This window comes from Stenella coeruleoalba (genome assembly GCF_951394435.1).
Source record: "Stenella coeruleoalba genome assembly, chromosome: 15".
NCBI classification, from domain to species: domain Eukaryota; kingdom Metazoa; phylum Chordata; class Mammalia; order Artiodactyla; family Delphinidae; genus Stenella; species Stenella coeruleoalba.
Window position 1 is genome coordinate 45,888,365 of NC_137161.1, and position 967,035 is coordinate 46,855,399.

A 967,035-nucleotide genomic window follows, 5' to 3' on the forward strand; every position below is an offset into this window, starting at 1 on the left:
AAAAATCTTCTTTTGTTCGCATCGCTTATTTCCGGAGAACATCTAACATCAGAGTCTAAGCTCCATAAGGGCGAGGTGAGAGCCAGAGTTTGAACCAATCACTGTATCCCAGTGCCCAGCACAGAGCTTGGTATAGAGTTGGTTATCAGTGATTATAGCTATTCACTGAATAAACAAATGAATAACTAACTCAGATGTTGGCATGGAGAGCTTCAGCAGTGCCAGGAACAAGCGGCACCAGCCCCTCTAGGAAAGAGCTCCGTTGGCAGGAATATTGGTGACAGCAGCCAGGCTTCCCACTCTCGTGGCTTCACTAGCAACACAATAATCAACCCCAGACATCGCCCAGTAGGGTCAGAGCAGACAGGAAGGAAGATGGCGGGCACCACGCTTTAACTTGGAGAACTTGGTGGGGAGCAGAGCTGAGATGCCTTCTGGCCATGTGTTGACAAATGTTGGGAGGACTGGGGTTCCAGGAACTTCTCTGGCAAGGGACCCCCGAACTCCGAGAAATATGTGTTCTCTTCTTGTTATCACTTGCCAAGATTTCAGAAGCAGGCATCTCAAGTTACCAAGCAACAGGTATCTTCCTGGTACTGGGATGTAAGGAGATGAGTAGAGTAGTTCAAAGAAAGAACAACAAAGACTCGATGAACTTCAAGGGTTTTAGCCAACACCGAACCACGGGATCCCATCACAGAAGCCCGCTTTGGTCATTGAGATGTGGTCTCATCTGACTACACTGCCTCTAATCACATACCAGAGGCATAAAAATGCTCACAACTTCAAAACACGATCTAAATGTATCTCAACACTCTTTATAAACCTATGTTTCTGGCCTATTATGGGGTCTTTAAAATGTGTTTTCTTAGATCTCTTTTGTCACTTAATTGTCACGTCAACCTTGGGGGGTGGGGAGACCTCTGGATTCACCTCACATAGATCATGGCAGCAATAACTCACTTGTGCCCCTAGTAACCTTGTAAAAGTCAAGTGTACACGGTTAAATCATATTAAGCTCACTCAGATTGCCTAGAGTTATTGAGTCTCTGTGACATAATCGGAGGCAACAGAAAGAGGGTGATCTGGATTCCTCCAACTCCAAACATCACCAGTGTAGACACTAGACAATACCAGGTCTCTGCTCCTAGAACATCCCTGGGTGAACCCCTGGGAATGGGGCCTGCCGGAGCCTTTCCTTCTTCTCCTCGGCAAAGCTGACAGCCTCAGTATCCTCTCCTGCACTGCTTAGAGCCTCTTAGAGAGAGTAGCCACCTCTCTTACCCTGCTTCCAACTCCAGTGATTTTCCAAAATAACTTGAGTCAGTAAGTGTGCTCTGGGCACCAAAGGTCCATTTATCTGCACCCACAGAAAACTCTAGATGACCGTGAAGCTCCAGGCTCTCGCACCAATCTAAGCAAACTAAGCGAAAAACAGAAACAAAAGATGAACAATCAGAAGGTCCTTTCGACCTTGGGGAGGAGGGTTCTGTACACTCTAAAGTGTTATAGTGATATTGTTTCTATTAACAAGCACCCCTGTGAGACAACAGTAATAAAAATAATAATTTATAAACATTACCTATTTTATATCCATAAATTTATATGTACTTATGTATTTTACACATACATGAAATGATTTATAAACATTATAAATATTCCTTTAGAACATCACATTCAACATGTCCAAACACTCATGACCTTCCTCTTCCAAACACAGGCTCCACCCTCACCTCTCTGATTTCGGTCAATGGCAAGAAGGTTGGAAAATTATATTTGATTTGTTTCTTGTTTCATTCATCCCATCAGTCCTCTGGATAATTCCTGCAGGTTCACTCACATCCACTTCCTTTGCCCCATTCCCACTGCTACCTCCTGGGAATGTGAAGGAGGAGGTGGAATTTAAAGCAAATCTGTTAAAAACACACCCCAATGGATCTTTGAATTCAGCCCTCCCCCTCTTGCAATGTGTCTGCACAAAACCAGCACATTAATTCAGCACAGCTCCTCGGGGCTGGGTCAGGAGCCCCGCTCAAAAACTTTCAGCACCTGCCCATTGTCGACTCATTCAACTCCAATCCCTTTGCAGATGGGGTTGCAGGACTCTGCAGACTGGCCACAACCTGTCTTTCTAATCCCCACTCTCAGAATGAGTCTTGTTACTTCCCATTTGTGCCCCTTGCCCTCTGCACACCCGTCTCCCCCGATGGTGGACACCATGGTGTAACTGCGGGCGCTATGCTTGAGCGCCTCCGTATGCCTCCTGGCCGGGGGGTTCTTTCAATTCAGCTAAAGGAACCAGCTCCCCTGGTGTCTCAGCACGAATCGCTCTCTTTGGCTTCCTCCCCCAACTCCTCCGCGGTGCCTTCTGAGGGTCTTTGTGTACCTGCCTTAGAGGGGAGTCACCTTCCCCTCTAAGGTTAGGGGCCACGTTTTTATATATTCCCACCCCTCCCCCATAGCGTCTTACTTGGGAGGCACTCGCACAGATATGGAGCTGAGCAAAATGGTTGAATTAAGTTAAAAAAAGTAAAGAAAAACAAAACATATATACCTATAAAGAGAGAGGCAGAAAGAATATGAGGGACGTTGAGACCTACAGATCTGTGCAGCTGTGAACGCTAAGCAAAGTCAATCTGTGACGAAGAAACCCACCCACCCAGACAAAGCCTTTAGGCTATAGCGTTTCTCAAACTGGAATCCCCGAGAACTCTCGTTTGAATACAGATTCTGACTCAGGACATGTAGGGGGGAAATGTCCCCAAATCTGCATTTCCAACCAGGTTGGAGGACGTTGCTATTGCTGGTCTGTGGACCACATTTGGAGTAGTGAGGCAGTGGACAACCAAAGGATATTTCAAATAACCGAATCCCTTATTTTGTCATGAGGGCAGAACACTGACCAGATAACAAAGTTGGGACTTGCTTATTTTTGTTCTTTTTGCCAGATAGCCTAACCCCAGAAAGTACACAAACATATTATCACCACGGAAATGAATTCCAAGTAGGAAGTAAGCAGCTTGGTAGTTGGCAGCCTACTTCATACACTGGGGAAAAAGTCGGGTTTGAAAAATTATATGGAAGCAATTTCATTCCCATTAGATGTTTTAACTGATTTCTTTATGACTGCTGATGTAAAACAAATGTACTCAGATGGATCCGGGAGGAATCTTGAGTCTTCACACATATTATTTCATTGCTTCACAGATGATGGAAGAGGGGGAGGAAAGCAATCCATAAACCAGAGATAACTGCTCCAGATTCAGTCTGCACAGAGATGCTCCAGTTCCTCCGTGGGTGCAGCCCGAGCACCATTTTGCCTCTTCGTGGGGAAATATAAGATGTATTCTTCCTTCAAGCTATTGACTATGGCTCAGATGTTACTCGGCCCTCCAGATGTTTACGGAACAGAGCGCTAAAGACAGACAGACAAAAGGAGGGCAGTTGTGCATCAGAGACACCGAGGGCTCCGTTCATCCGAGAAGACCCGCTGCCATCCCGTCCAGTCTGGAGATTTGTGTTAAAGTCACCCAGCTGCTGAAGGTTGTTTCCCCGCTGCGGGGTGGTCCAGGCAGGAGACATCAGAACAGAAGTGGAGGTACACCTCTTGCCAGGATGCAGAAGCCACACTCCTGAATCTGCAGTCACTCAACGCTCAGGCTCAGTTTTTGAGCCTGAACCCCTGACGGCCGTAGTCCTATTTGCTTCCCCTGCGCAGTCCCTTTTTCTGAAGGATGGAGACCCTCACTCTCCCAGGGTCTTGAAAACTCAGAAGCCCCAGAAGGATGAAAATAAATGCAAAACCTCTTCTTGTTTCCCTCTCTGGAGCATTCTGTTCAGAATGAAGAAAGTTATTTTGTCAGAGCTCACCTATCAGTTTCATCTGGCAGGTGGAAATTAAAGATGGTTGGTATCTTCTGAGAAAATGAAAGTGGTCTCCAATCCCTGTCTGATAAGCACAGGCTACCGCTGGACGTCACACGTGGGGTTATTGCTCCAAAGAGGGACACCTAAGCCACTCCTTCACGTTTACACACACACACACACACTCGCAGCCCTGCAAACACACATTCCTTACACGTTCACACACAGACTGTGGAGTAACAATCACCCTGTACTTTTAAATCCAATAATGTCCTACCAGGGGCCCCAACACAAAAATGCCCTGACTGGTTCCCCATGTCAGATTCCCCACGTCCGGGGTCTGCCGTTTTCATATTTAGGACCACACAATAGGCCTTCCTAAGATGGAAACTTAAGAAGCCTGAGGAAACTCTGAAACAACTCCATAGTTCCGCAACACTTAAGCTACCCTGGCTTCTGTTTGCCCTCAAGAATCCTGTGCCACCTGGAGCCCAAATTCACATCCAAGTTCATGCCCTTGCACCTGCACCTCTTTCCCCTGTGTCCGCCTCCTTCTTGGTAACTGTCACGTTCTGGGGACACCGCTTCACACTTGCTCTGCCCGTGGACTGGTGCCTGGTCTCTGCAGCGGGCGGAGGTCCCCAGTGCTGACCCCCCGCCAGCTCCCTGCCCCAGTGTCTGAATAGAGCCTGCCTGCATGGCCTGTCTCTGTGTGCACAACAGTCCCATCCTCTGGACCCATGGTCTCCCCTAGGTGGACGTCCCCCAGCCCCACTCGTTGCCTGGGTGACCCCTGGTTGCCTAGCATTGTGTTTGATCAGCCAGATGGGCTTCCTGTCATTGGGGATCTGGGTCCATCACTACCCTTCAACATATGGATCACCAAGCTCTATCTCCCAGCCACCCCAAGCCTCATCGATCTAAGTCAAGAGATAAAATTCTTAGATAAAGAAAAATAAGACAATCCATTCTAACAACCTACTCAGCTATGGACAATAACACTGCCGTGTTATTTGAACCAAATGACACCACCTACCCAGAGATGGGTCACAAAAGGTGCCCCTCAATCTCCTTTTGCAAATTTGTATCCTTTTCCCAATATCCACCTGCATCAGAGCTCATAGGCCTCACCTTGACAACGTGGATGTGACAAAAGGCACACAGGGTGTTCCCAAGGAAATAAAAAGAATTCAAACTTCTTAACTAAGCAAACGGAGAACATGTTTTAAATCAATCTAATAGTGTTCAAGGAAACAACCCTCTATACCCAAATTATGTCACATCACGAAACAGATAGTAGCCACTAAAAATAAACTTTTATTGGAGGAAAAGTATATATTTACAAAGTAGAAAAACAAAACTATCAATAGCTTCTACTAGAAGACGCTTGGTTTGTGGGTCTGTGTCTGTGAATTTGAGCTGTTTCCTGAAGCTGATTGTTTGAAATTTCTACAGAATCCTTTGTTTTTTAAAAAAATAATACTTAACATTTATTGAAGGTCTTTTTTTTTTTTTTAGGGAAGGATTATTTATTTATTTATTTATTTATTTATTTATTTATATTGGGTCTTTGTTTTGTGTGAGGGCTTTCTCTAGTTGCGGCAAGCGGGGGCCACTCTTCATCGCGGTGCGCGGGCCTTTCACTGTCACGGCCTCTCTTGTTGCGGAGCACAGGCTCCAGACGCGCAGGCTCAGTAGTTGTGGCTCACGGGCCTAGTTGCTCCGTGGCATGTGAGATCCTCCCAGACCAGGGCTCGAACCTGTGTCTGCTGCATTGGCAGGCAGCTTCTTAACCATTGCGCCACCAGGGAAGCCCCATCTACAGAATCCTTTGAATCCACACTTTATCTTCACCACGAAAAGGACAAATCCGGGTCCCCAGAAAGGATGTGCATGTTTGGGTCACTTGCATCAGAAAGAAGTGACTTCTTTGGAGAGAAGGAAGGGAGCTCAAGGTGATGTCAACAGCTTGAGACCTGGAGGAGAGGGAGAAACTGCAGTGGGAAAGAGAGAGGAGCTTCTCCCTATGACACTGGGGGCTTCTCCTCCCCAGCTCCTTCCTCCTGCTCCGGGCTGGGAGGTCACTGAATACACGGCCGTGAATCAAGAATCTCAGCCCCACCGGGGCAGGCAGTACAAGCTGTCAAGGAATTTTACATGTAAAACATTATAAATGTACATTCTCCTGTGAAACGCTTCACTATTTCTAGACTGAGTAGAGAGACTACTGCACTAAATGTTGTTTAAACAAAAAAACCTCTGAACTCCCTGGCCCTGGTGGACGTTGACCAGGCAGCAGATATGGTTACAGTCATGACTGCTCTTCCCCGACAGCTGTTCTCACCCCTCTCGACCCCCTGATGCCCGCAGCCCAGAAAGCACAGAAAATGTCAGAGGAAAGGGGCGTGTGTCTGTCCATGATAAAACAGAAATGAGGTTTATTCCTTTAAGGTGCAAAATGGACATGAAATGTAAGCTGTAACCCACATCCTCAGAGTCCGCTGACACCCCTGCTCCACCTGCAAAGATCCTGGGTGAGCCCACCCTTCCCTGCCCACCCAAAAGTATGACACTAGCCTCCCAGGGGGCATGGGGCTGTGCACTCCTTAGCTCACCACTCAACTGTTTCCACTGTACGCATCTTCCCTCCGAGCCACGACATAAGCCCCTCAGACAGAGGGGTTCTCTTTTGTCTTTTCTTATATCTTCGGAGCATTAGGCATTGTTTTCGTCTGTCATAATATAGTCTCATCCTTAGTGATATGTTCTTGTAAGATGGTTCTACTCGGAGATGACCGTGCTCTGACTGTGGAACCCCACCCCTGCAGGTGGGTTTGAAGGGGAAAAAATGAGAGTTTGGGACCACGCCCCCTCTGCCAGGGGTTCGCATTCTTCTCTCTCTCCAAGGAAGATGGGTTTGGAATCAGAAGAGCCGAGTTCAGTTCGCAGATCTATTGCCTACAAGTTGTGTGATCTCAGGCCTCAGTTTGCCCACCTGTGGGATGGAAATATTGATCACCGTTCTATGAACCTCTTAGGACTAGAGCAAAACTCAGATAATTTCACATGAAAAGTGCTCTGTTATGGTGACACTGCCCACCCATCACCCATTTTTATTTACCAAGAGGAAATAAAGCGCCCTGGGCTGTGAGAGCCTTATAGGGTGATTTGAATGAGCTCGTCTCCACCTTGTTCATCATGGACTCTCCGTGGGTGAACTATTTAATATCCCAAACATTAACCACTGAAGAGCCAGGGAGGAGGGAGCAAGGTGCTCCCTGGAAGGTGGAGCTCAATGTCAGGACTCCAGAAAGGTCTGGACTCCCACCCTGGAGGGACTTGGGTGTGAAGCTGGGATTTAAGTCTAGTCCACTAGCTGGATTGGTGGCGAGAAAGGAGACCTGTGTTGGGGCAACGGGTGCCCTGACCCTATCGCTTAGGGATCCTTGTTCCTGAGTCACTGGTATCGACGGGGCCTTGGGGACCAGGGTCTGATGGGGGAGGGGGGACTTTACACAGAACTCAGATGATTAAGGCAGCTCATCATACCTGCTTCCCAGAGGGTTTGGTCTGGGACTGAAGGCAGGGCTGGACACTTTGGACTGGGGGGTGGGTTGAGAAGTAGATTTATTGAAGAAACTCGAGACAGGGCATCTGCCAAGTGACGTTAACAAGAAATTGTCCACTAGAAATTTCCAAGCAATGTGCATTTCCCAAGAGGATGCAATGATTTAAAGATCACTTGAGGGCTTCCCTGGTGGCGCAGTGGTTGAGAGTCCGCCTGCTGATGCAGGGGACACGGGTTCGTGCCTCGGTCCGGGAAGATCCCACATGCCGCAGAGCGGCTGGGCCCGTGAGCCATGGCCGCTGAGCCTGCGCGTCCGGAGCCTGTGCTCCGCAACAGGAGAGGCCACAACAGTGAGAGGCCCGCGTACCGCCAAAAAAAAAAAAAAAAAGATCACTTGACCACAGAAACTGAACTGCAGCCTTGCACTGCGAAATCTTTGATCCTGAGAGCTCCCAGCAAGTGAAAGATGCTATTAAGGGTAAGGAAACTATGTTAATTTTTTATTTGCATATGAATGTAATTGTGCCAATTTGTTTCATAACGGTTAATGGTACTGAATGGACTGCACGTCCATCCACTGGAGCTATTCCCATCAGCGTGGTTCTAGGTGAAGAACGCTCTCGCCAGAACTGTAGGCCAGCCACATCCTGCTTCTGCCACCTAACAAGTCATCCCTACCTTGGTGGTGAGCACAGCCTCGGGGGTACCTGGACCACACATCCCTTACCCTTCAGCGGCTGCTCCAGGCTTTCCTGTGGAGGTTGGGCTCCAGGAGGGAGAAGAGAGGCAGGCAAGACCTCCTGAGACTTAGGCTCTGCCACAGTCTATTGACCAAAGCAAGTCACAAGGCCAGTCAGACTTCAGGGGTGGGAAAACAGACCCCACATTTTGAAGGGGGAGCAGCAAAGTCACACTGAAAAGGACATGGATACAGTGGGGGGGAAGAATTGCAGCCATTTGGGGAAGCACTTGACGAGATCCTCATCCCAGGGCAGATCCCAAGTTCCAGTCCAGACTCCGGACTCTGCTCCCACCCTGTAATGAAGAACTCCACCTCCCTCGCCCACACTTCCCCGAGCCCTCCAGGGGCTGGGTTGGAAGCTTCTGGCCCAACTAGCCTTCCTGTGGCATTCAGTGGGTCACAGTCCTCTGCCGGCGGACTTCTGGCTTGGGACACTTTACCAGAGGAGAGGACCATGAGCTGGGGGGCCTTCTACTCCCCAAAGCCACACCCGTGGCCGACCTCCCAGCCCAGTGTCCTGTGCTCTCTGCCATGTTGTTCTGGGCAAAGTCTCTTGCCTGATGTGAGCGAATATGAAAAGTGGCTACTCCTCCCAAGCTCTCTCTGTGCATTCAGGAAATGCTTTCAGGAGGAAAAAATTAGAGGTTCTGATGGTTCATTTTATGGGTCAACTTGGCAGGGCCACAGTGTCCAGGTGTTTGGTCAGACATTATCCTGGATGTTTCTGAGAAGGTGTTTTTTGGATGAGATTGACATTTAAATCAGTGGACTTTGAGTCAAGCAGATTGTACCCCATAATGTGGGGGAGCCCCATCCAATCAGGTGTCTTAAAAGAAGACTCACCTTCTCAGAAAAGAGGGAATTCCTCCAACAGAGCACCTTCGGACAAAAACTGCAACTCTTCCTCGGTCCACCCTGCAGATTTTGGACTTTCCAAGGTTCCATAACCATGGGAGCCAATTTCTGAAAATCAATCCATCTCTCTGTCTCTCCACATCCTGTTGGTGCTGTTTCTCTGGAGAACCCTAAGCTAGAGATGATTTAAACACTCCTCGAAAGAGCCAACCCCATCCTGGTACTCAAGATTCTGAATTACATGAGAAGTTTAACAACCGAATCTAAAAATGGTAACATTTATAGTATCCTGGGTTAAATATCAACACTATTTTGTTTTATCAGTGGGTTAAGGGGAGAAAGAAAATTTGCACATGAAAGGAAGGAGGGAAGGAAGAAAGCATTTGTAAATCCTCTTCTCATATTATTCCAGGGAAATTACTAGAGTGAATTGAAGTGAATTACACTGATGGTCACGCAGATAGGCCCTACTTATATTTTCCCTTTTTTTTTTCTTTCTTTTTGCGGTACGCAGGCCTCTCACTGCTGTGGCCTCTCCCTTCGCGGAGCACAAGCTCCGGACGCGCAGGCTCAGCGGCCATGGCTCACGGGCCCAGCCGCTCCGTGGCACGTGGGATCCTCCCAGACTGGGGCACGAACCCGCATCTGCAGGCGGACTCCCAACCACTGCGCCACCAGGGAAGCCCCTATTTTCACTTTTATTTCCATTATTTTCTGTTTGCTTCATTATGACTGGAAGGTTGTTTAAAGAGGATTCCTTATGACATGTCCCCCAAAGGTCTCAAGCGTCTTTTACTTACATCTAAGTCAGCTGTTTTGCCAAGAACAGGGAGCCAAAGATGAATATTTTAAAAAACAATATGACCTTTTTTTTCATGTTAACCATCCTGGGAACAAGATTTAGAAACAAATGCTTTTAAAAAAAATAATGTAAACTGGCCCTTAAATTGAAGATTTTTTTTCCCCATTGGGTTGCAGTAAAGTTGCCAAAAATCTTTGGGTTTAGACAAAGTACAACAAGGCTGTCCGAAAGGAAGAAGCAGAACCCAGAACGAGCTACCTAAGTCCAGTGAAGTTAAGGAACTCGGGGAGATCACCCTGGTAACACCAGGCCTTCTGAGCAGAGCATCTCCCCGGAGCTTCTGGGCTGGTTGGTCTTTCCAGACGGGAGAGCCTCGCATATAATGTGACTCTCTTGAGCCCCTTATCAGAGGCCTTCTGCTAGAGAACTGGAAGACGTTTTACCCCGAAAAGCCTGAGCTCTGGAAAGACACATTTATTTTCTGGTCCACACTGCCACCTGCTGGTCTGACCATCTCACTACATTAAGCATTTGCTGTTTCTGGGTAGATCCAGCGGTTGATATTTTATTCTAAAATTCATGTACTTGACATGTTACTTCACTCTATTTCCAACACAGTTAAGGGAAGCACTTGATTAAACCAACTCATCAAACAGAAGTTACTCATGTTGACTACGAAGTGAAGCAAAATAACAGTCAAGAAGTGAATAATAACTTCCCTGTCTCATTTGGATAATTAGTACCTACACGTGTCGGTGGTTAGATGGCCCGGTAATTATAGTGTGAGTTAAACAGGTAAATCTGATGAATCCACAAGCGCCGTTGATGAAGCATCTCCTCGGCACCCTGTCAGAGCCCCATGGCAATTAGTGAGCTGTTACGGGGGTTTTATATATGCAAATAAGTATTTAACAAGAAAATGTCTCTAGAAGACAGACAGCAGGTTCATGAGAAGTGGCGATTTACCACCAGCGTGGACTTCAGTGATGCAGGTAGTCAGGAAACTGCCAACATGCATTTGGAAAGCCATTTCAGGGGGGTTTCAGAACCGGGATATTCATTTAACTGCCACACACATAACAAGTTTGCAGAGTCCTTCAGAGGTTAATCATTCTTGTCCTCCCCCTTTAGCCTGAATTTTATTCTCTTCTCATCACCTCTCACTGATACATAAATAAAAGGAAAGGAAAAGAAGGAAGGGTGAGGGGCTGGAAGAAGAGAGAAAAGGGGATGAAGAAAAACACACAGGAAGTTCCCAAGGAACAGGCATACAGCTGATGCATTTAGGTGAAACTCCTATTCCCTCTATAATATATTCTGAGACAAAGGGAGAAGCCTGCATTTTCTCTTCTCAAAAAAGAAAAACTGCAGGAAATGTCTGCAATAAATGGAGAGCGTCTCCAACCTGGCCCAGCGAACCTGGACCCTTCCCCGCTCCTACTAAGATGATCGACAGGCCACCACGAGGTTCTGAAATAGCACGACTTCAGCAGTGGCCTCATCCCGCTGTCTCAAACTCCCGGCCCCGCTGGGCAGCAGGATGCCGTGTGCAGGACAGTCCCCTCCCAGCTCAGACTCCCAGGAGTGTGTGACTTTGCAGCGGCCGTGCAGGCCAATCGGCTGGAATTATTACCACGTCCTTTGCTCTCAAGCCTAAGGAGCTTCGCCACCTTTTAAACGCCAGAAGCTTATCAAGAGGACCATTCTGATATTTCTTTTTTCTTTCCCAAAGATAAAAGAAATGCATGAGGATGGGAAAAGAAAGGAGAGAAGAAAAGAGGGGAAAAAAGTGGAAACACCACGACTCGTCTTCCACCTCCCCATCCAGTGGCAGCCACGCCCCTCAGCCACAGAGGCCCCCCCATGGCCTCTGGTTTCCTCTTGCTCTTCCGGCCACCTCTCCATCCTTATCTGGAAGGCTCGTCCCTCTCCACCTGGCCTTAATCTGGTGGACCATTTTCTTCTCATGTGATACTTTCTCCCTAGGCCTGAAGTTCCAACCCTGTCCGTAGTTACACTTGCCTGGGGGCTTTGGTTATCTACCAATCCCTGGGCTCCATCCCAGGCCAGATAAACCCAAACCTCTGAAGAGGGGGTCTGGGGAACCCAATAGTTTTAAAGGTGTCCCAGGTGATTCTTCCGTTCAGCCAGGATGAACTCCTGGATCCTTCCCCGCTTAAACTAAGATGATCAGCAGACCCCTGTCAGTTTCTGAAATAAGCAGGACTTCAGTAGTGGCCAGGTGTGGCATCCAGCAGGGGAACCAAAGTCACAGCTCCTTTGGGCAGGGCCACTGGTTCTCAGATTTGGCCGCACAGGTGGAATCGGGGGGGAAGGTAAAAGCTTCTGAGGGCTGGATCCAGAGTGCCCAGGTCCAACAGGTCTCCGGGGATGCAAGACTTTCAGTATAAAACCAGGAAAGTCCTAGACATCTTGGGCAAACTGGGACAAATCACCCTACCTGGATCCTGGCCCCAGAGATTCTGAAGTAATGGTATGGGACGGACGTTGAGGATTTTGAAAGCTCCCAGAGCGATTCTAGTGTGCAGCAAAGCTTGAACCTTCCTGTGCATCGGAATCCCCTGGAGGGCGTGTTAAAACACAGACCCCCAGCCTCCCTGACAGCGTTTCTGACTCAGTAGGTCTGGGATGGGACCAGAGATTCTGCTTTTCTAATGAGCTTCCAGACGTTGCCGCCACTGTCCAAAGACCACCCCTGGGGGCTCTCGAGTTACCAGCCTCACGGGCACAGGGGCAGCGTCTCTGTCCAGCCCCTTCCTCCAGCTCCGCAAACGCGTAACCAGCTGTGCACTTGGCGTCTCCCCCCACCCGGACGGCACCTCCAATTCAAAATGACCACAGTGGGGTTCGTGGTCGTCTTCCCCGAGCCTGGTTTCTTCTGACGGTCTTCATCTGCCACAACTCAGAACTAGGAGTTTCCCGGGACAGAAATCACCCTGCCCTCTGTCCATCTCCACACCCGAGTCATCTCCAAATTCTGTTGGTTTTACTACTTCAGGACTCTGCGATTCCACCTATTTCTCTCTTCTGCCCCTCTTACCCCTCACCCCTGCCCTGTCTAAGCCCCAGCACGGCCTTCTCCCTTGGGTGCTGGGTTTCCTAATCTCCCCCTCGTCCTGCAGGTGCGCCCTCCACCCTGTTGTCCTCACCTCTTTCCAACAGCCAGATTCAGTCGTGCCCTCCCCTGCGCAGACCCCTTCCAGGCACCCTTCTCTCCGGGCCCTTCCCCGGGGCCCCTGCCCTCCCTGCTCTCAGGCCAGGTTGCCCCACGCACTGGCCCATCCTCACTCCGCCTTGTCCCACACCCCCATGGCCCCTGTCTTCTCTCCTGGTCCTTAGATGTTCCCTCCTCATAGTGGATGTGAAGCTGGAAGGCTCGCGTCCACCCGGCCGAGCCGAGTGGGGGCGGGGTCCTGCGCCCCCAAAGCCCTTCCGTGCGGAGCCAGGTCAGCGCCCCCAGGGAGGGGAGGGGGTGGCCGTGCAGGTGATCGCCGTGGGAGCCTCCTTCCTCTGTTGGCCCTCACCTGCTGACCAGCTACTCCGCAGGGGAGCCCTGCCGGGACCCGGCTCCCCACGCGCTCCCCAGCGACCACCACGGTCTCCCAAGCCCCCACCACCACGAACCCCCCCAGGAGCCTCCCCACGGCCCCGCCTTCTCCCCGAGATGCCACCTGAGACCCTCCGCAGGAGCTCCCCTTAAGGACGCCACAGCCCGAGGCTCCACGTGAACCGGGCGGTGTCTGCGTGGCTCCTCCCACGCCGCCTTCGTGCCCCTGCGTGCCCGGCTCCCCATCTGTGAAGCTGTTACCCCCTTATCTACCTCTTGGTGCCCTTGGCTCGCGGAGCTCTGCTTCCTTACGTGAGCCCGACTGATACGGCACTGGGCCCAGTTCCCGTACATGCTGGTCTCTCAGGCATGCGGCCATCACTACAGTTTAGTTGACCTTGGGGGTCAGATAACTGTTTGTTGGGAGAGCTGTCCTTTGTGTCAGCTGCATCCCTGGCTCTACCCACTAGATGCCAGCAGCACCCCCTTCCCCAATCATGACAACCAAAGACATCTCCAGGCACTGCCAGGTGGCCCCTGGGGCACAGCCTGCCCTGTTGAGAGCCAGTGCCTGGACTGTAAGCTCTGAGCAGGCGGGACCCAAATATGTGTCCTGGGAGCTCCTGGTGATGATGCAAAAGGACAAAAGGGGTCCTTTGGTGTGCAGAGAACACGGCACAGGAAAGGTGAGGAAGGGAGATAGGGTGGGAGTTTGGCAAATAAAAGGTACAGTTATTAGGTCACATCACTTTGGACCCCAGAGTGCCGTGCTGTGGGGCAGCATAGCGACTGTCCCCAGAACGATGCCACCAGCAGGGCAGGCGGTGGGAGGGGGCCAGTTAACTCCCTGGCATTTCCATCCTGCTGGGTGAGCACAGAGATGCCCGCTGAGGCTCTAAGGAAAGTCCCCTCAGGGCTGGGGTGCCCTGACCCGCAGGATGTGGACCACTGGCCCAGCAGTGTCTGCTGCAACCTGCTCCCAAACTCTCGAATATCTGGTTCCCAACCCAGGTGAGCTTTCTCATAAATGCCTGTCACCAGCCACCAGAGGGACCAGACAGAAGAAGACAGGTGGCTCCAGGTAAAACCATCCACCCCGGTGAAAAACAGGCCAGCAATGAAATATCGCTCTGCTTTCCCCATAGATGGAGTAGGTAGACCTCACTGGGTATCACCTAACGGTCCTGAGATTTTTCTCTGTAAGTGGAAATTCTTGCAAATCCAGTACTTTCCTTAGAGGTTTTTGAAAGGACTCCCTTGTGACAACTTTTGACAAGCAAATGGCCCTGCCAGTTGTTCTGGGGTGGGTGGGACAGCATTTGGGTTTTTCATAGAGATACAGGCAGACCGATTAAGTAGAAGTCCATTAACTTCGAAGAATGACGGGTGCAGAGCAGAATGTGGGTTCCTGGAAGTTCAGGCTCTGGAGAGAAGGGACACAGTGTGTGAGGGACCAGGGCGTGCTGAGGGGACACTTAGCATGGAGTCTGCGTCCCCGGCTGAGATAAAGGCCACCGCTGCGGTTCAGCGGTTCACTTTCAGGGCGCCCTGACTCCATGTCCATACCCCCACCTCCCAGTCGCCTGGGACGGGCCGACTGCCCCACCATGGGGCATTTCCTGAGGCTCTTCCGCTCTGCCCCACTGGATGACAGCTCTCCAGCGGCCCTCTCAGGTTCAGACTCTCTTCTGTAGGACCTGACCCAGCGTGAGAGCTGTTTACCTAACATCGGCCGTCGACCCTTGTTCGTAACGAGAGGACGCGTAAACTGCTTTTTCTAGCGGGAAACGCTCCTAAGAGGACCATGCTCCACGTACCTCCCCTTCCCTCGGCCCCCTCTCAAATTCCCACAATTCAACAAATCTCGGGGTTTGGAAGAAAGCAGTTCTGCTAACTAAGGAGGAGCCAGGATGCAGAGACAGAAGGAAAGAGAAGGACGAGGAGTTCAGGCTCAGCTGAGTCCAGGAACTAGCTCACCACAACCCTGTGGACGGAGGGGTCACAGAAGAGGAACTGTGGCCCAGGTTTCCTGGGTTTTTGCCTGAAGTCCCACAGCTGGACGCTGGGGATGAGCCTACGTGACGACACTGGTCTTTCCAAACTGCGAACAGCTAACGGGCTCAACTCTCCCAAGGAACTGAACCTGCGGCCAGAGGTTCCCATAATGAGAGGAACCTAATGGGCTTCATGAGTTCATTGTGACAGGCAGACTGTGCTAAGTAGGTGTTATACTTTCAGTTCTCCAAAGAACTCAAGGGAAAAGGCAGCTCTCGTTTGAATTTATACACACATTACGAGGGGGAGAGCCAGAGGGCTTAGAGGACGGAGTGCTGGATCGGGGCTGTGGTTTGGTTGCTGTCTTGGTGACTCAGGTGGTGTGGCAGCCGTGACAACGTGCCTCTCAGGGGTCCTGCTGCAGGGAGCAGAGGGCGCAGCTGACCAAAGGTTCCAGGTGCTGGACTGACTTCCTGCCCTGAGGCTGCTGTCAGCCAGGGACTTAGTACAGCAGGTCATCAAGACAGGTCTGTTCCTTGAGACCCAGGCAGTTTGGGCTGAAGGACTTCCTGTCAGACGTGCTGGTGCTTTTTGGAGAACTGCAGTGCAGAGACTTTCCTCCCCAACCTTCCCGCCGTCCCTCTCTCCTCCGCAGGGGTCAGCCCTGCATCCCAGTAAATCTCCTAAAAATCTAATTCATCTTGACACCTGTTTCTTGGAGGGCCTGGACTTATACAATCAGTGAGAGGAATTTGTTAGAAGAGCACGGGGCGGTCCATGAACTCTAAGGAAAACCTCAGCCAGTGCCCAGGGATCTAGGCAGTGAGAACTGGTGGGTGGTCAGTCAAGGCCCCACCACCAGCAAGAGGCAGTCCCAGTCCCCTTCTGCCTCACAGGACAGGATTTCACTGGCCTCACGTAGGTCATGAACCCACACTTGGCTGGGTTTGCCAGGCCCTCCAAGGCTGCCTATAATGGGAAAGCAGAGTCCCCTAAGGAGAAGTGGAAAAGAAGGAATGGCAGCTGGAAGGACAAGGATGACAAGTGTCCTCACCATGCCTGGTCCAGGATGTTCTCTGCTGAGTCCTGAAGCTTCAGCATAGAACCAAGCTCCACCGTGTCTACAGAAGAGGCTGGCAGCACCCTGCCCAAGTCCCCACGCCCTCCCCTCTTTGCCTGCCTGAGTGCCAGCAGCCTTCACCGGCTTTTCTTCGTCTCAAAACTTTCTCTGGCACTAGAGCTCCTTTGCCTGTCCCTCTGCAGGCCGGGAGAGCCTGGGAATGACCAGCAGCCCTCAGCCAATGACTAAAGGGAGTTGGCGTATAAACACCCCAGCCCCTCATCCTTCCAGGGAATCTCTCCACTGTCTGCCAGAGGTACTAGTGGGGTTGAACACCAGTGGCCCATGGTAATAACTTGCTCGACAGCACACCCATTACCGGCTGCCTTCCTTTCCTGGGCTCATTTGCTCATTCACCCACCAGGGTTTCCTTCATCTCCCAAATACGCTACTTACTCGGATCCTTGATTAGGGTACGTTCTGGGAGAACCCAATCTGAATTGTGGTGCATTGATACAATGGGAGACCGTACTGCAATGATAATGAATGGTCCACAACTGCATGCCACCATGCAGGTGGATCACACACATGTGATACAGAGTGAGTGAGGCCAGACACAGGGGACCCTCCCACCAAAGGAGGACCCACTGACATAAGAAGGAGGAAGAAACGTAAATACATAATAATTCTAAAACAAACAAAAAAAGAGAGAGAGAGAGAACACACTGAACGAGTCTACTTTAAGTACAAAAGGAGGCAAGGGAAACCATGCTGTCAGTGGTCACCTTTAGGGGTGAGTAGTGACTGGGTGACTGGTGAGGGAACAAGGAAGGCATCTGGAAATGTTCTACCTGTGGATCTGGGCGCTGTTTACAAAGGTGAGTTTAATCTGAGAAAATTCATTAAGCTTAACAACGACTATTTTTTCACATTTCTGTACATAAAGAAGTCTTAAAATGTTTTCAAAAGATACAGTGAGAAGAAAAAAGATTGTGTCCTTGGTTTGTCTATCTGTCTGTCCATTCATCCATCACATCATTAAATCTGAGCTCCAAGGAGGCATGGGTCTCCCTTCCTCGAGAAAACTACAGTCTCATGAGCGAGGCTGGCCAGTAAACACAGGAGGAGGGTTATGTTTCAATGTGGAAATATGTTGTTCTGGGCAAAAGTTTCCACATGCGTAATACTGAGTGAGTGCCCTGGAGAATAACACTTCTCTGTCACTTGAGAAGGCAGATATAAAAATAAATTCTGCATTTGATGGAACATCCTTAACCCCTCCGACTGCCAGAATCAATGTCTCTACCCCCCACCCCCGCCAAGCAAGATGGGGCTGGAGAGGCAGATCCCCCAAGCAGTGGCAGAAGCTGTAATTGATGACTAATTTATCACTGGCCGACAGCTCAGCACCCTCCCGGCAGGCAGAGCCCAGCACCTGGTGTCCCTCTGCTCCCAGTGTCAGGCTGGGTGATTCTTATCTTGTGCCCCTCCTGACACCAGACCGGAGGCAGAGCTCCACCCTACAGAATGTCACCTGACAGCTCACAGCCTGCGCCTTGCGGGGAACGTGCTGGGCTTTGGAGAGATGGCTGTAGATTCACCACCAGAAAAGACCCAAAACTTGCAAACTACTTATGACCCATCTTTAATAAACAGTTGTATTTGTTCTCCAGCAGAGGGCACTAGAAAGGAGCTGGCCCGGCCTGAGGAACACTGACCACAGGAGTTTGGGAGTAACATATACATACTACGATGTATAAAATAGATAATCCACAAGGACCTACTGTATAGCACAGGGAACTCTACTCAATATTCTGTAATAAGCTGTATGGGAAAAGAATGAAGAGATATATATATATATAATATATATATATATGCGCGCACACACAGACACACACACACACACACACACACATAATTGAATCATTTTGCTGTACACCTGAAACTAACACAACATTGTAAATCAACTATAGTCTAATATAAGATAAAAATTGAAGTAAAAAAACACAGCCGTTCACCGTTCAGTCTGGCTTCCCTAAGGATTCTCCCCACCAACTTAGCCCCTCCCGATTTCCACTTGAGAATGCAGCCCCCATCCTGCCATGCTCCTGCACATCTGCTGACACAGTAGGAAACAGAGCTTGGAACATTTTCCTAATCAAAAAAAAAAAAAGAAAGAAAGAAAGTTGTTTATAAACAATGGTCATTGTCTCATGGGTGAGATTTTGGGATGCTTGGTGCCCAGACAACTTTATGGTGACCCTTGGGGTCACACATTTGTCTGCAAACCTCAGAGGGGGTCTTCCCTTACCAGCTCAGTCTTTTTTCTCCTTTGATGGAAAATAGGGGGTCAAGGCGAAGGGTAGTTGTGCAGGACAACCCAAAACTCTACCACTAGAAGGGTCACTCGGATCTTCCCTTAACAAACTGAGTTGTTTTGATATCTCTGGAGACCATTATTACTATTATCTTAAGTAGTATTATTCTTTGAATTGATTTCTTAACCTAAGTGTATCTAAATGATGAGTGATTTTAGCAAACGTTTACAAAAGGTAGGAATTTTTAAGAAATTAAGCCCTGTTTTCTAATTTTATTTTTTCTAACTTGTCTTTTTGTCTCTGGGGGCCTGTAGAGTCTTCTATCTATTCTTGGGGGTTGGAGGGAGTGCTGGGGTGCACCGCACAGGTCCCCTTTGGGAACAAAGTGTTCGTGTCCCCAGCAGCACGGAGAATCGGTATTCACAACTGACACCCTCTCTGGAACTGACCTTGTGGCCACGTGCATCCAATGTCTGGACAATATGGAGGTACAAGGCTGAGTGCCCTTGCCTCAGCTGAGGATGATGCTAAAGGGACATCCTGGCTCCAGGGCTCCCAGGAGGATCAGCTGAGGCTCTGCCTTGCCAGACGACACATGCCCCCCTCCTCCCGGGATATGCCCCCACCTTCCTGCCTGGAGCAAGAACTAGGGTCGTGTCACAACATACCCCAGTGGGGGGAAGGGCTGGGTCTGCTAGGTCAGGAGGGAGACTATTTGGTGATGGAGGTAGGAGGCAGCCATCATGTACCAGCAGGAGCCGGAAGGGTGGTCACGACTGCGCCCTGAGGGCACTGGACCAAAGCGGGTAGAACGAGAAGTTGGATAGTGGAGACTCCATTAATATGGGAACACTTGCTCATGATGGGGAATTTAGCAAGGATCCCAAAAGGAGGTGCTAACATACTGGTAGGGTGACTTGGAAGCCTATAAAAAGTGGTGGCCACGTTGAAGGCAGTAGAAATGCTGGAATGGGGTCAAATGCTCAGGGTCGGAGCATGCTCGAGTGTATGTACTGTGTACAGTCAGAAACCCACTAGGTGACCAGGGGCCGTGGACCAGCCCAGAGGACACGCCATTTACCAAAGCAACGAGGAGTGTGCTGCTGAGAAGGACCCCAGATCTTCGAGACGCTTAGTGGTGGCTGTTCCCTGTAGGGCAGGGCTGGTGGTAGGAAACGGCATTACAGAACTGGGCTCCCTGATAACAAAGACGATGAGAGGATCTGGAACTAACAGAAGTCAGGTGGCAGCCCTTGTTAGCAGCAAGGTGGGCACAAGTATTACAATGAGTGGCAAGACTGGAGGGGCAGCCAGGGTCCCTTGACCTCTAGAGAGCTAAGGGGATGACCAGTAAAACATGGTGGTCTGGCAGCCAAATAGGTGGTCAGTTGTGTCAGTGGTCCACAAGACCACCCTTAGGTTCAGTGATTCACTAGGACTCACAGAACGTGGAAGGGCTATTGTTCTCATGGTTATAGTTTATTACAGGAAAAAGGTACAGCTTAAAATCAAAAGCAAAGGCAAGTGGAAAGAGTGCAAGAGAGACCAGGTATGACCTTCTGGTTGTCCTCTCCCAGGGGAGTCATACGGACAGTGCTTCAGTCTCCCAGCAATGGTGTGTGACCACACACATGGAGTTCTGACAACCAGAGAAGCTTAGCTGAGCCTTGATGTCTAGGTTTGGGGTTGGTTGCATAGACACGGAGTCCCATGTGGCTGACCTTAGTTGCTTAGTCCCCAGCTCCTCCAGCGTGGCCTAAGGCTCCCCCCATAAGTCACAATGTTAGCATTAACTATCTGTGACCCAAGGCCCCAGGTATAAAGTCATTCTTATCAGGCAGGATATTCCAAGGGCTTAGAGGTTATCTCCTAGGAGCCAGTCGAGGGCCAGTTTCTTTGGGACTGTGCATGGTTTGAACCCCCCAAACCTGCTGAGTTAACCCCTTCACTGCACATCAGTCTTGCTTTTTTATACAACCAGAAAGAAATCAAGGATGGATGGTGAAGAGTCCAAAAGCAGTTTCCCCCAAGAAGGGTCACAATCCCTTGCCCAGTTTCAGGACTTGCAGTTCTGAGTCCTGGAGCCCACTGAGGAAAGGAGAGGCTGGGCCTCTAGGAAGGAGGACCCTGCCCCTTGTGGCAAAGTGTATGGTGGTCCTTTCCCCCAGACCTTCCCTAAAGGGGTCTGCAGCTACTTCCTCAGCTAACTGTACACTGGGGTCAAGGGAACACCCAAGCTCGTCAAGGGCTATTAAACACGTGGACTGAGTTGGCACTGATACCTGGGGGCCAAACATCATCCCAGCCCCTCGCCAGAGAGGGCGCACACGGGGGCCATGCAGCAGATGGAGTCCTGGGTCAGTCCAGCTCCCAGTGGGTCCACCAGGCCCACTGACCCAGGTGGTGGTCACTTTCAAGTCCCTGAAAGTATCACTGGAGCACACACTTGATAGTTGCCAGAATTTTCACACTCTTTCCTTGAACTGCGGGGTGAGAGCTATGCTGTGAGGACCAGTGATGCCCTGGAAACTACCCCCTCCCAAGCTGATAAAATACATTTTTACAAAGTCACATTCAACACACTGCTATATTTAAGATAGATAACCAACAAGAACCTACTGTACAGCACAGGGAACTCTGCTCAATACTCTGTAATAAACTAAATGTGAAAATAATTTGAAAAAGAATAGATACATGTATATGGATAACTAAATCACTTTGCTCTATACCTAAACTGACACAACATTGTTAATCAACTATACTCCAATATAAAATAAAATTTTCTTAAAATCCACTTTTTACCTATCGCTTTGTCTCTCACTGAATTCTTTCTGCAATGAGACATAAAGAACCTGAGCTTCAGTAAGTCCTGAGACCAGGAACTAAGGCCCCTCCCAGGTGGAGGATGGAACGATGGTGCTGACCCTCCTTCCTTCAATCAACTAAAGCTTGGACTCTGTAGACCTTTGCCCCAATTCTATGCTGAATTCTGCCCTGCTCAAGCCCCCTCATGAGTATGCATGTACCCTTAGTTTAAAACTTCCCAATTTTGCAGTTTGGGGAGACACTGCTTTGGGAAAAGATCCCCAGTGTTCTCCTTACTTGCTACAAGTAATAAATCCTTCATTCTCCCCCCACCACGCCCCGCAAAAAAAAAAGAATGTGTGAATCACTATATTGTACACCTGTAACATATAATGTTGTACATCAACTACGCTTCAATAAAAGTGACATTCAGTGATAATGGCAGAGACTCAAGCCATCCTTAGAGATTAAAAGGATGTAGTGCTGGTGGTCCTAATGACGTCGTCATTTAATTCCTTAGTCTGTCGCTTGCAAAAGTGGATCAGCCCTGGTGGATGACAGTGGACTAACATAAAACTAACCAAAGAATACCACAATTAGAGTTCTGTGCCAGGTGTAGTATTTTTCCTAGAGCAGATTAACCCAGCCTAAGGGGCAAGGTATTCACCTTTGATATGGGGAATGTTCCTGTCATTCCTGTTCTAAGAAGGGTCAGAAATGCTTTGTATTCACGTGGGATGGACAATCATACACACTTACAGCCTTGCCCTAGGGCATTGTGTTAATTCTCCTGCTCTCAGTCGTGGCTGTCTTTGAAGAACATGGGAAATCCGGACATTCTGCAGAATATCACCTCTGCCTATTATATTGAGGGTGTTAATCAGACCACGCGAGCAAGAAAGACGGAGGTGTGGTAAGACAGGTACACTCCAGAGGGTGGTTGATAAACAGTTTGAAGAGTAAGGCTCCTGGCACGTCAGTCAAACTGTTCATGGCCAATGATCTGGGGCATGTCTGGACCACCCTTTTAAATAAAAGATAAACTATTACCTCTTAAACCCCCTACCACTAAGATAAAATCACAATACCCTGCGGGCCTCTTTGGGTTCCGGAGGCAGCATATTCCATAACTGGTAACTTTCTCTGATCCATTTATAGAGTGACATGAAAAGACCTAAGTGGAAAATGGATATTGGGCAGGCATAGCAGGTGAGTGGCTGTCAGGAATCTCAGCAGACTATTTTCTTAGTCCTTTGGAGACATTGGAGGATTCTGAGGAGTGAGGTGATTAGGTCGAGAAGATGAACTCGGCAGAACTGTGGGAGAGACAGAGGGATGAGCAGAGGCTTGTGCTGTGTGACCTTTCCCTAAAGGGAAGGAGGCAAACACATGTGGTCCTCTCTCGATCCCCTGCACTGAGAGATGCCGTCCCTGCAGCACTAGAAGGAACAGGCCTGATGGTCATGAGAGGTAGTGTCAGCTGTCACGTGATTAGTAACTTTATCTCATCACACTGAATATCTCGTTTCTTCTTTACTCCTGGAAAGCCACCTGAAAACACTTTCTCTTCTGTCTTTTGCCCTCATTCTGACACTAATGCCAGGTTTTGTTTTGTTTTGTTTTGTTTTTTGCGGTACGCGGGCCTCTCACTGTCGTGGCCTCTCCCATTGCGGAGCACAGGCTCCGGACGCGCAGGCTCAGCGGCCATGGCTCACGGGCCCAGCCGCTCCATGGCATGTGGGATCTTCCCGGACTGGGGCACGAACCCGTGTCCCCTGCATTGGCAGGCAGACTCTCAACCACTGTGCCACCAGGGAAGCCCAATGCCACGTTTTATAATTGAATAGTATTTCAAACCCTGTTCAATTTGAACCATGTTCAGCTGCCCTTGGAGTTTTTGCCCTTGGGGAATTTGTCATCACATTAGCACCTACTCATGGACTTTGTAGTCACAATCGAATAGGCGTTTACATCAGGGAGGTGGTCAGGAGTTTTATGACTCAAAAAACTAAGCCCAGATACACAAAACAAACACGGCAGTCCTAAATAAAGAATACGGGCTAGTGTGCACAGGATTTATAATAAATTGTAGTGGAATCCATTGTCGAGCTGATGGGACTTTGAATTTAATCATTACAATACTTAGGGACCTCTTTCAATAGTTTACTACCTGGATTTGGAATATTGGGATTTCTGAGATGTTTCAGAGGTTTATGGGGACAGTAGGATGGAGTATTTGAAGTTGGAATTGTTCTGTACAGGGCCTTGGCTCCCTGCCTCGGCTTTCCACACTGTGCATCTTCAAAACTGTAGGGCTTGTGTTTGAACTGCAGTTTCTTTGATAAAGGGACCCACAAATGGCAGGATGTAGTTCATTGCCATCAGCACTAAAAGTCAAAAGACTGGCACTAGTGTAAGGAACGGGATGAAAGGGCCGGTTTTCAGGCCACAGACTCTTCGAGGACTTTCAGGGACTGAGCTACATAAAAGCAAGCCTCGCCACGCCGGCTGCTTGGAGACGGCATAAATCGAATCAATCCTCGGGGCACCTCATGTTCGCCCAGACTCATACCTCACATAAGGGGCGACCTATATGCTTTAAACCTCATAAAGATATATTTTCACTTTTGTGTTTTAAAACTTAGGTCTCTTATGAAAGAACATGATTCTGCTTCCAAAAAGCAGATGTAGAAGTAGAAAGGGGATGTCCCTGGCGGTCCAGTGGTTAAGACTTTGCCTTCCAATGCAGGGGGTGCGGGTTCAATCCCTGGTTGGAGAACTAAGATCCCACATGCCTCGTGGCTAAAAAACCAAAACATAAAAAAGAGAAGCAATATTGTAACAAATTCAATAAAGACTTTAAAAATGGTCCACATCAGAAAAAAAAAGTCTTAAAAAAAAAAAGAAGTAGAAAAAATTCCATTCGTTACATCACCAAATTGCATTTATCCTGTGGGGAAGAATTTTGGTTTGAGTTGGGCACTTTGGCCTCTTTTTTTGGCTAATCACCAACATTAAATGTTTCTTTTTGACAATGGGTTTCTAGCAAAATGTCTGTTTTCATTCAGTGAACTACTGAGAATTATGAATTCCAATATCTGGGCAGATCGGTTAACAATGTGATAAACATGGTTTCACAGCTACAAAGATGGAGACAGGGTCTGCATTGCAGGGCCTGGTCCAAAGGATTTATAAAAAATTATAACAGGGCTTCCCTGGTGGCGCAGTGGTTGAGAGTCCGCCTGCCGATGCAGGGGACACGGGTTTGTGTCCCGGTCCAGGAAGATCCCACATGCCGCGGAGCAGCTGGGCCCGTGAGCCATGGCCGCTGAGCCTGCGCGTCCGGAGCCTGTGCTCCGCAACGGGAGAGGCCACAACAGTGAGAGGCCCGCGTACCACACACACACAAAAAAATTATAACAGTAAAAACAGCAGATCTTCATCTGAGTTCAAGAGTGAGAGTTATTCTTGCTAACAGAGATATCACCTGATTTGCCTACAAAAACATATTCATGAATAAGGGCAAAACTAGCAGAGTGCAGGTGAATTTTTGGTGGCTGAAGGTCAAGGTCTCCTCTGGCTTTGCTCGGCTCCTCCCCCTTCACATTCCTGCCATATTCTACCTGTAGGGTAATCTTCCCTTTAGTTTCTAATATCTACCAATCCCTCCATGAAGGCATCCCAAACTAACATACAGGTGATGTGGACACCCATCCTACTCCTGGTGTCCAGGCCTAAAGAAACACAGCCCCTCCCTTTCCTGAGACAGGAAGCACAGGTGCACGATCTCCCAGGCAAATTCCTTAGGGCCAGATGTGTTTCAGCATGTTGGAAGGATAAAACCCTACGTATACCATGTAAGACATCTTGCCCCTGGTAGGGTCTCCGACCACATCCCCTGATCAAATCCCCTGATTTCTGCAGCTTTGTGTTGAACACGAGTTTGTCCCAACCCTACAGAAACTTTTGGTTCTCAGAACGTTTCAGATTTCAAATTGCAGTTTAGAGATGGTGGAGCTGTCCCACATCCAACCCTTCCAAGTCCTATCACCTCAAGGCCCACTGCCTGCCCCTTCTCTGACTTCCGACGGACTCACAGGATCCATAGTCTATGACATAAAACACAGCCCTTGGGCTTCCCTGGTGGCGCAGTGGTTGAGATCCGCCTGCCGATGCAGGGGACACGGGTTCGTGCCCCGGTCTGGGAAGATCCCACATGCTGCGGAGCGGCTGGGCCCGTGAGCCATGGCCGCTGAGCCTGCACGTCTGGAGCCTGTGCTCTGCAACGGGAGAGGCCACAACAGTGAGAGGCCCGCGTAATGCAAAAAAAAAAAAAAAAAAAAAAAAAAAAAATACAGCCCTTGATACTACTTTACCTTATATTGTTCTCTCATTGTTTTCATGCGCTAATCTTATCTTCCACTGCAATTATAAAAATCCTTGAAGGCAGCAATTATGTTTTATGCACCATCCTGCATTTAGCGGGACTTTTTTGGTTGCAGGAAAAATGAATTCATATTCAACTTTTAAAAATTGAATTTTTGCTCTCATAACTGAACAGTGCAGGAATAACCCCTGATTCAGGTCCAGCTGCATCCAGGGGCCCTACCAGTCCATCAGGATTCTGTCTTAGAGCTCTCTGTGTCTCCGGGTGCTGCTCCTTCTTTGCTGATGTCATTCCTGACCAGGCTTTCTTTACGTGGCAGCCCCTAGAGGCTTGAGGTTTACAACTAGCTGAGCGGTTTCCAGGGAGAGACAGCTTCTCTGTCCTAATGTTTACACAAAAATTCCCACCACTCATTCCCATTGGCCAGCTTGGTCCTGAACCTATCTCCATAGCCAAGGGCAACAGTGCTTTCCTTGACCAATCTGGCCACCTGTTTCCCCATGGAACAAATGCTTCCAGACATGGCTGGTAGAAGACAAAATGGGACAGCTCCTCAGGAGGGGAAATTACATATACATTTACCTTTTGACCCAGAAATCCCACCTCTAGGGAGCCGTCCCACCAACGCAGTGGCAAACAAATGCGATATGTGCACACAAATTATTCATCGTAGAGCTACTCATGATTGGAAATAATCCAATGTTCATCAGCAGGAGACTGATTTAATAAACGAAGGCACATCCATGCAACGGAGCTGCTAAAAGGAGTAAGGAGTATTGTGATGGTTCATTTTACGCGTCAACCTTTTTGGGTCATAGGGTGCCCGGATAGTTGGTTAAACATTATTCTGCGTGTGTCTGGGAGGGTGTTTCTGGATGAGATTAATGTTTAGATTGCTAGACTGAGAGCTGAGGGAAGCAGATGACCCTCCCTAGCGTGGGTGGGCTACACCCAATCAGTTGAAGGCCCGAAGAGAACAAAAAGGTGGACACTCTTATGAGTAAGAGAGAATCCCTCCTGTCTGACGGGCTTTGAGCTGGGACATTAGTCTTTTCCTGCCTTTGGACTGGAGTGTTCGACGTCAGACAGTGCATGTAAACATCGGGCCTTACGGTTGCTGAGACTCCTAATACTGGTCCCATTGATACACTCAGCAACGCTTCCTCCGTAAATGGATGTGTCAGTCAATTAACCCACACGGGAAGGTTGATACTGCAGAGGTTATTTAGCCTGGAAAACAAGAAACTACTCAGACTGGTATCAATCTATACCATGGCTATTCGGGGTCTTTTGTGTCTCCATACAAATTAAAAATTTTTGGTTCTAGTTTTGTGAAAAATGCCATTGGTAGTTTGATAGGGGTTGCATTGAATCTGTAGATTGCTTTGGGTAGTATAGTCATTTTGACAATATTGATTCTTCCAATCCAAGAACATGGTCTATCTTTCCATCTGTGTCATCTTTGATTTCTTTCATCAGTGTCTTATAGTTTTTGGAGTACAGGTCTTTTGCCTCCTTAGGTAGGTTTATCCATAGTATTTTATTCTTTTTGATTCAATGGTAAGTGAATAGTCAATAAATTGGGAGTTTGGGACTGACATATACACACTACTATATTTAAAATAGATAACCAACAAGGACCTACTCTATAGCCCAGGGAACTCTACCCAATATTCTGTAATAACCTAATCGGGAAAAGAATTTGAAAAAGAATAGATACATGTATATGTATAACTGAATCACTTTGCTGTACACCTGAAACTAACACAACATTGTTAATCAACTATAGTCCAATATAAAATTAAAATTTTTTTTAAATAAATAAATCTATACCATGGATCATAAGCATTGCTGGTTGTAGGCAGGAGGGGGGACCAAAGCAAGCAAAACAGTGGTCTGACTCAACCTTGCAAGATGGTGAAAATATGAAAGGCAGGAAAACGTGCAGGTCCAGAATCATTTAGCCACAGGGTCTGGGAAAGAATCTAAGGATCTGAAACGGGGACTTGTCACAACTCACACTTCATCTTCGGAGCAGAGCGAGCCCAGAAGCCACGTTGTGGGAGCTTTGACACAGTATCTTCTGAGAAATTGGGCCATTTTAAACTCTTCCTACTGTTAAGCTAGCTTGCATCCAACTGCTTAAACTCCTTTGTGGACTTTCTAATCGAGCGCCTGCGAGGGATTACTCTAACGCTCTGCGGTAATCCGTCATTCCGTGTAACAAGACGTTTCATGATAAATCACTAAAAATGTCCACTGCGCCATGCAAAGCAGATCTCTGTTTGGTGGTGCATGCACGGATGAAGGAGAGGTGGTTTGTGCTGGACATCTCACCCTGCTGATCCCCAGCAAAGCTGTAACAGGTGCAGCCACCGCCCTGACTGGCACAATTGGCCGAGCCCTTGAATGCAAGATTCCAGCCTCCTTGGCCCCTCAAAAGTGGCTTTGGATGATGACGCTCCAGGAGAAAAACAGACCAGATTTGCTTCTGGTACTATCTGAGTCCATTCATAGTCTGTGCTTGCCCACCAGGCCCCCGGACAGGGCGAACATCACCTACTTGTTGTGGATTTGAAATAGGTAAATGGAAACCTAGGTGACTAGACTAAACCCAGCCTGGGGCCAGGGTCCCTCTGCAGTGAAGCCTGGAGGTAGAAACCTTGGAGCAAAGACCCAACAAAGGAGGAAGGGGGCTCACCCAGGACTCACCCGGAGGATCCTCGTCCCAGCAAAGGTTCCGATCTTTGTCCCTTGGGTGGGACAACATGGGGACTGTGCCGTTTCCCACAGTGGTAGCCTCATCATGATCACACCCTGTATTGGCTGCCTCCCCATCCTTCCCCACTTCTCAAATCCCTGGGATGAGCTGATTACACAGAAATGTTTTCCTCAGGGTCTGCTTCCTGGGGGACCAAGTCAGGACAGTCCCAGAGGCCCACAAACCCCTCTGAGCCCAACAGCACGTGGAAGGGAGTCCAGACTCTTACCAGAGAATCATGCCAGAGGCAGTGTTAGTGCTGTGAGGAGTTGACTGAGAACCATGGAGACAGATCAGCAGGACCAGTGGTAACACAGGGGCTGAATTCTGTAGAAACAATGCAGGCAGAGACTGATATTCCTTCTGTACGATGTGGGTATGAGAGTGAATCCAGACGAGCCCAGCCAAGGCTGGTTCATATCAGCAGAACTGTCTACTCCTGAGCAAGAACAAATGGTGGTTTTTAGACCTGGAAGGTTTGGGGTCATTTGTTATGCAGCAATAGTAACTGCTACATGATATTGAGGTGTAATTGACAAATACAATTGTATATATTTAAAGGGTACAATGTGATGATTTGATATACAAGGAAAAAATTACTCCGGCTGTTACCAAGTAAGGAAGAAAATTGTAGGAGAGTGCCACTGCCTCAAATGAGGTGGAGAGTGAGGTGAGAGATCACAGCTGGCCTGAAATTTTTAACTAGTGGCATAAAAGGACTCCAAACACTTCCTTCCTTTAATGTGTTGTTGGTTGTACTGGCAGAGGCTCAACTGTAGGTACCTTCTCTGTCATCTACCCCAAATATTTGCTCTGGGGGCTGGGGCTGTTTAGATAACTGTTACCCACCTTCAGGCAGACGGTGAGAAGGTGTGTGTAGTAGCCAGGTGTTGCTTCGCACTGCATGGTGAGACATATAAAGGCCCTGAAACCCTAGGGGTGAGATTCAACTGAGATGTTTCCATCTCACGGTGGTGGGAAAGAACCAAAGGCAGGTCTGGTAAGAGAAGCAGCTCCTAAAACACCAGGGGCTCCAGAATGGAACACACCAGCCTAGGAGCACCGTCTGCCCTCCTCAGTTCTCAAAACGCCTCCATGGGGTGTAAAAATGGGAGAAAATATTTGCAATACCTATATCCAAAGAGAACTTGTATTTAGAATATATAAAAAATTCTTTTTTTAAATATAAATTTATTTATTTTTGGCTGCGTTGGGTCTTCACTGCTGCACGTGGGTTTTGTCTAGTTGTGGTTAGCGGGGCTACTCTTCATTGCAGTGCGCAGGCTTCTCATTGTGGTGGCTTCTCTTGTTGCGGAGCACGGGCTCTAGGCATGCGGGCTCTAGAGTGCAGGCTCAGTAGTTGTGGCACACAAGCTTAGTTGCTCCGTGGCATCTTCCCGGACTAGGGCTTGAACCCATGTCCCCTGCATTGGCAGGCGGGTTCTTAACCACTGCACCACCAGGGAAGTCCAAGCATATATAAACAATTCTTGCAACTCCGTATTAAGACAACTCAATTTTTTAAAAAAACAGGCAAAAGATTTGAACAGGTACTTTCACCAAAGAAGATTTTAAAACGGCAAACAAATTCATGCAAAGATGTTCCACATCGCTAATCATCAGGGAAATGCAAGTTAAAATCTTACCGAGATACCACTACTAATCCACTAGAACAGCTAAAATTTAAAAGGCTGACCATACCAAGTGTTGGCAAGGATGTGAAACAATTAGAACCCTCTCACTCTGCTGATAGAAAGACAAAATTGTGCAGCCTCTTTGGAAAATAATTCGGCAGTTTCTTTAAAAAGTTAGACTACTTCCCATATGAACTAGGTATTTCATTCCTGGAGAGAGGAAAGCACTTGTCCAGGTAAAGACGTGAACGTGAATGAACATAGTGGCTTTAAGTGGAAAAACCGCAAGCTGCACAAAGCCCAAATATTCCTCAGCAGGTCAACGGATAAACAGACTGTATACAGTGGAATACTACTCAGCAATAAAAAGGAACAAACTACTGATACGCACAGCAGGGATGAATCTGACAATCATCGTGGTGAGTGAAAGAGGCCATATTGTATACAGTGTCTATTCTGTTTCCATGTATATAAAATTCTAGGGGTTACAAAATTAATCTAAAGTGGCAGAAGGCAGATCAGTGTTACCTGGTACTGGTAGGGTTGAGGGAGGGAAGGATTATAAGGACATAAAGGAACTTTTAAGAATGATGTCTGTGTTTATTGCCATAATCGTGTTGTTTCCGTGGGCATATGCATGTGTCAGAACTCATCAAATTGTATGTGTTAAAAATATATATATAGGAGAAGTGTGAAGGCAGATAAAGGCATATGGCACCTGGCACATTTGGTGCTCCCGCTCTGGAAAAATTCATAAGCAAAGTGGAATGGAGTAAGGTCTTTGAGCCGCATTCTGCAGGGGGCCTGGTGACTTCGGAGCCCAGAGCCAACCTCTGTCCCCAGCAGACGAGGCACATGAAATCTGTGTGACTTGTCCAAGGTCATTATTCAAGTCACAGCCAAGCCAGTGATTTGCCCTCTCAGATCCCAGCTGTGGACCTGTGCTCAGGTCACCCGGTCAACCCGGCTTCTCAAGCCCTTCGCAGCCGCCCGTTGTTTCTCTGGCGTTGTGTTTTCTCTCCGAGTGTTGGACCGAGAGCGTTTTTCTCTGAAGTTCAGCGTTTTTAAGGGCGCTCTTGGAAACCAGTCCCGGCCTTCAATGAAATGGTATTCCTCATTCCATTGTATCCCCAGGTCACAGATAAACAGCTCTTTAGTCCCCCTGAGTCGCTTTGATCACTGGTGCCTTTATCCCAGATCTGCACCCAGCCGGCCTCACCCCCCTAGACCCCGCATGGGCCCAGACTCCGTCAGGGTAATCTGTGGATCAGTGCGACATGTATATGCGGAGCCGGAGTCATAAATGCCTTCATTATCCGGACCACCCAGCTCATATTTTATCTTCAATATGAATGCCCTGGCCCACAATGGCCCTGTTGTTCTGCACCCTTAGGCTGCAGCCAGGCCCCGCCGTAATCTCCCCGTTCAGAAAGGACCCCCAGGGCTCAGGTTATCCTTTCTACTTTTGTGAGCACTTGCAAAAGCCTTTGGGAAACCGGTGCCGTTGACAGCAGTGTCTCATGCCACTTGTCTCCCCAGCTCCTCCCGCCCATTCAGGGGGGATTTCCAAGGGCCCCGAGCACCACACACAGAGTGGCCGCCCACCCGCCCGCGCCCACGTGCCGGGACCGCTCGGGCTCCACCCAATGCTGGATGCTGGGGAGGCCGCCCGGTCCCCTCTGCCAGGCTCTCGCCTCCCACTTTCTGCTTCTGCCATCTCTCTTGAAAGGAGCTTGGCCTCCGCACACAGAACAGAAATGCAGGGGGGCACGAGAAAGAAAAGCCACTGGCCAAACAAAATTCATTTCATCTGCGTCCATATACCCTGGAGGAGATGCCTGTCTGTGTGGACAAACCCCCCTCCTGTCTGCTTATTATTCCAGCGGTAAAAGTGACTCTTTGCTGCTTCCAAACTGTGGCTGGAAATCTTCAGTTTTAGGTGCTGAAAAAGACGCCCTTTTTTTTTTTTTTTTTTTTTTTTTTTTTGTGGTACGCGGGCCTCTCGCTGTCGTGGCCTCTCCCGCCGCGGAGCACAGGCTCCGGACGCGCAGGCCCAGCGGCCATGGCCCACGGACCCAGCCGCTCCGCGGCACGTGGGATCCTCCCGGACCGGGGCACGAACCCGCGTCCCCTGCATTGGCAGGCGGACCCTCAACCACTGCGCCACCAGGGAAGCCCAAAAGACGCCCTTTTGCAGAATTGTCCGCTAGCATCTTGACTCTCCGCGTGGTCCATAGACCCGCGGCATCAGCGTCACCAGGGAGCCTGCCAGAAATGCTGACTCTCAAGGCCCTTCCCAGTTTTACTGAATCAGCATCTGTACTTTCATGAGATTCCCAGGTGATCAGAGCCGATAAGATCTTCTCCCCAAACCACTGTTGAATATTCTAAAAAGAGAAAGTTAATTGGTCACCTTGATACAAAAAAATGGGGAGAGGGTGGTTTTTTCCCAGGCCTTTTGGGCAACTTTTAGCAATCAAGAATTCCCTGAAGGGTTGATTCCCCAGTGGCCCCGGTGAGAATGCTTCTGGAAGAAAATAAAGAACACAGCCCAGGGTGGGACACAAAGGACGTATTTGGGGTGGGGCCGGGGGGCAAAGAGAAAGCCACGGGAGATGTAATCTCACCAGGGCCTTGCTCAAAAGCCACCCGAGGGTCACCAGCTCAAACAACTCCTGCAGATGACAGCTATTTTTACCAATCTTCAGAAATCTCAATCACATGCCACGAAAACATGTCTATTTATGATGGTGCCCCTTTGTGGAGGTAGTGTTTGTTCCTTCTCTTTTTAGATCCCTTTTTCCATAACGCACACACCACACACATATCCAAATAAACGTGTTCAACGTGGACTACCGGAAAAAGAGAAGGGGAAAAGTTGTCTCTGCCTAGCTAAATCTCTCTCCAGGAAAAGTCAAGTTAACGCCGCTGCCCTGGGGTATTCTTCGCTCTGTATCAGCTTGTTCCCTCTGGACCAGGGTTTCTCAACTGATGGGGATTTTGTTCCCCAGCAGACATTTGGCAATGTCTGGGCACATTTTAGGTTGTCACAGCTAGAGAGACGGGATGCTACTGGCATCTGATGGGCAGAGGCCAGGGATGATGCCAAACATCCCACAATGCAAGGAACAGCCCCAGGAGAGAGAAGGGTCTGACCCACAGTGTCAAGTGCTTCTTGGAGAAACCCTGCTCTTGGCCACTCCTGGTCCAACCACATCCATGGCCACTTAATGTTTATCCCACCAAGAGTTGCTTCTTCCTGCTCTGCCCAGACAGGGCCATCTCTCTCCCTCCTTAGGGAAGACACAAGGGACTTAATAAGAATCTCAAATCACATTTATTAAATGCTGCATCTATTCCAGGCATTGCTCTGGGTGCTTTCCATGTTCTTTCCAGCAAATCATTTACTCTTTTCAACAAATTTGGGGGCTACTATTATCATTATATCATTATTATTATCATCCCCCCCATCAACAGAGGAGGAAACTGAGGCCCAGAGAGGAACACTTTGCCTGAGGCCTCCCAGCTGGTTAGGGGCAGAGCCAGCATCTTCACGCGAGTGGATTGTCTCCAGAACCCATACTTTTAACCAGAACACAATTTCAGGAAGTAAATACTTGCCAAGGAACTGAGGGTGATGGACAGAAAGCGTGCTGCACGCCAGCCAGGACTTCAGGAGACCCAGCCCTTCCTTCTCAGGAGACCCAGCCCACCCTTCCTTCTCAGAAGAACATGCTCTTTATACACATTGATTTCCTCCTGGAGCCAGGCTGATCATGGGAAATTGGAGGGAAAAGCGGCAGCGTTCATTACAGGAAACCCCAGGGTGAAGAAATTTACAATGTCTCTGGGAGAAGGCATCCCATTTCCCTGACGTTTATTATGGAGTAATGAGGGAGAGGAACAGAGTTGGGTCCTCAGGGCTTGTGGCTGCTGATGGAAAAGATGAGGAAGTCGACTGCAATCTGGCCACCTGGCTTGTAAAAGGAGAGGACAAGTGAGCCACGGTGATTCCGTTCTTAGGGTCTGAGGAACAAAATGCAGTGCTGGCTGATTTGACCTGAGGAGTTCCAGTCTTTCTAGGAGAAAAGCTTATTCACCCTCAAGGAAAAGGTTCAAGAGAAGCAAACGTTTTATTCTGGAATCGTGATTTACAAAAGTACCAGCCCCTTTGAGTGTTTCACCAGCCGTGTGGCTAAATGGGTCCTTCCTTACGGGTCCTCCTGGCATCCACAACCTCCCCAGCCCACATGGCAGCCAGGACAGTGCTGGGTGGTTCACAAAAGACAGTCAAAAACCGGTGTGTGGTAAGTACAGCCATCCACCAGGTTTTATGGAGAGAAATTGAAGTTCCAACACTTAAGTTGTATTGAATCGTACAGCTTATTTCATTGGCACAGGCAGAATCTTTTTAGATGAGGCTTTCCTGATAAGAATGTAAACCAACACAGTGATAATATCAACCAGGAATGAACAGATTCCCGAGTGCCAGCACCACCCTCACTATTTTACATGCAAATCTCCTTTAAAACTCACAACAACCTTGCCACTCATGGATGAGTACATTGAGGTTCAGAAAGGCACATTAACTTGCCCAAAGTCACACAGTTGGCCAGGGGCAGAGCTGCAACTCAAGCCTCGTTCTAATCGCCAGGCTGTCTTGTGACCTCCTCTCAATTAAGCTGTCCTTAAGATGTTCACTCACAACTTGGGCACCCAGGGTCCAACGGCACCGAAGTTGCAGCTCCTTTCCTCTTACAGTTTCTCAGAGTTGTTCAGCAGCATCCCCACATCGCTTTGCCACCAGTCTGGCCTGTGGAGCATGAATTGCCTTCCCAAGAAAATAGGTCCTGCTTCCCCTCCAAGCAGCTCCTGAGTTGGTCAGGGGCTCTCAGAGGAGAAGAGAGATGTTTGTTCCCTTGGAATAAAGAAGACAACACAGACCAGGCTTCTTTGCCTTCGGGGAGAAGGAGTTTAAAACAAAAGTACCAGGAAGAATACACTGATGGAGGAAAGGGAAGAACTCGCCATGGTTACTTTGGTGCACCTTTCTTGGGATGCTTTACTTCTCTCAATCTGTTGAGCTGCCATAACAAAATAGCAGAGACTGGCTGGCTTCTAAACTATAGAAACTTATTTCTCACAGTTCTGGAGGCTGGACATCTGAGATCAGGTGCCAGCAGGGCCAGATGATGGCCGTCTTCAGGGTCTTCTTGCTGTGTCCACACATGGTTGAAGGGGGCAAGGGCACGAATCCTATTCATGAGGACCCCACCCTCATGACCTAGTCACCTCCAAGGCCCACCCCCTCATTGAGGGTTAGGCTTCAACATATGAATTTGGGGGAAACACGTTCATACCACAGCAACATCTGTGTCCGTGGTTCTCAACTAGGGCATAATGTTTTGGCAATGTCTGGGGACATTTGGGTCACAACTAAGGGGTGAGGGGTGGTGATATTGACATGTAGCTGGTAAGGCCAGGGATGCTGCTAAACGTCCTACAACGCACAGGACAGCTGCCCACCACAAGGAATTACCTGGCCCCTGACAACAGTGCCAAAGTCGAGAAACTCTGCTCTAAGTAGTAAAACATGGGCTTTCCAAACCCAGGTCAAGGGCAGGATAGTTGGGCCAAAACTGCAAATTACCATCAGCTTTGAGAAACACATCCTTCACTCTTACCTGCCCCCATTTCTCTCTCTGTCAACAAATGAATGGGATTCAGACATTTTCAGATTCTCCATTCCCCACCCCTGAATCTGGACACAAAAGAAAATGATTCCCAGGGCTCACATGCTCACAGGCCTGACGTGCATGACAATCGTCCATGAGGCTGTGACCCATGTACTTTTCCTTATGGAAGTGGGGTGTGTAAAACAGTCAGCCTGGCAAATTGCGGGGAAAAAATGGAAATGGGGACATGCCAGAAACACATTTCACAGGGACCTCTCACTCCAAGGTAGCTAAAGTGGAATGTATAATTTAAAAAAAGAAAAGTAAATCTAGCAAACACCCAATGAACAACAGAAGTCAGAGGTGCTATCTTTGCAGCCTGAGATGTTTGTAGCTGGCTCTGCAAGTTTGGGAGAGAGCATCACTGTGCCAGCCCAGCCGGGAGCTCTGGGACCAGGGCTGCCCCTTCGAGGAGGCCCAGGCTGGAAGGAAGGGGCCAAGCCCTGTCCCTCCACCTTGCTCAGTCTTTGGCCATCAACCACCCACGTTCCGGGCACCCAGCACCTCCTTTCCTAAAGGGGGAACTGAGCTGTGTCTCCCCAGAAGCAGAGATTTGTGGGAAAGGGATTTCTGAGGAAGCGCTCCCACCCTGGGAAGAACCTGGGGTGGGATAGTGGTCCAGAGAAGGGAGGGAGGCTAAGCCAGGTGAGACCTTGGGCAAGATCCCACTGAGAGACTTTGGCTCAGCCCTGGTGAAGGGCAGGCTGGAGCTGACCAATCAGGGCGGCCGCCACTGTCTCCATCCTTGTACCTGTCCCCCAACTCCCCACCCCCACCCCTGACACCGCGAGTCACAGGGCGGGGTCCTAAATTCCCAGGCACTTCCGGTCTCTGCGCAGCAGGCAAAGTGAGTTCCGGCAGTTTAGGGACAGCCCCGCGGAGACACTCAGGTGCCTGCTGTGGGTTTGGAAACATACCTGGGCAGGTGTGCTTGAAAATGCCAAGAGCCCAAGGGCACAGAGTAGAGCTCTGGCAGCACCCAGCCCAACCTGAAACCCAAATTTATAATGATTGTGGCAGAGAAGGAAAACTGAAAATAGAACCAATGATTTTAAAAGTTTGTAAAACTACTCACTTAAAGTCAACCTGCACTTTTTTTCTTTAATAAATTAGGGTCTGAGTGTAGGGGGAGGGGAGGTAAGGAGAGGTTGGTAAAAGGGTACAAACTTTCGCTATGGGATGAATAAGCTATAAGGGTCTAATATGAACTATGGTGACATAGTTGACAACACTATATTTATTGTATGATTCAAATTTACTACGAGAGTAGAACATAAATGTTCTAATAAGAAAAAGGTACGTATGTGAGGTGATGGATATGTTAATTAACTAGATGGTACGAATTCTTTCCCAGTGTGTGTACATGTATCAAATCATGACAATGTGCGTTTTAAATATCTTACAATTTTATTTATCAATTATACCTCAATAAAACTGACAAAAGAATCAGGGAGCTATTAAGAGGCTTCGGGCTTGCTGAGAGAGTGCAAGGAAGCACAGATAATGGTGTCATTTACTGAGGGGAGACGGCTGGGGGCCTGGGTCTGGGCGATCCTGAAAGTAGATCCTGCCACAGGAACTTGGGTGCCTGAACTGTATTTGGAAGGTGGTCCCAGGAAGCTGAGTCGGGGTGGTGATCGGGAATAAGAATCAGTAAAGGATGTGCCTCCAGGCTGGGCATCACCGTGGACCACTGGACTCAGCCCCACTCTGGACCCTTTTTGTGGGACGTGCTTCCAGGTTGTTCCTCTGAAGGATGAGAGGTTAGGATGTTTTCCCACCAGCCCCCATCATTCCCTTTAGTGGAGATGGCCCCCCACCCCAGGCATGAACTCCCCTTACCTCCTGCCCTTCCTGCACCTGCTGAGGACTGTGGACTCCCGCAGCTTTGGAGGCAGCGCTGGGGCAGGAAAGTGAGGAGGCCGTGGCGACGGCGGCGGGATGCGTGCGTGCCCTACAGATGCAGGACCGTCAGAGGTGGGCAGAGGCACCAGAAAAGCGGCTGTAACGAGAAAGATCGGGTTTCCAAGGGTGGGATGGAATTAGGCTTTTTCATTTTCAATTTAATAATTATTTATTGAGCATGTAATATACCACAGTGCATTCCGCCCAGGTGCATGGGAGGTAGACATGGAATAGACACCAGAGGGAGTAAATACATGGTCCCTTCTCTCAGGGAATTACATCTAGTGATAAAATATAATATAATATGTAATGTAACATAATATAATATGATGAAATATAATGTAACATGTAACAGAAAATATAACAATGTAATATGTAATATAATGTAATATATAATATAATGTAATATGCACTATAATATGTAATATAATCTAATGTAATATATAATATATGTAATATATAATATAATGTAATATGTAACAAAATATAATGTAATCTGTATTATAATATGATGTAATATAACATGATAAATAGCACTGGCTATGGAGTCATGCGCATCAAATTGAAGTCGGCTATTTTCTACCTACGCAAAGTTAAGACACATCACTTGGCCTTTCTGAGACTATTTCTTCATTTGTAAAATGGGATAACATTAGTTCCTCCCTCAGAAGTCTGTGTTGAGTATTACATGAAACCATGCACGTGAGGTGCCCCGCACAGGGTCTGGCACCAGCAAAACACTCAGTAACTATTCCGCGCTATTGTTGTTGCTGTGGTTAAGAAGAGAGATGAGATATTTGCCACGATCCTTATAAGGCAAAGAGATTTTCCATATCAGGCAAAGATTTTATTTATCAACCTTCTTCTAGTTCCTTCTAGAATTTTTAGGGGAAAAAAATTCCTAATACATGATTATCTAATAAATTCCTTATGGCTACAGAATGAGGAGTCAGCCCAAAAGAATCATTTAAGAATATTTTGCTCACACTCAGCCTTACCTCTTTCCAACTTCAGAATTTAGTCACTGTAGCTTTAGAACTCCCCATTTGTATCAAGAAGTGGCCTGACAAGAGCATTTCTTTCCCACAAAAACTGTAACCCACACCACGATTATTTAATTGCCCTGATAGCATTACGGCTTATCACTATCATTTTTAGTCTTTCTTTTATAGATTGAAATCAGTGACTCTCAATTTGGAAAATGTGTATCTGTGGATGTATATGTATGTGTGTGGGTGGAAGGAGGGGGCTGTATCAGTTATCTTCTGACACAATAATGCTGCATAAATAACACAAAACTTCGTGCCTTAGAACAAGAAGCTTTAGTTAGCTCACGTGTCTGTGGGTCAGTGATTCAGGCGTGGCGAGGCTGGGCAGTTCTGGTTTCAGCAAGACCCACTGACGTGTCTGGGAGACAGCTGGCGTTGGCTGATCAGATGGGCATGGACTTGGCTGGAATGGCTGGGGCAGCTGGACTTGACTTCATAAGCTAAGACCTGGCTTTTGATATGATGCCCCAGGACATCAGTCCTGAACTGCCGACTCCAGGGATGCAGTGACAGAGAACGATGAACCACCCTTTCCTGCAAGAGAACCCCCTTGCCTACCTCCTGGTTTCTCTAAAGTGCTTCTTCCTGACAAGCATGTGAGTTCAGCTTTGCGAGGGATGAGAAATCAGCCTATGAAAGCTGCAGGTGGTCTCACTTGGAGCCCAGTCTAGAAGCCGAGGATCATCTCACGTGGAAGCTGAAAAGTAGCGGGGAGGTATCTCCGGTAGCTTTTAAACGTGTAAATTCATCGCTCTTGTCTAGCTGGCTTAGCCACGAAGGTCTTCAACAGAGGCTTGACGTGATTCGTGTAGTATCTGGACTTCTGATTCTGGGATACAAATGCAGGGGTCTTCAGGAAGTGGACAGGTAATGTCTAGGAGTAAAGTGGCCAGACCAATGTATTTCATATTAAGCAGGCATGGCCTTTGCTTCTAAAAGAATCATGCATTCTCCCATTTTTCTTGAAACACATGGCTCTCTGTATCTAGCATTTTGCCTCTTTGAGAGAGATGGGAGCATAAAAATTATTTGATTTCCCTCTTCCCTGTATGTGAAATAACAGAGCAAGTGAGTTGATAATTGACAACTTATATCAGCTTAGACACAAGGAAGGGGGTGAAGTGGGGTGGGGGCTGGGATAAACTGGGGACGGCGTGTGACATCTTGTCAAAGATAAACAAAGCTGGATCCCGGTTAAAGTGGTAAGGACAGGTTCTAATCAGTAATAACTATTTGTCCAGAGGTGACTAGGGGTTTTAAAGGGAGAATGAGGGAATTGGGAGAGGGGATGGGCAGGGTCCCAGTAGAGCCAGGGAAGTGAAAAATTACAAAAGCAGGAAAGGGAGTGTTGGTCTGTGTGACAGCCATCTGGGTTTGCTCACTGACACTTGTGGAAGTTAGGCTCCTGCCCTCCCAAAGAGGCTGGGAGATGGGGCCTTATCCTCAGGTGTCGCTGGAACAAAAAGGAACTTCTTCTGGCAGCCCTGAGCTTTCTCGGGCAGGCACTTTAAGGGGGTCTTGGGTCATTCTAGGGATGTGGCCTTGAGCTATTAGGAACTGTTAGTGTTTCTTCACGTCTTTTCAGGCCAAGTTTCAGGCCTAGTGGAGAAGAGGCTCAGAGGAGCCTGGCCAGAATTTGGTCAAGGACAGAATCTCCATCAGTCTCCATGGTGTGTCCTCTGCTCAGCTCAAATGGGTTATAGCCATTTGGGACCCAACATTGCTAGGACTTTCAATTTCTGAAGGAGAGCCAGAAATGCAGATACTTGCATGAAATCTCCCAATATTTAAATTTTGGTAACCTATTCCAATACATATATTTTTAATATGGTGCAGTACAAGCTAACAAAACCTGCCTGTGGCTGGGCTCTGGCCCTTGGGCCACAAGTGCGCAGCTGTTGCATAAGCTCATGGGGGGAAAGTTAATCCTTGACCTTCCTTCTTGCCTCTTAAACATGTCACCCTTTGGCAATAGCACTTTCCCAAATCTTTATTTTGTGTTCACTTTGATTTACGATGCACAAATAAAAATACTTCCGGACATGTGACCTTTTACCTCCCAGGAAGGTAGATAGGGACATTTTCCTATTTCATTGCTAATTCTAAGGCTGATGAATCCTTTTCCTTTAAGAACTTGCCTTTATCTCATTCCTTTGGGCAACATGGCTACTTTGCTGAAAAACTTGGCAAAAGATTCTATTTAGAAAAGTGTATAGCCAAGCAAATTCCCCTATCAGCTGCACCGAAACCCATGACCCCACAGGAGGAGAGCCTGCATCCTGCTATTTCTGCCTGTCCTCTGGAGGACCTGTTATTAAACACAGAATTGGGTACTTCTGGCTTGTAGCCCTAAGAGAAGTTTATAAGCACAGATTAAAAGGGACATAATGAATACCTCCCTGCAATCATTGGAATTGTCTGACGTTATTGTTACCTTAAATGCCAGAACTTTAAAAAGAAAAGTTCTTGTGAAGGAAGAGTCAAACTCCTTCCCTCCTCCCCCATCTAGGCCAGGAGTTCATTTCTGAGCCCCTCCTGCCTGCATCCACCTCCTTGGAAGCAGCTCCATTGATAAGGTGCTTGAGCACCAGCCCGCAGGAGGACTTCACCGACCCCTCACGCTCATGGTGTGCTATGGACTGAATTGTGTCCCTCCTCAAGGTCACACGTTGGAGTCCTAATCCCTGGTACCTCAGAACACGACCTTATTTAGAGATAGGGCTTTTGAAAAGGGAACTAAGTTAAAATGAGGTCAATAGGGTGGGCCTTGATCCAATATGACTGATGTCCTTAATAGAAGAGGAGATTAGGACACTGACACACACAGAGGGACCACCGCATGGGAACACAAGGAGACGACAGCCCCCTGAAAGCCAAGGAGAGAGCCCAGAAGAAATCAGCCCCCCTGACACCTTGATCTTGGTCTTCCGGTCTCTGGAACTGTGAGAAAATGCGTTTCTGTTGTTGAAGCCTCCAGCCTATGGTACGTTGGCACCCCTGGCAGACTCACGTATGGGGGCCTGGCTGCTTTGGCCCCTGTGCTGCTACCAACACTCAAAAACTTACCCCTGAGTATCCTAGACCATGGCTTGTGCTGACCCAAAGCTTCTGTTTACGGAGCGATTCTGTGTCCTCATGCTTCCTCCTGTTGGGCAAAACACACAGACCAGCCCTGCTCTCAGGTTGCTGGGTCAAGGTTTGCTGCCCTTTTCCATCTCTGTGGCCAGGAGGTCACAGAGTATGCTTGGAAGAGACCTAAGGCCGTCTGCATTGGCGTGAGGCTGTGGGAAGAGACTCCCCTTCGAAAGGCGTGTGTGTGCACGGGTGTGCGTGTGTCTGTGCATGTGCGTTCATGCATGTGTATGTGCACGCGTGCTTGTGCCCGTACGTGTGTGTATGAAGCATGCTTATAGTCGGCCCATGGCCACGCTCATTTATGCAAAAGCCACTTTATTCTAGAAAATTCAAACTATTCTGCTGTGACAATGAGGTGGGGGAGGGGGAGGGGTGGAAGGCAATGAGGTTTGAGGATGAAGAAAATGCTTTGTGTTCTGACTGTAGCCATGATGTCATGAACTTACCTTTCAAAAGCTCATGAAATCCTATCCTTTACAACATGGAGGCTGTTGATTGTATTAAATCAAACCTAAAATATAACTTCAAAAAAACGTTGTTGTTTTTAAAAGCCATTGTCTGAGGTTAGTTTCTAGATATTTGGCACCTTGGGGTGTGACAGTGAAGCCTGAAGGCTTAGGCCAAGCTTTAGAGAGAGCTCTGTGGAAACCTCCTTCTGTGACCCAAGAGTGTGATTTCTCCACCTTCCTGGCCTGGCGAACCGTGAAGTCGGTTGGCAAGGGCCGCCTGCGTTGGGAAGAGAGTGACTGAATGGGGAAGTCTCAGTGGACGACAGGGAGGGAGTACAGTTTGCACAATGTTCCCGAAACCTCTGATTCAGGGAGAGTCGCAAGAAAAGACCCTCTGGTCCGAGTCCTACTTTTGTTCAACCCCTCCTTGTTCCGGAACCAGGTTTTCTCAAATTTCTACAGCAAACCTAGCTCAGTTTCCACTTTGAGGTGCAGGCTTTGATACCCGCCCCATCAGCATGAGTATTTATGAGGCGGTGTTGATTTCAGCATAACCTGGAGTGAATCCTGTTAGCGTCAGGAAGGGATGTGCCCAGACCATGCCCAAGGCCTGGCTTCACTCGCCGTGGTCTCATTTTAAATTCTCAGGCTGGCAAGCGTAGATGGAACCAGTATATTGCTGCTAAACCAAAAACAGTAGAGTTCAAGGATACAGTCAAAATTGAAGGAAAGTGTTTAAAAAGCAGAGAAAGAGATTTTCACCAGATGCTCCTTCTTACAAACACTGTATTGAGCTCCAGGAATGTCACAAATGGCAAACGCCTGGGTGAGCATCGGATCAAGAGAGAGAACATCACCAGCAATGCTGAAGCCCCCTCATGCCACCTCCCTGTCTCCCCCTCCCCCAACCCAAAGATGACCACTACCCAGACTTCTGACAACATTAAATAATTTTACCTCTTCTTGACATTCATATAAATGGAATCTTACAAGATGAATTCCTTTGTGTCTAGCTATTTTGTTTAAAATCATGTTTGCAAAATTTATCTGTATTTATCTGTACTTACCATCATAGATGTTTACTCCCATTGCTGTATAATGCTACTCTCTGTGATTACACCACAATTTATTTATCCATCTACTTTTGCTGGGCATTTGGATAATTCCAGATTGGGGGCTAATATGAGTAGTGCTGTTCTGAATATTTTAGTACATTCTTTAGATGAAAACATGTTCAGAATTCTGCTGAGTATATATCTAGAAGTTGAATGGTTGTCTTGGATGATCAGTTTTAGTAGATTCTACCAAATAATTTTCTAAAATGGCTGTAGTAATGTTCACTTCCACCACCAGTGTGTGTGTGGAACAATTCCTGTTGGTCCTTGTCAACACTGCTTTTTTTTTTAAATCATTTTTTTCATTATCACCATTCCAGCGGGAATCCAGAAATTCCTGAATTCCAGAATTTTCCAGTGGGATTTATAAGTGTAAATCTTCCTAACTTCGGATTAAAGAATGGTTTCTTAGACCTGACACCAAAACCACAACCAAGATAAATACATAAATACATAGGACTTCATCAAAACCAAAAGCTTTTGTATTTCAAAGGAACTCTCAAGAAAGTGAAAATACAACGCACAAAATGGGAGAAAATATTTGCAAAACATATATCTGATAAGGGACTTGCATCCAGAATATACAAAAAGCTTCTACAAATCAACAATAAAAAACAAATCACTGATTTTCAAAATGAGCACGGAGTTTGAACAGATATTTCTCCAAAGAAAATATACAATGGCCAATAAATACATAAAAAGATGCTCAACATCTTTAATAATAGAGATATGTAAATCAAAACAGCAATGAGATACTACTTCATATCCACTAGGATGGCTATTGTCAAAAGACCAACAATAATAAGTATTCATGGGCTTCCCTGGTGGCGCAGTGGTTGAGAGTCCGCCTGCTGATGCAGGGGACGCGGGTTCGTGCCCCGGTCTGGGAGGATCCCACATGCCGCGGAGCGGCTGGGCCCGTGAGCCATGGCCGCTGGGCCTGCGCGTCCGGGGCCTGTGCTCCGCAGCTGGAGGGGCCGCGGCAGTGAGAGGCCCGCGTACCGCCAAAAAAAAAAAAAAAAAAAAAAAAGTATTCATGAGAGTGTGAAAAATTGGAACCTTCATACATTGCTGATGGGAATGTAAAATGGTGCAGCCACTTTGGAAAGCAGTTTGGCAGCTCCTTTAAAAAGTTAAACATAGAATTACCACAGGCCCCAGCAATTCTACTCCTAGGAATAACCCCAAGAGAACTGAAGGCATAGGTCCACACAAAAACTTGTACATAAATGTTCATAGCAGCATTATTCATAATAGCCAAGAAGTTGAAACAACCCAAATGTTGATCAATGGATGAATGGATAAAGAAAATGTGGCACGTATATCCAATGGAATATTATTCAGCCAAGTACCGACATGTGTGCTACAAGTTGAATGAACCTTAAAAACATGCTAAGTGAAAGAAGCCAGACACAAAAGATCACACATTGTATGATTCCATTTATATGAAATGACCAGACTACCCAAATCCACCAAAACGCAAGTAGATTAGTATTTTCCAGGGTTTGGGGGTAGGCGTACAATGGAGGAGTGAGTACTGATGCAAGCAGGGTTTCTTTATGGGGTGGTGGGAATGCTCTGGAATAAGGTACTGGTGATAGTTGCACAACTTTGTGGATATACTAAAAAGCACTGAATCATACATTTTAAAAAGGGTGCATTTTGTGGTATGTGAATTATGTCAGTTTTAAAAAGTTCATCTCTACTTCCACATTGCATCATGTGTGCATGCAAAGTCACGTTGTGTTGATTGACCCTCCCGATGACACTTTCATTTTCTATATAAATTCTGGAAAATTCCCATTCTTCCACCTTCCAGCTCTATTTACTTACAGCATTTTAGCTTTGGCACAAAGATATTATTCTGTTGGAAGGTTTTTTGTAGCTTAAGAACTAAATAAACTACAGTCACCGCGACTCAGTTTGAATTCAGATCAACTGAATTTTTTTCTTTCCTGCTAAGTAAAATTCTGTGAGTTATTTCTCTTCGTCTGTGGTTAATCAAACTTCTTAGATATCAAAAGTATGATCTCGGCCGACCGTTCATGTCAACTCTCACTTCGGAAAATACGAATTTACACATTTTCTTCAGTATCATTTCCAGTATCCTCCATCATGCCATACTTACACGCCGTCAATTAACAAATACAGCCTTCATTAACAGACAAAAGTCTTTGAATAAATCGTATATCTCATTCATGAAAATCATTTTTAAGTTAAATTGAACTTTGTTGAAAGATTGTGTTTTATAGCTTAACTGGACATTTTTTAAAAAGGAAATGAAAAGCAATTATTCCAATCCAGTTTTTATTAAAGTCTTGTCAGATATGTTCCTATTTCCAAATGTTTCTCAAACTGTGTTATGAGTTGAATTGTGTCTCCCCCAAAAGATAAGGGGACCTATTATTTGCAAATAGGATCTTTCCAGAGGTAATCAAGTTACAATGAGGTCATTGGGGGGACCCGACTCCATCGGACTGGAGAAATTTGGAAACATGGACAGACACACATGGAGGGAAGAGAGCGTGAAGAGACACAGGGAGAACCCCATGTAGAGGCAGAGGAGTGATGTACCTAAAGACAGAGGAAACCAAGGTGGCCAGCAAACCACCAGACACTAGGAAGACACAAGGAAGAGGCCTTCCCTGTAGGCTTCAGAGGAAGTGTGGGCCTGGCCACACCTTGATTTTGGACTTCTAGGCTCCAGAACTATGAGACAACAAATTCCTGGGGCTTTATGTTTGTTTGTTTGGTTAGTTGGTTGGTTGGTTTGGGGCCTTGCTGTGTGGCTCGTGGGATCTCAGTTCCCTGACCAGGGATTGAACCCAGGCCACGGCACTGAAAGCTCAGAATCCTAACCCCTAGGTCACCAGGGAACTCCCAAATTTCTGCTGTTTTAAACCACCCAGTTTGTGGTACTGTGTTAGGGTAGCACTAGGAAACTAATACGAACTACATAATTTCTTTCCTAAGGATAGTAAATGTGTGTGTGTGTGTGTGTGTGTGTGTGTGTGTGTGTTTATGTGTGTTTTAAACAAATCCGGACTATTTCATTGTTTCTCATTCAAATTCCCTTCTGCTATTTTTCAGCTCAGTTACACGTCCAGACAACAGCATGGTGAAGTTAGTCTCATGAGCAGGGTCAACGGCCTTCTGTAGTGATGTAAGTGATAAGACACCATATCTGTCCGTAAGTGTCTCCAGAGGTGTGTACAGTGGTTGAGATGACCCTTTAGGGGTAATGGCACTGTCTTTGGTTGAAATCGCCTCTGTCAAAGGCCTAAGGACTCACATCCAGGGGACAGACAGCAGGATATCCTAACCTGGATTCTGTAGGCAGTGGGCCCAAGATGAGGCGTGCATGCCGGGCTCTATTGGAGGTGCGGTCACAGGGCAGCAGGAGTGAGGGGAGAAAGGGAGCCAGGGTGCAGCACGCAGCTGAGCTGACCTTCGCTGCTCTAGAAAGTGCAGCTGATTGCTCAGCCTTTCCTCTGGTCTCCCGGAGAGGCCATGAAGAACACATAACCTCGGAACAGCCTGTAAGGGAAAGGAAGGGAGAAGCATCTATTGTGAACCCTTCCTGTTTTCCACTCATCTGCTTCCCTCACGAGGTGTTAATATCTCTGTGCTTCGGGGCGGTCTTACATTGACCCTCCGGTAGCTATTGAGAAAGAGAAATCCCATGTCCAATGGTGTTTCAATGATCTATTGCTTCATAGCAAACTACCCCCAAGCTTAGTAGCTTCAAACAGGAACAACTTGATAAGTTTTACAGTTGTAGGTTGATGCGCAGGTCTTATGCTGGCTTCACCTGGGCTTACTCTCGAGACCAGATTCAGCCAGCAGGTTGCCCAGGGCAGGGCTCTGCTGGGGAAGCTGGTCTGACTCAGGTTCCCCCTCTGGTGTCTTTTATCCTCAGCTTCATCCCAGCACAATGTTCTCAGGTGAGGCCATGAGAGGTGGTGAGGGCAGAAGCAGGCCAGGCTCCTGACACATCATTTCCACCACATGCTACGGTCTAAGTGGGTCACATGGCCAGCCCAGAATCAAGGAGAGGGAAACAGACGCTAGCTCTTGGTACTTAGATATTTCATCTACTGTATATGGTCTGGTACTTCCTCGGAGTCCACTTGTGTGGGGAGGAGCCAGGTCAGGCTGTCCCCGGGTGCCAGACCTGCTGGGGCTCCCGCTCTGATGGGTGCCCTAAGGCTCAGATGAGGACCCTCTCACCCAGGGGCACCGAAACAACAGCAGTTGTTGTTAGGAGACCAGGGAACGGCAGCTGTGGCCAGACCTCCCATGTCTCAAGGGCGGCACGAGGGGGTGAATCCTGACACTCACATATTACGTCCTGTCCATAGGACTCACGGATACAGGATGACAGATGCTGTTGGGGTCAGAGGGAGTGTTGAGAAGACCCAGAGTAGGACTTAGGAACTGGAGTGAGGGGTCTGGGAAGGGAGGAGGGTCCATGGGTGGCGTTCAGCACAACCTGAGGGTCGCCCAGAGCAAGGTGAGGACGCTGGACACCTGGCACATCATCGGAGGGCGAGGCCACCTGGTAAACAAACTTTCCTCTGGCCTCACCTCTTTGCCTGGTGCTGCCCCTGAACAGAATATATCTGAGCTCAAACCAGAGTATCAGTGAAAACATTCTTTAATTCATTCCATCATTAGACTTTCAGTTGTTCACATAATTTCAGTGTTAAAGAGACCTCTAGGTACTGTGTCAGTCATAGTCTCTGTTCCCCTAGAAGAGACCCTAAGACAATGACGAGGGTGCAAGTGTTTATTTTTGAGGTGACTTTAGGAAATGGTGGTGGGGAGAGGGGACAAGAGTCAAGGAGAGGAAGCAGCCAGTAAAGGCTGCGTAGTTGACAAGTTACCGAAGGCCTCACGGGGGCGCTCCTATGGGGCAACTTTGGGGCACCTCGTGGAGCCCACCTCTGAGTGACCTTCACCAGTGGGCAAGTTTGTTGGGGTCTTTTAAAAAATTTTTATTCTATATTCACTTACAGTTGATTTACAACATTGTGTTAGTTTCAGGTGTACAGCAGTGAATCAGTTATGCATATAACTATATCCACTGTTTTGGGTTTTTTTAGATTCTTTTCCCATTAGGCTATTACAGAGTATTGAGTAGAGTTCCCTGTGCTATCCAGTAGATCCCTTTGGTTATCTGTTTTGTATATAGTAGTGTCTATATGTTAATCCTGAACTCCTAATTTCTCCCTCCCCCTCCCTACCTTTCCTTGGGTAACCATAAGTTTGTTTCCAAAGTCTGTGAGTCTGTTTCTGTTTTGTAAGCTAAGTTCATCTTCATCATTTTTTAAGATTCCACATATAAGTGACATCATATGATATTTGTCTTTATTAAGCAATTCCCACCATCTGTGGGTGGAGGGCCACTCCTGAGGATGGAGGGTCTCCAGAGTCCCAGGAGGTCCTGGGGGTCCACAGCTGGGAGCTTTTGGGTGGCATGCCCAGAGATAGGGGACACTGAGGGGACATGGGAGGTATTGGGTGTTGCTCTGGTGACCATCCATGTCTTTAGAAACATACAGTTTATGAAATCAACATATGAAAGATCAAATCCACACTTTTGACGAATACTATCACCTTCCAATAATTTCTTTCCATTGATTTCCACCCTTCCCACATCTGAGTCTCAGAAAACACAAGTTACCAAAGAGTGGCTGTAAAAGCAGGGCCACTGCGGGGCAGTGAACAGAAGCCACAGGCCGCAGGGATAGGTCATAGTTTGCTCTAGGCTGAAAGGACTTACGTCTTGCTCAGTAATACAGAGTTCACGGAGCAGTTGGCTCATAACTTCCCTTTTTAGGGTCAAACTTCCTGGTTGGGCAATCCTAGCTTCTTGGGCACCACCTGCAAACCGAAGCCCGCAGGGTAAGGATCGTCAGGTTCCTTGACAATGTGCAGAGGATGGTCACTCCCTAAGTGGGAGGGGTCTGGCTCTGGTTTCATGGACTTTCTAACTGAGCTGCCTGCCGTACGCGTGTCTGAAAGTCAGTTGTGCCGTTTCTGGAGGCTGCCCTGGCCTGGTTCTTGGTGAGCTCAGGCTCCCGCAGGCAAGGAGATCACATTTTACCTTGTCTGACTCTGTTAATAATGTCCTGATCCTCCCAAGGCCTTCCCGACAGCCAGAGGTGCCCTTCCATAAAAATAACCACCAGCAGCAACACGGGGATTGCAATCAGCTCAGTGAGCTGTCATCTCACAGCACGAAAGAAAGAGACAGGTGACGGGGTGGTGGGGGGAGAAGAGTGTGGGGTGTTAAAAAAGCAGGAGAGAAGAAGGAAAAAGGAGAGAGAGAGAGAAGGAAAGGGGTTGAAAAAGGGGACAAGCATTGGAGTGCAAAGAGCTTCTGTGAGGAGTGAAGGCCGGCCAGCACGGAAGGGACCCAGGGCGGAGGCTGCCATCAAAGCTGTGATCAAGCCAGCTTCCACGGCGGGCAGTGGAGCTTAGCCCCAGTGTGGACGATGCCCCTCGAGTTACCCCCGAGGGGGAGGAGTTGGCCCCTGTATACACCAATCTATGGCAGCCGTTGTGTGCGGGCTGCTCCTGAGGGGTCTGAATTCCCTGGTGCTTCCACCCTGTCACAGGAAGTGCTCGATGGCAATGCAGGGAGTGCCAGCTGGAAATGAGGCCCCTGGGCACAGCAGGGAGGCAGAGAGGGTAGAGGGCAGGGCGGCCAGTGCGCGCCACAGGTTTCTGCCCAGTTTCTTGAAGCTTCTCATCTTATAAACCTCTGTCATTGACATTTCAAAGGAAAATAGTGATACTATCTCTGCTTGACTTGAATTTGATTCCAACACTTTCTTATAATGTCCCAGACCGAGGGGACCTGGTGAATCCTCCCCCTGGGAAGCTATACTCCTCCTGGGAGAGCAGAGCAGGGAGGAGCACCTCTGGGGACACAGCCGTGGAGTTGCCTTCTGACTTGTGGTAAACTGGTCTCAGTTTCAATTCTTGAGAAAGGGAAAATCAGAGATATGTACTTTATGTGAAAGCCTTTCAGAAAAAATTCTCATCGCTTGAGGTGACTCACGGCAGGTTGTCTTAAGCAAATAAGAAAAGAGCAAAGAATGGGAGCTTTGGAAAAACCCTTTTGAGTCACAGCCAACGAAGTCCCTTTACTGAAATAATCAGAGCATCTTGTATGGTGGTCTCACAAGATGGTTTGATGGCATGGATTTCAAGGGCAAGTTTAATGTGTCTCTAAGTAACATCTGACCCAATGGAAGTCTCAAAATGATGACTAAATCACTTGTTTAAAATACTCATTCATTTAACAAATACTTGTTGAGAATCCCATAAGAGCTGGGCTCTGTTCTCCTTGCTGGGAGAATAGCAGTGAACCACACTCACAAAGACCCCTTCCCTGGGGGAATTTCTTGTCTTGTGCAAAACCGACAATGAATAAATAAGCGAAATACAGAAGAGGTCAGATGGTGATAGGTGCAACAGAAAAGGACAAAGCAAGGCAAAGAGTGAGGTGGAGAAAATCTGGGAGCTGCAGCTTTAAGCAGAGTAGGTGGGCAATACCTAAGCTGAGTCTGGAAGGAGGGAGGGAGGGAGCCACTGGCACCAGTGGGGAAGGGCCTTCCAGGCAGAGGAAACCTCAGGTGTGAAGCCCTGAGCTGGGAGTGTGCCTGGTGTGTTAGAGCTGCAGCTACAGGCTGGTGGCCAGGACAGACCACTGGGGGGCTTGGACAGAGGAGTAGTGTAGTATGAATTCGTTTTCAACACAGTCCCTTGGGCAACTGAGGTGAGATCAGGCTGGTGGGGGGGTGGGGGGTGGGGAGGGCGGGGCAAAGATGGGAATAACTTAATCTCCATCCTTGGTGTCAGTATCTGACTGTAGTCACTTTAGGGGTGCTAATCATGGAAGGAACTTTTGAGAGCTGGCGGAGGAGCAATTTGGAAAGAGTCAAGGGCTCCTTTATGCCAGGAAAATGTCCCACAAAAACTTCTTTACGTTTGGTGATTCTAGTCCACATATATGGCCAAAGAGAGTGAGACACTAACTTTAAAAGGCAGGCTGAACCTCGTATAAAAATGAGCCAAAGGGGCTTCCCTGGTGGCGCAGTGGTTGAGAGTCCGCCTGCTGATTCAGGGGACACGGGTTCGTGACCCGGTCCGGGAAGATCCCACATGCCGCGGAGCGGCTGGGCCCGTGAGCCATGGCCGCTGAGCCTGCACGTCCGCAACAGGAGAGGCCACAACAGTGAGAGGCCCACATACCGCAAAAAAAAAAAAGAGCCAAAGGCCTTAACAGACACCTCACCAAAGAAAGGATACAAATGGCAAAGAGCATATGAAAAGATGCGCCACATCTCCTGTTATCAGGGAAATGCAAATTGAAACAACAAAAGATATGACTGCACACCTCTTAGAATGGCCCAAATCCAGAACACTGACAACACCAAATGCTGAGGAGGATGTGGAGCAGCAGGAACTCTCATTCGTTGCTGGAGGGAATGCAAAATGGTTCAGCCGCTTTGGAAGACAGTTTGGTGGTTTCTTACAAAGCTAAACATACTCTTACCATATGATCCAGCAATCACTATTTGCTCAAGAGTTGATGAAAACTTACGTCCACACAAAAACCTGCACACAGATGTTTACAGAAGCTTTATTCACCATTACTAAAACTTGGAAGCAACCAAGCTATCCTTCAGTAGATGAATGGGTAAATAAACAGTGTTACATCCAGATAATGGAATATTATTCAATGGTAAAAAAGAAATGAGCTATCGAGCCATGGAAAGACATAAATACATATTACTAGGTGAAAGAAGCCAAACTGAAAAGTCTACATACTCTCTGGTTCCAACTATACAACATTCTGGACAAGGCAAAACTATGGAGACAGTGAAAAGACCCATGGTTGCCAGGGTTTGAGGGGAAGGAAAGGATGAACAGGCAGAGCACAGAGGATTCTTAGGGCAGAGAAACTACTCTTGTATGATCCTGTCATGGTGGATACAGGTCAGTATACATTTGTCCAAACCCATACAGTGTACAACTGTCAAGAGTAAACTATAAACTCTCAGCAATAATGTGTCAGTGTAAGCTCATCAATTGTAGCAAATGTCCCACTTTGGTGGGGGATGTTGATAATGGGGGAGGCTATGCTTTGGGGGAGATATAAGGGGAATCTTGGTACCTTCTGCTCAATTTTGCTGTGAACTTATAACTGCTCTAAAAATGAAAGCCTATAAAATAAAATAGGTTGATATAAAGTACTTGCATATAAATTGTTCTCATTAATTAACACGAAAGGGGAAATTAGCATTTGATGACCTGCCCTAGGCTGGGCATCCACCGCACCTGCTGTTTCGCTGTCACCAAAGCCCTTCAGGGTGGGATGTAAAGCTATGCATCCTCTGTGATTCATCTCCACCCACCCTACCCAGCACTCTCCAGGCCTCGGGGAGTGGGGAGGGGTGCAAAATCCAGCTGGTTCCAAGGAGAACTTTTCTTTGGACTTTATTTCCATGAGTTTGGCTCTCTCTGGCCAACTACAGTCAAATTCTCTGGTGGAGACCAAGGCAGATAGAAAGGTATGCCCAGAATGGAGCGTTCTGGTACCCACTCGATGAAGTTTTTTTGTGGCTGTTTAAAATAATGGTTCTGATGACCATGCAACAATATACGAAATGTTTGGGGGAAAGGTAAAACAAAATACACAGTTGAATTCATGCCACAATTACCAGTATACATTTTAAGAAAATTGACAAGAAAAAGAAAGAGAGTGGGAAGAGCATGAGTATGAAGTGCCACAGGGTCACGTGACTAAAGCGTCACAGGGCTATGATCCCTGTGAGTGCATTTTCTTTTCTCAGTTGTTTCGAACTCCTTGCTTCCTGGTCTCTCCTTTGCTACCAAAGAAAGTCTGCTTTCCGTGAACTGACAGTTTTAAAGCGTTTGAACATCAGACTCTAGATGGCTAAGTGGGTCTGCTTTCTCCTCTCCTGAATCTGGAAGCTGAGACTCAAATCTTATTCCAAGGGCTCCTGGTCCCACGTGGGAGGCCAACCTTTGAGTCACTCTGTCCCTTTCAGAGTTCCGGGGACAATCTAACAATTTCCTGGCAGTAATCGTTTGTCATCATCAAATTAAAGGAACAACGATACCTGATACTGTCTTTCCTCCTTCCTTCTCTCTTTTCACAAATTTAGTCCAACAGGAACTTCTCAGGTCACCTTTCTTGCCATGTGACTTGAACACCCTTCCAACAACCTCAGACACTTTGCTGCAACTTTATGAATGAACAATCCCTGCTAACAAATGTCAAAGGAGGAAGATTCAACTCTTGAGCTTTAACTAGAAAAGGGGGTAAAAATATGATTTATAAAGAAGTCTGTTCAGACTAAAAGGTTCAGAATAAAAGGTTTAAGGTACTAAGTCCACATGTCTATGCCTATAGGAAGGCTGCCATTTACTTCCATCAATGCATATTTTGTGTGTGTGTGAAGCAATTTATAGAATCACTCAGGACCTTAATTTTTCCTTCTATGGGAAGTTTTTAAAACTTGCTGTCCAAAATGCCCTCTGGTAGTACTACAGTGATAGTCATTGAGTATTTATACTACCCAAAGATTTTTGATCTGCGAAACTAGTTGTCACACTGTTTCGAATGCATTTAAAAAGGATTCGATTTATGAAGTCTTTATTTTCTAGATTAACCCCTAGTAAGACGCTCCCATGTAACAATCATGTATTTTTACGGCCATTTCTTTCTCCTCCCTGCGCCCCCTTCCTTTCCTCCCTCTCTGCCTTCTGAATTAATCATTTGTCACTTGTGCTCCTACTGCTGTATTTCTCGTAATACTTAAATTATTCAGAGTATTTAACAGGCAAACATTTTTTTTTTACTTTTTATTAGGTAAAAATGCAATTAGTGACACTCTCCAGTATATTTCCTCTTGTCCTCCTCTCCTGCCTTGTTTTTCTTACATTGCCTTTGTTCTCTTGCAAATAGGAATGTGGGAAAGCCCAAGATATGGGGGGAGATGTAGTAAGGCTCCATCGCGCATTAATGTTCTAATTAACGTGGTAGTTGGCAGCGCTCTGCTAATAAACTGCTGCATCCCAGTTCCTCAGCTGTGACCTCACTCTTTGATGTAGCTGCTGTGTGGCTCTGGTTCCAACCTTAGCTGTAAAAGGTAGACCCCGGCATAAGTTGGCACATGCGCGTGGTTGCCATCATCTCCTGGCCCTCCTACAGACGCTGCATAGTTCCTGCTCTGCTCTGAGCCAAGCTGGCTTGTCCTTCCTCTCTTTCTTCCCTGGTTCTGCAGTTGGACGTGGCTGGCACATAGATGACTGTGATTCGAAGTGAACATTTCTAAGAGTTGTCTTTGACAAGATTAGGTGTCTCAGTGGCTCCCCCGTACCCTGGCTTCCCTGCCATCGGAAACCTGACCCTCGCACTATTGTAACCTCAGTCTCACTCTGAGCCCCAACACCACTTCTCTCAGGTTTCCTCCCGTCCAAACAATGACCCAAATCTGCTGAAGAAAGAGTCCAGATATTTAGACCAAAACTCTTAACACTTCTTCTAAAAATAGCTATCAGGACCCACTTTGTATACAATTAGCACAGCAGGAATTGTATAGGCCCATGCAATGTCCAAATAACTCCATTTATTCTGGTGGCGGACATCCAGAATTTACAAATAGTGCACACATGTTATAACTGGATTTGTTCCCAATAATATACTGGTCCCAGTGTAGCCATTTACTTGCAGCAATGTTTACTACAGGATTTGAAATAGCCACATGTTTGTGAGAGAAACAATCCGGTGCCTCTGTTTTTGAGTAATTTGCCAGCATAGGGGAAGCTTCTGGGTCATAGAGTATGTACTGGGTTGGCCAAAAAGGTCGTTCCGGTTTTTCCATAGGATGTTACGGAAAAACCTGAATGAACTTTTTGGCCAGCCCAATACATATCAACCCTCTTAGGGTCCCTGGCTGGGTCTGAAAACTAGATTGATGAAGATGAGCAGGAGAAAAGCAGACAAGTTTATTTATTATAAGTTTTACATGACATGGGACACTTTATAAGGAAATGAAGCTCCAAAGAAACAGATCTATGTACCTTAGTGCTGGGCTTGATGAAGTGTGGACTGCCGCGGAAGAACATGATAGGTTAAGGAATACGAGGAATTGTAATAACTGCAGGAACTTAGCAAGGCCTGTTTGCTAGGAGTCTTTTCAGTGCCCCTTTATTTTTGGAGAAAAGGATGTTGCTTTCTTGGGGGCCGGGCACACCTCTCACAGGAAGGTTTTATAGCCTGTTCCAGGGAAGGGTTAGGTGGGAGGAGGTCCGAGTGACCGTCTTGGTTTTGTCTTTTTCTCAAATTCCTTCAGCTTAAAATATTCAATATGCCAAGGTGACATTGTTTGGGGTGGCATGTCCGAAATCCCATCAAAACACAACAGTGAGTTTTAAAATATCATCTTTTGACATTGCATTTTGCTTAAAACTACTTAAGGTGACATTTCTGCAGGACCTGAGCACCATTTTCAGTTCGAACTTGTGTGTTAGGTTGATTCAGGTGGTTGCCGGCATAGAGATTTGAAGAGGAAAGAGGGTTTTCTTGAAGTATAAAAACATTTATTGAAGTATATTTAAAAAAAAAGAGTATGAGATATATAAACAAGAGAGTATACATGTCAAGAGTATACAGTTCAAACTGAACACACCCTTGGAACCAGGACCCAGATAGAGAATCAGCACCTTCCCCATCCCCAGACACAACTCTCCAGCAAGGGTAGCCATACCCTGACTTCTAACAGCACAGATGAATTTTTTCTATTTTTGTACTTCTTTCTATTTTGTACTTTCACTCCACATCATATTTGTGATATTTACACGGTTGCATGTAGTTGTAGTTCATTCATTTTTATTGGCGCAGAGATTTGCATTTCCATGATGTGAATAGACCTAGCATCCATTCTACTATTGCTGGGAATTTGGCTGTCTTGTTTTAGCTGTGACAAAGAGCTCTGCTGTGAATGAACATCCTGGCATATGTCTTTTGGTGCATTTCTAACGGGTGTGCTAAGGTGACATTGCTGGATCATAGAGTATGGACATGGCGGCTTTATTTGACATGGCCAAGCTGTTTTCCAGGGTCGTGGTGTGTCAGTTCACACTTCCATCAGCAGGCCACGCGTGGTCAAGTTTCTCCACATCCTCACCCACACTTGGCATTATCTGTGTTCTTCATTTTAGCCATTCTGAGGGTGGCTGTAATTTGCATTTCCCTAATGACTAATTAAATGGGGCAAGGCCCGTATATTCACTGACCATTTGAATATACCTTGGGAGAAAGACTTTTAATATTTCCAAGGAGTGTTTGCTTGTGCCATACAAAATGAAGTAGAAGAAACATTTTGCATGAAAAAATAAAAATGTAAAACTAACTTTTCACCCTCACTTAACTTTCCATCCAGGTATACAAGCACAGGTGGACATCACTTTCCTGGCGGGTAACCATCTAACTTAGATGAATTCATGAAGAGCCTTCCACAGTGGTACAGGCGGGATTCACCGGAGAGTAAGAAGCACCCAGGGACACACAACAGTGGGAGCCATTAACACCCCAGGCCTAAAGAGGCAAAGAGAACAGTCCCAGGAGACAGGTGAGAACCGCTCCAGGGAGGAGGACCTCCTGGCAGAAGCCGTGGTTGTGACAGGATACAACCACTGCCAGGAAACATTGCCCAGAGCAGAGAGGAAATGGGGAGGAGATACCGTAACCCCTCTCTTCCCCTGCCCTACATTCCTCGGGTCGTGCTGGCTACTGGCCAAATCCAACCAAAGTCCAAAGAACAAAGGAGCCCCGAAGAGGTGACCCAGGGCTCAGAGGAGGAGAACAGGAGAGTGGAATGGCCCTGCGGGGAATGGAAGTGAAGCAAGGAGATTAACCAGCACACGCAGGTGCTGCAGAGTGATGGGAAGGGTACTAGAAGCTCTGGACTCTTGTCACTCACTGCTGTGTCATTGAGAAGATAAATCATCTTTCTGAGCCTCAATATCCTAGTCTGTAAAAGAGGTTTGCCTCAACGGTCTGTGAGGTTCCTTTCTGTCCCCTGACTGTGTTTTTCGAAAATCATTGAGTCACTGCCATCTTCATCAGGATGCGCTAGCCAGGTCCCCAAGGTCCGCACCCATCCTATACAGCACCCATTGGCTTTTGGGTTTACAAACCATGGCCTAAGCTGTCTAGGTGGAAAGAATCTCAATGAAAATCTGCTCCTGGGTAAATCTTATATTGCCACCTATAAATAGGTTCCTGCTTCATTAAAGTAGTGCCCAGTGAGAAAGAAATGATGCAGCTAGTCTGGGTTTCAGACGCTCCATCCTTCTCCAGCAGAGAGCAGTCTAGATGCAGGGCAGGCCCATTGGGGAAGATGATGTGGCATAAAGCACAGGGTGGCACTAAAGCCACCAACATAAGGTAAAGTAGAGGTCCAGCCCCATATGCTAACCAAATACAAGGAAGGGGGAACGGAGGTTCTCAAAAGCACCCCTGCAAAATGTACCAGTAGCTTTTAAAATCTGAAAAAACACACCCCCTATGCTCCAGCAATTTCACTTCTGGATATATCCCCTAAAGAAAGCCTCGAGCATGGTTTGCTGAAGCTAACTTGAATTGGAGTTTACCCCTTATTACCTCCTTATCGCCTAGCCTGTGTGGTTAGAGTGTATTAATTGACTAATAATTTATCTTGACACTATTTGTGGAGATTGTTCTTTGAACTTCTGTTATAAGCTTGGTTTCTGCTGTGTATTGGAGTGTTTCTGTTAAGAGTTATGCCATCCAGAGAAACTCAATGCCAGGAAGTGTTGCCCAATAGATAGAGGGCCAAAGGGAAAGCCGGAGGGCCAGCTGTCCTAGCCAGCTCCTCTGCTATTGCTGGCCGACCTTGGGTGACCTTTTCACTGCTCCTGTTCCCCTTATCTGGCGCTGGCAGGTCTTCGCCCCAGATCATGAGGTAACTTTCATTTATGAAGAACCTCAGGAAAACCTTAGGTCTTTCTCTGCTTCACGACGACGAATACCTCTGTGACCGTCTAAGGTGGATGCCTATCCTCTCTTTGGCCATACTTGCAGGATCTTAACTCACCGACCAGGGATGGAACCCAGGCCCTGGCAGTGAGAGCACAGAGTCCCAACCACTGGACCACCAGGGAATTCCAGGATACCTATTCTTTTATCAGCTGCATTTGCATTGTTGATGTACAAAATAGCTGTTCAGACATCATCCCATGGACGTTGTTTATTAAATGAGACTAAAGTCAAATTGGCATTTATGGCCTCAAGAAGTCAGTGAACTTATGCGATGAAAATTTTATCATCAGCCATGTAGATTTTCATCTGTCTTCTAGCTTGGAAGTGGACATGCCACTGAATTTAATAATTGATGAATAAAGAGTTCTACTGAAATTATGAGTTGAATTATTCAAAATTTACACGGTATTGCAAAACATTATGTTTCCTCTAACGATGTGAGATGGTGGGATTTTTTTGATTGAGTCACTGAAGGCATGGAGTTTTAGCTTAGTTTCAACTCTCCAATTTTGTCTCCTACAAAAGATGAGCCTTAATCATCAAGGTTTTTGAGTTCTTTAAGAGGAAATTGTATAGTTAAAAAAGTAAGAAACACACCAAGATGGTTTTCACAGACATAATGTTGGGCAAAAGAAATTGAACACAAAAGGCAATAGACTGTAGGATTTCACTTGTGTGAGGTTCACAAACAGACCTAACTGGTCCAGGCTGACAGAAGTCAGAGTCGTGGTTACTTCCGAGGGTTGTAGAGGAGGACATGAGACAGTCCTCTGAGTGCTCAAAATAGTCTATATTTTGGTGGTTTCACGAGTGTCGACATATGTAAAATTTATCAAGCTGTATCCTTGCTATTTTTGCCCTTTGCTGTATAGGTTATAGCTAAAAATAAATTAATTACAATAACTTTTAAAGAATTGAGAAAAAAAAAAACACCTGGAACACAGTGGTAGATTAAGATGAGTATTTTGCAAATCATCCATCTATAATCTAGACTTACTCTGGTACTATTTTAAGGAACTATGAAAACGAAGAAAGACAATACACAAATAGTTTGAGCTATATTTAGAAAACAATTGATTTAGGTAATTAATAAATCAGTTTGTTGTATATGAATCTCTCAGAATGAAGAGGCATCATCTTTACTAAACCTGATTTATTTCTCAGCCATACAGAGAGCAATCTCACTGCCCAAGTTATCTGATATCAATGCTCTGGGTCCCATAGAAGTTTCCACGATATCACATATTTTAATTACCTTATTGTCCATAACGTCCATATCTAATTACAAATAATTTTCCTGTAATATTTGCTTGTATGTATTTGCTTGTATGTATTTGTAATATTTGCTTGTATGTATTTGCTCAGATAATATCTTGTGATAAACATTTTTCCTTTAATATGTTTTCAGAGTTGTACACAGTTTTCTGCAAAGCGTCAGCTGTGTTGCTAAAAATGAATCTATTTCTTGTGTTCTGCTGGCTGTTGGATGGAAAAAATGTTGACAAATTATTAAATTAATCTTGAAGCTCTAATTATTGTAATTTCTTTTGCAGCAATCCATTTGAAGGAAAAGAAGTGTCAAGTCCCTAAATTATCAGCGAGCCAAGAACACTTGTTAATAAATCCTGTACACAGAGCTTGCTGGACAGTTTTATGTTTATTTTCAATTGCATGCACAATGACTGTTCCCAGTTTATTTTTTCTAACTTCTGCCCTAGAGACCTGGCACTAGATAAAGCTCAGACGTACAAGAAAACAAGGAAGTGACTGATAAAAATCATGACATGGAGTCTAGAACTAAACTGCTTATTCTGTCCACAGAGATCATAAAAATTCTTGCTCGTGGTCATTTCTGGATGATTTCCACCACAGGGATTGGACAAGTCCCCATCTTCCTAAGCCACAAAGTTGGGCTACCTGAGGCTGGGGTGACCTACAGCAGACACTGTTAGCACCCTGCCCAGATTTCTTTGTACGCTCCTCACTGTGTTTACATGCCACCCTCACCAGTCCTCAAGGACCCCTCCAACTTCGGTGTGTTTTTCCTTCCAACAACCTGAGGCATGTTCTCTAGCTACCACCTTGCCCAAATGTGCAGACAGCCTGGAGAACTGGGAAGTTACTCCCCACCAGTGACTGTTGGGTGTGGGACTTCGAAAGCCCAGCTCCCTTGTCTCAGGTTGGAACAAATTTTCGGATTAACTTACCCCCCAGAGTTCTTCGTGGGATCAAGCAGCAGTCACCTTCTGCAGGACTTTGCAAGACCCTGTATCCTTGCTTCGTGCCCTTCCTCCCTCCTTCTGCTCCCCGCGCTGTTTCCCCATTTCCTTAGTGTCTCCCCGGGGATACTTCCTTAATCAATCGCTCTCACATAAATCTTCATCTTAGGGCTTACTTCTGGGGAACTTGAACATGACCCTGAACCCTCATATGCAATCTGCAACGTGGGTTTCACAAATGCTGCATCATTACTGAGACTGGAAGGGGCTCAGGAGCTGAAGACTGCTCACCATGACTGCTTTTTCACTGCTTTCTTTTTACTATTGCAAGAATTCAGTTCTAACTTACCCCCCACCCCCCATACACACACTCCCTTTTACACATTCAGCACCTTTGGGATGTCAACTCGATGTTGCATACAACACCAAACTGTATGCAATTAGCATAGGCAATTGTATATAACTTCAAAATGACCTTGAGTGCAAAAATGTTGGACCCATCACCTACGTACCTAATTCACCTCTAATAGGTTGGGGGCAAAAACATAAATCCTTCCAATCAAGGTCTTACAAGTTCAGTGTTATTACGAAGCATTGTCATTACAAAGCAGCATACCTAGTTGAAATATAAGGCAAATATTCGCAACTCATGAATTTAAAATATATGCAGTAAAGTAATACACAGAATCTGTTACGCATTTTTCACTCCATGTGCATGATTGTAAATGTAATAGTGAAAAACACTTCAACTCTTTTGGAGAAATACAGTCAAACATTCACTCATGAGGACTGATCCTGAATTCACAATATTCCTTACTATAGATGATTGGCTACCAATTTGCACTTTGTTAAGCCCAGGAGACCTTATTCAGCAATCTTGTTTGTAATTTCTAACATCAAAGAGAATTCTTCCTTTTCTAGTTACCTTTAAAATCTCCCTGGAACAATAGAGGGGAATAATTGGATGTGTTAGTGTAAATAATTCGGTGTCTATTTTTGTGACTATGTTTTAAAATAATCAACCAATCAAGTAATTGTTAAGTCCCTGAGATCACAGCAGATGTAGCATGCCTAAAAATAGAATACAAAAACAGAACCATTCTTCTCAATTTAGTACTTTTTTCTCACAACTCAAGGATTAAAACAGAACTAGTTAGTTGGGTTATTAATCTCTGTTACAAACTATTTTTCTGAAGAGTAAGTTCTGGATAATTCAGGGGGCAGTTCTTGTCCCCTATTTCCCAACACTGAAATGAAAATAAGTTAACAGTGATGTCAAAGCATGGAAATAATTGACCCGATAAGTGGCCCCTCGTTCTTGATCTTTATGGAACTGGGTCTTTACCCAAGGGCTTCGGACATAGGAATTCAAGAATGACTGTCAGAACCCCACTATGGGCCTCAAGTTCTTTTTTTTTAAATTAATTAATTAATTTATTATTTATTTTTGGCTGCGTTGGGTCTTCGTTGCTGCGTGCGACTTTCTCTAGTTGTGGCGAGAGGGGGCTACGCTTCGTTGCGGTGCATGGGCTTCTCATTGTGGTGGCTTCTCTTGTTGCGGAGCATGGGCTCTAGGCGCGCGGCCCAGGCATCAGGCGTGTGAGTGAATGAACCTCAGTTGATTCTAGCCCTTGGCCTTGGAGCCTCCCCAGCTGATAGAGAGTGACATAGAAATGAATTGTGCCCACCAAGCCCTATCCAGTTTACAGATTTCTGAGCAAAATAATTGTATACATTGTTTTAAGTTGCTAAATTTTGAGATAATTTGTTACGCTGTCCTAGCAAGGGAAACACCAAGTGAAGACAGAGTTTCAAGCTCTCCCTCCTGTCAAAGCCTGCTGGGGTCAAAATAAGATGACGGCTGAGATCTCACCGCTGGGTTGATCATGTAAAAGGCTCTGGGAACACTGAAAGAGGGTGAGGGTAGAGCTGGAATGGAGTGGGTTTAAGAAAGAAGTGGCATGGAATTGTAAACAGCCAGTAAGGACAACCCATTCAAGGAGTTTTGCTACAAAGTACATTTGAGAAATGGGGCAGTGGCTGGAGAGAAAGTGGGATCAGGAGAGAGGTTTTGCTTCGTACGGCAAACATAATGGTACATATGTCGACAGGAATCAGCCAGTAAAAAGGGGCAAGTGGATGATGTAAAAGCGAAAGGAGAACATTGCTGGAGCCCATTCCACAAGAGGTAAGAAGGTCTGGGGTCTATGACTCTGTGACACAGCTGGAGAAGTTGGCTTTAGCTGGAGATGGGCAGTTCATTCATAGTTACAGAGGGAAGGGCACAGATGCAGACAAGTGGGTAATCACGGTGGGAGGAAAGATGAGTAGGTACTTGTCTGCTCACTTCCATTTTCTTAGTGGGAGAGTAGGGGGCTGAGGCAGTGTATGGGCTCACCGAGGAGTATTGGGGGCTCACTGGAGGCCCCTCATCATGAATTGAAAGGGAGACCAGGTAGTGTGGTCATGGTCTTGGCCAGCCACATTCAGTGGCCTGGGTGCAAGCACAAAGGTAGGGCATCAGACTTAACCAGGGGTATGGTGTTGCCAAGAGGAAACCAATAAGAGAGAGGGGCAAGGAAGCCGAGGGTCTTTGCAAGGGAGTGATTATACTGACTGGCTGTGGAATTTAAGCTGCATAAAGAGGAGAGGAGAGATGTGTGGGGCTCAGGGGCAGCAAAGACGCAGTAGGATCCACGGATTGTCGGTCACAGTAAAGTTCAAGAATTGCTTGAGTTCATACACCTTAATTACCCCCATTCTGAGAATGAGGAACTTCTGCTTAGAGAGATGAAATTACCTTGCAAGTGAAGTAGCCAGGGAGTGGCCAAGCTGGGGTTCATTCCCAGGCTGCCCAGCTCCTGTAATAGTGAGAACACTTTTCACAACCCAGCTTCTGGTCAGAAAGAAAGGAGAGGAAAAAAGAGCAATCAGCACTGATGGTCACCAAAGGCTCCAAACACCAGATCTGGAAAACACCAGATCTGGAAAAATCTCCAGGAGAGATCCCTGGGGTCCTGAAAGCTTGGTTTTAAGTCCTGAGTGAAATTATATTATGTGCTTTTTGAAAGATCTGAGCTTATTTTTTGTGGAAGTCAGTTCTTAATTGAGTTCTCTTTAGAAGAGGGATGCAGCAGAAAGGTTGGCATGTGGGTATAGAAACTACAACTGGTCATTTCAGTCTATCTTGTGTGACTGGTACATGCATCCTTCCCCACTGAGGTATTTCCTGCAGCCCGTGGAAGATTTCATCAAAGGAAGCCTGTGTTGGAATTACATCATGATTCCGATTGTTTCAAGTTTCTATTACAGCCAATTACTTATAATGAGAACCAGGGGACTCTCTGTTTCGTCCCTGATGAGATGCTTTGGTGGGTGGTTATCACGCCACAGTTATGAGAGGATGTTTGCAAGAGGAAGTTTTGTAAGAGGAATTTGACAAGGGCCTCATGCGTATTCTGCCCACCATTGCATTTGCAATAACATCTCCTATAGTTGACTGTCCTGTAATTCTAGTCCGGCGGCAGCTCTGACGTTGGTAATGTTTATTTCCGGAGGAGGTGGCTTGGCTGGGAAAAGGCGATAGCTAAGAGGTTGTTCGTGTGTGTTTAAAAAGGGCAGGTTAGCCTCAAGGTAATTATCTTCTCTTTCTTTTTGCTTGTAGGGAGAGAGAGAGGGGGAAAAAAAAACAAAAGAAAACAAAACATGGCTAAGTTCTATGATTTAGGAGATGAGCACATTAAAATAATTTGAAGAAAATTAGGTCATTCAAAACAAAAGTTGTAGGGAAGGAAGGATTTTCTCTGCCCCTTGCTTGGACCACATTTCTCTTACTTCACTCCACAAGCCCACCCCTAACCTCACCCCCACTGGGACTTTTGGGACCTCCCGTTACTTTATAAATACTGATCCAAGGTGCAGGGAAAAGAACATAAGTTTTAGCCTCAGAAAGACCTGAGTTTTCATCTAAATTCCATCTATGAATGAGTAGCCTTGAGCCAGATACGGCTGTCTGAGCCTCAGTTTTGTCCTCCATAAAGTGGGGGTGATAATGCCTACGTGGTAAGGTGGTTTGTGAGGCTTACATGAGATAAAGCATGAAGAGCATCTAGCTGCTCACAACTGGCACATTTTGTTGCTTTCTTCTCCTCGGCATGTCCTTTGATTCCCCCCACCATCTCGTCCTGACCTTGGTATGTAGTGCTTGAAATTATTTGGCGTGCCCTCTCTCCCTTTCTTTCACCCATTCATCCTCCCTTCCTTCCTTCTTTCCTTCCTTTGAGGCCCCCAAATTCCAGTTCTCTGATAAAGCCTTTCCAACTATCAGAAGCTACAGTTTACATATCAAGTTTCCCTTGACATTATATGTAAATTTCCGTGACTCACATGATTTACTGTGATATCAATCACACGTTCATTATTTCATCCCAGCATCTGATTTACAAGATGGTTCAACATTTCCCTTCTTGTTTATTGCCTCCCCACATTTATATCATACCTGAAATCTTACATTTTTACAGTGTTTAATACTTTGTTTCCAGCATGCCTTATCATATATTATCTCAGTTGAGCTTTATAACATCCTGGGAGGGAAGCAAGACAGATATTATCATTTTCTACGTTGATAAATGTGGAAACAGGTTGAGCAGGCTTATCTACCCACCCAAGGTCAGAACTCTGGTTTCCAGAAGCTTGTTGTAGCCATCTTGACCCAAAGCATATGCATGACCTTCACAAGTCACCTCCCACCTGGTCCAATCTCTCTTACACTGTACATGACCCTAATTCCATCAGTGGAACTCTCTGGCTGCAGAACCCCGGGAATGTGGGTCACTGTGTACCCAGTCAGTTTTCCAGGCTGCACAAGGACATGTTTGAGGTGCCCTTTATATTACATAAATCCTCATTTGTCTTTAATCTGAGATTTCCTTAAGTGCTGAGATAGACTTTGGTTTTGATTTTCTAACAGTTTAGGGCCATCAGAAGCAATATCTTAATCCTTATGGTGAGGACAGAAGATTCCCAGCAAAGCATTAGGTTCTGGCCTAAAGAGTTGGCAAGTATTTGACCAAACAGGTTCAGCCATTCCTAATCATAATTCGTAAGTTCAAAAGTACCTGCCCGGTCACCATATCACATCCCCATACACCAAAAATCAGAACACTCCCATACTGACACTACAATAACCCTCTAATTATATTTTGATTCCAGGAGAGGCTGTGTTCCAAGGGATTTGAATGGCCTCAGACAGGCCTGTGGAATCTTGATGACCTCATTTGTGTTGCATATGGCCCCATTTCAAACTCGAACCCCACCACGAAGTGCGTGAGCCTAGGATACAAACACAATGCTGAAAAATACAGTCAATGTTTGAAGCTTTTTAAAATGAACATGCCGGCAGTATAGCATGTTTCTGATTCCTCTCGGAACCAGCTTTGGACTCATATGTCGCTGGCTGTTATCCATTACCACCCCCGTTTTCTTTCAAATTTATCTTGACAAATTGTTATTGAGTATGTATTTGTGGTTTTCTGTTTTACCCTCCAAGGAAGCTTTAAATGATTAACCTGTTACACATAAGACCGAATTAAGGCAGCTACTGTCTCTTGGTCTCCGGAGCTAGTTTGAAAAGACAATCCTACAGGCAGGAAGGAATATTCGTAAATGAACTTTCAATTCAACAATATGTTGCGTGTTTACTTTGCAATAAGCGATGGGGGAAGGAAAAACAAAGATTTAAACACGGGCTTGTTTTTGGAGTACGTGAGATTTGTCCATAAAATAATTAGAGAAATACTACATATAATTTAAAATAAAATGCTAAAATGAAATATAACCAACGGATAGATGAGCTTATTTGTGCTACACCTAGAAGAAAAGAGAATTATCAATATGAACCCAAGTTGTTGAGGAATTGGTGCCCACTAGGGCATGCCAGGCACCTTGCCTTCTGGGTTCTCAGCATATTAGGTGTCTTGAATGATGGTTAAGGAAAGTACTCATTAGAAGCCTATTTGCAGAGTGAGACTAGAGACGTAGAGGTAGAGAACGGACATGTGGACACAGCGGGGGAAGGGGAGGGTGGGACGAATTGGGAGAGTAGGATTGACATATATACACTACCAGGCGTAAAACAGATAGCTATTTGGGAACCTGCTCTAAAGCACAGGGAGCTCAGCTCAGTGACGACCTAGATGGGTGGGATGGGGGGGGCAGGTGGGAGGGAGGTCCAAGAGGGAGGGGATATAGGTATGCATATGGCTGATTCACTTCATTGTACAGCAGAAGCTAGCAGAGCATTGGAAAGCAATTATACTCCAATTAAAAAAAAAAAGCCAAGACATTTATTGAGTCTGTTTTGGTTATACTGGAGAAAAAACACTCCCAAACTTAGGACCTTGGAAACAACCAGCATTTTATTATCTTTCCAACTCTGTGGGTTGACTTGGGCTCCACTGGCTGCTTTTCTGCTCCATGTGCTGTTGGCTGGGCCTCTAGTCGACAATCTGGAGGCTTTTCTGAACTGTGTATCTGCCATGGAGAACTCACATGGCCGGTGGTTGACTCTGGCTGTCGGCTGGGAGCTGAGCTGGGGCCAGACACTGAGTGTCTCTGTTCTCCTCTCCTCCAAGGAGCCTTGGGCTCCTCAGAGCATGATGATTGTGTTCCAAGAAGGAGTGGAAGCTGCCAGGCTTCTTAAGGCTCAGGACAGAAGTCCCAGAACATCACGTGCCATATGGTCTATTGACCAAAGAAGCCACGAGGCCAGCCCAGAGGCAAGGAGAGGAAAAGTGAAGGCCACCTGTCAATGGCAGAGTGACGTGTGCATAAAGGTGAGGGAAAGAATTTCGTTGGAGACTGTGTACCACACAGCTTAAGCAAACACACAAGACATGCACTCGAAGGCAAAAACTTTGCGTTGGTCCGCCTGCCAGATCCATCCACTGCTACCAGTTCTGCCACCAGCCTCTTGTCTTCCTCTTCCTCCCACCTTTTTCCCTTGAGTGAACTGAACCTACGACTTCTGAGTGCATTCCAAACGCAGATGCCTGCGCCTTTCTGGGGACTGACGGTCTTCTGTCATAGACTCACGTCCCAGGCTTGATGCTACTTCCTGCACCCCAGCCCCTCACAACTACCCTTAGTGTGACGGGTTCTCGCTCAGGCCTCTGCTTAGGGCCCTGATGCCTAATTGTCTCCACAGGGGTTTCATAGACTCTTAGTCCCACCTTGCCCTTGTCGAATCTCATCTACTGCTCCCAACACTCTGGTTCTAATATTGCTAGAACATGGGATGGGAGTGGATGGATAGCCATGAAAGATCCCATAGATCTTAACACTTTAGACAGGTTTTGACTGAACAGAGGATGAAAAGTCTGAGCAAAGCTGTACGCTTAGGACCAAGCATAGGATGTTTACAGAACAGAGAGGGTGGAGGAAACTTGGCTTGGAAGAGGAAAAAGGTGTGTGTGGGGGGGAAACTGGGGTATAGAACGTTAGATTTGCTGTGATAAGGAGCAGTAAGCCACTGTGCATTCTTTTTTTTTTTTTTTTTTTTTTTTGCGGTATGTGGGCCTCTCACTGTTGTGGCCTCTCCCGTTGCGGAGCACAGGCTCCAGACACGCAGGCTCAGCGGCCATGGCTCACGGGCCCAGGCGCTCCGCGGCATGTGGGATCCTCCCGGACCGGGGCACGAACCCGTGTCCCCTGCGTCGGCAGGCGGACCCTCAACCACTGCGCCACCAGGGAAGCCCCACTGTGCATTCTTGAGCAGAGTTTTGGCCTGGTGAAATGATGCTGAAGCGAGATTAGTGCAGTGGTGGAATGTCAGGGAGAGTGGAGAAATCGCAGTCAAGGAGGCCAGTGGTTACTGGGTTCATGGGTGTTGAGTGCTAGGATTAAGGGGGCTGCAATGGAAATGATGAAAAAAGATGGATATGAGACAATTTCAAGGAAAAAAATGTATAGGGCAGTGACTTCTTGGATATGAGAAATTAAACTAAAGATGACCAGGAAGTGGACAAATGAGATGGACAATGGGAGGCTGCTGTGGGGTGGGGGAGGGGCTGGAATGATTGACAGCAGTGTGCAGAAAGCAATGGACAGGGAGAGACCAGAGTGAAGGAAAAGTCAGACAGGAATGGCTCCCCATCTGGGCTGGTGGATGCAGAAATGAAGAAAGGTTGAGTCAGGAAATGTCAAAGGCAGAAGAGATGGTCCTTAATGAAAGTTTCAATTGAGAAGAAAAGGAGAAAGGATAAAATAAAAGCGACTTATCTGGATTTCAAAAATTTTGGAGCCATTGGCAGAAAGAGGGACACGGTGAAGGAAGGTTAGTTGGAAGGGAAAGTGAATATCATACAGGGTGAGAGGAAGGTAGCAGTTGGTACTCTGGTAGGAGTATCTAGAAAGGCCAAGATGTGGGGTGAGAATTAGGTGAGGCAATATTAAAGATTAAGTCCCTTGTTCAGAGTTGAGATCCCGTACCAGTGTAGTTGTGGTGTTCACCTATACTCCTGGACCACCTTGGGTTTGCTCTTCACCATCTTGAGTCAAGGCTAAAATGTTAGGGTAAGAAGGCAGATGGTACAGGGATGGGACCGGGAGCCCCGAGATTCCAGCTCTTGCATTTATTCTTCTGAGTTCTCCATTGGGCTCCCCTATTGCATACCTGACCTCCATCGCCCGGCATGAACTGTTCTGCTCACCAGGTCTGAGGGAATATGCGTACATTACTGAGGTATCCCCCAAGTGTGATTCACACCACTCAGCCTCAGATGAATTTGAAGCCATGGATCCCAGCCATAAGTCACAGGTGGAGGGCCAGGCTGAAAGCCTCACCACCCCTTATGCAAACACACATTGATAGCCCCGGACCTGAGGTGCTCCTGCATCCTCCTGCTTCTCCCCCATCTCACAGGGAGCCTGCTGCCTCCCAAGATGCCTGGGTGGAGCGAGCCCTTCCCCACCTCTTCTCTCCTCTCCTTTTGACTTGGAACATAGATGCTGCTCCTAGCTTGTCTCTTTGCCTGCTCGGTGGAATCTGGGGATCTGTCTTTTTCAGTCCTGTTCTCTCAATTAGCAGCCCGCATCTAAAGGAACTCCATGAACTTCAAACTTTTAATCAGTTAGAAGCATCCTTCCTTTCCTCATCAGCTGATATCAGGATTTTCCAATATCTTCTCTCTTCTCTCTCTTAAATCTTCTGAAGGTAAGTTGAATACGTCATAGCTTTTTCTCCTAAAGACTCCAGTGTATATTATTGAAGAATAGGGATATCCTCTCAATGACCAAAGCAATTATCAACTTCATCTACCGCCTTTGTAAACGTGATTTTCGAGTACACACATTAAGACAGAAATCCACTGTTTTCTTTTCAGCGATAGCACTACCGATAAAGCTACGTCTTTGCCCCGCCCCACCTCCAACCCTGGCTCCCTCCACCCTCCTAGATCTCGTCACTGCTGTAAGTCTGGTTTCTATCTTTGCAAAAGTTTATTTTATTTAAACAGTGTTACATACATAACAGCCCAAGGACAGTGTTAAACAGTGTTACATACATAACAGCCCAAGAAAAAGGCAACATATTTGAACAATAAAAAGGAACTACTGATATCCAACAACATGGATGAATCTCAAATGCATCACGCTAAGTGAAAAAAGCCAGTCTCAAAAGACTACATACGGTAAGACTTCAATCATACAACATTTTGGAAAAGGCAAAACTATCAGGAGGGAAAACTTATCAGTGGTTGCTAGTTGCTTTTTCTTTCGACTATTTACTTTAGATCTATCCAGGTTGATATGCAGAGCTTTAGTTCATTCCTTTTTAATGGCTCTACAGTTACTCTATCATATAAATACATAATTTTTCATTTATCTAGGGACATTTAACAATACTTTGCTGATATAACAAACAGCAATGAATATCATTGTGCACATTTGAATGAGTTTCTCTAGGATGGATATGAAAAAGTAGTATTGTCAGGTGGTAAAAAGTCTGTGCACTTTCAGTTTCAATAATTACTGTCAAGATGCCCTCTGATAACGGCCATACAAAATTGGACTCCCATCAAAATGGTGTGAGAAGACTCACCTCCTTTAATGCCTTACAACACTTAATATTATCATAAAACATAAAAGTTCAAACATAAAAATTCACCCAGCTGCTTTTACTACACTTTCTAAAACATTTGAAATGACAATTTTTTTTTTAACAGGGACTGCTGCTGTCGCCTGATGGGGGTAGGATGGAATGGAGACCGAGGGGGGATTCGCTATGGATCAGTGTTTGAAGGGGCTTGAGTATTTCTTTCCTATTAACTTTGGATGTGGATGAAGTCATTCGGCAGGAAGAGAGTGGAAAACTTGGGCTGGACCTTGGGAAATACTTGCTTCAGTTCAGGGAGTGAAAATAAAAGAGGGTGAGGAACAGAAAGAAGGGATCAAAGATAAGGACAAAACCAAGAGACAAAGAAGCGCTGGAAGGAGCTGGTCAGCAGCACCTGGGGTCAGAGGGCTGGTGGGAAGCAGGCTGTGCTCATGTCTACTGAGCCTTTATTAGGTGCCGGGTTCCGCACTGTTTTGCATGAACTTTGTGTCATCTTCACAATTCGCTTTATAAGTTATTCACTCTGAGGCCTGTTCTGCATTGTTTCTTAGCTTCCCCAGGGGGATTAAGCCCCAGTTGCCCACAGTGGCAATTTGCTTAATAACGCAAGCTTTCCTGGTTTGTCTTTTCCCTGTTTACTCCCTCACTCCCTACAGTGATTCCCAGTGTCACCTCCCAAGTGAACTATTTGCACTCACATGCTTGTGTCAGGGTCTCAGCGGAGTTGCTGTGGGTAGCAGGCCCTGAAATGTAGCTTTCCCAGGCCCTCAGGGGCTGATGCACTGAGACCTCTGGGTGCAGTCCGGGGGGCAGGTAAGGGGTCCGCAGAAGCCGGGTGGATGTTTAGCAGCTGGGGGACTCGGCATGATTTGAGGGTCTGCATCAGGGAGAGCGAAGGCGATGTTAACCAGCCAGAGGACAATGGCTGACGGTCCTCGTGGGCATGGGAGGACAGACCCCGAGTCCTCCAGTGGCCGACTTTGCCCCCCAAAGGCCAGCCAGGTGCTCAAGAACCAGGGGCACAACGGGCTGTCGCCCCAGGAAGGAGTGAGAGGACACCATCCCCAATGACCCTAAATCTTCCTCCCAAACATCCAAAAAGCCATTTTGCAAAAGATTCTGGGAAAGAAGCAGAAGAGACAGAAATTGGAAAGACCGAGTATCGCTTCATACGACAGTGAAACGATCAGATGGGCAGAATTAAAAGTTAGCTGTTTTCTCTCGCTCGTGGGTATGGGAGGCTCAGGATCAAGGTCAGACCGTAGGAGGAGCTCCCTCTTCTCTGCACATATGAGCCACGTGGTGCGTTCAAGTGGGCGACTCCCCTGGAGCAGCCGGTGGGTCTGAGCTGGGGGCATCCACACTGGGAGCCAGTCCCCTCAGGGTTCAAATATCTTGGAGAAATGTCATGTGCCCCACCGAGGGGCAGAAACAGGAAACACACTTCACCACCTCTTGTGGACACGCTCAGATGTGAATTGGTCTCTTTCAGGGGCTTTCTTTGTTTGCATTAAAGCCCTTCTCCACCCAGGAGTTGTGGCCCTCCGTGAAGAGGATGTTATGCAATTAGGCCAAGTTCTCCAGTGCTCCCTTTCCAGGAGGGCATCAACGTGCAAAGGGCACTTATTGGCTTTCTGTTTTGTGTTCCGCTGAAGTGGCTCCTCCTGCCGTCTGCTGAGATGGGAGCTGGCCTCCCTCAGTGGTGCGGGACCCGCTCCAGCCCCTCCTGGCCAGGGCTGGGGGACCACGGTCTTCCCAGTGAGACTGACCCAGAACTGCTACTGACAAAGTGCCCACGAGGGAAAGGGCAGCATCGAAGGCTTAGAGCTTCTGGCTAAATCACAACACAGATGTGATGGTCTTGGGGGACGGGGGGACATGCCGTTACAGAGAAAACTGAGGCTGCTCTGAGGCAGGCACAGGGCACTTTGTGTTTAATTATTAATTCCCAGGCAGCCGGGTCACAAACGCTCAGCTGACAAAGCTTCGGCCCTTCCCTGTGGCCCTTCGAGGAAGCAGTTTGAACCCCCTGGCTTGAGTAAACACACAGTGAACTCTGCTTCCTATGTCCTGGGTATTATCTGTGAATAGGGCTCCAGACCATTTCCTTTCCTGGCAGAAGAGTGACTTTTCATGAGGACAGCTCCAAATGTAAGGGACAGAGGCCCATCTGCAGCTCACATCCGGGGAGTGGGGGGTGGGGTGGGGTGGGGTAACCATAGCAACAACAACAAACCGCCTCCAATAGAAGCAATTATGCCTTGAGCCCCTTCCACACGCCAGGCACCTTGGGCAACCTCCCTGCTCCAGAGCCACCCTTGATGATCACAGGCCCCACGTTACATTTGAGGAAACTTGGGCTCAGAGAAGGAATTTGCCTCAAATTTTAATCCTACCACTGCTAAGTGATTGAACCAAGAAGCCAACGTGACAGTCCAGGTCTAGTCACTAAACTGCCTTCCGTCGATATATCATCCTCTGTCTTTGCCTCTGTCTCTCTCACTTTTCTATGAAACTATCTTCAAAACCTTTGGTTTTACAAATCAAACACTGAGACGTATGGTTGGCAATTCCCCCTCCAAAGGTCTAAAATCAAGTCACTTCACTCAGAAATTTAAAGATTAAAGAATACCCCAAAATTCCATACTGGCTCAGAAAACTGGGTGTCGGTCACCTGCCACGGGTTTCGTTTCCTGCATGATGTGAGGTTAAGCAGGGTGGGTGGCTAAATTTCATGTACCTTTATGTACATGACGTTTTCGGTAGAAATTTTGTGCACAATCCCATGTTCCCCTCATGTTGGCGGACAAGCATGGTGACCTCTCCTTCAAGTCTCTGAGTGTCTGAATCTTCCTTTCTAGAACTTTTCCTCTTACGTCTCAGGTCCAGAAACACGGCTGAGAAACAAGGTCTTTGGAGGCGTTCCATGGAGTGCACTTTCCCCGTCACATCCCAGACAAGGTTAACCAACGCTCGGTTGTCTGTATCCATTTTAAAACCGTTAAATTAGCGAGTTCAAATTATACTTCAGACCCTATAAGATGTACCCGCGGTTTGGGTTCAATCACATCAATTTTATCTCACAGGGCAATCATACTGCAAATATATACACGTTCCATATCAAGTAGTGAAAAAAGACAAAGACTGCAGCAAGGTCACTGCATGGGAGTGTTTTCCTCAGCCCATCATTCACGGAGGTGAGCCACACCCTGGCTGTGTCACACCTCTTCTTTCTATGTGCCCACTGTCACCATGGCTGCAGGACAACCCCCCAAAACTGGTTCTGGGAGACCAGGTTGATCTAGCAAGGTATTACTTAAGTGTTTTTATATTTGGGGAGCAGAAGCCACTACTTGGTGGATTTCTGCTGGATTTCTCACTGCTCCAGGGTAAAAAGACAGACAAAATCACTGTTAGATATTTGTTAAAAGATGACGTTTTAATGATCTCAGTCGGGCTTTTCTTCGTACATCAGGTCGTGTCATATCACCGTGAAGGCTTCCCTGTCCGAGACAAACTCTATTTGCAACAATTGTTCTTGACACAGCGTCCCGTTCAAGAAAGTAATTTCAACAGTAATTTCCACACTGTAGATTAGTCCGAAACTGTCAAACTACAGACTTGATTTAGGTTCCATCTGTTATCTTCCCAGGAGGACACCTCACATAAAATTCCCCCTGACAGTCCATGTGCGTTCGGTGACTATAAGACTGAGCACTGCCTGCCCTCCCACACCGGGTGGGGTGGTCCCACGCCACTGTCACCTCTGAATACCCCAAGCCTTGTGTGTAGAGCAGGAGTGCGATGTCTTTCGTTCCTGCTCAGGAGATACTCCGACTGGGTCAGAACGCCACTGTCAAAGGCAAGGGAAGCATAGAGGTAAAAACGCAAACAAACAAGTGTTCCTATAAAACTTATTCCTGCCAAATCTTGCTTTAGAGTTTGAAAGAATACAGCTGTTCTGCCTGATAGCTTACCTTGTCTCAACCATCCTAGTGGCTCATTACTTCAAACTTTCAGGGACTTGCTTCTTTTTGTAAACCACAGGAAGCCTGGAAAGATGTCGCACAGCTTTTTGTGGCAAATATACATTACAAACCTGGTTCTTAGGCCTGGAACGTTTTGAGTGACAAAATAAATAATGATAACAATGGACCATAACCCATAGAATACAATCAACATCCAGGACTCCATACTGATATAAATAAATAATTGAATAAACAAATAAAGAGGGGAGAAGGGGGACTTCCCTGGTGGCGCAGTGGTTGAGAGTCCGCCTGCTGATGCAGGGGACACAGGTTCGTGCCCCAGTCCGGGAAGATCCCACATGCTGCGGAGCGGCTGGGCCTGTGAGCCGTGGCCTCTGGGCCTGCGCATCTGGAGCCTGTGCTCCGCAACGGAAGAGGCCACAACAGTGAGAGGCCCGCGTACCACAAAAAAAAAAAAAAAAAAAAAAGAGGGGAGAAGGGAAAGCTTTTCATTACAGCAGACTTCCAATTACTAAATGAAGAAGGAATGATGGAATGAGAAAATCACCATTTAGCAAACACCACAGTCATAATGATTCCAGATAAGAAACATCAATGGAAAAACAGGTGGTAATGAAAGTATGAAAACAAATTATTTGCATAGTCTCAAAGTATCTTCCCACAAAATAATGATTAATTTCAAAGGGCAAAGGTAGTAACTTTGGGGAAACCTGGAGACACCACCTTAATGAAATGAGCAAAGTTGACAGCACCATCATGAAACACGTTGGCATTTGGTACTTCCTGATCCGATGCACAGAGAAGGACACAACATCACTTCTGTATGTATTTCCCCCCAAATGCAAGACCTGAATTTAATCATGGAGAAACATCAGGCAATCTCAGATTGATGGACAGTCTCCCCCAAAATGGACTAGAACTCCTCAGAAGTGTCAAAGTCATGAAAGATAAGGGTTGAGGACGAAAGATTGCAGGAGGCTAAGGAGAAACAACACCTGAGTGCAATATAGGGTCTCTGACTGGAGAACAAAGGACATTAGTGGGACAATTGGCAAAATTTGAGTAAGGTCTGTAGGTTAGTGAACAGCATTGTATGCATGTTAATTTGCTGACTTTGAACAATGGTTATGTGAGACCTTAACATGAGTGGAAGCTGAGTGAAAGGTATAAGAGAAATCCCATACTTACTGATTTTGTAACTTTTTTGTAATTATTTGAAAATGAAAAGTTAAAAAATTAAAGTAAACTGACTCTTCCACTAAATAGTTTCCCTATACATTTAAAACATGGTTAGAATTAAGAAGTGGATTTACCTAAATTAAAAACACTTCTATTGCACTTCTTATGCATTTCTTTTTGTCCGTTCTCTATATGATCAGTCTTTTCATTCCAATTTGCTATATGCAAGCAGATTTCAAAACCATTTGCAAGGTAATATCTTGAAGACTCTCCCTCTCTGCTTCTCTGTCTCTCTCAGACATATGGCCCTGCACTATTTTTTCTTTCCCATACCTCTCCTGTCCTTCCCAATCAAAACAGATGGATGAGTGGGTAGATTGGTGGATGGATAAGGCCAAAGGGCATGCTCAGCTAGCTCTCGGGGACAGAGCTGAGGCCCAGATAGGGAAACTATGTCTGGGAATGAAGCTGTTTGGGAGGAAGACTCCAGAAGTCAAAGAGGAAGGCTGGGAGGACCCATCGCCATTTGGAAGCAAAGCAGGGCCGTCTCAAGGAGTTCAGAGCACATGTTACAGCTCTGGAGAGAGGAAAGTCAGGGGTCGTGCCCCAGTGGAAGCACCGTGAGGTGGCAGAGGTGTGGCCTGATGTAGGGAGGTGACCTCCAGGTCACCCTGCAGACAGTTCTCCTCATTGCTCCCTGCATCTTGGTGTCCAAGGCTTTTTCTGGCCAGGAGGGTGGTGAACCAGCACAGGGCGGTATGAAAGTGCCCAGCTGGAGTTCATGCCACTGAGTGATGGGAATTGGTGGGTAAATATCTCAGCTTCCCTGCCGTATAGGACAACAGTGAGTGTGTTCCACGCATTTCCCCAGAGGGTCTCCAGTGGGATTGAGCTCCCATCGCCTATCCCACATGCCCTACCTTCCCTGATCACGCTCCCATTCCTTCACTGAGCTTCCCAAATCACCTTCCAGATCAACCACATGCATCCAAATCCTTGTCTCAGAGTCTGCCTTTGGGGAGACCCCCAGCTAAGACACTGGGGAGAGGGGTCTTTCCCTAACTGCACAGACACCGATGCTGCAGGCTCTGTCTGTCTCCGATGGAATGGCCCTGCTAATTCCATGTCTTCTGTCAGGCTCATGCTTCATGCCCTTTGAGGATGGCCCAGAGCACTTGACCTTGTTTACCTCCACCACTCCCTAACTTTGAGAAACAGGAGATTAGATTCTCCCTATGATTCTGGTCCAGCCTGGCTAAGCTGTCCAGGTCCACACAGCTCAGATGCTATATAGGTGATCATGTCACCAAACCCAGTTGAGAGAGACCTAAGGATCGACTCCGGACAGTATTCATGATGGTGAACTTCTTCACTTCCCCGGGATCAAAGCACAACCAGACCATCCTGAACTACTGGGGCGATCCCTGAGGAGGAGGAGGTTCTAATTACCCTGTTGGAAGGTAGTCAGGACACCTCCTGTCAGTAGCAATTAGTATAAATCTCTTAGTGTCCACTTAGTTTCTCTATTAGGTTGTTGGAAATGTTTCATTTTCTTTATGGACCTGTATAGGCTTGAAAAGGAAAATATTTTAGCAAAGAAGCTGAATGATCCAGGCAGAAAGTTGCCATGCTTAACTCTTACAATTAATTTGTTTCTTGAAGAGAATGCCATTCAATCCTCATCTGTTTTAAGTGATGTCTTTTTCTGATTGTCAAAAGGAGTATATCCTCATGTAATGAATCTGGAAAGGCACAGCTCTGAAAATAAAAATCAGTGTCTGCATAAAATCTAGGTTAACATTTTGGGGCTTGTGTTTCCTTTTGTTGGCATTCTATAGAATTGTAGATGCTTGCATGTACTTACACAGAATTAGGAAATCTGTATTATATTGCACTTACAAAATTCTACTCTCTCTGTTTTAATCTGGCATTATAATATTAACATTTTACCTTGCCATGATTCATTTGTAAAGTGAGTTTAGTGGTTGCATTCCATTGAATGAATACACTATAACCTATTTATTTTCCCTATTTATTTTATTTTAACCTATTTTAACCTATTTATTTTATTAACTGTACACTTAAGTTAACTATAATTTTTGGTATTATTAAACAGTGCTTTGATATCTGTACATAAATGATGCTGCGATAGATATCTATGTACATATTTTGACTTTCCTATTATTTCCTAAGGCTGGTTTCCACATGGAGAATTATAAGGCCAAGAGTACAGACTTATTTAAGACCAAATTTCTTATTAAAAGGGCTGTCCCAACTTATGACCACCGGTGTATTAGTGTGCTCATTTAGCTGTTAATTTAAAAACAACTTTACTAACTTGATAGGAGAAAAATGGCTTCCCAGTTTTGTTTAATTTGTTGTTCTTTGCTTGGTAGTGAAGCTAATATTCTCTTCTGTGAATTTTTTGTTTATATTCTTTGCCTATTTTCCTATTAGAATTTTGGTGTATATAAACTTCAAGTAGTATGAAGTTTATATGCAATATAAATAGAAACATGTGGTCTAACACATTTATTGCAAATATTTTTCAAGTCTTTCATCAGACTGTAAACTTACTGTGCTTTCAGAAAGTTTGTTGATGTGCATTTCTAGCTTTTAAAAAATGATTTCAATTTTTATAGTTAATTCCTTACCACCTCCAGGATTTATTTTGATATAAATGGCCTACTTCTGTTTTATAAGGAAATTATTTTACATTTAAAACTATTTAGTTAATTATTTTAAGTAAAGATCACTAGAATTTTTCTTTTTTAAGCTGATAGCTAACGTTACACTTTGTCCAAGCTGAAGGTATGACACGCCCTGACTTCAGACTATACTACAAAGCTACAGTCATCAAAATGGCATGGTACTGGCATTAAAAACAGACACATAGATCAATGGATGTGTGACCCAGAAATAAACCCAAACACCTATGGTCAATTAATCTACAACAAAGGAGGCAAGAATATACAGGGAAAAAACAGTCTCTTTGATAAGTGGTGCAGGGAAAACAGACAGCTACATATAAAAGAATAAAATTAGAACATTTCCTCACACTATATATAAAAATAAACTCACAAAGGATTAAAGACCTAAATGTAAAATCTGAAACCTCAAAACTCCTAGAAGAGAACATACACAGAGCACGCTGCCATAAAACATAGCAATATTTTTAAAAAATCTGCCTCCTAAGGCAAAAGAAGTAAAAGCAAAAATAAGCAAAATTTGACCCACTTAAACTTAAAAGCATTTGCACAGCAAGGGAAAACATTGACAAAATGAAAAGACAATGGGAGAAAATATTTGCAAATGCTATGACCAACAAGGGGTTAATATCCAAAATATATCAACAGCTTATACAACTCAGTATCAAAAAAACAAACAACCCAATGAAAAAAATGGGCAGAAGTCCTGACAAGACATTTCTCTGAAGAAGACATACAGATGGCCAACAGGCACATGAAAAGATGCTCAACATCACTAATTATTAGAGAAATGCAAATCAAAACTACAATGAGGTATCACCTCACACTAGTCAGAATGGCCATTATAAAAAAAATCTAGAAACAATAAATGCTGGAAAGGGTGTGGTGAAAAGGGAACCCTCCTTCACTGTTGGTGGGAATGTAAATTGATACAACCACTATGGAAAACAGTATGGAGGTTCCTTAAAAAACTAAAAATAGAACAACCATATGACCCAGCAATCCCATTCCTGTGCATATACCCTGAGAAAACTATAAGTCAAAGAGATACATGTACCACAATATTCATTGAAGCACTATTTACAATAGCCAGGACATGGAACCAACCTAAATGTCCATCGACAGATGAATGGATAAAGAAGATGTGGCACATATATACAATGGAATATTACTCAGCCATAAAAAGTAATGAAATTGAGTTATTTGTAGTGAGGTGGATGGACCTAGAGTTTGTCATACAGAGTGAAGTAAGTCGGAAATAGAAAAACAAATACCGTATGCTAATACATATATATGGAATCTAAAAAAAAAGAATGGTACTGATGAACCTAGTAACAGGGCAGGAATAAAGAGGTAGACATAGAAGATGGACTTGAGAACACGGGGTGAGAGGGCGAAGCTGGGGCGAAGTGAGAGTAGCGTCGACTTATATACACACTACTGAATGTAAAGTAGTTGGCTGGTGGGAAGCAGCAGCATAGCACAGGGAGATCAGCTCAGTGCTTTGTGATGACCTAGAGGAGTGGGATAGGGAGGATGGTAGGGTGGCGCAAGAGGGAGGGGATATTAGGACATGTGTATGCATATGGCTGACTCGCTTTGTTGTGCAATAGAAATTAACACAGTATTGTGAAGCAATTATACTCCAATAAAGATCTATTAAAAAAAGTCTACAAATAATAAATGTTGGTGAGGATATGGAGAAAAGGGATCTCTCATACACTGTTGGTAGGAATGTAAATTGGTACAACCACTATGGAAAACACTATGGAGATTCCTCAAAAAACTAAAAATAGAACTATCATACGATCCAACAATCCCACTTCTGGGTATAAATCTAGAAAATATGGAAACACTAATTTGAAAAGATACATGCACCACATTGTTCATAGCAGCACTATTTATAATTGTCAACATAAGGAAGCAACCCAAGTGTCTATCAACAAATGAATGGATAAAGATGTGGTACATACATACAGTGGAATACTACTCTGTCATAAAAAGAATGAAATTCTGCCATTTGAAGCAGAATGGACCTAGAGATTATTATGCTTAGTGAAATGTCAGAGAAAGACAAATACTATATGATATCACTTATATGTGGAATCTACAAAATAAAACAAATGAATGAATATAACAAAACAAAAACGAACTCACAGATACAGAAAACAAACTAGTGGTTACCATTGTGAGAGGGAAGAGGGGGATGGGGAAGACAGCAGAAGGGTTTAAGAGATACAGCCTACTGTGTGTAAAATAGATAAGCAACAAGGATATATTGTACAACACAGGGAATTATAACTATTACCTTGTAATCACTTTTAATGGAGTATAATCTGTAAAAATACTGAGTCACTATGTTGTACACCTGAAACTACTATAATATTGTAAATCAACTATACTTCAAATACGTACATACATATATACATACATAACAAGTAAGTTACACTTTGTCCAAAACTGGAAAAGAAAAAAATCTGCAAATGCTCTTTGCTTCCTTGGAATTGTAGATTCAGATGTTGGAAAATGAATGACCAAAAAGCATTTCAGAGGCTTAAACTTTTCTAAAAAACTATGATGGGGAGGTAGAAAGGCTTGTTTGCCTCTTGGGGAAGCAGAGACAATCCAAGGCTTTGGTCCTGGGATTTTCTGAGCGCATGAAAACTCTCGGGCAGGCATTCAAATGCTGCTTCTTCACCTCCTTTCCGTAGGTCACACTCAGTTATAATTCTGCCAGCAGGTTAGGGACTGGAGGAAGCCACTTGTTACCAGGCAATTGCCTAATACAGAGGTGTTTGCCCTTCCTGGAATAAAGTGATGATATTTGTGTGAAAAAGGAAACACCAGGCACAATGATCTCTTGTTTGCTACCCATCTCTGGCAGGTTTTAGATTTAGTTTCAGCAAGAAAAGAAAATGAAAAACATTCCTTACACAAACAAGTCCCCAGCCCACCAAACTGGAGGTCGCTAGCTGATATCAGTACATTTATCTTCTTGGCACATTGCTGAGTGAGGGGTTGCATTTAAGTAGTTCATGAGGAGCTGGACTCTCCTCCATCATTTTGTCCTAACGCTGCAGCGGCCTCGTGGGTGTTGGACTCCCCTCCACAAGCATTTGCTGTATTTCGCGTGACAGCCCCTCATTTTCTTTGGGGAGCTCTCATTTCTCATTCTCTCACAGGTGGCGTGGTTTTTCTCCATGGTCCAGCCATGGTGATGGGCAGGGGGCCCAACGAGGGCCTATCCAGGGCTTTTGCATGAGCCCCCGACCTGCGGTGGCTACCCTACTATGGCGGGGTGCCTGCAAAGGAGCCAGCCGAGGGGGAGGACAGACAGCTGAGAGCCGGGAGGCCGGTCACACGTGAACCTTGAACCCTGAAGCCAACTCCACGCCTGACTTCTCACTTACGTGAAATAACAAATGTCCTTTTGTTTCTTCTCCCAGCTTGTGTTGGGCTTCCTCAGACTTATATCAGAAAAAGTCTTCTCATATCATTTTGCTGTTTTACTCCACATTCTGGCAGTTTTAATTCCTCCTTACAATTAACCACACGGCTTTATCTCACTGTTTCACCTTGGGATTGTGGGGAGAGGGTTTTTTTAAATAATTTTTTTTTTTTAAGATACAACAAAATAAAACAGTTCTGAAATATTCAGTTTGATGATTCTTGACAAATGTATGCAACTGTGTAATAACTGTCCCAAACAAAATACTTTTCCCATGTCACCTGAAAGTTCTCTCATTCTCTTTCTGGTCAATCTCCACACCCTATATGAAGAAACCATGCTCTGATTTCTGTAACTAGAGAGTAGCTTTGCCTCTTCTAGAACTTTATATAAGAGGAATCATACAAGATGTGTTCTTCTGTGTCTGCTTTTTCACTCAAAATAATGTTTTTGAGATTCACTAATACCATTGCCTGAATCACTTGTTCTTTCCTCTTTATTGCTGAGTCATGTTCTGTAGTTTCGATGGGTAGTTTGTCTATTGTTTTTCCCGTTGGACATTTGCATTGTTTCAGAGATTAGATGTTTTTTCAAATTCATGTCACACAAAACTCAGGAGCCCAGTGTGAACCCCAGAATATCACAGACATGAAAACTCACCCGCCATGAGTTTTCTCAGCTAGGTGCTCATCAGAGAGGGTGGACAGGAGAACTAAAGGAATTGTGAAGACAACGGCCTTCTCTGCCCGAAACAGGCAGACAGAATTCATCTGTTCAACACACACTTATTAAATGCCCATTGTGCGCCAGGCATTCTTTTTTTTTTTAATTGAAATATAGTTGATTTACAACGTTGTGTTAATTTCTGGTGTACATATTCTTTTCCATTATGGCTTATTACAGGATATTGAATATAGTTCCCTGTGCTATCCAGTAGGTCCTTGTTGTTTATCTATTTTATTTATAGTAGTGTGTATCTCCAAACTCCTAATTTATCCCTCCCTGACCCCTTTTCCCTTTTGATAATCATAAGTTTGTTTTCTGTGTCTGTGAGTCTGTTTTATGTTTTGAAAATAAATTAATTTGCCTCATTATTTTAGATTCCACATATAAGCGATATCATATGATATTTGTCTTTGTCGGACACTATCTTTTCTTTTTAACATCTTTATTGGAGTACAATTGCTTTACAATGGTGTGTTAGTTTCTGCTTTATAACGAAGTGAATCAGCTATACATATACATATGTCCCCGTATCTCCTCCCTCTCGTGTGTCGGACACTCTTGACAGCAGTAATACAGCAGAATCCCGGCCGTCACGGAGCTCACGTTCTAGAGGGAGCTTTCATTATGCACAGCTGCCTGCACACACTTGAACAAGATCATTTTGGCTTATGAAAGTGTCCTGGGGAAAACGAAGCCAGTTGATGCTGACGGCGTGCAGGAGGGCTGGGTCCTGTTTTTATCTGGGGTCCGGGATGGGACAGGCCCCCAGGGGTGGTGATGTTGGGGTGAGGGCGGGTCCACCAGTCACCCTGCGCAGAGCCAGGATCAGCTTCCATCCAAGGTGACAGCAAGTGTAAAACCATGAGGCCGGAACATCCAAGGGAAAGAGAACCAACGGGACCAAGCGGGACGGCGGAGGGATTGGGGGTGGAGAAGAGGTCTGGGCAGTTAGAGCAGGCCAGACGGGCAGGACTTTGCAGGCCCTCGTGTGATGATGCCTGCTTAGAAGCTGGTCATGAGCAGAAGGACAACGTCTGGGATGTGCGGCCCACTTGGTGGGCCCCTCCCCTTCTCCTCCTCCCTCCTGGGGCATCCATCTTCACAGGCCCATTTGGGGTGAACAGGAGATGCTGGTGCGCCTTGTACCGACACCGCCACCAGGCACTCAGCTTCTCTCCAGCTCGGTTCTGTTTGTTCCTGCTCACCTCTGACTGAGCACCCAGGAAAACTGCCCTTTGCCTGGACTTAAGGGTCAGACTTGGAAAAACTATGCAAGCTCGGTTCTGTGCAGGTCGGCACTGTGTGGCCCCAAGAGTGAAGGCCCCCTAAATCTCGTGTCCTAGGTGCCTCCCCCAGGCCAATTTCCTCTTTGTCGCCCCACACTGGGACTTCACCCAGGACTCATCCTCTGCTCTGAATCACGCTGGGTCATGTTCAGAGAGCTGGTGATTTTGCTAGAGAAGAAGTATCCTTTGAAAATTTAGCTTCTTATCGCATCTTACTTACAGCATCCTCTCCAGGGCTCGTCACGGAGCTGCTCTTTGGTGTTTTTGCTCTAAAGGAGTCTGGATCATTCCTAACTCCAAGCCACCCAAGAACAGCTGGTAATTTTTGTCTTTTCTATTTCTTGGGAGCAAAAGGCCATCGTTTACCTCCTTCTTCTAACTTTTGATCTTTAGATGGGCCTTATCTCTGCTCCTGGGGCAGGGCTTTCACATACATAACATCCATGCCCTATAATATTTATCATTTGCAACTGTTGGCTAGCACTCCAGAGGCGGCTTGGTAATTGAGAGAAATGAGATTCTTGTATAAATTGACAATAAACTGAAGAAGGACCTTGACTCCCCCTTTTATTTTTTTGTAGAAAAGTAGTAATTAATATCTTGGGCTTCACAAGAAGATGATCTGGATTAAAACCTTGGCTCTGCCCTTAGATAGCTGTGTGATTATTTGCAAGTGGTGTAGCTCCCGTGAGCCTCAGGATGGCAAAGGGATCAAGAACAGGAAGCGAAGAGCCAGGCTGCCTGTTTCGAATCCTGGCTCTAGCATTTACTAGCTGTGCACGTTTAGGTGAGTTACTTGGCCTCTCTCTACCTCAGCCCCTGCATCTGTACAAAGGGGATAATAGTAATCTCTACCTCATAAAGAGACTATGTGGATTAAATGAGATAGTGTAAAAAAAAAACAGTTACAATATCTCACACATATTAGATGCTTTATGAATTTTAGCTATGAGTATTTTGAAGTCTTATTTCTATGGACTAGTTAAGGTAAGGTATTGATGGCCTGATAGCTGCTAGCATGGAAGTGCCCTAAAGGGAACACTCAAAATGAGGAGGTTTCCATTATCCAAGGTATCACCTCTAAATAGCAGCAGAGTCCTTGCTGACTTGATTAGTTAATCAGTGCCCGCAAAACAGCTGAATCATAGCCCCAATTCCTCCCAGTGGAAACTCACATGGTCATTGCGCTCACTTTCTATTTTTGAACTATACCTTCATGGGTGGAATTTTTGGTGAGGAAGTGAGGGAAAACCTGGGCTACCTAATTCAGAAACCTTGTGTGCCATCACATCAATTTGGCGAAAAGATTTTTTTATCAAAATCAACTGATTGGAGGTGGGAAAGGAATAAGGGCCATTTAATCTCATTTCTAGTAAGAATAAAGAGGTGAAAAGGAATGAATAAGCCAAATCAACCTATTATCTTAATCAAGTAAGCCAGAGCAAACCAACTCCTGAGTCACCTTCCTGGCCAACTTTTTTATTGACTTGAAATAACAAAGGATGAAAGCCTGAAATGACCTAGGTGGCTTTTCTCACAGAGCTGCCCACGGATAAAGCTATCCTGGAATTCCCCCAGAGGTGAGGACTGTTTACCTAAATCAATATTCCGAAAATAGATTTTTTTTTAAGTTGGGGGAAGAAGTTAAAGTCAAAGAAAAATTTCCTGTCAGTCACAGATTTAAGAATTCCTTTTTTTAATGATTGCTTTACTAACTTTGCACAAAACTGATTCTCTGTTTCTTTAGTACATGCTTCTTGGAGACATCAGTGCTTGAGAGGAAGTTTTAACAAATAAAGGCAACAAGGTAAAGCCAAGAAAGAGTTGTCTCTGGGTCAATTCAAAACCAGAGTAGATTTGTGTATTTTTAAATTTTGAGCAATGTACTTCAGGTAGGAATGATGAGACCAACATCCCTTGAACAATCACTCTCCTTCCAAGGACCCACTCTTGCTAAGCCCACCACCAGAGATGACCACTGTTGCAGATTTGTTGTTTTCTACCCTTGTACATAACCTAGCAACCCTGCATGGACATACCCACACAGGCACACACACACGCGCGCACACACACATGTGCACACATACGGGGCACAGACAGGAACGTTTGTCAAAGCATGGGCTGCGATCATGAAATTTTAGAACAGTTTGAATATCCATCTCCAGGAGAATGAACCGACACATTGTGCAGTATTCGTGCCCTCGGACTATGATGAAGCAACTAAAATAAGAGCATATATATCCAAACTGAAAAAAAGTCTCAGATACATAATATTGAGCGAGCAGAGCAAGCTGCAGGAGGGGAGCCATAGAGAACGATGCTGTCTTTCTATCAGGCTTCATGCAGTGTCTCAGAGTTAGGTGGGCAAGACTGGAGCCTCTTTCCTCAAGTTTGCAGTTTGCCCTACTGCCCCAGGCTAAGGTCTAGACTAATAGGTCATGTGGATGGCTGGAGCCATCCTTTCTCCGTCTGTCTATCTGTCTATCTGATATCTGTCGTCCATCTAGAAGCCCTGAGATTTGTCTTGTTTGAATCTCATCAACGTAATTCACTTTCTTTTAACTTATAACATTGGTTTCTCCTTCACGGAACACAACACTGGCAAAGAAAAACTGGTATCCTAGGTATTGTTCTGTTAACAACCACGGCCGCTTATTAACCTGACTGTGTTCTCTTGTGAGACTGAGTGCTCTCTTGGGTTGAAACGGATTTGAGAGCAAGTAGTTGATTTGGGAGGGGATCCCAGGAAACACTGGGGGAAGTGAAGAAGGGAGACAGAGAGGGGACGGTAGCCCATATGGGGTTCATGACCAAGCAGGTAAGCACGACATTCCCATTCCCGTCATTCCACTCCCAACGCGAGGGAGCTGGGCTCCTTATCCAGCACCTCCCTGTCTGGTATTGCTGAGGGCTGCTTCTGAGAGCACGAACTCTCCTGTGTTAGTGCTGTGCACGGACCAAGCATGCTCCCACAATGAAAAAAAAGCCTTCGGACAGAGAGTCACAGTTTTTGGTCGTACGTGGCCTTTAGGCAGAGGTGAGTGCCAAGGGTTTGGGTGGAACACCAAGAATCTCTACTCATTCCTGAACCTTGACCTTGAGGGCATTGTGATAAGTGAAATGTAAGTCAGACAGAAAAAGACAAATATTGTATGATCTCTCTTATATGGAGAACCTAAAGAAAGAAAGAAAGAACCCCCAAAAAACCAAACTCATGGAAAAAGAGATCAGATTTGTGGTTACCAGGGGTGGGACATGGGAGGAGGAAGAATTGGATCAAAGTGGTCAAAAGGTACAAACTCCCAGTTATAAGATAAATAAATATTAGGGATGTAATGTACAACATGACAGCTATAGTTATATAGTTATGACACTGCTGTATAGGATATATTAGAAAGTTATGAGAGTAGATTCTAAGAGTTCTCATCACAAAGGGAAAATTTTTTTTTCATCCTTTTTCGTATCTGTATGAGACGATGAATGTTAAGTAAACTTACTGTGGTAGTTACTTCACCATTTAAATCAAATCATTATGCTGAACACCTTAAACTTATGTGCTATATGTCAATTATATCTCAATAAAACTGGAAAAAACTCTGAAGAAAAGAATCTCTGTTCAGCTTCTTGAGTGAATATCATCGGGGAAGTTTTACGTCTGCCAGTATTTTCTAATCAAGTTTAACTTATCCTGTGGTATAGCAGATCCAGTTAAATACAAGTTGCTGTTTGCTAGGATTTCACTGTCCAAAGCAAGAGACATATAAACCATATAAACATTACATTGAATGCCACACTTTAAAAAAAATTCCTTTGTGTCAGGACACTGAACATACGTCCGGGGGTCAGGGCTTCTAGAAGGTGGGACTTCTCATTAGAGACTCACCTAACGTAGGTCCTGCAGCTTGAGAATTGTTAACCTGGGAGGAAAGCTAGTGTCCCCAAGGGCCTCACGAGGTCTGCACGTATCGGTAGGATCACTGTGAATCTGTGTCTGGGGTTTGGTGATGCAGGTCCAGAAGCTCAGGGTTACAATGTCTGCTTGTGGTTTTCAAGCTCTGGGTGACTAGCATGGGCCAAGCAAGCCAATTTGTAAAAGGCTTTATCAAGTCAGGCAGAGTAAGAGCCATGGGGATGGGCAGTTCTCAAACAACACTTCCCGCCTTCCAGAAGTTTCCACTAGAGTATGATTGACACCTGTACTCTTCCTCTCCTGGGAGTCCTCGGTCAACACTGGCAATGTCTTACAACCAAATCTGCCTTCTGATTAATCAATCATCCAAGTCACCTTTCCTTTGTCATCTGAAAAGTATAATGTAATTAAATCTGCTGCAACTGTCTCATTTGAGCAATTCCTTCCTGAGATTACACCTGGGTCTCTTAGCAGAGACTGGGAAAGCCCACTAGCCTTGCAACCAACGCATTTATTCCCTGTCTCCTGGTGTTACTGAACCAAACTTGGGTCCACTCACTCACTCGCGGTAAAGCCAATCTACCGACACTGGATTGTGGTGAAGGGAAGTGCAGTGTTTATTGTAAGGTACCTTACAAGGAGTCTGGGATACCTAGTGCTCTAAACACACGAACTCCCTGATGGGTGTCGGCATAGCATTTTTAGAGGCCAGGTGAGGGAGGGGTGTCCCAGGGTCTGTGATCAGCTTGTATACAATTCTCTGATTGGTTGATGGTGAGGTCACAGGGGTTAACATTATCAATCCTTAGGCTCCAGTAGGCTTGGGGACTATGTACTCTTGGTTATCAAGTAGTTAACCTCTTTCATTGGGTGGTGGTTTTAGCATCTGTAAAGCAGCTCAGAAATGTGCATCAGATACCATTACCTGGGTACTTCAGCGAGGAGCTAAAGCAGAAGATGGGGGGAGGGGTCTGTCCCCGGAAGGCCCAATAAGGTCCTGTTCCTTTACATCAGGGCAGCCTCCTTCTCAGACTCCAAAGTCCAGTGGTCTATCTGGTGGGGGATTTTGAAGGATGGTCATAAAAGGACAGTCACGTGAATGGCCAGGCTGAAATATGAGCTCCTTCAATGTGGATAAAGGACTTCAGGGTAGGCAGGATAGCAGGCACTCCTTAGCGAAGGGGAAAGATTCCTTTGTTTCAAGTCCCCGGGGTTAGGAACACCGCCTAACAGACAGAAGTTCCTGATAGATCCTTCGAAAATCTCCCTTTGTCCATTTTCAAGGTTGATTTTTACAAAATACCTTCTTCGGCAGATTGATTAATGGCCATAATTCTTAATCCCTCTCTCTATCCATTCGTTCCCAAGACACTCCTCCCCTGACTCTCAGCTCAGCCACAGGAGTTGCTTTGGCCAATAGGATAATAGCAAATATATCACAATTAGAGGCTTATAACTGCTGTGCAATGAGGCTTGCTCACACCTGCCCTTTGTCATTATCATGAGAAGGACATGCCCAGGCTGGTCCACTGGGCTCGGGACGAGGTTGAGAAAAATATGGACCAGAGCCAGGATACCCTAGTCATTCCAACCAAGGCCACCCTGGATCAACCAATAAGTAGCGAACTCCCAGACATGGAAGGAGTCCCAGCCAAGAAGAGCCAAGTCCAACCCAGATCAGATGAACCCCATAGACTCTTGAGCTGAACAAATACTTAACTGGTGTATGCCACTGACTCTTGTGGTTGGTCGCCATACAACATTTTAGTGGCATAGCTAATTGATACGCCCTCTTCCCAACTCTTCTGGAAATTTCATCTATGTTCTCGTCTGCTTACCTGCTGCAAGTAACTAGTTACAAACCCAGCACATTTTTAAGTGATTCCTATAATACTGGATGAATCAAAAGTCAATTTCTCAGGTCAATTTCTGTTGCCCTGCCTGTTTCAGGTGTGCCCCATTCTTTTCCTATGAGTATTCTACTATTTACTCTGTAAATACCCTAATATCCTCTATGGAGACAAACTCTGGGTTTCTCTCCTTGCTGCCAGCAGCCAAATTCTTGAAGCTGCTTCTTTTGTCTGCCTCTACCTCTGGATGACCTTTTGTCCTCCCTTCTTGCCACTGACATTCCTGCTCTTTGATGGGTAGAGCAATCCCTGTCAAGCCAGTCACTTTCTGGGAACAAAAATCTAAATTATTATGTGGATACCAGGCTAGTCTGAGGTCATAGGGACGAGCCATGGAGAGAGTCATAGGCTCAAAGAATTTGAGCACCAGGAAGATGCTGGAGATAAGCCATCAGAGATAGTGTCTGGCTTTGTCCAGCTGAGGAAACGAGTCTTTGAGACTTGTTAGTTCCAGATCCTTGGGGCTGCAAGCAGATAACCTCCTTGTTTACCACTCTGTAACAAACAATCTCCAAACTCAGTGGCTGAATGCATTTTGTTTATTTTTTCGGAATCCTGAAATTTGAGTTAGGCTTGGCTGGGACAGTTCGCCTCAGCTCTGATGGAGAAAAATGTCATTTGGTACCTTTTGGATACATTACGTAAGCCAAAATTTTTAGTCTCTGAGGTGTTACTTTGTTGTTTCTATGATTATAAATGAGTTGTTAATCTCATTTATAATAACCTGAATTATTAATTTAGCTTTGCAAAGACCCATAAACCATTCTTCGGTTTGGTCTTAACGTAACCAGTAAAATATACCCAGGACAAACTGCTGGGTCACATTATTTAGGTCCATGAGCCTTTGGCCAGCATTCTTAACCCAGCATCATTTAAGGTCCAAAACGATGCAGCTATTTCACCTGGTGTGATGGGGATGTCAGTGAAAATACCCCTCCTTGCCAAGGGGTGCACATAACAAAAGCGGGGTATAAAAGATTCTGGGACACTGCTTCGACCTATTTTGATGGTGTCCAGTGTAAACCATGGAAAGCCATGGAAAACCACAGCTGTGTAAAGCCCTCCTATTAAACACGTTTAGAAATAAAATGTGCACACAAATGGACAATCTTAGTAAGCAGGAATTTCGTCGTTTGTATTTTCTGGGAGTGGGAGAGAAGGGAGAAACAAAATAATCTTTATTGAACGTTTTGGTACGAGGCATTGTCCTCGTTCTTTTTATGCTGATTTACTCCTTAGAATAAATAGCCCAATGTAAGTTTGTCTCCATTTTCTAGATGAGGAAAACTGAGGCTTGGAGAATTAAGTCACCCACTTAAGATCGCACAGCTAGTAAGCGGGGAAAACTGGGAGTCAGAGCATTTGCCTTTGCTGTCATCTCATCCTGCCTTCCACAGATTCGGAAGAAGTTCACTTGTCTCTTCTCACTTTGGCATCGCCACCCTTTACTTTCGTTTGGTCCTGCTGTTTTTACAAGGCTACGAGAACACACACATTTCTGCAATCCCAAGAGTATGCTGAATACTATCGCAGCACAAATAGCAACCATACAGAACCAAACTGCTTCTGGTGTTCTTCACACAGCCCTTTGCATCTTACCTCCTAGCCTTGCCTGGGGTGTGTTCAGCTTCTTTCCCAGTTCAGGTGTCACCTCCTCCAGGAAGCCTTCTCTGAGCCCTCCACTCATGGCCACTCCCCAGTCCTTCCTGCCATCTCCCATAATGCCTTTCATGTATCACTGCTGTGAATTACTACTATCTAGTTAGGTGTCTGTCTCTTCCATTAGACTCTGACTTCTCAGGGAGTTGAGGCTGCGTCCTCATTATCTTTGTAACTCCCAGAGCTGCATCAGTATCTGTTTTCCTAGTTATTTTCTAAGCCTGGTTTTCCAACCTCCCTTTGATTTTGACAGCCAACATTCTTCGAATGAATTTTCTTTTGCTTAAACAGCCTGTCAATTTCTGTTGCTTGAAACGAAGAATCCCATCTGAAATACCAGGTAAAAATAGTCTCAGTTTAAGACATAGGTTTATATGTATATTAGGAAAAGAATTTGTATTCTTGTATTGTTTTTCCCAAGGATGGTTATGCTCTCCAATAATTATTTTGAGATTCAGTTTTTCCCAGAAAATTTCAAAAACTTGCAAGTAAAACAAACTGTATGATGATGTTCTCCATTTTGAATGCATAATTTTTGTTGACATTTCATAATCTGCATTCATTTTTAGAAAATCTAACACTCAGTTCAAAATTAAGGTGTATATCTGATCTAATAGTAAACCGAATGGTGGTACTTTGTATATTGGGGGCAGATGTGAGGTAATGAACAAATTTTTGCAGACTTCTTACCTTATGTAACTCTGTCTCTCCAGCCTCTGTACATCATCTTTTATTCAAGTTTTATTTACTGTTTAGATAGTTTCCATGATTCTTGATTTTTTTTATCATTATCATGCAAAGATATGTTTTTTTTTACTTATAGATGTTCTCATGTGCTTACTTCTGTGCTTATTTTTTCTAATGTTGATGTATATCCATGATTTAATACTGAAATGTTATTACTGTTTTGATGATAAAAAAAATGAAAATATATCCCAAGCAGATGACATCGTGGTTGAAATGCACAGCTGTGAAAACATCTGCTTGAGTACATTTAGAAAAACGATTCTGTTTCTTTCCCTTCGGGCATTACTTCGTTATCAGGAAGCCATCAGACATATCAAAATGAGTAGAACATTTTCAAAAACTTTTTCTGAGTCTTTTCTGAATTGAAATTCTCATATAAAATGATTTATAGTCAAGTTTAAAGTTAAGTATTAAATCTCCTTGCTTGACAGATATTTGGAAAGAAAAGAAACTAATGGGAAATATTTTTGGAGGAGAAAATAATATATATTTTTAGGGTAACAGTAATACATCATCTGGAAAACAGAGACCTTAGGTTTCTTGTTCCTTAAGGACTGGGTTTTGCATTTCATTCTTATGAAGTGTCGTCATCTCTTCTTTTCTGGGAATTTTAGGTAGGAGTAGAGTCTCAGGAGCACAAGATACATGTTGAATATCTTAAGTCAATGTTTCAGGGTGAAAGCTGATACAAGAAAAAAACCCTGAATTTATTAGGTTGTAGCTTTTTGTAAGGGAATAAGAATGCAAAGTGTCCCATGATCAATAAAACAGACAACCTGGGGTTGATGTTTGCAGCAATAACATTCAAATGAAGATCCACAGTATGTCTGACCCACTAAAACATCTTACGCTGGAGGACAGGCACAACGAACATATCTGACAGGAATATTTGAGGCTGAAAGTTGATTTTTTCCAGATATTAAAATTAACATAATATTCATGACTATCAGGATTAACACGCAGGCATGAGGTATTTTAGTCAATCTAAAAAAAATTCTTCCAATCCGAAAAATTCTGATGCATGAAATATTTGGAGATAAAATACATTAATGTGTAGGTTACCTGGAAACCACAGAGCTGGCAGATCTAAGTATTTGGAATGATTCCAACTGTGGAAGTTAAGAAGACGAACAAATTGTCTCTGATAGCAATGACTGAGTTTTGGGGCAAGATATGGTCAAAATTAGATGGGGGAAGCCTACGAGGTATTTCTCCTTTGTTGCTAGTAGGAACACCAATGAAGGAAGAGATGCAGGGGGCCAGAGTGGTAGGGGGAGATATATGATGGTTTCATAAACAATGAACAGTCTGTTTAAGGAGATGTGGATTAATGTACAGCATAGAGAATATAGTCAATAATATTGGAATAACTGTGTCTGATGACAATCTAGATGGTGACTAGATTATTATGGTGATCATTTCGTAATGCATAAAGATATTGAATCACTATGTTGTACACCTGAAACTAATAGAATATTGTGTGTCAATTATAACGCAATAAAAAGTAAGATGGGGAAAACTGAGGTATATTTTAGAAAGATTTCTGAGAAAAGGAGGGTAGAATTTTTTTAAAATAAATTTTATTTATTTATGGCTGAGTCGGGTCTTTGTTGCTGCACGTGGGCTTTCTCTAGTTGCGGTGAGCAGGGGCCACTCTTCGTTGCGGTGCGTGGGCTTCTCATGGCGGTGGCTTCTCTTGTTGCGGAGCATGGGCTCTAGGTGTGCAGGCTTCAGTAGTTGTGGCACGTGGGCTCAGTAGTTGCGGCACACGGGCTTAGCTGCTCCATGGCATGTGGGATCGTCCCGGACCATGGCTCGAACCCGTATCCCCTACACTGGCAGGTGGATTCTTAACCACTGCACCACCAGGGAAGCCCAAGAAGGGTAGAATTTTAAAATATGAGTGCACGGTATGTTAATTAAATCAAACCCATTGTACTGAACAACATTCTCTAATTATGCTGACTGAGATATTAACGAATGAATGAATGAATGAAGTAAAATGAGAACATAGGACATTTTCTCATTACTTCTTATGGTGGCACAGCCTTATGTGGATGGGCTGGGTTCAGTCAGCTACTCTCCGGCGTGCGCGTATGTGCAGAAATTTATTTTCACACAGTTCTGGAGTCCAGAAGTCTGAAATCAAAGTCAAGGTTAGGCACCCTCTGGAAAACCCCTAGGGAGACTCCTTCCTGGCTCCTTCCAGCTTCTGGTGACTGCAGGGGTTGGCTGTGGTCACATGACTCCAATCTCTGCCTCTGTTTTCACCTTCTTCTTTCTTTGTGTGCCTTCTCTTCTGTGTCTTATAAGGACACTTATTAGATTTAGGGCCCAGCCAGATAATCCAAGATGATTTCACCTTGAGATCCTTGACTTGACTACATCTGCAAAGATCCTTTTTCCAAAAAAAGTCACTATCACACATTCTGGGGATTAGGACATGGACATATCTGTTCACCCTGCTATACTGGTTATTATAAATAATGCTAAAGGAATAACCTTCCACATGTGGTTTTATATATTTGTGGAGGTATATCTTCAGAGTAGATTCTTAGAAGTAGGATTTGTGTCAAAGAGCAAGTTTCTGTAATTTGGCTAAATTCTCCCCCATAGGAGTTGTACTATTTTACACTCCTATTAGCTGTGTTTCTCTACAGCTTTGCTACCAGAGTGTGTTGTCAAATCATGTTTTTGTTTTTGCTTTTTTTTTGAAAACCCAAATAGCATTTCAGGGTAGTCTTAGTTTACATTGTAAATTTTTAACTCTTGATTTCATTATCTGTATTTATTGATGACAGCAGGACACTTTTTCAACAGTACTCAAGCGTCTACAAAATACTTGGCACTCTGAACCTCCAGGGATAAAAATCGATTGCAAAGCAGGTGATGTTCTCAAGAAGTTCACGGTCTAGCAGGAATGATTTTGCGGAGCAACAGAGAATAAGAAGTGTCTTTATTTATTTTTATTTCACATGGAATATATATACATGGTGGGTGGGTGAAAAACCTCAAAATAATAACTTATGTTTCTTGATTATTTTAGAGAAGACCTGGAGTTCTACATTTTCATCAGTGAGTAAAGGCTAGATACGATGGATGAGATGAACCTGTATGCATGAATGCCTATTTCTGTTACTACCAAGTTTTGACCATGTCATGTGTTCACTGAACACTGTTGTTTATCTCTTCATTTATCTAGCTGCTCTGCCCTCAACTAAATTGGAAGCTTTGGAGGTAAGGAGGCTGCATCTTATACAGCTTTTTATCCCCAAGGTTTAGACTCATGCCTTGCACATAGCAGGTGCTCAACAAATGTTTGACTTTGATGATAGGTTGACCTGCGATAGATAAATTGAATTCCCTAAGACAAGTGCATCCTATTTTTTTTCCATCAATGCAATGAAAGTTATCTTCCCCTAAAAGAATGGTGCGGTGAATATTGTGACTTACTATGTGTAGCCAGGTACAGGCTAAATTTCTGCAACAAAGACACCCAGAATGCTTTGACTTAAGAGAGAAGGTTATTTCACTCTTGTGACAGTCTTGGAGGGTTTGTGGTCCTGATGGAGAGGTCATCCAGGAACCCAGGCTGGTAGGGCAGTTCTGTCATCCTGAGTGTGGGGCTTCCATCTCTGGGTCTGAGATTCATCCATGCCATTGGGTTTATTGGTTGTCTATTCCTTTTTACTGCTGAGTAACATTCCTTTGTATGAATATATCCCAGTTCTATCAATGCTATTTGATAACTTGAAAAATAGAGGATCTAACAACCAAGAGATATTTTTTGCATGCCTGGATTAAATATGTAGGATTATTTTAGTTTTTTATCCCATTTTATTTAACGAACTTTTATTGAGTGATTCGAGGTCAAATACAGTGCCCAGCGATGAGGCTAGAAGGCTGTGTAAATCGCTGGCTCTTCCCCCAAGTTACAGTTTTGCCGAATGAGGAAAAGACAGTTGTGCTGTCCCAATTTGATGGAGATCACGTGATTTTAAACAGCCAGCTTAAGTGTTTGCTAAAATGTTGTCAAAATTTGAAGCATCAAAGGATCCAGATGCCAATAAATAACCCTGCAGATCTCCAGACCATCTTCCATCTCAAAGTCTTGCCTCAGGTTACAGGCACCTGGCCTTAAAAAGCATCCCAGCCTGAGAGTAAGGTCCCTCAGGTTCTATTTCTGGTTCTGCTACTGTATTGCTAGGTGGCCTTGCACAACACAGAGAACATGCACTTCCTACAAAGCAAGAGGCAAGACGTTGAGGAACCTGCCAGTGAGACACTCTCACATCCCAAGTGAAGACGGGTCCCAGGAACCAAGGGGAGTGGGGCTGGCCTCCTCTCCCAGAGCCTAGGCATGCCCTTCCCTACTGCCAAAGCCATTCATTTTAGTGTGTAATTGGAGCTCCGATTTTGGTATGATCAACGGGATTTCCACTCGCTCCCTCACTCCCTGTTGTGAGTTTCTGTGGTTCACGTTGCACTAGAGGGAACTGGGTGGGCGCACAGGCCGGAGACTACAGATACAGAAGCCTTGGGCCTCCCGGGGTAGGGGGCGGGCGGATGCTGCCCAGTGACCGGGACCCTGGAAATGTGGTCTCAGGGTCTCGCCTCCTGGAGAACTACCTTTCCCAGGAGCACTTGCGGCCCACGGAGGGGCGGAGAGGGGGCACGTGCTCAGAGCCGGCCCACTGACTCTCATCGCGCCGAAAGCGCGCCAGCCTGATTGGAGGGCTCTGTCGCGGTGCATCCCGGGACTTGGAGTACAGAGTGTGCGCGGGGCCCGCTTCTTTGTGATTCGCGGCGCCTCCTCGGAGCCCGGGCGCGCCCCCGCGAGGCGGGTCCAGACGACGCGCGCGTGCGCTGCGCCCAGGGGCCGGACGGCACCTCCCGTGGGGCGGGGCGATGGGTTTAGCGTCGACACCGCCTTCCTGCTCCGCCCCTCGCCGGCCAGGCCCGCCCCTCCTTCCTGGAGCTACAGCGGTAGCGGCGGCGGGCGGCGGCGGGCGGCCCGGGAGACACGCGCCGGCCTGACCCTATGCGGTGACTCGCGCGGCGCAGGCGCCTCCTGCCCCGCCGGCGGGGCCCGGGCTCCCCGCGGCGGGATGTTCTCCCGAAGGAGCCACGGGGATGTGAAGAAGTCCACGCAGAAGGTGCTGGACCCCAAGAAGGACGTGCTGACCCGCCTGAAGCACCTGCGGGCGCTGCTGGGTGAGGCGCGGCGCGGGCGGGGGTCGGGGCGGGATGCCGGGGCGGGGGGCGCAGACCCTCTGCCCGGGCCCCGGCGTTGTTCCCGGGAAGCGGGCAGCCTGGCCCGCGGGCTTGCCCGTCGCCCTCTAGTGTAAACTTACCCCAGATTCTCGCCGGGTGGCCTCGGGACCGGGCGCGGCCGGGACGGTCCCCTCCCCAGCAAACCCTGGACGCCCGGGGGTCCTCTCACGCACACATCGAACTGTCATCTTCCCTCCCAGTTTTTAATTTTTATTTTTAAGTCCGAGACCCTAAGTAGACTGAGACCCCAAGTGGTCCCAGCACGGACTTAATTGAACTGTCATCTCCTCCTCCCCCCCCACTTTAATTTTATTTTTACTTTTGAGTCCGATCCCCGAACAGACTGAGCCCCCAAGTGGCCCCGGGTTAAATGTAAGTGCCGTCTCTCTTCCCATGGGTCTGGCTGCTTCATTTTCTTTGTGTTCTTGGTGTGAAGGGGGCTCCTCGTGTCTGCTTGGAGGGAGGGGTGACTTTCCTGGGCTCAAGGAGGCTGCTTCTCCTTTATTGTCAGGATGACACTGATGGTTATGTGCCTTCTTCCGTTTTTATGAGCCCTCTGGGTGGAGATTCTGCAGAGCCCAGGTCGGCCTGCACTTGACCTGGGATGAAACTCACCCCTGTGGGTGTGAAGTGTTCCCAAGGCTTCGTCTCCCCTGCCACCTGTGATCTGTAGCTGGTTTGCTATTTGTTTTCTCTTCTTACCTCCTTAGTCTTAACTTGTGTTTAAGGTGGAAACACCTTTGCTGTCTATAGACAGACTTGTCTTTGTGTTATTTGCGGGCTGAGAAAAAGATACTTTATGTTTCTTCTAGATGTCTTTTTTTTATTCTTAAAATGAGCAAAATCACCTGATTTAGGGCACAGAGTCTCAATGTGTCTGTCACGTGAGGAAATATGGTATAACAGAATTCATCATATAGGTGAGAATTTTAAATAAAGATCTTGTTCATGAGATTAAAATTTGCAGATGATTTCTATTTATACTCCGTGAAGTACCTCTAAGGAAAACAACAAATCCACACACCTGGTTTTGCCAGGTGAAGTTTTTTACATTCTCGGATTCCTTGAGATTCCGCCCGTCTGGGTCAGCTTGGAATGAAATGTAAATTAAGTACTGTTAGAGGGATTAGTTTTCAAGACTTTTGAAAGTGAAATTTGGTGTTCTTGGTAAACTGAACTTTCTACTTCCTGTACTAAAATACCAGGAGCACACAGGACGCATTGTGTGGGGTTCTTAGTAGTGACTGATTAACACCTCCTGCAGGGACATTTTTTGATAAAGGAGAGTAGAGTGGTATTTTAAAGCAGTTGATACTTGGGGACTTTTTCTGGGTAGAGAGCTTGAACTTTTGTTCTGTCCAAGTCTACAGGATTAAGTTGGCTACATTTTGCAAAGGCAGACGCAATTAAACCTAGATGTTCGTTTTCTTAGAGACACACAGTACATTGTTACTGTTCGGAGAAAGTAGTTAGTTTTCAAGGCTCTGTGGTTTCAGTTGAAGATGTGTGTCTTATTTTGAGGAACTTTCTTTTGTCCTTTCATTGAGCCATCTGACCTCAGTTTTGCAGCGTGGAGAGGCTCTGTGATATTTCCTTATGTATGTTGGTTTTTGTTGATGCATCGCTGGTGGACTGGCCCAGTTTACTTCATTTATTACTGTAATCTTATCTGTAGGTACTAGATTTTTGTAAATGTGTCTGAGGAGTTCTAGTTCATAAGGTTTCATGTAAACTTTCACTTACGACTGTGGTTGAAAGGCTTTAAAGAAAAATAGTACAGCAACGTACTAGTCCCACCACGTCGCATATCCTACTGGTTTGCTACTTTAAGGAAAAGTCTACTAGGAAAAAAGTCCTTTTCATCTGAAAAATAGGATTTAGCCAAGATCAAGAAACTATCTGAATTGGGGTTGACATATACACACTACTATATGTAGAATAGATAACTAATGAGGACCTACTGTATAGCACAGGGAACTCTACTCAATACTCCGGAATGACTTATATGGGAAAAGAATCTAAAAAAGAGGGGATATATGTATATGTATATGTATAACTGATTCATTTTGCTGTACAGCAGAAACTAACACAACATTGTAAATCAACCATACACAAATAAAAATTAAAAAGAAAAAGAAGAAGAGACCAGATTTGTGGTTACCAGAGGCAGGGTGTGGGGGGATGATTGGATGAAGTTAGTCAAAAGGTACACACTTCCAGTTATAAAATAAGTCCTAGGAATGTAATGTACAGCATGGTAACTGTAATTAACACTCCTGTATGTTGCATATGGAAGTTGTTAAACGAGTAAATCCTAAGCATTCTCATCCCAAGGAAAAACATTTTTTTTCCTATTTCATTCGTTTTGTATCTATACGAGATGATGGATGTTCACTAGACTTTCTGTGATAATCATTTCATGGTGTATGTAAGTCAAATCATTATGCTGTGCACCTTAAACTTATACAGTGCTACATGTCAGTTATGTCTCCATAAAACTGGGAGAAAAAAAAGTATATTTGAAAAAAAAAGAAACTATTTGAAGGAAATGAATAGAAATTATTATTGTATTTTTATTTGTATATTTTGATAATACTCTTGCTTTTCATATATTTTCCAGTGATAATAACGATGTTATTTTTTATTACATACAAAGTTAATAGCACTTGACCTGGATTTGTAGCCTGCAGCTGCATGAGTTTGGACCAATTACTCAGCCTGTCTTTGAATCTGTTTCTTTACTCTGTAAATGGGTATGGTGATGTCTGCCTCATAAAGGTTATTGGGAGTGTGATGTATAAGCCACTTCAGCTTGGAGTGGACATGGAACAGTTTCCTCTGTCATTACTGTTTTCCTGTCGTTAGTAGGATGGGACAAGCGTTTTGGTAGGTTGTCCCTTCTCCTTTCTTATTTTAATAATGGTGATGGATTTGCTCCCTCTTCATAAAAATTAGTCTGTATTTAAGACAGCTGGCTGAGAAAGATACAGTTAGCTGTGAAAGGTAGAGTATTTCTTCATATCATGGTAATGACTCCAGTTAGAACTTGCTTAGCTACTTTGACCTGCCTATATATTGTAGATTGGCCTGGTATTATTAACTTTATTTTATTTAATTTTAATTTAATTTAATTTTATTTTTTTGTGGTATGCGGACCTCTCACTGTTGTGGCCTCTCCCATTGTGGAGCACAGGCTCAGCGGCCATGGCTCACGGGCCCAGCCGCTCTGCGGCATGTGAGATCTTCCCGGACCGGGGCACGAACCCGTGTCCCCTGCCTCAGCAGGCGGACTCTCAACCACTGTGCCACCAGGGAAGCCCTTAACTTTATTTTAAAGGGGGAGGGGAAACTGAGACACAGGCAGGGCTTACTGGGGGCCAAGCCATGCACTCAACGTTGTGTATGTATTATGTAATTTAGAGGAAGAACAAAGAGCTGATAGGTCCCCTGACTCCCAGGTCTCCTTACATTGTTGAAATCATCCTTGGGAAAATAAATAAGTAAACAAAACAAAACTAAAAAAACATTCTGTAAACTGCTGTCTTGCTGCAGCAAAGATTCCATGTCTAATTACAAGTTGAGTGCCTACTGTGAGTCCCAAAATAGGATTTAGAAATGGTGTTGATGTGGCAGGAAGAATAGATGTAAAATACCAGTAAGCACGTAGTGTGCTATGTAATTAGATAGTGGCTTATATACGGTGGACTCCATTATAGGATTTCTAGGGGCAGAAAAGATCATTAAGAACAAAGGGGCATCTTGAAGGAGACCCTGAAGAATGGTTAGACTTGTTCTGTCCAATAGAAATAGATGTCAGCCACAGGTGTGATTAAAAATGCTCTGGTAGCCACATCTAAAAAAGTAAAAAGAAACAGGTGAAATTAATTTTACTAATATCTATATATTTTTAACCCCATACATCTAATATGTGTTAAATCAACAGGTAATGAAAGTAAAATGTTCAGTTTTTTCCATCATTTTTTGATAGCAAGTCTTTGAAATCCCATGTGTACTGTACGTGTGCAGCACGTCTCCGGTCGGGCCAGTGGCATTTCGAGAGCCCAGGAGCCACAGGTAGCCAGCGCGGCATGCTGGACAGAGCAGGGTTAGACTTGGGGAGAGTCGAGGGGGAGAGCATTTCGGGCCGAGGTGGGGAGGAGCTGGTGGTGGAAATACACAGTGATGATGCGGGAGGTTGAGGAACCTCGGGCACTGAGGATTGGGTGCTGGAACCCTGGCCCTGAGGGCGTCCACAGTGTCAGAGCAGTCACCAAAGTGGTGTGTAGGCCAGGGGTAAGGGCAGGACAGCGAGTTGGACTTCGGGGTCATGGGGGAGGGGAGGAGAGGTGGCCTGACCGGTAGGAGCTGAGGCAGGTTGGGGCCAGATCAGAAAGGGCCTTGTTTGCCGCAGTTAGAAGCTCAGATCTTATCCTGCAGGTGAGAGGGCCCATTGGAGAATTCTTAGCAGGTCAAATGGTAATATTCAAGCACTGCCTCTCTGCCGGCAGGGCCAGGATAAATGGACGGGGCCAGTGGGAAGGCAGGGAGACACTGAGAAGACTGGTGACGAAGGAACAGACAGGGGCTGGGGCCTGGAGAGGAGGGGCGGGGCCACGAAGGACCCTGTGGCAGGACAAGCGATTCTCAGGGAGGAATGAACATGAGGTTTGCAGAAGCTGGGCGAGGAGTGATTAATCTGAAGGAGAAGTGGTTTGGGGTCAGGGGCCACAGGCCAGTCAGATCTAGTGACACCAGGGTTCAGACCAAATATCTGGAACCAGAGAGGAGAGAACAGTTGCTCACAGAGGCTCTATACGCCCATAGAGCAAAACTCAACATTTTGACGTGTTTCCTTTTGTGCATCTGTTGCTTTAAGTAGGGACAAGTTCACTTACAATTTTAAACGTTGCCTTTTAAGCTTACTTTTAGCATTTCCCCATGTTTTGTTCCTTTTATTTTTATTAACTACAGATGTTTGTTGAGGCGATGTACCATAATTTAGCTTACCATTTCTTGGGTAGTTAAATAGTTTCCTTCCTTCAGCTCTCCCTCTTTTTTTCCTCTCTCGCTTTTTCTCTCTTTTTCTTTCTTTCTCTGGTGTAAATAATAACTACTCTGAACATCTTGGGAGGCGGCTTCTCCTGCATTTTGCCTTATTTTCTTGGGTTAGATTCCATGGAGGTCAGACTGCTGCGTTTCTGCCTCAACCCACAGTGCTGTCCCACAGTGCTGTCCTCAGTGTCGCTCCCGTTGCCCTGCAGGCAGCGAGGGTTGAGGCGGCCACTTCCTTTGCAATCTGACTAGCAATAAACTGCGTTGTTAGAATTTGATAATTGGTGTTAGGTATTTGGGGGAGTGGAGGTGTCTTGGATAGAGCCAGAAGAGTTGGGAGGAGACTCTGGCTAACGACAGAGCAAGATGAGTTTGGTGCTGATGTGTGTTGAGTTTGAGAAGAAGGTGAGATACAAATGGAACTGTCTGGGAGGTGCTGGATGTGGTGTCTGGAGCTTAATGAGGGGTTAGAAAGCTATGGCATGGTCATTAGCATTGTGATCTCACTGGATCGTCCTACAACCTGTGATGAAGGTAGTGTTCCCACCCCCGACCTCGAGATGGGGAGACTGAGGCTCCCGGAGGTGGGCTCCTTGTCTGCCAGCTCCCTGTCTCTAAGGGGCAGAGCTGGGGGTCATAGGATTATACAGCCCGTGTCGAGCTTTTGCTAGTTACCTGACGCAAGCATATTTACATACCAGAAAATATATTTACCCACCAGAGTGAATGTTAACTTGTAAACAAAAGCCAAGTAGTTTTTGCGCGTCTCCCAGAAATGTTGCTTTGAGTTTTGCTGCTCTCTGCCTAGTCTGCTTTACCGTATTCTTCTAGGGAGACTTGAGGCTGTATTTGACTTGAACATGGCAGAAGATAAAAAGACTCCTGTGTTTTCGTGTTCACTGACCTCTCGGTGCCCTTGGCAGGCCTTACAGGTGGTAAAATATTTGCATGGACATTAGTGCCACATGGACATTCTGCAACCAGAGCAAAGCTGGGGGTATAACTCCAGGCCCTTCAGACAGTCTTGGGATGGTTTCTCTCAGTTGACCTCGTCTTAATTAAAGCGATTTTGCCCTAATGCTCCCTTTGCTCATTTTTCACCGGTTAGTAACATTTTATATCTGTAACTTCTGGAATGTAAAATGAACTTTGGACACATATATGTCACACAAATACGCCGTCCCTGCTCCTAGTGCTTGAAATTGTCTAGCCTTCTGAAGTGAGAAAGGTGGACCTAGGATAAAAGTCTGACTGAGCTCAGATGTTTTGTTTGAGATAACTAGAAAAGGTTGCCTTTGACCTTTTATTCTGGGAAGAGAGATAATTGGTAGGTCTGGAATATTTTGATGTAAACTTTTATAATTTGTACTTTTATTTTGTTTGTAAGTGCTTTATTTGCAGCTGGACATAAATACTTTTACTAGCTGTTTAGAGCACTGATCTTTGGTCTCTAAGTGCCACAGATGAAACTAGAGAACAGTTTATTGCTTTCAGAATAGCAAATTGATTCCATTTAAATTTTAAAATTATTTTTAAAAGAAGGAATATGTTACTCTACTGTAAAATCAAGAATAATTAATATATAAATGTAGTAAGCAACTATCTTGTTCTTGGATTTTTAAAAAATTCAGTTTCACGTACATTTTTTCGAGTCCGTGTGTGTGTGTGTGTGTGTGTGTGTGTCTGCTTGGTAGGGCTGTGTCTTCAGAGATCAATACGGCACAAGCCCAGGATTTACTGTTTGTTAGGGGAGACAGACAGGTAAACAGCTGCATTTACCACGAGGATGTTAGTGCTGGGGTGTGGGGATGGGGTAGGGGTGGGGGAGTGCGTGTGGTGGGTGGGACTGTACAGGTGGCTGCAGGTGTAGAGGAGGCACAGCAGAAGGGCCCCTTGGAGAGGCTGCCAGTGCTTCCTTAGGGGTGCGGGGCTGAGGTGGGTCTGGAGTAATGAACACGGGTTTCCCAGGTGGGCAGGCTGGGGGCAAGGGGACTGCCGAGAGAGGAGCTTGTGCAGAGGTGATGGTGTGGCCACCACGTGGCTAAGTGCACACTGTCCTTTACCCTGTGCCATGGGTGGACGTTTGGAATCCGGGGAAGAGTTTTAAGCAGAGGAGCCACCAAATCCAGTGCCTTCCCTCGGTGATAGTCCAGGAGTCCCAGTCTCCCTGAGGTTTGAAACATGGATTCCTGGCGGGTGAGAGCTCCCATGCATTTGGATTACAGACCAGGAGGATGTAGCCTGGGCTGCCAGTGTTCATCTTTCCCTCCATGTGGGGAGCACACACCTCAAATTGAATTCACAGTCAGAGGGAAGCAGAGCGGAGAGATGGAGAGTGAGGAGCGTCCGTGGACCCTGTGTGAGCTGAGGGGCTCAGCCCTGTCTGTGCCATCCCCACCCCGAGCTTCTCAGTTGTAGGAGCCTGGAGCACCCTGTTTTTGCTCTAGCCGGCTTGAGTCATATAAGATTTCTGGGCCTTGCAATGGGAAGAGTACACATTAATATGCCAGGAAGAGACTGGGAAATTACAGATTGAGGATGGATGGGTCTGTGTGTGTATGTGTATATATATTTATATATATATAAATATAAATATATATGATGTGTATCTGTATAAATAAAATGGGCACAGTTTAAGTGATGTGGATGCTGCCTGCCCTTCCACTCAGCGACCATGTGCCTGCCTGGCGGCATGAGGAGGGACAAGGGACTTCGCTGTGTCCTCAGAGGTCTTCTTTCCTTCATGTCTGTCACTGTGGGAACATCTTCCCTGCTGGGTGTGCCGCTCATGTTTAAGGGTAATTGTGATTTTCTCCATTTTTACCTTTCACGTGACTTAACCCCACCTAAGACGTAACTTGACTGTATCCATAGCTCACATTCATGTAGCACTTCACGCTTTTGCAAATGTTTTCTCGTATTCTCATTTGATCAAATTGCTGTCTAAGGATTTATTACCCTCTAGGTTCTTAGCAGAGCTTTGTTTCTGCATTAGTTCTGAATCCTCATTCCAGAATTTTAACTTTGATATTTAGCAAAGAGATGTTTCATAACGATTTTATGTCCTTTATGTTGTTTTAGAAACTGAAACCACGTCTGAAAGATACTGAACACTATTTTAAAAGTAGTTGTAATCTTTAACAGTAAATATGTACTTTGATTTTGCAACTGTGGTTTAGTTAAAAAAAAATTCCTTTTGAAAAAGATAAGGAACCCGTTGATGTTGTCTTGTGTTTGAGTTTCAGTGATGTCATTTATTTATTGAGGCTCAACCTGGCTTTCAAGGGCACAGGAGGTACTAGGGACGATGCTTGTGCCCAGCTGTGGGAGCTGTGAGGGTGAGCATTCAGATCAGCTGTGCTCCGGGGAGCGCCACTGGCCGTTGCTCCCAATGCTGCCCTTGGATTCACCACCACTGTGTAGCCAAAGCTGAGCTCCTCCTGGGCTCCTCCCAGCCAGTTACTGAACACGCGGGGGTACTGATGTGGCCGTTCCTTTGAGACCCAGATGCCTCTGAAGGGAGACTTTGTCTCAAGGGCTCCCTGTTGGCCTGGCCGGCAGCTTTTCAGACTTGTGCTGCCTCTTCCTCCTCAGCCCTCCTCCCCTCCCCTCTTCTGTGCAGGGGTCAGACCTTCCTTCTCAGGTCCTCCCCTTCATCCTTCACAGACAGCTCCCTCAGTAAACCTCCTGCGTGTACACTCCTGTCTTGGTGTCTGCTTTTCGGAGAACCCAAACTAATATGCCGTCCCTTTTCCCAGAGGTGTCATCCAACCTGTCATGTAAAATTCTTCCAGGAGCCGGCAGAGGTATATTACATCTTCACACAAAGTGTCTTCGTCCCTTTTCGCTGAAATGATCTTTCCTCAGAATTCCCATAGCATTTTGTGCCTTTCATTTGGCATTTATAGCCTTTGGTTTTGTATTCTACTTATCTGCGTTCTGCCTGATCTCTCTCACTAAGTGATATTGATACTAAATAACGTTGAGAACACCAGCAGCTTTTTGTACATCTTGATTCCTTTTGGTGACTTACTTTCTTATTTGTAATAATAATAAGTAGCATTTAATCAGCGCTTTGCATGTGCCAAGTACCGCAGAAACACTTCACATGTGTTAATGCATTTAATCCTCTCCCAAGTGGGATAGGGAATGTTATTATCCCCATTTTACCAGTAAGACCCAGAGAAGTTGAGAACGTTGCCTACGGTTGCACAGCTAGTAAGTGACAGAGTCAGGATTTGAACCCAGGCAGCTGGCTCCAGAGTCCCTTTATTCGTTTAACAGTTATTTTTTATCCAACCCCAACCATGTGCCAGGCATTGTACACAGCACTGGGCACGCCTGAGCTTGCATTCTGAAAAACCAAGAATGTGATTTCCGCATAGATGGATCTCAGTCTGGGGGAGAGTAGCGGCCACCGCTATGGATGTTTAGAAAAATTTCTAGAAGCCTTCCTACCCCAGCCAGAAGTTCCCATCATTAAAGTAATGATTCAAGGGACTTCCCTGGCGGTCCAGTGGCTAAGACTCTGCGCTTCCAGTGCAGGGGGCGTGGGTTCGATCCCTGGTTGGGGAACTAAGATGCTATATGGCGCGTGGCACAGCCAGAAAAAAAAAAAAAAGATTCAAGACCACGAATTAAGTTCTCCTGACAGAGCCCTCTCTCCTCCCGTGTGTGCGTGCACTGTCAGACCGACCCCCTGGATCCAAGGGGAAGAGCTTTAAGAAAGGACGATTCCTGTGGACAAAAGGGAGAAGAGGTTGGGGAAACCTTGACTGGGGTGGAGGCTGAGGGCCAGCGGGGCCAGAGGGCTGTGGGTAAGGACAGGCTTGGGTGAGGCTTAGGCAAGTACCCCAGATATTTTTTCATGGAAACAAAATGGGAGAGACACTGTTGTCAAATTTTAAATTTACAAAAACCAAAACTGAATTACCATCCCCCGAAAAGGGCCTGTTATAACTAGTGGTGAACATTCTTCCAGTGAAATCTTGATAGTATTTTCAGGACTGCATGGAAGAGAGGGGAGCTGAGGACACATGTTGCTTCCTTACAGCTTTCTAAAGGGGTTAGCGTGTTTTCATTCTGTCTGGTCATATTTCCGGTGCCGACAGTGTAAACCTCTTTATTCCATGGATTCTGTATCTGATAAGATGAGGATGTGTTTGGGCCAGAGAGGCTTGGTAGAGTAGAGCTTATGCTGAGCTCCCAGAGTGGGAGTAAAGTATTACATAGTCTTTCTGTGTATGTGTGTGTGTATGTGTGTGCGCGTGTGTGTATGCATGTGTGTGTATGTGTGTGCGTGTGTCATGTTGCAGATACTTCCTTTTGAGAGAATGGTTCCATTCCTTTCTTCCTGCTCCTAAAATAAATACATATACAAACATATCATCTTTAACTGAAGCAAAAAGTAAATAATGAACTGGAAAAATAACTTGAAACTTAGAGGAGAGGAAATAGTTATATCCCCCAAACATAAAGAGCTCCTACATATTAATAGGAAAAATTATAATAAATAGATATTCAAAATGTATGTGTACACCTAAGTCACAAATGAAGAAATGACACCTAGGGAGATGGCCTTTGCCCCCAAACGGAACAGTGACTGCAGACAGAAAAGAGAAGAGGGGAGAGAAAGAAGCAGTGCTGGAGAGGAGAAGCCAGCCGTGGCCGGGGAGCCCTAGCTGGCACACGTGGCTGGTCCTTCCTTGTTGCAGCAGTGGGTCCTGATAAGAAGACAGGCCAGGACCACCGTGACCAGTGGGGCAGGAATGCTTGAGTGCGCCAGACGTGAGATGGGGCCACACAGCAGACCGAGCTTGTGATAGTGTGTAGATGCGCTTACTACGTCGCCCCAAATTCTAGTAAGAGCCAAAGAGTAGGTATCTTTGAAAGTGCCCTGATGCTGACAAGAAATGGAGATCAGCCAGTGGCTGGAAATGAATGAGCACAGGAAAACGTTGATGGGTCAGTGCAATGTTAATTAATCTCTGAATGGTGAGAAAGGCAGCAGACGGGCTCAGTTTCAGGTACCTGCTAAATTAGAACGCTGTTTGTGCTCTAAGTTGTGTTTCTTTTTTTAAGAACTTGAGCCATTTCAAAATAAATTTTGTTTGTTTGTTTTGGCTACCCCGCCACAGCTTGGAGGATCTCAGTTCCCTGACCCGGGATTGAACCTGGGCCTTAGGTAGTGAAAGCCCGAATCCTAACCACTAGACCACCACGGGACTCCCTCTAGGTTGTTTCTTAATGCAAAGGCCTGAGGGAGTCTTGGTCTTTGGCTCAGTGTTAATTGAAAAGACGTGTGGTTTCTAGGACCTGGTGTTGCTGCTGAGCGTGCGCCGAAGGGGAGTCTGCTCCGCGGTCGGTGATCAGTCCAGGTTTAAACAGGACTTGACGTGTGCTAAGGCCACCAGGTCTTGTAAGTGAACCTGCCGGTGATTGGAAATTTCATCACCTTTTTGCATTCAGAGGTGTCACACCTTTGCTTGTTCCTATTCAGTTCAAGCTGTTGAGTGGCTGGACAGAGACCGTTTCTTCCTGCCCGACCTATCATTTTTCTACCCTTTCCAGTAAATGACAATTAGAGAAACATAGCTTTCTCTAAAGACAGCAGAAGTCCTCTACACCTAGATCATTACAAGGCATTATGTACAACGTACGTGTTATTACAGAAGAGGTCTAACGCCAATGTTGGGCAGAGGAAATTTAAATTATTTTCTGTTTTTAGGGCATTTTAGTCTTGGCAAAGATACTACTGTACGTATTGTTTAGGTCTTCAATGTTCTTCAAGTTTCAAAAGTAAGACACGTTTGGAGGAAACTATGGCTGATGTCACGTCTGCTGTTCTTTTTTATGGTACATAGTCAGGCTTTGAAAACAAGTTCTTTCTAAATACTCTGGCAGCTTTTTTTTTCTGAAATGAATAATAGTTTTTTCTGAAAAATAGTAGTTGTTTTCTGGTTATAAAATTTTACATACTCATTATAAACATTTGAATAATACGAATAAGCAAAAAATAATTTAAGTATGAAAAAGCTCTTCACATTCTGCAGTCCTCTGATAACCATTGTTAAAATTTTGGTAAACATGCTTTCTGTTCTTGTTGTTGCTTACGTGCAACCTCTCTCTCTGTGTCTTGTAGGTACACACATAAACACGGTCTTACATGAATAGTTGTTATACGTGGGCTGACACTGTATTTTTGACCTAACACGCCTTGGACATTTTTCACATGAGTAAGTGAAGGCTTACATGATACTTAAATGGCCCTATCGGGTCCCACTGGACTCACGCAACAAATTATCCACTGCCCATTCTTCAGGTTGGCAGTGCCAGGCCCTTCCATGCTGTCAGCAGACCCCGGCTTGGGGGGAGCAGGGTGACTGCCCGGTGGCCAGAGGGGCGTTTGGTTTCTTATATGAGGATGAGTGGGGCTGACGGTGTTGCAGCTGCTGATGCGGCAGGGGACAGTGGGATGATTTTCTGGAAGTAAAGAGAGCTCCTTGGGGAGGGCCGTCTCAGTCTCTGCGGAATTAGCTTCATAGAAAGGCCGCCCTTTTAACCTATCATGGAGGAAGGCCATTCCCCTTGCAAGCTGGCTCTGGTGTCCTAAATAAACCAACTTCTGGGTCCTCCCTGGGGTTTAGTATCTATTTAGTTCCGGGACATCTACCAGCTCTCTCTTATGGACTTAAAAATCTTGTGTTTCCAGGTGTACTTCCCTGCCCCTCCTCCATCACTTTCAGCTAACGTTAGACGTACTTAGGTAAGCGGTGCGGGAGCCGGACTGCCTGGGTTCGAGTCCTGGCGGGGACCTAACCTCTCTGACCCTCACCTGGTGGTGGGACAGTACCTGCTTCCTAGGGCTGTTGGAGGTTTAATTGAGTTAATATATACAAAGCCCTTTTGTAAGCCGTTATTATGCTTATTAATAATAATTATTTGACGTAAGTAAGACGGCTCTCTGCCCTCAGCACCACTTTTCTGCTGCCTTACTTGTTAGAAATGGAGCGGGAGAGGTTACCATTTAGCTCCTGTTTTATCTATTTCTATCTCCAGCTCTTTCCCTAGTGAGTGGTTTTGACTGTAATATAGGCCAGTTCAGATCAAGAAAAGTAGAAGTAGTTATGCATCGCCTCAAAAAATCGGATGAAACTTGATTCCTACAAAAGAAATAGATATATGAAAATATAAACTGTTATGTATAAGTTAAACTACAAGGATATATTGTACAACACAGGGAATGTAGCCAATATTTTATAATAAAGTATAACCTTTAAAAACTGTGAAATACTATATTGTATACCTGTAACATAATACTGTACATCAACTATACTTCATAAAAAATACATGTATATGGGCTTCCCTGGTGGCGCAGTGGTTGAGAGTCCGCCTGCCGATGCAGGGGACACGGGTTCTGTGCCCCGGTCCGGGAGGATCCCACATGCCGCGGAGCGGCTGGGCCCGTGAGCCATGGCCACTGAGCCTGCGCATCCGGAGCCTGTGCTCCGCAACGGGAGAGGCCACAACAGTGGCCCACATACCGCAAAAAAAAAAAAAAAAACATGTATATAAAACACATTAGATTTGAACATTATATTTCATTGGTGTATATATTTTTGTTTTATTGTGTTGGCACTTGATATCCGTTAAAAATAATGTTTGAGTCCTGCTTTTGAGACAGGTGTGTCAAAAATGTTTAAGATAAAAGTAGCTCTACTTTTAAAAATTAGAGCTCTGGGTACGTGGAGTATATCGTCATCAGAATCACTTTTACATGGGGACTATCAATCCAGGATAACAAAGTGTTAACATCTTTCTGACTTCTAAGAATTTTACTTTCTGCACCTAGCTACCATATAGGTATAAAGAAATGAAAATAATACATCTTAGGAAACAAAGTGGGATGAATATAACTTCTACAACCTTTCAATTATACTAGGATTTGTTTCCTGTTCTACTGTCAGATTTTACTTCAGTATCTACAAGGATGTTTTTGGATATAGGTAACAGAAAACCCAAATATAAACATAAATGATGAAGAATTTTTTCTCCTATAGAAAGCGGTCCCAAAGCAGGTGGCCCCCCGAGCCAGCTGGCACGGCAGCTCAGTGACGTGCCCATCCGCACGCTCTCCCCTCCCTGCTTTGCCCTCTTTAGTGTCCTCTGCATGGCAGAGGTTTGTCCCCTCAGTGGCAAAATGAACTGCAGGCATCGCACCCGGACGGAACAGCGTCCAGAGGCAGGAGGAAAGAAGCACTTCTGCTTTGTGTCCCTTTAAGAACAATGACCCGTTTCCAGGCATCTCCACCAGAATTCTTCCCCTTGCTTGTTGGCCAGCACTGGGTCACAGGCTTGAGTCTAAACTCATAGCTGGCAGGGGACTAATGCCACAGTAATTGGCTCAGCAGCATCAGGTCCCACCCCCACGAAGGGCACACGGATTTGCGGGGTGGATGGTCCCTGAACAAACAGGGGCTCCATTAGGAAGAGGAAGGGTCTGCCGTGGGAGTGGCTGGGCGAGGGGGCAGGAGGGAAACCGGGAGCGTTTGCTCCAGGCCACTCTCGCTTTCAGTTTAAATTCTACAGAGATAGAACAGTCCAACATGGCTGTAATAATGTATGTAGGAAACACAGTTATCAGCAGAGCTAAAATGCGAGTTCATTTCATTTCCTACAAACAGGAAGATGTGGTTTAGGCCTCCAAGTGCTTCCAAAAGTATTATGTCGGCGTTCTAGGCTCCTCTTCCTTCCGTGGCGCTTGGGCACAGAGGTGCATGCGCACCAGCTATTGGCCCCAGAGAGGGCTGAGAACTGGATGAATGGTGTGGAGCCCCGTCAAGTGGGGGTTGGGGATGCTTGGTTGAGTTGGTGAGTGGGTTTAAAGTGCTTGTTTTATTATACAGCATCAGTTGCACATGTACAAAACATTCTTTCACATCTATTCAGTACTTAAACCAACAACTTAAAAAAATCTTTGCTATCTGGCACATGACCTGTGCTCAAATAAATACTTTCGGTTGAATTAAGGGTGAAACTGACTGGGTTTTTTTTTTTTTTTTTTTTTTTTTTTTTTTTTTGCGGTACGCGGGCCTCTCACTGTTGTGGCCTCTCCCGTTGCGGAGCACAGGCTCCGGACGCGCAGGCTCAGCGGCCATGGCTCACGGGCCCAGCCGCTCCGCGGCATGTGGGATCCTCCCGGACCGGGGCACGAACCCATGTCCCCTGCATCGGCAGGCGGACTCTCAACCACTGCGCCACCAGGGAAGCCCTGACTGGGGTTTTATGGAGTGAATATGATGCAGGGGGAAGGGAGGTGATTGAGGGACAATGACAGGGCTGATTAAAAAGGTGGATCGTGGAAACCAAATTAGGAAGAGAAAAAGAAGTGAAGACTTCAGAGGGGTCATAGATCATGACAGAGTGGTGAGATCATTGGATTGAAGGACCCAGGAAGGTCGAAGAGTTGTTGGAATTAGGTTTCCAGAAGGAGGGAGCAGGGGAGGTAGGGAGAATGGGTTCAGAATTGGGAGGCAGGGAGGTTAGAGGGATGCCCGGGCGGGCCTGGGGGCAGAGGTTGCGGAGGGGGCATGGAGGACAACCTCAGTGGAGATAAGGAAGTTGGGCATCACCTGTGTAAATGTGGCAATCAGTGCTGGCTATGAGGGCAAAGACAGTGAGCCAGGCCCTGAAATCTTCTGGAGAGTGTCCTGGGGGCGGGTGGGCGGGTGTAGACTGTAGCCACTGAAGCCGGAGCCTCCATCTGCCATGCAGGTTAGCGCCCCCATCCACACGAGGATTTTGTATTTGCATGTAATCAGCACAAGGACGCTTTTAGGTCTGCACATAGATGCATTTTCAGATGTGAATTTCTCTTTAATAATAAGGATGACCATAAAAGTATTGCGTTACCACTGAAGCATAGTCAGCATACCTGCTGTCTTATGACCCGAATACCTGCTGAGTCTTGAAAGGGCTTCATTATGAGGACTTGCCTCCTCACCAGGTGAGTTCCAGGTCAGTTACCTGCCCTTGGAACAGCATTGCACACAGGAGGTTCTAAAACCTACCGGCTGGTGTCAGAAAAAGGAGTCCCTGCCTGCACTCTAGTTAGTGTTGCAGAAACTTTCTGTTGAGGAAAGTGTGTATCAGCTGGCAGCTCTTGTTATTCGGACCCATATTGTCTCCTTTTCCTTCTTTGACGGAGGTGACAATGTGTCGTACTTGGGGCACCTCTTCACGGGCTTGCCGGCTCTCATGGCCGGTGAAACTTCTTGGTGATGAGTTGCTTTTTCTTCCCCACCAACATTTTCACAGCAACGGTGCAAGACAACCCATCCCAAACCTCAGGCTTACAGAGACCTTACGGCAACAAGCATCTGTTTTATTCCCTCACCTATCTGCATTGCTGCGTGCTACTGCCCTGGCTGCAGGTTGCCTGGGGTTGGGTCCTGCTCTGCTCCATGAGTTTCCTCATTTCCTTTGTTTTTGTTTTTTAACTTTTTATTGGAGTATAGTTGATTTACAGTGTTGTGTTAGTTTCAGGTGTACAGGAAAGTGAATCAGTTATACATATACATATATCCACTCTTTTAAGATTCTTTTCCCATACAGGTCATTACAGAGTATTGAGTAGAGTTCTCTGTGCTGTTACAGTAGGTCCTTATTAATTATCTATTTTGTATATAGTAGTGTGTATATGTCAATCCCAGTCTCTTTGAACCAGAGACTACTCGACACTCTCCAGCCACTGCTGCGTCGGGCTTCTAATGACAGGTTGTCCACAGCAGGTCGGGAGATCAGCCCCAGATCAGTGTGGGTGGGCATTTTCTAAAGGAGTGGATGGAGGGCGGGAATAGTTCGTGGCATTATTACAAAGTACTTAACGCAAGAGGGAAGGAGGGCAGGGAGCTAGGCAGTTGTGAAAAGGTGGAATCACCAAAATCTCATTAGCCCTTAAGTAAAGGCGCCATACTCATGACATTTTTCCTTGTCAGTGTTTTCTGTCTTGTGTCTGACTCATTTATTTTCCTTGTTCTCACTGTTTCTAAATTACGTTTTATTAAGTCGCCACATTCGCCTTGAATTTTTCACTCACCCCTTTTCCCTTTCACCGGCATGTGATCTTGAGCATCGTGCTTCAGTGCCAGTATCTAGGGAATCTGAGTAAAATAGCAAATGACACCGTCTTCATCTACGTGCAGACGTGTAGGCAGCACTGGGATGGCTCTTGGCCCTGGGGAGGGTGGGGGACGGAGGACAGGAGGATTGGGGGTCACTCCCTACTCCAGAGGAGCTGGTCTGAACCCCTTCTTCCTCTTGACAGTGTCCACCGGGGCCCCCAAGTCTGAGAAGGACATTCCCTCCTCCTTTGGTGCTTTCAGGGTCTGCAGCAGGTTTTTATGAGGCTGGGCTATGATCCTCCCAACTAAAAAGGAGTAAGGTTGCTATTGGGAAGGGTTATATGTGGGAGGAAGTGGAGGGACAGTCCCACTAGTTTTGGAGCATCTGCTGCTGAATTGGGATTAAGTGCTGTGCCTTTTCCAAAGGTCTCATTAAGTGGGTGAGTTTCACGTATCATTGAGTTTTATGGCTCCACAGGTGAAGCTGGGTTATTCCCACCTTGTGAGATGGCCTTTGCCTGGAGCTAGGTAATTGGAAAACAACTAACATTTATTTACGTAATGCTGACTACACACTTAGGAGCACTTTGCTTACGTTCATTTTATGGGCCAGGAACCATCGTTGGCCACATTTCTCAGGTGAGGAAATTGAGGCACAAAGTGTTTTAAATAACTCGCCCAGGTCTTGTAGCTTCTGGACTTGAACCCAGGCAGTCTGCTCCAAAGGGTCTGCCTTCAAGCTTTGCTATTGTCTTCCAGCTAGATGTGGGGAAATCATTGTCAGCAGGAGGCTTAGCTGGACAAAAGGCCAGGGGAGGGTAGCTTCTGGTGTGGAATATAGATTATTTTTCAGATATAATGGGAAAATAATAGAAACAGTTGATTGGCTGTTGGTTGGTGGTAAAGGAGATTGCTTTACAAATCCCAGAATGGCCCCAGCTCTGTAAAGCGGGCTGCTGCTTGCTTCTCTGTGGTCAGTGTGAATGCACTTGCCTGGGTTTTGTGATGCCAGCCAGGCAGCGTGCTAGCGTCGGTGCCGAACACACCCAGGCTCATCACCTCAAAGGTGGTCTACAGCCTGGGCTCTGTACCTGGGGACTTCCCCTCCTTCCCGCTTCCTTACTGGCCCCACGAGGCCATGGGGAGGTTGCTGTGAGGTCATTGTGGGGAGCCGGGCTGCGTCTCCCCTCATGTCTTACCTGTCCTCTCATCCCCCTGCTCTTCTCCCTCGGGCTCTCCTGCACATCCCATCCCCGAGGGGACGACGTATTTCTCTATATTCCTGACCCAATTTCTGGTTTTGACTTCTTCCGTCTGTTTCTGAGGCCTTTGTGTAGCTCAGGTTTGAGCTGGAGACCCGGACAGGAGTCTCTGACTGGCCTGATACCTTGGGCAGGTTACAGACGATTCTGAACCTGAGGTTTCTTTGTCTTAACCACACCTGCCCCATCCCCCTCACAGGGTTGTGGTGAGGGTCAAATAAAATACAGTCATGAAAGTGTGTCTTTCAAAGCATAAATGTACGGTGTTTTTAATGTTCCCAACCTCCCCAGGTGGCCTTGTCACTCCCTGCTTTGATGCCCTGCCTGAGCTTCAGGCACGCTGCCGTCTCCGTTACTCGCTTGTGTTCCTGTACCCTGGAGGGCCCTGCACTGTATTCTCTTGGAATTTCCCAGCATTTGGCGCAGGGCTATTTGGCAGGGCTCAGGACTCAGTCTTGTTTGAATGAACAGATGAAGAGTGTCTTTCGAAAGGAAGTTTGTGGTCATAGGCTTTTTTTTTGTTATTTTCCTGAGCAGTCTTCCTCCTATATATCTTTGGTTCTCGAAGTTACCTTGTTACAAAGTAGACCTGTGATACTCCCTTGTGTTCCCTTCTGCAGGACGCTAACTCCCAGTGCCCGCCTTCTCCAAGATCTATGCTTTGTAAATATTCATCTGATGAGTCTTGTTTTTCAAAAATAAGACATCATGGAAACATTCTAGGTTTTGAAGTAGAGATAGAAAATATTTGATATTTATTTTTTGTTTGGTACCTTTCAGGTACCAAACTCTATTCCTGGGGCTGGAAGTACAGCAGGGAACAAAACAGATGTGATTCCTGCCCATATGTGGCTTCCATTCTAGTGGAGTGCTGGTCGGTGGAGAAGTAAATGAATAAATGAGACAGTCTCCACTAATCTTAAGTGCTGTGGGCAGGGATCACGTGAAGGGGACTCCCAGACCAGTGAGGAGTCCTCACGTGGGTAAATAAACTAGTCGTTACAGATGTTACACCCTTCGTTCACTGTGTGCTGGGTGACCTGGAGGGCATCTGCTTGTCTTGTCCTGAGGACTTTAAGCTCCATCCACTGCTAACCCACAAGGAAGACAGTGAATGGCTGAGGAGGAAGGTGGCTGCCGCCTGGACTCTGGCCTCATGAGGGTGTCTCTGTCTGCATGAAGCCCCTCAGCCTTGACGAGGACCCTCTTTGCTCAGGTCGCTGACACTCGAGTGTTTCTGAGGGACCGGGGAGGCGAGGGAAGGTAGACTGTTGGTGGCCCATAACCTTTCTGTGCTGTCTTGCCGTACCTGTGTACCCACGTCCTCAGCGTGGGGATGCTTTGCTCGCTGCGGCCCATTCACAGGCGAGCAGTTGGCCGCCCACCTGCCAGACTCCGTGAAGGAGGAGGTGGGTGATGGAGGCCATGCTTGGGGACACGGGGTCTCCTTAGATTTCTCTGTGGAGGTTGTGTGGGGTCCCAGCTCTGAAGGATGAGAGGGAATGAGCTGGATGAAGATCAGGGTGGGGAACACGTGTGGGAAGCTTGGGAGATGGAAAGAAGCCACGGTGGCCAGAGTGCAGGGCGCAGAGAGAGTGGTGTGGGACGGACTTGGCCTTGAGTGGAGGAAAGCCCGAAGGGCCGCCAGGCTATGGTAAAGGGTTTGGATTTTATTGTAAGCAGAACTGGAGGCTGTTGGAAGGTTTTGAGTAAAAGAATGGTCTGATTTGGTTTATTCCATTTTACTGTTGACGGCAGTGTGGAGAGGGGACCGTGGAGGGGAAGTGGGGATGCGGGGACCCTGGGCAGGGATGGGTGGTGGGCAGGGATGGGGGTACAGTGCCTGGTGGGTCTGTGGAGGAGCCCACACCCCAGACACGGGCTGGGAGGAGCCGGGATGGGGACTAGGTTTCGGCTTGAGCAGCGCAGTGGGTGGTTCCTGCGGGAAGAGCAGAAAGTGAGGGTGAGAACGAGAAGCCTTTAGACCCTCACTTGGAGCAGGGGCCGCGAGAGCTGGGGCTGCAGAGCGGAATCGGGCGTCCTCAGCAGAGGGTTGACATTTCTCTCCTAATAACCCCAAGGATCTGAAGAAGGGTCAGGCCACTTTTTCCCATCGGCATGAGATCTGATGGGTTACAAGTTCTGGTCACTGTCCTGTGATTGTATATTATAGGCTGTTTCTTTTATTTAGTTCGTTCAAGAAAATATTGAGCTAAATGCTATATTCCCTGCAGGGTGCCTGATGATGCAGAGACACACAGGAGGTCTGTGAGGGTGGGGACTGTCTCTAACAGAGGAGACAGACCCTTCCATCGGAACCAAGTCAGGAGCTGCACCAAGAGTGGAGTACAGTGTGACACCGTCTAGGACGGGGAGGAATAGGGCTGTGGGCCCCAGAGCAGAGGCCCTGACGTGGCCTGGGGGGCGGGGGAGGTTTCAGCGGTCCCGGGAGCAGTTCGTGTTGGCATGAGCATGAACAAAGCCCTCTCTTGGAACTGACACATCCTGCAGAAGGCACTTGAGGATTCCTTGGCAGGGTTGTGTAGCTCGTGAGAATGGTGATATTCACATGGGTTAAGGACCCTGATGTCATTGTTACCTGCTTGGGCGAAGGTAAACTGGTTAGTTGCTAGGAACTTCCACTGCTCTGTGCTCAGTGTTAATTTGTGGCAAGAAACAGAAAGTGAAATTGGCAGTTCCTATGACTTTACCAACACCTTATGTGCATTGTTTCAAAGAACCAGGGCAGATTTTTGCATGAAAGGCGCTGTGTAGTTATCAGAGGGAGACAACTCTAGACTCACCAGCAAGAGTGTTAACTTTATGGAATGTAAGCATAGCAGTGGGTGTGTTCATACAAATTCACATTAGGACCCTCCAAAGCTGATACGACTCTGTTATAGATTGAATAGCAACACACTTTATTTTCTTGAGTAGTCTTGTAGAACTTTAAGGAAGCTGTTTTTAATTTTCCTGAGGTTTCCTAAGGTGTATTCTTCCAAAGAGCTAACACCTTGGTCAGGACACTGCTGTAAACGCACAGACAACCTTGTTTGCTAAGGAACCTGTACAGAGGTGTGTTGACAGTGGGAGACTGACCGGAGCTGCGAGGGATGCTGGCTGTGTTGTCGCTCAGCCCCTGCGGGGGCCAGGGCTGGTGGTGGGAGTGCGGGGAAGCTGTTCTTGGGCTAAGTTCCCTGCACCACCTGCCGATCCACCCGCAGCCCTGGTTTAGCAACACTGGTGCAGCTGGGAGACACACTGCTGGGACGAGGCTAGGAGCACGTGGCGGGTCCGCCGTGTCCACGCAGGGGTGGGGCGGGTCACGTAGAAGCTGGAGGGACGCAGTGGCAAGTGGCCCAGGTGGATGTGGGCAGGTGTCGGGGGAGGGCCTGCTGTCCTCTGGGCGGTGGCACGGGAGCCAGGAGGGAGGGAGGAGATTCTGGGTCATGCCGGGCTCCTGGCAGAGTTGCTTCTCAGCCGTGCAGACTCATCCCTCTTTATGGTCTGGGTCAGCAGCCACCTCTTCCATGAACTTTTACTTCCCCACCCCTAACAGGAAGTCGTCTTGTCCCTCCCTGGACCCTCACTTACCCCTGGCCTTCTAGCTGCTCGTAGGTGCTGTGCCCCCAGGCTCTGACCTTGAGGTCTGGGATGGGGAGGGGAGGTGCCCCAGGCCACCTCAGAGCTCTCCTTAGGTGGAGAAAGAAGTGGACTGGAATACACTTTGCTTTGTTTTGTCTTATAAGGGGATATGGCTCGTTTGTACATTCCTTCATTTCTGAAAAGATTGTGAACTCTGATGGTTGTGTAAGTTTGTCATAAATGGGAACTTTTTCTTTGCAGATAACGTGGATGCAAGTGATCTTAAGCAGTTTTTTGAGACCAACTATTCTCAGATATATTTCATCTTCTATGAAAATTTTATAACACTGGAAAATAGTTTGAAATTAAAAGGTAAGAATTTCTACAAAATGTTTTTGATGTACAAAGTTTTTTGTTTTTTTAAATAAACATTCAGGAAGTTCTGAGAGGTTGTGTGTGTCATGTGCCACAAGTTACATGCTTTTTCTTTTTGCGGTACGCGGGCCTCTCCCTGCTGTGGCCTCTCCCGTTGCGGAGCACAGGCTCCGGATGCGCAGGCTCAGCGGCCAAGGCATAATTTACTCAAAAAGAAAGAAAGAGAAGTAATGTATGCACATCATTAAAAAAATTCAGATTCCACTAAAGGGTTTGGAATGAAAACTGATGTGTCTGTTTGCCCAGATACCCAGTCTTGCTGTGCAGAGGCAACCACTATCAAACTGTCCTGTATATTTTATTAATATACTGTGCTTATATATGTTTATGGTTATGCCCATACATATTGGGTTGGCTAAAAAGTGCCTTTGGTTTTTTTAAGTAAAAATAAAAGACACGTTTTTCATTTTCACCAAGAACTTTATTGAACAAGGTATTCACCCTTTAGTTCCACTACCTTCTGCCATTTTTCAGGCAACTTCATAATTCCATCTTCCCAAAACTTTTTATCTTTTTGAGCAAAGAACTTTTCCAGGTGCCTTTTACGGTCTTCCACGGAATTGAAATTTTTTCCATTAAGAGAATCTTGTAAAAACCGAATAAATGGAAATCCGAAGGTGCAATATCTGGTGAATACGGCAGATGAATCAGAACTTCCCAGCCAAGCTGTAACAGTTTTTGCCTGGTCATCAGAGAAACATGCGGTCTTGCGTTATCCTGATGGAAGATCATGTTGACTAACCTTGGATGCTTTTCGTCGAGTGCTGCTTTCATTTGGTCTAATTGGGAGCAGTACTTGTTGGAATTAATTGTTTGGTTTTCCAGAAGGAGCTCGTAATAGAGGACTCCCGATCCTACCATATACACAATATCGCCTTCTTTGGATGAAGACTGGCCTTTGGTGTGGTTGGTGGCGGTTCATTTCGCTTGCCCCATGATCTCTTCCATTCCACATTATTGTACAGTATCCACTTTTCATCTCCCATCACAATTTGCTGTTTTCCTTACGTTTAAGTAGGGAATCTCATGCGGAAATACGGTCAAGAAGGTTTTTTTCACATAACTTATGTGGAACCCAAACATCAAAGCGATTGACATAACCAAGCTGGTACAGATGATTTTCAACACTTGATTTGGATATTTTGAGTATGTCGGCTATCTCCCAGGTGGTATAACATTGACAGTTCTCAATTAATGTCTCGATTTGATCTCTGTCGCCTTCAGCTGGTCTACCCAACAGTGGAGCATCGTCCAGCGAGAAATCTCCAGCATGAAACTTTGCAAACCACTTTTCACACATTTGATCAGTCACAGCACCTTCTCCATACACTGCACAAATCTTTTTTTGTGTGTTTCAGTTGGGTTTTTACCTTTCTTGAAATAATAAAGCATAATATGCTAAAAATGTTGCTTTTTTCTTCCATCTTCAATAATAAAATGGCTACACAAAAATTCACCCATTTTGATGTCTTTTTTTAAATGCATGCTGATGTGACCTGTCACAATACAATCTAGCAAAATTGTTTCAAATGAAGTTTAAGACAATTAAGTGCTGTTAGACCATCTTACGGAAAAAACCGAATGGAACTTTTGGCCACCCCAATACGTACATGAAATATTCTTGAAAACCAAGCCAATAAAGTCACGCTGCACATTCTGCTCTGTATTTATGTGGCAGGATAGAGTAGCCCGGGGAGCCAGACAGGTTTGGGTCCTTGCCCTACCCTTCTAGCTGTTTCTCCTTGGACAGGTTACTTCATCTGTGACTCAGTTTCCTTCTGTCAGCATTAAGTGGGTTGACACGTGTCCTGGGATTCCAGGACAAAGCGTGGCACGTGGTCCGTGGTAACTGTTGGCTGTCATTATCATCATCATCTTTCACTTTTATGTAATGTGTTTTGGAAATCCTTGCACGTTAGCACCTGTATATCCACCACAGTTTTAAACAGTTGCAGCACTGCGTTGGGCAGAAGTGCCGTTGTTCTGGGTGACTGACTGCTGAGTGACTGAGTCAGGACCACAGAGTTTTAAGGTTGGAAGGGGCTCAGGAGATTGGGTTTTTCACAGTCATCATTCTAGAGTTGAGAAAACCGTGTCCAGAGAGGTTATATCACTGGCCTGAGGCCACACAGATTGTTCAGTTAACTGTATAGCCGGAATTGCAACCAGGCTTCTTGATGCCGTGTTCAGAGCACCTTCCCTGTACCAGTGGCTCTCAGAGCGCCTTGTGGTGTTTAGACTAGCAGCACGGGTATCACCTGGACACTCGTTAAGCCTCCTGAATCAGAAACTCTGCAGGTGGAAAGTCAGCAATTGGTGTTTTAAGAAGCCCTCCGCTGATACTCATGTGCTCTCAAGTTTGAGAAGCACTGTTCTATTTCATATTTCTCCCATTAAATAAACAACACAGATGATAGGTTGATGGATAGACATTGAAATGTCATCTGTGTTGCTCACCCACAGGCAAGAGCATCTTCTACCTGGGGCCTAGACCATCCATGCTTTAGCATCCTGAAGGGTGCCTTTCGCCCTTGTGGACCCTGGCCTTTTGGACCCTGGCCCTGGCAGCTCTGTCTCCCTCTCCTGTTTAATTCTTCATTTATTCACCCATCCAGGATTTGAAGCTGACGATGAGCAAGGCACTGGGCTAGATTCCTGAGAGGAATCCGGAGACGTATCAGCTGCTGAACATGCGTCATAGGTGGCGGTAGTTGCGGATGGGTCAGGGAATAAGCCATAGGCGTGGTTCACCGTGGACTAGGTCAGAAAGTAGATGTGTTGTCAGATATAGACACCCCGTCTGTGGCTGCTGATTTCCCGTAGAGTGCATGAGGGAGGTTTGGGGACGAGGTGGCCTTGGGGACGAGGTGGCCTTGGGGACGGAGGGTAGAGAATGAGCGACGGCAGGGAGGCCATCTCTGGGGCATGTCTGGGGAAAGCATTTCTTTTTCTCTCGACATCAGATGTATGAAAGAGGTTTATGCTTGCCTCGTGGGGAGCCTGCAATTCCAGGTTAAGGCATCTGAACTTCGTTCTTTGAGTGGTCAGGGCTCTCGAAAACATTGGCTACTAAGACAGTGTCTTATAATGTGGTGAGTGAACCGGAGGGAGGAAGACCAGTTAGGAGGCTGATGTTGTCATCCGTGTGAGGTCTGGGGACGCCTGCTCCAGGGACATGGCAGTTGAGGGCAGAGAAAGTGTTAGGGGTCTGTGGGTACACCGACCGATCGTGAGACGTGGATATGGGAAAAGGGATCCCAGAGGGGGAAGCCAGAGATGCTTTCAGGATGTTGAGTCTGGTTCCTCTGCTGCCCTTGCAGCAGAGGGAGCCCTGCAGGGGAGTCAGGTGTGAGGGACGAGAGGGTGAGCCCGGTTTTTGGCAGTCTGCGTCTGCGGGGCCCGGGGCACACCTGGGCTTAGGTGGGCTGTTAAATTATAGGGACTGGAGCTTGGGAGAAGGGAGGTGCAGTCATCCTGTTGCCAAGGGAGAGAGTATATGCAGAGCGAGAGAGTGGCAGTCAGGGATTTGGGGGAATTCCTTCTTTTATTGGGCAGACAGAGGAAAATAAGGGGGGTAGCCGGGAGGGTGCCAGGAAGCCTCAGAATAGAGGAGTTCAAGGGATGAAAGGTCAGCAGCGCCTGCCAGTGCAGAGAGTTGAGTACCAGCAGGACGGGGAAGGGTGTTGTCATTGAAAGGAATGTTCTGAGCGGCCAGCGGGATCAGAAGGCAGACAGACAGGGATGGAGCAACGGGCAGTGAGACAGTGAGCTGCACGGGAGGTGGTCTTTGCGAAGCTGTGAGGATGAAGCCAGAGGAGCTGCGCAGTCCCGGGAAGGTTTTAGGGGCGCGTTTCCCTGGTCGCAGGCTGAGGAACAGGAGGCAGCAAATGGTGCCCGGTGTGGGGATGGGCTGAGACAGGGTCATATGGAAAGAAGAGGCCGTGGAGAGGAGCGTGTGGACCCCTGGCTGTTCCTGTGAGACTGAGGCAGAGGCCGAGCATGGAGGGGGGCTGGGGGAGGCCACACAGCTGATGCTCAGGCCCTGCAAGGGGCGCTGCTCCAGCCTCTAGTAGGTCAGGTCACATGTGGGCATGTACCCAGCATGCCAACATGTGTTCTTTTTAAATGAATTTCTCAGTTTTTTCCCCTGTGACTTATAAATTGGTATAAATCTTGAACTTAAATTTTTTTTCTTGCCAAATGTGGTAGATATTTCAAATATGAAATTATGTGATTTTTATCTTGCTTCCTAGCTCTGTTCCACTTCACTATTTTTCACAGGTGTGTGGAGGAGACAAATGTGATATTACGTATGATCAATAACAAGGAAAAAAATTAAAATCCATATCTGAAAAACCCCCTACAACCTAGAATCCTGTTTTTAAAAGGCCACCCCCTCCCCCCCTTTGCTCCTTCTATCCTTAGGAACATGTAGCGGTTCAAGACCATCAGTCAGTTTGTGCTGTGTAACAAATTGCACAACAGACCATCCCAACACTGAGCACCTTAAAACAACTACCAGTCATTTAGCTTGTGATTTTCTGGGTCTGTTGGACAGTTCCTCTGGTTTGGGCTGGCTCACGCCTCTGACCAGTTGGTGGCGGGTGGCCTCATTCACACGTGTCCTGGTTAACAAGCCATGCCCAGGGTGCCTTAGTGCTCCTCCATGTGGCCCCTCTTCCCCAGCTGGCAGGCTCTCTTGGGCTCCTTCACACGGTGGCCTTAGGGCTCCACACTCACAGGTGCGGAAGGCTTTTCAAGCTCGCTTCACATTTGCTGTCATCAGGGAGCAGAGCAGGTCACAGGGCCTCTCAAATTCAAGGGCTGGAGAAGTGGACCCCTCTTGTTGTGGGGGAAGATGCTCCACTGTTGATTAAAACTTAGAAAGCCTGGAAGCTGTGTGTCACCAGCTAGCAAGGAGCAGCTCTGCTGAACGCGGCCCTGGGCAGTCTGGCTCCGCCACGCATCTGCATCCGTAACGCAGGCTGCACAGCACCTCCCGGGATCTTTGACTGAATGTCTGTATGTTGAGGCTTGAATGTTTTAAGATACCTTTTAGCATAATTTTTAATATCCTAAAATTTGTACATTGTCATGATAACTGATTTTTTTTTTATATATTCCAGGGAATAATAAGTCACAAAGGGAGGAGCTGGACTCCATCCTCTTTCTTTTTGAAGTAAGTTTTTATTAATTCATTTAGCTTTTAAGATTCTTGTCAAAAATATGGTATTTTAGATCTTTAATTTTACTTGAAGATAAGTAAAAATGATGGACATGTATACCCTGCCTTCCTCTTTTACAAACAATGCTGCTAAGAATGTTCTTCTGATTTGTTTTCCTTGTGGGAGAATTTTTCCTGTATGGGTACCTAGATGGGAAGTTGTATGCACATTTTAAATATCGATATTGCCAAGTTGCTCTTCGAAAAGGTCATATAAACTTATTTATTTTTTAAAATATTTATTTGGCTGCACCCGGTCTTAGTTGCAGCACGCAGGATCCTCATTGCCACGTGTGGGATCTTAGTTGCGGCATGTGTGTGGGATCTAGTTCCCTGACCAGGGATCGAACCCAGGCCCCCTGCATTGGGAGTGCGGAGTCTCACCCACTGGACCACCAGGAAAGTCCCCATATGCAAGTTCTGAAGCGTGAGGGTAAAGCTTGCGTGCTTGTCCCCCCCCCCTTACCCTCCCTCCAGTTTAAGATCCAGAAGCGGCAGTTGCCTCTCCCCTGACCCCATCCCTTCTCTGCTCCAAAGGCAGGCATGCCATGCCCTTTGTGCCATTCCCTTTCTTTTCAAAGATGATTTTCCACAAGCATTTGTACCCCTAAACAATGCACCATGGGGTTTTGTTTGGTTTTGAGTGTCATAAACATGGTCTCATCTGGTGCACAGTCAACGTTATTTCTAACCTTTATCTGTGTGTTTGAATCTAGTGCTGGTTCGTTCATTCCATTCCCACTGCCGGGTCAGGTGGATGTATGATTTAATTCCAGCATTTCATCTGTAGATGGTTTTGGTTTTCTTGGTAGGTAGGCAGATGGTCTGGGAATAAAGGTGACTCTGGTCTCCTTGTCTTCCTCCACTGGCTCGGCCCTGCAGCGTGCTGGCAAATGGGAATGATAAAGGTGGTCTTCCTGTTTCTGATTTAAAGAGAGTTTTGTTAATGTTTCATCATTACGAATAATGTTTTCTGTAAATTTTTGGTAGTTACTCTTTATCATAATAAGGAAGATTGTTTCTATTCCTAGGTTGGTAAGATTTATAAAAAATCATAGATGGGTTTTGAAGTTTTGAAAAGTTTTTTTCTGCATTGATTAAGACGATTCTTCATGAATATTAATGTGGTGAATTCCAGTTCTGAGTTTTGGGAAGGCTAGTATTATGTTTGCATTTTTGGACGTATGTTCACAACTGAGGTTGGTCTGGATTTCCTTTCCTCATGCTGTTTTGAATGATTCTGTTACAAAGGTTACAGGACCTGTTGTGAAGTGTCTGTTCTTTTTCTGTTATATAAAATAGTTTGTATAAGATTGGACTCATCTGCTCCTGGAAATTTTTTTAGTCTTCCCTGTAAAAACCATCTGAAACTGGTGCTTTTTTGGTTATGTTTTTTTTTAGTGGGAGGACTTTAACTACTCCTTCCATTTCTTTAATAGTTTTTGGATTACTCTATGATGATTCAGGTTTAATATTTCTTCTTGATTCTGCTTTGGTAAATTATATATTTTTCTAAGAATTCAAGGCATATGGTCTTATCACCAGTTTTAAAACTTATGGGCACGGTCCTTCTTTTAAGAGCCATACATAATCCCTTCAATTTTATCTGCTTTCGATTAATCTTCGCTGTCTCCACACTGGTGCTATTTCTTATTACTGGAAGTAGTAGTAGTAATAAAAGCATTTATGTTACACTTTACAGGTATGATCTTACTATCTTTCAGTTGCCGTCGCAGCAGTTTTAAGCTCTGTTCTCAGTCTAATTGCTGTTCCTTTAAACGCCTTTTCTCTCTGGCTTAACAATCTTGTCTTAATTTACCCTTTGGTTCTGCAGTCTCACCACGAAATGTCTAGTTGAAAATTTCTTGCTTTGTATCTGTGTGCTTCCTATATTTCTGGATTCAAATCTTTTATAATGTCTGTAAAATTCTCTGCTACTTTCTTCTCAAATATTGACTCTTTCCTCTTCTTTCTGGCCGTATTTTCTAGGATTCCCATGCAAACTTCTTGGTCTGTCCTCCGCATCCCTCAGGCTCACCTCTGTCCTCCCCACCCTGTCTCCTGGCCTTGTGCTCTGCCAGGCGGCCTCGGCTGTCTCTCCCCAGGGCACTTTCTCCATTTGGGTCTAATCTGCTGCTTCACTGTGCTATTGAGCTTTTAATTTCTATGTTTTAACTTCTTTTGGTTTGATATTCATACGTGGCTGGTTGCTTTTGATGGTCTCTTGATCCTTGTTCATTTTTAGACATCTTTTATTTTCTGAAACATTTATAATGGAAGAGTTCGTGCTCTGTATCTGATCATTCTTCTATCCGAAGTATGTCTTTGGTTGTCGAAAGCTGTTGGTTATTTCTACCATCTCTCACGATGGCTTCTTTTCTTGTATGTTTTGTGATATGATTTTGAGATCAGATTTCATTGGATGCAGATTTAATCTGCTTGAATCCTGTTTTTCCAGAGGGTTTGTCTTTGCTTTTGCTAGGGGTCTGGTTTGAATCCCATTTTTTTCTGGAGGGTTTGTCTTTGCTTTTGCAGGGGGTCTGGGAGTGCTCTTGTTTGGGATCACTTTGGCTCCACTTGAGGGTCCTGGTTCATTACTGGCATCCCTGGTTCAGTTCCTCACACCCACCTTGGGATGGGCACAGGTGTCTGGAGCGCGCAGATGTCCATAAGTCCTCCTGTGTACTTGGTGTTCCCTCCCCTCCTGCTTCCTCTCACACTGCTTTTTAAGTCCCTTGCTAGTTTCCCTGTGTCCTCCGAAGCCCAATAACAGTTACCTTTGCTGTCACTGTCCTGCAACAGGAAAGCCCATCAGAGCCTGTGGTCCTGTACCCACACAGAGGGGGTTTCAACACCTTCTCCTCGTGTCCAGAAAGTCTAGATTAAGGAGGGTGTTACTCCCCATACATTACCATCTACAGGGGATGTGTTGCCTATGTAAGAGAACAAATATATATTACTCAAAGCTTCATAAAACCTTCATTTGGCACAGTAAATATGAATGAAAAATGAACTTGCATTGCTTTTGTTTTTGTTTATGTTCTCTCTCTGTCTCTCGCTTCAGAAGGTAGGTTGTAATTTGTATGGTTCATTCTGAGAATTAAGTAACTTCATCGCTACCTTCTACAAGTTAGTGCCACGTAAAGAGATGGTTTATGAGGATTTGAAGGTAACTACTTATCAAGGTGTAAATAATTGGGAAAGGCTTCCTTTAGAAGAAGTGGTATTATTAAGACATGTTAAATCACAGAAGGGATACCATGTAAAGACTGTCTATAAATAAGAAATGGATTGAAAGAAAGCGCAGAGGTAAGGGAGTTAAGAAGGCAGGAAAGAGGAGTCTTAGGAGAGCTGCTGCCTGCTTTGTGAGTCAGGGCTGGTTGGAAGGGAACCTTTGAGAAAGGAAGCAGTCATTTGTTCAATGTAGTGAGCTACCGAAGACATCACACTGCTCGGATGAAGCAAGTGGCGACAGTCAAGGCTGCCAGCCCAGGCCGAGTCTCCTTCAGGCAGCGGGTGGACCTTCCCATCCTTATGTTGGGTGGCAGCACTGTACCCCTCAGAAGCTGACCTCCAGCTACCGTTGCCTGTGGCTTCAAATCTCTGTACCACTTGGAGTTTCTCTTGTTGCTGGTTCATGGAGATGTGTGTCACGTCTAATTGAGGTTACGGCTCCTTAATTTTACTCTTCTTTTAAAAAGATATTTCATCTGTCATTGCCATATGTTTCAGATGGGCCTGCAGGTTGATGGTGTGGTACCCCATCAAATGAATCAACGTTGCTGACTTGACCAGAATATAAATATTTTACTCAGGCCATCCTGTTTAATCCTTTCCCTCGGAAATAGGTTCAGTCTTTCCAGTTTTTATCAATGGAAGGTTGGGGGCTTGGTTGTGTCAGGTGACTTGCCCAAGATTGCACATCTGTCCAGTGGTAGATAGAGATTTAACCTCTGGTCTCACTCTAGAACCCATTCCTTAACTCAGCGCCAGGCTGCTCACCACTTAGAAGTCTCGATATTCAAGCTGTATTCCATGGGCCACCTATGCCAACACATGCCTATTCTTGTACAGGTCATTCATTCATTAGACACATTTATTGGGCACCTACTGTGTGCCAGGCACACTTCTAGGTGTTGGAGGTATGGCAATGGGCAGTGGGATGGATGGAACGCCCTGCTCTCATGGAGCACGTCCTAACGTTTCATGGTAAACTGAAGAGTCCAGTGGTGAGAATGGATATGTCAGTGCTCCAGTAACCACCTTATGAGTCAGAAAATTCTGAAAGGCCCTTTTCAGAAGTGACACGTAGATGGTGGCCCTTGAGGTGGCTGCCTACATAGGGGAAAAGGAGGGTTGGTGTAACAGTGTAAGGCACCTGGTGAATGGGTTTCAAGATCAAATAATTCACTTGACTTTGAGCAGCGTCTGCATTCAGCAGTTGAGAGGTGTTCATGGTTCCTGGGATTTGTTTTAATCAGGTATGGTAAGACACACAGACCTGAAAATGATTGGCATGAAGGAAGACGTTATGACAGTGCATCCAGTGCCTTAGAAGCAGGAGGCATGGCGCGTCAGGTAGGGCCATAAAGAGAAGCTCCAAGGTGAAAAGAGCAGGCAGAGAGGGCATCCAGGGCTCTAGTGGGATCTCTGTCTGAGAGGTGGTTTCTGCAGGAAGGAATGGGCCAGGCGAGGTTGCCAGCAGGCTGAGCAGGTTAGGATTGGATAGTGTGAATAATTGCTGCGGCCCCCAGCTTTCAGTACCTGGTCGCCAGGCGATGCGGGCAGGGGATAGTGTCCCAGAGTGTGAGATCCCATTAAAGGAGGTGGCTGAGGTGTGGATTTGGGCTTGGCTGCTTTGCATATCAAAGGTGTGCTGGCAGGTACTCCCAGGAATTCACTAACCTGGGAGGGCAGCTCCTGCCAGGGCAGCGGAACCCCAGGTGTCAGAGCATCGACAAAGTGAGAGAGTGACATGGACATATACACACTACCAAACGTAAAATAGATAGCTACTGGGAAGCAGCCGCATAGCACAGGGAGGTCAGCTCGGTGCTTTGTGTCCACCTAGAGGGGTGGGATAGGGAGGGTGGGAGGGAGGGAGACGCAAGAGGGGGGAGATATGGGGATATATGTATATGTATACGTATAACTGATTCAATTTGTTATAAAGCAGAAACTAACACACCATTGTAAAGCAATTATACTCCAATAAAGATGTTAAAAAAAAAAGAATACAGAAAACAAGAAGATACAGTTCTTAGATGGTGTTTCAGGCCGTCTGCCATGCTGTATGTCATCCCCCCTTTGGTAGAGAAATTGGGGAGTTTGGATAGAGTTTGATAGCAGGGCATTTCCCCAGCCTCCCAGTCCCCAATTAAAATGTACATCAGCAGAAGAGATTTCATATTAAAACTTACACATATCCTGGCCTCAGAATGCTACTTATTCATCTGTTTTTCAAATATCACAGAGTTAGAAATCACAGATACACGGACATTTAATTTCTAGATCCCTTGTTTTTGAATTTATCTAAATTACCCCACCAGATTAAATAAACCCTGTTTTTTTCCCTTCCTAGAGGCTGAACGGGTTCTTGTTATCCTGTGAAGTGTGGCGGGAGCTGGTCTCGCACTCGGAGTCCCTGGGGCTCCCTGTTTGGCTGTTGGGGTCACTCTATGAGAGCACTGTCACCCGCACTTGGCTTGTTGCCCCCTGGCCTCTTTGCGCACAGTTTCACTCCTACCTCTTGGTGTATGCAGCTCTCTTTTCAGGGCCTGCCCTTTGCTCTCCTGCTCTTCCGGCCCAGTCTTTCAGGCTGTGTTCAGACCCCTCGTTTCTCCTGGCAGCTCCAGCTAGAGGTGCCCGTTCTCTTCTGTCAGCTTGTATAATGCACTCCCACTTGGTACCGTTGCATTACAGCCGGATGTTCTTGGTTTTCCCTCCAGGTGTCTTAGATTCCTACGGAGACTAGGAAGCTCCTGGGGCCCCTTGTAGTCCTTTGTGTGCCCCACACCGATTGGCACTTGTTAATATTTATTGTTGGATTAAAGCCTCTTAAATTCTCGACTTATCTCCCATGGGGTTTATGTGGTATTTTTCTGTTAAAACTATTTTCTTTCCTTGCCTATAACTCCCTGGACAAAGGGGATGAGAGAAAGGTAGCAGAAGGGCTGGCGAGGTTTGGATCTGGCTTTGGCACAGCGCGCCGTGCGGCCCTGACTGAGGCAAGGAACCTTCCTTTGCCTTGGGGTCCGCGTTCCTGCGGCAGGGGTGGGACCAGATGAGGTCTGGGGGCTCTTCAGCTCTGCCAGCAGCCTAGGGTCCCACAAAGGTAGCTTTGATGGAAGTCTCCAAACAAAGACGTCTTCAAAATAAGAAGTTCACGGGGGAGTCTTTTTCAGCATGAAATTTAGTTTCATGCTTTTATTTAGTTTTAATATCAAATCACTTTGATCAGCCTTTGAGTATCTAAACACCTCAGTTGCTGTCTTCTCTCGAGCAGCTCTGTTCACTAGAACTTTCTGGGACGATGGGAATATTCTACATGCAGCTAGGTGACCACTCGCTACATGGGCTACTTTGTGCTGGGAATGTGGCTGGTGTGACTGGGCAACATACATTTTAATTGTAAGCAGTTTGATTTGATTTAATTTTTTTTTTTTTTTTTTTTTGCGGTATGCTGACCTCTCACTGTTGTGGCCTCTCCCATTGTGGAGCACAGGCTCCAGATGCGCAGGCTCAGCGGCCATGGCTCACGGGCCCAGCCGCTCCACGGCATGTGGGATCCTCCCAGACCAGGGCACGAACCCATGTTGCCTGCATCGGCAGGCGGACTCTCAACCGCTGCGCCACCAGGGAAGCCCCCTTTTCATGCTTATTTTAAGATGAAAATAATAGTATAAACCAGGGACAGTCAAATGGGTTTGTACTTCATCTTGCCCCTTCCCTCCAGCCACCCATCGAGATAAAGAAAACACTGTCAGTGCCCTCCCAGGGCAGTGCCCGCTGGTCCTCACCCTTCCTGCGGTGGGAGGTTCTGGTTGGAGAGGACTGGACATCAGAGCCAGCGGTGAGCTGCCCAGAGAGCGCAGGTGATATGGGGCTTCTTCAGGGGCCAGCAGAGGAGGAGGGGTGATGCTGGGGTCCTTAGGTTTTATTTTTCCGTTACCAGCAAAGATGACAGTTTGTCTGACAAGCCTCCTACCTAGCGTCTGTGGGAGTGATGCTGGCTTGGAGGGCACTCGGGGGTGGCAGCCTTGCTGGGCACGCTGATGTTGGGGAATTGTTACTGACCGGCTGGGAATCCGGGGCTCTAGTGGAATCTCTGTCTGACGTTAATGGAATTCAACCCAGGCTCTCCGGTTCTTCAGTGTTCCAAGGGAGCTTATACAGAAGTGGGTTCAGCCTCAGATTCTTTTCCTCAAAATAGGGGAAAGGACTTCTAGTAGCTTCCCAGATGATGATAATTCAGCTGGACTGGTGAGGTGCCTGGGGTTGTGCGAGAGGAGGTGACATGATGTGCTGGTCTTCGCTCTGTGCAGTTGCTTTCCCTGTGCCAGCCAGCGATTTGAGGATTAACTGTATTTACCACACACACACATTTATTTATCTTTTCACTCTTAATTACCTCATTCTGCTCCAGATATTAACAGTGAAGAAGAATTGCCTGAAGAGAAACTAGAATTATGGATATAATAGGATTATAAGCAATGCTGAGATGTTTGTCCTCCCAACTTCTCTCCTCCTCCCCCACCATCTTTCTTCTTTTGGTGGAACTGTTTATCTTTTCCAACTGTTTGAAAATGAAAACAAATTAGAAGCTCCTGTGGAGGTTCAGGGGAAACGCTTGGACTGAATCATGGCCAGGTCTGTGCATTCAGGGCAGATGACCTGCAGGATATTAAGTCACGACCCTCTTTTCTTCTGAGCAAATAACACAGAGCAAGGCAGCAGAATTGTATTTTTACAATTAACTAGTTTCCACAGCCCTGCTCGCCCCTGCTTTATTTGTCATTAGTTATTCCAGACTGTCCAGCGTGCAGAAAACCTCCAGGGCTGCTGCCCTCCCCACGCTGAGGGGAAGGACTTCGCGGGCCTCTCACACTGTTAGTGCTTTTTATTTCTTTTTCCCGTAAGGACCACTTTACTGCTGGTGAGTGGAGGAGGGACAAGAACAAATAAAATGCACACGAAAAACAGATTCCTCTTAAATTCTTGGAATTTAAGTACTTACTGAGAATTTCAAAGATTTGGATGCTTCAATGGACTTTTTTGCTTGTTTGTTTAAAGGAATGATTCCAACTTTGAATGCGGCTCCTCGGTCATTGCCGTAAATTTAAATGACTGATTGCAGCTGAGAGAAGTCAGGGTCAGCTCACAGTTCCCGGAGAACTGGGCCGACAGATACTCCTCTCCATCCCCAAAGCTGCCCTGAGGTCCGGTTGGCAAGCATGACCAGGATACTTGGTCATCTTTCTGACATCGTGGTTTACTTTAATGTGTGACATATATTTAAAGTGATCATATAGAGACATAGAATTGCTCTGGCTTTCTTCATAGCGTTAGTCATGTTTGCTGTTTTTATCAACATTGGGCCCTTGGTTGGGGGCAACTCCAGGTGGTGACGTTCCTGTCACGGCAGAGTGTGACCTGCTCCCCGACAGCCCCTGAGACTTCCTCGGCCGGAGTTGCAGTGGAGGCTGGGTGGCTCGTCGTGCCCTTTCTCCCTGGTCTCAGATGTTGTTTGTGGTGGTGAGTTGGCTCAGTAATCGCCCCTCAGTGCCGGGTCCTGTACGGGATGCTGGGGACATAACAGAACACAGGGCCCGGGTCTTCTGTTTCTGTAGCACATGGTTATCCTGGTGTCTGCTTTTGATCATGAAATGTTTATGATCTCCGCAGACTGGAAGATGGAAGCAAAGCATAAACATCGAGTCCCTTCTAGAATTCTGTGAATGCATTGTTTGCAGTTACAATTTGATTATCTTATTACAGCGTGTTAATAATTTGAGATGAGTGTCTGTGTTGAAAGGAGCCATTTTCAATGGACATTTTAACTCTGAATTTAATACCAAGACTACAGTTTTCCTTATGCCTTGTGACTTCCAGGTGAGAAACTTGGGATTGACCCAACAGGATATACTGAATTACTCAGTTTACCTCGGAGGAAGGGAAACTGGAGATGTCTGGAGCTGTTTGCGGCTGTGTGAAATTACATTCCCCCTTTTCTCTGCCGCAGCCCGGGTGCCCTGGCCCCGCTCTCCTGGGTAGCTGACACCTTCAGGAGTGGGTCGCCCAAAGGCAGCACCAGCAGATGCTTCCAGGAACCCTGCAAGGGCAAAGGGTAGAAACTGCATCAGGACTACACGTATGGAAACCTCACAGTGAAACTCGAGCACGTTGTATTTACTGTTAGAACAGCAGGAGATACGTAAAGAGCTTTTTCTCTCCCTGTAAATTGATTGGAATTCATATGGGAACACAGTTTGGACGAGTTGGTTTCTTTGTCTGTCAGTTTAGGAGGTAGTTGTACACAGACTTGCTGTGTTGTCAGTTTTCTGTGGCTTGTTTTGCTTGGATATGGCGTGGTGGCTGTCACAGAGTGACACCCGGTGTGTGATGTGCTCCCGACACAGGATAGGCTGTAAACCTGCTGAGCACCAGCTGCTCCCACAGACCCTGGCATTCGCCGGATGAACTTGGCAGAGGGGCTAGTCGTGAGCCAACTGCAGGTCTGCGACACTTTGTAACTGTGGGGAAGCGGGCGTTTAAATCCTCGAAGGTTCTGGGAGGGTGGGGACCACGTGCTGGCATCTCACTGGGGGGCTGTTACTTCTCTACTTTCCACTTACCTGGAAACGCTCTGGAAGTGATTTTTTTTTTTTTCATTTTGTGAAAAATGACACAGAAAAGACAGACAACTGGTTGTGTTGGTATCAAAATTGAAAAGATCTGAAAAATACAGTTTTTAGCCAGAAAATAGAAGCTGGAAATGAAGAGCTCAGCAGATTTGATTGTGACTGAGGTTTCCTGTGTCAGATCCTTGTGTGAAAAGAAGACTCCTCTTGGGTGTGTTCCAGTGAGTGTGTTATTCAGGGCAAGACCACATATTATGGGTAGAATTACCTGCTACTCTGTCATTTTCTGTATTTTATTGTTCATCTTTCTGTGTTTGAAAGCCAGTTCTGATTGACTTGGTCTTTGGTAGAGGAATTTAACTTATTTATATTTATTATTTTTATGTGATAATTAACATTAAACTTTTTTTTTTTCTACTTTTGTTTTTTGTGGGAGAGGTTACTGACTTTCAGTGCTTTGCAGTTTGGGAGATATACTTTCACTTTTCTGTCATTCCAGTAATTGTCTTTAAATTAGCAAAATGCTATTTGAACCTTTTTCTTTCTGTTATCCATATCAAGAATAAAGCAGTGTTTGGTGGTACTTTTACTCTAACACCACATATCTTTTGTACTTCTTACTTTTCACCTATTTTAAGCATTTTATATCCAGATTATTTTAAGGTTTTTTAGAATTTATTTCTCTTATGTTAATGATTTTGAGGATTTACTCTATTTTTCATACCCACATTAATTCCAATTATATAAATATAGCTCATTGTTCATAGTGTTTATGCACCTGCATCCTTGTTTTTGGATTGTTTATTTTAACTAATCTCTTTATTTGCTGGAACATGACTCACTTAGTATGTTGAGGAAGTGAGGTGTGTGTCTGATAAACTCCCAGCTCTAGAATATCTTGTTTTTTTAAACTTCAAACACATACAGCTGGCTCTACGCTTTTCAAATCATATTTTTTTCTCAATACTTTGAACCTTATTTGCTTTTCAAAAGAGCTGTAGTTTACTCTAGTTCTGTGTATCACATGCTGGATTCACATGTAGGCATCTGGTTTGCCGTGGGACTCCTGTCCTCCATGTGTGTCTGTGTTCTGGTGCCCCTTCTTCTCGGCCTGGCCTGCAGTGAGCAGCTGACCACGCTGTCTTCTGAAGCTTAATGTTGCAGAGAGAAAGACTGAGGTCAGCCCGGGTTTTGTTCCTTTGTGGGTAATCCATTTGTCCTTTTTACATTTGTGTAGGATTTTTAATTATATTTTCAGTTTGCAGCTTGGAACGTGCTGCGTCTAGACATTTATCTACGTTCAGCTTATTTAGTTCTAGGGAGGCCTCGGGTTGTGCATCGTCTCAGCGCAAGGTTATGGTGGGAAACCGCGGCAGACTCTAGATCCGTGTTTTCCAGGTTTTCATATGCACGTGATATTTTCTGATTTCAAATGTCACTTACTTGTGCATCTGCTGCCTTTATTTACCTAGATCTTTAAAAAGATTCATTGTCCTCTTGGGTTTCTTAAGAATGTGAATCAGAATTTCTAAAAAAGTATCCTCCTCTTGCAGCAAATCTATTTCAGGAGGAACCCGTTCCTCTTGAGGGTGGTCTCCTCCTTTGCTGCGTATTCTAGGTATGTTCGGCTTTCACGGGAAGGGGCCCCCACCCACCACGCCTCTTTGCAGTTCCCTTTATGCTTTAAGCAGTAATTCCTCTGAGTGTTTTGCTTGTAGATGGGATCCTTTACCCTTTCTGGGTTTTCATTATTTAATGAGGTTTTCTAACATTTTTATATTGGTCGATTTCTAGAATACAGGAGGATGAAATTAGATGCCCCTTCTCTTTTTTTTTTTACATTCTGTATTTCCTTTAGATGTCTTTGCCTTGTGTTTTAAGTCTTTTGAAATATTTTTTTTCTCATTAGCCGAGAAAAGTCTTGCCTTTTGAATGATGATCTAATCAAGTATTAAGATTTACTGTAAGGTTGTAAGCACAGTTGTATTCTCCTTTATCTTTATCAAATGCCTGCTCTCCAGGTTCTGTGTTTCTATGATGTCAGAGTATGAGCACCTTCCTTAAACGTGGGCATTTTCTTGTGTCTGCTTGTACACATGCACAAAATTAGAATGCCCTTTGTCTTCCTTTCTTTTTTTTTTTCATTTTTCATTCATTCATCTATTTGTGCATGCAGTGCTCATTAAGAAACATTATTGCCAGCCACTGTTCTCGGTGTTAGGGGTACCAGGTGGCTCATAGGGGGTCTCTTCTCTCAAGGAATCCAGGAGCTGCTGGTGGAGCGGGCCCAGTGCCTGTCTCACTGGGGAGGGATGTGTTGGAGGGGAGGTTGCAGTGGGCCCTTCTCAAGAGGTGAAGTTTGAGTTCGGTCCTAAAGACTGAAAGGGATGTAGGAAGATGGAGCTGTGTTTTCCCAGCTCAGTAACAGCATGGCGAGTGATTAGCTAGAAGGGGATGTGGGATAAGAAAAAAAGCATTACTTTTTTACCTAAAAATATAGTCACCTTATTTTTAAGATTATGCAGTTCGTTATTTTAGCTCTATTTCTCTTACATTTTGAAGTCCCAAATGTTGACACTCAAAATTCAATGAAAAGGTTTTGTCCGCATTAGATAGTTGGGTCATTTTTAGTGAGAGAGGAGTGGCCAGGCCCAGGACAGCTGAAGGACACGTTGCTGTGTCCAGAGGTCACCCCGGGAGTGTCCAGGCCGGCGGACTCCTGCTCACAGGGGTCCTTCTGAGACCACCTCACACGTGGCCCGGGCATTCACAGGATGTTTCCTGTGAAACCATCTGCCCTGTCTCATCATAAGTTTTTCAAACATTTATTACTCAAAGGGCCAAGTGACTAAGACTTCCGTTCTTCCAAACTGAACTTTCTGTTTTCTCCCTGGTCAGTGTTTTCTGTACCTAGCACCCTTGTGCCACGTGGCTGGTTTCAGGGAGAGTTGCTCCCATGTTCTGTACTTGTGGGCATAACAGGTTTAGTTGGTCATGGTTTACAGACGTTACCTTGCGTCAGTGAGTATGTCATATTTTCCTTCTTCTTCACTGACCTACCCTTCTAAGTGGAATCGAAATCAAATGTGAATCTACTGGGATATGTTGCAATCATCTGGGAATAATTTGAAAAAAAAACAAGTTGCCCACACAAATTAAATGAAGATCAACAGTTTTAAAGTACACGATAGCATCTTGTATAAACTACAGCTTCCATTTCACATTATTCCTGGTCATGCAGTAGGTTCTGGAGAAAAAAGGACTATGGATAATCAGTTAAAAGAATGACAGATTCCCCGATGTGCTGAGCAGTAGTAATACCTAATTTCGATTTCGAGTGTGCTATAATGGATTACCATATAGATGGAGCTGATCACTGAGCATTAACTACGGCCATGTGCTTTTCAGAAAAGTAATATTTATTCACACTGTGTGGCTTTCCTGCACTTTTAAAATTTTACTCTCCAGCGAAACTACGAACAAGATGTCAGTAGCTTATGTGGCATTCGCAGTAGTGTAGCTTGGAATGTGGGCTGCAGTAGCAATACCTTATTGTGTTTGCCTCCGTAGAGGTAGGCTTCATCTGGGACTTTCTGAGGGACAGGCTTAGCATTTAGACACAGATGGTTGTTTGGGGCTTCATTTTTATTGACCTCATAGACTTTAATGCATAAAAAAGGGCCCTTGCCATGTTTGAGTGCAGAAAGCGTCTGTGTGGGTAGTTCCAGCCTTCTAGTTGTTGTATAATATTACATCCACTTGGGAATAGTCTTAGTAGCTCAGATATCGGGCATGGTGTTTCCTATCCAAACCTTACTGAGTTTATTTTTGAGTATCTTTAAAGTCCATCCATTTTGTAAATCTGAAAACTTTTATCCAGAAGTGGTGATGATGATATAGACCCGTCCTCAGAACAAGTTGAGTCTACTTGTGGCCAACTGAGGGCATCCAGGCATCCAGATGCACGCCACCTTGCTGTATCCTTTGTCCTTCTTTATATTAAAAAGACACTTGTCTTTGTCGCATACTAAGAAAAGAAACCTAAATCAAGAAGACCCATGTGTATTTTGGAAAGCTGAAGAGCGTGATTCAGTGCCCACTTGGTTTCCTGACTACAGTGAATATCTGAAGAGCCAGTGGGCATGCCAGGCATTCGTCTTGTCCAAGATGAGCTCTCTCCTAACTCTTCAGAGTAATTTTCTCAGCCTCAGCTGTACGAAATTTTTAGATTAAGTAGCAAGATGGGCCCAGAAGATAATCCCAGAATGTAGGCGGGGTGCCAAATCCCCCTGGAGGAAAGCATGACAGAGGGGGACACCGAGTGCTGCTGTCCCGCTCACTCTGGGAGAGCGGGCTGGATGCAAGGAGGCAGGAGATGTGCAGGGATGACGCAGCTGTCCAGCTCCCATCGCCTTGAGGCTGCAGCCAGCAGAGACCCCGTCCCCGAAGTAGGGTGCACTTCTTTAGGACTTCAGCCTCTTGATATGAGAATGTCCTGATTAGTCATTGGAAGATGACCATGGCAGACAGAGACGAGTGCAGCTCGAATCCCCTCCAGCCTGGCTGCAAGGAGTGGGGTCACCCCAGCCCCCAGCTGTCAGCGCCATCTTCAGCTTTCCAGCCACGGCCATGCTCTTCCCATCACGACCCCAGCCAGTGACTGAGCGAGGCAGTGGTACAGTGGCCTGGCCATCGTCAGGCACGTGGGGCTCCTCTAACATACTGTGAGCTCTGTGTGGGGGTCTGTTTCTCTTTCACAGATGCTATTCCCCATAAACCACTAGGGCTTCTAACTGCACACAGGGTCTGTTTCCCAGAGAACTCAACCTGCAACCATGATTATTCATTTGGTAGCAAACATATTGAAATAGCCTCTGTAGTAAATTTTTCGGTAAAGAGAAAGGATGAGTTAAAGAATCCTAAAACTTAACAGCATTATTTACAGTTGCCAAGATATGGAAGCAACCTAAATGTCCACCGACAGATGATGGATAAAGAAGATGTGGAATATATAAACAATGGAATACTACTCAGCCATAAAAAAGAATGAAATATTGCCATTTGCAGCAGCATGGATGAACTTGGAGGGCATTATGCTGAGCGAAATAAGTCAGACAGAGAAAGACAAATACTGTATGATATCACTTATATGTGGGATCTACAAAATACAACCAACTAGTGAATAAAACCAGAAAGAAGCAGACTCACAGATATAGAGAACAAACTAGTGGTTACCAGTGGGGAGAGGGAAGGGGGGAGGGGCAATATGGGAGTTGGGGGAAAAAGGGTTATTATGAGATTGTATGAAATCATGTGTGTGAAACTTTTGAAAATTGTTAAAGTACTATAGAATTTAAAGACTCATTTAATAAAAATTAAAAATAAATAAATATTGACTGAAAAAAAAGAATCATAAAACTTAGGCACAAATGGAAGCTGTCTTTCTCTCTTGAGTCTGGAGAGCCCCCAGCCCACCCCCAGATGTGCTTGTTCTGGGCTCCAGAGCTGCTTGTTTGGCTGGACAGCAGCCCAACTGCTGATACCCTCATCTGTAACCTTGGTTCCAGAGTAGGTGGTTTTCTTGTACTCACCTCCTTGCTTGTGATATTCTCCCGCAATCCATAGACCTCTCTCTGGGTTTTCTCTGCTGTCGTGTCTTCTGCAGCTCATGGGGACATTCAGGTTTACATTCTGATGGTAGGACAATGCTTGCATTGGTTCCTGTTAAAATGTTATGTAGAAATCTGACTTGTTTTTTCTTCTTCTTGTGATTCCCTTTTAATGTAATGGAACTTAACAAGACATAACCCAGTTTTTACATTTAGTTCCTTTTGTGTGTTATCCATCTAAAATGCATGTTGGTATAATTGCAGAGTGAAGACCTTTTTTGATTTTTTCCCCCCAGAGAGCCACTTGCCTTCATAGAGTTTATAGACTGATAGATCCATCCTGCCTGGCACTTGGTGTTTGGCCGACAAAGGTTGTGGGTTCTCTGGGCAAGGGAAACCATCGAGCTCACTTGATTTAACGCTGAAGCCACTTTGTTATATGGCATCGATTTCCCCACATTTCCAGCATCTTTAGCTTTTTCTAACTAGTTGTCATATCAATTAGTCATACGTATTTCTGATCTTTAACACAATAAGCCTACAAACACCCGGCACATCCAGAGTTTCTCCTTTGACTTGTGCACGCTTGCTTCTAACTTCTGTTCCCCCGTCCGGCCCCCCGCGTCCTTACCTCCTTAGCAGAACTTCAGGAAACTGTTAGTGCTTGGGTTTTATCTCATTTCATTTCAGGCTCTTTCCCTGAAGGGTCTCATATACACACACCTTTAACTGCTGCCTGTTTTCTGTTACCATCCAGATCCCATTTCTATATTCTAGACCCATATACCCGATTGCCTATCAGAACATCTTCAGTAAGGTGGTCCACTGACACCTCAAATTCCAGGATGTCCAGAGCCAAACCTGACATGCTTCAATTATGGAATTCCTTCTGGATTTGACATCTTGGATTAAATTATTGCCATCTACCGAGCCCTCTGGCGGGGGGGGGGGGTGTCATTCTTGAGTCCTCCATTTACCCCAGCTACTCAACCTGTCCACCTTGACAGTTTCCCCTTCTGAATGTCACTGTGCCAGCTTCTCCTCTTACCCTGCTGCCCCTGGTCCAGGCCATTTCACTCCGTCTGAAATACTACCACTGCTTCTTCCTGCACGCCCCTGCCTTTCTTCTCAGCCGTCTTACGGAACCTGCTCCAGGGAGAGCATCAACCCCGGCCTCGCCTGCCTCTCCAGGCCCGTCTCCTCCCTTCTCAGCCGCCTGCCTGCTACGCTTACTGCCTGCTGCTGTCTGCCTCTGAACCTTCACACACGCTTCTCCTCTGTTCCTGCCCTCCACTTGGCAATTTAATTAATCTCTAAGTCTTAGCCCAAGTGTCCTCTTTTCCAGGAAGCAATCCATGAAGTCCCCACTGATGGGAGGCGCTTTCCCCTCACCCGTGTAACACGTCATACAAATTTCTGTCAGGCTTCTTTTTTTCCCTGAATGATATTTTCCTTACCGTCTCTCTTGCCCATGAATCATGAAACCCTTGGAAGTAAAGACAAAGTATTTTATTCATAGTTATTTTATTTCTGCATTTCAAATACCAAGTCTTGTAGATATTTTTCACTAAGTGGGATCTGGCGCGCGCGCGCGTGTGTGTGTGTGTGTGTAGATCTGCCGTGTGTGTGTGTGTGTGTGTGTGTGTGTGTGGTGTGTGTGTAGGTATGTTTGAGTGTATGTCAGCATTATCACATAGTAAAACAGATTTAAGATACCCTTTAGAATTATGGGGTTAAGAGATAACAAACCAACATGTTCTAGGGGAAGTCTGAAGTGGAAAAATGGAGGAGAGAATTTAGTGATTTTCAGCATGTGGTCAGCTATGTACAGCTTTTAATATATAATCAGAAATAATCTTTGATGGTCTGTGTAGCATTTTCATCTTGTGTAGTGTGTAGAATTCATGACAAATTATGTAACTTAATACATTTATATTTTATGTTTATCAGATTTTGAAAAACTTAGTTCTTTTAAATGATACAGCTTTTATTTTTGGTTTGGGTTTTCTTTACTAGGTTCAGGGCTAAAAAACGCCCCCACATTTTAATGTATTTTAATGTAAATGCCATCACTAATTCAGTGATGCTTAAGGAAATACAAGGTACATATTATGTCAACGTGAATATAAGACCGTAGCAAAGATCAGGATTACCTATAAAATTCACAATTTCACAAGTAAAAAACATTCAGAATTCTTTTACTGAATATTTATTGAGCACCGACTGTGTGCCAGGCATGCTTCAGGCCCTGGGGATATTTCAGGGTGTCTGGCCTTCATGAGGCTTCCAGTCAGCCAGGGTGAGGACTGTGCCAGGGACGATGGGACAGGTGATGGAGGAGGTGACGTTTACAGTGAGGCCCAGCTGCTGGGAAAGACGTCCAAGCCGGGACAAGTCGTGCCCTTGATAGTCACCCACATTGGATCAGGTTTACCTGTGGTGGCTTTCCCAGTAGACGTTCTTACACATTGCTTTATTGTCAGGTGGGAACAAATGAGGTAAATGAGGTAAACACACTTGTATGTTGCTGACTCAGTTGGAAAGTTACGACAAGAAAACCAAACCAAACCCCAAGCTGGCTTGAATGGAAGAGGTGGTGTGTCGATAGCTGCCTGGAAATATACTTATTCTGGAGGTCTGAATATATCAATAAGTTTTTTACCTTAATTTTTTTTTCAATTTTTTAATCATAGGAATCTGATATATTTTTTAAAATATTTGTTTATGTATTTATTTGGCTGTGCCAGATCTTAGTTGCGGCACTTGGGATCTTTGTTGCAGCGTGTGAGATCTTTAGTTGCGGCATTCGGGGTCTAGTTCCCTCACTGGGGATCGAACCCGGGCGCCCTGCATTGGGAGCGCGCAGAGTCTTAGCCACTGGACCACCAGGGAAGTCCCTACCTTAATCTTTCAAAATGTTAGACTGTTAGGCTAGATAAACCTAGAATGAGGATTTTCATAGTAAAATAGAAATATATTATCAATACCAAGGAATGAATTTTAACCAGTGTTTGGATTTTCTACATTTTTTAAAAAGACAGTTACAGATAGAATACAAGGACTTTTATTGCCCAAGAGTAACTTGCCAATACTTGTTGTAGAGTGAAAAAAAAGTCGTTCTCGTTTGTTTGGGTCTTTCGGGAACAGCTGCTTTCATTTTCCAAATACTCTTGTATATTGTAAATTTTGTTCTTTATTGTATCTACCAGAGGCAGCGGTGGGGAGATTCATGACTACAATCCTAAAACTAATTTTTAGCTATTAATTTCAAGAAATTCTTGCCACCAATTTCATTTCCTTATTCCACTGAGTAAGGTCGTATCCTCTTTGTCGTTCATCTTTCTTCCCAATTCCGTTTCTTGTCCAGAGACCAGTGAGGATTTTAATGAAAATGGGAAGTGGAAGGTGAAAAAGAAGACACCTAGAGAATCTGGCATTTGAGAGCTTATTCTTGTAATATTTAAGCAATGGCTGTGATTTAATTAAGATAAAATGATCACTTCAGGTTTTTTTTTTTTTCTTTTCTTTCTTATAGGGAGAATTCAAGTTGGGACAGTAATCTCTTTAAAACATTCAGGGAAGGAAGTTTGCTTGGGGCAAGTAAAAGAGACTGTCCCATTGGGGTCCAAGATAAAGTGCAATATTTATGTTATTACGAAGTTTTTTTTTCTTTTCTGAAATATATCTATATAGATATATATAGATATACAGCATGTACTATGGGCTAACATGAAAATGTGTAATTTCATTTGTTGTTTATTTTCTCTTTATATCCTCTGAATTTTCGTTTGTTTGTTTTATAGAAAATACTGCAGTTTCTACCTGAACGAATTTTCTTTCGATGGCATTACCAGAGTATAGGTAAGAACAGTTACAAAAATGTTAAGTAATACAGATTTCTTCCAATCGTATTTTCAGTATTGTTTTGTATAATCAGCACCATCAAGATAGGTTACAGCAGGGAATATTAATGTGCGCCAGTTAAAGCTGAGGCAGTCCCGCCTGGCCTTCAGAGGGAAGTGCATCGTCTGTCTCCTGCTCTAAAAGGGGTTCACAGACCAGCAGCCTCAACCTCACCTGAGAGCTTGTTAGAAAATGCAGAATCTCAGGCCCCAGCCAGACCTCTTGAATTACAGCCTGCTTTTCCAACAAGCGTCCCAGGGGATTCCTGTGCACGTAAAGCTGATCTGGAGTATTTTACTTAAATAATTTTACATTTTTTTCTTGCAAGAATATCTTGTTCTTCAGGCCTTTATCATGGACTCAGAATTATTTTGTTTGACCATTTTAGAATGTGGCAGCAAGAGGGAACTTGAAATAAAGCAAGTTACCGTGGCTGCCCTTCTGTCCCGTTCTCGACATCTCACAGTTTACTCTCAATTTACTATTCACAGTACAACAAGAGTAATTTGTGGCATCGATTGTGAATTCTACCTTATCTTTAAATAGAGTGTCTGGTTCAGTCCTTCTGCCTTAGAGGACTCTGACATTTCCTGTAACTCTTCTGCCTTACCAGGTGGTCATATTTGAGGAGAGCATGACCTTATAGTGGAATCTTAACTATTAGATCATTCATTCATTGAAATATTTATTGAGGGAGAGACTTTTATTGAGGGAGAGACTTTTCAAATATTTATTGAGGGAGAGAGGCAAAAACAGAGCATCTCACCATGCTGTATTCTGTAAGCTGATTGCCTAATGGGGATTAGGTGAGAAAAAACAAGTACAGTATGATCGTTGCTCTACAAGAAGTGTAATGGGAGCAAAGAAGAAAAGTTGAATAATCCTATTCAGAGGGATTGAGGAAGCCTTTGAAAGAGGTCATTTCAGTCTGAGCCTTGAAAGATGAGTGTGGGAAGGGCTTTCCAGGTAAGAGATCAATAGGAAAACGATAGGGAACCTGAAAGAATGTGGCACAGTCAGGGGATGTTCCAAAATTCAGGGTCCTAAACTTAATTTAGGATTATTTATGTGAAAACTGTAACCGATCTTTATATAAACTGAATTATTTAAAGTTATATGTTACAAATGTTATAAGTGTAAAGAAGGTAAAGTATATATACTAAGCACACTATTGAACTGAATGAATAAATCGTTATCTTAAGATTGTGCCTTGGTCTTTCAAGCTTTCAAACACACAAAGAAAGTTTTTCTTTAAATTTTAGAGTTGTTGATAGCCTTTCTGTTTAACTGATGCTTTGACCTTCTGTATTTAAATTAAGGTAAAAATTAAAAAAAAATTAAACATTAAGTATAAGAGTGACATCACGGGGATTTGTGATGCTCTGCGGTACAGCAGGAATGGATGACAGTGAAAAACACCTGCATGCAGTGTTTATCTGTGCTCCCTATAATCCTTCAATGTTGTTTATGTCGTCTGTGTGAAAACCACCCTCATTTTCTTCAGATAATACTTTACAATGTCTGAAGACTAGTAGGCTCCCCTCAGCATGAATGAACTTACTAGAACTATGTGTGGAAATTAACTTGCCACTTGTGTTGTGAAACTTTAGGTACCCATTAGGCAGTGTGTAGTATCACTTCAACTCTGCGCAGGACCTCGTGGGCTGGTTACAATTGCTGGTACAAGTAGCGTTGGTACCCAGTTTAAGAGTATCTCTCTGAGAACAGTGACTTCTGGCTCGGGGGACTGCAGAGCGTCAGGTCTCCTGAGCCCCTGGGAGAGCAGGTGTTATCTTTGTCCATTGTGTAGAATAAGCCAGCTCTGTAACTCAGTCAGAATGCATCATGTCTAAGGACGTTCAAGAATGAGCATTTGTGTATCAAATCATCCTTATTATTGACACTTGTATACTTAATGCTTGAATCAAACAGGCTTTTTTCAGATAAGTAAATTTTTGCGCGATTTATCGAACTGGGTAGAAGTTGGTGTTGCGATGGGCCCACATCCCTTTTCTGATGCTCTCCAGGCTAGATGTGGGTTGAATCAGAGTTTCTCAGATTTCAGAATGGCAGTGTGGTGCGTGGGTGTATAACGACCATCGAATCAACATTAGTGTCTGTAAGTAACCCCCAGGGGCCTGGGCAGCACCCTGTAACCCAGAGTGTCAGGTTTTCTGTAGCCTGAGGTGTAAGTACTCATCATTGTGAGATAACTACACCCCAAATAGCCTCAGGCTAGCCCGGTGTTGCCACCGCATGAGTTCAGGTCACGTCAGGTCTTGTCCACTAAAGAATTACACAGAAAGAGAAAAACAAATATCGAATATAATGCATATATGTGGAATCTAAAAAAATGGTATAAATGATCTTATTTGGAAAGCAGAAATAGAGACAGACATAGAGAACAAACGTATGGATACCAAAGGGGTAAGGGGGGGGTGGGATGAATTGGGAGATGGGGATTGATATCTATACACTATTGATACTATGTATAAAATAGATATCTAATGAGAACCTACTGTACCGCACAGCACAGGGAACTCTACTCAGTGCCCTGTGGTGACCTAAATGGGAAGGAAATCCAAAAAGGAGGGGATATATGTATACGTGTAGCTGATCCACTTTGCTGTACGGTGGAAACTAACACAGCATTGTAAAACAACTATACTCCAATAAAAAAATGAAAATGTAAAACCAAAAAAGAGTTACACAGGAAAGTTTCTGTTTTCATAGCTTTTTGGATTTTGAAATCGCCAGTAAGCGACTGTGGATTTGTAATTCTACACTTTTTTTTTTTTTTTTAATACCTCAGCTGTACCTCTTGCATTCTTCCCAGTTTGTTTGGACCTGTTAAAACTGTTGCTATTTGTCACTCAAGATCTTGACCAAGTTCGTTATAGAAAGTAAGAAACTGTAGGGAAATACCAGATATCAAAGGGAAGGAATGTGCCTTGGATCTCTCCTTAGCACTGGCGTCTTGACGTGTGCAAAACCTCTGGGGTCAGGGCAGGAGGCTTTTCCCAGCGCCCGGCAGTTTAGGGACCTAAGCTCCCTTATTGCAGGCTTTCGCATTCTATATAGATATCTGGTATTCCTTACCTAATAGGAAGAACACTGCTGTGTAAACCTCTTAATTAAATGTTAATTGGGCCTGGTAGGGGCCAAGGTACTCTGAAATACTGGGTTAGCACCTTGGAGTTTGGTTTTCACAGCACTGACACAGCATGCTTCCTGCCCCACAGTACGAATGACAGTGTTACTAGCACAGAAGCCGCAAATATGAGCAACTCCTGCATCTGCAAGTCTTAGAAGCTCTCAGACCCACCCGATAGCCACATTTTACCCTGAGAAGGAAGGAGATAATTCGAAACATCAGTTGCCACAGTGTTTGAAGTCGGCTTCTTATCTTGTCATCATGTTTTGTCCGTAGCAAAGAGAGACATTCTATTTCACTTAAAAGTGTTTTTAGAGGGAAAAAATACGCTGTAAGGTTGTTGTATTTTTTTGTTTGTTTGTTTTTGCGGTACGCGGGCCTCTCACTGTTGTGGGCTCTCCCGTTGCGGAGCACAGGCTCTGGACGCGCAGGCTCAGTGGCCATGGCTCACGGGCCTAGCCGCTTTGCGGCATGTGGGATCTTCCCGGACCGGGGCACGAACCTGTGTCCCCTGCATCGGCAGGCGGACTCTCAACCACTGCGCCACCAGGGAAGCCTATCTGTAAGGTTTTTAAGGCTGGCTCCTTGCTGTAAATCTGTGAACAAGGAACATATTTGAACTCTAAGGCTTGCAGTGTGAAATGAACACTGGCTCATTATTCTGAGCATCTGGAGATACTGATTCAAGTGATGTTTGGAGAGTAAGGAGATTAGGGAAGTGGCTGACACAGCACTTATGAACTCTGTGATATATGCTGGCCTGTTACTCAACTATTTGCAGATTTCCATTACTAATTACAAATGGAAAAAAATTTGTTTATTAGATTTTTCTTGAAGTCCATTTTAGGCCAGTAGTAAATCCTGGTGGGTAAACGTGGCTGCTTGAAGCCTTATCTGAGAGTAATACTGAGAACTGACAGGGAGTGAGATGATGACAAAGAATGACACAGCAGCAAACCAGGGATATTTGGTACAAGGGCAGGCTGTGGCACCCCTTCATGTGCCCATGTGTCTTAGCACAGGACTCAAGTTATTCATGTGTTCGCTTTAAGAAGGTTTACTACTCCCGAGCTTCTGTAAAGATTTTCTGTCCCATTCAGTGTATAGTGCTGCGTCTGTACTCAGTAAATGTTTGCCGAGTGGATGAAAGTATATATTTCATATTAGAGATGTTTTATATTAAAAATGTTAAAAAAATAAATAACCTTTGGGCTTAAAGGAGCAGGCTCAATTAATGAAAGTTCACACATGTACAAAACTTCATACGTGGTTTTTATATATGAGTCACTGAATCTAGTTTGTTCAACTAGGTTTTTCTTGTACGTAGTATAAAAACCAGGGGCATAACTAAACTGCAAATATGTTTATGGCTTTTAAAGAGTATCCTTGCATTGGGTATACCCCAGGCTACCCAGTGGACTCACATTGCCTGGGATGTGAACACTCTCTGAGGCTCATTTCTCATAGTTTCTGCTGCTCACTCTTTGGGAGTCTGAGTCTGACAGCCCTCCCAGGGCCCCACCCCCTCAGCCCACTCTTCCCGAGGGAGCGGGGGCTCCCCAGGCACTTCACGCAAGGACTCCCTCAGGGTGCATCACAGCCAGGCTGGGCTAAGTCCGGGGCCCTGTGTGCCTCGTGCCTACCAAGGGTTGGCTGGGCCTGATGCCCTGTCAGCTCACTTGGTGTCCTCCCAGCATCCTCCTTCGGGTGCTTCCCCCATCACTGCTCTGCGTTTCTTCCCCTCCTTCGCCTTTGTGCTCTGCCCTCCGGAAGCCCTCTTCTTGGGTTAAGCAACAGCCCTACAGCCTCGGCCTCTTGCTTTCACCTCCTTGGCTGCAGAAACCTGGGTTTTCTCTGATGCTTCTCTGTCTCCCTCAGGGGTATGGGGGTGAGACCACAGTCTTTTTTCCTTCAAGGCCCACTCCAGACCTCATCCACCACCCCCTCTACGGAAACCTCTCTCCCTTGACGATGCTGCCTTCTTCCCCTTGTTGTTGCCATGTCCTCTGATCTTCTGCTCACTTGCTTTTCTTTTTTAACGGCTTTACTCTCTCTCAGTCCTTTTCCTTCATGGCAGCCATAGCTACCCATCAGCCCCTTGAACCCCTCGCCTTCTGTGGCTTCCTGACTTCTCTTCCAACCCTTGTCATGATGCAGATCTCTGTCTGACCACAATCTCCATCCCTGATCTTTCACTCAGTCATTTCCAGGCTACCTGCTCTGTTTTTTTTTTTTAAATACAGCTTTTTAAAAGTATAATTGACATAAAACAAATTGTACATGTTTAAAATATACATTTTCATAAGTTTAAGCGTAGGTATGCACCTGTGCAGCCATTGCTGCAATCAAGGTAATGAACATAGCCATCACTCCCAAAAGTTTCCTCCTGCCCCATTCCACCCTTCCCCAGCTCACCCCCGAGTCCCCAGGCAACCACTGATCTGCTTTTTGCCCTTATAGTTTGATTTTTTAGAGTCTTATAGAAATAGAATCATGCAGTGTACTCTTTTTTGTTTGGCTTCTTTCACTCAATACAATTATTTTGAGAGTCATCTGTGTTGGTGCATGTATTAATAGTTCATTCCTTTTTATTTCTAAGTTGTACAGTAGTCCATTGAATGGATATACCATCGTTTTTTTATCCATTCATTTGATGATGGGCCTTTGGGTTGCTTCTAGTATGTGGCTACAAATAAAGCTACTGTAAACATTTGTGTACAAGTCTTTGTGTGTGGACATGTGCTTTCCAGTCTCTTGAGAATGGAATGGCTGAATCAAATAAAGACATATGTTTAACTGCCAGACTATTTTCCCAAGTGGTTGTACCATTTTACATTCCTGCCAGCAGTGTGAGAGTTCCGGTTACTCCACATTCTCATCAACACTTAGTCTTATCAGTCTTTTAATTTTAGCGGTAGTGGTATCTCGTTGTGGTTGTAATTTGCATTTCTCTAACGACTAATGATCTTGAGCATCTTTTCATGCGCTATTTGCCACCTGTGTGTCTTTGGTGAAGTGTACCTTTGAATCTATTGCCTATTTTTAAATTGAGGGTTTTCCCCCCTAATACTGAATTTTAAGAATTCTTCACATGTTCTAGTTGTAAGTGTTTCAATCAAATATATGATTTGAAAATACTGTCTTCCCGGCTCTGGCTCATCTTTTCATTTCTTTAATAGTGTCCTTCAAAGAGTAGAAGTTTTTACTTTTGATGAAATCCAGTTTATCAGTTTTGCTTTTATGGATTGTGCTTTTGGTGTCATGTCTAAGGAATCTTTGCCTAACCCAAGATCACAAAGATCTCCTGTGTTTCCTTCTAGAAGTTTTATAGTTATATATTTCACATTTAGGCCCTTGATTCATTTTGAGATAATCATTGTTAGTTGCAGCTTCCCCCAGTAGACTGCTGCTCCCCTGTGCTTAGATGTTGTAGTGCCAGAAAGTCCTGTGCTTCTGCTCCACTGGCACTTTCAGCAGAGCTTGTACACCAGCACCCACTTGGCATTCCTCCATGTTCTTGCCCCTTCTCTGATGTCATCCTGCCATCACTTATTAATTGGCTTGAGGCACGATGCATACACAGAGGGAGGTTTCTTTAAATTAAAAATAAATAAGAAAGAGTTTTATAATGTTAAAGTTAGATTTGACACGTCTTTGTGAAATTGTGGCCTTAAAAATATCTTTAAAAGATCTTGAAAAGATTGCCACTTTATCAGGAGAAATCTTCAAGCACTGCAGTTCTTATCAGTGAGATAAGCAAAGAAGTAGACTTTGAAAACATTGATTAATTTGCTTCCATTAAAGCCAGGAAGGTAAAATTATAATACATTCTGTGTTATAAATATTTAAACTAGTGTGATTTTTCATAATACTTTTTCATTTTTCAATATTGAGCTTTTTGATTTTTCAGTATTTTTCAACTACTTTACTCATTCATTTATTCTTTTTTCACATGAGTCAATATAGTGGTAATCGGTAGGCTTGAAGAGGCACATAAAAGAGATGGAGGTGGGTATAATCACAGTTTGGTTGAGGAGTTTAAAAATACACACAGGAATGATATATACAGAGAGAAACTTTTTGAAATTAAAATGAAACTGATTTCATAATGGTAAAGTAAAAGTAGAAATATCTTTGTGAACTTAGGGTCTTTAAGAAATACCTAACGTGACCAGGGAAGGCTCTCATCACCAATTCTCATGTTGAAAGCCTCTGACATGTGCCTGCGCTGCACACATTTTTCTTTCTAACGTTGATCTTATTTAAAAAGAGGTCCTTAGAGAATAGCTGATGCCCTGTCTTCCGGGGGGAATGTGCTTCGCATGTACCAGACACTGTTCTAAGCATGTATATGAACTCATTTAAACCTCATTACAGTGCTCTCTGGTAGGCGCTGTTATTATCCCATTTTACAGATGAGAAAACTCAGGCATGGTGAAAGTAAGTAAGTGACCCAGGTTACACAGTAAGCACAGAACCTAGGTTTGAACCCTAGCAGTCTGGCTCCTGAATCTGGCTTGCAACTGCTAAGCTGCACTGCCTCACACATCTGAGAGTTTCTGAATACAGCAGGATGGAATAGATCAAATATATATATATTAGTTTTCTATTGCTGCTGTGACGAATTAACAGAATCATTTCAAAAAGTAGGGTACTGTTGACAGATATGGGCCATAGATTCTCTATGTCTCTTTGTAAAGTCTGTCCTTTTCCTATGTATTTTCTCCTCCCTGTGTAGGGAAGTGTGGATATAGGCAACTATGGGTAGGCTGAGAGTTTAAAATAAAAATGTTGAGCCCATTTCAAGAAGGGGAAGGAAGGACTGACAGCCCCGCCGTGGTCACACACAATGAGCAGGAGAAAATGTTTCTGAGAATGTGTTGCAAGATGATGGATTTGCCGGATGTCTGGGGAGAGAGCTGTGCAGACTTTATCCCGAGTCTCCCGGGAGGTGAGGTTCTGTCGGCTCTGCCAAGCCTTGGGAGGTCCTCATGGGCATAATGGAGCAAATACTAAGCTGAGGCAGAGTGGACTTGGTCCAAGGATGGATGAACAGGGAGGCGAGGGACGAGGACCAGGTGGAGGACAGGTGTGGGATAAGTAGTCCCGTGAGCACAGGCACTCAGGGCTCGGCTGTGAGAGAGCCCAGCCTAGTCAATGCTGACTCTGGACCCCAAATCACTAGACGTGCTTTGGTGACAGATGTGGAGGGAAGTGGGCGTTTTAACTTCCTACTTCATCACAAACCATTAGTAATTCAGTGCTGCAACCTAGTCACGACGATGGTGAGTTCCCACCGAGCCCAGCGTTAGGTGTTATCAACAGTACAGCAGATGGCTGTACAAGGTTCCTTCAGAAAGCCAATGATTTCATTCCAGGTAATGAATTCCTGAAGTGTATGCATGTAACTGACATACGTGTATCTGTCCACATAGATATAACCTGTAGCAGTTGTCGAGGCACTGGCTCTATTTCTTCAAAATATGTTGGTAGTGTAAAGTGACTTGATATCCAGTTTTAAAACATTGCACAAAACTTTCCATCAGGAAATCTAAATAATTTTTTTTTCTCATAAAAATTGGGAAAAAAGGTTCTCTCGCTTAAGACTTCCAATTTATTTTTATTTTAAAAGATTACTTCCAGGGCTTCCCTGGTGGCGCAGTGGTTGAGAGTCCGCCTGCTGATGCAGGGGACACGGGTGCATGCCCCGGTCCGGGAAGATCCCACATGCCGCAGAGAGGCTGGGCCCGTGAGCCATGGCCACTGAGCCTGAGCGTCCGGAGCCTGTGCTCCGCAACGGGAGAGGCCACAACAGTGAGAGGCCCACGTACTGCAAAAAAAAGAAAAAACAAAAAAAGATTACTTCCTTTTTGAGGTTGAGATCTCATTTAGGGGCTGCATGTGATACTGAGGTGTGGTTGCCAAGCCATCTCTATGCTAAAGGCATGAACACATCTAGCGAGTAATAGGTACTATGTCTCCGTCCTCATGAGGGAGACTTCTCCCCCAAGTGGGCTGCAGCACCAGCTGGTGTAGTTCTGTGGAAACCTTGAATTCCTCTCCTCAACAGTGACCTAAGTGCTCTGCTAGATGATTTATTGATGGACAGAACCCATAAATGTGGTTGTCATTGCAAAGAGAGAGACATGCTGTCCTGAATATTTGCAAAATGGTCTTGTAAAAATGTTTTGTGAGTGGTAGTTTTATATTATGTTTTCCTTTAGAGATTTAAAGAAATCATTCATTTTGTGCCTGACAGAGACATTTGCACATAATCCACTGTGGGCATCTGGGTTACCTTAATATCAATCACTTTGACTCTTTTAAAAGAATTTTGAAGAGGTTCATACTTAAAGTATTTTTATCCTAACAACATCTCTCCTTCTCTGACATTGCTTTGCTTCTGAAGGTCAGCCTTCTTTCCTTTTATTTTTTAAAAATGATATCTTTTGTCATAAGTACATTTTTTCTTTCTAAAACTAATTTTTAAAAAATAGGTCTTAGATATGCATTCACATACTCCATTTCTAATTCATTGTTTTAAACTTTCAGGCTCAACGTTAAAGAAGCTTCTACACACTGGAAATTCTATTAAGGTATTTATTTTAGATGAAAGTGTAATGGCTTTTTTCATTACTCTTAAACTTATTCATGCCATAAAGTGACAAAATTAGGCCATTTTGAAAAAGAAATCTTTAAAAGCCATTTAACTTAATTTTTATTTTAATTGAGAAATGATATGACAAATATTGTTAGAGTTTTTATACTTACATCATAATTTATTGTGCTAGACATTTTAAACATTAGTAGGAGAAAGTGGCTTGGCATTCGGAGTTTGGAATCCTGCGTTCTAATTTCGATTCTGCCGTGTGCAGCCGGGGCACCACCGGCGAGGTGCTGACTGCTTCAGCTGTATCATCAGAAAAGAGAAGTTGAACCAGATCCTCCCTAAGCTTCAGAGCTAATGTGCCTGATTCTGTTCACCCCAGTAATCTTGTTGTTAAAAATTATAGTTGTCTCTCAATTATTTTTTTCTATTTTTTTTTTGCGGTACGCGGGCCTGTCACTGTTGTGGCCTCTCCCGTTGCGGAGCACAGGCTCCGGACGCGCAGGCTCAGCGGCCATGGCTCACGGGCCCAGCCGCTCCGCGGCATGTGGGATCTTCCCGTACCGGGGCACGAACCTGTGTCCCCTACATCGACAGGTGGACTCTCAACCACTGCGCCACCAGGGAAGCCCTATATTTTGCTCTTTTTGAGAACACTTGTGGGGAAAAAGAGCAGCAGAGGCTGACTCTTGAATGTTTATTTGCAGTGGATTGATCTTGTAATTTAGGTTAAAATTGGCTTATTTTATAATGAATGTGCCTTTTATAAAAGTATACCATTTGATGCTGGAATAAGATGACCCTGAAACGTAAGTGGCAAAAGAAGCCAGCCTGGGATGTATGTTTTATGGAAGATAATTCACTTCATAGCTATTTAATTTATGTGCGTGCCTTTAATAAGCTAATACATTTTTGGTTTTATATCAGTTTGGTTTTATATCAGTTTATATTAGCCACTCAAACTGGATAGGTTCACTCTCTCTTACCTGTTGGAAAAAAGAGATGAGCTGTCCCTAGTTTCGTGACTGTTCCATATTTTGTCCCTCCTATTTTAATGAATGGTCTTATAGCTAAAACTTACCAACTTATCTTCTGTTTATTATTGGACTTATTTATATTTAATTATCTTAATGCAGTTAACATAAAAAATTGGAGATTTGTGATCGGAGTATGTAGAAAATTTTCTCTTGTTAAATTTGATATAATTTGGTTAGCTATACATAGAGCCCTGTCATTTTTTGTTGGGTGCTGAATAGCATTATGTATTCAGCATCGTCACCGCTCATCTTACCTGCTGGGCAGGTGTGAGCGGCTGAGCAGAGCAGAGCAGAGCAGTGCTGAGTCCAGGGCATGTCTGGAAGGGTGTCATGGGATCAGTGTTGATGGGGTATCTGTCTTGGTGTATTTGATTTCTCTGGGGGGTCAGCCAAGCTTTTCTCTCTCCCTCTCTCCCTCTCTCCCTCTCTCCCTCTCTCCCTCTCTCCCTCTCTCCCTCTCTCCCTCTCTCCCTCTCTCCCTCTCTCCCTCTCTCCCTCTCTCCCTCTCTCCCTCCCTCCCTCCCTCCCTCCCTCCCTCCCTCCTTCCTTCCCTCCCTCCCTCCCTCTCTTCCTTCCTGTCTCTCCTCCTCCTCTTACCTTTCCTGCAGAGCCTGGGGCTTGGCTTGAACACTTGCTGTGGAGGAATCAGCACCACTTTGGTGTCACTGAAAGGAGATCAGGCAGCCCCTCAGTTACCTGTATTTGGAGCTCACTACGTCTTTTAGCTGCATCTGACATTTTTTTCATCTCCTTTGCTTATTTAACCTCTTTTATTGACATCATCTTCCCAGCCATTTAGGAATATAAAAATGGAGTTACCTGTGTTTATGAATTCTAGGAATGGGAAGTTGAAAGTAAGTGCAGAGGAGGAAAAAGGGCACGTCTGCCTATATTGATATTTTCTACAGATGATGCCAACGATTTGGCGCATGGCAAAGGGTAGGAGAGAATAGAGTAGGGACACAGACAGGGGAGCCAGGTCTTCAGGGTCTATTCAGCTCTACGTGTTCTGATTTTCAAGAACATCATACATGTGCATAATGTAGTGACATGACAAAAATTCTATCCAAAGCACAGTGTAAGTTTGGAGGACGATTCTCTTTGCATTGTTTTCATGAGTATTCAAGCATTGACGGTATGGGTGCTGTTGCCATGAAGAATGAAATACTGCTTATAGGAAATGCTTAGGTAGCACTTATGTGAGCTGGGCAGTTCTAACTCACTTCACCCCATACCAGCACTTTGTGGTAAACTCTGTTATCATCCCTGTTTTACAGATGGGGGCGACGAGGCACAGAGGAGTTAAGTGGTCCTCCACGGCTCACAGCTAAAGCTAGAAAGTGGCTGAGGCTGCACTGGGGCTCAGGCACTCTGGCCCTCGTGCTGGGTTGCAGTGCCCTTGCTTCCTGGTCACTCAGGGAAGGACTTGGTGCAGGACTTCAGTAATGCTTTTAGCTTCTAGTTTATTTTCCCCCAGAACCAATGCTACATTGCAATGCATTCCTACAAATACATGTACGTATTCACTTTTGTTGCCTTTGATATTGTTTCTAGATAAGATGTGAAGGAATCAGGCTGTTTCTCCTGTGGCTCCAAGCACTTCAGACAAACTGTGCAGAAGAGCAGGTGCTGATCTTTGCTTGCCTGGTGCCCGGTTTCCCAGCTATCATGTCGTCCAGGGGCCCCTGTACACTGGAGACACTCATCAATCCCGGCCCCAGCGCAGCTGACGGTGAGCGATGGTGGCACATCTTACAGGTGGAAACAACCCTCCAAGTTGCGTTGAGGAATTCCTTGGTCTGTCCTTTTCCTGAATAGAAACCTTGGTTTCATAGATGGGTAGTCATGTTTTGTACTCACAGTAGATTCTTACAAACATTAGAACTGACAGAGTTGGAGCCTGTTTTATATGAAATGATGACAGGAGAAATTTACTGGAGTGGTGGAAACAGGAACGGAAGGGAGGGGATGGCTGTTGGCAGGAGCAGAGACGCATGGTACGTCCGGAGTGAGTGCTTTTGTTGCTGTTAATGAGATTTAAATCCGCCTCCCAAACTGCTGCCTGTTGCCCTCATCGCGATTGTTCTATAAGTGGGCGTTCATCTGCTCCCCCAGGCTCTTCGTTGCCAGCTGTGTATTTTCATGCAGCATTCATGGAAGGGCAGTGGTGGCCTCACCGGACTATTAATGCCAGCCGTTTGTGCCCAGTGAGTTTTCAAGGAACTTGCTCATTAGGGCCACTGATTTATTACTGCCTATCACTTTATTGCCCAGTGACAGGTATTTGATCTTGGGCTGGCCAGAGCAGAATGTGAAAGGGAAAAGAATGGTCCAGTGAGGGAGGTGGCTTCATGGGCCTCTGTCCCCTGTGTCAGATGGGCCTGGCCTGAAGTGTGAGCAGTTCCAGTGGTTGGTACATATATTTTATTTTATTTTTTTGAAATTTTTATTGGAGTGTAGTTGATTTACAATGTTGTGTTAGTTTCTGCTGTACTGCAAAGTGAGGTACATGTATTTTAATAGAGCTTTTTCAAGCCCTGTTTGAAATTTAACTTTGGTGAAAGAGGTTTCCTTATTTTCCACTCTGCAGCAAAGATATATCCAGAAGAAATCACGCCACTCCTGCCAGCCATATCAGGGGAAAAGATCACTGAGGACCAAACATGCTTTTTTCTTCAAATACTGTTGAAATATATGGTTACTCAGGTATGAGTAAAATTGTGGATAATTCAGTGATGGTCGGATTCTCAGTAGGAAAGAGAAAACATTGCCTCTTTTCTTCCTCTTTGTTCATATTTTATATTTTTGCTTTTTCTTTGAGGTGATTTTATTTGGTATTTCACTAAACATAGAATGCGTGCCAGGACACTTCAGCAGACACCAGGCCTACATACTAGTATGTGTGTGTATGTGTGCGTAAAGGACGCAGTTCCATCCTCCATCCGTCTCCTTTACTTTCATATGGTTTCACATTATTCACACAAAACACTTCACTTATGACACTTCTGCTCACCAAACGTGTGGGATTTGAATCACCTAGTAATTCTCTGCGACACTAGCCGGGTGTCTTAACAATTTAACTCACTTCCGACACTCTCTACCTGGAGGTGGCCTCAGGTCTCACAGGAAAGGACTCAGTCCTCTAATGTGCCCCCACCCCACCAGATGCCAGTCGCAGGGAGTCGGTCCCCAGGTTGCCCACGACTTCTGTCCAATCTGCCTACAAATCAGAGGTTCACATGACTCACTCCTCAGGTTCAATTCATTTTCTGAGTGGCTCACAGAACTCCGGGAAACATTGATTTACATTTCCCAGTTTATGAAAGGATATGATAGAGGACACGGGTGAACAACCAGATGAAGACACACACAGGGTGAGGTCTGGGGGCATCCGGGGCGCAGGGGCTTCTGTCCCTGTGGATGGGGGTGCGTTCCCCTCCTGGAGTGTCCATGTGTTCAGCCTGGACACTCCCTGAAACCCAGGCTGTTGGGATTTTTCTGGCAGCTTCTTCACGGGGACATGATCAATTATTAACTCCATTTCCAGTCCCCCTCCCGCCTCTGGAACAATGGGGCAGGGGGCGGGGAGAGGTTGAAAATTCCAAGCTTCAGACCGAGGCTTGTCCTCCTGGTGACCAGCCCCGTCCAGGAGCCCCTTCAGAGTTTCCTAGAGCTCTTGTCACTTAGAAGTGACCAGGGTGTTAGGGCCTCTGTGCCAGGAGCCAGGGGCAGAGACCAGTATAGGTATTTCTGTTATCTCAGAGTATCTGATGATTTTTGTCTGTTTGCTCCTTTCCTGCCCCTGTTGGTGGGAGGATGGGGGAGGAGCAAGCCTGAGGCTGACCGGGCGGGTCCGGAATGATTGGGCAGAGCGGGCAGGGGTCCTGGAAGGAAACCCGTGGAATGATCTCATCCTGCCGTCAGCACAGCCTGCCTTATGGCGCGTGGTCCTTTCTCAGAAATTTACCAGCTGAACACAGAACTAAACTAGGGGATTTATGTCTCTTGGTCTGTATTTCTGAACAGTGATGAGGTTTGGAAAAAGCTACTGCTTCTTTTCTCTCAGCGAACACGTCCCTGGTCCCTGAGCTCCTCTGGGGTGTCGTCCAGGCTCTGCCCTTCCCGTCACAACCTGGCTTGTTGACGTGTAATCTCTGCCGTGTCCGCTTCCTCACCCAATGGGCCTTTGACACCCGCTGTCGCCTGCCTCTGCCCCGTCACCACGAAATCAGGGACCCGGGATGCACAGGGTTCTAGTGTCAGGTCCAGAGAAGGACACTTGAGTGTTTGTCGTCCTTGACCTTCCGGGTGATTCCAGGGGACCCCCTTCTTTGTCAGGGTCTCTCCTCCTGTGATGCTTCCCCTCCCATCCTTTCCTCCTTTCCACCTTTCTCTAGGAGACTGTGTTTCTCACTGCCCTTTCTGCCCACCATGTCCCACGGGGCGACCTTGTGTGCTCTCCTCTCCCCGATTCCTTTAGCAGCACCGCAGGCACAGGACTCCCACATCCTGAGCGCCTGGCCTGGGTTCTGTCGCCGTCGGGGAGCCCCATGTCCTAGCTGTGCGGCCCCTCCTGCACGCCTCTCAGCCCCATATGTCAGGAGTGGTTGGGTCGGGCTTTCCATCCATCCCAGGAGAGCAGCAGAGTAGCCAGAACCCGGATGTGCTGGGGGACTTGGGTTTCATTCTAGATGTGTGACCTCAGATGAGTCCTGTAGCCCCTGGGACCCCATCAGAGGAAGGATTGGTAGAGGGTGGAGGTGACCCCCCTCCACCGTGTGCAGGATTGTGTGTGCGTGTCCGCCCGCCCCCTCCCTCCCTCGGCCTGTTGGGTGGGTGGGTCCTCGGAGCAGAGCTTCGCCCTTGCCTCACCCCGGGGGGCTTCTGACAGGTGGGAGACATGGGCCCCTCTGCCCCAGGTCGGCCACGGCCCCTCCTCCCTGGACCGCAGGTGCCCCGGGGGGGCCGAGTCAGGAAGGTGTCGGGAAGCTCTGCTGTAGAGCGCGCTGTGGTCTCACAAGCGTGACGGCCAGTGGCAAGCATTCTCTAAGGGCCTGTTCACGCCACGTTTCCCTCAGTCGTGGGAGGACCCCCACCCCGCTCCGTCACCATCTGGGCTCCTGGCCTGTGTGGGCCCCTCCCTGCGGGGGAGCTGTTTGCAGTGCTCCCACTGGGGGATGCGGCACTGGTTATTTGAGGGGGAAACAGTGTCTTGACACTGTGAAAGGGTTAAACTTAATCAGTAGCTGGGCTGGCAGGCCAGGTTTATCCCAGCCTGTGGATTGCTCTATTTTTTTACTTGAAATACAGTTGCTTTACGATACTGTGTTAGTTTCACAGTAGTGCTGTGAAGTGATTCAGTTATACGTGTAGCCTATGGATTGCTTTTCATGCCCTTTCCAAGATTCCATAGCTTTGTGTTTTGATAATGATTTTGCATGTAGGTAACATTGGATGAAATTCTTGCAAGGGATTGTTTCCTTAATTCTTGTTTTCTGTAAGTGGCCTTTTTTGAATTAAAAAAAAACACCTGATTACTTCTGACAGAACATTTTAAGGGCGCAAAGAACATTAAATCATTACAGACAACATGTAGAAAAAAATATGGGCATGATGTAGTAGGACAAGTTTAAAAAGATAGGTATTATTGTTTTATTTTTTTGAATATCCAGTAAAAATTCTGTTTTTAACCTAGTTACTGTTTTGTTTTGAAGTATTCCTTCTTGTCATCTTTTGAGTTTTAAGATGTTATTACATAATTGTCACTATTTCTCACGTTTTTTATTTAGGATAGGGATTTTAATAACATAGCAGCATTTCAGTTGAGTGTTCACTAACCTGAAATGTAACTATATATATGTTTTTCCCATGTGTTATCTGAAGGCCGCAAGCTTGGAGTGGAAGCACAAGGAGAATCAAGAGACTGGTTTTAAATTTCTTTTTACATTGTTTAGAAAGTATTACCTTCCTCATTTGTTTCCATCATTTACCAAGTTAACGAACATCTACAAGCCTGTGCTTGGTAAGTACTGAGTGGGCTGTGTGTCCCGCCTCTTCCAAAGTGGACTTTGATTATTTTTAAATAAAAGAATCATTCTTTCTCATGTTTAGTGATAACTTTGTTGTAAGAAGTTTACGGTTTCCTAATGAATGATTTTAACTATTTGTACAAACTAAGATTTACCTCAGTTCACAGCAATAAAGGGAATCTGTGGCTCCGGTACTTAGAAGTAATTTGATATATATCCTGGTATTTTTGGTGTCATTACATTTAATAAAATTTTTAACGTAAAAAAATCCTGAATTTCCTGAAGTGTACTCTTACGGGTGGTGGGGTTTGGAGACCCCAGACCTTGCCCAGGGATGAGGCCAGCACAGGCCACAGAGCTGCCCTCAGTATGACTTTTTCAGCGCTGGATCCTTCATCCAGCAGGTGCTACTCACAGCTTCTAATGGAGGGACAGATGTTTGGGTGACTGGGGAACCGAGGGACGGTGAGCCCCCGAGAGATAGGAAACGTAAGGGATTTCTAATTTAGCTTCCAGGGTTTTCCTTCTATAAGAGGTGAGGACGCATAGGACAGAAGCATCCCTTGCAGTGGTGGTGGAGGGAGTGGGGTGGTGGACAAATCCTTCTCTCCCTATTATTTTAAAATGAGTGAAAATAGTTCAAATAAATGATCAAGAACAGTTTTGGAAGAGAAAAGGTCACAACAGCCGTTAACACATCTGGGGAGTGTGGACAGCTAATTCAGTTACCTTTGGGTGTCTCTGTGTTCACCCACACACCTGGGCAAGGAGAAGCAGCTGAAGCTCGGCTCACTTGGAAAGTGGTAGAAGTGCTGACTTTTAGTGGTACCAGGGTATGTATTTTGTTAGCTATATATTTGTGGGTAACTTTTTCAAAAATTGTTTCTGATTTTATAAGTCCTCCATTTCATTGTAGAAAACATAGTGTATTGTTACTATCCTTAGATTAAAAGGGATTTGTTGAGAACTTTTCTGCCGCAGGTATTTCTGTAAGAGAGTTGAACTTAGAGCAAATGGTATCTCAGATTCAATACCATATCATTTTCATATTAATTATGGTATTTAAAGAATAAGAAGTGGACTTCTTATTAATTCTTCGGAAATGGTGGTGTCTGATATCTCCAAGATGAAACATGACTGTCTGAATTCTTTTAGACATAAAGTAGATTATACTAATTCTATGTCTTTGGATGCATCTAAAGGGAGAAGGATATAAAACTAAAGATTGATAGATTTGATCAGTGTAACGTTAGGTGATAAAATACCTAATGCAATAAAAAATGTCTATATATGCTTTTACACCTATTCTAGTCATAAAATAAGATTAAATTAGTTATATGTGAAAAGATTTTCACGATTGTAATCTCACGTAATTTCTCAAATTCGTTAAAAAGAGTTATGACCTTTGTTTTTCCACAGCTGCCTACATAGTTGTATGTAGATAATAGCAACCACCACCCCGCGTTGGTCAGACTGCAAGGCAGACCCAGAGACGAGCCTACCAGAAGATGCCATTTTTAATCACTTGGGTTTTTAAATCTCAGCTGCTGTTAAACAACCAGATATATGTCTATTTAATTAGAAACTGAAACATTTGTAGGGTTACATGATGTTAAGACTCACTAACCTGATCATGTGTTCTTTTGTCTTGCAGACATCCCCCACTTGAGACCAAAGCCCGTGTATGTTGCTACAACTCGAGACAGTGAGAACACTTACAGCACAAAAACCCCATACATGGCAGCTCGCGTTGTTTTTATTAAGTGGATCGTGACTTTCTTTTTGGAAAAAAAGTATCTAACTGCAACACAAAACGCTAAGAATGGAGTTGATGTATTGCCCAAAATCATTCAGGTATGTCATTCATCACTTTTTTATCTTTCAATTCTGGTGTCATAACCTATACTAACACCAAAGTAATTGACTGTCAGGGTTATTGGCTCTCACAGGTTGTTGGTCATAGGGACTCAATTTACTGGTTCCTCTGTCTGTACCGCTGAGGTCTCAGAGGAAGCCGTGAGTTGGAAGCACTTGCTGTGCTCTGTTGGTGTTGCCATGACAAGGCGACCCTGGGGCCGAGGGAGGCCTTCTGAGCAGGTGGCTGACCTGTGCGCTCCTGGCTCCCTCTCACCTCCCGTGCTTCACTCGGGCCCCAGTGACCTTGAGCATGACGCCGAGGGCCTCTCTTGCCTTGTTCCTCCCAGCCCCAGCAGGGTCCTCAGGAATTGTGAGGTGGTCCATGGAGAGGACCCCTGAGACTGCTAGGATCCCAGGTGCCCTCTGGGATCTCAGGGAGGGAAGGGGTGGGTCAGCAGCTCAGGATTTCGGGTGGTTGTTGAGCCACTGTGGGGTCCCCAGAAGAGGGGGCTGTGTCTCCCTGAGGCCTGGGTGAAGCCGTCTTCTCACCTGGGGGCTGCGGTGCTTCCCTCTCTCAGTGGCATTGGTCAGACACGTGGGGCTTTCCCGGCAGGCTGTGTGGCTTCAGGCCTTTGTGCAGGCAGAGCTGGACCACTTGTGGAAGTCAGAGAGGCCGCTGTGTGGAGGAGTCATGGTTTCGTGTGCTTTGTTTCACTGGCGCCAAGAACAGGGGCAGGAAGTGTGGTCCACTTAGTGCCGGTTGGCTGCTGCTCTGCAGTTCCCAGATGTGTGATGTCGGCCTGGGCTGGAGGGTGCGCTCCCCGAGGGGCACTCAGTACCCTGATGGCAGCGCACCGAGCCGGTCCAGAGCACAGGCTCCGTAATAAGAACAACAAAAGACTCGCTAAAAGAAAGTTTTAAAAACCCTTCAATTTCTGAATTTAAAAATTTAGTAGGTAAACTCTAAATGGTAATGATCACTGCTGAGAACAAAATTGGTTTTCTGACGAAATATCCCACAACACTGATAAAAAAATCAGAGATGGAAATAGAAACTAATAGATAAAACCTTAGGTGCAGACCTACCTTGCAGATATTGTGAGGACAGAAGGAGAAAAGAATGAGAAGTAATAATCGAACGAACAGTAAGAAAAGTTTACCTAAGCTAAAAAAAAAAGTCATGCCTTAAACTGAGAGGGCTTTTGAGTCCCAGGAAGAATTAGCAAAACAGACACCAACCTAAGCAGACATTTGACATCCAGGGATTAAGGAAAAATGCTAGACTTCCAAACAGGAACTGCAGTTATTTCAAAAGAATGACACTGAGATTAGCACCAAATATCTAATGAAATCTGCAGCGCTGGAAGCCAGAGGAAACTGTCTGTCTGTCCCTCGGTCTGTCCCTTTCTCAGAATCTCACTTCATATCACGTACATAAGTACTTGGTCACATTGGTTTAAGGCCTAAGTTGACTTAAGGTCTAAATATAAAAACAAAGTGATAAAGAACTTAGGAAAAAATCTAGGAGAATGTATAAATTTGGGAAGTGGGAGACCACCTTTGGTAGAGATGAAACCCGCAAACCAAAGACTAATCGAGGTTTGACTTTATTTTAAAAAATAGGGCTTCCCTGGTGGCGCAGTGGTTGAGAGTCCACCTGCCGATGCAGGGGACACGGGTTCGTGCCCTGGTCCGGGAAGATCCCACATGCCGTAGAGCGGCTGGGCCCGTGAGCCATGGCCGCTGAGCCTGCGCGTCCGGAGCCTGTGCTCCGCAACGGGAGAGGCCACAACAGTGAGAGGCCCACTCACCGCAAAATAAATAAATAAATAAATAATAAATAGAAAAAGATTTCTAATGTCAAAAGATAACATAAAGCCAGGCCCAAACAATAGACTGTGAAAACATTGGTCACATCATGCCTGTTCATAGTCTCTGCTGTATAAAGAGCACCTATGAATAGACATGAAGACAAATAAGTTAACTGAAAATGGACAAAGGAGGTGAAAGGCAATTCACAGAAGAGGAAATAAAAATGGCCCTGGATCTCTCCAGCAGTCAGGAAAACACAGTTAGTTCTGAGCCACAATGAGAGGCCTTTATTCACCCATCAGGTAGACAAAAGCTAAAAATCCTCAGGTAGACAAAAATCTGTAGGAAATATAAGAAACTCAGTCACACTCTGATAAATTTTTCATGGCGTCTTAATGTGGTTATGCAGGCAATTCAAAACGCTATCGTAGAAAGGATGTAATTTTTCCTGCCTAGTTTCAAAATTTCAGAAAATCATCACCTGTATTTATTGAAAATAAGTTGCTCATTCTTGAAAAATACATTTGGAGGATGAGAAGTAGCAAGACTAGCAAATTAACCACTGCCTCCAGGTTCTAATTTTTTTCCTGTTGACTCTTCACACTTGTGACTCATTTCCTTTTATTATATAGCTAAAAGTGTCATAAGGTTCTGACCTCCTGAGTCGGTTAGGAGAGTTTTAGCACCCTAACAGGAAAAAGGCACCAGAACTCAAACTGTCATATCCATAAAAGAAATGTTTCAGTCTCATAAAAGAGCAGCTCAAGGTGAGGATGGCCGAGGCTGTGGCTGGTGCCTGCCCTCTCCCTTGTTCTCTCCTTCGCCCTTTCCCTCTGCTCCTCCCTGAAGGTTGCAGCAGCAGCTGGGACCCTGCTTTCCTAGTTCATGTTTAAAGACAGTCCAGAAGTGCAGAGCCCTTCCCTTTTGTCTTTGGGGAACAATTTAGGTTACCTGTGTACTCTGAGGACAAAAATAAGTTGCTGATTGGTTCAGCTCTGGGGATGTGAACAGCCCAGGGGGGCGGTGACCAGCTTCCAGGAAGCAGAAGGCTCCCCTGGTGCCGGGGCTCAGCTTCCTGTGAGGCAGGTGCGCTGCATGCGAGGGGTGAGGTGCCGAGCACTGGGGTTCCATGAGGGGGGAAGGGATGCTGGGCAGACACCATCCAGGCCCACGGCTACTGTGCCCTGAAGGTGGCCATGCCCAAACATGGCCACTGCTGTGGTCCAGGCTGTTAATACACCTTGCAGTCAGTTGTTATGTTAGTTTCCTGCTGCTACTGTAGCTAATCACCACAAATGTGTTGTCTTACAGCTCTGGAAGCCAGAAAGCCAGAACCGGTCTCAGTGGGCTAAAATCAAGGTGTGGGCAGCTCTGTGTTCCCTCTGGAGGTTCTGGGGCGGGGAGGGGGTCCATGCTCTTGCCTTACCTGGCCTCCAGAGGCTGCTGCATTCCCCAGCTCACCGCCCCTCCTCACATCATTTCTCCCTCTATTTCCATCTTCACATCACCTTCTCTGTGTCTGCTCCTCCTGCCTCCTTGTGGGTCCTTGTGGTTACATTGGGACCACCCAAGTAATTCAGGGTCCTCCCCCTATCTCAAAATCCCTAATTTAGTCACATCTGCTCAGGCCCTTCTGCCACGTAAGGCAGCGCAGTCAAAGGTTCCGGGATTCCGGGCGCGTAGACATCTTGGTCATTATTCAGCCGACCTGTCTCCTTGTGTTTCCGTTTCTGCCTTACAATTCTGTTTTCCCTCTCATCTCACGTGTGTCTACTGTATGTTCTGCTCCTCATTTACATCATACAGGAGAAAAAGCAGTTTAAACAACTGAATATTAAATTTTGGAAATGGAGTTGCAGGAATAAAAGCACATGTAATTGTATTTATCTCCTGAAAGTTTTTGTTTGGAGTTTCAAGTTTAATATAATTTTACCCGTGTAAAGTGAACATCACTGTCTAAGTCAGGTGATCCAGAATCTCTTTTCAAAGAAAGTACTGCTCTATAAAAGCCCTTTAAAACAATATTTTAAATGCTGCTTCCAAATAGAGTTCACACTTTTGCCACTATTACTGTGTTAAAGGTCATGTATGGGGGTTTTTGTGTGTGTGTTTTTCCAAAGTGAATTTACTTCCTTTTGATCTAGAACTAATAACTTTGAAAGTATTTTTCACCAGGGAGGAAAGGAATTAGCTCACTTAGCCCTCGGAGAATGTGGTTTGACAGATATTCTTGTTTGGTGGCATCATTCATGGGAGAGCGAGAATACGGTTACCTGGAAATCTGGTACCATGTTGGCAACAATGACCACAAATCCCCCTTTCAAACCTGAACATTCTTGGTGCTTCATCTCAGCCGAAAGTGTTTTCAGTGAACTATTATTTATTCCTTTGTAATTCATTTTTGTATGATATAGAAGTACTCCAGCACGTATTAGAGGAAGCGGAGTCGTGATTTTAAAATTTCAGTAGCACATTAATTAAGCATTAAAACCCAAAGAAGTCCATGAGGGAATGAAAAAGAGTGTCCGATACTAAGACAGTTGATCGCACTTATTTGTATGATAACTCTTTAGTTACAGTGTTAAAGTACCACTTTTACTAATTCTGAGCCAGCCCTTCAGTAATGATTCATGGGCTGTGGGTTTCCCGAAATTGTTGTATCTTATGGGGTGAACAGTTAGGAAAGGTGAATCACACAACTTGACACCGCTGGGGAAGCTTGTGTATCACACAGACCCACCTGTCTGTTGACTGCCACTCTAGTGCTCTGTGTTCTTACTTCTATCAAGGCAAGCGTAGGCTGCCTCCAACCCCGTGGGCAAATCATGACGGGGAATTGAGTGGCATCAGGCATCACCAGCAGAACGGCAGCTGCATCCTCGTTTCACACCTGCTTTGTGCGTGTCCTCATCTGGCCTGACCCTGAGGGTGAGCAAGTCTCAGTATGAGCCATGGGTTGAGAGGAAACCAGGGTGGGGAGGGGAGGGATTAAGTGGAGCCTGTATCATGCAATTTCCTGAGCCCTAACAGCACAGACCTAGTCCAAGCAGATATGTCTGCTTCACTGGCTAAGCCTTCATCATATGGCAAAGAGGTAAAAAGCATCTTTATATTTACCACCAGAATCAACTAATACTAAATTATAGTTGAGAATTCCAGGTTGATTGTAGTGGGCAGAAAATGGACCTCTGTCTGTAGTTAATTCGTATTCATGCTTTTATTGTTAATCTTCAGAAAAGAGGCAAGAAATGATTAAGCTTGAATTACCAGTTTGTTTCCACTCTCATCACTTACTATAATTATAAATGTCTGTTAAATCATACAGATGTTTTTGGAAAGCAGCCTTTTGCTGGTGTGAACTAGTGGAGGCTGAGAAAAGCACTGTTTTATCAAGAGTAGTTTTCAATTTATGACATGATGGGAAGTTCATCTGTGTTATCATTATGTTCTATTTGGATCACAGAGCTCACTTTTTAAAAACAATTTGGTGCCTTTAAACATAATTCTTTATGTACATGATTTTAGTTATCTAATTGCTGTGTTATCTAATTCGTTATCTAATGACCTCAAAATGGAGTGGCTTCAAACAACCACCCTTTAATCATATTACTTATTTCCCTTTCTGGGTCAGGAATTTGGGTGGGATTTGGTTGGACAATTTGTGTATTTCATGTGGCATTAGCTGAGGTCAGTGGGCGGTGGTCAGTGGCTGGCTGGTCCGGAGGGTCCAGGATGACTTCATTCCCGTGCCTGTTACTCTGGTGGGTGCAGCTGGAAGGCTGGGCTCTACTGGGCCTCCCTTTCCACGTAGCCCCTCTAGCGAGGCAGTTGGACTTCTTCCCTGGCCGCTTAGGGCTCCGAGAGCAAAAGTTCACAGAGATGCCAAGCGGGAGTGGTCAGCCTCCTGGGCCCGGGGCCCGAGAAGGCACAGGTCCCCGCCACCCTTCCGTTCTGCTGGTTAACTCTGTCCCCCAGCCAGTGGGGATCCAAAGGAGGGGATGCAGATTTCCCCCTTCTGCAGAGGGAGTGCCAAAGAATTTGTGGCCATTTAAAATTTTCTATGTAAGTATGTGTGTACTTTTTTTTTTTTTGGCCTGTTGGGAAAATGAAAGTTATTGATCAAAAAGTCACAGTTTATTAAACCATAAAGGACATTAGATTTAATCCAACCTCCATGCTTTACAGATTAAAAATGTGTGTATATCAGTAAAAATGAGTAAAATTTTATTTTTCTCTGCAAGGTAGTTGACCCATCGAAAAGATGAAATAATTTCTATAGGGTAGCTCACTGCACAGTGTGGCAGTGCCTTTGATAAGCCACACAGGCTTAATATCCCAGGCATGAAGAGAAAAGTTACTATCAATATAATTTTCTATTAATTTTCTCTAGAGATTATTTTTTGGATATCTGCTTTGCTTTCAAACTGTCCTTGGTAGTTACTGAAGTTATTTTGTACGACTCATTTCTTGTCACTTCTTGTAAAAAATATTCACAGTAGGTAGAATTTTAGTGGTATTTGGGTTATATATTTTTGACACAAAAGAATAATACTACTGTCATTTACAAAGATTGAAGCAAAATTACATGTATCTTGTGTTTGGAGGAAATCTTTAATTCTGGGGGAAATGAGAGCAAAACACAAATTAAACTTTGTGAATGCTTACATAGATTATTTTATTGCTTTGTGCTCCTAAAGCCTCTGAATATTTAAAGTTTTATAAATATTTTAGTTAAGTTTGATCCGAGATTCTGAACATAAAACTCAGATCAAGGTCCTTCTCATAAAATACTCTTTAAAGATATTGACGCTCCTCCGATCAAGGTGTCACTTACTCATGTGAATCAGATGAAGCTTCCCAGCACTGTGGCTGCAAAAAGTCCAGCAAATTTTCAAATCTCTGTGACGGTAGATTAAGTGCTGAAGGGTGGAGACCAGAGGTGAATTCATTTACACGTTAATTTATTCTGTGATTTTACAGATATAAACCAAACGTTTTAGGCTGATAACATTTCGCAGCCTCCCTCCCTGCAATGCTTTTCCCATTAAAATAACTTAGTTGGGGAGGAGGTTAGTTGGTGAATTAGAAAGTGGGTAAGTGCAGGTCCTGGAGTCCCTTGTGCTCCGAGCAGGGCTGCGTTTCAGCTGCTCTTCAACTGCATGGTAACCGGAGTCCCTGAAAACAAGGCAAGCCTTCAGTCTTGCCAGGTGTTCTGGAGTCTGGGAGGATCACTCAGGAGCGGGTGCCTTTCTTGCAGACCGTCGGGGGTGGAGGTGCGGTGCCGGAGCGGGCGCCAGAGCTGGACAGCGGCGGGGCGACCGAGCAGGACAGAAGCCACTCGGACAGCGGCACCTTGTCCGAGCGCCGGCTCAGCAGCTGCAGCGTCTGTGGCGTTGAGGAGGAGCACCGCGCCGTGTACGAGATGGTCCAGCGCATCCTCCTGTCCACGCGTGGCTACATCAACTTCGTGAACGAAGTGTTCCGCCAGGTGAGAGTGTGTGTGTGTGTGTGTGTGTGTGTGTGTGTGTGTGTGTGGTCACGAAGCTGAAGAGGTTTTTGTTCTTGTTCTTTCACTCACACTACTCCAAGAAATATAATCGATAAGTTGGGCTCCATCACACAACTCCATAATGATTTCTCTAATCCCGCATTTAATGTGTCATGTGGAGGGGTATGATTTGGGCTTTTTGGTAATTTTTAATTTTGTTTTTATGACTTTGGTTTTTGTAAAATTCCTACATGGGGTGGGAAGATTTTATATTTGAACAAAATCATCCTGCAACTACCTCGTGTTTCCAAAACAAACTTTAAACCCAGAGGGAGGCAGGGAGAAAGCCGTTCCTGAACCCCCCGCAGCGGGCGCGCGAGCACAGCCGAGACGGCCCGAGGCTGGGTTGTTCCAGGGCTGTAGGAGCTCACGAGCTGCAGGTTCCTGCACAGCTGGACTTTGCCCACAGAGGCATATATATGGCAGGCACCTCTAGTAGAGGTATTTATGGCCTGAGGGGAAAAAGGAGGCTGGGGAGGGGATTCAGAGGAAGGAAAGGAGCCGAGGCCAAGACTTTGAAATAATTGACCTTTGGTGGAAACTGGCAGGTGAGAAGGTGTCGGGATGAGCAGAAGTGCAGACAAGAAAACAGGTGCAGCAAGGGCGGATGCTGGAGAGGTCAGAGCAGCCGGCGAGCAGCCTGCCCACCGCTGCAGCTGATTCACTGTCTGGACATGTGTGTGACTGGACACGTGTGTGACTGTCACAATGGGGAGGGAGGTGCTGCTACTGGCATCTAGTGGGAGGGAGCCTGGATGACTTTAAGCATCTGTGGTGCACAGGACAGCATCCCCTCAACCCCCCCGCCCATGACACGTGTGCCCACAAGGCAGTAGTGCTGCTGGGCAGAAACCCTCAGCTGCAGCTTCGGACATAGGAAGCAGGACCTTGATGGGGTGAGACAATGGCCTGGCACATCGGAGCAGCCGTTGGCCACCTGTGTCTTGGAACCGGTGCCCCGGGAAATGGAGAGCTTGTATGTGATGAGCGGATAGTCACTTAGTCTGTGCCCCGAGCAGAGGGGGAGGCCCTCGGATGGCAGAAACCTGTTGGGGGGAGAAGAGGAGGAGCCTGTTCACGCATGAGCGATGCACGTGGACCGCCAAGAGCTTCCCACGGAGGCGAGACCCGCGTGGGGAATGAGGAAACCTTCACCTCTGAGACTTATAGGAAAGAAACATCCACCGAGAGTGACAGTCCCAGCACAATCCACAGCAGTCTGGAGGTTTTACTGTATTTTGTATTTTAATCAATAAAACATTTCTACTTAAGAAAATGGTGAGAAAGTGGCCACGGACAACATGGAACAAGCAAGCATGGCTGTTTTCCCGTAAAACCTTACTTACAGAAATTAAGTGGCAGGCTGCATTTGCATGTGGATCATAGTTTGCTGATCCTGATCTAGAGTAATGTTTTAAACCCTTGGATACAAATACTTAAAATCAGATATCATTAACAAAGCTTCTCAATTTTGCACGAGAGAGAAGTGCTAAATTGATGTGGTTCTACCTGTATTGCGTATTTATTTATTTATTATACACAAAGTTCCATTTGCATCCATTATTGGCATTCCACCCCTAGCAATAGTGTGTTCTAAGTTCTAGATTCAATCAAAATCCTAACTCCAGTGTAAATTCAGTTTTGAAGTAGAAACTGCATCATTGAGGTAACTGCAGACTACTTATGCCTGAAGTTATGAGCCATCTTTGTATCATGAAATTCAAAAACGTTTACATTTTATAATTATTCTTTTTTTTCTTTTTTTTTTGCGGTACGCGGGCCTCTCACTGTTGTGGCCTCTCCCGTTGCGGAGCACAGGCTCCGGACGCGCAGGCTCAGCGGCCATGGCTCACGGGCCCAGCCGCTCCGCGGCATGTGGGATCCTCCCGGACCGGGGCACAAACCCGTGTCCCCTGCATCGACAGGTGGACTCTCAACCACTGCGCCATCAGGGAAGCCCTATAATTATTCTTAATCAAATATAATTTGAAAGCTTATATGAAATTTCAAATATGATTATTATGCATTGTTAAAATACTGAAATAGAGACATTTGGGAAAAGGGGCATGGGTTTGAACATTGCGTTTTATTGCCCTCTCTTGGTCAATGATGAAGTTTTCTTTTATGGAAGACAAAATGTGACTTCTTTTATAATAATTTCTTTTTTAATTTTAAATTCTTCAGAGACTAAGCCTAAAGGCTGTTAAAGTTTAAAAATGTGCATTCATTCAAGAAGTGCACGTTTTCAGTGTGGCGTTAAGATGTGTGTGTACGTAACAGAGAACAGCGCAAGAGGCAGGTCAGATGTCCACACGCATGATGTGGGAACAAAGGCCCACGAGGACCACTGGGGCTGGGCGGCTCAGGGCAGGGCTGACGGAGCAGTCACCTCAGCCTGGATGGTTCAGTGAGTTGAAGGCGGTGGCCGTAGATGGTTCCTGAGGGAGATGAGGCTTGGCAAGTTTCAAGGCAGTCTCCAGCAGGCAGGTTGGGCGGGTGCAGTGTGTCAGGAGTGCGGTTCTGATCCCTGGGTCACTCCACCAGAAACTTGTCTCCTAACTGCTGTTTTTCAGGCTACCTTATGTGATCATTTGTTGGTCATGAAATCAATGTAGTGGGTCAAGAGCCAGTATTTTTTTAAAAATTAATGAAATAGAGTAAAATAGAACAGACCAAAAAGACTCACAGCACAGTGCATATTGTAAGAATTAGTATTTCCTTGTGAAACTTCTGACTTATTTTTGTGTATACTACATACACAAGTGCATATATCCTTATGGAAAATGTCTTACTTAGGTTATGATCTGAAATGAAAGTACTGCTCTAAAGGATGTTTGTTCACTAGGTTGTTTTGTTGGTGGTTTGGTTTTATTTTAAAGAGCAACTTTATTTTTATTAAAAAAAGATGAATTCATTAGATAAAGATAGTATCTTTCTATAGATATAAGTATAGTGTAGAAAGCCAAAAACAAATCACTCAAGCACTGCCATCCAAGTAACTGTTATCAGTGTTAGAAGAGCATCATTCTCGGTATTTCTCTGTGTGTATAGATGGCTGCTGGCCTGGCAGCATGAGAGACCAGCAGAGAGGACAGGGTGAGACAGGATATGAACAGACAGGAAGCAGCCTGGTGGACGGTTAGACAGGAGGGCTTACAGATGAGCTGATAGACATAAACGAACTGGCAGGCAGGCGTAGAACAGACAGGAAGGTGCAGACTGGCCAGCCAGCAGAGGTGGAGATAAGCAGGAAGGTGTAGCCAGACAGGTGGGTGGGTGCAGGTAGACGGGCAGACAGAGGTAGAATTTGGCTGGCAGGGATGGGTAGACAGGCAGGCAGGCAGTCGTGGACAGAAACAGGAGAATTAGACAGAGGTTGACCAAGGTGAAGGCAGGGGCCACGACAGGTGTGTGGAAGTGGCAGGGTTGGGGTGGGGGACCTCAGAATAGCTTTATGACAATGGAACCTTTAATTCTGAGTGAATCTTTAATGCAGTTTTAATGGGTAGTTCTGAATTTTATTTTTACCTGAATTTAACAGAAGAGAAGACAGCAAACCCAAAGGAATTGTTGAAATTCCAGTAAATATTCCTTTACCACAAGAAATATTAATTGCTAGAAGACGTGTCTATAATAAAAAGATTATAATAGCATTAAAATATTGGAATCACTTTTTACCTGCATGTTTTAATGTTAGGTGGCACTTGATTTCTTGTTATGAAACGTGAAGAGCTTAGCAGCCTTGTATTTTTTTGAGCCTCATCTCCCCATCTGCTGATTTCATTATATTATAAATTTATAATATAATGAATATATAAATATGCATTATATTGTAAATTTACATTTGCAGTTGATTTTGGAATCCTGATGGGCAGAGGCATTTAATCTTTGTTCTGTATTTTGACAAATTCGTTCCTCCTGGTGTCCACAGCCCTAAAATACTTGCTTTGATTGACTTCTTGGTTGGTCTCGTTTTGTCACTGAGTGGTGTTTTCAAGTAGTTGTATTGGCAGCTCTATTCCCTGAGTCCTACTTATTTATTTATTGAACTATAGTTGATTTACAATATTGTGTTAGTTTCAGGTATACAGCAAAGTGACTCACTTATATATATATATATATATATATATATAAAACATATATTACATAGAATATAACATATAGAATATAACACATAGAATATGGAATATAGAATATATATGACATACAGAATATAGAATACAGAAGATATATATTCTTTTTCAGATTCATTTCCATTATAGGTTATTATCAATACAAGATACTGAATGTAGTTCCCTGTGCTATATAGTAAATCCTTGTTGTTTATCTACCTTGAGTCCTTTTGTGATGGGTAATGTTTTCTTTTTGCCTTTGCACATGAACAGTAGTTTAGCTGGCTATAATAATTTCAGGTCACTTTCTTCCTCTTAGCAATTTATACATCAAAACTTTTCTAGATAAACAAATCAGAAGAGGCAAGAAAACCTCACAAGGATTTCAGTTATACAATTGAGACTTTAGAATGAATATGTTTAACACGTTTAAAGAAATAAAAGACAAGCTTGAAAATGTTTGCAGAAAACAAGAAACCATAACAGATGACTAAGCAGATATGAATAGGAAGAAAATAGAACTTCTAATGATGAAAAAAATGTAATAATTGAAATATTAAAGGAAAATTTCAATGGGTAGGTTTAATAGCAGATTAGATACAGCTGAAGAGGGAATGCATTTGATGACAGGTCTGAAGAAATTATCCTGAATGCACCTTGGAGAGACAAAGAGAGGAAGAGTATGAGAGATTGAGACGTGGAGGAGAGTGAGAAGGTCTGATGTATGTGTTCAGCTCTCTTCTATCCTTGTTATTTTTATTTTTTTGCGGTACGCGGGCCTCTCACTGTTGTGGGCTCTCCCGTTGCGGAGCACAGGCTCTGGACGCGCAGGCTCAGCGGCCATGGCTCACGGGCCCAGCCGCTCTGCGGCAAGTGGGATCTTCCCGGACTGGGGCACGAACCCGTGTCCCCTGCATTGGCAGGCGGACTCTCAACCACTGCGCCACCAGGGAAGCCCTATCCTTGTTATTTTTGTCTGCTCTTTTCTCAGCTGAGAAATATCCTACTCTGACTGTGGGTTTGTCTATGTTCACAGTTTATCAGTATTTGATATATATGAATATGAATTTTACTAAGTAAAATTCTTAGTTGCAATACAGATTTAGAATTATTATATGTTCCTTTGAATTGAATCTTTTATCATTAAGAACTTTTTTTTTCTCTAATAATGCCTTTTTTTTTTTTTTGCCTCAAAATTGTTCTTGCCTGTTCTGAGTATAGCTCTCCAGTTTTCTTTTGGTTAGTATTTTCATGGTGATCTTTTTCTAACTTTTTGCTTTCAACGTTCCCTTTTCATATGTTTTGGATGTCCTCTTATAAATGGCATGTGGTCTTTTTAATAGTTTTTAAAATCCAACCTTATAATCTCCATCTTTTGATTGGAGCATTATTGCATTTACATTTAATGTAACAACTGCTATAATTGTGTTTACATCTACTATCTTTCTACTTTCTGTCTTAATTTTTTCAGACTGATTACATTTAGCATCCTATTTTTCTCCTCTAGATAAGTATTTTTACACTCATTTGTAATACTTTAAGCATTAACAATATGCATCCCTAACTTAAAATCTAGCTAATTTCAACTTTTACCTCTCGGTATGCATTTTAGTTCCATTTACTCCTTCTCAGTTTATATACCACTGTTATGTATGTGTATGCCATTTAATGCCATATTATGAATATATAATATGTATTGTATATACACAAATATATATATACATATACATATATATCATCTCCTTCAGAACTACTATAATTATTTTATCCAGTTTTATTCTTTTTATTCATATATATTCATATATATATATTATTCATTCAGATTTATCCAAATAATTACCATTTTTATTGCACTTTATTTCTTCCCAAATCTCTGACCTGGAATTATTTTCCTTCTGCTTAAAGAATAACTTTTAGTATTTCCCTTAGATTAGGTCTCTTGGTAAAAATGTTCTCATTTTCTTATCTGACAATGTCTTTGTTTTGCTTTTATTTTTGAACTATTTCTTTATGGATGTCAGATTCTACTTCGGCAGCTGTTTTCTTTCTGCACATTGAATATTTTGTTCCATTGGTTTTCGGCTTTCATTGTTTCTTTGAGAAGTTATGCTAAGTTATGTGGTTATTCCTTTGGAAGAAATGTGTCTGTTTTCCCCCTGGCTCCTTTTAAGGTTTTCAGATTGTCTTTGGTTTTCAGCAGTCTTAGTGTAATATACTTTGAATGTATCCTGCTTGTGTTTCTTTGTGATTATTGAATCTGTGGCTTGATGTGTTTTATCATTTTGGGTAAAATTCTCAGCCATTCTATCTTCAGATATTGTTTCTGCTGCTTTTGACTCATTCTTTCCTTCTGCATCTCCAGCCATGGAAAGGATAACCTTTGCATTGAGTTCTCTCTCACCTCTCTTCTGATGGAGCCATCCTTTGTGCTTCATTCTGTATATTTTCATCGGATTTTTTTTTCCAGTTTACTCTTCAGCTACGTCCATCCTACTGTCAGCCATTTACACTGGGCTTTTAATTTGGGTTATTTTATTTTTCAATTTCATATACATCTTTTTCTGATACTTTACCTAGATCTCTTATATGTTTAAATTATTATCTATTTTTAATGTGATTTTATTAATGTTGACTTCTTTTCTCACATTTCTGATTTTTTTATTAATGTGCTATATATCATATTAATCAGACTGTGCAAATAATTTTGGTTTTACTGTGCTTTTATTTTCCTCCAGAGGGGATTTATATTTGCTTTCTGGGAGGAAGGTAATATTGAATTTGGGTTACATAGTTGTCTATGTTTGGATTCTGACCACCTTAAACAAAAATTCTGTGTGCAGATGTGTAAGGGGATTCTTTAATGTTAAAAAGTTCACATAAGTATGCATAATGCTACAACTGGCCAGTTGGACAACTGACTCTCAAGAAAAGAAGGGAGGGAAGGAAGGAGGAAAGAAAGAAGGAAGGGAAAGGAAGAAAGAGAAAGGAAAGGACAGGGAAAGGCAAAAAAAGACAAAAGAAAGAAAACAAAAGCCCTGATTGGTAACATTTGCCAACTTCTCTGTTGCCACTACTCCCACTATGGCCAATTCAAGTTACCAAAACAGTGTCACTGAATGTGAACTTGGGAAGAGACATGACAACTGGCTGTACTATAATCTCTACCATCTCATCATCTATTTCTCATTTGTGGGGAAAAGTTCTCAGTTGTACAATTATTATTGTTCATACAGCAAATTAATATATCTCTATAGGTATGCATTTTGGTTATTTTGTGGAAAAAAAAAATTGCATTTTGTTTTCTGGCCCAGTTACACAATTGGCCCAATTGAAGCAACTGCCGTAAACACAATTGTCTTTTTTCCTCAGATAAGTTTGGTGTGCACAGGAACATGTGGCCCTGTGTAGTCTGTGTTTCAAAGGAAAGTCTGAGATTGGTGCTGGGTGTTGAAAATGTCTGTTGGGCTCTTTGGTGACCTGAACTTGTGTTAAAGGGAGTTTCTCTTATCATTTTAGGCATTTTTGCTGCCTTCCTGTGACATAGCTGTAACCAGAAAAGTAGTTCAAGTGTACAGAAACTGGATCCTCCAGGACAAACCTGTGTTCATGGAGGAACCAGACATAAAAGAAGTTGCCCAAGAAGATGCTGAAAAATTAGAATTTTCAGAGACTGATAAGAAGCAGGTAATATTTTATCACTTAGTGTTTGAGTTGGGAACATCTGTATTAAAATATAAAGCAAAGTATTCTGCTCCGTCAAGGGTCGCAGTCAGGCCACCTCTTTGTTGTCAGCTCTGTTGCTCTCGGGTTGCTGAGTTCCATGATGAGCGCCTGCCTCAGGGAGGCTGCTTCTGTTCTCTGTTCAAGGTCCTCTGTCACATCCTAAGCTCAGGCTTGGCCACATGTGCGTGGCAGCTTCTTTATTCACTACTGCATGAGAGTCTTTGAATAAGCCAATATACTTTGCATGTCTCTGTATGAGACTAAAAATGTCACTGCCATATCATTGATATGCTTAAATAAGTAATATTCACTTAACTAAATTTAGAATGTTTTGGCAGACTTTCCTTGTACAGTGGCCATACCAGCAACAGTCCAATGTGACACACAATATTAATAAGCGAAGTGAGCCTCGCTTCAGGGCTGGGTGCTGTTCTCAGAGAGGGGTGCTATCAGGATGGACTTTTCATTCCATGTTAGATAAAGCCACAGGTGCGAGTGGGCCTCTACTTGACGCACAAAAAAAACTTAGGTCGTATTTATATTTCTGGCATGCTATTTTGACATCTAGTCTAAGAATTCTTTCTAAAAGTGGGTGTTTGTCATGGCAATTAACACCAAACATTAAAAAATACTTGTAACCAAAGGTATATCACTTTTAAATATCTACATTAATTCCCTAATTTGATTTTTCAATATTGAGGTCATCTTAATAACTAGTCATGAGATCAAAACAAATCAACAGTCATGTTCACTGGGTCACTGGACAAACGTTATCTATTTCTTCAGCACATACTAAGTGCTAAGCACCATTTTAGGTGATGGAGGTAGAATGGTGAACACAATAGAAGAGAGACTTGCCTTCTAGAACCTGTAATCTCATGAATTCCGGTGAGCGTAAGGAACTAAATACACAACATGTGCTTCTCCCCACTCTGTTGACTGATTGTTATTTTCTAAAGACCTCATCTGAAAGTTCTGGTCACAAGCGATCTTCCAGTTGGGGACGAACTTATTCCTTCACGAGTGCTGTGAGCAGAGGGTGTGTGACCGAAGAGGAGAATAAAAACGTGAAGGCTGGGGCCCAGGCTATGCTGCAGGTATGCTCTGGCCACAGACGGGAAGGCTCCCAGATGGAGTCAGCTTGAACATTTTGTTTATTGGGGGTGACATCGTATAAAGTATGGTGATGTTTTTAGCTATCCATCAGTAAACAGCCCTTAAATTCTCATGCTAAGTTTTCTTTCTGCTTTCCCACCTTCAATTTATAAAGATTTTTTTTTTTTTTTTAGTCAGAGAAGCATCTGAACTGGTTGCAGTTTTTTGAGAGGGATTGTTAAACAGTGAATATATGACTGAGATTTCAACCTTAAAAGTATCTTCTTTTTATTTATTTATTTAACATCTTTATTGGAGTATAATTACTTTACAATGGTGTGTTAGTTTCTGCTTTATAACAAAGTGAATCAGCTGTACATATACATATGTTCCCATATCCCCTCCCTCTTGCATCTCCCTCCCACCCTCCCTATCCCACCCCTCTAGGTGGTCACAAAGCACTGAGCTGATTTCCCTGTGCTATGCAGCTGCTTCCCACTAGCTATCTGTTTTACGTTTGGTAGTGTATATATGTCAATGCTACTCTCTCACTTCTTCCCAGCTTACCCTTCCCCCTCCCCGTGTCCTCAAGTCCATTCTCTACGTCTGCGTCTTTATTCCTGTCCTGCCCCTAGGTTCTTCAGAACCATTTTTTTTCTTTTTTTAGATTCCATGTATATGTGTTAGCATACGGTATTTGTTTTTCTCTCTCTGACTGACTTCACTCTGTATGACAGACTCTAGGTCCATCCACCTCATTACAAATAACTCAATTTCTTTTCTTTTTACGGCTGAGTAATATTCCATTGTATATATGTGCCACATTCTGAACACATATGGGTAGTGAGTTACCTGGATTCTAATTTGTAAGACAAACTTGGTGATTATATAATCGTATAAGTAATATTCCTCTTAAAACTTGCCTGTGTTTATGAAGAATGATGATTAATGCAGTAATTTTTAGATATTTATCTGAATGAATATATGAAATACCATTTGGGAACATTGGGAAAAGCAGCTTTGGCTTATCACTCAGTCTCCCCAGATCTCAGGATTTGATCTCAAAAATGGAGATTTATCTCAAAAAAAAAGATTACCTCTTGGGTTGCACCCAGTGTGAAGGTTGTTAGAAGTATAAGTGAAAACACAGGGTCCCTCTCTTTCCCCTGATCCCTGGCACCCCACCCTCCTCCCCATATCCATATGCACGTTCCTCTGTGTCCAGTTAGGCCTCCCACACAGAGGCTGGGCGTAGGGTCTGGGGCAGGAAGGCATGGTACCCAGTTTTCAGTGATACCGTGTTTCTGTCATCTGTCTCTTGAGAGGATTCCTTATCGTGGGATCCTTTTTGTTTTTAAATTAATTGGCAGTTTAATATACTGTAATTAATGAATTTTCTCATTTTTCATTGAAAATCAGCAAATAATTTGAAAATCAGCAAATAATATTAGCTTTAAAAAACTCAAGATGATTTTACTTGAATAGCTTCAGAGAATTTTGGCGCAGCTCCTAAATGTCACCTGTGTGCCCACCAGAGCAGTGGTTGCAGGAGTCCCCGCCCCGCCCCCTCCCCGCAGAGCATCCCGTAGTCGGCCAGTTGGGGTTGCGGGTGCCTGTTATTTCCCTGAGTTCAGGTGAGTTATTTATTCTCTAGAAGGAGAACTTAATCCCCTTGGCTGAGCCAAGAAAGAGAATTTCTACTTGATTATAGCTCTACAGTTTTAAAAAATATTTTGTTTGGATTTAGATAGCTGTTTTTGTTCTCATTTTATCGAGTACCTTGGTCCTTGATTTGGTTAATGAGGAAAACGTGGCCAAATGAAGGTTTGATAAGATAGTACTGTTTTATAGTTGCTTCTGACAGGTACAGTTTGGACATACTCATTTTGTTGATCTATTTTTATCCTAACTGATACTAACATGGTAATAAATAGTCATGGATTCAACATTTTTGATGTTGTTTTGAAAGTAAAGTGAAAGAAATATAATATATGAAGACTCCTCACTTTTACTTTGGAGTATGCAAAGGTTTAAAATTAAATCAAGGAGCCAAGTACATTGAATTAAAAAGAATCTGTATTGTAGTATATCATCTATGGCGTACTTCTTTAAAAGACATAGTCACTAAAGCTATAGTTCGCTAGTCAAAAGGTTCTTTATTTTCATTTTTCTTACTCGAAGCTTAGTAAATCTTCACAAGTGCTGTTATCATCTGTTATCAACTATTACAGTGCTGATTTTGTGATTCTTCCTAGAAAATTGGGACACGATACATTTTTAATCTTGCATAAAATTATCTCAGAGGCTGTCAGCATTTTAGTTCGCCCACTTGACTTTTGAGTGTGCTCATTTCAGTTCCTCTGGTCAGTTTGTGCATCTGTTTTGAGATGCTGTGTTAATGGATTTCGTCCACAAGTGAGCCAGCTCTGTTTGTCCCCAGATCATTGGTGTCTGTGCTGTTGAATAGAGAGGAGAACTAAGAGGGACTGTAGGTCTAGAAGGTGGAGAAGCTCCACCCTTGGCACCAGGTTGACAGCTCAGAATGTCCTGACTCTGTGTAAATGATGACATGTTGTTATGCTGCAGCAGTGCCCCTGGGCAATAACTCCCTACAGGGTAGCCTGGATCCGTGCTCCCCACAACTCTCTAAGGATGGTACAGGACAGGGGACTTGTATCCTAAAGGCAGAGTGTAGAGCAGTTGGCGTACTTTCTAAATTTTGTTGGAAATCTCAGTTTTTATCCTAAGAATTTCCTTAGGTTTTGTGTTCTGCTGCATATTGTATTTCTCATATTGAAAACCCATGCTCCTGGAAGGTGTGCAGTGTTGGCCACACGCCTTTGCCCCTTTGCTGACTGCCCTTTGGGTGGTACTGGCTGCCTCCTGTCAGCAAGGCCTTCATGTCAGCAAGGCTGGAGACTCAACAAGAGCCAGGTCTTTCTTTCCAGCCGCTGTCTGACCCAGGGCCCCTACCCTCTCTGCCGGCCCCCCAAGGTTCCTCACCCACAGGCAATGATCCTGTCTTATCTTTTTAAAAAATTTTTGAGGGGGTGTCAAAAAGAAATCTGCAGAAGCCTTTCTGATTCATAAATTTCCAAATCTGCAATATTAATATGTAATAACAATTATTTTTCTAGAAAAGATCTTTCAAGGATCAGTATTTAAGTAATTCTAAGGGGTGAACTAGAATAAATTTGAGTATGTGTTGGTACCACTTGTCTTATTGAAATAGCTCAAAGGTGAAATTAATATCATTCCCTTTAAACAAAATTTGTTCAGGTTTATCTGTTTAATTATATCTTCTCATGTAAAATGTGTTGATTCTAAGGTATTTTTGACAAACGCTGCAAACGTCTTCTTGCTGGAACCGTGTGTGGAAGTTCCCATGCTCTTGAAGGAGCAAGTTGATGCGTGTAAAGCTGTTCTGATGTTTTTTAGGCGCATGATAATGGAGCTTACAATGAATAAGAAGACATGGTGAGTATCTTTTCAGTAAATTAACACTGTAAAACAGATGTTTCTGTTTTCAACGAAATAATTAAAATGCTAAAGGCTTCGTTTATTAAATAGCTCTACAAAGTGAACGATGAGATGATAATCAGTCTTTTGTAACAGAATTATGAAGGTAAGTATCCAGTACTTTGACAGTTCATTTATTTTCATTATTGGTTTTAAAAAAAGTTCTCAAATTAAGAGAAAGCAGTCATATTACTTAATAGTAGATTTTTCCATTTTAAACTGTCATCAAGCAGTTTGTGGAAAAGCAGTAACTGACGTTTCATAATGTCATTCTTCATAATCCCAGGAGGGTTGGTTAATTGCTCCAGAATACTTTTAACTGATTTGATTGTTTTAAACTTGAAGTTTTAAATTCATTTTAGAAAAACAGTTATTTTAAGTGATAAATTGTCAGAGTGCAGTGAAAAATATAGTGGCGTCATTAAAATACACGTATGTGAAGTGTTTTCCTCCTGGTCGTTCATTTTTGTTTGGTGTCTTTGTGTCTATAATGTCCCAGAGGTTAGCAGTGCATTAGAGTTTCCCGTGATGAGTGTCTGCACATCCCTCCAGCTCCTAAGGTTTGGGGGGTGGGGGGCAGCCTCTCCCTTCTACTTGTCCAGTCCGGTCCTTGCAGGTTCCTCCCACCCAGGGAGCACCCTCCCTACCTGCCTGGCAGTGGTCAGCACCTTCAGACCCGGGCTGGTGGCACCTGCCTCCCAGAAATGCTCGGAGTCCCTGTTCCCAGGCCTGTGCTCTGGAGGCTGGAGCCGTTGCTCAGGGAGCCATGGGGGTGAGATGGGACTGAGCCCGCAGGGCCTCCAGGGCCTTGCATCCAGCCCTTTTCTTTCTCAGATGAGGGGGAGCGGGCCCAGAGGAAGCCGGCGGGCCGAAGGTGCACAAATACAGGAACCACAGATGCTAAAATGGTCACTTGAAGCTGTACCTTCCGGTGTCATCTTTCCCAGACTTTTACACTTAGCACTGTTTGCCGAGAAGCTGTTGCTAAAGCGTCACAGGGATGAACAAGGCAATTTAAACAAAGTTAAAAGCTGTGTCAGTGATGCTGAAAGCAATGAGAAATGCTGGAAGCTTTCAACTGAAATATCTGCTCCACATACCAGTTGTATCAAGTGTTTTTGATGCTTTTTTTTTCCTTTGAAAACTCTATGAATTCTGTATACCAGTGTATCAGTAATATTTTGATATTTTTGATAATCTTTTTTGGGGTGAAAATTCTAGGAAATAAAATTAAACAATGCTTCTCTGTTTCTTTAATAATTCAGAGATTTCCAGGTAAAACTATAAAAAAATCAAAATATAGGAATAGATGAAAATACTCACCGAAAAAAAAAAACTAAAGTCAGTAGAGCATAGACCAGGGATGTGATCTATTTGCCTAGCAGATTTTCCTGTGTATTGAAGTACCGGACGATCAGTGAATTCCCTCCCTCCCTCCCTCCCTTCTTTCATCTGGTAAATAACTAGGGAGCTTCTACTGTGAGGACAGAGGGTAAACTAGACAGACAGGGTCCCTGCCCTCCCGAGGCATCCGTCCTCATAGGCCTGAGAGACGCGATGAACACAAAAGTGGGGTCAGGTGGGGTTCAGCGCTAAGAACCGTGGAGCTGGTTGTGGGGGGCAGTGTGGAGGGTGGGAAGGCCTCTCTGAGCAGAGCCCAGAGGGAAGAGCATCCCCACGAGGAGGAACTGCAGGTCACAGCTGCTGGGTTCCGGGCAGGATGAGATGGCGGCCAGTGCAGTGGGGGGCACCCCAGGCCAGGGGGCACAGGGCCCCGCGGGCTGCAGGAAGGTCCCCGCTACCTCTGCTTGAGCGCGAGAGTGTGACACGACCCGATTTATGTTTCCAAAAGATCTCTGGCTGCTGCGTGGAGAGAGACAGTGCCTGGAGTGCAGACTCTGTGGCGGTGGATGACGGTGGCTGAGAGCAGGCTGTAGCCCGGCAGGTGCCGAGTAGTGGCCCCCAAAGAGGGGATAGCCGGTGTTAGTGAGTAGGTGTGCAAGGAGATGGGGGCAAAGTAGAGAACAAAGAGGCAGCAAGAGCCGCTCCTCCGCCACTCGGGAGCACACATGGGCCGTCCTGGTCTCGCTCTTCAGGCAGGTCCCCTTTGAGAGGAGCGACCAGAGTTAATGTTTCTCAAAACACAAAGGAACAAGCAGAGATCAGAACTGTTAGCAAAGATTTTTCCAAACTGGAGGTAGTTTTCCACCCCCATTCTCTTCCAGAAGACTCCGTGTGGGAATGTTGTGGTTCCCAAGCTTTCTTAGGTTCAGAAGTTAAACCTGCCTTGTGTCTGTGTCGGTCTTTGCCTCCATCAGGTCTGCATCTTTGGTAACAGTTCCCATGACTGAGGTTTTGGCTGAAAGTTACTACGTTTCTTGTTCTCACGTTCGCACGATGGGTGTGGAAGGGGCTGTTTTTCCTTGTCTTGAGCAGCACACAAGGTGCGCAGCAGAGGCGACCCTGGGTGCAGCCCTCCCTTCCCCCTGTGACAGGGCCCGGGGGACGCTGGCCGGGGCGAGCACAGGCTGTCCCAGCCCTGGGCCATTTCTCCCCTCATCCTCCTCAAAGTCGCCAGCTGCTCCAGGCATGCGTGCCCCGATCCTCTAGTCCTGAGCCTGCAGGGTCCGTGGGTAGGGGGCCGGGCGGGCAGGCAGAGCAGAGCACAGTGGGAACGGGCACCTGCAGAAACCAGGACGGAAGTCGGACAGGGTCAGCCACGAGGAGGGCAGGAGACCCTGGAGAAGTTTAATGAGATCCAGCATCGTGTTAAGAGAAAACATTGTTCTCAGAAATGTGAGAAAACTATAAAGGAACCATGATTTGAGATCTTATTATCCAACCTGGACCAGATTACTTTGTCCACTTGGTTTTATCACTGAAGAGCCAGGCCAAGGAGGAAGTTACAGAGATGAACGAACGGTTCGTGCTCAAGACCTCGAAGTAGTTAAAGGGACCGGGGTGATTTCCCTCCATTAACAGAAAATAATGTGTTCTCCGTTTCCATGGCATCTGGGGGAAGATGTGAAGAATGTAACTCAGCTGTGAGAGAGAAGAATGCCCTTTGGCTGTGCTAGAGAACTTACCATCATCATCACAATTAGCGGTGCTATTTTGTGTCTCTAGTGTTTTATACTCTTCAAAGACTTTTTACATAAAATGCCATCTCCGGGACTTCCCTGGTGGCGCAGTGGTTAAGAATCCGCCTGCCAATGCAGGGGACATGGGTTCGAGCCCTGGTCCGGGAAGATCCCATATGCTGGGGAGCAACTAAGCCCGTGTGCCACAACTACTGGGCCCACGTGCCACAGCTACCTAAGCCCGTGCGCCTAGACTCGTGCTCTGCAACAAGAGAAGCCACCTCAATGAGAAGCCCGCGGACCGCAACAAAGAGTAGCCCCTGCTCGCCACAAATAGAGAAAGCCCACACGCAGTAACGAAGACCCAAAACAGCAAAAAAAAAAAAAAAACACCGTGCGAGGAGTGCTGTGATGGAGACATTGTGACCGCGGTTCCGAGGGGTGCCCTGTTTGCAGAGTCAGGATCTTCCAGGCACAAAGCTCTGTACCCTAAGCGTCCAGTGGTGACCTTTCCCAGCCCTCCTACCTGTGGGAGTGCTGTGGAGCGCGGCCACCCACCACTGCTGACGGAAGACCTCCCCAGGACGAGGACCAGAAAGTCCATGTTGTTTACTGTCACACACAGAGATAGGGAGGCCGCTCAGTTTAAGTAAAATAATGGATGTGAAAGTTTGAGAGTGCTGCGTAAGTTCAGTAGGCACGTTCTCCCCGTGTGCCGTAGGTGCTGGCACAGGTGGAGAAAACGCGTCGCCTCCATTTTTACAACCGGGGGGTGGTGGTCAAGCTGGGATGAGACCTGGGTTGTCCTGTCTACTGATGTGGGCACAAGAGGCGTATTTTTAGAACTGTGGTAACATAAGCTAGCTTATTTTGATAAGTATGGTATTCATTATGTAATGGGCATTGAGATACTTCTGAATGATATGTGATTATCAATTTTGCTGAATCCTTAAGAGAATTTCATGTACCTATAAATGTAAGTGCTTTGGAGATGTGATGAATAATATGAGCTTTTATTTTGTGTGGCCCAGGGAACAGATGTTGCAAATACTACTCAGGATAACGGAAGCTGTCATGCAGAAGCCAAAGGATAAACAAATAAAGGACTTGTTTGCCCAGAGCTTGGCAGGGTTACTGTTTAGGGTAAGTTTTTTTTATTAAAACACTGCAAATGCAAGAAATGAATTAGATTTTACAGCAAATTAGTTTTAATCACAGAATTTCAAGAGTAAAATTAAACTAACTTTAAATTTCTAAAAATTTAATTAGAAAATTTCCTTCTTAGCTTTGTCTTGAAGGTTGTAATCTTGTCTTTACAATTAGTGCTGCTCTTCTCTTAGGCCTTCCCACCTTTCTGCCATCTACTTCCTCTTTTGATTTGCTGAAGGTTGCTAGAAATTAGGAAGATGACAAGAGCTGATGCCCTTGGTGTCGGGCCAGGTAGATTTGAAGAGATGAAGGATGGACAGAGCATGGGAATTGGAATAGGATGGGAGAGGTTCGGTCTAGAGATAAACGTGTGAGGGCCATTGATGTGCTGAGCGATTGTGTTTAAAGCCACAGGGCTGGGTGGGATCACCTGGGGAGGGAGAGTGTGTCAGAGAGAAGAGGGCCATCTGCCGATGGTCAGATGGAGAGGGCCAGCCAGAGATGCTGAGGAATGGTGGCCAGTGACCTGGGAGGGTCACTGGGGGCGCATGTGTCCTGGATGCCCTGAGAGCAGTGTTGAGTAAGAGGAGACAGCCAGTCGACTGTTGGCTTTGCCAAGATGTTGGTGGCTGAGAATGTTCTAGGGGAATGAGGCCCACCTGGAGTGGATGGAGGAGAAAGTGAGAGCTGGGCAGTGGAGGTCCCAGCTAGAGTCACAGCTTTGCAGAGGGAATGGTGTAGAAGGGAGCGGGGAGGAGGGGGTGAGCTGGAGCCAGCGGGGATGTGGGGAGCAGGGTTTCAGGAAGGTGGCGGTAAAGTATGCTCGGTCACCAGTGGGGATGATCCAGGGAGGGAGAGCAGCGTCGTCTGGGGCAGGGAGAACCTCAGAGGTGAAGTTCTGGACCAGGTGAGGAGCCGGGTTGGCCTCCAATGGGAGCGGAGAGCCAAGGAGATGGCTGCGGTTCCTGCATCTCATGGCAAGAAGGGTCTAGCGCAGGAGTCTCTGACGTCACCCTAAGGGGCAGAGAGGAGAAGGCAGGTGAGGAACTGACGGCCTGGAAAGAAGTTGAAAGGGTCCTGAGGGCGGCAGCCTGTTGCAGCATTTCTCTTTTCTAGAATCACTAGTATTTATGGAATGCATGGTTGTTATGAAATATTTCTGACAGAGAGCAGTGTGAAAGAATGTGACGTTCTATCCAATAAAGGCTGTGGTCCAGTGGATGGGCCTGACTTTGAGTAATCCAACAGGAGAACGAGGGTGGACCATCAGCTGGGGTGACACTGCAGGGACAGAGGTGGCTGCCCTCCTCGGGGACTGGAAGATGGTTTTGGAGGTTATGTGTTAAGAGCATATCCAGAATACAGGTAGGTTCTGTGGGTGAAAGTGACAAAAAAGAGAAGTTAGTACTCTAAATAAAGCCAAATATTCCCTTTGTAACGCAAGAGAAGCCAGCTGTTCATATTAATTTTGAATAGTTTACTATGACTGAATGATCCTGACCTGACGAGAAACGTAGGAAAGGCTGCAGGAGTAATTGGCATGAACTCAGTTAACCCCTCATGGTATAATCACCTTTAGTCTGATAACCTTGCCTTCACTGGATGGGTGAAGTGCTCTGCACACCCTTCTGTGTGTCCCACTTTGCTGTGCTCTCGCCTGTAAGGTGGCACTGACCACCTGCCCTGCGGTCTGCCTGGACAGACAGACCCTCTGCTCACCTTGCTCTGACTCTGGGGCATCTCACTGTTCGACCTTCCTGACCTCCCCTTCTTTTTTTTTTTTTAAAATCTTTATTGGGGTGTAATTGCTTTACAATGGTGTGTTAGTTTCTGCTTTATAACAAAGTGAATCAGTTATACATATACATATGTTCCCATATCCTGACCTCCCCTTCTTGATGGGACTGGAGCTGCCATGTGTCATGGATGGGGGCCGGGCTTAGGCGACGGGTGCCTGGGCCCCACTCCTCACCAGTTGTCTAGTCCCATATCTATTGTGGGTCTTGGAATTAGAGTGAGAACTTGTCACTAAACTAAGCAAGAGTGTATTGTAGAGTGTGGTTTCTGTTTGTTTGGTTTGGGTTTGGGGAGAGGGGCAGAATCCTCCTCATTAATGGAGAAGTCTTGTCAGATCTTACTCGAAGATGAGTTTGGAGTCCATGATTATTAATGATTTTGATGTCGTTGTTGTTATTATTTTGGCAGTGGTTCAGCGCATCCAGAGGAATGCTTACATTAATTAAGAGCTAACCATAAAGTAGCAGAGAGAAGATGTGCTTTTTAGACTTAGACAGATTCTGGGTTCTGACCCCAGCTCTGGTACTTCCTGGCTTGTGTGGCCTTGAGCAAATCACTTCATCTTTCTGAGTCTTGTCCCTCATCTGCCACAGTCAGGAAAGGGCTCCTTCCTACCTTCCAGGGTTGTTGGAAGAATCAGAGAGGATGCACCTGGATTTATGATCATCTGTTGGCCTCCCAAGTCCTTTTGTGAGACCCCAGGAGGAGGGAAATGTGAAAGGTCAGGGCAGATCTGCCAGGCAGTCAGGCGGCTCCATCTTAGTCCCATCCTACAATTAAAATGTGCTCTCTGGATTCCCTGGTGGCGCAGTGGTTGAGAGTCCGCCTGCCGATGCAGGGGACACGGGTTCGTGCCCCGTTCCGGGAGGATCCCATATGCCGCGGAGCGGCTGGGCCCGTGAGCCATGGCCGCTGAGCCTGCGCGTCCGGAGCCTGTGCTCCGCAACGGGAGAGGCCACGACAGTGAGAGGCCCACGTACCGCAAAAAAAAAAAAAAAAAAAAAAAAAAAAAAGTGCTGTCTGATCATTATTTGTGTGGTCATGCAGCCTGTCTACAATTGCCAGATACTTGATTTTTAAAATTTTGAATAAAGAGACTATTAAAGGGGACGGGGAATTTTAAGTTGCCATTATCCTTTTATCTTTTTCTAATTTTTCCTTTAGCGTTTAGTTTTTTCTCTGTCAGTAAATAAGTTGGGTTGACAAATTTTCTTGAAAGGATAGTTGAGTTTTACTTAGTTTTAAATACTTACCACGTCATGCTGATTGCCATAAATGATGCTTTACGTACTTCCATCAGTGCTAACTGTGCCTCCTGCTTGAAGCTCAGAAGTATATCAGGAAACTTGGACTTCGGTCCTTCTGTTTATAGCCTGAGCCAATACCTTAAAATTATGTCATCCCCTAAGTGAGGTGGGTAGAGAGACATAGAAAGTGGTTGGTTAGGAAACTTTGTAAGAAAAGGAGTGATTTACCAGTGAAGGTGTCTTTTATACGTCTTGTGTGCCAAGACATACTTGATAAAACATGACTTTCAGTGCCGAAGGATGAAATTAGGGATGCCCTTATTCAGCTTTTTATCTTTAGAGAGAAATAGGACTCCAGAAAAGCCACGTAAATTGTCCAGGTCACAAACCAGGTTAGTGACAACCGAGTCTGAGGCCCTCTCTTCCCCTCTTCCTGTTAGAAAAGGGGGCCCTGGGCTTACGTCTGCTGACTGTCCTTAGCTGTGAATGAGAATGAGGTGTGATGTGTGATGATGCACATGTTTGTGAGATTTGTGGAGGTGAAGCCTATGAGCTGCAGGAAGTCATGGTTCTGTCCTTGTCTAATAATTAGTCAATAAAGCGAGGCCGGTGCAGGACCCAGGGGGCATCTTATACACACTCCTCTGCTTTTAAACCTGAAGCCAGCGCCGTGACATGTGAGGCTGAGTCCTGGCAACTTGGCCAGTCTCTGCATTCTCCTACTCTGGAAGATTATATGTATATTTTAAAATTTATTTTATTTTATTTCTGGCTGTGTTGGGTCTTCATTGCTGTGTGCGGGCTTTCTCTAACTGCGTCGAGCGGGGGCTACTCTTTGTTGCCGTGTGCGGGCTTCTCATTGCGGTGGCTTCTCTTGTCACGGAGCATGGACTCTAGGTGCGCGGGCTTCAGTAGTTGTGGCTCACGGACTCTAGAGCGCAGGCTCAGTAGTTGTGGCGCACAGGCTTAATTGCTCCGCGGTACATGGGATCTTCCCGGATCAGGGCTTGAACCCGTGTCCCCTGCATTGGCAGGCGGATTCTTAACCAGTGCACCACTAGGGAAACCCCTGGAAGATTACATTTTTGATCTACCATTTATTAATTTTATTGTGTATATGCACTTTATGGTAATGACCTCAAACTCATTTTGAAAACAGGAGTGTAAAAAATGAATAAACAGAAGCTGGCATTTTAGTCAGAATAAAAATGTATAATAAAGTACTAATAACAATAAATGGTAACATTATTTTACTTTTTCCTTTTGCATTGTCCTTAATTTTTAAAAAATTCATTCATCTTAGAACCAGATTTTAAATATGAGTGTTTAGAACCTTGTTTTCAATACACTCAACTATTTTAGCTCAACTTTAACATTTTTACCCCTTTAAAAAGTGTAGTTAACATGAATTAAAACAGAGAACAGGTACATTGTCGTGAGGGTCACTTTATATATGATTTTTCAGGTGGTCAGAGCAGGCTTGTCTAGGTACAGACTCCTTTCTTTTTCTCAAAGTTTTCCTAGGTCTATATTAGAAAAATTTCTTTTAATTAAAAAGCAGTCTACGGCCATACGACCCTGAACCCGTCTAATCTAATCTAAATTAAAAAGCAAATTCACCCCCATCCCATGCACAGTACAACTCCTGACAGCAGTGGGAGCCTATTTGCATCTGGGTTGGGCAGAGATATTGGCAAGTTGGCACCTTACCTGGTACATTTTAGCTCTGACAATAGATCAGGGAAGTTACCCAGACTTTGGCTATAAAGATTCCCTCTACTAAGATTAGGAAAGCATCTGGGGCTCATCTGAGATGGACTTGGCACTTCTTTCAAGGGAGATACATTTTGGTTTTTTGTTGTTGTTTGTTTTTTATTTATTTTAGTTTTAGGCTGTGTCGGGTCTTAGTTGAGGCACGCGGGATCTTCGTTGAGGCATGCGGGATCTTTCGTTGTGGTGTGAGGTCTTCTTTCTGGTTGTGGTGTGCGGGTTTTCTCTTCTCTAGTTGTGGCGTGCAGGCTCCAGGGTGCGTGGGCTCTGTAGTTTGCGGCACGCGGGCTCTCTAGTTGAGGCGCACGAGCTCAGTAGTTGTGGCACGCGGGCTTAGTTCCCCAACCACGGATTGAACCCTCGTCCCCTGCGTTGGAAGGCGGATTCTTTACCACTGGACCACCAGGGAAGTCCCGGGAGATACATTTTGAGTTGAATTTTAAAGGATGCGGAATATTTTGGCAGAGGTAAGGAGCTGGGCACCTTGGAGGTAAGGAAATACCCAGAATACATGCATAATTGTCTTGTTGTAGGGTTGCCCCTGCGAGCAGCTGTAGTACTGTGGACCGTGAGACCAGGGGGACTGAGGGACTCTTAGGGAAACGAACTCCGATGGGGGAAATGCAGGCTGCTTCCTGGAGACTGGGGGTGGGTGACATCAGGGACACCCAGGAGGAAGTGACGTCCAAGTTGTGACCTGAAAGAGTGGGCGGAAGTTAAAGAAGCAAAATGAGGAAAGAGAGGGAGGGAAGGGTATGTGCAGAGGCCGGGAGAGGAGAGGCCAGGTGGAGGGCCTGGAGGACTCTCAGTGGAGGAAACTGAGTTCTTTTCACAACTACGCTGCGTGGCAGGTGCCTGCAGGACGTGGCATGTGGGCTACGAGTGAGCAGAGAGAAGGGTCAGGAAACCAGCATCTCGAGAGGTCTGGGTTGAATGTGGGCAGCGAGCAGATGGTCATTGGAGCCATGAGAATGGGGACCAAAACCTAGGCAGAAGGTGGGGTGGCAGAGGATGGAGTGAGTGTGGAAGATGGAGTGAGTGTGGGCCATTCTTTCAAGAAATTTGGCTTTGAAAGGGGAAGAAGGGGCTGTAGCTCGAAAGGGACATCAGGGCTCAAGGGAACTTCTGTGGGGTTTTTTTGAGATAAGGAAGAATTGGATCATGTTTACATGCTGATGGGTAGGAGCTGGGGAAGTAGGATGGGCAGGGGGTCAAGGTGAGGTGGGGTTAACAGAAATGCAGAGTCTGAGGAGGAGGCCGGGAGCAGGGGTCAGGGTCGGGGGGCACGCAGGAGAGCAGGGCCCCCTCCCTGCACGGCCTGCAGTGGGGGAGGAGCTGGGCAGATGCAGGCCTAGTGGGCGGAGGTCCAGGGCATTGTTTCCTGGGGTCTGTGCTCTGAAGTCTGCTTTGAGCTCATCTGCTGCCAGTCAGGCAGGAGCTGGTGGAGGTGGAGGTTTACCTGCAGAATACAAGGCTCAGAGTGGCCCCTGCAGGGAGTGAGGGGGCGAATAGGCTCCCCAGGTCCCGCCAGGACCAACCACAGACACTAGGATCATTTTGATCAGTGTCTGTTCAGAATGATAACTAATTTCACAGTAGCTCAAATCTTGATTACAGTGGATCAGATGCATTTTGAGAAATTAAACACAGTATCCCCAAGCACTTTTTATGTTAAAATTCATTTTATTAATAGTGATTTTCAATGTTTTGTCGAAAGTACACTTCTTCCAAATGGAGATGGTTGAATTCTCCTGTTGATTGGTCGTTTTCAGACGCTCATGGTGGCCTGGATCCGCGCAAACCTCTGCGTGTACATCTCTCGGGAGCTCTGGGACGACTTCCTCGGGGTGCTGTCCTCCCTCACAGACTGGGAAGAACTCATCTACGAGTGGGCCAGCATCATGGACTCCTTGACGGTGGTGCTTGCCAGGACCGTGTACGGAGTTGAGATGACAAACCTACCTCTGGACAAATTAAGTGAACAGAAGGAGAAGAAGCAGCGAGGCAAAGGTATTTCCTGCCTGGCTGGGTGGCACCGGGCGTCTGAGTCTGGGGAGGAGTGTGTATTAAACAGCAGGCAGTCGATGCATGGAATTTCATAGTCAGCTGAACCAGCTGTACGGACAGAATCTTTTTTTTTTTTGTGGTACGCGGGCCTCTCACTGCTGTGGCCTCTTCCGTTGCGGAGCACAGGCTCCAGACGTGCAGGCTCAGCGGCCATGGCTCACGGGCCCAGCTGCTCCGCAGCATGTGGGATCTTCCCGGACCAGGGCACGAACCCATGTCACCTGCATCGGCAGGCGGACTCTCAACCACTGCGCCACCAGGGAAGCCCCGGACAGTATCTTTTAACGGTGGTGTTCAATTGCGTCTCCTAGCACTGTGTCCCCTTAGTGAGGATGACGGACAGGCTGGGAAGAAGGAAGAAGGAGGATTGGGAACAGTAGTGATAGCGGTGGGGGCCGGGTGCACCTTCTCTGCCTTCACCCTCAGGGGAGCCTGTGATGTCCGTGCCACTCTCCCCACATCACAGACCAAGAAACTCAAGGACAGAGTCCACAGGGATTGGCTCACTCGGGGTCACACAGCTAAGAAGCGGTAAAGCCGGAAATCAAAGCCAGGCAAGTCCCACACAAGGCGCCCCACTATTTATCATCTATTCTGCTGCGCCCCACCCCCGGGAAGGTGGAGAAGTTCTGAATGCTTCACATGGAGTCATTCTGGCTTTTTTGTGTTTCTGGGTGAAAATTGTTTTGAGACCTGGAGTCAGATCAAGGCGGGAAACCTCAGTACTGATCTCTGTTGGGGATGACACTCTGCAGCCCGTCTTCATTACTGTTTTTAAGGCTGTGACGCAGTCCTTGGATTAGTTCCCTGTACTCCAGCTTATTGTGTAAAGATTTTGAGGCCGCTCATAGAAATACACATAATACAATGGATAAAATACATAAGGACACTGGGGCGGAATGAACAGGGGTGGAGCTCCAGGCATGGATAAAATGCCAGGATGCACAGTGAAGAGCCTCGGTGCTGCTGGGGAGGCGGGAAGGGGGCCACCGCAGATTCAACTCCGATCATCACAGAGTAACACGGGAGAATCACGGAGTGCAAAAGGTGGAAACAAGCTGGTTGCTTGGCTTGTCCTGGTCCTGGGGCCTGTGAGGAATTTTTCCTCCAGAGACTTACAAAAAGCGTGTTACTTGCTGTGGTCAACTACAGCCTCGACAGTGGTCTTAGTGTAGATGGTGTCAGTTAGCTTTGCTGTGTGACAAAGCACCCCAAAATATAGCGACTTCAAATAACACCATTTATTCAGATCATGATTTTATGGGTTGGCAGTTGTGTTGGCCTCACAGCTGCGTTCGCAGTCAGCCGGGCTGTGACATGCTCAGCGAGCGGCAGTTCCACTGCCAGGGGTTAGCCGGCTGTCAGCTGTGCAGTAGAGGTGACGAGGCCGTACATCTTTCATCACCCAGCAGGCTAGCTCAGGCTGTTCACCTAATGGCTTAGGGTTCCAGGAGCAGGGGAGGACACACTCAGATTTTCAGGTACATTTCAAATCTCTGCTTGCTCAGTTTTGCAACCAAAAGTCATGTGCTGAAGCCCAGAGTTGATGTGGGAGAGGATGACAGAGGATGTGGATACGGGGAAGTGTGAACCAATTATGATTAGTTAACTGCAGAGCCATGTAGTTAATGTGACTGATTCCTAGAATGTCTTCATTGCAGTCTGTGAGTGGCTTGCCAAGGCACCAATTAGTAAGAGCAAGTCAGTGAGAAACCAAAACTAACTAGTTGAAGTATGGGGCATTCCAGTGGAATTGTCTAATCCCAGTTTGGATTTAGACCGCCTAATGCAATGTTCTCACATACTTTAGCAGAAGATCCTTTTTTCTCCCTAGTTGAAGTTGTAAGGAGCCCCTTCCTAAAAAAAATATATTAGTTGGAGATTTGGGATTGAAGTCAGGGCAGGGAGCCCAGAGCCTGAGCCCTGGGCCTCTGTAGTGTCCTCCATAGCAGCTCTGGGGGCCTCTCTGTAAACCCAGAGTCTGGGAGGGTCTAGGTGCTTCCAGCCAGGAACTTGGCTCCCTGGACTGTGGCTCTCAGTCCCGAAGAGTCTACCTGACTGGGGCACCTTTCAGGATGGAGGGGAGTGGCTGAGACAGAAAGTAAGGACTTTCTCAAACTAACCATGTTCCCTGCCTCCTGGAATTCTTATAATCCACCCTCCCCTTCAGCCCCCAAAATATTCTCTTCCCTCCCACTATGTGAACACAGATTCATAGGGAGAGATAGGCTTGTCTTAGGAAGGTAAACAACTTCAAAAAATGCTATTTTCAGGAAAGATACAGAACAAATTTTACTATTTAATTAATGACCATGGCAAATATTTCTGATTTATTTATTATATTGCCTTATTCTTAAAACACATTTAAATATCCATTATGGAAATACTTGCTGTACAAGCACTAGATTTGTGGAAACAAAGTACACTCTCAGAAGAATCTGGGTGTGACAGCGAGCCACAGGTGGCAGCCGCCAGCCACATCGCACGTGTGCAGAAACCTCTAAGTGGCTGATCCTCTTTTCTTCTGTCTTTCTTTTGATCCTTGACCACTTACTTAAAATACTCGTCCAGAGCAGTATGAGAGGAGAAAAAAGGTGATTCACAGATCTGCAGTATTTTACTATTTGGAGCTTCGCTTAAAATAGGATTTTGTATTGTTTGTAGAATTTCATTAACTTTGCTTATTTGAGTATAATTAGAGTTTATGGGCATAAATTTCTTTCAGGGATTCATGGAGAGGTTGGCGTCTACAGGATGGAATACTGTTCTCAAATCAGGATCTCTAATTTACTGGTTTATAGAAGCAGTTTTTGGAGTATCCTGAGAGCCGTGGTATAACTTCCTTTGACATTGTTCTTATGTTGAGGAAGATTTATTAATTTTTTTTGTATATTGGAATGAGTACCGTGAAGATATGTGAATTTTCATGAGACCATTGAAGATGCTTGAAAAATACTTTGGCAACAGGAGTTTTCAGATTCCTGATATATGAATAACTCCCTAAATTGTAATATAAGGAAGTGGCACCTAATCTGCAGCAAGAGAATCTGCTGACTTATATACATCATTCTATGTATGACATTTGCTGAGCAGCACAGGCTATGAAAGAAATAATAATGAATTCAGTCTCTGGATTATTTTCCTTGTCTCGTAGGCTGTGTTCCAGATTCTCAGAAAGGAACCACCGTGGGGAGATCCTTTTCTCTGAGCTGGCGGAGCCACCCCGATGTGGCCGAGCCCATGAGATTTAGGAGTGCCACCACATCCGGGGCGCCGGGAGTCGAGAAAGCGAGAAACATCGTCCGCCAGAAAGCAACCGGTAAGCACGTGTTCTAGTATTTCTCAAAGGAATGGATTTATAGGAATCAAATGTTTTTAAAGTTTTAAAGTTCCACTCAGGACTTAAAACACCAGGCCTTTTATTAACTGAGATGTCTCTGTATCTTTTCAACTTTCTGTCTGACTACTTTCCGAATCCGTTTGTGACATTTATTTCTAAATCCTTCATTGTGAAAAAGAACTTGAGATGTTAATATTGAGTGAGATATTTGTGCAAAAGAGAGAAAATAGATGTTTTGTTTGACCCTTGAAGAAAATAGATTCTTAGTAATCACACAACCAGTTGCATTGTTGTTGCTGTTGAACAATGCTGATCTGAAGAGAGGGTGGAAACTTATTCCAGCAAAGAAAAGGAGAATAAGGGCTTAGTTTTCAGGACTGGAAGGAGACATTTACATTTTTTGCTTCTTTGGAAAATGGAGCTTTACATGCCTGTAGATGTTGACCTTACAGGCTGTTAGAATTAACAAGAACTTGACCGGGAACCTCCAGTTAATCAAACTGTTGCTACAGTTTACTCTTAAAAAGAGAGAACTCTTTAATAAGTAAGCTTGTATACAGTTTTTAATAAGAACAAATAAAGCCCCGAACCTTCCCAGTGACTTTGAGGCTGTAACTTAAGTTTAAAACAGATTCCTATGAGTTTTTCTCAGATTCCTGTAGTTTTTCACATCAATAATACCATGCAATTGTCATTGATATTCAGCATGTTGACCGCAGAGAGAAGGTCACAGTTTCCTCTGGTCATAAATCAAGGATTCATGGACACTCAACATTTTTTCCAATGCTTAGTAAAGGCTTACTACAGACGGCTTAGAATCCTGTTGGAGTTTTAATGAAAATATATTACGCCTCAACCCTAACTCCTCCTTGTTTTCACCATAGTATTTGTTTGTCATTGTCACCTTATTTATACCCTCCTTCTTGCTTCCTCCTCTCCCTGAGGAGAGACCTAGTTTCTGGTAACAGGCAGCTTTGGGGGAGGCTTATTCACGCATTTCCTTTCTCATCCCAGCTCCCAAAATACCTTTCTTCCATCACTGGATCCTTAAAAGGGATCAGAAGAGAAGTTTGTGACAAAGGTGGCATCATGCCTGAGCCGCCCAGACTTCCTGCTGCCTCTCACAACCCCTGAATTACAGAGGTGATAAAAGTGTTCATTCAAAGCACTTTTTAAAATTTTATTCTCACATTTTAACGAGCAGCAAATGATTGTATATTGCATGTTCCATATGCCACTACTTGGCCAAAACACAGCCATAGGAGAGATTGCATCTTCCTTTTTCAAGAGGTATTCTAGACCAACAATATGGTAGAGGCGCCAGTAGGTTTTAGAAAATCTTCTGTGCCTTTACGCCCGTGCGGTTCTGTTTATCAGTGTTCTCAGGGGCCTGAAAAGTCATACAAAGCTAAGAGCTTTTATTGGGTTGGCCAGAAAGTAACATCTTACAGAAAAACCCAAATGAAGTTTCTGGCCAACCCAATACAAAGTCATGTGAAGGTCCTTGTAGAGTATGTCACTTCAGCACCATAAACCTGGCCTTTGTAGGATTCATTCAGTTAAAAACACTTGGAAGCATAACCTTTAAAAGAGAATGAAGATGAGAGCTATTGAGTAGGACGGATCTATTATCTTCATGTATTCTACACACATACATGTATGGATATGTATATATGTATTTCCTATTTTATACTTTTTAATATTATAAAATATTATGATTCTTGTTGCCTGTGAAAACAATGGTTTTTGAATATTTTGTTACGTCCTGCTGTTTTATAAATGTAATCTGCATAGGCTACACGAGCTTTTACTCACTTCTATTATTTTTACGTATTTTTAGTCTTTTAAGAAGGCCCACTTCTATTATTTTTACGTATTTTTAGTCTTTTAAGAAGTCTTTTAGTCTTTTTGGTTGTGCAGAGGCCACCTTTTAATGAGAGAACAGGAAGCAGCTCATGACATTAGTTTGTGCACTGTTATCATGAAGAGTTTTTATTATGGAAGACCCATTTGAAAGTGACTTTTTTTTCTAATCCCAGTAAGAGAATATTTTAAGATTATTCTATTATAATTTGCCCCACAGACTACACTTAGACTGAGAAACTGTCAGTGATGGTGGCAAGAGGGAAATATAAAATCAGCAGGTGTGGAGTAGGGGAGTGACAATTAATTTAACAGAGAATGTACTCGTTTGCACCTTAAAAGGACTGGCAGGGGGAGTCTTAAGAATGACAGAGTCAGCCTCCATTCCTGAGTATGAATGATGCTAAAACTTTACATGTCTAAAGTGAATGGTTAAAGCAAGTCAATTAATTTTCACACAAAATAATCTATATTTTATTATCTCTAAAATATCTAGTGATCAATTTTAGAAAAATGCACAATTATTTGAATTATAAGAGGAAAACCTTTTTTCTTTTTTTTTTCTTTTTTTTTTTGCGGGACACGGGCCTCCCACTCCCGCTGTGGAGCACAGGCTCCGGATGCGCAGGCCCAGTGGCCATGACCCACAGGCCCAGCCGCTCCGTGGCATGTGGGATCCTCCTGGACCGGGGCACGAACCCGTGTCCCCTGCATCGGCAGGCGGACTCCCAACCACTGCGCCACCAGGAAAGCCCAAGAGGAAAACGTTTTAAAAGCAACACTCAAATGAAATGTCCCTGACATTGAGCATTAGACAAATCTTTTAGGAAATTTGAAGTCAGTCAGTTTGATGTTTACACAGAAGTCGTTTTCACCTAAATAGTATCTTATACGTTTGTGATTATGCTGTAGTCAGTTCTGCAGACAGTTCTGTAGAGCTGGGAATTCTGATAGAGAGTGGGGGAAGACAGGAAAGTAAAAAGTTTGTTTTGCTTTTTGCAAATGTGTCACTACCGTTTGTAGTTGTATTCCGTTAATGTTAAATAAAATCATGTGAAAATAGTACAGCAAGTAAACCTCCATATTTTTGTTTTAAGGATAAAACTGGTTTTACTAATGGTGGTTTCATATGTATGAGGCCTATTCTCTTCCTGTGTCTATGCATTTTCTCAAATGGTTTTGACTAGCAGTACATAGAAACTTAAGAACACCATAAATTTTGTACTAAGAAATTGTGGATTTAATAAGCACGAAATGTGATTTAAAAGGATGGGTTTCATGGAGATTTTTTTACCTTTTTCCCAAATATCAGACCCTTGAATGTTCAACTTGACTTTTATGTGTTCTGAAGCTTTTAGGCTCTTCAGTTTACTAAACGATTTGCTTCTGAATACAGTCATCTCTCAGTAAACCAATTTTTGAATTATTGATTATTTATGAAACCATTTTAATCTTAGGTTAGATTTTCCGTCCCTCACCGTGGCCTTTTTTTTTTTACTCTTTTTTTTTTCGGTACGTGGGCCTCTCACTGCTGTGGCCTCTCCCGTTGCGGAGCACAGGCTCCAGACGTGCAGGCTCAGCGGCCATGGCTCACGGGCCCAGCCGCTCCCCGGCATGTGGGATCCTCCCGGACTGGGGCACGAACCCGCGTCCCCTGCATCGGCAGGCGCACTCTCAACCACTGTGCCACCAGGGAAGCCCCTCACCATGGCCTTTTTGTTTGGACCCATTAGGAAGAGAAAACTGGTTGTAATGTCTGCCCAAGTAAACAAACAAGCTAAATGTGAATCTGATACACAGCAGAAAAAAAGGAAAGGCTCAACATACAAAGCATTATAAAATGAGATTGATTATTTGTGAAAGTCCTGTGCTCCCATGCCATCAGAATGACTGAAAGTTGGCTGTATTTAGAGACTATCATTAAATACTGTGCTTTGTGCTAACTTCCTTCAAAGTTTGAAATGACCTCCTTTAAATATTTAAAGAGAGACCAGAAAAATAATAATAATGAAAAGGAAGTGAAAGATCCTGCGGTTCTTCTGACATGATTGTTGCTTTATCTCTCCTGGAAGCTAAGCGAAGCCAGTCTGTCAGCAGCTGTGCCCACCTCTCTGAGGCTTTGCCCGCCACTAAAAGCGTCCCGCTTCTCCTCCACACCGTGAGCGCTCTCTTCCCTGGTCTATCTTACACCTCTTGCTCTCACAGGCTGTCAGGTACTGTAATGCTGTCTCATGTGGCACCCCCACGTCCCTGGGCTGCTCCCGCTTGCCTCTGCGCCTGGCTTCCTTTGTTAATTTCCCCACGTCACGCATGCCTACCTGGCCATTGCACTTTGCCTTTATTTTCAACGAATATCAATTGTTTCTATGCAGTTAAGATGCTTAGTAGCAATTGGATAGTCAGGCAGAATTTCTGTAACACCACTGGTCTTTGCATTCCCAGCTGAGCACGATAGTTTTTACGAGGGGAAAACAGTGATGCCTGCCTCGTGTGCCTTCAACAGGGAGCCTACAGAGAGGAAGGAAGTCTTCATAACATTCTGCAACACTTACGAGTGTGCCGATGTTAGCATGTTTGCTGAGCCTCCCCCGCAAAATGAATAAACTGGAAAAATTCTGCAGGCTAGACTTCCTTGGAGTTAGTAAATCATGTAATAATTCATGTTTAAAGTAATGATCAGTTTATACAGATTCATACTGATTATTGAGCTTAGAGTCAAAAAAAAATGAAAAAAATGGCTAATTTCCAAAACAAAGAAATGTTATTCCTGGCCTTCAGCCAATTAAAATTGAGTTTAGCTACCTGTTGTTTATATACAGAGCACTTTCTGGTTTATTAAGATGTTACAGCACCAGAAGAAATTTTTGGCGTGGACACCTCAACAAAAGGATTTACTTTGCTCTACAGTGAATAATTAGGTCTATGTGTACTTATTTTTCAATGATCCTAAAATGAACTGAATCTTCTTGCGAAAGCGGGAAATATTTCCATGTTCTTTTTATTTTCCAAAAGATGGTATTATAGACTAGTACTTATTTAATACTGGAGATAGCTTACTTGTGGCTTTGAATGGCACTAAATCATGTCATATTGTGGTTTAGCAAAGCAAAATTAGCTTCATTCCCCTGATGAGAATCTAAAATATCATATTATTTAATTTCTAGAATATGAGGGAAGACTAAGAACTGTGTTTCTCAGAAAGCTTTTTTTCCCTAGTAAATACTGAAGTTGGAAAATAGTAAGAACGGTACAGGAGAAGATGGCCACCAGTCAGTTAAATTACCGATGAGCATTAACTGCTTCATAATTTGGTTTTCCAAAAAATACTCCTGCCTGGAGATGATTAATAAAGTATTTAAAATACTTTGGCTTTCTATTTGGCTGATATACATCCATAAGGAACTTTTTGCATGGTGAAAAGTTTTCTTTTTTCACAACCCACTTTTTCCCATTTCGTTTAAGTTTTTTTAACTAGTTTGTCCAGAATGTGTTCTCACAAGAAATCTTTTCCTGTTAGTAATTTCATTTTGGAAGCTTTTTTCTCATTCATTATTATATTTTAGTTTACTCAGATTCTTGATTCCTATATTTACATACACAGTTCCAGCAGAAGCAGAATATGATTTAGAGCAGGGGTTCTCAACTGGGGACGATTTGCCCCCCGGGGAACATGTGGCAATGTCCAGAGACATCTGTGGTTGTCACAGCTGGGGTCGTGCCACCGGCATCCAGTGGATGGATACTGCTAACCATCCTACAGTGGAGAAGACAGCCACCACAGAGAACCGTCTGACCCAAAATACCAGCGATGCTGAGGTTTGAGAGACCCCGACTTAGCGTGGCGTGAAGCAGGCCATGCTTGCTCCGTGCTTTCCGGCCTCTGCCATCCTCACTACCGGTTTTACAGCACAAAGGGTGAAGGGACCTAGCCCTATGGTGACTTTGAGGACGATCTGCTGATCTGTTTCCTCTGAAAACCACAGTCGCAAGCTCCTCCCTCATCTGAACCCATTTCTTCTTTACCAGAAAAGTGAGCCACGGTCCTGTGTAACTGTCCTGGCAAGAGTCTGGGCCCAGAGTGATGCGGTCAGTCCCCAGTCTGAGATTGTACCTCTGCCACTGACTGGCACACGAGAGAATTAAACGTGTGCTCCAGTTTGAATTCTGGTGTTGGCGTATCTTGCTAACCTTTTGCTGAATACACATGTAGTAGGCACACATCGCATGTGCATAACACACAGGCAATTTTAATGTTGACCTTCTGGACACACGTTCTTTACTAGAAGATGATTGCTAATTTTGTTTTCATTTAAGTGAACATTTCTTGGTTTTGTTCCTTGTCTATATGATTATTCAACCCACCAAAATTGTTTTAATAACCGAAACTACAGGGAGTTACTTACCTTCACCCACTGTGATGTCTTATTCTGATCCCTTTGGGGCTCTCTATTTGGTGGCAGCAGAACTTTGGGACAGTCACAACCACCTATATTCCGTTAATTAGTATGAATAGCTGCATAAGCGAACACGTGGGGGTGGAACTGGCAGTTTCAGTGATTTCCTTTTTTTCTCCTTTGTGGAAACAATTCTTTCTAGCTGTTTTGCAATTTTAACTGCTTTTATGTTGGGACATTTATCGATCTGTAGCCCTTACAGGCCATGCAGACGGTAGATTTTATTTTACGTTGGGGGATATTGTAATAGTCGTAATTAGAGGATCAGTGATCTTCCCTCATTCCAAAAGAGGCTTCATGGGACCTGATTGAAAGTCTCACTTTGCGGCGTCTGCATCTGGTTCTCTGGCTTCCAGGTAGCGCCCAGTTATCAGGATGTGCTTGTGGGCAGGGTTCGGGCTGATTCACCTGTGGTCCTTGTGGGACACGTCAAGATGCTGAGTTGATTTATGTCCCTTGTGCTTTTCATAGGGTCAGCTTGGTTTGTGCCCAGTGCTTTAAAAGTTAGGAAATGGCACAATTAATTGTGCTTGTGCAACCTCATATGAGGGGTAAATGGAACCCAGAATTTTGGTGATTGAAGAAATGAGTCTCAGTATGTTTAATAAGATGGATGAAGGAAGGCTTAGATTAAAGAGTGAATGAAATTTCTTTTGAAAAGTAGTCAGATTCTTGAATAAATAGAAGTTTCTGAAGAGTTTACACACTTAATTTAATCATGCCAATTCTTCTCTCAGTGTGGGAAAAAATGAAATTAATCCTTATTCGATCATTTTTCTGGTGCTTTGAATGAGCTTTAGAAAGCAATGATTTAGTAATGGTGTTGGTGTTGTGTAACGTACACTATCAAGAAGCTAGAAAGTTGGTGCTTTCAGAGTTTGGGTTATTGGGTTAGCTCTGCTTGAGAGAAAGTAAATGATTCGGTGAATCTGACATAGAATTCAGCTCTTTGGAGTGATTCAAATTGTGTGATAGTCAAAACAGAGAATGCATTAGACCTCCCAAAATTTATAACGCAATTTTTATGTAACCTAGACTGTCCTTTTTATATTTTTCATATCAGATAATCCTCTACCTTGGTATTTGCATATCAGTGTTAAATGGTTTTAATCTGTTATGAAAGAGCATTTGCTACAGCTGATCCTGTAGAAGGGGTGCAGCCTTAACAAAAATAAAAAGCCAGCAGAGGGAGCTCGAGAACTGTTTAAAAAAGAAAGGAAAAAGGTATTAAGAAAATGTTTCTGATATTCATTTGTTCATCTATACAAAACAAATCTTGAGTATATACTTAGTACAAAGTATGAGAAAAGGCCAAAAAGTGTACATATGTATAACTTGTGGGATAAGGAGAATTTATATCCTTTTTTTCACACTCTGTCAACATAACAGCCAAGTATAGGGACAGCTCAGGGCACCGTCCCCACACAGCCTGACAGATCCCTGGACCCATGGTTCTCCCCTTCCCTCCCACTCTTCTCGGCGGTTCCCGTCCCACCTCTTCCCATGGTTTCTTCAGGCTTGGACTTCCTCCATCTGAGAAGGCCCTACCAACAGGTTTACAAAAACAGAGCATTAAAGCCACATCAGGCCAGCCTGTTGGGAAGGCAGACCAGCTGGCCATGGCAGGCTCTTCGTCTGTCTGTTGTCTGAGGACCAGTGGGGACACTCGAGTTTGGAAGCCGTGGTCCTGTGGCTCTGTTGCATCCCACCAGATGGCGTCATTCTTTATCTTGAAAATGATGCTGCCACTGTTGGCCCCGCTCTTATTTGTTTCTGCTCAGAGGCCAGAAACCAACATCTACCAGTTCTTGGCATCACGTTTAAGGGAATAAAACCCACTCTTCCCACTGTCCATAGAGACCAGCGGGTGCCAGTTATCTTTTAGAGAAGTAGGAAGCTCTTGGGCTCCCTCTGCTGACCTGCTGACTGGGATTTACAAGCAGGTTCATTAACAAGTAGAAACCCTTCCCAGAAGGTGTCAGTATCTTGCATAACTAGAATAAACAATGAAAGAAGACAGTGGGAAGGATGGTCCGCGGGGTCATCTGGCTTCTGTTGCCCGCTGCTGAGGAGCCTGGGAGTAGAGCCGAGGGGGCTGGTTTCTGCTCCGGGATGCTGGGCGGAGCGTCCCAGAGCACTTAGGATGTCCGGTGTTTCTCGTGGCTGTTCAGGAGCAGGGAAGAGCAGAGACAGCCTGGAAAGACGAGGCTGTAACGGGTCTGTCTGCTCCTGCCACCTTCCCTTACTCTGCTTGTCCCCTAAGCCCAGCTTCCCATCAGTATCTGAATGGAGAATGTGGCCCAGGACTTTGCATTATAAGCGAGGGATCACACACATCTCACGGTTTTGAGGCCTGGTAACTTGTATCAGTGTACTTAAAAATGGAGCTTTTATGTGGATAGTAAAAGTAAAAGCAGCAGTCCTTCGGTGAAATCCTCCGTGTTATATTCAGAACCTTCCTACATACACCTTCCTGGTTGGGGCCGACCAGCCCTTTGGATTGTGGCTCTGGTGAAAGGGTTACACAGAATGGGGGCACCTTGGGGGTAAGTTGCATTTCAGGTGAGGAAGCAGGTGACACTTCCAGGTAAGGCTGAATTTTGATGAGTCCCTTTTTAAAAGGACTGAAACTTCAGCTAATGAAAATTTGGGGAAAATCTGGGTGTAGAGTGCCGTGACTGCACGGGGGAGTGTGGAGCCTGGGGTGCAGGCAGCGGTGGGGGTCACACGCAAGGACCACGTGGCAAGTCCTACAGGAGGGGTGCCTGGGCGGCCTGGGGGAGGTCAGCCTCGAGGGGGGAGCTGCAGGGGCTGTGTGGGCGGGGCCTGCTCAAGACTAAAGTGAGGGAGAGCTCCTGGTGGGGGATCAAGCCTGTGGGGTGACCTCTAGGGGCCCTGGAGTGCAAGCCTGACGGACAGTGATGGGGGCCTGGGGCCTCTGCAGGAGGAGTGGCGCGGTCGCATCTCTCTTGTAGCGGGACCTCTCTGAGGCCACAAGTTAGGAGTCTGATGGTAATGCCAGAGCAGAGGGATGCTAGAACCCCAGAGCTGCAGAGAGGTGATGGGGTGACTCTTCAGCACCTTGGGTTGTCTTTGGAGATTAAAATGAACCGTGAAGTTTAGAAACGAGCTCGGAGGGACTTCCCTTCTTTAGGGGAATATGGTTCATAGATATCGTAGCTGGGATCACCCAGTGGTCAGTGCTCAGCTGTGGTTTTCTATTTTATGACATATATTTATTGATTCTCTAAAAACACCAATGGGTCGTTTTTGTACTTTAGTGATTAATTCAACCTTGCATTTGGTGAAATGTCATTAAATAATTACAGTATTTTATTTTAGACAGTTGTACATTTATCTCTTAAAAAGAATAATCAAGTTGAAATTCCCATTTCTTTTTATCTTCCTTTTGGGTGTGTGTGTGTGTGTGTGTGTGTGTGTGTGTGTGCGCGCGCGCGTGCGTGCGCGTGATGTCCCACTCTTGCACATGTAAGTGACCTTCCCTCGCATCTCCCGGCTCCCTCTTCCCTTGACATGCCTGTCCCTGAAACGCCAATGACTTTCACAGTTCTCAACCATTCTGCTCGCTCTCCCTTCTTGTTTTCTTCACTTTGATTGAAAGAAAATGTTTTGTAGAACTGAAAAAGCAGATGTACACTTGGAGTGGAATATTACTGTTAACAAGTGTAGAAAACTTTATGTTGTGAAAGACAATGATCTTACTGCACAATTTTTGTGGAAAAAAATAGTATCTAAAACTATGATTTTGAGAATCAGTTGTTTTAAGTAGTGAAATTATTTTTAAAAATCTTGAAATACATCCCTGCATGTTCTGTGTCAATGCCCACAGAAGTGGAAGAATGCCCGCAGCCGGAAAATGCAGCTGCAGCCGAATCCGGCCCCCTGGCAGCAGCCGAGCAGCAGCCAATGGTTCGGAGCAGCAGCAGCCCTGACGTCACGGAGCCACTGTGCTCAGAGGCCCCTCCGGGTACCAGCAGCTTCCCTTACTCACACGGGACCGTAGATTCTGGCCGGGAAGGGGCTGCATGTCGTGTGGCTTTCTACATTTATCCTAACTCTACTCTATTTATTTCAAGGGAATTTATAAGTTGATTTGCAAGGATGTAATTTCTGGCAATGAAATATTTTAACTACTTATTTTAATCTATCCAAATTGTGTGTGTGTGTGTGTGTGTGTGTGTGTACTTTTTTCAAGTGTGGCATGTTTGAGGACTAGAAAAAAGTCCAGAGTGGCTGGAGTGGGCGGGAGGTAGAGAATGTTCACCACGGGTGAGGGAGGGCAGCAAGTTACGGCGGAGGCAGGGAGGAGAGGTGTGAGGGGTGAGGAAAGGGCTGCGAGGAGAAACGTCGACAGTGAGAGTGGAAGGCTGACCAGACTCGTGAAGGAGTTTATTAGCAGTGTGCAGAGTCTGCTGAGGTTGAAGATGATAACTTGTAATAGCATTAACCCACACAGTTTCTCCAACAGCTTTTAGCAGCAACTGGTGTGGAGGGCAAAGAGGCAGATGGTTAGACCTGTAAACAGTGACTAATGTATTTTACAGTGAAAGCACATGTTTAAACGTATCTTGCAACAGTGAACACGCTTATTTAGTTTCATGGGTTAGAGAAGAAATCAACCCAGCCATCCCCTAGTCCTTAATGTCAGCGTCATGCCAGCCTCATCAAATGCGTAGGAAGTATCCCCTCTTAGCAATCCTCTTGAAATAAGAAAATACGGTAAAAATAATTTGAGAAATGTATTATCTGAAAGATTTTCTCTTCTCCAAAAGTTTTTGTGTAAGATCATTATGACTTTTTTTCCCCCTTAAATACTTGGTAGAATCCATCGGTTGCTTGGAGTTTTCTTCTAGGAAGATTTTAAAGTACTATTCAAATTTTTAAATCACTATAAGACTATTCATATTTTCTTTTTCCTGTTTTCTTTTGGATAAGTTGTGTTTTTTTCCTAGGAATTCGTTCAATTCATGTAATTTTTTTTCAAATTTATTGGCCCCAGACTACTCATAGAATGTGATCTTTTAAATTACCTTTTGCAGGCTTGGTGGTGATACTCCCTTTTTTATTACTGACACTGGTTATTTCTCTCGCCAGCAACGCTGAGCCACCTCACTGCTTCCTTTCCCCTTCAGCTTGCCTGGCTGACTCAGGCAGCTCTTGTCTGAGACCCCTTCCCCGAGGCTCCGGGACAGGCCTTGTTGCCTGCCCCCTGGGTAACGTAACCCAAGACAGTGAAGCTGTCTGTGCGTCAGAGACCAGGTCTATGGAGCAGACGTGATCCATAGGCTACCAGTGTGCTGGGCCCAGATCTCTCTCTTTTGTGTATCTTAGGATACTTAAATTTAATAATTACCTACGTATAAAAACCTTTTCCAGTTTTGCCATCTGAAGTATTCCTGCTGTTGATTCTCCCTCTCCCAAATCTCTAGGTCAAAAGGTAGAAAATGCACAGAATGCGAGTTCTTCAGAGCCCAGGCCTGTTCAGGAGAACAAAGGACATGAGAAGAAAGAACATGAAGGAATAACAGTAAGATCTTTTCAGAATATATCCATTTGTCATTAAAAATAAACATACAAATTATTGGCACAATACATAAATTTATTAGTGGTGTGATGCTATCTTTTAAAACTTTTTTCCATTTGGATGTGTTTTAGGGCCAAATGACCTTGAGGCCTTTTAAAGCCTTGCCTACTTTCTATGTAAAATTACAGTCAAATTACAAAAATAGGGAAAAAATAAACATGAAAACAGAATTTACCATCTGGTCTGTATGTGCCCTTTCTATTTTTAAGGAGCATCCTTACCTTCAAACAAACGTTCAGATTCCCTATTCCTGATATCACTTTAGGTTGTAGCCTCCACCTGACACGAGTTCCTAGATAAGTGAGATGCTGCAAAGATCTGTTACAGTTTCTTTTTTTTTTTAATCTAAAATAGCATTTATTATTTTTTTAAAACACAACTTTAAAGTATAAAGAAGAAAATTAAAAAGTAACCCTAACTCATTCATGCAGATAATTCCTATTTATTCATTTTCTAAAATTAGTATATATGAATAGAAAACTCAGACATCACTGAAAGGTACAAAATAAACAAAGAAAGTCTCTCCCTACTCTGCCCTGCCTGGAAGCTAATGAGTGTTAAATTTCCTCTGTCTTCATTTCTGTAAAGGACATATACCAGTTTGCACATTCCATATGTATATGTATATTATATGTGTATATTTCAATAATCAGCTAAACACCCAGAGGCTCACCACCAGCTTAGGAACTAGAATATCTGCAGTGTTGTTGTCGTGACCTGTGGGCTTCATCCTGGTCCCTCAGAGAGCAGCTTTCTGTTGGCTTTGTGTTTATCGTGTCCTTGCTTTGCTCTATAGTTTTGCGCAAAATGTATGTATCTCCAAACAATATGTCCTTTAGTTTTCCTTATTTTTAAACTTTACAAAAGTGGTATTATTGCTTTGTTCACTCATTATTATGTATTTCTAAGTCCACATTGCAGCACGTAGCCCTAGTTCATTGCTTTCTTTGCTGTATGATACTCCACTGTGAATAGACCACAGCCTACTTTCCCATTCTCTTGTTGACAGACATTTAGATTGTTTCACTTTTTTTTTAAAATGAAAAATGAAGCTATGTACATTCTTCATCAAGAATGTGAGTGGAATTGATGAGTCACAGAGCAGCATAATGTTGTTCTTTACAAAAGAATGTGTCTTTTTCCAAAGTGATTGTACCACTTATGTACCAGCGGTGTGTAGAGTTACCATTCATCCACATTCTTGTCAACACTTACTATTGTCAGATTTTAAATCTTTTGAGTCAGGTGGGTGGAAATGGGATCTCATTTTATTTTGCATTTCTCAAATTACTAATAAAGTTTAAAATCTTTCCTTATGTTGATTGGCCGTATGTCTTTCATCTGTTGAATGCCTACTGATGTCTTTTCCATTTTCCTATTGATTTCTTTGTCTTTTTCTCTTTTATTTGTACTAATTCTTTATATAATCTGAATACTGATCCTATGTTGGTTATGTTTCTGGCAAATATCTTCTTCCAATGTCTGGCATATATTTTCACTTTCTCTATGTTGTCTTTTGATGAACAGAAGTTCTTAATTTTGATATTCTTGGTTATCATTTTTGTGGTTATGTTTTATGAAAATTTTAAAATATCAACTGCACAGGGATAAAAGTATTTACCTTGTATTTATAAGTGTTTCGGTTTTGCTTTATGCATTTAAGTCTTTCAGCTACCTAGAGTTGATATTTATGGAGTGAGGTGGAGATCCAATTTCATTTTTCTTTCCCCACATGTATATCCACTTCTGGGTCCCATATATTGAATTCATTTTTCCTTTATTAATCTGAATGCTACCTTTCTCTCATATATACTGCTTCCCAGATGTGTAAGGCTTTATTTTGGTGCTTCTTGAATCATTGGTTTCTTTGTCTCTCTGTCTTAATTACCATAGTCCCCCCACTTCCTTCTTCCTTCCTCCCACCCCTTCTAATGGAAGCTATTTTTCTACTATCTTTTGTCTTTCATTGTTGCTGTTGAGAGGTCTTCTGTTCATCTTGTCTATTTGTTGTTCCTTGTTGTTCTTCATCCTTGTCCTTCAGTTTCACCACAGTATATTTAGGTGCATTTTCTTTTGGTCTATACGTTTGTCCTGTTTTGGATATGGTATATGTGCCATGTGTCTTTGAACACTTGTTCTTCCATTGCTTCTGGAAAATTCTTGGTAACCATTTCTTCAAATATTGCCTCTTTTTTGTTCTCTTTGGCTCTTTCCTTCTGGAATTCTGGGTAGAAATATATTTAGACCTTCTCATTCTGTCTTCCATGTCTCTCAAGCCCCCTTTCATATTTTTCATTCTCCTTGGCTATGTGGGTGCATTCTGGGTAGTTCATCAGATCTTCACTCAGTTCAATAATTCTCTCCTTACTCATAAATAGTCTGCTGTTTAATACTTTCATTCAGTATTTTGGTTCAACACTTATACCTTTTGCTTCTGCAAGTTCAGGTTAATTCTTTTCAAGTATATCTTGCAATCTCTCATAATCTCTTGTTGCTTGCTCATTTTTGTGATTGCCATCTTTTATTCCTTTAAAATAATCACAGATTATTTTATTCTAAATTCTAAACTCTTTATCATTATCTGAAATCAGCCTGATATTTGTTGTTTCTGAGACTCTTGTGCCCGGTGGTTTATTTATTTCCCTTGCTGTTTGGTGATCTTTGATTGTGAGTTCCTACCTGGCTCATCTGAATCTACAGAAAACCTGGGTATCTGAAGTGATGAAGTTTCACCAGGGCAACATTTTCATTTGTTTCTTCCAGGAAACAGGGAGCGCTATTAATCCTGGACTCTTGGTCCTTTTGCCACAGGGAGTGGTAACATTAGATTTACCCCTAAAGTAGCCCCATTTCACTGCCCTGGTTTCAGTTTGCTTTGTGGGGTAGGGAGAGGGTGTGGATCACTTGGAGGTTTATTTTACTTCCTGTGAGCCCCAAATTTTTATGTAGGTTCTAGTTCTGTAGTGGGAGGATATTTCATCTCTCAGAGAATCAGAAGCAGAAGAGCCCACATTCTGCTTTGCAATTAAGGAAGTATCCTGGGTATATTTCCATTGTCATATTAGACATATATTATCCTTCCTTAAGGCTGAGTAATATTTTTTTCATATACTGTTAATCTTCTAAATATCTTATTTATGACCTACTTCTGTGTTTTAGCTTAATAATTATTCTGTCCTTTAATTATACATCTTAGTCCCCCCTTTTCATGTGTTTGCTTGTTTAATATTCATTCCTTTAGTTGGCTCATTGAATCCCATGTTTTTTGTATACTCTGAACTGGAGGGCCTTAAATATATATCTTCACTTCTGGCTGTATCCTCCATCTCACCAGTCGTGGATTTTTATTGCACACTTATAGCACATTCTCTTTAGATATTCAGCCCAAAGATGAAAATTAAAATATCAGAAACTTTCTCAAGTTCCTCTATCCATTGTCTGTCCATCCATCCGTCCTCCCTCCCTTCCTTTCTCCCTCCCTCCCTCCCTCTCTCCCTTCTTTCCTTCTTTCCTTCGTCACCATCATTCTCATGGTCCCCTAGATTCATATCCTTCCACTCCCATGTACAACTCTTATATAAGCTCTCATATAAGCTCTTGACTGTCATTCTGCAGCATTTTTAAATTTATCTTTTCTTCTCCTTTTCTACCATCAAAAGCCTTATCTCCTCACTCCTGAGTCACTAACAGTTCCATAGCAACTTCTTAACTCTGTCCTGCAGATAGCTACTCGACTTAACCTTTCTTGTTTTGGTTTTAATCACAATAAGCTATTGTCTGGAACAGACAGTTGCTCATTTTGTCAATACTGGGTTGAAATTCCTAAGCCTGATGTTGGCAGCCCACTGGCAGCTGCCTCTTGTAGAAGGTGGTCGCATTTTCTTCCTACCATTTTCACCTGACTGCCCTGCATGGCCTGCTATAATCGGCTTCTTTTCCCGCACATAGAACTTGCTGATTCCTCAGTGCTTCCTGCCCTGAGTCCCCTCCTGCCTTCTCTCTACCACCTCATGTCTGTTGCTTCTTGAACAGCTACTGTCACTGTGAGCCGATCAAGGTAATGCTTTATTCTGCAAACCTTTTAGAGAGAGTTGACTCGCATATTTTGCTACTCTGCATTGTAACCGCTTTGTGTAATTTGTGTATGTTTTGTCTTTCCAAGCCAGTTATGTAAATTTTAGAGGATGCGAATTGCCTCACAGTGTTCTAGTCCCCTGTTTTTAAACCACGGTCCAGTGCTGAGCGGTGCTCAGGAAAGCCTGCTGCACGCGTAACAAGGGAAGCACTGAATGACCTTTGGGAGTCTGGGTGGAGTTTCTGCCTTCCCTGCCAGCACCCTGGCCATCCACGGGGACTTAGGCTTCCTGGAGGATTGTATCCCTTATCCATGTGTGCCAGAGCAGAGGTACAAGTAGAATTTCAAAATAAATTTCCATATAACTTGGCACCCCTCCTCAGTAGACCATTTTAATTGGATGTCAACTGACAAAGTAGAAGCCTTAAATTTCAGATCTTGTGTAATTTATAATTCAGTTATGGTAATTTGTGAACCCGTATCCTTCCAATGCAAAACGTCATTCAGTTTTTTTGTTGCCCGTTATTATTGTTTGTTTCTTTTTCTTTAGAAATGTGGACTAGAAACTTACCGGTCTTATAAAAATGAAAACTTCCCTGTACCAAATGCAATATTTCTTTCTGTCTGAAGATCTCAGTACGAAGAAGCAGCAGCCCCGCTGAATTGGATTTGAAAGATGATTTGCAGCAGACGCAAGGGAGATACAGGGGGAGACAGAAGAGTGAGTGCCAGCAAATGTGGTCTGTGTTCCTCCAGCTTCGGCGAGGCTGCATTTTGTTCCCTTTTGACTTTCTAACTCGAATGATATCTTATCATCTGAAGGCACGTGGTCGTGAAATGGGACATCTTTATTCCTGGGATCCCAGGATTGAAGGGTGGTTAGTGTGCACATACAGTTGAATAGATCCAGTCAGTTACCTATACCTTCGAGGCCTGTCTTTCCAGCCCTGGGACTTTCTCCAGGTGAGAAGCACAACCAAGGTTGATGTCTGGGTGAGCAGACAGACCCAGAAGGAGAAACGGCCTTCCCCAGAAAGTTTCCCCAGGTTAGGAGCAAAAGCTTCAGAAGTACCTTGAAGTCAACGGCATAAGTATTTAAAAAATAAAATCTGACTGGGATGCTGAGACGTACCATCACATACTGTGAAATGCAGTCCCTGATACTCCGCTTCCCTGAGGTCCACTGCCAGGGCCCCTCCTTCTTGGCGGATCCTGGTGGAGGGCGGAGCAGGGCCTCTTAGGATCCACCTTCTAGAGTCCTGGGGCAGTCAAAGTTAGGGACCTAGCAGGTTGGGGACTGGGACAGCTGTCAGTTCTCTGCAGGTGAAGAGCGGACAGCAGATTAGAAGCGGCAGGGCTGGGGGACTGTCAGCGGCAGATCGAAACGCAGCCGGCAGAGCTGCAGGCAGAGAGGGCGGACACCCCGAGTCCTTGTGGAGCAGACGGGATTTGGGGGGCAGGCTGGCTGGGTCTGTTCTGTGTCAGACTGAATAGTCCTGTGAGGCTGCACAGCCTTTGAAAGCATCCTTGTATCATGACAAATTAGAACTTTTTAGTGTTTAAAGGGGAGAGTCTCTACTGAAGAAAACCTTTTGTGTGGGACACCTCATCCCCCGGTAATCCTGGGTGATTCACCCCAGGTTCAAGTCTAGACATCAGGCACGAGGTGGAAGCCATCCTCGGGCTCTTCAGCCTGCCAGCATAAACTCGCTTCTGCGGTGGAATCGATTCCCCTCCCCTCCTCCACCCACCCCCGTTTTGTAGTTGAATAAGTCAGGGTAGAAAGCGTAAGAACTCGAGGTGATCTTCTCCGTACCTGGGGGAACTCAGTTAAGACCCCTGAATAGGGTGCGGCTTGGGCTGTAGGTGGCACGGCCCATAAGGACTGCTCGTGCCCCACGCCTGGAACCTCTGTTTCATTGACCAGGAGCCCCACGCAGGCACCTTTTGAGCCTCTGTCCTGAGAACGATTCCTGCTGGGACAGCTGCTTAGTTCCCTGTGTGCTGGGATTGTGGACATGCTGGTTCCCTGCTCTTGGCTGTCTCAGACTGTGTCTCCCATTGTGCCAGGTGACAGTGTCAGCAGTGACCCTGCTCTGGGCTGCAACACCGAGGCAGAGCTGTCCCTGAGCCCGTGGCAGATCTGCGAGGAAGACCCGGAGCTGAGCACGCCCACGGATGCTGTGACTGACTCCGATGCCCGCCACTGGTTACAACTCAGTCCCACGGATGCTTCCAACCTCACAGGTAACCAACTGCGTCTTTGAAAAGAGGCGCCGGTGCTAACACCGGTTGGGAGATCCCAGGGTTTGCCAGTTGCAAGAACTCTAGGGGTCCCTCAGCACAGTGATAATGGGGGCTCCCTCCTCCCACATGGGTGCACCGGCCCCAACCCCCTGTTCATAATCAGTTGTGAATTCGCAGAGTCCTATGTGGAGAGGGTGCTGAAACAGTGGCCGAGAAGGGAGGAGGCCTGCCATGCCGACACCCACTGTCCACCATGGGAGGAGGTCTCTGATATTCATGCCAAGGCTTTGCGATCCGTGACCAAATGTGATTTACTCTGGAAACAGAGAAGAGTGATTTTTCCAACTGGCATGTGTCCTAAATCCAGGATAAGTTAAAGAATTTGGATAGCTTATTGATTACTATTTTCTTTAACTTTACTGTAGAATGTTTGATATATACAAGATAAGTTGTGAGGCATGTGTAAGTTAGGGACTGTAGTAATCAAATGAACACCAGCAAACCTGCACTCCGTGTAAGAAGTAGAACAGCTGCCCCACCAGTGAGGCCCCAGCAGGCCCTTCTCAAGTCCTTCCCCTCCCGTCATCCTGTGACCCTGTCCCCAATTCTTCCTAAAATCATGCCCTTAACTTCTTTATAATTTTACCACAATATCTGTCTCCTCAAACACTACATCATTTAATTCTGGTTTTAAGCTTTTGAAAAATGTTGTCATATTCTGTATTTTTGCAACTTTTTTCCCTCGAGTATCTGTATTTCTAAGATTCATGAACAGATTACAGAGCCAAACTTTCTGGGTCTGCATCCAGACTCTGCCAAGGAATGGCAGGGTGGCCTTGAGCCAGTGAATCTCTCTGTCCTTCAGTTTCCTTTCTGTAGAGTGGGGATAGGAATCGTCTGTATTATGGGTTGTTGCAGGAATCAGTGAGTGAGCACCTGAGTCAAGAGCGCAGAGCAGTGTGTGTGGAAGCACTCTGCAGTCTTAGCTGTTCACACGCACACACAGACGTCCTGTGACCCTGGGAAAGTGAACCTCTAAAGGCTCAGTTCCCTTACCTTGTGACAGGGGAGGACGGGGACACCAAGAGAAGTTGGGTTTTTGTTTTGCTTTGTTTTGCTAAGTGTCAGGAGAGACTAGTGTTCTGAGGAGCTCAGCGAGGGCGATGGCGACCACGGCCACGTCCCTCCTGGCCCACTGCATTCCTGCATCCACAGACGTCCTTGATGAGAACAACAACAGCAAACCACAAAGCACGTGTTGAGTAAAAAGTGGTATTAAAATGCTAAAAGTCATTTTAAAATTAGAAGTCAAGGCAAAACTTTGAACTTCGTTTTTGTTTTTTTTAACCAGGCAAACTGGTTTTCACTAATGACAATATAAAATTTAACCAGCCCCTGATGTTTTTGGAAGTTCCTAACGGAGTAACATAAAAACTTCGTAAAATTTAGTTTTTGGTAAAACTTAGTGTTGGATAAAATCTTTTATCTATGAGGTAGATAAGACCAAGGAGAATAATCTTCATGTGTATGTAATGTGTATCTTAATTAAGACTAGAAAAACGAGCAGAGAAAAACAAACCAGTTAACTGTAAATGAGTAACGCGTTGCCCTATAATGCTGTATATGCCGTCCTTCAGAGATAGTGGACGTTTTTGGTCTAAGTATTCACATCTGCCAGTGGTAGGAGCCTTGCAAAATCAATGAGAGAATGATTGGCAAAGCCATGTGCTGACTTTTATAAACTATTGGGTAGTATTGATAATTTGTGCTTCTCAAATGTGTGGTTCTTTTGGAAATGATTTTAAATTCTTCGTATATATAGTGATACATAGACATGTATAATGATTTTGAATAATAATACCATAAACTTTTAAGGGATTTGACAGTTTACAAGGAACTTTGAGGCATCCTCTTTGATTTTTATGGTAAGCAGGCCAAGTCATACAAATTCTGTTCTAGGGATGGAGAAGCTGAGACCTAGAGAAATTGTGTTGTCTCACTGGGGAGTAAGTGCCAGAGTTGGAACTGGCTTCCAGAGTGTTCTGACTCCAGATGCAGTGCTGTGCCTACTCCTTTCTTCTACGCTGCTGTTAAAATTACAGCTGCAAACCCCTCTGAACTATTTGAGAATTATTAACACATTTATGGAATAAATGGCTTCTTTGGGTCCAATATACAGCTTGTCCAACGGAAATCATCTTCGTGGTACTATCAAAGGCAATACTGAATTTTCTGTAAGTTGAATTTACTTAAACAAGGACTAGTTTTAATTAGTTTTATTGAAAGGAAAGAAAATTGGGTGATTATGTCTTTTGTCTGTCCTCTGGGAAGATTAGTTCTGATCCCATCTCAGAGTGTGCATGGGACCGCTCAATTTAATAAACTCGTGTGAGGTAATTTTATATGATGCACTCTCTGTTGTGATTAACTCCTCCAAATACTTAGTTCTTCTTTGAAATTCTAATATCGAGAATCAGTACACTCAGTTCAATAGTTCATCTTGTCATCTGTGAAAAGGACAAACCGTAATATGATAAGGTTTAAGGATTATCGCAGTTCTGAATTTAACTTTCTGTTCTTAGGAGAACAATTTCTTCATAAATGGACAAAATAAAACTCATGTTACCCTGATCTCCAGGACACACGAAGAGAGTGACCCAACAATTTGAGTGTGTCTCTGTTTCTCGTTGAATAATCCTACCAGTTATCAAATGCTTAGAATAATAAACTGCTTCCAAAATCTTAAATTCCTTTATCATTGGCAAGCTAACAGTTCAGTTTTGTATTTGCTTTCTTATTTAAATCATTTCATGTTTTCTGAGAATAGCAGCTAAATTTATGGTGCATTGTTTCACAGTGTGTCTGGGATTTGTATGGCAAGACATGGAGACATAGAGATGATTGTCATGAAGGAAGAAGTTTATAGAAATAGGGGCACGACATGCCATGCAGGGGGGCACATGAGGAGGCACAAGGGTTAGGGGCAGGAAGACAGGGGAAAACGTGGGCAACAGCCTTTACTGTCGTTTACATGGGAAAGGGAAGGCAAGGCAGGCTATGCAGACTCAGGAGCGGCTAGTTGGGATAATTTCAGCAGATCCTAGAGCACAGACACTGGCCCTGGTTGCCTGGTGCCAGACCTCATGGTGATGAGGGCACAGGGACATCCCCTTGATGGCAAGAGCTGGACAGAGGAGGTAGGTGGGAGGCCTGGGTTTGGGATTGTGGGGTTCGCATGTGGAAGACACACTCCCTGGGGAGTTGTTTGCTATCTCTAGGAATTAGCTAACCCTGGGACGGGCAGTCCCTTCCTGGTCAAGGAGGCCCCAGATGCCAGAGCGTCAAGAATACGGAAAATAAGAAATTAGAGTTGACTCGTGCGTAAGTTTTGTTCTGTTGAGCTTATGATTTTCTAGGGGGGAGTATTTTTGACTCTATAGGTAAGAACCAGTATTGCTGTTGACCTCATCTCTTATTTAGCAAATAAGCTTATAGTCTAGAAATACTGAATTTGATGCTATAAGAAATAAAAAGATGAATAAGTCATAGCCATGACTGACTTACGAGGTTACCAAAAATAAGACATTTATCCTGATAAGGACAAATAATGCAATAAGTGCTATGTGATTTATTTAAAAGGAGTTTTAATCACAGGGATAGACGAATAGACTAAGGGAATGGAGTATAAAATACATACTGGATCCACACAGGCACGGAGTCCTGATACACGAAAGAGACAGCATTCCAGGTCTGACAAGGGAAGAATGGACTGCCCCCACAAAGGCCTGCGGGACAGTATTTAGCCACAGGGCAGGAAATGGGACAGATTCCCTACCTCCCACCTTGCCCACAGCCAGGTCCCTATGGATAAAATACTTAAATGTGGAAAGGAAAACTTAAGAACTTTTGGAAGAAAATATCCTCTAAAATTATGTCTAAGACCTTGGGGTAGGGAAGGCTTTCTTAAATGGGATGGAAAAAAAAAAAAAGCTAACCATAAGAAACGTGTCAGTCATTAATTCAACTTCAGCATAAGGAAAACTTTCCTTTCATTGTCAGAGAAACTTTAAGAACTCAGGGTTAGCAGAACGCTGCAGGTAAGGGCCAGCTCTGTTGCTCCTTCCAGGTGCCTGTCAAATCACTGATACGTTTTAAGATAAAGTTCAGTAAGAAGTGGTTTTCAGCATTTTGCTTTAGTTGGGGAAAGGTCAGTGGTGTTCCCCGCCGCCCCCCGCCCCACCGTTGCAAGGTAAACTTCAGGGGCAGGATTGTCATTGGTCATTGCTCACTGGTCATGTTCACAGCTGATTCTTGGCTCCCAGGACACTACGTAGCAGGAGAGGAATAGTCAGTAAATACTTGAATCAGTGAATGAATAAGCTTTAAGCTGCAGGCTGTTGTTTGAGTTAGCTAAAAACAGCAATGAAATTTTAACCTTTTTTGATAATAAAAAATATGTACGATTGCGTTTCCAAGTCTCTTGTTTATCACAGCCCTGCCTCTAGATGTTGTTATCAAAATCCTTTGACCATTTCTGCTTTTAATTATAACTTCTGCTTTTAATTATCACTGTTACCTGCCACCAAAACCATTCACAGGAATGGTGTGTCAGCATCCTCTGCCGTTGCAGACATTTTTGGCATTTCCACCAGGCTTTGATCTATTTTGAAAACATAAAACTTTCTAAAGAAAAATAACGATGAGAAGTACCGTGGGGTTGCTTGCTCTCCTTTGTAATCTTTAACATGAATGTTGCGTGTGCCTGGGAAGCAGATGAGGAAGGAGAGAGAGGGTCAGGCGGCAGTGACGGTCAGCAGAGTGCCAACCTGTGCCTTCTCCACTTTTAATCAAAAGTCTAGGCCTAATTTTTCTGGTCCCAGAATTAAGGTGTTTCTGTTGAGCCTTTGGGTTTGTGCCTTTGGTTAAGTTTTCAACTCAAAAGGGAAAATCATTGGGCTTCCCTGGTGGTGCAGTGGTTGAGAGTCCGCCTGCTGACGCAGGGGACGCGGGTTCGTGCCCCGGTCTGGGAAGATCCCACATGCTGCGGAGTGGCTGGGCCCATGCGCCATGGCCGCTGAGCCTGTGCGTCCGGAGCCTGTGCTCCGCAACAGGAGAAGCCACAACAGTGAGAGGCCCGCGTACCGCAAAAAAAAAAACAAAAGGAAAATCATTTCCAAAGCACCAGCTATGTTTCATCAACCCTCCACCAAACCTACACGAGACTGCTGCTGTGTGAAGCCGCCCTTGGGTCCTAAGTGCCTGTTTTACTGATTACCAAGACTTAACTCACGGCTAAAATCCTTTGCATATTTGCAAAGTTCTGAACTTTAGATTGCTCCTGTATTAAAGTCCTGTATGTGTTGGGAGAAAGATGATATAACTTTTATTTGTTTGCAAGACTTCCTACTTTAACAACAAAAGAATGTTAATGTCTCTATAGCATTTAATAATAATGGAACAAAAAGATGCTAGGCTAGCATACTAGCTTGCTCGTGAAAAAGAAAATGAACTAAGTGTTTGGTGTTTTTAAGGTGAACATGAAATTTTCAGAAATCTCTCAAATCCCAATTCTTAATTAAGTGCTGCTTCACTGAGGAACCATCTACATGCAAAATGTCAGCATCTGTTCTGTTACTTATGCCATGAGTGGAATAATTTTGGGTAAAAACATTTCAACTCATTAAAAAATTTTTTTCACAGTAATATTGAGCATGCAATCGTTTCAAATACCTCGAAAAGACTCCCTGTATTTTGATAATGTGATGGGGGATGCTACCTAGAATTTTATCACTGAGGAATACATTTTTCTGAGAGCAAAGCAGTATTGAAACAGTTTCTTTTTTTGGAGGGGGGGATCCTTCCATAACTGAGAATGTGTTTGCTGGCAGGTAGCAGGGAGGTGTAGGTGATAAGACACCTGAACTCTGTTTACTTGGAGCTGTCACTCAAGGGAAGTCCCAGCCTGACTAGAAGGCTGGAGGCTAATCTCCACCTCAGATGGCTGCATTTTGGGGGTGATGGTTGGGGATGGAGCAAAGCTCTAAGTCACTGAGTTCCCTTACTTTTTTCACCCCTCAAGGAATTAAAGACTCATGGATGAGAAAAATACATGCTGATGAGAAAAATACATGCTGTATCATGCTGCTTGTTCACTTGGGAGCTTACGTTGGTTTGTAAGGTTCATTTGAAGCTTCAGCAAGCCTTCTTGGACTGTCAGATGCTACTGCACGCATTTTACAGAGTAAATGTGAGGAGGTCGAGCCTGTCTTCTGAGGTTTTGTAAAAGGCAGTCTGAGAGCCCAGAAGGGCCGTAGTTAGGCTTTTGCTGTCTGCAGGCACACTGTGTGGGATTCCGGCTCGGATTATCTGTGCCACCTCAGTTGATTGTATGATACGGATGTGGGAAATACAGGTGTGTTTTGCTCTAAGAAGGAACAGTGCTCCTGGATTTGGGAAGATCTGTCCGTGACAACATGTACCATCCGTATCAAATCCTCTGTTTCAGGGTCTTGGCATCTTTCCATAACGAATATATTGATAATAAGCTGTCAGCAGCTGTCTCGGGCACAGTGCGGGAAGCGCACGGAGCCTGCCCTGGATTTGCCCTGGTCCCTCCTCCACCCGCTCCTCCTGGTCCTTGCCGGCTCTGCTCATCCCTCTACTTGAGCTCCTTGCATCCGTAGACTGTGCTCCCATTTCTATGGTTAGGCCCCAGCAATATATGCACCCAAGATGATGCTCAGCGGTGGTTAATGGTTGCCACCGTGTCTGGGTGGGACACAGCTCTTTAAACCCCCTCCAAAGATTCGAAAGAGAAGCAAAGCAGAGGTGACTTAAACAGAAAGCCAAAAGTAAGATGTGAGAGATAAAAATCAAATAAATCAGCAGCTACAATAAAAATAAACAATTTAAACTTGCAATTCAATTCAGAAACCCTTGGGTTAGGTTGAAGACATAAAATCCAGCCATATGATGTTTACCAGAGGTACCCCTAATACATAATGTACAGGGAGATCCTAAGTAAATAAATAAACACATTGATACATAGGAAGAAAGGTGGACCAGGGTGTAGCTCTGTGTGTGTCAGTCACATAAACTTTAAAGCAGAAGTCATTTATTAGTGACAGCAGTAATTCTGAATTTATATGAACTTCATAGCCTCCAGATATATATGAAGCAAAATTTGACAGAATTACTAGGAACTACTGATAAAACCATAATCATAGTAGGAAATTTTAATATCAGCTCTCATTAATAGATGAGTTAAGCAGAAAAAATATTAAAATAGAGAAGATTTACACAATACAATTAATCTTGATTGAATGTAGATCTATATGTGTAAAATTTTTTGAACTTAATTTAAAAATACCTGAGATTTTTTTTTTCAAGCACATGGAACATTTACAGAAATTGACCAGTTAGATCATTAAGCAAGCCTCAACAAACGTCCATGATTTGAAACGGTATTACATTCCATGAATATGATGAAATAAATTCAGAAGAACAAAAAGAAAAGAGAAGAAAACGACATTAAGAAACTGAAACTGCATTTCAAATAAATTAAGTCCAAAAAGAAATCAAATTTTGAACTGGAAAATATTTCAAATTGACTACAGCGAAATGTAGCTGAGTACTGATATGGAGGAAAATATGTGGCCTTAGGTGTGTACACTAGAAGCAAAAAACGCTAATTTATTCAATGTCTTATTCAAAAAATTAGGTAAAGAATGGCAGCAGAATAATATACAGAAGTTGACAAAAAAGGAACTAATAAAGCTAAGTACATAACATATACTAGAAAGCAATAGAGAAAACAAAGACCAGTCTTTAAAAACATGAATAAAATAGACAAATAGGCAAGATAAATCAAGGAAAAAATATTGGGAGTGAAAAAGGGAACAGAGCTGCAAAAACAATATAAAATTAAAAAATAATACAATAGGTTAATTCTAATAGAGTTATTTAAAATTAAGAGGACAATTCCTAGCTTTACTGAAGCTTCAAATAAAAGAGAAACTGTCTTTTTCAACCTGTTTCAGACAGGTTGATACTCTCCGGAGTTAATAATTTTTCACCCAAAACAATTTCAAGAATTGGAATGCTGCTGACTCTAAAATTACAAAGGAAACTACAGGAAAGTGAGCACTTTTCCAACACAGAATTCTGTACCCAGCCAAACTATGAATTACAAGTCAGGGACCCAAGACTTTCAGACATGAGGACGTGCGCCTTCCTCAGGCAGCCACAGGAAGACGTGGTCCACTAAAAGCGAGAAGCAAGCAGAGAAATACCGTGTGCCGTTTGTGATTCTGGTCTTACAAAGAAGAAATGTAAACGTGTTCACACAAAAGCCTGTATGCAATTGTAGCTTTATTTATAATCACCAAAACCAGGAAACTCTCCAATGTCCTTCATCAGGTCAGTGGATAAACTATCATACCTGTGGATACACAACCTCGTGGATGAATCTCTCAAATAAACGCATTATGCTAAGTGAAAGGAACCAGACAGAAAAGCTGCTTACTATAGGGTTCCATTTATCGGACATTCTGGAAATTGCAGAATGTAGGGACACTGTAGGGACAAAAAACAGCAGGGGTTGTCTGGAACAGAGGTTCGGGGAGGGGACTGACTGTGAAGGGGCACTTGTGGAGTGAAGGGGCTATTTCGTATCAATTATGGTGGCAGTGTGTGGTGACAGTTACACCATCGTATACCTTTCTTACAAGTCCTTGAATCCAAGGAGGGTAAAATTTATTATAAGCAAATTATATAACCCCCCCCATAAACCTGAATAGTAACAGCCACCACAAATGTCACTCCAGCCATGAGGCCTCCCCGGCCACCTTTTTTCATGGCCCTGTTCCCTACCTATCGTGCTCAAGTTCTCCTCGCCACCCCGCTGCTGCTTTATAAAGCCCTTCACAGGGTCTCCAGGAACTGTTCTGTCATCTCTGGGCTGTTGTCCTTTTAGTTGGAAAGGAGCAGAATCATCTAACCTTTCCTCATGGAGCCCACTTTTCTGTCCTTTTGTCCTTCCAAGTTGTCAGCCATTTCATACTTCATCTTATTTTACTCTGAACATGTAAATTTTCAAGCACAGGTAATTTGCATGACAGAAAAAAAGGCTGTAACAGTGAAATCAAAATTGCATTTACAGGGTTAACACGCATCTTTCCCCACAGATAGCAGCGAATGCCTTGCTGATGACTGTAGCATAATCGCTGGGGGGACCCTCACGGGTTGGCACCCAGACTCGGCCGCCGTGTTATGGCGAAGAATCTTGGGAATCCTCGGAGACGTGAATAATATCCAGTCACCCAAGATCCATGCCAGAGTGTTTGGCTATCTCTATGAACTCTGGTACAAGCTAGCGAAGGTAAGTCCTGCCGTCACCTTTTATTCTAATACGGGAACATTGCCTTATCACTTGACATAAAAACTGTGTTGCACGTAACTTCTGAACAGAAGTTTAGATGTTTAGACAAAGTACGTTTGACGATCCAAGAATAAATAATAATACTTATAGTTTGTTCATTTTATAAATGCCTAAGAGTTATTTCGTTTAATGTGCAAGTAGACTGTTACTATAGGATATTAAAGAATGGGATATTATACACTAGTTTTAGTTACTCCCTTTATCAAGTGATACTGGTTTTATTGTACAAAATTGGAAGAATGTAGAAAAATGCTAAGAAGACAATCTCACCATCCACAGAGAAAGCCAATATTAATATATAATCTTATTTCTGTGGATAAACATATTTTTATAAAAGAACTGTCTTAGAGTCCATACAATTTTCATTCTAGTTTTTTGTTTTTGTTTACAACATACATTTTCCCCATGCTAGTACTTTTTTTTTTTTTTTCCAAAAACACAGTTCGTGTTTATACAGTATAACCTGTGAAACCATTCCTTATCATTTGGAGTTCAGGGAGGCCTCTCCAGGCATTAAGATTGAAGGAAAAACAATGCCCTTGTTTTGTATTAGATCTAAAACCACCACACAGTTCAAAAAGACAGTAGACCTCGTGATAAAAGAAACACTTGTAAATGTTGTAGCTTTTCACTCAACTTACAGAAATTTAATTGGGAGCAGCTGTTTGACCATGGAGCACGTTTCTGAAGTATCATTGGGATAAACTGTGTGTTGCCTTCCCTAAAAGTCTCCTCTTTGTGAATTAGATACGGGATAACCTAGCAATAAGCCTGGATAACCAGTCTTCTCCGTCTCCTCCCGCCTTGATCCCACCCCTCAGAATGTTTGCATCATGGCTATTTAAGGCAAGTGAACATGTGTTTATTCCTTTATTGTAATTTCCTCTTCCTTCCTAAATTGAGTTTAAAAAATGTAATTGCCCAAGACTGCATGTTTTGAGGACAGGCTGGATCTCACTCCAGCCAGCGCATCCCACATCTCCATAAACAACTTTATGGAAAACTGAAAAGTAAGTGAATGGACAAAATGCATCTGCATCTGGAGTTGATTAAATCTCTAAACGTCTCCTTGGCAGGCGACAACGCTGCCCGATGCATATAAGGAAGGCAAACTCCAAGCCTACAAGCTGATCTGCGCCATGATGACCCGACGCCAGGACGTGCTGCCCAACTCGGACTTCCTGGTGCATTTTTACCTCGTCATGCACCTGGGACTAACCAGCGAGGACCAGGTATCTGGGACTCCGCCATCGCGGTGGCCTGTCGTTCGGAAAGTGCATGTCACTCTTTGCAGGTGAAATTGGGGCTTATGAAAGTACCTCCAAAATGTTGAAATCCTCATTAGTTCCGCGTCTTCTACACCCAGCAGCACCAGCGGCCTTTCAGAAATGTAAGTCTGACTTGTCTCACCGGAGCTGCTTCTCCCCACTGACTCTGCATTTCACCAGCCAAATTTGAATTTTACCCCTTGGCCTGTCCAGTTATGTATCATTTAACGTCTGCCTGTTGTCAGCCTCAGAAATACTTATCTCACCCACTTTTTGTTGGGGTTCTTCATTAGCTATGGTATGAAGAAAATGATTTTGGTCATTTAAAAGTGTTCGAAAGCTACTGTCTTAGGAGTTAGGATGTTTTTGTGAACAACCTCACCTATAGATTAGGGATCCTGACATCTCTCGATAAGGAGTCTCTCAAAGAAATGTGATTGGTAGTTAAGTTGAAACAGAAGGGCCAAAGGAGCCACTAGCAATCAGCCTGTAGCCCTCGGCCTTCCTCCCTCTGGAAGTCCCCTGGTGGTGGGCAGAGGACCTGGACCGGCAGGAACACTGACTTTTGACTTGCTGTCTGAATATCAAGCAGGCAAGTGAAGAGGTTGATTTGTGAAGCCTGAGGTTATTCTGGACACTATCTGGAGGATGGATTTAGAGATGTGACAGTGGTGGGGTAGAGTAGGAGGCTGGGCCTGGAGGTTAATTAGGAAGTGATTAAACAAATATAGATTTTTTTTTAAATGGCGAGAACTAAGATGGTAGCACTGGAGATGGGAAGAAGGAAAGGGAAAGGTTTAAGAGGTTTGAAGGCATTTAATTTTATCACTGAGTCTTCTTGACTGATTAGAGATTTGAGGAGTGTTTCAGAATTTACCCTTTAAATTGTAGATACTTACCAGTGAACTTGAATCATTCGTGAACTACCAAGTAGCCATCCTTTGTGTCTTTATTTGATGCTTTGAATATATGATGCAGACACACGGACCTTTTGTTACAGGGAAGAGGTCATTCTTTGGATTTTCCAGCCTTACCTTGGGCCCTGTTTAAAACTCTTGTAAAGTATTCCCTGATAAACACTTTGAGCTTCAGTCACTGAACTTTTCTTCTGAAGTAATAGCCATACTGTCCTACTGAGTTGTCTCTGTCATATTCGCTCCAATTCCAGCAGTGTGCAACGGACATCTGTAGAGCAGAGACTGGACTTAGATGCACAGGCTCGTTTATTTCCTAAACAAATGTAGAAATAGAGACACATAAGTAGACCTGTTCGTACTCCTTGCTCAGATATTTTGCAGCCATCATTGCGGACGGAAGCATGTTTTACAGAATGATGCAACTCAGGGCATGTGGAAGATTAAGGGGTAGAAATAGGGAAGAGAATTAACTCACAGATAATAATGAGATCCCTCAGTGACAGAACCAAGAGAGGAAGGTTTAGTTAACAACGCTGTACTTTAAAGCAGTATTTTGCTAAGATTTGCAGGAAAAACATCTACTTGGAAATGATAATCAACTGTAGAATCTTCTTATTTAATAAAAACAAATTTGAAGTCAGAATTGGGAGATTGGGATTGACATACAGTAATATGTATAAAATAGATAACTAATAAGAACCTGCTGTATAAAAAATAAATTAAATTAAATTTTTAAAAAAATTTGAAGTCAGCTGTAAACAGTATTTCTAGAATGAGCTTTCCAGAAACTCACATAAGGAGGTGTGTTTAGAATCCTCTTTCTATTTTAAATTGTGTTGTAGTGAAAATGAAACAATAAAATGAGATGAAATCTGTATAACATTTGAGTACCCAAAACATTATTTCAAAAATGGGATTTTGGGACATCCCTGGCAGTCCACTGGTTAAGATTTCGCCTTCCAATGCAGGGGGTGCGGGTTTGATCCCTGGTTGGGGAGCTAAGATCCCACATGCCTCATGGCCAAAAACCCAAAACTTAGAAAAAACAGAAGCAATATTGTAACAAATTAAATAAAGACCTAAACAAATTTTTTTTTTAAAAATGGGATTTTACAGTGTAGAAAAAGGAGTTTTCAAATTTTATACTTAAAATAATTTTCACGTTTAATGTATCCCTTATTTTTGGTTAAGTTTGATCTTTTGTAGTTCACTGTAAAATGTGTCAATCTTAAATGATGGCCCATTGCTAGCAGTAATCCCAACATTCAGACTTCTAAGAGAAAACGGGGATATCATAAATCTCTATTTTCTAATCAGCCTACTGTTTCGACCATTAGAAGCTTGAGTTGTTATGCGTTTCATAGAATTGACTGTTTTGCTTTAACCTTAACAATTATTGGTATATGTTTTAGAAGCCCTGACCGTCTGCCAAACAGAACTACTCTAAATAAACTTTATTCCTTTGCCAGAAGAAAATTACACGGAAGGCTTTCTAATGAAAGAAACTTTTCTCATTTAAGTAAGAAATGTCTCCGGTAATTAGTTTAACTTTTGGTCCACATGTCTAAACAGGTCATGGTGGTTGCTCCAGAACTTACATGACTTCTGGAAACACATGTTATATTAATTGTAAGAAAAGAAAGCATTTGCTCTAGAGAATAGAGTTAAATTCAATGTTTTAGTTGACGCACTGCGCACCTGCAACTCGGACCATCTCAGGGCTGTTTCCATCTTGTGAGAGTTTTCAAAGAGCTACACTTCTACGTAGCCTGGCACTAAAAGCCTTCGTTCCTGCAGAGAGAGCCTTGTTAAAATGTTCCTTATTTTTTAATAAGTAATAGCAAATCATTTTTAGATTTTTAATATTTATAATTTTGTCTTCCAACAAAATCCAAAGTGAATTTCCTCCTTTGGCCTCTGGGTGGCACCCTTGTCTGCAGGACGCTCGGCTGCCTGGTTCATGGACCACACTGAGCCTTAGAACTGCTGGGAGACCCAGCGCTGTGGGAGCTCGGTGCTGTGGCCTGGCCGCTTTACAGATGCTTTCGTAGATCTGAGAGTAGCAAAATCATGCCAGTGGTGACTAATAAAGTGTTGAATTAGAAGTAAGATCTAAAATGTGAAATATCTTTATTCCAAACGTAAGAGTGCTTATAGTAATTGAAGATTTCTTCTCGTTAAAAGAAAAAAATTGTAAAACAGGTATGATTGTGTTGTGTTACAATCATATAAAATCACAATTTCATCTAATATAATAGCAAATTAATTATTTAAATAAATACAGTCATTTCTATATTTTAGGAAGTAATAATACGTATAGCAAACAGCCAGAATTCAAAGTATAGCATATTCCAAACCAACTGTTCTCAATGTTGCTTGGACCAGTTTTTTTTGTTTTGTTTTGTTTTGTTTTTTGTGGTACGTGGGCCCCTCACTGTTGTGGCCTCTCCCGTTGCGGAGCACAGGCTCCGGACGCGCAGGCTTAGCGGCCATGGCTCACGGGCCCAGCCGCTCCGCGGCATGTGGGATCTTCCCGGACCGGGGCAGGAACCCGTGTCCCCTGCATCGGCAGGCAGACTCTCAACCACTGCGCCACCAGGGAAGCCCGATTGGACCAGTTTTAGCTATTCCAGTCACTCAACAATGTCATAGATAAAACAGGGGCCTTACCGAGTAGTATTTCCCACAGTACGTGTACAGTGGAAGTTTACAGTTTATTAGTATGATTGAGAAAACGCTTTGAAATGGCTTTATTCTTCCTTGACTATGAACTTTTAAAAATTTCATTCTGTTACTGATTTAGAAAATATTTAGGATCATAAAAACTTTCGGAAATAACTATAAATTATGAATAAGATTCAGGATGACGTGCAGGACTGCCCAGACTGCCTGTGAAGGGGTCTTCCAGCTGGCTTCATTCTGTCCTGCTGCTTTGTGTCGGGGGGGGGGACTGGGCAGGGGGGTGCGCGGAGGGTCTTAATTTCCCCAGCACCCCAGCGCCAGACTGTGTGCTGGGAACTCATGATGTTGTCCCATCAATTCTTCTCTGCAGTTCAGTTAGATAAATATCACAACCCGCTGTATAAATAGCTAAGGCTCAGAAGGTATTGAGGACGTCTGCCCAGTGCCACACATAAAAAGGGCTGTGAGAATTCACAGGCAGCCCGGCTTATTCCACACGGTCTGCCTTGCCCATTGACTCACACCAAACAGATAAGCTCACCCGACTCACATTGTGCAAACAAACAGGCCCTGGTCGTATTCCTTCTCCTTCTTGTCTCCGCTGGGCTTTGGCCTCCGTCCTGCCCCACCTCCGAATCCTCCTTACCAGACTTTCCTCCCACCCCAGCCTGCAAACACCTTCCCCAGTGGCCCGCCCGGCTCCCCACTGCCTTCTGCTTCTCTTCCAAAGCTGTTCCCGGTTTCTCCTAATACTTAAGCAGCTTTTTCACCTCAGTCTCCCCCAAAATATTTGGACATGAAAGGATTTGGATTTATTAAATACAGGTCCTATTAATTTCATCGTTATTTAAAACATATGGAAAGATCAATATGTGTGAAATGGAAAAGGACAGCTGAGGAAAGAAATTTTATTTTTATGTTTCTGAGAACATATATCAAAGACTGGAAAGTTTTCTTTGCTTAAAATAAGTAAACTATTTTTTAACAATGACTTACAGATTTAATGCCTTAATGCGATTTGTCTGTTAAATACATCAAAGTTAAATTCACTTTTAAGTGCAAAGTTTACATCAATGCAAAATTATTGTTGCAAATTTGCATATAGAAATTTTGGGAAATGTGGGTCTATGTCGTTTTCATCTATGATGTTGTATTATCGTGACTTGCAACAAACCAAAAAGCACGAGGCCTCTCTCAGGTGGGGAAATAGGTTTTGTTCCACCCCGAGGTGACCATCCAGCTACAGACTTGAGCCCTCACCATGTGAAGTCATGATACTGTCAGGTGACAGTTAAGAGCGTGGGCTTCCAGAGATAAACCCATGCACCTATGGTCAACTAATCTATGACAAAGGAGGCAAGGATATAGAATGGAGAAAAGACAGTCTCTTCAATAAATGGTGCTGGGAAAACTGGACAGCTACATGTAAAAGAATGAAATTAGAACATTCCCTAACACCATACACAAAAATAAACTCAAAATGGATTAGAGACCTAAATGTAAGACAACACTATAAAACTCTTAGAGGAAAACATAGGAAGAACACTCTTTGACATAAATCACAGCAAGATCTTTTTTGATCCACCTTCTAGAGAAATGGAAATAAAAACAAAAATAAACAAATGGGACCTATTGAAACTTAAAAGCTTTTGCAAAGCAAAAGAAACTACAAACAAGACAAAAAGACAATCCTCAGAAAGGGAGAAAATATTTGCAAACAAATCAACGGACAAAGGATTAATCTCCAAAATATATAAACAGCTCATGCAGCTCAACATTAAAAAAAAAAAAAAACAACCCAATCCAAAAAATGGGCAGAAGACCTAAATAGACATTTCTCCAAAGAAGACATACAGATGGCCAAGAAGCACATGAAAAGCTGCTCAACATCACTAATTATTAGAGAAATGCAAATCAAGACTACAATGAGGTATCACCTCACACCAGCTAGAATGGGCATCATCAGAAAATCTACAAACAACAAATGCGGGAGAGGGTGTGGAGAAAAGGGAACCCTCTTGCGCTATTGGTGGGAATGAAGATTGATACAGCCACTATGGAGAACAGTATGGAGGTTCCTTAAAAAACTAAAAATAGAATTACCATATGACCCAGCAATCCCACTCCTGGGCATATACCCAGAGAAAACCATAATTCAGAAAGACACATGCACCCCAATGTTCATCGCAGCACTATTTACAATAGCCAGGCCATGGAAGCAACCTAAATGCCCATCAACAGATGAATGGATAAAGAAGATGTGGTACATATATACAATGGAATATTACTCAGCCATAAAAAGGAACAAAATTGGGTCATTTGTAGAGACGTGGATGGACCTAGAGACTGTCATACAGAGTGACGTAAATCAGAAAGAGAAAAACAAATGTCGTATACTAACGCATATATGTGGAATCTAGAAAAATGGTACAGATGAACCGGTTTGCAGGTCAGAAATAGAAACACAGGTGTAGAGAACAAATGTATGGACACCAAGGGGGGAAAGTGACAGGGGGGTGGTGGTGTGATGAATTGGGAGATTGGGATTGACATATGTATAAAATGGATAACTCATAAGAACCTGCTCTTTAAAAATAAATAAATAAAATTAAAAAAAAAAAAAAAGAGCCTGGGCTTTGAGCCTTTCTGAGTACCAGGCTTGGTGTCCCTCTGATGAGCCAGGTGATCTGACCTCACTGTGCCTGGGCTCCCTTATCTGCAAATGTAGGTAATTAGAGTGCCGCCTTGGAGGGCCGTTGGGAGACTTTGAGGGGGCAGAGCGTGTAACGCACTCAGTTCAGGGCCTGGATGCGACAGCGCTCAGTGAGCACAAGCCCTCGCAGTGACACTGAGGACAGGGATGGGACAGCAGCCCCTCGACTAACCAAGCCCGTTTTATTTTTCCAATATCTTAAGGTGTTGATGTTTTTCCCCTTCCCCATATATTTTCTTACTTTTAAACATAATAATTTGAGTAAAAAAATGTAACTAGGCATCGTGGAATCTCAGACCATGGGGAGAAGTAACCCCTCCCCCTGCCATGGGTCAGACACAAGGAATGACATCCCCAGTTACCCTTTTGTGACTCGGTCGTTTCTTGTGTGTCCTTGGCCGTTGGCTCCGCTTCCACCTGCTCCCCGCCCCAGGCAGCGTGCCCCCTGTGGGATGGATGCCGGAAAGCTGGACCCTTGCGGCCCAGTCGACATCCAGCCAGGTTCCGGCCCAGCAGGGGCCCCGGTGTGGCTCTGGACAGCGGGCGGGGGCGGGACAGTTGTGCTGGGGCTGCTGCTCGGGCACCTGCGTCACTGGCAGCCGAGACCCCGTGGGAACCACTCCCGGTGGCTGGGTGCCTGGCTGTGCAGGGTTCCCGAGTGGGTCCTCCAGCATCCTGTGAACCCTCTAACACCCTGGTAGAAACCCCCCTCATCTCAGTCTCAGCGAGGGGAATCTGTCGTCTGCAAGTAAGGACTGGCTTTACCAGTGATGCCCGGCGAGGCACCGGTAGTACGGGTTCCACACGGCTCGATATTTCAGGCGCTAAAGGCACTTGCAGCATTTCTTGTTTTCCCCTTTAATTTGTTTTGTAGCCAAGAATATTTAACTTGTTTTAGGAACATTTTGCTTTCATTCAACTTTACATTTCAATTCAACTTTTCATTCGACTTCATATTTTAATGCACCTTTTCCACACCAATGTTAAAGAAAACGTAATTCTAAACATCACGTATAGAGTGATATTCTGTCACAGAAGTCAAAATAGTTTGTGATTTTCTTAGCGGATGTTACAACCTCCTCTCATGAGGTATATGATGGAATAATATAATAATAAACATACATTTGTAAAAAGATCCCAAGGGGGCCCTCAGTGAGCATAAGACTCAGCGGTGAGCCATGAAAGCAAGGTGCAGGGGTGACACTCGTAAATTGGCCATACCTGACTCTTAATAACCCCAGACAGCCTGTATTATGCAGTGATATGTAATAATTGCATCACCTTTTCTCAGACAGAGAGTTGTTCTTTGCTGGAAATTTAGATATAACTAGAACCATGTATGTTAGATATACATAAATTTATAAATATATTTAAGGCTAAACATAAATGAGCATTCAGCTTCAGAAAAAGTGAAGAATTACATGTCCGATTAAGGACCTGATTTGTCTCCTGTCCAAGGAAATAATTCTAATACATCTCTGAAGTACTTCTGTACAGTGAGTGATTTTTACCAAGGTTTGAATTCATGGGATTTTAATTCAATGCTAGCAGGACAAAGTGCATATTTATAAATTTAAAGGTCCAACTGATATTTAGAGGATTAAATAATAACCTTAATGTGTATCAGTAGAGGAACTTTAGAAGTCTACCTTAAAAGCTTTACTGAAATACAATTTTTAAAAACTGTAGGGTTGTACAATGAGTAAAAAAAAGACTAATTCCAGGCCTTATTCCTAAGGTTTTTAAGAATGGGGAAATGTATATTCCAAGACTTCAGGATATCCTATGGCTTCAAAATATATTCAACTTTGACTTTAATGGAGGACAAGCCTAGTACTGGCAACTCACAGACCTGGGCACTAGATTCAGCTCTGTCCCCTGCCAGCCATGGGGACCTTGCCTGACCACAGGTGGTCAAGTGGATGAGATGGACTGGAGGACCTCGGAGGCCCTCTCTTGAGCATTATTGGGTCCTCTGATTTATTGTTAGGCATTTTATTATTAGGGTCACATTGTCCTTTCCCAAATACAGTAAAAACTTGAATAATCTTTTCCTGTTGAATATTTTTCCCCACCACAATAAAGATCTAGTCCAGTTCCGAGGGCATATCCAGTGGTATGAGACCCACAAATAATGAGTATCCGTGATATCCATCCACTTGTGAAAAGGGCCAAGTGAGTGACACACACACACTGTAGGGAGGGAACTGTGCTCAACACCCCTCGAGCTCAGTTGGCTTGAAGGCGGCTCACAGGGGAGATGGAATTTGAGTAGGATGTTCAACGATGGTTAGGATGACAAGAAGCAGGGTGGGATTTCACGGGCTGTGTTGAAGGAACAATGACCAGAGTGGTTTTGATTTAGTGCCACATACGTATATGGACGTAATGCATGGACGAGGATCCAGGCAGCACTGGAGAGAGCCTTGGTTCAGAGCCACGTTCGTCCCACAGATAATGGGGAGCTGAGCACAACACTCAACACGACCAAAAGGCATGTTAAGAAGTTTAAGGCACAGTGGTTCTGTGGGACGGATTAGGGTCAGGAGAGAGTGATGGCAACAGGCATAGAAAGGGACCAGGTAACGCGGGCCCAACAAGGGTTTATGTGTGTGTGTGAATTTATTTATTTATGTGTGTGTATACCTGTCTGTGTGCATATATATATACTTGTGTGCACGTGCGTTTTGTGTATTTTGTGTGTGGAATATCGTGGACCAGTGGGGTGTCGGACTGAGTGGTAAGTGCCCCGAGAAGACAAGGTCTCCTGACACTATTCTCGTGATCTCTCAAAGCATACGTTGGTTCAGAAAGGCAAGGTGATGAACTGAGAAAAGGTGAGGGCAGGGTAGGACGGGACCCCCTCCTCAGCATGGACCTCGCAGCACCAGGGCAGGCTCCACAGGTGTGTCAGGATACAGCCAGGGGTGTCCCCAAAGAATTCTCACCTGTTGGGAAGTAGAAGTGTACGGGAAAGATTTCCAGGCACATTTTCTCTCCACGTAAGAGAACGTGTTTTCTAATCCTGTCGGAATTCAGATGGATGATGTGCAAACTGTAGATTTATTTATATAAACTAGAACTTGTAAAAGTCTCAGTTAGTTTGTGTTATATTAGCCAGTTTTGCTACTGTTTGGTTTTGAAAGTAATTAGACACTTAAAAACAAACTCTTTTATTTTTCTAAAAATATAATCCCTATTAGTTTGAATTTACTTTAGTCAAATTAAATGATCTTTTATTGAAATAAGAGTTTACTGTAGCAATAAACAAACCTTTCAAGTTTGACGTAGGTTTGACGGAAGAAGACCGTATATAAGGATAGGCAGTGTATGTCAGTCCTCTCTTGACATGTATCGTTAAGTGAATAATAATTCTTATCACGTGCTTGTTGTACAAACTCAGAGTGATGAAATGTAGCCTGTATCATAGAGTTAGCCTTCTATCATCAAGTAACATCCACTGGTTCCTGAGTGTTTCCCCAGAAGGTTTCGTGAGAATGGACAAGCCATAGATTAGTCAAGTTTCATCAAAGAAGATTTTATTATAACTTTGTTCAGCTCTCAGTGGCCATGGAGACTTAAGATAGATGACTGCACCAAAATAACAGGCTGGAGAGCTTTTTCCTTTTCTTTTCAGTTGTAAAACCAGTAATTATTTTCATTAAGCTGCAGACCGAGCCCACTGACACCTAAGTAAGGAAAGTGGAAATATGTGAACGGTAACAGATGGCGGAGGCTTCGGTTATGAGGGTAACACGTGTGCAGCGAACTTGTTCCACAGCTTTAAAAGGTGTAAGGTGATAGCATGGGGGGTGGTCCAGAGAGGAGAAGTCCACCGGAGAGGCGGACACTAGAGTTTTGTTTGATTTCCCTTTCGGAGCTGAAGATGTCAAGACTTTCTTTCAAGTAAATGCTATCAGTGAAGGATACGAGTTATCTCTATTTAGCCATCAGAGTCTAATAAGCACGTACTGCGTGAAATACATTAAATAAAAATGCAATATAATAGCAACTCAATATATGTGAAAAATTAAAAGATTTTATTCCTACTAAATACACTTACCATGTAATGTATAAGCTGGCCTGCATTTTTCAGCGGAGAAAACGTTCTTTGGCCCTGAGGTCTCTCTGGAAGAGAGTCTGCTGTGGTCTCTTGCAGCCCAAGTCACCAGAATCTTCCTTCGGAGACTCTTCCCAGACAGAGTGGGCACTCCATCAATGTGTCAATTGACGGAGCGTCGAAGGACTAACAGGAGAGCTCCTTAACCCACATGCGTCCCGGGGAGGAGTGGTGACCGTGGCAGCTGAGCTGGACCTTTCTGTTGAGCTTTCGGCTCCGTCAATTTTAAAGCAGGCGTTGACCTTGCGCAGTGGGGAGCTCACCCACATTGATGGGAGAACAGTGATTCCTGAGATGCGTGGGGACTCCGGGGACATTGGGCGTGTCTGGAGACGTTCTGTTTGTCACGTGGGCGGGGGCTGCACTGGCATCTAGTGGGTAGAGGCTGGGGATGTCACACACCCTAAGGCACCTAAGCAGAGACTTCACAGCCTGAAGTGTCAGCAGTGCTGAGGTTGGGAAATCCTGTCCTCGAAGAGAAGTTGTTCAGGTGCCACCAGGCCCTGTGAATTAACCCACAAAGCTTGGCAGGCATCAGAGGATGAAAGGCAGCTCTCTGTGTAACCAAGGACGTGAAAGCACACGAACGTTTAACCAGGGAGACTAAAGCAAGAGAGGCAAGTGTTTTAGGTTGAACTGTATGGAAATTGCCAACATGAGACTGTTTCTCCAAAAAGGGGGGTGCAGTTTCCTACGGTTGAGCTGGTAAAGTTCCCCATTTATTTAGTTTTTCATTAATTAATTAATTTATATTTGGCTGTGTTGGGTCTTCGTTGCGGTGCACGGGCTTCCCATTGCAGTGGCTTCTCGTTGCAAGCATGGGCTCTAGGCATGCAGGCTTCAGTAGTTGTGGCACGTGGGCTTCAGTAGTTGTGGCTCGCAGGCTGTAGAGCGCAGGCTCAGTAGTTGCGGCGCACGGGCTTAGCTGCTTCATGGCATGTGGGATCTTCCCGGACCAGGGCTCGAACCTGTGTCCCCTGCCTTGGCAGATGGATTCTTAACCACTGTGCCATCAGGGAAGCCCCCCCATTTATTTTTTACTTTGAAGAAGTACAACATGGAGTGAGCTGATTAATTCAGAATCAACGAAAAATATCTGCAATGTGTTTTGCCCAGAGCCCAGTCTGAATGAGGGGTGGCGCTGCAGGCGTGAGTGGAGGGGCTGGGGGCTCGGTGGGGTCCTCTGCTCACCCACGCAGGCCACCCGGGAGCCGACAGGGAACAGGTGACCAGAGCGCAGACTGCGTGGCGCAGAGTCAGCCCGCAGGCACAGATGATCGCTTTCTCCAAATGTCCAGGGCCGCAGTTCAGTCCGGGCAGGTGGCCCATTTGGGGTTTGCAAGCCTCTCACACTCTGGGGAGTCTTTCCAAGGCCACCTGGCCTGGCCGCCACACGGGCAGCCTGGGGAGAGGGACGTCCACTTTGGAGCTTGAGCCCTGACCTTGCGTGTAGGTCCCTGTTTCCTTGCGTCGGTGACCACCCGGGCTTTTCTAGCTTGAGGTTCTTGTCCTGTGAAGTGGGGTCCTTACGACTCTCTCAGGGGCCTTGGAAAAGTGAGCACGGTGAGGCCCTGGTGCTGGATGGCAGAAGGGGTTCCCTGTGGCTGGAATATCGCTTGTTGACCTAGAAGATCATCTTTTCCGATTTAGAATTTGACGAAGATTTTTAAGAAAATTCACATTTTTTCTTTAGGCAGAGAAGAAATCAGAGGTCGAGAAAGAGATGGTTTCGACCATTTCAAGTACTAAATGGTTACTTCCGGCGAGGGATGCTTTAACTCCCCTTTGGAAGGGAGTGATTTTTGAATGTAAGAGATTTTCAGTCATGACTGTGATTTACAATCCATCAAGGTTGGGTTTGGATACGATGAAATAACATCAAGAAGAGCATTTTAAACGGCAAGTTTTGTTTCTTTGAGAAAGTGCTCTTCTTGTGGGGAATCTCTTTTTGTCTGTTGATTTCTTTTTAACACATAACAATAAGTGGCAGGGTAATAATTGCAGATTGTTCAGCTATTAACGCTATTTACTGGAACACATTTCAGAGAGAACATTGTTTTCTGAAGACAATCAACAACAGTTTTCTTTTGTTCTTCCATGGAAAAATATCCTTTGGTAGGTATATGTGGGCTAGAGAAATATTAACACGAGAGACCCTTTTAGTAATAAGACATTAAAATAAAATATCTACCTTTTTTTTTTTTTTCCCTTCTCTTACTTGAGCCTTGGGTTGAGTGTGTGCAGTGTGGTGCTCCTGTCAAGACCCAGTGCCTTTGGGTCACCCATTTGCCTCCCCTCCTGGATCCCCCTGGAGTACTGGCTGTTCCCCAGAGGATCCCTGTGCTCTTGGTCTGGCCTCACTCTCAACTGTACATCACTGTTCCCTGCCTCTTAGAGGACATTGCTGGAGGCAGGGGCCCTGCTTTACTCTGCCTCAGACCCCTCACAGCGCCTGCCATGTACCTTCAAGCCCAGTGTGCACCCGAGAAATTTGTCAACTTACTGTTAGCTGTTTTTGTCTGGAATTATCAGAATGACTTGGCTTTCATTTCAGACTCTTTTTTTAATGAATAGATTTTTAATCCAGTCTACTTCAAGTCAATTTTCAATCAATCCTTCAAAAATTAATATTTTAATGAGATTACAATTCAAAATGCTGCTGTAATTTAATAATAGCCATGATGTATGGGGCTTTAGAATTTACAAAATGCTTTCTCTTCGTACATTAATTTTTAAATGTTGATCGGGTATTCCTGGAATTTGAAGCGATGAGTCCTGTGTCGACTCCTTAGAGGTCAGTTAATTATTCCGGGTGGCCTGATTCCCTCCCGTTCTGCTCTGCTGGGATTTGTGCCAAATGGTCTCCGTCGCAGGATGGACAGCCGGGCTGGGTCTCAGGGTCGCTGATACTGCTTCTTTGTCAGTGGTTCTGGCCTGAGGTTTCTTCAGAATCGGGTTGACGGAGCTGGCTCGTCTGGTGATTTTTCTCTCAAATCTCAGCTATTCTTGGGAGCTCTATGTCCAGAAGGAGTAGCAGTTGTACTTCTGTTGCCCAAGCGGAAACCGAAAATGGTACCAATTTGGACAGCTCTTGTCCTCTGTCCAACGCTGGCGGGATGGTCTGTAGGCTCCTGGAATTGAATGACCACCGGGTTGTCCTCTTTTTTTTTTTTTTTAACAGAACACAAAAATGTTGAAAGCCTCATTTGTGCTCCTATGTGCATGTGGAATAATTTTACTTTTAAGGAAGCAAATTAAAGAAACATGCATTTTGTGTTATCATAGAATGAAAAGAGTGAGTAATCATCACATTCCAAAGTTTTTTTATTTTCTGGTGTGAGAACACACCAGAAGACATGGAAGCTCCAACAGAAATAGTTTTTCCTCTTTAACTTGTTCCTGGCCATGGGCTGGGAGACAGACAGCAGATCTCAGCAGCACCAGGCGGGCCTGAGAACCAGGCATCTCGTCTCCAGCAGGTGAGGGGGGGGGTGGGGGTAGACGCACTGGACGCTGGGCTTTAACAGCATCAGAAGCCCTGGGTCTTGCAAGCAGAGTTGAAGCTACAGGTAAATGAACACAGAAGCCACACCTGTTGTAGCTTCTCTGCATTTTCAGGGAAAAATACAAATCTCGATTTCTTGTTGCAACCCTAGGCAATTTCTTGGTGTCTTTCCACCGAATATTTCCAACCACCCGCTCCCCACACCCGTGCCTGTGCACGCACACACACGCGCACACACGCACACACACGCACAGAGTTCGTTTCTAGCAGTTTCCTAGGAAGAATGCTTGGCAAAGTCTCCTTATTCAGAAGGTCGTACTCTGTGAGCCGGTTCCATCCTGTGATTGCACTTCCGTGCCAGTCAGGGCTGCATGTCTACTGTATACATTCCAGAAGCACATTTTTAAGCCACAGCAGCCATTTGTTGATTTCACTTGAAAGTATAGCTTTAAAAATACATGTGCGTTTTTCAATGATTCGTGGGCAAAGTGAATGAGTTGAAAGAATAATCTGCACTGGAGAGCCCTGCACGTGGTGCTGTGCTCCACGTGTGAGTCTCGCTGCTTACCGGTGTCCACTGGTGCCTCATGGACCACAGGCTCACAGTTTCTCTTCCAGTAAAGACAAGGAGCGCACCTGGATTTGTGTCCAAACCTTGGGCACTTTCTGGCCTTGATCGACCTCCTACTCCATGTCTGTGAAATGGAAAGATCGAATGATGACCTTTTAGATCTTCTCTAAGTTTTTATGGTCCCAAAGGAACAAGGTAAACACACTGCCACCCAGATTCATTAGAGATGTGTTTTCCCTCCTGGATTTCTGTACTTTGTCCTAAGATAACAGGAGTGTGGGTTGGGTTCTAGCGGGTCCCAGCGTGAGGGTGAGGAACTATTCTGCTTGGCATCAGGGGGGATGTCGATTATACCTGCCCTGCGCCTTTGCCACGGCCTTGGGTGGTGCCTGAGTGTGTTAAGCCTATGGTTTCCTCCAAGAATTTCTTTTCAGTATCCTAAGAAGAATATATTTCTAGCTGATGTAGTCCTGAGACAGGATGAACAGTGAATCTGGGAACAGTATGGCTGCCCGACTCTTTGGTATCTACATGAATTAGACGTGTGCATGGTTCACTCGATGGGGTGATTACTACCTTAATGATTCTGTAGGTACTCGCGTGATTAGGCGCCGTCTGTACGTTGCTAACCATCTTGTTATTGATGATGCCGTGACTCCCTACTTCTGCTTCTGCTGCAGAACATGGTCAGAGCTGTAGAGGATGGGGCAGAGGAGACAGTGGAGAGACCCGATTCAGTTTGGCCTCTTCTGAAACGAGCAGCCAGTTGCCGCAGAGAAAGCAGAGTTTAGTATCCTCCGACCCCCTCCTGTACCCCACCGCCGTCCCCTGGTAAATTCTTGGAACGCACAGATGCCTTTCTACGCAGACTTGGCTGTCAGGGGCGGTGGACCCTCTTCCAGAGTATGGAGTCCATGTCCGGCGAGCTGAGCGCGTGGTCTGTGTGCACGCGAGTCTGACGCAGCCTCCAGGCCGCCCCCCCACCAAGCCCCCGCCACTTACCAGCAGCAGCTCCTTGAAGCCCTCACTTGCTAAAGTCTCGTCGCGAGGGGTTAATCACTGCTCTGGAGCATCTGCACCAGCCTCATTAGGCCGGCCTGTTGTGCAAACTGTCATGTTTCAGATTTGAAGCTTATCAGGGTCACGGCTAAGACAGTCCTTACAGAGGCAGGTCGAGGCATCTCCAGGGCCTGGGGCAGCGGGGGGCGGGTGGCAGCTGGCAAGTCACTTCTCTCTATGACCCTGTGACAGTGTCCCTCGTCTTGTGGAATCATAAATGTGCCAGGATTTCCTGATGGGTTTGCCACCTCCCTGCCTGTCTCCCCTAGATCGTGGTGACAGCGCACAATTCTATGAATACGTTAAAAACTACCAAGCTGTACACTTTAAAGTGTGAATTTTATTAAAGGTAAATTACATCTAAAGCTTTTACAAATAACAGAAAGAAAAAGAAGCAGTTAAGACAACGCAGTAACATATCAACTCCAGTATCAGATAAAATTCATATAGTGTTTCTTAAAATCAGTTAACCAATCAGTCTCCCCCTTTTCCTGAAGCAGTCAGTCAGTCTTCATCAGTTTAAAGGCGAGCTGAGTTTTTCTTCACAGATGAGGGATTAATTGTAGAACAATCATAAAAAAATATTTGAGGCTCTCCTTTAGGGCTTGAGGGTTGCAGTGATTTTCTCTGCCATCTGCCCACTTGTTCTGTCACTGATCACATGCACAAGGTCAAAGCAGCAGCTCCTGCGACCCTCAGAAGTTTGTTTTGTGTTTGTCACTCCCTCCTTTGCATGCTGCCATGTCTTCTCCAGAGCATTCCTCATGGCGAGAAGTGCGAGGTGATTTTGTTTCTCCAGCTGCAGAACCCAATTACTCTGTCCTGTCATATTTCTTCCGGCCTTGGTAACAAAGTTACACCCAGAGAAGTAACATTTGTCCAGCATGTATAAAAATCCCCGCCTTTTCTCCAAACGGATTACACCACGCTTAGCCTTTTGAACAGAGAATGTATCGTAGGTACCACGTATGCCTTGGCCCAGACCTTGAAAGTAATTTTTACGCTTGTCCTGCTATGTTTTTATTTCCAGTGACTTTTCTGGAAGGGCAGTGCCTGTGGCATGATCTGTTGTGCTTTTCTTAAGGGCTATAATCATAAAGCCTTTCTTTTTATCAACAAAAACCCCTCCCTGAACCAGTGTAGAGCCTGGACAGGCCAGGTCGCAGCTCATGCTGTGTAGAGGAGGTCTGTGCTGCTTCTGAAGGAGCAGAGACCCAGCAGCAGAAGAGAGAACACCAGGCCTTGGACTTGGAGGGCTCTTCAGATCTGTCCTTCCTGTAACTAAGACTTTTTTGTCACTCAGCGTATCTGAGCCTCGCCAATAAGGCGATAACATATACTTACAGATTTGTCTTCGAGGTCCTGCAGGATCACGTCTGCCTATTTAATTGTTAAAGAAAGCTTCAGTTATATCCAGGGGTAGTGTTAAAAGTATCCCTCTGCCTTCACATCTTCTGCTATTTAGTAATTCCACTTGGGTGTGGAATGAACGGGATCTTTCTATTAACTAGATTAATGGGATAACCAGATCCGAACAGTCCCCATCTTCCCAAACAAAAGAACTTCCCGTAGAATATTCTAGATACAAGGTATCTTCTGAAAAATAGCAGTGAAATCATTAATTGTTTAACATTTTCGTTTTCTTCAAAGTGAAAGGAGGAGTCCAGTGACTTTGCACACAGGGGTTCTATTTCTGAACAATTCCGTTTGGCCTCCTGGAAGGTCTGAGTGACTTTCGGTGGAATAACCGGATCTGTTTGCTCCGAGGAGAGGGCGCAGGTCCTCTGAGGAAGCAGGGAGACAGATGGCCAGCTATTGTGTTACCACCATCATCTGCTGGGCCGTGAGCAAATATTAAGTGAATAATATATATGTAATTGGTGTGAAAGTACAGTCGCAACATTTCTAATTCCGTCTGAAGGATGGCTACTTCTTGAACATTTGTATTTCATGGAATACTATATTGAAATGTTTCTGTTTACAGGGTTAATCCATTTTAAACCGCTTTAAAGTGAACATTTTCCCCCATTTTTGACACCACTGTGCAATATTTTGAATTGAAATGGCCCGTAATGGCCCTTTTTTATTTTCCATAACAACGTGAGCACTGAATTATAGCTGTGCAATTATGTAAACAATGGAAATGCTTCCAGAATGAATCCTTCCTTTTAAAGTTTCATTTTGTGTAATTGTTGGAAGGTTTGGAGCCATAATAAACAAAATTATTTTACACATTTATCGTTCTAAAGGTCAATTATAAGAGAACTAAAGAAACAACACTACGCAAAATGAATAAACCAATTTCTGTTGCCATCGCCATATGTTTTTCTTATCACTTATGGTTTTTCCAGTTACTGTGTACATAGCATTCAATTAAAGCGATTCATTTACTAGGCTGAATGTGGTTTGTGTTTATAGAACTGTGCTTTGGAGGGGAGGAAACAACATGCCTCTATTTGAATTACCTGATTTTTTTGTAAGATCAGTGATAAGAGACAGATGTTCTCACCAGTTACTTTCTCATAAACCTGAATCTCTGGATAAGCTGCAAATTCACAGCTATCATCTTACAATCCAGTTTTCACACTCAGTGTGTAGCATGCGTGTGGACTTGTAACCAAAAATGAGAGGAAAATACTAGTTTGGTGGTCCGTTCCTCATATTACAGCATTTTGCGGATTGAATTTTATTTCCTCTGAACAAAAAGCATGCGAAAGAGTTTCATGCTGGTCAATTTTCAAGAATAAGCTTAATTCCTATTTTAGAGTCCGTCTTTTCATTGAGCTTATAGTTTTGCTTATTATTTTCAGTCTGTTTAGAACGTGGAAAAGAAACTAATTTTTGCTACCAGACTCACTTGATTGAGTATCTTCTAGAACTCCTTAGAAGCATGGACTCTTGAATATCTAAAAACAGAGCATTTTCCGGTTTTTATTTCATTATTTGCCCTATAAATTATATACACTATGGCTAATTGCTGTAACACTTTGCTAAGGATGTTATTGGAGAGAATTAGTTTTTAGGGTTTTTTAACTTTTGGGATAATGTAATCTAAGAGGCTTTGGGGACCACCTTTGAAATGTTTTAAAAAGCTCTTTCTGAGTATCAGCAAAATAGTAGTTCACGGAATTCTACAAAGTAAATTCTAGAAAGTAAAAATCCTTCATAGTCCTTCCCTTTTATTTTTAGTCTGTTTACTTCTGTGTGACCCTCTTCAGTTTACAAGGCATGTGTTCACATCTCTCCCGTTACCCACAAGTCCAGGGGGAATCAGTCCCTTCTGTGGAAGAGAAACGAGAAGCTCTAAGCTCGACGTGACCTGTCCACGGTCACATACACGAGGTCTTGACCCCAGGCCTGGGGCTCTTTTCACTCTGCCAGAGTCTGACTTGAGTACAGAGGCATTTTCCACCATGATCACAAAGCAGGGGGCACTGAATAGCCCTGAGTCGAACCTGGGGTGCCATGGCCCTGGCTCTGCCAGCCCTGTGACTCCCGGACAGGTGGCTGGAGCGGGCACAGAACTTCTCTCTCCACCCAGGATGCAAACCATGCTGTTAACAAGGAGAGCCTCCATCTGACGGGGATGTTTAGCAAAAACTCAGTCGCCTTGGTTTACCATAATTGTACTGATTTAAGGGTTATTTTCTACTTATGACAGGATACGAGTTTTCCAGAATACTCTTATTTACATGAAAAAAAAGTGAGTTACTTTGAGAAACAGACAAATCATGTTCACTTTGGACTTGAATAGGACAAAAAGCCTAAGGGTTGTACGTGAATAATTTGTGTTTGGGAAGCACCATCCTGTTCGGTCTCCCTGAAACCCCAGGGACCCAGGAGAAAGCTTCAGTCTCAAGATTTTCATTTTCGCAAGGATTCCGGCTATCGCCATGGTCTCAGTGTGTGGACAGGAAGGCTCCTACCAGAAGTGCCGGCAGCCCTTTGTGGACGCCCCTCTGCTGGGAAGATGCAGCTGCTCTCCTTCGAGCACCACAGTTATTCCTAATTTCAAAATGTTGTCACAAAGATTGTCATCTTTGGGTTGTTCCATTTCAGTGTGGATAAGCAAAATAAGCAAGCATATGGCCCTAACTTGGCCGACTGGCCATACAGCCCCCTCTTTAACCCCCATATTAACCCCAGCCCAGAGCTGCTGTAACTGGCGGCCTCACTTCTCCTGGGGGCCGCCTTCCGTGGGTGGCGGGCAGGCTAGGCCAGCCATCTGTTATTTTGCCTTCTCTTTCCAACCTTCTTGCCCGTAGAAACAGGTTCCGTTCAAGAGACTGGCCGGGGTCCAGGGGGTGGGGAGCCTGTGACTTTCTCTTGCTGCACACATTTCTGCTTCCTTCAGCATCAGTGGCAACTTAGTCATTTCTGGGAATGCCCCACTTCCAGCTCATTGCCTTGACGCATCTGAATCTTGTGAAGCAAAATGGATTTCATGTATAAATTCTGGCTTTAGCTTGTTAAAGGATTTAGTTCAGAATTCCCGTAAACGTATCCCAGAAAACCCTTTTTTAAAATTAAACCTCTCAATTCCAGTGGTGAAAAGTCTGTGATTTAAGTATGTGCTAAAGGTGTTAAAAACCCACACGGTTCAAGGCTCGGTTCCTCCTCTCAACAGATGGAATTAACACAAACCTAACAAAGTTAACATCATGGTTGTTTGCATTATTAATCTTCCCACGCACGGCATTCTACTACCTTGCGAGCCAGGTTTGCACGAATCCTTTCGTGGCAGCAGATGTCAACAGAAGCGTGCTTCCATCTGCTGCCCGAGACCTTGATGCCTGATACCCCGAGACGAGGCCCAGCACAGAGCGTACCTCTGTGAGTAATTACAGGTGTGTGGTGAGGAGTCCAGGGCATTAATCAGAGGCTTCATTATGAAAAAGGTGGATCTTTTGTTCTGCGCTCAGAGTGGGAGTTGACCACACACTTTCTAAACTGCAGTGTCCATCTGCTCAGCCCCTAGAATGTTTGCCTTGGTTGATGTGGACACTGAAATGTATCAAAGGACGTGATTACAGCAGGTTTAAACATTAACCCGGGGGAAGCGTGGTTCGGGTTTTTCTTTCCTTTCCTCCTTCCTTCCTCCCTTTTATCTGTCTATTTATCTGTTTGTCTCTCTGTTTATTTTTGGTATAGGAAAAAGTCTGCTGCAATGCTAAAACCTTAAGTTAGTACTTGCTAAATAATTTACCATATAAGAGTTCTAATAAAGCACTGCGCCATCATTTTAAGGACACACGCAGCATGATTTGTAGATGCTAAATGAGCCTGCTATGTGAGGAAGAAGTCTTAGAAAAAATGTTTTGTGAACACCTAAAGGTTCTCTTTTAAGATACAAGTTCTTCAATAAGGTTATTTTTATGAAAAAGGACTTAAGGTGTTAGAATCGAGCACACTGCTATCCCTTGCTCGAATTTAATCAAGTTAAATCAGGATTATTTTAAAGGATTTTCAAATAGCTACACTGAAATTTGAGAAAACAAACCAGAGGTTTTGGGGGGCTTTTTGTCGTTGTTGTTGTTTTGGTATTTTGCTTCTTGTATTTTGCGACTAACTCTAGGTTATATAACTACAAGTCCCATAGCTACAGCACTTCAGTGCATTTGATGAATGCATTTGGCCTAGAACTGCATAAAAGCAGTTTGTGGTTTTCTTACTAATCCCCTTTGCACACACTCGCACAGATGGCTTCAGAGACGCGGCCTGGCCGTGGATGGCACGAACGCCGTCCAGGAGAAGAGCCCTGGTCTGCCACGGGCTGGAATGAGGCAACGCCTCAGAACAGAGCTGGCGGGCAGGGGCCAGCCGGCCACCCACCAGTGAAAGGCCCTTCCAGACCCAGGGACACCAGGTGTCTGGGGGCAGATGGTCCACACGCAGCACTGGGCACACGTGCCTTGCCACCCACTTCTACCCGGAGCCCCACCGACCACCTGACTTTGGCGTGTGACCCATCCCAGCGGGACCCCCACTCCCATTGTTTCACACGGGAGTTGCCCGAAGAATGCAAGTTTCCATCTCTGCCTACTTCAGGAGTTTGTAATAGACCAGTGTGCTTTGACTTTTGAAAATTGAAGAAGATAAGAAGTGATAGCTGCTTGCAGGTTTAATTTATTTATTTACCTCAGCACTCCTGTAGCTTGTCCGAGGAGCCCACCTCTACATGGAAGATGGAAGAGTGTCTAGTCCCAATGCCACAATTCAGGTCTTGGACAAGTCACCTCACAGTGTCAGGTCTCCATCCTCTTACGTGTAAAATGAGTACAATAGCCCCTGGACTAGCTCATCTCCTGGAACGCTTTTCACTGAAAAAGTTCCGTGGTCTGTGTTCTTTCAGATAAGCTCACAGTAGTCATATGTACAGACGAACTGATGACTTTGGAATTTTGGAAACTTACAGTTGTGTTTTCTTTTCTCCCCTTCTAGGATATCTTAAATACCATTGTAAGGCACTGCCCACCCCGCTTTTTCTCCCTCGGTTTGCCCGGCTTCTCCATGCTGGTGGGGGACTTCATCACGGCCGCCGTCAGGGTCCTCAGTGCAGACACGCTGGCGGTGAGTGTGACAATGCTCAGCATCCCAGCTCCCAGGAGGCTTCACAGCGGCTAACAAGGTTCAGATTTCTCCACTCCTAACAGGTGTTGACTCATTAGTGCAACGTGAAACCGGGCTCTCGGGTAGATGCCCTGGCAGCTGACGTGTGAAATTGTACGATAAGATGACACACTGGTAGTGGAAAGGCGTTTCATCAAAAGGCCAGAGTGTGAGAAATCATGTCCTCACTAATAGTGCAGCACATTTACACAGTCAGAGGCAGGACTGGTCTCCTAGAATCTTACTAGCATTTTTCAGTAAATGGTGGCACAGACACTAATGTCTGTGGTCAAGAGAGATTTTTTTTTTTTTTTTTTTTTGCGGTACGCGGGCCTCTCACCGTTGTGGCCTCTCCTGTTGTGGAGCACAGGCTCCGGACGCGCAGGCTCAGCGGCCATGGCTCACGGGTGCAGCCGCTCCGCGGCATGTGGGATCTTCCCGGACCAGGGCACGAACCCATATCCCCTGCATTGGCAGGCGGACTCTCAACCACTGCGCCACCAGGGAAGCCCAAGAGAGAATTTTAAGTGTACATCATCAATAAGGTTTTTTTTCTATTATTAAGTCTTAGTTATAAGTCTAATAGAAAATATTTTCTTAAAATGTTAGAACACTAAAATTTTTAACCGGAAAATTAATATATATCGTTGTATTCATATGCCATGAAACTCTGGCAGAATTCTTGTCCTAAGAAATGAGAAGCAAGTGGACTAAGTGAGCGCTAAGGGCTACGAAAAGAATTGATTTGTAGTCTCCACCTTTACCTCCACTATTAGGGCGATGTATTAACGCCTTTGAGAGGACACTCTCACCCATTTCAATTTGAAGGCCTCTCACAGTTGTGCTCTGTACAGCTGTTACCTGTTCAGAGCCAGCTTTCCCTTCTTTAAATGGTGTAAATAAAACTAGCTTTACTGTTTGCCAGGCACTTCTATTGAAATCAGTGTGAGTATCTAGCTACCTAAATTCTGTTTGACATGTTGTTACTTTCTTATTCTACTTATTTCTTCACTGCAGGGCAAATTCAAACTCCAACCCTGGGTTTTGAATTAAATTGTTTTTTGAATGCTTTGTATAGCTGGTATTTCATGCGCTTTTTCTTCTAGGGGTAAATTAAAAAGCAAAGGGGAGGGAAGAGAGACAGGAGCAAAAGGGATGGATGAGTGAAAAGAAGGAAGAAAGAAGGAAAATGTTGAATTTGTTCATCTGTTTTTCTTTCTTGTAAAGACTATGACAACTTTTCATACTTATTTCTGAAAAACTTTTTGTAGGATAATCATTCTCAAGGAACCTTCTAATTTACTTTTAACCATTCAAATCAACATTGAAAAAACTTTGGGAAAAAAATTGAAAAACTTTGGAAAAAACATTGAAAAAACAGGATATAGGAAGGAAAATACTTTATTGCAATTTTCCTTACTTGCTCTGAGAGTTTCCTGTGAAAATGCGGGCGCCCTTTCTAGTGATAATATCATGCACGGTGGTCATTCTCTGTGAAAATTTATCTTTCGGCTAGATGAGCTATTAAAGTGGCCTTCCAAAACATTTGTTTAAAGAGAAAGAGAGAGAGAGAAAATATGAGAATGTGAGTGTAAGATTTATGTTACATAAAGGAACAATAACTCTGAATTACTTTGAATCACTCTCTGAGTTTAAACTTGAGGTTTAAAATTGTAGGAGAACTAGTGAGAGGTGTTCGGATAGGGACACACCTGCTCAGTCAGAATTTTCTGTTAATTACAAGCCTGGAGGACTCCTGCTACGTAGATCTGCCTGCTGAGGCCATGAGGGAAAGTGAAACGCGTGCACAAGTACCCAGGAGGTGGGGGAAGATCGTGCTCAGCAAACATTGTTATCACAGCTCCAAACTAGAGACGATCCGAAAGTCCACCAGCGGCAGAGTGGATGCATCCTGATGTGCACACAGCGTGGGATATTACACGTAATTCTCTTCCCATTCTCCATCCTGCAGCCCTGCCCAGCCAGGCCCAGGGTCCTTCCCAGCATTGTGGGTACTAGTCATCCATCCTGGGGCAACAGACGCACAGGCCTCACTCTTCTGTGTGTAAATTGGGGCTCACCACAGGCCCAGTACCCAGGCAAAAAAATTGTCTAGATTTACTCCGTTCTTTGAATAAAGCTGCGTAACAGCTCTTCATTTTATGTAGGAGCTGTTGTTTTGTATCCAGTGGTTACAGAGTCACACACGACTCAGGGGAAAAAATCAGCCTCAGCGAGGTTCAAACCAAGACTATATGGTGGGTCAAGGGAACCGTTAGTGAAGGCCGAAAGAACAAGTCTGTGCGAGAAACACTGACTGCGGATGTACTATATGCCAGGACCTGGCCTGCGTAAATGTGACAGGGAACCCATCCTCCGGGAATCGGACAGGTAAACTAAGCGTTAATATTTGCACATAAGTTTCTAGCAGCCACAATAGAAGCACCTCCAGAACCCAGAGGGGTGCCAGTGTGGGACCAATTAATTCTGCGTGATGAGAGCTGGAAGGGAAGGCATCTGTTAGAAAAGTCTTCATGGAAGAAGCAAAGCTGACGCGGAGACCTGCAGGGTGGGCCCTGTCCGTCCGTGAATGAGAACCACAGCCACCACCTTGTCCCCAGGTGGTGCTTACTGGGCATCCTCGGGGGAGAGAAGTGACGAAGACTGTCTGCCCCCTGTCTTCGTGGGGAATGCAAACATCAAATGAATACATAACGCGTCGTCAGGAAGTGATGAATACCAAGGAAAAACCCAAAGCAGGGATGCTGGAGGACACAGAGGTGCAATGACGCAATGTCTTGAATTTGCTTTAAAACTGAAAGTGGAAAACTTTTAAACATTTTAAATATTGAAATGAAAAAAACGGAAAGGAGATAAATGAGGCAAGAGTGGTAACATCTTGAGTCTAGGCATTGGGTGCATGGATATAACATTCTGTCTACTTTTACATTTAGAGATTTTCTTAACAGGAAAATAGAGGAAGGTACAGGTAGCAGGTAAGGGGGCAGTGATGGAGGCTGGGTGGTGTCACACAGAACCATAGCACCCTGTGGCGAGGGGGCGCTTGTCAGGGGAGATGGCTTCTGGACCCCGAGTGGAGATGGCAAACAGGTAGTCGAATCTGCAGATCTGGACTCAGGAAGGAAGCCAGGGCTACCGAGAGGTGCTGAGGGGTCGGCGACACGTAGGAGGCATTTAAACCCTCGGGTCTGGACATCCCAGACGAGTTGAGTGTCGATCTCGGAGGGAAGAGGGCCGAGAATTGCACTCAGCACCCTGGAGTCTATATCCTGAGGAGGCGAGGGGTCCCAGCAAGGAGACTGTCAGGTCCCCTCGGGAACCAAGAAAGGTGTCCAAGCGATGGAAGGGCTCCCAGGTGCGCGGGAGCTGTCAGCTGCATCCCCTGCCGTGCGGGGTCGGGTGAGACCAGGCCTGGATGGGAACTGGTGGGTCTTGTGTTGTGGGGGTCATGTAACGAGAAGCTGTGTGCTCACTGACCAACTTTGAAAAACCTGAACATTTTGGTGTTAGTAGTTTCAAATCTTTCTATTTAAAAAATGAAGTAAAACAGGAAACAGTAAACTTCACCCCTGATGCCGTTGCCCCAGCAGGGCTGGCTCAAAATCATGAAAAAGTAAAACACATTGTTGCTTATCTAACGTTTATAACCAGAAGGAAAATGTGTGTCTCATTTCCCTTTGCCATGTGCAGGCCCCTCGTTTGGAAGCTCTCACCATTCTCGGGTCTCTGGTCTGCTTTCCCAACACGTACCGCGAGATCCCTCTGTGGCAGCCGGTGCCCGAAGTTACTGAAGTCACCAGGGGAACGGAAGATGTCAAGGTACGTGATGCAATGACCGAATCTCAGGTTAGCATCTTCTATAAATTTATTTAGTTAGTTAGTTATTTTTTATTTTTGACTGTGTTGGGTCTTCGCTGCTGTGCACGGGCTTCCTCTAGTTGAGGTGAGCGGGGGCTAATCTTCGTTGTGGCGCGCGGGCTTCTCATTGCAGTGGCTTCTCTTGTTGCAGAGCACGGGCTCTAGGTGTGCAGGCTTCAGTAGCTGCTCCGCGGCATGTGGGATCTTCCCGGGCCAGGGATCGAACCCATGTCCTCCTGCATTGGCAGGCGGATTCTTAACCACTGCGCCACCAGGGAAGCCCTGGTTAGCATCTTCTAGCTCGAGCTGTGTGGTTCTCTCTTCCATTATTATGCATTGAGCTGCTTATCCCTGAAAGTTTGGCTATATCGTTTAGATGTATCAGTTGTTTTTTTAGAAGGCTGGTTTTGGGGGGATTAAATGAACTAGATGGAGAGCGATGGTTAGGTTCCTCGGGTGTTTTTTATTAGATCTGTTTATCATGCCTACGGATCATGATTATGTAATGAATCATTCTTTGTAATAATTTTATTAGTGTAACTATGCTGCATTAGTGCAGCAAATGAATTTATAAGAAATAATTGAAATAAGCAAAACATTCCATCCCATTGTTGGCCTGATTAAATACTACTACTATTTGAGGTTCTAAATTAATCCTTGGAGAATAAAATTAAACAGTCTCTCCTCAGCTGACTTTGGGGCAAAGAAAAATGCTTTTCAAATCAATCAATTAATTTATCTATCTATAGTACACAAGTACAACGTGTAATTCAGTGTACGATGTATAATCCAGTTGAAGTAAAAGAAAACCGAGATTTTTCCTATGACGAAGAGTCATTTGCTCTGCTTGGTTTTTATCGTATACACAGAAAAGCTCTTCCCTAGGCAGGCTCCAAGCCCTGCGAGCCCCCGGCTGAGACCACCATGCTGCTCCCCTGAGCCCCTTGTGTCCTTCCCCCAGTCCTTCAGTGGCCCCTCACTGCCTAGAATGAGGACAGAACATGTGGGAAATCAACTACTAAACAAGGTTTTTATTTTACGTCATTTTGTGTTTTTAGCACTACCTCATAAGTATTTTACTGAAGAATGCCACAGAGGAGCCAAATGAGAGTGCAAGGTAAATGCTAAATAAAAGGTAAACTAGTTTAGAATTTTAAGATACACATTCATGTGTAATCAGTTAAGGTTAAAAATACTTATTCTTTCACATTACTCTTACACTAAAAAGTACAGTAAGAATTATGTGGGGAAAATGCTTTATTAATTTTTTCAAAGGTGCCATTATTAAGTGAAAAGCACAAGGTGTAGATGATTGTGTGTAGCACATGCTACCTGTTGTGTAAGAAAAAGCAAGATTGCGAATACCTAGGTGTATTCCCTGATATTTTTAACAAGGAAGAAAATGGAAGGATAAACCGAAATGTATAAAAATGATGTACTTACAGCATAGTGATTCTCAATCGGCAGTGCTTTTGTATCCCAGGAAACATTCAGCAATGTCTGGAAACATTTTGGTTGCTTCCACCAGGCATCTGAGGTTGCTGGCAGTCTGTGGCCAAGATAGGAGGTTTTCTGGGGCACGTACAGAGTGAAAAGTTCCTATCTGTTCTCCCCAGGTGAGGCCCGGAGCTGGGAGCACTGGTGGCGGGCACAGCAGTTTCTGATCCTCAACCTCCAAGCTTGTAAGGTCACCAGAACCCCAGCTCCGCCTCTTGCTTGTGTCCTGCTCCCTCCGGGCCGGTTCCAAGCGAGCAGCGGGCACTTGCACTGTCTTGTTAGCTCTCCGATCATTTTCAAGGGTTTTTTCTTTTGTATTTTGTCTAACTTCTTCACTTACCTTCAGTGGACGGTTTAGTCACAATTTTCTAGTCTGCCATTACCAGAAGCTGTAAATTCATGATCAATTTGATAATATTAAATAACCTTGCATTTGGGGATAAACACAACTTGGTTTACACAGCACTGGATCTGATTTGACTAACATTTTGTTCAGGAAAGTTGCATTTATATTCATGGCCTTTAATTTTCTCTCCCCATCCTGTCCTTGTCAGGTTTGATTACAAGGTTATATAGTCTCACAAAATGAGCAAAGTGCTGTTTCATTCTGTTCAGTCAGCAAGAGTTTTTGTAAAATTGGACTTGATAGTCTTGTGTATTTATTTAATAGACGTTGATAGTAAAACTATCAAGGTATTTTCTTTATAAGAAGGTTCACCACGGACTCATTTTCTTCAATGATTTTAAGGAAAAGGTTTTTTTCGACAGTTTAGATAAACTAAAATTTTCTAAAAACTTGTCCATTCCAAGTTTTGAAACATTGTGGCATCCACGGTGTTTCCATTATCCCTTTGCTATCTTTTATCTCTTTCACTTCTATAGCTATAAGCACTTTTTAATCTCTGACACTTTTTGTGTGTTCTCTGATTTTTCTCACTAGTCTTACCAAATATCTGTCAATTTTATTGGTCTTTTCAAAGAAGGGACTTTTGTCTTTGTTCAACCTCTCTATTCTATATTTTAATTTCCTACTCTCTGCTCTTTTTTTAATGTTCATTCTACTTCCTTTACATTCTATAATTCTTTTTCTCACTTTTGAAGTTGTATACTTAGTATATTAATTCTCAGCCTTTCTTTTATGCAAATATGAACAGTTAAGTCCATATGTTTATTTCTAGGTGCTACTTTGTCTGAGTTCTTTAAGTTTTGATATGTAATATTTTTGCACTACAAAGCTTTTCCAATTTCCATTATGATTCCTTCATTGAGTCATGATTTATTGAGCAATATATTTCTTAATTTCCAAAAATATCATTCTTTCTATTTATCTTTATGCTGCTGATGTCTTAGTTAATTGCATTGTGGATCAAAAATGTTGTTGGTCTTTGGAATTGTTGAGATTTGCTTTATGGTCCAATATGTAGTCAGTTTTTGCAAATGTCCCATATATGCTTGAAAGAATGTATATACTATTCTTCAGTTGTTGGGTGTAGTGTTCTAGATGTGTCCATTAGATTAATTTTTTAAATCATGTGTTTCAAATATTACACATTCTTTCTATTTTTTCATCATCTAGATCATTTACTGAGAAAGATATGTTAAAAATCTCCCAATTTTATGGTGCATTTATATATTTCTCTTCGTATTTCTGTCAATTTTTGTTTTATATATTTGAAGCTATGTTATTAGCTGCACAGAAGTGTAAAATTATCCTATCTCTATAGTTAATCAAATCTTTTATATTTATGTAGTGACCTCTTTATCTTTAAGGGTGTTTTTTTTATCTTAAAGACCAGTTGTCTGATATTGATTCAGCTATATTTTTAAATAATATTTTCTTTTAAATTAACCTTTCTATATTCTTCTCTTTTAAATGTCTTTGCAAAAGCTGTACATACTTGATTTTATGTGTTTATCCTGTCTGATCTTTAGCTTTTAACTGAAGCTTTAGTTCGTTTGCATTTACTGTAGCTACTGATATATTTGGATGTAAATCTTTCATCTTATTTTATACTTTGCTATTTGTCTTTTTCAATATTTCTTTCATTTTCTCCTGTTTTTTTACCTTCATTTTTTTTCACTCACCTTTTCTTCCTTCCTTCCTTCCTTTTTTTGGGAGTGATTGTGGTTTTTTCACATTCCATTTATTACCTCTATTTTTTTAGAAGTCATAGATTTTCAGTTCTTTTAGAGGCTGCCTTAGAAATTTTAATATGCATACTTATCTTGCTAGTTCTTAGTCTGTCTTTATCCTCCTCCTGAACAATGCCATTTCCTTAGGATGTAATATTCTGATTTTGCTCCTCTGTCACTGTAGCTGTTCCTCTCCTGTCTGCCTTCTCTACCTACCTCTGGGGGTTAGAGTGACTCAGGGTTTAGGGCTGGCTGTCTTTCCCTCTGCATGATGTTCCTAGGTGCTCTTATTCATTTCACCAGACTTTTTTAACACCATCTGCTTGCTGATGATACTGAATTTATTTTCCTGGCCCCTTCTGTCAACCCCTTAAATATTCAGGCTTTTATATTAAACTGCCTACTTGATATCTCAACTTGGATGTCTTAACACATGTAAACTTAACACAACCAAAACTGAAGCCTTGAGTCTGCTGTCTGCCCCAGAGCCTAACTGTCCTCAGACATCATCTCAGTACTTGTCACCATCATCTGCCCAGACTGTCAATTCAGAAACTTGGGAAAATCCTTGATTTCTCCTTTACCTGCACCTGCTGCATTCAGACCTTCAACAAGTCTTGGCAGTATCTTTCTTCCCTCTTTTCCTTTAGTGTAGAAAGCCAAATTCCTGTGGAGTTAAAAGTGGAATAGAAATATGTATAATATGGTCAGTCTTTCTTAGTTGTGTGTAAAAGGAGTTAGGCAATGAAATTAAGGTCATATGAGTGTAGGTAAGCAAGCAGACTGAAATATGATCAAGATTCAAATAAATGGAGGAGAACTGAGAGAGAATATAGCTATAATTGTGAGTGATAGTAATTCAGAAAAATTAAGAAAAAACAAGAAGTTTTTGTTATATAAATTGGAGTGGTATGAGGTGGCATAGTAGCAAACAGTATTAAGAGAGTGTATTGGAATACAGACTGAGAGTAAGGTAATACTGCCATTAGCTTAAAAAAGAGTCTTGATAGATAAAACTCATTCACAATCACGAAGGACATCCTGGGGATATAGAGAACATGAGGAGTCACTGGGAGTGTAAGAATAGGAAGATGCCAAGTGAGGATGTTAAATGATGAATTTCAAAGAGAGAAAATAGCAGGAAGGGCTGTTACAAGCGAGTGTGGCTTAAAACTCAAGGCAGGTGAGAGTAGCTTAGGTTATAAAACCATTTTACAGGTCACAGTATTCTCCATAGTGCAAGGCTAATAGTTACAGAGAAATGCAGGTGTTCCTAGAAACGAGAGCTCTTAACAAATTACACTTAACAAATAGGTTAATGGGTCATAAAAAAAAAAAAGACTATACACACCTATATATACACACATGCACTCAAAGGAAGAGCAGCTCTTAAAATGGTAACAGTATGATTTGGGGCATAATTCCAAGTGGTATAGTTTTCATGGGTCAAACAATCAGTCTGAGTTCGGCTGAGGGAAGATAAAGAGGCTTTGGGAAAGAATATAGAGTTCTTGGGAATGACTATAGACTAAGATGCAAAGGGCAGTTTCTAGGAATTGGGCAAGAGAAGAGAGACATGTAGACAATTCTAGACAGGAAGGTGTGGAGGCTAATGCCGGCGCCGGAGAAACAAGAAAGGCCCGGCACACACCTTGTAACCGAGGCAAAAGCACAGCTGTTACCGAGGGAGTTTTGGTAGAAGGTGACATGGTCGCCAAAGGGGTTTTAATTAACTGGTTCGGAAGCACCTAGTCCATTCTGATCGAAAGAGGTGAGAATCCAGTGAAGTATGGTGGTTTTAAAACCTGAAAATAGCTTGATTTTAATTGCTGAATTATACTGATGGCCTTTAAGGGACGTTCAGTGTGGAGGGATGGGCAGTGTGTCCGGTTTGACTGGCCCTGGATGTGACCTCCTGCTACAGAGAACAGCATATTACATATTACAGCAAGCATCTCGTTCCAAGTAGTGGTTTGAAGCCCCTTTTTGTTCAGAAAGTGAGCAGGTTGGAGGGCAGGCATTTAAATTTCATATACGTGCATTCAGGAAACATTCAGAAGAATGTGACTTTTTGATCATTGCAAAAGATATTGAGTGTATCAATTCCAAAGAAAATTACCATCCAATCTTGATTTATAATTGAGAAAGGTAATTTTTAAAGGAGTATGCAACTTAAAGAGTATTTTGTCTTAACACATTGTTTAAAAGAAGTAACGGTGAAACTTATTTTGAAAGTTGTACTCAGGTATTCTTTACGATAAAATACAGGATTTGTCCTCTGTTTTTGGTAAGTGTTGTGTATTTTATTGTAAGGAAAACAATTACAGACTCAATTTCCAACAATCTTCTAAGATTCATGTTTTTGATTCTTCCTCAGAAATATCCTGAAGCAAGAAATTGTAATAAAAAAATTAGTTTCAGCAAAAATAAGTGATAATGTGCTGTGACAATTAACAGAAAATATACCATTTATTTCATTAAATATTTAATTACTAACCATTATGAATATTTCTATTTGTCCTGCAAACTGGTCTGTTGAAGGTACCTTATCTTTTTTCTCAAGAAGACATTTTGTTAATATGTCTGTAACTTTTGTACTTTGTAAACAAGGCTTAAAATATTTTGTCATTTGAAAATACCAAGAAAATTCATCTCTTCGTGAGAGTTTTCCTCCTTGTCTCCTTCTTTTTCAAAAGGTGCATTGCCATTTGCTCCCTTGGCGTCTGGATCTGTGAAGAGCTTGCACAGGGCACGAACCATCCTCAGCTGAGAGAGGCCGTCAACGTGATAGGCGTCACTTTGAAGGTATTGCCAGTTCGTCATGTGTATTTGACATTAAGCTGTTTCCCAGGTATTCAACCCGTTTTAGTTTGAATTAGCCCCATTTCTATTTCCCCCTACATTACAGAGAAGTTTTGATTCAGAAATCTTTTCTCTCAGAGCCACGTTGAACGTTCTGTGAGGGGTCCTGGCAAAGCCACCCATGGTTGCTTACCCACTGGCGGCTACAGCCTGGCTGTCCATAGCCTGAGCTTCGTGGACCGGCCCAGTGGGTTCCTCTGGTGGCTGGGCAGCTCCTGGGGCAAGCAGGATGCCTGTCACCTGTGGGTTGGAGTGACAAGAAAGTGGGGTTTCATGCCCTGGCCTCCTCGGCAGGACCAGGAGAGACCAGGCAGCTCCTGGGCAACAGCCTGAGTGCTTCACGTCAGTGGGGCCTTGGGCACTTTGAGGATGTCTGTCTTCCTTGGCTTTGTTAGTAAGAAGAGCTGCCATGTGCTGCGTGCTCACCTCATGCTGGGCCAGATTTTTCTTAGTATTTCTGTAAATTTTCAAAAAGTTCTTTAATTTTTCTGTAATTATGAGGAGAAACGTTAAGGCAGCAGAAGAGAATGTACCTGCCGTGTCGAGCCCTTGCCCTGTCAGGGGCGTCCCAGCGCAGTGCACGGACTGAGCCATGGAATCCCGCCACCCCTGTGGACACTGCTGCTTCCCCCATTTTAGAAATAAAAGAGAAGGCGACTAAGGGGAAGGCCAGGGAACCTGCTCCAGCTTGAATTGCTGAGAAATCAGAGGGCCAGGATCAGTCAGATTGGCCTCCCTTTAAACATTGTAAATAACAGAGGAGAACTCCTGGACAGAAGTCCTGGGCCCTGGGGCAGCTCCGTCACCTTTCAGTGCCTGTGTCGCCGTGCTGGTTGGAAGGGGGAGCACATCAATATAAGAGAACCGAGGGCCAGAGAGGAAAGAGCAGCCTCAAGGAACATGGGGGACGATGAGCGGCCACTCTGGGAAGAGGGCCTTAGGGGGCTTGGGGCTCTACCAGGTGGAGGAGAGCGCAGGGGAGGGGAGGGGGAGGAGGGGAGGGGAGGAGGGGGAGGAAAGGGGAAGAGGGGGAGGGGAGGGGAGGGGAGGGGAGGGGGAAGAGGAGGAGGGGGAGAAGGGGGGAGGAAGAGGAGGGAAGAGTGCCTTAGAGGGCTTGGGGCTCTACCAGGGGGAGGAGAGTGCAGGGGAGAGGAGGGGGAAGAGGGGGAGGGGAGGGGGAAGAGGGGGAGGGGGAGGGGGAGAAGGAGGGAGGGGGGAGGAGGGGGAGAAGGAGGGAGGAGGAGGAGGGAAGAGGGCCTTAGGGGGCTTGGGGCTCTACCAGGTGGAGGAGAGCGCAGGGGAGGGGAGGGGGAGGAGGGGGAGGGGAGGAGGAGGAGGGGAGGGGAGGAGGGGGAGGAGAGGGGAAGAGGGGGAGGAGAGGGGAGGGGGAAGAGGAGGAGGAGAAGGGGGGAGGAAGAGGAGGGAAGAGTGCCTTAGGGGGCTTGGGGCTCTACCAGGGGGAGGAGAGTGCAGGGGAGAGGAGGGGGAAGAGGGGGAGGGGAGGGGGAAGAGGGGGAGGAGGAGGGGGAGAAGGAGGGAGGAGGAGGAGGGAAGAGGGCCTTAGGGGGCTTGGGGCTCTACCAGGGGGAGGAGAGCTCGGGGAGAGGAGGGGGAAGAGGGGGAGGGGAGGGGGAAGAGGGGGAGGGGAGGAGGAGAAGGAACAGGGGTGGGGGTTGGGGGGAGGAGGAGGCTCGGCCCTACCTGCCCGGTTGGCAGCAGGGAGCACGAGTTCTGCCTGTGGGCTTTGCATGGCTCCGTCTCCGGGCTCTGCTCTGCTGGAACCGTGCCCTCCAGGAGCGCTTGGCGAGGTTGACATAGGTGTCCCCTCAGGCACGGGAAGGGCATGGGCAGCAAAGCTAGGGAAGCGCCAGCCAGGGGGTGTCGATAAAAAGCAGCCTCTGGCCGTGACAGCGATGGGAACAAAGGGCTGTGCAGCCTCTGGAGAAGTCCACTCGGCTACTCGTTTGTTGCGGGTGGGAGCTCGTGTGGGCAGCGGGGTGGGACTCTGCTAAGCCAGAGCCAGACTTACAGACTCCAGCGTCCTCATGGGCGAGTGGCAGCATCGGCGCTCGGGCCCTGCGTTCCTGCCCTCAGCCCCACTGTCCTCCTTCTCTTGCTCATCTTAGGAGCCATAGTCGACTCTCCCTTCCTCACCACCATGGTCCTGGTCACCGGGTCCTGAACGGCCTTCGATCACTCCCGCCTGCTGCCCGGGGCCACCCCTCCCACAGCTGGCTCCCTCGGCCTCCTCCCCAGCCCACCCCCACCCCGACTCCCATGGCCCGAGCCTGGACCTGCAGATCTGCCCTCCGTGCTGCTGCCAGAGAGGGACGTCCGTGAGCGGGCCCCTGTCTGCTGCACCAAGCTGCCAGTTCCTTCAGAGCAGGGACTGTGTCACCCTGTACCTGTGTCCTCTGTGCTGCTCATTCAGTGCCGAGTACATTGTTGGTACCCCGTGGGCATGTCCTGGTGAGCAAGTGGGTGATACGTTTCATCCCCACATCCCGCAGCCCTCCACATGTCAGGAACACCACCGCCCTCGCAGACCTCCACAGCGACTCTTCTTGACTCTTCTTGCCTTGGTGCCTGCACCCTGGGCCCTGGGCCCACTGCCTGGAAGGAAACTGGCCCCTGCCCGACCCCACGTTCTTCCCAGCTCAGCGCAGCTCTCCCCCTCCGTTCCCCCACCCCGCCCCCCGGCCCCAGTGGCTTCTCTCTGTCATCTGCCCCCACCTCTCACGCCTCATCCCTCTCTGCCCTCTTGTCTGCCATGTCCCTCATTTCACCATTGTCACCTTGTCTGTCTCCGGCCATAATGCAAGAGCCATGCCAACCTTATGTTTCTACCATGTGACCCGACCAGCGGGACGCAGCAGAAATGCCCCCAGTGCCCACTCTTACTCTTCCTCTCCCTCCACATGCCGACGTCCCCTCAGACCTCCTTGGGGCTGTGCTCAGCATTAGGAATACGACAGAGAATAAGATGCAAGAAGATAAACACACAAAACAACAAGCAAACAAACACAGGATCAGCTCTGATAGCCCTTAATGCCGTCTAGAAATTACAGCAGGGGAGGAGGATGGAACGGAAGAGCTGGAGGGGGTGGGCTCCACGCCTTTGGACAGTCTTGGTGGCCTCATGGGGGAGATGACATCTTGAGTCGTGATCTGAAAAATGTGGCAGCACCTGCCGAGTGCAGACCTGGGGAATGAGTGTCCCAGGCAGAGCAAGGAGCAGGTGCAAAGGCCCTGGGGCAGAAATAAGTCAGAGTGTTTGAGGAGTGGACAGAGGCCATGAGGGTCAGGGGGCGGGAGATCTGGGTGGCTGGAGGAGGCTGTGCAGAGCCCCTTGGGGCAGATGCTCTCACCCCAGGTTTCCTTGTGCCTGTCAGGAGGGGAGCAGTCAGCAACTGTTCTGTAGAAGTAAAACTGACCACCTTTCCCTTCTCATACTGTGATTTGTCACTGAGGTGCTAAATGTTGACTTCTGTTGTTTTTGTGGCCCTCTGGTCAGTTGGCATCTGCTTCCTGCAACCTGGAGCTCCTGGGGTGGAAATAGCTGAGACGCAAGTCCAGAGGTCTCCCTAGACAGGGACACAGATTTGGTGACAAAGCGTTCTGCCCTAGATGGTGGGGTGTGGATGGCAGTGTGGTCCAGGGTCTGGCCAGGGAGGGAGCACTGGGAGTCCTCATCCCTCCCCCACACCCACAGCCCACAGTCCCTGCGAGAACTGCCCCATTGCTGTGCCATCTCCCAAGAAACAGGGGCACCTAGAGGACCCTGAACACACGCCAGACGCAGAAAACAGATGCAATAATAACTGAATATCCCTTAACTTTGAATTATGTTCTCCTAGCTTCACATTTTTCACATTTCTTAGAATGTCATATGTGCAGGTTAAGTTTAATTTCATCGGATAGAAAGGCTTTTGATCAATCCTTGTTTCTCCAAGTGTAAAATGAAGATAGCGGCTGCCTTATGGAGCTGTTAATGAAGAGTTATCAAGGCGAAAATGAGCAGAATTCTCGTAAAAGGTTCAGTACACGGGGGGTACTCAATAATGTACTACATTTCAGTTTCCTCCAGTCGGCAAAACTATCATTTGTGTGATCTGAATAAGGCATTTGAATTTACGCTTTTAATTTCCAAATGATTAAATGACAACTACTTGTTTCTATAGAATGTTATGTAAATTAGTACAGCTAGTCTAGCAGAAGGCAGTTACAGGACAGTGACCGCGTACAAACTGTCTGGTGATAAGATACATTTTTCATATATTTAATGCACAACAGGGACATGGATCCCCAAATGGAGCTGGAAAGAAATCGTTGTTGGGTTCTCCTTTAGGAGTACTGCACACGTGAAGTGAGGTTATTTCGTTTGGGGTTTTGTTTTCTTTTCTAGTTTCCTAACAAAATCGTGGCCCAGGTAGCTTGTGATGTGCTTCAGTTGCTGGTTTCCTACTGGGAAAAGCTTCAGATGTTTGAAACCTCTCTGCCTCGGAAAATTGCAGAAGTAAGTCTTTTTCCCATAATGCTCAAACATCAGCGTGTCCCTTTTATTACATTGGATATTTAATTAATTCTAGATACTCAAATAATGGTTGGAGAACCAACCATTAAACTGCCGTGTGAGTCACCCATTTTCAGAGTAAATTGCGCTGGTTCTTCTCAGCTGCGATTTCAGGCACCACGTAAGAAGCCACCAGTGTTCCAGGGCAGCCTTACACTTGGGGAGTTTGAAAGGCAAACACGGCCACAACAAAGAGACCTTTTGTCGATTGGGCTTCATTCATCCAGAGTAATTTGGATGGTGCCAACAAGGAGTCGGCAGCTGGTTGTGATGCCCTGTGTGTGTGGGCGGGGGTGGGGTGTGGGGGCCTCTCCCAGACCGAAGGCCCGGACCGAGCTTTCTGCCATAGCGTGATCGCCCGGCTGTAATGAGATTACGACTGTAATACCCTCCGTGGGGTCACTGGTGGAGGACGGGGGCGAGAGGAACAGGAAGAACATTCTCCACGAAAACACCCCGGACGTCAGTGGCACGTGAAGGTGCCGGCTGGCACAGGGGCAGGTACCCTCACCCTGTAGGTGTGGTTGGTAAGGCTCAGCCGTTCCTGCCAGGTTTTGTCGCTGCCCTTCTTTAAACATGCCCTGTTCTGTACACACCCAGTGCAGAGGAAGGGATATGATTTATTTTCTCTCAGCCCTAGACAAATTTCACCCGTGAGGTCACTTTGTTCTCTCAGAGATACAGCAGAAATCACAAGCGATTTTCAACCTCAAGGAACCTAGAGTGAAACAGAACTTTGGACGATAGGCATATAAGCTGCTGCAAAATGTATAGTTGGGTTTTAGGGCGACCATATAATTTATCACCTAAACTGGAATACCTTTGAGAATGAAAGTGGTGCTGTTACCCTGCAGCCGCAGGTGTGGGGAGACCTGGGGTAATTTATAAGAAAAGTAAATGGGAGCATCTTCAGAATTACTTTTGCAAGTATTTGTTGCTTTCCTTGTGAGAAGTGGAAAATGGAGATTGTGTGACTGCAGAGAGAAATACTCCTTCCTCTGGGCCCCCGATTTCACTGCCAGCAGAGTGGAAACAGGCATGGCCATCGCCTTCTGGTTTTCAGGTCACACAAATCTCTGAGGTGACTCTTCGCTTGATGTCACCTTCCTCTGGGAGTTGGCACCAGGCTGGCTTTAGTGGCAAGGCCGTCCTGGGCCTCCTTTCACGCGGCTTCCAGAACTGTTACTGGGGTCTGTTTGATTGGGAATTTGTCTTCTCTGCAGATCCTCGTGGCCACGATTGCTTTTCTTTTACCAAGTGCAGAGCACTCCTCAGTGGAAGCAGACAAGAAGGTAAGTGGCGCATCGGCCAGGTCCTCCCTAGACTTGGTTTTTTTTTACACAATGGCACTTTTTTTTTTTTAGAATTTTATTTATTTTTTTATACAGCAGGTTCTTACTAGTTATCCATTTTATACATATTAGTGTATATATGTCAATCCCAATCTCTAGAGGGTTTTTTTTTTTTTTTGCGGTACGCGGGCCTCTCACTGCTGTGGCCTCTCCCATTGCGGAGCACAGGCTCCGGACGTGCAGGCTCAGCGGCCATGGCTCACGGGCCCAGCCGCTCCGCGGCATGTGGGATCCTCCTGGACCAGGGCACGAACCCGTGTCCCCTGCATCGGCAGGCGGACTCTCAACCACTGCGCCACCAGGGAAGCCCTCTAGAGTTTGTTTTTTAAGAATGTAATAAAACAGATGGCAAATACTATCACATGCAGGGCTATCCTTTATAATATCCCCTGTTAGGGGCTGCCGCGGAGCAGCTGGGCCCATGGTGGCCGCTGAGCCTGCGCGTCCGGAGCCTGTGCTCCGCAACGGGAGAGGCCACAACAGTGAGAGGCCCGAGTACCGCAAAAAAACAAAAAACAACAAACAAGGATATCTATAATATCCCCTGTTAGGACTGGCCCTAACAGCCTCTCTGTGAAAACCTCATTCATTTCTGTGTCCCTGAACAATGGCTGCGATGCCGGGAAGGTTCTGCTTCACTGAAGGTTTGCTGTCACTTGGGGTGGAGTCTGCGAGGCTGAAGCCTGAGGCTCTGGGTCTGCTTCGTCTTCCAGTTCCTCGTGTCCCTGCTGCTCTGCCTCCTGGACTGGTGCATGGCGCTGCCGGCGGGCACCCTCCTCCACCCCGTGTCCACAGCAGCCCTGGACGAGCAGCCCGCGGCCCGGACCCCCTTGCTGGATTACATCTACAGGGTGAGTCTCCCCCAGGCCTTGGGGCATGGAGCGTGGACTGCAGCATCAGAGAATCACCAAAACAGGTTTTAGGCATTCCCATACTTATCTGTGCCCTTTTGACAAGGATTTATGGGGGTTCAGCATTTTAAAAGAAATGAATGACTTAAGGAGTGAGAGCAGAACAGTTATCATAGAGAAGCAGTGGTTGCCCAGTTCACGATGCACTTTACCCAACTGCTATCGTCAAACAACTGCAGTTTGGTCAGAATCCCCCAGTGTTCATGGGACGTGGTCTGTATCTGCTTCGTTATGAAAAGAACTGTTTCTGTTGTAGGAATATCCACAGCCTTAGTTGGACAAAATCTGTTTATCAAAGGAAGAAAAAGTATAATGGTCCCAGTTATCTCCTAAGTGCTGTTGTAGTTTGACAGGTCGTCAGGGGGCAGGAGGTTGGGGGCATCCCTGGCACACAATCCCTTCCGTGCTTCACAGGTTCTGCACTGCTGTGTTTGCGGCTCAAGCACTTACACCCAGCAGAGCCGCTACACCCTGACCCTGGCTGACCTGTCATCCGCGGATTACGACCCCTTCCTCCCACTGGCAAACGTGAAGAATTCTGAGCCGGTCCAATTTCATTCATCAGCAGAACTGGGCAACCTGCTTACTGTCGAAGAGGGTAAGATTCTTCAGAATAGTCATCCCAGTTGACAGGAAAAGGAAAGACGGTAGCCATTTGTTAATACTCACTGTGTTTCTTTTTAAGAATCTGGTGGTTGAAATCCAGGTTTCTAGAGTGCTCTGTGATAGCAAGTCCTTCCTTCCTCGTTTCCTCTCTTTTTCTATTCTCCTCGCCTTTCTTTTCCCATCTTAGTTAAATTTTGTATTATCGAGGACCCACGGGACCCACAAACCCACAAACACAGTCCATTTTCTGTCCCCAAGGAGCTTTTCATCTCATGGTGGCGGGGGGTGGGGGTGGCGACAGGATTCAGGCAGAAGGACTCGTGTGTGGCCCGGCAGCACCATAGGGGCTTCCCACGGAGAAGGACCTAAGCCAGACTTGGAAGGACGGGCTGACTTTGCGAGGAGCTGGTAGAGCGTCGGGACCAGGCGGGCATCACAAAGGGATGGTGTGAGGCCACTCTGCTCCCGGCGGAGGGCCCATCGTAGACATGTGGGTGTGTCAGGACCTCGGGGCTGTGCTTACCCCCCTAACCACCTTCTCCCCAAATGACAAGAGCCCATCTCTAGGCCTTGGAATATGAGTCAGCATGTGGATGTGTCATCTGTATGTGTGATAGATGCCATCTATATGCCTAGACTCACATACACACACGCACTGAAACTAGTGAACTCTGAAGACTGATGAATTCTTTCGGTGACAAATGTGATATTATACTATTGTTACTCAAGATGTTACCATTCGGGTGAAGGATATCTGGGCTCTCTCTGTATTATTTCTTACAAGTGCGTGTGCATCTTCAGTTGTCTCAAAAATTAAAAGTTAAGGGGCTTCCCTGGTGGCACAGTGGTTGAGAGTCCGCCTGCCGATGCAGGGGACACGGGCTCGTGCCCCGGTCCGGGAAGATCCCACATGCCGCGGAGCGGCTGCGCCTGCGAGCCATGGCCGCTGAGCCTGCGCCTGTGCTCCGCAACGGGAGAGGCCACAACAGTGAGAGGCCCGTGTACCGCCAAAAAAAAAAAAAGTTAAAAAAAAAATGTGGGTATAGAGTGTTAGATCATCCATGAAAATGTTATGGACTTTGCAAGTTAAAAACCTAGGCCTAAGAACAGAACCTGCGGGTAAAACTTCCTTAAAGAAAAAGGAGCGAGGGCGTGTCACCAGGAAGACAAAGTCAGGGAAATGGACAAAGAACCAAAAGGAGTCATTTCTAGGAGGTCAAGGGAAGAAAGCAGACAAGGAGCTGAAGAAGGTCAGCAGGGTCACAGGCTTCCAGAAGCTCGGGGAGGGTGAGACCAGAACAGCAGCTGTTTTATTTCCCAACCAAGTGTTTGGTGGTGGGTTTTGCTGAATACTTTGCACAGCGTGGTTGGTCTGCAGCCAGACAGCATGAGCAGGTGACCTGGGGCGTGACTGTTTGGAGCCCCAAGACGGTCCCCTGTGGGGCCTCCTGGGAAGGGAGGAAGGACACAGCGGCATTAGCCAGTGAGGGTTCAGGTCCAGGGCTGTGTTTGCAAGATTGCAGAGTCCAGGGTGTGCTTCTGGCTGGGAGTGGGGCGCCAGTCGGGAGCGAGGCCTCATTTTAGCTCCTTTTATAGATGAGCAGACCAAGGCAAAGGGATTTTCCCAAGGGTGTACAGGTCAGAAGTAACAGAGGTGGAATGTGGATTTAAGGTTTATCCACAGGGTCCTGGAACAGTGAATTCTTCACTCGGGGTTTTGCATAGTGGAGACAGAAGACTGATCGGGGCTGTGTTGCTGGCTGGCAGCACGAGACACCTCGTCACGTTGTGTTGCCCATTTGCTTCGTCATTTGTGGATCTCCTTCTGGAGTCCCCTGTTCTTTCCAGTTGCAATCTTTTCTTGACACTTTTTTCCCACAGTTGTAAATTCAAAACATTTTTTTTTCAGTAAAATGACCTTTGATCTATTTCTTTTTGCTGTTTCCTACCTTGTAGTCCAAAAACAGGTTCCCTGCTGATTATGACTCTTCACAGAAAAATGGCAGAAGATTAATAGGGTAATGAAAAAGGATAAACCTAAAATTGCACATTTAAGTTTTTGTACCACTTTCTTTCAATGTCCAACACTCTTTGACTTGACCATTCATTCTCCAGAAAACCTCAGGACCTTATGCAAACTTGTCCTAACACAGCTCTGTGTTACTCAAAATGAGGTTTAAACTTCTATGGCAAAGGAGTTTTGAAATTCTCTAACATATTTACTAAGTTAAAAAACAAAGCTTAAAAACGTACTAGCACCCACAGCCTCTCTAGCCAAATAAGTACATCCTTGTTAAGAATGAAGAGGAGGGGCTTCCCTGGTGGCACAGTGGTTGAGAGTCCGCCTGCCGATGCAGGGGACACGGGTTCGTGCCCCGGTCTGGGAAGATCCCACGCCGCGGAGCGGCTGGGCCCGTGAGCCTTGGCCGCTCAGCCTGCGCGTCCAGAGCCTGTGCTCCGCAACGGGAGAGGCCATGGCAGTGAGAGGCCCGTGTACCGAAAAAAAAAAAAAAGAATGAAGAGGAAACATAAAGATATAGGTATTTCAGGTTAAACAAAACGTGCCCATATTTGAGGGGTGTTTTCATTCAGTGTCATTAATTCATCATTTATAACCACACTGTTTCTACTCAGATAACGTTTCTGATAAGCAATGTTATATTTTTATCTATTATTTTCAGATGATTCTTTCATAGACCATTTCCCACATTTGATGTAATTACTACTTTCAAATAGAGTTACAAGCGGGAGAGACCCAAGGGGAGGAACCATCAATGTCATGACACCTGCTCACTTTTCTCATCATTAATACCTAAGTGCTTAAGAAGAAGGGAAGGGAGGAGCTTTAAAAAAAAATGAAAGTTAAAGGACAACCTAACGTTACTGTTTTTATATTTCATCTCTAAATTTAGAAAAATAAATATTTGGAATATATTTTTGCATACTTTTTGGACGTCACAAGCTTGTTTTCTCATAGATGGAGTCTAGACTTCCTCTTTATTTTTCAGGGCAGCCCTGGGCAGTTGATGCAGCTGAAGTCTGCCAGGGAAGAGCAGTTCTTATTTCACAAATACTCCCTTCCTTACTTTTCAGTACCAGAGATATTTGGGGTTTTTATTGGGTGTGTCATGGTTTATGACTTGATTAACGTGACTCCAGGTTAATTTCCCATTGTAAAATTCAAGCACATTCATTAAAATACAAATTTGTATTTACTGCAAGTTGAAAGTACAACCTATGTAAGTAAAAGTAGAGGAAAGTCGCTTTTCCAGTTGTTGTTTTCTGCCATGGCCTTTATCCAGTTGGACCTTTCTTGTTAGTTTCGTAGCCTGTGCTACTGTGTCATCACCATGCGGTGTCTTACATTATGGACTTCTGAGCCCCCAGCTGGCTGCACCTTTGTTGTTGGAGCATTAACATTTCTGATGCAGCGTGTATTCATATGGGATGATAAGCATGAATAAAAAGCATCTGTAACTTTTGAAAAAGTTAATATGGACACAAAAGCAAAGGCATTCATAACTGTGATTTCAAGGGAATGAGTTGAGGTGTTTAAATTTCTCAGCTGTATGGAAATCATGCGCACTTCAGAGGGTCGGGAAGAAGCATTTCATTTCAGAGACAGATGTAGATGACCTTCTCTGCTTCTAAAAAGTTACGATTTTTAAATGAAGTTTTATTTTTCATTGTTGAATACAGGTGATTTCCTGTTCCTCAAAAAGAAAAAATTAAGAAGAAATCCAAGAAAAGTGAGGACAGTCTGATTCTCACTCATCACACAGAATTTCCTAGATTCTAGGATTTGATCGTTTCTAGGATTTTTACATCATAATATTGATGATGTATAAATAAGTCAGTTAGATTTCTGCTGTCTGAGAGGGAGGATGGTTAGCATGAGAAAGCATATTTATAGTTATTGATGTTTTAATTAATATTTGATTTTTCATGCTGTGAATTTAGAAATCAAGTATTTCCTAAACCTTTAAGCCCAAATTAGAAATCTTAGTTTGTTTAAATGTCTAGTGATTTTTTTTATTAAAAGGTTTTATTTTGACCTGTTCTTAGATTAATGCACAGTTCCCTTGTAAATTTGGTGGATTAAGATTTCCCTAACTGTTCTCAGGCTTAAGTAATCGTTTCAGTCCCTACTTGTGGATTTCATCTGCTTCTCCCTCATATCGCAAACGTTTCACACAGCCCCCTTTCACATGATATTGTCCAAGTCCTTCTATACATCTGAAGTCTTAAAAATTTTATAAATTAGTTGCTCCTGGGCATTTAATCATCAACTACAAATTCAGTGAAAGCCTTCTAAGTAATTCCATAAATTATTAATATATCAGATTCTGTTAAATATTTAAAATGACCTCACAGCAAAACATAAATAGCCACAATAATCCTAAAGCAAATTGCTTCAGATATATTTCAACAGTCCCAGGCTCAGTTCATCCCTTATGAATGTCTCCCGTCACCCACTGAGGGGAGCGAGGCCACCTCCCCAGCCCCCAGCCCTCTGCGCTGCCGTCCTGTCCAACGGCAGATGTCCACCTCCTGGAGCTCCTAGAACTGTCACCCCTTCAGGATCGGGATCTGTCTCTGGTTTATGTCTGTATCTACACGTTTTTAAATATCCCTTTCCGAATGAGATCTTCACGTAAGTTGGTTCTTTCAGCCATCTATCTAACTTGTGCTTTTAAATTCAAGTAGAATGAATGTCAAAAAGAGAAAACGGGTGGAAAAAATCCCCAGACTAAAAAAAAACAATCCACCGTGCTAGGGACCGATTGCAATCCGGCGGTGGTCCTTTTTCACTTTCATTCTCCACTGTCTCTCGGTGTCCCTGTCCTGCTGTCGGCAGAGAGGAGGCGAAGGAGCGTGGAGCTGATCCCGCTGACTGCGCGCATGGTGATGGCACACCTGGTGAACCACCTGGGACACTTCCCCCTGCACGGGGGCCCCGCCGTGCTGCACAGCTTGGTCAGTGAGCACCACGACAACACACATGCCGACGCTGCCGAGCTCTCCCCCGACGTGTTCAGGAGCCCGAACCTGCAATTGTTTGTGTTCAACGATAGCACCCTCATCTCCTACCTGCAGACACCCGCGGCGGGTCCTCCCGGCGGGTCGCCAGAGGGCGCCCCCTCGGACGTGAGAGTGATCGTGAGGGACATCTCGGGGAAGTACTCCTGGGACGGGAAGGTGCTCTATGGACCTCTGGAAGGCTGCTTAGCCCCAAAGGGCAGAAGTCCCTCGTTCCTGATCTCGGGCTGGCATCACCAAACACCTGGACCTCAGAGGGATCTTTCTCAGACTGAGGAGGGGGAGGACGTCCTCAGCAAATTACTTGAAAACATTGGCCACACGAGTCCCGAATGCCTTTTACCGTCACAGCTCCATCTCAACGAGCCTTCCCCACCCCCGTGTGGAATGAACCGTGCCCAAGAGAAGGAAATCACCGAGATCCTCCTGCGCCAGAGCGCACAGGAAGATGAGTATGTCCAGAGGTGCGACTTGGACGTGGCCATGAAGGTTGCCAGCCAGGAGCCGCCATCACCGGTGGAGCCCCGGGGAGCCTTTTACTTCTGCAGGTTGCTGCTCGATGACTTGGGAATGAATTCCTGGGACAGAAGGTAACGATCCACTGCAGACCTTCAACTGTCTTCTTCTTTTTGTGGGACAGTTCTTATCAGTTTTGGGTTTGGGAAGCAGAACAGAAGTGGAGATTTTTCTCTATTTCAGGATTTATAGCTTATTTTCTGCTAAATTAAAGCTAGAAATGAAATTAAGTGGGCTGTACTGATGCACAGATGGAATTCCCAACATCGGTTGTGTATTTTAAAGGGTATCAAGCATTTACTCTGTGTGTGTGTTTAAATTACTGCTCTGTCCATTGTTGCTTCTGCCATCATTAAAGATGCCAGTGGACTACAGAGATGAATAAGCCACAGTCTCTCCTTAGCTCTGGTGAGGGAAGAAGACTTAATATTGAGTTGGCCAAAAAGTTTGTTTGGGTTTTTCTGTACCACAATACCCGATACAACTCTGATGAAAGACAGTGTGACTCAGGACCTCTGGAAGAACCGCCAGGCCATCCAGAAGTAGGGGGCAGTGGAGCAGACTCTGTGGAAGGGGTGGGTTTGAGCTGCAGAGATGGAGAAGAGTCTCATGGCAGAGCTGACAGTGGAAACAGAGACACAGGCACACACACAAGTCATACACTCATGGACCACAGCCACCCGTTGTCCCTGGACAGTAAACCGGATGCAGTGGAGTCATGATGCCTTCGAATATCTTAAGAATGAAGTTCATTCTATAGGCTTCGGCCACAAATCTTTGGTGAATGATGTAGTTGTGGATGGGTAGACAGATGGATGGATGAATAGGTAGGTTTGTTCATTGACTGATTGGAAAGGGCAGAATTGATCTGTGATCACACGACTTTTCTTCCATTCCTTTTCCTTTATAGGAAGAATTTCCATCTGTTGAAGAAAAATTCAAAATTATTGAGAGAGCTAAAAAATCTGGACTCGCGACAGTGGTATGTGAAAGTATATCAAACCACCTTGTTCCTGTCTGTCTTTGTGTGTGTGGGATGTCGGATGTGGCTGCAGAAGTGATACCCCTGCAGAGACCTGGCAGCTGGTGGCATTTGCGCAGGCCATACCTTTGGTAGTTTTACTCTGTGCAGTAAACTTACATGTTTGCTACACAAGGAAGAGGTCCCCTAACCTCTGCCTTGATTGAGAGCCTTTCAGCCAGTGGACACTTGTTCTCATTTCATCTCTGCAGCCCCTCTTGTCCCGCCGGCCCAGGTCACAGAGCCGTCCATGTTCACGGACCTCGTGGTTGGGGGCCTGTGAGTCTGACTCCATGGGCTGGCGTGCAGTGGTCTCTGCTCTGCGGGGTAGGCAAGGTTAAGACCCCGGTGCTGTAATCAGGCGCTCTCTAGCCCTAAACCTCGTTCTCCAGAGCAGGTCAGATCTCAGATCTACCTCTTTTCTGTACAATCTTAGAAGCAGTTCCAAAGATGAGCTCCAACCAGTGTTTGATCTGGGGAAATGTGTGCTTCCGAAAACATCTTAGTCCGGAGCTGGTGTTGTACCGGGTACATAATGGGTGCTTGGAAGAAATGAATACACTGCTGCCTTAATCTTGAGTTTTTAAAAACTGATTTTTAAAAAAAATAGCTTTCTGCTCCTCTTGTATTCCCTTTAGGAGCATCATTAGACATCTCATTAGAGAAGAAAACCTGAAGCCGTTATTCCTCACACTGTCCTTCCCCACATTCAGTTTCCTAATAGTTGTTGTGCTGCTTTTTCTCCAGAGGAAGAGACTGAGTTCTCTGTGGAAATTTGGGGGGGTGGATTTTTGCTGAAGGGCTCAGGGATTCACTGCCCCTTCCCTCTTGTCCTCCAGTAGGAAACAAGCAGTCACTTGGGTTCCAAACTCAGCTTTTCAAACGTACGCTGAATTATTTCATGCTCCTTCGTATTAAGTGAAGACATTGGTATCTTGTGATTGTGGCCAATTTGTTGGGTGTTAATGCACTTTAGTTGCATGAGGTACAATCGAAGTAGCTCCCTGGCGGGGCTGTTGCAGTATAATATGGCTTTGGAGAGCTGATTGGCAAGTCCTCTCCCCCCCGATTAACCTTCACCTAAAACCCCAACTCCTGGATTGAATGTCTTCTCAACATCTAAAAAGGTATCCATTTACTTTATGGTAAAGGGTGTTTTCAAGGTTCTTTTTAGAAAAAAAAAAACCAGAAATAAGTTGAGGGCTCTTTAGCTCTGAGATCCCACGTACCAGTAAGTTAGCAGGTAAGAACATAACCTCGGCCCTCAACTTCCAGTCAAGATGTTTCTATTTATTTCTGGCGTCAATTTATTTCCCTGCTGTCAAGGCAGAGTTTCTGCTTAGCATGTTCTTAGGAAAAGGAGAGACCACCTCACAGCTACGATTTGTATACTGTGAAGTTAGCAAAGCTGTAAATAATGTGATGAACGTACATACAGATTAAAGAAGGCTCCCCTTTTCAATATTAACACCTCTTGCCACCACATGGTAAAGTGAAAGTTACAGTCGTGTTTCTTTGTTTGGCTTTTTAACGTGACAGCACAAGGAAACTGAGCGATTCTGGTCTATTCTTAATAAGAAAGAAAACTGCATTCTAATGAGGAAGAGGAAATGGTTGCTTTTCTGTACGTGTGGCCCTGAATTACCTGCTCCTTCGAGCACTGGCCCAGCAGCTTGTGGATATGAAGTGCTGTTGATGTTGCTAATTGTCATTGCAAAAGCCTGGCTCTAATAAGGCCAGACACAGCTTCTGCATCCTCCCAGGCTCTCTGCGGCGCTAACATTTTGGAGGCTGTGAAATTTGATGAGTGTTTACAGCTAAAGGTCACCTTTGCTCACACCTCCATCAGTCACACAGTCACCGGGCCGAGCTCTCTCTGCTCCACATTGAGTTGATGAGGACCTGTAAGCAGCTACAACATAAAAAGCTTGGACTTTAAGGAGAACAAACAAAATCATTTCAGATAAACCTGAGATTGTTTTATGTATGTCAAGTGTATAGAATAGAGAAAAATTAAATGCTGAGGACTTTTAAATATATAGACAGAGCTGCAGAAAGGAATTGAGTGACTATCCTTTTCTCTCCATTTGTTGAAAGAGACTGTCTTTTAGTTCATAGGTTATGACCTCTCTTACCATCCAAGACCCCACATGATTACAGCTCTTAGAATAAGCTAGTCAGAGTCCAGACTGCTGGCCAGCCCTGCCTGCAGTCTGGAAGGAAATGATGTCACAGTTTTGGGCTCCACGTGCCTGAGGACAAGCTTTCCGACAGGCTGAGAGCACAAGGTCTCTGCTAGAGCACCGCCCACTAGCATCCATCACCCCCTATGTCTGTTCCCCTGAGAGCAGCACCCCACCAGCGTGTCCGTCAGGGCCTTCAGGACACCCACCTTCCCCACTGGCAGCAGGACAGTACACTTCAAAAGCCTTAAAAGTGGGCAATGACCGAGGCTCCACGTCCATGAATTTATTTTAAGGACATACCAAAGATAATGTGAAAACGTCTTTCAAATGGAAGCAACCTAAATGTCCAATAGCAAGGACTGAGGATATGGAATATTAATATAATGGAATGTTACACAACCGTTATTAGTAACTTTGTTATACAAGCACACGGTATAGAAATGTTCACACTCCAACACGGTTTAAATGGTGACTTTTCGGTTATGTATATTTTATACAATTAAAAAAAGTGTTCACAGATATTTTAAGTGAAAAAATTAGTGGCAGAACACAAGATAGACTTCTCATTTTGTATGCAAAAATGCATCCTGAAGTAGTAACAATTGTGATTTCAACATAGAAGCAAAGAACATTAGTGGGTTTTTTGGGGGGAGTTTTTTTGTTTTGTTTTGTTTTTTGTGGTACGCGGGCCTCTCACTGCTGTGGCCTCTCCCGTTGCGGAGCACAGGCTCCGGACGCGCAGGCTTAGCGGCCATGGCTCACCGGCCCAGCTGCTCCGCGGCATGTGGGATCTTCCCAGACCGGGGCACGAACCCGTGTCCCCTGCATCGGCAGACGGACTCTCAACCACTGGGCCACCAGGGAAGCCCATTAGTGGTTTTTTTTAATTCTTCTTTTTCCTTTCTATATTTTCTAATTTCTCCTCTAAGTGTGGTAATTTCATGTAAATTATGGAGGGACATGAATAAGCTATCTAGACAAATAAAAGGAGCGTACTCTTCTCCTTGATTTATTTTTATGACTTTCCAGTTGAGTTTCAATTCATTCTGCTAATTAAGTAGAAAAATAACATTCCTGCAGAAGGAGATATTGGAGAATATGTTAAAATACAGAGCCCAGATTCCACCACTATTGATGTCCCATCGGATTATAATGTTGAGGTATTGAACGATAAGGCAACAGAAACATTTCCATGTTGTTGAAGTGCTTGGTAGTTTTTCCTATGAGATTTTTTCAAAGTGTATGGTAGAAATCAGGAGAAGCGTGGAACTGCTCTGGAAATGATAATCTAAAATTTTAGAACATAGAGACTGGAGTCAAGGTCTTGGGTGATGGAGCTGCGGAATGGTTCTTGATTAAAGCTCTGGTCCAATAAGAGCGGTGTCTTTGCCTCTGAACTGTCTCCAGATCACTTGGTGTAGGTCTAGTGACTTTGACACTTTACTCCAGGGTATAGTTTATAGAAATGGTTATTGATATGTTCAAATATATCATCGTATCTCTGGTCAATTCAACAGAGTTTTAACTGAGCAACTTCTATGCACCAAGGACCATGCTAAGATGCACAAAAGGTTAAGAAACAGGGCTGCTTTCCTCAAAGTGGTGTCACATTTACCTGATTTAACAGCAAAGTGCCCCAAATCCATCATGGAGGAAGTGGACGAACAGCTTGTATGTCCAAAGAAGTTTCCCTGGACAGCTGTCCACCCTGAGGGTGCCGCCCCTCACAGAGAAAGTACCTAAGTGTGTTCTGCTTTGAAGAAGTAGTTTCCATTTCTCACAAAGTCTCGGCCAATTTTACAGTTCCAATCAGGGAGCTCCCCGGTTTCCTTATCTCAAAGTGTAGGAAGAAGTGAAGTATGTGTGGTCACAAGGATCTGTTCACAACTGATACCTATCTGAAATGCTTTCAGAGGTATATTTTTACCGAAGTTGGAGAGAATTTGTCAAGCCATGTGCTCTTACATGCTGTTCGTACATCATACCTGTGAGAGAGTGGCCTCAGGAGCCCAGCCTGCCCTGTCTCAGCTCCCGGTGTCCTGCTTGCTACAAGTGCTTTTCTGTCACTTTCTGTGCCTCCTTTCCACCGTGTCCATGAGGAGGTGATGATAAGACCTGTCTCATTAGGGCGTCTGCAAGGATAGATGAGACGTGTGTTGAGCCTTCTTGGAACAGTGCCTGACCCCTTGTAAGTTCTCAGCAAGTGTAAGCTGTGTAGTAGAAGCATAGGTGGCAGCAGTAAAACAAAACTTTGTACGTAAGTATTCTAACTCCTTTAAATCTAAAAATTTACAGCCGTGAAACGCACAAAATCGCCGTGTTTTACGTTGCTGACGGCCAAGAAGACAAGTGCTCGATCCTTTCCAATGAAAGAGGAAGCCGAGCGTACGAAGACTTTGTTGCTGGACTGGGATGGGAGGTAATTCATTTCATTCAGGAGGCGTTTATCGATCAGCACTTTTTAAGGATGTATGTAAACTAGTCATTCATGGTCTAAATTTTTACTTAGGTTTTTACACTCAAATATAGCATGGGTAGAGTTCTGGAGTTGAAGAATATATCGAATTTGACATCTTCTATCAGTTATTTTTGTACTTTATACACAAACTTTTGTTTCCCCTTAACTTTCTTCTTAATATGATTTCATTTGCTTTTCATCAGAACTGAATAGTCAGGTCGGCTCTCCCAGCCATAGACAGTGTGTAGTAAGAGAGGACAGTGGGCAGGGAAGCAATGGCTTTGGTCCCTACGTGGAGGCTGGAAAAGAAATCAATGGTGAAAAATGAAGAGTTGGATGAAGTTAAAAGTTGACTTGACGGTAGCCATGATGGTTTAGCTCTCAACCTGTTTCCCTAAGGTAGATCCCAGGATGGTTGATATTTTAAAATTTTGTTTTCTCTTTACTAAGTCATACTCTGACCAAAAGACATCTATACATTTATACACATGCACACATACACACACATATATCTGTCTCCAGAACATATTCCCAGAATCTAAAAGAATTCAGAGTAGTTAAAATGGAAATCAGCATATCTGAAATAATTTTCTTACTTTTTCTTACTTTTGTTTTGGTTTCTTGGTTATCTGTGTTGTGGGAAACTCTCTGGGTGCCTAAGCGAGACTTACCTCTGAGAGCTGAGTGTTAGCGAAGGGACCGATGTGGAGGTGGGGACAGGGTAAGGGTACTTCAAGGTCAAGACCATATACTTTCTGAAATGTCAAGTCGGTTTTAGTCTAAAAGAGTTACTGAACTTTCAATAAACTGTTCTTCTTACCAATAAGATGACTTCTTGTCATAGAATATACTTACTATTTAACCAACATTTTTTTTTTAATTAGTTAATTATTTATTTTTATTTTTGGCTGCCTTGGGTCTTCGTTGCTGTGCGCGGGCTTTCTCTAGTTGCGGCGAGCGGGGGCTACTCTTCGTCATAGTGTGCGGGCTTCTCATTGCAGTGGCTTCTCTTATTGCGGAGCATGGACTCTATAGTCGCATGGGCTTCAGTAATTGTGGCACACGGGCTTAGTTGCTCCGCAGCTTGTGGGATCTTCCGGGACCAGGACTCGAACCCGTGTCCCCTGCATTGACAGGTGGATTCTTAACCACTGCGCCACCAGGGAAGTCCTAACCAACATTTTTAAACCGTACATTTCTTTTTTGTTTGTTTTTTGGGTGTTTTTTTTTTGCGGTATGTGGGCCTCTCACTGTTGTGGCCTCTCCCGTCGAGGAGCACAGGCTCCGGACGCACAGGCTCAACGGCCATGGCTCACGGGCCCAGCTGCTCCGCGGCATGTGGGATCTTCCCGGACCGGGGCACGAACCTGTGTCCCCTGCATCGGCAGGCGGACTCTCAACCACTGCGCCACCAGGGAAGCCCAACCGTACATTTCTTAACTAGAGTTTTAAGCAAAGATTAGAACATTAATTCAGTGTACGTATAGATTGTCTTTAGCACAGAAGAAGTTCTTCCATTTCTTTTTCTTTTTCTAATTGTGTTACCACAGGTGCTTTACTGAAAGAATAGTAGTTTATGAAAAGTAAATAACAAAAAAAGAAAATACCAAAATGGAATCTAAGCACTGACTAAGTGAACATTGACACATAGCTTGAAAAAGAATTATAACTCAGAGACTTTTGGCAGTGGTATAAATTGGAACAACCCTTTTAAAAGGCAGTTTAGGAATGGCTGTTAAGTTTGGAAACTTTTGTACCCCTTGACCTGAAACACTGCTTTGAATGCTCCTTCTGGTTTGAGAAAACAGAAAATCCCACAAATCCAGCAATAGGGGAGCTCCGTGTGTGTCTATACATATATACATATTTATGTATAGGAGGGGATAAAGTTGGAGAAATATGCACCAAACTTTGTTTTGTTTTGTTTTGGTTTGGTTTGGTTTTTTTTTTTTGCGGTACGCGGGCCTCTCACTGTTGTGGCCTCTCCTGCTGCGGAGCACAGGCTCCGGACACGCAGGCCCAGCGGCCATGGCCCACGGGCCCAGCCGCTCCGCGGCACATGGGATCCTCCCAGACCGGGGCACAAACCCACGTCCCCTGCATCGGCAGGCGGACCCCCAACCACTGCGCCACGAGGGAAGCCCAATGTCATCTAACTTTGTATTACGTTTGCTTATGATCAGAAAACTATAAAAATGAACATACTTAGTTTTTTTAAAAACTCTGCATTCCTGCTAAGTGAATAAGAACGGCTCCCGTTTGACCTCCACTTCTTTCCCTCGTGCCTGTGTCAGGTGGACCTCTCAACCCACTGCGGGTTCATGGGCGGACTTCAACGCAACGGCAGCACAGGCCAGACTGCCCCCTACTATGCTACCTCGACCGTGGAAGTGATTTTCCACGTTTCAACTCGGATGCCATCAGACTCAGATGATTCGCTCACCAAAAAGGTAAAGGGCCTCCTTGGGGACCATGCTTGGCGGCCCTGGTTTGTAGGTGAGGCACACCTGGGACAGAGTGAAGGCCATGGCCTGAGGTACATGGAGACTGGTTTCCTTTGGATGCGACCTTGGAGTCGCTCTCCTCAAGCTACACTTGTCATGGGTCTGAAATATCCAGCTTGGCACAAACTAGGTAAAGAAATGCATGAAAAGCAATCAGTCGTTTAAGTCTTAAATCCTGAGATTAAGATTTAGGAAAAGGAAGGGTCTTAAATGTTGTTAACTTTGGATCTTCTCTCACATGACTGTTAACTGAGAGAAAATGATGCTGTCAACCTCTCGGGTTGGCCAAGGTCATCTGACGTAAGGACCCTGTACTGATGGGGTCAGAAAAAGCAGGGGCCCCCCAACCAGAGCTGCTGGGGGGCAGCTTAGCAAACGACTGTCAAGATGGCAAGCGCAGGTGTGCTGCTGCCTGGCTGCCCTCCTCTCGGGCCCCCACCTCTTGTTCTCCAGAGTTCAAAGGAAACCTCCTCCACCTCTGAGAAAGCTCTGCAGGGTTCCCCCTATGCTTTCTAACCTGCAGGATGTCCACCTCAGGTAACTTGGAGGAAGTGAGGGACATCCTAAGAGAAGAGGACTTTTTACTCTGGGGAGAAAGCCTAGGAATCTGACCCACGTCTCTGTTTGCAGATGAGAACATCTGGGCCTCGCCTGCTGGTGGGTGGCAGAGCCCGGAATCCCTGTCTCACACCCACTCTCTTCCTGCAAGGATGCCAGGAACCTAGGGCAGTAACTGGTGGGTGGAAAGCAGACCATTCCCATGCCTGATGGGCGGTGGCAGGAGGGCGGGGGGGGGGGGGGCGCGTCTAGCATGGTGGCTGTAGCCAGGGTTCAAGTGTGTCTCAAGGTACTTCACCAGCCTGTGCCTCAGTTTTCCGATCTATTAAATGAGATTAAAAACACAGCCCACGTCCCAGGGTTGCTGGGCAGTAGGTGAACAAGGCCTGTGAAATGGCAGAGCGTGGTGCCGTAGCATCCCTACCCGTCAGCCCCCGTTGTTGCTGACCGGTCTGATGGACTCTTTCCTCCTGGCCTGTTAGGCAGGTGATTGATACTGGCCAGAGGGCCTCACTGCACCTGCCTCATTTCTCTCCTCCGTGGTTTTGCTCTTTCATCGCTGCAGCCACAGACGTCTGGACCATGTACACGGTGGGCGGCAGAGCTAGTGGTATCTGAGAAGTTGGGTCACAGCATGAGCAGATCCCTGTCACAGCAACCAGGGGTATCGGATGGACAGAGCATGACAGGCTTTCACTCGGTGGCCACGTGCTGGCTCCCGAGGGCCTGGGGAGCTGCCTCCACATCTTAGGTTTTGGTGGTGGCGGCGTTCTTAGCGAAGGGGACTCTGCCCGCAGGGATGCCACCTCAGATTACCAAGACCCTAGGCAAGACTCACACCTTTTTATTGGCTGTACCTTGTAAATCGCTGCTACTCTGCAAATGTGTCACCATATTCTATGATTTTCATATGACTGAAAACTATTTTGTTAAAAGACAGCTTTATATTTTAAACATTTTAAAAATTATTTCCTCAGTAAGAGTGTCTTTTTTTTTTTTTTTTTTTTTTTTTTGAGAAAAGACAGTGTTTTCTTGATAAAGCACCATGTTATGAATACTTTTTCGGGGCTTGGCCGGGTTGTAAGTTTCCCTACTGTAATAATCAAAATGCAGCTGATACCTTTTGCAGCTCCAAGATTTAGCATCATTAGTGGCAAACTCTGTCAGGATGTCTCACAGCTCAACTAAAAATCAGTCACAGGAAAAGCAGCCCCACAGTTCCTTGACTTATTCTGACTAAATTGCCCCTAACAGCTTAAAAATGAGCTGCAAAATTCTAAAGTGAGGCATGCTCTCCCCTGCCCCCATCACGGGGGCACTTTTTCAACCCTGCAATCTGGTGGCAACCCCATACTGAACTTTTGATCCTTCACTGCAGAAATTTGTTAGCTCCAGCTAGATTAGATTTTTCACAGCTAATCTAACTGCTGTAGGGGTTTGCAGAGTGGGGACAGAGCTGTGCTATTGGATTTGTCCAATTCATTTGACTCCAGGACTATAATTGCACTTATGTCTTACAAGGCTTTTATAGCCTCAGGCTGCCCAGCCACATAAAAAACAAATTGGCAGTGATACAGTGCGAGTGGATGGGATGAAAGGCCCACATTATCAGACTGCAGGCAGCACTGTTCTGGCAGGAAGTTTCTTGGTTAATTTACAAATAAAACTTAGATTTTAGGATGGGCACACTGTCAGCTGAACAATGGGGATGTCAGGCCTGCCTGTTACTTAGTTAAAAGTAGCAGCCGGGCCCACTGAGGAGCAGGAATTCTTCAATCACACAGACGACTCCTTCTGGAGCCAGCTGGCGCCGTAATGCAATTAGTCGGGGAAGGAGGTCAGCCCATTAGGTGTGTCCCAGGGCCAGTGTCACAGTGCGCGCCGCCTGGCAGCGGCGGGCAGAAAGTCCCGGGCAGAGGGACTGCAAAACGCTGTCAGGGTGAGAAGTGGCAGCACACGAGCTGATTTCTTAAGGCTTAAGCCCTGGGCGCTCGTTCCGAGCCTCTTGTGTGTTTGAAGTAGTAGCTGGCGTGAAGGACGGCTCCGTCCAGATGACACACGACTCTGGTCAACGTGACTTGTGTGCACGGGTTTCTCACTTGAGGGCCTGTCGGCAGAATTCTCCAAAACTCACAAAACAACGTCTCCGTAATGAAACCCCCTTTAAATCGAGTGACACTTGGAAGCTTCCAGAGTATTTCCGTGTGTTCTGACATGGTTGACAGTTTGGCCGGGTTGATCGTACTTGTTTTACCTGCCTGTGTTCTTGTCGTGGGCAGAAGAGGGTGTGTCCTTGCTCTTTGTTCAACGACCGGTCCCGTGGCCTCAGCTCTTAGTTCTGTGCGTTGCCTAATTAAACTGACGCGTGCGGAGGTCTGAGGCACATGACCCTGAAAGCAGCTTTCAGATGATGAATCTCGTGTTATCACCACCTGCAGAATCGCCACTGGGAGGGTGGGCCCATTCCTGTGATGATGTCCTCCCTTGCCCCCGTCCTGAGGATATAGTTGCAAACAGAATTAGGAGAGACTTCATTGGGTTATGTAATCGAGTTACCTTATTTAGAAAAGGGAGGGTAACTGCAACATTTCAATAGTCACCGTATTACCTCAGAGCTAATGCCTTGCAACTTACACGTCTGGCCAGGGAGCTGTCCCAGGTTCTGGGGTGCTGGCCTGTGGCGGGACAGCCACACAGGAAGGCTGTTCCGTAGGTGTGTTGGTCCCATTCAGAAGTTCATGCCAGCCCTGCATCAAGGGGCACAAAACTACCCAGAAGGTTGGCTCTCTCTGTGGGGCGAGGAGAGCGGGTTTGCACCCTGGGGCGGCCCCGGCTCTCACAGTCCCCTTCTGCTGCTCTAAATTCCTCCCAAAGTTTCCATCTGAAACTACTCCTATTTCCCTCAAAAACATGCCTTTATTGTGCTGCTGGTGAGCTGCTACCACGTGTTTGACTCCAAAAGGATTGAATTTCAGGAGTGCGTCGTGAACTCCTTGCATGCTTTACTGAAAAGGAAAAAGAAAGAAAAATGGAAATAGAGAAAGAGAGAGATAGATGCCTAGTGTTACTGTGAAAATCCGGGGTCTTCTTTTTTAACTATTTATGTAACGGGTTGGTACACCTTTTGCCTGCTACCCTTTTAGTGTTTATATGTAAGAGAGGAGGAGAAGGAAAAAGACATGTACTGGGTGATTTTGCATTTTGAAAGTTGTAGACACCGTTGAATTTTTCTGCACTGTCGTGGCTCATGCTCAACGCCTGCAGTGGCATGTGTCGCAGAGCCCAGGTTCAGACTCAGCTGAACAGAGCGCCTCACCTAGGAGCCACCTGAGCTCGCACCTCACCGTAGGTGCAGAGGTACAGTGGTCCCCAGAGGTGTGACAGAGGGAGGGAGAAGCAGGCATTGCAGCAAACCAGCCTCCTTTGTGACCTTGTAAACAGAAAGGAGACCTATTGGGGTGATCTCAGGTTTTCCCTTTGTGGTCAGAGAGTCTATAAAGAAATTGTATTTATATTAAAGTGTTTTAAATACATAGTACTTCAGAGCATCCTTTTTTATACTTTAAGACAAAACCAAAGCATTAGCTTTGACATAACATCTCTGCTGTACTAAAGTGCCTCCGAATCTAGTCACTTTTAGGGTTCACCTGTTAAATAAGCTAGGAAGCAGGACACACTTTGTCATGGTGGTAGATGGCCTCCTTCTGCAGTGTGTGCAGGGCCGGGACGTCACATCCTTAGGAGGCGTCCAAGGGCCTTCACCAGTCAGCCTCTGTGGGTTTAGGACTTCAATTTCAGCCAGCATTTTAACCTTTACAATCGAGTTTGCTTGAGTCACACTGCCAGGCCTGCCCAGATGACCTCACCTGCACCTTCTCCAGCCTGGGACGCACAGTCACTGTGCAGGACCTTTGTCGAGGGTGTTCTTGCATTGGACCCAGCTGGGCCCTGAGGGATGCTCACAGGTTCCCTTCCTTGGAGGCATGGGAAGCCCTCCTCGAGAGGCCAGGAGTCTCAGACTTGGTTTTGGACCACGTGACCTCTTGTGTATAAAGTGATACACGAGAGGGCTGGGGGAGTTGAGCTGTGACAGCGCAGTTGCCCTGGCTACAGCTTAGATGGCCATGGGCAGTGGAGGCCAGGTGGGTCAGAAGCCCCAGCCAGCTTCCGGGCCGCCCTGCCTCCTACACCGTGGCAGGGGTGTGCCCCGCCTTCCTGAGCCCCCTCCCCTCCTTATCAGACAGCATAAAGATAACGTGGCCTACCTCAGAGAGTTAGTGGGAAGACTGAACAAAATGTATGTGTGAACAGACTGTCTCTACAGTAAGGCACTCTTCAAATGCTAGGTACTAGTGCTTGGTATTAGTCTCTTATGAAATTTAAGTAACACATTAGTTTCTTAACAAAGGTAGTGTTATACATACTTAATGGTTTGTCATAAATCTAGTTTTTATGCATTTGGTAAGGATTGTATTATAATGGCTTCTGTTCTCTTACACTCATCTTCTGTTTTTCTTAATAACCATTGAATTCAGAGCCTACTGAAGCTCTACTGTAATGTGGAATAAAAGTCTCACACCATCCACTGTGTAGAAACATGCTCAGCCACATACTGCGTCAGGCTTTGCTGCAGGAGTAAAATTAAATTTTTAACAAATCCTGGAAAAGGTCTTGTACCTGCGATGCTTACATGCCTCTCTCTCGGTTCCAATGTGTTTCATAGCAGGGCGAGCTGTGTTTTTTTCGTGTACCTGTGCTTTTTTAAAATCCCCACAGAAGGCATCGGTGTTGTAGCCTTTTTTGGTGGTGAATTATTTTTGCCTCTGTGTATAATAATTCAATTTGTAAGCCACGACCCCTCCTAAAGTGCTGTTATCGCTCTGATTAATAAGGAGCCAATTTGCCGTTGCAGCTCCGTCACTTGGGGAATGACGAGGTCCACATCATCTGGTCTGAACACTCCCGGGACTACCGCAGGGGGATCATCCCCACCGCCTTCGGAGACGTTTCAATCATCATCTACCCCATGAAGAATCACATGTTCTTTATCGCGATAACGAAGAAACCCGAGGTACGTTTTCACCGCGTTATTCTTCTGGCTCGTACAGGCGTTTGCCGTATGATTCGCTGTTACTGAAAAACAGTGATACCAGTATGCTAAAGGGGCCACTTTACATGTATGTGACTTACACATGCTAAACAGGAATTAAATATGAATTGGGATTTTCAAAGAATCTTTCATCAGGAGCACAGAATTCTGTATTTTATTACTGAGACTCTGAAAATTATAATGTAAAGACACGTATGGTTTTTTAAATGTTTTTAATTTTTAAGATTTTATAATTTAAAGAAATTGTCATTTAGAACTTGGGGCATGTTGATGAATAACAATAAGAGTTGAATGAGCCCCTTGTCACATCTAGCATTTTGTGGGTAGCTGTGGGTACGGGATCCAGCCTTGCCTCTGCCGCTGCTAACGGGGGTCAGTCCTGAAGGATCGTGGAAAAGTCCTAAAGAGCTGGGCCTCCATGGCTCGGCCCATGGCGGGGCTTCTAACAATGGACGTGCCTTGCCACCCGTCAGTTCAGCCGGGTCCATTGGCATTGATCATGGGAACAGCCGGAACCATCCAGGGCCTGAGTGCCGGGACCTGGATTGGCTTCCGTTTCTGTCTTTGCCCTGCCTTTAGTGGTGGTTTAACAGTGCTTGATACAGTGACTTGATTTTATTTGCAACTACTAATACAAGGTGAGCTTTTTGGGGTTTTTTTTTTTTAGTTTTTTAATTAGACATTTAGTGTATTAATTCTCTCCTTCTCAAGAAAATGACTTGATATTAAATACAACCTTCATTTCCATTCCAAATTGTCCTCCTGCAGGAGCTAAAAGTTACTGTTCTAAATACTCGCTATTTTTAAGCTTTAAAAATAGTAGGTAAAGATTTCCTGGGATTTATAACCTAATCTAGTGTTCAAGTTGTGAGGATTAAACGAGCTAAGAAATGGAAGGTGCTTCAAACAGTGCCTGGTCCGGAGGAAAAGCTACTTAAGTGTTAATGATAATAATAATTATTATTATTGCTATTATTTTCTTTGTTATTGTTACTACCATGAAAATAGAATAAATAATGACAGTGCTAGTCAACTCCTGAACTCAGAAAAGCCCCTACTCTGGCTGGTGAGAAGCCTGACATAAAGGGAACCCTCTTTTCTATTCAGGGAGCAAAGATGCCAAAGTTCTTCGTGTTAAATATTTGTGTTATCTTTGGTTCAAGTCTCTGTGCGTGCGAAGTGTTCACGTTTGTATAAGAAAATGGCTCTTAGTGCTAATAACATTTGCGTGTGTCCGTGAAGGACATTAATTTAAAAAATTAAACTGAAAATTTTAATATTAGACAACCAATAAATTCAGTATCCTGTAGCTTTCAAAACTGGAGAATGTGTTTCTTTAATATTTAGTATGGATTAACTGGCTTTATTAGTTCATTTTCAACACGGCCCTCTAAAATGTCATTTAATGTCCTAAAAATGTCACTTTTATTTTTATAGTAAATTAAGAACATAAAAGGCATTTGAGTTCACTTCATAGTGTCAAAGTGATTTTTGAAAAGGTACTATAATGCATGAAAACAAGTTTCTTTAAAAAATGTGTAAGTTTTATAAATTTGGCCATAAATTCTGACAAGATGAATCGAGCAAATCGTTTTCTTAATATTTCAATTCAAAAAGCCTAAAGGGAAGAAGAGAATAATGGCCAACTGGAAATTTAGTGTTATCCCCACATTTAAAGGACAAACCATTACAATGTAATAAAATTAATCCAGACATTTCCAGGGCAAGTGTGGCTGACCTTTTGTTCACCAACCACTGACCCCAGGGTGAATGCGAGAGGCTTGTGGAGGGAAAGTCTGTTTGTTTGGCTTCGGTCCCTGGTATTTAAATTGCATTCCCTAATCAAATGAAAAGGCTGTCCTCTCTATCAGGTTACAGAATCCATGGCAACATTTGGCCTTTTATATCCATAATGTTAGCCTTTTTGTTCGCATCTAAGTAGAGACACCTGGAGCAATGTTAACATTAACCGATTTAGCATTAATAGCTTCATTATATAAGAATTTCTGATCAGATAGCTGTTACTTTTGTTATATTGCTTCAGCTTGTATTGTTGTCATTTTTTATCTCCCTGCTTGGCAACCAGGCAATGATTTGCAAATTTTTTTGTCTTGATTAATTAAGCAATATAATTATCAGTAACCACGATGCAGCCTTTGCTCAACAAAGCTTCAGAGAGAAAACAATGGTAAGTCTGTTAGTATGAATGCATTCCACGCGTCCCAGATGCATGAGGATATTATGAACAATGAGGGGAAAGGCCGCCTGGGAGCGGGGACAAAGGGTGCCACGCAGACTCGACACACTGCGCATACCGCCAGGGACGCGCCGCGGGCTCCCGGGGACACAGACGCCTCGTTAGATTACAGCTAGTCAGCAGAGATTAATTCTCAGCCATTTGGTGCAATAATTTACCCATTCCCCAGTATTTTAACCAGAGCGCCTTACCACGGAAGGGAAGGCTTTGTACTTGAAAGGTTTATTTAACCTTGCCTACTTTTAGGGATCGCCACCAAAATCAGTATTTTTGCTTAGAAATTGTCATGACGCAGCTGTTTGAAGTTGAGGAAGCTCCTTCTCGGGAGGGCAGGCTGTGCACGAGTTTCCAAAATGATAGGTAGCATCAGAGCTGTCTGTGGAGGACCTGTATCTTTTATCTGAACGTGGTGTGACTTTGTGGTCTGAGTACACTTTACCAGCCTCTGGGTAGCCATACTTCTCTAAGAATAATTTTAATCCTTCTTTAGGAGGGAAAAAAAAAAAAAACAAACCTCATCAGTACACAAAAGTCCTGCTCACTGGATAGAGTCATGCATATTCAAATTGTACTTTCATTCACTGGGCCTCATTAATAGCCTGTGTAATAATGTGAGGCTGTTTGTAATACAAGCTCACAGACAGCACTGCTTCCAAGGCCTTTGAAATTTAACATATTTCGCTTTTTCATCCATACACCTCCCTTAAATATACAAATTATGTGCCTGGCAGAATCCGCCTCCTCTTCATAATACAGCCTTTGCAAAACGGTATGTCGAAGGACCACGGCTGTGTTCGTGTCAGGCAGGCATCTGAGAGGGTCTGCTCCCTTCTTGAGCTTTTCATCGAACTTTTTAAAAGATACATTTAAAAAAAATCAGTGTGCTGAGAAATGTAATACCATTGTTAGGTTACTTTCAAGATAAGTCTGTCTCCATAAATGTGGATACCGTAGCCTTTGGTCACGGAAAAGAAATGTGCTGTTGTCAGACTTGTGGTTTTTCCTACTTGTATTACTAAGTCGGTAGTCAGAGAAGACGTACACATGGGGCAGAATGTGAGTGATATACAGGGTTTGTTAAAGCGCCCAGTCTGTCCTGCAGAAAAGTGATTCATAAAGTCTCCAAACTGCAGGAGGTACCCGTGTTACTTTCCTTCTTCCAGTAATTGGAAACAGTACGGGTACTCAGCACATTGGCTTGTATGAATTCGTGAAGGTACGTTTTAGCATTTTTGTCATGTTTCTCTCCAGGCACATGAGTGACTGGCTGGTGACTATCTGACCAAAGGGTAGATGAGCGGAAGAAGCCTTGACCAGGAGCAGTTAAGACAAGAGGAAGCTGTGGGAAAGCGTCCTCTTTGTCACCCCAACCAGTGTCCATTTTGTAAATGAAAAACATGTTAACATCCTCTAGACTCTCTTTACTTGGCCATGGTAGTTATGGGCCTGGGAGGAAAACAGGTGATGACTCAGTCCTTTCTAAGAAGCACAGGCAGGAGAGAGTAATAGGATAGGAGCTGGGGACCGCAAAGTTCCAGTTCCTGTGCTGCCACAGTGGGGGGTATCTTGGGCAAGTCTCTTAATGTCTTTGGACCTTAACTTCCTCAGGTGTAACATTCAGGTTGGGGACCAGGGTGTCTACAGTCCTTCCGGGGATTCTAAGCACACTTTAAAGAGGATGGGCCCTCCTTGGGTCCTCGTGTTCCTAGATGCCCATCCTTTCCCTAAGTTGCCCTGAAGCTGCCGTTGAGGTAGTTTCTGGCTCCCTTGCAGGCTCAGCAGCTGTTGTGTGTGTGTGTGTGTGTGTGTGTGTGTGTGTGTGTGTGTGTGTGTGTGTCTGTCTCCAGAATGACACCTAGCCCAGGACCTTTCCCTGGAGTAAGTGCTCAAAATGCTAGTTAGGGCTGATGCACCAGAAGCCACAAGAGCACCTGCACATGTGAGACCAAGAGGAGCCAGTGTTGGCACCTGTGTTTGGAAGGAAATCTTTTCCTAGCGTGGCTTTATTATAAAGGGAATGTGTTTGACTGCAACATGGTTATGTAAATTTCCTCTTATTTCAAATGTTCAATTTTCTTATTTATCTCAACCCCAACCAAATAACTTTTTTGAGATTAAGTCATACATTTTAAAATACTTTGGGACATTCTCAGGGAAAGTAAGTTGTTAGTTTTTGAATATGTAAAGAATCATTTATTTTGAAAAGATAACTGAGAATACTGAATAACCAGAATTCACTAAATATGTTATTAAGTGGATTACTGCAATATGTTCTGTTTTGGTAATTTATTATTATCGTTATTGGGAGTTTTTAAAGTAGAGGAATGACACTGGGAACTTTGTGAAAAGGCAGCTGTCATTTGCAGATGTTATATCAAAATCAAATTTCTTCTCTAATTCATGGCCACTCCTAATCTGAGGCATTCCCTGGATACAAGAGATCTATATTATTCCTTTTGTCCAGTTTTGAAAGACTATCTGAGTCACCCACAAACAGTTGCCAAAGAATAATAAGGAACATTTATTTATAAGATAAGCCTCAGTACAGATGGAAAAGAATCTGTAGCCTATTATTAACTCATAGCTCCTGTTTTATCTTTCACAACAATTTGGCTATTAAGAATTCCTTCTCAATTGATTTTCCTCAAAAGTTGCCATTGTTTTCCCTTTTTTTCAGTTGGTCTTTGATAATACATCTTCCTGCTTTTGCCTTATCCTCCTCCTTTGGCCAGACCCAGCCTGTGTAAATGTATCCTGAGTGACCATTGGAAGAGCCCGCTTTGTGTCAGAAAGTAGGACAGTTCTCATCCTCTGCCCCAAGTGACCTCAGCGGGAAAGGCCTTCGGGCCCACGATGCCCACTCTCTGACCCCTCGGCAGACACGCATGTGCCTTTCAAATCTCCTGCACGCGGCTGCACACACCCTCGGCCAAAGCTGGGCAAAGCAGGCTGGGGTGTCAGGAGTGTAGAGAACTCCTCCATAAGCAGGACACTGGCCCAGCGCCCCCAGAACAAGAGGCGTACTTTCTGTGCTGTACTTGAAGTTCATTAGTTTGTTGTATTGGGTTTTTTGTTGTCTAGTTTTCTTCATGAATTCTTTTATCACAGCTCCATCTCACTGATTACGGGACTGCTTTTTAGGGTTAGGATGAGGGTTAGGGACCTCATGACAGGTCCGTGGAGCACTTCTCCCCCACACCTCACCATGGCATCAGCCAGACTTTTGTATAGTAATAGGAAACAACCAAAAGAGCTGCACATCTGAGACCTTATCCATGAAGTCTCTAGAGGAACCCAGACACAACAGGGGAGTCAGAAACGGAGGCATCCAAGGAAGCTTTAGCCTCTGACACCTTCATCTACAACTTCAGCAAACCATAAACACAGCCTGACTCCTAGCCAGACAAACATAAAGCCTTACACTAAAGGCCTATTTACTTCAGTTCCTTTTACCTGGTATATCATGTCCAGCTTTCAACAAAAAAATTACAAGGCATACTAAAAGGCAAAACAACCCCCACAGTTTGAAGAGACAGAGCAAGCATCAAAATCAGACTCAGATATGGCAAAGATTTTGAAATGATCAAATCACGAATTTAAAAGAACTATGATTAATATGCTAAAGGCTCTAATAGAAAAAATGGACAACATGCAAGAAGAGATGAGTAATGGAAGCAGAGAGATGCAAACTCCAAGAAAGAATTAAAAGGAAATGCTAGAAATCAAAAACACTGTAGCAGAAATGAAGAACGCCTTTGATGGGTTCACCAATAAACTGGACGGGTGAGGAAAGGAACTATGAGCTTGAAGACATGTCAATAGAAATATCAAAACTGAAATGCAAAGGGAAAAAATGATCAGAAAACTGAACAGAGCGTTCAAAACCTGTGGGATAATTATAAAGTGTTATATACCCCTAATGGGAATACTAGAAGGAAAAGAAAGAGAAAGAAACAGAAGAAATATTTGAAATTATAACTTAAAGATATTTTTATATAACGTATTTTAATACAATTATAATATGTGAAAAATTTCCAAGTTGATGACAGATACCAAACCACAGATCCAGGAAGTGTAGACAACACCCAGGAGGATAATACCAAAGTATCTACACCTAGACATATCACATTCAAACTGCACGTTGCAGACTGAATGTTTGTGTCCCCCCCCCCACCCCCCAGAATTCATATTTTGAAATCTAACCATCACTGTGATGGTATTTAGGGGTAGGGGTAGAAAGATGATTAGGTCATAAGGGTGGGGCCCTCAGGAGTAGGATTGGTGACCTTATAAAAGAGGCCCCAGAGAGCTCCCTTACCCCTTACTGCGTGTGAGAACACAGAGAGAAGACAGCCGTCCATGTACCAGCCATCTTCTGACGTCTTGTTCTGGGACTTTCCAGCCTCCAGAACTGTGAGAAATAAATTTCTGTTGTTTATAAGCCAGCCAGTCTATAGTACTCTGTTAAAGCAGCCCAAACAGACACTACCAAAAATCAAAAACAATGGGAAAATCTTAAAAGAAGCCAGAGGAAAAAAAATAACAACTGTAGAGGTTCAAGGATAGGTATTACATTGGACTTCTAGCCAGAAATCATTCAAGTTAGAAGCAAATGAAGTAAAATATTTCAAGTGTTGAAAGATAAAAACGACCAGCATGGAATTCTGTATTCTTCAAAAGTGAAAGAAGAAATGAAGACTTTCTCAAACAAAAATTAGGAAATTTGTAGCCAGGAGACCTGCCTTGCAAGAAATATTACAATAAGTTCATAAAAAAGAGAGAAAATATTACAGAACAGAAACACAGATCTACTTTAAAAAGGAAGAGCTTTAGAGAAGGAATAAATGAAGGTAAAATGAAATGTTTTATCTTCTTATTCTTAATTGATCTAACAAATAACATTTTGTTCCAAACAATAATAGCAACAATGTATTCAGTGATTATAACTTATGGATAAGTAATGAATGACAGCAGTGTTATAAGGATGGGAGGGAAGAATTAGAAATATTCTGTTATATGGTACTTGCACTACCTGTGAAGCAGTAAGTGTTATTTGAAAGAGGACTTGGATTAGTTATAAATGTATATGTCAAACTCAAGGGCAAACACTAAAAGAAGTAAAGTGTATATAAAATATACACACACACACATGTATATGCATGTCTGGAGGACAGGGCCATGCCTCCCCCTCCACATCCCACCCTGGACCATGGAGCACATGAGAAGTGCTTGGAATTTAACACATTTTAACTTTTTATAAAGTTTTCAGTCCATGGACTTCTCAGTCTTTCTGACAAATAACGTAACTGATATTTCTTTTTTCCAACGGAAAAGTTGTTATACTTAAATGCAATTTTTTAAGCGATGTATCTGTCACCCACTTTGGCATCTCAGGCACAAATGCAGGGCCAGAACACACCCTCTCAGTTCAGAAGTTCATATCGTGGGATCGTGAGCTTCCCAGAGGGGGAAACTGGCAGGTCCTGGAATCCTAGACACGGGGGGTAGAAGCGCCCTGAGAAACCACCGGTTCTGACCTCACTCACGCACGGATGACCCTGTGAGGGTCAGCCTGTCTGTGCAGCCAGCATCCCTGGTGCCTACAGCCCTGTGAATAACCACACCCAGAAATCACTCCTTTCCCTTCGGCCTCTCATTTTGGCCCTTCGTTATTTCCAGTCTGGCACTTGATTCTCTCATTGTTCATTATAACTTTTTGGTTGTTTTAGGTTGACTTTGGCGATCTGGTCAGAAACGTGAGAAACTGTGTTGTTTGCAATTTTCATGAAACGCCTCCAAATAGGTTCTCTTCTCCTCGGTTCATAGGCAGGATTTGGGGCAAGGCACGTGGTGTCCCCGGTGGTGGGGCTGCTCCGCCCTGGTGCCTTGGTTGGTAGATGTGAAGGCCTGCCCCTCAATGTGAGCCTTGTAGGACCACATCTCCAGGGATGGCCCCCGTCCCCATGGGTGATGAGGTGGTTCTGGCTTCGGTGTAGGTAACCAGACGGCTTCTCTGGGGGGATGGGCGTCTCCCCGCATGCCTAGTCGCCCGTGTGTAGGAGCTCTTTTCTTCCGTGTCTTTCCTTCCTGACCCCTTATTCTAACATTATTTTCCAGCTCACAAAGTTCTGTTCATAGAGATTGTGGTCATTATTGCCATTACTCTTCACTTCACAGGCCCTTGCTTTACTCCCATCTTTTTGTAATGTGGCTTTTCCCTCCAAGTATAAAAACATGCATTCTTCCCTGCCTGACTTCTGCGTTTGGTTCCTGACCACTTAGTTTGCAAAGACCATCTCCAGGTTAGCTCTGTGGCCTCTGCCAGGTTGTATCTCCTAGCGACACGCACAGACTTGAAGAGCACGCTTTCATCGTGGCCTTTTCATCTCATGAATAAATGTAGAAAATTTACCTGGGGCTCTGTGTTGCCTGCATTTGGTTTCCCAGGACATTAGGTGGGTGGAGAGGCTGCAGGTGGGCAAATATAGCAGCAACGAGTTGTGAAAACGAGCTGGTTATTTCTGCTGGGCGTTCACGGAGTCTGCTGTCAGCTGGGTCCCCCGACTGTTCTTCAGTATTTTCCTGAATCTCTCAGTGATTCTGATGCGCCATGCATTTCCCAAGGTACCAATTCCAGAGCTTTTCAGTCTTCTCAAGTCCACAGTCTAGGCTTCCCTCCTGCCTTACCTCCTTTAGTGCCCAACCTCTGACTTACCCAGGAAGCCCCTCGGAAGCAGCGTGCGGGCTGTTGCCCGGTTCTGTCGACACCCTTGCTCTTTATTTATCTGTAACCTTTTAGTCACGTCTGTTCACACAACACCAACTAATGCTCAACTGGATTAACACCTCCTGATGTACGCGGTGGGGAAGCTGCCTTAGCAAAAGAGCCAGTGCCCCCTCACCCTTTCCTTCCCGTCCTACACTGCCTGGGGTGTACCTCCCCTCCCACCACCAGTCTCTGCTGACACCCACGGTCATGACCGCCTCCTACAGGAAGGTTTCCAAGGCTTCTCTCAGCTAGAAGACTCTCTCTGGCTACAGAACGTTATGTCTGTACTCACCCTAAAGCTCTGTTTTTCTCTTCATCTTTTTGCCTTCTTGAATACGTATTTTTATCTTCCGTGCAAACTGCCTGTGGGCAAGAGCCGTGACTTATTTTTCTGTATTCCTCCATAGCCCTCAAAGCAGGCAAATACGTAACTATGAAACAGATGAAATCTGATCTCCCTGCCCCTTTCAGCCTAGAAAGATTCTGTGTACTCTTCAGAAGTTTCAGGCAAAATTTGAGAGTCCTCTGATTATCCACTTTTTCCAAAAATTACCTTCTGATATTTAGAGAACATATTTATACATATACAGAGATTAAAATATTTGGAAATAAACATTCTCCTTCTCAGAAACATACCTTATATTTCTTTTAAAGTTTTCACCCTTATCTCAAAAGTATATGATTCTTCTACATTCCCTCTCATTAGGACAGTACTGTTTGCACCGCACTTATTAATATAGCATTTGAACCTTTCAGCCAGTCTGTGAGGGCAGTAGGGCAGACCACACTGCCCCTGGGCTCCAAATACGTCCACAGTTGGTGCAAGTGTAGCAAACTTGGTTTCCGGGTAGCCAAAGCAAGTCCAGAATTTGAATCCCAGTAGCACTGATCTCTTTCTGAGTAGAAGAGTGTTAGTTTTCACACCTGTGGGCAGCGGCTTATTAATGAAGGACTGTACACTTTACAGGCATATGTGCGGAATCCTAGACCTTTGATTAAGTCACCCACCTCTTACATGAGAAAAGCAGTGTCAAAGAGCTGGGCACAAAAATCATGGCCATATCTTTGTTATGAACAGATGCCTTTAGTTTTAAAGGGAGGCATAACTGACCAAACTGGGTAAGTCACACCACCCAGACTCTGCATTTACAGCTTCCAGCACAGCCCGGGGTTCAGCAGGCCTGGATCTCGAGGCAGTGTTCCAGTTCTGGAAGCTAGAGGTCATCCATGAGGAACTGGAACAGACCTCAGTTGTTGATTATCCAAAATGTCTCGACTGAGTCCTTGAAAGATTAATTCCCACAAATCAAATGGAGATTTCCAATCACTTTGTGTGTCCCAAGGATTCTCCCTTGTCCTTGCTCCAGCAACTGGGTGCACCCCTGTGCTGTTAGGCTGCACAGGTTTGCAGCAGGAACTTCTCTGCAGATGCGAGTCTTCTCTGCTTTCACGGGATCTGGCCAAGAGAACCTGGCTGTGAAAGTGCCTTGGACTAGACCCGGGCCTGATGAGGAGAAAATCATTGGGTCTGTACTTTCCAGCTTTGTGCTTCCTCTCACAGCTGTTCTTCCTTTCAATGCGGAGCACGTGAGAGGGGCTCCACATGCATCTCCTAATTTGCAGCTAGAAAGGAAATCTAGTTTGTCAGCAGTCTTGGAAAATCTTATTAATCTCCAGGATTTGGTCATCATGCAGAAGCTTTAGTTGGTTGTGAATATACATGCTCAACAGGGACGAAGTGATGAATTGAGGTTGTGATTAGGCCTAATACTTGATGTAGTCTTCCAATAAATTTCCCGTTGGGCGTGGGAGCAGGACGGGGTGCGCAGGAGATTCCCTTTTCCCCGTCCCCGTTGTATAGCAGAGCCACTCACCCAGGCCACCCCAGAACTCCCTGTACTACCTTGCTGTCCAGTGATCTGGGGAGCCTGATAACCAGGGGCAGTTTCCCCTTCCAACTGAGGGGAACCACAGTGCCTTCTTCTGGTAGGGTTGCTGCTCCCTTCCATACTAAAAACTAACAGCAGAGACCAGCATTGTAGGAGCAAAAGAAAAAACTTACATGTGGGTCAGGAGGAGTAAAGGGAGCAGCACTGTCCTTCCCCCGCTATACCTAGATGTGAGTATTCTGATTATGGAAGAAAGGCCACCATGTATTGGTTCCTGGTTCCAAGGACATACCATATCTTATAAGTCAGTATCCCACCCTCACATGGCAGTATGTCCCAGTGAGCATGGGAAATGAGTTTTCAACAATCTTCTTGCATGTAGGCCCCTCCACTCAGCTCCACTGGGTCCAGTGGACCTCTGTCACACTGTCTTGCTTCCTAAACCTTGTGGTGTAACTTGCTATAAAATGAGGCCAGCCCCTACCCTGTTCTCCCTCAAGAATGTCTTAGCTTTTCCTGGCCTCTCTGATTCCCATATACATTTTAGAATCAGCTCATCAGATACGGTGTGTTGAATCCACAGATCAGTCTGGGATGGGAAGTAACAAATGCTGAGTCTTCTAGTCCATGGACAGATACATCCTTCCATTTATTATATTTAGACTACTGGAACGTCTCTCAGTGAAGTTTTACAGATTTCTGTATACTCTCCTTGTTAGATCTATTCCTGTGGACTTCATATTTTTATGCAGTTGTAAATAGTATCTCTTCATTTCATCTTCTAATCATTGGTTGCTGGTAGATAGAAATGCAGTAGGATTTTTCTGTTTATGCTGTGTCCATTGACCTTGATAAACCCTCTTATGAATTTGGAGTGTTTTCTGTAGATTCTTTTTTGGAGATTCTGTGAATATAATCGTGTCATCTGAAATAATGACCGTTTTGCCTCTTCATTTCTAATTCATAATCTCCTATTTCTATTTCTTGCATCTATTTCTTGCATCTCCAGCACAGATGTTGATAGATGTGATCAAGGGGACACTCTTCTCTCTTACATACGTAAAGCTTTTAATGTTTTACCCTTAAGTTTAGTGGTTTCTGTAGGGTTTAGTAGATATTCTTTAACAGATTAAGGAAGTTCCCGTCTATTCCAAGATGGCTAAGAATTTTTTTTATCATAAATGAATTTTGAATTTTATGAAACACCGTTTTCAACATCTGTTGAGGTGATCCTCTGACTTCTCTCATTTCTACTACTAATGTCGTTAAGTATATAGATTGATTTTTAATGAAAACCCACACATATTCCTGGGATATACTCAACTTGGTCATGATGTTTTATTATTTTTTGCATGTTATTGAATTGGTTGGCTAGAATTTTGCCGGGATTTTTGCCTGCATGTTCATGAGTGAGATTGGCTCCTGGTTTGTTATTAAGATTACACTAGCCTAATAAAATGAATGGGTTTGGTTTCCCTTTTCCTATACACTGGAATTGTCTCTAAAATAATAATTTGTTCTTTAAAGGTTTTGTAGAATTTGCCAGTAAAGCTATCTGGGATGGCTTTTCCTCTTTAAAATAGTTTTTTTTCACTGTGATTTAATTACTTTAAAGCTTATAGAATTATGGTTTTTATATATCATCTTGTATCTATATTAGCTAAGTTGCATGTTACTGGAAATTTAGCAATTTCGTCTAAATTTCCAAATGAAGAGGCATAAAAAGCTATACACGTTTTCTAAGCATCTGTGGTCGTGTCCCCCTTTTATTTTTAATATTATTTATTTGTACTTTCTTCTTTTCTTGATTCATCTTGCCAAAGACCTATCAATTAATTGTATTAGACTTTTTTCAAAGAACCAACTTTTGATCTTGGTTATTCTCTCTATTGTGTTTCTATTTCATTAATGGCTAGTTTTGCCTTTTTTTTCTTTCCCTTTACTCTTCGAGTTTATTTTATTCTTTTGGCTTTCCAGTATTTCTTGAGATGGATGCCTGTCTCATTCAGTTGCAGCCTTTGTTCTTTCTAATATAAGCATTTAATCCTACACATTTCCTCTGAGTACTGTTTCAACATGTAAGTTGTAATATCCACTATTTTCATTATTATTCAGCTTAACATATTTTAAAATATTCATTTCAGTATTTTTGTTGGCCCCTGAGTTATTTTGAAATATTTCTTCATTTCTAAACATAGAGATTTGTTCTGGTTTTCCTTTTGCTGTGGATTTTTAACTAATAGCTCTTTGGGCACAAAATACGGATCGTTTGAGTTCAACCCCTTGACGTTTTTTGAGACTTGCTCTGTGACCTAGAACAGGGCCCAGCTAACTTTTTCTTTAAAGGACCAGGTAGTAAACATTTTGGGGTTTGTTGCCCATGCAGTGTCTGTCACAACTGCTCGGCTCTGCCGTTGCTGTGTGAAAGCAGACACAGGTCAAGAGGGTGGCCATGTTCCAGTAAGACTGTATTTTGGGCTGATTTTGAGTTTCATATCACAAACTATTTTTTTCCAACCATTTGAAAACGTAAAAACCATTCTTAAGGTTGCAGGCCATTCAAAAAAGGCACCAGGCTGGAATTAGGCCCCACGGGCTATATCCTTGGCCTAGAATATGATCAATTAAAAAAAAAATTCTGTGCATGCTTGAAGAGAATATGTCTTCTGCAGCTGTATTTTGTATGTATCCATTAGGTTGAGTTTGTCAATTGTGTTGTTGGAATCGTCTATATTCTTACTTGTCTTTTAAAAAATATTTTCTTTGAAATGTAACATAAAGAAAAGGGCACACATTGTAAATGCACAGCTTGATGAATGTCTTCAGAGCAGACGATTGATTTATTTATTTGTTTTGGCCACGCCGTGCAGCATGCGGAACTTCCTCAACCAGGGATCGAACCCACGCCCCCTGCATTGGGAGCATGGAGTCTTAACCACTGGACCACCAGGGAAGCCCCTCAAAGTAGACAATTTAATACTACCCAGATGTAAACACAGGATATTACCAACCCCCAGAAATCACCAGTCCTCCCCAAAAGTGGCCACTATTCTGATTTCTGTCAACGTTGATTAGTTCTACCTGTTTTTGGATAGTATTATATAGCATGAACTTCTTTGTGTCTGTTTCTTTCACTCAGCATTATATTGGGGCATTCCCGTGATGTTATAGATTTGTTCCTTTCATTACTGTGGACTATTCTTTTGAGTCAACATGCCACAAATTTTGATTCATGCTCTTGTTGATGAACATTTAGGATATATACACTTTGGTGGAATATGTGTGGCTTGCCTTTTCACTTTCATGATGAGCAGAATTTTTAAAATTTTTATTGTCCAATTAATTTTTTTCTTTCATGATTGGTACTTTTATTTTTTATTTTTATTTTTTTGGGCTGCGCCGGGTCTTAGTTGCAGCATGTGGGATCTTTTAGTTGCAGCCTGCGGACTGCTTAGTTGCAGCATGTGGGATCTAGTTCCCCGACCAGGGATCGAACCTGGGCCCCCTGCATTGGGAGCCTAGAGTGTTACCCACCGGACCACCAGGGAAGTCCCTGGTTGGTACCTTTTGTACCCTAAAAAATCCTTGCCTCACCCAAGGTTGCAAAGATTTTTTCATGTTTCCTTCTAGAAACTTTGTGGTTTTAGCTTTAATATTTCAACCTATAATCCATCTCAGTTTTGTGTGTAGTATGAGGTAGAGGTCAAGGTTCACTTTTTAATATGTCTATGCAGTTGTTTCAGTGTCTTTATTGAAACAAACTTTCCTTCCCCATAAAATTGGTATGTTGCCTTTATTGCAAATCAATTATCATATATGTGTGATTCTATTCTTGGACTCTATATTTTGTTCTGTTGATATATTTGTCTATCCTGGTTCCAATATTATGTTATAGTCATTATTATAGTTTTATAGTATTTCTTGAAATCAGGTAATATGTCTTATTATTATTGTCTTGGCTAATCTATGTATTTTCATTTCCATGTAAATTTAAAATCAGCTTGTCCATATCTATAACAGCAGCTTGTTGGAATTTTTATTTGTTTTGTACTGAATCTATAATTCAGTTTCAGAAGACTTGACATTTTTATAATATGGAAACTTCCAATCGATGAACATTGTACATCTTTCTGTTTGTTTTGGTTGCCTTTAATTTATCTCGGCAATGTTTGGTAGTTTTAAGTACAGTTGTTTTGCATATCTTTTGTCAAGTTTATTTCTAGGTATTTGACGTTTTTGGTGCCATTATGAATAGTATTTTTAAATGTCATTTTCCAATTATTGGTTGCTAACATTCAAAAATACAGTTATTTGGAGGGTATATTGTATACAGTGACCTTTCACAATTCACTTATTAGTTCTAGTTAGAGTCCTTTGGATTTCTCATGGACATAATCATGTTATCTGTGAATAAAAATTACTTTACTCCTTTCTAATCTTTATGCTCCTTTCGTTTTTCTTCCTCTCTTTTATTTTTCTTTGTTGTACTGACTAGGACCTTTAAAAATGTTGACTAAAAGGGGTGAGGGTAGACATCCTTGCCTTTTCAGGTCTTTAGGTAGAAAACATTTATTGTTTTACCATGAATTATGCCATAATTTTTTTTCCCTCGAAGCTTTCATCAAATTGAGGAAGTTCCCTTCTATTCCCAGTTTGCTGGGAATTACTTTTTTTTATCATGAATGAGAGTTGAATTTTATCTATGCTTTTCGTGTTTCTATAAGAAGGTCATATGGTTTTTCTTCTTTATTCTACTAATGTAGTAAATTGCATTGATGGATTTATGGGTATTGAACCAACCTTGGTTTTTTTTTTTTTTATGGAAAGTACCCTTTGGCCAAGATACAGTGTCCTTTTTATATATTGTTGGATTTAATTTGCTAAAAATTTGTAAAGGGTTCTTACATTTTTGTTGAAGGATATTAGTGCATAGTTTTCTTGTGTCAGCTCCTCATGTCAGTTCCTCCGGGCAACGATAGTCTTTCATTCACTGTGTATGCCAAGCCCCTCCCCCAATTCTAACCACAGAAAAGGTGTTCTACAGATAAATAGTCTTTGACATGAGTCAAAAGACCTAGGCTGGAGACCCACATTTATTAGTTTATTTAAATTATTTCAAATATTAATGAATTTTACTCATTTGCATTCCAGCCGTGTACCAGGGTCAGTGCTGCTCACTGGAGGTTTTCCTCCTCCACGTGCAGCCACTCTTCAGCGTTATTCGATAATTCTTCCTCATGTCTCTAACCTCTAAACATTGGAGGGCCACAGGATGTAGTTCTTGAGCCCCTTTTCTTGATCATCTGAATACCCAGCCTGGGCTGTGGCCATACCACCCTGTACGTGCCTATTTTGTCTGAACATCCAGCCTCATGGCTGTGAGCACCAGGTGTCAGTGAATAACTCTTACAAATCTGCAGCCTGAGCCTTCCCCCTGGCTTGCCACTCGATGTGTCCACTGCCGCCCTCGAGCATCACCACTGGGCAGTTAAAAGGCATCTCAAGCTTAGCACGTCTAACACTGAGCTCATGGCCCTCCCCGCCAGTCTTTCAGGACAAGGTGGCTCCAACCTTCCGGTCGTCAGGCCACACACCGTGGCATCATCCATACCTCTTTTTCTCTCCCACTTCATTAGTAATTCTCTGCAAATCCTCTCAGCTCTACCCCCCCACTTCCCCTGCTACCACTGGCATCCAAGGCAGCATCACCCCTCGCCTGGATCACACAGTAGTTCCCTAACTGGTTTCCATAATGCTCACTCTTCGCAGTTTTCCCAACATAGCAACCAGAGCAATACCTTTAAAGTGCAGGTTTGGGACTTCCCTGGTGGTCCAGCGGTTAGGACTCCACGCGTTCACAGCCAAGGGTGTGGGTTCAATCCCTGGTCGGGGAACTAAGATCTTGTAAGCTGTGCAGCGCGACCAAAAAAAAAAAAAAAAGCAGGTTAGATCATATCCCTCACTTCCTAAACCCTCCAGAAGGCATTTGCCTCACTCAGAGCGGAAATCCAGATCTATAAAATTCCCCTCACAGCCCCTCTTATTACCTGTCTGACTTTATCTCCTTCCATGCTTTCTCTCGCTCACTCGACTTCAGCACTGTGGCTTCCTTACTGTTGCTGAAGCATACGGATTCTACTCCCACCCAGGGCATCGTACTTGCTGTTGCCCTGCCTGGGATGCTCTCCCGTCAGCCATCCTCGAAGCTTGAGGTCACCCCTTCCTCTGTCCAGTCCTCTGCTTGCAGCGCCCCCGGCTGTGCGACCTTTAACTGGAGGACCCCCCCTACATCGAGAAAGAGCCCTATTGCTCTTCCCTGCTTTCTTTTTCACCTTAGCACTTTACTACCTGACATATTACATATTATATGTATTTAAACTGTGACAATCTGTCATGAGAAGTTTAGCCAAAGAGTTCGCAATAGAGGAGCGTCGTGGAACAATCCTGCTTGGCTTGATCCGAAAGCCCTGGAACTGGGTCCAGGTCTAGCATCCAGTCTGTGGGTGGCAGCCTGTGCAGTTGTGACAGGTCCGAGACATCAAGCAGCTGTTCTCATGTCTTTGGTTTGACTTTTACTGGTTTTTTTTTTTTTTTAATTAAGTGGTTTTGTTTTGTCTTGAATCAACAGGTTCCGTTTTTTGGGCCCCTGTTTGATGGAGCAATCGTGAGTGGGCAGCTCCTGCCAAGCCTTATCTGTGCCACTTGCATCAACGCCAGCAGGGCCGTGAAGTGCCTCATCCCCCTCTACCAGAGCTTGTATCTTTTTGCGCTAAGTGTGTAATGTATTAACCGTCCCAGCATCCAGCTTCCAGGCACCTTCTCGTGAGAGGTAAGTCTTAACAACTGGGTGGAAGAGGGAAGAGGGAATTTTTTTCAGTCTGGGTTGAAGAAAACTATGATTTTCATACCATTTCTTAGTTTATATTAAATATAATAATTGTGTGCTACATCAAACTTAGAAGAGTTGATTTTCATAATCAAGTCACATATGTTTATGCTAAGAAGTGGTGCCTATGACAAGATGCTCATTCCTCCTGGGGTATTTCTCCCCGAGTTCGGTCTCCTCCTCCCTCCCTGTTTGCTGCAGTCTGTTGTGTGTAAGGTGGGGTGCTGAGAAAATGCAACGGGGTCACTCCACGTGCCTACCAGAAACGACACTAATTAATCAAAGAACGTGGCAGGTGCCACCAGAGAAGCACAAATGCTGTTCCAGGAGGTCGGGGGAGGGGAACATTGCGTCTGCTCGGGAGGACGGAAAGTTGTACTTGAACTCATCAGTAAGAATGGCTGGAATTCCTTTTGTCATTTTCCCAAATCATTAATATCTCCTTCTCGCATTTCTGGTCTTCTCTCTAAAAACAGAAGAAATTTCACTAGCGTAATTGTTTTTTCTCCAACATTAGTTGGCATGCTGTCATCTTTAAATTCAGGCCTGACCCCTGACCATAAGAAAAAGAAATTAAGGCAACTTCATAAAATCACTGCAAAAAAAAAAAAAAAAAAAAAAAATCACTGCGAAAGGCATCTGACCTCCTAATAAAACTCAGGATCTCTGTTTCTAATTAGTATTGGTAATGATGATAAGCGTATTGTGTTTGACCTCTGTCTCTGTACTTCTCGCAACCTTACCATCAGTGACATGTTGCCGGAGAGTGGGGGTGAGGGGTGGGTGAGAAATATAACGTGTGAATAGATACAGTTCATGAAAAATACCTTTCATTAAAATCCTGGTCACTTCATTGACAGATATTCTGTCTTTAGGTAAAAAAAAAAAAATACATATGCCATGTGGCAACTCGGAATTATCATAGAAATTAGTAGTAGAAAAGAGCTATTAGGTCCCATCTGGTCCCTCCCCGGGGGCCTGGGCAGCATTATCCCCTCGGCCTGTTCCCTCCTGCTTTGTCCGGTGGTGGTGGTGTTTGGGAGAAGGCGTTCTGTGCAGTGATCTCCACGGCACTCTGGACTTAATCTTACGGCTGGTGTCGATTCAGCCTTCCGCGTGGCGTTTTTATTTCACAGACTCAGAGAGAGGTTCTTGGCAGAAATGAGAAAGACCTTTTTAGCAATTGGCTTGTCGGTTTGCATGATGAACTGGACACTTATCAGTCAAGGACGTTGGACCAAGGCATGAAAAAGCCATTTGCAAACAGGAAAATTCCGTCTTGTGTAAGTCCATTGTGATTTTTGTCACCCCACCTTCTCCACTTACGGAACTGCTTGTTACAAGAGCCACGCTTTGCTGTGTTGTTGGACGCACTGCTTTCTCAAGTCAGAATTAACGTGGCTTCAGAATAATCAGGTTCAAGGGAAAACGATATTTTTAAAAGTTCAAAGGATAGGATTCAGCATCACTTTAAAAACTCTCCAAGCAACCACACTTGACTAAAGTGGGTGCCGGCTTAGGGCTACTGATGCCAACGTGAGTTAGAAAATGCTGTATTCCAAAGTCACTCATAAACTAGCCAGGTCGACATCTTGGAGGATGACTTAGTACAGAAATTAGGAAAAAGAAAGTAACAAAACTTACTATGTTGATCATTATAAAATGTTAAAACATTTTTCTTTTGCGTTATGCCTTGAGGAGATGTAATTGGTACTAATAAATTATTTGAGACAAGAAATAAAATATTATAAATATTTATAGAGATGTAATTAATGGGGAAAGCTTTGCAATCACTTAACTACTCTATTCTTTAATTTCTGCCTGCAAAAGAGCTAATATTCAGGCTAGAAACCAAAGGTATTAGAGGAAGAAAAGTTAGGAGAAGTGGAAAAAAATAAGAGAAAATGAAGGTGGGGCTGTTTGTATTTTTGTTCTTTAAAAAATTACTAATTTAAAATTTTTTTAATATTTATAGATATCTGCCTAGGCTATTAATAATGAATTGCTTTTTTAACATTTTATTAAAACATCCTGGTCCTCACATGCTTTAGCAAAAGTCTAAGCTTGTTGGTGTCGCAGCTAATGTCTAGAATTCACTGCTTCACTGAGATAAGCCCTAGATTTGAATTTTGAAAAACACTGAATAACCTAACACATCCTAACATGGGTGTCGTCTTGCACTGATTCATTTATCAAACAAATAGTCAGTGTGGACTCAGGATCTGCCCAGCCCAGTGCCGGGCTAGAGATCCACGGGGAGCAGGCAGGCACGGTCCTTGCCCCGCGCTACCCTGAGAAGAGAGGCAGACTAATCAAGTTCCAGGGCAACTGGGGAACGGGGCTGAGATGGCCAGGGAGAGAGCTGGTGGCCGAGCTGGGGGGATGCGAGAGGCTCTGTCCCCCAGGGAGCAGGGGCGGGTCCCAGGCGGAGGGCACAAGAGCAAACACAGGGACTCAGAGTGTTCTCAAGTGGTCAGCCGTAGGAGTGAGCTTCCAGCAGAGATGGTCTTCTGAGCGGGACCAGGGGAGCTGAGGGGACCCTAACTTTCACCTCATGGCCACCTTGAAAGTTCACATCCTAAGACAGCATCACAGCCGCCTGACGCCAGGGGAAGAGGTCAGGAGTGGGTGTAGGGTCCACTACCCCAAGCCCCTGCAAGCCCTCCCAAGGGCTGAGAAGATCAGTGATACCTGGGACACCCCTGAAACCATGGCTGGCTGTATAACCTCTGGGTCCCAGTGCAGAATGAAAATGTGGGGTCCTTTATTCAAAAAGCAGGGAAAGTGCCTTTAAAGATGCTAAAATAGAAAGCTTTTTCCATTCTCTTGCAGTTTTTCTCTGACTTGTCATGGTGTTTTTTAATTTGCTATTTATTATCAGTTTAAGTAAAGAAATACAAAAAATTTAGATTATTAGCATTAATTTTATCATTCTTTATATTGTGCAGTGCCAGTTTAATATGCAAATATAAAAGCATTTAACTCATGTATGAAGTCACCCGTTCGTACTTCATAACTTGTATGTGGATATATTTTGTTTTGACTAGGACGGTGGAAACACGGCACAAAACACGGCAAAAACTGGTTTTATTTCACTCTCCCTATGCTCTAAAACTTACCCTCAGTTTACGGACGAGTCAGGAAGGACTGACCGGAAAGGGAACCACGGTGCCGTTTTCCCCTTTCCTTCTATGTCATCATTCTTAGAGTAAATTGTTGGCTAATACAGGGAAGTAACACAGCTGAGGACACACAGGGTTCCTTGGCTGTTCACGTTTCTTAGGACACCGTAGCCGCCTTTCTGCGTTCACTGCAAGTTCTGGTTCAGATGGGGAGCGTGGCCTCCCCAGGGAGCCAGCCCCCCACCCCAGCTAGCGACTGATACTCAACTGCCTTCGTATACTGTCCACTGAGATTCAGTTCTGTATAATATTTAACTACTTCTATATCAACTTTGTTCTGTAATGTTCAAGAAAATACAATGTTTGTTATTAAGCTGAGGACTGGGGGCGTTGTTGGAACGAATTTGCCTTTTGGAGATCTTTTCTCAAACAGTAACTCCAGCTTAAAGTCAATATCAGAGGAGTTCTCGTTTGGGGTACCCTCGGCTAAGTGATCACACAGTTGCAAGTGTGTGTTAAAAGCTCATAGGAGACTGAAAAATACCATTGTCTCATGTGATCCAAAAAGAAAGTGAAGGCGGTAGGGATGTTTGGAAAGCACCCTCAGTGACGTCTCAGCCGGGCCCCTGTGCCTCCCAGGTCCCTGGTCACCTCCTCCATGGGGGCTTCCTAGTCACCCACTCCGGGGGCCAAGTCCAGTCCATCAAGTGGAGGCTTCATCTTGCAGCCCCCGCCCTCCCGAGCGATGAAGGCCAGCTCACCTGCCATCAGCTTTCCCTGCCCCCTGTGGGCAATCAGAGGGCCCAGGCCTGTGTCTGGAGGGCTTGGATGGGGAACTTGCCACACGTGGTGTGTACAGGTCCCAAGCCAACTCGAGATTCCAAAATCAGACCATGGTCTGCTGAGAGAGGTTTCCAGAACCATCGGGCCAGGGCTCCGTGCTCCTGCTTGGAGAGCTTGTATCACGAGAGGTTGCCATGGCCCGCGGTGTGCCCATTAGGAGGGGTTCTCCCGGAACCACACAGATGGTGGCCTTTGAAAGTGCACGTCCCCTCCGGGGACACAGTGGTCTCAATGACGTCCCCCGCTTCCTCCCTGGAACTGTCTTCATTGATGGGGAGGACCCAGCTGCCTCAAGAAGGTAGTTGGCCTCCACTCTTTCACAGGTGAAAGTTAGTTTCATTTTCAATTAGCAGATAGACTTGATGATTCCAAGGCATCTCTCTTAGACTCATGACTTCTTTGTATCTTTGCTCAGTCGTGTTCTCAATTTACACACTTTCAAAAGTGGTCCCTCTTCCTAAAGCTGTAACCATCCTGTTTCTTCCCTCTCCCCTGGACTTTTGGTTCTTTCTCCTGGGAAGACCTTACGTTCCTCCATGTGTCTTCACACACTTAAGTGTAGGAGAAGGACTCTGACGCGACAGCACAGAGCGAGTTACGCATCTGTCAGCATTTACTGTGCTCTTCCACATGCCGGGCACTGTCCTGGCCACCCAGAATAGGAACATGAGCACGATATTCCAAGTGAGGAGACGGCATTTACTCGGACCAAGCTCTGGGAGAACGCATCATGTTTGAGAACCACGGATGCTTCTGTACGGCAGCGTGTGGGACGGACACGCAGACATGCACACAAACACACACGTGTATATGCATACGCAAGCATACACACAAACACGTGTATGCACATACACACGCACACACATAAACACGTGCATACGCATGCACACGCGCACACGTGTGTGCTCGTACACACAAGCACACACGTGTATACGCATACATGCATACGTGCGCGCACAAGACATGTGCACATATACGGGCATGCGTGCGCGCACGCATACGCACATGCATGCGTGCACACATGTACACATGTATACTCACGCGTGCACATGCACACACACTCCTGGGAAAGATCGAGGTGATGAAGGCATTGCAGGGGCAGCAGAAGGGTCCTGAGGGGAAGTGAGGGCCTGGTCTGTGGCCTCATCGGGGGAGGATGGGCGCCTCCACCAGGCAGGTGGACTGATTGGGGTGGGGTCTGCTAGATGTGCGGGTGTGGGGGACAATGGGAAGAGGATTAAGGCCAGACTCCCTGGAGCATCACCTTTGAAGAGGAGGCTTGGGAGGAGGGGGAGAGAGAGATGTCTGTGGAGGAAAAGGAGAGAACAGTTTCCCAGAAAATCGAGGCATAGGGAAGGGGAGGGCAGTCACCTCGGCAGGGCAGTCAGGCAGGACGCGTGTCCCCGAGGGGCTCAGCCATGGCTGGTACCCGAGTGCCCAGTCTTCACCTGGAGAACTGGGTAAAACAGGACCCAGAGCAGATTCACTTCAGGAAAGAGGCAAAAACATACCAGATAACAGCAGTACCTCCGAGGAAGAAAACGCTCCCGGGTGGGGTCAGAGTGCGGGGGATGGAGAATGCGCCGGGTGGGGAGTTGCAGTCCACGTGGGGCGTGCGCCGAGCCGCCCGAAGGTAAACCAGAGCTGTGATAGGGAGTTCGGCTACTGATACCGGCTCCAAGGTACATCCTAATAAAGGCAGGAAGCGTTTGATAAATTCTTGGCTATCAGACCCTCTCTCAGAAGACAGAGGAAAACTTTCTGTGGGATAGAAAAGGGGGAGGCCCCAGGCGAGCAGCCAGTGGAGCCGCAGGGCGTGCGGTCTGCGGAACATCGGGTTAAGAGGGTCGCTCCGAGCGGTGCTGCCTGAGGCCCTCACCGTGGACCCCATCCCACTTGTCCTCCAGCTTCTTCCTCTGGGAGGTGGCAGAAAAGTGTCACTGTGTATCAGTTAAAACTCAAAGTACTGAGAACACAATAATAATAATAATAATAATAAACCAGATTGGCCCCTGCAAGTAACTATACCCCAGGTTGTAGAACAAATTTACAACAGCGATCTCAGAACCGTAAGAACTGTTTCATCAGAAGTCATGTAAATTAAGGAGGCACCCAGAACTGAAAACAGGAAAAGATTTTCCTTGTTTTCAAATAGAATTAAGGGTGAATTTTGGAATGTTGCCTGGGTCCCTTGTAAAACTGTTAGACTTGATAAATATTAAATAGCTTGTGAGCCTTAAGAAAAGAATGAGTTCACATAGAATAAAGTATCTCAAACACACTCATGGTGTTTGATAAGATCACTATTTTCAGAGATTAGAGAAAGCTTGTAAATATAAATCTTAATTTTGGTAAAACACAAGATAAAGTATCATAATCAGCTGGCAGATGGGAGAGGGTTTGGGCCCCTGGGAGCTGGGTGACTTCACTGCAGCCAAACCTAAATGCATTCATTCACAGACACCGATCAGCTGGGGCCTGTGCCTCTGGTCCCGTGTGGGCCAAGGCTTGGCTCAAACCCTTTTCCATCTAGCAACTTTCACAAAGGTCTAGAGCACCTGTTTATCAAAATAAATACCATTTTTAAGGAGAGCTGAGAGGGCTAACTAACTTGACCCAAGGCAAAATCAGAAATGAGGATTATCTCAACAGACGAGACTCCCAGACCCAAACCAACCAGATGAGACCAAGGCCGTAGCCTGAAAAGCCACACCTTGGGTTTAGCTGGGTCCCTACATGCCGAGGGCGCTCAGCGTGGCAGCAGGCGGTGTCTGCAACAAACACCCGAGGATCGCGGTGGAGCATAGACTGGAGATGAGGGACGCGACCGGGAGGGGCGAAGGCACGGTCCCTGTGCCCCTACAGCCTCGAGTCACGTCTTAAACGGGGTGCCACTCCAGGACCACATCATAAGAGAGCCCCACCCACCTGCAGCAGGTACAGAGGGACCTTACAGCTCAGGGAACCCATAAAACCAGGAAGGAGTGGTCTCAGGAGCTTCGGGGGTTCAAAGAGGAGACAAGACTGCAGAACGGGGAGCAGTGAACAGACACAGCCGGGAATCAGGTTTTAGCTCAATGTCAAAGCAAACATGCAAAACCAGAGCCCACAAACGAGCTGCCTGCAGGCTGAATCCAGCCCCCAGATGGGTTTCCTTTAAGCTGTGCTGGCCTCCAGCATTGCTCATAAAAATTGAGTTTGTCAGCCACGTCGAAATCTAGATTTCTGATATTTCTTGAAGAGTCAGAACCTCTGACCCCACTAGGCCTCCTTTGCTGTTGGCAACAAAGGCAGCAGTCAGCCTCCTGACCCGCTGGCCATGGGCGCCGCCTGTTCACCACAGCCCCCTGGACCACGGCTCCCCGGCGCTGGGGTCCAGAGCCCCAGCTGGTACCCCTCGGAGGGAGAGGAGGTGGTTAGTGGGCCACGCACGGGGAATAGTGCCCAGTCCTGGGTGAGAGCCCAGTAAGTGTCACCGCAATTGTTACTGTCACGCTGCCAGCCTGGCGCCCGTAAATATCAGAGTTTCAGACCTCTGTTGTAAAATGTGGAAGCGCCGTCTGTGGAGTTAGGTCTCGGAAGTACTTTTCAGCATCGCAGGTGCTCAGATGAAGGCTGGAGACCGCTCCGCCCTCCCAAGTGTAGAAGGTGCCCCCTGGGCGGGGGCGGGGGGGGAGGGGGGTGCTGCCTCCACCCTTGGGACCTGGGAACCAGGCCTGTGAGAAGCACGTGTTTGTGCAGGGGAAGCTTCAAGGAGGGAGAGGAAGACACCACTTTGCTTCTCCGTTTTTGCTGCAGATTTGTGACTTATCACTGTTAGACAAAAAGCCATCCCTTCAGGAAAAGTCAGCGTAAATCTAACAATCTGTGCAGAAAGCAGGCTGCCGCTTTGCTTCTCACTCAGATCCGTGGCTAGGCTGCCCCATCTCATCCCATCCTTTGCAGGGGGTGCTCCTCCCTACTGCAGGGCCTTTGGGCATGGGACTGCCCCCCAGCATTCCCCTCCTGGCCACGCTGGTGGCCTCCGCCCCCAGCGGCTGCCCCCGGGTCTCTGCTGTGACCCAGTTGCTTCCCCTCCCGCAGCCGTGCACGCCCTCCACGCGCTCCCTGCCAGACCCGGCCGCCTCCTGCCTCTTCTTTCTCCTGATTGTACCAGAAGCTCCCCATCCTGTAGCTGTCCCTCCCACATATTCCTGCTAGGACATTATGAATATGTATGTGTGTGAAGGGAGAGACAGAGGGAAAGAGACTGATTTGATTTAAAAACAACAACAAGGACTTCCCTAGTGGCGCAGTGGTTAAGAATCCGCCTGCCAATGCAGGGGACACGGGTTCTGTCCCTGGTCTTGGAAGATCCCACATGCCGCGGAGCAGCTAAGCCCGTGTGCCTAGAGCCTACCAGCCACAGCTGCTGAGCCCACATGCCACAACTAATGAGCCCACATGCCACAACTACTGAAGCCCGCTCACCTAGAGCCCGTGCTCCACAACAAGAGAAGCCACCACGATGAGGAGCCTGCACACGGCAGCAAAGAGCAGCCCCCGCTCGCCACAACTAGAGAAAGTCTGTGCACGGCAATGAAGACCCAACGTAGCCAAAAAAAAAAAAATTAATTAATTAAAAAAGCATTTTGGAAAGCAGAAGGCAAAAACAACTCATATTTGGTAAAACTGCATTTTTTTAAAAATTGAAAACCTTTATTATCCAAGAAATATAGCTCTACAAACAGAGTATGTATCTCTTTATGTATAGATAGATACATTTTTAAGTCCTTTTTGCTCATTTTTGAGTGTTTAGTTTACAGCCGGATCCCCAACACTTGGAACAGCGTGCCTGGCACATAGTAGGTGCTCAATGCACAGTTCCTGAGTGAATCTCGTTGGCAAAAACACATAGATGGTAGTAGTCAAGAGAAAAACACGTTAGCATTTTTACTGAAAAATTGGATTTTGTGTGTATTTTTCTTTATGTTGAACGATAGAGTATTTGGGGCATCTTGCTTTTCTTTTGCGTTCTAAATAATAATGCTTCCATCACCACCCCAAAAAGTTATTGAAGGACGTTTAGGTGGAAATCCCGACAATTAGAATGACGACTTCATTCATATTTGATTTTTAAATTAATAGAATTTTATTGAGAGCCATGAAATGTAAGTGATGGCTATTCAGTAATCCCACATTCTTAGAGCTGTAAGTTTAGTTAGTTAGAGGGAGAGATGGATTCAAACAGTGTTAAGGTCAGAGAACGGCAGCTGGGAAGGAAGTAGGAAGGAAAGGAGGAAAGGCACAGTCAGGAAAGCCCAGGTCTGCGGGGAGGGGAGTGGCCCTTCAGTCTGGAGACCTTAAATAACACAGGCCTCAGAGTCTGTTTCTAAATCCTAGCGACAGGGACGTAGTCGTAGGGTTGTTGTGAGCCCTGGGGAAGCCCTTGCAGTCCAGCCTCAGCCACTGGCCAGGCCGCGTGGGCAAGGCTGTCAGCTGAAGTCACTTGTTGGGGAGTCTGCAAACTCTGGTTACAGCTGCGTGTGTCAGTAGCTTTCAGGGAAGTGTAATCAGCCAGAGAGATTAATTTGCATCTCAATTAGAAAAGAGTCGGGAGGAAGCACTAGGGTCTGGTGCTGGAAGGTTGTGGAAGAAATCTCACCAAGCACAAAAGCCTGGCCGCCTGTCCTCCAGCTGAGTGGAGGACAATATTGAGTTGCGTTTCCATAGGGACCAGAAGCCTGCTGGGCCCCGCAAGAACCTCGGTTTGCACCGTAATCATTTGGTCATGATGACACAAATTCCACTGTTGTTCCCAAATACATTTTGCTATTAGAAAGATGTTAGAAAAGTGGAAATGGTCATCCTGGCAAAAGCAGGCGAGAAGGTATTTGCTGACCCCTACCCACCTTTTTTCATAGTGCCGCTAGGATTTCTGGGCATTTCACATTTATTAATGTCTGAATATCCAAAGAGCGAAAGGTCATTCCATAGATGACGAGGTTTCCTTAGCATCCGGATGGTTATTTTGGGACTGGCACAGCTTCAAGGGAGCCATTATTCCTGATTCTGCCACACTCTTCAGCAGTAGGCAAACAAGAGTATGAATTTTAAAATGCAGGTGAGGAAGAAATATGGACTCTTCTTGCCATGGAGCATGGAAAAAATTTTGGCCGTTACAGGTCTTTTTATAATCCTAGCGAAACAACAAGAGGTATCCCTAACCTTAACTGTAAAGAGCACAAAGTGGTATTAATTTAAAATTTTTCCTTCATGTATTATCCAGTAGTCATTTTCATAGCCTTTGATATCTGTACCTTTCAGAGAAGGTCTCCTGGGTCTCAGAATTCTGTGCTTGAGCTCGGTGAGAGCTGAGCCCGCCTGAGCCATCTAACACGTCCAGTCCCTCTGCCAGAACCAGGGGGCTCACCCTCCCAACCAGGGGCGTTTTGGGAGGAAGACTATTTATTTTTTTAATTAAAAAAATTTTTTTGGCCTCACCATGCAGCATCTGGGATCTTAGTACCCCGACCAGGGATCGAACCCATACTCCCTGCACTGGAAGTGCAGAGTCTTAACCACTGGACCTCCAGGGAAGTCCCTGGAGGAAGACGTTTATTTCTAGTCAATTTTGTTCTCTCTCAAATAGTTAATTCATTGGTTTCAGCTTCAAAGTGAGAAAACAACAGAGTGAGAAAAAAACTGAATCCTACATTATAAACTGTTGCATCCAAACTGAACTTCTTAAAAAATCAAGGTTTTAATTTCATCCTCCCATCTTGGAGAGGGGAAGACAGGAGCTTCCTAAGGACAGTCTCTTCCAGTGCCCACAGACTGAAATAATACATCACAGCGAGACATCAGAACCTCTTAATCCAACATTAATCAGATTTCAGTTTACTAATTATCGGTCCCATTTTAAAAGGAACATCATGCCATAAACAGCATCCCAGAACGTTAAGTTGACTCTGCAGTTGTAAGCAATATTCGAAAGTGAGACTTTCTGTTATTTACCTCTCCACGAAGGATAATAACACGTGTCTTGTTATAATAAGAGATTGTGCAAAGCCGAAGAAGGACAGAGCAGCAAGTCCAAATGGTGACCCCTTCTGGGCCCGTCTGCCTTAGTGTCTGCAGTGAGGTCCCAGCAGGTTGCAGCGCTGGAGTAATTTGCAACACACTCCAGTAAATTTTTTAATCAAAGGGGGATAGTCCTTTGGTAATCTGTGGGTGAGAACAACCTAAATGCCATCATGTTAGCCTTGAAACGGTGTCCTTTCTAGTTCACTCTGTGGAATGAGTACTTTGTTTTGTTTTTTTTAAATAAATAAATATATTTATTTATTTATTTATGTCTGCATTGCGTCCCCATTGCTGTGCACGGGCTTCCTCTGGTTGCCGCAAACAGGGGCTACTCTTCATTGCAGTGTGCAAGCTTCTCGTTTTGGTGGCTTCTCTTGTTATGGAGCACGGGCTCTAGGCACACGGGCTTCAGTAGTTGTGGCCTGTGGGCTCAGTAGTTGTGGCTCGCAGGCTCTAGAGCACAGGCTCAGTAGTTGTGGCGCACGGGCTTAGTTGCTCCGCGGCATGTGGGATCTTCCCAGACCAGGGATCGAACCCGTGTCCTCAGCATTGGTGGGCAGATTCTTAACCACTGCGCCACCGGGAAAGTCCCTAAAATGAGTACTTTGAATGCTGTGCTTCGAATGTTTCTGGGGTCCTGTGCTTTGAAAGCCTTTTGACTTTATTCCCTGAGGCTTGACAGAGACCCCTGGGGCCAGTGGGGGGAGGTGGAAGCTCTGAGGATCAGCGCCAGTGCCTGCACCACTCCCTCCTCCACCGTGATCATGATGGACTCTGTGTTGTATTTTGCACATGCCTTTAACTTGAGAAATACACAGCTGCCTCAGTTCAAAACGCCACAGTATTTTAACGTGACACCTCCATGGACATTGCTCGTTATTACTTACAGACACACGTCTCGTATCACAGATGTCCAAATGACCTTCTCATCATTTTCATCAGAATCACAAAAATGAAACTATACAGTATTTAGTGGTTTATGATATTTCTCTTTCTTCAGCTTATTTCTTCTAATGCTTCATTCCAGTCTCTGAGCTTCCTAATTCAGTCATAGGATGTAAAAGGGCACCAAACGTGCCCCTCTGCTGTGTCCACCCGTTTAAACTCTCCAGTGCAAAGCTTTCGTCCTTAATCCATCCGTGATCGATGTAGAGGCTGCCTCCTAAAAAACGGGGTCTGCTAGTCATCTTAAGCCAGCCCTTAAGATGCCAAGTCCCTTTGGTTCTGCCTTCATTTGCCTATGAAGTGGGATGTGAGTCTATGGGCACATCCTGGCTTGGAGGCAGCTGTGAGCCTGGAAGTGCAGGCTCATACCTCCACAAAGGGAAGCAGGCCTGAGCGCTGATGGGATTCTGAATTTATAAGCAGAGTTCCAGAACTCCCCCAGGGCCTACTTTTCAAAGGCAAATTAGTATGTTTGCAACTTGATCCCTGGGCAACTTTTGACAGTTGTTCTAAGAATAATAAAACAGATGGACAGAATAGATTTTGGGATCTCCATCCAAACTGCCATCCTCAGTGGAATTTAAAGGAGGCAAAGACTTGATGGGAGCCTCTGCCACTCACCATTGTGTTCTGCCTTCGACACCCGAGAACCAGAACTTTCTCCCAGAAGGTGACAGTCGTCATCATGCTGTTCCTCCTGAGGAGAGTTCAGCTTGGCTGGGAGAAAATAAGTAGGATGTGTGTTTCCTTCACATTTTTAAAATGATATGAAATGAACTGAGATAAATTGAATTCATACTCCCAAGAAATCAATATGAGGTTTTAATATGAGGAAGAAATGGAAATTCGTTTTAAGTTTAAGGAATATTTTCAGAGGATTTTTGACCCCTTTAAGTAAAGGAGAGCCTCTTTCGAATGTCTTGGAAATACTGTCTACTCATTAATTTGGGAAAATAGGATTTACGCCTCTCTGACAGGATAAACATTCTCTGCATATAACCACATATGTACACATCAGAAGTCTACATCAGAAAACAGCATTTAAATTATCTTAATGAAGAAAACAGATTATTTCTGTGTTTTTGTGCTGTAACTTTGTCCCCCAGATGCTTATATATTTGTGCATAAACACCGCACATAAACTGCTCTACCTTTTGTGGAATTTCAGACTTCTCTAACCGTTGGTTTTAGCTCAGATCAGGATGGGATGTGCTTTCCTTTTAATTTATTGGCTTCCTCTGAGATAAACGTCCATCCTCTTCAATCACTCCTTTTCCTGGATTCATTTGCCCCAATTACTGCACTTTTGGCCGTCAAGAGTACACAGGGTGGCAGATCAGCTGTGATTTGAGGGGTCCCCAAGCTGCTTGAGCGACCGACCGTGAGGTACACGTACTGGGGTCCCCCAATTTCCTCGGTGGGTTTGTCATTAGACCAATTGTTTAACCAAAGTTCCACTGATGACAGCTCAGTAGGAGAGTAAACTTTTTTTTTTTTTGAGAAGACACATTTAAAACCTGTTGCTAGCTCTTGTGTTGGACAGTATCCCTGAGCATCACAGTGGACCCTCCCGGTCAAGTCTTGATTCTGACTAAGAAGCTTTCTTTCGGGGACATTCTCTTCCCTCCTCAGCAGCGATGTTCCTACCAGGGCCAGGTGTATTGTCAAGTGCGTCTTTTTGATGTAGTGCTCAAACTAGCAGGTGATGCCTGGGGGCTGGCCTCACACAGACCCCGGGTTTCGGTTTCAGTGGAAAGTTCTTTGGTTTTTAACAAGTATCTTTACCTCGATCAGTTTCCTTATCTGTAAAATGAGGGTAGTAATTCCTCACAGACAGATTATCGTAAGGATGTATGGAATGAAGTATATATAAAATGAATCAATCCACAAAACATAACCCCAGTCCGGCTGCCTCACCCCACCCCGGGTTGGGTGTCCTCATCACTCATCTCTCCCTGGGCTGGTGCCACAGCCAGTCCCTGTCTCCCTGGAAAACTCACCAGCAGCCAGAGTTTTCCTCTGAAATAGAAATGAGAGCGTGTCACAGTTCAGGAGCCTCCAATTACTTCCCCCTTTTCCCTGAGGTAACAGCTAAGGCTGTAGTGCCAAGCACAGCCTCCTGACTGTGTCTGGCTTCTGCCCCGCGTCTGCCCCGGTCTGCACTCGGCCAGCCTGCTAAAATGTGGGTCAGACCACAGTGGCGGCCCTGCCCACACTCTCCAGGGGCTCCGCCTCACTCAGAGTCAAGGCCAGAGTCCTCCCGCGAGGCCTGAGTGCCCAGTGCCCTGGGCCGAGAACGCTGTTCTCCAGATGTCCATTGGCTCAGCCTCCCCGCGTGCCAGGACCTCCTCCACCTGTGCACACCCCTCCACCACCCCCCCACCCCCACCCCCGCTCACCTGCACCCTATTTACTATGTAAATTTACTAATTCACTTTACTCATTTGGACGTGAGGGCAGGGGTTTTGTCTTTTATGTTCACTGAAGCTTCCGAGGGTTGAAATATCCAACCTCAGCGACCTCAAGGGCACCAGTGGGGCGCAGGCCAGGACGCCACCCATGCGGGCACTCTCCAGGTGAATACCAGCCCTGGGTGTGGCCTCCCCACCTGTCACAGCATCCACATTTTGTTCTGTAAATAATTGTTGAATGAATAAATTCAGCCCCTTGTCATCACAGAAAAGGTTGCCAAATTTAGAACATTTGTCTTTCCATCAAAAAGAAAGATGAGTAATTCATCTTTGTGTTCAAGAGCTTTTATAAGAACTTTCCTGGGAGATAAAGATCAAACCATCACATGGTACGAAAGATTAGCATCTCCTGCCCTGTCTCCACACACTAGATGGGAGGGGTGATACTCTGTAAGAATAAAATTCAAAACTTCGGGGACTTCAGTCCCGTGGTTAGGACTCCGCACTTCCACTGCAGCGGGCGTGGGTTCGACCCCTGGTTGGAAAACTAAGATCCCGCATGCCGTGCAGCATGGCCAAAAAAAAAAAAAAAAATTCATAACTTCAGCATGGAGGGTCGTGTGAACCTCGATACAGCCCAGTGTGGTGAATGAGGGAGCCGGGCTCAGCCCCGCCCAGCTCACCCTCAGGACCGGTCCTGACCCGGTCGACTGCAGATGACAGGGCAGGAAGAGTGCCTCACTCAGGACGTGTGTTAAATCGCAGTGAAGCTGAATTTCCTTATCAATTTTAGATCAAAATGTTTTAATTTTAGCAGAATTTTAGAGTTTAATACAAGTCCTAGCCCGTCCTCTCGCTTTGGAGGCCTGCGGGATAAAGTCAGGTCACCTGCTGAGGCTTGAAAGGGTGGTAGTGGAGGGGAACTTGCGCGTCCGCCGGCCTGGCTGGGCTCAGCTGGGTGGTTCGCACACGGGCCTGGTGCCTGCGCTGGACCAGCTGCGGGCCGGCCAGGCGTCCTCGCTCTCTGGCAGCCTCCCCACTTGGCAAGCTGGGATCGCCTCACAGCAAAGTGACCTCCCAGCAACCAGACTGAACACATGGCTGCCCAGGGCTCCCAGAGACCCAGGCAGGGGAAGACACGAGGTTTTTCACCATCTAACTTTGGAAGTCCCAGAGCTGTTGGCCAAGGCAGGTCCCCAGGCCAGCCCAGACTCAAGGGAGGAGGGTCAACCTGCCGAGGGCAGCAGTAGCCTGCCATGCAGGGAGGGGGGCGGCCAGCGGGCACCCCCTCCTGGCTTCCACAGAAAGTGTGGTCTGACCACCTGGGCCAGGGCGCGTCCTGATGCACCTGCCCCCCACGCTGGGCAAAGACCACATCTTCCTCGTCTTTTAGTCTCTAGCATCCGACCTGATAAGAACTCAGGAGGTGTTAGATCAATTAAAATCTGAAATGCAAACACTTTAAGGAATTTCTAATAGGGGAAAGTGGACTCTAGTACCATCTATTTCATGACACTAGATGTCTTTAAAAGCTGACAAGGAGGAAATGACTTATAATGGATCCCAAAGAGAGATAAATGATTATAAATGACCTCTTGATCCAAAGAATTTAATCATAAAAGCAATAAAACTGAGTTTCACTCTGCTTTCCTGTCCACAGAAACACACATTTAAAGGGTTCATTTTGTTCTTAGCATAATTTCTTTGGGTTCCTTATTTTCATTTTAATCTGCTCTCATTAATCCTTTATTTAATTTTATATTGCCTCCAAGAATCACGAATTGTGAAGTACTTCATAATTTTACTTGACTTTTTTAGATAACTTTATGTGTTTATGCCTGTGGACGTTTGTCTTTACAAAAATATTTTGAAAGCCGTTTATATCATTGAGATGCCCTTAAGGAGAATGTCAGTTTGGGCCAATTTTTAAATGCTCTGCTCTAAATGGGGGGAGAGATCAACCTGGAGTGCGGAAAAGGTTTTTGTGTTTTCTAATACGAGTTGTCCTCCTGGCTTTGGCGAACCTCTCAGACGTTGGAGGGATATTCTCGAGGAACGTGCACATTGCTCTCACAGCTTCTGGACGTGGCCTCTGGCAGTTCTCTGTGGCCCTGGTCTGTCTGCCTTGAAGGAATGCACAAATGCCCATCCTAGGCTTCCGTTGCCATGTTTTTTATAAATCCCAAGATTTTACTTGGCATCCTCGGCTTCTCTGAGAGGTACTGTGACAGCCGACACGAGAGGAGGTGGCCCCAGGCCCTGGCGTTTGGCCCGGCTCCCCGCACCCCCCCTCCGTGTGCCCCGATGCACACAGCACAGGAACTCTTCCAGGTGCTGTGAAGGAGCGCTGACCTTTGTCTGGAAGCGCAGCCCCGGGCTGCGCCGGTCAATACCGGAACTGTCTGCTCTGCCGCTCACCTTCCTTGTGCACAGCGAGACCCTTCCGCGAGAGGGTCGATAGCTCTAATAAGAGGCAGCCTGCGGCAGGTCATGCGAGGAGGCGCTCAGGTGATGGTCCTGGGACTGTGGAGGCCACAGCTTGTGGCTCAGATTCACAGCATCCTTCCTAGGACCACATTCCACGTGGCATGTGCGCTCCGTATACTCTCGCCCATGGATCTGCATTCCGCTGAAGCTTATCAAGGTCGTGGGCTGCTGGGGGCGTGTGTATGTGAATTTCAGACACACATTTTGCCCCCTTCCCAAACTCTGCCAGCTCTCTCTCTGCTGCTCTGGATCATAACTGCATCCTGGACTGTGTTGTCTGGTCCTGAGCCTTGTGCTGTAATTATTTCTATCGTGGGTATTTTTTTTTCTTTTCCTTTGAAAAACACAGCTAAAGATTTTCTTTTTTTTAATTTTGACTGTGTTGGGTCTTCGTTGCTGCGCGCGGGCCTTCTCTAGTTACGGCGAGCGGGGGCTACTGTTCGTTGTGGTGCGCGGGCTTCTCATTGCAGTGGCTTTTCTCATTGTGCAGCACGGGCTCTAGGCGCATGGGCTTCAGTAGTTGTGGCACGTGGGCTCAGTAGTTGTGGCTGGCGGGCTCTAGAGCGCAGGCTCAGTAGTTGTGGCTCACGGGCTTAGTTGCTCCGCAGCATGCGGGATCTTCCCAGACCAGGGCTCAAACCCGTGTCCCCTGCATTGGCAGGCAGATTCTTAACCACTGCGCCACCAGGAAAGCCCTCTGGGTATTTTTTAAATGTTAAAGTTTTCTTTTTTTAATCTTTAAAATCCCAGTGAGTGAAGAGTATTCGTATTCCAGTAACTGCTTTCCCACAAAAGATCATTAGAAGATAATGAACATTGTGTGTCACTCCCATCTCTGAATGGCTGTGACCAAGAGAAAATCTGAGGGTTGAAGGCCCGGCTCTTCCAGGACCACTGATGCCTCAGGAGCCCCCGCCAGGGGACTGGCTGTTGACCTGCTGCTGACTGTGCATCCTCCGGAAGCAGCGGGAAGTCAGAAAGAGCCCGTTCCAGCCCTCACTTCCATATCTAGTTATCCTGATTTTGTCTGTGGAGTTCTGGATGCTACAGAAATTAAGGGCTGGATGTAAAGACAGCAAATAGACAGGGGATAATGAATTTGAACCAGGGACAGCACTGGCTGCTGTGCCAGCCCCGCCTTCGAGGAGTAGCTGCCGTGGCGGGTAGAGCCCAGGGTCTGCTGCTGCTGCCACTCAGAGAGGACAGAGACTTCCTCCAGGAATGCAGCTTTCCAAATTAAAACATGCTTGAACTCATCAATGAGTTCCACACCGTATTTCACACAGAGTTCCCTAGGATATTTATCACTGTACTTCCTTAAATTTAACTCTCCTGGCATGAATCCTTGTTTCAGTCTTTATAGCCTCTGAAACTCTGCGGCAGGTCTTGTCACAGATCTGCACGCCATGGGCAAACGCGTGCTTTCTATTTTTCAGAAAGTACCGACGTCACCTTGGGAGACCCCCTGAGCTGGCTGACTTGCAGGAAGACTCGGGGGAAACCAGGTTTGCTCTGAGTACCAGGCAGTTAGTTCCCTCATCGTATTTACACACCCCCAACCCTAGGAAATAGAGACGGAAGTGCATTTGCTGCTGGAGCTGATCTGTCCATTAAATGTCTTTTACTTAAGAGCTTTTAAAAAAAAAAATCTTGCTGAAAAAGTGATCAGCAGATTCTGAGCATCTCATTCACACTCCCAGGCCCCAAGTCTGAACATGACAAGTCTAAAACGCAGTTGTTTTCATCAGTTTACTCGTTCAACAAAATATCTGTTGGCCATTTCCTGTGCTCTTGCTGAAGGTCACAAGTGGAAGGCAGGGTACCAGGACCCATCCTCACGGCTCCTTGATGAGTGTGGAAAACATCAGGGAAGAGAGGGGTATAGCTTCCTAATGGCTCTGCCGGAATTCAGCCCGGAGCCCAAAGTGGAAGGCATCCCTAGGAGGGGCCTTGCACCTGGCATTTGGTGGACGACTAGGAGTCAGGGGACTTGATCGAAGGAAGGAGTAAACGCCTCCAGCAGAACTGAGCTTTTAGGAAACCTGGAACCTTCAGGGAACTTAGTGGTCTGGGGACCCCACATGCCACTGGGAGGGCATACCCACCCATCACCAGTCATCACACGGGGTCCCCAGGGCTCCACCCCTACTCCCCTCTTCACTGCCAACCCATCTTGCCACGTCTGCCAGTTGCCTTCCAACCCCTGATAACGGGATGCGCTGCTGCATTAGACATCGGGAAAAACACAGCTAGGAGGGGAAGCAACTGCCGCCTTGGTTCCAGGAAGAGCTCCCCCCGCTTGCTCTGTCCCAGGCACTACCAACGTCACACATATGTACCATCATTTGGTCCTTACAGCAATGCTGTGCGGAAGGTACAGTTATCATCCTGCTTTAGTACATTATGCAAACATAGTACAGTGTCTTATTTAGTAAAGTCTGTTACGTATCTGATTTTATTTGAAAATGTAGTTGAGGGCACCGAGGCCCAGAGAGGTTAACTAACACGCCCGAGGCCACGCAGTTGTGTTAGTGGTGAGCTAGGACCTGGACCCCACAGTGGCTGCCGCCACTCCCCGCGGTCCCTAAAGATGCCCGTGGAATCATGCAGACATTTCAGTGCAACTTTGTAGAGCACGTCGGGTGCGTTGGGTGGATTTCTAAGCTGCGACTTACAACTGATTTTGATAAACCACAAACACCAGGATTATGTTTTAATGAGACTGAAGGCATGAGAGAGCAGACCCGCTCTCGAGGCTGTTGTGGAGACACAGGACGCCGCTGTCGCCCCTCTGAAGGCCGGCATTGTCGCCAGGCCAGGCTCATTAGCATCCGCGCGCGGCCGGCCGTGGAGCTGGCTGGCTTACCAGCTGTTCTGCTGCTCCGCACAATGTTGGATGTGTTCAGCTCACTGGGTCCCTGTCCTCGCCGCCGGAGGAGACAGCCTTTCCACTGGGGATACCCACGTGGCTGCCTGTCAGCGGTGGCACCGAATAAAGTAATAGGCCTTCGCATGGCATATGGTGTCTGGATTCGTACAAGATGCACAACTCTTCTGCTGCTAATGCACGATGACTCATAGCATTGCTAATTTTTCAGACAAAAGCTGACTTCCACACCCACGCTTTTAACCCCTGCGGCTAAAAAGTCTTCAGTTGCAAAGCTCTAGAAAGGTGGCTTCTGGACCGCTATGTAAAATGTGTTACACTTACTGAAAGCATCTGAATGTCTTGCTTTGCTTTGGGTTGAGGTTAATTTTATATTTCTGGACCTTTTTTTCTTTCCTCCAGAGAAAGGGAATTTTTAAGCTTAAATTTTGTTCCTTTCTCACAATGGAAGAGTCTAACAGTTTGGTTGATTGATTTTTTTTAAGCTGTTTATTAGAAAACCAGTCCGAAGGCACCATATTGGTAGAACACTAGAAACTGTTTCTAAATTAACTTTCTCGTTTAAAAGTTCCATAGAAACTACGGCCGATCCTGTATCGACCCTGTGTATGGAGCGTTCCACATTAGAATGTCTCTAAGTCACAAGAGAATGTTGGTTCTTTTGTCGAATATGGTGTTGCGGTCCCTAGGGTACAAAATGCCCAGCTCATTTAAATAATCAAATTCTACCAAAACAAATTTAGCTTGTAAATTTACATTAGAACGGTTTTTCAAACTATCATATAAATATGTGGGGCTAGTCTAAAAAATGTTCCTACTAAATTATTTAGGATCAGTTGTGCTAATAGATGTCTAAATGTAATCTGAGATTTTATGTACTAAAATAAGGAAGTTATTTGCATTTATACAATCAGGACCCCCTTCGAATTCATGATCAAAATATTGGTTCTTTTACAAATAATCCTTCATGGAACATTTTATTTAAACATTTCAGAGTCAAGAATGGCCAACAGAAATGATTAGACAGTTTCTAATTATGGACTGAATCACTGAGTGTTTTGTAGTCAGTCTGGCACATGAGAGCTTTTGCAATCAGAATTTGGCGAATGCATGAATTTTTAAAGGAACTTCACCCTAGGAGGATAATACAGATTTTTTTTTAATTGATTACTTTTTGCAACCCCAAAAGATTTCTTTGGGGGAGGGGACTGGCGACTCGTATTCTCTTTATTAATATTTCCTTTTGATTATATTTTGAAATCCAAAATTGGTGCTTTCTTTTCTACAGATGGGAATTCAGATGTGCATCTGACTTCCTACAAAAGGCATTCTGTTTTCAGAAAATGAAACAGAATATATAAACTTCCTAAATGTGCTTCGCTTTCTAGATCTTAGTATTTGATGTGGTTTTTCTAGCGTGTTTCTAGCATTCTTGCCCTCACCGTTGGAAATGAGCTGGTGTGTATTCTGTGAACCCAAAAATTCATTAGACACTTAAAATTCACCATGACAGTGAAATTAAAACTAAACAGGTACTGAAGTTTTAAAAATATTTCCCTTGAGTTTACCAAAGAAAGGATTTCCAGTTTTGCTTCTACTGCCTGGAGTTTGAGAGCTATGTTTGTCATTAATAGTGCCAGTACTTCAGTTTTTTTCCTGTTTCCACTCATTTTTATGAAATGTGGGTGCAATGCAATGGAATATCCAAATAATTGCATAGGCATAGAAACAGGGACACTGCTAAGACTGAACTGTTGGTCAGTAGTTTGTATCTGCAGGTGACCAATAAAATGTTCTCCCATCAGCTGAGGGACCAGAAGCATATGCAGAACCAGAGGGCAGTTTGGGACAGCGGTAGGTAATGTGCAGAAGCACAGCCTGATCAAAGGTGCATAAGATGAGGACCACTGGTCCACTGTTCTGCTCTTAGTGACAGCCCTGCAGAATAGGGCCGTGTTCATCCAGCCACACAGATGGAGAGAGTGAAGCTGGAGATGCAGGAGTCTTGGCAAAGGCCCCACAGCCTGGGCAGGGCCAGGATGGGAGCCCAGACCAGCCTGACTCTGAGGCCTCCCTGCTGTTTCTCAGTGGTCCACACTTTTGAGCTAAGAACAAGAGGCCATCAAAATTATGTAGCTTTGATCTTCAAAAAATTAAAAATAGAACTACCGTATCATCTAGCAATTCTCCTTCTGGGAATACATCCAAAGGAAATAAAAGCCCTAACTCAAAAAGATACATGTACCCCCATGTTTATAGCAGCATGATTCACAACAGCCAAGGCATGGAAACAACCCAAGTGTCCATTGATGGATGAGTGGATAAAGAAGTGGTGGCATATCTGTATACACACACAGTGGAATGTTACTCAGCCTTTTTTTTAATATTTGTTTTAAATTTATTTTATTTATTTATTTATTTTATTTTGGCTGCGTTGGGTCTTCGTTGCTGCACGCGGGCTTTCTCTAGTTGCAGTGAGCGGGGGCTACTCTTTGCTGCGGTGCACAAGCTTCTCATTGCGGTGGCTTCTCTTGTTGCGGAGCACAGGCTCTAGGCGCGCGGGCTTCAGTAGTTGTGGCACGCAGGCTCAGTTATTGTGGCTCGTAGGCTCTAGAGCGCAGACTCAGTAGTTGTGGTGCACGGGCTTAGTTGCTCCGCAGCATGTGGGCTCTTCCTGGCCAGGGCTCAAACCCGTGTCCCCTGCGTCGGCAGGCAGATTCTTAACCACTGCGCCACCAGGGAAGTCCTACTCAGCCTTTTAAAAACAAAAAAATTCTACCATTTATGACAACACGGATGGACTTTGAAGGCATTATGCTAAGTGAAATAAGTTGGATAGAGAAAGACAAATACTATATGATCTCACTTTCAGGTGGAATCTTAAAAAAAAAAGAAAAAAAAACTCGTACAAAAAGAAATCAGACTTATTAACAAAGGCAGGGTGTGGGCGGAGGGGGAATTGGAGGAAGGTGGTCAAAGGAACAAACTTTCAGTTATGAGATAATTAAGTTCCAGGGATGTAGTGTACAGCATGGTGACTATAGTTAAAAATATTATGTTGTATATTTGAAAGTTGCTAAGAGAGTAAATCTTAAAAGCTCTCATCACAAGGAGAAATTTTTTTCCTTTTTTCTTTTCCTTTTTTTCTTTTTCTTTTATCTATATAAAAAGATGGATGATAGCTGGACCTTTGTGATAATCATTTCACAATACATGTAAATCAAACTGTCACACTGTGCCTTAAACTTGTGCCGTGATGTATACCAATTATTTCTCAGTAAAACTGGGGGGGAAAGTATATCGCTTTTAAAAAGCAAAGCAGTCCCACTAGTTTTAGCCTATTTCATCATTATGGTTAACAAGAGGTCTTAGCCCTTTAAATCTTGATTTTATGGAATAAAGATGACAACAAAACTATCATAAATTCGAATGGACCCATTCTGATACCATATGTACATCCCTTGAACCTAAGTACATGTGGCTTCCAAATTAAAAAGCAAAGAAAACATTAAGTGTACATATCCTCAGTGACCTATCTCACAACAGAGTCTAGCTCAAAACAAGGACCTGATTGGCATGACTTATTGTGCTTTTGCCTTGATAAATGATTGAGAACACAGTTCTATCAAGGTGATATTGGGTCTTGCAAGCAAGACATTTATTTCTATATGTTGACTCTATTTATATTCTACCTCTTTCCAAAATAGGTTTTAATTTGCAGTAAAGGTCATGTGTCCTGAGAAAGAGAAAATCAGCACCATGACATGGGGCATCCCAGTGGGGGCCGTGGTGACAGAAGCAGGGGTCCCCGTTAACTACTGTGACCTCTACAGCAGCACTATAATGTATAGTTTTCAGTTTCTGTTAATGAGATTATATTGTCTACATTGGAAAACATAATACTGTAGATCATTCTAAAGAAATATATTCTTAGTTTCAAAATGTTATGTTCCAGACAGTAACAATATATTTAGAGCAAATTTTTCCCATGAAAATAATTTCTATTCTACCCATGATTCTGACAAATATCTTTTGAATGATACACAAGTCCATGTGCAGCAAAGACTAATTAGGGCCCTAAAAGGAAAAAAAAAAGTTGAGAGTTTGACATAGCTGAAAAAGTAAAGAATTAATTAGTGATATGGAAAAAAGTATCATTAAAAAGATAATTTTAATGCCCACATTTTCTGGATAGCTGTTAGCCCAAGCACCTGACATTTTGCATCTGTGTTTTTCTGTAAAGATAAAAGGAAACTTGAGTGTCTCATTCTCAGTAATGCACTGAATATGTGACAGAAAGTGTTCTGTTCCCTTCATTTCCACGACCAGGCATTTTCGTAGTATTGCACCACTGTCATTTCGTGCTTAACCCTTTGTGGACCAGACTGCTTTCCTCAGCCTCCAGGGACAAGCTGGGCTGGAATGACCTCAGAGGTTTTGTGTATCAGATACTTGCGCTCACACTGGTCTTCTCGTTACCATGTTGCAGGACTTGTTGCCTGATAATCCAGCGCTTGGGCAGGCTTGTTTACTTGTGATTCCTATGTAATCATTCATTTTATGGAGCCTCATTAAGGACTACAAACCTCTGTCCCAATTTAGCGTCGTTGGAGCGTAGGTAGCATCCATCTGCTCCACCCGCACTGTTTAATTAATGAACTTCGTCACGTGCTCATTGCCTGTGAAAAGCTCTCTGTCTTCTCAGGTTGTTGAATGGGACCTACGTTCCAGGTTCCCCTGGTGAGATTCTAGAAAGCCCGCCGTGCTTGGTGCTGGCTGTGGACTCACTCACTTCTGTTGGTCTGGATTTGAAAGCACATTTACTTTTTCTTTCATTATATATTCATAAACCCAAAGGCAGATCGCTTTTTGAGTAAGTAAATTATTAATCAATTTGTATAGTTTCTTGCTCTTCGGTGAGAGTAAAAAAACACACATAAAAGCTCTATTTCCTTTCAGTGCAGTGAAAATATACTTGTTAGTTTGAGATTTCCCCTTCTGAGATTAAAGTTAGAGACATACCCAAATACCAAAAATGACAATACTGTTTTCCAGTATCTCTGTTTTATGGAATTGCCTAAGAAGCTTTGTAGCATAGATTTTATTAAAAGTAACAGAATAAAACCTGAATCCACTTCTTCTGGGAAAATGGTAAGACTCAAGTAAAACATTTTTAAAACTTCATTACCTTGAGACTTCCCTGGCGGTCCAGTGGTTAAGGCTTCGCCTTCCAATGCAGGGGGTGCAGGTTCAATCCCTTGTCGGGAGCTAAGATCCCACATGCCTTGTGGCCAAAAAAAACAAAACATAAAACAGAAGCAATATTGTAACAAATTCAATAAAGACTTTAAAAATGGTCTACATCAAAAACTCTTCAAAAAAACCCAAATAATTCATTACCTTTTATTTTTAGTATATTATAAAATTCTGTCTGGATTTAGAGGTGTTTTGTGAGCACCTATTCAAAGACCTGATAAATTTGATAAATACAACAAAAGGTATGAACCTAGCTATGTTCATTTATTTAAAACATCTTTTACAAACTAAGACCTGGGGTTTAATCTTGATTTAAAAAACAAAAAAATACATACCTGTGGACTGCCCTGCTGGCGCAGTGGTTAAGAGTCCGCCTGCAGGCTTCCCTGGTGGCGCAGTGGTTGAGAGTCCGCCTGCCGATGCGGGGGACACGGGTTCGTGCCCCGGTCCGGGAAGATCCCACATGCCGCGGAGTGGCTGGGCCCGTGAGCCATGGCCGCTGACCCTACGTGTCCGAAGCCTGTGCTCCACAGCGGGAGAGGCCACAGCAGTGAGAGGCCCGTGTACCGCAGAAAAAAAAAAAAAAAGAAAAGAAAAGAAAAGAATCCGCCTGCTAACGCAGGGGACACGGGTTCGAGCCCTAGTCCAGGAAGATCCCACATGCTGCGGAGCAACTAAGCCTGTGAGCCACAACTACTGAGCCTGCGCTCTAGAGCCTGCGAGCCACAACTACTGAAGCCCGTGCACCACAACTACTGAAGACCACGTGCCTAGAGCCCGTGCTCTGCAACAAGGGAAGCCACCACGATGAGAAGCCCACGCACTGCAACGAAGAGTAGTCCCTGCTCTCCGCAACTAGAGAAAGCCCGCGTGCAGCAACGAAGACCAAACGCAGCCAAAAACAAAATAAATAAATTTATAAAAAAATAAAAAATTAAAACCATACCTGTGATTTGTGTGCCATTTCTTAAAGTCTGTTTAATGTACGGATTAAACTCCGTTCTGCCCTGTCAAGAGCCCTCAAATCCTAGAATTTCTTTCCATCCTGAAATATGAGAGTCTCACATTCATACTGTATTCAGTTTTCTTCTTTACAGTATTAGCTCCTATTCCTATAATGGCAAAAAATGTCTGAAGATTTATTTCTTCAAAAAAGCATTTTTACCTACCTCCACCAGAATTAGAGGGAAAACTATATTTGTGTTCTCACTTAATCATTATAAAGTTAATAAATTTGAAAATCAATGTTAAAGTTGTTCCAAACTAAGTACCCCTGTACATCAGCATAAAAGCAAAAGGGATTAAAGAGCTGCAAGAGTACATGGGACCAAGGCAGCTAGAACGGGAAACGCTCGCGTGTAGATGAAGTGGGATTATTATCCAGAAGGGGGCGCACTTGGCTCTCCCTCCCCCAGCGTCCGTTGAGCAACATGTGGTTGGGGGCATGGCACCCTCCTTGGCGATGTCCTTGACGGGGCTTGGGGTAGGCCCTGAGGCCCTGTCCACGTGACGACATCCAGAACCATCCCGCCTGGTCTCTCTAAAGGTACCTGGGAAAATAGCTGCATGATGACAAAGAGACAGGTTGCAAGGTGAGCTCCACACCTTATTTTAAATTGGGTTGAAATACATGAAATTGTTGACCTGTGACTTTTTTTGGCCTAGTGAAAAAAGGCATTGTCAAACAATTCGACCTGATTTTTTGATTCCCAAAACGTGTATTACACATGAACATCAACTCCATTAACTGTGCAGAGAATTCCGTGTGCACGGGGGGCTGTGAGGAGGGTTTGACCACCTGCCAGGACACCTCCCGGAGCCCAGGGCCATATCTGAGGGGCTGCTCGTTCCTGGAACCCCCGGTTGTTGAGGCAGCTACATCTTGAACCTTCTTGGTCTCTCTCTCTGAAACCATCATTTTCCTTTAACCTTCTATTTGTGTGGCTGGTTTTGGGGGGCCCTGTGCCCAATGAATGGTGTTTCCTTATTGTTGTTGTATGCAGTGCCTCCAACCCTGTTGTGTGACAAGGGCTTTAAAAATCAGTTTACATATGAAATACGTCTTTACCTGGGACACTTTCGAATGGCCTGCCGGGTTAGCGAACTCTCAAGACTGACAAAGACCCCGACAGCTAACCCCCTTCTGGTGCGGGGCAGTAGATAGTCCTCCTTCATTTACCAGCCCATAAAATGGGGACTTAAACCACCTGTATATCATTGCAATCAAAATTGTAAATGGAAAAAAGTACCTCTGCTTTATACGCAATTTTTAGTAAAAATATTAAAAATCTACGAGTGAGATCATTAAAATACTATGCCTGCCAGTCAGCTGGGAGACCAGTTTAAGTGGATTTTGAATCATGGCAAATGGGCCATCGAACCAAAGTCCAGCAGAACCGTGGCAGCCAGAGGGCTTCAGAGCAGGATTCAGCCCCAGAGTGAGCAGTTGAGCACAGCCAGCCCAGCTGATCGGTGGGAGGTTACCCAGTGTTCCCAACCCCATCCTGGCCCAGACGTTTTGAAGTCCCAGGACCTATAAGTCCAGTCTAATAAGTCACGTTATCATTTATACATAAAACCATCGGGCACTGTGACATGTTTGGCCTCTGCACTGTACCCATGGCAGCCCACGTCAGCTGCATTCTGTGTCACCTGGGGCACAACGCAGCCTTGCTCCTTGCTGCATGAATTCAGGTAGTTTCCACAGTGGTCTTGTGACCTCACGGCGCTGTAACTGTCTATGCCGCTGCTCTCCCTTCTCTCTCCCCTCCCTCCTGCCCCTCCTCTCCCCCGTCTCATTAATTTCAAAACCTGGCTTGAAATGTGCATCTCTCACTGTCAGAAGATGTGATGCTTTCCAAAAACAGGTTGATAACCTGCCACCCTATGTGTTTAACTAATGTAGAATTCATTTAGAATTGTCTTCTATTTCTCTAAATGATTTTCACTTGTTTTTAAGTGAAACTCTCAACGTGGAGAAATTGAGAGGAGACAAATCCCAAATTTTTCTGTTTTATAACTTTCAGTTTTTAACTGTACACACCTACTAACTAGAAGCACATACATCCACTCGACAATCCAAGGAGGTCACAGTTTTGATCTCTATAAAGAACAGGTAGTTCAGTAAGAATAAAAAATGTTGCTGACCACGGCTTCTGTTAGAACGAGAGGAAAAGGTCATCCAGCAGAGGAAGTGATGTTTTTGGCTCTAAGAAGAAAATCGACTGTATTTATAAATTCAGTCATGAATGTTTTTTTCAAAACAGGCAGGCATTGTTGCATGCTAGCGACTGTGTTAGCATCGGCTAGGTTGTGATTTCAGCTTTTCAGGAAATGCTTACAAATTCAGATCTTCGAGTGCTTTCAGAGCAGTCGCTGGGGTTTGCTACTTTTCTTTTTAAGAGTATACTTCTTTACAGGCTGGTTCTCAGAAGGGTAAACACATTGGACAAGCTGATAAAGTCTGGTATAAATTAATATCACTCGAACTGTGTGTCTTAAGGCCTGTTTGACAGTTCAAGGTCATGCGAGTGTTTGGTTCTAGGCAGGGGAGGCACTTTGGAGATCATCCCGGCCAGGTGGCCCTGGGGAAGATGGCCTTGTCTAGGGTGGCAGGGAGGAGGTGACTGGGCTTTTCTCCTTTTGGTTTGTTTTTAAAATAAGATATTGCAGGAGCAGTCCTTTCCGGGAGATGTTCGCCTGGCAAGGCCACAAGCTGAGCCAAAGCCAGAATGAGGTTAAAGGCTCCCCTGAGCTTCCGAATACAGTGGCTCAGCGAACCTCACTCAGCGGCCCTCATACCCGGAGCCAACCTGGGACCAATAGATTTGTCCTGACCTCTGCCCTCCCGCCATCCTGACTTCAGCCCTGTGGGCATGAAGCCTTCTCTGCCTTTAGGAATCTCCTTTCAAGACTCAGACACTCCTGGGATAGGCCGACGTTATGTTAGAATGTCTCCAGTTGGGAACCCGGCGGCGAGCCAGGGTGCAGGCAAGTCCAGCGAGAAGCTAAGCTGCCTTTGCAGACCAGCAGCAGTGCTTGGTGGTTAATCATTCACAACACTTTTTACTAAAGTAAACACAAGCCATGAATTTGCATTATCTTAAAGATAAGCAACCTTGCTTGCTTGCAGGCCTCTCGGGGCCCAGCTCCCAGGCCCCTGGAGGTCCTGCCCTCCAGTCCTATAACCTGTGCCAGAGAAGGGCTCAGGGCAAATGCTCGTCTGCATTGCCCTTAGCCACGGTTCTCAACCCTAGACCCGCCGGGAGAATTGCAACATACCCTGATGCCCAGGACCCGCTCCCCTGATGCCCAGGACCCGCTCTGGTTCCCTGGGCTTGGAGTGGGGATTAATCAATGCCCAGGTGATTGTAATGCACAGCCAGGCCTCAAGCAGCACCCTTCTCAGGAGTTCACGGATGCCTGAGGAATGGGAGGGAAGACGTGTGCTGCCCGTGGGGGTTAGAGTCAGGAAGCTCCCCACCCGCACCTCTTTGGGGCTCAGGGCTCAGTTTGTGCTGGGTGCCGGACTCACTCCTCCAATGGGACCGCTGCATTCACTCCTCACCCACAAGGAACCCGAGACCCGAAGCGGTGGCTGCCGTGCTGTGGAGCACGCGGCTGGCTGAGTGGCAGGGGCAGACCCGCGGCACGGGCAGTGTGACCGCAGAGAGAGACTCCACTGCACGAGGATGCCCCGCAGTGGGACTCAGAGTAGCAGCCCGGCCGGGAGGCAGGGACACCGGGAAAGTGGCTGGAAACCGTGAAGGGCAAACAGCACCAGCTTCACAACTAGGCATCTGGTCTGGGGCACCCGAGGCTGGAGAGGGACCCAGAGGCACAAGGAGAGGAAGGTGAAGGTCAGGAGGCATCCGGAGACATCCTTTCCTAGTCGCCCCAAAATAACGCAGCATTGGAAGACTCACTGCCTGGGTGGCCTCAGTTCTAGGCATCTGCTTGCTGGAGAACTGACTCCCCATCCCTGCCCAGAAAGGTGCTTCTGCACCCTTCCTCACCCAGGGGTCCAGTCTAATCCCCTTCAGATCACCTCCCTGTGCCACTGTAGTTGTGTAAGGCCATGCGATATCACCATCTCACCTTTTCAGACCTTTGACAATTGATCAAAGGGTTAAGGTATAAAAAGTATGCAGCTTTAAGGAAAATGTAGATCTTAATGCCTTTCTTTAATCTCTAACAATGACTGGTTTTAGTCAGAATGCTTCAAATGCAGCTATTGTCAAGTCCCTGCCCTTGTATCAGTGGTGAAGTGTCCTGGCCCATTGAAATAGCTTTAAAAAGGGCAAAGGCTATACTAGCGTGTCTTTGTCACCTCATCTTTTAACTGCAAAGGAAGAAATGTCCTTGTATCAAGCCTCAGCATTTATGTGAAAAATGAAGTTGGGTTCAGTTTGTGCATAGATTTTTCAGAGATTAAAGTGGACATCACACAGTTTTTCTCCATAAAAGGCTGCCTTTGATGCGCTTTCTGTCTATTCACGCAGAAGTGTCAGCCATTGTTTTTGAGCTGCAAAAGAGCGTCTGCTTGTCACCGACACATCCTCATACCTTTGTGTGGGAGCCTCATTCCAGGTGGGTCTCATAATTCAGAGATAATGTCATGAGAGCCGTACACTGTGACCAGGCAGCAGGCTGCCTCGGGAAGATAAATGCCAAGGCAAAGCCAAAGCGCTTATCGAAAATGATCAGGAAGCAAAACTGAAACATTTATTTCTCAACGTCCGATTGTAGTCAGGGCTCTTGGTGTTTCATCAGCCACAAAGCAGAAAGTTGCTCTCTGGTGCTGGCTTTGTTCTGGCCCTGGGTTCCAGTTTGGTTTTGCCTTTGAGGTTTTACTGCAGAGGAAACGAGTGAAGTGGTTGCATGATGGGGCCCAGGGGCCGGAGCGCGTGCTCCCAGCCCGGCTCAGGCCAAGACCAGGGGAGCAGGGTGGAGATGCCGGGGGTTGGGCAGCTTCCGCAAAACATCCTCTGAGCATCCACCCTCGGCGAGACCTTGGGGTGTGGGGACACAGTCAGTCACGACTCACAGTGGGGTTGCTGCACAGAGGGTGTTGGGGTGGATTGGCTAAGCCTGTGGGCCGTTGGCGGAGAGGAATCCATAATCTTAGCCCCCGTGCGCACCCCCGTCCTCAGCTCCCCAAGTGCACTGTCGCTAATTGCTAAAACTACTCACATGCAGGACTTTGACTTTGCCTATCAACTAAAATTGGCACCTGTCTTCCTAAATTTGTTTAAATTTGCTTAGACCTTCTTCATCTCTGAGAAAAGGCAGCGTTGTTTTCCTTAAATGAAAGTGAAATCCAATAGAAATTTTTATGTTCTTTTTGATAATCGATGTGTACTTTAGGATAATCTAACTTTCTGATGTTTTTGTTAATGCTACCTCCAAATTAAAAAAAAAAAAAAATTCTGTTTTAAAACAACCTCCCAAACAGCTAAGGCTAAATCCTTAGGACAAGGTTATTTAACCAACTGTTGGATCTCTGTTCACCTTTGTTTCCTTTATGTTCCCTCCACTTTAAGCTTTGTCTGTACATTCAATCCGTGAGACCGGCCTGGACATCTAACCATAGGACACTAAAGCCTGCTCGGGGAGGGAAGAGCCGGCCCCTTCGGGGAACCCCACCCCTGTCAACTCCTGGAGGGGAGAAACAGAAGGGGAGGAGGGGAGGGGGCTCCTTTCTACCGCCGTCCCACTGTGACCCGCCGCTGCCCACTGAGGCCTCCGCGAGCAGCTCTAGGTGGGGCGGGAGGGGACGTCCAAGCCACCATCAAATTCCACCCACACTCACCTCCCCAGGACCACCTCCCACCTAAGCCCTTCCCCAACTTAGAGATTCTTGACCCTTCACACGTCCTACTTTTGTTTCCTTCTCTTCCGTTTTCTATCATGGAAACGGTGATCATATGAGAGACCCAAAAAAAAGAAAAAGAAAGAAAAAGCATCTGATGTAAATTCATGCCAATATATATGAAAGTCCTCCTGCAAAAAAAAAGGGGAATGTGAATTCTCTGTTAAAATGAGAGAGACTTCATTCTCTGGCCACTCAAATTCTGCTTTTGTTTGTTTTTTATTTGCGAGTGAGCATTAACCCACATTAAAATGAAGGCAAAGCTACACTGTTCTGTCCCGAAGAAGCATTTGGCCACTCAGTAAAAAGAGCCAGGATCCATGTATAAATTATTCAGAAATTTGGTAAATAAACGGGCAAACTTCTCACTGGGGCTATCGCTATTGCATTATTCAGTCCAATAAAGAGAATTTAATTTAATGGGTTTTCAGCAACATTGTTCAGCGATCAACAAAAGGCATAGTGTCCTTTATGAATAACTGATTTTCCCGGGGCGTTCTGAAGAAAGTGGGTCCTCGTTAACCCTAGAATGGCCAGCTCGTGTCATTGAAGCACGACCACCTGGCAGGGAGGTTGCCCGTCAGCTGTCAAGGGAGGGCCAGCCTGGAGGACCAGGTGCTCTGTCCGCGCCGTCTGATTGTTACAGTGGAATAAACAGTGTGATTGCACAGTGTGGCTGGGGGCGAGGATCCAAGACTCCTGCCAACTGGGGAGCCTGCTTTCTTCCCGGCTCGGCGACCAGGGGCCTGAGAGCGCCTCTATTGAGAGCAGGTAACGCTGACAAAGCTGCGACGCTGTCTGCTGTAATTAGGACGGAAAAAAAATCAGACCGTTGAGAAAAAGGCAGCAGTGAGCCTCAAGTACCTGTCTCTGCCTCATAGGGAGCCTCCGCCTTTCAACCCAGGCTGGCGAGTTTCAGCATCAACATGTAGGAGGAATTCTGGAAAGGAACTTACATCCCGAGTGACCCCTGTTTCTTAAGGCATGTTGGCTCGATGATGCTGCCTGTTTGCAAGTCTCACGCCAAGCCATCGCCAAATGATAAACTTTATTTAGGTCCGAATTCCGTGGCAACCCCAAATCCCTGGTTCTTTGATTATCCTTAATAAACTGCTGGTCGTTTCTCTTTATCTTCCTTTATAGAGCCCTACGAGCATCTATGTTTAACCAACTGAAATAGTCCTCATTCTGTGCTGTTGTTTATCCTCAGTAATTTCTTTAAAGCACTGCTCCCTGCACGGAGGTATAAAAGAAAATTAGCATTATTGGACTTCAAAAAATTTAATTAAGAAATAAGCATTACGACCTTTCTAAGGGGTTGTGAATGTGAAACGGTTCATTAAGTTCATGTTAATAGACAAGTAAAGAGCACTTCCCCCAAATGGCAAGAAAAAAAAAATCACTCTCTCTTAACACATTGATTTATTTCATTTGCTAAAGCACAGGAACCATGAAATGGTTCGTCCCCAGCAGCACGTTAAATATGTGCAGAAGTAAAATTACAGCCTGACGGTGCCTTGTACTTTGTACTCATGATGTGTACATTTCAATACGCTGGGAGGAAAAAAACAAACTCTGGAAAGATCCTTTTATGAAATTAAATTACCTGTGTCACGTTGCTCCGAAGCCGTGCGTGTGGCTGTTGATTCAGAGGGACTTTAACTGTGGCTGGTAGCTTTTCTGTGGGTTAATCCCCCACCCAGGTCAGTCTCTATCATTAGAAAACAGAAAGGAGAAAAATGTTTCCAGTCGGGCATCTAGTCTGGCCAGGGGCACCTAATTATAAAGAGTTATCAGGATTGCTTAAGGGCGAGTGCCAGCTCTGCAATGTTTTCAGCGCTTCTTAATCCAATGGTAGTCAGGCCTCTAAATTATAAATTGGGAGAGGGGCTTGAGCCACGTCAGGTCATGTGTCCTGGCTCAGTTGCCACATCTGTGAAAAGGGAGGGTCAGTGCAATGGTCCATAAAAGCTACCAGTGCAGCAGGGTCTGCAAGGACGCTGGCTTCATAAAAGTAATCCCCTTCCTCCTGCTCACACATGGGGTATTTTCCAGTGGAAAATGACCCCGTATCATGCCTTTCTTTCCCAAAGGATGTATTTTTCAGGCCCCACTTTACAAAAAGGACTCTGTAAGGACAAAGGGAATATATATGAATGCAGTTGTTGGAGAACAGCATTTGTTTAGCTACCTTTTCATTATAGGTATTACATATAACACGTGTACTAAAGGATGGGTTCTGTAATGCACCCATTTTACAGAGGCAACCACGTCTCAGGGAGGGCGAGAACTGGCCAGGGTCCTGCAGGCAGCATTGGATCTCTGAGAACCACCCCCGCAGTCATCCTGGAGCTGGGGGTCTGGTGCACCCAGGGCCCTGCCCAGTGCCGGCTGACGCACAGGCTTTGAGGCCGCGGGCTCCTGGCAGGATGGAGGTGGGGCAGGGCCGTCAGGATGGTAACTCTGCTCCCTGCCGTCCGGGTCGTTGAGCACGGCGTCTCCTTCCCCAGGACCCGATGGCCCTGACACAGCCAGGGCTCTGTTCCTTCTGTTTAGTTGGCTCTCCCGCCTCCACTTTTAGGGCGGCAGAGTCAACAGTGTCATCTTGTCACCTTGCAGAGCCATCCCAGTGCCTGCCTCCCGGCCCTCGCTGCCGTGCTGCTGTTTCTGTACCTCTGTGCCCAGGCCTGACGTGGCCCTGGCTGCCCGGCCGGGACACGGGCCTCATTACCTCCTTATGGCTGTAGCTCCTAAGTACACCTTCTCCGTCAACCACCAGCCTGTTCTTCCTTCCTGGTAGGAACTGTGTTAGGAGGGGGACTAGGTGACACCTTCGAGAAAGGAAAGATGTATTTCTAATATTTACAAATCCACTGAGATCTTCTCAGGAAACTCATGTGAAAGCTATCTGTAAAGGCCTTGAGTTGTGGGGCTGGGACATAACAGCACCAAGGGTTCAGTCTCTCAGTGGTTCCTTTGTGGGGTTTGTCTGAAGGGCTCTGAGAGCACTACGTGCTGCAGGCCGCCGAGTGCCCAGGCGAGCAAGTGGCCTGTGGCCTGAAAATGAAGAAGCGGCCACAGGTGAGACTGTGGCCAGGCCAGCTCAGGGGGAGCGTCGTGGGCCGTGGGCCTTCCAAAGCGATCCAAGACTGAATCAGGTTAGACCATGTGGAACTGCCACTTTTGTAGGTCAGAAGCCAGCAGTTTTGCATGATTCAACCTAATGCGTCATTCGACCCATTTTCAGCAGCTACAGTATTTCTAGGACTGTCCTTTTCAACAGAATTTGGAGCAAGGAATCTCTGAAAACTTCTACTAATCCTGTCCACAGACCTGATCTCGATTCCGGTCCGTGAGTGTTCAGCCTGGAACAGTCCCTGGAAAGGGAATGGAATGCAGCTCCTGCCTTTTGGGCGGGGCGGGTGGGCTGCCACAGACGTGCCCCCTCGTGGGGTCCCTCGTTCCCCTAATGGAGAGAACAGAGCCCCCTCGTTTCACCACAGGGCTCTGGGCGGTCTCCCCACAAGCCCACCGTCAGCCCAGCTCCTTCTTTGCTGAGAACGGAGCTGCCCGTCTCGGCTCCCCTGCCCTCCCCTCCCCCTGCCTGCGGGGGCAGCGTCCTCAGCTCTGCACCAACGACCTTTATATTAATAGTAAGAGGATGGCCCTGTTCCCTCCTCTTCTCCCTCAGATATAATTTAGTGAGCTTGCATTTGATTGCAGAGTATTCTTTACTCTCCTTCCTTTTTTGCTCCACATCAACTGCATCTGTGTATATTTTCCTCCGTCAAGGTGGAGCCGGGGGAAGCAGGAGCCCTTGTGCGCCCCTCTCTCCTCCCTCCCCAGCGGCACCCGCTCGGCTCAGGGATGACAGAACACGCTAAATTGACAATCTCACTGCCCGCCCCCGCCTTTCCATCGTGGAACTGAGTTTCGTATTTTTGCTTGGTTCTTCTCTCCCTCCCGCTGCCTCCCATGGCCATGCCCTTCACCGAGGGCTGAGCTGAGGCCCAGGGGTCTCCAGCAGCAGAAAGAGCATCTCATCGATACACAGCAGGCTGGCGTCAGCACGCAGGACACCGTGCAGGACCTCCTGCACGGACGGGGGCTGCAGTGTCCCCGGCTCCTGGTATCAGGTGAGCCCCCTACACCTCAAGTGTTGGGACAGATCAGATTCTGGGACTGCAGGTGGAGATTCCCCAAAGGAGCCACCTCTCTGGGACATCCTATCTGATTTCAGGGCATAGGGGTGGAACACGTAAGAATAACTTGTGTAATTGTTCCTAAGTTCCCCTCGGGTTTTTTTTTTTTTATTGAAGTATAGTTGATTTACAGCATTTCAGATGTACAGTAATGTGATTCAGTTATACATATAGTTTTTTCAGATTCTTTTCCATTATAGGTTATTACAAAATATTGAATATAGCCCCCTGTGCTATACAGCAGGTCCTGGTAGTTTCGCTATTTTATATAGAGTATACCTGTCCTAAGTTTACTTTGAACGCGTCTCTCTAGAAGGAATTTAAATACGGTCCTCTGACTCGAAGTGATAAAAGATGATGTCACACCGCTTCAAAACGAGCATGCCCCATCGGGAAGACAGCCTTCCCCTGCCTTGTCTTCACCTCAGAGCATTTAGCTGAAAACACCTCTGTGTTCTAGTGTTGGGATGTCCATGACTTGCCCTCAGCAGTTTCTGGGTACAGCTGAAACAGAGCCTGCAGAACCCGATGGGGTGCGGGGGGAGCATCTCCGCTCGTGGCTGAAATGCTCTTGCCGTTTCCCATCCACTCTGGCCTTGAACTTACTGCTTTCAAAGCCCAGGCCCTGTGGAGGTCAGTCTTAACCCAGCGTCTTCCCCAGAAGCATCACTAAGAGAAGATGCTGCTGCTTCTCCCAAATCCTCGCGCGAGGCTGGTGTGTGGGGACAACTTTTTTTTTTTTTCTTTAAAAATATATATATTTAATGTTCAGGATTGGAAAAAAAGACTCTTTGATAATAAACATATTCCATTCCAGGTAAACACAGGCTCCCTAAACTGATGAATATTTAATTGCAAATATTAATACCCTAAGTTACACTTCTATATAAAGGAGAAACTCCAAATTCTGTTCTTTAGGAAGATGTGGAAGGCAAGTAATACCTTAAGAGCAACTACTGCTGTTTCTCCCCTTTCCTTGGGTGATCTAACATTTTACACAGATTAGTTAAAAAAGGAAATATTAGACTCCATTGAATTTAAGCCCAAGACACAGCTAAAATTTATCACTGAGAGTACTAAATATTTGATGCTTATGAGTGTGAATAAATAAGTTAATTAAATATTAGGTACAAGGCAGATTCCAAAACTAACTGAAGTATGAAAAAATAATGGTATAAATACCTAATAGTCAGTTAATATAAACTTTGCTATTGGATATGTTCCAGGACAGCTGTGGATACGTTCCACAGCTAACCGTGTGATTAAAATTTGCTTTACTTTTTGCTTTCCTTGTGCTTATATACACCTCATTCCTCACTGCCTGGCCTGCTAAATGACTGAGGTTCCGTTCTCCAGGGTTTTTCTCAGATACCAAGTCACAGTCACCCCATGCATTCCCACTCCCCTTTGTTCTCTCTTCCTTCCACTGCAGATGCTCTGCGGCTATGTGCCGTGTCTCAGATGCTATGGTTGAAACCGAGGGCTTATGATGGTACAAAAATGTAATCAAAATCTTTATCTACATTTCTGTTAAGTGCACTTCTCTTCACTATATGCAATACACGTTACGGAATATTGTATTTCTTATTTGATCTACGTTCTGTTCTGGAAAGTGTCAGAATTCCATCACTGTGGACTGCATTTCTAAACCATCTTAGCCCTTAATCTGTTGCGCTTTGAAGCCGAGGTTCCCGGCCTAGTTCTGTGTGAATGTTGTCTTCATTCTCAAGAAAATATCCCGACTGTGTAATTTGTCAGGCAAGCTTGTCTCTGTAGTCGTTTGGGTGCACGATGCTGACAAAAGGGAGAACACGTTAATTTAAGAGCTTGCTTTAAGTGAGCTGAGTGTGTCTGTGCATGAATATTTACAGTTGTTAGACCTCATCAGAGAAATATTTCAATCTTGTGATATAAGTCAAACTGTTGGTGATACAGTTTTTCAGAAACGTACTACATTTTTAAATTGAATTTGTGTTTATTACTTCCGTCAGAGGGCTTATTCCTGATTTGTCGTAGATGGGCAGCCTCCAGAGGTGCATGGCCCAGCCTCTGCAAACACTCCACCCCAAGCTGGGTTTAGGTCCCTTTCCTAGTTTCTTCCACCTCTTTCCAAATATTTTGTGGGAGGAATGCAGTACCCCCCAACCTCCCATCCACCCCGGCTCTGGGCAAATTATTACGTTGAACCATGAGAATACCAACGTTCAGCTAATATTTAACTTATTAGAGACTCAGTTTCTCCAGCTGTAAAGTGAAAATTGCAATACTTTCTCTTCATAGAATTTTCCAAGAATTATTCTAATAATCCTGGCTCATGGTTGGCACATAATAGGATTAATAATTATGTTTGTAGATGGACAGATGGATGGACAGATGGACGGAAGGATGGATGGATAAAAATGTTTGTGTTTGTGGCATGAAGTGACAATGGCTAACGGATTGTCAATAAATTTGAATGGTCTTTCTTAAATTAGCACGGGCAGGATACACCTAGGAGATGTGGGCATCCAGGGAGCTGGAGTGGAGATTCTGCCCTGATGGAGATGCCGGCAGAGAGCAGCTGCTTCTCATATGGGCAACTCCAAGATGGGCAATTTCAGGACTTCGTGTATTTAACAATGATAGAGAATCTCCCTGGCAAAAAGAGGAGGCCAGCTAGTTTTAAAACAACAACAACAACAAAAGCCAGAGACAAAGCTATTTGGAGGGAGATCAGAATTTTTTCTTTCAAAATAAATAATTTGAAGTAAAAAATAATTATTTGCCTTCTCATGTGCATACAACATGGCAGAATCTGTTTTCCCAACATTGAATTAGTCCGCTGGTCTCCCTTAAATAATTAACTTTACATAACTGTTTTCAAAAGGTATGCCATGGCCTTTACTTTTTTCTCTTATTTTTAAATTTTATTTATTTATTTTTTTTACTGACATATAATTGATTTACAATATTGTGTTAGTTTCAGGTGTATAGCAAAGTGATTCGGTTATACATATATATGTATATATCTATATTCTTTTTTCTTTTCTTTTCCATTATAGTCTGTTACAAGGTATTTAATATAGTTCCCTGTGCTATACAGTAAAAGATGTGGTGTGTGTGTGTGTGTGTGTGTGTGTACACACACACACACACACACACACACACACCATATACACAGTGGAATATTACTCAACCATAAAAAAGAATGAAAAATGCCATTTGCAGCAACATGGATGGACCTAGAGATAATCATACTAAGTGAAGTAAGTCAGACAGAAAAAGACAAATATTATATGATATCACTTATATGTGGAATCTAAAAAATAGTACAAAGGAACTTACTTATAAGACAGAAACAGACTCACAGACATAGAAAACAAACTTTTGGGTACCAAAGGGGAAGGGGTGGTGGAATTAGGAGTATGGGATTAACAGATGCACACCACTATATATAAAATAGGGAAACAACAAGGATTTACTGTGGCCTTAATTTTTGATTCTCTCCAATCAAGGGAATTGTTTGGCATTACTAAATGATTAAAAAGTCCAGGTAGGTGCCTCTAATTTGTCCTCCAAAAAGTCCAAAAATAAAGCTCATTAGGTGACATCGCTCAACTCTAATAAGATTAGCGTTGTCACAAAGCTCGGGGGACCACCGCGGGGTAACTTCTGACCCTTCCCCCAGTTTTTGTCTCACACGATCACCTGGCTTGTGACACCAGGCAGCTAAGTCTATCACCAAAGGAAAGCCCTGGCAGTCACTCGTTACCAGGTTCAAGAGGACAGTCACATCCTCGGACCATCTCTGTAGAAAATGACCCAGGCATTTCCTTCTGTAGTGAAAACTGTCAGAAACCTCAGTTTACAAAGTAAATCCCCAGCACGCTTGATGCGGTTCAGGATCCGCTGTAGGGGGGAACCAAGTTTCCATCATTTAAAGTGACTGCTCCCCTAGTCCCTGGTCCTCCTGTTTCCATTTTTAATGGAGAAAAACATCTCCCCTGAAGTGTTTCCTTTTGCCTGTTGGAGGAAGCGATTTCAGGCTGAGGACAGAGGAGCTTTCCCACACACAGGGGACCTGCCGCCTCAGCCCTCGGCAGGGCTACGACTCTGGGCCAGTCGCCTGAGCACCAGCGGCCAGTAGGCGACGGATCAGCCTGCAGCTCCAAGCCCATCCTGCCTTCCACCCTCCGCTCCGAGCCGCCGGGTTCCACACAGCCCGGTGCTGCTTTGCCAGCTGTGCCGGTGGGTTCCACCTGTGGGCGCTGCAGGGGCCGTGCGCTCTCACGGGCAGGTACTCTGCCCGCCCAGACTCAGCACACACGGCCTCTGTTCCCGCAGGTCACCCCGGGACCCCCTTTTCCGGAGGAAGGACCGAGATCCCAGGAGGCAGGATGCTTGCCTGGGGCGACATCCCAGGGGGGGCTGACCTTGACCATGCTGCCTAGCACCGCACGGGATGCAGGGCCTGTGTTTCTAGTCCGAGTCATTGCACAGATGCTTTAAACCTCTCCAGTGTTTTCGAATGACACCAAATGGCACATAATTAAAAATAAGGATTTGCCAAGAAGCTTTATGACCCTTGGAAAATAGCAGTTGAGGAAGAACAATCCATTCTCATCGCGGCTCAGTGTTTTAATTGTGAAGCAGAAGCCAGACGGACCTCCCAGCGGACAGAGCTGCCGTGTCCAGTGTCCTGACCTGTCACCCCTGCCCAACAGTGCTCAGCCATCCTCTCCTCGAAAATGTCCACTCGAAATAGCTAATTAATAAAACTTTAGAATTCCGCACTGGTTATCTTCAAAATGTGACCAGAAATAAGCACAGTAAGATCAATTTGGCTTAAACAAACTCTGACGCATAAAGGAAAGGATTGAATTAATATAGTTTATCACTCTGTATCCTGGCTTCCTAAGTCAGTCCTACAGATAATAATTCGGCTAGGAAGTCACCATTTATGCCAGATTAGCTATAAAACTTGCCAGTTTCTTTTGTGCCACTCCTGGCTCTGGAGGGAGAGAGAAGGATCTAATTTGTCTGTTCTTACCTTCATGTCAGCAGCAAACAACAGTATTTGTGAATTAACTTAGCATGAACATTGCAAACTCTTAACTAATATTCATACTAAACTGAGACAGTGTAAGAGAGAGGCAGAGACCAGCGCTGCGAACAGACTGGCCTGGGCTTGAGTTCGAGCCGCACTCACTGCTAGCTGGATGGTCTCGGAAGAATCATTTCTGTTCCATCTCCACCTTATCATTTGTGGATGGAGATTTCCAGGAGGATCCAGTGGCTCATGGCTACAAAAGGGCAGAGCCTTATACCAACACTGGGTAGGTTGTTCTTACTTATTACATAAAGAGTGTATCTTTTATTCTAAGAGAGCTATCATCCCAACAGAACTCAGGCTAATGGTAATGTAACCTCACCACGATGTGTTTTAGAATCCCCCCAGAATAATACTGTAACACTCAGTGTGATGGTCAGGTATTGTAGAAGCCAAGACTTAGAAGAGAGCTGAGCAGCAAGGAAGTAGTTTTCTTACAGCTGAAGGAAGAATAATGGATACATAGGAGGCCCTTAGTAAATATCGTATGGATGGATGGATGGACGGATGCGTGGATGGGTGGATGGATGGATGAATGGATGGGTGGGTGGCAGACGCAATAATTGGAAGAAATAAGAAATTGAGGGAAGATAGACCTGGGCTCTCTGCTGTGCATGGCTCCCTCATGGGGATCATACTGGCCTCTTGGTCTGGGGACCTGTGATACAGTTCTGCTTCACGTTTGACTTGTGAGGAACATCTCCATCTCTCTTTAAATAAAGTACAAAATGGCTCCAAAGGACATTTTCCTCATCTGGGCCATGTCTCGTGCCATTAATATAAAACTGATGGCTTAATGGAGTTGCTTTTGATCTGTCAAGAAAGGACACACCTAATTCAATTTTGCTATTTTTCCAAGAGTAAGTGTCTTAATTTGCAAGAGAATGATTTGATTATAATTTTAAGTAATACTGCAGTTATATTTTTAGTCACGAAGATGATATCGAGTGACTCTATGAGACTCAAATGTGGAAAGTCCCAGAGAGTTGTGTGAGTTGGGAATTTTATCTTTAATGGCATTCTGGGTTGTTTCTGTGTGTAATGTGACGAATATATTTTAGTCAGAATGAACGGGCTCTCTGACAGGGAATTTTGAATATAAAATATAAAAACAGGCAGTTTTCATTTAAAGTATAAAGTGGAATTATCCCAACATATAAAACCATATAAAATCAAGATGTAAACACCCATCCTTTTTCATCTGTATATCTTCTTTTTAAAGTGTATGTTATTGTGAGGGATTTTTCTAATTCTGATCTTTGTTCCCACCGGGACAGCCTTGTTTCTTTATTTCCTTCTGCATTACTCTTAAAAATGGGAAATTTCGGGCTTCCCTGGTGGTGCAGTGGTTGAGAGTCCGCCTGCCGATGCAGGGGACGCGGGTTTGTGCCCCGGTCCGGGAAGATCCCACATGCCGCGGAGCGGCTGGGCCCGTGAGCCACGGCCGCTGAGCCTGCACGTCCGGAGCCTGTGCTCCGTGACGGGAGAGGCCACAAAAGTGAGAGGCCCGCATACTGCAAAAAAAAAAGAAATTTCTAGATACTCAAAGGTACCTTTTAAGATGTAGTGTAGATGTTGAATCTGTTGTCCTTCATGGATGGAACTGGGCCTTCTGTTGGCTGTGGCTACACCAGTCTCTTCTCTTCAGGGGAGAATTCTGAGGTCAAGAGGCAGGGCCGCGTCTGGGAGCTGGGGCCCTGAGTCAGGCGCTGGGTTGGGGTCCAGGCATTGGCATTTACCATCTCGAGGCCTGGAGCCAAACACTCTGCTTCCTGCTCTCCAACCTGCTCCTCTGGGAAAAGACAGTAACAGTACAGACCATACACGGGGTCGTGAGGATAAGTGAGGCAGATACGGCCTCCAAAAGGCCTCACACAGTGCTGGACCCTGCAAAGCACTTGACCGTTTCCATCAGTCTCACCGTCTAAACAGAGCCTGTGACGGGGGAGCTCACACTCGGGGCACCTTTGGATTTCTGTGCCACCCACAGGCACCTCACCTGAAGGGCTGTCTGAGTTCGTGAAAGCGCGTCCTGTACTCCGTGAGGTGCCCCCTGTCTCTGAGAACCTGCAGCATCCGTGCTGGGTGCTGGCACTGGGCGTTCCCCAGGCCTCCTCGGCTTCATCAGACGGCGTGTCCCTCCCCCGCCAGGAACACACGGCCACAGGCGGGTCCTTACCCAGCGCTCTTCACTGGGGCCTCATGAGGAAGTGTCATTTCTCTCCGTTTTTTGGAAGGTGCTGGAAGGACCACTCAAGCACCTAGACTCTCCTCTAGACAAACTGTTTATGACAGAAGTGTGTGTATGTATTTTTTTCTCTCTGCACAGCCTAGAACTAAGATAAGCAGAGGTCGTAGAACGCCACATCGAGTCCCTGTGAAACCAGAGTCATTCCAGTAACCCCTGGGAAGTCTGGCCAACCTTGAAGGCAAAGCACAACAATTTCCCACTACATTATTTAGGTGACTTTGTATGCTTCCTGATCATCACTTTGTTTTAACCTAACACTGATCCAAATGCTGAGACAGGTGTAAAAAGAGCAAAAGAGATGCTTTTTGCCCTCCCGCTGCTCAAAACCCCTTTCCCGGTCACAGAACGAACAAGGCTGGGGTTCTCCGGGCTTCTCTGGCCCCTGTGGTCAGCTCCGGGCCCGGATCCATGGACAGGCCCGGCCGTGCCCACAGATGGGCAGCCCTTCAGAGGGCTACCTCCGGGGCCACTCGGCAGGACCGCTCAACCCTTGTGTCCACTTTAGCGTAACCTACGTGAGCCCCTGGCATCCCACACTGTTTCTAATTGCCAGAAATTAGTTGCTTTAATATTATGTGGCAAACACAGTTTTGCTACTGCTAACCACGGAGGAACTTTGCATTATTAGAATTCCCCCAAATTTCCAGTTAGGTTTCGATCACTTGGGCAGTATTTTTTCGCTCTAAGTGATAAGTCTGTGGGTGTATTGAGTTTCAGACACAGGTCAGCTGCTGTGGTTCAGGTGTGCTGTGAGTGACGCCCTGTTTTACCCACTAGAACTGAGTCTGGATGGGCCCCGGGAGGCCAGTGTGCCCCCTTCACAGGCGCTGCTGTCCTCAGTTTCCAGGTCGCTTGCATTTGGTAAACCCCTAACTTTTCTTGGAGTTACTTCTTGTCATTTGATAATTTGGTATTAAGATGAGTATCTTCCTGGAAAACTCAGATGCCATTAAGCTATAATTATTTCACAGAAATATAGAAATACTATTTTCTGTTTTCAGATACAGTCTTATTTATCGTTTTTAAATACAGCTCGAAGTTTTTAAACATCATAAAAAGGAGTATTTCCTCAAAATTGTTTTTGGAAATGAAAACTCAAGAAAATCTGTACAGAGCTTGGTGCAAATACTTGGGACTGCAGAATTTAATTCTGCCTGAGCCCACCCTAACTTCATCTGGGCCCAGTGGGTTGGTGACAGACTACAGTTGAAAACATTTCAAGAAAATTATAACCAGAACATCTGCCACAGAAGACTTTTTTTGTCCTTTTTGGCTTTGTTCTCTTATCTATCGTGTATCATCATGAATCCATTTTACTTTTAGAATCAACCCGGATAGAAACCAAGCCATAGGTCACATGGAGCTGGCTTTCTTCTCCATAGTGACAGTGGTTGAGGACTAAATATTGGATGATTTAGTTCAAATTACGTTGCACTAAATAATACCTGTCACATTTCTTTTTCTTTGTGGTACTCGGGCCTCTCACTGTTGTGGCCTCTCCTGTTGCGGAGCACAGGCTCCAGACGCGCAGGCTCAGCGGCCATGGCTCACGGGCCCAGCCGCTCCGCGGCATGTGGGATCTGCCCGGACTGGGGCACGAACCCGTGTCCCCTGCATCGGCAGGTGGATTCCCAACCACTGCGCCACCAGGGAAGCCCTCACATATATTATTTAATAACTTGTCCCTTACAGTCAGCGATGATAGAGTTTAAAATCCACGTGTACTGCTATTTAATTGTCGACCCTTTTTATTCCTTGCCGCAAAGAGAGTCTAAGACAGAGACAGTTCCGCATTTCTAATTGTTTTCCATTTGGTCGTAACTTCGTGGATATTAAACGCCAACAAATTGTCAGCAGTGGTCATTTCTGTAACTGACGTTGAGAGCACATTTGTTAGCTCCTAACACACCGTATCTCTGGGATGAGGGAGAACCTGTGAAAGAGAAACAGTTCAGGTGACACCGAGTCCCTTCCACCCAGAAACCAAGTTATTGGCATCCGCCTGGCCGACTGTGGTCCATACTGATCAGTCACTTCTTGGGTCGTTTCATCAGCGAAGCAGCCAGCGGGGTCTCTGCTGTCTCTGCTCATTCACTCGACAGTGCGGCCTCTAGATGGGAAAGAGGCCAAACGCCTGTTTTTCTCATCACTTACGTTTTTACTGAGGTGAGGCTTGGAGGGACGGTGTCACAGGGCCCTTTCTTGCCTGGTGATTTACGGAAGGTGAGACACACGGGGCGCCGGGGAGGATGGAAATGGAAAGCGCGTGACTGAGGGTGTGCTCCTCCCACATCGGACCCTGCGAAGAGCTGATGTGAACGTTCCTAATCAAACTGTACATCAGTCCCTCGCACCCTCGGAGCACCTCCCATCCTAAGAGCAAGACCTTCCTTTCCCTACGCCTATGAGAGCAGACCTTCTCCAAAAGTCTGTAATTTAATAGCCTGAAGAAAATCTATTTTTCCCCATTTCCATTTACTCTGGTCATTTCCTCAGAATTATTCTTAAACTTGGTTAAATGTGTCTTTTCTCCTTTCTTAGCAGTGGTGCACTGTTTCCTCTCCAGGAGTGCACCATTAGGGTCTGAAACCTAATCTAATATCTTATGTGTTTAATTTCCTTTTCCCAAACATCTATCTCTTCAGCTACATTGTTCAGTGAAGTCGTCCTCTTTATCCGTTTCCAGGCTGTGACATTTACTTTGAATGATTCATTTATTTGGGGTCTTAAAGAGTCCTAGAATTTCAATTTGCATTATATTTGAAAGACAAACAAAATCTTCGTAAAAATGATGTATGGCTTTAGGCTGTACCTGGCACCTGCTCCTGTCTTGATTTATTATGGAATTTCATCCATTTATTTCGGATTATCAAATGCCAGCCCAGCCCACCTGTGGAGCATCCCTCCCTCCGGGTGGCAGGTACCAGGGAAGAGGTTAAGGGAGCAGACCGGAGACGTGAGCGGAGGCCCCTCCCTCCAGAAACACATGGCCCCGGGCTCCTGCCCTCCCTCTCCGGTCGTCTTGTTCCCTCCTCCGCGGGCTTCTGCCCCCACTCCAAAGTGGGGAGGAGGGAGTTCCCAGCGTGCGTCCTCCCCTGGTCTCCTCCAGGACCGGCTCCAAGTCCGTGACTCGGGGCCGTCCATCCGCAGCCCAGGCCTCGGCCGAGCCTCTTCCCCAGCACTGCTCCCCCGACACCTTCAGGCCCTGCACACTCCCGTCCCCTCTCCATCGTCTGCATCAGCATCTGCACATAAGCCAGGGCCCCGCGGTCTGGCCAGAGCGAGTGTCCCCACGCCCACCAGAGCATCCTGTGGTCCACAGCACCTCCATTCCCCTCCACCTCTGCTCTCCAGAGGCCCACATCTCCTCCCTCTTTCTGACTAGTCGCCCTTCCTCTGGGCCCTTCCACACGCGTCCCTCCCCTTGTTCCATCCCCACCGCCCCGCCCAGCCCCATGACCTCTCAAGTACAGAGTAGACCTGGCTGCTGTTGCAGAACCTCCAGCGGTGGTTCTCCCAGGGGCTAGAGACCCTGCGCTCCTCCCATCACCACAGGCCCTCAGGGAGCCCCTCCACCCGCTGGGTCCCTGTGCCCTATGCAGGTCCTGCCCGCCTGGCAAGTGATGAGTTTGTGGCTGTCTTTTCAGATAAGCTGTGGGTACCGTGAGGGACAACACAGCCTCTTTTTGATCCTGGTCTCTCCAACTCCTAGAAGAACCCCTGGCACATGGTTCAGGGATCTTCCGTGAATAAACGCCACCTTTTAGCATGGCCAGGCCACCTTTCCACTTGTTCTGCATTGTGGTCAGTGAGGACCTTTTATCAGAAGACCTTCCTCACAATGCATCGCATGTACCGTGTACTCAGAGGCATTTGGGGGGACAGTTTTTCATTGAGGTATAATTCACATACCCTAAAATTCAGTGGTTTTTAGTCTCTTCACCAGATTGCCCGATTCCAGAGCATTTTTGTGCCCCCATCCCCATCAGGAGTCACCTCATCCCCTCTCCCCCCAGTCCCTGGCAATCACTAATTTCTTTTCTGTCTGTGGGTTTTCTTATTCTGGACATTTATAGGAACGGGTTCACACAGTGTGAGGCCTTTTGTATCTGGCTTCTTTCGCGTAGCATAGTTCCCTTCTCAAGTTTCACTCACGTTGTAGCATGTTCAGTATTTTATTCCTTTTTTATGAATATACGAACAAGATTACATTGTTTATTATCATCCTCTGCATCTATTCCAGAAGCTCCTGGTCATGGGCCCAGCGGAAGACATCAGCTCATTCATTTCCTAGTTTTGTAAACTATCCTTAGCCGTTCCTTCTCAGAGCTCAGAGCCTGCCACTGTGGGCTCATCATCGTCCTAGGTTTAAAGTATATCTGTGGATATATTCAGGGACGCTTTCCTGCACCCACAGCTGTCCTAAGTAATCTCCCTCTCCCCGGGTTTCTGTGAGCCCGGGGTCTGTCCTCGTGTGAGGAGTGTCCACTCTCTCACCTGTACCTCTTCCTCCCGCGGTCACCTGGTTAGGCTACTTCCTCCCCTGCCTCTGCCTAACACTCTCTTCCTTCCAAGTCAGGGACATCCACCAACCTGACCATATATATGTCATTCACTTCTGAAATTAGGCGAAGAATAAGTCTAAAATATTGAGACGTTTGTAGAAGCGCGTTGCTTGAACATAGAGATGCAAGTCAGCCTCAGCCTCTACAAACCTTGAGGGTGCTCTGGACTTGCCTCAGTGCTGGCAGATCTTCTAAGGGTGAGCAAAACACCTTGGGAAGACACTACTGCTCCCGTGCCTCAGACCATGCAGGCCTCCAGTGACCCAACCAAGCCTTTCAGCTGCACCTTCCGCCCTTCCTGCTGCCCTGTGGCTCCCGCCTCCTTCCCCTGAAACTCCCCGCTTCCAGCTCCTGATTCCTGGTGCCAGAGATGCTCTTATCATCCCCGCTCCCGGCCCTCACAGTGGTTAACCCCTTCCCTGCCACCTCCTCAGAGAGACTGCCCCTCTTGTCGCTATGTCCTACCTGGCACTAACGTGAGGACAGTGGGCCTTAGCCTGCAGGCTTGTCCCTGCTGGAACGCAGGCTTGGCGAGGGCGGGGACAGCATCTCTGACCTTCTCCCAGTTGCGTGCCCATCACCGGGCTCACGTGGGCGCTCAGTACTCATTTCTTGAATAGGTGAACACTTGTGTGAAGGTGGACTTGCTTTTTGGAAAGGGCAAAGTCACTCGAGATCAGGTTTTCGAAACAGAGCGAGATAGTACGTAGAAATCATACGCATGGGTCCACGGATATCTGTAAGATTTTGACCACTCTCTAGTTCAGCCCATTCTGTCATCCTTGGTGCATAGCAATTCTAGCAAAGAATTTCTGTAGGAAAATGTATTTTTTTTGCAGTCGTACCCCCAGCCCCCTGAATGGTGTGTGTATCCATGTTTGACGCAAGCTCTTTAAATCCCATCTGTCAAAGTTCTCCATGACATTCTGGAAATTTTGAGCTCTAATATTTTGGCCTATTTCTGGAACTAATAAAAATAGCTAGACCCTGGTGGCCTAATGGTTAGGATTCTGGACTTTCACTGCCATGGCCCGGGTTCAGTCCCTGGTCAGGGAACTGAGATCCCTCAAGCCACGCACTGCAGCCAAAAAGCAACAACAACAAAAATAGCTGATATTTTTAGCTAATATTAAAAAACTAAAAATGGCACTGGCTGTTTTCTGCTTTCCCCATGTCTGAATCAAACGGACTTTTCTACCATCATTATCCCTAACAACCAACATACCTTTCCTATCCCCCCGCTATCCCCACTAGATAGGAATCACTATTCCTATCTAGTGATTTCTAGAGAAATCACTTGAGCTCTTTGGGCATCCATTCTTGATCAGTAACATGGAGACCACAGGACTCACCCCAGCTCATGTGGGTCTAGCATAAAGGAGGCTGTTTCCTAAAGCCTGACGCAGAAGACCCCCTCATTTAACCACCATGTTCTTTCTGGAAGACAAACTCATAAACCCACATTGGGGATGAGGGGGAACAGGCAATCCACATTTATGGTGCTTCTCTTGTGTGCTGGGACTTGGTCAATGCTTCCTCCGATGATTCTATCCAATCTATCTAATCCTCCCACAGCCCCGAGAGCTGATGTCAGCGTCCCCACCGTACACAGAAGGCAGCCAAGGCTGGGGACTGGGGAGGAGTTGGCAGGTGGGGTTCAAGCTCCAGCCCATCCTCCTGCGAAGAGCAAGCTCCTTTCTCACTGTCGTGCTGCTACTGTCATTGCTAAAAATTAAAACAAAAATAATCAGAATAAATTTGGGGGCTTGGCTTTGGATTCTCAGGCTTTTGCAGCCCAGCAGAGTTTATCTTGAGGGTTTAGGAAAGTTCTCTTGGAGGTTTGGGGGAAAATGTAACCAGTGAAGACATATGGCCTCTTTATTCAAGTGGAGGAATATTGAGTAGACAGAGTAGGTCATTAAAAAACCCAAAAATATCTGGAAACCGAGATGGATTTCTAGTTAGTAATTTGAATGTTCTCTGAATTGAGGAATCAAGGGGAAATTTTCTCTTTAAAAAGTACTGTGTGTGGTATTTAATGAGGTAATAATTCAGGACAGAATATAAGTTTCACATTTGTTAGTGGACTTGCTGACAGCAGAAGGGCAAAGGCTGGTATTGAAACAGGTATTGGATGTGTGACCAGGTGCCTCCGTAGCCACCTGCTTCTGGTCAGAGGTCACTAATCATCCACTGCCTGGCATTACTTCAGCATTCAGTTCATGTCTTGTTTTGTTTTTGTTTGTTTGTTTTTGCGGTATGCGGGCCTCTCACTGTTGTGGCCTCTCCCGTTGCGGAGCACAGGCTCCGGACGCGCAGGCCCGGTGGCCATGGCTCACAGGCCCAGCCGCTCCACGGCATGTGGGATCTTCCCGGACCGGGGCACGAACCCGTGTCCCCTGCGTCGGCAGGCGGACACTCTCAACCACTGCGCCACCGGGGAAGCCCATCAGTTCACGTCTTAACATGTCTTACGCATGAAGAGACAAACGTTATAAAGCCTTTGACGTCTAAATTATAAATGCCTTTTTGAATAGAAAGCAACCAGCATTGAAGCCCTAAGGATGTTAGGTAAGAAAATGATGGAAGACACTGCTCCTGGTTAGTTGCCCTTACTAGTAGTGCTACTAACAAATTCCGTTAAGATCCCAGAGCTACATTTTCTTAAAGCTACTTAAAAAAAAAAAAGATTTTGGCAGGCATGAGCTCCTTGGCTGTTTCTAAATGGTGCCAGAGTTGGGGTGATGTTTGTTTTCTCTTTGTCATGGCGTTTACATGCCCTGGCTTGGGCTGTGAGTGCAAACGCATGTCCTGCTCTCCGGGTCTCACCCCATTCCCTAACAGATGTTTGTCTGAGAGACGACACCCAGTTCAGCACGGCATAGCCCAGCCTGGGGTGGGGAGTGTCTGCTCCACATGACAGCCAGGGAAGCTTCTAGGAAGCAACCCTTCCTCGAGGACCCTGTTCTGGACACACCTTCTGTGCTCTCCCATGGTACCTCCATTGAGGAGTCAGACCATAAATATTTACTGCACCTGAGAATCTCAAAACTGGATTATTAACCCAAGAGTCCAGTGCTGGATTTGCCCTCAGGAGCCCAGATCTCTCAGCCTTGACAAGGGACAAATTTATGGACAATAGGAGAGTGTCGCTCAGGACGGGGCTGCCAGGCCACCCTGTGGGTCCTGTAGGTGGTGGTGTACACGGCGTCCCGTTGTGGTGGATGGTGAGCTCGGTCAGCGTCGCGGCCGCCCCTCCAGATGTGTGGCCTCCGCCGTGTCTTCAGCCCAGCGCATCCTCACGTCTGAGCACTGTGTGTGGGTGTCTGGGCGCAGCGGGGCCTCGGGACCCAGCAGGACGGGCCTGCAGAGGCCAAGAGCAGGCTGCACTGAGAGGGGGCCGGGAAAGGGCACTGACAGGGCCACAGGCTCAGGTGGTCTTCAGCCGTAAGTTGAGCTCAGCTTTTTGAGTAATTTGTCACGCCTGGCTTGGCCCCTGCTGGGCCCGCACGTGCCAGTTCAGTGTCACAGTGCCTGTCCTCCAGCCGGCCGTCCAGGCCTAGCGTCCTGCTGTTCGCGGCCCAGCGGCTCGGAGGGCCGCACCCAGTGACAGCCAAGTGCTGTGCAGAATAAGCGTGTTCATAATGAGACGTGAATGACATTAGCGGGTCCCTCCAGGCCTGGGCAGCCTGTCCGGGAAGGCGAGTCACCCGGAGTTCAGCCCGCCATGCAGGCTCACACAGCCAGGCCTCAGGATGCCGTGACCATCTCTGTAAACCTTCATATATCATCAGAGGGGCCACTTTGGAACCTTTAAACTCATGTTCCTCTTTAAAAGTTGCATAGAGCCAACCTGCAGAGAAATTCTGGAATAGCGCAGCCCAGGAAAGCTTTCCCCAGCGATGGGTGTGTCCTGTATCTGCACAGTCCAGGCCGGTGGCCCCTGGCCACACGTGGCTGTGCATGCTTGAAATATGACGAGTGGGACAGAAGAACCGAATTTCTATTTCTTTGTATTTATTAATTTAAATTTCAGTGTAGCTAGGCACCTACGGCTCGTGGCTACCACGTTTGCACAACCAGCCCTAGAATGTCTGGTCTCCTCCCAGGGAGAAAACCTTTCCCTGAATGTAGTTAAAGGAGGAGGGGAAGAGCCCATCCCAGGAAACTCGTGAGCATCCTCTGCCAAAAGAATAGAAAAATATTCTCCTCTTTTAAAGCACGTGCTTATCGACAGCTTATTGGAAGGGCATAATTTTCCCCAACTTACATTTTTAAAAGAGGCCATTTTGAAAAGATCGCTTTAAAATATGGTGAGAAAGGCTAGAATTATTTTTGCCCTTCTGGAGCTGCAAATAATAAACTGGTGGTGACCCGCATTCCCCCTGTTCCTGGAGAATTAGCACGATTTTCAAAAGACTAAAGCGTGTCTCTTAACTTTTGCGTTGATCACGGGAAGGCGGGGTAAGACATCACGCCGACTCCCCCGAGTGTTAATTCATAAAACCCTACGTGTGGCACCGCCATCCGCTGTCAGATTGTCCTGACGTTATCCTGTTATTGGGAGGCATGATTCACCTTCCGAGGAAACAGAAGCCACACACAAAAGGGGAAGATTTGCTTTCTGCCCTGTGAAAGGCTGCCACACGCAGGGGTCCTATTAAGACAGCTGGAAAGTTGCTTCAGCGTGTTACGCTTCTAAGTTTTATTGGTGACTGGTTTTTGATTACACATTTGAATGTGTGTGTTCCAGACTGCAGTTTTAATTAAAAGGCAATAGTCTTCTTTTTTAATATTGCATTATGCACTCCCTGCTAGATTCTCCCCACTTATTCTTATTTTCTAATGCTCGTGGCTTATCTCGGCTTGAGGCTCTGGTGCCCTTCAGAGCATACCTTCCTGGCCTTCCCTCTCCCCAGTGGTCTTATTTTTTAAGTGTGTGTCACCAATTATTGCTTGGAGTATCGATTCATTTTATCAGTAGGCTGAGAAGAACATTTCATCCACAGAACTAAGAAGGGGCGATCCAGCGCTGTCCCACGGTTGTGGATAGAAAGGGATGAGGCCGCTACCAATGTCTCTGTTTTTGTTTGTTCCAATCCAGTTGATGACCTTTTGCTGTGATTCTGGAACTATTGGTTTATATATTTTTTCAGTGATACTAGTTTGGGTGCAGTTGAAATCTAAGGGAAACTTAGGCCTCCAAATTGGAATGTTCTCATGAATTATGACTAATATTTAATTCTCCAACAGGATGTTCACTTGCAAGGTACCTCTTCCCACACAAGTGTAAAAAATGCGTGATTGTATTTAAAACAAAGTGAACGCTGTCACTGTTCTGCGTGTCATTCTGCATGAGCACTTGTTTCCTTAACCGACTCCTGCAGCTACGAGGAGAGAGCTCTGTATCTCGAAGCAGTAATCCAGAACCATCGCGAAGTCATGACGTTTGAGGATTTCACAGCCCAGGTCTTCTCCCCGTCTTCCAGCTACTCCGTCAGCGGAACTGGTGAGTGGCCGCTTTATTCTCCCCTCGTGCCCTCCAAACGCTCGAACCGCAGATGTACACCTGTTTTTCACAGATAAATGCTTTCAAATTTACGAAGCAGCGCATTCTCCCCCTGAATCCACTAATGAATATCAAAAGGAGTGATGACATTCATTCTGATTTGTTTTGTATCCAAGCTGTTCGCCAGTCCTTTTCTCCCGCCGTTCTGTTAACCTCCGCATCCAGCAAGGTTAATGCACTTGTTGTCAGTCATGTGCTCTGGTTCACTTGGGGGTGTGGATTGTTTGAGAGCGATGCCCGAATCAGTGCTTACTTGTCAAAAAAGAGTTCCTCGCCGTTGAAGCCGTTGCCACTGATGCTTAATGGGGATTATGCTGCTGAGATGCTCGGGTCAGGGATTAACGCGGGAGCAATGAGAGGACAGTGTCCCTTGGCCATGGTGACAGCAGCGCGACGAGCTCGCTTTCTGGAGCGGTCTGCGTCCCCGGGACCATCCGCCGAGAGCAGCACCTGGTGTGGACCTGCTCCGACACTGGCTCACAATCACTTTCACTTATTAGGCCAGTGGAAATTTTCAAAAATGTTGTTTCTAGGTTTTACTCTTTTTATATTTCCAATTTAGGAAAGAAAAAAAAATATGTGCTGGCACTTAAACTGATGATATGATTACTGTGGGGTTTTTTTTTCCCAAAGAGTAGAATGACTTGTAAATTTCTGTATGTAATTACAGATTAATTGCCTTTCAGAAAGCAAATAGGATATGGAGTCAATGCACGTTGAAATCCTTGATGAGGGGCTTCCTTCCTCTTCCACTAGGGCGGGCACAACTGTTAGAGGGCCTAATAGATTTCTACCCCGTGTCCGTTGCCTCTGATCGCTGCCTGGCTTCTCCCATCCTGACTTGTTAACAAATATCTTACACACAAAGTGAAAAAAATTAAATTCGGTGAAATAAATCACTTACAAATAAAATCAGCCATGCATCATTGTTGAGCATCGCTGGCTCCAGTCCTGGCCTCCCCGAGCTTTGTCGGGAGATAAGAGGGAGAGGCTGGCCCCGCACGGGGAGCCAGGAGCAGCAGGCAGAAGGCCTGGGAGATAAGCGGCCACGGAGGTGCGGGAGCCGCGAGATTAACATAATCACGCCTCTGCTTCCCTGGCGAGGCGTCCAGAAACACAGGGATGGCCTCTATTGATCTTTGTTGAACTGGAATACTAAGCAACATGAGAAAAGCTTATAACTTAAAGCTTTGATTAATGTTTCTTACATTAAAAAAGTAGAACAGCTGTGAATTGAATTCTTTTATACACTCTGCCAACATTCTATCTAAAACCAAAAAAAACAAAAATCGGTTTCAAGGGAAATGAAGATTTCATACCCAGTCTGGCTAGAGGTTTAAAATCGCTTCAATTTATAGGTGAGAAAACATGAAGGATCTACAGCAAAGCTAGTTTTTTAAAGATCTCATTCAGCTTTTTCCCATCCTCATGAAGTACTGGGACTGAAGTTTTTAGTGCAGCGTAGTTATTTTTTTTTTAATCTCGAGAAGCCTTTTGGTTTTTAAAATTAAAAGAAATTAAGTCATAACTAGATGTTTCCACTTCTTAACTGTTATGTTCTTAAGGCTCTTGATTAAGATGTTATTGAAACCAATATTGAGGAACTTTATTTTCTATGTATATTTTAGTCTCTATATAAATTAATTTGCTCTTTCCCAGAAGTTCATAATTATTTGAAGCAGTTCAAATGAGTCCATGTGTAGGCAACATCTTAAGTGAGCCTCTAGGAGTGATTTGGGGTTTTTAAGACTTGCCGTTTGGAGACAGGCTGCTATAAGAATGTCACTGAACAGATAAAGGTTCAGACAGCTCGTTAAGAGTGGGCATGGGAACCTGTATGAAAGGAACATGAGACCAAAGATGAGATATCAAGACAAATGCCAGTCCTTCCTCTTTTCATATTACTGACAGCAGCATCACATGTCATAACATGCAGGGTTCGGGGTATTCTGTGTGGAGTGATAACATTTTCTACGCATACAGCACCAGCCCACGAGCGCGATTATAAGTCTGGGCTTAATGTTCTCTTTCAACGCTTTGCGTATCTGCCCACGACACCCATCAGGAAAGAGCTAGAAATGAACTTGGTTTGCCCAGGAATCTGAGGGGTACATTTCTGTCCCATTTACAGGCCCACTTTCAGAACCACATCCTCATTTTCAGACCAGTTTTGCTTTTGAGGAATCCGTATTCCCTGCCGGTTACCACTTTGACAGATGAAAACATTTTTCACTGTGTTTTATTTTCCTGGGACAAGTACAGTCAAACCCAGATGAGCCAGGCAGCTTAAACTAAGAAATTGAGGTGAGGCCTGCTCTTCCAAGCGACAAGCCAGCTGGAAAAATTGACCCTGAGCGGCTTAAGCTCCCACAGCGTTCTTAGGATCCGATCACACCATCTCAGCAGCGGTGTCTTCAGAGCAGGGCCTCAGGCCCCCGCTCACAGGCACAGTCTGAGGAACTCGGGGCTCAGATCTTCTTTGTGTCCTTGCAGCAGGGCCCTGTGGTCAAGCACAGGGACAGTGGCCTGAACACTGTGTTCGGCCCACACTGTACCCTGGGAAATGCCTCCCCTGCTCCCCAGGCTCCCCTACCTCAGCACTGCCACCTGTCACCCAGGGCAGCCCAGAGGGGCATCTGGACTCACTGTCGACACCAAGACGTAGGACCTTCTATTGTTAGGCTAACAGGTGGGTGCTCAGCTTATTAAAAGAGGTTCAAAACAACTATTTTCCCAGTCAGAAAAATGTTATTTTAAACACCTCCTGCCCTGTATCTCTTCTGCCCGTTACTCATGTTGATAACGCCCAGAGCATAAAAGGCATTTGAGCTGACTTTCCACCCAGCTCTGTAGTTTGCATCTCTTTTGACTCCTTCCTTATTGACCAGCAATTTCTAAAAGGTGACCAGTGATAAAATACGGGCTGCAGTGAACACACACACACACACACACACACACACACACACACACACACACACATACACATATAAGTACATATCTGTGTTTTATGCGTGTATTTTTTTTTTTTTTTTTTTTTTTTTTTTTGCGGTACGCGGGCCTCTCACTGTTGTGGCCTCTCCCGTTGCGGAGCACAGGCTGCGGACGCGCAGGCTCAGCAGCCATGGCTCACGGGCCCAGCCGCTCCGCGGCATGTGGGATCCTCCCGGACCGGGGCACGAACCCGTGTCCCCTGCATCGGCAGGCGGACTCTCAACCACTGCGCCACCAGGGAAGCCCTATGCGTGTATTTATATGTGCATTTCACACACACACATACACGGGGGTGAGAGACTAAGTTTGTGTTTTCAAGCATGTTTCCAGGCAAGGGGGTGGCAGAGAGGCCTTTAAAGAGTTAACTGGAAGGGGAGGGACTGATGTAATCACTGCAGCTCATAGCCAAGTGCATCTGTTCACCATGAGGTCATTCTTCTGCATGCTAATGATTTGGAAAATCAAGTCTAATGCTTGACATTATCGGAAAGGCTATAAATAGTACAAATCTTTACTTTTTGGAAGCTGCTCTTATAAACTAAAGGAGAAAAAAAAAAAAGAGGGACTTTAGCGTGGCCTTGAGATTTTTTTTTCCAGAGCTGCTTTAAAGATCGTGTCTGGACCGTAAAGTCTTGGAGGAATCCACTTATGTCTGTTGATAAATGAATCCCCAAATCACTATTACAGTCACAGCTAGCAATTTGGGAGTGCAGGACTATTGGCATGTGTACTTTGACGTCTGATTGTAAGCATTTTCAAGTACCTTGCTCAGAAGTTGACAAAGATGGGTTTTTCTCAAAGAATGCCTAACACCAGGTTAAATGAGGGGTCCTTCTCCGGAAACGTGAATTGACTGCGTTTGCTGAAGATGGCTTTCTGCTTTAATGGTGCTGTCGAGAGCCAGCAGAGGGAGCACAGATCTTTGTTTATTTGTTAGCCCTGCATAAACACATCTGATTTCTCCAGATCTGGTCGGAAGCAATTCCTCCTTCACAAAAGGCTGGATTGTAAAGGCTCCAGGATTTAGAGCAAGTGGAAGGAAATTCCTCACCAGGCCCCATCAGACTCTGCCACTTTTCATGTAGGTCATACTTGGAGCTTAAACCAGATTAGCCTGAGTCGGTGTCAGGCTGCTGCCACCGCTGCAGCTACTGTGCAAGAACGGCAGACTTGCATCTGCACGCCCAGGAGGGTGCACTCCTGGTAAGGCTTACTGTGCTCACCTACCTGACGAAAAAGACTTGTCATTCTTTTCTACAACAAAATCACCGTTTTAAGTTTGCAGAAGCTATCAGAGGACCCTGCCTGGGACCGCTGGGTCATTCTGGTGGCCAGTAAGTGTCCCCGTGAGACTGCAGATGTGTTACACATTGGCCCCAAAGTGAACCTGGCGTGTGGATGCTACACAGCCGGATAGCCCACCAGGCTTTGCCTCGAGCAGGAAGCTGTACCCAGCTCTCACTTGCTAAGAACCCCAATGGCAGGTGTCCTAGCCCTTCTGCAGTGACCCCGTCACGGCCATTTGCTGGGCGGTAAGCCATCAAGTCAGTCAGCAGAAACAGCACAAGGTGGAACTAACTCTAACCCCCCAAAGAGGAAAGGATTTCCCTGTTCGGTGAGGGTGGTCACTTCACAGATTCATTCGATATGTCTCCCTCTTTCCCTCCCACCCTCCCTGTAAAAGTGGTCTGAATAGGGTTTTGCTGGATAGCACTTCTTATGTGTTCGCCTTCCTCATAAATTTGCTGAAACCAGCCAAGAGCATTGTAGACCGTGAAGCTAGAAGGGGCTTCAGGAGACCCCACGTCCAGCCCCTCACATTCTGATAAGCTGCACCAGCAATGAGGAACGACCCGGAGCACCAGCGTCGGCCCCTCCACTCTCTCCTCCTCTCTGTGAGGTCAGCACGCGTGTCAGGACAGCATCCCAGGCTCAGAGGGTGACCGCTTCCCTCGGCCCCCGCTGCCTTGGGTGGTTTGTCACCTAACACTAGTTGTTGGTGACCTTGGTCACAGAGCTCCTGACCAGCCAGTGAGAAGGGAGTTTTTCAGTTTAAACAACCCGTGCAGCCTCTCTGGGAGGAGAGAAGCGAACACTGTCTCAGTGTGTCTTTTGGAACCGAGCCTGCTGGGGAAAGCTATTTCTCCTTCTTTGTGGTCCTTCAGGAAGCCTTCATGAGATGAGAGTGGGGTTTGGGAAAGACGCTGACAGGACCGCAGGAACTGGGGCTCCCAGCGCATGCCCTGTGATGCTGTGGGTTCTGTTCCTTCCTGTCACGGTGGCAGTTTCTGCGTTTGTCGGCCAGTACGCCCGTGGGACCATGAAGGTCTGTGGGGTCACCTAGCAGCTGTAGCTACAGAATCCTTCTAACCGACCACATCGAACAGATCAGGGAACTGATGCCCAGAGTATGCCCCGACTTCATACAGTCAACAGATGCACATCAGATGCTCCCAGGTGCCCGGGTAGGTCAAGCTCTAGGGCTCCAGGGGGCCGTCCCAAGGCCGCGAGGGGCTTCAACGTTCTGGGGGTGCTAGGAACGCAGCAGGATCCGGGCCCCGAGTACTGGAGTGGAGGGAGAATGTGGAGCCGTCAGCCAGCCTCGGGCCACCCTTCGTGTCCCGGGGTTTGTATTTTCCTCCCTTGGTGCTGGATACAGTGCGGGCTGGCCTGCCCTTGCTCCATCCTCAGATCCCACTGTCTTCCTGTCCCCCGACCCCACGCTCAACACTGGCCAGAACCTTCCAGTTCCAGCCTGGAGCCAGCCTCCCCAGCTGCAAGGGGGATGTGTCCTATCAGAGGCCAGGCTCTGATGTCCCCTTTGTCCAGCCTGTGGCCTCGGTCAAGTTCACGTTGCTCTGCAGCCCATAGTCCAATTCTGTAAAATGGGTCTAACAGCAGTACCTTCTACATAGTACCCAATGATACGAACTGAAGGGCATTCGTAAGGCTCAGCAAGTTAGTATGTGTAAGGGGCTGAGGATAGTGCCCGGCACGTAGGAGCCCTCCACAGACGCCCCCTGGGCGGTCCCCTCACCACCCCGCCAGTCTGGGTTTTTCCTCACTCCGTCCTGTGCCACCCTCTTCCCTCCTGTTTCCACATGGAACTTGTGCCTCCTGGTTCCTCCTCTTGTCCTGGAGTCCCCTCCGCCTGCATTGGCCCGTCTCTTGATGGGGGGGGTGGCGTGCAAATGGGGCCACTACCCATGAGATGCTGGCCAAACATCCCGCCTGTGGGGACCGTCCCAGACGTCAGACCCACGGCTACAGAGCAGGACAGCCCAGAACTATACTCAGGCCAGCCACAAGTGTCCCCCAAATACAAGTTCTCTGATGTTGCTGTCCGTTCAAGAGCTCGGGGCCACCTGCTCTGCCCGCAGCGCGCTGGGCTGTATCTGAGCCGCGTTGCCACCTGGCCTGAGAACCACCGACCACCCGCAGGGGCTGTGAGACCCAGCCGCTCCCTCCCTCCCACGTCACCAGTCGGCTCAGCCTGACCCCTGTGCATAGGACGCTTCTTTAGAAACTTAAAATACATCTTCTTGGACAGATGGTAAAGCATCCATGGGAATTTTTTTAACCCATAATCCCATACCCGAACCCGGTGGTGCTGGCTCAGCTGTGCACGGGGTCACCCTTGAAGCCATAACATGCAGATGGTCCCTCCACCAGAGATTTGGAGTTTTGGGTCTGGGCATGGGTGGGGACTTGCTTTTAAAAACTAAGCAGTGCTGAGAACCACCGTCCCACACGCAGGCAATTCTGTGATACTTCCATCCTCGGTCCAGCTCCCTTTAACTTAGCTCACTTCTTGATTTTTCTCAGCACATGGAAGGCAGGCTTTGTCTTGTGTGTGTTTCCTCTATCTATAATGGGCTGTAATCTCTTTAAAGAATGATGCGTAAGTTTCTTTCTTACGTCATATGCAACAGGATTGCAGTAGAAATGCAGGCAGGAAGGAGTCTGGCTGTTGCTTTAAGGGGTCCAGGTGTCTCTAGACCACAGATGTGTGTGAGGCCTGATGCAGGAGCCAGACCAAACACCTGGAATCAGCTGTCATTCTCTGCCCCCCGACCCTCCTGGTCTCCTAGTGAAAGTGGACCAGTGAAGGGCAGCAGGGGCTCTCCGGGTGTGGAGCAGACAGGGCAGCCAGCAGCCTGGTTACTGCACATACTGGGTACCACAGCTGGAATAACTGAAACCTGGTTAGGATGCTTTCCTACGTGATATTGAGGGTTTTAAAGAGAATGTTCGACTACCCTGTTTCGCACCACATTTTGCCTCGTGCTTATTCATCCCTTTTTCCTCTAAAACTCCTTTACTCTCCCTGGTGTCAGCTCCGGAAGAGGGAAGCAAGAGATGAGACAAACATCTGTTCCAGTTGATCGGTTAGAAAACAATGTCACCCTCTCGCAGCCGCCCCTGAGCAGGACTCTGCGGCGCGTTTCAGGGGAGCACAGAGGGCTCTGGAGACCCTGCACTCTGTCTCTCCCCTTCCCTCCTGGAGCTTGAACTCTTGTTAGGGAAAAGCAGACACTCATGAATCACCAAAATTGGCTACTTATTAATAAGCGCAGATCAGTTAGCTCCAAACCACAGCTACATGTCACAAAGGTTCATCAAAAAAAAAAGACATTTAGTCAGTGGCTTGGGTCAGTTGTTGAGATTTCCCTGAGCCGGCCTTGCCGTCTGCTTCGTGAGCCTGGAACGAATGGAAACTTGCCTGATGTGTGTCAGTTGTCCCACTCGGCGTCCTGCTGGTCAGCCTGTAAGTTTCCCACGCTGGCTGAGATGGGGACTCTGAGAACTGGAAGGCCCGGTGGACAAGAGAATGAGATGCAGAGAGGAAGAAACCAGTCCTTCAGAGCCAGCGGGGGGACCCTCCTGCCCTGGGCAGGCAGGCGCGGAGGCTGGTCCCAGGTTCCCGGGAAAAGGCGGTACCCGAGACGATTCATTCCAGAGTATCGACATGACATTTAATGTGTTCCTTTGGAAGAACTTGAAGCTGCTGCTTTTTCTGTGAAATGCTGCTTTAGGTTTGCCCTGGTTTCTCAGCCTTGCAGGGTTTTAAGTGCGAACGGCACCCTCCTCCTGCCTCACTGTTAAATACGGCCCCCGGGGAGACACAGCAGTTGCCAGGAGATGGTCGGCAGGTACCAAGAATTTTTCTCACAGTCAGTTTTTGGAAAAGACTCTTAAAGCTTATTTGAAATGACCTTGAGAAATTGTTTCGGAAGAGTCTGGAGCTCCTGACACCACAGGTTCACATGCCTTGTGAGCCATGGCTGGGGCCCTCACCTCCAGAAGGTTCTAGCAGGTGGAACACGGACAGCCTCGGCCGTCAGGGTGGGTTCCTGGAAGCCTCGATGGTTTTGCCTGAATTTCTATTTAGCAACAACCAAGGCAGAGGCCAAATGGGACCTCTCTTAGTAACGTTGCAGACAGCTGAAGAAAAAAAGGAAGAATATTTTATACCCTCCTTTTCCTGAAGAATTTATGATGATAACCAGGAAATAAACCTCTAAATAGCATAGTAGAGAGAAAAACTGGTTCCTCTTTTCCCATTGGCCTTTAAAGTCCCTCGAAAGGCTTTAAGGAAGCCCCTTAAAAATGGGAAACATACCAGTCAACTTTGTAAAAAATTAAAAAAAAAAAAAGATTGCATGAAGCAGACAGCATTGACGTGGCCAGAATTCGTTTCTCAGCACCTGAGAAACCTCGTAGCATCAGTGCAGAGAGTGTTGAGAATGAACAGGCAGAACCCTATCCTCTGACCGCTTCCAGAATATGAATCCCAGCTGCACAGGACACGCTCCACCTACCTGGGCTCCCACGCGGGCCACCCAGCATCTCTCCTCCTGAGCGGGATGGGCTGATTCGTGTGGTCACCTGGGGGTGAGGGAAGCCGCCGGGTCTTCAGGACCCTCTGGCAAGGTTCTGCCCCGCAGCCCCGATCCTGGGCGGGACCATGAAACACACGGCCTTGCGTGGCTGCAGAAGTGCGCCCGGGCAGACGCTGCAGCTGGCGTGTTCCCAGCCCTGCAACCCTGCTCCCTAGCTGCGTCCCCAAGGCTGGGATCAGCCCGGTGCCGCGTAACACCAGGGCCCTCCGTGACATCGGGCGTGACATGCGGCTCTCTGAGGCCGGGCGCTCCTGACCAGAGGTGTCTGCTGACCCAGGAGCATCAGGGACGAGGGTCCCGGAGGATAGAGGTCACCACTGAAGAAAGGAAGCAGCCAGAAATAAGGGTTCTCAGGCCACTAGGCTGACTCTACTCTCTATCCCATTACCCAGAGTTGGTGACTTGCTAGAGGCCATATTTAGATACTCGGGTCCAGCTTGGGTCCCGGGACCCGCACACCTTTGATGCAGCTTCAGTAGATGGGGCGACAGTTCCGCTTGATCGTCACACAAACCCCACGGGGCCGGGGCCTCCACACACATTCCATAAAGATTGGGGATAGTGAGGGGTGCTAAGGAGGAAAAGCACGAAGGAGGACCAGGAGTGCTACGGACACATAAAACAGGGGTGGGGTGCACTTGAAATGGGGTGGCAGTGGCGGCCTCCCCGAGACGGTGACGTTTGCGGGAAGCCTTGAGGGAGACAAGGGAGAGGGAGCCATTTGGAATTTGGGGGAAGCAGTCCGGGCAGAGGGAACAGCACGAGCAAAGGCCCTGAGGCCCATGTGAGGAGCAGCGAGGAGCCCAGCGAGGTGGGGACAGAAGAGCGGGAGATGGTCAGGGTGGCCCTCAACCCAGGCACAGACCTCAGCTGTCACTCTGGTGAGACTGGCAGCTCCCTGGGGGTGTGAGGCAGTGGGTGACATGTTGTGATTCTTGTTTGAAAAGATCACTCTGGCTTCTGCGGGGCGTATTCCTCAGGAGGGGTGGGCGGAAGGCCAGCCAGGTAAAATGCACGCCCATCACCTGGCATGCGGCAGGCACATGGTTCATGTGTGACTAAGGAGTGAACGTGGGTGGTGCAAAAGCTGTTCTCCCCAGACCTTCACTGTGGGCCCACAAGAGAGACCCCCAGAGAAGCCCCCTCAGCCCGGTGCCACGGAACGCAGCCCTAACCCAGCCAGCACAGGTGGAGGGAGCACAGTAACACCCCTCCTTCAGGGGAACTGGGCAGGATTCTGACCTGTGCTCACCCCTTTAAGACCCCCAGACTCACACCAGAACCCACGAGCTTGCGTGAAGGACCACGGTGGGTACCTCTCCATCGTCTGGAGAGACTTAACATGACTCCCAGTTACCCAGAAGGGCTGGGACATGGGGTGAGCTTCCCTGGCATTTCTGATACAAATTGTCTCTAGAACAATCCATGGACAGTAATTCTTTACATCCCCGTGGGGATTTGCAGCTTCCTGTCCATGCTTCCCACCGTCTGCCCTCAGCAGAGTAAGAGTGAGCCCTTCGGCAGTTTGGAGCTGTTCTCAGCCTTGGGTGTTTTTTGTTGTGTCAAGGCCAGGGTCACGGCTTAAGTTTCTCCCAAATGAGACTCATCACCCACCCCGAAAGGACCCCTGCTTGTGGGGAGCACGCTCACAGAAGTGAAAAGCAGGGTGCAGGGAGGAGGCCTGCCTTAGAGGCAAAGGCAAAATGTTCCTCCCCACAGGCAGAAAGGACGATCTCGGAGCCTTTATGGTCTGTACAGGGTGTAAGGTGGCAAATGCACCCCCTCTTCGGCACGGATAACTGAGAAATCCAACTGAAAGCTAACCAAAGTATTTCCTACGTTAGAAGTGGGCAGCGCAGGAAGACTTCACATGTAGAAAACAGCTGTGGGCTAAAGCAGCTTCCTTCACATCTGAAGACCAAAGGACAGCTTTTATCCGTAGGACCCAGACAGCCCACTGCACCCTTACTGCTTCCTCAGAGCAATACGGAGAACTCACCGTCCTCCCGCGTGTCACCACAGAGGTAACTTCTGTGTTTCCTGGAGCTGCTTATTACTGGGAAATTTAAAAAACAATGCCCAGCAGCACACAGAATGCCAGTGTAATCCCACCTCACCGCCCAAGGCCACGCCTCTCACTGTTGTGGCCTCTCCCATTGCGGAGCACAGGCTCCGGACGCGCAGGCTCAGCGGCCATGGCTCACGGGCCCAGCCGCTCCGCGGCATGTGGGATCCTCCCGGACCGGGGCATGAACCCGTGTCCCCTGCATCGGCAGGCGGACTCTCAACCACTGCACCACCAGAGAAGCCCTCACTCCTGAGTTTTTATAAAACAGACGAAGTTAGAATAAAGCTGGGAGACAACCTTGCAGGGAGAGCAGTGTGTCACCCGAGGGGTAGCGCCGTTTGCTCTGCTTTGAGGATGGTTCGCGGCGTGCGGCGCGGCTCGGGAGGACCCTGGCTGGGGCTCCAGCTGAACCCCACAGCTGCCCCCGGCCCCCTGCCTCCCTGGGTCCCATGGGGGATTTCTCCCTGCAACTTGGAGCCACTTCTGTCGTTTCCCTCTTGGAAAGGCTCTGGCAGTAGTGGTGCCCAGGCCAACTTCTATTCTTTCTTGTCACTTTTGAAAAACAACGCGATTGAAATATAATGTGCATCCCATACAATTCATCCATCTAAAGTATGCTGCTCAGTGCTTTTAGTATATTCACAAAGCTGTGCAAGCATCACCACAATCTAATTTTAGAACCTTTTTATCCCTCCTGAAAAACAAAAACATAAACCCACTAGTAGTCAGTCCCCATTCCCCCCACCCCCAGCCCTAAGCAACCACTAGTCCACTTTCTGTCTGTCTGGATCTGCCTATTGTGGGCGTTGCGTGTACACGGAATCAGACAATACGTGGTCTTTACTGACTGGCTTCTTTCACTTAGCACGTTCTCAAGGGTCGTCCGCGTTGTAGCCTGTATCGGTATTTTACATGTTTTTGTTGCCAGATAATATTCCATTCCGACCACACTTCGGTTCCATTCATCATGTGGGGGACATTTGGGCTATTTCCACTTTTTAGCTATTGTGGTACTGCTGCTATCAACATTTCTGTACTGTTTTTCCATCTTGAGATGTGAAGAATTCAGTCTGGTAAAATGAGCAATCTCTCCATGGCCGGGATAGACGGAGATCTCCGTGTTCACGCTCCGTGAGCTAGCTGGAGGGTCTGGAAGCATCTTTCTCCACAAGGGCCTAACAAGATATTAATTTTCAGTGTTTAGTTAAATACAGTCATAGATGCATAAATGTACATTATAGTCATGGAAGGGGGAGAGAAAAATGCCAGACAAGCGTTTTCAAGAACGTTCCACCCGCCGGCCGGGCCCCCGCACAGGTGGGCGGGCACAGTGCACGCACTTTCTCTGCCCGTCTGTCTCTCGGCCCAGCTGCCCTAGCTTTCTGCTTCAGAACCCAAGTTGATGGGCCAGACCAACGACCAAAAAAGAAGCCAAGCCCAGAGCCAGGTCCGGGGCCAGGACACAGCCCCTTCTGCTGGGTTGGAAATTCTGGAAGCCATCCTTGGGCCATTTGGCCATGGTAATCAGGCTGGCTAGTGCCCACTGGCCTTGGGTTGCCAGTGCTGCATTGAGTGTGTAGGCTTACCCCGTTCCTGGTCCTCAGAGCCATTCCAAGGGGTCTGAGTAGCCCAGACAGCTCTCTGATCTCCCGCTCAGTCCGCCTTCCTGCTGGGAGGGTATTTAGCGCTCACCTAAAGCTGGAACCCCAGCCCACTGTTTCTCTCCCTCACCATGGCAGCTCTCAAAACCGTTCCCTTCGCTAATTATCCTGAACCAGCTCATCATTTCCCACACTGATGGCTCAGTACAAGGACCCAGGGAGAGCAGCCACTTTTCTTCTCTGACCCTGCCCAGCGTTATCCCGGGGGACAGTCCTGGACGGCAGCCTTGCCTCAGAGATAAGACGCCTGGTGCAAATCCTTGCTCTTTTGCTCTCCGGTGAGTACAGCCAGAGAAAACAGGCCACAGAAAGGCCCACCGGTTTTCGGAAAGCCTCCGACAGAGCTGCATAGAACACAGCAAATCTCCAACCAAGACGGTGGTTTCCTGTGTCTCTTGAAACCCTTGTGGATATCCAGGTGTCAGAGGAGCCTCACGAGGCCCAAGAAGTAGGACATCTTTCTCTAAAAGCAACTTCTGGAGTCTCCAGACGCCCGCTCTGTGTCTGAGCCGCTGAGTGACCGCAGTTGGCCCGTTGGCATCCAAGTTACTCCTGAAAGGGTCTCCCCAGGGGCGTCTCGCTCAGCTGCTCTCAGATGTGAGTGGGGCCGACTCCTGATTCCCAGCACCACTCACGTGTAAGAAATCTCTGAATTTAAGATACGTATTAACCCGTACAATCAGTGTTTCTCCACCTTTTATTCTTCCTGCCGTACCAGGGAGGCTTCTAAGACATTTTTATTTCCTAATTTGTCTCCTCCCCTGAAACACCACAGAAATACCGTCTACCTGTATATTCTCTGTACTTCTATCTGCGCTTTATACAAATAAAGAGTAAGATATTTTTGCCCCCCGGTGGCATGCCGTTAACTTTGCCACCAAAGCTTTCAAAGGCAGGGGTTTCATCTGCTCTGTTCACCGCTGTCACCTGGAGCCTAGAACAGTACCTGGCACATACCAGGCACCCGGTTGATGAAATAATTAGGGTTGGCGTCTCCCATGCCCCTGGGCATCACGCAGCTCCAAGCACCGTGGTCTCTTCTGGTGTCTCCACCGCTACCCAGGGTGGTGGGTACCTCTTGCTGACCCCCAAGGAGGCGTCAGGAAGCTGAGAGCCTGCTCCTCTGTGCCACGCACAGGGGCCCCGCCCTTTGGTAGCACTGTCTGTTTGTCAAGGGCAAGTGACATTTGAGCCCCATGGAATAATTACGGCAGCCCCCAACTGCCTCTGTGTTTGCATCTCCTTAACTCGCCCATGGATTGGCAGTTCCTGAGACATTCTGTCTGGTCCAGCACAGCACACCGGGCTGCATCTGGGGACACACCGGGAGAGGGGCAGGCTGTCCTCATCAGCAATTACAAACAAGCCCTCCATTGTCAGACGCACCATCTGTTTGCTTGCTTCCACCAATCGGCTGCCTGTACGCCCAGCATCACCAGGGCCGAGGGGCTGCAGGGGAGGGGGATCGAGAAGCCCCTTCGTGGGGAGAGGGTCAGCAGCACGGGGCCCTGGGAAGCCCAGCCCCTCCACTGGAGGAAGACCCACCTAGAGATGTCCCACGATTGCCGTCTTCCAGGAGCACATGGTGCATTGGGGAAAGACAGGCAATCTAGATCATCGCATTGTCTAAAGGTCCCTCAGAAAACATACCAGTCCAGCACCAGGAAGCAACACTGCCCGAGAACTTCCTGTGCCCCTAGAGCTCGATCACCGTGTAAAGAAGGAGCCGTTACCAGTGGCTAGAAATCAAGTAAGACAGAGAAGCCTAGTCCACATCGCGATCAGTTATTTATCCTGAAGTTTCCAATCCCACATAATTTTGGAGGGTGGGGAGGAGTGAAATTTTCATTGATGGACTGTACAGTACAGCTTCAGAGAAGCCCAGATTTCTTCCGGAGAGCCCCACCTAAGATCTGTCGGTGGTCCCTCCTCCGACGGCATCCGTCTTAGAAACTGGCCCTGGTCATCATGCCTGCCTTGCTGGTGAGGTCAGCAGACAATCCAAGTTTACAACGGCGGCCGGACAGACAGCAGTCCATGTCATTGATAAATGTCCTTTGTCCAGATATGATGGTGGTCTAGTGACACTGAATCGAGGAGCATTGTGGCGGTTAGGGTGAGGAGCTGTCACCTGACGCGGAAAGAGACTGCGTTTGCTAAGGAAACCCACGTGGGAAATAGGATGGCCGTGGTGAGGGGGGAGTTGGGCGAGTTAAGAAAAACTATCACAAAGCACAAAAGAGCTCAGAGCCTCTCTGGGGTCTGGCAGGACTGCTGGGGTCCTGCTACTCTGTGCGCGAGGGTCCGATGTCGTCTCTGTGGGGTCCCTTTCGCAGCCACACTCTGCACAGCACACTGCGTGCTTCCCCCCTGGGGACTGTCACATTGCAGGTGCCACCCGTACTGAACTGACACACTGCGTACCACTCAAAACCTGTAAAATGAAACTTGGAGACATGTAAACTTGTACACTTGGAGGGTGTCAGTTATTTTTTCAAGGCATCCATAGAATTCCAATTGCTGGTCTTGAAAACTCTTCTCTTTGACTGTATCTTAGACCAAATATTTAGGAAACATCAGGCAGCAGGGACAGGATACCAAGGTCAGTGCCACCCAGTGTCTGCGGGGCTCCCAAGAGCATCTCTCACACATCCTGGGAGAGCTAACGTTACCTTCGTTTCACACCTATCTGGGTGACACCAGCTAGAATTCTGTCCTGCCGAGGGACTTGTAGGGAAATTTCCAATTCGTAATGATCTCTGAAACTGCAAGAACACTCAGGCCGCCCAGGAATAAACGTATTTTTAGCACTGTGCTCATATCAAGTTGGGCTGTGCGTGTGCCAGGCTTGCATTCACTTCATTTTATGTTCTTTCCCTTCAGATACGTAAAGGCCTCGGCGCGGTATTTGTACAAGGTAAGACTGACACTTCAGCGGATTGGCCAACCACCCTGCTTATTCACTAACCCATCTCCCTCCGTGGCTGACTCAACGCCGAGATGCCCACAGTTCCTACCTCCTGCTCTCCTCCACAGGGGCTCTGCCCTGCGTGTCTGCGCTGCCTGCCCACCCGGGAAACCCAGGCTGGCCTTTCTTCGGCCCCTGTACTCCGGGTGGAATCCCACACCAACACCTGCCATCCCAGAAAATGTCTTTGTCACCCGCCCTTTTGTGTGCGGGGCCTCGGGGAGCCAGTGGACCCAGGGCCGCCCCCTTTTTTGTCGCCGAGCCAGGAGGAGCAGGGTCTTGAGATGGGCTGATAAGACACAGCACGTGCGGGCTGGCCTTTGACCGTTGGCCTTAATGGGGCCTCCGAGGCCTGGGCTGGGGAGGGCAGGTCGTCCCGGGTCTGCTGAATGGAACAGCTGGGAAAGGAAGAGCAGACAAAAGCTGGGGGAATCTCAGAGGGTGGAGAACCCCGGGATTGCTGTGGTTTAGGACCCAGAGGGCAGGCCAGCCACGGCAGGTGTGACCTCCGTGCGCCTCCCCTTTCTGCCCCGGTCTGGAGTCCAGGCCCTTCCTGTGCGCCCCAATGGATGGCAGACACCCCGCAGCAGTGCTGCAGAAAAGCCTCTTGGGGTGGCCTGGGCTGTACCCACTCATGGGCTCATAGGTGGAAGGGAGAGCAGATGATGAGGAAGATGATGGGGCAGGTCAGGGAGCGAGGTGTCATTTATCAACCGCGTCACCCACAGTGGGGCCGCAGCACAGACACCGTCACTGCCTGAGTAGATGTGGAGGGGAAGTTAGGGTCTAGAGTTCTTGGTTTAGCCGAAGCACTGCCCACCTCCCGCGGGCAGGGCCACTGCCACAAGGAGCTGACCCTCCAACCCAGCTGCCCTTTCTTAGCCCCTCAGCCACGGAATTGCCCCAACCCCGGGCTCACTGGGGCCAGCCCCCAGGGCGGCACGAGCCACAAAGCCCAGGTGCCCATGTCGGCCGGGCAGAGCAGCTGTACAGTCCCCTCCAGCAGTGGGGATGCGTGCAAAAGCCTTTATTTGCTGGGACCCCGCATCCACACGTGTCCTCCTGCCCCTCCACAAAGGTGGCCAAGTGGGGCTCCAGTGTCCTTTGAACAGACCCCCAGCTTCCAGCTCGAGGAAAGGCCGGGCGGGGGCAGCGGCTGTCAGCAGCCAGGAGTGGAATCGCCCCTTTGCGGCCGGCCTGCTCGGTCCGCAGCTGCCGCCTCCCCATCAATCACGGGGTACAGTGGGCACAACGGGAGCCAGGGCACGGGCCACCAGAAAGGTGGGGACTGGAGGAATGCCGGGGGCGTGCAGGGCAGGCTTCTGCCCGGGCGTGACCTTCCCGGGGCACCCGGTGGTGGGTCCACTGCCCTCAGATGCAGGAAAGCCGCTTTGCTGCAAGAGCTTCGCAGCTCGTCAAAGTTGGCATCACCCTGCCCACCCGCCACGCCGCAGTGCAGGACCGAGAGGGGCCCCCTCCTGCCTCCCTGGTAGGGGTGGAGGGTTAAATGTTTCCCTTCTGGCCCAGAAGTACTCTCACTTAATATCAGGTCTTTGAACATCACTTTATCTCTTTCATTTACTTGCTTTTTTTGGGGAAGGGGGGTCCCTCTCCCAACCTATCTGATTCCAAAGTGGGTGGGGTGGTGCCTAGTTAATAACGTGAAGTCTTACACAATTCGAAGTGAAGGTATTCAAACTAGAATCGTACCTGGGATTCAGTCAAGGCTGTTCGCCCTGCGGCCCGCTCCCCTGGACTACATGCTGATGTGATGCCCACCTCTGGCTCCAGGGCGATGGGCCGATGTAACCAACACTGCCTCCACCTCTGATGGCAGTACAGCTCTGCTGCTTTTAGCGAAAGCAGCCTGTTTTCAAAGACAAAAACAGCAGGAGAGAGACCCACAACTCTCCTCTCTGCCGCGACCTTCCTGGGACCAGAGGGAGGAGACAGAAGCCCGGGCTGGGGGACCTTAAAGCTGAATTTCGGAACAGCACCGGGGAAGGTGGTCTCCTTGGCTCCAGGCGTGTCTGCAGGTATTGATTCCAGAGGCACTCCCTGGAAACAATGAGGTCAGATCCGAAAATGACAGAAGATGCTGTGAATAAGGTCACTGCGTACATTAATTTCAAAGGCCAGTAATGATGGAAATGGCAGTAGCCAAAGCCCCAGAAGTGAAGGATGTCGGGAGGTGGTTAGAAAGCCTGCTTTTGAGGAAGCTGGGGTGCAGCCCAGCAGCGTTTAAAAATAGGTTATTAGGAGGGTGACGAAACGGTCCTCCCTCGAAGCACTGCCCAGGGGACCTGCCTCAGCAACCGCGGCCCGGTGTTGCAGCAGCGGGCGCCTGGGTTCCTCCGAGCAGCCCTGGGGACTGGGGGCGCGGCGGGCACGCAGCCTTCAGCTTCATTCCTTTTTCCCTCTGGAGCTAAACAGCTGTAGGCACTTCTGGATGCATTCAATTAGTCCTGACCTCCTGTCTCAGACCCCTTGGGGAATAATCGAGTTTTAACTCCTGGTGTAAAGTACCAGCATGTAGATCTGTGTAAATAATAACACCGACCGGTCCACGAGCTACCCCTGAAGTTTTTCTTGCTCTTTCATTGACTCTGGGCCGTGCTGCTCCTTTGGCTTCCCCCGTTCCCCGCACTGTCATCAGTGCCTTTTCTCTTCATTCTTTATTGCAGATTGGACGGTAAGGCCCAGTGAATTTCAAAAAGATTCATAGCTCCCTTTATGCTGCAGGAAAGTCCAGAGCAAAGGCTGGGAAGAAAGACCTTGGTCTGTGGGTTCATTCAGCAAACACCCCTGCACGCACAGCTCCGGGCGGGGGTCCAGCCCTCTTCCAGGGGCCGTGGCATGTCCTCCCTCCAACCTGTGCCCACGTGGGCCTCCCTCTGCTTCCTTCCAGGGCCCTGGCCGCCAGGCTGAGCCTCCTGCATGGCGCCTCTCGGGGAGTGTGAGACGGCTGAGAGTCCCCCCACTTCCCCACCCGAATCCCCAAACCCAGACTCCGGGAACATCGCTGCCCTGCTGGTGCCCTCAGCCGGTCTCCCCGTTCACCGTCTTCTGAAGTTGAAGAGGAATCCCACCGAAATGCTGTGGATCGGACTTTCAAACTAGGCGGTGGCATCTCAGGAACCCTGGGCTTCGAAGGAAGAAAAGAAAAAGTCGCCAACAACCGGAGACTCGCCCACTGTCACGCGGCGCCGGTGGGGCTGCCCTAGCAGAGGAAAAAGGAGAAGGTTCCGGGCTTTCCGGGAGGGCGGGGGGCAGCTGACTCTGTCCGCCGGTCGTTTATAAACCCATCATGTCTCACCGAGGGGCCGGTTGTTGGAGGAATGTTCCCTGCCTTGATTTTGCTCATTCTTCTTCTGTTAGGATTTATGGTTAGTCCAGAATTTCATCATCATGGAAATTGGCTTTCCCTAGAGTCTCGAGCCCGGGAGAAGTTTTACCTCCGTTGCTGTGTGTATCCCACCTGGTTCCTGATGCCCGCTAACTGGGGAGCGGTTTCCTGCCCCTGGCCCTGCTGGAGGCCCTCCAGGTGATGATGGTGAAGCTTCTATCACAGAGCGCTCAGGTGATTCTAGAAACACAGGGTCCTGTCCCCGCAAAGCTCCCTTCCAGGCACCTCCGAAGGCTTTGCCCTGTGGTGCCCTGCCGCTGGGGCCTCACACACGTTTCCTGACACACAGAGCTTTAGGGTGACAGATCCCGAGTGGAGGGTGTGTGATCCCTACTTTGTACCCATTTGCCTCCCCAAGGAAGGCCTGTTGCATCTTTTTAAAAAAAAGAAAGCAAGCAAGCAAGCCCCACCTTCCGTCTGTGCTTGCCGGGCGCTCTTGCTGGGGTCGGTGTGTTGGGTGCAGGCCCTCTGCTTGTCATCTAGGCCCTTGGGCCATCTGCGGAGTAAGCCCAGGGCTCAACAGGGGAGCCGCCAGCTAAGGGCTTGGAAAGGTCTCCGTGCAGGTGCTTCCCCACCTCTCCACTCTTGCCCTCACCTGTGCACACCCCCAGCCTACCTTGGCCACCTTCCCGCTGAGCCCACTCTCCCGCAGAGCTGCCGTTTCCCCTGACCACCCAGGTCCAGGTGGCTGGGCTGGTACCCGACGTTGGCAGGAGAGGTGGGCAGACCCAGGAGCCAGCCTTGGTGTGGGGACAGTGGAGAAAGGCTTTCCTGGAAGGAGGGGGACTTCTAATTCTCGAGGGAGCGTGTTCTTCTGTTTTACAGAGGATTGCAGGTAGGACTTGAGGCCAGGCGCACAGAAAGGGGGAGCTCGAGCACCGCTGGGACCCGAGAGAACCAGGTGCATTCCAAACAGAGGCCGTGCTCTGGGCCGGCCTGTAAACGGGGCCGATTTGTTGCTTTATTGGGGACTCAGTGGCAACATAAAGGGTGACTGGAAGTGACAGCCTTTTCTGCTGTGTTAGCAGCTGTCACGATTCTTATCTTCCTGGGCACCCCCTCCCCGACCTTAAGTGATGTGGGCTGTCTGCTTGGTGTGCTTTGGCCCACGTGGCTCTGGACTCAGCACTCTCGCCGCTGCTCCGTGGTACCTCATTCCTGCGGGAAGGGCATCACATGCGCCTGGGCTCCCGAGTGCCACGGAAGCTCTAGCTTCTGGGAGAACGTGTCACCTTCAGGCTCTAGAATACCCCTGTTGCAGAATTCTTGGATTTAGTCAGTGTCAGGATTCAGAATCGTATTGAACCCCCCCGGACTCTTGCACCGTGATTCCACTTCATCTCCAGGAACCAGTCCTGACCTGGAGTGGGCAATCCGGTTGTAGGTAGCAAATAGGTAGACCTTCCTATAATCCCTCATGATCTTTGGCAGCCCCGTGGCCCTAGAGGACAGCCGGAAGTTCTATGGCTCTTAGCAGTAACAGCTTTTGTTTGGAGATTTGGAACCAGGAGACAGGAACCCTAGCGACCAGTTTTGCTTGCACTCACACGCACTTGAATCGTTCATGTTATTTGGGGTGGAAAATTGAAATGATCAAGTTTTTTTTTTTTTTTTTCACTTAGAAAAGCAAATATCGAGCTTCTGTAATAAATGCCTTTCAGCAAAATTGCCGAGGATCACTCATCCGGTGGGGACCCCACCGGAGTCACAGTGCTGACTCGTCACTTCAGTAGGTCAGCCATCTGTAAACAGAAGTGGCCCTAAGCGGCCCAAAATAGATAAGACTTGCTGGCTTCCAGGCAGGGCCAGGCCAGTCCCCTCACTTCTCTGCACGCTGATTTCCATCTGAAGCAAAGATGTTGTTCTATAGTCTCACTGAGTAGGTTTTTGTCCTTAAAAAAAATAGTAATTCCACAAAATGAGGACATTTGAAGTGGTAAAACCTTAAGTAGACAGCAGTGGGGACGTGTAGCTCGGGTAAGCGACTGTCACAGCGTCTTCCTGCGGTTAAGGCTGCAGTGCCCGACGGCCGCTGGGAAGGAGGGGTTTCAGCCTTGACTCTATGAGCGAGGCTGGCTTGTGGGACCTTAGCCTTACCAACAAGATCCTGTGGCTCGGCAGACAATGCAAATCACGTCTTCCCGACCTTCCTCAGGTGTGACCACCCGTGCTTCATTCACTGTCATATCTGTATCATCTGGAGGTCTGAAGGACGCTTTCATGTTTACTGTGATGTCGTAGATGTAACTGTGCTACCTTCATAGCTACTGAAGGGGAATGTCCACATCCGAAGGGAAATTCAGCAGGAAACAACCATGTTTTAGTTGCACTCAGTACCTATGTATGACATAAACATTAAGTGAATGTTTTCTTGTGTTTTCAGGTCTACAATATTTAGTACATGTAAATGAGGATGAAATTTGATAAACCTGGTAAATTAAGTTATAGGGTGTCATGTGATTTCTATCTTGCTGTCTCTTATTATTTAATTTTCCTGATGCTCCACACCTGGGCTTATACCTCCATCGGTGTAGACTTTGCCTGTAACCCACTTGGCAGGCACGGTGTCCCGTGGCGAGGGGTGACCCTCGCCCGGAGAAGCACACGGCCCACCGATGGCCACTACCTGACTCTCCAGTTTGCCCTCTGTCTTTAATTCTGATTTACTGTGACGACTTAATAAAGTAGAAACACAGTACTCACGTGCCACGTTTCTCTTATTTTCATTATCGTTTGTAGGAAAATAAAGTTTATCCTGGCATCTAACAAAAGATGGTTTACATTTTTGTCAGACGAAGTTGTTCAAAAGCATTTTTTTGAACCAAAGCCTTAATATGTATCCAGAATCGTAGCCAGTATGGATACAGGGAGGTTTGCCAATGTATTCATGTAAAAATTGACCTCTCGGTTCATACCCTGGAATGCCAAGACCAAGCATCATTGATCGCCTATATCCAAGTCCCTCCTGTTTTCGTGATTAAATAGCCAGGTGTGTATCAAAGCCCACAGTGAGCCCCAGCCTGGGCTCCTGTCTCTCCAGGGCAGCCTCTGCACCAGCCACCCTTCCAGAGGTCTGGAGTCCCTGACCCTGCTGAGCAAGAGGCCAGCTTTGAGGGTTTGTCTTGTGAAGAAGTGGTAGGAAGGATGTAATAACGCTTCCTGCTGGTGCGCTGAAGCCCGGTTGTGGCCCCAACTCAGGACTCCAGCCACATTCGGACCACCTGGCCAGGTGGCCCCTGCCAGCATCCTGAGCTACTCCCATGCTCTGGACAGCAGGGGACTTCCAGGACATTAGACAGTCAAGCTTTGTAAAACGCATCCATTCGTCCATCTGCAAATATTTGTTGAGTACCTGTTACTTACAAGACATGTAGTGACCTCCACGGGGATCCAGCTGCCTTCCTGGGAGCCGAGTAGAGCCTGAATCCATTTGGCTTTTTTTAGCTTTTGACTGTTAGCGAGAGCTCGCTTGAAGGTATGTTGTGCCTTTAATACTTGGTCCCTCATAAAAGGAAGCAGGATGATTTTATTCGTTACAGAGGCTTTGTAAGATGCTGAGTCCTACCCAACCCCCCCACCTAGATTCCCATCATGAGGTCTCGGTAGAAACCCATCGTCTGTCTTTTTCAAGCCTCCCAAGCATTCTGATCTGCAGAAGGATTGGGGTTGAGGCGCTTGGACCAGCCCCATCGAGATGCATTGAGCAGCTCTCACCTGCAGTCCCTCCCGCATGTGCATCTTGGAGGGGCCGGGAGTGTGAGGCATTGGGGAGACCGAGAGCGGCTGCCTCAGGGCAGCACCCGCTCTCCTCTCTAGATGCAGATGTTTGTTCACTTCTGTACACCTCTGAGGTAGTGCTATGGTCCTGTGTCTGTTTATAAACTAAATCGGGGCCACTTGATTTGTTAAACAGTGTATGTCAAGGGGAACTATTATCGTTCACCTTCTTTCTATAGATGGCAATGGTTTTAATTGCCTTTCATTTTTCAAATCAAAAAGTGGAAGTCATGAATGTGGAGCCCAGTGGACGTGCTCTGATGCACCCGGCTCACCGAGACCCAACTGTCTAGTCGGAAGGGCCATCCCTCCACTCCCACCACCTCCTTCTACAGCTGTTGAAACCCAGGCTCCCTGGAGCCCCGCAGCTGGAAAGTGGGGCTCCAGGCAGGGGCCCCATTTCTTGATGACACTTACCTCAGCAGCAGTCGCTGTTCTTAACCAGTGTACGCGTTCCTTTCGGCTTCGTGAAAATGTAGCTTCGTGTTCCTTTCAGCCACCAGGCACGTTTCCCTGAGGCCAAGTCTGAAGCCACCTGGCAGTCCTCACGCAGACCAGGCCCAACGAAGACCAGGGAACTTGTTTCCTGGGAGACCCTCCCTGTGGGCAGAGAAGAGGACGCTGGGCCTGGCCTTTCTCTGGGGCCCCAGGAACTGCTGGATGGTACCTCTCTGGAAAGATGAATTTGCTCACATCTTCAGATCTGAACAGTGGGCTTCTGGTGAAGAACCGGCGCGAGAGCAGGCTTCCCAAGCTTGGTGGCGGTGATGCCTGGGCAGGCCTGCCACCCTCTGGAAGGACCCTCTGCTCTCTGCACACACATATCCTCAGAGTCATTGAGCACTTGGGGAAGTTTGGCCAAAATTTTCTGTTCATTGTCTCCTGAAAAAAAGTTCTAGGTTCAGGAGTTCAAGGGAAAGGAGGGAAAGACACATCAATGGCCTCACATGCCCTTAGGGTGGCCCTCGAGTGCAGTGGAAAGAAGCCTGCTCCCAAGACCTACATCAGAGGTTCTTTGTACTCAGCTCCAGCCACACCTCCTGCCCCAGATAACAAAGCATGGCCAGCTGACACCCCAGGGCGTCAGGGGCATCTATAATCATAGGAATACACTCTTCCCCAAATCAAATGCTCTCCAACTCGCCCTCCACTACAATCCAACAGCAGCAACAAAAGCATCTGAAATGACATCATCTGAAGTGATACTTTCTGAGCAATATTAAAGAATTTTCTGGAATTGGAGATTACATCCTTTTTGTCGTGAACATTTTAATTGAAAAATACTTCTGCTACCTAAGTCTCCACTAGCCTATGTTAAATTGGATGAGATGAAAGGGGTGAGAATTTATAACCAGCTGTCATGGTAAGAAATATTTGTCTGGAAGATTCTGCCTCTTACAGAACAAGGGAGAAATTAGGAATTCTCCCTGGCGGTCCAGTGGTTAGGACTCTGTGCTTTCACTGCCGAGGGCGCAGGTTCGATCCCTGGTCGGGGAACTAAGATCCCACAAGCTGCATGTTGCGGCCAAAAAAGAAAAGAAAAATTCGGAATTCTCAGCAGCCTCCCTTCTGGACCGTGTCAGATATAAAAACACTGACTAGATTCTTTTTTAAAACATTCAAACCAAAATATTCCCAGCACAAATATCAGATGACATTGTCTATGTGATCAAAATTCTATTTTTAACATTATTTTAGGAAATAAAGAAAAAAATGAATAAATTCTGTCTGGGACAAGAATACAGTTCCCTGTGTGTCCCGGTGTAATTTTCAATCTTCCACTTACATGTCCCACCTCACCCTCTAGCAAGACACGTGTTAGGTTTGATGGAGAATCTTTTCTATAAAGAGGTCACGCTCACCAGCTTCCACCTTGAAGCGGGGTCCTGGGGGCCTGAAAATTGGAGTGTGGCTCTTGGGCGGGTGTGAAGTGGGCAGGGGCTTGCTATTAGAGCTCCTGAAAGGATCTTTCTGGCTTCGGAATAGAGGCTGGCAAAGAAAAGCTTTTTTCCATGAATACTCGGGGACTGCCCTCTGCTGCTCCGATGGCAGAGGTGAGCACTTGTGATCAATATTCCCTCAGAAAAGGCCGCTGGGCTAAGTGCAGGCAGAGGGGCTCCCAGCAGGCCTCCCTCCCTCCCAGCAGGCAGAGCACCCGCAGCAAAGCCCTCCCCCTGCCACGCGCCCCCAACACCTGGAACCAGCGAGGGTGGCACGTGAATGGCATCACCTCCCCCTCCCTTTAAAAACTGTCACCTCGTCTTGTCTTCCATGTTGATGGCTGATTATGGGCCACTGGAAACAGCTATGTCCATCCCCTTCCTCCAGAGAAGTTGTGGTATCTTCATTTTAGGCACCGGGAAAAGGAAGCCCTGCCGCTGTTTCCCCTGAAAGAGAGGGCAGTGCCGGGAAGAAAATGCAAAACCGTGGCTTCTCTTAATCAAGGAAGATTGATTACTGATCAGCATTGAGATTTTAATGAAATAGCCAAAGTACAGATTTGTACTTTACACCGTGGGTTCTATATTTTTTTCCTTCTAAAACTAAACATCTGCCCGCCGCCCGTCAAACCCCCGATCAGTAAACAGATTCTCTGCAGATTAATGCAAAGACACAGGCTTTCCTTTTTTACCGTAATAGCATTTGACAACACACATCATTCTGTAGCTTTCTCTTTAAGCTTTGCAATATGTCATGGGCACCCCTCCCTTAATTTACCCTTTTAATAGTTGCGGGACTTTCCTGGTGGAGCAGTGGTTAAGAATCTGCCTGCCACTGCAGGGGACACACGTTCGAGCCCTGGTCCGGGAAGATCCCACATGCCACGGAGCAACTCAGCCTGTGCGCCACAACTACTGAGCCTGCACTCTAGAGCCCACAAGCCACAACTACTGGGCCCGTGTGCCACAACTACTGAAGCCCGCGCACCTAGAGCCCGCATGCCACAGCTACTGAAGCCCACGCGCCTAGAGCCCGTGCTCCGCAACAAGAGAAGCCACCACAATGAGAAGCCCGCGCACCGCAACGAAGAGTAGCCCCCGCTCGCTGCAACTAGAGAAAGCCCGCGCAGCAGTGAAGACCCAATACAGCAAAAATAATAATAATAAATTAAGAACAAATAGTTGCATATTATTCCTTAGTGTAGATACACCTTTCTTTACTCAACCATCTGTGGACATGTGGGTCGTCTCCAATGTTTGTTATAACAAGTGCACCTGTGATCAACACCATCTCACCTTACAGTTAACATATAGCCACTGCTTTTATTTCTGTGAGTTAAATTCCCAAATGTGAAATTACTGAGGCAGAAGGTAGATGTAATTTCTTTGTGAATTTTATAAAATTATTTTATCTTTAGCTTCCTGTTGATTTTTAGTGGAGCTAAATATTTTCTCGCGTTTCTTTACTAACTATAGGTCCATATTTGTGAATTGTGCGTTTACTTCTATTAATCTGTTACAATCTTTTATGTTTTTCTTCTCAGTTTTTATGAGCTTTTATGTAATTAAGTTTGTAGCAAAACATACTTTTTCATATTTAGCTCTTAGTGTTCACCATTTTTTCAAGTAAAAAATGTAAGGTATGCAAAAAATTAAAATTATTAAAGAAAGTAGACGTAATTTTAGCCCTAATAGACTATTTGGTCATTTTAGAATTCTATAACATCAGCTTTGGGGGTCTATAAAAAAGCAAAGCGGAGACCAGTGTCTTCCCACGTTTGCAGGAGGGAACTCATTAAGTTACCCACCTGCTTAAGAAAAGGAAACGTTGTTTTAAAGGGGGCACCCAGGTAAGAGGCAGGATTTTAGCCGCGGTAAAATGAGGCCTTTATTGACTAAAGAAAGTGAGGCCTCCCTTCGGCTTACTGCCCCCCACACGCCCCATGTTTCCTTCCATGATGGCGCGCCAAGGAATTTCCTGACTTGGAAGATGTTTCTGAAAATACTAACATATATGCATCAAAACACACCATGAATTCACCTTTTATTGTAGATGGAGAGGAACACAAGCCTGGGAGTCAGATAGCACTGCCTTCAAATTCCTGCTGCGTGCTCCCTGTGTGACCTCGAGCCCTTGAATCCCAGCCATTCTGACTCTTGTTTCCTCACCTGTGAATTAGGGTAATAATACTGACCGTGGGGGCCAGCCTCAAAGATGGCCCCAGGGACCATCACCGCTAGTGATCACACCCTGTGTGGTCCCTCCCACGCTGATTCAGAGTGGACCAGTGGGACCAAGAGAACACAGTACAAATGATGGTGTGAGTCTCCCAAGTTCAGCTCATAAAGTATTGCAGCTTCCACCTTGGCCCCTTGGATGGCTTACTCTGGAGAAAGGCACGGTGAGGGGAGGACACTCGGGCAGTGCTGGGGAGACTGGCAACCATGGAAGGTGGCCATTCTGGAAGTGAACCCTCCAGTCCATCGAGCCCTCACTTGACTACAGCCCCGGGCGACATCTAATGGTAACTTCCTGAGGGACCCCAAGCCAGAACCACCCAGCCGGGCTGCTTCTGAATTCCTGACCCACTGAAACAATGAAATATAATAAATGACTATTGTTGTTCTAAGCCACTAAGTTTTGGGGTGATTTGTTGTTCCACCCTTGTAGTGACTGGGACATTGACCTAGTGGGTGTTTGGAAGATGCTAATGTACAGAAGGCGCGTACATAGGACACATTCTGATGGTGCTTTAAATGGTGCGATGGGTGAGATGATGATAGCCCCATTCCTCTGGACCCTGGCCACATCACTACACAGGGAGACTGCAGGACCAGGGAGCCAGAGACCGAGGTTCTGGTCTCCCTGCGTCTCAGACGATGAGCCTTGTGATATAGGGCAAGGCACTCAACATTCACAAGCGCTTTCCTCACGTCCAGATTAGTGAATCTGAATACTTTCCATACAGAGTTGATGTGAAGACCGAATAGAAACAACACATTCAAGCACCTGGAAACCAGACGATGCTCTAAAAATGAAAGGTGTATTCCAGTTACCTGCTGCTACACAACACATCACCTTAAAACTGAGTGACTTAAAACAACACTCACGGGCTTCCCTGGTGGCGCAGTGGTTGAGAGTCCGCCTGCCGATGCAGGGGACACGGGTTCATGCCCCGGTCTGGGAAGATCCCACATGCCGCAGAGCGGCTGGGCCCGTGAGCCATGGCCGCTGAGCCTGCGCGTCCGGAGCCTGTGCTCCACAACGGGAGAGGCCACAACAGTGAGAGGCCCGCGTACCGCAAAAAAAACAAAACAAAACAACACTCACTTTATTCCTCTCTCATGGTTCTGGGGTGATGGGGCCCAGCTGGGCTGCTCTGCCCTGGGCTCTCTCACACAGGTGTTCCCAGGCGATGGAGGGACCAGAGTCAGGCGCTCACCTCCTCCCTGTGCGTCTGGGGTCGATCCTGGCTATTGACTGGGATCTCATCTCGCGCCGTCAGCCCAGCACCTGCGTGTGGCCTCTGTGTGCAGCTTGGGCTTCCCCATGGCTTGGAGTCTGTGAGCACCAAGGGCTCCCCAGGGAGAAGCTGCTGCCCTTTCGTATCCTGGTCTCAGAGTCACACAGTGTCATTCCCACTGCATTCGATTCAAGGAAGCAGTCACAAAGGTCTACTCAGCTTCAAGGGAGGGACCCAGACTCACCTCTCAGTGGAAGGTGCATCAAAGAGTTTGCAGAGGGCTTTCCTGGTGGCGCAGTGGTTGAGAGTCCGCCTGCCGATGCAGGGGACACAGGTTCCTGCCCCGGTCCGGGAAGATCCCACAATGCCGCGGAGCGGCTGGGCCCGTGAGCCATGGCCGCTGAGCCTGCGCGTCCGGAGCCTGTGCGCCGCAACGGGAGGGGCGGGGCCACAACAGTGAGAGGCCCGCGTACCGCAAAAAAAAAAAAAAAAAAAAAAAAAGTTTGCAGAAATATTTTTAAAACCTACATCAGCGGGCATTAACATTCTATACAATTTTAAATCAGTATTCTCTCCCATCCAGCGGTCAAAGAACTTCTAATAACAATGATCATGAGCAAGTTCTCACCAGCACTTGACCTGAATAACACAAGCTCCACAGCAGCGTGGGCGGTACTTGGGTGCAGAGGGCCAGCTGAAGGGAATAATCTACTCAGGGCTCTTGACTATCTCGCAGACTGTGCCGGTGGGGCCGCACGATCAGACTTTGGGGCTAAAAGAGCCAGGAACAACACCCAAATCACCCTGCGAGACAAGTCCCACTGCAGCTCGCACCAGGGTGCTGGGCCTTCCCCACAGCCACCTCCGAGAAACAAGGGTCAAAGCAGGGGCCTGCCAGTGAGATCAGAATCCGCCACTTCACGGTGACTCAACTGTGAGTCTCAGATTCGGGGCTGGACTGGCCCCTCTGTCCCCAGCCTGGGCATCGCCCTGGCTTGAGGCTGAGCAGGGATGCCTGGCGCCCTGGGCTCCGGGATTTTTCCTTCTCTCGCTCTTGCCGGTTGCCATGGTTCTGGGCTGGCCTGTTAACTTGCCTGCAGGTGTCAACTAGTAAGTGGTTTCCACAACCAAGTGCTTTTAGAGCCGGAGTGGAGGCGGCTGGGGCGTGCTGGCGCTGGGTGATGTCTTTGCTGTGGTGCGGCTTCAGACTCCATCCTTCACAAGGGGCTCAGGCATTTCACTATCTTACGGTTTGCACCTGGAGCACGTTAAAGCACAGTGAAAATGGTCCAGAATCTGCGAATTTGGTACTGCGATCATGCCAGCGTGGTAGCCTTGGTTACCGTCGTGGAGGGAGGGCTACCTTAACCTGTGTCTCAGGAGTGTCAGTGATTAGAGCTCGCAGGTTGGGCAGTACAGAAATCAGCAATTTCTCCAATGGACAAGATAGGAGGTGACTTGAAAGGATGACATACTCGGCTTCTCTCCCTCTCACCGGGTGGAATTTTCAGGCTATTCTGGAGTCGGATTGCCAAAACACAAATCCGTTGTTTCCACGATTTGGGATTAGAACCATATATGTCCTCATGCTGTCACATCACGCTCCATGCCTAGGTAGCCCCTTGACGAGGAGATGGAGTCAAGACTCTTGCATTTTACTCTCCAGTTGAATTTTCCCACACGGGCACATCTGCCCCCACCTCCCTACCCCCAAGGGTTTATATAAACCAGTGTCCTTGCTCTCGACTAAACTTCCCCACTTCCTGGTCATGTCACCTCTTAGGGCCTTCCGTTTCCCCATCAATACAGCCTCACAGAGTAATTGTGAGAAATCAGCAAGTAATTCATGTCAGTGATAAGGGCTCAATGACTTTTCACTGATAGGATTGTTACAGATCAGTCCATCATTAGTCAGGGTTAGTGGCCTCTGGTTAAGACTTCAAGCCGTCAACTCTTCTCAGGCCAAACTTCCTGTTGGCGGCAACAGCTGGGAACACTCTGTGTGTGACGGAGACCCCCAAACTCCACCAGCGCACATGAAACACCAGCAGGCACACAGGCCCCCGGGGATCCTGTGAAAATGCAGATTCTTCTCATCTGGTAGGTCTGCAGTGCAGTCTGCAATTCTGCATTTCTAACCAACCCCCAGGGATACAGATGCGACAGGTTGGTGGCCCACACTTTAACAAGGCTCTGAAAAATACAAGCTAGGAAAGTACAAGTTCTCCACTATTGTTGCCATAATTGACTCACGTGTGAGACTGGGTCAGAAACCTGCCCTAGAAAAAATTTCAAGAAGAGATTGGGAACTTCTTTTTTAAATTTTTTTAAACTGAAGTATAGTTGATTTACAATATTGTGTTCATTACTGCTGTACAGCAAAGTGATTCAGTTATACATATGTATGCATACTTTTAAAATATATTCTTTTCCATTATGGTTTATCATAGGATATTGAATACAGTTCCCTGTGCTATACGGTAGGACCTTGTTGTTTATCCATCTTATATATACTAGTTTTGCATCTGCTCATCCCAAACTCGCACTCCATCCCTGCCTGCCCCCACCCTTCGGCAAACACAAGTCTATTCTCTATGTCTGTGAGTCTGTTTCTGTTTTGTAGATAGGTTCATTTGGGTCAGACTTTAGATTCCACATATAAGTGATATTGTACAGTATTTGTCTTTTTCTGACTTACTTCGCTTAGTATGATAATCTCCAGGTCCATCCATGTTGCTGCAAATGGCATTAGTTTGTACTTTTTTATGGCTGAGTAATATTCCATTACTGTACAGCTTTTTTTCCGTTCATCTGTTGATGGACATTTAGGTTGTTTTCATGTCTTGGCTATTGTGAATAGTGCTGCTATGAACATAGGGAGTGCATGTATCTTTTTGAATTATAGTTTTGTCCAGATATATGCCCAGGAGAGGGATTGCTGGATCTTATGTTAATTCTATTTTCAGTTTTCTGAGGAACCTCCATACTGTTTCCACAGTGGCTACACCAACTTACGTTCTAGGTTGGAAACTTCAAATCAGAGCTGACTTCTCCCTGCTAGACATTGATCTACATGCCCCCAGTGCTCAAATATTTGCACAATTGAATGAGGTCGGGAGATGTCAGAAAGGTGCTTTTTGCTTTTGAATTCATATTATTTTAAAACTGATCAATGCTGCATTAAAGTTGTCTTCTCTTGAATTCAATTGTTAAGCTAATAGTTACCAAAAGTCCTCGAAAGGTTAGGTAGAACCATGCAAACTTGCTGATATTAAACTTTTCACTTTACCTATAAAAATGGCAATCTCTTACGATTCAGCTGAACAGTTGCGATTTCACTTGGTAAATGCAGCCACCGTTGCGGTGAAGAAAACAACGTTCAAACCAGGAGACGCTGCTTCTTCCATTTAGATTTCTGTGAGCCGCTGCAGCTGACATGACGAACAGCATGAATAACACCATTTGGAAGCAGCCTCCTACCTAGCTAACATTCTCATTTAAATGATCAGGGCTTTGAAAATGGTGCCTGAGAAGGTAACACCTGTGAAAATCCGTAGGACTCAGTTTTGCAATTTTCAGGCGCATGTGTGCTGAGTCCTGGAGTGCATGGCACTCAACACACAACTGAGAAAAGCACAGGTTTTCCTAAGGACCAAGTTTCCATCTCATCAAGGGCAGGAATGTGGGCGATCTATACGATATTTTCTTTAAATCTGCATGATCTATAAAACCACACGATTTTATTGTCTAGCCCTGAGGCTCGGTAAACTTTTTCTACAAAGGGCCCAATAATAAATATTTTAGGTTTTGTGGGCCATATAATTTCTACGTTCATGACTAACTTCTGCCACTTCGGTATGAAAATAGCCATAGACAGTAAGTAAGTAAATGCGCGTGGCTATGCTCCAATAAAACTTTATTTACAAAATCAGGCTCAGGGCTAGATCTGGCCATGGGCCTTAGTTTGCCAACCTCTGGTTTAGCCTTTTCTGTTACAATGATAGAGATGGTGAAATACTGCAATGGTGGCAATAATTCTGGATTCTCAGTATAAACTTAGAAGATAAAATCACAGTTGCTGGAACAAAGAAGGCCAGATGGTATAATATGTGGTTAATTATATTTTGGGTTCTCTTTAATATCGATGATCACATTTTGAAAATACAAAGGGGAAAGTTCATGATTTTCTCTGTGGTTAACAGAGCAAAAAGTTTTGGGTATGCAAATCTGAAATCTTAATTATGTAATAAGTGTTTCACTAAAATGATTTAAAATTTTCATGTGAAAACCTTCAAGAAGATATCAAGGATAATAATAGTGTTTAAAGGATCAATAAAGGCCTTCTTTTCAAGAGATGAGTGAAAAAAGAGTATGTTCCTTTGTGGTGTAAAATATCTGATGAGCTCTAAGATGATTCTGTTCAGATTTAGACACCCAGAGAAGGCGATTCGTCCATCTCCTTTTATGCCTGACAGTTCTCAATTGCATCATTTTCATGTACCTTATTCCTGTAGGTTTCTATCACCTAATAATAACCCCTTTGTAGCTGTATTCTGAAATGGTAAAGACTCATCTTACATAATACAGTAGGACAGATCGCGGTAGAAAAGAATGGCCATCCATTGGTGTTACGAGCTTTTCAACCACAATATTGTACACGTGTGTTTCAGCCCAAGTTCCCCAGGCTTTTCTGTCCTTTGTGTTCAGAGGAAATTCTAGCCTAATTTTCTTTCTCCCGTAGAAAGAGCGTCCTGTGAAGCCTTCCGTGCCCTAACGCCTCCTCTGTCTCCTATCAGATCCCACAGACAATAACCTCCTGGCTCACTTGGTCCATCCCGTCACCATCAGGTGTGACCGTCACCTGGCTGTGGTGTTTGAGAAGGGGCGTTGCATCAAGGCTCCTATCCTGAACAACAGACGGAGCAGATGTTGTCTTCAAATACAAGGGCCTTCTTTGATGAGTGAAGGAGGAGAGGGGTGGATTCCGGGGGAAGTTTCTGCCATTACTGTTTCCCCTGGGGCAATGCTCAGTCTACTGGTTTAGGCCAAGTGGAGGGAACAGTGAACACCTGGGTTCTGATGAAAGGGAGGCACTACAGGTGAACCATGAACGCAAGTGGTGTGGACAAGCTTCTTATAGACGTTGGTGAAAATGCACAGCGTGAGTATGACGTGTGAAACACTGGGTCTCCATCATCATGCTCTTGAATGAGCGCTGACTGGTGGTAAACACGTATAGGTGTCATTTCAATATGGAGAATATTCTAAGACCCGTTTATCTCAGGAGTGTGAGCTTGTGCGATGAGCTGAAGAAAAAAACATGGCTATTGATGCTTTGGGTGGAAATTCCACCAGGAAGACCATACAGTCTAGAAATCTTCAAACAAGGCAAATATGAACACGTTTACCCCACAAGCCATCTGCTCACCATATATGCTGCCAAGGAAGCATGCCTGTCCTCAACGTTCCACTTTCCAGATGCGATAGAAGAAGCCCGCAATAATAAAAAGTGTGTCGCAGACAAATGATGACAGCTGGGGTTTAAGAGATGAAGGGATGTGTATTTGGGTCAGTGAAAATATGGTAACTGACTTCAAATCAGAGGCTCAAAAATGTTCAGTGATTCTAAGAACCCTATCAGGCCTCCATGATGCCCCCAAACCAGCGGGGAGTGGTCAACGTGGGAGCCAAGGTGTTTCTCTCACTCAACCCTGAGAAATCAGTTCCCCTTCACCAGGAAGGTCTGTCTACCTCCCATCAGGCTCGGTCCCTTTCGAGACCCAGTCTGGCTCGTAGCAATTACCCCTGCAGTTCCTCCTAACTGTCCAGAGAAACAGGACGCATTTGTCTTCAGAAAATCCTCTCGAGTGGGAAATTGCCTTGATGACACCAAAACCTGTAGCTGGTTGTTTGCACAAGGCAAGGAGATGCTGATGAATCCACTGGAAATTCGTTAGGTTTCCTTAGCAACCTCAGGAGTTCCCTAGTGCTCCTGGTGAAAAAAGATTTCCCTCTTCCTGGAAATCCTTGGGCAGGTGGGTGCTCTCTTCTCTGGCCCCTTCTTCCTGTGGACTCAAGGTCCCTGGCCTCACCAGGGAGCCTTGGTCGACTGAGGGGCCGGGGGGATGGGAGAAAGTGCCCGGACGAGGAGCAGCCCTTCAGAGGGTGGCCTTCTCATCTGGGTGTCTGGGACCACTTCTTTCTCCTAGGGCCACTTGGTGGGGACATTCTTGTGAGTCCTGTGACCAGGCTTCACATCCGAACTGCTCTCTGGGATGCTGACGGGCCTGATAGAGCCGGTCGCCGTATTACAATGCAGGAGTGATGCATATCCCAGCCTTTCCCCCGTGAGTATGGGCTGTGTGATGCTGCAGTTAGTCATAAAGACACTAAGCTTCACACTAAGATATGTATAACTTGGAGATGATTAGGCTGCTTCTTTCTCCACTCGATGGGATTCTCAGGCTCTTACTTTCGGGTTATGTTGCCAAAACATGATTTGGATGTTTCCAGGATTTAGGATTAGAATCCTAGTTGTCTCTGGACCGCCATATTGTACTCCATGCCTTGGTCCCACCTTGGCGGTCCAATGGAACCAACATCCTTGCTTGGTGCTGTTCAGTTGATCCTCTCACTCTGGCGCGTTTCGCTACCTCGTGGGTCTCTCTCTACAAGTCAGTCCCTTGCTTGATCTTTTCTAAATCCCACAGCATGGGCTTTTAACTGCCAAACACACAGCTTTCTCTAGCCGAGCCACCAAAAGACTGTAACTTAACCTGGTCCTGTAACAGGCTACCTCGGTGGCACACACGCAGTACGTGTGGATGACAATCTGACCTCTTACACTAGGGTCTATTTGCCAGAAAACTTCTCCACAAGACCAAAACGTCCCTTCTGCAAAAAGATAGCAAGTTCTGCTCAAAGCCTGCCTGCCCCAGGCCGGTGGGTTTATAACTACCCCTAAACACCATAGGACACACTCCCCGGATGGAGTTTTTCTCCTACCTGCTCCCTTTGGCGTCCCGACTGCCTCTCCTCTCACAGTCTAGGAAGTCCTCTCCAGTGTCTCACCGTGTCTCCCAGAAGCTCATTCCCTCTGATTTAGAGATGAGGAGACAGGCCTGCAGGAAGTCCTGGAGTTGCCCAAGCTGCTTCTAGACCTTTCCCTTCCACAAGATATCTGGCGGGTGAAGAATTCCTATGATGTCATATAGGACTGTTAAGAGATTCTTCTGCTTCCTTAGTCTTGGAGACGTTGCGGATGGCTGTGGAATGAAGTCCAAGGAGATGGAGGGGTGGCTGATGGAAGGAGACGGCTGCCCCAGGGAGCCTCCTGCAGAGCAATGGTGGCACGTGAGGACCGGGCCCCTCACCGGTGGCCTCTGGGCGCAGACACGCTGGGCAAGAGGAGCCCGGTGACTGGCATTGCCCGGCCCAACCTTGTGCACCCAGATCTCTGCAGGGCACCCCAGTATACCTACATGTGCCACCGAGGGGCCAGAGTGCAGCCAGCCTCCAGCCTTCTTCTGCTCTGCACCACGACGCTGTCATCATGCACAGCTGTTCAGGTTGGGCCTCGCTCCACGTGGTCACGAGTCACCCTGGCGCGGCTGCCTCCACCGTGTGACCTGGGCTCCCAGAATGAAGTCAAAGGGCCCAGGGATCACCTGTAGTGATGGTGCTACACGGAAGGAACAGCGCCCCCCAGGGTAGGCCTCGGACCCCGCCCCCCTTACCCAGGCTGAACTCTGTGCAACACGTCCCCGCGTGGCCGGTTTCCACCCGTGGGCATCCAAGTCTGGAGCAGCCTCAGACGCAGGGGCAAGTCCGCCGCATCCTTTACACACTTGTGAAGAAGGTGGGTGCGTTTCCACTTGATATTTTATAATAGGAGCTCTTGGGAACTTATTAGCCAGGGAGGGAGAAAAAAAGAGAGAGAGAATCTGATTTCTTTCCTGTGGAATATTCTGCTGACTCGCATTGCATTACTTTGAAACAAACTGACCAAGGTTTTCTATTTCTTCTATACTTTTTAGTCACCTTCAATGTGCTCCCTTCACTATATGATTTCACTTAGTATCTCACGTAAATGAAATTTTGGTTTCTTTTTGAGAAAAGGTATATTTGGTCAATCGAGATAAATTTCCGCAGGGGATGAAAGAGCACATTTGCAAACAACCACACCTTATTGACCATGATGAAGATGGACATTAGGGTTTTTGATTTATGATTCTGGACAAGAAAAAGTAAGCCAAACATAGATGCCAAGACGACATCCCTGCGGGCCAACCGCCAGGTTTTTAAGGATACTTGTCATTGGCATAGAGCACACGCTCACCCTCGGGATGCAGGATCTTCTATTGTGAGGTGTCATTCAGAGAGAACCTTTGAAAAGTCTCACATTATTGCTTAGAGGGAGCAATCATCAGGCCACAAATCTGAATTTTTCTTTGTTTCATTCCAACTTTTCAGGATGTTACAAACACGGCTTTGTCCCCATGCTTTCAGGTTGTGCTGCACCAAGCTTCTGTCTTCTTGTATTTTCCAAACTGGTAAATAATACAAACAATAAGAGGAGGGGCAGTTCGTCCTGGAGGCAACTTACCTGTGCTGGCTGCTCCTTCATTGTTACTGAGTCTATTTCAAGCCCTCACAAAGGGAGGAATACTCCACCGTCCTGACAGCTGAGCCTTTTAGTGAACCCTTTCCCACATAAAACTTTAGGTTCAAAATCTGAAAACGATCGCTTTCGTCACATTTTCCTTCCCAGTTTCGCACGTACTGCCCTTCCCACCATCACGCCAGCTACACGTTCTGGAAATGCAGCTCGTACTGTACAGATTTCTAACATCCCTTTGCTGGGCAAATCTTAGATTTAGTGTGCCACAGGAGAAAAGCAGCAAACACACATCAGGAAGGGAAGGGCGTGCACAATTGTGATGTTTAGCTCGGCTCCGTGATCAAGTGTTCCAAAGGCAGAGGAAAACAACTCAAAATATTAACTGGTGAGTGTCAGGATTGTTCTTCAAAGAGCTTTGTGACACATAACGGAAAACAGTGTAATTACCGTTATTAAATTTAATACCCCAAACAGATGGTGTTCCAGTTTTTTCCCCCAAAATGGACTGCTACCTGATTGGAAAATTATTTCTGAGCCCTTACCCCAAACCCTGTTGCTTAACTTCTTTTGCATCCAAATGAGAATTGGTCTGCTTCCCTTATTTTGAAAATCTGACCATAAAATCGTTTCTACTTTCTCCTAGTTGTTACCTAAGGATCAGAAATTACCCATTTTACTTGAGGAATTACGGTTACACTGAGCCCCAAACTGTCAGGAAACGAAGGATCTGCTAAATTAAAGCGGTGTTCTTATATCCCCTTGGTTAAAAGGATAGGTTTGTGTGGACGTTTATCTAGATTTCTCTGGAAAAGGTTTGCACAGCTTCCCTTCTAACCCCCACCTTCCAGTACATTCCTAAGGACCCCTAACAAGCCTTTGGCTCCAGCTTAGCTGTTCTGAGCCTACACCCTTGAAGTGCCGGAAGGGGAGAATCTGGCAGCTCAGGCTCAGCTCTAAAAACCCACGATCCTAGTGACGGTGGTGGGTTTTCTTAATAAACAATAGACACACATATAAGAAATCATTGGAAGCTCTATTTTAAATCCTTGTGGAAACCCCGTGATGCAGAAATAAGTCCACCTTACTTTGACTTTGAAAATATTTTATTTGAATAGTAAATAGTTATACAGTTGAAACAGTTCTATTGAAGCTTTCTATAAATAGCTAACAATTAAGAAAATAATGTATGTAGAAAAGAGATTGCATTTAAAAGTAAGAGCTGTCGTTTGTACGAGGGCCCTGGGGGCGCTCCAAGCAGAATAAAATGGTAGGTTGTCTGTAATTCGCTCAGATAGGTATAAAAGTTAAAACTTTTAACAGATCCCCTTAGAAAAAGGCTCTCTTCTAAAATGCACAGTGAAATGTCAAGAGTGGCGGGGGGGGGGGGGGAAGCGCACCAAAAAAAACCTGCAATCAAATAATATGATAATCTTCATAATTAATATAAATAAATAAAGAATAAATAACAATTACTCATAAATCAACATATACATTTAGAGGGAACTCATTATAGTCCTACCTCAACAAAGATGATCAAACCGAAAAGTCTTACGTGAAACATTGAGGCAGTTTCTACAGCATCTTCTGAAAATTCCCTTCCCTCCCCCCGAAAAACAATCCCAAACAGACAACAGTTCAAGGCATTTGTGGCTAGACTAAAGAGAACTCTTTTTTAAGCAATTTGATTTGTTCACATACAAAAAGGTAAAGCCAGACTCCAGCAGTTCACAAGCCATAATAAAGCTAATCGTGTGGGAAGTTCAATTTACAGCCTGTGAAATATAAAGGCATTTATTCCTCAAGATTCACCCAAAACAACCCGTACGCTACATACATAGAGAGCAGAGATTGGTAGGCGAGAGCAAACCGCGTTTCTAGACCGTGAGCACAGAGAATACTAGCAAGAAAAACATCTCCCCTCCAAGGGGAGGCTTCCAACCACGAGACAAACGCGTACAGCTTTTCTCCCTTGTACAGAAAGAGATTGGCTCCTGTTGCGCCATGGGGGGGAAAGGGACACAACGCAAAGGGGGCGAGGGGTCCAAAAGGAGTCACAACGAGAGGATCGGGGTTACCGTCACGCTACACCGAGAGAAGCGGAGACGACACTTTCACCGGGGGTGGGTGCCCCCGGCGCGGACGCGGGGTCGGGGCGCGCTCTCTTCGTGGGTCTCCAAGCGAAGGCACGGTTCGGGGGGCCGGGGTGGAGGGCGCGCTCTAGCAGGCCGGACGCACGGGCACCTGCAGGAGGATCACTTGTCTGTTCTCGGATGGGTGGCACTTGTTGATGTGCCGCGTGAGGCCGGGCGAGCTGTAGAAGGTGGCCGGGCAGTACTTGCAGGGGAACACCTGGGCGGCGTGCAGCAGGCGCAGGTGGCGCTCCTGGGCGCCCTTGCTGGGGAACGTCTCCCCGCACACTGGGCACAGGTGGCACTCGGCGGACGCACTCAGGCCCAGCACGCCGGCCGCCTCGCCGTCGCCGGCCGCCTCCTGGGGCGCCTTCTCGTCGGGCCCGGGGTACAAGGCCAGTAGGTCCTCGGCGGGGGGCGCCGGCGGCGCGCCCTTGGCCTGCAGCGCCTGGTGGTGCGCCAGCAGGTGCTTGCGCAGATAGGCCTGGCGGCGGAACTTCTTGGCGCAGTGGTGGCACTCGTAGAGCCCGTCCTCCGAGCCCGACTCGGACACGCCGCCGGGGCTCGGCGTGTCGCGGTCGCTGCCGCCGCCCGTCGCCTCCCGCACCTCAGCCCTGGCAACGGTTTCGGGCTCGGACGCGCGGGCGGCGGCGGGCGCAGGCCGCGGTTTGTGCCAGCGGCGGTGCGAGGCCAGGTTGGCCGGGCAGCTGAAGACCTTGGCGCACTCGGGGCAGCGGTACTCCACGCGCACGATGCGCGAGCACTTGTGCTGCGCCAGCGCAAACGGGTCGGCGTACTCCTCCTTGCAGAGCTGGCAGATGAACTCGCCCAGCGGCCGCGCCGCGCTTCCCGCGCGGCCCCGCGGCGCCTCCACCGGGCCTTCCTTGATCTTGAGCCCCAGCACGGGCGACGTGGTCACCTCGTCCTCGAAGTGCAGCTTGCGGATGGCTTTGGGCTTCTTGGCGCCTGGGGCCTTGGCTACCTTGGCGGGCGGCTCGGCGGCGGCGGCGGGGGGCGCGGGTCGCTTGCCTGGGGGTCGCAGGGAGGCGGCGGGGGGTAGCGGGGGGCCGGGCCCCGGGCCGCGGGCCGCCTCGGCGCCTGCCGAGAACGCCGTGCCCATCTTGAGCTCGGCGGGCGCGAAGAGCAGCGGGTCGCCGCCGCAGGTGCCGCCGCCGCCCGCGCCATTGGCCCCGCCGCCGCTGCCGCCGCCTCCAACGAGCAGCGCGGCGGGTGTGGGGAAGGACTCGGCCGAGACGGGCGAGCCGAGGTTGAAGCTGCGCTCGAAGTACTTGTGCTTCTCGTGCTCGCGGCTCACGGGCCGCGTGGGGCTGTAGAGCGGCGCGGGGTGCGCGGCCTCGGGGTTGCCGAAGTGCGCGGCCCGCGGCCCCGGCGGGGGTGGCGGCGGGCCCGGCGCGCAGGCGAGCGCGGCGGCGAGCGTCGCATGGGCGCGCTCGGCGGGCGGCGGCGGCAGAGGGCCCGGCCCGGGGCTCGGCGCCGGGGGCGAGGCGCGGGCGCCCCCGCAGCCCGGCGAGAGCAGCAGCGCGCGGTCGCCGTCCTCGCCGCCGCGGACCCGGTAGGACACGGGCGTGGACTTCTTGCTGCGCTTCACCAGAAAGCCGCGGGGCATGTTGGCGCGGCGCGAGGGCGAGAGCGAGGCGCTGGCTCGGTCCCACCTTCGCGCTCGGCCCCGGCGGCCCTCAGTGCCCTCGGCCCATGGCCCGGGCGCGGCGGCGACGGCGGCGAGACTCGCGTGGCGCCGGCGGCGGCTCGGCCCGGCTCTGCGCCCTGCACGCGCGTCCCTATCCCCGGGCCCGGGAGCCGCTCCCTTTTAACTGGGGGAGGGGGCCATTGTTCTCGCCTCCCGCTTCCCCCGGAGCCAATCAGCGCGTCCGCAGCTCCTCCGCCCGGTCGGGTTGGGAGGGCGACGCGGCGGCCAAGAGGGGGCCGGGACTCGGGGGTCGCCCGGTAGGTGCGGCAGATGTACCTGAGGGCGCGGGGCCCCCGCGCGCGCCTCGCCGCCGCCCCGCCCGGCGCCACCGCCCCGCCCGGCCCAGGCACACGCCCGGCCCCGCCTCCCTTCACGGTCGGCTGCTCCTCTATGGGGAGGCGCACGTGCCTGGGCTTTGTGTCTCTCCTCCCGGGGGCGCGGAGCCGCCAAATGGGCCCGTCCATCAGCACGACAATGCTCGCCCCCCTCCCGCGCTGGGATTACCCGCGGGTCGCGAGCAAAATAGCAACAAAGGAGAAGAATGGCCCCAAATATGTCAGGAGGGTTCAATCCGCGAGCCGAAGCGGAGGGGGAAGTTGTGCTCGCTGATTGGGTAGGGGCGGCGGTGGGCAGCAGCAGGCGCGGGGGAGATCTGAGTTAGGCGGCCGGGGCGGGAGTGGGGTTGGGGGAGGCGCAGGAACTCCTCCTGGTGTTTGGGAAATAATCCGGAATCGAAAATAGCTGCAAAGCCCGGGCCGCCCAGAGCCCCGCCCGGGCCTCGGACTGATGGGCCGGGGGACCCAGGGTCTAAACGAAAATGGGACCCTGGAGTTCCAAGTTTGGGTGGAGGGTCTGGCCTTCTGGCAGCAGCTGAGGGCGATGTTTGTGTCCGCAGCCGCTGCGCACTCTCGGGCCTCGGGAAGGTTCCTCTCGAGTTTGAGAAACAGTTGGCACCTCACTTCTTCAATCGCCAGCAGACGCAGCGCTGGATGGGGGAGGGGGCAGGCTGGGCTGTGTTCCAAAAACCTTGAATTTCTGAACTTTTTTTTTAAAGTTCCCGGAGGCTCCGGCATTGGCATCGTTGGAGGGGCCCGGTCCAGGCTGCTCGGAGCCTCCGCGCCGCCCAGGGCCGGGTTGATTCGGGTGGACTTGGCCAAAGCCCGAAACGCGCGGCTAGCCGCGTGCGCCCCAGTGAAGTTGGTTTCCGCTCTCCTTGCACGGCCTCATGCATTTTCATTCCGAGCGGGCATTTTGTCTGTCGGTTGACATCAGATGCTAAATCAAGGGCTCCAATCAAGGCGCCTCGGAATAAAGGGGCCGCCTGTCTGGGCGCGGGGCCCCCCGGAGCCGTGCCCCCTTCACCTTTGTGAAGGAAATTAACCTCCCGCTATTGAGCGCCGGTCGCGGCCAATCTGGACTCAAAAGAGGCGCGTGCTGCCGGCCGGGGGGAGAGGGGGGCAATCTGTCCTCTGAGGCAGGCTGCGGCCTCGGAGAGGACAGGCCGCCTCCCCCCGCCCCCCCCCCGGTGCCACCAGGAAAAGACAACAGTGAAAATCCACCCCCCAGCCCCGCCACCCCGACTGGACCCCAGACCGGGCCCTTTGCCTCCAACCTCTTCCCAGCCCTGCCCCAAGGAAACACAAAAGGCAGAATCTCCGGGGGATGGGGGCAGAACCCCAAGAGTGCGTAGTGGCCCTGATCGCCCATCACTAGGGAACAAATTGCAAAACCACAGAAAATGTCATATGTTGTGAAGAAGATGTCACTTTATTGAAAGAGAAGGAAACGAACACTTTTCTGAAAAGCTCTGTGCACTCAGATAGACTTTGCTGAGTTTTGCTTACGTCTGATTCCACTGAAGGTATTTCATTGTTTTGGATTTTCCCTGTGAAAATACCCTGGCGTGGAAATGAAAGATTAAAAAAAAAAAAAGTCCACATGAGTAATAAGTTGTAATGGGGACAGTTGTTAGAATTAGTTAATCAAGGGGTTAATCAAGTTGACTAATCAAGGGGAAAACATTTGGTGATTTTATGTTTGTAATTTCTTTTTTAACTCACAGACTGAAACGAGAAGAATACACATAACGGAAGATATTTTGAAAACTCTCATCGTTTTAAAAATGCTAACTACGATGAATGCTAGTCCTGAAAAAAGTTAGAAATTCTAAAACGAGTTTATCTAAAATTTATATATATCTTTCAGTCTAAAAGTAACTGACGTTATTTCCTTGCTCTTTTGAGCGCTGATTGATACTGCTGATGAAATTAGAAGTGGGAAGGGGATTCCGGGACAGCTTTGGCCAATTTTATTTTCTAATCACGAATCCCATCTGGATTGTGGAATAATAGGGCGGGGGCTCAGCCCGCCATCCCCAACTGACGGCGGGGTATTTGGTCTTACATGTGTAACACTCCTTTCATTCAACAGATAACAGGGAGAGTTAGTCACCTTGTGAATCCTTTAAAAATAACAACACCCATAATTGTAAAGAGGGCGGGGGTGGGAGGCTAAAAACAAAACAAAACAAAACCCCTGCCTGAATGCAGCAAATTCAAATAGGGCTCTGAATTAAGGCAAGAGCATCTATTGAACACTATTGAAATACTGAGATTCAATGGATCCATTTCTTTTTCTTTGTGGTTTCTAGTCTGGCCAGCGAAAATGAAATCTGCTTTCAGACAGGTACCGTCAAAAACAAATGGAAACTTGAAAGGTCCGAGTATTAGAAACTAATTTCATAACCCAGGGCTGAGGAAGAATTAGGCTGCGCTCACGCACACACCGGCAACCTCCAAGGACGTGCACCCTTGCACCCGGCCGTGGGTTTGCGTCTTCTGCGTGATTTTATTTCTCAGAACCTGCCCGCCCGCGGGCACTTGGACGGTGAGTCGAGATATTTTCCTTCGTCTTGGAAGAGAGCGAAGCGCTACCACGCTGCGCCGCGGCGGCGGGCCTTTGCGCATTGCGATTCCGGATAGGGGCCGCGTGGAGTTGGGCTGGGGAAACACTGAGCGCTGACTTGCCCCCTCCTGGGGAGTTTCACGGGAGGAGGCGAGCAGAGGGATCCCAGGCAGGGTCCCGAAGTGTCCTTCCCAGGCCCCAAGCGACTCCTCCCCTTCCTGTGGGGTCCTGGCCGGCGCTTGGGAAAAATCCAGAGGCCTCTTCGGCCCTCGTGCTTGCGGACCCCGCGGTGGATTCTTCCTCTGACCGCTGCAGAGCTGGAGGCCGCGGCCGCTCTAAGATCTCCTGTCCTGGAGTCCTAGGTTGCCGTCGGGGAACGCAGTGGGGTTCACTGTGACCCTCGGCTCCCGAGTTTAGCGCCAGGGAGTTGCTGGAAGCGCAAAGCTTGGAGATAAGCGCCAGAGCGAGGAATTTCGGCTCAGGAATTGCCCTGTGGGATGTCGCCGGGACTAGGCAGCCCCTAAGCTCCTAAGAGGAGAGGACAGGAGGGTCCGCAGTCTCACCCCGCGGCGCGCGGCGCGTTTGGAGACGCTCGGGAGGCGCGAGAGGGAGTGGTCAGCGCCCCCAGCGCCTTCCCGGGCCGGCTGCGGACGCCTCTGCCGGATTCGCAGAGGCCCTCCCGGCCCGCGAGCCACGGCCGGGCCTGGACCAAGCGTTCCAGGCGCAGAGCCCGCCGTCAGGTCCCGGAGGGGCCCAGTTCCCCGTGCGCCGCGCGCGCCGGCCCGAGCCGGAGAGGCTTTGTGTTTGCAGGAATGAGGGGCGGCCGTGTCTGGCCCCAGGGCACGCGAGAGCCACGCGCAGCCCGCTGCCTCCCCGCCCGTCCCGCTCCGGCCTCCAGGCACCTTCCGGGCCCCCGCCGGCGGGCCGTCGCCTTTGTTCGGCACATTAGCATAAAGCTGCCATGGATCTCCCGTTTAAATAATTCCACACAAAAGGAGAGCGCATGAAAGAGGGCAGACGACGGCGAATCCGCGAGGCTGCGCCGTCCGCCGGGCGCGGGGAGGGACCGCGCTCCAGCAGTTCCCTCCCCTCGAGTTTCAAGTGCCCCCGGCAATCTGCCGCGCGCCCATTATTCGCCGGGGCCCACGGGGTGGCCGGCCGCCCCCTTTCATCCTCCCGAGTGTGCCGTCGGGCCTCCGCACGCTCCTTGAAGTGCCCTCGGGGCTGTTTGTTTTCGCCTCGGGTGGGACTGTCGCGGGCCGGGCAGGGGAGGCGGGCCGGACAGTCCCCGGGCCGGGCGACGGAAAGGGCGATGTTGGCCAAAGCGGGCGAAGGAGAAGCCAGGAAGTGTGGGAAAGTCCTAAGCAGAAGATGAGGCCAGGAAGAGCTGGGAGGGCACCGAGCGGAGCGGGAGGGCCCCGAGCGTGGGGCGCGCAGGGGGCGGCTCCCACCTGTGAGGGGCGGCCCGGCTCCCCGCGCGCCCCAGTCTCAGGAAAGGCAGCGATGAAGCCCCAGCAAAACTGACCAGAAAGGCCACGGCGACTCGGAACGTCCCCAGTCCTCGCCAGCCCCGGGGGGCGGACAGAGAGGCAGCCAGACGCCCGGGGGCTGGAGAGTCGCGCTGTCCGCCTGGGCCTCTGTTCCCACCCCCACCCCCCAACTCCGTCCGTCCTGCTGCTGCTGTTGGGTTTAGGTGTCCGTGTTCCTCCTCTCGCCCTCCTTCTCTGCCGGCCCCCCCCCCCGCCCGCCTCCTTCTCTCTCCCACCTTCCCTCCCCCACCCTCCTCTCCTCCTTCCCGGGCGCTCCCTTCTTTCTCCCCTGCCCCTCTCTGCCCACCCCGTCCCACCTCTCCCTCTCTCTTCGCATGTTTCACTCCCCCATCTCTCTCCTCCTCACGGTCTCGCCCACCCCCGACCCTCTCCCCCTCGGACTGTCCCTCTCATTCTTTTCCATGGTCTCCCTCCCTGCCCCCCATCACCTCGTCTCCCCTCCCCTCTCTCCCCGTCCATCCTCTCTCCTTCAGGGGCTCCCTCTCTCCCCTCCTCTCCCTCCCCCTCCCACCCTCTCCTCCCGCTCCTCTCCCCCTCTGGCTCTCCCCACTCCCCGCAGGCCAACGTGTGTTATTTTATTTGTCTAGAGAGAGCCTATTTGTTCAGTGATGTGTGGCCTCCTGGCCGCCTGCTTTAATGGGGGACGCGGAGGCTGGTTTCTGCGAGTATTAGCATACAGCTGTCGCTCCGCCCGGCCCGGCGCGCACTGTATCCCAGCCTTATCATCACCTCTTCTCTCAACCAGAAAACAATCAACAGCTCCTCGCTCACGACGACTTTCGAGCCCCTCTCCCTGCGCCTTGGCTAACACTCAGCCGTGCACCCGTGTGCGCGCGCTCTCTCTCTCACGCGCAGACACACACACACACACACACACACACACACACACGCACACACACCCTCTTCTGAGGGTAAATATTGATTGGCTGGCTTCACATTTTCTCCGTACAGTGTTCTCTTTCCTCTCCCACATCATCTTCTCTTTTTCTCTCGCCTTCCTGGGATATTTCGGTGGCATCTCCGGAGCCATTTTGGGGAAGGAGGTGGCCACGTGCTAGTAAAAACCGACTTATGTCAGAAGATCATTAGAGGCAACTGTGAGGCATGGTTGTGACATGTGATTTGGGGGGAATACAACGTGGGAAATTTAACTTTGGTGTTTTCCTGTCAGTAAGATTGGGCTTAGAGTTCAAGACTCCCTGCGGAGCAGCACACGCTGAAATGCCTGGGGACTTCCTGGCACTCATGTCTCTTACAGAAGCCATGCCAGGGCTCCCCAAGAGAAGTTCAAACTTGGTCTTTCTGAAGCCCTTTCTTCTGCCAGGATTCATCATCATCGAGGAATAAATATCTTTATTTTCCTAAAGCCCTTAAAACAGCCAGTTTCAAGCTATGATCAACAACTCTTGGGTTCGTCTCTTATTAGAAAAGTGGTTCCTCAGTGACAAAATGCTTGTCTGCACATATATGCTAAAATTCCTGCCTAGATTCAGGAAACGACTCACTTTCTGAATATAGGACAATGGTCAGTAACTTCCTCCAATGCACCATGTAGACTAAATTATATTCTAGACATTTTCAAATCTGCCATGATACCTCTGGGGGCCCAAGACTACTTTTAAAAAGGCAGCAAAGGAAAACTTACTAGAAAGTGTATGCATGATTTGACATTAAGGTTGGCACTATCATATGGGGTCACTTTTATGTGACCAGAAGCTTTTTAATGGTAGTACTCAGTCACAGAAATCATAACTGTTGATCCTCTAACTGGTTGTACTGTTAATCTCCACCCAAGGTCCCAGGGCCTGTCAAAGAAACTCACTCCATTTGCTGATGAATTTAATCCAGGGCCTCTCAGAGGAAGGGGGTGAGGGAAGGAGAGTTTCTTGAGCTGACTCATTTGCAGGCCCTGAAATATGGTTCCATATGTGTTGGGCTTGCAGTTTGAAGAGGGGACCAGTAGCAATTGTTCTCCACAAGAGTTACACAGTTTGTACCATATGGTGGGAGCTGGGCCCTCCCTCTGAATGACCCATGTGCTTGTGAAAAACATACGTGTGCAGGAATTAATGGAGTTTATTGCTTGCTTTTGCCTGCCTTAGAAAAATCAGAGTCTAGGGTTCCAAAACCATTTTATTTCTGAGAGGTATCAGTTTGTTAATGGTGGATAGTTCTGTAATGCCAGCTGTGACAGCCTCCAAATTACTGTGTAGTCATTGTAATTGAGCTAACTTTTGCTAAATATTAACATAAATGCCAAAAAAAAAAAAAAAGAACGAAAACTGTAATTCTGTCCATGAAAGCCACTTTTAAGCTCTACTGGTCAAAAATTCAGACACAAATTGTGTCACACTATCTGCTTAAAAGAGATTCAAATAAATGAAAACAGTCTTATGTGTTGTTCCTGAATCCATATTTTGTGCTAGGCACTTAATTTGCTTTATTTACAAGAAAGAGGGCTACTGACCCACGTTACAGGTGACAGGTACCAGAGGGGGCCGATGCAAAGCAACAGCGCTGAGGGCCAAAGGAAATGACCGAGATTAGTTTCCCACCACCGTTTTCTAGTCTAAAACCTGTGTGTGAACCTGAATTGATCTTCCAGTTTTTCGGTGCATTTATGCTCCTGATCTGGGACAGGAAGTAGAAATACAGGGGCCGTGAGAGCAGCCTCCTCGTTTCAAAAGTTCCTGTAAACTTGTCTGTGCAATCAGTCCTTCTGATGTTAAGTTACAGAGATAATTTCCTGTCATCTGTTTTACTCATTTTCCATCCTGGGCACACGATTTTCTTTTTTATCGCCCACGAGTATGACCGGGTAAACATGTAAAGGACTAGCAGCATTGGCGGCAGGACTTTTCAGGAAATCAAACAGAACCACGCCCAAGGTAAAAAACAAGTTTTACACAGTACGGTCTCATTTTATTGCTAAAATGGGTTATTCTGCCCAGGAACACGCCTGGTGTTGGTAAAGCGTCTCCCTGCCCCAGAATCCAGACGCACCGCCGTGCGCCACCTACTGGGACGATAGGAAACCACAGGCATCGGTGGACACGGAAAAGAAAGGAGGGAACCACGACGGTGCCTGGCGGTCCAGCCAGGCTTCAGAGAGGTTTCCTGCTTCTGCGGAGCACTCCCCGGAACGATACGAGTGGAAGCAATCAAGTGGAGGCCGTGGCCACCGCTAAACGATGCCCTGCCACGCGTACATGGGCAGGTGGTAATGATTATAGCGCAGATAGTCAAGGATGCTCTTCTCCACCAGAGGCCTGTAGATGGTTTCCTGGAAAACTCTTCTGAGGTAATTCCTGGGCTTCTCGGGCAGGTTAATGCCCTCATCTTCGATCCGACGGGCTAATTCTTCTATGGAAGGAAGGTTTTCCTCCTGGAAAATACGGTAAAAGGCCAGATACTAAAATTACTTGGGCTTAGCTCCACAGTAAGAGGGCAGTTTCACTAAAACTCCCCAAGGTTGGTCATTTTGTTTTCTACATTAAAAAAAAAATTTTTTTTAACTGTGGCAAAACACACATAGCATAAAATTTACCACTTTAACCATTTTTAAGTGTAAGATTCAAAGGTGTTAGCGGCTTTCACACTGTCAGCCATGACCACCCTCATCTCCAGAATGTCCGTATCCTCCCAAATTGTAACTCTTTAATTTAACACCTGACTCCCCCTCCCTCTCCTCCCAGCCCCTGGCGACCACCCTTCTCCTTTCTCTATGGCATCTCGTGTAAATGGAATCAAACACTATTTGTCTTTTTGTGACTGTCTTACTTCACGTAGCATAATGTCTTCAAGGTTCAGCAAGGGTAGTAATTTTAAGCTCTTAATTTTAAACTCTTAATGTACAGATAGAAAAGATCTGTATATCAGGCTTGTTTTAAAAATAAGAAAGGAGGTGATTAAAGATTTTTACATGAAAACTCCTAGATGGTTACTTTACTTGGTTACAGTCCCCAAGAAATGGGATTTTTAAAACCCTGGAATAAATTCTGAGTAAAGGCAAATTTCATTGATATCTTTAAAGATGGGGCTCAGAGGGAATAAAGTTATTTGAAGTTGAGAAGCATATGCTGTGCATGTTTACAATACAGTAGAGATTTTTCCAACATTTTATTATAAAGTAAAAGGATTCAAACATAGAGGCAAGTTGACAGAACGGTGCGCTTGGCATCTGCATACACACTGCCTGGTTTCTACAGCTACCATACTTGCTTCATCACCTATCTGCCCATCTATAGGAGGCTTGTTATAAAAAGCACTTCACTCAAAAATTAAAAAACGTTTTTAAAAAGGGACTTGCCTGGTGGTCCAGTGGTTAAGACTCTGTGCTTCCAATGCCGGAGGCACAGGTTCGATCCCCAGTCAGGGGACTAAGATCCCACATGCCATGTGGCGTGGCCAAACTAAAATCACTTCACTGAGATTTGAGCTGTGTGCTTTCTGAACACCACAATAATTGAAAATTACCCTAAAGGAAGATGGACTTTGATGGTATATTTATTTGACCTTCCAATAATTCTTTTTTATTTTTAACAGCAAAAAACCACAAAAAAGCGGATAACTTGCAGAGTTCTATTGGATCATTAATTTATTAATAGTAAGAACTTAGAAAACTAGATTCAAACTATATGGAGACATAAGGTAATTATCACTTGATTAAGTAAGTGAGACACTGCCAGGTGTGGCAGATTATACACACATCACCTGGAAGTACAGTCAGTGGGGGGCCAGGACTCCAAATGGGCTCAACAAAGACGGTAAGAGAGAAAATGGCAAGGGATGCCCAGAACTAAGTATTAGAGGCACTGAAACATTTGAGTGCCCAAGCACGTATGCAGTACATCTGAGATTGATTCTTTCTCCCTTAATTTTTCAGGAAAAATGTATCAAACATAAGCAGTGAATATACAAAAATTAGAGAAGATTTTGGGCTCGTGTTGCATGATGCTGTTCTAACATCAGAGTAAACGGTGTAAGGTCACAGAATGGAGCTTTTAAATTTACGGAACACAAATACTGCTCTAGATCGTAAACTCATTTTTGTACATTTGCCTCTCCTGGTGTGACCTTTTCTCAGTGTGATCACCTCCCGCCGACACTGTGACCACCCCCGCCCAGGGTGACCACCCCCCCTCCCAACGTGCTCATCTGTGAGCAGCTCACCTCACAATGCCACAGACGACACTTGACCTTTTATGTCTGGCTTCTTTCAGTTAACTCAGTGTTTTGAGGTTCATCCGCTTTCTAGACTGTATCAGTACTTCATGTCTTTTATGGCAGAATAACGTTCCATCGTGTGGATAGTCCACATTTGTTGATCCACCTGTCCCTTGATGGGCATTTGGGTTCTTTCTTCCATCTTGTAATTCTGAATAGTGCTGCTATGAACGTTCATATACAAGTATTCCTTTGGGTATATACCTAGGAGTGCAATGGCTAGGTCATATAGTAATTCTGTTTGTAAGCTGTTAGGAGCCATCAAACCATTTTTTTCACGGCAACTGCATAATAATTTTACATTCCCACTAGCAATGTGTGAGTTCCAATTTTTCCACATCTTTGCCAACAATCATTATTTCCTCTTTTTTTTTTTTTTTAACTATAGCCATCCCAGTGGGCGTGATGTGGTATTTCACTGGGGCCCTGGTTTGCATTTCCCTAATGATTAATGATGTGGTTTGCATTTCCCTAAAGATTAGTGATGTTAACATCTTTTCATATAAATGGGTTTACTCTGGCTCTTAATTTTACTCCATTGATCTATATGTCTATCCTTATGCAAGTACCATACTGTCTTGGTTACTGTTGATTTGTATTAAGTTTTGAAATTGCAAAGTGTGTATCCTTCAACTTTTTAAAAATTCCTCAAATCGTTTTAGCTTGCATTTGCATCTGAACTTTAGGATTGACTTTCCATTTCTAAAAAAAAAGCCATGGGGATTTTTATAGGATTGCATTGAATCTGTAGATTGCTTTGCATAGTATTCCTATCTTAACAATATTTTTTTTTAGTTTAAAACTTGGCACTTTGGTTTTTAAAATTTTTATTTTATATTGGAGTATAGTTGACTTACAGTGTTGTGTTAGTTTCAGTATACAGCAAAGTGATTGTTATACATATACATATATCTATTCTTTTTCAGATTCTTTTCCCATTTAGGTTATCCTATCTTAACAATATTAAATATTCAAATCCATGAACATAGATGTCTTTTCATTATTAAGGTCTTCTTTAATTTCTTTCAGAAATGTTTTGTGGTTTGCAGTGTACAAGTCTTATACCTCCTTGCTTAAATTTATTCCCAAGTATTTTAATATTTTTGATGCTATTGTAAATGGAATTGTTTTCTTAATTTCATTTTGGATTATTGATTGCTAATGTAGACAACTGATTATTGTATGTTGATCTTATATCCTGTAACTTTGCCAAGTCCATCTATTAGCTCTAATATTCTTTTGTGATTTTTTAAAATTTTCTTTATATAAGATCACGTCCTTTGAAAATAGAGATAGTTTTCCTTTCAAACGTGGATGCCTTTTATTTCTTTTTCCTGCCTAATTGCTGTGGCTAGAACTTCCAGTACACTGTTGAATGTAAGTGGTGAAAGCAGGCATTCTTGTCTAGTTCCAGATCTCTGAGGTAAAACTTTCAGTCCTTCACTATTGAGTGTGATGTTAGCTGTAGGCTTTTCATAAATACTCTTTATCAGGTTGGGTCAGTTTCCTTCTGTTCCTGGCTTTTTAGTGTTTTTACTATGAAAGCATGTGTGATTTAGTCAAATGCTTTTTCTGCATCAATTGAGATTGTAGCACTTCTCCCCCTCTTTCATTTTATTAATGTGGTGTATTACATGGATTAATTTTCATATGTTGAACCACTCTTACATTCCTGGCGTAAATCTTGGTTGTGGTGTATAATCCTTTTGGTGTGCTACTGGATTTAGTTTGCTAGTATTCTGCTGAAGATTTTTGCATCATAACTTCATAAGGGATATTGTTCTGTAGTTTTCTTTTGATGTCTTTGGCTCTGGTATCAGGGTAATCCTGGCCTCACAGAATGGGCTAGGAAGTGTTCCTTCCTCTCCTATTTGTCTGAGGAGTTTGAAAAGGATCAGTGTTAATTCTTATTCAAATGTCTGGTAGAATTCAGCAGTGAAACCGTCAGGTCTTGGGATTCCCTTTTTTGGGAGGTTTTAGGTTACTGATTCAATACCTTTACTTGTCATATAGGTCTCTTGAGATTTTCTGTTTCTTCTTGAGTCAGTTTTTGTAGTTTGTGTGTTTCTTGGAATTTCTCTGTTTCATCTAGGTTATCTGTTTAGTTGGCATACAACTGTTCATAATATTCTCTTTTAACCTTTATTATTTAAGGTTGGTAAATGTCCCCATTTTCATTTCATTAGGGATTTGAGTCTTTTTTTTTCTTGATTAATCTAGCTAAAGGTTTATTTTGTTGATCTTTTAAAAGAACCAGCTTTTGGTTTCATCAGTTTTCTCTGTTTTTTTTTAATTCTTTATTTCATTTATCTCCACTCTGATGTTTATTAAGTCCTTCCTTCTGCTAGCATTGGGTTTAGTTTGGTTTTCTTTTTCTAGTTTGGTTTTCTTTCTTCTAGTTCCTTAAGGAGTAGAATTAAGTTACTGATTTGAGGGCTTTCCTGTTTTTTAAATGTAAGCATTTATAGCTATAAATTTCTCTCTGAAAACTGTTTTCTCTTTGCATCCCATAAATTTTGGTCGGTTGTGTTTTCATTTTCATTTGTCTCTAAGTACTTCTAACATCCCATTTGGTTTCTTCTTTGAAACCAAAGAAGTTGCTTAAGAATCTGTTGTTCACTTTCTAGTTGATTTCTAGTCTCATTTCATCGTGGTTGGAGAATATACTTTGTATGGTTTAAGTCTTTTAAAATTTATTGACACTTGTTTGGTGGCCTGTCCTGGAGAATGTTCCACACGCACTTGAGAAGACCATGCATCCTGCTGTTGTTGGGTCGAGTGCTCCGTATGAATCTGTTAGGTCCGGTTGGTTTTTAGTGCTATTCAAGTATTCTATTATCTTGTTAATCTTCTACCTGGTTCTATCCATTACTGAAAGTGAGATATTAAAGTCTCTATTATTTTCAAACTATTTTTTCCCAACTCTATCAATACCCATCTTTCTGAAGGATGATTTTGACTATACAGAATTTCACCTTGGTCAGTGACTCTTTGGCTAGATGCATGACCAGAGGATTTATAAGCCATTCCCCTTTTGACTTCCACAAAAGGATTTGAGATGTCTTATAATGATCTTGTTTTCAAAATAAATCATATACACATTTAAAATCTACATATGACTTATGGAAGTCCTAGATAATAGTCATTTATTTCTTTCTCCACACGTGCAGGGAGGGGAAAATTGATAAACTGAGTGCTAGGACATCATAGTTAATGGGATTGAACTTCTGTACTTCCCTGAAGACAAGGTAGAAAGTGAAATTAAGTGGGTTACATCATCTCAACATTTGATAAAAGGAATTACTGTTATTCTGTAGTGAAGGCTATCTGCTTTGTTTTCCTATTACCAGACTCCTCAGTGAAATTCCCGCATGTCTGTTTGTATGACTACCACTTCCACTATTGGCCTGTCTCCACCATACCTGTCACAGTCACTCTGACTTTTGGTGGCCGGCACTTCCTTGGGGCCATTCTGTGCCCCGTGCTCGCACACAAACCCTCCCTTTCTCCCCCCGAGCTCTCTGAGTCCCTGTTCCATGTGTATCTGAGCTACAGGCAGACACCACTACAGGCCCCAACGCCTCCTGTGGCCCTTGCACTTGACAGATGTCAGAACAGTCCCCCAGTGGAGGCTCTTCTTGCAGAGGTTCCCCTTTCTGGAAATGTAGAGAATCCATGAGGATGGTTGGGGAAGCCTTAGAGCATCTTCTGCAAAGGCCACTTGCAGTCTCCCTGCTCTCCTGCCAGGGCCCACTGCCAGGCCGAGTTTACGCACTGCAGACTGACCCACGGCAAACATGTTCTCCTGCCTAAAAGGTTTCAGGAGTCTCAGCGGGCGCCATGAGAAGCAGCCACCATTGCGTTTGAGGATGTGTGCTTGGGAAAATGAAGGGAAAGTTTCCCTTTTAAACTTGACACCAAAAACCGCTTGGCTCTGTGCCAAAGGTTAACTGAGGAGTTCAGATCTGGGGTTTAGAAGGTTTAGGCATAGAATGTTGATGGAATAGCGAGAATACTGATGACTCCTTCTTACGGGGCAGTGGTGAGCTGCAGGTTGTCTTGGGAGGGAAGAGGGAGGGAGCTTAGCCAAGCTCAGTGAGCACCAGGCTTCCAGCTCGGGGTCATGTTTTAATGTGGACCGACTTCCTCACAGCCCCGAACGAAGTGCAGGGACCTGGCTGACCTGTGACATCCTAAATCTCTCTATCTCATTACTATTCTCATTTCCAATTTGAATGACTCTTGCCGTGGCTGACCTGGGCCTTTAGCCGTTGGCCCCTCTGCTTCCCTTGGGTACGCTTCCCCGCCTGGTTCCTATCTTTGTGGGCATCAAAGAGAATTGAGTTTGGTTTAAACTTTAACCCTATGTTTCCCAATCTGAATCTACCTCTGATTAGTAAAATTACGTCGGTTTCCCAGCTTGGACCCCCCCAGGGATGAAACTGAACAGGGGCGGGGCAATGAGGAGAGGGTACCACGCCACCGCTGTGGTCCAGGGCCGTCATCCCTGGCTTTGGAGCGGGAGACCCTTGGGTTGCGTGAAGTCTCTCGGCTTCAGCTTCCTCATGGGTGAAGTGGAGGTGATGACAACAATGCCTCCACCCACCTCGGAGGGTCCCTGTGTGGTTCGGTGGGGTGGGGCGTGCAGAGGCTAGAACAAGGGGCCTGGGGACCTGGGCTGCATCTGTGCATCCGGTGTGGCAGCCCACACCCCGGGGACCCACGAGGAGGCGACACAGAGACGCAGAACCTGCCCGTCTAGACAGTCGGACGAGGCGGAAGGTCAGCTGAGCCCCAGCTCTCGTCCGAGTGAATCGAGGAGGAGTCTAGAATGCACGTTTGACCAAAGATGTAAACTCCCCGCAACTCCGGTAAGGACTCTAGGTGTTGAAAAAGATAAATTTTCCCAAATATTTTGCTACGTACATGGCAGAGTCCAATTTCCTGCCGAGTACGGAGCCTGCGGGGTGTGCAGCCTCACTTCCAGTTAATTCTACGTTGCTTGGAGAAAGAAGTTTCGGTTATAAAAGGAGTGCATTTCGACACCTGTTGAGTCCCCTGACACCTTTGGAACAACACGCGCACACGAAGGGTTAGCGAACAGCTGGCAAACGCGGACAGAAACTATAGGAACGCAGCCTTCATGCTCGAGGGCAAGGAGATACCACCCACACCATGCTTTCAGCCCTCACTGTCCGCGGATAATGAAAGTACAGGTACCTGTAAAAGGGGAAAGCACATCTGCCCCGCCTAAGAGATTGGAACAATCCACATTCCCTGAAATATCACCATCTACGTTTACCTACTCCTTAGTTTGTTTCTGTGAGGGACAGTTGATTTTCAAAGTGAAACCGTAAAGTGGGAATGTAGGGAAAAGTCTAAATGATCAACAACTGTAACTGCTTCATTTGCAAGGAATAACCTACATATCTGTTAATCACTCTTACCTCCTTGGAGGATAAGATCTGGCGCAACTCTTTCCGGAGATCAATAAAACGATCGTGAAAGAGGGCCATGCACCACGGCTCCATGAAGTAGCTGGTGAGGGAAGGAAAAGGTTCAGTTAGTTGGAAACTTTCTCATTACCACTGATAAAGTACTTACCTGCTTTTTTTGCCTTTATAAATCACGGTTCTGGCCCCTTTGCGATCGTTTGCTCATGAAATGGCTCGCGGAACAGCATGGCCAATCAATTTTGTAAATGGATGTCCCTGATGTAAGGCCAGCTTCCATAATTACATTTAAAGTGGTTTAATTCAGAGCTGGGGCAAGACCCAGTGAAGAACCCTGATTTTATCAGAATTTAAAAGCCTGAAGACTTGTAAAGAACGGTGTCTCCATTATCTGCCCTCGTTTGAGAAAAACAGATTGCAGGATTAACTGAACTGCTGCATAAACAAATTAAATTTGGGGAGACAATAACACAAATGTTGTTCATCATTAAGGTTTCTGGATTAATAATGACCAGAAAAACAGGCCACCTCGGTGTTGCAACACGGCCTTCGTGCAACTGCACGGACGCCTAATTGAATCTTTCTTCAGAGAGCAGTTCTGTTGGTGGCCCTATTTGCTAACTTTGCCCTGAAAACTGTTTGAACACATGCTTTCTTATGTGGAAGACAGTATGGCCATCCTTTATTTACAGGGGATTGCTGAATATTTGATGCATTCTTGGAAGAGCCAGGAACATTTACTGGTATTTTAACTCTTACTTTGTCTTAATGTTCAGTGTCTCGGAACAGGAAACTTCGCTCCTTCATGGTTAGAGACACGTGGGTGATGTGAGCTCCTCTGGATGTGAGTTTGTCGTTCCTGGGACTGTTAGTGGATGTCACGTGTGTGTCCAGGGGAAGAAAAACTGGTGCCCACATGCAGATGAGCACCTTCTGTTTTCCGAGACAAGTTAATTCTTGGGAAGGAGGTAACGAGCCCCAGGGACACCGAGGCATTAAAGGACCGGGGCAGTGACAAGCATGCGTACAATCAACCTGGCACTCAGCCACACGGCTCAGTACCTATCACCTGTTCGCCTGACCAGAATAGGACCTAATTTCATCCTTAACTACCTACTTTGTTGTTCAGGTCATATTTTCATCCAACTATGAATTCCACTAATGTGGGCTCCATACCCACTCTGTGACCAGCACTGTTCTGGGTACTGGGGAGACAGCAGGGACCAACACAGACAAACATCCCTGCCACCGTGGAGCTTATATCCAAGCGATAAATAGGTCCACGTTCAGGATGCAAATAAGAACTGCTTAGGAGGAAACATAAATCAAGCGAGGACGGGAGACACAGAGCAAGGCTCTCCCCTAAGACAGTGACTTAGTGAGTAAAGCCCGAGGGACAGAGACGGGAGACAGTGAGCCACGTGGGGCTCTGGGGAAAGAGCCTTCCAGGAACAGCAGGTGCAAAGGCCCGGAGGCAGGAATGTGCCTGGCCCTCCAGGAGGCGGAGTAGAGATAAGCAGGGCGGGGGTGGGGGGTGGGGTGGGGTGGTCGGGGTTGAGCTTAGGAAGGTGATGGGCAGGAAGGATGATCCTGGAGGCAGAAATGCACTCACACGTGCTGTGTGATAGCTCCACGGCTGTCTAGCTCAGCACCTGTGTGCAACAGGCGTCCTATAGATGTTCACTGAACCAAGGAAGGAATAATGAATGCGTGAACGGCACGCAGCGTGGTATACACTCCATCCTGCCTGGCCCTGATTGGTCTTTCATTAATATAGAGTAAAGTTCTGCTAAGTACATAGGCGATAAAACACTGCAAAGTGCCCCAAGATGGGCAGTAGCACCGAAGAGCGAGCCTCATGGGAACAGGGGGAGAGCCGTGGGCGAGCCCAGGCTGGAAGGGTGGTCTGCCTGAGCCCTGAGGCCCGGAGGGAGGGCAGAGGAGGTCCGGGGGGCACTCGTGGAAACCTGTCAGAGGTCTGAGTGACTCAAGGCTGCTGAATCCTGAATGAATGGAGTTGATGGGGGTTCTGGCTGGGGTTCTGGGCCCCCACAGACCCAGGCCGACATCCAACACCCATCTAATTCCTGGAGCAAAGGCACTGATGCGGAGCCGGCCACCTTGGAAGGCATCAACTGAGAGGGGTGATGTTGATCTCCTCAGACGGTAGCCTCTTGGACCAAAGCATCAGTAATGCCTAAGCCCAGACACTCAAGCGCAGCTGTGCCAGGATGGTCCCTGCCTCTTAGGTCTCAGCAGCTTCTAGAAAAGCTTCAGGGAGTTGTGGACTTGCAAATCTTGAAACCGCTATAATGCCTGAGTTAGAGACCAGCAGGCGCTTTTATGTTTGTCGCCATCTTTCCTGCATTGCTCAGACGCCCAATCCTCCCGTGTGTTTCCACGGCAGCATCCCTGTGGAGGGTCTGAGGCTCTCACCTCCTCCGGCCCCTCCAGACACCTTCCACCCTGGCCCTCCTGCCAGATGGGCAGCCCAGAGGACCCGTGTCCACGTCTGCACCTCCCCAGTGCCATCCATGCCCACATCCAGTGCAAACCTCCTCTGTGGAGCTAACTCGTGGCCTGAAGGCTTCCACCCACTTCAGTGCGTGGGACACTTCTGACCGTGCGGGAAAGCTGACGCAGGGAGTGTCTTGACCTCTAACGCATGGTGGGCAACGGGTCCCCACGGCGTCCAGCACAGGCTGGTTCTCAGGAGACTGGAGGAGCCGGTGAGGATACCTGGGCCTGCTTCTCCCCGCTCTGTGGGGAGCTTCTGCGCTGGTGCGGTGACTCCGTTTAGGGTGGGCAAGAGGGGATTTTGAGTGGCATGGACCCCTGTGGGCCTCCTTGAAATCATCCTGGAAACATGGCAGCCTTCATTCTTAAAATTGGAAGAGCTTTGAATTTAACAGAACTCATTTTGCAATGGATGAGAACATTTCGTCAAGTGAAGATCGTCTCCTTTTGATATAATGTTAGAAAGAAGTTTTACTTTAGGAAAAGCTTTAGGTCTAGCTTTTCCCCCAAACTGAATGGCTCCTGTGCTTTAGTTTCTTTCCTTCTCCATAGAAAGGAGAGGGGCTTCTGGAATCCTTGCTGAGGCTGGTGGGGTGGGGGGCAGGTCTGCATTAACGGCCCCGGGGGCTTTGGATAGCTGGCATTAGTGCTGACCTTTGGGGAAATGTATATTTCCGTGAACACCGTGAATTAAAAAAATAGAAAACAATCGCTTCTTTCCCAGTTTACATTCAAAATGGAAGACCTCCATCGTTGGCGGCCGCACAATCTTCAGGAGACACTGTCTGGTAAGAGCACGGCCACGTGTGGTTTCTAAGTGGCCGTGTAGACTTGGGTGTTCGCATCATGAAATTCATTTCTAAACAGCCATGAGAAAAAGCTTACACGAACGCTCCAGGACCCAAACAGAAGGTGTGAATGTCTCTGTTCATTTTGCCACGGCTGGCCTGGTTTATTTCGGGGGACTTAGATTCTCCGTGACTTTTGCAAACGATACACTTTTCTCAGAAGGCCCAAGAAATGTCAACTTGTGGAACTGAATTAAGCATTCTGGTCGATGTGGTGCAATCGTGAAGGAATTGGTCAGACTTCTCCAGAGCTCGTCCTCGTCTGGTCATTCGGCCTAGTTGATGGACACCATCACACCAATGGGGTAGGGATCTGGTAACCAGCTCTGCCACTGGCCACGCTGGACGCTGAGAAAAGCAAATGGACAAGACACGCCGGTGAGGCTGCACTCGCCAGCCGTGGGACAAGCAGGACGCGTCTGAGGGGAAAGATAGGTGGATAAATGCTGTTCTTTCAGATCCTGGATCTCAAGCCCAAGGCCAGGGCCCTTCAGCAGCAGGTAGGGAAGGAGAGAGCGTTTCAGAAGAGCAACTGGAAATGCTAAACTACACAACAGTTGGAAAAGGCAGAGAGTGGCAGAGAAGAAACACACCTTGCCCTCCAAGATTTTTTTTTTTTTTTAATGAAAAGCATTCTCATTTTATCTTAGTGTGATAATAGTCAGTTTTTGCTTTTGGACCCGATCAGAGGGTCCCCAGCTGCCCCTCACACCTGCACAGAGGTTTATTCAAGCTGGAAACTCACCCAAGAGTTGCCTTTTCTCCTGGGGGTTGGGGGGCACTGCCGCTGGGGGGCCCACAGACCTTCCCGGGAGCATGATGTTCTCGTGGTCCAGGCCCTTTCTTGTACTGACAGCACCACAGACTCATGGTGGAGGACCGACATTCTCCTCCTGCCAGGCCTGGGAGTAGGTGACACCCAGCAGGAAGCCTCAGCCTTTGGGCTGCAGCGTGGCTGGGGCACCTCGGCCCTCCTGTGGACACTCCACATGCAGAAGAAAGGAAGTGACAGACGACAGGGTCCATCATCCAGGTTGCAGACACCCTGGGGGCCAGGTGTGACCTAGAGACGTCTTTGCTTTGGCCTGAACAGCATTTGGAAATTGGAGTTTCGGCCTTTCTCTAAAAGGTCAGATTTGGCCACGTTGGGTCCTCGTTGTTCTACGGCGGCAACCAACTCAATGGACAGATGCCCCTGCAGTCCCTTGTGGTCCATCCACCAGCCCGGCCAGCATCCCTCACCTTTGGGGCCACGGTGGGCATGTGGTGTGCCCACCAGTCCTGGTTAAGCAATTTGGGTGACACGGAGGTGTCACCAGCAGAGCCCACTGGGGTACCCAGGAAAAACGAGATGGAATCTGGGTGATAAGGTCTAACTCTTCTTTTGTGCTCAGTCTAGTTTCACTTGCCCGGAGGGGGACTGTGTGCAGATGCCTCGCACCTAACGTGTCGGATTAGAGTTCCCAGCTGTAGAACCGACACCCTAGCTGAGCTGGGCGTGTGCAGAGAGGCTGTGCCCAGCTCTGGGCCCGGGGCCGGAGCAGCACAGCTACCCCGCCACCCCCCCAGAACCCCGTCCCTCCCGCCGGTGAGACTCCTATAAAGCAGTCCCGTCCCCATCCCTGTCCCGCCCAAGGCCTGTCCCAGAGAGCCTGTGCTCTAGGGCAGGGGCTTGCACCCCTCCCTTCCGTGATCAGAGCAGAAAGCTGTCCCCCGCTCTGAGCCCATCTCCATCTTGTTCTATTGGCACAAGTAACACGGGGCCGGAGGACCCTTGTCGGGACTTGACTCGAAGGGGTGGTAACAGAAGCAGGTGTGTAAACATGTTCTCTGAAGCCACCTGCCCCCGTCCCCTTCCCCAGGCCAGTATGTGTGCCCAAAACACATATGCTGTCCTGTCTTCCTTTCTTCTTCCATCCTCTGTCCATTCGTTCATCCTTCCTAACAGGTTCTGTGAGGCCTTTCAAAGCCCTCTGTCTTTCCCTCCGACACCCATTTTGGTCTGGTCCTCTGTTCTCTGCCGCCTCTGCCCACCCCTCAGCGAATGCTTGCTCCTTCTCCGCCGTGCTCTCCCCTCCTCTCTGTCTGAGGCGTCGGCCAGAGCTGACCTCAGTGGCTGCAAAGTGGCAACGAGGGGGGCAACCTAGGGGGGGCGATTCTTTGCTGTTACTCCATCACAGCCATTGGTGGCAGATGCTTTGCTGGGCACTGTGGTCCCCACCCCCAAAGTGCACACACGAGGGTGGATGTGGTAGAGTGGAGGGCCGGGGGCAGGGAGGAGGGCCAGGTGGGGCAGCTGCCCTCACATCTGCGTCCTTTCTGTCGCTGCATTTCTATGTCACCCCTCTCGGGCAAGTGTTTGCCAAAAAATTCAAAATAACCCTGGCTTTAAAAAGGCATAGCGGTACTTTGTTCATATAAAGAAAGTCTAGGTGGGGTATCCAGGATTGGCATGGTGGTTCCATAGACATCAGATCACAGCACTAACCATAGGGCCCTTGGCCTCACAGAGCAAAATGGCTGCTGAGCTCCAGTCATCATAGATATGTTCTTGGATGGAAAAAGGGAAAATGAGGGTCCTTATTCTTTATTTTAGGAACAATTCCTAGAAATCTCACACAGTACTTCTATTTATATCTTACTGGCTAAGTTCGGTCAAATGGCTTCCTTGGCTGCCAGGAGTCTGGGGATCATTGTCATTTATTTTAGGTACAAAATAACATCCTATAACTCAGGATTCTGAAGAGCAAAGAGAGAACATACATTGTCTGCCATGATACCCAATAGACTCCACAACATCTACTTAACAGTCTTTTCTTACAGTTAAATCTACATCAATTGGGAGAGTGTGTTTAGTTGAAGTTCCCAGAATGAGAACATATCTTTAACTAGATTTAAACCTGTCCCCAAAGTAAGCCTTGTGGAAACACACACACACACACACACACACACACTACTTTCTATATGTGACAGTCACCTCCAAGTCCATGGGAAAGCCCTGGTGTCGTCCACATCCCCATCTGGCCTGAGTTGGCTTAAATGCAGAGGACAGGGGAGAACAATTTGTGTTCCCACTGTGAGGTTGCATTCTGGTCATTTTATTCTGCCCATAAAAGAAAGTGGATTCATGCATTTCAAAACAGTTTTCAAAACTAAGAATAGGAACAAATAAGCATTTCCAGTTAGCCCTAGGTTTGCTTGGAAATTAAATTACACATTTCTGGGGTGGTGGATTTACTCAAGGACGCCACATATTACACAAGTTGACACAGCCCCGTGACACACTGTGACAAGAAAACCCCGAAGACCAAAATGGAAGTTTGATGTGACTATTTCCTGTCCAGTTCAAGTTTGCCAGAATCGCTATCTAGTTCATTTATGGCTTCGAGGCAGATCTAGAAAGGTAAGATGAATGATTTTCAAAGCAAAACCGACTAGTTATTTGAGATCAGTTGTAATTGTCACCTGCACAAGATCTAGATAACAGAAAACCAAGTCTCCTCTGAATATAATTCGGCTACAGTGTTGTTGTCGCAATCTACAACAGGCATCACCAGATAAAGGATGTTTGCTGCTCTAAGGAAAAATGCCTCTCGATGCCCTGGCGCTAAAAGCAAAATTCTGATCTTTGGCAGAAGTCACCATCTTCTGACTGGCTTGTAAGCAACCTCTCTCTTAGTGCTGGTCAGCTCGTGGCTCTGCAGAGCTGGTGTTTGGCCAGTTACGCTGGTGTGCCAGGAACCAGAAGCTGACACTGCCTACGGCTGGGCACCCTGGGAGCCCCCGCCTGGCTGCAGAGGTGCCAGGAGAGACAGTCCCGAGCGGCTTGGAGTGTGAAGGCTGCTGTCTGCTGGATGCACTGGAACCAGTGTGATTTATTTGCCTGTGAGTGGACGAACCCTCGGCCCCGAGCCGAGGTGCCAGGAGGATGTGCTATCTCTCAAACACGAGTCTGTAAGAACACAGAATCCCAGGGCACATTTGTCCTGAGTCTGTGTCGGTGCCCAGATCGTGCTGAGGTTGGAGTCCTGCCTGACTGCCTCCGGAGTCTTGGTTTCTAGAAATGCTATTCCTACACGATTCTCTGAAAGATCTGTCTGCTGACCATTTGTTTTTCTGAATCCTGGACACTTAGCCCAGGAAAAGCTGTGCTTCATCTTAGGAAATGGAATACATTTCTCTCAGGCACCCTGCAAATCTAGCCACCGATACACATTTCCCTCCTTGCTTTGTCCTGGAAGGAACCCAAAGCTAAGTGTTCGAGTTCACTGCAGAAGCACCTGCGCTGTGAAGGGCGCAGCCTCTCCACCTGGGCTCAGCTTCGCATTGCTGGCCTGCCCGTGGCTGCCCTTTTACTGATGGCCTTTCTTTTTATCCCAGCTCTGCCACTTGTTAGCTTATGTAATCTTGAGCTGGGCTGCTTTAACCTCCCAGCCTCAGTCTTCATAGCTGTAAAATGGGGATAATGATGGTCCTTCCCGCAAAGAATGACTATCAGAATTCTCGGAGACACTGCAGGAAAGGGGTCTGGCTGTGTGCCTGGCGCAGGGCGGAGGGCCTGTGTACTGTGTTCGTCTTCTTCTTGTTATTCTTATTACTGCTGTTGTTGTTCTTAATTATCCTATTGCATATACTTTGTGTAAGCTGCCTCAGACCCTTTCTGGTGTGAGTTAGAGACCAAATAAATGATTAAAATAAACACTTTTTGTTTGCCATGTACTTGAAAGTCTTTCTTTGGCATAATTCTGCGTTCTTCTTCTTGGGGACTGCTTTTGCTCCACTCCAGGGTGTCTGCATAAACTCATGTAGCAGCAGTTTTAGACTATAAATTCGTTTTAGCTGAGATCAAGGTAAGAGGGGCTTCACGACAAGCCTTCATGGAGTTCTGTCGTGCCCTGGAGAGTTACGTGGGAACAAATAAACTGTGGCCTCGACTGCTCATTTTGGTCTGAGCTGATGGAAGTTAAATAAAAGGTTTACGTGGAGTTCCCTCTTTTTGCCTGTTTATTATGAAGAGTGAGCCAATCAGTCACAATAGTTAACCCAGCCCTTGGTAGGATGTATGCAGAAACAGAGAGGAAACTAGTGGGGTGAGGACATGGGCCCCCCCGCCCCAACGCCCAGCTGGACAAGATTATCTTCTGACCTGCTCTTTTGCCTGACTTGCCGGGGCAAAACAGTCTTCCCATAGAAATAGCATGATTTTTATATAGCTAAGAATTTTGTTTCTATTTAAGTTGACCTTTCCATTCTCATTGAAGTTGTGACATCACCTGCCCAGACCTTTGGCTGCAGTGGGGAGCTGGCCGGCTGCCCTCTAGGCCCAGAGCCCGGGGACCAGTTGACATCCAGCTCCACGTACCTGCCCTTTCAGCCCATCTGCGGTATTTCCTTGCACGTTGCTGGTTTCTCAGGGGCTGCATTAATTGAATTTTGACGAGAAATCTAGTGCCCTGGAAGTTGTCCAGCTATTTACATTGATTTGTTTGATACAGTCAGGACTCAAAGGAGGAGGCGAGGTTAGCGTTTAATTCCGTGGAGAAAGGCAAGCTCTTAGAGCTCAGCTTCCCTTCCTGTGCCCCCTCCTCCTATTCTGTGCCTCTCTTCATAGAAAGCACAACCATTTTCCTTTAATTAGGCTGCAGAGAGCACAGGCTAGCATTAGGCCACTCAGCCACTCAGCCGTGCTCACAACCATGGCCATTTCCTATCTATTTTCTGTAGGAAAAGAAAAAAAAAAAAGTGTATATATGCACACATAGCCCCCCAGAAGTCTTGGGGGGGATGGAACAAAGGAATCAGTGGAATTACCTTTTGTGAGACCGAGGCCACGGGAGCTAGCAAACCCCAGAAAGCAAGGTATTTTGCTACCTCACGAGTCCTCTGGTTAGACGAATTGCTCTTTAAATTCTAAAGGACTGCTTAGTAGAAATATCATTCGCTAGTACAGAATATATACAGCATGTTTGATATATGTTTACAATGATTGTGATTAGTACATATTTAAAATAATTACCTTTCATAACAACAGTTTTTCTAATTAATAGGTTTTTTTAACTGATAAAGCTTTTATAGAGACGATGACAAACTGTAAACTGTTCCTTCCCTTTCTTTGTTACGTTTATGCTTTCAGGTTTGTAGTTTCCAAAAATCATGTATTAAAATTCAACTAACATATTCCCAGTTCTTATTTCCCTACAGCATAATAATGAGGGGAATGGATACGACCATGTCTAGAAGAATCCATAAGTGCGTGCTGATATAGATAAGTGAATAAATAAACGGAGGAGAAGGGACAACTCTTCCTTACGGTCGAAAGCCAAGTAATAAATGTGGAGTGAATGCTGGAGCTAGACAAAAAGCACCCTTTGGCAAACAACACAGTAACAGTTGTTTCAGGCAAGAATTGTTTATGAATGCTAAAATAATTGGGAAAAAGGACGATTGAAAATAGGATATTTATAGTCTCAAAGTATCACTAATTGATTATGAAGGTAAAAACAGAGAAGCCTGCATCCTCCAGTTTACAAATGACCACAGTTAACAACACAAGTAGAAGGACAAATCTGCACGCGTTGCACAGAGGGGGACAGAGCACCGCTCCCGCAGTTCTTGCCAAGAAGGCACAGCCCGAAATGAATGAGGAACCATCAGACAGACTGAAATGGGTAGACTTCTACAAAATACCTGGCCAGGGCTTCCCTGGTGGCGCAGTGGTTGGGGGTCCGCCTGCCGATGCAGGGGACGCGGGTTCGTGCCCCGGTCCGGGGAGATCCCACATGCCGCGGAGCGGCTGGGCCCGTGAGCCACGGCCGCTGAGCCTGCGCGTCCAGAGCCTGTGCTCCGCAACGGGAGAGGCCACAACAGTGAGAGGCCCGCGTACCGCAAAAAAAAAAAAAAAAAAAAAAAAAAAAAATACCTGGCCTGTGTACATCACAAGTGAAGGCTCCCGACAGAAAAGGGCTGAGGAGCCGTCCCAGATTGGAGGCAATGAGGGAGACACAAGAAAGAGTTGACAAGAGGACTGATGAGAAGCCAGGGAAACACCAGTATCTCATGGGGACTGGTGGGGTGGGGGAGCGGAGGGAGAAGCTGGAGCAAAGCAGCATCATGAGTGACTGGGAGTGTAGGAGGGAGCCGCGGATCCCCGCCAGGCACAGACCCAGGGGCCCAGGTGGTAAAGCAGAGTGAGTTTGTGCAGCTCTGCAGTAGGGGAGCAGGGAGCCCGGGGGTCTGGGTAAGATGGAGCTGGGAGGGTCCTAGAACAGGGTGTGGGCTTCGGCGGTGGTTTCGCAGAGGGCGGAGGTGAAGGGCAGCAGGTCTGTGTTAGCGGCGGGCAGTCTGATGACATGATAGTTTCTGTCCAGGAGGCGGGAGGATTAACACAGGGCCAGAGCCATCCCTGGTCACTCGTGTTTGCAGAAGAGGGGTGTCGCAGGGTTTTCGTCGCTGTGTCCCCTCCCTGTCCCATCTCAGACCGGGTCACGGGGCGGGGGCGTGCTCTGATCACGGCTGCATTCCACGAGCACTGGGTATCACGGCCTCGCTGCTGGCTTCTGGGACCATTTTTCACTTTCTTGGAATGGACCCAGGAGGCTGAGACGGGGAAGGAAGACAGAGTGCCTCCCATCAGCGGCTCCCTAGAGGTGAAGCTCCAGGAACCTCCCTTGCAAACACCCTCTCACCCCCCATTCAACCCAGTTGTCTGCCTACTTCTCTCCTGCACCCAAGCAGCAGAACATAGATGGAAGGAACCCCACATGACCATGCTGCCAGATTGGAGCTCATGCCCATTCATCCTCGCAGATCCTAACGGGCACGCAGCGTTGCCTGGCCATCCAGACGCTGCCTGAGTGAATACACTTTTCTGCTCTCTGAGATGACTTTTCCTCTCTCCTCAAACATCCAACGTCCCTTTCGGCTTTACTCTGCTCTCAGCCGATGACCTTGCCTCATGCTTTATTGAGAAAATAGGAGCGGTCAAGCACTGCCTTGTCTTCTCACCCCGAGACCTGATTTTCTCCCATGACCCTGCCCCTGCAGCTGTTAGGATAGAAAGTTGTCCCGGCTCTGCCACTGTCCTCTCTCTCTTGCATCTTTTATTTGTTTACAGACAAGACTCACCACCTCCCCTCTTTAACAAGCCCTCTCCTGACTCCGTTTCCGCCCTGCAAAGTATTCCCCGGATCTCTCTCCACGTCGCAGAAAGCTTCTCCAAGTTGGACTCTGCAGCATCTTCAGTTCCTCAGGTCATAAACTCTCTCCTGGGCTCTTTCCACCTCCCCACCTGCTCTGAAGCAGCTCTCATGAAAGCCAAATCCACCAACCAGCTCTCTGTCCTTGATGCAGCCCCTCTGTGGAAACGACACAGGTGACCGCTGCTGCACTTTGCAAACACATCCTCCTCTTAGCTTCTGCCAAACCCCACGTCCTGTCCTCCTTTCTGAACCATATCTCTGGACATGGGAACATTGGGGTCCTCTTGGCCCTTTTCTCTAGGAGCTGAGCGGGAACGGATCTGAACTGGAGTCTGGCCCATGCCTCGGACCAGGCGGCTCTGGGTGTGAACTGCATCACAGGGTTGGCCGGACCTTGAGGCAGGGGCTTCTGGAGGCCGTGCCTGTCACTGGCCATGGGCTCCTCGGGACCAGGCAGATTGGAAGCTCCAGGCAAGGTGGCTCCCAGCTCGTTACCTCCAGGGGGCAGCTGTGAGTTATAAGCCCACATTCACCCCAGGGGGTGGGGGGGTGGAGGGGTGGATGGGAGGATGGGGGCACTGGACCAGTAAGGGCTGGGGAGGTGGGCCCCAGCAGTGCCCACGACAGAGGTGGAGGGCCACGAGTTCTCTCTGGGTAAGTCTGAGAGTCAAGCGAGCAGTTGGGTGTTTTGCTAGAGCTTAAGGCATGTCTCGCACACCCTGCCGCTACAACACATCTCAAATCCAAATGCTTCACCCTGCATCCATCTGGTCCAACCCCCGCATCTCTCACACGTGGGAAACCAGCAAGAGCCTCCTAATAGCTGCTACTGTCCATACTCTGTGGCAGCTGCGGTGAACTTTAAAGCGCGATTTGGCAGGTTACTGCCCTTCCTTTATGGAAATAAGCATCTCAGCCCAAACCTCCGCCTACAGAGATCTACACAATGTAGCTCCTCTGACCTTCATTCACTCCGCTACAGCCTTTGCTCCCCAGACGTACCAAGACCTCTCCCACTCACGGGCCTCTGCACCCACTGTTCCCTCTGGACTCCTCTCCCTCACATCTTGCAGGCCTGGCTGTGTCTCAGCGTCCAGGACTGGCTCAGAGTCTGCCCCGCACACCTCGACTCCTGCCCAGTGCTGCTTTGCCACATTTTCTTTCTGACTTTGTTTCGTAGCCTTTAGCACCATCTGAAATGGTCTTATTTCCATATTTATTTACTTGCTTGTGGCCTGCCTTCCTTCTCTAGAATATAAAATCCAGAAGGGCTGGCTTTTTTCAGTCTTATTCTCAACTGTATCTTCAGAACATAGTACACAGCAGGTGCTTAATAAATGTTGATTGAATGAATGAGTAAATCAAAAGCATAGATCAAAAACTATACTGGGTTTGCAATTAGGAGACCATCAAAATCTTAACTGGGAGGGGTGTGTTGCAGAGGAAATGAGCTGAGTGTAGTTTACTCCTTCAGAGACAGACAGACAGACAGATGGACAGTCACATGTCCATCTGACGTCTGTCCCTATGTGCCAAGCACCGTGCCAAGTGCTGAGGATCCACAGGTGAAGATGTGCCTTGTTCTGAGGTGCTCAGCCACCGGGAAAACACAGTGGTGTGTGAGCTGGAACGTAGCCAGCTCAGGGGCCCAAGGTCAGGGTCACTTTGCTTCGCCTCATGACCACCATCAACAGATAGCTGTTTCAGGCACACAGGCAATTTGGAATATTGTTTTGTAACATGGGTTCTATCAACATAAGCAAACTGGCTTTGATTATTCAGCAGGTTTAATCTAGCAAGTTAAAATATCAAGTGACTATTGAAAGCCCAGGTTTTAAAACAGGCTTGTTCACTTCTCAAAGGGAGGAAGCAGTGAAACCAGTCGGGTCTGCTTGTGTCAGCTGGACCACGGACGTGACTTCAGCATGGCCTCTGGCAAGACGGGCGGTGCCTGGGAGCGGGGTGGGAGGACCACCCAAGACTGTGAGCTCTCTCTCCAGGCAGAGGAGACCTGACCTCACCCCTGGCGACTGCCCAGCGACTCATGCTACACAGAGATCTGATCCATCAGGAAGAAAGATGTAGGAAACCTCGGGGAAGGGGGACCTTCAGGGGATGCAAATGCTCCTGCATCTTCTGCTTTCCATTTTGGGAGGAAATTTAGTGATTCACTCATGAAGTACATTTGGTCATTTCCCTTCTTCCTTAAATTACCTTCCTAAGCTGGGATAGTTAACCCATTTCCTCTTTAGGGAAGGTCTTGGTTATAACATAAACTAAAAATGTTTTTCTTACCCAAAGTTGAAGATAATGGCAGTCCAAAGATATAAACATGTGACCTTAGCCACAGGAGAGTCCACTAAAATCAAGATGAGAGCCCACACCAACCATTCTGGAGACATACCATTATGTAAAATGGAGCATATCTATATTCACTGGGGACACTTTAATTTTTCTGAGGGAATAAAACTTATAATGAGAAGGTACATCAATGTTATTTGATCCCAATCTATGAAATATTGGACTAGCCTTCCAAGTCCTTGATTTAGTTTCTCTTAAAAAAAATATCACTTGTTCATTGTCTCTTTTTCATGAAAGGCAAGAGAAAGACAATAGTGGCAACTATCTCCACTATGATTTAATATTACACCAGTTATTCTAGGGAAGTCAATAAAACAAGAAAAATTAATAGGAAGTATAGCTATTGGAAAGGAAAGAAGAAAAGCTGTCATTATTTGCAGCTGATAATCATCTACCTAGAAATATGAAGATAACCTACTAAAACACATTTAAACAAAAAGAATTCAGGACTAGAGCAACTTACAAAAACCAATATTTTCCCTATCTACCAATATTTTTTAAATTAGAAAATGTAATAGAATAAAATTATCCCATTTACAATAGCAACAAAACAATAAACAATACTAAAATAAATCTAAAAGCAAATGTGCAAGCTCTGTGAAGAGACCTATCAGAAGAAAACAACCAAACTGAAGACAGCAAACAAAGATATGAATGGTAATATTCACTTTTATAAATATATTCCAAACTAACCTAAAAATTAAATTCAAAAACGCAGTTAAAATCCCAAAATTAATTTTTAATGAAATTAGACATGGTATTTATTTGGAAAAGTATAAGAATAGCTAAGAAAACTGCACATCAAAGAGATCAAAACAAACTGTAATGCAACAGTAATTCAAAGAGTGTGGCAGAATCCAGAAACAGAAATGAAATAACATTTCATTTAACAGGATGGAAGATAACAGGATAGCAAGTCCAGAAATGGACTCACCTGTATGAAAGAATTTAGCTCAGTATATGATACTGGTAGCATATCAATTAAATAGGAAAAAAAACCCATAAACTATTTTAAAAGTTATTGGGAAAGTTGTTTCTTAGAAAAAGTAAAATTAGAGTCTCATGTTAAACTATACACAAGCATGAAAAAAATTCCAAATGAATTAAAGATGTCAATGTGAAAAAAAGCCAGAAAAGTGAAAAAATAAAATAGAATACTTTATAATTGTCAGTTGGAAGAGATTTTCCTAAGTAGGAGACAAAATTCAGAAGCTCTAAAGAAGATGTGATTAGGTAAAAATTAAAACATTTATATGAAAAAAATCATAAACAAATGGTATAAGAGAATGAAAAGACTAGTCAAAGACTTGGGAGAAAATCTTTGCAAAACACATGTCTGATAAAGGACTAATGTGCAAAATATCCAGAACTCTTAAAGTTCACCAATAAAAAACATACAACGCAATTAAAAGATGGACAAAAGATCTTAACAGACACCTCACCAAAGAAGATATAGAGAGAGCAAATAAGCATAGAAAAAGATGCTCCACATCATTTGTCATCAGGGAAATGCAAATTAAAACAAAAATGAGATAGCACTACACACCTATTAGAATAGCTAAAATCGCAAACACCGACAATACCAAATGCTGGCGAGGATGTGGAGCAACAGGAACTCTCATTCATTGCTGATGGGAATGTAAAATGGTTCAGACACCTTGGAAGACAGTTTGGCAGTTTTTCCTTACAAAACAAAAAACATTGTTACCATAGGATCCCAAATCATGCCCCTTGGTTGACACCCAAATGAGTTGAAAACCTATGTCCATGCAAAAACCTGCACACAAATGTTTACGGCAGCTTTATTCTTAATTGCCAAAACTTGGAAGCAACCAAGATGTCCTTCAGTAGGTGAGTGGATAAACAATCTGTGGTCCATCCCGACAATAGAATATTATTCATCAATAAAAAGGAATGAGCTATCAAGCTTTGAAAAGACATGGACGAAACTTACACGGATATTGTTAAGTGAAAGAAACTAACCTGCAGGGCTACATACTGTATGAATCCAAGTATATGACATCTGGAAAAGGCCAAACTATTGAGGCAGTTAAAAGATCAGTGGTTGCCAGGGTTTTCTTTTTTTTTTTTTTTTGGTGGGGGTGGGATGGGGTGGGGAGGGCTGAATAGGTGGAGCACAGGAGATTTTTAGGGCAGTGACACAATAATGATGGATACCTTATTATATGTTTGTCAAGACACCCACAGAATGTGCAACACAAAAAATCAACGGTAACAAGCTACGGACTTTAGTTAATAATAAAGTATCAGTATTGGTTCATCAGTTGTAACAAATATACCACAGGAATTCAAGACGTAAATAGCAGGGAAAACTGTGTGTGTGGAGGGGAGGGTATGTAGGAATGCTGACCTTGCCCATCAGTTTTTCTGAAAACTTAGACCTGGTCTTAAAAAAAAAGTCTATTAACTAAAAAAAACGATATACAGGAAAATATTTGCCATGTGTACCATGAGAATTATTAGTCCTATTTTATCATAAATCAAAAAGAAAAAGGCAATCTGTAGAAAATTGGCAAAGGATAGAAACAAGGAATTTGAGGAAATGCAAGCTGAAAGTACAAGATAGTTTTCTTACTCTTTCTTCCTCCTGCAGATTGACAAAAATTAAAACGTGGACTATATCAGAGTTGGTGAGGGTGGGGATAAACACACACTCTCATAGCTATTGGGGGGTATACATTGGAGTAACCCTTTTTGAGGATAATTTAAGCTAATGTCTTTTTTTTTAAGATTTTTTGATGTGGACCATTTTTAAAGACTTTATTGAATTTGTTACAATATTGCCTCTGTTTCGTGTTTTTTGGTTTTTTGGCCCCAAGGCATGTGGGATCTTAGCTCCCTGACCAGGGATCAAACCTGCACCCCCTGCATTGGAAGGCGGAGTCTTAACCACTGGACTGCCAGGGACGTCCCTAAGCTAATGTCTTGATCAAAAAGTAAATATGCATACCCTTCGATCCAGAAATTCCACTAGTGCCGATAAAGATGGGAATGTTACTTATAATAACAGAAAAATAATAGCAAATAATCTAAGTATTCATTAATAAGAAAATAGCTAAGTAAACTGGGATTTAGTCATTCTATGGGATATAAAGAAGCCATGAAAAAGAATGAGACTTATGTGTACTAACACGGAAAGACATTCAATATGTATTATTAATGGAAAAAAGAAAAATACATAAAGTATATTTGAGAAACACACATTCACGCCTCTACGATGTGGTCTGTGCTGGGGAGAGGAGTGGGACTGAGAAGGACAGACACTCATTTGGGTGATGGTAGAATTTTTTTAACCTCCATTGAAACATTTCTATCTTTGCTACTTAATTTCAAGCACTGTGAAGGAAAGAAGCCCGTCTGTCTTCCTGTTTGGTGGCTATGTCCCAAGTACCCAGCACACTGGTGTCCAATAAATATATGTTGAGTGAACACGAATTAGCAATGCTTAAAAAACTATAATGGAAATAATCACACATAGGGCCAAAAGATGTATCATTAAGGATGCTTATTGCAGTGTTAATGATCAAAAAGCCGGAAGCAACCTGATTAACAAAGGAAGACACATTCGTATGGTAGAACACTTTTCAGGCACTGAAAAGTCATGCCATTAAAATAATATTCCAAGAAGTGAAAAAATGTTCAGACTATCCTGATAAACCAAATTAGCAAGCCATAAATCAGCACTGAAAATATTATTAAATATATATAAATATTTATGTATTCATAGGATAAAATGTCCTGGAAGGACATACATCAGAAAATGTACCATGGCTGTCTCTGGGTGATTGCTTACGGACTTTTGGTTTCTTCTTCGCACTTCTCTGTTTTATATCCCTGTTTCCTTTGGGTTATGCAGCGATTATATATTACGTTTGTAAATAGAGGAAAAAAAGGTTTGTTAAAAAAATACTTCTAGAAATAGAGTGCTGCAGTTTAGAGTTTTGGAAGTTTTCTTTCCGGATGCCTTTAGAAGCTGCGCTTGGCTTATGGATGTCAGCTCCGTGTATTTGACTGTAATACCACTTGCCTGTGCACATCTTAGCCACTGATGCCCCCCAAACTCCTTCCTGAGTGCTGAGTTCAGAGCCTCATCTGCTAAAGGTAGTAAAGGACACTTTGAGCGATCGCCCTCTGACTCTATGGAAAGGGAATTCCCCTTATAAGATACTAGTCTATGACTGGCTTTTGCACATTTGAACTCCATTCTTGTTTTCTCAAGAGTAAATTGTGTTTGAAAGTAGGGGACTGTCTGTGTTATCCTCTGTTTAGTGCCTGGTATATTTAAGGTTTTTTGTTATCGTTTTTTAGAAAGAAGAGGATGGCTGAATAGATTCTGGTAGCTCCTTTCGTGCTTACATGACGTGAGATCCATTTATTCACTGGAGCCTTCTTTAGGCCACAGGTGCTTCTTCAGTTCTCTGAGCTCCAAAGAAAGATGTGGATAATCTGGAAAGTATACCGGCTCAAACCAGAATCCTCTCCTAGCTGAGGTTTCAACAGTAAGAAGTTGGGTGGCAGACAGTTAACTGGCAGTGGGGCTGGACCTCGGGGGAGGGGGCTTGGTCTGGGATGGTGATCACAGGGTTATAGGTGTGTAATCACATCATTAACAGCCATCTGATATGATTGAAAACAAAGTCATTATTATGATCCTTTGACAGTCTCAAGCTTAAAACCACTCACGGTCTAATTCAATAAATAAGCTACTTAAGTACAGAAAGTTACAAGCAAGAACAGATTTTGTGTCATATTAGCAAATCTGATTTTCATTAATTCAAGATGAATGTCTTCTATGAAACACTTTCATATCATATTAATGACATGATAGCAAACAGCATTCACGGGTTGCTAGGCAACATGAGGGCCCTCTAATGATCTCCTCTGTACTGGAGATGGAGGGAAGATGCCAGAGCTCTGAGGCTCTTCCCCACTTCTTGGAAACTGTTTCTGTTGGAAGACCACCATGCGGCCGGGAGGGGAAGGAACGAATGATACCATTTACCGTGTCACCGTGTCACATATAGCTTTACTGGTGGGAGAGCAAGAACTAGAAGTAGGCTCAAGAGAGGTCAATCTACCTCTGCTTAGGTAGGCAACAGGCTGCCGGGAGACCAGGAAAGGCAATGGAGTGGACACCTTGAGGGGATTCTGTCAAGCCATAATTTTCTGGACTCTGCTCTGCTCCTGGCATCCCTACCTCTTTGGGGGGTAGGTCCCCAGCAGTCATGTTGTGACTTCATGATTCCATGGATCCGAGATGGCATCTGATCTAAGCCTTCTAGTTCCATGCTGATGTGCAAAAACCACCCCCAAACTTAGTGGCGCAGAGGGAAAACCATTTTATTACGCTCACGGCGGCTTGGCTCTGCTTTATGACTGCAGGGGCTCCACATGGGAAGACAAATGCTTCGGGGCCACTCTGACGGCCGGGGCTGGAATCATCTGGAGGCTTCTTCCCCTACACATCTGGCACCTGTGCTAGGATGACTGGAAAGCTTGGCTCAGCTGGGACTCTTGCTGGAGTGTCTACCTGGTCCTTCCAAACAGCTTGGGCTTCTTCACAGCATGGCAGCCTCAGGATGCTTGGACTTCTTACCTGACAGGTCAGGACTCTAAGAGCAAATGTTCCAGCAAAGAAGCTGGAACTATGGGGCCTTCTAGAACTCAGCCTCCGAAGTCACACAGCCCCGCTTCTGCTGCACTCCACTGGTCAAAGCCATCACGAGCTCGCCCAGATTCAAGGGAGGGGGCACAGACCCCATCTCTCTTCGGGAAGAGTGCCAAATAATTTGAAGCTGTACCCCCCAAGCCATGCCCGTCACTCTGTGGGGAACCTGGAGCTGGGACTGAGATGCATCTCGTTACTCTCTGTGGGTTTGGGGCTGTGGCAGGGGCAAGCCGAGAAAGCCGACCTGCAGAGAGAAAGCAGCCGCCACTGCTTGGCTTCTGCTGGCTTTAGCCTTCCTGACTGTAGTCTCCGTCCTGAGATGGAGCCATCTCGACGCCCTTTGTTCCTATGAGATACAACCACGATGAATTCTCCTTTTTAGCTTACATCTAGCTTTGGTTGGTTTCTGCTGCTTGCAGCCAGAGTCGTAAGTGGCTCAGACAGAGCGAGCTGGTTTTTCCTGTGATTACTGATATAAATGTGATTGGTTATATGCATGATACAAATTATTACTTATGAATTTCAAGTATGCCTATCGACTCCTTGTTGTGGTAAATGAGGATTTATCTTTTTAAGCACAAACCCCCAGTTCTCCCTAATCCCAAACTCTCCCAACAGCTTGTATGGCAACTCTTGGTTAAATTAGTATCTGTGATTATGTTATTTTAACAATGCAAATACTAACTACATTTCTTTCTTGTATAACTTTTTGCTTTTCTTAGAAATAATGACGGCCCGGCCCTGGTTTTTTTTTCTTAGCTTTCAATGTATCTAGCGCAAGTTTTTTTTTTTTTTTTTTCCAAAATGCTCCAGCAGGTATGTAAAATGCCCTTCAATATTATTTTCCAAATAAACATGTCAAATAATCAAAATTAATTCTTTTTTCCTCAGGATCCCTCTATGTTATTGTCTCTGTGCTCCTGTCTGGCCTGGCCTGGCCTGGTTGTCCCCTGGGCCCATGGGGACTTCTCCCCACTATTCTCCAGTGTTTTTTTTTTGATGGTAATATTCTTTTTACATTAAAAAAATTTTTTTTATTGAAATATAGCTGATTTACAATGTTAGTTTTAGGCGTACAACAAAGTGATTCAAATATGTATATCTATATATCTATATCCACATACATAACACATATATACACATATGTATATTCTTTTTAAAAGTCTTTTCCATTATAGGTTATTACAAGATATTGAGTAGAGTTCCCTGTGCTATACAGTAGGTCCTTGGGTTGCTTCTTAAAAATAACTCTTATATACAGGAAAAATTAGTGGTTACCAGTGGGGAGAGGGAAGGGGGGAGAGGCAATATAGGGGCAGGGGAGTAACAGGTACAAGCTGTTAGGTATAAAATAAGCTACAAGGATATATTGTACAGCACAGGGAATATAGCCAATATTTTATAATTAATATAAGTGGAGTATAATCTTTAAAAAATAACTCTTTATTATGCAGAATTTTAAAGCACTTTTAACTTAGAAGGACACCCAGTTCCAACAGCTATCAACACATGGCCAATCTTGTGTCATTTCTAGCCCCATCTACTCTTCTCCCTCTGGGGTTATTTTGAAGAATATCCCAGATATTTCAATGTGTATCTCTGAAAGGTAAAGATACTTCTCTTAAAATATGTGTAACTACAATATCATCTTCACATTTAAAAATGAATTAATTCCTTAACATCATCAAACATCCAGTGTTCAAATTTCCAATAATGTCATAAAGGGCATAATTTTTTTTACAGCCTATCTGAATCAGGATCCAAATCAGTTGATATGCTTATAAAGTCTATTTTATCCCACAGGCTCCCAACCCCATCTCTCTTTCATTTTTTGCAGTTTATTTGTGGAAGGAGTCAGGCTGTTTGCTCCGTACAGTTTCCTACACTCTGAATTTGGCGGACAGAAGCTCTGTGGTTTTAGTGAATATGCTCCTCTGTCTCCTCTATTTCCCATAAACTGGTGGTAGACCTAAGGTTCTGGACAGATTCAGGTTCAATTTTTTTTCAAGGTGGTGTGTTTTCCCGACAAGTAGCACAGGGTGTCTGGCTGTGTCTTTTTCTGTGTCAGCAGCCACATCCCCATGTCCTTTCATTCAGGAGGGGTTGCAAAATGGTGACATTCTAACCGTGCCATTCCTCCTTCACGTATGGGCAGGGACAGTTCTCTGTCCTTGGTACCTCCTTGAAGGATGGTCATAGAATTACTGCTGGAAATATTTCCTTTCAGAAGGATGGGGACGTTGCCCATCGTTTGTTTGGTTCTGGGGTTGCTATTGAGAAACCTGGTGCTATTTTGACCCTTGTTCTTTTCTAAGTGACGTGCTTTCCTCACCAGACACTTGTAGGAGCTTCTCATTATCGCTGGTGTCTGGAATTTCATCACAGAGAGCCTCGGGCTGTTTATCATTTATTGTGCATTTTTCAATCTGGAGATTGATATCTTTCAGTTCTGGGCATTTTTTTTTACCTTCTGCCCAACTGAGTTTTCTCTGCTGTCTCAGGAATTCCTATTAGTCAGATAAAAGGCCTTGTTCTCTTTTTCCTGAAGTGTCCTTGACTTCGTCTTCCGATACCTCTGCTCCGACTACTGCCATGCTGGGGACAGGGCAGCAGAGGGGGACGAGGGACTCTACCGGTCAGTATCGGGACGTTCATCTGATTCCTTCTCTCTTCACACTTTTCCTCTCTTGGGTCTGCTGCCCTCCCGTCTCAGTCTCTCCAGTTCACATTTTCCAAAGAACAAGCCTCCAGTCTCTTACGGAGGGTGACAAGGAGGAGGGGGTTCCTGGCTGTTGCAGGAAGGGGAGGGGGTGCTTTGGGGGGTGACATTACAGTCTCTTCTGGGGTTTCAGTTCTGTCACTTGCAGAGGTTCCCGACTAATGGTTATGACCAGGAAGAAAATCAACAACCACAAAAAATTTTAACATTTTATCCAACTTGAAATGACTGATTTTTTTAAAGAAAACCCTGAAATTAAAAATGCTTCTCTGCCTCAGCTATCTTCCTACTCCATGTGCTACAGCCTGACCCGGTGCAAAAAAAGCCCTAGTTTAGCACTTCGGTCCGGTTTGTAATTGGAGAAATCAGGGTGGGGTTATATACGTTCATATATTAAATCCTTGCCAGGACCCCAGGAGCCTCAGACCTGCAACCAGAAAGATCCACTTGCAGGTCCGTCCAGAGGGCAATAACTGACCCCATGGACACCCTTCAGGGTGCCCTGGAGAGGTTTCGATTCGGGGGCCTGACAAGCCTGGCAGATCCTTGGTGGCGAATCCGTGTTAACATCTTGAAGGCGGCCTAGCTTTGTTCAATTATCACGTGCAGAAAGCCTGCAGCTTGCAGGCGCCGCTTGTCAGCTGGGGCTGCTGGTGGCCGGGAGCGGATCGTTAAGCCCGCCACGGAGCAACCTCCCAGCAGCCTCACAGCCTCCAGCGTGGTGTATATCTTCCTATTTCACTTGGATTTGCTCCTAATGATTGAACTATAGATTATTAATGCTGCGAGCCTCCGAGATCCCAGCGTGACTGTGCTGGGCTCTATTCTGCCCTCAGAGCCTTCGGCACGTATCCTGGCCTGGCAAACAGTGCTCCGGCAGCTGTCAGAGCCGCTGGGGCCAAGACAGGACCGTGGGATGCAAACAGCGGCTCCTATTAGCAGCTGCGGGTGTGTCGCTGGTGGCATTTGGAGTTCTCTTCTCCCCAAATTACCAGATAGAGGGAATAATAAGTCACAAAACCCAGCTCGGAGTTTGCTGGGTGGGTGACAAAAAGTGTCTTTGGAGAGAAGGAACTTGGGGCTATGCCATCTGTCACTCTGCAAGGGATCCTGGGTGGGTGCCAGGTTCGGGGATGCACAGGGCCTGAGGCAGGGCGACCCCAGGGCAGCCACCAGCCCCGCCTGGAGCAGAAGTGCAGCAAAGAGAGTGTTTGTGCCGTGACTCCTCCAGGACAGGCTCTGAGCCGAATACTTCCTGCAGGTCATCTCGTTTAGTCTTCACGGCAAGGGCTGGAAGCTGGTATAAGCCCCACTTACAGGTAAGGGAAACGAAGCTTACAGGAACAGTTACCTGCCTAAGACAACACTGGTAAGTGAGGTCTGAGGGACTCCCAGGTGTGTTTTCTGAGATGTGCACTCTCCTTTTCACACCTTGTCACCACCGAGTGAGAACCAAGTTCCCGATAAGGAACCTGAGGCTGGTATAATGTCAGAAGTAGGGGTCAAACCCAGGACAAGCTGACATGGAGGTCGTTCCCATGGTGGCTGAATGGGAGTGCCCGGGGGGTACCATGTGCCTTGCGCAGCACGGCGGGCGGCTGTTGGAAGCCGCAAAATACCCTCTGCCCTTGTGGGGAGATAAAGCAGCACCAAACTTGGGATGTAAATCTGGCCTAGCTCAGGCTGTCATAACAAAATACCCCAGACTGGGTGGCTTAAATAATAAACATTTATTTCACACAGTTCTGGAGGCTGCAAGTCCAAGATCAGGGTGCCAGTATGGTCAGGTTCTGGTGAGGACTCTCTTCCCGGCTTGTAGACGGCTGCCTTCTCACTGTGTCCTCAGATGGAGGAGAGAAACAGAGATGTCCCTCTCTCTCTTCCTGTTCTTACAAGGCTACAGTCCTACAGGATTAGGGCGCCACTTTTGTGACCTCATTTTACCTTAATTACCTCCTAAAGACCCTATCTCCAGATATAGGCACACTGGGGATTAGTGATTCAACATATGAATTCTGGGGTCATGGTGGTGTTATCAACTGGGAGAACAAACCAACAGAGGAGTTAAACAGGGTAATGGGATAGAAAATGACTCAGATGTTGGTTGGGGGTAGGTAGGGTAATCTATGTAATATAAGGGGATGTTATGCTATGTATTAGGCTGGAGATGTTATATAATATGTGATAAACTTGTTCTCAAATTTGAAAAAAAATTCAGTATTTTAAAGATGTTAGTCCACTGACTTCTCACTTGCATTGTTTCTGATGAGGAATCTGTTGTCATTCTTATCTTTATTCCTCTGAAAACAATGTTTTCTCTTGTTCCTTCTTGACGTTCTCTTTATCACTGGTTTTGAGCAGTCTGATTATGATATGCCTTGGTGTAACTTTTTCTATTGTACAATATTATATGTTACAGGTATACAATATAGTGATTCACAATTTTTAAAGCTTATACTCTATTTATAGTTATTATAAAATATTGGCTATATCCCTGGGTTGTACAATATATCCTTGTAGCTTATTTTATACTTAGTAGTTTGTACCTCTTACTCCCCTATCCCTATATTGCTCCCCCTTCCCTCCCCCTACTGGTAAACACTCGTTTGTTCTCTGTATCCGTGAGTCTGTTTCTTTTTTGTTATATTCACTAGTTATTTTTTGTTGGTTTTTTTTTTTACATTACACATATAAGTGACATCATATAGTATTTGTCTTTCTCTGTCTGACTTATTTCACTTAGCATAATTTCCTCCAAGTTCATGCATGTTGTTACAAATGGGGAAAGTTCATTCCTTTTTATGGCTGAGTAGTATTCCATTGTATATATCTGTATATCACATCTTCTTTATCCATTCATCTGTTGATGGATACTCAGGTTGCTTCCATGTCTTGGTAATTGTAAATAATGCTGCTTTGAACATTGTGGTACATGTATCTTTTTGAATTAGTGGGTTTTTAAAAAAATTATTTATTTGGCTTCTCTTAGTTGGGTCTTAGTTGCAGCACGTGAGATCTTTAGTTGCAGCATGTGGGATCTTTAGTTGTGGCGAACTCTTAGTTGTAGCATGTGGGATCTAGTTCCCTGACCAGGGATTGAACCCAGGGCCCCTGCACTGGGAGCATGGAATCTTTGCCACTGGACCAGCAGGGAAGTCCCTTGAATTAGTATTTTTGTTTCTTTCAGATATATATCCAGGAATGGAACTGCTGGGTCATATGGTGGTTCTATTTTTAGCTTTTTGAGAAACCTCCATACTGATTTCCTCTTCATGTTTTTTCATGCTTGACATTCACTGAGCTTCTTGGATTTGTGGGTTTATGGTTTACATCAAATTTGGAAAAAAATTTGGTCATAATTTCTTTAGGCTGTTTGAAGTTGCCTCATAGCTCACTGACACTCTGCTCGTTGCTTTAAATTCTTTTTTTCTCTTTGTGTTTCATTTTGGGTAGTTTCAACTAGTATGTCTTCAAATTCACTAATATTTTCTTCAGCAAGGTCTAATCTTCCATTAATCCCATCCAGTGTATTTTTTCATCTCAGACGTTGTAGTTTCCATCTCTAGAAGTTTTATCTGGGTCTTTCATATACCTTCTACATCTCTACTTAATTTTTTGATCATGTGGAATACAGTTATAATAACTGTTTCAATATGCTTGTCTGCTAATTCTAACAACTGTGTCAGTTCTAGATTGGTTTCAATTGACTGATTTTTCTCCTCATTATGGGTTGTATTTTCCTGAGTCTTTGGATGCATGTTCATTTTTCTCACCACTGAGGGGAGACCGTAAGTGTATACTCTACCCGCTGATGAATCTTGAGGTTCTCCAGGCTGGCTGGTGGAAATACACACACTGTTCCCAGCCCTGTGTGAGTGCCAGGAAATATAACCTCTAGTCCTTTGAGTGATACTTTCCCAGACTTGGGGGGTTTCCTCTCCTGCATGCACTGAGCAGGACTAGACTGAATTTTCAAGAGGGACCTCCTGCTGATCCCCACGCCCCTCTCTCTGAGCAGCGACCTCCCCTCCAGTTCCTTGTCCTGAGAACACTAGCTGCCTTGGCCTCTGCACACTCACAGTTCCAGTCCTCAACTCAGGGAGTCTGCTGGGTTCCTGTCCCTTTGCCACAGCTTGGAAATTCTAAGGCAGCAAGCTGGAGTAATTTCAGGGTTCACCTTCTTTCTTTCCAGATTCTCAGAGATCACTGTCCTTCATTGTCTTATGTCCAATATTTATTTTTGAATGTTTTTTCACATTTTCTAAAGTTTTTTAGTTATTTCAGGTGAGAGGATAAATCTACTCCCCAAACAACTTTTTTTAAAAAATGTAATATCTGCTCCTAGGATGTTGGATAAGGGTTTGTCAACCTATAAATAATTAGGACAAAGTTCATCTTTATTGATACAGATGTAAATTCAAATTTCAAGTGTTCTTCTTGATGGTTTTGCATTTTGGGGGGGTGCTGATTTCTGGTCAGATTTGATTAGTTAGTTATGGGAGATATTACAGACTAGTTCATCCAGCTGCATTCCAGACCCCTGGTAGCATGACTTACCCAAAATACCAGGTAGGAAAGGGAAAGACTAGATTTTCCAGGCAGTGGAAATGTGGGTTCTACCTGGGACCGAGTCTCTGGTGTAGGTTCTACATGAGACCAAGCATCCTCCAAAGAGACACCCTCATGGAGGACTTGGAAGGTGGGCATGAGTACTATGAGGCGGAGACCATGTTTCCACTGTTTTTCTTCCTTTGCTGGCAAGCCTGGTCCTGGTAGCATTTGGTGTTGGCTGCACCAGAATCCCATGGGCAGTGAGAGGCAGGGCTTAGGGGACCCATTCTGCTGGTGTGGACTGCGGCAGAGAAGGTGTGGTTGTGGACTGGCAGTTTCCTGACTCCACACATTCCTCAATGTGGCAGAGGTTGGCCAGGTCTGTAGAGCTGATTTCTGAATTTTCCCTGAAGCCAGTTTAAAGCCTGCTCCTCCAGCCCATTCAAGGAATTTTTTTTTTTTTTTTTTTTTTTGCAGTAAGCAGGCCTCTCACTCTTGTGGCCTCTCCCGTTGTGGAGCACAGGCTCCGGATGCACAGGCTTAGAGGCCATGGCTCACGGGCCCAGCCGCTCCGTGGCATGTGGGATCTTCCCGGACCGGGGCATGATCCCGTGTCCCCTGCATCGGCAGGTGGACTCTCAACCACTGCGCCACCAGGGAAGCCCCATTCAAGGAATTTTATAAACCACCTATCACTGGCAGTACATCACGTTCTGTTTGAACTAGCCAGAGAGGATTCTGTTGTCTGCAACTGAACCCTGACTGAGGATTCATCGTTGTGCTTACTCATAATACGGCCGGTAAAGATCCCGTCTGAGGACTTGGAGACAGGTCAGCTCTGCCTTTTCCTGGTTTATGCATGCATGCTTTCCCAGGATTTTCAATCTGTGGTTTCTTTGGAGGAGTCCTTTAAATGATCTTGCCCATGCTGTGGAGGTTAGTTTAGCTAAAACCAGATCATTATTTATAAATCCACAAAACCAGACACACAAAAACTGCAGTAATTCCAAGTTCACTAATAAGGTTGACCCCTCTAAGCTGTGACATCCCCCTGTAACACTCGATGTGTTGAGTCCATGTAGAACACACATCTGTCTTTCATCTGGCCCAAGAGGGTGCCAGTATTTGTGCTTCAAATACGAATAAAGCCTGATTGCTCTCCTTTTTTCTTAAAATAAAAATATAAACAGAAGTTCTAATGTTTTCTTCCTCCACATGTGAATCATCCTGGTCATCCCCTGAGGTATTTTGTCAGAGAAGCAAAATTATTCTCATGTTCCAAGCAGGTGCTTTCTCTAAATGATGTCACTGCACAACGGGAAACGTGCTCCTCTGGTCCTGTATGAAGGGAACTGGACTTGGAGGCAGGGGACTCTGATTCTTATGTTCCTGATGCCACCCTCGTGGCTGTGAGCCACGGCCAGCCCTGCCGCTTTCGTTTTCTCATCTCCGAGGTGAGCGTGCTGGACCACAGTTAAGGTCCTTCCTAGCACCTGGTCACAAGAGAGGGTCTGTGGACCGTCCACAAGCTTGTTGCAGGTCTTAATTCTGGGAGCCGATAGCAGTGACTCTTCAACTCTTCTCATCTTATATAGCTCAGTCATCTGAAATAGGTTCTGGGTAGTGGGATTAGGTATGGACTTTGTATTCTACTTAGCTTTTAAAATATTTTTCTAAATTTTATATAACAAACATGTATTGCTTTTGTAATGGAAAATGCTAAAGAGTAAAAAAATGTACAACAGAATCCTCAAAAAGAAACATATAAAGATCCAGGCCTAGGGGGAGGGGGATGAGAGCATCGCGTGCGTGATACTCCACTCTGCCCAGGTGGCTTTGGAGCATCTTTTTGCATTATTGGGCCATAAAAAATGTAGGCAGGCAGGCCAGTTTCTTCTCACAGTTCAGTAGACTGAAAGATTTCTGAAATGTGTTTATGTTGACAATTCCAATAACAATAGAACAATTCTGTTGTTTCTTGGAGCTTGGTAAAGAGGTATTTATATTAAAGCAACTTGGTAGCCTTGGAGATGACCATTGGCTCATCAGCGATTATTTTAGACTCATAAATAATACCTTTGACCCACAGGCCGCCAGGTGGAAAGGAGGAAGAAAATCTATAAAGGACTTTAGTTCCTGCAGCAAAAGTTTGAAAAGATGCTCAGAGGGCATCTAGTCAGTTCTGAACATACCAGTCAGATCTGCTGAGCCCCAGATCAAGACCTGGGGTCCGACAAGGGCTAGAATGTTAGTAACTGAGTCTGCTGAGGATAACTGGTGAGGAAGTGCGGGCTGGCTGGGGTGGGGTCAGCTGAACTGTACACAAGGAAGCCCCTAGTGTGACCAAGGGCCCCAGGGAGCTCGACTGCCTCGCCCCTTCTCCCACGCTGTCCTTGCTCCCCCTCTGTCCACCCTTGGCATGTGATCTGGGGAGAATCTCCTTTCCAGTTGACCCCACAAAAGCAGGTATAGAGCGATATCACTTCCTCCTTCTCCCCCCCGGGGCTTTCACTGAGCACCCATCTCTGAGCTACCACATCTGCAAGTCAGGGATTCAGAACCAAATGGGCCTGGTGATTAGCACTTTAGGAAATGATTGTCCAGAGATGCACTGCTCCACACCACTCATTACCACGTCCATGAATGTGACTGGCCTACACCATCACGGCCCAGTAGAACTTTCTGCCATGATGGATGTCATCTATCCTGCGCTATCCAATATGGTAGCCACTAGCCACGTGTGGCTGTTGAGTACGCAGGCCATGGCAAGTGTGACCAAGGAGCTGAGCTTTTAATTTTTTTTAATCCTAATTAAAATTTAAAAGTCACACCTGGCAATTGGCTGTCATATGGGACGGTGCAGATCTAAGGTGTTGGTAACTCTTCACAATGCGTGAAACAATTTTCCGAAGCAATTTTTAAAACTATATGATTCTAGATGTACTTTATAACTCAAACAGCTCATGATTCCAAATCTTAGATGCTATTCAGAGCCTACGTGGTTGCTTTTGGTGGCAGTGTCTTGAAATGAAATCGTCTTTAAGTGTTGCTTATACAGAAACGTGTGACCCATTCCTTTGCTCTTAGCGCCCTGGGAGGTACAGTCTTCATACATCACTAACTCTGAATAAAGCACCTGATTTCGCACATATTTAATTCTTGATAATGACCTCTCCCCAAGTTTTTTTTTTCCTCAGAGCATGACTCTGAAAAAAAAAAAGCACGTGAAATTTCAAGAGTACCTCCAATAAGATAATTTTTAAAACAGGACATAGCAAGCACATATATAAATGCAATTTTAAAACATTTGCTTACTTGATTTTAAAAGAAGCATCGTATTTCCTTAAATTTGTATTAACTTGGGAGGGAGAAGGAAAACTGTGTAAAAGGCTGAAAGAGTGCCTCTCCATAAAGGCTAGTATGGACTTAGAGGGAACGTGAACACTTGAGCTAAAGTAATGACGAAACTTGGCGTTTGTATATTACTTTACGTCTTTTAAATACTTCCGCATCATCATCTGCTTTTATCCTGCGATGTGGGCAGTTTGATCGTTGGTGATATCTCCACTTCAGAAATGAGGAAGAGGATGCTCAGTGAGATTAAATGTCTTGCCCAAGTTTGCAAGGCTAGTAAACAACAGCGCAGAAATTGAACCCATCTCAGTCTAGCGTCCTTTCCACTCTAGGATGGAGAAGTAAGGATTCACTCTTATGCACTGTTGGGTTTTCACACCAAATTACCTTAGGATATATACCACGAGTGTACGGGCAAGCGTGACAGAAACGTGGCTGGTTCGGCAGCTGTGGAGATGGGGGGCTATCTAGAGCTTACAGACGGCAGTGGTGGTTTCGCCATGAAGTGTTTGTTTATTTTTATACAGCTAGGTGAAAAGTTTGAAATTTTTCATAATATTGTAGATGTGGTCCAACAGATGCATATGTGAGTTATGTGTCCCACATCACGTGAACTGTCCCGCGTACGGGTCACACTGCAGCACGGTGTCTGGGATGCTGGATCCCTGCGCTGCAGGTATCTCCCCCAGGTACTAAGATGTGATTTAAATATCCCTGTTTCCCTTCAGATACTGAAAGCAATCATTTTCTTTTATAGTAGGGAGACAGTCAAGCTCCTCTGTTTCAGGAGATGGTGAGGCCTGCTCAGAGGTGGTGACATAAGGACAGGGGCATTCACATGGAACCAGGAGGGTGAAGAAATGTGCATTCCTGTCCCTCATCCTTCACTTTATTTATTTTTTTAAAGTAATTTATTTACTTATTTATTTCTGGCTGCGCTGGGTCTTGGTTGCTGTGCAGGCTTTCTCTAGTTGCAGCGAGCAGAGGCTACCGTTCACTGTGGTGCGCAGGCTTCTCATTGCGGTGGCTTCTCTTGTTGCAGAGCACGGGCTCTAGGCATGTGGGCTTCAGTAGTTGTGGCACACGGGCTCAGTAGTTGTGGCTCGCAGGCTCTAGAGCGCAGGCTCAGTAGTTGTGGCTCACGGGCTTAGTTTCTCCGCGGCATGTGAGATCTTCCCAGACCAGGGCTTGAACCCGTGTCCCCTGCATTGGCAGGTGGATTCTTAACCACTGCACCACCAAGGAAGCCCCCATCCTTCACTTTAGACTGATGGGAATGGGCACTGCGTGCGCCTGATGAGACTTTACACATTCTCATTAATAAAGGCCTTTAACGTTGAAATGAATCTTGGCTGTGAGATGGGATACGCACTTCTCTTTCACTCACTTATGGGTACTGTCCTCAAGGCAAAGATTCTCACTAACACGAATGAGACTGAGGCAGTTGAAATAAGAAAATGTACCTTCCAGACACCTCAAAACCATAAAAATATCTCAATCCAGGCCTTTCTGATAAATGTTGGGATAATATGCCAAACTATAATTTCATGACGAATGAGGCAAATTATTGGAACACATCGGATAAGAGATGAAAAAGCAAAGCTCCAGACTCCAAGCACTGCTCCAGGGTCATTACCTTAACATTCAGCCCTGACCGTGTGCACGCCTGCGTTTGTTTTTCCTGCATGTTATCATCTTGGGATGAATGTCTGAAGGGACATGTTCTGGCCATGACTTCCAAACCGCTTAAAACAATCTTGCCCTTCATCCCAGGAAAGGTTAATGCTATACAATGGCACTGTGGGAAGGAAGGAGATGACATATACTAGAAAAAAAGAATCCTAGTCTTTTAGTCAGAGCAATATTACAAATAAAAATGGACACAGGTTGTGTTAAATGGAATTTGGCCCCTTCATTGGTCTATACTTTGAGACCTAAGGTTGACCGTCTCAGTAATGAGAGATATTCCAAAACATGGGTTCAGCCTCACACGCAACGTGATCGTATGAGAAAACCAGTGGGCAAGGAGATGCCTCTTGGATCAACGAGGCCAGGGAATGACCAGTGTGGAGCCCCAGGTGAAAGTGTGTGAACATGCACAAGGGTGGAGAAATAGAGTTAAATAACGGGGAAGCAAAATGAAGAGGATGGATTTTTAAAAATATTTATCTATTTATTTACTTATTTATTTGGCTGTGCCAGGTCTTAGTCGTGGCACGAGGGATCTTCATTGTGGCATGTGAGATCTTTAGCTGTGGCATGCAGGATCTAGTTCCCCGAACAAGGATCGAAACTGGGCCCCCTGCATTGGGAGCACGGAGTCTTAACCCCTGGACCACCAGGGACGTCCCAAGAGGATGGATTTTGATTTTAGCAAATCACTTGAAAAAGGATTCTTTATAAGGCTATGAAATGGAATTGGCATTATCTGAAATGAATGATGGACAGGAACACTGATCTAAAGGGTCTCCAGAAGGGCAGGGGGGTGACTCGGTAAGCAGCCAACAGGGAAAGTTGCATCTGGGGAGAACTATTATCCAACAAATTTTAGGCGTGCACCAAAAAATTGACAAGTTGGAGTGGGCAGCCATAGTTCAATAAAATTTTGACAAGTCTGGAAAAATGGGCACCTAGTATTTAGTGTGTGATATCCTGCCGGGCATAGCACAAGGTCACTGACTACAGGGGAACTGAAAAACACGTTAAGTCATGATTAAATGATTCCAGTTGAGTCTAATAAGGGAATTAGGAGGCTGCGCGGGCTGGCAGCGTCCTACTTGGCTTCTCTGAAGACAGAGATAGCGCACGGCAGCTTTCCTGAGGGAGTCACTCCTTGGGCTACGTGGTTCAAAAAGGTAACGGCAGCCTTTTAAAGGGCCTGCTCAAATCCCATTTAGAACACTGTGCACAGCAGCACTTAGCCATTAAAAATAGGCATCCGAGCATTTGGGAAGCGTGGAGGGGGACGCAGCGCTCGCAGGAGGAGAGGGCCGGGCAAGGGCAGCCTTTGAGAGCTGAGCACGTTAAGATGTGAGAAGAGGTGATTTAATCAAGGTTTATGAGTATCTGATGGGCTCACACAAAGAAGCCAGGGCAAGACCTATTCACGCCGTGAGGATAAAGGATGCTACAGACTGTTAATTAAGGCCATGGTGTAGGGGAAGTCGGTAGGCAGGAGCTTTTCTTTGCAGGGTCACCGCTAAGCGGCGTACATGAAGATGAGGCAGAGGTAAGGAAGCAGGGAGGACAGGGGACAGGCCTTGTTAGAGCCCCGTGATGGGGACTTCGCAGGGCCCCGCCTCCACCTCCCCTTCCTCTCCACGCACGGTTCCCATCTCCGAATAACTGGCACCCCCGTGGAAGCTGCTTCTGCCCCAGTGTCTGAGGGCGAAGCAGCCCAGCAGGTGGAGGGAAGGAGCGGCCCCTTCTAGACATCGTCAGAGGGGGTGGGCGAGAGCTGCAGGGGCTGTGACAGGCGTGTGCACGCGTACGTGGGACACCGCAGGGCACAGGTGCTCTGAGGGGAAGATTGCGGAAAAGTCCATTTTGTAACACATTTGTTATGTGACTTTCAAATGCTGGTTGGTTCAGAAAGGAACAGATAAATTACAGGGACTCCATTCTTTTTCCAAAGTGATAAATCCGTCAACCCATCCATTTATTTCTCTCTCTTTCACACACACTAACAGACACACTCACACACAAAGGCACACACATTCACAGGCACACACTCACATGCACGCACACACACAGTCACCAGGGGTGAATTTATTCTCTCCATCACCAGTGGTTTGCACTGGAGCGCCAAGGGGAAAACAAAGGATGAAACAGAGGTAGAATCCAAGCCAGCCTGGCTCCAGACCCTCAGCGGCACTGCTGTCCTGTGACAGCTGTCGGCCTGGGTGTCACAGCGGCTGACTGCTCGGCAGCCACCACGTGTCCCCAAATGGCTCCAAGTGAGCCTGTCCGCAGGCAGCCAGAGACACGGCTGGTGAGGCCTTGGCTGCTACGGCGTCTGCCTGAGTGGCTGCCACAATTCCCACTGGGGCCACCAGCACCTCCTCTGTCCTGGCCCTTGATGGGGTGAGAATAGATTGAGGGAAGTGGAGAGAAAGGATCCAGAGGGTTTCTTTGAACCTGGAGAGGAACTTGACCTTGAGGTCATGTCTGTCTTGCAGAAGACAGAGCGGCTGGTTAACGGTCAGCCCTCCCAGCCTGGAGGAAGGTACCCCCAGACACAACAGATGGAAACGCACCCAGATTTGAACAAGAGATGTTACTGGTGCTGCCGAGGTCAGGGAAACAATCGGTAATCATATCTCGGCCAAAATCAGCTAAACCATTCACCCTGCCTGCTTGGAAAGAGCCTTGCCAGTTGGTCTGACAACAGACAGGGCGAGCAGTGCTGGGCCAAGAGTCAGCACGGGCCCTGGCAGCATTTCGTGGCACTTGAAAAGAACGTGGCCGCAGCTGCTCGTGCACTAACAGGCATCCGGGAGGGACGGACGGGGCCTGGCAGCGCCCTGGGTACCACACTAGAACATGGTCAGCCACCATCCCCCTGTCCCCTTTCTTACAGATGTCAGTTGGCACGTCCTAATAGCCAGTGTTGTCCCATTTTGCCATACCAAATATTCACTCCCAGCAAATCAAATTCACTTTTAAACTTATTACTGTCCTCAGTTAACAGCTGTGCCCAGACCAGTGGTCTCGAGCTCACAAAGTCTGTCTCTTTCAGCATCTCTTCTCAGGAAAAACAAACTGAATTTGGTCAAATGTGAAAATATTTTCTTTTCAGAGAAGACTCAATACATAGCTCCCATAAAAATGTTCTTTGACGAACAACTGATTCCCCTCTAACTCAAATATTTTGTGTAAGATTGAGAGCCACAATAAAATCCTACCCACAAGCTGAGGAACAAATGAATTCACTTTCTAAATACTTGTAATTTTCTTTATTTTAAATAAATGTTGGAGTCATGTCTACAAAGACCTGAGGAGGGGAAGCCTATGATTAAGGAATTTGATATTTTATCAAAATGTAGTTTATAATGGGAAACATATAGGAAGATATCCTCACACATAAAAGGTTTCAAAAGTTAAGTACTCTTTCTTGGGCTTCCCTGGTGGCGCAGTGGTTGGGAGTCCACCTGCCGATGCAGGGGACACGGGTTCGTGCCCCGGTCCGGGAAGATCCCACATGCCGCGGAGTGGCTGGGCCCATGAGCCATGGCCGCTGAGCCTGCGCGTCCGGAGCCTGTGCTCCACAACGGGAGAGGCCACAAGAGTGAGAGGCCCGTGTACAGCAAAAAAAAAAAAAAAAAAAAAAAGTTAAGTACTCTTTCTGGGAAAAAATAAAAATCCGTGCATGATAAAAATGCTTAGCAAGCCAGTAATAAAAAGAAACTTCCTTATCCTGATAAAGGGTGTCTACAAAAATATGTATGGCAAACATCACACACTTAATATTGAACGAATTCCCTTTAAAATTAAGAATGAGGCCAGGGTGTCATCCCTCACTACTTCTATCCCAAACTTTACCACAAATCTTAGCCAGTGAAGTAAGACAGGAAAAAGAAATAAAAGTTACAAAGATTTAAAAAGAAGAGACAAACAAAACCGTCATTATTTGCAGATGACATAATTTTTTTGTGTGGAAAATCTAAAAGAATCTACAGGTAAATTATCTGAATGAATGAGGGAGTTTAGCAAAGTTGCAGAATCCAGAACCATAAAAAAGCACATTTCTATACACTATATAGAAGCAATCAGTAAGAAAATGATATTTACCACAGCAATAAAAATATAAAGAACTTTGGATCATATCAAACAAAAATTAAGCAAGCCATTGACGGAGAAAATGATAAATCTTTACTGAAAGATATTAAACAGACCCACATAGATCAAGATCTACACAGTTGACCCTTGAACAATCGTGGTTTGAACTGCGTGGGTCCACTTACAAATTTTTTTCAGTAGTAAATACTATAGTACTACACGATCCATGCTTGGTTGATCGGCCCTTAGCTGAATCCGAGGATGTGGAACCACAGGCACAGAGGGCAGAAGGTGAGTTATACTCAGACTTTCGACTTTTGACTATATTGACACTATAGTTCAAGGGTTAACTAGTATGTTATGAGACTAAAATTAATATCAAAGATGTCAACTCTTATGTAATTGATCTAAGGTTTAATGCATTTCCTATCAAATCCAGTGGGGCTTTTCACGGAGCGGCACAAGGTTACTGTAAAACTATTAGAAGAGCAAAGGGACAAAAATATCCAAGACATCGGGAAAAAGACAGATGATTTTAAAATGAAGAATATCTGTTAATTGACACTATAAAGAAAGTGAAAAGACAAGCCTCAGAATGCAAGAAGACGTACGAAGGAAACGTAAACAACCAAGTTTGTATCCAGAATATACGAACAATTCCTGTGAGTTAGTAAGAGAAGACGACCCCCGCCCCCCAAAAAGGGACAAACGTCATAAACAGGCATTTCCCCAGAAACTACCATGAATGGCCCACAAACAAATGAAAAGGCACTGAACCACATTAGAAATCAGGAAAGGGGGGGCTTCCCTGGTGGCGCAGTGGTTGAGAGTCCGCCTGCTAATGCAGGGGACACAGGTTCGTGCCCCGGTCTGGGAGCATCCGCGTGACCCTGCACGTCCAGAGCCTGTGCTCCGCAGCGGGAGAGGCCACAACAGTGAGAGGCCCGCGTACCACACAAAAAAATAAATAAATAAATCAGGAAAGAGAACACTGAAACCCTGGGTAGACACCTTTCCACACCACCAGGGTGGCCAAATGTTCAAGCTGAACGGTGCCAAGGACTGCCAGGGCTGCGGAGGGCTCTCATGGCTGGCTGGAGGGAGGGTAACAGACACCACTACCGTGGGGAACATTTGGGTGTCACCTAGTACACCCGAGACAAATTCCTGCACAGGTGTGCCCACGATGCCAATGGCACCAAACTGGAACAATATGAACATCAATCGACAGGAAAATGGACGGATGAGCTGTGACACAGTTATCTTACACACGGAATACCACACAGCAGGGAAAACACACAAACTCCAGCTACACGCATTGCCATGAGCAGGCTCGCAAACAGGGCCCCAAACGGAGTGCTGACTTGCTCCATTTGGGGATCTAGAGCCCCCAGTCTAACCAACCTGCTGGAGCAGAATTCCTTCCCAACGTCTTAGGCAAACGGTCGCCCCCTCTGCTTGAGCATGTGCCGTGAGGAGGCGGCTGGGGTCACAGACAGCCTGTCCGTGGTGCTGGAACTCCCCCCAGGACCAGATACCTCCATCCTGCCCCCAAATCGACCTCTTACGTTTCTGACCACTGCTCTTAGCAGCCTGTGTCTCAAGAGAGACTTGAATATCATCTGTGGCGTGGAGGCCGTGCACGGATGCGTCTGGGACCCAGGCCTGCACGTGGCCGTGCAGCCACTTGTGGACACACCAAGAGCCTGTGCTCTTCTCCGTGGGCCTCTCCAGTGCTGGTGGGTCTGATACTCTTCACTGTTGAGAAGCTCTAGCTTCTCCCAGGGGTTCCCGTGTACTTCCTGGCGTATCACAAAACCCCTCCCTCATTCACAAGACATCCATGGCTTGTGTCTGCATTCCCCCCACCCCATAACCCCCGGGAAAGGGCAACGCCCAGCTCACCTGTAGAGGTCTGGGACCAGCCCATCCTTGTATCGAGCGCACAGGTTGTTGAGGACTTGCTCGTGCTGGCCGAACAGGCGGATGTAGTTGGAGGCAGGGAAAGGCACTTTGGAAAGGCACGTGATGGTTTCCACCATCTTGTACTTGTTGGTGTGGATTCGGAAGTAAGTCCCGTTCTTCACGTTACCTGTTACTATTTCTGAACCCTGGCGGAGGAGTGCATCAGAAAAACAACGTTAGAAACATTTCTGGACTTTGGGAACTTTATCACAGCAATTTATTTTTCAAATATAATGGACGGATTAGAGCTTATCGCCTGTTGCAAATCACAGTAGTAGATATTGACCAAACTCGACTGAAGATAAGTGCGTGTCAGAAACCATGTGTTTGAATTTGATGACTGAAAGTTCCTCAGGGTATTTGACACTGTGATTATATCGCTCCATGTTTCTAAATTAGTTGCTAGGTTACGGTCAATTCTCCGTTATTCAATACCTGGCACAGCCAGTAGGTGGAACTGGGTCTATTCTCTCCTGCGCGGTGTCATAAGACTGTTAACTTTAATTTTTTCACAGCACCATTTTGAGAAAAACCTCCTAGTCAAAGGTGCGCAAAAGGAATTTCAGTTTTTAAAGTTCTACTCGAACAAAGGAAAGAAGGAAAAAGGTGAATCCCTGACAGCTGGGTTTGCAGAGGTTCACCTGTTTGGTAGGGTCTGTTCCTGGGAAGAAGGTTCAAGTTCATGGAAAATATATAGACCGTTCTGTGGGCTACCTGTTAGTTTGTAAATTGTGAAAGGTGTAGATTCATGGCTTTATGTCCCCTAGAAACTGGCTGAACCACCATGTGAACCCAGATGACAAGGAAAGATGCCCCTCTACCCCAGTCATGACCACTTTTTCTATTTCAGCCCCCGATGGCCACTGACTGACCAGCCAGAGACATGCTTCCCACTGGCTCCAGCAACAAACAGAACCTCCATGGACAAACCTGGGTTTGGCTGGTGGTGGCTGAACCCACAGACTTTGCCTCTGGACTCTGAACTCAGTACACAGTAGCACTCAGTAAATCTCTCCTGAGTGCATATAGATTTAAGCTTTTGTTCTGAACTTGAATGTGGCATTTAGAAATCCAGGGCAAGTTGAACTGCACTGATCCCAAACATTTACTGAGTCCCGGACATCCCCTGGGGACTTTATCTAAACAAGGACACACGGATTAACTGGATTTTTAAGTAAATTGAAGCAACTGGTGGGTGTTTGTGTATCACATGACTAAGCCCTGAGGAGGAACCAGCCAACTATACAGGCACAAGGTGAGAAATACAGGAGGGATGCCAGGTAAGTCCTGGGCCAGCCCCAAGGATATGCACGAGATTGGGGGACAGAACAAACACAGCTTAGGATGGGGGTGGGGGACAGCGCCCCAGGGAGGTGCACGAGGTCCAGCATCATACAGATGGATGCATACAGACAGGAAATCTACCTCCATAGCAAAGTGTTTAAAAAAACACCGAGTAAGGTATTATCTAACGCAACAATGGTATATGCACACATCTGGATGCAATGCATCCAACAGAAATTATTGGTGAGTTATTTCATAACAGGAAAATATGTTCCCAGTACATTTTATACTATAGAAGTATAGTATAAAAATTTATAATGTTTTATAATTTGTAGAGAATCATTCTATTTTCATAAAAATAAGTGGTATCATTTATTTGTTTCTGTGTCAATATTTTAACAAAATGTTAATGGAAGGGGCTAAGACTAAAGCTGCTGGTGCCAAATTCAAATGGTTTTTAAAGTCTTGTATTTATTCTTAGAGATGCTCGCAAGGGGCGCGTTCCTCACTTTCATAGCTCTGCGTGTATTTAATTCAGAAATAGCGTTTGCTATGATGAGCCACCAAGTAAAGTTGACCCTGGGGAGGCCTCTTCGCAGTCAGGGGTGCCTTGGTGAAGTTGAATGAGTGTCTGGGGGAGGGGCTGCTCCCTGGCCTTGCTGGTAGGGCGGCTGGGGGTCCAGGAGAGGGGGCACTGGCCACAGCTCTAGCATACTTTTAGCACCAGGTTTCCCTGGCCTCAGTGGACAGCAGATCCCACAAGGTCGTGGACTCTCCTCTTCCTCTTTGAAATTTCTTTATGCTGAGTGATTAAGGAAGGGAACTCAGGCCTCAGAGGGGTACATCTCGGGATCCACCCACGTGGCTGACAATATTTTTGACTTGGCAAAGAGTTTCACTGAACATCCCACCCTCTGCTCACAAGCACTTGTATTTGGGGGCTGATTCAGTGGATTCTGAGCACCTCAACTCGAGGGCCACGGTGACTCCATGGCTGGTGTCTCAGCATCACACGCCCTCTGAGGTCACCTTGTTCTAAAAGGGCTGTGTCGTCAGCATCGTTTCCAGTGATGTGTCATCGTGGGTCTGTTTATTTGGTGGAGGGGAGTTGGCCTTACTTTTTAATTTAAAGGTTGAATTTAAAGGCACACGGAGGAAAGAAATGCCCAGTGGTGCAAAGACAGCACATCTTGACTCTGGAAGTGACCGTGACCATCGTTAATGAGATCTGGCTCTGCGATCACATAACCAGGGGGCCGTCCTAGGCATGCGGCATCAAAATAGTTTGCATTGACATGAAAGGCAAGTCGCCTACAGATGGGTTTCTCAGACACAAGTTACCCCTGTGGGGCTGGGCAGACTTATCTAAATTTCTGAGGTCATTCCTAGTCACTGTTGCTGACAGATGGGAAAATCCAGTGAAGTCCAGGACCCTTTCTGCTTATCCTTCCAGAAAATCACTCCACTAAACAAGGACTTAAGGCAGCTTCCAGCCCTGCCACCCGGTGAGGGATTCTGGGCTAACGACGATGATGATTTCATACACTTTCCAATTCTGTGGGATGTGGCTAGTTTCTTCCTTTAAGTATATGAATAAATTGTTAGGAGATTTGGGTGTTGAGTTTAAAATTTTGACAGAGTAACGGGTTCTGATGTGTTGTTTTTTTTGTCTCTTCCTTTTTCCCTGAATATAATTATCCTTTTGAGCTCCTTTATGATTTTGACAAAGATTGGAATATGGCTCTGGAATTCATGCCAAACGAAAGACCCAGGGGTAATCAGACTCGGCATGCAAGAAACCAGGTTCCCAGCTCCCACGATGAATACACAATTTTAAATTTAATGGTACCCAGGCAGAGTTTGTTGTGACAAATTTGTTTATTCCGTGGAGTATAAGCCAACAAAGCATGTGGACTGGAATCTGCGGATCAGTTCATTATGTAGACGACTTGGGGTCCCCTGTCTTCCTTTTGTCGGGTTACCTCATGAATTACTAAAGCATCTCCTTACTTACATATCCCGATGCGTGAGTGCTACACGAGTCTGATGAGATTCATCTGTACTACATTTGCTGTGAGAACAGTAATTTAGTTTCTCTAGTGAAATACTGCTCCGTGGGCTCCATTCTCCATCCACTGGCCATATTTAGGCGACTGCCTGACCATTTTGGCAACAATTTTACTTAATCAAATTAATTCCAAATCCGAAAGATTGCCATGGAACCATCCTACATTTTTTTTCTTGGTGAATAAAATGGGGAGAAAAAAATCTGTTTAGATCTTCTGTACTAATTAAAAAGGAGGCCCACCTGGCAAAATGGTTAATTACAGTCAGGGTTCCTGCTCAAATACTGTCACAGCACCAGCCAAAGAAGCTAGTCAAGTTCCATTCTTATGAAAACCCTCATTATCTAAAACTCCCTTTTGCTCCTCCTCTGACTTTATTCCGAGAAAGAACCAGTGGTTGATAAATAAATGACACTGCATGTCAGAAATCACACACTGTCCTTGAAGAATCTGGTTCAGTGTGAAACCAAGTCCAGTATTTCCTAGCTTTTGAACCCATTCCCACCGTGTACTGTCCGAATTCCTAACCCACAGAATCTGTGAGCGGAATCCAATGGCTGCTTCATGTCCCTAAGTTTTGTTACACAGCAGTACAGACTGGAGCACCATTCGCTACGGTCCTTTCTTTACTTGTAAGAACATTTTGCATCAGACTGTGGATACAGGACACACCTGAAAGAATCTGGGAAAGGCCCAAGGGAAGTAAGTTTTAAACACACAGCATCCATCCTTTCCTTGGAAGAACCAGGTTTCATTCTTTTTCTGGAACTATAATTAACAACATCTACCACTGACAGGTCACTGTTTTATTCCTTGAAGGCAGTGTTACTTTATATGGGATCCCTAATAACCCCCGAAATGCAGAGGAGTTGATAACTCGTCCAAAGTCCATGGGAAGTCGACGGAAGAGCTGGGATTCTGACTTCCCGAAGAGAGACGGTGAGGGGCCAGGAGCCTGCGACATCCGGAGTCTGCTCCCCCTTACGGAATTTTCCAGCAGCTTCTACTACATCTCATTGGCCGGGACCTGCCACATGGCTGACCTCATTCTCAAGGAAATCTGGGAGATGTGCTTATTTTAACTTAGTCAGATCATTAACCCTCAAAAAAATTCAGGATGAGAAAATGGGAGTGGAAGCAGGCAACCTCCAGTGTCTTCCTCACTGACGAAAAAGCAAACATGAAGCACCAGAAAGGAAACCCCAGTTGACAACAAACACCAGTTGGGACCAACTGTCCGATAATCTTACCTGAGAAGCTCACCAACCGACCAACCATGTTGCGTCCTTTCTAGTTACCTTGAACACAGGGAACGCCCCTCCCAACCCCCAAGCACACGCAGCTTCAGCTTCACCTCGCTGGCCCTTCCTGTGTCATCCAGGGAGGGCAGGAGGACAGGGGGGCCTGGACAGACATCCCAGACCCTAAGCAATTTACTATTGCCACAGAGGTGGTTATTTTAATTATCTATGGATTCATCACAGGCTACCTCAAAACTTAGTGGCTTAATGTCCTTCAGGAGGTGGATGGATAAACTGTGGTCCATCCAGACAGTGGAATACTATTCAGGGCTAAAAAGAAATGGGTTATCACGCCATGAAAAGACATGGAGGGAACTGAAATGCAAATTACTAAGTGAAGGAGCCAATCTGAAAAGGCCACATGCTGTATGATTCCAATTCTATGACATTCTGGAAAAGGCAAAAGTATGGAGACAGTGAAAATATCAGTGGTTACCAGGAGTTGCAGGGGAGGGAGGGAGGGATGAATAGGTGGAACAGAGGGATTTTTAGGGCAGTGACACTACTCTGCATGATACCGTAATAGTGGGTACATGTCATTACACATTCGTCCAAACCCACAGAATGTACAACACCAAGAGTGGACCGTAATGGAAACTGTGGGCTTTAGGTGATAATTATGTACCAATGTAGGTTCATCAATTGTAAAAAGTGTACCACCCTGGTGGGGATGTTGACAATGGGGGAGGCTGTGCATGAACGGGGGCAGGGGGTATATGGGAAATCTCTGTACTTTCCTCTCACTTTTGATGTGAACCTAAAACTTCTCTAAAAAATAAATGGCTTAAAATGACAATACATTTTTATAACCTCAGTCTTTGGGAGTCAGAAATTGGGAATAGCTTATCTGGGGGATTCTGGCTCATGGTCTCCTGTACGTTTTAGTCAAGATGTTGGCCAGGGCTGCATCATCGGAAGGCTGGACTAGGGCTGGAGGACCACTTCCACGGTGGCTTCATCACACGACTGGCTGGCGCAGAAATCCTCAGTCCCTCTCCACGCGCACCTCCCGAAGGGCCACCTGGGTGACCTTACAATATGGCAGCAGTGACCCAGGAGGGTGCAAGTTGGAAGCTGTATTATCTTTCAGGACCTGGCCTTGGAAGTCACACACTGTCATTTCCACAATATTCTGCTGGCCACACTGGTCAGCCCTAGTCAGTGTGGGAGGGGACCATGCAAGGACATGAATACCAAGGGGTGGGAGTCAGTGGGGGCTGTTTTGGGGGCCAAACTGCCACATGGCTTTCTGATGCGTGAACCAATACATTACACTAAAGACTGAATTAAGAATTTCACCCCTATCCCCATAAACAAAGTGTTATATTTGAAAGTAAAATGAAATTCAGGAATAATACTTACAAAATCAGACTGGGCCATTTGTACCTCCAATAGGGTTGGGATGGCAGGCTTGGCGATATGCAGATAATGGTACGACCCAGGGAGGATGCCTCCTGGTGGAAATGGCAAGTTTTCCACATTTTAATTCAGTCGGGAAACAACTGGGTAACAGGGCTTACATCTGTACCACAGGACAACCAGAGATGCCTGCCGTGGTGTATGCTACTCAAACTTTCCCACTCAAGTACCTCTATTAGCAAGGAACACCCTGCGATTTATTTTATTTAATAAAATCAACATGAATGTGCCGTTATAACCCATAATATAGCCACCAATGTTCCAAGATGTGCCAAGCTGATCCCGTGCATCCTGATTTCCCATAACTTGTGGCATTCTCATCTCTGCCTGCTAAAGCCAGCCGACACTTTGGTCTACAAATGTTGCCATGGTGTTCCCATTCTCCATCCTCCTCCACTATGTAACCAAAATACTAAGTAAATGTTATAAGGAAGATCAACAAAGTTCTTGTTCAATGCTTTAGAAAACTCGTATTATGAAACTGTTACTATTTCTAGCTTGCCCTAGAAGCCCGAGCCTGGTCTAGCTCTGATCAGCCTCTGACACCCATGCCTTGTCTTCCTTTCCCACATCCACCACCTTCCTTAAGGTCTCATCCAGAGTGAGAAGGCGATCACGACCTCTCGGAGGCCATTTAGTTGGGCAGATAAACGCAAGGACTGCAATACAGGGCTTTTGTCCCTTTAGCCTGATGTTCTGTTTACTGGATTGGGGCTCACAGACCCCCTAGGGGTCCACGGGTGACTATGGGGGTTGGTCCATCAACCTTCTAGAAGTAAACAGTTTTGTAAAATGTGCATTTTTCTGGTAGAAGATCCACAACATTCAAAGATGCTGTTTTCAAGGGTAACTCCCACCTCCCAAATATAAGAAAGTTCCGTGTCACTCATATGATGATCTCCTTAGGGGTCAATAAAGCTGAGGGGATAAAACTGGACCGTTTTACAGCTGCTAATGGTCTAGCTTATCCATCCAGACAGCAGACCAAAGCCCGGGAGGCTTGGAAGTTCTCCTTACCTCTCAACTGATATTGAGAATGAAAGTTTGGTAAGATGTCAGGGCATCGAACCCTACACCAGTTGTGAGGGACCTCTGGGCAAGTTACTCATCATCCCCTAGTCTCAGTTTCCTTAGATGCAAAGTGAGCATCACATTCTGATGTGAAAAATTTTATCACATCAGTTCTGATGTGATAAAGTCAAGTCCATAATAAGCAGTTAAACATAAAAGAGAGCCCTCCCGTGTCTCTGTGCAAACCCACTGAGGGACACAGGCGCCTCCTCACCAAACCTACAGGAAACGGAGGGCTGGCTGGTCCAGATCCAACCAGTGGCTCCGTCACAGGGATGAAGGTGGCCCACTACCTACCTTTGATCTTGGCTCCCCTGTACATGGGGATGAGGCGGTCAAGGTCAGCCGGCGGCTCAGTCACAGGCTCGAGGGTCGGGTCAAAGAGGTTGAGCATCACGGCTGCCAGCTGGAAGCCAACTTCCTTGGAATTGAAGTTGCTGTGAGTCCACTCATTCGAGTAATACCTGTTGGAGAACTTGGTGAGGGAGCCGGCAGCTCTGATGGCTATGTCATTGGTGTGGAAGTTGGTGTCTATCACAAGGCGGCCGTCGTAGACAAGGCACGCGTCGTTGAAGGCTCTGAATGTTTCGTAATCCACGTTCTTCTCACAGAAGCTGAAGAACATCTACAAAGTGAACAATCACATTATTTCTAGTTATCACTCTTCACTGTACCTTCCCAACAGGGTGAAGAGTCTCTATTTTATTACTTGGGGCACACAAGAAAACCTAAATCTACAAACAGTATGTCATAATGGTGTGTGTATCTTTGGTACACAGAAGAAATTAAGATCGTTCAATGTCACTCTTTTTTTTTTCAAATTGCTCAATCTAGACATCCAGAGGCGAGGGTGCCACGTGGTGGAATATCTCCCACAAGAGCACGTTCTTCCCCGTAAGGAGGTTTACATTCATAAACACCACTTTCCTCTCATTCTCGGACATTTCGAATCGTTCCTTCTCAGCCTCCTACCATTTTCCTCTCCTGCGTCTGACACTTAGGTCTCTCCAGGTTCCTTCTTGGGGTCACTTCGTCCAGTTTTGAGTCTTCAGGCTGCCCCATTCCTGCCCCTTTAAACCCAGAAAGCCTGTCTCTCCCTGCAGGACGCCCCAGAGAGGACGCAAGCCCCGTCCGCCTTGGTGCCCCCCAGGTTTGGGCTCCTGCCTTGTTACTTCCTGCCCTGGGATGGCAGGTGCTGACTCAGTGAAGATTTACAAGGTACCTGCAGGCCCCTCCACTCTCTGCCCAAATTTTAATGTGTTCTCGTACTTATCTGGAGATCATCTTCCATATTGATGTTAAGTCATTAAAGCAGTCCAAGTTAGCTGTTTTTAAGTCTTCAGTTGTCATTGAAGTAGCTAAGCTGAATCATTTTTAGCTTTACCTAAACACAGTTTGCCACCTTATTAAAAGCATGCTAAGAAATGAACATATGACCTGGGTCCTCATCATACTGGTGGATACCACACTCCCTGCTTCCTTCACACGCCAGCTCTACCCACCTCACTTGCCTCGTTACGTACAGAAATCAGCTGTCCTGAGCCAGAGGTAACCCCCTTCCATGCCCTTCCCTACATCTAGGAATGGCGTGCCAATGAGGAATGAGCCACAAATGAGCCTGCAGTAGCCACTAGTCATGGGTGACTATATACTTTTAAATCTAAATTAATTACAATTAAACAAAATTTAAAATCCAGACCCTCAGTTGTGGTGGCCTATTTCAAATGCCCCAAAGCTACAGGTGGCGGTGGCTGTCATGTTAGACTGCACAGACATGGACCATTTCCACCATCACAGACAGTTCTATTGGACAGCACTGGACTCAGATCCACCATCCCTATGACGTCCTTTCTTCTCCCTCAGGGAACCGGCAGGGCCTTTGCCCTTTTCCCTGTCTCTGTTCACTCAGATGTCTAATCCTATCCCAATTACTCCCATCCAGGCAGCTTCTTTCCTTCAAACCTCTTTAAATTTTTTTCTGTTTTATAACCTTGCTCAGTGACCACAGGAAAATATATTTCTCTGAGTCCGTGACTCTGAAACTTTCTGTCTCTCTACTCCTCTTTTTTTTTCCCTCCTCTACTCGTTTCCCATCTCTATAGAAACAGACTTCCCACGCACAGAAAAATAGGAAAAACGTTTGATTTGAATTGAAATTATGCATGAAAAACAGGACCATTAGTGCTCAGCAGCTCCCTTCAGCATCCCTGCAAAGTTCTTCTACCTACCCAGTTTTTCTCCTACTTAAAACGACTCTTTTATTACGGGGCACATACATATACTAGCCCTTGTTTTACTGCGTTTTAAAGACTATCAGTACCTCTATCATATTATTTTATATGGTTTTGGCGTAGGCATTGATGCTACGGTTACATTTGGGACATAGGGGTTTGTGGAATAGAGTGAACGTCGGATCAGCAAATCCAACACTGTCCGTGGGAGCACGTGTTCTGAGTTACAGACCTCTCAGACCTCTCAAACACAACTCACGTGCTCCTGTAATGCCAACTGAATAAATAGTACATAGTGGATGAAAATATGAAGTAGGAACATCTGCTTTAAATGCTTCTACAAATAATGACCTAAGGGTCTACCTTAAGGAACTAGAAAAAGAAAGCCAAAGTAGATCCAAAGCAAGCAGAAAAAAGAACATAATTGTTAAGAGTGGAAATCAATGAGAGAGAAAACTGACAGATGACGGAGATAATTAACAAACTCAAAAGCCGTTTCTCTGGGGGGAAAAAAATCAATAAAATTGACAAATGTCTAGCTAGACAGAGAACTTCAGAGAGGTCCTCATCTCTCCTTAGCTGCTGGTGGGCGCTGGCCATCCCTGCTGCTCCAGGACCTGTGGCTGCCATCACTCCATCTCTGCCTCCGTCAGCATGGGGCCTTCTTCCTCATGGGCCTCCTCTCTGTCATCAAATCTCTCTCTCCATGTAAGGGCACCAATCATTAGAGTTCGAACCCACCCCAAACCAGGATGACCTTCTCTGTACTTGACTACAGCTGCAAAGATCCTATTTCCAAATAAGGTCACATCCACAGGTACTGGTTCTTAGGACCGTATCTCCTCTCTGGGGGCACATAATTCAGCCCACGACACCATGACCACATGGCCACAGTGAAGATCGTGAATATATTCGTGCCCATCAAAAGTCTCCTAATTCCCTGGCAGAGATGCCACCCAAAGCTGACGATCAGGAGGGATAAATACCCTGACTGTTCCCTTCTTCCAGTTTCTAATCTCCTGCCAGGTTGGCCAACCTACTGAGAGTCAGGGGAAACGGGCTGGGAGGGTCCTCTGTAGAGGCCCCTCGTCATGGTGCAGAGCAGAGCAGGGGAAGCTGGAGACAGGACCTGAGGACAGCAGGCCAATGTCCGACTCATCCATTTAGGGTGCAGTTTGGGCAGGAAGGTGTGTTGGATCAAGGCAGCTGAGAGTATCTGCAAGATGTCCTTGCCATGATTACAATTCTGACCTGGACAGCAGAGTGAAGGCCAGCAGGGGCTGCTACAGAATCTGTATTCAGTTGGATATTGGGGGAGGTTTTCCTGCACCCATGCGCCCTAAGCAGGGTATATGTTCACCCCCAGAGTTGCCCAGGATAACCTGGGCATACATCTTCCACGATCATCATTTTGGGAGGAAACTTTTGGTGAAAAGATGTTGATTTTCCCTATCTTATACAGGTATTGTGACATACATGTGTAGATGGTGTCACTTTTATGTTAAAATAAAATGAACTTTTTCTGTCTTTTTCACTGCTATATCCCTCACACTTAGGACTAAGCCTGAGACCTAGTAGGTGTCCAATAAATGTTTGTGGAGTGAAGGAGTAAATGAAGGTACTGAGAGCAGAATGTGAAATCCCCCTGGGTTATCAGAATGAAATGACAGGTGGCAGGGAAACCCCCTCTGTGCAGGTGGTCTGCCTTGAGCTCCAGTCCAGACTCTGGGGGGATGAGGGTGGCCCATAGGGGCCCTTGGGTGAGAAGCCCTGACTTAGGCTGACCCACCCCTACTGCCAGGTGAGGGACTGCTATGAGCCCCCACGGGGTTCCCCAGCTGGCTTGCCCACTAGATGCTGCTGGCATCCTTTATCCCAACCGCCAACACAGCCCTTGACCCCCATAGCTCCAGCACTCACTCGGACCGCAGCCCCCTCTCTCTCAGGGATCTCCTGCTTCTCCATCACATCAACTGGCCCCTTTCCCCTCTTCCTCCCTCCTGGCTTCTGCTCATCTCCTGAACAGGGTGTGAGCTGAGCTGTGACAAGCCCCAAAGCAAAGCACTCTCTCCATACATCATGGGGGAAGATCCCCTATTGCTGTTTCCAGAATCTTAGGAGGTCGACACAGCATGGACTTTGAGGCCCTGCTGGCCTGGGTTGGGATCTCAGCTGACGCGGAGCCACGGTGTTCTCGTCTGTAAGGTGGGGATGCTTCCCTTGAAAGAGCTGTTGTGAGGAGGGGACAGAATACACTGCCAGTGTGCAGCATGGTACCCGGGACACGGGGAGCGTTCAGTGGGGCTGGCCCTCTTCAAAGCCGCCCCCCTGACACTCTGCCCAGGAACAGGTGGGGTCCAGTTCCCTTCCCCTTGAGTGTGGGCTGCCTTAGTGACCTGCTTCTAGGGCACAGAATGCGGTGGAAGGGTGCAGCTTGACTTCTGAGGCTAGGTCACGAAAGGAGATATGCTGTCTCTCTCTCTCTCTTTTTCTCTGCGTCTCTCTCTCTGTCTCTGTCCCATTGCTTTCGGAACCCAGCCACCATGCAGAGGGGAAGCTCAGTCCCATGAAGGGGCCACTTGTAAGTGTTCAGGTCAAAATCTCACCTGAAGCTGAGCTGACACCAGCAGACGGACAAGTGGGTGAACACACCTTCTAGACGATTCCAGCCCCAGCCCCAGTCTGACGTCAGCCCCAGGAGACACCTCCAGGGAGAGCTGCTGGGGGAGCCCGGTCCAGCCCCAGGACCACGGGAGAGAATATGGAATGGCTGTTGTTGTTTTAGGCCACTCGGTTTGGGTGGCTCATTTCTCAGCAATAGAAAATCTGAACGTTTAGGGGAAAAAGAACCCTGTGACTATAAATTCACCACCTACCACTTTTCAGACCCCAAGTCCCCCAAAGGCGGTGTGTGAGGTTCTGGGGACCTACTCACGGAGCAAGGGAGCTGGAAGGGCTTGGTGGGTGTGGTGAAGCTGGCGCTGTGGATGGGGTCTGGGTTCAGGCCATCGTTCCACTGAGCTAGGACCGCATCCCGGTAGACGGTCACCCCCGCGGCTCGGAGCGCATCCTCCACTGCGCCCTCCACTGCGTAGTTGTTGATGCAGGTGACGATGGAGGTGGGTGGGTGCTGCACCAGGTGGATGTAGGAGCCCCTCACACCCAAGTTCAAGAGCGTCTCCACCGTGGTGTATGTGTCAATTGTGTTCCCATAGATGATGACATTCCCTACAGAAGGGGACAGATGCTTAGATACATAGTTTAAAAAAAAAAACCCAACAACCTTATTAGTCAAATGCTAATAATGCCGAATTGCTCCCTCCAACCCTCTCATTTTTTTTCAGCTGTGGGAGGTCAGCGGTGTTACCTAGCAACAGCGACCAAGAAAATTTAGTAAAGAATGGGCACACAACGTCCCACAAAGTAGTCAAGTACTTTTAACACAGAAGTAGGACATTCATTTATGTTCCTATAATTTGAAAGTTGAAATTATGCTAAATGAAACTGGTGAGAATAAAACCTTTTGCCTTGTTTTTGCTCCCTATTTGCTAGACTTATTAAGAGGAAAAATGGCTGAAGTTTGCAATAAATGCAAGTTCTTCCTGAGTGATGAAAAGGACAATGGTGAAAATAATTGTCATGTGCGTGATGGTACGGATATTTTAATACTTAGTTGTTGAATCATGTTGATTTCAAGGACATTTTTCCTTCTTTGAGAACTAAAGACTAGAACATTCTGCTTGCAACAGATAATCTTATATTCAAATTCTGATTTTTAGGATTTAATGTGTCAAGACCTAGCAAAAGAGATTGACAGGTATTCTTTTGGTGAGGAAAAATAAAATCACAAAATGACTTTGAGAGATTTCCCCTGTGTAAGAGCATTTTGATGGTAACAGTCTATATGATTTATTTATATTTCTTAAAAATATTATAGAAGTAATTACATATGCTCTTCTACTAATGATATAAGTTTTAAGACCAATGATCCTATTACATGAGTGAGATGTATTACATGCTATTTATATGCTGTTTTTGACACTGAATTGGCATTATTACCTCTTCACAAAGACAGAAACTGCTGTAGGCTCACGTTTCGGGCGAGCTGTAACAATTTTACCACAAAATGATAGGTTTGTCAATCTACCTCTCTTTTTCCTCCTGTTTATAAAATGATCTGAAGAGGAATTTTATGAGACAAAATAAATGGCAAGTGTACTTACTCAATTTGGTGGAATAAATTATGCAAAAATCTATTTCTATCCAAAATTGAGAGGACGTATAACGGCTTGTCTTACTTGTTTAGAAGGAAAGGAACTAGAATAGCTTTCAGATGGCTTCCCTAAGGTTAAGAGCTTCTGGAAAGTCCTCCCCTACTTCCCGTTGCTCAAACGTGGAATGCCAAGGGGGCAAGGCAGCCAGGGGCAGGGTCCTTCCTTCCCGGCTTCCCTAGGATGCTCCGATTTGGGGGCTCTGATTGCCGCCCTATTCAGACGCGCTAGTGCAGCATTCCTGGGTGAGCTGCCTTTTCCTTGGCTGAAAGAGCCAACATTTTGCTTAAATTATTGAGGCTCCCACCTGCTGTGCAACATGAATCCTGGCGGTCTGACACAACAAAGAACTAGCCTGCCAGGAGAGCCAAAACTTGAACCTCAAACTGTCATAGGTTTGAGGTCTTCTGCCCCTTTAAAATATGCATGCAAAAACAATATTCATTTTCCGTGAAACAGATTTAAGTGCTTAGGCCCCATGCAACTCAGAGTTGAATATTTTTCCAGTCTCTCCTTCATGTTGGCTTTTAGTAACTATTCTGTGAGATGGGCTTTTTCATTACAGGCTCATGGAAGCCCCAGCAATGCAGGGTTATTTAGCCAGGGTTGCCCACAGATTGCAGGCGGCTGGAGAGGATGAGGACTTCCATACATTTCATAAAAGCTCTACTATTTAAATTAGACGTTTATTTATAGATATGCTAACTTCTAAATAGTTTTGTCTATCTTTTAGTTTAATTCGAAACGCCTCCCCCAAATATGAGACTTCAGTTATTGTAACTGTCAGCTATTGTCACGATAATGCTGCATGACAAACTACCCCCAAACTCAATGCCAAACAACAATAAGCCTGTTGCAGGTTGGCCTACACGTCTGTGGGCTGACTGATGTTGGCTGATGTGGCTCCAAGCTGTGGTTGGGGTCAGATCTGCACCACGTCTCTCTCATCCTCCCTGGACCAACAGTGACCTGAGGCATATTCTCTTTCAGGAGCTGTGCAGGAGCACAGGCGGGCAAGCACAACTGCTCAGACACTTTCTAAGCCTCTCCTTGCAAGACATCCACTAATGTTCCATTGACCAAAGCAAGTCATGCGGCCACACCCGCACCCGCCCAAGGGGGTGAAGCAAACTCTGCCCACAGCGGGGATGTGTGTGTGTACATATTTGCTGAACAACGGTCCAAAATCACAGTTGTATTGGGCACATAGTAAATCATGCCTATGTGATGTCATCTAAAATTTTTCACCTAAACGTGTTTTATATGATTATTTACTTACATTGTCTCATTACCCACAAAACAGAATAAAATCTCATTATAATTTTTTTACTACCTAAATAAGAACATGTCACAGGTCAAATCACATTCCTCCGCATACATAAGACCCAATGTTACAAAGTCAGCCTGTTATTCTTTGCTAGTTTGATCCCTTGCCTTTTACATGTTTCCACTCTGGGGGGGATTATTCTTTCCATTATCCTTGTGCAATTGTTGAGTTCTTTCTACATCATTTCCCACTTTTTCTTTGTAAAGAATTTTTAGGTTCAATTCCTGTTTATCTCGTGACTCTTATATACCTGGCCTAAAGCCAGTCACTTTAATACACAATCCTAGGAACTCCCTGGTGGTCCAGTGGTTAGGACTCCAAGCTCTCACTGCTTTTGGGACCTGAGTTCCAGCCCTGGTCGGGGATCCAGCAAGCTGTGCAGCGTGGCCAAAAGAAAATAAAAAGTTATCTCTGGTAACAGCTCTCTTTCTGGGCCTGGCCTCCTATCTAAATTCTTAAAAAAAATACACAATCCATTATTATTATTATTACCAGTAACAGTAACATCTAGAACTGTTACCAATAACATTGGCTTCATGCAAATGCCCGTAAGTAATTTTTTCATAAGCTAACAGTAAAACTATAAGCATGAAGATAATTCATAGGATAAGCAAAGACATATTTGGGGGAGTCCCCAGGACAAAAGCTAGCAGACAAAGATTCTGATTATTAATGTATGCATTTCGGGACAGATCAATCTAGGTATAAAAATATGATTACTTATACTTATCAGAGTAATTTTACTAGCAGGGATGGGGTGGAACTAGGGCCTTTGAAGCCCCCTGGACTGGCCTATGCTTGTGGTTGTACCTAGGCCCCAGCAGAAGGTCCAGCCCCAGGCAGGTGAGGTCCCTGCAGGCCCGAGGCCGTCTCTGCCTTGCCTTCCTTGCATCGGCCGTCTACACGCCCTGGCTTACCTGGGGGAGGAGAGGACTTCAGGCCCACCCTGCCCACCCTGGGGCCTCACACAGAGCCTGGCCTGCAATGGGTGTGACAAAACGTTTCCCGACCAGATGCGCGGATGAGTGTTTGAGCTTCATCAGCTTTTGCTGATCCGAAACTAACTGGGCTTTCCCTTTGTGGCCTGTCGATATTTACTGCAGAACACCCTCACTCTGGCCAGGTTTTCCTACTACGTATTTCGACCTGGTGTTCACTATTAAGTTGGCACTACATACCAGTCCAGCCACAGGATGGGCTGTGTACCTGAGATTTGTAACACAGAAACATGTTAGATCTGGCTATTAGGTTTCCCTTCTAGCCCACGAAATCCTACACGATCCTAAATGTAACCAAAACTGTGTGTGCCTCCAACACGACAGTAGAAAATAATACTGCTGCCAGGTTGGTGCGGTTTAAACCGAGGGACCAAGGATGTTTCACAGGGAGGTTAGCCCTTGGGTAACTATCACGCTGCGGACAGCTGGGTGAATTTGGGGCCAAATCAAAGAGGGAAGATGGAGAGGGAAGGAAACAGAGAAAGAAAGGGAGGGGGCAGAGAGAGAGAAGAACCCAGAACGCCTCAGAGAAGTAGATTTTCTTCCATCGCTGGCTGAGTTAGAAGCAAGCAAGAGTTTAAAAGCAGGTGAGAAAAGTGGTTGTGAGGTGGGGGAGGGGTGGGGGAACTGAGCCGTGAATAACAACACTGCAAAGGGCTTTGTAAGGGCGATGCTGGGTCTGACAGCGTGTCCCAGTCCAAGTGGACCAGGCGGGTGGCTGGGGTCCTGCTGGCGCAGAACATCCTGACGGCTGGTGGAGGAGAGGGGGGCAGCCTCAGGGTATGTGGAACCCACGGCATCTGTCATCTACAGCGGGCTTAAGAGGTCAGACAACCCCAGTTCATTAAAGATTCATTCAGCTCATGCATTTCCACCACTTTGGTGCTCTGTAACTCACGGAGTCTTTGCAAATATTTTGAAGGAGGTGACACATTGCAGGGGCTTCCTTTATCTTGTTGGGATTTCGCATATATTCTTTGGAAGTTTCTATGCATATGTGGAAGAAACAGAGTGGCAAAGCTGAGGATTTCCCCCTGGATATCAGTTTTATGCTAAGAGATCTGGTCACTGTCTTCTTCACAGCAGCTCAGTTTACTTAACAGACAAGAAACAGCCAGTCTTTGCACTTGACCTGATGGGTGACAGAGGGGAAGTGGTGGGCGGCCCTACTTTGAACTGGCAAATGATAACTCAGGATTCGAACAGTCTGGGTGGATTTTCAATAGGGGGCAACGGAATATAACTATACCAGTTTTCATGGGAGGCCGATCTTTGTTGCTCCTTCTAGGGGATAAATTATGCATTACTGAGAGTACAGAGCAGAATCGGGAGGCATAGTACAAGGAGGGCACGGTGGTGAAAAGACGACCTTGTGAAAACCCCTGGAATTGAAGTTGGCAGGAAGGAGCACCCAGTCTCTCTCTCACGCTCGCCTGCAACGACCTTTGGGACAGAATGTGCAAGGGAGCTTCCAAAGGAATGAGGGGCCCAGCTGGGGAGGAAGCGGGGGCGTGATGATTCCCATCACCACCTGGGTGAGCTGTCACTTCTCCACCTCAGGCTGCAAAAGCACTAAGACCAGCCGTCTGAAGTGTTGGCATGAACGTAAAGGTGATGCTTGTGCTTTCTGATACACTCTTGTTGAAGGTGTAAATGAATACACCAGCAACTCTGATTGTGTGACCACCAAAATGAGGCAAGCCCACACAAGAGGTAAAGATGAAGGATTCTCCAGGAAGGAAACCATCACTTGGAAAGGAGAAAAGGGAAGGATTTTCCGATCTGGCATTCTGGCCAGGAACTCACATCTCAAGAGGATAAGAAGTAAATTCAAGATTTATGCACACAGATATTAATAAGAATTTTTCTTTACAGTTATTGCATTTTAAGACCAGAGAAAATAAGAATTATATACTACATTTTATAATTTATGTATTTTAAGTTATTTTATTATTGTATGTATATTTACATATTCCATTGTATTTTAATGAAGAATTATGGTTCCTTTCCACTTCAAAAGAAACAGAGATTATGTAAGATCAGAACAGGCCCATGAGAAAAGTTTTATTATGCTCTCCAGAAAACTGAGGACAGAGGGGTTAAGTAACAAGCTCCAGGTCACACAGCAGTAGATGGTTCATCAGAACTCAGACCTGCCAGATCTGATTTCAGAACCAGTGCTCACACCACTGCACTATATTTGCAGATGGAGATATATAACATGTTCCTTAAAAACTCCTCTAATCGGCATTGTATCTGTATTATTAACTTTAGGGAATAACCAGATAATGAAAGAATTTTAAATAGATACCCTAGAATATTAATAAATTGTGAAATAAACACATACTTAAAAAACATATTATGTTCATGAATAGACCAGAAAATACTCTTTTTACTTTTTAGAAGTCAAAGCATAAGATTTCTATGACACGTCTCATTTTGCTCTGTCAAATAAAAAGGGAAGAATATATTAGATATAGCATAACAAAGGCTTTGTTCGGTGATTCATGCACTGGAATTTTAATGTTATACTTTTCTTACAAACATGCTTTTAATAAGGCAGTAAACTGTATTTAGCTAGAGATGAAAATAATTGAGCCATTTTGGGCCATCAAGGCGGTGTATTTTTTTGTGCTTTACTTTCATCCTACTTTTCATTTTCATGGAAAGTACAGAGGTAATAGCAGATGAATTTCAATTAGTTTCAATTAATGCCATAAACTGTTATAATGTATTAGGTTGCTGGGTTCTATCTGAAACACCCCCCCGCTCCCGCCGGCTAAACCCTCCAGGTTTTTTTTGCAGTTGAAAGCCAGTGATGTCAGCTATTCTCCAGGATAGTGAGGCAGTTCTAATAGTTTACGATAATTTACATCTATAAACTCATCCAACTGCAGAGACCAATAAACAATTTCCTTCAGACTGGACAAATTCCATCACAGAACAACTGTTTCTCCTTTGGAAGCAGAGGAAGACATGATAAAACAGAGACAGGGGCAGGGGAGAGTGGTGACGCTTTGGGGGAGATATCTGTGTTTTTTCAAGGGGCAGAAATTCAGAGGAAAGCTAACCTCCTCCTATTAAAAAAAAAAATCCATTGTTTCTGCTATGTAGCATCCTTCTGTCCTTCTAGAACAATCCCTCCACCGTCCTCAGCAAACAAGCCCCTCCTCTCGAGTCTGTTTGCTTCAAAGTTAGGCCTGGAGTTTCCCAGGATTCAGGGTGTGATTCCTGGAAGGACATTCGACCCAATCACAGCCCGTGAGACACAGGAGTTTTTTTCGCAGGCTCTTGGGAGAAGGGCCCTATCCTCAGCTCCCACCCTCCAACCCCAGCCTGAACTATTGAGAAAAAGGAAAATTAGCACTGAGGGAGCAAAAGCTAACTATCATGAAAAATGTCCACATTCTTTCTGGTGTTATTAGAAACCAAGGGCTGACAGGCGGAGTGACGGTAATGGATGCGGGAACAAAGCCCTGCTCCTCGTTTTCATGAAGTGCCAACTTCCAGTTTCCAGCTTCAAATACCATCAGCCCATAACTGACTTGGAAATAAGCTAGATGCAGCTGTGCCAGCAGGACCTCAAATGGATCAGAGATGGCTGCTTCCAGCCCGCCCCTGCCTGAACGGCTGCCCCGCTCCAGCCCTGACCCATCCTTCCCCGAGGGCTTTCTCTCTGCCGCCGTGGGCGCCAGAGATGGGAGTTCACCTTCCTGCAGTGCTGTTTTGTACACAGCATCACCCCTGGTTCCCCAGCCTCTAAAAAGTAACCACTTAAACCTGGACTCCCCTGGATCCTCCACCTTCTCCTTCCACTGCTGCCCTTCACGGAGTCTGCCCGGCCTGAGTTGTTGGGTCATGGTCTTTGAATACAAATCAAACTCCCCCAACCTCTCTCTTCCTTGCTTATCCTGCCCTTCTTTTTTTTTCAGCAATTTCAGTCTTTTTAAAATTTTTTTATTTTTGGCTGTGTTGGGTATTCGTTGCTGCGCGAAGGCTCTCTGCAGTTGCGTCAAGCGGGGGCTATTCTTCATTACAGTGCACGGGCTTCTCATTGCGGTGGCTTCTCTTGCTGTGGAGCATGGGCTCTAGGCACACGGGCTTCAGTAGTTGTGGCACATGGGCTCAGTAGTTGTGGCTCACGGGCTCTAGAGCGCAGGCTCAGTAGTTGTGGCGCACGGGCTTGGTTGCTCCGCAGCATGTGGGATCTTCCCGGACCAGGGCTCGAACCCGTGTCCCCTGCATTGGCAGGCGGATTCTTAAACACTGCGCCACCAGAGAAGCCCCTATCCTGCCTTTCTTTAAGGCTGAGCTCAAATCCTCCTTTCTTGAGGAAACCTTCTCTAAAGTTCACAGCCTCCAGGGCTCTCACGAAGGTCACGATGCCTCTCTACAACCAGACCGGTACCTGGTGTACACGGCTCCCCATCTTTTGTGTAGAGACTGTGCTAGGCTGCACCATCACCAGGATGGCAGTGGCTGAGACCTACACCCTGGAGAAACAACCCTATCACATGTAGCGGTAGTAGTAGTAACAAGGCTAACAACAGCCCATATGATTGAACTCCTACTGTGCTGCCCTGAGCTGGACATGTAATATCTTATCTCGTTTAATCCTCATAGCAGCCCATGTGAGGAAGATATCTGGAATGGCACTAATTAAATTCAAGTCTGAATATGACTCTAATTATGGAAAAACTACAAAGAGAAAGAGCTTCCTCAAGGCAGGAGGTTAACATTTTTCTTTCCAACTTTTCTTATAGTCATTTGAAAAGGGTCACTACCCTAAGTTGAATGAACTTGTCTGGTCTGTTTCTCAGATGCCTCCCAGAGCCTGGGCCCAGCATCTGAGTGTTTGGACCACCTACCTGGGAGATGCCCTGCCCTGGGGGTGTCATTAATCACTGGACCTGGGGAAAATAGCCTACTTTTAGGACAAGAAACTAATGTCTATAAACTCCCTAACCTGGCCGTTCAGTGGACAAAAGCGGGCACGCAGGGGTTTTATGCAAACAGTTAATGGGAGACATTCTTAACTCTTGCAAAAGCATTTATTTCCCTTTAGGTGGGCACCAGAGTATCACCATCTTCAACAGCTAGTCAAGGCAACACGATAGCTGGATGCTATTCCCCCATCTGAAAACCAAGAGCTTCTTACATTGGAATTTCTAAGTTCTCTGCCATAAGCATTCGACCTTAAGGACTTGCATTGCCATGTTCAAAGGCCCTTTTCTTGGTCAAAAGGCTCCTGAATCCTAACATTCAAAACAGCCAACAGTTCAATTAAAACACTGCATTATAACAGGACTGGGCACATTCCTAAGACATAATGTATATTTTGTATTGAACCATTGGCTTTTGTGCTTTCAGCAAGCTTAAGTTACATTTTGAGGTCTGGACTTGAAGAAATGGTAATGAGTTGTCACAAATTGTATGGATAAAAGCAGGGTTCTGCAAACTATGACTCATCCCCTAGTTTTGTAAATAAAGTTTTATTGGAACACAGCCATGCCTATTCACTGACATATTGTCTGTGGCTGCTTTCTTGCCATAGCAGTAGAGTTGGGTTGTTGGGACAGAGACCATATGGCCTGCTAAATCTAAAATTTTTACGTCTGGCCCTTTACAGTAAAAGTTTGCTGACCTCCAGATCAGAGAACTCCCTAAGTGTACTTAGGTCATAGGGCAATGATTAAAGAATGACTAAAATATTGAAACAGGTTTAAACACATACAGATGCAAAACTGAAAATAATACTGAGTTTTAATGCAAAAATTAAAATATTGAATACTTTGACAAGTTTTTATTCTGGGTCCCCAGTATATATCTATATATCCCACCTCTGCCCAAAGGTTCCAGACCCAGTTGATTTTATGGGTGATTCCTGTCCAATTTTTAGGTTATACAAAGTATTTCTGACCCACCAAAAATATGGAAAGCTTCCCCAAAACCCTTTGTGAGACTAGCATACCCTTGATTCCAAAAACTTGCCAAGTAAAGCATAAAAGAGAAAACAGGCCAATCTTACTCATGAGTTTAGATGCAAATAGCCTCTAAGTACTAACAAATTGAATTCAGCAATGTATCAAATATCCTTTGATACCTATTTTTGATTTTTAATGAAGTAAATGTAGAAACTTGACAAAAAGTTAACTAACACTTAAATCTTCCACCAAAAATCGAAAGAAACTATATTTAATTTTAATATATTAATTATATTAACTAACATAATGAAATTATATTTAAACAAATACATTCAATAAACTAATATATTTAATTTTATATACTGATCTCCACACTCCAGTAACTTACTGATTTTTCCATCCCGGGACTGAATCAAAGGTCTGGGTTAGAAGCCTAGCTCATCACAGGTGGTTGTATAACCCAACCAAGTCCCTGATCCTCCCTGCGCTTTCGGTAAAATGAAGGGGCTGCAGTAAGTCATCTCTAAAACTTGACTCCCCAGGTTTCAATTAAAGACAAATAGGCAGCCAGGCCCTGTTCTAGTTATTCTACTAGTCAAACAATTTCCATTAACCCAAGCAATAGAGAGGAAGATGCTTGAGAAAACAATTTGTACAAATGTTTTACTCCCTCATTTGGCTTCAGGAAGTGGCAGGCAACTCGAATATGTTCATTTGTGGGAAGGACTGTGCAGGCAACCACGAAGGAGAACAATGGGTTGTGAAAGAGAAGAGCCCTTCCAACTCAGACCTTTCCTTTTCTTCCGAGGTCTTTTCAGCTTCACAAAAGGAGTCATATTTTCCATATAATTGCTAAACATGTTTGCTTATTAAATTATTCTTTAATTAGTTAATGATTTTAGCCATGCTTTGCTCTTTGGATATTCATTTTTGTGTAATAAAATAATTATAGATAATTAAACTATCTCAAGCCTTTTTCTTTCCCCCAGAAAACATGCTGGGTATCCAAAAATGACAAGTTGTAAATTAATCTGGAAAACAAAGCACAGCAGATGAATGATTTGGTTGGAATTAATTAGGCACTAATTATATACTGGAACTAGACGAAGAATAAGACTCATTATAAAGATAAAATGCTGTTCTGAAAAGATGCACAGTTACCAGCATCCTTACCTTCTGCAGCAATGGAGTTGTTCCTGATCCAAGTCAGGGCCTTCAAGCAATCTTCTTCGTCGTTGAGGGTGAAATGATTGCAGGGAACCGGGCCCGTGTACTGCTGCAGACCACTGTTCGGAACTTCTCTGTTTGTTGGGTGTTGACTAATGTCGGCCCCTGTAGGGCGTGGGACCTGATATACGTTACAGAGAGATGCTTATTTCAGTGGTAACAGGTGAAGCGCGCACAAGTAATGAGTTAATTCATCGATTGATTGATTAATTAATTAAAATAAACAGAGCAATACCCAGTACAGGTGTGCCTTTTGCTGTCTCAAGATATAATCAGGTCTTAATTAAAAAAAAAAACAAAAAACAGGTGAAATGATCACTTGGAGCTAATTCTCAGAAGGAGCTGCCCTGGTCATCTGATGCTGCGTAACAAGTTATTCCAAGGCTCGGTAGTGCAAAACCCCCATTCAGTAGGCTCACAGATTCTGTAGGTCAGCCATGCAGCCAGGGAATGGTGGGGGACAGTTTGTCTGTTTAGCAATGTTGGAGGCCTCAGCTGGGAAGACCTAAAGACGGGGTGGTGACCTGACGGCCGGGGGCTGGAATCACCTGGAGATAAACTCTCTCAGTCCTTTGTCTTTCCCCAAGAAAACATGGTGGGTATTTAAAAAGATGACAAGTCATCACTCTATGTCTAGCAGTTAGTGCTGGCTGTGATCCCAGCTGGGGTTGTCGGCCGGAACTCCACGTGGGGCCTCTCCCTGTGGCCTGAGCTTCCTCACAGCTGGGGGGCTGGGGGGTTGAGTTCCAGGGCACATGTCCTGGGAGAGGGTAGCAGTCCAGAGAGCTCCACATTCTTCTCTTCTCGGTCCCGGGAGCCCAGCAGGGCCTCTCTCGCCACGTTCAGTCACAGAGGTCTTCACAGAGGCCTGGCCAGGGTCAAGGGGAGGGAACCCAGGACCCGCTTGTTCCTGCAAGGGGGGCAGGGCCATGGAAGAGCACATGGAACTGGATTTGATGTCGCTGTTTTTGGTAAAAACAATCTGCACTGAGGCGATTATATCAAGGGATTGAAATTCAAGCACATAGAGGGTCTACCCACAAAATGAGGGAAGTGGGCTACTACTTACTTGTGAAAATTATAGGATTATCTTTCACTTTGTCAAAGAAGTGCTCTCTCTCTCTCTCTCTCTCAACACTGAGCCCTCCCAGTACAGCTCCTGTTCCCTCGCTTTTGACATAGATGTGGGTGAAGACAGACGCTTTCCTCTGCTGTAGGAAACCCAATAACGGATGATGGCCAACTCTTGTCCTTGGTGTCCAGGATGCTGTGACAAGCGAGACGCCCAGGCCCTGGCCAGAGCGTTCAGCCGTGACTCAACTCCATCTGGGCATTGTCAGGGTAGAGCAGGGGTTCAGGGTGGCCAGATCTGATCGCTCAAGAAATGCCAGATACTTGGGTATTTTATATGGACTCCTGATTTGTTCATTACTTTGGTTCAATTAAAATCGAGCAAACAGACGCCATTGTAGAAGCCAAGTCAAACGGCACAGTGGGGCGGGTGTGCCCAGTGGGCCCCCATGCTGCCCCTCCGAGGTTCATTTGGCGGCAGGTGGAGATTATGGGAGATAACGAGGCCGGAACCTAGGGCAAGACTCCCAGGCAGCTCGGCTGCTGTTAGACGCCCCGCAGCAGCCGTCCTGCACATTTGTGGCGTGAGGCCTAAGGATGTGAGGCCAGACTCCTACAGCTACAAAGGGCAAAACATTCACTGGCAGCAGAGACTAACACGGGCTCTCGGGAGGCTCTTCCTCCCCGACAACCGCGGGCAATGCCTGCTGTGCTGGGGGATGTGAATGCTGGCTGGTGCCGGGACACGTGGGGCTCCACTAAACCCCAGATGACATTTAGGAAACTTTCGGGTATATCCTTCCTCAAGAGAAGTATTAAAGCCTTGGCACATTGCTGTGATGTATTTAATTCAATTTCAGGCTGGACTAAAACAAAAAACAAAAAAAACAGAATCTATTTTTAAAGCTGGATGTCCTTTCTCCACAAAGAGGCTGCAGTAAAATGATATTTAGTAAAAAGGAACAACCCAATAAGTAGTGGTCATTTACTACAATGAAAATTGTGGAGGAAAGCTCTTATTAGCAATATAATTTATTTAGCAATATCACACTACAATTTTGGCATTAGTATATTCATAGTTATCATAAAGCAGTCCACTGAGGGCTGCACAATACTGAATACTGTGCTTTGGAGGTTTGAAACTTTACCAGAACTACAACAAGCATTATAGTATAAGAGAAAATGAAATTGGGGTAACATTATACCAGTTTAGTAAATCATGCTTTAACAAGTCAGGAAAAATCCTTGGCAGGAAAAGGCAGGGCTGAAGAACAAATTGAGAGCCATTCAATTTATAAAACTTTCAATGACTTATCATTCCAAATAGTGGGTGTTCATATGAAAAAACAAGGAAAAGAGGGGTGGAAAGAAATAAGGTCAAAAACGAGAATTAGTTTGCTACAGTCCTGAGAGGCAACTGCATTCTGATAATCTATATAATTCTTCCACACACGTAACTGGATGGAGTTGTTTTTGCACATTTTTAACTATAAAGAATTAGAGAAATTAAAGGGATAATATATTTTCATGTTCGCACGGTGGCATTTCACAAAATAGGTAAAACTGGAGCTAGAATTTTAAATCCCAAAGCTAATTAATTTGTCCACAAAGAGTTTAGCAAAACTCAGTATATCAAGAAGGATCTATGGGGAAAAATCATATTATGTCATCAACAAAAGGAGGGAGTAGAGTTCAATTGGAGGGAGTAGAGTTCGACAGGAGGGAGTAGAGTTCAACAAGAGGTGTGGGCACATTTACTGAAGACGCACCATCAGCGCTGGCTCCCCAAAGCAGAGCTTCTCTACCACCACTGAACTGGCACTGACTCGTGATTGGAGAGAAGCAGACACTTCTCAACCATTCCAGATGATTTGGGATGGAGCATCACCTGCTGGTGGGAGCCCCTTGGCCACCCTGTTCTCCTCAGCAAGTTAACATGGCAGTAGGGGATGCTGGTGGCCTACCCAATATCCTGTCTCCCTTTCTTTCTTAGTAACAGACTCCTGGGACATATGCCCAGTTGGAACATTTCCCAACTCATGACCTGAGAGGTCAAGAGAGATAAGCAGGTGTCCTTTGGGGGCAGGGGGAGGGCAACTCGAAAAGTCATTCTGCTCTAGTCTTTCCTCCTTCCTGCTTCTTGCACATGAAATGGCTGGAACCACAGCAGTCACCACAAGGTGCTGAGGATGGAAGGCACATTCCAAAGATGGAAGAACAAAAGACAGAAGGGCCTGGGTTCTTGAGGACACCAGGAAGCCACCTTACCAGAACTGAGGTTGCTTTTCTCCAGATATATATATATATATATTTTTTTAAGATGTTTGGGGTAGGAGTTTATTAATTAATTAATTAATTTTTGCTGTGTTGGGTCTTTGTTTCTGTGCGAGGGTTTTCTCTAGTGTGGCAAGCAGGGGCCACTCTTCATTGTGGTGTGCAGGCCCCTCACTATCGCGGCCTCTCTTGTTGCAGAGCACAGGCTCCAGATGCGCAGGCTCAGTAGTTGTGGCTCACGGGCCCAGTTGCTCCGTGGCATGTGGGATCCTCCCAGACCAGGGCTCGAACCCGTGTCCCCTGCATTGGCAGGCAGATTCTCAACCACTGCACCACCAGGGAAGCCCCACATAGTTTTAAAGAGAGGTGAAAAAAAAACTTAAAAAACTGTTTATTTGACTCTAGCTATAAACGGTTAGTTCTAGAATTTGTGAGTTGTGAAGACTTTTAAAGCCATCCAGTGTAACCTCTGCAGCACATGGATGGGAGAGGGCAGGAGGGAAGGAGGAGGTACAGGGAAGGAGACGGGGAGAGAGGGAGGGAGGAGAGAGACAGGCAGCGGCGAAGAACTGGAGCCAGACCACCTGCGCTCAAACACTAACCCCTAGTCTGCCACCCTTGTGCGACCTTGGACAAGTTGTCTTGTCTGACTTTTAACCTCAGCCCCACTGCAGCTTGGTTCCCTCACCTGCGAAATGGGGGTGGGAGTGGCAGGGAGCTCAGGGTGTTACCACAAGGGTGACTTCAGGGAGCACTGGTGTGGTGCAAGGCCAGTGCTCGATCTAGGTCAGGTGCTCTGACCCCTCCTGCCAGCTGCCCGCTGTACCCGGGGGTTGGACAGTCCCTCTTGGCAGAGGCTCTGACCCTTAGGAGGTAGTTTCTTAGGATGGATGCGCGCTGTAGTCCCATGGCTTCTGATGTCTGTCGTTATCTGCTCCCCGGGCCACAATGAGTCGAATTCATTTCTACACGAACACTCCCAGCCATCGGACTCTTTGCCCCTCTGGCTAAACATCCGGGATGACCCCTTATCTCTGGAGGTGCTTCAGCTGGTTCCTTCCCTTACGTGTGACACCAAGAAATGCACGTCATGCTGCAGGTGCACTTCTGTCCTGGGATACACTCTGTGACACAACCACATTGTGCCATGTAACGGGCTCGTGACCTCCACGTCGTCGTCACGAATTTCACCCTTTGTCAGGATCAGTGCTCTTATTTCTCCAGCTGATTCTGCTTCGCCGGATATGACTATTGCTGCTGCTCATAACAGCTGTTTGAATTTGCTTGACATCTTTGGCTGGTGCCCCTGGAACTATCTTTTCACTCTTAAACTCTGAGTGTGGTTCGTTTTGTATTCCTCTTGTATTTCGACGTCCACGTAAAAACAGATCCTTGATCTTGTAATGGGGGCAATTTAAAACCATGACACTCGCTGTTACAACTGTTAGGTTTTTTTCCTTATGCCATTCTGGTTCATACTTTCAAGTGTAAGCATCGTGGCTATTTTCTTTCTTTTCTTGCCTCTGGTTACATGAAGGATGTTTTCTTCCTTTTTATCTTCTCCGGTTTTTGGAAGGTGAATTTATTTAGGCTGCTCAAAAGCATTCTTTAACCTTATTTCCTCTAAATATAAGAGTCAAGAATGAAACATTGCCTTTGTGCTTCCCCATTTAAGACACTGCATTGTCCTTGGCCACCTCTCTCCCTATTTTCAAGAACTCGGTTTTTTTTTGTTTTTTGTTTTTTAAGAACTCAGTTTTGATTAGATTACTTTAGAGTAAGATTCATTATTGCCCATCTTGGATTTATTCTCAGATTTATAAAAATGATTTGGATTACCTTTTGTTTGTGGCGTTGCCATGTGTCCTTTTATACTACTGTGTCCAGTTCTTTTCTGTCTCCGTTATCCAGAGTGCGAATTAAAGACCACGGAAGATCTTCTTTCTCAGGCCTGGCCCATAAAGAACACATTTTGCCATCCTCCAATAGGATACCCTTAGGCGAGCATGTGATGACTGAATTGCCCATTTTCTTCAAAATTCTGAGCAGCCAGTTTCATTTTCTTAAACCACTGAAGGCTGGAGAGGTAATTTTTTGCCTTATTTGCCTTGCCTTAATTTTGTTCCTTTTGAGGCAGGGTGGGGGGAGGTAATCTGCTATTTTTCTCTTGAAGTTTGTTCATTGTTTTCCCTATCGTTCTCATAGAACCAAAATTTCATCAGAATGTAACTAGCTGAGAAAATTCTTCCTTGATTTTGCCAAGAATGTGGTCAACTGGATGATGTTTTCAGGTAAGGAAAGTTTTATTCTAGCATATCTTTATTGTCTCTATTCCATGTATTTGGGCCTCTTCTTTGGGAGAAGCACTGTCCAGGAATGGCCTCCACCTCTAGCATATCTTCTTGTCTCTGGCACCCAGTGTATCCCTTTGCCCTTTGCCTCCACCCTCCAGGGGAGTTTTGTGATTGGTCTCCAGCTGACTTCACCAACTTATACAGAAGCAGGTCTGTCTCTTGATGGAGATTTAACATCAATCCTTTCTTACTCCATCTCCCTTTTCATCTCACCCTGTGGCCTTCTCAGCTCAGCCTCTGCTCTTCGAATGTCTTTGGCTCCTGTGATGGAGGCCGTAATGAGGATGATGCACAGTGTCCTGGGGAGAGAGACAGAGACAGAGACAGAGAAGGAGGGGCAGGGAGAGACAGAGAGAGAGAGACAGAGAGAGAGAGAGGAGAGGATCCTTCTGGAATATTTTCAAAAGTATGTCCTTGCTCTGATTTTTCTAGATGTTGTTCTCTTTTCTCTTATTCTGTTATCTTTTTGTTCCAGTTGTTTCTTGCTCTGCAACAAGCTCACACCAAAACGTAGTGGTTTAAACCACCATTTTATCACCTTTCATGACTTTGTGGCCAGAAGTTCCAGTAGAGCTTGGCTGGGCAATCCTTTTATTCCACGTGTTATGGATAGAGGGCACTTGGTGACATTCAGTGTATGGATGGTCTGGTCTGGAGGGTCCATGATGGCTTCACTCACATGTCTGGGGCCTTGGCAGGGATGGCTGAGAGCCTGGGCTTGGCTGGAACCCTCAACTGGAGAACCCATGTATGGCATTTCCAGCATGGCGGTCATAGGGTATCTGGAATCCTTATGTGGCAGCTCAGGGCTCCAGGAGCCACTGTTCCCACAGACAAAGAGAAGCTGCCTAGCCTTTGACTTGGACTTAAATTCATGCCATGTCACTTCCTTCATAGTCTGCCGGTCAAGGCTGTCACAGATTCAAGGGGAGGAGATGTTGGCTCTGATGGGAGAAGCCTCAGGGAATCTGAAGTCTTGATTTAAAACGGACTCTTTTCTTTGGCCTCATGCTGTTATTTTCCCCTTTAATCTGCCCCAACACAGGGAGGTCTCTTCATGCTGGGCGCTGCCGAACGACAAGGGGTGGCACCTTGATGCATGCTGCTCTGTCCACCCTCTGCAGCAGGCTCTCGCCCGGGCCTGCACTGTCCCGATGCCATGTTCTTCTATCTCCCATCTGAGACATAACTCTCCTCCTTGGAGACCACATCCGTTGCTCACCCACACCAAGCTCACCAGAGCTCACACCCCACTTGCCCTCACCCGGCTGCATGCTCTCGCCCCACCCCCCGCTGGCTTTCCCCGAGCGTCACCCCGTGGGAGTCCCAGCCACGGTTTTCTCATGGCCCACACCAACTCATCTGACTTCAGGCGGACACATTTTTATCCCTCCTCTCTCTGAGATGACCCACACCCAGGCGTGGGAGTGGGCATCTCTCCGTCTCTGCTCAATGCTCCATGAGCCAGCGAGGGGGCTCGGGGACCCTGGTTATAAGGTCTTGCAGACGGCTTTTCAGAACCGGCATGTGCTCACCAATAAAAATAATCAAATCCATCCATGGGGCTGGGGAGGGGCTTAGAGGGTACTGGACGTGAGCTAGAAAAACCTTCATCGTCCAAAGCGGAAAGGTCATAGGTAATGTCGGAAGTTGACCGATCAAGGGGAAAACTTCTATAAACACATTGTAGTTCTGGCAGGTAACCAATGAAGAACAAACAACAGAAATGCCTCAGAATGGCTGACCCTGGCGAGAGGGCTTGGAAGTAGAGACCAGGGCCCCTCACACGCAGCCCTGCAGCACACTGTATCTTGTGCATGGATCTTCTGATTAAAAAAATAAGTGCTATGGATTTGGATATCAAAAATATTGCACAGTATTTTAGACTGGTACATGCCATTTACAGGTCAGATTAGAGGTTAAGATTTGTAATTATATTTTATAACAGGTAGTCTTCTTGCTTATTTTCATCATTTTAACTTGTTGGTATTTTTTTAAATCACAAAATTGGGGCAAAACCGTGAGAGTGGCGGAGAAGGGAAATAGGGAAAGAAATTTGAGCCAGAAGCTCCTAGTGAATCCAGCTGCCTTTTTTATATCAGTCTACATACTTTTAATCTTTATGTCCTTCTGGAAAAATTAAATTGAAACTCTCTTTATCACTTCATTTCGTGTTTCCCATTGTTAAAAGGGCAAGAGCTTAATGTACCACAGACTAAAGCCGCAGGGGCAGCTGGGCACACATGGGCAGACGCCTGAGTCTCTGGACAGCTGGCCGGGCCTTCCTGTCACATTTTCCCAAGTCCACAGTCGCAGGCAGCAGTTGGAACTCGGAGGGGTAGGTGAGGGGGGACAAAGGGGTGCTTGGTGGTTTCTTCTGGTTTCACGTTTGAAAAAGAGGAGTACTTAAGTAACCAGTTTATTTTTCTCCTTTATCCAGAAAAAAAAAAATCCTTTCCTACACTTTGAGAATGGATTGCTTTAAAAGAAGAAGAAGGAGAAGGAGAAGAGGAAGAAGGGGAGGAGGAAGGGGAAGAAAGAAAAGAAAAGAAATCACTCAGACGCTGATCCAAGCTGGGTCCTCAGGTGGTCCCCTCACTAGCGGCCTTGGCCTTACCCAGAAACATGTTAGAACCGAGGCATCTCAGCCACAGCCCCCCCACCCCCACCCCCTGCTCAGCATCTACATTTTAACGAGATGCACAGGGGATGTGTGTGCACATGGCAGTTTGAGAAGTGCTGCTCTAAGGTACAGATGAGGTTCTAGGTCGAGAAAGTTCAAGTCTGTGTTTCTCCACCTTAGCTTAGAATCACCTGGGAGCTTCAAAAAAATACTGATGACTGGACCCCACTCATCCCCAGAATAATTAAAACAGAGCCTCTGGGGGCAGGGCCCTGGCCTGGGTTTATTTCAAAAGTGCCCCAGGTGCTCTCAGTGGGTAGCCCAGGCTCAGCGCTGGAAGTCAGTGATGTGCGCAGTTGCTGGGCTGTCTATCCCCCCCAGGCCGGCCACCCGTGGCTCATCTGTGGGAAGCAGGCCTGCGCACATCCCCAAGGTGGCCTAGGACAGGAGCAGAAAATCATGACCAGTGCCTGGGGTGGAGAGTGGATAACTCCCTACAAACCCAACTTGGAGGCCTATCCAGTCCCTGAGAGAAAATGTAATGAAAGGACTCCATCATCTAAATCTCTTTTCATCAAAGAGATGCCCTATTTCTGTGGCATTTCTGCATGAAATGCTCCAGCGTTGCAAAGCAAGAATGTTCAAATTCGCTTCTGTCGGATGTTGAATAGGTAACATCCTGCAACACTTCCCTGGAATGTGGCTTGAGAATCTAATCGAGTTGGAAAGCACGGTCACCAGGTAAGCAACCAGCACACTTCCTAGCTTTGTAACCGAGAGACAAAATAAAATAAGGCTGACAGAAGGTGCACATGTTTGAAATACTTTCTCGCAAGCCCATCACCACCGCCAAATGTTAGCCTCTTGAAGCATAAATTAATTTTCCACAGACGCACGCCGGGCTGCGTCTGGATTCTGCTCTGGTGAGCAGTACGTGTTAGACTTTTGGACAACAGCTTCAAGGATGACATTTCTCCAACTTGCTGTGATTCTTATCCTTGGGCAGAATGTTTTTCTTGGAATGGGTTTCCAGGAGGATTTTGGACCCAGTTCCGGTCACATGTGCAGGTGGGAGGCACGCTCTTGACCCTGAGACGTGGGCCTGGTCAGCACGTGACCCCTGCCATCCCCGAGGGCTCACCTGGTACTGCTGCCCGGTGCAGAGGACAAGGTGGTCGTAGAGCACGACTTCTTCTCTGGAAACAATGACCTGCTTAGCTGCTCGGTCTATGGCCGTCATTTTACCGACCACCACGTTGACCCAGGAGCACAGCGACATCAACGCGTGATCTCTGTCATTATAACAGTGGCTGCGGAGAGAGAGGCTCCATCAGTGACATTTGAGCAGCTGACAGCGGGCATTAATTAGACATCTGCTGAGCTGGTTCAAGTCCCCTGGTTGGCTGAGCCTGTGCTCTTGCTGGGAGTTTACCGGGACCCAGGCTAGCCAGGAGATTTGTCCTTATGAGACACTTAGTCGCAAATTGACATCTTCCCATTAAAGCTAAATTGTTCTGCCTGGGGTAGACCAGTCCCCAACAGGGAGGGGGTGTGTGTGTGTGTGTGTGTGTGTGTGTGTGTGTGTGTGTGTGTGTGTGTGTGTGTGTGTGTGTGCATGCGTGTAATCATTCATATATACTCTTGCTTCCATTTCAAGAGTATATATGTAAATTTACCTTAGCGGTTGATCTGTCATACTGACAACTGTCATATTGACCACAGACTCGGAGCAAATGAGGATGAAGAAAGTGACATCTGAGGATTCCCACAGGCAGGGGTCAAGGTCCAGCATATTGAGAACCCTGTCTATTTGCTAAGGCTTTTCAATAAATGATTCATTCTTAGAATTAGTGTATGGATTCATGCCAAAACAACAAAACACATTGTATTTAGAGAAAGTGTCCATTAGGGAATTATGTTTGCATGCAGTACAATCCCTGGGGACTCTGGGGGGTGGGGTCACTTCTCAGGGTAAAGGTGATTTACGGGGACCGCTGCTTCCATAAGAGCAGGCCCAGGGTAGACGGGTTTTGTTCTCTGGGTTCTATTCGAGGGTGAACACAATACTGTAATGGGAGAAAAGTGGGTTTCCTGTGGCTTTGGGTTTATTTAGAGTTCTGTGAGGGTTGTTTCCAGAATTTTCTGGAAGGTTTGACCTCATGTACATGACGTTTTAATAACCCTGTTCTGAAGACGCAGAGTGTAGGGCAGCAGAACAGTGAGAGTCTGTTTAAATCTAGGCTTCCCCGTGCCAGGGTCTGTGTCCCTGCTCTGTCGCCAATGCAAATGGACCCTGGGGACTCTGCATCCCTTTTTAGAACTTCAGTTTCCTCACCTCTCAGCAGGAGATAACGACCCCTCCTCACATGCCTCGAGCATTGCAAGGGATGGACCCAAGAATGTAAGAGATGCTGTCTGTCAAGTGGGATGCATATGTGAAGGGTATTATTCCAAATAGTATTAATGGTACACAATCCTGTTTACTCTCCTTGGAGGCAAACAGGATTCTGAAGTGGTAATGGGAGAACATTTTTTCTTTTTGATCCACGCATGAGTCTGCTCTCACCACACAAAAAGAATCCTGGTAATGGATGCACATTAGACCCTGTTATAGGGCCTGTGAAAGAGAACGGAGTCTGGGCTTTGTATCTCTCCACACAATGACACTTAAAAACAAGAAAATTTCTTCTTAATAAGAAAGGAAAATCGGGGGCTGGTCTGCCACAGGAAAATAACAGATAGTGAGATGAAATTCTCTAATAAAAAGCCATTTTGGTAGCTTTACAGGAAAACAGGAGGCTTCACTGATTTCATACATCTGTGAGAGACCCACAAGGGATTGTTCTTACTTGGGATGTGATCCATTCCTAACAGAAGCAGTACTGTCAGCCGTCCAAGATGAGGAAAAATTAAATATAGTTAATGCACAGAGATTCGTCATATGAGGGTTTGCTCGAAGATGAAAGTTCTCAGGGGAAGTTTGGGGAAGGCTAAGACAGTGTTATTTCTAATGACAGTAGGCCAGCGGTGTTGATAATTTCAGAATGCATACTTCAGAGATAAAATCTGAAGCTCTGTCCCGTGGGAACTGGCCCTCGGGAACGCTGGGGTTGTAGGGACCTTAGGAAGCACTGAAAAATGTGGGGTGCTTGCTTTTACAGCCTGTGACCACACGGAATGACATTTCTCAGTTTCGAAACTGAGAAATTTACACTGCGTGTAGCTGATGCCTATCTGTTTCGGATATTAGAATACATTCTGGACCTTCTTTAATTTACCCATGAGGCAGTGAGACTAGATATTGGAGACTGTAAATGATATTTCTCCAAAATTATTTCCTAAGCAGAGTTAATGAGCATTAAGATTCCCACAGGGCAGGGACCATCTCCAGGCTCGAGGACAAGAGAAATATCTCCACTAGAGTCCTCTGGAAGAGAGAGAAGGAACCAAAGAAGGTAGGTCAATGAAACTTCGTGTTTCTCAAGTGACCTTGACTCTGACGCAAAAATAATGTGGAAGCTTGTCTTCACAGAACATTCTGGAGACAGGTAATAAGGAGGAGAAAAAAAGTAGAAATGCAGGATGGGGGAATTGCTGGAACAGGACATATGTGGAGAGTGGCCAGCTTGCTCAAAGTTGCAGTGACCCCAAATCTAGTGATGGGAAGACTTAGCCTAAAGTTCCAGGTACAAAATTAAGAGCAAACTCCAGAGGAATAAACGTAAGTGTGGTGAGGACCTGCATTTCATGCAATCAGAACCCTGCAGGACCGGAAAGAACCTCAGAGGTTTCCAGCAAGGGTTTATCATGACGCTCCCAGAAGAAGGAGCATCATAATTAACCTTCAGTTATTCAGAGCTGATTGTCCAATTAGTGGATTTCTCCCACTGCCGGTTCCTCCTCTCCTCCCTCCGCCCTCCTTTCTGCTGCATCCCGGGCACATCATTAGCACGTCCACCAGAGGCTGGACAGGGCGGGATTTGGGCAGGGGAGGTGGGGAGACAAAACATGGCTTTTCAAAAACTAGTAACAGCAATAATAAATCAAAACACTGGTTATGGAAAAGTTCAGAATTTGTATTTGGCGTGAGGAATTTGAATCATTAAATTTTTGGATATCAATGCACTTGTTCTTTCTAAACTCCATGACCAGACATAATTTCCTGTATTGGGGTCTGAGGAACATTTGAAAGGCAACATCTTGTTGATGTTTCAATTTGTGGTTTCTAAGAGGATGACATGCAGGTACCCATCCAGAGACGTCTTACATGGCTGTGTTATTTAGTCCCTGTCTACACCCTGATGGAGAGGACTTCTTCAGGTACTTTCGGAGGTAACTGTCATCTATTTGACATTATTTACTGAGCACCTGCTAAGTGCCAAGCATTGTCCCAGATGCTGGGAACCCATCAGTGAACAAAAGGCAAAAAATTCCTGCCCTTGTGGAGTTTACATCATAGTTGAACGATTCAGAATAAACAATTTTAAAAGGCAAATTGTATAATATTTACAAGGATTTCAGTAGCAAGAAAGAGAGCAGAGAAGGAGGATAGAGTGTGTTGGAGAGTTTGCTGCAGACGACTGGATGGTCAGAGTAGGTCTCATGGAAAAGCTGACATTTCAGCAAAGACCTGAAGAGAGAAAAGCAAAGACCCCCAAGGTGAGGACTTGCCTGTTGTGTTCGAGGGACATCAAGTAGGCCGGTGTGGTGACAGCAGAGAGAACAAGGGCAAAAACAGTAAAAGAGGGGGTCGGAGGAACCAGCAGAACAGGGGCAGATTTCGGATCGGAGCATCTGGAAATTTCTGTGACTACAGAATCCTTCTGCAGCTGGGCTGTCTGATAGGGCTGCGAGCCACACGTGGCTGGCCTCCCGCTTCAAATGTGGCTCATGTAATCAACGAGCTGAATTTTAATCCCGTTTAACTGTAATTAATTGAAATTTAAGCAGCCACATGTGGCTCACTGCCGCCACACTGGACAGAGCAGCTCCAGGCTGCTCGGGAGTTGATGGGATCTGATTCACGTTTCTGCAGCCTTGCTCTGGCTACTGGGTTGGGAGTGTGGAGGGGGAAGGACAGAGGCAGAGACCCCAGGTGACCATGCACCCACCCACACGCAGGTCCCTACAGAATCAGGCCAGCAGAGCATCACTTGCTAGCCAGTCTCTCCTGGAACACACCTGACCTGGACTGACAGAACCTTTGCCAGGCCGACTGAATGAAATTCCTCATGAGACATTTATCAGGAACACCAGCATTTCCTGGGAATTATGTCATTTGGAAAGAAGGGAAAGTGAGGGAAGGGGGGTGTACGTGGGCTGATCCTCCATGCTCAGCCAGAACTTGGTGTTAGGCTAATTTTAACCAAAAACTCCAGCAAGGCTGGCTTATCATACACATTTCCAGTCAAAACCCCCAAAGCTCAGAGAGATGAAATCCCCTTTGTGGTGGCAGCAGGATCTGAATTCATCAACCTGGCTCAAAACCCACGTCTTGGGGCTTCCCTGGTGGCGCAGTGGTTGAGAATCCGCCTGCCGATGCAGGGGACACGGGTTTGAGCCCTGGTCTGGGAAGATCCCACATGCCGCGGAGCAACTAGGCCCGTGAGCCACAAGTACTGAGCCTGCGCGTCTGGAGCCTGTGCTCCGCAACAAGAGAGGCCGCGATAGTGAGAGGCCCGCGCACCACGATGAAGAGTGGCCCCCCCCTCGCTGCAACCAGAGAAAGCCCTTGCACAGAAATGAAGACCCAACACAGCCAAAAATAAATAAATAAATAAATAAATAATTTTTTAAAAAAGAAAAAACCACATCTTTTTGACTGCACCCTAATGATGTCCTTCCCCAAACCTCAGAGTTTATAGTCTGATCAAAGTATTAGGTCAAAATGAGCCTAGTTCTGCTGGCAAGGAGACTGCCGTTTCTCTCACCGTTTGAAGGCAAAGTCAGCCTTTTTCACAGAGGAAAGAGGGTCCTTCGTTGTGGATCTAAAATGAAACCCCCCCGAGAGAGAACAATTTCCTCCCTCCTTGTTGGAAAAATTGGGACATTGTTTCTAGAGGCAGGGAGCCTAATCATTCTTGTACTCATGCTTTGCTACAGGAAATTAAAATGAATGGAAGCTGTGTGACAATGAAGTGGCATTTTCTAGAAGGGGTGTTGTCAAAGACTGATTCTACTGGGACAGAAACAGTGACAGGCTCAGGGGACTCAGAAGGCCTCTGCCTCATCAGCCCTGATGACAAAGGGCCAGGTGGGCCTGAGACCCTCACCCCACGGAGGTGCCCAGACTTTAGCTCCCTCTGGCAAGTTGCTTGGTCTGATGCAAATATAGTCACCAAGCTCCCATGCCCTGGAGTGTCACTCAGAACCCAAAAGCAGGTGGTGTCTGGGTCACAGACCCGTCCCAGTTGTTTGGAACAGGGCCGGCATCCTCCCAGACCTGCTATTCACTCTTAACTTGCATTTGTATCTCTTAAGGAATCTCTGAACTCAGGAGAAAAGGCTGCCACTTCCCTTTTCTACCATTTAGCAGAAAAAGGACTGCACACAAATTAGGACATTCAGCCTTCAGAATGAAAAAGCAGGGGAGGGATAAATTAGGAGATTGGGATTAACATACACACACTACTATATATTAAATAATCAACAAGGACCTACTATATAGGACTGGGAACTCTACTCAATATTCTGTAATAACCTATATGGGAAAAGAATCTGAAAAAGAGGAGATATATGTATATGTATAACTGAGTCAGTTTGCTGTACACCTGAAACTAACACAACATTGTAAATCAACTATAATCCAATATAAAATAAAATTTAAAAAAAAAAGAAAATAGAATACATACTCGCTTGCTAAAAACTTCCTTTGTTCAGTGCCCAGAAGGTTTTTTCCTGGGAGTCCGTGGGTTGAAATCAGGGTGAGATTACTGAACTTCAGGTGAGAGCTAAGGAGAAAGAAAAAAAAAAAAAAGAGGTAAAGCACAATTCAGTGAAAGTTTATTACAATTCAATTTAACCTTATTTCACGTGTCTTCCAATTGTTGAGTCTTTCTTTGAACGCAGCAAATCTTTTTGCACAAACCTTCCAAGAGAACCGACCATTTAAATGAAAGAAGCGAGAGGGTGCCGGAGCAGCTAATGGCAGAAACTTCCAAAAGCTGTGACCTTGTGAAGGCAGGTGCCATTTAACTTTCTAAAATTTGCTTCTCAGAGTAAAACAAAATAAAACCCCAAACGGGGAGGAAGCAGGTAAATTTAGTATAAGTCAACGCCAAGTTTGAGTTTCAGACTCCTTCTGAGAGATGGCCTGGAATTCTAACCACCACGGTGAAACTTGCTTAGTGCTTACACTCCAGTGCTCTGCAAGGCCCTCACTGAGTCCTGGAAGCAGTACGATGAGGTCAGTACTATTATTACCCCGATGTTATTATGCGGAACAGAGGCAAAGTGATTTGCCTAAGACAGTGCAGCCAGGTAATCTGGAGGCTGGGTGTGAACCCAGGCCATCTGGCTTTAGCATCTCCTCATCTAACCTTGGCCTTCACTGCCCTGTAGACCCCAAACCGTGGACAGGGATGCAAAGCTCATCTAATTCCCATAGTCAGCATTAGCTTTATGACTTTCAGATATATGTAACTACTCAGATCAGGAGAGCACAGAGGAGAGAATTCTAGAAGATTCCTTTCAAGAGCAAAGCTGCCTCATATTTATTTGCATCAGGCTTTCCAGGGCCCGAGGCATGATTATGGGTGTCGTCATAGAGATTAATCTTCAGGACAATTTCTGCGGGGGGTGGTGGCAGGGGGGCGGTGCAGGTTTGTATTCTCTGTATTTCAGACAGAAGAAAATCGAGGTTGGAAACGGTAGGTAATTTGTCCACGGTCACGAAGCTCAGAAGCAGCAGGGCAGGAAATGAAAGCCACATCTTCTGACCCCAAGTAGTGCCCTCTGCACTCACCCAGGCGGCCCAGGGACCAGTCCCCCAGGTATAGTAGGCAGCACGCCCAGCACACTAAGCGGACGCTCCTCAGCGCTCCCGCCGTATCTCCCTGAAATAGTTAAGATACTCCTGCTGCAGATCTGCCTTCCAGCTACAGTCAGCAACGTCTTATGGGTGGGCTGATCTCCTGCGCTTCAGCAGGATGAGAAAAACATTTTTTTTTTCTAAAAATCTCTTCTTGGTTCACCCCTCCCCTTAGACCAACCAAATGCAGAAAAAGAAACCTTCTCCAAGTTAGAGGAAAACACCTGCCCTCTTTTCCCAGGAGAAAACTGGAAAATTTCCAAACGTGGAAATGCTATCAATTTGCGGACAATCCGTTAAGTACCATTAAAAGCAGGAGATTTCTGGGGATGGCACGGCAGGCAATGGAAGAAACTCAACTGCACCTGACATTTAAAAATAGCTAAATATTAGGAAGGGTTTTGCTTTAAAGTCTCTAAGGATGTGTGTCATTTAAGAATGAATATTCTTATTTGATACAAAGAAAAGCAAGCACATTTTATCCCCTAATAATAAGAATAAAATTTTGAATACGTTCAAATAACATAAAGGTCACAATTAACCCCGACTACTTATGGCTGCAGTCTGCAAACACACCAATTACCATTTAACGGAAAATGCAAATAATAATACGTGTTTATACTTACACGCGGTCAAAATTTATTTGGGCTTTGGAGCCTATGTGGCTAAAATGTGGTTTATGTTGTACTAATAATACAATTATATGCAGGCTTCTTTTACGTCTCTATGTGAATAAGTGGATTAGTAATTATCCAGCGGTATTTTTTACTAAAGAAACAATCTCTTTGGCACTGAACAGTTTGAACTATCTAACAACGTGGATCACTTGTAAAATGACTTGTAAATTGCCGAATTACCACACTGTATTACCCTGAATTATGCTATTGTACAATTAAAGATTTCGCCAAAAGATTGGGGGAGGGGCCTTTTCTTACTTTTTATCTATTAAGGAACCAGCTTCCCACCCTTCTTCTCTAGCCTTAGCCAAATTCCTTTTGCACTCTTCATTGTGGCTGTTCTGGTTCTATATCCAATCTTCAAGGTCCCTACTTCACCCTTTCTTGTTCTCCCTACTATCCCCCTTTCTCATTCTCAAGTGAGAACATCTCCCACGTCATAAGGAAAACAGAAACTAGTCCCCTGGCAAGACCCCTCCCTCCATTTCCCTTCTTGCCACCTCCAGATACAGCTACAAGAGCCATCTTCCATTGCCCCCATTCAGAAGGGAGGGGTGTCCCATTAACCCTGTCTCCTCTTCAAGTTCCTCTCCTTTCTCTCCCTCTCCCTATCCCAGCAAGTTTCTCTTAAAACTGCACTTAAGAAACCTGGAAGTGACCTGTCTAGTGCTGACAGGTGGAGCCACGCTGTCAGCAGGCCCTGCTTCTCCACTTCTCAATGTGTGCCTTCCATTCGCAAGGTCACCTCAGGTCCAAGGTGGCTCCTGGAGCTCCAGCCATCACAACCCACATCCACATTACAGGCAGAAGGGAGGAGGAATAGGTAGAAAAGGATGCTCATTAAAGAGCTTCCCTGAATGTCTCACATGACATTTCTGTTGACGTGGGAGAACTTAGTGACATGGCCATATATAGCAGCAAGGGAGGCTGAGAAATGTGGCTTTTCAAAGAGAAACACAACGGGTTTTCCAAGAACCACACTGCCCAGGGTTCTGTTGTCAAGGAAAAAGAACGGAATAAACACTGGAAAGGAACTAGAAATCTCTATGTATTGACTCCTAAAGGAAAGGTGGGGGGGTGATGAGGGAAGATGCTTGTATCAGTCAGGGTCTGAGCAGGAAGTAGACAGCCGACTCCACAGTGTTTGACTGAGTGAAGGCAGAGGTGTGGGCAGGGTTCTGGGGCTCATCCAGGGACTAGCAATGGTGGGTGGGGTGCCACTGCTGGTGGGAATCCTGAGGAACAAGGGCTGGAGGACATGTGGACAGCTGGGACCATGCAGGAGGCCACACCCAGGAGCTACCGCCACAGAACACGTGGTCTGAGACAGCACTGTCTTAAGGTTCTCTTTGAAGACCGCTTTCCTCGCCAGCTCCTCCTCCATGCCCCATTTATCCTTTGCCAAACTTCCCAGTCTCCATGCCCAGCTCCCTGGGTGATGTGATTGACACCACAACTTCATCTTACATCTTTACATTATAGTTTTCTTCTGAGCTAGAAACCTAATTTCCAGATGCCCATCAGTCCTAATGTGGCCCCTCCACAGGTATCCCAAATTCAATACGTGTCCAAACAAAGGTCCATGTGGCCCAGTCCCACTCCTCTTTTAACTTCATCAAAGGCATGGTCAACAGACTGCCTCTCAAGTTAGGAATTTGGGAGCCAACCTCAAACTCCTACCCTCTCTCTCCCTTTCCACAATTGGTCACCATGTCCAGTCATGTCTACGTCGTCCACATCTCTTGAATGCCCAACACCTGCCCTTCCCAGGATACACTGCTTTTGCTCACCTTCTTGCCCAGAGAAAACAGTCTCAGGGTTAGTCATCCCGGCACAAGCCTCTCTCCTGCCCATCTTCCACACGGCTACTGGAAACCTCTTTTTAAATTAAATCCCATCTCACGTCTATGTCTGCTCACCGCTTTGGTAGATACAGAGCAGAGCAGCTAAGACCATGGGCTCAGGGGTCAGATTGCCTCACTGGACTCCTGGCCCGAGCACTTTCTAACTCTTTGACTTTGAGCAAGTTATTCAACCTCTCTGTGGCTCAGTTGCTAGCTGGTAAAATGGGAGTAATAGAACCTAGCTCCTCACAGTGGTGCTGTGAGGATGAGATGAAATAATATCTGTAAAATGCTTAGACTATTGCCTGCTGCACAAAACATTTTCAATGAATGTTACCTATTTTTATAACCAAAATACTAAGTCCAAATTCATGAGCATGGTATCTCAGGCCCTTATGGTTGGGGCCTAACCTAGCCTCTTCACCCTTCTTTGTAACATCAACCTTTTTGCTATTCCGTGAAGGTTCCCTGTCTCTTTCATGACTTTATATGAACTTACCATCAGCATTTCCATTTTATCTTCAACCTCATATTTTGCTGTGATAGTTATCTCTGTCATCTGATTTAGAAACATCCAATATTTGATTTCTTAAATTTATAACTATCTAAGAGTATCAGTCCAAAGTCATTATACTATTTATAATGTACAAATAGATCTTAGCTCTTCTGAGGATGAAATATGGATATAAAACATTTAAGGCTTTTATTCTGATTACCTATGAATATTCAAAAAGTTCCTGCAGGGAGTTCCCTGGTGGTGCAGTGGTTAGGAATCTGCCTGCCAACGCAGGGGACACGGGTTCGAGCCCTGGTCTGGGAAGATCCCACATGCCGCGGAGCAACTAAGCCCGTGCGCCACAACAAGAGAAGCCCCGCAATGAGAAGCCCGTGCACCACAACGAAGAGTAGCCCCTGCTCGCTGCAACTAGAGAAAGCCCGCGCACAGCAACGAAGACCCAACGCAGCCAAAAATAAATTAATTAATGAATTTCTTTTAAAAAGTTCCTGTACATGGAAGTGGGTCACGGGGTGCATCCTGGTTTGGACACGTGTTAGACGAGATGGCAGAAGCAGCAGCACATCGGGAAAAGCACGATCTCGGGTCTAATGGTATCGGCTTAACGTATAGAAACGAAACCTAGCATCATTGTGAGCCCTCTGCTCCAAAATCAAAGGTCACCATGCTGTGGAAGCAAAAAAAGTTCAAGTGAAGCGCTCGGGCCAATGAAACATTAAACAAGTGCACCTGCATTTCCACAGCAGATAATTCCGGTGGGATTTCACGTTGCTGTGGATACAGAGGGAGGAACAGCTCACAGATACTTGTAAAGCAGGGAGGGATTAGAGTATCCAGGGAAATAAGTAAAAGCTATTGTGTTTCATCCCATGCTTCGGGAGGACAGCTACAAAATTAGGTCTGAGCATTCTTATCCCTCAAATAAAGAGGGTCACATTGCCAATTTATGGTGAACATGGTAAAAGAAACATAACACTTCTCATGTGGCTTACCCTTCTGAGCGGTAGAAACCTGTCAACCTGCCAGGTGAATGCTTATTATTTTTTATTTTTATGTTTTTGCTGATTTCCTATTTTTGGGGGGGGGCACATAACAAGGACAACCAAAACAAGGGATTTAATTAACTGTTTTCATTAATGCTTTTATTTGAACAAATAATATAGAGGGAAACTAATTATCCCATATCGATCTAAACGTTACAATTTAATTTACTAAAATCTCTGCTTCCTGAATTGCTCAAGCAATGACAAAAATATCTGCTAACTGACAGTAGGTTCCAGCTCAAGACAGATATTTAACCTAACTGCACGTGTGACTTGTCAGAGAATAACTCCGACTTAATGATACCACATAATTCCACAAAATTAATGATAAAATGATGGGATTTAAAAGCTCGGAGTTCTATGAACTTCCAGTAGGAGAGGAAAAATAGGGACAAAACAAATCAAAACAAAATATTTATCCTGAGAACCAGTTAAGAGAATCTACAGTTTTTCCTTGAAAAATGTTTAATTTCAGCAATATTTTTTCCACTTAGATCACAAAAGAGACTTTTGGACAATGTCCTTGGCTACTGACTTCATTTTTGTTGTGTGAGTAAAAATGACACAGCAGCTGCCCGCGTGGCCACAAAGCTGTCAGTAACAGCACACCCTGACCTCTGGGGGAGACCAGAGGCGTAGGGGCGTGTGGTCAAGGATTCCGAGCTCTCTATCGATAGAAGGGATGCAGTCAGTGTTCATGGGGCGGGTGCCATCTTCCACGGCTCCCCCCGCTCATGGAAGCCCCTGTAGGAACCGGGATACAGCCCAGCGGAAGGGGCCAAGGAGCAAGTCTCTTCAGCCTGCCTGAGTCCAGCCTTGTGTCCCGGGGCAAGGATCTCTGATCAGCACTGGATCCAACAATAAGTAAAAACGCTTGGCTGGCGGGACCTCAGTGCTCTGTGGATTCTCCAGGGACCTGGCAGGGGAGGGGGCTGGTGGCCGGGGTAAAGGGGTTTGGGGGAGGGAGATTTGGGGCTTCAGGATTTCAGATGAAAAGCTTATGTATCTCTGCATGAAAGGAAAACATAAATCCTTACTGAAAAAGAGAAAATGAGTGTAATGTTTGAAATGTCCACTGAACAAATAAGAATAAAATGTGGGAGTTCTGGCAAAAAAGACCAAAATGAAATTGAGTTTTGCTTTATGATTTAGGGGAAATGATTTATGATGTTTTCATCTCTATATACATGAAGTAAAAATGTCATACATTTATCCTTTGAGCATATAAATGTAAGATGTAAATACCAAGATGGAAGGTATGAAAGACAAGCCGGAAAGCCTTCGCACACAAGAGGCGGTCAAGTACAAGACAAAATCGGTCGTCCCATGGGACTGGAAAAACCAAGCATTATGGGAATTCAAAAGCAAGTGAGATCACTTCTAGTCTCGAAGGATGAGGAAAGGTTTTATGCTTTGGGCAAATGCTGGCAGTTACGAAGGCTTTATTGACACCATCAGGGCAGGTTTCCTCATGCTTGGCAGGTGTATCTCCTTGGACCTGCATTCTCAATGGTGAATAGTTGAAGCATGAAGCTTTGTGAAATGCTTTCTACTAGGTCCGATGCAGCATGTAAATACTATGAACTTAGGGTAATGACTTCAGCTATGCAATGTTTAATGATACATTAATAATTATGCCTGGTAAGCCCTGAAGTAATGATGTGACTTAGAAGTGCTATGATTTGTTGAGAATTTAAAAATATGGTTTGGAAAACACGGCCCATAAAAACAGCTCAGTTACAATGAGCAATCCGAGGGGGAAATAGGTTTCCTCATAGATAAGACTGCCAATTTGAGGAAATGTCTATATAAATGTTACTAAACCCGGCTGCATGTCAGAATTACCTGGAGAGTCTTAAAAATACAAATTCCTGGAGCCCAGTCCAACCTGGTGAATTGTAACCACAGGAACAGGGGCCCAGGAAGCTGTCTTTTTACAACTACCACCTCCCCACCCTTACCTGCACCCCAAAAGTAGCTCTGATGTACCGGATGGTAGAGTCTGGAATTTCCACAAACTGTTGCTTATATGGAAAGTTACTCCACCTTAACCCCGACGTCTAGGAAGCTGATCCACAACGTTTTTCTTCACCACAGTTCTTAAAATCAAAAGGGAAATGCAGGGCTTCCCTGGTGGCGCAGTGGTTGAGAGTCTGCCTGCCGACGCAGCGGACACGGGTTCGTGCCCCGGTCCGGGAGGATCCCACATGCCGCAGAGCGGCTGGGCCCATGAGCCATGGCCACTGAGCCTGCGTGTCCAGAGCCTGTGCTTCGCAACGGGAGAGGCCGCGATGGTGAGAGGCCCGCGTACCGCAGGAAAAACAAAAAAAGAAGGGAAATGCAAGCAGTTTTTTCCAAGCCCTAGCACCTTACCATGTGGCGAGTGTTCCTTTGAAAGGAACGCTCTTCAGAGAACTACACTTAGAGATAAAGTCTCTGCTCAGCGGGCGGCCTTGCCTGGTCTGGGTCTCATACAATGGTTCCGGGTGCTCCCTTTCTCCAAAGATCACAGCTACGGGCACCTCTACGGAAGGGTCCTGGCCTATGTTTCCACCTAACATCAGATGCTGTAAGGCAGAAGGGTGAGGGGTTTGACACCCCCTGACTCCCTCAGTGCGGGGAAGCAGGCGCGGACGCCTCAGGAAACGCCCCTGGTTCATCCCCAGTCCTTGGGGAAGAGAGCACCTCCCACATCATGACTCTCCAGGCAATTCCCTCACAACGCTCAGCTCCCACCCGGATCTGGACATGCAAATGGCATTAGCGGGGAGGTGTCAGTCTAGCAAGAATTGAGTGCTAGGTCTTTCTAGGTGCTTTGCCTTCTTGCCAGTGGAGGAGGAGAGATCCTGGGTGCTTTCCCTGTTGTACAGCTGTGGAAACGACAGAGGTTCAGAGAGGTCAGATGGTCCACGTGGTGCCCAGCAGTAATGGCAGAGAGCTGACTCTACCCCAACTCAGCGGTTCTCGTGCTCCCAAAAGCGGTGTGAAAACACGGGTCCCAGCCTCCGGCCCCGGGTTTCCGATTCAGTCCTTACAGGGGGGCCTGTATCGGCACCTGCAACAGGTTCCCAGGCAGCGCTAAAGGTGAAAACTGCTGATCTAATTTCATCTCCATTCCAAAGGAGAAATCGAGTATTTGCCAAGACAGGCCCACTCTCCCTCTTTGTTCCAGCAGAGGTTGCTGGTGGAGCAGAGTACATGGGTTCTCTCTAGAGCTGCCAGGACGCCCGGGGAGAGAGGTGGGAGGAGTTCAGGAGATGCTCCCGACACAGTTTTCCCGTCTGGCCTTGCTTCCCTCTGCCTTTGTCTAGACCCACGCCTTCATTAAAGGGCAATTGTATGAGCATCAAGAAAGGAGAACAAATGAAAGAAACCGGGCCGGCAGCGGGCCCACCCGCATCACCTGCAAATGGTCCTCCCGTCCCAGTGCTTTCCTGCCTTCTCTGCCCGGGGTCTCCCCCTGACTGTGGCAGCTTGAGGGACAGGCTGGAAGCACAGCCCAGGGTGACCAGATGGACAGGAATTGTTGGGTAAATACCCCACTTCCTCGGGCACGGAGGGACTGGTCCCAGCCGTGTCCTCGGAGGGGGTCCCGGCGGGACTGAGCCTCGTTGCCCATGGTGAGCCAAAGGCACATGATTTGGGGGCTTTGCTGGCATTCCTGCCGGTCGCATCTCACCTGCTCGCTCGGGTAGTTCCCAGGGATCACCCCCAAATAAACTACTCGCACCAAATTCTTTGTTTTCAGCTTTTGCAGGACCTCAAACCAAGACGGAGCCAATGTCGTCATTTGAAAATGACCTGATAGTAGAGAACAGAGGCTGAAGTTACTGGTCCGTGTTTGCGGTTTGTGTTTTGTGCGATCGTGAAGACAATTTGTAAAAAACGCAGTATCTGTGAAACACAATAAAACCAGGTATGCCTGTACATTTAAATACCGGAATCAGGTTAGGAAATGGGATGGTGATTAGGAACCAGGGACAGCTCCAGGTCAGTATTTTCTGGAGGCAGGATGTCAGGTCCTTCTGCCTGGGGAGGCTGAGCCTTTGAACCTGACATACTGCCCCACCCCTATTTTCCCCCTACCAGGCCATCAGAGGGGCCTCTGTATCAGTCCCGACAGGCCCCACTGTAATGCCAACATAACAAGATGGTGAGATGTGACCTGCCCCGTGGATCTCCACCTGTGCCCCGGGCACATGCCCCGGGCCTGGCCGCCACCCTGCATTTCCCTGGTACCCAAAGGGGTATTGGGGAGAGCACACAGCCCTCAGTTCGTGTGGCAGAGGCCGACGGCATGGACAGCCACCAACCTGTTCGTGGGGTTCATCGCTGAGATCAGCACGTAAGCACTGACTACTTAATTAGTCACCTAATTAATGACAACCACAACGAAGCCTTCAGATGTCCTCAAAGGTAAAGATAAGAAGCTCATTAATCTGCAAGTGCTCGGCTGCTGCCGCCAGACCCCACAGCTGGGCCGGAGGCTGTGTGGTCCTGTGCGGCCCGATAACATGTGTTCCGGTCATCCAGCCACAACTGCAGCTTCACAAACGTGCCCTGTCGTTCCCAGCTAGTCTTAGTTGTTCTCGACACACCCCACCAGATGAGGGATCAATGCCCAGGTCGAAAACCAGAAACTTCACCCTTTGGTGAGATGACTCGGTGGGTGTTTTGAGACATCTCTTCCCGGGGTGGAAGTGGAAGCCGAGGTGATGGTGGGTGGTTCCCGTGAACCAAAGTGCATCTTCTTCTAACCACCCAGCCTCGGCGGGATGCCACCCAGGGCTGCCTTCATTCACTGTCATCCCAGGAGTCATACATGAATTTTTCTAGCCCTGTTATAGGCTGCTTGAGAGATTCTTTACATCAGAACTGAATTAGGTAAGATTTTAAAATAATGGATTAAAAGGAACTGCTCCATAATTGGGAGTAAATAATATAATACACAAAGCACAGAGACGTACGAGCTGAAACAGAATCAAATAGTAACTGCTTCAGCTCAGTGACTTGACGCCCAAGACATAGGGAAGAAGCTGTTGTGAATAATTCTGGAAAATAAAATGTCTGTTTGGGACACTGACTGCAGCAGGGCCTGAGATTCTGTGTTTCTAATCAGCTCCCAGGCGATACCAATCCTGCTGGACTCCAGACCAAACTTTTGAGTAGAAAGGACATAAGACGTAGGATGAGTCCATAGACCCGGTTCCTACTCCTTTTTTGGTAGAGCATATCCATATTTCTTTTCTTTTAAAATGATTTTGGAGTACTACTGTGGAAAGTAGCATTACTTTGGGGAGTTCATCAGGTCCAGACCTGGTACACAAAGGGACTGCTAAAAATATGGCCAGCTAAGCTGCGTGAAAAGAGGCCCCTTGCTTTCTGGAAAGAGCTTTCAGACTTCATTGCAAAGTTCTCCTTCGGGAAATAGCATTTCCTTGACAGATGACAGAAGCTCCCCTCTGGCCTTGGCTGTTGACCCAAGAATAGGGAGTTCCCTTTAGACCTCTGATACGGTCGGTGGAGTTCCTAGTGTGACAGCGCCCAGGGCTGGCAGGGCCAGGGGAGCCCTGCCGTGACCCTCCCTCAGCAGAGGAGGAGGGCAGGACCACAGCACTGGTTGGTAGCAGAGGTGGGCTGATGACCGAGGCCAAGATCTTTCTGCCAAAAACCAATGTTTGGGGTTTTAAAGAGGTTTTATTAATAGAAGTACCAAGAAGGATAATGTACATGAAACACCTACGGTGCCCAAGCCAACACCTTTCCGTCCGGAAGAGCCAGACAAACGAACAAACACATGAGAACCACAATTTAAAAATAGCTCAGGTTCGTCACCTGAATGTCTTGGGCATGATGAGAAACACAGATAATTCACAGCAAAGTGTCTTAAGAGTGGCCTTTCCCCTCCAATTCACTGCCCTCTATTCCATAGGATGAGTGAGGGTTTCCTCCTCTATGCCCCCCACCCCAAGAAAGCTCCCCGGCCCTGGTTCTGTGCCTGCTGTCCTTCCCCCTGCCAGCCCCTGGTCCCCACCCAGGGGGCACACAGCCCGGCAAGGCAGGTGATGAGGGGAAAGGAGGCCAGGACGTGTGTGAGCCCGCAGGGTGGGGCCTGGGAGCCTGAACATGCTCCCTCCTCTGCCCTCCATGGAGTTACCTGGGCACAGCACCCTCAGAAGACAGATGCACAAGACGCGGGGAGGGGGGACAAATTAGCCAAGTCTCACCTCCACCCTGAATCACCCTGCACCCTCGCCCTTCTGCATCAGCTAGCCAGGGGCCTCAGGAGTGTCCATGGAGATTGCAGGAAGTCTAAGGGCAGGGCTGCCACTCAGCCCAGCACTGGAATATTCACCAGGACCAGGAGGACACAGAGAACCGCGGGGGGGTGGGGTTTGGTGTGTGTCCCTAGAAAACGCCTGTCACTCATGTCACCAGGTACTGGAGGGCCCAGGAGGTCTTGCCCTTGTAAGGACAAGAAGAAGATGCAGGGTGACCCACAGGCCTCACAACCAGAAAAGAAAGTGTGTCCTCCGTGCAGCTGTAACTGTGGACTGGTGGCAGCTGAGGACCAGACAGAAGGTTGTACTAAAAACCAAAACCCCAAATATCCCCTCAACACTCACACCTCGCATGGAGCTTCTATCCTGGTGTCTGTATTAGTTGGTGACTTTGGGCAAGTCACGTCAGCACCCCTAGTAGCACCGTGGCACTTGTGGAAAGAAGAGAATTTCTGCAAGGACTGCTTTTGGTGTCTTTGAAGAGGAGACCAAAGGTGCTTTGCAATTTGTTTTGCATGTAAATAATATAAGAACAAAGAGTTGTACTTGTTTTGTCACCAGATGACAGGATGACCAGATTTTCTGGAAAAAGAGGCGGCTGTACTGGGCCTCAAATGGATTTTCCAGGAACTACAGTGCCCCAACTGAGTTTAATAATGCAGGGCATGAGCGTGGGAGGGCGATTTTCCTAAATCTTGCCTCCAAAATGTGGATTTAATCCTCACTGGAGGTCAGTGTTTGGTGAAAACTCTGTTTCTTCAATTCCATCCCAACTCAAATCATTTACAAAGTTTAGTTCAAATGGCAGTTAAATTGGTAAAGTAAAATCTGCAGCAGGTTACTATGGTGACTGCTGATATGAAATAATTAGAGAAAATAATGAGAGAACTACTTCCTCTCTCCGGGATTTGATATCCGTAAACTGATCCCGGTCTCTTTTTAGTGCACGTAATCCGTATAACGACGATAGAGAATTATGAGTACTTTAAAATGCTTTAAAAAGCTCTGTCTGATTGACGAATTTAATCAACCAAGTACTTATATCAAAATTTATACCTTTCTTTATTAAATCTAAGTTGATTCCACAAAAAGAAAATTATATGTGTATATCTTAATGTAATCATTTTAAAGAAGACATAATGACAAGATATATAGCTAAACTAAGATTTAAGTTCTGTTTATGGTAACTTCTTGACTACTGTAATTTCACAACTCCACCCTGATGGTTCATCTTTCAAAAGTGGCTGTACAGATTGCAGTTCAGAGTCTGAGGTGAAGAGACCTGTCAGAATAGGGAAAGCCCTCAAACTACAGAGTGGAACAGGCAGGAAAATGGAGATTCCTGGGTGCTTCTCATGATTTCTTTCTTGCAATGAGAGATTGCTGTAGACTGACCACAGTATTTAACGCCTGTGAACTTGGTTGCTAATTTCAATAAAGACAGGCGACTTATTTCTGGTTAACTAAGGGTGTGTTCCGGATAATTGAACAAATTGGCTAGAAAGTGAAAAAATCTTCGGTTACGTATGATGTCAAATGAGCAAAATAACCACCTGGGTTACTTCGTCTCCATATCCACCAGGGACAAACACCTTCTAGGGGTCATTTCCTCCACCCTTTTCCTTGTCTAGACCCTCACCACTTATCTGGCCTCCGGAGGAGTCATGGTGGGGATGCCTTTCCCCATCTGCCACTCTCCTCTTAGCACCTACAGCTTTGAACAGTAGCTAAAGTTTCTCATGCGATCCTGAGCAAAAGGTCTGGGAAAAACTGGATTCTCCTAACTTAGGAGTCTGTGGTTCTCCAAAGCCTGGGTCTTTGAAAACATCTAGAGACTTTTTACGAAATGAATGAGGAAGCTAGGTCTGAGAGAAGTCAGGCACACATCGAAGGTTCCATGCCAGTGGTGGCAATGCCAGGCCATGAATCCAAGTTCTTGGACAATAACCCAGGGCTCTTCCTGTTAAAAGAGAGGCTGAAATTCGCTGAGCAGATGAAGAGCTAACTGGGGGAGCTGAGAACCCTCAGGAATCACCTATCGGGAAAATGGGCTCTGCAAGGAAACTGTGCAGTGCTTTGAGGATAATAGAAAACACATCAAACAGCTGCACAGACCTCAGTTGTCCTGGGGAAATGTACTCTGTTCCCTGGCACCTGAAATGCAGGTGTTGAAGGAAAGGTCCTGGACTGTCTGCCACTTCTGAAGCCTATTTGTGATGTATACAGTCAAAACTGGTCCCCAAACCTGCTTGATCACACAGAGCACCTGTTAAAATACAGGTTCCCAGGGCCCTCCATAGGAGTTTCTGCTTCTCTGTGTCTGTGAGGTCTGGGAATCTACATCTTTAACAAATGCTCTAGGTGATTCTTATAATCCAGCCAAGAGAGGGGAGCACCAGTATAGAATAGGGGCTGGAAAACTTCTTCTGGAAAGGGTCAGAGTGACATATACTAGGCACTGCCAGCCAAACGGTCTCTGTCACGGCTACTCAAAGCTGCCGCTGTATCAACAAAACAGAGACAACACATAAATAAATGAGTGCGACTGTGTTCCCATAAAGCTTTATTTACAAAAGCAGGTGGACCTGTTTTGACCTGGGGGGCTAGAGTTTGCCAACCCCTGATCTAGAATATTCCACTGATTCATTAATCCACATAGACAACGTATGTGAGGTAGCAGAAAGCTCAGGTCTGTCCTTTCAAGGGACCCTCTCAGGTGTAGGAATAGAAAGGCCCTTTAAAAACAAAAAAATAAAGTAAAACAACTCACCAAAATATCAGTGTCTCTAGGAAGGAAATTCCAACATTGGACGCACCAACCACAACAATCTTGGCATTGACAGTTATTTTAGGTTCCAACGTTAGTTTTCTGTTTATATGGTTCAAGGCATAACTCAACTGGAAAAAAATACAAAGAGAAAAAGGGACTTGAGGAAAATGTAGTTGAGTCTGCATTCCCAAATTGGCAATTACTTAACCAGTAATTACCAGCAAATCAAACTGAAAAATGCCCCTGTGCAGCCCTGAGGAAATTTATGGGAAGTAATTTTTAAGAAATTAATGTAAGAATATGGCAATATACCTAACACCTAGGCTGGTTCACATCAAAATACTTGATTTAGATCATTTTCGTCTTATTGTTGACAGATGTTTTGTATAGAACCCAGGCCATCTATGACTAGAGATGATAAGGTAAATAATTCCCCAAGAAGACAGGCAAGTTGCTGCTTGAGAATCTGTAGTTTCATCAAAGGTCCCAATCTTTCCTTCTATCCATGGTTTGAACAATTATATTACAGTAGCTGGGTGCCTGATGGAAGGTATTAGCTCTCATTCAATTCTGCATTCCTCACACAACACCTGGAGCACAGTAGGTGTTCAGTAATATTTATAGAATGACAAATGTGTTGAATGACAGAAGCATATTGGATGATAAGGATTGTTCAGTCTTTCAAATAACTTAGGGTCAGCGAGGACTCTTAGAAGCACAGAAAGTAACAGGTGATCGTTTTAATGTCCATATTTGAAAAAATCACCTGGATTGATTTGTTTGGTTACTTTCCTGCAGAGGCTTCAGTGGGAACATGAAATGTACAAAGGAAGGTTTTACAAAGAGGTGGTGGGGTCTGTTTGTTTGTTTGGTTTTTGCCCACAAGGCACAGCATGTGGGATCTGAGTTTCCCGACCAGGGATCGAACCCATGCCCCTTGCATTGGGAGCGTGGACTCTTAATAACTGGACTGCCAGGGAAGTTGGGGTACTCTTAAAAGAACGTTGGATTGGGTCAGAAGACCTTGATTCTCTTTTTTAATTCATAAATTCAACACACATTTTTATTTGATGCTTCCTGGGTGTCTGGACAATAACAGGGTTTACAGCCGACTTCTCATCATAGGCAATGGAGGACAGGAGTCAGTGGAATGACATCCACACCAATGTGTCCCACTCGTTCAAGTTCTCATTACATTAGCATTAACTCACCCTCTAGGTCAGAGACCTTCAAATTCTAGTAGAACAAACCTATTTTTAATTTTCTTAAAATCCTGAGATACCAGGAGCTGGAAGTCCAGCAGGCTAATGGTAAAGTCCTATGGAAAGCTAGGCTCCCACCCACCTTCCATTGCCTAAGGCAGCATGGGTGGGGTCACATGCTTTGCAATTTACCTGGCAACATGTGTGACCTAGATGATAAATCCCCTCTCTTTAGCTCGAGCTAGCCCAGCAACATGCAGGTAAAAAAATGTCTTGAGCCAAATAAGGTATTAATAGAAATTCAAAACAAAGTCTGGAGGTTTTAGACTCTCTCCATAATTAACATTGCTGGTGCCTCTCAGCATCTGTCCCACCCCCCACTCCCACCTCTAATGAGACACACCAGGGATTCTGGAAAAGACTGAACCCACTCCCATCTTTAAGAGGGGGCTCTGGTTGACATAAACCAAGTTGCATAATCCCACCCTCCTTGCTCAACAATTGGCCCAGGATAGACACATGACCTATGCTGGCTTAATCAGAGTGAAGCCCAGGACTTTGGTGTGATGCTTTAAGAAGAAAAGCCTCTTGCCTTCCAGATGGTACGAGGTGTAGATTGTGAAGCCTGAAATAGTACAGTCATCATGCCACCAAGAGAGAAACCATTCTGGGATGAAGCCCCAAGAGAATCACAAAGAAATAGAACAGGAATTCCTTTCAAATCCTACCTGAAGCCCATGCTAACTTTGGACTCTTCAGTTACATGAGCAATAAATATCAGTCAGCTATCGCCAAACAGTGCTGCATAACAAACCACCCCAAAATGCATTGGCATAAAAAATTGCCATCTATCCTCACCCATGTAACTCTGAGTCAGCTGGAAGAAGGCTGATGTCAGCGGGATTCGGCTGGCTTTGGCTCCACTCTGCAGATTTCAGCTTAGCCTCACATCTCTCCTATCTTTTTTTTTTTTTTTGCGGTACGCGGGGCTTTCACTGTTGTGGCCTCTCCCGTTGCGGAGCACAGGCTCCAGACACGCAGGCCCAGCGGCCATGGCTCATGGGCCCAGCCACTCCGCGGCATGTGGGATCTTCCCGGACCGGGGCACAAACCCGCGTCCCCTGCATCGGCAGGCGGACTCCCAACCACTACGCCACCAGGGAAGCCCTCTCCTATCTTTTTTGATGAGAAAGAGCTGGGTCTGTTCTTCTCACGGCAATGCAGAAGTACAAGAAGGTAAGTGAAAATAAGAAATACTTCTTCAGCCTGGCCAAAGCAAGTCACACGGTGGAGCCCAACACCCATAAGGTGGGGAAGCCGACTCCCCTGTAGTGGGAGGAACCTCAAAGTCACACAGTAAGGGCACAACCCAGGGAGGGAGGAAGAACTGGGGAGAAAGACTGCAACCCACTGTGTTTCCTTGATTGTTTAGCTCAGTTTGATTCTTTTACATGCAACTAAAAACTTCCTAAACTGATAGACTTTCTAAATGACAATAATGAATATATCATTTGGGTGAAAGAGTATCTGTTCTTCAAATAAATGTCATTCTGATCTGCCCTATGAAAATTTCCCAGCACAGGCCAGTGAGGAATTCTGGGAGAAAACTAGTTAACACTGGTACATCTGGCTGCCAGTGTGTCCTGTGTTCCCATTAACTTGCAAGACAAGCCTGGTAGCAGCAGATTGGGTCTGGTGGTTTAGAGTGAGGAAGATAGGAAGCATAAATGGTGGTATGAAGGCATGTAGTCACAGGTCTAATTAAGAGACTTAAGATGCAAGCATCTTCACAGAGGTCAGAACCCAAGATTCCTTCCATAGGAGGTATGTTCAGACATTCCCCTCTGCTGTCCGGAAGCATATACTAAAACATGGGCAGTAATGACATTCCCTGGTAAAGAACTGTACCCCATTTAGGAAACAGTTCCTGAATCAATGATACAAAGGCACCTGGGGAACAGAACAGAATGGCTTTTGTTTCCCACACAATAGCTTTAACACCAACAGCTGCCAGGCCTCAGAAATCACCTTTCTAACCTCTGAATACACAAAGTGGCCTCGGGTGTCAAGAGTTAGCATCAGTACCAATGGCGGTGGGTGTCTCAGGACAGTGCTCAGGCACCACAATGGTTCTCACGAAACCCAATTTTGTGCCCAGGCTTTAATTAAAAACATATTCATCACTGGGTATGAAGAAGTGACCTGAAAAAGCCACATTTTTCTTTTGTTAGGATAGATGGTTTTTAAATACCTTGAAAAGAAATTCTTTCCAGCCTGGAAATATCTTTCAGAGACAACTGCAAATGAAGAAGGCTTCTTCGGCTTTCAAAGGGTTTGTTTTGCCCATAAGCTGAAAGCTCGAGGCATTTTTGGAAGAAAGCAGAATATGTCCTTCCTTTATGTTCCTTCAAACTACAGGTTTTCCCAGTAAAGAAAAACAGGTACGGAAGACCCTCTGAGCCAAGCCAGCTTTTCCTTTTCTTTGTCTGAACATCTACCAAAAATGTCCCGTGCACTAGAGATCCTGTTTTAGATGTTTGTTTTTGTTTTTTATTTCCTTAACAGCAAAGTAAAAATAAAAGCTGTATCTACTGATTCATATTTTATAGACAGAAATTAAATGTGCCTTGTAATAGTAAATTATCAAAGATGAAACAGAGGAGTCTCTGTAAGCTGTTTAACTACATATCATACCAGTGATAATATGGGTGAGAAATCAGATTCTTACCTCCATATTCTTTGGAGACATTTATGCTTCTATTCTCCTAATGACACTAAGTTAGTATTTTTAGACAAACGGATGGTTTTAAATAGATCAACAGGCACCCCAGCAAGAAGGAATAGGCCATATATCCTGTATAAGCTGACCTTTCAAGGCTGAGAGAAATGTTCCTTAAAATTGATTACGGCTCTCATAATAAGTTTAAAACACAAGGCTTAAGTTCCATCCCTGAGATGGAAGAAGAAAGAATGATAAAATGGGACTCCCTATTTGGAAATTCTAGAGCCAGGCTTGAGGTGTGGGGAGGGGAGGGAGTGTGGACGGTTCAGAGGGAAGTGACAATAAAGGTCAGGTGAGGGGGTTGTTGAGATGAGAAAATAGGGAACAGAAACGAGCACATGTTTAAATTTTAAGCTATTTATCTGTAATTTCCTATGAGCTTCTGAATTGGCACACCTTGTGCAAGTGTGTCGTTGAGCAGTTTGGTCCCTTTATTAATTCATCTGGTTTGTCTGCTGCCCTCCACCTAGACTGTTTGCTTTCTGAGGTCAGGGGCTATGTCTTTGTTTTTTTGAGGCATTCGTTTAGTTTTAGTTTAGTTTTGTTTTATCTGAACAATTCCTGCCACACATTTTTGGACGTTTGGTAAATGATGAAAGGACAGATATGCTGACTTTGCGTTCTGTGAGCCCTTCTTAAAGGGTGTTGACGTAATTTCTACTGATTCAGGTTATTTCTGTTGGTGCTTTTCCAGTTGCTTACATGACAAACAAATGATTTATATATGATGAGAAGAACTTGGATTAAATTTGATCTTTTTAGTAAAAGTGACACTGACGTACATGCTCAGGTGAGTTTATGCCGTGATTCGCATACATTCATCAAGAGACCTTAAAGACACAGTTCTGAATTTCATGCACGTTTGTTAACTGTTCTGTGTGTACAAAAAGAAAAATTCGTCAAAGTATAATTTTATCTGATACACACAGACCTGAGTTCTGTGTTTCTATATCTGGTTTAGTTTTTCTCATGCACTTAGAATGAGTTAGAATGACAACAAAAACAGTATTAAAACTCGGTTTCGATAATAGATCCCAAATCAGAAGTTGCTAAAATAACAAATAGGCCATTGAACTAGAAAGCAGTCAAAATAACTACAAATGATCCTACATAATAAACCCAATTCATACTAAAATGGGACATGACAGCGTCTACGGTGAATTTTTTCTAATGATACCCTTTCGTTTGGGGGTCACATTCAACCTCCAGGATCACTGGACTGGGCATCATTAGCCCAGTCCAAACAAGGGACTGTTTTCTTAACTCTGCTACTGGTTGAAATTCTGAGCCTCTTTTTCTTAAACATCAGTTTCCTCAGGTGTAAAATGGAAGTAAATTACACAAACCTCTGCTTCCTCAGCAGGCAAACACGGGAACTATTCATTAAAAAACGTCTACAAATACTTGGAGCTTTTCAGGCAAAGATGTTACACAAGGTAAAATTGCACATCCTCTCTCGCATCTGCAATATGAAAGGCAAATCTTCGAAAAACACGTTTTAAAAGGGCGAAACAAGGAGCTCCATTTTCAGCTTCACACCCATGTGTATATATATTTTTTCTTCTAGAAAGCTTCCAAAGACTTCAAAGGGAGCTCTGTCCAGGCAAGAAAATGGAAGATGGAGAGATTCAAAGCCATTAGAAATAGAATTTCTGAAATTCTTAATAAGCCTATTTTTGCTTTATAAATGTAATTTTTTCTCCTTACACTTTTCCATTCTCTCTCTTCTTTTTGAGAAGCTCCCCTTTCCCCAATTTGATCAAAACAAATAATGACAGGTTGACAGAGCTATAAATATCAGTGTCAGTTTCAGAGTTCAAAGTAAACGAATTGACCTCTTGGGGTCAAAGTATTGCAATATTTACCAAATACATAAAGAGTAGGGAGATACAGACATGTAAACTAGAACCAATAAGTCGGGCATCTCTTCCACAGACACAAAATGCAATTTTGAAAAACCTTTCTGCTAAGATCATTAAAAGGGCTCAAAACTACGATAGGGGGCTTCCCTGGTGGCACAGTGGTTGAGAGTCCGCCTGCCGATGCAGGGGACACGGGTTCGTGCCCCGGTCCGGGAAGATCCCACATGCCGCAGAGCGGCTGGGCCCGTGAGCCATGGCCGCTGAGCCTGCGCGTCCGGCTCCGCAACGGGAGAGGCCCAACAGTAAGAGGCGCGCGTACCGCAAAAAACAAAAAAAAAAAAAAAAAAAAAAAAACTATGATAGGAACGCCATCACCTCTGTCCTAGCAGAACATGAGGAGGCTGTCAAGACAACGCCATGGTTTTGAACCTCGTTTTCTGAAGGATTCCCTTAACCTTCCTCTTTGTTAGGGTATGGGGAGCTTCTAACACTTCTTGCAGCTCCAGCATGTGGGGAAAATGCACACTGTTCTGTCTCTGGCATCTGCTGAGAGTGACAATGACTCAAAGACCCTTTCTGGCTTGCTCTCCTATCACGGGGAGGAGTGTTCTCAAAACCGTGCAACGTGGGCCAAAGGGTGGGCTGGGGTTCCTGCAGCATCCCCACCACTGCACCAGGCACAAGCTAGGCACACAGTAAAGTTTGGGAAGTGAATGAAGCACTAATTTGGCCTCTGCAAAATTATTAGTAACCCTACCCATGAAGAATTCTCATTTCTTTAAAGAACTATAATACCTTTAATTCCTTTACATTCTTCACATTATCCCAGGCAAACAATGGGAGCTTGAACCCTAGCTAAGGAAGAGGGTCCTGTTTCAGTTAGGATTGGGCTTGGCTGCATACAACAGAAAATGCAGCTTAAACAGAAAATGGAGGCTTTGACAGGATAGAAGATAATTTCTCACTTATGCAAAAGAAATCTGGAAATACATAACCCAGGGCTACTGAGGCACAGCCAGACTTCTACCTGCCTAACTCCCCATCCTAGTGCACGGCTTCAATCCTCAAGGATGGCCTAGGATGGCTGCCAGACATCCAGATATCACGTCCTCATTCCAGGGAGCAGGAAGGAGAAGGAAGGAAAGAAAAAAGGTCCTTCCTTCCAGTGAGCCACACCCTTTAAGCAGCCATCTCAGAATTCCCATTCCAACTACTTCTACTTCCAGCTCAGTGGCCAAAATTGAGTCATATGGTCATGCCGGATGCAAGGGAGGCTGGGAAACAAATTCTCTTAGTTGGGTGCATTGCTGCCTTGCACAAAATTGAGATCTCTTTACTAAGGCTAAAGGGAGGAATGGATATTGGGGGCAACTCATGGTCTCTGCTGTTGTTCCTTAAGCCTCTATAATTCAATGAGTAAATTTCTTTTACTTGCATTTTTCTTATATTTTTCTTATCAACTCCATCTTTCCCAATCCCTCCTACACCCATATTCCCAACCTGGCTATTATCATTATTTTGCAAATGTTTTTAAAAGTTCAAATTATTGCCACCCCATGACAATCACTGGCAACCATTCTTATACATTTATATGTGGGGAAAAAAAGTGTTTTGGAAGTTGAGTGACTTTACTGAATTTCGCCAGTTCTAGGATGCACGTTTTTTCCACATTAGCATCCCTGAAATCAGCCTCATGGTCAATGTCACCTTAGCCGTTGGGATTGGCCAGGTAGCAGCAGTGACACAGCTGTCCTTTCCTGGGAACAGGTGACTTGGTCAAGGCTGTTCACTGTCATCATTTCCGGAGAGTCATGTGCGTTATGGGACAACATGTGTTGAGTTTAACTGCTGCTGACAACGCCTTCAAAAAGATTACAGCATGATTTGGCATCGAAATGAACACTTAATATGTTCCCATGCAGGCCCAGAAACCGAGCGGCAGGGTGCAAATTTGATATTAATGAAGCAAATATTAGTCATCGGAGGGAATGGCTGCAATTCCCTATTTTCTTGCAATGAAACAATCGAATGCTTTACAGGAACAAATCAGGGATGATAGATACCTACAAGCAGACGAAGCTGTGTCACATTTTGTTACCAAGACACATGCAAAAGTTTTTTTCCCCATCATGCAGCAAACAATGCAATTGAAGGGTACGTAAATTGGCTCTCCTCTCTGAATAGATAAAAGAAATTTCAAAGCAATAAGACTTATATGACTGATTCATATTCTGTTCAGGGCTCTTATTAAGACATTGTGTCACAGTTTAATTGGCCATGTTTTTTTCTTAATGGTACATAAAGTAAGGGTCTATCTAATAATAATGGCATCTTAGATTTGATAAGGGTGATGAAATTCACTTGTTTTTAATTAGATAACAGCCTGAGCAAGTAGTTATATAATCATTGAAAATATGGTTATTTGATGCAATACTCGAGCATGGGCAAGGGAGACCCACTGTTGGCTTTTCAGGGACACAGTGACTCACTGATTCCCAATGTGGGGATGCTAGCACAGGTGCCAGGATAACCTCAAGTGGCTCCACGTCCTTCCCCTTCCCACCTGGAGTGGTACCAAGTGTTTAGAAATGTCCTCTGTGCCCCACATCACTCCCAGGAAATCCTGTCTGTTAGGGTTCAGCTACTTGGCTACCTCCAGGTTTCACTGTCAATACAGAGTCAGCCACAAACTGGAGAAATGACCTCTCTGGGGTGAACAGACAGCAAAAGGCAGGGAGAAAGCAAATCCATGGCAGGGAAATGGTTTGCAGAATCAATGACAAATTACTATTATGTTATATCTGTGTCTCTTAAGAAAAGCTCACTGACTTAGCATGTAGTTGCCTAATCATTCTCAACTTCTACAGCCCTAAGAAAGACCCATTTTTAATGAAATAAAATGAAGGTGTGGCCTCAAAGGTTTTGAAAATAATCAAATTCAAGAGCGATGAAACGCATTCTTCCTGTTAAATAATGCCTTCCAAAATGATGGCATTTTCCTACAGGTATCCAAGGATAAAAATGGTCCTGTATATATTAAATACAAAATGCATATATGGCAGGGGGGATCTTCAAGATGGTGGAGGAGTAAGACATGGAGATCACCTTCCTCCCCACAAATACATCAGAAATACACCTACATGTGGAACAACTCCTACAGAACACCTACTGAATGCTGGCAGAAGACCTCAGACTTCCCAAAAGGCAAGAAACTCCCCACATACCTGGGTAGGGCAAAAGAAAAAACAGAGACAAAAGAACAGGGACAGGACCTGCTCCTCTGGAGGGAGCTGTGAAGGAGGAAAGGTTTCCACACACTAGGAAGCCCCTTCACCGGCAGAGACGGGAGATGGGCGGGGGGAAGCTTTGGAGCCGCGGAGGAGAGCGCAGCCACAGAGGTGAAGAGGGCAAAGTGGAGAGATTCCCGCACAGAGGATCGGTGCCGACCAGCACTCACCAGCCTGAGAGGCTTGTCTGCTTACCCGCTGGGGCAGGCGGGGGCTGGGAGCTGAGGCTCGGGCTTTGGAGGTGAGATCCCAGGGAGAGGACTGGGGTGGGCGGCATGAACACAGCCTGAAGGGGGATAGTGCACCACGGCTAGCCGGTAGGCAGTCCGGGAAAAAGTCTGGAACTGCCTAAGAGGCAAGAGACCATTATTTCAGGGTGAATGAGGAGAGAGGATTCAGAGCACTGCCTAAACGAGCTCCAGAGACGGGCGCGAGCTGCAGCTATCAGCACGGACACCAGAGATGGGCATGAAACGCTAAGGCTGCTGCTGCAGCCACCAAGAATCCTGTGCACAAGCACAGGTCACTATCCACACCTCCCCTCCTGGGAGCCCGTGCAGCCCGCCACTGCCAGGGTCCCATGATCCAGGGACATCTTCCCGGGGAGAACACACGGCGCGCCTCAGACTTTTGCAACGTCACATTGGCCTCTACCACTGCAGGCTCGCTCCGCATTCCATACCCCTCCCTCCCCCAAGGCCTGAGTGAGCCAGAGCCCCCTAATCAGCCGTTCCTTTAACCCCCTCCTGTCTGGGCAAAGAACAGACATCAGAGGGTGACCTACACCAGAGGCGGGGCCAAATCCAGAGCTGAACCCCAGGAGCTGTACGAACAAAGAAGAGAAAGGGAAATCTCTCCCAGCAGCCTCAGGAGCAGTGGGTTAAATCTCTACAATCAACTTGATATACCCTGCATCTGTGGAAGACCTGAATCGACAATGAAGCATCCCACAATTTGAGGTGGTGGACTTTGGGAGCACCTGTAGACTTGGGGTTTGTTTTCTGCATATAATTTGTTTCTGGTTTTATGTTTATCTCAGTTTAGTATTTAGAGCTTACTATCATTGGTAGATTTATTAATTTAGTTGCTCTCTTCCTTTATTTTTATATATATATATTTTTTCCTTTTTCTTCTTTTGTGAGTGTGTATATGTATGCTTCTTTGTGTGATTTTGTCTGTATGGTTTTGCTTTTACCATTTATCCCTGGGTTCTGTCTGTCCGGTTTTTTTTTGTGTGTTTTGTTTTGTTTGGTTTGGTTTTAGTATAGTTTTTAGCACTTGTTATCATTGGTGGTTTTGTTTATTGGTTTGGTTGCTCTCTTCTTTCCTTTCTTTTTTGAAATTACTTTTAAATTTTAATAATTATTTTTTATTTTAATAAGTTTATTTTATTTATTTCTTCTTTCTCTTTCTTTCTTTTTTTTCCTCCCTTTTCTTCTGAGTCGTGTGGCTGACAGGGTCTTGGTGCTCTGGCCGGGTGTGAGGCCTTAGTCTCTGAGGCGGGAGAGCCAAGTTCAGGACATTGGTCCACCAGAGACCTCCCAGCCCCACATAATATTAATTGGCAAGAGGTCTTCCAGAGATCTCCATCTCAGTGCTAAGACCCAGCTCCACTCAACGAACAGCAAGCTACAGTGCTGGACACCCTATGCCAAACAACTAGCAAAACAGGAACACAACCCCACCCATTAGCAGAGAGGCTGCCTAAAATCATAGTAAGTTCACAGACACCCCCAAACACACCATCGGACGTGGTCCTGCACACCAGAAAGACAAGATCCAGCCTCATCCACCAGAACACAGGCACCATCCCCTCCACCAGGAAGCCTACACAACCCACTGAACCAACCTTAGCCACTGGGGGCAGACACCAAAAACAACGGGAACTACAAACCTGCAGCCTGCAAAAAGAAGACCCCAAACACAGTAAGATAAGCAAAATGAGAAGGCAGAAAAACACACTGCAGATGAAGGAGCAAGGTAAAAACCCAGCAGACCAAACAAATGAAGAGGAAATAGGCAGTCTACCTGAAAAAGAATTCAGAATAATGATAGTAAAGATGATCCAAAATCTTGGAAATAGAATAGACAAAATGCAAGAAACATGTAACAAGGACCTAGAAGAACTAAAGATGAAACAAACAACAATTAGCAACACAATAAATGAATTAAAAATACTCTAGATGGGATCAATAGCAGAATAACTGAGGCAGAAGAACGGATAAGTGACCTGGAAGATAAAATAGTGGAAATAACTACTGCAGAGCAGAATAAAGAAAAAAGAATGAAAAGAACTGAGGACAGTCTCAGAGACCTCTGAGACAGCATTAAACACACCAACATTCGAATTATACAGGTTCCAGAAGACGAAGAGAAAAAGAAAGGGACTGAGAAAATATTTGAAGAGATTATAGTTGAAAACTTCCTTAACATGGGAAAGGAAATAATCAATCAAGTCCAGGAGGCACAGAGGCCCATTCAGGAGAAACACACCAAGACACATATTAATCAAACTATCAAAAATTAAATACAAAGAAAAAATATTAAAAGCAGCAAGGGAAAAGCAACAAATAACATACAAGGGAATCCCCATAAGGTCAAAAGCTGATCTTTCAGCAGAAACTCTGCAAGCCAGAAGGGTGTGGCAGGACATATTTAAAGTGATGAAAGGTAAAACCTACAACCAAGATTATTCTACCCAGCAAGGATCTCATTCAGATTCGACAGAGAAATTAAAACCTTTACAGACAAGCAAAAGCTAAGAGAATTCAGCACCACCAAACCAGGTTTACAACAAATGCTAAAGGAACTACTTTAGGCAGGAAACACAAGACAAGGAAGAGACCTACAATAATAAACCCAAGACAATAAAGAAAATGGTAATAGGAACATACATTTCGATAATTACCTTAAATGTAAATGGATTAAATGCTCCAACCAACAGACATAGACTGGCTGAATGCATACAAAAACAAGACCTGTATGTATGCTGTCTACAAGAGACCCATCTCAGACCTAGGGACACATACAGACTGAAAGTGAGGGGAAGGAAAAACATACTCCATGCAAATAGAAATCAAAAGAAAGCTGGAGTAGTAATTCTTATATCAGACAAATTAGACTTTAAAATAAAGACTATTACAAGAGACAAAGAAGGACACTACATAATGATCAAGGGATCAATCCAAGAAGAAGATATAACAATTGTAAATATTTATGCACCCAACATAGGAGCACCTCAATACATAAGGCAAATACTAACAGCCATAAAAGGGGAAATCGAGAGTAACACAATAATAGTAGGGGACGTAAACACCCCACTTTCACCAATGGACAGATCATCCAAAATGAAAATAAATAAGGAAACACAGTCTTTAAATGATACATTAAACAAGATGGACTTAATTGATTTTATAGGACATTCCATTCAAAAACAACAGAATACACTTTCTTCTCAAGTGTTCATGGAGGATTCTCCAGGATAGATCATATCTTCATTCACAAATCAAGCCTTTGTAAATTTAAGAAAATTGAAATCATATCAAGTATCTTTTCTGACCAAACGCTATGAGCCTAGATATCAATTACAGGAAAAAAAAATCTCTAAAAAATACAAACACATAGAGGCTAAACAATACACTACTAAATAACCAAGAGATCACTGAAGAAATCAAAGAGGAAATCAAAAAACACCTAGAAACAAATGACAATGAAAACACGATGACCCAAAACCTATGGGATGCAGCAAAAGCAGTTCTAAGAGAGAAGTTTATAGCAATACAATCCTACCTCAAGAAACAAGAAACATCTCAAATAAACAACCTAACCTTACACCCAAAGCAACTGGAGAAAGAACAACAACAACAAAACCACCCCCCCCAAAGTTAGCAGAAGGAAAGAAATCATAAAGATCAGATCAGAAATAAATGAAAAAGAAATGAAGGAAACGATAGCAAAGATCAATAAAACTAAAAGCTGGTTCTTTGAGAAGATAAACAAAATTGATAAACCATTAGCCAGACTCATCAAGAAAAAAAGGGAGAAGATTCAAATCAATAGAATTAGTAATGAAAAAGGAGAAGTAACAACTGACACTGCAGAAATACAAAGGATCATGAGAGATTACTACAAGCAACTATATGCCAATAAAATGGACAACCTGGAAGAAATGGACAAATTCTTAGAAAAGCACAAACTTCCGAGACTGAACCAGGAAGAAATAGAAAATATAAACAGACCAATCACAAGCACTGAAATTGAAACTGGGATTAAAAATCTTCCAACATACAAAAGCTCAGGACCAGATGGCTTCACAGGTGAATTCCAGCAAACATTTAGAAAAGAGCTAACACCTATCCTTCTCAACCTCTTCCAAAATATAGAAGAGGTAGGAACACTCCCAAACTCATTCTACAAGGCCACCATCACTCTGATACCAAAACCAGACAAAGATGTCACAAAAAAAGAAAAGTACAGGCCAATATCACTGATGAACACAGATGCAAAAATCCTCAACAAAATTCTAGCAAACAGAATCCAACAGCACATTAAACGGACCATACACCATGATCAAGTGGAGTTTATCCCAGGAATGCAAGCATTCTTCAATATACACAAATCAATCAATGTGATAAACCATATTAACAAATTAAAGGAGAAAAATCATATGATCATCTCAATAGACGCAGAAAACCCTTTCGACAAAATTCAACACCGATTTATGATAAAAACCCTCCAGAAAGCAGGCATAGAGGGAACTCGCCTCAACATAATAAAGGCCATATATGACAAACCCACAGCCAACATCTTTATCAATGATGAAAAATTGAAACCATTTCCACTAAGATCATGAACAAGACAAGGCTGCCCACTCTCACCACTATTATTCAACATAGTTTTGGAAGTTTTAGCCACAGCAAACAGAGAAGAAAAAGAAATAAAAGGAATCCAAGTCAGAAAAGAAGTAGTAAAACTGTCACTGTTTGCAGATGACATGATACTATACATAGAGAATCTTAAAGATGCCAGAAAACTACTAGAGCTAATCAATGAATTTGGTAAAGTAGCAGGATACAAAATTAATGCACAGAAATCTCTTGCATCCCTATACACTAATGATGAAAAATCTGAAAGAGCAATTAAGGAAACACTCCCATTTATGATTGCAACAAAAAGAATAAAACACCTAGGAATAAACCTACCTAAGGAGACAAAAGACCTGTATGCAGAAAACTATAAGACACTGATGAAAGAAATTAAAGATGATACAAACAGATGGAGAGATATACCATGTTCTTGGATCAGAAAATCAACATAGTGATAATGACTACACTACGCAAAGCAATCTACAGATTTAATGCAATCCCTATCAAACTACCACTGGCATTTTTCACAGAAGTAGAACAAAAAATTTCACAATTTGTATGGAAACACAAAAGACGCCGAATAGCCAAAGCAATCTTGAGAAAGAAAAACCGAGCTGGAGGAATCAGGCTCCCTGACTTCAGACTATACTACAAAGCTACAGTAATCAAGATAGTACGGTACTGGCACAAAAACAGAAATATAGATCAATGGTACAGTATCGAAAGCCCAGAGATAAACCCACACACCTATGGTTAACTAATCTATGACAAAGGAGGCAAGGATATTCAATGGGGAAAAGACAGTCTCTTCAATAAGTGGTGCTGGGAAAACTGGACAGCTACATGTAAAAGAATGAAATTAGAACATTTCCTAACACCATACCCAAAAATAAACTCAAAATGGATTAAAGATATAATTGTAAGGCCAGACACTATCAAACGCTTAGAGGAAAACATAGGCAGAACACTCTATGACATAAATCACAGCAAGATCCTTTTTGACCCACCTCCTAGAGAAATGGAAATAAAAACAAAAATAAACAGATGGGACCTAATGAAACTTAAAAGCTTTTGCACAGCAAACGAAACCATAAACAAGACGAAAAGACAACCCTCAGAATGGGAGAAAATATTTGCAAATGATTCAGCTGACAAAGGATTAATCTCCAAAATATGCAAGCAGCTCGTGCATCTCAGTATCAAAAAAACCAAACAACCCTATCCAAAAATGGGCAGAAGACCTAAATCAACATTTCTCCAAAGAACATATACAGATTGCCAACAAACACATGAAAGAATGCTCAACATCACTGATCATTAGAGAAATGCACATCAAAATTACAATGAGGTATCACCTCACACCAGTCAGAATGGCCATCATCAAAAAATCTACAAACAATAAATGCTGGACAGGGTGTGGAGAAAAGGGAACCCTCTTGCACTGTTGGTGGTAATGTAAATTGATACAGCCACTATGGAAAACAGTGTGGAGGTTCCTTCAAAACTAAAAATAGAACTACCATACGACCCAGCAATCCCACTACTGGGCATATACCCTGAGAAAACCATAATTCAAAAAGAGTCATGTACCACAATGTTCACTGCAGCTCTATTTACAATAGCTAGGACATGGAAGCAACCTAAGTGTCCAACGACAGATGAATGGATAAAAAAGATGTGGCATATATATATATATATATATATATATATATATATATATACACACACATATATATATATACAGTGAAATAATACTCAGCCATAAAAAGAAACGAAATTGAGTTACTTGTAGTGAGGAGGATGGACCTAGAGTCTGTCATACAGAGTGAAGTAAGTCAGAAAGAGAAAAACAAATACCGTATGCTAACACATATATATGGAATCTAAAAAAAAAAAAATGGTTTTGAAGAAGCTAGGGGCAGGACAGGAATAGAGATGCAGACATAGAGAATGGACTTGAGGACACGGGGAGGGGGAAGGGTAAGCTGGGATGATGTGAGAGACTGGCATGGACTTATATACACTACCAAATGTAAAACAGGTAGCTAGTGGGAAGCAGCCACATAGCACGGGGAGATCAGCTCGGTGCTTTGTGTCCACCTAGAGGTATGGGATAGGGAGGGTGGGAGGGAGACGCAAGAGGGAGGGGATATGGGGGTATATGTATATGTATAGCTGATTCGCTTTGTTATACAGCAGAAACTAACACAGCATTGTAAAGCAATTATACTCCAATAAAGATGTTAAAAATATACATATATGTATGTTTATAATATAGAATTTGAATGTCTTAATAATTAGGTAAGGAATCAGAGAAATATACAAAATGATCGGTGATAAGTTTATTCTCTCAGGACTTTTGTTAAGTGAAAAAAGTTGTACTGCTAATTGTTTCTGCTTGCTAAAAAAAAGAAGGTTTAAAGAAAATGTGTCAGGTGTCATATGTCTGAACACTATTTGATTCAAGAAAGAGGACTTCAGGCCATCCTTCCATTTCCATCCCAGATCTGGGATGTGTGCTTTATCAGGATGCACGTACAGTTGATATTTAGCCACAGGCTTAAAAATATTTTGCATTTCCTATCCCAGAAGTAGACTGGAATCCACCCTTATTCCCATAGAGCAACTTACAAATATATAGCAAAGAGTTTCTATGGCATAGAGTCATTTCCTCAGCGTGAGAAGCAACTCTGGGAAAAACTGTTTGTATGAAATCAACATTCTAGCAACAAGGTCAGTCTGACTTGTTGGCAGAGAAGGCAGTTGGATACATGGAGTGACTCTGAGGGCACCGGGATTATCCATCCAGAATCCCGATGCCTGATATTCTTCCATCAAAACTTTAACACAGACCTTAATTCAACAATTTCAATCCAACAGATACTCATTGAGCATCTCCCATGTGCCAAGCACTGGCCTCAGCACTGAGGTAAGAATGAGGCACAGCTCCTGTCTTTAAGGAATTCTCATTAAGTCAGGAGACAGACATGTAAACAAATAAAATGCAGTAGTGTATCAGGAAGCTATGGCTGTGTAACAAACCAGTCCAAGATTGAGTGGATTAAAAGAACAAGTGTTCACTGAACTCATGATGGCAGGGAAGTCAGGAAGGTCTTCCTGGAGAAAATGATAGCTGAGCTGGGTTTAGAAGGATCCTTCCCAGGTGGGCGAGGGAGAGAACAGCCTTCTGGATGGGAGGAAAAGCCAGTGCAAGCGTCTGGAAGGGTGACACGTCCCACTGAAGAACAAATAAGCCTCTACACGTGCATTTTCAGATGATGTCCTGAGAAGGCAGAGTGGTCCTGCGTGGGCCACATGGGAGGCAGACATAGAGGGGCTGCATGGGGAGGAACAGGGTCAGGAGAGACCCTGGCATCTCTGGGCACAGAGCACGATGGGAACTTTCTGTTCCCCTCAGGAACAAGCTGTTTGCTCAGGTCAGGTCCCTGGCTATTTGCACTGCTGGTTTAGGCCTCGGGTTCATTTGCCAGGAAAATGACAGCAGTGGAAAAGGAACTCATTTTCCTGAGAACTCCGGTCCACCCGAGTGCCATTCTATAGATACAACTTTTCAATCTGGCTGTCTCCCCGCAGCCGTTTCTTTATTTTCACTCCTGGATCTTTTCAACACACACTTGCACGTCCTGTAAGCAGGGCTCCACTGTTCACGTCTAAGGTGTGCCTTCATGCACACTTTTAGTCTTTCAATCAGGCTAGTTATTTCCGTTGACATCCAACTGTATCTCAGAGCTGCTCTGAAGAAATTAAGCACATCATCTCTTTCACCTCGATGCAAACATTTGTACTCTCTTGCACACGACTTGACATTTCTGCACACCTAAATGAAAGGTTCACTCGGCTTTTGTGTGAGCAACACACAACGACTCTTGTGAAAGAATAAGCCTTTCTGAAAATTCCTATGGAGAACGCTAAGGCTGAAAACAGAGCTCAAAGGACCTTGATCAGAATCCGTGGGCCAGCCACTTAGTTCGAGGGAAGGACGTGCAGGGGGGAAAGAAACAAACCCAGCTTATTTTTAAATTGAAATTAAAAGAGAGCTTGGTAGAGAGCGAAGCAGGAACCACAACAGGAAGGAAGCTGGCCACCAGAAACGGGGGTGGCCAGAGCTGAACAAAGGTGGGGACACGTGTGAATAAAACACGGAGGCTAACTTCAGCCACGCAGATATTTCACATCAGATCAGGGATAGCAAAAGCCTTGTTCCGCTCCTCGTTCTTATGAAAAGATCTCATTGCACAGAGGACATCGGTATAGAAGATTTCTACTTCGCTCCTTCCCCTCTTTCTTTGAATCCATTCCTGATGATTTTGACAGCACTTTTGAGAGACACTAATTCCACGCTCGCAACGGGAACTTTCCCATCATAGTAAGATAGTAAGTATTTTAAATATCTGAAGTTACAACACACATACACACAAACGCACACATACACACACACGCACAGCAATAACAATCCTGCTGTAATTAATTAGCACAAAAGGCCAGGCCAGGCCTGGAGGGCTTAAAAGGGAAGCTGGCTTGCCGCTCCTGTGGGAACCACCCATGGGATGGCAGGTGTCACTGGCAGGGTGTCTGAGTCTCCACGTATCAAATCAAGCAGAAGACCTGGGGAAAATGTCCCCCTTTGCTCACTCTGCTGTGTATTCAAACACAAAGTGTAACAACAACTAAAATGGCTCTTGGTGGGGCGGAAGGGCAGAGGCAAGCGTATTGCTCTGTCTTTACACCTGTGCACGGCTGACATCACGCTTCAGTGCAAAGACAGGCCCAGAACTTTTCATTTGTCGCATGCACGTCAGCGGTAAACAGCCCCAGCGTTCGTGTTAATGACACCATCTGTCGGCTCCCATAACTGTGTAGCGTTCGGCTTCCAAACAAGATGTAATGGCAGCAACACATGAAACCCACTGACATTTACAGTAAGGAAATTTATTATCCGCCGTCGGTTTGTATAAATGTGTTTGCATGACTGCTGGGGCTATAAAATCATCACCTTTGCCAGGCAAGAGAAGGTGCAATAAATAATGGATTTTAAGCCATGCATGTACTACCAAATCATTAAACATTTATCACTCAGGCACAATAGCATCTTAAGCAACAGTTACCACTTGAAAAATTAATGTCACTTTTGCGGGTTAAATGAAAACCATTTAGTGTAAGCTTTAATGATGTTCAATATGGTTTGGTATAGAATACAGGGATTTTTAAATTTTTTAGTTGAGCATGATATATGCATCTAAATAACTCTTTTATAATAATTTTCTCTTGTGAAACAACCAGTCTATGCTCTTTTGTTAAAAAAAATACTCAAAAATATAAACTGAAATGTTTCTTGAAAAAAGAAGTCAATGTTAAAACCTTTTCAAAACTAGAAATGACAAAAGAAAGGTTCAAATGGCATTCTTCCCTTTGAAATCCTTAATGGATTGCTCAGTTATGGTTGCAATTAAATCATTTTAACTTAGAATTAAGGAAACAAGTAAATATAAAGTCAAAACCAACCAAATCCCTTGAGTAATCGAGCCACATTTGTCCCCATTACTTAGTCCTTTAAAGTACTCTCCCCACAGGGTGCCCAGTAATTTTTTCCTTTTTTCTTGTTCTATGGGTATCCACGGCTTTAAAAAAAAATCCATGGAAATAACAATTCAAAATACAGATAGATTGGGCGATGGTTACTGGCTTTATGGAGGACTCATCAAAGAATACTTTTGGATTCAAAGGAACAAAGAGAGACAAAGGTGGGAACAAGTTACTTGTTTTCTTCCTAGACACAGAACAGTGAAGGTGGGGAGCCCCTGGCTGCCCTGACACAAGCCTCCCGGCAGGCGGGAGGGGGACCAGCAGACCCAGCCTGGACCGAGTCTCTGTCACGGGATACTCCGAGGAGGATGTATCCTTGAAATAACACCATATCGACACGTAAAAGGATCACTTATCAAGAGGAAACAGAGGAAGCTCTGTTTTTAGTGAACAGCACTGTTTTGTTTTGTTTTTTTAAATAGTTTTAGGCAGAAGTCAAGAGATGACTGAACTAGAGATTTCTATCTCAGTTTGTGAGTCCGGCTTAAATCCTTGGTGAGAACTGACATGTAGGTTTACAGGCCTGCGTGACAGGCGAGTTTCCCTGTCCACTATCTCCCGCCCCTGCAGGCGCAGCCCCAGCACAGGAGGCAGAGGAGGGCATCCCTGTAGCAGGGGGACCAGGCCGGGCAGGAGAGTCAGGACGCCCTCGTGGGAGCCCTGCTCCCATCACTGGATCTGTGGAAGGACTTCAATGTCAGGATTTCAACGCCTTCATCCCCAGGGCTGACTGTCATCTCAGTGGCTCCTGGGGTCGCCCCTCTGTGCGCTCTAGGATTGAAATCCCAGGTTTTGTCAAGTGAGTCTGGAAGGACGGCTTCCTTGATTGCCAGGGAGAGCCACCCGTCCTTTGATGGAGGACTTCAGAGCCCAGTTTGGGCGGACAGAGGGGCGGGGGTGCCACTCGAAGTCCCCTGCCGTCCTAAGTACCTGGCAAGGCGCACCACGTGTGGAAGCAGCCCAATTCCATGCACATGCCCACGAGTCTCTCCCGCACAAAGGAGCTACTCCAGCGACTAACTCCGATGAGCTTATGTGGACATGAACCTCAACCACAGGGACTGTTGTCCTATTATGATGTAACATGTATTGCTTAAGCCTTGACGTTCAGACAAAAGCACCAAGTGGGGGATTCTTCTCAAGCAGTGTTCCTATCCAATATCCTGTGAAAGCACCACACACTCGCCCTGTCCTTCCATCTGTCACTAATTAATTTAAATACTTCCTAGAGTTCTAGCTGTTATATGGCATGTTCTGGAAATGATTCTCAGGGCTCTCTCAGGGGCTGAGGATGGATGAAAGACCAAGAAGGCCTTGCTCTTTTCTTTCAAAGTGGCGTTGGTGCCTCTAGTTCTTGATTAATCACTCTGCCTTTGCACACGTGTGTGCATGTGTGTGTGTGTGTGTGTGTGTGTGTGTGTGATGGACAGAGAGACAGAGAGACACAGGGAGAGCGTGCAGCATGACAAAAACAGCTCTCCTGAGGGTGTGACACAAGGTGACAGCCTGAATGCAACTGTGAAACGAAAAAAAACAGTTAACAATGAAGAAAGAGAAACAAAAAGCAATTCAACAGATGCATGTCATTTTTACTCTGCAGCGAGGATCAGTTTTTTTTGTTAATTATATCACCTATTCTTTCCTTATATTGATAATTACATAATTACATGAAACAGATGGGTGACAGAATGCACCCAGATGGTGAGAATGTAAACAAGCTTACCAATTGCTTATGCTTGAGCATATTATAAAGAATTATTTAATAATACATAGATTTCTATACTCTGCACATCTGTTAAATAGAGCCTTCAAAGTAGCAGCTACTTTGTCATTTTTTCATACCCAGATACAACGCCCTCCTAGGAATCCATGGGAGGCCAACTGCCATCCAGGTAAAATAGTTAACCTTTTCCAAACAGTTGGCCGTGTGAAATTCTAAACTCTTATCTGAGTCCATGGGTTTCCCCTGCTCCTTTTAAAAATAGAAATAATCATTTCAAGGGGAGTTACAATCCCACATAGCTCTAGTTCTGCTTTGAGCAAGCTATGGAAGATTGAAAAGGCACGGGGGGAACATAATGTGAAATGTTTCCACTGCATCTGATGGACTTCTGGAACTAAATTCTTTTAAAATAACCATGAACTAGAAGTCAAAGCATCAGCGCTGCATCGTTGGCCATGTGTCCACAGGGCTCAGGGCCAGGCTGCATTCTGTGGGTGTAAAGAAAGAAGAGAAACCTTCCTGGCCCTCACACCATGCCTCTGCCCCATCAGTTCAGGCCTCTGCTTAAATGACTCTCACCGGCATCACCCTCCAGCCCCGCCTGGGTTTTCTTCTTGCCCCACCTGGCACAGAGCATCCTTTTCCGCCTGTCCCTTGTCTACCTCCCCGCTGGACACAGGCACCAGGGCAGCAGGGATTTGTCCACTTTCTTACTGCTGCAGCCCCAGTGCCCAGAACAGGCCCTCCATGTGGTCAGCACACAATAAGCACTGATGGAACAAATGACATAAATTAACTGTCCACCTCCAAGCTTCCCAACCATCCATGCAGGATGGACCCGGGCCCGAGGTTCAGACAGGACCTCGGGCACTGGGGCCTGTCCACGCAGGGGCAGGGGTGACTCTGGGAAAGGTGGGTCCACACTGTGGTGTCCATCAGAGTCCGGGCAAAGAACACAACACCGGGACCAGTGATGCCGTGGGGAGAGAAGCGGGCTCAGGCTCCAAGTGGGGAGGACCTGGACGGGGGAGGCTGGTGAAGAACAGAACTCAGAATCAGGCCGTGGTCACCCACTGCTCTCTAGGAGTTGACCAGGTGTAGACGTGCTTGGAATTCGGGCACTTCTCTAGGGATGGTGATTGTGGGGTGTGTGTGTGTGTGTGCATGTGAGAAAGAGAGAGAGAGAGAGAGAATGAGAATGAGAGAGAGGGAGGTTGGTTCATAAGCAGCATTTGAGAAGACTTGGGTTTGAAACCTAACTATGTGCTTTATCAATAAGGAGAGTTTCTAGACCATGGGTGGTTGTTGGGATTAAATGTACTAATTCTTAGAAGGAATATAGAAGAGCGCCTTTCACACATAACACATGACAAATGTTAACTATTATTGACATTTCTCTTGACTTTACTTGGTTGTTCTTACTTTTAGCATATTTTTTTATTTTGAAAATAAATATAATGAGACTAATTGAATAGTCTCATTCAATTACACAGTGCTTTGTTATGTTTTATTTTGCAAAGTCAATAATATTCAGAAAAAAACTTTAATTCTCCAACGCAAGCACTAAACACAACTAGTTTTGTTTGTATATATTTCCTGTTTTTGTCCTATGCATGCATATCTCTAGAAAGTTGAAATAAACCCATAGTTAAATAACACACACACGTGCATGAGCGCACGCGCGCACACACACACACACACACACACACACACACAAATGCATTTGATTACTCAGGGTCTGGAGAGTCTTTTGGAATCTGGGCTTGGTGGGGTGCATCCCCCATCTGCTCTCCAGTGGGGGTGAGTCCCCAGAGGGCAGTCCAGCTGGGAAGGAGAAGCCTGGTCATCTCTCCTGGTGATCAGGGGAACCCGGGTCTCAGTGTGGCTGCCCTGAGTGGAGTCAAGGATTCTCGGGCTCCAAGCAGCATCCCCCAGAGCACACAGCTCTCAGGGAGCAGGACACAGCGAGAGGGGAGATGGCGGGGACAACCCCATGAGGGGTACGTCAGGCGCCTCCACCTGAAAAGTCAAAGGGGAGGGACAGCCAAGGGCGGGGGCAGACGTGAGCCCAGCCGCCGAAACTCCTTCCGCCTCTGGCACTTGCTCCCCTCTTTGGGGTGAATCAGATCACCGATGTAGGTATTTGTCTGTCTGTGTGACTGCCTGTAGCCTCGGTCCTACCAACCCAGAGTGACCCAACACCCAGGGGGTGGGGAGGGAGGCTGTCTAGTAACAAATTAAAATAGTTGTCAATTGTACATAATTCCATGGGACAGACCATCAGGTCAGACAGCAGGTCAGACCAGCTTTGTGACCTGCTCACAGATTGTAACTTGTGAAAGATAATAATACCCGGCTCACTTTCTAGAATCAGCAATCACCTCTGGTTTCACGGAGGCACCATACTGAGGGGAAATCGGGGTGCTTTTGGTCAGCAGAGCTTCACTATGGTGACCAGAAAGTGCTCCCTGAGCCTGACTCCCTGGAAGCACGGCTCCTTTTGGTTAAATACATAAACTACCATAAAACCCTCGATTATAACAACTACCGTGGTGATCATTTCAATGCACTGAATTATATTTTTAAAAAAACAAAACAAACAAAAGCTAGGACATGATTGAAGATCGCCAAGGTGGGAGCCAGGGTATAGTGTGTAATTCTCGGTTATCACCACAGGTGCCCAGCCCTGGAGGGCGGGAGCCGGCAGCACAGTGGCTGATTCATGTTTGATATCGCGAAGAAGCAGCCATAAAATCCTTTCTGGCTCCCACGCTTCTTCCACACCTTATTTATTCTCTTTGTTTTTCTCCCCTGTTTTTAAGTCATGCTTTTTGTTTTCTTCTTGCTTATTAAGTTGGTTACTATGGAGATCATGACATCAGTAATCTTGACTAAGCTTAATGGTCTTGAGGCAACATACGGGGTAAAGGGTTTTATTCTTCCTGAAAGAGGTTCAACCCCAGACAAGAGCAGCAGCCTGAGGTCTGAGGCCTTCGAGCTGCTTCTCTGACTGGGGAGGGCACATGGGGGAGGGCACACGATGGGGGTGGGCAGAGCACTGGGGAGGGAACACGGTGGCGGAGGGCACAGCAGCTCCCCAGCCATGTGGCCAGAATGGGCAGGGAGGCCACACCCCCAGATACCCGGCACTTCAGTTTCCAAGGCTCATTTAATCCTTTGCCTCTGACGAACACAAATGCCATTTCCCTTCAGATTCACCGAGTGTGTAAATAATGATAAATAAACTCGGACAGCTTCATGAAAATTACTAAAATGTGGAAGATTTTAATGCACCTGTGCTCAATTTGAATGTAAAGCCTCCCTAGACTCTTGGTCTGTTTGGTGTTTTTCCTAGTCTTTCACATCTTTCAAGAAAGCATGTCCTACATTGCTTCCACTAGAATTTATTAACAAGATGTACCATCTGAAAACGTTCACAAAAAGACCTAAAAGTTAGACTTACGCACTTTCTAGTACAGGCATCTATTGACATAAAATCACGTCGTGACCGAGGGGCTATGCTTGTATAACTCCTCCAGGGGATAGAGGGAGCGGGCCAGCCCCGCGAGGAGCCTGCTGCGTCTGCAGTCCGTGTGTACTTCACTGCCATCATCATAGTCAGCTACTGTTTTATATTAACAGATGCAATTCATTCCTGCCAAGTGCCCAGCCCCTCCTGACCCCCAAGCAGCAGCCAGGAGACACCAGCCGTCGTACACACGCGCCTCCTCATTTCGAGGCAGAGAGCAGGTTGAGAGGCTTTGGGGCCTCAAGAGAGCCTGACTTCTGAGTCCCAAAAATCAGAGTTGATGCTTCAAACAACAGATTTCAGAAGAACACGTGGTGACGGCAGAGTCTGCTGTCCCAAGACCAGATGAGGAGGCCAATTGGAGGGAGGGAGAGAGAGATAAATGCAGCCCACCCTCTCCTTCCCTCAGTTAAGGCCGCAAAGCGGAAGGAGGGGGCAGGATCCCCAAGGGGGTTCTGAAGAACACAGAGGGTAGAGAGGCCTGAGCCGCATGGGGACGCCCGGCTGCCTCTCCCGAGAAGGTGGAGCTGCTTGAGGGTGGAGCCAGGGCAAGAGAGGATGAGGCCGGCCAGGAGCTTTCCAAAGAGGGAGGAAGGGAGGGAGGGAGGGAGAGGGTGCGCATGCTCCAGAACCTGAGTCCTGACCCGAAGAGGGGACCCCACTGTGAGCCCTGAGGGCCATCTGGGAGCCTGGATACCAAAATGAGGGATGGCTGAAGACAGGCTGAAGCTCTGAAAATGAGCAGATGCCTGTGAGGAGGGAACACTCCTGAATGGACTCCATTTAAATGGTAAATGGCTAACTGTGCCTGGAATCAATGGAGATTCCTTGTCCTCCCATCAGGTGGAATGGAGGCTCCAAGCAGAGATCCAGCTGAGTTAAAGGAAAACGGGGAAATGAAAGGCTGTTGGCCACTTGCACACCCGATTATCTGCTTAAAAATCTACGTCTCACTGTACTATATGTATCTACAATGGAATACTACTCGGCCATAAAAAAGAATGAAATGATGCCATTTGCAGCAACATGGATGGACCTAGAGATTCTCATACTAAGTGAAGTAACTCAGAAAGAGAAAGACAAATACCATATGATATCAGTTATATATGGAATCTAAAACATGACACAAATGAACTTATCTAAGAAACAGACTCACAGACATAGAGAATAGACTTGTGGTTGCCAAGAGGGAGGGGTGGGGAAGGGATGGATTGGGAGTTTGGGACTGGCAGATGCAAAGTATTACATATACAACGGATAAACAACAAGGTCCTACCGTATAGCGCAGGGAACTATATTCAATATCCTGGGACAAACCAGGATGGAAAAGAAAAAAAATGAATTAAAAAAATCTACATCTCACAACAAAAGAGAGTGTTCCTCATGCTGGCGGCTTACTTAGATAATGGAAACACACTGCAAGGAGAAATCATCTTTTAAAGCTGGGAATCACAAGCTTCCATTTTCAAATTCTACAACGTTATCCCTTTTGATTAAAGAGATAGTAGCTTTACCTTTGACCTAGCAAACCGTTTCTAGGAATTTACTGAAATGAACTCATGATGAATGTACTCAAAAAAAATAAGGATGGACATGGTGGCATTGTTTATAATGATAAAAATTTGTCAAGTACATTAGGGAACTGGCTACAAGCAGCAGTGGTGGCTCTCGGGATCTGGCATCCCTACACTGTGTCCCGGCGCCTCAGCCCAGCAGCTGCTCGGCCTGGGGAAGCTGATGTCACTGAGGACATGTGAAGCAGGAAGACAAAGCATGCTGCATTCCACAGGAGCTGCTCTCGTGAAAATGCGAAAGCAGGTGGGCAAGCACTGGTTAAGTGACTTTTAAACCCCTCATTCACAATGAAGATACAAAAGCGTTGGAAGAATGGACAGAAGAGGATTTTTCTGGAAATTTCCTCTATGAGAACTGTTGATGTGCTGTGGGCCGCATGCCACTCCACCCCTAGGAGGAGGGCTGGGGGGGGTGTCTCGTCCTTCAAGTCACAAGACGAGGGTTTGGGAGCCTCAGAGACCCTGGAGTGAGTTCCCACAGTTAGTGGACACAGCACAGTGGCATGTGGTTCCCACCCATATTGACGAAACTGATGAGCCGGCCAGCTGCTGGAAGGCCGGAGGGAAGGTGGCCGTGCTGGGCGCATCTGCTGACCAGACAGCCTGGGCTTTTCTCGGAGGCCCTTCCTGTAGGGCTGCCTCCAGGGGCAAATCAGATTCCGGCCACAGAGTTGGAGGGTGCATTGCCTGCGTTACGGGATGCAGGTGGGAGGTTGAGGCACAGGAATCTCTAAAGAAGCTCCAAGCACACGCATGAGAAGAGCCGCCCGGCCCACGGGGCAGGAGCCACCCTCTGACACATGCCTGCTCTCCCAACTGTCCTTCCCTGCCCTGGTCCCAATTCCAGAAGGACCGGAAATACAGCTAAACAAGATCGAGAAACCAACAGGCTTTCTTTCCGAAAGCTAAATAATAATAAGCTAAATAGATGCTAAGCGGAGGGCATAGTGAGTTAGAGAGAGCAAGGAGGCCCCACCCTCCCTCCCCAGCTACCGGCTTCAGTGGAGATATGGGGAGGACAGACTCTAGTCTTTAGATGACAACTGAGTTTGAGTTTTGATTATTACACAAAATAAAACTGGACATTTTACAGAATTAAGACCATGTTTTGTGATTTGGAGTGACCCCCTGTAACTACCTAAAACTGACCAGAAAAGTAACAGGACTTGCCCACTCTCTGTCTGGGTCCATGGGAAACCCGGCCCCGGGGAATGTATTCTCAGGGGGACTGATGGGAGACAGAGATCAAGGGGACTCATGATTATTCCCACAAGTCCTGCTGGATTAATGTTCAGTTACATAACCAAACCTCTCCTAACCTCAGTTTCCCCCACTGCAAAATGGAGAAAATAACACATAAACTTCTCTGAGAACGTGGCAAGATAATCCAAGTGGGCACATAACACAGAGCCTGGCACAGAGGACAAGGAGGCCACCCAAACGACGCTCTAGAATACACAGTGACACGCGAGATGTTCACAACATCGGAAGTGAAAAGGCTTGTTTCAAAACACTATGTGCTGCAAAGATGCTCAACATCACTAATTATTAGAGACATGCAAATCAAAACTACAATGAGGTATCACCTCACACCAGTTAGAATGGGCATCATCAGAAAATCTACAAAGGGAACCCTCTTGCACTGCTGGTGGGAATGTAAATTGATAGAGCCACTATGGAGAACAGTATGGAGGTTCCTTAAAAAACTAAAAATAGAACTACTATATGACCCAGCAATCCCACTACTGGGCATATATCCAGAGAAAACCATAATTCAAAAAGACACATGCTGGGCTTGCCTGGTGGCGCAGTGGTTGAGAGTCCGCCTGCCGATGCAGGGGACGCAGGTTTGTGCCCCAGTCTGGGAAGATCCCACATGCTGCAGAGCGGCTGGGCCCGTGAGCCATGGCCGCTGAGCCTGTGCATCCGGAGCCTGTGCTCCACAACGGGAGAGGCCACAACAGTGAGAGGCCCGCGTACCGCAAAAAAAAAAAAAGAAGACACATGCACCCCAATGTTCATTGCAGCACTATTTACAATAGCCAGGTCATGGAAGCAACCTAAATGCCCATCGACAGACGAATGGATAAAGAAGTTGTGGTACATGTATACAATGGAATATTACTTAGCCATAAAAAGGAATGAAATTGAGTCATTTGTTGAGACGTGGATGGATCTAGAGACTGTCATACAGAGTGAAGTAAGTCAGAAAGAGAAAAATAAATATCGTATTTTAACGCATGTATGTGGAACCTAGAAAAATGGTACAGATGAACCAGTTTGCAGGGCAGAAGTTGAGACACAGATGTAGAGAACAAACGTATGGACACCAAGGGGGGAAAACCGTGGTGGGGTGGGGATGGTGGTAAAAACAAACAAACAAAAAAAAAACCACTATGTGCGTATAACTCCGTATTTAATTGCATGTATTTTTTTTCACAGAAAATAATCTAGAAGTGAAAACACCAAAGTATTAAGAAAGGTAATCTATAGCGGATTGCAGGTTTCATCCATTTTCTCTTTACTTTTTTTTCCCCTAAAATTTCTCCTATCAATATGCACTGCTTTTGTAACCACATATATTATTTTAATCAAAGGGAAAGATGTAACTTCCCTAGTGGGCATCTGCAGCTCTAATTGTCCCCTTTGTCGTTTTATATCCCCAGCTCCTTTAAAATACACAAAGCAAAGCTTCCTGTTGGCGGGCGTGCTTTTCCTCCCTGAAGGCGGATTCTGAAGAAGCCACTTAGCTGCGAAGGCCAGCTCCTGCCTGGTAGCTCGGGTCCACTCGGGAGCCTTGCTGGGCCGTGGCGTCCAGAGCTCTGCAGCCGGCAGCTGGCGCATCCCGAGGCCCTTCTGGACCTCCGCGGCCTTCATTACCCTGGCTCTGCAGGGAACAGAATGCATTTTCCCCCTACTGGGTTGTGGCGAGAACCCCATCAGCATCTAAGAAAGCCTCAGAATTTTTTTTTTTTTTTTTCTGTTGGTAGCTGTTTTAAAAGCAATAACATTATTAAAGGTGGGCTGAAGTGCTGGACGTGCTGGTGTGAACAACAGAAAGTCCTCCACGTCACTCCTGGGGTCTGGATGGGCATTCCCTGTGCTGCAGGAGCTCTCTGAAACATTTGTGCAGGCCCCTGGGAGGCTGACGGGCCAGAGAGGGTGAGGCAGGGAAGATGAGTGCAGGAGAGATTTTATTTTAGAAAAAATCTCTGCTTTCCAAAGAAATGAAGCTTAGATTGGTGGTGTACTGCCAAATATGTGTATGGTGCTCTCCCGAAGCGGTGAGAAAGCTCCACTCCTGAAACTGAAGGAACAGTCAGGTTCACGGCTCAACCATGGCCTTGAGTTGGCCAGCACCTCGCCACCTACTAGCAGTGATGCTGAGCCTGATCTAAGAATGAGAGTACGAAATGGTGCCGTCACTTGGGAACATGGTCTGGAAGTTCCTCAAAACATTAAACCTAGACTTACCACATGACCAAGCAATTCTACGCCTAGGCATAGTACCCAAGAGAAATTAAAACATACATGCACATAGAAACTTGTGCACAAATGTCCACAGCAACACTGTTCATAGTCGCCAAACAGTGGAAACAACTCAAATGTCCATTAACTGATGAATGGACAAGTAAAATGGTGTATGTACACACAACAGAGTATTATTCAGCCATAAAAAGCAATTAATGGGAACTTCCCTGGCGGTGGTCTGGTGGATAAGACTCTGTGCTTCCATGCGCTCGATCTCTGGTTGGGGAACTAAGATCCCCCATGCCATGCAGCACGGCCAAAAACAAAGGAATCAAATACTGATAAGTACTGCAAATTGCTTGAACCTTGAAAAGATGCTCAATGAAAAAAGACAGTCACAAATACCATGTATTGTAGAGTTCAGTTATACAAAATGCCCAGAAAAGGCAGATTCATAGAAACAGAAACTAAAATAGTAGTTGCCTAGGGCTTGGGGTGGAGGGAGAGGGAGTGACTACTAATGGGTTTCTTTTGGGGAGAGGTGACAAAAATGTTCTAAAATTAGATGGTGATTGTTGCCCAACTCTGTGAATATATTAAGAACCAATAAATTGTTCGATTTAAGTGGGTGAATTGTATGGTAGGTGATTTATATGTCAATAAAGCTGTTAAGGGGGGGAGGGAAGATGGAGGAAGACGGTGGGGGGTGGGGGGAGAGAGAAAGAGATCAACTCTCCTATAATATCTATCCTAGAAAACGATGATAAGATACAGGATTGATTTTTGACAATACCGAGATATTAAGAAGTAACTTTACTTTTCACAATTTCTTATCACACCCTAGAGACCTCCTTTTGCTACTCTACCACAACTCAATTTCTAAACAGCGTCCAGGCGGGTCCATCACGCCGCCAGCGCACCCCCACCCACCCCTCACCTCCTGAGTAAACCTTCAGTTGCTCATCCTGGGCATTTACTCGAGGGTTTTCTAACAACACCGTGAAGCCACACATAGCATGGAAGTGAATCTTGAAGAACGGATAATGTGACCCACATACGGGGTTATTATTTTTTTCCACCTTTCCCAGCAGCTGCCACTATAATTTCGAAAGGTTTATAACAACGAGCTGACACAGCAAAGAGAGACATGGAGATAGCCTGGATCAGCTGCTGTCCAAAAAGTGACCCCAGGGCTCTATCCTGGACCCCTGTGTCTGCTCCCAGCCCAGCCAGGGTCAGGCTGGCACAGGAACAAACCCAAGGCTGGATGGCTCAGCCAGGAGGAAAATCCAGCTGTTCGGGCAGAAAGCCAATTACCCGTGGGTCACCTTTTGATTATGTAGCTGGTGCCAAAGATCTGGGAGATTCCAAAAGGTCTCTGTCAAGCCATCTTCCTTTTCTGTGGTTTGGTTTTCCTACAATAAGCTATGATATCACTGCTTTAACTTTTTAGATAAGAGAGCATATATAATGGTATGAGTTTTGGCATCCAACTGCCTGGGTTTGAAGCTCTGTCAAGAATTCGCCTTTGGACAAGTCACTTACTCTCCCTCCTGCAAGCCTGTTTTCTTTATGTACATTGAAGACGACAGTAGCAGTAACTGTTTACAAGTGTTGATATGAGGATTAAACGACATAACTCATGGGGAGCCTTTAGCGACAGCATGTTAGTAATAGTAGTAGTAGTTGTTGTTTATTACCCTGTAACCTTTATAAGAGGGAGGAATTTGATAACAAGGAGAATAAATCACTGATTCATAAGTCATTTTGATGTACACATACACTATGTACAATACTAAACTAGATAGTATTCAAAGAATTGGAAAGAAATGACCATACAACTTGTATTCGTTTGAAAAAGAAAAAACCTCACAAAGGAATTTATGTAAATTATTCTAAGAATGTCAGAGAAAAGGGTTCATCATAAATAGGAGGAAATGCATTTCCCACAGGTAGGGTAACTGTAGGAAATGGCGGGAATGTGGCTTGAAAAAGCAAACTGGACTCATGGCGGTGATTTGAAGTGGGTTAATTTCATTTCAGGAAACTATCACCATGGTCACATTAATAATGTTCAGTGCATATATGATGTTGAAAAATATGGGTTTGCATTTTTAGAAACTTCTACCAAGGAGATTCTAAAGGGCTAATTTAAACACACACACACACACACACACACACAAGTACAACCAAGGAAAGTCTAACGCGGGCAGTGAAAGTTTCCAAGTTTAAGGAAGGGGTTGGGGAAACAATTAAGCTGGGGAAAATCTAGCAGGTGCTGGGAGAATAATGCAATTTCCTAGGGCAGCAGATGTACAAGTGAAACAGTATCCAGCAACAGTCCATCAGATGGTAATTATAGCTGAACTGGGGAAGAACAGCTCAGATGAAAGGGGCGATTCAAAGGGTAACCGAATGCCAGAGCGTGACATCTTCCTGAGAGATCACACACTAGGAAAAATCGGGCCAGCACTTAGCTCCGAGAAGGGGGGTTAAACAAACCGTCATTTTTCTTTTGTAGAAGGACAAAGGGAAAACAGAGGCTTCAAATAATTCATTAGTCGAGATTTAAACAGACCGTCACCAATAAACAACCACAAAAAAAATAACAGGTGTTGATCACTCTGAAAGTCTGATTCCTGAGATGATTCTGTCATCTGAAAGAAGATGGATTGATCTGGTACAAAAAAATTTTGGAAAAAAAAAAAGGAAAGGTGAGTTGACACTGTAATTCTATGAATACTAGAAATCAACATAGAGAACTAAAGTGATTGAAGTGGATAATGGGGAGCATCTCTTAATACTGAAGCAAAGGTAGGGGCTTTTTAAGTTCAAAGCAGATTTTCTGGTGTTTAATATGACAAGTAAGAGTCATTTAAAACCCCAGTCTTGGAAAGGAAACCATGCCTCCGACCAGACACATTCCCTCCCAAAGGATTCCGCAGAACAGGTCTGACCCCGGCGGGGCTCAGGGACCCATGCAGCCCTCTCCGATCCCTGGTTTAACCAGCCCTGAGCAGTCCCACGTTAATACTGACACGGGGCTGTACACTCCCCGAGGACAGGGCCCCTGTCATGGTCATGTTTGAATCCCTACGTGGAGGCAGGAAGGACAGCAAGCCAGCTTGCCCAAGGAACCACCCGAAAGTAAGCGTGGGTCAAATTGGTCCACAGTCTGTAATTAATATGGCCATCAGTTCATTCAGCCAAATTCTGAGCACTTCCCAGATCATAGTTCGCATGCAAGTGGGCCACACTGATTCATTTCATTAAAAAGTCCCATGATAATAATTCTCAGAGGGCAAATGCCCAGGCCAAGACAGCCCATTCAAGCTAAGAAACGAAATCTTCTCGGTCCATGCCACGTGGATTACGGTTAGGAAAAAGCCTTCTCTTATCCACGTATCTCTGCTGGTTGACTGTGGCGACATAATGAACCTTCCGGGCCTACCTCGGTGATGTGTGATGAAAACCATTCACATGTTTTCCAGGTCCTTTCTTGTGACCTGACACGGGCACACTGTCAATTGATACGAATGACAGGGACAGTTTGGTGGCAGGGACACCGACTCATCTAAACCAGGCAGCAGCTACCTGACCTTGGGGCGAGCGGAGCACACTACCCTGCCACGCAGTGATGAATTTCAATCTCTGCTGGCTTGTGCCAGAGTCAGGTTGGCAACCCACCGAGATGAAACGCTTTCTATCCCATTACTCATGCCTGAAGTGATCTGTTCCCTTGAAGACTGGCTTCCTAGGTGAAAGCCAGGGAACGGATGGTCAGTCTGAGATGGGATAAGAAGTATGAAAGGCCAGTGCCCAGCGAGAGCAGTGTGCGGACACGTGAGGGCGCTGAGGGTTGCTCGTAGCTCCGGGCAGAGGGGGGTGTAAAACTTAAAGGGACAAAGAGAGATTCATTTAGTAAGACAATCGCTCAACTTCAACGGCTGCGGTACTATTTGCTCTGCTAAGAAATCAATGTGCTCCCACCAAAAGACACAGATTGGCTGAATGGATACAAAAACAAGACACATATATTTGCTGTCTACAAGAGACCCACTTCAGACCTAGAGACACATACAGACTGAAAGTAAGGGGATGGAAAAAGGTATTTCATGCAAATGGAAACCAAAAGAAAGCTGGAGTAGCATTCTCATATCAGACAAAATAGACTTTAAAACAAAGACTATTAGAAGAGACAAAGAAGGACACTACATAATGATCAAGGGATCGATCCAAGAGGAAGATATAACAATTGTAAATATTTATGCACCCAACATAGGTGCACCTCAATACATAAGGCAAATACTGACAACCATAAAAGGGGAAATCGACAGTAACACATTCATAGTAGGGGACTTTAACACCCCACTTTCACCAATGGACAGATCATCCAAAATGAAAATAAATAAGGAGACACAAGCTTTAAATGATACATTAAACGAGATGGAGTTAATTGATATTTATAGGACATTCCATCCAAAAACAACAGAATACACATTTTTCTCAAGTGCTCATGGAACATTCTCCAGGATAGATCATATCTTGGGTCACAAATCAAGCCTTAGTAAATTTAAGAAAATTGAAATTGTATCAAGTATCTTTTCTGACCACAACGCCATGAGACTAGATATCAATTACAGTAAAAGATCTGTAAAAAATACAAACACATGGAGGCTAAACAATACACTACTTAATAATGAAGTGATCACTGAAGAAATCAAAGAGGAAATCAAAAAATACCTAGAGACAAATGACAATGGAGACACAACGACCCAAAACCTGTGGGATGCAGCAAAAGCAGTTCTAAGGGGGAAGTTTATAGCAATACAAGCCCACCTTAAGAAGCAGGAAACATCTCGAATAAACAACCTAACCTTGCACCTCAAGCAATTAGAGAAAGAAGAACAAAAAAACCCCAAAGCTAGCAGAAGGAAAGAAATCATAAAAATCAGATCAGAAATAAATGAAAAAGAAATGAAGGAAACAATAGCAAAGATCAATAAAACTAAAAGCTGGTTCTTTGAGAAGATAAACAAAATAGATAAACCACTAGCCAGACTCATCAAGAAAAAAAGGGAGAAGACTCAAATCAATAGAATTAGAAATGAAAAAGGAGAGGTAACAACTGACACTGCAGAAATAAAAGAGATCATGAGAGATTACTACAAGCAACTCTATGCCAATAAAATGGACAATCTGGAAGAAATGGACAAATTCTTAGAAATGCACAACCTGCCAAGACTGAATCAGGAAGAAATAGAAAATATGAACAGACCAATCACAAGCACTGAAATTGAAACTGTGATTAAAAATCTTCCAACAAAGAAAAGCCCAGGACCAGATGGCTTCACAGGCAAATTCTATCAAACATTTAGAGAAGAGCTAACACCTATCCTTCTCAAACTCTTCCAATATATAGCAGAGGGAGGAACACTCCCAAACTCCTTCTACGAGGCCACCATCACCTTGATACCAAAACCAGACAAGGATGTCACAAAGAAAGAAAACTACAGGCCAATATCACTGATGAACATAGATGCAAAAATCCTCAACAAAATACTAGCAAACAGAATCCAACAGCACATTAAAAGGATCATACACCATGATCAAGTGGGGTTTATTCCAGGAATGCAAGGATTCTTCAATATACGCAAATCTATCAATGTGATAAACCATATTAACAAACTGAAGGAGAAAAACCGTATGATCATCTCAATAGATGCAGAGAAAGCTTTTGACAAAATTCAACACCCATTTATGATAAAAACCCTGCAGAAAGTAGGCATAGAGGGAACTTTCCTCAACATAATAAAGGCCATATATGACAAGCCCACAGCAAACATCATCCTCAATGGTGAAAAACTGAAAGCATTTCCACTAAGATCAGGAACAAGACAAGGTTGCCCACTCTCACCACTCTTATTCAACATAGTTTTGGAAGTTTTAGCCACAGCAATCAGAGAAGAAAAGGAAATAAAAGGAATCCAAATCGGAAAAGAAGAAGTAAAGCTGTCACTGTTTGCAGATGACATGATCCTATACATAGAGAACCCTAAAGATGCTACCAGAAAACTACTAGAGCTAATCAATGAATTTGGTAAAGTGGCAGGATACAAAATTAATGCACAGAAATCTCTGGCATTCCTATATACTAATGATGAAAAATCTGAAAGTGAAATCAAGAAAACACTCCCATTTACCATTGCAACAAAAAGAATAAAATATCTAGGAATAAACCTACCTAAGGAGACAAAAGATCTGTATGCAGAAAATTATAAGACACTGATGAAAGAAATTAAAGATGATACAAATAGATGGAGAGATATACCATGTTCTTGGATTGGAAGAATCAACATTGTGAAAATGACTCTACTACCCAAAGCAATCTATAGATTCAATGCAATCCCTATCAAACTACCACTGGCATTTTTCACAGAACTAGAACAAAAAATTTTGCAATTTGTATGGAAACACAAAAGACCCCGAATAGCCAAAGCAATCTTGAGAACGAAAGAAGGAACTGGAGGAATCAGGCTCCCAGACTTCAGACTATACTACAAAGCTACAGTTATCAAGACGGTATGGTACTGGCACAAAAACAGAAAGATAGATCAATGGAACAGGATAGAAAGCCCAGAGATAAACCCACGCACATATGGTCACCTTATCTTTGACAAAGGAGGCAGAAATGTACAGTGGAGAAAGGACAGCCTATTCAATACGTGGTGCTGGGAAAACTGGACAGCTACATGTAAAAGTATGAAATTAGATCACTCCCTAACACCATACACAAAAATAAGCTCAAAATGGATTAAAGACCTAAATGTAAGACCAGAAACTATCAAACTCTTAGAGGAAAACATAGGCAGAACACTCTATGACATAAATCACAGCAAGGTCCTTTTTGACCCACCTCCTAGAGAAATGGAAATAAAAACAAGAGTAAACAAATGGGACCTAATGAAACTTAAAAGCTTTTGCGCAGCAAAGGAAACCATAAAGAAGACCAAAAGACAACCCTCAGAATGGGAGAAAATATTTGCAAATGAAGCAACTGACAAAGGATTGATCTCCAAAATTTATAAGCAGCTCATGCAGCTTAATAACAAAAAAACAAACAACCCAATCCAAAAATGGGCAGAAGACCTACATAGACATTTCTCCAAAGAAGATATACAGAGTGCCAACAAACACATGAAAGAATGCTCAACATCACTAATCATGAGAGAAATGCAAATCAAAACTACAATGAGATATCATCTCACACCAGTCAGAATGGCCATCATCAAGAAATCTAGAAACAATAAATGCTGGAGAGGGTGTGGAGAAAAGGGAACCCTCTTACACTGTTGGTGGGAATGTAAATTGATACAGCCACTGTGGAGAACAGTATGGAGGTTCCTTAAAAAGCTACAAATAGAACTACCATATGACCCAGCAATCCCACTACTGGGCATATACCCTGAGAAAACCATAATTCAAAAAGAGTCATGTACCAAAATGTTCATTGCAGCTCTATTTACAATAGCCCAGAGATGGAAACAACCTAAGTGTCCATCATCGGATGAATGGATAAAGAAGATGTGGCACATATATACAATGGAATATTACTCAGCCATAAAAAGAGACGAAATTGAGCTATTTGTAATGAGGTGGATAGACCTAGAGTCTGTCATACAGAGTGAAGTAAGTCAGAAAGAGAGAGACAAATACCGTATGCTAACACATATATATGGAATCTAAGAAAAAAAAATGTCATGAAAAACCTAGGGGGGAAACAGGAATAAAGACACAGACTTACTAGAGAATGGACTTGAGGCTATGGGGAGGGGGAAGGGTAAACGGTGACAAAGCGATAAAGAGGCATGGACATATATACACTACCAAACGTAAGGTAGATAGCTAGTGGGAAGCAGCCGCATAGCACAGGGAGATCAGCTCGGTGCTTTGGGACCGCCTGGAGGGGTGGGATAGGGAGGGTGGGAGGGAGGGAGACGCAAGCGGGAAGAGATATGGGAACATATGTATATATATAACTGATTCATTTTGTTGTGAAGCTGAAACTAACATACCATTGTAAAGCAATTATACTCCAATAAAGATGTTTAAAAAAAAAAAAAAAAGAAACCTCATCATGCAGAAAAATTAATAATGATGCCAAAAAAAAAAAAAAAAAAAAAAGAAATCAATGTGCTTAGGACCCTGTAGAAAGTCCTCCAAAAAGTTTTCCATCTGGCTCACCTTGACTCAGATAATCAGCCTAAAACATTAAATCTGCCTACAATGTTTTTTAAAATTTAAAATAATGTAATGTAGTATTTTAACGTTTGCATGTCTAGGCTCATCCCATGTGGATTCTGCTCTCGATAATCCTCTGGTCCAACTTTAAGATTTCTAACATTTTCACTAGACCTTGTTTACTAAATCTAAATCTTTACTAAACCCTTCTCAAGAATAAGTGTAACAAGCAGCGGTAAAGTGCTTCTTAAAAAGTCAGAATTCACCAATACAGTAAACAACACAGCACAAAGTGGCGGATACGAGCACCAGCCCCACCCATCTGGTAAGTGGTTGTCTTCCTGGAGCAGGGATTTAAAAACCCATCCTTGGGGACTTCTCTGGTGGTCCAGTGGGTAAGACTCCGTGCTCCCTGGGCTTCCCTGGTGGCGCAGTGGTTGAGAGTCCGCCTGCCGATGCAGGGGACACGGGTTCGTGCCCCGGACTGGGAAGATCCCACATGCCGCGGAGCGGCTGGGCCCGTGAGCCACGGCCGCTGAGCCTGCGCGTCCGGAGCCTGTGCTCCACAACGGGAGAGGCCACAACAGTGAGAGGCCCATGTACCGCGAAAAAAAAAAAAAGACTCCGTGCTCCCAATGCAGGGGGCCTGGGTTTGATCCGTGGTCGGGGAACTAGATCCGACATGCATGCCGCAACAAAGATCCTGCGTACCGCAACTAAGACCCGGCGCAGCCAAAATCAATCAATCAATCAATTAATTAATTAATTAAACAAAATCCATCCTCTGCTAGGTCTTGAAATAAGCCGGGGGCTCTGTGGGGACACAGCACAGAGAGATGGCCATGAAAAAGCTTATTAAATGTAAGCAATGATTTCAACTCATAACAACCTGGGAAGTCATGATAGGATCATTTTATTTTATTTTATTTATTTATTTATTTGTGGCCGCGCTGGGTCTTCGCTGTTGTGCGTGGGCCTTCTCCAGTCGCAGCGAGTGGGGGTCACTCTTCGGTGCAGCGCGCGGGCCTCTCACTACAGATGCCCTTCCTGTTGTGGATCATGGGCTCCAGGCGCGCGGGCCTCAGCAGTTGTGGCACGCGAGCTCAGCAGTTGTGGCTTGTGGGGCTCTAGAGCGCAGGCTCAGTAGTTGTGGTGCACGGGCCTAGCTGGTCCGTGGCATGCGGGATCCTCCCGGACCAGGGCTCAAACCCGTGTCCCCTGCATTGGCAGGTGGACTCCCAACCACTGCGCCACCAGGGAAGTCCCAGTAGGGTTGTTTTAAGTGAAATAAAATGTTTTCTCTGGCTTTTTCCCCCACCAGGAGCTCCAGCTCACCTCAAAGTCATCCAGGTCTGTAGATTCCCAGGGTTGGGGGTGGGGTGAGGATGGGGAAGCTCCAGAGGTTCAGGAACACGGCTCTTGATACCAGGTGGCAGCCCCGTGCTGCTCCCCGTCCCCCCAGCCATACCACTCACGCCCCCTGGGGACCAGCTGAAGGTGCTGGGGCTCCGGGCTGCCGCCGACGTGTGAGGGCTTCTCTTGGCCTGGCCACGTGGTCTATCCCAACTCAAAGGCATCTCAGCAGTGGCTGCAAAAGGGCAGCACCTCTCACACAGAAGCTACATCTCTGTACTTTGTACCTGTGGCCCCTTCTCCTGGGATCAGGAGGATGTCACATTAGCTGTGTTTCAGTGACAGATATAGACGAGGCCACCCTTCCTGACCCCGACACACTCTCTTGGCTCTCATTCCAAAAGAATCCAATCCCAGGATCTCCACACACCAGCAGACCACCTGGTGGTCAACCCCACAGTCCTACAGATTTGCCCGGGGCCCCTTCCTCTCTAGAGTGTGATGCTGGGGCCCTGCTACCTAAGGACACACCTGTGGTCTTAGATGAAGTGATGACATGTATCTGTTGCAAGATGATAAGGGAGGAAGGAGAAGTGGGTGAGGCTGTAGAAGATGCAAAACTGGCCAAGAGTTGAACCCTGTTGGAGCTGTTTCTGCGCAGCCCATCGTGTGGGCTGAAACACGTGCCCGTCTGCCTTCAGAAGCTTTTAGAGCAAGTGCGCAGAGTAATTCTGTGTCTGTTAAACCTAGTGATAAAATAATAGGACCTGAATTTGGTCTCTGTTTTTAATCTCCTTCTAGGAATTCACATTTCACAAAACTATCAGTCTATGAGGGACTGTACATTAAAAAAGAAGACGAGGTCCCTCAGCACAGACAGAAGGAGAATCCCTGCTTCGTAGAACTTGCTCTACTTTTGTACATGCTTCACATTTTCCATAATGAAGATTTGGGTAGAGCAAAAGAATTGCTATTCGTTTTTAGTCTCTACTCAAATACAAAGTTAGAACTTAGAAAATAAATACAAATTTATTTTTTATTTTACAAATATAAAGACTTAGGATTTTACATAGGACTTAGAGCAGCCTGCCTCTAAGATGGGTCTTGGTGGACCCATCCCCCATACGTAAAGCAGGAGCTGGGGGCCGTGAGGTGACGCATGTCCTGCAAAACTGGGGTGTTGATTTGAGCACCATTTCCAGCACCATTTTTAGCTCCTTTGCTAAACGTTTGGAGAGTTTAAACTTTCCACTTTCCTCCTTTCTCACAAAGAACAAGTGTCGGCCCACTGCGGGGCGTTTTGCTACCGTATTTAAGTGGAAGTGTGCACATACAGTACAAGCTTACATGTAAGTCAGCCTGACAAAGTCACGCTTCCAGCCAAGTTCCTGAACACGGCTCTGTGTATGGTTGTTTACGCGTACACTTCCACTGAAAGCGAAATCTAGGTTCTGTTTGGTCCCTTCTCCTGTTCTGGTACTAAGAGTGTCCCAGGGCTGTGCACTCTAAGCTCAAAGCCCCCGCCACCCAGGACAGCTGAGACGTTCCTGTTCGTCACGAGGACTCCCCCAGGAGGAGGGAACAAACCTAGCTCAGGACTCAGCCCCAAACGTCCTCACGCGGCCAGACCTAGGTTCTCAAACCGAGAAAGCAGAGCATGAAGGAAAGGGGAGTCTGCTTTGAAGCAAGGGGGCTAAACCCAGAAAGATGCTGGGAGGTGGACCCCAAGCCACTGGTACGGAGGCGCAGCAGCCCGCGGCGGCGTCCCCCGTGTGAGGGGGGGGTGGCGCGTCACGAGGGACCACATGGCGTCCGCTCTGCTCCGGGCTCGCTGCGGAGGCACCACCCTAGGGCAGGGGCCGGTGGGAGGGAGCCTGGGCTCCTGGATGAAGGAGCAGCCGTTGGGCTCCGGCTCTGCGTATGCAGCGCCGCCCCATCTGCCACGCCCGCCCGCCCGCCCGCCCGCTCGCCCGCGCTGGCACTGCGCCCCGCCTGCTGCCGCCGGCTACCCACCGCGTCCCTGGAGACCTCCTTTGATGGGGCGTTGATGCCAAGCTTTTCCAGGGGATAGACAATCTGTCGTCGGGGCCGCACGGGAACCAAGTAGTGGAGGGCGGACGTCAGCGAGTGGGCACCGGAGCTCTGAAACTGGGAGACAGCGACCTCGATGTTAGGGGGAAGGGCGTGGGAGCCGCGCGCACATTTGCCGGCACGCGCTTCGACAAATACAAAACTCCCAACCCGGCCAAACCGGAGGTGGGGGGAACCAGCAAATAAACAAACATACTCTTCGACCAGAGGAATGAATTGTAGATAATGCCTGACACTAATGAAGATAATTACGGGAGTAATTGCATTAGTATCTCTGTGGGAATGACAGATAAACAAGTGGTTTGGTTTATGGGATTTTTCAGCACAAGTATTTTCCCCAGGAGGATATTCTTCTCCGTAGTGATCATGAATCAGCTCGATTTGACCCCATTAAGCTGTGTTATCTGCGTCCTGGTAACCTTTGCGTGTTTCACACAAGCTGCTTTAAGAAAGCACATAGATAAAAATGTCATCTGAGGGGCAATAGGGCGCAGATGTGAAAATCCTCATGTTTGTGAAAGTCACTGCTACTTCAGCTGGACGTCTGTTGATCAGATAAGTGTTTTAAAACAAAAGGATAAAACCGGAGAGTAGGGGAGTGGAGGGGGGAGGGGGCTGGACCAGATTATTCTGCTTTATATTAATACTAAATTGTGAGCTGGATTTATGCTTACTGAAACGGGCTACAATAAATCATGTTTTAGGTGAATGCTTTAAATATTAATTTTATCCAAGTTTTAGACTTGGCAGAGAAAACTGAACATGGTGATCTTTATTTCTTTCACATTTATGAACTCTTAGGGGTTTTGGCGAAACCCCTAAGCTTTGGGTATTTCAACTGTGTAAACCTCAAACTGTCAAACCAAAAATTTTTAATGAGACATTTACCGAATTTAACCTGGAAAGCAAAGAAAGTAAAACGGAACTGTAGCTGTAGTTTAATAAATGACGTGGTTTACACATGACTTATTTGTGGTTCTAAAAATAGCCCCTAGGCCTTTCTAAGAGCTTCTGGAAGGGATTTCTAAAATCCTTCACTATTGAACTTCACTGCCTGATTTTACACACTGAGAAACAGAAGCCAGGGATCTCTAGCCAAAGCTGTGTTTTTAAGCCTGGAAGAGCTCTCAGTACATGTTCTGGCAGGAGGGTGTGGAGAAAACCGTCTTCATCGTGTCAGCCGAAAGCTCACTTGTACTGCAGTCAACTGGGGATTTATAGCAGAATTTGGAGATTCTTACCTGTACTATTTGGTATTGCTTCTTGCACTTATTTAAATGTACGTGTATAAATCAACTAGAGGTGCAGACAGAGAGGAAATCTGTTTCCAAGTGTGTTTCTATGTTATATATACAATAGCGCGTAACATGGTCCTAATTCCACACCATGGAGGGAAATACGTGAACACTCAATGAGTTCAGTTCAAGTCACCATTTTTTAGGATGCATGCAAAAGGACTTTCTACCAACTGGGCACTGGCAGGAAACACTGGGAATAAAAACTGAGAATGTAACATCCCATCCTTAAAGGTCACCAAATTGGCACTTGGCCAAATGTGAAGTACAAAGAAATTGTGCAGGACCAGGATTTTCAGGCAAAACTGTTAAACTTCCCATGTCCCAGGTTCAAATCTGGGGCATTCACATTGCTGTAGGGCTGCATTTTGACAGGAAAAAAATCATCACTAGAGCATATTCTACATTCGCTACCTATCTTTTCCATGTTTTTTCTTCTTTCTCCTCCATTCCTTCTGTTTTTCCCCAAAAGGCATTTGTCAAATAAGATACATTGGTAAAATTACTGTTATGTGTATGTACCCATATACCTTAGATTGTTTTTAAGTTTAATAATTCAGAGCATTTAAAAAACCCACTTAGCTCACCATGGTAACTAAGAAGAAACGTGACAATGTCAGACTCTAGGCAGAGCCTAAGAAAGTTTTTGGTCACGAATGGGATCTTATGGGACAATTTCTACCTAGGGGGGGTAGAAATTTCTACCTGGGGGTTCAGTTCTCAACACCCCTCAAGTCTGCATCAACACTGTCAGTGACAGAGGGACCATCTTGCAGGAAAGAACTGCTTGGGGATCCAGCTCCAAGAAGCCCTTGCCTGTGAGCAAGCGGGACACTGCGTGTGAGCACGTGTGAGCACGTGTGAGTGTGTGGGACCCTCCTACGTAACAGGGCTGCAGCTCTGAACAGGGCAAACAGCTCCAGCTTTACGGCACAAGACAGAATGTGAGCGAGTGAGAAGTGCTATGAAGGAGACGGAAGCAGGATACACGGAAGCAGGAAGCAAGAGCTTGCTATCTGTGCACAGTATACATAATGTATACACAGCAGACACGTGTTTGTTATAGAAGTATTGCTCTATGTAAGTACAAGTATTATGCAGACATAGTGGTACCTACTACATAAAGGTTACATCAATAACACATATCTCCACTTTTTATCCATCACTTTTATGGGGATGTTATACTGCTGTTTTGCAATACCGTGATAGCACACCAGTATTAAGGACTGAGCTAATTTATTCTATGGGTTCACTACTAGAACATTCTTTGCTTGAAGAACATCATAGGACATTTTGGCCTTCACTAATTCACATGAGAAATAATTTGATTTTCACATCCCTTAGAGTGTTTTTCCATAGCTTTCAGTGTCTGCTTTGTAGATATGGAAAAGCCAACAATTTGTTCTACTAATTATAGGGGTTGTGATGGTTTCAGAAATTCAAAGCCTTCTGGGTTTTCACTGTAGTGTAAGAAAAGGACCAAACTCAATATGGCCATTTGAAATTCAGAGCCACATTACAATCAAAATACATGGAGTGAAGAAGAAATAAAATATGGCACACGACACAAATGACACCGTGACACAGATCTGCTGGAAAAGTGACTTAAGACATTCTTTTACCTTGCCTTCCTTGGCTCGCGGGTAAACAGGGTAGTAGAGACAGGACTTATAGCCTAAACGGAGGATCTCCTTCAGAAAAAACTTGGTGTAGTGCTGAAAAATGGGGTTCAGGGCAAAGTGATACAGGTGGCCATGCTCTTCGCGCTGGTGGTGACTAAAGTATATGAAGTCTTCAATATTGTAGTGGGATCGTATGTACTCTATATCCTAAAAAGAGATGTGAGAAAAGACACCTAAGAAGGTTTTAAACAAACGGCATACGCTTTCTGAGAAACATCATTTAAAATGACTTTAGGTACAATAATGAGAGACGAGTTTTTCCCTCCTATTATTTACGATCTCATTTTCATTGTTAATTTTTTTAAAGCTAAAACTTATGTTTCCTGAAAGTCACTTGTTTTGATGGCTTACTTCTGGAGGGTGGCTCAGAGCTTTGGGATTTGCTCCTCACAGCCGTGCTAAAAACCTGGAGAGCCTTGAGTCCCTGCTCATGGACAGCCTCCCAGTGGCCAGAGCAATGCAATGGAGAAGCAGATATACACTACCGTCAAAGAGCCCCTGCCAACCATCCACACTGATACTCTCATTCATGACATGGAGAGACTTTTGGGGAAAACTGACGAATGCAAAAGACCAGTTAGAGAAACATACAACTCACTCCAGAGGAAACAGAGGTTATCCAGCAAATGGAGGAGAATTTTTTAAAAATTCTACTCAATGTCCTCAGAGATACCAAAAAAGGATCTCGCATAAAACATAACAAACAAGCTCCTACAAAAAAGGAACAATAAGAGAACAAGGAAGAGACTTGGAAGTTAAACACATGAACTCTGAAATTAAAATTCCAATAGAAGGCCTGGATAATAGACTAGATGTGGCTGAACAGTAAATTAGGAAGCTGGAAGATAAAATCAAGAACAACTCCTAGAACGAAGAGTAAGAAGTACAAGAGATTAAAAAGTACAAGAAGAAACGTAAAAGACAGTGAAGGGTCACTTCCATCCAAAAAGGAATGGAGAATAGAGAAAATGGAAGGGAAGAAATCATTAGTGAAATCATAGAAGAAAGATGTTCCCAAGCTCAAAAGAGGCATAAGGTACTTCATAAGAATTTTTGAAATAAAAGGGAAAAACTAATTCTCAAGAGAGAAAGCAGACATACATACATTTATTTACATCAGACTGTATTTTGTCCGTAACATTGGATACTGGAAGATAATGAGAGTAAAAACATCAACACTCTGATGAGAAATAATTTGCATATGAATTCTATTCACAGCTGAATGAGTGTTCAAGTGTGAGGACAGATGAAAACTTGTATATGTGTGTGGACTCAGAGACCCTACCCTCTTCCACTCACGCTCCAAGAATTCTTAAAGATATATTGAATCCAAAGAGAAATGAATCCAAGAATAAGGATAGTTTGAACACATTAGAGAAATAAAGTCATACGAACATCTCCATAAATGCCGAAACACATTTAATAAAATTCAACACCCATGCGTAACAAAAACTTTTAGTAAATTAGAAATAGGAGAGAAGTTCCTTAACATGATAAAGGGTATCTTCCAGAAGCCATGTTCCCAGAAGGGAAGTCTCAATATTACAATTATCAGTTCTGCCTAAATTGTTCTGTAAAATCTACATAGGCACAAATAAATTCATAGTAAGTATTACAAGGTTTATCTGGAAAAGAAAACACCCAAGTTTAACCAAGAAACTTTAGGCAAAAAATATAAATAAGAGAAGACTTCCCCACCAGATACCAAAGCACGTGATAGTACAATAGATATCAACAAATAAATCCATGGAACAGAACAGAGAGTAAAAATAGACACAGACACATGGAAATTTAATAATATAAAGGCAGCATTTTAAATCAGTAGGGAAAGAATGGACTACTCAGTACTAAATACTTTGGAATAATTGGCTGTGCACTGGGACAAAATAAAATTAGATGTCCACTTACACACGCACGCATGCACGCACGCACACGATGCATGAAAATAAGTGCAAGGAAGAACGCTGGAAGGGATAAATGCCTAACTCTCAATAGTGGTAATCCTTTGGGGAGGGAGCTGGGACTTGTTTTTGGTGGTGGAAGGTTATTTGAATTTTTAGATGGTGAATGTTTTCATGTACTCTTCGCAATATTTTAAACATTTTGAACCGAAAAAAAAATGGAGACTTGAAAGGCTGCCCAGTGGGATGCAAGCAGATCTACAGCCTTCAGAAAAAGAAGATATTCATCCTAAATAAGTAAAAATGAAACTTCAAAAGAGGCATTGTGTACTAATTCACAAGAGGAAAAGGCACGATCAAGGGAAGTAGTATCCACTTCACAATTTACCATTTCATCTCTGATCACTGCAATGCCAACTACTTGTTCTGCAACTTCGGCTACAAATGCCTTCAGTGGTGTTCCATCCTGACAAGAGAAGCAGATATTTTAAGACCCTAAAAAATATTGCTATTAGTGTTTCCGTAAGCTGTCAATAAAGGGTTTCAACCGTGATCACATAACGACAATGATAAAGCCACCATCCTATCACCACTTACCTCTGGGCCAGGTAATAGGTTAAATGCCCTCTTTGTATGCGTTTAACCCTCACTTCAACCCCTCTGAAGTAAGTATTACCATTACATCTCTACTTCATTTACGAGAAAATAAGGTCTGGGAGGCTGCCTTGCCAAGATCTCCAGCTGGTACGGGATGGATCTATTGATTCGAACCACATTCCTTTGACTGGGAATCTGTTTTCTTTAGCATAACATCAGTGGTTCTCAAACACTGTCATCCCAGGCCCCCTGTGTCCTGAGGATGCTAAAGAGCTTTGGTTCACGTATGTAATGTCTACCACTATTTTCTATATTAGAAATTAAAACTGAGAAAATTTTGAATTCTTTGATTAATTTTTGTTGAACTTATTAATTAAAGCACATGTTTTAGTTTGATAAAAATATTTAGAGAGAAGAGTAGCATTGTTTCATATTTTTGCAAATCTCTTGAATATCTGGCTCAATGGAAGACGGCTGGATTCTCACACCTACTTCTGTATTGTATTCAATCTGTTGTAACATGTTATTTGGTTGAAATATATGCAAAAAAATCTGTCTTCACAAAGATACGTAGTTGGAAAAGGGAGAAGTATTTAAATAATATTTTCAGATAATGATGGATATTCTCCTTTGATGCGCCACCAAAACTCAACATGTAGTAAGTAGTGTTTTAAAGATAAGTTGCAATGTGGCTCTGAAGCCATGTCAGTGACCTTTGTATACCCTACTACATTAAAATGTATCGGTCTCTTTTGCACTTTGAATCTTTTACCCATGCATGATTTTTGTAACATCGTGTACTGTCTATCTGGAAAATATTGATTCACCAAGCTTATGCAGGTTTTCCAAACGTTGACCTATTTCATTACAAAATATCAAAACATTGCGTGTGGTAATATCACCGCCAGTCTCATCAGAAAAAGTTTTTTTAAGTTTTGGGAAGCTGTCAAGCTCATGATGGCAGATACTGACTTTCTGAAAGTCTAATTTTTTTGTGAAAGCGTGGACTTTATCATGGGGGAACACATGCTGTCAGTTGTTTCTTTGGAGTGACACTCTCACCTCACTCATTTTTAAGAAAAAGTCTGCCAACTCCCCAGGACTGAATTACCATATTTTGTCTGCCAGCTGTTCTGTGACAATGGTGCTGCTTCAGCCTGCAATTCAAACAACTGCAGAAACATTTTTCTTGAAACAACCAATATACTTCAGCCTGCAGCCAAGAGCAGTATGCGCACGTCTCATTTTGCTACACAGAATACTGCAAATACATGTACTCAAGGGCTAAGACTTAGTAAGTTAATGTTTACAGCTTCAAGGGAAACTGGCTTTCCCTTTTGTTTGAATTTTAATTAAAATGTCTATGGAGATAGTTGCAGATTCACCAGCAGTTGTAAAAAACAATACAGAGAGATTCCTTCTACACTTTGCCCAGTATCCCATAATGGTAACCTTTGCAAAACACTAGTATCATATGACAAGCAGGGAGCCCACACTGATGCCATTTCGCGTGCACGCGCGCGTGCCCATGTGTGTGCGTATTAAGATCTATGCAATTTTATCCCCTGTGTAGGTTCATATGTCCACCACTGCAGTCAAGATACTGAACAGTTCCAACACAAGGATTTCATGGGTTGCCTATTATACCACACCTATCTGCCTCCTGTCCCACTTCCATCCTTAACCCTGGCAACAAACGATCTGTTCTCCAGTTCTAAAATGTTGTCATTTCAAAAATGTCATATAAGTGAAATCATACAGTATGTAACCTCTAGGGACTGGCTTATTTTTCCATTTAGCATAATTCTCTGGACATCCACCCAAGCTGATATATGAATCAACAGTGCATTCCTGAATAGTATGGAGGGTCCCTAAAAAAATAAAGTAGAACTACCATATGATCCAGCAATCCCACTTCTGGGCATATATCCAGAAAAGATGAAAACTCTAATTTGAAAACATACATTCACCCTGATGTTCATAGCAGCACTATTGACAATAGCCACGACATGGAAGCAATCTAAATGTCCACCAACAGATGAATGGATAAAGAAGATGTGGTACATATATAAAATGGAATATTACTCAGCCATAAAAAAGAATGAAATTTTGCCATTTGCAGCAACATGGATGGACCTAGAGATTACCATAGTAAGTGAAGTAAATCAGAGAAAGACAAATACCATATGATATCACTTATTTGTGGAATCTAAAAAAAATGATACAGATGAACTTATTTACAAAACAGAAACAGACTCACAGACATAGAAAACAATCTTATGGTTACCGAAGGGGAAAGGGGAGGGAGGGATAAATTAAGAGTCTGGGATTAACAGATACACACTACTTACTATATATAAAATATATAAACAACAAGGACTGACTGTATAGATACACATATATTTATCTGAATCACTTTGCTGTACCTGAAACTAACACAACATTATAAATCAACTATACTTAAACAAACAAACAAAAAAACTGGTGCATCCCTTTGCACTGCTGAGCACTATTCCATGGCATGGAATTGCCACAGCTCACCCTACCCATTCCCCTGTTGGAGGACATCTGGGCTGATTCCAGCTGCTATGAACATTTGTGACCAAGTCTTCATTTCTCTGCGATAAATGCTCAGAGATAACTGTTGCATTTTTTTTTGTTTTTTAAGAAACAGCCAAAATGTTCTCCAGAGCAGGGGTACCATTTCACATTCCCACCAGCAGCATAGGAGTGATCCAATTTCCCCGCACCTTCGCCACACCTGAGTGGTGTCACTCTTCTTTGTTTTAGCCATTCTCCTGGTGCACAGTGACATCCCGTTGTGGATTTTCTGTTCCTGTTGTTGCTGTGAGTGCATCGCAGCAAACTCGAAGGCCACTGGGAAGTTTGGTGACACTGCTTCAATCCACATTGAGGTCCCTGAGGTTTTGCCCACCACTGCCTTTTCGCTGAATATCAATTCAGTGGAAAAGGAAAATAATTTCTTACTCTTATTTTGAGCATAGTTTTTACCTCATAGACTCCCTGCATGTGTCTTGGAGACCCCTGTGTCAGCGAGCCAGGAGGGAAGGAACAAACAAAAAAAGAAACAAAGAGACCAAGACAAACCAAAACAAACAAAAAAAACATGTGCTGGAGGGAAGTTTTACTTTAATTCAATGCCTTTATAAATATTAAACATCTCACCACGTTTGGTGTTTGTTGTCTCCCTCTTGATGAGTTTAAAAAAAAAAACCACATCTGTGGCTACCTAAAATTAACTGAGAGGTTTATCCAAAAGAGCCCATAACTGGGAACTCGCCAGATGACCCCAGAGGCGGAATGAAGAAATACATTGAGGTATATTCATGCAATGAAGCATCAATACTTTACAGCACAATGTGGATGAATCTCACAATCATTGCTGAGCAAAAGAGGCTAGATGTCAGAAAACACACTGTATGATCCCTTTAAATAAAGCTCAAAAGCCAGGCATCTATGATCTTAGAAGTCAAGGTGGTACTAACTGGGGGAAGAGTGACTAAATGAGAGCTTGAAAGGGACTTCCAGTGGGCTGAGGTCAGTCTGTTTCCTGAAACAGGCACTCGTTATGTGGCGTATTCAAACAGTGAAAGCCATCAAACTTTTTATTGGTTAAACTTTTTAATATAATTCATCAAGAAGTAATTAAGCATTTCCCTAGCTACATGCATTGTTCCATGTCTGGTGAAGTTAACTGGCCTGGTCCTTAAGAAAGCAGCGATGATGTAAGGACCACTGCTAGCTTGCCCTCTGCAATGGCAAAAGTACAGTACAGTTACTGTACTAGAAAGAGAACCCAGCATTGGTCATACAGGATCTTCCCAGCCAATCCGATCCTTGAGGATGCAGCCAGCGTCCTCAAGGGTATGGACAGACCCATCACCCAGAAGGGCAAAATGGGGTGCTGCTGGGATGGGCACCAGGCACCCCAAGGATCCACTAACCTTGGTCAGATTTGCCTATTCCAAGCACTGAGATCTAATTTTGTTATATTTGTCTAGATCAAGTTCAAATTTTCTAGCCCCGTGATAAGAATTTAGGGCATCTGATCAGCCCTCATAGGGCAACTAGTGAGAAGAACAGCCCCACTTCCTTAAACCTCAGTTTCCTTGTTCTTTTCTTCTCCCTCCCACCTTCCAACCCCACCTCTGCCACTCCCCACCACACGATTCTCCAACTAGGCCCAAGGAAACTTCTGGGTTGAACATACATGAGTCATAATGGTCCCAAAACATGAGGAAAAGAAGCCAGTCTGGTCATAGCAGGTACTTACAGGGTCCCTGCGAGCCTCGTTGTACTGCTGTAAATCTTCCAATATGCTTTTACTCAGCATGAGGGTGCTGACAAGATTTTCAACACCAGGAGTATCCGAGAGAGTGGCTAATCTTATTTTAATGGTCCTGGGTAAGGAGAGACACATTTTCTTTTTCAGGTTAACGTACTAAAATATGTATTCCGTCCTCCACCCAAATGGAGACAGAATTGTAACAGATCACACTTACATAAAATAATATCTGGTAAAATATTTTTTATATAACATTGGGGTTTGATTAACTACAAAAGTAATTCTTCATTCTAGAAAACCTGGAAAACACACATTTTAAAAAGTGCAAACATTGTAAATCAACTATACTTCAGTTTTTTTAAATTTTAAAATAATTTAAAAATAAAAATTTAAAAAAGAGAAAGAAGAACAAAGAAAACCCAAAGTCAGCAGAAGGAAGGAAATCATAAAGATCAGAGCAGAAATAAGTGAAATAGAAATGAAGAAAACAATAGCAAATATCAATAAAACTAAAAGTTTGTTCTTTGAGAAGATAAAATTGATAAACCTTTAGCTATACTCATCAAGAAAAAAAGGGAGAGGACTCAAATCAATAAAATTATAAATGAAAAAGGAGAAATCACAACTGACACCGCAGAAATACAAAGGATTATAAGAGACTACTACAAACGATTATATGCCAATAAAATGGACAACCTGGAAGAAATGGACAAATTCTTGGAAAGGTACAATTTTCCAAGACTGAACCAGGAAGAATTAGAAAATAGAAGCCGAACTATCACAACTAATGAAACTGAAACTGTGATTAAAACTCTTCCAACAGGGCTTCCCTGGTGGCGCAGTGGTTGAGAGTCCGCCTGCCGACGCAGGGGACACAGGTTCGTGCCCCGGTCTGGGAAGATCCCACATGCCGCGGAGCAGCTGGGCCCGTGAGCCATGGCTGCTGAGCCTGCGCATCCGGAGCCTGTACTCCACGACGGGAGAGGCCACAACAGTGAGAGGCCCACGTACCACAAAAAACAAACAAAAAAACAAACAAAAAACTCTTCCAGCAAACAAAAGCCCAGGACCAGATGGCTTCACAGATAATTCTATCAAACATTTAGAGAAGAGCTAAAATCCATCCTTCCCAAATTCTTCCCAAAAATTACAGAGGGAGGAACACTCCCAAATTTGTTCTACAAAGCCACCATCACCCTGATACCAAAACCAGACAAAGATATCACAAAAAATGAAAATTACAGGTCAATATCACTGATGAATATAGATGCAAAAATCGTGAACAGAATACTAGCAAACAGAATCCAACAACACATTAAAAGGATCATACACCATGATCAAGTGGGATTTATTCCAGGAACGCAACGATTCTTCAATATATGCAAACCAACCAACATGATACACAATATTATCAAATTAAGGAATAAAACCATATGATCATCTAAATAGACAAGGAAAAAGCTTTTGACAAAATACAACACCCATTTATGATAAAAACTCTCCAGAAAATGGGCATAGAGGGAATCTACCTCAACATAATAAAGGCCATATATGACAAACCCACAGCAAACATCATACTCAATGGTGAAAACCTGAAAGCATTTCCACTAAGATCAGGAACAGCACAAGGCTGTCTACTCTTGCCACTCTTATTCAACATAGTTTTGGAAGTCCTAGCCACGGAAATCAGAGAAGAAAAAGAAATAAAAGGAATACAAATTGGAAAAGAAGAAGTAAAACTGTCACCGTTTGCAGATGACATGATACTATACATAGAAAATCCTAAAGATGCCATTATAAAACTATTAGAACTAATCAACGAAATTTGGTAAGGTTGTGGGATACAAAGTTAATGCACAGAAATCTCTTGCATTGCTATACACTAACAATGAAAAATCAGAAAGAGAAATTAAGGAAACAATCCCATTTACCACTGCAAAAAAAATAAATAAATAAAATACCTAGGAATAACCGACCTAAAGAGGCAAAAGACTTTTACTCAGAAAACTATAAAAAACTGATGAAAGAAATCTGAGATGACATAAACAGATGGAGAAATATGCCATATTCTTGAATTGGAAGGAAGAATCAATATTGTGGAAATGACTATACTACCCATAGCAATCTACAGATTCAATGCAATCCCTACTAAACTACCAATGGCATTCTTCACAGAATTAGAACAAAAAATGTTACAATTTGTATGGAAACACAAAAGACCCCAAATAGCCAAAACAATCTTGAGAAAGAAAAACGGAGCTGGAGGAATCAGGCTCCCCAACTTTAAACTATACTACAAAGCTACAGTAATCAAGACAGTATGGTACTGGCACAAAAACAGAAATACAGATTAATGGTATGGGACAGAAAGCCCAGAGATAAACCCATGCACATATGGTCACAGAATTTATGACTAAGGAGGCAAGAACATACAATGGAGAAAATCAGCCTCTTCAATAAGTAGTGCTGGGAAAACTGGACAGCTACATGTAAAAGAATGAAATTAGAACGCTACCTAACACCATACACAAAAATAAACTCCAAATGGATTAAAGACCTAAATGTAAGACCAGAGACTATAAAACCCTTAGAGGAAACATAGGAAAAACACTCTTTGACATAAATTACAGCAAGATCTTTTCTGACCCACCTCCTAGAGTAATGAAAATAAAAACAAAAATAAAAAAATGGAACCTAACTAAACTTAAAAGCTTTGCACAGCAAAGGAAACCATAAGCAAGACGAAAAGACAACCCTCAGAATGGGAGAAAATATTTGCAAATGAAGCAATGAACAAAGGATTAATCTCCAAAATATACAAACAGCTCATGGAGCTCAGTATCAAAAAAGCAAACCCAATTAATAAATGGGCAGAAGACCTAAATAGACATTTCACCAAAGAAGACATACAGATGGCCAAGAGGCACATGAAAAGATGCTCAACATCACTTAGTTATTAGAGAAATGCAAATCAAAACTACAATGAGGTATCACCTCACACCAGTCAGAATGGCCATCTTCAAAAAATCTACAAACAATAAATGCTGGAGAGGGTGTGGAGAAAAGGGAACCCTTTTGCACTGTTGGTGGGAATGTAAATTGGTATAGCCACTATGGAGAACAGTATGGAGGTTCCTTAAAAATCTAAAACTAGAACTACCATATGACCCAGCAATCCCAATAATGGACATACACCCTAAGAAAACCATAATTCAAAAGGACACATGTACCCCAGTGTTCATTGCAGCACTATTTACAATAGCCAGGACATGAAACAACCTAAATGTCCAATGATAGATGAATGGATAAAGAAGATGTGGTACATATATACAATGGAGTATTACTCAGCCATATAAAGGAAAAAAGTCGGGTGATTTGTAGAGATGTGGATAGACCTAGAGACGGCCATACAGAGTGAAGTAAGCCAGAAAGAGAACAACAAATATTGTATATTAACGCATATATGTGGAATCTAGAAAAATGGTACCGATGAACCTATTTGTAGGGCAGGAATACAGATGTAGATGTAGAGAACAGACATGTGGACAGTGGGGAAGCAGGGGGGGACGAACTGGGAGATTAGGTTTGACATAAATACACTACCATGTGTAAAATAGATAGCTAGTGGGAACCTGCTGTACGGTGCAGGGAGCTCAGCTTGGTGCTCTGTGATAACCTAGATGGGTGGGAGGGAGGTCTAATAGGGAGGGGATATAGGTATACACATAGCTGATTCATTTCATTGTACAGGAGAAACTAACACAACATTGTAAAGCAATTTTATTACAATTTAAAAAAATAAAATTAAAAATAATTTTAAAAGTACAAAGAATAAGGTTAAAAAAAATCACTGATTATACCCATTAACCAGACAACACAATGTCACACTTAAAATTTATTTAATTTAAAATGTTCAGCACCATGTTTTATGTCATATTTACATTGTACATAAAGCCAAATTCTTCCCCCAGTTTTCAAAGTATGTTAAGAAGTTAAAAAAATTAAACTGAACCCAGGCGGGCTTCATGAGTCTCAAAATTCTTACTAATTTTATTTTTGATTTCGTGTTTTTACGTGAAGTCAAGTAGGACAGTGGAGCACGTCCGGGGCTTGGAGCCTTGGTTCATACGTGGTACCCACCTCGCACCAGCACCCGTGATGGTTTCTCCCCCATCTGTACCTTGCCCCTGGCACCTCCCCGACCCTGCCCTGTGACTGCTGCCACCCTCTGCCAGGGGTGACGACTGGGTTGCATCGGGGAGCCCCATGTTGAACCATCCCGCTCCACCCTCACTGGGGTCCTGGACACGGGCATGGGGAGGATCGAGGTCAGGTGTGTGCTCCTGGAGTCTAATCAGAGCAGGGTGGTGGCCGTCCTCACCGAGGGTCCCCACCCAGGGCAGGCAGTGCCATGCTGTGTTCGGCAGGCAACTCAGTGTGGAACTCTAGCCCACCCCGTGCCCAGGTATGTAGGGCATGCCGGTGCCTGTTTGCCACAGGATGGAGCCGTGGGCCTATGTGAGGGGGAGATGACCTCTCCACCTTAGGCTGGAGTCCCACATTTTCGTTTTGTAATGGGCCCTGCATACGATGTAGGGTTCATATAATGCATGCTCTCCAGTCATTGGGGTGTTATTACCAAATAGAGCAGGGCTACTCCTCCTACTATTAATAAAGTGAAATACTCTAACCTACTTAGCTTTCACTTGTAGTGAATATTTGTGCTTACATTTTAGTGCATGCTTCCGTTCTATGGACAACGCGGCATATTTGCCAAGAACAATCTACATCTATAATTAACTGATAGAAAGATGATCAATTTACTATCACATTAATAATACAAATAGTATGAGCAATTTTTAAGTGTAAGGTAAGAACTTGATTCTGATATGGCCACCTTATGCCAAAATCTAGTTCAGATGAATTAAAGATATAAATGTAAAAAACAAGACCACAAAAGTACTAGGAAAATACCCAAGGGAATTAAGACCATATGTTCACAGGAAACCTTGTTCGTAGCAACATTATCCATAATAGTTCTCAAAATGGAAAGAACCCAAATGTTCATCAACTTCTGAAGGGATAAACAATACGTGGTCTATCCATACACTGGAATATTATTCAGCCACAAAAGGGAATGAAGTACTGACACAGGCTACAGCAGGGATGAACCTTGAAAAGTGAAAGAAGGCCACATAGTTTCATTCCATTTATATGAGATGCCCATAATAGGCAAGTGTACAGAGACAGGATGTAGATTAGCTGCTGGGGGCTGGGGGGGACAAGGGGACAGGGGTGATTGCAGCATGGGTAAGGGGTATCCTTTGGGGTGATGAATTGAGAATGTACTAAAAACAACAGAACTGTACACTCTGAGTGGGTGAATTGTATAGTGTGAATTATACCTCAATAAAGCAGTTACAAAATACACATATATACAATACCAAAGAAAGATGAAGGGAAAAGGACGGGGGAATGGCAATGAAGAGTCAAAAGAATAAGCTGGGGCAGCACATAATATCAGGTAAGTTAGACCCCAAGGCAAAAAGCATTATGAGGAAAAGAGGGTCTTTAACTATAAAAGTAAAAGTTCACTAGGAAGATATAACAATATCAAATCTGTAGAGATCTAACAATATAATTTCAGAATACTGAATTAAAAAACTGACATACTATGACAAGAATAAGACGAATTCCACCATCACATTGCTAGAGTTGGGGACACTTTGCTCACAAATTGGTATCGGGCAAAAGATTTAAAACACTGTTGAAGATCTGGATAAAGTTAATCTAAAGGATCTTGCTTCTCCCAAATGAAAACACCTGGCCCTCTACCCGTCCTCTCGCTCTTACCATCCCGGAGCCTCTGGCAGCTTAGTCAATGGCTGCTCCATCCTTCCTGTGGTTCAGGCCCAAACCCTTGGCTTAGTCTTGGCTCTCTTTCTTGCACGCCTCACTTCCCGGCAGCACGTCAGCTGGCTCACCCTGAAAATGCGCCTAGAACCAACCACTTCTCATGACCTCAGATGCTGGCGCAGCCACCAGTACCTCTTGCCTGCCTGTTGCAGCAGCACCTTGATGGCTCTTCCTCACTCCCACCTCTGCCGCCCGACACTCATCCTCAACAAAGCAGGTAGAGTGACGCTTACAAAATGCTAAGTCGGTACTTCCCTGGTGGTGCAGTGGTTAAGAACCCGCCTGCCAAGGCAGGGGACACGGGTTCGATCCCTGGTCTGGGAAGATCCCACATGTCATGGAGCAGCTAAGCCCGTGCGCCACAACTACTGAGCCTGTGCTCTAGAGCCTGCAAGCCACAACTACTGAGCCCGTGCACCACAACTACTGAAGGCCACACACCCCAGAGCCCGCGAGCTGCAACTACTGAAGCCTGTGAGCTCTAGGGCCTGCATGCCACAACTACTGAGCCTGCATGCTGCAACTATAGAAGCCCATGTGCCTAGAACCCGTGGTCCACAACAAGAGAAGCCACCGCAATGAGAAGCCCATGCACTGCAATGAAGAGTAGCCCCCGCTTGCCGCAACTAGAGAAAGCCCCAGGGCAGCAACGAAGACCCAACGCAGGCAAAAATAAATAAATAAATAAAAAGCTAAGTCAGATCATACCACTCTTCTACTCAAATCTCAGTAAATGCAGGGTTTTTAAGCTCTTTCATGCCAAGGACCCCTCTCAGAAAAGTGTTTTTAAATGCACAAAATAAAATATGTAGGATTACTCTCTATGGCCTCATTAAACGACATGACTCAGCAGTGATCTAATAATCTCCATACTTTTGCTGTATAAATGAGCATAGGCCTTAAGCAACATTTGCAGATATCTGCAAATCCCATGATATGACAGGATAGGAAAATACCTGTTGTTTCAATGGAAGAGAAAGTTACAGGTGCTACTGATACTATTGTGGTTGGTTGCCTACTTTTACAATGGGAGGAAATGCTAGATTTTAGTTAAGCCTTAATAAAAATAAAGATGCGGTTTTCTCCTGAATTCTCCCCATGGACCAAGGTTAAGGGCCTCAGCAATGATTCCCAAAGTCCCAGGATGGCTGAGCACCCCTCCTCTGACTCACCTCATATTTTTCTCCATAGTACTTCCTACCTTCTATTTATTTTGTTCATTGCTTGTCCCCTCTCACTAAAGTAAAACTTCATGAGGATAAGAATTTGGGTCTGTTTGCTCACTGCTGCCTCCCCTTGGCCAGACCAACACCTGGCACATAGTAGGTGCTCAAGCAACATCTGTTGAATGAGTGAATTATACAGCTTGCATGTAGACGGCCAGAGCATTTCCCCCAGGCTTCTGTGCATGACAAACGCTTCAACTGAGTTATTAAGAGTGTTGGGGGAGCCACTGTGCTGGCCTTTGCTCTCTGGGTTGTGGGCATCGTCCCCCTCCACCCTACCCTCCCCAAGCCAGGCTCACAGCTCAGACCACATCATGGTCCACTCTGAAAGCCCAGGGCTCTTCCTAGCGCACAGCAGTGCTCACACGTTCAAAGGGAAAGGGGCCATTTTACTGCCAAGTATCACAAAAACTCAAACGTTATTTCGTTAGTTTGTACTTGAAAATCTACTGTCGATTAGGGAACACAACCATTTTGTGTTATATTGTGAAGCTCTCACCTCTGCTACTTACATTTGCCAAAGAAGAGTATTTCACAATTTACATGAAAGTTCCTGGACTTTCAGGGGAGGACTGAGCAGCAGCGGCATGTCTGTGCCCTGCTCTAAGGCCATGCCGTCCAGTCTGGAGGCCACAAGCCACACGTGGCTGCTGAGCGTTGAAAGGTAGCATCTCTGAATCCAGATGTGCTGTCCATGCAAGATACCCACTGAATTCTGCAGACTTGGCCCCAAACGAGAATGCAGACGATCTCATTGATACTTTTTTATACTGATTATACTTGAAAGCAATAATATTTTGACTACAAAGCGTTAACTGATAAATATTACAATTAGTTTTGCCTACTTCTTTTTGATTTTTAAATTATTGAGGCTATTAGAACACTTAAAATCACATACTCTGCGGCTCACTCCGTAGTTCTACTGGAAAAGGCTGCTCTCTATTGCTTCGTGTTTGCCTCTGAACGCTATTTTTCAATTGTTTTCTGCTTAGCTCAAAAAGCAGAATGTAGTTTTGCTCCACAAGTGACCTCTTCACCAGGACTCTAAGGCAAGTGGCTGGTGTGGATACGACCTGCTTACACATCAGGAGCCTGTTAGTTCTGCTTTTACCAGGAATAAGATGATGAGGACCTAGAGACGGCAAAAGGGAAACCGTGGCAATAGGTATGCGTCCTAATTGCTTTTATGTGGCAATTGACAGGAGCACCCAGAAAAAGAGAAAAATTAATATGCATAAGAAACAGATCCTCAATTAAAATGCATGCCTTAAAAATCAACGATTCGAGCGGCTTTATTGAGAATGACTCAGTCAGTCATTCTGACTGAGTCAGCCAGACGCTGTCTCAACATTCGCTCGTGCCCGGCATGTCCTGGGTGTTGGGAACAAGACAGTCCACAAGGCCTGCCCTCGTGGAGCTGACCTACTATTGATTCCAGAACTATCTTCAGAGAAGTAATTCTGAAATCCCTTCAAATTTTAAATGATGAGAATGAGGTTAGAAATGGACGGGTGTTACGCAGACCTCAGTCTGTGTTTTAGCCATAGAGGGCCTCTGGAAAAATAAAATGACTTCAAAAGAAAGTTGTAGCACAAACTAACTCAACATTGTAAAGCAATTATACTCCAATAAAGATGTTAAAAAAAAAAGTTGTAAGGATGCTTAGTATTTTATTCTCAACATGTGTGATCCTTAATTAAAATGAAATTTTCTTGAATATACATGGATGTCACACACACACGCACACACCAAAAGGAGACTGCATTTATTGTCAAATTATCGAGCAGCTATCTTTATTTCTTGCCATATTTTCAGATAAATCATAAAGATTAAGAATAGTCAATTGAGGGTTTACAAAATGATGTCAAGACCTTCTGTGGAATGAACTTTTAATGTGCTAAATAAATATCCAAAGAGACAAGGTTCGTTTTGATGTTTACATGTCAGAATTGGGGCCTGGCGGGACTGAAACAGATGGCGGGCCCACCAGATATACCTAAACGTGGTCCCACTTTCATCTCTCCACAAGTTTGGAATGAGGAGTTTCTGATATTCATTCTTTCATTATACCCTCTATACTGAGCCCCTTCCCCTGTCCCAACACCAGGTGCGGAACCAGGAAGGAAACCACGCCCCCAGCTCCCACCTGTTATACAGGTCGCCTTGCACGACCTTCCTGGAAGTGAACACGTGCTCAGTCGCCAGGATGGTTTAGCCATTCTTTCCTCAAGGGCTCACACGTGGTTCTAAAGCCACCTTGAATCAGAGAGGCACTTTGCTGTGGCTGTCCTCATCCATCCACAGGGCTTCCTCCAGCCACAGAATAAGCAAGGTCTCCTGAGGGGTCCTGCGTGGGGCTCCCATGTTTCCTGACCCTTCCCCGTGGTCCTTTACCTCCCCACGGCACTACTCTCTCACACGTCCTCCCTCTGATGTGCTTGGATGCCTGGGGAAATCTAGCCTCTCCAGGAAGAAATGATGTCGCCCTTGCCCACTGGTCCCTTCTTGGGTCTGGAAAGTTTTGATTCCCAGGAGTTTTTCTTCTCCTGCTTTTGGCAGACTCTGGCCTCAAAGGTCAGAATTTATAGCATTTAATCAGACTACATGCATAACAAAACAGAAAATCATACACAAAAATAGAAGGGAAAAGATTTAACAGTTGATTTTTCGACCCTAAGTTGAACGAATGCATGATTTTAGACACCTAGCAGTCTATGTGTGTATCGTCCCTCGGCCTTGCAGAATATAGGGCAATTTTTTGATGCCAGTAAATTAAAACTAAATGATGGAAAGAATAAAAAGTAATTTGAGTCTTTCTGAATTCCAAAGGAGTGATCTATGTAACAGAAACATAAAATAATTCGACAGCCATCAGCATTTCAGTTCAATCCGAACAACAAAACAAAACAATAACCACAAAATAAAGTTTCTCTTGCCTTCTCTTCAAGGAAGCTGATTAAAAGCACAAGAAAGACTGATATCCCTAAAACACCCTCCGTGACAACATGAGCCCAAAATAGGTATAACGGTGACGTCCTAGAAAAAGGTGACAACCAGGCATGAGTGAGTCACCCACGGAAAAACACATAAAACAAAAATACTGAGGGAAGGAAACATTTAAAAGCCAACTACCTAAGGGCATTTTTATTTGCTGAGCAAAGTTGACAATTGGTGGTATGACTCAACTTAGCTGTCAATATTTATTCACAGAAAATCATTTCTGGCACAGTAAATATCAGTTGGATGAGTAAGTTCTAAACATAGTCCCCTAAATTAAAAACGGCAAATTTCAGAAAAACATGGTTTGGAAGGGCAGGAAGATGGAATAAGTGGCTGGTTCACCCAAATGTGTCCTCTGCTCATGAATAAAGAAGGAGGAGAGCCGGGGTGATGATGAAGGACGGGCAGCAGAAGGAAAAGGAAAGAGGTTCTTGTACCACACTCCAGCCTCAGGTTACATGCGGAAACATCCCAGAGATCACTCAGTGAAGTCCAGTGTTAAAAAGCATTTAGTTTATGCACATTCCAAATGAAAGCTAACATAAATATTGAGAACCGTCCTCTCAAAGACCAGCAGCCACAAAGGAAACGAGAGGGGCCCTAGTGTGGAATCTGTTGACGAGAGAGGTGGCATTGCTAGCGACTGAGTTAGTGATTCGTCCCCGTGCTCAGCAGCATGGCCAAAGGGCAGGTGACAGACACAAATATAACTTCCCAAGAGAAGAGGAATGTGATCGGGTGGGAGACCAGGACACGAGGTCATGAAATTTAGAGTAAGCAAACTTAAGGGCATGAACGATCCATCCCAAATGTCAAGAGAAGTGAAACAAAAACAATGGAAGAACATGATGTATTTTAAAGCCACGGCAGGAAAAGCGTGGGTGTGGAGGGCCGTGCCCACCTGGCTGTTCCCCTGCCTCCCTCCCCCCCACCCCGCCGCGCACCTGCATCTCTCATCCCTCTTCGCGGTCACCCTCACGCTTACACACACTGTATCTTCTCGCTCTTCTTTCTTTATGTCTTTCTCTTCCACCTGGAGTGCAGGCACCATAAGGGCGAGGGTTTTTGTCGGTTTGGGTCACTTTTGCTTTCCCAGCACCTAGGATGGGGGCAGGCACACCCTGCACACTCAACGTCAAGAACAGGGTGAATGAGGGGGGCGTGGGCCTGGGGCCTCTGGGAAAGAAAGCCCACCTGCTTCCAGCTCCCCCCTGTGGTGATCACAGGTGTCAGCCATCAGGCCGACATGAGGGATGCCAACTTCATGCTGGGGGACACGGGGGAAGCAGAGTGGACACGGAAAGAAGCCAGGACCCCGAAGGTTCAAACCCCAAAGCCCTGCCCATCTCCAGACCTCCCAGCTATGGAGGCCAATGACTGCCCTATGGCTGAAGCCATTCTGAGTTGGGGTTTCTTTTATTTCCAACTGAAAACATTTCCACTGATATTCTAAGTTTTAAAATTTCAAAAGATGGTTTTAGAAGAACTCATGCTGTGAGAAGCATGTTTATGAAAAGACAAGAATTAGATGCAATGTACAGCACAGGGAATATAGCCAATATTTTATAACTTTTATGGAATATAATCTATAAAAATATTGAATCACTATGTTGTATACCTGATACTAATGTAATATTGTAAGTCACCTATACTTCAATTTTAAAAAAAGAATTAGAAAAAGATAAGAGAAATTAAAGCATTACTTTGTATTAGATAAAAATCCACAAGACTGCCATTGTTCAAATATTCTTATAAAATCTAGCCCAGGGGTCTATTTATGCAATATAGAAGGGCCTTAAGAGCTCAACAGGAACTTGATTTAGATTCTTTCCAATACCAGAGTCTCTGGAGGGTTGCAGCCTTAAAGACAACGAAGGCTGACAGTGAAGGCAGACAACGAAGAAAAACAATGCCTTTCCAGGCGGACATTTGATTTTCCTCCCGGGTGCAGAGTGGGGTTTGGCAGCGCGTGGACTTCCAAGCCCGCTAGCGGCACCTGCCTCCCGGGTGGGACCCGCCATAACCCGACTGCGACCGGCTCTGCTTAATTTACTCCACGGAAGGCGGCACGTGGGAACCGGCCACCTGCCTCCAGTGCAGGCTAGGGAAGAGAAAAGGCCTCGGGCCTTGCGCCCCGACCCTGGGTACCGTTGGCTTGCACCTTAGACCCAAGGTTGTCACTTTCAGCACCAAGTCTGTCAGGTAGACGGCAGTCCAGCCGCCCACTAGCGCCGCCACCACCAGCTGCATCCCGGCCTTGGTGGAGGCAGCAGAGGGAAGGCGAGCCCCAGCCAGCCCACTGCAGCAGCACCTATAGCCCCAGTGTTTGGTGTTCAGGATTTCTGACCTCCATAGCTCCTTTTTTTCTTAGTCATTAAGACACCTGTACTGTCTACTAAAAATCACATTGATTGGCAGAGCTTCAAGATGGCGGAAGAGTAAAACGTGGAGATCGCCTTCCTCCCCACAAATACACCAGAAATACATCTACACGTGGAACAACTCCTACAGAACACCTACTGGACGCTGGCAGAAGACCTCAGACTTCCCAAAAGGCAAGAAACTCCCCACGTACCTGGGTAGGGCAAAATAAAAAAGAAAAAACAGAGACAAAAGAATAGGGACGGGACCTGCATCAGTGGGAGGGAGCCATGAAGGAGGATAGGTTTCCACACACTAGGAAGCCCCTTCGCGGGCGGAGACTGCGGGTGGCGGAGGGGAAAGCTTCGGAACCGCGGAGGAGTGCACAGCGACAGGGGTGCGGAGGGCAAAGCAGGGAGATTCCGGCACAGAGAATCGGTGCCGACCAACACTCACCAGCCCGAGAGGCCTGTCTGCTCACCCGCCGGCGCGGGCGGGGCTGGGAGTGGAGGCTTGGGCTTCGGTCGGAGCACAGGGAGAGGACTGGGGTTGGCGGCATGAACACAGCCTGAAGGGGGCGAGTGCACCACGTCTAGCCGGGAGGGGGTCCGGGAAAAAGTCTAGAGCTACCGAAGAGGCAAGAGACTTTTTCTTGCCTCTTTGTTTCCTGGTGCGCGAGGAGAGGGGATTAAGAGCGCTGCTTAAAGGACAACTTCCCTGGGAGAACGCACGGCACGCCTCAGGCTGATGCAACATCACGTAGGCCTCTGCCGCCGCAGGCTCGCCCCGCATCCGCACCCCTCCCTCCCCGCGGCCTGAGTGAGCCAGAGCCCCCGAAGCAGCTGCTCCTTTAACCCCGTCCTGTCTGAGCGAAGAAGAGACGGCCTCAGGCGACCTACACGCAGAGGTGAGTCCAAATCCAAGCTGAACCCCAGGAGCTGTGCGAACAAAGAAGAGAAAGGGAAATCTCTCCCAGCAGCCTCAGGAGCAGCGGATTAAATTCCCACAGTCAACTTGATGTACCTTGCATCTGTGGAATACCTGAATAGACAACAAATCATCCCAAATTGAGGTGGTGGAATTTGGGAACAACGATATATATATATATTTTTACCTTTTTCTCTTTTTGTGACCGTGTATGTGTATGCTCTGTGTGTGATTTTGTTTGTATAGCTTTGCTTTTAGCATTTGTCCTAGGGTTCTCTCTGTCCGTTTTTTTTGTTTTTGTTTTTTTCCTAGTATAGTTTTTAACACCTGTTATCATTGGTGGATTTTTTTGGTTTTGTTGCTCTCTTCTTTCTTTCTTTTTTTAAACTTTTTATTACTTAAAAAAATTTTTTTAATAATTATTTTTTATTTCAGTAACTTTATTTTATTTTACTTTATTTTATCTTCTTCTTTCTTTCTTTCTTTTTTTTCTCCCTTTTATTTTGAGCCGTGTGGATGACAGGCTTTTGGTGCTCCAGCCAGGCGTCAGGGCTGTGCCTCTGAGGTGGGAGAGCCAAGTTCAGGACACTGGTCCACAAGAGATCTCCCAGCTCCACGTAACAACAAACGGCGAAAATCTCCCAGAGATCTCCATCTCAACACCAACAACCAGCTTCACTCAATGACCAGAAAGCTACAGTGCTGGACACCCTATGCCAAACAACTAGCAAGACAGGAACACAACCCCCATCCATTAGCAGAGAGGCTGCCTAAAATCATAATAAGGCCACAGACACCCCAAAACACACCACCAGACGTGCACCTGCCCACCAGAAAGACAAGATCCAGCTTCATCCACCAGAACACAGGCACTAGTCCCCTCCACCAGGAAGCCTACACAACCCACTGAACTAACCTTAGCCACTGGGGACAGGCACCAAAAACAACAGGAACTACGAACCTGCAGCCTGCGGAAAGGAGACCCCAAACACAGTAGGTTAAGCAAAATGAGAAGACAGAGAAACACACAGCAGATGAAGGAGCAAGGTAAAAACCCACCAGACCTAACAAATGAAGAGGAAATAGGCAGTCTACCTGAAAAAGGAATTCAGAATAATGATAATAAAGATAATCCAAAATCTTGGAAATAGAATGGAGAAAACACAAGAAACGTTTAACAAGGACCTAGAAGAACTAAAGAGCAAATGAACATAGATGAACAACACAATAAATGAAATTAAAAATTCTCTAGAAGGAATCAATAGCAGAATAACTGAGGCAGAAGAACGGATAAGTGACCTGGAAGATAAAATAGTGGAAATAACTACTGCAGAGCAGAATAAAGAAAAAAGAATGAGAAGAATTGAGGACAGTCTAAGAGACCTCTGGGACAACATTAAACACACCAACATTTGAATTATAGGGGTCCCAGAAGAAAAAGAGAAAAAGAAAGGGACTGAGAAAATATTTGAAGAGATTATAGTTGAAAACTTCCCTAATATGGGAAAGGAAATAGTTTATCAAGTACAGGAAGCACAGAAAGTCCCATACAAGATAAATCCAAGGAGAAACATGCCAGGACACATATTAATCAAACTATCAAAAATTAAATACAAAGAAAAAATATTAAAAGCAGCAAGGGAAAAACAACAAATAACATACAAGGGAATCCCCATAAGGTTAACAGCTGATCTTTCAGCAGAAACTCTGCAAGCCAGAAGGGAGTGGCAGGACATATTTAGAGAGATGAAGGAGAAAAACCTATGACCAAGATTACGCTACCCAGCAAGGATCTCATTCACATTTGATGGAGAAATTAAAACCTTTACAGACAAGCACAAGCTGAGAGAGTTCAGCACCACCAAACCAGCTTTACAAAAAATGCTAAAGGAACTTCTCCAGGCAGGAAACACAAGAGAAGGAAAAACCTACAATAACAAACCCAGAACAATTAAGAAAATGGTAATAGGAACATACATATTGATAATTACCTTAAATGTAAATGGATTAAATGCTCCAACCAACAGACATAGACTGGCTGAATGGATACAAAAACAAGACCCGTATATATGCTGTCTAAAAGAGACCCACCTCAGACCTCGGGACACATACAGACTGAAAGTGAGGGGATGGAAAAAGATATTCCATGCAAATGGAAATCAAAAGAAAGCTGGAGTAGCAATACTCATATCAGACAAAATAGACTTTAAAACAAAGACTATTACAAGAGACAAAGAAGGACACTACATGATGATCAAGGGATCAATCCAAGAAGAAGATATAACAATTGTAAATATTTATGCACCCAACATAGGAGCACCTCAATACATAAGGCAAATACTAACAGCCATAAAAGGGGAAATCGACAGTAACACAATCATAGAAGGGGACTTTAACACCACACTTTCACCAATGGACAGATCATCCAAAATGAAAATAAATAAGGAAACACAATCTTTAAATGATACATTAAATAAGATGGACTTAACTGATATTTATAGGACATTTCATTCAAAAACAACAGAATACACATTCTTCTCAAGTGCTCATGGAACATTCTCCAAGATAGATCATATCTTGGGTCACAAATCAAGCCTTGGTAAATTTAAGATAATTGAAATCATATCAAATATCTTTTCCAACCACAATGCTATGAGACTAGATATCAATTACAGGAAAATATCTGTAAGAAATACAAACACATGGAGGCTAAACAATACACTACTTAATAACCAAGAGATCACTGAAGAAAGCAAAGAGGAAATTTAAAAATACCTAGAAACAAATGACAATGAAAACACGACGACCCAAAACCTATGGGATGCAGCAAAAGCAGTACTAAGAGGGACGTTTATAGTACTACAATCCTACCTTAAGAAACAAGAAACATCTCAAATAAACAACCTAACCTTACACCTAAAGCAATAGAGAAAGAAGAGCAAAAATACCCCAAAGTTAGCAGAAGGAAAGAAATCATAAAGATCAGATCAGAAATAAATGAAAAAGAAATGAAGGAAACGATAGCAAAGATCAATAAAACTAAAAGCTGGTTTTCTGAGAAGATAAACAAAAATTGATAAACCATTAGCCAGACTCAACAAGAAAAAAAAAAGGGAGAAGACTCAAATCAATAGAATTAGTAATGAAAAAGGAGAAGTAACAACTGACACTGCAGAAATACAAAGGATTATGAGAGATTACTACAAGCAGCTATATGCCAATAAAATGGACAACCTGGAAGAAATGGACAAATTCTTAGAAATACACAACCTTCTGACACTGAACCAGGAAGAAATAGAAAATATGAACAGACCAGTCACAAGCACTGAAATTGAAACTGGGATTAAAAATCTTCCAACAAACAAAAGCCCAGGACCAGATGGCTTCACAGGAGAATTCTATCAAACATTTAGAGAAGAGCTAACACCTATCCTTCTCAAACTCTTCCAAAATATAGCAGAGGGAGGAACACTCCCAAACTCATTCTACGAGGCCACCATCACCCTGATACCAAAACCAGATAAAGATGTCACAAAGAAAGAAAACTACAGGCCAATATCACTGATGAACAAGGATGCAAAAATCCTCAACAAAATACTAGCAAACAGAATCTAACAGCACATTAAAAGGATCATACACCATGATCAAGTGGGGTTTATCCCAGGATATGCAAGGATTCTTCAATATACGCAAATCAATCAATGTGATACACCATATTAACAAATTGAAGGAGAAAAACCATATGATCATCTCAATAGATGCAGAGAAAGCTTTCAACAAAATTCAACACCATTTATGATAAAAACCCTCCAGAAAGTAGGCATAGAGGGAACTTGCCTCAACATAATAAAGGCCATATATGACAAACCCAAAGCCAACATCGTCCTCAATGGTGAAAAAGTGAAACCATTTCCACTAAGATCTGGAACAAGACAAGGTTGCCCACCCTCACCACTATTATTCAACATAGTTTTGAAAGTTTTAGCTACAGCAATCAGAGAAGAAAAAGAAATAAAAGGAATCCAAATCAGAAAAGAAGAAGTAAAGCTGTCACTGTTTGCAGATGACATGATACTATACTTAGAGAATCCTAAAGATGCCAGAAAACTACTAGAGCTAATCAATGAATTTGGTAAAGTAGCAGGATACAAAATTAATGCACAGAAATCTCTTGCATCCCTATACACTAATGATGAAAAATATGAAAGTGAAATAAAGAAAACACTCCCATTTACCATTGCAACAAAAAGAATAAAATATCTAGGAATAAACCTACCTAAGGAGACAAAAGACCTGTATGCAGAAAACTATAAGACACTGATGAAAGAAATTAAAGATGATACAAACAGATGGAGAGATATACCATGTTCTTGGATTGGAAGAATCAACATTGTGAAAATGACTGTACTACCCAAAGCAATCTACAGATGCAATGCAATCCCTATCAAACTACCACTGGCATTTTTCACAGAACTAGAACAAAAAATTTCACAATTGTATGGAAATACAAAAGACCCCAAACAGCCAAAGCAATCTTGAGGAGGAAATACCAAGCTGGAGGAATCAGGCTCCCTGACTTCAGACTATACTACAAAGCTACAGTAATCAAGACAGTATGGTACTGGCACAAAAACAGAAATATAGATCAATGGAACAAGATAGAAAGCCCAGAGATAAACCCACACACATATGGTCACCTTATCTTTGATAAAGGAGACAAGAATATACAATGGAGAAAAGACAGTCTCTTCAATAAGTGGTGCTGGGAAACTAGACAGCTACATGTAAAAAAATGAAATTAGAACATTTCCTAACACCATACACAAAAATTAACTCAAAATGGATTAAAGACCTAAATATAAGGCCAGACACTATCAAACGCTTAGAGGAAAACATAGGCAGAACACTCTATGACATAAATCACAGCAAGATCCTTTTTGACCCACCTCCTAGAGAAACGTAAATAAAAACAAAAACAGATGGGACCTAATGAAACTTAAAAGCTTTTGCACAGCAAAGGAAACCATAAACAAGATGAAAAGACAACCCTCAGAATGGGAGAAAATATTTGCAAATGAAGCAACTGACAAAGGATTAATCTCCAAAATTTACAAGCAGCTCCATGCAGCTCCACATCAAAAAAACAAACAACCCAATCCAAAAATGGGCAGAAGACCTAAATAGACATTTCTCCATAGAAGATATACAGACTGCCAACAAACACATGAAAGAATTCTTAGCATCATTAATCGTTAGAGAAATGCAAATAAAAACTACATTGAGATATCATCTCACACTGGTCAGAATGGCCATCATCAAAACATCTACAAACAATAAATGCTGGACAGGGTGTGGAGAAAAGGGAACCCTCTTGCACTGTTGGTGGGAATGTAAATTGATACAGCCACTATGGACAACAATATGGAGGTTCCTTAAAATCTAAAAATAGAACTACCATACCACCCAGCAATCCCACTACTGGGCATATACCCTGAGAAAACCATAATTCAAAAAGAGTCATGTACCACAATGTTCATTGCAGCTTTATTTACAATAGCCAGGACATGGAAGCAACCTAAGTGTCCATCAAGAGATGAACGGATAAAGAAGATGTGGTACATATATACAATGGAGTATTACTCAGCCATAATAGGAAACGAAATTGAGTTATTTGTAGTGAGGTGGATGGACCTAGAGTCTGTCTTACAGAGTGAAGTAAGTCAGAAAGAGAAAAACAAATACCGTATGCTAACACATATATATGGAATCTAGAAAAAAAAAAATGTCATGAAGAACCTAGGGGTAAGGCGGGAATAAAGACACAGACCTGCTAGAGAATGGACTTACGGACTTGAGGATATCGGGAGGGGGAAGGGTAAGCAGGGACAAAGTGAGAGAGTGGCATGGACATATATACACTACCAAATGTAAAATAGATAGCTAGTGGGAAGCAGCCGCATAGCACAGGGAGATCAGCTCGGTGCTTTGTGACCACCTAGAGGGATGGGATAGGGAGGGTGGGAGGGAGGGAGACGCAAGAGGGAAGAGATATGGGGATATATGTATATGTATAACTGATTCACTTTGTTATAAAGCAGAAACTAACACACTATTGTAAAGCAATTATACTCCAATAAAGATGTTAAAAATAATAATAATTTTTATAGATTTTCAAAAAACAAACAAAAAAAGAGCATAGGGAAGAAGCCGGTTCTGATATCGTGTTCCCTTTATGAGCTGAACGATCCTACACTCAAAACTACCATTCCTAACATTTGTAAAGCTCTTTGTGTTTAGAACTTAAAGAATTAAAAATCTAAGCTTGCTCTAGAGAACAGTGACCTGCTGCCATGGCCACAAGAGAGACAGGAACAAGAGTAAAAGTGCAAAGGCTGGACACGCTGAGAACCGGGTGTGCAGTTGTCACTGGGCTGGCGACAAAACTCACAGCAACAAAGGAAAGCTCCCAATGATGGTTCAGATGGGAATGGTGACAAAGGTCATGATCTTCTAAAGGCACAGAAACTACTTCGGTTTGTAAGTCTTTACTTTTTCAGAAAAGAACCCAGGTGTACATGATTTGCTCCAACTTTATACGTAAGTGATTAAAACAAAACAAAAACGAAGCTGACACTGCAAATGTTTGCAAAGAAAAACTAGGGCCATGCTGCAACCAGGACTAATTTCCAGACAAGTGTTGAAAGTCTCATCGTTTTAAAAGCTTAAACTTAATTGTTAATAAAAGCAATACACGTACATAGTGAATAAGAGAGAGAGTGTACAAGAAGAGAATATGACTGTGAATTAAGTAATTAAGCCACTAAGAACAAGACCACTAACTCAGGCAGACCCATGGCCCGACCCTGATCCCGTCATCTGGTTGCTCTCATCAGCGTGTATTTATTCATAAAGAGAAGCCCAAGTCGTAAGAAAATGCCACCAATACACTCTATGTAAGAATGCAGAGAGCATAAAGAACATTCTAATGAAAGTTTCACCTGAGTCATAGTAAAATTTAAAATCTCAGTGATTAAAAATTAACTACACTTTCTATTATGGAAGTAATGCATGCTCATAATTTTTTAAAAATCAAACATAAATGAACAACCCAATCTTAAAAAAGGGCAGAAGATATGAACAGACACCTCTCCAAAGTAGACATACACATGGCAAATAGCAAATGAAAAGATGCTCAACACCATAAGTCAGTATGGAAACGCGAATTAAAACAAGATACCACTACCCACCTATGAGAATGGCGAAAATTCAAAACACTGACAAATGCTGGTGAGGATGTGAGGAAACAGGAACTCTCCTTCGTTGCTGGTGGGAATGCAAAATGGTGGAGGACTTTGGAAGACAGTGAGACAGTTTCTTACAAAACTCAATATTCTTACCATACAATCTAAAGTTGTGCTCTTTGGTATATACCCAAATGAGCTGAAAACCTACGCCCATACAAAAACCTGCACATAGATTCATAATTGCTGAAATTCATAATTGCCAAAACTTGGAAGCAACCAAGCTGTCCTTCAGTAGTGACTGGATAAATAAAATGTGGTCCATCCAGACAATGGAATATTATTCAGGGCTAAAAAGAAATAAGCTATCAAGCCACGAAGAGACATGGAGGAACATTAAAATATTCATTACTAACTGAAAGAGGCCAATCTGTAAAGGCCACGTACTGTAGGATTCCAACTATGACATTCTAGAAAAGGCAAAACTATGGGGACAGGAGAAAGACCAGTGGTTGCCAGAGGCTGTGGGGAAGGAGAGAGGGATGGATAGGGGGAGCAGAGGGCATTTTTAGAAACTACTCTGTATGATAGTATGGTGGTGGCTACGTCATTGCACATTTGTCCAGACCCAGAGAGTGTACAACAGAAGAGTGAGCCCTCATGTAAACTGTGGACTCCGGTTGATAATGGTGAGTCCCTGTAGGTTCCTTGATGGTACAAATGGTGTTGCTCTGGTGTGGGATGTTAACTGTGGGAGAGTCTTTGGGGGGACTGGGGAAGGGGTCTGTAGGAACCCTCTGCACTTTCTGCTCAGTTGTACTGTGAGCCTAAAACTGCTCTAAAAAATAAAGTTTATTAATGAAAAAAATCAAACGGAACTGACAGACATAAAGCAAAGAGTACGTCGCGATCTACACCCCTCACGTCTCTGTCCTGCTCCTCAGAAGCGCAAAAGGTTAATAAATTCCCGTGGACCCTTCTAGAACATCTTTACATATGCAAGATAAAAACTAGATACGATGGTCCCCCAGTTTCCCTCTCCCCTTCTCCCTTTTAATAACTGAGTCAACTGAGTTTTTGCCGGGCGCACATCTGACCCTCCAGCAACTTGTCCCCCGGCCTCCCCCGCGGCTCGGCAGGGCCATGCAACCAACTTCCCGAGCACAGACTGTGACAAGAAGTGATGTAACTTCCGTAAGAGGACAGTCTTCCCCTCCCTTTCTCTTTGCACCCTTCCCCGTGGCTAACATGTGACTACGGTGCCCCAAGCCGGCTCACAGCACCAAGAGGAAAAGAGCTCACTCTGACGGCGGTCTAACACCTGTGTGCCCCATGGGCCCCTCTGACAGCCTGGGGATGCTCGGGACCCCTTCTCAGACGGATGCTTTTCAACGTGTAAAATCAAAGACAACAAATTATATCGAGTAGAGCTATCAAAATGTTTTTTAAAATGTGTGTTTTGGTAATATCTGTGCCTCCTCATCAATGCGTCAAGTAACAAGTTTTGGTTGAGAATAAATTTACTGAAATTTCAAAGTATGATGAGCATCCATGTTTTGAGACATCTGCGACAACCGTAAGGTGACAGGAGAATATCCGTGACTTCCACGGGCTACAAAGTCACGGCTTCGCTGACACTTCTGAGGTTTGTTGCCTCCATTCACAGTGGAAGGACACGTCAAACTTCAATCAGAGGTTAGTAACAGAAAGATGTAATTTTTCTTCCCATCCAAATTCGCAGACCCCTGACTCTCCACACAGACAGTAGGTGAGACCCTTGCTCTATGAGACGGAGGAGCAATGAGAGAAGTAACTGGGTCCCTGGACAGCTTTGTGGGGAAAAGCCATGACTCTCCTTAGACCACCTGTTCCTGTCTGGACCACTGTGTGGTAGAGGCGGAACTGTCCTCTGGCTCAAGCCACTGTGCTTTAGGGTCTCTCTGCTACAACAGCTTTACGCTGAAAACACAGCATAGGAAGCAATACGTGAGGCAGTTATGAGTTGGCTCTGGAAGCCGGCTGCCTTCGTTCCAGTTCAAGCTCTGCTACTTTCTGCTGTGTGCATTTTGGACTAGTTACTTAACCTCTCTGTGTCTCAGTTTCCTTACCTGTAAGATGGGGATAATAATAATGGTATCTAGCTAATAAGGTCACTGTGCGTAAAGACACATGGAAAGTGATTAAGAAAGTCCTTGAAACACTACAAACCTTCCATAAATGTAAGCTGTCATTACGATTATTACTATTATCATCTGACCCTTGCTTTTCTCACCATCCCAGCTATTATTCCATACAGTATGATATAGATCTGTTTTTATTTTTTCAAAATCTGCATAATAATGTACTGAATGAATATGCCAAAATTCATTTAACCATTCCCCAATTATAAAGTGATCATTTAGAAGGTTCCTCAAAGTTTCACTTAAAAGGCTAATATATCAATTATAGAGAAAGTTCTCTGAAACTACTCTACCAATCCCTTTGCCACAAGATTTTGTAACAGCTTTACTGAGGCATAATTTACATACAATTAAATATAACCATTTTAAATGCACAGTTTGATGAGCTCCATAATATTTTGTAAGAATGAGACTATGTGAATAAGACAGCTTGAAAAAGTTAAATTATAGAAAATGGACGGTATTGACATTGTTCCTGTAATAGATCTACTGTTCACTTTCTATTGATCGAGTTGGTCCTATTCCAAGATGGAAGTGTGGGGAGCAGCTCCATTGCCCATTTCTCCAGAAAAGCCTCCACATTTGTATAGGTGATGCACCCCTCCCCCACCCAGCCCTGAGCTTTGGGACCAGACCCAAGGATGCCAACCAGCAGCCTCTGCCCCGGTGATGGGTTCAAAGTCAGCCAGCAGAGGGCCAATCTGAGCCACTGAGATGCAGTAAGACTGCTGTGTTGGGGCTTCTGAACAGAAGCATCCCCACCACTCTTCACCTGGTGGACTTAAGTGATAAAGGGTCTGGAGCTACCTCACTCGTCCCGCAACCACTGTGTCTGAGAAGGGGTCAACCCGGAAGAGATAGATCCAACAGGGCTAATAATCCACGTATGGAACCTGAATTGCCCTCGGAGTCTTCCCTTGGTTCTGTGTAGTAATAAATTCTCCAGTTACTTAAGCCTCTTTGATGGGTTTCAACCACTTGCTATATCCAAGGTTGGTATAGGAAAATTCCAAAATTTAGGCAATGTGAGAAAGGAAATTAAAAATCACCCATGACAGTCCTCCTACCACCCCGAGGCAACCACGGGCCATCTCTAGCGCCGCTGGCCGGGTTCCCCAGGAGGCAGCCTCACAGAGAGATCTGCATGCTGGGGGTGATGAGGGTGGCTCCTGGGACCCTCCACACCTATGGGGAGGGGCAGGGCAGGTCGGGGCAGAGGTGAAGACGGACTGCAAGCCACGGGGTCACAACAAATGCCCAGCTGACACCTCGGGGCGTCCTGGCCCTGGGAAGACCCTTCAGAGGTGTCCCTCCCCCAGCTCCACACACACAGACTAGTTGCTGGATGCAGGCTGCCCTCAGGAGGGTGGACCTTGGGCAAAGCCCTCTCTTCTGTCCAGGGCAGTCTCCTCGGCGGGGCACCCAGCTTTGAGCTGGTGGTGCCCACACATCCCGCAGGTGCGAAATTAGTCCTGAACGAGGGGGCCTGGGCGGCATGAACTACATCTGCACGTGTCCTTTTAGTCTACTTTGTTCATGCATTTTTTCCTTCTTTAGAAATTTTGGTCATATTTAAATGCTGTTTCATTTGATAGGTTTTCTACCCTAACATTACATTCTGAGCATTTTCTAATCATTAGATAGTTTTAAAATGAACTGTAAGCATAGTTATAGATTACTTCCTATAGGTACCATAAAGTATTTAAACATTCTCTTACTACTGGATGTTTGGAGTATTTCCAATGTTCTTTAATCCTCAGATGTAAATTTTTGTTTGCATCTCTGCAACAAGTTTCTTAGGCTATGTTTCTAGGAGTCGAAGTAAAGAGTGAAAAAATATAAACTACCTTAATGTTCTGGCCAAACTGCCCTTTGAAATTTTATGTCTATTTACATTCTGACAAGAGTTACATTTTTCTCATTAGAATTGAATGTTTCTATATTCTAATTCTCGCCAACTGACCAAAAATGATGTCTCATTCTTGCTTTTGTTTCTTTTCCCTTATTAGCAATAAGTTTGAAGATTTTTTAATACCCACTGATTTTTTGTTTCTTTCATATGCAAACAGTCTGGCCATTTGTGTGGGGGGGTTAGTTTTTCTATTTTGGTGTTAAATAGTCTTCTAATTGATTTATTAAAGCTCTTTATATATAAAATATACCAACCTTGTGTCTGTTATATTTGTTAAAAATATCCTTCCACTAGTCAGCTGCATTTTAATTAAATTAGAGTGGTTCTGAAGTTTCATATAGTAAAAAAAAAAAAAAAAAAAAAATCTTAATTTTTTTCTTCCATGTTCTAAAAAGACTTTCCCCATCCTGAGGCACAATCAAGTTCAATCTTCACTCACACTCCTTGTCTAGAACTCAGCGTCCTTCCTCAGGAAAGCTTCCTCTGACTGGGCTGCATCTCCCAATGATACGTCTCCATAGTCCCACAGACCCACTGCTGGTACACCCATCGCAGAGGCAGTTTTACTTTTACAGGAGTGTTTATAAGCTTTGAAAGGATGTGGGACAACCAGTAGGCTGTTCATTGCTGTATTCTCAGAATCTGGCCCAGAACCTAGCACTGTAGGTAACAGTTTCTAATTTTTAACTATTGCAATATCTACATTTAACTCTTCGATCACTTGGGAATCTATTTTACTGTAGAATATGAAGAACATTTCTGTCTTTATTTTGTCCCACCATTTACAAAATAATTCTTCCTTTTCTCACTGTAACACAAATGCCATCATATACATCAGTCTATAATACCTTTACACACAGACACACGTTCAATTCTTACTCTATTGGGGTCTGCAGTGGGACTCTTTCTTGTGTTACCTTGTTCCAGCCATAGGAATGTCAACATGGCTATTGTTCTGACTATTTTGGAGTTAGATTATGCTCTAATATCTGACTAGACCAGCAACTTTCACCATGACTCTTCCCCTAAATGGACTGGTTAAAATCACTTGATCAAGTCCTCCGCCAATAAGACAATTTTAAAAATAAATCATTAAATTAAAATGTCACGGAGCTCCTGTTCCATTCTCTTTTTTAAATTTCATGGACTATCTTTTGGCCAAACGCGCATCTGCTTACTTGAGCAATCCTGCCCGATGGAAGACGTAGAGGTCCTGGTCCAGGGTGCAGTTGTTGAAGGGGACAATCTTCACGAAGTTCTGTATGAGGGCAAACTCAGGGGTGAGATGTGGCAGAGAAATGATGCAGAAGTTCTTGTCCTGGCGTGATTGGAGACCAGATACAAATCATTTATCACTAAACAAGTTCCTGCCATAAAACACTAAATAGGAGTAAAATGTGTAAAGGAGATGGTATTCAAGTTAAAGATTCCTATCATTTGGAAAGTAATCAGAAAATTCAGGGGATAAGCAATTGCAAGAATATGGAGAAGGGCTTCCCTGGTGGCGCAGTGGTTGAGGGTCTGCCTGCTGATTCAGGGGACATGGGTTCGTGCCCCGGTTCGGGAAGATTCCACATTCCGTGGAGCAGCTGGGCCCGTGAGCCATGGCCACTGAGCCTGCGTGTATGGAGCCTGTGCTCCGCAACGGGAGAGGCCACAACAGTGAGAGGAACGCATACCGCAAAAAAAAAAAAAAAAGAATATGGAGAAAATATCTGTGTTTGACTGAAACCCGAATAAAGGCATATTGTGAATCATAGGACCCATTCAGCACAGCTCTTTTCCAGAAGTACAGTTTTAAACTAAGGATGTTTGCATTTGCAAATTCACTTGTATCCAGGAGTGATGAGGCTGCTCAGTTTCATGGCAAAGGCCCTGGGTTTACCAAGTAATGCTGCACCAGCCGCCAGCCGTGGGCCCCACCTCTGTGAGATGAGAGCGTGGTGCTCCAGGCCTTTTCTGCTCTAAAGTCCTGTGATTACACATCAATGGATCTCTGTGTATTTTATCAGGGCACAGTCCCACTTGGGTGATGAGATCTAAGGGCTGGTTAACCTGGGCAGTGGGATCTGCGTGTCCTGACCTGTATCTGTGCTGTCCAATATGCTGGCCAGGAGCTGAGTCTGGCCACCGAGCATTTGGAATGTGGCTAGTGAGACTGGGGAACCGAATTTTTAATTTTATTTCATTTGATTAAATTTACATTTCAAAACTGATACTTGGGAACCCTCCTACGTTGTTGGTGGGAATATAAATTGGTGCAGCCACTATGGAGAACATTATGGAGGTTCCTCAAAAAAGTAAACAAACATAGAGCTACCATATGATCCAGCAATCCCACTCCTGGACACATACCCGGACAAAACTCTAATTCAAAAAGACACATGCACCTCAATGTTCACTGCAGCACTATTCACAATAGCCAAGACATAGAAAAAATCGAAATGTCCATTGACAGATGAATGGATAAAGGAGATGTGGTATATATACACAGTGGAATACTACTCAGCCATAAAAAAGAACGAAATAATGCCATTTGCAGCTACATGGATTGACCTAGATATCGTCATACTAAGCGAAGTAAGTCAAAAAGAGAAAGACAAATACCAAATGATATCACTTATACGTGGAATCTAAAACGTGACACAAATGAACCTATGTATGAAACAGAAACAGACTCACAGACATGGAGAACAGGCTTATGGTTGCCACGGGGAAGGGGGTGTGGGGGAAGGTTGGACAGGGAGTTTGGGGTTAGTAGATGCAAACTATTACATATGGAATGGATAAACAACAAGGTCCTACTGTATAGCACAGGGAACTACATTCAATATCCTATAATAAACCATAGTGGAAAAGAAAAAAATAATAAAATAAAAACTGATACTCAGTTCAGTTATTGGAAAAGTTTTATGTATGTTTAGAACAATTTGGGTATGTGAATCTACTCATTCAACTGTAAATTTTACAAAATCTAGAAGCAGAGTGAGGATTTCTGATGACAATTTAGTGCTCGTATAGAGATGTGCCCTAAATGTAAAATACACATTGGATTTTAAAAACTGAGAAAATGGATGTACAAGATCTCATTAATACTTTTGCATACTGATTACATATTAAAATCATTAAATTTTGGACATATTACATTAAGTAAAATATATTATTAAAACTGATTTCACCTGTGTCTTTTTACTTTTTTTTTATAATGTGGCTGCTGGAACATTTAGAGTTTGTTGTCTATGGGACAGTGCTGCCATGGACTGTCTGTGCTCCTCACGTCCACCGTGACCCTCTGCCAGGTGCCTGCAGAAGCAGCTTGCTCTTCCCAGAGCTAATTTGTCCCTTTGGCATCTCACCTCTTCCTGAATCCTGTGAAGGCCTTGCCTGGGCGAATCCAAAACCCTGGGGACACATGTGCAACCCAAAGGAGTGAATCACTCTTTCACCTGATCTTCCTTCTTTCTAGCAAAACAACACAGCTCCTTCTGGGGAACTTGCGAGTCACGTTGTCGAAATACTCAAGCTGAAAATAAGGACCAAGTGCCAAGCCCTGGGGGGCTTCCTCTGGGAGAAATGAGTAATTCCTACCATATGATCCAGCAATCCCACTCCTGGACATACACCCAGACAAAACTCTAATTCAAAAAGACACATGCACCTCAATGTTCATCGCAGCACTATTCACAATAGCCAAGACATAGAAACAACCAAAATGTCCATTGAGAGATGAATGGATAAAGGAGATGTGGTATATATACACAATGGAATACTACTCAGCCATAAAAGAGAATGAACGTAATGAGTTGCTTCAACATGGATGGGAAGGATTAAGGATGAAGTAACGAAGGTATTTTGTTTCTGTCTCCCCATATCCTGAAATAATTAATTAAAAAGTAAACATGTCTTTTACTACCTTAAAGCCAGCATTGCTTTTGTAATAATACTGAAGATCTGTCTCTGCATGGACTTCAAAATAGGAATGAATTGAACTTACTGAATTTACTTTGGGGCATCTTGGAGGGAAGCCGGCTTTGCAAACCCTCCCTCAGGGTCATCTACAGTGTTTTATGAGCTTCAAAATTAATTCAAAAAAATTACGATGGAAAACATCATTGCCAAGTCTTCATCATCTTAACAAAATGAGGAAATACAATCTATGATCACATAGCTTTCAGGCAACAGAATTAAACCTATTTTGTTTTTTAGCCTTGGTATAAAGAACATCGAGGAAAAATAAAAAAAATAGATAATTTGCCTGTAATTAGCTAACTGAAGAAGCATGGTTTTTGACTTGACTAAACTGATAGACCAGCCATGGAAAAAGTCATAAAACTCCAATTAAGGAACCTAAATTGTCTTCTTGCCCCACTTTCTTCCCTCCAATAAAGTGATGAGAGGTTGGTCAGAATCTCTATCCCTTGACGACCATGAAACAAAAGTGGAGGAGGTGGCCTGGACAACCTGAGATGGAGAACCTTGTTTGCACTTGTGTGCCTGCCTGGGGCCATCCACCAACCAACCGTAGAGGGTCAAGTCAATCCCATGTGTCAGGTGCCACCAACCAGAAGATCAACTGCAAGTTCCCACTTTCCTACCCTCAGAAAAGCAATCTAATGGTGTCAGCATTCTTTGAGCCAAAGCAAACTATAAAGTAATACAACCGTCTAACTCACTTTAGAGTAATTCCTGACATTTTCATGTACTACCAGCATTCTATTCATGATTTGATTGTAATAAGACACTGATGAAGCAATCTCTAAAATAAATTATGCATTGAAAGAAAACTATTACAACAGCGTGACTGAAAAATTATTGAAAATGACAATCTTTTCTACTTTTAAGAGTTCAGGACATGTCATTCAACCTTTTTTTTCAGAACAGAGAAGTGGTTCCAACCTTAACATTCATAGCAGATTAAATGTTTGGACAATGAATATGGCATCCTACTATTTTATCATTTTTCTAGCTTATAAAATCAATTATATTACTCAAAATTCAACATGTACTTACAGGAAAAAGACTGAAAACAAAATTCATGAAGTCCAGTGACCTGTAAACAAGACAGTAAAAACTGTCAGTGCACATTTAAAAAGACCTATGGCTCTCCCCGCTTAGGCAGTGATTAGCCAACCAGTAACCAGAATTTGTGTCTAACTGAATAGTAATCAGCTGCAGAAGGCATAAGCTTCAAATGTCAGTAACGAAGTGTTTTTCTAGAACCAAAAGTACTATTATAGCAATTAAAAATCTCTACACATTCAAAAAGCAAGATAGTCATTCTGTGGACACGATCCCTCCCTTCCTTTTAGGAGGTGCTGCGGGGGAGACATGGGCATATTATAAGCTACTCTGATCTTTTTCTCTTTTATATGCAAAAGATTTTCTGACCAGCTGCAGGTGTATATTTATAGGCGAACCATAATGGGTCATCAAATGTTTGTTTGAAAATTCAAAAATCACAATCTTATCCGAATGCACAGGGGAAAATAAATATACACGACAGATCTAGAAGGGTTTACAGGCTTTTTAGATGTCTACAATATAATTAGAATAAAAAGATTTCCCTTTTCAACCTTTCAATTGAATTTCAATTCCAAAGAAATCGAAAACTTGAAAGGATAAAAGTCCAAGAAAAGCATGGTTCTAAGGAAAGCTAGGAGAACGGGAATGTGATTAAATACATCCTCTAAAACGGGAGTGTCCAGCGGTGCTCTTGGTCATCTTAAAGATACTCTGGAACCTTCCAGTCTATCAAAATGGGCCAGTCTTTCCTTTTCAACATTGTTCTGTGGACGGAATGGTAGACTATGTGGGCATCCCAAAGGGGCTGTGGAATCTCGGCACCGAGGGCAGGGGTCCAATCCAGACTACAGGGCGCAGCGAGCACTGAACACGGGGTTGTTCTGGAGGGACAGGAAGCCTCGTCTGCCCGGGACCAGGCCTCCTACCTCTGGCAGCTGCCCTGGATTGTTGATGGGTGTCCTGCTAATACCCCTCTCAGACTGAGACTCCAGCCCCGATTCAGTGGGGAGCACAAAGCAAGGGACAAAGCCATCATCGTGGCCTGGCCTGGCCCCCCGCCGTCAGCTCAGGAATAGGGTAGAGGGTAGAGTGAGAAGCCTGGCCTGTGACTGGGGTATCTACTAAGTCCTAGATCAAGCCACATTGAAAATCGGTCCCACCACTGGATTATCCTTTCTTACGTGAGGCAATTATCCCATGTTTCCAAAGCCAGTTTCAGCTGGATTTTCTATTGCTTGCAACTAAAAGACTCCAGACAAGCAGCAACCTAAACCCAAAATCCCCCCAAAATGCAAACTCTAGAGAATGGGGAACAGCATGTGGCTAAGGAAGTGATGATTTTCCAGACCCTGGGCAGCCCAGTTCTCTGGGTCTGACCCACATTTTATGGGCTGGAGTCTGGAAGTGGGGCTTCCAGTGTTGGGCCACCACGGCCAGGAGAAGGTCTTCGCGCAGCAGACACACTGGGGACCAGCGCTTACCTTGCTTCGTACTTCTCGTCAATACAAAACAGCTGGATGCAGAAGGCAGTGGAGGCGCCCTTGTAGATGGGGCGGAAGTTGCTCGTCTCTTCGGGCAGAGAGATGGATACTGAGCTCGTGTTGCTGATGCAGTAATCCGTGTAATCCACACTGTACTCCTGACTGAGTTTTTCTGTGTCCTACAGCAAGGAGAGAGGAGGAACTGAACTGGGAATCCTATTTATTTTCTACCATTTAATGGGCTAGTGGCTGCCTTGTCTCCAAAGGACACTGTTCCCAGGACAGATGTGACTGCCTCACCTGAAACAAACCGCCCCGAGCCAGGCCCGGTTTTAAGGAGGTGTTCTTAGTGAGATTTCAAAATTGTTGAGGATGGAAACAAGTTCTCGCGCAAAGGTCGGAAAACGAACGGTCTCAGTTGGTCTTTGATACAGGATCCATATTTTAACTGCATCCCTGGATAGAGGTTAGAGCATGGGACTACTACATGCGTATTAATTCCATATAAGCGAAACACCTCTGTCCCCAGTTTTCCTTGTGATTTTGTGCTACAAGAATTTTTGGATCTTGGGACTGTTCAGGTGGTTTGCTAGTGAGGGGGAGCCCCGGGAGCCAATTGCCCAGAGCCACCTGGAGAGTCAATGCTGAGTCCTGTCAGGTCTCATTCATCGAAGGAGGTGTTACAGCTCAGTGAGAGGAACATGATTCACTCCGAGATCCTCTCGGAGTTCTTTGAAATTGAAGTAATGCGTGCGTATGGTAAAAAGTAAACTAATATTAGCATTACAAGGTTATAAAGAAAGTCAGGAGCCTCCTACTCCCCCATTGACGAGCATTTTCAACTTTCTCCTTTCTTTTGGCCTTTACCTCTATATTTCTGAGTACTATTATGCTGGTGTCTGTATTTGGAGAACAGGGCGGGAGGACAGGGCAGGGGTTCCCCCACGTGAAATGGAGAATCCCACTGATCTGCCTGTTCTCTGTCTTTCCCCATCGCACAGCCTCGCACCGTGCACTGGATTTGGAGCTGCTTCTGCTTGACCCTTCAGAGAACGATCACCTGGTCCTTTCACTTGGGGGGTAGTTGACAAGCTAAGTGTCCTCTGCAGGGAATCTATTGTCCCCAACACCACCTGGCAGACTGTCACACAGAGCCCTCACCCCGCCTTCTGCAGAAGCCCCAGGGCCCGGACTCTTTGTGGGCACACGTGGAGAATCCCTCCTCATCACGGTGCCCGGCCTCCGCCTTCCCCAGCTGTGAAGAGCCAGTGCAGACCCCGCCATCGATTTCCTTCTTTCTAAACACCTTTAAAGTGCTCGTGTTCCAATATCTCCTCTCCCAGTCTTCTTGTCTGTGTGGATTTGTGCCCTTATTCTGCCCTTATTCTGCCCTTATGGTTATTTCAGTGGTTTTTTCCAGAAGGGAGAGGAGATAAACATGGGAGATCAATCCTCCTTGTTGACCCGGATACCCTCTGGGATGCCAGTGCATCTAATGCAGTATGGACCACCCTGACCCCCTCCACATCCTTGTTTGGGTCCCTAAAGGAATGGCTACCCTCTTAGAAATACTGGAGAGAGATTGCTCCCCTCTGCTGCGTGCCCTGCTCCCTCCTCCCTGGGGCACGAGGAGTGGACACCCTAATGTGGGTTCCCCAGAAGCAAAAGGAGCTAAGTTCACACAGGGAGCGATGCCAGGAAATTCTGTGAGGCTAGTGGGCGAGTGAGGAGGGAAGAGAAGGACCCCAACGCGGCACAATGAACAAGTGGGTTATTGTCAATCCCGCCAAGACCTCGGGGAGATGTGGAGAACACCCCTGGGAGCCATCCTACCCAAAAGGCAGAGGAGCTGGGGGCTGATTCTCCAACTGCCCCCGGAGGTGGCGACCTGCCTGCAGGAATAGCCCCAGGGAAAGAGCAGGCACTGAAGCCCCCATCCTCAGGGTGCTGGGGGGTGAGCAGTGCCAGAGGAGCTGGTAGGGGACCTGCAGCACATGCCAACGTGAGGCTCAGAAAGCGGACCTGTGCCCGCCTGGGGCCCACTCCTTCCAGAAGCATGTCCCGCTCCTGGCAGCTGGTGGAAGATGCTACCACCCCTTGGCCTGAATCTGTAACAGGAGGAAGCAGTTCCTGGAACCAGAGATGCGTGTGAATGACACATCAGACACATAAGTGTGTACATGGACGTACTCTACGTAGAGCAGGAGAAAACTCCTACAGACGTTTGCCCCTCCAAAATGTTTTCTCTCTAGACAATGGGAAGAACAGAAAGATTCTATTTACTGAAATGGTTGCAAATTATTGATGTAGGAAGTGTAACTTCTAGGACCAAGCTGTGCAAGGGATATAGAATAAAGGTCTCATGACAGTGGAGTGAGAGTGCACCGAGGGAGGCTTTGTGGAGCAGGTCCTGAGTAAGGAGGCGGCTCTGAACTGGGAAAGAAGGCGGGAGGCCTGGCGAGGAAAGCGCACGAAGACGCAGGTGGAGAGGAGTGAGCCGCACTGGCCCCCTGAAGGGCCCTCACAAGCCCTACCTCCACTTCACTAGCGTGTCCACTTTGGACTGGTGATAAAGCTTCCTCCATTGCGGCTTCTTCTGTGCTTTTTCTCTGAAAAAGACAAAGGCAAGACATGAGAATAAATCAACACCCACAGTGGTTCAGAGCTCGAGCTCTGTATGAGCTGCCTGGGTCAGATCCTGGCCTCCCTTCTTACAGGGCATGTGGCGTTGGGAAAGTGAGGGATCCCCAGTTTCCTCATCTGTACAAAGGGGCTAAGAGCAGCACCTACCTCATAAGGTTGTCCTGAGGATAAAATAAGGACAGGTGGATGGAGAGATGCTTAGCATCTTCTGACTCTCTGTAGATGTTAGTTATTCCTCCTTTATTCTTATTCTTCTGTGTAACTTAAAAGATGCACTAGGGCTTTTATAAAAACTGCTTTATTGAGGTATAATTGACATACAGTAAACAGCATATATTTAAAGTGTAGCTTTTGAAAAGTTTTGACCTATAGGTACCTATAAAAATATCACCACGATAAAAATAATGAACATATACATCACTCCCCAAAGCTTCTGTGTTTCTGTATGGCTCTTCCTCCCACCCGGGGCCACTCTGCCAACCACAGGCAAACAATGATCTGCTCTTTGTCACTGTAGATTATATGCTGAGTATCTAGAAAGATCTAGATCTTTCTAGATCTAGAAATAGAAAGATAAATAGAAAGATAAACAGAAAGATCTATTTCTGGATCTTCTATTCTGTTCCATTCATCTATTTGTTGACCTTGACATCATTACCACACTGTCTCAGTTACAAAAACCTTATAATAAATCTTGAAGTCAGTAGCATTAGACCTACAACCTTGTTCTCTTTCCATAGTTTCTTTGTGCTAGGTCCTTCCCACTTCCTCATGAATTTTGAAATCACTTTTTCAATTTCTCTAAAAGTTCCTCCTGAAATTTTGACTGTATTTCATTGATCAATCAACAACTTGACAATATCGAGTCCTCGAAATTATGTACAGGGGATATCTCTCCATTTATTTAGGTCTTATTTCATTTCTCTCAGAAATGTTTTGTAGTTTTTAGCATACACAAAATACTTAAATCTGACAACATCTTTTGTCAGATTTAAGTATTCTGTGTATTTGTACTGTTGTAAATGGTAGTTATTTAAATTTCTGATTGTTCATTGCCATTATACAGAGATAAAATTGAACTTTGCATGTTAATTTTGTGTATATTCTTTTGATTCTTTTCTTCTTTTTTCACTGGCTTGAACCGCCAGAATAATTCTGAATAGAAGTGGTGAGAACTGACATTCTTGTCTTGTTTCTGACCTTGGCGGAAAAGCACTCAGTCTTTTACCAAGGATGTTAGCTATAGGTTTTTCAACGATAACCTCTATCAAATTGAAGAAGTTCTCTTCTACTTCTAATTTTCTGAGAGTTTTTATGAGGAATGAATGTGAATTTTCAGATACCTTTCCTGCATTTATGAGATAAACATATAAGTACTCTTTTTTAGAATGTTAATATGGTGAATTACATTGATTTTCTTATGTTAAACCAACCTTGCATTCTCAGAATAAAGCCTACTTGATCATGACATTGTCCTTTTAATATATTGGTTCAATTTATTAAAGGTTTTATTTGAATTTTTCCATCGATGTTTATGAGAGCTGTTGATTTGAAGTTTTATTTCCCTGTGATGTCTTTTGTTGGGAAAGAACATACTTTAGATGACCTGAATCCTTTTAAATTTATTGAGACTTCTTTTCTAGCTTGAAATATGATCTAACTTGGTAACTATTCCATGTGGATGTGGGAAGGTGTATTCTGCCGTTGTTGGGTAGAGTTAGGTCAAATTGGTCAATAGTATTCTTAAAATCTTCTACATTCTTACTGATTTACTGTCTACTCGTTCTATCAATGATTAAGGGAGGGATATTGAAATCTCCAAATATAGTTGTTTGTTTATTTATTTATTTATTTGTCTTTGCAGTTCTATCAATTTTTGCTTCATGTGTTTTGAAGTTCCACTATTAGGTGCATAAATATTTAGGATTGTTATGTCCTCTTGACCTTTGTTATCCCTGGTAATATTCCCTTTTCTGAAATCCACTTTGTCTGAAATGAATAAAGCTACTCCAGCTTTCTTTTGATTAGTGTTACCATGATGTATCTATTTGCATGTTTTTCATCTGAACCTATTGTATCTACTCAAAGTGCATTTTTTTTTGTAATTCACATGTAACTGTTTTGCTTTTTAATCCAAACTATATCTGATTTATACATTCTTTTTTAGACCATTTTACATTTAATGTAATTATTGATGTGGTTAGGTTTAAGTCTGTTATCTTGCTGTTTGTTTTCTATTTGTCCTATCTGTTCTTTATTCCCCTTTTCCTCTCTTTTTGCCTTCTTTTGGAGTCATTGTATACTTTTATGATTCCACTTCACCTCTTTGTAAGCTTATTAGATATAACTTTCTGAATTTGACTTGTAACTTTCATGTTCTTTTAGTTTATAGTATACATCTTTAAGTCTATCTTCAGGTGATATAATATCACTTCAGGTGTAGTATAAGGACCCTAAAATAGGGTCCTTACATTGTGCCCTCTGGCCTTTGTGCTGTTCTTGTCAGATGTTTTTACACATGTTGAAAGCTCCACACTATGTTGTTTTTATTTTATTTAGGCCGTCAACTATCTTTTAAAGAGATATAAATAATAAAAGCAAAATCTTACACATTTACCCATTTAGTTACCACTTCCAGTGTTCATCGCCCTCTGTGTAGATCCAGATTTCCATCTGGCATCATTTTCCTTCTGCCTGAAGGACTTCCTTTCACATTTCTTGTAGTTGGGTCTACTGGTAATGAATTCTTTCCCCTTTTCTGCGTAGGCAGAGTCTTTATTTCACCTTTATTTTTGAAAGATATTCAATGGGTGTAAAATTCTCGGTTGACAGTTTATTTTCTTCCAGTTCCTTAAAGATGTGACTCCACCGTCTTTTTTGCTCACATTGTTTCCAACAAGAAATCTGCTGCCATCCTTATCTTTGGGCCTCTGTTCCCAACTTGTCCTTTTTTTTTCTCCCTCTGGGTACTTTTAAGATTTTCTTTTTATGACTGGTTTTCCACTATTTGATTATGATGGGCTTTGGTATAGTTTTCTTCATGTTTCTTGTGCTTGTTATTGGTTGAGCTTGTGTCTGTGGGTTTACTGTTTTCATAAAATTTGGAATTTTTAAGTCATTATTTTTTCAAATATTTTTTCTGTTCCAACCTCTTTCTCCTCTTCTTTATGAATTCCAATTACACACATATTAGGTACTTAAAGTTATCCCACAGCTCACTGATACATTTTTTTTTTTTAATTCTCATTTCTGTTTCACTAATCCCTTTCTCTGCAATGTCTAATCTGTGGTTAATCCTTCCAGTGTATTTTTCATCTCATGAATTGTAGTTTTAATCTCTAGAAGGTTTATTTGGGGTGTTTTTAAAGGCATACGTTGGAGGTATTGCAGGTTCATATTCCAGATTCATTCACCACAATAAAGTGAATATTGCAATAAAGCAAGTCATGTGAATTTTTGGTTTCCCAGTACATATAAAAGTTATGTTATACTATACTGTAGGACATTAAGTGTGCAAAAGCATTATGTCTTTAAGAAAAAAAAATTCTAAACATTGTGATTTAATCTACTTGGGTGCTGGATAATTTTGTATTCCTACAAATATTCTTGAACTTTGTTCTGGGACTCAAATTACTTGGAAGCAGTTTGTTGCTTTTGGATCTTGCTCTAAAGATTTGTTAGATAGGACTGGAGCAGTGCTCTCTCCAGAGCTAATTATTCCTCGCTACTGATGCAGTACCCTTCTGTGCATTCTCCCAATGCCTTGTCAGTCGCAGGGTTCCCTGGTCTGGCTGATGGAACACGCACTATTCCCAGCCTTGCATGAGTTCTGTGCACTGTTAATGCTAATCCTTTTAGGAAGTTCTTTCCTCAGCCTGATCTTCAGTAGTTTTGAAGATCAGGCTGATGTGCATGTGCACATCAGTACTCAGCATGTGCAGATCAGTATTCAGCTGAATACCCAAGAGTGACCCTCGCTGGTGTCAACCATCTCTCTGTACAGCTCTCTCCTTTCTGGTACTCTGTCCTGCAAAACTTAGTGGCTTTAGTCTCCATGGACATACCACTTGGCTTCTGTGGTTCCTCCTGCCCTGTGCTGTGGTCAGGGACTCTCTCAAAGGAGGAGGCCACGATGTTTGGAGGGCTTACCTGGCTTGTTTCCCACCTCCCAGGCATCACTCTCCTTTGTTACCTGATGAGAAGTGTCTTAAAAACTTATTTCATATACTTTGGCCATTTTTTTGTTTTTTTTCAGGCAGGAAAGGAAATCTAGCCATCTTTGCCAGAAGCAGAAATCCCTCACGCTAAGTTCTTTCTATTAATTCCATTCATCAGCTTCATTTCCCGCAATCTAGTCCATGCCAAACAACCTTCTTTAAAAGCTTCAGGTGTCCCTCGTGCCCTCTTCTGGGATGTTTTCCACCCTCATTTCCACATACTGAATTAGGAGGCTTTCCTCTTCCCACCGTGCACCACCTCCTGAAGGCTGTGGCTGTGTTTTGGTCTCGCGAGCGCCCTCAGCACCTAGCAGAGAGCCTGGCCATTGTGAGCGTCCAACCTCTGTGCAGAGAATAAATCAGCCCTCGAAATAAAACAGCCACCCAGCTACAGGTTGGGTCCTTTTGTGGTTTGGGGTATAAGAAGGCATTTTCCATAGAGACAATGTGAAAATGCAGCAGGACGAGCCATGTGGTCTAATGCTAAGATAAAGGTGTTCCCTGACTCCTCTTCTTCCCAAGATCTTCTTTGTATGAGCTGATGGGCAGGGGGAATGTTATTTTGTCCAAGATTGGAAAGGAGAAAAAAAGAGAGCTGGGGGCTGGAGTCCAAGAAGCAATGGCACTGCACCAGCCCCCGTCCTGGCCTCAGGTGGACGGAACAGTCAGGAGGACCAGAAGCAGAAGGGCCCATGCAGTGAAACGCGTGCTGGGACTCCTGGCCACACGCAGTGCTGATGCAGGGCCAGGCCGCCAACGGTGGCCTAGAGGTAAGCCCGTTCATTCTCCCAGCCCCCTTGGCGAGGCCAGTTCCAGAGGACACAAGGGACATGCCCTGAGGTCCTGCAGGAGCAGGTGAGGACCCAGAGCCCAGCCAATATGGGCGTTTGTATTTCTGTGACCCATCAGCGGTCAGAGGGTGGCAGAGATGGAACGATGGCTGGATTCCCAGGCCCATCCCCCAAATCCTACGTCCTCTAATACATGGCTGACTGTGGCCTCCTTCAGTGGGGGTATGCCCCCCTTTAGGTCAGGGTGGCAGCACTCACAGAGCAGGAGGGTGTGAGAGGGGCCCCTGCTGAAGCCAGGCTGGGCCAGTGGGCCAGGCGCAATCCAGGGAGCTGTGGCAGGTGGTTCTAGAGCCTGCAGGGCCCAGTGGGGCAGGAAGGAAAATGCTGCCTCATTTGAGTCTGTGGACAAGGTGAGCTTTCTAACCGCCTTTAAGCGAGCTGCTTTATCCACATCAGCCTCCTGAAGCCAGGGGATGAGTGAGAAGGCAGGGGGAGAAGGGATGGGCCTCCATCCTGAGCTGGATTCTTGAGGGTGCTGTGAGGCTGATTTGTTACAAACACGCAGCCTGTTTCCTCCCCGCCCTTGTCCCCCAGATCTTAACGTCAGTGAGACCTTTCCCTTCTCGGGAGTGACTCCAGTGCCAGGAACACCCCTGACCCCGACGGCACAAGCAGCACCAGGCTGGGGGGATGATCTCCGTTACCTGGATGCTCTCCCCGGCCTCCGGGGCGACAGCTTCCTGCGGCTCCTTGACTATTTGCTGGCATTCCTGGCTGCTGCTTCTGAGCTCGGCGCCTTTCAGAGAAAAAGGGACAAGAGGACAGAAAAGAGATGGTAAATATCTGCAGAGCACAGGAAATTGGAGGCAGCGTGGTCACGTGTTTCTAAGCTGCAGCATATCTGAAGGATTATATTGCTGAGGGCAGAGCCGCGAGGTGGGGAGAACAGGGTCTTCGCAGCCCACTCGGATTCTGACCTCTCTGTGCCTCCATCCGCACAGGATGGGGGTCCAGTGATACCTGGCCTGACGGAGCTGTGGACATAAACCCGAGGCCAGGATGGGGCTGGGCTGGGCTGCCCCCCAGGAGGCCCTCGAACCTGCCAGAGACCGAGCTCCGTGATCCTTTCATGGGAGCCCCTTTGAAGTTTGTAAACAACTGATTATCAACCTCCTGGATGGCAGGCTTTGAAATGGTTTTAAGGCAGAATATGGAAAAGACCACATCAGCTATGTCAGTGCTCTCAGAACACAGAGATTAGCACAAGGGCTGCTTTCCCCGTGCTGGGAAATACTGTGAACAGGCATCTGACAGAGGCCACGATGTTAACTTTTCTACTTTCTAAGCAAGACCTGGAGCTAACTTTGCATTATTGTTTTAATATGTTCTGGAAAGTCAATAATCGGGGTAGTGTTCATATATTTACCGTTCATCAAAAACTAAAGTAGAAAAATCTTTTTTCCCATTTTGTCTGAAAAGTTCTTTTGCCCCTCCCTTTCTTCCTTCTCCTTCTGCTGTCTTTTCTTTTCCTTGTTCCTGTCTTTCTCCCCACCACCACCCCCCTCCTCTTCCACTGTCTCACTCTCTCCCTCCCACCCTCCCCCGCTCTCTCGCCACCCCCGGCCCCTCCTTTCTTGTTCACTCTGTGTCTGCTCCACTGGGACTCTTAGCCCTCACACCTGCTTGCAGCCTTTCGGCCTTAGCTCAGAGCAGCCCTAGGATGCTCTTGCCCAGGGGCTGCCCCTCCTCAGAATTGTCCGCACATACACAGGAGGGACCCGGGACCTGCTGGAGGCCCCAGATACTGGGCTGCCAGTGGGGCCTGCTGCCCTGTCTTCTTGTTTCTAAGCATCACAGCAGACGTGGTGGCGTCAGAGGCAGCCTATCCTCTCCGCATCCTCCTCTCCCACTGCATTCGTTCCTGCAGCAACAGCCAGTGCAACGGCCCCTGCAGATGCCTCTCAACCCCAAATTCCCACTTACTCATGCCCTATATCTGCTTCTGGAAAAGATGCAGGCAAATGAAGTAGAATGAAATTCTAAGAGAAGAATCAGATGCCCAGGGAGGTGTAAAGGGCAGAGACGAAGAGGCACATAATGTTGAAGGTACAATGAGAGAATGGCACCCCAGCAGAGCAAGTAGCTCTTCTGGGTGGAGAGCAAATGACATGAGAGGGGACAAAGCACTCAGAATCGCTCTTCTGAAGAAAGACGCTTTGGGGAGAATGAAACCTAGCGAGTCTCTAGCACCTGGATACGTCCTGCTCCCTGCAAAACTTTCCAGATCGTTTGTACAGTGTTTCCAGTGTTCTCACAACAGCAAACTAGAGTGCTTTTCAGGTTAATTCAGCTTGTTATTAAGATACAACATGTAGGGCTTCCCTGGTGGAACAGTGGTTGAAAGTCCGCCTGCCGATGCAGGGGACACGGGTTCGTGCCCTGGTCCAGGAAGATCCAACATGCCGCAGAGCGGCTGGGCCCGAGAGCCATGGCCACTGAGCCTGCGCATCCGGAGCCTGTGCTCCGCAATGGGAGAGGCCACAACAGTGAGAGGCCCGTGTACCGCAAAAAAAAAAAAAAAAGACACAACATGTATACGGCACAGTGCATGAATCTCTACCTGTATGTACCACACGTTAACAACCCCTTAAATGAATATTAAAGCTTTTCCAGGGCCCAAAAGTTTCCCTCACCTGCTGTCCAGCCAACACACCTCTTAAAGGTAGCTGCTGGCCTGACTTCTACCATCACTGATTCGTTTTGCTCAGCAGCAAAGTATTTGAATCAAAAACAAACAAACGTTATCAATAACTCCCTATTAAGTTGCACTTTTTAAAAAATAATCTTTTCTTATATTAAGTTTTAAATTTGAAGAACTACCAAAAACACTGTTGAGTTTAAAAGAAAACTAGACTTTCCCTGGGAATTTATTTATTTTATTGAAGTATAGTTGATTTGTAATGTTGTGTTAGTTTCAGGTGTACAGCAAAGTGATTCAGTTTTATGTATATATGTATATGTGTGTGTGTATATATATATTCTTTTTCAGATTCTTTTCCATTATAGGTTATTACAAAATACTGAGTATAACTTCCAGGGCTATACAGTAGGTCCTTGTTGTTTATGTATTTAATATATTTTATGATTAGGACAAAATTACTAAAAAGCCAGAAATTTCACAGACTGAATTAGATTTGCAGTGAACAGTTCATCCTGGAGCCCTCACTGCCTGCCAGGCTGATGTTCACAAGACAATTACCAACGACACCGACTAACTGTCTGGGCTAAAGTGTTGTGGGCGTTGCCATTTATTAAGAAGCAGCTGCCCTGCTTGTCCCCAGAGGTGGCTGCATTTCAGAACTGGGCAAGGTGATGCCACGTCCCTCCTTCCTGTGTCTCTGGGGTTTTGTGGGTTTTAATTAATTAATTAATGTTCTTAATGTGCCCTGAGATCCTCAGATGTGAGGTGCTGTCCTAGCAAAAACTCAAGGCAGCAGTATTATATAACACACAGTTAGAAACACGACTGAGGTTGCAAATTTAAGTGTTTGTTTTTTTTTTTTTTGAAGTATGCGGGCCTCTCACTGTTGTGGCCTCTCCCGTTGCGGAGCACAGGCTCCAGACGCGCAGGCCCAGCAGCCATGGCTCACGGGCCCAGCCGCTCCGCGGCATGTGGGATCTTCCCGGACCGGGGCACGAACCCGTGTCCCCTGCACCAGCAGGCGGACTCTCAACCACTGCGCCACCAGGGAAGCCCCTTAACTGTTATTTTATTGCTTACACCACCTAAGTAGCTTGGTAGTCACGAACTAGGGCTTTATTCTAGTGGGAGCGAAGGCATCGTCTACTAGCACTTCCTCTCTCAGTCAGACTGCTACCCTGAGGCAGGGTTACCATGAAGCAAATAAAGCTGGAGGTCCAGGTTCCTCCCAAGGCACAGCACCCACTATTGCATTCCTAATTTTGTATTATTTTTCTTAAAGAGAGCTCCCAAATTGTATAGACCCAAGACCTGTGTCTGCCTTGCTCTTTAACAGAAATAATACAGAGGAAAAGCTAAATAATACATTGTGAAGGCTTTAGGAAAAAGTAGCAGTATACAATCTGGTGGGTTTTGACATTTTTTAAAAATAGTGATCAAAAAATCCTAACAAGGTTTTTTTGTGAAATGAAATAAAGTGATTCTAAAAGAGCAAATATGGAAGAACAGCTAGTCAACAAAATTTTAAGAAATAACAACAAAGAGTGGGCCATATTTCCTAATGAATATTAAGACATATTATATTATTGATACTATGTATAAAATAGACAACTGATGGGAATATACTGTATAGCACAGGGAACTCTACCTAATGCACTGTGGTAACCTAAATGTGAGGGAAGTCCAAAAGGGAGGGGATATCTGTATGTGTATGGCTGATGCATTTTGTTGTGTAGTGGAGGCTAACACAACGTTGTAAAGCAACCCTACTCAAATAAAAATTAATTTAAAAAATAACTATTGGGTTTCCCTGGTGGCGCAGTGGTTGAGAGCCTGCCTGCCGATGCAGGGGACACGGGTTCGTGCCCCGGTCCGGGAAGATCCCACATGCCGCGGAGCGGCTGGGCCCGTGAGCCATGGCCACTGAGCCTGCGCGTCCGGAGCCTGTGCTCCGCAACGGGAGAGGCCACAACAGTGAGAGGCCCGCGTACCGCAAAAAAAAAAAAAACAACAAACAAACAGAGAAACAAAAAACTATTTAATCACATAATCCCAAAATAAAAATGGAGATACTTTTCTTAAAAAAAAAAAAGACATATTATAAAGCCATAGTTATTAAAACAGAGGGTTGTTGGGAGTAGGAACAGAACAGAAAGCAATCCAGAAAAGAGCCAGATAATTATGAAATGTTCATATATGTTAAAGGTAGCATTGGTGCGGGAAGAATAAACTGTACAATAAGTAGTGCTAACCATAAGGAAAACAATTCATTTGGGCCCCTATTTCATACAATACACAAAGATCATTTGCAGTTATATTAACAGCTTAAAGTTTTTTAAATACTTTTAAGTTACGAGAAGAAAATATAGGAGAACATCTCTATTATCTTGGGGGTGGAGAAACCCTTCTTAAAAATGTAGAAGGCAGAAGTCATAAAAAAAATATTGACATGCTAGACCCCATCAGAATTTAAAAGTTCTGTCTGTCAAAAGAACCCCCTATTTTTTAAATAAGTAGATACATGGAGAAAATATTTGCAACACACATGATAGACCAACAATTGAATTCTAGGGAAAGAGGAAAAAAACCACAATAGGCAGAGGAAATGAATGGACAGAAAATGCAAATGACCAATAAACACATAGAAAGTGTCCAACCTCAGTAATAGAGAAATGGAGTTAAAACAATATCTCCTTTCACAGCTATCATACTGGCAAAAGTTAAAAATGCTGACAACACTAAATCCTGGAAAACTAGGAGAGGCTCTGGAGGAAGGCCACTGCTATGGCCATGTTTGGTGGCAATGTATTTCCAGGCCCAACAAGAACGATTCTGGGAATACAGCCTGTGGAAACTCTTGTAAGGGGCCCAGTGATACGTGTGCAGGGATATTTATTGCAGCACAGTTTGCAATAACAAAATAGTGGAAACAATTTAAATTTCCATCTAGGGACAAATGTGGCCCATTCCATACAGTGGAATCCTACCCAGAAGATAAAAGGAGGGTCGCAGCTTCCTGCGGCGTCGGAGGTGAGTTGAGGTGGAGGCAGGCTGAGGCTGCGAAGATGTCAGCAGTGGCGGCAGCGCCATGGCAGGACTCGCAGGATCCCTGCTGCCTTAGTGATCCCGGGCAGACAGCCAGAGACCACAGCGGCTCAGCTCCTGGAGAGCGAGGGTTGAAGAAAGCAGAGGGCAGCCGCCTGCGTCCACTGGCTCCTATTAGGTCGGTTCCTGCAGCGGTGCCCGGTGGCCTTGGCGAAGGCCCTGTCCAGCAGAGATCATGTATTGCCTCCAGTGGCTGCTGCCCGTCTTCCTCATCCTCAAGCCCCTCAACCCCGCCCTGTGGTTCAGCCACTCCATGTTCATGGGCTTCTACCTGCTCAGCTTCCTCCTGGAACGGAAGCCTTGCACAATTTGTGCCTTGGTTTTCCTGGTAGCCCTGTTCCTCATCTGCTATAGCTGCTGGGGAAACTGTTTCCTGTACCACTGCTCCCATTCCCCGCTTCTGGAATCGGCACATGACCCCGGCGTTGTGGGCACCTAACAGCCAGCCCAGTTAGCTTTCCAAGGAAGCAGAAGACGGGAGGGGAGGCATTGACATAGGTCATAAAGCATTGGAGTTTCAAATCCCGCGGCCCTGCGGGGGCCACATTCCTAATGGCGCCTTTTTGGCCTGTGACGTTTTATCCTTATAATGTGAATAATAGCACGGACTGGTGCTTTTATCGTAGAGTCCTGTAGTCGTGGGTGGTCTTGTGGTTGTGTGTGTTCTGTCCCCATCTTGGCCCCTGACTGGCAGGATGGCCACCCCCCTCGCCTCATTCCCACGAGGAGCCTGCACCCTTCCTGGTCAACTGCCCCAGCATGATCCGGGCAGATAAAATGCCAGTCTCATTGTCACCTCTGTGACCCTTCCTTGTCAGAGTGTTACTGACTCCTCCGTCCCTCTCTTGGCTTTCTGTTAGTTCTCTTTAGCCCTTTCCTTTTTTGGGGAGCACCTGTCCAAGACAGGGCTCAGTTCTGCACTTATCTCGAATATAAAGAGATTGCTGATGCCCGAGAGCCTCGCTTTTTTATTCTTCTTCCCTGGCCGGCAGGCTAGACAGAATTGTGTCTTGACTGCTGTCCACAAATCTTCAGTATTTTCCCCACTTCATTTTGAAGGAAGAAGTAACAGATACATGTTGCTCTTTCACCTGGGGGTCTGGGCTCTGGCTCAGCAGCCCAGCTTCGCTTCCTCTGCCCTTCCTCCTGCCTTTCTCAACTGTCGCAAGGAGGGGGCCTCATTTTGTCTCCCATGCATGCTCTGCAGGATTGATGTGTTTACGTAGATCTAGCAGTCCCCAGCCGAGTGAATGGGAGAGTACTTGTGTGTTTCATAACAGCCACGATCCCCTGATAGGTGTTTGGATATTTTTTGGTGTGGTGTGCCGTGCATGCGCGTGTGTGTATACGTACGTGTACAAGTACATGTGTAAATCCTTTTTAAAGAAGCTTTATCGAATGTATTGTGATTTTGAGGTGTAGCAATAGCTAGCTTGTAGGGGCCGCTACAGTTGGTATTTAGTCTGGGGATTGCAGAGTGACCAGCACACTGGACTCCGAGGTGGTTCAGACGAGACAGAGGGGAGCGGTGGCCATCGTCCGTCCTCGTGCCAGGAGCTTCTCCGGTCCTGCGCGTATAGACTGTATACGTTACGGAGAATACACGGGAAGACTTTGTGACTGTCACTTGCTTTTTTCTTTTTCTGCGCTTCAGTAAAAGTGTTGGCAAATGAGACTGTCTCCTGGCCCCTGCCCGCTGGGGATCAGCATGGTTGTCCTTCCAGTCTAAACCATCCATCTTTCTCTTGCCTGAAGGGGGAGGGAGGTGGGCCAGGCAGAGGACAGAACTGGAGGCAGTCCATCTATGTAATGGGACTGCGGGGCCACACTTGTGGAACATTTGGACTGCTATTCTGGAGCTTTTATTTCTGGTGTGTTCATTGCACAGCATTTGAAATGTTTAATAAACCTTTATAAACTTAAAAAAAAAAAGGAGGGTCGCAGAACTAAGCTTATCAACGTTATTAGATCTCAAAGAGCTGAGTGAAGAAGCAAATTTCAGAACGTCCCATACCCAAAAGGTGCCATTTATGTAAAAAATACTGCCACGGGCTTCCCTGGTGGCGCAGTGGTTGAGAATCCACCTGCCAATGCAGGGGACACGGGTTCGATCCCCGGTCCGGGAAGATCCCACATGCCGCGGAGCAACTAAGCCCGTGCACCACAACTACTGAGCCTGTGCTCTAGAGCCCACGAGCCACAACGGCTGAGCCCACGTGCTGCAACTACTGAAAGCCCACGCGCCTAGAGCCCGTGCTCCGCAACAAGAGAAGCCACTGCAATGAGAAGCCCACACATCACATGGAAGAGTAGCCCCTGCTTGCTGCAAATAGAGAACGTATGTGCACAGCAATGAAGACACAACGCAGCCAAAATAAATAAATAAATAAAATTAATTTTAAAAACAAAAAAACCCTCAAAAAACAAAAACACTGCCACAAGATGGTAGTGGTTTTTTCCTGTGAATACATGCATAAAAAGAGGTCTGGATGGATGCATGCTAACAACAATGGCCACTTCTGGGGATGAGAGAGAGAACCAGGCTTGGCCACTGACCAAAGGGAATTCAACTTTTACTGCATTACCCTAACTTTTTAAAGGAGGACAGTTTCGTGTATTATTAACACATTAAGATTTCCCCCAAAATATCTAATTATAAAAGTAAATTTCTACCTTCAGAATATTACAAAATGGTCATTTTGTTTAGTATTTTAATATTATGATTTCAGAAAAGACTGACAAATGAATTTAAGCCACTCAGCTCTAAGAAGAGGAAAGATTAGAGGTTCGCGTTAAATCATTCATTCAACTGAAGTTCAGTGGAGAACGGGGAGTTGAGGGCACTCTAGAGGTACTGCGAAGTACATAATGAATCAGATGCAGTCCTTACTCTAAGAGGCCCACAAGTAATTAGGGTGTGAGTGCACCCCCCAACCCCCCCCCACCTCTAATGATCTTGCAGTGTGAAAGTTGCTGAAGCAGACGTATGAACAAAGCACAGCGCGTGTTCACTTATTTATTCATTCTTTCATTTAAAAATTTATATTTTACACCTACCATCTGGTAGACATTAACACACTAGACGTTGAAGATTCAGCAACGAACAAGACTAACTTGCACTCCCAAAGCAAGTCAGTGAGAGAAGGAGGAAACATTAAGCTCTGCTAGATGCAGAAAATAAGAGCACGGGAGCTGCTTCAAGGTTGAGTGGTCAGAGACGTCCCCCTGGACATTTAAGCTGAGATCTGAAGGATAAGAAGTAGCCTCGAGACAGTAAGGGGATGGAAACAGTGAGCAGACAGTGCTATCAAGCATTTCTGCTGAAGAGTAGAGATGTCCTTATTTCCTGACCTGTTTCCTTCCTTGGTTTGCCTCTGACCCTTTGGTCTTCTTCGTAACTGTGCTAGTTTCCTGTGGCCACTGTAACAAATTACCACGCACTTGGTGGCTTAAAACAACAGAAATGTATACTCCCACAGTGCTGGAAGCCAGAAGTCCTAAGTCAGTACAGTACCCCTGGGCAGAAATCAAGGTGTTGGCAGGGGCAGGCTCCTTCTGTCTTGGATAATTTCATCTCAAGATCCTTCATCACACGTACAAAGACCTTTTACCAAAACTAAGGTAACATTTGCACGTTCCAGGGATTGGGATGTGAACATCTTTCGGGAAGTCACGTTTCAGTCTAACCTCGGGAGCACCTGGGTGCTGTGTATCCACCCAAGTGCTTCCTAGGAAGGTAAACTCAACTTGTCCGAATCCGAAGTCAGAGCACCTCCACCAAATGATTCACTCACTCTTCTTATTCCCATCTTGCAAAACGGCTCCACCATCCACCTAGTTTCTGAAGTCACCCTGGAGGTTTCCCTCTTCCACAGTCTTCCTTCCCCATATGCAGTAAAACATCAAGTTCCATTAAGTCTCCAAAATATCTCCCAGGTTCATCCACAGTCACGCTTCTGGTTTAGCCCCTCATCTCTTTCCAGCACAGTCCAGTGGCCCTTGGAAAGTCTTCCTAGAAACTAGAAGTTGACGGTGTATCCCTTTCTAGTTTAAGGTTCCTGATGGTTGCTCATTAGTTATGTTGTGATTAAACAGAATCTAGACTCTTTCGTGAGGGCTCATAAGACCTCAGCTGCCTCTCCTCCATCTCCTGTCCTGCTTCCTATTTCCCACCACCCCCTCACTTCCCGCTTCAGCAACACTGAGCTGGTGCTTTCCCCTCATACGCCCTGGTCTCTAACACCTCCTTATTTTGCACATGCACATTGTTTTTCCTCTGCCAGGAAAATCTTTATGAAAGCTCCAATTTGTTTTTGAAGTTTTGACTCAAAATCTTTCTTTTCTATGAAGTCTATGTTAATGTTCCCAAGATGACTTAGGTATAACTCTGCTGTGGTCCCACCACAATTTTCTATCCTTCAAAACAAATCTCTGATTATAAATTCATTTGTCTTGTATGTTTATCCTGTCATTAGACGGTGCAAGGCTCACCAGGTGCTAGACCAGGCTCCCGAAGGTTAGTATATGGGATGTATTAGCTGAATGAACAGCAAGAGGCTGATGATGAAGTCTACAATGATACAAAGGAAAACACTCGCGGGCCGCATGAAAGCAGCACAATGAGCTTTTCCATATTGTTCAAGGAAACTCCTCCCTCCTGGACTGCAGTGCAGACTCCAAGCCATAGAGTACGGTGAACTTGAGCTCAGTGCACTGGTAATTCCCAGATCACTGTCCTGACATGAGACTGTAGGTTTTATCCTCCAACAGGCTAAACTGGAGTTTGTGTCTCCTGAGGACAGGAGAAAGGAGGCCATGACAAAAATCACCAGCGTTCTTCTTTTTTTGGGAACATGGGTTGTAATCATGATGCTGATTTTTCAGCCTCGCTTTGTTTAGGCCCTTTGTCATGTAGTGGCCTCCACTCCAATTCTGGGCTCAGCCTGGGATCTGCTTTGGATAAGTGACATGTGTTGGCTCTAAGCCTAGACCTCAAGAGGCCTTGTGTATTTCCACTTGGTCTCTTGCAGCTGTGCCGTCACCATGAGAACATGCCCCATCCAGCCTGCTACGGGACGAGAGGCACACGGGGCAGAGCCAAGGCCAGCCTAGATCTGCCAAGAGGCAACTGACCCCAAGACACGTGAGAAGACCCAGCCAAGATCAGCAGAGCTGCCTAGCTGACCCCAGCTGCATGAGCAAAACACACTTATTGTGGGATGCCACTGTGGTTTTGCAGTTGTTTGTCAGCAGCATTATTGTGGTAATGGACTACCGATGCAGTGACAAAATATCACAGGGAGAATCAAGTAAATACTGAAGCTGGTTCTTTGAAAAACACCAATTAAATTGACACTGGTGAGACTAATGGAAAAAAAGACACAAATACAAAATACCAGGAATAAAACACAGAAACATAGGGGACATCTATAAAGTAAGACGGTAGATATAAACCCATAAGAACATTAAATGTAAATGAATGAAATACTATAATTAAAAGACAACAGTTGTCACACTAGATAAAAATAACAACAAGTAAACTTATGCTGTTTGTAAGAGACACATCTAACATGTAAGGAAATAGGAAGGATGAAAATAAAAGAGTGGATAGAGATATAACATGCAAATATGAATCAAAGAAAGCAGGTGAGGCCATATTAAAATCAGAAAAAGTAGGCTTTAAGGCAAAAAATTTTCACTAGAGATAAAGAAGGACACTTCATAACTGATTTATTTTAAGTTCAGGGAAGACATAATGCCTTAAAAATTATGCACCTAATAACATAGACTCAAAATACATTATTAAAAATTATAGACTATGAATGGAAATTGGTACATCCACAATCAAAGCAGGAGACTTTAACAGACCGCTCATGAATTGATGAAACAACTGATGAAGTCAAAAGGATAAAATATTTGACATTATTATCAAACGTGACTGATTCATATAGAACCCTGCACCTAACAACTAAGGATATACACTTTTTTCATGGACTCCAGGAACATTTACCAAAATTGACCATGTGTTGAACAAAATTTAAAGGGTCAAAATCACACAGAGTAGGTTCTCTGACTTTAGTGCAATTAAGCTAAAAGCTAGTGATAAAAAGATAACGAGACTATCCAAATAGACAGAGAAAACGTGGTATGTACAAACAATGGAATATTAATCAGCCTTAAAGAGAAGGAACTCCTGCAACATGTGACGATATGGATAAACCTTGAACATATTATGCTAGGTGAAATAAGTCAGTCACAGGAGGGCAAATACTACATGATTTCACTTATATGTGGTATCTAAAAGTCAAACCCATAGAAGCAGTAAAATGGTAGTTGCCAGGGGTTGGGGGGTGGGGGAAATAAGGAGATGCTATTCAAAAGTGTAAAGTGTCAGTAACGCAAGATGAATAAGTTCTAGATCTGCTGAAAACACAGTGACTGTAGTTAACACAAATCCAGTATACACTTAAAAATTTAAGAAAGTAATTCTCATGTTAGGTGTTCTTATCATAATAAAAAAAATTTTTAAAAAGATAAATAGGATATCTCCATATGTTTGGGAGTAAATATTCTTTTAAATAACTTATGAGCCAAAGAATAAATAAAATGAAATTTCAAAAATGTTGATAATGAGTACATTATAAAACAAAACTTGTAAGGTGCAGCTAAATCCAAGCATAGAGGAATACTTATAGTTTAAACACTCATTTTAGAAAAGAACAACAACTGAAAATCAATGAGGGGACTTCCCTGGTGGCGCAGTGGTTAAGAATCCACCTGCGAATGCAGGGGACACAGGTTTGAGCCCTGGTCCGGGAAGATCCCACACGCCGTGGAGCAACTAACCCCGTGTGCCACAACTACTGAGTCTGCGCTCTAGAGCCTCCGAGCCACAACTACTGAGACCACGCACCACAACTGCTGAAGCCCGCACGCCTAGAGCCCATGCTCCGCAACAAGCCACCACAATGAGAAGCCAGCGCACTGCAATGAAGAGTAGTCCCTGCTCTCCACAAATAGAGAAAGCCTGCGTGCAGCAACAAAAACCCAACTCAGCCCAAAATAAATAAATTTAAAAATAAAAAAAAAAGTAGTGAAGAATCCCAAAACTCAACCCACAAATACAATATGGGCAATTGATTTACGCAAAGGTGGTACTATAACAAGGGAAATGATGACCTTCTCAGTAAATGGTGCTTGGTCAATTGGCTATCCATACTCTTCAAACGAAACAATTCCTCTGCCACAGCATGCATGAAAATCAATTCCGTGTGGATGGTAGATCTAAATGTGAAAGGCACACCAACATGAAGTGAGGAATTGAGCAAAGTTGTCTAGGACCCATTCTTCATTACCACACCCCAAGACTGTCTACAACCCGAGTTATGCTAAATTAAGTAATAAACACTTAGCAAACTTCTAAATCATTTCTAAAGAAGATAAAACATTAAAACATTCACTACTAAGTTTAAGTTTATATACTTTTGGCTTCTTTTTTACAGAGGGGTTAAAGATATTTGGATCTATTAATGAAGCTATTTGGATATGCCACGTCAAAAAATTGTGCTGTAAAGAAGCATATACCTCTAAAAATTATGAAATTCATGAAATTTGCTAGTCTGCTAGGAAATGCTAGTATATGACAGACAATCCACAATTGTCTACTTCCTCATTTTCTCTGTAAAATGAAGGCTATAATGGTTAAAAATTATAATCAACATATATAATTGAAATTACTAGAAATATTAAGGATAAAGGGAAACAAGTTTGTATGAAAAATATGCAAGGAATGTAGAATGTGTTTTTGTTAAGGTGAAAAAGAAAGAAATTGACTCATTTCAGAATAAGAAAGGGAAGGAATAGGACAAAACCTGAATGATACAGAAAGCTGTAGAAGGTTTATGGAAAGAAATTTTATGTTAAGTGGTTGGTCAAAGCTGGTAAAGGTTGCACGGATTTACTTATAAGGTTTCTTTTTTTAATGAGCTTTTAGTATCAATAACACTTGAATGCAAAACTAGAGTTTGGCTTTTCCTCTATTAAAACAACAAAGTCTTCTTGGGTTATTGGTCTACTATAATGAGACATTGCAAAGGTTTTTATTTACCTTTTAAGTAATCTGCCTAGGAAACAAAGACTCTATGTCTTATTAGAATAATTTCCTGTGCTTTATGTGGACCTTTACTATGTCCTTGACTAAGAGAACTAAGTCTTCTTGCTTTTAAAAGAGCTAAGGTTTGTTTGTTTTTACAACCATCTCACCTCCTGTAGTTACTTTTAGATTCTTTATTGTTATTTTGATTAAATAGGTAACTAGGTATTTTTTCATAGTGACTTGTGGTCCTATAAAATCAGGTGTTCAAACCTTTTAAGGTGTTTGACAACCTTTGGTACTTTGTCTTCCCCAAATCAAATCCTAAATAAAAGCTTGATCCTGAATTGATTTTCCAGAGAGCCCCCTTGGAAAATCTCAAAGGATTTGTTCTTTTAGCTCGTAAAAGAAAGATATCAGAAATTAATAGATGTGTGAAGACCTAAATGTAAGGCCAGACACTATCAAACGCTTAGAGGAAAACATAGGCAGAACACTCTATGAGACAAATCACAGCAAGATCCTTTTTGACCCACCTCCTAGAGAAATGGAAATAAAAACAAAAATAAACAAATGGGACCTAATGAAACTTAAAAACTTTTGCACAGCAAAGGAAACCATAAACAAGATGAAAGACAACCCTCAGAATGGGAGAAAAGATTTGCAAATGAAGTAACTGACAAAGGATTAATCTCCAAAATTTACAAGCAGCTTATGTAGCTCAACATCAAAAAACAAAACAACCCAATCCAAAAATGGGCAGAAGACCTAAATAGGCATTTCTCCAAAGAAGATATACAGATGGCCAAAAAACACATGAAAGAATGCTTAACATCATTAAGCATTGCATTAGAGAAATGCAAATCAAAACTACAATGAGATATCATCTCACACCAGTCAGAATGGTCATCATCAAAAAATCTACAAACAATAAATGCTGGACAGGGTGTGGAGAAAAGGGAACCCTCTTGCACTGTTGGTGGGAATGTAAATTGATACAGCCACTATGGACAACAGTATGGAGGTTCCTTAAAAAACTAAAACTAGAACTACCATACCACCCAGCAATCCCACTACTGGGCATATACCCTGAGAAAACCATAATTCAAAAAGAGTCATGTACCAAAATGTTCACTGCAGTTCTATTTACAATAGCCAGGACATGGAAGCAACCTAAGTGTCCATCAACAGATGAACGGATAAAGAAGATGTGGTATATATACACAATGGAATATTACTCAGCCATAAAAAGAAAAGAAATTGAGCTATTTGTAGTAAGGTGGATGGACCTAGAGTCTGTCATACAGAGTGAAGTAAGTCAGAGAGAGAAAAACAAATACCATATGCTAACACATATATATGGAATCTAAAAAAAAAAAAAATGGTCATGAAAAACCTAGGGGCAAGATGGGAATAAAGACACAGACCTACTAGAGAATGGACTTGAGGATATGGGGAGGGGGAAGGGTAAGCTGGGACAAAGTGAGAGAGTGGCATGGACCTATATACACTACCAAACGTAAAATAGATAGCTAGTGGAAAGCAGTCGCATAGCACGGGGAGATCAGCTCAGCGCTTGGTGACCACCTAGATGGGTGGGATAGGGAGGGTGGGAGGGAGGGAGACGCAAGAGGGAAGAGATATGGGGACATATGTATATGTATAACTGATTCACTTTGTTATAAAGCAGAAACTAACACACCATTGTAAAGCAATTATGCTCCATTAAAGATGTTAAAAAAAAAAAGAGAACAGAATGAACATAACTATGGCACACCCATATGCTGCCACCAAACAAAATGAGGAAAAAAAAAATAGATGTGTGGAGTTGCATGAAAAGCACTGTCAAACAGGAACAGGTGCTTAACTTTCCCTAGGTTATATTTGTATGGGCAAGTGTTATTAATATAAATATTTCAGGAATTATATGAAGTGCCTAGGAATTTGTCAATGTCCTTGCAGTCCATATGTCCCAGTACTGCTTTGCCTGATATTAAATAAGAAAAACATAATGTTACCAATATGCTAGTTATTATTTTAAAATGTAGTATGCCACAGAAACAAGCACATTTCCTTGTCAACTGAGTAATTTTTAAATGAACTCTCATAAGATCTTTAGCCACAGCCATTTAAGTCTTTTGTCATCCACAAATAGTTATTGCTTTACTCTGATGCTTTCCTGAAAGCTCTTGCAATCAGCTACAAGCCAGAAGGTTTGTCTTCAACAAAAGGAACTGTCTTGGAGACCTAGGGTAAAGGAACTATGCAAGATACTATGGAGGACAGGTTCTGGTGGCATTGTTTAAATAACTCTGAGATAATATCAGTGGACAGAGTAAGGATTTACAAAACTCTCATGAGGAAGCCGATGGGTTCATGAAACTGCAAACCCAAGATCAAGCAGGACAAGAATTAATTACATGGTACTAAATGAACTGACGAAGGATAATTTTTTGTTTAAAATTTTGTTCCTGGATTTGGGGACTTCCCTGGTGGTCCAGTGGTTAAGAATCTGCCTTCCAATGCAGGGGATGCGGGTTCAATCCCTGGTCCGGGAACTAAGACCCCACGTGCTGCAGGGCAACTAAGCCTGCGTGCTGCAACTACTGAGCCAGTGTGCTCTGGAGCCCGTGTGCCACAACTAGAGAGCCCACGCACCACAATGAAAGACCCTGCATACCACAACAAAGATCCTGAGTGCAGCAACTAAGACCTAATGCAGCCAAATAATAAAACAAAACACAAACAAACCAAAAAAAAAGAGAAGGCAGAGAAAGAGTGGAAGACAAGAAAAGAAACAAAGAACAAGGGCAATGAATAGAACCAACAGTTACAAATAAGAGAAATATTGATTGAACTATACCACTAAAAAAATAATAAAATAAAATAATAAAATAAAATAAAATAAAATTTTTTCCTGGATTTAAGGAACCACTTTCTTTTTCTCTTAAGTTATTTTTTAAGGTTTTTTTTTTTAATTTATTTGATTACACCGGGTCTTATCTGCAGCAGGCAGCCTTCTTAGTTGCAGCTTGCCAGCTCCTTAGCTGTAGCATGAGAACTCTTAGTTGTGGCATGCGTGTGGGATCTGGTTCCCTGACCAGGGATAGCACCCAGGCCTCCTGCATTGGGAGCCTGGAATCTTAACCACTGTGCCACCAGAGAAGTCCCTCTTAAGCTATTTTTAACTTACAACAATTTAATAAATTATACTTTGTTTTAGCTTTTCATTTCTGGTTTATTGAAGTATAGTTGATTTACAATATTTTATTAGTTCAGGTTTACAACAGTGATTCAATATTTTTATACATTATACTCCATTTAAAGTTGTTACCAAGTAATGACTATATTTCTCCATACTATACAGTATATCCTTGTTACTTAAACACAATTCATACGTCTTAATCCCATACCCCTATCTTGCCCCTCCCCACTTCCCTCTTCTCACTGGTAAACACTAGTTTAAATTATACTTCTATAAACAGAAATGAAATATTTATATTTTTCTCTCTGCCTGATCCCTCCAGAAATCAGAAACTCTTATTTAGTATTCTCATTCTCATGACAATATAGCTGTTATCACAGGTTTAATAAGAATCTGTCCTCCTTGTAATAGAACATAACTGGGAACGTTGGTTATATGACCAAGGCTTTGATTAAAATGTCGTATTTGAGAATGATGTGTATAGAATCTAATATGACCAGACAGTTTTAAGGAACTAGGTTGATTTACGGAGCTAATGCTTACAAATCCCTCTTGGGTATCTAGTGCCTGGCTTACAGGTTTCCCAGCATTACAAGTGAGTAAAGAAGGATATTTTGGGGGACCTTGAGAAGACGGAAATTCACCCAAATCTATAGGTATTGCAAGTGAAAGCTGGTGGTGAGTTCTTGGCTTGGCATCCTAGCCTTGAGAAGCTTTTAAAAGTCCAATGTAAGCCTCCTCAAAATTCCAGCACAGCAGGCTTTCTGCTCCTCCCCAGTCAATACTGCGTTTTCTTCTGCAGTGCCAGCATGTTCCTGAGTCACAGTGGTAAAGCTGAGAGAAAACAGATTTGGCCATATTGGGTACCTGGTCACCAGAGCTCCTTTTAACTCTGGCAAAATGGATATGGTCACCATCAATGATCCCTTCATTGACCTCAACTATATAGTCCACATTTCCAGTATGATTCTGCCCATGGCAGCAAGTTCAATGGTTTAATGGCACAATCCCATTAGCATTAAAAGCCCTATAGAACCTTCCATATTTTCCCATTGAAGCCCTAACTAACCCTCCCCCACCCCTTTGATTAAGTTGGTACATACACCTTTACTCCTGGCTATTCAGTGAGTTACTCGCCACTACAGAGTACTCCTGCATGTGTAATTAACTTTTCTCCTGTTAATCTGTTTACTGTCAGTTAATTTGCAGGTGCCTGACCACTTGGACCTGAGTTGATAGAGGAAAAGTTTTTCTTTCCAACAAATGCTTTTATATCAAACAGAGAGAAATGAAAATAAATTAATCAAGCAGCTAGAATAGGAAGAACAAAACAAGGCCAAATTAAGGGAAAGGAGGTCATAGGATTAAAAGCAGATATTAATAAATTCAAAAAGAAATAAACCCACAAACTTGATAGATAAATTGAAAAGCAAGCTCTTTGAAAAAGCCAATCAAGCAAAAGAAACTTTAAAAAAAGAAAAAAGCAAGAAAGAAAGGTTAAAAAGCAAAGACAGCCTTAGGGAGAAGAAAGAGCTATAACCAGCTACAGCAGAGAAAAAATTGTAGGCAGAGCTCCAGCCTGGGCCCTTGGAAGCTGGGTCCATGCAGTTTGCAAGCATCCCAGTTAGAGGCTGCAGCAGAGCCTGCCTGTGTGAAGTCTATTTTGGTTGCAAGGAGAGTCTGGAACCATTTCCTTGACATGAACCATGTAGCAGCGATTATGAGGCTGAAGCTGGATCAGGCACAGATGTGCTGACTCTCTGAGAAACCAAGCGTGTCATTAATCCGGGGAGACAGCAACAGCACCTGTGGTGGGAAGCCAAGCTGAATCTCCCAGATGGGGTTAAAATAGGACCAGCAAATTGAAGTTGCTGATTCCGAGTGAGAATCAAGATAGAGCCAAACAGAGAGGTCAGGAATAAAGGAGTTATTATAGATCTCTGCACAGGCTGGGGTAAGCAAAAATAATTTTCATTTTTTACCTACAAGAGTCACTTTAATCAAGTGATCCAAGTGACACACATCAGCAGTGGAACAGGCTGAAAATGTGTAACACCAGAGAGGATGCAATGAGAACCCATCTCTCCCACCATAGTCCTGCCAAATGTGCGCAACATGAATCCCATCATGGGAAACATCAGACAAACACAAACAGAAGCACATTCTACAAAATTAGGGGCCGATAATCTTCAAAAGTGTTTAGGTCGTGAAAGTTAAGGGAAGACAGGAACTGCTCCAAAATGAAAGGTAATACGACAACTAAATGCAGCTTGTCGTTCTGGACTGGACATTTTTGCTAGCAAGGGCATTATTGGAACAAATGGAGAAACCTGAATGAGGTCTGGGATTGTGGATTAGATGGTAGTAACACATTCAAGTTAATTGCTTGACTTTGATGGATGTTTGAGGCTCACTGAAGTAGTGACTACTACACTCACTGAGGTAGTCACAGGTGAGTCAGCATCATGTCAGCAACTCACTTGCAAATGGTTCAGGAAGGAAAAAAAGTACCCACAACTTTTCTCTAAAGTTAAGATTGTTTTCATATTTTAAAAAACAGAAACGAAAGAAAAGCATTGCCTTAGTGTCACTTCTGTGACTAGGTCCATGTTGTCATTTTCTTAGACAGTTTTACCCACACTTCAATTCATGTCACGTTTATTTTTTTCACGTAAGATTATATCGTACCCATTTCCCTTCACTGTCTGTAAACTTTTTAAAGGCTACTGCACAGCCGTACAGTGAATACTCACAAGTTTAGCCATCCCTCTCTTAAGGGAGATTTGGGTTTTTTTAATTTGTCTGTTTATTTGGATATTTTCTGTTCGTTCATTTTTAGTATTATGATTAAGCTTAGGGAAAAGTCTTGAACGTGTATCTTTTTACAGATTCAGGATTATTTCCTCAGACTTGCTATAGTTGAGGTCAAAGAATATGAGCACTTAATGGATTCTGGTAGCCATTTCTGGACAGTATTCCAGAAATACAACCTTCACAGCTGTCAGAAGCCGAGGACTAGTTGCCAAGCTTCTTGCCTAGAACCGAGCATCTTAATTACAACACATGTTTAAAACTTAGTAGGCAAGAGTGGGGAGAAAAAGGTCTTGGGTTTTAACGTGGATTTTAGTTTTATGGAAGCTGAATATTTTCCCACACTTATTATGAATAATTTTTTGTATAGTTAGTTTTGTGATTTACTTATGTTTCTCTTTTCTCTAAAATATTTTATGTAGCTTGAAATCAGCACTCAATAAAAAAAGACAAGTCTTTTTCCAAACAGAGTTGGAGACATAATATATAGAAAGCTGAAATAACTTTCTAGGCCCAAGATGGAGCCACTCCTGCCCAGGGTGGGGATGAGGGCGTGCCAGGTCAGCAAACCAAAACTTGGGTCACTTTCGTGTCCCGGTAAAATGCAACATGACCAGAAATGCAGTCGATCCTTCAGTCAATCCCCAACCGCCGACCCAACCCTGGACCTTCTCACCCCAAACAAGGGTGACTGCAAGACCCCAGCCAATCAGGTATTTTCTCTTCCTTGTTCTTTATTCTTTATCCTATAAAAGCTTCCTGCTTTCTCGCCCATTTTGCAGTTCTCTGAAAAGAGACTGTCTACTTCATGAAGTGTTAAATAAAGTTTGTTTATATCACCTAAATTGTCTTCTTTAATCATTTTAACAGTGTATATATATATATATATATATATATATATATATATATACTGTTATATACATATGTGTTTGTATATGTATATATACATATACACACTGGAGATACATACATATGTAGATCCACCACTGTACACTAATCATTTTTTAACCTTCGTATACTAAATGATGCTTTTCTAGAAATATCTAATTTCCTAAAGTTGATTCAAAAGAAAGAAAATCTGAATGTGTGAGTAACCTTGAGGGAAATGGAACATCGTGAAACATGAACCTGAAGTTGGAACCAGCGTCCAAGGTGACTGTCCCTGGTCTTCCACTGAGTGAGCCCACGTGCTCCTGGAAGTCTGAAAACACCCAAAGCCAGAGTGCTATGCAGTGGAGAAAAGGTTTGCAATCCCGTAATGAAATTAACCGGCTTCATGTTGGGCTTAGAATTAATACGTTTTCCTTTGTTGCCACGTGCAAAGACTGATTTTTAGCAATTGCCTCTTCAGTTGCTTCGCTTGCTTGGATTAAACTTGCTCCGTGATATTTTAAGAGTCGTCAAAACCCCTGTGTAAACAGACACAGAACTCACAGTGCCCCAAGTGCAATGGGTACAGCCCGCCGACAGCCAATTTAATCAAGGGGGAATTCAGAGTATTCATCACAAGCAATTGATTTTCAAGAGAAAAGTCAGCAGGATCAAACAGCCTGTTGGGATGAAAACCCTCTGAATCACCCCTACCACCGTATTTTCTAGCAACTAACTCCTGACTCCATATAGTGTAAGAGCCAAATTACTATAATTATCCTGCAACACAAGTGCCATATCAACATTATTTTAAACATGGATTTTTTGCATAATCTTTCATTATTATCATTCAGTCTCCCATTTGGAAATATAAAACAACAACAAAGCGCGATCTACCCCCAAAAGAAGAAAGGTCACCAGAGAGAACAAATAAAAGGGCTATTTACATGTGAATGTACTAAGAGAGGTGTGTTTTACAGTCAAATACACTCTTGAAATTCATTAAATGCCTTCTCCCCTGCTTCATAAATATGGGCAAAAGACACATGGCCTACTGAGAAAATAATCCCAGTACATAATGATCATAACGAATATAAATAACGCCACTTTTCTTTCAAAGACCTCCAGGTCCTATATACAAATGCATTTGTATTTCGGCCACTGAGAAACGAATCTGCTTGGTGACGAGCGCAGCAGAATCATCACTTAACCAGTGGCTCCCAGTGCTGAGGAGAGTAGGAACGCGGCTCCCAGTCATCCTGTGCTCTGCCTGATAACGGAGTCTTCAGAGGGTACCCTCATTTGTTGCTGCTGTTTTTAAAGGCATTCAAAAGGGCTTAGAAACCAGTATCTGAATGAAGGTGGAAAATCAGCACTAGGTTTTATTAAATAATCAAAAGGCTTCCGGGGCAATGACCCTGACAAGACTGATTTCAAGTCTGGATGGCCTCCTTCCTGGTATGTTACCAGCCCAAGGGTTCCACCCAGGGAACCCATGCAAGAGTTTATACTGTTGATGAAGTAAAAATTCGTATTCTAAGGCAAGTCATGGAAAATTTAAACATAAACATTTTTCTCTGCCCCTTGTTCTCCTCTCTCCCCTCTGCTGTGTATCGACATTATGCATGGACCAGACCTCCCCATTGGCGGAAGTACCTGCTCAACCACAAAGAGCGACATTCTCCCCGCACCCACAAGACAACTCCTTAAAAGGTAACATTCCTTCTTGACCTTGTAAGGGATCACAGTGACCCACCACTTTGTACTTAAAGACCTGGACTGTGCAAACTCTCTACATCATTTAACGTACAGCCCCTCTGTCTCAAAAACCTGTGTAATTGTGCTTTGACCTCTAAGGGGTAAAACAGTTCTCAGAGATTTCTGAGAGGTTGTTCCTGGGTTATAATCCTCAGTTTGGCTCCAATAAAATTTCCCATTTTTTTCTTAGATTGACTGATTAATTTTTTGTCAACACCGCCAACCTTGGAGATAATCATGTCAGCCTGGGCATAAGTCTGGAATTATTTATTTGTTTTGTCAACATCTTTAACAAAGCGTTAGAACTCACACAGTTACTTCTAGAAAACCAAAGTTGGCAAGAGTGGCTCAAGTTTTAGAAGGACGCAATTTTGTTACCTTCATATACTAAAAAGACATTTGGTGGTTAAAAAAGATGCATTTTAAATTGTGGCAAACATGAGTCAGTGTATCAGGCTTTCATGAGCATGGGTAGAAGCAAGCAAGTAGAAGGGACCTTGTTGCCACGATCGGCATTATTACCATACAGCCTTGACCACAGGGCTCCAGAAAACCGCTGACACAGGATTCTAGGTGCTGCACATTGAATCGTGTCCCCACAAAACTCGTGTTTAACCCCCACCCCCTGATACCTCAGAATGTGACTAAATGTGGAGAAAGGGCCTTTAAAGAGATAAAGTAATATGAGGTCAGATGGCTGGGCCCTTAAGCCAATGTGACCGGTGTCCTTATAAGAAGAGGAGATTAGGACACAGACAGGAACAAAAGGGAAAACCACGTGAAGACGCAAGGAAAAGAATCTCCAAGCCATGGAGAGAGACCTCAGAAGAAACCAACCCTGCTGACACCTTGATCTCAGATTTCTATATTTCCAGAACTGTGAGAACGTGAATTTATGTTGTTTAAGCCCCCTGGTCTGTGGTACTCTGCTAAAACAGCCCGAGCAAACGTATACAGAGTCCTAGTGGGTCACTAGTTCAATAACTACGGAACGTACCAGGTGGTAAATACATGGTCTGAGATACAGAATGCAAACCTCTTGGCAGAAATACTGCTATGCTCTGTAGATGAGTGTTTCATCCACATTTGGAATCTAAGTTAAAAGAAGAATAAACTAAAACAGAAAGCCACCCAGGCATATAAAATCTAACCTTAGGAAGAGAGGCTAGAAGACCTGGGCTATCACTATTCAATAAATCAGACTCGGTTTAGCCGTGTTTCTTAGCCCTGCCATCTTTGTTCCAGACATTTCCTCGCCCTGTGGAGGAGAGACCCTGAGGTAAGAAGCAAGTGTAAGTTCCATGAAAGAAATTTAAACAAGACACAAAGAAACATTTCCTGAAAGCAAGAGTGATTTTCTTTCATTTAAAAGGCAACATTGCTACGTTTTTGGATGGAAATGTTATGAAAATTATATTTCAAAGGGCCTTTTAACTGTAGAGTAAGGGACTTGCCTGGTGGCGCAGTGGTTAAGAATCTGCCTGCCAATGCAGGGGACACAGGTTCGAGCCCTGGTCCGGGAAGATCCCACATGCCACAGAGCAACAAAGCCCGTGCACCACAACTACTGAGCCTGCGCTCTAGAGCCCACGAGCCACCACTACTGAGCCCGTGCGCCTAGAGCCTGCACTCTGCAACAAGAGAAGCCACCACAATGAGAAGCCCTCGCACCACAACAAAGAGTAGCCCCGGCTTGTCACAACTAGAGAAAGCCCACGTGCAGCAACAAAGACCCAAGCAGCCAAGAATAAATAAACTTAAAAAAATTAAAAAATAATAAAATAAAATAAATGTGGAGTAAGCAGCACTTTTCCTGGGTGGGTTGGTTATAAGGAGCTGCCCTGGATGTTCTTCGGGACACCCATGATTCTGTTGTATGAAATTGTATTTCTCCCTGCCAAGGGCACGTCGAGGTCACAGAGACTCTGTGTGGTGGGCCCCATGTACGTACTGAGATGCACCTTTCAGGGCTCTTTCAAAACCGAGACTCCCACTCCCCAGGTCACACCAGCCGTGTGACAAACAAAAGTTTTGTCTTTCACTTGCTTTCAGTTTTTTCATTTTAACTGGTAAATGTGTCGATGCCAATACAGCTGTGGAAATGCAGGCTGTGCCCTATTTTGCCTTCTGCATCATCAAGAAAATGGCCAGCTCACTCTGGTTCCAAAGTCTTTATTGTGATGATGCAGTCAACAGAAGACAGCCTGATGTGCCCTCACTGGGCAGGGCCAGTGGTGGACCCAACTATTGTCTTGAGCCACTGTATTGTCGCTGAAGGAAAATATGCATAAACTACCAGCATACGGTCGCCACTGCGTGTTCACTAAGCTTTCAGACTCTTGCCATTTGCGGGATCTTGGATTTCATTTCGCACAATCTCCCACACAAGCAGAAAGCCCTTTCCTGAGCAGCTATGACTCTTTATGAATTCTTCCAATATTTGGGGAACTTGCTACTTCTAAACTAGGTACTCTGCTTAATAAAAAATAAACTTTTACTAGATTTTCCTTATACTGGGACAAAATCTGCATCCTTATGAGTCAGGAGATAGATGGGTCCCAGGCTGAGCAGCTGGAGTTTGTCCCCTGTGGACAGATACTCCAAGATAGAGATAATAGCAGGAGGCTAACAGGAGAGGCTGAGCCCCGCCCAGATAAGAGATAGGGACCACATATTTCTCATTCTCAAGGTCAAGGAGAACTTCCGGACTATACATGTGCAGAAAGCCTCCTTGGAAGTCAAAAGGGGAGTGATATCAACCTACCCATAGGCCTCCCCACTAGAATCCATCTTGACTAAGAGATGCGCATGCACACATGGGAGGACCCTGAGATAAACCAAATATGGACTCAGAACCAGGCAAAGCAAGATGATTGGCCAAAGGAAACCCAGAAGAAATGCCCCACGTAAGTGACTTAAACTACCACCCTCTCTCTCAGTCTGCCCGTGTGTCTATTCACACGTACTCTCTTTCCTCCTAATAAACACTTTTTTTTTTTACTACTTTCCATCTTTGTGGGAATTCATTTCTGCAAAGCCAAAGGGGCAGGGTCTTGTCACTGGATATTGGTCTAGTGGCTAGCATTCAGCGCTCTCACTGCTGTGGCCCAACCTTGATTCCCGGTCAGGGAATCAAAATCCTGCTTCAAGCCGCTGCAGGCCGAGGCCACCCGAGATCACTTTGACTTTGTTCACATTGGTTCCAGTTTAGTCCCAAGGTTTAGTAGATAAAAACCCAAATTTACAAGTGTGTGTAATAGTTTGTATATGGCGAATAGGTGACTAAAAAAATGGGATCACTTAAAAATTATTCAAGTAAAATGCAAAATGAATGTGTATGGTTACACTTTTTAGATCCAATGGAAACTTCTGATACGGCTGAAATGATGAGATAGCAAGCCAATCACAATGTATGCAGTAGCTAAAGAAGGGGGACCACTGTGTGAGCTCAGGAATGTCGAGCCGTGACATTGTTATTCTGCTTGGAAGGGTGGAGGTTCATGTGAAATAGCAAGTCTCACGGCTGGTGGGAAAAGAGCAGACCTTGAGTTCAGGATTTGAGAACAAGAGTTTATTTGGGAAGTGACTCCAGGAAGCACAGTAGGGTGGTGAGGAAGAGAGAATGGGAAAGGAAGGCAGCTAACAAAACACATGTCATCACACGGATCACCAGCTGGAGGTGATCCTGGAGGAACGTTGAGAAACAGCAAAAAACTCGTGTCTCAGAGCTATCCTACCCTAGGGGTGAGGGAGCTGGGGTATTTATACCCCGACTCCTGTCAGTTGTGTGTAAATAAATGTTTTCACAGCTGGTGGGAAAAGACTAGACCAGCAGTGTCTTGGGGTGTGTTCTCTCAGAGGCACAGTCTGAGTCAAGGATTCAAGCACAACTGTTTACTTGGGAGTTGGTGGAGAGAGTAGCAGTAGGAGTACAGGGACAAGAAATAGGGAAGCAGAGGTTGCTCCTGGGGTGTCAATGTCCTGGCACTTCAGGCCTGCCTCTGGAGCAGGGCAGAGTGGCCTCACATGGTTCTGGCAAATCCCACAGACACAGAGGTGGAGATTCCAGAAGTTGGAAGTTTTCAAAGCACTCACGTGCACGCGCATACATATAGACGTCACCTAGAACTCCTAAAAGTGATAACTCATTAAATAACTCATTGAAGTGAAAAAATTGATCATGTATTTGTGTAGCAGGCCCACCATTGGAGTTTTCAATCACAGCCACCCTAGATAAGAAGTCACCTTGCCAAGCTGAAGCCTCAGTTGGGTTCTGGGTCAGCCCCTGTTGAGCTGTAACACCTTTTGGGAGTGTGGGCAGGTGTCACCTTTCCTAGCTCTCCTACATCAAGTTATGAGGATAAAATGAGATGATATATACAGAAATCCTTTGAAAAGTAAAAAGCATAAATAAAATTGAAGGCATAGGGCATAATAGTGTGTGCCCAATGAAACAAGCATTTTAGTTCATATTTTAGAGAAATTATATTTCCTTTAACTTGAGACTTTCATCAGAAAAAGAAAATGGACAGATCATAGGACATTTCAGATTTTCTCTGGAGTCTCATTCTTTGCTGCTGTTGATGGGAAGATCGCAGCAAAATGTGCTGATGACTCTTTTCTTAGATATAATGAGCTGCTGACGATTTGTGAATCCATTCCTGAGTTATTCGGAAGTCTACAATAGTGCTCCCTAGTGACAACTTCGTAATCACCTTTGCATCAGTGAAAATAAAGCTGGATTTTCAGAAATAAACAAGGCACACAAAATAACAAGAGAAGTTTTCCTATCTCCTTTACTTACCATCCTGTTCTAGATCAACTAATTTTAAGTAAAAATATTAAAGGTGGTAGAGAGAAGTAAGACTTCTTTCAGCTTCCATATCTCTGGGGCTTTTTGCTAGACAGAGGTACTAGATAGATTATGTGTGTTTTGAAGTCCAGGGTTCAGCCTAAATTTTGAATTTTGTTCCTGCCCATAAAGTTTCTAAGATGGGAACTTCCCAGTCATTCTATGTAACCTCAGAGGCACTCAGAAACATACTGGAAAGGACTATATCTTTTCAATTTATTTTTAATAATGACAACAGTCACGGGGGGAGGAAAAACGACTTCAATTTTTTCAACACTTACTCTGTGTTTGGCACACAGACCTAAGGACATCATGTAGATTCTAACGTTTAATCTTCCCAACAACTCTTTGGGTTCGATACTATTTTTATCTCCATTTTAGACATGAGAAAACTGAGCCATAAAACTTATTTAATGGTGCCTTCAAGAAGAATTTATATTGTGTTGATACATTCGAAAGTGACAGTGATAACTTTTTGTTCAGGACTGTCTCATGCTGAAAAGTCCTTCAGAACTCTCCTGTGTCTCTGCTGAGAAGCAAGAGCTAGCCAGCCTTCACCATTAGACAATAAAGACCTCAAAAGCTCTCTTTCGGGAAGAGCACCGTCATCAGTACAAAAGGGAATCACCTCTCCAGCTTCAGCTCTGCAAGCTCTTTGTAACGACTGTGAACATTCAGACGAGCTCCCTGCACTTGGTTTCCCGTCCAGAGGATAAGATCTGCCAAACCCACACCTGCGGTTGTTTAGATCAACAAGTCTCCTGCTTGTCAATCGTGTCCCCAACACGCTCCTCTTCCTGTTTTTTGAACAATCTTGGTAGAATCTCTCAGACACAAGAAAGCAGAGCAATTCAAAATGCCCCGATTTTAACCTGGGAAGACTCAACTAGGTGAAAGGCCAATCACAAAGTGATAATAATGACCGCTCAAGATGATGGTCCATGCTGACTGAGTGCTAACTTTGCCCGAGACACTGAATAAAGCCCTGGACGTGAGTGATCTCGGCGAGACCCCACGTGGGAGGTATTACTACTATTCCTATTTTACAAATGAGGAAACCCACATTTGGAGAACTGAATTTACATGCTCTCCTTGCATCTGCCTGATTTAAGAACCAAAACACTTAACCTCAAAGATACTCATGGATGCAGGAAGACCTCATTAAAATACCAAAATTTGAGATGACCTAGTTTCACTTGGTGAAAACCCTAATACAGACATTATTTTAGAATCAGTGCAAGTATTGACTACTTGCAATAGACCTGTATTACACAATAATTTGTTGAAGACATAAACACAGAAGCTCTAACTGCTGGGATTAAAACTTAAAGGCATATATGAAAAAGAAAATATATGTATATATATACACATATGTATAACTGAATATATATGTATATGTATAACTGAATCACTTTGCTGTACACCTGAAACTAACACAACATTGTAAATCAGCTATATATTTCAATTTTTTTAAAATTTAGAAAAGAAAAAACTTAATATAATTTCTCGAGTTCTTGACTTGAAAAATTCACTCATCATATTCAGGTTTTGTGTTGTACGTGTGTGTCTGAGTAAAATGCTGAAATGCTATCAGTTATTTCCCCACAGCTTACCTCTAACAATGAACATCCTGAAGGTAGATGTTCTGAATTCAGGAAACCTTCAGTGGCAAGGCCGCAGTGCACCCTTGACTCCCTGTGCTCACAGATACATGCACAAGGATGAGATGGACCAGGAACTACTCCTCAGAGGGGACTGGAGACAGAGCTACAGTAGGTGCCACCTAGTTCCAGCACTTAGCCAGGAGCACAGCACAGTATGTAAAGCTCGAATTCCTGACACGCTCCTTTGATGGCCACTGTACCTGAACTTCCTTGAACGCTTAGCTCTTGGGGTGGCTCCAGGACGTCATCGGGATGCGGGGTGCAGAGTCCGTGGAAGGGCCCCAAGTCAAAGCACTCATGCAGGAGCTGCATGTTCACTCTCGAGCACACGCTCATGAACCCGACGGCTACACCTTCCACCTGAAACGTCCAAAACATCTCATGACTGTCCGACCTCAGGTGAATGCTCATCACGAAACTCCCAGGAGCCCCAGCCCATGGGCACCCGGAGATGTCTGAGGGAGGGAGCAGCCCTAGTGTCCAGAGCAATGCACGGCATATAGGACAGGCTCGAAAAACGATGCCGTGGACGACCACTGTGGGCACTCCCAGAGGTGGGTATATAACTTAGGGAGGCCACCAGGATGTTCTTTAGGGAAAACTCTTTGGAACTTTGCCCAGACAACGCCCCTGCCTGCCCCATATCCCTTTATTGCCCCACTGCAAGCCCAGCCCTCCCATCCACTCTCCTCCCCTCCACAATGCGGTTCTCAGGAAGACTGGCCATTGTCCCAGTGGCCATCTGGTTGATCCTCGGTTCAGAGAAAGTTCATGGTCTTTCGCTCCTCATCAGGTAAGAATGATTCGATCTTCTTAAACTCATTTATTTTTTTGATTGGATGGTCTCACGGGGAGGAGATGTGAGGAAGGAGGTTTGGTGGGAAGCTTTGAGTGAAATAAACTCATTGCACCTGTTCACCAGATGTGTCTGACCTACAACTGCATCACCTCCCAGCACCCTACCTGATTCTGAACCTCTTGCAATGGCCCTCATCATTTTAGGCCTTTGATGAGGAATACATAAGTGGGAAGATGAGGGTGACAGTGTGACATAATATTCAGTCTTCATCCCTCACTCCTGTCACAAAGCTCCTAAAACACCTGTAATTTCCTGAGAGGAGCATCTTTTGTTTTTCATAATTAAGTCCCTTTCAATCACACCTGAGTTTACACTAAAGAGGTGACTTTCGGAGCATGGGAGCTAGTTACCAGAGGAATCAACCTTGTGATTAGAAGGTTGGAACTTTCAGCCCCGTCCCCTCGACCTCTGGGAAGGGGAAGGGGGCTGGAGATTGAGTTCAACCACCAGTGGCCAATGATTTAATCAGTCGTTAATGGAACCACCAGAGAAACCCCTAAACGATGGGGTTCAGGATCTTACGGGCTGGTGAACACACTGAGGTGCTGGGCAGCGGCGAGCCCAGAGAGGGCATGGAAGCTCCCCGCCCCCTCCTCCCCACCTCCCCCCACGCACTTCTTCCATTTGGGCTGTTCCTGAACTGTATCCTTTACAACGAATCGACGATGGCAAGTAAAGTGTTCTCCTAAGTTCTGGGAGCCCTTTCCAGCAGATTGTCACACCCGAGGAGGGGGTCATGGGAAACCCTGATTTATAGTCGGTCAGTTCAAAGTACAGGTGACAACCTGGGTCTTGTAACTGGCATCTGACAGGGGCAGGGGACAGTCTTGTGCGCCTGAGTCCTTAAACTGTAGGGCCTGTGCTAAGTCTGGGCTGTGTCAGAAGTGAATCAAACTGCAGGACACCCAGCTGGTGTCTAGGAAGCTGGAGAGTTGGCTGGTATGGGAAAATGCAACACATTTGGGGCCATAAGTATTGCGAGTAGAGGAAACAACTTATCTTTCTGTGAGTAACTAGCTGAGCTGAGCCTATTACTGGTACTGAAATATTATAAATTAACAATGAATTTTAATTCTATCAAATTTTAATACCACATTGAGAGATGACTGTGATTGAAATTCTTTATTATGTTCCATCGGTAATTCTGTATTTCATTCTTCTCTGCAAGGAAAGCATTTAGAATTTTAAAAGAGGCGAGAGAGAATGCAGAGTTCTTACGTTAACTAATCTTATTTGGTGGTAATTATTTTGCGATATGTACATAAATCAAAATGTTAGGTTGGACACCTTAAACTTACACAATGTTATGTGTCAATTATATCTTAATAAAACTGGAAAAAAAGGAAAATAAATAAATTTCACATAAATAATTCATTTGATCATTATGTGGGTTTTAAGCAAATTCTGGTGACTGATTTGACTCTGACAGCTCTTATAAGAAAACAGCATTTACTGGGCAGGTGCGATCCCACCAGAATTCACACTTTATTTCTCGAGACAGCCATCCCATCCAAGAAGCAGAACGCAACAGGACTTCCCTAGTGGTGCAGTGGTTAAAAATTCGCCTGCCAATGCAGGGGATATGGGTTCAATCGCTGGTCTGGGAAGATCCCACATGCCGCAAAGCAACTAAGCCCATGTGCCACAACTACTGAGCCTGCGCTCTAGAGCCCACGAGCAACAACTACTGAGCCTGTGCTCCACAACTACTGAAGCCTGCGCACCTAGAGCCTGTGCTCTGCAACAAGAGAAGCCACCGCAATGAGAAGCCCGTGCAACACAACAAAGAGTAGCCCCCGCTCATCACAACTAGAGAAAGCCCACGTGCAGCAATGAAGACCCAACACAGCCAAAAATAAATAATAAATTTAAAAAAAAAAACAAACTCAACAATCACCAGCATTCCCTGTTCCTAAGAAGGCAGCATCATTCCATAAATGCCCAGTCAGAGAAAATGGTTAATACTTGAACTTCCTAAAGTAGAGAAAGAAGCTACAACACTCCTTTAAACAACAGAGGAAAAAATGAGGTATTTAACTGTTTGTTCTCAAATGTTCTCTTCTGGTTTAAAACCACTTGTTCTCAAAGATGTGTTTGAAAAGTAAAGACTCCCTGTACTTTCTCCCAAATACTGGAATACAAAAAGAATTTTTAAAAAATTGATTTTTTCCATGCATATTCTTTTCTTTACACGCTCCCCAAAATACTAGCTGTAAAAGGCTGGATTTACACAGCTGTTTTATAAAGCCATCGACACTTTAATAAAAGTCCAAAATACACGTTTTAATTTTTTTCCCAAATAACAAGTGATCGTTTGTCTTGTTTGCGCGTGTGAACAAAGGCTGTGTAGCCACAGTTGTCTGGCTTCTCTGTAATTTTAGGCCCAAGACTCAGCAGACGCTGATTAACCGATCCCTCTACCATATGTGCAGAGAGAGCCGGCCAGCCTCCCTCTCGGCAGGGAAAATTGGCATCCATCTTTGGTTCACATGGAGATGTCCTTCTCATCTAGAGCCACGCTGGCGCGCTGCAACTTCCATGGCCTGAAATACCTTTGGCTGGCTTCATGGCGAGCTGCATGTGCATGATAAGAATGCATTATTTATAAGACCGCTGTTAGTAATGAGCTATTATACTAATGGCTCGTCATGTTTGGAATTTGATTCAAATGGCATGGATCACACATTCTGATGAAAATGAGAAAAACACGTTTCACCATTAGGAACAAAGATTTCACGTTCTCCAATTCTGCAACCTGTTATATTCCCATCTTTCATCTCGGGACTGTGACAATTCACAAAAGTTAAGAATGATCGACTCAACAGAGCGAGGACGTATTGTGGAAGTGTCTGCTTTTTCCTTTGGGTTTCTTTGGGATGACTGTTCCGATTTGAGAAACACTGTTCTTAAATATGAATTTGTAGGAGTATTCAAATGCATCTTTGTGTGTGTGTGTGTGTGTGTGTGTGTTTTCTGGAAAAATAAATTGATTTGATGGACTTTTTTTTCTTGTACAGTGAAAAGGCACTGATTGCTGGCTGCTGTCTGTCTTCCAGGTAACCAATACTTTCCACCACAAAGGTGCCTTTAATTATCTCACATTGGAGAGCAAACTGGGAGCTTGTTGTTGTCCTTGGTTTTCCCTGAGGATCCATATGATGATGCATAAGGCTCAGATCGCTATAAACCACGTGTGCAGTGGCCACACCTTCACAAGCAGGACCATTTACAGGCCCGTATGCACTGCATCGTTCATGCTTCCATCTAAAAAGCCCTACGTCACCCGCCCCTTCTGTGCCCTCATCATGACCACTTCCAGCTCTGATCCTTCCTGCCTGATGTCAAAGGCATGGCTGCGCTGGCAGGCTCTGCCCCAGTGCCTCCTCGGACCGCTACTGCCCACGCCACAGATGCTGCCAAGGCAGACGCTCTGCCCATCTGTCTCTAGGAGCTGCCCTTGGCCTCCAACCGCCCTGCCCTGAAATCGCAGTTTGGAGTAAACACCAGATGTCAAGGTCAGCCAGGATAAAGTTATGAAAAGCAACTTGCAGCAAAGTGATGACTCAGAACTCCTCCAAAGTTGCGATTAAGTCAAAGAAAGTGCTCGCAGTTAAAAACCTTTAGTTGAGGGCCCCCCAACGGTGCAGACATGGCTCTCAGGGCATCCACATCCATGGCCTGTGACTGCCATGGACGGGTTTGGGAAGGGACAGGCTTGGTGTACTATGTCCCGTTATCTCTGGTCACCTAAAAGTATAGTGTGCTGGTTAATGCCTAATCAGCATTGTAGGGGAAAGCTTAATTGTAACACTTGCCAATTTCTGTGGTGTAAATATTCCCGTTGCAGCCCATTGTAAGCTCTTGGTGTGATGTCACTGAGTAGAGAATTGGGAGAAGATGCACAGTAGCTGTAGTTACAGTATTTCCACTCTGCAGAGACCACAGATATAAATGACCCCAAGAGGACAAATAAGAGTAAAACAATTAAAAAGTAATGAATTTTGAGGATTTATTAATTTTGTTTTTAGTATAATTTACTACACTGTTAGTTGATATAACTTAATTTTTGACAATGGCCGTGTTTAACAAGCAGCTTGCCAGTTCCTAAAGATTTAGCAACTGGCTCTCGTGAGCCAAGGTGAGCGAGCTCCAGCACACTGCTGCCAAAAGGCAGGTCTGAGGAAGCCCAGGTCGTTGGGAGGAGGGTCCTGGCAGGTAAGTGGTAGGGTGGTGACTGCACTGATCTTGAACCCAAAAAGGCTTAAGACACCTGTGGGTGTCTTAAGGGCTTGGTGAAGACCAGAGTTTCACTCCCAGATTCTAGGCTGGTTTGCTCACTGTTGACAGGTCCTGTTCCTGCCCTTCCATTTAAGGTTGAGGCCCGTGGTCACATCTCCATGGGACATGCAATCTCTGATGTCTGAGGCAGCACGGCCTCTCAGAGATCAGGCTGGACTCCGTCTGTGTCTTTGGAGACACCAAAGGATCCCTGCGGGGTTGGGACTGCAATTTTCAGCCTACAACTTTCCTCTGATATTTACACACGCTGAAAGTTTGTAACACACGACAAGAGAGGGAAGGAACTGAGGGAAGAGGTCACTGCAGCTGCTCTTCACAAGAACTAACTCAAGAGATTTGGGTTCAAACTCGCACCTTGAAACCAAAGAATTAAAAGCCTTCTCCAGAGTGAGGTCAGCATCATGGTGGTAAAAGACATCCCTTATTTTTGTCCCCTGCTCAACAGCAAATATTCGACATCCATCCAAGAACAAAAGTGCCTTTGAAGGAGCCATGGGATCCAGCGCCACCCACCAAGGGGCCTGGGAGGAGTCTTGCCCACCTTTGCATCAGGAAATAGGCAGACAGACCTCGGTCACAGCTGTGGACCCTGCAGAGGCTGCTGAACTGGCTCTAGCCTCTCTCAGCCTCAGTCCAAGAGCCCCTGAGAACAGTGACTTAGACAATCACTCATGGATGAGAGAGCCTTTGATGAAGTTCAGGTTTCCCGAGGAGAAGTTTCAGCTCCATTGGAGCAAAAAAATACCAGTTTGGATGCCCTGGAGTGGGTAAGACAAACAGTCTGCCTTTCCCCACAACACCCATCCTCCAAGGCAGCACAGCTTAGGGCCAAGAATTATCCCCCTAATTTATCCCGTGGTAGGTAAGAGGGAGACTGTGTAAGTGAGCACCTGGCTTCCCTAGCTATGCAGGATGCTGCCAGAGGGGCTCATTTCTCTCTTGCCAGATCCAGAGTACTAAATTGGGAGCTCACGACTGGGGGATGGAAGCAGTCTGGGACAGCAGCAGGTAGGACCCCCAGAGGACATGACCAGGCATCATGGATTCTATCAAGAAGCCCACCCACGAGCTACTGGGAATATTTCACCCATGGATCCTGCCAGCCTGCCCACGAGCACCCCCAGTGCTCCACGTGCCTTACGCACACACCAGCCCACCTTGTGGCAGCTCCCTGTGTGTACTCCTAATGGTGCCATGAGCAGACTTTGGCAGATGGCTAAGGAGCATATGGAGAAAGTCAGCCCAATCTGTGGGTCAGGAAGAGACCACAAATTTGAGCTGTAGTGCCACCTTTGGGAATACAGAAGCACTCGACCTGGTGCTTTGCAGGGTCCAGAGAAGACACAGAAGCTTAAGAATTCTGCCACAAGAGAGAGCAAGAAGCATGGAGCAGGCATACCCATAGATGGTCTGAGGAAGCCTCAGAGTCTCCAGCAGAGCTGAGAGAAGTTATTTCTCCTCCGAAGACCAGAGGAGGTGACTGCGATTCAAATGTGAAGACAGCAATGCAAAACTCAATGACCATGAAAAATCAAGGAAGTATGACACCACCAAAGGGTCACAATAATCTTCTGGTAACTGAACCCAAAGACAAGAGTAAATGGTAAATCTCCAATTTACCAGATAAAGAATTCAAAATAGCTGTGTTAAGGAGACTCAGTGAGCTACAAGAAAACAAAGACAATTCAACAAAATCAGGAAAACAACACACAAACAAAATGAGAAGTTGAACAAAGAGAGCGAAACCATAAAAAGAACCAACCAGAAATTCTGGAGCTGAAGAATCAACAAATGACATGAAAATGCAACAGAGAGCATCAACAGCAGACTTGATCAATCAGAAGAAAGAATCAATGAGACTGAATACGGGAACTTTAAACGTATCAAGTCAGAGGAGAACATAGTAAAAAGAATGAAAAGGGTCATAGGATGGTATCCTATGATTTATAGGATACCATCCAAAGGACCAATTTGTGAATCACCAGAGTTCCAAAATGAGAAGAGAGGGAGAAGGGGGCAGAGAGTTTATTTAAAGAGATAATGGCCAAGAACATCCCAAATCTGGGGAGAGATATAGATATCCAAGTTCATGAAGCTCATTGGTCACCACATAAAATCAACTTAATGAGATCCTCTCTCAGCTCAGTGCTTTGTGACCACCTAGAGGGGTGGGATAGGGAGGGTGGGAGGGAGGGAGACGCAAGAGGGAAGAGATATGGGGACATATGTATATGTATAACTGATTCACTTTGTTATAAAGCAGAAACTAACACACCATTGTAAAGCAATTATACTCCAATAAAGATGTTAAAAAAAGAGATCCTCTCAAAGACACATTATAATAAAACTCAAAAATCAAAGACAAGAGGAGAATCTTAAAAGCAGTGGGAGAAAAACATCTTGGGACTTACAAGGTAACCCCCCATAACACCGTCAGCAGATTTCTCAGCAGAAACCTTACAGGCCAGGAGTTAGCAGGATGATATATTCAAAGCGCTGAGAGAAAAAAACTGCTAACCAAGAATACTTTACTCAGCAAAGCTGTCCCTCAGAAATTAAGGAGAAAGACTTTCCGAGACAGACAAAAGCTGAGGAAATTCATCACGACTAGACCTGCCCTCCAAGAAATGCTTAAAGGAATTCTTCAAGATGAAATGAAAGGATGCTAATAATAACATGAAGATATAGAAAAACACACAACACAATAGTAAAGGTAAGTATACAGTCAAGTTCAGGATATCCTAAAACTTTAATATGGTGAAGCATTAACCATGTAACTCTAATGTAGGTATGAAAGGACAAGAATTTTAATATTTTAATAACTATAGCTACAATAATTTAGTAATGAATATGTAATATAAAAAGAGATAAATTGTGACATTAAAAACATAACAGGGGAAGTAAAAGGGTAAAATTTTTGTGTGCAGTTGAAATTAAGTCTTTAGTGTAAAATGGACTGTTATATCCGTAAGATGTTTTATGTAAGCCTCAATGGTAACCACACAGCAAACATCTACAGTAGATTCACAAAAGATAAAGAAAAAGGAATCAAAGCATCTCGTTACAGAAAATCATCAATTCATAAAGGAAGGCAGCAAGAAAGGAATAAAGGAACAAGGGTACTACACAACAGCCAGAACACAATAAGGTGGCATTAGTAAGTCCTTACCTATAATTACTCTAAATGTAAATGAATTTTATTCTCCAATCAAAATATACAGAGTGGCTAGATGGATAAAAAGCAAGACCCAACAATACACTGCCTACAAGAGACTCACTTCAGCTTTAAGGACACATATAGGTTCGAAGTGAAGAGATGGAAAAAATATTCCACGCAAGTGGAAACAGAAAGAGAACAGGGGTAGCTATGCTTATACCAGACAAAACCGACTAAGCCAAAAACACTAACAAGAGACAAAGAAGGTTATTATATAATGATAAAGGAGTCAATTCATCAAGAAGATATAACAATCATAAATATATATACAGTCAACATTGGAGCGCCTAAATATATTAAGCAAATACTAACGGGTATAAAGGGAGAAATAGACAACAGTACAATAATAGCAGGGGACTTCAATACCTTACTTGCAGCAATGGATAGACCATCCAGAGGGAAAATCAACAAGAAAATGTTAGACTTGGTTCATACTTTAGATAAAATCAACCTAACAGACGTGTACAGAACATCCCATTCAAGAGCAGCAGAGTACAAATGCTTCTCAAGAACACATGGAACATTTTCCATGATACATCATATGATAGATCACAAAATGAGTCTTAGCAAATTTAAGAAGATTTAAATCATACCAAGTATTTTTCCCAACTACAGTGGTATTAAACTAGAAATCAATAACAGGAGGAAAGCTGGAAAATTCACAGTATGTGGAAATTTTAAAATACACTCCTGAAAGACCAAGAGGTCAAAAAAGAAACAAAAGGGAATCAAAAAATATCTTGAAACAAGCAAAAATGGAAATACAATAAACCAATTTGGGGATGCTGCAAAAGCAGTTCTAAGAGGTAAGTTTATAGTGGTAAATGCCTACATTGAGAAAAAAGAAAGATCTCAATAAACAACCTAATTGTATGCCTCAAAGATCTAGAAAAAGAAGAACAAATTAAGCCCAAAGTTAGCAGAAGGAAGAAAATAACAAAGATCAGAGCAGAAATAAATGAAATAGAGACCAGAAAAATAATAGAAAAACTAAGAGCTGTTTTTTTAAAAGGTAAACAATTGACAACCTGTTAGCTAGACTAAGAAAAAGAGAGAAGACTGAAATAAAATCAGAAAGGAAAGAGTAGACATTACAACTGATGCCATAAATACAAAGGGTAAAAGATTACTAAGAAAAATTATATACCCAAATATTGGATAACCTAGAAGAAACAGATAAATTCCTAGAAATAGACAAGCTACCTAGAATGAATTATGAAGAAATAGAAAATATTGATAGACAAATAACAAGTAAGGAGATTGAATCAGTAATCAAAAACTTCCCAATAAAGAAAAGCCCAGGATCAGAGGGTTTCACTGGTGAATTCTAGCGAACATTTAAGGAAGAATTAATGCCAATCCTTCTTGAACTCCTCCAGAAAATTAAGGAGGAGGGATCATTCCTATCTCATTTTTTAAGGCAAGCATTACCCTGATATCAAAGCCAAATAAGAACATTACAGAAAAGAAAACTACAGATAAATATCCCTGATAAATACAGATGCAAAAATTCTCAACAAAATATTGATATTAGCAAACTGAATTCAACAGCACATTAAAAGGATCATACACCATGATCAAGCAGTACTTATCCCTGGGATGCAAGGAGGTTCGATACATGCAAATCAATAAATGTGATACACTACATTAATAGAGTGAAAGATTAAAATCATATGATCATCTCAATAGATGTAGAAAAAGCATTTGACAAAATATAACATCCTTTCATGACTAAAATGCTCAACAAATTGGGTATAGAAGAAACATACTTCAACATAACAAAGGCCAATAATAACAAGCCCACAGCTATCATCATACTCAATGGTTCAAGATTGAAAGCTTTTCCTCCAATCAGGAACAAGATGAGGGTGCTCACTCTCGCCATTCCTCTTCACCAAAGTACTAGAATCCTAGCCAGAGAAATCAGGCAAGGAAAAGAAATAAACTGCATCCAAATCGGAAAGAAACATGCAAAATTGTCTTTGTTTGTAGATGATATGATCTTACATACAGAAAATCCTAGAGACTCTACCTAAACACTGTTAAAACTAATCAACAAATTCAGTAAGGTTGTAGGACGCAAAATCAACACACAGAAATCAGTTGCACTTCTATACACTAGAAATACAATCTCTGAAAAAGAAATACCGAAAACAGTCCCATTCACAATAGCATCAAAAACAATAAAATACCTAGGAATAAATTTAACTAAGGAGGTGAAAGATCTGTACACTGAAAACTACAAGACTCTGATGAAAGAAAATGAAGAAGACAGAAATAGAAAAATACCCTGTGTTCACGGACCAGAAGAATTATATGCTGTCAAAATGTCCATACTGCTCAAAGCCATCCATAGATTCAATTAATCCCTATCAAAATTCCAAAGGCATTTTCATGGAAACAGAAAAAAAAATCATAAAATTTGTATGGAACAACAAAAGGCCCCCAAAAGCCAAAGCAACACTGAGAAAGAAAAACAAAGCCAGAGGCATCACACTTCTGTTTTCAAGCAATATTACAAAGCTATGGTAATCAAAACAGTACATGGGGGCTTCCCTGGTGACTCAGTGGTTGAGAATCCACCTGCCAATGCAGGGGACACAGGTTCGATCCCTGGTCTGGGAAGATCCCACATGCCGCGGAGCAACTAAGCCCGTGAGCCACAACTACTGAGCCTGTGCTCTAGAGCCCACGAGCCACAACTTCTGAGCCCACGTGCCACAATTACTGAAGCCCATGTGCCTAGAACCCATGCTCCACAACAAGAGAAGCCACCACAATGAGAAGCCTGCACACCGCAATGAAGAGTAGCCCCTGCTCACCACAACTAGAGAAAGCCCGCACGCAGCAATGAAGACCCAACGCAGCCAAAAATAAATAAATTAAAAATAAATTTTAAAAAAAGTACACTACTGGAATAACAGACACATAGACCAATGTAACAGAATAGAGAGTCCAGAAATAAACTCCCACATTTACAGTCAACTAAAATTTGACAAGGGAGCCGAGAAAACTCAATGGAGAAAGGGTAGTCTCTTCAATAAATGGTGCTGGGAAAACGAGATAATCATACGGTGAAGAATGAAATTGTACCCTTATCTTATGCCACTGACAAAAATGAACTGGAAATGGATTAAATACTTAAACATAAGACCTGAAACTATAAAAGTCCTACAAGAAAACATAGGGGAAAGCTTCTTGACATTAGTCTTGGCAACAATTTTTTTGATATAACACCAAAAGCACAAGCAACAAAAGCAAAAATTAGTGAGACTATATCAAACAAAAAAACTTCTACACAGCAAAAGACACAACAAAATGAAAAGGCAACCTACAGAATGGGAGAAAACATTTGCAAATCATGTATCTGATAAGAGGTTAATATCCAAAATATACAAAGAACCCATACAACTCAACAGCAAAAAACCACACAACCCAATTTTAAAATGGGCAGAGGAACTAAATAGACATTTTTCTAAGAAGACATCCAAATGGCCAACAGGTACATGAAAAGATGCTCAATATCACTAATCATCAGGGACATGCAAATCAAAATCACAATAAGATTATCACCTCACACCTGTTAGAATGGCCACCATCAAAAGACAAGAAATGGGACCTCCCTGGTGGTTCAGTGGTTAAGACTCTGAGCTCCCAATGCAGGGGGTGCAGGTTCTATCCCTGGTTGGGGAACTAAGATCCCACATGGTGCACAGTGCAGCCAAAAAAAAAAAAAAAAACCCACCAAAGACAAGAGATAACAACTGTTAGCAAGGATGCAGGGAACTCTTGTGCACTGTTGGTGGGGATGTAAATTAGTGCAGACACTATGGAAAACAACATGGAGGTTCCTCAAAAAATTGAAAATAGAACTACCATATGATTCAGCAATTCCACTTCTGGGTATATATCCAAAGGAAATGAAAACAGGGTACTGAAAAGATCTCTGCACTCCCATGTTTACTGCAGTATTATACACAATAGGCAAGATATGGAAACAACCTAAGTGGCCCTCAACAGATGAACGGATAAAGAAGATGTGGTATGTATGTATGTATGTATACATATATATGTGTGCATTTATGTAATGGATATTATTCAGCCATGAGAAAGAAGGAAATCCTGCCATTTGTGACAACAAGGATGGACCCTGAGGATATTATATTAAGTGAAATAGGTCAGACAGAGAAAAACAAATACTGTATGATACTGCTTTTATGTAGAATCTAAAAGGGTTGAACTCAAAGAAACAGAGAGTTGAATGGTGGCTATGAGGGGTTAGGTGCAGGGCAAAGGGGAGGTGTTGATCAAAGGATACAAATTTCCAGTTATAAGATGAATACGTTCTGGGGATCTAATGTACAGTGTGTTGATTATAGCTAATAATACTCTATGATATACCTGGAAGTTGTTAAGATAGTAGACTTTAAATGTTTTCACCACAAAAGAAAGTGGTAATTATGTGACATGATGGAGATGTTAGCTAATGCTATGGTGGTGATCATTTTGCAATATATAAGTGTGTCAAACTAACGCATTGTCCACCTTAATCTTATACAATGTTATATGTCAATTATATCTCAATAAAGCTGGAAAAATAAATAAGGGCCTTCTCCAAAAAACAAAGACCTGACAAAACTGAATAGGTACAGTTGTGTCATTAAAAGCCCTTATTTGGGCTTTTAATTATCAGCAGTTTTTGTTTCATCGAGTAAGACATGGTTTTTCAAAATGCTGCTGCTGGGCCCAAGTATTTCATGACCCTTCCTTCTGTCACCAGCGTGGAGCTAAAGGTCAAATGACAATATTTGAAAGCAAGTCCTTAAAAGACAATGCAGAAACCTAAATATGAAAGAATAAAAATGTAGCTGAAATGTAGGAGAAACAGCTATCATGGACTAGTATATCAGAATCTAATTTTCAGGGCCAGTTCTCACCTTAAGAAACTAACGCCCATGTATATTTAAATTAATCCTGTTCTTCACCTGATGTGTTTTCCATCATGTAGATAAATGTTTTACCACCTGGGCTGCACACTGGAATTATGTGGGGAGCTTTTTAAATATACTGATGTGCTCTACCCCAAAAGATTCTTTCATTGGTCTCAGTGCATCCTGGCATCAGAAATTTTTTGTGAGATAGAATTCATCTACTGAAACCAAGGGTAATCATCAGTTAAATCCATCACACCTGGAGCCCACCGTCATGCTCAAGCTCGCTTTAACTGTTGCTACCAAAGACTGGCATATCCTCCAAGGGGCACATAGCCCAAACGTTAAGATGTTTGCCCGAGTTGTTTTCCAGGAACTTGGAGTCAGCTGCATCTAGTTCGAGCTGGAGCCTGTTAAGACTGGGCATCTGGAAGGACCTCGTAAGACCTGAAAACCTAAAGTGGGAACCCTGGGGAGGTGGGTGATGGCACAGCTGGGAGGAGGGCCGGGCACACCACCTAGAAGGGGGGAGGGAGGCAGCTCCCGGGATGCTCAGCAAACCGGGACCAGGGCTGCTCACTTCTGTCATCCCTCTCCCTCAGCGGGCCCCCAGGTGGTTTAATCACGCACCTCACATACGATGGCATGATTCTCTTCATCTTGGGCCTCTATGAGTTCAGCCAGGAAGTATTCGCCATAAGTCTCCTTCAGGATGGTGTCATGGTGCAGGAATATTGGCACGAGGTCATCGTGATCTTCCACCCTGTTTACCAGAAAGGCTTAAATTCAGTGCTGGTTCCTCTGCTTGCTCCTGCCACCCTGTTCTAAATGCCAGGGATAGAGCAACACGCCCACGAAATGAACTTACATTCTAATGGGGGGAACAGACAACAAAAATATAACACACAAATCACCTGGAACATTTCAAAGAGTGGTAAGTTGCTTCGGGATGGAGAGTGATGGGGTCAGGGAGTGACACTTGAGTGAGATCTGAGTGGAGACGGGGAGGAAGCTGTGTCGAGAATTGGAGGTGGGATGTCCCAGGCAGAGGGGACACGCTCGGCCCTGCTGGGCGTGGACTGCAGGGCAGCATCGCTCACGAGCCAGAGGACAGCAAGGTGGGCACAGCACCTCCCAAAAGTGCTCCAAGGAGCACTGCTTCTATGATATTGCTCCCAGCAGCCCTTCCTCCCCTTAGAAGAAATCCACTGTCTAAAAACACTTTTCTGCTATAGTGTCCCTCATGGATCGTCACAGTTATAAAGACTCTGGGAATTACTAAGGTAAAGAATATTTAAGCTTGTTTATGCATTCCTCCCAACAGGCCCATGGTACCCTTTACTCCTAAAATGTCTCTCTACTTCCATGGAGGGGGAGATGCTGGCTTGAAGGTAACGAAGCTCTGCTCACCATCTTGGGCACGTCTACCTCAAGCCTCCTTCTCAGGACCTCTACCGTGACCTCGACCACCAGAGTGCGTGGGAAGAGGAAGACCCAAGAACCAGGTTTACAGCATGAGGATGCTGGTCCTTGGTCTCCATTTTGCTGCCATATTCCACATTCCTTTCTTCTTTTTAGCAGATTCGTGATTAAGTCTACTCTATTTTACCTGTCTGGGATGTTCTTATACATTTTCCTGGTCCTTTTCTTTTAAAATGTTCCATGTTCATATTATATTTTTCTAGTGTAACTGATTTAGCTACTACCTTTATCCTCCCTCCCCCTTATTTCATTACTCTGACATCTTCATCATCCCACTTTATCTTCCAATATGTTCTCTTTGATGTTAATAGCAGCTCCATCTAATGAGTGACAAAGACTCCGTGACCAGACCCTAGCCTAGTACACCCTGAGCCTCTTTTCCACTAGGCCTGAAAAGACATGAACACTAACAGTTCCTAACAGCTCAAGGCCACATCCCTAGAAGGACCTGAGATCCCCTTAAAGTGCCTGCCTGAGAAAGCTCAGGGCTGCCAGAAGAAGTTCCCGTTTGTTCCAGCGACACCTGAGGATAAGGCCCCATCTCCCAGCCTCTTTGGGAGGGCAGGAGCCTAATTTCCATCAGGGCTAGTGAGTGACTCAGATGGGTCTCACAGGGACCAACCCTGCCTTCCCATTTTTTGTAATTTGTCACTTCCCTGACTCTACTGAGACCCTGCTCACTCCCCACCCAGCTCCCTCATTTTCTCTTTATTTTATTTAATTTTATTTATTTATTTATGTTTTATTTATGTTTTATTTTCCCTCCTTTTCTCTTCAAAAGGCCCAGTCACCGTGGAGCAACTAAGCCCGTGAGCCACAACTACTGAGCCCGCATGCCACAACTACTGAAGACCACGCACCACAACTACTGAAGCCCGCACGCTGCAACAAAGAGTAGCCCCCACTCGACGCAACTAGAGAAAGCCGGCGTGCAGCAATGAAGACCCAATGCAGCCAAAAATACATAAATTAAAATTAAAAAGAAAAAAAGGCCCAGTCACCTCTGTACAAATCAGAGTTCAGTCCACCCTGGATGTTTCCCCCTATCGCAACGGTTATTACGGATTAAAATCTGTCCTTACCAGCATCCGGCTTTGTCGACCTTTGACATCTGCACACCCTGGAGCCCACAGCCCAGGGGCAACAGTGACAGCCAACATGGATGGGGCCCTACCGCACGCACTGACAGCGCTGGGGTGCCGCCGCTCGGCCTGTTTGCAGGTGCGGACGTGTGGTCCAAGGGGGCGCCTCTGGGGAGTGACCCCCGCTCCACGCTGGCAACTCCCAGCCCTCTAATCAGCCTCTGCCTCTCCTGGTTGAGAAATTGGCCCGGTCCCCTCGCTGCTGAGCCTTGGTGTCTCACCTGCACAAGGGCAGGTACGAGGGGAGCGGGAGGGTACAGTGTGGGGACGCCCTCAAGGTCACTCTCGGGCAGGCAGTCAGCCCCTGGCAGCATCTGCTGTGGGAAACTTCACAGTCCCCCCACCATCTGATATGCTCCGAAACCCCCATCAGCTGCCTCCACCTGAGAGCCCCGGACCTCAGCTGGAAGGGCCGAGAAGGCCCCAGTGCATTCCAGAAACCCCTCATTTCCCCACAAAACCACCCTCAAAAAGGTGCTGCTAATGGAGATGGCTTTTCTCTGTATAAAGAGTCCTGGACGATATTGGTTAAGAAAAAACAAAACAAGAAGATTCTAGGAGAGAACAGCCAAAAAATCTACTTTCAAATATCCTGCCAAAAAACAAAGTCCACATCAGTATTTATTAACAGAGATAATTATTTTAAATTATGTGAAAGTAATTCAATACCCTAATCTTCTTAAGTGGATCAAGACAGCTATCACTGTGTACCATGGGCTTTTATCTATATGATGGACACAAAAATACTACTTTGTGGTATAAAAATCAGGAATAAAGGTTCAGAGAGACCCGGGGCCGTAAGCCTAGTCATGAGCCCTCAGCAGCCCGTGGACAAAGTGATCCATAATCACACCTCAACACTTACTCTTCTGGGAATAAGAAGAAAACATCCACATCGTGGAGCTCTGAAGAGTCTCTCCCTTCAGCCCTTCCCCAAAATGGATAAAGAGGAACTTGTTCTAAGAAACGCATTCCTTGGGGTAATCGATGATTTATGATCTTGCATCAGCCCCGGTGCTAATGATAAAGTACGACATCAGCCTCGCAGAGTCTCAAATGGCATATGACAAAGTCCAGCCCCATGGAAACAAGACACCCTGGCTACTGAAAACAATTCATTCAGTAAAATGTTTAAATTTGAGCACTGCCTGCCGCTCGGATAGGAGAGCCACAGCTTCCTGTGGAGCCGCTGGGCACAGCAGGGCCACGTGCCCAGCACTTCCGTGACCCCCAGAGTTTAGGTGGTGATGATTATGAAGGTCAGGGTTGACCAACACAAAGTACAATGAGGCTGACACCGCTGAATAAGGATCAGCCTTCCTTTGGAGCTTCCAGCCAGCACGTGCTTGGAGAAGGCGACCACGTGCGTGTTAATGTAATTGATTATAGACTGTTTTATTTTAACTTGTTTGGAGGAAACAAAAGGTCCATCCCATAGAAACGGGTTTGATCATCCAGGCCCTTAAATGTCCACTAAACTCTGAAAAACATGCTAGTGAAAATGGGGCGGGATCCAAAGCTGAAGAAAATCAACAGCCTCTCAGGACACCTCACTTGGGGCTTGGGTGTCCTGTAAACCCAGGAGGAGGCAAGGTGAAGGATGACAGGGCCCTGGTGGCTGTCGCTGGCTTCCTCAGAGGTGGGGAGAAGGGAGGACAAACTCACTCACCACTTCCACTACATCAGTGAACGGGGCTTTCAAGGAGCAGCGCAATGCCAGACCCCAGGGCACTTGCCCGGCCGGCTGGCACTGTCCCGTGGTGGCAGGTGGACCTCTCAGCATCCGGACCACTCTTCTGTAGCATCACAAGCCTAGAGGAGAACCTACAGGTGGCTTCCCTGGATGCGGGAGGTGTGCGTTGTTTCCTTGCCAGCAAAGAAACCACTGCGAACTCACAGATGGTAAGTTCCTGCTTAGGGGCCGTAAGGACGGCCGCAGCCCATCTTTGCGTTCAGAATACTGGCATGGCCTCCTCTCTCCCGTCTGATGGCAACTTCCACAACCAGAGAGGATCCGAATTTCATTAGCTAGACTTAAAAATGTACCATTGGAAAAGTGATTCTGATCTTTAAATGCCATAAATATTGTATTTATTTAAGCCTGAGAGAGTGTATATATATGTGTGCATGTTCTTTAAGAAATCAGTGAATAGCTGCAGCTGATCCCACCCGCTGCACTGCGCACCCTAGCAGTCAGTGGCTGAGCTGGGAGCCGCAGAAGTCACCACGGGGAGGTGGGGTGGGGGCAGCATGGCAGCCTCGTTATGGCTCCGTGGAGCCGCCGGCAGCAACCAGCAGTGGCCAGCCTTGCAGCAGTGTGTTCTAGGTCAGTGGCTTCTAAGACTCAAGTTGGATTCACTGGAGTAGGCAACATGGGGAATCCAATGGCAAAAAATCTCATGAAACATGGCTAACCACTCATTATTTATGATGTGTTCCCTGATGCATGCAAAGAGTTTCTAGATGCACGTGAACAGGTAGTGTCTTCCCCAGCAGATGTAGCTGAAAAAGCTGACAGAATTTTCAGTGTTGCCCACCAGCATCAATGCGATAGAAGCTTATTCTGGAGCAAATGGAATTCTAAAGAAAGTGAAGCAAGGCTCACTGTTAATAGATTCCAGCACTATTGATCCTATGGTTTTGAAAGAATTGGCCAAAGAAGTTGAGAAAATGGGAGCAGTTTTCATGGATGCCCGTTTCTGGTGGTGTGGGAGCTGCTCGGTCTGCGAACCTCACGTTTATGGTGGGAGGGGTCGCAGACGAATTTGCTGCTGCTGCCCAACAGCTGCTGGGATGTGTGGGCTCCAATGCGGCGTGTTGTGGAGCTGCTGGGAGTGGGCAGGCTGCAAAGATCTGCAACAACTTGCTGTTAGCTTAGTATGACCGGAACTGCTGAAGCTATGAATCTGGGAATCAGGTTGGGGCTTGACCCAAAACTCCTGGCTAAAATCCTAAATATGAGCTCAGGACGATGTTGGTCAAGTGACACTTATAATCCTGTACCTGGGGTGACGGATGGAGTTCCCTCGGCTGATAACTATCAGGGTAGACTCGGAACAACACTCATGGCTAAGGATCTGGGATTAACACAAGACTCTGCTACCAGCACGAACAGCTCAATCCTTCTGGGCACTCAGGCCCATTAGATCTACAGGATGATATGCGTGAAGGGCTACTCCAAAAAAGACTTCTCATCCGTGTTCCAGTTTCTACGAGAGGAGGAGATGTTCTGAGTTTGCCCTTTGGCTGTGGACGCTGTTGGAAACCACACTCTATCTTGGAGCCCCTTATAGCTCACTCCACAAGTAAATGGGCTTAATCAAAGGTCACCTGTCTGCTTTTGATTGTCTAGGTCACAGTAAACCCTGGGATTTTTCACCCATATTTATTTAACTGCTTATTCTTTTTATCTATTTAGCAAGGACATATTATCTGAATTTGTGGTTTTTTCTGCAAGCCACTGATGGTCTTTGCTAGCTAGCTGATTGACCTTTTCCAAAAGTTTGATTCCTGAGCTCTGTCAGCTAAAACGCTGCCTACTCCAATCAGGATATTATTTACTCCACTTTACAAATAAAAGCAAATTTTTTTCCCACAGGATAAAACCTATCCTGGAGGAAAGAAAAGAAATCGGTGTGAGGAAAGGAGTTAGAGAAAGGGGAAGTATAGTGAATTACTCCTGTGTCCCTCAGAAAGGTTGTCCTGTTAACCCAGTGGTGGTATCCTTGCATTGTGAGGTTACCCGTTCACTTTCCAGGAGCTGATAAGGCGAGAACTCCTTGCTGCATGCTATGTAATCTGGACTCTGTTACATTACCCTGGTGTGCCCCTCTTGTAACAACTCCCAATACTCAGCAACCTTATTTTTTACATTTTTGTACATTTGTACAGTACATTCTTACTACATAATTTTTGACTTCGAAAGAATCACATCTTTAGAACTGTTTCAGAGCCAACGATGATATGTGCTTTACATAATTATTATATTATCCTAAATATAACCATATTATTTTGAATTCAAATAGATTTCTATGTTGATAAAAAAAAGAAATCAATGAATAAAGAAAAATTCAGAGAATCCAGTTTAGTGGTAGCGCTGAAAAGTGCAATGTATTTGGCTTAAACCAACCCTTACCACGAACAGTTTCAACTTGGGGTTGGAGAACCTACAGTGGGTGCCAGCTAAGCAACTAGATTTTTCTTTTTATTCAGCTGTGTGAAACAAAGCACCTTTTTCTTTCCAAGATCTCTTGTGACCTCTAGTGGTCTTCTTTAGGAGAATCAAATCCATCATTTCTAAACCGTATATTCCATTCAAAACTTTAACATGGGTCTTGGAGCCATTTAGCTTCTACTCATTGGAAAATGTCATGATTTTACAAGTTACGGAGGACTTCGGAATGAAGTGCTTCAAAGCACATTCAGGGCCAATGAGAGGCCCCTGCACTTACACCACTGGGATCTGATCCAAAAGTCTGTGTTGGCACACCATAGTTCCAGTTGGATTGTGAACCAAATTCTATTTGCTGGGTTACTTATCAGGACTCAAGAAGACTAGTGGTGAGATTCCTAACTGCCCTACTACTTCCTTCGAATGCTTTAGGATATTTATCACTTAAGCATCAGAATGTTCATTTACATGAAATTGCTCAGAAGTCAAGCTTAAGTGGATTCCTAATAATCGTGAGACTATCAAACGCTTAATAAAAATAACTGCTTTAAAAGGTGAGAAGTTAGCATTTAAAAAACACCACATCTTATATTTTAAAGTCCTAAATTGACCTAAAGTCCTAAATGTTGACCTAACTTAATTTTTGTTATTAGCAAAAAAGCAGTACTATATAAAGGAAACTTTAAATTACTTTACAACACTGACTGACAGCACACAATCCGTTCCTTAAGTGAGTCCTCTCCTATCCCTGTGAGCACTTGAAAAAGGTAGGTTCCCCCCAGAAAGGCCATTCCAATAGCTTCTAAATCTGAGAACATCTCAAATCCACCACCAATGATTAATCAAGCCCATTACAGATTATAAAGATGTGTCTAGAAGCAGCTATGCTTTACTTCATATATTATGCAAAATACAGAACAGGAACTTCAGTAATTTGTGTCTAAGTAGAGGGGCACATTACAGCACAATTTTCCACATGGGTAAATCAAAGAAATGGGACTGGGGATTACAGTGTTAATTCGCTGGCTCTGAATGCGTTGCTAGGTAAATGGCAGAAGGATAATTGCATCCCCAAACTCTTCACTGGTTTAGTGTCTTAAGAACTGTGTTCTTCACCATTAATTATCAGTGCAAGTAACAACTGATGAAACAGATGTTGAGAAATAAATGCGGGGGAAACAAGAGAAATGAGGCAGCCTAAGCGGACGCATGGCCACGCCCATCTGACTCTGAAGTGTCCTTTTTTCCTGTATCCTTAAGGAGGGAGATCATCCACATAAGTACATTTTCCAGATACCTGAAGTCCTACACCTGTAAGTATCAAAAGTCTAATATGAACGCTGTGGACAGAGGGCCTCTTAAAATGTGTTACACTTCCCCTTCTGCAAGCAAAAGCATCAACTCTCATAATGTCAGTTATCTCTGTATTTCGCGACTATATACTAAAAAGTTCTCTTTTTCTAAACATCCCTTCCTCATTACAAAGTACCCTCTGTCATCGCTTTGCCACCAGCACTATGTTCCTCTCGTGAATTGCTTCTTGCAGATTTTCTGGACCAGCAGGACACTTCACCCTCAGAGGCTGAATAAGCATGACCTCAGGGTAAGGAATTGTGAGGTTTAGTTCAGGCCAGGACAGCCTGTCCACATGAAGGTTAGCACTCACAACACTCAAGTTTTCAAGGGTAGAAGGAAGAAAGGAAGGAGGGGGTGGGAAGGAGGGAACTGGGAGACCAGCTTATAACCACCAGTTACCATGTACTTCTAGGAGCCAGCACTGGACGAGGCACACTCTACACCTGACTTCTCCAGCGCCTTACATCCTTGAAATGACAAGTGGGGATCTGTGAGTAAGTTAGCAAAGATGCCACTTACTTTTCAAAAAGTGAAAGAAATAGGTGATTTTTCCCCCGTGACTCATTTATTTTGTAACTGGAAGTTTTTACCTCTTAATCTCCCTCACCTATTCCACTCATGCCCCTACCCCAGAAATAGGGGATTTTGAGATAGGCTGCCTCCGCATATGTCAGTTTCAGTATTAGATTTATATATAATTTTCTATTACAATCATGTCTTGCTGAATATCTATGTCGAAAGTATATAAGCTTTAAAATGCCTCAAGAAAATGACAATTCCCATGACCCAAAGTTTGTATACTGCCTACACTTTAAGAAAATTCGGAGCTTCCAGGTTGGTGAACACGTGGAAGTTTGGGGAGAGTGGTGAGCCTGGAGGGGGCACGGAGGTTCTGAGCCCCTTCCCCACACCTTGTCCTGCGCACTTCTTCCATCTGACTGTTCCTAAGTTATATCCTTTTATAATAAACTGGTGACCTAGTAAGTGAAAAAAAAAACAAAAAAGACCTGGAAATGTGCCTACCTCAACTGTAACCATTCCCCTCTACCCTCCCCCAAAGAACTGTCTGCTTTGCATGCACATGTTTAATCATCCATCTGGATAATTTCTAAACTGGAAATTATTTTAAATGCAACTATTTTCTACACTTAAAAAGGAACCTGTAAAATCGCACTGAAACCCACAAGTATTTGGATAAATGCAAATTAAAACAACAAATTACTATTGTATTGGAGACAGTTTTTTTTGTTTGTTTTTTTGCGGTACGCAGGCCTCTCACTGTTATGGCCTCTCCCGTTGCGGAGCACAGGCTACGGATGCGCACGCTCAGCGGCCGTGGCTTACGGGCCTAGCCGCTCTGCGGCATGTGGGATCCTCCCGGACCGGGGCACAGAACCCGTGTCCCCTGCATCGGCAGGCGGACTCTCAACCACTGCACCACCAGGGAAGCCCTGGAGACAGTTTTAATAACTGAAACATCCAGCATAAATGAAGGTGCAAGAAAATGAGACTCTATTGGTTAGGATACAAATTGACATGATTATTTTGGTTGAATAATTTGGTAGTATCTATTTTTAAATGTTAGTGTTTAATGCAACCTTACCCAGAAATTCCACTTGTAGGTATCTATACTACAGAGAAAAATAGCATGAATGCTTAAAAATATATGTACAAGGCTGTTTACCACAGCATTTCTTGTTATAGAAAAAAAAAGAGGACAAATTTCCATAAATAAGGAATACTTAGATGAATTATAGTAGAACCACATGATGAAACACCACACAGCCATGAAAAAGAACAAAATTGATCTGGAAGGTGGATGAGCTGGTACCTTAAGTGGAAAATACAATTAACAGAACATATTATCATGACTATAGACATATATGTGCATATATATATATATGTATATATATATATATATATATAGAGAGAGAGAGAGAGAGAGAGAGAGAGAGAGAGAGGGAGAGAGAGAGGGAGAGGGAGAGAGAGAGAGGGAGGGAGAGAGAGAGAGAGAGAGAGAGGGAGAGAGAGAGAGTGTGAATACACACATATACTTGCATTTGCATGTATGGTTACATACTCACATAGAAGACTGAAACAATGAGTAATTTTTTCTTTAAAATGTTTTCTGATTTGAAAATATAATTCATTTTATTAAATGAGCCCATGTCTCAAATTAATTAGCAAATGGCAGGGAAAAAAATGAGAGATTTCTAAATGAAATGAAGACAAAATTACAGCAATTGTGAGACTACTTACAAGATCCTAAGAAATTAATTATCAGAAATTTCTCAAAACGTAATTTAAAAAACTGCCAAGTGGCCAGAGGTAGAGCACTGGACTGAATGGCAAAGACTGGTGCAGAGGAGCCAAAGGGATGAGCCTGGGAGAAAGCTGAGGCCCAAATTCTGGAAGGGGCAGAGTTCAGAGCCACAACAAGAGGAAAGAAAAGAGAAGAAGCAAGTCAGGATGGGTGGGGGCTGGGGGAGGGGTCAGCGTCAGGGCAGGCAGTCACCCTCCCTCTCACCCAAAGTTCACTGGACTTTTCTTCAATAGGTATAGAATTACTCAAGTTATTCTTTTTTTTTAAGTAAATTTAATTAATTATTTATTTATTTTTCGCTGCATTGGGTCTTCCTTGCTGCGCGCAGGCTTTCTCTAGTTGTGGCGAGCAGGGGCTTCTCTTCATTGTGGTACAAATAATTCAAATTATTTGATTTCACTACGAATTATTTGATTTGCCACTTTAAGAGTCTTTGACTTCTACAATACCCCTCTTCCAATTTTTCTTTACAATCATTAACGGCTCACTTTCATCTTTCAAAATTGTGCTCTAATCCTCTGCTTTCCACTTTAAAATCTCCCCCTCAACTAGACCATCTCCGTTATTCTCATGATCTCCTCATTCATGAGAAGCCCTGTATTTCCAACTGTCTCCTGTCCATCTAGTGCTATTACTTCCACTTTCAGTTAATGAATCCACCATCCCCCCTAAAGTTGAAACCCCGAGTCACCATTAACTCATTCTCATCCTTCAACTTCTCTAACCAATTGGTAATCAAACTGCACCTTCCCTCTCAAACATTTCTTTGCATCTATGCACCTGCCTTGATCCATTCCCCAACCTGGACCTCTTTGATTCGTCACTGCCTGAATTCCAGCCGGCATCATTCTTGGCCAGACTGTTCTGTGCTCCTCCCCTGCAAGCCACTGGCCACATGAAAAGCAGTTCTTTTTAACATACAGTCCATACCATGCCTTTCTTCAGTGCTTCCTGCTGGCTCCAAGTTAAAGCCTGCTCATCACACTTTTTCTGCTCTTCCTCACATCTGCCCACCTGCCTGGTAGCAGACATTCCGGGTGCTTTCCTGCCTCCACGCCTTTGCCCATCTGTCCATATGGCTGAACTCTGACTCACCCTTCCTGACCAGATTCAGAGGCTACCTTCTCTATGAAGCCTCTTTTCTTTTACATTTTTCCCACTGAGGTATAATAATATAGTGTACAGTGCACAGATATTAAGAGTGCAGCTCGATGACCTTTGACAGCCGCGTGTGCCGCGTGCACCCTGATCAATGCACAGAGCACTGTCTCCCCGCCGTATCCCTCCCACCATCACTCTTCCCTCCGCCAGAGGCAACCACTGATCTGACCTCTCCTGTTTTGTACATCTTACAAGTGAAATCAACAGTATATGGTCTTTGTTTCTATGTCTGCCTTCTTTCATTCAGCATAAGCTTTCTGAGACTGATCCATGCTATTGTGTGTACACGTAGTTTATTCCATTTCATTGCTGAGTAGTGTCCATTGTACAGAGGTACCACAGTTTGTGAACATTTACACGTTGATGAACATTTAGATTTTGGGGGGCCTGGGGGGTTGAAGCTGTCTTCATCCCTCTCTGCCCTTCCCTCCTTCAAGCTACACAGCATCACAGTTTATCATAGATGGGTCTCTCTTCCCCAAATAACTCTAATAATATTAATAATAATATTTAATTTCCTTGGGCACCTACATGTGACTGGCAGCGTGCTAAGTACTTGATTTTTATCAGCTCATCCCATCACTACAACAGTCCCATACAGCAGACAATATGCTCACACCCAGGGACAGAGAGGAAACTGAGGCCTGCGGAGGCCCAGTTCCTTCTTTAAGTTAACCCATCTGGTGAGTAGTAAAACCAAGATCAGGATCAAGATCTACCTCATGTCACTACTGCAAATTCTTAACAATTATGCCATAACACTACATGCCTGGTAAACATTAGGCTCTTGCTTTTTAAAAAATTTAGTTTCTATACTTTCTAAAGAAATGCAGCACTCATCAAATATGGCAATGGTGGGAAGTCCCTGGCGGTCCAGTGGTTAGAACTCCACGCTTCCACTGCCAGGGGCACGGGTTCAATCCCTGGTCGGGGAACTAAGATCCCCGCATGCCACGTGGTGCAGCCCAAAATAAAAACAAACAAACAAAAACAAATATGGCAATGGTTACCCCCAAAAGATACAGCTTACTCTTCACTGATAAAGGAACCAACCACCCTTGTGAAATGATTTTATAGGCCCTCTTATTTCAAAACAGCCGTTCTATTTTGCTCACAGTTTTGTGCATCAGAAACCTGGGAGGACTCAGCTGGGCAGTGCGTGCTTGGGGTCTCTCATGTGGCTACAGTCAGATGTCAGTGGGGATGCAGACACTGGGGGTTCTCCTGGGCTGCACATCCACATGGTGAATGCTGTCAGTGGTAGCCCCTTGGGGCTGCAGGCCCAGCACTGACTTGTGGCCTCTCCGGCACGGTGGTCTCAGGGCAGTCAGACTTCTGCCCCTCGTCTCCTCCACAGCGAGCATCCCAAGAGAACCAGGCAGAAGCCTCCCAACCTCCCACGTCACAGAGCATCCCTTCCGCCATGCTGTGTGGGTCACAGCAGCCATAAAACACCCAGACTCAAGAGGAGCGGACACGGAGCCCACCTCTTGATGAGAAAAGTGGCCAGGCCACATTATAGGAGAGCATGCAGGACGGAAGATGGCCTTCTTTGGAAAACAGAATCTGCCACAGCTATTGCCTTGAGATTGCTGACCTTCAAGGCATGTCATGTGGGCCATGGATGGTAAAGACTTTCAGCTTGGAAAACTCCTCTTTGGGGTCAACAGAATCCTCATTCACTGAATGCTGGAAAATAGGTGGGCTTTACTGGGGAAACTAAATAGGCAGAATCATTTCTATGTTTGTTTTATTTGAAAGTTGTTTCACTCAGTGTGGAGCCAAGGATTGTGTGTCTTCAGAAACCCTTAAGTAGGAAATGCACAGCTTTGCTGACCACACGGCACCAAATGGGTCTCATCAGATATTCAGTCCTGCAAGTTATGTCATCAAGGGGAATTGTAAACATCTCCAAATGAAGTAATGCTTCTGGGTATTATAAAGCGATTTCATTCAAGCTATAATCACTTACTGTAAGAAGTGGCAATTTTTAAACTCTTTGTAAGGTAACCGTCAGGGTAAAGCTTAGGTAGCAAAAGACACGGCTCCACACTTACCTGGCTTTGCGGATGTGTAGCTGAGGGTAGTGGCTGTGCCTGTGACATATGTGCACGGCAAAGTCCTCATCATATGTCAGGCTTGGAATGTTCCCCACTTGGTCGAACACAGTTATGAGAGTCGAGCCTAAATCCCAGAGACAAAGAAGTGAGGCCTCGATTTACCAAGGAATGACTTTAGGACTTCAGGGCAAATGTAGTTTCCATTCTAATGTGTGTTTTAATTGTTACAGTCGAATGGGCACATTATACATTGAGGACCTGGAGACCCGTGGTTCTTATGTCCCATCCCCAAAGCCCCATTTTAAGCACAAATTTCCTACGTTAGCGACTGGGGTCAGGAGGTGGTGGAGGAGGACTTACCGAGGCTCATGTAGGACGGCACGATGAGGAATATGAAGTGCAGGTCTGGCACCGCCTTGAACACGGTCCTGGCGAGGGAATGGGAGAGGACGGGGTGTCAACAATCCTATTAGCCAGCACCTGGCGAGACGAACGCCTTCACTACAAAAATGAGGCGTTCATAGATCCACCTGGGTGCCCTGCTCCCTGCCTGCAAAGGCAAGAACGTCTTCGAGGCAATTCCTTTTTCTTCTCTGCTTTTCCCTGGATTCCAAATGCCCCCTCTTCTATCTGTTCCATGGAGGCAGCGAGAACCGAGGCACCATGTCCACGCGGTGCACCAGGTTTCTGCTGAGATTAACCTTTGCCCTGGCATCTGGATGGTCTGGTGTGACACTGCAAAGTGACTTGAGAGCTGAGGCCACCACCCCCAAGTGTCTATGCAGCCTGTCAGAGACCCCTTGTGGCGGAAGCCCTGCGGGTCAGGTTTCTGCAGGCGGTCCTGTTAATAACATGTCTAAGGATGAGATTGAGGAAAACTATTTTTAGAAACATCCAAGCCTGTGACCTCTTCTCTTCCCCTCCTCCCCCCAAATCCATTTTTTTCAAATGACCGTGTGACCTGTTTGCCTCCAACAGTGGTAGTTAAAGGCGTCCATTCAAAGGAAGGATTGTATTCTTTCAGAAACATCACCACCGTTCAGAGTAAATGCTTGACTAGAGCCAGAAAGTACAAGCAAATTGAACACCTCAAAGAATTTCCTTTAAAAATATTTTTTTGACTATCCAGATAGTTAAAGACATGATAAAGACATGAACGTGTCTCGTCTACGATGCTGCTGCCACTGCCCCATGTCACTGTCTGCCACGCCGTGGCCACTCACCGAATAATCTCTTTGCAGCAGCCGACAGAATACTCGTCCACGGCCACAAAGAGGTGCATGAACAACGTGTTCAGAGGCTGCAGAAGAAAAGAGGACACGATTAGAGGCTGAGTCAGAGCAAGGGGAGGGGTGGGAGATAGGGGGAGGGTCTGGGGGCAGCCATGGCACAGAGCTGCCTGGTGTTGATGGAAGATATTTTATGTCTAAAATAAGGAGACACCCAGGCAGGGTTCGAGCCACTTTCTGTCCTCCTAGCTTGGAATTATTCAAGGAAAGGGGGGGTCGTAAATGAGTCCAGCGTGTCAGGCCCTTCCTCCCGCCTCACTACGGCCGCGGGCAGGGGGGCGCCTGCGGGGGACTGAAGTCGATTCTGAACTCAGTGGTCTTGTCCCCAGGGCGCCTCAGCCCAAGTGAAAGACAATCCTCCTCCCCCGGGGCTCTGGAGTCAGCAGCTGCTGCTCTATTCAAGTGACACCAGGGAAAGCGCCTCTCATGAATTTGGAGGATGGAAGGCAGATGCCCCACTAGGAATCCAACGGCTTGTTTTGTTCAACATTCCCAGAGTCAGAAGCAAATACTATGCTCGGGACCCAGAAAACCTGGGAGCGGAAAACAAAGTAGCAAGATTCTAATATGGCTTTCGGGTCACGTCTTTAGGGGTTTTAAAGAATGCTGCCCCGTAACTTTTTTTTTTTAATTTTATCGAAGTATAGTTGATTTACGACACTGTATTACTCTTCCGTACAGCAATGTGACTCAGTTGTACTGAAGACTTTCTAAGTGGCTGGTCATGAGGAGTTGCTCTACACATCCCCACATCCCTCTGTTCAGCTCAGTACCCCTGTGTTTATGGACAGATCCTCAAATTCTAGAGACAATGCAAATGGGAGGGGGCTGAGTGGTGAGGTGAGGGCAGTGCTTGCACCTCGATCTGGACAACAGGAGCACTTCTGTGTCTCTTGTTTCCTGAGCAATTTCATAGATGGCCTTGGGTGACCACCTGCACATCCGTGTGCCTCGGTCTCCCCTCCTGTTGGGTGGCACGTGCCCTAAGAACACTCAGAAGGTGTTTATCAGACGTAAAATGGCGAGAGAAGAATCATGAGTTTAGTTCATGAGCTTGAAAACTCCCCAGAGGCAAGCAACACGAACTCCAGAGTCCAGATAACAACAGCGACAGTGAGAGTTCAATGTCGCAATGTGAGCACTTCCCATGCGTGGACTCACCTAACCCCATGGCATCTGCTTTACATTCTGGTCAGGACTCGCCTTGCTAGCGCATGGTTTATGACTTGGCTGATTTATCCCCCAAATTCTCTCTTCCATCAAAAATATTACAGTTCAATATTTATTCCTTAGCTTTAAGATAAAAATCATTATTTTAGTTGCAGATACCCCCGGGGTAGGTAAGCCATTAAGTCATAAGCCTCTATACCCATGCTGTCCAACAGGAAAATAATTCAAGCCACAAATGCTGGGAACATATGTAATTTTCAAGTTTCTGGTAGATATATTTTTAAAAGGAAGTAAACAGGTGAAATAAATGTTAATATATTTTATTTAACCTAATATATTCACATTATTATCCTTTTAAGAAGTAGTAAATATAAAAATTCTCAACAAGGTATTTTATACTCTTTTTTTTCCTACTGAGTGTTTGATGGCCAGTGCATATTTTATACTCAGAGCTCATCTCAGTTCAAACTAGCCACATTTCAAGTGCCCAAATAGCTACATATGGCTGATGTACCCTCCAGGACCGGCCCAGCTCTACACTATTGAAGGAAGTAGTTTAAAAAGAAACAATTTTAAAAGAACAAGAAAAGGAACAAAAGGGGAAAGAATTTAGGAAGAATGATGTTAATTTATAATTCTCAAAAAGATAAAATCATGACCCTAATGCAAATACAAAATGCACGTATCAGAGATTGATTCAACCCATCAATCCATGAGGCGACCAGTGAGATGATACAAAACGATTCATTGCACTTGAGACGCTGGCTTCAGGCAGTTTTAATGAGGAAATGTTAGAAGATTGCCCAGCTAGATACAAAAGAGTTCAGGTCCCACTGGGCCAGAAACTGTAACCTTTGAGGTTATCTCTTCCACCACACTGAAGTTATTTACATCTCAAATGAACAAAAATCTACCAGTTCATCACTGTTCCTGCGGAACTGTAAAATAGCTCAGTCAATAGAAAATCAATCAAAAGTACAAGCACAATGGAAAGAATCTTGTTGGCCTATTTCCAAGCTTGAGATAATTTTTCTGACAGTGGTGACTGCCAGCGCAGGGGACCAGGGGGAGGCAGCCTCTAGCTGAACAGATGCTGGGTAACTAAGTGCTGGGCTGTGCGTGTTTGCGTGTGTGCGCGCGCACGAGTCCACTCGTTCACACCGTTGCCATTCCCCAGGGCTCCGGGACGCACTCTTGAACTCCACCGACAGGGCAAGCGTGCTGCCCGCAGTTGCAGCCTCAGCCTCTGGCTCTCTGCAGCAACTGGCCCGGATGCTGGCCTGGCTCTGGCAGCCGAGGGACAGCTCAGGCTACCAAAGCCCAACTCCCCGAGACCCGATGACCTGGCTTCTGTGGGTCGACAGGGTGTCCTCTGTCCGCAGCTGGGAGACATCAAATAAGCCAGAGCCCATGAGGGCACTTTGAAAATTACAGAGCATGACTTGAATCTGAGGCCCTGTTGTCATTATTTCAGGGGCAGATGTGTAAATGGCAGGTCCCTCCCAGCAGGTCAAAGACTTGGGAGCACAGCGTGGAGGCCTGGGAAGCGCAGTCCTGATGCTCCACTAATTCCTTGCCGTGCCCCACCCCCAGTCCTCCTCTGAGGCTTCCTGCTCTCAGACTCCCCTTCCCTCTCCACCAGATAAGTTCATTTCTGTCTGTCATGATGTCACACACTTTCTGTTGTGACTTTTGAACTGCTCAGTCTAAAAACTGAGAAAACCTATATGCAAACATAGGACTTCCCTTCCAAATTCAAGCTGTTCTCATAAGCTACGTGCATGGTTACTCACTGTGCATGGGATTTCACTGTCCAGCTCCCGGAACACGGACACCCAGTCGTCCTGTGGGGCGACATTCCAGTTGGGATAGTCTACGAAGGTGGCCTGGGCCATGATCTCCTCCTGGTCATTGTGGAGGGTGATGGCAAGGTTTGCCTTCTCCCTGCAGAAATGATTCCAATTGCACACATGACGAAGGTACCAGAAGTGAGATGAAGAGGTGTCATTTTCTCCCACCTTTGGCTACTGGATCTTGGCAACCACTGCACGAGATACGTTAGCCTATGGAAGAGGTGGGAGCGATGTGGCAGCAAGTATGGAAGTGCATCTTTCGGGACATCTGGTGCTACCAACCCCATCTTTACAGAAAATTACACTTCATTAGAAAGGTGTCACGTCTATGATATAACGTGTCCAATACCCCTCCCTTGGAGACAGGCTGGGGAAACCGCTGACCGTAGTCTTCCCCATCCTCTCCATGTTGCCAGCTCCACTGTGTTGCCCTAAACACATACATTTAGGATGGCCAACTGGCCCGCGTACGTGTCCCTCACACACATGCACTTCCAGTACTTAATTATTTTCTTTAAGCCAGTTCACTTTTGGCTGAAATAAGTCTATTCCAATAAAAAAATTTTACATCGCTATCATAAATGGAAAACCATTATACCTTCCTATAAACAGAAGGTAACTATAAAAATGAAGAGATGACACTTAAAACAAAAATTGCTCTGGGGCTTCCCTGGTGGCGCAGTGGTTGAGAGTCCGCCTGCCGATGCAGGGGACACAGGTTCATGCCCCGGTCCAGGAAGATCCCACATGCTGCGGAGCGGCTGGGCTCATGAGCCATGGCCGCTGAGCCTGCGCGTCCGGAGCCTGTGCTCCGCAACGGGAGAGGCCACAACAGTGAGAGGCCCGCGTACCACTAAAAAAAAAAAAAAAAAAAAAATTTCTTGCATGGTTTGAGTCAAATCACTTGGGGCCCACCAGAGCTGTGGGCACCTTTGGGAAACACTGTGCTCAGGACACCAATCTCAGCACTTCCAGCCACCATCCCCTCTCACAGGAAGTCACAGTCCTCAGCCACCGGGGACTCCACCAGGGGTGCCCCTGGCCCAGGCACTGCAGCTGGCTGCCCTCTGGTACCGAGAACAGGGGATCCACACAGGGCGCTCATTAGCGGGAGGAGGTAGCGCCCCAGCTCCTCCCGTCTGATTCACTGAAGCCCCTACCCCTCATTCCACTCCCGCAGGGCTCCCTCCAGCTCCTGGTCCTCTGGAGTCCCCTGCTCCGGGCTCCCAGAGCCACGACCTATGGCTTCACACTGACAGTCCTCGCTCTAACCCAGATGAGAAAAGGCCCAGGGCACGGGACCACGGAGCATCAGCAATGATAGTGATAGAGGTGGTGGAGGAGGAAGTGGGCAAGAGCTGGGACCAGGCAGCTGCCATCCCCTCAGGGAAGCAAGGGAAATGTGTTCCTGGAATCCCAATTTGAACTTGAAATGCATTTATCCATGGGAACCTAGGGTGGCGGTTGTGTTCTGTAGTACAATTAGCATGGTACTATATGGCACAGACATTAGAGATTAAATAGGCTTTTGTGGGCAGCCAGCCACCAATAACATTGTTTCAATGGGAAAATGCACTGCAATTTCCAGAGAGCCTGACTACAAAAAGTAACTTTGGCAGCATATCCTTTTGTATGTACAATTTCACTTCTTATTACCTCTCAGCCAGTAGGTCCTCTACAGGACAGATAAAAATCATCGTGGGAGCAAAAGAGGGAGAGGAGGGAAAAAGGTAGAGGGAGAAGGTGTGTTTCTTTAAAGCTGGTTTAAAATTATTCTTTGTAATAAGCCAAATCCAAACCAAAGGAGCCCTTAAAAATATATAGACACAAGCACGAGCACAGGTATGTATTTCACAGAAAATATATTAAAGCTCGAAGATATTATCCAGCAATAGAAATTAGAGTTCTTTTCATTAGAGCAGTGCTTCATTTATTCAATTGGTTTAAGGAGTTTTCCAAGTTCAGCCAACACTCGTTTTACTTAACCGTACTTGGTGGAAATCTTGGTGAAACAGTGTCTCCATTTTCTGCCTCATTAAGCAGCGTGAGTGAAACAGGGCTCAGAGTCCCTTTACGTGCCCCTCCTCATGCTCTGAACCGTGGAGCTTCCGCCCCCCCGACTGCACTGTGCCATCTGCACACCAAGTGGCCACTCTTGTGGCCCTTTCCCCACTCACCCGCTCTGCCCAATCCGCTCATGTCCTCCCCTAAAACTGAGCAGGGTTTTTAGGTGAGACCACTGTTACTCATTCCTGTATCTCTGTGACTGAGCCAGCAGTCAATAAAAGGAAACTGAATAAACGAGAAAAGAAACCGCCAGTTTTAGAAATGCCCGTAAGATGGGTCTGGAAGCTTGAGGCTGGCCGGCGAGGGGATGGGAGTTAGTTACCTAATGTGAAAACGAAAGGCTACAAGGGCTGGGTAGCAAGGGAGCTGTTTGGGGAGCTCCAGGACACTAATGAAAATATAAATTTACTTTTACTTCTGAAAATAGGCTGGCTTCTAAGGCAGGTCTCAACGTTATAAGGGCCCCATTTTCACATTAAAAAAACTTTCACTACTCCCCTCCCACATGATGTAAGTTACGCTTTTTGTAACTGCCAATTCAGAAAATACATAAACGCATCAGACACATGGATTCCAGGAACGCTTACAGCCACTCCAAGGCCCAGCAGGGGTAGGGTGCTCAGGGACCAGGGACCAGGGACCGGCACAGCACATGTCCAACACATTCTATTGGATGAGTCACAGCTCCAGGCTAATTTCAGAGGCAGAGACTACAGTGCAGGGAGGAACACAGAAGCCCAGAGAATAGGGGAGGCATGGGAGCCTCCAATGTCATCAACGCCCACACCTGCTTTAGCTGCAACACCAGAGTTAACTTGATTTCACGTATTGTATGTATTTACATTTACATACGTATAATTATATATCTAACATATATTTTTATTTTCATTCAACTCATGTATTCTAATTTTTCTTTTTTGACCCATGATTATTTATTATTGCATTTAAAATTTTTCAAATATATGGGCGTTCCTTAATTATCTTTTTGTTATTGATCTCTAACTCCATTGCATTGTTGTCAAAGAACGCTCTTTGTGGTACTAACCACTGCTGGGGTTGCTTCATGGCCTAAGAGGAAGTTAGGTTTTATACATGTTTCCATGTCTACTTGACAAGATTATGTACGTTCTAACACTGGCTACAGTGTTCTACATATATCCGTTAGATCAAGTTCTTTAATTGGGTTCTTGTTGAAATCTTTCCTGTTGTAACTGATTTTCAGTTTGCTTGACCTTTCATTTATTTTATATTTATTTATTTGTTTATTTTGCGGTACGTGGGCCTCTCACTGTTGTGGCCTCTCCCGTTGTGGAGCGCAGGCTCTGGACGCGCAGGCTCAGCGGCCGTGGCTCGCGGGCCCAGCCGCTCCGCGGCATGTGGGATCCTCCCGGACCGGGGCACGAACCCGTGTCCCCTGCATCGGCATGCGGACTCTCAACCACTGCGCCACCAGGGAAGCCCGACCTTTCAATTATTAACAGAGGTATACTAAATCTCCCATTATGATGGTGGGTATGTCTATTTCATCCTTTGGTTCTATTGATTTTTTGCTTTATATATTTTATGACTGTCATTAGGAGCATGCAAGTTTAAATTGTCACACCTCCCTCAGGCACAAAATCTTTTATCATTATATTGCTATAATGACCCTCTTTATCTGCAATGATCCTTTCTGCCAAAAGTATATTTTGTCTGCTATTTATAGAGCAACAGTAGCCTTTTTTTGGATGAGATTTTGGCTGGCATCTTTTTTTTCCCAAATACTTTGACTTTAAATCCTTCTGTGACTTTATATATTAGGTGTGTCTCTTATATGTAAAATATGACTGCTCTTTGTTTTGTTCTGTTTTTAGCCAATCTGCCCATCTTTCTCTTTAAACTGAAAAATTTTGTTCAAATACATTTATTTTGATTACTGATATAACTGAACTGTTTTCTATCTTCCTATTACATGATTTTAATATGTTCTATGTTTTGTTTCTTTTTTCTTCCTTTCTTGCCTTCTTTGAGATTCAGTTTGTTATAAATTTCTTGTTCCATTTTCCCTCTATAGATCAGAAGCTATAATCTCTACACCTATCTTTAAATGATTATTCTAGCCACGTTAACATATATTTCTAACAAGGTCTTTACCCTCTGCTCCAGTTATCAACTGACATGTACCAAACCACCCCTAAGCTTAGTGGCTTAAAACAATTCATTATTATCCCTCATGGTTCTGTGGGCTGGCTGGGCTTGACTGAGAAGTTTTGGGTTGGGATCTCTCAGGTGATGGCAGTCAAGTGGTGCTGGTGGCTGGAGTCACCTGACTATCCAATGTCTAGAACAGCTCCACTCATACTGTTAGCAGTTGATGCTGGTTGTTGGCTGGGAGCTCGGCCGAGGATGCCAAGTGAAGCACCTGCGTGTGGCCACATGACTTGAGCGTTTAACAGTATGGCATCTGGGTTCCAAGAGGGAGCATTCCAGAGCCCAGTGGAAGCTGCAGACTTCTTATGATCTAGACTTGAAGTCATAAAACATCACTTTTACTGACTTCTATTGGTTACACAGGGCCAACCCTGATTCAGGACAAGAAGGGACTACAAAAGGACTGAATGCAGGACATGTGGCTCATGGGAGGGAGGGGGAGCACCTCTGAATACTAGCTACCAACCCTCCCCCTGAACAATACCTTAAGAGTACTTTCAATCTAATCACATGACTCCCAATTTATCTGCTATTTTTGTCCTGTATTTTAGCTAACTTATTATTCATATCTTATAACTTACCATTTACATTTAATACCTATATTAAATTAGTCATTATTAATGTTATTATTTCATACAAACTAGATTTTTCTCATATTTGTACATATTTTTGTTTACATTCCTTCTTTTATCTTGGGTTTTCCAGCTGGGATATTCTTCCGTCTGCCTAGAGTATATTCTGAGGAATTTCCTTAATTCAGAGTTCACTGGTAAACTAGCTTTTGTTTGTCTAAAAAATGCATTCATTTTCCCCTAGGTATTGAAAAATTGTTTCTCTAGGTATACAATTCTAGTTTGATGTTATTTTCTCTCCAATATTAAAGACAGTCCACTATCTTCTGGGTACCACTGTTGCTAGTGAGAAATCATCATTGGTCTAATTTTCAGTTGTTTGCAGGTAATTTGTCTTTTCTTTATAGTTATTTTTCAGATCTTCTCTTTAGCTTTGGTGTTTTGCTGTTTCATTATGATGTGGTTAGTTGTAGAATTCTCTGTGTATTTTTCCTATTTGGGATCCATTGAGTTTTCTAGAAGAATTGGTGCTTCTCAACAATTCTGGGCCATTATCTCTTCAAATATTGACTCTTGCACTTCCTATTATCTCCCTTTAGAAGTCTGATTAGACCTATTTGTTAAATATTCCATTCTTATTTTTTGTCTCTGTCTCTTTGTGCTGAATTCTAGGTGATTTATTGGTATTGATGCCCCAGTTCACTACTTCTGTCTTTAGCTGTGTCTATTACAATGTTTAATTCATCCACAGAGCTTTTAATATTAACTCTACTTTTTTCTAGATGGTCTATTAGACTTTTTTTAATTCTCATTTTTCATTTTTATGGTCTTTTAAAACATATCTTCTCACTTTAGACAAAGTAAGCATAGTTATTTTATATTCTTTGACTTAATATCTGAAGTCTTTGAGAGTCTGATTCTGCTGTATAGTTTTTTGTTGTTGGTTCTCACTAATGGTGAATGTCTCCTTGTATATTTTTGATTTTTGACTGTGAGCTCATGTTCCTTGGAATTTTATCTGTGAGTATTATTTGAAGTCTGAGCTGAAGCTCCACCCCTTCAGACCTGAGCTGTACTTATTTCAGTGGGTCTCCTGGACACACTACTAACGTGCAACCACTTTTAATCAAATTCTCCACTTCCTCTACTTTATTCAGTCTATGGGTAAACTAGTTTAGGTGGTCTAAAAATGCATTCATTACTTGCGAAGTTTTGAAGCTTTTGGGGACCATGCAGATAATTAACACAGACTTTGAATCAACACGTGCTTATGAATTCTTGGGGAAGGATTTATCCCCCTTCATTCATGCTGAGGTTGAAACAGGCTAGTTTCCTTACTTTTATGCAGTGGGTTTGTCTCCTTCATCCTTACAAAGAACTGCACAGTTTTATACAAAGAAATCTAATACTTCCCTCCTTAAGTGGATGGAGTATTTTTCTTCTGTTCTTTGTGAACCTGTCAAAACAAAACTGTGAGGTTTCTAGAATGCAGCAAAAATCCTCAAGGAGAAAGTGGTGTGGGTTCCTGCTATTGTCCTGAAGTTTCTGATTTCATTTTGACAATGTTCTCTGCACAGTCCGTACGTGTGTGTGTGTGTGTGTGTGTGTGTATGTATCAACATGTTTCCATCCAGAGGACATCATTAAGGTGTTTAATTCACCATAATGTCAAAAAAAATGAAATCATTTCATTGTTATACATATTTTTAAAGCATTTTTATACACATATTGTTCTCCAACAAAACTGTGCCAAATTTACGTTACATTCATCAGTGTGGTGATCAGAAATTGCAAATTTTAATGTCTTAGGCTGGCCTAGTTTAAACATTTCAATTGTATTTAACCTGAAGCTTTATGAAATCCAAAACACTGTGCTCTCTCTTATCATTTTCAATAAAAATAATGAGGAACAGCATATAGGATATTCATATTCTGGTGTCCAAAAAAAACAAAACAAAACAGGGAGAAAAAAGATTTAAAAAAAAACCTATGCATATCTTGAAGATTAGAAGAACATTTCAACAGCAGTGGCTAAGAGCACATCCAGGCTTTGTCACTTACTAACTGCTGGACCTTGGGCGAGCCTCCACTCTCTCATCTGTAAAATGGGCATGACAGTGGCTACCTCAGAGTTAAACAAGACAATGTTGGCAAAGCACAGAGTCTGAAAGAAAATAAATTCTCAAAACGGGTAGCTAAGTGACTCAACTAGTGGGTGGGGCAGTTGAGATTTGAACCCTAGTTTGCCTGAATCCAGAAGTCATGAGAAGTCTTTTCAATTTACATGTTGTTACAGGACTTAGCGATGGTTGTTCCCAGAGATCTCCCGCTCAATAGGGCAGATTTTCCTGCTGCCCTTTCCTCACCAAGCCCCACAAGGACAAAGGAGTGGAGCCCCTTTGCTATGTACTTACAGAAGAGAGATGATATTAAGACTCCCAAACAGCTTCTGGGTAAATTTTCTAATGAGGTTTTTGATGCAATAAATATCCTGTGACTCTGTTCTTCGGCAGTGAACCACCTCCACCCTTCCTCTTGGAGAAGTGAGTACTGACATTTTTGATCCTGTCCCCGAAAGAGAGAAAAACAGCCCACAGTTAGCCTGAGATGACAAGCCAGTCTGGCTTCAGTACTTACGAAACAGGACATTCCTCCAATTTCCGTGTGGTCAGAGTGAGCGTGGCTGGTGGGACGCATCTCCCCTGGGGGTAGGCTGTGACGACTGTCCCCAAAAACCAGTTGACACGTGTCTCTCCAGGAGAATGATGTTTCTGAGGACTGGCCTGTCTAGAAATGTCTGCAACTGTATTCTTTGTTTCCCACAAAGCTGCTTTAAAATATTCAAACAATAGGACTGAAGAACATTGAAAGGAATTATTTACTGATTCAGGGCCTTCATATTTAATCAGCTGCCATGGCACGTGGTCAGGAGTTACAGGGGAAAAACAGTTTCCGCCCATGGTCCATACAGAGCTCCCCAAACTGGAGCCCTAAGGGGCAGCAGTCCTGAGAGGTATTTTGAAGGGAAAAGAGTCCTGTGGTCAAATAAGTGTAAGAGGCACTGCTTGCAAAGGCCTTCTGCAGGGGCCGCTATGCCCATGAAAGTCTCTGGGAAGCTCCAGGATACAGTACCTGCTTTCTTTGTAGAACTCAGCCTTTCCCACAGCCAATCTGAGGAGAATCTCTAATGACAGCAATGGTGGAGAGTCTCATGTTCAGAGAGACACGGTGGGGATGCTGCTGACAGAACAGCAGGCAGCAAATGAGCTCAATCTCTCTCTCTCGATGTCTCGAGGCCTCAATGTGTGTGTCTCTCCCTCCCTCTCTGTTTCCTTTCCTCCCTTCCTACCTCCATCTCTCCCTCCCTTCCTTTCTGTTTCCTCTCTTCTTTTTGCCTAAGGAAAAACATCTTATTTTCTTAGCCATTGGGAAGTTCACTTCCGCCATTGCACTGACTCTAAGAGCAGTGTGGAAACTTCCCTGGTGGCACACTGGTTAAGAATCCACCTGCCAATGCAGGGGACACAGGTTCGAGCCCTGGTCCGGGAAGAACCCACATTCCGTGGAGCAACTAAGCCAGTGCGCCACAACTACTGAGCCTGCACTCTAGAGCCCGCGAGCCAAAACTACTGAGCCCGTGTGCCACAACTACTGAGCCCACGTGCCACAACTACTGAGCCCACGTGCCTAGAGCCCGTGCTCTGCAACAAGAGAAGCCACTGCAATAAGAAGCCCACACACTGCAACAAAGAGTAGCCCCCGCTCACCGCAACTAGAGAAAGCCCGCGCGCAGTAACGACGACCCAACACAGTCAAAAATAAATAAATAAATAAAAAAATATTAAAAAAATAAAAAGAGCAGCGTGGAGCGTTCCCAGTGCCCTGGAAGGCTGCCCCATCCCAAGGTAAGCACCATTCTGACTTCTATCACACAGATGCCCTTGGCCACTTTTTGAACACCCTATAAATGGAATTATACAGTGCGTATGGTTTTCTTTCAGAACACAGTATTATATCATTTGGCCTTTTGATGTTGTTTAGATATATTCTTGCACAAATTTCATGATGACTGTATTCCAATAAAATTTTACTTTATGGACACTGAAATTTGACTTTTATAATAGTGAGTGTATCCTGAAATATTCTTTTGGGTTTTTTTCAATTGTTTAAAAATGTTTAAAAAAAATTCTTAGCTCACGGGCCACACAAAAAATAGATAATGTGCTGAATTTGGCCTATGGGCTATCATTTCCCGACCACCAGAACAGTATTTTAAAAATACAGAGGTAAAAATAATCATTAACCTAGAATTCTATACCTACCTGAATGATCATTCAAAAATGAAAGTGAAATAAGACAATTACTACAAAGACTGAGAGAAATTACCATTCAAAGAACCCAGTTGAAAGGACGAGTAAAAGATGTATATCAGGAAGAAGAAAATTAAACTCAGAAAGGAGCGGAATACAGATGAAACGCTGGGGAGAGACTAGTAAACATGCATGTGTATCTAAATAAGCACTGATGGCCAGAAAAAAAAAAAAAAGTAATAATGATGATAAATTTTGCTTTAAAAACAATAGCTGAATTGAATTACCAGACAATTAAAAATTTGTGAGATGGAAGGAAGGCAATCAGAAATAAAACATTCTAAGGTGTTTGAATCTTTTAGAGGCAGCTACAGATGATTAAACTTTGTCAAATCAATTGCGTTGAGTTACAAATTTAAGGGAACTCAAGGGAAATACCTTTTTATTTTAATAGCTATTTATTTATTTACTTCTCTTTATCGCAGTTATATAAAATCTCATTCAATTTATCCAAGATTTGAAAAATGAGATAACTTTAAAATGTTTAAATAATAATACGGTGGTACAGAGCTATGGCAAATGTTTTTATATCAGTTACGAATGACTTCCGTTTGAGAAATCAGCATAAAAATTTTTTTGAAAGCACTATTATTTTGAAAGCAGAGGTAGATGTGATAGTTCTATGTACATAAATATATAAATAAGTGACTTGTAACTGTCAAAAATTACCAATGAGCCATCAAGCCATGAAAAGACATGGAGGAATCTTAAATGCATATTACTAAGTGAAAGAAGCCAATCTGAAAAGGTTACACACTATATAATTCTAATGATATGACATTCTGAAAAAGACTCATTGAAGACAAAAAGTCAGTGGTTGCAGAAGCAAAAGGGGAGGGAGGGATGAATAGGTGGAGCACAAGGATTTTTAGGGCAGTGAAGCTATTCTTTATCATTCTATTATGATGGATACATGGCAATGTATTATTTGTCAAATCCCATACACTGTTCAACACCACGAGTGAACCCTCTGTTAACTATGAACACTGGGTGATGATGATGTGTGATGTGTCAATGTGGGTCCAAGGAATGTGACAAATGTACTACTATTGATAGTGGGGGGGTTGGAAGGGTCGGGAGAAATAGGAATTTTCTGTACCTTTCATTCAATTTTTCTGTGAATCTAAAACTGCTCTATAAAAATAAAGTCTATTATTTAAAAATTCTCTTAGCCATTTGCGTGCACATAATTAATTTTTCTGTTTCTGAAGACAGGTCAAGAACTATACCAGTTAACATTTACTGGGCACTTTACATAGATTTTCTCTTTAAACCTGGTGAAATAGATATTATTTTTGTCGTATAGTTAAGGACACTGGGGCTAAGAGAATTGACGAAATTAAGACAGTCACAGAAACTTTAAATATCTGCTTATCTGATCACAAGGCTGGCTTATTTACTAGTACTCTGATGACTTATTTTCACTTTTTTCTATTATCTGGCCTTAAAATACCTTCAGCTGCTTTTAGTTACAAGCCTTAGAGTTAATTATTGGGTCACACCTGTCCAGAAACCAAGTGGGAGTAGACCTCGGGGACTACAAAGCCTAGAATGCACCGCGGCGCCGGGTTGCCGAGCCGCCAAGCCGCCGAGGAGCGCAGCAGCTCGCGCTCTGGCCTGCCTCTCTTCCCCCGCCCTCGAGCGTCCGGACCGGAGCCTGGTTCCTGTCCCTTTGCCCGGTGCCGCGGCTCCACAGAGCCACCCGTCCTCGCACGGTCATCCCAGTCCCTGAGGCGACCTGGGAATGCGCCCCGGACGCCCCGGAACCTACCCGCCTCCCTGCCGGGCAGCCAGCACTCCCCACCTCACCTGCAACTCCAGACGCCGTACTCCAACCGCGGCTCCGAGTAGGACGCGCAGCCCGGTTACCACAGAAACGACGTTGCCTCCGTCACGGCGCGAGAGGGAGGTCAAAGGTCACTCCAGGCATTTCCGCTTCCCGTTCCGGGATCCAGCTTGTTGGAAAGCTTTGCGGTGCGGGCGAGTACCCTGGGCCCATTTCTGGGGTCTAGGGGTCGCCTGAGTCTGCTGTTGCAGCCATGGCGGCCTCCACCGCGGCCGGGAAGCAGAGGATCCCCAAAGTGGCCAAGGTAGGCGGCGGCGCGGGGCTTCGTGGAAGGAGGCCTAGGAGAGGGTTTGGTCCCGCCTGAGTGGTTCCCGGGGCGGGGGGCGTGTGGTCCCGGGAGCCGGCCCACCCCGTGCGGGACCGCGGGGGAGCGGGAGGGAAGGGCCAGCCGGTGGGGGGCGGGGGGCGGGGAGACACACTAGTGTCCGTGGGGCCGTAGTGTGGGGAGGTGTTTTGCGAGGGAAGGAGTGGGGTCCTTCGATACAGACCAGCTGAGCCGGGTAAGCGCTAGGCGCTGGGGGGCTCCAACGAGGGCGGGCGACGAGCAGCCCTCCAGTAAGATACCTTAAGTGTAAAATTGCAACCTTGCAAAGGCTACTGAAGCCGAGTGGAATATGCCGTGGCATCTGGGCTTGTGTGAGGGGTTTCCAGCGTAAACTTTGCTGAGGAAGAGATAGTTAAGCTGACCCTTGAAGGCGGAATAGGAGTTACCCATCTGAGAGTGGAGGGAATGAGAGTAGATGAGAAGAGTTGTGTGTTGGCATAATTTAAGCAATTAAACAAAATATCTGAAACGCGCTGATATTTCCGTCGGCGGCTAATACTTAGCGAGTGCTTAATATATGTGACAGGCTTTGTTATAAAGCATTTACAGCTACTCTCCCTCCACTCTGTTTCTGGAGCCTGTCCTTTACATACCCATGTAGATGACCCCCTGAGATAATGCGTAGAAAGCACATAGCACAGCTTCTGGTAGTTAATACTCATTAGGTATGAGCCATCGTCATTTTCATTAGCATCATTCTACACATGGCATTAAATACTTAATATTTCTTATAATTCAGTTCCATAAACTTCTATTGGGCTCCATGGGTCCCACAGAAATATAACATGAGCCACATAGGTAATTGTAAGTTTTCTCATAGCTATGTTAAAACAGGTGACGTGAATTTTAATTTATATATTTAGCTGGTGTAGCCAAGATAGTGTCATTCCAACATGTAAGGAATATAAAAAGTTTAATTAGGTAGTTTATTCTCTTTTTCATATTAAGTCTTCAAAATCCCGTGTGTGTTTTACACTTGCAGCCTAGTTTGGACTCACCAAATGTGATTCATGGCTGCTGTGTTGGACAGCACAGCTCTCAGACCTCAAGAAGCTTACAGTCTAATGATGGGAACTTACTGAATATGTCTTTGAAATGCCATGAAAAGTCAAACGCAGTTATCCACCTGGGGCAGAAGTTGAAGACTTCTGTAAATAGAGGTTGAAATGCCAGATAAGAAATGGCACACATCTTGATAAAACCTTTTGTGAGAATTTTACCAAGGCAGCCTCCAAGTTTATTATTACACTATTCTAAAAGGGAAAACTTGCTGGTTTTGCTATCTTGTCTCTTGAGGCTTTTATCTATGGCTTTGTAACAGATAACCTGCATAAGATAGAAAATACTTTTTTTACCTTGTTTCATAGAGAAATGGGAGCATGTCATGCAAAGAGGGCATCTTGTAGTAATGTTTATAAAGTTCACATCCAAAAATATGTTCATTTGTTTCTTAAACCTTGTTGTGAAGAGCACTTGCTAAAAATAGAAATGTTTCTTGTCTTAAAAGGTGAAAAACAAAGCCCCAGCTGAGGTGCAGATAACTGCAGAGCAACTGCTAAGAGAAGCTAAGGAAAGAGAACTTGAGCTTCTTCCACCTCCCCCTCAACAGAAGATCACAGATGAAGAAGAGTTAAATGATTACAAACTAAGGAAGAGGAAGGTGGGTCCATGTGATATCTTTTAGTCTGTTGATGTTGTTAAGAATTTATAGGTCAGAGTTTGAAAAGTTCCTCACTGGTTAGAGAGACTAGAAGCTAAGAAGAGGTGAGTGTTTCTAGCCACATGAATAGTATAACTTCTGGTTACCAGGTGATTGCATTGTGCTGAGCTCTATGAAATATGCCATGAGTTGTCTGTCTTAAAGAAATTAAATCCATCAGAGACAGAATGTTTGGTGCTGAAACAAAGATGAGTGGAAGTTTAACAGGCAGAACAACAGACAGCTGGAGGAGGGGTGGAATTAGCGAGATTGCATTATGTTCTTCTGTCTGTACCGCCTTGTGTGTTAAGAGGTAACACCTGGGATAGAGCCGCGAGAAGACTTGGGGATCTGGTCCAACCTTCTCACCCTAGGATGTGGGATCATTTTAAACTGCTAATCTTACTGTATCTACTTATTAGATATCCTCTACTTATTAGTTATCCTCAATGAGCTGTGTATGAAATTCTGAGACATTGAGAGGACTTAAATAGGTAAAAACGTTTTCTTATTAGGAAAAGTGTAGAGTATATTAAAGTACCAGTTAGTTGTCATGAGCAATAAGAGAAAATATCAACAATTCTACTAATAATTCTTTTTATCTGAAGTTTTTCTCTCTGTTTGCATGTAAGACTTTAAGGAAATACTTGTGACCATAACCTTCTTTAGTAGGTTTCTTATTTCTTGAGGCTTCCAGGATGTAATTTCTCTTAAATAAGAGCAAAATGAATAAACTTCTTAGTACAAAGATCAATAGACAAAAGACGATATCATTTTTAGTTATTTTCCCTTTAATTTGACCCTTTTTGCCTTTTGCCAGACTTTTGAAGATAACATAAGAAAAAACAGGACTGTGATTAGTAACTGGATAAAATATGCACAATGGGAAGAGAGTCTAAAGGAGATTCAAAGGTAAAAATCACTGAGCATGTAATTGTATAAATAAAAATTCATAAATTACCAGATACTAAAACAGAAAAAGTTAAAGCACGAGTAAAACCGTGTGTCTCTGGTAGTAGTTTTCAAAGTCTGTTCCATGGGACCCTAGGGTTCCTTTGAGGGGCGTGAGAGCCACTGTGGTGGAACAGTCCTGGGGGGAGCAGTGGAGGCTCTCCAAGGTGGGTCTCGCCATGGGCACACACTTTATAGCCAGAGAAGTGCAGTTCCATCTGCTGTCTCCATATTGGGATTTTTTTTTTTTAATAAAAATTGTTCCACTGAAAACCAGTGGCCAAAAAGATGACATCACAGCCTGAGCCTTCCTGTTGTCCCCTTTTCTGTGTTCTCCCAGCATGCCCCCTGCTCTGGCTGGGCCCGAGCACCTGTCGCTCCCTGGACACATCTTGCCTCCTCAACCTGACATCTGGCTGTTCTCTCTGCCCGCACTGAGCATCCTCCCTACCCACCTTGGCCTCTGGAACTTTTCCCAAGTTCTTACCTACTGCCTGGCCTTTTCCACCAGACGTTTTCATTTCTTTCCCCTCTACTTCCTTGTGCAGACCTTGACTATAACATTTGTCACATTGCGTTGCAATTACACGCATGTCAGTCTTTCTCTGAGTCTTGTTAAGGTTCCTGAGAACATCAGATCTTTTCACCTTTTTATGCCCAGAACCTGGCTCATGGTAAACACCTGACAGAATAGCAGAGCACTGCAGACGGTTTCAAATGCTTGCCATGTGTGTTGCGTGTACTGTTTCTGATACCCTCCAAATCTTCTCTAGGGCTCGATCCATATACGAACGTGCTTTGGATGTGGACTATCGAAATATTACACTCTGGCTGAAATATGCAGAAATGGAAATGAAGAATCGCCAGGTCAACCATGCCCGAAATATCTGGGACCGGGCCATAACGACTCTGCCTCGCGTCAACCAGTTCTGGTAAGTTTCTGATCTATTGAAATGGCTTTTTGTAGACTACAAATATCCACATTTTTGTGTATTTATTTTATTTATAGTTGTGATCGTATATATATTTAATCTTACATCTTATTTTTTCTTTAAACATACTATCAGTACTTTTTAATGTCCTTTAGTCTGCTAAGTTATAATCTCAATGTATAATAGCTGTGTAATCAAAACAAATTTTGGTTGTAATCTTTTATGCATAAAAATCATCTTGTCAAACTAAGCAACTTTTGAGGAGAAAAATCCTTTTTTCCAATGGTTGATCCTTTTCAGATTTACATTTTAATAAGAAAACATGTTTGACTTAACCTTTAGGGAAGATAAAGCCCTAAATCTTCTTCATGTTTAACAAAGTTAGAGCTAGAAATTGCCAGAGACTGTTTTTTTCCCTAAGTCATTTTGACCATGACAGATAATTTGGGATGATTTTGTTAAAGGTACAAGTACACGTACATGGAGGAGATGCTGGGGAACATGGCGGGTGCCCGGCAGGTGTTCGAGCGCTGGATGGAGTGGCAGCCAGAGGAGCAGGCCTGGCACTCCTACATCAACTTCGAGCTGAGATACAAAGAGGTGGATCGGGCCCGCACCATTTATGAACGCTATATCCTTTGGACGGGTCTGCGTGGTGCCCTTTTCCCAGGTGCTGCACTCCCGTGGGGCTGTGGTCTGGTTGGGACATGTGGTCATTGATGTTGGCCTAGAAGTCAACATCTGCTGCGTAGACTTCGTTTATATTTTCTAGGGACACAGGTTGGTCAGAAAAAAAGTTTGTGGTCTGGATAATTGAATCTTTTCCAGTGAGACTTTGGTCTGTTTATACTTTGGCATTAACACTGTGGTTCCTTGTGGAAGGTGACATCCTAAGGCCCTGGCCGCTGCATTGGGTCCTGGTTTGTTCTGGGGTGTATGTTGGTCATTAGCCCTGGTACTGGAGTCGATCTAGAGGGTTACCATTTACTAGCCATGTGACCTCAATGCATCGGGTAACTCCTTGGAGCCTTGGTGTCCTCATCTTTAAAAGGAAGGTAAAAGTTCCCGCTGTGGGCTGACTCTGAAGAGGAGATGGTAACACGGGAAAGCACTCTCAGGAACTTGAAATAGTTGATTCTACTTTTTCACTGTTCTTGTACTTGTGAATTCTCCTATTTGCTAAAGTTTATTTGTAAACCCAAAATCAGTATTTGTGGTACTTTGGCAGTCAGTTGCAGACAAGCCCAGAGTGATGAAAACTTTGAATCACCCAAGGCACATGGTCCCAGTTGAGGACAAACAAGACAATCATCTGCCTTCTGTCTCTGCTGTCCTGCAAGGATGACCGGAGCAAGGGATGGCGGGGGGCGGTACAGGGGAGAGAGAGACACTTCAGCTCTGGGGCCAGCTGCATGGGGCTGAATCCTTTCTCTGGCACCAGTTAGTGGGCAGCCTCAGGCAAGTCACTTAACACTTCTGAGACTTGTTTTCTCTTTCATAAAATAAAGAAAATAGAATCTACCAACATTAGTTGTTTTTAGGATTTAAAATCACAATCTGTGTGAGATGTGTGTGTGTGTATATATATGTGTGTGTGTGTATTTCCCCTAGGAGCAGTGATTTGGTATTTGCTAGGCAGAATGACTTCATAGAACATAACTACTGCGAGATCCAAGACAACTTTATTATGCAATTTTAACATCTTAATTATGACTACTCATTTTGATATTACTAGTTTAACAACAGCATTTATAGTGACTGCTTTGTGCCATGCATTATTCTAAGCACTTTACAGATATTGTCCTTTAATCCCCACCACAGCCCTGTGACTCAGGAAATTGCTTCATTCTACAGATGAGGAAACAGGCAGGAGAGGGTCTCTCGGGTAGTGATGGAGATGGGATTTGAACCCAGTAGCCGCTTTAGAGCCTGCACTCTTTACATCGTTGCCCTATTTGAATGTATTACTACTTAAGAAATTAACGATTTCTTCACGGAAGGTAGATTAAAAATACATACGTCCTGTGAAGAAGTAAATGGTAATTCAGAACTTTCTCTTTTGGCTCTGGTTAGAAGTTTTCCTTTTGTGACATGTTTTTTTCTTTCTTCCTTTCTTTCTTTTTAAGATTTTTTTTTTTTGTCTGCGCCACGAACCTTTGCAGAATCTTAGTTGTCAGACCAGGGATTGAACCTGGACCATGGCAGTGAAAGCGCCAAGTCCTAACCACTGGACTGCTAGGGAACTTCCTTTTTTTTTTTCCTTAAATTTTTATTGGAGTATAGTTGATTTACAGTGTTGTGTTAGTTTCACGTGTACAGCAAAGTGAATCAGTTATACATATATATGTATCCATTCTTTTTCAGATTCTTTTCCCATATAGGTTACCACAGAACATTGAGTAGAGTTCCCTGTGCTATACAGTAGGTCCCTGTTATCTATCTTATATATAGTAGTGTGTATATGTTAATCCCAGTCTCCCAATCGATCACTTCCCCTGACATTTCCCCTTTGGTAACCATAAGTTTGATTTCAAGATCGATGAGTCTGTTTCTCTCTGCAAAAAAGTTCATTTGTATCATTTTTTAAAATTAAATTCCACATATAAGTGATATATATTTGTCTTTCTCTGCCTGACTTACTTCACTTAGTAAGATAATTTCTAGATTTATCCATGTTACTGCAAATGGCATTATTTCGTTCTTTTTTATGGCTGAGTAGTATTCCATTGTATATATGTACAATATCTCATTTATCCATTCCTTTGTAAATGGACATTTAGGTTGTTTCCATGTCTTCACTATCGTAAATGCTGCTACAATGAACATGGGGTACATGTATTGTTTCAAATTACAGTTTTCTCCAGATGTATGCTCAGATTGCTGGATCATATGGTAGTTCTATGTGTAGTTTGTGTTTTTTTCCAAACATCTTTATTGGAGTATAATTGCTTTACAGTGGTGTGTTAGTTTCTGCTGTATCACAAAGTGAATCAGCTATACGTATACATATATTCCCATATCCCCTCCCTCTTGCAACTCCCTCCCACCCTCCCTATCCCACCCCTCTAGGTGGTCACAAAGCACTGAGCTGATCTCCCCATGCTATGCGGCTGCTTCCCACTAGCTACCTGTTTTACATTTGGTAGTGTATATATGTCCATGCCACTCTCTCACTTCGTCCCAGCTTACCCTTCCCCTCTCCTCGTGTCCTCAAGTCCATTCTCTATGCCATTCTCTATGTGTGCGTCTTTATTCCTGTCCTACCCCTAGGTTCTTCAGAACCTTTTTTTTTTAAATTCCATATATATGTGTTAGCATATGTTACTTGTTTTTCTTTCTGACTTACTTCAGTCTGTATAACAGACTCTAGGTCCATCCACCTCACTACAAATAACTCACTTTCGTTTCTTTTATGGCTGAGTAATATTCCATTGTATATATGTGCCACGTCTTCTTTATCTGTTCATCTGTCAATGGACACTTAGGTTGCTTCCATGTCCTGGCTATTGTAAATAGTGCTGCAATGAACATTGTGGTACATGACTTTGAATTATGGTTTTCTCAGGGTATGTGCCCAGTAGTGGGATTGCTGGGTGGTATGGTAGTTCTATTTTTAGTTTTTTAAGGAACCTCCATACTGTTGTCCATAGTGGCTGTATCAATTTACATTCCCACCAACAGTGCAAGAGAGTTCCCTTTTCTCCACACCCTCTCCAGCATTTATTATTTGTAGACTTTTTTTTTTTTGCGGTACGTGGGCCTCTCACTGTTGTGGCCTCTCCTGTTGCGGAGCACAGGCTCTAGCCACACAGGCTCAGCGGCCATGGCTCACGGGCCCAGCCGCTCCGCAGCATGTGGGATCTTCCTGGACCGGGGCATGAACCCGTGTCCCCTGCATCGGCAGGCGGACTCTCAACCACTGCGCCACCAGGGAAGCCCTGTTGGAAGAGTTTTTGATGATGACCATTCTGACTGGTGTGAGGTGATACCTCATTGGTTTTGGAAGTTGGAAGTTTTGATGTGCATTTCTCTAATAATTAGTGATGTTGAGCATCTTTTCAAGTGCATTTTGACCATCTCTCTGTCCTCTTTGGAGAAATGTCTGTTTAGATCTTCTGACCATTTGTTGATTGGGTTGTTTGTTTTTTTGATATAGAGCTGCATGAGCTATTTGTATATTTTGGAGATTAATCACTTGTTGGTTGCTTCATTTGCAAATATTTTCTCCCATTCTGTGGGTTCTCTTTTCGTTTTGTTTACGGTTTCCTTTGATGTGCAAGGGCTTTTAAGTTTAATTAGGTCCCATTTATTTTTGTTTTTAATTTCATTACTCTAGGAGGTGGAAGCAAAAAGATGTTGCTGTGATTTATGTCAGAGTGTTCTGCCTGTTTTCCTCTCAGAGTATCTGGCTTTACATTTAGTTCTTTAATGTATTTTGAGGTTATTTTTATATATGGTGTTAGGGAGTGTTCTAATTTCATTCATTTACATGTAACTATCCAGTTTTCTCAGCACCCTTTATTAAAGAGGTTATCTTTGCTCGATTTTATGTTCTGGCCTCTTTTGTCGTAGATTAGTTGACCATAGGTGTGTGGGTTTATCGCTGAGCTTTCTGTCCTGTTCTCTAGATCTATATTTCTGTTTTTGTGCCAATACCATACTGTTTTGATGACTGTAGCTTTGTAGTATAGTCTGAAGCCAGGGAGCCTAATTCCTCCAACTCTGTTTTTTTCCCTCAAGATTGCCTTGGCTGTTTGGGGTCTTTTGTGTTTCCATACAGATTAAAACTTTTTTTCTTTTAGTTCTGTGAAAAATGCCATTGATAGGGATTGCATTGAATCTCTAGGTTGCCTTGGGTAGTGTAGTAATTTTGACAATGCTGATTCTTCCAATCCAAGAACATGTTATATCTTTCCATCTGTTTGTGTTGTCTTTGATTTCTTTCATTATTAGCATTTTATAGTTTTCTAAGTACAAGTGTTTTGCCTTCTTACATAATAGGTTTACTCCCAGGTATTTTATTCTTTTTGATGTGATGGTAAATGGGATTGTTTCCTTAATTTCTCTTTCTGATCGTTCGTTGTTAGTGTATAGGAATGCAAGAGATTTCTGTGTATTTTGTATCCTTCAGCTTTACCAGATTGAGCTCTAGTAGTTTTCTGGTAGTATCTTTGGGATTTTCTAAGTATAATATCATGTCGTCTGCAAACAGTGACAGTTTTACTTTCTCTCCAGTTTGGATTCCTTTTATTTTTATTCTCTGATTGCCATGCCTAGGACTTCCAAAACTATGTTGAATAAAAGTGGTGACAGTGGACATCCTTGCCTTGTTCCTGATCTTAGAGGAAATGCTTTCAGTTTTTCACCATTGAGTATGATGTTAGCTGTGGGTTTGTCATATATGGCCTTTATTATGTTGAGGTATGTCCCCTCTGTGCCCACTTTTTGGAGAGTTTTTATCATAAATGGGTGTTGAATTTTGTCAGAAGCTTTTTCTGCATCTATTGAGATGATCATATGGTTTTTATTCTTCAGTTAACATGGTGTATCACACTGATTGATTTGCAGATATTGAAGCATCCTTGCATCCCTTGGATAAATCCCACTTGATCATGGTGTATGATCCTTTTAATGTATTGTTTGATTAGGTTTGCTAGTATTTTGTTGAGGATTTTTGCATCTGTGTTCATTAGTGATATTGACCTGTAATTTTCTTTTTTTGTGGTACCTTTTACTGGTTTTGGTATTGGGATGATGGTGGCCTTGTAGAATGAACTTGGGAGTATTCCTTCCTCTGCAATTTTTTGGAAAAGTTTCGGAAGAATCGGTGTTAACTCTTCTCTAAGTGTTCAATAGAATTATCTGTGAAGCCATCTAGTCCTGGACTTTTGTTTGTTGGAAGTTTTTAATCACAGTTTCAACTTCAGTACTTGAGATTGGTCGGTTCATGTTTTCTATTTCTTCCTGGTTCAGTCTTGGAAGGTTGTATCTTTCTAAGAATTTGCTAAGAATTTGTCCATTTCTTCTAGGTTGTCCATTTTATTGGCGTATGGTTGCTTTAGTAGTCCCTTATGATCCTTGGTTTTTCTGTGGTGTCAGTTGTACCTTCTCCTTTTTCATTTCTAATTTTATTGATTTGAGGCGTCTCCCTTTTTTTTCTTGATGAGTCTGGCTAAAGGTTTATCAGTTTTGTTTATCTTTTCAAAGAACCAGCTTTTCATTGATTTTTTTTCCTATTGTTTTTTTCTATTTCATTTATTTCTGCTCTGAACTTGATGATTACTTTCCTTCTACTAACTTTGGGGTTTTTGTTGTTCTTCTTTCTCTTGTTGCTTTAGGTGTAAGGTTAGGTTGTTTACTTGAGATTTTTCTTGTTTTCTGACGTAAGATTGTATTGCTGTAAACTTCCCTCTTAGAACGGCTTTTGCTGCATCCAGTAGGTTTTGGACTGTTGTGTTTTTGTTGTCATTTGTTTCTAGGTATTTTATGATTTCCTCTTTGAGTTCTTCAGTGATCCCTTGGTTGTTTAGTAACATATTGTTCAGCTTCCAAGTGTTTGTGTTTTTTAGTTTTTTTCCTGTAATTGATTTCTAATCTCACAGCGTTGTGGTTAGAAAAGATGCTTGATATGATCTCAATTTTCTTAAATTTACCGAGGCTTGACGTGTGGCCCAATATGTGATCTATCCTGGAGAATGTTCCATATGCACTTGAAGAAAGTGTATTCTGCTGCTTTCGAATGGAATGTTCTGTAAATATCAATTAGGTTTATCTGGTCTAATGTGTCATTTAAAGGCCTGTGTTTCCTGATTGATTTTCTGTCTGGATGATCTGTCCATTGATGAAAGTGGGATGTTGAAGTCCCCCACTATTATTGTGTTACTATCGATTTCCCCTTTTATGGCTGTTAGCATTTGCCTTATGTATCAAGGTGCTCCTATGTTGGGTGCCTCTATATTTACAATTGTTACATCTTCTTGAATTGATCCCTTGATCATTATGTAGTGTCCTTCCTTGTCTCTTGTAAAAGTCTTTATTTTAAAGGCTGTTTTGTCTGATATGAGTATTGCTACTCCAGCTTTGATTTCCATTTGCATGGAATACCTTTTTCCATCCCCTCACTTTCAGTCTGTGTCCCTAGATCTGAAGTGGGTCTCTTGTAGACAGCATATATACGGGTCTTGTTTTTGTATCCATTTAGCCAGTCTGTGTTCTTTGATTGGAGCATTTAATCCATTTACATTTAAGGTAGTTATCGATATGTATGTCCTTATTGCCATTTCCTTAATTGTTTTGGATTTGTTTTTGTAGGTTTTTTTCTTCCCTTCCTCTTTTGTTCTCTTGTCTTGTGATTTGATGACTGTCTTTAGTGTTGTGTTTGGATTGCTTTTGTGTGTGTGTATCTATTGTAGTTTTTTGGTTTGCAGGTTCCATGAGGTTTTGATATAGCAGTCTATGTATATATATACACAAGGTTGTTTTAAGTTGCTTGTCTCTTAATTTCAGGTGCATTTCCCATTTCCTGCATTTGTATTCTCCTCTTCTCACGGTTACTGGTTTTGATAACGTGTGTGTGGATAATTTCCTGCCTTTACTTTATGTTTGCCTTTACCAGTGAGCTTTCCCATTTCTTGTTTCTAGTCGTGGCCTTTTCTTTTCCACCTAAAGAAGTACCTTTAGCATTTGTTGTAAAGCTGGTTTGGTGGTGCTGAATTCTCTTAGCTTTCGCTTGTCTGTAAATTTTTTGATTTCTCCATTGAATCTGAATGAGAGCCTTGCTGGGTAGAGTATTCTTGGTTGTACGTTTTTCCCTTTCATCACTTTAAATATATGGTGCCACGCCATTCTGGCCCGCAGTTTCAGCTGAAAAATCAGCTGATAACCTCATGGGGATTCTCTTGTATGTTATTTGTTGCTTTTCCCTTGTTGCTTTGATATTTTTTCTTTGTATTTAATTTTTGTCACTTTGATTAATATGTGTCTTGGGGGCTTCCCTGGTGGCGCAGTGGTTGAGAGTCCACCTGCCAGTGCAGCGGACACGGGTTCGTGCCCTGGTCCGGGAGGATCCCACATGCTGCAGAGCAGCTGGGTCCGTGAGCCATGGCCACTGGGCCTGCGTGTCCAGAGCCTGTGCTCCGCAACGGGAGAGGCTACAACAGTGAGAGGACCGCATACCGCAAAAATAAAAAAAAAAAAAACAATATGTGTCTTGGCCTGTTCCTCCTTGGGTTCAGGTCGGAGGGGGCTGGGCCAGGAATTGGGGTGTTCAAGCCCACCCACGTGGGAGTCCCTCCCAGTGCATGTGGAGGCAGGGCCTGGTACGTGGAGAAGGAGGCTGCAATGGCAGCCCCAGCTTCCTCCACAAACGTTCCTGGTTGCCGGAGCTCCGCACTCCTGTCCCTCCAGGCTGTCTCTGTGCAGCCAACGGCAGTCTTCTCCCCGGATCTGCTCTCCAACGCCATGTTCCAGCACCCAGCCCCTTCTGCACTGGCAGACACACGTCTCAGGTTGGGGTGTGCAGGGCTGAGGCAGGGACCATCTGTGTAGGTCACACTCTGTCCTGCCTGCCACAGACCAGTTGCTGCGCTCTTCTGCAAGCCCCTGAAGCTCCCCTTCTGTCCCAGCTGATCTCCCCACCAGGGAGGGGGCTTCCCTGGGTGCGGGAGCCTCCCCACTCCTTAAGCTCCCCCAAAGGGGCGCAGGTCCCATCCCCCTTCCTCTTCTTTTTGTTTCTTTTGTCCTACCTGGTTACGCAGGGATCTTTCTTGCCCTTTCAGGTGTCTGAGGTCCTCTGCAAGTGTTCAGCAGGTGCTCTGTGAGAACTGTTCCATATGTAGATGTATTCTTAATGTATTTGTGGGGTGAGGTGAGCTCCATGTACTCCTATTCAGCTATCTTGACTCCTCCCACATGTTTTTTTGCTTAATCAGTAATTCAAATATTAATGTTATTGAGCAGATACTACAAAAAGTGCCATTTGTTGAGCACATTCTTTTGGCCTGAAATTGCTAAGAGCTTTACACACATTTTTCTCATTTAAAGTTGGCAATCATCAAATGAGGTTGGTTGGTATTATTTTCCTCTATTTATAGATGATAAAACTGAGGCTTAGATAAGATTAATGACTTGTCCAGATCACGTGACTAGTCATAGGCTTCAGCTTTTTCGTGGCTCCAAACTCCTGTTTGTACCACTCCTGAAATACTGAATACGAGTTGGAGGAGGCCACACAGACAAGACACGGCCTCTTGGGTGGCCACAGGTTAGTGGGTCTCCACCTTCGTACATGTGTTATCACCCCTGTTAGCCACCCACAGTGTGTGGTGTTGAGGTTCTGGATTTGGGTTTGGGTTTTTGCTTTTTAAGCCACGTTGTTCTGCCTGGTTTTTCTTTAATCCCGCTCACTTGTTCTTGTGCACCCTGATGTGAAGAACTGGATCAAGTACGCCCGCTTTGAAGAAAAGCATGGTTACTTTGCCCATGCGCGGAAGGTGTATGAGAGAGCTGTCGAATTCTTTGGGGATGAACATATGGATGAACACCTTTATGTTGCCTTTGCCAAATTTGAGGAAAATCAGAAAGAAGTAAGTAAACTTGAAGGAACTTGATTATGTTGCAAAACAGCTTAGAAAAGATTACTTTTTGTGCACATTGAGTGCATTTACATTTTCTTATTCACTTATCCTTGGAGAAAATGCTTTCAAGATATGAAAATGTGATTTCTCAAGGAAAACAGCATATATCTGGCTAAGCTGCAGGTTGGGAGTGAGTGATTATGGATTATATTATAACTGTCTTAATTTTGTTGTGCTCTGCTTCAAAATTAAGTCTTTAAACCTAAATGAGAATATTATCTGTAAACTGAGAGACATTTGATACTCTGATTAAAGGGCTTTACAGGTAATGAACCTGGGAAACAAAAAGCCCCAGAGCCCTCAGTACAGAGAACAGAATATGAAATGGAAACAGAGATTGTCCCACGAGAAGTCAGTTATTTTCTCCCATAGTATGTATGGAAAATAATCCTGAAATGTAGCTCAGATAATACAGGAGGGGGAGGGGTTGGCTGGGATCTGAATGCAGGGTCTTGCACAGGTCCCAGAGGTGAGTTCAGATTCTGTCCTCAGGCCGGTGGGAAGTGTGGAGGGTCTTAAGCAGGAGGTGGTCGGATGTCATCTGTGCTGTGAGGGGAGCCTCTGGCTGGTTCATGCAGAGTGTATTGGGAAGAGGGCGGCAGAGTGGGCATGGGGGCGCTTTTCACATGGTCAAGGGAGAAATGGAGGTGGGTCGGCAGAGGCCTGGGGAGAAGTGAAGGGCTGTGTTGAGGAGGTAGAAAGGGCAGGGCTGTGGAAGCAGCCAGTGTGAGGAATGCAGGAGAGAGGAGTTGGGGAGGCCCCTGACAGAGCAGGTGTGTGATCAGGGTGGTGGGTGTGACTGCCCAGGACGGGGAGTCTGACAACGACCCAGCTGGGCGGGAGGAGCGAGCTTGGGTGAGTCTGAGATGCATGGACGACATCCAGCTGGCAGCGTTAGGTACACTGTTAAATGTGGGGCTCAGAGGAGAGTGTCAGTCCATCCTGGCTAAAAGTACCTCAACAAAAGGGAGAAGAAAAGTCGTACTTCGGGCATTTTGAGGCCTCATAATCTAACTTACAAGTAATGTTTTATGTCATAATTACTCTTCAAGTTGTGGCTAGAATGAGAATACTGTGTTCTGGAAGATAATCATCCTGTCTGCTTTCAGTTTGAGAGGGTACGAGTGATCTATAAGTACGCCCTGGATCGAATTTCAAAGCAGGAAGCCCAGGAACTCTTTAAAAATTACACCATCTTTGAGAAGAAGTTTGGTGACAGGCGGGGCATTGAAGACATCATCGTGAGCAAACGGAGGTTCCAGTACGAGGAGGAGGTGAAGGTGAGCACTGGCGGTGAGTGGTTGTGCTGGCAGGGACCTGCTGGCTAGTCCTGGGCCACAGCATCGCTCTCCGTCCTGTGTGTGCAGTAAATTGGCATTCCAGATGGGGAGGTAAACGGGGCTGGTAGAAAAGGCAAGCAGACAGCGCTTGGATTTGCTCTGCCACTCGCATGTTGGAAGTCACTTTGTTGGTTGCTGATTATACACAAAGAACTTGAGCAAAAGCAATCTGAAATCCATTTGAGCTCACTTTTTAAAGAAGATGGAAGAGTCAGAGATTGATCGAAAAAACCCATTTTTATACATTACCTTTTGGCTTAATTGCTTGAACAAAAGACATATTGTAGTTAGGGTTCCATTCTCATCTCTGTCTGTAAGGTACTATTTTGATTTGAATTCAAAGGTAGTAGTGTTTTCCTTTACTGCTCTGCTCTGTATTTTAAAATACTTCTGCTTGGCCAAATTAATTAAGATATCTCCAAACAAAGGACTAAGTCTGGTGTTAAATGGGGTCAGCAAGATAATGTTCAAGACATATTGCTGTTAATTGAAAAGGCAGGTTTTGCAGTTGTGAGCATGGTATAATTCCATCGTAATTTTAAATCTAGGCATAGTGCTATGGAGTCACATATATAAACAAAGACACATAAAAAAATAGATGTCTATTTTCATAGCTATAGATACTGGGAGGTTTACAGAATCAATAGGAAGCTGGAGGAGCAGGCTTGGATAATGGGCGGGAATCAGGGCAGTTGCAGAAAGTCCTGGAGCAGGAGATGAGACAGTCACATTTCAGTCTGGCCAGGGATGACTGACCCACCAATGGATACTACTTCCAGAAACCAGTTCTCAGTGTGCTTCATCTCCACGTCACCCACTCATGTGCCCCAGACCCTCAATCAGGGGTCTTTACTCAGCCAAGTGCGGTGGCTGCCAGGGTGGGAAGACGGGGAGCTGGCACCCTTCACCTCTGTGGAGGAGAGGCATCCAGGGCACCACCAGAGCAGGGGTCTACTCTGATTACCATTTGCTGCTGCATTAAAAAAAACAAAAAAGGAAAAAACATCAGTTGTTATTGATCTTTATGTATTTGTCTCTAAGTCATTTTTCCACTTACACCTTCTTGAAAAAAAAATGAAAAATTGGTATAGTCCAAAAAAATAAGCTGTTGTAGATAAAAGGGGCTTTGCTGGGGGAACCTCTGGCTAATAGTCTGTCTTCTATAGTCCTTTTCCTTTTCTATTATAGAACCTCAGGAATGGTATTTTTAAATGAAATAGCCTGTAAAGTCTAGAAAAAAGTTGCTAGAGTACAGAAAGTCAGTCTGCTGCCTTCTTTCAGCTCACATAGTCCCGCAGGTGCAGCTCTGGGTTTGGTTTCTAATTATTAACCTTATCTTTCTAGGCTAACCCGCACAACTACGATGCATGGTTCGATTACTTGCGCTTGGTTGAAAGCGACGCAGAGGCAGAGACGGTGCGGGAAGTCTACGAGCGAGCCATCGCCAACGTGCCGCCTGTGCAGGAGAAGAGGCACTGGAAGCGCTACATCTACCTGTGGATCAACTACGCCCTCTACGAGGAGCTGGAGGCGAAGGTGCAGAGCCTAGTCCTGGGGTGGCTGGGGGCGGGCTCCTCCCCCTGCGCGTTGGCCCTGCTGGCGCGGCTGGGAACTGATACCACATTTTATAAGGTTGTTTGTTTTTTGGGGTTTTTTTGGCTGCGTTGGGTCTTCGTTGCTGCACATGGGTTTTCTCTAGTTGCAGGGAGCGGGGGCTACTTTTCGTTGCAGTGCACGGGCTTCTCATTGCGGTGGCTTCTGTTGTTGTGGAGCATGGGCTCTAGGTGCATGGGCTTCAGTAGTTGTGGCTCGTGGGCTCAGTAGTTGCGGTACACGGGCTTCAGTAGTTGTGGCTCGTGGGCTCTAGGTACGCAGGCTCAGTAGTTGTGGTGCACGGGCTTAGTTGCTCTGCAGCATGTGGGATCTTCCTGGACCAGGGATCAAACCCACGTCCCCTGCGTTGGCAGGCGGGTTCTTAACCACTATGCCACCAGGGAAGTCCCCTCTGCCACGTTTTAAACTCTACACCTGTAGTGGACATAAGTGAGGTGGTTTTTAGTTTTGCTGTATTTTTTTTTAAACCTTGAGATGCAACAAGATTATTACTTGGAACTTGAAAGGGAACAATGAACTAGCCCTTAGTTTCATTATCTATAGTTTCCTGGGTTTTCTCATGAAGAGGGATCACAGCTGGATTGCACATTCTTACTTTTAGCAAATTTTCAGAAATTGGTTGTGTGTAAGTTAATAGGAAAATGTTAACTTTCTGCTGCTGATCCGAGACTGTAGAACATCTTTGTTTCTGCTGTCAGGCGAAAGAGTTTGAGGGCTGTATTGTGGGTGATTCTGTGATCAAAGTTTGATGGCCAGAGGCAGTTCAATTTTGATCATAAATGCAATCAGGGTTTGAAAATAACTTGTAGGAACATATTCAATGTTAGGGGTATATATTAGTAATAGTAAAATTAGTATTAGTAATAGACGTAAATATTTTGTGCAAATTTCTTATCCTAATGCAGGATCCGGAGAGGACAAGACAAGTTTACCAAGCCTCTTTGGAACTCATTCCTCATAAAAAGGTATGTTTGCTCTAAATGTTCTGTTCCAGACACATCAAACTCCTGCATCTGTTACTTGTGAAATAATTCAGTGAAATCATATTTATTGATTGGCTCTTCCCTGTGCTAGGCTCTGTGGAAAACATAAATAAGAATAAGATACACTCTTTGCCTCTGAAAACAGCTTACAGTCTAGTTGAGCAGGCAGCCTGTGTTAAGTGACCAATGACTGATATATATGCTAATGGAAAAATTCCAGGAGGATGGTAATCAGAAGAGACTGAGCTCAGCATGAGAGGGGACAGCCAACCGGCTGCTGGCACCTGTGTGGTCGTCTGCAGGCGCAGGGAACACGCGTGTTCTGGGGATGGTTGACACATGATCTCTGTGTATTTCCCAGCATGAGAGACACAGGTGTTGACCGAGTTGCCTTCTAGAATAGAGGGCCATGTTCTGCCTGATCACAGCACACCCACAAACCAAGCTGCCTCTCAGTAGGGGCTGCAGAGCCCTGCGTTATAGTGAAGTGCCTAGATTACTGTTCCTAATTTCTGTCAAATATTGTCTTCTTAGCTTATAAATGAAAAGATACATCTGTCCTAGCTCTGTAGCTTTAGGGAAGTTCGTCTGTGGCCCTTGTTAATTTAAATTTAACTTATGTGAGTTTTTGCGCTTTTGTTTTCTAGTTCACATTTGCCAAAATGTGGTTACTGTATGCACAGTTTGAAATAAGACAGAAAAATTTACCATTTGCCAGAAGAGCTTTGGTGAGTAAAGAAAGGCTCAAGATGCATCATTAAGTCCTTCGAGAAGGAAATTAAAATCTTAATGCTTACAGGTTATGTGATTCCTCTTGAGAAGGCAGCAGAAATACCGTGCCTTTATAACCTGAGACTTGTTCGAAAGCACGGCCTTTGAAGAAAGATTGGGTGATGATGCTTAAGTTATTCTGTGTCAACATTGGACAGTTAGAGATGTTTCAGATCTTTCCTCCGGCTAGAGACATCGGATCTTAGCTCTTTAGTATTCTGATCCTGTACAAGATTTTTGGTGTATTAAGTGCACCTTCCTCTTAACAAGTGTTCTAAAATTTCTTAATAGGATCAGATGCAGCTATCCTTCTGGTAAGCTACTCTCACCCTGGCTGTGGGCAGCAGGGTTCGTCCCTTGATTATCCTTTTACTCATGGGAGGTGTTGTCCATCTGACATCTGCATTCACTAGGACATCCTGAGAAACCAGGTGAAATTCAAAATAGTTTTCCGAACAGTTCTGGAACACTATATCTCTTGCACAACAGGCCGACTTGACAGCTGAGTGAATTGGAGGGTTTCCTTTGGTCTCTGTCGAGCCAGTTTGAGCAGTGCATTACTGCAGAGGGAGAGGGTGGTGCGCCGTGTTGATGTGCCAAGGCTGTTGCTCAGCAGAGAACAGCTTCTAGGCCAGGCTGAGGATGTCTGCACAAGTCAGACCCACTCAGACATCACAGCAGTCGGTTATCTTTTTTTCCAGGGAACTTCCATAGGCAAGTGTCCGAAGAACAAGTTATTTAAAGGTTACATAGAACTGGAGCTACAGCTTCGAGAATTTGACAGATGCCGGAAGCTTTATGAAAAGTTCCTGGAATTTGGGCCTGAAAATTGTACCTCTTGGATTAAATTTGCAGAATTAGAGACAATCCTTGGCGATATCGAGAGAGCCCGGGCCATCTACGAGTTAGCCATCAGTCAGCCACGCTTGGACATGCCGGAGGTGAGGCCCGCGGGGTGACTATGGCTTTATCTTAGACGCTTGCCCAGTGTTACCTCAGATGACCTTGTGAATATGTGTGCCTCTTAGAGTATAAAGACCATCTCACCTATAGTCTTTTTCACTCAGATTAGGACTTCCTGTTTTGGAGACAGGAAGGCGGGGGAAGCAGCCCTCTCTAGTCGGGTAGCACAGCACAACACAGCCCCACTGTGACGCCAGGATGAATTGGGATCTTATGGGTGGGATCTTCTCCCTTTCTCTTTTTCGTGGATATTTTTTTTTTTTTTTTTTTTTTTTTTTTTTTTTTTTTTTGGGCGGTACGCGGGCCTCTCACTGCTGTGGCCTCTCCCGTTGCGGAGCACAGGCTCCGAACGTGCAGGCTCAGCGGTCACGGCTCACGGGCCCAGCCGCTCCGCGGCATGTGGGATCCTCCCGGACCGGGGCACGAACCCGCGTCCCCTGCATCGGGAGGCAGACTCCCAACCACTGCGCCACCAGGGAAGCCCTCCTCCCTTTCTCCTAACAGAAGGCTAAAGAGGATGAGCCAGGGCAGCGCAGTCAAGGCCACCTGGAGAACAAAGGAGGTAAAGGTTGAGACTGCACAGCCCCGGATCCCTCTGGTGCAGTTTTGCCTGGATTAGGCTCTCACTAAACCAGGATGTTCCTGGAGGTACCACTGCCCCTGTCCAGGCCGGCCTGGCTGGCCACAGGGCCTGAAATCATCCCGTCAGGATCTAAGCTTGAGCCGCGAGGTGGCACCAAACAACAGCTAGGACAGCGTGAACCTCTCAGGAACCACTGAGCTCGCTCAGTGACTCTCGCTCTGGTGTGACCCTGCACTGAGCGGTTCACCAGGCCCTGCTGACTGCACTGGGCAGGGCTCTATGTGTCACTGGTCCCATCACTTGGCCTCAGCCGCTCCACAGACTGCGGCCTCCAGGCGTCTGGGCCACATCTTCCTGGTCCCTGTGCCCTGACGGGCTGTGCCAGGCGGGTGGGCAGCTGTGCCCTGGATGCTTGTTGAGTTGGACTCAGGCATATCAGGGAACTTAGAGTGGAGACAAAAACGGTGTGTACTGGCTGATCTAGGCCTGTTTTCTCCCCGTAAGTCCGTGGTTTGTGGCAGCCTCATGACAGTGCCTGGGAGGTTTGGCAAGTTACCCTGCTCTTTTGATAAGTCTAGAAGAGAATCCAAAAGTGAACCCAAGGTCTTTTTTCTCATAATGTAGACACTTAGCCAAATTTTGGCCAGTCTGTAAACACCAGTATTATTTCTTGTATCCACATACAGTCTGTTCCTTAATTGGTCATGAAAGTTCTAGGTTCCTAGATTTCCTAGGTTAGAATGCTAGTTAGGCTGTACTTTGGATAGGGGCATGTTGCTTCTTAAATGTCAAGACTGACCTATGAGGTTATCTTTCTTAGGTGCTTTGGAAATCATATATTGATTTTGAAATTGAGCAGGAAGAAACTGAAAGAACACGAAATCTTTACCGACGATTGCTTCAACGGACACAACATGTCAAGGTATCCTGTGCATTGTGGGTTATCTTTAATTTTGCTTGAATCAGCAGTCCAGAAGAAATAGTGTATTTCTATATTTTAAGTGTGTGGGATTTTTTAATATATTTATTTTATATGATTTCCTTACTTTTACAGAGAGCTTGTGAGTCTCAGAGGACTTTGGAATGTTAAGCTTATACCAGGTCAATATTTATACTGCGTGTAAATAACTTGGATATCGTAGGGTTGAATAAAAAATTAAACTTCAGGATTTTGAGACTATTTCAGACACCTAATTGGATGTAGAAGCAGACTGCTTCACCATTCCTATATAGAAGCATCTAGTCAGTCTGTTGTATTGAAATACTAGAGATGAACATGTTACTATGCTCAGATGTCACTAACAAGAAATTAGCTTTATTATTACATTGTTTTCTGGGTGACATGGATAATTTGGTTCTTTAATAATATTTTTTAAGGTATGGATCAGTTTTGCACAGTTTGAGTTGTCCTCAGGGAAGGAAGGAAGTTTGGCTAAATGCAGACAAATTTATGAAGAGGCTAACAAAACCATGCGGAACTGTGAAGAAAAGGAAGAGAGACTTATGTTGCTGGAATCTTGGCGAAGCTTTGAAGATGAATTTGGAACAGTATCAGATAAGGAGAGAGTAGACCAACTCATGCCAGAGAAAGTCAAGAAGAGAAGAAAGGTCCAAGCTGATGATGGGGTAAGAACTGAGCCCCTGAGCTGGTCCTTCCCTGCCAGCTGAGCAGAAATGCACCCGACTTTGAAATGCATACTTTGAAGTGGTGTGTATACAATCTGAGAAAGGGGGTTGACAGCTGGAGGAGACGGTCACAGTCTGGCTACCATGGCAACACAGCAGGGTGTATGGTCCACCCAGGGCTGGAGAACGGTGGGGGGTGGGGGTTGGCAAAGGTTCTTCCTGGTGCTTGGTTCCAGAAACTGCATGAAATGTATTTCCGGAGCATTAAGCAGGAGGTCAGGGTGGAGGCTTTGTAGGCTGTAGTAAAGCTCTGACACAGTTGGTGTCTCCTGCGGGTTGATTTGAGGGGCTTCGTTGGAGGAGGGTCTGTTGGGAGGCTATTGTAAGCAAAGCAAGGTGGTGTTGGGAGCTGGGACCAGGGCAACCTTTAGGAAGTGAAATCAGTGCCCGATTGGAGGTGGGATTCAAAGGCAGGGTGTCAGGATAATCACAGATTTATGGCTTTCACTATTGGGTAAATACTAAGTAAATCTTTAAAAATTTAAAGACTCACGTAAGACTGCAAGATGGGGTTGAAGACACTGACTGTCTTTTCGATTGACCATACAGGAGCTATGCTTAGATTTTTAGGGCATTTTCCACCAGGTTGTAGCTCTCAGTGAGCTACAGCTGCAGCAACACCCATCCAACAGCAATTACTCCCACTCTACCAGGCCAGGCCCTTCTAATTTCTCTTTGAAAATTCTGCTTTCCAAGTAGACTTTGATGTTGTTTTGCACAATGAAGGTAAGTTGAATTTGAACCCTGGGTTTCCCAGTGAGAATTCTCCACTTTAACTGAAACGTATTCCAGCCTTGTGTTAGCTTATCTTTTAACTGTTTTACTTTTTTCCTGTAGTCGGATGCAGGCTGGGAAGAATACTATGATTACATCTTTCCGGAAGATGCTGCCAACCAGCCCAACCTCAAGCTCCTGGCCATGGCCAAACTGTGGAAGAAACAGCAGCAGGAGAAGGAGCCTGGCGAGGAAGACCCAGATGCGGACGCTGCCGAGCAGGAGTCCGGGCCTTCCTGTTCCTGTTGAGAGATGTTTTATTATTTTCATAGATGTATAGTTTGGAACTCTTGCAACTCCTGTAAGTTTTTGGATATTTCACCAGTGATGAATCGATGGGAATCTTTGGCAGCTACTTTTGAATTATTTTTAAAAGGTTCTTGGGTTAGTTACGGTGGGTTGCAAGTAAAGGAATCTTTTTAACTGTTGGATTTCTTTGAGTCTCAACATTTTGTGTTGTCCTAATGCATCATGCATTAGGAAATCCTTAAGGTAACACTTAGCGTGTCTTTTAGATCGAACTGCAAAATTTTGAAAGAGTCTTTTTTTAGAAGTTCTCAGTCACATCTCACAGTAACTTTTCAGGTGAAGTTTTCTCATGCTTGCCTTCTTCATAAAGATGTTTTATGCATTCATCTGAATCCTGTAACTTATTTACATCTTAAGAGTCACACTGACTTGAGTTCCATTCCCAGCTCTGCCACTTGGTGATACATAACATTTATTTTCAGTTTCTTCACTCATAAAATGGGCTTTTGCCAGCTCATTTTGAAGATTAAATTAGAAAGGGAGTATTCCTGGCACAGAGTAAGTGCTCAATAAAATGTTCATTCCTGGCCACTTTCTTAAATAACGTTCATTCCTTGTGGAATTGAATGTGCTTAGATTAACTTCTAAATAGCTATACCTTCTTAATGGCCATTTATACTAAGTGTTTTTGAAAACACTAGTTAGAAAATAATTTACAGTTACTGTATTACTGAACAAGGTCTTTTTTTTTTACCAAAAACATTTTAGTTGAATTTCAGTTATGCTGTAATCAGTCTCCCAAACTAGTTGAGCTCTGCAGTGGCTTGTTTAAAGAATAGTAATGCAAGAGCTGTGAAAAACAATGTCCCATGCTCCAGTGAGTTTGGGAAACCCTAGGTTAAGGGTTAAGCCTTGTTGACAAATCTCTTCATAGTTAGGCTTCTCAGGGCCCTTGATAACACTCCCTATACATTGTGAATCCCCAGGTGCAATGCTGGCTGTGCTTCCCAAACTTAATGGACAAGGGAATCATCTCTACCTAGAGCACCAGTAAATGTTGCCCGGCGTGCTGCAGTAGACTGTCTACCTGTAAAACCTGACACGTTCAACTTAGCCTCGATTTAGAACGTGAAAAACAGCTGAGGTAACTATATGCTAAGTCATGAAACAAAGCAGCACAAGATGATAATGTACTTGCTGGCTGATATGCTGCTTATATTCTCAGGCAAAAAATACTTGCCTTAATTAACTCATCTGAGAGATTGTTTCCTTTAATCCAGCCTGTATTTCTCAAGCCTATTTTTTTTTTGGTTCACCACACAAGCTGTTTGACTAGAACCGTATCTTTGTGTTTTTTTCACCTATAAGGCCAATTAGCAAATATACTGTTTGCAAATTTATTATTACATTTTCAAGTGTATTATTCACCCAAGGGAATAAAAGCTGATCAATACAGTGTTAAATTGTATCTTGAAAATTGGGGGCAGAAGGAAATAGGACTAGCAGGTGAAAGCAACCTGCTCTTAGCCTGGCTACTTCAGTCACCTGACTAGCTTCAGCTGCTGGGATCAGAGGCTCTGACTGTTGATTTCCAAGGTCTGTCCAGTCAGAGAAGAGGAGCACTGCTCTGAGTTGGCTAAGTACACAGGGCCACGGGGTGAGATGAAAACAGGCCAGATGCTACTCTAAGTAAGTGACTAATCATAATCATGTTCTGTTTGTGTCACATGTGTGTGTCAGGAAAAAAACTAGCAGTCAGGTTCTCATGTAAACTCCTAAGGCCACTTTCGGGCAGGTAATGTGCCAGTGTGAAATGCATGAAAGAAGAAATTACTCTCGTGGGAGAACCTCACTTCTCTCTCACCCTCAACTCCACCAAAGTCAGTCCTTTCAAAAGTAACAGGGTTTTAATAATCATTTCTGTGATTTATTTCGTTTTCTTCAGCTACTGTTACTCACTGGATATTTTCAGATACTGCATGCGATGAAAACTACACATGAAAATATGTGGTTAGCCTGTGATCTAATTACGTGGCCTTTCTTTGGGAATTAGGTTCTTTTTCCCCTTTATTTTAGCATCTTTTTGTATTTTGTTGAAAGGCAGGATTTAAGCAAAGCACTGTGAGACTAGACAAAGAAAAGACCTGAGACCAGCAGTATGGAAACAAGTATCTGGGAAGAACTTTGCAATAAGAAGGACGCTTAAGTGTGCTGGGCAGGGACTGTCCAAGTAAGCAATTAAACAATGCTTTGTATATAAATGAAAAATGTAAGGGAAACAACATACCCTAAATGATGACCTTCTTCAATCCTGATAACCTGACGTTTATAAATGACCAAAAACCTTCCAGAAAACACTCGAGTCAACAGTGCATTTTATTATACATCTTAGATTTACACATTCCATATATGCTTTTAAAGCTTCAATTAACAGTTCAATACAAAATAAAAAATATATATGCAGCAGTGGTTCTCAGGCACAGAATTGAGGAGGAGATTGGAGCAAGCTTTTTCCCTAGCATACCATGAATATTACATTATGAACCATAACAGTGGAATGTTTCCTTTTGACCTAGCTGCCTTTTTTGGCTGAATTTTATTACAGTGGACAGCTTTAGAAGGTATGATACTGCTAATAGGAAACAGGACAAGTTTATAACCTGTTTTTTTCTTGAAGTCTTTAAGATCTAAACAATTCCCTTTTCTCCTAATAGAGCTCCAGGATCATCTAATGAAAATAATATTGTCCATAAAATATCTGGAGCATCATCAGCCTAAGAACCACTGCTCATGGTTATTCAATGTCTTCCGGCCTCACAGGATGAGGTAATGGTATGATGGATTTCTTCTCAGTGTCCCTGGAAAGTGCTTTCCTCATATCTGTTAGGAAGCAAAGTTTAATGTAAGTACCCAAATGTCAGAATATTTTATATCAAATTTAAAGTGTATAGGTTAAGAGGTTTTGTCCCCTACCCCCACTTCTACCATATTCTAAGAGAAATGTATTTGTAAGTGATTCTCAATCACAAGTACACCAAACCCCAGCTGGGATCCAGCTCTTCCTACAAATGTTCTTTTGACAGAACCTTAGTAAAAATGTGTCTGTACCAGTAAAACAATAATTGACAGTAATTAACCAATGGTTAGTTAATGTAAGTTAATCAGTGGTAGGTTCTTAAGGGTAGGTTAAAGCAGATTTAATTATAGCCCAGATTTTAAATATGATTCTCTTAAGTGTATTAAAATAGCCGAGTATTTCAGTCTGTAGGATGAATGTAGACATTTGGCTTCCTCTCAGGGGGGAGCTCACCGTAAGCATCCTCATCGGGCTCCCCGTTGCTGGCCGAATAGTACTCTATGACTGTCCTGTACACACTGTAGCCTAACTGCTTGTACATGTTGACTGCAACTTGGTTAGACACTCTTACAAAGAGATCAACAAAAAATCCACCCTTTCTGTAATTAAAAAAAAAAAAAAAATTAGAAGTCCTTGCAAATAATACATAATTTTTAAAACTACTTTGACTATTCATAGGATGGTACTATGAAACCCTGCAGTCAATTACATCATGTTATCAATTTCTACTGCTGAGGATTTTGCAGTACAAAAGATAACTGTAACATTTCAAAACCTACAGGTCTTCTTAAAAGATAAACTTTAAATTTTTACCACAATTCTGTTACCTGGCTTTAAAAATCATTTTACCAATTAGTCATATAATAGTTTCACCCAAGGTTTTGAAGAAAGCACCAATGTGGCCTTGTATAACTACAGGACACTGGTCACAGCTCTGAAGCCCTTGGGTCCCTCTGGTCAGTGACAGCCCCTTTCTTACCCAGGTCTCCATGTCCTGACTCGTGTGGTCATCAGCGCCTTGCTTTATGCAGTAGACTTACCACCTGTTCTGGTTTATGTTCTGGTTTAATTTCTCCTGTTTGTGAACATCACCTGAATGGAGTCAAACTTACTTTACTCTTTAGTGACTCGCCTCCCAGTCGGTACTGAGTCAGTCCCAGGGCAGCTGGAGCTTGTCCGTCCTCCCTGTGTTTAGTGTGTCCCTGTATGGACACACTATGAGATGTGAGATGTCTGTGGTCCTATACATTATCAACTATGCTGCTACGAGTATTTTGTTGTGTGTCTTGTGGTACATCCAGGATATCTAAGGTCTGCAGTTAGTGTCACTGCTGGCTCACAGGGACACCTTCAACTTTATCAGATAATGCCTGTCTCCCAGCCCACATGTGCCACCTGACACTCCCACAGGAGGGGGTAGACTCCTGATGGCATCTCAGGGCAATTTTAGCTGGCATTTCTGATTACTAACAAGGCTGATTATATTTGTGTCCACCATTAGATTTCTCATTCTGTATGGTCTTTATTGGTCGTTCTCCCCCACATGTAGTTCTCTATGTATTCTGGATATTCAGCCTTGTGTAAAGGATGGCGCAAGTCTTCTCCCCAATTTGCAAATCTTTTTCCAATTTGTGACTTGTCATCATCCTTATGTATCGTTTGATGAACAAAGTTACCGCACTCTAGTGAAGTTGAATATATGACTTCCTTGCACTTTTTAGGGCTTGAGAAGTTCTTTTCTACCCTGAGGTCATGGAGACACTCTCCTTTGAAGGGCTTTTTAGTTTTGCTCTTCACATACAGGTTTTTAATAAATATGGAATTGATCTGTGCATGATAAGGTACTAATGTGGGAAAACCTTTTCCCATATGGATATCCAGTGGTGGCACCACGTTTATTGGAAAGTGTATCCTTCCCCACCACTGATCTGCAGTTGCCTCCTCCAAGGTGTGTCTAAAGTCCATGTGTTCCTGAGTCTGTGTCTCAAATTCTGTTCCACTAGCCTAGACAATTACTCCACTCACTTTTTTGCTGTTCAAGAGTGTCTTACCTCTTTTTGGCTCCTTCCATTCCCTGTAAGTTTCAGAATCAACAAGTTGCATGGAAAAGACTTGTGATTTGGGTTGCAGTTACGCTGACTGTGGATCAGTTACCTGTCTACTGTAGAGACGGCTAACTCTATGCTGCAGCGGTAGTTCCTCCCTCCACTTAGGTAGGTCATCTGTTCTGTCTCTGGGTAAAGTTGTATAAACTTCAGAGAGGTCTTGCACAGCTTTTGTTAGATTTCTCCTAAGGGCTTAATGTACTGATGCCAATGCAAATCACATCCTCTTCTAAATGTTACTGTTTGTATAGAAAAGCAATTTAATTTATACTAACTTTATATCCAACAACTTAGCTTAAGTTTTATTAAAATTCTAAATATTTGTAGATTCCTTCCTGTAGGTTTTCTATTTGTACAATCTTACCTATCCAAAATAACGGTTTTGTTTCTTCTCAAACCTTTTATTTTTCTTGCTTGCTTCACTTGTATGGTAGAGGATGATTTCCAGTAAATTACTGAAGAGAAGCCGACTTTAGGCATCCTGTCCTGTCCCAGAAATCATTCAGTGCATCACCACTCATATTTACTACAGGTTTTCAGTTTTTCAGGTTAAGTAAGTTTTCCTATTGCTAACAGTTTTTATCAAGAGTGAACTCTGGATTGTATCAAAGCATTTTCTACATTTACTGAGATAAATATTCTTCAGCCTATTAACTGGTAGGATACATTCTAATATTAAAACAAACTTCCCCCGATATGTCATCCTTTTCATGAATTGCTGAATCCATTTTGCTAAGAATTTTCTGGGACTTTGCATCTGTCATGAGATTTTCCTTCCTCTTGTCAGGTTTTGTGATTGTTCCCTTTTTGTGTGTAAAAGTAAACTTAGTGTCATTATTTCTTAAATTGTTGGTGAAATTTGCAAATTTGCCAGAGAAGCCATAGCTTTCTTTGTGGAAAGATTCTGGCTAACTGACTGAAATTAGTTAAGGCAGGGGTCAGCTTTCAACCTATTTTTATGCTGCTCTCAAGCAAAGAATGGTTTTTTACAATTTTGAAGAAGCAATAGAGACCTTGGGTGGCCTGTGAAGCCTTAACGTTTACTATCTGGCCCAGAAAAAGTTTGTTGACCCCTGTTCTGTACCCTTAATCAATTTCTGACTGTCCTCACAATTAGGATGAGGCATGCTCATATCTCTAATTATGATGATTTGTCTATTTCTTCTTGTAGTTTTGTCAGCTGTTGCATTTTTACTTTGAATTTGTCACTGGGTACGTACAGTTTTTAATTATTACATCTCTCTGATTGATTAACTCTTTTCAGTATGCAGACCCTTTTTTATTTTCGTAATTATTGAACTATAATGTGACTGTTGTTAATTTAAGCACACCCTGTTAGAATTTGCATAATTAAAAAAAATTTCTTTACTTTCGATCTTTAACCTTTATACATATTTCCTGTAAATAGAATACAGTTCTGACAGTCCATCATTTTTTAATGTTACTGTCCTAAGAATACATGAGATCTACCCTCTCAATAAATTTTAAATGTACACTATCTTCAAGTGTAGGTATACAACGTTATATATCAAACTCTAGAGCTTATTCTTCTTGCTGAACTGAAACTTTAGTAACTTGACATTTCCCCCGTCCCCAGCCACCACCATTCCACTCTTCATGAATTTAACTACTTTAGGTATCTAAGTGGAATCACACAATATTTGTCTTCCTGTGCCTGGTTCACTTGGCATAATAACGTCTTTTAACTGGAGTCATTAGTCCATTAACATTTGCTGTTGTATTTATCAATTACTACATTTATCAATTATATTTGGATTCACTGCTACCGCCTTATTTCATGCGTTTTATTTGTTTTGCTACTTTAGTTTCCTTTTTTTCTTTGGAATTGACTTTTATTATCCTATTTTTCTCTTTGGATATTATATACTGTTTCTATTTTTAGTGTACACATTTAATGTATACATTAAAAATATATGTGTGTGTGTGTGTGTATATACGTATACACACACACACCCCCTACACAAATATAGGCCACTTAAATCTTAGCAACTATTGTAAAGTAAATGAACGTTTAGACCCTGTAAGGGAAGGGAGCATAGTGGTTTTCTACTCTAAGAGATGGTCTATCCTATAAATACATTAAATCTGATGTGCAATGAGAACAGTTCCTAACTCCCTGTCAACTATACATGATAATGCCAAATACTTGTTTTCAACAAGATATGCCATTAACCAATGTGTGTAAACTACAATCTTGCTAAAGATTTTCCCTCTTCTGTATTCACTCTAGGAAGAAATTTTTAAGTTCTTAAGGACTAGACTTTTTCAGCTAAATTAAGAATGAGCTCAGGTTCCTCTTGCCCTTGACTTGGCTCAGTGTTTTCAGGCCATGGTTACTTCTTTAAAATGTTCCACTTTAATGGATTTAATAAAAGTAACACATAGTGAGTGAGTGTTTGACACATAAAACAGGTCTGAAAAAAAAGCTACAATATTTGCAGTTCTCAAACTCATGGAGGTGCATATTTCAAATGTTTGGGGAAAACGTAGGCAAACCTTACATGTTGTACACTGGCAAACTACTAGCTTTATATAGTTCACAAATACACATCATATCACATTATATTCCTTTTGGTGACATAGTATCTTTATGAAGCCAGGCTTCTGGCAATTCCTGTGATTACATGAAAATCAACATGGAACAAGAATGCTGGCAGTTCTGCAGACTCTGGTTCCAAGGTTTGAGAAGCATGCAATGCCCAGCAGGTACACACATCTCATTAGGAGGTAACCACAGTTATTTAACAATGAAATGAAAATATTTTTTTCTTCCTAATAGCTACTAGCTTGCTGGGACACAGTTGCTTAAGACTACACTTCTGTTTAGCCTAGGGCACTATGAGAAAATGACTGAGATGCCAAGGACAGTGTTAACGAAGAATTTGGAAACACCTGCTGCAGTGGCAAGAACACTAACAGAAACCTTGAGGGCCAGATTTTGATTCCACCAGTTACCCAGCTCATAAGCCTATGGCAGGTCACTCACACTGCCTTAATTTTCCTCAGTAGCCAAACAGGAACAATAATATTCACTCTGAATATGTGACAGAATTGGTATAAGGACTATTAGAGGCTGAAAATGAAATTCCTATGAAACTGCATCATGACAGATGTTCAATCTGAAGGAAAAAATCTGATAAAACATTCACCAAGAGAAAACTCAAATGGTTAGAGTTCAAAAATCATTTGCAAAGCAGGTGCCTACCTTTCTGAAATCTCCTCTAATAACTCCATAAGCTTAGCAGCCAGACCAAGGCGTCGGAATTCCGGGGCAACAGACAGAGCTGTGACGTGCCCATGCCACTCTTCCCTCGCCACCGAGCCTTCTGCTTTGCCCATGACTGCCAATGAAAGATCACATCCAGTAACTAACACGAGGATTTACACATACAGAAATGCTGTTTAGTACATTTTTATTATAAAGGAAACTAATGACCAAGTTCTGATCTTTAAGCAATACTTAAGAGTCATCTAGCTAATTGTTATTAATGCTTTTACTTGATAAGTATTTTTTTAAATATCTACATTTCATGTGGGTATGTATGTGTGTCATGTACACATAACAGAAAATCTACAGCTCAAATTTTTGTTAGCAATGCAACCAAGTCTGTCTGGGTCACTGCTCTATCCCCTGGGCCTAGCATAGTACCTAAAATACAACGGATCAGAAGGGATCAGTGAGCTGTCAAATGGTTGAAAAGGAAATAAAATTATGGGCATCACGATTATACTTCCAGTTCTGTGATCAATATAAAATAATCAGTTAAAACCTATATTTTAATCTCAACTGCCTATCCAAAAAAGTACTAGTGGTATTATACTTACTATAACCCATTAACTCTCCACCAGGGGCCTCTGCAACAATGAAGTACTCTGGCCAGTGGGCGAGGTACTGTAAGTAAAAAGGAATCCCATACTAGAGTCTTGTTAAGGAGGATGCAAAGTAATGGACAGTCAGATTTCTTCATGAAAGGGGTATTTTCAAGTTTCCTTTAAAAAGTATATTGTTTATCCCCAGCCATATGTATGACTTCCATAATCAATTTATTGGATGAAATATTTAGGTTAAGCACTAATTTTTAAGAAAATTGACTGAATATATATAAACTCAAATGTGACTGGAGACAGTAGCATCCAATAGACAGCAAAGAACCAGGCTCCCAAGTTCTACAGTCGTCTCCCCCGCTGCTCACACTGTGTCTAGATCCCTGCACAGCACTTTATCCATAATCACCTGATACTCTACTTGTTTACTGTCTCCCCTTGGAACATGTATGCCATGTTCCCTCTATCCCTGGTGCTTGGCAAACAGCACATGCTCAGTATGTTTATTTTTCATAATTGCACTGGGAAATTAACGACTAGTTCCTACATTAGCTTCAGCCATGGGACAGTGAAAATAACTTTAAACTTAAGTATTTCCAAAGGCTACTTAACAAACCTAGTTTTTCCCCTCCACCAATTCAAGGTCTCCATTTCTAGTAATGCAAAAAAAAAAAAAAGCTGACTTAAAAGTGAATGCCTGAGTACTGCTCATTACTTAACTCTTCAACCCTGGTGTCCTTGCTGACTTGTACTCAATTCCTGTCCTCCTCCTTAGTATAAGCTTGCTGATGCAGTTCTATAAGGGGACACCATCAATCATTTTTTTTTAAACTTCCTGGAAAATCTGTTCAGTGTAAATTCTTCAAACTCTCCTCTGAAGAACAGCCTTTATTCTGTCTCTTCAAACATAACCCTTAACATGGCAGTCGTCAAGTCCTTCTGCCATCCAGCCACTGACATCATAACCATCTCTTCTCTGGCTACTGGAGGAGCCCCTGGCTCAAGCTCATGGACCAAGAAGCCCTGGCAGGTTACTCTGAAACATGACCTCACCTGGATTATGGGACTTTCACCAAAAAACTTTTAAGTGTAACGGGAAGCACACCACATAAATTGATTTGCATCCTAATACTTTCCCTTATATACAGTGAAAATTTTCTGCCATTCAGAATTCTTCAAACTCCTTTTACTTTTTATAAACATGGAGAAGTCTTTAATAGGTCAATGTTTTAAATACAAATGAAAATTATGGAGTCTTTTTCCATTCAACTTTGTTTCTGATATGTAGCCCTGTTGCTGCATGTATCTATAGTTGATTTTTACTGCTGTTACTGACATTAACTCGGGGGCTAACAAAATAACAAACATTTTCTCTAAAGAGCCAGACTGGAGGGTGGGGGGAGTGGGTGATGAATTGGGAAATTGGGATTGACATATACACTACTGATACTATGTATAAAATAGATAACTAACAAGAACCTAAAGTAAAGCACAGGGAACTCAATGCTTTGTGGTAACCTAAATGGGAAGGAAATCGAAAAAAGAGGAAATATATGTATAACCGATTCACTTTGCTGTACACCTGAAACTAACAAAACACTATAAAGCAACTATACTCCAATAAAAATCAGAAAACAAAAAAGGAGACAGACAGTAAATATTCAAGGCTGTGTGGACCATATTGGCCTCTGTTGCAGCTACTCAAACTGTGAAAACCACAACAAAACCTAAAGGAACTTCTCTGTGGAAAAGGCCACAACTCAAGAAAATTACAAATGGGAAAGCTCACTGGTAAAGCCAAACATAAAGGTAGGAAACCATCCACACATAAATATGATATCAAAATCAGCAACCATGAGAAGAGTACAAATGCAGGATACTGGAAATGCACTGGAAATTGAGACCAGCAACTTAAAACAATCTTGTAGTTATACAGACTGCTCTATCAAAACCTCATGGGAACCACAAACCAAAACTCTACCATAGATACACACACAAAAAAGAAAAAGCAATCCAAACAACACTAAAGATAGACATCAAATCACAAGAGAACAAGAGGAAAGGAAGAAAAAAGACCTTCAAAAACAAACCCCAATTAACAAAACAGCAGTAAGAACACTTATTGATAATTACCTTAAATGTAAATGGATTAAATGCTCCAACCAACAGACACAGACTGGCTAAATGGATACAAAAACAAGACCCATATATATGCCATCTGCAAGAGACCTACTTCTTATCTAGGGACACATACAGACAAAGTGAGGGGATGGAAAAAGGTATTCCATGCAAATGGAATTCAAAAGAAAGCAGGAGTAGCAATACTCATATCAGACAAAACAAACTTTAAAGACTTACAAAAGATCAGGAAGGACACTACATAATGATCAAGGGATCAATCCAAGAAAAGGATGTAACAATTGTAAATATACAGACACCCAACATAGGAGCACCTCAATACATAAGGCAACTGCTAACAGCTACAAAAAGAGAAGTTGACAGTAACACAATAATGGGGGGGGGGGGACTTTAACACACCACTTTCATCAGTGGACAGATCGTTCAGACAGAAAATCAATCAGGAAACACAGGCCTTAAATGACACATCAGACCAGATGGCCTTAACTGATATTTATAGATCATTCCATCCAAAAGCAGAATACACTGTCTTCTCAAGTGCACATGGAACATTCTCCAGGACAGATCACATATTGGGCCACAAATCAAGCCTCAGTAAATTTAAGAAAATTTAAATCACATCAAGCATCTTTTTCTGACCACAATGCTATGAGATTAGAAATCAATTACAGGCAAAAAAAATTGTAAAAAAACACAAACACATGGAGGCTAAACAATATGTTACTAAACAACCAATGGATCACTGAAGAAATCAAAGAAGAAATCAAGTACCTAAAGACAAATGACATCAAAAACACAGCAATCCAAAACCTATGGGACACAGCAAAAGCAGTTCTAAGAGGGAAGTTTATAGCAATACAATCTTACCTCAGAAAACAAAAATCTCAAGTAAACAACCTACCCTTACACCTAAAGCAACCAGAGAGAGTACAAAAAAAGAAAAAAAAAAAACCCCTGAAGTTAGTAAAAGTAAAGAAATCATAAAGATCAGAGCAGAAATAAATGAAATAGAGACAAAACAAAAAAGATCAACGAAACTAAAAGCTGGGTCTTTGAGAAGATAAGCAAAATGGATAAACCTTTAGCCAGACTCAAAAACAAAGGGAGAGGGCTCAAATCAATAAGATCAGAAATGAAGAAGTTACAACTGACATCACAGAAAAACAATCATAATAGACTACTACAAACAACTGTATACTGTATATAAAACAGACAACCTAGAAGAAATGGACAAATTCTTAGAAAGATACAACCTTCCAAGACTGAACCAGAAAAAAAACACAAAATATGAACGGACTAATCACAAGTACTGAAATTGAAACAGTGTTTAAGAAACTTTCAACAAAGAAAAGTCCAAGACCACATGGCTTCACAGGCAAATTCTATCAACATTCAGAGAAGAGTTAACACCTATCCTTCTGAAACTCTTCCAACAAACTGCAGAGGAAAGAATACTCCCAAGCTCATTCTGTGAGGCCATCATCACCCTGATATCAAAACCAGACAAAGATACCACAAAAAAAATTACAGGTCAATATCACTGATGAACATAAGTGCAAAAATCCTCAACCAAATACTAGTTAACTGAATCAAACAATACTTTAAAAGGATCATACACCATGATCAAGTGGGCTTTATCCAAGGGATGCAAGGATGCTTCAATATCTGCAAATCAGTGTGATACACCACAACAACAAACTGAAGAATAAAAACCATATGATCATCTCAATAGATGCAGAAAAAGCTTTTGACAAAATTCAACACTGATTTATGATAAGAACTCTCCAGAAAGTGGGCATAGAGGGAACTTACTTAAACATAATAAAGGCCATATATGACAAACCCACAGCTAACATCATTCTCAACAGTGAAAAGCTGAGGGCATTCCATCTAAGACCAGGAACAAGGCAAAGATGTCCACTGTCACCACTTTTATTCAACATAGTTTTGGAAGTCCTAGCCATGGCAATCAGAGAAAAAGAAATAAAAGGAATCCAAATTGGAAAAGAAGTACTATCATCACTGCAGATAAAATGATACCACACATAGAAAATCCTGAAGATTCTACCAGAAAACTACTAGGGCTCATCAATGATTCTGGTAAAGTTGCAGGATGCAAAATTAAGACACAGAAATCTCTTCCCTTCCTGTACACTAACAATGAAAGACCAAAAAAGAGAAATTAAGGAAATAATTCCACTTACCATCACATCAAAAAGAATAAAACACCTAGGAATAAACTTACCAAGGGGACAAAAGACCTGTACTCTGAAAACTATAAGATGCTGATGAAAGAAATCGAAGATGACACAAACGGAAAGACATACCATGCTCTTTGATTGAAAGAATCAATACTGTCAAAATGACTATACTACCCAAGGCAATCAGATTCAACTACAATCCCTATCAATTAGCAATGGCATTTTTCACAGAACTAGAACCAAAAAAATTTTAAATTTGTATGGAAACACAAAAGACCCCTAATAGCAAAAGCAATCCTGAGAATGAAAAACAGAGCTGGAGCAATCAGGCTCGCTGACTTCAGGCTATATTACAATGCTACAGTCATCAAAACAGTATGGTACTGGCACAAAAACAAATACAACTCAATGGAACAGGATAGAAAGCCGAGAGATAAACCCACACACCTATGGTCAACTAATCTATGACAAAGGAGGCAAGAATATACAATGGAGAAAAGACAGTCTCTTCAATAAGTGAGGCTGTGAAAATTGGACAGCTACAAGTAAAAGAATGAAGTTAGCACACTCCCTAACACCATACACAAAAATAAACTCAAAACAGATTAAAGACTTAAATGAAGGCCAGACACTATAAAACTTAGAGGAAAACACAGGCAAAACACTCTTTGACATAAATTGCAGCAGTATCTTCTTTGATCCACCTCCTAGAGTAATGAAAATAAAAACAAAAATAAATGGGACCTAATTAAACTTAAAAGCTTCTACACAGCAAAAGAAACCATAAACAAAATGAAAACACAGCCCACAGAATGGGAGAAAATATTTGCAAATGAAGCAACTGACAAGGGATTAATCTCCAAAATATACAAATAGCTCATGCATCTATATATCAAAAAAACAACCCAATCAAAAGATGGGCAGAAGATCTAAATAGACATTTCTCCAAAAAGAAAAGATGGCTAAAAAGCACATTAAAAAAATGCTCTACATCACTAATTATCAGAGAAATGCAAATCAAAACTACAATGAGGGAGGGAGGAACCAAAATGGCAGAGTAGAAGGACGTGCTCTCACTCCCTCTGCAGAGAACACCAGAATCACAACTAGCTGCTGGACAATCATCAACAGGAAGACACTGGAACTCACCAAAAAAGATAACCCACATCCAAAGACAAAGGAGAAGCCACAATGAGATGGTAGGAGGGGCTCAATCACAGTAAAATCAAATCCCGTAACTGCTGGGTGGGTGACTCACAGACTGGAGAACACTTATACTACAGAAATCCACCCACTAGAGTGAAGGTTCTGAGCCCCACATCAGGCTTCCCAATCTGGGGGTCCAGCAACGGGAGGAAGAATTCCTAGAGAATGAAACTTTGAAACCTAGTGGGATTTGACTGCAGAACTTCAACAGGACTGGGGGAAACAGAGACTCCACTCTTGGAGGGAACACACAAAGTAGTGTGCACATTGGGACCCAGCAGGAGCAGTGACCCCAGGGGAGACTGAACCAGACCTGCTAGTGCTAGAGGGTCTCCTGCAGAGGTGGGAGATGGCTGCGGCTCACTGTGGGGACAAGGACAGTGACAAAAGTTCTGGGAAGTACTCCTTGGCGTGAGCCCTCCCAGAGTCTGTCATTAGCCCCAGCAAAGAGCCCAGGTAGGCTCCAGTGTTGGGTTGCCTCAGGCCAAACAACCAACAGGGAGGGAACCCAGCCCCACCCATCAGCAGTAAGGCTGATTAAAGTTTTACTGAGCTCTTCGGAACAGAGCAACAGTCAGCTCTACGAACCACCAGTCCCTCCCATCAGGAAACTCACACAAGCCTCTTAAGATAGCCTCATCCACCAGAGGGCAGACAAAAGAAGCAAGAACTACAATCCTGAAGCCTGTGGAACAAAAACCACATTCACAGAAAGACAGACAAGATGAAAAGGCAGAGGGCTATGTACCAGATGAAGGAACAAGATAAAACCCCAGAAAAACATCTAAATGAAGTGGAGATAGGCAACTTTCCAGGAAAGTAATTCAGAATAATGATAGTGAAGATGATCCAGAACCTTGGAAAAAGAATGGAGGCTGAGATCAAGAAGATGCAAGAAATGTTTAACAAAGACCTAAAAGAATTAAAGAACAAACAAACAGAGATGAACAATACAATAACTGAAATGAAAACTACACTAGAAGGAATCAATAGCAGAATAACTGAGGCAGAAGAACGGATAAGTGACCTGGAAGACAGAATGGTGGAATTCACTGCTGTGGAACAGAATAAAGAAAAACGAATGAAAAGAAATGAAGACAGCCTAAGAGACCTCTGGGACAACATTAAACGCAACAACATTCACATTACAGGGGTCCCAGAAGAAGAGAGAGAGAAAGGACCTGAGAAAATATTTGAAGAGATTATAGTCAAAAACTTCCCTAACATGGGAAAAGAAATAGCCACCAAGTCCAGGAAGTGCAGCGAGTTCCATACAGGATAAACCCAAGGTGAAACATGCCGAGACACATAGTAATCAAATTGGCAAAAACTAAAGACAAAGAAAAATTATTGAAAGTAGCAAGGGAAAAACAACAAATAACATACAAGGGAACTCCCATAAGGTTAACAGCTGATTTCTCAGCAGAAACTCTACAAGCCAGAAGGGAGTGGCATGATATACTTAAAGTGATGAAAGGGATGAACCTACAACCACAAGGATCTCATTCAGATCCAATGGAGAAATCAAAAGCTTTACAGACAAGCAAAAGCTAAGAGAAGTCAGCACCACCAAACCAGCTCTACAACAAATGCTAAAGGAACTTCTCTAAGTGGGAAGCACAAGAGGAGAAAAGGACCTACAAAAACAAACCAAAAACAAAACAATTAAGAAAATGGTCACAGGAACATACATACTGATAATTACCTTAAACGTGAATGGATTAAATGCTCCAACCAAAAGACACAGGCTTGCTGAATGGATACAAAAATAAGACCCATATATATGCTGTCTATAAAAGAACCACTTCAGACCTAGGGACACATACAGACTGCAAGTGAGAGGATGGAAAAAGATATTCCATGCAAATGGAAATCAAAAGAAAACTGGAGTAGCAATACTCATATCAGATAAAATAGACTCTAAAATATAGAATGTTATAAGAGACAAGGAAGGACATTACATAATGATCAAGGGATCAATCCAGGAAGAATATATAACAATTATATATGCACCCAACATAGGAGCACCTTAACACATAAGGCAACTGCTAACAGCTATAAAAAAGGAAATCAACAGTAACACAATAATACTGGGGGACTTTAACACCTCACTTACACCAATGGACAGATCATCCAAAATGAAAATAAATAAGGAAACAAGCTTTAAGTGACACAATAGACCAGACAGATTTAACTGATATTTATAGGACATTCCAACCAAAAACAGCAGATTACACCTTTTTCTCAAGTGCGCATGGAACATTCTCCAGGATAGATCACATCTTGGGTCACAAATCAAGCCTCAGTAAATTTAAGAAAATTGAAATCGTATCAAGCATCTCTTCTGACAACGCTATGAGATTAGAAATGAATTACAGGGAAAACAACGTAAAAAACACAAACACATGGAGGCTAAACAATACATTACTAAGTAACCAAGAGATCACTGAAGAAATCAAAGAGGAAATTAAAAAATACGTAGAGACAAATGACAATGAAAACACGATGATCCAAAACCTATGGGATGCAGCAAAAGCAGTTCTAAGAGGGAAGTTTATAGCTATACAAGCCTACCTAAAGAAACAAGAAAAATCTCAAACAATCTAACCTTATATCTAAAGGAACTAGAGAAAGAAGAAGAAAACTCAAAGTTAGCAGAAGGAAAGAAATCATGAAGATCAGAGCACACATAAACAGAAACAAAGAAAACAAGAGCTAAGATCAATAAAACTAAAAGCTGGTTCTCTGAGAAGATAAAATTGATAAACCATTAGCCAGACTCATCAAGAAAAAGAGTGAGAGGACTCAAATCAATAAAATTAGAAATGAAAAAGGAGAAGTTACAACAGACACCACAGAAATACGAAGCATCCTGAGAGACTACTACAAACAACTCTATGCCAATAAAATGGACAACCTGGAAGAAATGGACAAATTCTTAGAAAGGTATAACCTTCCAAGATTGAACCAGGAAGAAACAGAAAATATGAACAGACCAATCACAAGTAATGAAATTGAAACTGTGATTAAAAATCTTGCAACAAACAAAAGCCCTAGACCAGACGGCTTCACAGGTGAATTCTATCCAACATTTAGAGAAGAGCTAACACCCATCCTTCTCAAACTCTTCCAAAAATTGCAGAGGAAGGAACACTCCCAAACTCATTCTATGAGGTCACCATCACCCTGATACCAAAACCAGACAAAGATACTATAAAAAAAGAAAATTACAGACCAGTATCACTCATGAATATAGATTAAAAACTCAACAAAATACTAGCAAACAGAATCCAACAACACATTAAAAGGATCATCCACCATGATCAAGTGGGCTTTATCCCAGGGATGCAAGGATTCTTCAATATATGCAAATCAATCAATGTGATATACCATATTAACAAACTGAAGAATAAAAACCATATGATCATCTCAATAGATGCAGATGATAAAAAGTCTCCAGAAAATGGGCATAGAGGGAACCTACCTCAACATAATAAAGGCCATATATGACAAACCCACAGCAAACATCATTCTCAATGGTGAAAAACTGAAAGCATTTCCTCTAAGATCAGGAGCAAGACAAGGTTGTCCACTCTCACCACTATTATTCAACATAGTTTTGGAAGTCCTAGCCACGGCAAGCAGAGAAGAAAAAGAAATAAAAGGAATGCAAATTGGAAAAGAAGAAGTAAAACTGTCACTGTTTGCAGATGACATGATACTATACATAGAGAATCCTAAAAATGCCACCAGAAAACTACTAGAGCTAATCAATAAATTTGGTAAAGTTGCAGGACACAAAATTAATGCACAGAAATCTCTTGCATTCCTATACGCTAATGATGAAAAATCTGAAAGAGAAATTAAGGAATTGGTAAACTCCAATTTACCATTGCAACAAAAAGAAAAAAAAAACCTAGGAATAAACCTACCTAGGGAGACAAAAGACTTGTATGCAGAAAACTATAAAACACTGATGAAAGAAATTAAAGATGATACCAACAGACGAAGAGATATACCATGTTCTTGGACTGGAAGAATCAATATGGTGAAAATGACTATACTACCCAAAGCAATCTACAGATTCAATGCAATCCCTATCAAATTACCAATGGCATTTTTTACAGAACTAGAACAAAAAATCTTAAAATTTGTATGGAGACACAAAAGACCCCGAATAGCCAAAGCAGTCTTGAGGGTAAAAAACAGAGCTGGAGGAATCAGACTCCCTGACTTCAGACTATACTACAAAGCTACAGTAATCAAGACAATACGGTATTGGCACAAAAACAGAAACACAGATCAATGAAACAAGATAGAAAGCCTAGAGATAAACCCACGCACCTATGGTCAACTAATCTATGACAGAAGAGGCAAGGATATACAATGGATAAAAGACAGTCTCTTCAATAAGTGGTACCAGGAAAACTGGACAGTTACATGTAAAACAATGAGATTAGAACACTTCCTAACACCATACACAAAAATAAACTCAAAATGGATTAGAGATCTAAATTTAAGACTGGACACTATAAAACTCTTAGAGGAAAACATAGGAAGAACACTCTTTGATATAAATCACAGGAAGATCTGTTTTGATCCACCTCCTAGAGTAATGGAAATAACAAAAATAAACAAATGGGACCTAATGAAACTTCAAAGCTTTTGCACAGCAAAGGAAACCATAAACAAGACGAAAAGACAACCCTCAGAATGGGAGAAAATATTTGCAAACCAATCAACAGACAAAGGATTAATCTCTAAAATATATAAACAGCTCATGCAGCTCAATATTTAAAAAACAAACAACCAGGGCTTCCCTGGTGGCGCAGTGGTTGAGAGTCCGCCTGCCGATGCAGGGGACAGGGGTTCGTGCCCTGTTCCGGGAAGATCCCACATGCCGCGGTGTGGCTGGTCCTGTGAGCCATGGCTGCTGAGCCTGCGCGTCTGGAGCCCGTGCTCCGCAACAGGAGAGGCCACAACAGTGAGAGGCCCGCGTACCACAAAAACAACCAACCCACCCAATCCAAAAATGGGCAGGCCTAAATAGACATTTCTCCAAAGGCATCCAGATGGCCAAGAAGCACATGAAAAGCTGCTCAACATCACTAATTATTAGAGAAATGCAAATCAAAACTACAATGAGGTATCACCTCACACCAGTTAGAATCATCAGAAATGATGGGCATAATTCAGAAAGACACATGCACCCCAATGTTCACTGCAGCACAATTTACAATAGCCAGGTCATGGAAGCAACCTAAATGCCCATTGACAGACGAATGGGTAAAGAAGTTTTGGTACATATATACAATGGAATATTACTCAGCCATAAAAAGGAACAAAATTGGGTAATTTGTTGAGACATGGATGGATCTAGAGACTGTCATACAGAGTGAAGTAAGTTAGAAAGAGAAAAACAAATATTGTATATTAATGCATGTATGTGGAACCTAGAAAAATGGTACAGATGAACCGGTTTGCAGGGCAGAAGTTGAGACACAGATGTAGAGAACAAACGTATGGACACCAAGGGGGGAAAGCCATGGTGGGGTGGGGATGGTGGTGTGATGAATTGGGCGATTTGGACTGACATGTATACACTGATGTGTATAAAGCTGATGACTAATAAGAACCTGCTGTATAAAAAAATAAAATAAAATTCAAAAATTAAAAATAACAACTAGTACTAAAACTTTCTTTGGGTTATTTGTATGGAAATATGTTAATATAAACGTTTCAGACATTACAAGAAATTCCTAAAAATCTTATATGTTCTGGTATAATGTTATAAGTCATAATTCTAGTTATGATTTTTAAATGTATATCTCAGAAATAACTAAATTTCCTTGTCAAGTGCATTATTATGAACTTTCATCAAATCTTTAACTGTGGTCATTTTTAAGTCTTTTGTCATTTACAGACAGTTCTGGGTATACTCTGTTGCTTTTGCAAAAATGTTCCTATAAAGGGTTTTATCTTCAAGTAATTCATGGAAAAGACTGACAAGTACAGGTTTCTGGTAAGTGACTATACTGCTGAACTGAATGAATAAGCATTTTCAGAACTCTAATGGAAAACTGATGAATTCAAAAAAGTGCTAACAAAAGATCAAGATGAAAAATAATTACATGGGACTGAGTGAACTGATGATGATGATTACAATTCTTGTGACTTTCTGTTTGAAACATTGTTGGTTCTTCTGTGCTTTGTTTTTCCAGATTTAAGAAAACTTTTTCTCTTTAAAAAAAAAAAACAAACCTACAATGAGATATCATCTCACACCGGTCAGAATGGCCATCATCAAAAAATCTACAAACAATAAATGCTGGAGAGGGTGTGGAGAAAAGGGAACCCTCTTGCACTGTTGGTGGGAATGTAAATTGATAGAGCCAATATGGAAAACAGTATGGAGGTTCCTTAAAAAACTAAAAATAGAACTATCATACCACCCAGCAATCCCACTACTGGGCATATACCCTGAGAAAACCATAATTCGAAATGAGTCATGTACCACAATGTTCATTGCAGCTCTATTTACAATAGCCAGGACATGGAAGCAACCTAAGTGTCCATCAATAGATGAATGGATAAAGAAGATGTGGCACATATATACAATGGAATATTACTCAGTCATAAAAAGAAAAGAAATTGAGTTATTTGTAGTGAGGTGGATGGACCTAGGGTCTGTCATACAGACTGAGGTAAGTCAGAAAGAGAAAAACAAATACCATATGCTAACACATATATACAGAATCTAAAAAAAAAAAAAAAAAAACTACAATGAGATATCATCTCACACTGGTCAGAATGGCCATCATCAAAAAGTCTACAAACAAATGCTGGATAGAGTGTGGACAAAAGGGAACCCTCCTACACTGTTGGTGGGAATGTAAATTGGTACAACCACTATGAGAACAGTATGGAGGTTCCTTAAAAAACTAAAAATAGAACTACCATATGACCCAGCAATCCCACTACTGGGCATTTATCAGGAGAAAACTATAATTTGAAAAGATACATGCACCCCAATGTTCACTGCAGCACTGTTTACAACAGCCAAGACATGGAAGCAACCTAAATGTCCATCGACAAAGGAACGGATAAAGAAGATATGGTATACATATATACAGTGGAATACTACTCAGCCAAAAAAAGAGAAAAGAATGCCATTTGCAGCAACATGGATGGACCCAGAGATTATCAGACTAAGTCAGACAAAGACAAATATCATATATCACTGATATGTGGAGTCTAATTTAAAAACTGATACAAATGAACTTATTTACAAAACAGAAACAGGCTTACAAATATCAAAAACAAACTTATGGTTACCAAAGAGGAAACGTGGGCGGGGGGGGATAAATCAGGAGTTTAGGGTTAACATACACACACTACTATATATAAGATAGGTAACCAATAAGGACCTACTGTATAGCACAGGGAACTTTACTCAATATTCTGTGATAACCTGTAGGAGAAAAGACTGAAAAATAATGAATATATGTATAACTGAATCACTCTGCTGTACACCTGAAACACAACACTGTAAATCAATTATACTCCAATAAAATTTTAAAAAAACGGCACAGAACAGAAAAAAAACTCGTTATATATTCTAGCTATTCACTTCCTGTCAGTTTTAGATATTAAAAAAAATCTGCTTCCATTCTTTCAACTTTTTAGTTTTATGCATGATGTTCTTTAAGTAGATATTCATGTTTTAAGTATTCAATTAAAATATTTTCTTGATTTCTACTGCTAGTGTACAGAAATGCTATTGATTTTTCGAAACTTGATCTTGGTTCTAACATTGCTGAACTCGCTTATTATTAATAGGTTGTTCTTTTTTCTAGATAGATGACTGTATTATCAATTATAAATAATGACAGTTTTATTTCTACTTTTCTTATCCTTATACTTTCTTTCACTTCTTTCTTCTTTCCAATACCTTTGGTCAGTTCCTCTGGAACTATGTTAACGTGCAGTAGTGACAGCAGGCATTCTCATCTTACACCCAATCTTAAAGGGAACGAATCTAATTTCTCACTTACCTATAATGCTTACTGAAGGTTTTTAGTATCAAACCTTTACCAAATTAACAAAGGTTCTTCTACTTCTACCTTGTTGTGCATTCTTACCATAAAAAACTACTGAACTTATACAACATTGTAAATCAACTCTATTTCCATTTAAAAGAAAAAACTGTGAAAACCAAGGAGAAGAGCACAGACAATATGTACATTATTCACCATGGTTGTGTCCAATAAAGCTTTATTTACAAAAAAAGGCAGTGGGCCAAACCTGGCCCATGCACATTACTGTGCCAACCCGACATAATTGACTCTATTTCTTATTATCTTCAGCTTCCAGGAAATTGAATTACTAGGTATTACATTACCAAAGTGCCTTCCAGAAAGACTAGCATTTACTCTGTCACTCGCAGTTTATGAGACTGCTCCCCCTCACCTCACCTTCATCAGCCTTGAGTTTTATCACTGCTTGAAATCCTTCATAATTTGATAGATAAAACATGGTATCTCATTTTGGTTTTAATCTGCATGTCTTTTAACTGGTGAGACCGAACTCTTTTTAATATTTTCATAGCATCCTATATGCCCTCTTTGTTAAATTATCAATTACTACTACCCTCCTACCCTGCAGTGGACATGGCACATAACCCCAAAGTGCAGCTCTGTTTCACGCTCCTGAGCGTGTGGGGATTGTCTGTTAGGGTCAGAGGACCCTCACTTCACACATCTTTGCCCGTATCTCTAGTGGGGAGCATGAGAAGTACTGCTGATGTTAGCCAAAGTCCTTCTTTCACTTTAGCAACACGCCCCAATATAAATCAGGCTCATTCCAGACTCTGTTCTAGATAGGCAGGTATGGCACGAGGCAGGGGTCCACAGGATGCAGAAGGCTGTGTGGCACCTCCCAGAGGTACCCCTGGGAGTCTGGGAAGGACGCACTCACCTTCCCCTCTGTTGATCGATCCTCCTGCCAAGAACATGGCTGAGATGCGGTACGCTCTGGGAGCCACCTGGACAGGAAGCCAGGAACACCCGGGAACGGGAGAGTGGTTCCACTGCAGAGCCCGGTCGCTGGGGATGTCACAGAGCCACCAGGACTGCTCGTCCACTCTAGACTCATTCACATCAGGCAGGAATAGCCCCTCCTGCTGAAGTCACCACTTTCTGCTGCTCACAGCTATGCTTACTACTGAGGGGCAGGGTGGGCAGGGAACTGTACTGTTCTTGATTTATGAGGTCATTATATTAGCGGCTTGTCAACAGGTGTAAGATAACTCTTGTTCCCAGGTTTTTAGTGTTTTTTATTTTCAACTGCTTTCAATGTTGCTTATGTTTCCTGACCTCCAAGTTTTAAACATTTTCGGTACTCAAGTCTATTTTTTTCCTTTTGATCCTCTATTTTCCTTATTCTTAGTAAGCCTTCATTTAACTTTTTAAAAAAGGATACAGTTTCTGTAAGTGGATCCAAGTTACTAAAAGAAACAAGAAAAATGTCAACAGTAAGCAGTGTTTACAAAACCAGTTTAAATAAGGAGACTACAACTAAAAATAACATGCACAGGGAAAACAAAACATGTTAAATCCACAACTTTAAAACCAACTTTACAGCTAAGAAAGATGGTTTAATTTACCTAATGGCCATAATGAGCTATCATCACAGCCACTATAAAGACATCTATACATTTTCATTTAACTGCTGCTTCTTTACAAATTATAGTTAATACATCATCAAAAGCTTCTTTTTTGCTTTTTCCTTTGGCTGCACCAAGTGGCTCGTGGGATCTTAGTTCTGGACCAGGGACTGGACCCAGGCCCGAAGCAGTGAGAGCACCGAGTCTTCACCACCGGACTGCCAGGGAAGTCCCTAAAACCTTCCATTTTCTAAATGGCAATAAACTGTTACCGGAACTGGGGACCAAGCTGGCATGTCAATCACAGATGGGGGTAATAACCCTAGCCCTGCAGCATCTGACAAGCACCCCCTCTCTGCCAATTCCTCCTCCTCCCTCCCTCCTCCCCCAAAATGTGGGCCATCTCACCACTCAGGCTTCTGCTCGCCACTCTTCTACATTTCTGCCCCCCACCGCCCCCATTCCCATACTTTCAATTTTGTTCTCAGAGGGAAGCTCCTGATCTGGCTCTGGAGCTGCTGAGCGCCTGCCACGCCAGCATATCCGATCACAACACTCCCGACAGCATTTCTTAAATGCACACCTGCCTCTGTCTACAAAGAACTCTGCCCCTTACTTTCCTATTCAATTAATGGAACCAATATTTTGCCAGACCCCAAAACAGCTACCTTCAACTCTTCCTCTTGCACAGTCAAACTCTGCTTTTGGACCCTTAACAATGCAAACAGTCACACTGCATTTCTGGAGACCAGCAGTTCTTAGGATCCCTTTACACTCAAAAATTACTGAAAACCCCAAGAACTTCTGTTTATGTGGATTACATCTATTGACATTTAAATGTTTAAAACATTCATTTAAAAAATAAATAATACATTAATATGAATAACTTTTTTTAAACCAAAAACGTCACTATTTTCGAAAACAAAAATTTAGTGACAAGAATGGCATTATTTTAACAATTTTGCAGATCTTTTTAATGTCTGGTTTAATAGAAGGCAGCTGATTTCTCATTTCTGTGCCTGTTAGGCTTACTATTACATGATCACAAACCTTGAAAACTCCACTGTGCACTTGTGAGAGAATGAAAATGAAAAAGGCAAAAGAAAAACCACCCCAAACAAAACCCTTATTACCATGAAAATGGCTTGCAGAACCCCCAAAACAATCTTGAGGCGCCCCTGGCCACACCTGGAGAATCACTAATCCATGTGGACTCACTCTCCCCTGCTTCTCAGGACTACTCTATACCCTCTCCTGTCTCCTCAACACTCCCCCTTCCACCTCAGCTGCTTCCAATTTCAAGAAGAAAACAGCAGTAAGGAGAAAGCTTCACCAAGGTCCCACCCCCGCCCCACCCCCCCTACACCTCTGCGCCCACACTCCACCTGCACTCCTGGACCCAGGCCTGGAGGCCTGGTGAGCAGATGCCCCCACCTCTCGGGACCCAGGACTCTGCTCCCCTGAAAGAAATGTATAAACGTGCTGCACACCTAGCCACCGGCAGACCTGACACAGTTCAGGGCTCCGTCCTCCTGAAATGCTGTCCTCTCTCAGACTCCAGACCCACCATCAGGTTTTCCTCCCACCTCACAGGGCCACTGTGTCTCCTTTAACATGTGATGCCCTGGGGCACATTCCTGGAACCTCGTTTTTCCTGTCCGCACTCACTCATCACTGATGTCACCTAGCCACGTGGTTTTTTGTGTTTGTTTTTATTTGGCTGCACTGGGTGTTAGCTGCAGCACCACGGGATCTCAGTTGCCGCGTGTGGGATCTCAGTTGCAGCATGCAGGATCTAGTTCCCTGACCAGGAGTCAAACCCAGGCCCCCTGCATTGGGAGCGTGGAGTCTTAACCACTGGACCGCCAGAGAAGTCCCTAGCCACCTGGTTTTAATGCCATCCACATAGTGTTGACCCCGAAATTTCTATCTTTAGCCCAGACCTAAACTTGAGACTCCCACATCCGGATGCCCAGCTGACTTCTCCACCTGGGTGTCTGAGCGCCCTTGGCGGAGACCCACGTTCTATGCCTCTCCGAGGTCGAGCCCTTTGACTCCGATCGGACCTGGTGTTCTCACGCTCCCACACTCACTGTTCCAGCACAGCTGCCGCTGCCTCCTCCTCCGAAACAGGAATCTGTGCCCGTGCCACTCCCTCTGCCTGGAAGTCTCCCGCCCACAGTGCCCACAGACTCCCTCCCCTCCAGGTCTTTCTGCAGTGACACCTTCCCTGAACACCTCACCCAAAGCCGAATCCCCACTCACTCCCTATTTCCCTTTCCAGCTCACATTTTTTCCTTTGTACTGAATGCTAAGTTCTATCTTACTCTTCCCTCTAAACTGTAAATTCTGGGAATTCCCTGGCGGTTCAGTGGTTATGACTATGACTCCCCCAACTTGGTTCTCACTGCCAAGGGTCTAAGTTCAATCCCTGGTCAGGGAACTAAGATTCCACAAGCCACACAGCACAGCCAATTTAAATAAGTAAACTGTAAATTCCATAAAGATAACATTTTTTTTCTGTTTTGTTCACTACTGTCTCTTCAGCACTGGTGCACAATAGGCATAAAACATTTTGCCAAGAATAAAATATTTGTTAAATTAACTGCAACGTTTCTACATCCACTGCTTCTTTCAGTTACTACTGCAACACCCTACTCCAGTGATTCTCGGAGTTCTTGATGGAAGTGCCCTAATCAAAGTGAGAAGTAGGAGAAAACGAGGAGGGAGAGGAGCTCCCCTATTGGCATATTCTGAAGAAGACTTCACAAGCTACATGATTCTCGGAAATCAAATGTTTTGTTATAAATAAATGGTCATGCTTATTTTCCTTCTACTCTATTCATTTTCGTATAAAAATATTGGCCCTTCCTAGGTCTTCGGTTATAACTGGTTCTCCAGCAGGCTTTGCCTCATCTATTCTTTAAACTTCAAGGCATACTGTCACCTCCAGAGCCTGGGCTTCCCAAACCCAAGCCTTTGTCAAGTCATCATCTCCCGGCCATTGCCAAGACCACCTAAATGGCTCACACCTGCCTGGTATACGTCCTCCAGCAGGCCCGCGGTGGCGAGCTCAGGCTCCTGGGCGGCCAGGAACGTGCATTTCCAAAAAGCTCCCGGTGCTCACGGACCACTGTAAGAACCACCCGCCTGGAGCCAATCTCGTTGATCAGTCTCCTTGCTCTGCCCACTCCCACGCAGGGCTCTACCACCTGGGCCATTCCCCTGCGCTCTCAGGACCTTAGTTTACTCACACCAAAACTGGGGATGAGAAGGGCAGCTACTTCACAGAGTTGTCAGGAGGAAATGGGTTACTCCAGTGCCAGGCACAGCGAGCCCTCAACAGTCGCCTTAGTTACACTGCTCCTACTGGGAGAGGCCCCACAGAAAGTTCCCCCAATAGTGGAGCAGAAGTCCAGTCTCACCAGTTTCTCTGACCACTGAGTTACAGAAACCCGCTCCTACCATCACTCACCTCCCAGGTGTCGGCCACGCCCGCACCTGCTTCCTCCTCCAGAACCTCCTTCCTCAACCCTGTCAACACTTACCCATTTTCCAAGGCTCAGCCCCTCTTTGAATGTTTCTAGCCACCTCATCTCAAGTTCTTTCCATCCTCCTGACACTTGAATATGTACTCTCTGGTCCTTAGTTTTCACACAACTGCCCCGGGGTGTTTAAACTGGGTCTGGGATTGGTGGGTGCATGGATAGATGGGTGGGTGGACAGAAATGTGATGAAGCCAATGTAGCGAAATGTTAACGGTAGAATCCAGCTAATAGTCTACACGTGTTCACGGTAAAATTCTACCAACTTTTTAAGTGTTCAGGAACTTTCATAAAACTTAAAAAAAAAATGGCACCTGCAAGTCACAGTCCTTGACTTAACTCGGACGGAGGAACGTGCATACCCTGGGCCTGCCGCAGCAGTGCTCCCGCCGGGATGCGCAGCAACAGTAACGAGACGCGCAAACCCGCCGGGCCCTGGACGGGGCCACAGTGTTAACCCGCCCGGAGGGGAACGCGGGCCGGAGCCGGGGGTCAGAGCCGGGCTGGCGCCCCCCGCCCCGCCCGGCACCCCGAGAAGCGCCCACACCGCGCGCAGGGCTGAGAGGGGACGACCGCCCGGCCAAGGTCAGCGGGGCGTCCGCACGTCCTCCCGGCCCCCCCCCCCCTCACGGCCCCGGGGACGCGCCGGCGGCAGCTGGGCCCGGGCGCGCCTCACTCACATGTTGTTGAAGCGGAACAGGTCGTCGCACGTGAAGGCCCGGAGAGTGGTCATCGCGCCGCCACCGCAAGAGCCTGCTCTCCGCAACTCAGCGCACTCCCCACCGGAAATTATCTGGCGCGCAGCAGTCACGGGGCGGGGCGGGATGGGAAACTGCTTCCGGGCCAAGACTTGCTTAGCAACGGCGGCGGCGACGCAGCGCCTTCTGGCGGCCAGATCCGGGAAAGCCTGTAAAGTCTGGGGTCTTCCCTCTTAGAACCTCAAAACCCCTCCCTGGAGTGACAGGGGAAAGCAGGCAGAGTGATCCTCCGGGGAAGAAGACAAGACGCTGCCAGGGGTTAGGAACCCAAAGCAGAAAAGCGGGGATCAGGACCACTTGGTGCCGCCTGGCAAATGAGGAAGGAAGCGGAGAGGGATGGGAGAATTCACGGTCCAAAGTGGCCTGTCCCAGTGATGACAGCCATGCATGTGATCGCAAATTTTCTAGTATCATGTTTCACAACATAAGAGAAAGGTGAAATTAATTGCAATTATATATATATTATTTTACCCAGTATATCAAAAATATACTGGGTAATTTATTTAAAAAAATAAAATTTAAAAAAAAATTTTTTTTAAATATATTTTACCCAGTATATCAAATATATACAAAAATATACAAACACGTAATCAGTAGGAAAAAAAAAAACTAATGTAATGTTTTGCTTTTTTTTTTTTTTTTTTTGGTGCTATGTCTTTGAAATCTTGTGTGTATTTTACATTTGCAGCATTTTTCAATCCAGGAGCTAAACTGTCATAGGAAATTCTTGTTCTGTATTTAGATTTCATAAAATGTATGGTTAAAAAGTGGATACCCAAATGGTTCCAGTCATGCTGTTTTCAAATAACTGAATGGAATATCACTTTTCAAATGTAAATTTAAGTTATTTAAATAAAGTTAAAGTCCTGGGGGACAGGTTGCAGAGGTCAAACCAACCCACATAACTGAAGTCTAAATTCAAAGCCCTCACAGCTCTTAACTGCCCTGGGGCCCTACTTGCCCCACAGGAATCTCAGCAGCCCCTGCCCAGATGTGTGGCCCAGGCAGGGCAGGTAGAGAGAGCGATGACAGAGGAAGTAGGCAGGCCCCCCAAGAAAGATGCCCCCCACCAAGGTCCAAGCTCAGCTCCAGGCCTTGTCTCCAAAAGCCCAATAACAGAGGCATGTGACAGTCCCTGGGGAACAAACTCATGTCCAAGGTTTCTACAAATGCTCCAGGAGGGGAGACTGACCTCATAAGCTCACCTGCCTGCCAGGTGTTTCAACAGGGAGAAATTTCAGAGACAATTTCCTATCAGGAAAACCCAATGTGCTACATTATTTTGTTTTGAATTTTATTTTATTCAGTAGGTTCTTATTAGCTACCCATTTAATACATATTAGTGTATACATGTCAATCCCAATCTCCCAATTCATCCCACCACCACCAACTGCCCCTAATGTGCTACATTAAATGAATGCTAAAAGATAATTTTTAGAAAAGGTAAAATTGTGATTCTCATACAAATATGAAATGAACACATGACAAAGATTTCAACTCATTCATTATGAAAGAACCAGTAAGATGTTGCAATCGGTTCAAAGGAGAATTTAAACTGCACAAGGCAATCAGGAATGCTGAAATGTATTTATAAATAGATGTACAGCTGGTTAGTATTCACCGTGCAGTATATCTGGCAGGACACCCAGTTTTTTTTTTTTTTTTTGGTCATTTCCAAATGAACTGAGTTAAAACTAAATAGATTACTGACTACCAAAGAAATAAGCGTACCTAAAAGTTTCCTTTAATGCCTAAGATATATATTATATTATGTCATATATAGCCTATGTGTTTTCAACATCTTAATGAAAATCGTTGAGATCCAAGTATTTTTTATCATAAGTTTCCATTTAGGGCACTATTGCCTCTTTGTAATGAAAGCTATAATGATCTCTGTAATGATCTTTGTCTGCTCTGCCCTAGTCTCCTGATTATTTTGCTTGTATTATTGTTATTTTTCAGAACTTTTATATACATCTGTGTTACAACTATGCATCCTCCAGTTGTTTGATTTCCGTCTATAATTGAGTGGATGTAATGTGCACTGCCATTTTTTTATTACAATTTTCTCGTTCCACTCTTCATTTCGATTCATTTATGGGTTGGCTGGATTTCATTATAGTATTTTCTTTTTGTTTTGCTTTGCTTTGCTTTGTTTTCCAGGGGCCCCACGGGGCTGCTGCTCTTTTCCCAGAGCTCCTTAGTCTGTGAGATGCCTGATTAGAATATTGGCTGGATATTCATGGATCCCATGTTCTCTCCCTGCCAAGAACTTTGTAAACATCATTATTCTATTTTTTCCCTGGGGTTTAAAGTTTCTGGGGGAAAAGAGTAAGGCCAGCATGATTTTTGTTTTCCCTTTTGGGAGTGACTTAGGTTTTTTTTATTGCAGTGAGATTAGTCATGACACTTCGAGAAAGAAAACATTCTTAAAAGTGCATACATTTTAACCTGAGTAAATCTTTGACAGTTTCAGCAGTTTAACACAAATTTACAAAAAAAAAAAAAAAAAAAATCAAAGCTGAATCACTTCCACATAACCAGTGGGAATGTAAAGTGGCACAGCCTCTCTGGAAAACAGTTTGGTGGTTTCTTTAAAAACTAAATATGCAACTAACATTTAAGCCCAGCTTGCACTCCTGGGCATTTATCCCAGAGAAATGAAAACTTATGTTCCCACAAAAACCTGTACAGAAATATTTAAGCCAGAATAAAAATTCTGTCTACTGTATGATTCCATTTATAAGATAAACTGGAAAGGAGAGAATTTCGGGAACAGAAAACAGATCATTGGTTGCAGGGGCTGGGGTTGGGGAACAGAAGGAAATTAGGGGAGAGTTTTATGGGACTGATCACAGTGGTGACACCCTCACTGAACGGATCTGTCAAAATTCATAGAACGTACGCTGAAAAGAGTGAATTTCACTGTATGTAAGTTATATCTTAATAAACCTGACTCTAAAGAAAATAGAACCACCATGGTTTACCTCAGTGTCCCCACCACTCAGTAACTTTAAAAAGCACGAACTACATTTAAATGCCTTGGAGTCCCATAGTTACTTGGGCTCCTAGGCCATGCTGTTATTGCTTTCTGTTTCAGCACGTTCAATCTTATTTTTACCCTGCCCATTGTCCTATGTTACTGATGACTCAGAGCTTCTCATTGATCATTTTACATTGTGTACTTCCTTTTACTGCTTAGTTGGAAAAAATGACAAGCTTTTACCACATTTTATCACAAAACATCTTCCTGCTCATTGAGACAAAACATCATGTGCTCTTCTGTAAACAGTGCTGACCCAGGCTCTCCTGCATCATTCACTGTGGCAACATTCTGACATTTAAACAAGCAAAGAGCTTGACGTTTCATCCCTTGCTACTCTGTTTCTTTTCCTTCAGATCAAGTGGAAAAGACAAAGTGCCCAGTAAGTATATATTCTGATAAATCCTTAGCAATGTGCTTGACAATGAAACAGCTGGGATGGGTAGTCGCCTTCAGATAAAAAACTTATTTCTTTATAAAATAAGTGGGTCAGATAGATGCATTGACTCCAACCACTCATGTAATCAATTATTTTTAGTTTGGGTAACTAGCTTGTACAAAAAGCACTCACCATTCGTATGAAAAGCTGACTACAGGTTTCAGTGAAACAAGATGAGCTGAACACATGAGCTTCCTATCAACACCTCACTTAAGATGAGAAGAAAAGAGAATTAAAAAACTTTTTAAAGGCATAAATTCATAAAAACAAAGAGAATGGAGAAGGAGACAATAGCCGATGAGAGCTAGCCGCACAGTTACAGATGCTAGTAAATTCATTTAGCAGACAGACGCAAGCTGAGAGTTCAGCAACTACAGGACGAAAAGCCAAGGGGCAAGGCAATGGATTCCCAGTGCAGAATCTGCTGAGGCTCAGGATTCAGACAAGGCAGGGACAACGGCAGGGAGAAGAGGACAGCCTTATTCCCTGGAGAGGCATAGGAAGCTGTGTTCCCAAGTTCCCAGAGCACAGTCCATACTACAGAAGGTGAAGATTTAATCTTCTTATACCATATACATAGACATGCAATTTTTCTTCGCCAATCTCCCCAAATAATTATATAACATTTTGGATAAACTAATGTTTTTTATTATGATTTTTTCATAAATTTATTTATTTTTGGCTGCATTGGGTCTTCGTTGCTGCAGACGGGCTTTCTCTAGTTGCGGCGAGTGGGGGCTACTCTTCGCTGTGGTGCGCGGGCTTCTCATTGCAGTGGCCTCTCTTGCTGCAGAGCAAGGGTTCTAGGTGCGTGGGCTTCAGCAGTTGTGGCACACGGGCTCAGTAGCTGTGGCGCACAGGCTTAGTTGCTCCGTGGCATGTGGGGTCTTCCCGGGCCAGGGATCGAACCCGTGTCCCCTACATTCCAGACCACCGCATTGGAAATCGGGGTTAAGTAAGAGCTGGCACATTCACCCTGCCCTACGTAGGTCCCAGAATGCTGGCAGTGAGATTTAATCCCACCCTGCAACCCCCAGTAGGGTACTGGAGAACTTTTCCTGGGGAAATCGCCTGACCCAAGAGAAAAGCCCCAAAGATATTCACATTTTTCATCCTTCCAATAAAATGACCAGGTTGCGACATGGTCACCCTAAAGGGAGGGCCGCCAGTTCACAAACTCTGCCAATATACACAGCTTCCAAGAAGCTTTGTGGTGCTTTACATTTAATTATGAATAATCGGGACTTCCCTGGTGGTACAGCGGATAAGACCCCATGCTCCCAATGCAGGGGGCCCAGGTTTGATCCCTGGTCAGGGAACTAGATCCCACATGTGTACCGTAACTAAGGAGCCTGCCTGCCGCAACTACAGAACCTGCCTGCTGCAGCTAAGGAGCTGGCAAGCCGCAACAAAGGAGCCTGCCTGCCACAACTAAGACCCGGGGCAACCAAAATAAATAAATAAATAAATATTAACCAAAAAACCCCACAACCCGCCACCCAAAACTATGAATAATCAAAAGCCACTGAACATCTGAGTACAGCCGCTAATCCAAAAGACAGAATAAAACAAACAGAAAAAGAAAAGTGGGATGAACAGAGATTTTTTTAAAAAAAATAATGCTATAACTAAGATCCACAGACAGACAAGATATTTCATCCAGGGAAAAAAAGAACTAAATATTATAAAAATGACATTCAGAAACAAAGTATGTTATTATTATAAATTAAAAATTCAATCATTGAAGCAATACCCCAGAAAGTATAAGAAAAAGACACAGAGACAAGAAGTAGGAATTAAAGCTTGAAAAAAACAAATAGGAGCGCAATCTAGTAGGTCTGTTACCAAGCCAGGTTTATTTGCCTGACCTGAAGCAAGCCAAACGTTAAGACGTGGAGGTTTGTCACACAGAAAAGGTTCCTTTGCAAGGCAGCCAAAGAAGGAGAATGGAGAACAAATTTCAAATCTGCCTCCCTGAAGGCGGGGGCTTGAGATATTTATGGGATAAAGGAGTAGGGTGGTCTTAGGTGTGGGAAAAGGTGACTGGAGGTAGGGAAAAAGTGAGGTAACCGGTGTTGTGTGCAGGTGTATCTGGGTTACACGCTTTTCCACGGGATGCCTGTTTAAAAAAAAATGGAGGCATTTAGCACGATCTGAGGGTGGAGTTTTTCAGCCCTCTGGTGTCAAGATGTATGTCACTGGACACCTGCGCAAGCCAAATTTTAGGGTGGGCATTCCTAATCAGTCTTACTCAGCTTCAACTGCACTGGAGCTGACTCCAAGTTCCTGGAAAACAACTTAAGCCCCCATTACTATAGCAACCCCTACTTCAAAGGTGTTATCTATAGGGGGCAGTTAGGGAGCCAAAAAATAATTAAGGTGAGCTTGGTCAGTGAAGGCAGGTCCCAAGTGAAGGGTTTCTTAACAAGCTGTTCCCTTATCTGGTGTTCTGTAAGACAAGATCAAGAATTTCTGTTAGTCACCAGTTTCTGTTAACCCAATGGGGCACGTTTTCAGGTCCAATATTTAAATAATAGGAACTCCGGAAAGAGAAAATAGATGGGAAGAAATAATAATTTTGAAAATATGAGAAATGTTCTCAGAATTAAAGAATATGAGCTTCCAGAGAGTGAAAGAGATCTGAGTCTCCAACACAACTGATGAAAAAAAAATCCACATCGAGGCACATCTTTGAAATTTGAGAACAGTAGGGATAAGGAGACTCTTCTAACAGCTTCTGGAAAATGGAAGGGAAGTGTATCAGTTAGCTTTCGCTGTGTAACGAATCACTCAAACCTAGCGACTTAAGTTGTGGGTTGGTTGGGTGGTTCTTCTGGTCTGAGCTGGAGGCTTGTTAGTTGTATCATCCCAGACGGCCTCGCTCACGTGTCTGGGATGTCCTGGGATGGCTGGGACTTCTCTCTACACAATCTCTTATCTTCTAGGAAACTAGTTTGTTCTGTTCACAAGGGTGATGGAAGGGTTCTCAGCAGCAAGAAGGGGCCAGCCCAATGCACAAGCACTTTTCAAACCTCCACTTGCACCCTGTTTACTAGAGTCCTTTTGACCAAGGTGAGTCCTCTGGCTGGGCCTACAGTCAAGGTGGAAGGAGATGATTCAATGGTATAAAATGAGATGAGATTCATATATGCATGGATTAGAAATCAAGTGATGTCAGACACCAGCATCTCTGAAAGCTAGATGACAAGAGAAAAAAACATGATTTCTAACCTTCAAGAGTCTGAGAGGAGGGCTTCCCTGGTGGCGCAGTGGTTATGAATCTGCTTGCCAATGCAGGGGACACGGGTTCGAGCCCTGGCCCGGGAAGATCCCACATGCCGTGGAACAGCTAGGCCCATGTGCCACAACCACTGTGCCTGAGCTCTAGAGCCCACAAGCCACAAATACTGAGCCCACATGCCACAACTGCTGAAGCCTGCGTGCCTGGAACCAGTGCTCCGCAACAAGAGAAGCCACCATAATGAGAAGCCCGCGAACCACAATGAAGAGTAGCCCCCGCTCACTGCAACTAGAGAAAGCCTGCACACAGCAATAAAGACCCAACACAGCCAAAAATTAATTAATTAATTAATTAATTAATTTTTTAAAAAAAGATTCTGAGAGGAAATTTCTAACAGGGTTCTCGACCTAGTCAAACTATCAAGCACTAGGAATGATAGAAGAATCAGAAGAATATGTAAAAGCCTCAAACGTTTCACCTTCAATTCTTCTAAATAATGTGCTCCAGTAAAAAAAGAAGTGAGTGAAGAAAGAGAAAAAAAGGATCCAAGAAATAGGATATAGGACATTTAACTCTGTAGAATGGTAAGGAGAATTTCCAGGAAGACAGTTCTATCACAGTCCTAGAAACCAACTGGCCCACCCACATTACAACAGGAGGACAGCTCTAGGAAAGATATCTCAATGAAAAAAATAAAAGGAAATGATAGATTATTCTGAATTATTAGAGCATGTTGAAAGGAATTTCTCGGCTGTGGAATAGAGGTTGAGAATGAATTAGTGATGGGTACATTAAAGGTAAACCATAAAAATGGAAGCAATCATTAACTCCAAGAAAAACAAAAAGTTGTACAAAAAGGAAATACAATTGCATTATAGTTTAGCTCTGAACAATATTTACATTGCCATCATAATAAAAAACATGAATTTATCCAAAATGTTATATAATTATTTGGGGAGACTGGCAGAGAAAAATTGCATGTCTATGTATATGGTATAAGAAGATTAAATCCTCACCTTCCATAGTACGGACTCAGTAAATAATGTCTAATATTGGAAAAGAAATCAATAAGCAACAGTATAAGCATTTTTTAAAGAAATATGCAGATAAATAATGGCAGATGGAGCTGGAGAAGTTGTTTAGAGGGGGAGGCATCAGAAATGGGATTCGGGGACTTCCCTGGCAGTCCAGTGGTTAAGAATCCGCCTTCCAGTATAGGGGATGGGAGTTCAATACCTGGTAGGGAACTAAGATCCCACATGCCATGGGGCAACTAAGCCCCCGCGCCGCAACTACTGAGCCTGTGAGCTCTAGAGCCCACGCGCCACAACTAGAGAGCCCACACACTGCAACAGCAAGATCCCGCATGCCGCAACGAAGATCCTGCATGCTGCAACTAAGAGCTGACATAGCCAAATAAATAAATAATTTTTAAAAAGGATTGTACATTAAGTGAAAAATATTTTTAAAAATAGAAATGGGATTGGGGGAGGGGACAGGAACTGCTGCTTCATTATACACCTGGGAATATTTGATGTGGTGTTTATTTTGTAAAAACAAATCCTCCCTTCCCCCACAAAAAAAGAGCAAAACCACATGCATGAAACAACACTGCAAGCATAGGAGGGTTCAGGATTGTTTGGAATCACTGTCCGGAGGAATGCAAGCGTTCTGCAGGGTCCACAGCACTTTCCCTTTGCAGCCGCCGCCTGCTGAGTCCAAAGATGTTTTAAACAATTCACTCCTTAGTCACCAAATACATTTTAAATACATCTATCTTCCCTGCTTTTCAAAATCGATGAGCAAAATGGCCCTGTAGATAATAGATTCTCAGGGAATGAAATGCCTTTAAAAGAAAGTTGGCTGTCCTTTCAGAAAATAAAAAAGCCCATAAACTTCCGATATCACGTGCAGACAGTGTGACTAGTTAATTATCCAGACTACATAATGATGTCCCTGCACACACACGCACACACACGCACACACACACACACACGAGTACACATGTGAGAGCAGCTGGCCCAGACAGAAAGAACCTTCTGACTCAGCTTCTGTTTGCCTCACATAGTTGGAGGTAAAAGAAGATGCCTGGCAAAACCACTGTATTTGTCTTCAACCCCACCTCATTTTGAGTCTTTCCCCCTACGTTTCAGGTCTCTTTTCCCTATGAAAGCAAGAAGACTAAATCATCATCAGAAAAGCACGTGTTTCCTGACATCTGCATTTTAAGCCTTTTGTGATCATGTACGTGGTTTGAAGTGAGGTCATGCCTTTTTTTTAGTTAGTGTCACAAGCTCCATCCCTCCAGAGATTTAACAGCAGCAGTTTAAGTTTAATTGTATCAGCTGCACAAATGCCCTCAACACAAACAGGCCTTGAACTAATACTGCTCAAACTGTAACGTGCACGTGGATCATCTGGGAATTTTGTTAAAATGTAGATTCTGTTTCAGTAGGTCTGGGAGGGTCCTGAGACTCTGAGGAGCTCCTGGAAGATGCTATGCTTGGTCCATGGATTGCATTTTCACCAGCAAAATCTTCAACTATCTGTGAAATGAGATTTTGCAATTTGCCAAGTATTATATTTCCACATGCTTGTGAAAAGCAGCAGCTTTCCAGTGTCCTAGCTAGTTCACGTGTATTTAATTTTGATTGGTTAAAGAGTCTTGGGCAGTTTATTTTTCTTTGCAATTTTTCATTCTTTCAGTTCATTGTCGATGCATTTCTGTTCTGTGCGTGATTGTATATCAGTAGACTGAAGAAACAGAGTGAAAAAGATAAAATTGACTAAAACTGCAATCTGAGTCCATTCTCTCAAAATTTGTAGAACTGGCAGGAAAGAGGAAGCACAGACATCAGAGATAAGGAAAATCGCATCAAATCACACCTTATTCTTTTTGGTAAAGCCTATTGTATTTAAGAGTAATCCAGTTAAATAATAGACATATATATATAAATATCTAAATGAATAAGTGAATGTAAAAAATAAAATTAAAAGAGGAAAAGCTGTGGCAATAATCACTGACTGTAGTTACACTTTTACTTAAGTAATCATTCCTTCCTGGGAAGCGCTACTGTAGCCACCCTCGGGGCAGAGCCGGTTCCTCCCAGGATGTCACTCTGGCCATCCCTGCAATCTCCCTCCCTCCTCCCCTTTCCCCCTCTTGGCAATAGTCACCACTGGCCACGGCCCTGCTGATGTTCTTGGCCAGTAGGGAACACTGGGAATATCCTCCCAGTTCACACCTGTACTCCTCCATCACCACCATCATCAACAACAAACTTAACGGATGGCATTCACTTTATTTTTAATCCTCCCACACTGGGCATCTCATCCCTATATATATATAAATATAAATATATATATATATATATATATATGTGTGTGTGTGTGTGTGTGTGTATATATATGTATGTATATATATATAAAAAATATATATACATACATATATAAACATATATAGTTAATATATATAATATATACATTAACACATATAGTTAATATAAATAATATATACATTATATAGTTTATATATAATATATACATTGATATATAGTTAATATATAATATATAAACATAGTTAATATATAATATACACATAATATATATAGTTAATATATAATATATACATTGATATATATAGTTAATATATATAATATGTATATTGATATATATAGTTAATATATATAGATATATAGTTAATATATATGTATATTGATATATAGTTAATATAGATAGTTTATATATAATATATATAGTTAATATATATGTATATTGATATATAGTTAATATATATAATATATATAGATATATAGTTAATATATATAATATATAGATTTATATAGTTAATATATATAATATATAGCGATATATATATAATATGTATATTGATATATATAGTTTATCTATATTAAACCTTAGTACCTGTTATTGTCTTTCTTTTTTTCACAAGAAACTTGCCAGCAGATAAAAACGTGAATGGGTCCGTAGAAACAAACAACGGCAGTGGAAAATTTTCTTTCGAAGAGGTTGATTGTCTCATGATAATAGTGACAAATATTCAATGTGCCTGTGGAGTACCGGGTTCTAAGACGTCACATGGATTAATTCAGTGCCTCGTGGCTCTCGCAGGAGCCAAGAGGGAGATGCCGTCAGCACCTCGGCTGGTAAGGGGTGCCCGTTTGACAGTGCGCGTGTGTGTGTTTGTGACGTGGTTTTATTTTACATGCACCGATAACTGTATTTTTTCAGTTTCTTAAGTCACTCCTAGTTAGTTTGCTAGAACTGCACTTTCCAGCACAGCAGCCACCAGTCACCCGTGGCTGCTGAGCATTCGACATCTGGCTACTGAGACGTGACATAAGTGCCCAGTGCACACAAGATTTTGGAGGTGATGAAAAAAAATTAGTGTAAAATACCTCTAATGTTTTTGATTGATTAATTGTTAAAATATTATATTTGGGATAGCATGGGTTAAATAATAAAATAGATTACTAAAATAAAATAAATTATTAGTAATACTGTAATATAGTGCTATTGATTTCACCCATTTGTTTTTCTTCTTTTTTTTAACGTGGCTACTAGAAAATTTAAACTCATCTGTGTGGCTTGCTTCCTGTTTCCATGGAAGGGTGCCATGCTACAAGTACATTTTCCATGGTCTCTTGCTGAAGTCAGCCGACTAAGACCAAGAACCTGTAACTGATTAGGCGTTAGGGGCTGTAGACAAAGTCTTACCTCTCTCAGGTGTGTTTCTCTCCTAAGACCTGTGTCTTGATCTATCCTGGTATTTCTCAGCCCCGATTTCACAGTAGAATCACCTTGGAAGTTTCAGTAGAAGTCGCTGCCTGGGTCCCACGTGCAGAGATTCTGATGGTCTGGGCAGCCTGGCCTTCGGGTTTTAAAGGGCTGCAGGTGAGCTGAAGAAGCGGCCGAAGCTGAGAACCTGATGGGAATAGGACCAGCGGACACTGAGCCCTGGGGACAGACCAGGTGGGCGGGTGTAGGTGGTGGCACCTGGCTCACCCTGCATCTCAGGTAGAACTGGAGAAGCGTGTGTTGTGGACAGGCCTCAGGGACAGGCCAGAGCCCGCCCAGCTCATTAAAACCTAAAACCTGCCCCCCAGGGTCCTGGGGGAGGGAAGGGAAGGAATGGAGCTAAATGGGGGGGAAATGCCTTCAGCTGTGTGAGGTGATGTATTCCCCAGGGGACCGAGGGCAGGCCGCGGGGAGGGGGGGGGCGATAGACGCCAGGGAGGAAACCTTAGCCCAGAGCTGAGCCCTGCCTGGTCCCCGCTACCCGCCCACCCCAGCCACTGTCCCTCTCCCCGCCATGGGCCCTGAGCGCCTCCCCCTCCAGGCTGACAGAGTCCAGGATCCACCACAGCAGATCTGCGTTCGGTGGAAGGAAATACTCAGATTCATTCTTATGATGATATTCTAAATGTCTATTACGTACAGAACTTTCAGGCAACTTCCACTCTGGAAGGTTAGGTTATCAGCATCGAGAGACAAGCAGCTGTCCGGCCCCCGGCCCCCCACCCTCCAGATCAAAGCTGCCGCCCTGCACACGTGCCTGCTGGGTGGGGGTCTGAGGGCAGACCCTCGGTACTACTTTATTAAATGTATCGGCCCAGACCTTTCTGAATAATTTTTTATAAACTTCCCCTGCATACCTTCCTGACAAAAGTCACTGTCCATGGGGGAAATGTTTGTGCCAAATGCCACCCATCCTTCCACGTTGGAGGGAAACATCTTTTTCAAATAAGAGCGTGTTCTCCAGATCTTCCTCCCTCCACCTCTTCTATTTTTTTACGATCCCTTTAGGATTCTGCCATGGTATGTGAATTTTCTCCCATTTCCAACTCGATCAGGGTTCACTAAATGACCAACAATACTTTTGGTCTCAAATTCACCATCACAAGCATGGTTTGAAAGATGATGATTTTTAGTATTTTATCATCAGATACTGCCAGGCGATTAGAATGCCCGTGTCCCATGTACGTAGCCCTTCCTCTCAGACTTTAGCGAGTAAGCAGGCAGTGCTGTTGATAATCAGAGTGCTGTCTCATTTCCAGTCTCTTAAAGATGGAGGTAAGAGATGCCTGGCAGACGTGAAGCCACATTTATGAATGAAAGCATTCATGGTTGGGTTTCCTGCCTTCTGTGTTTCCTTACAGATCTAAAGTTGTAACTTCCACACGATACTGATCTGCTCGAATAGTTTCTATTTCTATTCTGCGTCCCTGAAGAGAGAATATTTGGCACTGCATATAACATTAAAAAAAAAAAAAGAAAGAAATCCTTTCCTCTGGCTGGCATTCAACTTTTATATTTTTAGATTTGGAAATACATTTTCCTCTCCCTCCACCCAGCATGTATATTTTTATTCTCCTCTTATTCCTTCAAACTGCCCCAAAATCTGTTTCCTGGCAATTTGAGAAGTGAGAAATGTTGGCGTGGGGAAAAAAGTGAAGACGCATGTGAAGCTGTAATTTTAGCATGGAAACATTGCCCAACGACAAAACCAGGGGCTGTCTTGTGATGTTTTCTTCTGCTCACACTAGCGTCCTATTTTGATCTCACTGAAGTTTACTCCGGCTGTCTCCCATTCAGGCACAGTGACCTGCTTTAAGTCAGCAGTGTACTGACTTCGGAGGACAAGGAGAGCGTGACGACCTTAAACTACAGGGACTGAATTGTCACTCTGAATTCATTGTAAATATGCAAAGCAGGCAGTCGGCTCAGCCACAGTTCTGATCTTTAAGCATCCATCCTACTGACGGGTTAGAAAGTGCGTTCAGTCAACAAGGACCTATCAAGCCATTGCCAAGCACCAGGAATAGGCCAGCCTCTGCCGTGCTGATTTTGAAACAGCCTTGAACTTTCAGCTGGGGCACTTCAGAGGTTACATAAAAAAAAAGACCAGGGCGGGGTGTCTGCAGGGCTCTTCTGATTAGCTGTGATGTTCTCTTGGTCCAGCTAAGCCAAGGACTGTCCCAGATAACACCAAATCCTTTCAGGTTAGAACACCTTCTTTTCCTTCTGCTCCTGTCAGAACATGAGCTTGGTGAAAAAATGTCAACTTTTCTGTTTCCTCTCTATGGATTATCTAACCACAAACACTGGCGTGGGTTCCAGATTTACATAACATGCTCTGGTGCATAATCACATTCTGCTTCTCAAAGGAAAAAGACAACTGAAGAATATTTCAAGAATTATTTTCACACATGATTATCGCACAGTATTACAATGTATTATGTGCAAAATTCCATTAAAAAAATCATTTACAAAAGGAAGTACAACACAGTATGTGTTGAGGGTTCCAGATGTACAGCAAAAGCTTAAAAAGGTACAAGGTACAAAGCCAACAAAATTAGATGACTACGCATCCTTACACAGTACAATAACATGTTTTTGTAACTACCTTTGTTATGTTGATACGAGACCCTCATCCTCTGTGCAAACCGCCCCTCCCCAGGCCCCGCCCAAACAGGTTTCGTAAAACAGAAATTTAACTTCCGCCACACATTCTACAACACAGATGGGCTTTTTGGTGCATTTGCAAACTCCTTTCCAAATGGCATTTATTTTACTCAATGAAACTCACAATACACGGTTTCTGCCCAAAATAATCTGATGCTGTTAGTTTTGATTTATGTGGAAAAGGAAAAAAAAAGTGGTGTTCTTTTTTTTTTTTTTTTCCTCGTGGGGTTTTCAAAATTGCTTCCGAAAGCAAATAACATGGGACAGATTTTGCAAATCTCACTGCACATTTATAGTATTTTCAGCATAGGTGGTTCCTTTTATCTCCTTTTCCCACTTCCCTCAAGGAGTCTGAACCAGCAGACTCCACCCCTTAGTCCTCTGTTAGAGTCTGTATTTCCCTCTCGACCTCTCTCTACATTCGTTTCTTTCCTGATCCCCAGCACCACTTGGTGAAAGCACAAAACAACGCGATACCACTGAGCGTGAACAAGGTAATAACAGTACGTTGGATTTCCAAAGGCATTCTGTGGCCAGTGTCAGTAATACATCGCTGTAAGAAACCCAGCAGTCTCTCCCCACAAAGTTGCTCAAACATCCAGTTACAGAAGAGAGACTTTTAAAATGCAATACTCTCAAATCCAGCAAGAGATTTCTTTTTGCATATTAAATGTTAAAATCACATGCATAATTATAGAATATCTTAAAGTTACAAAAATATTTTAAAAACCAATCCTGACAGTTTACCTGCAACTGCTATAAAAATTTCTATGAAATATATAAAAATGCAAAGGCTCTTCGTAAAAAAAAGAAGAAGAAAGGAAGGAAAGGATGAAGGCACCCACTGAACTGAGAGGTCCTTGATGCACTGCATCGGACAGTCTTGTCAAACGCCTGCTGTTGAACTCAAGAGAAGAGCTTGTACCTTAAATGTTCATTCAGTACGTATACATACACGTGAGCCAACCCTGTACCTGGCTGGGGGTAGGCAGCAAACGATCTCGGGACACCTGAACCATCAGATGCAGTTCTCCATCTCTGAAGGACGGATCCTACTGTTTCATGAACCTCAGCTACTGTGCTTGGGCGTCGTGGCTAAAGGTGCCCTTGGCCGAGTCGGCCTGTGGATGGCTCCGTCACTGAACCGAGCGGACCCCAAGGAGGTGACTGCTTTGCAAGCACAAGCACGTGGAAGCCAGAGGCCAGGTTCCTAACTCCGCTCTTCGGATGCACCACTGGGAAGCCTCGCGTGTCTCCTAGGAGGCGGTGAGCTCTTCTTCCCCGTTCTGGAAGATGACGCCGTAAGGATCCTTCTTGATGCGCTTGTAGACAAAGTGGAAGACGTGGGACTGTGGCCGGCTGTGCAGCTCGGCCTTGATTTTCTGAGGGTATGTGTCCTCGGCCAGCTGCTGCCACGTTTCGTCCACAAAGAGGAAGAGGCTGTACTCCTCGGGGTCGGCCACCTTGAACTTCTCGGCACAGAGCTGACACACGTCCTCCGTGGTGACGTAAGGCCTCACAAGGAGGGTCTTTCCCGTGCAGCCACTGTTGACATCCTGGAATGCAACCCGGAGGTAATTCTGCAGGTGGAAAGAGAGGTGCAGGGGCGGCGTCAGAAGAGGAAGTGAGATGGTGCAGGTGAGCTGGGGGACACCAGGGAGAGGCCTCACAGGTGAGCCTCGCCGGGACGTCCAGGGTCAGGAGACGAGGCCCCCAAGTACAGGGAAAGAGGCTGATGTGAAACGGGATGGTGGGGAGCACAACTGTATGGACTTTAATTCATCCCCAATACGAGAAGCGGGAGGAAGTCCGTTCAGCCCTGCTCTCACCCTTCAGTCTCTCTCATAAAGCTGGGCTGAGAAATCCCTGGTTAAGAGTGTCAACCAGATCTGACGGGTTTATTTTATTCCCAGCTTGAAAAACCAACCAAATGTCAGAAGAGCCAGGAGTCAGCAGCAGGAGACACATTAACGTATGTAGACACAAGAGCGCACGTTCTATTCGCTTTGGACTCCTTTTTATGAAGCCTAAGCAGGGGCGACGGCGTTAGGCTGCAGCACGAAATACTGCGGACGGTTGACCGTCCTTCCCCTCCCCCACTGGCAATTTCACATGGTTCAACCCAACACAAGGTGGCTCTGAGTGCTGTGTGGGAAAGTCGGCGGGGGTTGTGGATTCTGTGGAAAGGCCTGGGAGATGCAGGGCGCCTCTGGGTGCAGGGCGGTGCCGTGGAGATGGGGGCTGCAGGCTGGGGGGTGTCTGCAGGCCCTGCATCGTGAGCAGTACCAGGCGAGCGGCTTCACGGAACAGAACAGACCTGGGGCCCGGACGAGGTGCGGGGCATCCTAGGCTCCTGCCCGGCTCTCTGAGATTCTGTGGCCCCGGGTCATTCTGCAGTTCTACTTCCTCAGGAGTGGGGTTACCAGATAAAATAGGGAACGCCCAGTTAAATCTGATTTTCAGACAGAAGACAAATACATCTTCCTTTTCGAAATCTGGCCGCCCTACTCAGGAGTAATGGGGAGTGGGGCTCTCTGCCGGGGGTCCTACACGGTTACCCTGAGGGTTTCCTCAGGTGATAGAAAAGAGAGCTCTTGGGCAGGCCAGTGCACCCTGCACACGGATGAGAACACCGACGCTCTTGAACTGGAACAATAGAGGGCCCCTTCGGGTACACACACGCCCGGTTTCACCAACCCCTCGTCTCCCATACCGCCCCCCAGCACATGGCCTGCACACGGTATGCATTTACTTACTGACTCCTAAAAAAAACCTTGTGAAGGAGGCCTCCACTATCCCTGTTTGACCAGTGAAGAAACTGAGGCACAGAGAGGTTAAGGAACTTGCCCAAGGCCACACAGCGAGTGAGTGGCAGGGCCAGCGTTCTGGTGTCTCGACCACTGAGGTGAGGTGTGCTGCCTCTCCAGGGTGAGCAGATGTGTGTGTCTGTGACCCTGACTTAGGAGTTCCAAGTGCAGCTTTGCTTCCTGGCTTTGGCTTCTATAGCCAAGCTGAGTGCTGACAATTCCCGTCTTGGGTCCGTTCTTAGAAGATGTGCCTCTCTGAGGTGAGTGAGGCCAGGGGTGTGCACAAGGCATGGACTCTGGGGGTTCTAGGTTAGAAGCTCCAGATGGAGAGAGGGGACCAGGGGAAGGGGCTAACGGCAGGTGGGGATGTGGAAGGATGCGTTTTTATCCCTTCTTATTTCCCTTCCTCCGTTCTTCTCCCCAGAGGCTGTGTGGCCTTAGGAACCCCCTCCCCAGATGGCCAATAGTCGCCACATTCCAAGGGCCTGCGGATGCTAAATCGCTCAGCACGTGGACGGTTCTTCAACAATCCACGGGGTGGGGGGCGCACAGGATGCCTTCTCGCCCCTTAGGTTTACGCGCCTGGGAAGGAATTTCTGGGAACACTTCTATCTTGGAGAAAACCTTGCTGACCTTGCCTTTCCACAATGGGTGGCTTTAAACCAAATGTACCTTTTGAGTGTTTTCAGAGCATTAAAAAGGCAAAAAGGGCAAGGAAGGTGAATCTGGACGTGGAGCAAATCTGTCCTGCTTGGAAATTCACCACGTGGCACGTGGACACAAAGCACGGTCGGGGTTTACAATTCTATTTGAAACTTTTGAAATATTATCTGAAGACATTTGCAGACTTACTCATCGTTTCATAGACTGTGAGCAAATCAAGCGTTCCTGTGTTGGGTCAAGATTTCTATAGCCTCAACCTGCCTCTCCTCTCTAGGAAGCGAGCTCTGTGGGAACCCGCCTTCCCAGGGACCAGCTCAGGGGCACAGAAAATTCTGGAAGGGGATCCAGGCAGGACCTGGCCCAGATGCTCACTCTTCAACTCTGGCCCTGACCAGCTGCCAGAGCTGACGCTGCTGATGAGATGCTGGGGTCTTCTGTTTTGGGGGGTGGCGAGATGAAAGAGGAGAGGTGTCCCTCTTCTCAGAGAGACCAGGTCAAGTGCAGGGCCTCACACGGCTGCTTCCACCTCCCAGTCTCCCATCTGCCACCTGTGCTGAGAGCATCCTTCCTTCTGGCTTCCTGTGCGCTCAGGTGAGCAGTATCTACGCTGGACCTTCTGGAGGAAATCCTGCCCTAACTCGACTCTGATTTCTTAAGGGCAGCAAAACTTGGGCCAAATCCACACACACATATATATATTCTGTTAATTTAAGGAAAACAGAGAAGTGAAACAACAAGGTCAGAGGGTGGTTTAAAATATCCCTCTTCCACCAGATGGTCCGACGAAGGGAGGCCCTCGGGTGCCCTGAGCTGCGTGCGCCATGAGCCAGCTCTGCTTCCCAAGGACAAAGGAAGCAGCAGGAGTCTGTCCCCACCGCCGGCCGGCCACATACCTGAAAGTCGTCCACTGAGGGGATGGTCCGGTTGGTGGTCCTCCGCTTGTGCCACTGCCTCAGGGTGTCCCTGGCCTCAGAGCTCAGCAGTCTCGCTGCCTGCTCTTCCTGGAAATTCTTTATCAGGGAAAGTGCTCCGTAGGCGCTGGTCAGGTAGTAGCCTCCTGGAAAGGGTGGAAAGAATGAGTTCTCCAGGGGTTTACCAGTTGGACAACAGTTGGGGGCCCACCGTGTTGGAGGTCCGGTTCGGCATTTTCTCCTTCTCTTCCGCATGCGTTTCCTTGAGGGACCGCATGAGAGCACATCCTAACCCATCCATTCCTGCATCCGTCTCCGTGGATGTACGGCTGACCCAGGCCTGGGCCACTGCCCACCGCGGACCACGCCCTGCTTTCTCTGATGGAATTTCCATTCCAACGGGTGAGACACACGGAATCTCTATTATCTAAACACAATTGTGAAAATGCTTTGCCAGAAAAGGTCAGGGTGCTGGGGCCTGATGCAGGTGGGGAGGCGTGTGAGGACGGCAGGGTCCACCTTTCTGAGGCCAGAACCCTTTAGTACAGGAACAGGAACCCACCTACTTCTGGCAACACCTGCTTTGGGGCTTTTCCTTTAGGAATTACTCTTTTCTAAAGTCTGAGTAAACTATACACTTTGAAAGGAATACACAGTATACATGTGTGCTCACGATATAGATTCTTCAAAATAACTTCTCCCTCCTGATTCCCTTTCTTACTCTTCCCTGGGGACTCTCATAACGTGACATTTAGGAAAGAGTAATTTACAAGGAAAAGCAAGTGATGCCCCTTTGCTGGTGCATTTGGGAACGATGTCTTATGTTTGGGGGAGTGTTAAAAAGATTTACAACACTCTGAGAGACATAAGTGTGTTCACAGTTTGGTCTTAAACTATAATTAGGTGCCTTCCTGAAACTTGTAAGCTGTGTGCTAGAGAAACACTAGGGGGCGCCCCAAACACTTATTACAAATTCCCTAATTGGGCACAGCACATCATCGAGAGACATTTCTTTGTCCAAATACCTATTGAATCTCCACCGTGAGCCAGGTACAGAGTGGGGGTGGGTTTGTAAAAATTAGAATCAGAGTCCCTGCTTTATAAATGTATTAAAGAAGACGGACATTGGCGGTTTATTCATGCAGGGACCGGAAGTTAGTTGTGGTTTAATAAGTTTTGTCTGCAAGTATCTCTTTCATGGCCAAAGTATTTAGCTGCTAACACAAGACCCTGGAGAACTTTCTCTCTGGTCAACAGGTGACAACATTCAAGATGGCAACTGGTCCACCATCTAGGAAACGAGCTGAACGCCCCCCTGTGACTCATACTGAGAAAGAAACACACTTCTGTGGCTTTCAGGTCGCTGGCAGAGATTTGGAGTACAGCGCTTTGAGTGGCTGATTTTTACTAAATATTTTCCCCATGAACAAATCACATGATTGAGTGGGAAACTCAGTAGTATGGAATTTAAATGCCACACAGAGGATTTCAGGAGAAACCAATATGGACTTAATACTTAAGAGAGGCTTGTGGAGGTGTCAGGATTGGAGCTCGGACTTGGAGGGACTATGACAGTTGAGTTTGGGAGGGGACTGTTTCCTCTGAATGCCAAATTTTAGACTCCACGGCTCAAAGTTCAGGCCGCTATGGAGAAAACTCCAAATGCTGGAAGCACAAAACTGACCACACTTTGAAACATGTGGATGCAATTAGAGGAAGGTTTAAATTTCTGCAAAACTCTAACCCTGCCAGCAGGGCTGTGCACGTAAAAGGGATTCCATGACGCTTTTTCCGCAAATGAAACTACCTGCTTAAACAGCAGAAAACAGATGTGGGCTGTCGTCCCGCAAACCAAAGAGGGCTTTGGGCAGTAGGGCAGGATGCAGGGCTGGACCAGCAGTGCATCTCTGCTTGGCTGCCTCTTCCTCCCAGACTGCAGAGCTCTGGTCTGAGAGGAGGGCCTGGTCTGCAACCATGGCCACCCGACGGGGCCGCCCTGCTCTCCCAGGAAGCAGGCTGAGAAACCAGGACACGGCTGAGTGGAGGCAGGCTCTAGTGAAAACCCGAGCTTGCTGGCTGCGCTGTAGTTTTGCTAGCTGGGTCCTTGTCTCTCTCTGTGATTCCTGGAGTTGAGCACTGCCACCCGCCCCATCCGTCACCGACATAGTGGCCAGGGCAGTGCCTCGCTCCGGGGAAACGATGGGAAAGGTGGCAGGAAGTGGCTGTCTCGACCCTCAGGCCACATGATGTAAGTGTATGTTTGTCCTAAGCACACTCTGTCAGCAGCAGAATGGTAATTTTCTGAGGGAAACTGGCATGCCCTTCCCCCAAAGCCCCAAGAGTTCAGCACACTTTTTACTAGAATTAAATATGACTGAAGCTCAAAAAAATCCCAGATGCATATAAAATTATAATAATAACGCAGCAGAAGAAAGGAAAGCATGGGACAGAGACAGATGTATGTTTCCTCTTAGTCCCTGGACAGAGCCACATGCTTCTCCCCTTCTGGAAATCCCAGGGCAGAGCAGGGGAGGAATGATGCTCCTGGCAGGGTCTGGCCAGAGGGTCTGGCCTCAGCGTCGTGAATATGGATGAGGGGAGATAAATGGGGGAGAGGTAAAGGGATGGACAGGCTCATTCACAGGATGAAGATATTCATCACTGGTCCGGAGTCAGCGTTGTCCCTACAGGGACGGAAGGGGGACCCTCAGGGCTCCCTGGAGGTCAGACACTCTGAACGAAAGCCAGGCACTGGGGACCTAGTGAACGAATGTACACACTCGGGGGGTGACACTGCACTGCAGTTTCCTCCAGGGAAAATCCTGGGATGATGCATTCCCTGGGGAATCCCATGAGCACGTGGATGGACCTTTTTACTCAAGCCCAGACTAAAGCTCACTGGAGAGAAAACATGTTATGCAACAATTCATCGCTCAGGGTCTATCTGGGCTCCAACAGGGACACATGGAAATGGACTGTCAGAATGCACCAGGATGAATAGGCTCCGATCTGCTCCCCTTTAGGAAGACAAGGTCACACAAGAGTCCTAGTTATTCCAAGCCTGTGCATCACAGTGACAAACACCCCAATTATTTCTGTGATAAATGTGTAAGGAGAGGAATTCCTGCGAAGACATGTGGATACAAGAAGGAGACTGGAATAAAGACAAAGACCTACTAGAGAATGGACTTGAGGATATGGGGAGAGGGAAGGGTAAGCTGTGACAAAGCGAGAGAGTGGCATGGACATATATACACTACCAAACGTAAAATAGATAGCTAGTGTGAAGCAGCCGCATAGCACAGGGAGATCAGCTCGGGGCTCTGTGACCACCTAGAGGGGTGGGATAGGGAGGGTGGGAGGGAGGGAGATGCAAGAGGGAAGAGATATGGGAACATACGTATATGTATAACTGATTCACTTTGTTATAAAGGAGAAACTAACACACCATTGTAAAGCAATTATACTCCAATAAAGATGTAAAAAAAAAAAAGAGTCATATACCACAATGTTCATTGCAGCACTATAAAAAAAAGAAAAAAAAAAAGGAGACTGAACGGACAAAGTAAATCGAAAGCAAATCGCCCAGATTTTACTCCTCTGTAGTTTTATGTTAACGATGAGCAGATTCTATTTTTTTTAATAGAAAAGGAAATTAATGCTGTTTTCATCTTGAAAACCAAATTTAAAAAATAAAGATGAAAACAAAAGACAGGGCTTTGTCCGATTCGCTGACAGCGGGCGGTTGTGCCAGCAGTGGAATTATTCTCCAACAAAAGTTTATAGCTTCCCTTTGGAATCAAAGAAATCATTTCTTCTAAAAAATTGCATTTATTCTACTGAAAGTTATTTTTTATTGCACTTAACCGATCTCAGTGAAGTATAACTATGGCAGGGTTGCATTTTTGTGTGTTTTTCTGACTTTTCCAAATTTTCTGCGATGAACATGTATTACTTTTGTAATCTGAAAAAAAAAGTCAGCACATTCTTATAAATGAACAAAACTAAAACGGCCGTTACCCCTGAAGATGTCAAAAAAGCACCCATATAAGTGCCAAATGGGCCTGGGGTTTTATTTTGGGGGATGAAAATGTTTTGGAGCTGGAAAGATGTGGAGGATTGCCCCAGATTGTGAATGTATTAAATGCTACTGAATTGTTCCCTTTAAAATGGTAATTTTATGTCACGTGAACTTCAATTTAAAGAAAATGAAACCGAAGAAAAGCACCCAGATCCTCCCACTTCTTCAAAAGCCTGTTACCTTCTCCGTGTAACAGGGATGGGTCCAGGAGTTCCATCATGTACTCAATCTCTGTGTCCAGTTCCAACATGTCGCACTGGGCTATGACATAGGTCAGGACCGGTAAAAAGTCATCAGCTCCATACATCCTCCCTGGAGTAGGAAGAAAGGGGGAGACAGACGGGGATATTTTTATCAACATTTCTTCCTTTCATATCCTACTTGCTGCTTTTATTAGACAGCGAGGAGTCATGCTGGGGAAGTGAGCTATTCATAAAGAGAGATGGGTGTTTCTGGAATCCTGCAGGGCCTGGGCCTCTCCCCACTGCCCACGTCAGAGACCAACCCTAACTCACAATTTCAGAATGAATGTCTGAGTCAATGAACACAGGGAAGATTTTCTCCCCATTTCCATGATTTGCATCAACCTCCGCAATAGAACAGAGTACTTTGAAAGAGTTTAAATTTTTTAGCAAGTGACACGATAAACCATGTGCGGAAGTGTCTACTTAATGCTGTTACTCCTTTGAGTCTTGTTTCCTCTTGCTTTCTGTGCAAAGTAATCAAAACTCAGTGACAGAACCAAACTCGAGCAAGGAATAACTTGTTCCTTCTCTGTCTTCAATGTGAGCTAAATGTACTCATTCAGTGTACACTGAATACATATATACGATTAATATCTGGCGAAAAATGTTTAGTCTTTACTGCTACTTTTTATGACAATGCAGATTCTCAACTAGGGGTCATTTTGCCCGCCCCCCATCCCCACCAGGGGAGTCTGGCTTTGTCTGGAGACATTTTTCATGGCATCCGGATGCTGATAAACTTCCTACAGGAAGCAAGATGGCCTCACAATGAAGAATTCTCCAGATGTAATGGCATTAGTGCTGGGATTGAGAAACTGTGCCTGAGAAGAGCAGAACCCTGTGCAGATATAATTCGGGGGACGTTTTATAAACGATTTCACGGACTCCAGAAAGTACATTTCTTGCATGTGAAGTATCTTCAAAACTGCAGAGGTGCTGTTCGTCAGCATCACCAGCTCTGGAGCGCATGTGGTAACGTTTCTGCCTAACAATCTGCAAAGTGCTTGCACACGGCAACCTCCTCCGGCCATGGGTAACAGAGCCTGTGTTTTCTCTCCGCTGCTTCTGCATCGAGCGATTACACTCAGAGGAAAAGTTGTGACCATCCACGGAATTAAAAAGGCTCACCCAAGACCTGGAGCACTGTAGGGCTCATCGCTACCCACGAATCAGGGTCACTCCTGCACCTACAAGAAGCAGCGCAGGGGAAACCCGAGGGCTGACTTATGTGAATTCCTACTACACCGCATCAGTATGGAGCAAAGAAAGGAGAGCCAATGAAATGGCTATGATGAAGCCACATTATAGCCGAATGCTCCAAGTTTGCTGTAAATCACTGACACAAACCGTCACTGGCCAAAATGTAGTAACAACAGGAATAATCATAAATATTTCCACCATGCTTGCGGCTATGCATGCGTTGTCCCATCTAACCTGCACCTTTGGAGGAAGGATGGGGTCATACCCACGACAGGTGCAGAACCGCAGCTTGGAAGGTTGATTATGGTGGCCAAAGCCCCACAGTTAATGAACCCATTCGCAGAGCTAGGACCTGAACTCAGACTCCCAAGACTGACTCTGTATCCACTACCCTGAACTAAATCTTTTATCATCTGGCATCTTGTTGCCCTCCTCCGCTTACTTTTTCGGTGCTGTCTGCTGCACGTGGACTAATTTGCCAGACACCAGAGCAACACTTGTATTTTTGTGAGCCACTTGGTGAAGTCAAGAAACTGAAAGGAAGAGCAGTTGGGAATCAGAAAGCCCGACGTGTCCCAGCCCCATCGCGAGGCCAAGAGCCCGGGCGGTGTGGCCTCACCTGAGTTGTTCTCCATGACGGTGTAGATGAGTTTGCAGACCCTCAGCAGCAGCATGACTTTCTTTTCTGGTGAATACATCTTCTGCATGGTCATGAACTTGACTTTGATTTTCTCCACGTCCACAAAGTCAGGGGTGGGGGCGAAGACGCCCAGCTCCTGTGGATTCCTCTGCCGCACGAGCTGCAAGTTCTCCTTGAGTTGTTTCCATGAGCCGTCGGCCACGTGGAAGTGCTTCAGCATGGCCTCGACGTGGCCCTTCAGGGGCTTCAAGATGCACTTGTGCATGGCTTTTTCCAATACCACATCTGCCAAAGAAAGCACAGCTACTGTGACCATTGACTAAAGAACGAAGGAGTGCAAGGTCTGCTTTCTGGGAATGGACAACTGCAACCTAGTGCATTGGTTATCAGGCAGACGCGTCCGAACTACACACCCAACCAGCCAAAATTTAGCGCCACGTCACTCACGCGCCCACCTTTTCTCTTCAGTAGAGCCAGGAAGAATGCATCTTCCCTAATAGTCTTACAGTCTCTCTTGCATGCAGTCCATACAATTGAATATACTTGGCTTTAACTGCTTTTACACCTCCTCACTCATAAGCACAGGTGAATATTCTAGAAGACATTCTTTCGACCCAGTCCTTCCACTGAGGGTCCAGTGGACAGTTAAGCAAATGTGTTATGTTAAAGGGAGGATTTGCTAATAGCAAGGGTTCCAGCTCCCTTAAAATATTTCCTGATGAAAAAAAATTCAGTCAAATACACATGGTATCTCGGATTGGATTCTGGACCATAAAAAGTCTTTATGTCATTTGTTATATGTAAAGGACATGAGTGGGGCATTAGTCGAGATTTGAATAAAGTCTGCAGATTAGATAATATTGTTAACAGTGAATCTGGCTTCTTTCACACAGATTGACTCTTGGAGACTCAGCCAGCTGTGTCTGGAGCAGAAGTGTGCTCTTTTTCACAGAATGAATCTTCCGTGAAAGTTAATGAAAGTTAATTTCACTGCAGTTTTGTAACACAATGTCCCTGTTTTTAGAAAATACCCAGTGAGTATTTTGGGATCAAGGGACACAATGCCTACAGCCCGCTCTCGTGGTTCAGATAAAAGAGAATGTGTGCATGTGTGTGCGTGTTTGTGTGTGTATACACACGCGCGTGTGTAAACAGAGAGAGAGGCAGGGAATGAGGCAAGTGGCAAAGCATTAACACTGGGGAATTCGGGTGAAGGGCAGACGTGATTTCTTCGTACCCTTTTTGCAACTTTTCTGTACGTCTGAAATGACTTCAAAATAAAAATTTTTTAAGTCTTGAAGTGTGTTTCCGTTCAGAGTTAGGAAACACCTTTAGGTGTGGGAGGCATTAGTTTTCCCTCTTTCTTGGAATGCTTTTGCCCAGTGCAGTAGCTTTCTTGGCTGACAGGACAATGACCAGGACCGTGAATCTGGAGGTCTGGTCTGAAGATGGTCTGTACTGTGAGAAGCTCTCTGCTTCTCCCACACCCGCTTTTCCATCTCAAATGTTTCACATTCTCATCAAAGCTCCACGGGTAGCAACCACATCTAATATATGACACTAGGATGTGATTTCATCTTGGAAGCCCACAGATCCATGGAAATAGCCGAGTTACCTCTCTGGCCTTTGGAATTCCTGACATAGTTCAGATCACATTGAATCCAAATTATCACCTATTATTAGAAGATCAGGGACAGAGAGAAATCTAAACCAGACATACCCACAGAAATCAAGGTTGAAGCAAAAGAGGTTATGAAGTAAGAAGAAAACCAGAACAGCATTTTCACTTCACATCTGGCATTATAACAAATTACTTGGTTTGCACTGGTTACATTGTGTTAATAAACTTATATAAAGTCATACAGCATCTTTGACTTCACGCCAAATGGTCACTATGATGAAAAGTCAATCACAGCAATTAACATTGAGTGCTAGGCTTAATGTTAGGCTAGGCTCAGTTGGGCTAGGCTCTATCTAAGTACTTTTTTTTTTTCGGTACGCAGGCCTCTCACTGCTGTGGCCTCTCCCGCTGCAGGGCACAGGCTCCAGATGCGCAGGCTCAGCGGCCATGGCTCACGGGCCCAGCCACTCCACGGCACGTGGGATCTTCCAGGACCAGGGCATGAACCCGTGTCCCCTACTTCGGCAGGCGGACTTTCAACCACTGCGCCAGCAGGGAAACCCCTATCTAAGTACTTTATATCATTATCTCATCTAATTTTTACAATACCTCTATTATTTTTGCATAATACGACAATTATGCCCTTTTTACAGATGAGGAAACTGAGGCTTGGAGATGCCTAATGGCTTGCTCGAGGCCATACAACCAATCATCCTGCTTTTCAAAGTCAATGATTTCTTAGTTCTAAAGTTCATGGTGTTTCATAAACATTCACCACTTTATTCCTCTATCCAAAGGTTCTGAAGCTACATTCCTGGTGACCTCTCTGCAGGAACGAGGTCACCAAGGGGGTTGAAAATCACGTCAGTCATTAACCAGGATGCACATGAATGTTGGCAGCAGTGTTACTCGTAACAGTCCCAAACTGGAAACCACCCAAGGCCCATCCCAGTGGCATGGATGCAAGGATATATTCACACAATGGAATTCAGAAAATGGAATTCAGACAAGAGAAGATTCATTCCGTGAGAAAGAGCACACTGCTGCTCCAGACACAACCGGCTGGGTCTGCAAGATACCATCTCTGTGTGAAAGAAGCCAGACACAGAAGGGTGTCTCCTTTAGCACGTCATGTATACATAAAGTTCAAGAGCAGGCAAAACCGATCTGCGATGACAGGTCAGGATGGCAGTCGGCCTTAGGAATAACCAGGGCCGAGGGGGGCACTTCCGGGGGGAAGGAGACGGTTGATGTCTGGATCCGGGTGGTGGCTACAGGTGTGCAAATTGTCAAGCTGAGCACTCGAGATTCGCACACTTTGTGGATATAAGTTAAACCTCAAGAACCATGTGGATAAATCAAACCAACAGAAAACACCTGGAGACCTTGAACCCCAAGGGCAACTTTTAACTTCCGAGCAAGGTTGGTCACCTCTGGGCCAGGGCATGCCCACAAGTCATCTCCAAAAGGTTGTGTGCTGTTCCGGGGACGAGAGCAGAAAGCTCGTCATCGGCAGGCTGAGTGGGTCCCCTGAGCAACGCATCCTCGTCCCCAGGGAAGGGACGTTGGCCTTTGTGCCATAAACTCCGCCCTTAGGAGCAAATGGGGCTGTGGAAATCTGCTAGGAGGGTTGAAACCTACAACCCATTGCCATGTGCCCACTCCCTCAAAACCCCAAATGACAAAAAACAAACTTAGTACGTTTTTTAAAGGCCGTAATTCAGAAATAAGGAAGACTGGTCTCTTTGCATTCTTTTTCAGGACTTTATTCCTAACTACCTCTCTACCCCCACAAATCCTTAATAAACGTGATGAATAGAAAAAAAGGCCAAGTGACAGGAACCCAGTACCCAACTGGTTCTCTCCAATAGGAAAAAAAGGTTCTGCTCATGTAGCAAGAGGGAAAAATGATTTTAGGAAACGAAAGGAACAGAAAATCTTTCAGAATGTGGGCTAGCTCAGAACAGAAGGTAAGAACACATCGGTCAACGTGGCTTATAAATTACTACTGTCTGTTTTTTCCTACCATCTCCGGTTGCTTTAAACCCAAGAATAATGCTGCTGTCGGCACTTTACATGCACTGACTTTTCAGATCCTCCAACAAACCCATGGTGGAAGGACGATGATTTATTTTATAGATGAGGAAACTGATCCCCAGGGAGATTGATGCCACACAGGTAGCAAGAGGGGTAGCGACGATTCAAACCCAAGAACTCTGGTTATGTCACCTGTGTTTAATTACAAACATAGAAACAAGAAGATACTGGAGAACTGTCTGAGCTACAACAGTTTGAATATTAGAAACCAACTGCTAACTGAATCACCAACTGGAAATACATTCTCTGAAAATATTTATAGAGATCCTATCAACTGGCCCCAAAGCTCAGCCACAGAAGGGAAGAGTAAGGAGCGTCGGCTTGGAGATCCCTGCCCTGGTGTGACCCAACGCCGTGATTTACAGGAAGAGTTAAATGTGTGGGCTTCTGGTGCTGTGAAGTGATCGCCCCCCTCTTAGGAATGAGGACAGAGATTCCAGAGAAAGTCAGACTTGAGACAAGGAACCATCACAGGACAGGATCACTCAGCAGCTCGTCTGAACACTTTCTGCTCACCCACTGCTGCCGTAGGGGATGCAAGAGCCCAGAAGATGAAGTCCAGAGAAGGCGCGTGTCTTAGAAAGGGTGCAAGGAAGCGGCCTGGCAGCCCGCCCGTCTCCATCTTTCTCAGTGACTCTGGCCATGTGACCTCACCTCACCTCTCTCACCGTCACCACCTGGAACTTCTGAACTGCCATCGACTCCTCACCCATGGCAGGCAAGACAGAAGGAGCACTCTGAACCTGACCGGTTGTCAAAATAAAACAAAATAATATTCAACATTCTCCGGGGACTCTAACCGAACCCAGAGTCTAAACAACATGATGTCCAAAAGGAGTGGGTCGCAACCTGCTTGACAAAAGATCAAAGATGAAGTTCGGGCTTCCCTGGTGGCGCAGTGGTTGAGAGTCTGCCTGCCGATGCAGGGGACGCGGGTTCGTGCCCCGGTCCGGGAAGATCCCACATGCCGCGGAGCAGCTGGGCCCGTGAGCCATGGCCGCTGAGCCTGCGCGTCTGGAGCCTGTGCTCCGCAACGGGAGAGGCCACAACAGTGAGAGGTCCGCGTAACGCAAAAAAAAAAAAAAAAAGATGAAGTTAGGTCATACCGCCTCTTGGTGTATTCAAGTTCTAGCATTCTGATTATCCTTTCGAGAAAGTAAAGTAGAAGAAATAGAAGCTAATTTTTTTGGCAAGAGGTGGGCCTTTTTTGTAGGGAACTCAAACTGTGAAATGCAAACGTTTGCCGTCTCTAATACTGATGGGTGTCTGTTTGCACAGTTCCTGTTACAAGGGGCTGTACGGATGCCCGAGCTCTATCTTAGCCCTTGCTCCAGCCCTTTGATGAGGAACAAGCACCATCCTCATTTTGCAGATGGACACGAGGCTTAGCAGGCAAATGACTTTCCCTGGACGGTGGAGAACCTGGTCATTCCTACTGCAAAGAAGCCAGGAGGTGGCACAACGGGCCTTGCTCTGTACAAGAAGGGCAAAACGAGCTGGTTCTTTCTTTCTGTGCTCACAGTTTCCTTTGGCTACACAGCTGGATTAAAGATCAGGGCTGATGTCGACTCAGTGCATTCCAAACACTTTTATGTACTTTACACGTTTTTAAACTACCCTTCCACTGACATGAGTACATAACCCCTATTTGTCTTCATTTGAGGTCTCCCAGAAGCCCACCCAGACACAAAAGGACTTGAGTGGTTCCCCTGGGAGGGGAGTCCAGGAAGCATTGGTACCAGATGGGGGGAGGCGGCCAACGCCAAGCGCTTTGTTAACCAGTTACCCCTGGGAGGAGATGCAGCGCAGGGGTGCCTCAGAGCTGGACCCCCAGGGGAGGAGGCTGGGGGACTCACACACCTGCTCCCTTCAGTCCCTGCCTGAGGGTGGCTTCCCCAGGGTGGGGTGGGCTTTAATCCCCCAGCCTTTCCATCCGCCCTGGACTAGGGCTCTGGTGGCACCAGAAAGTGTCAGGAAAATGCTGCAGGTGCTGGCAGCTGGAAATCCAGCAGGGGAGTGAGTGTCAGTGGGGCGGGCACAACAGTGTCTGGTAACCCTACTGCAGGTGAAGAAGCGGAGGCACAGAGAGGTTAAGACACGTGACCAAGCACACACAGCTCAGCAGCAGCCGAACTGGGACTTAAAACCACAGTCCTGGGCTTCCCTGGTGGCGCAGTGGTTGAGAGTCCGCCTGCCGATGCAGGGGACGCGGGTTTGTGCCCCGGTCCGGGAAGATCCCACATGCCGCGGAGCGGCTGGGCCCGTGAGCTATGGCCACTGAGCCTGCGCGTCCAGAGCCTGTGCTCCGCAACGTGAGAGGCCACAACGGTGAGAGGCCCGTGTACCGCAAAAAAAAAATAAAACCACAGTCCAGCCTGAGCACTTACTCTAAACCACCCCCTGTCCCCTCCACCCCCTACCTTTCATCTGGGAAATGTATTCACCCTTCTCAGCGAGCTGAGATGTGACACCCAGGTGGCCACAGGAACACCTGTCTAACCCTCTGCACAAACTAATTATGAAAAGCAGACAGACCACCTTGTGTCCCAGTGGCCCTCGGGTCAGATGTGAACTCCAAACGAGCGGTTTTCTACTTTGCGGCCTGGAGGGAAGAAGATGAGCTTTTCAGGCCTCAGCTTCCTCATCTGTAAAATGGGACCACTCACAGCTTCCTGATAGGACTGTCGGGAGGACTGGGGGAGACCTACATAATGAACACCTCGTACGCACCTGACACCTAGTAAGTGAGCAAAAGTCACTGGTTCCCTCTGTTCCTTTCCACAGTGAAGTGTATGTCTTTGATAAAGGACACCAGGATTACTGATTCAGGCCTGTTTGGTTTGGTTTGGGTTTTTTCTGTATTAACTGTGGTTTACTTGGTTTGATGAATAGAAAAGTCGCCTGGCTTCCTGTACAGTCAGTCCCCTGGTATCTGCAGGTTCCACATCAGTGGATTCAACCAACTGTGGATGGAAATATTCCGGAAAAAATAATTCGGAAAGTTCCAAAAGACAAAGCTTGAATTTGCTGTACGTGGTCAACTATTTACATAGCATTTACACTGTTTTGGGTATTAAAAGCAATCTGGAGATGCTTTAAAGTATAGGGAGCGTGTACGTGGGTTCTGTGCAAATACCACACCATTTCATATAAGGGACCTGAGCATCCTCGAACTTTGGTATTCACGGGGGTCCTAGAACCAACCCCCTCAGATACCAAAGGACAAGTGTACACCTTTCTCTCTCCTGTCTTCCGACTCTTCCACAGCCCCTCCCATCTACGGGTACAAGGACAGAGGATCTGAAGTCTGGCCCTCGGGGTCTTCCTGCCCCGAAACTCCCAGTGTTTTGTCACTACCTCATTCCGACCCCATCTCACAGCTCAAGACCACAGATGAGCTGAGTGTCTTGGGCAGTTGTGTGTCTCAGAGCGATGGGAACAGACAGCCCCCAGCCCCACTGCAGATGACCCAGCGTGTGGGATGAAGGGTGGGTTTAATTCATCACCAACACCTTTTGGTCAACTAGCTGCAGAGGGCCTGGGTCACGCTGCTGCCCCTGCCCTGTGTGTGCCCACTCCAGGCCCCTGGCACCCGGCCTGTCACACGGATCCTCAGGTGTTTTTGGCCAGTGTCTGATTTGACTGGCGGGTACCTGGGCTGGAGCGACTATTGAAGAGTGTGACTCTTACCCTGCCTGGGGCGATCTCTCTAAAATGCTCTCCAGCACCTTCAAGGCTCAGGCAGCTCTAGGGATGGACCCTGACTCGCCCTCCATCCCTTCTTCCTGCCACATCCCCACGAATGAGCAGCCCACGCTCTCGCTGAAGCCAACAGCCCTCTGCGCCTTTCCTCACACTGTTCCCTGTGCCCGGCAGGCTCCTCATGTCCCCCGATGACAGGGATTCCCAGGAAGCCTTGCCTGCCTACCTGCCTCCCCACACAGCTCCCCCTTGCTGCATCCTCGGAGCTCTTTGCTGCGTCTGCAATGCATGGCACAGAGCAAACTTGACCTCCCTCCTGGAGAAGCCCTCCGCACACCAGACCTGGGGTGAGCCGCCTGCAGCCCTGAGCCCAAGGCCCACATGTAGCGTGTGTTCCACAAGTGACCTCTGAATGGAACTGAAAATCCTTCCTTGGGGTGGCTACATGAAAACTATGTTTCTTCTCCTTAGCCCTGCAGAATCCAGAAAGTGTGATTCTAGTGAGGAGCCCCTTGCTCGGGTGTGGGGCAGCCACCAGAGGCCCCTGCAGGGATGTCTTGTAACGGGGGTTTGCTTTAAGGATTGTCAGTAATGCATCCTTCGGCGCTTAAATAATGAATGATAAAGGATGCTTTATCACTTAAAGGAAGATCCCATCAGCCCAGCAGAGACGACCAAAATAAAAATGACAAGCACCGGGGTGGTGGTCGATCATTCACGTTCGTTTTGGTGGGCTTCTAGGAAGGGCATTCTGTAAACGTATAGGCTACTCTTCGTTGCGGTGCGCGAGCTCTAGGTACGCGGGCTACAGTAGCTGTGGTTCGTGGGCTTAGTTGCTCCACGGCATGGGGGATCTTCCCGGACCAGGGCTCGAACCCGTGTCCCCTGTATTGGCAGGGGGATTCTTAACCACTGTGCCACCAGGGAAGTCCCGGGGGGGGGGGGGACGTTTTTATACGGCAGAGATCTGGCAAGCTCGGCCTTGGGCTGGTGATCCAGGCTGACACCATCACTGAGGAGTCACGTGGACGGGAGGACCCTCTGGTGTGGTGACCACCACAGGAGGGGCAGGAAGGCCTCCACAGGAGTTGGCTTTGGCCCTACATGCATCCTGGCTTGAGGGCACTAGGCTCTGTTTCCTTATCTATAAACCTGAGGATACTAAACGGGGCCTCCCGAGGCAGTAAGGGGGGTTAAGGGATCCTCTGCCTAAAAGTGTTCTTAAACTATTGTGGAGGCTGTCACTTGGTTCTACTAAAAACACAGGATGCATTTAATACATACTCTCTACTCAACAGAGGCGGTGGGCTGTGACTTCCGGTTTCTCAAAGAAGCCCCTGGGCCTGGACGATAAGTGAGAACCTCCCGCATGGACGCCGTGTCCGTGGCGGGAGCAGGGCTGGCCCTGCAGGATGTAGTCCCTGTTGGGAGGCTGGGCCAACCAGGCAAGGCTGGGATGAGGCCAGGAGGATGAGGGCTCCTCTGTGGGGGTCTGGCCTCACCAAGACAGCCAATCAGAGCCATCCTTTCTGTGGAGCAGAGTCATGGAAACAGTGTCAAAGATTCTGATGCTTCCCTTTCAGTCCGCCTGGCCCTTCAAGTGTGCCTGGGCTCCCGCTCTCAGTTCCCATGTGGAGTCCTCTCTTGCCTGGGGGCGTTCCCTGCCAGGGAGGTGCTTCTCTCTCTCGAGATGGCAGATTCAGGGATAGAGTCAGGAAACACGCCAGCACAGACACCTCCGTGTGCCTCACACTCTGTGACGCCGTCCCCCTTCCCCACCTCAAGAGCAGAGCTCTCTGACGGTTCCCTTGCTCAGAGCATCACAGAGACAGCGACTACTGGGCAGAGATTCTTAACTCCAGGTCTGTGAACCTTCTTTTACTTGATATGACATAATGAACCCAATGTTGACGCCCTGAAGTAAAAATTATACAACAAATGATGCCCCATGGAGAATAAGAGGGGCTTCTTGCTGCGGTCTTCTATCTATTTAAACTAATTTTCAAAAATACTATAGGCATTCTTTTTCTATGCTGCAAGAGGTCAGTCTTTCTCCTTCTCTCTACCCTTTGTTAACGTACAAAGAGACTGACTCCTTGCAGGTGATATGGACACAAGGACTAGATCTGAAGTCAGAGTCAAGGTTTTAATCTCAACTTGGCACCAATATGCCTCTCTGGCCACAACTTTCATTTCAAAAAAAAAAAAAGATCTGAAGCAAAGTAGTTTTAATTGTTTAACGTCCAAGGAATGATTTCAGATCTCCTTTCTTATTCATGCTATGCTCTCTCGTGATTAACCACATTTCAGTATCATTTCTCTATTAAACACACACACACACACACACACAAGTAAATTGATGTTCTCTTTGAAATATGTTGGAATCGTGTTTAAGGATATTTTTTCTTCAAATAATTGAAATGCTCTTCAGAGAAAATACACATTTTGACAGCTATTAAAGAAAGTAAAGCAATATATTGTCTTGTTTTTCATTATTGACTTTTAGGAATACAGTTGGCTTATTTGTATCTTTGTTGATCATCTATGGGCAATTTGAATGAAATAGAAAATTTGGGATTACTAACATTTTTGGAGTTGGAAAAATTTTGTTTTTCTTGAAACAAGACTTGAAAACAGAGGGATTCCCCAAGATTAACATCAAATCAGAAGTAAGACTTCTTTTGCTTGAATAAAATCAAAACACTAACCACAAAAATGCAACAAGTTCTGCAAAGTGTAGATTTCATGACCAGCAAGTTTGGACTAAGTTCTCCCATTGGTTGAAAGAAACTGAAGCAAGAGTGGTGTGATGTGAAAACCCACCAATGAGCAGCACGTGTTGGGATAATACGTGATGTCGCACCTGTCAGTACCTTACAGGGCTGGACACACTGGTGGCGAGTACACCTCACTCTGTCCATGAAGTCACCGATCCTGGGCTTTTCAGGAAGATGCCAAGCAGTGTACACACTTTGTTAAAGCAGTTGTTTGTCCCTCCATGTACCACTTTTGCAGAGTCGGGGGTGGAGTGGTCCCCACAAGGGAAACACAGTAAGTGGCCCTGGAATCAAGAAAGAGCTGGCTCTCATGGGAACTCATCTCATCCTCCAATCAGAAGAGCAAAGCTGATGTCAATCAACCAAGAGGTTCTTACTGAAGAACCTCTAAATGTCAGGGCTTTGCGTGGCAGTGCTTTAAAGAGTGGTCTAAACAGAATTCAAATTCTCCACAATAGGGCACAACCGTTTAGACTGGCAGTTTTTCATCTTTGAGATTGTTTATCATTTTATTCTCACCTAGAAAGTGCTGACTTACAGGGCTGTGACAAGAGCACATGGACAAAGTGGCAGTGGGGGAGGGCGATTCAGTTTTTTCATCGGCTTTTCTCTATGCAGCTGAAGAACCACTCTCTGAAGAAGATTAGCACTGTATCGAAACACTAAACGCATATATACATGCATTCACATGGTTATTTTTCGCAGATGAATGATGGTTCTAATTCTACGTGGGTTAAACCAGTGAAATACCTCCTCCAACTTCCTTGTTTTCAGGATGGAATTCTGTAAATCTAGGCTTTAAAATCCCACCTCCTAGTTCAGAGCTCTCTCCCTCAGAAGCTGTGGGAAAGGAGGACAGGACTAGATTTTTTCTGAAGCAGAGAAACCCAAGTGGCATTCTTGAAAAGACTTCTGAGCATCAGTGGACACCTGTTCTGAACAAATCTGAGGCTTAGAATTCTGGGGGTGGCATTCAAGTGAATCCATTCAAAGTGAATTACAACCTCCCAGGAAGTGAGATTGGTGGGAATGAGCAGACAAACGAGAGGAGATGGGGGTTGAATCCAAGCTCCCCTACCTACCAGCAGCATAACCCTCTGCAAGTCACTTTATACATCTCGGCCTCCATTCCTGAATCTGCAAAATGTGAACAAAATCTACACAAATGTACCAACCTTGAGTTGGTTACGAGGTTTAAAGGAATCACTGTATTAGTAGGTTTTTAGTAAACTAGTGAGCCCTTCATTTAGGAATATGTAAAGCAGACAATTAGACTAAGTCCATTTTCTTGCCAGGGTCCTAATCTAAACGTGCACATTTAAAGGGACTGGTTTTCTAATAATTAGGGTCACATCCTTCCCTCCAGCTGGGCGCATGATGAGTTCCTCAGGTCACTGTCTGCTCTGGCTCGCCTTCCTCTTAATTTCAAAAGCCCAGCACGTTCACTGCACTTTTCAAAACAGAATAATGATTTCATTGGGGAAGCAACAGATACGATGAAGTGTCTGCTTTAATGCAAAAGCTTAAAAAGCCAAAACGAACCAATAAAAAAGTGAGGCAGTGCTCGGGCTGGGCACACCTACACCTCCATAGGCAGCTTCGGTCTGAGCTGCCTCCACTGAGGGTAAGCCTGTATTCTAATTCCCCTTTAAGTTAAATTTTAAATTAATTTTTATTGAGATACAATTGACATATACCATATTCATTTTAGGTGTATAACATAATTAAACAATTTTCCAATCCTCTTAATTTCTTTTCTTTTTCCCTTGTAGAACATTTGATGTTCTTGTTATTTTTTTATCTTTATTAAAAGAAAAATTTTTTTAACTTTTTATTTTATATTGGAGTACAGTTGATTAACAGTGCTGTGATAGTTTCAGGTGTACAGCAAAGTGATTCAGTTATACATACACATGTATCTATTCTTTTTCAAATTCTTCTCCCATTTAGGTTGACACATAATATTGGGCAGAGTTCCCTGTGCTATATAGTAGGTCCTTGTTGGTTATCCATTGTAAATACAGCAGCGTGTACCTGTCAATCCCACCCTATCCCCCTTAATTTCTGATGAGAAAATATGAACATAGGCCGCAGCAGGGGAAAGGGGTGAGGTTCAAAAACCATGGCCTTTTGAATCCGACAGAAGGAAGTTCAGAAGCTGCACGGGCTAATTCCTGGCCGGCGTGGCCCTGGGACACCCCGCTCCACCTGGCAGAGCCGTGCCTTGCTACATGGCACACGGATGCCTGCTTCACTGGGCTGAGGCCAGGACCCACTGCCATCGCTTGGACAGGCGGCCTGGCTCAAATTAGGGGCGCCCTAGACGTCAGCTTCCCTTCTCCTTACGACCTTAGATTTTAAACTGAAAGCTGCATCCTTCCGGAGCAGCAAAGTGTTTGCAGCAAAGACTGCTGGCCAAATTCAAATTTGTTTTTGGAGAAAAGGAGATTTGGTGCTCCAAGAGCAAGTACTCTCTCTGAACTTCACCCACAAAGAAGCTGGCAGGAGAGCTTCCTGGGACGGGCGCTTCTGTTGGTGATCACAGCATCGGCGGAGAAGGAAGGGAAGGCCTGGTTCCCCAGGGAGGAGCCTCCTCTCCGTGGGCTGGTTGGCGCTGCCGGCCACATAACCCAGGGCTGACATCAGCGCCCGCAGAGGAAGCTGCTCCTGCCGGGTTCGGGGTCTGAGTGGGTCTCCTCTGAGAGGCAGGCTCTGGGGGGCGGGGACAGAGGGGGCCTGGGTGGCTATTCTGTTGTCCCGAAGGCGTTTCCATCTCTAAGGCACATCCTGGGGCACATTCCTTCCAGCGTTCTCTCCAGCAGCCCAGCTCTAACCACGCCCCATCAACCCAGGCACAAGCCATAGGAAAACAAACAAGGCTTTGATTCCTTTGTGAGAAAATCAAAAAGCTGCTGAAACCCAAAGGAGAGAGAGGGAGAAGGAAGGAGAGAGACACAGAGAGACAACACTTGCTACCACACACTGTTTACTCCTTTCGTCAAACGGACCCAATCAGAAAGAGAAATTGGGGTTTTGCTTTATGAACTGCCTGCAAATGTTTGGGAGCCCTTCTGGCTGCTGTGCCCAGTCAATGAGGTCTCTGAAACTAGCCTTTCAGAGTCAATCTTCTGAAGTTAAAAAAAAAAAAAAAAAAAAAATCCCTTAACACTCGCGCCCTGGAAAAAAAAGATGGCTTGCCAAATTCAATTTTCCCTTGGCCAAAGTAACCACTAGCAATTCAGCCCTCCAACAAGGTTATAAAGAAAGTATTTCCCCTTGACTTTGGAGAAAACACCTTTCATGTGACCTCCAAATATGTGACTTAGTTTAAAGGTACACAAACCAACCTGTCCATTTGATTTTTTTTTTTTTTTTTTGCTTACTCCCTCACAGTGCTACTTACTGAATTCTGTGATGAGAAGCCGGCAAGGCGGTTACCCTCTGGGGAGAAGGGGGACAAGGCGGGGATCCCAGGGGGCTCTGGATGCTGTCATGTTCTGCTGGGCTGGGGCTTGTTCCCTGTGGAAACTCACCCAGCTGCACACCGTGGGCTCTGCCCTCTTCTGAGGGTAAAAAGGGCACTTCCCAACCAAAGCAGCGCAAACCCCCCGCCTCTCAGAAGACAGCAAAAAACGCCTTTTCCTCGCACACAACCTGCAGAGACGCACCTTCAGGAGACCCTCAACAGGCGTGTCACACACACAGCACAAAATCAGGTGGGCTAACGGACCCTCAGAAGGCAAGCTCCGTCCCTGAACAGACCCATCTGCTGCTCCATCGGTCACCCCCCACCCCAAACACGTCCAAGCCTGGCGCACAGCAGCCAAGTCAGGTATAACGTGAAGTCTCCTTCAAGAAGCTGTGTTTCCAGTTCAAATCAGCCCAGGGGCTGCGGTGCGTTGCTGTTTTGAACTCCAGAGAAAACTCCATCCAAGAGAACTAACACAGGATGCGCTGTCCTGCCAGGCTACAGATATATATCTATATATAGATATATATAGATATATATCTATATATATATATTTGTTGTAGTTTTATTGAAGTAGAGTTGATTGACAATGTCATGTTAGTTTCAGGTGTCTAGCAAAGTGATTCAGATACACAGATATATATATTTTTTTCTTTTTCAGCCTCCTTTCCCATATCGGTTATTATGAAATATTAAGTGTAGTTTCCTGGGCTATACAGTAAGTTCTTGTTGGTTATCTATTTTATATAGAGCAATGTGCCTCTGTTAACCCCAACCTCCTAATCTATCCCTACCCCCCTTTCCCTTTGGTAACCGTAAGTTTGTTTTCTATGTCTGTGAGTCTCTTTCTGTTTTGTAAATAAGTTCACCTGGGTCTTTTTTTTTTTGATTCCACATATAAGCGATTATATATATGTATATATATTTTTAAGGCAAGGTGGGTACTCACCTATTTGGTCTTCGGGGATCAGCGACTCGATGGGGGGGTCCAGCTCCGAGCTCTGGGACAAGTAGTTCTTCACCTGGGTCATGAACTGCCGGACGGTCTGCAACAGGTCCGTGCTGGACACGTGGCACTCCTTGTTCTCCTGCAGGAAGCTCACGTAGTCCTGCACCAGGCAGCCGAAGTAGGTGCGCTTGTCGCGGGCCAGCTCGGCGATCCTGCGCACCATGCGCTTCTCGGGGGTCAGGAAGGAGCTGAACACCCCGCTCATCTTGCGGAGCTGGGACTTGACGAGCTTGGGCAGCACGAAGGAGCTGTTCCTCTTCTTCTTGGACTTGATGGGGGGGGCCATGGTCTCCTGGTCGCTCTCCACGTCGTAGTCCTCCAGGCTGCTGTTGGTGTCCGCCTCGTAGCCAAACAGGGGCATGCTGCGGTCCAGGTCCAGCGAGTCGGAGGAGGAAGTGGAAATGCTCATATCACTCAGCCTCTGTCGGCCTCCGCGCCACGGGGCCCGGGATGGGGATGCAGGGGCGGCGGCCGGCCGGGCCCTTGTGCAATCCCGCGGGGCCTCCTCCTCCACCGCCTCCACCGCCGCCGGGGCTCCACCTGCGCCGCCGGCCGGGCCCGCCGCGGGCTCCGGGCGAGGCGGGCCGCCGATCAAGGTCTTGGCGCCGCCCTCCGCCTCGAGAAAAGACGCCTGCTTCTTGAGCCGGGGCGGAGGGACGGGGGTTGGTTTCGCTCCAAGCCGAGCTCCGTCGCCGTGTTGGTGATGGGCCACGGTTTCCGGCATGCTCGCGACGGCCGCGGGCCCGGACAGCTGGGGGCTGCCGTGCACACTATTAATAGCGGGGGGCGGGGGCCGGGGTGGGGGGGACCGAGGCCTGTCCGTGCCATTCGCGTCGGGGGGAGTCCGGGTGCAGGGCCGCTTCGGGCCTCCGCCGAGCTCCTGGCTGTGCACTTTGAAGAACAGAGGATTAATAAAGCACAGGGCTCCGTTGGTCTGGCTGCACTCCAGCTCCGAGGGCGTCCTGGTTTTTATAGAATGCACTCCATTTATAAGGCAGAGCTGACGCGAGGCAGGACCCACACCGTCGGAGGAGAGAGGCCTATGGGGAGGTGGAGGGTTTGGGGGTTTGTTGTCAGCTGGAGAGCTCCAAAAATCTGAAAGTCATTATCAGTGAACACAAGAATGTAAATACAGTGCACTCGGCCAGTCCTTCACAAAAAATCACACTTGCCTGGCAATGCACAGCTTTGGAAGGGGAGGAGCTGCTATACTGGAGTGTGGTGTTTTTCTTTCTTTCTTTCTTTCTCTGTCTCTCTCTCTCTCTTTTTTTGTTTTTGTTTTTGTTTTCACTGCATTCCTTTACTGGAAAGGGTGGAAATGCTGCCAGGCCCAGCTGCCGGCTCATGGGAAGGCTCCGGAGGCTTTTCACCTTCAAAGCCCTTGTGGGATGGCTTGGCTGTGGCACTGAGCCGGCCAGGCCTTTCCCCAGGTGAGGAAAAAGGAACTGGGGTGGTTCCAGTACGAGCCTGGAAAAGGCCGTGGGACTCCCTACTTGCTCCACAAAGACCAAGTCCTCCCACTAAGCAGCAGCATCCTTTCTGATTCCTTCTCCCGGGGTGCCCTCCGCAGGGGGCCCGCAGTTCCCCTTTAATAGGCAGGACCAGCAGCTGGGCCTGGCGGACGTTACACAATCTGCCTTGGGTTTGACACATTCAGCATTAAAACCCAAAAGGAGGAAAAATACACTCATGGGTCCCATCAGCAAAAAACAGGACAGCCAGCTCATGCAAAGGTTAAGTGCAAGTTCGCCCATCCATCTTTGTGGTTTGCTGCCCATCCTTCCCAAATCCTACAACCTCCTGGCCTTGACTATCGGTGCTCAGCACTCTGGAGTGGTGCACGTCGCTGACTGCAGCCGTACTGCCTGGGCGCCCTTTGACAGACGGGTCCGTTTTCCACACAAATCGAGGGAGGCAGTGGTGGTGCTGAACACCTGTTGTAATTTCCATCTGGAATAGGTTCTTGTCTCTACAGTTCTGCCTTGCTGTGTTTGCTGAAACTGTGTTTCTTTCCCGAGGGCCCCGAATGGCTGGTCACAGGGGCCTGGGGAGAGGCTGAGGCTGGGAGCCCTGGCCCTGTCCTGTCTGTGCTGTGAACATGCCTGACCTTGACTTGTGTCGCCCGCTTTCTCTCATCCTTCCTTCCCTCTAGGTCTGTGCTGTCCAATAGGGGAGCCAGCAGCCACCTGTGGCCAGTGAGCGCTTGAAATCCAGCTCGTAAACGGAGGGGCTCCATTTTCCATTTATTTCAGGTGAATCAATTTAAATGTAAAAACTGACACAATTCAGTTACTGGGAAACTCTAAAGTATGTGAAACTTTATATGAAACTACTTTTTCAATTGTAGATGTAACGAAATCTAAACACAGATCCATGTACTTCTGACAAAAATTTAGTGCCTGAATAGAGATGTGCTATACGGATAAAATACACACTGGATTTCAAACACTTAGCATGAAAAAAAGAAGGTAAAATATTTGATCAATACTTTAAAAAATAGGGATGATATATTGAAATAACGTTGCAGATATCACATTAAGTAAATTGTAAAAATTAATTGCACCTTTAATTTTCTTTCATGCGGCTACTAGAAAATTTAAAGGTACACACTGGCTTGCCTTACATCTATTTCTACTGGCCAGTGTAGAGCAGCTCTTGCCTCCTTTGCGTCCTCCTTAGACTCCCCCTGCCACCGTTGTAAGACTTTACAAACTTAGAACACTTAGTTCCCATGTTATGTATTCCTCCCATGCAGACTAAACCTGGGGAGTGGGGGAGAGGGAGAGACCCTATGCATCTTTGAACCCTTGTTATGGGACATAGCGTCTGCCACATAGCGGACCCTCCAGAAAGACTTGTTGGACAAACAAATAAATTAGGTACAGAATTTTTTAAAGTGCTGTCTCTTCACGAAATGGATAAGGTGCACGTTGACCATTACACATGGAATATCTATGAAGGAGACCTTATTTGCCTCCGGTGAGCGGCCACCAGAGCGAGCTCTTTCTGCTTCGATCTCTGCAGGGCACGAGTGCTGTCCCTGATACTGCGGTCCTGGAGCCCTGGCACGAGGCACACACAGCAGGCTGACCCCTGAACCAGGAGTCCTGGGGATGGAGGTCACCAGAGGAAACGGAGACCTGGCGCCTGTCCTGAAGAGGCCTATAATCTAGTGGAGGATCTGATCTTAAATTCAGGAAATGTTTTAAACTCTCTCCAAAGGTGTGTAAAGCTCGGGGGCAGAGATGGTGTGACTTTTCAGCAGGCACATTTATGCGGCCCTGATATTTTTACCTGGATTCTATTTCCCAATCCTGAAACCCAGCTGCCCATCAGACAGGCCTCAGATGCATGTGGCAATTCTTTGGAAACCAAGTTTCGGAGGGGAATGTGAATCCACCTCCGGGCTTCTCTATGCGTTTTGTAGGCTCTCTTGGCAACGGTACCCGCTTCAGAACAAGTTCTTGAGATTTAGGGGCAAACTGGCCAAAGGAGGGACACATATATTTCTTATTTGCTGGGTCAAGTATGACAGTTTCTTAGGTCCTTGGAATCCTGGTAGTTGCACTTCAGAATCCCAAACTCAAATACTATATACTGGTATATAAACTCAAATACTACGGCCTGGTTGTTCATCTATCTGAAGACTGAAGCCCCCAAATCTTAAGAGAATTCCCCCTTCCCATCGAGGAGGAAAACATTTTTTGTGAAAGTTAAACCCACACGGGTTCCCCAGGGCAACAGAACCAAGAAGTGACACTGGGAGAGTGGTGTGTCCTGAGCCCCTGCCATCCACCGTCCACCACGGGGCTGGGTTGAGGGGCATTGGCAAAGGGCAGGAGGGGAAGCGAGCGCCCAGCTGGCCGGAGTGAGGATACACGGCGGCGTAAGGGACATGGCCCAGAACACCAGGGCCGGAACCGAGCAAGAGAGGAACTGAGACAGATGTTACTCTGGAAGCCTGCGCTGTCAAATTCCTCAAAGCACAGAAATGCCATCAATACCGTGTGTTCCTCTAGAATAAAACTCATGCACACGAGGTGCCTGCACTGGCTTTCCCCGTCCGTCAGGCACGGCCTTTCCCCAGCAAGATGCCACAGAAGGGCAGGACCCATGACAGAGGTTCACCTTATCTTAAGACTTGGACATTTTGGGGAGCTCAAACTCATCGACGGGAGATGCTGGGGAGAATTCGTGGGCTACTCAGGCAAACTCGGCACCTGCCTCTGAGAGCGGGTTGGACGTTTGACTTAGAAAAAGACTCTCAGAAGGTGTGACTCAGGGCCTCATGGAGTTCTACCATGGAGATGAGGGTTGCTTTTTGATGCAACGATGTATCGTCTGCCATTGGCTCTGCTCCATGCTTTCACATCAAGAGAAACCGGGCAGGGGCACCCACTTACTTAGTCCCAGTTGGGCTAGTTCTTCAAGCTGAGCCTCAGTCTTGGCTGTTGAAATGGCATAAGGCAACTTCAAGGTAAACGGCAGGACGTCCCTGATTTTTCAAAAGAGAGAATACATGTAATTACATGTCTTGTTCTGTCTCTTGCTTTCATTTCCATCCTAGAGATGTTTTAGCTTAAACTATTTATTTTTGTTTTATTTTTTAATTGAAGTATAGTTGACTTACAGTGTTTCAGGTATACAGCAAAGTGATTCAGTTTTATACATATATATTCTTTTCCATTATAGGTTATTACAAGACACTGAATATAGTTCCCTGTGCTACACAGTAGGTCCCTGTTGTTTGTCTATAGCTTAAACTATTTCAGATGGCCCAGACATCACAGCATACCCAACCAGACTCGTCTTTACTGATAGGACTGTGGGATCACTACTCCTGCCTGTGTTAACACACGCAGGACAGGCTGAGAGACAAGCCCACATGGTTTCAGTATTTGCAGCGAGGACCAAATTGCCTTCCTGGGCAGCTAAGCCGTATCTAGAGTTAATATCAGGATCGCTAACTATGTTGGTGGATCCATCACATAAATAACACCTTAGGTACTGATTTGCTAGATGCTCTGAATGTTGGGCCCCGACTCCCCGGGCAGGAATGTGTGATCCTAAACCAAAATGTATTACCCCACTGCGTTGGGCACGGCAGATTCTCAATGAATGTCTGTTGGTTTTATTTGTGACGTGTTCCGGCTACAGCCCATGTATTGTCCTTTGTGTGCTGGGGACAAAACTCCCTCTTGAGTCTTCAGGTAGTGCTTCTCTAACTGTAATGTGCACCTGAATCTCTGGGGGGTCTTGTGAGGCTGCACTCTGACTCAGCAGGTCTGGGGGAGGCCAGAGGTTGGGCGTTTCTGTCAAGCTCCCCGACCCTGGGCCATGCTTTGAGCAGAAAGGCAAATCTAAAGGACCTCATGTGACAACACTTCCCCCAAGCAGCATCACGCCATGTGTAGACCAGGAAACAAATGCACTGCAGCATCACAGACCAGCAGACCCAAGAGGAAGGAGCTGGGCTGGCACCAGGGTCCTGCTGCGGCCAGGGCATAGCGTCGCCACCATGACCTCCTGCTTTCTCCGAAAGGGCAGAGGCAGACTTCAAAAGCACTTGTTCATCTTCATGCACAAGGGTTAGGATCATGCTCTAAGCACTGATGAAATCCTCACGGGGCTCAGCACAGGGCCTTGCCTGACACAGATAGGGAGAGAATGTGTTTTGAATAAATGGATGAATGAATATGCAATGACAAGGGTGACCTATCAGAAAAGGACTTATTTTTTTCAGTGGTGGTACTGGTGTTACAAAGAAAGAATTCATTCATCCATCCAGCAAAGTCTATGGTCATCTATGATGTGCCAGGTGCTGGGAACAAAACAGACAAAGTCCCCACCTGCACAGAGCTTCACTCCAGCGGACGCCAGCAGACAGAGAACAATAAAGCAATTCATAGAATACACGGGAAGGGGATGTGCCCCATGGATAAAAGTAAAGCACAAAAGGGGAAAAATAAAGAGGGTTCAAGTGTGAGAGTTGGCCAGGGAAGGCCCCCTGAGCAGGTAGCATTTGACTGAAGATCTAAAGGTGGCCAGGAAGTAAACTATGAGGGAAAGAACATTCCAGGCAGAAGGAGCAGCAGGTGCAAAGGCCCTGGGGTGGGAGAGGGTCTGGCATGTATGAAGAACAGCAAGGAGACCCCACCCCCGCCCCCCCCAGGGCTGGGGTGGAGAAAGTGAGGACAAAGTTCGGAGCTCCTGCCTGTGTTCTGTCAACACAAGATGACCTGAACGTTTCCACTGAAGAAAATAACTATACCAAACAACTAGTCGTTTAAGGTAACATTGGGCAACACTGTAGGCTGAATCAGATTAAATCTGGATGACTGGAGACTTTTGGAACCCTTGAGGCTGTTGACAATGAATAACAAATTAGTCAGGTCGATGGAAAGAGCAAAACACGAGGGCTCACATAACTGCTAGGAGTTGGCAGTCGGGAGGCTCCTCTTTCCTGGGGTATTAAGCCCAGGTCGCCTCCTGCTTCCAGGAGACCCTTTCGTCTGTCCCCATTGTGAGCACCTCGTCCACTTGCCTCTGTTCTGGATGAAGCAGGTGGAGCGTCAGGGGATGCAGCGTTTGTGTAAGAGCTGCTGCCGGACCCAGGAGAGGCCATGGCCCTGATTATGATGTTAAATGAAGACTATTGAGACCAGAATTTTGTAACGTCAAAGCATCATGCAAATCTGTATTTCCATGGCTGTACCCACTTAATGAAAACCTACTTTCTTTAGGCAATTGGGAGGAAAGCCACACATAACAAAACCAACCTACGTTTATTTTAAGGTTTTACTTTGTCCAATGCAGTACCTAGAGCCTAAATATTGCATAATTGGTTTGGGTTTTCTTAATGACAGAGATGACAGGAAACCACACCCGTCATTCACTAATGGGTGGTTTTAGGCTTTGATCTACTAGAAAATTAGATGTTGTGCGTGAATACTCTCCCGCCGTGCCAGCCAAGGGCGTGACACAGCCTCTCCTCTCTCTCTCTCTCTCTCTCTCTCTCTCTCTCTCACTCACACACACACACACAAGAGGGGGCGCCTCCTTCTCACCTAACCCTGGTTCTAAAACTTGCATAACAGACAAAATAAAGCCATCTTCTGTATAAACGTTTCACTCAAGAGCTTTAATGCATGCATAAGTTAGATTTATTTTTTTAATATTTTTTTACTCTATATGTCATATCTCTAAAGAGGAGGAGACTGACTATTAATCTCAAAATGTCAACGTAGGGCTTTGCCTGGGAGCATCTTGTGTTGGCATCATGCTTTGTGGGTCACCAAGCCTTCTAGGTACTCGGTCCCCTTCAGTCACCAAGCGACTCCAGACAGCGACACTTAGTTGACAGTGACCACTGAAGGGAGAGATGGTACCTTTCGTGCATGGCTGCCAAATCCTGTTTTATAGGTGGGATGATCTTTCACAACAACAGCAGGTTCATCAAGGAGCAAACTATAACGTGTAGTTTGTAGTATGTCTGACCGACATACCAGGGTTGACAGTCACTCCCAGGGGCTGCCGGGCTCATGCCAGCGCAGGTGTGCATGCCTGGGGATGTGAGGGCTTCTGCACTGGCCTCCTCGATTTGGGCAGACTTCCTCACACAGGTGAGGGCTCCTGCCCACACCCTGGCAGGTGGCGGCCCCTGCAGGGCACTCACAGCGCTCTGGTCCCATTCTGGAGGAAGCCCCCCACTTCCTCCCGCTGGGCTCCCCCTCTGGAAGTGCCCTCCCCCATCAGGCCACTGACCGCAGCTTCGGCTGGCCTGGCCTGGGGACCTCCAGGAGTGGACAGCTTGGTGCCTACCTTCCCCCCAACCCCCAAGGATCTAGCCCGTCTCTGCTCTATCGGCTGTGACGGATGCACAAGAAGAACCAAGGAGGCCAACTGAGCCAGGCGACCTGAGGGGAGGCAACATCGACCTCTGCAGACAATGAGTTTTGAGCCTCATTCGTGGAAAGAACCCTTGACTTGAGAAACTGGGATGGCTCACAGAAAAGAAAGAAGAAAGCCTTCCCCAGCTTGCACTCCCCTGACACTTTTTAACATCGGGATTTGGGGCTTGGCTTCATGTAGACTGAAACAGTCCCTTTAGTTACAAAAAAGACAGGGGTACCCAGCAGGCCTGAAGGAGAGCGATGCAAGATTTATGGACTGGTTGAAGGAACCACATTTCTAGATGAACTGCATCCACTGGGGGTTTTTCAGAAACATTATCAGGGACCTTTAAATGTTACACGCTTGCATCACGGGCCCCTTTCTGCATGTGTGTGTTATTTTACACTTAGAGGGGCTGGGCTAGTTATTCTGATCTTAAGCCTGGTACAGGGGGCCTGGTGACCCTTTCACCTCAGGGGCCAATCCTTCCAGGGACATTCAATAGGTGACAAGCCTTCCAGAGCCCTGCGCCTGGGACGCATCAAGAAACCCGGGGGCCGGTGATAGCGCACACGCCAAGCAGGGGCTTGAAATCGGGAGACGAAGAGCCTTACCTGCTGATGCAGTAGAAAGCAATGAGCCGGAATAAATCCGCAAAACTGATTCCTGAGCCTTCCAGGGAAAAGGCTGGAAAAGAGAGAGTTTGGAAACCAGCTGAGTGTCCCTGAGCATCCTGGGAAAGGAAAGGCCCTCAGTGCTGGATGTTGCCTGCTGCGAGGGCAGGAGCATCCCTGTGCTCCCTGACCAACTCTCACACGGCTGACGGGAACCAGCTGTGCGGCCGCCAGACACAGGCCAGGGGAGGGGCTGGGGGCCTAGAAGTCTGGCCCCTGACTCATTGGAGCACGTGCTCCAGTGCCTGGTAAACAGACCAGCGCAGACTCAAATGACACAGCTAAAGTTTGGGATGCAAAGCTGGGCAGGGTCCAGGGGCCAGACGGGCAGGAGTGAGAGGCCATCAGGAGACAGGGCTTGGGGGACGCCAAGGCCCCACCGGCCCTTGACCCTCTCGGGCTGGACCTCCTGGGTCACAATCCTCTTTGCCAAAACGGGCCACTTCTGGTACAGACACAAGGCAGAGAAGGAGCTCGAGGCTTGGAGGATAACACGTGATTCTCATAAATCAGCTTTGAGGTCAACTCTGTAGGAAAGATTCTAAAATTAATTTAGCCCCTACCCACTCCCACCACCACCACCAAGCGTGCAAGCGTGCAAGAAATATTCTGTCAAGTCGGTGCGCCATTTCATACATCTTCTAGTTGATGGAACAGAGAGTGGCTTGACTTCAAAAATTCATGTATTTGCCAACCACTCCTCAGTCCCTCTTTGCTGAAATGCCACCCCTGCAGCCATTCTTCCAGCAACATTCCAAAGAGCCTCAGCTGTGTGAAGATTTCCTCATTTCCTCAATCAGACGAGTTTCTCTCCCTTCCATAGCCTCATTTATTTTGCTTATTACTTGCTTACATTGTATTATTTCACTTACTATTTCTGTAGCACCCAAAACACATCTATACCTCCACACATATACCATGAGCGACAGACAGACAGACACAGAAACAGAAACACACACACATGTACACCACAGTTTTGTGAGTTAAGTAAAAGGGAATGGACTTGGGGTAGGTTAACCTCTCTGAGCCTCGGTTTTCTCATCTGTAAAATGGACAATAACTGTACTTCCCTTGTCTCCCAGAAGGATAGTAGTGGGAAGTGCAATTTTTTAACAAATGTAGTAACTTAGGGTCTTCCCTGGTGGTCCAGTGGGTAAGACTCCACGTTCCCAATGCAGGGGGCCCAGGTTCAATCCCTGGTCAGGGAATTAGATCCCACACACATGCCGCAACTAAGAGTCCGCATACCACAACTAAGGAGCCGACGCAACCAAATAAGTAAATAAATGAACATTAAAAAAAAATGGAGTAACGTGTGAAAGAAATCTACACAGATATGAGGTGGTACTTATTATGAAACACACTGTCCAGATGTTATGATAAAATATCTATGTTTTTAAAGCCAGCCCTTCCTCTCTCAGTGCACCTCAATTTGCAGAGAAGGTAGACCCTGGCCAGGAAGGGGCCATCCTGGTGTGACTGAGGCCTTGTGGTAATCAGTTATAGGCAGGTTAATTCTTTGCTCAGACTAGCTCTTTCAGCCACTTTAAGTCACCTGGAGAGGACTAGGGAAGTGATAAAAGTCTTTACAAAATAGGGAGGAAATTGTTCAGCCAGGGAGGGACCTCAGGTGAACAACAAGTAAAGTTTAAAGTACAAACACTAACTGTACTTATTGCAGGAGGGGAAGGAGGGATTTGCAGGCTAACTTATCATGGTTAACTTTGGCTGTTAGAAGGTATTTAAAAACCACTTAGGGGACTTCCTTGGTGGTGCAGTGGTTAAGAATCCTCCTGCCAATGCAGGGAACATGGGTCCGGGAAGATCCCACATGCCATGGAGCCACTAAGCCCGTGCGCCACAACTACTGAACCTGCACCCTAGAGCCCGTGAGCAACAACTACTGAGCCCGTGTGCCAGAACTAACTGAAGCCCGCGCGCCTAGCGCCCATGCTCTGCAACAAGAGAAGCCACCGCAATAAGAAGCCCGCGCACCGCAACGAAGAGTAGGCCCTGCTCGCCGCAACTAGAGAAAGCCCGCGCGCAGCAACGAAGACGCAATGCAGCCAAAAGTAAATATATAATTAAAAAAAAAAAAAACCACTTGGATGTATCACTTCTTGGCTAGCTGAGCTTCAAAAGCCAACTCAGAACCACCTTTCTTCATTTAATATTTAATTCATTGCCTTTCAGATGGTGGGTTTGAAATCTACCTTCTGATTCCCTCCTAACGTAAATAAACCAGGGATCATTAGCCAGGTTCAGTGACGGCTCAGATGATTTTGCACGTGGAAGCTTTTCCCTGAAGCCAGGGGCCTTGGGAGAGGCCTGGAGGGAAAACATCATGGGACCTGAGGCCAGTCATACATCACAGAGGCTGCTCCAGAAACACCTCCTCCAGACCCAGTTAACGACTCTTGGGCTCAGCAAGACTATGAACTCTGGGCTGAGTGGAAGCCAGGATCTGCCCTGAAATTGGTCTCAGGACCTTCGGCTCCTTCCAAGGCAGGGACTGAGGCTCGCTCAGGTTATAACGAGAACCTGGTCTCCGTCATCTTATTGGACAGTTGACCAGCATCCAAACTCGCCTTCACACCTCAGCTTGCTCACCTGTGGCTCGGTGAAGCCTCCCCCTTGGGGGCGTAGGTCCATCTTCTGATGGCGGCTGGGAGCCTGTCAGGACATCAGGACTGTTTGCTCCCTTTCCCATTGAAAACTTGGCCCTCCAAGATTTCAGATTTCCAATGACCATGGTTCGGCAGAAAGAAACCGACACTCCTGACCACGATCCCTCCAAAACTTCAGCCGGTCCATTTTTTCCAAAGGGCTAGATTCTGCCTACGATCAGCTGCCTTTCATGGCACACTGAACAGCGATGGCCTAGAGGGAACATAGCCCCTCAAGGACTATTCACAGAGCTGTGCAGACACACTCTTTGGCGTGAGAGCCCATAAAAAGGCTCAGCGGTGCAGCCCACCCTGCAGCTCAGTCATCAGCAAACCTGGGGGCCGCGCCCTGCATAACTGGGAAGAGGGCGAGGAAACCAGCCTCTGTTAGGCCCCTGCTGTATGCCAGGCAGCAGAATGCGAACCTTGCACACAGGTTGTTTAACTGAACTGTTAACACCGTACAGATGTCGCTATACAGATAAGAAAACCGAGGCTCCTAGGGCAGGTTACCTGCCCAGTCATCCTGGGACAAGCGATAGCGCTGGGACACAGACCCACGTCTGTTCGTCTCAAAGTGCGGGCTCTCTCCTATTCTACTGGCTCAAAGACCCCAGGCCCCCGTGTCACCGGGACCCAACCACCCGATGACCACTTACTGTATGTGCTTTCCTTGATGGCAAATTCCTTGAGTGGGGCTCCAAATTCACAGGGCAGGCGAAGGGAGAGGACTTTCTTCTGCATTTTGGTGGATTTACGAACCAGGAAGATCTAGGGGAGGGAAAAAAAAGTTCAAGCTTAGGAAACATCTCAAAGGCTGGGACCTGGGCATGTGATAACCTGCATACCCAGCACCCATGAGTGGAGCCCCTCTTGTAGCCGAGCTACACGGCTTAAGGCAGAACACTACTGCCATGGAAAGGGGTGATGAGCAGACAGGCCACAGGTGCCCTTCTTGGGTAACTGGCCTCAGGAGAATCCCACTTTCCCTTTGCCAGAACCTTCTCCGTGAGGCTAAGTCTGCAACAGCATTTTCAGCCTGGTGACTGCTTTACAGCTCACGGTACATATTCTCTAGCCCGTGTCTGATAAAGGCATCCTGGTTGACGAACCCTAAATTTCTAGACACAGGTAACACGGCTAAGCCATAGGTGGTGAATTAGAGGTTCTTTGGCTAATTTGGCTTATGGGTGTATTTAAGATAGAAATCTGAATTTGCTGCCAACAGTGAAAAAGCACAAGGTGTTTTGTTTTTCACATTAAAATCCGAATGTCTAGCTTCTCTTGGAGAATGGGATGATAAGGCAAGACCAGGCATGGCCACATCTGCTGGAGCTGAAAAGGGCAACTTCCCCCGGGAGACAGGTAGCTGGGCTCTGAGGTTCGCCACAGCCAACACTGAGGTGGCGGTCCTAACTTTACTCCTGACTCGCTTCACTTTGTGACAGCTCCCTCCAGTTCCAAATAATGTCTTTAGATGTATGTTTTTTTTTTGTTTTTTTTTGCGTTACACGCGCCTCTCACTGTTGTGGCCTCTCCCGTTGCGGAGCACAGGCTCCGGACGCGCAGGCTCAGTGGCCATGGCTCACGGGCCCAGCCGCTCCGCGGCATGTGGGATCTTCCCAGACCGGGGCACGAACCCGCGTCCCCTGCATCGGCAGGTGGACTCCCAACCACTGCGCCACCAGGGAAGCCCTAGATGTATGTTTAAACCCACCCAACCCCCGGTGCTGATCTCAGGAGACCATCCTAGCCTCTGTCACTGCAGAGGCGAGTATGCCGTGTACTGCTCTGTGCAGGCCATGCACTGCACAACTCCAGGGGGCGCCACCTATTTAGACAACAAATCAAATGGCACTCCTTGGAGCTTGCAGTGTGGTGATCCGCTGCGTCCTTGTTCCTTCCTGGGGTACATGAGCCTTCTCCAAGGATCCCATCCTGTCCTGTTTCTTTACCTACATCTCTTTCCTCTGCATTTGGATACCTACTCTCTCCTGCTTTTCTAAAGCCTTTTATTTTTTCCACCTAATCTTCATTTCTTTCTCGATGTCCAGTCAATAGCTCCTAAGATGATTTTTGGGGGTGGAGGGGTAATGGGAATTGGGTATCTGGTAAGGAGACAGGAAGATCTTAAGTTCCCTCTTTTTTCCCAGCACCCATAGGGAGGCAGCCAAAGAATTTGCCAGCTCTGGGAGTCAATGGCTCTGGGTCACCCTGAAGCTTAAGCAGGTGTTTCCTCAGTGCTATCGGGTTGAGTAAAAGCCCCAAAGTACTGGTGGGAGGTAGCTGCTGGTGGGTGGAAAGAAGTATCGCTCCCTTAGGGAGGTGGGATCTCCTTGAGCCTTGGGGTCAGGGAGGGCACAACCTCTAAGCTGTATCTCCTGAACGTCTGAAACCTTAGGTCAACAGTTGGTAAAGCTTGGCCTACAGACCAAATCCATCCTGCTGCTTGCTTTCACGAACACAGTGTTACTGACATACAGCCTTGCTTCTTGGTTTACGTACTGTCTATGGCTATGGCTGCCCTACGATGGCAGAGTTGAGTGGCTGTGACAGAGACTGTGTGCGCTACAAAGCCCCAAATAGTGATACTCCGACTCTTTATAGAAACAGTTTGCCAGCCACTGTCTTAGGCTGTAGATGAGTCAGGGATGGTGGCAGCCGAAGGACCAGATGCCACCAGAGCTGCTCTTGCAAATCTCTCTCCTTCACACACCTGCCCTTCTTTCTCTTCAGCAGCCTCACTTCTCCTGGTGAACCGTGGCCTCTCGCGTCCTCACCCCACCCTCGGCCTGCCCCACGCCGTCAGGCAGGTCCTGCCCAGGGCTCAGGTAGGTGGAGAACCTTCTGCCTGACTCGTTCCCCATCAGGTCTCAGCAGGAATGGACGTGCCTGACTCCAGGAACTGGGACGGGCAGGGAGGGGAACTGTTGCCTAGCAACATGGCAACCTCCCTCTTTAGAATTTTTTGCAGAAATACAGGAGCAGACAACTCAGCCTGAAAAAAGTGGGGGCCTCACAGAAGGGGGTCCTGATCATATAGACCAAAACCAAGGGCAACAACCCGGCACGCTGGCCAAGGAATTCTCTGCAGAGATGATCCAATACTGCACTTGTCACCCTGAGTGTGTCCCAACAGAGGACTTAGTCCTGTCTGCTTCTGTCAGATGAGAAACAAAGACTCACTTACAAGTCAAAAAGTGATCACTGACAAGCTCTGGCTGATAGGAAACTTAAAAGTTTATTTTTGTGCCCAACTGTTACAACATTCTTCAGCCAGCTACGGAAGGAATTTTCTCCTTGCCTCTCCATCTATTTCTTAGTTTCTATCTCTTGTTATGTGTTGTTTCCAGTATTATTTTATCTGTGATTTACTGTATTTATCCTTGTTTTGGAAGTAGACATTGTACACAAGCGCTGTCCAGTAGAACTTTCTATGATGGTGGAAATGTTCACTACTTTGAGCTATCCATCCGATATGGTAGCCACCAACCCCTGGGACTAGGGAGCCCTTAAAATGTGGCTAATGCCACAGAGGAACCGAATTTTTTATTCTATTTTATTAATGTAATTTAAATAGCTACATGAGGCAAGCGGCTACCATGACAGACAGCACAGGAAATACCTACCCATCACTGAATAACATTTTCTGAGAAACTTCTCTAGCGTCATGGAGTGGGCTTGAGTAAGATGAGACTGGGCTTGGGTAGGGGGGAGCTGAAAAAACCCAACTGGACTTTGATTTGTCCCTGAGACAATCCAAGGAAAGGAAGATCACATTGACAGCCAGAGCAGACAAGGCTATGGACATGGAACTTTTGAAGACTGGGTCCCATGTTGGATGGTTGGGCCCTGGCAGGGTTCCCAGGCTCATGCTGAAAGGAAAACCACAGGGGCAACTGAGGACCCCACAACCAGACTCATCCCCAACGTCATATCTCCAGAAGGCAGGCCCAGGGCCTCCAGCCAACGGCCCGTCCTCAGGACCCCGGCGCCCGGTTACCCTGCAGACCTGGGTACACATGGTCACCGGGCAGAGGAAGGCAGAAAGGCAAATCACGAAGGGCTCTGTTCCTGGGAGCTGCCTCCAGAACTTCTCTGCAGTGTAACGAGGTACACACTGGGAACCGTGCTCCCTGCAGGCTGGGAAGAGCTCTCTGGAAGTCCACGTCTTTCTCTTTAAGGAAGCGGCAGCCCTGCCCACCTCCACCTGCTTTCCCGCTTCTGAGTCTTACCCCCGGAGGCTGTGCCCGTAGGACTCCTGCCGCCTCGTCTTCGCTCAGACCCAGCTGCAGCCATATGGGGTGGGTGTGCAGGAGCCGGTCCAAGATGCTGAGCCTGTTGGACAGGCTGTCGTAGCCAGAGTCCCGGGGACAGGTCTTCACATCCTTTTCCTCGGAGTAGCCATCGTCCTTGTGTCTCACCATGCTAGGAGAGAGAATTGGCAGGGGTCAAACGGCTGCGGCACAATCCCCCACACAAGGACAGCATCTCTCGGTCTCCTTGATGGGGCTGTCCTGTCATCACCATCTCCTTTGCCTTCCCCTCCAGACTGAAAGCTTTCCGGGGGCAGACACACAGTTCTAGTTCACTCTTTATCTCTAACGTTACAGACAGTACTCAACAACACTCAACACACCCAACCTTCTACTTCTAACCCAGTTTTCACAAGGTTCTAAACATCCTAAATGCTGTTTACTCTGTCTTCTGCCATAGAACATTTCTAACTTTGAGCCAAACACGCTCAATTCCGTATGGTAACCGTGAAATCAAGAGCATGACCAGGCAAGCGCTAAAAGCAAAGACAAACACTCACACTCACGCACACTCATTTTGAACCCAAAGAACTGCATTTCATTTCTTGCCAGGCACTTTCGTTTTCCTTTTACTATATTATTTCCAATAGAAAACCACAGGTGAATGGTGTGTTGTGCTATTCATAAAACCGTATGAACATTATTCATAATTGCCATACATACAGTGGAAACATCCCGAATCTCCATCAACTAGAGAATGGATAAATTAAACGTGGTCTATCCATACAATGGAATTTGATTCAGCCATTAGAGTCATTCATTCTTTTTATGAATGAGGCACTGGTCCATGCTACGAAATGAATAAACCTTGAAGACCCCACGCTCAGTGAAAGAAGCCCGACACAATAGTGTACTGATTCTACTTATATGAAATATCTGGGTTAGGGAAAAACATAGGGACAGAAAGATTAGTGGCTGCTGGGGGATGGGGAGTGGCGTGGGGTATCTCATGACCGCTCATGGGAGTGGAGGTTCTTTCGAGGTAACGAAACTGCTCTGGAATGAAGTGAGCTCACGGCTGTACAACTTCATGAAATACTGAAAACCACAGAACTGCATGGCATGTGATGAAATCTCAAAAAAAAAAAAAGAAAAAAAATTGGACTTCCCTGGTGGTGCAGTGGTTAAGAATCCGCCTGCCAATGCAGGGGACACGGGTTCGAGCCCTGGTCCGGGAAGATCCCACATGCCACGGAGCAGCTTAAGCCCGTGCGCCACAACTACTGAGCCTGCGCTCTAGAGCCCGCGAGCCACAACTACTGAAGCCCGCGCGCCTAGAGCCCGTGCTCTGCAACAAGAGAAGCCACCGCAGTGAGAAGCCCGTGCACCGTGGCCAAGAGTAGCCCCCGCTCGCCACAACTAGAGAAAGGCCGCATGCAGCAACAAAGACCCAATGCAGCCAAAACTAAATAAATTTATAAAAAAAGATACCATATTGCTGTCCATCATTTCCCTTGGCACCCAACCCTACCCCTGCTATTGAGTATTTAATCCCCATTCTACAAATGAGGAAACTGAGCCCCAAGAAGCTCCCGAGCTGTCCAGAGTAATAAACAACCATGAAATGGCAGAGGTAGAAATTCCAGAGGTCTGGTGTTCCTCCAACTTTGCAAGTAACAGCTGAGATCATGCACACGGGAAGGCTTGTATCAAGTGGTGCCTACTGTTGGCCCAACCTTTATCAATATTTTCTCATCCCTTCTTCACGGTAGCCCTGAAAGGAGGGGCCAGGATCCCAGTTTTCTAAAAGAGAACCAGAGGAGGCTCTTTCCTTCCTTGAGGAGCCTGCCCAAGGGCAGGCCTCTGTCAAGAGAGGGTGGAGACCCCTGCCCAAGGCTGCTTAAGCTCTGGGGTGTCTTCCCCTCTACCACGCTCAGAGCTCTCCATGAGCTGGTCATCAACATGGCCCTGGAACAGCCAGTGGGACCACCAGGCCTGACCATCCATGTCTGCACAGCCGAGTTCAGGTGGGGTACACACCATCTTCAAATGTCTGCACCCAAAGAGACACAAATGTATGGCCTGGAGGAAGGCTTTACCAGTGAGGAAGACAGGTGGTGGGTCTGAATGAAGGGGAGGGAGGGAAAGGAAGTGTGTCACCCCCACGTGGACCACTCCACCCCTAAGAGGAAGCCCACCTAAGTGAACATTTTGGGGCATGCAGGCTCAGAAACAGCCCCCCACGATGACAGCACGAGGGCCGCCAGAGACCCCCCCTCCCCACACCCTCTCCATCACCTCTTGACTCGCTCCAGATCTAAAGAATCTCGTGTTCCCATTCAAGATTTACATTTCCTCTGCTCTCAGATATGTAAGTGTTTTTCTTTACCGCTGCTGCAGTTTTCCAGATGGGACCATCTGTGCCCAGAGAGGGCAGTTCCTCATTCTGGAAATGCCATTCCAGGGCCTCCGGGTATTTTGAAGTGAATCTTTGCAGCTCTAGGAACAAACTCTTCAAAATGAAGCTGGTGTTAAAATTCCTTTCCCATGAGGTAAGGCAGGCAACTTTATGGCAGTGATTTTCACCCCTGGCTGCCCATGAAAATCGCCTGGGGAGTTTAAAGTTTTGTGATGGCTAGACTGCACCCCCAGATCCAATAAATCAGACACTTTGGGGCAGAACGCAGACATCAGAATGGTTTAGGTTCCCCAGGGTACAGCCAAGTTTACAACCATTGCTTTGCATCAGCACTTGAGCCTGGGTGAGAAATCTCCTGGGGAGTGTGAAGCCACACTTCCTGGTTTCAGCCCCAGATATTCTGATTGTGCAGGTCCGGAGTAGGCCTAGGATTCTGCATTTGTAGCAGGTTCTGGGGTAACGCTGATGCTGCCAGTCCCAGAACCTGAGGAGCACGTGCTTGAGACCTAAGAGCAAAATATGCACTTGAACTCAGACCCAATTAGGTTTTTTTTTTTTGGAGGGGAGGGGAGACAGGTAACAAGCCATTGAAAGAGTTCTGGGAACTCTAATAAAGCTATATTTCAGGCCTGTCATCTCAAGTTGGTGATATTTTACCAAGACCAAATTCTACCACCTGTAACACAGCAATCCTGACACTCACGTGCTGAGAGTTGACACTTCTTCCTTCCTTAGAAGGGCCCATCCTGCTCATCCAGTTGTTAAGAAGCTACACAGCAGAAACTAACACAACACTGTAAAGCAATTACACTCCAATAAAGATGGTAAAAAAAAAAAAAAGAAAAGAAATATAAGAGTGAGAGAGATCCACACCCCCCCCCCCAAAAAAAAAGAAGCTATAAAGACTTCGTTCTGACAACAGACCTCACCTTTAAAAACCACGGCCCAGGGCTTCCCTGGTGGCGCAGTGGTTGGGAATCCGCCTGCCGATGCGGGACACGGGTTCGTGCCCCGGTCTGGGAAGATCCCACATGCCGCAGAGCGGCTGGGCCCGTGAGCCATGGCTGCTGAGCCTGTGCGTCCGGAGCCTGTGCTCCGCAACGGGAGAGGCCACAACAGTGAGAGGCCCGCGTACCGCAAAAGAAAAAAATATAAAAACCACGGCCCAGACAGGAAGGCGGTGAATAAGATTCATGGGGTCTCATAAAGGAGCAACCATAAATTAGACCTTGTCTTTGCAAATGACTAAGCTCACGCTTGTCCTGCTTATGGGGACAAGGCTTGGGAAAGAACTAATGAGGGAGATACTAAAACTGTAGTGGATGCTGTTGGCGCCCTGCCTGCCTAGACCGCCTTTACCAACCAGGCATCCATGCCCCTGCTGCTATGAGTGGGACGCGTCTGGGGTGCTAGTCCCACTTCAGAGCTCCCTGCGGGGTCAGGCAGAGGCGACACCCCTGCTGACCCCACATCTTTGCCTGGCTTCCTCCCCATCCCATCCTATAAGCCCTGTCTCTGGCTCTGTTTCTAGAGACTCCAACCCAAGAAAGAACCTGATGAGATGAATAGAACCATGATTTCTAAGACAGATGTCTGCATGCAGATGTGAGGGTGGGCAAAGGATGAGTGGCTTATAAAAGAAAAACCACCGAGTAGGAGACTCAGGAGATGGTCACAGTGGGAAGACTGGTGCCTGAGACCTGGCCAGCTCCCTTTTTAAGCTTTGTCTGAAAGTGGCAAATAACATCTCATGAATGGATGCTAATGAAAGACTTAGGAAACAGAACGTTCAGAGCCTTAAAATATTATCCCATGGATTCCTTATCCTGAAGAGGAGAAGATGCCCTGACAGTGGAGGAACCTGGGAGACATCTCCCTGACCAAGCACTCAGGGTCAACATCTCCAGCACCTGACATGGTACCTCTGACCTCTGATGCTCTGAGAAGGTTATAACACCTCCAAGTCCTCCTGCCCCCAAATGTATTTAACCTGAATCCACATGGGAGGAAACAGACAAATCCAAATTCAGGGACTTCTGCAAAACCACTGGCCTGAACTCTTCAAAATGTCAGTGTGGTGAAAGATTATTTAAAGAAAAGAAACTGTGGGTTATTGTAGATAAAAGGAGACTAAACAGATGTGATAACCATGTTGAGTGCACAGAATTGATCACATACGGCCTCAGAATAAAAAGCAGCTATAGGGTTTCCCTGGTGGCGCAGTGGTTAAGAGTCTGCCTGCCGATGCAGGGGACGCGGGTTCGTGCCCCGGTCCGGGAGGATCCCACGTGCCGCGGAGCGGCTGGGCCCGTGAGCCATGGCTGCTGAGCCTGCGCGTCTGGAGTCTGTGCTCCGCAACGGGAGAGGCCACAGCAGTGAGAGGCCTGCGTACCGCAAAAAAAAAAAAAAAAAAAAAAAAAGCAGCTATAAAGAACAACTGGGAATAACTGAAAAGGGTAGATATTAGATAACATTTTATTGATATTTAATCTCCTGACTGTGCTAGCTTTATTATGGTTATGTAGGAAAATGTTCTTGTTCTTAAAAGATGCATGAGAGAGGCAAAGTGTGAAAATGTTAGAAATTAAGTACCAAATGATCAGCCCTTCATGCCCTTCCACCCCCTCAAAAAAAGGGAAAAATACAGAGGTAAGGAAAATGTGGTAACATTTCAACAACTGGTGAGTATGGGTGAATAGTACTCTTCTTGCTACTTTTCTGCAATTTGAAATTTCTTAAAATAATAGGTTGGGGGAAACGGGATGGGAAAATATATAGCATCTCACTGGGCTTTTATGAGCATAGGATTCATTTATTTATTCAACTATTACTACTATTTCCAAGTGTCTAGGCCCACTTTCATGGGGAGATGAAGTTCAATTATGGATTCAGTGAGACCCGCACCTACATGTGAAAATACTGGGCAAAGCACAGAATGCCCCCCACACCTAAGGTGCCTCCAGGGGCAGAGAAAAAAGCACTGGAAAACTCAGACAGTATGTGCTCCCATTCCAACCAACCCGGGCCTCAGGGCTCGACGGCAGATGGGTGGCAACTACACCGGCTCTGGCGGGAGCCGCGCTCTCTAACATTCTGGTCACACTCAATTTAAGACTCTTCAGAGTGTGGGATGTGAGTGGCCTTTCCACTTGGCTGTATTCCCGTCATTCCCGGCACCAGGCGTTGGTAGCCTAGGCAGGTGCAAGAAAAAGTGATGGCAGCCCGCACATCTTAATGCAGGACGGGCGGAAAGACCTGATCACAGAATCAGATTCAGCTCAGAGAAACCACAAACTTGCAGCAGTGTTCCCAAGGGATGCTTTCTTGTCCTCCTAATCCAGAACCCCAGAGGATGGCACAGTTCACTGAGGCAGCTTCTAAGGTCCAGGGTCTAAACCAAAGTATATTCAGAAAGCCTCCCTTGTCCCTCCCAACACACCACTCCCTCTCCCCGGCTCCAGCCCAAACAACACATTACTTAACAGCTAAGTCTTTTTTTTTCAAATAAAGACAGGCAATTAAGAAAGCAATACATAAAATACGGGAAACTTTGACGTGAAGTTGTTTCAGTGCAGTCGACAACCTTCTGTATACAAGAATCCTAGCTCAGCTGTCGAATAGCAGAAATGAACTTTAAGGGAACTAGATACAAGGCAAAATGCCCAATTGTGACTCTCAGCAAGGGTGGCACACGTCCATCTGGCGAATGGGTCTCAGCACGAGTGCAGTGCTCTGGAGGGCTCTGTCCTCAGTCAGGACACGGGGACAAAACAAGTATACAGAAAAAAACAGAAAGCCCTCCAAACCTTTCCTATGTGCATTAGAAACACATCATGAAGCTGAACAATTACATTTTTTAAATGGATAATTTATATCAACACCTATGATAAGACGTACTTGATTATTTTTTAAGGACAAAACCTATTTCAATTAAATATTTTAAATGTGCTAAGACTTTTCCTATCTAGAGCAGAGTGTTATATCCCAGTTCAATAAAAAAGAGACAGGTTTAGTCAATCAACAACTTGAGGAAACCTCTCGTAGAATGAATGGCAAGTGCTCTGAGGAATTATATCTATGTAATTATATGATAGATATATAAGGTGGGCTCCCAAACCAGATTCCATGGCTCCCTGGCTCGCTCTGTGTGTTTGCAAGGAGGAGAGCAATGCACCTTTGCACAAACCCTATCCCATCTACCTTGGAATTTGCTACCTTTGCAATCTCCTTCATGGAAAAGCCGTCCTTATATTTTAACTAGGTTTTCTGCTTTGCCTCTACTAACAGAACTAGTGGGCCCTGTAAGTTGAGTCATGTGGAGACATGTGGATGACTAAGTCTGCAGGATTATTTGGAGGAAGGATTATCAAAACCCCCTAAAGTACACCTTAGCTTTCGGCCTTTGTCTCCTTCTTCTCTACTCCTCGATTCCTTGCCCCACGCACCACCCTTGATCTCCTCTATCAGGCTTTACAAAAGGCAGTTCTCTTCGTGGAAGCAGTACCCTGCCCGCCGTGCCTGCTCTTTTCAGGCCAATCCTGGCGTTGGATGTGGGACTGAGTAATTTACAAGGGCCGCCTCGTGGGATCTGAAGGGGTGAGAGACAGGCTCTACCTGGGTCTTACCTCCCAGGCCCTACCTGGATTTCCAGCAAAGATAACTCTCAGGGAAGACAGAGCTCTTCCTGCAGCCCAAGGGCTGGTTCCCTGAAGGTCACCAGTGGACCTTCCAGACCTTTAAGAAAACTAATCGTTTTTCCTTACTTACACTGTAAAGGCCTAATAAACAGTCAGAGGATGAATCAAGAGAAACAGATGGGGCTGACTATTATCAATAAGATGCTAACGTCGTCATTAAAACAAAACAAAAACAAACAAGAGAAGAGCCCAAGGTTCCAAGTTGCTTTTCCTAGGACTTAATTATGGCTTAAGATTCATCTCATTGCCTATTTGCCTGACATAGAGAGCTGCAGTCCTGCTACAAAGCGAAGAACTCAAAAACAAAACAAAATCCTACCTGGTAGGATAGAATAGATTAATTTTGATATTTTATAACTTTTCAGTGGTTTATTAAAAGTTGACAGTAATTCCCAAAGAGTGCTGGATACACTAAGGTAGTTCATGGAAGCACAATTTTTATTTTAATGTCCAGTATTTAATATAATAGTTACATGTATTTAGTGTAATTCCCAATTATGGTGGGGATATTTACTTTTTTCCCCATTTTTTATTGTGGAAAAAGACACATGACATAAAACTTACTATCCTAACCATTTTTAAGTGGTATTAAATACATTCGTATTGTTGTACAACCATCAGTACTGTTCAAAAAGAAACAACAGGTCCCAAATGGAGTCACTTGTGCTGAGCTCATCAAAACTTACTACCTAACCTAAGTATGGTTTCAACCTTCCCCAGGAATGTGACCTTTGACCAGCCAGCTTGAAATTTCCTTGCAAGCACTAATAAGATATTCAGCCTGAGAGACCCCTTCCTTTCCCTTAGGAGGGTGACCTTGCCAAAAACAACGAATTCCTTGCTAATAATTTCATGTTTCCATTTCCTCTCTACCTTAAAAAACCTTTCCTTTTCTGCAGCTCTAGGGAGTTCCTTTCTCTTGGCTAGATGGGATGCTTCCTGATTTGAGAATCGTCCAATAAAGCCATTCATGTTCAGAACTGTTTTCCTCTTGCAAATCTGAAGCTCTATACCTGTTAAACAGTAACTCACATTCCTCCCTTCCCCCTAGTCCCTGGAAACCACCCTCTACTTTCTGTCCCTATGAATTTCACGACTCTAAATACCTCATATAGGGACCTCCCTGGTGGCGCAGTGGTTAAGAATCCGCCTGCCAATGCAGGGGACACGGGTTCAAGCCCTGGTCCGGGAGGATCCCGCGTGCCACGGAGCAGCTGAGCTCGTGCGCCACAACTACTGAGCCTGAGCTCTAAGTAGAATCATGTGGCACTTGTCTTTTCATGACTGACTTATTAAATTTATTTTAAAATAAATGTAACAAGTGAGTCAATTTAAAGAAAAACATGAGGTAAATGAAGAGTAAAGATGGTACATGAATAAGTGAAAAATCATGGCACAATCAATGAAGCTTGGGCCGAGACAGTTCAAATGAGAAGAGAATATTTTTCCCGTATTCATCTTCACAAACCCTTCTCTTAGTTTCAAGGGGGAAGGTCATCCTGAGACAAGCATCTATTTGCCCCTGCTCAGCCCCCTCCTTGCTCACGTTCAAGCTGTTCTTGAGTGTCCATAACTGACTCCGACCCGCCTGTCAAAACCAGGCTCAAATCCTGTCCCCAGCGCCCCCCCACCCCGCCCCGGGCCCCTGCAGCTGCGCTGAATTCCTTCACCCACTGTTTATATGCCTCCGGGGCGCTCACCCCATTTTACTCTGTATCACACGTATCTCTTTCTAGCCTTACTTCATCCCTTGGCCATACTCAGGCCCAATCCTGGGGAGGCGTGGAATAAATGCCTGCTCTGGGCATGACAGGGATGGGGTAGGAGGTTGATTCCTTGTGACGGAGAAAGGGGAGAAGCTCAGTGGGCAAAGAGAAGTGGGGGACCCTGGGTCTCCATAGCTTCTGCCTGGGTCCCCACTGCACATCCTCTGACTCAGGCCTGTCCCTAGCCAGGCCCCGACAATAGAATCTGGCCACTGGTTCCTGTCTCAGGAGACAAAGGGTTCTTGTCTCTGTGTTTACCAGGAAATGGGTGGGGAGGGGAAGCAGATACGCCACCCCAAAATACGCCACTTTGGCAAGTGGATTGTTTCAAGTTGAAGACTCAGCCCAGCTGACTCAGAGAGAGCCACCTTCCCCTTAACTGCTTGAAAGAACTCGGATAGAGGCCTGGCCAGGAAGAGAGCTACTGGCAAAGGTGACCTTCCATAATAGAAAGACTTCTCTGCATCGCAGACACCTGTTTACCGACACCTGCTCCTCTCACCTTCCTGTGAACTGTCTTCTCCTCTTTGAAGGAGATCCTGAGCCCTTTCTTAGCTCAGGATGGCACAGAAGCCTTGTTTGCTGACCGTCTTTGGGCTTCACGCCTTTAGGGCCCTGTTACGTACAAAATTTGTTTTTCTCCTGTTAAGGTCTTATGTCAATTTAATTACTAGATCAATATAGAAGCTAGAGGGTAGAAAGGAAAGTTTTCCTCCCCTACAGTGGCAAAAAATCACCAGAGCCAGCAAGAGCCCCCTGGCCTCTGGCCATCTCAGGGTCTGGGGCAAGAAAAGAAGCAGCCCAAATCCTTCCAGGGCAACAAATCCAAACTTTTAGCGGCTCTGTCCTCACTGCTCGTGTGTTTCCCTCATGGACACCCCCTCCAGCCTCCCTTGAGCAACAAGGGGTAGACTTTTGAGTGTAAAAGTCATTGCTGAGTTTTGGTCTAGAATTGCACTTCCACGCCTGCCAGACAAAGGGCATTGGTGCTAAGCTCTCCAATCAAGGCCCCCCGATACAGAATGCCTTCCCCACCGCTGGGGATGAGACTTAGAATTCCAACCAAAGTGGCCGGATGTGCCCCAGCTGGTTGAGCACAGGAGGCATCAAGAGATCCTCCTGGCAGGAAAGCTACCTTTGGTGAAGGAAAGGAAAAACCCAAAGTGAGAACCTCACGCACACACCTCCTGGGGATGTACCATTCATTTATCTGTGGATTCTCATTTACTCAGAATCAAACCCACCCACTTCCCACACATGTGAACGAGGCAATATCAAGATGCAATGTTTTGGAAGGCACGTGGACCCCGATCCTAGGGTCCGCTAAGCCTCATGATCCTCAGTGGTTTTGGGGGAAGAGCATTTGTAGTCAGACCTGGATCAAAGCCTCAGTTGACTCTTTCTAACTGTGAGGCTTGGGCCCATTACTGCCTGTCCTCCAGTCTCAGTTGCCCCGTCTCTAGAGACGGATTCTTGTTGAAAAAAGGAATCTGTTACTAAAACAAACAAAATCCGAAAAGAGCTGAGTAGAAGAGCCTGGAGCATCTTGAGAACTACGAGTAGATTCTGTTCAGTAGTTTCCAGGATGTCTCTTATTCTCTCCTAATTTTTAGAAATTCAGAAAAAGAAACAAGGCAATGTCTTTTCACTCTAGACTATTCAAATACTATTCTACAGGGAATTCTGTGGCGGCCCAGTGGTTAGGACTCTGCGCTTCTACAGCAGGGGGCCCGGGTTCCGTCCCTGGTCGGGGAACTAAGATCCCGCAAGCCACGTGGTGCGGCCAAAAAAAAAAAAAAAAGTGAGACTTCCTGAGGATGGCTCCCAGCAGGTGCCTCTAGCTGGGGTGCCCCCCGTCCATCATCAGGGTCGAGTCCCAACCTGGACTCTGGTGCTCGCCATCCTCAACCTCCAGATGGAAAAAAGTAAGGATGGAAAGCTACTTCTCCTGATGTTTCTGTGTCGAAATTTCCAGGCATATCCTCCCTCTCGGGGAGACTCCCTTCCTCGTTCTGCCCGTGTTGAGCCTTCAGCTGCCCCCCAGCCTAACAGAACCTCTTCACATGATGAACCAGCTGCAATGGCAAGGAAGGTGCACCTGGACACGGCCCTCCAGAGGGCTCAGCCTTCCAGCTACAAGAGGCCAGTGCAGAGTTGTCTTCAGAATTAAGGACCAGACAGAAGTCGGAGCCCTGCGTCCACCCTGGCCTTGCTCTTGGAGCAGTAGATCCTTGCCGATGTATCAGAAGGAATCCAAACACACCCCAAATACCAAGAAGTGGCTAAGATGCCAGGCTTGGTGGGAGATGAATCAGGACATCAATAGGTTCTAGAAAAATGTTAGCAGAAAAAGACTCCTCTGTAGAGACAGAGAAAACAACAGCTCATCCCAAACAGATCCATCTAATAAAAATTTCTGGCAAAAGGACCAGTTCCAAATTTTTTTTTTTTTTTTTTTTTTTGCGGTACGCGGGCCTCTCACTGTTGTGACCTCTCCCGTTGCAGAGCACAGGCTTTATTTATTTAGTTTATTGCCTTCTTTGAGGTCAAAACGCTAGAAATTGATAGAACTGGGCCCAGTCCTGACCTGTGCAGTTTCCCTATACCATGAAAATGGATATTTTCATTCCTCAAGGCCTTTTTGTACCCTTAAACTCTGCAAGGAAAAAGATGAACAGATTTTGGGTCACGGGCTTTATTCCTCAAGGGCTGCTGCTTTCTGGGGGAGGAGGCCTCAACTTCCTCAAAGAGATTTCTGAAAGCACGTGGTAGGAGGATTTTTGTGAAAAGGCTTCATCTACTGAGGACCAGTTGGAGAGAACAGCACAGAAAAGGGAACATTTCCCCTTCGGGGAGGAGGCCCTGCCATTTTCACGAGAGGAGAAGGATTTGGTGACTTTTTTTGCTTATGAACTTCCTGCCGTCATCTCTCCAGTGAGAGATGAAAAGGGCAGATATGGGCCAGAGCTGCCAGGGGCCTTCACTCGTTCCTGTAAAACTAAGAAAGGAACAAAGAACCTGTTGTCCTGGGAACGCTTGGAGCTGAAAGCAGGAGCAGGGGCCAGGCCGGCTGGGTCTCGCCCGCTGACCCTGGAGCCCGGGCTGCGGCCAGTGCGGGGTTTCACGGAAAGGCAGCTCTCCTTTGGGTCACACCGCTGTTGTCTCCGAGCTGAACTAAATCACCACTGCATCTAACCGAGCAGATGTTTTGCGGCAGAGTCAACTACCAATGTAGCAGCCAGCCAGGGTCTGTAAAGGCCGAGATGGATCCAACTCCAAAGGATGCCACTGTCAAAATTGTGTGCCCAAGTGCAGTGTGGGCAGGGACGCCAGCCCCCCGACAAAGATGGAATCAACTTCTAGGACACACTGTGCATTTCCAGGATGATCCAAAACGCCCTCGTAAGTCAGCGAAAATCATGCACGATCTACCACTTGGACGCACAGAAAACACTGGCAGGATATGCACCCAGGCGAAGAAATAAAAGAGCCAACAAGCAATCAGAAGTGGCTCTGTCTCAGGCGGTGGTTCATGGTAATACTTATTTTTATTTTTTGCACTGTGCTTTCTCCACAATGTACATGTTCTACTTTGCTAATCAAAAAAGAAATCGTTATACACACTACTATATGTAAAATAGATAACTAATAAGGACCTACTGTATAGCACAGGGAACTCTTCTCAACACTATGTAATGACCTATATGGGAAAAGAATTTTAAAAAGAGTGGATATATGTATAATTGATTCACTTTGCTGTACAGCAGAAACTAACATAACATTTAAAATCAACTATACTCCAATAAAAATTTTTTTAAAAAAAGGAATCTTACATGTTCTTTTTAAAAACCTTCCCCAATATCTCCAATCAAGATGGGCAAAACAGCTGTTTGGGGAACTTGTACTTACACTTGCTCACCTCATTCTTTAAGGCTGAGTCTCATCTTTCCTAAAACCACCTCCTACCTGGAATTACCTGCATTGTCTCCGAGCTCCCCGGGACATCTGGCATAGTCCCCTATTATGTCCTCATTCCATTTTTCAATACTTGTTTACAATTTTTTCTCCCTTAGGTTGGGTAACTCTTCAGGCTCCCCTGAAGAGTTATAGGTATTTTAGCAAATAGCACCCACTCAAGAAATAGTTTCTGTAAATTGAACTTAATTGTTGCTACATTGGTAACAGTGTGAGCAAGGAGTTGGTCAATCCTCATAGAATTCCTTGACACACTGTTCCAGACACTCGTGGCGCCTTGAAATCAGGAAACACCTTAAGGAACTGGGGGCAAATTGATCAAGCTAGTCATAGCAGAATATCCTCGGGACTTCCCTGGTGGCCCAGTGGTAAAGAATCCTCCTTCCAACGCAGGGTATGCAGGTTCGATCCGTGGTCAGGGAACTAAGATCCCACATGCCGCAGGGCAATTAAGCCCGCGCACCACAACTACTGAGCTCACCGCCTCAACTACAGAGCCCACGCGCCACAACTAGAGAGAAGCCCACGCACCGCAACAAAAGATCCCACATGCGTCATCGAAAAATCTGCGTGCCACAACTAACACCCGACACAGCCAAAAAAAAAAAAAAGAACATCCTCGATGAGCGTGATAGGTAAATGTCTTACTGCAAAACCGTTACTGCTAATTATGAACAGAGCTATGTCCCTCCAAAGCACCCCACCTGTCCTGCTTCCATTGAGGGCAAGAGGGGCTGTGTCTATGGTGTCCCTTGGGGTGTTTCAGACAAATGGAGTTTCAACTGTTTTCAACCCAAGCAAAGAGCTTCTCTATCCTGTTTGCCATCAGATATTCTTTGAGAGAGAATGTGAACAGGCAAGCACTGACAAATTAGAATTAGTGGAAATGTGCATTAACAATTCTTAGCAATAGATCATGTGTAAGACAAAGCCATAAACTTTGATAACAGCAAACATTTTTTAGAAGGGACCTAAGATACTGAAAGACACAGCTAATATTCTGTAGCAACTGATTATTCTGAGCTTCCTGTGTCTGCTGCAGGAAGCAAACCAACCTTTCTGACAGGTGTGGCTGGTTCTAGGCGTGGCCTGCCCTCAGATGCCACAGCATCTGAACGAATGGCCTGAGGTACAGGCAGGTTTCAGATACGGCAAAAGAGGAAAATGTTTGTTCTTCTGGCTAACACTGCACACAACACAGACACTATGCAAGGAGACAAAATGCAAAGCGAGTTTTGCCTCCAATGACTTGAACTTGCTTCCAAATGACCTCATGAATACATTCTCCAAGATCTTCAGAAGAGCAGAAGTAGCCATAAATCAGAGAAGAATAGTCACTCTGTATGTGACGTTCCAAGAGAAAAAAGATGGGAAGGAATAATATGAAGTCACATTAAATTCTGCGTTTGAAGTTACCGACGTTGAGGACATGTATTTATTAAATATGGGAAACTGTACTGGAGGCAGATGTATTCTGAGTTTAAAAGAAGAATTTAAACGCCCATAGTAGCTGTATCAGATTTGGGCACATTCAGTTCTTAGTTATGATGCAGCCAATGGCCTTGGTCAAATCAATTCACGCGATGCTAAATATTTCTGCATATAAGTACTGAGCAAAGTAAAGGAGAAGCTAAGAGGTGGAGAGAATTTTGTTGGCAGTTCTTTTCTGCTGCAGGTTTATGATCTAAGATTCACAAGCAGAAATAGAAATAATAAAAGGTACATATTTTTTCTCATTATTTCTGGATTATTGTCTCTTTTCATCCCCTCCCCCAAATAATCCTTTCCATAACTTCACAGGTTTCATAAATATCACCCAATGAATAGGCTGTCAGCTCAGAACTCCCCAGGACTTTAGCCTTGAATCTAGACATATGAAAATGGTAAAAGGGTGCTCTGTTAAAACTGGAGAGTCAGGGCTTCCCTGGTGGTGCAGTGGTTAAGAATCCACCTGCCAGTGCAGGGGACACGGGTTCGAGCCCTGGTCCGGGAAGATCCCACATGCCGCGGAGCAACTAAGCCCGTGCGCCACAACTACTGAGCCCATGTGTCATAACTACTGAGCCCGCATGCCTAGAGCCCGTGCTCCTCAACAACAGAGGCCAACTCAATAAGAAGCCCACGCACCACAACAAAGAGTAGTCCCTGCTAGCCGCAACTAGAGAAAGCCCGCGCACAGCAACGAAGACCCAACGCAGCCAGAAATAAAATAAAAAACAAAACAGAAAAACTGGAAAGTCCCTAATTCCTGACTCCCAGAGCACTGAGATAAGCACTGAGTCACAACATACAGGTAATCACACCTGCGTTCATCCGTCATGGTTTCAGAAGCTCTACACCCACACATCCATCCAAATGGCTAGATTGAAAAAGTAGCCGATAGCAAGTATAGATGAGAACAGAGCATTCAGAACTCCCACACACTGTTGGTGGAAGTGCAAATTGACAAAATGACTTTGGAAAACTCCTGGGCACCGTTTACTAATGTAGAATATATAAGCATCCTACAACTAAACAATTCACTCCCATACCCCTAATTGAAGCATGTCACATGTGTTCCCCAAAAGACACGCACAAGAAATTTCACTGCAGCATTACTCAAAATGGTCCCACGCTGGAAACAATGCAAATACCCATCAACAGTAGAACGGATACACAACTTGTGTTGTAGTCACAGAACGGAATACGTGCTGTATGATTCCAGTCACATAAAGTTCAAAAAGAGGCAAAACTAATCGATGGCAATAGAAGGTGGTTACCTTGCCGTGCAGTGTTCAGAAGGGAGCCCCTGGGGGGCACTGAGAATGTTCTGTGTCTTGATCTAGGTGCTGTGCTGTGTTTACTTTGTGACAACTCATCAAACTGCGAACTGATGTGTGTGCTTTTTCTTCATCTTGTTTTACTCTGGTAGGACTTTCTGAAATGCAGCACTCAATGCGAGAGGGTTTCATTCAGAAGCCACAGGGCAGCTAACAGGTCCTGGTTGTGCCTCTTCCCCAGACTGTAAGCCACCACTCTCCTCTTCCAATCTCGTGTTCCAACCTCTAGCCAAGTGAAGAAGTGAAGGGCTGTACCAGGGGCGGGCAGTCTGAGTGTCTTGTGGTTTTGCTATCAATGCTGTTGCACAGCTGCTAAGAAGCTTGCAACTTCCCCAGGGACACAGACCCTTCCAGAAGTGGCCAGTGGTGGGGAACGCCCGCTACCCCGTGGCATTGGGCAGGGCTGGCCAAGGGAGTTTTGAATTCTGTGTGTCTGAACTGGGGGGTGGAGTGATGGGGGTGGAGTTTCAGGAGCCTGGGCACCCCCAGCCATCCACTTGGGCTGGAGTGTCCCAGTGAGGCGACAGCAGGAATGAGGGGGGTAAAGGAGGATAAGACGGTACAGAGGGGCAGTGACAGCCATCATGACCTGGTCCAGCCGGGATCCCCAGGGGGCCTGCACACCCAGCCGGAGCCTCTTTTAGTGAAGTCGTTTTGCTGGATCCCTCTTTCTACCTGAGGACAAAGGGGTCTTTGGAGATGGGCCTCAGTCCAGAGGTGATGAGTCCAGGTGGGGATGCGGGGGGAGCACTGATGACGTGCCTGCCCAGAGACACCCTTCCCCCAACTGCAAAGGGATTGGGAAATCGCGGGGGAAGGAGGGGAAAGTAAAAAGCCTTTATTTTCCCAGACTCTAGTCTTTGGGGGAAAGGGGTGGGGAGAAAGAGGGAACAAGCTGCAGCATTTGGAGAGAGCATTGACAAGAAACCCGTCAGCCTTCTCCGGGCTTCCCAGCTTCTCTTCAGTAAACCACCAGCAGAGGGCCTGGGGCGGAGCTAATCAGCTGCTCCTTTATTGGTAAACATTACAACAGCCTGTAACTCAGAACTGATGGAGGAAGCATGGCTGGAACATAGCGGGAAGGGGTTCTGGGCCCTCCCTCCGCTTTGCTAGGGAGGAAGCTTAAGGCCTATCACACATCTTCAACTTTTTTTTTTTTTTTGCGGTACGCGGGCCTCTCACTGTAGTGGCCTCTCCCGTTGTGGAGCACAGGCTCTGGACGCGCAGGCTCAGCGGCCATGGCTCACGGACCCAGCCGCTCTGCGGCATGTGGGATCTTCCCAGACCGGGGCACGAACCCGCGTCCCCTGCATCGGCAGGCGGACTCTCAACCAGTGCGCCACCAGGGAAGCCCCTTTTTATTTTTTACGCACTAGCTGGGATCCCCTAATGGCTTTACGAGCGTGACGTCTTGTTTCTGCAAGAGGCTTCTGGTGCTTGAATACTTTTAGAATCTCCAAGGGGCTGGCATCTGTCATTTGTCCATTCACCAAACATTTACTGAGTGTATGCCACATGCCAGACACCATTCTGGGCACTGAAAACACAGCACTGAACAGAGACCAAATCCCTGCTCTCACAGAGCTTACTTTCTAGTGCTGGGAGTCAGAAGACACATGATTAGGCAAGTGAATCTATGTCAGGTCTGTACAAGTTCTACAAATTAAGATAAAGCCAGGGGCTTCCCCGGTGGCGCAGTGGTTGAGAATCCACCTGCCAATGCAGGGGACATGGGTTTGAGCCCCGGTCTGGGAAGATCCCACATGCCGTGGAGCAACTAAGCCCATGCACCACAACTACTGAGCCTGTGCTCTAGAGCCCATGAGTCACAACTACTGAGCCCGCGTGCCGCAACTACTGAAGCCCACGTGCCTAGAGCCCATGCTCTGCAACAAGAGAAGCCACTGCAACGAGAAGCCCGTGCTCTGCAACGAAGAGTAGCCCCCGCTCACCGCAACTAGAGAAAGCCCACGCACAGCAACGAAGACCCAACACAGCCAAAAATAAATAAATTAAATAAATAAATTTATTTAAAAAAAAAAGATAAAGCCAGCTAAGGGGACAGAAGAAGGGAAGGTCCGTGGGTGATTGCTTCCTGGAGGAGAGGCATTCCAGGCAGAGGGAACAGTAGGTACAAAGGCCGGATGGGAGGAGCCTGCTTGGCCAGGAGCCGGGGTGCTGGAGCAGACAGATAGAGGGGAAGACACTGTAAGAAGAGCCAGCGAGGACGGGGAGGGATCAGATCCCATAGGGCTGAAGGATTTTGGTTTTAAATGGAAAACTACTAAAGGGCTTTGAACGGGAGTGCCATGACTTGGATTCAGAGGAACTGAAGTCAGAGCATCCTCTCTGCTGCTTAGATAACAGCCCAGAGAAGGTGGGTCGGTGATGATGAAGCAGAGGCACCAGGCAGGGGTCTACTGCAGTGGTGGTGAGGGGTGGTCCGACCCTGGGTCTATCTTACGGGTAGAGCTGCAAGGATCTGGAGGGAAGGGGAAGGCGGTTATGAGAGAAGAGGCATCAGGGTTGATGCAAGGCCCAAACACCTGGAGGCAGGTTACTGGGATGGGGAAGACCAGGGAAGAAGCAGGTTTGTGAAGGGAAACCGAGGGCTCAGTCTCGGTCTTTGTAAGTTTGAGATGCCGAAGGTCAGGCTGAGTGGGCAGCTGGATGCAAACATCTGGATTCCAAGAGAGGACCAACGTAGGGATAGACACAAGTTGGGAATCACCAACATACAGATAGGATCAAAGCCACAAGCCTGGATGAGATCGCACACAAAGTTACTCTAGAGATCTCTCTGTAGACAACATATTGTACTTACCACGTGCCAACACTGTGCTAACAATAAGTCCTTTACAGCTATTGACTCAATCGTCCTGACAACTTGGAGGTAAAGCTCCGCTATTATCCCCATCTTACTGATGTGGACACTAAGGCACTTCCTCAGAGAGACAAGGGGACAGTGCAGAGGCCTCTGGGTACTCCAGGGTCAGGAGGGCAGGGAGACCAGGAGGAACCAGCCGGGACACTAGAGGCGGTGGCAGGTGAGGTGAGAGGAAACCAGGGAGCATGGTGTCCCCAAAGCCCACAGGTGTCCCTGCAGGGGACAGGAGGTGGAAGCTGACCACTGGATGGAAGAAAGGGACAGCTTTGCTTTCACTAAACTGGTTCTGAAATTACTTTCCTCCCATTTCGAATGCAGGCAACAAATCCCAGTAGTTCTCTCAGCCCCTGAGACTCTGTCACCAGCAGCAGCCCTAGGTGCTTTCACCGTCGGTGCAGAAGTACCCTGTGTGCTCATCTCTGCTTCCAGATGACAGCAGTTCCTAGACCCACAGCCTCACTTGGCTTTTTAACGTGTCAGTAAAGAAGTACCTATGCTGTGAAATCACACATGTTAAAATTCTGATCCTTGTATCCCAATACAACTCTTTCCCCTGTCAGCCTACATATTTTATACCATGCATTTAAAATACCCTGAGAAGGGGTTCATGACACCAGGAAAGGTTTAAAGATCTCCAGCTCATCTCAATATTAACCACAGGTGAACAAACAAAAGCCACCGCAGGTTGGGGAACGGCAACCTAACCTAGGGCGCCAGCTTGGCACTTAACCTCGGATTCCACAAGCTAAGGAAGCCCAGACACTTCCTGATGACTGTGTCTGGGGCAGGTAAGGTTAGATCACAGCTCACAGGCACCCCCACCGAGGACAATGCCACGAAGACGACTGTGATGCCTCCCTGCGGCCCCCAGAACATGCCCAGCCCAGGTATGGGGGATGGGCGGGGAATTGCTTCTTCTCTCTCCCGGGGTCTCACTTGAGACGACTCTGCTACCCCTACTCCTTCTCCTTCCCTCTCGTCTGCCCTTTGGGCTGCTCGGTGCCAGGCTGACCTGCTGTTTCCCTGTGACCACAGCTCTGCTCTGCCTTCACTTTGGAAGCAACTCAGAGTGTTCCTCATCATACCCTGCCCCCGTCATCTGGCTCTCCTGACTTCTCTGCTGGGCAAAGTGGAGGGGTTAAAACAAAGTCACTGTTCCACGCTTCCGAACAATCAATGAGAGACCCCAGCACAGGAGCCACAGCCTCCTCAGGCTGGCTTTTTTTCCATGTCACGTGGGTCCCACACCAGCAGAACGAGGGTCATGACGGAGCTTTCCTTTATAGGGTCATTAGGAGATTCAATGAGTTGGCAGCTGTAATGCACTTACAACAGTGGCTGGCACGTGGTAAACACCATATACATCGTTAAATAAAGACAATCTTGACTTTTCTGATTCCCATTTAAAAAAAAAAAACAATTCATAATTTCAGTGTTAACCAACAGAGCATTCAAGAATAACTGACATTAACCTGGGAAAAAAAAGGTATGGTGGAATGCTTACAGTCACTCTTAAATTTGAAAAGCTTAAAGGAGATGTTAAGGGTAAAGAGAGATCCTCTGGCTAAAAGTTCCACAGAGTTTGGAACTACTCTGAACATGGAGCAGAAAATCTCTAATCAAAGATCCTTGTGCATTTGTCTAGTTTATGGGGAAAAAAATGAAACCACCAAAGCTGTTCACACCGAGATCAAGGGGAATCACACAATACCACGGCGAGGACCACCTGGTCTACCTCCGTCGTTTTTGTAGGAAGGAGAGGAAATGGAAGGCACGAGAATTTTCCACGGCTAAGGGGGAAATTCTCCAGAGACGCAGGGTGTGGAAGTACCATCTCCCAGCTGCAGGGTTCCTCGCGGGGACTGCCAGCTCTCCCCTCCTCCAGGGCAGGAACAAGTCTGGCTGGTTTGAAACTTGCCTGGATAACCAGAACCTGGTTCGTCTGCCTCTGCAGGACCCCTCCTGCCCGTCTCATGACTTGCAAGCAAAACCAACTCTGCAGATCTCACCCTTGCCCTGCACCCACCAGGCAACCTCGACTCCATTTCCCGAGAAAAGGGGGAAGCTGACAATGAATCTGGCCTCTGGGGCAGCAAGTGTCCATGCCGTTTCTGTACTGCTTATACTCTGTTGTCCTTGCTAGAAATGAACTAGAGCCTCCAAGAGCTGGAAGAGGTTTGGGGGAATCTCCTCCGCCTGCCCCCCACCCCGACCTCTGCACCCCCATTCTGCAGAAAAAGCCAGTCCCCAACTACCTACCTAGACCACGTGCAATGTGAACACATTGTAACACATCTAACCAGTGCCTTCCTTAATCACTCACAACCACATCTGATTTCCAATACGCTGGGCTGGATCGCATTTCAGGCTAAGGGCCACGGAAGGGGCTGGGGTTTTTTCTGACCTGAGAATGCAAAACGAGTCCATCCTCTTTAGTGCTCCCTTTAAACCTTCTGGAGACTGACACGGGCTACACTGAATTCTACTTTGCACACGGAGGATCCCACTGCGTTACTGTTTCCATCACTGTGAGTAGGTGGATGTGACAGACAGAACTTTAGCTTTCCAGGTTCTGATGCCAGGAGGAATGGAGAAGGTGTAAAATTCAAGTGCCTTCACAGGGATTAACGGGAACCCGGACAACTGGTTCCTAGGCCACGCCCACCTCCTACAGAGAGCTTCTTCTGGAGCGGCTACCGCACCCCCAGCTCCCAAACCTGAGGGGTGACCGGAACGGCAGTCCTCGTGGCTAACAGGCTCACGTCGCCCCCATCACGCGCCCGACGCCTAATCGCCTCGGTCACCTGTGGGCTTCTGTGGGTCCCAGGCCATTTTCCAGGCTGACATCTGTCTGCACCATCTCCTGTTTCAGTTCTCCAATCTCCGAGGCGATTGTGTCAATGAGCTATTCAAAGACAAAAATAGTGTGACGTCAGGAAGTGGAAGAGGCGTGTGCAGAGCTGGGCAGCTCCAGCCGCTGCAATAGGAGCACAGAGATGACCACCTTTTTTTTTTTTTAAAAATCCTGGCTGTGTGAATTTCCTTTACCCAGCTGCGGGGGGGGGGGGGGGGGGGGGCAAAAAATAGAGAGGGAGGGAGCAGCTTCTTAGAAAGAGGAAGAACTTAGGTTTCGGTATCACCCTAAGAAAAAAATATTGACACCCAGTTTGGCTTCTCAACATGACTACAAAGAGGAATAAGTAAATCTTGGCAAAACCAGGCAGGCCTCAAAATTCCTATTGCCAAAGTGAAAACTCCTAAAGGATGCCCTGGGTTAAAATGTATACCATCCTTATTCTGGTTACAGAAGGAAGCCTATTTCAAAGATATATACACTTGGCAAATCAATTTCCAATGACTTTAAATTTATTTCTCGTCTTATTCTTTGCTTTCTTTCTTTCTTTTTTTCCTTTTTTTTTTTTTTTTTTGATGAGAAGATTGTTAGGGGAAAGGGAAGAGAGAGGGGTGTGTGGGGCTGGGGGCAGGTGTGTGGGCAGTCAGGGAGCCACAGGGGGAAGAGATGGGTAAATGTGTCCTCTTCTTGGAAAGACTTGTGTGGCTCGCATTCCCCGCCCACATGCCTGGAAGAGGCTACATCTGACCCTGAAGTTTGGTGTGAATTCTTGAGCACCCCCAACTGCTCATTCAAAAGCATCTTCACTGGTGCTAACCCGGCTCTGCGTGTGTGGAACAGAGGCTCTCAAAGTGTCACTGCTCATCCATTTTTTTAAAATGTAGTTAATTATTCACGTAAATGTTACTTATGTCAACATGTAATCAATCACTGTTTTAAAATAAATATTTAAAATTTTTCCTTCATTTATTTCGTAATACAGCAAGTCTGCTACATACGAATGAGTTCCATTCGGAGAGCGTGTTGGTAAGTCCAATTTGTTCGCTAAGTCCAACAAAGTTAGCCTAGGGACCCAACTAACACAATTGGCTATATACCGCTGCTTTTACGCTTGCTTCCGGACATCCTGGGCTTGAAATAGAGATACTGTACTACTGTACTCTATACAGTACTGTACAGTAAAGTACACAAAAGCACAACCACTTCTAGAGGATGCATGCACATGACAGTGTACACCAGACACGTGAACTAACGTATGTGACTGGACGTGCGAACGCACGTTTGCATCTTTGAAAGTTCGCAACTTGAAGGTTCGTATGTAGGGGACTTACGGTACAGCAGGTATCTATAGATATAATACACATGAACACAAGCAGTTTGTAGGGCCCTTCATAATTTTTAACAGTGTGAAGGGGTCCTGGGGTTTATAAAACGCTTGAGAATCACTGTTTTGGCTAAAGACAGGTGTCGTCTTGCCTCAAGCAGCTTTCATCCCACCCAGACTCTGGGAGCAATTTCATTTTGAGCCTAGAGACTGTTCCAAAATGTTGACGTCCATCTATTCATTCATTCATTCATAACTTTATGGCTACCCACTTCCTGCCATGCACTGCAAGTGTAGAGTAGGGTTGACAGTCCTCACGGAGATGATATTCTGGTGGGACACAGACCAGAGCACTGAGCACTGAGACGTTCCAGAATGAAAAGAGAGTCAAGTGATGCTGCAGGGAGCAGCTAAAGGGCCACCCTAGCTATGGCGGGGTGGTCAGGACAGGTCTTCCGGGAAGTGATGGAGCCCTGAATGACAAGGGAGCCATGAAAAGATCAAGGGAAGAGCCATCCACACAGAGTCCCAGAGGTTAGGGAGGCATGTGGAAGGGTGCAGTCTGCCTGCGACCAGACCTTGTCTGCCTTCTACATCATGGTACCCTTGGATTTGAGTTTTCAACTGAGAACCATTGGAGGGCTTTAGTGGGGGAATGGCATTTTACCTGTTTTATGTTCTAAAAAGATCCCCTTGACCGTGGGTTAGAGACGGTTTGTAAGGAGAAGCAGCAAAACTAGTTAGGAGGCAACTGCAATGGTCCAGCCAAGAGGTGATGGTGGCTTTGGTCAAAGTGGTAGCAGAGGAATTAGAAAGAAGGGGGGAAATCCAGGAACAACTGGACACGGAAATTAATGTACGTTGATGGGCTGAACGTGGCGGTGGGGAAAGAGAAGAATCAAGGACAACTCCTAAGTTGTTGGCTTGAGCAATTAGAGAGATGACAGTGCCCTTGACTGAGACGGGAAAATATGGGGAAGGATTAGATTTGAGGAGGAAATCAAGCTGGACACTGCGCAGGTTAAGGTTTTTTTGTTTTTTTGGTTTTTTTTTTGCGGTACACGGGCCTCTTACTGTTGTGGCCTCTCCCGTTGCGGAGCACAGGCTCCAGACGCGCAGGCTCCGGATGCGCAGGCTCAGTGGCCATGGCTCACGGGCCCAGCCGCTCCGCGGCATGTGGGATCCTCCCGGACCGGGGCACGAACCCGCGTCCCCCGCATCGGCAGGCGGACTCTCACCTACCGCGCCACCAGGGAAGCCCCAGGTTAAGTTTTAACTGAGTTGCTTATCGGCCATCAATTAAATGTATTAAGTGGCTTTTGATATGAAGGGTGGAACAACCTGTACGTTTGGAAGTCACTGGAATAGGTGTTACTGTTTCAAAGTCCTGTGACAAGGAGAGATTACCTAAGGGGGAGGGGAAGTTAGAGAAGGAGCCCCAGCAAACAGCTCTGTGCACTCCCAATACTTAGAGGTCAGGGGACAGGAGACCAGCCAAATCCATCCCCTTCGTGTGTGACTGGGGTGCAGGCTGTAGGTGGAGCTTCTGGAAGCACTGGGGCCTTGGGAGAGAAGACCAGGAGACCTTTTACACACAGTCCAGGGGCACAGATTAAAGAGTCTGACAATGCCAAACACTCGAGGACGTGGGAAAACAAACCCCCACGTGTTGCTGGAGGAGCGTTTGGAGAGCACTTTGGAGAGTGACGTGCAGTTTCTTGTAGAGCTGGAGATACACAGACCTGCATAGGTACTACGTACGAGAGAAATTCGTGCACATGGGTACAGGGAGACCTTGAGAAGAATATTGGCTGTACCGCCATTTGTAAGAAAACCAGATTATACGCACCTAAATGTCCATCAATTGGAGAATGGATAAACGGAGGGATAGAATACTACGTGGCAGTTAAAATTAATGAACCAGATTATATGAATCAACACATATATAGACACAAAAGCTCAAACAAGTTTTCATAAAAGCGAAAACAAAAAAGGTTGAAAAGGATTACATTCAGTACATGAGGTTTAAAACCAGGCAAAATTGTACTATTGAGGGTTTGTAGATATACACGTAAATAAAGACAACTGCAAGATGCAGTACAGGGTTATCTTCCTAAACCTCAGGAAGAGAAGTGGATGGAGGTGAGCACAGGTGGAGGGGCTCAACCTCTGGCAACTTTTCATTTCTGAAAGCAAAATGACAAAATGATGAGATTTGACGGAGCTAGTGATGTGTGTTTTAGTATCATGTGTGATCTTCTGTGTGTTTAAACGACTTCATCATCAAAATTATTAGGAAAATAAGAAAAAGGGTGGATGCGTATGAAAATGGAAAAAGGACGAACTAAAACGGTGGGAGGAGTGGGGTGAGCTTGGTAGGTCCCCCCTCCCATTCTAGGCCGTGGCTGGGGTCCTGGACAGGAGCGCCACACACAGCCCATGAGGGACACACAGGACAGACAGGTCTGCCCTGGGGAGGCCCAGCCTCGGGCTCGGGCAAGCCTCGGCCTCTGGCAAACCTCGGAGGAAAGATTCCCACTGCAGCACATTCAGCCTCTCCGCCCTCAGTCCCCTTCACGGCCACAACTGTGATCTGAATGTCAAAATCCCAAATGGCTTTCCCCAGGAAAAGCAGCTGACCCGCTCCGGCCAGGCTGTTTTTTCCCAAACACACGCTACAAACTGCGGTTGCCACTCCGCCGCACTTGGATGGCAAATCACAGGTAACACTGCTTATCTGTAAGGCAGAGGGCGGCGTAGTGCTCCCAAGACACAAAGGTGGGTGATGACAGAGGTTGCCCCTGGCTGGATGGCTATGGGACTCTTCAGGCCGGATGAGGGCTCTTTCAGCCCCTCCATCCCTTTCAACCCCAACTCATCCACCTGACGGCACAGATTTACCCGACAAATGGAGCAGAGGCTAGGGGTCCAGAGCCAGGCCTGCCTCTGAGTGACCTGTTTATATGCCAGCCAGGCCCCTCCAAAAGTAAGAGTCATCCTGAAATCTCTGCCACCCCCTGAGGTCGGCCCAGATGTCACTGATGGGATTTGAGCTGTTCCCCACATTGTCCCCAGATACACGTGTGTGTGTGTGTGTGTGTGATTGGTTTTAATTCCTGCAGATGTTTGACCTCAACCCTGTGCTCTCATGTTCTTCCAGATTTGAGGCCTTGAGGGCAAACAGAGATAACTTACCACCCACCAAAGGGGACCAGTTTGAACCTAAGTTTTAGCCTTTTCCCATGTTAAAGCCAACAGTGGTTTCAACGTATGCGCTTTATCCAAGTCAGTGCTGCCTCATCAAAATTTCTCCAAACCCACTTACACAACCCGAAACCCCAACACATCCTGGTCCCTGTCGAGAATTCCTTCAAGGGGGAAGGGGCTGCCTAAGCACGTGCCAAGCTGGGAAGCCAGCGCTTCTGTCCACAACCCTGATTGGCCGCCCAGGACATGCGTGGACACCTGGGAAGGAGGCAACAGAGCCAAAGGGCTGTTCTTCAGTGAATCTTCTCCAGAGATGGGCCATCAGGTTTCAGGGCACTGAGCTGGTGAGACAGTAGTTCTTGCACCAAAACACAGCAGGTGTGATCCACCTCTCCAGAAAGCTCCACAGGCAGTGACACAGTCAGGGCACGGCAGAGACGCCCTGATAGAGCCAGGGCACTGTCTGTGTCCGCCACGCCCCTTGGGGAGACGGGGCTGGTGTGTTGGACGTACCAGCAGGACGAGCCCTTCTGCAGCCGCCTCAGGGGTACCAAGCCAGGGGTTGGGTCTCTGGGTCCCTCCCTCATTCTGCTCAGAAAGCCAGCACCCCGGGGCACCAAAACAAAGCACAGGAAGTGCTCACCTAGGCGATTTTCACACTCTCCCGGCAGCCAGGCCAAGGGCAGGAGAAGAATTCGGGAAGTCCCAGGTTCTTTCCCGACATCACACCCAGGACTCGGCCTGGACAAGGCGGGACCTGCCGGGCTCTAGCCTGGCACAGGAGTCTACACTGATGTGGACCACTCTGTAATCATTCTGGGTAACGTCCCAGTCGGTGGGAACCTCACCTTCGGGGCCACACTTCCAGCAGCAGGCGGGCACAGTGTGGAGGCAGCCAGCTTCCAGCCACTCCCGGGTGGTCTGGCAGCAAGGAGGGGTGGTGAGCGCCCCAGCTTGGGCTCGGAAAGACCTGCCTTCAAATCCCACCTCGGCCTCCTGTCAGCTGAGTCCTGAACCCATCTGGGCCCACTCATCCCTGGACCTTGGATGCTTTGGGGGAGAGAGTTGGATGATTAAATAGGATGATGACATTAAAACATTCTGCAGCATGCCCCTAAATGCTCTCGCATTCTCTTCCTAGTCAAATCCTCTCTTTATATCAATGGTGACCTGCTAGGAAGCAGAGAGCTGATAAAGCTGACACTTAAAACGGACTCACACACCTCCCAGCCTGCAAAGAGGCCATTTCATCCCCAGCAGCCGACAGGATCTACAAAAGACCAGTGTTCGCAGACTCCAACCCTCCTTCTGCCTGTCTGCCCAGAAGTCTCTCATCTCGAGATCTGCCCACTAGATGTCAATTTCCACCACCGACCAGGAGAGAAGCTGCTGTCCGCCACCCCTGCTTGCAGGGCAGCCTGGAGGGAGGGAAAAGGGAGGGACTCCAAACCTTGTTTTCTTTCTTTCAGGGTTAGATAAAAGGAGAAAAATTCTCTTGAAGGTCAAGCAAAAATAAAACGAGAAAGTACTTATAGAGCAAGTTCTGATACAGCGCTCTTGGAATTCCAGGACCAACTCAGGAATGTTACCCGTGGTTCTGAAAAGGATGTACCACTGAAAGATGAAGACTTGAAACCTAGGGTGTGGGAAAAGTCAAGTGCTTGGCCCTTAGCCACAGAATTTCTATTCCCCAAGTGCATCAACTTGGCCTTGGGGTGTGATTGGCCTTTACAATCCTATCAGCTTTGTGGGATTAGACCCAACTCCAGGTCATGAACAACCACTGACCCTGACAACTGCCTTTCCTGTCTGCTTCTGCTGAGCTGGAGAAGGCTCCTGGTCTTGCGGGCACACCCCATGCTGGAGTTTTTCTGAAGCAGTCTGGAAAATAATGGACTTCCTACAAACTTTCAAATGATCTTTGCCCCCAGGAACCGTCACCATGGAAACCAAGAAGTAACAAAAGCTGCTTCCCTTCACCTGCAGAGGAGTGTCTGGGGAATAATGTTGGAGCATCTCAGAACCTTGCCCTTTTCTTTGTTTTGCTTTTACTCTGTGTGTGTCACGTCTCCCAAGAGTGTTTGCATTTACATTTTTGAAATTTAATTAAAATTACAAACATAATACATTCCCATGAAAAACAGATTATTGTAGTTGTAGATGAAGAGTGTTGCCTGTCATATCAGTAAACAAAGGATGTCAGGGCCATCAGGCCAGCAGCCACTGCAGTTCCCTGCCTGTGCACCCTGAGGGCACTCAACACAGGATAGTGTCCCTAGATAGCTACGGTGCATACCGAGGAATGATGTCAATGAGCCCAGACTCCTGCATCTTTCCCAGAGGAAAGTGCTAAATTCATTAATTTGAGATGTCTGTTTTTTCTTTAATGAACAGTAATCTTTTGATGTTCAGACTACTTGTTCTTTTTTGTAAAAACTCCTATATATCTGGCTCCTCCCTGACCTCTCTGGAACAGTCCCTCAGAGTTATCACCTCAGGATGTCCACCGAATAAAATATAATTCTCAACTTTTAGGTTGTGCATTTTTTTCAGTCCACATAGTTAAAACTAATCTCCCTCAGGACTTCCCTGGCAGTCCAGTGGTTAAGACTCCACGCTCCCAATGCAGGGGGCATGGGTTCGATCCCTGGCCGGGGAACTAAGATCCTGCATGTCGCATGGCGCAGCCACAAACAATCAAAACTAACCTCCCTGGACTAACACCTATAATCCCACCTACTCAGAAGGAACCACAACGATCAGTTTTGTACGTATCACTCTTGAATGTTATCACTGTGTGCTTTTTCTACCAGATGGAATCGTACTGACGTATTGTCCTATACCTTGTCTACACTCATTTCACCCAAGGAAATCTTGTAGGATTTATCCATGTTGATACACGAAACCTTGGTTCATTCATTTTAAGTGGGAGTGGTTTTCCACCAGAGGGATAAACCATGCAGGAGGAATATACCATGTATCCATTCTATCTTTTTTTTTTTTTTTGGCTGCGTTGGTCTTCGTTGCTCCACACAGCCTTCTCGTTGCGGTGGCTTCTCTTGTGGAGCATGGGCTCCAGAGTGAAGCCTCAGTAGTTGTGGCGTGTGGGCTCAGTAGTTGTGGCTCACGGGCTCCGTAGTTGTGGCTCACAGGCTCTAGAGTGTAGGCTCAGTAGTTGTGGCGTATGGGCTTAGTTGCTCCGTGGCATGTGGGATCTTCCCAGACCAGGGGTTGAACCCGTGTCCCCTGCATTGGCGGGCAGATTCTTAACCATTGCGCCACCAGGGGAGTCCTATCCATTCTATCTTGATAGACGCTTAGGTCGTTTCCAATACGTTGCTGTCACAATCCTTACCATAATGAACAGCCCTGTGTATTGTGTGAAACCTCAGAGAAAATGCCAGGTTCTAGGCACGTGACAGGTTGAGGTGGTACCACGTGGCTCTCCCTGGGTCCGTGTCCAGCTACAGTGCCTCCACCTTCTTTGAAAACATCCACCTCACTTAGTGTTTGCTGGTATCAGACTTCTAAGCTTTGGCTAATCTGATGAGTACAAGTGGCTTTTTATTGTCTTAATGTGCTTTGCCCAGATTAGATGTGTCAGGGAGGAATAAACTTTCCTCTACCCTTCTAGGTTCTTCTGGCTGGTCTAAGAGTTAAGAACTAAAATAAATTAAATAAATTAAAAGGAGACAGATTCACAGCAGAAAATCAAACAGAAGTTTAATAACACGTACACATGGGAGAGACCCAGGAGAACTGAGTAACTGGCCAAATGGCCAAAACCTTTATATACCACCTTCAGCTCAAGACAAAAGAGGATGTTGGGATAGTGGTTTGGGGTTTCAAAGGGGAGGAAGGCAGTTCACATGAGATGGAACAGCAGATGTTTGGGAAACAAAGGTTTGCTGGGCCCTGCAGAGACAATGGGACCCGGAGAGGAGTATGAACAGACTTCCTGTCCACCACCTCGTTCATATTAGAGGTATTTATGGTGATGGCTCCCTTCCTGGAACAGGTCCTCTATCTGCATTCTATTAGGCAGTTTAGGGGGAAGGTCAAAGGTTCCTCCTGAGTTGTTTTTTTTTTTAATATTTATTTTATTCATTTATTTTGGCTGTGCCTGGTCTTAGTTGCGGCATGGAGACTCCTTAGTTGCGGCATGCATGCAGCATCTAGTTCCCCAACCAGGGATCAAACCCGGGCCCCCTGCATTGGAAGTGCAGATTCTTACCCACTGGACGACCAGGGAAGTCCCCTTCCTGAGTCTTCTGGGTGATTGTTTTCAACTCCAAATAATCTGCACGCCAAAGAGATATTTTGGGGTGGCAACTTTTTCTCCCCTACCTATTTTTGTTGTCTATTTGTATTTCTTCCTCGGAAGGATTGCCTGTTCATTTATTTGTTGCCGTTTTGGGGTTTCTTGATTTTTCTTAAGTTGTGTAAGTTGTGGATATGAATCCATTGTCTCAAATATTTAAAAGATTTTCTCTCATCCTGCGTCTCTGTCTTTTACGTTTCGTTAAACTTTCAATGTTGATAGAATCAAAGTTCCTTACGGTTCTTGCTGACTAAACTTTGCTAGGAAGACATACCTTATCTTGAAGTAATAAAGTCTCCTCTGTTTTATGCTAAGACACACATAGTTTTCCTATGTACATATGATGTATTTGTTTATTTGTAGGCCTTTCATCCATCTGGACTTAATTCTGAGTGTGCTGTGAAGTCAGGACGAGGAGGTGAAGAGATGTCTATAGTAAGGCCAGGGCTGGTTACCCATGCCCCCCGGTCCCCCGCCCCTAAACCCTGGCCCTGGGATGCCTACATCTGCCCCAGGGCCTTCTGCAGACCAAAGAATGTGCCCAGAAGGCTGCTTTTCCTCAATCTGCCCAAAGGCTGGGGGTGGCCCACAAGGCATGAGCTCTGCCCTGGATTTTTCATTCCAAATGGAAAGCCAAAGGCTGCCACAGTATTTATGCCACAGTCCCTACTAGCCCTGCTGATCCAAAACGGCCCCTTAACCACAATCAGAACCTTCCCATTTACCAAAAAACAACACACACTACCTTTTTATTCCACTTTCTCCTTTGTAATTAAAAAAAATGCAGCCTATCTCCAACACACTCACGCAGAGGAAAAGCTGACGAGCAACCCACCCCTCCCCGTCCTCTGGGTTAAGTGAATGGTTTGACACGAGTAACTTTCTGTTTTTAGCACAAAGCAGTAAATAGCAGTATTTAGAAGAAACAAACACAAGTGAATAACTGAATATTTAAAAGCAGAATTTTGGCTAAAGGCCCAGCTTCAAATTCCTTTGGCTCTGCTAATTCAAGCAAGGCATCCTTGAGGAAATAATTTGACCCCTTAAATTTTCTCATCCATGAACTGAGGACACTCTGAGGCCTGCTTCTCAGGGCTGTTTAAGAGTCCCAGGAGGTGCTGCAGGCCAAGTCCGCAGCAGACGGGCACCTTTAGTGTTTGCCCGTGGGGAGAGGGCTTAGCGATGTACACCACCACCGTTGGAGGACAGAAAAGTGAGAGTCTGGTTTAAGGCGTGCCAGAAGTATGGGCTGGGGTTAAGGATGCAGTATGTGCAGGCTGATTGCATCTGCTGGGGACGCAGGTCCTGCGACAATGCCCATGAGGGAGCCCTCCACGTGCTATGTCCTCCCGGCACCTGAATTTCACGGGGCTTGTTAGGGGCCTGATAAGCATGGATGTACTTTGGTTTTGTTTTTTTAAAATACATTTATTTATCTTTGGCTGCGTTGGGTCTTCGTTGTGGCGCACGGGCTTCTCATCGCGGTGGCTTCTCTTGTTGCAGAGCACGGGCTCTAGGTGTGGGGGCTTCAGTAGTTGTGGCTCGTGGGCTCAGTAGTTATGGTGCACAGACTTAGTTGCTCTGCAGCATGTGGGATCTTCCCCAGACCAGGTCTCGAAGCCATGTCCTCTGTATTCGCAGGCAGATTCTTAACCACTGAGCCACCAGGGAAGTCCAGCATGGATGTACTTTGAACGGGTAGAAATATTTGAAATTCGGGGAGACCCAATCAGTACTGGTGCCCCTTACGTGCACTGGTACTCCTTGCAGGACCTCATCGAGGGACCAGGCTTCGGTAGCGCTTAGCCTCTTGGGCCTTCCCCACATCTGAAGAGCCCTGCTGCACAGTGGCCTCCCCCGAGACTGGTGCTTCTGCCAGACACGTTAGGTGCTTCCCCAATGCCTTCAGGGGAAGGGAACTGGCCCTCCACGGCCAGCCCCAAGTCCCTTGTCGGAGGACGGAACCTGATTTGTCTGGTGCACAGAGACCCAGAAGGGCCCTCAGAGTCAGTTCTGGACCACTGACTGATGGGCGCTGGGGTGTAAATACTCCAGATCCCTCACCTCTGTTCCTTTAAGATGGAGCCAAAGTTACCCTCAGGGGACTGTGCTTGAACTTGGACCCTTGCTGACCTTCTCTGCCCCACTCTGCTGTGAGTTTCTCTCGGGAGCACTTCTTGATAAGCCACTTTCATGAAAATCTTTAGCTCTGGGTTTGTTTCTGGAGATACTGACCCAAGATGCCCCCAACCTTCCCACTTGGCCGCCCTCTTTCACCACTTGAGGTTGATGGTCCTGCACCTGGGACCCTCCTGGAGCCAGAGGCTCTCTCGAATGGCTGCCACCTGGATGTAAATTCTGTACAGCAGCAACGGTGTCCTTCTGCCCTGTGGAGACCTCTGAATTCAGCAAAGTCCGGGGCCCAGGAGTTGTTGAATGAATGGGTGCTCTCCCCTCTTCCGCCTTCCTCTTGGTAACTTCCCTGTTCATTTCCTTCTAGACCAGGGGTAAATCAGGACACAGATTGGGTGGCGCTCCAGCCCGACCATTAGAGCCTCAGCTGGACACCATGGGGAAGTAGCTGACATTGCGGCAGCCACTGCAAAGGTGCCGCTTAAGAGTTTTCCATTATTCACCAGCAAACACACCGATGTGGTTGCACATGCAGAGCGCAGAGCTCTCTTCTGAGCCATGATTAAGCTCTCACTGAGCGGAGGCCGTTGGCTTTAAAACACGGCCTCTCTAATGACTCAATTGTAAACTGCTTCTGTCGACTTGTAAGAGAGACCCGCACTGGCTCTACCCTGCCAGACACTTGCCACCAAACATGGGGAGGCCCAAATATGGGGAATAAATCGGTGTCACTTCTAGAGGCCCAGCCCAAAGCTGTCTGTTAGTTTAACCATATTTGAAATGATCCTCCACAGCAAACACTGATATAACTTTAAATTTAGTTACATTGGAAAAAAAAAAATTTTTTTAAGATACAGAGTGGGGCTTCCCTGGTGGCGCAGTGGTTAAGAATCCGCCTGCCAATGCAGGGGACACGGGTTTGAGCCCTGGTCCAGGAAGATCCCACATGCCGTGGAGCAACTAAGCCAGTGAGCCACAACTACTGAAGCCTGCGCTCTAGAACCCGTGCTCCGCAACAAGAGAAGCCACCGCAATGAGAAGCGCGCGCACCGCAACGAAGAGTAGCCCTCGCTCACCACAACTAGAAGAAGCCTGTGCGCAGCAACAAAGACCCAACGCAGCCAAAAATAAATAAATTAAATCAATAAATTGATTAAAAAATAAAGATACACAGAGTGTCTGTAATTCTACACACGAAACATGGAAGCAGCCAGTGTGGTGTACCTTGAAACAGTCATTTGGCTGAGGTCCTGGTTTACTCTGTCAGTTGTCTGAGGCCAGTGTTGCGTTAGATTCTTCAGTGACCTCAGATGTCACAGATATCGCCATATCACTGCCCGTGGCTTTGTGTTTTAAGGTGAAATAATAAGCTAACCGACAGAAGCACAAAGCTCTTTCTAAGAGTTGGCACTAATGTTTCTACAGCCCTGGCTTCAGCATTTGTGTCTGAAGTCTTGATTTTGCATATTTTAAAAAGATTTTAAAGAAATGTTTACAGTGGTGATCATTTTGTAACGTACAGAAATACTGAATCACCATGTTGTGCACCAGAAATTAACTTAGTCTTGTAGCTCAATTATACTTCAAAAACAAACAAACTGATAGAAAAAGAGATCAGATTTGTGGTTACCAGAGGTGGGAGTGGAGGGTCGGGGAGGGGAAATTGGATGAAGGTGGTCAAAAGGTATAAACTTTCAGTTATAAGATAAGTAAGTACTGGGACGTAATGTAAGAGAGTAAATCCTAAGAGTTCTCATCACAAGGAAAAAAAATCTTTTTTCTTTTTCTTTTCTTTTGTATCTATATGAGATGATGGATGTTCATTCAACTTCGTGTGATCATCATTTCATGATGTATGCAAGTCAGATCATTATGCTGAACAGTGCTGGATGTCAATTATATCTCAATAAAGCCGGGGGAAAATAAGCAAAAAAAAGAAACATATATAGAGTACTCTAGGTCAACAACAGAGAAGAAAGACATACAATGTGCTCCATCAAATTTAAGATAGTATCATTATAAGACACCATCAAGAAAAAAAAAAGATCTGCCAGTTATAACACACCCTTGACTATAGGATACAAATAACTTCAGAGATGGTAAAGTTTGAAAATCAGTACATCTTAGAATCGAAACGCGCTGTCAATTGTCTTCATGGAGCTCAAGTGGAAGGGCCTGAGGTTGTGTTGGTCGATTGTTAGTGCCTTGTTTTGCTGTCTTCTTAGTAACAAACGTGCTGCGTGTGACTAACATCCTGGAACTTACAAAACGGGTGCGGTCGGATGACCAGCCAGCCTTCCAGCTTCCTGGGCTCCACCTGGCACCCCCTCCAGGTGTGACAGTCTCCCGAGAGGTGTTCCACAAAGTCAGAGGCTGGAAGACTGGCCAGAGCAGATTCCCACACAGCGAGCAGGCATCTCTGCTCAGGTCCTGGGAAAAAGGAAACTGGGAGGCCGATCGCATGGGAAACTAGAGCTAAAGCCCGAATGTGCTGCCCTTTCAGCCTTCGAGCATTCAGAGGAATCCCAATGTGGGTAGGTTCACCACTACAATCAGCCTTGCCCACCCACTCACCGGTTCAGCCACAAAAGTTGTTCCTACAGTTAAGAAAACTATGCAAAACTTGAAGTGAAAAAGCTCCCTTCAGGGTTTCCCTGGTGGCGCAGTGGTTGAGAGTCCGCCTGCCGATGCAGGGGACGCAGGTTCGTGCCCCGGTCCGGCAAGATCCCACATGCCGCGGAGCGGCTGGGCCCGTGAGCCATGGCCGCTGAGCCTGCGCGTCCGGAGCCTGTGCTCCGCAACGGGAGAGGCCACAGCAGTGAGAGGCCTGCTTCAAAAGTTCCCTTCAAAGTCCTAGTTGGGCACCATCTAACAAGCCTGCCTAAGGGTCGCCTGGGATCACATTTTGTTCAACTCTTCTTTTTTTAATTTTTTTGTCTGAATCGCATGGCTTGCGGGATCTTAGTTCCCCGACCAGGGATTGAACCCGGGACCCCGGCAGTGAGAGCGCAGAGTCCTAACCACTGAACAGCCAGGAATTCCCTCAACTCTTTTCTTTGGATGAAGGCTCAGATTCTGTAAAGTCAGATGCAGAACTTATGGAAGATTGATACGGTGCAAATGATATTTGTTTGGCAGAAAAGATAACCCCAAAGGTTTTGGTTTTATTGCCCTGTCCACGTTGAGCCAGTTTTGTGTTAGGCTGAATTATATAAAATTGCAGTGTTGGAAGTGCAAAAAATGGTTGCATATCGGCAATATCAAGCCCATATCTAACTTTGCAAAGTTAGATACACAAAGCTGGCCAGTGGCAGATTTTTAAAGCTGGTTCAAGATAAAATACTTTTGTCCGCTCTTTATTTATTTATTTTTTTGAAACAGCTTTTTATTAAACAGCAAAGCATAACGGCAACACAACTTTAAATGTTTGAAAACTTTAAATGTTTGAAAATTAGGTCACAAAGGGATGCAAAATGTTTGCAGTATGACTATCATATATTCATACAGCTAAAGTCATCAGATCTTACACCAATACGAACATTAAGATTATTCTATGATTAGCCTAAATTTAATAACCATAAACTATATTAGTGGATCTCTCTTCCTATTTAATATTTTAACATTACTTCTGATACTGATTTCTTTACCAAATGGAATCTACAAACTAATTTTTTTTTTTTTTTTTTTTTACAAACTAAATTTTAAAAAACTGTTAAATGACTAAAACTCTGCAAACCAGTAGCTGGGTTTACAGAAAATTCTGGGAGAAGTAGATAAAATACTGAGAAAGCATCAGTTCGTATACATGTAAAACTCTCCCATTTTATTCATGATTCTGATACTGAAACACTTTTAAGGGACTTTGCAAAGTTGATCGTCTGGGTACTGCAAATAAACCTGAGACCAAACTTTATTCCCTTCTAGGTGTGGTTACATAAGGTTAGCCAAACTTAATCCATTTTCTTATATATTCCCCCCCAAATCTAATCTGTGCCAGAGATACCACAAATCTGGACTAAAAACAAGTACTTACCAAGTACTTACCAAGTACTTGGTTACAAGTACTTACCAAGTATTGAATACTTCTCCTACCCTATTTCTGTTTTCCTCAAAATTTTCTATTTCAAACACACACACAACCAGAGCTCGTCTTTTCAGATATCAGGTGGATTATTTTGTGCAAAGGAAGTTTTTAATGACAAATCTTCCCAATATGATAATTCAGTTTCAAAGAAAAATCTTCATCCTTATAGCCCCCGTTTTCAATTGATTAAACAGAAACCAACTATCTTATCTTATTACTAAATATAACAAATAAGCCCTAAACTGAGAAAGTATCTTACTTTGGTTAAGTTTCAACAGAGTTCGGGCTACTCTCTTAGATGATTAACTAAAATTACTTTTTACAAATGTGAAACCAACTTTTTCCTTAGGGGAAGGAAAATGGGAAGAAAGCAAATGGAGAAGAGACACACGATGGTGGACAGGGTGTATAAAGCTGTGCATTCAGTACATGATTTTGGTCACTTTTTCACAACACGGTGGTTATCTTCTTGTGTCTCTAACTATGCCTATAATAAAAGACAATGCTAAACCTATAGATCAAAGCAAATTTGATATAACATTCATTTTCAAGTTTCACAAATATATGCATTTCTAATTATAAAGTCTCTACAATACGTCTGCACATTTTTGTACACTAACATAATACACAAACTCATGGAAGTCTCCTGTTATGCTCTTAATTTTGCTTAGATCTGACATTATCTTCGTAAGTACTCAGTGAAGCCACAAACAAAAGTACTATAACTATTGCAATCTATCCAAGTTTTAAAGAAAAAAAGGTCAGCAGCAATTCCATAAGACATAAGGGATATCAATCCCTTATTTTCTTTGGCTTTTTGTGTCAGTTGTTTGAAAAACACTAGAAGCTGACATGAGGTTTTCTATCTACTGTTCAAGAACTTGGTTTTCTGATTTTAGCTTCAGATTTTCTTCCTTAACTGCATCTACTCTTGCAGAGAGATCTTCAAGTGTGTGTTGGAGTTCCAACACTTGATTAATAAGTCATGTTTTTTCCTCCAGTTCTACCTGATTTTCAGCATCGACTGCATCCATGTCAGCATTCATTACCTTCAGTAACAAAACTTCTGGGCTTTGGATACAAAATCCTTGGTGAATGGTCTGCCATTTGAGGCACCGGCAGGGGGAGGGACCCAGAGGATAACTCAGGTCTGGACACTTGGACCAACTGGTCCACTCTTTATTTGCTAGTCTCTGCCATCTATGATTGGCTCTAATAATTTGTTGATTTTCTCCTTAATGAGTTAAATCAATCTCTGACACACGCTCACTACGTATTTGTATGAGAATTATGTTTTTCACGTCTATCCGTTCTAAGAGACTTGACGACTGTGGGTCCTTGGCCCTGTGTGTGTATAGGGTGAGGGGTGTGGGTCGCTTAACCTCTCTGGACTTCAGTTTCCTCAAGCATTCAATACATCAATGGATTTCTAACGCCTCTTCTGGCTCAAACTCTTGGTGACGGCCAGCTGCCCCCCTTAGCCTTTCCGGAATGCAGTGGCATAAATATCTAAGTCACATTCACTTCCCTTTTTACCACCTCCAGCTTCCTACCGAGCAGCTGCCTGCACAGGGCTTTCAATAAGCCCTGGAGGAGAAATAATGACTCCCCCTTTCTGGAAGTCAATCTGAATGTATATATCTGCAACTCAGTATGCAAACTATCGAATTCAGCATTTCCAATTCTAGGAACTGATCCAAAGAAGCAATTAGGTATATGTTAAAGAAGGTTCTTGAGAACATCATTTATAATCATGAACAATGGAAAAAGGACTAAGTGTCTAATAACAGTGGCCTCCTTAAAAGTGTGGTACAGAAAGGTACTGGAATATTATACAACCCTTAAAATGGTGATTCTGTCATATATATACACACACATATATATGTTTATTGATATGTCAGTATGTACATACAGAGACCTGTTATTCAGTGGGAAAAAAAGTTGTATGTATTCTCTGAGCCCATTTATGTAATATATTTATCTATGGATTAATATAATACACTAGAATTACAAACAGAGAAAGCAAACTTCTGTACTCATCAGCATCTAGATTCTCACAGGGCTCATTTCCAGGTGGTGCAATTAATGAGGGTACAATATAGGTGATATTCTCGTTCTTCTTTACGTTAAGAATTTTTTCTGCAATAGCTTTCTTTTTCCATAGGAAAAATAGCTATCTTCTTTGGGAAAAAGAGAAGTAAAAGGACAGTTCAACAGGTGGAATTCATACAGAGCCTGGAGTTAACAGCCTAGCAGTTAGATCAGTCTTCAGAGCTCCTGGGTTTGGCAATATGATAGTCGGCCAGTAGGTGCTCAAAGTTGCCAAATGGAAGTACCAGCAATATACCGCTTGGTTGGTGAAGGCCCTGATAAAACTAAGGAAATGGGATGCTCTGCCACTTGTCATGGCCTGAGCTAATGAATTATGTTCCTCTCCCCTCGAGGCCAGGTTGACACTCAGAGCTGTACCTCACCCACACAGCCCACCTTTTTTTTTTGACAGGTCAACTCAATTACAGGCCAGGGGTTAACTTCAGCATGGAATCAGAGTCACTCCTCATTCCAAAACCTCAGTTACACGTAAGGAAGTTTTCTCTCTCTCTTTTTTTTTTCCTAGCTACAAAAAGCAGTGCAAACTCTGAGCTGTAATTTTCCTGTGCCCACTGTCTCTGCTCAGCCCACCCCAGTGCTACTAATTTCAAATGCCCTGAGAGTGTTTCAAGTGGCATTTCTTCAAATGTTTTCACCCAACACTAGCAGTGCGGGATGTGAACAGGCATGATTTCAAAACAAGAGTTACTGCTCCAGTAACATTGGAAATAGCCAATGAAACTGGGTTAAACATTCAATTAAACAAGTTCACGTGGACTCCTCAGAACCTTTTAAGAAGCTGGTGTAAGTGAGAGTCTCCAGGAAGAGAACAGAGTGTGTAGGATTCCACAGCCTTCTTGATCTTTTTTTTCTTTTAATTTTTATTTTATATTGGAGTATAGTTGATTAACAATGTTTTGTTAGTTTCAGGTGTACAGCAAAGTGAGTGAGTTATACATATACATATATTCTCTCTTTTTTTAGATATTTTCCCATATAGTCCATTACAGAGTACTGAGTAGAGTTCCCTGTGCTATACAGTAGGTCCTTATTAGTTATCTATTTTATATATAGTGGTGTGTATATATCAATCTCAAACTCCCAATCTATCCATCCCCCAACTCTCCCCCCACTGGTAACCGTAAGTTCATTCTCTAAGTCTGTGAGTCTGTTTCTGTTTTATAAATAAGTTCATGTGTCTTATTAGTTTTTTAGATTCCCCTTATAAGCCCTTCTGATCGTTAAGGCTCTGTTGAGGACACTTTCCGAGGAGCAGTGTTCTACAGAAACTCTTAAGGAAATGCTGACTTGAGGAGATGCTGACATGGCCCCTAGGAATAGTAACTGCCGTATTTGGAATTTCAATTTTAATTTTTTTTTTAAAAAGAGAAATGGAGTAAGGATTCAAGGGGAAAGTAACAGGAGAGGAGACATGAATCTCCAACTTGCAACATGAAGATGAAAAATTTAGAATCGATCATCAAAAATGTTTTTTTCTGTAAATTGAGTATGACAACATCCTCTGAGCACATATATTTAATTTAGGGAAGGAAGAAAGCAGAGGGATTATGAAAAGGGACTTTGGATTGTAAGACAATGTAAAGTCTGGTCATTTTCAGTCTTGTGAAGATGATTAGTAACTGGCAGGCAATGAATCATTGAGGCTTTGAAACTGACTAAAATGCAAACGCTTTGTTTCTAATCAGGACCTGGAGCTCTGATGTAGATGTCGGCCGAGGCACCCCAGAACTTCAGATGGGATACAGGCAGCAGCCCGTACCTCCCGGGGTCGCTGCTCCCTCAGGCTCCACTGCAAGCACGTGGACGCCTCTGCCCAAGGCTGTAGATGCTCTGTGGGCAGATGAGGTCAGAGCAGGAGGGGCTCCATGCACGGATACCCCAGCTTCCCCTCACCCAGGAGGGACAGTTCTGATGCTCACTATACAGTCTCCCCAAGGTCCCCAGCGGGACTGAGCCCCAGTGGCTGTTCTCCCTTCTCTGTCTCACCTCCCTACGCCCCGACCTGAGCTTCTGGTGGTCACCTCCCAAACAGACTGCTGGTGTTCATAACCTGTCTCTGAACCTGCGTCTGGGGACCCCAACCAGTGTGGTTCTTTTCGCTATAAATTCAGAGCAAGGCCTCTCAGGTTACCTCCTCTACCTGAGGCAGCTGGGTGCCTTGGTCCCTCCCTAATGTTCCCAGGTAACAGGTATACGCGGGACTATTCCTGCAACTCTGCTTACGTAAAGTGACCAGAACGGGGCACAGCGTTCCAGCGCTAGCTTGGCCTCGTCTCTCCTCTACACAAACAGGACAAGTTTGATAAAGAGGGTTTCAACCCTCTTTATCATTCAGAATGAAACTAGCAGAATAATATTCCCCAGACTAGTATTTCCCAAACTGGGATGCACACGTGCATCACTTGGGGATCCTGTCAAAAATGCAGGTCTTGGTTCCTAGGTCTGGGGTAGGGCCTGAGATTCTGCATTTCAACAAACTCCTCGGCTGACGTGGAACAAGGTTCTAGGGGTCCAAGAGCCCTGAGGACAAAACCAATATATATGTATATTTATAGGTTAATCAACTCGAATTGTTTTAAGACGTCCATTCACTAATTTAATTCAGCTGCTCAGCTGCAAACACGAGAACAGCTGTTGAAAAGTCCTTCTGATGGTGGGAAAGTACATATTTGGCATATCCGGACACCAAAGATGTCCATGCACAGCACGGAGAGATAGCAGATTTGGAATGAGAGCCACTGTCAACACACATTTATTGAAGATCGGCCACCTTTGGGGAACTGGGCTCAATGGACACTGAAAGACGTAGAAGACATTGTCCCTGTCCCTAAAAAGGCTTACAATGTGACTGGAAAGGTAAGACAGAGAAAAGTAACAGGAAACACATGCCTGGTGAGTGGCCACAGCCGGTAGTGACTTGGACAACTTTAATTGGTCCTAAGTCACAGTGCCGCCCCTCTGCTCACCGAGCAGACTGCATGGCCCCCGCCCCAGCGGGCAGACACCAGGAGCTGCATTTTGCAAGAGACTCAGGCTTAACTTCAGCCGTAGCACACACTCCCCACAACACACATGCTCATGTACCTTGTGGGTGATGTTCCTCTATTAGAGACGTTTTAATGTCCGTACTCAGGGCAAGAGAACTAAAAACTTTTAGAGGGGCTTCCCTGGTGGTGCAGTGGTTGAGAGTCCGCCTGCCGACGCAGGGGACGCGGGTTCGTGCCCCGGACCGGGAAGATCCCACATGCCGCGGAGCGGCTGGGCCCGTGAGCCATGGCCACTAAGCCTGCGCGTCTGGAGCCTGTGCTCCGCAACGGGAGAGGCCACAACAGTGAGAGGCCCGCATAACACACACACAAAAAAACTTTTAGAAGCAGAATCCATCCCACGTTCATAGCTGCATTACTCACAATAGGTGGAAGGGGGAAGCAGCCCACATGTTCATCAACAGATGAATGGATAAACAAGATGCGGTTTATACACATAATCAAATACTGTTCTGCCTTAAAAAGGAAGGAAATTCTGATACATGCTCCATCATGGGTGAACCTGGAGGACATGATGCTGAGTGAAATAAGCCAGTCACAAAAGGACAAACATTGTACGATTCCACGGATGTGAGGTTCCTAGAGTATAATCAAGTTCATAGAGACAGGCAGTAGAATGGTGGCTGCCAGGGGCTGGGGGGGAGGAAGGAAGGGGAAGTGAGTGTTTCATGGGTTCGGAGTTTCAGTTTGGGAAGATGTAAAGGTTCTGAAGATGGATGGTTGGGACGGGGGCACAATAATGTGAATGTACTTAATGCAACAGAAATGCACACTTAAATATGGTTGAAACGGTAAATTTTAGGTATGTTTTACCACAGTTAAAAACCAGAATCCACAAAAGTCAGAAAACAGGGCTTCAGAGTTTTTTGTTTTGTCTTTTTTACAGATCTATGCTACAGGGACTGTCTTTGGAGGAAATAAGCTACAATGGCCCCGCTGCAGCTTCTAAACCCTGGGGTCCCCTAAGAAGGTAACGGTCGTCTGAAGCGAAGCCCCAGAGGGTCCGAGATGTGACCTCTGGAGAGCCTGTCCACCGATTCCACACCTACGGCCCCAGGGCCTCTTGATGCCGGGATAAAATGCAGCCCCCGCGGCCATGTGTCCCTACACCTCGGCGTCTCCTGTCTCCTGATGACAACAAACACTCAGGATGGAGAACAGCCTGATGTTCACACACCAAGATGGTTAGGAGTGACCAGCCCAGCCCAGGATACTGGGCATCTTCCCAATGCTGGACAAGCCTCCTGGAACCAGGCGGCTGGGCTGAGACCCTCCAGGAGGGAAGAGCTGATCTTACAACAGGTGCATCGACCTGCAGGCCTGAGGTCGGGGCCGGAGCTAGAGAGCTGGGTCCAACCCCACATGCCTTCCTTTGGTGACTACAAGCAATGCCCGAAAGCTCTCGCCTGGTTTTGGATCTGAGCATTTTGGTTCCGACAAGAAACTTGTCTATGGCCAGATGACTTCTGTGAGCATATGGAAGGCCCTTGAACTCTTCTTGCAACTTTATATGGAAATTTGACATTGTATAGCATGTATATTATATAACATACATGATAGTATATATAATACAAAGAGTCCTCTGTGCCATGGTCACAACTCTGCTGTAAATCTGAAATGATATCACTCAAAACCCTCACCCCCTACCCCCGGGGCGGGGTGGGGGGGAATTAAAACAACGTACTTAAGAATGAAAACCAGGCTGCCAGATGTAGAGAATGGACTTGAGGACACAGGGGGTAAGGGGAAGCTGGGACGAAGTGAGAGAGTAGCACGGACATATATACACTACCAAATGTAAAATGGATAGCTAGTGGGAAGCAGCCGCATAGCACAGGGAGATCAACTCGGTGCTTTGTGACCACCTAGAGGGGTGGGATAGGGAGGGAGGGAGGGAGACGCAAGAGGGAGGAGATATGGGGATATATGTATGCATATAGCTGATTCACTTTGTTATACAGCAGAAACTAACACAACACTGTAAAGCAATCATATGCCAGTAAAGATGAAAAAAACCCAAAAAACAAAACAGGCTGCCAGGAATCACTTCCCTAATTTCTCCCAGCTCATCTTCAAAGCTCACTTTGCACACTCTTCTTGCTGGGAAATCTCTGCTTTGGAAAGTTCAGGCAGCTCTGTTCCTCACCCTCAAAATCTGCGTCTAAGTACGCTTGGACCCCTAGTCAGAGGAAGTGTGGCCGACACACCTCTTCCTGCACAGGCCCCTGGGCTCCAAGGCCTGGTTGTGCCATGGCCCCTGGGCACCCTGACCACACCGAGCTGAGCCCCTTCACCGGGGCTCCTGCTTAGCCCCCTGGCGAGCCAAGGTTCAGGGGTCCCCAGGCAGACCCGCCGAGCTTCCTGATGAGCCCCAGAACCACACAGCCCTGGTTGGAAGGCCAGCTTGGGCTCCTGCCGCCTGGGGGACCCGTGGGGGAGACCGTACCTCCCTGAGCCTCAGTCTTCTCATCTGTAAAAGGGGTGATGATCACTTGGTGGGAGGATGAATGGGGCCCAGCATAGGGAAGGTGCCCGCACATCTGTGGCCATAAGAGCCCCAGCCGGTGGTGGGTGGAGGCTGCTGAGCCCAGCACTTGGCTGTCAAACGTTTCCAGGAAGGAAGCATTTTAATTTCATCATATAGTTAACTTGCGTGTCACATGGGAAAAATAAAAAAATATTTTAAATTATATACAAATGGTGGTGGTGGGGCAGAATCTTTCAGGCTTTGGGAAACTCTAAAGGCATTTAGTGTGGTCTTGGGGTAGGGCAGGAAAGCACCGTAGGGTGAGTGGCAGGGGTGAAGGAGACAGGGAGGGGGGCTCGGGGGGAGATTATGAAATGGGCTGCACTGGGGACAGATGTTTTATGTCCTTTAGTAGATTACTAGCAAAAACTTGAGAGCAGGCATAGTGTTCACTGTGGGGATATTTTTCCGCCACTCAAGCCCGAAATACAGCTCCTTCAAACAGGAGATGCTCATCAAATGACCACGAATCTCTCCGAATGGAAATGAAGCGTTACCTTCTTCGGCCTGGCAGTCATTTCTCTCTCTCCAGTCTGATTCTGAAAAACTCTGAACTTTTGAACTTGAAGCCTTAGTTATAAATGATGATGTCTTTGCGCTCCTCGAGTTAACCCCAACTCTCATTCACTTGTATGCCCCGCGATGAGAGATTCCTTCCGCACCATGATTCTAGTTACCAGAGGGTTAGTCTCCCCCCCTCTCTGATGTCCAAAGTCTTTCTGAAGTTCTTATGGACAGAACATAACGTGACGCTTCTTAGATGAGTCTTGTCAGGCCTTGAGGCGGTAGCTCTATGGATGTGACGGGTGAAGGACAGACAGAAGCTGTCCTAACTGGGGAAGTCTCAGGACATCCACGTCACATGTGACAGGACAGGTACCACCCATCATGTCATTTATTTAATGCTCACATCATCCCGGTGTGATAGGTCTGGGGCTTTTCGTAACCCTATTTCACAGATGAGGAAACTGAGGTTTGCACAGTCTGTCCCACATCAAGCAGGTGGTAATGGAGCAACAGGGCTTGGCAGACAGGGTTCTTAGACCTGCAGAGCCATGACCTTCCCACGAGTCTTTTCTTTTGTGTAAGGATGCACATCTTTGAGGCACTGAAGGTAATACTGGGCTTTGCTACAGTGGAGAAGGCTGACGTGTGCACCTCTGGGACGCTCCTGTTGGCTGTTCCCAGGATGAACTTACCAGCTTCATCTCAGACCCTGGGGCTCCCCAGGACATCCCGAGCTCAGCCTTCCTGCGTCTGTCTCCTTTTTGGCTCCTGGGCATTTCCTTTCCTCTGCGGATAAGTGGAGTCTGAAGCTGCTCTCATGCCCAGCTGAAGGCTTGCCCAGAAGCCAGGGCTAAAGGCTGGTATGGAAGCTCCCCTGGTTAGAGCCCAGGGCAACTCCCAGCTGCCTGGCATCTCGTTAGGGACCCGCCCTTCCCGAGGACGGCTTTGACAGTCCCTCCAACGTGGATGTCATATATCAGAGGTCCTTGGAGGCCTCAGGACACACTCAGCTATGTTTTGTCTGACTCGCCCCACGTGGGCTTGTCCCGTCTTTTATAACTAAAATGGTTCCAGCATTTAAACATATGATGTTTCCTACAAAAAAATCAGGAGGTTTCCATAAAAATCTAGGTTTCTAGCTTCTTGAAGCTGAAAAACTCTGGGCCGTGGTGATGCTGACCTCTTTATACGGGATATCTGCTTCTGGTTTGCCTCAGTCCCCACCACTCCCTACTGTTCACCAATACTGAGGCCAAAGGTCAGTGCTCAATTACCAACTTGCACCTGGGAGGGCTCGACTGGTTTAGGTTATGCGCCTGGCCCCTGTAGGCACCAGGGGTCGAGAGCTCTGGTATATTCACTCTGGCTACTTCTGATGATCTATAGGAGGCAGAGAATGTGGTTCGGGAAAGCGCATGGGCCACGCCCTTGGAGACCAGGCCCTTAGTGGCCCTGTCATGTGTTCATCTGTAAACTGGAGGCGCTGCTACCCACACTCAAGATTGCCTTTAAGAAGTCAGTTGCAAAATGCAATTATCTCCCAAGTCAGGGCTCAGCAAACTCTTCCTACAGAGGGCCAGAGGGTCAATATGTTAAGCTCCAGAGGCCGTATGGTCTCTGGAGCAACTTGGTTCCACCACCGTGGGATGGAAGCAGCCGTGCACAGCACCTCAGTGACCAGGTGTGTCTGTGTCCCCACCATGGAGACAGGCGCTGGCCGGGTCTGGCCTGAGCGTGGCAGTTTGCTGACTCTGCCCTAATTGACTGTCCGGTTGCCTGGGTGTCTGCCCTCTGGTCTACTCCGCATATTTCAGGTAGAGAAGTTATTTAAAAAACTCTGGGGCGGGCCTGAGCAACAAATACACACCGAGACCTCACAACATTCCTAAACGCCTTGCCTTCGAGTGGCTCTGGTCCAGCGTTCCCAGGGCCGATTCTGAGAAGGTTCAGAGAAGGAAAACATGAAGTCCACGGCTCCAGAGGGGCCAAGATGACATGTGCAATAAAGATGAGAAGGTGGAGGGTGAGGCAGAGTGAACCGGAGGTGACGGGGAGACTCGGGAGGCATTTTGGGAGAGGGGAGAAGGGATGTTTCTGGAGGGAGCGGCCAGGCACGGGGACACGGGTGGGTTGACCAGCAAGCTGAGCTGTGCTGGGTGGGAGGCCCACTCTGCACCCTATGAGGGGTGGGGGCCAGGGAAGATGTGAATTGCACTCTGGTTTTCTTGGTTGATGGATTAAAGACAGGGTGCTGTTGCCAAGCTTTCCGAGGGCTGCTCGTGTTGGATCATGTCACTCCCTCTCCCCCAAATGCTCATGGCTTCACTGCACTAAGAATGATTCCCAGGTCCTCACCCAGTCAGCACGATGGCCCTGGCTACTCCCCCCGCACCGGGCCCTTACCTCACGCCCACCCCCGTCTCCCACCACCCAGACACTGGCCACCCTGTTCTTTCAGAGTCTCAGGCCCTGCTCCCCGGCTTGTGTGCTTCCCCCTTGTCTGGGAATAATTTTCTCCCTGCCTCTTTCCCTCCTGCAGGGTTCAGCTTAAACACCACCTCCTCAACGAGCCCTCCCCCCTCAGGCCTTCCTACCTGTCTGTCCTTCAAGCTCAAGTTTCTCTGATCGTTATCTGCTTCCCCATCACCGCACACTCAGTGCCCAGGGCTGGCCCTGCCACCATAGGTGCTGAATCAATACAGGTTGAAGAAATGAACGATATATGGGTAATACACACATACATGCATTACACGCTTTTTCATTCATCCAGCATATTTATTGAACACCTACTATTAATGGCCAGGACAGTGGGTGCTAACCACACTCACACTTTCCTTGCTTTCTTTACTTCTGGAAGACCTGCCCCAGAGATAGAGAAACCCCAGGAATGGGTTATTTCCTAATTGACACTGCAGACCAGGAGTTTTCAACTTCAGCACAGTGGAAATTTAGGGTCAGATGATTCTTTGTTCTGGGGGCTGCCTGTGTGTGATAGGAAGCCCGCCAGCTGCACACCCACCCAAGCTATAACAACCAAAAGTATGTCCAGAGAACCAGCGGCCTAGACTGGACTGGCTGTCCTGGACCAGAACCCGGAGGATCTGCATCTTCAGCCATCAGCTTCTCGGGAAACAAGCCCCGAACTGGGAAGTTCAACGAGAACTGGCCTGTTTCCACCTGAACTTAAGTAACACACACAGAATGTCAACACACCAATTCGACAAGGCTGCCAGGGACCAGGTCTGAAACAAGACAGAACACAGACACTCAAACCACAAAAATGACTAAACGGCCCCCTCTTCTGACACACAGCGTCGCTGCTTCTGTAGCATTGGCGCGTTGACTCCCTCCATTCCTCCTGCCTCTGGATAAAACTCACTGCGCTGCCCAATCACGGGATTGCCCTCACTTCCTGATGACACTCCAAGCCTCCTTCAGGGTTGCCAGATGAAAGACAGGGTGCCCAGTTAAATCTGAATTTTAGATAAACAGAGAATACTTTTTTTAATGTAAGTATGTCCCCAATATTGCATAGGATGTACTCATGCTATATCTGAAATTCAAATTCAGCTGGTGTCCGGTATTTTTATTTGCCAGTCTGCAACCTAATTCCTTAGAATTAGCCCAAATCCTATACTATGCGCCTCCGGGTGCCCTCTTGCTGAGAGTCCTCTGCTTGAGGGTTCTTCTAGTATGTTCTCAGCAGTTGCAGCAGCTAGTAAACCCTGACTCTGATGCAGGTTGTGTTCCTGGGTGTCTTTAGAAAGAACAATCCCCACTTTTTGAGGCAGGAAACTCTGAGAGGCGGTCGTCCGAAAGGGATATCTGTGAGTGGCCAGCAGAGGACAGGCTGGGGGTGACAAGCAGGGAAAGTGGAGTCAGGCTCACATCTTAGTTAACCAGCGTCCAATACAGGGGCTGCAACCTGGAAAGAGGTGTGGGGGGAGTATCTCATTTCAGCACTGGATGAGGCACAAGGTCGACAATTTAAGGCCCCGAGGGTGCTAGGTCCCATCTCTACAAAATTCCTTCCAAGTTGAAGTACAGTCACCAGGGAACCACCACAGAATTGACAAGTGGTGTGACCCTGGGCAAGTTTTGTAACCTCTCCCGGTCTCAGTTTTCCCACCTGTAAAATGGGCATAACGATAGTGTGAGGATTAAATAACTCAATGGGTTGAAAGTGCTTGGAACAGGCCTGGGAGAGTGTGAAACTAAACATAAATTTTTAAAAGCAGTTGAATAAGGAGGAAGGTGGGCTGTGCATGTGAAGTGGCACCAGGATGGTAGTTGTTGCCAAAATGCCAGGCATCCAGCAAAGGACATGCTGCTTCTGTTTGTTCTTCGGTTCCTTTGGCTAACGGCCGTGTAGACCAACAACAGAGTTAAAAAATTAACCTCCCCCAAGCCTTCCCGGGAGAGGGGAGGAGCCCACGTCTCTGAACCTCAGCTTAGAGAATATCAGAGCACCGGTGGGCAGGTGTCGGAGGCCTGGTGGGCGATTTGGCTTCTGGTTTACAGGGGCTGGGGCAGGTGCCTCAGTGTCTGTGTGCAGCCGCTCTTGAGAGAGTGAATGAAACATGGCCGTGGGGTGAGGGCACAGACAGAATAAAACAGAAGATCTTATCAGACGGTGGCAATTATTCCAAGGCTTGTAGAGAGTGAGTGGGCACAATCGTCAAAGTACCATGTGTGAGCTCACAACTCCACTGGGAAGGTGATGTCACTGCATTTTCCAGACGGGGACATGGAGACAAGCCCAGAATTCAGCCATTTCTATGTTTTTTTGTATCAGTCTGTTTAGTCATTCAAATCTAAGACATAGAGCAGTGATTCTCCAGCCTGACTCCCCCCGGCGAGCCTGTTAAAACGCAGACCACGGGCCCCAACCCCATCATCTGATTCCCACATTCCACAATCCAAGAACCTGCATTTCTAAGACGTCTCCAGGAAAGCTGACGCGGGGAGCTGGCATCACACTTTGAGAACCACTAGTCGAGGCTGCCTCGGTAACAAACTCCGGGTGATGCCGACACTGCCCGTCTGTCCGGGGACCGCATTTCACGTGTCAATTACTTCCTAAAATGCAGGCAAATGCAGAGACACAGACTCGGGCATCTCACCTTGACAGGTTTACCTGGTGAATCGGTGTCTTCTGGTGGCTCCAAAAACAGGAATCACCAGGGCCCTTGTTAATGCCAGAGGCTTCCGTTCCCTCCCTTGGAGGTTCTGATTTATGGATATGAGACGGGCCTGGGAGTTTCTATGTTAACAAGAACCCACAGGGAGTACATCCTTTCATTGTCATGCTCTGGCACTGCTTAACTAGGTCACCTAAAGATTATTTAATTATCTAAGGGGTGCACCTGTGTTTGACTTTGCTCTGTGCTGTTAATGAAGGACTCAGGCACTGTGAAGATACAAGTCAGCCTGCAGATTTCGGTTCAGAAAAAAAAAAAATTACCCCAAAGGACACAGTTTTATTGCCCTGTAGTACTACTACCAGTTTTGACTTGAACTTAGCAAACTTATTACAGAATGACTTTTTAAGTCAACTACAAATACATCATCTGTCCAAGCGTTATTTGAACCAGCCTTACACTGGCCTCCTGGATTCATGCATGGTTTGAATAAAGCTTTGACAGATGTTCCTTTTATACTGTGTGAGGTGTTCATTTTATACTGCATGATTTAATTTTTCGAAAATCATACATTGAAACAAGAATCCTTCAAACCTACATCTTCTTCCTTGGTATCCTCCTAATTATAAAAACTCAGAGTTACAAGTAAGCCTGTGGAAATAACGTGGTTGAGGGGACCTGGGGGAATCTATTTCACTCCCGATGTTTAAAAGGCAGAAGCAAGTGAGAACGTGTTGTGGCCTAACACGCAACATTTAATATCAGAAATGGATGGCCAACATGTGCTGGGAAACTACCCTCTAAAACCATGAAATCCACTGTTTTTGGAAACACGAACAGGAACCGCTGTCCAAAATGTTCAGGGCATTCCTCGAAAGTCAGGCCCTGGGTGGGGGTAGGGGTGCAGGGTGTGCGGCCTGTGTCCTGGAAGCATTTGGAGCAGATGGTGAAAGATATGCATGTGTGTCCAAAAAAAAAGCCAACCAATGCTCCAGAAAGAGGCCACTGTCCCCATGACCTCTTCAGATGGAGTTTCCTGGGGGATCTCTCTGGAGAAGGGTGAAGCGACCAGAGTGGAACCGTCAGGAAGGCTACGTGGGATGGGGGTGCCACATGAGAAAGTCAGGCCAGGTGCAATTCCCACCCCTGCTGGGGACTAATAACCAGCCCCTGGCACTCCAACCTCCCTGGGTCTTAGTTTCACTATCTGTGAAAGGAGGAGGTATAGAGTCCACAAAACATAAGCCTTCACTCTCCAATACGGAAGTCACCTGCCACGTGTGGCTGTGGGACCTTTGAAATGCTGCTAGCCTGAATCAAGATGCACTCGGTGTAAAATACACACTGGATTTCAAAGGCGTGGTACTAAAAAAAAAATGTAAAATATCCAATTAATATTTTTATATTGTTACATGTTGACATGACAATATTTTAGATATACTAAGTTAAATAAAATATATTATTAAAAATCAATGTCGCTCCTTTGTTTTCTTAAATGTGGCTACTAGAACATTTAAAATGACATCTGCAGTTCACTTTGTATTTCTATGGGGCACCACTCCTCTAAGGCCTCTCCAGGTGTAAGCATCTAGGAAGAAAGAAAAGACACACCGAATACTGATGTCAGGTATGCTTTGCAATATTATTATGACGAATTAGCAAAACACTCTCTGACATAGATCGCAGCAAGATCTTTTTGATCCACCTCCTAGAGTAATGAAAATAAAAACAAAAATAAAATGGGACCGAATTAAAAGTTTTTGCACAGCAAAGGAAACCATCAACGAAATGAAAAGACAAACCACAGAATGGGAGAAAATATTTGCAAATGAAGCGACCAACAACGGATTAATCTCCAAAACATAGAAACATCTCATGAAGCTCTATAACAAAACAGCAAACAACCCAATCAAAAAATGGGCAGAAGATCTAAATAGACATTTCTCCAAAGAAGACATACAGATGGCCAAGGGGCACATGAAAAGATGCTCAACATCATTAATTATTAGAGAAATGCAAATCAAAACTACAATGAGGTATCACCTCACACCGGTCAGAATGGCCATCATCAAAAAAAATCTACAAACAGTAAATGCTGGAGAGGGTGTGGAGAAAAGGGAACCCTCCTACACTATTGGTGGGAATGTAAACTGGTGCAGCCACTATGGAGAACAGTATGGAGATTCCTTAAAAAAATAAAAATAGAACTACCATATGACCCCAGCAATCCCACTACTGGGCATATACCCAGAGAAAACCATAATTCAAAAAGACACATGCACCCCAATGTTCATTGCAGCACTATTTACAATAGCCAGGACATGGAAGCAACCTAAATGTCTATCGACAGAGGAACGGATAAAGAAGATGTGGTATATATATACAATGGAATATTACTCAGCCATAAAAAAGAACAAGATAATGCCATTTGCGGCAAGGTGGATGGACCTAGAGATTGTCATACTGAGTGAAATAAGTCAGACAGAGAAAGACAAATATCATATGATATTGCTTATATGTGGAATCTAAAGAAATGGTACAAACAAACCTATTTACAAAACAGAAGTTGAGTCACAGATGTAGAAAACAAACTTGTGGTTACCGGGGGGAAAGGAGGGGGAAGGGATAAATTGGGAAATTGGGATTGACATATACACACTACTATATATAGAATAGATAACTAATAAGAACCTACTGTATAGCACAGGGAACTCTACTCAATACTCTGTAATGACCTATATGGGAACAGAATCTAAAAAAGAATGGTATAGGTATATGTAGAACTGCTCAGGGGGGCAATCACACCAGTCCTCTTCCCGCACCATTCTCTGCTCCAAGAGGATCCCCCTCGGGGTCACGGACATGGCGACGAAAGACAGAACGAATCTCTCATGGCAGTGCTCGAGCTGTGAATTGAGGATGACTTCCTGGCACTACGCCAGAGCCACGGCTAGGCCTACGTGACATTTCTACCACCAGGCAGACACCCGCTCAGCCCACATGAGCTCCGTTGTCAATGGATAAAGGGACACCAGCTTGGAAGGGCAGCTGGGAGCCTGATGGGGAGGGGTGGAAGGTGGGCAGGAGGAGGGAGGGACACAGCAGGTTTGGGCTACAGAGGCAGACCCGTGAGGGCACAGGGACAAGACCGGTGGAGAAAGAGCTGGGAGAAGGTGGAAGCACCATCTGAAAGTCCTCGAATGTCAAGGTGAAGAGTACAGACCTGGTCCAGGGTGCAGCGCGAGCCGGGGTCTGCAAGCAGGCAACTCAGATGGATGGAATGATTGACAAGAAACAACCAACCAACCACATTCAGAGGTGGTGCAGATGGATTCCGGGCATCATCTGCAGTGCCCGCAAAGGGAAGAACGAGACCCTAAGCAGGGAGTTGGATGTAGGGAAGGGAAGGAGGGGTGGATCCTGAAGACTCGAGGGGGATCTGCCAGCACTGGGCGCCTGGATGGGGTGGGGAGGGGTGGCTTTGGAAGCCAGGCAATCCAGGAAAAGGAGGGTTCCAAGATGATGCTGAGTTTCTCGGCCCTCAGCCAGGACCACTTAGAACTCTTCCAGCCCAGATGACGCCTTTCTTACTGTCTCTTTCACACAACACAGCCTTGCAATCTGACAGCTCTCTGTGTCCACATCTATGACTAGGTGCAGATAACTTTGCTGCCTTGTCTGGGGCATCACCTATCTGCCTCCACATGTTTTCACAGAGACCTTGCAGGGCAGGAAGACACTTTTCTCACGGGTGGTTGAGGAACATTAGCAATGATGCTGGGAAGGGCTGTGGACCATGTGTTTGTCCGGCACAGGATTTCTGTGGCCAGGCTTCCAGGAAGAGACTCCATGAGCACCACAACCCCGGGGCTTTGTCAATTACACCAGAATGCTCAGACCATCCACCTTACCCAAGACCCTTGCGTCCTGCAACTCATCTGGGTCACTTCCAGGAGCCAGGACAGATGCGAAACCACAAATCAAGGCTCGCTGCTCGTGGTTAGCAGCTCTGGCTTAAAAGCACACACAGGATAGGGGAAGATGACGCTGCAAAAGAGGTCTGCTGATTGTCTTTCAATGACCCACGCTTTGCACAAAATCACGTGAGCCCTAATAATCAAGAAAGGGATAATGAACATGTGGAATCCAGCTGTGAGCCAAGAATGTAACCACGAATCCCCACCTTATGAAGTGGTCCTACCTGGATGTAGGGCATCGCTGGTGTGGTGGAGGGTAGCCCTGCAGGGACACAAGAGGTTCACTGAGTCCCTAGATTCACCCCCGGCTCTACAGCAGAGGCCACTTCCTAGGAAAGACTGCGCTGGGGCCCCACTCAGTTCATCTGTCCTCAGAGTCCCTCTAACTTCTTTCACGAAGCATTGTTTTCTCTTATAATTCGTTATTATGGGTTTAATATTATATTTGAGCAATATCCTTCTTTGGTACCAGACTGAAAGCCCCATGAAGTGGGATGGCTTCTGGCTTTTCTCTCCCTGGTGCCTAGAACAGAGCCTGGCTGATCACAGGTGCTCCATCAAGGTGAGTCAAAAAAAAGCATGACGAGTAAACGAAGAGCCAGTGGGTCCAGGGCTGTGCGGAGGGACAGCCCATCTCAGCGACCGAGGGCTACCCTGGTAACCATTTTTACAACGAACCTCCAAGGAGTCAGTATGAAATGTCCAAGGGGCAGTTGTCTTCATCCTATGGGTAACTGCATGCCTAAATTGTGGAATAATTCATAATAACTAACAATATTATTTATCTAATATTATAATAATGAATGATATTATTATTCCATAATAACTATGAAATAGCCATAGTAAAGAGTAACAAAGTCTATAAAGAAGAGAGAAAGGAGTATAAGGTAACTAGATCATCCACTTGGACCATCTAATGAATAAACGAAACAATTTAAGCTCTGCAGAAAAAAAAAAAAAAGACAACACCAAGTTATATAGTTCCAGGCACTTCCACACGTTTTCCTCAAGGGCATTTGACTCAGGAGAGAAGCAGACTTGCCCTCAGTGGGTTCAGGCAGCCTCTCACCTCTTGTCTGATGGATTCTTTCATAGGACATGGCCCAGAAATACAAGTTAACTACTTTACCTGTTATACAACTTAAAAAAAAAAAAAAAGATTTTTCCCAGGACTGCAGGAAAAACTGGCTGCATTGGACCTAACAGTAGGTAGTATTGGGTCCAACAAATTCCTCAGGAATTTTCAAAGGCAATTTGGACTCTATTCAATTTTCTCCTTTTGCTGGGACTTTAAAACCTAACTACTAGGTGAGATTCAGCCCCACTGCATTTCCTGAGCATAAGGTGGTGATTACGGACGATCCAATATTTAGGCTGATGTAGGCGGTGCCTTGGGAGAAGGGGGGTTTGGGTCCACCCTGTCCACCAGGAGGAAATGAATATCTCAGCGTAAGACAGAATCCAGGAACCAAAGAGGAGTCAGGAGCCTGGTCCACTGGGGGCTTGAGAGGCCCCTCTTGTGCCTCCGGTGGTGGATTTTACACAGGTTTGATTGAAATCAAGTAAGCGGGCTGTGAACTAAGATGGCTGCATCCGCAAAGCTTAACTCTTAGGACTGAGAATCGAGACCATCTGTGTCAACACAACTTAAGCATTTCTTCCAGGAAGTTATTGTAAACCAATAAATAACTCTGCTGTTCACGGCAGGAAATTCCTACGAAACAATCTGTCCTGGCACAGTTTGCTCACCTGGGAAAACAGCCTGCTGATCAATGGTTTACTCGCCAAGATTCCCTTTAAGGCCCTCGTCCTGCTGTATCCACCCATCCTGAACTATATTACGTCACAAACTTTGCTGAAACCCAGTCAATTCTCTGCCTTGAGAAGCACAGCTTAAAGGGTTTGGGCCTGGACCTCTAAACTCTATAAAGATGCCTCCTGACCTTAGACACCAATAGGCCTGTGCCCTGGCGACACCCTCCCTGACAGCAGCTGCTTGAATGAACTTGGCTTTGCTTTACCAACAGCCTCTTCTGCTGGATTTTTTTGAGCCCACAACTGACAGAATAAATCAGGTTTGGCCTCTTGGAAACAGGAAGCATATAAAAGCTATGACTGGCCTATGACAGATTTCAAACGCACATTTCACCTCCACTTCCTTCCTCTTTTACATGATTCTGTATTTTCCAAATTTTCCACAGTGAGTCTGCATTATTTTGAGGGTGAGTGAGAGGATGCAAAGCAAACACCATAGGAAGAAAATCAATTCCCAAGCGTACGTTAGAAACGATTGTCAGGTCTTAATTTAACACACACACACACACACACACACACACACACACACACACACACACACACACACACACACACACTATATAAAATACCCATTGAGCAGCTCATCTCATTAAGCTAGCAAGGTCTCCCATTGACATCAAAAGGCATGGAGAAAAGTGGTCCAGTTTTAATCAGGCTGCCTTGGTTCTCTCAGGCCTCTGGGGTGTTGATAAAATACACCAGCAAAAACATTCAGTCAGTTTAGGGTAAGGCCCAGGGATCTGTGTGTCGTTCTCTTTTTTTAATGAGCACTTAAGTGATTCACAGAATCAAGCCACATGCAAAAGCACAGGAGCCTACAACCGACTCACTAGAATGCCAAGTCCAGCTTCCATCAAAAACTGTCCAGATGAAAAAGGACCAGGTTGGCGGTTGACAAAGGAAGGATGCCTCAACTGTCTCACTCAGGTGGCATTTCCCCATGCCTGGGTCCTGGGCCTGTCTGGAAGCACACTGACTCACAAAAGCCCCGACCTCCTGTAAAATCTGGGAATAGCTCACAGCTGGGCTCAGGCAGGGTTCCCCCCCACCCCAGCCAGAGCTGGCTCAGAGAGCAGGCTTCCCCCACCGTTCTCTGCAGCCCTGCAGCTCTCCGTGCAGCCAGCACAGGGAGTGAGATGCCCGTTAGCAGCCCCAATCAAGGCCTCCTTTTACCTTAAAGAAACTTCCTCGCTTCTCTGGACTGCGGGCGCCCATGGTCCAAGCTGACATTTCCCGCGGCGAGGCTCTACTGCACGCCTGGGACTCCTGAAGGTAGAGACATTTGTAATGGTTAGTCCAGCCTGTAGGAAATTCCTTTCTAAGCCACAGAACACTCACAACAACAGTCCTGCCAAGATCTTTTTCCATCAACAACAGAGTGCCATTTTATTTCCCACCAAAGCCCTTCCACCTCCTTTCAGGCTGATTTCCTGCTACAGACAGCACAGTTCCTAGACTCAGCCCCACCTCGCTGCCCGCTGCCCCCCCGCCCGCTCCTCCAGCTGACGCCGAAGCCCCCTGGGACTGCAGAAAGCATAATGATTGCTCTGTGTGTTTGCTTGACCTCACGCTCAAGTCCTAAAGGGACTATGTTAGATGTCACTGTAATCTGCTCCAAAGCTCATGGACTTAATGTGGTTGATCACACAAGGCCAGCGGAAGAGTGAGGGCCTGCATGTCCCAGGAAATCCTGCAGGAATGGGATGAGGTCATTATGAGCTGGGCTGGCCCTCTCCCTCCGGCAAGGTCAACACAAGGGCACTGGGAATAAATCCCTCTATTTTCTCCAAAGAAATCAAAGACTGGGATGAAATCCTGTGCCCCTGTTTTCAGAGATCAGTTTGTGTAAGAAACAGCTCCAGGATAACCGGGGAAGAGGGGAGTGGACTTTGGAACGCGGAGAGGAATTTAAGGGCATGATATGATTCTGAATCACAACTGTGGCTATTTGAGCTTGGAATTTCCCTCACTGGAGCATCAAAACCCAATAATCTTCTCTCCTGGCTGCAACGCCTTCCGTGTCCACTTGTAAATAAAACACACACACACACACACCCCCTCCCACGCAGCTGGCCCCGCCCCGGCCAGCATGCATGGAGAGGATACCTGGGGGAGCATCCCCAAACCATCTCCTGGACCAGCAGCAATTACGAAACCAACTCCCGCTCACATAACTTGCACAAGATGTGGCTGGTCCTAACCACAACCAGCCTGGTGGAAGGCCGATAAAGGAAACATTAAATGAAAACATGTCTGGGGATCTTAAAAGGGGTTCAGCTGCAGGGGTAGAGCGGGAAGGCACCAAAGCCACAGTAGCCGCTGCCAGTTTGCTGAGGCTCTTTCATTATTAGCTGGGGAACAGAGAGGCAGCTGCACTCAAGGGCATTTCAACAAGTGGAAAAGCATAATGACTTTGCAGAGAACTGCATACGTTAGGAAGCAAGGATCTTCGGAGACAGGCACATTTCTGCCCCAAGATCGGCCCCTCCCTTCACATCCGCGGTGCGCTGTGATGACCCGTGGAATTCCATCTCGGAAAATGAGAACGCAGCGCACACCCACCCCTCCTCTGGGGCCGTCACCTATGTTAGTCGTTTCTCCGTGGTTCGGTCCCTTTAAAGGTTCAGAGGTATCTTCCCTGCGATTCTTCTCACTTGGAATCCCATTGGGATGAAGGTCAACCTTCCAAAAGCCTCCTGAGATGACTGGTGAGCTTTCTATTGCGATTCTACTGACTCTGAGATTCACATTCTTGGGCTCAGCCCCTGAATGCAGCCCCAGCTCTAAGCCCTTTGAAGTTCATCATTTAACAGCGAAGTCCACGGATTGGAGTGACTCCAGAAGGAAAGTAGGGTGCTGTCTTCAGAACAAGAAGCAGAACCACAACCACACCGTAACCTTGGGGAACAAATGATTAACTGTTTCAACCCAGAAGCACACAAAGAAAAAAGTACACTTCTTGAAACCAAGCCTAATGCCTGTAATTCTTTTTCTTCCAGACGCTTTCTCTGCAAGGAATCTGGCATGGCATAGCAGTGAAGGAAGAGCTTGGGGAGTGCCAAGCCGTTCATTCCTCATCCAGACCTAAGTCCTTTTGTTTTGTTCAGAAAGTTTCCTAGTACAAACCCTTTCTGATGATCCAGGACAGGGAGGGAATTTTGCCTATAACAATGGAGCAGTCTGGATTCCGCACGTTTACTACGTTAATTAGCTGCCTGAAAACTGCAAACGAACACTTCCACCTCAAGTGGTCCTCAAGGAAACACCCAGTTTGGATTCTGTGCGAGAGCAGCAGAGCCATCACATTTCTTCCAGAGTATGCAGGTTGCATCCCCGCTTCTTCAGAAGGCTGCTCCAGGATAGAGATGAGAGCAGGTGACAGAGACAGGCGGCCAGGGGCCACGGCAGGCCCTTCCCACAGAATGTAATCCAAGTGGACAGAACATCACACCTTGTTCTAATTCTTAAAGTTCTTAAGGGCCCCAAAGAAGTTTGGGTTTCAGGTCTTTCCTGTCGTAGCAATAGTCCTTCCCAAAGCATAGCCTCTGACACCCCAACTCAACACAGACAGACATTTAATACAATTTATAAGGAGACATTCTTTCCACTTGTGGTTCCTACCCTTCCCCCCAAAGGGTTAGGTTACACTGGTAGTTTCATCCGAAAACCACCCCCAGGAACAGACTGGACCAAGAAACAGAAAAGGTACCGTAGTTGGAGAGGCTGTAAAATTCCTCCAGACTTATACAGTGGAAGCTTGCTTCTTGCTTGGTTTCCCTGAATGGCGGAGCAGAGTCTCGAAAAAGGAGCCTAGCACATCCAGTGGATCTTTCCAGATGCTAGCTGAAAGCTAGCAAAAAAAAAAAAAAAATAGAGAGAGGAAAAAAAGCCCTAATGGGACTAAAGGACACTGCAAGCACTTTGGAGCTGCCAAGCCTCTTCAATAACAGCACTGAAGGAATGTAAACGAAGCTGGTCGCTGCGGTCCGGCTAAAAGACAAAGGCAGGAAGTGAATATTCCTGACTCTCCCCCAACACCGGGCTCGGCCACTTTGGAGGGAGGCTTGCAGTGGCTTCCATGTGGCCCCAAGAGCGAGTGCTGAGGTGAAGTCTGTCCTGAGATTTCAGCCTCCAGGACTCACTGAGTCGTCCGGCTGGGCGCCAGGCTGCATGGACTGCCGCTAAGCAGGATGGCTCCCGGCCGGCTTTCCAGCCCATTCCGCTGGGAGCGCTGGGGCACCGCCACCTGGCCCTGGGCTGTGGGCTGGCCGACGGGGCTGGAACACCCAGAGCCTGGTTTTCAGTTCACTGAGCCACGGAGCTAAGTCACTGGCAAAATTCCAGCTGTTGCTCGAAATTCCAGCTTGCCAAATCGGGGCAAGACAGGTTTACATCTGAGAGGGACCTCGTCCTCCCCCTGTCCACCCGGATTTATTTAGTCAGCCCATACCCTTCCCATTCCATCCGCCTCAGGTCACAAGTGCAAAGCCACAAAGCAGCAGCAGTAACACTGACACTGGCAACCACGACCCCCAAGTCTGATTTAAAAGAGACTCGTCTTGTCCAAGTCACGGGGGTTCTCATCACCTGCTGCTGTGAAAGTCGGCCACAGAAGCTTTCTAATCACTCCGTTCTCCCTTCTTCTTTCTAGCAGTTGAATAAAGCGAGGCAAAGCGGACTTCGCTTCTTGGTAAACAAGAGCTCATAATCATTTTACAGCCAAACTGACTGAAGTAAAAGAAAGTGACTCACCCCTGGGGACCTGTCAGGTCGAGGCCAGTCCTGAGACAGGCAGGTCACCTTTTTGCCTGGTTCCTTGAGTGGCTCCGAGGATGGCAGGTTCTCCCTCTTTTGAATGCTTTTCATCTTTACTAAGAGGTAAAAGCCAGTGGGGCGGTTCTGTGTCTGGATCCAGGCAAGGTCTCTGAATATTTCCATAATTATCTTTGTATGATCACGGATTTTACAAGTGGAATAGAAAATCTCTATTCCAGCCTCTGCCTTGACAATTCAAGTTATGTAAATTTAAAATTTGTTCTTTGAGCATCTTGTATCACTGCCCAGCACCGATTATCTCTCAATCGTTAAACTTTTTTTTGCGGTACGCGGGCCTCTCACTGTTGTGGCCTCTCCCGTTGCGGAGCGCAGGCTCCGGACGCGCAGGCTCAGCGGCCACGGCTCCCGGGCCCAGCTGCTCCGCGGCATGTGGGATCTTCCCGGACCGGGGCACGAACCCGTGTCCCCTGCATCAGCAGGCGCACTCTCAACCACTGCGCCACCAGGGAAGCCCTCGATAACTGCTTTTAAATAGAACTAGGAACAATGCTCTTTGTCTTGACTTTCACAAGAGTAACCAAGGATAATAAAATAAGTTTTCTTCTTTTTTTAGGAAGGTGCTCACGGGTGAGACTGTGCATTTCTGTCACTCACAGGACTGGCCTGTAACAAATTCCAGGGGAGGTCCATCCCTTTCGTCCTTGGAAAACAGATGTCTCACACAGACGCTGCAGAAGCTCTGCCACTGCCCAGGAAGCCCAGATGTGGACATCTCCACCAAAGGCAATGAACGTGCCCTGGACACAGGTGGGCAGCTCTGCTGTCGGAAGTTCCCCCTTCCCTCGGATGGGAAACTGCCTCTCTTACCTCCCACCTGATGCCCTCATTTTACCCCTCCAGCCATCCAAGAGTTAGCCTCCCGCCTCCTTCTCCTTGCCCCTTGTCCCTGCAGGGCGACAGCTTCTCAGGCCTCAGGGCTGCTGCACCCTGCCCGCCTGGAACAGGGCTGAGAAGGGAGGGGGGTGACCCCCCCACAAGGTCGTTCTCAGAAGTATGTGTCTTTTAACCTCCTCACTTGAAAAGCGCCCCGTAGTCAGCGGTCACACCCGGCATGCATGCGCAGAGACCACACGTACAATGAAGCCCCATAAGCCACATCGGCCCTGAACCTGAAGGACAGCACAGAGGGAAGCCACACCCTCCAGGGCTCCCCCAGGTTTACCGTTAACACGTGAGCACCTGAGTTTAGAGCTTTGCTTCCCAACGTTCTCTGGCCACGATGGTAAAAGGGTCTACATTGGTGGTTAATTTTAACTGGAGGTTTATAACCAGGCGGCTCTTGGATGGAGTCTACACTGCAGATACGATAGACGAAGTAACACACTTTTTAACAATTTGAATGAACAGTCTCCAGAGACCCCGAGTCAAAAATTCATGTCCCAGTCGTTTATGAGAGGTGACTTCAGGACACACTGGTCGGGCAGAGGGGATGTGACACAGGGGAGGAAGGGCAGCAGTACAAAGGGCATCACCAAGCAAGCAATCAGCGTGGGTGACTGGGTTGGGAACTCTGAGAGCCAGTGTAGACCATGGCTCAGGTGGTCCCAACTGAGGGGTATTTTTCTGACTCCCCCCAGGGGGTCTTGGGTCACCAGCACCTCCAAAATATGCCTGGTGCCGGCACAGTGGGCTCTTGGGGTGAAGAGAGCCCTTGGGCAAAGCTGGCAGGTGGAAATCAGGGCACCATGCGTGGAAATGCCAAACACCCAAGGGATACGGGAAGGTCTTGACAGTGTCTGCTACACCTGGCGGCTCAAAAATATCAGGACATTTTGCCTAAAATGTGGGTGTCTAGCTTCTCTGTCACAGTGAGCTGTCATCCCAGAATGGCCATGACTGGCTGGCTTGGAGGGTTCTCTCTGGCTGGGATGTGAGCTCCTCCAGTTCAACAGTGCCCACAGGTTTGCTCTCTGTACCCAGACACCCTGCCTGACCTACCACACCCCTCGTAAAGCACCTGCCATGCCCAGCTCCTGCCTGACGTGCAGAGGGCGGTGATTCTGCCCATTCGGTTCTCTCGGCTGACTGGATGACCTAGTGATGTCATATGACCCAGGCTAGTAATTCACTGGCTGTTCTCAGATGAGGGAGAACCTTCTGAGCTGAGAGTCACAGGGTACGTGCTTACCCATGAAACCTGGATTGTGAGCCACATGCCAGCTTAATTAATGAGGAGCAGATACCCTGAGTGAGCAGATATGAGAAGCCTTTGGACCACGGGGGTGGGGGGGATGGGGGAGGGGAGAGTCTTGAATCTCAGCCTCAGGCTGATGGCTTTCTACTTCCCACCAGGTCTGGCAGTGCCAGGGTCCAGGGCATCTTGTATCCTGACAATAAGGGTCCCCTCTTCTTGAGCAGGTGGATAGATGTATATTCCCTTCCATCACATATGCTTTGACCAGAAGAGCTTCTTCAAGCTGTTTATCATCATCTTATCAAATGTTTAATTCAAAGGTCTTGGGGGAACCCTCCTACACTGTTGGTAGGAATGTAAATTGGTGTAGCCACTGTGGAGAACAGTATGGAAGCTCCTTAAAAAACTAAAAATACAGTTACCATATGATCCAGCAATCCCATGCCTGGGCACATATCCAGAAAAGATGAAAATTCCAATTCGAAAAGACACATGCAGCCCTATGCTCATAAGCACTATTTACAATAGCCAAGACATGGAAGCAACCTAAATTTCCATTGACAGATGAATGCATAAAGACACACACACACACACACACACACACACACACACACACAATGGAATACTACTCGTCCGTAAAAAAGAATGAAATGATGCCATTTGCAGCAACATGGATGGACCTAGAGATTATCATACTAAGTGAAGTAAGCCAGATAAAGACAAGATATCATACGATATAACTTATATGTGGAATCTAAAATATGATGCAATGAACTTATTTACAAAACAAATAGACTCACAGACATAGAAAACAAACTTATGGTTACCAAAGGAGGGGGGGAGGGATAAATTAATCCACAAATTATCTGTGGATTAACAGATATACATTACTATATATAAAAGATAACCAACAAGGACCGGCTGTACAGCACAGGGAACTATATTCAATATCTTGTAATAACCTAAAATGGAAAAGAATCTGAAGAAGAACATATACATGTATATGTATAACTGAATCACTTTGCTGTGCACCTAAAACTAACACAACATTGTAAATCAACTATGCTTCAATTAAAAAAGCAAAGATCTTGGAATAAAGCACACACTGATAAAGGAAAAGCTCCATTAAACCAGAACAGAACTTGCAGATGTCTCCACTGGTGGGGGTTTCCTAAGTGAGTATGAGAGAGGGAGGCCTTTGGACCATCCGAGGGAAGATGCTTCAGTTGTGGGGTGAGGAGGACGGGCAAAAGACACATTTCCCCGTCTTCTATCACGATCCCAAAGGTGTGTGTGGGCTCTGCTGCCTGGGTGGACCTCTTCTCTTTGAAAAAAATTAAGTTTCTGGGACTTCCCCGGCAGTTCAGTGGCTAGGACTCCGCGCTTCCACTGCAGGGGGCACGGGCTCCACCCCTGGTCAGGGAACTAAGATCCGGCAAGCTGCGCGGTGAGGTCAAAGAAAAAAAAAATTTAAGTTTCTGACTTAAAAGAAATGGAATTGAGTCGGCTTTTCTGATAAGAGTTGTGGACTGTTGTAAAGATGTTTTTACCTTATTTTAATCTGGTCTCTGTGTCTTCAAGGAAGTTTTAACTCAGTGGTTAATAAGCACAAATATTTTCATTGGAATTATACCAATATCGATCATTTTCATGGAGAAAATATTTTCTGGAGCAAACTCCATTAAGCCATCTTAATTCCTTAATCAGTTTCTTATACAGTGCAGACAACTGTTTAAAACTTTCTTCTGTCCTATTTTAATTTTGTACCTTCTTTTCTAACATAAGAAATTAAAGCTATTGAATATTCTGTGTTTTATTCTGAAAGCTTTATAGTTTTAGCTTTTTTTAAAAAAATTATTTTATTTTATTTTAGGCTGTGTTGGGTCTTCGTTGCTGCACGTGGGCTTTCTCTAGTTGCAGTGAGCAGGGGCTACTCTTCGTTGTGGTGCTCTAGCTTCTCATTGCGGTCGCTTCTCTTGTTGGGAGCACAGGCCCTAGGTGCGCGGGCTTCAGTAGTTGTGGCGCATGGGCTTAGTTGCTCCGCGGCACGTGGGATCTTCCCGGACCAGGGCTTGAACCCGTGTCCCCTGCATTGGCAGGCGGATTCTTAACCACTGTGCCACCAGGGAAGCCCCTATAGTTTTAGCTTTAATGCATAGATCTATGATCCGTCTCAAATTAATTTTTGTGTATGGTGTATAGCAGGTTTTTTTTTTTCTTTCTTTTTTTTTTAATCTGTGATTGCCCTTCTCTGTGGAAAGCAGGGGTTTTAAAGTCCTTATTTTTCCATATGGATACCCATTTAATTTTAAATTTATGGAAACTAGTTTTTAGGGAATTCTGTTCCTTGTAAACTTTATATCAGAGCTGTGATTGATCGAACAGAATTTTGTCTTCATGAAATGCTACTGATTAAAGTCCCTGCCCTGTAAGGTGGCTGTGGTTATCCTCATTATTTCTATGAAGTTGTCCCAATTTTCCTGTGTTAAATTTTGACTACATATCTTGCAAGATTATTTGATGCTTCCGTAAAATCTTCGTCAATAACAAACATGACTGTGCAGTTTTAGCTGTTGTCAGGTTTTCGTCTACCAGCATAAAATATTTCTCAGACCAAGTATTTTTCACTTTCAAAAACTACACACAAATGTAACGTCAGGTTTGGATCTATCACGAACTATGTCCAGTGCAGCTTTATCTATTTCATTATGAATTGGCTACATTACTGGATATTTTGTATTTCTTAGAAAATCAGTGAGAAAAGTGAAAGCGATTCTCCTCAGGGCCTCTGAGAGTACTCAAGCAACACCACAGCGAAGGAAAGTGGGTATCTGCAGAGACGTGGATGCACCTAGAGAGTGTCATACAGAGGGAAGTAAGTCTGAAACAGAAAGCAAATATATAATAATACATATATGTGGAATCTAGAAAAATGGTATAGATGATCTTATTTGCAAAGCAGAAACAGAGACAGACGTAGAGAACAAATGTGTGGATACCAAGGGGGGAAGGGGTGGGAGGGAGGAATTGGGGGACTTGGATTGACACATATACATTATTGATACTATGTATAAAATAGACAACTGATGGGAACATACTGTATGGCACAGGGTACTCTACCTAATGCACTGGGGTAACCTAAACGGGAGGGAAGTCCAAAAGGGAGGGGATATCTGTATGTGCATGGCTGATTCATTTTGTTGTGCGGTGAAGGCTAACACAACATTGTAAAGCAACCATACTCCAATAAAAATTAATATAAAAAAGGAATACCCCAGCAATGGGTTATTATAATTCCAAACTCCATACCATTTATTCTTGTAATATTTTTTGGTTTGTTTACTAACAACCTATGTCATTAGCTGACAAAAGAGTAAAGAATGTACACCAAGTCCAAACGGCCACAGAAAAATGTCCTCTTTAACAGAGCATAACTCATGTTCAGCGTTCTTACTGAAATGAAATAAAATGAAATAAAACAGTCCCAGGTTAAAATGTCATGACAACCACCTCTATGAAGGAAAAAAAAAAAACGACGTCATCACTATGTAATAAACTAGGGTGGAGAGTGCCTGGAATTTCATGGACTAATTTGCTTCTTTCTCCTTCATTTTGATCCTGCACATGTTGACATCTTTCCAAACTTTCCACTTCATCATTAGAATATTTATCTTCCCCTTTAATCAGTGATATGCTGGAAAATGTCCAACAACTGGCTTCCTGGGAAATAAAAGCTCCAAGGTTTATCATTTGCCTCCTTTGTCGGGTAAATACTCCCATCGGGGCCAATTTCAAGCTACCAACGTGACAGCAGCGGGCTTGTAGAATTCACGAAAATTTAACAATCAGCTCTAGTGAGCAGAGAGAACTGGCTTCAGCTCCCACTGCACCCACTTCACCCATTCTCCACCACAAGGTCTCTGAAGAGGTTGCTTTTATTTGATTCTTCATACACGGAAGTCATACAAGAGAGCAAAAGTAAGAAACGGGATCTCCAGACTGAAACCAGTGCTTTCTCCATGAAAACACATTATTTGTCCCTAGTAAGACATGAAATATTTCTGGCTATCACCTTCACCACGTTAAATGGTACCATCAGGAACACTGAAGGAAGCTATACGCTCAGCCTCTTCTTTTAGATTTAGAAGGTGCCGTGGTTTAAAGGTTGAAGAAGAGAAGAGCTTCGTTTAGCCCACAGACACCGGGGTTTCACATGCCTTATTTGTAGTAGTCTCTCCCGTACCGTACACAGTGCCTGGCACGTATGTGCTCAATAAGTGTTGGAAAAGTAAGTGCATGAGATCTTACACACACATCATTGAGGCTGAAAGGGAGGGTTTTAAAGGAATGGTTTCATCCAAGCAGAAGACGATAGGAAGAACACAGCTTCAGGAACGGCAAGGCAAGCTCAAATGCCAGGAACGTGCATTCCATGCTGTCGACCCACACAACATGCTGGAAGAAACGTTCTTTATACCACCCTGAAACACAAGAACATTGGCTTATGGAGCCCATGTGTTCTCCCTGCGACTGGATTTTTCCTGTGGAGTCTGTGATCTGGAAGCCTCTCCTCTCTCTATAACATACAGACCCACTGTTCTCTCCGCATCCTCAGCCACTCATGTTCCTCAGCTCTTTCATTTCTGCACCAACAGAATCCTCAAGAGGTCTCCAGGTGTGTGTCCAAGCTAGCACAGCTTCACTTGAGACCACAAAACAAAAGAAATCCACAGAAAAGATGCCAAACTCCCAATGAAACATAACTAACCGAGCAAGTGGGCTTCTCCGTGTGTTTGTGCACGCACTTGCATCATGTGTTACGGGGATTAGACCCTTAAAATTCCCATCCTTCCTCTTAAGAAGTGGGATGGAGAACAACTGAGCCTCCTCTGGAGATACCCTCCTTCTAAGCCCGCAGATTCCACGTGGGGTGCTACGCAGAAGCGCACCGTCCAACACCAAAGTAACGAAATACCACGATACCTTCTGTACAGAGTAAGTGCCCCATTAACATGTATTAATACCATCTCACAGCCAGAATCCGTGTTATCAAGGGAGGTGCATATAGGTATAGACAGTTGCTCTCCAAAATAATTTATTACTTTATGTGTCTGCAAAAGAGTCATGGAAACCCACAGAGGTCAGTAAGGTTCTCAGTGATGTCTGCTGCCATCACCAAAAAGGTGGTTTTTGTCTGAAATTGTGCCTCCGAAGTTCGGGCGTGTTTAAAAAGTCTGTCTCTCAGCTGGCCAAGGGCACTTGCAGCTTTTGCTGGGAGAGACAAGCACAGACGACTGGGGCATTTCACAAATCCAGTTTCATGTTACTCGGTTTGGCACAAGCTACAAGTACCAAACAGTTTCTGCCGGCTCTGCAGGCTGTCTTTAAAGCTCAGGGCTTTCCTCTCAGTGGTCTACCCCTCCTATCCTCTTGGTCAGGTGTCTGACCCAGGCTTAGGGCACAGAGGTCAGACAGGCAGGCACAGTTAGAGTGGAGGCCAAGGGGGCAGGGGGGCAGCTGGATCACCCCTTTCCATCGGGAGTACTGGCGGGTGGGGACACACTCACATCTGAGGAGAGAGCTTTGGGTCATAATGACAGCTTTGGGGTCAGAGTCCTGGAAAACGAAATCAAAGGCAATGGGGTCAAACGGACTCACGGACGGATGGTCTGAGTGGACAGGGCAGTCAGTGTGCCATTGACCGTGTCCGGGCTCTCATGCCTTCAAGGGCACGCTGGGCAGACACCAGTATTTTCAGGGCAAGAGGACAAATGGAGACTCAGATACTTTATGTCTGAATTTTTTAAAGTTATACATCAAGACGACAAGACGTTGTTAACTAAAATGTGTTCTATTCTTCTACCACAACAAATTGAAATTAGAAGGACTTGGGAAGCCTGGTTGCAATTTAAAATGTTCAGACTCTTCAGTATTCTGTGTTGACTGTGGGGACACGGGCCATCCTGAACCTACTCCCTGGCTTGTCGCCCTTCTTTTCCCTGGAGCGGCTTGGTGGACACCCCAGCCTTCCCGTCCAAGCCCTGTCCATCTCGCATTCCCTCCCAAACCCGCAGCCTACGGAAGTGTAATAACTACGTCTCCAGAAGCAGAGTCAGCCCTCGGGTGGAGGGATGTGGGGGAAGTCCGCACAGGCAGGGCAAGCAGGTGTGGGGCGTGAGGACAGGGATTCCAAGGAACGTGTATCTGAAGCAAGAGGCATCGGGGGATGCGGGCTCTGGGTCAGCACAGCCTTTGACCCTGTAGACTTCTCCTTCCATGGGGAGGGATGAGGCTAGAGTGGGGCTAAGGACACTACCAGAGGGCAGACTGGGTCATCCTATGGCCCACGAAAGGATGCACACGGGTTCCACCACTGCTTCGGGGCTTCTCCCACCCTCACCTGACCTTCATTTGCAGGTGTGTAAGGCTCAGTCCCAAGTGACCTGAGTTACACCCTTGTGGCACTTGGAGAAAACAGACAAGCTTGGATTCAATAGCCCTAAGGCCTCCTAATCTCTCTCTAGCTTCTAATTCCAGTTGACAAGGTCATGTTCTCTCCTTCAAAGCAGCCCAGCCATCATGCTTCTCCTCTGCCTTCTCTCCTTCTCCAGCTATCCTGAAACACTGTAGCCCCTTCACTATGGGTCTACCACCCTGGGTTTCTCCCCCAATCCTGTCTTCATCCTAAACCAGCTGCCCTTCTCCTCCCAGCATCCTCACTGCCGAGGTCCAAACACTCCCGGTACGCACTGACAAATACCTCTGCCCTGTGTCTGAGATCAAGGCCCTATACGCACACTTGCTTAGGGTTTGGGGATATTCTATGACCCTCTGTAATCAGCTTCTACTGACCTCGAGTTACTGTAGATAACAGAACACTGGATAACATGCCTGAGAATCCACCCGAGCTGCTTATCTTGGTAAAACAAGGCCTCCCTCTCTTTGGGTGGCTGTAACAGGTCCCCAACAAAGGGGAAGATTAGAGGTGAATGCTTTCATCTTCCCGAAGGCCTTATCCTTTTGCTTTTCTCCACGAGGCCGAAAGTGTTTTCGTCAAAGCCGGGAAGAGAGTCTATGTCTGCTTCAGTGCAGGGCCAGACCGTGCTACTCACAATCCCCTTCGGCCTAACCCAGATCGTAGGGGGAGGAGTCTGGCTATACCAGAGCTACCGTCCCAGCGCTGTCAGGACAGCGACCCAGTTGGTGTGTGGTATTTTGCTCTACAGAGGGATTCTACCCATACAGCCTCATCTCACCTGCCTGCTACGGCATCACAGGCTCCTCCACCTACAAACACGAGGCTCCCCTACAGCCGGAAGCTTCTATTTTAACCGCGTCTTCTCCAGGGACCCTGTTCTCAGTGCTCGAGTGCTTCCTTTTCCTTCCTGCTCCCTACTTTTTTTTTTTAATTTTTATTTATTTATTTTATGGCTGTGTTGGGTCTTCGTTTCTGTGCGAGGGCTCTTCTCTAGTCGCGGCAAGCGGGGGCCGCTCTTCATCGTGGTGCGCGGGCCTCTCACTATCGTGGCCTCTCTTTGCGGAGCACAGGCTGCGGACGCGCAAGCTCAGCGGCCATGGCTCACGGGCCCAGCCGCTCCGCGGCGTGTGGGATTTTCCCAGACCGGGGCACGAACTCGCGTCCCCTGCATCGGCAGGCGGACTCTCAACCACTGCGCCACCAGGGAAGCCCTCGCGGTCTCTCTTGTTGCGGAGCACAGGCTCCAGACGCGCAGGCTCAGTAGTTGCGGCTCATGGGCCTAGTTGCTCCGCGGCATGTGGGATCTTCCGGGACCGGGACTCGAACTCGTGTCCCCTGCATTGGCAGGCAGACTCTCAACCACTGCGCCACCAGGGAAGCTCCCTGCTCCCTATTTTTGATTATTTTCTATCCCTCTATGATTTCACTGAGGTGTACAAAGAGAGTGGGCAGAAGTCAATCACTCAGCTGGCAGGCTCACGCGTGATCTCTGGATCACAGCTCTTTGTTTTGTCCGCTTCCAATTTAGGAATAGAAAAAAGCAAAACCAAACCAAAAAGTGTTTGTCGGGTCCTCTTACTCCTCCCCCACCTCCTTTTCTGAACTCAGAAAGATCTGCCTACAAAAAATTACAAAAAGAAGCACTCCTTTTTGGTTTCTGTCTCTGAAACGCTGACTTTCCACTCAGCATTCCTTTCCCCTGAAGTCCGCGCTCCCGTCTCTTAACGACAACACCAGGCTTGAATTCCCACTTCACTGTTCCCATCAATCACCCCCAGTCCTGCGGGGTCTCTTGTCCAAACCTCAGTCATCTTCCTCGCCACTCCCCACATCCACTCAGGCCCTGGACCGAGGCATCCTCAATGTTTTGGGCATCTTGTTGCTATCTGTGGTCCCCACTGTGTGTCTGCTACCCTTCATCCCGCGGGTCCACCTCAAGGGAACGGCCCTTTCCAGCAACCCGCTTCCTGTTGCTGCACTGCAGCCCGTTTTTAGGAACCTAATGTCCATGTTCCCTGGGTGAGTATTCACGGCCCCTTTTCAATCTGTTTCCAGCCTGATGTTCCAACCTCAGCAGTGATGTGTGTGCAGACCGGCCCTGTCCCCTCCAGAATGGAGCTCCCACAAGAGTAGAGAAGGAGAACATTCCTCACTGGCACCCCCATCCTCGTGGTGTTTCACACCTGACATTTGCACACTGTCACTTCCGGCCACACCGCAAACCTGGACCAGCAAGGTGACGCGGCCTAAGTGGGCAGCCGCTGGCAGGTGAGATTCTGAAGGCATGTGATGCCTGGCGCAACAGCAATGTCTCCCCGGACCCGGCTCCCAGACCGCCCAGATCAGGCAGCTCCCAGGCGCCACCCTGCGCTGTCTCCCAGGGTCCCCGTGAGATCAGGCTCTAGTTGCCCAAGGGTGGGAGCTGGCTTGACGACACACCCCTTCACCTTTCCTTTCTCACTTCACATCCTCTGACCAGAGGACGGGCTCAGAGCTCACGCAGAGATGTTGGCTGGGGTGAGCATCGCTGCCTAAACCTCACCCCTCTCTCCTTGCTTGGCCTCCTTGTGACAAGTAACCAAAGGTTTTCTTTGCTGTGAGATCCAGCTGCAGCCACAGGAGATCTAAACCTCGGTTTCCTCTGACTAGCTGTAATGAGAATTAGCCCAAAGCCATGCCTGCACTTCTTTTTGACTGTTTCTGGGTCTGTGAGCTCCAGGACCTCCCCTGCCCTCTTGTTAGGACAATTAGCCCGCTGCTTGTTTCTGCTCTGCTGAATGCCTCCTTATTTGTACTCTGTGACCCACTTTAATATGCTGTTTTTATGTATCCAAAGAGGTAACTGCTCTAACTTTCAGAGTTCTTGATTCTCGCCATGCTGGTGTGAATGCACGCTTCTGTGACGACCACCAGTAATGCATTTGGGATGTCCTTGAAATATTAAAGTTTGGTCCTTAAAAAAAACCATCCCCCCAAACTATCTGCACTTGAATCCTTATCTTAGAGTCTGCTTCTGGGGGCACCCAAACCAAGACAATCACAATCACAGACTCACACACACACACACACATGCACAGCACACTTTAACGGCTGCTCGCCCTGCCCTGTGTCCTGTCCCCACTTTCCTGAGATCACCTCCCAGTTAATGACTTCTACACAAATCCTTGTCTCAGAGACTGGTTCACTAGTTCTCTTAGGAATCCTGCTCATCTGGTATGGAATTCACAATTAATGGAAACATATTTGCCAATATAAAATCCAGAAAAAATACACAAACATATTTTGAATAAAATTTCTATGTCCCTGTAAATAACCAATATTCTTTGTGAGCATAACTTACAATTTCCAGGCAAAAATGGAAACAAAAGACTTACTTTGCAAACTGTTGCAAATTCGCAAAAAATTTGAAAGACTTATTTGCAAATAAGTTAAAATGTTATATTACTCAGTGCAACTAATGATAAATCTATTTTAAACGAGGATGTAATCTGTATTACTAGAGAATCTTTTCTTTGTCTAGCCCTTGCAAAATAAATTCAAAGACTAAGAAGTGTCACCGGAGGACAAGTCCTCTCAGGATACCCATGCACTTTGGTCCAGTTCTGCTCCCATCTGACCACAATTAGAGCTTTTAAGAAACTCCTCTGATTTTTCTCATCATAATCCCTTGCTTGTTTCCCCATGGTAATGAGCAATTAATCCCACAATATAAATAGGCCCTTGAATCAGTGAGGAGCTTTTATGTCGTAAGCAACAGAAAACCCAATTCAAATTGGCTTAAGAATAAACAGTCACGTCTCCTTATAGATGGTACATTAATTGCAAGAGGAATGATAGTAATCAAACAGTGGAGAAACTAGACCACACCAGGACCAGGTGAGCAAGATGAATACCCCGCTGAGGGCAGAGAGATGCTGTGTTCCTCCACACTCGAGATGAATACAACATCAATTACAGGGTATCCCAACAGGAGGCAGGGAACCTGAAACCAGTCATAAGGAAACATCACATGAACTCGATAAAGGACTGGCCTGGAGTTTGCAAAAATGTCAATGTCATGAAGGACAAGGAAAGGCTGGGGAATCATTCCCAGATTAAAAGAGATTAAAGAGACCTGAACCTCCAAAAACACATGATGCTGGACTTAGAGAAAGAAACATGCTATAGAGCAGCGGTCCCAAACCTTTTTGGCACCAGGGACTGGTTTCGTGGACAACAATTTTTCCACGGACTGGGGGGCTGGGGGATGGTTTTGGGATGATTCAAGCACATTACATTTATTGTGCACTTTACTTCTATTATTATTACATTATAATATATAATGAAATAATTATACACCTCACCATAATGCTGACAAGAGGCGGAGCTCAGGCGGTAATGCGAGCGATGGCGAGCGGCTGTAAATACAGATGAAGCTTCACTTGCTCGCCCTCCCACCATTCACCTCCTGCTGTGTGGCTCCATTCCTAACAGGCTGTGGAACGCTACTGGTCCATGGCCTGGGGGTTGGGGACCCCTGCTAGAGAGGACGCAGTTGGGAAAATTGATTAAAATTGGTATCTGTGGTTTAGAGTAAACTATCGTATCAATGATTAAGCTCCAGTCCTGGATGATAGGACTGCAGGGATGTGAGAGAAGGTCCCTGTTCTGATGAACAACATACGGAAGTAGCACGTGCTCAAGGGGCGTGATGTCCGCTATCTGCTCTCAGTGGGTTCAGAGAGGATTCAGCCTGGGGATAAAATGGTACAAATTGGTGAATCTGCATAAGTGGTAAATGGGGGTTCTCTGAACCATTCTTGCAAATTTCTTGAAGTTTGAAAGTATTTCGAAATCAAAACTTAACAATCACTGAGCAGTGAAAGCCATTAGGGGACCCAGGGGGCCAAGCCAGTGGCTCCGTGACTTCAGCGAGGCCCTACTTTCCCTGGCTTTCTTCTGTCTCCCGGTTCTGCCCTCCTGGGGTCAGCGCTGCCCGTCCTGAGAGTGGCCGGGGTGAACGGGCTGGTGGGGGGCCCAGGCTTCCCACCCCCTCAGAAGGGCAAGTGAGGGCCTGTTCTTCCCTCACGTCTGAGAAACCCTGCTCCAACACACAGAATCTAATCAGGACGCCCCTGGCACCTTGAGCATAAATTCCCTAAACGCTTTGATTCAGCAGATACCCCAGGTCTTCTCCAATTTCACTCGAACCTTCATTCCCGTTTCCGACACCCCCATGAGCCAATCCTCACCTGCCACCCCCGACTCTCTGCAACAATCCCTCTGTTTCAAATGTCCCCACCCCCCACCACTTGGTAAACACTTTCTGTCCCTCAAGACTCGGCTCAGGGAGCACCTCCTCTACATGACCTTTCCCCACCCCCCCAACAAGGCCTTCCCTTTCCTGGTGTCCTCGGCCCCTCTGACAGCCTCCCACGATGTATGAGTCCATGTTTCTATTTGCTACCCACAGGCCTTATGCTTCTGGAGGGCAAAGCCCGGCTATGGTCTAAGGTTCAGAAAGTGCTCACATACCCACAAACCATGGACCCGAGCAACACGTCTGCCCTGCCGACACCACGCGCTCCCTGCCCAGTAAAACTCTGTGGAATGATTTGCATAAGTGAATCTGTGAACATGCTTACAATAGTGTTAGACACTAAATAACTCACTAAAATAAACCATTACCCAATAAAATACATCTTAATTAGGTTGGGTATTTTACTCTGGGAGGGAAAATTACCGTTATTCAAGCCACATGGAACCACTGAGAAACGCAAGATTTAGCCGAGACGTGGCCACTGCATATGTTCTAATTTCCTGTTTTTCTCCGAGAGGCCACTGTCCCAGTCTGGGTTGGGCAATGCATGATGGGCAGCCCGGCCCTGGCTTAGGAGAAAGACTGCCTTCATTTCACACGGGAAAAAGGGAAATCTCAGAAAAGCCACAAATCACAAATATCACATCATCAAACGAGAACCGGGGACAAACAGCCACACTCCGCAATCATCCCGGTGGCCTGGTGGGTGTTAGCTCTTCATGCCCCAGGGGGCCCCACGCCAGACACACGGACACGATGGCTTTTGCAGCTCCTGCCACCGAGCAGAGTCCCTTTCCGGGGCACCAAAGTGCCTCACAGCTGAAAGAGCAGGCCCGCTCACCCAGCGAGATGACTTCTTCAGAGCAACTTGGGACGCATCACCCTGAAAGATCTAAATAATCTCCGTTTGATTCATCCCTCATTTTTAGTCAGATCATGGCTCTCAAAAACCTCCCACTGGAGGACACAGCTGCAGCCCCCCATGCCTCCCGAAACTGGGCACGGAGGAGGATACAGCATGTCTTCTGGGCCCAAGAGCATGTGACCTGAATCCACTTGTCAGAAGCAATGGACAAACCAAACTGAGGGTCACTCTGCAAAAACAACTGGCCTGAGGTCTTCAGAAATGGCGGGGTCTTGGAAGAGAAAGGCTGAAGACCCATTTCAGATTGAGGGAGAAAGGACAGATCTAAAAGGAAATGACAAATAAATGCAACACATGATCCTGGACTGGATCTAAATCTAAAGAAAATTGCTCTAAGTGGCATTACTGGGATAACTGCTGAAACTGGAATATGGACTGTATTGCATCAATGTTAAATTTCCTGAATTTGGTAACTGTATTCTGGTGACATAAGAACATCCTTGTTCTCAAGAAATAAACACTGAAGTGTTAAGTAGTACAGAGATAGGATGCATGCAATTGACTCTCAAAACCTCTAGGAAAAGGGCTGTGTGTGTGTGTGTGTGTGTGTGTGTGTGTGTGTATGTGTTTGTAGGAGAGAGAATGATAAAACAGATGTGGGAATATGTTAAAAATTTATTAATCCAGGGCTTCCCTGCTGGTGCAGTGGCTGGGAATCCACCTGCCAGTGCAGGGGACACGGGTTCGAGCCCTGGTCCGGGAAGATCCCACATGCCACGGAGCAACTAAGCCCATGCACCACAGCTACTGAGCCTGTGCTCTAGAGCCTGTGAGCCACAACTACTGAGCCCGCGTGCCACAGCAACTGAAGCCCGCGTGCCTAGAGCCCGAACTCTGCAACGAGAGGCCACTGCAATGAGACGTCCGCGCACTGCAATGAAAAGTAGCCCCCACTCGCAGCAACTAGAGAAAGCCCGTGTGCAGCAACAAAGACCCAACGCAGCCAAAATAAATAAACTAAATCTAAAAAAATTTATTAATCTGGGTAAATAAATGGCATACTAGTATTCTTTGTACTACACTTGCAACATGTATTAAGTTTGAAATTGCTTTAAAATCTGAAAGTACATTCCACTGCCTCGTTTTATAAAATAATATAAAACAAGATTTTTAGTGACAGTTTAATATTTTTGAACAGCTCACCATACAACACTGGAAAACATTCAATTAAACAGAGAGGGCGGGGGAAAGCTTTATGCCATCGCTTATACAAAATAAGTTAGTCCGGCAGCACAATTTGATGGGTGAGTGGTTTTTAAAGGTTTGAAATTTGATATAAAATGCATTTGTGGGTGTGTGTTTTATTATTTCTTATGCAGTATTTCAGAGATGCAAAAAAGTTTTAAGATAGTATCACACACCTCACCACCCCTGAGCACTCCCTTCGTTATATCCTCTTCTCCCTTTCAGAAGTTACCAGAATTCTACTGTGGCTGTACCAATTTACATTCCCACCAACAGTGTACAAGGATGGAGGTTTCTCAAAAAGTTAAAAATAGAACTACCATATGACCCAGCAATTCCACTCCTGGATGTATATACAACCCCTCCCCCACTAATTCAAAAAGATACATGCGCCCCAATGTTCATAGTGCATTAGTTACAATTGCCAAGATATGGAAGTAACCTGAGTGTCCAACAACAGATGAATGGATAAAGAAGATGTGATACACACACACACACACACACACACACACACACAATGGAATCCTACTCAGCCATTAAAAAAAAAAAGAAAAGAATGAGGGACTTCTCTGGTGGTGCAGTGGTTAAGAATCTGCCTGCCAATGCAGGGGACATGGGTTCGAGCCCTAGTCCGGGAAGATCCCACATGCCGCGGAGCAACTAAGCCTGTGCACCACAACTACTGAGCCTGCGCTTTACAGCCTGCGAGCCACAATTACTGAAGCCCGTGTGCCACAACTACTGAAGCCCGCATGCCATAACTACTGAGCCTGTGCTCCACAACAAAAGAAGCCACCCCAATGAGAAGCCTGTGCACCGCAAAGAAGAACAGCCCACACTCTCCGCAACTAGAGAAAGCCCGCGTGCAGCAACGGAGACACAACACAGCCAAAATTAAGTAAATAAATTTAATTTAATTTAAAAAGAAACAAAATATATCTTAACCTGGGTGACGATAAAATGGGTATATACATATGTAAATGGTATTTACATCTCTGAGGTGCACTTTAAGTTATGTGTGTTGCACCTCAATTAAAAAACAAGAGGGGGGAGACCTTCTAGATGGCGAGGGAGTAGGACGTGGAGATTACCTTCCTCCAGACAAATACATCAAAAATACATCTACATGCGGAACAACTCCTACAGAACACCTACTGAACGCTGGCAGAAGACCTCAGACCTCCCAAAAGGCAAGAGATTCACCACATACCTGATTAGGGCAAAAGAAAAAAGAGACAAAAGTATAGGGATGGGAACTGCACCTCTGGGAGGGAGTTGTGAAGGAGGAAAAGTTTCCACACACTAGGAAGCCCCTTTATTGGCAGAGACATGGGGTGGCGAGGGGGAAGCTTCGGAGCCGCGGAGGAGAGCACAGCAACAGAGGTGCGGAGGGCAAAGAGGAGAGATTCCCGCACAGAGGATTGGCGCCGACCAGCACTCACCAGACTGAGAGGCTTGTCTGCTCACCCGCTGGGGAGGGCAGGGCTGGGAGCTGAGGCTCGGGCTTCGGAGGTGAGAGCCCAGGGAGAGGACTGGAGTGGGCGGCATGAACACAGCCTGAAGGGGGATAGTGCGCCAGAGCTAACCAGGAGGGAGTCCGGGAAAAAGTCTGGAACTGCCTAAGAGACCATTGTTTAAGGGTGCGCAAGGAGAGGGGATTCAGAGCACCACCTAAACGAGCTCCATAGACGGGCGTGAGCCGCAGCTATCAGTGCAGACCCCAGAGACGGGCATGAAACGCTAAGGCTGCTGCTGCCGCCACCAAGAAGCCTGTGTGTGAGCACAGGTCACTATCCACCCCTCCCCTCCCGGGAGGCTGTGCAGCCCGCCACTGCCAGGGTCCCATGATCCAGGGACAACTTGCCCAGGAGAACACACACGCAGCTCAGGCTGTTGCAATGTCACACGGGCCTCTGCCGCCACAGGCTCACCCCGCATTCCAGTTATAACTACCATACCCCTCCCTTGGCCCAGCCTGAATGAGCAAGAGCCCCCTAATCAGCTGCTGCTTTAACCCCGTCCTTTCTGGCTGGGAACAGAAGCCTGAGGGCAACCTACATGCAGAGGTGGCACCAAACCCAAAGCTGAACCCCGGGAGCTGTGCGAAAAAAGAAGAGAAAGGGAAATCTCTCCATGAAGCCTCAGGAGCAGCGGACCAAATCCCCACAGCCAACTTGATGTACCTGCATCTGTGAAATACCTGAAGAGACAGTGAATCAACTCAAAATCGAGGCAGTGGACTTTGGGAGCAACTGTAGACTGGGGGTTTGCTGTCTGCAACTGACTTGTTTCTCAATTTTATGTTTATCTTAGTATAGTTTTTAACGCTTGTTATCATTGGTGGATTTGTTTATTGGTTTGGTTGCTTTCTTCTTTTATTACTTTTTTATTTTAATAATTTTTAAATTTTAATTATTTTATCTTTTCTTTCTTTTTTTTCCCCTTTTCTTCTGAGCCATGTGGCTGACAGGGTCTTGGTGCTCCAGCCTGGTGTTAGGCCTGAGCCTCTGAGGTGGGAGAGTCAAGTTCAGGACATTGCACCACCAGAGACTTCCTGGCTCCACGTAATATCAATTGGCGAGAGTTTTCTCAGAGACCTCCGTCTCAATGCTAAGACCCAGCTCCACCCAACGGCCAGCAAGCTTCAGTGCTGGAAGCCCCATGCCAAACAACTAGCAAAACAGGAACACAACCCCACTCATTAGCAGAGAGGCTGCCTAAAATCATAATAAGTTCACAGACACCCAAAACACACCACTGGATGCGGCCCTGCCCACCAAAAAGAAAAGATCCAGCCTCATCCACCAGAACACAGGCACCAGTCCCCTCCACCAGGAAGCCTACACAACCCACTGAACCAACCTCCCCCACTGGGGGCAGACGCCAAAAACAATGGGAACTACGAACCTGCAGCCTGAGAAAAGGAGACCCCAAACACAGTAAGTTAAGCAAAATGAGAAGACAGAGAAATATTCAGCAGATGAAGGAGCAAGGTGAAAACCCAGCAGACCAAACAAATGAAGAGGAAATAGGCAGTCTACCTGAAAAAGAATTCAGAGTAATGATAGTAAAGATGATCCAAAATCTTGGAAATAGAATGGAGAAAATACAAGAAACGTTGAACAAGGACCTAGAAGAACAAAAGAGCAAACAAACAATGATGAACAACACAATAAATGAAATTAAAAATTCTCTAGAAGGAATCAATAGCAGAATAGCTGAGGCAGAAGAACGGATAAGTGACCTGGAAGATAAAACAGTGGAAATAACTAGCACAGAGCAGAATAAAGAAAAAAGAATGAAAAGAATTGAGGACAGTGTCAGAGACCTCTGGGACAATATTAAATGCACCAACATTCGAATTATAGGGGTCCCAGAAGAAGAAGAGAAAAAGAAAGGGACTGAGAAAATATTTGAAGAGATTATAGTTGAAAACTTCCCTAACATTGGAAAGGAAATAGTCAATTAAGTCCAGGAAGTGCAGAGAATCCCATACAGGATAAATCCAAGGAGAAACATGCCAAGACATATTAATCAAACTATCAAAAATTAAATACAAAGAAAAGATATCAAAAGCAGCAAGGGAAAAGCAACAAATAACATACAAGGGAATCTCCATAATGTTAACAGCTGATTTTTCAGCAGAAACTCTGCAAGCCAGAAGCGAGTGTCAGGACATATTTAAAGTGATGAAAGGGAAAAACCTACAAACAAGATTACTCTATACAGCAAGGATCTCATTCAGATTCGACAGAGAAATTAAAACCTTTACAGACAAGCAAAAGTTAAGAGAATTCAGCACCACCAAACCAGCTTTACAACAAATGCTAAAGGAACTTCTCTAGGCAAGAAACACAAGAGAAGGAAAACAAAAGAGACCTACAAAAACAAACCCAAAAAAATTAATAAAATGGTAACAGGAACATACACATCGATAATTACCTTAAATGTAAATGGATTAAATGCTCCAACCAAAAGACATAGACTGGCTGAATGGATACAGAAAGAAGACCCATATATATGCTGTCTAAAAGAGACCCACTTCAGACCTAGGGACACATACAGACTGAAAGTGAGGGGATGGAAAAAGATATTCCATACAAATGGAAATCAAAAGAAAGCTGGGATAGCAATTCTCATATCAGACAAAATAGACTCTAAAATAAAGACTATTACAAGAGACAAAGAAGAACACTACATAATGATCAAGGGATCAATCCAAGAAGAAGATCTAACAATTGTAAATATTTATGCAACATAGGAGCACCTCAATACATAAGGCAAATGCTAACAGCCATAAAAGGGGAAATTGACAGTAATTCAATAATAGTGGGGGACTTTAACACCCCACTTTCATCAATGGACAGATCATCCAAAATGAAAATAAATAAGGAAACACAAGCTTTAAATGATACATTAAATAAGATGGACTTAATTGATATTTATAGGACATTCCATCCAAAAACAAGAGAATACACTTTCTTCTCAAGTGCTCATGGAACATTCTCCAGGATTGATCATATCTTGGGTCACAAACCAAGCCTTGGTAAATTTAAGAAAATTGAAATCATATCAAGTACCTTTTCTGACCACAATGTTATGAGACTAGATATCAATTACCAGAAAAAAACTGTAAAAAATACAAACACACAGGGGCTAAACAATACACTACTAAATAACCAAGAGATAACTGAAGAAATCAAAGAGGAAATCAAAAAATACCTAGAAACAAATGACAATGAAAACACAACGACCCAAAACCTATGGGATGCAGCAAAAGCAGTTCTAAGAGAGAAGTTTATAGCAATACAATCCTACCTCAAGAAACAAGAAAAATTTCAAAAAAACAACCTGACCTTACACCTAAAGCAATTAGAGAAAGAAGAACAAAAAAACCCCCAGAGTTAGCAGAATTTAATAGAATATGACTAGAGCTAATCAATGAATTTGTTAAGTAGCAGGATACAAAATTAATGCACAGAAATCTCTTGCATTCCTATACACTAATGATGAAAAATCTGAAAGAGAAATAAAGGAAACACTCCCATTTACCATTGCAACAGAAAGGATAAAATACCTAGGGGTAAACTTACCTAAGGAGACAAAAGACCTGTATGCAGAAAATTATAAGACACTGATGAAAGAAATTAAAGATAATACAAATAGATGGAGAGATATACCATGTTCTTGGATTGGAAGAATCAACATAGTGAAAATGACTATACTACCCAAAGTAATCTACAGATTCAATGCAATCCCTATCAAACTACCACTGGTATTTTTCACAGAACTAGAAGAAAAATTTTACAATTTGTATGGAAACACAAAAATCCTGAATAGCCAAAGCAATCTTGAGAAAGAAAAATGGAGCTGGAGAAATCAGGCTCCCTGACTTCAGACTATACTACAAAGCTACAGTAATCAAGACAGTATGGTACTGGCACAAAAACAGAAATATAAATCAATGGAACAGGATAGGAAGCCCAGAGATAAACCCACACACATATGGTCACCTGATCTTTGATAAAGGAGGCAATGGATACAATGGAGAAAAGACGGCCTCTTCAATAAGTGGTGCTGGGAAAACTGGACAGCTACATGTAAAAGAATGAAATTAGATCACTTCCTAACACCATACACAAAAAAAAAAAACTCAAAATGGATTAAAGACCTAAATGTAAGGCTAGACACTATAAAACCCTCAGAGGAAAACATAGGAAGAACACTCTGACATAAATCACAGCAAGATCCTTTTTGACCCACCTCCTAGAGAAATAGAAATAAAAACAAAAATAAACAAATGGGACCTAATGAAACTTAAAAGTTTTTTCACAGCAAATGAAACCATAAACAAGACGAAAAGACAAGCCTCAGAATGGGAGAAAATATTTGCAAACGAAGCAATTGACAAAGGATTAATCTCCAAAATACACAAGCAGCTCATGCAGCTCAACATCATAAAAACAAACAACTCAATCCAAAAATGGGCAGAAGACCTAAATAGACATTTCTCCAAAGAAGATATACTGATTGCCAACAAACACATGAAAGGATGCTCAACATTACTAATCATTAGAGAAATGCAAATCAAAACTACAATGAGGGCTTCCCAGGTGGTGCAGTGGTGAGAGTCCGCCTGCCGATGCAGGGGACATGGGTTCGTGCCCCAGTCCGGGAAGATCCCACATGCAGTGAAGTGGCTGGGTCCGTGAACCATGGCCACTGAGCTTGCGCATCCGGAGCCTGTGCTCCGCAACGGGAGAGGCCACAGCAGTGAGAGGCCCAGGTACCGCAAAAAAAACCTACAATGAGGTATCACCTCACACTGGTCAGAATGGCCATCATCAAAAAATCTACAAACAATAAATGCTGGAGAGGGTGTGGAGAAAAGGGAACCCTCTTGCACTGTTGGTGGGAATGTAAATTGATACAGCCACTATGGAAAACAGTATGGAGGTTCCTTGAAAAACTAAAAATAGAACTACCCTATGACCCAGCAATCCCACTACTGGGCATATACTCTGAGAAAACCATAATTCAAAAAGAGTCATGTACCACAATGTTCATTGCAGCACTATTTACAATAGCCAGGACATGGAAGCAACCTAAGTGTCCTTCGACAGATGAATGGATAAAGAGGACGTGGCACACATACACAATGGAATATTACTCAGCCATAAAAAGAAACGAAATTGAGTTATTTGTAGTGAGGTGGATGGACCTAGAGTCTGTCATACAGAGTGAAGTAAGTCAGAAAGAGAAAAACAAATACCATACGCTAACACATATATATGGAATCTTAAAAAAAAAAAAAAGGTCCTGATGAACCTAGGGGCAGGACAGGAATAAAGATGCAGACGTAGAGAATGGACTTGAGGACACGGGAAGGGGGAGGGGTAAGCTGGGACGAAGTGAGAGAGTGGCATGGACATATATACACTACCAAATGTAAAATAGATAGCTAGTGGGAAGCAGCTGCATCGCACAGGGAGATCAGCTCGGTACTTTGTGACCACCTAGAGGGGTGGGATAAGGAGGGTGGGAGGGAGACGCAAGAGGGAGGGGATGTGGGGATATATGTATACATATTGCTGATTCACTTTGTTATACAGCAGAAACTAACACACCATTGTAAAGCAATTATACTCCAATAAAGATGTTAAAAAAAAAAAAAGAATGAAATTTTGCCATCTGCAGCAACATGGATGGACTAGGAGGGTATTATGCTAAATGAAATAAGCCAGACAGAGAAAGACATATACTGTATGATATTACTTATACATGGAATCTAAAAAATACAACAAACTAGTGAATATAACAAAAAAGAAGCAGACTCACAGATACAGAGAACAAACTAGCAGTTACCAATGGGGAGATGGGAGGGGGAGGGGCAACATAGGGGAGGGGATTAAGAGGTACAAACTATTAGGTATAAAATAAGCTACAAAGATATATTGTACAACACAGGGAATATAGCCAATATTTTATAATACCTATAAATGGAGGATAATCTTTAAAAATGGTGAATCATTATATTGTACACCTGTGACATATATAATATTGTACCTCAACTATACTTCAGTTAAAAAATAAAAACAAATTAAATTAAAAAGCAGTTACAAGAATTCTAAACTTAGTGCTCATCAGTCCCCTATATTTCTTTTTTTTTTTGTGGTATGCAGGCCTCTCACCGTTGTGGCCTCTCCCGCTGCGGAGCACAGGCTCCAGACGCTCAGGCCCAGCAGCCACGGCTCACGGGCCCAGCCGCCCCGCGGCATGTGGGATCTTCCCGGACCGGGGCATGATCCCGCGTCCCCTGCATCGGCAGGCGGACTCTCAACCACTGCGCCACCAGGGAAGCCCCCTCATATTTCTTTTTATGTTTGTTACATATATGTATATGTGTATATTTTCATCATATTTTTAAAAATAAAACTTTCTTTTTTTTGGAAACCACTAGAACATCCCAGTGTAGCTGTACCACTTTCCTATCACATTATGTACATGTCACAGTGCTACATGGTTTGTTTGTTTGTTTGTTTTTTGGCTGTGTTGGGTCTTTGTTGCTGCACGCAGGCTTTCTCTAGTTGTGGCGAGCAGGGTCTACTCTTTGTTGCGGTGTGCGGGCTTCTCACTGCAGTGGCTTCTCTTGCTGCGGAGCACGGGCTCTTGGCAGGCAGGCTTCAGTAGTTGTGGCTCGTGGGCTTAGTTGTTCCACCGTGTGTGGGATCTTCCTGGACCAGGGATCAAACCCGTGTTCCCTGTATTCGCAGCCGGATTCTTATCCCCTGAGCCACCAGGGAAGCCCAAACTTTTAAAAAGAAATCTGAATTAAGTTTGTGTAACTCCTGAGGTACTCTCAAGGAATATTATAGTTCCAAGGATTATAATCTTAGAACAACTGGATGAGCTAATCTCTCAGGCTCTTCAAAGATAGTTACCCAGTGACCTTGATTCCACACCCTTGGAAAGTAACTTGAACACCGTGGCAATAATCCACAAAATGTACGTCACAACACACAACCAATGATGTGCTGGGACCAGAAAATACTGGCACGTAGTAGTGACTGTATAAATCTCTTCCCCACTCTGTCTTCAATGCCTTAGTCGGCCGAAATTCACCCTGACTGGAGTATTTACACCACGAAAATAGGCAAGTACTACATACTGGGGTGCTATAAACATTTACAGCAAACCAGTGGAGGCACCTAGCTACTAGGTGCCTTTGATGTAAAAGGTTTTCAGATAGCCTTTCAGATACTCCAAAGGGAAGATGAAGAACTAAAGCTTGTTAAGATTTCATAGCCCAGACAGACTGGTATAGAAAGCGTTAAGGTGAATCCAAATGACAATTTTAGAAAAACTGTCCAAAATATCCAGATATAATCATCCAAATACAATTTACAAATTAAATTTGTCCAGTAGAGGAGAACTCCAAAGATTATAGTTTGACTGCCCTGTAGGACAGTAACTAGTTGGGTCTCTAAGTTGCGAGCCTATTTTAGCAGCCTTGCTTTGAGTTGACGATATATGCATCAGTCTCCTGTAACCTATTTGGAATTAGCTTGGCCTTTCTGCTGATGCTTTCTTAAGGGGTGAAGAAAATCTTTAGGTCATGTACCTTTGACGTCTGCAGGAGAGCTATATTTTAAAAACTCTTTAACGATCATACTTTGACAAAGGAAATACAGGCTGGAACTAAAGAATCTGGTCTTTTTTCTTCTTGTCAAATTCAGTTCTGTCAGCCAAGAGGAGGAGAAGCTTTAGAGAAGTGAGGAAGGAAAGATTCAAAAGACACCGTCTTTGATGAACTGGCCCCTTGTTTACCAGAGCCAAGCTTCATGGTTCTTGAAATGTACCAAGTCTTGTTGTAATAAGAACCAGGAAAATCTTAACCACAAACAGACAGATGTATTGCCAAAAAGCCTGGTGCCTCTCAGAGCAAACTTAACCAAACAACTTTATGAAAGTTCAGCTGTTAACTCCCAACTCCAGAAAAGAGGACATGAACCCGGCAAACTAAATAGTGCCACCAAGATGGTCCAAAGCCAGGGTAATGTCAATAGTAACTTTTCCTGCCTGTTATAAGCCGTTGGGGTTTTGTTATTATTGTTATTGCCTGACCCCTCTTCCAGGAGACTTTTAGACAATGTTTTCCAATTGATTCCTTTCATTAAAAATTTTTTTCTTTTTTCTTTTTTTCTTTTTTGGCTGTGCCACACAGCATGCGGGATCTTAGTTCCCAACCAGGGATCGACCCCATGCTCCCTGCAGTGGAAGTATGGAGTCCTAACAACTGGACTGTCAGGGAATTCCCTCATTAAATTTTTTTTTCAAAGATATTTTTTTTTTGATGTGGACCATTTTTTAAAGTCTTTATTGAATCTGTTACAATATTGCTTCTGTTTTATGTTTTGGTTTTTTGACCCCGAGGCATGTGGGATCTAGTTCCCCAACCAGGGATTGAACCCGTACCCACTGCACTGGAAGGCAAAGTCCCAACCACTGGACCACCAGGGAAGTCCCCCTCATTAAATTTGAATACCACAGACATACTGTATATTTGTTTATACGTTGTCAGATGTATCTCTGTGATTTTTAAAATTAATTTTAATTAATTTTTTTTTTTTTTTGCTGTACGCGGGCCTCTCACTGTTGTGGCCTCTCCCGTTGTGGAGCACAGGCTCCAGACGCGCAGGCTCAGCGGCCATGGCTCACGGGCCCAGCCGCTCTGCAGCATGTGGGATCTTCCCAGACTGGGGCACGAACCCGTGTCCCCTGCATCGGCAGGTGGACTCTCAACCACTGTGCCACCAGGGAAGCCCTAATTTTAATTAATTTTTAAATTAATTAATTAATTTATTTATTTTTAGCTGCATTGGGTCTTCGTTGCTCGCACGGGCTTTCTCTAGTTGTGGCGGGCGGGGGCTACTCTTCGTTGCGGTGTGTGGGCTTCTCATTGCAGTGGCTTCTCGTTGTGGAGCATGGGATCTAGGCACGCAGGCTTCGGTAGTTGTGGCTCGCAGGCTCTAGAGCGCAGGCTCAGTAGTTGTGGCTCACGGGCTTAGTTGCTCCGAGGCATGTGGGATCTTCCCGGACCAGGGCTCGAACCCATGTCCCCTGCATTGGCAGGTGGATTCTTAACCACTGCGCCACCAGGGAAGCCCTATCTCTGTGATTTATATACAAAAACAGTAGGATTTTTTGAACCCCCCCCACCTCAAAACCCAGTCTTGGCTTCATGAATTTGAGAACTGCTGAGTTTGAGCTGTCAGTAGGGAAGTTCAGGAGGCAGGTCCATCCACTGACCTGGCTCTTGATGGGGGGACACGTGCTGGAGATAGAAACATGGGAGTTGTCAGCATGTACACGTGTGATGGACTGAAGTTCACTCCCAAAATTCAAATGTTGAAGCCCTAACCCCAAGTACCTCAGAACGTGACTGTATTTATGGACAGGACCTTTACAGAGGTAACTGGGTTAAAATGAGGCTGTTAGGGTGGCTGCCCCACGGCAATATGACTGGTGTCCTTGTAAGAAGAGGAGATTAGGATACACAGGGAGAGACACCAGGGATGCACACACACAGAGGAAAGACCATGTGAAGAAGCAGTAAGAGGGTGGCCATCTGCACACCAAGGAGAGAGGCCTCAGAGGAATCTGACCCACCAGCACCTTGATCTTGAATATCCAGCCCCTAGAACTGTGAGGAAATTAATTCATGTTGTTTAAACCACCCACTCCATCTATGGCAGCCCTCGCTGACTAATACAACATGGTAGCCATGGTCATGGAACAGAGGGATCTACGTGGGAGCCAAGGGCAGGTTTTATTTCAAGACATTGTGACTGTTCAATGGAGCCAGTGTGGAAAGTGGGCAGAAAAGACAAGGCCTGGAAGCTTCCTGTTGGGTGTAGCAACAGGAAGGAAGGGCTAAAAAAATGGGAGGAAAATAGGAAAGTCAGCGTTTTATACTTACTATTCTATTTGATCTCCTTGTCAGTCTCGGGATGGAGGTACCATCTTGCCCAGTGTCCTACAATTAGTGAGCGGTAGAGCTGGGACCAAGAGCCCTCCCCTTCTGCGGCACCATCTCCATCCATCCTGCTCCTGAGGGTGAAGGCCCAAGGGCACCACTGTGGCCTCAGCCAGCTCACCCTCCTGGAAGCTGAGTGGCTACTCCCCATCTTGTTCCTGCCGACTTACTGTCCCCTAGGACACTCAGCTCCATTGCTGTTGTCCCAGCATTCTAAGGATGAACTCCTGGGATGGCCTGGTGTGCAGCTGAACCACACTGACTCCCTTCGCCAGCTCCCTCCTAGGCCCACAGTCCCCCCACCCCCCTCTCCTCGTGGCTGAGCTTCAGCTTCCTCGCGAGGAATGTATCCAAGCCAGACGAGCTCCCTATCAACGTGCACCCCTGCCTTCATCTGATATAAAACTGGAAGCGTGCCTTTTGCTGACACAGATGGTTAAGGGTCATGAGACCCCTGGGTGGAGGAAAACCCCCAGCTGCAGTCAGTGTGGACGTGCTTCTCACTCGGTAGTCAGATTCTGTTTTTACCTTTGGCCCCTTTAATCCCGCTGTCCCCCTTTCGGCCGCACAGAGGCAGCTTCGAAGGCCTCTGGATCATCTGTCTGCCCCATCTTTCCTGCCTCTATGTAAGTTCCCCACAACAGACTTCACAATTGCACCTTATGGAGTTGTCTGCTCCACTTTTCATTCTCAAAGTTCCTCCTCAGTTCGGAGGATATTATTCAACAGCTCCACCTCCCAACACCTGGCATGGAGGGACCTCCTACTATCTTCCCAGGAAAGCCTTGCCGCCCCCATGGCCTCCGGAGTCCCCCTCCCAGCTCTGGGGTCTCAGCTCAGCTGCTTGGACCTGAGCTCAACCCACTTTGGGACACGGAGTTGACAGTGGTCCTGCCTTCTCCCCACATGTCCTGTGCCTCCCGCCAGCTTCCACTTGGCTCTGTCCCCAAGCCTGGGCAGTTCCATCCCAGTCCTGCCAGGGTCTCACTATGAAAAGCAGACCCAAACATTTACCCTGGACTGCAGGAAAACAGATGAGATCACGGAACTATTGACATTGATTTTTTTTCAGGAAAACTTATGGAGAACAGGAGAGGAGTGAGCGAGGGTTGGGTAGATGTTATTTCAAGGGGAAATTTTATTTCCTGAATATGGTTATGAAAGAATTGTTAAGAGGGTGGGTTCTGAGCACTTAGGAAAACAAGGATGGCTGGTAGACATGAGCATGATTTCTCTAAAACATGAATTCCTTGACTTTTTAAGGTTTCTGAGCAATAGGTCAGGGGCTGTGAACATCTAAGTGTTTGACTTTATGAAGGAGTTTGACAAGCCTTTCAAAATACTCTTAAGAAATACAACATGGGCCAGACAGCAATACAGACAATTGTCTGGTAACCCAACCACAAAGCCTCTAGAATACATTTTTCCTTTCAGTCCTTGGACCAAAACCTAACAGCGCTGGGTCTCTTTCTGCTTCCATTCTACAAATCAGCTGAATTCATCTTGCTGACAACCTCTGGCATAATTCCCACCTCACCCAGTTGTAGCCTGATCTGACTTCTGTCCTTCCTAATCAAGAAAATATGTTGACTTTGGCATGCAACTGAATTGTCAAGAGAAATTATCTCTAATTGACCCCCTCAACGACAGGTGGGCGAAGATTTTTTTAATAGGACGTAAAAAGCAAGAACCACATCAGTAAAACATTTAAAAGGGGCAAACCATTAAAAAGGGATAGACTTCATTAAAATTAAAAACTTTGTTCAACAAAACACATCATTAAAAAGTGAATATATAGGGCTTCCCTGGTGGCGCAGTGGTTGAGAGCCCGCCTGTCGATGCAGGGGGCGCGGGTTCGTGCCCCGGTCCGGGAGGATCCCACGTGCCGCGGAGCAGCTGGGGCTGTGGGCCATGGCCACTGAGCCTGCGCGTCCGGAGCCTGTGCTCCACAACGGGAGAGGCCACAGCAGTGAGAGGCCCACGTACCGCAAAAAAAAAAAAAAAAGTGAATATATAAAGAACTTATACCCAGAATATATATTTTTAAAAACCCTGAAAACCAGTAAGAAAAAAGACAAAACAAATTTTTTAAAGGAGCAAAAGACTTGAATGTACCCTACACTAAAGAGAATATGCAAATCTAAAGCACGTGAAAAGGTGTTCAATGCTATTACTCATCAGGAAAATCAGAATTAAAACCACAATGAGATACATCCCTGTAAGCAGCTGATAAAATTTAAAATGCCGATCACATCAAGTGTTGGCAATGACGTAGAGCAACTGGAACTCTCTTTCACTGCTGGTGGGAGTAAAATTTGGTTCAACCACGCTGGAAAACTAGAATATCTACTAATGTCTATGCTTACTCTGTAACAAGGAGTTCCACATCTAGGTATACATCTAGGATAAATGAGTGTATGTGTCTACAAAAAGACAAGAATATCCAAAGCAACCTAATTCATAAAAGGTCAAACTGAAAACAACTTAAATATCCATGAACAGGAAAATGGATACAAAAATGATGCTATAGGGCTTCCCTGGTGGCACAGTGGTTGAGAGTCCGCCTGACGATGCAGGGGACACGGGTTCGTGCCCCGGTCCGGGAAGATCCCACATGCCGCGGAGCGGCTGGGCCCATGAGCCATGGCCACTGAGCCTGCGCATCCGAAGCCTGTGCTCCGCAACGGGAGAGGCCACAACAGTGAGAGGCCCGCGTACCGCAAAAAAAAAAAATGATGCTATATTCATACTAAGAATAAGTACCCAGGAATTAAAAGGAACAAATTATTGATATATATCACAACACAAATGAATTTTAAAACATTACATTGAGCAAAAGGAGGCAATCACAGAAGTATATATACTTTATGTCACTTTATGTGACAGCTATCAGAATGGTGGCCACTCTTACTCAGAAATAATGTTGACAAAAACCAGCTGGGGTGATGAAGAGGTTCTATATCTTGATCTGAGTGCTGGCTACAGGGCTGTGACGCAAAAAGTTCACTGACCTGTACATGTAAGATTTTACTTTTACTGTACGAAAATCATGTCTCAATAAAAATAATTTTTAAAATAATGAGGGCAGATAGAGGCTAAGATATGCCAGTAAAGGCCTTAAAAATCAATCATGTTAAAAATACAATACAATAAATGTTTCTTCCTTACTAGCCAGGCTGCAGAGTCTAGAATCACTCCACTCGGTTCTAGATCCATTTCTTTTTTTTTAATATCACTCCCAACTATGAATCTTTTATTCTAGCTCTATCAAATTTCTTGTCACTATACAAAATGTGAAAATACCATGTGTCCACCTTTTTTTTCTTACTGAGATTGCCTGTCTCTTTTCTTTTAATTTTTTACTTTATATTGGAGTATAATTGATTTACAATGTTGTGTTAGTTTCAGGCGTACAGCAAAGTGGTTCAGTTATACATATACATATATTCACTCTTTTTTCAGATTCTTTTCCCATATAGGTTATTACAGAATATTGAGTAGAGTTCCCTATTTCTGGTGACCAATCACTGGGATGCTTCAGTGGAGAAATACTAACTTTGAAAGCTGCTAAGTCACCGGTGACAGCAAAAGGCCCATATTCTACACACCACCCAGCATAGGCTAAACATTGGCAATTAAACCATGACATGATGCTTTCTAATCCCTCAGAATTTACCTCAGTCTTACTGAAAGAGGTCTCAAAAGCCAGAAGGTTTATCTAGACATACAGTGCTATCATATATAATTTTTCTGCACACATTGAAAGGAAAATAAAATATAAGCAAAATAAATTGATTAATATAGTCTTGAAACTCCTCCATAGACAGAGTCTGGTCTTAACCACTGCGCCACCAGAAAAGTCCCATGATGCCAGTATTTTCTTGATCTCACAGAAGGGGTCAATGGAAGGTTCTCAGATGACAACCTAGATTCTTATTCCTTCCTCAAAAGGTCCCGAAATGCTTTGTGGACTGAAACGTTGAGGCTACAGATGTTCAGTCAGGTCCCCAAGAATAACAAGCAAGTCTGCACACACACAGGAAAGAACCACCACCACATGACCATGTGGCTGGCAGGGACTGCACCATGCCACCAGATGTGATACCCACAATTTCAGAGACATGCATACAAAGCACCTTGTCCTAAGTCACAGTCAATAACTTGAGTGGCTGCGGAATTCTGCATATGCCTTAATTCTCAACAGGATGATGGGCCTGAGGTCAGAGAAGAATAATTCCATTTGGATCTCTAAAACTATACTTGAGTCATACCTAAAGAAAGAATGGAGATTCAGAAGGATCTGAGGTTAGGAAAGAGTAGTTCAACAAGTTGACATGGTCCCCACCTAAATGGGGATGGCCTGCCCAGTCCCCCTGTGGTGGATATTTTCCTGTAGAGGAGGTGGGAGCCTTCAGCAACCAGACCTGGATCCTTCAGGCCATTCAGATCATCCAACCATGCCCCTTGCTCTGTCTCCATGTTCATAAGCAAAATTTGAATTATGATTAGGTGCTCTCAGTAGGCTTCCTAGGAGAAAAGAATACACAGAGTGGATGGTAAGAATTACCGATCCACAGCATATTCCGGTTTCTCATTGCAAATCAATCCACTGGCATCCTGGCTTACGGGACAGCTGCATGAGTTTAGCTAGCGGGAGTCCATCTGAGCCGTGACCACCACCTGGACATGCTGGCAGAAATCAACTTGTTCATACTACCCACCTCCAACTCTTCACACCTCCCTTGGTCCATGCCCTTCACCACGTGACCTTGCAGTTCCCCTCAAGAGAGGCAGAGCATATCTCCCTGCACCCTCGACACTGGGCTTGGTTGTACGACCTGCTTTGGCCAACAGAAGCAGTGATGTGGGCACTGGCCTTAAAAGTGTTTGTGCAGTGGGATTTGTGTCCTAACGCACCTCTGTCACCGCATGAGAAAGACACATCCCAGAGAGCCCAGAAGGCTGAGAGGCACGTGCACACCTGAACCAGCCCAGGCCTGGGAGCCACGTCCAGATGAACTCCAGCCAACCTGCAGATGTGACCGCGAGAAGGAAACACTTGTGGTTGTATGCCTCTGAGTTTGGGGGCGCTTTGTTAAGCAGCACCATTTAGATGACAGCTGACTGATACACCTTCCCAGCCAGTCTCACTTTGGCTGCCACAGTGCCACCACCAACATGCAGTCACCCCACCTGGAGCTCTCGGGAGCCCAGGGTTCTCTGTCCCTCTGGGTCTCGGGCAGCTGGGTAGGCCTCGCCGGAGCTGGAAACTTTTCCCAATCCCCTTTGACTGTGCCTGTCTCCAAGCTTCACCTTGTCTGGGACTCCAGAAACTGAAAATCCTTCTTCCCCCTTGGACTGGATCCTCCAGTGTCACCTCTGCACCACCTGGACTCCTTCCTCCACCTCCATCTCATACTCCTCAAGGCTTTCTCTCTGCTGCCTTGCTGCACTGTCCTCTCCCCCTGCCCCAGTTCCCAGCAGGCTTGGAGGTCATTGTCAGAGTCCAGGGTCACTAGGCAGCCTCCCTTCTGGGGGCCATTTCTAACCCCTACACACACTCCCTTAGAAGTTGATCTCAGAACTGGATATACAGCACCAGGAGCGAGCACCGGGTGAGAAAAGTGCAGGTGGAATTTTTGCTGAATTCAGGGTACCCCACACCCAGCCTCCTAGTAGCCTGTGCTGTGCTTTCAGCCGCACCTATGACTGTGACGGCTGCAAACAGAAGGTAAGATGACCACGGTGGCCAAAAGGTCTGTGAGAACCATAGACTACATCACTCGCAAACTGACTGATCCATGTGCTATGTCCCATCTGGAGTCCAGCCAGAGTCCACACCAATGACAGGATGCACAGCATTTCTCCTTACAAACCATCTCTCTTAGGAGAAATGACAGCCTCCCCGAGCCAGACGGATGTGCGGGGACAGTGAACCGTCCCCTCGTCCTCGGGGGCCTCACTCGATTCTGCATCCGGCAAAAGGAGAGCTGGGGGGTGGGGTTAGCTACACAAGACCTGCTCAGAAAACGAAACCGAGTGAGGGTTCTCTTAATGTTAGTTTAAAGATGATGTGGGATTAAGCAAATGTCAGTGGCCTTTGTCCCTGGGCACATTTTTCCGCAGGGCCAGGCTCAAAGCTCCCCAGGGGAGGCTGTGCCCACAGCATGGCCACTTTCAGAGAACTTTGAAATTTACTTTAATGACAACAGTCGCTTGTATAAAACTCAAAATAGAGGCAGGAGGAGATTCAGGAAGAAGGAACTTGTTCCTTTCTGATAAATCACAAGGATCAAAGAGGGAAAACTTGGATCTTTAAAAAACTGTTTTTTCTAGCCTCATCGATGAAACTTCACATTTTCTGGAGGCTGCTGTTTTGAGGCATTAAGAGACTTGTATTTTAATATAAAAACCACACAACCCTTGCTTTTTCTGTGCTGTGCCATTATCTGACTCTTGGCAGACTTAAAATTCTTCCTTTTAAAACGATTTCCTTTTGGAGGTCAGCTGAAAGGCCGGTTCAAGCACCACATTGATAGAACTGAACTCTTAAAAGCAGCCATTATGGGTCCCAGTAGAAAAACACTCCGTGGTGCCAGGCTTCCGAGACATCAGGCTCAAACGTGGCTTTGTGTCAACGCAGCTGGATCCACAGGCGAAAAGTTAAAAGACTGATTTAAAAATGTTTCCACTTCTGGAGGCTCCTCTCCCTGCAACTTCGACGCCGAGCAGAAGCAAAGATCTGGGGTAGAAGGATGCTCCCTGTGTCCCGGGATGCCTGCGGACGGAGTTCCTTTGCCCAGACCTCGCCCGTTTCCCAGGCTCTCTCCGTAGATCCCAGCGGGCAGGCACCCACAAGTGCCCTGAGAGCTGGTAAGCATCGAGGTCCAGAAGGGAAAGTCATACCTTTCTGGCTGTTTATACTTCATTGAGAAAATCCTAAAACCGTTTATTCATTCTACAGACAAGATGAGCTCATAGGGAATCAGAATTTTTTTTTTTTTAATTGGCAAAATCTGGTGCTTTAAGGACATGCAGCTTTGATACAGCTTAAGATTTTAACATCCACTGAATTCTGTCCCCTTAAAACTCCCCCACGTGGCCGGGAGCTTGACTTTTCTCCCTGCACGATACTCCCAAAGGTAGTGACCATTGTACAGAACGAATGGACAGTAAGATAGGAGTTACAGATGCTTGGGGCAAAAGCCAAATGATTTGGATGATTTAAATCGTTGACCACTGGTGGAGAACTAAAAAACTGGTTTCACTCTTGTTAAAAGATAAACTGAAGCATATCAAAGCGTTTACGAGTTTATTGGAGCAAAAATCGATCCAAGTCGGGCAGCACCCGATCTAGCAGGTACAAAGGGGCTCCGAGGAGCTGTACAAAAATGAAAGACTTCCCCAGGCAGAGGGAGCAGGAACAAGGAAGTTACACCAGGTAAAAAAGTGGGTTGTTTATTGTAAGATCACTTTCCTTTAGGGGATGGTAGGGGTCGATCAGGTAGGTGACCTCACTAGCGCTGATCACGCAACTCCGTGACTGGTTTAAGATTCCATTTCTGGGAGAGCTGAAACTGTCATTAACTCGGTTTGGTGGTGTTGGGCTTCATTTGGGGGCCTGTTGTCTTGTTTTTAATACCCTTAAAGTGGGAAGAGGATGGTCACTGATTGACAAGAGCAGACGCACATCTTTGGCTCTTTTTAAGACAGCTCTTTAGTGTACATATGCACAAATATGCCAGTTATACATAAAGAGCCTGATGTATTTTCAAAAATTAGCACACTAACTTATTTTACAAAATAGAAATAGACTCACAGACATAGAAAACAAACTTACGGTGACCAAAGGAGAAGGGGTGAGGGAGGGATAAATTAGGAGTTTGGGATTAACAGATATACACGACTACATATAAAATAGACAAAAAACAGGACTTACTATATAGCACAAGGAACTATATTCAATATCTTGTAATAACCTATAATGGAAAAGAATCTGGAAAAAATGTATGTATAACTGAATATACATACAGAATATACATACTGAATAAGTGTACTTTGCTGTACGCTTGAAACTATATTGTAAATCAACTATACTTTAATAAACAAAAAAAGAAAAAAGTAAAAAATAAATAGGTAAAATTAATCTCTATTTACCCAACACATCTAAAATATTATCATTTCAGCATGTAATCAATATAAAAAATGAGACATTTTCTCTCTCTTCTATACCGTTTCCAAAGCCTGTGTGTTTCACATCTCAATTCACTGTAGTCACACTCAAGTGCCGGACAGTCCTATTTGGCCAGGGCCCACTATGTTGGACAGCACAGTTCTGGAACACCCTCTGGCTCTCGGAACCCGGAGCTCCTGCACCTCTACCCCCTGGCTCACCCCCCTGCCAGCCTGGGCTCCTCCCCTTCAACTGCATGTGCCATGCGGCATAAGCTTCCCTGATTCTTTAAAAATGTGAATAAAAGGGCTTCCCCGGTGGCGCAGTGGTTGAGAGTCCACCTGCCAATGCAGGGGACGCGGGTTCGTGCCCCGGTCCGTGAAGATCCCACATGCTGCGGAGCGGCTGGACCCGTGAGCCATGGCTGCTGAGTCTGCGTGTCCGGAGCCTGTGCTCCGCAACGGGAGAGGCCACAACAGTGAGAGGCCCGCGTACCGCAAAAAAAAAAAAAAAAAAAAAAAATGTGACTAGAAGAATCACATTCAGAATTCTTACAAGTTTTATTTGTAACACATCCCTGGGACAAAAAGTGAAAGAACTGCTTATACTCACAGCTTTACAAGAAAAGGCAGAATGAGTTGATGGGGAGTATTAGAACCCTTTAAACTTTGTCAGGGGGAAACGATGCTAATAAACAAGCTAAAATAAACAAACGCTAAAGGCGTCAGAAGAAGGACAGAAGGAAAAGAGGACTTGATGAACATCCCTTCAGAATATCTTTGGCAATTCAGCCGTGTGATTATTCTATTTAGCAATAAAAGAATGTTGACTGCAGGGCAAAGCATGAATTCAATTTTGGTTTGCCTAGTGTTACAGAAACAAACAAACAAAACTAAATAGCTGCCACTATTTAAAAATTAAGACATACCGCCTACCAATGAATTTCTGGCATCTTTCGAAAAATGACAAGGGCTGAGAACCCAGGTTGGGTGGACGGAACGGCAGGTGCCTCTCGCCCACAGATGGCATGTGTGCTCTCTAGCGGGCCACAGTCCCCATCCTTCCGGGTCATCACACACCAGCCATGCACCTGTTTATACGAGTCCCTGTTTTTGAGTCTGTACCTCTTCAGTAGACATAACTTTGAGACACCAAGATAACTTTTTGGAAGTATGACAGGCTAACGTTGAAAGCAATGCAGTTACATCTTATTGGCAATGGGGAAAATTTTAGCAGGAGGAAAAACTATTATTTATCAGGTTTATATTCTAGTGGTTTCAGTCTTGAGGGGCTTTGATCCTTTAGCTTATATATTGGTAGAATAGTTGGTCCCAGATTCAGAGGCAAGTGATTTTTTTTTTTTTATCCTTTAATTATCCGAGATGATATAGTGTCTACAGGCAGCTCCCAAGGGCACACAACTGCGATCACAAACTCTTTCCAATATCACTGGCCAAACTGGAAAAACACTCCACCAACATCATTTTTAGAGTTATTCTCTCTTAAATTATTATGGCCTTGGAGTCTGACACACTTGAGGATTTAAATATGTTTGACAATCAGGAAACAAACAGTTTTGTCTTTTGGCATCCTCAGTTCAGCTATCGGTTCCCTGAATCTTGTTTATGTACCTTTGTCATGTTGTATTAAGTTATAGTTTATGAGCCACGGCATTGCATGTTTTACAGAACTATGAAATGTGTTCTTTATAAAGTCAACATCTTTTACGTGAAAACATTTTGAGGGCTGAAAGTTACTTTGTCAGAATAATTTTCTACTTCTAACCAGAAGTTCCTCTCAAAAGAACTCAAAGAAAGTGGCTACGCTTCAACATGGCTTGCCATTTTGCTTTGGACATGCTGCTGGGGTGTGGTAGCATAAGGCTGACTGAATCTGTCTTTGACTAGCTGGACAGTCTACAAAGGAACAGCCTCACCCCTCTGAGCCTCAGTTTCCCTGTATTTAGCATGGGGTAAGGCCTGGAGTGGCCAATTCCTACATTACTTATTTACCAGAACTCCTTTCTTCAATTCACCAGAAAAGGGCAGAGCTGCCTTGCTGATGGGGGTGGGTGTGAGGTTGTTGGCTGGGATCCCCAACCCCCCTCCTCACAGGCAGCCATGGCTGTGGCTAGTGGCCGAGTGACATGCTCATTCCTCTTCCAGGCAGCAGAGTTTCTGAACCAATCATCAAAATGGCCTAGGGCAGCACTGCAGCCCCGCAAAGATTCCCCGTCACCTCTGTCAGGTGCTTGAACAGCCCTGGACCATCTGGTGAGCCACTCTCCCTCCCGCCTTTCTGCTGTCTGAACTTCACCCGTCAAGAGCTTCTCAAGCCCCACCTCCCTCAGAGAGCTTCCTCAGACACCTGGGGCTATCCTACCCCCATCTTACTTCTCCCCAGGTCCCTTCTCCACCACGGAGCACTGACGTTACTGGGACCTTAGTGCAGAATCGACCAACGCCCCTGACAGAACCCCACACGGAGGAGGGACGGGGGCCAGCCGCGCACCTCCACGGTGGACCCAGAGCCTCCCCTTGATTTTAGACTGTGGGAGGCTCTCAAAGGTTTTGACCTTTGAAAAGGTCCCTTTCATCACACAATAAGCCCCTTTACAATGAGGAAACATCATTGTACCATCGGATCATCTTCCAAAATGAATATGAACACTTATAGACGACAAAGAGGAGCCTCTGCCTCTATGGGTCAAATCATCCTTTCAACAGTGGCCTTTTTATTCCGTAAGCCGGCACGCCCTATGAGGCTGCACTGGTTACTCCCAACTCTAGGTTAAGTTATAGATTCACTTCGCTTCAGTGGAGCTGAAAGAACAAAGGCCAACTCATGTTCAAGGCAGTGATGCCAAACAATCATAATAAAGTCCTTTTGAAAAAGTCCTTACGTGTTACGGATGAGGGACTGGATATAGCCCGTTTGATCAAATGCCCCCAAAAGAACAGACATCTTTTAGGGAATGAGAGGACCCAGAGAAGAAAGGAGAAAGTGGTGCACAATCTCCACATCGGGATGATGGGAACACTCCTGAATCTGACTTACCTTTCAACAAAATACCTTGACCAAATTTTAAGATTTTTAACCTGTGAGTTCCTAGAAAGAAAAGCCATCTGTTGCTCTATTGCTTTGGACAAGTCCAGGCACGAGAAGATGTCCAGGACAGGACCTTGGAAAATGTGCACGGAAAAGGCTCGGTCAGGCCCCAGGACAGTGTGCATTTGAGGCTGGTCACTCGCTACCTATCGTGGCCAGAGATGCTCTCCCAGCAATTCAGGGCGTGACTGGACGTGTAAAGACACCTCCTTAATTATCAGAAGGATTTTTGGGTTGGGCTCAGGGGCATGGAGACTTAGCCTTGAGAGAGGCCTGTGAATACGCTGTGTCAACAACTACAAAACATTCCTGGGGGCTTCCCTGGTGGTCCAGTAGTTACGACTTTGTGCTTCCATTGCAGGGGGCATGCGTTGCATCCCTGGTTGGGGAACTAAGATCCCACATACCTCGCAGCGTGGTCAAAAATGAAGTAAATAAATAAATAAAACATTGCTGTAAACTGTGGGGAGGGCTCTCTGTGGAGAGGGAATGATGATGTCTGTATGCTAAAAATCAAAACAGAACAGGGCTATCTCTTTGTTTCAGTTTGTGTCTCTCTAGACATTGCCTGCTCTGAGTCACATCAGGGAAACTCAGGCACCTGCTGAGGAACAGACAAACACCAAACCGCAAACTCCTGCCCAAGAAAGTGCTGAGAAGACTGACCACTCTCTTCTGACGGGTGGCGCCAGGGGAAAGCCACGGAGACAGGAGCTATGAGACCTGGATCTGGCCGGTTCCACTGTTGCGACCTTGGACCAGGCATGTTCTCTATGAGTTTTTGTCCCTTTGTTCAAGAAATTTGAGGTTGAAACTGCTAGTACTGAAAAACTAGCTTTTAGTGTTTTTATTCCCTTGACTATAGAAAGAATACATGCCCACTGTAATAACCATGATTCATTCAGAGGATGGGTGGGAAGAGGAGAACCCTGCGGACCGCATCACACCCGAGGTGGGGAGGGGCAGGGGGACGGGGAAACGGAGATACGAGAAGAAAGCCTGGGGGAGCAGCCAGGGCCGAGGACTGAACTAGAGCCTCCAGGAGAAGGCTGGAGGGAGAAAACGGACCAGGGCTTTCTCTCCTCAAACACTGCTCATGACGCAGCAGACGGAGTAGCTGAGCAGCCGCTGGTAGAGGAAAAGCATTAGGCCAGGAGACATGTCTGGCTCCATTGTGGAACTGGTTTTGTGACTTTGGGTGGGGACTGAACCTCCCCTGAGTTTCCATTTCCTCATCTGTAAAATGTAGGCAATGGTTCCTACTGCAAAGTGTGGCCGGGAGGGTAAAATGGATGAGCTCATGAAAGCTGCAGGCAAGCTCTGAGCGTCTACACGGCAAGTCATTCTCACCACGATGGGAAGGAGGCTTTCCCCCACTTTGGCCTTTATTTCCTTCATAAGTATTTGGGCAGCTACAGACCCACAAAAGGGCCTGTGTGCACAGAGCTTTTCTCACTGGTTATTGTGTTCCTCCCGTGGAGACTGCGTGGTGATGAAGCCAAGGTTAAAGCAGACCTGGGGTGAGAACGAGCGGCATGACACAGCGAGGTGGCAAGCACAGGCCAGCGCAGGATGGGACTCGGGCCCTTCCCACTGAGAAAACAACCTCAGCCCACAGTTCCTGCTGGACTCCTGCTCTTAATAAACAGGTTGGTCCACCTACGTACAGATTAAAAAGGATCGCAGAGGCCTGCCAAGCTGAGCAGCGTGTGCTGTCAGGCCACTGGGAGGAGTTACAGGGACTAGCAGAGGATTGGGTGAGGTCTCCAGCGGTCCGGTGTATGGCGTTGGGTGGCATCCCTGGCGTCAGCGCTCCACCCAGAGCCACAGCCCACATTGGGGAAACAGGCGCTGGCAGCTGGGTGTGCCCAGATGTGCCGGGTCATCCAGCCCACTGTGGCCACAAACAGTGCCAAACTTCCTCAATAGACTTACCCAGGCCTTTGGTTTAGATCTTACCACATTTGGGACTGCGATTTCCCCAGACAAGAAAGAGACGGGAAGGGAACAGCCAGCAGCGGACCCCAGGGTGATGCCCCCGGGGAAGGGAGTGGCCTCAATGACAATCTGACCCAAGTGCTGTGAAACTCCCTGCGCTTTGCAACCACCCACTGTCCCAAAGGCCCCCACTCCATCTTCATCTCCTTCCAGTGCTAAATTGCCCATAGATGCATTCCCCGCCACACTGCTCATTTACTCAATTTTTGCTCAAAACATCTTTTTTCTCCTATCTGATTTAAAAGGCAATTGCATAAAACTGTAATTATAAAACTGTGTTGGTGGGCTTACAGTATATAAAGATGTAATTTGTATGAGAATATTAGCACAAAGGAGAGGAAATAACTATACAGAAGCAAATCTGTTATATATATATATATATATATATAAATAATTTATTTTTGGCTGTGCCACTTGGCATGTGGAATCTTAGTTCCCCAGTCAGGGATCAAACCCACACCCTCTGCAATGGAAGCACAGCATCCTAATCACTGGACCGCCAGGGAAGTCCCAAAGTTGTTATACATTATTTAAATTAAGTTGGTATTAGTCCAAACTTAATTGTTACAAATTAATATGTTAATTGCAATCCCCAGGGCAAACACTAATAAAATAACTAAAAAAGAAACATAACAAGGGAATTAAAATGGTACACTAAAAAGTCTCTATTTAATATAAAAGAAGTCAACAGTGTAGGAATAGAGAAACAAAAAGGCGTAAGACATATAGAAAACACATAGCAAAATGGCAGATGTAAACCCTACCTTACCAGTAATTATATTAAATGTAAATGGACTAAACACGCCAATAAAGCAGAGATGGGCAGAAGAAAAAATTTTTCAATGATCCAGCTATATGCTCTCTGTGATGGTTAATTTTGTATGTAACTTGACTGGGTTAAGGCATGTCCAGAGAGCTGGTAAAATATCATTTCTGGGTCTGTCTGTACAGATGTCTCCAGAAGAGATTAGCATTTGAATATGCAGACTGAGTAAAGAAGATCGCCTTTACCAGTGGGGATAAACACCATCCAATCTGCTAAAGGCTTGAACAGAACAAAAAGGTGGAGGAAAGGCAAATTTGCTCTCTCTGTTTGAGTCAAGACATTCATCTTCTCCTGCCCTCAGAGATTGTTGCTTCTAGTCTAAAGTTCTTGGGACTTTAGACTCACACTGGTACTTATACCCCCACCCCCCAATCTCCTGATTATAGGGCCTTTGGACTTGGGCTTACGTCACTGGCTCCCCTGATTCTCAGACTTTTGAGCTTGGACTGAACTGAACCACTTGCTTTCCTGGTTCCCCAGCTTACAGACTGAAGATTGTGAGACTACTTGGTCTCCAAAATAATGTGAGTCAATTTACTATAATAAATCTTTTCATATATTTATATCTCTGTCTCTGTATCTTATTGGTTCTGTTTCTTTGGAGAACCCTGACTGATACCCTATCTGTAACAGATTCACTTTCTCTTCAAAGACACAAACAGCTTGAAAGTAAAAGAATGGAAAAAGTTATACCATGTAAACAGTACCCATAAGAGAGATGGAGGGGCTATCCTAATATCAGACAAAATGGACTTTATGACACAAATTGTTACTAGACAAAGAACGTTTATAAGGATAACAGGATCAATCCATCTAACAACAGAGTCTCCAAATACATGTAGCAAAATCTTACAGAATTGAAGGGAGAAACAGAAATTCAACAAAAATAGCTGCAGATTTCAGTGCCCACTTTTAATAATGAACAGAAGAATTAGAAGATGAGCAAGGAAATAGAAGACTGAATGGCACTAGGAACCAACAAGACCTAACAGGTATCCATAGAACGTCCCACCCAACAGCAGCAGAATACACATGCTTCTTAAGTACACGTGAATATTTTCCGAGACAGATCATATCTTAGGTCATAAAACAAGTCTCAACAAATTCAAAAGGATTAAAATTACACACAGCATGTTCTCTGACAACAATAGGTGAAATTATAAATCAACTGCCGGAGAATTAGGAAATTTCCATGTATGTGGAAATTAAACTATGCACTCAAATAACCAATGGATCAAAGAAGAAATTAAAAAGGAAATTAGAAAATACTTTGAGATGAATGAAAACAAAAACACAACATACCAAAATTTATGGGATGCAGCTAAGGTAGTGCTTAGAGGGAAATTTACAGTTGTAAAATGGTTATATTTAAAAGACATTAAGACTTCAAATCAATAACATAACCTTTCACCTTAGGACATTTTTTAAAATAGAAAATTAAACCCAAAGCAGACAGAAGGAAGGAAATAATAAAGCTCAGAGTGGAAATAAATAAATTAAAGAACAGAAAAGTTGAGAAAGTTGTTTCTTTAAAACATAAACAAAATTGATAAACCTTTAAGTAGACTGAATTAGAAAAAGGAAAGAAGCCTCAAATTACTAACATCAGGAATGAAAGAGAAGACATTACTATCTACTTTACATTATTAAAAAGAATAAAAAGAATTATAGGAGAATACTATGAACAACTATATGCCAACAAGTTAAATAACCTAGATGAAAGGACAAATTCCTAGAAAGACACAAACTACTGAAACTGACTCAAAAGAGATAGAGGTAGAATTAGTTTTAAAAAGACAAAAAAGGGCTTCCCTGGTGGCGCAGTGGTTGAGAGTCCGCCTGCCGATGCAGGGGACACGGGTTCGTGCACTGGTCCGGGAAGATCCCACATGCCGCGGAGCGGCTGGGCCCGTGAGCCATGGCCGCTGAGCCTGCGCGTCCGGAGCCTGCTTTCCGCAACGGGAGAGGCCACAACAGTGAGAGGCCCGCGTAACGCAAAAAAAAAAAAAAAAAGACGAAAAAAATTCCCACAATGAAAAGCCCAGGACTAGATGACTTCACTCATGAATCCCACCAATTGTTAAAAAATTAATACCAATACTTCACAAACTCTTCCAAAATACAGAAGAGGAGGAAACACTACCTAACTTATTCCATAAGGTCATATTATATGATACCCAAACCAGACAAAGTCATCACAAGACAAGAAAACTACAATCCAATATGCATTGTGAATATAGGTGCAAAATTCTCAGCAAAATACAAGCAAACCAAATCCAGCAACATATACAAAGGTTTAAACATCATGACCAACTGGGATTTATCTCCAGAATGCAAGGTTAATTCAACATATAAAATCAATCAGTGTACAAGTATTGGCAAGGATGTGGAGAAATGGTAACACTTATACATTGCTGATGGGAATGTAATTGGTGTAGCCACTATGAAAAACAGTATAAAGTTTCCTTAAAAAAAAAAATAGAACCACTGTATGATCCAGCAATCCCATTTTTGGGCATGAATCTGAAGGAAATGAAAACAGGATATTGAAGAAATATCTGCACTCCCATGTTCATTGCAGCATTATTCACAATAGCCAGGACATGACCACAACCTAGGTGTCCAGTGATGGATGAATCGATAAAGGAGATATTATTCAGTCACAAGAAGGAAAGGAATCCTGCTGTTTGCAACAACACCTTAAGGGCACTATGGTATGTGAAATAAGCCAGACAGAGAATGACAAATACTGCATGGTATCACTTATATGTGGGATCTTAAAAAAGTCAAACTCATAGAAACAGAGAGTAGAAAATTAGTTTCCAGAGGCTGGGGGGTGGAGGAAATAGGGAGCAGTTGGTAAAAGGGTACAAATTTTCAGCTACAAGATGAATCAGGGGGAATTCTTTGGTGGCACAGTGGTTAAGAATACACCTGCCAATGCAGGGGAAACAGGTTCAAGCCCTGGTCCGGGAAGATCCCACATGCCGCGGAACAACTAAGCCCATGTGCCACAACTACTGAGCTTGCACTCTAGAGCCCGCGAGCCACAACTACTGAGCCCACGTGCCACAACTACTGAAGCCCACACGCCTAGAGCCCGCAACAAGAGAAGCCACGGCAATGAGAAGCCCACGCACTGCAACGAAGAGTAGCCCCCACTTGCTGCAACTAGAGAAAGCCCTCACACAGCAATGAAGACCCAACACAGCCAAAAATAAAAATACATAAATAAATACATTTATTTTTAAAAAAAGATGAATCAGGTCTGAGGAACTAACGTATAACCTGGTGACTATGGTTAATATCACTGTATTCTAGGATTGAAATCTGCTAAGAGAGTAGAACTTAAATGTTCTCATGCAAAGGAAGGGGAAAAAAGAAACGTGAGGTGATGGATGTGTTAATTAACTACATGGAAGGAATCTTTTCACAATGTATACATACGTCAAATCATCATGATGCACACTTTAAATATCTTACAATTTTATTTGTCAATTATACCTCAATAAAGTTGAAAAAAATCAGTCATATACCATATAAATAAAGGACAAAACCACACGATCATCTCAATAGATGCAGAAAAAAGCAATTGATAAAATCTAATCCATGATAAAAAAAACACTTAAAAAACTAGGACTCTAAGGGAACTTCCTCAACCTGATAAAGAGCAGCTATGAAAAATCCACAGCTATCATACTTAATGGTGAAAGACCGAAAGCTTTCCCCTTAAGATCAAGAACAAGACAAGGATGTCTGCTTTTGCCACTTTTATTCAACATTGTACTGGAGGTTGTAGCCAGGGCAATTAGGCAAGAAAAAGAAATAAAAAACTTACATATCAGGAAGGAAGAAGTAAAATTATATTTATTCACAGATGACATGACCTTGTATACAGGAAATCCTAAGGAATCCACAAAAAAAACCCAGAACCAATAAACAAGTTTAGCAGGACAGATGATCAGTGAACAGAAATTAATTGTATTTCTATACACTAGCAATTAAAATGAAATTAAGAAACAACTCAAGTTGCAATAGCATCAGAAAGAACAAAATACTTAGGAATAAACTGAACAAAAGAAGTATAAGACTTGAACAGTGAAAACCACAAAATATCATTGAGAGACATAAGGAAGATATAAATAAATGGAAAGACATTCCATGTTCATGGATTGGAAGATATTAGGATGGCCGTGCTCCCCAAATTGATCTACATATTCAACACGATTGCTTTCAAAACCTTTTTTTTTAGAAATTGACAAGCTGATCCTAAAGTGAAAGAGACTGCAGAACGGCCAAAATACTCTCGAAGAGAACACAGTTGGAGGATTCAACTTTGAATTTGAAACTTCCCGGTTTCAAAACTTACTACAAAGCTACAATACAAATTATATATCTGATAATGGACTTGTACCCAGAATTTATAAAGAACTTGTTTTATTCTTACAACAATAAAGAGAGAACTACCCCAATGAAAAAATGGGGAAAGGATCTGAATAGATATCTCTCCAAAGAATATATATAAATAGCCAATAAGCACATGAAAAGATGTTCAGTATCGTTAGTCATTAGGGAAATGCAAATCAATATCACAATGAGATACCACTTCACACACACTGGGATGGCTATAATCAAAAAGAGGGGTAATAACAATTGTTGGTGAGGATATGGAGAAATTGGAACCCTCACATTGCTGGTGGGGTTGTAAAATGATGCCAATACTAAACAGTTTAGCAATTCCTCAGAAAGCTAAACAGAGTTATCCTCTGACCCATCAATTCCACTCCTGGGTATACCCCAGAGAACCGAAAACCCTGTGTGCATATCCACACAAAACCTTGTACGTGAATCTATATACCAGTATTATTCATAGTAGCCAAATAGTGGAAATAACCTAAATGTTCATCAGCTGATGAATGGATAAACAGGGTGGTATATCCATACACTGCAATATTATTTAGCTCTAAAAAAGAATGAAGTATTGATATATGCTACAACGTTGATGAACCTTGAAAATATTATGCTAAGTGAAAGAAGACAGACACAAAGGTCACATATTGTATGATTCCATTTATACAAAATGTCCAGAATAGGCAACTCCATAGAGAAAGACAGTAAATTAATGGTTGCTAGTGGCTGGGAGGAAGGAGGAGTGCGGGTGACTGCTCATGGTTATGGGGTTTCTTCTTAGGGTGATGCAAACATTGTGGAATTAGATAGGGGTCATGGTTGCAAAACTCTGAATATACTGAAGGCCATGGAATCGTAGGCTCTGAAAGGGTGAATTTTATGACATATGAATCATATCTCAATTTTTTAAGAGTAAAAAGAAAAGGAATGGTCTTATTAAAGTTAGGGCCACTGTTCAACTTGGTTGAAGAAACTAGTTAATTAACCATAGCATCTAGTCTATTTGTCCAGGGCAGACCTCTGCTCCTCAAGACACGGAGCAAAGGACAGCTCATCTCACAACCTCTCACCCTGTGTCGTATGATAAGACCAGTCTTAGACTGACAATGCAGAATCTGTTTAAAAATAAGTTAGAAGGTAACTAACAAAAGTATCTTCACGCTAAAGGAAGAACAGAACAGCCTCCCAAATGAGAGAAGATGTGATTTTATTTTCAAGCTAAAATCTCTGAAAATTTTTTGAGTAAAAAAAAAAAAAAAAGACCTGATTTTTATGAAGTGACTGTGTTAGCAGCTAAATAAAGTGCTTTCTTTTTCTTGCCCCCCCAACTCAAAATGCATTTCAGATGTATTATAGAATTAAATAAACGAGTAATAAAACTAGATGAAATTACAGGCATTCATCCATCTCATCTCTGGATGGGGAAGGCCATTCTCAGCATACACCCCAATCCAAGAAAAACAAACAAAGGAATCAAAAAGGAAAAGACTGATAAACGTAATTATATTTAAAAATAATTAAAGTATCTGTACATTAACACACATCATGAACACAATTAAATGGCAAAGTAAAAGGATGATTTAACATTTGCTAGGAATTTGACAAAAAATAATATATATTTAATTCAAAGAAGTCAGTAAAAAGTCAAATTTCCCAATGGTGAAATTAGCAGAAGTTATGAACAGAAAAAAAAAAGGCATGAAAAAACACAGTTTAGAAGAGATATGTGGTTAATTGGAAAATGTTGAAACTTCCTAGGAATAAAAATGCAAATAAAACTGACAATGTAAGGCTGTTTCTCACTTATGAAATTAGCCAAAATTAGGAAAAAGACAGGGCTCAAATTTGTTGATTTCTCAGAGCCTTTATTTTCCCCTGAGGTATTTTAATTTTCTTTGAACATTTCCCCATGTTTACTGAGTTAAATTCATTCCCAAGTGTTTCCTTTTTTGCTGCTATTAAATGTAAAGGCTTTTGACTCAGTCAGAACTGGGTTAAAACCCAGCACTGTAAGTTACAGTGTGAACGTGTCTGTGAGAGTGTGTGTGTTCAATGTTCTGTGTTACTCCACCTCTCTGAGGCTCAGTTTCCACATCCATAAAATGGGGACAAGTAGAGCTTCAAGGGAAGTACCTGCAAATGACAAGTGATAAGTGACAGCAATAACAATGGTGGGATGGCCATAATGATCCTCTTTTGATATCTTCCAATTCCTCTAAAATGAATATCTATTACTTGCATGGTTATGAGTCTAATAATTTGCTGTTGTTTTCATAATGGTATGATTTACATACCTTAGGGTTGCACAAAAATCAACAAAAAATTTCTTTGAGGAAATAGGTTCAGGAAAATTATAGGATGTTACCTATAAATGAAAAATCAATTGCATTATTTGATCTTAGTAACAGAGTAGAAACTCACTATCTTCCCCCATCATAATAGCTACAGAAATTAAATAGAAAAGAATTATATAATTCAATAAACAAGAACCATTTAAAATTATGTAACCCTAACGGGAAAAATGAAGAAAGATTTAAATAACGGGGAGAGAAATCATGGTCTCCTTGTTGGCAGTCCCAAAATACTACAGGTGACAGTACTCCTTAATTTAATAGAGATTTAATGTAACTCCAACTAAAACACTGACATAACTGTAAGGAATGAAGTTGAATTCAATCAGCTCAGTTTTTCCGAAGAACAAGCTGGTGATACACAAGGAGAATTATAAATCTCTTCATAGCGTCATTTCTAACTTGTTGATTTGAGTGTTGAGGGTAAATCCTGTTAGCTTTGGTGTGATGCTCTGAGGAAACAGTCACTCAAGAATTCACTCGGATTTTATTTAACTGAAACTAGAAAGAAATGGGGAGGGAGGGTAGGAAATCTATTACGCTCAGCGTTATCATGGTGAGGAATTTAAATGCATTCACCATTTTCTTTTTTAGTGCTTATGGTCGAATTTATTGTGGTCTTTTAAAATTAAGGTCTAATTGACATATGACAACAGTTTCAGTTGTACAACATAAGGATTCAGTATTTGCTTATATTGCGGAATGATCACAGTAAGTCTAGTTCACATGCCTCACCATACATAGTTACAGAATGTTTTTCTTGTGATGAGAACTTTTAAGATCTACCCTCTTACCATCTTTCAAATGTGCAGTACAGTACTGTTAACTACAGTCGCCATGCAGTATATTATATCCCATGACTTACAGCTGGAGGTGTGTGCCTTTTGACTCCCTTCACCCGCTCCCCACACCCCACACCCCACCTCCAGCCTCGATCTGTCCTCTATGACCTTGGTTTTAGTTTCTGTTTTAGATTCCACATATGAGATCATACTGCACTTGCCTTTCTCTGTCTGACTTATTTCCCTAAGCATAATGCCCTCAAGTTCCATCCATGTGGTTGGGAATACATTCATTCTTTAATCCACTTTGCCCAGCAGAGCACAGGACAGATTGTGCGGGATGATGACATCATGGGATGACATCACAGAATGACATCACTGGAACAGGAAGTGGCCACGTTTCAACCCATGGTCTGTCCTGAACATGCTTGGTGCGGAGCTCAGATCTCCCTCTGGGTGTGCAGGATGAGGGGGCCTGTCTGTCGCCCTGGACAGCCAGACAGCCTGACCCAACCTGCCTGTTCCCAGCACGGTGCTCACACACAGATCAGTGATTGGCAAGGGCCGCCCTTGGCTTCCGTCACCATGGGGGCCACATGGGGAAGCACCATGGTTGGTGAGGAGGCAGAGGGAAGGGGGAAACTGTGGCAGGAGACTTTTTTCTAAAAATTAATTTTATTGGAGTATAGTTGCTTTACAATGCTGTGTTAGTTTCACTGTACAGCAAAGTGAATCAGCTACACGTAAACATATATCTCCCCTTTTTTGGATTTCCTTCCCATTTAGGTCACCACGGAGCACTGAGTAGAGTTCTCTGTGCTGTAAAGTTGGTTCTCATTAGTTATCTATTTTATATACAGTAGTGTGTCTATATTAATCCCAAGTTCCCAGTTCATCCCACCGCCCCGCTTTCCCCCTTGGTATTGTGACAAGAGCCTTCACTGTGGTTTCCACAGGGAAGACATGGGTGAGAAGGGCAGGCAGGCTTACATTTGGCTCAGTGGGCTCCGGGACACAGGCCTGTCCCAGGTGGTCTGCTGCCTGGTCCTGGGGTGATCAGGGCAGGGGGATAGTGGTCCAGGCTGGGAGAGGCCCATAAAGGGGGTGGTGGCGGTGTGGGTTCTGGATGGGTGGGTTTGCATTTGAAAGGTGCCCTCACTGGGGTGAGTGGTTGACTATTTCTAGGATGTTACTAAATCGAGGGTCAGCAAGGCCCCAGCTGTTAATACGTCAGAACGCAGAAAATACAGGACGTGGTTGATGCACTGGCCCCAAACCTGAAGAAAGGGGCTGTACAACCAAGCCCAACGGTCCAGGGCACCTGAGCGGCCCAGGCAGCTTGTTATCTGGAGGGCCTGGTCAAACCCTAGTCCTGCCTCTGCTGCCCACCTGTCTTCTTCTGCATCCCCGGGGCCCCAGGCACCAAGTTTCTTACCTCGGTGAAGCAGAACTCCCCGTGAAAGCCCGGCCTTGCCCTCAAACACTATACACTGTACCTGTATCTTTCTGTAAGATCAGTGGCCCCCCCACCCCGCCCCCGCGCCACAAACCAAGCACACAGGGTGAGAGCTGCACATCCCCTCCAGCACTGCTCTCCTCCACGCCTTCTGCCTTAAAGGGGCAGGTTCTAAATACCAGATCTCTCCATAGCAGTGTGGCAGCACGTCAAGTCAAGAATAAGACCCCAGACGTAGAGGATGGACTTGAGGACACGGGGAGGGGGAAGGGTAAGCTGGGATGAAGTGAGAGAGTAGCATTGACATATATACACTACCAAACATAAAATAGATCGCTAGTGGGAAGCAGCCGCATAGCACAGGGAGATCAGCTCCGTGTTCTGTGACCACCTAGAGGGGTGGGATAGGGAAGGTGGGAGGGAGGAGATATGGGGATAGATGTATACGTATAACTGATTCACTTTGTTATAAAGCAGAAACTAACACACCATTGTAAAGCAATTATACTCCAATAAAGATGCCAAAAAAAAAAAAAAAAAAGAGTAAGACCCCAAAGGAGAGTCACAGGGGAGGAGCCAGCTCTGCCTTTTAGCAGGTGCATGATGTGGGTGGAGATAATACTACGCGCAAGGTTGCTGCGGATTAAACTGGATGAAGAGCGCCTGCATCATTCATACACGAGTCGTCATCATCACCATCACCATCCTCCTCCTCCTCCTCCTCAGTTAAAACCTCTAGATGCTGCCTTCCCAACTTATAACATTCAAGACCCACCCTAGAGCATCATCTTCTTAGAAATAAGATGTTGCCAGAGACACGGGTCAGAATGCCAGCTCAGCTGTATGACCTTCGCAAGTTACTTCCCTCAGGTTCCTCGTATGTAAAATGAAGATAAAAATACTACTGCTCATAGGACAGAAGTGTTAGTGCAGGTCATCTGAGATGAAGATACCCAGACAGGATCAACTGTGCAAAGACTGTCTTAGAGGGATGCCTGTGGGAGGCTGGGAGAGCCATCCGGCTGAGATGCAAGTCTCCTCCCTGTGAAGGATGGAGGGGAGGAAGGGGGAGGGGAGAGGAACACCCTAGAACACTGTGCAGCCTGAGGAGGGCTGGGGAGGCCCCAGGGGTCATGGAGGCAGTGATGGCCGTCAAAGGAGCCCCCCGTCTCTCAGCAATGGGCCTGACTCAGTATCCCTGCTGGGGTCAGTCACTGGCTGGGAAATTCGGTGACAGATTACGGAGCACAGCGGCTGGGCCCTCAGTCAGTCATGTCCCCTTTAGTTGGAAACCTGCACACGTGAAGCCCTTGGAACGGGGCCGGGCACACGGTGAGCTCTGTGTAAGTGGCTGTCATTGTCATGATTAATTATTACCAATTGCCAGACATGGTATCTGACAGTGGAACGAATAAACACATTAAAAAATCTATGTCAAGGATGATATGACATGAAAGATTATTATTTAACTTTCTTTATGTATTTGTTTTATCTACTGTAATAACAGTTGCAGAAAAAAGCGCTTATATTTCTTTATCCTCCCTGGAACATCTCCTCTATATACAAGTTCATAGTATACATTCAATGAATGTTTGCTGAATAAATAATGAATTCAAAATATCAGGGAATCTATACTGATATAATCTTCAGTACTAGATGGGCTTAACCTTATCTTTGAAATAAATTCATACAAGTTTCCCAGTCTGCCCTTCCTAGGAAGGTTATACATAGTTATTTTTCCAATATTTTATAATAAAAATATCAAACAAAGTCAAAAGAATTTTTCAGTGAACACCCATATACACACCGCCTAGATTCTACCATTAACATTTTACAATACTTATTTTATCATGTATTTATCCATCTATCCATCCCTTTCTCATCCATCAATCCATCTTATTTTTGGTGTATTTCAAAGGAAATTGTAGACATCTGTATTCTCCCCTAAATATATACTTCACCATGCATACAATTAACTAGAGTCCAGCCTTTTTCAGTTTTTATTCTTTTAACGTAAAGTTTACAATGAGATTTTAAATGAATGAAAACGACTTCCAAGCACCAGGACGTTACCTGGTTGAGAGTAGCTGGCAGCTCTTCATTTCTAAGGAGCATTTTACGCCCTGGGTGGGCACAGCATTTGCTTGGAATGTGGCACTCGGCCTCTGTTTACCTGCTTCTTACAGACGCTAGTCATTGCAAGCAGGATGGGGTCTCCAGGAGGCAAGAAGTTTATGAAGAAGCATCCATGGGACGAATGCCTGTGGCCTCCAGGGGGAGAAAGCAGGAGTCACAGAGGGAGAAGTGCAGCTGCGGTGCAGGTACGGCCAGCCCCACGGGAAGCGAGAATGGTGTGCAGAGCTGTCCTGAGTTGGGCTGAGATGGCTGGGCTTTTGTATCTCTGAGGCCATCAGTCCCTGGTCATGGTTATTCCCCTGACCATGGTGCTGTCTGCAGCTGAAGCACCCCTGCAGGGGCTGACATTGAGGGCTGCCGGTGGTGGGCACGCCCAACAGCTGGGGGACAAGTCCCTCCTGGAAGACGGTCTGGTGGCACACCACAGAGTCCACCACACTGTTGACACCTCACTCATTTTATTTTATTTATTGGGCTGCATCAGGTCTTAGTTGCTGCATGCGGGATCTTTGCTGCAGAGCGCAGGCTTAGAGCACACGGGCTTAGTTGCCCCGCAGCATGTGGGATCTCAGTTCCCTGACCAGGAATCGAACCCGCACCCCTTCCTGCAATGGAAGGCAGATTCTTTTCTTTTTTTTTTTAAACATCTTTATTGGAGTATAATTGCTTTACAATGGTGTGTTAGTTTCTGCTTTATAACAAAGTGAATCAGCTATACATATACACATATCCCCCTATCTCCTCCCTCTTGCGTCTCCCTCCCACCCTCCTTATCCCACCCCTCTAGGTGGTCACAAAGCACCGAGCTGATCTCCCTGTGCTATGTGGCTGCTTCCCACTAGCTATCTATTTTACATTTGGTAGCGTATATATGCCAATGCTACTCTCTCACTTTGTCCCAGCTTACCCTTCCCCCTCCCCGTGTCCTCAAGTCCATTCTCTACCGTCTGTTGGAAGGCAGATTCTTAACCACTGGACCACCAGGGAAGTCCCGACGCCTCACTCGTTTTAGAGACCCATCATGGGGCAACTGCACAAGCTTTATTCCACAGCAACAGGAAATTCCAGCCAAACCATGTTTAGGGTCCTGGAGTCTGAATTAGCGGCGTGGAGTAGGTTGTGATAAACAGTTGCTTGTATTTAACAGCCGGGTGGAAAATGACTCTGCAAAGGGCTGGAGTTCATGGCTGACTCTTCCATCACTAGAGTGTTCCCCATGTGCCATGGGAGGGCGCTGCACCTCAGGCAGCAGGTGGTACTCACCAAACTGTGCACCAGTGATGTAGCAGAGAGGGACCAGGAAAGGATTTCAGGCTTGTGCCATGTAAGTAAAAAATGATTTGAGACCTGGTGTAAAAACTAATGGACTGGGCTTCCCTGGTGGCACAGTGGTTGAGAGTCCACCTGCCGATGCAGGGGACACGGGTTCGTGCCCCAGTCCGGGAAGATTCCACATGCCACGGAGCAGCTGGGCCCGTGAGCCATGGCCACTGAGCCTGCGCATCCGGAGCCTGTGCTCTGCAGCGGGAGAGGCCACAACAGTGAGAGGCCCACGTACCGCAAAAAAAAAAAAAAAAAAAAAACCAAAAAAAAACTAATGGACTGCTAACCTAGATTCAGAGAACTAGTCAAAATAAAACGTGACACTAGCTAAAGAAGCCAGCAGTCACAGACTTTATACACAGTCGTTAGGATTAGCCTTGGCTGAAAAACCAAATGGTCTCATCAAAATGACATTTTACAATGAAAAATCTATCTCCAGTATCTGAATGTCTGTGCACCCCCCCTAAATTCATGCTGAAAACCTAACACCCAAGGTGGTGGAATTAGAAGATGGGACTCTTGGGAGGTGCTCAGGTCATGAGAGCAGAGCCCACATGAGTAGGATTAGCGCCCTTTTCAAAGAGGCCTCAGAGAGCTCCCTAGTCCCTCCCGCCACGTGAGGACACGAAAGAAATCTGCAACCAGGAAGAGCCTCACCTGACCACGCTGCCGCTGACCTCAGACTTCCAGCCTCCAGAACTGTGGGCAGTAAATTTCTGTTGTCTATAAGCCACCCAGTCCCTGGTGTTTTGCTGCAGCAGCTGGACATTACGCTCTACTCCTTCCTTTAAAACATTAAGTCCCTTCCTGAAGTGGACACCTGTCCTTTGTGGATGCCCCTCTGACCATACTACCCACATCGATAACACCTTACAAGATAATTCCTGTCTTTCCAATGGAGAATGCAGAAAATCAAACAACCAAACCCTCACTTCCTGGCCTCCGTGCTGCTGGGATGCAGTCGTGTGACCTAGGTTCTGCCAAGCAGAAGGGCTCCAGGGAGGCTTTGCTGGGAACGGAAGGGGGCAGGAGTAGAGGCAGGGCCAGGAGCCAGGCAGAGCTGGTGTGGCCTGAGTGGCAGCTGGGAAGGGGTCCCCTGACTCACCAGCTTCCTGACCCTTGGCAGGCTGATTCTGCTGTATCTTTCTGGGAGTCACCTGGGAAGCCCAACCCACTTCTTGATGGGTCGCAGGGGCCTGAGAGCTCTGTTCCTCAACATTTCTTCCTGTATCAACCAGCTAGGGGCGATTCAGTTGTATGCATCTAAAAACTCTGACCAATATACTTCCTGTCACCAACAACAGTGGAAAGGGAATTACAACCTCTTTTGGACCCAACCTGTTTTGTTCTACTTTATCCATCATGCCTCCTGTTCTAAGTCCTTCCCAGCAAATCCGCACTGCCTGCCCTACAACTCTGCGTCTCCAGACCTGTTTATCTACTCTTCCCTCTTCCTAGCATGTCTGGCATGATGTTATCTACCTGCGCACTCTTCCCAAAGCTCTTTCCAGTGGCTGCTTCGCATCTTCTGACGGGTCATTTCAACAGCCCTTAGCGTTCGTGGGCCTGCCATTTGCAGACATGACTATGCTGCAGTGATAACCGCAGGTAATCTGTAAGTTTGCAGAGGCACAAATCTGAATCACTAATACACCAAGGCTGGTGAATTGCCTTGGTTTTTCTCTTCCTTCCACCCCAATACCCATCAGTGCTCGCATTGGCCAAACCCGGCGGGGAGCCAGTTAGCAAAGGGAGCCTGAGGAAATGTAGCTGGTTGGGTCAGTCCGGTTGCCACACGGAGCAGAGTCAGGGAAAAGCAAATTTGGATCTGGGGCAGTGGAGGCAATGACAGCTCGGCAACAGGTCACAGGAGGCAGGAGGACCACAAGAAACAAGACTCTAATTAGAATACAACAAAAGGAGGGCGTGCTCTGTCATGTTCTGTTGATAAGGAATAGAGTTTTGTTTGGTTGGTTTGAAGAGTCAGTAAGCTGTCTCTGGAAGTCAAGAACAAATAAAGCATGTGGTACATATATACAATGGAATATTACTCAGCCGTAAAAAGAAAAGAAATTGAGTTATTTTGTAGTGAGGTGGATGGACCTAGAGACTGTCATACAAAGTGAAGTAAGTCAGAAAGGGAGAAACAAATATCATATATTAACACATATATGTGGAACCTAGAAAACTGGTACAGATGAACCGGTCTGCAAGGCAGAAATAGACACACAGACGTAGAGAACAAACGTATGGACACCAAGGGGGGATAGGAGGGGGTGGGATGAATTGGTAGATTGGGATTGACATATATACACTAACATGTATAAAATAGTTAACTAATAAGAAAGAAAAAAGAACAAATAAATCTATGCATCTATGCACCAGTTCTCATGCTGGATAAAAATGGGGATGAATCGAGAAAAGTGCTACTGTAGCAGCAGGATATTACGGCCAGTGCCAAACACAGGAAATGAGTGAGTGTTTCTGCTACAGAAATCAGGAGGAAACATCAAAGACAGAACTGGTGGGGATTCACCTGTGCACACATATTCTCATAGTGTCATTGTGATCAAAACTGCGCCTGACATGTCCTTGACCCAACTCACTGACAGACCCAGGCCTCGGAAGTTTGAGAAAGTAGTGGGAGGGGCCACCGGTCTTGACTTACTTCCAATTAACAAGGAGGAAGTGATGGGAGAAGTGGAAGCGATGGGAGAAGTGGAAGCGATGAGAGAAATGGAAGTGACCAGCACCACAAGGGAAGACACTCACGTCACATTTATGTTCACGACGGCCAGGAATGAGAAACCTAGTCTGGCTGAGAACCCCGTAATTTCTTTTTTCTTTCTTTTTTTAAAAAATTAATTAATTAATTTAGTTCGTTTTTGGCTGCGTTGGGTCTTCTTTGCTGAGCGTGGGCTTTCTCTAGCTGCAGCAAGCAGGGGTCATCCTTTGTTGCGGTGCAGGGGCTTTTCATTGCTGTGACTTCTCTTGTTGCGGAGCACAGGTTCTAGGTGTGCGGGCTTCAGTAGTTGCAGCACACGGGCCCTAGAGCACGCAGGCTTCAGTAGTTGTGGTGCACGGGCTTAGTTGCTCTGAGGCGTGTGGGATCTTCCCGGACTAGGGCTCAAACCCGTGTCCCCTGCATTGGCAGGCGGATTCTTAACCCCTGCGCCACCCGAATCCTGTCATTTCTGAGCAGAGATTCCAAAAAGTTGAAAGGTGAGTTGGAATCTTAAAAAAATGTCCTCCTTCTCAGTTAAGGTGAGACGTTCTTGAAAATGGGGTTCTGACACCACAAACACAAATCATTAGCGAAGAGGTAGAAGAATCCCAACAAGCTGCTGTGTCTGCGCCGACAACTTTGCAGTGAACTCACGGCTAGAAAGGACAAACTACGAGGAACGGTTCCGGAGGCAGAGACGGGTCTAAATGAATGATGTCTACAAGCCTAAGACCCAGGGAAGGGAGTCTTGCAAATAAAGCTAAAGAAAATCATCAAAGAACTTTTTAAAGGTGTTTTTGGAACAAGATAAGGTTGACTGGTGGCAGAATAAAAGAAAACAAACCTACTCAACTCCTGTCCATTGGAGTGTTTAATACCCGTGACAGGAGCAAATAAAGAAAGAAGTAAGACTTCTGGGCTGGGAAGAGGAGGCCAGCATTAACAAGCAGGACTGGATCCTCAAGGCCACGGCACCACTGTAAGAGGGCATCTGGGTGTTCCATGGGCATCTCCATTTCCCAGCCTGGAGGGACCACCTGCCGGGCTCTGATTAAAACTAAAATACACGTGACATAATTTGTGGTCACCATCCAGCATTCACAGGGAATTGAAGAGGTGCTGAGACAAGGTGGGTACGTAATGTTGACCCCTGGTTTCAAAATCAGAGAAGGCACTGGACTCTTCCTTATGAAGATGTGGGCTTCAGGGCCATCTTACGCATGACTCTAACTGGGATTACTGGCAAAACGGTCTATCTTTGGCCAAAAGTGCTCATCCCCAGGGGGGGTCAGCTTGGGTTTCTAAAGACAAGCTATGTCAGCTCAGGGGTGCTCAGAGCAGCTCATAGCTGTTCACACTTGCTATGTTTTTGGCAGGGCTGTTGGGCTAGGAATGGTCAAAACCCGTTAGACGTGGATCTGAATTTCAAAAAAGGAGCTGACAAGTAACGATACCTTTTAAGCAAGATGGAAAATTGTGTGTAACAGGATGACAAAACAGCTGTTAAACGTCCACATGCCCAGAGCCCGTAGTTGATAAATCACTATCACACGGGAGCAGGCCCCAAGTTTCTTCCCATGACCGTTCTGTTCAGGATGTTTTTTAAAAAGTTAAATTAGGATAAGGAGTACATCAAGGTTAAACTGACAAATGGCTTAAAGTAGAGAGAAATGGTAAATCTTCTAAGCCAGTGTTTTCTAAACATCAGTTCTGTGTGAACTGCCTTCATAATTCTCACCACATGGGCTTAAGGATTTTCTTTAAGTTGACTCATTTTAAACTTAAATTTTTAAAAAAAGAAGCTATGTATTTGATGTGTTAATTACATTTTTATACAATAAATTAAGCTCATAAGAATTAAAACGAACAATGAAATAAAAGTGTAAAAAATGCTCATCTGAGTACCACCTAAAAATCTTCTGGGCTATCTCTAGCGGTGTCTGTAACATGCTTTGGAAAACTGGGACCAGGTGACATCACTGGGATACAAAATACCACTCAACTGGCTGAGACAACAGGTTCACAAAATGAAATTTGGTAGAAATAAATGTGAACTCCTGTGAGCAGGGGTACAGAAAGCATTAATGGAGCACATGCTGGGGACGGTGCTGTGGGCCAGGAGCACACGTGAAAGGGACTCTGGATTGAATTGACTCTTCCTGCAAAATGATGGAGATGCCCGAGTCCCTGACGTGCATTTGGGCTCATGGGAGGCAGTTTCTACGTTGCGGCAAGTCCTGCTCCGTGAGTCCCCAGCTCTCACTGAGAATGCGGAGCTCAGCTTTGGTGGGCACCAAGGGTGGGATTCTGCCACACTGGACTGGGGTGAGGTGAACAGAATCCTGGCCACAAAAAGATGAGCTGACAGCCTGGGAAGGTTTTCCCAGGGAAGACTGAGAAGCAGGGTAGGATGGGGCAGGCGGGCTGTCTTCTTACAAATAGGTTCAGCCTGCTGGGCTCAGCCTAGGAAGGACCCATCGGATGATCCGAGCTGCCTACAAACGGGATTGGCTGCCCTGGAAGGAGGGAGCCCCTGATTGCTGGGAAGGACAAGCACAGGCTGCTCAAGCATTTGGAGCTGAGAGAGGCTTAGTCCTGGACCGAGTTCCCCAGAAGCAGAGGTCGAGATGGGGATTCAGATGCACACGGCTTATTGGGAGTGTCTTTGGGAGCGAGAGAGGCAGAGGGGAAGGATAAAGACCCCAGCAAGCCTGTGTTCGCAGCTAAGTCTAGCCTTGGCCTGACCCCACGGGCAGCTCTGTAGCGTGAACGGAACCGCGCTTATCCCACAGGAGGCAGGGGCCTGCCTTTTACTGTCAGGCAGGTGGCTTGACCTGCCCTGTGAGGTGTGTCCTCCTAACTGTCACTGAGAGCAGGTCTCCGGAGAAGGGGGCCCCTGTGATGCCATCAGAACCCAACACCCACCCCAGCCTGTGAGGAGACCTGGGTGCTTTAGGAAGGTGGCTTTTGCGTGGTCCTCTCCACCTGGAAATGATTGGTGGCCCCTGCGTTTTTGTAACTAATGTCTGAGTTCAGTTTTAAAAAACTGTTAGAGACCATTTGTCTTCTTCTTGGCCCCTACTGTGTCCCTGACAGCCAGAACTTGCAAAAATCTCTCTTCTCTAAGAGGCTCCTGTAATTGTTACCACGTCCAAGTCAGGCAGGGGCAGACCCAGGTTTTAGGGGGCCTGAGGCTTATTCTATTTTGGAAGCCCCCTTAATGGGAAAGAATACAAAATTACTAATGCAAGATGCCCACAGGCCACTGGAAGGGCTGGGGGCAAGGCAAGGGCCTAGAGGACCCTTGAGTGTTACTTGATACCCCAAAAATCTACGTCTGCCTGCAGTAATTTTTGCCATGTAAATGGAATATTGTACTATTATTTATTTACCTTTTAAAATTAATTCACTTAAAACCAAATATATCTAAACTCATCCTAAATAATAATCATGGTGGTATCACAATTTGATGCACTAGTTACATGTATTTTAAATAATCTTAAAACGAATCCCTAAGCTCAAAGAAGATTTATCTTTGGTCCATCTAAAATCATCTCATGTTCAACCAAAGGGAGACATAATCCCTTTGGATAAGTGGTGATAGGAAACAGTCTTAGATGCTTCGTTCTCTACCCCAGGTTTCATCCCGAAAGAGTCACCTGGAAGGAGCCTAGTTCAGGCCCCTGAAGCAGGACCCTGCTCAGGTCCAGCTTTCAAAGCATGTTTATACAATTACTAACTCAGTCAGTGCTCACCCAGCCGCTAGGAGGGAAGGGAACAAAGCAGGTTCATTCGCTTACCACCCACTTGCTTTTGCTCAGAGGTCAAACAGCTACGCAGGGGGGAAATCCAACTTAACTCAGTGTCCAGATTTCACAGCATGAACATTTTCACTACCTTTTGCTTCCTTACCATGTTCATTATCAGTCAGCTTTGATTTTAAGATAAGAAACTCCAACAATCAGCAACATCTCCTTGCTATGCGTCTGTGACTATTTAAACAGGGAAGGGTTCCCCCCTCCCAGGGACTCACTAAGTGGGAGGCTTTGAGCAGTGACTTAGTCTCCTTATGCCTTAGTTTCCTCATCAGTAAAGTGGGTATTCAATGAAATAACCTATGGAAAAGCACTTCTTAGTACAATGCCTGGAATACAGTACATCTTTAATATATGTTAGCTATTCTAATGATTATTATCAATCACTAGAATTTTTTTTTTTTAATTTTAAAGCACGGTTTACTAAGTTCCTAGGCCAAGCTAAGAAGTATCTGGGCAAACAGCCACTTCCTTTTACAATGTACATTGTGAAGAAAGAATACACTAAATGCACACAAAGCACTTTCAAGTTAAATTATGTCAAAATTATGTAGCCATAAGAATGCATATATTAGCATGAGCAATAGTGACCATCAGTAATTAAAACTTCATTCTTCTCATCCAAATAGATGTACGTGGTATTTTAGCATCCAGGATTTATAATTGTGTGTATGTGTCTCTCTCATTAGTGTTGATCAGTGGGCACAGTATCTGCTACAATAAAGGTACTTAGAGAGGGTCATGGAAGGATGGCCCCAAGCAAGACAGCTTCATAGATCAAATCAGAACATTAGTTTAGAATCTATTCTTGGCTTTTAAATTTCCTTATTCCCCGTGTCTCTTCGTACTAATATGGGCTCTTCCATCTATTCCATTGATCCAGCCCCTGAAAATTCTTGCCATTCTTTGGATTCATGATAAGAAACTCATCTGTAAGCTCTGAGAAAACACAGGAAGCCCAAGAGGAAAAAAATAGTGCTGCTATCCCACCAGAGCTGCCACTAGTCAAATCTAGGCGGTTTCCACACCACCACCTCAGTCTTGGAGAACTGGTCGACTGGCCCCGGACATGTGCTGCACTATTTCTAGTCTGCAAATGTCCCAGGAAGCTCAGACCTCTGAGCCACCTTGAAATAAAATACACGTGGGTCCATCTTAAAGGATGGAACACAGACTAGAATAAACTCCATGGGCCTAAAGGTTCTGGAGACCATATTCATGAGTAGTCTGAAAACATCCTCCATAAACTTGCAGAAGAGGAATGAGCCTGCTCTAACCTTGCATCCACCTTGCCAGTTCTCTCTTTCCCAACCCATGCACCGAGGATGGGTGTATCTTGGCCGATGATTCATTCAACCATTCTTCTATTTAACACACATGGTGGAGCATCTACAAGGCACCAGGCTGTCAGCATGAGATAACAGACATATTAAAAAGCTACGCTTGGAAATTCCCTGGCGGTCCAGTGGTTAGGACCTGGCGTTTTTACTGCCATGGGTCCAGGTTCAATCCCTGGTCAGGGAACTAAGATCCTGCAAGCCACACATAGAGTGGCCAAAAAAAAAAGCTACCCTCTGCACCCAGACATGTACAGCAAGATCACTGTTAAAACTGAGATTTGTCTGGGATGAAGTGAGAGAGTGGCATGGACATATATACACTACCAAATGTAAAATAGATAGCGACTGGGAAGCAGCCGCATAGCACAGGGAGATCAGCTCAGTGCTTTGTGACCACCTAGAGGGATGGGATAGGGAGGGTGGGAGGGAGACACCAGAGGGAGGAGATATGGGGATGTATGTATATGTATAGCTGATTCACTTTGTTATACAGCAGCAACTAACACACCATTGTAAAGCAATTATACTCCAATAAAGATGTTAAAAAAAAAACCCTGAGATTTGTGACCAGCACAATGGCAACAGAAGACAGAAAGTGTAAGTTCTTCTGAGAAAGACCAGGATTGCTTTACAAAGAAGGCAGCATCGGAGTTGAGCCTGGAAGGATGAGTAGGCAGTGGAAGGGATTCCAGGCAGAGAGAAGAGGGTGAGAAATGCCATTCAGAGGCGAGGGGTGAGCAAGTGCTTTGGGAAGACCATGAATCCAATCTTTCTCAGTATTGCTAGAGCCCCAAGGGTTCTGTGGAAGGGGAACTGGGGTTGCACAGAACAGATCACCTTGTAGGCCAAGCAAACAAACGTAGATTTGACCCTATGGGTGATGACAAGACACCAATGGATACCTCTGAGCAGCAGATGGACATTTTGGGGGGCCAACCAAGTGGGGGGGGGTGGGAGGATGATCCATGCATATTAAGCGTGAGGCATATATAGGTGAGAAATATTTAAGGGGGTCAGGACTTGATACATGTGGGAGGTGGGTAGAGGATAGGGATTCCCACAGAAGTTTCAGGTTTCAGCTGTAGGAAACTTGGGTAGAAGGTGGTAGAATTCACCAAATTATGGCATCCAGAAAAATGGCAGGTGTAGTGGGAGAAACAAAAACAGATGAACTTTAGAGCAGTGGAATGTGAAGAGACCGTGGGTCACCAAAGTGGAGATGACCGACAGAGCTGGGTATGAGTTTGGAGCTTGGGCACATGGCCAGGGGTTGGAGAGACAGCGTTAGCATAGCGGGATGGCTAACGGATGCCACGAATGAAATCTGAGGTAAAGCCAGAGGGCTCCGCTAGATCAGAGGACAGCATCACCTGCAGCGATGTGCTGGGACCAGCTCACACCACGTCCAGTTAAGTTCCCGAAATTAAGTCCTGTGAAGCGACTAAAATAGGAAGTAAAGAAAAGGCTAAAGAGAACAAACATTACTGGAATCACATTGACACCAACTGCTGTTCCTCACCGTACCAGCCAGGAGTGACACGATAATTACAACTGAACATTCCCGCCTACACTGTTGGTGGGAAGGTACAATAAGTTGGTGCAGCCACTATGGAGAATGGTATGGAGGTTCCTAAAAAATGTAAAAATAGGACGCGCTGAGCCTGCGCGTCCGGAGCCTGTGCTCTGCAACGGGAGAGGCCACAACAGTGAGAGGCCCGCGTACCACAAAAAAAAAAAAGTAAAAATAGAGCTACCATATGATCCAGCAATCCCACCACTGGGCATATATCTGGAGAAAACTCTAATTCGAAAAGATACCTGCACCTCAATGTTCATAGCAGTACTATTTACAACAGCCAGGGCATGGAAGCAACCTAAATGTCCATTGACAGATGAGTGGACAAAGAAGATGAGCTACAAATATACAATGGAATATTACTCAGCCATTAAAAAGAATGAAATAACGCCATTGCAGCGACATGGATGTACCTAGAGATTATCATCCTGAGGGAAGTAAGACAGACAGAGAAAGACTTAGTGTCTGTGCCTGCATCGCTTTCTGGCCAGCGCTCAGGCTAGCTAGTGATCCATGATGTGAGCAACAGGCAGGGCTTCTGGACCTGCCGCAAGTCACAGCTGAGAGCTGTCAGCCCCAGGGAGCTGAGAGCTCACTGAGCGTGTGGATGGTGGGTAGGGGCTGCTGCCTCTCTCCTGGACGCTGCAGACACTGGTAACAGCTGTGGTGCTACTTCCCAGTGGGGTCCCCAACGTCCTCTTCCATCAGCACTCCCGGCCTTCAGGTAGAGAGGCCCTACTCTGATTCCACCAGGGAAGAAGGTGAGGTCCGAAGGCTGAGTTACCTCCCCGAGTCCTCACAGCTGGCCAGCGCCGGCGCCGGGGTAGAGCGTGGCTCTCGGGGTCGTCTCACCCGTGCGCCAACCCTTAACTCGTAACTGATCAGGAGGGCTACTGTGCTCTGTGTGCCCCTGAGCTCCAGAGGACCAACAGGACAGGCAACAGCAGAACCTCCAGACGAATGTTCCGCTGTCTCGGGAAACAGAGCTGGCAATCCTTTTTACTGTGAAGGTTAAGGGCTTATACTCCCTGTATGTCCACCTAATGTTTGGTCAGGCTTTTTGTTTGTGTGACCCCATTCTGACTGCAGGGCCACCATGCCCGGTGCTCACTTGGCTACACTGTTCGGGGTTGGCCTTTCTGCCCCCTACAAGCTAACAGACTCAAAGAAACTGAGGCCGAGGGCGGCACACAGAGTTCCCCAAAGCCACCCCCGGCTCAGACCAAAACGTGATCTCCTGACACCTTGGTCAGTTTATCTAACTGGTTAACCACTGGTCCCTGCCCTTCAGCTGCTCTAGTTCCTCAAACTGGAAGGGGCTTCACTCTGAATAGGAAAATCAAAGAGTTCTCCCGATCATAGAGACCACAGCCACAGCACCCTTAGGTCAGGTGATACCAAATGGAGGGAAGATGGCGACGACACCTGGGGACAGGGGGTCACAAGCTGTCAATCAATGATGCTAAATGGAAGCTGAAACCTAGCAACAGTTATTGATATGATTAAGGCGTGACCTTGGGAATGTCTTTATAAGTCTGGCCTATAAAGAAAAATCCTTTGGCTTGAAAATTTCTGAAATTAGACTCAAGTAGATTAGGTGAAAACATGTTGGAGATAAATAAACCTGTTCCAAGTTTTTCAAAATCACATCAGTATATTAAGATTCAGCCCATCCCCAAACATTATGCACGTGCCACAGGCAAGAGGTTCCGATCAACTCTGATGTCTGTTTCCTGAGGGCAGAAGTGTGCCTGAGAAGCTTCATAACCAAATGAGATCTCTGTCTTTCTTAATATCCTATCGCCTGTGTGTTATATCATAAAGATGAATCCAGGGAGTGTGACAAGCCATACACACCCCCAAACTGAGGCCTTATTCCTTCCCCAAAGGAAGACGCTACAGCAGTTTTCATCTTCCTCCTAAAGGCACGGTTGTTGGAGCTGATACCGACCGTAGAGGAAATAGCTCCAGAGGAAGTGGATGGCAATAATCAGTGCTCAGGAGTGGAAAACGCAATGTGATTCACATTAACTTAAAGAAAAGGTCGAGGGAGAAAAAACAACCAAAAATTAAAACCACAGGCACTCTTACGCATCAGCAAATGCCACACTGAGCATGTCACTGTGACATGCTTTTTAAAGTCCAAGGAAGAAAAAAAAGGGCAAAATTTCAAAACAAAGCCTAATAAAACCTAGTTATGGCAACACTGAACTAGTACAATGCAAAATGCAGTTATATAAAAACAAATGAATTCTTTTTAGTGAAGCTAGAATTTGTTATAAGAAAAAAGGAACCAATGCATTATTTTTCACTCAATGTCAAATACTCCTTTATATACCTTCGTTAACTTTTGTTGAATACTATCAAACTTTAAAATGTTAACTTTTGGGCTTCCCTGGTGGCACAGTGGTTGAGAGTCCGCCTGCCGATGCAGGGGACATGGGCTTGTGTCCCGGTCCGGGAAGATCCCACATGCCGCGGAGCGGCTGGGCCCGTGAGCCATGGCCGCTGAGCCTGCGCGTCCTGGAGCCTGTGCTCCGCAACGGGAGAGGCCACAACAGTGAGAGGCCCGTGTACCGCAAAAAAAAAAAAAAAAAAAGTTAACTTTTGCTCAAAGTATACTTTATCTTTGTAGCTAGAATTCTTGCCTCATTATAAGCCTTCTCTCAAGTAGCATCATTTAATTTCTCAATAGTGAGTGATCTAGGAACGTAAAACAAAGGAGTGACAGTTGGGCTCCTTAGAATCCAATCAACAAGGAAGTAAAAAATAAATAAACAAAAAAGAAACCTCAAAGCTACTGGGATCAATCGCTCTGGAACAACGGAAACCACTGGAAACAGTGAGTAGAGCCACGGAACTCCGACTTAAAGTAAGAGCCAATTAAGAATCCATGTGGGGACTTCCCTGGTGGTGCAGTGGTTAAGAATCCACCTGCCAGTTCAGGGGACACGGGTTTGAGCCCTGGTCTGGGAAGATCCCACATGCCGTGGAGTAACTAAGCCCGTGCACCACAACTACTGAACCTGTGCTCTAGAGCCCGTGAGCCACAACTACTTAGCCCACGTGCCACAACTACTGAAGCCTGTGCGCCCTAGAGTCCACGCTCCACAACAAGAGAAGCCCCGCAATGAGAAGTCGGCGCACCGCAACGAAGAGTAGCCCCCACTCACCACAACTAGAGAAAGCCTGCGTGCAGCAATGAAGACCGAACACAACCAAAAAAATAATAATAATTCACGTGGACGCAGATTTTGAGTTTCTTTATCAGTGCGTACATGGATAACTATGAATTTGAATCAGTTATAAGAAACCATGACCAAGCTTGCAAACCATCCAATGAAGTTACTATTTGGATGGGATCTGATGTATTCCCAAGTGGATTTTAATGTCAGCCTAGACCAGAAACGGAATGACTTGACTGTGTAGCGTGGGAAGGTTTTGGGCGGATGTCTTGGGTGGGAGTGTTGTGTGACCACACGAGTTGTCGTGAGCGGTTGTTATAAGCAGTGGTGACTTTAGGAGACAAAGTGTCACCTTTTTTGGAAAGCGGCACCAATCAATGAAAAGGTAGACTTAGTCATATGGAAGCACGGAGGAGGGGAGAGAGAAGGAGGGAAGGAGGGAAGGAGGGAGGGGCAACGTAGTCATACATGTATGCATGTTCCTGGGAGCTGAGCCCCAGGCAAAGAGCCTGGGTGGGGCCTTAAAATGTTTTATTTTTGTCTGACTTTACAAGTCTGGGAGTCTTCCTGGGCCAAGCTAACCCAATGACTGTATGTTCTGCTGTGTGAACTCCTGGACACACATTTGCAGTTCCCTTTGCCAGTGAAAACAAAACAATATTAGAAGCAGCATTTGGGGCTCAAATGGTTGGTCTCCGCATCTTGCATTCAATGCTACTATTTTCTATTCTGGCCAACTCAGAAACATTTGTAATTGACCAAGACTCGAAGAGACCATTCATCATTCCAAGTTACCCATCAGAAAGGCATTTCATAAACATGTCTGGTTTTCCATAATTTATTGATCTTCTATTTCCACATATCAAAATTCCTAAAACATGCAGAAACCACACTGCAGACAATAAAGACTATGTATTATTTTCCAGTTGATTTTTTTCAATATTTTTGGTTATAAAATTATGATACCAGTGACACAATGAATCATATGGGCTTAAAATCTAATGTTTTTGGCAAATTTGGAATAACTTTTTTTACCAAAAAGAGCAATACAAGTTTGTTATAGAAAAATTAGAAAACAAATTACTAACGTAAATTTTTTAAAACTACAGGTCTATTTGTTAATCCTCTGGAGTACATCCTTCCAGAATTTTTATGAACCCATCTGTCTCAACCTCCTTATTGTGTTGTATTTCATTTTGTAATGCTTATTATAACCTGATATCTATGGTGTATTTATTTGCTTAATTATTTATTGTCTGTTTCTCCCACTTCCATCCATTTCTTCCTTCCAAGAGAATGGAAGCCTCTTGAGGGAAAGCACTTTGCCCCTTTGCTTCACTACTAATCCCCCCTCTCATCCCTACACCCAGCCTCAAACAGTGGCTGAGTTTGGAGTGGCATGTTAGGAGTTCATAAAGACTTAGTGAATGAATGAAACAATGAACAGTTGATACTCGCTAAATATTTGGAAAATTGAAAGCCGGTAAGTACAGGCCGATGTGGGCGGCGTCAGGGAGATGGCAAGTGGGTTGGAAGGTCTTCCTTCTCCACCTCGTCATCCTTATTTCCTCTGCTGTTGACTAAATCAGCCCATTAAGTCCTGTTTGAATTCAGTACATTTAGCTACAGGCGTGGATTTGGTTCACGTTCATGATGTGAGAAGTTACAGAAGAAGGAGGGTATTCGGTGGGGGGGCCTACTGCACACAGGTGTGTCTGTTCTCTCATTGCCAGAACGGGGACCGCGCAGCCCTGCCCACACCTCCAGACCCACCCTGTGACCTGCCCACCAGGCGCCTCCTGACCACACGTGAAGGGGAAGGCTAAGGAGGCTGAGTAACTTCCACAGTAAGGAGAGGAAGGGAGATATTAATAAGCTCTATCATGCATTCCTTTATCCAACATCTGGACACGCTTCAATCACTGATTTCCCACTCACAGTGAAAAAGTGGTCAAGGAAGTATGTCTCGATTTAGTAAAGAGCCACTGTGTCGTTACCAGACAATGACTCCTTCTGGCCAAAGATTCCTAGTCTGATCTCTCCCTTCCCTTGAATTATTTTAGCGAGCATGTCCTCGCTGAAACAATTCCTGGGTGTACCATCCTGAAGGGGCATGGGGAGGGTGATGGGGGGTTAGACTTTTTTTTTAACTTTTTATTTGGAAATAATTTCAGACTTATAGAAAAAATGGCAATAGTCCAGAACCCTTACTAGTGAATAAGAAGATAAAGAACCCAACACAAACATAAGAAAAGATCTGAACGGACGCTTCACCAAGGAAGATAACCCACTAGCAAATAAGCCCATGAAAAGATACGCAACAACCTTAGTCACCGGGAAATGCTAAACTCACGATAAGATGCGACTATACTTCTATCAGAGTGGCGAGCATCAAAAACAACTGACCACACCAACTGTTCGTGAGGACAGGAAGAAATCAGGCTCCCATTGTTGGTGGGAATGCAGTAAAAGGGAACAGCCTCTTCGGAAAACAGTTTGGCAGTGTCTTAAAGAACTAAACAAACACTCACCATACGACCGAGAAATTTCACTCCTAAGCACCTACTCAAGAGAAATAAAAATCCATATAAAGACTTGTATGTGGCTGTTCATAGTAGCATCATTCATAATAATAAAACTAAAATCAATCCAAATGTCTATCCACTGTGGAATGGATAAACAAAAAGTGATATATCCAATCAATGAAATACTTTTCCACGGTAAAAAGGAAACGAACTATTGACATGCTACAGACTCGGACGACCGAGTGAAAGCAGCCAGACACAAAAGCCATACACACAGTGTATGATTCCATTTGCAAGAAAGTTCTAGAAAACTGTAAAAGTTTACTAAAGCACTCATACCTGTACACTTAAAAGGGATGAATTTTATGAAATGTAAATTAGATCCCAATAAAGCTATTTCTATAATTAGGAACCTGTTCTAAAGATCGTTCTGTATTGTGCTTTTTCTCTACTCAAAACTGTAACTTGAAGACAGTTGCATATCATCACAGTAGTTCTTCTACCTTTTTTAGTGGTTGTATAATGTTTCATTGTATGGCTATGACAAAACAGAAAAAATTAAATAGCCACGCCAAAAAAAATGTTCTCCTTTCCCCATTCCGTCCAGAGGCCTCAGAGGGATTCAGTTTCCGCTGTGCTCAGATTTAAAAGCTATGCATTCCCTCCTTCCATTCCTCAAACTGTCTGGCACACCCCATAGCAGATGCTAAGGGTGCCTCACCCATGCCCCCTCAGCACCACCCTCCCATACATGCCATTTTTTCGACTTTAAGAAAGGTCAATGTTACTTTTCTTTAAAAATATCACAAATCACCTAGCTCCTCCAAAATAACCATCCTCTGGTACCCACAGCTCTCTTTGATCTGAAGACTGATGGCAGGGGTACGCCTAGGTGGGCAGGGGTACGCCTAGGTGGGCTGGAAGACCAAAGAGCTATTGCCCCTTGGAATGGTCCTCACCAATGATGGATGGGGGTTGGTGGATAACGCCCCAGGGTCCTCACTCCCTGGGTGAAGTAACTCTGCGGTGAGGTCACTGCCATCTCCCAGAGCTCCCCGGCGGGCCTGACCCAGCTGCCCACAGTGGTCACATGCTTGTGAACACACCTGCTTCCGTTTCTCGTCTCACCTCTCCACTCCCCCACCATCCTTCCCACCCAGAAGTGACACGCGAATTGGCTCACACATCTGGTACTTTCTGCCTTATCCCTATGCATTCACGAAGACAGAGACAAGCCACTGAGTCCACAGGCATTTTAGCAGCATTCGTACGGCGCGTGCTTTGCACTGATCGGTTAATTAGAAAGCTCTGTCGGGCCAGATACGGTGCCGTCATTCAGCAAGGTCTTATTACTTGCTTGGCCAATGTGCAAACACAGTATGAATAACTTACAAGTGTTTGGAGAGACGTTCAGGGCCAAGAACACAACAGTCAAGCCACCCTCAGCAGAATGCTTTATGACTGAGAACTCACAAAAAGCATAAAGTGGCAAGTTTTTTCCATGCTCGCTGGGAAAAAGTCCTGTAAATCTATTGCTGCTAATTCCAACCAACATAGAAGCATGGCCGCCTCTCCAGCTCAACTGTATCTGTGCCAGGCGGGAGAGCCAAGGTATTGATCGAGGCAAAGAAATGACATTTTCTCAGAACTCAGAGCATTCTCCCAAAACGGAGGACAACATACACATACATGTAATTGACAATTTATTCATCCCACTGGCTGCTCTTATTTCAGTCCGACACACTTGAGCAACCAGTACGCACTGATGCCAAGTCAAACCATTTTAGGCAGCTGTGGGGAGGCAGTGGGCTGTCACTGAGGGAGCCGGACAACGCCAGACACCTCCCAAGTCCACGAGGAGCAAAGCGGCGGGACAAGGTGGGGCAGCAGTCCCTGGCGAAGGTCTGAGCTACCAGAAGTTTCTGCAACCTGAGGCCGTGTAGCTTTTAATAACCTCGTCATCACTCATTAATAACAACTCAGACTATCATTAAAGGTTTGAGGCTTTGCCCAGAGTTATAACCAAAACTGCCATGGGTAAAGGCCTTTAAATTTCACCTTGTATTTGCCCAGTTAGGCAGAAGCAGTGGGCTTTCTGGGTCCTGACCAAGGCCAACAGGAGACAACCCCCAGGACAGGCAGAGTTCACCGCTCGGCCTCTTGACTTGGGCTTGACCGTGCGACTTGCGTTATCAATACGATAACATAGAAGCAGCAGTGCAGAGGCCTCTGGGTCTCCACCTGCACCCACTGCCTCTCCCCTGGTCATGAGAAGAGCTTCCCTGGGCTGCCGCTGTCTGTAAGGCTGGACTTAGAATGCACTCGGGTGGAGCAGGCTTGAGGCCAGACCTCAGCGAGAGGCCAAGCCTAGCTGGACCCAGGCTGGAAACAGACACCCAGCTGAACCCAGCCTGGATCAGCCACTCCCCCTGCCCTCCAATGTGCGTTGGCCCAACCAAGGTCAGCAGAGCTGCCCAGCTGAGCCCAGCCCAGATCAGCCAAGCCCCAGCCAACCTTCACTGCAGGAGCTACATAGACGCTTATTATTAGTTTTTCCACTGCATCTGGGGGCAGTTTGTTGCACAGGAAGAGTTGAGATGCAGAGAACCAAGGGGAAGTTCAGCAAGCCAGGGGAATCCTGCACAATAGGTTCTCCTTCCTTCCTTCCCTGGACAAATGGGGGCAACTTATAGGATATAATTATGAAATTCACAATTGCTTCAAAAGGTCCCCATGATTTCGCTAGGAACACCCCAGCTTCCGTGTCCCTTGGTGAGACAATTCCCAGATGCCCCCTACATGGTCTGTCACAGGTCCCCAGTGGGACTGAGCCCCGGTCACCCACAGCAGTCACCTGCTCAGGCCCCACCCTGAATGGCCTCTCCCCCTTCCCTGCCCCAGCTGCACCCCCTTATGCCCTTCTGTACTGCCCATAGAAACTGCCCATAGAAACCCTTGCACCTGAATTTTCGACTCAAACTAAGACATGGCTCATTTTACAAATAATACCAAGCACTTGAATGTGCCAGGCATCATGACACACAGGTGACTTCACCTCTCTGTACCTCAGTTTCCTCATCTGTAAAATGGGGACAAAACCAGTGCCCCTCAGGGCTGTTGTGAGAAAAGAAAGCGTAACGTGCCTAGAACAGGACCTGGCTTGTGGCAAAGCCTTTAATAAATGCTACTATTTTCAAGCAATTCCTGCTTCTCCTTATTACCGTCGGGCTTCCAAGCTGCATCCGCCTATTGGAAAGAATGGGTAGGACTGAGGAAAAGAAAAAGGAAAAAAAAGAGAATGAAGAAAAAGGAACACATTCCATCCTCATGAAACCACTTTAAAAGTCTCAGCCAGCTGATGGCAGCACTGCCTTTAACTAAACCACGAGCAGGGCCATAAACGAGCATCCTCCATTGACTATATTTGGTTCAGGGCGTTCTTGTGCATGGAGAGCAGGGGAAGCCTGAGAACCAGAGACGGTACAAGAGGGGCGTCCGGGGTGGGGGGAGATGCCAGCGGGGTCCCGCTCCTCGGAGCACGTGGCTGGGGCGCACGAGCCCTTCCCAGAGGAACTGGGAGGAACCGAGTGAGGAATATTTCAAACGGACTCAGCAGCAGCCCGAGGACTTGGGCAGAGGACCAGGCTTGCCCAGCCCCCACCAGAGCATTCCCAGGGCTGCTGTGAAGCAGGGTGCTCAGACCCGGCCTCGGGGGTGGGGTGGGGGCTCAGGACTCTGCCAGGGGAGGAGGCTGGAGATTCCCCACCCTGATTACCCAGGGCTCCTGATGACCTGGGGGAGGGCGGGGTTTCTGCTTCTTGCGGCTGCTGAATTCTCTAGGGTGACACCTTCCTAAGCACAGTCCTCAGACCTCAGACCTCCTTCCAAGCAGCGGCCGGGGAGGGGAAGGGATGACACCCCGCTGTCCTGATTACACCTGGCTGGGCAGCCGTTTCTGTCTGACCTGCAGGCCATGTACCGTGGAACCCAAAGCATAGCCCAGCTTCGAACCCTGCTCTGGCCACCGCCCACCTGTGTGATCCAGGCAAGTTGCTGAACCTCTCAGCACTCGGTTTCCCCATCTGTAAAGCGATGATAACTCAGTCTCAGCCTTCTAGGGCCACTGTGACAAAGAGATGCAAAACAGATGTCAGGAGGCTGGGGCCCGGCGGTGCAAGGTGAAGCCTCCCTGAAATGCCAGGGATGCAGCAGACAGACGATTCGACCCTTCCCCTCCCCCCAGCAAACAAACCCATCAGACGAACAGATGCACTTGAAGCCTCAGGGGCCGGAAGCAGGCGGCACTGAGGCTGCCCCCGGGTTGTCGGATTCCGCGCAGGGCGCCTTCTGCTAACTCAGACGTGAAGGCGGCTCCTTACTCTTCACCTGTGATCTGCTGCCACCCCCAGCAGACAGAGGGAGAGAAAACTGCAGCAAAGGAAAAGAAACCCTCTTTGCGACCAACTATCCACCCTGTGCTCTGCCTCTATCTCCCCTCCCCCCGACCTGTCTCAACACCCCCTTTTCCAGACTTGGGAGCTGGAGAACTGGGGGGAGGTGTGGCACCCAGGGCTCTTCTCTTCTGTGTCCATCTCAGCCTCTCCTGCTAGCCTCTCCTCTCAATCCAGTCCCATTTTCTCATAAGTTATAAAGCACATAAGGAGTTTCATTTCCACCACCTGCACTGTAGCGCTGCCAGTGTCCCCCGCGCAATGCGGCATCTCACTGGGTGTGTGCGTTTCCGCGGTGGCCACAGTCCTCCACCCTCTCTGCGAGCCTGCCCCTTGCAGGCTTTGCAAACCCTGCCACCAAGGGCTGGAGCCTACTGTTCGTGTCTCGGATCTGAAATGTCCTGTGACTTGCTCTGGCCAATAGAAAGCGGCAGAAGTAGCCCTGTGTCCTTCTCGAGCCCCAGCCTCAAGAAGCCGTGCATGTGCGTCCGCTTGGAGTCCTGCTGGGGGGAGGGGAGCAGAGCAGAGGTGGGTCACCTGGGCCGAGGCTTCCTCCACCTGTCAGCTCCCAGCCAACCAGTTAGCCCAGAAAACCCAGCTAGACCAGCTGACCCAGGTGGCCTGAACTTCCCACCTGCAGAATCGTGAACTAAATCCATGACGATTATTTGAAGCTACTAAGTTTGGGGGGTTTGTTAGACGGCAAAAGCTGACAGATAGATTAGGCACTAAAAAAAGATGGGATTTAAACTTGCCTAACATTTTGCATGCATTCATTTCTCCTTCTTAAAAAACAAAATCCTCGGGGCTTCCCTGGCGGCCCAGTGGTTGGGACTCGGTGCTTTCACTGTCATGGCCAGGGTTTGATCCCTGGCCATGGAACTAGGAACTAGGAACTAGGAACTAGGATCCCAGAGGCCAAAATAAAAGAAACAAATAGCCTCATATTCTGGTCCTGCAGATCTTCCACCTACTGAGCATAGGATCCAGTGTTGGACACTGGACAACGTAGAGAGAAGAGCTGTCCCCAGTTCTGGAGCAGCTGCAATGCCACGCAGACATGGAACTAAATTCAAGTTGAAAGACACAAGGCCACCGATACTATGAGCAAAGGTCGACCGCGATGAGTGTGGACGTTACATGTCACATATCAACATTCATACCAAAGTCAATTCTCCAACGTTGCACATCTGAAAATATCTTCCACTTGAGTAACAACCCACTGAGAAATATTGTCTCAGAGCTCTGCCAGTTCCTGTTATTGTTTAGTTTACTGTTGCCTTTTGTGGAAGTTCTTTGTTTATAAAAGTGAAACCCAAAGATGTTTTATCTAACAGGAGAAACAGAGGAAATGACAAAGAAACCTTGACCTCAAAAGACAAACCTTTAGCACCAAGATAAGACTTCAGTATTTATACCTGGAATTTTGCACTTCCTTATATGCTACCATCATCCTTCTCGAGAAAATTCACACTTAACGGCTCTTTGGTATTTATTTAACTTGCATTTATTCACTGTCTACTACAGGTTAGAGTCTGTGCTAAAAACTGAATAGGAGACACAGGCCAGGCTCTGGCCTCACGGAGCCTGAAGTCAAACAGGGATGACACAGAAACATGATTATTACTTCACATGATCTGAATCTCGTGTAACACGAGCAGATACCACGAATCTAAGCTCTGGGAGGGAAAGCAGGCAGCTTCCCGAGAGGACTGTATGTTTAAGGCAGGATCCCAGGGTTTAACTAGGATTCAAATTAAGGAAAGAGAGTCAGAGCCAACTATGTAAAGCTAGTTCTCCAAAGCTGTATTCTCTGGACCTCCTATTCCAAATGGTTCGCCTTCTCTGAGAGGGCTGTGTTTGAGGGGCAGCAAAGGCCCCAGCTCCCAGTCCAGAAGGAACGGGCCCTGGGGTAGGGGGGGATCTCACGAGCTGGGGATCAGGGAGCCCTGGGTTCCAATCCCAGCTCCTCGTGTGGCCTTGGGTGAGTCACTTCATCTGACTCGGCCTCCTTCCTCTTATTTGTAAATCTGTGTAATGAATGACATCTACCTTCAACGGTGTCGTGGTGGGTTTAAATGAGAGAGCACCAAGCAGTGACGATGTTTATCCTCTCCTGAATCTGCTGTGGGGACAGGGCTCCGCGGGGACAGTTCACTTTGTCCTCACTCCACTCGGCAGCGGTGGGGCAGCTCCAAGGCTGGGGCCTGGCGCCATCGGAGTCTCCCTCACGTGTCAATGGGGCCCTGGAGGGGCTGTCGGCTGGAACCCCTACTCGGGGCCTTTCCACGGGGCCCAGCTGGTTTCACAGGCAGCCCTGCCCGGAGCGTTGAGCGCCGGCTGGGAGCCCCGTACGCTTTGCTGATCTCCGCTTTGAGGTCACTCAGTGTCACCTCTGCCGCCTTCCCTGTGCAGGTGGTTGCCGAGTCCCACCCAGACTCAAGAGGAGGGAAAGCAGACCTCCCAGCTTGAGGGGACCCGGCGAGGTTCTGGAAGAGCAGCGATACCACGGTGGCCATTTAGGGAAACTATGATCCGCCACGGTGACCTATGCTGACGTCCCTCTGGTGCTAAGTCCCTTTCATACAGAGATCTATGATTCCATGAAAAAAAAAAAAGATGAAAAGCGGGCATGGGGAGAAAGGCAAGCGGGGGATGTATGAGGAAGAGGAAGAGGCTTTTCCCTTGGGATGGGGCCACCATCAGGACCATATGCTCTCAGTAATCAACCAGGTTCCTTGCGCTCCCTGGTGGCCCAGCTCTAAGATGAGAACGAAATGAATTAATGCATTAAAGTGCCGGGGCCTGCCACGCAGTTGGCACTCCATAAAGGTGCACGGTTACAGTTTACGCTCTGGGGCTCTTGAGCCGTCCTCATCTCGGTTGGGCCCTGCAGCCACTGCATGATAACAGAATCCCTTAGGTACCAGGAAACAGGTCAGCATCCTCCCTGATCCTCTGTCAGAGAGAGGTCACATCCACTGCAGCGCACCAAGCCAGAGCACACCATATCCCTGCACACCGAGGAACTTGGAAACCAGAGTCCAGGCCACGGCGCACTGGGCTTCAGTCGGCACTTACCCTTCACGCCAGCATCTCTCACTCCAGCCCCCACCTGCCCAGCATCCTGGAGGGCTTGAACTGTTATCTTCTCCGGCGGAAGCTCAAAAGTCCACGTGTCCTTTATCCATCTACAACACACAGAATTGGCCACTTAGCATTTGTACGCATTTTTTAAATGCCACGAAAACCACACGGGGACTTGCCCTTCACCTGGCTGGGGGGGGGTGCTGAGAGGTGAGGGCACAGTCATCCTTGGTGTCTGCGTGGGGTCGGTTCCAGGACCCGTGGATACCAAAACCCACGACGTCCAAGTTCCTTATTATTAAGCTCCATGCCTTGGGCTGGGTTACTCAATAAATATTTATATTTGACTGTACTTGGAGGCCTTTAGTCAAATGCTAACAATCGTTCTCCCCTTTGTTAACACACTGGTGGCTGTGAAGTTTCTTCTCCCAATTAAAAAAATTTTTTTAATTAAAAAAATTTTTTATCTTCACTTTCCAAGGTTCCATGTCTTTTCTCCTGGTTCTCATATCTGGGAAAGTTAGAAGCCAGCCTTTCCTTCATCAAGAATAGCATGCTTCAGGCTTCCCTGGTGGTGCAGTGGTTGAGAGTCCGCCTGCCGACGCAGGGGACACGGGTTCATGCCCCGGTCCGGGAAGATCCCACATGCCGCGGAGCGGCTGGGCCCGTGAGCCATGGCCGCTGAGCCTGCGCGTCCGGAGCCTGTGCTCCGCAGCGGGAGAGGCCACAGCAGTGAGAGGCCCGCGTACCGCAAAAAAAGAAAAGAAAAGAAAAGAAAAAAAGGGTCTTTTCTTCCTATTTTGATCCCTATTCCCACCTCTGGGCCAGGTAACGCAAGAAGGGACTTGCTTTACCAGAATGTTCTCTACACCCCTATGCCAATGCTCAGATTTCTAAAACTCCAAATAGTCTTCCACGTTAAAAAAGGAACTAATCAGCAAGGATGCTGTCTTCGCCATGAATTCAGAGACAGTTTGTTCCTTTAGCCCTTGCATGACCTCAGCTCCAACAATGTGAACAGTCCTGAAATCTTCAAGTCTAGGGCTTGGAGATGGTACAGAATATGAAATTCCCAAATGATTCCATTTCTTTTTCTTTTCTCCTAACAACACCCTCACCTTTTCAGAATTACCTAAGTGCATGAATGCAGTCATCTTGCTTACAAACAAACAGAACACAAAACATAAATGCTAGATCAATGCTCAAGTTTCCTTTAGCAACCTAAATGTCCACTGACAGAGGAATGGATAAAGAAGATGTGGTACATAACTACAACGGAACATCACTCAAGTCGTAAAAAAGAATGAAATCATGCCACTTGCAGCAACATGGAAGGACCTAGAGATTATCATACCAAGTGAAGTAAGTCAGACAGAGAAGACAAATATGATATGACGTCACTTATTTGTGGAATCTAAACTATGATACAAATGAACTTATTTACAAAACAGACTCACAGACTTTGAAAACAAACTTGTGGTTACCAAAGTGGGGGAGGGAAAAATTAGGAGTTTGGGATTAACATACACACACTACCACATACAAAACAGATAATCAACAAGGACCTACTGTATAGCACAGGGAACTCTACTCAATATTCCGTAATAACCTATAAGGGAAAAGAATCTGAAACAGAATAGATACATGTATATGTATAACTGATTCACTTTGCTGTGCACCTAAAACTAACACAACATTGTAAATCAACTATACTCCAATATAAAATAAAAATTAAATTAAAAAAAGCTCAAGTTTCCTTTGACTGTCACCACTAATGCCTGCAGCCTGCATCCTTGGCACACATGGACACTGTCAGAACTTGGAAGGATATCTTTCCAGATCAATTCTGTGCAAACATTTACTCTCTCTCTCTCTCTCTCTCTCTCTCACACACACACACACACACACACGTGTTTCTTTTCTAAATAAATGTTTGTGTCGTCCTGCACATTGCTTATTCCATTCTCAGGATGTCTTATCAGGGTTCCTACAACAGTATAAAAGGATGAACTCATCCTTTTTTTTTAAACTCTTTCATCAGTATTTCATAGTCTCACTGCTCTGTCAGGCTGTGTAACTGGACACTGACCTCCTTGCCAGCACCTCCCCTGGTACCCTCCCTAGCACAGGCACACACACCCCCTCCATCATTCCCCGGGTTCACATTTTCTGGCCTGGAATAGCCTCCCTGCCCTCTCCATGTACTTAAGACTCAGCTCTAAGGCCTGGAGGCAACATATTTGATCTTGAATCCCAGTTGAATCTCTCAGACAAGTTACTTCATTGTTACTTACTTGGGTTCCTTCTGTGTAAAGTGGGGTGACTGTAATAGCACCTGCCTCAAAGGGTTGTTCTAAGGGTCAAGTAAAATAACCATGGAAAGCACAGGCCCATTTCAGGTTACTTAGCAAATGCTTAATAAATGTTAACCGCCACCCACCACAACCAACATCAGTCGCTGTCATCATCACCCTCACCTTTTTTTTTTTTGATAATAATTTAAATCCCACTTTCCTCCTTAATTCAGATTTTCCTCGGAACCCCTATTTCACGTGTAGATAGGGCTACGGAAAATTATCCCAATAAGCTTCAAGCTCCATTTACATCACTTATAAAGTCTCCTCTTTTTAAAAGTTATTTTCTTTTTTCATGGAAAGGCATTTTATTTTAAATATAGCAGTGTGTACATGTCAATCCCAAACTCCCAATCCATCCTTCCCCCACCCCTCCCCCTGGCAACCATAAGTTTGTTCTCTATGTCTGTGAGTCTGTTTCTGTTTTGTAAATAATTTCATTTGTATTATTATTATTTTTTTTAGATTTCACATATAAGGATATCATATGATATTTGTCTTTCTCTGTCTGACTTACTTCACTTGGTATTATAATCTCCAGGTCCATCCACATTGCTGCAAATGACATTGTTTCATTGTTTTTTATACTGAGTCATATTCCGTTGTATATATGTACCACGTCTTTATCCATTCATCTGCTGATGGGCATTTAGGTTGCTTCCACGTCTTGGCTATTGTAAATAGTGCTGCAATGAACATTGGGGTGCAGGTATCTTTTCGAATTAGAGTTTTCATCTTGTCCGGATATATGCCCAGGAGTGGGATTGCTGGATCATATAGTAGTTCTATTTTTAGTTTTTTAAGGAACCTCCGTACTGTTCTCCATAGTGGTTGCACCAATTTACATTCCCGTCAACCGTGTAGGAGGGTTCCCTTTTTTCCACACCCTCTCCAGCATTTATTGTTTATAGGTTTTTTGATGATGGCCATTCTGACTGGTGTGAGGTGATACCTTACTGTAGTTTTGATTTGCATTTCTCTAATAATTAGCGATGTTGAGCATCTTTTCAAGTACCTCTTGGCCATCTGTATGTCTTCCCTGGAGAAATGTCTCTGTAGGTCTTCTGCCCATTTTTTGATTGGGTTGATTGGTTTTTTTTGATAGTGAGCTGTTTGTAAATTTTGGAGACTAATCCCTTGTCAGTTGCATCGTTTGCAAATATTGATATTTTCTTCCATTCTGTGGGTTGTCTTTTCATTTTGTTTATGGTTTCCTTTGCTGTGCAGAAGCTTTTGAGTTTAATTAGGTCCCATTTGTTTATTTTTGTTTTTATTTCCGTTACACTACACAACGTCTTCTGATCTTTGCTAATAGATCAATAAGAGGTCGGGTTAATTTACTGGCCACTGTATCCAGGTGGGCTGCAGTCACACAGAGCAAAGGGGCCCAGCGAGGAAAGGAAGCTTATCCTTTCAAGGCACAAAAAATCCACTGCTTTCTCCATTATATTGTTTCTATTATATTAATTAAGTATAGACAAATAAAATAACTAGGTATCAATACCTTATTCTCATGAGCTTGTACGATTATAAAACCAAGCACAATGACAAATTATATAAGAACAAGAATGTAACCAATACGATTAGAAGTAACAAGATTAATTTAATGTAAGAGATGATGTTGTTTTGCTGAAACTCGTCCCTTGTGACGGGAGTATAGTGGAGTTGCATCTTCTGTGAGGGAAGGGCTAACGGAAGAGAATCAGTCAAGGGTCACCCTCCAAGGTAACCTGCTGTATGGAGGCCCCCACACACAGACCACCTGGGGAAATCGCAGACTCCGAGGGGAAGAGCAGGTGAAACTGCTCACACGATTCAAATGATACCAACCTCTCTTCCACTCTCTGTGTTCTCCTCACCCCAACCCACGTGTCTCTGCCTGAACCTCTGTGAACTTCATCCACTTGCCCCACTAGACTGCACTTGCCTTCACCTGGGGCAAAGCATCTATGCCCTCAGCCCCCCTGTTCCCTCCTCCCACCCTCCAACAATTCCAGTCTGTGGGAAGACTTGGCCCCAAGGCAAATTAAAGAAACACAAACCAGAGGCAGGACTGAAGTTACCTGGCTACAAGGCTCAAACCCTGCCAGGGTCGCACCCCTGGCTGCACAGCTAAGAAGGTTTACGCAACAAAGCAAGCCTCATGGCCAGGTCACACCTGAAATCAATTACAGCAGAATTTCTGGGGGTGGACCCTCACAGTCTTAATTTTCAAAGCCCATTGGGTGATTCCAGTGTTGAGTGAAGGTTGAGAACCAGTGATCTAGTGATTAATGGCTTTCAATCTCTTTGGACATCTGCCCACAGTAATACAGTTCACATCATGACCCAGACCTACACGCACACATACAGCACAGAAACAAACACTTTATAAGACAGTACCTAACCCTTACATCCTGATGTTTTCCAGTCCATTCACTTTTACTGAAAGCAATGCCGGACATGCCTATTAAAGAGTCATAAGCCACTAGTCCACTAGAAGTTATGACCCATAGTTTGATAAACATTGCCTTAGATGACCCAGAATATAGTTAGATGAATTATGAACCATTATCCTTAAAATAAAAATACACTTCAAACATTCCCAAAGAGGATATATGAATCCCTGAGCATAAGTCCACACTTACAGATGCCCATTTTGAAAATCTTCATTATACTCCAATCTCTCATTTGACAAAACAGGAAAGGCCAAACTCGTATGTCTGTCCACTCAGTGTGCACGTATGTCTGTGTATGTTCTGCTTTGCCCACTACCCATGATTTCGCAACTATATTATCAGGCAGCGTTTGGTCTACTTGAAATATCCTGAAATTATTACATTGTGGACCCCAAAGCTTAGAGCTTAATTACACTGTTTCAATGTGTGCAGAGGTGCTGGTCTTAAGTTTTCCTTTGTCCATACACCCTGGTGCATCGCACGGTATGGAGCATTAAGTAGGCATTTGCATTAATACCTGTTGACTGAGTTTTAGCATTCTGGCATAGATTTCCAACGTGGATTTAACAAAATAGTGTACTAGGGAGGCTGATAAACCTATCTGGCCTTACAGAAAAGGGGGTTTGCTATACCCAGCCATATCTCAATAGTTACCGTGCTCCTAACATCAGGCTATAGTTGTAGGTATCCGGTGCTCTTGCCACACAAGCAAATTATAATTCAATGTTGCTTCCAGCACCCATTTTTCACTAATGTCGCTGCATGTTGAAATATTTTAATACATTGTATTAAATAAAATATATTATTAAAATTCATTTTACCTATTTCTTTCAACATTTTTTAATGTAACTCCTAGAAAATTTAGAATATGCGGCTCACATTATATTTCTACTGGACAGCATTTCTCTGTGGAACAGCCCTCAAAGTCTTATGGGCTCCTAGTACTACTGTCTCCTATGCCTTGGTTGGTGTACTTGCTGTATTCTAAACACACACACACACACACACACACACACACACACACAAAGACACAAACACACACACACACAAAGACACATACATACAAAGACACACAGATGTACGTAAAGACACACACACAAACACACATACATATAAATACACACAGACGTACACAAAGACACACAAAGACACAGACACACACACAAAGACACATACAAAGACACAGACACACAAAGACACACACACAGAGACACAGACAGACACACATATACAAAGACACACACACATACAAAGACACAGAAACACACACACAAAGACACACACACACAAAGACACATACATATAAATACACGTACATATAAATACACACAGATGTACACAAAGACACACACAAAGACACACACAAAGACACACACACACAGACACACACACACAAAGACACAGACATAGACACACACAAAGACACATACAAAGACACAGACACACAAAGACACAGACACACACACACATACAAAGACACACACACACACACAAAGACACACACACAAAGAGACACACACACACGCACACACACGCACACATGCACACAGGAGGATGCTCAGCCTGAAACCCCCTCACCCTCTGCTGCCACCTCCTGCTCCAATCCAGGCTTTCCTTTAAGATCCATCTCAAATTACAGCAGGTCACCGCGGCGCGGGACTGACGGCACGCCAGGCACTACGCCAATTGCTTCCCCCCCCCCCCCCCCCGACGCCCTTACACCATCACAGCAGCCTCATGAGGCAAGCAGCATTAGAGTCTCAACTGAAAGCAGGACAAAGTGAAGTGAGCTGCTTAGCACCATGAGCTGGTCATGGCAAAACCCAGATCTGTCCCCACTGTCCCCACCTTTAACCCCCGTGGTGGCCCCTGCCCCCTCCCCAAGTCTGCTCTGGGTCCCGTGCATCATGTGTCCCTCACTCCTTTGAAGCCTCACTGAACTTGGTTAATACATCTCTGTTTACATGCCTTTCCACAGCGTGGATTACTATGTTGTACTGTCATGATCTTGATCTTGTCTGACCCACACAATTTCCTCTCAAGACCAGGATGAACTCTGCTCTTGCTTAAGTCTTCGTGGAACACGGCACTTTGGGACCTCAGTCAGTGTTTGACTAAAATACAGCATATTATATATTTGAATGTCCTCCTCTCACCACCTTTTACAAATAATAAACTTTGGCTGTTGAAAAGGGAATTGGGGAAATTGGTGTGGACGCCCGCTGCCGACAGGTGGAACCTAAAAGGGGCGGCAAAGGAGAGCAGCTGGGCGTCTAAGGTCCCCTCCGGCAGGGCCACCTGTGAGGACCTTCTTAGTTTCTCTCGTTCACCTCATGCTGTCAGGTTGACCCTGTCCTTGACCTTGTCCCTAGAGGGCATCCTGACCCCCACCTACCCAACCACAGAAAACTGCCTGAGAAGAAACTGATGGGGGAGGGAAGGAAGGAAATATGTAAGGAATTAGGAGAGTAATTACGGGTATTTCCAACACACGAACATTTCTGGTAAGTCTAGAACACTCTAACCTTTAGCTATTTTATTGTCTGAGTGGGCACCAAAAAAAGTCAGAATGCAGACCCATAGTCATACCGATAGATAAATCATTCCAAATGCCGGCTTTGCATGAGAATAGGAACATTTCCCAAAACACATCTTCTGTTAACAGTTCTAGGAACATTTATCCCAAGAAATAATTTACTTTTTGGTAATATTAATAGAAGTTACAATACCTATGAAATAAGAATTCAAATTAGCTATATATGTTCTATTCCCTTTCCAAAGACTTTTGGGCAATTGAGGAATTTTAGATTACTTCCGATTACTTTAAAGTAGACCTGTTAGTTAACTTTCCTTATGCAAATTTTTCTCACTTCCAGGGGAGGGGCATACCTCCTCTCCTGGTGGGTCATCTCTTACTCTGATATGTTTTCTTTCAAAGGACAAATCAAGAATTTTGTTGCCCTTTGACAATCCAAACCTTAGCACTGTACTAACTCACTAAATTAGATTCTTTGACCTTTGCTTAAACACGTACGATTAAATTAAATAAGATCTACAAGATTGTTTTAAAGAATTTTCTCGAATAAATAGGTTCACTATTATGGAAACGTCTTCTTAACTTCAGAAATGACCAGCATTTCTAGGAATGCAGATACATCCGTGGTAATTCTGCAAGCATTCCTGTTTCTATTCTGCCAGTTAAGGAAAGGGCCAGCAGTTCATTTGTTTATTCACTTTAATAAATATTGGCTGGGTTTTGCTCAAGGTCTCAGCTGGACACTGCGAGGACACAGACAGGGCCCTGTTTTTAAATGTGAGCATCTGAAAGAGATGCAGAAGACGAGTGGAGTTTCAACGGGGGAGCGAGAGGAAAGGCATTTTAGAGAAAACCACTTGGCCAAAAGCAGGTGTGCCGAGGTCAAAGCATTAGAACACCAGTTGGCCTTGGGAGGACTGGGGATGGGAGAGGACAGGCAGTCCAGGAAAGGGCCCGGACCAAGGGTGGGGCTTCCACTGTACAATGTAAACCTAGGGGAGCCCCCGAAGTCTGTGTCGGGGTGGGGTGCTGGAGGTGGAAGGGCCACTTAGGGCAGATAATGAAGACCTGAACCATGAACTACGACCTTGAACTAGGAAAGACGGTACCGGACACGAGAGCTGTTACAGAAGGCAACTGCTGTACGTGAGGAAGCTCCAAAAGGGCCCCCAAGAGGAAAAGGATGCCGTGAGAAGGAGCTGGTGCAGGCAGGTGACGATTATTATATTTTTAGATAAGTTGAGTCTAAGTGGAAAAGTCCAACACTAGTTGAAAAATTAACAGGAATAAATGTGTATTTCTGTTTCAGCATAGAAGTCCCCTCCCCACAAACCCACATACACAGATGGAGAATGAAGGACAAGTGGTTAACAGTTGCCCTTGTGATCGACAAGCCCAGGGGTCAAGTTTCCTGTGTGGGAAGCAGGCATCCTGACCGCTGGCCTTATTAAAACTAGAGGAATTGAGTGGGTGCCTGATTATGTCACTTTTGGATGAGTTGAGTCTGAGGTTCCAGGGGCAGGCCGGCTGGGATCCAGAGCATGGCCACTGCACCATTAGGAATGAAATCTCGTTCCAGCCCTCTGTCTGAGGTCACTTCTCTCCATTGTGACCTAGGGCATTAGGCAAGTTGCTCACCACCAGCCAGCGTGGGAGCCACCCAACCTTGGGCTTCATCGGAAAGCTTGAGGATGGTACCCATGTTCTCAGTTGCTGCGTTTTTGGAGGTTTACCCCATTTGAGGACAAGGTAAACAGATCTCTCCAGCATTCTCTCCTATCAGTTACTTTTGCCAAAAGCAGTAGATATTTAAAGCTCTAAAACTACAAAAAAGAAAACCTGAAAAGAACTCAATTCTTTACCAGTAGAAAGGTCAGTTTGTAAGCTACATCTAGAGACGTTCCGGTTAAAAATTATCCAAAACAAAACCACTACAAAAGGTATTAGGCATAGTTACTCCTCCATCAAAACAGTCCTTATTTGTTTAGTCACTGAGGCCCCATTCATTCTAGATACCCATCACTGCATAACAAATCCCCACAGGAGTCAGTGGCTTGAAACAGCCATTATTTTATTCTCTCTCTGGTTTCTGAGGGTCTGGAATTCAGGCAGGGCTTGGCTTGGTGGTTCCGGATGAGAGTCCTCAATGTGACTGCAGCCACAGAGAAAGGAGCTGGGGCTGGAATAAAGGGCGGGAGTGGGGGTGGGGGGCGGAGAGACAGCTGGCACAGGTGGAGAGCGGCAGGGCATCTTTCTCTTACTTCTCGTAGGTTCAGACCATGCAGTCTCTTCCCATGGACCAGTCTGGGCTTCCTCACAGCGTGGCAGCCTCAGCATGGTCCAGAGAGCAAGGTGGAGAATGCATCACCTTTTCCAACTCATCCTCAGAAGTAAGGCAGTGTTATTTTTGCCACATTCTACTGGTTACAAGTGAGACTCAAACCTAGCCAGATTCAAAGGGAAGAGATGAGACTTTATCTCTTGTTGGGGTGTGGGGTGCGGGTGGGCAAAGAGAACATGTGACGACGGTGCGTCCGTCCTTAGAGAAATGAGCCTCCCCCAGTCTAAGGTTAGCTGTGTACGGCAGATGTCACATACGAGGAAACCATCGCCATTCTCATTTCTGAGGTACGTAAGCCAGGCAAAGCATTTCTAAGCTGCTTGTCACACAGAGGAGGGGAAGAAACCATCATATCCTTGTGTTTTAGCCCCTTTGCAACTTTAAAGATAATACAACATGTGGAAAGTACTTTGTGAACTTGAAGTTGTCGTGATCGTTCAATGCAATTTGGAAACATCTCTGAAAAGTTTGTTATCTCTGAAATTCTGACATATTATCAAGGGAGATGACACTCTCCTTGGCAAGTTTTATCTTCTTAACAAATAGCACTTGACTTGCCCTTAGAAAGTATTTGGGTATTTCCTAGAGTCTCATTTAATAGAGAACTTGGAAAGTAAAAACCATCACCAACTGGCCTTATAAACTGTTTCTCATTGGATGAGACAGTAAGTACAGCTGTGGGCAAGGAACGCTTGCCTTGGGCCGCAGTTTAGGAAAGAAAGTGCAACACAGCAGGTGCCAGGTGATTGGTCAGTCTGCTGTCCTCGGAAGGGACGGTCCCAAGGACAACATTACCGTCTGCAAACTGAAGCTCACTTCTTCTCCTGGGTCCAGCCAACTCTCATTTCACATCTTCCTGGGTTTTGTCCATTTTAGTTCTGATTTTTTAAATCTTTGATTCAAGGTTGCCGTATATAAACATATATATATACACAAATATATATATGACAAATATATGTACGACAACCTTGAATCAAAAACTTTTAAAAGAAAATGCTTATCTCAGGATATTTAATTAACTAATGCTGGAACACTGCCATTATCTTCTGCTTTGGGGTATATATGTGTGTTTAGAGAGGGGTGAACATTTAACCCCTGAAACGTTTTGATTCTCAAACTCTTCTTTTCTTCTTATTGCAGCTCTGCGTGCATGTGGCCTGCGGCATTCTGTTCCTTTTATAATAGATTTTCTTTCCTGGACCGGCAGTGAGCTTGGACACAGACAAGGGACGGGGCCTGGGGTGGCTAACGAGGTTTCTTGATTCAAGCTCGCCCCCTGCTGTTGGTTTGGTGAAGTGCAGCTTCTTTATTGCGTAGTGCATTTCTTGGCGAGGGGAATTCTGATCTCTTTAATCTCTGCAGGACTCCTCCACTGTTCTTTCTCCACATCTTCTCCAAGGGGCAACCTTCCAAGGTTCCCCTTCTGTCTCGAAGCCTCGGGTCCCACACGCATTCCAGTATTTCCACCCAGGATGGGGCTTGTCTTTCTAGGGGTGATGTTTTCTGGGCTAGGTCACCACAGGCTTCCCAGACTCCTGTCCTTTTCTCCACATTTTCTCTGCTATCTCTGCCCACTGCTCCGGACAGGGGTGGGCTCCAGAGCTGCCTGGCTGGACTTGGGTGTTTATCTCATTAATCACAGGTAACTTGGAAGTTTGTAGAATTCTGTCTCCTTGAAATATGCACGGCATCTGTAAACAATGGTTTTCTTTGCTCTATTTGTCAATTTGGGTTATTTTTGGGGAAGTTACGCAAAGATATTTGGACCTAAGCAACCAGCATTCTATTGTAACTCAGAGCTCTATATGTCGAAATGCCATTTACTGCATTAAATAGGTCCGTTCTACCCAAACCTACATACTCTTCACAATACAAGAATGTCTCAGCGCAGCAGTATAGGTAACTTTTTAAACAAGGAACACTTTGTCATCACTAGCATGCTTTCACACACGCACCCACGAGACCAATTGTTTAAAAGACTTTCTGACAACTAAAGCAGACTGGAGCAAACATTCTTAAATACCATCAGCTGTCACCAAAACATCCCAACTTGCCCCGACCAGATCAGCAGAGGGCAGAGCCCCTAACACCACCTGCCACCCTGAATGAAACCTCAGGTGGCAGAAGTCATTGGGAAAGCCACATCCGGGTTTCAAGCTGCCCTGGGATATTCAAGTTTCCGCCTAAATTCAGATAATCCTCAGGGTCGGAGGAGGGCGCTCCTGGCCTCGGTGCCAGCCCGGCTCAGACACACCCTGCAGGAGACGCTGTCCCCCCAGCACCGGAGGATGTCTGTGGCTGGGGGAGAGGAGGACAGGCCCTTCCCGGGGGCACAGCAGGCCTGAGAGCTGGGAATTGCCCCCCCTCCCGCCAAACAGCCCCCATTCAGGCCTGCTGGGTGCAGGCGTCGGAATCCTGGGCCCCCCCAGCGCTCACCCTCAGCAGGGTGACCAAGTCAGGTTGTCACCGACCTTGTCCGCAGGCTGATTTGACAGATCACACACCCTGGATCAGCTGCCTCCCAGCACCCCCGCTCCCCTCCCGGTGTTTCCTAGGGTTCCCCGGCCCCAACATCCCCCTCCCCCGATGAGTCACACTCGGATCTCTGCTCAGGGCCTGCTTCTAGAGGCTCCCGGAGTGAGGCAGCCTCCCGGGGGAGCCTCTCCTCCAGCCTCCCAGAGCCTCCAGTGGGACAGTCATCGCCCAGGTCAGAGCAAGGAAGGCAGCCCCAAACAGGGCGAGATGGACAGGGGTCGTGGATGAAATGCCCCCGGGTCTGGGAGGCTCCCGAGCTGGTCCCGATGGGAGTGCCGAGCAGAGTCTGGACCACTGGTGGGGCTGCGGCGGAGCATTTAAAGGGCGGGTGGTGAGGAGGACCCCCGGCTTTCTCTGACCCGGGCCTGCGGACACAGCAACGTCTCTGTAAATATTTGTGGAAGGGAGGAGTTCAGCGTGAGGGAACCACACTAACGTAAACCCTGTTCACCACGGAAGCCTCTTCCGGTCAGCACTCGAACAACAGGGGAACATTTGTTGTTTCCTGATGCAACAGAGAAATCAGGGCAGCAGGCTGAGCTGGAGTTGAATTCGACAGAATCCCTCCCGCTGCCACCGTGGGGCTCTGAAAACCCGATACCAACCCCCAGCATCCTCTCTGCGGCGAATTCTTGGGTGAGGTCGCATGTGCAAGGAGCTGTCATTTGTGGAGACGTGGACACGGCTCACGGGCGCCTCCCCAGCCCCTCACTCTGCCACAAGGCTGGCGGGTGCCCCACGTCCCCACCCCACCCATTAGAGGCAGAAGCTGGCATCCCAGCATCCAGGTGTGCAGTGGAGCCCACGAAATACTGAGTGGCTGAGATCAATGCACCTGTTCACCAGGTGGGGCCCCACCTTAGTGATTCAGACAAGGACAATCCACCTGGGTCCTGTTTCAGAAGAGGCCACACAAAGCTCATGTCCTACCCAGGAGCAAGGGAAGCATTTTGAACGCAGGAGAGAAAGATGAACATTTACACACAAGATCACCGCTGTTTTCAATTCTTGGAGAGATCAGTTCATCAAATCAACAGTTATTTTTAAATTTCATTATTTTACAATAATCAACACTTTTTTTTTTAAAGATGTTGGGGGTAGGAGTTTATTAATTAATTAATTAATTATTGCTGTGTTGGGTCTTCATTTCTGTGCGAGGGCTTTCTCTAGTTGCGGCGAGCGGGGTCCACTCTTCATCGCGGTGCGCAGGACTCTCACTATCGCGGCCTCTCTTGTTGCGGAGCACAGGCTCCAGACGCACAGGCTCAGTAGTTGTGGCTCACGGGCCTAGTTGCTCCGCGGCAACTAGGTCCTTCCAGACCAGGGCTCGAACCCGTGTCCCCTGCATTGGCAGGCAGAATTCTCAACCACTGCGCCACCAGGGAAGCCCAATCAACACTTTTTAATACACATTTCATGTCTGGCATGGGGTTAGATGCTGGGCACACAGCCAGGAACAGGCAGGCTCCAGCTTGACCCTCCCCTCAAGGAGCTTTGTGAGAAAGGCCACTCTAGTGCAATCAGTCCACTGAATATTTTATGACTAATTCTCCTATAAATATCTACTTTGTCTAATGTGGGTCTGTGGGATCTGGTCACAGAGCCCAGATAAGGAATGCCTAACCATTTAGGCATTAAAACCTCAAAGAATTAAACAGGGCTTTATATAAAATGTGTTCTAAATCACTCTCCCTTAAGTAAGCAACCTGTCAGGAGAAACGTTAACATTTCTGTGATGCTCTGGGACCTTGATCATGGGACCTTTGATGGTCAACAACCTTCAGTGCACAGGTCTGCATGAAGGCTTTGCACCCTCCACTGTGAGGAGCATTATAAGTGCAAGCACAGGTTAGGGAGACTGGCCACAGACTTCCACCTGGATACACCTTTCCCGGAAAAAACAAAACCAAGTAGCACACCATCCTCCTCTGTTGGCATCGGCCTCTCGTCAAAGTGCGGTGAAGGGGATGTGGATGCAGGATTTCCAGGTGATGCAACACGGCTGCTTTTCTAAACAGACCCCCGAAGCCGGGACATGAGCTTCCCCAGCCTCACTTGTTCAAAGCCACAGTCGGTGCTCTCTCTCTTGCGCTCTATGATTATATCTAGCAGTATGATAAGCAGGTGATCCAACAGCGCTGCGTCCAGCACGGCAGCCCCTGCGGCAGAGGCCACGGCTGCTCCCCAAGCACGCACGTGCCCCGTCTATTTCTCAGACCTTCTTGCATCTGGGGAGTGTATGGGATTGGGTTCTGTCCAGCCAAATAGGGGTGGTAGTTACGTGTGTCCCTCTTAGACGTGGGATTTAACCATCCCAGTCTGCAGCCCCTTCGCCCCTCCTGCAGTGACCTTGCAACTGTCTGTTCCTGATGACTTGCTGCAGTAAAGGACAGCCCGAGGCACTGAGCCCCGACCTGCAGAAGAGCCATCCCACACGCACTGCCAGACGCACACCTTTATGTGTTAAGCTCCGAACGTTTGGGGTTTATTTACTAACCTCTCCAGACAAACGCAACCATCTGGTCAGACGTGCCCTGCGTCTCTCTGTTACTGGGAAACCTGGCATAAAATGCACGGAGGCCCTGCCCCCCATTCAGGACCTCCATTATCGTCCTCACTGCCCATCGGACTGAACTGTTACGCACGCATAACTCTTTCTAATTCTCTCTTTTGTGACAGGGGCTGTTCTTAGCCCCATTTCACACATGAAGAAACTGGGGCTCAGAGACGTTCATTCATTTGCCTCGATACACACAGCTAGCGAGTGAGGCCCCGTGGCTTTACAGCACACGCTCTTGTTCACCACACAGCGCTGCCTCTCCGCCAGCCTCTTGCTTCCGCCCCAGCCATCTCCTGGAGGCTGCGTGCTTCGCCTAACTGCATTGCTCCACGGGGGTCCCACGGTGATACCCCTGTCCACACTTGGTTTGACCTGAGATTTATGACACCCTAGGTTCAGAGGAGGGCAGGGCACGGGATGTCTCAGCAAAGAATGAAACACCATGGCCCCTTGTGATTGGACTTTTTGGGAGACAGTGCTTCTTCAAAACCCAGAAATTCATGACCGTGATGGGAAGCTATCTCTGCAAACAGCCCTGGGAAACGACTGCTTCCAGGTTATTTTAATGCCTTCCTTTGAACAGAGCCCCAGGTATAGAGCTGCCTCCACGATGGATGAAGTTTCTCAAGAAATATCTTCTCCATTACCAACTCATGCTCTGAATCACATTCCACTCTGGCCCAAGAATTCCATCAATGAGCTTTGGTGTTTTATATTTTCGTCTCTGAATTTTTCGGAATTGTTCTAATTGTGTATAAGTAGATAGTACCTTTATAATCAGAAATGAAAGCTATTATCTATTAAAGAGGGACTCACAGGGAGGAGAAACGCTCAACTATTACACCAGCCGTAACCGGTTTTTTAGGGCAAACATTCGGACTCCCGGAGTGGGGTGGGTTTTACTGGGCTTGGACTGACTTGAGATTTGGTGTCCTCTTTCCCTCGAGGCACAAAATATGCTGGTACCGATCGAAACCAAATCAATCGCCCTGACTTGAGCTCTGTAAGCAACAGCTGTGAGACTTTTAGAAGTGCGGTGTGGCGGCACGGTCTCGGCAGCAAAGGTTTTATTTTAGAAAATCTCTTAAGTGTTCAGGTTTGTAAATATACTCCCATTTCTAGCTTCTGGATCTGGGATGCTTACTTATCTGAGGCTCTCGGCTTGGCTACAGTTTGACAAGAGCGGCCAAAATGAATGTTTTTCTTCCTGGAAGGCATCACGGGTCCTGGGATTTGGAATCACACTCCTCACTCAAATCCCCGCTTCCATATCTTCTCACCTTGGGACCCCAAGCCAGTGAATTACATCCGCCCGAAGTTCAGTTCTGCTGATCCATGAACAGTGGGAAGTAACAGCTCACCCCAGGATGTAGTAGGAATGGGATGAGCTGACATCGGTGGCACGTCCAGCCCAGGGCCTGGCCCAGAGAAGCTGCCCCACGAGCTGCTCACTCCGTCCCTCCTCCCTTCCACACTGGCTGGGGGCCGGCCGTGCTCAGAAGTGAGCCTCTGAAAACACAAGCCAGAAGTTTCCTTCAACACTGTTCCTCAGCATCTGGTTTTGCTGACTGTGTGCTTTTTTGATATCTATCACAATCCTTCAGCTTAATGACTGCAAGACTCAATAACATAACTGGAAGTGCCCTTAGCTGCAGGGCAGCACACGATGGAGAGTAACTACTGTTGTTATTATTATTGTGAAGGTCATTTTTATCTGGGCTTTGAATGCCTGCTCTCGCTTTGACACACAAGATGCAGCATTTATCTTGTAGAACTGGCTGATGTAGTGAGAATTGAGCCAGAAGTCAGACACCCTCCCCGTCCGCACTGCAATCCCCTCCCAGGCCTGACACCGCTTCTTTGGACACAGAATTGCAAAGAACATCACCAGGCAGGTCTCCTCGTACCACTTTGCAGTGACCCAAGTGGATAGATCCTCCGAAACACTGCCATTAGCATTCTCACAGGGTCAGCTGCATGCTCTTTCTTTTCTTTTCTTTTCTTTTTTAATTAAAAAAAATTTTTTTGGCTCAGTTGGGTCTTCATTGCAGTGCGCAGGCTTCTCACTGCAGTGGCTGCAGAGCACGGGCACTAGGTGCGTGGGCTTCAGTAGTTGCAGCACATGGGCTCAGTAGTTGTGGCTCGTGGGCTCAGTAGTTGTGGCACACAGGCTTAGTTGCTCCATGGCATGTGGGATCTTCCCGGACCAGGGCTTGAACACGTGTCCCCTGCACCAGCAGGCAGATTCTTAACCACTGAGCCACCAGGGAAGTCCCCTGTCTTCTCTTTTAAGTTACTTTTAATTTTCTCTTGGGTATTCATACCTTTTGACTTAATATGTTCCCCAATCCAAATTCTACTCATTGTAGTGTTCCCCAATTCAAGATCCAGCCTCTCCACTGCTGGTCTTCAAGGAACCCTGGAGTCGTGGGAAAGTCGGGAAGATTGGGCCACCATCCCAGACACTAACGAGGAAGCTCTGTGGCTTCTCTGGGCCTCAGTTCCCTTCCTTGCACCCCAACGGGCTCGGGGCTCTCCCAGCATCTGCTCTGTGTTCGGGACGTGGCATGGGAAGTCCGCTCCTGGTTTCTAAATCTTGGCTCTGGCCCCACTTACGAACTCTGTGACTTGGGACAAGCTTACTTAACTTCTCAGAGCCTGTGTTTACCCATCTGTAAAATGGGATCAAGGAGCTTACTTCACAAACTATGTGGGGACCCTGAATGGTATGACGTAGAGAAGGTTCCCAGCACAGTGGGAACTACTTTTCTTTTAATCACAGACTTTAAAAAAATTCTCATCAAAAGAGCTCTATTCAAGTTAAGACACGTTTTTTATAAACCATAACCACTCTTGGACAAACCCATAAAAAGATAACTATGAGCAAATCAGTTGTTTAAGGTCTCAGAGTCCAGCTCCGCTGGATCACTGTTTCACTCAGGCTTTTTTCAGGTGACACTGTCCTCTGTGATGTCAAGAGCAAAGAGAGCAAAGATAATGCTGTTTTGTTTTCTGGTTTCTGGGTTGTTTTTTTTTTTACTTATTTAATTTGAAAAAATTAGAAAAAGATAAGTTTGAAATTAGAGCAGGTAGCACACAGGAAGCAAAGAAACTAAAAAGAAAAATCCAAATAGGTAAAAACAACTCAGTCATAAAAGTACAATTTACAGTCTCGCATATCTCATAAAAACAAACAAAAACACAAAATGTCTTTCCTGCTAGATTAGACTTCTTGATCTCTCCAGAAAGGGGACAAAAAGCAACTAGTGATGTGAGATTAAAATCAAACATAACTGTTATTCACCCCAGCAACATTTAAATAAATGGCCCACAGGGCCTCAAACGTGAAGTGTGTGTGCTGTGAGAACCCGGACACATAATTTAACTTTTCTAGGACTTGGTGTTCCCCTTCTGTAAAGTTAGGTGCTAGGATTCAACGATTTTTAGGGTCTTTTGTTACCTAAAGTTCTTTGTCTACGTAAATGCTTACGCAAATTTAATTCACCATCTTGTCTGAACACCGATACTGCACCTGTTTTATAACACCTGTCAAGGAAGCATGTTCGTGTAGATAATTTATAAATTTGTAAATGCCCAGGGGCAATAATACCCCTTGCATTTCTAAAGTTATCACTTCTGTATCAGGAGACTTTATTTTTCCTTTCCAAACAAATAAAAATCTATTCAGCTAGACCTCAAACAGAGACGTGATTGTTTTCTTTTCCATTGAAAATATAGCTTCTATAGCATTATTTGCCTTTCTGGGAATTTCATTAGATTTGGAGGAAAATCACACCCCGTAAGACTGGAGTGTAGCACGTGTCGATTGTAATCAGAGGTCCCAAGTCTCCCAATATTCAATTATGTTTTTGTTTCTAAGAGTGAAATCTGACTTTAAAAGACCGCAGAGTAAAAGCCCAGGGATGCCACAAAGCAAGGCTTTGCTCCCCCTGAGCATTTTATTTGTTTTTTCACAGTATTTTTTAATTCTTGTGGAATGAAAACTGCACCAGAGCCATGAAAGAGTTCATGTGAACAGGAAATCCCCCTCATCACAAAGAAGGTTGATTCTCAGCTGGAAACAAATATAAAGTCAGAGAAAAATATTGGTGAAGTTTCTGCCATGAGTCAAGATGGCTCCAGTTGGCTTGAGGGTTTAGTTTAAAATCGTCATTTTCTGGAACCTCCAGGCTATGTTGGGGGGCGGTGTCAAATCTAATCAACAATTTGTAAAAGAATCCCTGTGGTGTCATTTTATGGTAACCGGAGTGCGGGATTTAAAACTTCCTGTGTGGAGGAAAAAATGTGAAGAAAGCAGAGCTCAGGTTCCAAACGACCTTTTCCTCAGTGAGGCTGGGGCTACCCTACCCTGGCTCTCCACTGCGGCAAAGACCCCAGCAGACAGGTGAGCACGGAGCCATAGGCAGAAGGGGCCCTGGTGGAGTGGGGATGGGGAAGGGGTCCCCTGGGCTTAGAGGGGAAGGAGCTTGTATGGACCAGGCCACCAGTAGTTGCTGTAACCCCACTCCCGGGGGCACGGTTCAGCCACACACTTATTCCCCGTTTCCTTGTGTTTCCCCTAGCAATGCCCATCAGCATCCTTCCTTTCCCCGCCTCACCAGGATTTCCACAGCCTCTGCCTGCATCCTCAGCCCCTTTAAAGGCTTCACATTCAAACAGAATGAAAAAACAAACAAAAATCCAAAACACTTTGCTGTTAATGATGGAGAAGGATTAAAGGATGGAGGAGGATTAAAAACACTCCCTCCTGTTTTTAAGAGCAGAAATAAGACAAGGACGCCCACTTTCACCACTTCTATTCAACACAGTACTGGAAGCCCAAGCCAGAGCGTTAGGCAAGAAAGAGAAATAAAAGGTATCCAAATTGGAAAGAAAAGAAGAGTTATCCCTGTTTACAGATGACATGATCTTATATGTTAGAAAATCCTAAAGATTCTGCAAACAATTAGAACGAATAAAAGAATTCAGCAAAGTTGCAGGATACAAAATCAACACACAAAATCAGTTGCATTTCTATACATTTAGAATGAACAGTACAAAAAGGAAATTAAGAAAACAATTCCATTTATAATCACATTAAAAAGAATACTTAGGAATAAATTTAAATTTTTCCAAGGAGGCAAAAGACATACACTGAACACTACAAAATGTTGCTGACAGAAATTAAAGAAGACACAAATAAATGGGAAGACATTCAGCGTTTATGGATTGGAAGGTTTATATTAAGATGTCAATACTAACCATATGTAATGCAATCCCTAGCAAAATACCAACACCATATTTTCTTTTGCAAACATTGAAAAATTCATCCTAAAATTCATATAGAATCTCCAGAAACCCTGAATAGTCAAAACAATCTTGAAAAAGAAAAACAAATTTGGAAGACTCACACTTCCTAATTTCAAAACTTACTGTAAAGCTACAGTAATCAAAACAATGTGGTATTGGCATAAAGACAGACAAAAAGACCCACAGATTAGCACATAAAGCCCAAAGATAAACCCATGCATATATGGTGAAATAATTTTCAATAAGAGTGCCAAGACCATTCAATGAGGAAAGGACAGCCTTTCCAACAAATGGTGCTAGGAAAAATGGATATCCACATGCAAAAGAACGCAGCTGGTCCCTTAACTCATACCATATACAAAAATTAAAACAGATCAAAGACCGAAGTGTAAAAGCTAAAACTATAAAACCCTTGCAAGAAAATATAGGAGAAAAACTTTAAGACATTGTATCTGGCAATGATTTCTTGGTACGACTCCAGAAGCAGACAACAGAAAAAAAAAAAAAAAAAGATAAATTGGACTACATCACAATTAAAAAACATGTGTGCCTGAAAGGACACAAGCAATTGAGTGAAAAGGCAGCCCACAGAATGGGAGAAAATATTTACAAAGCATGTATCTGATAAAGGATTAATATCTAGAATATAGACTGAACTTCTACAACTTGACAACAAAAACAAACAACTAGATTTAAAAATGGTCAAAAGACTTGAGTAAAAATTTCTCCAAAGAAGATATACAAGTGACCAACAAGCAAATAAAAAGATGCTCCACGTAAGTAACCATTAGAGAAAGGCAGATCAAAACCACAATGAGATACTATGTTGTACCCATTAGGATGACTATTACCCCAAAAAACCACACACACACACACACACACACACAAAAACCCAAAATAACAAGTGTTAGCGAAGATGTGGAGAAATCGGAACCCTTGTGAACTCTTGGTGGGAATGCAAGATAGTGCAGCTGCTATGGAAAACAGTATGGCAGTTCCTCAAGAAATTAAAAATAGAATTACCATATGATCTAGCAATCCCACTTCTGGGTATACACCCCTAAAAACTGAAAACAAATATCTCTTTCAAAGAGATATTTGAACTTGCATGTTCGGAGAAGCATTATTTACCATAGTCAAAAGGCAGAAGCAGCCCAGCTGTCCACTGACAGATTAACAGATAAACAAAATGTGGTATTACATGCAATAGACTATCATTCAGCCTTAAAAAGGAAGGAAATTCTGCCACGTGCTACAATACGGTTGAACCTTGAGGACATTATGCTAAGTGAAATAAGCCAGTATTTCATGTGGTAAATACACAGCATTTATGCTGTATGAAATAAGCCAATAAACAAGACAAATACTGTACGATTCTACCTATATGAAGCATCTAGAGCTGTGGAAATCAGAGACAGAGAGTGGAGTGGTGACTGCCAGGATCTGGAGAGAGAGGGATGGAGAGTTATTGTTTAGTGGGTATTTCCGTTCGGAAAGATGAAAAGAGTTCTGTGGATGGAAGGTGGGGATGGACGTACAGCAATCTGAATACACTTCATGTCGCTGAACTGTACCCTTAAAATGGTGAAGATGGTAAATTTTCTTATATTTTACAATTAAAAAAGAAGGGAAAAAAACTATAACCAGTCTATTAGTTGAAATTCTTTCTTTGTTAAAGAATTTGATGGTCCACCAGCAATACAGGCTTACAAATAAGAGAGAAGATGGTTAAAGGTGGGGTGGGGCGGTACATGTGCGCCTTCACACCTCCACTGCCGCCCTTCACCCCTTTTCCTATTTCATCAACTCACTGCAAAGAAATTATTGGTAGACTTGAGGGCACAGAAAGGATGGAGGTTTGAGAATGCCTAGGAAAGTGAACTATAAACGAACTATAAACGTCACAAAAATATTTGTGTTAAGTATTTCTATTTCAGAGGGAAATTGTGAAACCAGATTTCCTGAGCATTTCTCCACAGCTGTGGTGGGAGCCAAGCTGGAGGCTCGGACAAGGGAGGGTGGGGGGAACACAGGTTCCCGGATGCACCAACTGTCACACCCACCTGTACAACGGTGGGTCACGTGATGGAAAGTTCCTCAGCCTGCTGACTCGGAGAATCAGCCTCTGTCCATGGATACACCTGGGGCCAAACTGTTCCAGCCCTGATTAGCTTGACCTTGAGCAGGTCACTCATGCTGTCCAAGCTTCCATCTTCCCAGTGTCAAATGGGCATAAGAAGAGTACCCATCTTCAGGATTGCTGCAAGCACTTGAAAAGACAGTGCATGGTCTGTGCGGGGTACGAGACATGCACAGACTCAATAAAGGTCAGCTCTCACCATGATGCCCAGTTCAGTCAGCCCTCAGTACTCTATCGACAAAATCAAGTGGTCTCTTCAGCCCCAAGGCCCTTCTCCATCAGACTCAGAAACCGTGTGTTAGAGGGCGCCAGATGAGTCCCAACTATCAGAGGGGCTCTGTCTGCGGGGAAGATAAGCAGTTAAGAGGAATGAACCAGCAGCAACCCTTGAGCTGCAACATTTTCAGACTCCTGCCACCAGATCAAGAAACATAAAATTCTGCACTTATGACCATCCTGCTCCATGAGCTAACCCTAGGACAACACCTCCATACCTCTGCTGTAGACAATGTCACCCTCTCCTGGATTTAGATATACTAAAACGGCTAACTGTGGCTTTGTAGCTCAAAGCTCTCTTAAGCTCCAGACCCTGGAATCAGTCTCCTTGACACCTCCGCCTGAGTTCCCACTGTCACTGCAAACTTAACACATACAACAGGGGACTCTTCAGTGTCACGCCTTTTCCTCCCAGGTTTACCATCTCCTTCAACGGCACTCCCGCTAGCCCGAGTGGTCAATGCAGGAAGCCCGGGGCCATCCCGGATGATTTCCTCCTTTGCACACCTCACAGCAAATCCATCATTGAGCTCTGCTGGGTCTTCTCTAAACAGTGCCTCTGATTCTTCCTGAGAACCCAGAGCCGCCCTCTGAAGGATTATAAGACTCTCCCATCTGGTCCCCTCGAGGCCACTCTTGCTTCACTGAAACCCTTTCTGTAACCAGCAGTCAGGGTGATCTTTTTAAGATAAAATCCTACTACAATTGGTTCCACTGAGTGCAGGTGTTGTCACCCGTCCTCTTGAACAATCCCAAGGTTCTCTCCTACTTCAGTGCCGGGCTTCGGGGGGTGGGAAGGGGCAGGCGTTGCTGGAGCCAGTTCAGATGCATTACGTAAGCTGAGTTCAGGAACCTGAGCTCTGCCCTCACCAGTTTTCTGTGAGAAAAAAGAGCGGAGCCTGCAGAGACCTGTGAATCCTGCCCCTGCATGACAGCAGTGGTTCCACGGGACAGAACCTCAGGGTTTGAACGGAGGAAACTCCAAGGTCATGGTGTTGGTCAGGGGGAAAGCAAGGGCAGGACCATGAGTTTTCTACAAAGCTAAATCTATTCTTTTAATTACATGTATATATTATTTTATGGTATTTATGTAATGTCATAGAATCTTTTTTATTATTTTTAGTGTCACACTCCAAGATGTTATTTTTTTTTCATGATGTTATTTTTAATAGGCTGTGATCAGAATCTGCATTTTTAGGAATTCGGAAGTTCTATTACTCATCTCCCAAATCCAGTCATTTGGTCTCTAGCACTCCCTGAGGCAGCAGAAGGAGAAGCTGTGGTTGGTTACGGGCTGACTCTCCAGGGACCCTGGCACCCAGCGCTGCTGGTTTAACAGCATACCTCCAAACCAGCAGTCGAGATCCACCCACTTCACCTGTCATTTCTTTAAGCCTTCGGCTCCCATTCTCGGCTTCCTCCACTTCTGGGCGGGTGCCGAGGACTCCCTGCCCTGAGAACAAGGCAGGAGGGCAGGAGTGAGGTGACTCCTGTCGGGCGCTTTGACCACAGAATAACTACTCACCACCGAGAATGCCTGACTCTACTTCTGACCATGTGCACTGGTCACACTTCCTGCATATTTGATCATTTTCCAACTTTACATCCTGTTATGGGTTGAATTATGTGTCCTGCAAAAGATCAGTGGGGTTCTGATCCCCAGCGCCACACAGAATGGGCCCTTATTTGGAAATAGGGTCTCTGCTGATTTCGTCAAGATGAGGCCTTTAAGCCCCTAATCCAGTGTAACCCGGGTCCTTATTCAAGGGGCAAATTTGGACACAGACACGTGCAGAGGGAAGGCCATGTGCGGACGGAGAGGGAGGACATCACCGGAGGACACAGGTGGAGACTGGAGCCCTGCGTCCTCAGGCTGAGGACTGCCCAAGGCCACCAGAAGGTAGGAGAGGGGCCCAGATCGGTTCTGTCCTTGGCACCTCCAGAGGGAGTTAACGGCAGCTCTAATACACCTTCGTATTTCCACAAAGAGATGCTCTGGAGATGTGATGGGTGTGGCTAAGAGTGTAGGTCCTGGCATTTGACAGAGCAGCTTTGAATTTTGGCTCTTCCATTTTCACGCTTTGTGACCACAGACAAGTTACTTAACCTCTCTGTGCCTCGGGTCTACGATCTGAAGAAAAGAGGGAAAATAAAACCACTTCCTGTGTCCCAAGGGACAACACAGGGGGTAACCACCTCAAAGGCGCTCGGTGCCCCTGGCTGGTGTGCTCCTCAGCTGGACCTTGAAGCCCTGGTCAGCGGACGCTCACGTCTCACGTGGCCCGTGTGGTCGCACAGGACCTGCATTCAGGAAGGCCCTACTCTTGGTTTAACGCTCTGACACCTCCTTGAAATTTTTCATAATTTTTGACCAGGGCGCCCCCATTTTCATTTTGCATTGAGCCCTGCAAATTATGTAGCGGTCCTGCCTGGCCCCTCAAGTCACGCACGTGGGTTGAAACTTGTCTGTCACCGGGGTTTGCAGGGCGGCGCCCTCTTCCGGAGGACGGAAGCAACTCTCCCGGGTCTGGAGCCTTTATTAGCTGTAAGCATCCCAGTCCCTCGGCCCATCCCTCCCATCCTTCTGGAGGCTGCATTCAAATTTCCAAATGTCTTTATCTCTGTGTTAAAGTTGAGCACTGCATGTACTTAGACTTAAAAGAATCTCTCTTGCAGAAACTTTTTCCAGGGTTCGGGGAAAAGAATCAAGAGAAAGAGCTTCCAAGGCTCGTGCTCTTCCTGATTCCACAGCACGGCCCCCGCGCCCTGGGCTGGTGCAGCCAAGTGGGCAGCATCTCCTGCAGGAAGCCGGAAAGCTGCCTCACAACAGGCGTACTTTTATTTTTAGCCCGAAGGGATATTTTGGCCCTTTAGTCACCCCGCCCAAGCTTCACGATTCTTTGTGCCTTCATTATTTAATTCAACAAGTTTTTATTAAGTACCTGCTATAGATATGCCAGCACTACTCTGGGGACAAACCAGACGACCCCCGACTTGCCCAGCGCGTGTCAGGTGCAGACAGATGCCGGGAGAACAGAGGAGGGCGTGGGTCGATTTGCTGTTTTTCACGGGGCGGTCAGGGACACCGTCTCTGCAGTGATGCTCGGGAGAGACCAGAAGCAGTGAGGGCGGGTCACGTGGGGATCTGGAGGGGGCCCATCCCTGGCTAAGGAGGAGCCGGACAGGGCTGGGACGCGGGCAGGCTTGCCACCTCTTGGGAGGGCGGGAGGGGAGGGGAGACGGGTGCTGAGCCCTGGCCATAAAGGGACTTGCGGGTTGTAGAGAAGGCTGTGGGTTTTACTCTGAGTGAGATGAAAACTGGAAGGAGAGGCACTGACATGTTTTTAGAAGTCGGCTGTGAGTACCCCGTGGAGAGAAACACTGCAGGGAGGCAAGAACAGAGCAAGGCCATGCGTCAGGCGGACACTGCAGGACTCCACGTAAGAGACGATGGGGGCTTAGAGGTGGCGGCAGTGGGCGGGCGACATGTGGACAGCTCAGGGATACTGCTTGAAGGCAGAGCTGATCAAACCTGCTGAGGGACTGGATGCAAGATATTGGGGTAGGGGGACAGTCCATGGTGTTGAGCCTGAAAACCTGGGAGAATGGCGCTACTGGATGAACTGGGGAAATGAGAGGAGGGGGCAGGACCAGGCGGGCAGGACAAGGAGTCCGCTTGGGACACATCCAGTCTGAGATTCCTACGAGCCCACCGAGCGGAGATACCCAAGAGACCACTGGGCACCCAAGAGCGGCTGCAGTTTCGGGGAGGCTTGACTTGGAAACCATCGCGCGCAGGTGGGATTGAGAGCAGCAAGGCTGGATGAGATCGCCTAGCGGAAGAATCAACTAGAAGAGACCAAGGACTAAGCCCCAAGGCACTCGATGGTCAGGGATTAAGGAAAAGGCAGGGGGGCTTGCAAAGGAGGCTGAGAAGGAGCCCCCAGAGAATCAGGAAAAGCGAGAGAAAGTGTGGCATTGAAAGCCAAGGATTTGTAAGAAGGAAGGGCGGGTACCTGTGTCTGATGCTACTGGAAGACGGAGGGAAATGGGGACCAAAAACTGGCCACAGGATGTGGCAACGTGGAGGTCACGGGTGCCCCTGACAAGGTCAGATGGGGTTACAAGACCTTGATGGGAGTGGGTCTAGGAAAGAATGGACGGGGCAGTGGGGACAGAGAACACACCCCTGAGAAAAGGGAGGAGTGGGAGGCAGGTGTGGGGTCAGGGGAAGCTTCTCTAAAGATGGGTGATATGACGGTATGACTGTACCTGGACGGAAGTGAGTCGGAAGAGACGCCAGGAAACTGGTGATCCAGGACACAGAGGGAGCCACTGTGGGAGGGATGTCCTCGAGTATGGGGAAAAGTTGGGGTCCACTGCACCAGCGCAGGGGTGGACCCCAGAGAGGAGGACAGACGATCTATCCATCGTGGCAGGAGGGGGACACAGAAGGTACATCCAGGTGCAGGTCTGTTGGTAGTTTCAGGGCAGGAGTCATGGAAGTTCTTCTAATTCTAGCATCTCAGTGAAATAAGACGTAAGGTCATCAACTGAGAGTGAGGAGGGCAAGGAGTGCGTGGGAGGTTCTAGAAGGGAGGAATCAGCATGAAATAATCCGGGGCTTCTTTTTTTCCAAGCCCATTAGTGGGCTGTGAAATCGATTTAGACGGTCACCATCAGCACACTTTAAGTAAATGAAATAGGATAGGATCAGAGAGAAGGGAAAAGGAAACATCAGAGCAGTGTTAGTTTCTGAAACTTTATCTCTCGTATATATGTGAATGTGATTTTTTTTTTTTAAGTCTGTCAGATCTGATCTGAAGAAGACAGCGGACGGACTGATAAATGGAACAGGAGCCCTTGAGATCAATGGCCACAAACCCTCAACGCGCCCGTGGTTTTCCAGCCTGTCTGCCTGCCTGGTGCAGACACAGACCAGGGTTTGGATTCAGTCAGGGGAGTCCCCTGAGAGAGACAAGAAAATTAAGGTTTATGCAAAGGAACAGCTATAACCCCAGACCCCGAGATCCAGGCTGAGAAGGACGCAGGTGAGGATGTGACATGGACGAGGGGCAGTGACCAGGTGGCAGGGTCAATGGATTGTAGAGCATGGTTGTGGCCAAGCCAAAGCAACGCTACAGGAAAAACAAGATTCCACATCCCCTCCTCGAGACAGAGGGCAAGGCGGATCGCGTCCCCTCACCGTCCATTCGAAGACCTTTTCTGTTAAACGTTAAGTTTATTGGAAAATGCTTTATCAGTCAGAGGGTTTTCTCCTTGCTTCTGTGCTGGGTTTTCCCATGGTGTGTAAACGTGCTTGAAGTCAAATGGCTTAATAGCTTGGTCCATTTTCCTAGCACTCACCAAAAAATGTTTCCTCAAAGGCAGTTTTGCTAAATTACATAATACTTAATCATGCAGCTGTATAAGTACCTTCAGTTCAGTCAACCTTTAACAACTACTTTGCCATAATTCATTGATTTTTATCTCTGTTTCTAGAATGCTGTTTAATTTATAAAAGCATCAAAATCTTTGAGAACTACAAAGTCTTGGTTCTTATGCCAGGCTCTTTTTCTCTCTCAGGAAGAACTGAGTACAGCTTACCCTGAAGCCTCCCATACTTTCACGGGATGTATCATCTTTCATGGGATGTATAGAGAATCCCACAGAACAGTAAACAACAACTAAGACTCAGGACTTTAAATGGACTTATGGAAAAACAGAAGTGAAAATGCTACATTTTCAAACTATTCATTTTCTTTTACCCTTACAGTTGATCATTTTTTCCTCTTGCAATTCTTATTTTAATGGTTTCTTGATACTTACACGAAATGAAAAATACCTTAGGAAAAAACTAAGAAATAGATATTTCTACCTTATATCGATAGTTAAAATTAGATCTGGTGATAGATCTCTTGAGAGCTTGAATCATAATGTTTAAAATCTCATCTCACAAATACTTGAAAATGATGTGACCTACAAGGGCTTAATTTCCAAAATACAAATAGCTCATACAACTCAACAACAGAAAAACAAACAACCCAATCCAAAAATGGGCAGAAGACCTAAATAGACATTTCTCCAAAGAATACAGATGGCCAATATGCACATGAAAAGATGCTCAACAGCACTAATTACTAGAGAAATGCAAATCAAAACTACAATGAGGTACCACCTCACACCGGTCAGAATGGCCATCATTAAAAAGTGTACAAATAACAAAAGCTGGAGAGGGTGTGGAGAAAAGGGAACCCTCCAACGCTGTTGGTGGGAAGGTAAGTTGGTGCACCCACTGTGGAAAACAGTACGGATGTTCCTCAGAAAACTAAAAATAGAGTTACCATATGATCCAGGAATCCCACTCCTGGGCATATATCCAGACAAAACTATAATCCAAAAAGATACACGCACCCCTACGTTCATAGCAGCACTATAGCCAAGACATGGAAACAACCTAAATGTCCACTGACAGATGAATGGATAAAGAAGATGTGGTATGTGTGTATATATATATATATATATATATATATATATATATATATACACATACATACACACACACACAATGGAATACTACTCAGCCATTAAAAAAAAAATGCCATTTGCAGCAACATAGATGGACCTAGAGATTATCATACTACGTGAAGTCAGAAAGAGAAAGACAAATACCATATGATATAATTTATATGTGGAATCTAAAATATGACACAAATGTCTATGAAACAGAAACAGAATCACGGACATAGAGAATAGACTTGTGGTTGCGAAGGGGGAGGGGGTTGGGGGAGGGATGGAGTGGGAGGTTGTGGTCAGCAGATGTAAGCTAGCATATATAGGATGGATAAACAACAAGGTCCTACTGTATAGCACAGGGAACTATATTCAATACCCTACGATAAACCATAATGGAAAAGAATATTTTACAAAGTGCATATGTATGTATAACTGAGTCACTTTGCTGTACAGCAGTAATTAACACAACATTGTAAATCAACTGTACTCAATTAAAAAAAAAAATCTCATCTCAGACCACGTGGTACTGTCATGTAATTCTGGCTTCTCTGTCTCAACCCTTATTCCAGCTGCTGGGTTCTCAGAAGAGCAGATGAGTGGACTCCTTATCACGGGAGGGTCTGCAGGTTGAATTGCAGCCCCTGGTAGCCATGGGTTTCATTCATCTCTGAAGCCTCCTGTGATTGGCTAGTTTGAAGCAATTCACAAGTCCATGGTCTTACGCTTCCACTGCGGGGCTGGTGCAAACTACCAGAACTGGGGGGGGGGGGGGGGGGGGGGTGACTACAGCACAGAAAAGATGGAAGGTGCAGGTACGAATACGCCCAGATGCTTAGGTGTATTTAGTGACTGGCCGGGACAGTGAGGATTTATGTTGTCGTCTCCTGACAGGATTAAGAAGCTCTTCAGATCTTAAAGTTCCCTGAGGTTCTCAATGTCCCCTGTCCTATACCTCATCAGTCTTCAAGGAACTGGGAGCCAACAGTGGTAGAAACCAAGGGCTCACTATGTCCACGAAGGCTCTTTGCACAGTTACAGGCATCCTGTGATTATGTTGACTATTTCCAATAAGATCTGAGGGCATAAATACCTGCCGCAGAACTGAGGGAAATCAACATGGTGAGGAAGCTTCAGAGATGGTTTCTGGTGAGCCAGTGTGACCACCATGGGCCAGTAAGCCGCACACATTATCCCTCACAGCAGAGGGTTAGTAAGAAACTCCTGTGCCTCGCACCATCCCAAGAAATGGAGGAGGGACCATCTTCCAACCACCCACCCTGCCGGCTTCCGTGGGGCTGAGAACAAGCGTCCCAGGCCGAGGTCTGCGCGGGTCCCTGTGCGACTTTCAAACACATCTTCCCTCCCACCGCCGGCGCCCCTGTCTCTGCGGGAGGACAGCCTTCAGGCTGACGGGCCCTGCTCGGACCGCGTGCAGGAGCCAGAAGCGCTTGGGGCGGCCCTCGGCCAAAGACTGACCCGCGAGGGGGCACAACGATGCCTGCGTCCAGTGAGCTGGCCTCGGATCCGGCCACTCTCCTGGGTCCCACACTGTCTCCAGCACTTTCCTGTGAAGATGCCCCCTTATCTCCTCTTATAGACAAAGGAAGCTGAGATTCTACTTAGATCAAAAATAGAGCGCAATTCCCCGCAGGGCCTGAGCCGTTCCACCCAGGGCAGCTGATGACAGCTTTCCCTCCGAGACCCTCTCCATCTTTCCACACGGTCTGGGTCTTCAGGACATGATGCTGCCCTAAGCCGGCCTCTGCTGGTCCCGCATGTGAAGCATCTGCCTCCCTGGTCTAGGAGCCCTCAGAGGGCCTGGACCACGGCCTCCCTCTCTCCACACTTCACAGGCGGGGAAGCTCGGGTCCATAGTGGAGCCACAGTGAACAGCGCATTCTTCCCCCAAACGTCCACACTCCTCCTGGTTCTTGTTCTTTGCACTGGACCCTCCTCTATCCCAAACCCAGCGGATACCAGCTAACACCCACCACCCCGTCCATCCAGCTAATCCCTTCCACTGTGCTCCTCTGTGACACCCAGGACAGGAGGAAATGCCCCTTCTATGTGCAACCACGCCACCCTTGAATGGAAGAAGGAGGTCGCTGCCCTCTGCCAGCCCCCTGCTCTTTGACATGACTCCACCCCCAGGAGGTACCACAGTCCCAGGGAAACAGAGTTCAAGAGAGGGGGATGGCTCTTTGGGACGCAAGTCCACCATCTTCTCAGTCAGCTGGCTTTCCAAATAAAGTCACCATTCCTTCCCCCAACAACTCGTCTCTCCATTTACTGGCCTGTCATGTGGCGAGCGGTATGAGCTTGGACTCAGTAACATGAGTGGAACACTGACCACCCTGCCCTGTCCTCACCAGTGTTTATAAGTATCCCCTTCAAGGCCAGGGGCCCTTCAGGCCGGGAATTACAGAGGGATACCTGCAGAGGTCAGATCCCAAAGGAACCTCGGCGCCCATCCTGGAAGTCAGCCAGGACCCACACCTCCCAGCATCACTGAAACCAAAAGCAACCACATCCCTGCAGGACCAGCCCAGGTTTGTATCTTCTCCCCCAGGCATCCTGCTGCCTAGGAAATCAGTGAGGCCTGAATCTGCACAAGAAATGCCTACAGGCTCTAATTCAACTAATGGGGGAAGAGAATCAAAAACGATGTCTCAGGTCTTCCCAAACCAGTGGCTAGGCCTAATACAACTCCAAACTAACGCCATGGAATAAAACTAATGGGAAGAATTAAGGCGAACATTGCCAAGAAAATCTGGGGGACAAAAGGAAAGAAAGATAAAGAGGCGAAAAGTGGAGTGGGATTTGCTCAGCTAAATACAGCATGTTTTACAGAGTTGGGGAGAGCTGGGTTCATTCACCAAATGACGCTGGGCCTTTGGGTAAACTAGTGGGGACCAAAAAGAATGAAGTTGCATCCTGACTTCACAGACCATCTGCCAAGTGATTCCAAGTGAATTTCAACAGTCACCTGTAAAACTGAAAGCATCAAAATAAGAAGAAACTGTACGTGGCTCGCTGACTGAGGATGCAGAAAGGACTTCTACGCACAGGAGCCAATTAAAGAAGTCCATAGGAAAAGTCCAGGCATTTGACTACATGGAAAGCGAAAGTATTTGTGTGATAAAAAGTCACGAATGCACAGCACTTAGTTGAACAAAGTCTGGATCGTGAGACGAGGATGGTTGTTTAGATGACGTCTCACTTTCTGTCGCCGCATGTTGAAGGCAGCCAAACCCCAGGCTGGTTACAGAGATACGGTCTCTGGTTTTGGCCCTGTGGGGTCATGGGGGGGGTCTTGGCTGATTTCTGGGGACACAGGGTCCAGGAGCAATTTGACCTGTGAAGGTGCCCCTCCCTAACCATCCAGGAGAGACATCTGCCTCAATTCATTTTTCAAAAATGTTCTTGTACTCAAACCTGAGTTTAAATGCAATGGGGAGTTAGATATTTGTAATAAAACCTGTGGTGATATCTTCAATAAAGGGAAAAAAAAAGCTTTTTAAAGCAAATAAAGTTCATCGAGCTAATATTTCAACTAGCTGAATGTTTGGATTTCTGTATTTTGCATGTCTGACCTAACATGAAATCATATACATGAAATCTAAAATACCTGTCGTTTATCTCATTTACTACTCAATTAAAATAGACTTAATTCAATTTTAACCTACTCTATTAGACTTAACCTACTCAATTAAAATAGACTTAACTCATTAAAAATGGTAAAATACAAATGTTTCACCCAAGCCTTATCTTTAAAATGCTCAACTTTCGAGAATTTCAAGCAAGTGGGGGAATTACATAATAACTCCGTTGACCGTCACTTGACCACAAGTCATGATCAAATACAAATGAGACAGAAGCTCACAGTAATTAGAACACCTGAAACCAAGCAGGGCCCTGCAGGGCCTTCAGAGGTATGAGACCTCAGAGTCCTGCACTTCTTGTCTGTAAAAAAATTTTAGTCTCCTAGAGTTCCGAAGAGCAGAGTCAGGTAGTGAATAATTAGAGAAGTGAGAAAATGCAGAAACAAAGGAAAAGCAGTCCAACAAGAAAAGTAATAATAGCTTAAACAACAATTCAGCCATAAAACAGTCACAGGACTCCTAGTTCCTCCTCAAGGGATATAGCTAACATCTGATGCATATCTTCGAGTTGTTTTGCAAAAACTAAGACCCCCACCCAGGTGGAGGACGGCAACTACATGATGTCTACATGTTCGTTGGAACCAGAAGATTGATGATTGAGATTCCAGAAACTTCACCTTGTCACCTCACCACCAATAAATCAGAAGAATGTCCACGAGCTGACCATGTAGCCTATGACCCCTACCCCTAATGTTGCCTTGAAAAACCCTTGTCTGAAGGCCATCAGGGAGTTCAGGTATTTTGAGCACAGGCATTCTCCTTGCTTGGTGTCCTGCAAATAAACACCACACTTTCCTTCACCACACCTTGGTGTCAGTAGACTGGCTTTGCTGTGCAGTGGGCGAGTAGACCCAAGTTTGGTAATGCACTTCCTAAATTAGTTTCTCATTTGTACACTATGAAGTACAGCATCATCATTGAAATCACTGCTAAAAAGCCGGTAAAGCTGTTGGAGTGGACATGTGATTCTTTCCTTTAGGTTTTAAAATAAGGATTTTTGCCAAAAAAAAAAAAAAAAAAAATGATGGCTTAAACAAATCGGCCTACCTTCATAAACCCTCCTACAACTTTTGGGCTTATTCAAAGTTACTAATGGGGTTCCTTGCCACCAAAGATTCTTGACCAGAATAAGACATCTCACATGGAGTGCCCATAACTTCATCCCCTGCTCCTCCTCAAATCCAACTTTATCTTTTAAGAAACTTCTGCAAAATGGCTCTGTTTAGACTTTCACCATAGCATTAGCACGTTTTAAAAGTTTCTACCACCAAAAACAGTGTCATTTAATCACTCATTCATTCAATACGTGATAATTCTGTAGAGTCAGTTTGCTAGTATTAACTGATGTGGATCTATTCACACTCTCAGCTGACACTCCACATTTCTCAGGGATTAAACAGAAAGATATTCTGTGCTCATGGACTGGAAGAACTAACATTGTTAAAAATGCCCATACTACCCAAAGCAATCTATAGGTTCAATGCAATCCCTACCAAAATTCCAATGGCATTTTTCACAGAAATATTTAGAACACTCCTAAAATTTGTATGGAGCCACAGAAGACCCCAAAGAGCCAAAGCAATCTTGAGAAAGAAGAACAAAGCTGGAGGCATCAAGTTTGCTGATTTCAAACTATATTACAAAGCTATCATGATCAAACAGTACAGTATTTCCACAAAAACAGACATATTAGATCAATGGAACAGAAAAGAGAGCCCCAAAATAAACCCACACGTATATGGTCAATTAATTTACAACAAAGGAGCCAAGAATTTTAAAAACGGGTAAGGACAGTCTCCTCAATAAATGATGTCGGGAAAACTGGACAGCCACATACAAAACAATGAACCTAGACCACTATCTTACACCATACACAAAGATTAACTCAAAATGGATTAAAGCCTTGAACATAAGACCTGAAACCATAGCAATCCCAGAAGAAAACATAGGTGGCAAGCTCCTTGACATCAGTCTTGGCAATGATTTTTTGGATCTGACACCAAAAGCAAGGGCAACAAAAACAACAAACAAACAAACAAGGTGGCACTACATCAAACTAAAAAGCTTCTGCACAGCAAAGGAAACCATCAACAAAATGAAAAGGCAACCTACTGAATGGGAGGAAATATTTGCAAATCATGTATCTGATAAGGGGTTAATATCCAAAATACATAAAGAACTCATACAACTCAATAGCAAAAAAATCATACAATCTGATTAAAAAATGGGCAGAGGATCTGAACATTTTTCCAAAGATGTACAGATGGCCAACAGGCATATGAAAGGATGCTCAACATCACTAATCATGAGGGAAATTCGATATCGCCTCACACCCATTAGAATGGCTATTATCAAAAAGACAAGAGATAACAAATACTGGTGAGAATGTGGAGAAAAGAGAACACTTGTGTGCTATTTGTGGGAATGTAAATTGCTGCAAACACTATAGAAAACAGTACGGAGGTTCCTCAAAAAATTTAAACTAGAACTGCCATATGATCCTTCAATTCCACTTCTGGGTATTTATCCAAAGAAAATGAAAACACTAACTTGAAAAGATATCTGCACCCCATGTTCACTGCAGCATTATTTACAATAGCCAAGATATGGAAACAACCTAAGTGTCCACTGATGGATGAACAGATAAAGATGCGGTACATATATATAATGGAACATTATCTAGCCATCAAAAAGAATGAAATCTTGCCATTTGCAGCAACATGAATGGACGTTGAGGGCATCATGCTAAGTGAAATAAGTCAGACAGAGAAAGGCAAACACCTTATGGTCTCACTTATATATGGAATCTTAAAAACACACACACACAACCAAGCTCATAGATACAGAGGACAGATTGCTGGTTGCCAGAGTTGCAGGTGCAGGGGGTAGGGATGGGGAAGAAATGGGTGAAGATGGTCAAAAGGTACAAACTTCCAGGTATAAAGTAAATAAGTCATGGAATGTAATGAACAGCATGGTGACTATAGTTAATAATACTGTATTGCATATTTGAAAGTTGCTGAAAGCAAATAGGTCTTAAAGGTTCTCATCACAAGAAAAAAAATTCTGTAACTCAACAGTGACGGATGTTAACTAGACTTATGGTGATCATTTCACAATATATAGAAATATTGAATCATTAAGTTATATACCTGAAACTAATATGATGTCTGTTAAAAAAAAATTCACAACCTGGGGTAAGCCTGGGCCCTGGTCAATCACAACACATGCTGGCCAGGAACTAGTGGGTTGAAAGTTCTGGGTTATCCGGCTCGTCATCCATGCAGGCTCTTTCTCTTTCCTTCCCTGGACCTGGATGTGGGCTTCTAGGTTCTACCTTGACGCCATTCTGCTTGGCCCGTGGCCTCTCTCTGGGTGAGTTCACCAACTCCCCTGCTCCAGTCCCCCACAGCACCCCTGTGGACCCCTGACTCTGCCTGCTTATTGACAATTTCTATCAGGTAACATACAGGACTTCAAAACTCAGCGGGTTGGAAATCACACTCAGTATTTCCTCCCCACTCTCTTCCTTGGCCACACATGCAGAAGGACACACACACACACACATACACACACACACACACACACACACACACACACACACACACATCCTCCTCTCACGAACACCCATCCCATCTGATAGGTCCATTTTTCTCAAAATATTCCTTTCCTTGACCTCTGTGACACCACCCTATTCAATTACAGATCTCCAAATGAGCTTAGATTCTGTGCTTTGGAAACATCTATGAAACAAATTGGAAGATAATTTGCTCAGCACTGGAAACCTAGAAATGTCTCCATCCAAAAGCAGACGGACGTTAAATTCACCCAGCCTCTCTCTGATCCGGCATCACCTTTCCCAAGGCTCCTCCAAACCCACCACTCTCCTCTGAATCCCTGAAATACAAACTCTGGAATCCACTGTTCATCTCCTCTCCTAAATGCAATAAAGCCTGACAGCCAGGGTTACTGATCTGTGAAAAGTACCTCACGGTGGATTGCAGGCCCGCTCTAATTCAAAACAATTTCAAACAATGCGCGTGTCTGAACTGGGGGCTGCACCTCCTGCAGTGGGGGACCTGGATGACGGATGACCGTCAGCAGCCCTTCGTTTCTGATCCCAGGCACTCAGACAGTGACCGCGGCTTCCTCTTCACGAGTAAATGTAGACATGGATCCCCTACAGGATCCACAGCTCCCAGGGAGAGAAGAAGGGAGGCAACTGCATTTCCCACTCGATGGGTGCGGTCAACAAAGACGAGCCACCATCAGGACAAGAGGCCCTAAGCGGCCACTCCATAGAAACAGCTGCATCTGAGGGGTTCTCCGGGGAGGCTGGGTGAGCTCTGCCTGCTTCTGGCAGCATGAAGGGCCCATGCTCTCTAGGGCCTGTCTGCATTGTCTACCCAACTCCTCCAGTTCCCTCAGATCTGATCAAACCCGGGAGAACTGACTCGTGTTAATCAGATGCACAGAAGCTGGGGAACCAACAATTTACTCTAAATTTACAAGGGGGTTATTACTGTGCCTTTTAAATGTCCAGAACATACATTTGTTTACTATTCTGCACACTAGTGGTCCTTGAACACTGCCTAGATGTCAGAAGGTTTTGAGTGAACTAAGCAACATTTCCCCAAGTGGACCCGTTAGAACACTGGATCCCGAAGATGTTCCACGGTTCTGTGGCCAAAAGAAGCTGGCAAACATTACATGTTATGGAGTCATCCTAAAGAGTCCCAATGCACATAATGATAATAAAGGCACTGAAAAGTCCTGCAGTGGAAAACCTGCTTAACACTAGCATTTCTCTAAAGCATTTTACCCGAGTAACTCTAGTAATTCCTTAGTAAAACCGCCTCCTAAAACACCACTGTGTAAATTCTGCTCTGGACATACACTGCGTGGGATGTGCATCTGAGCAGGGCCACCTCTAGCAAGTCAGCAGTGGTTCAGCAAAATGATTACTGGGCCTGGAGCCCTGGTTCCAACTTTGGTGCTTTGACCTCTCCAGGCCTCTGTTTTCCCACCTACCAAATGGAATTGTTAGTATTGTTGTGAGAAACAACTGAGATATTATCTGGACAAGCATTTTATAAAGCACTATAAAAATATTATCTGCTGGGACTTCCCTCGTGGTCCAGCGGTTAAGACTCCGCGCTCCCAATGCAGGGGGCCCGGCTTCGATCCCTGGTTGGGGAACTAGAATCCTGCATGCCACAACTAAAAGATTCCGCATGCTGCAACTAAAGATCCCTCACGCGGCAACGAAGATCCCGCGTGCCGCAACTAAGACCTGGTGCACACAAATAAATAAATAAATATTAAAAAATAAAATGTCAAGGGCAATAATAGTGACATTAAAAAATATATTATCTGCTAAGGATATACTTATTGCCCTGTAACTCCTCAAAATGCTTTTTACAGGGGGATACTTCTGTTCACTTGTTCAACACCCATTCCTTAAGTGTTAGAACTAGGAGCTGGCTCTCACCCTTAGGAAGTTCACCGTGGGCAAATGGCGGCCATTGCATACTGCTCGTAAGTAATACACACCCAAGGAATTCTGGTGCCGTACCAGGGAATCCTTCCCAGCTGAAACCACTAGGAATCTTGAAGGATCATCATCAGGAGGATTGGATATACGAGGGGAATGGGACACAGAGCAAAATGATGGAATGCAGGCCGTGCGTGCTGCTCGGGCCCAGTTGAGGTTGACCTCCCAGTGGTGACTGCCCTTGGAGAGAGGAGAAATGAGTTATCTGTCTCCTCCAAGCAGAGGGGGAGGATTTACCTCTGAAAAGAGGTATTTCTGGAGAAGGAACTCCTCTCTGTTGTGGGTAGTGGCCCTTGAATGTGGCGAAGGGGAGGAGGACCTCATGGGGTGGGGCGGCTGCTGGGAAGTTATCTCTAAACAAGCGCATACCACAGACCTGGGAGTCAAGCTGCTCCCATCTGCCCCTGCATTGGAGTGGGGAGTCAAGGGTGGACTATTTTAGGGCTACTTCTCTATTCAGATAACCTGTCTATGGGACAGTGTCTCCAGACAAAGAGGTCACGGTAGCAGGTTGGTCTTCTCACATCCCCAGTCTCCAAATGCTGAAGGCGGAGTCCCCAAACCCCAAAGCTCCTGTCAACCCCCAGCCTACTTTCTAGAGTCCCAAATGTGAGTCTCCCCCCAGGCCCCTGCCAACCCACGGCCCCCGATGCCCTCTGTGAAGGTGCCAGAGCAGGGACTGCACGATTGTTCTAGAGACACGTTGGAAAAGAGAAAATGCCCACCTTTATGTCCACTCGTCAAAATACTCTCGCATATCTGACCTGAGTAAAAAGTTAGTAAGAGTTCCACAGTCAAAAAAATAAAAGGGATAAGAATCTGAAAAAAAAAAAAAATGTATGTGTGTGTGTGTGTGTGTAATTGATCACTTTGCTGTAACCTGAAAATAACACACTGTAAATCAACTATATACTTCAATTAAAAAAAATTTCATAGTAAAACCAAAAAAAACCCATGACTATATACGAAGTCGGCATTGCATAATCTGCTGCATGCCACTGTCAAGCCTCATAAACCCCCAGGTGGGGTCCAGATAAACTGAGCGCGATTGGAAACACTGCTTCCATTGAACAATGATGCAAGGTCATAACCACAACCCGGACTTGATGTAAAATGTTGATATTTTGTTCACTGTGGATTTTTTACATGAAATTTGATGTTTTTCAATATCGCATTAAAACACTATTTTTCTTAATGACCGAGTTCCGCCAGATGTTTGCTTTTGCTGCAATATTTACAAAGTCCTGTTGGTCCGAAGAGTGCTCTGGGGTTTCCTTGTTGATGACAGCATGTTCCTAAGAAATCCCACTGTGCCTGAAACCCTCAGGCCTGCAAGAAACTACCGCTCCACAGCGCTCGGGTTCGTGCGCGGCTTCCTCTGCTGACTTAGGAAAGCCCCCCACCCCCACCCCGCCCCAGGATCTGAAAGCTCCGAGGAGAAGCGAGGCGCCGGTTAGGGCCCAGGGGGTCGGTCGCGCCCTGTATTTCTTGGCAACACATCACAGGGTTTAAAGCTGAATTCTGCAAACTCCCCGCCGTCCCGCGGCCGTCGAGGGGCGCGGGTGGGTGGACGCTGCGCTGGTGGGAGCCGAGGCCAAGGGTGGAGGCCGAGCCCGGGGGGTGGGGGTGGGGGGCTAGGAGGCCTCAAAGTGGGAAAGTGGCCCCATTGCTTCCCGGCAGGAACCCGGACTCCTCCTCCGCCTGCCATCAATCACCGCGAAAACCCCATTGCCCCCAGTCCGGCTTCTCCCCCCGGGGGAGGAAATCCCTAGCCCAAGCGTCCGCCCCGCTCATGGGCTGAGCGCACGTACCCGGTCTTCGCCGGGCACCCAGGCATGCGACCCCGCTCCGGGCCGCGCGCGCCGGCGCGGGGCGCACTTGACACCCCGTAGGCGTCCCCGCAGGTAGAACTCGACCAAAGTCCCTACCTCCTCCGCCGCGCGCGCCCGCACCCGCACCCCGTGCGCCCGCACCCGCAGCCTCGGCGGCTCCTCACCACCCCCACCCCGGCAGAGGTCCGCTGAAGATCCTTGCCCGGAAGCCCACCCTGCCCCCGTCCCGGCGCCCCAACTCCCTGTTCCCCCCTCCCCCGCCCGTCCCCAAAACCCCCGAGGCCGCTCGCTCGCTCTGCCCCCAGGCCTTAGGGGAGGAGCGTGCGAGGAGCGGCACCCGTGCCTCGAACCCCGCAACGCCCCCGCCCCCAGTCTAGGAGTCTCCCGGCGCGCCGGGTGCGGGCACAGGGGGTGGGGTCTCCGCTGCCGCCGCCCCTTACCTCGCGCAGGCCCTCCCCGCAGGTCCTGGAGGCGGGGGCGACCGGTGGCCCCGCGGACTAGCGCGGGGCTGACTTTCCCCGCCCGGGAGGAGGAGGAGGAAGAGAAGGAGGGGAGGTGGAGGCGAGGGAAGGGCTTTGTGTCTGCCTCCCGCCCTCCCTCGGCTCCAGCTCTAGCCATCCCCCTCCCCCAACCGCCCTACAGAGCTCGGGAGGGATGGGGCGGGGGAATCCGAGGGGGCGAGGAAGGCGCCTGCGCGACCGGGGCCCCCAGCGCACCCGGTACCGCCCACCCTCCGCTGCGGGGACGCGCAGCCTCTGCGCTCACCCGGGGACCAGGGACCCAGGCTGCAGGGAGGAGAGCTGGACCAGAAAGTTGATCTGACCCGGAGCGAACTTGGTTGGCCCGGCTCCCGCCCCGCCTCGGCGCCGCCGCCCGGCTCTTCTCAGTCCCCGGGGAGGACCGGACTTTTGTTCTCGGAGACTCGGCCCAGTCTCCTTTCTATCCGCCCATCACAGGGCAGCACACACGCTTGCACCCCCTTCCCGTGACGAGCCCCGCCGCCCCCCAGCGGACCCCGATCCGCCGCGCGGTCTGGGAGCCCCAGCTGGGGAGGCCCGCGTGGGCGCGGCCCTTTGTCCCGGGTTTGGCCGCGCCGTGTCCCCGCCGCGAGGTGTTTTGCTCGTCCTCGCTGGGTAGGGGACCGCCTGGGTTGGTTTCTGTGTGTTCAGGGCCACCCAGCCCTGGCCCCGCGGGAGCGAGAGCGGCGGGGAGGAGGGATGTGGTTTGGCTCCGCGCTGGGAGACCTTTATCACCCCTGGGGAGGCGACGCGGACAGGCGGGGAGCTGCTGGCCGGTTGTCGGCCAGGAACCAGCAGTCTTTCTTCCGAGTCGGGCGGGTCCCTGGTGAGCTGCTGAGTTTTCCCACTTCCGCGCTGGGGAGAGCACCTTTGCAGAGAAATACCTAACAGCGTTCGAGTTACCGAAGTAGCTGGTGTCGCAAAAAAAAAAAAAAAAAAAACCAAAAACGCAAAGACACCTGTTTCGGACAGAGCAGAAAAAGGAAACAAACGGACAAAGACCTTATTTTTGCTGCTGTTCTGCTTCAGACCAGTAGCCAAAGAGGCGACTTAGATTTCACTGGTGTTGGCTCCTGTGAATCCTGCCTTCTAAAATCCCCAAATTTATTTTTCATTTGTAATCAGCTCAGCTCCCAGGAAAACATAGCCCACTGTGCTTCTCTTCTGCTCCAAGTCAACCATTCAATAAAGAATTGAGCACCTGCTATGTGCCTGGCACTGCTCTAATGTTTGGGATGAGCTGGGGAACAAAAGATGAAAAGATCTTTGTTATTGATTAGAAACAAAGATCTCCCTGCCCTGGTGGAGCTGGCCTTCTGGGGGGGCAGGGGCAGAGGGTGAACCATGAACATCAATGAGTTAATTATCTGGGATGGTAGAAGAGGTCAGTGATAGGGAACCAAAGAAAAAGTAGAATAAGGAGGCCAAATAAGGAGGTTGGGGAGTGCTAGTGTGTGGTGCAGTGTGTGGGATCCAACAGGTGGGGTAGGCAGAGGAGGCTTGCTTGAGAAGGTGGGATTTGGGCAGGTGAGGAAGGGAATACCTGGGGAGAGAACTAGGGGCAAAGGCTCTGAGCCGCTGGCTGGAAATCGTGAGGGTCTGAGTGGAGAGTGATGTGGTCTGGCTATATTGCTGAAAGATGGGCCTGATGCTGTATAGGAGCGTCTACTGTAAGGGGCAAAGGTGGAAACAAGTTAGGAGACTGTTGAGATAATCCTGGCTGGAGATGAAGGTGGCACAGAGCAGGGTGGTGGCACTGGAGCTGGAGGGAAGTATGGATTCTTATTTATTTTGCAGGTAGAACAGTCAGGAATTCCTCTGCGGTTGGATACGTTGGCAGAAGGGAGAAGTAGACAGAGACAGACCTGGTCCCACATCTCTCCTCCTTCTCTCCCTTTTTCCACCGGATTGACTGTGTTTTGTAGACAAAGTGCCCCAGGTAAATGCTGAACAGGTATGGCCTCTGCTCCTTTCTTCCTGTTCTTTTCCCTGTCTCCCTTTTCAGGCACCCTCCTGAAAACTTCCTTCGTCTTGTGGACACAGGCTTAATCTGTTCCAGAACTCGGGGCCCATTTGGCCCTGTCCCCTACCCCACCCCCCACCACCGGAAAACATCTTACTGTAGAGATGGATTTGGGGTTATTCATCAGAACTATTTATTGAGGAGCAACTGTGTATGTGCAAGCACTGTTGTAGGCTCTGGGGCGATAGCAGGGAACCAAAAGATAAAACATTGTGTTCTCCTGGAACCCACGGTCTCATGGGGAGGGAGGCCAGAAACCAGACGAGCAAGGAAAATATGGGACATGGTTGATGAAACGTACCATGGAAAAAAGTTAACCTGGTTGAGGGGGAAGAGAGGGTGCTAGGGAGGCTGCGATTTAAGGTAGGTGGTCAGAGAAAACTCCAGGGAAAAAAAAACAAACAACTCTAAAATAACAAGGCTTGGACCCTCTCCGGGACTTACACTCGGCAGGTTTGGCCTCCTGCTCTGGGTCCCTGGAGATGGCAACGTGCACTCCATCAGCCGCAGAGATCACAAGTGCTCCAGGGGCACTTCTGTCAGCTGAGGGCCAGCCAGCCAAGAAAATGTCATTTCTAATGAAGTTATTTCCCTTCCAGAGTAAACCAAGCAGCACTGGTCTGGAAGCACTGCCCAGAGCTGGCAACTCAGCAATTTGTTTCTCTCCTCTGTCGAGCAGGGCACGTAGAGGTGAGTGTCCTGTGCACACAGAATGACCGCAAAAGAGTGGTTTTGTACTCCAGGGTCTGAGCTGTACCGTAATCACGATAATAATCATGGCCATTCTTTATTTTTTCATCTGCAGTGGTAACGGGTAACATTACCTTGCTCAATCCTCATAGCCACCCTGAAATTAATTGGGGCTTTCTTTGTGACCTAGTATATGATCTATTTTGAAAAAAAAATTCCATATTTATCAAAAAAGAATGTTTATTAAACGCCCCCCATAATCTAGTTCATACGTAGAATATAGTAGTTGTTCAAAACTTTTTATTACTGAACTTGAATACCAATTAATTAAATGTGAATTCATCTTTTATATTTATTTTAATTCTCCATGTTGTTTATTTTTACTATTCTCTTTGCCAATCTCCTAATTGATATCCTGCCTTCTCCCCTACCCACCTTCTTGAATAAAATGGACTTAGGGCAGATGTGTTAACATCTTCCATTTCACTTGGAGTTTTGACATTTTTCTTGAATGTTCTACCATTCATACTCTAGCATTTTCACGCTGTTACACAGTATGTAAATATTTACGTGTACCGTGATGTTACCGTGGATGGCGTAGCTATCAGTATAATAAACCTCCTTTGCCCCATTAAGTGTGTTTGTCCTGATTTATTCTGAAATTCATATCGTGACCCCTGCTTTCTTTGCGTTTGTATTCATTTAATAAATTCTTTTGTCTATCCTCTATTTTAAATCTTTCTGCATCTTTTTATTTAGACGAGCCTTTCTGAAGCAACTGAATTTTCGGTTATATAACTGGATTTTCTTTTTAAACCCAACTGGTGAATTTGTTTCCATTTTTGCCATTTGTTTTATGGTTTGGGGGTTTTCTAAACCCCTGCCATTTCCTGAGTTCTACGCTTTTGGGTTAAACTGACTGTACTCTATCTCTTCGTAGGTTCTCCAGTCATTTGAAAAGTGTAGTTCTTGTTTTACCCAGAGTAGTTCATTCAGTCCTGTATTCAGTTATGATTCTGTTCTGGGTGGTAGGCACAGTTCCAGGCACTGTGGCTATATGATAAGTATACGAGCCTCAGAAGAATCTGTACAAACACATGAAAAGAACTCTTATCTTCTCTTTGCTTCCTCGTATATTTCAATTGCTTTTTCACAATCACTCTTTGTTCAACCTAGTTTATAAGCACTTAGCCTTAACCACTTTGGGGGTTTTCCTGTGAAGGCCTCTCCCCGTTGCGGAGCACAGGCTCTGGACGCGCAGGTTGAGTGGCCATGGCCCACGGGCCCAGCCGCTCCGCGGCATGTGGGATCTTCCCGGACCGGGGCACAAACCCGTGTCCCCTGCATCGGCAGGCGGACTCTCAACCACTGCACCACCAGGGAAGCCCTGCTTTTAGACTTTTTATTCATCTTTCTAATTTAAGCATTTTTGCCTCCTGACCCACCCTGGTGCTTCCCCACGAGGCCCCCTGTGGTGTGCTGTGCCCCCTTCCCTTGGACACTGTGAGTGACAAACTGTCTTTTCAGTGGCAGTCCTCTCCTGAGCTGTTGCCTCGCCAAACCTGAATAATAATAAAACCTACATTTTAAACCATCATCTTCCTCACGAAGACTAAACTATTCACCACCTGGCCATTTATTGAAGAGTCTGCTGTCCCCTGGACTGGGCCACCTGTAACTCGGAAATCACGTCACTCTTGTCCTACAATTAAGCCCCATTTTCTCTTGGCTTCTATGCCAACAGCATGTTCTCTGGATCTGCGCCTCCTCCCGGGCTGCTTGCCTTTCTTCTCCTTTGCTGCCTCTTCCTGTGACACCAGACGCCAGCGAGTCCCCCCTCCCCCTCCCGTGCCCCATCTCTATACACATTCACTCTCTCTGGGGAATTAATTAAACACTTTATCTATACCAATGATCATGAATCTGTAACCCCAGCCCTGACCTCTCACGTGTTCGACAAACTTCTATACTCACAATCCTCTTACATCCTCTATGCTTGGGAGGTAACAGCTACTCAGTGTTTTCATACCAAAGGTAGAACTCCTAATTTGCTTCCGTAAAACTCTCCCCAGACTTCCCTATCTCTGCATTTTCCTTAATTTCTTGCTTTTTCTTTTTCTCTTACCTTTTTTCTTCCAGTTTTATTGAGATGTAATTGACATACAGCACTGTATATTGTACAGTATGCTGATTTGACTTACATACATCAATCTGATACAACAATCAGTTTAGTGAACATCCATCATCTCTTATAGATGCAAAGTTAGAGAAATAAAAAATGTTTTCCCTGTGATGGGAACTCTCTTAACAACTTTCATATATAACATGCAGCAGTGTTAATTATGTTTATCATGTTGTACGTTACATCCCTAGTGTTTATTTATCTTATAACTGGAGGTTGTACCTTTTGACTACTTTTAGCCAATTCCCCCCTCCCCCCAACCCCTGCCTCTGATAACCAGAAATCTGATCTCCTTTTTCATGAGTTTGTTTGAAGTATAACTGACCTACAGCACTACGTTAGTTCCTGTTGCACAACAAAGTGATTCGGTATTTCCATACATTTCAAAATGATCCCCACGATAAGTCTGTTTACAAATCTGTTAACCTACAAAGGCATAACTTTTGCTTTTTCTTTGGTTCCAACTACAGACACATCAATGACACCTTCCTGCTCTCCCCACAAAGCTAACCTGAATCTGTCCCCTTCTCTCCACCTCCATTGCCACCAGGCTAGGCTGAGCCACCACCACGTCACAAGCCCAGGAGCCTTCTCCCTGGTAAACTGCATCTACTCCTGCCCGCTACGGGGTTTTTCTACACACAGCCGGCAGAATGATGTACTGCAGTTAGAGGGGAAATTGGATCACATTCCTTTCCTGCTCACCCGTCTGGCTTCTCATCATTCTTCAGGAAATCCAAAGTCTTTCTCAAGGCTCACAGAGTCCTCACACTCTGGCCTGTGCCCTGGCTTTAACCCCATCACCCCCCAGCCACCCAACTCTGGTCTTTCCTTTGTTCTTTGAACACATGGGGCTTATTCCAGCCTCAGAGCCTTTGCACGAGCTGTTTTCTCTGTGGTCCTTTGCATATCTGCACCACTGGCACAGAGCGCACTTTTGAAGACTTTATAGACCTTAGGATGTTTTTATTACACCCTCACAGTTCAATGACAGTTTGGCTAGTTATAAAGTTCTAGGTCCAGAGTCATATTTATTCAAAAATCTAACTTCATGGTCTTCTTGATCAGAACACGGCTGTTGAGAAGCCTGAGGTCAGTTTCATTCCTGCTCCACTGTAGGTGGTCTGCTTCTGTCACCTGGAAGCTGAAGAATAATAGCTTTGTCTTCAATGTGTTTGAATTCCACTATGATGGGGTCTGAGCGTTTTCCCCATCCACCGTGAGGTGCCCTATGTACCTTTCCATCTGTAGACTTTCATCTTGTTTAATTCGGGGGAAGTTAAAGACACGCCTTTAAATTTCTCCTCCTCTCCTTCTGGATCTGTGCGTTGACTTCCGTCCCCCGAGCCCTTTAACTTCTCCACCTCCCATCTCCAGTCTCCCCCGAGGCCTCCTTGGAGAGGTCCCGGATCACATCTTCCCGCTCATGGGTTCTTTGCATCCCTTTATTATTATTATTTTCTCGGCCACGCCGTGTAGCTTGTGGGATCTTAGCTCCCCGACCAGGGATCGAACCCAGGCCCTCAGCAGTGAAAGCATGGAGTAATAACCACTGGACTGCCAGGGAATTCCCGGTATCCATCTATTCCTTATTCCACCTATCATTTTCTGAATTATTCTTTTTCATATAATATTTCCACTTGCTTCCCTTTGGTGTGATGTCTGATTCTTGTTTCACATGGCTAATTTCTCCTTCTTAACATTTTTATCAGGCTTATTTGAAAATTTTGGTGTGGCCATTCCAGTAATTCTGCTTCAGGTGGTGTATGTTGTTACATTTGCTGCCCCTTTCTGGCAGTGGTACCCCTCAGGCATGACATTCTGAAGGTACCGGCTATTCTAACTGGTATATGTACTGGGGGAGGGTCCAAGCCTGGCTCCAGGCTGTGTCACTCCTCGTGCGTGTAAGGATCTGTGTACTCGTTTTCTGTGGCTGCATGTCACATCGCCACACACATAGCAGCCCGACATAGCACACCTGTATCATCTCAGTTTCCGTGGGTCAAGAGTCTGGGTGCAGCTTAGCTGGGTTTCCCGTCCTGACGAGGCTTCAATCCGGGTGTTGGCGAGGGCTGCGACCTCAGCTGAGACCCCTGCTCCCTCCTCTGGATTCTCTAAGCTCATGTGTTTGTTGGCAGAATTCACTCCCTTGCAGCTATGTGGCTGAGGCTCTTGGCTCGGTGGCAATAAATTAAGACCAACCAAATGACAACAATGAAAGGCCATTTTTTCAGAGCTTTCAATAGCAAGGGAGTCGGCCACCATTATTTGAGTTTGGCAGAGACTCGAAGGCAGGTAGGGGGTTGGGAAAGCTTTACAGTGGAGAAAAGAGGCAGCTTCAGCTCAGGTGTGCCCAGACCAGGGCTACTGTGCTGGGGAAGCAGGAGGCGGGCTGACTTGCTGTGAACATCCTGTGTGGCTTGTTCAGTAGCGTGTTTAGGTTTCTCTGCTTGGTCCCATGTTGGAAATCGGGACAAAATCAGGAGGCTGTCAGTTATTCATCAAGTTCTGGTTGTTTTGTCAAGGGGAGCGTTAACCTTCTCTCCCTTCATACAAAAGTTCTGGGCACTTTGGACCAATGGCTACAGAGGGCATTGTTTGTCTTCCTGGACCAGTGGCTAGAGACAGGGGTCTGATGTCCTACAAGTCTGACTTGTAAATGGGGTGGCTGCTTCCTGGTTACTATAGATAACGGCTTGGTTTCCTGGGCTGGTTGCTGCAGGTTGTGGGTCAGGGTTCTCTTTCTACCTATGGCCTGGCCACTGTCTGTTGGTACAGCTGGTCCTCAACTCCTAGAGGCAGCCCCTGGCACATGGCCTTCTCCTTAGGACGTTCACAACATGGCAATTGCTTCTTCGGGACCAGCAGAGAGCATCTGTCACTCTAATGCGTTCTAATGTCACCGAAAATTCAACTCACTATCAAGTTAAGAAGAAATAAAAAGGAATTTTATTCAATCCAAACTGAAGTTTATAACCTGGGAAGCAGATTCTCAGAAAGCTCTGAGACCTGTTCCGCCTGTTAGGAGTGGAAGGCACAGTCAGACACATTTTCGAGACAAAGGATTATACATCAAAGTGACATCAGATATTTTACATAAAGCTCACGAAGGACACATAGTCCCGGTAAGCACCTACGAAGCGAGCAGCACGTCACCGTGACTCCCCACGGAGCTGGGAAAGAACACTGTTCTTTTAAGAAGTTGCATTGCGAGCATCAGAGGAAAGAAAAACATCGATCTTTACGTTGGGCAGGCATTCCCATCTTTGAGGAGCTCTGGTTCATGTGTAATTCAGATGTACACTGCACAGCGGGGAAGGAGGGAGGAGGCCCAAACAAATGCAGAGAGAGAATTTTATGTTTCATTTTTCTTGTCCTGCCTTAAAATATAAATTTTAGGGGCTTCCTTGGTGGCGCAGTGGTTGAGAATCTGCCTGCCGACGCAGGGGACACGGGTTCGAGCCCTGGTCTGGGAGGATCCCACTTGCCGCGGAGCAACTGGGCCCGTGAGCCACAACTACTGAGCCTGCGCGTCTGGAGCCTGTGCTCCGCAACAAGAGAGGCCGCCATAGTGAGAGGCCTGCGCACCGCGATGAAGAGTGGCCCCCGCTTGCCACAAATAGAGAAAGCCCTCGCACAGAAACGAAGACGCAACACAGCAAAAAATAAATAAATTAATTAATAAACTCCTACCCCCAACATCTTAAAAAAACTATATATATATATATATATATATATATAAATAAATTTTATTTCATCACTAGTAAGACGGGGTTTTTTTATATATGTCATTATGTATTCACAGGAGTGACAGCCATACCTTTGCCATGTTCTATAGGCTAGAAGTGAGTCACAGTCCTGTGCAAATGGGAGGAGAGGATTACAGGATGGAACTCCAGGGCTGGGGAGCATGAGGCCCTCTGACCCCATGTCAGACTCTGCATACTGCAGTGGGGGAGGGGAGGGGCCCTTGAGCAGCGCCTCAAGCCCTGGAGAACATTTGTTGGTCACGCCCATTACTGGCTTCCACCGAAAACATCCCTGGTCCAGGTTTCATCTTTAAATTCGTAGAAGACAGGCTCTGCCAGCCCCACCCTGGGGTCTCGAGGAAGGAATGCCCAGGGGCTGCTGGTCCTGGGAGCCTCCTTCCAGGGACAGTCACCACAGGATGCTGGCTGATTCCTGTGGGGAAAGGGCCCATGGCCGCTGTTGCAGGGTAGTGGGGTCCGGGGGGGGAGAGGCAAGAGCAGAAATTAGAAGCTTTCTTCTTATTAAAAGTGGGAACTGATCACCTAATCCACTACCCAGTTCTCTGTCTCTCTAATGATGTAAGTGAAAAACTCTATTCCCTCAAATACCATCACATGCGTCCGTAGCGTTACTTGTCTCTTCCATGGCTTCCTTCACATGCAGGATCCCCTGGCTCCTGCTACGGGGTTTCTCGCCCATTCCTCTCCACCATCAGTGCTCTGTTATACACGGGGCAGCGGGGCTCAACCTTGGCCATACATTACACGCACCTGGAGAGTCTGATAAAACCCTGAGGCCCAGGTCACAGCCCTGACCTATTAGTCTCTAGGGTGAGGTGCCGGCCACAGCAGCTTTATAGCTATCAGGTGATTTTAATACGTAGCCAAAGTCCTAGAAAAGTCTAGAAGCTGCAGCCTGCAAATCAGTTCTTAGTCTTGCTATACTTGGGGATCACCTGGAAAGCTTTTAAAAAAACACTGATGCCCGGGCCCCAGCACCAGAGGTTCTGAGGGAACTGGTCTGGAGTGAGGTCAGGATTTTCCAAAGCTCCCCAGGGGATGGCAGCATGCAGCCAACGGCGAGAACCGCTGGTCCTGCATCCAGATAGCAAGGTGCCCTCAGGGAACCGGCTTGGTCCTCTGCTCTTCTCAGTAAGAAAAGGGGCACGTGCCCAGTTTAAGTGTGATGGATAATGAGTGTGACGAGAACACAAGGGTGTGTTGCTTTTGTCCTGAAAGTTGAAACGATCAAGAATATTAGCTCAAGGATAGATCAGGTTCCCAGCTGTAGGCTAGTTTTCTAAAGGAGCCACTGGAATTTCCCTTTGCTATCACATTCAGCACGCTTTTTGATTTTATAAGTAGTGTTAAGAGAACATCCCCCATCTCCTACATCGGGTAGTCACCTTGAGCTTGAGAAGCCGTCCCCAAACGTGCAGTGAGAGGTCATCATCCACTGGGGTTGCCGAGGGAGCCGGCCGGAGCCTGAAGGGTAGATCCGCTCGGCTGGAAGGAGAGAGACAGAGCAGCCAGGCCCGAGGTGCAGAGCTGGGCCCTGCAAGGCGTGTTGAACAACAAACCCAACAGATCTGGGAGAGGAGACATCGTGTAGAGGACAAACGTCATCTGACGGCCTCGGTGACACTGTCATTGTCAGCTACAGGTTTACTTTTACAGGTGCGTCCTGCTCTGTAATCATAAGTCAGTTTTCTAGACTTTGTTTAGAGGTTGATTCTACAGACTGAACACCAATGAACCACATTAACACTGATAACCGGTGCTAACTCTGCAGCCTCATCGTGAGCTAAGATGAATTCTCCTTCTCTGTGACTCCAGCGTCACTACTCCCATGACATTTAAAGGGAAATGTTTCTAGCATCAAGGTCAAATGAATTCTCTTCTCGTCCCCCTTCAATTGCTCAAAATTATGATTGTGCTGTATTTCAGCTCGCTTCTTGTTTGAATCCTTATTTTCTTAAATGGTCCCTTCCTCAGGAGGTTTCTAATTGCCTTTCTTTTTCTTCCTTCTCCCTCCCTCCTTCCCTCCCTCTCTTCCATCTGTCCTTCCTTTTACAATTTTTTATTGTTTCTGCTGTCAACAGAGGACATTTACTACCACAGACCTTCAGAAATATCCAGACTTCCAATTCTACAAACTGCTGCAGAAAATCCGCTTTCTTTCTGAAAACGTGCTTCCAGAGACTTCTGCGTTTCTGCTCCAATCTGAATTTCTTATTTTCTAGATCTGCAGGGAATTCTAGTCCCAAGGCCGTTTTTTTTTTCTTGTCCCTGTATTTCCAGGGTAGATCCATTGTTTTCTATCAATAGATCTCAAATATTTTTCTTCCTTATTTTATCTCAAGAAGGGCGCCAAAAGGCTAACTTTCAGAGTCTGTATATGTCTGAAAACATTTATTTTGCCCTCATGCTTGATCGATATTTTGACTAACAGTGACATTTTAGGTTCAAAATACATTCCCTCTTAATTTGAAGACATTTCTCCATTGTGCTTCACTATATGATGTTGTTGAAAAGAGATCCAATCCATGCTGGTCTGAATCTCCTTCCCCTTATAATTGATCTGATTTTCTTTTCCTCTGGAAAGTTTTCTTAATCTTCCAAGTTGTAAAATTCACAGGGATATGTCTGGGACTGGAGCGTTCCTACATTGCTTTGTTGTATCCATCAGTATCCTCTTATCTGCTTTTATCTTCAATAAATTTATCATAGGTTCAAATTTCCTGACGAATTTCATGTAGATCTCATTGTTTTTATGGATTTAATTCCTCTTGTCCACCTTTACTTTCATTTTAAGAGGACTTGGGGAGGGGAGGGAGAGAAATGTGTATGATTAGTCTGCCATTTGGAACACGATTTCTAGAAACGTAGTATTTGGATATTAAAGGAAAGGAGGACCCCCGAAGGCAGAAAGAGGTGGAGATCCTTGACTTCCATCTCGGAGAAATGACTTGGAGAGTCTGTCCCATGCCTCTCCCTGAGTTGCTTGGTGGTTGTTGGCAGTCCTTGGCCTGTGGCAGAATAACTCCAGCCTCTGCCTCCGTGGCCATGTGGCATTCTCCCTGTGTGTCTCTGTCCAAATTTCCCTTTTATAAGGGCACTAGTCATTGGGTTAGGGCCCACCTGACTCCAGTATGGTCTCATCTTTACTTGAATATATCTGCAAAGGCTATTTCCAAATAGGGCCACTTTACAGGTTGCAGGGCGTAGGACTTGAACATACTGTGTGTGTGTGTGTGTGTGTGTGTGTGTGTGTGGCCAGGTGAGATACAATTCAATCTGTAACAATTATCAAAGTAAATTAAAAGATAATCAAAATAGTAAAATGTGACAAATCTTGTTATTCTTTGAACAATGGTATTGTGAAATTTTCCTAGCTTTACCAATAGCTCCAACTTTTTCAAATACAGAAAGACTGGTTTATAAATACCTAGATTACTGAAAAATTGAAAAATACATGCTCTCACCTCTGTTAAGCTCCTAATTAATGCATGCAATCGGAAAAAAGAATGAGAAACACAAGTAGCCCTCTACCACGAATGGCAAAACAAATATAGAGAAAGTGTGTTCATACAAGCATGAAAACAATCAGTGTATCACAGAGGAAGGAATGCTTCCAAACTCATTCTGCAAGGCCAGCATCACCCTGACACCAAAACCAGACCGATGTCACTGATGAACATAGATTCCTCAACAAAATATTAGCAAACCAAATCCAACAATACCTTCAAAGGATCATGCACCACGATCAAGTGGGCTTTATCCCAGGGACGCAAGGATTTTTCAATATCTGCAAATCAATCAGTGTGACGCACCACGTTAACAAATTGAAGAATAAAAACCATATGATCATCTCAACAGATGCAGAAAAACCTTTTGACAAGATTCAGCATCTACTTATGATAAAGTCAGTGTATCTCTTTTAAAAAGGAAGCCAAAGTTTGTCTCTTGCTTCATCTTTTTTTTTTTTTTTTTTTTTTTTGCGGTACGTAGGCCTCTCACTGTTGTGGTCTCTCCCGTTGCGGAACACAGGCTCCGGACGCGCAGGCTCAGCGGCCATGGCTCATGGGCCCAGCCGCTCCGCGGCATGTGGGATCTTCCCGGACCGGGGCACGAACCCGTGTCCCCTGCATCGGCAGGCGGACTCTCAACCACTGCGCCACCGGGGAAGCCCGCTTCATCTTATTTTTAAGGTGACAATAATATTTAAGAATGAGCTTCTTTCATAATGCTTTAATTTCTTTCTTTCTGTAGAATACCTTCAAATAGAAATTAACACTATACTATGTTTCAGTTTTTCACTGTTTTGTGCATGTGTCACACTTAGAGTGAGAAGCATCACAGAAGTTTTAATGCCGTATCCAGCACTTTTCTTTACTCAGCCCCTGTATGTACTTCCAAACCCCCAGATCCTCAAAGTGCCCCTGGGACCAGCTCTACCAAATCACTGGTTCCTGCAATAATGAGTTAACAATTCTTAGACCTATACTTGTCCCCTTCTTTTATTTTTGCATGAGAGTTATCTCGAAAAACTTTTTGAATGTGTGCTTTGACTTACTCTGTACTTTGACATACTTAGGACTTTTTCTCTGTATCCTTGTTCTGGTGGTGGGATATAAGAAGTTATGTGTCAAAGCTCCAATGGTGTGCTTTCTTGTGCCAGGCCCTTGTAGGTCCCCCGGAGGAGGTGACTGACCGAATCCCCTCACTGCTTTGCACTTACGTGTGGGTAGAGTCACACAAAATGCCAGAATTAAATACCTCCTTTGTTTTCATCTTGTGCTTTTTTGCAAATGAAAGTCTATGACTGCTTTAAAAAATAGCTACTGTATAAGGGGAAGAGGGGAGATGAATATTGATAAGAAATCATTGAATCCGCTTTCTAGGGGGCAGGATTTCGAATGGCCTGGACAGCTGTGAAAGAGGCATTAAAACCCATTCCCAGTTGTATTGTTTTATATTTGGGTTGGGGGTGCCACCTAGGGAAAGGAGTAGGGGGCAGGAGGTCCCTAGGGAAGGAAAATTCAGAGGCTGTCTGGGCTAAACAGCCAGAATTTGGCATGCAGAGAGCTGTGATTAAATTACTCACATGAGCTGCCTGAGGAATGTTTGCCTTCTCACTCACACCAAGATGACTGCAGGATACCACCAACACCATGGATGACTGTTGGTGCTCCCCTGGGTGGAGAAATGATCCTAGCCCTCCCACGTTCTAGGGGCTGAGTCATCTGCTCCTCCACTCCCAGCTGTGTTTGCTTCTGGCTTCAAACCTGGGTCCCCATTATCATTTCAAAAATGATAGCTTAGGGGCCTCCCTGGTGGTGCAGTGGTTGAGAGTCCGCCTGCCGATGCAGGGGACACGGGTTCCTGCCCCGGTCCGGGAAGATCCCACATGCCGCGGAGTGGCTGGGCCCGTGAGCCATGGCTGCTGAGCCTGCGCGTCCGGAGCCTGTGCTCCACAACGGGAGAGACCACAACAGTGAGAGGCCCGCGTAGCGCATAAAAAAAAAAAAAAATGACAGCCTAAATGTCCTCCCGATGGGACCTGTCCCCACATTCACTACAAAAAATTGCTGTTATATAAGCCACTCCCCTCCTTTTTCTATTTTCTGCCCCCTTTTGCTACATGCAGTGACTTTCTTTGCTGAGCTATTTTTTTCCTCCATAGGAAATCTCTCATCTTGCAAGTGAAGCAAAATCTTATGGGGCTTAAAAGGAAACATATAGAATCAGTCCCGGCTTCATTACAGAAAGGAGACAGGCCTGTTTAGTTCATCAGTACCACACAGGAATTTCCAATATTAGCAATACACCTGGCAGCATATCCAAGGGGTCCACGTCTAAAGAGTGGGGTGAATCTGAAGATTGGGTGAGAGTCACCCTGAGTTAGATCCTGGCCCTTCAATTAAGTTCTCTGTAGTTATTCCTTTATCCAGTGAAAATGAGGGCTTATTAGAACAAAAAGATGACTCTCTTGCCTTCCAGATTCACCAATCCACCCCCAATTTCAAGTGTGTTGTTCCGCGTCATCTGTGCCTGTCCCCATTTGGTACTTCCTGTAGCATCCGCGATGCCAGCAACAACGCACGGTGACCTCCTAGAAAAGAGTGTGTGTGAATGGCCACGTGCCCCCTGGAGAGCAGAGCAGCATTTACTGGCAGAGCTTCTCAAACTCAGATGTTCGTACACGTGACCTGGCGACCTTGTTAAAATGCAGATTGTGATTCGGGAGGCCTGATTCGAGAGCCCGCAGGAGACGCTGCTGCTGCTGGTCTGGGAAGCACCCTGTGAGCATGGCTGCCCTGAGGCACCCCTCCTATTGCCAGGCAGCCGGCCTCAGGACCCAGGAGATGCTGGGGCAGAAGGGGCGTCTTCTGGACACCATGGAAGAAAATGTACCATGTTTGTCCGCCCAGTCGGCCCCTTAATACTCTCTATCTGCTCTGCTCAGTACTGCAGCCACTAATCACACGTGGCTCTTTTAAAGCAAATTTAAATTAATTAAACAAGATTTAAAATGTTATTCTTAGTTGCCCGGAGCCACCTTTCAAGTGTTCAACAGCCACTCGCGCCTCACAGCTACCATATCAGACAGCACAGATGTAGGACATCCACATCATCTCCGAAAGTTCCAGCTGACGGTGCCATTCTACAGGAATTCCCCAAATCTCTCGTTCTAGCCAGAGCACCAGGTGCAGGCCTAACCACACTTCGAGTAGCAAAGACCTACAGGACACACAGCATTCCTTTTTGGATCTGCACAATAAAATATCCCAAATGGTCTGATCACAACTCCACGAGCTGTGATTCTGAACCAGGGACACAGGTAGAAACACCAGGTAGCACGAAACAGGTAACCACATCGCCCAGCTGCGAATGATGGCGGGGTGGGGATGGGTAGTTGTAAATACACCCCAGGTGATTCTAATGTGGGACCAACGAGCACTGCTTTAGGACTGAACTCAGTACCGTGAGCAGCACTGACACACAGTGGGGAGGCCTAGGATTTGTCTTCTGGGCTTGCTGTCAAAATAGACACTCTCCGGGGAGGGGGGTGGGTCTCCGAACAGTGAGCAGGAGACTTGTCGGTTTGGTCTACTTGCAGGTTTTTAGCGCCTGCATTTTCAGGTGAAGTCTGAGACACAAGATTGCAGCTTTAACAACTACTATTACTTTAAAATTCTAATTGGGACTAAGAAACTGAGGCCCCTGAGCTGCGATGTTCTCACACAAGAAGAGGTGTTTTGCAGACATTGAGGGTAAAACTGAAACCTGCCTCGTTTACACTAGTGGAGAAAGTAAAACATTTTTATGGTAACACATTTCTGACACCCATCAGTATCCCTCTGAAACTACTCTCAGTGTATCCATTGCCCCCGGAACGCCCCTCTCACTGGGAAACAGACACTGCCAAGCAGGCCCATGAAAACCACGCAAACGGTTACAATTGAGCTAGTTCATCTCTATGGGGTTTGTGTCTCCAATTGCCCTTGTGTCCAGACCTTGCTGGCTCCTCTGAATTATGCCTTTCACTAGAAGAAGGATGCTATTATGGCCACCATGTCATTATCCGAGAGCTTGAAAGTTGGGTTAGAAACGTTCCCTGTCTTTATTTCATGTATCACAGAACCTGGGTCTCCCGGTACCCCAGCCCTCCCTGTCTGGGGACTTGGTGTGTGTGAGCATCACTGCTCAGCTGGTAATGAGAGCCCTTGAGGAACCCAGCTCTGCCCACCTCCAGGCAAGCGGTAGGGAGAAGTCAGGTCAGGCTGTGACACGTGACAAAGTGCCAAGTGAGAATGATCAGGACCAGTGACGGATGACAAGCGGGGGGAGGAAACAGAGGGACCCAGTCTGCTTTCCAGACCACTGACTCACAACCAGGAACTCTCAGAAGAAACAGTGACACATGACATCACCTCCCTGCAGGGTGTGCAGGGAAACTTACCACTCACCCCGAAAGGCTGTCTCGTCCCAGAATTCACACGTAGAAACTGTGAAACTTTCTGCGTAGCCAGCCCACCCAGGGTAAAATACCACCGGGCCACAATTCCTGCCTGAAACAGATACCAAAATGGAGTTTACAATTTGGAATTGGCTTAGATTCCTTTTGAGAGTCATACGAACAACGCTGTTACCTGGTCATCCAAGGCACGTGAAGATCTCTTTTATATCTTCAAACTTCTTGTTCTTCCTCCTAAGGAGTGTGCTCGGTTAACATCCAGTCAGAAGGTTAAAGTCTGCCTCCACGCGTAAAGAGCTGCGTCCATTACCAAGGGGGCTTGGAAAAAGAAGTGCCTCACGTTCAATTAGCTGTAACGTGACACACGTGAGCCTTCCAGTAGCAAAGCTGCCTGGGGAGCTAGCAGTTTACTTGATGGGTGATGCTACCACTTCTTAGCGCAGGGAGAGATTTCCTTGCCTTCCAGGGACCACCCCTGTTCCGGCAGAGCTGAGTATAAAATGTTTTATTTCTGGAAGGGAAGGCTTTGCCTTTCCTCCTTGTCCTACCCGTCCCCGGTTGGACACAGCAATATCTAAACCCACTTCCTGCCTCTGAGCAAAGCTTTTAGTGGATATAAAAAATCTGGCTTTTACCATGTCATTCCAGAGCCCAGGGTGTCCACTGAGGGTCCCGTGGATCAGTCAGGAAGTCCAGGTTAAGGTCTGGCCGCAGGAACAGCCATGCCCGTGACGGTCTCACCTCGGAAAGGCAATCATTTCTGGGTGGGAGCTGATCCAGGCCGACTGTGGATGCAGGTTTCTGAGCCCCAGGCAGGATCTCGAGCTGGGGGTGTTCCGCTCCTGTTTTATAGGCAAGGCCACGATGCAGACACGTGCGACAGTCTGAAGCACTTGGGCCATGACGGCCGACGCTGGTGCAAGCCTCTTATTTCGAGTCATGACATCTTTGTTGGGCGGATTTGCATCACAACAACATTTTTAGATTAGGAACTTATTTAGACATGGCTGTAATGTGCAAGCAGAAGTTTTTGTGTAGAAAATGTGTCCTCTATTCACC

At 45.3% G+C, this 967,035-nt stretch overlaps 7 protein-coding genes, 1 long non-coding RNA gene and 2 pseudogenes across 20 annotated transcripts; 4 read left to right on the forward strand and 6 right to left on the reverse strand.

Annotated features, from left to right (window-relative positions):
* The first annotated feature begins 97,296 nt into the window (after positions 1 to 97,296).
* RALGAPA2 (Ral GTPase activating protein catalytic subunit alpha 2) lies at positions 97,297 to 380,017 on the forward strand. 4 transcript variants are annotated; one of them, XM_079945309.1, is made up of 41 exons: positions 97,297 to 97,962; positions 120,305 to 120,415; positions 125,605 to 125,657; positions 144,975 to 145,032; positions 154,781 to 154,824; positions 157,427 to 157,604; positions 158,463 to 158,578; positions 161,756 to 161,894; positions 163,556 to 163,755; positions 170,828 to 171,058; positions 178,747 to 178,914; positions 179,913 to 180,050; positions 183,377 to 183,525; positions 187,679 to 187,790; positions 194,383 to 194,620; positions 197,832 to 197,996; positions 201,953 to 202,093; positions 208,185 to 208,322; positions 209,785 to 209,882; positions 214,645 to 214,735; positions 216,085 to 216,261; positions 225,447 to 225,640; positions 226,448 to 226,546; positions 226,777 to 226,932; positions 248,977 to 249,105; positions 252,856 to 252,984; positions 254,082 to 254,140; positions 259,350 to 259,458; positions 263,921 to 264,031; positions 265,312 to 265,380; positions 266,154 to 266,291; positions 266,766 to 266,949; positions 271,816 to 272,587; positions 273,424 to 273,495; positions 278,016 to 278,139; positions 280,473 to 280,628; positions 286,153 to 286,311; positions 303,894 to 304,021; positions 357,533 to 357,654; positions 373,221 to 373,254; positions 376,214 to 380,017. In XM_079945309.1, the coding sequence occupies exons 1-40, from the start codon at positions 97,857 to 97,859 to the stop codon at positions 373,226 to 373,228; spliced, it is 5,769 nt and encodes a 1,922-aa protein (XP_079801435.1). In that variant the 5' UTR covers positions 97,297 to 97,856; the 3' UTR covers positions 373,229 to 373,254; positions 376,214 to 380,017. The 4 variants fall into 4 exon arrangements, 3 of the variants coding, with proteins under 3 accessions (XP_079801435.1, XP_079801433.1, XP_079801434.1); XM_079945307.1 differs by lacking the exon at positions 201,953 to 202,093 and having other exon boundaries at positions 376,214 to 377,719; XM_079945308.1 differs by lacking the exons at positions 97,297 to 97,962; positions 120,305 to 120,415; positions 125,605 to 125,657; positions 154,781 to 154,824; positions 201,953 to 202,093 and having other exon boundaries at positions 144,976 to 145,032.
* LOC307198396 lies at positions 378,964 to 386,639 on the reverse strand. Its single transcript, XR_013831633.1, has 6 exons — positions 385,760 to 386,639; positions 382,745 to 382,875; positions 381,182 to 381,370; positions 380,906 to 381,088; positions 380,075 to 380,213; positions 378,964 to 379,048 (listed from the first exon to the last, which is right to left on the reverse strand). It is a non-coding gene; the product is annotated as an uncharacterized lncRNA (long non-coding RNA).
* An 8,996-nt stretch (positions 386,640 to 395,635) lies between these two features.
* Positions 395,636 to 398,591, reverse strand: INSM1 (INSM transcriptional repressor 1). Its single transcript, XM_079945134.1, has one exon. The coding sequence runs from the start codon at positions 398,266 to 398,268 to the stop codon at positions 396,730 to 396,732; it is 1,539 nt and encodes a 512-aa protein (XP_079801260.1). The 5' UTR covers positions 398,269 to 398,591; the 3' UTR covers positions 395,636 to 396,729.
* Positions 398,592 to 405,719: 7,128 nt separating this feature from the next.
* On the reverse strand, positions 405,720 to 665,758 carry CFAP61 (cilia and flagella associated protein 61). The gene is made up of 27 exons (XM_079945951.1): positions 665,726 to 665,758; positions 661,961 to 662,111; positions 654,658 to 654,808; positions 651,629 to 651,705; positions 650,766 to 650,833; positions 650,403 to 650,529; positions 637,341 to 637,473; positions 623,605 to 623,764; positions 595,051 to 595,142; positions 589,230 to 589,304; positions 586,696 to 586,874; positions 585,203 to 585,242; positions 581,371 to 581,510; positions 555,418 to 555,544; positions 550,915 to 550,992; positions 548,566 to 548,772; positions 545,571 to 545,705; positions 504,065 to 504,192; positions 489,755 to 489,853; positions 484,045 to 484,213; positions 474,528 to 474,702; positions 463,770 to 464,062; positions 458,901 to 459,228; positions 457,476 to 457,567; positions 451,403 to 451,608; positions 413,477 to 413,567; positions 405,720 to 406,188 (listed from the first exon to the last, which is right to left on the reverse strand). The coding sequence occupies exons 2-27, from the start codon at positions 662,101 to 662,103 to the stop codon at positions 405,988 to 405,990; spliced, it is 3,714 nt and encodes a 1,237-aa protein (XP_079802077.1). The 5' UTR covers positions 662,104 to 662,111; positions 665,726 to 665,758; the 3' UTR covers positions 405,720 to 405,987.
* Positions 600,256 to 600,591, forward strand: LOC307198761 (apoptosis inducing factor BLCAP-like; the record flags this gene model as incomplete). Its single annotated transcript, XM_079945950.1, has 1 exon — positions 600,256 to 600,591. Exon 1 carries the CDS (start codon positions 600,328 to 600,330, stop codon positions 600,589 to 600,591), a length of 264 nt encoding a protein of 87 aa, XP_079802076.1. The 5' UTR covers positions 600,256 to 600,327.
* Positions 641,599 to 642,567, forward strand: LOC307197994 (3-hydroxyisobutyrate dehydrogenase, mitochondrial-like; annotated as a pseudogene). Its single transcript has one exon. The product of its transcript is annotated as a 3-hydroxyisobutyrate dehydrogenase, mitochondrial-like (transcript).
* Positions 665,759 to 665,857: 99 nt separating the features above from the next.
* Positions 665,858 to 691,119, forward strand: CRNKL1 (crooked neck pre-mRNA splicing factor 1). Of its 4 annotated transcripts, none has more exons than XM_079945953.1 (16): positions 665,858 to 666,006; positions 667,595 to 667,747; positions 668,607 to 668,698; positions 669,511 to 669,669; positions 670,134 to 670,300; positions 679,075 to 679,253; positions 680,414 to 680,584; positions 681,989 to 682,180; positions 683,164 to 683,223; positions 683,889 to 683,969; positions 684,714 to 684,953; positions 686,379 to 686,480; positions 686,936 to 687,184; positions 688,082 to 689,411; positions 690,368 to 690,497; positions 690,982 to 691,119. In XM_079945953.1, exons 1-14 carry the CDS (start codon positions 665,956 to 665,958, stop codon positions 688,265 to 688,267), a joined length of 2,082 nt encoding a protein of 693 aa, XP_079802079.1. In that variant the 5' UTR covers positions 665,858 to 665,955; the 3' UTR covers positions 688,268 to 689,411; positions 690,368 to 690,497; positions 690,982 to 691,119. The 4 variants fall into 4 exon arrangements, with proteins under 4 accessions (XP_079802079.1, XP_079802080.1, XP_079802081.1 ...); XM_079945954.1 differs by having other exon boundaries at positions 688,082 to 688,319; positions 689,254 to 690,497; XM_079945955.1 differs by having other exon boundaries at positions 688,082 to 688,319.
* NAA20 (N-alpha-acetyltransferase 20, NatB catalytic subunit) lies at positions 690,631 to 720,258 on the reverse strand (the record flags this gene model as incomplete). 2 transcript variants are annotated; one of them, XM_079945957.1, is made up of 6 exons in its annotated part: positions 690,631 to 691,147; positions 691,578 to 691,723; positions 696,456 to 696,591; positions 697,076 to 697,166; positions 712,102 to 712,126; positions 720,203 to 720,258. In XM_079945957.1, 6 exons carry the CDS (start codon positions 720,256 to 720,258, stop codon positions 691,062 to 691,064), a joined length of 540 nt encoding a protein of 179 aa, XP_079802083.1. In that variant the 3' UTR covers positions 690,631 to 691,061. The 2 variants fall into 2 exon arrangements, with proteins under 2 accessions (XP_079802083.1, XP_079802082.1); XM_079945956.1 differs by lacking the exon at positions 720,203 to 720,258 and adding an exon at positions 716,511 to 716,761.
* Positions 720,259 to 728,131: 7,873 nt separating this feature from the next.
* On the reverse strand, positions 728,132 to 966,554 carry RIN2 (Ras and Rab interactor 2). 4 transcript variants are annotated; one of them, XM_079944032.1, is made up of 13 exons: positions 949,274 to 949,352; positions 908,774 to 908,883; positions 828,293 to 828,385; positions 792,875 to 792,975; positions 771,487 to 771,679; positions 767,911 to 768,022; positions 764,526 to 764,598; positions 760,422 to 760,513; positions 755,959 to 757,113; positions 741,323 to 741,628; positions 739,439 to 739,570; positions 735,160 to 735,323; positions 728,132 to 728,256 (listed from the first exon to the last, which is right to left on the reverse strand). In XM_079944032.1, exons 3-13 carry the CDS (start codon positions 828,347 to 828,349, stop codon positions 728,212 to 728,214), a joined length of 2,430 nt encoding a protein of 809 aa, XP_079800158.1. In that variant the 5' UTR covers positions 828,350 to 828,385; positions 908,774 to 908,883; positions 949,274 to 949,352; the 3' UTR covers positions 728,132 to 728,211. The 4 variants fall into 4 exon arrangements, with proteins under 4 accessions (XP_079800158.1, XP_079800156.1, XP_079800155.1 ...); XM_079944030.1 differs by lacking the exons at positions 728,132 to 728,256; positions 949,274 to 949,352 and adding exons at positions 730,811 to 732,376; positions 965,969 to 966,554; XM_079944029.1 differs by lacking the exon at positions 728,132 to 728,256 and adding an exon at positions 730,811 to 732,376.
* On the reverse strand, positions 807,859 to 809,336 carry LOC307197749 (short coiled-coil protein-like; annotated as a pseudogene). Its single transcript has one exon. The product of its transcript is annotated as a short coiled-coil protein-like (transcript).
* Positions 966,555 to 967,035: the final 481 nt, after the last annotated feature.

Excerpts from the sequence above, each read along its gene's own strand:
- RALGAPA2 (XM_079945309.1), top strand. The coding sequence starts at position 97,857 with ATGTTCTCCCGAAGGAGCCACGGGGATGTGAAGAAGTCCACGCAGAAG. Across the intron at positions 180,051-183,376 it reads GGGCCCAGGCTATGCTGCAG|GTATTTTTGACAAACGCTGC; the intron begins GTATGCTCTGGC and ends GTTGATTCTAAG. Across the intron at positions 266,292-266,765 it reads TGCTGGATTACATCTACAGG|GTTCTGCACTGCTGTGTTTG; the intron begins GTGAGTCTCCCC and ends CGTGCTTCACAG.
- INSM1 (XM_079945134.1), bottom strand. The coding sequence starts at position 398,268 with ATGCCCCGCGGCTTTCTGGTGAAGCGCAGCAAGAAGTCCACGCCCGTG.
- CFAP61 (XM_079945951.1), bottom strand. The coding sequence starts at position 662,103 with ATGTCAGTACTCACTTCTCCAAGAGGAAGGGTGGAGGTGGTTCACTGC. Across the intron at positions 654,809-661,960 it reads CTTAATATCATCTCTCTTCT|GGAGAAGGCAAACCTTGCCA; the intron begins GTAAGTACATAG and ends TCATTTCTGCAG. Across the intron at positions 581,511-585,202 it reads TTGTTTTCAGTCTTTTTCCT|GACAAGAACTTCTGCATCAT; the intron begins GTAAGTACATGT and ends CAATCACGCCAG.
- CRNKL1 (XM_079945952.1), top strand. The coding sequence starts at position 665,956 with ATGGCGGCCTCCACCGCGGCCGGGAAGCAGAGGATCCCCAAAGTGGCC. Across the intron at positions 669,670-670,133 it reads CCTCGCGTCAACCAGTTCTG|GTACAAGTACACGTACATGG; the intron begins GTAAGTTTCTGA and ends ATTTTGTTAAAG. Across the intron at positions 684,954-686,378 it reads CACGCTTGGACATGCCGGAG|GTGCTTTGGAAATCATATAT; the intron begins GTGAGGCCCGCG and ends TATCTTTCTTAG.
- RIN2 (XM_079944030.1), bottom strand. The coding sequence starts at position 828,349 with ATGTCAGCTTGGACCATGGGCGCCCGCAGTCCAGAGAAGCGAGGAAGT. Across the intron at positions 764,599-767,910 it reads CATCAAGGAAAGCACATACA|CCTTTTCCCTGGAAGGCTCA; the intron begins GTAAGTGGTCAT and ends TCTCTTTTCCAG. Across the intron at positions 741,629-755,958 it reads GATCCCCGAAGACCAAATAG|ATGTGGTATTGGAAAAAGCC; the intron begins GTGAGTACCCAC and ends TTTCTTTGGCAG.